This window comes from Heloderma suspectum, chromosome 7 (genome assembly GCF_057233095.1).
Source record: "Heloderma suspectum isolate Gila_16-S chromosome 7, 16-S_ref, whole genome shotgun sequence".
Classification (NCBI taxonomy): Eukaryota; Metazoa; Chordata; class Lepidosauria; order Squamata; family Helodermatidae; genus Heloderma; species Heloderma suspectum.
Window position 1 is genome coordinate 69,860,746 of NC_139464.1, and position 1,084,182 is coordinate 70,944,927.

The following is a 1,084,182-nucleotide window of genomic DNA, read 5'->3' on the forward strand; positions in this document are numbered from 1 at the left end:
TTCAGTCGTTCAGTCGTGTCCGACTCTTCATGACCCCATGGACCATAGCGCGCCAGGCCTTCCTGTCCTGCACTCTTTCCCGGAGCATGCTCATGTCCATATTCATTGCATCAGTGATGCCATCTAGCCATCTCATCCTCTGCCATCCCCTTCTCCTTTTGCCTTCAGTCTTTCCCAGCATCAGGGTCTTTTCCAGAGAGTTTTCTCTTCGCATTAGGTGGCCAAAATATTTCAGCTTCAGCTTCAGTATCTGTCCTTCCAATGAGCATTCAGGGTTGATTTCCTTTAGGATGGATTGATTTGTCCTCCTTGCAGTCCAGGGGACTCGTAAGAGTCTTCTCCAGCACCACAATTCGAAAGCATCAATTCTTCGGCGCTCAGCCTTCCTTATAGTCCAGCTCTCACAGCCATACGTTACTACTGGGAAAACCATAGCTTTGATTAGACAGACCTTTGTCGGCAAGGTGATGTCTCTGCTTCTTACTATGCTGTCTAGGTTTGCCATAGCTTTCCTCCCAAGGAGCAAGCGTCTTTTAATTTCATGGCTACAGTCACCGTCTGCGGTGATCTTGGAGCCCAAGAAAATAAACCTGTCTCTCATAGCTACCCATGAACCTCTGAGAGGGCACATGGATAAGTGTTTCTGACAATGACCTAAGGGCATGGGTAGGTAGATATGGAAGGAAGCATTTCATGAGGTACAAATAAAGTAACAAAGACTTGAACAAAGTAAGCCGACAGAATTGAGCTGTAATCCTCTTTTCATTCATTCATCAATTCTGATTCTCTGGATTTTTACTCATCTCTATAAATGTGTGATGATTATTAATAGCAGTCTCTAGTTCTACAAAGACTGGTTTCACTTTGTACCCAACCTCTCATTTAGAATCTCAAAATCAACCATTTTAGCATGAATTAAAATGTTACCTAGTCAGCCACATATATATATATATATATATATATATGCATGTTTATATATAATTTAAGAGAGTGTTTTTTGCCACTTCAGATTTTGGCCATCTTTAAACTAATTATCCAAACTAGTCTTTAGAAATGCAAATTCCAATGGATCAGAATAAATATTTGATTCTGAATGTATTCAAGGAAAAATGCAGTGAACAGTAACTGTTTGCAAGGGTTAATCCATTAGGAAAAAGGATGTCAGATAAATTGAAAATATGGCATATAGCCAAGAATTATCAGTAAATGTTGAGAATTCATTTCTTTGTGAGTAGTCATTAATACTACTCAAAAGCAGTGGAAAACACAAGAGATTTCTCTCTTCCCGCCGTTCATCATGAAATTCCTGCTGACTGAATTTGTGAATCAGTGCAGTATCTCTTACACTTTCATTTTATTTAGAATGCTCAGCAGTGCAATCCTATACATGTCTACTCAGAAGTAAGCTCCATTTGGTCTGATGGGTCTATTCCTTGGTAAGCAGGTATAGGATTGCAGTCCGAGGAGCACAGTGGAACAAGCCAGTCTAATGACTAATGCTCATACACCAATCTACCTTCCACATCTGGTATTTAGTATAGCAATACCAGTCTCCCCATTTGTAGCAATGCCAGTTTCACCCTATGCATCATACTAGAAAATAAGTTGTGTATTGATCTCCTCTGAAGCAGGATGTGATATAGTGGCAATCTAGAATAGGAAAGTTATTTGCTAAAAGGAGTTCACCAGAATATGTACTCCCATTTCTTCCTCCCACCCTAGGAAATAAGGAAAGCTAAGGGATAAACTAGTTCTAATGGCCTCTCCATCCCTTTCTGCCATCTGGCCTCTTCTATGGTACACACTATGCTTTTCCATGTCAGATGCAAGTAAAAAATGCGTTATTTGGAAATAAGCTCCACTTAAATAGGACTTCCTTCTGGTAAATTGTGTTGGTAGGTTAATTGTGATTCTAACTACACATGTTTAGAAATAAGTTCCAATGTTTCCAGCTACTCCAAATGTAGTGATTTCCCAGAAAAATGCAAGTGATAAGTCTTACGTCCCATGGGTTCTACAAATATGAGGGCACCCTGATGGAAATGAGCTAACATCTGCCAATCTGAAAGGCCAGACCACATCTCCTTTAAATCAACTTCTTACAGACTCCAGTGAGTCATAATGGGATCACTCCTTCCCTACAGAAATTGTGACCTATTTGAAGTAAACCAGAACAGTTATTACAGTCATTGTGTACATTTGGAATTATTTAAAAAATGTCAGTTATGAAATGTAAAGACTTTATAAGCTGAACAATGGAATAGGAAAAAAATATAAAGGTACAAAAGTCATTAATAGAGCAAAGCAAAAATGCATAATATTAAGTGCCATTTTGCCCTGGATGCTGGGCCACAGAATTGCTGCCATCACCAAAGCCATTCATAACCAGGCATTCTAGAAAACCCAGGTACATACAGGACTATAGCTTCTTACAGGCCGACGATGTGTCTATTCCTGCCTTCCCCCACCTGGTGCCCTTCAGTTGTGTTGGACTACAACTCCTATCATCATAGTATAGCATAGTCCAACACATCTGAAGAACACCAGGTAGGGGAAGGCTGGCCTATTTCTTCTGGGATCTTTGAAACCTGGTCACATACATGGAAGACAGTATTAGCAGCTGATGAAGCATTCTCCTTTGAAGTCAGAAGCGCAGTGCACCATCAGAGTAACAAATTCAACTCTTCCTCCTTAATAAGCAGATATTGAGAAAAAACACATCACAATTAAAACCACACACACAAAAAAAGGAGACTTGAATGACCTTAGCATTGCCTATAATATACCATAGCTGGAACTCTGTTCCATGCTGTTAAATGGAACAGGGAATCCAAGGCACAATAACTTGTTACACATTTTAAAAAAAAATTACTCCATGTTTTTAATCCATCACTCTCTCGTAGGTGGTAACAGAATGTTTCCTGATGCTCTCTGCCTAACAAGCATCTCTATCACGTGATCTCCACCAGTTTGAAAAACATCACAGCCAATCTATGGCCAATCTCAGATATTTATGGGAGCTTTTAAAATTCATGCCACACATAGTTCTTTCCCATCTTTGAAGATACATATTAAGAACACAAAGAATAGCCCTACTGTCAGGAGTTGCCAGGGCTAGAACTAGGAATCTTCAGATCTGGGTATAGTTGCCCCATGTGCTAAACCATAGAACTATGAACTGGAGCAGCCTTCCCCAACTTGGTGTCCTCCAGATGTTATGTACTACAGCTCGCACAACCATTGGCCATGCTGACTGGGGGTGATGGGACTTGTAGTCCAACACATCTGGAGGATGCCAGGCTGAGGAAGGCTGAGCTGGAGCATCTGCCTGGGAGTAAAGCACTCTCAGGCTCTGAACTGAACTGCAGAAAAGGCAACTAAAATGATCAAGTGGCTGGAGCATCTCCCCTATGAGAGAAAGTTACAATAGCCAGAATTATTTAGCTTAAAAAAAGGAGGGTAGGGGGAGACATGACAGAGGTGTGCAAAATTATGCATGGGGTGCAGAATGTGGATAGGGAGACATTTTTTCCCCTCTCTCATAATACTAGAACCTGGGGTCATCACAAGAAGCTGACTGGTGAAGCTGAGATTCAGGACAGATAAAAGGAAGTGCTTCTTCTCACAGAGCACAATTAAACTATAGAATTTGCTACCACAAGATGCAGTGATGGCCACCGCTTTGGATGTCTTTAAAAGGGGGTTAGATAAATTCTTGAAGGAGAAGGCTATCATTGGCTACTAGTTCTGATGGTTATGTGCTACCTCCAGTATCAGAGGCAGTATGCCTATGTGCACCAGTTGCTGGGGAACATGGGCAGGAAGGTGCTGTTGCACTTGTGTCCTGCTTGTGGGTTCCTGCTTGACTGGTTGGCCACTGTGTGAACAGAATGCTGGACTAGATGGATCCAGCAGGGCTCTTCTTATGTTCTTAAATGGTCCCACCCATCTACGCTGGCCATTGGACCCTCAAGGGTTATCAAAGACTTCCCGTTTGGGCTGGGACCTTGCCTGAGACACAAGGCCTTCATTTCTCTGATGTGCTTCTGCATGTTCTTGTGGTTCTGGCTCCTGCCTGTTCCTTGGCTCCTCACTCATTTTGGACAACTGTCTAGAGCTCAGTCCTGACACATGAATAATCAGAACAAGGCTCCGTCTAGTCCAGCATGCGGCAGTGCTGGATAGAAGCCAGTTCACAGAAGCCAGATGCTCAAGCATGGCATGACAGCACAGCCTTCCCCTATTGTTTGCTCCTTGACAACTGGCATTTAGAAGCATATAGTCTCTGAACATGGTACTGAAACTTTACCATGGCAGACCTATCCCTCCATTAATTCCCTTCTGAAGCCATCTAAGCCAGTAATCATCACCCCATCTTGCAGCAGTGAATTCCAAATGTCTAGGGGAGCACACACACACAGAACACTCCTATTAATTGTGCTTATTGTATTCCAGCCTTCAGAGACTGTTCTCTGACATTTCCAAGCCCCTTTGGGTCAGCATATGTTCCCACCCTTTTTTCTTCTTTAATATGCTGTATGTAAAGCCAGCCCTTCCCTTTTACTCTTCTAATTCCACTCCAGTCATATCTTGCACTAGCCTCCTATTTCTTAGAAGCACCATCATACTTCATTGCTGCTTCTTCAGCAATCAAGCAATAATTAGTATAAAGACAAAATATCTGTTTTCCCCTAAAACTAGTTGGAATACTTTATCAAAATATTCCATTAGCATGTCCCAACAACTGAGACTATTAGATGTCTGGTGGGTGCATCATGTCCAAAGTTATAAAGACATAAAAATATAAAGGTGCAAAAATGGGAAGCTAGACTAGAAGATACTTTACAAAGGAAAAAAAATATTCAAAGGATAAAAAATACAAAAACAAACGGATTATATGAATCCATACATGTTATGGCAATTAGTTTATTAATTTCAACAGTAAAATGCAGTCTTCATTTTGGTTCTGCCCTGACATGCTAGTATAATCTCTTTCCAAAAGATACTCCAGTATTGGAATTAATGTGAAATCTGTGCATAAATGTAATGCATGACAATCGTACAAGCAGAGCACGTACATGTATAATGTGACACCACTTGTCAGCATATGTATACATTGCATGTATATGCATTACATGCATATATTCAGGTTTCAAGTTAATTTTGTAAGATACGAAGTGGCTTTTGTATATCAGGTACATGTGATCTCTTTTATTTGATCTTTAAGAAAGGGCAGCAGATCAATGAATCACAAAATTGGAACCTGACTTCCAGCATCCCATTTGTGCCATATCTGTTGTATATTAGACCCTAAAATAATAAATACCAAACAAACAACCAGGAAATACAATTATGTGCATGCATTGTTTAGTATCTGATATTAAATAATACTTCACAAACATCTCCAATACTTTCACTAACCCTGCAAGTTGGACAGCACTATTATCATTATTATCATCATCTCTGTATTGAAGTTACTGGGAAGAAGGGTCATACTTTGCCTAAAACTACTTGACAGGTTTACAGCTGAATGAAGAACAGAACTGTGGAATCCCAAATCGCAGTTCATTTTCTAAATCTCTATAGCTATTAATATTATTCTTATTTTTCTTTTGAATAAAAGTATCTGTTACTACAACATGAATATTGAAGGCTTGCCTCTAATTCCTAGCATTTCTGGACTTTATTTTAAGCACCTTATCTACCCCTAATTCCTGCACTCAAATCTTTTTCAGTTAATAATCTAATTAGAGCTATAATTCACTGCTGCATACAACAAAGGCAAGCGCACTCAATTCCACATTTTTTCATAACATGATGTTTTCATTAAATGGGTCATTCACATACTGTCAAGCAATTTAAATGATAAGTGTGAAGGATACTTGAACCTAGAACAACCCTGCAAGGTAGGACTGGCCAAACCTGGCCACAGATTCCCACAATAACCTAGTAGCCTCCCACTCTGGCCAATAGGCACTGAAATTAGTACTGAAGTTATTCAGAAACACATACCAATTAAAAGGTGGGAATAGTTTATTAGGAGAAGGAACAATGGGGAAGGGAAGGGGCAGTAGTCGATTGGACAAGAAATTACAAGCAAGGTTACAAGTACAAGAAATACTCAGAAATGCAGACAGCCTTTATATGCACTCCCAAGAGCAAAACATTAAAGCTTCCTAGTCTATCCTATACATACCAAGGTATGGGCCTTCCAGGATAGCCTCCAGACTGCAACAGAGCCCCCAAACCATCAGGGACAAGAAGACAGTCCACCTCTTCCTCAGTCCCTCTATTTAAGGTCCAGCCCTAGCAACCCAAGGCAGAATTCAGATGGCCAATCAAAGCTCAGCCCCAGAGCATACCATCCTCACCTCAGAAGAGACAGGATCTTCCTACCAAACCCAGCTGTTATTTCTTTCCCAATTAACATGGACTGAGCCTGGCTTTGAGCTGCAGAGCCAAGAAACCGTTAGATAACACTTAACTCCAGGTGGTTGACTTGGACGTGACAGCCTGGCCTATTCTCATGGCAGAAGCAGGCCTTCATTCTTAACAATAAGAACATAAGAAGAGCCCTGCTGGATCAGACCAAGGGTCCGTCTAGTCTGGCATTCTGTTCACACAGTGGCCAACCAGCTGCCGACTGGGAACCCATAATTAATTTCATATCATAGAAGAACAGTTACAGTGATTAGTTTGCTTATTTTATTTTATTTTAACCATGTATCAATGCCAAAGTTTTCAGTACGCATGCCTTAAAAAAAGAGAGAGAGACCAAGGACCTGTTTCTACTCTGCGGTTGGTTAAGGCAGAAGCTCATAGGAGCAAGTAAGGATGTTATTGTCAGCAAGAATGTTATAGATGGAATGCCATGAAAAGGCAACAGCAGCAGTTCCATAGGCAGAAGAATCAGGCCTGAAGCCAGCCGAAAGCTTCTGGGAGGGCCGCCAAAATAGTAGGAAGGCAGTTTATCTGGTCTGCAGACCTTTTAAAGACAAAATGGTAATCTGCTTTTGTTGTTGTTGTTGTTCAGTCATTCAGTTGTGTCCGACTCTTCGTGACCCCCTGGACCATAGCACGCCAGGCCTTCCTGTCCTCCGCTCTCTCCCGGAGCGTGCTCAAATTCATATTCATTGCTTCGGTGAGGCTATCTAGCCATCTCATCCTCTGCCGTCCCCTTCTCCTTTTGCCTTCAGTCTTTCCCAGCATCAGGGTCTTTTCCAGAGAGTTTTCTCTTTGCATTAGGTGGCCAAAATATTTGAGCTTCAGCTTCAGTATCTGTCTTACTTTACCCTTATTTTTGCAGCCATACTGCAATTTATGTACATTCTAAAATTTTCACTAAAGCAACTTCAACAATTGTTACAGTTCTTGCCACCAATTAACACAAATGGTAAAAAATCAAGAATAACCCACTAATAGAAAATCAAGAATAAGCTGCAACAGGGATATTCTTATCATGGAATCATAGAGTTGGAAGTGGCCATTTACGCCATCGAGTCCAACCCCTGGGGGCCATCTTCATGACAATGGAAGGAGAAGCACATCACAGTATTCTCCACATTTTCAGGAAATCTGTTTTGGTCCATCAGGGACACACAAAGCCAGATAAGTGGAGTACACTGAACCTAAAACCCCACTTTTCACAGGTCACACAGCGCATGGAATCAACATTCTTCAAGGTCGGGTGGGCAGAATAGAACTGAATGTCATCAACCTGGCAGGGACTGCTCAACCAATGAGAGGGGCTTGTTTCCCACCCCTGTCAAGGCTTCCCCATGTTACTACATTATTATGAATAGAGAATAACTAATTCACAATTCTGAAGGCTAGAAGCAGTGCTGTAGCGCTTTTATGAATGACAAAAAGCAGGCTAGATACTTGCTCCCTGTGAGAGCACCCCACCAGCACAAATAAGCCCCATTCCAGTAAACAGTCACAGAATTATAGTTCCAACTCCCCTTTCTCATTCTCTGGCCACTTCTCCCTGCTCGCAATGACAGAATTCTTTGATCCTGATCCCACGGTAGATTACTACTGTGATAAAGCCCTAATGCACATCTGTTTAATGCCAAAGGAAAGGGTATAAGCTCCCTGTTCGCTCACTTTTCCATGAAGAAGCCAAAATCCCAAATTATCCAGTATACCTTCTGAAGGCTTCCCATGAGAGCACATCACCACCCCAATTTTTCCCCTTTCCAGCAAACTATCACAGTTATAGCTCCCTCACCCTTTTCCCCATTCTGCACACTTTTCCATGAAGAAGCCAAAATCCTAGATTATCCAGTGCAGCATCTGAAGTCTTCCCATGAGAGCACCCCACCACTCCAATTTCACCCCATTCCAGCAAACTGTCACAGAGTTATAGCTTCCAACCCGTTTTTACTGCAAGCATCAGAGAAGTGAAGTAATGCAAATATCAGAGAAGCGGCAAAGTAATGTAAGGATCAGACAAGCGCTGAAGTAAAGCAATCAGAGAAGCGAAGTAACATGACATCAGAGAAGTAAATTAATGCAACATCAGAGAAGCAAAGTAATACAAACATCAGAGAAGTGAATAATCATTGCTCTCAACAGGGAAACAGGCTAGTTGCTCCCACTGGTGCAAAGGAAGCGCAGCATGATTCTGAAGGCTCAAAAGACAGCAGTAGCGCTTTGATGAGTTGGAAAGGCAAACTAGTTACTCAAGTTACTCTAATTATTCTCCCTGGGGATAGTAGTGCCAATGGGAAAAATGAGTGAATGGTGCAGGGGGAAGGGCAACCCCACCCTTCGACCACAGTTGGGAACGCACTGGCCACAACATCATGTGTTGTGAATGACCTCAAAATGCTCCCAATCCACAGGAAATCCCCCGGGGAAGACAGCCCTCTGCTCAGTCCAGGAATCCAGTTTAAAGCATTCATGACAGATGGCTGTCCAATCTTTGCTTGAATAACGCCAGCAACAGAGAACCACTTCCTTAGGTAATTGGCTCCATTGTCTGACTGCTTTGACCATTAGGAATTTTTTTCTGATGTTCAACCAAAATCTGCCTCCCTGTCATGGGCATCCGTTGGAATTTTTCCAGGGTGGTAGTGGTGGCAAAGCTGCACAGTGGTATGTTGTTTTAATTTGCGCACAGAGTGCACACCACTACAATACACCTGCACACTTTCCTTGTGTGTGCTCTTTGTTGCTTAGCATCACATTGATAGTGATGCTAAGCAGCAATAACATTTAGAAGCCTGCACAGAGTAGTAGAAGATCCTAGGAATTGAACTGCACTAATACAGAAGACTGTTACATTTAAGAAGCAACATGAACTCCAACAAAACTTTATTTGGAGTGAGGGATAAAAAAACAACACCTAGGAACAAGAGGGAAAAAACCCAAATGCACAAACACAGTACATCTGTCTTGAGAATATTGTGTCGTATATTTTATAGCATCACTGCCCCTATCATAACATTGACAACTTCACATGACTCATCCTAGAATGATTTCCTTCATCATGGAAACATTGGTGAACACTCTCTAGAACAGTCTTCCCCAACCTGGTGTGTTCCAGATGTTTTGGACTGCAACCCCAGCATTCCAGACCATTGGCCTTGCTGGCTGGAGCTGATTGGAGTTGTTGGATACCAGGTTGGGGAAAGCAGCTCTAGAGAGTAGCAATGGAGTTGTGGGTGGGGGGGCATCTTTAGCAGTGGAAGGGGAAATGAGTATGCTTGATCAGGTTTCAGAGTTCTAGAGGAGCCTGGACTACTCACTTTATTTTTCATATTGTTATCAGCCACCTTTTACATCAGCTAACAATACAACTTTTGCATGGCTTGAATTTTGAACTACAGTAATGTTCTTTTGAAATTGTATATTTTACCTTAAACTGTGTGTATGATTACACATATTACAAAAGCCCTGTTAGCATTTCTGGTAGATCTGGTGACTGAGCAATGATAAGGGGTTTGTTTTTTGGTAGACACACTGCTGCCCAAATCCTGCTATAGGAAACTCCAGGATTTCGATTTCTTTTTTTTATGTGGCTGCAATTACTTCCTGACAGGGAAGACCCCCCCAAAGGCTTAACACATCCAGAAGGGTTAACACACCCAGGTAGTGGGTGTGTTACCTATTGTAGTAACTGCATTCATTGGCTAAAAACACAAAAATGTGGGAGCAGGCAAGTTTCTCCCAAAATGAATAGGCAGAATCTGAATACTTTTTAAAGGGCCTATCCATGTGGAGATGCTTTATGGTGCATTTCCATTTCAATCTAGATTTTTATCAACTCAGGTTTGCTTCTCGAGCAGCAGATGATAGCAAGTAAACTTGTAGGCCTTGTAGGCTCCTTCCAACCCTACTATTCTACTATTCTATGATAAACCAATGTCATGAACTGCATAGGTGCAGGGCAGTGAATGGGCGGAGGCTTGCTCCCCATGGCTGTCATCACTCCTGGGTTCAGTTAGGCACAATGGACGAGAATGAGTTACTTCCAAATAGGAACATGTAGCAAACACCTCCCTTCACATTCACCCTCTTTCCAGCAGGAGTAAGGGTTAATTGTGGATATCCGCTTTTAAAATTCATCAAACATTCAGGGGACCTTTGCTCTTTCGTATGAATGCACAGTCATAATAGCAGGCTTGCTCCCTGCCTTCTCCTTTCCATGCTCAGTGAAGTGCAATGGATGGGAATGAGATGCAGAGATACGTATTTCCAACCCCTTGATGGTCAGTGTAGGGAGAAGCTGAAGCACATTGAACAGAATGTGATTTATTTCTGGGCAGATATGGATATTGGCCCAGTTTTGTTCTTTGAGGCAAAGAAAGGAGAGAATTGGGAAGGCGGGGGGAAGGGAGAATGGGAAGGCCATTGCAGGAATGAGTGAAAAACTACTGTCTGTGCAGGGGAGGGGGGGACCAATGTTTCCTTCATTTTTTTTTGCCATTCCGTAAGCCCTTGGAGTTGCAATAGTGCAATGCTACTGCTGCATGGAAAAAAATTGTTTACAAAAGGAATCCAAAAGCAACCTGCTAACTTTCTCAATTAAAAATGTGATTTACTTCTGAGTAGACATGGCTATCCATACCAGTTCATTGTTCCGTGAGGCAAAGAAATTAAAATTCAGAGGTGTGGAGCTATGGAGAAGTGCACTTCCAAACCCCTGTAATAGTCAGCATACGGAGAAGCTGAAGGTTAACTCTTTCCATTCCTTTGCTCTCCTGTAAGAGTGGAGATTTAAAACAACAGGCTCACACCTCACCCCTTTCCCTGCACCTGCACCCATCCTTTGTCTCTGCTCCCCTCTGCTCCTTACATCTGAGAAGACTTGTTTACAATGCCCCAATCATTCACTCCTGCGCATGTCTGGAAAAGCACTTATGAGCACAACTTTCCTTCTTCCTCTCTGATCTTTTCATCTGTAAGCCTGGCAGAATGGCTTCCCAGTCCTTCTCTCTGCTCCTTACATCTGAGTAGACATGTTTAGCCAACACCTTTCTCAGTGTTTGGCCAATTAAAGGCTTACTACTCTCACCGATCTTCCTTGCTATGAATGGATGTGGCAGGAAACTAAACAAAAGGGGCAGCCCACCCACAGTGATGCAACATCAAAACACATCCCCAAAACACATGTAGTAAGCTGCATTTAATTTGGGGATATGGGGCATGATCCACTGGAAACATGTGGAAACCACGTTAAAGGAAAAATGCAGCACAAAATGTCTTTGCAAAAAATGTGGGGTTTTGGCTAGAAAGCTCAGGTTTGCTGCAGAGTGGCAACGATATCATGCGACATGGACAACTGTAAGCCGCAGTAGCACTGGGGTAAGCCTGTTATGTAGATGGGCAAATAGTGTCCAGAACTGGATACAGTACTTGAGGTGAGGTCTGACCAGCACAGAGTAGACTGGAACTATCACTTCCTGTGATATTGGAACTATACTTCTATTGATGCAACCTAAACTTGCATTTGCCTTTTTTGCAGCCACATCACACTGCTGACTCATATTCAGCTTGTGTTCAACCACACTTCCAAGATCCTTTTTACATATACTATTGTCAAGCCATATATCCCCATGTATCCCCATCTTGTACCTGTGCATTTTATTTCCCTTTCCCAAAAGAACTTTGCATGTGTCTGTTAAATTTCATTCTGTTATTTTCTGCCCAGGCTTATGACCTCTCAACATAATTTTGAATGTCGTTTCTGTCTTCTAAGGTATTAACTGCCCTTTTCTTTTACTGTTTAGAAAGGAATCCAGATAAGGAGATGTCAGTGTTAAATTTAGGTTTACGACTTTCACTTAGTAGAGTCTTGTAAAGTTATTAGGTCAGATGGGCCATCAGATAAGTGACCAAGAGGCCTCACTGGAGACTGTAAATATGTAAGAAAAACAAGCTCACAAGACAGGATGATGTCGAGTAAATACGTTTGTGTCAAAAACATACCTGTAACATGTCAAAGAAAACTAAAATATTTAGATAAGTATGCTGGTATGCACATTACTCTTCATAAGAAACTTCAAAATTAGAGAATCTCATTTAGACATATGAAGATTTAGAGTAGAAAAGTTATCTTTGGAATTCTTGGATAAGAAATATAAACTGTAGTAAAAATAAAAATACATATTTTATAGCATCAAAAAAAAGTATATAAATGAGACTCAGAATATGCAGCAGTGGAAGCTATCCTTTAGGATCAGCTTTCCCTAATGTGATGCCTGTAGAATCAACCTGGTAAGCTTGATATTATCACTGGGAACTAGCAAATGTACTCGACTCTGCTTAGAAGCCTTGTTTAAGAATGGTGTTAGATATTTCATGTGTTTGAATTTATGCATGCATAAGCTCTTGTATTTAGTAATGTTATGGTAATATTTTGTAGTAAAAGACAAAGTATCTTGTCTGAGAGTGTTTCTTAAGAACTAGAATTCTGTATTACTTGTATCAGAGTGAAGTATCCAACTGGTTGTATATGGTAGTAAGAAAAATCTGACTGTATACACAGTAGACAGGTGATCAATGGTTGCCAATGTACTGACAATATCATTTGAGAGAATCTCTGAACCAGGGCATATGCCACAACGGGCACCACAGGAGTGCCTCCTCATAAGGCAAAGAGGTAGTAGCAGGCAGCAGCATGACCAGGCCTCTCCTTGCCAAAGTAGCTCCATTCTGAGAGTGGTAACAGCACCTTAACAGCTGTTACACCTGCCCCATGGGCTATCTGTAGTCTCCAGTTCCACACAACACAGGTGGGTGAAGCCCAGCCAGGGAAGGTCAGTAAATTAAACCTGGGGTGTGTGTGTGAGGATTCCATTGAATTCAGTTGAGAGTGGCTGCAGTGCAAATGGTACAATGTGGACTTGGATGGACAGTAAGGCTGGCTTTCTGGCATGCCCAGACAGGCAGCACTGTGGCCTGTTAGCCCTTTGGTTTGGTAGCCTGCTGGAGCACCTGCCTCATAAAGCATCCACCACTGACTGTTGACTATGGAAATCACTGACTTCCTGTCCTGTTCCACCTGGCATTGATTGGCTCCTGGCTGAGTTCACTTTAAATTAACAACCAACGAGGTGCTTTCCAGCCCACAGGTGAGGAGGGGAGAGAACACTGGAACATTGCCCATCTGGGAAGTGGGGGAGGGGGGTGTTGCTTGAAAGGACAATCCCTGCCAGTCTCAGAATCACAAGGGAAGATGCATTCCTTAGGCACGCTGGCTTTTTGTGATTTAACCCCATTCATGCATAGGATTGGGCTTTTATTGTTGGTATGTAAAAGCACCATGAAACCCTATGCTTTGCTTTCACCCACAAAGGCTGGGAAAGTGCTGAAAGAGAATATAAGGGAAAGGGAGTGATGGCTGTCACGCTATGAGGATGGCCATTCCAAATTTCATCCAAGCTCATGGGCATCCACAGGAAGGAGCAAAGGGCAATTGAACCCCTGTGGATGAGCCATAGTCTCCAGATTCCCAGTTTTCATTTAAAAAAGCAATCTCTACCCCTTATAGAACCCAAGATGTGATGCAAAATGTGCAGCCACTATTCTGGCTATTCATTTTGTGAGAAACTAGCCTGCTCCCACCTTTTCATCCTTTTAGCCAATGAATGAAATCACAGCAGTGGTTAACACATCCATCTGGGTGTGTTAACCCCACTGAGCGTGTTAACCCTTTTTGGTCTAGTGTTGTTGGTGTTTTAGGGAAATGCAGATGGGGCTGTATAATTGATTGTAGTGACAATTTATTAATTATGAGATATAGATATATTGTTTTAAAATAACCTACCATTTTTAGCACTTGCAGGAGGCCCAAGTGGAACCTCTCCCTATCGCTTTCTTAGTTTTGGCCTTGGAGCTGAGACAGCATGCCACACAGCTCCAGTATTTTCTCATGTATTGTAGAAATAAAGAAACCTCTTGTGAAGGTACCTGGATATATTGTGTTGTCTACAGAACAGAGCCTAGCAGGAGCAGGGATGTTGGAGAAATCCTCCACGGACCCCAGTGAGGCCGGATTCTATTGAATCTGGTCCCCCAAAGTCCATGGAGAACCGGATCTCCTACCTCCTCCTCTGGTGCGAAGTCCTCGCTGGCGGATCCTGCCTGCCGCCGGCTCTGAAGCCCCAGCAATACGGCCACCATTGCCATCTCACTGGCTGGACTGACTAACTGCGGACGCAAATGGCGTCCAGTGTAGCCAAATACGCCATTTGTATCCATGCTCTTTGCTGTGATAGCCTACGTAAATCTTTACATAGCCTATCACACAAAGGAACAGGGACGCAAATGGCGTATTTGGCTATGCTGGACACCATTTGTGTCCGCAGTTAGTCAGTCCAGCCAGTGATATGGCAATGGTGGCTGTATCGCTGGGGCTTCGGAGCCAGCTGGCGGCTCCACGGAATCACCGCAGAGTGAAGCCAGCCAGTAAGGATTCCGGGGGGGGGAGGAACGGATCGCCACCCGCCCCGGTGGACCCCCTGTGGATGGCGAGGTAAGGGATTCATACATCCCTAAGCAGGGGGCTCCAAGCTGAGAAGGTCACCCCACCCCAATATTAACCATGCCCTTCAAACCTGTAATGGCCTGTCACCCAAAGGGCCATTGCAGGGCTGAAGGGAGTCATGGAAAGAACTGAGGGTTTCAGCTGTTGGTGGAAAGACATTGTCTAAACATTGAGAAACAACAGAGGGGTATACAAATTTCTCAGAGGCTAGATCTACCTATTGTGGTAGACCTGGTGCCCAGACTTTATCATGGCTCAGCCACCAGATCTACCAGAAATGGTAGACCTGTTATCTGATGCTAACAGGGCTTGTTTGAAATGTGGAACTATACACAAAATGTATAGTTCAAGGAAAAATATGCAGTTCCAAAAGAACATTGCTATAGTTCAAAATTCAAGCCATGCAAAAGTTATATTGTTAGCTGATGTAAAGGGTGGCTGATAACAATGTGAAAAGTAAAGTGAATAGTCCAGCCTCCCCTGGAACCCTAAAACTTGATCAAGTGACACAGTGATCTTATTTTTCCTAATTTTCTTCAAGTTATCTTTTTAATGTCTCCTCATATCCACTTATATTTCCCTTAAATATTTACTTCTAATATTTTATCACTTTTATTAATTTCTCTCATTTCTTAAATCCACCTTTACTTGATTTTTGTCAATGAAAATTGCTTCCCACTATAACTCCCCCCCTTGCTTGTAGTACATAATCTTGTAGACTTCAGCTGCCACAATGTACTCTTGTTTTCTTTTGCAATGTAACAAATGTAGGGATGTACGAAACACCCACCTGGCTCCGTGCCGGGCAATCCGTGGGGGGGGGGAGGTGCGCCATCCGTCCCCCCAGAATCCTCAACGGGGGGGAGGCACTCCATCCCTCTCCCCGGAATCCTGCCCGGCTGGCTGCGTTCTGCGGCCAAGCCGCGGAGCCACTGGCCAGCTCCGGCCGCCTGTAGCCGGACATCCAGCCGCTGGGCAGCCCTGCAGGGATGCAAATGGTGGCTGTCATAGCCACCGCCATTTGTGTCCCTGTATTGAGCCATGGTAGGCTATGTAAATATTTATGTAGCCTATCACGGCAGGGGGAAAACCCCCAGCGTACGCAAATGGCGGTAGCCGCCGCCATTTGCGTACTCTGGGTTTCCCCCCCCCTGCCGTGATAGGCTACGTAAATACTTACGTAGCCTATCACAGCAGGAGGGAAAAAAACCCTGCGTACGCAAATGGTGGTAGCCGCCGCCATTTGCGTACACTGGGTTCCCCCCCCCCCGCCATGATAGGCTACGTAAATACTTACGTAGCTTATCACTCACGGCCTCTGCAGGGACGCAAATGGCATCCCTGCGTTAGCCATGATAGGCTACATAAGTATTTACGTAGCCTATCACGGCTAGGAAGAGGAGGAAGGGAATGGCAGCCGCAGGACAGCCGCCATTCGCAAAGCAGAGCGGACAGGAGCAGGCAAGTGCTCCGTTTCGTGCGCCTTTCGTGGGGTGGGGGTGGCGGGGACTTTGTCCCGCCACCTTTCGTGGGGTGGGGGGCGGGGGCTTCATTCTGCGACGGATTTCGGGGGGGCTGAATGCACTGGCATTCGGCCTCACCGAGATCCGTCGTGGAATTCTCTGACAGTGACATCCCTAAACAAATGTGATGTGAAAAGAAATAGAATGCAAAGTTTGACCCTGAATACAAACCTGAATTGTAAACATCCTGAGATGTAATCTGTGACCCAAGGCATCTGAGTGTTAATTTAGAACACTATGAAATGTAAAAAGGTCAACATTCTAAACCAGTCCATATCATGTGAATAGCCCAGATCAGGAAGGGGAGGTGTGAATGGAGAATGAATGGTTTTATTGTGGGAGGACCAGATGAGGGTGCTCTGGTATGTGTTGAAGATTGCCAAAGTATCAGTTACAGAAGATGGACATGGGCCAATAAAAAAGGGATATCTGCAGATGTTCTGATAACAAGGACAGCACTTCACGATGTTGGGGAGTCGGAAGGAGGTGCTAGGCTGTCTACAACAAATGTCAATCTTGGGAATTGGGAACATGATGTATTATCAACAAAGAACATACAGAACCTCTCTTTGATCTCATGAGCCCCAACGAGGGGAAAAGAGTATAAAATCCCTGAATCTGCCATTGTTTAGGAGGGGCGTGGTTGCATCTGGATTGTTTGTATGTGCACATACCAACAGTACCCTCGATCCACGGGACATGTATAAAGTGCTCTGGCCAAGTACTTGATGGCGTTGTGGGGAGTATGGTAAAATTCTGGGAAAGGATTTACTGTCCAGGGCTTAGATAAGGTGCAGTTATCTTTGTTCTGTCGTACTTAACCATTTGGGTTTTAGATATAAGACAGCGGGCTTAGGCTTGGGCCTGGCTGACATTGTATCACCGTTGCCTCAGCGGGCCATTTGCAGCAGTGGACCCATCTGGAGCTGAGCAACAAACAGGGGCTAACTGTATACATAGTAATTTAATGCACCACATTTGGGTAACTAAGTTGCTACCTAAGAGGTGTGCAACCTCTTAAGCCTCAGAGAAGGATACAACTTCTTGAGGATTGGGAATTTTGGGCTCTTATCTAAGAGGCGTGTAACCTCTTCAGTCCTTAGCTTCAGACAGCCTGAAACTCTTTTGAGATTTCTTTGTAATTAAGGTTGTACCTAGGAGGAGGCATGTAACCTCTTCAGTCTTGAGCTTCAGAGAGCCTGAAACTCTTTTGAGATTTCTTTGTAATTAAGGTTGTACCTAGGAGGAGGCATGTAACCTCTTCAGTCTTGAGCTTCAGAGAGCCTGAAACGCTGAGATTTCTTTGTAATTACGTTTGTGCCTGAGAGGTGTGTAACCTCTTCAGCCTCAGAGAGCGTGCAACTCTCTGGAGAGGTTCTACTTTTGCTTATTTCTTTTATTTCAATAAAACTCCTTTTCTTTCATCCACATTGGTTGTGTGCGTGTTCTTCTCCACTTCATAAGATCCCAAACCTCTCAGCCTGATCAACTGAGTGGTCCTGGGTATATTTCACACAAGCATACTCATTTCTCCTTCCACTGCTAAAGATGCCCCCACAGACTCCATTGGACTCTCTAGAGCTGCATTTCCCAACCTGGTATCCTTCAGATCTTTTGGACTTCAACTCCAATCAGCCCCAGCCAGGAAGGTCAATGGTCCAGAATTCTGGGGTTGCAGTCCAAAACATCTGGAACGCACCAGGTTAGGGAAGACTGTTCTAGAGATCACTCACCAATGTTTCCAAGATGAAGGAAATCATTCTAGGATGAGTCGTGTGAAGTGTCAAATGTTAAGGGCAGTAATGCTAGAAAATATGTGATATGATATTCTTAAGACAGTTGTACTGTGTTGTGCATTTGGGTTTCCCTCCCTCTTGTTCCTAGCTGGGGGGTTTTAATCTCTCACTCCAAATAAAGTTTTGTTGGAGTTCATGATGCTTCTTAAATATAACCTTCTGCGTTAGTTCTGTTCAATTCCCAGGAATTTCTACTACTCTGTGTGGGCTTCCAAATGTCATAGAATTCTGAATGCAATTCTAAGCAACAAAGAGTACACACAAGGAAAGTACACAGGTGTGTTGTAGTGGTGCACGTTAAGCACACAAATTCAAACCAGAAACTGCTCTGCAGCTTTGCCCACCACCCTGGAAAAATTTCAGTGGACGTCCATGCAGGGCCATTTACATGATCCTGCCCACACAGCCACTGCATACAAGAGGTTCTCGTGTGGCATAAGCTTTCTTAGGTAAGAGTCTGCTTCATCTGACTAACCAGGCTAGTCTATGAAAACTAACACCAGAATAAATGTATTAGCCCTTAAGATGCCATGAAGCTCTGTTGTTTTTCTTACAAAAGACTAACGCAGCTTCTGTTTTACAATTAATCTCCATTTAAATCGTATTGTTTTGCTTGTTCTACAACAATGAGAGATACGGTTTCTTGGGTAATCAGAGATCCATGCATTTAAGACTGAATCCACTTGTTCACTTGTAACCCCACTGATTTGAATGATACTCACAAAATGTTATATTTAGCATTTGCATTATTCTGAAATATCCAGCAGAGACAGAAACTGCTTCTCTGATGATTAACATCTCTTGCGTTAAGCCTGGGGTTAGAAACAAGTGGATTGAAGAAGGAAAAACCCAACAACTTATCAGTATATATATATATTTTAAATGAGCTGTTAGATGAAGAACTTAAACCTTCCCTCATATTTCAGTGAAAATGATGTGAATTTTCTAAATTGTATAGTTACTTTAAGTAATATCAGTATGGATCTCAGAAGAATGACAGATTTCTGAAAATGGCAAAGACAATTTTGGATTTATATTTGGGCACATAAAAAATTTGACAGCACAATCTTAAGCATCTTTGCTCAGAAGTAAGTCCCTCTAAGTTCAGTAGGGCTTGCTCCCTAGTCTAGTAAGTGTATTTAGGATCACAGCCTAAGTTAAGGCCAAAACTCTATATAGAAAACTGGACAAAAGTGGCACAACGCTGCCCATCATTGAGCAGCCTAACAACAAGCCTTTTACAGTGGGTCTTGGGGAAAAAAAAAATCAAATTCCTATGGGTTAATATACGCCAGACTATTATGGACAACAGTCTTAAAAATCTTAATGGACAAAAAGCCAGTGTGGTGTAGTGGCAAGAGTGTTGGACTAGGAGCTGGGAGATCTGGGTTCTAGACCCCACTCGGCCATGGAAGCTCACTGGGTGACGTTGGGCCAGTCACAGACTCTCAGACCAATCCACCTCACAGGGTTGTTGTTGTGAGGATAAAATGGAGAGGAGGAGGATAATGTAAGCCGCCTTGGGTTCCTTGCAAGAGGAAAAAAGGCGGGGTATAAATGCGATAAATAAAAAAATAAAAAAGATAAATGCTACTCCCACGACATAACACAGGCTTCCTCAACCTAGTGCCGTCGAGATGTATTGGACTGCAACTTGCATAATTCCTATGGTGGTTGGGAATGATGGGAGTCCAACCATCTCAAGGACACCAGGTTGGGGAAGGTTGATGTAACACATAGTTACAAAGTTAGTTACATTACATATGGAATACTGCAATATTCAAGCATAGATAGTGGCGAGAAAAAGTTTGTAAACCCTAATGATAATTACAGAAATTCCATAGTTATACCATGACAGTCTTCATGAATCAAAACCAATCATTTTCTAAATATCCAATAAATATCCAATTGGGTTTATATTAACCAATTCCATGTCATGTGCAATAAAACGATGTATAAGTTAGGCAAACAATGAGTACTTAAGATTCAGGGTATGTGCAAAAGTAAGCGAACCTCTGGTTGCATCAGCTCAATTAAAGGGAATAATTAGAATCAGGTATTTAAGTAACTAGGTAGCTCTTCAGGGGCGAGTTTGGGAGACCCCACCTTATAAAAGGATCAGAAACTGTGAGTTTGGTCTTCACCATATGGTTTTATGGAAACACATCATGCCACGATCAAAAGACATCTCTGAGAACCTCAGAAAAGCAGTTTTTGCTGCTCATCTGTCTAGAAGGGGTTACAAAACTATTTCTAAGGATTTGGGTTTCCACCAATCCACTGTCAGATAGTCTACAAATGGGGACAGTTCAAGACCACAGTCACTCTACCCAGGCGCAGTCATCCTACTAAAATCTGTCCATGAACAAACTGGCGCACTATCCAGGAAGTAAAAAAGAACCCTAGAGTAACATCCAAGGATCTGCAGGCCACTCTTGTCTTGGCTAATCTGAGTGTCCATGATGGAACAATCAGAAAAAGACTGAACAAGAATGGTGTTCATGGGAGGATAACCAGGAAGAAACCACTGCTCCATAAAAAGAACATTGCTGCCCATCTGAAGTTCGCTCAAGATCACATAGATGACCCCCAAGACTTCTGGAACAATGTTCTCTGGACAGACAAGTCAAAGGTAGAACTTTTTTGACCTCAATGAGAAATGTTATGTTTGATGAAAAACAAACACTGAGTTTGAATAGAAGAACCTCATCCCAACCATCAAGCATGGTGATGGGAATGTGATGGTTTGGGCCTGCTTTGCTGCCTCAGGACCTGGATGGCATAGCATCATTGACACAACCATGAATTCTGCAGTATATCAGAAGATTCTAGAGGAGAAAGTCAAGCTATCTGTCTATGAGCTGAAGCTGAACTGAAACTGGGTCATGCAACAAGACAATGATTCTAAACATACAAGCAGTTCAACAAAAGAAGGACTGTGGAAGAAGAAATTCTATGTTTTAGAATGGCCTAGTCAAAGCCTGGACCCAAATCCTATTGAAATGCTGTGGCAGGACCTGAAGCGAGCTGTCGATGCAAGGAAGCCCTCAAATGTCACAGAATTGAAGCAGTTCTGTAAGGAGAAATGGGCCAAAATTCCTCAAAACGAATGTGAGAGACTGTCCAACAGTTGCAGGAAACACTTACTTGAACTCATTGCTACTCAAGGACATGCCACCAGGAACTGAATCTAAAGGTTCAGATACTTTTTCACATATGGATATTGAATACTGAATCAGTTGTGGATAAATAAATGTTGGGAAAGCATCATGTTTTGTGTGTCATTTGTTTAATCAGGTTAGCTATTATTCTTTATCTAGGATTATGGGGTTAGATTAAGATCTAATAACATTAAGTTGGAAATATGTGATAATCCTAAGGGGTTCACAAACTTTTTCTCTCCACTGTAACTCCCCCTGCTGACACAGCTGCCCTGGCTCCCAATTTATTTCCGGGCCTAGTTCAAAGTCCTGGTGATGACCTTTAAATCCATTTATAGTTTAGGGCCAGGATATCTGAGGGATTGCTTTCTCTCAATGAATCTGTCCCATCCACACATCAAGACAAGGGTAATAACCTTTTTTCAGGCCAGGGACTGAATTCTAATTCGGGAAGGGTCTCGGGAGTTAAATTCTAGCCATAGGAATTTGGGCATGGGGTAGGGCCAAGGAACTATGCAATTCCTACCAATTTGGACATTTTCCCACCAAGCATATGAAACACAGCTCACAGAGCAAATCTACTCAGGAGTAAGACCCAGTGCAACAGCTCTTGAGCCAGGAAAAGCACAGCTCAATTTTGTGCAGGGTATTCTAAGTTTAATTTCCTTTAAATACCCTCTTATTTCCAATCATAGATCATAGATAGTAGAAGAAGCATGCGGGCCAGATGGGGAACCTCCAGGGGTCCTATGTGGCCCATTGACTGGAGGTTCTTATCTTTGCATTAAGATTATTATTGGAGGTTTTCTTATCTATTTCAACTATCCATGAGGTCCATTTGGTTGGGATCAGGAAAACAACCTTCTTGGTAGTCCTACCCACTCCCTGAAACTCTCTCCTAAGATGGCTTCATCTTGCCCTTCCTTCATGCCATTTTCCCACCAGATGAAAATGTCCTTTCCTTTTAGAAGTGCTTTTGGCCTGTAACATCTTGCTCTAGTTTTTATCTGCTGGTAATTGTACTGATATTGGTTTTTTTCTTGCTGCTGTATGATGCTAAGGTGTTGATTTGCCCTTTGCTCCTGTTTTTATAGGTTGTACTTTATTTTGCTGATTTGCAATTGAATGCTCATCTTTTTGTTGCTTTACTATTGATGTTAGCTGCCATGGACTACTTTTGAGGAAAGCATTAGATATATAGATACATAAATTGTACTGTCCCAGTGCTTAGAGTCTGCATTGTTTTTACCCCTTACTGCTGATTTCATTTTGTGCTGCTTTATTATCATTGTTTTATTGTGAGTTTGTATTTTATGTGTTTAATTTACTTGTACACCACCCAGAGAACTTTGGTTTAAACCTACTGACCGCTACACATACGTATACGTATTCAGCTTCCACCCAAAACACACTACAAGACCCATAGTCTATAGCCAAGCCCAACAATAGAACTGTACCGTATATGCTCAGATTGGTTGGATGGAGACTCACAACTTAAGGATTTAAGTCAGGCTTTCCTCAGGCTACAGCACCCACCCAACAAAGTAATACAAACTAAGGCCGACCACTGCTTCAGCCCAAAGCCCAAGTTCCGAGTCAAAGTGGGGTGCCTCAGGCCATCTCAGAGTCAAGGCAGAGTGGGCACAAAGTGGCCCAAAGTGAATTGGGTTGCTCCAAAGTGCTTCGGTGCCATCCAGAGGCCCAGAGGCCATGCCACCGCCCAGCCGGGTCCTCTGGGGACACACCCGCAACCATCTTGTTGTTCGGGGGGGTGGGGGAGCCATTTTTTAAAATGTCGATTCCCTGTTCTTCCAGAAATACAGGGAGTTGACATTTAAAAAATGGCTCCCCCCATTCCCCAGAACAATAAGACGGCTGCTGGTGCACATCCAGAGGCCTAGGAGCTGGCGACAGCAGCAGCGCGCCCTCATTGCAAGCTGCTCCTGCTGGCCTCACTCAAGCCTTCACGGGCTCCTTGCAAGGAAGGAACTAGTGAAGGCTTGAGCAGAGGCAGGAGTCATCCTCCAACCAGGTGCCCTCTCCTCCTTGCAAGGAAGGGAGAGGGTGCAGTTGGAGGGCGACTCCTGCCCTCCAACTGCATGCCTGTCCAATCCGCATGGACTCCTTCCATACAAGGAAGGAGCTGTGCAGACTTGACAGGCGGCCGGTGCCTCCCGCCAATCGTTTCTTCTCCCTCCTTGCAAAGAACTGTCCTTCACCTTCGTAGGCTGCGGCAAGTTGTGGGCCCCCCAAATCAGCCCAAGCTGAATCGGGCCTGCCTTGGAAGCCCCGAAGTGACTTCTGAGTCAGGTCGGGGTGGGGTGTCCATGCACAGCCCTAACAGAAACCATTTTTTTAAAGGCCAGGCTTGTATGGAGGACTACTACCAGAAAGATCCAGAACAGAAAAGAGAATGCCACTGGTTAGAACATAGAGCTCTCAATTAAAACCACTCAAATGGTTCATCAGTGATCTACAGTCCTGGACAATGACTCTTTCCCCTCACGGGTCTTGGGTGGTAGGCCTATACTTGCTTACAGATAGCCCCCCCCTCCCCGCTACTCACCAGAAACAGCAAGCCGTGTAAAGGAGATACAGACATAGGAACCAAGATGTCAGCTCTTGTCTTCATGTCTATTCTGGTAACACTGTTACAGGACCTAATAATGTTATCCACAACATCAGGGATAACCTGTTCATCTTCTAATGTAATATCACATGCCAGCAATGCCCAAGCAGGCCAGAATAAATGTACAGAAATCTGATTTCAGACATGGGCCACATGGCAATATTAAAAATAATAAGAGAGGGGGAACACTTCAGCCTCCCAGGTCACTCCGTCATTGACCTTAAGATGGCCATTCTTGAACTCAGAAACTTCAAATACAGATTTCAACAGGAAACAACTGAACTACAATTCATCAAGAGATTCAATTCTATCTCCTGTAGCTTGAATAGGGACAAAGGCGGCTTAAATACACACAATACATGTGCTAATTACCTCTGTTATCACCCAACAACTGTTTTGTGAATGGCCACTGTCAATAAAGGAATAATAACAGTCTACTTTTTGCATTTCAATTTCCTCTGACCTCACTATTTACAATTCCCTTTCCCCCACCCATGTGTGTATCTGATAAAGTGGGCTGTAATCTATGAAAGCTTATGCCACAATAGATTTGTTAGTCTTTTTAAAGTGCCAGTTTGCTACAACAGACTAACATGGTTACCCCTCTAGAAATGAAAATAAAGAAAATGTCCCCAGGCATTTCTCCATGGACATGTTTTTTTTAAAAAAATCTGCTGCTTAATAAGGAGTACAAATGGAGATATTTCTTGTTATGGGTATCTATGTCAAGTCTTTCAAGGATTTATACTGTAATAATCAGATGTTGTTATTACTGATACAACAGGAAAACCAGAGGTTAAGTTGCTTTGGTTTGAATATCTTTTAAAAAAGAACAACTCAGATCATTCACTGGAGTGGAAATACTTCTTGATTCTTCCAGTGGTTTGATGAGAAGTTGCACTCCATCACTTTATAATTTGCTGCTCAATCATACTCAACTTTCTAAAAGAAAATATATAATAACATGGGAAACCACTCTAGGGCAACCTATTCAGGATGAATTATGTTTACCAATTGGAGCCAATTTTCTTCCATGATCTCTGAGCTTTTTAAAGTGGTATCTTACACCAGAACAGATGCAATATTTATAAACAATAGATTTTAAAAAATAAAAGATGAAGGCTGTGTGGAGCACTAGGTACATGCTTACGTGTTTGATGGAAGGAAGTCCCATTGATTGCAGTGTTGTTCAGAATTTGGGGGAATAAATTAATCAAACAATACATGTTTTAACAGGATTCTGATTAGAATTTCAACCTCTTACAATGCCATTGGTCTTCACTGAAGAAGAAAATATACTGTGCAGTTATAACAAAATAATTCAACGTGTTAGTTATTGCACTTATACTGGTTGCTCAGAACTGAAAAGACCATAAACCATTTATTATAGCGGAATGAACGTGCAAACTTTGAGACACGCTTCTGATGGACAAACTCTCACAACGACTGAACAACAAATAGAATATTTGGTTAGTACATAATCTAGCTATATTCAGCACAATATTTAGAAGAGAATATATGGTTATAAAATGAGATCTGTAATTTGTTTGTTTGTTTGTTTATTTATTGCATTTATATCCTGCCTTTTTTCCTCCAAGGAACTCAAGGCAGCGTACATGATCCTCCTCCTTCCTCCATTTTATCCTCACAACAACAACCCTGCGAGGTAGGTTGGGCTGAGTGTCTGTGACTGGCCGAAAGTCACCCAGTGAGCTTCCATGGCCGAGTGGGGACTAGAACCCGGATCTCCCGACTCCCAGTCCAGCACTCTAGCCACTACACCACACTGTCTCTCAATTTGTTGTTTACTAAAGGATACACATTGATATAGTATAAACAGTGGGAGAGAAGAGAGATTGAATGATGGTTAGTTTATTCTGTTTTGTCAATAAACCATTTTCTTAATAAAACGTAAAAACATCCCAACTTGAATAAAAGGTGGCACAGAGTGGTAGGTGGCAGTATTGCAACTGAAACTCTCCCCACGACCTGAGTTCAATCCCAGCGGAAGCCGGTTCTCGGGTAGCCGGCTCTTGGGTAGCCGGCTCAGGTTGACTCACCCTTCCATCCTTCTGAGGTTGGTAAATGAGTACCCAGCTTGCTGGGGGAAAGGTAGTCATGACTTGGGGAGGCAATGGCAAACCACCCCGCTACAGTCTGCCATGAAAACGCCAGCAACAGCGGCAACCCTCTAGGAGTCAGCAGTGACTCAGTGCTTGCACAGGAGGAACCTTTCCTTTCCTCTGTAATTAGTGGCACCCAGATCATAATTTTATTCTGCCGCTGGCTGGATCATTTTCAAAAGCATAGCAGGGATGTGGTATACTGGGATTTGGGTACATTATACAACAGTCATATGAACACCATATATAGAGGGAACATAAGAACATAGGAAGCTGCCTTATACTGAGAAAGAGCATTGGTCCATCTAGCTCAGTATTGTTGACACTGACTTGCCCAGTTGCTGCCCCAGTTAGGGCAAGAGTTTTTCCTGGGGATGCCAGCAGTTGAAACTGGGACCTTGTGCATGCAAAGTAGGTGCTCTACCATTGAGCTACATCCCTCCCCAAGGGGATACATTCCCTTAATTCCCTTCTCGCCATCTAAACATGACCAGGTGGCTTGGCCCTGATTACAGGGGCTTGTTAATCCAGTTAGCTGTTAATCTGAGTGACAAGAATCATCTAACAGCACAATCCTATGCATAGCTACTCAGAAGTAACTACCATTGAGTTCAAATGGGATTTATTCCCAAATAAGTGAATATAAGATTGCAGTTTAAAGTACTCTAATTTCAGGTTATTGGCCTCAATTCCATAAACAAGACTTACTAATAAGAGTCAATAATTGACCTTAAAAGGTTTTTCACCAAGACTTTGTAGTATTACGAAATGCCAAATTGGCACCATAAGGTGCTTAACATTCAAGGTGCACATTCATAAAAAAAAAATCAGTTGGTGTTTAAAAGTAATTACCATATATATATATATATATATATATATTATAGCTCTGGAGTAAACTCAAAAGAACAGCTGGGATTTTATGGCTCCTGTGGGATTCTGCAATATCCTGAACATAATCCTGGAAGGATTGTGTGTGTATTCTAAAACAAGATGGAAACATAAGATACTACATGGACATGACAATTGTTGCCTCAGAATGAATATCATGTATGATAATGATGGATGTATGGGTGGAGAGAAGGTAGAAATTTAACAACCATCCTAGCATCCCTTGTTGTCCTGAGATAAATGCTACATGGACAATGGTATTGTCTCACAGAAAGTTAGTGTTCCATGCCAAGATATTAGAATCTAATTCTAATTAGAATTAGAAGATATTAGAAGCCTTTGGGGTAGGGATTGGTTGTTTTATTCTGTACAATGCCATGTGCACTGATGGCACTATATAAATAATAATAAACTGACAATGTTCAAATAATATCCATAGGATGAGGGCAACAATAACAATATACTTTTAGAAGACCCTTTCCCTCAAGTCCCAAAATTTTTCATAGAAAAATAGGAAGCTGCTTGTGACTACCATTGTGTATGTGTATGGGGGGTGGGGTGTTAGTTACTCACAACTGCAACAGTATTTGGGGGTAAAGAAATTGTAATATAAAAGCAAGTATTTGGGAGAGATAAATAGGTCGACCCAGTGGTGGATCTCTGCCTTTTCTGTGTGGCCAGATTTCAGAGGTGGATGACTATACTATACCAAAATGTAATTACTGAGTATGTGTTTATTTTTATGATTGTGGCATCATGCCTTCAATAATTTTTCACTGTTTTCAAAATTTCCTCAAAATACTTTAAAAACAATTGTATTATACCAGGCATGCAAAACACAGATAGAATTTTCTCCAGGATGACATTTAACAAAAATATCCTACTATGCCTCCAAGATATATTATGACTAATTTTTAGCAAACAAATGAGGGGCGGGGAGGGCCCCCCACAACCATGACCCATCGTCTGGATATTTTGTTTCGCTTCCCCTTTCAGCTAAAGGTCAAAATATGCTAAAAAGGAAGACAGTTTAGGGGGGAAAGCGAGTGTGACCCGAGGCGCACAAATCCTGTAGCCTTTCTGTAGATTATCTTGCAGGATTGGCTCCGTGGGAACCTTTGATCCTACTAGGCGGCAGCAGCTCCACCAAACCTGCAATCCTATGCACACATCTACTCAGGAACGAATATCTCCTTGAACTACTTTCGAGTAAACATGGATCGCGCTGCAAATGCACTTCTTTAGGATTACGTTTAATGAGACTGGGGGTGGCGATCGAGGCGTCCTTTTAAAGAGGGGGCGGGGGAGGAAGAACCGTGTCAGTGGAAAGAAGTTGAGAGCTCGCCCACCACTCCTTTGGCTCGTTAGTGTTTACACGAGACCTGGAGTGTGGCCAAGGTGCGTGGTGGGTGCAGGTTTTGGATGCCCTTTGCTACCTGAGCGTCGTCGACCTCGCTCCTGGCTGTGTGTGTGTGTGTGTGTGTGTGTGTAGAGCGGGAGCCTCGCCTCACATTCCTCCTCAGTCAGGGTCTGCCTGCCGCCCACGGCCCCGGCCGCCACGCTCTTCTCAGGGGAGTGCGCGCGAGCTGCCCGGCCCTCACACTTCCCCTTCCCCCGCCCTGCTGGGAGACTTAGGGAGCCCCAGGGAAAGGAGCCCAGCTCGGCGCCGCCGCTCGCTCTCCGTCCCTCCCTTCCATTGTGCAGCCGGCAAGTCCAGCACCCCCACCTGCTGGCGGCGGCGAGGCGAGCGACGCCCCCCTCCGCTCCACTCACCCCTCTCCGCGCGCGTATGTCCCCAGCTGAACCGGGGAGGCCCCCTCCTCCCGCAGGAGCGAACGGTGCCGCCGCCGCCTCGCCCTCCCTCCCTCGCAACGCCTTCCCTGAACCAAGGCAGCTGCGTTAGCCGTATCAAACGGCAGCGGCATCGCCTCCGTCCCTTTCCAGCGGCGGCTGCCCTGAGGAGCCGCCACCGCGTTTCCCCAGGCGGGCAGCTGAGGGAATAGGAGGTGCCGCCGCCTTGGACTGCAATGTGCGCCCCGCTGCTGTTACTACTGCCGCAGCCGCCGCCGCCGCCGCAGCCCTGAAGGAGCCATGCCGGGCTGGAAGAAGAACATCCCCGTCTGCCTGCAAGCCGAGCAGGAGAGAGGTGAGCGAGCGAGCGAGCGCGCGCGCGGGGGGCACGGCGCTGGGGGCTTTCGTGGCGCCGCAGCAGGGAAGGGCTGGTTGAGCGCCCCCCCCCCGCCTGCCCTTCCCCCACTCCCTCAGGTGCCGCGCTCCGCTTGCTTGCACCGAGCCCTCCTTCAGCTCCGGGAGGCGGGAGAGCAGGGCGGGGAGGGGCGTTCGCGGGCTTGCCCAGCAAACGGGGGAGTGTCTGTCGTGAAAGAGGCACCTGAGGGCAAGCAAAGCGGGGAGGGCGGCACGTCCTTCTGCCGCGAGTTAACTTTTCTTCGCCGAGGCGCCTTGCGCGGTTGCTTGCTTGCTTGCTTGCGTGCTTCCGGGGGGGGGGGGGAGAGAGAAGAAGAGGATGTGGCGGCGGCTCTCCTTCAGGCAGCCCCTCCGTCGGGCCTGGCTTCTGTTTATACCGCTGGCATTCTTGGGATGCGAGCAGACTTGGCGGAGTGTAAGCCCCTGCTTTGGGGGGAGGTTCTGGCTTGTTTTGTAGGGGAAAAGTCTCTTTGCAGACACATTTTGGGCCAAGAGTAAGTGTGTTTGGGAGGAAGGAGAGGTGGTTTGTGCGTTAGAATTGAGCTTCCAGGTGGCGGCGGCGGCAACAGTAGCTGACGGTGTAAAGTCGGGGTGGTGTTTGAGGGGGGTAGTTAATGCTCTGATTTAGGGCACCCATTCCCTGCAAACCACACAGAATCTAGGCACAGTCCACGACCATTCCCCAGTACTCTACATAGCTGGTTGTGGAACTCTGTCAAGGTAGGCAGCACAGAGTGTAAGGGGGAAAGAATGGGCAGCATTGCGTCTGCTTTGAGGGTACAGTTTCTTTTATGCCAGATACTGTGGTAAAATAGCACCCAACTATGTGTGCATGACCCTTTGATAAAGTTACCAGATTCTGCTTCTAGTTACCTGTTTCTACATAATTTTAAAGGCTTCCCCCTGGAAACAAATAGTCTTAGATATTTAATCCTTGGTGGAATTCTTACTTTGTTTGTTGGTAAGGACCATTCTGGGTGTGTGGCACTTCTATTAGTAAAGCACTTTTTATAGTCTTAAGATTTCCCTGAAATAAGGCATTATTATATTCTGTTCATATTCTTAATAGTTGCCACACAAACCCATATTCCAGCACCAAACAAAACTTGGTTTCAAGTGCTCAGCCTTTCTGAACTTTTATTGGTGTTGCTGTTTTTATTAGACTCTGTGGAGAAGCATGCAGGATGTTTCTTCCATGAATGCTGTTGCTGTTGTGCCTTGTACTTCATCCATCTTAAAAACTAGTTCAGGAAGGTAACCCACCAGGTATTGTCAGAAATGGCATTCAGTACCCCCCCCCTCTCTCTCTCTCTCTCACACACACACACACACACACACGGGTACACACACACACATCAAATATGTTTGTAAAACGACAATTCCTCTCCATTGGTGGTCAAGAAGCTTCTGGATTCCAACTGCTAAAACCAACTGATAACTGTGCAGAGATCTTGTAAACATCCAGAAACAATTGGCATGAAGAACTCATTCTCAAGAGAAGTCAGAATTACAAAAAGCCTGGAGTTTGAAAAATACTCCCATAATTTATTTTTATCAAGGTCAATGATATCTGAAATATTTTTGTGATTTTAGTGACACAAAGGGGATGGGGGGAGTGACAACTTTCAATGTTGTTTGAGAGCCAGATGGGATTGATAAATTGGCAGAAACAAAATAAATGTTTGTGTGTCAGTGTATGGTTATATGCTGGTTACTGTTGGGGTTTTTTAATACGTTCCATTTGATGTTTTCTGGTAATTTTTCAAAATCAACCAAACTTTGGAGGCATTGTACATTCAGATTACAGCTTTGTAATGAATTCAGCTCTGTCACTGGGTTTACTTTATCCAGATATTATGTGTGTGTGTGTGTGTGTTTGAAGTGCCTGATTTAGGCTTTGATGTACTAGAATTTACAGGTTCTTACCGTATTACTTATCAGAATGTAAAGTATGGTTGCACACATACCTTTAGAAGGTAGGGCAGATCTTTGATTCATAAGACTTGGCTAATGAGAGCTGGAAATCTATTCTCCGATTTTCTTTTTGATATATATGGAAATATTAAAAGGATAGATCACCTAGAAAACATTAAATATGTTCAAAGACATGTTAAGCTCCGACTGAGAATAGAAATCTGCTTAAAAGTATATTTCTCTTTAACAATAAATGACAAAAGTAACCAAGTACAAAGGGTTTTATTAGGTTTTACAAGGTTAATTGAAATGTAAGTATTCTAGCAACAGATAACTTGCATGATTTGTTTTCTATTACATAATAGTATAATAAACTTCATCGAAAGGCAAAATACACTTGAATAAACTTACATATTCTGGAAAAACAAAGTATTAGATTGGCTGTATTGTCACAAAGTGAGCCAGCTCCTTTTTAAAAAATGCAATCAAAATGATCTAATATCTGCATAGCACAGGCAGTGAAACCATTTTTGGGTATAAAAATCAGAACCAGGAATGGATATTGTGCTTTCTGCTTGATCTTTTTTTTTTTTTTGGTGTGCAGTTGAACAGTTGCCTTTGGACGTCTTTGATGTTTTTCTGCACCAGTAGATATGCTGCTTTGTAAACAGTTCTCATGCTTGTTTGTTCACTTTGTATTTTCTTTGCAGCTTATTTTCTTAACAGAGCTCAACAAACCCATTTAACAAATTATTATCACTCTTGTTTTCTTTCTCCATGGTATAAATAAAAAAGCACTTTGGATTTCTGAGGGAGAGTTCATTTTATATTGCTCAAGTTTAGCTAATCAATTTAGCAAAACTTCAGTGCTTCTTCAAATTCAATTATCTCTTTCCTTTTGGACATAAGGAAAATAGAAAGTGGTCAAAATAAATAATTGGTGTTGAATTAGGATACAAAGAGGAGACCAGATAAACCTTTTAAACTAACCAGAAAAATAACCAGTGTTGTAAACAAATGATGCATCTTTAGTGTTTATTATGGTGTTGACTTAGAAAGCAATTACAAATACAGTTAAATTCTGATTCAAAGCCAATTTGCTTACATCTCCCTCTGCTGTTAGTAGGTAATATTTCTTTTCTGAAGTTCATTTATAGAAATCAGGCCAACATAATTTTTCTTAACTATTAATGCAGTGGTATTTTACTTTCAAAGAATCAATGTTCTCTACCTTAAATATTTGTATTTATTTATTTTGTGGACTCTGTGTGTATAAATAAACAAATATACTGGAACAATATTGAATGCTTTATATATTTATTTATGGTCTTGTGAGATGGATGTCTGAAAGAGGTGATGATTTCCATCTACATACACTTCAACACATCAGACTCTATCAACTGGATGAAGGTGGCCAAGTTGCATTTTTCTTCAGAAGACACCAGAAAGTGCCCTAAATACTTCAACAGCTAACTTGAACACTGGTTTTTCTTCTTAGTCACTTCTTTCTATAACTTGTAACTGCATATCTCTGTCTTTGCCTTGGAAAAGTAAAACAAGCACTTACGCATTTATACTTTTGCCCTTTTGCACTAAATATCCAATACACCACAGAAAATGGAATATCTATTACTAAACAGAAGTACAGTAGCTCAGCAGGAGAAAATCACTGTTCTCTTTGCTTGCTTCCAAACATAGTGTAGAAATCAGGTAACCATAATTCTTATGGTTCCTACCTGCATCCATTATGCATCCTCTTTCCATTATGCATCGTCTTTCCCATTGGCTGCCTCTCTCAAACATAATTACTAGGGACTAATTCCTATTTAACAGCAGTTCAGTATGTAGGTTGAAGTTTCATGCTGTTGAGATAAATAACACTAAAGCCTGTGCTTAATGCTGCTGTTAAAGGCACAGGAGTAGGGATGGGTTGAAAATCTGGCAACCCTAGCAGTCACTAACTAATCATTTGGTGCTGCCCTGTGTAAGAAGCTATACTAAAGGCTTCCTGAACAAATAATTCAATTCTAACTGCAGTTGTAAGTCCCCTTTTTATCACCCAGATTTCAACCACATTGTGATCATGTGGTTGAAATCTGTTAAACTGCATAGGAAGCACCTTCATACAAAGAGCTATCCATGTGGATATCCAACATGTAAATGTTTGTGTAAATGAATTGATCTGTATCTTCATAGACTTCAGTGGGACATTATCTCGAAGAGGCTAGATGAGGCAATTGTCGTATTAGTGGCATTTTAGAACTCATGTACAAATCAGATTACTGCTATTCTCATAGTTCAAAAAATTATAGATAAAAAAAAGTTGCAAATGATTTTGGTCTTTTTCAGTTTGTTACAACCAAGATTATGCAAATGATTACTTATATAAAAGAATTCAGTTGTGGTCTATTGAGTAATGAGATTGTAACAGCTGCAAAATTAAAAACCTATGATTTCCAAAATGATACGTAAGAACCCGTCAATGTAATATGATGTATTCAAATTCAGGGAATATTTTCCTCTAGATTTTCTGCATAAACTGCTAAACCAAATCCAGTTATAAGCCACCTAAAACACTTTTGAGGTTGACACTCTTCAGTATTCCTTCCAACCAAGTTAAATTATTTTATGGGTCTCCTGTTTCAGCTTTACAACTAATCAATTTTGACAGGAGTGTAGCGAACAATGAGTCATGCTTGTTTATGGTTTGGAATTAAGGTGGCATCACAAATGCAGAGTTTGGTATTAGGATGCCAACGATTTTATCTTCTATGTAAAGCTTAAATTACATCTATATGATTTTAAATATCCATTTAGGGTGCAATCCGATGAATGTAGGACTTTTTTCTGTCTAAACTCCCAGCATGTCCTGGCCAGCCATCCTGGCTGGGGCATGCTGGAAGTTGTAGGACTTCTGTCTTAACATGCATAGGATTGTGCCCTTAATTACTTCTAACTAGCCAACTGCGTCTATTACTAAGCTCCATGCAGCGTGACACTATGTAAAGTTAGATGCACCTAAGTCCATGCTTCAATGGACTTGGGAATGTTTAACTCTACATTGATTGGAACAGGGTATTAAGCTTCCAGTATGAACCTCTCTGGCAGTTGCCTTTATGCCAGATACCAAACATTACCAAATGCAGTGTGAAGAGTTACCAGAAGAAAAAGGCTGAAGAACTGGGAGAAACAGGTCTGTGTATGTGCAAAGCTAACCCTGTTCTCATTCACCCCAATTGCCACTCTCAGAATTGTTGCTCCTCTCCGAAAGATGTATTATGGACTTGTAGATATGTTGTCAGGCAATGATTGGATATTGGGTCATCAGTCCTTTATGTTCCAGTATACTTAAAGGTTGAGGAATCACCAGTGCTGTCAAATTCCAATTGTTCTATTCAGGATGTTTTACTTGGCCACGTATTTATCACAAATTATTTTTTAAATCACCATTTTCACAAATGTTTGTACAAAACAAAAGCTCCTACAATAACAGCAGAACTCATGTTCGTGCCCCTTCTCTGACTGCCATGTCTGGATGACAGCACTTGATGTGAGGGGGATATCCCCCAGGAAAAAGAGGAGAATAAAAGAAAAAAAAAACCGTGAGAGGAAGGCAAAGAGAAATCACAAATGATAGAGGAGTTTTTTGCAAAGCCAAACCAACACTCGCAGAGACACATTCTAGAAATATAATCCTACTAGTCTGTAGCACAGTGGTGGGCATCCTGCAGCTCTCCAGATGTCATTGGACTATAACATCCATCTGCCCCAGCCAACAAGACCAATGTTCAGGGATGATGGGAGTTGTCTGACAACTTCTGGAAGGTTATAGGTTGCCCACCCCTGCTGTAGCAGCAAAAAGTTCATTTAGACAAAAGACAAGTCCAATTCATATGTTGTTGGGGTGTGGTATCTCTTCTGTGTTACTTGGACAGGCAATACTGTTACAAATAGCTGAGTTTACAGGGTGAGATGCAGACTGAGATTCACAACCTAAGTGCAGTTTTTAGAGCAACTTTAGATAAAATGCAGTTAAGTTCAATTCATTCACAGTTTCCACATTCACTCAGATAGTTACCAAAGTTGGAACAATGGAACCCAGTGGGCAGCTAGGTCATATACTCAGAAGCAGGACATGTGCTGTGTGCAGCTGCTTCTCTGATGTTCATGTCTTCCTCAGAGTTTTACTTATTTCAGTGTATCTTATATATTTTTTCTCTCAAATGAATGTAGAAAAACATGTCTGTTGACTGTGTCTTGGTTGTATATGTATTGGGCTTATTTTCCATTTATTTGGAAATTCCTTTTCTTGATGCTAAAGGACATCACCTTTGAGTAGTTTTGACCACTACTTGATGTGCTGGCAACATTCCTGGATTATATGAGCTTTGCCTCAGGTTTTTCTTCTGGTAACTCTTCATGTTGCATTTGGTAACATTCTTCCATTTAAACCTCAGGAACCCTTTCACCTAAAAGGGGGCCATTATTAGTGACAGTACCTGGGTTGGATAGATTATTTGTGTCAGGAGTGCCCTAGCTGCCTCTTACAGTCCCCTCCAATAGCCAACTCAGGACACAGACGATGAGGATTCTTTCCAAGGCTTTATTCCTTTATTACTTAATGACTCTTACAGATACTAATCACTAGCGACTAAGCAAGGAACTGCACTGGGGTAGATACAGAGTAGCCTAAGCTCCAGGTAAGGCAGTTGGTCCCTGTTTGAAGGAGAAGCGTGGGAAGATTCTGAACTTATGGGCTAGGGAGAGATCCTCCCTCTTTCCCTTGGGTCCTCGGGATGTGACCGTTGTTTTAGCGCCAAACGAGCAGAGCACCTCCTTTCAGCGCCCTCCATCTGTCACCGCTCCCTGTGTCTGCGCTGAGAGTCCAGCAAGCCCCCATCCAGCGCTCTCTCGCTGCCAGGGTCACTATCTCAGGAATGCTGGCACGAGGAATCTCTGTCAGCTACTGTGCTTGTGAGAGATGAGCGAGCTCCTCTCCCACAGATTGCTGTTCTTCCTCAGAATCAGAACTGCTCTATGGACTCAGTTTCCACCCTGACAATTTGGTTACTTCCTAGGCCAGCTCTACCAGCCCTCAGAAACAAGTGGTGCTGATGTGGGAGTGATACTATCATTCCCTGTCCCATGTAGCTCCTGTATACAGACATTAACAGTACAATGTGGAACCTGGGCATGTGGAAGTGGCAACCGTGTCACTGCTGCCAAGCTTGAACTCAGTTGGTTTTGCTTCTTAGTTGCTTCTTTCTATAACTTGTAATTGCATATCTCTCTCTGCCTTGAAAAAGTAAAACAAGCACTTCTGCATTTATACTTTTGCCCTTTTGCACTAAATATTCAATAAACCACAGAAAATGGAACATCTTTATTACTAAACAGAAGTACAGGTACAGAACCATAGTTCTTACCTGATTTCTACACTACCCATTATGCATCCTAGTAAACACAATTACTTGGGAGTAATTCCCATTTAACAGCAGTTCGGTATGTAGGTGTATTAAACATACCATGTTTTGGTATTTGGGGACTCTGGCCTGCTTCATTACATGCTATGTAATGGATTTAGAAGGCAGTAAAGTATTGCGGATTCATACATGTGAGGGAGTTATGTCACCTGGGCCCACTCTCACCCTCATGGGCTTGGCCATACATATGGCCTCTTCACATGGCTATACTCACATACCACCACCACCCGCCATATATCCATATACTTATGAAGACCAAGTTAACAAGATAACAACTAAACATAACTGTGGAGCACAAGGCATATTTATTTGTGAGTACATGATACACAACCATATGGGAGATAATACACTTTCTGTAGTGAGATCGCTGTGCTAATTCTGAGAAATGCTATCTGATTTGTTAATGAATTCCACTTCTGAAGTCTCTTGGCCCAATTGTCATCTAAAACACATTTGTTTAAGTTTTGCAATTCTAAAGTGAGGACTGCCCTGGGATATTCAAATAGTGTCTGTTACTCTTGCTAAGTAGTTGTTTCAGATTATGCGTTGTAAGTAAGGACAGGCCTTCATACTGTAGTTTACTTGAAAGAATAATCAAGCAGGACATAAGAGCCTTCCCCAGTTTGGTGTCTTCCAACAGGAGAAAGATCTATGCTTGATTAAATTTCCCCCTAATTAAAGAAAGCTACTCTGTTCATGTGTATACAAATCAAGGGGAAAACAATACTTTTGACAAGAACTTTAATATAATGTTTATATTCTGTTTTAAAATTTCCAAATACGAAGCCACATCAGAGATGTATAGATTTGTTGTGTTTTGCCCACTTGTTTTTGTTTCTTTCACCAGTCAGAAAGAATTGATAGGAATGAATATACACCTCCAGAATATACACCTCTTGTGATGTGGGTCTTTTACCTGAAGACCAAAATGATTCCTATTCTAATGAGCAAGTCTGACAATAAAATTCTTGCTCACTGCAACTGGTAAGCTGCTGAAACTGCACTTTTGATTTGAATAATATAGTAAATGTAAGAATGAGGTTTAAATCTGGTTTAAAGATGTAAGGAATTCTTTATAAATAACAAAACATTGAAATTTAAGCACCATAGTAAGAGACACCTCTTTGCCTTGTCCAATAAGTATATGTGTGTGTGTGTGTAGATACATATGAAATTTTATAGCCTTTAGAGCTGTAATAGATACAGTTCTTTTTCAAATGTTTTTTACAAGAATCCTTGCATCTTAATTATAAATCCTAAAATATGTAAGCCTTTGGATTGAAATGGTTGCTTTCTCTTGCTGCAGTAATAAGTACAAATGTTTAAATCACGGAGAGATGTGATTAAGCCTGTGTGTAATTCCGAAAATGCTTTTTGACAGTACTGTTCAATTATCATGAGTGTATCCAAAATAGGTGTTCCAATCCAAACCTCACTTGATTTGTGATGTGCAAGAAGAAAGTAAGTGCACTGAGTTCAATTATGAGAAGATCTAGACAAAAATCCATAAGATATCATGGTGCTCTGTTCTGGGTAGATGCTGATAAAATCATAGAGTTGGAAGGGACCTTGGAGGTCATGCAGGACAACCCCAGCTCAGTACAGGATCAGCAGTGCAGGATACAGTTGTAACATCCCTGTTAGGTGGCTGTCTTGCCTCTGCTCAAACACCTCCCATGAAGGAGAGCCCATGATCTCCTAAGGTCTATTTCACTCTCACAGAACTCTTGGTATTAGGGAGTTTCTCCTAATGTTTACCTGAATATGCTTCCCTATAATTTCCACCCACTGGTTCTAGTCCTGCCCTCTGGAACAATAGAGAGCAAGCCTGGCCCATCTTCTTCATGAGAGCACTCCATGTATTTGAAGAAAGCTATTATATCTGCCCTTGATCTGCTCTTCTCCAAGCCTAGCATACCCAGGTCTTTATCCATTTCTCATTAGGCTTTGTTTCCAAACCCCTCACCATCCTAGTTGCAGTCTTCTCCAGTTCGTTGATGTCCTTCTTAAAATGTAGTGCCCAGAACTGGACACAGTACTCCAAATGTGGTGTGACCAGTGCACAACAGAGTGAAACTATTACTTCTATGTGGATTCTGTGTTTCTGTTTATGCAGCCAATGATTGCATTAGCTTTTTAAGTAGCTGCATTGCAGTGTTGGCTCATGTTCCACTTATGATCAACTAAGACACTGAGATTCCTTTCACATGTGCTGCTGCCGAGCTAGCTTTCTACCATTTCGCACTTTTATCAGACCCCATAGAATACTTACAGAATCCAAACATGGCTGGCTGGCTGGCTGGCTGGCTGGCTTGCTGGCTTGCTTTCTACAAATTTGTGTGTGTGTATCTGTTTTGCAAAGATGAAACAGAGTGGCAGTTCCACTGTAATGCCGGCAATCCATCTTACTGCACTGGCGCAATCCAAGTAGAACATTTTAGGACAGAACTTAAAAACAAGTGCTTTGAGAGTTTTCATACAGAGAATATTTTAAAGCATGTGCACACCAGAAACAAAAGCTGTTTTCTTTTGAGAATACTCTGTTGTGAAAATGAACTGTTTTTAGACCTATCATGTGTTACAGCTTTTCCTAGACTGACTGTCTTCCCCTACCTACATTTTAACCCTTGCAACAGGCCTCCGGGCTAGGCTGGAACAGAGTGATTGTTGCAAGGTTACTTGGTAATCTCAATGGTTGTGCAGTGATTTGGCCTGGATCCCCCCACCCCCCAGTTAAGTCCAATGTTCTGCACAACCCCCATACTGGTTCTGTTCACTATGTTGAAAATAAGGGGCTAAAGGAAGAGCAATCTTCATATTTAAAGTAACTTTTTAAAAAAGTTACTGCTGAAATGTATACTTCATCTGATACATCTGTAGTTGTAAATGGGTAGCCTGGTTTATCCCTTATGAATAGTCAAGTGAAAGTAGAGGCAGACACCAACCAATGGAATACAACTACGTATACTTGAACGAACATGGTGAGAATGAACTGAAGCAAACTAAGACCAGTGTGGGAAGGGATTGACATGCCAACATGATCCAAGTCTACAGGAGCAGCGGCATCAGTAACAGCTGCATTGACCCCCAGCACCACAAACACAGCCAACGCACCAAAGGGTGGTAGCTCACTCCCCTTGTGGGGACAGATGGGTCTGAATCAGGTTCACCATATAAGCCACTCAGAGCTCTGCTAGATGCACCTAGCTTCACCGCTTGAACAACATCCCCACTCTAGAACCAACAGTCCCGAGAGTTTTCAGTTACCCATCATCTCTGCCAAGGTGATGTCTACCTCTGAGGCACCTTCCTATTCTCCCTGCTTGTGGGTATTCTCTATGTCCACACTGAACTGCTACAAGAGATGGGTCAGCCTGTCATGTTACCTTGTTTGAAATAAACACAGTGGAGCTGGACAACTCATATCTATTTACTTCTAAAAGCAAGGAGAAATATCTTAGGTACAGCACCTATCAATGCAAAATTGCAACAGCAGCTGTGACCCCACTCTGTTGGCTGTAGGATAAGGTGCAAGAAGTTTATGATAGCTTTTTTCTAGTCTGATATTCTTTCACAATGTAAAAATGCTGCCTTTTAGATAGTGTCCCTGTGCTGTAAGGTTTATTCCACATACTGAAACATCAGTGGAATTAGCTGCAGCAGCTTTGGCCCAGGGCCAGCGCTAAAGCAAAAGAACAAGAGCTAGGAGCTCTGAATCCAGTTGTATATATTGCACCCCATAGATTGTAGGATTATGCTGTTAAACAAAGGTGTTTTTAAATGAAAAAAAAAACCTGTTTCAGGCTACAACAACCAACTAGCTTGTCCAAAAAAATACATTTATTTCTTTATGTATCCCATCCATTCTATGATAATAGGTGATGATATTAGTACTTAACTTTAATGAAGTTGACACACCAGGATGTAGACTTTAACTTAGTCTAAGTGGCACACACATTCTCCATACTTTGTGAAGAAAGTACAAATGGCTGATAAGCTCTTTTTATAATGTCATACTCCTTTAGGTTTACTGTCTTATCTGAAATGAACTATTGAAAAGCATTTCTTATTCTGTACTATTGCTTTGGAAGCAGTTCTGTTGTTTCCATAACAGATCATTAGGGATTACATTATTGTAGCTGTAACATAATACATTCTGCTTTGTTGACATATTTATAATGTTAACTTCTGTTTAGGTCAGTCAGTTACAGGCTTCTCTTCCTTCAACTGCAATTTATATTAATAATTGGGTGCATGATAATTTTAACTTAAAATGTGTTACCTTGAGGAAAACATTAAATTAAATGAAAACTAATTAAAAATGTAATTAATTTTTAAAATTAAAACAACTACATCATAATGGTTATGCAGAATATTTTGATATCTTTGATCATGGTGTCTTACTAGATCGGCTCTGCAGGATGAGAGTTGGGGGCGCTGTGCTATGGTGGTTCTGCTCCTACTGCAGGGCCAATTCCAGAGAGTGGTATTGGGGGATTCCTGTTCTACCCCATGGCTATTAAGTTGTGGGGTGCCACAGGGTTCTAGTCTATCCCCCATGCTGTTCAACATCTATATGAAGTCGTTGGGAGAGGTCATTTGGGGTGGGGTGTCACCAGTATGCTGATTATACTCAGCTCTATTTCTCCTTGTTGTCGGAGTCGGCTGAGGCGGTGAAGGTGCTCGACCAGTGCCTGGAGGCTGTGGTGGGCTGGATGAGGGCCACTAAACTGAAGCTAAATCCTGACAAGACGGAAGCTCTGTGGATTGGTGGTTCCTGAGTCTGGGAATTGGGTAAGTGACCTGTCCTGCATGGGGTTGCGCTCCCCCTGAAGAAGCGGGTGCATAGCTTGGAGTACTCCTAGATCCATCCCTGTCACTGGAGCCCCAGATGGACTCCATGGCCCAGAGTACTGGGGCCAGCTTCGGCTGATCTGCCAGCTATGGCCTTTCCTGGACAGGGATAACCTAGTTACAGTAGTATATGTGCTGGTAACTTCCCGATTAGACTATTGCAATGCACTTTATGTGGGGCTGCCCTTGAAGACAACTCGGAAGTTGCAGCTACTGTAAAATGCAGGAGCTAGACTGCTGACCAGTACACCTCATAAAAACCATATAACACCAGTTTGAAAGGGATTGCACTAGCTGCCAATATGCTTCCAGTCGGAATTCAAGGTTTTGGTGATGACATTTAAAGCCCTAATCGGCTTGGGACCTCAATATTTGCGGGAATGCCTGTCCCTATATATGCCTGCCTGAGAACTGAGATCTGTTGGAGGGGCCCTCCTCTGCATCCCAGCAGTATGAGACATACATTATGGTGGGATGTGGGAGAGGGCCTTCTCTGCTGTGGCACCCCGGTTGTGGAATGCCCTCCCCTTGGAGGCCCGATTGGCACAGACATTGGTCTCGTTTCAGTGCCAAGTAAAAACATGGCTTTTTACCAAAGTCCTTGAGGGCTAAATGCATTCCATAGCACATTGTTTTAACTGTTTTATTGTTTTAGATTTTAACTGGTTTTAGCTTGTTTAATAGTTTAATATGTTTTTAGGTGTTTAAATTATTTATTGTTTTATACTGTTTAAATTGATTTTATCTGTATGCTGCCCTGAGATCTTAACGATACAGGGCGGGATAGAAATGTTTTAAACAAACAAATAAATAAATATCTAGTACTCATATTAGTGAACAGAATTTCATAACCAAGGTAAGGGTGACCCTGCCCTCCTGGTTCACATGTTACCTTCTGGGAATGAATGCCAGGGAAGAAGCATCCAAGTCTGACTCTCTTGGCTGGCCTCTCTGCACATAGAGGTGAGCAGGGGGAGTAACATGCAAACAAACCCCGAATGTAGTACAGCACACCATGTGAAATAATAAAGTGTTTTTTTCTGCTGAAACACATAATACAGTGAAAATTTGTTCACTTTGATATTCATGTCCCAAAACAACTTTAGGATTTGACTTACTTGCTGCACCTGTTATTTCAAAAAGGGAGACAGAGATGGGCTTTGTTACCCCTTTCTTTCACCACAGCTTTTGTGACTTCTTTGCTACTAACTCATCAGTTCCTAAAGCAGGTAAAAAAAGAAATCAAGCTTTCTAGAAACAATATGGGTTGGCAGGTGATAATACGTTGAACTCATTTACAAAACCAAGTTCAGCATATATGTTCAACATAAGTTGACCATGTAAAATTGCTGTACAATGAAAAAGATGACTGAATTGAAGCCATTCTAAAATTGCAGCTGATGGGGCTATTGAATGAGATAACAAGTGTCCATGAGTTTTTAAAACTTCTTTCCTACTAGTGAGAGATTTTATGTTCAGTCAGTGAAACGCAAAACCAACTGCTTGGGAAGTTCACCTTTTCTTTCTTCTCCCTGCTTTTGAGAATGGAAAGACAACCCCTACTGCAGCCACTGGAAACGTGTCTGCTGACTTGGGAAAGGGGGGGTGGGTTGAAGGATGAAAGAAGTCTGTATTAGCTTCAGCTAAGCTGTTGGCACTGAGTACTTGTTTACACTATTGCTTATTCTGAGTGGAATAAAATGCTTTTATTTGGGCAAGTGTTAGTCCTCAAGAGTAAGCAGGAGATAATTTTCATAATATTTGTTTTGACTGTATATATAATTGGTTTTTTAAAACGTGGAAGCCTTCCTGAATCTAAGGAATAGGATAGTAATGAATTTGCATGAATAAATAAACCTCTATTTGTACTGTGGCGCTACAGTGATCTGCATCAGGATCACAAATTTGTGTTGTGCTCTTCTCCTTCCCATCTTTCCTCTTCCACATAATCTTCCATTGATTAACCGAAGAAAATAGGGAGATAGGCATTTGCGTGCCTCAAGTCTACTTAAGCTACTTAAGCATGTGACAAACAGCTGTGAACCCCCACTGGAGTGAGTGCATCCCAGAATACTGAGCAGCCTATGTTGTAACTGAGTAGCGGGGAAACATTTTCAGCCTGAGGGCTGCATTCCTTCCTGGGAAATCTCCCATGGGCTGCATGCCAGTGGTGGGTGGGGTGGAGCCAAAAGTGGACAGAGCCAGAACCAGTCCACACTCTCACACTCACACTCACATTCTCCACCTCTCTCTGCCTCTCCCATTTCTCTCTGTTCTCCTCCTCTCTCCCCATCCTTCCACAGCTGTTCCCATTGCCCCCTTATGCAGCACTTTTTTAAAAGCCCCAATTGTCACCCATGAAAGCTTTTTTAAAGCCCAAGTATTGTATGGGGATGATTTGGGGTGTGTGGGTTGTTGCAGCATGTGTGGAGGGTATGCTTCCCCTCTTCAGCAGTAACCCTGCATATATGCCCTTAAATGCCCAGGGCAATTAGGCTTCAAAAAAGCATCCGTTGGTAGTAACGGGAGTCTTTTAAAAAGCTGAGTTGCTGCATGGGGTGCGAGGTGGGTGGCTATGAGTGGAGGAACTGGCTCACTTCCAGTTCAGGGGCTGGAGGTTCTCCACTCCTGCTTTAACACTTAACAAGTGCAATTGTTATTTTTAATAGAGCTCAGTTTTGTGAGTACTCTTCTTTCACTGTGAGAGCAGATCAACCTCTTTGATACTTTTTTCCCACCCCAGCTTCTCCACCTGTATTCTACTAAGATTTTGAAAGGATGCTCCTATTTATTGCTGTCCATTTCTGTTAAGTGTTTTAACTGTAGAGAAGTATGATTTGCTAAACACTTGAATAAGAGTGTTTGCCCTGGTATGCCCTGAAGTTAAATTAGTATTTTTTTTTGTCTCTTCATATGTTATAATTTCAGTGGGCACGTGTTGCAGACTCATGTTTTGTTCCTGCTAAAATTATTGTTTATCATTTCTAATGATTTTAATCTACCCAATAAGTGATGTTCTCTGGGTGGATTACAAACAGTTAAAAGGCTAAGATGCCATACAGACAGTTAAAAATATTAAATATAATATAAATATATTTTTAAAGGCAATTCAATGCAACAGCAGAGGAATTGATAAAACAGCCATAAAAATCTAGAACTAGGTTTCTAAAATGCCTGGAAGAAAAGAAAGATCTTTGACTGGTGCTGAAAATATAACAACATAGGCCCCAGCCAAACTTTTTGGGGGAGTCTATTCCATATGCAAGGTGCCACAATAGAGAGTGCCCTCTCTCTTGTGGCCACCCACCTAGATTCCTTTGGTAACTGAGGCATCTGGAGAAGGACCTCTGAGGATGACCCAAGGGTCTGAGCAGGTACATATGGAAGGAGACGTTCCTTTAGATACTCTGGTCTCAAGCTGTTTTGGGCTTTAAAGACTAACACCAATGCTTTGGGCTCAGAAATGGATTGGAAGCCAGTGCAGCTGATGAAGCACCAGTGTCACATGATGATATCAACCAGTCTCACTTTGTAACCTAGCAGCTCCATATTGAACTAAGTGAAGTTCCTGAACCATCTTCAAAGGTAGCCCTACGTACAACTCATTACAGTAATTTAACCGGGAGATTACCAGAGTGTGAATAATTGTTGCCAGGCTTTCTCTGTCCAGATAGGGTTGCAGCTGGTGTATCAACCTAAGCTGATAAAAGGCACTCCTGGCCACCGAGGCCATCTAGGCCTCAATGGATCCAGGAGTGCCCCAAGCTGCACGCCTGATTTTTCATGGGGAGTGCAATCCTCTCTAAAACAGGTTGAACACCACTGAACTGGACAGACAAGCTATCTCCTAACAGTACTGCTGGCTTGTCTGCATTAAGGTTCAGTTTGTTGGTCCTCATCCAGTCGATTACCTTGCTCCGGCACCGATTCAGCACATACATTGCCTCCCCTGGGTTAGATGAAAAGGAGAGATAGAGCTGGGTATCATCAGTATGTTGATGACAGATCCCTCCACATCCCTGGATAACTTCTCCTAGCAGTTTCATGTAGATGTTAAATAGGAAGGGGGATAAAATTAAGCACTGTGGAACTTTGTGATGCAATTGCCATGGAGCAGAGCAATAATCCCCCAGCACCATCTTCTGGAATTCATTACCCAAGTAGGAATGGAAGCACTGTAACACAGCGTGCCCAACCCAGACAGACACTCCAGAAGGATACCATAGTTGATAATATTGAAAGCCGCTGAAAGGTTCAAGAGAACTAACAGAGTTGCATTCCCCCTGTGTCTCTCTTGGCAAAGGTCACCCTACAGGCCAACCAAGGCAGTTTCTATTCCAAAACTGAACCTAAAGCCAGACTGAAATGGATTGAAATGGATCTAGAAAATCAACTCCATCCAATAATGCCTGGAGTTTATCAGCAACCACATGCTCAAGCACCTTGCCAAAGAAGGGGATGTTAGCAACTAGCCTATAGTTGCCCTCCACTTCTGGGTCCAGGTTAGGTTTCTTCAGGAGCAGCCTGATTACTGCCTCTTTTTAAGGACGCTGTTACTGCCCCTTCTCTCAAGGAAAAAATTACAATCTCCCAGCTGGCCACCAACTCCTTATTAGATGTAACAAGTGAAGATTGGCAAGGGTCAATCATACAAGCGGTTGGTCAAATTAGTCCAAGCACCTTGTCTGCATCCTCATGCTTCAACAGCCAAAACTAATCCGATGTAACTAGACCAGACTGTGCTCTGGGTACCTCCATTAATGGAACCTCACTAATAGAGGAGTTCAAGTCATGCTGGACACAAGCAATTTTATCTTCAAAGTGTTATGCAAATTTATCACAGCAAACTGTTGAGGGTGTGACCAATTCCCTGTCAGGGCCAGATTGTAATAACCCTTCACCACTGTAATTTAAAAAAAAAATGTAAGTGTATACGTAGTCTTTTTTTTAATGGACCCTATAGAAAAATGCTACAGGGAGCAGTGATTAGTCCTGGCTTCCCAGCTCATGTTTACACCATGTATAAATAGTTAGATAAAGATGCAAGTGTGTTCCAAATGTTCTGGGTGTGAAGTAGAAGTTATTCTTCGTGCATACATCAGTCTTCCCAACCTAGTGCCCTCCAGATGTGTTGAACTGCAACTCAGGCTGGGAATGATGGGAGTTGAAATCTTAACACATTGTCAATGGCAAACATTGTCAGTGGCAAAACGTTAAAGGAATTCAGCTCTGAGGAACTATCTGGTCTCTTCATCTTTGTTCTTTAACAGAAGTTAACTATTCTGTGCCCATCTAGTACAGTAAATTAAAAACTGGTTAGCTTCAGGCTTAAAACAAACAAAGAAATATAGGAAGTGGTTAAATACAGAATAGATATGATAGAAGAGCAAATCAGCCCTTATGCTCTAAGTCCACAGGCCAACTCAGATCTTGGTGTCAGAGAGCACCCATGTTGAAGCTTCTTGACGAGTTCTGGGGTCCCTAATGTGTGCAACCCTTGGTGCCCGTCAAGCTCCCTGCTTCTCCTGTTTTAAAAAGAAAAAAAATGTTAGTTTATTTTTTAATCATTTTTTTTTAACTAGATGGCTGGTGTGGTGTGCTGCAAAGTGAAGCACCGGCTTCCAGCACCATCTTTATGTCCAAGAAAGCCTCTGGGCCCCACATTGCCTGGGCTATGTGTGTATATGTTTCTTTGAATTGTATTTCTTTCCAAACAGTATTCTCCATTCTCTCATTTCTCCAGCTTCAGTTTGTAAATTGTGTAGAATTTCAGGTGGTTGTAGAAAGCCTTGGCAGTGTTTCAGACATGAATGTAGATTGCTTAGTTTAGTAGATGTATTGCTTTGACTTCTCTGGGAAAAAAGCATACAAACAGTCATATTCCAGAACTATCCGTGATAACAGTTTGACATATTTGTCATGTCAGACCCCATACTAAGTTAGCTGAAAACTAGCAGTATGAATGCACCTAGAAGCACTTGTCTCCCTACCCAAATGTTTCTTCCCCTTTTGTTTTTTTCCCCTTCATTCTTCCTATTTCTGTTCACATTCTGCTTCTGTTTCCTATTTCTGTTCACATTATTTCCTTCTTATTTGGCTGCATGATTATGGACAGTTGACACTTACCTGGCCTTGCCCTTTGAGAGTTTGATAAAGTGTGGCTTTCAGTACATTTTGTTTCGTGTAGCTACGTGCGCAAATCAGCGTGCTTCCCTTGTTCTTTTCCCAAATCACTCTAATTCTTTTACCCAAGATCTCTGCTCTTGGAAGAAATTAGTACAGGCCTTCCTGATTTATTTACATCTCTGTTTTTTATAAATAAGTGTTTGGAACTAGTGACTTGAATTGGCATATTTTGTACTAAATAACCAGAGGCTTGGGAACATAATCAGTTTGCTATCTAGGACATGCTTTCCTAGTAGGCACATGGTAAAAGTGACTGAAGATTATTTATTTATTTATTTATACCTTGCATCTCAGCTGTTACTTTCCAAGGCTGCTTACAACATAATTAAAACCAAGAATACAAAGTAACAAGCCCCCTCCCCCTGCACCCATCTAATATCAAAATCAGAGGAGCAACAAAAAGAACAAAACAGATTTGGAACATTTTAAAGCAATTTCAAAGCAGTTTTAAAACGAGCAGCAGAAAATTCAATTAAAGGCTAATAAACCCCATCAAAGGCCTGTGTAAACTGTTGTGTCTTAAGCTTGCACATAAAAGTTATAAAAACATTGCTAGGCAAATGGATAGGGAGAAGAAATTTCACAAGTCAGTACCATGACTGAAAAGACTGTGATGAGGAGGAAAAATTCCTCCTCAAGGCTCTGTCCCTCATTCCCAACCATCTCACTCTGAGCAGGGCCTCTGACTAAAATCTTAACTGAACAGGTTTATGTAGGAGTAGTCAGTTCTTCAGGTACCATGAACCCAAGCCATTGAGGGTTTTAGAAGTCAAAGCCGTAGCCTTGGATTGTACCTAGAAACAAATTAGTAGCCACTAGAGCTCTCTAAGATATGTTCCATACTACCAATACCAATTAATAGTCTTGCTGCGAAATTCTGAAATAATTGAAGTTTCCAGTCTTCAGTGACAGGTCAATGAAAAGCAGGTCACAGCAATCCAACCTAGAGGTTATCAGAATATTTGTAGCAAGTAACTGTTGTTGTAAGATGGGGAAAAATCAATTTATCTTAAATGTGAAAATACTGAAAATAAGTTTTTAAATTGAAGGAACATTTAATGACTAGCACAGGAGATGCAATTTCAGATGCACATCCTTTTTTCTTTTTGTTTGGACATGGTCCTTTTTACCCTTCCTCTAAAATATCCACTTGTGGAAAATACCAGTTTTGCTTGGTAGTTCTGGTTTTTATTTTTCCTTATATTATAAAGAGTATTTGGAGTCCCAAATAAAATAAATTCTTTTCTTTAGAAAGGTGGCACAAAGTATAAAAGAAACTCAATTAGGGCTACTTTATATTGTTTTTCCCAGAAGAGGCTTTCCTATTCTCTGTTAAAGCAAATCTGAGTAACAAGGAAATGTAACTTTTTACTTATCTATCTTATATATGCATGGGAAAAGTTAGGGAGTTGAATTCACATTCTGAAGGCCATCAACCTTGACTAATTATCTGAACCACTTGTTTTTCTTCTAATGAAGTCTATTACCTTTTCCACCCTTTTCATAGAACCATCCTCTGCCTACTTCCTCTTCTCATAGCATTATGCACCCTTGACCTCTACCTCCTCTCTGCATTTTCTAGAAGTATATATTAGCCAAAAGGAATCTTTGAATTTCCTTGTTGCTGTTTTCCCAAGAAGGTGATCATGTAAATATAGTAACATACTGGCAAAATAATCAATAGCTTTGTATTTTGCTCCAGCAAAATTGTCTTGATAGAAATTGGAAAAATGTTGTAATTTTTTTCTGAAGTGGTCCAATATGTCATTATAAAAGAAAGGTACAACTGGTACCAGTTATATCTCTTTACAAAGATATCAGAAAAATAATATAAAATAATGCACTTACCTTTCCCTCTGCATAGTTGTTTACACATCTTTAAATTTTAAGAGTCAGGGTAGATATGCACATTTTTATTATGAAACCATTGTCTGTGGGTTTTTCCTGTCTGTATAGTTGGTGCTCCTACCCATACAAACTAGATCTTCATGAAGGAGCTAGTGGCAGTTATTTTTAGAAATTGCTTTCTGGATTTGATTTTTGCTATTGTGGTACCTGTTGACATGATACACATAATTATTGCCATTAACCACTCCCATATCTGCCTGCATTTATGGGGGAGAGCTCCATATTAAAATAACAACTGGATACTGGCTCTTAAGATTAATAGGTTGTATTCAGACTAAGTTGCACTTCAGTCCTACTGAAATCAGTGGGACTTGCCTTAGTCATGGCTAACTTTTTTGTTGTTTTCAATGGGACCTAAGTGTGACTAATGTTATCTGGATCCACCCCAATGTGCAGATCGATCAAATTTGTAAATATTCCACTGAATTTCTTAATATGTATTTATATAATAGATTTTGTCTGTAGCTTTTGTTCTACAGGAAAGAAAAGAAAAGGAAAGGTTCCTCCTGTGCAAGCACCGGGTCATTACTGACCCGTAGAGGGACGCCGCTTATGCTGGCATTTTCATGGCAGACTATAGCGGGGTGGTTTGCCAGTGTCTTCAGTAATGATTGTTCTACTATATGTTTCCTATTGGCTACAGGCAGAGGATCTAGAATACTGATGGGAAAGAACAGATTTTCTCATCTGAGAAATTGCAAGAGGGAAACTGTTTTGGCTGGGTAACATTGGTGGCTGACACGTACAGCTCACATTTCCCCCCATTGAGACCGAAGACTAATTAGGATGGCATGTCATTAATTTGCAGTTAACAATCATGATGCCTAGACAGTTTCATTAAATTTTAAGCACCATGTGAAATAACATAAAAATGTAGATCCTATCATAGATATTGCAAGCCCAGAAAGGTACTGTTATGTGTGTATGTATGTGTACTTGTGCGTATGTGTTTTATAGTATTTCTTTAATTGTATTTTATTGATTTTTATTCTGATTTATTTTGTATTTATGTATGTTGCCCTGAGAGCTTCAATTATAGGGCAATTCACAAGTTGAATGAATAAATAAAAATAGAGAGAGGAAGAGAAGTTGCTCAGACTTAAAACTTTGGTTAACCAATATTTGTGCAGTGAGTAATGTTGTAAGCAGGTTGTAAGCTTGTGTTTATTCGTTCAGTCGCTTCCAACTCTTTGTGACTTCATGGACCAGCCCACGCCAGAGCTTCCTGTCGGCCGTCGCCACCCCCAGCTCCCCCAAGGTCGAGTCCGTCACCTCCAGAATATCATCCATCCATCTTGCCCTTGGTCGGCCCCTCTTCCTTTTGCCTTCCACTTTCCCTAGCATCAGCATCTTCTCCAGGGTAACCTGTCTTCTCATGATGTGGCCAAAGTACTTCAGTTTTGCCTTTAATATCCTTCCCTCAAGTGAGCAGTCTGGCTTTATTTCCTGGAGTATGGACTGGTTTGATCTTCTTGCAGTCCAGGGCACTTTCAGAATTTTCCTCCAGCACCACAGTTCAAAAGCATCTATCTTCCTTTGCTCAGCCTTCCTTATGGTCCAGCTCTCGCAGCCATAGGTTACTATGGGGAATACCATTGCTTTAACTATGTGGACCTTTGTTGTCAGTGTGATGTCTCTGCTCTTCACTATTTTATCGAGATTTGTCATTGCTGTCCTCCCAAGAAGTAAACGTCTTCTGATTTCCTGGCTGCAGTCAGCGTCTGCAGTAATCTTTGCACCTAGAAAGATGAAGTCTGTCACTGCCTCCACATTTTCTCCCTCTATTTGCCAGTTATCAATCAAGCTGGTTACCATAATTTTGGTTTTTTTGAGGTTTAACTGCAACCCAGGTTGTAAGCTTGGTTAACCCATATTTGTGCAGTGGGTAATGTAATGTCGTAAGTAAGCTAAACCTTGCTCAGACAAGTTGACTTTAGGTAATTCACTATTTCTCAGCCTACAGGTTTGTTATGACAATGGATTTAATATAATATTGATTGGGTAGGGACCATAGTTCAGTAGTAGAGCACATGTTCTGCATGTAGACAGTCACAGGTTCAATTCCTGGTATCTCCATTTAAAAAGATTAAGCAGCAGATGATGTGAAAGATGCTGCCTGCTACCTAAGAAAGCTGTTGCCAGTCATAGGAGATAAATACTACTGGGCTAGATAGTCTAATTAACTATAGGGCAGCATTCTACATTCCTATTGTGTATAGTAGGGAAGTGCATCAGATTCTGCTGAAGCCTGAGCCGAATTAGCATCTTTCAGAATGTTTCTGTGCTTCCCAAGGTGAAGTCCCTCTGAAGTGACCAGAACTGAAGCTGGACCTTACACAAGACTTTGTTTGTGATTTGACTTTGGAAAGGCGGAGTGTGTCCCCAAAATCAGTGTCTTTTGCTTGCTTTCTCTAAATGCTGATGAGGGGGTGAGGGAGGGGGTTGTGTGATTGACAGGCCCACCTTCTTATCAAAGGACACATTTTACCAGGGGCTCTCCAATCACTGTACTTTGGGGGAGGACAAAACTGGGCCTGTGAAATGGCCATTCTTTCAATGCCACCAGAATTCAATGTGAAAAAAGCCTTAAACTGGATTTCTGTTAGCTCTTCTACCCTCTTCAGTCATCATAACTCCCTATCCCCTGCACCTGTCTTTCTAAAACTTTGCAGGTTTCTTGCCTGAGATACTTCTATGATGTGTGCTGTTTTCATACAAGTTGCCTCAAAAAACATGGGGGCAGAGAAGGGGAAGGGAAACATTCACACTCAAATTTGAGGACTCCCCTTCCACATAAACAGCTGCACCTATTATTCTGAGACTTTACAGTTTCCTTCCCTAGGGCCACCTCTGTGTTGTCAGTCATATTCAGAAGATTGGTTCTCAAGTTACATCAGGCGATAAGAGTGTCCTTTTTTGGATACAGTCAAAATGTGAAGGATGCTCTTGCACAAAAATCCCTGCACCTATTACTCTGAAACTTGGCAGATTTGATCCACTCTGGATCCATAATGGACCCTTTGATCCATAATTAAGGGGTAATTATACTTGCAAATGTCATCCAATTCTGCCAAGAAATAAGTTATTAGTTCCATTAATATATATATATATATATATATATATATATATAAAGGTGTATAACACAAAAACCACTACACCCATTTTTTCTGGAATTTGGCTGCTGTAATCCCCTCTTAAGGGGATAACTATGCAAATTTGATCCGCTTCTGACAAACAAAAGAAAGTTATAGCCATTTAAAAAATTTCCTATGATAGTCAATGGTAGACACGAAATCTGAGATTTCCTAATCTCAGTGGGTTCAGTACCTGAGTCAAAGCCTCTGAGTTGGTCTGAGCAGAATCAGGCCATTTTCTCAAATGCCAAATTGGGGTCCAAGTCAGATCGTGGTTGGTGCCTCAACTGAGCCCAAAGCACAATGGGAACTACCAGGGCTGATTCAGTATTTTGTCGGCTCCCATTCCTGCTTCTTGCATATGAGCATGGATTAGGCTGACTCACTCCCCCATCTTGATGCTTCTACCATGCTCCGCCTCTTAACTGCCATCCATCAGCCCTTGTCAACCAATGTACCATGTTAAGGCAGACTCTGCAGTGATGGAATAGCAGCCCAAGTGTAGATGGTGGCCCATGATAACTGAAAAGGGAAACCTAGCGCAGCAGTTTTGTATCTGCTGAGACATATCTGCTCAGCAGTGCCATGCCCTAGCTACTCTGGGTGTGGCCAGCTTTATCCATTTAAAATACCAGATATAGGGCAGGAACACAACACCAGAACCTGTGTCAGCAGTTGGCTTTAGAGCAGGGGTGGGCAACTTGTGGCCCTCCAGATGTTTTGGCCTACAACTCCCATCAGCCCTAGCCAGCATAGCCAATGGTGAGGAATCATGTGAATTGTAGGCCAAAACATCTGGAGGGCCACATCTTGTTCACTCTTGATTTTAGAGGTTCTGACCTTGGCAGCTACCCAGCATTGGGCCTGGAAGCTATGTCTCTCACTTCCTACTTCTGTGGGAAATTGCACAACTAGTTCATCTCTGAATTGAATAGTTTGCTTTTCTTGATCCTTCTCAGCAAAAGGGAAAGAAGGAGTGGAGATTTAACTCAGAATGCCAAAGTTCTGTTCCTCTCCTCTCTTTTCAAGGGGCAGCACTATCACAGCACTTACATGTTTCCTATGTGGAGGAATTGGAGGCTCCTGAACAGATTCTTGGTATACTTCCATCCTTATTAAGTGATTATTCATCAGGCTAGGAAGGAGGAGAAATCCTAACCCTGAAGTCCACCCCCAGTGGGGGGGGGGGGGTCCCCATAATTTGGGGCAACTCTCTGTATCCTAGTTCAAGTTAAGAGTATTAAGACGTTCACTAAATATCACTTTATTTTGAATTTGCCTAGTTATTATTTTTAATCATAGTTGTATTTCAAAGCCTCTAGAAGAAAAGAAGGAAAGTGTGGTTCATTGATACCCTAGATAATTATAATATACTGATTAGGCCTCTCTCACTAAATCAATTTTAAAAATTAGTGAAGCTTGAAGAATACTGAAGTGTCACAACGGTGCTGAAGCTTTTCCCAGCCACATGTCAAGGGAGTGTTCTCGCTCTTTCACAGTTTACTGAAGTGCAAGCAGACATGCTAAGCTCAAAAGAGGTCCCTGGAGGAGAGACTGGCTGTCTATTTGACAACCTTCCCATTCTCTCCAAACTCATGGAGGGCAGATAAACGTCATTCAGAATCAGTTGAGCTGCCTCTCATGTTGTTGAACCTTTGCCATCTTTGCCTTTACCCGACAGGACACAGCTTTATAGGAAAGACATGTATAGGTTTGTGTATGGGTTTTGTAAATTAAGCACATTTTGTAGTGTCATAAGTAATTACATCAAATGCTTACTCTACAAGTGACAGTAGGCTGATTTGCATGATCATATATCAGCTCAGAGAGCTTTGTTGATGGCCCAAGCAGGCCCTTGGTCCTCCCTTCAAGGTGGGAGTGAACAAATCAGGAACCTTTTAACTACAGTTTCCTAGTTCAGGTGAATTGGGAAAATATGCTTAACATTAACGGCTTTGGAACAATTAAGCCAACTCCCAGCAATTAAGCCAGCTTCCTGAAACCATGGCTTCATATCGTTATGAAGCCATGATTTGAGGAAGCTTGCTTAATATCCTGGTTTGTTTTGAAATCATTAATTGTAGTTTACTGGTTCAGACAAAATGGAAAACTATAGTTCATGGAAGACTTCCTGGTTAGTTTGCTTGCTTACAAAAGGGAAGAAAGAAGAGACATCTGTGGACAAACTGCTCATTCATATCTCAGTTTATTAATCTGAGATATGATTGTGTGAACATGGCCAAAGTATCCACGAAATTCTCTTCCAAGGAAATTTCTTATCAAATGTAACCTTTGGTGCCAGATCATATACCTATGAAATGAGTTTTCTTTGTTCCCGCACCTCATCCAACCCACTGAGAAACAAAAGTGAGGGTCAAACTGCATGTTAGGTTAATTACATAGTGTATAGCTGACTCCTCTCTTGCTTTCTTACTCTACAGTAAGTGTGCGGCCCCAATTCAGATCGGGATCACCATACACCAGGAGTGAAGGATTAAACCTTTTGTCATCCATATCTGTTTGCTTTCTGACCCCACATACAGGGGTTCAAAAAGCCTCCACTGATTAGGGGTTTTTATTTTCAATCCCCGCATAGCTGGGGGGAATTTCGGAAACCAAACTGCTGGGGAAGAGGTTAATTGTCCCCTCTTGGTTCATAGTAGTCTTGATTTGAATGTAGGTCATGTGTACTTACTCTAGAGCAGGGGTGGGGAACCTATTTTACAACAAGGACTGAATTAAATTTTGGAGAAACTCTTGGAGCACATTCCAGTAGTGGGTGGGGCCTAAGGCAAAGAGGGTGAAGCTAAAAATACAAAAAATGCCAGCATACTGTAGCTTAAAACCTTCACTGCGAATAACTAAGCCTTGGGAGAGGCATTTCAACCTTTTACAATGGGGAAAAAACTGCACAAAAGCCAGGAAACCACGAAATGATTGGTGGTTGGGGGAAAGGGGGTAGGGCCAGGGGAAAGAGGCATGGCTATCTGGGGAACCCTGGAGGGCTGGAGTTGGCCCCCAGGCATGAGGTTCCCCACACATGCTCTAGAATATGAAAGAGAGAGGTTAGCTGCACAGTATGTAATTAACGTAACGTGTAGTTTGATACTGAGAGTTAAGAGATTCCAGCTTTTTTTTCTTGCTCTCCATACTGATTTCTACTAGAACATTTCCTATCTGGATCAAGAGCCTATTGTCTGTGTCAACATCAATTATGCACATTAATACAATTTATTATAGAGCTATTGACATACTGGATAGAGATCTGATTGGGTTTTTTTTTAAATTTAGATCTCACTTCATATTCCATCTCTGCTATGGATTATGTAGCTTTGGGAAAAGTTAAGGGGAGGGGCTTTAGTTCAGTGATAGTGCACATGCTTTGCATACAGAAGGTCCTAGAGTCAGGGCTTTTCTATATGAGGCTTTTAACTCACCACTTTACTGAGGGTGCTGCTTCTGGATTCTTTGTGGGAGTAAGATCAGCTCCTTTACAAGGGTTTTTCCCAGGGTTTTTCTTTCTCTGTCTTTCAATATGTTGCTTTACACAATCTCTAGGTGGCACTGTGATATAGCAGACTTGCGCAAATACACGAGAATTTCATGCCACCATTCACAGAAATACCTGGCTTTCCTTGTTAAGAACAAAACAAAATGCTATAACGGTTGCTAAGCACAGAAGTGAGCCTAGAAGACTACGACTTAGTGTAAAGCACCTGCAAACTACCGTGAGTGAGGAATCATGAGTGCACAATAAATGCCTCATGTAGAAAAGCTCTTAATCCCTGTTATATCCAGGTAGGGGTAGAAAAAACTTCTGCCTGAAACCCTGGAGAGCTGCTTCCAGTCAGTGTTGACAGCACTAGGCTAGATGGACCAAGGGTCCAACTCAGTTTAAGGCAGGGTCCTATGTTCCTTCTGTATCTTGGCCTCAGTTCCCCATCTGAAAAGTGGGAATGATGGTGACGTATTTCAGAGGCTTCTTATATGACTGAAAAACACAAAAGTTATATAAATAATAAATAGGATTCATATGTTTGTTTTTTGTCTAATCTACTTCTGTTTGCATGCTTCTTCTCACCCTAATATTTGAGTCATTGCAGAATGTGGAGTTTTGCTTACAAGAAATAGCAGGACAGCAAAAAGTGAGGAACTAATACACTGAAAACAGTAGGGGTGCCTGACTAAGGAAATATGGGAGACTGTGAATAAGACAAGTAGCTTTAACATGGTAGGCCTAGTATCTTCATTCTTCAATAATAACTAAGCTTTATTCTGCTACCCTTGTCTGCTGTGTTCTTGAACACAATGCCCCCTAGAAGACTACTAGAAATACAAAATTGAAATTGGCACTGTGGCTGCTCATCTTAGGTCACAGTCCTTTATTTTCTTTATTTACCACTTATCTGAGAATAAGCCCCATTGAACTCAGTTGGATGTCTGTAAAAATGTATAGGATTGCACTGTTAGTTGTATACACTACAGCAGAGTCCTTGAGAGGCATAGCAGTTCTAGTCCCTAAACGTGTGATCATTGTTCAAATACGAAAAAAGATTAACGTGTTTTCGTATTTTGAAATGTTATTTCTATTACCATTTTAAAGTTAGATGGTTGAGTTTGGGGGGATGGTTTGTTTTTAAAAGAAGCAGGAAATTGAACTCTGTAATGGATAGCAGATTCTGCATGGACTTCACTGAATGAGAAAGTAAGGTTATTGGACTGACTTAGTTTGCTAGATTCCTACAACAGCAAATACTTTATTTAGGTACTTCGCATTCTGAATAAGTAGGAAACAATAAGAAGCCATTCTAGTAAATATTTACCTGAAGGAACCAAGTATGGGCTTGCCATTCCTCTCAGTTCTATCCTGAGAAAATTAATTAAGGCACAAGGGTATTTCCTGATAAAATAGGGTGCATTACTGGTGAGACATGAATCTTTAAATATTTTTTTAAAACAAAAGGCCCTTCCATATTCTATTTTCTGAAGAAGATATCTGCAAATGCTCTCTCTCCTTCCTCCAGGAATGAATGGGAAAATACTGCATAATTTCTCCTGAGAACCAATTCTTTGTATCTGCCTCTCTCCAGACATCAGTGTCTTCTTTTTGTTTCAGCATGGTTGTTAAAATCAAGCAAGTCAAGATACTTTTGATGGAGTGTATTCCTCAGGGGTCTTAAAATACTTCAAGGAGCCCAAATCCACATTACCAACACAAATTGCTTCTTCACAGAACATAAGTCTTTTGAACTCTGAGAATTATAAAAAAACTATAATTAATGTTCTATATATTTTATATTGTTTTATTGTGTGCCGTTTGGTTTTAATTTTTGTGAACCACCCAGAGAGCTTCGACTATTGGGCGGTATAGAAATGAAATAAACAAACTATATTTAACATGATCCACTTAGTCATAGCCATCGCTCTTTTGAAAAGAATATTCCCAATCTGGCATTTTTAGATTGACAATTATCATCACTTCAAAATTACGTGGTTAAAAATTGTATGTTTTTTGTTAGGTTGCGATATAAGAACATTCAGAGCAAGAACTGCAGAGCTGCTACACCAACAAGGACCACTCTAGGGCCACTGTGAGGGTAGGCAACAGGCTGGAACTGATCTGTGTATTTGTAGGCATGTGTGACATTCCTGCCCCGGATTATACCTTCTTTAGCTTCCACCTGTTGAAACTGAAAAAGAAACCCCCTCAGAATGTCTGCCTCCACTTTGGTCAGTTGTCCTCACTAACACACAAAGCTTCAGCCCTTTTTTACTCTGTGGGTTAATGGGACACCCAATATGCCTGATTGGTTCTCTCCACCCAATACAGGAGAAGTAACAAGGAAATAGATTTTCTAATGGTAGCACAATAAGCTAAACAAACACATGGGATTTTCTATTAAAAACAAACAAATAAAATGTTATTTAATACAAGCAAAGTTATAATTTATTATTATTCAGTCAGTGCTTGCTCCTCACCTACCTACTCTTCCCCTTCTAAAACCTGGTTCCAAACCCCCATTAACTACATGTAGCTTCTTCAATCCCTAGGGCCCTATCTGACTGTCATCTCTCTCCTTTTATAACCTCAGAATCCTCTCACACACACAAGCCCCTCCCACCTTTCATTCACTCCCGAATATTCTCTTAACCCTAACTTACCTGTGTTACACTTAACAATGCAAGCACATACGTTAATTTAACAAGCATATGTTACAGCATGCTTTAATTCTGTGATCATTTTTTTAAAGCCACCTATCTAAATCTAGGGTGAACAGTGTTTATGCCAGGTTTGGAGGCCCTCAGGCAAAACCTCCTTAAAAAGAAGTGAACCAGTGTCCAAGGTAAGAGGAAAAAGGAATTGGAATGGCTAGGCCAGAGTCCATTATGTCAACTTGAAAAGAAGTAGGATGGCATCCCACCCCACTTTTGAGCACTGGGGTGGAGAGAACTTGATGTACCCCCATCCCATGGCCCCAAGTGAGCAGCAGTATCTACTATGCATCCTTGACACTTTTGCCACCTCATGATCCTGTCTCTTTAATAAGGGATGTAGCCTCCCACAGCTGCTATTGAATTCCCTTTTAGCAAGAAGAAGGCAAGCAAGCAATAGCAAGAATAGGAGCATCAAGAGGTAGGAACAAAAGGTGAACACTGCGGCTGTAGCCAGCTTCAGGAAGAGATGACAGTTCTGGTAAGTGATGGGACTCCATCTGTGGCATGGACTTGATAGATACCTGATGCTTGCCAATATATGTATCTTCTGGGATCTGGGATGGGCTGTGGATCTAGCTTTGCCATAGAATGTTGCATGAAGCAGTCTTCAGAAGATGACATGCAAGTTTGAAATAGTCATCACATATCACCTGACATCATCTCACTTTTTGGGCTATGATTCTACCCTTCATGTGTGAAGATGAGGGTGTGAGGGTTGGAGAAAGGGATGTTTGGTGCAAGCACGAGTGAGGGAGAATACAGAGTAAGGGGGAATAGCAGTCCAGGGCTAGCCTACCTCCTCCACTTTGGCCCATCACTTCCCTGTCAGCAATAAGGAGATCCTTCTGCTCCTCCCCACAAAGCATCAAATGACCTAGACTCACCTCCTCATGCAGACTTTACATCTGCTTCTAGTTCTGTAAATCCTGAGGGAGTGCTTGGTATCTTTATGTTTTATGGGAAGAGCAGAAAGCCTTGGGTTACTGTGCTGGTTTGATATATTGCTGCATGCTGGCACAATCATAATGTGGGAAGGAAAAGATGGTGTGGGTGGATGCTAAACAAAAATCATCCGCACTCTTCCATGTCTTGCAATTTTCCAGTAAGGAAACTGGTTTTAGTGATACATTAAACTCCAGATCCACATGTTAGAAAGCAATATACAGGTTTCTGTCCCTGTTGAAGATACACAAAAGTGTTCCTAAAGGCCAGGTGCTTATCCCAAGGACTCTCCCTTCCTTTGACCGAGAGCAGTGCTTACCTGAACTCTCAAAACCATCCAGTTCTTTGAGCAAGATCACATGCTTATCTAAACCTCCAAATTCACCCATTCCATTGGGCAAGGCAAATAATTTATTCAAAAACACAAACTACAAGTATCACTCCTCACCTTTGAGCAAGGCCAGATGCTAATCTTCTGAACTTCTTCTAACCTTGGCCATTTAACAAAAGCCATGAACTAGACCACTGCAGAATTGTTTCAGGTTAGCAGGTGGCTCTATGAAGTTCTTTCCTTTGAGGATAATAGGGCTTATAGAGTCCATTGGGGTTTCTGGCCCCAGGAAGAAAGACTCTGGTCCCATTAGAACATGGGTGCCAACTTCCTCTCGTTTGGGGGCCAATTCTCCCCTCATGTGTGCCCACATGCTCCCCATATGCCTTGTTTTAAAGGAGAATTATTGTGGGGGGGGGGAGCAAATTCAGCAGCGTGGTGGTGGTGGGTGCAAATCAGCTGGGACACACACGTGGCCTGTTCACCCCTATATTAGGAAGTGGTGACGGTGAAGGGGGACTCTGCAACACTGCCGCTCTCCAGTCTTCAGAATCCAGCTCCTTAGCGATGTTATTATATTAAGCAGTACATACATATGATTAATAAATACATTATTAATAAGCACTGCTGCTTGCGTTGCTCCCACAGTGGCATGATGAAGTGTTGGTGTTGGCCCTTGTCAATTTGGCCGCTGTGAGCAACCCAAAGTTTGGCTGCTGTGTTTGGCCACTGCCTGGAGGAGAGTCGGAGGAGATGGTACCATGTGGTGGCAAAAAAAAACCCTGGTGGGGAGGGAAGGAGTTGGGAGGAGGACTATGTGAGGAAGAGTTGGCCTGGGCAAGGAAGCTCTCGCGTGGTGAGTGAGGAGGTGGGAGGAGATGGGTAAATGCTGGCTGGCTCAGCTGCCTGTGACAGCCTCAGTCACTGAGTGCCTCTGGCCACAGGAGGAGAAATTCTATCCTACAGGGATGGTTAGGGGATACAGTTCAGAATGAATGAACTGTAAAATAAGGATTCCCTTTGCCATGAGACCCAGAGTGTAGGAAAGAGAGGAATAGAAGGGTTAGATCTTGATTGCAAATTATTATTAGAACTTTTGATTTTAGGCCAGCATCAGCCAGGCAAGATTCAAAGTAGGGAGGGAGGTGGCAGGTCTTACACATGTAATTGTTGCAAATATTTGTTTATTTGCTCTACTGACTGTTCTCTCTCCTTCAGTCTGGACACAGTCTGACAAAGTTCTGTTTCTTGGGCACCTCTGCCCAGCAGCCAGGTAGCTTTTGGACCCTCTCTCTCACTTTGGAGCACAGAGTGATTACTCTGATTTTGAAAACAAGATTGAGTCTTTATTTTGTACATTATTCAGTTCACATTGTATTTCATTAATTACTTGAGTATTTTAAAATTTCTATCTCCATTTCAGTTTTCCATTGGCTTTACATAGCTCTGCTCCCTGAGTATGGATTACATTATAGTCACACAGTTCTTGAGCAGTGCCAGTAGCACTCTTTGCCCATTCTGTGGTTACCTGAGGCTCACAGGGGAAGCCAATGGCATCTGACAGGGTCAGATCTGAGCAAGGACAGTCCAATCTGTGTAGAATAGTCATGTCTAGGCAGATAAGGTTGTGTCAAGTAGGCAGAGTCTGGTTAAGGTAAGTGCATCAGGTATGGCAAGCTAAGTAAAGGCAGAAGTCCTCTTGTGTAAAGGGCAGATGCAACAGGATCATGGATAACTCAGTGAATTTTCCCATCTGGAGTTCTCTTCTAGAAACACAGGAGGGTCATTTCACAGACAAAGTTCATAGTAAAAATGTTCCAAAATATCTCACGGACCTAGGTAGCACAGAGCTTGCACAACCGCATCCCCACAGCTATCCAAAATCCAAAGTTGAGAATAGAGAGCAATGATTTCTAAACTGCCAGAGAGCTTTAGTATAGAAATGTAATAAATAAATAAAATAAAATAGGAATTGCTACAACGGATGCCTCCGTTTCAAATATTCTGTTTCCAGTAACAAGGTTTTCTGCTACCCTTGTAGAATATATAAAAAGAAGGAAGATCGAAAACCATTTTTCTCTGTCAGTGGTTTTAATACGTGGAAGATGCTGCATATCAAGGGGAATGTGTTGGGAACTATTTTATACAAGTCTCCATTTAGTGAAGATCTTATCCATGAGCTAGGTCACAAGAGGAATGCATTGAGGACTCCCACTCCAAGTAATGTTTGGTTGGAGTTCATTATTCCTCTTACGTGAAACTTGAAGATAACACTGTTCTACAGTCAGGGCCAGAAATATTGGAATAAGGATAATTGTTTTGGCAGTTGGCCTCTGTATACCACCACATTGAAGTTGAAAGGAACCATCAGGACTTTCAGCTGTAATTCAAGGGGTTTAACAAAAGTGGGGCAACAACCATTCAGGAAGTACAGCCAGTGGCATACACACACCCCCATCGTTGGTGGCTCAGGAGTAATGGAACGAATGGCTGACAAGCGGCTGCATGGCCAGGAGTGGCCTGTTTCCTGGGTACCCCATGACCAAGCAAGCAGATAAAAGGCCTGAAGGTGGTTTTGAGTGTTACATTTGCATTTGGTAGCTGTTCACTGGAACTCCCAACATGAGGTCCAAAGAGGTGTCCATGCAAGTGACGGAGGCCATCATTAGGCTGAGGAAACAAAATAAACACATCAGAGAGATAGCAAAAACATTGGGAGTGGCCAACACAACAGTTTGGAACATCCTGAAAAAGAAGGAATTAATTGGCAAGCTCAGCAGCAGCAAAAGGCCTGGAAGACCACGGAAGACAACTAAAGTGGGTGATGGCAGAATTCTGCTCATGGTGAAGAGGAATCCTTTCACAACACCTAGCCAGGTCAAGAACGCTCTTGAGGAGGTAGGCATGTCATTGTCAACATCTACAGTCAAGAGACAGCTTTATGAATGTAAATACAGAGGCATCACAACAAGGTGCAACCCACTGGTAACACTCAAGAACAGACAGGCCAGATTAGCCTTTGCCAGCAAACACCTACAAAAGCCTGCCCAGTTCTGGAATAAGATTCTGTGGACTGATGAAACCAAGATTAACTTGTACCAGAATGATGGGAAGAGAAAAGTATGGAGAAGGAAAGGAACAGCTCATGGTCCAAAGCATACCACATCATCTGTCAAACATGGTGGAGGCAGTGTTATGGCATGGACATGTATGGCTGCCAATGGCACCAGGTCACTGGTATTTATTGATGACCTGGCTGCTGATGAAAGCAGCAGGATGAATTCTGAACTGTATAGGGCTATACCTTCTGCTCAGATTCAGCTGAATGCTGCCAAACTGATAGGACGCCACTTCATATTGCAGATGGATAATGGCCCAAAACATACAGCAAAAGCTACCCAAGAGTTTCTCCAGGCAAAGAAGCAGGATGTTCTTCAATGGCCAAGTCAGTCACCTGATCTCAACCCAATAGAGCATGCTTTTCACTTGCTGAAGACAAGACTGAAGGCAGAAAGACCCACAAACCAGCAGCAGCTGAAGGCAGCTGCAGTCAAGGCCTGGCAAAGCATCTCGAGGGAGGGAACTCAGCATTTGGTCGTGTCCATGGGTTCCAGACTTCAGGCAGTCATTGACTGCAAAGGATTTTCATCCAGGTATTAAAGGCGATCCTTATATTTGAAATGATGTTGGTTTGTTCCATTACTTATGAGCCACCAACGACGGGTGTGTGTGTATGCCACTGGCTGTCCTTCCTGAATGGTTAGTGCCCCCCTTTTGTCAAACCCCTTGAGTTACAGCTGAAAGTCCTGACTTTGCTCCCATCTGGGTGTGTTTCCTTTCACCTTCAATGTGGTGGTGTACAGAGGCCAACTGCCAAAGCAGTTATCCTTGTTCCAATATTTCTGGCCCTGACTGTATATTAGTCCTGTTAACTTTCAATTTCTGAGAATTTTCTGCCTCTCTTTATAGCAGTGGTAGGCAACCTGGTGTGCTGTGGACTACAGCTCCCATAATCCCTGACCACTGGCCATGCTGGCTGGGGCTGACAGAAGTTGTAGTCTAAAACATCTGGAGGGCACTAGGCTGCCTTCCCCTCCTGCATAGGCTTCTAATTATCACGAAATATGACTAAGCAACAATGATGTGCCTACACAGAAGGAAAATGCACAAGTGTGTTGCACCAGCACACACTATTGTAACCCACTGGTATATTTTTCTTTAAGAATTCTGAGGGAATATTCTGCACATGCTCATTAAAGAGTGAGATAGGGAGTGGCCACCATTTTAGGCAGTTACAGCATTGTTGAAGACGCATGCTTTCTCCGCCTTGTAAGACCCCATAACCCTTGAGACAGGGCTGTTTACATTGTTCCTGTGTTGCTGGATCCTGAACAAATTTTTGAGAAGATTGCTGCGGAGCTAGAGAGAACAGAGTAAAGACTTTTTTCTTTCTTCGGCCAGCAGAAAAATCAAGCTTCAGTGAGAAGTTTTATTTATATTTTTGTTGTGGACTCAAGCTGAAGAAAGACAGAACTTTGGGAGGGCTGTGCTCTGTTTTATTGTTTTGGTGGGTTATGCATGTAAAATTATTATATGTGCATTTTTATTGTTTTAATTAAGATATTAAAATATATGTTAATTGTTCCTGTACAAAGCCTTTGCTGTGAGTCGCTTTAGAGACCCTGAAGAATAAGTGTTACACTATGTGCACACATTATAATTGCATACTAAAAACAAGCAAGATAAATTTTCTGGATACACCCTTGAGGGAGAGGAAGAGAGGGAGGCACAAGCAAAGAATTTTCATGCACCATTAAGACTTAGGGGAGAAAAAATGTGGGATAAAATAAAATTTTTAAAAATCAACTGTAATTAAATATATAATTACATTTCATAAATTTCTTGGTTACATACTTTGCCTTTGTTTTACTTGGGTAATGGGAGCAGTAATTGCAGTTTTCCCCTTCACCACCACAGCAGTGGGCCAAGGGAATGATAAATGTAGCTGTAGTACTCTTTCTCATATGAGAAGGACTTGGGTTCCCTCATTTTTGTGGAGCTATCAAGAATGGCTCACTTGCCTGGGAAACAGTGGCTGGAAAGAACAGCTCCATAATTCAAATATTACCATCTGACAACATCAAAATGATAAAAAGACATAAAAGCTAGTATATCACTAGGGACTCTCAACAAAAAAATCAAAACGGAATACTTCAGACAGGGATTTCCCTCCATCTGAGCCTTAAGAGAGAGAGGGGTGGGGAGACAGAGAGATTTGAAAAGACAACAGATTAAAATGCTGACAGCTTTTTCATCTGACAAAATAAAAAAAGTGCAAATAGTGCCACCTGATCACATCAAACCATAAAAAGGCATCACTCTTGTACAAAAGCTAATGTATCATTTGGGAATGCCTGAACAAAAAATCAAATCTGAACCCTGCAGACCTGTGTCAATGTGAAATAACATGAAAGATGGACGTGTAAACCTGGAAAATAATAACACAGACACACAGAAAGACACAGGCCCCATCTACATGAGCCTTTTACTCTGGGGCAGCTGCGAGTCGAGGTCCTTCAGGACAGATGATACAATTGCTACTTTGCAGCCATCTGTGGTTTTCTCCCGGAAAACTCGGATTTCCAAGGGGGCATTTTGCTGTGATGTTGTTCATTTGCTGTGGGTTTCCTCTGGTTATGACATGAGCCATCTGTCCCTTCCCCAAACTGACTAAGCATTTTGCTGTGGGCATGTCGTAGGCGTGCATAGTGCTTGCATCACTCTGTGATGCCCCATTACTCCCCCCTGCACAGCTGCGCAGTTACAGAGGCACAGAGAGGTGTTCATTTATTTAATCACACTTTCGCACATTTTTGAAGCTTTGTATCTTTGCAGTGGTTGTTTTGGACTCAGTGCCCATGGGCCGGGGGTGTCTTGGAGGTGGACCAACTTCACTCCGGCCACCATTTTGGAGTGATGGGTAGGCACGTACCACTCACGTGAACCATGTGAGAATCTCAGGCTGGGAAACTGACAAACAGATGGTGTGGAAATGAAGGGGCAGAGAACACCCTCTTTTTACCTAACGAGGGACGGAAAGACACATCAGAATCCATAAAATACAAAACAGCCTCTGCAGTGTCGCACGCCCATGCTCATGGGACTGCACAGCTGCGCATTAAAGTATAATGGCAAAAAAAGGGCACGGCGGAGTCTGTTAGGGAAGTGCACAGTAAATCGTGAGTGTATCGTAGCAGAAGCTAATTCCAAGCTGCAATGCTGCATAGTTGCGACGGGGTGGGGGGTGAAAGCGGTGCCATATAGGTGGGGCCACAGACAATATTTACACTGATAAAACCAGCTAAAAATTCTCCATATTAAAATATACAATAAAATAAACCCCAATACTTAAATCGCAGAGTATTATAATACTCCAAGAAGCCCAGAAAAAAACTTCATATAGTGGAGTGGTTGGTGCAGCTTGTGTTAGTCATACACTAACATGCATAAATAATATTTTAATATAGAGATCAATGATAGATATTTGAGTTCTTTAAGATCGCGGTGGTGAACGCCCTCTGGGCCCAAGGCTTACGTTGTTGCTTAGTATTTCTCTGGCAGTTTTCTGGCTTCTGATATATTTTAAGTTTTTATTATGCTTCATAATATAATTGCTTCATTCATCTTATTTTGGTTTAATATTAATTTATATTTAGCTTGCCAGAGCTTATGGTTTGTTTATTTTGGGAAGAGCTTTACAAAGAAGTCTTATGGACGTTTTCTCTCTTAACCATGTTGGCATCCTTTTAGATTTGCTTGAGTCTTTTATGATCTGTGCATATTTTAGTCACTAGATATTTTACTTTTTAAAAACTGCTATAACAAAGTAAGGATAGATCCTGCCTATGGCTCCTGGTTAGAACAGGGAGAACAAATTTACTTTTCCTACTCATCTTACAGTGTGGACAACTAAAGGCTATAGTTTAATTAAAATATTTGGTAACTGTATAAATATAATGAACAGTTCAATTTTGTTTATGGAAATCATAATTTGGCTTTCTTGTGTGTATATCCTTTTTACAAACATACTCTGAAATAGTTCAAGTTATTCAAAAGAATGTTCTGCAAGGCCTATTATACAGAAGTAATTGTTTCATGCGGCTTCCACAAAATTAATAAAAAGTGGTATCTAAGTTCAGTACCTTATTGAAACACTGACTGTTTTTTCACATTGATAAACTCCATTTTACATCCACTGAGAGAAGCCACATATCACTTTTAGAGGCTGACCTTATCTCAAGGGCGGATTGGTTCGTTAATCCAAAACAATCTATACTATTAGACTTATTAGCAGTATAGTGCAATTCCCTTGAAAGAAATTACAATATTTTAACAATATAGAAAGGAATGTTTCATCATTAGTAAATGTTTTGAGTCTGGTTGTTGATTTCTTTTTAAAGTTCTCCCATGGTTTAAAAAAGCTGGAAAATATAAAAAAATAAACATTATTTAAGTAGATGTTTAATTGAAAACAAACAGAGCTCAGATTAAAGGTTCCCCCCTCCAATCTTAATTTATTTTAAGAATGTATAAACCGCACCTTCATCCAAAAATGGATCTCAAGACATTACACATAAAAAAATTGAAATTTGTCATACAATAACACCATAAAGCATTAAACAACAGTACAACAAGATTGAGATGAAAAGTATCTAAAATGCTAAAAATGCAGTAATTTAAAATACATGGGCAAATAAAAAGGTGCTAGCCTGGCACTGAAAAGAATGCAATATCAGCACCAGGCATACCACCCTTGGGAAAGTATTCCAAAGTCAGGGTGCCACCACAGGGAAGGCACTTGTACACATATGCTGAACTTCTCCAATAGAAAGAACACAGAGAAAGGCCTCCTTTGTGATGCACTTTTCCTATAGAAGGAACACAGGGAAGGGCATCCTCTGATCTTAATTTCACAGATTTATGTGCTACAAGTTATTGCTGTCCTCCAAAGGTATTTCCTGGTGGAAAATAAAATTAAGTTGCTATCTAAGTTAATTGAGTTATGCAGTATGTTATTGCGAAGATTCAGGTAGAGTATTTTACTATGCCCTGGGAGTCCTACTGTTGCTGTAAAGAGGTGGAGAACAGGACAGGTGTTTAGGTCAGCAAGCAAGCCAGTAGGACAGATGATTTCAGTTATCAAATCCAATTATGAGACAGCCTTGCTTGCTTTTCACTCATGGGTCAATCTGTATAGTTTCATGCCTGATTTGTACAACCTGGCACCAATTGCTTAAGCATGCTTGGGTACTGAAGAGGAAAGAATTGCCTTGTTCATTGTATAGAATACTTTTACTTGCTTTGTGTACCAGTTGCTGGTGCGTCTCAACCTAGCTGAGCACATCCTACAAATGGTATGATTCTGGTTGGTAGAATGCTACCTTTGGCACTGGATTTCATAGCTTTGCTAATAATATATACTAAGGTTGAAATTATGAGCATTGAGTAATTTTATAGATACATTTGTATGGCACACTAAAATGTACAGAGATATGGTTGGTAACTGTAAAGGGTGTGCATTTTTACAGGGACAGGCAAAGGATTCTTTTGAAGCTTGTTTTCTAAAACATTTTATTGGGTGTGTCAGATATCATTACATTGCCTTGTTCATGTTGCTAGTTTCTGCTCCATTATAAAGAACTGTCATATAGAACAAATGTATTTTCTGTTTTTCTGGGTTCAAAGACATTTATTTATTTATTTCATTTCTATACCACCCAATAGCCGAAGCTCTCTGGGCGGTTCACAAAAATTAAAACCAAACAGCACACAATAAAACAATTTAAAATATATAGAACATTAAAACCACAACATAACAATAAAATCACAATAAAACCTAGCAGCAGTAAAACCTAGCAGCAGTGCAGGAGTTTAAAATACAGATTTAAAACAGCAAAGCTAAAAGTCTAGAAAGCTAAAATGCTAAAATGCCTGGGAAAATAAAAAGGTCTTCACTTGGCGCCAAAAGGAATACAATGTAGGTGCCAGGTGAACCTCACTAGGGAGCTCATTCCAGAGCCAGGGTGCCACAGCAGAAAAAGCCCTCCTAGTAGCCACCTGCCTCACTTCCTTTGGCAGGGGCTCACGGAGAAGGGCTGCTGACGATTATCTTAAGGTCCGGGCAGGCACATATGGGAGGAGGCGATCCTTCAGGTAACCTGGCCCCAAGCCATTAAGGGCTTTAAATGTTAATACCAGCACTTTGAATCGGGCCCGGAAATGGACTGGCAGCCAGTGCAGCTGAAAAAGTACTAGCGTAATATGAGCTCGCTGGCCAGTCCCTGTTAACAATCTTGCTGCCCTGTTTTGGACCAGCTGAAGTTTCCGGACCGTTTTCAAAGGCAGCCCCACGTATAACGCATTGCAGTAATCCAGACGAGAAGTTATCAGAGCATGGATAACTGTAGCTAGGCTATCTCTGTCCAGATAAGGGCGTAGTTGGTATACCAGCCTAAGCTGATAAAAAGTGCTCCATGCCACTGAGTTCACCTGTGCCTCAAGTGACAGTTCTGGATCCAAGAGCACCCCCAAACTACAAACGTGATCCTTTACGGGGAGTGCAACCCCCTCCAGAACAGATTGAATATCACCTAGCTGGGCAGATGAACCACCCACTAGCAGTGCCTCCATTTTGTCTGGATTGAGTTTCAGTTTATTGGCCCTCATCCAGTCCATTACCGTGCCCAGGCATGGATTCAGAACAGTCACTGCCTCACCTGGGTTTGATGAGAAAGAGAGGTAGAGCTGGGTGTCATCCGCATATTGATGGCACCTCAGCCCACACCTCCGGATAACCTCCCCCAGCGTTTTCATGTAGATGATGAACAGCATAGGGGATAAAATAGAGCCCTGTGGAACCCCATGGCACAATTGCCATGGCACAGAGCAATAATCCCCCAGCACCACCTTCTGGAATTAGCCATCCAAGTAGGAGCGGAACCACTGCAGTGCAGTGCCTCCAACTCCCAACCCAGACAACCTATCCAGAAGGATACCATGGTTGATGGTATCGAAAGCCGCTGAGAGATCCAGGAGAATCAACAGGGTCACACTCCCCCTGTCCCTCTCCTGACAGAGGTCATCCCACAGGGCGATCAAGGCAGTTTCTGTTCCAAAACCAGGCCTGAAGCCCGACTGAAATGGATCTAGATAATCCGTTTCATTCAACAGTGCCTGGAGCTGTCCTACAACCACCCGCTCAAGCACCTTGCCCAGGAAGGGGATGTTGGCCACTGGCCTATAATTGTTAACATCCTCTGGGTCCAGGTTAGGCTTTTCCAGGAGTGGTCTAATTACTGCCTCTTTTAAAGTGACAGGCACCACTCCCTCTCTCAAGGAGGAATTTACAACCTCCTGGACCCAGCCAGACATCCCCTCCTTGTTTGATTTAATAAGCCATGAAGGGCAAGGGTCAAGCACACAAGAGGTTGATTGGACTTGGCCAAGCACCTTGTCTGCATCCTCAGGCCTCAGTAACAAACTCATCCAATAAAACTGGCCCTGACAGTGCTCTGAACGCCTCTACCAATGGAACTGCATTAATGGTGGTGTCCAATTCATGACGAATCTGAGCGACTTCATCTTCAAAGTGCCTTGCAAACCTCTCACAGCATGCCACCAAGGGTTCCACCATCTCTCTCCCTGGCCCAGAATGTAACAGGCCGCGAACCTCTTGGAAAATCTCTACTGGATGACACTGAGAAGATGCAATGCTGGTGGAAAAGAACTGCCTCTTTGCCACCCTCACCGCCACAGAGTAGGCTTGATAGTGGGCTCTTACCTGTGTTCGGTCAGACTCAGCACAAGTTTTCCTCCACCTGCGTTCTAGCCGTCTCCCCTCTTGCTTCATTGCCCTCAGCTCAGGTGTATTGGCTGAGCCTCAAAATGTAAAATACTTCTTGAAATAATAATTCCAAAATGTGTTGAACCAGCAAATAAGCATTTTTGATAGGATGTACCAACTGTAGAACCAGCGCAGTATCACAGAACATGATACTATTCCAGCACTGCAAGGATGTCATCATGATTGTGACATCTCCATGGTCCTCTAGAGGCTACTGATGCAATTACTGACACCTCCCTCCAAATATTATATGGAGGAATTATGTGGCCTGAAAGGAAGACAAATCTATTGTCTTTCCCAACTGCAAGACTCTTTTTACTAGACACCTAACAAGCACCAGAGTAACAGAATGAGTAAAAGGCAGAGTTGGAGTCTGAGTCCCAACACAATAAACAACTTCTTTGAACCCACAGTTTTCAGTGCCTTTCCCCCTTCTATTTCTTGGTGGCTTGGGCACATTGGAGAGGAAAGCACTGGTCTGCAGCTGCCCACCATCTTCATTTTTTAAGAATGTCTCTGAGCCCCACATGTGACCTAGAGACATCATGGTAAGGATGTGCGTTTCTCTCCCGCCCCGTTTTTTAATTGTGAATTTCAACAAAGAAAACAACAACATAACAAAACCAACAAGAAAAAAAGTATAACAACCTTCTAAACCTCTCAGTTTCAAATTATTACAATATTTTAGAAAGAGTTTTAAAAAACAGATTACACATAAAGTTCTTCGAGCAGACCAAATATCGACATATAAGTCCATTTGCAAGTTACGCCTATATACCACTCTTTCAAATGTTGCTAGCATTATTAAGTCTTCAATCCATTGCATTATGGGCAGTGAGCTTTTATCCTTTCAGTATTGTAGTATCAGTCTTTTAGCAACCAAAAGGGCACGAAAAATCCATTTACGCTGACCATGTGTTACCTTCCAAGAAGCAGGTAAGTAATGTAATAGAACATTTACATCAGTAAATATTAAAAAGCTTTCCAAAATAAAATGTATCTGTATAACAACTTCCTCCAAAAAGGAGGCAACCAGTGGGCATTTCCAAAACATATGAATAAGAGAAGCATTGACTGCATTACACCTCCAACAATTAGCTGAATTTGACAAACCTTTATTAAAAAGATGTTGTGGCATCCAGTGGATCCAAAACAAAAGTTTTTGCTGAATAAGGTGTAACCGAAGATCTGTTGAGATATCCGATACAGATGCTAAAATGACAGTCCATTGATTAAACAAAATAGGACGTTTCAATTCCCTGTTCCATTCCTGCTGTAAAGCCCTCGTATCATATTTATTAATTGATAATAAATATTTATAAACATGAATCATAGGTTGATATATCTGATCAGCTTCAATAAGTTGAAGCTGATCAGTGAGAAGGATCTTGGAATTGTTGTCGATCACAAGCTGAATATGAGCCAACAATGTGATGTGGCTGCAAAAAAGGCCAATGCTATTTTGGGCTGCATTCATAGAAGCATAGCTTCCAAATCCTGGGAAGTACTAGTTCCCCTCTACTCAGCACTGGCTAGGCCTCATCTGGAGTACTGTGTCCAGTTCTGGGCACCACATTTTAAGAAGGATGCAGACAAACTGGAGAAGGTAACAAAGATGATCAGGGGACTGGAAACAAAGCCCTATGAAGAGAGACTGAAAGAACTGGGCATGTTTAGCCTTGAGAAGAGAAGACTGAGGGGAGAGATGATAGCGCTCTTCAAGTACTTGAAAGGTTGTCACAGAGAGGAAGGCCAGGATCTCTTCTCCCTCATCCCAGAGTGCTGGACACGGAATAATGGGCTCAAGTGACAGGAAGCCAGATTCTGGCTGAACATCAAGAAAAACTTCCTGACTGTAAGAGCAATACGACAATGGAACCAATGACCTAGGGAGGTAGTGGGCATTCCCACACTGGAGGCATTCAAGACAAGGCTGGACAGCCATCTGTCAGGGATGCTCTGACTTGGATTCCTGCATTGAGCAGGGGGTTGGACTTGATGGCCTTGTAGGCCCCTTCCAACCCTACTATTCCAAGATTCTATGAGTTTTTCCAGTAGTGAAGGAGACGCTGAAGCAGTTAAAGCAGCAGGACTGAATCTAGATACCAACAAATGTTTCAATTGCAAGTACTGCCATTCTGCTGTAGCAGGCAAATCAAATTGATCTTGCAAAGTTGAATAACAAGAACTCATCATCAACCCCCACTAATTGATCCAGGGTAAAAAAAAATCATTTTATCTGCCAGGTCCGCCATAAAAACATTTTCTTTCCAATTCTTAAATCTGGATTTCCCCATAAAGTCAATTTAGCATGGGAAAATGGGTCAAACTATTAATTGACATGACATTATACATCACACTTCTCTAGCTGCCAAAATTGTGGGAGGAGCTCTGTCTGCCTTAATATGCCGAGAACCTGATGCCATCCATTTAAGGCTCCAGACAAGAAGATTCCACCATTGACCAAGATGGAAAATCTAATCTAAGTGGAAAAGACCAAAATTTAGTACAAGTCAGCAAATAGGCCTGATGGTATATAGTTAGATCTGGAAAACCGAACCTGTCTTCATTAATTGGAAGTTGCATCCTTTTCAAAGATATTCTTGGTGGAAAGGACCCCCCCGCCCCTAACTTTACGAAACAAAGCATTAAGTTTTTGGAAATATTTGCTGGGTATAAGTATAGGGATTCCACGTATAACATAAATAATTCGAGGTATGGTATTCATCTTAAGTGTATTCACCTTACTCCATAAACTCAGCTTTAAAGATGTCCATCTGTCTATATCACATGAAATATCATTAATCATCTTGTTTAAATTTAACCTAATCATTTGAGATATCTCTCTAGGGATAATTACTCCCAAATCAGTAATAGACTCTGGGCACGGTCAAAATGGCCAGTTGGCTAATACACTAGAATATACCCTATCTCCAATCGGCATTATTTCCAACTTTGACCAATTAACTGAATAGCCAAACAACTCACCAAAGTTATTCATCAGTTTCATCAAAGCTGGAGCCAATGACTGGAGTCTCAAAATAAACAGCAAAAGATCATCAGCATAAAGGCTAATTTTAAATTCTAAACCAAAATGAACAAATCCATGAATACTACTATTTTGTCTAATAACACATCCCAGGGGTTCCAAGCATAAGCTGAATATCAATGGGGAGAGTATCAAACCACTTGTTTGGTGCCCTGCCCAAGTAAAAAACAACAACTGAAAATAAACCGTTAGTCATTACTCTCACCCTTGGATCTGAGTATAAGATTTTAACCCATTTCAAAAATTCTGTAGGAAAACAAACACTAATCAATGTAATAAAAATAAATTTCCAATGAACTTTGTCGAAGGCCTTTTCTGCATCCAAGGAAACGATGGCCGCCTGATCAGTTCTTTCAGAGTTTAAAGCAGCTAGATCAACAACTAATCTGAGATTATCAGCCCCTTGTCTATTTTTAATAAATCCCACCTGATCTGGTCTAACTAATACGGCCATGACTTGTTGCAATCTATCGGCCAAAATTGCTGTTAATATTTTGATATCTACATTAATTAATGATATAGGTCAATAATTAGCAGAATGAGTATAATCTTTGCCTGGCTTAGCAAGCACAGTAATATAAGTATCATTTAACAGTGAAGAAAGGGAGCCCACCTAAAAAATATGGTTATAGAGGCAATACAACTTTGGGGCTAAAAAACTAGAAAATGTTTTATACCATTCAATTGGAACTCATCTGGTCCAGGTGCTTTCCTAGTATTCATTTTCACTATTGCATTCATAATTTTTTTGTTTTTTGTTAAATCTGTTCTGTGTTTTGTGGATTCTGCTCATTGATGGCGTATGATTTTTTTTTACCAGAGTTTCTTGCGCTAATTCGCATTAGCACTAATGTGCACTTGTGCAAATCTGCTAATCACATTAATTAATGTGAATTAGTGCTAATGCAAATTAACTAATGTGCAAATCTACCCTCAAAGTGAAAAACCAATCCACCAGTCTGCGGAATCCACATAACTCGGAAAAAGCTGGCCTGCACCAAATCTGCAGGTTAGATTCATAGAAACCTGAACTCATTTGAATCTACTGCAGATTTTTCTAACATCCCTAAATCATGGGAGATGAAGATGGCAGCAACTGGAGGTCTTCACTTCGCTTTGTGTGTAATTTAGCTTTGAGCATGTGGGTATGTAGATTGGGAAACAGCATGGGCAAACAGTTACCCCCCTTCCCCCAGTACCACCACCCTGATCTTCAAAGTAACCATGTGGGGATGCTAATAATTTGGCCCAAACATGGCTTACCTTCTGCATTTAGATATTCATTTTAGAGATATGGCTACATAATTTTTAACCAAGATAATGTCAAGGTAACACTACAGCATGTTTGAAAATTGTGGCCCTGCCAGTTTCTCTTATGAAAAATTGTACTCATCCTATGAGAACTTGCATGGGAAGTGTTAAACGAGTGTACACAACAATGAATGTATTGCAAAAAACAAAACTGACATATAAATCCAGTTCTTTGTTAAAACTTCCGTAATTCCACTAGATTAGGAGTTGCCAGTAGCTCATCACTGTGAATGCGCTTCAAACTGCCACCCACCAGGATGGTTTATAGTGCAAGATATTGTTTCAAATAAAAAGCCATGACGGCTTGAAAAGAGTTCTGGTGCTTCATAAAAATAATGAAATCCTTACTAAGCTTCTGGAAATGAGAGAGTATTTCTCCCAGGGATTGTATAGTGGCATGAACTACAAAAGAGGCAAAGTTTACTTTCAAGTTCTGTTCAGAGTCACTGGCTATTTCAGTGCAAATCTAATAAGTCAGTGTTTTCTTTTGACTTTAGACTTGGTTTTCCTTGAAAAGGTTTCATACTGCAGTTTCTTCCCTCAGTAGCACATTCAGAATGAAGACATGCTTTCTTCCCCCCACTCCACTCCCAATAATGACAGGTGAAAAAGTAAATGAAAATTATTATTATTATATTTATATCCCGCCTTTCCCCCAATACTGGGATTTATTTATTTATTTAAAACATTTGTATCCCATCCTGTATTATTAAGAACTTAGGGAGGCGTACAGATAAAATCAATTTAAACAGTATAAAACAATAAATAATTTAAACAGCTAAAAACAAAATAAACCATGAGCAAGCTAATACCAACTAAAATCTAAAACAATACAACAGTTAAAACAGTGTGCTACTTTAGGGAATTCATTTAGCCCTTAAGGGCTTTGGTAAAAAGCCATGTTTTTACTTGACACCAAAATGAGACCAGTATCCGTGCCAATTGGGCCTGCAAGGGAGGGCATTCCACAACCAGGGTGCCCCAGCAGAGAAGGCCCTCTCCCACGCCCCACCATACTGTATGTCTCGCACTGGTAGGATGCAGAGAAGGACCCCTCCAACAGATCTCAGTCTTTGGGCAGGCATATATAGGGAGAGGTGCTTCCTCAAATATCGAGGTCCCAAACCGCTTAGGGCTTTAAATGTCATTACCAAAACCTTGAATTCTGACTTGAAGTATATTGGCAACCCTTTAAAACTGCTGTTATATGATTTTTATAAGATGTTCCAGTCAGCGGTCTAGCTGCTGCATTTTGCACTAGCTGCAACTTCCACGTCATCTTCAAGGGCAGCCTCACTTAAAGTGCATTGCAGTAGTCTAATTGGGAAGTTACTAGTACACATACTACTGTGGCTAGGTTATCCCTGTCCAGGAAAGGCCATAGCTGGTGGATTAGCCGAAGCTGGCCCCAAGTACTCCTGGCCACAGAGTCCACCTGAGGCTCCAGTGACAGGGATGGATCTAGGAGTACTCCCAAGCTACGCACCTGCTCCTTCAAGGGGAGTGCAACCCCATCCAGGACAGACCACTTACCCAGTTTCTGGACTCGGGAACCACCAATCATCCACAGAGCTTCCGTCTTGTCAGAATTTAGCATCAGTTTATTGGCCCTCATCCAGCCCATCACAGCCTCCAGGCACTGGTCCAGCACCTTCACTGCCTCAGCCGACTCCAACGACAAAGAGAAATAGAGTTGAGCATCATCAGCGTACTGGTGACACCCCACCCCAAAACTCCTAATGACCTCTCCCAACGGCTTCATATAGATGTTGAACAGCATGGGGGATAGACTAGAACCCTGTGGCACCCCACAGCTTAATAGCCATGGAGTAGAACAGGAATCCCCCAATACTACTGTCTGGAATCAGCCCTGCAGGTAGGAGTGGAACCATTGTAGCACAGTGCCCACAACTCCCATCCCGCAGAGCCAATCCAGTAAGACTCCATGATCAATTGTGTCAAAAGCAGCTGAGAGATCCTGGAAGATCAACAGGGTAGCACTCCCCCTGTCTTTCACCCGGAGTAAGTCATCAGTCAGAGCAACCAAGGCCGTTTCAGTGCCTTACCTTGTAAGGTATAAATTTTCCTCTTTCAACCCTAATTACCCTATATATCAAATATGAGTAATAATAAAACACTTCATAGAGTAGAGGGAACAAATAAGGGAAGTATTGTACTGTGCTCTAACGTATTTAAAGTATGGCTGAGGTGAAACACAGTGTGTGCTCTCTGTGAATGTTTCCCCCCTTGAAAATGCCCCCATTCTTGGAGATATTTCGGTGGGGGGGGGGGCTTTTTCACCATTTCTTTGTGGGCTGCAGAGAGAAGGCAGCCATAAAATGTATTCAGGTGAACACCCAAGTCATATTCAGGCAGTGTGAGCCCACCCACACGTGGTTTTCAGGCAGTGGTGCTTCATTGTGAGCCTCTTTAAGACCCATTAAGCTGGACTTGCAGCACTTTTTCTTCTTCCTAGTAACAGTGTTATTCTCACATAGTCAGATTTGGTTATGTGGTGATGCAGTTGAGGGCAGGGGAAGCTAGTTCAGAATGAGGCCGGAGCTTATGAATAGGCATTGCCCTCATCCTGAGCTAGTTTTGTTTGCCTCCATAATGTTGCCACATATCCAAATCTGCCTGCATGATTACTGTTACTAGGATGAAAGGATATGCTATTTTTCAAAGAAAAATAGTGCTGAAATGGTGGCTGGTTGTAGTTTCAAACAGCAGTGGTTTGAAAACAAGCTTTGGGAGGTTTCTTGAGACTCCTTCAGCCCATTTTTTGTGTTGAAATTTTTTACTGCAGCAGGCAATATTCTGTTTTGTCTAAACTGAGATCTATGTCTACTAAAAGTCAATCTTTTTTGCAGCTTTGGATCTTTAACTCCAATAACAATCTGATGTCTTATGATGGCATCTGTTAACCTACTCATGAGCAGTTCTGACTAATCGCCTTAAACTGTTATAAAAAAAATATTCAGACATGACATGCCCTCCCTCAGACTTCTTGTGATACTTATTTCAAATGTCTCACTCTTTTGTATACCGGACTCTTCAAACTTTTGCATAACTATGTCAAAGGTTTGTTCTTCCAACCTGGCATACTTGCATACTAGTTAAATCACCATCTGTTTTATGATTGACCTGCAATATAGCAGGTCTGTTTATTTTCTTTTTCACCATAACCAGATGCCTCTTTGTATATGTTACAATTTTGTTTGAATATTTTCTAATATTCTGCAGATTTACTGAGAATTTTAGAGGCCTTCAGATTCACCATCCTCAACATCTATTCTTCACAGTAGGGTTTTTTTTTTCTGATCAAAGTTAGCTTGAGAGCCTGGTACTATTCGTGATACAATCTGCTTCACTTAATAGATGAAACTGAAGACTGTCTTTAACTTAGCTAGTTTTGTGCTAATGGATCACAATCACAAACCCATTGTCAGCCTGGTTATTGTTCCCTTTTCCTAACTCTGTTGATTCAAATTGCTGGAACAATTTCTATGTTGTTAACCTAGACTACTTCTCATAAAGGGGACAGCCTACTTCCCTCAAGTAAATGTAAAGTTACCTTTATGCTAGAAACTTAATATGGGTTGCATCCAGTGTTAATCCTACTTAGAGTAGACCCATTGAAAAGAATGGGACCTAAGTTAGACTAATATTGAATAGAACCCAGTACCAGGGCATGAATGTTCACTAAATTGTGACTCATTCTATGATTCTCAATCACATATATTCTTCCAAATCTTTGGTGAGCCATTATGAATTTGATTTGTTGCTGCTTCTAAAAAGTCTGATAAAAATGATATCATTGATTTTTTGGTTTTTGATTTTTGGTTTTTAAAAAACACCTTAGGTGCCTCTTGAGATATAAATGCAGGATATAAATGTTTTAATTGCATCTGATGATCTAAGGGAGCATTCCTGTGCTCACTGGGAGGATGGCTGAGAGGCCATGGGATGCTCTCTCTTCAGGGCTGGCCCAAGACATTTTGCTGCCTGAGGTGAAGGGCAAGATGGCGCTCCCTCCCCAGTCCACATACAGAAGCTGACAGAATTGGCAATTGAATATTAAACACTGGCAGTGGGATAGGGTCCTCCATCACAGGCTATGTTTAAGTGGTCCAGCACAGGTTGTATAGTCCATATCTGTTTCTGTCTTCAACAGAGGGGAACAGCCAGAGAGTTCATGAGAACAGCCAGGAGGCTGCCACTGCTGCCTCTCAGCATCTGCTACCTGAGGTGGTCACCTCACTCTGCTTAATGGTAGGGCCGGTCCTGTCCTGTCCTCCGGCTGTGGGTATAGGAATTCACTGTTGGAAGCCTCCCTAGTGTGGCAGTGGAAAGCTCTGCTGCTGTTGCTATACTACTGGCAATGCTATGCAGTGGTGGGGCCAGATGTGGGGTGTATCAGGGAAGGACACTGATCTGCAAGATCCTAAGCCTCCTCATTCCCTGGGAAAGAGGGGGTTTAGGTAGGAAGAGGTGAAAGGGTTAAAGGGATTAAAGAACGAAGCCCCCAACACCTCCCATCCTGTCCGCAGTCAGCCAAACTAGCTTTGGTACACTGGCTTCCAATCCTTTCCAAATCCAATTCAAAGTGTTGGTGTTGGCCTTTAAAGCCCTAAACTGCTTGGGACCAGAATATCTAAAAGAACGTTTCCTCCTGTATGTACTCACTGTCAGACCTTTAGGTCATCTTTGGAGGTCTTCTTCTGGGTTCCCCCTTAGAGGAAGCTAGGTGGGTGGCTACATGAGAGAGGCTACAAGAGAGAGGGCCTTCTGAGTTGTGGCACATCGCTTATGGAAAGCCCTCCACAAAGAGGTTCACTTGGCACCTACAGTTTTATCTTTTTGGCACCAGGCAAAGACCTTTCTTTTCTCCAAGGTATTTTAGAGACCTAGTTCTAGATTTTGATGGCTGTTCTTATATTTCTTTATCTATTCCTATGCTGTTTGTTTTGTATTGCATTTTGTTCTTTTATGTATTTGCATTTTATGTTTGTGCAATGGGCAGATTGAAAATATAATAAATAAAATAAATGAATAGATGAATGCATGAATGGATTGATATGGTGGAGCAATGACCATGGATTCCCAGACACTCACCCCTGCATAGGGTTGTACTGCCCACCATTTATTTTGTGACATCTTAGATGTTTGGATTTTCTTGCAAATGTAATGTTAAATAATATTTTGGTACATTAATGCACTTGAGTGTTTTTTCTTATAATGTTTGGCTATAGTCATAAAATAGTACATTCCTATAGCTGTAGTTATCAGTCTGCCAGTCAGACTGTTGAAAACCTGTCATGAAGTAACATTTGTCTTGCAGACATGTCTCAAGAGTATTCTGCTTATTGACAGCCTACTTCAAGAGTTCATGTTTTTGTATTTCAATTTATGTTTATTGCATATTTACTTGCAGGCATGTGAACTGTCTGACTTCATTGCTCCTCATTTTGGAAATGCTGGTTTTGTGTTTTTGTCTAGACTGACTGTCCTTTACATTTATTTCATTTTATTTACTTTACATGAAAGTTACAATGTATCAAGATAGTATGGAAGCGATGTTTTGTGCTTGTAAAATATGGACTACAACATCTGATGGCAATGTTTCAGTTTGGGTTGATCTTGTTATTTTGTTTTGATTTTTGTTTTGCTTGAAATGCCTTATTGCTGAGACATTTCAGATAACTGCTTGAAGTTTATTCATTCGAGTCCTTCATATTGTGACCCATTTACACAGGCACTGTGTGTACACAACTAGAGTGTGTACAACTACATTAATATTATAATTTTGTTTAATAATGAGAAGTTCAAATGTTTGTGTTGAGAGAGATCATTTCCATCATAATTCTGTATTCAAGCAAACTTCTATGATGAAAAATTAAAGATAGATACACTATAGCTGCAACTAAGGGTAGACTGTGCTACATACCTAGGTAATGTGTTAAAAGGGTAGGTGTTTTATTTTCAGTTCTAATGTCCTTCAGGATTTATGGTTTCTCTGGCAACATAGGCAATGTGTGAATCTTCAGCTCTGGTGGTTTTCATCATGTTATCCAGAGGGAATTTGATGGAGATGGCAAAGATGATTTCGTTCATGATCACAAAGATAGAACAATTAACTAGAAATTCTAGAATGCAGTTGTTTCGTTGCAGAATTAATATCAACATTAATATTTATATATATGTGCATATATTGAATGGAATTTTAATAATTTTACTGTTATTTTTCTACATGTTTTTTAAAAATTGCCCATTGAAGTAATTGTACCCCACTGGAGTAATTGATGATATACATTAGTTAGAATATAAAATGGTGCTCACAATATACAGTCTTAATTTTACATTGCTTTGCTTGGTCTGGTTATAATTTATACAAATGACCTGACTTTTTTTTTTAAATGTCATTTTTTAAAAAATTGATACATATGTTTTTATCATATGTATTATCAATAAGACTGTAAGCTTTCATCAGCTTAATCAGTAATCAACTAATTTTATTTTGTTTAGTGAGGCTGAAGAATAAGGATACACTTGTTTATCTTTTGAAGAAATAATAAGAAATAATAATTAATAATAGTTATTTCAAATCCAGAGTCTATTTTTTAAAAATTGTTTATCACTGAAATTGGGCTGTTCCAATATATTCATGCCATTTCAGTCATGCTTTTCTTGGACATCCCAATCCTTTCTTGGACCTTAGGTCTTGTAGGTGCAAATTAAGAATGCTTGCAACCTAATATATGGTTCTCCTACTCTGGGTAGTCACTGCAACAGAACTAATGTCAGTATAATGTAATCAAGATCTTATGCATGCCCAGCTGAGAAATGAAAAGCACAATAATGGGTTGAATCCAGATTTAGTCATCCTTAGAGAAGACCCATTGAAACTCTTGGGATAAGTAAGTCAGGATAAACTTAAAACCCATGGGTTTCAATGGGTCTGCTCTAAGCATAACTAAATCTGGATTCAACCCAACATCATTAGAAACAAAAGCTAATACACCACCCCACAGCATCTATGGCAACTGCACTACTATGCAACAATCATGATGCTATGCTCTGCTGATGCCCCTATATTAGCCATACATGAAGGGCACCTATCAACACTTGGTATAACAGGAGTGACACGATGTTGCCTGTCCCATCAGATCCTCCCATGGCCCAGTAGTGGGGGGGTTGCATGTAGCATCCAGAAGCTTTGTTGGAGAAAGTTCAAGTCCTGATTCCACATAGACAATATTCATATAATTATATACAACACGTTTGCATTGGTGTCTGTGGGAGGGGAACAAACACTTTGAAGGGTGAGGGAATAGAACTACATGGAATATGGAAGAATGGATGTATAACAGCAGGCTTGCAGGAGGCAACACTGCAAGTTGCCTGGTAGTGTAGTCAGAAAGGTCAATGCAATGGAAAGTAGGCCATGGGAGAGTATAAAAGTGGCCTATGCAAGTTAAAGCTTGCTTTTGGGGGCTCCTCCTAGCAACAGTAATTATATAGATGTAAAAAGGGAGAGGCCTTGGGACCAAAACCCAAGCCTCCCCCTCCACAGAATAACACCCTACCACACAGCTACAGATAGAGTCAGAAGAAAGGGTCCATGAAGGTGCCTTTCATGTCTCCAAGGGTGAATCCCTTTCCTTTCCCATGCCAGTCCATGCTTGTAACCCAGAGATCCCATCCATATCTCAGTACTCAGGTAATTTATGTGTACTCATGGTTTGGTGAAACAACACAAATTTAGCATACATAAGGGCCTGGATTCAGTCCCTGGCTATAATCTCAAGGGAAAATAGCTAGGAGGACACACACACATTCTTAGGAGTGCAGTGTGACAGCTAGTCAAGGTGATTGTCTCATGGAGTAATAGCTGCTGTCTTACCTGATCTTGCCCCAGGATGCCTTGAATTTTGCTGAATTCCATTCATCACATTCTCCCCCCGCCCCATGTCTTCAGGATGATTTCCAGTATCTACTCTTCGTTGTCCCATGACATCTTTCCCCTCCTTCCATCCACCAGTTAATTCAGCCAAAATGCTGGGTTTATCATCACACCAGCAATAACCATGGTGAAATGAGGAGAGAGAAATACACTAAACTGCTGGGATTCCCCCTGCCCCTTATCCTTGATATGGGCAAGAGGCAGACTCTTGGACCCTGTTGGAGTGTGGTGGCAGAAAATCCATTGTCTCTTCTTCTTGATGACTGTATTCCACTGTAAAGACAGCTGGGGGGAGTAACAAATGTGTGGGAAGAAACAGAATGTGATCAACAAGTAGGAAGGAGAGGAAGGTTAACCACAATCAGAACAAAGAGGCAGCTGAAACAATCAGCTTAAACATTTGGGGAGTGATTTCTGTAGCATCACAGAGGAACAAGCTTGTCTCTGAATACCTGTTGCTGGGGGAACAACAGTGAGAGAAGGCAATTGCCCTCCTGTACTGCTTGTGGGCTCCCCACTGTGGGAAACTGAACTAGATAGGCCTTTGGTATGATCCGGGGAGTCTCTTATTTTCTTATGAAAGGGATTGTCAGGGCTTGTTGTTGTTGTTTTGTTGTTGTTGTTGTTCCTGCAAGGCCTCTGTGCTTTTGAAAGCTGCATGACTGATAGCAGCAACAGATGAAACTTTCCCCATCACTGGATCGCTGTGCTGGCATGGGCTGCAGCTGTTACGTTCTTTTCAGTCATGCACTCTGGAAAAGCACAGGAACAGGCTAGAACAAAAACTGATGAATAGCAAGCTTCCCACTGGTCACTGCAGTTGCTGTAGGCCTCACATATGGTCTCTATAACTCAGCTGTGGGAAAATCTTGGTCTATGTGCAAGTTAAATGGCTGCTTTGTAGCCTTTGGAGAGACAAGAAAAATGTGGGGATGGTAATGGATAGCAGCTGCCTCAGTGGACATTTCCTGTGACAGGAACATTAGAGGTTGTTGAATGAGTGATTCAAAAGAGGGTGCCACGCATGCTCCTAATTATCTAGACATGGAGTTAGAGTGATGTAGCCCACTGCTTTGTGCTATGCTATGTGATGTGTGTTCCCTGGCTTGGATTTATATGCTGGTGATGTGCTATGACTGGTCGAAGCATTAATCAGAATCGTATCTTCTGTTGTGGCTGTGGGAGCAGATGGAGAGGAGATGGAAGTTGTCTGGAGCTCTCCATTGAGTCTAGTAGGAGTGCTTTAACTTACTGAAAATCTTTTTTTTAGTCATAATACTATGCCATCAGTAGAACCAACCTATGAGTTAGCATAGGATCCTGACCGAAGTCTGTTCCACCCTACCACTCTCCAAGTTCATTCAGTTATTCCCCTTGTGCTGGGACAGTCCCATGGGCACATATTGTATTGGCTTGCATGTTTTGGAAGCAACTTTTTGCCTTGGAATCCCAACAAAAATGTCAAAACAAGTTAAGCACTTTAATATATATTTCTTCTTGGCACCAGTTTGAGGTTCACTTCCTCTTGCTGCTTTCTGATTATTTTGGTGCTGCCTTCCTTTTTTGCGTAATAATTTTTCGATGAGCTCCACCGTTTAATAGTGGACGTTACTTTTTATTAACATAACCAATAGTTTATATGAAATATTGTTAACAGATGCTGACATTTATCACAGGTTAATGAAAATTAGATAAAGGTTACACTGCCATACATGAGGAAAGATGTTTTAAAGCATCTTGGTTTGAGTAGCCATTATAGCGGTAATATGACTTGTGTCGGGAAATCCACCAAAGCATTTTAACAAGGAAAGATAGTAACATTCGTTAATAAAATTACAAGCAGCACGCCTTAGTTTGCCTTGGTTACATATTTTCCTGTTTACTGCTCATAGTAATACAAAATGACTTTAGATCATTGTTCAAACTGTATTATGAAAATAGGTTGCAAATATGAAGCATGTTTGATATTTTATAACATTCAAACAAGAGCAACTCTCCCCTCAAAATGCAGCATATAGCAGGAAGACTCTACTGCAGTAGTTTTAGTCGAGAATGTGAAAGTGCAGTGACCCTGATGTTTGTAATACCGATTGATGTGTGGGCTCTGGTGGCATCTTACTTGAGTAGTTGAGCTACTTGTATTCCCATGGCTCAGCAATATTATGTGGCATATTTAGGATACATCATGGCATCTATGAATTTTATAAAGCCTGATGCAGAATTAATTCTACAACATGTATATGAATGATAAGAAAATCATCAAAGCTTGCTGATTTAAAAGACCCCACCCCACCCCACCCCTTAGCATCCCATAAGAACAATCCAGCCAAAGTTAAGCAGTTTTCAGTTCCTTTGATTTTAATGGGAGAGATTTATGAATGTGCTAAAACTTTTCCACTGAAATCAAGTAGAAATAAATATGCCTAATTTTTGTTGGATCATGCCCAATGTGTATTATTTAATTTAGTCTATTCTGTAAATATTTGTTCAGAGCGATAGTTTTTTTTCCCACAAAGATGACTCATTCTTTCTGCAGCAGTAAGTCATATACATATTTTATTCATGACCAGAAAATGTTTGTTGTTAATATTTTATCTTTTTAAGAGTGCCACGCTTCTAAATCTAGCAGAGTTGACTGTCTTTCATGTGTTGAACACTGGTGGTTGCTAGAGATAGGAGTGGAAGCTGTGGTGGGTAACTCTTAATGATTCTTTCAACTGTTGCAATCTCATCCTGAATAGTCACATTTTTAACAGTTAATCTGCTCTTTGCTTTTCCAAGTGTAACCACAGTTGTGACAGCAGGCAAAATTTCCAGTGCATTCATGTCTGCAAGACTGCATTCTAATTCTCTGTTCAAGTCCTAGCACAGTAGGATTTAATAGTGCTACTAGAGCGAAATATGCATGTGAGTGCTGAGTCAACAAATCACTCAAAGAGTGAAATTCTCAGCAAACTGCCTCCTCATGTAAGTATTGTATTGTATTGCTACCCATCATTCCTCAACTCACTTGCCCCCACTAGTTCTGTCTTTTTTCAATACATGAGAGAAGTTGAATATTCAAACATGCTTAAATTGACTGGCATGCCAGCTTTTTAATGAAGTCTTCATTCATTCATTCATTCATTACATTACATTACATTACATTAAAAAACCATTTTAGAAGACTTTTGACATTTATTCTAAAAAAAAGACCCCAAACAAGCAAAATGTGTAATCAGCGCCCAACTTCATATAACAAGTATAATACATAACATTGAGCAAGCTATATTTTGTTGTTAGCGTTGTTGCTGCTGCTGCTTTTGTGGCTGTTGTTATTCATCCTCATCAGTAGTGTGTTTTGAATTTTCCTTTACTGTTTGGAACTGCTCATTAACATTTAGGGCTGGTTCAGGCATTTGTAAAATCTTTCATGCAGAGTGTCCTCTGCATGAGGACAGGGATGCAGCCAAATGGAGGAAGGAAGACTAATCTATGCATTATATAGATATGGTGATAGACTAAGGTGGTGGACTGTACTACTTCCGACTACAGGTGTATGTGTGTGGGGATCACACTTTTGAGTTCTTCATGTTTAAACAGTTTCTTATGTGGAAAAATAGTTTCTTATGTAGCACAACAAGAAAAATGTTGATGTTAATTTTCTGCACACACGGGATTGTTTACATGGGGGAGCTATTTAAAAATATGACTTTGCTACCTGTAATCTGAAGTAGTAGAGTCCAGAATTCTACTACCTTGGTCTACTACCTCATTTTCCATAATATGTAGACTGGCTCAAACATAAGTCCCAGAATGTGCACAAATACAACTAGCTTTTCCTGGCTGTGATTTGCCTGAGATGTTATTGCCTGATCTATTCTGGATCATACCTTGCTTTCTTCACTTTATTTATTTGTACCTGCCTTTCTATCAAGAAAATGGTGCACTTGATGTGGACCAATTTATATATGTCATACTGGTTCTTATATGCAGATAGCATTATTATTACGATTATATAATTTTTATATTCCATCTTAATATTAAGATGCTCAAGGCAGTAAACATCAATGGGAATTTTGAAAAAATTTAAGGGCCCAAGTTCAGTCCCTAGAATCTCAACTTTAAAAGGGTTTTCAAGTAGGTGCTGGAAAATATCTCTGCATGAGACCCTAGAAAGCCAGTAGACAATGTCAGACAAGAGCAAATGGCGGAAACTGAGATGTTGAAGCATTCTACTGGAGTTAACGGGGATCCCAAAAGGCATTCCAAACATGTAAGCAAGGGAGTGGGTGGCTCCTCTGAGAGGGAGATCCCGTACTTCAGATACTGGCACTTGCATTTTCTCTATTCATTCTCATAGCCGCAGATCATTCAAATGCCAGTGGCCATGGAGTGTCTCCTTTACACACACACACACACACACACACACCTACACACACCTACCTTCAATTAGGGGAAAACATATACTGGAGATACTATGATGTAGCCAGCTGCACCTCTAACCACTCTTCTGTAATGCAACTAACAAAAATACAGAAGCATTATAACATCTGGAGCTCCAGTAAAATTCCATGAGTGAGTACAATAACAGCCTCATGTGGAGGCACCCCACAAGGGCATCTCTACACCAGCCTAAAATCCTGCATTTAAAACGGGGCTTTCTGCTTCCATTTTAAATGCAGGATCACAACTCCCTTTTTCATGTGCTTCCTTCCCCCCTCCCCTTCCCCCCCTTCTCCCTGTATCTGAGTCTTCCATTCTCTTTCACTGATCTCCCTCCTCTTCTTGTTGGTTTTCCTCCACAGAGGGAACTCAAGCAGAACACAACAGGGTAATTTGATAGCTCATTATCTGCTACCTATTTAAAAATGGAACAAAGGGCATTTAGTGCAGGAGACGCCCTGGAGGGTCATGGCATCATGTGAAGAGCCTGCAAACTTTCATGAAAGAGCAATCTCAATCACAGGATAAAAGCTCCATGTGGAGAAAGCCTAAGTCTCCAGTGCACTATCATCCATAGCTTCTAATCTAAATGTTGTAGAGTTGCCTCTGGAACTTCCCACCACTGAGGGAAGTGGAGAGCAGGTAACAATATTTTAGCCAGTTTGGGGGCTTTGTTGTTGTTGCCTTGCCATGGCTCACTAATTTAATATCTTAATGAATCATTATGTACCATCTGTTTGACTTCCAGCTTTGAGCTTGTTACATCTGTATCCTAGACCTTGTTCTGTGATCATTATCTTATATTTTCATGCACCTGCTTAAACAGTAAGATAGATTTTTACATGCTAAATCAAGTAGGGTGTTCTAGACCTGCAGAAAAAGGGAGGGGAAAAAAGCACCTGTTAAAAACCAAGGGAGTCAGTTTCACTCTGAACCAGATTACAGCAAAAATATTTGGTGTTTTAGTTTTAAGGATGTTATTTATGTCTGTTGCTATGCTGTGTGACATTCCAAAGGGAGTTGCATGCCAGGGACAATAAACTGCTCACAATAGACTGAACCAATGTTGTTTTTACAAGTTAAAATACACAGTTTAAAATAAGTTATCCTTAGTTCCTCTACCCTTTCTCACATAATCAAATGCATGTTGGGCATATATGGGGGAGATGATGCAGAAGCAACATTTGAATCTGGCTTTGTTTACTGGGGTAGACCTATTTTTCCTTTTTTCATAATCTTTATAGAATTAAGGTATTATCCCAGAATGTAAAGGGAGTGGGACCAGCCTATAAAAAGGAACAAACATTTACTGCATTCCACAGTAATGTAGGGGATGTATTCATGGGGGTGACTCTTGGCAGAAGCCTACAGGTGCTGCCATTTGAAGAGCATTGATCTTAGGAACATCCCAAGTCAGGCAAGATAGCAGCACTTGCAGCTGTTCCTTGCACCTTTTTCCTTCATACCATATGAGGAGAGGGATGACTGGAACATACTAGAATTCCACCTCATATAAAGGGTTACTGATTTAGTTTCTCAAACAAGCTGCCAGGAGCACCTTAGCTGCCTCTTGCAGTCCCCACCAATAGCCCCTCAGGACACAGATGATGAAGATCCCTTCCAAGACTTTATTCTTTTATTACTTTATGACTCTTTCAGATACTAATCACTAGCAACAAAGCAAGGAACAGCACTGGGGAAAGATAGCAGAGTAGCCTAAGCTCCAGGTAAGGCAGTTGGTCCCCATTTGAAGGAGAACCACGGAAAGACCCTGAACCTATGGGCTAGGGAGAGATCCTCCCTCTTTCCCTTGGGTCCTCGGGATATGACCATTGTTTGCGCGCCGAACGAGTGGTACGCCTCCTTTCTGCACCCTCCATCTGTCGTCGCTCCCTGCGTCTGTGCCGAGCATCCAGCAAGCCCCCCTCTAGCGCTCTCTCACTGCCAGAGTCACTATCTATCCCAGGAATGCTGGCAGGAGGGATCTCTGCCAGCTGCTGTGCTTGTGAGAGATGAGCAAGCTCCTCTCACACGGATTGCTGTTCCTCCTCAGAATCAGAACTGCTCTGGGGCTCTATTGGCTCAGTTTCCACCCTGACACAAGCTTCAGTATCCTGGCTGTGTATAAAATATTGTGTTCTTTAGACATGCTAGCAGCAACATGGGAGGTGTTTCTCTGTTGCTGGTATAACATTTAAAGGCCCATTTAAAGGTTAAAAGTAGGTTATGCTTAAAGATTACTAGGCTAGATAATACACTGAAGTGGATTTCTGTTGCACTCATAGCAGCTTTCTATCACTGGTCATCAACAGCCCATATTGTTTTTGAATTAAGTATCAAACAACAGAAATGCAAGGGTGCTAGATATGAGTGAATGTCTTTCTATAGTACAGGAAAAACCTTTTGTTTGAATACTATCATTTTTCTTAAAACATCTGAAGTAAATGAGTCAATTTGAAATATTTCTTCTAGTTAAAGTGTGTGTGTGTGTGTGTGTAAAGAGGTTGCGGTGGAGGGAGACAGGACAAACCATTATTTGCTCATTGTTTATACTGTTGACAATTCAATATCTGCACTGTTCTGACATATTTACAGCTTGGTCCGGCACACATTATTCAAAAGCAAGTTCCAAAAGCAGTGATTACTCGAAGCCAACATGGATTTGTCAAGAACAAGTCCAGCCAGACGAATCTGATCTCATTTTTTGATCAAGTAACCTCCCTTGTAGACTGTGGGAATTCTGTAGACATAATATACCTCGACTTCAGCAAAGCTTTCGACAAAGTGCCCCATGATATCTGATGAGCAAACTAGCTCAAAGTGGGCTAGATGAAACAACGATCCGGTGGATCCACAGTTGGCTACAGAATCGGACTCAAAGAGTGCTTATCAGTGGGATCTTCTCAAACTGGGGAGAGGTAACGTGGTACCGCAGGGCTCAGTCCTGGGCCCAGTGCTCCTCAACATTTTTATTAATGACCTGGAGAAGGAGGTGCAGGGAATGCTGATCAGATTTGCAGATGACACAAAATTGGGCGGGATGGCTAATACCTTGGAAGACAGAAACAAAATTCAAAGTGATCTTGATAGACTGGAGCGCTGGGCAGAAAACAAGAGAATGAAATTTAATAGGGCTAAATGCCAAGTTCTGCACCTAGGAAAAAGAAACCAAATGCACAGTTACAAGATGGGGGATATGTGGCTCAACAACACTACAAGTAAGAAGGATCTTGGAATTGTTGTCGATCACAAGCTGAATATGAGCCAACAATGTGATGCAGCTGCAAAAAAGGCCAATCCTATTTTTGGGCTGCATTAATAGAAGCATAGCTTCCAGATCCCAGGAAGTACTAGTTCTCTTCTACTCAGCACTGGTTAGGCCTCATCTGGAGTACTGTGTCCAGGTCTGGGCACCACATTTTAAGAAGGATGCAGACAAGCTGGAGAGGGTTCAGAGGAGGGCAACAAAGATGATCAGGGGACTGGAAACAAAGCCCTGTGAGGAGAGACTGAAAGAACTGGGCATGTTTAGCCTTGAGAAGAGAAGACTGAGGGGAGAGATGATAGCGCTCTTCAAGTACTTGAAAGGTTGTCACAGAGAGGAAGGCCAGGATCTCTTCTCGATCATCCCAGAGTGCAGGACACGGAAGAATGGGCTCAAGTGACAGGAAGCCAGATTCCGGCTGAACATCAGGAAAAACTTCCTGACTGTTAGAGCAATACGACAATGGAACCAATGACCTACGGAGGTGGTGGGCTCTCCCTCACTGGAGGCGTTCAAAACGAGGCTGGACAGCCATCTGTCAGGGATGCTCTGACTTGGATTCCTGCATTGAGCAGGGGGTTGGACTTGATGGCCTTGTAGGCCCCTTCCAACCCTACTATTCTATGATTCCACTGAGTTCAGTGAGATTTACTTCCAATTAAGTGTGCATATGACTGCAGTCTAAACTGAATAGTTAAATAGTTGTTTTTTTCCTTGCTGTCTTTTAAGGTCAAGATGATTTACAATTATGAAGATGGCATCACTTGGTTTTATTTATAGCACCTACTGTAGTAAACTAAAATGTGCGTGTCCGTTGTCATAAGTACATTGTACATTTATACAATGGGTGTGTCAGTTTGGGGAACTTAGGGCCAAAACAGACATTACCTTAAGGGTGCAATCCTATGGCCACTAGTCAGTGGCTAGACAGCCATAGGATTGGTCAGTTCCTGGAGAACTGACCTCCACTTCCTCCTGTGGTGCCTCATAGTTCAGCGCGGATTGGCCCTGCAGTCTGCGCTCAGAAGAGCGGCACGGGGAAAAAGGGGTTTCCCAGGGGCGGGGTGGGGTGAGGAGGTCGGAAGTGCCAGTACAACACTTCCTATGTGTCATCAGGCTGCCCCTTCCTACTCTCCAAGGTCCATGCAGTTACACAGCCGAAATCGGCTGTCTAGTCATGAAAGCAGGGCTGCAGGAGCGTGGAGGACATCTGCTCCTCACCACTGTTTTATTTATATATGTCAATAATTTTGCAAGGATAGGAGCCCACCAAGATGGACTCAACTTGAAAAGTTCTGGGAGAATAACTTACCATAACCCTGCAATGTAGTCTGCTTGCAACAAACATTTGCCCCAGAAGCCTTTGCACCTGGCAGTACTCCTGCACAACCCTGTATAATAGGCTACCTTGCCCATATTTATCCAAAATGGAGTTATTTGGTCTTCCACATTTTTCTTATATGTGTATCTCTCCAATAAGGTTACAATTTTCATAAAGAAATAAATGATATATTATAACGTCTTATCATATGAAGTTTGAATCAGTTTGATTCTAACAGAAGCATTCTAATAGGAGCATTTGTGCTGACATACTGTGACTTTTGACTGAACCTTTCACTAACCTAGGAGACTGCTATGAGAAGATTAAATTTCCTAACTGAACTCAGGAAAGGAGCAAAAGTCTTTCAGATAAGGAAAATATACATATCTAAGTATGACACAAGTAAGTGAACATGAAATATTGTAAAAAGTAAACAGGACCAGCAAAGAAAAGCATTTGGCATCCTGGTTTGAAAGGAAGTATAGCTCAGAAAAGCTGACAAGTAATGAAGTTACTTATTACCTGGGAATATTACTTCCCAACGGCACAGCTAAGAACATTGAGAAAAATTATAAGTAATTGTTAGAAAATTTCCTGTTTTGTGGGAAACATACATCATCATCGTCGTCATCCAGTACAATACAATACAATACCAGCACTGCTCATGAGCCTACCTGAAATACTGGTGCAGAGTGACCCGACTACCCGAAATACTGGTATCTCTACACCAGCCTAAAATCCTGCATTTAAAACGGGGCTTTTTGCTTCCGTTTTAAATGCAGGATTGCAGCGACTCCCTTTTTCATGTGCTTCCTCCCCCCACCCTTCTGCAAATATCTGAGTCTTCCATTCTCTTTCATTGATCTCTCTCCTCTTCTTGCCACTTTTACTCTTTTCATGGAAGAAACTGAAGCGGAACGCAATGGGGTAATTCGATAGCTCATTATCTGTGTTCTATTTAAAAACAGAAGAAAGGGCATTAAGTGCAGGAGACGTCTTGAATGACCATGGCGTCATGAAAGAGCCCGCAGACTTCCATGAAGGAGCAATCTCAATCGCAGGATAAAAGCTCAGTGTGAAGGAGCTCACTGTCATGTTCTGCTTCTGAGGTATGTGCTGATGAGTCTCTTGATGTATGGGCCACTACATCTGGAAATGGCATAGTGATGAAAGCATGCCATCAGGAGCTGAGAGTCAGTGATGGTCGAGGATGTCGGCATAGTAGAGATACACTTCTTGTATGACTTTATCCCAGTTCATGGTATAGAACACTATTTTAAAAAATTAACTAAACCTGAGTAATAATTTAACTTAATTGGTGACTGTGTCATCACAGAGCGAGGGATAATTCAATTTTAGAATGTGATCCCATGAACTAGAATTGGCTATTGCGTAGCATGCTGGACTTGGACTCTGGGACGGTATTCATCAGATGAGCTAGTTCTCTGGCATACTACCTAAGCCCATGGCACTTACTACATCATGTGTCTCCCTCTGCCCTAGTCTTGACTTTTATATTTCCTTATGACAGTTAATGTGTGTGTAGCTGAATAATATCATAAGGAAATATGGTGGACAAAGCAGAGCTGGTTGGCCACTGGGAATAGCAAAGAAAGCTGTTGGAGCAATGGAAAGGGGAAGGATGGTCCTGGCTGGATGGAGGGTATTGGTTGTCTGATAGACTCTAAAGTACCTGCTGAGTCGGGAAGACAGTGAGTTCCCTTGGAGCAAGTCACACTCTCTTGGCCTCATCTGTATATAATAGCCTAACAGAGGCTTTTGCTGAGAACAAACAAAATAAATATTTTAAAGCACTTGGAATGTTTTCTTGATATTATATTTTACTGTTTATTTATTGTGTGTTCTATAGGAGCACAAAACCATTTTTATGTGCCAGATAAATGACTGAGAATTATAGCTCTGTAGAAAAGAAAGAAAACTATAATACAATTCTAAAGCAACAAACATCACTTTCTTTCCCCGTCTGCATCTCCTCCTTCTGTCCCTCTGCCGCTATGCTTCATATGATACAATGCACATTGATAATTGCACCTTACCCCAAGTGCAGTTTTGCCATTAACCTTTGTAGGTAGTAGCAGATGTGCTGTGTAATTATTACAAGCAAGTTTTCATGAACACTCCAAAATCACATTAAGAGAAAGAGGTATACACCTTTAAAATGTATGCTTTTAATCTAAAATATGCAAACTGATTTATCTTTGAAAGTAATAGCAGCTACTGGAATTACACTGAGCCCAAACAATTGCACACTTGTTGATAGTAATGAAAATGGTTTGCAGGATGCAGTTAACTTACTGTTTAGAGTATGGGCCTTTGTTCCTGAACTTAGGAAGTTTGGTTTTCTAAACTTGCATGTTGCAGAGAAGCATCTCCATAGTCTGAATTTCCAGACTCCATGCTGCAGCATGCTAGTGTGCTCTGAGAGGATTATTATTATCATCATTATTATTTGCCAGTATAACAAAAACAAAAAAAAGGGAGGGAATGCCATGACAGAAAAAAGAGGGGGGGGTTAACACTTCTGTAGCAAATATATACATTAATATAAATAGTCCATATATCTAAATAAGTATCCATATAAAATTGATGACTGTAGGATATACGTTCAAATGTAGCAAGAGCACTAAGATCTTCAGGCCACTGAATAATAGGTGGTGGGTGTTTATGCTTCCAAGCTTGAAGTATGAGTGTCTTTGCAAGAATAAGGGCTCTCAGTGTCTACTTTTGCTGTCCATCTGTTAATCCCCACATCACAGGAACATAATTTAAAAGCACATGAGCATCCACAATTATCACAGATCTTTCAAGAACAAAATTTATATGAGCAACGACTTCCAGCCACTACAGGACATGCCCACACCATATGCCTCAATGAGGCATTGTCAGCATCTAACAGAGCTAGGCAGCTTCTAAACAAGCCTCTGTGGTGTCCAATACATGCAAATCATCTATTTTTGTTGAAAGCCTCAATTTTAAATCTACAGAAATAGTACATATGGTAACTAGAGCGTGCTCTGAGAGAACTGTAAGAGTGCAGTAAGAAGTGAATGCATTTTAAAAAATAAGCATATCCTGTGAGCCAAAAATATCTATCCACATAGGAGGCTTCCTACCGCATCTCTGCATGTCTTGTCACCATTCAATCAGGTTCCACTAGGGCCAGGTGATTTTGCCATGTGTCTGCGTTCAGTGAATTGCTTCTGTTGCAGAAATGCAACAGAATTACCTGCCCTCAGAGAAGGCATGGCCATACAGTTATCCAGTTTGCACATGTCCAGGCATATTGGGGGTTGCTTAACCCATGCTGAGCCACAGCATGTGCTGGGTGACATTTTGAATATGCAACCCCTGTTCATGGGGTTGCCATGTCATGTGAACTCAGCCACTGTGGGTTATTTGAGGGTTAAACAACTCTCACATAGCCCTTGGTTTGCAGTAGGAAAAACTGCCTCGGTATAATAAGTTTGGGAAATGCTGAACTATTCTGTAATATACTCCTAAGGCTGCCATCCTATACACACTTACTTGGGGGTAAGCCCCATTGAACTCAGTAGGGTTAGTTCTTAGTCATGTATAGGGTTGCACTGTAAGTCATTTTTATTTGCAAGTCCTTCGGAAGATATTTTGTTAGTGTTATGAATATTGAAATGGGGTCTCAATGAAATATCATGAGTATGAAAAATATAACTTACCAGAAAAGCAAACATTAATAATAATAATAATAGAACTTGTGCATCTGTTCCTTTTTCCACAACATGTAATCTGCTATAAAATGCATTCTGTACATCTTAATTTGGAAAGCAATGTGAAGCAATGTAAAACATGTATGTCAAGCTTTAAAGTAGTCTATGCAATTTGAATATTCATTGTTGGTGGAAGTCATATCATGAGATCTCCTATTGGCATAATTCGATACTACTGAACCAAAAATATGTCTGAGTAATAAATTAAAGCTGACAAATCTGTCATAAAGTATAGGTTTTAATAGAAACTTAAACTGGGCTTTCATGACTTTGTCAAATCCAATCATATGTTATCAGTTAGATCTAAAGCTAGACTATATCATAATGCAGTAATGCAGTGTTAACACATTTTAAGAACCAATTAAACAGAAAGCTGTTTCCATATTGTGACTTAAAGAAAATCGACCAGAAAGGCATAGTGCATTTGATTAAATGTCCTTTTTAAATTGAAAAGCAATGTGTTTATAAAACTAAATTCATACCTGTTTATTCATTACTAATGGAATGATTGGCCATGCAGTAAGGTCTTTCATTTAACCAGATGATCAGCATTTTCTGTTTGTTTGTATTGTCTTATAGTCCTTGCAAATAGAAATGTAAACCCTGGTACACACATTGATGACACGAATTTTGAATGTCAGACCTAGTCCAATTTACCTTGTCATTTTCAAAGGGAACAAAAAAAATACTCCATTTCTATTATGATGCTCTAAGGGAATTTTTAGCATGACTAGTGAATCCTGTGGAACCAATTATCTGAGTTGACGTGAGGGTCAAAGAATGTTAATAAACATTCGAATTCCTCCATGGAAGCTCAGAACCATAAGAATACTCTTTTGTGTGAAAGAGATCAAATCTTCTCAAACACCTAAGAACAGGAAGAACGAGGGAGGAAGGCTTATATCTGGAAAGCTGTGTAGGAAGATGTTTCAGGAGCCTAGTGGTATGGTGACTTGAGGAAGGGGACTGGGTAGACTAGCCTTCCCCAATAGGGTGACCTCCAGTTGTTTTGGACTTCAACTCCCATCAGCTCCAGGCAGCATGGTCAAGGGTCAGAAATGCTGTGAGTTGTAGTCTGGAGGGCAGCAGGCTGGAGAAAGCTGGAGTGAAAGATGAAAACTTCAGGAAATAATACATAGAGGAGGCAGGTGTTTGAGGACATGAAGGGCAGAGAATGCAGAGGAGAGGGGACTGTGGGAAACAAATTAGAGGTCATAAGGATAAGAATAACAGTAGGTGGTTGAAAGGAAATGTTGGTGGACAGAGAGACTAGAGGGCTGGTTGGGCACTAAGGAAATATGGAGGCTTATAGAATTCATCCAATATTTCTCAAAGAATAAAATAAAAAGAGAATCAAAAAGTGACATCTATACTAAGGTGAGTCCCCCTGAATCATGTAAATTACTTGTATAAATATTTAGGACCTTTTCAGTATAGGATAATGCAGAAGGGCGTATTTAGATTATTTAGCAAACATAGACCTGGTTTGTACGTAATTAAAATCCTAGAGAGTGAGTTGTTGCCTTACCCAGAGTTTACTCATGATTTGTCTGTCAGATGATTGCACAAAATGCAGGTTGTTTATTCAATTCCTGGGTTGTCTGATTCCCTGCTCCTTCACTTGCTCCCTCCCTGTATCCCAAATGCTTATTTCTGGCACTATAGCACTGGCATGTAGAGTGGCCAGGGTTTGGGTTGTTGTTGTTTTTTACCACTCTTGCCCACCACCTCTGTAGTCTAGAAAAACAACACATGAACAACCCATGGTTCTGGGTTTGAATGTAACAACAACCTATAGTTAAAACAACTCTGAATTCAGAACTCAAAAATAAACCATGAGTTCTCTTCCTTGGTTGTTCATGGTTAATATTCCATAGTTAACCCATAGTTCCAGGTTCACACGTAATGACAACCCAGGATTCAAAAACTCATACTCTGGGTTGTCCTTATGTCCAAACAAGGTCAAAGAGTTCCTTTAGTAATGTTCTTCTCATTTCTCTGAGTGCATTTGTTGTTATATATGTCCTTCATTTGAATCTTATGCTGATCAGCTAGAACATTAAGGGCTGATTCACATGTTACATCTTTGCAGATGGTTGCCATGATCCAATGAGGGTGATTTCTCCTACCAGAGCAAGAAAGGGTGAAGCTGGGGGTGAGGTGGGGATACTCTACATTAAGCATTGGTGTGTGCAGTGCTCCTGCACCTCATGTTCACCATTGAACAAATGATCAGTGCTGTGAGCTTTGGCAATATTGATCTCCTATTTGTGGAGCAGAAAGGAAAGTCAGCACTGGGCTCAGTTCAGGTAGTTATTTATTTATTATATAATATTTATATCCTACCTTGTCTCCAAGGAGTTCCATGCGGCTTACAACAAAGTCAGCAGTTTAACAATTAAAAAGATCCTTCCAATTTACAACATAACATGGAACACAAAAAGAGCAGCAGAAAAAACACAACAGCAATCAAACTATCTGAAATATTCCAAAAGTAGAGACCACTTAGAACAGCATACTAAAATTACATACAGAATGCCTCCTTAAAAACAAAGATCTTCACCAGCTTCTGGAAAATCATTAATAAGGAGGTGAGATGGGCCTTTCTTGGAAGGTTGTTCCAGAGCCTAGGTGCAGCCACTGAAAAGCCCCTCTTCCTAACTAAGCATAACTCATGGGTTGTTGGGACATACAAGATGGCCTCCAAATATTGTCTTAATAGGTGGGCAAACACATACAAGAGAAGGCAGTCCTTCAAATATTTTTGTTCTAAATTATTCAGGGCTTTAAAGATTGTCATCAGCACTTTGAATTGTACCTGGAAACAAATAGGAAGTCAGTGCAGCTATTTCAACATTGGAGTCATATACTTCCTGTGTGCAGCCCCTGTTAACCTTCTGGACCAATTGGAGTTCCCAAGTACTCCTCAGAGACAGACCTATGGAGAACACATTGCAAATATCCAGTTGTGATATCACTAGGGCATGTGTCCCCTGCCCAGATCTGCATTGTCCAGGAATGGGTGCAGTTGACACATCAGCCTCAGCTGAGTAAAGGCACTCCTGAACTTCCAAGGTCAAGGCCAGATCCAGAAAAAAACCAAGCTATGTGCCTGTGTTTTCAAGGAGAGTTATCCCATCTAACACAGGTTAAACAACAATTTCTGAGTCAGCTCTACTAGTCAAGAGCACTTCTGTCTCTTGTTTGGATTCAGTTTGTTAGCCCATATCCAGTCTGTTACTATCTCCAGGCAATGGTTCAAGACCTCAACAGCCCCCTGGAGTGAGACGGAAAAGAGAGATTGAGTTGGATGTTATATGCATATTGGTGACACTAAATCCCCAAATGACCTCCTCTAATGGTTTCATGTAGATATTAAATCTTATAGGGAACAAGATAGAACATTGTAGGACATAGAAGGCCAGTGACTAAGGTGTTGAACAGGCATCCCCTCAGCACCACTTTCTAACACCAGATCACCAGGAAGGACCAAAGCCACCATGACCCAAATGCCCATCCTGCCAACCAGTCCAGAAGGATACCACAGTTGATGGTATCAAAAGCCAGTGAGAACCAACAGGGATGAACTCCCCCTATCCAATTCCTTGCATAGGTCATCCAATAAGATGACCAAAACCAGAATGAAATGGCATTTGATAATCTGTTTCATCCAGAGCTCTGTTTTATCAGAGCTCAGTGGAAGTAGCTGCCTTTACTCCTCACAGGTGATGGGTAAATTCAGAATAGGCAGTGCTGTTAATTGTTGATGGGATGGGACAGTTATAAGTGGATGTGCAGCCTTCTGCCACAGTCAAACATCTCTAGAGCAAAGCTGATACCATATTTCTTTTGAAGTATTAAATAGGAAAATAGCAAAACATGTGGCATAGTAGAAAGTTTTATCCCTGCAGATTTAGAAATGCATTTATTTCAAGGCTGGTGTGCTTGGATTTCCATTATATGCAATTGATTTGGCTCTAAGAATATTATAAATTTTGGTCAAAGAAATGGTTTGCTGTATCAGCACTAAGCACTGGGGGTGGGGGAAGCAGGTGTGTACTATGCTATACACAAAATTATATGTCAGATCCATGGCAATAGCCATACTTATGTTGAGTCCTTTATATGCTGAAAATGTTTATTTGTAAATTATATTTGAAGAAGTGTAATTTTATACATCATAACTGATATAACAGCTAAAAACAATACAAATGATTCACTTTAACCTTGTCTTACATGAATGATTCACTTTCTTCCCAGCCCTGCTAGAAGATGTCAGGGATTGAACCTCAAACCTTTTGCATGCAAAGCCATGTGCTGTACCACTGAGCTATGGCCCTTCCCCATCTGTGCAATTATTTCTGGTCAGTAGAAATGTTCCACTATGAAACCTACTCATGTCAGCATAAAATAATGTAATAATTAATGTTAATTTTAAGAACTGAAACTATGAAGCGCCTCTGAGTGTAGAGAAATGCACTATGTTACAGTCTGCCCAAAGTGTTCTTGGCCTCCTCCAAGATCCATACCAAGGTAGAAAATGGGTGAATACATGGTCCCCTTTGTCTCTTGACCAAGATCCTCCCACTGTGGCTTTCTTTCACCCACTCCCACAGTGACTGTGCCCCTTCTAGCTGTGGTTCCAGTCCCATTACAGGATGCAGGATAGGAATAGCCAGTAGGTGACCCAATTTCCCCTTACCACTGTCTTGCAAGATTTCTGGGAGACATCACAATTTGGAAATCTCTCAAAGCTGCTCTGCGGTTGTGGGTAGCATAATAACATTTGCATAATGCTTCATCGTGTTAAAAGTGCCGTAAGTACATTATCTTAGTAATCCTTACAACAGCCCTGAAAGGCAGTCCAGTGTTTTTATCCTCATATTAGAGGTGGCAAGCAGAGCAAATATTTCTTTCCTAGGGCAATCATGTCTGGAGTGATATTTAAAGCAGGGGATTCCTGGTTCACAGCTCACATGTAGCTACTATGCTACATCATCTCACAACAAGGAATTAGAGCTTGTTGAATGGACACATACTCCAGAGGAGGAGGAGGAGGAAGATACTGTGATGGTAATGTTTCAGATGGTTAGAGACATTTGTTCTGTATTTACCAAGAGAGAATACATATAATCAGAAAGTGGCATAGAACTCTCCTTGCAGCTTAAAATGCATTTCAGTCTAGCTCTGAAGGTTCATATGCAGATGAATTTCTTCAAAACGTTTAATTCCCTCAGCCGGTAAAGGCAAGCTATACAAAGAAGCAGTCTCTCTTGCACAAATTTCTTTGCAGGATTAGATCTCTCTGTCACATGTGCATGCACATACACACACCAGGTATGGGGGGAGGGGAAAGACCCTCTGCATTTAACCCCTGGACTGTGTCCAATAATTTGCACCAGGTTCAGGCCCAGAGTACTTGGGCTGAATATTCATTTACAGTCCTGTTTCCATCTCACTGTGCCCTCTGTTAATGTCACTTTTTCCTCAGCTGGAGTATACTGTTTGTCAGGTAATTACCCTCCATGGGTTATATCCAGTGTTAGCCCTACTTAGAGTAGATGTATTGAAATGAATGGTACATAAGTTTGACTAACATTGGATACAACCCGTTGCCCCCTTCTAAACATGGGCCTGGCTGGATTGGATCCATAGCAGAGCCTCTAACAGATCCAATCACCTTAATTCTAGCTGCTTTGTTCTGGCAAAAATCACTTTTACCATTGATATTGGACAGTTTTAATCATGATTGTCAAGCTGTAATGATAGCTGAATATTGGTTTTAAAACCTTACTGCACTGCAGTCCACAGACCTTATATAAGGTGCAGAACATCAGGCCCCAGGGCTAAATCCAGCCCTCCAGGCCTTCTGGGGAAACCCCCTTTCCACTCTTTCAACCACCAACTGTTTGGTGGTTTCCTGACTTTTGTGCAATTCCCCCCTCGACCCAGTCCTAAAAAGTTGACATGCCTCTCTTAAGGCTTAGTTTGGCAGTAAGAGCCTTAAGCTAAATATGCCGATATTTTGGGGGTTTTGGCCCCACCCTTTGGTCCCACCCACCACTGGAATGCAGTCCCCGAGGGTGTCTCCAAAATGGAATTTGGCCCTCAGGCTGAAAGAAGTTCTGCACCCCTGCCCTATATGTGTGTGTGTGTGTGTGTGTGTGTTCATTTATGTATCCTCATAGCCATTTTCTGCAGTTTACCAAAATTGCTGCTTATCGTTGTCCACTTACAGTGCTTATTACCACAAGAAATAAAATGTGTTGTTGTCAGCACTTCTAGTAAGAGGATTACGAAATGGTAACAGAACCCATCAGTCGGATGAAAGGTTTTGAGATGTTATCACAGATTGTACAGATACCTTTTATACAATATTGTGGATCTTTAATCTCTCTCTTTTTTCTACAAATACTGTATAAAATAAAGAGTTCTGACACTGTTTCCTCAGGAAGATATTCCCTTCTATTTTAATGTATGTTCAACTTGCATCTGTTGACACATGTGTGTCCTCAGGAAAATAACAATGTTAAGAAACATCTACTTGTGATGATTCCATGACATGACAAGAAATCAGAGTCTATATGGTGGATGGGCATCATGGTAATGGGTTCTCACAGGCAAACTCTAGAATCAGCTTTATCACTGGTGGGAGGAGTATGTGCAATAGATTGGGCAATTCTGTGGTAGTAATGGAAGCTATATACATTCGGCAATGGGGCTGGGACTCAGACCTGGAAACGTCTATATCTCTGATGTATTTTGGATGTATTGTGTAGCATCCTGCATTTTATATAAAATGCATGTTACAGTGCCACATATATCTTGCAGTTAAGCATTCCTTTTCTTTTAATATCATAATGTAGGATAATCTGTGTGCTAATTATCTGTTTTCATGTCCTGAACAAAAAAGGTAAAACTCATAGCAAGTATAGCCTCTGGCTGATATTACTGTTTCTAGTCTAGTGTATTCCATATTGCATCTAGATTTTCTTTTTTCAGACTTTGCACAACTGTCTTGAAATACCAGAAAATAGTGGAAGTGTGACATCGCTTTGGATAGTGACATTTTATGTACTGTCTCAAAAAAAATATTATTGGGGGGGTGGGGGGAGAGCAGCTTTTCCTATCTGGCAGCAGTGGAACTGAAATAAAGCACCAGTGCTATGACATGGTATTCCCCAGTCAGTTAGCAACCTGTTTTATAATGTTTATGTCTAGCTTTTCCTTCAAGGGGCTCAGGATGGTATGCATTATTCGTACCCATTCCCCATTTATCCTCAGAACGACCCTGTTGTGTTGGTTAGTCTGAAGATAGTGACGGTCCCAAGCTCACTCAATAACCTTCAAAGCTGTGGCTGAGCAAGAATTTGAACCCAAGCCTTCCCATTCCTAGTCGGACGCTATAACCCAGCCTTCCACAAGTGGGAGCCCTCCAGATGTGCTGGATTGCAACTCCCATCATTCCCAGCCAGCTACACCCTCCCAGGTCCCACAGACAGTAACAAACCTCTTTTAACATCCCTGCTCCTGGGAGAGAGAACTAGGAAAGAGCCCTGATCAGTCCTGTGATATATTACTACATCTCCCCCCTGAAGCACTGGGATTGGAAAACCCTGATAAAACCATTCCCTGTGATTAGAAACTAGATCTGCCAGTCACAAAATTATACCTCCTTTCCCTCTCTACCCTGGTGAATTCCTTATACCAGGGAGAACTGTATTGGTTTTTGGAGACACACTGTTTTTGTGTCCTTCCGAATCCTGAATTTCAGGAGTATTCAGATTTGTTCTGCTTCGGAGGAGTCCTGGTTTGATTCAGACATCTCCTGTATCAGCCCTGCTCAAGTTGGGATTTAGACAAATTGGGATTTTGCTGAATCTGAAGCACATACCTAGTTGGCATTATTTTACTGACTTTTGTATTACTTCATCATAGCCTGTCAGTTCACTGAAAAAACAGAGAAGCTAGTGTAGTGGTTAGAATGTTGAACTGGGACTCAGGAGATCTGGGTTCTTGTCCCCACTTGGCCATGAAGCTCAGTGGGTGACTTTGGCCAGTTACTGACTCTCAGCCTAACCTCCCTCACAGGGTTGTTGTGAGGATAAAACGGAGAGGAGGAGGACCATGTGAGCTGCCCTGGGAGAGGAAAAAAGGTAGGATATACATGTAATATTAAGTAAACAAACAACCCCCCCTTCCTGGTGAGAATTCATAAAGGTGTACATTGTCTTTTGTTAATTACCTTCTATGTGCTTTGCAGGGGTTGATGGACCCACTCCACACATGCCACTCCAGCAGCTCTGACCACATGATCTGAACCCTGAGAAAATGTAATTTGTGTCTGTCTAAGACACTATGAGCTGCACTGTTGAGGCCCTTTCGTTCCTGGCTGTATCATGATGACATTTGGAAGGCTTTTTGCTACCATCTCTTCCGGGAACATAGAGATCAAATATTCCCACTGTGAAACTCTCCATCTGAGCCAGGTAGGAGGCAACTGGAGGCTATAGCTAGTTTCCACTGATCAGCAGCAAGAAGCATCGCCCACTGTGATTCAATTCTTTTTGAGAAGGAGCTGCTCTTTCCTACCTGTTGAGTGAATAGGTGCCACTCCCAAATGCTCCCCACCCATGTGCATGCTTTGTTGCGTTTCCCTCGCTAGTCAATCTATCTTCCTGGAGAGCCCAAGATTCTCAAGTGTGTGGTGGTCCTGATCTAGGCAAAGGCAAAGCACACTCTAGACTTCCATCCAGATCAGCTCCCCTAACTTCACAGTGCAGAGTAGTCTCCACTCCAGCTAATTAGGGCTGAGCTAACAGGCCCGTAACAAGGCATCATTAGCACGCACCAAGTCAAATGGCTGCTGCTGGCCACTTGCACCCATCTCCCTCCCCCTTGATCATGCACAAATGAGGTGCCCTTGCTGGAGGGCAAGAAGGGAGCTTCTAAAAGAGTTCTTTAAAAATCAGTGTGTGCAGTATGGTAGAAATTCTTAGCAAGAGAGTGCCAGACTATGTAAAACATTGACAGCCTCCTTTTAGTCTGAGGCATTGATTTTTAATGAGAAAATGCTGCAAAATATGCTTATTAATATTTTATTGAAGGCAACTCATATAAACTCCAGCTGTGGGTACAAAATCTTTTTTTTTTTTTTGTCTCTGTGAGAAGGGAAGCAATGTTTCCCTGTAGTCCCATTTCATGTCTGCATTCAACATTCATCCATATGCTGCCATACATCTGTGTTGTATTTTGTATTTAGGCAGAAGTGCATATGCAAAAGCTGCATCTTATTCTCATGTAAAACACATAGCTAAATTGTACATTGAAAAAAGCTTATAAATATTAGCTGTTTTTAAAAGCAAAGCTTTAAAAGAGGTGAGGTGTTTTTTAATTTTGGTTTTTGCAAGGAGGTGGAATGTTGATGGAAAATCTGTCATCAGTTGTATAGCAACAAATGAACAGCAGATGGCACTCTTCCATAACCATGCAATGACTGCTATTTGGGGAGACAAGACTATTCTGGGTTCAGCTAGCTTTTATACAGACTTTATAACTACTAACAAGGTACTGTGGCAATATGTTAAATTTTATTTTTTCAAGGCAGGAATGCATAATTATAAAATCTAATTTACATTTTCAAAGCAGAGTTATTCTTACAGTGATAACACCAGTATTAAAATGGCTTGGATGAAGAATTAGAGATCGCACTATTTAATCTTGTACCAACCAAGCTTGAAGTCAGATGGTTGGTTCTGTGCACTCATTGCTGATGTTGAGGGTTTTTAAATGTAGAGATAGATAACATGAAAACAATCATGGGAAAAGTTATTGAAAAATTTAACTAGTTAATGTTAACAGAGCAGCTTTTAAAATGAACTTCAGTTAAGTTAAAATTAAATATTTCCACTTTCAATTAGTTAAAAGGTAAGTTAAGAAGGGAATAACTAATTAAAAGTTAAGCTGATACATGAGAAATGAATGAAACACTGAATTGCTCATTAGCACTGCTTTTCATTTTCAAATGCAACCAGTAGGTTTCTTTTCCATAAGCCCACTGAAGCACACTAATTTACACAGAACTCATCCTGTTTTACCTGAATATAATGTTATACTTCCATAGAGTTCTCAAAATAACAATTTCTACCAATACCTATGGTGATGTCAGGATTGATTCTGAGTGCAGGGAGATAGTTAGCAACTCAGATTCAGAAGAGGAGCAGCTGAAACTGGGGGAGGAATTTTTACAAGCCAGTTCAGATATGGGTAGGCGTGCTTCTCAGGTTACCAACTCCCAGATGGTCGGGCATGAAGCTTCCTCCTTACCCCCCTCTGTGAGAAGCAGCGAGCAGGAGGAGGAGGGGATTGAGGACTGTGACCTAAGGGACGCGAGGTGGCAGTGCAGAGCAAAGATGGAAACGTCAGGGGCGAAGCTATTGTGGTTTTAATGTTCTATATATTTTAAATTGTTTTATTGTGTGTTGTTTGGTTTTAGTTTTTGTGAACCGCCCAGAGAGCTTCGGCTATTGGGCGGTATAGAAATGAAATAAATAAATAAATAAGCAAGCTCAGATGGTAGACCTGGTTAGTGATGCGTGAGAGGCTACGCAGGGAAGCATCACACAAGGGGCAGGACCTCCCTCCCTAAGTTAGCCTAGCCAGAAAGCCTCCCTTTCAAACTGCAGGCAACTTTTGGTGATCCCATTTGAATCCCCTGGAGGCATTCCTTTGTAGCCAGAGAGTCTTCGAGGATTTGCATCTGTGAATTATGAATTAAAAGCATGAGACTGAAGCCTCTCTATGTGTGTGTGTGTGTGTGTGTATGTGTGTATGTGCATGCTTAGGGATAGAGGGGCTAAGGGATTTGTGACAGGTAGATCCTTCTCACTCTCTCTATGTCCAACTGATCTTTCTTTTGGTTGGGCAGCACAAAACATCCAGATTTTAAGTACAAGATCAGTGTTGTTAAGAGGTGTGTGAAGAAAACCCTCTGTAAATTAGGCCACTGTTGGTTAATGCTCATCATGTTATTTAATTTTTTGAGATCGTCCCTGGACTCTTCTGAAGTAATAAATTTATTTATTTATTGCATTTATATCCCACCTTTTTTCCTCTTGCAAGGAACCCAAGGTGGCTTACATTATCCTCCTCCTCTCCATTTTATCCTCACAACAACAACCCTGTGAGGTAGGTTGGGCTGAGAGTCTGTGACTGGCCCAAAGTCACCCAGTGAGCTTCCATGGCTGAGTGAGGACTAGAGCCCGGATCTCCCGGCTCCCAGCCCAACACTCTAGCCACTATACCACACTCTTTCAGAAGGAAAGAGTTGTTCTAAGCATGTGCAGAGAGCTGTGGAGCTTTGCAGCATGGGGTGGTGGTGGGCTTTGAGGACTAGGCTGCCTGAGTTGGGAGGAAGCACAGGACATTGTTTATGGATCAGCTTTCACTGGTAGAGAGTGAACTCAAAAGAGCACTTTTAAGTCGTGCAAAGAAGTACTTTTAATATACACTTTAAAAACAAACACATCAATAAAGAAATATCAGGATGCATGCATTTTAATATGAAATGACTATTCTTATTTCAGGAAACGTCTGTCTAAAAATGTCTAGAATTCTGAAATAAATTTTCTTATAAAATTCCACTGGCATAACTCCCTGATATGCTTATAAACTTGTAAATTGGGGGTAGCTTAGAGTGCCATTCATAAGGGGTTGGTGCTTTATAGACAGAGGGCTCTGAGATCCAAGCCCTCCATCTATCCTGTGCCCTGCCAAGCAGGTGGGTTGAATGATGGAGGCAAAAATGCCTCCCATTTCTCCTTTCAGTTCTTATTAGGTGGACAGTCCTCTGAGCACATCCAGCTTCCCAGCTTACTTGGGTGTGTGGCAGGGAATGGAAAGGTGTGTCAGTCCTGTGGGCCCATGGCCTCTCAGGTCCCTCTCCTCCCCATCCACTTCCTACCTTCTGCAGCCCTCTTCTGAAATTGCAATCGTGATCATGGAGAGACTCCACCATGGAGCTGATCACAGTGGCTGCAAGGAGTGTGTGTGTGTGATGGGAAATCCCTGTTCGGATTTCTCCTCCCAAGGTCATAGCAGTATCTATAGCCTCAAGAGGAGAAATCTTCTGTATCCTATGGTCCCTAGGATACTGTCAGGGTGGACACTGAGCCCATAGAATCCCAGAGTGGTTCTGATTCTGAGGAAGAGGAGTCGCTCCTGGGAGAGGAGCGCACTCCTCTTTCCCAGGGCCAACAGCTGACGGAGATTCCTCCCACCGGCATTCCTAGCTTAGATAGCTGTCCTGGGAGTGACAGAGCGCGGGAAGCAGACTTGATGGACGTGCAACGCCGATGCAGAGAGCGGCGCCAAATGGAGGGTGCGGAAAGGAGGCGTAGTGCCCGGTTGGCGCGCAAACAACGGTTGCGCCCAGAGGATCCAAGGGAAAAGGGGAGGGACTCTCCCTAGTCCTTAAGTTCAGGGGTCTGCCAGTGATTCCCTTTCAAACGGGGACCAACTGTTCCAACTTAGGGCATAGGTACTCTGCTGCTCATATCTAGTTGCTAACAGTAGAGTTGCTAAGTTGTAAAAGAGGAATAAAGCTTTGAAAAGAATCCCTTTGTCTGTGTCTGGACTTGGCTACTGGATTAGACTGAGAGAGGCCTCTAAGGAGCTCTTGACAGATACCCACCCAGGGACCATAGGACTGCTCTGTTATTTAGTCACATATCTTCAGGGGCCTGTAAATTTAGCAGCAGAAATGGTTCCCACTCTTATTGGGATCGATGTCTCAAATTGCTTTTGCTTCTTTGCTCCCCTGCAGCCAATTGGCTGCCCTTTCAACATCAGCCAGTGCACAGAAAATGCCAGCATGAACTAAGGAAATCTGGGACTTGTAGTTCTTAAGAGACCCTATCACATATAAAGCAAGACAACTCTCCATCTCCCAAACAAGGCACCCTAGAAATATTGTTCCATATAGAAATATGTGAAAGTGATGGTGTAAGGGGACATGCTGTTGTGGTATTTTAATTGTACTTTAAAAAAAGTGAATGTTAACCTTCTTCTAAACTAGTAAACGTTACAAGTTGACAGCTGAAAAGCTTATGTAGTTAAATGTTATCCATTTCTTTAATTTTTTAACTAGTTAATTAAATAGTTAATTCCCTTGACTGGACCAACGTAGAGTTTTTCAGGCTTTTCCACTGTGGCTCTTCCCGAACACAGTGTAACTAAGACAAGACCTGACAGCCTGGACACTGGAAGCCTGTTCTGGCAGACAGTTGATGAGGTGGCAGACCTGTACTGTCTCTTCTGCTGTTTTGAAGAATCAGGCCTGGGCTAGAGGGAAGGGGAGGGGGAAGAAAGAAAACACAACCACATACGCGCAGAGCGTGATCTATGGATGTTGAGAGGATTCCCGCAAAGATGGAACTACTTTGTTGACCTCTCTGGTGCCATGAGTTGTTCCAACACATGAGGAGCCACCTTGTGTTACAGCAGCTGAAACCGGTGATGTCAGAATACAACCTCGGGACTCGGTCAGGATATATATAAAAACTGGATAAGTGTGGGAGGGAGTGGGAAGAACTTGTTCCTGCTCTTGCAATTGACCCGCTCCCCATCTCAAATATAGGAACCATGGATCTAACCAAAATAGTTTGCAGGAAGGGAAGACGTTTTCACGTACTTGAAAGAACTTCAAATTGCTGATGCTCTTAGGAGTTTCCATTCGTGATTCCACCCACCCTGTGTCTTGTTGTGCTGGTTTTGGCTCAGAAATAAGCTAAGCATCTTCCCCCCAAACCTTGAAGTAGCTTGGCTTATTTCTGAGCCAAAGCCGGCCCTCAAGAAACCCCCAATTCCCTCCTTTCCTCCCCTTTGCCTTAATTGCTAAGTGTCAGCAGAGCCTACTGCCTGGCCACAGAGAGAATGAAGGAGAGAGAGCTCTCCTCCCTTCCTTTTCCAGTGATACCTAGCAGAAAAAGCAACAAAAGTGGGTGGGGGAGGGGACAGCTACAGCATATATACGTGTGTCTCCTTATGCATATAGAGCAGGGCTTTGGTACCTCAGGCTGGGGGGACATATCTGGCCCTCTGGTGTTCCCCAGAAGGCCCCACCCCTTCCCCTGGCCCCACCCCCTTTCCTCCAACCACTGATGGTTTGCTAGTTTTCCTGGCTTTTGTGCAGTTTTCCCCCCATTCTAAAAGGTTGAAATGCCTCTCCTAAGGCTTAGTTACTAGCAACAAGCGCTTTAAGCTACAATATGCTGGTAATTTTTTGTATTTGGGGGCCCACACCCTTTGCCTTCAGCCCCACCCACCACCAGAATGCAGCCCCCAAGAATTTTTCCAACTCAGCCATCAGGCTGAAAGAGGTTCCTCACCTCTGATATAGAGGGATTTATAATTATACCACTGGGGGGTTGGAAGTTGGAACAAGACATTTTGTTAGCTTTAGGCCACACACTCGCATAGATGGAGGTTCCATTGAACTCAATACTTATGAGTAGACATGTTCAGGATTGTATTGTTAGTCTTACAGTGAAAAACCAAGTGAGTGGGATGTGGCTGATGTTGGTTTGTTGTATTATTAACTACAGGTTAAAGGCTGATTTTATTATAGCATCATCCATGTTTTATATGGTTGTTTAATATGGCTGGCCTGATTATAATTAGTGACTATATTATGGACAATTTGTATTTTGAATAACATTTTATATTGTTGATTGAATTGTGGCTTGTTGTTCTTTTAGTGCCCTGAGGAAAGCTTCCACTGAAATCTCGTGGGCAATTGACTTTTTCTAAATTGAAGTTACATTTTCCAGTATCATTTGAGGCTTCTGTTTTTCCTTCCTCACTGTGAAGCAGCACACTAGGACAAAAGGTTCTGGTGGCTCTTGGGAAAATCAGACTTTCCCAAGGGCTACTGACACTGCAGCCAGTAATGGGGATAGTTCTTCTTTGCAAACAATAGAATTGTTTTGTGCCTGCTCACGAGCAGCGTTATGCTACTATTACCTCTTGATGACTTTTCAGAAGCAGGTGAGCCATTGGACTCTTTCAAGGTGCAATTCTAAGCATGTGTATTTAGAAAGGAGTGCTCCTGGTGGGGCAGGAAGGGGGGCTCTAACCCCTATAGGACTCCCTTTATTTACTGTTTGCTAGGAAAAGAAGCTCCTATTGGAGCAAATGGGAGCTTTCCTCCCAATGCAAATAACAGGCACAGGGACTCCAATCTAGATCATGAATTCAGTGGAAGACAAAGCATTAAAGTGCTCCCCCCCACACCCACACACACACCATGGTCCCAGTCTCCAGATTAGTTCCCTGGTGCTTGCAATTTACTTTAAAAAAAGCCATTCCCACACTTGCTAATTGCTTGGAGGGCATCTCCTCTAGTCTGACCCCCAGGGCTAAACGAAATGTTTTGCTAATCCATGGAAACATGTTTTTTTTATTGTATTTGGAATTTTGGCACAAAAATGGGAGGGGGAAAGCTTACCCTCCCCCATCACCATGGCACTGACCGAAATTGGGGATGCATGTACTTACAGGGAAGTAAGTAAGGCTATGTACAATTTAAATTATGTCTAGTTTGGCCCTCAGTCTCTTTGGTCACTGGGAGTTAAGCGTTGTTGTTTTTTAAAAATAATAATAATAAGGACATTGGAAATTGATACATATTCCTTCCACTTTTGTCTAGTAAACGTTTTATCTAGTAAACTAGTAGGCTGGATCTACCGTCCCTTTCTCTTCTCAATTTTTTCTTCAACTAACAGATTGTTTCTGCTGTGATTAATTGCATCTTGATTTCATGGAGGAATACCTACGGAGAATACATCTGAAAAATGTTATGCCAGATTGCTAAATCCATGAAGACTTTGCAGGAATGATACACAAGCAGGAGGCTGGATTGCTGCCCATTCCGACTCATGTACTTTACCTGCATAATGTGTTTCATGGGCATTTCTATGTGGAGGAAAAAACAGGAACTGCAAGGCCATGGATTAGGATACTATGGCTAGATCAGATGCTGAGATAAAACATCTCATTGTCACTATTCCAAGTGATTTGGCTATTTTTAATATCTGCTAGACAGGGATCCTCAACCTTTTTGGGTTGGCGGGCACATTTGGAATTTTGAGAGCGTTGTGGGTGCTCACCCAAGATGGCTGCTATGGGGGTGGGCTTGCCCATTCATAAAATGGCTGCCAGGGTGGACATGGCTGGTCACAAAACACTCATTCCTAGAAAGCAAAGTGATGAAACTAAAAGAAAAGTAACTTGCCCAAGAACCTAAGTACAAGGCAGAGGTGGGGTCCTTGCTCCAAAACACAAAACCATTCTTTTGAATCCACAGTTTTCTGCTCCAACACCCATTTCACAGAAAGCAAACTGATGAGGCTCAGAGATGAAGTAACTTGGTCAAGAAACTGACAACAAGGTGGAGGTTGCATCTGAGCTCCAAAACACAAAACCACTCTTTTGAATCCAAATAAAGGTGAAGGAAGGGGAAGCCCTTTGCTTTGCAGCTTGCCAGCTTTCTAGTTAAAATAAATAAATAAATAAATAACAAATGTAAGTAATAAATTAAAAATCAGGAGAGACAGAGAAACTGGTGGGCACCAGAGGGGTGTCTGTGAGCACACTGGTGCCCATGGGCACCATGTTGGAGACTCCAGTTCTGGAAGAATGATTCATTTCCCTTCTCTTCTGGGTTGTCGAGGAACTATAGGTACTCATGACGACTTTACTTCTCCCACTCTTCATCTTTTAGCAGAAGTACTGTTCTCTTTCTTTAGGAATTAGCAGCAATTTTATACATTGCTGATGCATAGTGCAATATCCAAGAAAGACAGAAGTGTCTCAGGATGCTGAACAGGTTTTATTGGTAAAAAGCCCAACGCGTTTCGGCCTCTATTTTATTATAAGGTCTTCTTGAAAGGGTTATTAAAAAGTCTGCAGAGATTCTTATAACAAAATGTCTCCTGTTGTGATTCACTGGCAATAGTTGTCAGGGTTGGATCTGAGCCCATAGAGTCCCAAAGCAGCTCTGATTCTGAGGAGGAGATACAATCTGTGGGAGAGGAACACTCTCAGGTTTCAGAGGCGCAGCTGGAGGGGGAGCCCCCCCCCCGCTCACATTCCTGGGAGCGACAGTGACCCTGGCATGGAAAGGCAGGGACAACTTGAGCTGTTAGATGCCAGGCGCAGGCGCAGGCACAAGCAAGAGGTTGCGGGAGCCAAGCTTCGGTGCTCTGCCCGATTGGCTCAATGTCAACAGCTGCGCCCCGAGGCCCCACGGGAGAGGGGGAGACCTTCCCCCCCTACTTCTTAAGTTGAGAGAGTTGCCCCACTTTTCCCCAAATGATGATCAACTGACGTCCCAACTCTTAGAAACTCCTGGTAGGCTGTTCCTTTGTATTTCCTCTGAGTCTCAGGCAATTAGCATCTGTAAGCTTCATTAGGTTGAATGGAATTAAAGCCTTGGAAAGCAGCCCTTTTGTCTGAGTGTTGATTCTGGCTGTTGGAGTATTCAGAAGGCAACAGGGGCAATCCCGACAATAGTGCAATATCACTTTCCCTGTTTCATTGTCTCTCCTTACCCCGCCAGTAATAAACCTACAGTTGCAAGACCTATTCAAACAGATCTATACTTCTGAAACCCTTTTTTGTGCATGGTACATGGCTTCCAGCTTATTTTGCTCTAACTCTGTAGACATTGTGATGTCCATAGCATATATTTGAGGACACTGTGCTTTGAAATTACAGACTTGTAGAAGTTCTTTGCAGATTTGCTAATACATTAAGCAACAGCATGTTAGAGCCACCAAAGTTCTTTATTGGCTTCCTGTTCATTGGATTGATTATGGGCTTCTGTGAATACATTAAGCAGGGCTATGCTACTTGCAGATTTTGTCAAACAGAAAGTTCAACTTATTCTGCTTACTTGAGCATGTTTCTATGCATGCGTTTTTTGCAATAAAAGAAGGTATCTGCATCTCCCTTGTTTAGAAAGACCCCCCATTCTGGAGCTGGTCGAATTAATGCTCTGTAATATTTCTTGGTGGGTCACAAACTTTGCTTCATACAGGGCCAAACTACATGTGCCATGAAATGTGTCCTTGCATGTAACTTGCTGTTTTTAAAAAATGGAAATTGCATTGGGCCAATAATGAATGAGATCAGAGTAGGCGTGGAGGGGAAACTTAACCCTTTCCTCCCCTGCTGTGGTCCTGAGGAAATATTATCTTCTGAAGCTTGTATCTGCTCTAGGGGAAATCCCTCGTTGGTGCCCATAGGGTTTTCTTCCTAATGCAAATAGTGGCAGCTCATTATTCATCACTACCTTCATGTCACTTGATAGGCAGCTAAACAGTGCTTTAAGATGCACAGAGCCAAGGATGTTCCTTACCTGCAAGGCTTACAGCAATTGCAGTGACCAGGAAGAAGCCAGCAATTGCTCTGAGGGGTTGCAATCTTCTTGTTCCAATGAGGCACCTGTGACTTTCTGGAATGCATGACATACTGTCATATAACAGGTGCAGCTTTACCAAGCATGGAGATGCAGTGATGGGACAGCTGCACTTGTTACCCTGTCCTCAGTGTGATATGCAGCTTTCAATGTTGCAGAGGCTCTGCAGGAATAAAAAGGTGGCAATCCTACAGAAGAGTAACTGGATTCTCACTGGAGAGACCAGGGAGAATCTTCAGCTGTAGAGACATTTAGGTCACCATTGGACTTGGGCGTCTCTCTCTGTCATTGAGATCTAGAAAGGTGGATGGTAGGCTCATTCACAACCATACACTAATTTCCTCTTTCCCCCTTTCACCTCCCATCCTGCTGGGTGGTGCAGTGAGTAGCAGCAAGCAGCAAATGTATCAAATAGTAATGGGGACTGGGAATCCCTAGCCTTGTTGTGATCAATAGGAACTTGGTTTGGGAAGGCAGAAGGCATCGTGCCACATGCTCTTCTGCCAGTTTACTGTTATTCTTTGCTCAGCTCTGGCCCAAAGCACATAAGGTGGGTGGGTTGAGCTGTCAGTGCACCCACCGCCCGGCTTAACCAAAGCCCTGTTGCTCTCCATGGTAGCTGCTAATCCAGAAGCTGCCAATTCTTGGGTTAAGCTGTGGGATGGGCTCTGATACTTGCCTGAAGGAATGTAGTAGAACACATGTCTTCCTGACAATGTAAACCACCATCATCCCACTTTCTTCAGTGCTAAGGATATCAAGGTAGGTGTGTGTGTGTGTGTATGTGTGTGTGTGTGTTGGGATATCAGGAAGGTGTGCATCCTGCTATGTTCCTTACCAGTAGCCAGATTCCATCTTATGCTGTTTGCTTTGGGGACAAACACTCTGGCACCATACAGTGTGGGATGGTTTGGGACAGCTGGGAAGGGACATAGGAGGATTCACATTTTCCTGACACGCCGAACTAATCTTGTGTATTGTTGCTTCTTTTTTTTTTTGCTAGGCTAGGCTCTCTACCCTTTGTCTTATCCTGCCCCCCCAATTTAAACCCTGTAAAAATACAGGGAGTAATGGGGGTGTTGTTTGGCTTCCTTCCATTCTCCTAATGAGTTTTGGAACTCAGCCCAGCAACCTGGCCATTATATTCTAGCCTAGCATTACAGCATGTTTTGTGATGTTGTCCTGACTCCAGTGGATCACCCCACATAGCCCAGATGCAGTTACCAGCTCCAGTTGCTGGGATCAATTAATACAGTAAGTGAATAACAAAAATCTGAATCTCATTTCTCATCATTATTGTTATGTCCATGAGTTCATCCTCCGGAGTTCCCCTTCTAAATCTGTTGTAGTGATTTAAAAGTGATGTGCAGATGGTTTTATGTATATTTAAGAAATCTTTCTATCTGGACAGTCTTTATATATTTTCTATCTTATTTCTTGATCAGTGCTGAAAAGAAATAAATAACTCAGCTTTGATGGTGACACAGAGCTTTATAGATAGGAACTCTGCCAAATAAATTGCTGTTAATGTTGTAAGCCTCCCACCCAAAGACAATGAACAATCGTACCTCTATTTCTCTCGTGGCTTGAGTTTGGGCTTGTGCATCACAATGATACAGTTTCCCAGGGCAATGTACAGTGTTATAATCCAAATGAGGCAGATGCTCTAACCACCAAGCCAGCTGTCCTTGCAGATGCTGGAAATTTTGCTGCCTCCTCAGAGACGTATGCTCTTTCTTCAGGGTAAACTGTTTCCCAAAGAGGTAATGCATGAAAGATCTGCTAAAGGTCACTAGTGCTAGGAATTTATTTTATTTTATATGTGTATGTCAGAAGCTTAGCAGGCAACCTCTCTGGGGAAGAAGTAATTTCAAGGTATAAGTGGTTGTCTTTTTCCTGGTCTTATACTTTTAAAGACAAGAACATCTCTGTTCCCAAAAAAGGTTAGCTTTAGGTAAATGTCACAATTCTAAACCTCGCAAGCAGGGAATTAATATTGGGTGGTGGGGGGAGAAACCCATTTGATTTTTTTCATTTGAAGATACCTTCACCTGTTTGGAAATGAGAGTAGAGATATTTTTAAATCTTTAAGGTATCTCAGTAGCCCAGGATCTACCAATGCACATGATCACTAATTTGTTGGTTGCTTTAAGAAAATTCAGTGCATGTACCAATTGGCTGTGTTCTCTTCTCTTCATTAATTCCTTCTCTTAATTGATTATGAGTTAGATGCTGGTTTTTATCATAGGATGTTTGTTTCTGGAATAGACCTCTGCCTATAAACTGGGTGTATAAATATAATTGAAATGGATTACTTTGTCCCTGAGTGTTGCAGGGTTGCTCAATCAGTGATACTTAAAATAACCAATGGACACTCTTTTTCTTTACTTTAATAGTGCTATGATAGTGGTCATAGATAGTGCTATGACAGTGGTGAGACTTACACAAATGTTACTGAACAGGTATGTTGTATGTAAGATATTAGAAGTTATTATGAAGCAAATAATCTGTTATAGATGGCAGAGTCGCTCAAAGAAGAACAAAGGAACTATCCTTTCCCCCCCCCAAGTAACATTAGTCAAGGTTGACCTGGAAAGCTTAATACGGACTTTGAAGAAATCTGGGGGAAAATACTATGATAAAAAGTAATAATATGTTTACAATAATATAAAAGTAATAAACAAATATTTATGATATATTTTTATTATACTTTTAGCATGATAAAAGTAATTATGTAATAAATATTTGTTTAGCAGTATGGAGAAAATTAAACAAAAATGAATGCCAAAAATCTTTCTTATAGCATTCATAATTGATTATGAGATTTTTAATTTAGATGTGAAAAAAGAAAGGGGTGGACAAATATGAAGAGTAAGTAGAGAAAAATGTTATAGTACCCTTTTTAACAGGTGGTTTAAAAAATGTAAGACATTTCCAGTATTTTATTTCCAGTATTCTTCATTGTTGAGAAAACAATACTTGAAAAGTTAACATACTGTTGAAAATTATTTTCAAAATATGAGATATTGTTAGATATCCAGACACAATAAAATAAAAGTTATATTTTTAAAATGATGTAGAGGTGTTAAAAGTGAAATCTCCAAAGTAATTTGGGAATTTTTATTTACCAAATGATCAGGTTTTCCAGAAGCTGTAAATTAAAGAGAATTGTTTAGAGAATGCTGTAAGAAAGTGGAGATGGGGATGGAAACTGATGGATATGCAAGCATTTAAACTGGGATTATTTTCTATATGTGATGCAGTTAGATGCAAATTAGAGCTATTAAAGAAGGTCTGGAAACAATTAGAAATAGCAAAATTGACAGCACTCATGAGAAATGTACATTACTATGATGCAACTGTGAGAGGTTGGGATTTAGTGAGACAACATACTAAAGGAAAACTAGGAATTAAAGAGATGGAGAACAAATACATGATACTATAAAAAGAATCAGAATGGATATGATTAATTGGCTTCAATGAATTTTAATTATTTCATTTGTTGCTTTTCGTTTCTTTGTGGATGTGAGCCAACATGCTCTTGCACAACAAGACTTTCTCCTCCTCTCTTCACCACTGCAGCTCCCCACGACTTCCCAAAATCTGTTCCGAAGGGTCCCCAACCCTTCACAGCAGATTGGGAGGGAAACATACCCTTCCCAGTTCCGCTGATGGAAGCCATTCTGGCAGTGGGATGAGTTAACTGGATTCCACCCTGTGCACTGATGTAAATGAAATTAGATGTACTTTTTCATTTCCATAATAAAAATAAAATACAATTGTAAGTATGTTTATAATGAAGAAATAGAGGTGTAATCCATATGTGTTTGAATATCTCAGTAAAGGATAAGTTCTGGATCTATTTCTTGTTCGTGTATTTTATTTAAAATCTTTCCATGCTGCTCTTCAGTCCAAAAGGACTCTCAGACTGGCTTACAAAATTTAAAAACAATAAAACACAAAGCAGTATAAACAAGGCAATTTATAAAAGAGCTGAGCAGAAAGAGTGCCAGCGTTACAACAGAACCAAAAGATATAAAAGGGCTACACTAATAAAAAGGTGTTCACCAAGTGCCAAAAGACATCAGATTTAGGGCCAAAGCACACATTACTTTAATGACATAGCTAGCAGCAGTCCTGATCCAGATCAGCCCCTGTGCATGTAATATATATTGCCAAATAGTGACCCGTTTGCTTTATTGAATCACAATTAGGTAATATAAATTGCAGCTGCGGGTGGAGAGTGGGCAATTCGGATTGGAGGCCAAACTGAATGTTTTTTTTTAAGCAGGCATAGTGGAGCTACTTTTATTTACTCCCCTACAAGCATGCACAGCCCCAATTCAGATCAGGACCACGATGTTTTGGGAGAGAAGGGTTTAAGCTCCCCCCTGTTTTTGTTCTCAAATTCTCCCTCTGTTTGGCGGGGTGTTAAAAAAAAAAAGGAAGAAAAGGCGTCCACTGATTCCAATAGAGACTTTTCTTTTCTTTTTTTAACCTTCCCACAGGGAGGTGGAATTTTGGGGGAAACTTAAACCCGAAGTGCCATGGTCTCAATCCGAATTGGGCTATGTGTGCTTGCAGGAGAGTAAATAAAAAATTAAAGGAACATTTACTTTTCCCTAGAGCTACAGCATTTGGGAAGCATTAAAACCCTGAGATCTTAATAATATAGGGCAGGACACAAATGTTTTAAAGCAATTAAAAAATTAATAAATCTAAGATCCCAATCTGGATTGGGGGCCCTGCACTTATTCTGGAGTTTAAAAAAAAGCAGCTCCTAGCTCCATCTTTAAAATAACATGTGCTTTGGTTCTTAGTGTCAGACAAGCCTCCCTGTAGAAAGCATTCCAAAGTGAGGGTACCACAATGGAAAAGTCCCTATCCCTGGTCATCACCCACCTCGTCTTAAAGGCCCTGTAGAAGGACATCATGAAGATCTTAGCTAGGTTTATGTGAGAGGTGGTGGCCCATAAGGCATGTTGGTCCCTTTAGGGCTTGAAAAAATAAACCCAACATCTTGAATTGAGCCCAGAAATGTGCTGGGAAGTGGGTGCAGTTCTTCTCGGCATTATATGTTTCATATTCTCAGTCCTACCTAGTAGTCTGGTTGCTGTATTTGGTACTAACTGCAGTTTCCAAACTATTCTCAAGAGCAGCCCAACGTATAACACATTATAGCAATCAGAACAAGTTGTTACCCGGTCATAAATGGCCAGCCTATCTCTGTTAAGGAGCGACCACAGCTGGCGCATCTTTGCACCACAGAATTCACTTCGGCCTCTGAAGACAAGTCTGTGTCTAATAGCACACCCCAGCTAGGGACCTGATCCTTTCGGACTGCAGCCCTGGGACACACCATTCTCCAGATCAGAAAGTACTAGGTTTTAAAGCAGAACACTTGACTCTTACCTTTGTACTGCTTTTCTACCACAAAAAAAAGCACTAGGCATCCTTTTAAATATAACTGAGGCATCTAGAGAGTGAGGCTGAATTTCACTAGAGAGTGAAATTTGATAGTATTTACTTAGTTTGTTTTTTCCCCCTTTTCCTTTTCAGATTGGGTAAGTATTTCTAAATAGGCTCGCATGAAATATAGAAAAATTGTATTATGCTAGCACTCTCAAATTTAAACATTCTGATTCAAGTAAGAATATGCCTTATTGTTATTGTTATTGTTATTGTGATCATGATCATGATTGTGATTGTTATTATTTATAACTTGCTTTCTAGTCTTGTTGTTGTTGTTCAGTCGTGTCCGACTCTTCATGACCCCATGGACAATAACACGCCAGGCCTTCCTGTCCTGAGCTTTCTCCCGGAGTGTGCTTAAGTCCATAGTCATTGCATTGGTGATGCTATCTAGCCATCTCATCCTCTGCCGTCCCCTTCTCCTTTTGCCTTCACTCTTTCCCAGCATCAGGGTCTTTTCCAGGGAGTTTTCTCTTCGCATTAGGTGGCCAAAATATTTCAGCTTCAGCTTCAGTATCTGTCCTTCCAATGAGCACTCAGGGTTGATTTCCTTTAGGCTTGACTGATTTGACCTCCTTGCAGGCCAGGGAACTCGTAAGAGTCTTCTCCAGCACCACAGTTCGAAAGCATCGATTCTTTGGCGCTCAGCCTTCCTTATAGTCCAGCTCTCACAGCCATACGTTGCTAATGGGAAAACCATAGCTTTGATTATGCGGACCTTTGTCGGCAAGGTGATGTCTCTGCTTCTTACTATGCTGTCTAGGTTTGCCATAGCTTTCCTCCCAAGGAGCAAGCGTCTTTTAATTTCATGGCTACAGTCACCGTCTGCAGTGATCTTGGAGCCCAAGAAAATAAAATCTGTCACTGCTTCCATTTCTTCCCCTTCTATATGCCAGGAAGTGGTGGGGCCAGATGCCATGATCTTAGTTTTTTTAATGCTGCGTTTCAAACCAGCTTTTGCACTCTCTACTTTCACCCTCAACAAGAGGCTCTTTAGATCCTCTTCGCTTTCTGCCATTAGGGTGGTATCGTCTGCGTATCTGAGGTTGTTGATAATTCTCCCAGCAATCTTAATCCTGACCTGTGATTCATCCAACCCGGCATTTCTCATGATGTACTCTGCATTTTCTAGTCTTAGCAATGTACAATAACATTAAACATCAGCAGACCCCGCTTGTAAGCTTACAGGCTAAGGAATCCAGTTTGCTTCTTAAAGTAGATTACATTGTCAGTCTTACAGAAACAGCTGTATATTGTCATGTACCTAAAACTAAAATCCCAAGCACACTTACTAAGGAGAAAGCCCTAATGAACACAAGGACACTGACTTCTGATCCTGTATAAAATCACACTGTGAGTGTATTCCAAAATATTTACACTTATTCAAAAGTCTGTCTGGTCCAATGCCGCCAAATGGATCCTAATTGGCCATTTACCTTATTTTCCCGAATCTTGTACTCCAACTAGGAACTTTCCCCCCTGAACTGAACTTTCAGTTCAGAGGCATAGGATTTATCCAGTAGAGGTATGATTGATGAAAAACTTTAAAACATGTTTTTTTTTTACTCAGGCATAGTAAAGAAGGCTTTTTTTAAAAAAGATGAAGACAGAAAAGAATATTAATGACATTAACATATACACAACATAGCAATCTTATAATTACATCCACAAGGCAGTATCCAGTGGAGCCGCTCCGCTTCTACTGATTCTTTTGCACTCACCGAACCCATTGCTTGTCCAACAGAGCCTTTGAGCTTCTAAATATAACCCCGGAAATGCCTGTTTCCAGATCAGGACAAGTTAGTGGAGCTCCCTTCCGTGAGTCCTTCTGACCTGCCCTGATCTGGAATTGAGCATTTCAGCTCATTTCGGATTATTTTTTGAACTGCAAAAGCCCCATAGTGCAAGCAGTGGGTCATGCAGGTGTGCAGGCACAATAGGATACTACCCATAATTTCTAACTCTTCTTGATAGATACCTGCCCAGACCTTAAGATCATCCTCAGCGGCCTTTCTCCATGAGCCTCTGCCAAAGGAAGTGAGGCGGGTGGCTACTAGGAGGAGGGCTTTTTCTGCTGTGGCACCCCAGCTGTGGAATGAGCTCCCTAGTGAGGTTCACCTGGCACCTACATTGTATTCTTTTCAGCGCCAGGTGAAGACCTTTTTATTTTCCCAGGCATTTTAGCATTTTAGCTTTCTAGACTTTTAGCTTTGCTGTTTTAAATCTGTATTTTGAATTCCTGCACTGCTGCTAGGTTTTATTGTGGTTGTATTGTTATATTGTGGTTTTAATGTTCTATATATTTTAAATTGTTTATTGTGTGCCGTTTGGTTTTAATTTTTGTGAACCGCCCAGAGAGCTTCGGTTATTGGGTGGTATAGAAATTAAATACATAAATAAACACCTGTAGCTAACAAATAGAAGAACAGGTAGGTAATGTGGTAAGAGACATTTGAAGATTTGCAGATTCCTGAAATTCTCATTTGTGACATATGAGTGGGGTGTGGCCATTTGTGACAAAGAACTAACCCCTTTGAATTGAACTTCACTGGGAGAGCCAGTGTAGTGTAGTGGTGAGAGTGACGGACTGGGAGCCGGGAGATCCGGGTTCTAGTCCCCACTTGGCCATGGAAGCTCACTGGGTGACTTTGGGCCAGTCACAGACTCTCAGCCCAACCTACCTCACAGGGTTGTTGTTGTGAGGATACAACGGTGAGGAGGATAATGTAAGCCGCCTTGAGTTCCTTGCGAGAGGGAGAAAGGCGGGGTATAAATGCAATAAATAAATAAATAAATAAATAAATAAACTTTGAATTGATCCCAGAAACAAACTGGTAGCCAATGAAGATCTTTTAGTATTGATGCAATATGTTCATGGTGTTTAATCCTAATTTTGTCACTGCCTTCTGTACTAGTTTAGGTTCATGAAGGAGTGTCAAAAAGTGCCACTCTGTTCCATTCATTCCTGGCAACGTACTGCTCTTGAATCTATTGTGGTTAATGACAGTGATGGCTCCAGATTTTTGAGGCAAGATACCCTCAACAGGTCCCCTTCCTCAATGAGTTCACCTTCTCACTGCCTTGTCACCAGCTCCTATTGCCCCCCATCCTTTTTCTCATCATTGCTACCACTTGCTTGTTTGATAGGCAAGCAGAGAGACAGTGAACAGCTAGGCAGCGGCATCTCCTGCTCCTCCTCCTGGGCCAGAGCAAGAGGCAGGTGAGCAAGCAGGTTGAAATAGTAAAGAGGAAGAGCAACCCCAGGGGGCTGTTGTCAGTGGGTCCCTGCTGATGTGTGGGCCCTCAGCAAGGGCCTACCCTTGTTGCTGAGCCTGTGAAGTCTCCTTCTAAACACTGAAAGATCGGGGGCATGAAATGGGGTGTGTGTGGGATTCCTCTCCTTTTTAAAAACTGTTCCAATGGAAAAATACGTCAAGGTTTAAAAATATCTGTGGTAGCTGCACTTTACTCCCTCAAACTGGTTTCTTTTTTCCCTGGTTTTTATTGTTATTTACTTAACATTATAATATAATATAATATTATAATAATGATATCATAATACCCGATACATAATAACACCAAATACTGCTCACAATGATCAAATTTTAACATCAAAGATAATAAATTAAAAGCATCCTTAAGAATTTAAACACAGGGTTTTTTTTAACCAAAGCTGACATCAAATCATCCCCAGAAAAGAAAAAGGGGTTTATGATTCCTGAGTTTTTTCCTTCCAGTAAATAATGAAAGACTCCACTTTTCTATAAATTGATCCTGTATTAATCTCCCTTCCCTAGTTACCATGTTCGTCAGCTTAACCACAGTAATCATATCCCAGTAGTATCCCAGACCTTAAGGCACCAGTCATTAATTGAAGGTAGGTTAACTTTCTTTCAACTAAAACTGATTGCCATTTGGGCTACTGCTAAGAGGCAAATCACCATTTCAATATTCTCACAAGCAGCTATGCCCTCAAGATATCAAAAAGAACTAGTGGGTCCTTAGGTGGTGCATGTCCCAAAATTAACTGATCTCATTCAACACTGAGGACCAAAATCTTATAATCATTGGGTAAGTGCGAAAGATATGCAGAATGTTTGCTCTGTCTGAGCTGCACCACCCAAAGACTACTTATAGATCTTATTCAGTCTAGCTGGTGTTAAGTACCATCTAAGCATAAGCTTATAAAAGCATTCCTTGATTCTCATGGTGTGCTTTTTGGATTGATCTTCCAAATCCACTCCCATACCTTCTGGTCAATATTTCTTCCTATGTCCTTTTCCCATTTGACCTGATAGAGTTTTTTCTTACATCTTGTTTAGCCAGTATTCTATAAATTTGGCTTAATGTTCCCCTGGAAAAATTACCTGTAATTTTCATTTCAAATTCAGAACAATCCATGAAGGAACTATATTTAGCTATTAAATTTACAATTATGTGTCTTACTTGTTAAGTATTAGAAAAGTGGGGTATGGTTTTGCTCTGTTTGTTCATTAATTTCCCTATAACTCTTGACTAGCCCATTTCTGAGCAAATTTCTGATCTCAGTTAAATCATTTTCTTTCTTTTAAGTAATTCATCAATAGAAATAAATTCTGTTCTGCTTAAAGATCTAAAAGAGATTCTTTGTGGTGAAATTCAAAGAGGATGAAGGAAACAGCAGGTCTAGTTGAAGAAGAGGAAGAGGAAGAAGAAGAAGAAGAAGAAGATTGCTTTGTTTCATATCTGACATTCACAATGGGTGAATGGGATGTATAAACATGAGAGAAGCCACAGCTTTCAAAAACACCCTCACAACTCCCAAGATACCACTTTCCCCAATCATGTTAAGGAAAATAGATAATTCAGAGTCCCAGTTCTCCCGTGGGGTCCAAGTGCACACTCAGCACCCTACTTGATCTTCGCCTCTGTTGTTTAGAGAGATGCACCAGGATGTTCTCTCCCTCAGCACAGCTGATTTGTGCAGCAGATTGGGACTGCAGTTGGGGACAAAGGGTTAAAGCCAGATTGAGTCCTCTATGCTTGCTTCTGAGTAAGGGAAAAACAGACGTAGCTGTATGCGCTACATTAAAATTAATGTCTAGTTTGTTTCTTTGTGAGAGGAAACTGAAAGCAAACTGAACCAAGGCAGCCCCTGGCTCCCTCCCCCTTGCTCCTAGTCGGATGCCACGAGTAGAGAGGTAAATGTGTGGCACAGATTCATCTCCTAGATTAAATTTGCAGAGCATGGCTAGAAAAGAAAGACTAGGAAAGATCCAGATTCATCCTGCTCCTGGTCTAATGCCCTGTGGAAAGAGAAAGGGCCTTGGAGGGGGCAGATTAATCTCTCTCTCCTAGGTGAGGCCTGCAGAGCATGGGTCAAGGCTAAAGAGAAGGGAAGGCCCTATAGTCTGGACCTAACTCCTGCAAGGTGGCCATGGGGACCCAAAAGGAGGCTACTGGACCTCTCACCTGACCTCTTGCTCTTTTCCAGGCTTCAGTAGCTTCTTTTCTTTTCTCTCTGTCCAGGCTTGTGTTTGCTCCTTTTGGCTGAGCCTGCTCGCCTGTCCAGATTATTCACACTTCTTCAACAGCTTTGGCAGCCAGTGACTCTGTCCTCCTATCCACACTTCTTAGGCAACTGCTTCTATCTCTGTGCTACTTCAGAAGTCTCCTCCCTCTGCAGTGCCTGTAATACATATATTTAAATTCCCACCCACCCCAGTTTCCATTTATTTCTGAAGCCTCCCAGGGGAAAAAATTACATCTCTAATAGTGGTCCATGAACTATTAGGCGGTGTTGATGTCTGGGTCATTTTTCATCAGTTACATCTGCTGAGAAGGCAGAGACTTTTTCTATGTGATGCAGACCTTGAAACTGTGCTTTAACACAGTTAACTGTGATTGTCCTTTAAGACTTTATTTCTCCCAGGGTCAATTCCCTGTATTATTTCTCCCAGGGTATCAGAATACTTCCCAGTCCCAGTTTATCTATATGAAACAATGGAACTGTTCTGGGGTGGAGTTGGAGAAAGATAACACTGCAGGCTAGAGACTGTTAGATAATTTAGGACAATTTGGGTAGACCTGGTAGGTTTCTAATGACGTGAGCATAAGACATCTTCCATATGATACTCTAGGATAGGAGCTACTGAGGTGTCCTAAAAAGTACACTGCTGTTGGATGTTCTCATATTAATGGCAGACATTTTGGTGTAACTCAGTGCTTCTACCCTGGCTTGCTTAATTATATACTGTTGATTAGGGTGAGCAGACTTCAGGCTTGTAGGATCTACTCTATTTTTATAGGACACTGAGATCCACCAGCTGGAGCCTGGTGCAAAGAACATGCCCTTAGAATTAAAGAATTCTGAGTTCAGGAATTTGTTTTGAGTAATAGAACTGAACAGATTTCACAGTCCTCCACACAAAAAATCTACTCCTGGTTACCTCTAATCTTTCTTCATTTGAGCAGTATAATTTAGGGTGAGTGGGAGTCATTTTGTTGCTGTTATTGATAACCAATTGGGAGTCAGAAATCTTTGATGATCTACTGCAAATAATCCAGAGATATACCAGTAGATCCAGATCTATTTTCTGCTAACCCTTTCTGTTGAGAACTCACTCAGTATACAGTCAGGGCCAGAAATATTGGAACAAGGATAACTGTTTTGGCAGTTGGCCTCTGTACACCACCACATTGAAATTGAAAGGAAACACACCCAGATGGGAGCGAAGTCAGGACTTTCAGCTGTAATTCAAGGGGTTTCACAAAAGTGGGGCACTAACCATTCAGGAAGTACAGCCAGTGGCATACACCCCCCCATCATTGGTGGCTCATAAGTAATGGAACGAATAGCTGACAAGCAGCTGCATGGCCAGGTGTGGCTTGTTTCCTGGGTGCCCCATGAGGGCCATGACCAATCAAGCAGATAAAAGGCCTGGAAGTGGTTCTGAGTGTTACATCTGCATTTGGTAGCTGTTCACTGGAACTCCCAACATGAGGTCCAGAGAGGTGTCTATGCGAGTGAAGGAGGCCATCATTAGGCTGAGGAAACAACATAAACCCATCAGAGAGATAGCAAAAACAATGGGAGTGGCCAGTATAACAGTTTGGAACATCCTGAAAAAGAAGGAATTAACTGGCAAGCTCAGCAGCAGCAAAAGGCCTGGAAGACCACGGAAGACAACTAAAGTGGATGACCGCAGAATGCTGCTCATGGTGAAGAGGAATCCTTTCACAACATCTAGCCAGGTCAAGAACACTCTTGTGGAGGTAGGCATGTCACTGTCAACATCTACAGTCAAGAGACGGCTGTATGAATGTAAATACAGAGGCTTCACAACAAGGTGCAAACCACTGGTAACACTCAAGAACCAAAAGGCCAGATTAGCCTTTGCCAGCAAACACCTACAAAAGCCTGCCCAGTTCTGGAATAAGATTATTTGGACTGATGAAACCAAGATTAACTTGTACCAGAATGATGGGAAGAGAAAAGTATGGAGAAGGAAAGGAAAAGCTCATGGTCCAAAGCATACCACATCATCTGTCAAACATGGTGGAGGCAGTGTTATGGCATGGGCATGTATGGCTGCCAATGGCACCAGGTCACTGGTGTTTATTGATGACCTGACTGCTGATCAAAGCAGCAGCACAAATTCTGAAGTGTATAGGGCTATACTTTCTGCTCAGATTCAACCAAATGCTGCCAAACTGATAGGACGCTGCTTCATATTGCAGATGGATAATAACCCAAAACATACAGCAAAAGCTACCCAAGAGTTTCTCCAGGCAAAGAAGCGGGATGTTCTTCAATGGCCAAGTCAGTAACCTGATCTCAACCCAATAGAGCATGCTTTTCACTTGCTGAAGACAAGACTGAAGGCAGAAAGACTGAAGGCACAAACAAGCAGCAGCTGAAGGCAGCTGCAGTAAAGGCCTGGCAAAGCATCTCGAGGGAGGGAACTCAGCCTTTGGTCATGTCCACGGGTTCCAGACTTCAGGCAGTCATTGACTGCAAAGGATTTTCATCCAGGTATTAAAGACGATCCTTAAGTTTGAAATGATGTTGGTTTGTTCCATTACTTATGAGCCACCAATGATGGGTGTGTGTGTATTCCACTGGCTGTACTTCCTGAATGGTTAGTGCCCCCCTTTTGTCAAACCCCTTGCATTACAGCTGAAAGTCCTGACTTTGCTCCCATCTGGGTGTTTTTCCTTTCACCTTCAATGTGGTGGTGTACAGAGGCCAACTGCCAAAACAGTTATCCTTGTTCCGATATTTCTGGCCCTGACGGTATGTTTGTGTTTATTTTTCTCACTGTTATTGCTCCATCCTAGGTTGCCCCGCCACTTTTCTTAATAAACATTGGAGTGGCCCAGCCAACTCATTGGCTCCAAAACTTTTATGTCCTCATGCTAAATGATGATTGAGATTTTCCATAGAACTTGAACTCTGAATGACAATATTCGTTAAAATTTTGCTCCACCACTGAGCAACTTATAAATGTCAGCAAGTGAAGTGATTAAGATATATTAATAATTAAGAAGACAAAGTACATTCACCTTCATAAAGAGAACAGTTACCAAATTTAGTGGTGTCAGCCATTCTGGGAACCTGGCAATTATCATGCTATGGATTGAAGTACTTGAGGTAGCTTGATAAGGTGAACTAAGCCATGTCCTTTTTGCAGTACTCAGTGGGAGGAGCAACACTGAATGCTAATTTCAAAATCACCTCTTCCACTTTGGGGACTGAGATGGATCCTTGTCTGAATGGCATTTAGGGTTAACTCCTCTGGAGTCTCACTGAAAACTTGTTGGATGTTTCCCTAAGTTTCTTTAGGAATTGTTTTAGGGAAAGAAATCTTCTCAAGGTATCTGAAGTTCTAAAATCACAGATTGTATCATTCTGCTTTGAATCCAGGGCAGAAATGGGTTAACAGTAGTGCTCTGCCAAAAATTTCAGTTCTTCCATTTTGGGCATTTCCTGGGGGAGGGTGGGAGGAAAATGAAAACTCTGGTGAAAAAGTGTGGGAGAGGTGAGAATTTTCTCCTTGGGGAGGGAGACAGGGTTTCCACATTCCTTTTAAGTGTAGGCAAATCTTGAGGGATCTTCTATTTTTTTTTAACCCCTGCACTTGCTGGTGCCCAGGATTCTTCTCCAGTCCAGCAGTTTATTCTGAACTTCCATGAGCCCCTGTGACCTCTTCCTCTCCAATAGGCATTCAGGAAGAACTCCTGGCTGGAGAAGAGTCCTGGGCTCCTGCAAGTGCAGCAGGTGCTTTTGAAAAAACAAGATTTAGAAAGAAGACCCCTCAGGAATTGCCTACACTTAAAAAAGGTATGTGGAAACCCTGTCCCCCTCCCCAAGGAGAAAATTTTCCAAAATTCTCTCCGTCCCTGCAAAAGAGGCAGAAAAACAATGCCTCTTTCGTAGGGAGAGAAAGAGTTCCTGAAAATAGGGGGCAGGATTCAGCATAGCACAAGTAAACAGGGTGTGTCCAGTAAATGGCCTTCTAAATCTACAAAATTACTTGACACCCAGTCCTAGCACAGTACAGTAGAAACTTTAATTTTAGATTCCCACTGTCTGCACAGAAAGAAAGAAAGACCCCCAGAGCAAAGGTGTACTGGCCGCGAGTAACTTCATGTGGCAGAGAAGCAACATCGGTACCTTTCCTGTCCCTCCCTAAAGTGATGTATAATGCGGGTGCTCCATGCAGAGGCCTGTATGCATGGCTACCTGATTTGTATGATTCTTCCTCCTCCCTAAAGAAATTCCGCAATAACACAACAAATAACATTAGTGCTGGAGAAAGTGAGCTTTACAGCAGAGACATCTCCTGCATCACAATCCAACACTAAGCACTGTTGCACCGCTTTTCTGCTGTTTCTTGTCAACATCCATTGGCAAACCAATACCTCTGGGGGGAAATTGCATGTTCATCCATCATTAATGGATTTGCATTGAAAGCTGATACATTTTTCTTTGAATATATGAAGCCACACAGAAGTGTAAACAGCATTCTTTAAATATGTGCATTTGGGCAAGGCCTTTGCTGACCACCCTTCACATGCTTGTTTTTTTAAATGTCCTGTGCCTGGCCTGTTCCATTGGGCTTGAGGCTTGCAGAGGATGTGGGCACAGGCAGGCAAAGCTGGGTAGGGTCAGGTTAAGCCAGGCAACATCAGCCACTGTTAGGTCAAGTCAGGCATAGTGGTTCATCACACAGAGGCAAAAATCTGCATCAGTACTGGTTTCATCTGGTTTCATTGTGGGATTAGACCAGGCTCCTTTACACAGTTGTTTCTATCTCATTATGTTCTGTTCCTTGCACTTTTCAAGGGGTGATTACTTTTCCTCAAAAAGCCATTACATGCACTGGGACCATCACGAAATTACCTCTTTGGTTCCTGCCCCTTTTCCTCCTCTCACAGATTACTGGTGGTTTGCTTGTGATGGGCACGCAATGTGAGTGGACAGTAACTTCCACCGAACTGCCCGAACCACACTCCCACAAGCGCTGGTTTCCCGGCAAACTGCTGGAATGCTAGCATGCCGGCCATTCTGTGCTGTGGAGTCAGGAGCAAAAGTCGGTGCATTGTATTTAGTCATGGCATGGCGGCAAGCCGGCAGGTCAGTATACTGACACACCCACCACCCCAACGTCAGTGTCGTCATCATCATCATCACCATGCCCTCAACAACCCCAAACAAAGCGGGTTTTTCGCACTATGAGAGAAGTACACAGGCAAGCCATGGCACTCCTGTTGCACAGGCTGAAAAAATACTGCATTTTTCCATTTGGGGATAACATGGGATGGGCAGGGGGAAATGGCGGGAAAATTACTGGAGGATTACTATGTCATGTAATAGACCTGCAAACTTCTGTGAGTGACCAATCATGAATGTGCGATAAATTGCAGGTGTAGAGATGCCCATAGTCAGATCATGTTACTTTAAGCAACAGACAGGGAAGACAGGACCATGGACAGCTCCCAGTGAGACTTGCTGGCTGGAATTCTCTTTATTACAAGTTATAGAGGATACCTAAAGCTTTATACAGGCTGACAAGGCCTGTACAATATTTGGCCCCACCCCCCTAAACCACCCCCCTGATTTTGTATTCGTTCCATTCTGTGAGGTCAGAGAGGTGAGGGTGCTGTTGGGGATGTGTTCTGAGTCCAAGAACAATAGTAGTGCCACGTCCTCCACCAAGAAGGGCATGAGAGAAGGTACTGAAGGTTGTCTCCTGGAAGGAGCAGCCAGTACCTCATCACCCTCTGTTGTTTCTGGGAGGTATTATGAGACCCCAGGATTGAGGGTCAAGACAACACCCTTTGAAGCCAATGTAGTACATCTACATTTTGTACTCTGATTGCCTGTTCATGAGTTCAAAATGTCCTTGAAGTGGCCCTTAATATTCCTGCTTTAGAAGGAGAGGGAACTTAAGCCATTTGAAGAAATTATGGACAAAGAGCCTGAAGATCACTCATACAAAAATCTAGACTTCTCTTCAAAGCCACCCATGATATTCCTTCAATAAGCGATGCATTATTTTCTTTTTCAACATGGTAATTTCCAACATCTTGTGTATTTCTGATTCTGCTGCAGTCATGGTCAATGCAGTGGCCAGTGTAGTCAAGTTCAATACAACCAGGGAGAGCAGGAGACAAACTAAATAACTACCCTTGGCTCTTGCTTTCTGAGTTGGCAGGGATGCTGAGAACACTGTGGCAGCAATGTATTTAATCCCAGGGTGATGGTCATGTGACTTGTCACTGCTGACAAAATGTGACTTGGCAATCAGCTACTAACATTTGTGCTGAGTTTGTCATCCACTGCATTTCACCATTAAGTAGATCCAGCAAACCAAAAATTTGAATTTCATTTTTTATAGTACAGAGTTAATGATGTAAGAGAGATGTGAATGGAGTATTCATCCTAGTGACAAGCAGAATATATCATCTATATTATAGAAGTAATGTTCTTAATTGATCCAGGGGTGGGTTTTAGGCCTTTGTAAAACTTGTCAGAACAAGATGGTAAAAACCCAGCCAGGTAAACAATGCTGTTATCACCATAATATTTCTTTTTTTCCCAGTACTGTCAGTTACAAACTTTTAATAAACCTGACTCAAAAGGTATGACTTAGTTTAAATGAATTCAATTACTAATTTTTAAAATAAGAATGATTCCTTAGATTTGGATACAGATGGGGAGAATTTTGTTTGGACCACATTTTTAAGCAAACTGACCTAATTTACACTTCCCTGACTAGTGTATGGATAGGAATACAGTTATTCTTTGTATTGTGCACTTCTCTGAATATTGTAATGCAGTTCTCAGCTCAAAAATTGTGTACAAGAATGCATCTGCTGGAGGAAGTTGTGTACAAAAATAATGTACATTTGTGGGTGTGTTTTAATTCACAGACTGATGTGGAAATGGGATGGAATGGACTTTTGACAGAATACATGTCAGAAGTCTGGCTTTATGATTGAGATTATCAAGATTTTCTCTAAAGTCATGAACTCAAGAGTCACCTTTATGTATTATCCACATGAAGGTGTCTCCATGCCTAGAAAGGACAGAGGGGCTGTACCACTGGTCCTACCCTTAATGTTGCATGGCTCCCCAGCCACTATACATGGGTGTCTGCATAGAGGAAGCCATATCATGCATGGTTCCAGATCTCATCTATTACCTTCCCCTGTGCAGACACTCATGCTCAGCACATGGATATGGGGGCTGGAAAGCTGGATATGGAGGATGGAAAGTTGCATGACATCAGGGGAGGGGTCAGCAGTGCAATCCTGCTATCCCACCTATGTGTGGATACTCCATCTAGATAATACATGAAGGGGGCTAACTTATCTTTCTGAAAACTGTTTCTAATATCACTTTTCATATGAAATGGGAACAAACAGGGATAAGACACAAGTATTTATAGAACAGAACCATGCACTTGCCATTGGTGTCAAAGCTTCTTGACCCTGTTAGCTGTGTATTACTTTTTTCTATCATTGACCAAGTGTCCTGCTAGGGAGGCAGAAGTTCATAAGGATTCAGATCAGGCAATAAACACACACTGGAAAGTTCCCCTGTTAGTTTATTCAGAGAAATTACACCCAAGAGGAAAGAAAACAGATAAACAAACTCACATCCCTTCTGTTGCTGAGGTCCCCCTAAATCAGCGCAGATGTAGCTCCTACACCAGCATGCCATTGCTTACATCACAATCACAATCCCAACCCACAGAGAGGTTCACAGTGGAGAGAGTACTCAGGGTTTATATTCCTTCCACCATTGACTGCAATGTAAATTGCCTATTCATCACACAGGTGTGCTGGCCTTGCTGGTAACACACACCTGACACTGAGTAGCTCATTATTTCTAGCCCAAAGCACCTGGTCCTGGGCACAGTAAAGACTTAGGCATAGAGAAGAATTATTGTATTCATCAAATCCTAACCTCCTTGCCACACAAGGGTCTTCCAGTGAGTCCCACTATACCAAGCATTTCTACTTCCTTAAATATGTCTTCATGACAACGTTTGCATAATCACCTGGCATCCTTGGGCAGTTGCCAGGGCCTCATCACCTTAATAGGGCCCACTGCCAATGTGTGTCCTACTCCTCCCCACCCTTTATGTGGCCTGATACTCTGAGTATCCTGAGGCAGTTGGATCTAGCCATTTTTTATAAAGTCCTCCAACCTAATGTCACTCTTGGGCATTGTGGGAAAGTAAAAGGCTGGCTAGGCCCAGTCACCTGGCATTACTTTGAGAGCTGCTGTGGCAACTAGGTAAGCCAACCAGGGCCCATTGACAGAGGAGCCATTGACTGAATCACTGTGAGACTCAGAATGTAAAGGACAGTGTCTCCCTCCCTCACGCACACACATGCGTGTGCGTGCATACACATGACTGAATTTAGAGATTACTTTGGAGTAATTCTATAATTTAATGGTTGAACATTTAAAACTGAAAGACAAAACAGTCCCTTGAGATATTTAAAATACACATGTAGATAACCTGTTATTGTATGTAATGGGACTATTCATTAATCACTTTCTTATCAACCCATCTTTAAAAGATCATATTCTGTTTCAATTCTACTTTTCCTAATGTAGCCAATCATTTCCAGCTGAGGATACAACTTTCTTTTCTGTGGGTTCTAAATTATTTCATGCTCTGTGTTACACTGGCAAGAGGTTTTTATTTAAATCATTGATATATTTCTGTTTTCACGAACACACCGACAATCATTACAGCTTTCTTTATTAACAAAGATAATCTTGATAGCAGGGCCAGCATTAGCACCAGGCAACCCTGAGCACCTGGCTGGGACTCACGCACCCTAGCAGGGTCCACTAGTACTGATGCCTGCCTTGGCCCTCCTGCCCAACTGGTCCTCCAGCTGCAAGCAGCAGCAACAGGGTCTGGGAAGTTGTTTGCCAATCTACATTTCCCAGAATGCCACAGAGCACCCAGTAAAGTGTCATTCTGGATTCCCAGACCCAACTGTTGCCACCAGGTAAGCCCACTGAGGGCCTGCTGGAGGGCACCTGGATTTGTTCCTTCTGGATAGCCCTCATAGTATAAATATTGGCTCAATACAGACTCTAGAGTTTATTATTGACTTTATACTGTGTTAGTTCCACTTTCTCTGAAAATCTTGAGGTGGTGCACAAGGAAAAACACACATTAACCAAGTCTTCTGACTAGTTTTTATTCAATGTAAATGTTAATTAATGAAACTTTTCTGACGTATACAACAGCCAATATGAAAGTACCAGACTATTGATGACATTCATTTTATACATACTAGCCACTGGGTGAAGTGGTGCTGGGGGTGGGATGAATGTGCCTCTCAGTAAAAAGAGCCCCCTGTTGGTCTTGGCTGCAGGAAACATTTTTCAAGGCTACTACACATACCAGTCTTCTGCGGGGGGGGGGGGATCTCCACAACAACAGGAGGAGAAGTGAATGGAGGGTTACTGGATTTTTCAGGGAATCAGCTTTGGTCTGTGCTCTACGAACTAGTGCACTGAACCATTCTAAGTCACTTCACAGGAATATACCTCACAGGGTGGGGTGGGTTTGGAGTGGACGTCATCAGACTAGCAGGGGCTGATCAACCAATGCAAGAGGCTTCTCCCCGCCCCTTACTTCCAAAAAGCAAGGAAGCAAACATCAAAGACATGCAGCTTCGACATAGCTTTAAGGGTATTTGAGGAGCAAGCCTCATTGACCACAGTGGGAGTAACTTCTGAGTAGACATGTATTTGTGCTGGGAAAACACAGGGACAGGAAACACCCCCTGACTGGGGTCACAGTGAAAGGCACACCCCTAGGCAGGGCTAGCATATCCAAAGTAAATGCGGGGATTGGGGCACACAACAACTATAGCACAGAGAACCCAATTTAAGGAAAAGAATGGGACTTTAAGTAGTCTCAGGAAATCCGTTTTTTCTGCAAAAAGTTCCAGGGTGGCTGTGGGATGGCCACGAAGTCAAGTGCCCCAAACAGCCTCCAAATGTAGCCAGCTTGCAGGAAAGCACCCATGGAGACACCCCCTATTTGCATTTCTCTAGATTGTGGCGGGGGGGGGTGTCAATGTGTTACCATTATATTAGTTCCTTTCATAGTTTTGAGAGAAATATATTTTCTTACCTTATTATATTTGATAGATGTAATACATCTATGTGAAGTTGTATAATGGCTGGCTGCTAATTACAATAAAATTCTTACCTTACCTTACCTTATTTGATACAGCTCCTGTCCCTCCTCAACATCCTTACTATCATTGCCCAAAGGTTCATTCACCCAGTTGTGTCTGTGGTATCAACTCAGACTCATTTATGGCATTTTTGTGAAGTATCTTGGCCTTTACACATTTCATTTCCTATATTTGAGCGAGGCAGTGATTCCATGCATCTCCTAATCAAATCAATTGACTTTTATTTCTACCATTGCATGGATGTGTGCGAAAAGCCTCCTGGATGTCTAACATGGCCCATGGTTTTGTCTGCTCAGGTCTCATCTTCCATGATTGCCCAGGGCGAACAGAATTTCTCTCTTGTTAACCAATTCTTACCCTTGTAACCCCTATCTCCAGCCCATCTCTAGAGATGAGACCATTTCTGGCTTTCTCCTTAGCCTAGAATTAACGAAATACCTCAGCTTACACTGAAAGTGATGTGAAAAGAATGTACCATAGTGCAAGAAAATCTTGAGCAGCAACACAAAGGTCACTATCACACAGAGTATTCCCATAGACACACTGCAATGACAGTGCTTATTTTTACTTCTAGTGGCAATCCCTCATGCTTCATGGGGTAGTGCTCTGGAAAGCCCGCAATCTTTTGGAGGGGGCTTTTTTAAGGGTGGGGTGGGGCGGCGGGAGGCCTTCTGCTAGGAGGGGGAAGCTGAAAAGGCCACATCTCTGCAGAACACCGCACACAACACTTTGGGATTCTGACTGCTATAAGTGCTTTTAGAAAACGGCAAGAAAGCATTATACATCTCAGCCCAAGATTTTCTTCCTATCCTGTTAATCTATGGGTTTTTTTTTATTTGTTTCTGAACTTTAATTGCAACTAGCAGGCCAAGGAAGTAAGTGAATTTCTTCAGAGCAGACATTAGAGCTACTTTTGTGGATTTGAGTTATTCCATGATGCTCCATTTATACAGTGTCCCGACTTTGAATTTATACATTACAGAGCATCATGCAGCAGCAAGGACGGGGGACAATGCAAATTTCCACTGCCCAGGGAATTCCTTGGCAGTTCTGATCCAGAGGCCACAAGATGTTCCTAGGAAGATTCAGGTGCCTCATACATGCAGTATTTAGACTTGGTTTTAGGGGAGTTTTCTTTCTATTGGCAGTATTAATGATGAAAACATGTTGATAGAAAAAGAGAGGAGATCATAGAATCATAGAATAGTAGGGTTGGAAGGGGCCTACAAGGCCATCAGATGTCTGATGGAATCTTCAAAACCAGCGAGTGATAATCATGCGAGTAATAGTTCCTGTTTTCTGAAGACACCCTATCTTAAGGTGGTTTAGAAAGAAATAGAAACCAAGGATCAGCATACTGGGGTGGTAGGTTAGTTTTTTTTGTGTGGGAAGGAGTGGTTGTAGGTCAGGCCAGGTTATTATGTACACAATCTGTAACTTTTAAAATTATATATCCTTACATCAACCAAACAAATTGTGGGAAAACCACCAATGGCCCAAAACCGTTTGTGTCAAATGCAAGTTGCTAGTAGTTACAGAAAGTGGACTAAGTATTTTTTGTTTGATCTTGGCTATACAGAAAACTAACTTTATATTATTATTATTTTGCAGCACTAATGATAACAGCAACAACAATTTATATAGTGATTTAGAATATTCAAAGTCGTTTGCACACATGAGCCCTGTTCACATCTTTCATATGTGTGCTTACTGAATGTATGGAGGGGGTCATGTCTGATGGTTCCAACCTGAAGCTCTGTACATTTAGAGGTATGTGTGAAAGGGGCATCTACATGTTTGCAGCTGTATATTAGTAGGTTCATCCACACCACTGGGAACTCTGATCAGTGAGCACTCATGAAAGTTATGAACAGGGCTATTATCTTGTAATCCTTACAGCAGCCCTCTAAGGTAGGTCAATATTAGTAGCCCAAAATTGCAGATGCGGGGGTGGGGGGTGGGGGCTCTGCAAGGATGACCACCTACTGAATTCATGTCTGACGCAAGATCTGACCTGTTGACTTCCTTGTTTGCAGCTCAGTCTCTTATCAATTATGCTATACCAGCTCTTTTAAATGCATACAATGCTTTGTAATCCTTCTAGTTTACTTTGGAAATAATATGTAAGGCAGGTTACAAGTATTCATTTTTTAAAACTGATTGGATGTTGGATCTGAGAAGTAGTAGTCTGTCCATAATCACCCAATTAGGGGCAGAAATTTGAACCCAAATGTCCTAAGTCCAGGCCCACCTGTAGTACGGAATTATTCTAAGTGGAAGGAAAATAATGCATTGTAAAGCTGTGGACACTAATTTAGACTTCCATTCCTCTATGCTGTACCTGATGCTTGTTTTAACTCTCCATATGTACATACAAACAATTAATGCTGTGAAGAAGAAGAAGAAGAAGAAGAATAGACTTCAGATATGGAGCTTAAATGTGATTCCCCACCCCCTGCACCCAATGACCTTCAGTTTCCCCTTGAAACGGAAATACTGTGGTCCTCATCATTTATTTACTGATGAAATAACTTCTAACTACCATATTGTTCTTTGAGTTTCTTCCTACCATTAGCTTAAAATTTTATAAACCACATTGCATGTGACCAGATGAAAATAAAGGAAGACTGCTGTTTCGGGGGGGGGGGGGAGAGTTTGACTTGTGAAGTAGTTCTAACACTGGCAGAATAAAAGTTATTCGATAACTTTAGCTAGTTCCATGTTGATCTAGTTTTTTAGGGCTAAAGTAGACATGATTGGAGGCATGGAGAGTAGTCATGCATGTTTATTCATGTATCTGTGTGTTTCTGTGCTATTCAAGTATAAAATGGGATGGGCTCTTATTTTTAAATCAAGATGCACCAAATGAAGGGTGATAAACACCCCCACCTTACCTTTCCACAGCCTGCCACTTCTGGTATTAGAAATTGACTGGGAAGGTGAAAAGTACTTGATGTGAGAGAAAAAAAAGAAAAAAAAAACCCACAATATGGCTTCACCACCACATCTAGTTTGGACCATAGCTTGCACTCCTCCATAGCAGATGTTATACATACAAAATGGAAACATATTCTTGCTGTACCAATAAGAATTTTTGTTAAGGAATGGATTTTTTCCTTCCAAAAGAAGTGTCACAAATTTTCTAGAACAGTATTCATAAGGACGTGCAGAAATTACTAGGCTTATTAATTCTATTGGGAATTCATGACTTACTTTTCATAGGATCTGAAGTGTGTATTTACCAGATATTTTTCGCCTGACCAAAGTTAGTGTATTAAATTAGAAACACTATTTCAGCAATAGCTAAATTAATGTTCTCAACTTAAAACTGCTACTGTGAGCTATAAAGAAGGCACAGGAAAAACAATTAATTATTTTTAATTCCCTACCATCTTGTTTTAGACTGTAGTTGGGATTAACAAGTGCTATTACGCATACTGTATCTGCTCTTAACTATTCAGTGGCTACTGCCTCTGAATAATTTTTCCTCCTTTCTTTTCTTCTTTTCCACCTGAAGACAGGGTTTTTAAAAAAAATCTTATGCATAGATACTGCTTAGGCTGGCTAGATAATTTGAATTTAAACCTCTATTTGATGCCCTCAGTACGTGAATCATAATTCTTTTTCTACTTCCAAAGTTCTCTTAATATGCCATATAATAAGACACATGGTCATCCATAAATAATGGATGCATACATTTAAATATAACTTAAGGTGTTTTTTTTTAACTTAATACACATATATTAGAGCATAACACAACTTTACTGAAACAGATGGTACCTCCTCCACTACAAAAAGCGACAGTAACATTTGCATTCCTGAATGTGTTTGCTGTAAAAATTGCAGACACCATCAATTCCTTTCTATTACAGAATTATCAAATTGTAAAGGGAGGGAGGGCAGAAAGAAAGACAGTGACAGAAGTAAGCTGCTAGGAGCCTATAAGGCAGTATTTATATTTTAATAAATTTATTCAATTCAACCTGTCCTATTTATATTAAGGCCTCTGGGAAAGGGGGAAGATGGCCTGTGGAAGCTAGCCTATGATGACTTCTTGCTATTCATTCCTCTGTAGGGCTGAGCTGAAAGTTCTCCAGCACACATTTTTTTCGTAGAAAAAGGGTGCTCTTAGGGGCCTGAAATGTTTCCTGAAAAAGTCCTCAAAGCCTTTGGCGTGCCTATTTGTTGGTTTTGGCAGAACCAACTGGCTGCTAATTCAGCACCAATTTTTAGAAATAAGTTCTCTCCTTGCTCATAACAGTGACATCCCATAACAAATCAATCTTGTCTATGTGACAATGCTGCTGATGGCAAAATAAGCTAATTCAGAGTGAGGGTAATGCCTGTTAGGCATTGAATAGCAGTCACCACTGTCACACAGAGGTAAACCCACTGCTGCTCACTTACCTGAGCAGTGATGGAGACAGAAGAAGCAGTGCTATTTAAGTCAGAGTTTCTCAAACCTTGTTATACCGTGTCTCCCTAATTACAAAAATAATCATCAAAGCCTTTCTATATATAACTAAGATGGGACAGGGAGTCCACCTGGCAGCTTTCACCTGTAAGGAGCAGCAGTCCAGAAGAAAAAAATGAGCAGGATTATATGAGCTGGAACCACTCTTTAAAGGACAAATTACACATTAAAGGCATGTAAATGCATCTAACAAAGCCCAATGCTGTTTTTTGAGTTTGTTTTTTTTTTAAAGACAAGCAGCTTCAGGAGGTGGTGATTTTGAGCACAAAAGCAGCATATGTGCCTAAACCTTTCCCTGCCAACTATTTTTTCTATCCCAAACAACACACACACAAACGTACACTAAGGTTCAAGATGCATGTTTATGACAAGTCTCAAGTGCTGATACACAGAGGATTTTAGGAGGTGCATGGAAGATTTATTGAACCATGTTAAATATTCAATATCTGAGTACGTTTCAGCATGTAAAGTTCTTCAGGGGAAAATTATTTGTCAAGTGTAGCTACATAAAAAACATTCATTAGGTGATACTGCCTTAAATTCAAACAGATCACTCTGATGCATGAATCAGAGAGAACTGTGTTTCCTGGACCAGTCCATGCACACTTTGAAAATAATTTCAGGGTGCTAAAGGGTGGATTTTCTGATGTTGTTGCATTGAATATGATGAAGTCACTGGAGAAAAGAAATGCAAGCATTACACCACAGACCTGAGCTGGGAGTAGCAGCAATTGGTATAAATAGCTTCTAATACTTCTCTTCCTTCAGGAATAGGAAAGCTGGTTCTGGAGGAAATAGTCTGATCCCGCATATCTCTTCTTAAGTTCTTATGTAAAGCAGCAAGTGACAGGTGTTTTCTATCCTAGCTAATTTTCAAGATCAGAATCCAGGGAAGTGTATGGGACCTGTGTGGCTGTCACCTGAAACAACAGACCTGTGTTTCCTCCTCTTCTGCTCCACCCCAGTAATATTTAGTAGAACAACACATATGACATGACGTAATTGTGTTATGAGTTTCCCTGCCCTGCTCCACTTCATTAGCTGCTTGTCACATGATGACATCAGATCACATGTTTTAGTAGTACAAGAGAAGAGAAGAAAAGGAGAATAAATGGGTTTGCTGCTTGTAGCAGTAGCTTCATAATATTTGGTTGAGCTCTGTGGCTGCCAAGCAGGTGTCTTGTACCTGGAGAAATCAGACAGGTAGCTTCATTGTTCCTAGTGTCTGTGTCTCCATTGTAGAGGCTCATCTCTCACTTTGAGAAATAGGACTGCAGCATTTTGAATTTAATAGCATGGCTCTTGTAGGACATCGCCATTGTTTTTCCCCCTCTAAATAATGCAGGGTATTGATAAATTTCACTGGGTGTAAGCATGTCTAACTTGAGTTGCATTGTGACTCAATGGTATAATACTTTTACGAACTTTTCTGTTGTGGGACTGGCTTTGTAACATTTTTCCTAAGGTGGCTTGCCTGGTGCTATCTTTAATGAATTTCAAGAGCTAAACAAATACCTTTTTAAAAATACATACATTTTACTGGTTTTCATACTCATTTAGTTTTGTGCTTTTATTGTTTGTGTTTTTATAATGATTATTTTGTTCTCATGTACTGAGTCTTTGTCAGCCCCCTTATAAAGTTGAAGGGCTATATCTTAGTGGTAGAGAGCACATGCTTTGTATGTAAAGGTCCCAGATTCAATTCCTGATGGTTCAGGGTAGGGCTGGGGAAGACTTTTGTCTGAAACCCTGGCCAGTCAGTGTAGACCAGCCTTCCCCAACCTGGTGCCCTTAAGATGTGCTGGACAGCAACTCCTATAATCCCCAGTCACCATGGTGTGAAGGTTTGAGGCCTACAGAGGCAAGGAAAAAGGTCAGGCCTAGAGGCCTGGGGTTTTTGTTGTTGTTGTTGGGAGGGGGTATCCCTGAGAGGAGTAGTTCCAGTTAAGTTTCAGTTTCATTTCCCCAGTTAAATGTCATTTCTTCAGGTTTGAAACAGTACTTTCCGTTTTGAGGGAGGGGGTGTATAAAGAGAGTGAGAGAGCAGAGCAGTAAGAGCATTGCTGGGGAGACCAGAGCCTGAAGAGAGAGCAAGAAGCAGCAGCCTAGAGAAGTCGAAGTACAGCTAGCGTAAAGGAACTTTTTGCAACTTTTATTTTCTCTTAATGCCTTTTGTGTCACTCAGCTCTATTGTGTAAATACCTTTAGTTGTGATTTGTGTGCTTTAATTTACCAGTAAACTGTTGAGGTTAAACCCTGTACCTCAGTTAATCACCCCACATCTACAGCCTAAACCCCACGTTATTGGGAAAGGGACATTTAAAAGAAGGAAGGTGGGACTCTCAAGGAGGCAAGAGATCCTTAAGGAGTTGCTCAGGAGATCCAGGTCATAAAGGGAACCCTGATATGCTAGACTACAGCTTCCATCACAAGCCATGATGGAAGCTGTAGTCTAGCATATCTGGAGGGCACCAGGTTGGGGAAGGGTTGTATAGACAATACAAGCTAGATGGGTGATTGGTTTGACCCTTTATAAGGCAGCTTCCTGTGTTCATCATGAAGATCTATATTTTTGCAAGGTAGGACATAAATTTTTATATAAATAAATTGTACTTTCCCATATTATAACATATCCAACTGCAAGGTTTTTTTAGGGAGCAATCCTATGGCTACTAGACCTATGGCTGCTAGTCAGCAGCTAGATGGCCATAGGATACCGACATTTCCACCCGCCCCACGCTGCCTCTCAGGCATCTAGGAATGGCCCCACACTCCTCACTTGGGAGAGGAGTGCGGAGCAGCGAAAACAGGGCTTCTTAGTGGCGTTCCAGGGCGGGGAAGGTGGAAATGCTGGTATGACACATCCTATGTCCAGCACTTCCCCTTTCCGCCTTCCTGCGGCTAGACAGCAGAAATCGGCTGTCTAGCCACAAATGCAGGGCAGCTGAAGCATGGAGGGGATGATCCCTTCCGTGCTTCTCCTGCCCTGCATTGGATAGGCGGTTGCTTCCAAGTTCAGAGGCAGCCACCTATCCCTATAGGATTGCACCCTTATTGTACTGTATTATGTTGTTTCTTTTATTTATGTGCGTTTTGATAGTCTTATATAAGTATTTAATGTATGAGTGGATTTAATCCATCGTTTTGTACACATAATGAGGAAATAAAAATATAAACGAATTGCACCACCGTATTGTGTCTTGAAATTATATGGGATTAAACTCAATTACAAGGTAATGCAAATAAGCAAATGGTTTGTTCTTGTATGTTTGCTTTTTAAATTTGCATTGCTGCTGGGATGCAATATTCCAAATGAATTGCTGGTATGCTAAGATAGCATAAACATCCCTTGAGTAAATAAGACAGGCAATTTTTCTTTTTGATGTGTAGATGCACTCCAAGCAAAAACCGATGATCAAGGACCTGCAGTAGTTAATGATCCTTTCCCATGAAGGCACTTTTGTTCTTTAGCAGCAGAATGACAAAGTTTATTATATTACAATAACATATTTTAAAAGTTCTTTTAAAAATGTATTCTCTCATCTGAATTGGTGCTTATTGTAGTCATATATTAATTGTGTGTGTGCGTGATTTATTTGGATGATCAAGTTAAGCTTCGTACCAAGTGTCACACAAGATCTTACAATAATAAATGTAACCTTACTGTGTTGGCCAGCCGATTCTATAAAAGAGTGACTAGCAAACTAAGCCAATTTATCCATCTGTGAAATATTTCAAGGTCAAATCTTTATTGGCTACAAGATTTCTAGCTAAAAAGACTGAGGACGACAGTTTGGTAATGTTTGCTTACTGAGCGTGAAATGAAATTTAACAGTGTGGCATGCCTACATTTGTAAATTTATTGTGGTTGTTTAGACTTCTCGAAGAATGAAATGTCAAACAGTCATCCTTAGCTTCCAAAAAGCATTGTGTTGTAAACCCCTACAGCTCAGTTCATTCTTTCAACCAATATGAGATTATTTCCTCTTCACCAGCGTTTTTCTCATGTAAGTCTACCATTTGTAGGAGATCATATTTGAAACTCTAACATGGCAACTATATTGTTGACTAACTAATAATTCTAATATTTCAGCATCCATATTTAAACTTTTACAGGCAAACAATATCTGCTGAATTACAATCACTCCATTGTTTTTTTCATGAACCCTATTATTTAAACTGAATACAGAAAAATGCCCTAATTTGTAGCTTTCTTAGCTGTGGAGTGAAGCTTGCAAAACTGGTTGCTTAAGCATTCAAAATCAAGTGCAACTTAGGGAGCAATCCTATGGCTGATAGACAGTGGCTAGACGGCCATAGGATATCTGGTTTTCCGGGAATCGACCTCAGAACCCATGCTCCGAGGTCAGTTCCCAGAGAACTGACCTCCCCCCTCTTCCGCGCTGCCTCAGAGGCAGCGCGGAACAGCCCCATCCACACTCACAAGAGGAGCGCGGAGTGGCCAAAAAGGGGTGTTCTGGGGGGTGTTCCGGGGCAGGGAGGGCGGAAATGGCTGTACGACACATTCTATTTGTCATATAGCAGCCTCCTCCCCCACTCAGCCCTCCCGCGCTAGACAGCCACAATCGGCTGTCTAGCCAAAAATGCAGGGCAGGAGAAGCGCCGAGGGAACGATCCCCTCCGTGCTTCTCTTGCTCTGCTTTGGATAGGTGGTTGCCTCTGAGTTGGAGGTGGCTGCTTATCTGAATAGGATTGTGCCCTAAGAAGCTTTTTGAATATTTTTTTTCCATTCTAAGCAAGTGTCAGATTTTTAAGTGTCCTGATTCAAGATTTCTATGCTCTTGGAGCTGACAGCACTTTGTTACTGATTTCTATAGCTGTAGAATTTTTATTTTTTTTTACAAAGCTTTGCCTAATTTTAGGGTTGAATGCTCAGGGCCACCAATACATGCTTGAGGCTAAACCTGCAGGCATATAAAATTACAGATCAGCTGCTTTGTGTCAGCCAGTTTTAATAACCTTACTGGGAATTCTTGGTGGGAGCTCACACCAGCATTTCACTCCTGCAATTGAAAACTGTAACATTGCAATGATGATCAGGGTTGCAAACTTTAATCAGTTTAATTATTGACTAAAGCTTTAGTTGATCTGTGGAGGCCAATTTTAATCAATGAGGACATATTTTAATCTGTGGAGTTGCAAGTTAAGGGCACGCTTATTTGTTTCTTCTTGTGGCTATTTTGGTTCTGAATATTAATTTGATGTGGAATAAAAGAGAAAATATCAAAGATAGCTTTTCCTTCCAACAGTGAGCTGATTTGGATGGGTTGATTTCCGAGTCCAATGAACTAAAGTTTGTTGTAGTGGGAACAAGCAATGAAGCACTCCTTACAAACCCATATTACAAACTGTAGTTTACAACCATGGCTTGTAGGGAGTGCTTAAACCACAGTTTTCGAGTTTGAACATCAGGGGAAACAAACCAGGAACTCTCCTCTGTGCGCAGAGATGCGAGAGGAGGAAGGGAGAAAAAGGAAGGAGGATGTTTTTGAGCTTGTTGCTTGTTGCAAGTGGCAGCTTAATTGTAAATCCTCTCACTCTTATTTCAGTATCTGAAAAAGACACCAGCTTTGTGAAAGATGATATGCAATTTTATTTAATACATTCAAAGACATTATTAATGAACCATAAAATAGTTTAATTGGTTGACCATCTTAATTTACTGCTATGCCTACTCGCAAGTCTTATAATACTCGTTGAGCTCAAGGAACTATGTTTGGATATTTCATCTATTATGATCCTCACCTAGAGGAGGTGCCATGAAATCCTTATGTGGGATTGCAGCCCTAAATTTATCTTAGCACATGCCTAACATTAAGTTCTGGGCTATTAAAATGATTTTTGATGGAAAGTACTGAGAAACATCTACTTAGGGTTTCTTCACATGGAGCTTTTATCCTGTTATTGATATTGGTTACTCATGGAAGTTTGTGGATCCTTTAGATGACATCGTTAACCTCCAGGGCATCTCCCGCACTAAATGGCCTTTATTCCATTTCTAAAAAGATCAGAGATAATGAGCTATCAAATTACAGCGCTTGAGTTCTGCTTGAGTTCCCTCGTGAAAAGAGGAAAACCTGCCATAAAAGGAGCTAGACCGCAGCACCATCTAGCAGCTGTATAATGAAACATATCAAAAACTCAGATAAGGGGGAAAGGGGGGGAGGAAGCGTGTGTAAAGGGAGTCCATCATGATCCTTCATTTAAAATGGAAGCAGAAAGCCCCATTTTAAATGTGGGATTTTAGGCTGGTGTAGAGATGCTCTAAGAGAGTCACATCTGCAGAGGCAAAAATTGTCGAGTTTGCAATCCAGTTTTGCTGGATTGCAAATTTTGTTGTACACATAGAAAAAGAAAAGTCTTCTAGATAAATTATTTTCCTTTCCTTTCCTTCTTCCTTTAAAAAAAGATAACCCAACAAATCTATAACAGTAATATGTTATACTTGTAACAATATCCAAACTAGAGAAAAGAACCATTACAAAAATAATATGAAGCCAAGATATACCTATAGAAATTAATATGTGCATGCGGGATGATCCACCAAAAGATAAAAGAGAGATACATTTCAAACCAGTCATACCAAATTGACCTAATTTATTTTTTCTTGACTGAATAAATTTACTAGTAAGTTATATTCTAACCATTAGAGAACACTGTAGGCATGGTGTACCTTGACTCTTACAAGGCCTTTGACACTGTTCCCTAAGGCATGATTGTAATTTAAAAGTATAGAAATTGGGTATATCTAGAACTAGGAGGAAGAGCAAATGGATACCAGTCGGTTAAAAAATCTGTGTACAGAATTATTTTGTGTAATGCTAAAACTATTAGCCCTGATGCAGTTCTCAGTGTGCACAGCTAGTCGCATACCACAAGTAGTAGACCCTGAGTGGGATGTACAACTTCCATTTGCATGAAAGGACACTTCCAGCCAATTTATTGTGTCTCTGCATCTGTATCAGCTGCATGTTTCAAAGCTGGCATCAACACACATGTCTGCCTTGCTGGATAAGGAACAAATACCATAACAAATTTAAGAATGGCTGCCATGTTTCAAGAGGAATGCAGTCAATGCAAATGCCAAAAAAATTGAAATCGACATCAACAACAAGGACAAATTCTGAATTTAGTCTAGAGAAAAGAAGATGGTGAGAAGTGTTGAAATAATTAAGGGCTTTATGAAGAATACGAAGTTCAACTGTTCTCTGATGCCACTTAGTGGAGGAGAAGGGACAATGGCCATGATGCTTCACCCAGTTACTGACATGTCAGTCCCAATCTTTCTATGGGACATAATCATGTAACTTAGTTGTTTCATTTCAGCCAGTTGTTTTATTTTAAGCATCTCTTAAGCATTTTAAGCACACATTATGTCTCCCACTTGGAAGTGGCTGCATCATAGGTCAGCTATATTACGTAGAAGGGCTTATCACATGGTTGGCCACTACTGTATGGACAGTTTCCACTGCCACAGCTAGGCGTCCCTAGCAGCTGTTGGTGCTGGCTTGGAGACTTTAAATATAACAGTAGCAATCCACAGGGTGAGCTGCTGTGTATGTCACCTGGGTGGAACAGCCACCATATGAAGGTTATTTCAATCAGTTTCCATATGGGAGCTGTAATGTTGTTGACTGGGCCATAGATATAGAACTTTCTGACTGTAAGACCAGTTGGGCAATGGAAAAAGATGACTTAAGGAATTGTGGTATTGGTGTTTTGTTTTTTTAAGGAAACACTGGATGGATGACTATCAAGAATCATTTATGACCCAAAAATCCTTCCACAATGTAAAGGATGAGACCGGATGGCCTGGTGGTTACTTGTATCTTTAACATGCTGTGCAGTTCTAGCGTGAGAGAAGTGGATATGATGTAGCAGTGTTCAGTCGCCTCTAAATTGCTGCTTGAGGATGTCAGAGTACACAAATAATAACTATTTAACATATGTTTAGATCTCCCTTTACCTTTCTGGTGTCTCAGCAAACACTGATTTTTTTAACTTCCTAGAATTCATATGGATAAGAAAGGTCTTTAAACCAATGCATCTATTTAGTAATTAGTATCAACATTCAGAGATTTAAACAATTGGTGCAAAGGGTAAGGGTTTTGAGTGAGTTAATAAGCTTCAGAGTCTTGCTTTGTTATTCAGCTCTAGGAATGCTGGGATATTTACACTGTGCTAAGAATACATGTATACATTTTTCTTCTTTATCACGAACCAGAATGTGGTTGTTTGAGCTCACCAGCCATAAAATCCTTTGGCTCGTCATTGTTATCTTCTTGCAGCAATAACTGGAAGAAGCTTTATGACTGCAGGCTGCTTTTGGCTTTCGGGAAGCTTGTTGGGCTTTATCCAGCACTTCCTTAAACTTCTTGATGTTTTCTGTATGAGTAAAGTATAATATTTCAGAATAGACTCACTTCTAGAGGCACCCTGTGGATTAGAAACTGAATTTGCAGTTGATTCTTTAAACTTATACACCCTGTGTTTAACATCAGACTCTTCTTGTAATATTAAATTCCTTCCCACCCTTTTAGGGGGGAAAATGGGACTGCAGGAAACACCAAGTTATAACAATGCCTCTAGACTATGAGAATGCAAAGACAACAAACAGCAACGTTGGTGCCTTAGATTTCAGAAGAGTGAGTTTCAAAATGTACCAGCAAGGAGCTGGCCAGCAGCTCTTGAAGGGCCAATTCAGATATTGCACCCTCACAAGGAGATTGGTGAAAAACACTTCTGTGTGGTGAACCATGCAGGGGCCATAATGGTTAAAATCTACTTACAATGTAGATGGCTATGATTTATAGAGGACATGATTGCTAACAACTGCCAGGAATGTACGACATTGTGGGAGGGGGGCTCTAGCTCAGCGGTAAAGAACATGTCTTGCATGCGGAAGGTTCTAGGTTCAATCCCCAGCATCTTCAGGTAGGGCAAGAAAAGAATCCTGCCTGAAACCCTGGACAGCCACTGCCAGTCAGTGTTGACAGTACTAAGCTAAATGCTCCAGTTGTTTGACTCAGTATAAGACAGCTTCCTATGTTCCTATGGAATTCACTTACCATATGATGGTTCCAATTCTATGAACAGATTACCTCCATGTGGAGCACAACCACAAATCATTTTTCAGCACTATCTGTATATGTGTGTCAGATATAACTGTATGTATGTGTAGTTGAAACAGGCTTTGTTCTTTATCCTGATTTTTCTAGGCTTCACATTGAATATCCATTGTTTCAGTATGGTAGTCACTTAAAATGCTACCATGAAGATCAGTTCCACATGGCAAGTTGTTTGTGTGAAACAGCTTCCCATGTGGTTTGAGCTTTTCTCAGCATTCCAGTGGTAATTGTGAAAAATGGGGCCTGTGTTGGCATGGTGAAAAAACACACACGGGAAGTCAGTTCATAGAGATGGCAGCTTATGTACAATTATCCCTACATTATTGCTTTATAAGCATCGACCAAAATTGGTCTTTAGGGATATGTCCAGCATTACAATAGCAGAAACATTACAAGAGTTGCCATTTTGCAACCAGTTCCACAACTGCTAGCAGGACAACTAGCAAAACTAGTACAAACAGCACTTTGCCTAATGAAGTTGTAATAAGTTGTGGAATGCCTAGCAGAACACCTTGTAGAATGCCTTGTGCAAGTGGAATCAAAGTATTAGATTTGGCACTTGTGCAAGGATGAAAACAGAGTTTCCACAAGTGGTAGAAGCTTTGTGCTAAGGGAATGACACCATTGGGTACAACCCCTAGATCTGGTTCACATGACACAGCTGGGTCATTGTGGGTTAAATAATGCACCATGACACGTGGCATGTGCCAGGTGTGTGCAGCTGCCATTTTCAATATGCAACACCCAATCAGGGCAATTGGGGGTTGCACCATGCTATACGAACCTGGGCATCGTGATTATTCGAGGGTTTAAAAAAATCCTTACATAATCCTTGATTAGTAGTGGAGTTATGTGATGGTTGTCACATAACTTGAATGATCCATGATGGGCAGGTTCATACAACACCGCGTACACCACAATCGGGGGTTGCATATTCAAAATGGAGGCCACAAGCACCTGGCACATACTGTAGCTCATTGTGGGTTAAATACGCCATTATGAACTGTCTGTGTCATGTGAACCAGCCTTTAGAATCTAATAATAAATTATTATTCATTTATATTCTGCTTTTCCTTCAGGGAGGTCAAGGCAGCATACATAGGGTCTCCAGATGATATCACCAACACCTGACTGGTGTATTATTAAACATCAGCCTGGGAGCAAAGTTCTTTTATAACTGTATTTTATGTACATTTAGTTGCCTATTCATGAGTATGATGGTGGTCGGGAAGTCATTTATGTTAAAATGTTCTTTTGCCTTGAATGATTCCAAACCCTTTTATTTGTTACTGTTTAGTAACTGTATAATAAAGCAATTCCACTATTCTGGCCTAGTAACAGAAATGTGTGTTAGCATGAGCCACTGAAGAGAGTGCCAACAGGATCCACCTATCAAAATTTGCAATGGAATTCAAATGTTTTAACAGAGATATATAGAAAGGAATGTTAAGGCATTCCTGATAATATTAAATACTGTATACTACTGCCAATTGTGAGGAGGCAATACTTCTGTGGTATATCAAAAGATGGATAGCTTCTGGTTCACTGTTGCATTTAAGTAGCTTCACTGCAGGGTTCTCTGCCTTATGAGCAGGCTTTCCTAAACATATAATGTTGCAGTTGTCACATCTGTTTGATTTAGAACATGTATAATTTGCTGTGCTTTATTCTTTCTAGCTGCCATCTTTTTGCAAAGAACTTCTGCTGCAGGAAACAAGTGTGGTGTTCACAAAATGTCACCCACATCATTAGATATCTAATTAATTTTCATATTTAACACTAAACATTGTGTAGAGGTGATCTCCTGGGAGTCCATAAATGTACTTTATGTTTTCAGATCTGAACTGTTTAATTTGTTCTCTTATTACCTTGAAATATGTTTTGAGACATATTTAATACTGAAAACAGTTGCTGTCTTCTATCATGTGTGAATAATATATTTGTTCCACTTTCTTTACCCTGCAGACCAAATGGAGCCTATATTATGCTTATGAGAGACAAATAGAATCAATTGGATAAAACTACATGTGTAACTTTAAAGAAGAGTCAACTACGCATGTGATAGGACTGCAGATGATAAGACAAAGTATTTCACCTCAAAAACATGCCTGATATTATGGCATTGTGGCTGCAAATCAGTGATTTTCAAACCCCTATTTTTTCTGGAAGGGAAAGGCCCTTATTTACAAGTTTAATATGAGCATACCTCTGCAACAGAGTTGGCCATAAGGCTTTCAGTCAACCAAATTATCTGTTGAGATGGAGCGAAAAACATGGCAGTGGGAGCTATGAACTGGAGGTTAGAATGACAAGCACAAGGGGCTGGGAGGGGTGACTAGTGAAAAAGAAAAATTGATGGGGTGGTTTTGAGAATTATGTGTGCTGTGCATTACAGCATAAAGCTCTTTTTAGTATGCACGATGTGTTTTGGCCAACCCTGCACTAAATAAAAATCGCGAAAACATTATGGGCTATAGTGCATGAAAGCATATGCCATAATAGATTCGTTAGTCTTTAAGATGCCAAAAGACTCTTTCTTGGGGGGGGGTTTCTGCAACAGAGTAATATGACTGTCCTTCAGATAAATAGTATGTGGTGCTGCTACATACCCTGAAGTCATTTGCCATCAGTTGATAGGTGCACCATGTCTCCTTGACGAGCCTGTTGAGCCTCTACCCCAGCTGTAGAACACAATTTTTCTGTCAAAGATCATAGTCCCTCATGGGTAATTTAGTGGTGGGCTGGTGTTGGACTGGACCAGAGCCAAAGTAAGTGAGGCTAACCCCTTTCCTCTCCCACTTCCTTGCTGTCACCCCTCCCCCCCCCATTTTCTCTCTGCCCAGTGGGCTGCTAGGGAAGAGATAACATTGCTTTTGCCAGAGATCTGAAATGGGGGAGGGCTTTTGAAATCAGGCCAAGGGCCATATGCACCCCAGCCCTAGGGCTGTGGGTTGCCCACCTCTCTTTTACCTCTACCTTTTCCCCTCCCTTCCCTCTACTAGGGGGTAACCTATTTTATACCAAGGGGTGAATTCGTTCCAAACAAGCATGTCAGAACTCACATGCGAATAGCGTTGGCATGCAGCACCAACATGCTTATCCCCACACACACACACACACACACCCCTGAGACAGTGAGATCTAGGCAGGAGGAAGATACTGGCTCCCTTCCTCCGTCCTCCATATTGATTCTGTGCACAGAGAAGGGAGGCTGCCCCTTTCTCCCCACAGAGTAATGGGAGCATGATTTACATGGTAGAGGAAGAGACTAGGGGCATCTCTACACCAGCCTAAAATTTTGCATTTAAAACAAGGCTTTCTGCTTCCATTTTAAATGCAGGATCACAGACTCCCTTTTTCACCTGCTTCCTTTCCCCCCTCCCCCCCATATCTGAGTCTTCCATTATCTTTCATTGGTCTTGGTCCTCTTCTTCCTGCTTTGACTCTTTTGAAGGAGTAAACTGAAGCGGAACACAATGGGGTAATTTGATAGCTCATTATCTGCGATCAATTTAAAAACGGAACAAAGGGCATTTAGTGCAGGAGATGCCCTGGAAGGTCACGGCAGGGTCATGGCATCATGTAAAGAGCCCGCAAACTTCTGTGAAGGAGCAATCTCAATCGCAGGATAAAAGCTCAGTGTGAAGGAGCCCTAAGAGGGAATAGGTGCACATCCTTATTGATGGCTATTACTGAGAGGCAGGGATGGTGTGGCAGGGATGGTGCTGATGAATTGCCAGAAGCATACTGGGTGGCCAATGACATTATTGGCCCATGTAAGATGCTTCTGGCCCTTCACTGGCCATTGCTTGCACAATGCCACCTGCACTGCTCCTGGCTCTGTTCCCTTCCAGTGGCTACAGGCAGGAACTGTAGCCGTTCCCACCCCACTGCCCTCCATCAGTCACCGCTCTGTGTCAGTGGCCATGTACTGCCTTCTCCCCACCTTGTTGCTACTGCAGGTATGTGGCTGCATCCCCATCTTGCATCTTATCTTGAAGGTTTCCTGGTGATAAACATTTATTAATTGTTTATTTTTTGCAAATTTTATGGGAGAGAGAGTTGCAAAATCATTTCTGGTAAATGTTCTTCTGATTGGGCTTAAATCAATGTTCCTCTTTGTTTGTTTTGTAAAAGTGGCTTTAATTTTGTTAGAAATGCCTTTCTTATCTTAGTGAATGCTTGTGGAATGGCATGCAAGTAGAAAATGTTGAGAATCCTTTCAGACTCTGAAAGTGCTTTCAAAGAATAACATGCACAGTTCATGCGTCTTCTTAAGTTGGGAAACACAGCAAAAGGTTTTTGACGAGTAGTGTAAACACTGAGACACATGCTATGTTTATGATGTAGTTTCTTTTGTTTGTTGCTATAAGTATCCTTGCTGAATCTGTTAGGGGGTCTTTCTAAATATTGCAATATTTCGTTGATATACTGATTGAAATGTATCAATGCCCAATGGGTAAGTGTGTCATTTAAAAGCAGCTACCAAGCATTCACCCTGCTGCTCCAATTAACACATTCAGCACACGCTTGCTAGTGAGTGGTCTGTGTATATGGATTAAACCACTTTGCTGTTTGTCCAGACTGCATTGTATGATATTAGAAATCATGTCTACACTGTTTATTGTTCTGCAAACCAAAGAAAGAAAGAAGAAGAAAAGGAATCACATGATATTTGAAGGTGTGCAACTGTAAATAACAAGGTAGTAAGTACTAGATTTCAGAAAACCTCTGGTGCTTTTCGATGTGGTTCAGTCCATTGAGTAATGTTTATCTCCGCCCCTCTGGCCCTTGTTCAAATGATGGAGACACAGAATAGTGAAATTGTAGTGCTGGGATTCCTCTTGCTGTCAGACAGATCTTTTGAACTTTGTTCTGTTTATTAAAGTGTGCTTGACATGAAGAACATACATTTTTACCTTATGATTCCTTCTTTTTTAAAATATTTGCTTTTAGACTGAAATAGTCTGTCTTCAGTTCCTGTAATTCAGGTTCTGGTAAAGGTAAAGCAGTGTCCTTTATTGTCAGAGCTGAAATGGATTTTTGAATGGTACCAAGCTGGCTGGTCAAAGGGGCCACTTTTCCTTCTGTGTTTGCTGCTCATTCATGCTCAGACTGCTTTTTATGAAGTGCCGCTATTGGGCAACATCAACAAAAGGTACACGGACCTGATATTGTCGGCTGGTGAATGAGATGGAGCGTTTCTTGGGCTTTGTCAAGCAGATAAGAAGATCGAGGAGAAGAAAAGGCAAAAAGTACCGGCCAGAGGAGGATTATCATGAGGGTTATGAGGATGTCTATTATTATGCCTCAGAGCACTTTCCAAGTAAGCATTATATGAATGTGTTTTCTGTTGCTGTGACAAATGTTCACAATTGTTTTTAAGCATAAAAGGCTAATGCTGACCAGAATGCTACTGTATCTCATGCAGATATTAAAGCATTTCAGAAGCACTGCCTCTTTATCTGTCTAGATATGCTGAGAAATTTTTTTAAAGCTATTTTGATGTTGTAGGATTAAAGAAAGGCAGGGTCCAAAGGCATGGTTAATATTTCAGGTGCAGTTAATTGATTTCTGTTGTTGCAAGCCTTTTATTAAAGCACTTTATGCTGTAAACTGATATTGCAGACCTTTACTAATAGTGCACGTGTGTGCCTGTGTGTATAGTTGGCTCTCTCTCTCTCTCTCTCTCTCTCTCTCTCTCTCTGCATGCTAATATATAAATATGTAACTACAGTTTTAAAACACAATGCAAAAGGTAATCACCAATGCATAAATAGAAGTTGAAGTTAAAGATAAAGGTTGTTGAATGCAAGTTAGCCCTTTGTAGATATGTTTTCATTTCATTCTTTTTAGTAAAAAGTAGCTGAAGTTTATTTTCTCTGGTGCTGTATGTCCATAGTGTTGAAGAATTGCCTAATTATTCATCTAATTCTGCTATCAAGTATCTGCAGCTGCAGTTTATAAAAAGACAACAAAAGCAGGTTTAGGTCCTGTGCAACATCAGTATTTGAAAATACAGTGTTCTCATATTCTCTGTGCTTGTGAGTTTGTAAGCTCATGCTATATCTTGTACCTATCCCAATGGATTGGAAATGGCCAGAAATGCTTGAGGGAACAATGGGTAGGGGATCTACACATAGGCATTGCTGAGTTTATCGTGCCATGCTTTAAGCTGAAGGTGTTGACAGCATAAGCAGCCATGCACAGATGTACAATGATGTAACATTAATTTAGATGAGATTAAAATATTTGCAGTGAATAGTCTCCATTCTATTTTTTCCTGAGCATAAAAAGTTTATTTAAATAACGACAATAATAATCCTTTAAAATACACTAAACACAACTGTGTATTTTTAAGTAGAGTGGTATAGTGTACTCTGTATAGAGTGCTGTAGCACATCTCCTTTTCCAGGAAAAAAGAGAGTGTTAAGTTGCAGTTTTGAACAAGTGCAGTACTGGGATCTTCTGACATGGTTGCACCTATCAAAAATGAATAAGGGTTTTGATCAGTTTAATTAAACTGCTGACATTTTCCTTTTTAAAGCCATTTCTTGGTTTTGTAGAATATATATTATATACTTTTACATTAATATTGCTGAAGTGGAGCATACCAGCAAAATCCTCATACACGGAGCTTAATTTGTACAATCTGAGAATTAATGAATTTATCTTCATTTTGTTTCTCTGCGTACTTAGTTGCATGATCTTTGCTCAGTCCACTCCTACTACATTTTAAGCAAGGATTTCTTGGTAGCATCAGACACTAAAACTAAGTACTCTTCATAAACTAATCAGTACAGTATTGTAGAATCTGAAAATGATTGAAATGGCAACTTCGGCAACTTTTGCTCTTGTTCCATCAAGTAGGTTTTCCCTACTTGTATCTTGACAAATACACTTGAATAGAAATAAAAAGAAAGCAAAAGGAACATTGGGTCAGGCATAATTCTATGAAGAATGTCATCGAGCAAGAGTGTAAGTAGCATTGTCTTGTAAGAATTGTTCATTGCCCATTTAGAATGAAATGACAGAACCATCCCCATAGGCTCTAGTAGCCTTTCAAGAATAAGTACTTAGTAATATCAAGTTGGTAGATATATTTTCCAACAGACACAATTTGTCCTCTCAAAAATAACAAAAGTGGAAATGCTACCACAGTAATACCCATCAAATAGCTGCTTGCGCCTGAGATATATAGGATTGGGAGTGTATTTTGGGTGTATATTGGTTTCAAAGTTGGGAAAAGCTGCTTAATGAACAAGATATATTGGGATCAGGTTATTCATAGGTGAGCTAGAAGTGTAATATCAGTAGGATCTCCCATAATTTCTTCCTTTTGCATTCTTTGTCTGATCTTTGATCACATGAATTATGCTACTGTGTTGACTAGGAAAGTGGGATACATACCTGATGCTGCATAAGGTGTCAGTGGAATGTTGCTGTTTCTCAGGCTTGCTGTTGTCTATATTTACATTTAGTGTGGATGTTTTGTCCTTTTAATAATTAGTTCTTTCTGTATGTGGAACAAATACTCATTCATCATTTTTTGATGTTGAAAAGGAGCCCCACAGTGTTTTTAAAGTAGGAAAGATTTTCAAAGCAACCTAATAGCAGGACATATACATGTCCTTAGTTATGTGTTGTAAACTGGGTGCTTCTCTGACCTTTGTGTTCTTGGAAGTCTACCTATTAAACCTTTGACTTTTTTTTCCTGAATTTTATTTCTATTAGAGTTCTGCATAAAGGCATTTGCAGGCATCACTCCTGTTACCAGCAATAGGGAAGTACATCATGTGTATGAATGCGAAATGTGAAAGCTTCATTAAAAATAAATCGAGGGAGAAACAACCACATAAAATCAGGATTTCAATTAAATAATATATGCCCAATGATCTCAGTTAAAAAGTGACTATATATTTTAATACCGTGACCAGGACTATATAGATTATGCCATATAAGAGTGATAATTTGGTATTGGACCCATAATCTAGCACTTTAAGAATCCCAGTTTCAATATTAAAAAGCATCTATCCAAAAGATAAAGTTTCTAAGCTAAACATGAAAAACATTTTAATGCGCTCACAAATATGAAGATATATGGAGAAGGCATCTTCTTTTGCTACTCTCACACATGTCAGAAGTGGAAGAAATAGAAAGATGCTTCCCCAGCTCCTTGGAGCCTGTACTATATCAAGTTTCTATAGCTGAAAGGAAGGGGAGGAGCTCAGCTCATTCCATTTGGAACTCTAAAAGATTCCAAACACAGGTGCAGCCCCATAAGTGAGACTGCACAGAGGACCAGATAAAGAACCCTACACATATCAGTAAGCAACCCTGTTCTTCTGGATCCACAACCACAGATAAACCTGCAGCTTCTTCATCATTGTGGCAGTTGTACTGCATCAGTAGCCACAATAGTATTAATAACTTCTGGATAGTTACTGCTGCATTTACAGTTGTGACAGATCATATGTTACTATTCTCCATGTAAATACACTCATGAGGACAATAGAAGTGTATGATCATGAGGAGAAGATTTTAAATGTCTGAAATGACTCCTAGTAGTTTTAAAATATAAAAACTGCAAAGGTACCTGTGGCCTAAGTTACATACTAATATTGATTCCTGTAGTTTGTGCTTATGCCACTTTATGGCACTTTCCAAGCCCTGGCACGCCTGTTTTGTAACACCCACATTCAATAAATAGCTGCTCCAAGCCATCCCTCATTCCAGCTGTTGAAGGTCCATTACAGTGCTATAGATTAATTTAGTTAAAAACCTGTTGTGAGGGAGTAGAGAAATGCTATCGATTAATTTTATTCATAATTTTTATAAAAATGAACATTTGGGGTTAGCAATTGATTGAATGCGACTGAAACTGCAATCTTTTGCACAGTTATCTGGGAATAACCCCCATTATGGATTGCACTGTGAATAAATTCATTTAAGAGGGGGAATAGATTGGATGAACTGATACTGTAATGGATTATTTTACTTTTATCTGTCCATCACATTTGTATCCCTCCCTTCCTCCAAGGAGTTCCTGAGGTTACCCTCTCTTAACCGTGCAACAATCCTTGGGATAGGTTAAGTTTCAGGAAAGTGAGTGGTCCAAGGTCAGCCAAGATGCTTCATAGCTAAGCAAGGATATTAATTAAGGTTTTGTAGTTGATAAACACTTGAATGTTGTTTGTATTGGCAGTGTCATGAGGGAATCTAACATTTATTGATTGAAAAGCTATTATCATGAAATATATCTGAAAGCCATTTGCAGTGCAATTCTGTATATCTCTACTCAGAAGAAAGTCACATTGGGTTCAATAGGGCTTGTTCCCAGGTAAGTGGGTGTAGGATTGCAACCTTATTCTAATTCCTTGCCCTAACATAATGTAGAATCTTGTGTACATAGGAATAAATATCATTTATAGATAGCTTTGAAATTGGGGCATTAATCAAGTAGGTCAATCCTAAGTTGGGACCCCACCAAAACAGAAATACTATCTCTGCACAATTTAACAGACTAGTAAAGAGAACTAGGGTGGTTCCCGTAGGCATGTTTGGTTGCCTGTAGCCTGGGTTATTGTTAGGAATGGAGCCAGCTTAATTCAACAAAATAAGCATGTTTATTTAGGCAACACTTGCCTGTTGAACTGAAGGAGTTTGCCGCAAACAAGGCCTGGGGTGGAGAAGGAGTTAGAAGCCCAACTTTAAAGGACCACTTTGGCCTCAACAGCTCATTTTTAGGAATGTGCAACCTACTTAAAGAGGGCACAGCACCTTACCATACAGCTGCGAACTGACCACCATTTTGAAATTGGAAAGGGAAAGGCAATTAGCTACATGACAGGGGGACTGAATGTAAACCATGATAGCCAAAGGGACTACTCCTGAAGCCTTTTCCCCAGTGGGGGAATACACTTCCCTTTCATATTACTTGTGAGAGGCAGGGTCAAAACGGTTTGGATACTGTAAGAAAACAAATGTGAGTAAAGGTAAGGAGATGGGGACTGGGAAATGTGAAGATTCACTTGCATTGTGAAGGTCCACTGGAATCTCTACTCTCTCATGACTGACCTAGCCTTTGTGTTTTATAATTGAAAGCTGCCCACATAGTCACAGGTTCTTCTCCTAGATATGTCATTTTTGCTTTGTATGAAAACTAAGTTATCAGGATTAGAAGTGTCAGGCCAGAATAGTCTGTGTGTCGAATGTGGCCTAGAAAGAAAGGCAAGATGAGACCTGGTCTGGGCCTAGGTTCCTCTTCGCCTTATCAGCCTCCTTCAGCTACAGTCGCAGCTCTTACTCTCAAAGGTTGAGTTGCCAAATGAATAGAGAAAAATGCCCTGGCTTCCTCTTGTGCCTTTAACAAAAGCTTGCTATGCAGGGATTAGCAGGTGACACTTTTCACACGGTGGAGATGAGCACTATCGCCTGGCAAGTGCCGGAGTTCAAAAAGCAATTAGAGGCACAGCTACAGATGCCAGTTGAAAAAGTTGGCAGTCCTATTCTGAGTGCAACTTTGCTGCCATAACTGGAAGAAGAAAGGTAAAGTTAATCTCTATGCTGCTACCCACCATGTACTCCAAGACTGAATGTAATATCTGCTGTAAGAAAAATTGCTGGAACAAAACAGCCACCATTTAAATTTCCTACAAAGCCTCTGACATATCCCTGCTCCAGGGTATTGCAGGTAATGTAAACTGCAGCTAGACCCAGCTGTTTGGAGTGATGGCCACTCGCTGCTGCTAGGAAGCCCCCAAGCACCCACTGACAGAGGAGGGCCCCACCAGAGGGCACTTTCCCAGGGCCCACTCAAATCTCAAGCCAGTCCTGGGGAGTAACCCCACTGAAATCAGTGTTCACTCCTATGTAAACATGAACATGATCAGGCTGCATTAAGTTTGAAATTTGAAAGCACTGTAGAGAATCCTTTAGGTATTGAACACTATCTATATAAGAATATGGTAGTGTAAGACTGATTACTAGAGATCTACCAGACCAATTTTGCTCATTTTTGTTTTAAACTGATGCTTAATCAGTTTAGACATAAAGAAAATTTTGAAACATTGAAAAAGTTCAACGCTTGAACTTTAATAGCCAAAGAGCATATTAACAAGAATAGCATCTCTGCCAGAAGCAGAAATGGTGCTTCTTGCTGTTGCCACATTAACAAGTGAAGTCTCTGTGCAAGAAACAAAGATGATGGCTCCCATTAGTCAGTTTCTCTCTCCCTCCCCCGCCTCCATTAAAAATGAAAAGCCCATCCTGGCCAGAAGCAAAGATGGCATGACCTGCTGCTGCCCCTTCAAAAAGAACAAAGATGGTGCCCACTGCCGTGTTTATCCATCCCCCCTTCAAACAATTTAGATGCTGTGTGTGCACAGAAAAAGCTTCCCTTGACCAGAAGTTGACAAGGGAAAACTTCATTGATATAAAAATAAATAAAATGGGGGAGGGGGAGGAGGCAAGGGAATGTTGGTGAATTACATGGCAGGGCTATCACCTTACTCGGATAAGGACAAATGTGGCCTCCTGGAGGTAAGAGAAGAGGCCCCTCAGTTGCCATGAAAACCCTCCAGTCCCTCCTCTCCCCCTCTCCCCACCCACCCCGCAAGTGAATGTGAGGGGGGGGGAATATGGTTCACTAATGAATAGAACACCATCACCCCTCCTCCCGAAGAAGAAATAAATGGCAATAATGCCCATTGGAATGTATAGCAAGCCCCCCCCCCCCGCCCCTGACCTCTTCACCCTCCTATCTTTAAATGTCCCTCTCCCAAGAAGGGGCCTTCTCTTTCCCCCTCTATCTCTCGGGGGGCGCCCTAGCACCCACATCCAACCATCTTTTTTTGCCCTCCCCTCAAGAAAAGAGAAGCCTTCTCTCCCACTTTCCATTTAGGGTTGGGATCTTGGGTCCCCCGTCACCACCCCTTGTTGCTGCTTCCCCAGTTCCCTTTCCCAAGTGTCCCTATTTCCAATAGTACTCTCTTGCCAGCTAGCCTAAAACAATTTTAAATAAATAATCAATCAATCAGTCTTGCTGGAGGCAATTATGCAGGCTGGGAAGCAGCAGCGCCTGTGAAGGTTCCACCTCCTCCTGGCTCTGCTCCAGCCTGGATTCGGAAGGCACATGGAGCAGGCACAGAACAGGCTGTACTAAGCCAAGCTGCTGCTGCTTCTTTTGTGGAGTCGGGAGTGTATCACCTGCATCATCTGCTGGTACAAGCGACTTAAAAAATCCAGCTCCTCTCAGGCTTCCCAAGGGGTGGGATTTTCTTATCTCCCAGAATTACCCAGAATTCCAATTCACAGTATGTTTCGGCCTCGGGCTACTCATGCCCATGGCGACATGGGCTGTACACTAGTAGTTGAGAGGGCAACATAGACTATGAGAGGAGCAAGGCATTATGCTACCAACAACTATGCTGGATTTTCTAAGATCCATCCAAAGATCAAGGCCATTGCATAGAAAAACAGGATGGAATCTGTGCTTTATTTTCTTACCACAGATACAGTAAAGAACACATAGCATATATTAGCATGATGGATGCTACTGGGTAAACTACTGAAGTGTGTTGTAGATGCTGTAGTAGTGATAGTACTGAAATCCAAGTGTTTCATAGCGAACAATGTCTATTAATAGTTAAAGGCTGAATAAATATCTACACATGCCACTGTTTATGATGGATCAAGGGTTTTAAGACCAGAAATGTGTAATCTTTTGTACATTTTCCAGTATAGAAGTTTCTTTTTGAAGGACAATGAAGTTAGAAGTAGCTGAGTTTGGCAAATGAAAGCTTAGAGGTATATTTCTGGTGTAGAGCTGGACTATAAGGAAGGCTGAGCGCCGAAGAATTGATGCTTTTGAACTGTGGTGCTGGAGAAGACTCTTACGAGTCCCCTGGACTGCAAGGAGGTCAGATCAGTCAATCCTAAAGGAAATCAACCCTGACTGCTCATTGGAATGACAGATACTGAAGCTGAAGCTCAAATATTTTGGCCACCTAATGCGAAGAGAAAACTCCCTGGAAAAGACCCTGATGCTGGGAAAGATTGAAGGCAAAAGGAGAAGGGGACAGCAGAGGATGAGATGGCTAGATAGCATCACCGATGCAATGAATATGAACTTGAGCACACTCCAGGAGAGCACAGAGGACAGGAAGGCCTGGCATGCTATGGTCCATGGGGTCACGAAGAGTTGGACATGACTTAATGACTGAAGAACAACAACAACAGTTATTGTAGTTTTGAATCAGTCCTAAACTAAGATTTTTCCATCATAATTACACAGGTTTCCAATAGTCCACAGTGCCAGAGCTTTTGTAATATTGTAACCCACTTCTAGTTGTCAAGAGAAGAAACTCAAAACAAGTTCCATCTTCACTTTTTATTTCATACTCTGGGCTTTTTCCTAGCAATGTAAGATCACTGATGCAAATGCCCTTGTTGACACCAAACTACAAAGCATTTGGGGTTTTCACAAACAGAGATGACTGTGCTGGCATATGTACAGGATTCAAGCTGGACACATACCAAAGGCTTCATGATGAGAGAGCCAATGTAAAGAGACCTATAGACTGCTCCAATGCACAATATATATTTTTTGTAAATGGAAGGTAAAAAGGTAAAGGTTTCCCCAACCAGTCGTATCCGACTCTAGGGTGCGGTGCTCATCCCCATTTCTAAGTCGAAGAGCCAGCGCTGTCCGAAGATGCTTCCGTGGTCATGTGGCCGGCATGACTGAACACCGAGGTGCACGGAACGCTGTTACCTTTCCCGCCGAGGCGGTACCTATTTATCTACTTGCAATTTCTTGCTTTCGAACTGCTAGGTTGGCAGAAGCTGGGACTGAAGATGGGAGCTCACTCCGTCACGCAGCACTCAGGTCTCGAACTGCTGTCCTGCCGACCTTCCAGTCTGCAGCTCAGTGTCTTAACCACTAAGCCACCGCGGCCCCGATAAATGGAAGGTACTTGGACATTACTGAGCAGGAAGTTGTTGGCAAACAATAGCAAAGTCTTGGCATAATTCTCACTGAGATATAATACCTGTGCCTGGGTTGTACTGGTTCAGAATGAGACTAGAGCTCACATGACTGAATGTTCTACCATGCAAAATAATTCCCTCAGCATAGAGAAATAAGAAATCAGGGGTAGAGGGGGGAAATGTTGGGCCAAATGTTATTAAAGTCCAGTCTACAACAATTCAATTAAACCTTAAATGTATGTAAAATAAGTAACAGCAGTAATTTGTGATAACACAACAATTAATATCACATAATTTGTGATAATACAGTTATTTTAGCATTACTAAGCTAATTAGCACCTGTAGTAGGACAGCAAAATGTTGTTATTCATACCCAGATGAATAGAATCAAGTATTTAGGTTCAAATTTAGCAGTTTCTTGCTGGAGTCTCCTTTTGAAATTGCTTTGTAGATGGATTGCAACTTTTTAGTTCACCACTAGTTTCCGAATTTTGCTGTTTCTAATGTCAGATTTGTGTACATTAAACCTTTTGTAAAGAGACTGAGTTGTTTATCCCATTTAGAAATCAGTAGGGCATTGCTGACAGGTGATAGCATATATCACATTGCAATATGAGCAAGTAAATGAACCCTTAACATTGTAGCTGATATTATTAGGTCTTGTAATGCTGTTGCTTGTGTAGATATGGGGACAGTTAGGATATGCGTTTATTCCAGGGTCTGGTTCCTGTGCTTGTGTCTCTCTTGTGTAGCTTGTTGCTGGTGAGTTGTTTTAGATTAGAGCACTTTCATAACCAACAGCCCTATGGTCCAAGGATGGGCTTTGATAATTCATGATACACTGGAGAGGTTTTAACTGGGAGCTGTAGGTGACAAGTGATGTTTTGTCACTTTCTTTTCTGAGTCTGTCTTGTAGTACATTATTTCTGAGTACCAGTCTTCCCTTGCTGATCTGCTGTTTCATTTCAGTGGGGCTGTTCACACAACACAACATCCCACCATGGGTTATTTAACCCACAGTGAGGCTGCGATGTGTGTGGGGCTCATGTGGCTGCCATTTTGAATATGCAACCCCCTCTTGGGGGTTGTGTCATGTGAACCTGGCAAGGATGGGTTATGTGAGGGTTACATAACCCATGGTCTGTTTAACCCTCACATAACCCATGCTTGCTTGGGTTCACCTGACACAAGAACTCCCAAGCAGGGGTTGCATATTCAACCTGACACAACATTGTGTCATTGGAATCCAGTCAACAGACTGGCTCTTGTAGTCTAAAAAACACTTGATTTAGACTAAGATGCAAATCCCTGTTCAAGGAACTGGAAAAAATGTGGCTGTTATCAAGGGCTCCTTGGAGGCCTCTCTCAGTCTAATCCAGTAGCCAAGTCCAGACACAGACAAAGGGATTCTTTTCAAAGCTTTATTCCTCTTTTACAACGTAACAACTCTACTGTTAGCAACTAGATATGAGCAGCAGAGTACCTATGCCCTAAGTTGGAACAGTTGGTCCCCGTTTGAAAGGGAATCACTGGCAGACCCTGAACTTAAGGGCTAGGGAGAGTCCCTCCCCTTTTCCCTTGGCTCCTCTGGGCGCAACCGTTGTTTGCGCGCCAACCGGGCACTACGCCTCCTTTCCGCGCCCTCCATTTGGCGCTGCTCCCTGCATCGGCGTCATGCGTCCAACAAGTCTGCTTCCCACGCTCTGTCACTCCCAGGACTGCTATCTATGTTAGGAATGCTGGTTGGAGGAATCTCTGTCAGCTGTTGGCCCTGGGAAGGATGAGCGCGCTCCTCTCCCAGGAGCGGCTGCTCTTCCTCAGAATCAGAACTACTCTGGGGTTCCATGGGCTCAGTGTCCACCCTGACAGCTGTATTGTATGTTTTACAATAGAAAATGGCTATAAACAATGAATCTCATGGTAGGTTTCTAGGTGGAAGATGTAGCATCAGTGGGTTTCTGGTATGAGGTGATATTTACATGTCAATGCTGGTGGATTGTCTCAAGGTCATCTTGTCCATGCTCCAAATGATGAAAACACAAAGAACAAAAGACCACAAAAAATCCTTAAACCTACTCAGTCAGAAACAGAGTAAAGGAGAAAAGAATAATAAATAAATGTCCTTTATTACAAATTAAATAATAATAAGTAAGTAATAAAACCCCTAGTAAGCTTGGTTCTATAAAATGCATTACAACATAACTGAAATGCATTTCAACACAAACGTCTTCATCAGTGGTCTAATATAATGCCTCAGGACTAAATATAACACATGTAGGCTTTAGTTCTTATCTACAACACTTTAAAAGAAGGATGGCAAAACAATTCTCTTCAGACACCTGTCGTAAGAAACCATCCTAAAGAACACAGTTATTCTTCAGTGTGGCCATTGGTAAAGACCTTCCAAAACTGATTAAGACAACCAACATAATCCATAATTATAGCCTATTGATGAGGGGTTCATGAAGAATTCTTCCGTCTGTAATGTAGCATTGAGAAGATGGTAGCTGGTGCACCGGCTAGCATTCTGGTTAACATGGTTTAATGAGCTTCCGTCGTGCATTAAAAACGTGGTTGTTCAGGCAGGCATTTGGGGTGGGTTAGGGTATTTTTTTTTAAAAAAAAAATTATGGTAAAATTTTATTGTTTTAAATTGTTTATGCTGGGTTGTACATCGCCCAGAGTGGCTGGGTGACCAGTCAGATGGGCGATTAATAAATTTAATAAATAAATAAATAAATAAACAAACAAACAAACATATTCCTCTAAGTCACCACAGTGGTATTGTATGTGTGGATTTAGTGGGACAGAAGGAGAGACCAAAGTGTGACTGAACTGAAGTAATTCACTGTTTGTTTTAATAGAATAAAGATATGAACCTTGGTTTATCTTTTCCAGTGTTATACAGTCTACACTGGACTAGTTATTTAGGGAACTCTGGCCTAGTCCAGACAAACAGCAGAGGAAGATAGTAGATAAAGTAGAGGTTTTATGACAGCAGAATCTAGGCCATATTGCACAGTACACCAGATGACAGTTCAAGCAGCTGTCTCTAAGCTTCCATTCAGGTCATGCATAAAATTTTCTTCTTGCAGCAGCCAGGCCTCATCAGTTCCCAAGGTTTTAAAAAGAGGAGGACAACCAGCCTACTGTCTTTATAAATGTGAAGTCAGTATGCAAATTAATATGTTCACTCAGAATAGAGGAGGAGCAGAATGTGCTTCTGGACTACTATTGCTCACATGACTGAATTCTCCTCTGTAGAAATTTTTCTCCTCCACATAGAAAACTACCTGTCAGGGAGAAGCATTCACAGGACATTTTTTTACATGGAGACTAGTGAATCATATGAGCCTGTACCTGCAAACTGAAGTGGTAGTGCTGTTTGTAAGAACTAGGCCCCTATGCTGTGCCTAATTAAGAATGTGCTGAAATACATTTGCATGACCCATTTGCAAAATCCTTTATGAGATGTTGAGGCTGAGTCCTGCTCAGCTGTCTCCAGCAATTGTGATATTTCACTTGATAGTTCTAAAATCATTGATAGCCTGGCGCAGGCTAGAAGACCCTCAAGATTATGGGGAGCCTTATGCTGCAGAATAGCTAACAGCTAATGTGACAGTGGACATATCCCTAATGTTGTTGTTGTTGTTGTTCAGTCGTGAAGGCGTGTCCGACTCTTCATGACCCCATGGACCACAGAATGCCAGGCCTTCCTGTCCTCCACTTTCTCCCGGAATGTTCCCCAATTCATATTCATTGCATCGGTGATATATCCCTAATACTGCAAGAAAAAAGAAATAGGGAAAATAGATGGAGAAAATAGGGGAAGAAATGTGCAAGGAAAAAAAGACTGACCTAGTAAAAATGAACCATGCATGAACAGAGCTGATCAGCAAACATTAGAAAACTAAGTGGAAGGGAGAAGAGTGATTGAAGGTGTTAAAATGCTCTTTAAACCTCAACACATTAAGTCTGTTCTTATGATGAGACAGTGTGTGTTGTAGAGAGGTCACTATTCTGACTCAGTGCATGCACTACTTTCTCATAATTCAGTGTTTTACTTTGCAAATGAAAGGAAGTAGCTGATGTGTTCATAAGATGCTAGGAACTATAATGTATTGCTGTCTTTCATGTGTCCTACACTACATGACATGTGGATGGCCTTGATTATCTCATTGTTACTCTGAAACAACCTTCCCCAACCTGGTGCCCTCCAGATGTGTTGGGCTATAACTCCCATAATTCTAAGCCAGCACGGCCATCCATGGAGTTGTAGTCCAATATAGAGGGCACCAGGTTGGGGAAGGCTGCTCTGAAACATAGTTTTCCCCAAAGATTGGGCAGATTACCGCACCAGCCAAGTTCATCAAGACTTCATCCTTTGTAAGTAAATCTGGGCTCTGATTATTGGTCTTAGCATTTTGAAGCCAGAAGCAATGTTTTTTTAAAAAAGAAGCAGCAGCACCCATCTACGCTCCACACCAGATTCTGGATTTTCTGGGGTTGGCAACCAATGTTCTTATTTCAGGAGCAGTGCCAACCACCTGCTCATGCTGGTATCCCTCCATTCCCTCTACTTCTTTTTGAACCCTGGATCCTAATCCCTAAAGAGTTCTTGCAGTTCATTTACCTATGTGTGCATTCCGCTGTAGACCCACTTCATGCCTTGACTTCCTCTTCCTGTGCTTCTGGGATCCCTTGACTATTGCATCTCTCTCTCTTTTTTGCCTTCGTATAGCATTAAGCTCTTCATCATTCCTTCACCCACTACAGTTCCTGAGCTACAAAGGCATATACATCAAGCTACTGCTGAGAAGGAAAGTCTATTTTTCCTGTTTCTGCTGCAGCAAAAGCGCAGCTAGCAATAAGGTGCTTCCTTAGGCAGCCCTTTACAGTCACTTAGCAGTAACATTGTCCCTGTTAGTGACCTTTCCTTTGGAGAGGTGTCTGTATGTATCAAGGGAAAAATACATGTGCGATACACAACATTGCAGGCCTGAAAACTATACATGAATGTCCTTGGATTTCATAAGTGGACTAGATAGAAATCTCATTTTAAGCACTGACAGGTTTGCTGAAGTCCTCCATACTCAAAATGATATAACTATAGTCCTAATGACACCCAAATGAAGAAAGATGAAATACTTGGACCGTGCTCTCTGTTTCTATAAATTCTTATTAGATTTGCAGAGTCTTTCCAAGAGAGCACAGGAAGAATCAATCTATGCATTACTTGAGAGGTAGGATTTCATTCTTATGACCAATCTTTTTTTAATTGCTGGTTTCTTTCTAAGGCTAGTCATAGCATAAAAGGTTTTCTTAAGTAGCACTTACTCATCATAATGGATGTCTTATATATCCATTCTTGAAAACTGTACTTCTCCCTGCTTGTCTTTTCCTTTTAGAGACACTTCGTTAAACTAAAGAAGTAGAGAATGTTTATTTCAAAATTGACTCAATGCAAATTAAGATATATTTTAGAATGGTTTAAAATAACATTTTGCAGTAAAGACTAAGGATATGATCCAGTCCTTGCCCTACCTACTTTGTTGGGTGCGCATACCTCTCCGCATGTGGGAAGGAGGGGATTTGGTAAGTCACTGGCTTGTGCTCTGAATTGTTCAGGTAAAAAAGAATCTATAAAACATAAAACATGAACATTTGCTATTGCAATACCGTATAGACTTAGAGTAACTCAACTTGACTCCCACCGATGTTAATTACTGTTTCATCCCTGACACCAGTGGGAGCAGCTAAGCCAGTGCTATAAATTCCAAAGGAAATTTTCATTGCAAGCTGCAATAGTATTATCATGCACAGTTGTTTATAGCTTTTAAAGGAAACATATACCAAACCAAACCCAGTATGGAGTAATGGCTAGAGCAGCTTTCCCCATCTTGGTACCCTCCAGAAGTATTGGACTATAACTCTTATCATCCCAAGGCAACATTGCCAGTGGCTGTTGGTAGTTGGGAAAAGCTGGGCATGAATGTGGGAAACAGAAATTCAAGAAATTAAGTTAAGGAGCTCATATGGTGACCTTGAGTGAGTTGCTGTCCTTGAGCCTAACTTACACTACATGGCGGATGTGAGGTTAAATGAATGCTTTAGGCAATGTGGTGTCCTCTAGATGTTTTGGACTACAACTTTGATAATTCCTGGCCATTGTCCTTGCTGGCTGAGGCTAATGGAGGTTGCAGTTAAAAATATTTGGAGTCCAAAACATTGCAGTGCAAAAGTGACTATATTGCCCACCTCTGCATCAGAAGAACAGTGAGATACAAATATAATAAGAAAATCATACTAAGCCCAGATCTCAAATAATAGCAGATGACCTATGCAATCAACTTTACTATATTGTTATTTTTTTAAATAATCACATTTTACATATTGCAAATACCCGTTTAAGGACATGGGTGGCTGATATTTGGTAAAAGTGGAAGACGGTTTAACACTACTAGACTATTGTTACCGTCCCAGCTTTTGAATTTCTCGTCCCCTTGTGCAGCTTTAGGTCTTGCTGTGAGTTATAGGAGCTGCAAAGGTAAGTACAAAGCTGTACTGGCTATAACTAAAATTAAGGTGGGGGAAGAGTTTCCTTGGCAGTGGAGCAGAACCAGCTAGTTTTATTGCAGAAGCAAAAGCTAATCCATATGATCAAGGTATTAGCTATTGATAGCAGGGAGTCAGTGCATTCAACTTTCTGATCAGATTTTTGTCTGGATGCAGCTGTGACTGGAATTATACCAGTCTGGCTCTGCGTCAGAAACTGGTCTGGCACACCTGAACCAGTTTAGTTCAGGGTCACTTGGTAAAAAACAAATGTAATTCATATTCCAAAGCCAATGTCCAAATACCATAACTAAAATTAATGTGGGAATAAGTTCAGGTGCTTGGTATCATTATAGTGTTTTATCCCTGTCTTAATATTTGATATGTAACTAGATAGAAATGCAAAAAACATGTACCAGGTTTGTGTGTGTGGAGTGGTGGAGAGATATGGGAAAATAACACATGGGAAATGAAATGCTGATCCTGGATTATTCTTGCTACTGAAAAATATATTGTGATGGAAAAATTTATGATGTTCACATTTTTTAAAAATCCATTCTCTTGCTCACTGATACAACATTCACTCCCTTGCTTCCAGATACTCCCTCTATAGTACCTTGGCCAGTACCTATTTCAAATCTTGGACGTTGGGAGGTTGCTTGGAGTTGCCAACTTGTGAAATCAAAAATTCTTGTACTAGGACAGGGCCTAGTGGTACACAGAGCTGATCCAGTGGTGATACTAGAGGTAGAAACCCAGCCATTTTTATGTGTAAAATGGTAGAACCCAGCACAAAAACAGTATATTCATTTAAAGTGCATTTTAAAAAACAATGTCCTTGCCCCTTGCTTTTTCAACAACTGGCCCCAAAACAATGAATGAATGGATATCTGTCTGTCTGTCTGTCTGTCTCTGTCCAGGCCATATTTTTCCTAGTCAGTTGCATTGCCCAGATCCCCTCAAGCCTAATCACCACAGATCCAGCCTGTCTACTGCAGCTTGGTGTTTAAGAAACAACTACGCATATGCTAGGCTTTAGGCCAAAGTCAGGAAGAAAATTTTCCAGTGTCCATTTTAAGACAAGAGAGACTGGCTGAGCACAACAGCATGGGGAGGTGCTCTGTAGTGTACAGAAAAGGTTTTCTGTCCTCTTTCCTTCATCTTGCTGTTTATCTTCACAGCAGGGCTTTGTCCTGCCTCTTCCTTCCCAAGCTCCAAAGAGAGGTGAATGCAGAAGTCTAGATGAACCCAAAGTGTATCATTATCCCTTGAAAATGTTGGCTTTATGTGATTGCACTTCAGCCCAGTCAAAGCCAGTGAATATACCACCATATATGATATACCACTTAGATCTTTTAAAATCTGGACAGTGGTAAATAAATCAACTAACTAACTAACTAACTAACTAACTGTGTTGTTTGTTGTTGTTGTTGTTGTTCAGTCCAATGCTTATTCTGAATGTCCGACCTGAATATTTTAAGCTTCTTTTCTGATTTGTCTACAACAAAGACTAATAGTTCAGGTTCTGTTCTGGTCTAGGAATGGGATGGTGGTGTTCAGTTCAGTAATTAGTAGTAGTGGTACTAATTTACTAGCTAGCATCACATTTGTCACTGAAAACTGTGACAATTTTTAAAAAATATTCAGCTGTAGAAAAATGGACATAATTTTGTTCTCTTTCTACAAAACTCCAAAAGGATACATGTTTACTGAATAACATGCTGAGTTTAGGCAAACAAATTGATATGTGTTGTGCACATTTGCATCTGACATTTTCTATAATGTTAGAATTAACTATAGAATTATCTGCAGTTTTGTTTCACAGTAATGACACACTGAGTGCACACTTGCTGCAACAAAAGAGAGATTATAATCAGGTCGTTTCACTTTATTAAGAAGGTTATTCCAGTCTATTTCCTGACAAAGATCTTGTCCTTATTAAAGATTACCCCTATAAAATTTAAATGTTTGTCAAAATGGTGCTCTTTAGGGATGAACAACCTCTGGCCCTGCAGATGTTTTTGGACTCCAGTTCCCAGCATCCCTTACCATTGGCTATGTTTCTTTTTGGAATTATATGATGGTTTATTGCTAACACAGTAAACTCCCTTCCTTCCATCCTTCCTTCCTTGCCATTGGCCATGCTGATTGGAATCCAGTAACATCTTGGTTGTGTACCTCTACTGTATACGGTACTTGGCTTGGGATGTTCTATGCAGGATTTTGTCTAGCAGCCAGATTTTTTTATAATTATCTCCATCAAACACTGGTGTGGTCCTGGTTACTCTGCCTGCCTCCTAAGTAGAGTGTGTTTAGCTCCTCTGCAACTTTTCTCCCTCCCACCAAAGCTGGTGAGTCTGCTGATGTAGCTCCATCATATCTTTTGAGATGCTGTAATCATTCTCACTGAGAATGATTACAGCATCTTCCATGCAAGGGTGCATTCCCCAGTACAGCCTCCATAAGTATTATTTAGAAGTGGAACATTTGTAGAATCACACTCACAACCTCTAGAAAAGTTCCAAAGGTTCCTAGATCTCCTGGTGAAGCTTGTAACTCTGGGGGCAAGGGCTTTCCATAGTTCCATGAGCATATTTTTTATTTATTTATTTATTAAATTTATTAATCGCCCATCTGACTGGTCACCCAGCCACTCTGGGCGATGTACAACCCACCATAAAACAATTTAAAACAATAAAATTTTATCATAATTTTTTTTTTAAATACCCTAACCCACCCCAAATGCCTGCCTGAACAACCACGTTTTTAATGCACGACGGAAGCTCATTAAAGAGGGGGCATGACGGAGTTCCCTAGGGAGGGAGTTCCACAGAGTGGGGGCCACCACAGAAAAGGCCCTCTCCCTCGTCCCCACCAGTCTAGCTGTCCTGGCTGATGGGACAGAGAGAAGGCCATCCGAGGCTGATCTTGTTAAGCGGCCTGTCTGGTGTTGCTGGAGGCGCTCCTTAAGATAGGCTGGGCCGGAACCATATAGGGTTTTAAAGGTCAAAACCAACACCTCGAATTTGGCCCGGAAAACAACTGGTAACCAGTGCAACTCCTTCAGCACTGGAGTGATGTGATCTCGCCGGTGGCTGCCTTTAATCAGGCGAGCCGCCGCGTTCTGTACCAGCTGCAGCTTCCGAACCGTCTTCAAGGGTAACCCCACGTAGAGCGCATTACAGTAGTCTAAACGAGAGGAGACCAGGGCATGTACTACCGATGGGAGCAGATGGTCGGGAAGGAAGGGGCGCAGCCGCCGTATCAGATGGAGTTGATACAGCGCTGTCCGGCTCACAGCTGACACCTGAGCCTCCATGGACAGCTGGGAGTCCAAAATGACCCCCAGGCTGCAGACCTGGTCTTTCAAGGGTAGCCGTACCCCATTCAACACCAGGTCAACATCCCCCAGCCTCCTCTTGTCTCCCACCAAAAGTACCTCAGTCTTGTCAGGGTTCAGCTTCAGCTTATTCCTCCCCATCCAGCCACTCACCGTCTCCAGACATTTGGACAGGGATTCTACGGCCAACCTTGGTGAATATTTGAATGAGAGGTAGAGCTGCGTGTCATCCGCATATTGATGACACTGCACCCCAAACCTCCTGATGATAGCCCCCAGTGGCTTCACATAGTTGTTAAATAGCATCGGGGAGAGGATGGAACCCTGTGGCACCCCACAAGTAAGTGGCCACGGGTCCGAAACCTCCTCTCCCAGTGCTACCCTCTGGTACCTGCCGGAGAGGAAGGACCGGAACCACCGCAATACAGTGTCTCCAATGCCCAACCCCTCCAGGCGGTCCAGGAGGATACCGTGGTCAACGGTATCAAAAGCCGCTGAGAGGTCAAGGAGAACAAGGAAGGAGCATTCACCCCTATCCAGAGCCCTCCTCATATCATCCACCAAGGCGACCAAGGCCGTTTCTGTCCCATGCCCAGGCCTGAAGCCCGACTGAAATGGGTCTAGATAATCAGTTTCTTCCAAGTGTGCCTTCAACTGCACCGCCACCACCTGCTCAATCACCTTGCCCAAAAATGGCAGATTTGAGACTGGGCGAAAGTTGTTCAGAACTTGAGGATCCAAGGAGGGCTTCTTTAAGAGCGGTCTTATCACTGCCTCCTTGAGGGCTGATGGCATCACTCCCTCCTCAAGGGAGGCGTTCACCACCGCCTTGATCCCCTCACCCAGTCTCTCTCTGCAGCTCATAATGAGCCAAGATGGGCAAGGATCAAGTAAGCAGGTGGTCGGCCTTACAGATGAAAGCACCTTGTCCACTTCATCAGGAGGAAGAAGCTGGAACCGATCCCACAAAACCGGTTTGCCACAGGCCGCCTCTTGCTCACTAACTGTATCCACAGTGTGCAGAGTAACACACCTAATCTGATCAATTTTATCTGCAAAGTGCCTTGCCAAAGCCTCACAGGAGGCCTTAGAATGCTCCAGTGGTTCCAGAGCCACAGGACCACTTGGAACAGCCTCCTGGGGCAGCACTCTGCAGACACGATGGAGGCAGCATAATATTCCTTTTTTGCTTCCTTCACCGCCACGTGATAGGCTGAAGATACAGCTCTAGCCCATGTCTGATCATCTTTGGAGCGAGACTTCCGCCACCGGCGCTCTAGCCGTCTCACCTCCTGTTTCAGAGCTCGTAACCGCGGATTGAACCATGGTGCAGTCCGAGCCCTGTTCAGGGGGAGAGGGCGTTTCGGAGCCACCTGATCTAATGCCCCAGTGATTGCGGCATTCCAGCCACCCACCAGGGTCTCGACCGAGTGGCCGTTGGCATGCCCCAGAGAATCCCCAAGCGCATTCAGGAATCCATTTGGATCCATAAGACGCCTGGGGCGGACCATTTTAATGGGTCCTCCACCCCTGCGGAGGGTTTGTGGAACCGAGAAGTCCAACATCACCAGATAGTGATCTGACCATGACAAGATATGGTGAGTAATACTCTTCTGTTTCCATCTGTTATGGAAATTTTGTCATACTTTCAGGTATGCTGATGCATGTTAATTGAATTCATTTAGATGAATGGTTTGTATTCAATGCAACACTGTGTATGTGAGTGGCCTAGGCAACGTCTAGAAGACACAGAAATCTATGGCTGCAGATAAATGGGAGTTCTATTGCCACAGAGGAGGTACAGCATCAATTAAAAGAATCAAGAAATGTGAAACAATGGGTTCTACTCTACATACATTCTTAATTAGAGTGCCTTTAATGTATGCTCATAATGTCCTAATGTAAGATGTCCTAAGAAGATTCTTTGTGTGTACTTCTCTTACCATTTCCACTCTATTAGGAGTTTATTATGTAGAGTAAAAGCTCAGAGTTGAACTGGATATAAATTCTTTAATACTGCTTGTTATATAAACAGCCCCAAACTATGTCATTCCTCTCCATGATGTGCATGAGTAAGAATTGTTGTTGTTGTTCAGTCGTTCAGTCGTGTCCGACTCTTCGTGACCCCATGGACCATAGCACGCCAGGCCTTCCTGTCCTGCGCTCTCTCCCGGAGCGTGCTCAAGTTCATATTCATTGCATCCGTGATGCTATCTAGCCATCTCATCCTCTGCCGTCCCCTTCTCCTTTTGCCTTCAGTCTTCCCCAGCATCAGGGTCTTTTCCAGGGAGTTTTCTCTTTGCATTAGGTGGCCAAAATATTGGAGCTTCAGCTTCATTATCTGTCCTTCCAATGAGCACTCAGGGTTGATTTCCTTTAGGATGGACTGATTTGACCTCCTTGCAGTCCAGGGCACTCGTAAGAGTCTTCTCCAGCACCACAGTTCGAAAGCATCAATTCTTCGGCGCTCAGCCTTCCTTATAGTCCAGCTCTCACAGCCATACATTACTACTGGGAAAACCATAGCTTTGATTAGACGGACCTTTGTCGGCAAGGTGATGTCTCTGCTTCTTACTATGCTGTCTAGGTTGGCCATAGCTTTCCTCCCAAGGAGCAAGCGTCTTTTAATTTCATGGCTACAGTCACTGTCTGCGGTGATCTTGGAACCCAAGAAAGTAAAATCTGTCACTGCTTCCATTTCTTCCCCTTCTATATGCCAGGAAGTGATGGGGCCAAATGCCATGCTCTTAGTTTTTTTAATGTTGAGTTTCAAACCAGCTTTTGCACTCTCCTCTTTCACCCTCAACAAGAGGCTCTTTAGATCCTCTTCGCTTTCTGCCATTAGGGTGGTATCATCTGCATATCGGAGGGTGTTGATAATTCTCCCAGCAATCTTAATTCCGACCTCTGATTCATCCAACGCGGCATTTCTCATGATGTACTCTGCATATAAGTTAAATAAGCAGGGTGACAATATGCAGCCTTGTCGTACTCCTTTCCCAATTTTGAACCAATCGGTTGTTCCATGTCTGGTTCTTACTGTTGCTTCTTGACAACAGGTTTCTCAGGAGACAGGTAAGGTGGTCTGGTACTCCCATCACTTTAAGAATTTGCCACAGTTTGTTGGGATCCACACAATCAAAGGCTTTAGCATAGTCAATGAAGCAGAAATAGACGTTTTTCTGGAATTCTCTTGCTTTCTCCATGATGCAGCGAATGTTGGCGATTTGATCTCTAGTTCCTCTGCCTCTTCTAAACCCAGCTTGTACTTCCGGTAATTCTCGGTTCGCATACTGCTGAAGCCTAGCTTGTAGGATTTTGAGCATCACCTTGCTGGCATGTGAAATGAGCGCAATGGTGCGGTAGTTTGAACACTCTTTGGCGTTGCCCTTCTTTGGAATTGGAATGTAAACTGACCTTTTCCAGTCTTGTGGCCACTGTTGAGTGTTCCAGATTTGTTGGCATATTGAATGCAGCACTTTAACAGCATCATCTTTTAGGATTTTAAATAGCTCGGCTGGAATACTGTCATCTCCGCTAGCTTTGTTGTTAGTAATGCTTCCTAAGGCCCACTTGACTTCACTCTCTAGGATGTCCGGCTCAAGTTCAGTGACCGCACTATCATGGCTATCAGGGACATTCAGATCTTTCCTGTATAGTTCTTCTGTGTATTCTTGCCACCTCTTCTTAATCTCATCTGCTTCTGTTAGGTCCCTGCCTTCTTTGTCCTTGATCATGCCCGTCTTTGCACAAAACGTTCCCTTGAGATCTCCAATTTTCTTGAAGAGATCTCTAGTCTTTCCCATTCTGTTGTTTTCCTCAATTTCTTTGCATTGTTCATTTAAGAAGGCCTTCTTGTCTCTCCTTGCTATTCTCTGGAACTCTGCATTCAGTTGGGTATATCTTCCCCTTTCTCCCTTGCTTTTCGCTTCCCTTCTTTCGTGAGCTACTTGTAAAGCCTCATCAGACAGCCACTTGGCTTTCTTGCATTTCTTTTTCTTTGGGATGGATTTCGTTGCTGCCTCCTGAACAATGTTACGGACCTCCGTCCATAGTTCCTCAGGCACTCTGTCTATCAGGTCTAATCCCTGAAATCTATTCCTCACCTCCACTGTATATTCATCAGGGATATGATTTAGGTCATACCTGAACGGTTTAGTGGTTTTCCCGACGTTCTTCAATTTAAGCCGAAATTTTGCAAGAAGCAGCTCATGATCTGAGCCACAGTCAGCTCCAGGTCTTGTTTTGACTGACTGTATGGAGCTTCTCCAGCTTTGGCTGCAAAGGACATAATCAATCTGATTTCGATATTGACCATCTGGTGATGTCCATGTGTAGAGTCGCCTCTTGTGCTGTTGGAAAAGAGTGTTTGCTATGATCAGCATGTTCTCTTGGCAAAACTCGATTAGCTTTTGTCCTGCTTCATTTTGTACACCAAGGCCATGCCTGCCTGTTATCCCGGTGATTTCTTGACTTCCTACTTTAGCATTCCAATCCCCTATGATGAAGAGGACATCTTTTTTTGGTGTTAGTTCTAGAAGGTGTTGTAGGTCTTCATAGAACCGATCAACCTCAGCTTCTTCGGCCTCAGTGGTTGGGGCATAGACTTGAATTACTGTGATGTTGAATGGTTTGCCTTGGATTCGTACTGAGATCATTCTATCATTTTTAAGATTGTACCCCAGTACTGCTTTTCCCACCCTTTTGTTGACTATGAGTGCTACTCCATTTCTTCTAAGGGATTCTTGCCCACAATAGTAGATATGATAGTCACCTGAATTAAATTCGCCCATGCCTGTCCATTTGAGTTCGCTGATTCCCAAGATGTCGATGTTCAATCTTGCCATCTCATGTTTGACCACCTCCAGCTTACCTTGATTCATTGATCTGACATTCCAGGTTCCTAAACAATATTGTTCTTTACAGCATCGGATTTTCTTTTCACCACCAGACACATCCACAGCTGAGTGTCCTTTCGGCTTTGGCCCAGCCGCTTCACTCTTTCTGGCGCTACTTGGAAATACCCTCTGCTCTTCCCCAGTAGCATATTGGACACCTTCCGACCTGAGGGGCTCATCTTCCGGCGTCATCTCGTTTAGCCTTGTGATACATTCCATGGGGTTTTCTTGGCAAGAATACTGGAGTGGGTTGCCATTTCCTTCTCCAGTGGACCACATTTTGTCAGAACTCTCTGCCATGACCTGTCCGTCTTGGGTGGCCCTTCACGGCATAGCTTATGGCTTCATTGAGTTACGCAAGCCCCTTCGCCACAACAAGGCAGTGATCCATGAAGGGGATGAGTAAGAATAAGCCACGGCAAAACTTGGTTATTCATGCAGGCATTTGGGGTGGGTTAGGGTATTTTTAAATAATGTTTTAATGTATAATTTTACTGTTTTAAATTGTACCATTATACATTGCCCAGAGTGGCCGGGTGACCGGCCAGATGGGCGATTAAGAAATTTAATAAATAAACAAAGAGCAACCCTTTGGTTTGTGCACTCCCCCTCCCATCTCCTCCTACTGTGCAGCTGTGAGGAGGAGTTCAGAAGTACTTGCTTTCGCTTTTGGTTAACTGTGGTTTGTCTGGTTATCTGGAGTGACAAACACTGGTTTACACTAACAAGCCAACTTCAATCCATGGCTTCCAAAGCTGGCTTGTTGAAATAAACAGTAGTGTTAACCACATTCTGGGTCTCCAGGTTCTGGGTCTGGATGACATGGCAAATTGTGGTTAACTAAAGCGGAAGCAAAAACTTCCAAACTCCTCCTCTTGGCTGCGTGGGAAGAGGAGCAGAGGAGTGCATGAGTTCAAGGCTCAGTGCAGCTTCTGCATGTTGGGCTAAGTCATGGTTTAGCATGGGCTTTCCCAACCCAGTGTCCTCCAGGTGTGTTGGATGGGAGCTCCCATTTTTCCCAGCCAGCATGGCCAGGCCAAGTTTCCACAAATGATGAAGATGGAGTTTTTCATCATTAAATAATTGTATGGATTTCCTTTTTTCCCCATTGCAAATTCATAACTGAAGCATACAACTTCCATATCACCACAGGCTGGGTTTGGGCTTTCAGCCACCAAATGTCTGCAGGGGTGGGGATTTTTTTTTTTTTTTTAGGCTATTGTGTCCCTGAATCTGTATGGACCTAAATGGATTCCTGATATGTTTTGCAGCTTTTCCTGTTGATGAGACTGGTGATCCTGCTGATACTCAAGTTGCTCTATAACTGGGGTAGGCCACATGCCATCCCTTGCTGTGGCCCCTCCTGCCTGCCAAATTCATTAAAAAAGTGAGGGGGGTGAAGTTGATTATAATGGCTGCAGACTGCCAAAAGGGTCAAAATTAACTTGACTCATTGGGTACTCTGTAGCCACTATAGACACGATTTTAAAAAATTCCTGGCACTTGGTTGCCTGTTCCTGATCTATAGGGCTGAGATGAAAATTATTATCTCAAAATTGGGTGGAGCGGTGAAGGGGGAAAGGATCAGCTCACTGTCATTTTTTGGAATGGGATGGTGAAGCTAATTACCTATGGAGTGCTCTTCCCAGCAACTGGCTGGGAGGCAGCCACCTTTACAAAAAACACACACCCCAAACTAAGAAGCTTTTGGAGTGATTCTCCATCATCATATAATATTGATCTATAGTGGGTTCTGGATTTTTTTTAAAAAGCATCCACCAAGAAAAATATTCTGCTGGCAGCAAGTTTTGCCCCCAATCCAAATGTCACACCCAATGATGCGGACAGTAGATGTGATCGCCATCTCCGGAATCATACATCCTGTCCAGCTTTCCTTTCTCAAATGGAGAGGGATTGAGCAAAGACCTTCCCGTAAAGAAGACAGCAAGATTGAATAAGCCTGAGAAGCTGCAGTTGCTGACTCTAAGGGGAGAGAGCAATCCTCTGAATACAAAAGACATACGTCTTTACTGTAACTACTGCCTTTCTGCTTCTTTAAAGACAGTGGTACAACTAGCTCATTTTAGATCCTAAACTTAATGATTTTGTAGAGGACCCTTTTAGATGGCCATGTGTATTCAGTTGTGAAACACACAACTAACATTTCTCTTCTCCACACACACTCCATATCCATGCTTTACAATAGGTTCTACATTGCTAATGTGTTAAAACAACAACAAAAACTGTTTGCCAACCCTGTTTTTTTTTAAGGAATTCTCTGAGCAAGTGCAATTTTACATTTTAAACTCACTTGAATCATAGCACTGTCACGATGACAGGAATAAAATGGAGCTTGCTTATTCTGTGCTGACCATAAATACATTTACTTGGGAATAGGCACCATTTTGTTATCGAAAAATATCTTTTTGAAAGTGAAAATTAATAAAATGAGCATTTGTAATCATGTATGTGCCCGGTCAACTGCTCACTAACTCTAAAATGGTTAAAAAATAAGAAGAAAGATTGCTGTGGCAAGCAACATCATGCCTGGTCAGCCCCTTCATGCCCATGCCAGCCCAGGTACTGATGCAGGGACTGTAGGCCCCTCCCGCCATCACCTGCTGCTCTCTGGATGGTCATTTGTGTGTGTGGAGGGGAGGCTGGACTTCCACCCCAAGGTACAGCACTAGCTGCACCACTGTTTCAAGAGTGTGCTAGAATATATTGGGAGAGCAATACATTCTTCTACCCAAGCTGCAGACAACTGACTCATATCCCAATTCAGGTATGTGTGACTAGAGCTGAACTAGTGTGTGAATGTTTGAAAGAAATGATGCACATTGAGCATTCAGAATGGTGAACAGACAACCTTTTTTCCGTACTGACCAATATATTTACATCCACCTCTTATAGCATTCTCCAGGTTTCAGCATTCTGGGGAATTTAGAATGACAGAATTCCTTTGAATATTCTATTTTCTGTAGAGGATATAGTATATGTATTATCTTTGATCCATCAGTAATGTAATATGATTGGATTTTTTTAACTTAAATCATACTAAATCAATTTTAATACTAGGTGGCAAGAATTAAATCTCAGCTGATGCACCTTAGAAGCATCTTAAGCATATTAGGGAGCGATCCTATGGCCTCTAGTCAGCAGCTAGATGGCCATAGGATACGTTGGTTTCCGGGAACTGACCTCGGAGCCCGCACTCCAAGGTCAGTTCCCTGAGAACCCACCTCCCCCCCCCAGTGCTGTCTCGTAGGCAGCGCAGAACAGCCCAGCACTCCACACTTGGAAGAGGAGCACGGAGTGGTGAAAATGGGGCATTCCTGGGGACGTACTGGGACGAGGAAGGTGGAAATGCCGGTATGACACATCCAACATGTTGTCCAGCAGCCGCCTGCCCCGCTCCGCCTTCCTGAAGCTAGACAGCTGAAATCAGCTGTCTAGCTGCAAATGCAGGGCGGCTGAAGCACGGAGGGGACAATCCCTTCCGTGCTTCTCCTGCCCTGCATTGGATAGGCAGTTGCCTCCGAGTTCGGAGGCAGCCGCTGATCCCAGTAGGATTGCTCCCTTAAGTGTCTACTGAATTATGGTCACTGATATGAAAGCAACATTTATTTGTTTTCAAAAGCAGGGCACTGGTAATACATACCATTTTATTAAAACAACATGTTGCATTTATTGTTGCATTCTGCATAGGTTGTAATTGCAATTTATTGTAAATTAAGGGTGACATTCAAAGTCACTCTGGTGAAGGAAGTTCCTAGAAATTAATTTTCCCACTTCCTCCATTCCCCATCAGTCCCCAGACCTCTCCAGAAATGCTGCACAGATAGTCATGAATGTGGTTCAGAATGGGTCCCCTATCCACTGAATGCAACATTGGATGTCACTTATAATAGCCATCATTACATCCTGACTAAAAGTATTTTAGACATTTGGGGGGTAAAAATCATTTTGAGTAACAACTGGCTCTGTAGATAAGCAGCTATCTGCATCCAAACTGAAATTCTGTCTTGAAAACAGTCTGTCATCCTCATGTTTGCTTGCCTTACCAATGTATCCTAAGTGTTGGTGGGTGTCTACTCTTGAGCTTTCTTTTCACAGCCTACATTTGGCTAGAGGGAAGTGGCGATTTAGAAGGGCTCTTCCTTCTTTCCAACTTTCCAAGTGGATAAAGCAGGCCTATAGCTAATTAAGATGTAGACAATACCTCACTTGTAAGCATTTCCTACAAAAGGTGCTAATCTGCTAATCACCTCTCTCAACATTTTGGACTGGTGAAGTTTGATTTTCAGCTGGAAGTCTGTTTTCTATTTGTTGTTCTACCCTTTGGTATGTTAGGCTGTGTGGTGGATTTTCACAATTACTTTACATCATAAGGGAGTCATTTATTGATTGACTTTATTTTAAAGATTTCTGTCATATGAATACTTAAGTGCTATTATTAACCAACATATGATAGGTAACCTAGTAGAGTGAACCTGCGCCTGGGGAAGCCTAGGTTCAAATTTCAGCTTGGCATTAGACAGATACACCATACAACAATAAAGTATTGTTATATTTGTAGGTATGCATTCATAATTTTTATACACAGCATAATTTTATGTACAGGTCTTTTCCTCAAAGCATTTACAAACTAAGTTCTAAGTATTAATATTGTCAGGTGTGATGGTGATTCTAAGTGCTTTATGGAAGGACAGAACTAATATGTCAACATACGTTACTGGCCCAATTTAAAGTTTTAAAGATTTGGGATTATGCATATGATTTTTTTTGTAGGCTTTATGGTTGTCTCCTTTACAAGCAAAGATTTTCATGTAAAAATATATTTGCTGCATTCACATAAACCATGATTTAGGGTTACAAGTGCAAGCCTCAGGTTCACATGCTATCCCTCCTATCTCCTCCTCCAGCATGGTTGTGAGGATGAGTTCAGAAGCTTCTGCTTCAGTTTTTGATTAACCACAGTTTAGTGTTATGTCCAAACCCTAGCTGTAGTTTATCTGAAGTATGGTTTACTAATTCTAGGTTGAGTGTGTGTGTGTGTGTGTGTATGTATGTGTCAGACAGACAGACAGAGAACTCGAAGCTGTGTGGAAAATATCACACCTTGTACCCTTCTATACCTCTTTTACTCTACAAGCATTCCCTCACTACTTCATGTGTCTGACCCTATACTATCCTCTTCCATTTTCCCTTTATTTATACTTGGTACATTTCCAACTCTTATTTCCTTCCTCTGTCCCACTTTCCACCATCTTATGCTTCCTTCTCTGCTCTTCCCTGCCACCATCTTTCCCAGTCACCATTATGGCCTTTTAGGTGTGGAAGTATTGTATCCCAATGCAATAGTGGCAATGTATACTATGTCTCCTGGCCTTGAAATCTGTGGAAGACACCCATGATACCACTGCAACTGTCTTTCTAAATCAGGAAAAAGCATTGTGGTAGAAACTGCTGACATTTGCTACTCACTCAGGGCACTTGCTACTTTCCCTAAGTGAACAAGCATGTGGCTAATTGTGTAGTTGACCCAAATATATCAGGAATCTCCAAGAAAAGAAAAACCGTGCTTTTAACAGAACTGGTACAGGAGTTCTCAACAGCAGATCCAGTGGGATTCTAAAATAACAAGATTTTTCCATTGGGTAATAGTGGAATTTCGTGTTTGTATGTCATTAAAATCCTGTGGTTAGAATTACTGTTGAAAGAAAGATTGCTTGCTGCAACCTGGAAACTCAAGCTGTGTATTTAACAACAGTTTTAACTGTTCATTAATTATTAAGTCAGTTTGTGTCTATTAAAACAAGAATCATTTGGATTCCCTGACATTCTTGTAGTTCCAGTGCCATTTTTGGTACATTGCATTTATTTTTAAATTTTGTTTTGTTTAAAATAATTTGTACCCTACCCTTCTGGTAAAACACAGGTGGGCAACCTGTAGCCTAAATGAAGCCCTCAGACACCTTCAGTGCCGCTTACTATGAGTGCTCAAGCTCCCAAATTTCCCCTGAATGGCTGCCACTCAGCTGTTTCATGGGGCTGTAGGGAATGGGATTGTGATGGGAAGGAGGTGTGTGGGAATGACCCTCCATGTGCATCTCCCACCCCATTCCAGTTGCAGTCTGGTAATCCCACCAAGCTGCTATTAGGAGGGCTGGAGCATGATTTAATCAGGAAAGACACCACACAGAGATGGCTCTCCCCACATACCTCGCTCCCCATCCCAATCATACTCCAGCCAGCCTGTCACTTGAATGTTTGGCAGGCTGACCATAGATTGGGTTGGGAGGACAATGCACAGGGAGAGTTATCCCTGCACAACATCCTCCCATGGCGAAATCGCAAGCTAAATGGCCAGCCTTCCATACAACTGTTTTTGTGGGGAGAGTAATCCCATGTACATCCTCTCCTTTAAAACCACACATTTCTCCCTTCCAGCTGATTGGCACTTGGGAAAACACCTGGGCAGCATGGAGACAGGATGTGCAATGGGGTGTCAGCATGTGGGAAGAGGAGATTTAAACCTCTCCATTGCTGCATATTGAGTTGTGGGGAGTGAGTGATGTCTCTGTATCTATCTCTCTGAGTGTGGAGGAAGGGTGCATGTGTGTGTGTATGAGAGAGGGAGAGGGTGGGGGATACCAGCCCTGACTCACTGCCTATTGCTGTAGTCCTCCGGGGGGAGGGGGGAAAAAAGACAGATCCCTGGCTAAAAAACTGTGTTCAAGGCAGCTAGCAGTGATTTCATAAAACAACATTTTAAAAATTCAATAAAACAACCATGTAAAAATGTAAAAAGACAAAGACTGACAGATAATTAAAAATGTACAACATACTTCCTTGAAATTCTAAGGGCTACTTCACACTGAGCTTTTATCCTGCTATGAGATTGCTTCTTCATGGAAGTTTGCGGGCTCTTTACATGATGCCGTGACCCTCCAGGGCATCTCCTGCACCAAATGCCCTTTGTTCCGTTTTTAAATAGATCGCAGATAATGAGCTATCAAATTAGCCCATTGTGTTCCACTTCCATTTCCTCCATGAAAAGAGTTAAAGATCAGTGAAAGATAATGGAAGACTCGGATATGGGGAGGCGGAGGGGGAAGGGAAGCACATGTAAAGGGAGTCAGTTGTGATCCTACATTTAAAAAGGAAGCAGAAAGCCCCAGTTTAAATGCAGGATTTTAGGCTGCAGAGATGCCCTAAGTGAACTGTATCAGAATCAGAGTAGCTGTGATACTTTTCACATTACAGGGTAATTTTGCTCATTGTTTAAGCTCCTTTACATATTACAAGAACAGACATTTTAAAAGTTCGTTTTTTGAGAGTTAAGCGGTGACTGTTCTGGATTTGAAATGTAGCCATTAAAAAGCACAAGAGGCATGATGATGAAGATGAGATAATGATATTAGAATACAGGAAACATTTTGAACCTTAAAGAGATTTTTTGTTGTTAATATTGTAGAGTAGATTTGAAAACATGCCACTTTTTATTTTTTGAAAAAGCCCTGTGGATTCTGTAGGATAGATTATGTGTCACAAAAATTGTTTCCAGAGACTGAACAAAGTAGTGTTAAGGTCATTCTAATCATTTAGAACAGATTAGAAATGAAAAAAGAGCAGGCTGAACTAGGTGATTTCTTTTGGCTTTGGGATACAGCACTTTATTTATATTTGTACAGAGATATGGGCTAGGTAGGGTGTTACCAGTATGCGGATGTGGGGTCCTGAACCACTGTTTAATCCAGACAAGGCAGAGCTATTATTGGCTGGGGACACTTGTGATCTAGGAATACGATCTTGTTTCGTACGGAGGTCCGTGTCTCTAAGTTGTACTTCACCTAAAACAGCAGGTTTGCAGTTTGGAAGTGCCTTAGACTCAGTTGGGCTTGTGGATACCCAGGCAGCAGTGGTCTGATGTGCTTAACTTCATCTTGTACATCTACTGCATCCTTTCCTAGGGAAGCCAGGCCTAGACTCATTCATGTTTTCATTACCTCCAGGTTAGTTTACTGCCATGCCCTTTACATGGGGGCTGTCCTTGAAGGCAGTTTTTAAGTTTTTTAAGTGGTTTGGAATGTGTCTGCCAGGGTTCTGACTGGAGCCACTCAATCCAACCACATTACAGTGATCCTCTACCAGCTTTACAGATTGCCAGTTTGCCTCTCAGCTCAATTGAAGGTGCTATTTTTGACCTTTAAGGCCCTAAATGGCCTGGAATCATAATATCTCCCTAAAAACTCTGCTCCATGCTGGAGGCTCTCCTTCAGATCCCCCTGCCATCAGATTTACAGTGGTGAGAAAAATTTGTGAACCTCTTAGTATTGTCACATATTTCCAACCTAAAATGTTATTAGATCTTAATCTAAGCACATAATCCTAGATAAAGAACAATAGATAACCTGAATAAACAAATGACACACAAACATGATGCTTTTTCAACATTTATTTATCCACAACTGATTCAACATTCAATATACATGTGTGAAAAAGTATGTGAACCTTTAGATTCAGTACCTGGTGGCACCCCCTTGAGCAGCAATGCAAGTAAGCTTTTCCTGTGACTGTTGGTCAGTCTTTCACATTCGTTTTGAGGAATTTTGGCGCATTCCTCTTTACAGAACTGCTACAACTCAGTAACATTTGAGGGCTTCCTTGCATGGACAGCTCGCTTCAGGTCCTGCAACAACATTTTGATGGGGTTTAGGTCCAGATTTTGACTAGGCCATTCTAAAACACAGATTTTTTTCTTCCGCAGCCATTCTTTTGTAGATCTGCTTGTATGTTTAGGATCATTGTCTTCCTGTATAACCCTCTTTCAGTTCAGTTTCAGCTCATGGACAAATGGCCTGACATTCTCTTCTAGTATCATCTGATACACTGCAGAATTCATGGTTGTATCAATGATGGCAAGCTGTCCTGAGGCAGCAAAGCAGACTCAAACCATCGTATTCCCACCACCATGCTTGATGGCTGGGATGAGGTTCTTCTGTTCAAACACAGTGTTGGGTTTCACCAAACATAATGTTTCTCATTGAGGCCAAAAAGTTTTACCTTTGACTTGTCTGTCCAGAGAACATTGTTTCAGAAGTCTTGGGGATCATCTATGGGATCCTGAGTGAACTTCAGATGGGCAGCAATGCTCTTTTTAGAGAGCAGTGGCTTTCTCCTGGCTATCCTCCCATGAACACCATTCCTGTTCAGTCTTTTTCTGATCATTGAGTCATGAAATTCACATTAGCCAAGGTGAGAGTGGCCTGCAGATCCTTGGATGTTACTCTGGGGTTCTTTTTGACTTCCTGGATGGTGCACCGGTTTGTTCTTGGAGAGATTTTGGTAGGACAACTGCTCCTGGTTAGAGTGACTGTGATCTTGAACCTTCTCATTTATAGGCTATCTGTCTGACAGTGGATTGGTGGAGCCCCAGACCCTTAGAAATGGTTTTGTAACCCTTTCTAGACTGATGAGCAGCAATAACTGTCTTTCTGAGATCCTCAGAGATGTCTTTTGATTGTTTCCACATAACCATATGGTGCAGACCAAATTCACAAAGTTTCTGATCCTTTTATAGGGTGAGGCCTCCCAAATTCACCCCTGAAGATCTACCTAATTACTTAAATTAATTAAATTAAATTGTCTAATTTTTATATATTTTAACTTTATTTTAAATGTTATGTGTTATAGTATGTTTTTTAATTGTGATGCTTCTGACATGAATAAATAAATAATTGCTTAAACACCTGATTCTAATTATTCCCTTTAATTGAGCTGATGCAAGCAGGGGTTCACTTACTTTTGCACATACCCTGACTCTTAAGTACTCATTGTTTTCCTAATTTATACATCACTATTTCACAAGACATCAAATTGGTTAATATAAATCCTTTTGGATACTTAGGAAAGGACTGGTTTTGATTCATGAAGGCTGCCATGGTAAAACTATGGAATTGCTGTAATTATCATTAGGGTTCACAAACTTTTTTTCACCATTGTATGCTGGGTGGGCACCATGGGAGAGGGCCTTCTCGGTTGTGGCTCCCAAGATCTTGAACAGCCTCTCAAGAAAGCTAAGCTTAGCCCCATCATTGCTTGCTTTTTAGACAGGCAGTCAGGACAATCCTATTTCAATTAAAACAATTGATCTGTTGTGTTATCCATACTAATCATTGCTGCTGTTTTAATTTTTTTTATATATGGTTTTCTCTGCTGTTTTAGTTTGGTGCTTGTTTTTATTGGGTTGCATCCAGACTTATTCATGCTCTGAGTAAGCCCACTGAAATGAATGGACATGTTAGTCCTGATTAATTTGAGTCCTGCTGATTTCGTTGGGTCTACTCTAAATATGGCTGTCTGGACAGAGCCCATTACTACTCTTTTACGGTTTATTTGAGCTATGTTGGGTTCTTCATTGTAAGCCACACTAAATACCTCTCAGAAAGGCAGGATTTAAGTCTAATAGTAATATACTACTACTAGTAGTAATATAATAATAAATCTTAATGATGATGATGATAATAATGCTTCACGAGGGCAGTAGGAATAACTGTATGTCCATTGTTAATAGACAACAATGATGAGTCGTATAAAGACAAGGATATAAATTTTGAAAGCAGCTTGGATGGCTTTAAAATGAGATTGGACAAATTCATGGAAGACAGAGACCTACCAGTGGCAATTAGCCATGATAGCTAAATAAAACCTTCAGGTCCAGAGACTAAATACCAGTAACTGATGGGGAAACAGCAGGGGAAGGCCATTGCCTCCATGCCCTGCTTGCAAGCTTCCTAGAAATATCTGGCTCTACACTCTGGGGGGAAAAGGACTAGATGGGCCTTTGGTCTGATCCAATAGGCTTTTCTTATGTCCTCAAATCTTCTCACAGGGGTGGGCAACCTGTGGCCCCCTGGATGTTTTGGACTGCAATTCCAGTCAGCCCCAGACAGAATGGCCAATGGTCAGAGAAGATAGGAGTTGTTCAACAACATTTGGAGTGCCACAAGTTCCCCACCCCATTCTATGGAGTTGTAGTACACAACATGCAAGATAGAGGTAGAAATTAAAGACCCCTACCCTATTCACATTTTGCCATGGACTTTAAAATTAATGGTCTTGGAAGTAGTGGCCATTTATTAAACCAGAGGTAGGCAGCATCATGCCCTCCAAATGTTTTACATTACAATTTCTATGGCAAATGTTCAGGGATAATGGGAGCTGTAGTCCAAAACATCGGGTAGGTACCAGGCTGCCTTCCCTTGTATTAAACACAGGATGTTTTTGCATTACTGCAAATCTGAAATGGTTAGAAAACATGGAATTTCTGAGAGACATTTGTAAACTTCTTGACCTTTGCATCAGTTCTGTCCTGCCCCCCAAATGTTAGCAGCACTCAAAAATTGAAACTTTTGTTCAGTGAAATAGAGTGCCTCACAAGAAGGGAAGTCAATGTTAAGCTAAAGAATAAAAAGCAGAACATTTAAGCATTTGAATGTAAGACTCAGCTAAAATCAGCTAGTTGTATGTCACAATATCCATGTGATGTGCTATACAGTAATTGTCTTTGACTTTACTATTTTTTAAAATTTGCACTGGGCCCTGTGGGTTTAGCTGACCCAGTTGTTCTTTCCATAGCATAATCTTTTTGATTCCATGAATACGTGTGTGGCTAATTAAAATGAATTGCATTAGAATATATATTTGGTTATAGCTCAAGTGTGTAAGAACTGTGCACCTTCAACATGATAAGGGCGGAAGTCAGGCCTGAGAAAACAGCCAAAGATGTTGTTTCCCTTATTGCTATGACATGCAGCATACTGTATAGTAGGGTTCCATTGAAATTGACATTTCTCACATGCCATGAGATAAAATTCCTAGAGCTGAACGACTGCATTCCAGCAAACAAATACATACAGAGGATAATGTAAAGTGCTTTCATTATTTGCCTACAGTTTGTCATGGGAGCGGTGTCTTAAGAAGTGTGAGCTTTACGTATCATTGCAGTTTGTATTTTATTTTATTACACCCTAGTTACGTGGAACTCACTGTAGCAGACAGATGACAGCCCATTGTCATGGCCTGATAGGGCAGAGGTTGAGACATAATCACCTGTCGTAGTTGGCCCAGAACAGCTGGGAATGCCTTAATTTAAGGTTAAGGGAAAAATAAATAGCTTTACACAGAAGCTGTACAGGATGTGAAATTCAAACAACCTTCCAATCTGCAAATTCAGCACTTTTATTCACAGGCTGCAGCCTGTAATGGTTCCTTCATTGTCTCTCAAAATGCAAAGGAAGCTTTATTTTAAAATACAGACATCATGCCTAATGAGAGAAGGTAGATAATTTCAGAGGATTATCCTAATGACATATTCGGCTCTTCACTATATTAAAATTTTCTTCTAGGATTGCAGGAAAGTTTTTTTTCTTCCCCTTTTGTCTTTCTTATGTGCAATTATGTTACGTTAGTATCTAGCACAGCATCTGATGATGTTGTGGGCTCTGGTCCATAAAAGCTACAATATAGGGTTTTTTGTTGCTTTTACAACAAACTAACTTGGCTACTCCTCTGGAATTTGCCTAGCACAAGATTTCCAAAAGTGGAATACCTCAGCCCTACAGTATAAAGGGGTGGAGAAAGATGGGAGGGGGGTGCTTCAGCCTTCTGCGTAATTGCAAGCCTGGCTGAAAACACATAGGAAGCAATTGCAACTTTGAAAACAGGAGGTAGGAAAGTCACATTGATCCTACTAAAAGTGTATGCAAGTAGATAGCCCCACATGACAAAATTCATGACAGAAGCTGCACACCATATGACAAGTCAAATACATATAATACACACATGTGTGTTATATTATTTTTTGGAGGACCTTAGTTTCATTTCACGGTTCAGGCACAGCAGTAATTGAACTGCAGCCTGCCCTTCCCCATGCACCTATAAATGTGAAACAGGGGTTGAAGAGTGCTTGCATATCTCCCATCTAGATTAAAGCTCCAGCACTTCCTTCTTTAAAAATTATGCATTGACCACACTTCTGTTGCCAGCAAACTGGAACCAGAGATCATATACATCCTGCTCATCTCCTCCACACAGCAATCAACTCCATATTTTCCCCTTGCTTAGCAGAAAAACCTGTTAAGTGAGGGAAAATGGAATAGCTCCACAATGCCTTTTGTTTGGTAGAAGTCCTCTGTCTGGAAGCACCCTTTGTTTATAAAGACATAGACCTGGTTTGCACATAACGCTAACGCAAGGTTTATTTAACCTATGGTTAACCCATGATTTGTTGCCCGACAAGGGTTTGTCTGGCAGATGATTGAACAAACTGTGTTTTTCTCAATCCCTGTGTTGTTTGTTTCCCTTCTTCTTTGCTCACTCCCTCCCTCTATCCCAAATGTCTTTACGGTGCTGTAGTACTGGCATGTAGAGTGGCCAGTGGGTTTTTTTTTACCACTCTTGTCATCCACTTTTATGGCCTAGCGAAACCCATGGTTTAAAGAACCCAGAGTTCACAACCCAACAACAAACCATAGGTTCTCTTTCTGGGTTGTTCATGGTTAACAAACCATGGCTTGTTAGCACAGCTGGGTTTGCACATCATGACAACACAGAATTCAACAACCCATGGGATTTTCCAGTGGAGACAACTGGCGATCCAGCCAAGGCCCTAATATCACTATGGAACGGTGAGATGCAGAGGGTCATCGACTTGATAGCACCTGAGTGCCCTTTCCGGTGCTGTAGATCCAGGTCTGCTCCCTGGTATACTGGGGAGCTGTGGACAATAAAACAGGTCAGACATTGGCTAGAGTGCAAATGGCACAAGACTCGAAGTGAAAGCAACCAAGCATGCTGTAGAGCACATAATCATGCCTTTTGTTCAGTGGTGCATGCAGCAAAGGCTTACTTTGCTGCTTCCATTGTGTCCTTGAGTAGCCATCCAGCAGAACTCTTTTGGGTGGTTTGGGGGTTGTTAACACTGTCTCCAGTGAATGGACCCCTGGTCCTGTCAAGGACCTACTGTGACCTTTTAGCATCACCACAACTAACTTGACACTGTTGTTAGTGCAGCTAACTTGACACTGTTGTTAGTGCAGGCACTCTTGGAGGATATGGATTATCTAGACACATTCCAGTCTGGGTTTCAATCTGGTTATGGTACTGAATCAGCCTTGGTTGCCCTGATGGATGACCTCTATCAAGAGAGGGACAGGGGGAGTGCAACCCTGTTAATTCTGCTCAATCTGTCATGGGCGTTTGATACCATCAACCAGTGTATCCTCCTGGATCGACTCCATGGGCTGGGCATTGGAGGCACTGTGATACAGTGGTTCTGGTCTTACCTGTGAGGTCAATGTTAGGTGGCCATTCCTTGTCCCCTTGGCAATTGAGCTATGGGTTTCTGTAGGGTATCAACTTGTCCCCAGTGTTGTTAAACATCTATATGAAGCCACTGAGAGCAGTCATTAGGGTATTTGGAATCGAGTGCCAACAGTATGCTGATGAAATACAGCTCTGTCTCCCTGTGACATCTGAATCAGGTGAGGCTGTGCAGGTCCTGGAACAGTACCTAAACTTGGTGATGGGCTAGATGAAGGCCAGTAAACCAAAGTGGAATCCTGGCAAGACAGAAGCCCTGTGGGTGAGTAGTTCCCGAATCCAGAAGATAGGCTCATTGCCTGTTCTGGATGGGGTTGCACTCCCTCTAAAAGATCAGGTTCATAGTCTGGGGTTACTCCTAGATCCATCACTGTCTCTGGAGGCCCAAATAGCCAAGGTGGCTCGGAGTGCCTTTCACTAGTTTTGACTGGTATGCCAGCTACAGCCCCCTCCTAGACAGAGATAGCATGGCCACAATGGTACAGGTGCTAGTAACCTCAAGTGTTGAGTATGGCAACACACTCTCTGTGGGGCTACCCTTAAGACTGATCCCGAAGGTGAAGCTAGTGCAGAACACAGCAGCTCAGCTGTTGTCAGGAGCTGTCCATTTTCAGCATGTAACACTTTTGCTGAGGGAACTGCACAGGCTGCCTATTTGCTACCAGGCCATGTTTAAGGTTTTGCTACTGGTGTATAAAGCCCTAAACAACTTGGGACCAGGGTACTTGAGAGAGCACTTTCTCCCTTATCAACCTGCCCAGTCACTGAGGTCATCAGATGGGATGCTGATTTCTTAAACCTAAGATAATGACTTGAGATGATAGGAAAGAGGCAGTTTTCCCCAGGACAGGACTCTGAAAAAACAGCTTTCCCTGGTAAATTGAAAGCTGAAGGGTTTGCATGTGTAATGCTGATGAGCTTTCTGCCTAATATAAGTTTTATATTCACATTGCAAAGTGATTGAATCAAGAGTCTCTAAGTTTCATGTGTGAAAACACCCTCAATTATAACCATGACTAGGTAGAAATAATATCATACAATTATAATTACAATGTAAATCTCTAAGGTTTTTAAAGCACTACTATCTAGCCCAGGTAGATTTTAATATTTATACACTCTTTCTCTGTCAGGAAGACAAAGTGTATATTCATTCATAAAGCAACATATGCAGAAATTTTTGAACTAAATTTGTGTTTAGTATATACTGCATTACTGTGCTTTCCAATATGCTTTTCCTGAGAGATCTTGGAAAGGAAAAACACAGTTTATTATTTTATTTCAATTCATGATTCCAACCTTGTTCATTAAAGCTGAAGTGGAAATCTGGGTCTGAAGGACCTTTGTTGACAGAAACACTAGCCTGAAGCACAAAATTCAATAAATATTGATTACTCAGTCTAATGCAGTTTATTGCTGATTTCTTTTCTTTCAAAAAGTAATTTACTCTTGCCAATATATTTTTATGCATGAGACCATTCTTTAGAAATTAATTAACATTTTAAAGCACTATAATGTAATACAAATGTCAAATGAAACATTTCCTTTGACCCAAACATGTTAGTCAGTTGGGTTATGAGGGAAAGAGTTGTTTTTATTACAGAATTTGCAGAATTTTAAAAAGTAAAGTTGGCATTCAGTTATTTTTAACGCTGAAAGTGTCAATTTCTGAAATAGAGTTTATTCGTTCGGATTCCTTTAACCTTCTCCATTGTGAGTATTTGGGAAAGATAAATGCTTTCTCACTGAACCATATTTGAGCTAATATTCACACTAGAATAGCATGATGGAAATTAGTTTAGAAACAGGGTCAACATCTTCAAAAGCATCCATATTTTCTGTTCAATATACCTAAAACATTTTAGACAAATGGGCAACCAGCAATATTTGTGAAAACCAGAAGAAAAGCTTGGAGCTTTGTTTGATCTGAGATTCTGACAGTTTAAAAGAACAAAATCTTAAAACAGTTTTATGATCAACAAGCAGTCATGACAGTACAGAAATGAAGCTCAGCCAACTCTTCTTCAGTTCAGGGCAGCAATAAAAGCCACCTATGGCACTTCAAACTCCTTACATTTTACTATATTATCTATTTTGATAAGGATCTAGTATATTCTTGATACTCATTTTGAAAGGGAAGTATTCACCATTTCAACAAACATCATTCATACACACACACACCCCATCAACACCATCAATGTACATTGTGCTATACAGAGTTTCATACATAAAAAAGACAGCTCCCTCTTCCAAAGGAGTTTACAATATCTGTTTTGGTAGGGCAGAAGGAGACAACAGAGAGAGGTGCAGGAAAGGAGTGTGATAGAAGAGGGACCAATGTGCAGGTACGTGTATTTAGGCTTTGCTTTAGTTGAGAGTAGGTATGTTGGAGAAATCCACAGCAAATTAAAAGTGAGTTAAGATTCCTGTGAATCTGTCCTGTGAATTCAGCAGCGGACTGGCTTTTTCCAAGTCACGCAGAGTTTCAGATCAGTTTTTTCCTACTGTGTGGTGGTGGTGGTGGTGAATTTGTGCAAATTCCCACTTGCATTAATGCACATTAGCACTGATGTACACTTGTGCTGATGTGTATTATCGCTAATTCACATGTGTGCTAATGTGCATTAGTTGGGAGTGGGGGCTAAGGGATTAAACCAAATGCTTCACAAATGATTTGGGTTTTGAGTCAGGGTTTGAAGAAACTTAAAGGTGTCACCATTTTCTGAGTAATAAAGGCAATTACAGAGGTGCTGCTAGTCAAGGACCTTGGGGTGGACATCCAGAGCCCTGTGGATGTCACCTTCAGGGGTGTGTGCTTTTGCTATCCCTCTTGGAAGCCCTCTGCTTCCACTCTGATTGCCCACATGTCCCCTGCTCAACAGAGGAAAACATGCCTACCTGCCACCAGCTGTTTGCTGTAGCCTGCTCTATGTACAGCTATCTGCATTGTGGAAGTCCAAGGAGGAGGTGGATCCAGATCACAGAAACAGGAAGTTCTTAGTTGCTGTACATGCTCATTCCAGCAGACTCTGCACAGGTACAAGAGGTCTGGCATGCTTTCCAGTGCCGAGCACCAGCTTGGCTTGGATCCTCCAGAAACATTTGCTATCCCCAGACTCCCCACAGCTGCTGGACTGCTTTTTTTTGCTGAATTGATGATGATAATACACCACTACAGTGGAGCTCTGCACTTTCAGGTAGTTGTGAGGATGGCCATCAGCCAGGGTTTGGGAGCACTGCAACCACTCCAGTCAGAAGAGATTAAAGGAAGGGAAGAGGCTGAAATTAGGTAGGAGAATGGGGAAAGATTTTCCATTGCCCTGGAGGGAAATTATAGGGAGTTATTGTGCTTGCTGGTATACCACTTTAGTGGAGGCTGGTGTTTCTGATTTCAGTGGGGCTGTAAATCCATTCTAGGTTTCAGTCAGAACCAGCGAAAACTCTACAGGGGCTATCCAAGGTGCTGAACCCATTGGGTTCGGCTTCAGGTAGCAAAATGTGTTGGGCTAGCACTATGGATTACTGCATTATAACTCTACCAGTTTTCCATTCTTTAGTCATATTATACTTCCTTAAGAAATTGAATAGACAATCATTGAACACAGTCATAGTGGAATAATGTAACCTTGCAAGAATTCCTCAAGATTAGAATACTTAACCAAGAAATTAGGTTTATTAACATACACAAAAGAGAGAGTTGCTGTCAAATAAAGAAATTTAAAAGTCAAACATTGTTATCTTAATAGGTTTTTACAATAACAATTGAGCTAGAATTTCTAGCTCATGTAGTTGCAGAAGATCTATCACCGGGCTTAGTAATTTCTTAAGTCTGAAATCAATGCCTCCTCTCTGCTTCCTTGTCAAAGATGGAACCTGGTCATTCATCTGGCACAAGTGAAGCTTGCAACAACCTTGGCTGTATCTGTATAGACCAGACATTTGGGAGCTACCTATGGGTCAGTTCTCTCCACTGGAAGCTGCCTCTGTGGGATTTTATAACAAAGGCCAGGAATTAACAGCCCAGCCTTGAGCAAGGTAAACAAAGCATTTGTCTGAGCCACATCAAATATATGAGGGTCATAGCCAAATTTATACCAGCAGGAATAAATAGATTTGTGTTTACACACAGAAATTGGGAGATAACAGAAGATGACAGGAGTAGGGATTTCCGTGAAATTCACAATGGATTCAAATGAGTTTGGATTTCTGTGAATCTGACCTGCAGATTTTGCAGTACACTGGCCTTTTCTGAGTTGTGTTGATTTGTGGACTGATTTCTTTCTTTGGGGGTGGATTTCCACAAATGCAGATTTGCAAACAGGGACGAAATTCTCATACATTGCTTGAAAAAAACTGATTTTGTCAATGAGCAGATGACAGAATGAAAAATGCCTTATAATCTGTGAAACACAAATAGAAAGTATTTAATAAAATTCATACATCCCTTTGTTGTTGTTCAAGCTAGATATATGCAACCTCGTCTCTTGCTAATGAAATAAGTTTAAGTTTATAGGCCTCCTTTAAACCAAACATTTACTAGTGCCTCAGCTGCATTCCTTGTACCCTAAAGCTTCAGTTTCTCTAGCTTCCTTTCAGCCTTGCTTGCTGAACAGTGGAAGCACATGCACAAAAGAGGTGCTGGAAAGGCTCTTCTCATCCATTGCAGGAGATGTTCTTTCCCCTAGACCAGGAGTGCTGAAACTTTTTCAGCCCAGGACCTGAATACAAATTTGGGAAAGGTTTCGGGGGGCTACATTCCAGCAGTGGACTAAGGGCATGGGATGAGGCCAAGGACTGATGTGATTCTTACTAATTTGGACATTTTCCCACTCTGCATACAAAACACAGCTCAGTTCTATCCACGTCTACTCAGGAGTAAACTCTAGTGTAGCATATTTCAGGCCTGCAAAGCACAGCTGAATTCTAAGCATGTCTACTCAGGAGTAAGCCCCAGTGCAATAACTCTCTTGCCTGCAAAAGCACAGCTCAATTCTATCTAACATATTTAAAGTTTAATTGTCTTTAAATACCTTCATCTTCAATCACTAATCATAGATAACAGCAGAAGAAGCTTGCAGGCTAGGATGGGGAACTTGAGGGGAACGAGTCTGACCCATGGGTCAAAAGTTCCACCTTCCCTGCCCTAGACTGTGTGGCCTTAAGTAGAATTAATTTGATGTAGGAGTAGAAATACATACAAGGGGTTGTATCCAGTGTTAGTCCTATTTTGTTGTTGTTGTTCAGTCGTTCAGTCGTGTCCGACTCTTCGTGACCCCATGGACCATAGCACGCCAGGTCTACTCTAGTCCTATTTAGAGTAGACTTATTGAAATGAAACGGTCTTCAGTTAGTCAGTAACTTAAGTACCATTCATTTCAGTGGGTCTACTTTAAGAAGGACTAACATTGGATACAACCTATTAACTGCACGTTGGATAAGGCCTTGGTTTCATCAGTTCAAAGTAAATATTTTGTGGATTGCTAGATGACGGCTTGTCTGTTTTTGGTCAAACATACATGAAATTTGGTTTGAAGGTGGGTTTATTTTCTACCCCATTGCATATATTCCAGGCTATATAGTTGTGCAACAGAGCATGCCTTTTCCCAGTACTGATTAATGTCAGAAGCATGACCCTGTTGAGGTCTGTAGGCCAGTCTGTGCAATTCTGACATCTTTGTGCTTGATTTTGGCAGGAATGCTGAGTCAAAACTTAATTTACTGCTTCTCTTCCAGCTTTAAGTGATATCTCTGAATAAGGGACAAGGGAAAGATTTCCTGAACCATCTCAGAAATAAAGGAAATTCAAGGCAACGTTAAGGGCAGCACATATATTCCAGAGGAGGCTTTGGGGGGTGTGGTCTGTTTTTGTCCTATTCAGCTTCCGATGCGATACTGTCTGTTGTGTTTCCTTGCTGCTTTAGTGCTACTATGAAGATGTTGAAAAGGATCTTTGAAGCCTCAGTGCTGAGGGAAAGGCAGTCAAATACTATGTGCATGGATACTAGTACCTTTTGTTCTCAGCCTCCCAGGGAAAATCTGATTTTCTACTGAAAACTTACAGAAATGTTTGTGTAACAAGAAGTGCCACATAACCAGTTCTAACTTTTTAAACCACATCTTCAAATTAAATGACTAACACAATCCACCCACATTGCTCCTGGGGGGTCATGCCCCTCACCTAAGCATGAGAACTGAATTGCAGAAAAGCCATCCCTGTGGTGTAAAAGAGGCAGCGTTGCCATCTGTTTGGTAATGAGGCTGCTGCTCTGTCCTGTGCTTTATGAAAGGGCTCTGGCGCAGAGACATACCTTCAGTTATGATGCTTGATGAACTGGATCTTTGTGAATTTCTGTATGAAATGGCCTAATCCTCACCTCTCAGACCAATGTGTAGATCAGAACATAACTGTCACACTTTTCCAAGTGTTGCAACACAATTTTTGGCAGTTTAAATGTATCAAAATACACTTGTAGAAATGTATTTGTAGTAGGGACAGGTGAGAAATTTGTTTGGTTTGCATTTCAATGTGAATTTACCAAATTTCCACTTCCTGAACCTAAACACAAATCAGAACACAGTTTGCCACCAAAATAAGTACATTTCAGAAGTTTGTGGTGCAATTTGCAATAAAAGCATGTACATTTTTTTAAAAGCACAAAAATGTGTATATTGGCAAAAATAAGCATAACAGCTTTATTCAATTAGGGGAAATGCATACATTTGCCAATGTGAACAAAAACACATACATTTCAAAGAAATGCATACAAAAATGCAGATTTTTTTAAATGCACACAAAAATGTGTACAAATTTTAATGCAGACTAAAAAAAAATCAAGCTCCTGCAGAATTAGGAACAAACTTAGCATTAGAAAAAAGAGAACAACCATCCCTAATTTAGAAATAAAATATGTATTTAGCTATGTATTTTGAGAGGACTTTTTTAAATTTGCAAATTAATGTGGAAACAAAACGGAATCAAATTATGCGTAAATCATGTGAAAGTGATATGGATTAGAAACAGATTAATTCATCCTTTGCCTCAGTGGATCATACTAGTAAGTACGATCATGTGTATGCAGGCAAAGATTTGTTAACATATAGCCTCAAAACATGGGCTGGAACATGTGATGCGATACCATCGAATGAATGCTTTTGAGCCTGTATAGAAGGGGTGTCAAATCTCTTTCCGCCAAATTCCATTTCAGAGAAGCTCTCAGGGGCTGCATTCCAGTGCGGAAAGGGAAAGGCAACGGAGCTGGGCCAAAAATAGCAGCACAATTTAAATAGCAGTAAAGCTCGTACTGCCAGCAACTAAGCTTTAGGAGAGGCATTTGCATTTCAACCTTTAGAATGAGAAAAACTGGACAAAAGCTGGGAAATAACCAAACAATAGGCAGTCAGGGAAAGGGGGCATGGCCCTCTGGGGAACCCTAGAGGGCTGGATTAGGACCCCAAGCAGGCTGAATTTGGCCTGTGAGCTGGAGGTTCAACACCCCTGCTGTACAGAGTAATCACCCTAATCAAGTAGCTTCAACTGTAACTCCATTGAGGTAGAATTAGAGGAAAAGCTTCAACTTCATGGTCAGAGTTTCAAGGAAGGTTTCAGTTCCAACATCTGTTATTTTGCAAATGTAGCACTGGTTTCTCGTTTTCTGGTTATTTCTTGATTGATTCACTTTATATTCCAACTTTCCATTAGCATATTCAAAGAAGCTACCAACACTGTGTAAAGCAGTTACACTTTTAAGCTTTTCCTATTCTTCACAATCCTCCAATGATGACAGAGGAAGCTATTTGATTTTGAACAATAAACCTCTGGTTCTGCGGAAGACAAAATATTTAGTTATTTCTATTGCAAATATTATATCTTGACTACTTCATTATATCCACTGTGCTTAGATTGATTCACACAAATAATATTATGCATACTAAATTGATATGCTTAGATGGATTGGGATGTTGTTTTCTTCTATTTTGAATATTTTAGATTTCCTTCCTGAATATTCCAAATTACTTTTTAATAGATTTCTTCATATATGTGCATTTGTATTGAGGAATTGGCAGGGCACATTGCATGAAATTAAATTTGACTCAGAGTTTGATGGTATGGAAGAAATTGGTGTAGAAATGAAGATAATATTTTGAAAGTCTAATATGCAGTCAGTGCGCTGCATTAAAAATGTGGCATTTCCTAGAGAGCTCTTAGTGCTTTCACACCATAACAGTACAGGGACAAGAGGTCAAATAAATGAGTCTGCTAAGAGGAGTTTATTCAGATGCTTCAAGTATGTCATTGTTCTAAGTATCCAGTGCCAAATGTTAGGCATAGCAAGTAATTTGCTGTTGGGAACACTAGTTCCTTTGAAATGCAACAAGTGTGTTTTAGTGGCTTAATAATTAATCAGAACCTTTATGCTTAACACTGGAGACTTATGCCTTTCAAGCGTTTTTTTTTCTTAATTCTAGGTTCATGCTTATAATGACAGACACACAAATTGCTAATGTCCGTAATATAACTTATACATTCATAAAATATTTCTTATTCCGGAGTTGTGCACTCATGTTTGTAAAGAATGACGAGTGGTATGTCCACAGCACCTGCTTTTGTCACTGAAAATGAATGTGAGAAATACGTGCAAGCTGAATCTCATTCATATTTGGTAGGCTACAGATTGTCCCCAACTAGCATTCCACTTCTGCATTTCCCTTAGCAAAGTTAGTACTTCATTCTTTAGTGGTTCATTTGAATACAAATTCCATGAGTTCCCCTTGTTCCTAGCCAATGTTCCTCCTCTGCTTTTTAAATATAGGAGCCTTTTCTCTTAAAAAAAATTTTTTTTGACAAATACACCCATTCGAATGAACATATAGGCCTGGTTCACATGTCACGACAGCCCACTTTTAAAAAAAATTGTGGGTTTTCCTGAATGAGGTAGTGTGATGGTGCATTCTGCCTGGTGGCTAAACAACCCACTGATGCTCTGTCCTTGGATTGTTTAGCATTGCATCTGGCTTGTCTCTCCCTAGCTAGAGAAACAAGCCTAGAACATTCCATGGGTTCTTTATTTGGCTTGTTGGGGGATAGACAAACCAGAGGCTTCAGCAGTAACACTAAACAACGTGCATCTCTGGCTTGTTTAGCTGCTCCCACTTGCAGTAGGAGTGACTGGGCAGTATGCACCGTGTGTCTCATTCACAACAACCCACAATTTTTAAAAACTGTGGGTTGTTGAAAAATTGTGGGTTGTCGTGATGTGTGAACCGGGTCATAGAGGTGCCTTTTATTGAGTCGGACCATTGACCCATCCATCTCAGTATGGCCTGCTACTCTAACTGGCAGTGGCTCTCCAGTGTCTCATACTGAAAGGCATTTCCCAGAGATCCTCTGAGCTGAAAATGTTGATGACTGGGCCTTGGACCTTCTGCAAGGTGTATGCTCAGCTACTGAGACATAATGGATATTCCTCATAGCCACAATTTGTGCCACCATTTTTTCTTTGAGGGGCTTACTTTAGATCTTGCATAACTTTAGCTAATTCACAATACCTTCTAAAGATGGGGAAGGAGCAATCCTATGGCTGCTACTCAGTGGCTGGACGGCCATTGGATATGTGGGTTTCCGGGAACCGATCTCAGAGCCCGCACTCTGAGGTTGGTTCCTGGAGAACCGACTTCCCCACCCCACCCTTCCGCACTGCCTTGTAGGCAGTGCGGAATGACCCCACGCTCGGAAGAGGAGCACCGAGCGGCCGAAACAGGGCATTCTGGGGTGCGTTCCAGGGCAGGGAAGGCGGAAATGCCGGTACGACACATCCTATGTGTCGTTCTGGCAGCTGCCTCCTTCACTCCGCCTTCCCGTGGCTAGACAGCCAAAATCAGCTATCTACAATCAGGGCCAGAACTATTGGAACAAGGATAACTGTTTTGGCAGTTGGCCTCTGTACACCACCACATTGAATTTGAAAGGAAACACACCCAGATGGGAGTGAAGTCAGGACTTTCAGCTGTAATTCAAGGGGTGTGACAAAAGTGGGGCACTAACCACTCAGGAAGGACAGCCAGTGGCATACACACACGCCCATCGTTGGTGGCTCATAAGTAGGGAATGAATGGCTGACAAGCAGCTGCATGGGCAGGTGTGGCCTGTTTCCTGGGTACCCCATGATGAATCAAGCAGATAAAAGGCCTGGAGGTGGTTCTGAGTGTTACATTTGCATTTCGTAGCTGTTCACTGGAACTCCCAACATGAGGTCCAAAGAGGTGTTCATATGAGAGAAGGAGGCCATCATTAGGCTGAGGAAACAACATAAACCCATGAGAGAGAGAGAGCAAAAACATTGGGAGTGGCCAACACAACAGTATGGAACATCCTGAAAAAGAAGGAATTAACTGGCAAGCTCAGCAACAGCAAAAGGCCTGGAAGACCACAGAAGACAACTAAAGTGGATGACCACAGAATTCTGCTCATGGTGAAGAGGAACCCTTTCATAACATCTAGCCAGGTCAAGAATGCTCTTGAGGAGGTAGGCATGTCATTGTCAACATCTACAGTCAAGAGACGACTTTATGAATGTAAATACAGAGGCTTCACAACAAAGTGCAAACCACTGGTAATGCTCAAGAACAGAAAGGCCAGATTAGCCTTTGCCAGCAAACACCTAAAAAAGCCTGCCCAGTTCTGGAATAAGATTCTGTGGACTGATGAAACCAAGATTAATTTATACCAGAATGATGGGAAGAGAAAAGTATGGAGAAGGAAAGGAACAGCTCATGATCCAAAGCATACCACATCATCTGTCAAACATGGTGGAGGCAGTGTTATGGCATGGGCATGTATGGCAGCCAATGGAACCAGGTCACTGGTGTTTATTGATGACCTGACTGCTGATCAAAGCAGCAGGATGAATTCTGAAATGTATAGGGCTATACTTTCTGCTCAGATTCAGCTGAATGCTGCCAAACTGATAGGACGCTGCTTCATATTGCAGATAGATAATGACCCAAATCATACAGCAAATGCTACCCAAGAGTTTCTCCAGGCAAAGAAGTGGGCTGTTCTTCAATGGCCAAGTCAGTCACCTGATCTCCACCCAATAGAGCATGCTTTTCACTTACTGAAGACAAGACTGAAGGCAGAAAGACCCACAGACAAGCAGCAGCTAAAGGCAGCTGCAGTCAAGGCCTGGCAAAGCATCTCGAGGGAGGAAACTCAGCCTTTGGTCATTTCCATGGGTTCCAGACTTCAGGCAGTTATTGACTGCAAAGGATTTTCATCCAGGTATTAAAGGCGATCCTTAAGTTTGAAATGATATTGGTTTGTTCCATTACTTATGAGCCACCAACAATGGGTGTGTGTGTATTCCACTGGCTGTACTTCCTGAATGGTTAGTACCCCACTTTTGTCAAACCCCTTGCATTACAGCTGAAAGTCCTGACTTCACTCCCATCTGGGTGTGTTTCCTTTCACCTTCAATGTGGTGGTGTACAGAGGCCAACTGCCAAAACAGTTATCCTTGTTCCAATATTTCTGGCCCTGACTGTAACTGCAAATGCAGGGCAGGAGAAGCGCGGAGGGAAAGATCCCCGCCATGCTTCTCCTGCCCTGCATTGGATAGGCGGCCACCTCCGAGTTTGGAGGTGGCCGCCTATCCCCATAGGATTGCACCCTTTCTGTGCTAGGATTAGTACTGAGATAATGAAGGAACTAAACTGTCAGAAGCACTATAAATGTGTATGTAGATGTCAGGGAGAATGGTTCTGGGGTAGCCTTTTCCTGGACACACTAGTTTTCTGTGTGAAGGACTCTTGTTTTATCTTTTGTATAAAGAAAGATTCAGTAATGTAAGCCCCAGCCTGCAGTCTAAAATGGTACAGCCCAGGCACAGGTTCATCTCCCCATGGGTACTAGCCAATAGCTGGCAGCTTTTGAAAAGGAATGCCTGTTTGAGGGAGAAGTGGGACTCTTCCTGTCTCTGTCTCCTCATCCTGTGTTGACTTACGATCCAGTGAAGTGGCCTCTTCAGAGATGTGAGTTCTTTAGCCCATTGTTTCCGTAGATGCTTTGGAAAGAGAATTCCCTCATCCTTTCAAAAGGACATCAGGGGCTCTTGCCTCAAGATCAGAGCAGCTCATGACAACACTTTAAATGGTGGAAAGTGCCAAGCAGATAAGAGTTGCTATAGCTACAAATGGGAGCAGTTTTCACCAGCAGGCTAAAGGGAAATTTTCTCTTTATAACCTCAAGATTGTTATCTGCTGTGGCAGCAAATCCAGCCCTCCCTGTTCCGGTGCCCTGCCAGTTTAGCTTGCAAATCTTCTGAACAGAAAACAAACTCCCAACCTGTGATGGAGCTTTTTTAACTGTGCCTCTGAAGTGGCCTCAGGCCAGCTCTTTCCAAAATAATGTTCTGATCTTTGGGTTTCTTGATGAAAGAATGGCAGGCCTGGAAGCATTCCAGCTTAGCAAAGCACTTGAAATTAATTTTTGTGCCAGGCTTTAATGAAAAGTATGTTGGCTGCGTTTTAGGACTGATGAGTATTGAATAACTGCAAGGAAATAATAAAATAAAATGTATGAAGCTATGAATGAAGCCAAAATGTAGAATGGCCATAAAATCCGGCCATTTTCAAAATAGTTTAAGATGTATGGTTAGAAATGGACACAGCCAAACAATGCTGATATGGTTTGATACCCCCACAAGAGATTTCAATGCAATTCTAGTTTTTTGAGTGGCACTCACCTAAAGTATGTTTTTTACATTGTATTTGTAGAATGGTCATAATTGCCAGTGTTGCTCAGTGAAATACTAAGCATTACTTAAGACAAACACATCGTAGTTGCACCATGAAAAATCCTTGGTGTTCATTTCTAAAAGAAAGCTGCGTAATTTTGGTGCGTGTAGTGAAAGAAGAGAACAGGGTGAATAGCTATTAGGCACACATGAACTGCTTTACTTAATATAAATATTGTAAATGGCTTGCAGAAAATAACCCAGATGGATTCCACTGCAGTAACAAGGCTTATTTTCTGTAGCCTTTGGAAAGGATTTTGGGCTCTGAATGCATGCAGCTGCCAGAGTCTCAATCTGCCCATGCCTGGAAGAGCAGAGTTTGCTCTTGCACAGCCCCTTTCCTGCCTTAAGCAACAATGGCTGCTTGCAGTTGTTATACCTGACCTATTTTCCAGTAATTTCCCCAAAGGTGACAAACATCCCCCCTAACTTCTGAGCCTACAGAAAAAAAACAACTAGATAGATAGAACAGACTTCTTTTTAAAGAACAAGTCTATGTATCAACAGACACAACAAAGTTCCAGCATCCTTTACACAAAGATAACTTAAATATTGGGGCAGAAAAGTATGACACAGTAGTAGTATTCTTTTTTCTTCAGAAATCTGAAGTTTTAGAATAATGTATTTTTAAATGACAACAGTAACATTGTGAGTGCAGCAATATTTAAAGTGTAGAAGAAGAGACAAGTAATCATTGGAGTGTTGTTGGTTCCCCCCCCATTCTTCTGCTATAATAGTATTAAATGATTCTATGAATATGTGAACAAAAATAAGTACTTTTAAACAGTCATCTTGGCTAGAGGATTACTTGAGAACTGAATGTTATGTTTAACGTCAAGTGTCTTATCACTACAAAAATCAGATTTTTCTTTACAGAAACCCAGAATACCCTTCTTCTAGTAGTGCTCTGCCTAATCCTGATTCCTATAAATGGTTCATCTGTTTTAGAAATGGCTCTGATGCGTCCTTCAGTCAATTATCTCAGGATTACTATAGGCACTGATAGAAGAAATGACCCAACCACTGTAACATTCAGACAGTGTAGGGGTAATTTTTGCAGTTGTTCAAGCATCCTGGGTTATTGGACAGCAGTTAGCATTGTTTCCATTTCTGAAATTAAGTAGTTACACCTGCCCTTGAAAAACATCTGAAGAAAGGTGATTGATTAATAGGTTAGTAGTAATTACTTGGGGGATGGCTCCATGAGTGATTTACCCCAAACTGACTGAGTTTGGAGGTCGTTAGGAATACATGACATCATGGCCATCCCACAGCCACCAGGAGCTTACCATGGAGAAACTGGATTTCCTGAGACTGCTTATAGTCCAATTCTTTTCCTTAAGTCAGGTTCTCCACAGTATAGTTGTTGTGTGCCCCAACCCCCACATTTACCTCAGGTATGCTAGCCCTGCCCAGGGGTGTGCCTTTTACCGTGACCCCAGTCAAGGGGTGTTTCCTGTCTCTGTGTTTCCCATTCCTGTGTTTCCCAGCACAAACCAATTAGTGTCTACTCAGAAGTGACTCCCATTGTGGTCAGTGAGGCTTGTCATCTGAATATGCACTTTAGAATTTACAGAGATCCCCCCCTAAATTGAAATAGCACATTTGGAAGCACTAATTCCCTAAAGCCTGTAAAGCCTGATCTCAATGTGTGATTCTCCGTTGTTTGGTTTATTGCCATTTGGAAGTAACTGCTTCACACCTTCGACCCTGCGCTGCATCGGGTTAGAAAGGGGGATGGTTTCCCATCTCTCTTTTTCCAGTCCCTGTCTTTCCCAGCACAATGTCTACTCAGAAGTAACTCCATTGTGGTCAATGAAGCTTGTTCCCAAAATGTGCAGTCCCAAAGTTGCTGAGATTCCCATGAATCTAAATAATGCATTTAGGAGCCTTAATGTCAAAGCTTCGAAGCTTCAATTTATTGCAACAGGGCAGGGAGATCACTGTGTTCCTGTAATGATTGTTGCTTTAAGGAAGTAAGTAATGCAGTGGGGTGGGGAGGAGAGAAGGAACTTATTCATACTTTCAACAGCATCAAGGCAGGGAGAACACTGTGTTCCTGTAATGATTGTTGCTTTGAGGAAGTATTTAATGCGGGGCAGGGGGGGGGAAGAGAAGGAGAGTTATTTTTGTCAAGACACAGGAGGAAACTTCCCAGGATTTTATCGAAGGAGAAAGGGGTGGGAGGAGCCTAGATGTGTGTGTGGGGGGGAGACACTAGATCTGTGTGGGGGATCCTCTCTTATTGGTTGGGCAGCCCCCGCCAGTCAGATGACGTTCACTCCACACACACACACGGAAGTATGCTCTGTGAAGTGACTTATACTGGTGCGGTGCACTCACTTGTGGAGCCCTGCGCAGACCAAAGTGCACCAAAGCCCATCCCTTGAAAAAATCTGGGTAATCCTCCATTCGCTTCTCCTTCCATTGGTGTAGAGAAACCCCCTTGGAGAAGAAAGCAGTATATAAAGAGTTTTGAAAGAGATCTGGTTACAAGGAGAGTTATAGTAGCCAAAAGAACTAGAGTAGTTACTACTGAGTGAAAAGTGGGTAGAGCAATCCTATTGCCCCTAGACAGAGTCTGGGGGGCATAGAATACTTCAGAGTCCTGGATCTGAGAGCATTCCAACCTCAGACCAAGGAGTCTGAGGTCCCCTCTCCCTCACAGCCAGCACGGAGAGAACCTTGCCAGCTGCCTCTCTGAGGTTGCAAAAACGACTGCAGAGAGGACAGAAAGGGGGTGTTCCCATGGGTGGGGAGGGGATGAGAGGAGACTGGGGAAGTGGGGATACGAGCAGTTCCCGGCCTCCCCCAGCCTCCTTCCCTTCCCCTCCCTGACATCTCAACTAGCTAGGCGAAAGTGCCTGTTTAGATAAACTGCAGAGCAGTGGGTGTGCCACTGAAAGCAAACCCAAGTGAAACCATTATAGTAAATTGGGGGGATAGGTTCATTTCTAATGGTGTGGTGATTGAAAACATCTTTGGTAAAATACCAACATGATCATCATTTTTAATTGAACAGAGAAATGTTAAAAAAAAAATAGCAAATTAGTATACACAAATGCTAGTAACTCTATTCAAAGCTGAAAGCAAAGTTCATAATGTGCTAACTTTGAGGGGTAGAATTATGTATTCTGTTATCTAAGAAAAGTAAATGAACTTCTTGATCAATACATATATAATTAACTAACTCTGACATGGTGCCAGCCTGGAAAATAGTCTACATAGCACTTCTCCTTAAGGAAACAATTGAAAATAAGTTGGGTGACTGTAAGTTTACTGTAATGGTATGTTATTGGAATCTGTTAATTAAAACTATCAAAGGAAATGGTCGATCAAATATAATGCATTCTGATTTCAGGAAAGGTAGAAATACCAGCACAATATAATGTAAGTCTTTGAGAAAATGACCAGGCTTTGACAAAACTAAGTGATAGGCTTTCCTTGCTTTGGCAAGTGAATTAAAGCTCCTCTGAGTCCTTTAAGGCTTTTTGCTTGTTTGTTTTGCTGTTTGTAACAGATTCATTCAAATTCAAAAGATGTGGGTATACAGGGAGTGGAACCAGTCACTCTCTAGCAGAATGCTTGTAGAGTTATGTCTGCTAATCAATCTGAGCAGGCAGAGATTCCAGATAAAAAACAAGGCTGGTGGAATTGGAGGGTGGAGCTTGATCCTTTCTTATGGTCTGCAAGCCCTTGCAGTCTCTGAGGGAAAATGCTTTCTAACATTTCAGACTACTAAATTGAACTGTAAGGGGCTAAACATCAAAAAAGAAAAAAACAAAAACAAAAGAGGGAATGTGGAAAATACTCAAGTAGAGACTGGATAGTTCTCTCCTTTTCTTTGGTGGGGTTTCTGACTAGTAATTTAAGCAGTAAAACATTCTTGTAAGGTTGTTTACATTTCTAATTAAATGCTAGAGGTTGCACTTGAGTGGGCTGAAAAAGAGCCTTTGTTAAGCTGTTGCTCAATGTGTTTTACAGCTGAACCTATCATATACATATTTACTCAGAAGTAAATACTATTGTTTTCAAAGGAGCTTACTCCCAGGTAAGTATGCATAGGATTGCAAAATTGGAAGAATCAAAGTATGTAGTTGGGGACAGTCTGAAGCTAGGCAGTTTTTTAATAATTAGATTACAAGAGATTTCTCTCATCAATCCACCCACCCCCTTAAAGCAAACCCTCTACTTAGTTTTTTTTTTAATTAAACTTTTCAGCCTTATGAAAGTGTTAAACTCTGACAGTCCATGTAAATAAATAGCTTTGTATCTTGCCAAGTTATGGATTTGCTCATTAGGCAGTTTATGCTTATGATACTATGTGTCAGGAGCGCCCTAGCGGCCTCTTTCAGTATACTCCAATAGCCAACTCAAGACACAGACGAAAGGATTCTTTTCAAGGCTTTAATCCTTTTACAACTTAATGACTCTTTCAGATGCTAATCACCAGCGACTAAGCAATGAACAGCAGAGTAGTCTATGCTCCGAGTAGGCAATTGACCCCTGTTTGAAGGAGAATCATTTGAAGACCCTGAACTTATGGGCTAGGGACAGATCCTTCCTCTTTCCCTTGGGTCCATGGGAAGCGGCTGTTGCTTGCGCACCAAATGGGCTCTACGCCTCCTTTCCGCGCCCTCCATCACTCGTTGCTCCCTGCGTCTGTGTCGAGCGTCTAGCAAGCCCCCCTCCCACACTTTCTCACTGCTAGGATCACTATCTATCTCAGGAATGCCGGCAGGAGGAATCTCTGCCAGCTGCTGTGCCTGTGAAGGATGAGCTGGCTCCTCTCCCACAGATTGCTGATCCTCCTCAGAATCAGAACTGCTCTGGGGTTCTATCGGCTCAGTTTCCACCCTGACATTATGATTGTATCATGCAATTTGTCATGCAGGATATTGAAGGAAGAGACAAATCAATTTTCACCATTCGAATGGCCCTAAATGAAGGAGTTTACATGCAGAAGGTCTGGTCAGCTTCAACTAACCTCATTCAACAGGTTACATCATTTTGTTATTTAGCTGTGTTTTTGCAGCCAATTCCTCTTTGCAGCCCAGCAGGATGCTAATTAAAAATAACCCCCAGTGTAGCTTTTCTAATCTCCATAGGCATCAGTGATCCAACTTGGAAACAGTGTATCAGAGAAATAGGCTCTAGCCCAGGGATGGAGAGCCTTCACCCCCACAGGCTGCATTTGGCTCACCAGGCCTCCCCATATGGTCTCCCACCAGGCCATCCGAATGCACTCCTGCAGGCTACATATGGTCAAGGCTCCTCCCCCTCCCAGAAGATCCGCAAGGGCAGGAACAGCAGAGAAGAGGGAGCTCATAGCATTTCTGTGCGGCATTGTGAGGGTGGGGGGGAAGCCCCCTTCTACTGTGGAGCATAAAACCTCATTGATCTGGATGTGGAGAAGAGATGGTTTCTCTGTTATGCAGTGAGGAGAGGAGCCTGTGGTATGTGTGAAAGACAGTGTGAGTGAATGAGGGTGAAAGTGTGTATATGGGTTGTTTGTGTGAATTGGCTCTGGGCAAGCTTAGGAAGACTGTGTTGTTCAGGCAAGGCTCAAATGGAACAGCAAGCTCTCTTATACTCCTTCCTCACCAGGAGGACGCAATGGCCAGCCTGGGTGGGCAGAGTCAGTGCTGTCAGTAGTGGCTGGTGGGATGGAGAGCGGAGTCACCAGGGGTGGAGCCAAGGGGGCACCAGAGGCGGAGCACTCTTCTGAATTTCCGGTAGCCAGCAACCCATAACACAGAAAGGGAAAACTGAGGCACATGAACTTTAAAATTATGAGTGCAAACCATGGGGGGAATCTACAGAGCCACAAAAAAGCACTCCTTTGGACCTACATTCTTTTCTTCCAGCAACAGTCTGCACTGCACACAAAATCAAGTGACTTTAATATCACTTTTTGTGCAAAACAGCACAAAAATAATAACAGTGCTGATTATAATAATAGTGAATCTCTATTAGTTACAAAAGCAGGACAGAATAAAAATCCAGCATATGCGTATCAATTCAGAAGTAATAAAGAATGGACTACTCAGGAGTAAGCATGGGCAACAAGTTCTGAGAGCATCCAAAACCCACCCCTTTGCATGTAATAATAAAAATCCATTGCAAAAGGAGATACTGAGACAGCATGACCGCAAAGTTTGCGCCTGCCCCCCCCCCTCACACACACACCTTTGGAACCACATTCTTCTGTTCCAGCAACAACCCCCATTACACAGAAAAGGAGAACCTAATCAGGTGACTTTAAGATCATGAGTGCAAACCATGTGTGGGGGGTGGTATGCTTCGTTAGCCTTCCTCAAACAGGCCCACTCCAGATGTTTTATACTACAGCACCCAGCATTCCTGACTTTTGGCCATGCTGCCTGGGGCTGATGGAAGTTGAAGTCCAACGTATCTGTAGAGCTCCATGTTGGGAATGGTTTGCTATATCATGTTCTGTGCCAAGAACGATATGGTAGATTCACATCAACTGCCACCTTGCCACAATTCCCTTCAGCCACACATTCGTCATGCTAATACCAAACTGTTTTTGTGGAAACACTGCTTGCTTCAGTTTCTACACTTTCTTGTTCAGCACCAGACTCTGTTCCAGAATGGTTATCCAACAAGTGTAAGTAGTCCTCTATGAAGAATGATTTAATGTGTATGGCAATGTGGCATGGACAACATTATGAAAACCAAGCTGATGAAGCTTTGAATCTGCCCTTGAAGGAAACAATGATGGCAATGCCCTTTGTGGTTAGATAAAACTTTGTAAAACTTTTATGATTGATTAAAACAAGGACATTTTGCACTTCATCTTTGCAGTTTTTGTGGATTTATGAATGCAGGTGTGGTAGAAACATACAACATAAGAACAAGTATTATCATGGAATCAAGTTCTCTTTCATTTCCATCTCTCTGACTTTTATTTTACATAGATTATGTTGTATATGTGATGTTGTTTTGTCACTTTCTGCTCACATTTGAGTATTATGTGTTTTCAGCTGTTTTTTACATAATAAAGGTTGGGTGGTGGGTAGTGATTGCTTTTCCATTACTGATGGTCATCATGGCAAATAATTTTACTAGGGTCATAGGCTCCCAAGAATTAAGTACCTATTTTAATCCCTCAAGATGGACCCAACCACCCCATTAAAAAAACCCACGTATTTAGAAGGAACTGTAATGACAGAGGGTTTTTGTTTTTACCATAGGAATGTTATCTCAACAGAGATAAGATTGATCACTGGCAGATAACAGACAAAATGCGGAAAATGTTGGTGTATAATTTGTAGATGACAGACTAAACCTCAGCCTCTGTAAATGATTCTAGCCATAAGTAAAATCTAAGAGACAAGATATTTTTCCACACAGGATTTACAGATTTTTCCCTGTCTGTTCCGCAGTGATGCCCCACAATGTTTTCAAACTATTATGGAACTTTTACAGTCAATTTGAACCCTCTTCGGTCCTGATTGGGCAAAAAATGTGAAACTTATACTTCAAACTATTACATACTTTTGAGTGCTAGGCCCCATGGCTAATTGTATTATTAGGGTCATGAACTATCCCCAAAAGGTTATTTTGTTTAATGCTTCAAGATGGTACCAACCACTCCATCTGGCCCATAAGACTACAAGGACATAGAGCATATTCTTCACTGCTGAGGAAAGTTGATCCCTACTTTTGCAAGCAAATTGAATATGAGCATTTTTTTATAAATTCCCTCTGTTACTTTTTGTCTATCACTTCTTGGCTACAGTGATTTCTGTAAAGCGTGCTGTCGTTATTTCAACAATGTTTTATCACAAAGGAGTGATAGCATACTCAAAATTGTAGGGAAGGTTTTAACATTCATTATGCTGCTCTTGTGCTGACCTGACCAAAGTGGAGTGTATGCATCTCATGCTGAGGTTTGGGCAGATGAATATCACCCCCACTCAGTAACTTCTTTATGTATATAAAGTGGTATGTGCCTGTCTTCTAGTACAGTGATAATTTAATTTAATTCTTTGATTTTTATCATTCAGTGCAATGTGAATACATTATTGCTACCTTATCAATGCTACCAGTGGTAATTTATAACTGACTGAGCAGCTCTTCGAAAGGATATTTTGTAGCAAAAGCAGGTTTTAAAATGTTTTTCCTCTGCAATCTCCTAATAACAAATGTGAGGATGAAGGGATTGTTATGATTCTACTGACATGCACTCTTCTACTGACAAATATATTTTATTTGAACCATTTAACCTTTAAAAGGTCACATCGAATTTGAGTTGCTTTTGCACTTTTCATCCCATAACAGTCAGGGCAGTTATTGAGCAACGAACGAGGATTATACCACCACCGCCCCGAATACGTCTCAGTTGCTGTCATTTCCAAAGAGGCTTCATAAAGCAGCATATTGCTGCAATCTTTGAGTCAGAAAAATTTTCACCTGCCCAAATCATTTTCCTTTCAATAACTGACAGATGCAGTAGAAGATGTGTGTAATACAAAATAATGAGAAACTCTTTGGCCAACGGAAGTTGGTTTAGAAGAAGTTGGGTGCAATTCTGTGCATGTTTAGGCAGAAAAAAGTCCTGCAACTCCCAGCATGCCCCAGCCAGCCACCGCTGCCACCAAAATTGGTGGCAGCAAATAAAATCAGCCTTGTACCACTATGGAACAATAAAAAAGTCAAATTTAGCTTGAAAACACTCTTTGAGAACTTAGTAGCTGTTTGCTGCTGAATTTTGATGGCAAACTGCCACACGCACACACACAAAAATGGTGCTCCACAGAATTGTGCAGGGTGGCGGCAGCAGGAGTACAGCCTGCAAGGGAATCTGGGGGCAAAAATAGCCCCTGGACTGCCTAAAGTTGCTCACCCCTGGTTTAGCTAAAGCTCTCTACTTTTTACAGGAGGCAGAGTTGCTCCTTCACCATCTAGCAAATACTTCTTGCATGGTTAAGGTGACCCTTCCCCTTTGTGTTCAAGGCACATAGACTTTGCAGGAGTAACAGTTAGTTGCTGCTTCTCTTGTGTTAATTGAGAAACTCAAGTAAAAAAGCCTGGTAATACCTGAGAAGGTCTCACTGTAAGGTGTTGCACAAATGATACTTTAATCCATATAAACTTAATAGAATCTACGGTACTGATCATTTTAATTGTTGTCAGATGTTGGATAAAGGTGATAAGTCTTTGAGGACGAGAGGTCAAATGTGATGAATTAATACATAGATGAAAGCTTTTATCTGATATTGGAATGCCCTTTGTAAATATGCATATTTTTTTGTTTGGCAGTTATGTGATTGTGGTTTATGTCTACTGATTTTTGTATTTGTTTTGGGAAGAAAACCTGGATAAAAGTAATCAAAATGTTGTTTATTTATTTATTTTGAAAGGAAAGCCTAAGGCAGTCTAAAATATAACTACATCAAATACATATTGAAACCATCACATGCAATAGATATAGAGTGGAAATTTTAAAATCTAGTTCTATGGCAAGCTTCACTTATGTACAATACATAAATAACATGCATGCTATAAAAAATCTATTTCCAAGAAAATAATTGCTTTGTCAAAGATCAGAAAGGGAATTTCTTTGTACCCTGTAAATCATAGTTCTTCTTCATGGTCTCTGTGCATCACACACATGGGCTCTGTGCCTGCACGGAGCCTCGATTAGGAAAACTTCTAAAGCAGAGTTTTGGCAGGAACCTTTCCCTCACCATCAAGTGTACTTATCTCTAGTGGGCTCCTGCCTCTTTCCTCAGTTCTCTTTTGACTGCCATTGCATGTACCTTGTGGGGAACTTCTCACCTTTTGTTGGCTTACCACTTGTAGTTTCTGATGAAAAAGCTGAGGTTTTATTCAATCTTTTTCTCTTACTATTGCTTTTCTCTTTTTTTCTACATTTTTTGCTTTTATTTGTTTATTTTTTGCGACTTTCACGTCTTTCGTGATTGTCCTGAGGGCATATGGCCCTCCAAGCACCTTTCAAAAAGTGCACCTGTTGTGGGGCGAAGTTACCTCACAAAGACAGACATAGTTTATGTCTGTTCTGCCTGGGAGAAGGGCACATTGTGGGAACTTGCCAACACTGCAACGCCTTCTCAAAGCAGGCAAGGAAAAATCACTGTTTGGCTTAAAGCCACATTGTGGAAGACAGCGAGTCCATCAAGAGCCCTAAGAAAATGGTGGAGGCTGTTGTTCAACCACAGCTGGCGGTTATAGAGGCTGTAGCATCAGGGTCCAAATCCCCCAAAGTCATTCTTCGCCAGGCACCCAAGATCCCCCAACACTGGGTTGGTCTTTGGCATTGACACTTGCAAAAAGACTTTCAAAAGAAGCAAAGACTTCTAAAAAATCTACCCTTTCATCTTCAGAACATAACAAGCAAAAGAAGTCTGCCAAAAAGGCTCATGACGTCACTCAGGACTGAGTGAAAGACCAAGCGGCTCCTCCAGCTACTCGGGTTCAACCATTGCCTGATCCACAGTCAGGCACACTGATCCGAGATGAGCCTCCTGCCTCCATCCCAACAACACCTTGGGATCGACGACCAGTGAAGGAGATGCCATTGGTACCAGCACCATTACCTACACTACTGCGCCTGTCATCACTGATACAAACCATGCCAGCTCTCCAATGGGAGCCCTTCCTTCTAACATCTACATCGGTGGGTGAAATCAGGGAACCCTCACCTTTGGGACCTTCACCTCATCTATCATGACCCAGAGATAACTATTATGATCCCAGCTGGGATAGGTGTCAACGATTGCCTGAATCTCTCTACTCCATACTGTCATCTCACAGAACGTATACATCTGTTTGTGGAAACCGAAGTCGGTACTAGGAGTGTACCAGGTCTCCAGATTTGGATTGGGGAAGGCATCCCTCTCACCATAGGTATGTCAGGCCATTGCAGTGGTCTGCATATGATGACGACCATGAAGGGCATTATCGGCGCTTGCCAGGAGGCCCAATCTGGGAAGAAGGTCGATCCTGAACCCAGCCATCAGCTACCATATCGAAACCACTGGCTCAATGGTTGCCATCTGGACCAGTGTCACTACAGCCCCTTCCACAGGTGGCCCTGCCTCCTCCGGTGTATAGGTCTCCTATGACTCTGCCTTCAGTATCACTGCAGCAAAGTCTTGTACAAACTCTGCTTCAAAATCAGCCATCAATCCCTGCTGTGACATCAGTACCACAGCCTACCCCACAACTGACAGCATAGCCACATTTGTCTGAAACAGAGGGCTATGAATCCAACTCCACTTCCAAGTCTTCATGTCCACTTTCGCTCTCTTCACTGGATATTATGTTTAGTGCCAACGAGGCCATCTCTCTTTCTGAGGACTTGGGCCAATTTGCTGACCAGGTCCTCAGAATGCCACAGGCTCTGGGACTTGAAACACAGCAAGCTGCCCCATCCATTCAGGACCCAGTCTTCGATGCTGTGAATGCGGAATCATATGGACCCAATTCCATGGTCAAGGCAGTGCAAGGCAAGTCGAGGAGGACACATTCCTCTCCCACCAACAAAGGGAGAAGGTTGGATCTACTCAGCAGGAGACTTTACTCTTCCACTTCGATGAGTGGTGATGTCAGGTTACCAATTACTGTTGTGGGACCAAGTGGGCAAGCTGCTTGATAATGTACCCACTGATAAAAAGGAGATGGCTCATCTTTTTAGAGCTGAAGCATTGAAGTCATCGAGGCAACAGATTAACACATCTCGCCATCAGATGGATTGCAACTCCAAAGTCCTAGTAAGCTCAATCGCCCTTTGGTACCATGCTTGGCTTTGCTCTTCAGGTCTTCCATAAGAGACAGGAATAAGGACAGAAGATAGGGATGTTGCGAACGTTGGTTTCCAGCTTCATGTTCAACGACTGTCTTGCAGTTTGGTCTCCCGAACTGGAGTTCGTGAACCCTCCCTCTCACCCAGCACTGCTTAGCTGCAGTCGAGCAATCCCCCAAAGTCTCGGGCACTATGGCAATCCTGTTTGCACGCTTTCCCTGGCTCTCACCGAGCAGCTGCTCAGCGAACAGCTCCGGCAGCTATCCCTTCTTTTTTTGTGCATTTTCCCCCTGATGTGCGCTTCTGGATATATATGCATTTTCTGTGCGAAGAAAAAAAACTGCACAGTTGCCAGGGTCCTTCTGATTTTGTGTATTCAATGAATTGAGAAATGCCACAGCCACAGAGAGATCCAGGTGTTGTGGGGGGTGGGGAGACATCGAGGAAGGGAATAGAAAAAGAGGAGAGCAAGCAAGCCCCTTCCTACCTGAATGATGGTCGTTTCATTCAGATTGAAATGGGCCATTGTCCTCAATTTCTGCATAACAATTACAAAGTACTATTCCTTAACATTTGCAAGTTGATAGCCACCAAGCAAGAAGATGTGCACTATTATGGGGCAAATCTCTCCTAGAACTTAGAATTTTACTCCAACATTTGAGAGAATATGTTCACAAGCAGAAAATACAGAAAGAAAAAGATAGTTCCTTCATTCGTAAATCAATATATGCGTGCATATCTTTGGGCAGTGCTTTTCAATAGGGAAATAAATTATTGTTTTACTGTGTGCTTTTTGGTTGTAATGTTTGTGAACGGCAGCCCCGACATTTTCGGCTATTGGGAGGAATAGAAATGAAATACATACATACATACATACATACATACATAAAAAAGGGGCAGTGTGGTCTTCGTCTCTTGGTTGTGGTGGCATTTTGTGTGTTTGTGTTTTGGCTTGGCCAGGGTGACCACTGGGCTGTGAGAGAACCAAAAGGACAGCCCAAGAAATATGCCCATAATGGTGATTCCACTGTCACACTAGCGGGAATTATATACTATATATATCTGGAGAAATGGGATGTTCACTTTCCAGCTGCAGCAGGCATGGTGCTAGGCTAGGCTTTGCAGCAGGAGCCAGTGCCTCCTTCCCAGTCATGCAGACTGGAAATGCGCACAAACTCATTTTCCTCACTTAAGCTTCTGGCAGTTCTGGCAGTCATGGTGAAATGCGCACAAACCTCATTTTCCGTATTTCTGCTTCTTGCATTTCTGTGTGTCTGTCGCAGTGTGGAAGCCATCAGAACCCCCCGCCCCAAACAAGGGTCCCAATGTCTCATAGGAAACAGCTGGAAGACCTGCATGAGTAGGAAGAATTGCCGGGCAGGGCTGGAGTTTCTTGTGGCCCACTGAATGTGCAGTGCATTTTTTAAAAGCTCTCCTTTTTTTCTCATTTCTTGTTATGATTTAACTGGAGCTGTACATATCGGAGTACCGTTGTGTGAGGAATTTAACCAATAACACATCCCAATATTGATAAGAGAAGACAGAAATGTGCCTTTTCTGCACAGCAAGAATTACTCCAACCCTCCTACCTATGTGTTCTGAGAAGTATTCTCCTCACCAATAACAAATAGTCAGATTGCTGCTGGAATGGGTATTTGGGTACCATGGCATCTCACAAACATACAATGCATTCCTGAAAGAAGGAAGAGTACAGGGGACCTATGGCATTTTCTCTCTCAATATGCTCTGCACTTCCAACTAGCTGTATTTTTACAAGGGGCAATTCCTCCATGTTTTCATGAAGAATACACTACACAATGAAGAGTGTGCATGTGGGGAGGGGACATGCTACTTGAACACCAGTTTCCCTTGTATGGCTGGCTCTGTGATAACATCTCAGTGTAGACAGGAAAGATTGCAGGTGTGGGAAGAGAGCCCAGGACAAACCAAGGAGCACAGTTATACTAATACCATTTCCAACCTGGATCGTATTGCACTACAGTGACTTACACCGTACACCAGTCCCATGAAACCTGTGTCAGAAGGTGTACAGTTTAACATTCTCAAGCAGAGGTTTTGCTTGCTAGGTATAGAAAAGGAAAGGTACCTCTTCCATTCAGACACAGCAGCATGCACATAAATCAGTCCCCCTCCCCCCTGCCCTTTCCACAGCCAGGCATGTGAATTAATATCTGACTGACCGTAGTCGATAGACATTCAGTTATATCCCCAGGCAGTCAGCTAAAGAGAATGAATGAGGTACTCAGTCACCTGCCCTGGCCTGTCCTTTATCATGGAAATGCATTCTTAAAACAAGGGAGAGATGATTTTGCTTATTTCCCTCAGTTAGCAGATGAACAGTATTGCTGATTTCTGAGCGAGTGGGTCTTCCCACGTTCTACCCAATGAACCTCCTCCTCTCCATTTTATCCTCATAACAACAAACCTGTGAGGTTGGTTGGGCTGAGAGTCTGTGACTGGCCCTAAATCACCCAGTGAGCTACATTCCAAAAATTCCCATTTCTGCTAATCTGCAATAGCATTGAACTGACCCCGACACACACACCCCGCATGTAATTGTGCATATTCTCAGACAACAAAAGACTGAAGTGCCCAGTGCCCTGGAGGCACCTTGTCAAATGTCAATGCATTAGCAAAACAAAGGAGAGGAGAGGTGGCAGAATCAATGAGTGGATCATAGAGATGACTCATCATGCTAATGGCTTACAGAATGAAAAATGGTCGGATTCATTCACTACACGGAAAGATCATTGTTCAATGGGGAAACACGGGGACCTGCCTCACATCATCTGTCCAACTGGGGGGAAAAGTTAGCACATTGCAGCAACAACTCAACACTCCTCATGTTCCCTCCTCCCCAAAATCACTGCAATGGCGAGTGGATGATTGAGCAATACTGTATACAAATGTTGCGCAGATGTAGCTGAAAGTGCGCATTTCAGAGATTTAAAAGAGTGCAAATTCGAGGCTTTGTGTGTGAACATCCCCTTTTTTGTGCATATTAATCACCGAGTAGAAAAAAAATAGGCGAAGGTGCAATCGGTTCGTGGGGTGATCGACAGTGATCAGTGATCGCTTGAGTGCTTTAAGCAAGGATTGCTTAATACTGAGATGAGGCACTGGACATAGAAGAAAAAGCTCGCATCATGGCCTGTCGAATGGGATTCCTCTTGCAACATCAACACCAGCAACCTAGACATTGTTGTTGGTTCCAGTCTTTGGCCCCTTGATACAAGCCCTATAACTCTAGGCTAGATCAGCAGCAGCAGCAATGACCACAGTCAAGCCAACAGGGAAAGTCTTTCCAGTGTTCCAAATTTCATGATTACCACAGAAAGCAGGACAGCAAGGGCAAATGGCGCCTTTGACTTGTTGCCCTTTTCTCTTCCAATTTACCCACAATCTCCTGTTTTGGGGACATGCTTGTCAAAGCACCATCTCGCACAGTGACACATTACAACAAACCCGTGGGTCCTGACTATAGTCCAGAGAGGATATTGGATTGAATTCAACACCATCCCCCCCCTCGGAATCGTGAAGGTGGCTCTTCCATCTCTAGTCCTTCTTACCAAGGTTCAGACTCTCCTAGACAAAGGAGTAATCCAGCCGGTCCCGCTCAAGCCATTGACGGATGGTTTTTATTCCCAGTACTTCATGGTACCAAAAAGGGATGGTGGCCCCTGACCAATCATGGACCTCAGGCAACTCAACACCTACATCTCACCCAGAAAATTCTGCATGGTTACTCTGGCGTCTACTCTCTCTCGCGCGCGAGGAGATTGGTTTGCCTCTATCAACCTCAAGAACACTTACTTCCATGTAGCCATAGAGCAGTCTCATCAGCACTACCTGCGCTTCACCATCGGTACCGACGCCTACCAATTCAGAGTTCTACCCTTCAGTCTCGCCACCATGCCAAGGGTATTTACAAAGAGTATGGCAGTCGTGTGTGCATATATTCGGTTGCAGGGCATAGAAGTTTATCCTTACATCGACAATTGGCTTTTGGTAGCGTCAATGAAGTCACAGCTCCTACGGTTGATAGAGGTGACCTGCGACCTCTTCAATGCTCTAGGACTATGGAAACATCTCACCTTGTCCCTACCCAGCACATAATGTTCATAGGGGCATTATTGGACTCCAAAGTGGAGCACGTTTTCCTACCAGACACCAGACTGAAAACACTAGTCGCTTTCATTTCAGGCATGCTGGCAAGTAAATCCACCACAGTGTACAAAATTCAGTGCTTGCTGGGGTTTATGATGGCTACAACAGCTGTTGTCCATTATGCATGATTGCAGATGAGACCCTTACAGAACTGGTTTATCCACAATATCGACAATGAACTCGACACTCACCAGACCAGGCTGACAATCCCATCCCACATCAGGGATTCTATGTGATGGTGGTTGGTACCAACCAACTTGGATCAGAGGCTCCCATTCCTCCAACCGCCCCCATCACTTTGTGCTTTTGAACTGGATCTGAGAGGCATGCAGGTCCAAGTAACATCAGACAACACAACCATGATTGCATGCCTGAACAAGCAGGGAGGTACCAGGTCACTTCCGCTCTTGGCCCTTACACTTGAGATCTTTGACTAGTGCATACCACATCAGATAGGTTTAGTGACTACTCATGTTGTAGGTGTGGACGATGTTTTGGAAGATCAGCTCAGTTGGACAATGCTGACATCTCACGAATGGGAGATGGATAGATCAGTTCTGAACAGCCTTTTCAAGCACTGGGGAATACTGCAAGTCAACCTATTTTCCACTGTGACCAATGACGTCTGTCACATTTTCTGTACCACAGCAGGACAGGGTCCAGGCTCAATGGGGGATACCTTTGTTTTTCAATGGGAAGGGACTCTGTTTTACATCTTTCCTCCTTTCCCATTAATAACCAAGATCCTGGTGAAGATCACAACGGATGGTACCAACTCTGTCCTAATGACACCCTGGTGGCTGCGCCAGCCTTGGTTTGACCCTCTAATGCAGATTGCACAAGGCCAGTATCAACGGCTTCCAACAGATCCTTCTCTCCTTTCCTGGGAGGATGATCAGATTCGACACCCGGATCTGTCAACTCTTCACATGACAGCATGGAGAATCGAGTGACTGACAATCGAGTGACTGACCGGCTGGGGTACAGAGAATACTAGACGCCACGTGTAAACCTTCCATGCAATGCTCCTGTTCAAAGAAGTGACTACTTTTGTGGCGTGCGCTCATCAGCAGTCTTTCCATCCCAGACGGTGCTCAGTGTATCATATTCTCCACATCCTCCTCTCACTTTTTGAGGAAGGACTCAAACTCTCCTCCCTCAAGGGTTACCTGTCAGCTGTTTCAGCATTTCACCCTCCAGTTGAGGGTTTTCCCATTTTTTTGCATCCAACTGCGAAGAGGTTCTTAAAAGGGATCAGGAATTTGGCACCTCCATTCTGCTGTACAGTACTGAGCGGGAGTCTTTCTGTTGTGCTAAAAGCACTTCCAATGAAACCATTTGAGCCTCTCGTTACTGTGGACTTACGCCTCCTTTCTTGGAAGGTGGCATTTCTAGTGGCCATAACATCTGTATGTCATGCTAGCAAGCTTTGTGTGCTCAGGGTTGACCAGCCATATCTTAATTTTCATTGAGATAAAGTGGTGCTTCGACCTGATCCGGCTTTTCTGCCCAAAGTTTCATTTGAACCAGGCCATTATTCTGCCTGCTTTCTTTGCCTCCCCATCTACACCTTTGGAGTCAACCCTACACACACTTGATGTGCATCGTGCCCTTGCTTTTTATAAGGTGAGAATTGAACAATTGTCATCTCGTCTCTTTGTCTGTTATGGCAGCAAGCAAAAGGTCCAACCTCTGTTCACTCAGTGCTTTGCTTCCTGGATCGTTAAGACTGTCGAGATTTTGTATGAGTTGGCTGGACTCCAGCTGTCTGCTCCAGTTAGAGCTCATTCTACTCATACAGTAGTGATGTCTGTCACATTCGACAGAGGGATTTCCATCCCTGAACTCTGCCATGCAGCCACGTGGTTGACACCGTCCACCTTTGTCAAGCACTACAAAGTGGATACTTGGGCGAGAGCTGACTATGCTTTTGGTCATGCCGTCCTTTTATCCATATTGTAATAGGACACTGACCCACCTCCATTGTAAGTTAGCTTGCTATATGTGTGATGCACAGAGACCACAAAGAAAAAAGACAGGTTGCTACCTGTAACTGTAGTTCCTTGAGTGGTCATCTGTGCATTCACACAACCCACCCACCATCATACTCAATTTCGATGTTGGGTACCAAAGTGTTCACTTCTCTCGGTTACGAGGCTGCGAATGTGGGTACAACTACCCACATTTGAACTTTTGAAGCTCATTTTCAGGGGAGATACACATATTTCCCCTTCACAATATCCTGGAACCACAACTCATGTTTTTTCAGCACTTCAGCTTCCAAATGGACTGTTCCTAGTGCTAGCAATCCAAAGACATTCTGCAGCTATTCCAAAGAGATGGTAGAGCAGAGATTCAGGGAAAAGGCAGACAGTCAGATGAGCAGGCAGAGAGACTGGAGGGGAAACATGCATACTGGTTACATACTCATGTGCACACATGGGTGGGGGCAGTGAGCCACATAACTAAGTCAAGAAGTTAGATATTGCCCAATCAAAGACTAAGGTCTGACCCAGAAGTATTCAGGCCAGGTCAATGAGAGCCAATACACTGCCAAAGAGACCGGTGGAATCATGTTGCAGCTGTAGTGAAGATTCTCTTGCTCATTCCTTCACATCAAATAATAATTCTTTAATTGGTCAACAGCCCTAGCATAAAGTAAATGAAGTACAAATTTTTGTCTCTGGAAACTTACATCAAATACATATCTCCTGATTCTAAGGCAGATTATAATGTAATATCAATACTGTCTTCCCCCAGAATTTTGAATGATTGGCCATTGAATGGAATTTGTACAGATTTTTGAAAAATGAAGATAGATGTGTTCTTAATAAGTGGTTACGAGGTATGCAAAGAAGGTTGCTTCTTTTTCTGCAGTTACACTGTGCTTTGGTATTTTAATTTTACAGTGAAAAAATGCATTTCCTCTTTTTCTGTCTCCAGTGTTCATCTGCCTTTTCATCTTAGCGTAATGACTAGTTTGAGGAAGCACTATTCAGAGAGTGTGCCTTTGGAGCCAGCCAGCACGTTGCTTGTTTAGGCACTGTAAGTGCTTGCTATGCTGCTTTATAATTTATGTCACTTGAACAGAAAGAGGAGACTTCTAGCAAGTTTTAGGGGAAAGGAGTGGAACAAACCCTTTGATATTGAAAGAGTGTAATGCACATTTAGCAGATGGTGTCATTCGTGATTTGTATATAATTATCCTGTTTTAGGTGGCGCTTACATTTTTGGCTCATGATGAGGAGATTCATTTGTACACAGCATCATTATCTCCTGTGGCATGTGACATTAATCTGTGCTTTAGTCCCGAAGCATTAATAGTGGGGTTGTCCTCATCAGTTTTATTGTGCTGTCATGCTTCCTGGGGTTGTATTCATTTTTTCAGAGAGGTTTATCATGTAGTTCCAGATTCCCCCCAAAATAACATTTAGCAGTCATGTTGTGAAGAATCTATTTTTCTTCAGCTTCTTCTTCCTAAACTGTGTTGTGATGTGTTGTTGCTTTTTATTGGTGAAGCAAATAGTCAAATTATACTATATCAAATTTCTTAAATGGCTTTAAAAATTATACTACTCTAATCCAGAGCAAAATGGGGCTTCCCCTGTGCATGCAGAGTTTCTTATATGCAATAGACTCCTGGAGAAATACTCACTGCCGCCAGAGGAACTTGAGCGCCGGCGAGCTGAGCGCTGATGTTTTCGATGTGGAAACCTGGGGCATTTCGCCAAGACCTGCCGAGTTAAATCCATGGCTCCGCTGCCGCCTCCTCCTCTCCTTCCCCCTCCTCCTCCTCCTCGTCCCCAGGCTTGACTAGACTGCCCCCCAAGCTGTTTGGGGGCCTCCAGTGTGGGGGTCAGCTCCCCACCGGGTGGGTGCCTTCCCCAACCCCCCCTCCTATCTGCTGTTGCATGTTCACCTCCGCTCCTCACAGCGGGGTGGGGTGGAGGCCCTAGCTTTAGTGGACTCGGGGGCTACGACTAGTTTCATGGATGAGACCTTCGCCCTCTTCCACAAGATTCCTACCCTGCCCCTTCCTGCCCCCTTTGCAGTGCAGACCATTGATGGGCGTCCTCTCTCTTCGGGCGAGGTGACCCGTATTACAGTTCCGCTCACTCTGCGCACCCAGTCCCACATTGAGCAGATTCAATTTCACTTAGCTAAGGTTCCCTTATACCCAGTCGTGCTGGGTTTTTCCTGGCTCTCTAAGCACAACCCTCAGATTTCTTGGGGGCTTCGGCAAGTGGAGTTTGCATCTCCCTACTGCCGGGAGCATTGCCTCACAGAGGAGGTGCCAGTCCCGGCCCAGGCATTAACCCTTTCCCCCTCCTCCTTCTCTGCTTCTGGCAGTCCCTCAGCTACCATCATCCCCCCAGAGAAGTATGCAGCTTTTCAGGATGTGTTTGACAAGAAGGAGGCTGATCGGCTTCCCCCCCCAAGGCCTGGCGGTAGCTGCGGTGCCTCATTCTTGGGAGGACCTCCTTCTCTCTGCACAGGCTCAGGATGCTTTTGTTTGCACAAAGGTGGAGGAATTGGGGCTAGCCTCTGCCCCCCCTACCCCTTTCTCTTTGCGAGGTGGCCTGCTTTACCATTCCATCCGGATCTATGTGCCTTCTAGACCCCTCCGCGAGAGGGTCCTCCATCAGTGCCACGACTCCCCCACAGCTGGGCATTTTGGTGTCACCAAGACCCTGCATGGAGTGATGAGGGATTTTTGGTGGCCTCGTGTGTGTCAGAACGTCAAGTCCTATGTCGCCTCCTGCCCAACCTGCCAGCAGGCGAAGGTCCCCTCAGGCAAGCCCACAGGCTTGCTTCACCCCCTGCCTACCCCCTCAGGACCTTGGAAACTGCTCTCCCTTGACTTCATCACTGACTTGCCTCCCTCACACGGTAAGACCACTATTCTGGTGGTGGTGGATTTGTTTTCTAAGATGGCCCATTTCATCCCCTGCTCTGGGTTGCCCACAGCCAGGGAGATGGCAGAGCTGTTCGTGGTGCACGTTTTCCGCCTCCACGGATGGCCCGAGGGTCTCATTTCCGATAGGGGGGCCCAATTCACTGCCCATTTCTGGAGGGAGCTACTGGCGTTGCTCCATGTGACGCTCCGTCTTTCCTCCGCCCACCATCCACAGACGGACGGTCAGACCGAGCGCACCAATGCGACTCTGGAGCAATATCTGCGCTGTTATGTCAATTACCAGCAAGATGACTGGTGTTCCTTGCTGCCTCTCGCAGAATTTGCTTATAACAATGCCTGCCATGCTTCCACCCGCCAAACTCCATTTTTTGCCAATTTTGGTTACCACCCCAAGGTCTTCCCATCCACCCTAGCTCCCTCTTCGGTGCCAGCGGCCCAGGACTTTTTAGAGGAGTTTCGAGCGGTACACCACCTCTTACGGGACTCCCTCGAGCAAGCCAAGACAGCCTACAAGGCCTCTGCAGACCGGCGGTGCCAGCTGGGTCCGTCTCTGCAACCGGGGGACTGGGTTTGGTTGTCCACCCAATACCTCCCCTCTCACTCACCCGCAAGGAAGCTTGCGCCTTGCCGCACGGGGCCTTTCCAGGTTACAGCCCAGATTAACCCTGTTGCTTTTCGCCTGGCTCTCCCCCCCTCCATGAAGATCCATCCTGTTTTTCATCGGTCCTTGCTGTCCCCCCTGGTTTCTGGTGACCCTCATCGCTCAGTCAGCTCCCCCCCCCCACAGCCAGTGCTGGTGGAGGGGGAGGAGGAGTTTGAGATCGCAGAGATTCTGGACTCCCGCCTTTCTCGTGGCTGCTTGCAATATCTGGTGGACTGGAAGGGGTATGGGCCTGATGAGCGATCCTGGGAACCCCCAGAAAATGTGCATGCTCCGTTGCTGCTGAGGCGCTTCCACCAGCTGTACCCCCACAAGCCCGGGGCCCCAGGGGAGGAGCAGGAGGGAGGGCCTCATGGGAGCGGGGATGATGTCAGGGTGGACACTGAGCCCATAGAATCCCAGAGTAGTTCTGATTCTGAGGAAGAGCAGTCGCTCCTGGGAGAGGAGCGCACTCCGCTTTCCCAGGGCCCACAGCTGACGGAGATTCCTCCCACCAGCATTCCTAGATTAGAAAGCAGTCCAGGGAGTGACCAAGCAGAGATAGCAGACTTGGTGGATGCGCGACGCAGACGCAGAGAGAGGCGCCAGATGGAGGGCGCGGAAAGGAGGCGAAGTGCCAGGTTGGCGCGCAAACAACGGCTGCGCCCAGAGGCTCCAAGAAAAAAGGAGAGGGACTCTCCCTAGTCCTTAAGTTCAGGGGTCTGCCAGTAATTCCCTTTCAAACGGGGACCAACTGTTTCAAGTTAGGGCATAGGTACTGTGCTGCTCAGATCTAGTTGCTACCTGTAGAGTTGTTAAGTTGTAAAAGAAGAATAAAGCTTTGAAAGGAATCCCGTTGTCTGTGTCTGGACTTGGCTATTGGATTAGACTGAGAGAGGCCTCCAAGGAGCCCTTGACACTCTCAACGCATGCCACATCTGAATGTTGGCACACTGAATCTGAGCTGGGATCCACCACTTGACCTGAAAGCCCTTCGTCCTGCCCAAAACACCATGCTGTGCCCACATATGAGCACATGCACTGGTTCTCGATCATTCCAGCAATCTAAGGAAACAAAACCAACCTGTGAGAACTTGACCGAAGTGTACCGTATTGATCAATGTTCTGGAAATGGCCTTACATAAGACTGAAAGGCCTTAGAGCGCCATCTTCCCACTGCCAGTATCCTTTCCAGGGTAAAGCCCACAGAGGCTGCCATAGATGCCGCCCTATGCGAAATGAATGAGTGTCGAAATGAAATGCTCCTAAACCCAGCACCTTCAGGGCCATCTTTGTAACTTTCCAGAATTGAAATTTGGTTATGGGTAAAGCATCCTGGTGACAAAACTGGGGGCCACCCACTGTCCCCCGTACATCAAGAAAACCCCCCACTTCCTTGACAGGGCACAGCTCATCTGCTGGGGAAGGGAACAATGAAGCTCTCACCCCTCTGCTACCTTGATCCGTCTTTGACCGCCTCAGGAGAATGTGTGCCACCTGGTGAGAGAACTGAATATCCCTGAATTGTGAGGCCTGTTCTGACACATCGCCCTTGTTCCCCTGTTCCAAAATTCTCAAAGCCACCCAAAAGGCTCTTAATGCGGCAGCATGGAATAAGATCGCAATGTATGGGGAACTGCAGAGGGAGGGCCATTGGCCTCTTAAACCCAAAAGAATGTCCGTGGACAGCGAAAGCCTTGAATCTGGCATGGCTGGAGACACCCTTGCCCAAACTCACAGGGTCCAGTGGATCCTAAAGACCACTCTATTATCAGCCACACCCTTCATTTTATACCAGAAAGTGAGCACTGCCAGCTTACCTCCAGTGGTCCTGGTGGACTGGAAAAGGTATTCAGGTTTCACACTATGCCAGTTTTTGTTGCAACTTCCTAACATAAAGGTAGCTTCTTGTAGTCTAATTAGTATTACGCAAAGCTGACTAGAGAACTTGGCTCTGTACGTGTATTATGTCTGTAACCTGAAGTGTGGCTGATCTGGCTCTGGCCTGCAGACTAAAAGCTATTTACTAAGATATTGTCTTCATTGACTACGAAGACAACCAGAGGCTTGGCACTCAACACCTAGTGCTTGAGGGGAAGGAGGAACACTGAACCGTGATTCTAGAGGGGAAGAGAAGAGCCCATGAAAGGCAGAGATGCGATGCAGTTAACCACCATCATCATATCTATAACTGTAAAGAATACATGCAAGGAAGCTATCTGAGCAACAATCTTGCTTGCGAGACTGGTCTGTTGAGGTGGAGTGGATCAAATAAATTGAATTCTTTGATGGAGCTACCCCAGTGAGCATAGAGAAGACAGTACCGTCTGAGAAACTCCTTTTAGATAGATGGATAGATAGAGTTATAAAACTAACTGCTGCGCCACAGAGAGAACAGCAATTTTACCACCAGATTAGAGCATTCTTCAGGAACAGCAGCTGTAGACCTTTGGCAGCTGTATCACAGGGCTACTTCACCCGTACCTTTTTCCTTCATTGAGGTTATCTGTCTGTCCTCAACGTCAGAGAGATGGAGGTTTAGAATGCTGACATGGTTTGCTTGTTTATTGTATTTATTTCTCATTTTCCTCCAAGGATCTTTCATCCCCCTAACTATTTGGCAAGGAATGCTGGGCTAAAGGATAGTGACTTGCCGAAGGTTACAAAGACAGCTCTACAGACAGGTGGGAATTTGAACCAGGTTTTCCATGTCCAACTCTCACAATATCTACTGCACCACACTGGTTACATGCTCATTATATTTCCAACACACAACCATTTTCCCGCCATGGGAAGGATTTTAAAGAGGATTTTGACAATGTCAGTGTATATTCAAAGTGCTGGTTTTAACCCATAAAGCTACATGTGGCTTGTGGCTCCAACTCCTCAAGGGACACCTTTCCTTGTATGAACCTACCCAGTCCCTGAGGTCAGCTTCAGAAGCCTTTCTTTGTGTGCCCCCTCCAAAAAAAGCTCGGGTTCAAGAAGTTCAAGAAGGGGCCTTTTCCATGATAGCACACTGTTTATCGAACAGTCTCCCCACGGAAGCTCATCTGGTGCTGACACTGTCCTCTTCTCCACGCCAGGCAAAGACACACTTGTTTTCCCAGGCCTTTGGAGTTTTGTTTTGGCCCAGTTGTTGTAGGCTGCTTTTGTCATGTTCATTCTAGGCTGTGAGCAGGGGTACATTTTGTGTGTTTGTGAATGAACACATAACATCATGTTGCATTGTTTTTACATTGCTTTTATGGTATTTATTTGTATTTGTATTGTTGTCCTGATCATGGTTTATATTGATTCCCCCCCCCCCTTATATAAATCAGGGATTTCTGGATTGTGTGTGTAAGTTGCTTCAAGGCTTCTTTTTGTGGTGAGAAGTGATGCATAAATTTTATTAATCATTGTCATTAATTTAATAATAATAATAATAACAACAACAACCACAATAATAAACAAGTGGAAAATAATGGGGTCATTTTTCCAAGGGGCTGTAATCACTTCACCATATGCTGATTTTTGGCCACAGGTGGACTGAGGCTGCAATCCTAAACATACTTACCTGGGTGTAAGTCCCATTGAACTCTGTAGGGCTTACTTCTGAGTAAACATGCATAGGATTAGGATTGCATTGAAAATGACTAGATATTCTGAAATCACCCTTTTTTTGTCATTGGAGTGCTTCATCTGTGCTTGCCTAAAATGCTTTCACTGCCACAGATGAGGACTACACCTGGTTATAATTTTATATTTTATTTACAGTTTCTGAACATGGCTGTGTAGTTCTTCTAGCTGCTTGACTATTCAAGCACACTAAGGGTGCAGTCCTAAGTAGATAGGCAGCCACCTCTGACTTCGGAGGCGACCGCCTATTCAAAGCAAGGCAGGAGAGGCACGGGGGGATTCCTCTCCTGCCTTGCTCTGTTTCGCTAGACAGCTGTTTTCAGCTGTCTAGTGGCGGGGGGAGCCAACCGGGAGAGGAAGCTGCCATATGACACATAGGATGTGTCGTACGCGTAGCTCCGCTCTCCCCAACCCAGAATGCCCCCCAGCCCCGCCCCTTTTCATTCGCTCTGTGCTCATCTTCTGAGCACAGAGGAAGGGGCTTCTCCGCGCTGCCTCCAAGGCAGTACAGACAAGGGGGGAGGTCGAATTTCCAGGAAGCAACCTCGGAGCACGGGGTTCCTGGAATAAAGCATATCCTATGGCCCTCTAGACAGTGTCTAGTGGCCATAGGATTGCTCCCTAAGTGTAGTTCATCTCAATTAAAATCAATTGAATTTTACCATTGACTTCAACATGGATTGTGTGAAATGTCACCCACTCTCTGCGATTAAGAAATAGCATATTATGCTGCTGAAATTAATCATTGCCCAATATCAACAGCCTTTGGGTATATTAACATAATTAAAATGCAATGATTAATAATTAATTAAAAATAAATACAATAATAGAGAATATTAACACTCACTACCCTAACTTATGAATGTGTATTAATAGTATATTAGTAAAATCATAGTAATTTGTATGGAGGACATGGTGGATTCATCAGGAGTGTGTCTCATCTTTTAAAAAATGATTACTTTTTCATTAAATTACTTTCCCAGTCTGTCTCCTCCATGTGCTTCAGTACACTTAAATACTATTTTATTATGTCTGATGAACCAGTAGTAAATAATGCCCAGCAGTGGTATAAAAGAGAAATATATTCATTTTAGAAAATAGAGAAAATCACTCATCTTACATTCATCCATTTATACAATAGGAGCTGAGACTGGTAGATTGTACCTGTTAGGATGCTTTTGTCTAACTAACTTCATTTCCATTTTCCACATCTATTTTAAAGTAGTTTGTTCCTCTGAAATTTGACTTAGGGAAAAAAGAAACTCTGCTGTTTTATAGAATTTAATGTTATGTAGTTCATACCAAAGTAAAGTAATTCCTGCCTAAAAACTTGACCTTATTTTCATAGGAGGTATCACAGGTTGTCTATCTGGACCACAGGTCAAGAGCTATGAATAGAGAGAGATTTTTTTTAAAAAACTGCATTGTATGTAGAATTGGATTTGGTGCTTTTTGCTCTCATTGGATGACACTTTAAAAATAATACAGCATCTTTCTTTGATGGGATGCCCTACATATAGAATAATAATTTACTGCAATCAAAATAAGGCAAAACAGTTAGCTATTTATTTATAAAATGTATGTTGTATTCTCTTCAGATGTACTTACAGCTTCTTACAGCATAGAACATGATAAATTACAGTAGAATATATTAAAAACAAAAAACTCTGAAGTGCGTAAAATAATAAATCCCCAAGTTAAGCATACAGTAGCAAGTCCAGCCAATTTTGGGAGGGCTCCAGAGAAACCTGACTTATTGTGGTGTGCAAACCGGGTTTTTGTCTTCACCAGAATATATTGCTATTGGCTATTTTTGTTTTTTGTTCTTAATAGTTGAACAATTTATGTTTTAAATGATGTTTTCAAAACTCTGTTGTGCTAGAAATTGTAATTTTATTATTTGTATATTGTAAACTACCTTATGAAGACCTTTGTCCTGAAATGCAGCTGAAAAATATAATTTCTGTGATCATTCTATAGGCAGCATACAGAGGGAAATCCAGCGTTATCAGAATTTGTATTCTCGTCTGTCAGGTTGAATCACCTCATTCTCCTTTGATCCTCAGGGCAACTTTACATGTTACCTTTGCAGTGTAACTGCTGCTGCAAAACCACTCCATCATGGCTGGTTCCACATCGCCTGAGCCAGCCAGATCTTATGGGTACTTCATATCATAGCATTAGTGGCCCCAGTGGAGATGGGCAGTAGCATGGGAATCCACTGCATAATCCGGGTTACTTGGTGGGCGCATAGTTTTACATTTAAACAGTGCAACATACAGGCGATAACAGTTTTTGCTACAGTAGCTACTCAACAAAGATATTGTGTAAATTGGCCCTCATTAATGTTATGAGGGTGAGCGTAATAAAATTAGTGTTTTTTAAAATAAAATTACCACAAGAAATAAAGACATGGCTAGGATCTTACTTTCTGTACATGGTAGGCATGGCACATCCATCTGATGAGGATGCTGTTCCTGGGGCCTTTGTGACAATGGAGATGTGTGGGTAGGTCAACAAGCAGTATCCCACAATGCTGGTTACCAGTGAAGGCCAACCTGCTAGTAACGGACACTGGGAGCTGACCTACCCACATATCTCTGTTGTTCATCACATTACAGAATGGAACTAGCAAAGTGTTCCCACCGCATACGCTTGTGTCAGTTTTGTGTGATGTGACAAGTACAGGCTTCAGGCCCCTGGATGCTTGGGTTGGGAGTCCTTGCATTACTATGTCAGTCCAGGGATATGTGGCACCATATGCCACTCTGACGGGCAAGATCATGGGAAAGAATTTTAATATGAGTTGTAATGAGCCCCTTCCCAATTACCTATACATGAACCACTCAAGTTTGTAATCTGAACTGTTCAATATCCTCTTTAGAAAGATAGGGTATGAGAAACCAAGCCTCCCCCTGCCACTCTTTTTTTGAAAATACTTTTTATTCTATTTTTTAATTTTATGAATGACATACACAATACCAACAACCTAATCAATAACTACAATTTCCAAACAGTACAGTATTCTTAAGAGGACACAGCAATGATGAAAAAGAAAAAGAAAACAGAAGATGGAGAGGGAAGAAAAGAAAAAAAAAAAAAAGAAAAAAATACATAAAGAATTATTTTAAAAAAATTAATTTAAACTCCATTACATAAAAACTTCAAATCCCATTCTGCTTAAAAAATATATCTATAACATTGGCAATATTACGATTCAATACAACATAAATAATCAACCTAACATTTCAATATCATATCATCATTCTTATAGCAAGGAAGCAGGCCTACAATTCCTTTCCAGTAACCATATATTGCCCTTCAGCTAACATATACTAATAAAGCTTAACAATTTAACCAACCAAAAATCTTACTAACCAGTAATAATAATAATAATAATAATAATAATAATAATAATAATAAAAAGTATGTTGTTGTTGTTCAGTCATTAAGTCGTGTCCGACTCTTCGTGACCCCATGGACCATAGCACGCCAGGCCTTCCTGTACTGCGCTCTCTCCCGGAACGTGCTCAAGTTCATAGTCATTGCATCGGTGATACTATCTAGCCATCTCATCCTCTGCCGTCCCCTTTCCATTTTGCCTTCAATCTTTCCCAGCATCAGGGTCTTTTCCAGGGAGTTTTCTCTTCGCATTATGTGGCTAAAATATTTGAGCTTCAGTTTCAGTATCTGTCCTTCCAATGAGCAGTCAGGGTTGATTTCCTTTAGGATTGACTGATTTGACCTCCTTACAGTCCAGGGGACTTGTAAGAGTCTTCTCCAGCATCACAGTTCGAAAGCATCAATTCTTTGGCGCTCAGCCTTCCTTATAGTCCAGCTCTCACATCCATACATTACTACTGGGAAAACCATACCTTTGATTATACGGACCTTTGTCAGCAAGGTGATGTCTCTACTTCTTACTATGCTGTCTAGGTTTGCCATAGTTTTCCTCCCAAGGAGGAAGCGTCTTTTAATTTCATGGCCACAGTCACCGTCTGCAGTGATCTTGGAGCCCAAGAAAATAAAATCTGTCACTGCTTCCATTTCTTCCCCTTCTATATGCCAGAAAGTGATGGGGCCAGATGCCATGATCTTAGTTTTTTTAATGCTGCGTTTCAAACCAGCTTTTGCACTCTCCTCTTTCACCCTCAACAAGAGGCTCTTTAGATCCTCTTCGCTTTCTGCCATTAGGGTGGTATCTTCTGTGTATCTGAGGTTGTTGATAATTCTTCTGGCAATCTTAATTCTGACCTGTGATTCATCCAACCCGGCATTTCTCATGATGTACTCTGCATATAAGTTAAATAAGCAGGGCAACAATATGCAGCCTTGTCATACTCCTTTTCCAATTTTGAACCAATCGGTTGTTCCATGTCCGGTTCTTACTGTTGCTTCTTGACCGTCGTACAGGTTTCTCAGGAGACAGGTAATATGGTCTGGTACTCCCATCTCTTTCAGAATTTGCCAGAGTTTGTTGTGATCCACACAAAGGCTTTTGCGTAGTCAATGAAGCAGAAATAGATGCTTTTCTGGAATTCTCTTGCTTTCTCCATGATCCAGCGAATGTTGGCGATTTGATCTCTAGTTCCCCTGCCTCTTCGAAACCCCGCTTGTACTTCCGGTAGTTCTCACACTGCTGAAGCCTAGCTTGTAGGATTTTGAGCATCACCTTGCTGGCATGTGAAATGAGCGCAATTGTGCGGTAGTTTGAACACTCTTTGGCATTGCCCTTCTTTGGAATTGGAATGTAAACTGACCTTTTCCAGTCTTGTGGCCACTGTTGAGGGTTCCAAATTTGTTGGCATATTGAGCGCAGCACTTTAACAGCATCATCTTTTAGGATTTTAAATAGCTCAGCTGGAAGACTGTCATCTCCGCTAGCTTTGTTGTTAGTAATGCTTCCTAAGGCCCACTTGACTTTACTCTCTAGGATGTCCGGCTCAAGTTCAGTGAGCGCACTATCATGGCTATCAGGGACATTCAGATCTTTCCTGTATAGTTCTTCTGTGTATTCTTTCCAACTCTTCTTAATCTCATCTGCTTCTGTTAGGTCCCTGCCTTCTTTGTCCTTTATCATGCCCGTCTTTGCACAAAACGTTCCCTTGAGATCTCCGATTTTCTTGAAAAGATCACTAGTCTTTCCCATTCTATAGTTGTCCTCGATTTCTTTGCATTGTTCATTTAAGAAGACCTTGTCTCTCCTTGCTATTCTCTGGAACTCTGCATTCAGTTGGATATATCTTCCCCTTTCTCCCTTGCTTTTCACTTCCCTTCTTTCCTCAGCTACTTGTAAAGCCTCATCAGACAGCCACTTTGCTTTCTTGCATTTCTTTTTCTTTGGGATGGATTTCGTTGCTGCCTCCTGAACAATGTTACGGACCTCTGTCCATAGTTCCTCAGGCACTCTGTCTATCAGGTCTAATCTCTTAAATCTATGCATCACCTCCACTGTATATTAAGAAGGGATATGATTTCGATCATACATGAATGGTTTAGTGGTTTTCCCTACGTTCTTCAATTTAAGCTGAAATTTTGCAACAGAAAGCTCCTGATCTGAGCCACAGTCAGCTCCAGGTCTTGTTTTGACTGACTGTATAGAGCTTCTCCTTCTTTGGCTGCAAAATACATAATCAATCTGATTTTGATATTGACCATCTGGTGATGTCCATGTGTAGAGTCACCTCTTGTGCTGTTGGAAAAGAGTGTTTGCTATGATCAGCGTGTTCTCTTGGCAAAACTATTGGCCTTTGTCCTGCTTCATTTTGTACAACAAGGCCATGCTTGCCTGTTATCCCGGTGATTTCTTGACTTCCTTCTTTGGCATTCCAATCACCTATGATGAAAAGGACATCTTTTTGGGGGGTTAGTTCTAGAAGGTGTTGTAGGTCTTCATAGAACCGATCAAGCTCAGCTTCTTCAGCCTCAGTGGTTGGGGCATAGACTTGAATTACTGTGATGTTGAATGGTTTGCCTTGGATTCATACTGAGATCATTCTATCATTTTTGAGATTGTACCCCGGTACTGCTTTTCCCACTCTTTTGTTGACTATGAGTGCTACTCCATTTCTTCTAAGGGATTCTTGCCCACAGTAGTAGATACGATGGTCACCTGAATTAAATTCACCCATGCTTGTCCATTTTAGTTTGCTGATTCCCAAAATGTTGATGTTCATTATCTTGCCATCTCATGTTTGACCACCTACAGCTTACTTTGATTCATTGATCTTACATTCCAGGTTCCTAAACAATATTGTTCTTTACAGCATCGGATTCTCTTTTCACCACCAGACACATCCACAGCTGAGTGTCCTTTCAGCTTTGGCCCAGCCGCTTCACTCTTTCTGGCGCTACTTGGAAATACCCTCTGCTCTTCCCCAGTAGTATACTGGACACCTTCCGACCTGAGGGGCTCATCTTCCAGTGTCATATCTTTTAGCTTTGTGATATGTTCCATGGGCAGGAATACTGGAGTTCTTGGCAGGAATACTGGAGTGGGTTGCCATTTCCTTCTCCAGTGGACCACATTTTGTCAGAACTCTCCACCATGACCTGTCCGTCTTGGGTGGCCCTGCATGGCATAGCTTATGGCTTCACTGAGTTATGCAAGCCCCTTCGCCACAACAAGGCAGTGATCCATGAAGGGGAAATATACTTTATAATATACTTTATACTTTATAATATACTTTATACTTTATATTATACTTTAAAAGTATACATAATAATAGCAAATCACTAATAACTTTTATAATATTATATAATAAGCTTAAAATCAACCTCACAACATTCACTAATATATTTTGTAATAGATATATAAATGAGTGTACACATTGTACAGTATATCATATCCATTTTAAAAAGAGTTTAAAAAAAAGACAAAAGGAGAGAAAAAAGAAAGAAAATCTCTGATTTAGCCTGTTTCTTCCAGAACAGAAAGAAAATGTCTGTTTTTAGCCTCCGCCATTTCATGATTCTTCATCTGGCCTTCAGAAAAGATGCAAAATGCAGCAGGATATTTTAAATGATACTGTAAATTCATTTGTTTTGCCAGATTTTTCGCCTTAGTAAATTGCCTTCTTTTCTCAGCAATTTCTTTGATGTAATCTGGAAATAGCATAACTTTATCTTGTTTCCAAGAAAGGTTTCCAGGCTCTCTTGCCAAATGCAGGATATAATTTTTTGTGGAGATTCTTGCAAATTGGGCTATAATTGTATAACCAGTCCCTTTGGCATTTGACACACGAAATGCCTGCTCAGTATCAAATGAATAATCAGATGGCACAGGGAGTATCTCATGCCGGAACTCATCTACAAAAATAGACAGATTTACATCAGTAGGTAAATATTTAATCCCAATAATACGTACATTTGCCCTGCACGTTGACGCCTCCAGTTGAGAAATTCTGACAGAAAAATCATTGAAAAAAGCTTGTGATGTAGTTTCATTCCCTGCCAGTCGATCTTGCAACTCGTTAACCTTTACCTCCATTTTTTGCCGAGAGGTGTTAATTCAGTCCACAGCCCCTTGCAGCGCAGTAATGGAATTTTGGATGGTATCCAGCGTCCTCACCTGCTCTGCAAATGGCAAGGACAAAGTTTTTACCAGAGCAAGTAACTCCTCTGTATCTTCGCTTCTCGCAGCTTTTGCCAAGGGGTGTGTGGGAGGGGTGTGTGGAGATCCTTTTTTTCATCTTAATGTAGTCATCCTTCTCTTCAAAGAGATCTTGCAGGTCCTCAAATATTCTTGATATTTCTTATTCCATTCCTCAGATGTTGTTGACATTTCTTAATCCATAAACTACAACGGAGCACGTCAGCCCTAGTTTCTCCTAATTAATTAAGAGGTTCAAACAGCTTTGAGTGATGGTTAAGCTCTGGCAGACTAGCCCTGGAGTTCAGCCCCCCTGCTATCATGCCGAGAGAGCTGTTCTTCCAAAACCTTATCCAGAGCTGCTCCCGCCACCCCTTTTCATTCCAGGGGTGAGATAAAAAGGTTTTTCAACTTTTTAAAAAGCTGTTTGAGATAGCATCCTGCGGAGACTCCACGGGATGCTGCAAGGGCGACATTGGCTCTGACTTGAAGTCTTCCCCTGCCACTCTTATAGAACATGTCTCTGAAACAACATGCCCAGACATCTGTAGGTACATTACTTGACCTTCACATTACTTGACCTCCCACCCCCCATGACTCAGCCATATGTTAAAAAGATACATGCAGGAATCACCTGGAGAATGCATGATCAGGTAATCTCAGTCAGTTTGACTCAGTCCAACCTCTCTATGGGAATTCCCACCATCCATAGAAATAACTTAATTAAATCTTTCTTTGAGTAGGTGTCAAAGAGTCAAGACTCAGCCATGTTGTGGAGTCTCAGTAGGCTGCATTTGTAAGTTATTCTTTGGATTTAGGTTCCTGATAAGTAAAGTCATAACTAGATAATTCTATGGTTTGTTTTGTTTTAAAAGCAACCAACCATTTATGAACTTTGTTATGTTGGTTCTTGAATAAATTGGAACTTGGGGTAGATTTAGTTCTTTTGCCTGGCCTACAGTTGGCCTTACCTAACCTGCTTAGACCACTTGGAGCATTTTGTGATGGTCCCAAGGAGATTAAAGGAAGTTCTGGGAAAGGATTTTATCCTTCTCCATAAGTAGAAACCATAAGGGTGAATTCTCACATTTTTAGGCAAAGGGTTATTAATATTAATCATGTGAGTAGTCAGAGCAAATAGACAACAAAGGGTGTTTTGCAACCTGGTCTACCTCACAGGCTTGGAAGTGTAGACTCTTAATTTTCCACACAGGGTAATTCCATTAATTATGTAACTGACAATTACAGTTTATAATAGATGTTTGTTTTAAAAGAAAATAAATATGAAGCCAGAAAATCACATTAAACAGCATAATGCTAATAAAAACAATATTTTTACCACTGAAGAGTAGAATATTCTTGAACACAGATGAGTTCCCCCCACTCTGTGGAACTCCCTCCCTAGGGAACTCTGCCATGCCCCCACTTTAATGAGCTTCCGCCACACATTAAAAACATGGTTGTTCAGGCAGGCATTTGGGGTGGGTTAGGGTATTTTTAGAAATATGATGTTTTTAATGCAAAATTTTATTGTTTTAAACTGTTTTATTGTTGTACGTTGCCCAGAGTGGCTGGGTGACCAGACAGTAATTAACCAGATGATTAATACATACATACATACATACATAAAATATAGTTTTCTAAAAATCAAAATTGGGGGGAAAAATCTTTCAAGTCAGTTGTATAAACTTACCTGCCTATCCCATTGACACTTATGTTCCACCATGATAGCGCTGTGACAGTTGTCAAAATCATCTGCTTACCTACATCTAGTTATTTTAAAGAATAGTAGTTAAACCAAGATTCTGACTTGCTAAAATCTGAGCAAATCATGATCAGCAGATAACTGCAGATAGCAACATATCGTTTGGGAGATCAGCAAAAACAAAATAGTCATTTATTAGAATTCATTAAAAATGAAGCTCCACAACCCTGTTAACTTAACCCAGTTCATTATAAAGTTGCAAGAAACATATTGCAGTTATCAATTTTAAGATGCTTTCCACATTTTGGTCAAAAGTTTCAAACAAAAAATATTAATATCAGGCATGAGTAGGACCTGCTCCAGTTGAAATTTTCCAGGAATTCTTGATTTTTTAGCTGCAGTAATAATCTTGGTGGCCTCTTGCTTCCTTAGTTTTCAGTTTGATCCTACGTGGTGAGCAGGCCGATTACATAAATTGTTGGCAGCAATTTCCATGATCCCAACCATGTATTTTCCAAGTGCTGCAATCACAAAGCTGTTTATAGCAACCATGTACTAATTTGTCTGGATTACATGTAAAAAAATGCATACATTTGGACTGCTTGCATCAAGAGAAAAAAGATTGTGTGAACTGGCGCTGAGCATAGGTGAAATGTATAAAATCTGCTGCAGTATGTTAGGTATAGTGTCTGGGCTGAGTCAGATTTGACTCAGTGGACTTTTACTGAGTAATTAATTTTGGCCCTGTGGGTATGGCCATAGTTACTGTTCCATTGTTTTATGTCCGTTGCCTCCGGTGTATAATTTTTATAACTGGTGTGCTGTTTTACTAAAATTATTCTTAGATTTTGGAAAGTTCAAATGGATTGCATTTGCTGGAATAATAAACAGTTTTTGTAAGAAGGAGTATCTTTTCTAGTTCATCAGAATTCTGCTTAATCAAAAAGGTGATATAGTTTTCTAAGCAATACTTGGCATTTTCCAGGTTTTTGCAGCTTGGACCAGTTAATTAACTCAGTGAATGTGACAGCATTCTTCAATTAAATGGCTTAAATCAAGGGGACATTTGAGCTTATATAATGGTCATACAGGTCTGCAGCTGTTCAGACAGCAAAAGTAGAGATTTTTTAAACCATCAGTTAGTTGTTAGATTTTACTTTAATGACTGCCAGAAACAGCCACAGTGTTAGCAAGAAAATATCGCTGTTCCCAAAGGCAGGTCCTCTCAGAGGTCGAGAGAGGCCTGGGCGACTTCCATTTTTGGATGCTCCCAGTATATTAAAAAATGAAGAAATGCCAAAACAGGGTTACAAAAACTATGGTATAGTTTATATGTTTACAGATAACAAATTAACACTTTTAACACACACACACAAAATACATTGCAATAATTTCTAATAAATGTTCCTTTTTTATTTAAGAAGTGGTTTTCTAGCTTTTTTTCTATGCAATTTCACAAGTTGTTCTCGAAAGATTGAGTCTTCTTGAAGTGTCACATTTACGTTAAGCATAGCAAGGCTGTTCAAACTATCTTGCCCTATAGTTGAACGGTGGTAATTATTGACCTGCTTCAGCACATTAAATTGACCTGCTTCAGCATAGTAGAAGGTGAGAGAGAAGGCAGATGTAACAAATATTGAATGGAGGGTTTTGGCTGAACGCAGCCTTGCCACATTCAGTTCAGACATACTTTTTTATTTCCTGGCTTGAGCGCCAAAAAAATTAGGAACCAATTGTGCATGGTTCTAACTAGCTAGACTCCTGTGATGTTACCAAGAACCATTACTCATCCCCAGAACAGTTTTGCTCTTTGAAAAAGCCCTTTTCTTAATCATAGGGACGAATAAACAAAAATACACATGAACAACCAAGTGGTGCTTTTAAAAATTCAAAAAGGCAGCCAGTCAGCCCAAGCCATGGTAGGCAAGGCAAGACTGATGGCTGATGCAGTGTTCATTGCTCTGGCATGTACATCTGTCATTTCTATTATGAAGCTGAGCCCACCCCTGTGGCAGCTGTGAATTCTCTTTCTATTATGTCTTTTTTCACCATGCGTTGATGCTGTGTGGGCTGAATTTGGATGCACAGCAAAATGGCTTCATTGTGTTCCCAAGTCCAGAATTTTCATTGCACTGAAATTTTACCAATCCACTGCAAAGCCTTTTGAGTGTTCAGCTGTTGAAATACACAAAAATATGTCTGCCTGTATTTTAGTAGAGGTTGTACAGGCTGTTTCTTAGAATACTTTTTTTATAGTTGGGTACAGATATATACATACATTACATCAGTTAAGACTCAAGTACATAGGCTGAAACCACCATTATTGGCTTTTCTTGAAAATGCATCGAAGTGGAAGCTTAATCCTTTCTTGGTTTCAGGGCCCCAATTCTTCTGTGTATTTTGTCAAGAAAACTAGCAATGTAAACACTTGTGCACTATTCACAACTTACAGGATTTATGTTTATTTTCTATTTTGATATATGCGCTCAAGTACAAGAAATAACATAAAAAGTGTTCCTTAGAATTGGGGGGAGGGGTGTGACTGGAAAAGCACCATAACAGGAAAAAAGAGGGAGAGAAGCAATAGCTGCAACAGATTAAGAACAGAAACAAAGGTAAACTTATTAGCCAAATGAGGGTGAAGAAATGAAATATTGCTGTAGAAGGAATACTAAAGAGAAATTAGTGAGCTTAGTGAAGAATGTCTGAGACGGAACAGGATGTGGAAATGTCGGAAGTGAGAGAAGACAACTATCAGAGATGAAGAAAGTGGAAAAGACATGATAAATCACTTTTGAAATGCAGTCTAAGCAAGCATACCTTATGCAGTAGACAGCAGTGACTTTAAAGCCTTGCAAAAGGATGTAAAAATATTTATGCGTGTGCCCTATATTTTAAAGGCAGTGCTCATTACGACTGTGATCCAGAATAGTAAATAATGCATACATAAGTAAGAGGGCTGTCCTCCAGATTTTTCTGCAGTTTTTCATTTAAATAATGCCCTAACCACGCCAGTTTTAAAAATTCAATTACCTTTAAAAAAAACACACACACACTTCAGGGGTTGGTGGGTTCCTTATCTGACACTACCTACTGTGGAAAATCTTGGGGATTACAGCCTGTATGTGTAATCCCTGGAATGGGGAGCTATTAAATACGATGAAGTGGTTGCACTTCCCCCTGCAGCAGGTCTTTCAGTCTTCCCCAGTTGTTACTCAGTTTTCTTCACTATCACTATATTTAACTCCCCTTAGCTAAGGGATGATCAAAAGTAATAACTGTGATCAGTGTGGTGAATTCCAAAAGGTGAGACATGTTGGTTTGTTGCAGCAAAAACAGCAAAGGATCTTGTGGCACCTTAAAAGATTAAAACTCTAAAATTTTAAGTCTTAATGATGTTAATGTAGCGTAAAGTTTCATGTACTAGAGCTCACTTTATCAGATGCGTGCAGTGGAGTAACAGGGGTAACTTGGCAGTTTTCTGAGAGGAGAGGCAGAAACTGAAGGTGGAATCCTATATAAACACTGGGATGATAGTATCAGTGTTTGGCCAGGCTCCAAGATGGGTGCAAGTAGATAAGAATCAAGAGGAGCAGAGGTAGATTACAAAGACAGGCTAGTGGTCAGATTCCGGAGGAGGCGGAGTCGGGAGGCAGGTGAGGGTGGCCATATGGCCTATTTTATAGTCTTCTCTTTGAAAGGCTGTGAAAGGACAGTCCTCTGTTTGAAAGCATCTTCTAGTTGAAGGGCTGTTCTAGTCCAAATTCAGTTTAAAGATAATGAACGATAAGAAGGGAGGGCAAGTAGGGCCTGCAAAGTTGCCCATGAACAATTTCCCTCCGGACAGCAGACTGAGCAGGCACACAGGTCACGAGATCACAGTCTTCTCCCCTATGGTGAGATGTATTGTACTGTAATTCAGATTACAGTAATTATTTTACATTTGCATCTATTCTCACATGCAAACCTGTCATCTTTGGTCTATATTTTTGGGTATGCATTTCCTCTTTTATTGCAATGTGTAAATGGCCACCCTACAGGCAAGACAAGGTAATCTGTATTGCTAAACAGGGAGATGAATTGTTCAAACTGCGAAATTGACTTTGATGTGAGAGCTGTATATGGCCTGGTCTACACTGGCCTGTGAGTGAGTATTCAGCTGTTAGTATTCAGGATGGAACTGTGGCTGGAAGATGCCCTTAATGCACACAGCCTAATCTGCCTGGTTTGCTTTGGGACCAGAGTATTGGTATTGTTAGAAGTCACAGACTGTCACAGATTGGCTGCTGGAGGTTCTGGTTTGAGACGCCGTCCCCTCCCCTTAGCTCCTTACAAACAGGAAATAGTTGTGAGAAGGGACTAAGGTATGATTTATACTCTGCTGCTTTGTTGTTAATTCCTAGGGAAACAATGACTAGCAAAACGAGAAAAGACTCCAACCACAAAGGACTGTAAATGTTTCTTTCACAGGGAGATAAAGACATGATTATAGTTCCATTCCAGGAGATGCCTGTTTTTTTCATGCTTTCTGCCATTGTTTACATTTTCCAGGCTTCATAATGCCTTCTTTGATTAGGTTTGATCTTCTGAAACACATATCAACTTGTGCCCTACCAAATTTCTAGGGTACAGATGAAAGGAAGGTATGTGATCATTTATTTGGCCATGCACATAGACCATCACAAAAATCTAATTCTGTGATGAGATTCAGCTGAGTCTGAGGTGCCAGTAAAAAAAAACAACCCACCATAATCTTTCAGAGCTGAGTTATAATGGGAATATAAAATCAAAATGCTAACACAACCCGAACTGTGATAATGAGATACTATAGTAATGGATGATTTAAAGGAGACATTTTATTATGCCAGATATTACAGTGCCCTAACATATGCAGTCATCACTCCATAGTGCTTAAGCGTCATAGATTGTTGTAGATGTTTTATACACTATGCTGAATCACATTCTTTGTTAATTCCCTTCCCATCCATTCTAGGAACTCCCCCTTCTAGGTCTGAGAAAAATGAACCAGCCAACAGCTTTATATTTCATATCTGTATCCTACAGCTCACTTTATAGTAGTAGAGAGAGTACTCTAGCTTCTAGTCTTAATTGCTCTTGAGATAATATGGAGGTCGACATCTAATAATTCTTTGTATACTTTCAGAAGTACTGCAGAGTGTAAGTTGCTGAACTATGTATGTCTAATGGATGGTTCACTACAGACTGAAGCCTTTGCTGGGAAAAAAATTATGAGCCTGGTTTTGTTTGTTTGTTTTTAATTGTCTGGCCATCCCCCTAATTCTTAATCTTAATATTCTGTCTGACCGATCTCTTAGGAAGTAGCCTAGTACAAGGCTGTATACTGAAGCAACAACTTTTTTCAAGTTTAAAAAAAATAGTAGTAAAGAGTTAAGCCTCTGCTTACTTTACAAAAGAAAACCTGGTGCAGCTTGGGATTATTTTATTTATTCATTTATTTATTACATTTTTATACTGCCCAATAGCTGAGGCTCTCTGGGCAATTCACAATTAAAACCATAAAGTGCAACTTGAAAAACATAACAGAAAACTGTTAAAAGTTTTTAAATACCAGGTAAAACCCAGCTGCAGTTACAGCCCGGGGAAAGCCTGTGTGAAACGGTGTGTTTTCAGGAGGCATTTAAAAGATGTTACATTTTCTGTCTCCTGAACTGAGAGCTCAGCTGAGTTAGGGTGTATGTATGTAAGTCAGTTTCATGGTCTTTTTCTTAAAATGCACCCATTTTGCTTAATCTTTCAGACTAAAATGTTTTAAGTCATTGCTACTTTGAATAAACTGAAATATTTTCAAATTATTTGCAAATTATGATGAGCAATTCACAACCACCAAATGACTGCCACTGGTGATAGATCCTAAACATCTCTCCTTTACAGATGGAAATGCACTCCCAATACACGGTGGACATGAAGTGTTTTAAGACAGACCTATTTCTGTTAAATCAACTCTTTCTCTCTGATTCTATATCCTGCTTATGCTGAAGAGGCTGTGGCCAGACTGCTCCTTCATGAACATGTGGATGACATACTCAACAGTAATTGATTACTAGAGTCATATTCTTTCGACAATAATTGAAATAACAGGACAGCACATCAAAGCTTGTGGAGCTCTTATATTTGCTCTCCATCTTTAAAGAGAAAAATGAACACCTCCTACATAAATAAGTAATTGCTATCTTGCTTGCAGCTGCACGCCTTGAAATCTTCCACTGGACTTTTGATGCGTAAATGGACAGATAGAGTTTAGAAAATTGGCTCTTTCTGAAAAAAGTGACACACAGACTGAGACTCACTAAAGAAACAGAACAAAGAGACAAGTTTGTAGAGGTGTGGTACACGTAATATTTAAATGAACACTTGGCAATGCTTGTCTCCCCATCAGCAAAGCTTCGATTCTGGAATTATATGCTTTAAACAGTCCAGGGCTATTTGTTGTAGTAGTTGTTATTGTACTTCTCCCACAATCTGTATATGTTTGCTTTGTGTTTAACAAAAAGAACAACCCTGAAAAACAATTTTTAAAAGCCCTCTGTTTCTCTCATTGGTACATCAGTTTAGTATAAGTGCCTTGGTTTTAACTGACACTGCCCAAATCTTGCCTGTTACAGTTTCTCAAAGTAGATATGAGATAGATGTGGGTCAAGATGTATATAATGGGCCAGTGAAGGTTGGCATCTGGGTGTTGTAGGACGGGGCCATCCCTTACTTTGAACATAAATAACTGTCAGGCCCTGCTTAGTGCAAATAATATCAGTGGGAGAGCTGGGAGAATGGGTTCTTCTGTTCCTTCTGATAAAATTAAAAACATCACATTATTTATACTGCAACAAGCTTTGTCACTGATTTTATCTTCAGATAGTTATCTTTTAGCACTTAGCTAAGAATTTACACTGCTGTTTGCACACTTGGGAGGAGCGTCCCACTTTAAATTCCAAATCTGCCCTGTTACATGGAGGACACTTATACATTGCCTAAAAAAAATGTACCACAAACAAAAAGGAACAAAGACGACACCAATTTCCATAAAATTCTCACATGGTGATTAATATATCTTGATGCAAAGTTAGAAATAAATACTATAATTTAAATAGACATAAATTCATCTCACCATAGTGGGGAAGACTGCGTACATGACCTATGTGCCTGCTCAATCTGCTGTCTAGGTCCCAGCTGTTGATGGACCACTTCAAGGCCCCTGCTCTTCCTTCCCATGGTTCTTTAAACGGGATGCAGACTGGACAACCTCCCAAGTAAAGTACGCCTTCAGACCGAGGACTGTCCTCTGACAGCCCTTCGATGGTTCTCTGTAAAGTACGAAGCATAGCTATCATATTGTCAGTTGTCACTGTGACTCGCATCTGATGACAGTACGTATGAAGGGGAGGTAGCCTGCAATTCTTGCTCTTGAGTTGACTGGGTAAGATAGCGTACAACTCTAATTAATTTTTATCATCCTACTAAGTTGCCTTTCATATCTTCTGTCAGTTGTTTTCCTCCAGACTGTAGTTACCAGAGTTTCCTCCAGACTGTAGTTACCAGAGCCTGGTTTACAACTGCATGTTGTAAGAAATTTAGTTTGGGCAAGAGATGCCTGAATCAGTGTATGCATTTCACACATCAGAACTGTATAGTGTACTGTGTGTGTAGCAGTGAAGTCTCTGACATTGATTAGCTGAGCTGGTGTGATCCCCTGGTGTGGTTCAGAATGTTCAGCTGCTTAGGGAATAAGGCAGTTTGCAGAAAAGCTTCTGTGACAGAAGGGGAAGTTGTCAGCTTGACTGGGATTACAACCTCCCACAGGGAGGTGATAACTGCAGACTGGAAAGAAGTTAAGGGACATGTATCCCAGAGGCAAAAAGGCTGAACAAAGGGTGCTGAATAGACAAGTGAGAAAGAGGAACCTGAAAGAAGGGTGGGCATAGGAAGAAGTCAGGAAACCAAGGCAAGAAACTTCACAGATGAAGAAGGGCTACATGCTATTAGGGAGGGACAGAGGAATACTGGGAAGGCTAGTTAAGAGAAAGACGGGCTAAAGAAAATAGGACAAAGTAGGCAGTGGACAGAAAAGCAGGGAATTGATATGAGGAAACAATGCACATTATATACATGGAGCTGAAGAAAGGAGCCAAGGAATATGAAGGTCTGGGTCAAAACTATAGATAGGGCCTAATTACAGGCAGGGCTGGTGCACTATTGGCAAGAAGGAAATAGGCAAGGGAGAGAGCAGACAGGCATAAGGTTGGGCAGGTCTAGAATCTAGATCCTGCCTGGGGACTTCTGCCATTTGTGCTTTCAGCTGTCACTGCTTCATTCTGACCTGCAACCTTAAGGAGTTAATGGTGACCAAGAATTGAGCAGGGGCTGGATTTCACTTATAGATTTGAACTAACTAGCCAATTATTTGGTTGCTAGTTTTGAGTTCACACATAACGAGAAGCACCATTGGTGAATTTCCCTGTGGGGCTTCTCATTGCAGCAGCTGCCTCCATTTTGAATATTCGGGTGTGCAACTGGGGCACAGCATAGCTTCTCATTAGATGTGAATCCAGCAAAGGTGGGTTGTTGGGGTAGTTGACAAGCCACCCATAGCCTTAAAACAGCCCATGGGTTCTGGGTAGCTTGTCAACCATCCCAACAACCCACCCTTGCCAGGTTCGCACATAATGAGAAGCCGTGGCAGTGGGTGCTTAATTTGTCATCTTGGTGCCCATGGGTGCTATAAGCCACGGTGAGCAGCAGTGATCGTGCAAACCACCTTTTATTGCCTACAAAGCATGCTAGATTTGAAATCTCTTTCACTTTCTATGGAACATTAACAGTATTATCTCACATTACTATTGGCTGTATTGAATGCTAGAAGGGCTTTTACTAATGTATGGAACTTCCTCTTGCAGCATACATCTACTGTTCTACATTATCAACTTAAAACCAGTTCAGCACCCATGAATTTTCTAGCACAGGCAATGAAAATTCTGTCAGAGATCTCCAACCCTCTTTCAGAAATTGGAATTTCTGGGGTTCCTTGCAAGGAAACAAGTTCAGGTTTTTAGTGGTGTGATGACGCCTCTAGAGAGTACTGTAATATCAGTAATAAATAATGGTAGGAAGAATAACACAACTCACGAGATGCTCAAAGCTATAAATGTATCTAGTGATACACAGTAGGGCACACAGACATCAAATCAGAGAAATAATGTCTGTCTAAATGTATTTTTGTTTCCATTTTTCATGAGGTATCAGTGGGCCTTTAAGAGAGATCCTCTTCCTGCGGTGTTAATTCTGTCCACACAGTTTCTGGTTCCATTCCAACCATTGCCTACGCTGTGCAACGAATAACTGTAGATCATTATAAAGTGGCAGGCAGAATACTGATGAACCGCAGCGACAGGCAGCAAGATCTGTTAAGCAGGAAGGATTCTTCTCATAAGCATATGCCCAGACAACATTTGTAAGACAGAAAAAAACACACCAGTGTCAGCCGTGGCATCAGATTAGCCCTCCCTCTTCACTCCCTAAATCTCTAAGGAGAGACCTGCCTTTCCCTTTACTGGCCCTCTAGTGGTTTTGCCATTAACACCTGTGACTGAAGAGGAAGGCAAAGGGAGGGGGAGCTTGTTTTAATCCTCTTTAACTTGCATATTGCCTTTGTGGTGTTGCAAATCCATTTCATATGTTGTTTAAACCTATTATGTTCATTTTTGTACAGTGAGCATTTGCTCACTGCACAAAATTACTGCATTTGCTTACAGTAATATGTATAGAAGGTCTATTGCACAGCCTTTTGAAGTTGACAGAAAGCTCTCAAGCAGGTTACTCCCTATATCAGATCTAATCTAATCTAAACCTAATCTTAATCTAAACAAAATCCTTCATTTCTGATATTTGGAACTCTTGGTTGGCTAGGAGAAAGAATGGAAGGGATGATAGTTCATGCAGGGTTAGCTAAGACTTTCCTCAGCATCTTTCCCATTTTCACAGCAGCAGCAGGAACCTGAGGCAGCAGTTGCTGTTCCTGCAGTTTTGTGTTATACTAGATAATGATGCAAACCAGGTCCCACAGGAGAGTGTACTCTGTAGGGGGAATTTGTTTAGTGCTGCTTTTCTGGTAGTCCATGGATGTCAGTTTATGTTAGAATCTAGCTGAAAGCAAGAAAAAGAATAGGAAGAAAAACCAGCCAATTGTTTGCAAATGGGAAGACTCGTGACCTTTTCATCTACAATGCATGTAACCAGGGACACTACGGGAAACGGCAGGCATTTTGGGAGCATGTGCCTAAACAGAGTGGGTTAAAAAAAAAGTATTTCAAAAAAAAAAATTAATTGATTCTTAAATTGGATGAAATAAAAAAAACCCTTTCAATTATTGGGGTCACGAAGAGTCGGACATGACTGAACGACTGAACAACAACAACAACTTTCAATTATAGTGCCTCTTTAAAAATAGGTTTTAAATGAAATTTAAATGTAATACAGAAATGTTAAAGCCTACCATTGTCTCTTAAACCTAAAATATGAAAGAAACTCAATTGCTATCACCAGGTAGAGGACCAAGGGTCACTGGGAGGTTATACCTTCCTCCCTTGCAGGAAGACAATCATTGTAAGGGGACAATCAGCCTGACTCCAGCTTTTGGCCACAGAACAAGCTGCTGAAGGGAGTTTGCTTCTGTCCCTCCCTGCCAGAATGAAGACTGCTGCAACAGCTAGTTGTCCTGAGATTGCAATAGTGAAGGGGAGGGACATTCTGCCCATTGTCACCAATGGGCAACTCGTTGACTGGTTGATTGCACCACCACTGCTATCCCAAGAAGATACCAAGAAGGGAAGATCTGCATGGCCTGAACTAAACATAGATGTCTGTTAGCAATTCGTTCTGACTTGGTCAAACTGTTCTTGTTCCTCTCTCTTCTGTAACTTGTATTTGATGCCTTATAGATATTCTTGTTTTGCTAATCTTTTCAGCTGTTCAAAAGTTAGAGATAAAGGAGCAATGTGATTTTGGTACAATATGGTTGATCTATAGCTTTATTTGGTTAAAGTATAAAATGCAACTTTGGTATTTAGAAACATTTTATTTTATTTAGAGACCTTGCATGCGTATAGGATGAGCCAAACAGAAGTCTGTCAATTTCACAATTCCGCATTACCACCATCCCCTGCCTAGACTCTAATGATATATAATTCTGTAATTCTGTAGAGCAGAATGCCCTGTAGAATTACATGATCAAAAGTCTTGAAATAGGTTAAAAACCCAAACGTTTTAATTGTTATGGCAGTCAACTACTATGCATGTATGTTCAGGAAATATGTGAATTACAAATGGAAAACTCAATTTAAACCAATAATTTAAACCAGTCAAATCATGTTTTTATCTCAATACTTTAAATTGCCTTGATTTAAACCAATACACTCTGTCTCCAAGGCTGTCCTATAGCATTTCCCCTATAATTTTTGAAGTAAACAAAGTATGATACAAAAGAGATGACAAAAAAGTTGGACAACGGTATCATTTTTGTGGTGCCAACCCATGCAACTAAAATTCAAGTCATCCAGAAGCTAAATAAGCATTTCGTGCTGTGTTTAATTGTTCAGAAACGAATCAACTGCAGGGTTCTGGAGCTTAGTGAATATAACCAGGCTGTCAACTATTAGTGGGAACTCAAGGTTTTACGTGTACCTTCTGTTCCCCAAAGTCTCCATCCACTTGGTGTAGATTCCCAGTTTCAGGGAAACTACACCAAGAAAACATTTGAAGATTTAGGATCCAGATCACAGTGTTGTAGAGACAGTAGAAATCACAGCTGGCAGAATTCTCCTGTTAAGAGTATAAATTCTAGAACTAGCAGTAGCAACCAGTTATTTTAACCACCTTGTCCAGCATACAGGCCCTTCTGACCTTCTGTTATGATGTTTCTTCTGAGCCACCTTTTCTAATTAGCCTCTTCTTGCATCAGCTCTTCTGCCCTTCTCCTCAAGCCTCATTCTCTGTCTTCTATGCTTTCTTCAGATTCTTTCTGAGGCCGTCCTTCTTCCATCCCCTTAGTCTCTGGACCGTTTCCCTTATGTTCACTACATGCAGGGACCTCTTCCCAGTCCTCAGCTTACCTTTGTATGAAATTTTAACCTTAGCCAAACTGACAATCTTTCTTTCTACATAGACATGGAGTTCAAACTGTTTAAGTCCCTGAGAAACTGAGCATTCCATACCACCACACCAGCTCAGCCAATCAGTGCCAGAGTTTTCACCACTACGATCACAACACAATAGAGATTCTGCTTGTAATAACTGATTGTAATGACTAGCTTTAAGCTGCATGGAAGAAATCTAAACAGACCTCTGAGAATAGCTTATAGCAATTACAATTTAGAGCCTCAAAATGTCTTTATTTTTCTACAGTAAACTAAAGGCAAAATGAGCTTTTAAATTCTGCTTTGAACTGAATAGCATATTTTTTTCTAAGCTGACTTTTCAGACAAATATTGTCTCCCCAAAGGGCTCACATCATTCAAAATATGAGATGCAGACCCTGCCATCAGCAAAAAGGACAAGGCACACATGGGATGGAGAAGTGAAGGGAAAAGGTAGAGGAGGGAGATCAGTTTGACAATGGCAGAACCATGTGGTGAGTTGTCAACAAGCATTTATATCCAGTTGGGGCCAGGCTCATCTTCCCTTGCTGATGTTCTTGCTTCAATAGAGGTGCTGCCGCAACCTGGCGACCCTTGTTCCTCTGGTCAGTTGTCTTTCCCTTACTTCTGCAATCTCAGGACAATTGGCAGAATATAGTGTTCTTTCTGGCAGGGAGCGGGAGAGCAAGCTCCTTGTAGCTGCTAGTTTGGTAGCCAATAGTTGTGGTCCAGCTGGTCTTCCCATTGCCATGGTGCCCTTCTGGGAGGAAGGATGTACAACCTCCCAGTTACCTTTAGTCCATTGCCTAGTGGCAAAGGCCAGAGTGGCCTTCCCCTCTTGCAAATAGGAAGCAGATCAGGTCACATATATACAAGCAGAGGTCTTTAATTCCTTTATCATCAGAATTGCTAAACTCTTATGAATTATTGTTAGAGACTATTAAAACGTTTTGTGGAATAGCATACATCATTTATCCTCGTGGATAGCATTTATTTACCTGTGCATTTGAATAAAAACATGCAAAACAGAAATAATAAATGTAGTTATTAGGATATAAGTTGAGGTTTGAGAGAGATTTATAAATGTATAAATAGTGGTTATTTTATTCATAATTGAGAAATACTAATCACTGCAACTGTCATTTTAAATCCCAGGCTTTTGTCAATACACTTTTCACCTTAAGGTGCTCATAAGTTATTCAGATTTACTAATGCAATATACTTTTAGATGAAAGAAATGCAGGTACTGTAAGATAAGCTCAAAGCATTTTACACACTGTTCATTTAGCTGCTAGTTCCCGTTTCATGCAATGTCAAGTTGAGAAGATCTAAAACTTTAACAACTTCCACTGGGAAATGGATGGCACAGAATACAGAAAATCCATCAATTTCCCTTTTTTGGTCCCAGTCATTAATTATATAAGTTCCTATCTGGGTATAGCTGACTTTTTTAAGGACAGGAGAACATCTAATGCCATTTTGAATTTATTTAAAATGTTGATATTACATTTCCTTTATGCATCCACTTCTCTGTTATTAAGCTGTAAACCTAAATGAGGTATGTGGCTTTGTCCTCACACTCCTGTATCACTGGAAAAAGAAGGTGGATAGCAGAGTATACTTAGTCCTGAAGATGCTGAATTATTGAAGTTTAATTATGTGCTCACTATTTTCAGTAAAATAGATTCTACTTATTTGACAAGCTGTCTAGATAAACTATATTTGATTAACAGTTCAATCCTATGCATGCCTACTCGAAAGCAAATCTATTGAATTCAGTGAGACTTATTCCCAAGTACTTGTGTATAGGATTGCAACCTAGAAGACGCTTCTAAAATGTGTGCACAGAATTTTGCCCTTTGGGTGATCTGTTTTGCCTTGAGTTTGGGTAATAATTACTTTGAAATCCATAGTTTTCTCATAGTCTCTGATAATGCTTTTTAAGTCAATATATATATACATCTCTTGCACAATTTTCTTTAAAAAAAGAGAAAACTCTCTTTGGAGTTAAGAGTTCTAAACAACTTCAACCTACAGGTTTTTCTGCAATAGGGAGAGCAGCTTCTTTTGTAATATACTGCATGAGCCAAAACCATTTGAGCTTCCCTGACTTCCATTCTCTGCATAATGAATCAAAGCCATCCCAGCTGTCTTGGGTTTGAGCATAATATTTCTGATAAATATTTCTCTGTTCCACAACACTGCAGTTCCTGCTGGTATTCTGTGAATTATGGCAGAGATCACTGACTACAAAGGTGCCTCCATGCAAAGTTCATGTTGCATGGAGCCAGGTGAACCCAAATTCTACCTTTACTCCAGACATTCTCCTTTACTGATGTGATTGCAGATTCTGTATGTTGAATTTGGTATGTGCTTCTACAGTTCAAGGGACACAAATGATTCAGCCTATTTATCCATTCATTTAGTTTATTTGTAAAGGTAATCTCATAGCAGCACAACTCAAAAGACCACTCTGCGTTTAAATCTCAGTATGTCAAGTCTATTTGTAATTCCCTAAACTGCAATTCTGTTGAAAAGGCAGGAATAGTATTCTTCCTCATACCTAAAAACAACACAATGAAGAGATCATGTGCTGGCATAGCCTGTTTGAAGATTTCATACTGGTTTAAGGTCATGGGGGAATTGAATAGTGTAGTTAGCTTCATTGTTGGACATCAATGGTCATCTGCTTAAGAAGTTTGTAAATGCAAGTCTAAATAAGCTTATTGCTAAAACAAACAAACAACCTCAGACCCTCTTATTTCTTAAATAAACGCACATTTTAAATGCTTGTGCTCTGTTAGATTATCACAGAAGGTCACAGGTTTGATAAATGTATTTGATTTCTGTGACTGACATTATGAGCCAGAGTAAAATTATATACCTATGTCTGTAAATCTTGGAGTGGAAGAGCATAATTTGTGGTTCTTGGGGAAGAGTGCATTTTGAGTTACTCAGAGTACTACCACTGAACCTTAAACAAAAGGTTCAGTCTTATTCATTAGCCTCAAGGTCAAAATATCCATCTCCATCTAGCTTCTGAATGAATCAAGGAACATTTTTAGTATTCTCCAGATAAGCAAAGATTCCTTTTTTCTTATTGGAGAACTAGAGATATGAGCTACTTTATGCTCAGAGGTGAAAGCTTTATTGTTCCAAAATCTTTCTGCTAGCTACCTCTGCTCCACTACCGGAAATACTGCCTTGCCAAAATACTCAACCCATTTTCCTGCAGAAGGGAGTGGGTTGAGGGGAAGGGGATGTGGCTTTCTGGAGAACCCTGGAGGGCCGGAATTGGATCCTGGGCCTGAGGTTCCCCACCCCTGATGTAGAAACATGACTTCCTCAAGTACAGAGATGGACACAGGCCACCCAGATTAGGAGGCATGGCCAAGCCTCTAAATGTTTGCTAGGCTTCACATTTATACTATATGCATCACTTCCCTTCGCGGCATATGCAAGGCTATACTATTCTAGTATTTTTAAGTACACCTTATGCCTCTGCTAGGAGAGGCTTACATATCCTGAAAGGTGCTAACATATTGGCACCTCTCCAGAACATCTTCCTACATAGCAAAGGAAGGAGGAGGTGGTGGTGTTATTAAGGGCATTCTTGACCAGGGGTAGTAGGTGTATGCAAAGCTTCATGGTACACTGAAACACAAAAGATGAGCCATGCTGGATCAGACCTAAGACCTATCTAGTCCAGCATCGTGTTCTCACAGTGGCCAAGCAAATGCCCTAGTGAGAAGCCCACAACAGGGACATGAGTGCAATAGCATTCTCCCACCCCATCAACTGGTATTGAGAGGCATACTGACTCTGTTACTGGAGGTAATATACAGCCATCATGACTAGTAGCCATTTATAGCCTTATCCTCCATGAATTTGTCTAACCCCCTTCCAAATTAGTAGCCATCATTACATCTTGTGGTAACAAATTGCATAGTTTATGCACTGTGTGAAGAAGTACTTCCTTTAAAATGTCCTGAAGTTTCTACCACTCAGCTTCATGGAATGACTCTGGGTTCTAGTATTATGCGAGAGGGAGAAAAGCTATCTACTTTCTCCCCACCATGCATATTTTATACACCTTTATTATGTCCTCCATTCCCTACCTTTTTTAAATGCCAAAAAGGCCCAGATGATGTAATATTTACTCATAGGGGAGTTGCCCCAGCCACCTGACCATTTTGGTTGCTCTTTTCTGTACCTTTTCCAGCTCTACAATATTCCAGAACTGTACACAGTATTCCAAGTGTGAATGCAGCATAGATTCGTATAAAGGTATTATAATATTAGCAGTTTTATTTTTTTTATTCCTTTCATAATGGTCCCCAACTTGGAATTTGCCTTTTTCACAGCAGCTGGACACTGGGTTGACTTTTCTTTATTGAGCTGACCACCACAGCCCCAAGATCCCTTTCCTGGTCAGTCACTGCCAGCTCATACTTCATCAGTGAGAATATGTGAAGTTAGGAGTTTTGCCTAATTATGAGTAAGACAAAAAGTAAAGTAATGTGCATCGCTTTACCCTTGCACCATTTTAATGCCCATTCCCCCAGTTTGAGATATCTTTTTGGAGTTCTTTGCCGTCTCTTTTTGTTTTAATCATCCTAAATAATTTGGTTATCAGTGAACTTGGCCAATTCACTGCTCATTCCTAATTCCAGATCATTTACCAACAAGTTAACATTCATCAGTCGCAATTCAGATCCTTGGAGATCTGTATATCCCTCCACTGCGAGAATGGCCCATTTATATCTACTCTCTGTTGTCTGTTCTTTATTGATACATAAAAGGTCCTCCCTATTCCATGACTGCTAGGTTTGCTCAGGAGTCTTTGATGAGGGACTTTGTTAACCCCCTTTTTGAAAATCCAGGTAAGCAATGTCTACTGGATCGCCCCCGTCCACATTCTTGTTGATATTTATAAGGAACTCTAAAACATTAGTGAAACAGGACACCTTCGTAGAAACCATGTTGATGCTTCTTCAGCAAAACTTGTCCATCTAGAATCTGTATGACTGATAATTTTGTCTTTAATGAAGCATTCCATGAATTTTACCAGGAAGAGACATTAAGGGGGCATCCTATCAGAATAGGCAGCCACCTCTGCACTTGGAGGTGACCACCTACCCAATGAAGGGCGGCCGGAGCATGGAGGGAATCTTCTCCTCCACGTTCCTGCCACCCTGCACTCTCAGCTAGACAGCCAATTTCAGCTGTCTAGCCACGGGACTTCAGAGCGGGGGGGGGGGAGGCCAGACGCTGCATAGGAAGTGTCTTGCAGTCCCCACCTCCAGGAACACCCCCTTTTGCCCCACTTCACACTGCTTATCTGCGTGCGGAGCCCGGGAATGATCCACGCCGCCTATGAGGCAGCAGGGGTGGGGGCAGGGAGGTGGTTTTCTGGGAGCTGACCTCAGAGCGTTGGCTTCAAGGTTGGTTCCCGGAAACCAAACAATCCTATGGCCATCTAGCCGCTGTCTAGCGGCCATGGGATTGCAGCCGAAGAGCCTGTAATTTCGTGGACCGCCCTTTGAACCCTTTCTAAAAATTGGCATTACATTGGCCACTTTACACTTCTCTGGTAGAGCAGCTGATCTTAGGACATGTGGCATATTTAGAAGATCAAGTTCTTTAAGAACTCTTGGATGAATACCATCTAGACCCTGGGGATTTGTTTCTTTTCAGTTTGTCAAAAAGGTCTAGAATGCTTGTCACCACTGTTTCCCTCAACTCCTCAGACTCCCTGCCCTACATCTTCTGCACTGAAGACAGATGCAAAGAATTCATTCAATTTCTTTCAAACACCTCATGCTTCTTTAACTCCCTTGTCACACAACATACCAACTGCCTCCCTGGACAGATTCCTGCTTCTAATGTATTTAAGGAGTGGTGTGTTTTTTTTTAAAGTTTTGCTCTTAAGGTTATTAGCAATATGCTCCTAAAAATACTTTTTGCATTACCTTATTATAACCAATTGCTTTAGCCCACTGCCACTGCGAAAACATAATACAATTCCAGAATAAAATCCACAGGGTTTACACATAAAAAGTTACAAAAGTAACAGAAGCTATATACAATTAAAACAACATGAAAGCAAACAACACCCCCACTCAAATGACCTGCCCTGGTAGGGCCATGAAAGTAAAAAGCCCCTATAATTAACATACTCCCTCCTTTTAATAAACATCTTCATCTTGACAACATACGATTGGCCCAGTTCTTCTTGATAGACAAAACTGCAGTTTAAAAATTTGTGAAATCAAGTATAATCTTGCATGCCAGGTTTGTAAGGAGAAATAGCAATATTTCCTCTCCTGCCCAGCTTCTTTTATCCTCCAAGCACTTTACAATTAACTTCCGTCTTGGGGAATTATACAGGTAACACTGTAACACAATGTGTTCCAGGGTCACCACTTCAGACCAAGGACATAGGCACAGATGCTCTTTCAGGGGAATCCCTCTATATCGCCCCAACGTAAGAGCTATTCCTTCTTGCTAGAGTGATTGCCCTTCAGAATTTGGAGTGTGTTGTTGTTGTTGTTGTTGTTGTTCAGTCGTGTCCGACTCTTCGTGACCCCATGGACCATAGCACGCCAGGCCTTCCTGTCCTGCGCTCTCTCCCGGAGCGTGCTCAAGTTCATATTCATTGCATCCGTGATGCTATCTAGCCATCTCATCCTCTGCCGTCCCCTTCTCCTTTTGCCTTCAGTCTTTCCCAGCATCAGGGTCTTTTCCAGGGAGTTTTCTCTTCGCATTAGGTGGCCAAAATATTGGAGCTTCAGCTTCATTATCTGTCCTTCCAATTTGGAGTGTGTACGCTTAGTTATATACATAAGGCCCTTATTATCAGCTTTCATTTCCTTTTTGCAAGTTTGTGTTCCTTTTTGTTGTCCTCATGTGGTCAACAACACTTGCTTTTCCTGAAGGAAGTCTTATTTCCCCTAACAGCTTACTTGGCATTGCTTGTTAACCATGCTGGTGACCTCTTCGACTTGGTGGTACCTTACCTGAACTGCAGTACACATTCTAGCTGAACTTCTATTATTGTGCTTTTGAGTTAATCCCCCAGGTGTTTTGGAGAAATTTGACCCTCTTGACTTTCCTTTCAGCTTACTTTTTACCATTTCCCTCAATTTAGAGAAGTTTCCTCATTAGAAATTAAATGTGACTGCTGGGCTTCCTTGTAAATTTTTCCTATATAAACTAAATTTGACAGCACTGTCCCAGTTGGTTCCACAACATTCACATCTCACACCCGGGCACCACATTGGATTAACTCCAGTATCAGCTCCACTCTGTTTGGTTCCATGACCAACTGTTCTAGGGTACAGTTGTTTAGGGTATCTAAAAATGTTACCTTTTGTCATGACCAAAACACGGATTTATCCAGTCTATGTGGAGGTAACTGAAGTCACCCATTCCTACAACGCTTTCTCCTTTGGATGCTTCTTTGATTTCAGTCTCCATCTCAAGATCACCCAGAGCATTTTGGTAAGTGGAACAATAGCATGTCTACAGGACTAAATAATTTGCGGGCCACAAAGTGATTCTGTAAAAGAATCTGCCCCTTTTGGGTTTTCTAATGTATTTATCATTAAGCTCCCTTTGACGTACAGTGTGACACCATCTCAATATGCCTTTCCCTGCCCTTTCTATAGAGTTTGTATACTCAGATGACCATATCCCACCAGGCTTTTGATATGTCTTCTCTGTGTTGTCCTTTAAAACCAGACAAACTCTCCCATCTTACTGTTTAGCTCTTCCCACTGTGTGTTTTCAAGAGCTAGTAGTATGGCTGTTCCACTGGAAGGGAGCAAAGGCTCATTAGTGAAGGATTTATGATACTTGAAGACTCACATTTATGATACTTCCAGGTATCAGGCCTGGGAAAAAGTATCCAAGGGAACCCAAGTGGCAACAGATTTTGAAGGCTGACTTAAGGGTAAAACTGGCCATTTGATCTGATCTGATTCCATATGAAAGGCAGAATCTGATATTCTGGATCTGTCATTCTACACGCATCAGTTTCTAGAACAGGGCTGCACACCCTCTTTCAGTCTGAGGGCTGAATTCCATTTCAGAGAATCTCTTGGGGACTGCATTATAGTGGGGGGTGGGACTGAAGGCAAAAAGGTAAAAATACCAGCTTATTTTAGGTTAAAGCTCTTACTTCCAGTAAGTAAGCCTTAGGAGAAGAATTTTAACCTTTTTGAATGGGAACAAAATTGCACAAAAGCTGGGAAACCACCCAGCAATTGGTGGTTGGGGGGTAAGGTGGGCAGGGAAAGGAAGTGGGGCCTTCTAAGGAACCCCAGAGAGCCAGACTGCGACCCCAAGAGGGCCAGATTTGGTGCCCAGGCCTGAGGTTCTGCACCCATGTTTTAGAATATGGCTTGTTCAAGTGTCGCATTCTATGGAGCACTCTCAGTCTATGTTAGGATATGCACGTACTCCTCCCCTCCACCATGAGAGGGAAGTAAGAAACTTATTGGGCTACATGGTGTTTATCTGAATGTGATATCTCTCTGGCACCCTGATTTCAAAGCCTCTTTTTACTGGGGAGAGAGGGGACAGTCAAGAGAGATACCACATAGCATAGCTCAGTTTATTTGTTCCTTTCTTCCTATGGGAAGAGGGTCATGTGCAGTAGCGTAGTGGCAAATTCAGAAGTGCCAGGTCTCTTCATGATAGTCACAGCCATGCCCCCTCACAGCCATGCCCCCTTCTAAGATTATACAGCCTTGTAAGATTATACAATAAAAATGAGCTTTCAGTCTCTTGCTTTGTTTGGAGTTCTGTTGAACAATGAATGCAGGATGAGGGTATGTCTTTTTGAAGTTCAGCAAGAAGAAGATAATGATAGCTTCCAGAAGTTCCAGTTGATCACACATAGTGCCAGAAACACATCATGTTATATTCTGCCTAGAGTAGCAGTCTGGATTGTTGATCACTGTTTTGGTTTCTTTCAACATTCTGTGGCTCTGCCACCACTGACTTCATAGCAGTTTTATAATGAGTCTAGGGTTCATAGTTCAGTGGTTCCAGTTTCTCAAAATATTCAGTCATCTCTTATGATGTTTTAGTTGGATCCAGACTTATGCATGCTTAGATCAGACTCACTGAAATCAGAGGAACTTAAGGTAGTCATAAGTCATGACTAAACTTCCCCATTGATTTCGGTAAGTATACTCTAAGCATGACTGAGTCTGGATCCAACCCTTTATGTGGCCTTCTGAGCAATGTCTCAACCTTGGGCATATCACAGCCACACACAAGCAGTCCTCTGGACCCACATTCTCTTGTTCCAGAAACGAATTCCATTCCACAGAGAATCATGAGTGAACTGTGGGGTGGGGCTGTCATCTATCCACAGAAAAGCATGATGCTGCCACTGCTAATGATGATATCCTCAGACCCACACAGCAAGGGCCAGCTCAAGGTGACGATGATCCCTGGGATAGTCATCTGCAGTGAGCCTCCTACTTTGCCCCCAATACTGAACTCACACACAACATACACACATACAGAGAGAGAGAGAGAGAGAATCAACAATGTACAATAATAATGTAAAAACATTTTTCACTAGATATTTTAGTAGAAATAATCTTCCATGCATTCCTGGAAGCAAAAGACTTGTATCTCTTCTATGGTAGAAAATTCAGATACAAACACAAGCTTCTCCTTTTACAAAATACAGCACACAGACACAGAAAATATGAACGCACATTGATGCATTTGCTGATATACACACATACTCAAGAAATAGACAAAAATGGACTCACTGCCTCTTCCAGATGCAACAACCAAAGACTACACACACATCCATAGCCACTGCTGGCGCAGGACATTTTGCTGCCTGAGGAGGACTAGCAAATGTCTCCCATTTCTCAAAGGATGATATGGGCCAGTCACTACCTCCCAGCCTAACCTACCTTACAGGATTGTTGTGAGGGTAAAAATGGAGAGGAGAAGGATCATGTAAGTTGCCTTGGGTTCCTTGGAGGAAAAATAAAGTGGGATATAAATGTAATAATAAATAAATATTCTACCATTATAAAGTTTTGTATCTTTTGCCAGAAGGGAGTAGGAATGCCCACAAAAATTACACCGGAGCTAATGCAAGGAATGTGGAACAGCACTCAGAAGTCATTCTCTAAACTATTTCCAAGTATTCCTTCTCCCATTTTTTGTCATCTTTTTAACGCTCCCAGGCACTTGCAGCCCTCCTGGAGCCTTAAAGTATATTGAGATAATTCTTATACTGAGATAATCAACTTTTCAAGAATAAGGAGAAGCCTTCCCTACAGGATTCAGTGGAGGCATATTCTTCTGAAGAGATGACTAAAACCCATCAAGTTCTAGATGGGGTGCTAATTAACTGGAACAAGAGCCTTCAAACTGAGGGATTTCAAGCAAGCCTAGCTTAGTGGCCAAATTGGGAGCTGGACATGAGTAAGTCCAGCCATCCCAGAGATGAAAATGGGCCATGCAGAACATCCAAGTGGTTTAGGTATTTTGCTGTTATGAAGAAATCAAAGAGACTGTCAGGAATCCATGAAGGTTTACATTCCATTAACTTCTAGGAGCCTGCATGTGCCCCTATACATGATAATAGCTTTGTCCAAGGAGAGATGACAGTGGGGACTGGGGGGCGGGGGGAGAAAAAGGCTGGACCAAGAGGCGGGGAAGGAAGGGAACGGAGGAGGGGGAAGTACAATTCAGGCCCTCTCCATGCAGACTGCCAAGATGAAGGAGGGAAATATGCCATGCAAGTCTCAACTCCCTTTCTCCTCCCCACAGCAGCGACAGCTCCCTCGCCTTGTAGCCTGCTGCTAACTCGCCACCCACCACCTGAGCTTAGCTCAGCTCATGCCTACCTCTCGCATTATCGTTATTGCCCACTGCAAGGGTGGGAGAGAAAGCAGCCAGTGCTTCAGGATGACGAGGATGGTGAAGGAGAAGAGAGAAGTGGGGTGGGCTACTGCTGCTGCAGCCTGCAATAGCAGCAGCAGCCACGTTAGGACACGCTACAGCCTCTCAGGCACTTTCCATCTGCCTGGCCCACAGCAGCAGCAACAGGCTGTGACCCAGCTCTAAAAAAAATACAGCGCCGACAACCTGGCGCAACCTGCCAGAACTACACCCCTGGTCATGTGAGCCTGAGACTAAGCCATGCTTGGACAGGTCCCGCAGTTGCTAAAACTGAGCAGCAAAGTAAAGGTGTACAGGCTGCCTTGACCCATTACTTAAGGCTGATTTGCACAATCAGTCATAATGTGCTAAAGGAATTCACAACACCATTAGATATGCAGAAATCAACTGAAAAAGTCAAGTTACACTTATTTCAGCTTGTAACAAAAATCTGAAATAAGTGCAGTGTGACTTTTAGCGGATTCGTGCATGCCAAATTGGTGATGTGAATTATTTTAGCACATGTCATGACGAATATTTTCTTGCTCCAAACAGCTTACAATAACTGACAGTGAAATAACAAAGGAGGAGGAAACATAGGAATATAATAGAAGAGTCAGATGTAGGGATGTGCGAATCAGCAAAACCCAAGCTCACCAACATTCTCCAATTCCATTTTGAAGCTCATTCTGACTCAGTTCGGTATCAGATTGTGAGCTTTATTATTTTCATATGAAACCCATCCTTATTTTTATGTATATTTTTCCAAATGTGTGCATCAGTTTGTGCATCTTTGAAACGTATACATTCTTCTCCCATTGATTTAAGCATATTTGTGCACATTTTTCAGAAGTTCGCATTTTTATGAGCATTTTTAAAATGTACGCATGCTGTCAAACACATATTTTGGTCCCCAAATCACATTGCAAGGTCAGAAATGTACAGACTTTGACTGCAGATTTCATCTGAGTCTGTGTTCGGTCTGAAAGGTATGAACTGGGTAAAGAACTGAAACAAATTTTTCATACATCCCTAATCAGAGATAGCACAAACAAATGCAGTTACATCTATACCCCGCACATCTGCTAACTATGTATGCTAAACACATGTACAGAGGGGGGCAGAGAGATCACAGTGGCTGGCCCCATCACCCAGGGCCCCACTTACCCTGAACAAGTTTGCAGAGAGCCTGCAAGAAACCGGGTCCCCTATTGTGCATACTATACTTACGTATATACAGTTAGTAAGCATGTTGGCTCATACACATAGATAGGACCATGGGATGTGATCTTAATCCCACATTACATGACTGTAGGACACACACGTAACCTGTGTTCAGAGCTGTACTTTGCCTGTATTTCAGGATAAGGACGCAGAATAAGGCCCTTAGTAAAGTGGTCCATAAACCACTAAAGTGGGTTTGAATCTTTCCTAGTTTCCTGGATTTACAGTTACAGAGCAGAGTTGATCCCTTGTTTTTAAAGGAGACACATTTTCTTTGTACTGACAGAAACTGAAAGTAGAAAAATTATATACAGCTTGTGTAAATGTTCAACTCTGTGTTCTTAAAGAATAACTGAAATTGTATTACATTAATCAGCTAGGCATGTAAGATTAATACCCATTATCAATTTAAAATAACTGCCTAACTTCATTAAAATTAAATACTAAATTCACAGAGACAGGCTAATAAAGTCCATTGGGATAATAGGGCTATTTAAGATTACATTCTTCATACTCTTTTTAGTTCCAGGAATATCAATGACATTGGTGCTATGAATCCTGTATTTGTAAGACAACTCAACTTGTCATGTATAACATGAATCTAGCTTTTTTTTCCCCACCCTGGAGCTTTTATTGTTGGTGTTCCTCTTTGGAAAGAGGAAGTAATATTTTGGTGCAATCTCCTGTTGACTTAATATTTTCCTGGGAACAAATAGCAATTTGCAGTACAACATAGAGGAACAGAAAAGTTCAGAATAAATCCCATTGAGTTCAGTGGTGCTTATTCCCAGATAAGTGGATATAGGATTGCAGTGCTAGACACTTAGAAATTTGAACATCTAGGCACTCTGTTTCATTTTGAAGAACTGAGCATTGACGGGATTAATAATGTTAGCCCACAAAGATAAATTTCTCCTAAAGGTTGAGAATGAGGTTTTCATTAAATCTGCACATAGATGTGCGCTGACGGTGTTTGTTTGAGCATGCTGCCCTCTGCCTACAAAAATATAAAAACATGTTTTTGCTGTTTAGGGTTTTTTTTCCCCAGTCTTTCAGATAAATTCCTGCAAACCTTGTGAAGGGGTTAAGTGAGCCCCTGCATATCCCTCCCATTATAAAAACCTGTGTTTGGCTTTCTATACACACCCATTCAATCTTCATCCGGCTTTGGAATCCTCCCAAATTCCAGTGTTGCAGTGCAGTGTTGTACATCATTGTCTTCATCAAGGATTTATGTTTTTTGTCCTATGGCTGTATGTAAACTGCTGCTGTTAACATTCTAATGGCGGTCATAGTTGCCTAAATAACCTCTGCAATAAAAAGAAGCAAAGTGTTGGGTCACTTTCACAGATTCCAACAAAGACTCAAAGATATTGCTTTGAGGTGTGTTAGCAGCTATAACATGCAAAAGAACTTGAGAGGATGGGAAGAAATTAAAAGGAGATTTTATATTCTGTTTCTTGTATCCCAAGATATTTCTACATCTGTCTATTAAATGGGTTCTTGGCAAGATAGTCACATCCACTGACATATAGCAATATATTTGGAATTTTACAATAACTTGATGTTACTTTCTTCTTTAATTCTAAGTAGAAATTTAATGTTCTTAATGCTCAAAAGGAGATGCCATGAATGAGAATTTCTTGTCAAAGCTGGCACTTAGATGGAATAAATAACTAATCAAACTATTATGCTGTAAGCACAGGGGTGTAACAGATGTATCCAATTCATGAAGTGCCCTTCTTGGTCCCTGTTTCCATCCCCAACCTCTGCAATACTTCAGATGGAGAGGGAACCTAGTTGTTGTTTTTTTTAAACACTTTTATAATTGCCTTGCAAAGATTCAAGTTCACCCATGCATGGGTTTTAACGGGATTTTAAATAAAAAGCAAGTAGCAATTTCCTTTTTTCTGAAAAGATATTCATAAATATTTAAAATAACATTCAATGTAGTATTCATGGGTCTTGCATTATTTATGTCATTACTCTCTTTCATAATAAAAATAGTGTGTAAGAAAAGGAAAGCAAACTTCCACCATTACCGTGGTCATGGATGAGACAATAAATTGGTGTCTGAACTGCTTCTCTGCAGAATTTATTATCAAATAACTAGATCCTGCATTATTGCAGTAGACAAGGCACAGCACAGAAGTTTAGTTGCATTTCAGTGAATAGTTGTGTTTTAATATACTGCCACATAGTGTCTGAGTTCAACTGCATGTCTTCGTTGCTATTTTTTATTTTGTTGTCTTCAATTGTCTTCTAAAATGCCTTAGCAAAGAAAGACTGATTGTATGTACATAGTCACATTTTGGAAAATTCAAAGTTAGAACACATATTTTCTGTATAGAATATTTCCAGTGTTTAACCAGTAGAGGGAGCCTTTGAACATTAATTTGGGGTTTTTGCAAGCATTATTTAAAAGAACTTAATAGTGAGACATTCATCTATCTAGTTACAGATATGTCTTTATGAATGACTTATTTGGATAAAAACATAATATTTTTTTCATAATTTATTAGTTGAAAATGCACTACTTCCTAAATATGGAATGAGATGTATTGGCTATATTTATAAAGGATAGTAACAGTTGCCCACATTGTTGGCTTGCTATGGGCTGCTTTCACCAATGTGCAGCTCTTGACTTCTTCAGCTCTACTGCTTCCATCCCCTAAACATCCATGCAGGTTGCTGCCCTGTCCAGTATACTGCCCTCATCCTTTTACATTAAATGTAACATCTAGCTGTTAAGTGTCACATTTGACAAGAATAACTTGCATCATTGAAGAAGCATGAAAGCTGGCTCAAATGTATGGTATTTCAAGCTGATGGTCAAAGTAGGATTCAATATGATACCCAGATAATCCTGGATAAAATTAAACAACTTGACAGGGATTTTAAGTTATCAGGAGATCCAACAATTGCGCTCACATCGACCAACAAACAGGCAGAGCTCCAATCTTTGGAGACAGAAAAAACCTATATATCATTAGCCTACCTTAAGCGGTGTTTTTATGAATCAGGAGATAAATGTTCAAAATTACTGGCTAATGCTCTTAAAAAGAGGCAGTCCAGAAATCTGATTCCACAGACAAAAAATAGCAAAGGTGATATGATTTTTTATTATAAACAAATTAATGAGGAATTTTCTTCTTTCTATTCAAATGTATACTTATCTGATTCCCCAAGCTTAAATAATACAGAAACTTACTTAAGTAAGTTGGACTTAAAAACCTCTTTCTGCTGAACATAGATCCTACTTAAATCAACCTATTTCTGAAATTGAGGTTAGTGAAGCCATTAAGAATCTAAAAAATGGCAAATCTCCTGGTGATGATGGTTTCACCAGTGATTTTTATAAAGGAATTAACACCATGGCTTTTTTAGCCCCTTTCTTTTACTTTATGCAACAGGACAGGTAGTTTCCCACATATTTGGTGCAAAGCAATTTTAGTCCCCATATACAAGAAGGGTGAGAGGCAGGATCCCAATAATTATCGTCCCATAAGCCTCCTATCTATAATTGGGAAGATTTACACCAAATTGTTATGTAAACGTCTTCTGCATTGGATGAGAAACTCCAAAGTGACAGGAGACAAACAAATTGGTTTTACTCCTGGTTGCTCAACTTTGGACCACTGTTTTGTTTTGGTCCATCTAGCTGAAAAGCATTCTAAACCAAAAGGGGGCCAATTATTTTCTGCATTCATAGGCTTGAAATCCGCTTTTGACTCAGTTTCAAGAAATAAGCTATGGGCAAAATTAGAAATGCTGGGTATTCATTTTGATCCAAAATCTTTATCATCAGATGGAAGTTCAAATCAGATGTAATCCCAGTGGTAGCCTGTCGGAACCATTAGTATCAACTAGGGTTGTAAGACAAAGCTGCCTTTTATTTTTGTTTAACATTTTCCTGAACGATTTATCTAATGCTTTGAATACTACAGATTCTCAACCTCCAAAACTGGCTGATACAAAGATCTATGCAGACATTTTGCTCTATGCAGACGACACTGTCTTAATATCATGGACCAGGGTTGGCCTCCTGCGTTTGCTGGCAGTGTTCACTAGCTACTGTAAAATTAATCAGTTGAGAATTAACTACAATAAATCTAAAGCGCTGTTTTTTTCAAGACGCATGAGGACCTTGGGATGGTCTGTGAATGGGAATCATATTGAACAAATTTTAGGCTATAAATATTTGGGTATATACTTTCATAAAACTCTCAATTGGTCTTTGCAGAGAAATAGGGCTAGAGCAACAGCTAACAATACAGCTGCTGCATTAATAAGGTTCTGTTATACCAAAGGGGGTCAATTTGTCCCTGCTGCACTTCAAGTGGTTAAGGCTAAGTCACTTTTGCAATTGACGTATGGCAATGCAATCTGGATCAAACCTGTTAATTTTTCAATAGAATCTGTGCAGGCAGCTTTCATCCGCTCCATCCTTGGTCTTCCAAAATGTGTAGCAACACCCACTCTCTTGTTGGAAACTGGCCTACAGACAATCACCTCAAAAGCTTGAATTAGCGCATTATATTTTTGGATCTGTTTGTACGGCCCTGGATCCTTAGGTTATTTATATAAGATACGCAATGACCCTTATGTCTCTGGGTGGATGAAATTGCTCTGGAATAAGATCAGTTCTCTGGGCTTATGCCCAGAGTCTGTACTAATGATGGAAGCTAAGAAGGCCAGAGCTCTTCTGTCTCAAAGGTCAGAGATTATGATCTACAAGCTTTAAGTTCTGCAGCAGATAGAACTTGCTTTCCTCTGTTTTTGGGTGCAAATCTGAGTTGTGGGCTGGTAGAAGTGAAATATCTCTCAATCCTTAACATTCCCAAACATTGATGTGCACTTACTTTAGCAATGTCTTACCCTCTGCTTTGTTACAAGGGAGGTTTCAGAAAACTAGCCTTTTAGATCATATATGCCCATGTGGAAGGAATGAAATTGAATCAGTTATTCATGTCTTACTTTGCTGCTCCTTTAGATTAGAGAGAAATTACTATCTGATACTAGATCAGATATAAGTGTACTTCTCTACTGTTTTAGGACAACAGGGGATAGGGATACAATCGAGGCTTTTGCTAAATTCTTCTGGAATGCTATGAAATTAAGATCTCTTCAGAACTGATTTTACTGTATATTTCCCAAATGTGTTTGTAGACTCTTTGTATTTTTGTATGTTCAAAGTCTGGTCCATGACCATAATAAAGATGATGATGATGATTTCCCCAGATCAAGCTGGCTTCATTCCCACAAGAAGCGTAGCTGACGCCATATGAAGAGTATTAAATGTTATCCATGCCATTAATACCTATAAAATTCCTGCAGCACTGTTGTAATTGGATGCTTTTAAAGCCTTTGACTGGGTAGAGTGGGGGTTTCTCAAAGCTATACTAAATAAACTAGGCTTTGGATGTAACTTTATGCTCTTATTAATCAAATATAATCTGTGTCATCTGCAGGGGTTTGTACCAATGGAATGGAATCCCCTAGACTGCCGATACTTAGAGGCACTAAACAGGGCTGCCAGCTGTCCCCATTGTTATTTGCTATAATAACTGAGGCCCTAGCAATTGCCATTCAAACTAATCTGGAGATAGGGGGCATCCATGTCAATGGAATGGAACATACTATTAATGTGTTTGCTGATGATATTCTTTTGATGTTAGGTAACCCTGACAGGGCCATTTTACCTCTGAAGGCATCGTTGGAGAAATTTAAAGAAGTTTCAGGTTTAGAAATTAATTGTTCAAAATCTATGTCATTATGTTTTAACATCTCAGCATCAGAGAAAACTAACTTAAGCAAACTTTCAGGATTTCAGTTTTGTCACAGTGGGTTCAGATATTTAGGGGTGTTAATTTCAAAAGATCTATGCCAGATCCGTCGTCATAATTATCATAATGGTATAAAGAATATTACTAATACGTTAAGAGGGCTGGAAACGAATGAATTTATCATGACTTGGAAGGATAACTGCCATCAAGAGGGTGATCGTCCTCGAACTTCTTTGTTTATTTCAGGTCTTACCTATTATACTCCCTAAACAATGGTGTGAGAAATGGTAACTTATCTTGGAATGCTTTATTCACAAAAATAAATGAGGTAGAATTAGCATATTGATTAAACTAGAACCCAAGATAAAGGGGGTCTAGGTATACCTAATTTAAAGTATTATTATGATGCCTTCCAGTTAAAACAACTAATCCAAATCATACACAATTAAAAAAGAATCACATGGGTGGCATGGAATTACAACAGACAATACCATCTTTTAGAACCATGCCATTCCTCTTTCCCTCATGGCCCAAGATAAAGCAAATTGACAAACAGCTTTTCTTCAAACAGCTATGAAGGTGTGGAAGAGGCAGGTAAAATTTCTTGCCCCTCCACTTTCACCCTTCACACCCTTCTTGGACCTACATAGTTTTAGGGATAGACATAGGTACGTCCAATATGGGAAGTGGGAGGATAAGGGTATATATAGAATTAGGAAGCAATCCTGTTGGGATAGGCGGCCGCCTCCGAACTCAGAGATGACTGCCTATCCAATGCAGGGTGGGCAGAGCGCAGAGAGGATCTTCTCCTCCACACTCCAATTGCTCTGCATTCACAGCCAGATGGCTACTTTCGGCTGTCTAGCCATGGGACTTCGGAGTATGTGGGGGGGAGGCTGGATGACGCATAGGAAGCATCATACCGGCATTTCCGCATTCCCCGCTCTTCCTCGCCCCCAGGAATGCCCCTTTTGCCCCACTCCATGCTGCTCTTCTGAGCGCGGAGCCCGGGGATGATCTGCTCTGCCTACAAGGGGGCAGGGGAGAGGGAAGGGAAGCAGTTTTCCAGGAACTGATCTTAGAGTGCGAGCTCTGAGGTCAGTTCCTGAAAACCGAACACTCCTATGGCCATCTAGCTACTGTCTAGCAGCCATAAGATTGCGCCCTTAGAGACCTATTTGTTAGAGGTCAACATATAACCGAGGAATTTTTGCACACGAAGCTAGGAAATACCCCACAGAGCTGGCTCTATTTAGTCCAAGTTTGCTGTCTAATAAACTAATGAAGCATGATGAATTATGGCGACCTTTAACAGTTTTTGAACATCACTGCATTGCAGCAGACAAATCTGTGAAAGGTTAGCTGCCTTTATATATCAACAGTTAATAAATGCCACTCTGGGCAACGCCAATAATATAAGGCTGGGTTGGGAAGAAAATTTGGAAATTAAAATTGAGGAACACAAATGGTTGCAAATGTGGTTTGAACAACCTTTAAGAACAGCTTCAGCTAGAATTCAAGAGGCAGCTCTTAGAAGTGCTTTTTAGATGGCACTGGACATCTCTAAAATTATACCACATCGATAACTGTTTCACTACTTTGCTGGAGAGGTTGCAATACAATAGGGTTTTTAATGTAGATAGGCATGTAAGGTGGTAAAAGAAATTGGGAAGCTGTCATTGGGAAAATTTCTGTCATTACAAGGCAACTGCTGCCTCCTACTCCCACCCATGCTCTTTTGTCTTTTACTGACCACTTAGGTGTTCCTATAATCCACAAGGAGTTGGTCACTCTGTTATTAGTTGCAGCGCATATGGAAATTGCAGCTCAGTGGAAAATTGCTAACAATCTTTCCATGCAAAAGTGGATGGCAAGAGTGTGGGAAATTGCCTTGTCAGAGAAATTAATGCAACACAGCAAAATTTTGGGTAGTTTGTCTAGTATAGACAAGTTTGATGGGGTATGGGCCCCTCTCATTACATATATTAATCAATCCTTATCTCTTTTTTCTCCTCCACTTACCACTTTTCCCTGTGGCGGTGTTCAATTAACTTGACATAGATGGTTAAAAGACTGTGTTTTTATTTTTAATATTATGGATTAGATCTATATAGTGTTTTAGAAACTATTTATTTATTTATTTGCCTCCTGACTGTGTAATCTTGTACATCACTTTTGGTTGTAATTTGTTTCTTAGTTTGTATAATAAAATTTTAAAGAACAAGAAAACCGAGCTATTTTCTAATATTGTAACCTGGGTGATGAATGAATTTCAAATAATTTGTTATAGAGATTTCCAAAATTTGTTGGGGGAGCACTCCTAATATAATGTCTGCCTTTCAGCTTTGATAAGAGGTAGAATAACACAAATGCATTATTTGGTATATTTATTTACATATTTATGCATGAGTCCACAATACACCATAATTTCATCAGCAGTGTTGATATGTATATGAACACAGATGTGTGAAGACAATACTGCCCTTTGTTCATTATTTTTATATATTTAAAACATGTTAATACCATTTGCAATATAAACGTTCCCAGGTGGCTAACAAAATTAAAGCATACAAACAAAAAACCAGCGCTATTAAAATATAAATTAAAATCTCGTTCACAACAAACAAAACACCTTAACAGTGAAATAAAACAGTAATATCACAGAACAGAAGTATAAATACAACATCCATTTGTTGCTCTGTAGAATACAATTGTCTTAACATGGCACCTTAAAGTTAGCAGAGCATTAATTCATTCACTGACATGTTTGAAAGTCAAGCATCTGAAAGCTTTGGTTGTGTAAATTTAGAGTGGGGTGAATCTGTTCCCATAGAACTGGATGCTCAACTTTGTTAGCCTTTTGATGTTCCTATAAGTGATACAGAAGATACTGAGGACGGTAACATACCTTGTGAGACACATGTATTGCCATCTGAAGAAAGGCGTCCCATAAATGTCACATCTTGGGGGACACCTGTCTTTTACCAGCAAGATATATGCCTTGAAGAAGGATGGTGGTAAAGACCATCCTCAACGGTGGGACAAGTACTAGCGACCTCTGGCCTCACTGAGTAACAGATTATAGTATCTTAGGTTATAGTTTGCGATACTTGTTTTTATATGTATGTATGTTTTATTTTTATCTGTATTTATTGTTTTATTATGAAAGGGAGATGTGGTGTAATCTTTTTAAGATAACTGTTTCCCAGCACAGCTGTAGAGTATTTAACTAACCAAGTGTTTTCGGTTCATCTGTTCCTAGCATAGAGGTTATGCTGGTGCTTGGTTCGTATTTGGATTAAAGAATAAATCTTTTGTCTGTTATATGGGAGCCTTTGTTTATATATGAGCCTACTCCACAGAACCCTTGAAGGACAAGTCATTACAGCCACCCCATATAGGGTGCATTTCAAGGCTTTGAGGTAACACAGCTTCAAGGTAATCCACTTTGTCCAGATAGGGCCACAGCTAGCAAACCAGCCAAAGCTGATAAAAAGTGTTCCTGGCCGCTGATGACACTTGTGCCTCCATCAAGAATGCAGAGCCCTGAAGCACCCCCAAACTGCATATCTGGTTCTTCAGAGGAAGTGCTACCCTATCCAAGACAGGCAGCATGTCTCCATCTGAATTGGCAGGTTTCTCAACTCACCTCAGTATTGTCAGGATTTAGCTTTAGCTTGTTTGCCCTTATCCATCCCAAAGCTGCCTCCAGACACCAGTTCAGGATCTCCACCAATTCCCTGGGATTATATGATGGAGATAAGAAGTAGAGCTGTGTGTCTTCTGAATACCAATAACACCACAGCCCAAACTTCAGGGTGACTTCTCTCAGCAGGTTCATGCAGATGTTTACTTATGAGTAAATGTACATAGGACTGAGCTGTCAATCACACATTTTTTTAAAATCATCCAGGAAAAAATATATTAGTCATATACCTTAGTGCAGGGCAGGGATGGGCAACATCTGGCCCCTACCACTCTACCACATTTGGAGGCAGTGTGGAAATTGTTTTTTTACAAAAACATGATGCTTTTAGCATGAAAAGGGTGAAATTTAGCTTGAGAGCAAGTTGAATTTAATCTTTTCAGTGCTATGGAGTGGTTTGCTGCTGGCACGAGTCACCTTTTTTTTTCAGGGAACCCTGCAGATTGCAAGGCACCTCATTGACTGCGGCCTGCAGATCTAGGAGACAAAAATGGCTCCTGGACTTCCTGAAGTTGCCCACCACTGGTATAGTGTATGATGTTGCCTAAACTTTGCTCAGTCTCCCTGACTTTTGATGCTGAAGGCGAGTTGAGACTGAGTTTTCCTTTTCTGACAAATGGCAATGCAACATTACATGAGCACCTATGTATCTGAAGTTCTTCTTAGTACCAAATCCCACTGGGAATTTGCACACAAAAAATGAAATAGCAAGTGTTATGGTACCAGAAACTACAGCCCTGATCAGAATTCTTGAATGACCAGAATATAGAAGAGCATTATTCTTGATTTCACTTCATTTTTTGAATGGAATAACATTACTCATTTCAAAATGACTGATATTGGAAATGACTAATTCTCCATATGTGCTGATCAGGAGCTCACTGGAGTTTTGTTTAAAAATAATCTCTGCAAGAAAGCGGAAGAACTCAGTCTTGTTTTCATCAGTGCTCAAGGAGTCATGTCAGTTTGTGGACAGCAGTGCCAAGGGAGTCTCTCTTCATCAGACACCCATGCCTCTCTTTCTCACATATTTCTCTTCAGCCTTTGTGATACACGTTCCATTTGCCATCAGTATGATTGACTGTTGGAACTTGGTTCAGTATGTGTAGCAAGAAAAACAGCTCAGCATATACCAGAAATGTTTGAGTAATGCCAGTGTTGAACATATTCACCAGGCAGAACAATCAATAACTGCTGCATCAGCATGGAATTATCTGTATCTGAAAAACCTGAGGGACACTTTGCTATATTGACAGACTCTGTACTGGATTTGAGTTCTCCAAGTGCTGAAATAGGTGACAGCCAGAGAGGTTTGTTTGTTTGAAGAAATCTTTGTGAACTTCTGTTTGTGACTGGCAAGTGAAGAACAGTGTCAGGTAGGGATGTACGAAAGTCACTTACCTTTCCATGGATTATGTTGATGGTGGGGGGGGGGGAGGCGTTCCATCCCTCCCCCCGGAATCCTCGACGGGCGGGGAGGTGATCCGTTCCTCCCCCCCTAGAATCCTCCATGGCCGGCTGTGCTCTGCAGCAGCTCTGCGGAGCAGCCGGCCAGGACCAGGCCAGAGCCATCCGCAGCCAGATTTCTGGCCACGGAGGGCTCTGGGTAAAAACAAACAAACAAAAAAAAACCACGTACGCAAATGGCGGCAGCTACGGCCGCTGCCATTTGCGTTCCTTATTTTTGGCTGTCTTAGTCTACGTAAATATTTACGTAGACTATGACGACGAAAATAAAGGGGAATGCAAATAGCGTAGCAGGCACTATTTGCGTCCCTTTTTGATTCACCATTTTAGCCTACGTAAATATTTAACGTAGGCTAAAACGGCGAATCAAAAAGGGACGCAAATAGCACCCGCTATGCTATTTGCGTTCCCCTTTATTTTCACCGTCATAGTCTACGTAAATATTTTTTACGTTTTGTAAAAAAAAAAAAACACGACAAGACTGCAAATGGCGGCGGCAGCCAGTCAGAAGACCAGCCGCCACAGCCACCGCCCGGAACATCCGCACCAGGTAAGTCTCGTCCCGGGGAGGATCCGCGGGGGGGGCAGGCCGTTCCTCCACGGAGTTCAGGGGGCCGAATGCACTGGCATTCGGCCTCACCGAGATCCATGGCAGAATTCTCTGACATCCCTAGTGTCAGGTAACCCTGCATAGCAGGACTCTGTGCCTTTGGTTTGGAAGCAGCAGTATTTTCAGTTTTCCATACAGCAGGCAGCAGTTCCTGGAGATCGTATCGGCGATTTCCTTCAACTAGTCAGGAAATCATCTTTGCTAAAAACTTCCTGAACTGAACCTGTCCAATATCATATGCACTTTTGCCTGTCATTACTCATGCCTTCCTCCACTGAACAATTTGTTCTTTAGCATATTCTAGAAAAGGGTTGTCCTCTCTTCAAATTAAGTCACTATCACCTTCACATTAGTGTGGCAATTCTGTTGTATGAGTACATTTTGCTTGTTTATGCTTGTGGACTTCCACAATTAAATATCAAAGTAATTGAGAATCCTAGTTATTTCAGTCCCAGAGATCAAACAACATTGGAGGGTTTGTGGATTTTCAACCAGATCAATTGCACTACCAGCATCAGCCTTGACTTTTATTTGGCGTTCATCTTTTTATGAGAGTGATCAAATCAGTCAGTTGACAAGAACAAATTGTGGGTTTTGTTTAACAACAAATAAATCTTTGCAGAACTGTTTATAGACTTCTGGATTCACTGTGCTGAGAGAGATCATGGCAGAAAGGTATAAACCAAAGAAATATGGCCCAATGCAAAAATACATGACATCAGGTATTGAAATGAATTGATATCTATGGTGACATCGGCTTTTTGCTTTAATGAACTGTAGTCCTCCAACATCCAGGTAGTGTTGAACTATTATTTAGATTTATTCCATTGCAGTTCAGGCCTAGTTTTGTGATAGAAACAGTCTTGGTCACCCTAGTAGATGACATGCTGGGGAATGGAAGAGGGAGCATGACCCTGTTGGTTCTCATAAATCTCTCAGTGGCTTTTAATGTCATAAACTATAGGATTCTTCTGAATCATTTATCTGGGTTGGATTTAGGAGGTACAGTGGTTTTGGTACTTCCTGGATGAACAGTCTCAGAAAATGGTGCAAAAAGACTGCAGTTCCAACCAACAGCCCAAGGCAGGCCCACAGACTTGAGAAGGCCTCAAGTGAGGCCCTTACCTGCTCAGAAAAGGGAAAATGGCTCCTAAGTGAGCCACCACCTTTAGGAACTCGCCCTCAAGGTGGTGGCTCAGTTGGCTTCACTTGCCCCTCACCTTTCCCCAAGCAGGGCAGGTAAGGGGCAAGTGAAGGCAATTCCTTTGCGAGCTGCTGCTTCCCGTTGCTCCTGGTGCCTAGAAGCAGCAGCTCCTGAAGCCTCCATTCACTCTTCACGAGGGGTGAGTGAAGCCAGCTGTGTGTGCGTGCACACACATGTGCGTGAGTGAGTGAAAGAGAAAGAACATGTGTGTGTGGGGGGTCTGCTTTGGGCTGTGGCGCCCAATGTGTTTGCCTGGAGCCACCTGAAAATGCTTGGGGAAGTTGTTTGGAGAGTTAGGCTGAAGTGTAATCAATATGAAGATAACACACAGCTCTACCTTTCATTTCCATTCAATGATCCTATAGAGGCTGTAGAACTCTTGAACCAGTGTCTGAAGGCGGTTTTGGTGCGGAAGAGGTAAACAAGGTGAGACTTCATCTGGATAAGATGAAATGTACTGTGAGGAGCAGAGGAATCAACTAATTTGGATAGAGGATTACAATTGATCATAGACAGGGTTGCACTCCCCCTGAAGGGGCAAATGTGCAATTTAGGAGTGCTCCTGGATTTGATATTAACTGGGGAAGCTCAGGTGGCAGTGGTATGGGCTTAGGCTGCTATGCCAGCTGCAACCCAATCTGGAGATGTCAGATCTTGCCTCTATTATTCTTCCTCTGGTGACATTCAGTCTGGACTACTGTAATGCGCCCTACATGAAGCGATCTAAATACAGTTTGAAAACTTCAGCTGATGCAGAACGCACCCATCTGGATATTGGTGGGGGCTGGGCAGACCTTTCATGTGTGTCATGATGATTAGCCCTCTCTCTACACAATCAACGTGACAGAGGCTCAAACTTCAAACTAGTCATGGCTTTTATTAGGCTAATTGGTAACCTTTTCCACAGTATGTCTTCAATTAAACTCAAAGACTGTCTCAGGGCCTAAACAGCCAATTCTGAGCTCTCTATTAGGGAAGGCTTTGCAAGGTAGAGAAGTTACCACCCAGCTGAAGATAGGCAGCTATGGTGAAACCAGAAAGGCAGCTTATGCCTTCCTCCCTTAGGGAGGCTCCCTACTGTGTATGCTCTGGTGAGAGGCTATTCTGGCAGAGCATCTCAAGCCACTCCCTAACCCATCCATTTGGACTGACAACACACCCTTCCTCCTCAGAAGGAACTTGTTTTCTTGGGGCGGGGGGTGTCTTGGCCTGGGCCACCTGGTTGTCAAGGCCTTGGGAGATTCTTCCCCCATTCCTGGAGCCTCTTGGGAAGTTTCCTCCCTGCCCTCTGGTCTAACTGTTCTCATTCCGCCTCTGAATCAGAATATCAGAAACCGCAGGGGCACTGGTCTCAATCCTGATACCGTGGCACTGATGTGACAGCAGGTGTCTGTGCATTTCTGAGCCCAATCTGAAGTACTGGTTTTAACCTTTAAAGCCTAAATAATTTGGGTCCAAGATACTAGAAGAACTGGCTTTACCTTATCAGCCTGCTCATACTTTAAGGTTAGCAGCAGAGGCCCTTCTCACTTGTCTGCCGCTAAGGGTAGTTAGGTTGGTGAGTTCAAGGTAGGGAGCCTTCTCAGTGCTGACCCCACGCCTCTGGAATGAGTTCCCATCTGTGGTCCATCAGGCCCCATTGTTGCAGGACTTCAGAAAGCTCTGAAGACCCATTTGTTTTGGTTTACTTTCTCCTTTGTTTTAGGTTGATGTAATTATTTAATTACAGTTGTAATCATCAGCTGTAATTGTTTCAGTATTGTAGCTAGATGTTGGTTAATATTCTTGCTGGCATTACTTGATTTTTGTTATTTTAGTGTGCATTTTGTTACTATGTAGGCTGCCTTGAAAGGGTTGTCCCCTTAAAGGCAGCCTAAAAATAATTTCCAGAACCTATGAAATAAGGGAGCAAAATCTTCCTGGGCTTTCCCCCCATTTCCCCTCCTTCTATACTAGCAAATCACATACTTTGTACAATCAGAATACCATTAACACTGTTTGGTTGATTTGTGCTATGATCAAGAAAACTCTATTTTCTCAGCTTCAGATGCCTTCAGATTTGAGTCCAATATTACTTACTATCATTATATGTATCTTAACAAAATTAATACATAAGAACTTGGAAACCAAGCATTTCAGAATGAGTGGCATATAACCTATGATCCTTATGCAATAAGTATTACCAGAGCCGTTCAAAAATTGACCCCATGTCAATATATTCTCCGCAGGTAAAATACTATATGTAAACTAAATTCTTCTGCTCATTGCAGTTTAACTTCTATTATCAGTATGCAGAAGATGCTCACATGGAATACTGCTTCCAAACTCCACACAAATTGACCATTTGAAGTTTCTTTTATGAGGTTACACTTGATTAGTTTCATGATTTTTTTTTACTCAATCATACAAGCATTTTGCAATGTTGAACTGTATATTGATGCAAACACATACAATCCTCTCTACACATCTACATCCTCACCTACATATATATACACACACACAGCCTGAAAGCACATTTCCCACAATCAATTTGCTCAGCTTTTGGAAATAACAGTCCTGTTGGCTATATTGTACACATTGAGGATGGAGGTTACTGTGTGACCATGATACAATTTAAGCAAGTTAGATGCCACCGTATTTGAAATCCATTTGGAAAATGGCCATCACTGGCGTCTGCTCTATATGTTATTTTGATCAACAAGATAAATTCTGCATTTGACCCCAATTGCATGCTTTTACCCTAAAGTCAGCATTTTCCTGGCTTAACAGATCAGTTAATTGCTGTTTTCTTGATAAGCACAATATAATAATACCACTTAGCTTTTTTTTAGTTGGAAGCCACCGTGGGAATTGTTAAGATTAAAAGGTAGGTTAGAAATGTCTTAAAATTAAAAAATGCCCTAGCTTTCTTAGAGAGCTGTCCTTTGATCTTCCTTCCTTAGCTGCCTATTCATTTCTCCTGAGGCATTCACCATAAAGGTAATACAGAAACAAGTTTAAAAAATAATAATCCTGCTTTTTAACAAAAGCAGATAGTTACGGATCTTGATGCTTTCTTCACATCAACTACTTCTGTTATTTGTTCTTCATCCTTCTTTTTTGTTAATGGTTTTCCATTGTCTCAGTTCAAAACATTAACCCTGAATTTCACAATCTAGGCCTCAAACTGTACTAACAAATAGATGGTGTTGGGTCCTGAGGCCTTTTTGACCACCTCACAATCCCACTTCTAGTCACCACTTGTAGGGTTCCCTTTACCCAAGGGGGGTTCTCTCCCTTCTTCCAACGAATAACTATGCTCCTGCACTGGTGAGATTCTCCCCAAAATCCCTCTTTTCCACACACTACAGAACTCCTTGCCACCAGATCTGCCTTTCCTAGTCACCAGCTCAGGTGCTTTGGTCAGTGTCTCTCCTCACCCTGCCACCTTTTGGCTCTCACCCACAACCTTCTGTTGGTGTATTGTGATGCTTCACCACTCTCTCAATTGCTGCCACCAATAACCCTTTTAGAGCTGCTTTCTTTCTTCTTGGTAGCACAGACCAGGCAGTCAGCATGTGGGGGTTATTCCATGAAACCCCTTTTAATAAATAAAAATGAAACTGTCTTTTAAAATTGAAAACAACGAAGGTTTATTTGGTACAACAGTACAGGAAATAGGAACTGGGTTGGGATGAGGAAAGGATATCAGGAATGATGCTTAAAATAAGGCAACACTATAAACTGCACAATATAACTCTTTGCTTTTAGTTCTACATTCAAAACCTTTCATACCCTCTCTCACACTATCTGACACACTCTCTAACCCACAGACTATCTCACTAGATGTTCCTACTCTTATCTCTCAATCCAGTCCCCGATTTATCTGTCTTACTCCAGAAGCAATCACTCCACCTTTTATGCACAAGCTCTCATCCAACCACATTGCATTCCATTCTCACTCAGCCGCTCCCCCTTCCTTCCACTTGCCAAACTGTCATTGTTAGTCAGTGGCTCATCTGACAGGTTTGGATGTGGCTTTGCTAGGTGCTCAGCCACTTTTAAACAATCGTAAGGGATACTTCCAGAAGGATCAGGCAGCAAAGAAGCAGGATTTAGAGTGGAACAATGTTGCACTGTAATATGACTGCCAGGGAGAAGCAAAATTTCATACCTGAAGAGGCGTGATTGAGACAGGTGCTGAGTCTTTGTTTTAAGTAGCAGAGCTGCCACTGAGTGAGGTACACAAAGAGTTAAAGGAGAACTTAACACAATATTTTCAGAGGCTTGAACAAGGAGGGCAGCGGCTGCAGAATCAAGGAAAGTACTGTAATATGTTACTAGTCTGTTCTTATTTCCATGCTTTTAGGCAAGCACACTAAGAGCACAAGAATTTTCTTTTCGTAACAGAAGAGAGTTAATGGAATAATTAGGAAGCCAAGTTATTTTAGAACAGTGCTTGTTTTGGAGCAATCTTCAGCTTTGGAAGGCCAGGGAAGTGGCTTAGGAATATTTGAATATTCTCTGTCAGGGAACAAAGATAGTGCAACCAAGTTTACACAAAAGATTTCTGGTCAATAGAAAGAAAAGTTACAAACCTCTTGGCTGTCTTAGAAGTTTTGGGAAGGAGGGGAATGTGTGAAGTGTCAGCTGGCCAGGCCAGTGGGGACACTTTTTTTATTATGCTCAACTTTGGCTACAAAAAAATGACAGCAATGCTAAAATGTTTTTCAACAATGTCTTTAGACGATCCATATAGACTGCTGTAGTCTCACTTTTGATTTGTTTATGATTGATGTGGGTTTTTTTTTTTAGCCTAATCAGTTTTCTGCAGACAAATTTCAGGAATTATTCCTAGGCATCTGATGCATGCTTGGTCTAAAGTATTAAGATCAGCTGGTTCTTGATTTGGCCAGTTTGCTTGTTCTTTTAATCTAGTGTGCACTCCTTAGGGCAAAATAACTCACATGAGTTGGTTCATGTTATATAATCAATTATAATTTTAACAAGTGATCACTGTTTCTCTAAATTTTTGTGACTTTTCTAATGTATCAAAATTTGACCTCGTCTTTCAGTTTTTCTTGGGAGTCCTTTAGACTCCGCTCTCCAGGACTTAGGTGACCTTTTTGACATCTCAACATACCAATCAAAGAATGCATTCTCTTGACCCTGTGCCACCTTCGACTCTGAGATTCCAAGGCTCCCTTTAAATACACAATTCTGTCCAAATCAAAGGTCCCAACCAAGGGAAATTGTATGGATGGGTTAAGTTACATTTGTCCAAAATTTGCAAGTCTTAGCTTCGTAATTCCTGTACATGTACAGTGAAGGCGTCCCTTTTGGGGCCGCAGAATTTCTTTGAAAGAATCTCACCCCATCCTGAATTCACACAGGCACACACAGGAAACAATCAGGAGGTCTCCATAGGTTGCGAAAAACAAAAAGCACTTCCAAATTCCGAGGTACAGTCAGAGACTGACTCCCAATGAATTGGAGACACTAATTCAAGGTCTAGAGAGCTCATACCATGGCAGGGAGTGAAGGAATGGTCAGGTCACTCACTGCCATCTCCATTCATTCAGGAATGATTCATTCAGGAGGTCCATGCCTGGCTGGCTCATACCATGGAGGGAAGGAGAAAAACTCACTCACACAAGGTTCCAGTGACTATAATTTGCCTTGGTCTTTTTTAACTCAAATCACACAAGGCAACTCTCATTCACCTGTGCCACATCCCATGGACCTCTATAACCCCCAAACCAAAAAAAACAACAACACCCAAAACACCTTACCAAGTGCTTAAATTACTGACTATCTCTTTAAAGGCAGTATCCTGTCAGCCAAGGCAGAATCGTTCTACGGGTGACCTCACACTGAGTCCCAGACTTAGAGATTTCAAAAGGTCTCTTACCTTGATGCACGCTTCTGGGATGTTCAGTGAATGGCAGTCCAAATTGGTTTAATTCTCCTCGGCATTTGGGATCCGAGTCACAGCACCAAATTGTTAAGGAAATATCCAAGGCAGGTTAGGTTGAACAGTCAGAAATTTATTAAAGCACCTCACGGAACGGTGTCTCTCTCAAATGAAAGAAACAGGATGCATTTATTCAGACTAAAAGCTGGAGAACAAAGAAAATACACTACGCATGCTGAGAAACCAATTAGTACTCAGCAACAGTCTTATCAACACAGCAGCTTTGTTATCTTTAGGAATAAGATTATATTACTTATAATATAAGTATATTATATTACTATTATTATATACTATATTAGTATATTATATTACTATTACTTTGGTGGATAGGAATTTCTTGCTTATGAGCAAGTTACAGTTATCTTCTCATGGTTAGACAGACACACACTCTCAATCCCATCAGGCACCTTAGTTGGTTGCTTGAACCAAACTACTCAAGAGGCCTAGTCAGGCCTACCTTCACAAGTGACTGCAGCTGAAAACATCCTCCTTGTGAGCAAGCCTCCTATACAGGCAAGTAAACCTTTTCTCACAAGGAGGCCTCTGGCTCAGTCTAGAGCTCCTTCTGAGTTCTTTCTTTTCAGGCAGCATCTCTCTCAAGGGCTTGTGGTTTTTCTGCCTCCACCTTTGAGGGCAGATGATGCCCTCATGTTAGTCACCCCTGAGGACCCGGGCACTTCCTGGTCTGCTAGTAGATCCTGGGTATTGTTGGTGGTGGGTGGTAGATCTAGAAGTTTTCATGATGTCACCACTAATTGACCCCCCACCCCCGAATGTTTGCCCTTCTATGACAAAACCACCAGATCCGCCTGGTGATCCTCTTTACGTGAAATAGCTTGCCGGATCAAATGATGTCAGCATAGCGCCGAAGCTGTTGCTGAAAATAGTGGGTGGATGGATTCTTAACAATGAAGTGAACATAAAACACCAATAAGTGTAAAAAAAAGTGCAATGAGACATTTATTTATTTATTACATTTATATCCCACTTTTTTTCCTCCTTAAGGAACCCAAGGCAGAGTACATACTCCTCCTTCTCCATTTTATCCTCACCACAACAACCCTGTGAGGTGGGCTGGGCTGAGAGTCTGTGACTTGCCCAAAGTCACCCAGTGAGGTTCCATGGCTGAGTGGGGACTAGAACCCAGATCTCCCAACTCCCAGTCGAACACTCTCCCCACTACACCACACTGGCTCTTGTTGGCCTGTTAATTTTGTTGGCCTGTTAATTTTGTTGGCATATTAGTTTGCCTATTAGTTTTGTTTTCTTATCCAACAAGCTAGGGGTTAAGACCTGCCTAGAAACCAAACCTGAAACATTGCTCTTGAAAAAAGCAGCAAGTTTTTCTTTTCTTTTCTTTTTGGTAGGATAGCTTGGAGACATGGAAGATTAAAAGGAATTTTCTAAAATAGGCCATTTGTAAACCTTATGTGAAATGTTTTTGCTTCTTAATGCTAGTTGTCGGATGCCAATGATCAAAGCTTTCTTTGCCTGTTAGAAAAAAATGATTCATCAGTCTTTACATAATAATAACTTTCTGTAACTCCCATTCCACTCTGTTTAGATTTTGGAGACACTATTAATGTATATTATAGTGTATCCTTCCCATTGTAACTTTTAACTGAGGCTGTCTTTATTACACCAATACTTATTGCCATCTTGTTGTAACTCATTTCCTTGTAACTGGACGCATGCTATCTCTGAAATGCAATTTTCTCTGTGCTTGTAAAAATGCATGCAGAAAGCTATTTACATGTGTCCATTCTTAGGAATTTGTGCCTTCATTAAAAAATGAGGACCGAAAATGGTTGCCCTGAGGGCAAGACCTTATCCAGCAAACAAACTGGTTCATAACAACAATCCAGAGCATGGCTTGAATATGGTTTGTCATTGAATTATGGCTTGTCATTATGTGCAAACCCTGCATGATGGTTTAACTATGGGAATACACCAGGAAGAGGACCCATGGTTTGTATGTTGGGTTGTGAACTCTGGGTTGTTTGTGGTTCACAACCATAGTTAAACCATAGTTACATGCAGAGTTTACACCTAATAACAAGCCACCATTCAACAGCAACCCACAATTCAGCAACAACCTATACTCAGCCTGTGCTCTGGGTTGTCATTACATGTGAACCAGAATGACTTTGTGAAGAGTTTCCTGAGCAGGGGTGCCTTAAATGCAAGAAATTAAGAATTGTCATAGTATGTTGATCCAGGGGTCCACTTACTTGTCTTTAAATCAAAACTGATAATGCATCTCAGCTCTGAAAGTGGAGAAAAACTTTCTGTTCTCCTCCATCTCCGTTTCATTCCAACTTGAATTTAAATGAAATGAGTTTGTTTTCTCAGAGACAGTGGCATTTTAGTCAATTTTCCGAATTCAAGTTATAATGAAAATGTTTCTCCACAGCCTAGGATTAAGCTAACAGGCATCCTGGATGGGTCTGTCCTTAGAGACAGAAGACTGGGATGTTAATGGTAGCTGAATAAATTGAGATGTTGCATACTTTGGCAGCAGTTATAAAACCTAACGTATGATTTTGACTACCATAATTGCAATGACAGGTTTGAACAGGAAACTGTCATTGTGATGCTGTTTTAAATAAAAGCCAGCTATTTTCCTGTTTACTATCTTCTTGGAACCAGGAAAGTATGATGGTTTCAAGTCAGCTAACTTATTCAGCTACAGAATTTCAATAAATAACAACAGGAGGTAACATTAAGTGCATACTAATGTATGTGCAAATAATAAATAATTGAATATGTACTCGTCTCTCCCGCATGTACATCAGAGATGGTGGAGCTTGGCTGGTTCTGATTATTTTTCTCTGATTAACTCTGAGTTTCTCCCTTACTCTAGACTAACATACAATTACCCCACTCACCACCCCAATTTTGGAGCTCTCATATCTCAGTAAAGCTCTTACTTTTTGAGTAGGTGCATACTACATAACCCCTTCATGGATCACTGCCTTGTTGTGGCGAAGGGACTTGCGTAACTCAGTGAAGCCATAAGCTATGCCGTGCAGGGCCACCCAAGACGGACAGGTCATGGTGGAGAGTTCTGACAAAATCTGGTCCACTGGAGAAGGAAATGGCAACCCACTCCAGTATTCTTGCCAAGAAAACCCCATGGAATGTATCACAAGGCTAAAAGAGATGACGCTGGAAGATGAGACCCTCAGGTCGGAAGGTGTCCAATATACTACTGGGGAAGAGCAGAGGGAATTTCCAAGGAGCGCCAGAAAGAGTGAAGCGGCTGGGCCAAAGCCGAAAGGACACTCAGCTGTGGATGTGTCTGGTGGTGAAAAGAAAGTCTGATGCTGTAAAGAACGATATTGTTTAGGAACCTGGAATGTAAGATCAATGAATCAAGGTAAGCTGGAGGTGGTCAAACATGAGATGGCAAGATTGAACATCGACATCTTGGGAATCAGCAAACTAAAATGGACAAGCATGGGCGAATTTAATTCAGGTGACCATTATATCTACTACTGTGGGCAAGAATCCCTTAGAAGAAATGGAGTAGCACTTATAGTCAACAAAAGGGTGGGAAAAGCAGTACTGGGGTACAATCTCAAAAACGACAGAATGATCTCAGTACGAATCCAAGGCAAACCATTCAACATCACAGTAATTCAAGTCTATGCCCCAACCACTGAGGCCGAAGAAGCTGAGGTTGATCGGTTCTGTGAAGACCTACAACACCTTCTAGAACTAACACCAAAAAAAGATGTCCTCTTCATCATAGGGGATTGGAATGCTAAAGTAGGAAGTCAAGAAATCACCAGGATAACAGGCAAGCATGGCCTTGGTGTACTAAATGAAGCAGGACAAAGGCTAATAGAGTTTTGCCAAGAGAACACGCTGATCATAGCAAACACTCTTTTCCAACAGCACAAGAGGCGACTCTACAAATGGACATCACCAGATGGTCAATATCGAAATCAGATTGATTATGTCCTTTGCAGCCAAAGATGGAGAAGCTCTATACAGTCAGTAAAAACAAGACCTGAAGCTGACTGTGGCTCAGATCATGAGCTTCTTGTTGCAAAATTTCAGCTTAAACTGAAGAACGTAGGGAAAACCACTAAACCATTCAGGTATAACCTAAATCATATCCCTTATGAATATACAGTTGAGGTGACGAATAGATTTCAGGGATTAGACCTGATAGACAGAGTGCCTGAGGAACTGTGGATGGAGGTCCATAACATTGTTCAGGAGGCAGCAATGAAATCCATCCCAAAGAAAAAGAAATGCAAGAAAGCAAAGCGGCTGTCTGAGGAGACTTTACAAGAAGCTGAGGAAAGAAGGGAAGCGAAAAGCAAGGGAGAAAGGGGAAGATATATCCAACTGAATGCAGAGTTCCAGAGAATAGCAAGGAGAGACAAGAAGACCTCCTTAAATGAACAATGCAAAGAAATCGAGGACAACTATAGAATGGGAAAGACTAGAGATCATTTCAAGAAAATTGGAGATCTCAAGGGAACATTTTGTGCAAAGACGGGCATACACAGAAGAACTATACAGGAAAGATCTGAATGTCCCTGATAGCCATGATAGTGCGGTCACTGAACTTGAGCCAGACATCCTAGAGAGTGAAGTCAAGTGGGCCTTAGGAAGCATTAGTAACAACAAAGGTAGCGGAGATGACAGTATTCCAGCTGAGCTATTTAAAATCCTAAAAGATGATGCTGTTAAAGTGCTGCACTCAATATGTCAACAAATTTGGATCACTCAACAATGGCCACAAGACTGGAAAAGGTCAGTTTACATTCCAATTCCAAAGAAGGGCAATGCCAAAGAGTGTTCAAACTACCGTACAATTGTGCTCATTTCACATGCCAGCAAGGTTGTGCTCAAAATCCTACAAGCTAGGCTTCAGCAGTATGTGAACCAAGAACTACCGGAAGTACAAGCTGGGTTTCGAAGAGGCAGAGGAACTAGAGATCAAATCGCCAACCTTTGCTGGATTATGGAGAAAGCAAGAGAATTCCAGAAAAGCGTCTATTTCTGCTTCATTGACTACGCTAAAGCCTTTGATTGTGTGGATCACAACAAACTGTGGCAAATTCTGAAAGAGATGGGAGTACCAGACCACCTTACCTGTCTCCTGAGAAACCTGTACGAGGGTCAAGAAGCAACAGTAAGAACTGGACATGGAACAACCGATTGGTTCAAAACTGGGAAAGGAGTATGACAAGGCTGTATATTGTTGCCCTGCTTGTTTAATTTATATGCAGAGTACATCGTGAGAAACGCCGGGTTTCTCATGATGTACTCACGATACGCAGACGATACCACCCTAATGGCAGAAAGCGAAGAGGATCTAAAGAGCCTCTTGTTGAGGGTGAAAGTGGAGAGTGCAAAAGCTGGTTTGAAACTCAACATTAGAAAAACTAATATCATGGCATCTGGCCCCATCACTTCCTGGCATATAGAAGGGGAAGAAATGGAAGCAGTGACCGATTTTACTTTCTTGGGCTCCAAGATCACCGCAGACGGTGACTGTAGCCATGAAATTAAAAGACGCTTGCTCCTTGGGAGGAAAGCTATGGCAAACCTAGACAGCATAGTAAGAAGCAGAGACATCACCTTGCCAACAAAGATTCGTATAATCAAAGCTATGGTTTTCCCAGTAGCAACGTATGGCTGTGAGAGCTGGACTATAAGGAAGGTTGAGCGCCAAAGAATTGATGCCTTCGAACTGTGGTGCTGGAGAAGACTCTTATGAGTCCCCTGGACTGCAAGGAGGTCAAATCAGTCCATCCTAAAGGAAATCAACCCTGAGTGCTCATTGGAAGGACAGATACTGAAGCTGAACCTCAAATATTTTGGCCACCTAATGCGAAGAGAAAACTCCCTGGAAAAGACCCTGATGCTGGGAAAGATTGAAGGCAAAAGGAGAAGGGGACGGCAGAGGATGAGATGGCTAGATAGCATCAGCGATGCAATGAATATGAATTCGAGCACACTCCAGGAGGGAGCGGAGGACAGGAAGGCTTGGCATGCTATGGTCCAAGGGGTCACGAAGGGTTGGACATGACTTAACGACTGAACAACAACATAGTACATAAACTAAGCCCTAGATGGTGCTTGACATTGATTGAGAATTTAATTTTGTATGTGTGGCATCTAGATTATTTCTGTGGAGTCTTTTCAAAAGCCTTAGTTAAAGACCTGACTGTGTTGCTCGGTTCACCTGTACTCATTCAGACGTGATTTAAGAATCAAGTACCTCCTCCCTGATTAAAAGGATTAGAAGATGCTGAACTTCTCTGAGACAAAATAGATATGGCTGGCCATTAAGGACATTGTGAATATCTGAGTAGGGTTGCTCACAAAACCAAGTGCCCCTGCTTGAATGCTTGCAAACAGAATAAAGGTGAGTATAGCACTGTTCAAATTGCTCATCAAACAAGGCTGTGCTCCACCTCCAACAGTGCTTACCCTGAAGCAAGTAGAGGGTGGTTACCCATCCTTTTCTCCCTTTCTCCTACCCACCTCTCTGCTTCTCTCCACTGCCTAACCCAGCTATCCTGATACAGCTCACTGCTGCCCCATCTGAGGAAAGAATTATCTGTATCTGGATCACTGGGGAAGAGAATTCAGTAGTGGCAGAAGTTGGTGCACCCATGGTGGTCCTCAATTAAGTCTGAGGGAGGTGGGCTGCATGTGATTGTGCACCCCTGTTCCATATGCTTCATAGTTCTGTCTTCAATAATGCTTTCCTCCCCATTTGCCCAGACAGTTGTTAGGCTAACAGGCCTGTAATTTCCTTTTTAAAATCAGCATGAGCCACATTCCATGGGTAGAACTGCATACAATGCTTGATGTAGGACTAACTCTGAAGACAGCATCCCCATGTCAAGTTCTTCTCTCTCTCTCTCTCCATAATGTTTAGTCAGACATGCCCAGGACATTCTCCTCTATTCCCTCACTCATACCCCACTCCCCATCATTGGTTGTCACAGGTAGGAAATTGTGGGGAAAGGCAGAGGTAATTCTAATTAAATATTATGGAAAGAAAGTAAAAAAACTCAGCATAGGGGTTGATGGTTTTGGTGGCAGTCTCATGTTGGTGTCACACATAGTTCTACCCAAACCTATACATATACTGACCTGCTTCACATGTCATGTCAATTCCTGTAATCACCAATGGGTTGTTGTTGGGTTAAACTCTGATTTGTGAAACTCCTAAACAACCCAGAGTTCCAGGTTCGGACATCACGATAGCAACCCAGGGACAGGGCATTCCTGAGTTGTTTATTATGGTTTATTGAAAGCAGAAACGACGAGTGTGTGGGAGGCTGTGCACTGGCTTGCTGCCATGCAGCCCCACTAATTCCTGGGTTAAACAGCCAGGCCATAGAATGGAATGTACAGTCAGGGCCAGAAATATTGGAACAAGGATAACTGTTTTGGCAGTTGGCCTCTGTACACCACCACATTGAAGGTGAAAGGAAACACACCCAGATGGGAGCGAAGTCAAGACTTTCAGCTGTAATGCAAGGAGTTTGACAAAAGTGGGGCACTAACCATTCAGGAAGGACAGCCAGTGGCATACACCCCCCCATCATTGGTGGCTCATAAGTAATGGAACATACCAGCATCATTTCAAACTTAAGGATTGCCTTTAATACCTGGATGAAAATCCTTTGCAGTCAATGACTGCCTGAAGTCTGGAACCCATGGACATGACCAAAGGCTGTTTCCTCCCTCGAGATGCTTTGCCAGGCCTTGACTGCAGCTGCCTTCAGCTGCTGCTTGTTTGTGGGTCTTTCTGCCTTCAGTCTTGTCTTCAGTAAGTGAAAAGCATGCTCTATTGGGTTGAGATCAGGTGACTGACTTGGCCATTGAAGAACATCCAACTTCTTTGCCTGGAGAAACTCTTGGGTAGTTTTTGCTGTATGTTTTGGGTCCATCTGCAATATGAAGCAGCGCCCTATCAGTTTGGCAGCATTCAGCTGAATCTGAGGCCAACTGCCAAAACAGTTATCCTTGTTCCAATATTTCTGGCCCTGACTGTATCTTGGTGTAAAAGAGCGTCTTTTGTTTCCTCCAGCACATACTTGTTCATATTTCAGAAACAGTCTTGTGTGATAGGTTGTATTATCAGTAAACTGGAGTGTAAACTACACTAAACTGGAGGTTAGCCAGCATTTGCTGTTGCTTGATCTGCTGATATTGTCTCATTTCTGCTCTATAGAACTTCGCCAGACCCTTCCAGCTTAATAAACCTCCACCAAATCATCCCCCCTGCTCTCTATTTTTTTTCCTTATAGGGAAGCTTTGCAACATAGCTTTCCCACCATGATTTAAACCTGAGTCTCAAATGCAGACAGCTCTGTTGGCATACTCATCTTGAGCCAAGGTGCTTGCCAAATGAGGGTGAATCTTTAATGCCTTCTGCTTGAGAAGCATCTCATTTTCATGCATCACAGATGTTGTGTTCAGTCTTTTTTTTTTTTTTAGAACTTCTTATCAGTTATGAAATAAAATGATAATAATTTCTCCCCCACCCCGCATTCCTAATTGATAGAGATAGTGGACTACAGTCTTCTGAGATGTTATAACTATGTTTCTGCACCATGACAGAATATTCAGATAATAATGAGATGATATCCAGGTGCATTGTGTATGGACAGTCATGGGAATACACATGCAGTCTGATTTTTAACATGCTCTGATAAAAGATGATCAGGCAGAATATATTCCAGCAAAGGAGACTTCTGAAGAAAGAGGGGGGTGGGAGGTAATACTTAAGAGGCAGGACATTGATTTTAATCTGGAGTAGCAAGATGATGATCTGTTTGATGAATGGAGGAGCCTGCACAAGATCATGCAGGATGTTTGTTGCATGCTTTTGTTTCCATTTTTATCCACCAATAGAACTGCCTAAATTGAAATACTGTTGAGGAAATCTAGGATAGAATAAGGAGGGGAATCTTGCTTTTTCAAGGTTCAATATGCACTGAGCGTTACATCAATTAGATGTCTAATTTCCTGTTAAGGGACTACCCATTCCCCCCACCTCTCTCTCCATGTCTATAAGATGCTGTTCTGCATTTCTGCATTCCAAACAGCAGCCCAAAAGCATCTCTATCATTCCAACGGTTTTATGGTACTTTGCTGAAAGCAGAGCTTGGTGCAGTGTATTAGCATATGCTTCTGCAAAATATTTCATCCTTTTGTGACTCCCTTTTGATCAATTATGTGAATACAAGATTTCTCAAACAACTTTATAGAAAGTGATTTGATCTTCATAGACAAAGACAGATTTTATACTTCCATATTTTAGTTCTAGGATTACAAGAACTGGCATGATTTAAAAATGAACTTTTTTAAAGTTACATTCTCATAAAGATTGTGATAATGATTTAAACAAATGAATTCTATGCTGAATCTCTTTGTTTATATATCTGTGCTTATACTATTTACTTAGACACACACACACACACATATCAATTGTATGGGGGGAGCAGGATCCAAAGTGCTACTGTAGGTGCCCCCAAAGGCTTGAGTATGTCTACAGCTGGTGTGCATGCTCTCTTCCCACCTGAAACAAGAGACAACTTGCACTACTGCTGCCTCGCCGCCTCCCTCTCACTGCCATGCACCCCCACCCCCTTTCCTGCAGTGCTGTGCGGCTGGAGGAAGCAGCCTCCCAGGTTGTATGAGACCCAGCCAAACTCCCATGGGATCCCACAAGCCCTGGCCAAGCTCCCATGGGATCTCACAAGACCTGGCCAAGCTCTCATGGGATATCACAAGACCCAGCCAAGCTCCTGTGGGATCTCATGAATCTTGGCCAAGCTTCTGTGGGATCTCACACTTCTTTTGGCTGTGCAGCTCTCGCTGAGAACAGCAGTCAGCCACCAGGTGCTCCAGATGGCCCTATCAGCTGCTCTCCAGCTGGCGGGGCTCTCTGGGGCATAGAATCATAGAATAGTAGCATTGGAAGGGGCCTACAAGGCCATCGAGTCCAACCCCCTGTTTAATGCAGGAATCCAAGTCAGAGCATCCTTGACAGATGGCTGTCCAGCCTCATCTTGAATGCCTCCAGTGTGGGAGAGCCCACTGCCTCCCTAGGTCATTGGTTCCATTGTTGTATTTCTCTAACAGTCAGGAAGTTTTTCCTGATGTTCAGCCGGAATCTGGCCTCCTGTAACTTGAGCCCATTATTCCATGTCCTGCATTCTGGGATGATCGAGAAGAGATCCTGGCCTTCCTCTCTGTGACAACCTTTCAAGTACCTGAAGAGTGCTATCATCTCTCCCCTCAGTCTTCTCTTCTCAAGGCTAAACATGCCCAGTTCTTTCAGTCTCTCTTCATAGGGCTTTGTTTCCAGTCCTCTGATCATCTTTGTTGCCGTCCTCTGAACCCTCTCCAGCTTGTCTGCATCCTTCTTAAAGTGTGGTGCCCAGAACTGGACACAGTACTCCAGATGAGGCCTAACCAGTGCTGAGTAGAGGGGAACTAGTACTTTCCGGGATTTGGAAGCTATACTTCTATTAATGCAGCACAAAATAGCATTTGCCTTTTTTTCAGCCACATCACATTGTTAGCTCATATTCAGCTTGTGACCGCTCAAGGAGGCAACAGCAGTGGGCCCTTCTGGCTGGGGTGGGGGGTGGGAGCGGTGCAATTTGCCATTCCTATGGTTCCCCTGTATGATGTGGACACATGAGCCCTCGTAATGGTAGGGCCAGCTCTGAGTATATCTAGTTGCATTTTGTGGTGGAACCCTGTCTCATATCACAAATTGCTTTTGGAAGTTTCCTCTGTTTCAAAAGCAGTTTGACACATGGCATAGAGAACTATTGTTTGCGAAAAACAAGCACAAAGCCCCCTTGGCAATGCAGAGACAGTTATATGGTACTTTGACTCCAAAATTCCATTCAAACACACACAGTGACTTCAGACTTGCACAAGTTATGATGTTATTGCTCCACAGTAATTTGTACAAAACAGACATAAGGCTCTAAAGAAATAAGCTGCAAAATAAAATCAGCAAGCAAGGGAACTTTTAATTATTTGGGGAAATTAATTACAACAGTGATTTGACCATTAGAAACCACATAATACATTTAGAAATTACTATGCTATAGATAGATTTTGAGACATTATGGTTTTGATGCCCTTTTAGGCTGCTTACTTTCCTGGGAGTAAACTCCATTGAATGTAGGAGGACTTCTGAGTAAACATGAGGAAGATTGTACTGTTGATGTCCTAGAGTAGGGGTGGGCAACTTGTGGCCCTCAAGATATTTTGGCCTACAGCTCCCATGATCCCTCACCATTGGCTATGCTGGCTAGAGCTGATGGGATTTGTACGCCAAAACAACTGGAGGGTCACAAGTTGTCCACCCCTGCCTTATGGTCTAGGCTAGGCATGGGTTCTCTGCAAAGTATTAGAAAACTACCTTAGCTGAAAGACTTTCTGTATAACCGGGACTTGCTTTGAATTATTAATGTAGCCTCCTTGCCAAAATGTCTCTCCCCACTCTTCACGCATCAGTTTATTCACACTTTGGCCCTCTTCTCCTATGTGCTTCAGTTATTCTGCCACCATGCCCCGAAGCAACCTCTGAAGATTTAGATACCTGGGAGTGGAATGACCTCATAGTTGAATCATAAGAAGGCTAGACCAAGCACCATACACACCCATACACTTCCTAGAATTTGCCTCAGGGGAGCAAGGTCTTGTTGCTAATCTTCTAATTTTCATGATATTGGAGCCGGCATGGTGTAGTGGCTAGAGTGTTGGACTGGAAGCTGGGAGATCTGGGTTCTAGTCCCTGCTCAGCCATGGAAGCTCACTGGGTGACTTGGGGTCAGTCACAGACTCTCAGCCCAACCTACCTCACAAGGTTGTTGTTGTGAGGATAAAATGGAGAGGAGAGGAGGATCATGTAAGCCGCCTTGGGTTCCTTGCAAGAGAAAAAAAGGCGGGATATAAATTCAATAAATAAATAAATAAATGATCTTGCTGTTGCCCCATCAGACTTCCAATCCATATGAAATCTGTTGAAGTGGATTCAGTCCACTTCAGGACACAAAGAGCCATAGAGACTGTCCTCTCTGTTTGCCATGAGATCCAGACTAAGCTAGTTGAACTTGGGTCTCATTGAAACCAATGGAACAAGTTAGTCATGACTTAAGTCCCATTGATTTCAGTGGAACCAAGTATAACTAATGTTGCCTGGATCCACCCATCCTGTCTTTCATAGATCATGACTACAACACTAGGCCTTCTTCCTTCCTTTGGAAACCCACCACATACCATAGTGCTAATCAGTTTACTAGAATCTGAGTACATAATCTGATGCCCACAACTACTTGGAGAGTAGAGAAATGAAGATGAGCTTGCTTTAACAGCAAAAAGGTAGGACTAGAGAAGAGGTGGGCAGACTTCAGGCTTGTTAGATCTGCTTTGGTCTTTTACTATATACACTTAGAAATAAAGAACAGGGTGTCTCTGTGTACATTCTGAGCCTGGGAATTCATTTTCAGTACCAGAACTGAACTGAGCTCACAGCCCTTTCACAAAAAAAGTCCAATCCTAGTTACCCCCAAGCTTTCTTCACTTCAGTAGCCTGATTTGGGAGGGGGGGCATTTTCTTGTTGCTATTGTTAAACAATTGGGAGTTAGAAACCCTTGTCAATCTATGATGACCTAGAGATCGACTAGTAAATCCTGATCTGCCCATCCCTGGTCTAGGGATGTTAGAAAAGACATACTGACTATAAAAGAAACTGACCAATAGAACCAGCTTTTTATGAAAAATTGCTTTAAAATAATTATTCTTAAAGTTCTGTATTTTTTTTCTGATTCATTGGTTTTCCAGACAGAATGTTTAAGAGATCAGGAGCATCCTCAAGCTTACAGCCTTTTCCCTGTAGGCTGACATGCTTGTCCTTCCCTCTTCTGCTCAGATTTCCCCCTGTCTTCCCATTTCAGTGCTAGATATGTGCTAGTGTTATATCTGCAAACAGAAGGCCAAGTCTTAATATAATTATATATGTGGGGCGGGGGAGCATAGCTCAGTGTGATAGAGCACATGCTTTGCATGCAGAAGGTCCCAGGTTCGATCCCCGGCTTCTCCAGGTAGGGCAAGAAAAGAATCCTGCCTGAAACCCTTGAGAGCCGCTGCCAGTCAGTGTCGACAATACTGGGCTAAATGGACCAATGGTCTGACTTGGTATAAGGCAGCTTCCTATGTTCCTATGGTATGCCAGGACAATTAGGAATGTTCATACTGCCTGCCAATAGCATAAGAACATAAGAAAAGCTGTGCTGGATCAGTCCAAGCATGTTGAATGTTTAGTCCAGCATTCTGTTCTCACAGTAGCCAACCAGCTATCCACAGGAAACCCACAAGCAGGAGGTGGGTGCAATAGCACCCTCCTGCCCATGTTCCCCAGCACCCTCCTGCCTATGTTCCTCAGCAACTGGAGTACAAAGGCATACTGTCTCTGATACTGAAGGTAGCATATATCCATCAGGACTAGTAGCCACTAATAGCCTTCTCCTCCATGAATTTGTCCAATCCCCTTTTAAAGCCATCCAAATCGGTGGCCATCTCTACAAATTATAGAAGTGAATTCCATAGTTTAACTATGCCCTGTGTGAAGAAGTAGCAGGACTTAGTGTTGCAGAATACTCTTGCCTTCTTTGCCTGAAGAAGGTTCTCATTCTTTACATACAAAGTCCTAGGGCACCTTGTTAGGCTAAGGGTCAGCATTAGGCTATGAAATACCTAGTTCAAAGCTCAGACAAATGGGTCAAATTCATTAAACTGAGAATGTTCTATCCTTCAAATGTACAATTTATTACCACTACACAGGGTTTTTAATATTTTCTTCCTCTGCTTAAATTATTGTGTAGATAAATTGAGAACTGTACATGATGAACTGAAAATCAAAAGTTAATTTAAGTGTGCAGAATAAAGGCCACAATTCTGAAGCTACTTACAAGCTCATAAATTTCATTTTACTCAGTGAGATTTATGAGTTGTATATAAAACCCTGGATTGTATCCAATTATTTTAATAAGATGACTTCACAATAGGCAGAGGCATATATAGAAGCATGTGGATCATGTTTACCTTTTAAATATTTCCATTGGGAATTGTAGAAAGAAAAAAACCATTCATATCACAGTCTGCTGTCAGCCCTTCAGGCCTGGGTGCAGGTATTTTTGTTTTACTTCCCTAACATGCTCTGATGTGAGGTATATTATCTCATTCCTCATATCCTTCATAGGTTCCTCTCCACTTCAAGACTATAGCAGTAAATAGAGCTTGGCCTAAGAGGAATGTTTAGCTGGGTTGCTGTTATACAAAAGGCATCAAAGGCTCATCTGCCAGTTCCAGTTCCAGTACTTAGACAGGCTCACTTTCAACAAAGAAAATCAAATATTGTCTTGCAGTTTACGCACAGACATAAACATTATGGTGTCAGTAAAAGAGCTTTTCTTTTCACAGTACCTTAAAAGCTTCATCTAGCTGCTTTGTGCCTTGCTTTGAATGTCATATTTTTTTACACTTCCACATCTTCCTATTACGCAGTTTAATATTGTAGATTGTTCAGTTTCCCCCCTTTTCAGAAACTTACATTAATTATTTTCAAAAATATAAATTCTACTTGCAGGCAAAACCTCTGCCTGTAATGGGGCATGCTTAAATATCCTACACTTAAATATATTATGGTGAGGAAATTAAAAATAAAGCAGCAGATCTAGGGTATTTTTGTAATCCATTAAATACATGATACTCCTTTGTAGTGAATCAGACTATTGGTCCATCTAGCTCAGCACTGTCCAGGCTGTCAGGCAGAGGTCTTTCCTAACCCTGTTGTTTGAGGTCCCTTTAATAGGAAATACCAGGATTAAACCTAGGGCCTTCTGCATGCAAAATGTGTGCTATGCCACCACACCATGGCCTCTTCCCATCTTTAATTCTCCTTAATTTCATTTTACTGCCCATCCCACAAACCTGCTCATACCAGTTCTTTTCCCATTCCCTTAACACAAGAGAATTAAAATGAAACCCTTCCTGGAAGCAAGGCTTTTACCTGGAAGTAAAGCGGTTTGTTTATTTCTTATTGTCCTAGCTTACGCATTGCCAAATCCCAGCAGCTGCAGCATTCCTCACTAAAAAAGTACAAAACCCTGTTGGAACTACACATCTTTAACCATATACGGTAGCAAGTTGAAACTGTTTCTCAGACAGAGAGATCCCCTGCTTTTGAGATTACAGAGATATCTCTTTTCAGATTACGTTATCCCACAGCCTTTAATTATATGCAAGTTGCTAGTAGAAACAAGCAGTAATTTGCCTGTGTGGGTCATTTCATTTTGTTTTACTTGTGCTTAGAAGTTTGGCATTGGAATATGTTGGCAGAATGGAAGGTGCATGATATTTTTGCTTTCAGGTATATCTTTGGTTTCTTTCAACAGTGGTGAAAAACTACCCTGGTTGTGCTTTATTTCATTATACAGTATTTTCAAATGCTGCAAGTCCTTTATGAATCATGCTGACAGAAGATACTTTGAAGAATTCTCAGTTGGATTCTAAAAGTCTGCCTTTTTTGCCTCCTAAGCGGCCGTCAGGAAGCTAAACCAAGAAGGCTGATACTGCAAATGCTATCAAATTATGAATATGAGAATTGATGGACTTCTCAAAAACACTAGGCAGATTGCATCTAGTACTGCTGCTGCATAAGTTCTTTTTCTTTGTGCAGGACATGAACACCAGGCAAATCCTGTTAAAAGGACGTTGCAAAGCACATGCACCAGTATTATGGCCCACTTTGTAAGCAAACTGATGTTCTGTGTAGATATTTTATGTCTGATATTCCCCAGATAGTTTGTTTGTCCCAAATAAATGCTGCTAAAGTAAAATTCTTTAACATTATGGTTTTTAAGATGTGTTCTGGGAAACCCTGGAGTTTCTCAGAAGCTTACCAGGGGTTCCTCAAGCAGTACTGGCAGAGAAGCTTGCAAAGATACCTTCTTCACATTTATTTCCCTTGAAATATTCCCTTGGGTATGTTCTAGGTCACATACCTATTTCATGTAGGGCAACAGTGAGGCTCACCAGGCCTGGCCAGCACCCTGTGGAAACTGTGTACTCCCTAGAATATGCCCCTAAATCCTCTCCAGTAAGCAAAAGCTCCATGGCAAACATGCAGCTTCCCTGGCAGACAATTCATGGCTCAAAGGGTTTCCACAGGTACAAAGACTGTAAATCCCTGTCCTGACATGTTTTTCTTTAATGGATGAATCAAGAATTAGAAGAAGGCGTGCCATGATCTAAGGATGATTGCACCAATATCACCACCACTGTCATTTTGTTTTTTATATTATTTTTTTTTAAAGAGGAGAGCAAGAGAGACAGAAAGGGGAGAAACCTGAACATATTGGGGGGTTGGGTTATTGTTAAAAAAAACGTTGAGGCAACAGGTGAATCCTGAATCATCTGAACAGGTTGACGTCTGCTATCCTTCCCCTAACACATTGGGAAAAAACAAAAGACCTATGGCACCGTAAAGATGAAGGTGGCACCTTCACCCTGTTTATTGTGGCAAAAACTTCAACCGTCTTCTAATATGCTGGGTCTCTTACCACAATGTATGTTTCAGTGTTTCTTAGCAGGTTATGTTTCACTGATACTTAATCATAGGAATGTAGCTACAAACTCAAGCCTTTAGACCAAGGTATGTTATTTTTTAACAGTATTTCAGTTTGTCCTACTCTCTAGTGAAAGCTTTTTTTAAGCGTATTTAATTTTTAAGCAATGGTTGTTTTAAAATATTGTGTACCTTAATAACATCCAACATTCCTATAAAATAAGATGTCACTGGCAGCAAACAGTAATAACGATGCTATATGGAAGTACACAGACATAGATATATTAAACACTCTCACTAAACTAGATCTCTAACTCATCAAACCTTGTTATTCTCCCTAAGGCTTTTAAATAAGCTATGAAACAAAATGTGCTTTGATTCTCCTTACATCACTCGTAATTTAGAGTAGCTTCATGTGTTACAATAAAGCAGTGGAGAGGAAGCACAACTGAATTGTTCTTACTGCACCTTCAGCTTAATGTCCAAAACGGGACTCATGCGAGGTGTGGAACTAGTTCTGTCATCTGAAGTTTGCATGTATCAACCCCATATGCTCATTCTCATAAGTTATACCAAAACTGTGGTAAGAGGAAGTGCAATTCATTAACACTTTAACTCACCTCCCTATATATTGTTGTGTGGAGACAGAGGAAAGAAAAGCATAATTTATTAGTAATAATGAACCATCACAGAGTTCATTTGATCAGAAGTGAGGTATTGTACATCATGTTGCACCTCTTTGGATTGTACAGTTAGGTGATGTGACTTGTGGCAGGGAACATCAACCATAGATTAATCTGAGCTGTATGTATGCAGTAGAATTCTTCACCCACACTCTCAACCCCACTATGGTCAGCATGATCAAAAGTATTTTCATTTTTTTATTGGAATTAGGTTCCATGGAATAGGGTTTCCACCTCCTGCTTTATTTATTTATTTATTTATTTATTTATTTCATTTCTATACCGCCCAATAGCCGAAGCTCTCTGGGCGGTTCACAAAAATTAAAACCAAACAACACACAATAAAACAATTTAAAATATATAGAACATTAAAACCACAATATAACAATACAACCACAATAAAACCTAGCAGCAGTGCAAGAGTTTAAAATACAGATTTAAAACAGCAAAGATAAAAATTTAGAAAGCTAAAATGCTAAAATGCCTGGGAAAATAAAAAGGTCTTCACCTGGCGCCGAAAGGAATACAATGTAGGCGCCAGGCGAACCTCACTAGGGAGCTCATTCCAGAGCTGGGGTGCCACAGCAGAAAAAGCCCTCCTTCCAGTAGCCACCCGCCTCACTTCCTTTGGCAGGGGCTCACGGAGAAGGGCCGCTGATGATGATCTTAAGGTCTGGGCAGGCACATATGGGAGGAGGCGATCCTTCAGGTAACCTGGCCCCAAGCCGTTAAGGGCTTTGAATGTTAACACCAGCACTTTGAATCGGGCCCGGAAATGGACTGGCAGCCAGTGCAGCTGGAAAAGTACTGGCGTAATATGAGCTCACAGGCCAGTCCCTGTTAACAATCTTGCTGCCCTATTTGGACCAGCTGAAGTTTCCGGACCGTTTTCAAAGGCAGTCCCATGTATAACGCATTGCAGTAATCCAGACGAGAAGTTATCAGAGCATGGATAACTGTAGCTAGGCTATCTCTGTCCAGATAAGGGTGTAGTTGGTATACCAGCCTAAGCTGATAAAAAGTGCTCCGTGCCACTGAGTTCACCTGTTCCTCAAGTGACAGTTCTGGATCCAAGAGCACCCCCAAACTACGAACCTGATCCTTTAGGAGAAGTGCAACCCCCTCCAGAACAGGTTGAATATCACCTAGCCGGGCAGACGAACCACCCACTAACAGTACCTCCGTCTTGTCTGGATTGAGTTTCAGTTTATTAGCCCTCATCCAGTCCATTACCGTGCCCAGGCACTGATTCAGAACAGCCACTGCCTCACCTGGTTTTGATGAGAAAGAGAGGTAGAGCTGGGTGTCATCCGCATATTGATGACACCTCAGCCCACACCTCCGGATAACCTCCCCCAGTGGTTTCATGTAGATGTTAAACAGCATGGGGGATAAAATAGAGCCCTGTGGAACCCCATGGCATAATTGCCATGGCACAGAGCAATAATCCCCCAGCACCACCTTCTGGAATCGGCCATCCAAGTAGGAGCGGAACCACTGTAGTGCAGTGCCTCCAACTCCTAACCCAGACAACCTATCCAGAAGGATACCATGGTCTCTACAGACAACGCCCCTTGCTTTAAGAGCCACAAGGCAGCAATAAATAAGGAGAAATGGTGACTCACATCCCAGTGCCATAGTAATCTGTTCTCCCACTCTTCCTTCCTGCTATACCAAGGACCAAACAAGACATTACTTTACTAGTGTGGTTAGCAACCATGTCTGGGTTTTAAAAAAATTTAAATACCAGGAATGGAGGAGGGAATTTTCATTGGGATCACAGCATGTGGTGAGGGGAGATTTAAGCCTTTCATCCCCAGCTACAATCCTGACAAAAAACAGACTCCATGGGGCTATGAAGCTTAGAAAAAAATAATCCCAATCAATGGGAGGTTGTTTTTTCTAAACCTCTTAACCATGCAGTTTTAGTCAGGATCATGATTAGCAGGAAAGAGTTAAACCTCCCCAATGAAAATCACCCCACATCTGTTTGTTTTTTTAATCTAGACATAGTTGCTAATCAAGCTATAAAGTAACATCTGGTTTAGCTCTAATATAAGAAGTATTGTCTTTGGGTCAGCCCTTTCCCCAAGTTTTCTAGAACTTGAATCTCTGAGTGGAGGGAATATGGATCTTACTTGAATACACATGCATGTAAACAAATTGGCAGTGCACAGCTGTTTTAGAAGTAAAACCAGATCCATTGTGAAATTAAACATTGTAACATTTAAAAAATAAAAATAGACTGTCAAGGCTACTTTAATGTACAGAAAGAAGACAGGGAAATCATGTAATGATGGGCCAGGGCTGGAACTCGTGTAGTAGTCCTTGATGTGATAATAGGGATGTTCACAAAGTACACAAATATTCCAGTTCCCATCTGCGAAGTGTTGCAGAGTATGAATTAGGCCACAGTCATACCATGAGTGCATTCAGGTGAAACAACAAACCACTTTTTGCTGTTATGAGCACAAGCAAGCAGGAGCCTCAGGTTCAGACTTTATCATCCCCTTCATCTTTTCTCTGTGTATGATGGAGGAGACTTGAAGCTTCCAGTGCTGATTTGTGGCAAATCATAGTTTGCTGTTTCATCCAGACCTGAAATCTATGGTTTTCAGAAACCATAGTTTGCCTACAAGTCAGGATGCCAAACCTCGGTTTGATCATGATTTAGGATGGTTTGTGGCAGACTATAGTTTGTGGCTGCAAACATAGTTTACCAGGTTTGCACAGAACTGCAGTATATGTTTTGTCACAGGCCAGCATCATAAGCATCTAATCTCCTCTAATGGACAAGAGAAGGATGAAGGAGGGGGGGAGGATGCACATGAGGTCAAGGCAGCTTGTGTTCATAACAAACTATAGGTTGCCATTAAGTCTGATTGCAGCCAATGGCCTGGTTTACATGTAATGCTGAATGTTGTTTATTGTTACATGCATGAGCCTCAGGGCTTGCACACTCTCCCCCTCTCCTATCTTTTGATGTAAGGAGATCCATTTTCAGTTTACCATGGCTACTTGTTATGCTCAAACCCATACAAACTGTGGTTAATCTTAACTATGATTTAGGGAAACAAGCCAACTTCAAACCATGGTTTATTATCTTGGCTTGTTTTCCTACACTATAGTTAACTTTAACCACAGTTCTTAAGTTGGACAAAATGAGTAACTGCAGTTAGTTGAAAATGGAACTGAATGCTTCCAATGTCCTCCTGGCCATGGTAAAGGGGAGTGTGCAAGCCCAAGTCTCGCCCACGCTTATTCCTCTACCATTAAACTGTGGTTTAGCATTGAGTCTAAACTCAGCTAATGAGTGCAGGAGAAGGAGGAAGCTAATATACCCCTGGTCACTGCACATACTTTTCTAGGTTATGAGCAGCTGGGAAATACTGAAACATTTTTAGTATACTGAAGGAAGTAACTATGTGCAATAGTAATGGATTTAATTTCATGTGATAGCTGCTCAGTAATTTTAAAACATCATGACATTTGAATGATACATCTTACCAAAATGAGTAGAACTGGGAATTTATTAGACAAATATGTAGTAATTGTCTTAAAGACATGAGTAAGCAAAGATATCCATATTCAGGAAAGTATTTAAGCAGCATACCTAAGCATCAGCTAAATATGATTCACTACTTGCCTGAACTGGAACTTTAAAAGCTAACAAGAGAAGCAATAGTGTAAATTATTGTACTCTAATAGATTTAAAACTATGTAAAAAGGTAAAAGATTATGGAAATATGAACTGTAATAAGAACATAAGAAGAAACTATGCCAAGTGTTGACTGCCTTTCTGAATAACTAGCAAAATGAAAAGAATGACTAAATGTGATTTATTTATTTTTTAAAAAATCTTTGATGGGATACCTAATGAATACTTATATGAAAACGTATGATCTTCCATTTGAATATTATCGCATAGATTGAAGACTGATTAAGGTAACTATAAGCTACATTTGTGGCACTAAGATTCAGTAGAAATTGCCTGGGCACCTCCAGTTTCAGTAGAAATAACTAGGTGCCTCAAGAGACATAACTGTGATTCACAAAACCTGTGTCCAATATAGCCCTTCTTATCAAAACAGCCTAGAAGACATTCTACTAGGGCCAAAGTACATGTGACCTTAGTCATGTAGCTCCACATTTAAGTGCAGAGGGTTGTGGGTTTTTTTTTACAAATAATGCAAAGTGATCTGGATTGGGACCCTAGTGGTGGAGGGTAGGGGGCTTTGACCATTGTCACTCATTGCAGGCCCTACTTTCATGGGGAGGCACACTTACAATTTGCATTGCAAAACAAAGAAATTCCCATGGAAATGAATAGTGCATCACTTAATATTGGGATACATACCAGCTATTTATGCAGATACTGGATAAGGATCATTGCACAAAGAACCTACAGCACTGGAAATCGAAGGGATCTTCCCAGAGAGAGACATGGGTGGAAGAGATGCTGATACTGGCAAATAATGAGGAACATTCAATAGATTGATATACCCAAGATGTTTAAAGAAATTTGGTCCTCCATAAAATTGTTTGAAATATGAAGCTAATCTCAACATTATTTAGAGCCGAGCCTACAGTATATATATGCATCAGAGTGGCGATTGTCATGAATATATAGTTGTTGCTTTAAAATTTCAAATGTCATATGGAAAATTATTTCAGGAAAATGAAGTTTGAATAATAAAAATGGAGTTAAATTGGTGGGAGGCACCCAATGAATTCAGATAATCAGTACATTCATATAATGTGAGCCCTTGGTTTGCTGGAATATACTAAAACAGAGTTCTATAGAACCTTTTATTAGTTTATTGAAATACTTTCAACCAAAAAAGTTCTACAAGGCAGCTAACAATCCAATAAATTCACATACTAAACCTACATAATAACATAATGTAAAATAATTTACATAACAAACGATTAACCAATTAATTAATTTCAGCAGAAGCAGTAAGCAACAACAACTGCAGCAAAGCAGCCAAAGAAAGAAATCTTTTCAAAACACAGAGAGCTACAAAAGCTCTCTGAAAGCTGTTAATGGTAATGATTACTATTATTATTACATTTATACCTGCCTTTTTCCTCTTGCAAGGAATCGAGGGCAGCTTACATGATCATCCTCTTCTCCATTTTATCCTCACAACAACCCTGTGAGGGAGGTCAGGCTGAGTGTCAGTGACTGGCCCATGGTCACCCAGTGAGCTTCATGGCTGAGTGCGGACTAGAGCCTGGATCTCCTGAGTCCCATTCCAACACTCCGACCACTATACCACATCGATTATACCCTTTACCTGTTGTAAAAATACCAGAGTAAAGGGGGTAGAATGGACTTCCCCTTCAAGCCACTGCTGTGAAGGCTGTGTTCTGGGTAACACCCCACTATATATCAGTTGGCAAGGAAAACAAGAGCAAAGCCTCTCAGGAGCGTCATGGTCAGCAGCTTAGCTGGACTTTCAAGGACCACACTAACACGGTCTGTGCTCGCAAAAAGCTTTATTTAGGATGGAGTATCAAATCACTGCGTTGGCTCACCTCAAACATTTGAGTGACACAGAATGGAATTTTCAAACCTCTAATATAGTTGATAAACAACGTTCGCTAAATATTTGCTCCCATATTTGCTCTTCATCATTGCGGTTTCTCATACAAAGCAATAATGTGTTGCGCTTCTCTACCTTAAGCCTAGACGTAAGTTCATTAAGGTTACAGTGACTGACAGGAAAATGCTAGCTTAACCGCAAGCTCTATAGGAAACTAGAGAAACCCACAAACTACATCCTGTTATTCTTCACCTCCTGCATTAAGCTAAGTCTTTCATAAGTATTTATTTAAAATATTTCTTGGCCGCCTTTCCGGGCAGAAGCCCTCCCAAGGCGGCTTACAACAATAAAATACATAAAAACCATTAAAATATTAAAAGTTATGAAAATATAAAAACAATAAGAACAACAATAAAAGCCAACAATAAAACCAACAATGATGTTAAAACCAGCAATAGCAATGTTAACAGCAGCAACAGCAACACCAGCAGTCATATCAATAGAAGGCCAAGGTAAAATAATATGTTTTCAAGGCCTTCTTAAAAGTCTGCAATGACGGAGCATGGCGGACCTCCGATAGCAGCTTGTTCCAAAGGCATGGGGCCACTGCAGAGAAGGCCCTCTCACGTGTGGTCACCCACCTGACTGTTCTCACAGGTGGGCAAATGAGGGCCTCTCTTTCTGATCTTAAAGTGCAGGCAGGCTGATACGGGTGAAGGCGATCCTTCAAGTAACTTGGTCCCAAACCATTTAAGGCTTTAAAGGTCAAAACCAGAGGTTTGAATTGGGCTCATAAATGCATCGGTAACCAGTGCAGCTGGCACAGTATAGGTGTTATATGATCGAATCGCCTCGCCCCCACCAATAATCAGGCAGCCACATTCTGCACAAGCTGGAGTTTCTGAACTGTCTTCAAAGGCAACCCCATGTATAGCGCATTACAGTAGGCCAGGCTGGATGTGACTAGTGCATGGATAAGGTCCGTCCTCTCCAGATAGGGCTGCAGTTGGCATACCAGCCTAAGCTGGTAAAAAGCACTCCTGGACACCGCAGCCACCTGGGCTTCCCCAGTTAGCTCAGAGTCCAGGAGGACTCCCAAACTTCGCACTTGGTCTTTCAGGGGGAGCGCAACTCCATCTAAAACCAGTTGTAAACTTCCATCCTAAGTAGTTGGTTTCCCAACCCACAGTACCTCCATTTTGTCTGGATTAATTTCAGCTTGTTCATCCCAAAACAGCCTGCAAACCCTGGTTCAAGAGTTCCACAGCCTCCCTGGATTGTCCAGATGGAAACAAGAGGTAGAGCTGAGTATCATCCACATACTGATGACATTTCAGCCCAAACCCAAAGTATTCTGTCTTACTGACTTTCTCTGTATCTTATTATGGCTGCTAACATAAAATGGAGTCTCTTTGGCCAAAGCTGAATGTCTATTACAGCTGCGACAAGTGTAGCTTAAAGGCACAGGAAGGTTGATAAAGATTAGAACATTGGACCATAGGAAGCTGCTTTATACCAGACCAGACTGTCCACCAAGCCTCTACTCTAACTGGTAGTAGCTCTCTCAGCAAAACTCATCATCATTTCACATGCCACCTGATCCTTTCAAACTGGAGCTGCCATGGGTTGAACATTGCACCTTTTACCACTTAACAAAGGTCCCTTCAAGGCCTACAGCTCACTTCATCAGATGCATATGCTGGCCTCCTAATTTAGTGAGTATACAGTGGCAAGAAAAGGTTTGTGAACCCTAATGGTACTTACAGAAATTCCATAGTTTTACCATGATAGCCTTTGTGAATCAAAACCAGTCCTTTTCTAAATATCCAGTAGGGTTTATATTAACCAGTTCCATGTCATGTGAAATGAAGATTTTTGTATACATAAAGCAGACAATGGGTACTTAAGAGTAAGGGTATGTGCAAAAATAAATGAACCCCTTGTTGCATCAGCTCAACTAAAGGGAATAATTAGAATCAGGTTTTTATGTAATTAGGTAGATCTTCAGGGTTGGGTTTGGGAGGCCCCACCCTATAAAAGGATCAGAAACGTTGTGAGTTTGGTCTGTACCATATGGCTGTGTGGAAACACGTCATGCCATGATCAAAAGTAATCTCTGAGGACCTTAGAAAAGCAGTTATTTCTGTTCATCAGCCTAGAAAGGGTCACAGAACCATTTCTACAGATTTGGGGCTCCACCATCTACTGTCAGATAGTCTACAAATGGAGAAGATTCAAGACCACAGTCACTCTAACCAGGAGTGTTTGTCCTACCAAAATGTCTCCAAGAACAAACAAGCACATCATCCAGGAAATCAAAAAGAACCCCAGAGTAACATCCAAGGATCTGCAGGCCACTCTCGCCTTGGTTAATGTGAGTGTTCATGACTCATCGATCAGAAAAAGACTGAACAAGAATGGGGTTCATGGGAGGGTAGCCAGGAGGAAACTACTGCTCTCTAATAAGAACACTGCTGCCCAACTGAAGTTCACTTAGGATCACATAGATGATCACCAAGATTTCTGAAACAATGTTATCTGGACAGTTGAGTCAAAGGTAGAATCTTTTGGCCTCAATGAGAAACGTTATGTTTGGCAAAAAAACCAAACACTGAGTTCAAACATAAGAACCTCATCCCAACTGTCAAGCATGGTGGTGGGAATATGATGGTTTGGGCCTGCTTTGCTGCCTCAGGACCAGGATGGCTTGCCATCATTGACACAACTGTGAATTCTGCAGTGTATCAGAAGATACTAGAGGAGAATGTCAGGCCATCCATCTGTGAGCTGAAGCTGAACCAAAAGTAAGTCATGCAACAAGACAATGATCCTAAACATAAACGCAGATCTACAAAAGAATGGCTGAGGAAGAAGAAATTCTGTGTTTTAGAATGGCTTACTCAAAGTCTAGACCTAAATCCCATTGAAATGTTGTGGCAGGACCTGAAGTGAGCTGTTCATGCAAGGAAACCCTCAAATGTCGCAAAGTTGAAGCAGTTCTGTAAGGAAGAATGGGCCAAAATTCCTTAAAACTGATGTGAGAGACTTAACAGTTACAGAAAATGCTTACTTGAGTCATTGCTGCTCAAGGAGGTGCCACCAGGTTCTGAACCTAAAGGTTCACACTGTTTTTCACACATGGATATTGAATGTTGAATCAGTTGTGGATACATAAATGTTGAAAAAGCTTTGTGTGTGTCATTTGATTACTTAGGTTATCTATTATTTATCTAGGATTATGGGGTTAGATTAAGATCTAGTAACAGTTTAGGTTGGAAATATGTGACAATCCTAAGGGGTTCACAGACTTTTTCTCACCACTGTATATGTACATATGGCTTCAGAGAAAATAAAAGAAAAACACTTATGCAGCGGGACAAGAAGGACAAGAAAACACAGGAGGCAACAGTAAGGTCTGAGACACTTCTATGTAGAGTACAAATGAATACAAGATCTATTTAGAGTGGGTTTGGCTGAACTAGCAGTCACTGAACATCACAGTAATAAGACCTGAAATAAAATAATTACATTCTGCAGTAAGGAAGTTATTCCCAATGCTTATTAAAACCAAATTCCAGTAGGTTGGTCGTCAGTGCCTTCTTTGGGAATATTCAGTAGCCTTGAAATTCTAGACCACAGTCCCTGGTTAAAATGACATATTATTGAGCATGTCATGGAGACTTTCTAGGTAGACTTGATGATCACTCTCTTCCCAGAATGTGTGAAATGAAACTGTGACCTATTGATATTCATACCACTGGTCATGATGTCTTAGTAACTAGGAAAAGCTGCCCCGTGATATGGAGTTCAGTGCTTCAGAAAGGATGCTGGTTGTACTCACCTTTAGCTCTTCTTTCCATCTTTCTTGACAACTATCATCTTCAGTTAGTTTTGATGTGATTGCGGAATGAACATAGGTGAGCTCATTGAAAAGGGATCCAAACAAGACTAAAATAATGACAGGTGACAGGTACTGTGGACTGCAGAAAGGTATAATAGAGGGGCATACTCATGTTGTCTTTCATGGGACAGATTCTGGTATTTGTCCTGCTCTTGCCCCTCAGAGTAGATGCAGTAAACCTGGAGTTCTACAAACCTTGCACCAGTTGCTGTGGCCAGGAATGCTTTTCAGCATTCTAGATTATAAGGCTATGCTTTTTTTTTTCATCTCATCAGTACCAGTCTGGCAGCTGTCAGTCATGCCTTCATAACCTAAGAGGTGTGACCTCTGAAACGTATTCTGCATTTTAAATAGCAATCTCCCATGACTAAGCTCTTTTAAATATCCTCATCTTATTAACAGAAATGGTGAAGAAGGCTACAAAGCATTCCCCTACACATAATAAAGATAACCTCTAGTCTTTAAAGTTTTATAACCAGATCCTTCTAGAATTTTGGACCAGAAGAAGAGTCTTAGTTGGCCTGCAAGGGTTGGAAAAACTGCCGGTACCATGTTCCACCTCGTTATGTTGTGAATGAAGTGTAAATGGGTAAGTTAATTTGCTTAGCTTAGATATGAGGCTGTAAAATACTTGCATAAACTGAGTACTGTGGAACCACGTGTAAAATTTGGTAGGACTGGGGTGGATTATTTATGAAAGGCTACAAGGATAAATGTGTACACATAGTGGGAGCGTATATTACATTCTCCTTCCTGGAAATACCCTGACTCACTGTGTGTTGCCTGTGTATCGTCATTACGCCTCGTAATTGTGCCTACTTCGAAAGCGTCCTGTCCTTTTCCTGCACAGCATGTGGGTTTCTCTTTTCTCCTCCCTTCCCCTGACTCTTAGGCATCCTTTCCTATTGAAATGGTTTTTAAATGGAAAACAACTTAAAATTTGCCCTTCATAATAAGGAGTGATTATGTGTTTGGTCTTATTCTTGTTCAGTACGCAACACAAAGAGGGAGTTAAATATCTGAAGGATTTTGAGGAGGGGGAAGAGGAGGGGGAAAATCCCCTGACTGGGCTGAAATGCATGGCCCTTTGCCTGGAACAGAAGCTGGAGCTCGCTGCACAGTGCAGGAGACTGTAGCACAGCTGCGCTTGGTATCTTTGCCGGGGTCTTATACTATTTGATGCTTTGCAGCTGTAAAAAGAAATATTGCTTTTTTTTTTAAAGCCATTGATCTGGTGCTGCAAGCAGTGGTGGCCGTGGTCGTAGTAGTAGTACTGAATGACACAGCTTTGCTGGATGACATGGAGCTGATCTCTGCATCAGCCAAGAGGAATTAAGCTTTGTCACTCCCCAGCGGGACTACCTTTCTTCTGGTATGTGCGCAAGGAATTCATATGCTTTTGCTGCATCCACCAAAGCAGAGCCTTGAGTATACTTTGCCACTGAAGGCAGTAAGCAAGAATGATAGCTGTCTCTTTTAAATGCCGTTGTCAAATTCTGAGGAGACTTACTAAAGGTATTGTGCTTTCCTTATTATTCATTCAGTGGCTGTATTGCAGCATTCCATAAACACAACTTAATGGTTTTACTTTCAAATATGATTGCCTCTTCTTACAATCTATTGCCAGACAACAAAGACGAACTCTGTCACACGCACACACACGTGCACGCGCGCGCGTGCACACACACACACACACACACACACGTTTAGCTAAAAGGCTTGAATGCCCCATGCTGTGTTCACATTACAGCATGATGCTGCTTCGTGGTTTCCAGATGATTTTGTTGCTCAAAGGAGAATTTGTTTTCAAGTAAAGTGCTGAAGTTATTATGGGATATTATTGGTTTGTATTCCTGTTAACTGATCAGCAGAAGTCTTGCTGTGTGTGCTGTGTGCTGAGTATTAATAAAAACTGCTAGGAAAAGGACAATCCTGGACCTGAACTAAAGGTGATGTTATTCACATTGCTGGTGTGTTAGCATCCTGGCATATTCTCTTTGAGAGATGGTAAAGGTTTTTTCTCTCTGTGTTAAAATATTGGACAGCTTTAGAGCCGATGATGATGATATTAGTCTATCGTTTTGGGGGAGGGGCTCATTTGCTTGATAATGATGTATGTATTTACTCATTTTATTTCTTACACGGGGTTGTATCCAATATTAGCCTAATTTAAGTCCCATTAATTTCAGTGGGTCTACTCTAAGTAGAACTAACATTGGATACAACCTACAGTTGTTTCAAAATACTGCATTTTGCCTCAAAACTTTGAAATGCTATTAAACATTATTGGTAGAATTTTAAAATAGCTGCCCTTACATCTTCCTGCATGTAATACATTGCCTTTCTGGCATGCATTACAAAATGAGTTAATCATAATACCCCATGTGCTTTTTAATAACACATATTTGTACAATCTCTTTTTAAAAACAGTATATGGACTTTGGGGGATGCTGTGGTGAGAGAGATAATAACATCTTCGTAGCTATAGTAAGTTGCCTGGTAGCAAATAAAGACATGTACTTTGTAGACTTGATATATGAAAGCACTATAAAACAGCGAATTACTATAACTATGCTAAATAGCAATGGATTTACAAAAGTGCTAATGAACTCGTCAGTTTGAAAAATTAGTTTTCTTTCATCAGTTATACACCTTACAATATATATTTAATGTTGCTGAAATGCATAGGTGGGTGGTTTTAGAGAGAATCCCACAATAGTGAGAGGGGAAGAATATAGACGTTATAGAGATCTTGTGTAGTACAGCTACCTGATAATATAGGCTGAGTGGCTATTCATTGATACATGTACACTTACCTGGGAGTAAGCACTGTGAAACATAGTGGGACTTATTCTGAATAAAAATGCACAGGATTGCACTGTTTAACAGGCAACAGATTAAGGATGCAATCCTTAACACACTTACTAGGAAATAAAATCCATTGAGTTTAATGGAGCTTGAGTAAACATGTTTAGGATTGTGCTGCACATATTTTTTTATTAATTTAGTTTCTGGGTCTCCTCAGATCTGTGGTATGCTTAGGTTTCCAATATATATGTAAATGTATTCATTTCAGTTCAGTAAATATCTTCAGTTTCTTGCTAAAATTATTTTACTTAAGTGAACTTGGCTTTCGTTTGAGAATAGTTTAGATCAATGATAAAACTTGTTTATTAATAATGTGTGTGCAATTTAAGTACAAGTTCCTCAAGAACAATCAGTGTTTCACATTCTTTCTGTCACTTATCAGAGCACAAGGATATGAACATCTCTTCACTACTTAGAAAGGACTTATAAGTCTTACATGGTGGTACCACAATCACTTGTTTTGAGAATAGTGTGGCTCATTCTTATTGACTATTGCTGCTGCTAACAATCCATTTCTGAAAAGTGTGATATTGGCAATCCTGCTTGCTGTTTGCCAATACATCAGTCTGCAATCCTACTTCTTTAACGCACATACTTAATTACATTTGTACTTTTAAATATTCTGATTACTGAACTATGTCAATAAACAATCTGCCTCAGTTTTGATCACTGTCCCTTTTTCACGTTGCAAGAAAAAAACAAATATTTTAAATTTTAAAAAATAACATTATATTGACTTTTTAATGTTTCCTCTAAAGACTATGTCAATAAAAGCTCATTGCCTACATTAATTCAAAGACAATGTTTGTCATAATGAATACTTGATGGGCAGCATTTTTGTAAAATATGAAAAACTTACACCTATAGTCGAGGTAAACAACTATAGTTAAACAATGGGGGTTACATTTGAAACATATAATGAGCTGGTGGGTGCAGATAATTTAGCAATTGTCCCTACATCAAGCAGCAAACTGCTCTTCCTCTGGTGCTCAGTGCTGTCTCTACTAAGGAAGACCAACCAGTGCAAAATGTTAATATGTTTATTTAGACATTCCGACAGTTGAAAAGCCATGATTGGGGAAGGGGAGTAATGTGGCTCCCTGTTTCTGATCTTTTAGCATTCTACTCTCATATTCACGCCCCCCCCCCCAACCCTAACAAGCCACCTTGGTTGTGTAAAATGCCTCATTCCATGGCCCTCGGTTTTATTTTGAGTTAAACAGATGGTTGCAGCACATTAGTTTGCATATCATAATGATATGAGGTAAGCAGGGAGAATAGTACCCATTTGACTGCCAGAAATGCTGGGTTCCTCTGAGTACAAATCAAAATGCATTCATTAATTTTTAAATATCGTTTCTGGATCCCACCCCTTTTATGCATAGTTGACATGACCATCACACATTTCTATACGATGTCTATATAATTAACATGTGCTCATATACAGCAGCACTTGTAGTTATCTTCCACCTAACTGAGACTGCCTTAAGGATCTCAACCTCTTGAGGTCTTGCCATGGGGTCAAGGTGTAAAGATCCAAATAAGCAGATTACAAACATAATTCATGGCACAGACCCTATTACTGATTTGTTATAAGCAATACACCTTAATTATTTTATGTTTGCCTTGATTTCTGGGAATTTGAACACTGTACTAGAGGGCGCATTAATTTAAGGGTTTAATATTGTTCTATTCGCCATGGCAACAGTTATATTTAAAAGGAACACACTTAAGAATAAAGGATACCACCACCCTTTCTCCATCTATTTTTTATTGAGTCTAGGAAGATGTTCTGGGGATAGCAAGATATTTGAGCACATGATTCTCCTAAAGGTGTGAGGAGGAGTGTAGCATTTATACTTCAGAAGAGGAAGAGAAGGGGAAGAAAAAGTGTAGGTTGTTTCAACTAATCTAACTACTATATGATAACTGTTGGCCTACTTGAAAAGGATTAAACATCATTGACACTTAACCAGATATCCTGGCATAAAAATAGAACATAAAAATGGCTATATTAAATATTTATAATTCATCTGGCTATTACTTGAGCCAGATGAACGAACTGTAAGAAATAAAGAAAAAATGTTTGGTCAACCACAACTTTTGTGGTCTGCAATTTATTTCTTGGAGAGTAATTTGATTTGAAATTTGAAATATCATAGCTTAGCAAAACTTTACATAAAGGCTCTTCATGGATCTTATAACCGAGGAAAGGCATGGACAACTTGTGGCCTGCCAGATTTTGGCCTACAACTCCCATCATCCCTAGCTGGCATAGCCAGTGATGAAGGATGCTGAAAGTGTATTTATAAGACATTTTGAAACTGAAGTGATAGATGTTTTTAAAAATTAGGTAAATTCCACATTTTATAAAATAGCGGAAGAACTGAATGTCTATAATAGCCTTCCCCTACCTGGTGTCCTCCAGATGTGTTGGACTACAACTTCCAGCGCTCCCAGCCAGCATGCTGAGAGTTGTAGTCCAACAAATTTTGAGGGTGCCAAGTTGGGGAACACTGGTCTATAATGTGGCAGAATTTTTTTATGAACGTTACCACTTAAAGGAAATGTGCTGCAGTGAGCAAATAACTATTCCAGGTATAAAATGCTGATCTTTATTAAATCTGTGAGAAATACCAAACTAAAGTATCAAGTAACAGTTGGAAACCAGCTTGTTAATTGATGAAGGTTACTATTCACTCGTTGTTGTTGTTCAGTCGTTCAGTTGTGTCCGACTCTTCGTGACCCCATGGACCATATGCAAGATGACTGAAATGTCAGTAAATGAACTGTTACACCAAACAAACCAGCGCTGTCTGAAATTAAGGTCTCTTGAATTTTTGTTTTGATCTCGAAGTGATAGAGATACTAGCATTCTGTTTCCTGTGTTTTTACTTTTTGAACTGGATTTCTTTAGACTTTATATTTTCCAGTGAACTATCTTCTGTGCTGCACAGTACCCAAATAATGATGTGGGTTGAAATTGAGATGTTCTAATTAGTGTGAGAAATGTATGTTGCTATATGAAATTATGCCTCTTAGAAATGAAAATACATTCCCATAATTCTGTGTAATATTATAGAATGCCTGGCAGTTTATACTGAATGAACATGCTAATTTCACGGCTGGGAATAAGCAATATGACTACAAATGGAGAATATTTAAGTCTGAAATAGAGTCTAAAGAGAGCATAAGATCATCTTTTCTGACCTATGGAAAGCATTTGCTTTCCTTCTTCATTAAAATGTCTGTTGGCCACAGTGGTCCTAAAAAGGACAGAATATGGGAGTTATACAATCATTTATTTAGATATGAAGAATATGATAAAGTATCTGTACTGTATCTAGAGCTAAACTTTGTATTTTGGGGATCATTACATATAGGAATCATTTCATTTTGCGCAGACATGATTTTTCCTGTTGTCAAAATATTCAAAGTACATTTAGGACATGTTCACACATTATCATTCAGCTACCAAGAAACTGTGATGAAAAAACTATAAAGTGTTCAGTTCTTTGGCCTGATTCCTCAAATGGAGATCCAGTTCAGATTGGCCACCCCTTGGAGAAAGCCATACTTTCAATAAATGACAGTTTCTGGTTCAGATGTAATGGCAAACTCTGGTTAGTTTAAACCAGGAACCAGATGTTTCCATGTTGCCATGCTGCAGGAGAAAAGATGAGGGGGGAGCATTCAAGCTCAAGGCTTGAGCAGGCTTGTTCCCATAATGCTAAACTATATTTTAGCATTACATCCAAACCAGACCATTAGTCCAGTTGGGACTACCTTTACATTCATGGGCTAAGGACTATAACTGCAGTTTCTGTGAATATGTAATATTATTCCATATCAGTGTAATTGGGAGTATTGTTGTATAGGCATGGGTCCATTTGCAATAAGTGAGCATTCATGTTACAGTGAATCATAAAACTGTAACTCTTTGGTATGAGAAACATGGTTTTCTTATGTGAATTATGTTTGCAAGTTGAGAACAATGTAAGTTTATATGTTCATCTAGCTCTCCTATTGTTTCATGTCAAGTATTAAATTACAATCCCAAGGAGCAAATTCCAACAGCAGACTTATAGGAGTATACAGTATATTGATTGACGTGTGGTCTACTTACAGAAATTCTACAAGTTTGAAGACTGTGTTTAAATGCAAGCATGTAATATGTAAATCCTAACTTGAGCACACTCTGAGAGAGAGCGGAGGACAGGAAGGCCTGGCGTGCTATGGTCCATGGGGTCACGAAGAGTTGGACACGACTTAATGACTGAACAACAACAATATGTAAATCCTAGCTTATTGCATTCAGAGCTTCATAGGACCGTGCTCTGGAAGTGTCAAGATAAGATGACATTCTAGCACCATATAATAGGAGGCATGATATGGCTTGTGAAAGGCAGAGGAAGCAACAAACAGAATGTAGTCTGCAAGATTCCCTTTTATGAACAGTGCATATGGAAAAGCACTCCCCCACCCCCAAATATGATCAGAGTGTTATTTCAAACAACAACAACAAAGCAGCATTGAAAACTACTTAGGGTGCAATCCTATGCATATTTAGACAGAAAAAAGTCCTACAACTCCCAGCATTCCCCATGCCTGAAGACATACTAAGCATACTAAATCTACTTCTTTTGTTTTTCACAGAAAGTCCTAAATAGCAATTACAGCAGAAAAAGCTCTCCAAAGGAAATTAATCTCTTTGTATCCATACAACTGTCAAACTGCTGGTTTTAAAGCTTTGGTATAAAAATTTGTTCAGGCTTGGGATATTTGAATGCAAGTGGTCCAGATACTAAACTTCTAAAATACCAGTAATTAAATACATGGCACTTTAAATTCATATTGGTCTGCTAAAGATAAAAGAAAGGATGCATATGTCTTGCAGCAAAATCTGTGACAAACTATAAGGTGCTACTTTTTAATTATTTAAACCAAAGATTTTATGCAGTGTATTACGTACAACTTCCACACTGAATACAAACAATATGCTCTGCAGGAGTCTTTGAACCCCTGGTTTTGATTGCTTTGAAATCTGGGCCTTCAGTCTTTCTATTCCAAGGAATTTCACTTTACTTCCTTTTATCATATTACTCTTTTATTATTATAATTAGCTTATTAACATTTTGAAAATCCACAATGAACTTTTGTCTGGGTCCTGAAACTGTCTCTGCTCCTGCATATACATCAAAATAATTTATCTGTAAGCCAAGACACTGTGCTGGTGGTACTAATGCACAGCTTCTGGGGGGGTTTTCCCCTTCTTCCTGAGAATGATGTAATTACCAGTAGGCCTAGTTTAGCAATGAATTCATAGGATTTTGTGGAATAAATGCATAGTTGTTTCTCACTTATAGCGTACACTCCTTGTGGCTTGAGGCTGCAGTTCTCTTGAGAAGATATGGTATTTTCTCCACATTTAAACCATTTTTTCACTAGAAAGATGTGATTCTTCTTTCTCAGGGCATCTCTCTACTAAAATCCCACATTTAAAATGGGGCTTTCTACTTCCGTTTTAAGTGCAGGATCGCAATGGTCTCCTTTTAAACATTCTTTCATCCCGCTCTTCCGCCTCCTTTTCCCCCTTATCTGAGTCTTCTATATGTTTCATTGTACAACCACTAGATGGGGCTGTGGTCTAGTTCCTCTAATTGTGGGTTTTCCTCTTTTCCCGAGGGAACTCAAGTGGAACTCAAGCACAGTAATTTGGTAGCTCATTATCACCGATCTTTAAAAAAAATGGAATAAAAGTCATTTAGTGCGGGTGACACCCTGGAGGTTGACGATGTCATCTAAAGGACCCACAAACTTCCATGAGTAACCTCAGCAGCAGGATAAAAGCTCCGTGTGAAGAAGCCGTCAGACTCTGTATCCATTGCTATTTCAGAAGCTTTGTGAAATATGGTTAAGTGAGCGTAATGTAGCTTCTGTTGTTTATTGGTTGTGATGGAACTTGTGATAAACTGCACAATTCCTCCTGCAATACCTGCACCAATCTGTACTTATATTATTTTCCAAGAATTCTTTGAAGACTGCATAGTACATTTAGACTCCATAGTTCCAATATATCATTCTAATGCAGCAGGAGTACTAATCGATCCCTACCCTTTAAAAACTAAAATATGGCAATTATTTAGGAACATACTAGATGTGATGGGGGCAGGTACATTTGCTGTTGCCTTATCTGCCCTGTTCTGACACACAAAAGAGGTGACGGGGGGGAGGGCAGTCTCATAGAGCAGAGTGCATAAAGAAGCATATTGTGGCCCCATCCATTGCCAGAGGACTAGGAGCCACGCCTCCCTGGCTTCCTAGGGAGAACATCATGGCAAGCAGAAGACCAGCTTAGCCCCAGCCATCAGCCAGAGAAGGAACAGCTGAGAAGTTGCTTTCCCCCCTCCCTGGCAGAACAAACACTCTCCTGCAAGTGCCAGCTGCCCTGGAGCTGCAGGACTGAAGAGAAGCACACTCTGGCCTCAGGACTACAGGCTGTTGGGTTATGTTTGTGTAGGGTTTTTGTTTCCTATTATGTTGTAAGCTGCCTTGAGGATGGCTTGATTGGATGGTGGGATATGAATTTTCAGAATAGGTGAGGGGAGCTGAACCCTGCTGCTGCTCCATTGCTTCAGGTATTTTTCTCCAATGCCATCTCACTTCCAGTATCACAGCTGGCTGGGATTTTCTCATGCCTGGAACAACAGACTGCAGGGAGGTAAGGGGCCAGACAGTTCAGCTCCCCTCACTTGCACATGCCTTTTGATGTAAAAATCAGAGGCCCTCCCTCCTACTTTATGTGGGGCAAAACACAAATGTAAAAATAATGCCATTTTCATCAGGTCTAATTTGACCCTCACCAAGGACAGAGTAACTTTTAAAATCTGCAAGATGGCACAGTCCACTATCATATATGTCTTCTGAGTCCACATCAACAACACGCTCGTATATGTGGTTGGACTCTAGCTGCCATCAGCGCCAGTCAGCACGGCCAGTGGTCAATGGGATTATGGGGGTTTGGACTCCAAAAACATCTGAGGACCACAAGTGCCCCAGCCCTGCACTGGCAGAAGCTCATGCAATGAAGTGGGAGAAAATGAAGAAGAAATAAGGAAATTGCCTCCTGAACATGACAGCCATCATTTGAAAATGAATTGGATAAACTACCAGGTGTATGTCTTGCTCCGTTATGACCAGCCTTACTGTCCACTTTCGCCAATGGATGGACTCTTCTTGATGGCAAATGCCTGTCAATCCGTATACAAAGAGTTACTTCCAAGAGTTTTGATGATATTTGTTGTACATGGGAGTTCTGCAGTTAAACACATTAATTGAAATTCTGAATCAGAATCTGATCATACCTCTGATTCTGATAGTAAGCAAGAATCTTGAGAATTACACTCGACAGATCAATAGGAAATATTAGTTTAGCATGATGTATTCTGTATGATAGCATCTCTGTCAATATTCATTTCTTTTAAAAGATGTGGTTTCAAAACAGGAAATATCTGCAGATTATGTAATTTCAAACTCCCATAGAAGTAAAAAAAAAATTAATCTGATTTAATGGGATTCATTTCCCTATAATATGTTTAGATAGGGATGTTTTCTACCCCTGTTTGCCTGCCATCTCAACTGTCCAGCAAGGCAACGTGAAGCAAGTAGTACAGGTAATATGCCTGACCTGACTACCCAAACCTCCTTCCTGATATGCTGACAGTTAATTGAAACTCTTAACCTGACTTTTGTTCTGCTCATTTGGAAAATACAGACTGACAGAGACAAAGGTCTGTAAAATACTAAAGTTAACAGAGCAATCCTACTTGCCGCATCGGAGAAATTGAAAGGCGGATGAACCGCTTTACCTGACTCCCAACCAGTCTCACGCTGGCCAGGCAGAAGGGAGGGAGGAGTGGTGTTTTCCTTCCTTTCTTCCCATACAATTTTTTAATGACTTCCCTCCTATTACAGCCAATAGGAGGGAAAATATGTATACTAGCTCCAGGGCTAGGATACATTTCTCCTATGTATTGGATGTTTGTTTGGGGGCCAAGAGGGCTTTGGAACCTGTAGATCCAAAACCTCACCCAATCCAGCCATGACATGCTCCCAAATCCACCCTTTTTTTTGCCTCTACCAATCTCAGAGCCCTGATATCAGAGAGGTAAGGACTGCAGAGGTTTCCATGCGGGACTGGGAGGGGCATCCAAGGGCGGATCTCCCCCTCTGAGGACAGACCTGTCTCCCCACCATTGGAGGGTGAGTTCAGAACTGTCCTGTGGCACCAGGACACCCTTTCAGGGACCATAGGACTGCAGCCTTAGTTTCTTTTTGCTGTATGATTTGCTGTGACTTGATTCTTTTTGCTCATGGAGAAATCTGGGTGAGTGCATATTACAAATAAGAAGGAATATCCTAGGTATGTCTCTTTCTTCTGTGATTTAAACCTTTATGATGTTGATGCTATGGAGAAATGATGGATGGCTTTAATCTAGTTGAAAGGGAAAATGGACCCGAGTCTGTTTTCTTATTATAGCCTATGGAACTTTTATTCAAAAGTGGGGTGGGGGTGGACATAGAATAAGTACTAGATATTCTCCTTCAGTTGCATCTCAAAAAAGGCATAGCTTGTGCTCACAAATCTCATCATGGCTGTTTTTAACTGTTTGCTTTGAACTGGTCTTTGTGTGTAAGTGCAGTGAAGTGAATATAACTTTCTGGAATGCTTTGACACGAAGTGTCAAGTTTAAAATGAAATGCTCAGCAATTAATTGCCATCTGAGCAATTAATTACCATGCTCCATGAGAACATTCCTTTGCATTTGGAAATGGGGAAAGAACAGTGGAGATCTAAACAATTAATGAAAAATACATATAGGCCATAGGCAGCAAGAAAGGAAAGGTTAATTGGGGCAAATTGTTTGGCAAGTGTTGCCAGCAGCACACTAGAAGGAAGTCAGGAGATGGAGTAGCAGTAAACTAACTATTATTTTGCAAATTAAGATAAATTCTCAGCACAGGGTGCCATACAACTGTTTCCCCAGCTCAGTCCCTTTCCCCCTTGTAACTCTTAAGGTTGCAACCCTAAACACACTTTCTTGGGAATAAGCCTCACTGAAGATAAAGCAAGAGTAAACTTGCATAGGATTGCACTGTAAAGGTGTTTCCAGATGAAGCTTGTATTGTGCTATCACCATGCCTCATCCATGGAAGTTTATAGGGGGCCAGACACTGCCATCTTCTACTTGTAGCCCTCCAGTGTTTTCACACCACAGGCTTCTTCACATGGAGCTTTTATCCCTTTAGATGACGTCATTAACCTCCAGGGCGTCTCCTGCCCTAACTAACCTTTATTCCATTTTTAAGAGATAATGAAGTATTAAATTACCCAGATTGTGTTCCACTTGAGTTCCCACCATGAAAAAGGAAAAGCCACAAGTAGAGGAGCTAGATCAATGAAACATATGGAAGACTCAGATATGGCGGGGAGAAAGCGGGGGGAGGAAGCATGTGTAAAGGGAGTCCATTGTGATCCTGCATTTAAAACGGAAGTGGAAAGCCCTGTTTTAAATGTGGGTTTGTAGGCTGGTGCAGAGATGTTCCAAATGTTCCATTTTTTTTTTTTTAGCAAGAAAATCTGTTAAGAAAGAAAAGTCGGAATGGCTGCACAATGCTGGTAAAACCTAAGACAAGTTGACGCTTGTCTTAGGTTTTACTCTTGTGTAAATGCATGGGACCCTGATTCAGATTGGTATCATGGTGCTCCAGGAGGGGAGGGTTAAACCTCTCCCCCTGCCCCAGTTTTTCCCAAAATTCCACCCCATGTGGGGGATTAAAAAAAAGAAGTTCCATTGACTCCTATTGAGACTTTTCCCCCTTCTATAAGCCTGCCTATAGTGATGGTGGTGGGTGGGGAATTTCGGGGGGGAAATGGGGGAAAGGTTGAATCCTCCCCTCCCGGAGCACGTTCATCCCAATCTAAATTGGGTATGTGTGCATAATTACATCAAATGTAAAACAAGCCTCAGCTACACACAGTATGCAATTAACATAATGTGTAGTTTGGCCATGATATACACGCATAGGATTGTGCTGTTAGAAGTCTGCCCCATTCTCTGGGGTGAGAGAGGTAGTCATGTATGGAGTTTGGTCTCTTAGGCTGTCTCACCCCTAAGTTCATCCAAGGTATTTTCTCCAAGACATGGCAGTTGCACAAACAGAAAGCCAAACCTAAAAATTGCCAGCACCATCCCTCATCACAGAATGTGAGCGGGGGGCATCTGCTTGCTGACAGTGCAAAATGTTTTTGCACTTTTGTACTTTTTGCTCTGTCAGCAAGGAGGTGACCCACACACACATACACATTTGTTCTGGTCGATTTTACTTGTGAGCAAAAACGCCTCAGCTCATCTTCCCTGCTACCGTGTGCTCATGATTCAAAGGTGTGTTATTGAAAAGCAAACAGACTCACCAGCCTTAAGCCCATATTCTAGCTACTGAGGGAAAAAGGAGAACTAGTAAAGCCAATAGACGAATGTAAACACCATAAGTAAAATAATAGCAGTAGAATACCAACTTCAAAGAAATGACATGTTAAAATGCTTTCCAGGATCAGCACATTAGTTCTCTTTACTCTGGAGGTTTGCACTTTGAACTAATTGATGCTATTCTGATCCATTGTGCACATTTGACAAATGAAGAGAAAAATACTTGAAATTGCCTGTGATTGTTACTTATTATTTCCAGATCACAAAGTAGTGAGCAAAGTCCTTTAAGATTTTGATCTTGTCTCCTTATCTCTTGTCCAGTTGCCACCAGATCCAGAGCAATGGTTAACAGTTTTTAAATAATGACTACTCTTTGTTTTCATTGCTCTGAAAAAGTGCCATATTTGAATGTGGCCTTTCCATGGTTTAATGAAAACATGATCACAGATGTATATGTATGTGTGAAACAAAACCATTTCAGAATGTGAACATAAGAGGCATTTTGAGGCTTTCAGCAAGTGCTTGTTTTCTATCAGGACTCAAAATAGCTTGTGGTGTAAGTGGATCATGGAACCAACTGAAGATCATGATAAATGGACCATGATTGTGTGTGTCACACCAGTTCCCTGGGAGCACAGTTGGAACCCATAGAGAAAACAGTTTTCAAATTCTTATTAGTATAAGAGTGCTGTATGAATTGGTTCCATCTGCCTGTGTGGGTTTTTTTTTAGATTGAGGAAGTTGCCTTCTATCTTATTATATTCTGAGCTATACATCTGAGTAATGAGAAGATCCTCATTGCTTAGGACCAAGAGTCATTGATAGGTCTTTTGTTTCAGAAGGGTAAAATACTCTAGTTTGTATATCCATTTTATTATTTAGGTAAAATTCAGACTGCAATATTAATTCACTCTTCTGCTTCTCATTTATAAGAAGGGGCAATATGATTCCTGGATATGTAGGTTTGTGATGAATTCATTTGAGATGGCTGGTTGGCTGGCTTGGACTTTCTAATGGATTTTTATAATATCATTAGAGTAGCTTTTAATCCAATACTCTCTCACTGAATTGTTAATTATATCAGTCTGTTTTATTTTGTAATACCACAATGATTCTGTGCTTAATTGGCATACTGCATATTGGGTTAGGATGATACCATTGTTGCACCTACACACACACACCCCGCCCGCCTTTTGCTTATGATCTTCAACACTCTGAGTTGATATGAAGGTTATTTTGATTCTGCCCTCCCCCTCAAAAAACTTCTAGCTTATATTTTTTAATGTGCAGATGGTCATGAGATGCATTGCTTGATGGCTTTGCATCCTAATCTTAAAACATATCTACATGAAAATAAAGGCCACTATTTGATACATCTTTGCTGAATTCAGTATAGCACTTATTTGTCCAAGTACATCTTGCCTGGTTGATTTAAACTCTTGATACTGCTTGAACTAGTTAACACATTTATAAGTATGGAAATTTCACCACACAACGTCCAATCCAATTATATCTTTGGCCAACGTTTGCTGTGTTCATCGTACTGTTCTCCCCTAGGGAAAATTTGGGTTTCATTAATTCATACAATTTGGATAGTCTTGTTACCTGCTGGAAGAATAATTCAACCACCTGTTTCCCTGATCTAATGGCTTTTAGCCTTTTCTGATTTCACAACTGTGCCCTCCCCCATTGCGCTATTCCAAAACTTCAGTGGATCTTTCTGTCTGAGTGGCATTACTGGTATAGACAGGACCTTTACCTAACCTCCTGAATTAATCATTTTATGAGCTCTGGACTTTAGCTTTGTTCCTATGCCCCTGAGGCAGATCCCTGCCAGATGGTCCATGAAATCCCTATAAATATTGCTTATCTACTTAACATCCTACATGGGCAGAATTATCATACATATTAAGTACTGAGCAGCTATCATCACTCAGTATTGATATGATATTGTTTGTTGATGAGTGGTTTTAAAGAAATAACAATAACCTGTTATGGATTAATGCATTCCACATATCTTTGGAAGCAGCCCTATAAACAAAATGCTTCTTTAATAGTATAACAGAGATAGAAGAATTCTAGTAGACTGTAGCAAGATAAGATGTGTTATCTTGGAGACTGACAGCAATCTTATACATGTCTACTCATAAATATGTCCCATGAGTTCAGTGTGGCTTACTCTCAGGTAAGTGGGTATAGAATTGTAGCCCAACTTGTTTGATAGTGCAGTGACTTTTCATCAAATGTATGAAGTGGACAATCGAGAGAGTGATTTTAACAGGATAAGATGGTAATGGATATGGGTTATGTTTCTCCACGTATACAACTGAAGATTTAAATGTCATTTTGCACCTTAAATAGTATAGAAAACCTTTTCACAGAATTAAAGTTAAATAAGGTGTGACAGTTGATCATGATTAATCACTGGCTATTACCAGAAAACAGCATTGTCCTCTAATACAATAAAATTTAGTTCACAGAAACACAGATGGTCCCCTTTAAAACAGAGTTAAATGAAACATCAAATCATTTCTTATATAGTTGAAAGACTGAGACATGCTAATAAGTCATTTGTATTTCATTTGAAGGTTACAGTGACCTTTTCAAGTTCTGAAAAGAAACTATAGTTTAGTTTCTTTATATTTCCTCTTATGTTCATGCTGTGTTGTCTGTTGAACTTTGATTATTCATTCAGGCTCTGCACAGGTGCTAGTAATGTAATAGGTTTATTAAACAGGGTTATGTGCAGCTTTCTTAAAGGGGCTCCAGACACAGGGCTGTGGTAGTCCAAGGAAAGGGAGGGCGGGAGGAGCCTAGCGCTTGAGCTGCAATTAAGGAGACAGTGTATAGTGAAGCAGATATTTCAGTTTTTATTTTGTGGTTTTGTTCAGCTAAGGTACTAACTCTGGTGAGTCTAATAGGTTTAGGAGACTTTAAAACATAAATTCTCAAGAATCTTAGATTGCATTCACTAATATTTTAGCTTTTTTTGTTTCAGAGACAAGCAAATGCTTAGGAATTATTATACTATTGTGAAACTTGCCTTGAGGCTACATGATAATGGAAGATCACAAACAAATTAAATAAACCTTTTAAAACACACAAGCTCACAAAATGATTTTTAAAATTTTGGTTTCACAACCATAGGTTATGGCTGGGGGAGTGGGGGGGGGCTTCCTAAGTGCCACTAAGTTCCAACATCTGCCCAGCACTGAAAACTGCCTTATATGTAGTCAGACAGACTACTGGATCACATAACACCAAAAAATACCTAATGAAATATCTGGAAGGTCTCAGGTTCTATCCATTATTCAGGTTTAAAAGAATACTGGTAACAGACTGGAAAAGAATAAGACCTCTGCCTTGGAGTATAGAATACAGTACAGAGGAACCAAAAGTCCATCTTTCCCCAGCCTGGTGTCTTCTAGATGTGAGCTGCACTTACAGTAGCAAAATGCCACCATGATATTCTAATTCTGTACTTCTGAGAGGATGCCCTAGCTTACATAGAGCTTTCCAGAGTGCCGTACATCTTTCATGGCTTGGTAGACTGATTTAGTCTAATAGGCTGCTGGAATGGCATGTCTGGAAATATTCTTTCTTCCTTCAAATGGATACAGCTGGGGAAAAGATCTACAGGAGATACCTAAATGGTCTCTGAGGGTGGAAGTGGGATGGTGCTAATGAATGCTGGAAGTGTTGGGATAACAGCTTCCCCTTGTCATATCTTGAGGCTGGCATCTCTTGGAGAGTCCTCTAGCATTACAGCATTAGAGTTTGTGAAATATTAGCCATCCTTTTTGGTTTGGGTGGAGGCAAAGAAAATTATGTTGATGCCATTATGCTGACAAGATCCATCCAGCCCATTTGGAAGCAAATCATACACCAAGTAGGAATCATCTTAACAAGAAAAATAGCTGAGACTACTGCTTCTGTTCTATAATGCAGCACAGGGATGCACTGCCTAGTTAAGAAAAGAACTACTTGGGTCCCTCCAGATTACTTAATTTTATATTCATTTTCTACACTAATGCCTTGAACCTTCAGCATACAATGTTCCCAGGCGGCTTACATTAAAAACCAAAGTCACCATAAAATACATCATCAAAACAGCAAACATTAAAAATGGTTGCAACAGCAGCACATAAAATCAAGCACATAATCCCAAAGCACAGGAGGATAAAATACTAACTTTGTGTAGTCAATTAAAAGATGGGGAGAGCAATCCTATGGCCACTAGACACTGTCTACAGGGCCATAGGATTTTCCGAACTTGGTTCTGAGAAACCGGGCTCCCCTCGCTGTCATAGCTAGTGCAGTTCTCTCCGCACTGGCTGCTTCTCCATGCTCACAAACAGAGCTTGGGGAGAGCAAAAAAGGGGTTGTCTTCGGGGTGGGGAGGGGAGGAGCCTCTATCAGAAATGGATCATCCTTCCCCTTCGCAATCAACACCACAAGGAGACAAAGCTTCAGGCTAATACTACGGACTAGCCTCTTTTGCTAGAGACTAGCCTCTTTACAAATGCAGATTCCAGGAACCTCTCAGACTGCTTCAGGCCCCTAAACAACTAGGGGGCTTCCTCCCACATTGGTTTCCAAGAGTGGCTATCCTGCCTGAGCCCTGCCCCTAACTTTTCCCACTTTGCTTTGCAACATGCCCAAGCATCTCTCAAGTCATGCCCCTCTTCCTCCTCCTCCTTCTCCTTGGAAACTTGAGTTCTGACAGTGGAGGGGGAGGCAGCAACTCAGCCTGGCCCATCTGTTTGTCAAAGTTTTTGGAGGAATCTCTCCCAGCAACTTGGCTCACTAGTGAGGCTCCCTCCCCCAGCCCCTGTTCTAGCTGCTCCAACTCTGATTCAGAATCAGAGCTGTCAGACAACTCAACGTGCTTGGACTCATCCCTAACAGCCTCTTTACGAGTCTTCCTATGCGCTGCACAATCTTCCCCCTCCCGCTCCGATGTCTTTGGCTAGATGCATGAAATCTTGCATCTAGGTGAAGATGTAGGGTGGCAGGAGCACAGAGGAGAGGATCCCTTCCATGCTCCAGCCACCCTGCATAGGATAGTCACCAGCCTCCGAGTTTGGAGGCTGACATCTATCTCCATAGGATTGTGCCCTAAACAAATTAAAGTTCAAAGGCCTGGAAAAGCTTCTTTAAAAAGCTTTTTCATTTGGTGCTAAGTAACATAACGGTGGATGTCGGGCAAGTCTCCCAGAGAAGTACATTCTAAAGCTGGGAAGTTGCTCCACAGAAAAGACTCCTTTTGCCATTGTCACCCACCTCACCCCTGAAGGCTGGGGCACCCAGTGGAAAGCCTCAAGAGATGGCCTTAGTTTAGTAAGATAAAGCAGATAAAGGTGGCTCACTTGACAGTACTCACTCCCAGAGAATAGATATAAGGAGCTGCATTACAGTGAGTCAGTCCACTGACCCACCTAGTCCACTTGTATCTACACTGCCTGGCAATGGCTCCCTCAGATCTCATGCAAAGGATCATTCATATGTATGCTGCTGATGTTCAAAATCAACAGGTACTAATGTAAGGCGGCCATGTGCCCTCTTTTACAGAGCACCTTCCTCTGTGTGAAGGGCTGCTAGAGGACTATTCTTTCTTTCAAGGCGTCCTCTGTTTGAAGGGCTGTCCAGTCCAAGTCCAATGTAAAGATAAAGAACCATCAGAAAGAAGAGCTGGGCCTTGAAGTTGCCTGTCAACCTTCACAGCAGACTAAGCAAGGCAAACAGGTCACCTGGCCACAGTCTTTCACACTGCAGTGAGATGGGCTGTGTTTCTATTTAAATTATAATAATTATTTCTAAATTTGCATCTATGCATATGAATTAGCATATATGAATTTTAGGTGAATCCATGCCCTCTTTTGTCCTCTTTTTTTTTTTGGTAAAGCATGTTCTCTTTGGGAGGCAGTTCACAAGTGACCAGTGAGTTTCCCCCCCACCCAAGCCAAATAGCCACAGTCACTTGAGAGGGCGGGAGAGGGTTTCATCAAGATTATGACTGGGGAGGGAAGGGCTAAATCTCTCCTCTATACATACTGTGGTCCTGATGAAAATTACAGCCCCTTGTGTTTATCATTACATAAAGAATAAAACCAGACATAGTTTTTGATGACTCTTTAAGTGTCACATGTAATTTGGCCTGCAGAATATGACTTTACCCTACCCACAAAACACACCTATATTTTGAAACAAACTCCCCCCAACTGGTCTTCTGCTTATAATTTGAATAGAAAACATTATAAGCTTGTGTGCTGACTTTGCACCATGCAATCAGCATTCCTTAGGGGCCGTATCCAAGTGTGTCATTCCATTCCCGCAAATGGTGTTGCACAAGGAGAAACTAGGTTCTGAACTATGTGGAAGAGAAGAATCCAACTAAAGTTAGGTTTGTGCAAGCACGGTTGCACATGCAGTTCTGCATTATGCTTGTGCAACCTGTTGCACAGAACACCTGTGAACAATGGGGTTCACAAGCAAAATGCACAACTGCTTGCACAACCGCACTTGTGCAAACATAACTTTAGTTGTTGCACCACCAGTTGCAAAAGTATAATGGGCAACCACTTGTGTAATGGAAAGATTCAGCAAAGCTCCACTACCACTATTTGAGTTTGCGGAATGACACCATTGAATACTGCCCCAAGTCTCCTGTATTCAAACTAGTAGCTCAAAAAGACAGGTGCTATTCTGGGCCATGTTTGTTGATTGCTTGAATTGAGTTGAACTTAGTATGTATTTTACAGAACAATACCCCTTGGCTGCTGAATCCATTACTTAATTCTCCAGGGAATTTCCAAATTATAAAAACTTACATACGCCCCAAGGGCATGCATCATGTAAATGTGACCTTTAAAAGCAAATCTTGAGTATTGGGGAAAAGCGAAAAAACAAACCTCTGAGTCCAGCTCTTAAACTCTTGCCTTGTCAACAACTGACAGACAAACCCAATTTATAAACAATTTTTAAAATTCACAAAATCAATCAGTTTAAAAAATTGGCAAGCCAACGATTTATAATTACAAGTGACCCTCAACAACCAGCCATGCAGGAAGAATCGCGCAAAATGGAATGCAGTGACTTGGTGAATTTAAAAATCCTAACTTTTGCCTAGGTAACATGCTGCCTTCCCCTCTACTACAGTTTCCATGCGGCATTGGGATGAACATGCATGTATCCCCACAAGGAGTCATGCACATGCATTAATTATGAGACAACTTAGAAACAAAAAACTTTTTTTTTTTTTTTTTTAGCATTCTCCACTGCAGCTAGTAATGGTTACCTAAATTCCAGTTCGAGCTGAGGGGAGTCACCCTATCTCTAATCATCTTTCATTGGCCTGGTTTGCATGTAACAAGAAGCTGTGACAAGAAAGTCATTGTGTATGAATTTCCCTATGGGGCTCTTGTTGCAGCAGCTGCCATTTTGAATATTCTAGGCACGGCGGGGGCACACTGTAGGTTTGTGTTATGTGCCAACCTGCTGATGGTGAACTGTTGGGGTGGTTGACAAGCCACCCGCAACCCTAAAACAGCCCATAGTTTTGGGGTAGCTTGTCAACCACCCCAATAATCTACCCACATGAGCTATCTGAGTGTAAGGAGCCCCAGTGGCAAAGTGTCTTAGTCCCAGTGACATAGCATCAGCACACCAGTGAGTTAAGCACCTGTGCAAGTTTAGCAACAGAGCGAGGAAGTCAGGGCAATCGACTCTTCCATCCCTACTCATAGTAACTGTAAATAAATAAGTATAAATAAATTCCCCCTTTCTGCTAGTAATAACTTAGTTTTCAAAGTATTCAAGGTAACAACAACAACAACCAGTTATGAAGGTAGAAAGCCAGGAGGGGTGTGGGGGCTATTCAGTGTGTTTCACTGAGTGCCACATGTATGACTATCTGCCTGCTGGACAGAAGTTGTGGGTGTGTGCTCAGTGTAATGAGCTCCTGGCTCTCAGGGAACAGGTTCATTCCCTTGAAGTCCAGGCTGCCAACCTGGAGAAGTTAAGAGAGACAGAGAGGTTGGTAGATAAGACCTTCAGGGACCTAATGGCGGTATCTCACTCACAGGGTGATGGCTCCTCTGCTGTCATGGAGAATGGGGCTCTTAGAGAAGGAGGGTATCATTCTTAGGAAGAGGGAAATGATTCCTTAGCAGGACCCATTCCTCAGAAGATGAGCAAATATCCTCTCGCATCACAGATGTCCTTCCAGGGGGAGGGGGCTTGTGGTAGTGGAGATTCGATCAGTAGACACATAGACAGCTGGGTTTGTGATGGGCATGTAGACTGCATGGTAAATTGCTTGCCTGGTGTGAAGGTTGTGGATATCACATGATCTAGATAGCCTAATAGATCATGCCAGGATGGAGTCAGTCATCGTGGTCCATGCTGGTACCAGTGATGTGGGGAAATGTAGTTGTGAGGTCCTGGAAGCAAATTTAGATTTCTAGGTAGGCAGCTGAAATCCAGGATGACTAATGTGGCTTTCTCTGAAATGCTATCTGTTCCACATGCAGCGCCAGCTAGACAGGTGAAACTGAGGCGTCTCAGTGCATGGATGAGACAGTGATGCAGGGAGAAAGGGTTCAGATTTGTTAGGCACTGGGGAACATTTTGGGACAAGCCGGGCCTGTATAAGAAGGACGAGCTGGACTTGAACCAAAATGGAACCAGACTGCTAGCACTAAACATACAAAATGTGGCAAAGCAGCTTTTAAACTAAACCCTGGGGGAAAGCCAACAGGAGCTGGAAAGCATCCCGTTCGGGTTATATCATCCCTATGGGATGAAAATGAAAATATTTTCAATTTCCCAAATACAGAATAGGAGGAAATATTCCATGACCATATGGTGAAACCTAACGGCCAATCAAAGAAGCCTAAGTGCCATAGCAAAAGATGCACATGCCAGAGACATCTGGGGAGGGACTCTGTGTACAGGTGCTTGAAGCCTCTGAGCCAAAATGGGAAAGCTGGAGTGCCTGGTTTTAAAGGAGAACCTAGATGTAGCGGGCATTATAGAAACCTGTTCGAATGGAGAGAAACACTGGGATACAGTCATCTCTGGTTATAAATTCTACAGGAAGGACAGGGAAGAGCATACTGGAGGAGGTGTTTCTCTGTATGTCAAAGAGGGAATAGTGTTGAGCAGACTAGAACACCTAAAACTCTTCCACAGAAGTGCTGTGGGTGACAATACTGGGCTCCAAAACTAATTTAATACAAGAAATGTGCTGTTGTTCCCCCAGACCAAAATGCTCAGGTGACCTTGAGATGGAAAATGAAATCAGGGAGGCCTCCAAACAAGGAAGTGTTGTAATAATGGATGACTTCAATTACCACCACATTGAATGCATGTTCAGTCATGAAAAAGAGGTTAAATTTCTCGATGCCCTAAACAACTGCACCATAGAACAGTTGGTCATGGAACCGACCAGAGGGGAGGTAACCCTGGATTTAATCCTAAATAGTGTTCCCAGGACATAGTACGAGATGTAAATATTATTGAACCAATTAGAAACAGTGACCACAGTGCTATCAGATTTAATATATATTTAAGTGGAAAATTGCCAGTGAAGTCCAACACAGTCACATTTGACTTCAAATGATGAAACTTCTCTAAAATGAGGGAACAGGTAAAAAGGAAGTTGAAAGGGGGAGTCAAAAGGGTGAAGTCCCTTCAAAATGCTTGGAGGTTGCTCAAAATCACAATAATAGAAGCTCAGCTAAAATATATACCACAGGTTAGGACAGGTACTACGAAGTCCAAGAAGTCACCAGCATGGTTAACGAACAGTGTCAAGGAAGCTATTAGAAAAATAGGGCTTCCTTCAGAAAATGGAAGTCTTGTCCAAATGAGGAAAACAAAAAGAAGCATAAACTTGCACAGAAGAGATGCAAGCAGACAATAAGAGATGCAAACAAGTATTTTGAGGAACATATCGCTAACAATAACAAATAATTCTTTAAATATATCAGAAGAAGGAAACCAGCTAGGGAGGCAGTTGGACCATTGGATGACAATGGAGTTAAAGGAGTACTAAAGGAGGATAAGGAGATTGCAGAGAAGCTGAATGAATTCTTCTCATCCGTCTCCGCTGCAGAAGATATAAGACAAATACCTGTGCCTCCCTTTCAGGAAGGGACTCTGAGGAACTGAAGCATATAGTGGTGACAAAAGATGACGTTCTCAACCTCATTGACAAACTGAAATTAAGTAAATCACTGGGCCCAGATGGTATCCATCTTTGAGTTCTTAAAGAACTCAAATATGAAAATGCTGATCTTCTAACAAAAATATGCAATATGTACCTGAAATCAGCCTCTGTACCAGAGGAATGGAAGATGGCCAATGTAACACCAATTTTCAAAAAGGGATCCTGGGGAGATCCTAGAAATTACAGGCTGGTTAGCTTAACGTCTGTTCAGGGTAAATTGGTTGAAAGTAATATTAAAGATAAAATTTATATAGAATAAAAATTTATTCTATATGTAAGCATATAGAAGGACAAGCTCTGCTGAAAACGAATCACCATGGCTTCCGCAAAGTTAACTCCTGTCTCACTAACATTTTAGAGTTCTTTGAGAGTGCCAATAAATGTGTAGACAGGAGTGCTTTGGTAGACATTCTTTACTTGGACTTCCAAAAGGCTTTTGACAAAGTCCCTCACTCCTGAGCAAACTTAGCAGCCATGTTCTCCCAATGGAGGGATATAAACAGTGGGGTCCCACAGGGATCTGTATTGCAACCAATGCTTTTCAACTTGTTCATAAATGAGCTGGAATTAGGAGTGAGGAGTGAAGTGGCCAAATTTGCTGATGACACCAAATTATTTAGCATAGTTAAAATAAAAAGGGATTGTGAGGAGCTCCACAAGAATCTCTCCAAACCATGAGAATGGGCATCCAATGGCAAATGCGGTTCAATGTAAGCAAGTGTAAAGTGATGCACATTGGGGCAAAGCATCCCAACTTCAAGTATAACCTGATGGGATCAGAGCTAGCAATGACTGACTAAGAAAGACATCTTGGGGTTGTAGTGGACAGCTCAATGAAAATGTCAACCCAGTGTGTGGCCGCTGTAAAAAAGGCAAACTCTATGTTAGGCATAATTAGAAAAGGAATTGAAAATAAAACTGCCAATATCATACTTGTTGTTGTTGTTCAATCATTAAGTCGTGTCCGACTCTTCGTGACCCCATGGACCGTAGCATGCCAGACATTCCTGTCCTCCGCTCTCTCCCAGAGTGTGCTCAAGTTCATATTCATTGCACCGGTGATGCTATCTAGCCATCTCATCCTCTGCTGTCCCCTTCTCCTTTTGCCTTCAATCCTTCCCAGCATCAGGGTCTTTTCCAGTGAGTTTTCTCTTCGCATTTGGTGGCCAAAATATTTGAGCTTCAGCTTCAGTATCTGTCCTTCCAATGAGCACTCAGGGTTGATTTCCTTTAGAATTGACTGATTGGACCTCCTTGCAGTCCAGGGGACTCGTCTTCTCCAGCACCACAGTTCGAAAGCATCAATATCATACTGCCCTTATATAAATCTATGATGTGATCACACTTTGAATACTGTGAACAGTTCTGGTCCCTGCAACTAAAAAAATATATTGTAGAGCTGGAAAAAGTGCAGAAAAGATCCACTGAAATGATCAAGGGACTGGAGCAACTCCCCTATGAGGGAAAGTTACAACAGCTGGGATCATTTAGCTTGGAAAAAAGGCGAGTAAGAGATGTACAAATTTATGCATGGTCTGGAGAATGTAGATAGGGAGACACTTTTCTCCTTCTCTCATAATACTGGAACCTGGGGTCATCCCATGAAGCTGATTGGTGGGAGAGTCAGGGCAGATAGAAGGAAGTACTTCTTCACACATGCGTAGTCAAACTGTGGAATTCGGTACCACAAGACACAGTGATGGCCACCAATTTGGATGGCTTTAAAAGGAGGTTAGACAAATTCCTGGAGGACAAGGCTATGAATGGCTACTAGTCCTGATGCCTTTACACTACCTCAAGTAATCAGAGGCAGTATGCCTATGTATGCCAGTTGCTGATGAACATCGGCGGGAGGGTGCTGTTGCATTCACAGTCTGCTTGTGGGTCTCCCATCGACAGCTGGTTGGTCGCTGTGTGAACAGAATGCTGGACTAGATGGACCCTTGGTCTGATCCAGCACTGCTTGTCTTACATTCTTATTTTCACCTTCATCAGGTTCACACATAATGAGAAGCCACAGTGGCAGGGGCTTGGATCAGCAACCCCAACCATGGGCGCTGCAACCCACCATAGCTAACAAGCCACGGTGGGCTGCAATGATCATGTGAATCAGGTCGCCATATGTGCAGTTGTTATATAGTTGTAGGAGGGATCAAAGCAGCCCCCCATCCCAACTAGCATGATTATAGTGGGAAAATGGTATCTTCCAGGGCACTCACACAGTGGTATTGTTTTGGCAGGGGGGAATTCTACTCTTGGATGGAATATGATTGCATGAGAATCACAAGACCTATTAGATGAGTAGTGACATAATTTCAGCTTCCCGATTTCAATGCTTTGACATTTATACTTCTGCTTCTCAGAAAGCACATTTCTGTCCAGATATTGTCCAAAGGGAAAACATCAAAGTCATTGGCCATCGCCTCCTTTGAGGAAAAGCTGGCCAAGGTCTGGTGTTTCTGAAGACGAAGGAGTTCCCCCAAACACATGAACAAATTTCAGATAAATTGTCTTTCAGATAAATTTGTCAAAGAATTATACTCTGAGAGCAAGTTGGAGGCTGCAACTTCACCTCCACATCATGGCAATGAGAAGACCAGCATGGCCCAATCCATTGGCCCGGGAAGGAGCAGTTACAGTGAGCTTGTTTCCCCTCTTCTGGCCAGAAAGAATACTCTGCTCCAATGCTTGTTTTCCTCTTCCCACCCTATTTATTTTTTCCTTTTAAAACATGTCTACTGGATTGTAAGCCTGCAGGCAGGGGCTGTTTTATATTTTAATCTCTACACAGCACTTGTAGAGATTAAGGCACAATAATATTCTTTAGTTTAGAGTATTTAGCCTCTAAAGAAGTATTATTATTAATAGTAGGAAGAATAAGAATAAGACTTAATAGGTAATTAATAATAGGAAGAATAAGACTTCTTTAAAGGCTAAATATTCCTCTCATATAGCAATCAAGTATAGAAACACTTTGTACTCCTGTAACCTTTTAAAATACTAATAGACTTTAAAAATAATTAGGAAGTGAAAAATACTAACAAGGCTACCACAGTGCACCACTGTTTGGTGAGCATTTTCTTTCTTTTTTAAAATTTGTGTCATATAACAGAAATACCAAACAAACAAACTGGACAAGCTCATGCAGCTTTATGTTATAGTAAATGATCTCCTTGGCAATTCACAGCAGATGTCATTAAAAAGTTATGGCGGATTTGGGGGGCTGCTACTGCAAAAGATGCGACTCTCATTGTAATAAATTTGTTCTGGTCTGCCAGTAGATCACAGATTATTTCCACAGGAGACCTGCCAGGAGACCTCTACTTTTCAGGAGGTCCCCCCAAAAGTGGGTACTAGGTTCCTCATACAAGGGGCAATGAAGAAGATAATGTACTCTATCCTCAGCTTCCCCAGAGCCACAAATGTAGGTCCACTGAGCCAACGGAATCGCATTGTACTTCCCATCCAAATAAGCAGTCGGCATGGTTTGAAAACAAAGGGCTGTAAACGCCTTTCTGAGAGCTACAGAAGTTAAATCCTGGAAATACTGTTGTAAATATTGTCCTCTCTTGAAAAAACTGAACTATGGTGAGAAGGCCTGGCATGGGCTAGCCAAAATTTCATGGCAATCTGCTTCGAAAATTCTGTCTATAATGTCTTTGAGAAATCATGGAGGACGGGGGAAGTGCCAGATGACTGGAGAAGGGCTAATGTTGTCCCTGTCTTCAAAAGGGTAAAAAGGAGGAACCTGGGAACTACAGACCAGTCAGTCTGACATCAATCCCTGGGAAAATTCTGGAGCAGATGATAAAGCAATCCATCTGGAAGCACCTTGAAAACAATGCAGTGATTACTCAAAGCCAACATGGATTTGTCAAGAACAAATCCTGCCAGACGAATCTGATCTCATTTTTTGATCAAATAACCTCCCTTGTGGACCGTGGGAATGCTGTGGACATAATATACCTCGACTTCAGCAAAGCTTTCGACAAAGTGCCCCATGATCTCCTGATGAGCAAACAAGCTCAAAGTAGGCTAGATGAAATAATGATCCAGTGGATCCACAGTTGGCTACAGAATCAGACTCAAAGAGCGCTTATCAATGGGACCTTCTCAAACTGGGGAGAGGTAACGAGTGGGGTACCACAGGGCTCAGTCCTGGGCCCAGTGCTCTTCAATATTTTTATTAATGACTTGGAGGAGGAGGTGCAGGGAATGCTGATCAAATTTGCAGATGACACAAAATTGGGCGGGATAGCTAATAGTTTGGAAGACAGAAACAAAATTCAAAGTGATCTTGATAGACTGGAGCGCTGGGCAGAAAACAACAGAATGGCATTTAATAGGGATAAATGCCAAGTTCTGCACCTAGGAAAAAGAAACCAAATGCACAGTTACAAGATGGGGGATACGTGGCTCAACAACACTACAAGCGAGAAGGATCTTGGAACTGTTGTCGATCACAAGCTGAATATGAGCCAGCAATGTGATGTGGACGCAAAAAAGGCCAATGCTATTTTGGGCTGCATTAATAGAAGCATGGCTTTCAAATCCCAGGAAGTACTAGTTCCCCTCTACTCAGCACTGGTTAGGCCTCATCTGGAGTACTGTGTCCAGTTCTGGGCACCACACTTTAAGAAGGATGGAGACAAACTGGAGAGGGTTCAGAGGAGGGCAACAAAGATGATCAGGGGACTGGAAACAAAGCCCTATGAGGAGAGACTGAAAGAACTGGACATGTTTAGCCTTGAGAAGAGAAGACTGAGGGGAGAGTTGATAGCGCTCTTCAAGTACTTGAAAGATTGTCACAGAGAGGAAGGCCAGGATCTCTTCTTGATCATCCCAGAGTGCAGGACATGGAATAATGGGCTCAAGTGACAGGAAGCCAGATTCTGGCTGAACATCGGGAAAAACGTCCTGATGTTCTAACATCTAACGTGATGTTAGAGCAATACGACAATGGAACCAATTAACTAGGGAGGCAGTGGACTCTCCCACACTGGAGGCGTTCAAGACGAGGCTGGACAGCCATCTGTCAGGGATGCTCTGTCTTGGATTCCTGCATTGAGCAGGGGGTTGGACTCGATGGCCCTGTAGGCCCCTTCCAACCCTACTATTCTATGATTCTAATGCTCCGCTTATCCAAGTTAGTTAGGGAATTGTGGGAGTCCTCAAAATAGGCCTGAGACACCACTAGCCAATGCTGAGCCCAACCACCCTTATCAATTTGCTCAAGAAAGCTTTGTTTTGCCAAATTTCCATCAGTGGAGCTCAGTAGTCTTTGCCGTAAAGGATGAGAGCTTTGTCTGTTCTTGCTTTGATAGACATAATTCCAGCTTCCAATCTTAGCAGGGAAGAATGGACCCCCAGAAGGAGTGCCAGCAGCTCTATTAAAAAAATATTTTGAATAGTTTCAACTGCTGGGGCATGACCCTGACCCCAAATCTCCGCACCATACAGAAGTTGCGTAAGCACTTTAGCTAGATATATTTCCAAGGTTGGGCCCACCAGAGAACCACCATTGCACCACCTAAAAGATAAGGTTGTTTTAGCACTCCTCCAGGCAGCAAGCTTTATTGCCTCTACGCGGGTTTTCCAGTTGCCATTTGAGGAAAATTGTACCCCCAAATATTTGAAGCTGGAACGTTGCTCGATTGTATGTTTATCAAGATCCCATTTATGTAGTTTCCTTTTAGAAAAAAACATACCCTTGGTTTTGGAATAATTTATAACCAACTTCTCCTGTCTGCAGAACAAACTAAGTTTGTTTAAATGCCTCCTTAGACCTACTAGAGTGGTTGAGAGAAGGGCGATATCATCTGCGTAAAGTAATATTTGTACCTTTCAGGGTCCCAAAGATGGAGGGAATTTAAAGGGAAGTGATTCAGGGAACTTAAATCTGGCACTAAACTATTCACATAAAAATTGAAAAAAGGGCGGGGCAGCATGCATCCCTGTCTAACACCTCTTCTGGTGCTGACTTTTCCAGAAAGCGCTCCTGACAGACCAGTATGAACTTTCAGATTTGTATGAGAGTGGATTTTCTTCACCAAAAACAGCAGCCGCTTATCAATGTTTGTATGTGACAATTTTTCCCATAAATGGTTTCTGTCTGTTAGATCAAGGGCAGAAGTAAAATCCACAAAGGCTACCTACAGTCTACCTCCAGGCCTATTCAGACTTTTGCAAATCAAATGTGAGAGCACAAGACATTGGTCAGTTGTGCTCCTTCCTGCCAAAAATCTGCTTGTTCATTGGTAAGAATGTTGTTTTCTTCTGCCCAAGCTTCCAATTTATTCAACAGGAATCTTCCGTACACTTTAGAAACTATGTCCAAAAGGCTAATTGGCCTATAATTCTCAGGGTCTGTTCTTTTGCCCTTTTTGTGCAGCGGAACATTATGCTGCACCCCCACCTGGTGGGGATGATTCCAGTTAGATTAATATATGAGAACAGCTTCACCAGCACTGGGGCCCACCAGGTAAGACTGTATTTAAATAATTCTGAGGGGAGCATATCTTCCCTGGGCACTTTGCCAGATACCAGGTTGTGGAGTAAATGCTTGATCCCCAAGACTGAGACCGGTGGCCAGTCGGGGAGATCTATACAAGCGGGATTAACCTCAACAGGGGCAGGTCCCTAGAAAATATTTTCAAAATGTTTTTGCCATACTGAGATATTTGAGATTCTAATTTGAGCATAGAAAAGTGTAGCTCTGAATCGATGAAATTCCAAAATTTGACATTATTTTTTTGTCTCGTCACCAATCCCAGCTCCATCCATCTTTGTCTAATGGACTCAGCCTTCTTCTTTTTCATTTGAGACTTATAAGATGAACAAGTTATAATCAAAGTCTTGTAACACTCCTCTGATCTAGAGCGCTTAAAGCTATGGGTAATCCTTGCTAATTCCTTTTTCATAATCCTGCATATGAACACATCCTTTTTCATATTCCCTATCATACCAGCTCGTTCTACCTGTGCAGGGGGCAGGCAGGGGGCCAGATTGTACCAGAAAAGGTTTTAGGTACTTGGTAATTTGCTGATAACCCTCCAAGACCTCCAAGTACCCACTAGAATTTGATTTCTCAGTCCCAGTAAAGTTGGGATATATAACAAGTCAGTTATCACTGAACTCTTAAGCTCAGACCATTTGAGCTATCTGTGGTCAGCAGTGACCATTTCAAAGGAATATGTACTTCTATTCTGAGTTGGCTTAGCTGCCAATCGAATCACAAACTTAATAGGAAGATGGTCACTCTCTTTTTTAAAAAATTAATTTGTAGAGGTTAGGTGCTCTTTCTCCCCAGGGTGGGATCACACATCTCCCTATTTCCCAGTGGGTCAGGCTTTCCCCACTTCAGCAAGGCTACGCCCACCCCACATTACATGGGAGAAGATATCACACCACCAAGATGCTAACAGAGTAATAAGGCTTTCTTCACATGGAGCTTTTTATCCTGCGATTGAGATTGCTCCTTCACGGACGTTTGCAGGCTCTTTACATGACGCCGTGACCCTCCAAGGTGTCTCCTGCACTAAACGCCCTTTGTCCCATTTTTAAATACATCACAGATAATGAGCTATCAAATTACCTCATTGTGTTCCACTTGAGTTTCCTCCGTGAAAAGAGGAAAAGTGGCAAGGAGTGAGATCAATGAAAGATAAAGGAAGACTCAGATATGGGGAGAAAGAGGGGGAAAGGAGAAGGGAGAAAGGAGGCAGATGAAAAAGGGAGTAGTGATCCTGCATTTAAAATGGAAGCAGAAAGGCCTGTTTTAAATGCAGGATTTTAGGCTGGCGTAGAGATGCCCCAGGACTACCCCCCCCCCTTAAGGGAATCTGGGAAGTCTGTTAAGAGGACCCTGATAAGTTCTTTTTTATTTAATGGATTTCAACCTGCCTTTCAGAATACCTCCCCTTCCAAAGTGCTAGGGATTCCGTTGTTTTATCTGAATCCATTTACCCAAGCTGTGGCCCAGTTGAAACTACAAATTACTGTACCAGTGTCTTCATTTTGTACTTTGGGCGTAATTTCCATTTTAGTTTGCAGCTAGTTTTATTCTTCAAGCTTAAATTATAGATATTTGAAAACATGAATGCACTGCAGACTAGTCACTTAATAATCCACAGGCAAATAAAACATGTTCATTTTAAAAACAAAACCCATTTTGGGTTGACAACATTGTATTGTAAATGTAGGGGAGAAGAAAAGTAAATGATCTAGAAAGACTGCTTATGACCCTGCAGTAATGTGCAACAATGACAGAAGTTTGTAAGAATCAATTATAGATAGACAGACGCTATCACAGAGATGTGCAAGCAAGCATCTCTAAGAATATGAGATAAAATTAAGAAGTGTAATTAATTCCAAAATTCACCTTTCATAGTGAGATATGGAGAACTCTGTGTGAATTACACAAAGAAAGTTGTTAAAACTCCATTAATTTTAATATTAGATCAGATACATCATAGGCATTGTACTCTAGTGAACAATTCTTGCATGTGTGGGAATCTCAAATAATACATTCAACTGAAGCATTTTCAATATATTTTCTCCTATGATTTAAAAGGAAATCCAAAATTATACTTAGCATTTGCCCAAGGCCTTTTAAGAGCATTCATTCTGAGACATACAGAAAAATATTACCTTCATTTCTGTTGAAATTAAAACTATAAAACAAGGGACTGTGAACCTTTAAAATATTTTTCATAAGCAATTATTAAGATTTTTACACATAATCATCTGTACAGTGGAGCTGCTGGAGGGAATGTTGCAGATTACTTTCAGATGCAGCCTTAATAATTATTTAAATAATTCAGTGTCATGAAGAAGCTAAATACTTTGGGATGAAAAAATAGCATATAGACTGTAATCATGTTTTGTATTACACTTATGTTTTATAAACTATGCATATAATAATTTTTCTTTACGTTTTGAATTGTGAATTCCCTTGTCTTCTGAAGTGTGTGTGTGTGCGTGCATGCAGTGCATGCATACACACTTCTTTGTTCTTCCAAAAATTAATGTTTATGGAAAGAACTGTAGTTTGCATCTCATGTGAGGCTTACATTTACACCTCAATTGCAAGTCAGGGCCTTGTAAAACACTTTGATGCATAATTTATTAACAGAACTGAGATCCCGTCATGAAAATAAATGAGACATACTGGAGTAAGTATTAGCATTAATCATTCACCCCCCCAAAAGCCCCCACAAATAATGTCCAGTTTTACTGTTACCACCAAAATACTGAATTGATAAACCACATTGGACCATTATTCGTGTGTGTGTGTGTAAAATTATATTGATTTCTCATTCTTAACAGCTGTAGAGCACAGGATTTCATGTGGGCTAGGCTGTTTTGAAGGTATGAAGATATATTCTAATGGCTGTCAGTTCAATTCAGAGTTTTAACATATATTAGTGTTCCTTGTAGAAACAGTATCAAGAATATTCTGGAACTAAAGCTAACAACATTTTCAATTCTGTACATAGATTTAATTTTTAAAGAAGATGTAACCGTGCAGCCAAGAATGGCCCTGCTGAAAAATTGTTGATAGCTAAACATGTTTCTGAAGCTGATAAAGTCATTGCCAAGAACAATAACATAATCAGAATCCTCTGCTGCCCACTGGAAGCAGAGGTCTGGGGGCCATGATACTCCTGGACTAAGAGGCTTACAGAGTAATCCTAAAGCCACAAGACAGAGTCTGGGGCATCATAGGATGCTGCAGATCTCCTCCTTTGCGTCCATAGACAAAGCTTTAAGCGCAGAGGAGATCCGATCATGGATCCCCCCGCCCAAACCAGCTGCCACAGAAAGCTCCATAGCAGCTCCTCTTTCCAAGGTTGCAACAGCCCACTGGAAGGTAGGGAAGCTGCATGTGTCGAGAGGCCTGTATTGTTTAAGATAACAAAACTGGATAAATGGGAGGCTGTAAAATGGAAAGGTCTTGCTGGCAGGGCTTTGGATAGACAGAGGCCTCTGTTCTCAGAACCCTTTGTCCATTGGCAGAACAATCCACAGGATTATGGTCTTAGGTTTCTGTATCCCATTGATTTAAATTGGAGTTATACCACAAATGGAGGAAATTAAACCAACTAATTTTGAAAGCAATTCTGGATATGTTTGACAGCCATTTGTTAATGATGCTTTAAACTGGATCCCTGCACTGAGCAGCGGGTTTGTCATGTTTGACCCTGACCTAGGCTGGGATGATTTTTCAGACGAAGAGTCATCCCTGGCATAATGTCTGGACTCTGTGGTGCTCTCTGATTTTAGCAAGACCCCAGGCACCTCTGGCATCAGTGGAGAAGACACACCGGGGCCCTCAACCACAGTGAACTTTAAGGGACCCCCAGATAGGATCCTGAAGACTGTTCCTCACCCATACTACCAAAGAAGGAGACCGAGTGTCCACGCAGCCCTCAAGCGTGCCAGCTCCAGAAAGTGGAGGCACCAGCTGCCATGCAGAGGCAAAGCAACACATGTCGAAAATCGTAGCAATTGGAAGCCTACTCAGGAGTAAGATCTTCTCATGATTAAGACTCTAGGCAAAGTGCTGATGACCTGCAGTTGAGCCTTGGGTGGGTCTCTGGAAGCTCTGGACTGATACAAGCATGCTCGACTTCTTGCCTGTTTGTTTATTAGATTTACCCTTATAGTTGGGTCTAGAGCTGAGCCTGACCCAGCCATAGCAGGACAGGGTTGGACCTGATGGCCTAAATGCCCCCTTACAACTCTATGATTCCAAAATGCTGAAAGGGGTCTTTCAAGTTACTCTGAACTCTTCTTTCAAATTAGGACTACCTTAGTTCTCAGCAGCTCAATGAATTCTATGGGGCAGAGTAAATGGTCTGCAACTGGGGAGGCCTATAATATATGGGTCGTCCTTTCACATGTACTATGCTGATAGTATAATGATGGACACTTTACTTGTAACATATAAAACAAAAGCTTGGGGCGGGAAATTGAATACGTTGGAATTATGTATCTAAGGACACATTAACTTTGGTTTCAGATTGCTTTTGGCTTCAGAGGACATGGCAGATGCAAGCTGAAGCTCCCAAAGGTTTAAATGGGTGGTTGAGTGTGTGTTTTTAAAGTGTCATATGGAAAGATTCAGCTGTTTGGAGCAATAAACATTGCACCCTTGCCAAATTAAGGATATCCACAGCATTCTTCTATATGTATTTGCATCATGAAAAATGAAGGCGGTTCTTGTAATGTTTAAAAGACTTCAATTGTAGTTTTTAAAAATACAGACCAAATTTACATTTCAATCCTGAACATAATTACATTCATCTGGTGTCTCCTTGTGAATGCAGAAGAACAGAGAAAGGAGAGCTAAAATGCTTCCCTCCAGAAGTGGCCATGTAGCAGATGTGGAAGCAAGAAATATCTATGGATGCAATGAAGTTTCAGTTCATACAGTCTGTCAGTTATGATCTGGTTGCATATATTTTTTAGACTTTTTCAGACAGCCAATTATTAATAAGAGGTCAAGGCTTCTATTCATGTTTGCGTTTTCGTCACAGTTTTCTATTCTTGCATGATACACGATTTAGTTTCATATAAGCTTTGAATTAAAAGCTTTGCAAACACAAGACATGGCAATGTTAAAACCAGAAGAGTAAATATTGCATGATGGGTCTCTTGATGGCAAAATCGCTGTCTGTCAAGACTTACTTTTTCACATGCATCCCTGCATTTAGATATTTTAGGCAATTTGGGTGCTTTGAAACCCCTGAAGTTGGAGGCTTCCAAGATTTCTGTGGCCTACCAGGCTGAAGCCAGCAGGGCAGGTAGAGAGGCAGAGGTGATCTTTGCCTCCCCACTTTCCATTCTGTGCTTTTTTGGTAGACAGCCTTTTCAGCCCGTCTAGCAAGCACGCTTCAGAGGGAGAGGGAAGGCATTTTGAGCAGGCTGAGGATAAATTGGCCTCTCTGGTCTCCTTCCCTCCCCCCTGAACACCCCCTTTTCCTCCTCTCCAAGGTCATGTTTCCAACCTCAGAGAGGCAGCCAGCACAATTCTCTCTGCATTGGCTGTGAGGGGGCGGGAGAGGGGTGTCCAATCTCTGTCTCCCCCTTCCAAGGTTGGAACACTGTCTCTGACCTCAGAGGGGGGAATCCGAATTATCCTATGGTCCCTGGGAAGTTTGCCCAGGGACCGTAGGATTGCTCTCTTAATCCCACAGAACCTGAGGCAGACAGAGTGTAATCTAAGCATGTTTATTCAGACATGATTCCTATTTGAGTTCAATTAGACTTTTTCCCTTGTGCAATTCTGTGCACGTTTATTCAGAAGTAAGTCCCACAATGTTCTGTGAGCTTACTCCCAGGTACGTATGCATAGGATTGCAGTTAGATCAGCCCTAGCAAAAAGGCGTAAACTGGAATTATTAATTTGGACTATAAAGCAGATGGTTACAAACCCCCGCAATGCTTCACCCCAAACATAAATAGATCAGCAAATTTTCAAACAGTGATGGTGGGCAAAGTCAACAAGGAATATAAAGAACCTAACAGCACGAGCCTAAATGTGTTTACTCAGAATCAAGTCCCATTGTATTCAGTGCAGATTACTTCCAGGTAATTGTGCATAGGATTGGATTGGGATTGTAACTAAAGCAGATTTTTCTGTCTTCAGTACCATTTGGATTTAGAGAATTATCTTATACGGAGTCAGACCATTGGTTCATCTAGCCCAGTATTGTCAGTGCCGACTGGCAGCAACTCTCCTTGGTTTTTAGGCATGAATTTTTCCAGCCCTACCTGGAGATGCCAGGAATTGAACCTGGGATGCAAAGCAGGTGCTCTTTCACTGACCCACAGCCCCTCCAATCATCTCACAGAAGGGAGATTAGAGAATAGATAATACAAAACAAATACACCATTATAGTAGAAGAGTTTATTTTATTTCTGTGATTTGGATCTAGTTTAATTTCCTTCATTCTCTTTATCTGGAAATAGCCTCTTCTGTAGGCTTCAACTGTATTTGCAACCACATCTTTCTGCAGGCTGTATGGGCACAAGGGGAAGTCAGAGAATACCATGCAGAGGAAAAACACACATTTGCCACCCTAGCCATCTGTGATTTCCCAATCCTGTGAAGATGAAACGGTTATGTTTTGTGCCAACTAAATTCTTTCCAGCAAATGAGAGTGATGGTGGGGGGGGGGGGGATCAGCTGAGTTACAAGTGTTCCCATCTCTTGGTGAAATAGGTTGTGGAAAACCGAAATCCTTTACCTTTGTTTATCATAACTGTATAACAATGGTGGTCTGACCATCAATTCCACTTTTTAATCTCCGTAGCAATTTTAAAAACTTCAGTTCATACATATTCACCCCCTACCAATGCCCAAGGTGCCTAGGCCAGGCTTTTGGGTAGATATTAATTAGCTAACAACATTTTCAATTCTGTACATAGATTTAACTTTTAAAGTAGATGTAACTGTGCAGCCAAGAATGGCCCTGCTGAAAAATTGTTGATAGCTAAACATATTTCTGAAGCTGATAAAGTCATTGCCAAGAACAGTAACATAATCAGATGTTTATGTTATTAAACATAATGGAGATGTTTGGCCAGGTTTTTATATTTGAATTAAGAACAAAGATACTACCTATGTTTTTGATTCTCTCCGGTTTGCCTTCATTTTTAAAATAAGAATGTATTGTGCAATTCAGGTCTGTTCCAACGACCATGAGGTTTGTCAGTGACTTGAACAGAATGTGTACTGTGCATTTTATGTTACATTCTTTACTTGTGTGCTGTTCATTACTTGTGCTCTAGCTTATCTGTATCCTGTTTGCCTAGTTGATCTGTCACTGTGCAGAGACAAATTACCAGAGCAAGAAAGGGTTTCTACCAATAGTAGACATCTCCTTAGGGAGGCCATTTATACATTGACAAAGAATAGGAAATGCATCACCAAAAAAGGACACAGACCTGCATCACATTTCTATATTCTAGCTTATATGTATATATGTAATTTTAGAAATAATTGCTATAATTTAAACAGAAATACAATATATCTCATCCTGTGTGCCTGCTCAGTCTGCTGCCCAGGAGTTGTCAATGGGCAACTTCAAGGCCCCTGCTCTCAGTTCTGTATCTTTTAACTGGACTTGGATCAAATAGCCCTTCAAAGACCTTCAAATAGAGGACAGTCCTCTGTAAAGTAGAACACATGTCCACCCTATGTCTCCTGCCATTTCAGAAAAACCATAGGGATCCAATGGAACAACCAGTCTTTTCAAAATTCTCCTTGGCATCAAAGGGCCCCCAGGTAGGGATGTACAAATTGTTTAAAATCCACCCCATCTGTGTTTCACAGATTGCCAGGCGCCTTTTGTTCCATCGTCCATTCACAGAGAGATTCATTTTTTTTTCGTTATGCAGAAAAATATGCAAATAATTCCATAAGAGGGTTCACAACAATTTACATAATTTACCTTAGTGTGTAACGTTTAGTGTATTGTCCCCCATTCCATTCAACTTTTCCCCACATATATTTACAAGTCTCAGCAGAAACTTGCATATTTTCATACGAATAAATGTGTGTCCATTTTGGAAAAGTAAAAGAAAAAATCCAAAAGTCCACAGATTCCACACGACCTGAGGTGGTCAGTCCGCAGCAGATTCCACAGGTCAGATTTTTAGAAATCCAAGCTCATTTTAGTCCGTCTCAAATTTCAACATCATCTCTACCCACATGCTCATTATCTGTCAGCCAGCTTGGGCTGAGAGGATGAACTGTATTCTGCTACACAATGGCCCTGTTCATATGTAATGCAAAGCCATCATGGTTAGGGAATTTTCGCTAACCACGGTGGCTTTGCGTGTCATGTGGGGGGGAAAAACATGTTCCCCATGGTTAGTAAGCCACCTCCGCTAACCACTCACTTGTTAAAGGTTTAAGGGGCCTAGGGGTGGCTTACCATTTCATCTGGTGGGCTCCCTGGTGATTTAAACAGGCTCTGGAGGATTTCAATGCTGTGACCACAGAGTCTGCTGGCTAGAGCATCTGCAACTGCAGGTGACACTCTATTCACTGCATACTTTCTCTATGGTTGTGCCGCCATTTTGGACACTGCAGTGGACATTGGGAGCCTGTTCACACCATGGAGAACGTTGGGATGCCTGGTAACCATGCCGGGAACATCACCAGGTAACTGCGGGGGGGGGGTACCAGCACATAGTTCCCAGGTGTGTGACAGGCACATGTGTCATTGTTTTGTTAACCCCCCTTCTGTAGTTACCCTAACCACCCTCCCTCCATGCACATCTGAACAGGCTCTTCTTGTTGTTGTTCAGTCGTTCAGTTGTGTCCGACTCTTCGTGACCCCATGGACCATAGCACGCCAGGCCTTCCTGTCCTGCGCTCTCTCCCGGAGCGTGCTCAAGTCCATATTCATTGCGAACAGGCTCTACTCAACCCAATCAAAGCTTTTACTGCTCACTTTTGTAGAGCAGGGGCAGGAGTAATATCTCTCACAAAGCTGAAGCAAGGACTGTGGAGGCCTCACTAGGACTGAGGGAGGAGCAGCAACCAGTTGCCACCAAGCCCAAGTGCCCCCCACCCAGATGCAACTGCCAGCCCCTTCCTCTTTACCCTAGTACAGCTACTGCTAAATTAAACCTAAGAGTTTTCATGTGTGTGTGAGAGAGAGAGAGAGAGTGAGAGAGAGAGACTTAACTCTGTCTTATCCCTTTAAACATGCATCTGAGTAGTTTGTAACAGGAATTCTGACATTCCTCTTGAAGTGGCTTTCTATTATCATAGTGACTGATGCGGAAAAGGAAATATTAGATGTAAACTTTTAAAAAGAGAGAGAATGCCTTTAACAGCTTGACTTGCTTGAGGGTGTTTATCCAGTGCAGTGCACAGTGCAGAGTACCTATTTCAATTCGCCACAGAGGTGTTTGATTGCACTGACAAGGAAAAGCAGGGAGCAGCATTGTGCTTAGCAAGCAAGCTGACAATGCTGAGTGCTGTTGATCCCTTTTATTTAAACTCAAATCATGACTGTTAGCATAGCAATGAATCTTACTAAGAGTCATTTTAGTTAAAAAAATTCTTCAGCCCAACCCACCTCACAGGGTTGTTGTTGTGAGGATAAAATAGAGAGGAGGAAGATAATGTAAGCTGCCTTGGGTTCCTTGCAAGAGGAAAAAAGGTGGGGTATAAATGCAATAAATTTTCACACAACATATAATGGATGGATGAATATGCATGAGGGAGAGAGAAATGGGATCATAGCAGCAGGCCTTGCCCCAACCTGCGTGTGTTGATTAGACACAGGGTAGACTGTGTGAACAGACCCTGTGTGGATCCAACCTGTATATAGGGTCCCGGATTGCATGGAAAAGCCTAGGTGTACAGGGTGTGTTTTATGCAGTCTACTGAGTGCACATTTTGGTTATGTGGTGGGGACTGTTTTGATCCCTTTCCTCCCTCACTGTGCATTTACTTACCCTAGATATGTTTTGAGGAAAAAGCTAGAATGACAACACAAACCTCAACAAGTCTTCTCAGGAGTAAGTATCACTGAGTTTGGGCTTGGGCCACAAGAGGTGGCCGCTTTAGGTTGGCAGCGGCGCCACCTGCACAGTGCCACCTGCGACTTCGGTGAGCCACTTAGGCGAGCCACAAGGGAGCAGAGGGTGCAGGAGGCATTGTCTTGGGCTTAGTTTTAACTGTTTTGTTTGATTTTTGTTTTAACTGTTTGGTGGGTGGTGGGTTTATTGGGGGTTTTGTTGTGGTTTAGGGGTGGGTAGCCTGTCTGATTGGCGGAAGCGAGGGGGCATATGTCCACCTGATGGAGGCAGTGGGGGGAGTGTTGGGGGCCAGAACATACTGATGCTGGGCAGCAGGCGCTGGCGGAGCGCTAGGGGCATGCCATGCCAGGTAAGGGGAACAAGGGAGAGATGTGTAATATCTGTCCCCTGTTCCGGGCCTGTCCAGAGCCAAAGGATGGCTGGGGGAGGCATGACTCCACTTTCTGGCCTTCGTCTGCTGCTGTGCAATGCCTAGTCTGTTACCCAGAAAACATTTGTCATCCATGACATGCTCCGGGATGAGGGTGCAGACCTGGCATATATTACGGAGACCTGGCTGGCTGAGGCCACTGCTCCAGCTCTTCCGGTCCTTTGTGTCCAGCCGGATTTTCATACACACAGCAGCCATCGGGGACGGGGAGTGGCTGTTATCTACTGGGAATCCTTGGTTTTCACCAGACCCCCTCTCCGGGAGACCATGGTTGACTGAGTGCATGTACTAGAGGTTGGGCCTGAAGGGCAGTCTGGGGATTCTGTTCATGTACTGCCCACCCCGCTGCACGACTGACTACCTGGCCGAGGTGCTTGAGGTGGTCTCTGATGTGCGTGTGCAGTCCCCTAACTTATTGGTGTTGGGGGACTTCAGTGTACATTCAGAGGCCGTCCTCATGGGGGCACCTCAGGACTTCATGGAGGCCATGGCTTCCTGGGACCTGCACCCTATTTCAACTGGGCCCACCCATGTAGCTGGTCATGCGCTAGACCTTGTGTTTGTTTCTGGAGAAGTGAGGAGTGATCTGGAAGTCAGGGGTACATCCACCACCACCCCTTGTTATGGTCAGCTCACTATCTGGTGACGTTGGACTTCTCAGTTGGAGGCAGGGGTAGAGGACCCATTAAAATGGTCCACCCCAGGTGATTTATGGATCCGAATGGATTCCTGAACGTGCTTGGGGATTCCCTGGAGCATGCAAACGGCCACTCAGTGGAGACCCTGGTGGATGGCAGGAATTCCGCAATCACTGGGCATTAGATTGGGTGGCTCTGAAATGCCCTCTCACCCTGAACAGGGTTCGAACTGCACCATGGTTAAATCCGCAATTGCGAGCTCTGAAACAGGAGGCGAGATGGCTAGAGCACAAGTGGCGCAAGTCTCGCTCCAAAGATGATTGGACAAGGGCTAGAGCTGTATCTTCAGCCTATCATATGGTGACAGAGGCAGCAAAAAAGGAATATTATGCTGCCTCTATCGCGTCCGCAGACTGCTGTCCCAGGAGGCTGTTCCAAGTGGTCCAGAGCCTGGCCGGTCCAGTTGCCCCAGAACCACTGGAGCATTCTAAGGCCTCCTGTGAGGCCTTTGCAAGGCACTTTGTGGATAAAATTGATCTGATCAGGAGTGTTATTCCATGTGCCGTGGATACAGTTAGTGAACAAGAGGCAGCCTGTGGCAGACCAGTTGTGTGGGATCTGTTCCAGCTTCTTCCTTCTGATGAAGAAAAGGCAGAGGTGCTCAATTCCTACTTTGGCTCAGTCTTCTCCCAAAAGAGGGTCTATGACCCCCCTGGCAAAGGCGAAGTACAGGCTGAAGGGGCAGGATTGCAGCTTGAGATCGACAGGCATATGGTCAAGGAACACCTCATTACTTTGAATGAGTTCAAATCTCCAGGGCCAGATGAACTGCATCCTAGAGTAATAAAGGAACTGGCAGAAGAACTCTCAGAACCGCTGTCTATTCTCTTTGAGAAATCATGGAGGACCGGGGAAGTGCCAGATGACTGGAGGAGGGCTAACGTTGTCCCTATCTTCAAAAAGGGTAAAAAGGAGGAACCTGGGAACTACAGACCAGTCAGTCTGACATCAATCCCTGGGAAAATTCTGGAGCAGATCATAAAGCAATCCATCTGGAAGCACCTTGACAACAATGCCGTGATTACTCGAAGCCAACATGGATTTGTCAAAAACAAGTCCTGCCAGACAAATCTGATCTCATTTTTTGATCAAGTCACCTCCCTTGTAGACCGTGGGAATGCTGTAGACATCATATACCTCGACTTCAGCAAAGCTTTCGACAAAGTGCCCCATGATATCCTGATGAGCAAACTTGCTCGAAGTGGGCTAGATGAAACAACGATCATGTGGATCCACAGTTGGCTACAGAATCGGACTCAAAGAGTGCTTATCAATGGGACCTTCTCAAGCTGGGGAGAGGTAACGAGCGGGGTACCGCAGGGCTCAGTCCTGGGCCCAGTGCTCTTCAACATTTTTATTAATGACTTGGAGGAGGAGGTGCAGGGAATGCTGATCAAATTTGCAGATGACACAAAATTGGGAGGGATAGCTAATACTTTGGAAGACAGAAACAAAATTCAAAGTGATCTGGATAGACTGGAGTGCTGGGCAGAAAACAACAGAATGGCATTTAATAGGGACAAATGCCAAGTTCTGCACCTAGGAAAAAGAAACCAAATGCACAGTTACAAGATGGGGGATACGTGGCTCAACCACACTACGAGCGAGAAGGATCTTGGAATTGTCGTCGATCACAAGCTGAATATGAGCCAACAATGTGATGTGGCTGCAAAAAAGGCAAATGCTATTTTGGGCTGCATTAATAGAAGCATCGCTTCCAAATCCCGGGAAGTACTAGTTCCCCTCTACTCAGCACTGGTTAGGCCTCATCTGGAGTACTGTGTCCAGTTCTGGGCACCACACTTTAAGAAGGATGCAGACAAGCTGGAGAGGGTTCAAAGGAGGGCAACAAAGATGATCAGGGGACTGGAAACAAAGCCCTATGAAGAGAGACTGAAAGAACTGGGCATGTTTAGCCTTGAGAAGAGAAGACTGAGGGGAGATATGATAGCACTCTTCAAGTACTTGAAAGGTTGTCACAGAGAAGAAGGCCAGGATCTCTTCTTGATCATCCCAGAGTGCAGGACACGGAATAATGGGCTCAAGTTACAGGAAGCCAGATTCCGGCTGAACATCAGGAAAAACTTCCTGAGTGTCAGAGCAATACGGCAATGGAACCAATTACCTGGGGAGGTGGTGGGCTCTCCCACACTGGAGGCCTTTAAGACGAGGCTGGACAGCCATTTGTCAGGGATGCTCTGACTTGGATTCCTGCATTGAGCAGGGGGTTGGACTCGATGGCCTTGTAGGCCCCTTCCAACCCTACTATTCTATGATTCTATGATTCTATGATTCTATGAAGTGGACAAGGTGCTTTCATCTGTAAAGCCGACCACCTGCTTATTTGATCCTTGCCCATCTTGGCTCATTATGAGCTGCAGAGAGAGACTGGGTGAGGGGATCAGGGCAGTAGTGAACGCCTCCCTTGAGGAGGGAGTGATGCCATCAGCCCTCAAGGAGGCAGTGATAAGACCGCTCTTAAAGAAGCCCTCCTTAGATCCCCAAGTCTTGAACAACTTTCGCCCAGTCTCGAATCTGCCATTTTGGGGCAAGGTGATTGAGCGGGTGGTGGCAATGCAATTGAAGGCACACTTGGAAGAAGCCGATTAACTAGATCCATTTCAGTCGGGCTTCAGACTTGGGCATGGGACAGAAATGGCCTTGGTTGCCTTGGTGGATGATATGAGGAGGGCTTTGGATAAGGGTGAATGCTCCTTCCTTGTTCTCTTCGACCTCTCAGCGGCTTTCGATACCATTGACCACGGTATCGAAAGCCTCCTGGACCGCCTGGAGGGACTGGGCATTGGAGACATCATATTATGGTGGTTCCAGTCCTTCCTCTCCAGCAGGTACCAGAAGGTAGCACTGGGAGAGGAGGTTTCGGACCCGTGGCCGCTCTTGGGGTGCCACAGGTTTCCATCCTCTCTCTGATGCTATTTAACATCTATGTGAAGCCGCTGGGGGCTATCATCAGGAGGTTTGGGGTACAGTGTCATCAATATGTGGATGACATACAGCTCTACCTCTCATTTAAATCCTCACCAAGGTTGGCCATAGAATCCCTGTCCAAGTGTCTGGAGACGGTGAGTGGCTGGATGGGGAGGAATAAGCTGAAGCTGAACCCTGACAAGACCGAGGTACTTTTGGTGGGAGACAAGAGGAGGCTAGGGGATGTTGACCTGGTGTTGAATGGGTAAGGCTACCCTTGAAAGACCAGGTCCACAGCCTAGGGGTCATTTTAGACTCCCAGCTGTCCATGGAGGCTCAGGTGTCAGCTGTGAGCCAGGCAGCGCTATACCAACTCCATCTGTGCCCCTACCTTCCCAACCATCTGCTCCCATCAGTAGTACATGCCCTGGTCTCCTCTCATCTAGACTACTGTAATGTGCTCTACGTAGGGTTATGCTTGAAGATGGTTCGGAAGCTGCAGCTGGTGTAGAACACGGCGGCTTGCCCAATTAAAGGCAGCCGCTGGCATGATCACATCACTCCAGTGCTGAAGGAGTTGCACTGGCTACCAGTCAAGGTGTTGGCTTTGACCTTTAAAACCCTATATGGCTCCAGACCAGCCTATCTCAAGGAGCACCTCCAGCAATACAAGACAGGACGCTCAACAAGATCAGCCTCCGATGGCCTTCTCTCTGTCCCATCAGCCAGGACAGCTAGGCTGGTGAGGACGATGGAGAGGGCCTTCTCTATAGTGGCCCCCACTCTGTGGAACTCCCTCCCTAGAGAACTCCACCATGCCCCCTCTTTAATGAGCTTCCACCATGCATTGAAAACTTGCTTGTTCAGGCAGGCATTTGGGGTGGGTTAGGGTATTTTTGGAAAATGATGTTTTAATGTTTAACCGTTTTAGACTGTTTGTACTGCTGTACATCGCCCAAAGTGGCCGGGTGACCGGCCAGATGGGCGATTAAGAAATCAAACAAACAAACTGAGTTAAATGGAGCATACTCCCTAGAAGGTATATTTAAGGTTGCAGCTTCACCAGCTTATGTGAATTTCTCCAAAGAGGAGTATATTGTAAAATTGTAACTGAAATGTTTCCAAATTGCTTGAGTACTTGCTGTTAACATGAATCAAGAGAATCAGGCTGTGAGTATACTTTTACCTTTTGCAGTAAGTACACGCCTTATAAATCCAATAGCAGCTCTGATGAGACCATGCAGTCTGACGTTCACCAGACCAGCGCAGGTGCAAATGCACAGGGCTCTGCGTTGCATTTCACATTGTTAAAATGAATGGGCAAATTGCTGCTCTAATGGAGCACCATGTATTTATTAGTGCTGTATGGAATTTTGGATCAGAGGGATAATTGGTTATATCTAGTGTAAGAGAAGCAGAAGGAAACTTGTCTGTCTGCTTTCCTCCCTAACTTTGAATGCTCCCCTATCCCCATGTATACTAAACTGTGCATACTGAACACATGGAGGGGAGAATGCTTCTGCCCTCCACATGTTATAGAAGGGGCTTCTATAATGTGTGTATAATTGTATAATGTTCTATACAACATCCTAGACTGGCTGTTGGTGTCCAGGGCTAGCAGGCACAATTGTGCTCCCCCTTTATACATTCTGTATATGTGTGTGAGCAAATGAATGAACAGGGCTAGTGATGTATTGATGCTTTCAAATTTGAAAAGAGGTCACACAGGGAAGTATTCTTGTTGGCTGCCTCTCAGTTATGGGACAGTTTTTTCCCTGCAGATATATTACAATTTTTATAGTTTTAGCAGATAACCACTGAATTAGTGCATATTCATTTTTACCCCTGGTGTGAAATAGAAATGTTTGATTGGACGCAGCTCCCCACCGTATATTTTTGGATAATATACAGAATGAAATAAACTGTATGCATTCATTACTTCTGCATAGCGCACTCACACTTTGAAACAGGAGTGGGGCTGTGCTCATGGCCCCATTCTTAATGTCACATCCCCTGGCTAGCCCTGCCCTCCAACATCTATGCAAACATGGTTGGCTGCAGAGGGAGGTCTACATGTGAACAGCTGCTCATGTGCAGAGGGCTCAACGCCATCAGGACACCTGCACAACTGGATGTCCTGATCCTGAGGATCCCCTTCATGTGAGCAGCTACTCATGCATAAGGGTTCCTTTGCAGACCACCATGGATGCTGGAGGGCGTGGCTAGCACAGGGATGCAATTATCAGAGATGTAATATCACTGCTGTTTCACACTGTGAGTGTCCTACATGTAAGTAACACAGGCTACAGAGATGAAGGAGGCAAGCAAAGACACATTCACTCTGTAATATTGAGTACAGATGGAGAAGGAAATGGATGCAATCAAATGCTGGTATGTGCCTGTCAGGGTGGAGACTGAGTGCATAGAGCCCCAGAGCAGTTCTGATTCTGAGGAACAGCAACAACCCATGGGAGAGGAGCTCGCTCATCTCTCACAGGCACAGCAGGAGGGAGAGATTCCTCCTGCCTGCATTCCTGAGAGAGATAGTGACCCTGGCAGCGAGAGAGCGGGGGATGGGGCCTTGCTGGATGCTCAGCGCAGATGCAGGGAGTGGCGCCAGATGGAGAGCACCGAGAGGAGGCGCTCTGCCCGCTTGGCGCTAAAACAACGGCCGCGTCCCAAGGACCCAAGGGTAAGAGGGAGGACCTCTCCATAGCCCATAAGTTCAGAGTCTTCCCGCCCTCCTCCTTCAAATGGGGACCAACTGCCTTACCTGGAGCTTAGGCTACTCTGCTAACTACCCCAGTGCAGTTCTTTGCCTAGTTGCTGGTGATTAGCATCTGAAAGAGTCATTAAGTTGTAAAAGGAATAAAGCCTTGGAAAGAATCCTTTTCATCTGTGTCTTGAGTTGGCTATTGGAGGGGACTGTAAGAGGCAGCTAGGGCGCTCCTGACAGCGCCTATGGTAAAGTATATTCAGTGAGGCAGTGAGGGCAGCAGAAAACATAATCTTGCTGCCTCTGTTGAATCTTCTATCTGCAGCCCAGTGGAGCTTTTCAGAGTTGTCTGGGGCTATTACATGCAGGCCTTAAGGACACTGTAGATCCCTCTGAGGCCCGCTGTAATGCATTTGCTAGGCACTTCTAGGATAAGATCTCTTGCGTCCACCGGGACTTAGACTCTAGTGTTATAGCAGGTGAATCTGGTGAGGTATTCAGAGCACAGACTTGTCCTGTTATCCTGGATGAGCTTCAGTTGGTACAGCTCGAGGACGTTGACAAGGTGCTTGGACAGGTTCGTGCAGCCACTTCCGTACTGGATCCTTGCCCCCTTGGCTGATAAAAACTGACAGGGAAGGAACAGCTGGCTGGGGAAGGGAGGTGATTAATGCCTCCTTGTGAGTAGGAGTGGTCCCAGGCCGCCTCAAAGAGGCAGTAGTGAGACCACTCCTAAAGAAATCCTCCCTGGATCAGGAAAATCTTAGTAATTTTAGACCAGTGGCAAATGTTCCTTTTCTGGGCAAGGTTCTTGAGCTGGTGGTTGCCAATCAGCTCCAGACACTCTTGGATAAGACCGATTATCTAGATTCATTTCAGTTGGGGCTCAGGCCAGGTTTTGGTACAGAAACAGCCTTGATCGCCCTGTATGATGACCTATATCAGGAGAGAGACCGGGGGAGTGTGACCTTGTTGATTCTCCTTGATCTCTCAGCGACTTTCGATACCATCGACCATGGTATCCTCCTGGGATGATTGTCTGAGCTGGGAGCGGGAGGCACTGCATTGCAGTGGTTTCGCTCCTACTTGGATGGTCGGCTCCAGAAGATGGTATTTGGGGAATGAATATTACTCGGCCCCGTGAATTCTCCAGTATGGGGTTCCACAGAGGTCAGTTCTGTCCCCTGTACTATTTAACATCTACATGAAACCATTGAGTGTGGTCATCCAGAGTTTTGGGGCACGTTGTCATCAGTATGCTGATTACACGCAGCTCTATTTTTCCTTTTCATCTTCTTCAGGTGAGGCTGTGGATGTGCTAAATCAGTGCCTGGCTGTGACAATGGACTGGATGAGCGCTAGTAAACTGAAACTCAATCCAGAAAAGACTGAGATGCTGTTGGTGGGTGGTTCTTCTGACCAGATGGAGAGTGCTCAAGCTGTTCTGGATGGAGTTGCACTCCCCCTGCAGGAGCAGGTTCGTAGCTTGGGGGTTCTCTTTGAGCCATCTTTGTAAGTTGAGGCTCAGGTGGCCTCAGTGGCATGGAGTGCCTTCTACCAACTTCAGTTGGTGGCCCAGCTACACCCCTATCTAGACAGGGATAATCTGGCTTCAGTTGGCTGATGTCAGGGTAGACACTGAGCCCATAGAATCCCGGAGTAGTTCTGATGCTGAGGAAGAGCAGTCGCTCCTTCGGGAGAGGAGCGCGCTTCTTTTTTCCCAGGACCAACAGCTGACGGAGATTCCTCCCACCCACATTCCTAGTTTAGAAGCAGTCCAGGGAGTGACTCAGCACAGATAGCAGACTGGGGGGGATGCGCGGCGCAGACGCAGAGAGCGGCGCCAAATGGTTCGCACTCAAAGAACGGTTGCGCCCAGAGGATCCAAGGGAAAAGGGGAGGGATTCTCCCTAGTCCTTATATTCAGGGGTCTGCCAGTAATTGCCCTTCAAACGGGGACCAACTGTTCTAACTTAGGGCATAGGGATGCTGCTGCTCAGATCTAGTTGCTACCTGTAGAGCTGTTAAGTTGTAAAAGAAGAATAAAGCTTTGAAAAGAATCCCTTTGTCTGTGTCTGGACTTGGCTACTGGATTAGACTGAGAGCCCTCCAAGGAGCCCTTGACAGCTATGCTCTGGTAATCTCCTAGTTAGATTACTGCAATGCACTCTATGTGGGATTGCCTTTGAAGACAGTTCAGAAACTGCAGCTCGTGCAAAATGCGGCAGCCAGATTGATAACGGACCAGAAGGTCTGAACATATAAGACCAACTCTGGCCCACTTGTACTGGCTGCCTGAATGTTTCCGAGCCTGATTCAAGGTGCTGGTTTAACCTATAAAACCTTACATGGCTTGGGACCACAATACCTGACGGAGCGCCTCTCCCAACATGAACCTACCCGTATATTATGCTCAACATCTAAGGCCCACCTCCGGCTGCCTACACCAAGGGAAGCTCAGAAGACGGCAACAAGGGAGAGGGCCTTTTTGGTGGTGGCCCCCAAATTATGGAACGATCTCCCCGATGAGGCCCGCCTCGCACCAACATTGTTATTTTTTTGGCACCAGGTTATGACCTTTCTCTTCTCCCAGGCATATGGCAGAATATGATAAATTTTAATTGATCCTGGAAAGTGTTATGGTTATGGTGTTTGCTTTTGAGATTGTTTGAAGTTGTTTTAGATATATGTTTCTTTTGTGTATATTGTCTGTTCTTTTTTTTTTATGTAAATGGTTTTTAATCTCTGTATATTGTATTTTTAATGTTTTCAATCTTTGTAAACCACCCAGAGAGCTTCGCCTACTGGGTGGTATAGAAATGTAATTAATAAGAAGAAGGAGAAGAAGTAGTACCCGTTAAAGCAATATCATACAAGATCCCAATAGGTGATTTATTAGCTCTAATGTTTTAAATGGGTTTTTTAGATTAACATGCAATATTTTGGTTTTTAAAATTAGCTTTAAATGTTGTCAGGTATTCTGAATCAGTTGAATAGGTCAATATATAAATTCAAAGAAATTCAGGCTTTGATCCAGAGGTGTCTTGCACCAACAGAAAGGCACTTTCCCTTGTGCTAGGCAGCGTCCCTGAATTCTAGCAATTATCCTGTCCCACTGCACTCCTATGTCCTATCCCACACCATTCAAGAGAATCCCTTGACCCTCGAGAAGGAGTGACTTTGGAGGGGACACAGGAGGCTGCAGTGGGGAAGAGGAGCCAGGAAAGATTCATTGTACAAACAGAAATCCACTCTCTGGATCCAACCCACCATGTTGAAATCTGGCTTTGATTAAAAACAACGTGATTAAAGCCATGTGTGGAAAAATAAAGCAGAAGCGGTAAGAAAAACAAAAACAAGAAATTATTTTAAAGGAAATCATTCTTTCCTTTGTCACATCCTACAATACAAAGGGCAGTTGTCCTAGTTATCTTCATTCACAATGGTTGTGTGGTCTTTTGCCTCAATGGGTGTTCTGATGGCTATGGTTGGTTAATAACTCAGTGTCACATGCAGTTGATAAAAGTTCATTAGACCCTTTTACACTTCACATTTTTAGCCCTGGCTGAAGTGAGAATAATACTGATCTGTGACCTCAATTTGATACTTGCTGCATTAATTTAGTACCTACCCAGTAGAAACTCCTTCTCATGCAAAAGGTCATTGACTTTGCAAACACGTTGCTGTGGCAACAACCCTCCTGGGCTCTGCTGTCTGCACTTTATTCCTTATTGAATACAGGTCAATGGCAGCTACCCAAGCATATTTTATTAATAAGAACATAAGAACCCTGCTGGATCAGACCAAAGACCTATCTGGTCCAGCATTCTGTTCCAACAGTGGCATATGGGAAGCCCACAAGCAGGACATGAATGCAACAGCACCTTCCCACTCTTGTTCCCAGTAATTGGCATACAAAGGCATAGTGGACTATACATTTGCATACCCCTATTTTCCACTAAGGTGGATTTTTCGAAACAAAATGTTCACATGAGACAGACATTTTAAAGAATCTGAGCTTAGAATGAAGTCCTTGTGTAGGAATGTACAAGAACCTAATTTTGTTCAGTCCAAATCAAAGCCTATTTCTGTACACAGTTTGTGTGCACTTATACACACGCTCTCTAACAAAAAAACCCAATAAAGCACTCTAATTGTATTCCCTATAGTCTCAAAAGGATCATAAAGAGAACAACATGGGAGAGTATATTATGTGAATCAGCCCTTCAGTAAGTGATCAGATAATGCCAAAACAACCCAAGGGCTTATTCACATAGTACAGAATTTGGTCCTACTTTTTATTAGCTGGCCAAACTGAAATGCAATTGTCTGATCAAACTGTGATGCATCTAGATGAATTTTACACCAGTTATAAGATGGATCTGCAAATCATACTGCTCATTTGCAAGTTAAGATTTTAACTAAATTTGAGCTGCTAGATAGAACAGAAATAAAATCTTGCAAGCACACTTCACAGTACCTTAGATTTGAGTAATCTAGCACAGTAGAGCAGGAAAAAGTAGCACAATTTCTTTGCGTGTAGTAAGCAGAAGGCACCTATATTAGAATTTGTAGATGGTAGATAACGAAGTTCCAGACTCTGACAAGAACACTCTAGTTCAGGACTCTACCCAGCCTAGAACAGGAGCTGTGTAGTGTATTTCAGAGCTCAGAGAGATGGAGAGAGGATTCAGGAAAGGGGAAAGGATATCTTTGTTCTTTTCCATCCTCTTGAATTATTAAAATCTTTCCTGTTTTTCTTTAATGGATAATGAAGTGGAGAATATTCACACCTGGTCATGGTCTGGAAGTCTATTGGAATGCTTGTAATCAGACTACTGTGCGAGGCAAATTCAGCTCCTCTCAATGCACTGACACCAGTCAGAAGGCCTGAACTGGAAGCTTTGATTAGAAGCAGGGGCGTTGCTAGGTTCCTGAAAGGTCCGAGGTGCAGGCCTACAACACAAATTTGCATGTTCCTCTCTCTCTCTCCCTTCTATATATGCCCAAGGCTAAGCGCACCTCTAACATATGGGAGGGTGCACGTGGTGTATGCGTGTGTATAGATTACATACATACATACATACATAGATACACAAGAAGTGTGCACTGACCCTCCCCCCCTTCAACTCAGACCCCGATTCAGCATTTTGGAAAACATCCTGCTTCTGCTCAGGCCAATTTGGAGTCCGTCCACTTCAGGTCAGCACCAAACCTGAGTCAAGGTTTAGAAAAATGAGACTTTATGCTTCCTGTTGACCACCATGAGAAATTAGAGGGGAAAACTGTAACTTTTTTCTCTTGGTCAGAACTGGATGATAATTTCAGGCACAGTAGCCCACTAGAAGGGGATTATACCTGGCCAATGTCAGAAAAATAGTTGCAGAGTTTAGATTTTGATTTCTTTTAAAGGGAACTACCAGTAATATTTTTATTCCTTGGAAGAATTAAAAATTTTGGGATTCATTGCTCCATCAGAGGAGAACACGTCTACCAAATTTCAGAATGATAGCCACAGGGTTTTTTGTGCAAGGGAAGCCTTGACATTTTGAGGTCTCCAAAAGAGGACATACAGTACTCTTATCTCCCTATGTTCTTTGTGGATCATTGTTCTGAAAATTACAGACAGCCTAGAGATGTCCCTAAATAAGAAACCAGCAAAGTTTCAGAAGGATAGGTTGAGCAGTTCATGTGGATGGGGAGTTCTCCACTTTGGGTGAGGGAGTGATTTGCTTTCCCTCCCCCCCCCCTTAGTTTTTGGGTAAGTTTGTATGGAAATGCACAGGTCATTAGAGATGTCCCCCAGGCAAGAAAATTACTAGTTTATTTACTTTTCACCAATGTTAGCAGCAGGGAACATGGGGGGGAAGGTGCTATTGCACTCGTGTTCTGCTTGTGAGTTTCCCATGGGCATCTGTTTGGCTACTGTGTGAACAGAATGCTGGACTAGATGGAACTTAGTCTGATGCAGCATGGTTCTTATGTTCTTAAATATAGAATGCCTCTGAGCATATGCAGAATGCTTGTCTTTCACCACTGAGCACTTATATTCATCTCCTACCAATTCTATTCCACTCCATGGGAACAGAAGTCCAAGTCAAAAGTTCAGAACTTCTCTTGCCCACCAAAGAGAATAATCTTTGAGAATTCCCCAAGATATGCTATGGGTGGAATAAAGAAGAGAAAGAAGAACAGGTTAGGGGAGGGAAGAAGAAAAGAAGAATGGTGGTTAGAAAGGCGGGGGGGGGGTTAGAGAGAATACCCTAAGCCAAGTGGCTCCTTTCAACGAGGTAATACTTCAGAGGTATTTACGAGCCTGTGGAGGGTTTGGAAGGATTGCATGTACTTAAATTAACTTTATGAGGTGAGGTGGCTGGAGGCTTTTTCTATCATTTTTAAAACTAGAACCTATTTAAAAGCCCCAGCAGTTCCTGAATGCCACATAGTCCTAACCCTCTTTTTGGAATAATTTGAGTCCTACAGCTATTTAGGAGAAATTAAAGTGGAGGGGGAGAAAGAAGTTGATGTACTGAAGCTACTACTGTAGAAACCAAAGGTTCCAGTTTGGGGCAGTAAAATCAGATGCCGTGTGAAATACCAGTATTTCACATGGAGCTCTTTCTTCCCTTCCTTACCCGTCTTCAAAATCTCATTGCAAGCAAGCTCCCAACAGTGGGCATCTAAGAGCAGAAAAGGGGGGGGGGACAATGAGCAGAATATGGAAGGAAAGGTGGCAGTCTCCCCTCGAATTTAAAAGGCTGGCGCATTCACACTATAGTCCCTATTGGTCTGCCAAGGAAGTGAATCCTAAAGCCCCCTAGTAAGAGCAAGGCTACTGAGCTCAGAGGGAAGAAGCAGTCTTGTATTAAGGGCTGTGCACTGCTTCAGATCCGAATCCAAATTCCGAACTGAAGCAGGGTGATTCAGACCAAATTGATCTGGATCCAAAGCAGGCCGGATCAGTCCAAATCACTTCAGATTGCCTTGAATGATTCTGAAGCGCAGACAGCCTGTCTGGGAAATGTAACACTTTCCTTAAGATTAGGGAGGGGGAGAGGAGGAGTTGGGAGGGGAGAACTGAGCCTTGGCAAGTGACATCTAGCTGCCACTAGGGCTGAACTTTTAACCCAGCAGTCTCCAGTCACAGTGAGGTGATTGAGAATAGTGTGCAATCACTCCTCTGTAAGGAAGAGCTTTAATGATTGGGCTATTTAATTTAGAAGAAAGGGAAATAAGGGGAGAGGTTTATAAAATTATATAGAGTAGTGAAAGTGGAGCAGTGCAATAAATAAGCTGAGTTCAGTTTGACCTTTTCCCAGGTAATGAGCCCCAGGTCATCCAGTGAAGCTGAATAGTCTCAGATTCAGGACAGACAAAAGTAAAGTACTATTTGCATTTCAAAAAAAACCTACACCAGAGATTAGGGATAGTGACCTCCTATCCCTAGTCACCTTAAACACCTTCTGATTAGGATCTCTAATCCCCTGTGTGGCTTGACAGTTTTTACCTTTTGTTTTAGCCTTTGAGAAAAGGAAACATTATGCATGGCTAGCACAAAAGCCACTGGACCTAACTGTCTGAAATTTGGCAGGTTCAGTCATCTCCTTAGGGGCTGCCACGTCCCCAAATTCCATGCACATATGTGGAAGCACAAAAAAATTATAGCTCTTCAACAGATTTTCTTGAAAAAAATAAACTTTACCTATGGCTAGCAGAAAAGCCACTGGACCTAACTGCCTGAAATTTGTCTGGTTCATTCACCTCTATGGGGACTACCATGTCCACTAATTCGATGTATTTATCATACAAACTAAAAAATAGTTTTAGCCGTTTCTGTTTTCCAATGAAAGTCAATGTGAAAATGTAAAAAAAAAAAAAAATGGTGATTAGAACAGCTCAAAAGATCTGGGGATCTTAAGTGTGGGTATATTTTAGATAAAAGCTATAGATTATCCATTTAAATATGCTTAATCCTGTGTTTAAGAATTCTGTTTGATTTTGAGCAGAAAATCCCAGCCAGCAAGTTCTACTGAGTGGTTGAAAGCAGAGTGTCTGTTATGTATTGCTTTCTGTTTGCCCGTAACCTTATCAAATTTAGACTAGCAGCTCCATGCTGTTCTGAAGCAAAATTGCAGAGATTATAAAAGCAGATGCTATGTTTAAAATTAACAGTGAGTGTTTATTAAAATAGCTGAACAGATATAACATTCAGGAGCTACATTTATTACATTTCACCAGCTCAGAGTATCATTTGTGAGACTACTGAGCTGTACTGTGTTGCTCCATAACTTTGGTGCATTGGCATAAATTAATTAATCAGTTACATGGCTGGAATAAGACAACAAATATGAAAACATTTTGTTGCTGCCAAATGTCTAATTGGTGAGCATCTAAACTAAATAGAAACCCTTTTCTATAGTCTCAGATTAGTAAATTCTCTGGGTGAGTCCTAGGGAGTACCAGGATCATTATTTCATCTGACTGAAAGAACTACTATGGACTTCTACATCTGTGAAAATTTGTATGAAAAGCTGAAAACACTTGGATAACTGCATTTGAATCTTCGTGCTGATGGAGGGGCTGTAAACTGAAACACAGACTGAGAAAGAAAGATGATTGGCTGCCTGACAGGATTCTTGAAACTAGTCATTTTTTAGCTGTGATGGCACTTCTTTGTGGATTAAGCCAAGATTTCTAGATGGGACTAAGCAAGTCTGAGCAGTTCATGGCATCACAGTAAAAATCAAAATGTAATTCTGTTTACTACAACGTGCACAGTCGTATGTTTTCCAGGTTGCTAGCTATTAGTATGCTTCTTCTGGTGGGTGAAAAGTGACATTTGGCCATAATATAATGCTTTATATATTACCATGTTTGGGAGTAAAGCAAAAAGTGAAACTTGAGGAAAGGTTTAATGCAAAATCAGGAAAACTCTTCTGACAAATATATTTTGATCTAGAAAGCAGATGCTAGAAGAGAGTCCAAGTTAGTCTGTTTAGCAAAAACAATATAGAGCATATTTATTGTGGCATTGAGCTTCCATCAGCAGGGATCTAAAGACCCCTGCTTAATTGGTTATGTGTGCTCAAGGAGGGTTTAGACTTGTGTTGCTTAAACAGCAGGCCCCCATACCACATAGCAAACTACTTTCAAAACAGATAAAAGCAGTTTGGGAAATACCATAGCGCTTTGTCATTTCAAGAAAAACACCGAAAAGCCCCAGTGGGCATCCCGGAGTCCTTGTGTACACCTAAAGTAGCTCTTTGGAACTTGGCCATTGCCTCAAGCCCCATTCATCACATGCAGCTGAAAAAATATGATGGAAGCCCAATTGATTCCCATTAAAACTGGATGGAACTTGCACATTACAGAACAATTATGTACCATTTTTGGTAAAGATTTTCTCTTGAGATTTCTTATTTCAGCAAATTAATTCACTAATTGCATCTTTCTAAATAAATGGTTTTCAACACAAAGTTTTTAGAGCTCCTAAAATACAGGACAAGCTTCCCCAAATAGTTTTCTTGGTGTGGTTTTTGTTCTTCCAGATAAAAGTGGGCTCATTTTTTTAATATTCTAAACAGCCACAGTTCACGTTATCTGGGAGATCTATAAAGAGCAAGAGAGAGATTGAGAGAGAGAAGGAAGGAAGGAAGGAAGGAAAATGTCAAGTTCAGTTTCCCCCTTTGATAGACAGGCTGAATATTTTACAAGAAGCTTGGCAACTTTCCTTGAACAGTCCACACAGAGGTAAGCAACAGGTCCAACTTAATGCCTTCTTTTTGCTGAAAAATGGCCTATACTGCAAACCTTTCAAACAGATAGGCACAATACCTGATGGAGCATCTCTGCTAGCATGAACAGACATGTACACTACGTTCATAATCTAAGACCCTCCTCCAGGTGCCTCCTCTGAAAGAGGCTCGGAAGATGGCAACAAGGGAGAAGGCCTTTTCAGTGGTGGCCCTCTAATTATGGAATGATATCCCCAATGATGCCCGCCTGGTGCCAACATTGTTATCTTTTCAGTGTCAAGTTAAGACCTTCCTCTTCTCTCAGGCATTTAGCAGCATATGATGAGGTTTTTAATAGTTCCTGTATTTTGTTTTATTGTTGACTGTTTAAAATTGTTTTAGATATATGTGTCTTTGTGTATGCTGTTTGTTTATATGTTTGCATGTAAATGGTTTTTATAATGTATTTTAATGGTTTTTCATTGTTGTAAACTGCCCAGAGAGCTTCGGCTATTCAGCTGTATAGAAATGTAAGAAATGAAATGAATGAATGAAATGGGATCAAAGCTATAATTATAAGCCACTAACGCCATATTCTGTGGCAACAGCATAAGGATCTGTAACTTAATGAGACATTTATCTAATACCAGTATCTGGGATCAGCTTTTGTAATATTGGTGTACTAAACAAGTTACTAAAATGGCACTCAACCACCCCTGCCCCCTTTTTCTCCACTTCATCCTGAAGCCCCTCCTTACCCATTATTTCTCTGTTCAGTGCAGAACACACTTGATTTTAAGGCTGATCTCCATTTTTTCTTCCTATTTTAACTTTTAAAATCAAATTCACCATTATTGTGGTTTCCTAAGCATAGTTACTGTCAGTCAAGGCAAATAATCCTGAAATGAATTGAGTTGATCTTGCTAAATGAAAGAAAAGTATGTTGAATCATAGCTCAGCTTTTCAGGTTTGCAGCTCATTTGCAAATTAATCAACATGTTTATTAAACATGAGTTGCTAAATAGCATATATCTAAAGACTTGCAAGCAGGCTTCACAAGACCTTAGATTTAAGCTTATCTAGCTTAACAGAGCAGGAAAAAGAGCAGCACAGTTTCTTACTCGCTGCATACTAAACAGAAGGTGCCTATATTAGAATTTGCAAACGATATATAATTACTTTTTTTTCTTAACGTGGTAATAAGAAACACTGTAAGCATATTTTATTTTATCATACATTGAAGGATATTTTCGGGGGGGGGGATACACCTATCAAAATCAGTTATGTTTTTCTTTATTTTAATTCTGTGTGGAAACTTCCAAATCAGGGGGACAAACCTAAACCTCCCTCTTCTGGATTTTCAAAAGTTGATGGGCATGCACCTTTCCTGGCTTTCTGGTTTGTGAAGTCCCAGCATGGCCTTGTTAGCAAACACTTCTTTCCATAACTGCACAAAATTTATCCCAGTCCCAGACTCTGGCATATTCTCTTCATGCTTTTTAGTTTATATTGTTCTCTGGAAAACCCTCCCCCGTGCAGTTCAGGAGGCAGAAAATGTGGCATCGTTCCAGTGTCTCCTACAAATGCACCTTTTCACCCAGGCTTTCCCTGGGTTGTAACTGCTATTAGGTTTTACATACTACTTTTAGGGAGCAATCCTATGGCTGCTAGTCAGCAGCTAGATGGCCACAGGATATGTGGTTTTCCAGGAACCAACCTCTGAGCCCACGCTCCAAGATCAGTTCCCAGAGAACCGACGTTCCCCCACTTCCGCGCTGCCTTGCAGGCAGCACATAACAGCCCTGCGCACCATGCTCAGAAGAGGAGCATGGAGCGGCCAAAACAGGGCATTCCAGGGTGGGGAAGGCAGAAATGCCAGTAGGATACATCCTATGTGTCGTCCGGCAGCCTCCTCCCCCACTCCGCCTTCCTGAGGATAGACAGCTGAAACGATGCCCTCCATGCTTCTCCTGCCCTGTATTGGATGGGTGGTCACCTCCAAGTTCAGAGGCGGCCACCTATCCCCATAGGATTGCACCCTTAAATGTTTAAAGTCTTATATTATGTTTTATTGTGTTGTATTTTATAGTTTTAATTGTTATGAACTGCCCAGAGAGCCTCAGCTGTTGGGCAGTATATAAATGTAATAAATAATTAAATAAATAACTTGTGATAGGCTGAAACTCATCCTTGCCTCATATCCAGCCCCACTGGATCCACAACCACTGCTATTGCTACTGGGATCCTTCTTTGTCTCCATACTCAATTCTTCCCTTTCCTCCATTTTCCCTTCATTCAGCCCATGTTGCTTCTGAGAAGCAGCAGCATGTCTCCCAAAGTGGGTTTTGAGATGGCCAGATCCTGTCATGGCCCTGCTGGAGGAATCCACCTCCGAGGAGGAGCTAGAGCTTCCAGAGACAGGCACCTGTGACAGGAGATCTGGGGGAGCCTGAGCTCTTGGGGGAGAGGGCTATGGTTCCACCACCACAGGTTGAGGGTAGTTCCGCCTCTGAGGCAAAAACGGAGCAACCACCTAGCCCTTTAGAGCATTGTTATCTCCAGAGGCAGGCCAGTAGGGCTCCTATAAGGAGAAGTGCTAAAGTAGAAGGAAGGACTCCTCAAGAGGAAGGGACTTATCAGGATTAAGCCCTGTAATGAAATGCAGCTGTGCCCTGGGTGGGGCTCAGGAAGCTCTGGCAATATAAGCCTGCAGTATCTGTCTAGCCATTGCTGGAAGCAGTGTTTTCTATCAGCTGTAGTGTGTGGCATCTTGATGTTGCTCCATGATTGAACCTTTGTGCTACTGACCCTGGACTCTGCTTCTTGTTTCTGACTGCTTATCAATGTTTTGACCTTGGCTGCTCTTCAGACCTCTCTTTTGGAACTCTCCCTCTTGCCTGGTAAAACTGCACCTTTGAGCACTGCCTGTTTATTGACTTGCTTTTGGATTGCAGGACAGATCCCTTCCAGCTGTTGCTGCAACAAAAGTACTCTATCCTTGCTATTCAAAGTACTGCCTGTGCAATTATCTAGTGGCAAGGATTGCTGCAAGAAAGATCCATCTGCTTTCTTTTACATTCTACTTACCTCCAAGACAATTAATTAGGGAAAGGGTGTTTTTCATTGCTCTGGATTCCAGGTTTTGTCCTGGCAATTTAATCACAGTTGAAATGGTATCCAGTTTTGGATTAATTGGGTGCTTAAAAATGAAGGCATTTTTGTCTTATTTACTGAAGTAACCAAAACAAAACATCTCATTTACATTACATTTTTTATCCAGGGTTCACTCTGGGAACAAGCCTTGCTTGATCTTTGTAGTCTGATCATTCAATTTTTAATTAACTTCTTATTTCTGGGTCTCAGTGGATTTTGTGTTATAGTTAAAGAGACAATAAGCATTATTACTGGTAGCTAATTGAACACCTAGAAGATCTTGCTGTCAGTAATGAAATACTATGTTGTCTAGTAGCTAATTTGGCAAAGTGTCAAGGCAGACTTTTAGGCAGTAGACAAGGAGGACCCAGGAGCCTGGCATGAGGATTCTCACCAGGGCTCAGATTTGGGGGGTCAAACCAGAACTCACCAGAGCCAGGAAGACTGCTACCTGTTGCCTGGGCAAAGTCCCAAGCTGAACATATAGCTTTTGTAGCTTTTCCTGCCTAGAAGAGTCTATAATGTTGAGCCTGGACCATCAGGAGCAGGTGAGAACCTGGAAATATTTGGCTTCCCCAGGACATGCTCAGAACTGCAGTCTTGATGACTTGCCACCTAGAGCAGCCATGCACATAGCTGAGAGCCAAGCTACACACTATACTAGTTGTGTAGTGTGTCAGTGAGACTTGTCTTTTGTTTTGCTCTAGGGTTAAGTGTGTGTGCCTCGGATCCAGATTGGACAGTTGTACTCCAGGAGAGAAAGAGTGCATCTTTCCCCACCCCGAAATCTACCCTCACAATAGGAACAAAGGTAGGAGGTTTAATCCTTCTCTCCTGGCGCAAGGTGATCCTGATCTGAATCAGGGCCACATGTGCTTAAACTAGAGTAAAATAAAAAAACAAGCCTCAGCTAAGTGCTACGTGATTAGTACTCACGTGTAGTTTGGCTCCAAATATTCTCCCCGGTGGCTCCTGATACAAAGGCATTTTTTAGTGTTTTCACATTAGGTAGAGCTTTCTGGTACTTACAGATTTCCACATCATAGAAGTTTAAAAAGCAGGTTACTAGGATTAAATACTTCATCACATTTGCACAAGTTTAAAGATATAAGTAAATGCACATCCATTCCCAGCTTCCAACTCTGCCAACTGAAGTTACTGGCTATGTGATATTCTCAGGACCAAAACAGATTAAGTCTAGAGTAGGAACCTCAGTTGTGACTCCAGCATTGGGGGGGGGGCTTTTAAGATCCAGATTGGGGGCCCTGTGACTACTCAAGAGTAAAAATGAAAAGAAGAGGTAGCTCTAAACAAGATTTAAATTAACATCTGTTCTGGTCCTCATCCTGATGTTCTAAGGATCCAGATATATTGTAGTTGGTTTTAATGTTTTTTTCTTAATAAGTAGGTAAAGAAGATTGTACAGTGTATGTATTAATGCCCAAGCTTTAAATAAAAAATGTGCCTCTGTAGTTCCTTAATATATATGATTGTTTATTGCTACCACTACAAATATATGTAGAACCTCAAGTTACTTCATATTGTAAAACTTTGCTTCAGTCCTCAATCCTGGCATGTAGTGTGCTCTGTAACAGTGCTATAAAAATCGTATTTATCACCCTGTGGTAAAATCATCCAGTGAACATTTGTGCATTCACCAACATATAAAAAGTAAATATTGACAGAATGTGGAATCACCTTAGCTTGGTAGTTGTAAAATTATTTTAGTAGCTTTAGTTGCTTATGGGATAACCTCCTAAAGTTCTTCATGCTGCCTTACAGCAGCCAGCTGATTCTAAAAGAAAAGAATTAAAATAAAAGGCACTTTTGTCTCGGAGTTTTGAAACACATTTTACTCAATATGTTTATTAAGGATTCTCTATTGCCCTTCAACATCAGTTCTCATGGTCATTTAGAAATATTTTGAAAGTATCAATACAAAAATACAATCAAAACATTGAAAACAGAAGTTAAACACAGATTAAGAAATCAGATCTACAACCTTTAAAAAGCTTTTTAAAAGCCTGGAATAATAAGACGTTTTCATTTGGCACTAAAAAGATAGCCTATGTTCCGGGGGAAGCCCCTTGGGGAGAGAGCTGCAGAGGTAGGGCATTACAATCAACAGTGCTCTCTCCCTGGTCGCTCCCCAACTTGCCTCAGATAGTGGCAGCACTTGGAAGAGAACATCAAGAGATAATAAGATCATAGACAATCAGGAAAATCAAGGTTCTTAACCATGTGGAGAGCCTCCCTAGATACAGGAGGGTCTCTTCTTCAGACTCTCCTCCATGTGTATAGGCTGACAGATGCAACAACAGAGGGGGTGGGGTGGGAACATCCCTGCTCCTCATGCGTTCATTGAATATGGTAAGAGAATAGGAACAGAGCAGGGCTAGAGTTAGAAGGGAACTTGGAGGTCATCTAGTCATACCCCTTGTTAAGTGCAGGATCTGCAAGGCAGAGTGCAAATACAACATCCCTGATAGATGGCCATCTAGTCTCTGCTTAAATACCTCCTGCAAAGGAGAGCCCACCACTTCTTGAAGCACGTTGTTCCACTCTCAAACAGCTCTTAGCTTTAGGACCTTTCTCCTAATGTTGCCCAAAATCTACTTCCTTGCAATGGAGTTGACTCATTGCCCTCTGGAGCAACAGAGGGTAGTGTTTGGCAGGTTGACAGTGCCAGTCACGAGCTGTGGAGATTTGTATAATTACCCTTCCTGGTGTAGCTTGTCCTGTCATGCAAACCCAATGAGGGTGGCTTGTTGCTGTTGTTAACAAGCCCCCCAGAACCCTACAACAGCGCATAGTGGGGGAGCCATTATCTCCCCTTTCTGGAGTAGCTGAAATCTCAGAAGTGTTGAAAAGGTAGAGAGCATTGAGGATCACATTGCCAAAGGGGAAAGATTGCCCCCACCTTTTCTGGTGCACCTATGTCTGCTGCTTTCCCCCCTTCTTGGTGCTGTTCAATTAGCAACTCAGCAATTGGACCCTGGCAACTGATATAGGGTGCAAATTACCCTATATCAATTTCCATGTATTTCCTTGTCAATTTCCATGTTCATTACCAACTCCTCCTTGGTGCTCCCTTTGACAGCTGAAATGTACAAGGAAATTGACCAGGAAGACTACACATATTGGACAGCTGTAACAGCACACTTAGGAAATGCTGACACTAATAATTATTTTAAGATAGGAACACAATTGCATGATTTTCTAGGACTGAAAAAAGGTGGCAAACCAGTGACAGTCACTCCAAGTTTTGCTTAGGCATTGGTGGAGGGGTTGTCACTGATGGTGCCAAGGGCAAGATGACAAAGAGCAGCAGGGTTTGTTTGTTTTTTGCTGCTCTTGCCGAGCAGCTCTGTAGCTGATTCCCATGATGAAATTGCTCTCCTGGGTTCCAACAACGCAACAACCCATCGTCGATCAAACAAGCCATAGGTTGTCAGGGTGGCTTACTGTTGAAAATTAAGCCACCCTGTGGGAAGTGGTCTAGGTTTGGATGACACAACAACCCATCATGGCTAGTAGTTCTTTGTGGTCTCTGTGCATCACACATATGGGCTCTGTGCCTGCATGGAGCCTCATTCAGGAAACTTCCATAGCTGAGGAAAATTTTTTGGGTGGGAACCCTCCCCCACCGTCTGCTGCGCATGTCCCATTGGCTTCCTGCCCATCTCCTTACTTCTCTTTTGACCACCTTTCTGAAAGGATACTTCATCGGGGACTTCCTCTTTGTAAAAATTCTCTGTTATGGCTGAGGTAGTTTAGATAGTTTCTTTCCCCTTTTTCTTATCTCCTAAAAAAAAGTAGTGTTGTAGATCTTTCCTTCGTTTTCATGATCTTGGATCACTGAGAGGCACATATGGCTGTTAAGGCTCTCTCTCGCAAATGCATTCAGTGTGGCAACAGACTACCCCCCACTCCTTGTGTTTGCTTTGTCTGGAGGAAGCTCATGTGGTAGAAACCTGCTGCCATTGTATGAACTTCACAAAGCAAACTAAGCACCTTCGCTCAGACTAATTGAAGGCTTTGTTGTGGAAAAAGGTACTAGAAGCTGTGGACACTAATTCAAAGACTGACAAATCACAGCCCGCGGCTATGTCAGGGAATCCACAAATGTCTTCATCTCCACTCTAAGTCCCCAGCTCCAACCACGGACCAGACAGACCTGCCTACACCTGGCTGCTCTCTTGCTGTTTCTAAAGCAAAGAAGAGTACAAAAAAGGCTAGGACACCTAAGGCCTCTACGGAAGTTAAAAAGAGTAAGAAACCTAAAATGCGTGAAGTACGAGTCTCAGAAGATGCTATGGCTCAACCGGATCAAATTCCACCACCACTGCCATTGCTGGATTCTCCCACTGTGAAAGCTCCATCGATGTCGGTACTGAGACCACCATAGGTATCACTACAGGAGCACTTGCCATGGCATCAACCTTTGAGGGGTTAATAAAGGAGCCCTGAGTCAGTACCTCAGGGCTCTCCTCATCTTACACAGCCACATTCATTACTGATATTGAGAGAATGCCTTACAAGGGATTGACTTTCCTGAGTCATTTAGTTCTGAGAGGTTTTACTTTCCCTATGCTGACTGTTATGAAAGGGACAGATGCTATAGGTTGCACTCACCTGTAAGGGAATATGGTAGACCTTATGATTGGCTACATCCACCTCGAGTGCGTTATGTGTCAAGGGCTCCTTGGAGGCCTCTCTCAGTCTAATCCAGTAGCCAAGACCAGACACAGACAAAGGGATTCCTTTCAAACCTTTATTCTTCTTTTACAACTTAACAACTCTACAGGTAGCAACTAGATCTGAGCAGCAGAGTACCTATGCCCTAAGTTGAAACAGTTGGTCCCCGTTTGAAAGGGAATTACTGGCAGACCCCTGAATATAAGGACTAGGGTGAATCCCTCCCCTTTTCCCTTGGAGCCTCTGGGCGCAGCCGTTGTTTGCGCGCCAACCAGGCACTGCACCTCCTTTCCACGCCCTCCATCTGGCGCCGCTCTCTGCGTCTGCATCGCGCATCCACCAAGTCTGCTATCTCTGCTCGGTCACTCCCTGGACTGCTTTCTAATCCAGGAATGCTGGTGGGAGGAATCTCCGTCAGCTGTGGGCCCTGGGAAAGAGGAGAGCGCTCCTCTCCCAGGAGCGACTGCTCTTCCTCAGAATCAGAACTACTCTGGGATTCTATGGGCTCAGTGTCCACCCTGACATTATGCCTACAATGATTGGTGAGAGTCTCTAGAGCGTTCTTTCTAGAACGGACTCGCTATCTTGAGGCCACCTCTTCACATTATGCTCAGGTACCAGAGGCACCACTATCATGGCCACCGCAAGAGGATTTGTTTCTTCCTCCTCCTCCCCCGCTCCCGTACCACCTCGGTCTTCTTCTCTGGGAAATCACTTTCCCACAGGAAATAGAGAATCATCTCCCTGCGAGGTGTACGGCTCCAGGTTCCCTTCAAAGGCAAAGCCTAGTATGGTGACACATGAGGATGTTACATCCCCACAATCTACAGAAGATTACCAATCTGATTCTTCTTCAGTTTCAATGGCCCCTCCCTCGGTATCTTCACTAGATGATGTTGTGTGTGCACAGGAATGTGCATCCCGCTCTGAAGATCTTTTTCATTTTTTGGATTAAATTCTCCGTATGGCACAGTCATCGGGGATTAAGACCTAACAATCTACGGAGAAATTACAAGACCCAGTTTTTGACGTGGTTTATACCAAGGCATCAGCACCAGTTTCTATCCCGTTTTTGCCTACTCTATTACAGACAGTCAAGGATTCCTGGAAGGCTCCTTCAAGGGCCCCCACTTCAAAGAGGTTGGAGTCTCTGTATAAGATACAGGAGAAGGACACAGGCTTTTTGTTTATGCATCCTCGCCCTAATTCAATTACTGAGTAGGGTTGGTGGAGAATTTCTCCCCGAAACTTCGGGGGGCTGAGCGCCAACGTCTTCGGCCCCCCGAACAAGTTTCGGGGAGAAATTCTCTGCACCCCCCCGCACCCCCCCCCCGGGACAGGACTTACATTTCCCGAATGTCCCTCCCGGCGGCGGTTCGTCGGGTCTTCGTCGGGTCTTCGTCAGGGGCGGGGGCGGCAGCCGATCTTTCAACCGGCTGCTGCCACCGCCATTCCAATAAAACTAAAAAAAAACAAAAAACGCCCCCGTGATAGGCTACGTGATGATTAACGTAGCCTATCATGGCTAGATTTGCAAAGTCAGCCATGATAGGCTACGTAAATCGTCACGTAGCCTATCACGGGTGACTTTAAAAAAAAGGGGGAAAAAAGCGCGTACGGATAATGGCAGCCCCCATAGGGAGCCGCCATTCTCATTCCTTATTTGGTCGCTGTAGTCTACGTAAAGATTTACGTAGACTACAGGGACCAAATAAGGAACGGGAATGGCAGCTCCCTATGGGGGCTGCCATTTGCGTACGCGCTTTTTTTTTCTTTTTTTTTAAAGTCACCTGTGATAGGCTACGTGACGATTTACGTAGCCTATCATGGCTGACTTTGCAGATCTAGCCGTGATAGGCTACGTTAATTGTCACGTAGCCTATCACGGGGGCGTGGTTTTTTTTTTAACTTTTAATTTCGCGGCCGGGCGAGGCGCCTCCTCCCCAGCCGGAATTTCGGCCGGGCGAGGCGGGAAGCCTCCCCCCCCGGCCTAAATTTCAGCCGGGCGAGGCGGGAAGCCTCCCCCCCCGGCCTGAACTTCGGGGGGAGAGCAGGGAAGCGCCTCCCCCCCACCGTGAAAAGCTGCGAGACCAGGTAAGTGGGTTTCGTGCACCCCTATTATTGAGTCTTTGCAAAGCAAGACTCAGAAAATTCATACCTCTCCAGCTGATAAAGAGGGAAGGCGTTTAGATCTGTTGGGAAGGCTACTCTACTCCTCTGCAGCTCTGGGGCTTAAAGTCACCAACTACCAAGCCATGATGTCCCGGTATCAACTTTTCTTATGGGAAAAGATTGGGTCCGTCTGTGATTAATTTCCAGATGAACAGAGAGAACTGGCAAGAATTTTTCATGCATTCGCGTTAAAGTTGTCACATCAACAAATCAATACCACATGACATCAAGCGGATTGCTTTGCTAAAGCTGTGGTCTGGGCCATAGCCCTTAGAAGACATGCCTGGCTTTGGTCAGCAGGATTAACTCCAGAGGCACGATCCCAAATAGCGGACCTTCCTCTTGATGGGGAGGGCCTCTTTAATGCTAAAACTGATGAGACTATGGATGCCATATAGAAAGCAAAGAAGATGGGATTATTGCAACTGACCCAATATACCCCATATCAACCCAGAAAATGGTACCGACAACAACCTTTTTACCAACAGCAGCAATATCAGGGCCGGCCTCCTCATTTTCAGTCTCAGGCACAATGGCACCAGCAACAAGCAAACCGCTTTCACCCCTCTCACCTGAAGGGGGACACCTCTTCTAAATAGCGGCTTTGACTTGGACCTACATGTAACTCCTCTTACTTCCATGCATCCCATGTTGGCTCTCTCCTCTCCTGTCACCTCCTGTTTGGCTGACAATAACCTCCAATGTATGGGTCCTTGACATTGTCCACTTCAGATACCACATAGAGTTCAATACCACTCCCTCCTTCACAATACCAAGAGGTTACCACTCCATCAAAGGTCCTACAGAAAGAGATGGAAACCCTTCTTGGAAAGTGTGCTATTCGAAGGGTTGTTCCTTTCAGGACAACAGATGGGTTTTTTCCCCGCTACTTCACAGTACTGAAGAGCAATAGAGGACTTCGACCTATTTTGGATCTTTGAAATCTCCATCTGTTCATCCGCACCACAACATTTTGAATTACAGTGTTACCCACAATGGTGCCTCTTCTGACTCCAGGTATTTGGTTCACAGCAGTGGATCTCAGAGATGCATATTTCCATATTGTGATTTGGAAAGATTACCAAAAATACCTTAGTTTCATTATAGGAACAGAGATGTTCCAATTCACAATGCTCCTGTTTGGATTTTCAACAGCTCTGAAGAGTTTTTACCAAGTATGTTGCTGTAATTCACACCTGTCTCAGCACCCTAGCCCTTACCTAGACGACTGGCTAGTAGTGGCATCATCCAAGAATCTTCTTTCTTGGACTGTCAGCATGATCAGAAGTCTTCTAGATGCCCTGAGTTTTTCACTGAATGAAGACAAGTCACACCTCGATCTTTACTCAGAGAATCCTGTTCATTGGGGCAATTTTGGATTCTATAACAACACAGGCTTATCTTCCTCTTGACAGGCTGCATACACTTGTAAGTCTCACCAAGAGTTTTTTTTTTTGGACTTGTATTACAATGGCCTTTCATATTCAGAGCCTCCTCAGTCTGAAGTCGTCAACAGTGTATGTAGTCATCTATGCGAAGCTCTGGATGAGATGCCTACAGAGTCGGCTCCTCTGTGCATTCAATCCAACAGACAATGCCCGTTGGATCAGATTGATGATCCCCACAAAGGTGGCGGACAGCTTGCTGTGGTGAATGGATCCACTCAATCCGAATCAGGGATGCTTTTCTTGCCACCGGTACTGACATATGTGTTGGTGACCGATGCCTCTCACCTGGGGTAGGGCGCTCATTGCAAGTCTGTACAGACTCGTGGAGCTTGGCTAGACACCGGAAGACACTTATATATCAATGCCTTAGAGCTGCTCACTGTAAAAAAGGGACTTCAATCGTTGAAGGCACAACTCATGCACAAACTTATCCAAGTGCTAACAGACAATACAGCAGTCCTCTGGCATCCAAACAATCAAGGAGGCACCCATCGAGCACATTGGTAACCCACAAACTTCCATGAGTGGCCAATCACAAGAGTGCAATAAATCACTCATGTAGAATAGGTACATCTCACCACAAAATCCAGTTGGGCCTCTAATGACAATGATGAATCCTGGAGTACCACCAAACTACATACATCTTCCTGAGGGAGTGCATCCAACCCATCACTGCATCGAGGCACTGGTTCAGAACATGCACAGCCACTCCTGAGTCAGATGTTACAGAGAAATAGAGTTGGGTATCATCAGCGTACTGATGACGCCTTGCTCCAAAATTCCATAATGGCCACCCATTTCCCACTGGAAGGAATGGGAACTTTTCCTGTATGCAATTAGTAGGTGCAGGGAGGCCAATCCAGATTGGGACCTCAGCAGGGGGCAAAAGGTTTTTTTTTTTTTAAACCCTCCCTATTGCTGGGGTCTCAGTCTGCAGCTGCAGAACATGTGGCTAGAAGCTCAGGCAGTTGCTAATTTCCCAGCAGGAGCAGCAGCCCTCCCTGTCTGAGTCTGCTTTCACATTAAGGTTACATGATGTGAACTTAGTGTTTGCTAAGCTAACCAGAAAATACAGAGGGAGCCGGGCGGGGGGGGGGGGCACTGCCACTGTTGGGAGGCTAGCAGCTGCTGAACTCCCTTGCTGCAGGAATCCTGTACCCCTCTGCTGATGGAGGAGGAAATGGCCAGAGAAAGCACACCCAGAGAGAGGGGGGTAGACGGCAGCAATTCACTGAGGTGGTAGCTCTTGCTGCTCCAGTTTGCCATCTAACTCCACTCCCTCCATGCTTATGTGAGATACATGGGAGAGAAGGGAATGAAGAAGCAGAGGAATTATGGTAGGGAAAGGAAGGGTGCTGAGGATGGCAGGTAAGTGTCTCTAGCAATTGTATTTTCAAGCTGTCTCCTATTACAGCGATGCATGTGTTCAAGAAAGGGAAGAAAATGAGGAAACATACCTTCCAGGGGGGAAAAATATACCAGAAAGATATCAGGATTGAAGTTCTGAGCACTCTGTAGATCATGTTGGCTGGGAATGATGGGAGTTGCAACCCAACACATTTGGAGGGCTCAAGCTCGGGAAGGGTGCTATAGATCATCCAGCAGAATCAGTGCAGCTTGAGCTAATGCAGAGACAGAGAGAGGACCATGTATATCAACCAGACTGCAAAGAGCGCCATAAAGACTAAGTGAACACTGTTGGCATGAATACATAATGATATGCTTTGCTTTGTCATTCAGTGCTAGTCTTCCTGATTAGATGCAATAGCTGTAAGTCAGTGGTTTGAAAGGGAGATGTTAGGGAACTAAGGTGTTCCTTTCAGGGCCTAACTACATGTTACTTTAAATGCATTGCTTGAAGTGACATCAGGGTGGTTATTAATTAATCATCCCCTACGTGATCCTGGAAAAAGTGGGGGTTGCATAGCAAATTGGCTCCAATGGTATTGTTTGATGTTATGATCCCTGCTTGCCATGCTGCAGGGGGGATTTTTCCAGGATCACAGGTTAAACCTCCTCTCCTATGTGCTGTAGTCCTAATCTGCACATGCTTGGTTTTTAACAATGCTTTTTAAAAAACTGACATCCCTTCAAGTGACTCATTTAAAATAATGTGTAGTTAGGCTGTGAGAATGACATTTTATGTTAATACACAAAGAAACACTTCCAGCCAGTATTAACTAGCAGAATTTAAGAGAAGGCTATGCTGGTTCACAGTAGACAGTTATGCTGTACTTAGAACAGAATCAGTTTAATTTGATATTTCCTCCAGTTTAATCAATCTGAGTTAAGCAAAATATAACAGTCAGAACTTCTCCAGATTACAATTCTAAAGTTTCTTGTAGGTCAGCCATGCCAAAATATACTGCATTTATAAGTGGTGAGGGAAGGCACATACTTCCATCTCTATTAACATGACAGCAAGTGAACTGTGCCCCCAAAGAGCCCCTTCTGATCTAAAGTTTGTGGCAGTGTGGGAGCTGCTTAAGCACAGCTCCTTCCTTCTCTGTGAAGGTACTGTCAGAAGCCCAAGGTCAACTGGAAGACTTACTGGCTGCTGGGGGAAGGATCCACTTCACAAACTTCTGACCGTTCCTAGCATCTTCTTGGTACAAGAAGGAGCCACACTAAGTCCCTATGCCACAAGGTAACATTAGAAGGAGGGCCTTCTTTAGATCTCTCTTTTATACTTTGCTTTGGGGGAAAGATCAATTTTATTTTATTTTCAGAATAAGCTATTTGCATCTGTCTGACATGCTCATCCTAAACTTCCCAATATGTCTGAATTCTTCATAGTGTATGCCAAAGCCTTTATTTTATGTTGCATCATGCATGAGTTATTTTTTTAAAAGTCTACTGAGCACATTTTAGTGAATACAAATCCTATTCAAAAAAGATTTAATTTGATACTTTCCAGAACATAATCTTAATTGTTTAAAAACAAGTGGTTTGTAAAGCTTGTAGCTGTCGGGTCCAGTACCAACTTGGTTAATACGGGTACAAAAAATGTTGACCACACAAAATACCAATCTATAAAACCCCTAATTATTAAATTTGGCCATTGCAAAAAAGAGAGAAATCAAGCAAGCAACGTGAGATATAGCATGTTACATGATAATAATGCCACTGGCAGTTTTACTATAAAAATGTTGATGAAAAGTAGCTTTTCTACATGACTTGATAGTTTTTACACATAAGCTCCAAAAAAAACATGCTAGGTGTCCGTCTTCCTACCAGTGCTAAACACTGTTGTAGGTAGCTGCATAAAAAGCTTTTTCTGTAGTCATTGAGTTAAGGGAATTGCTGGCACAGCAGTTGCATCAGAACAACATGTCTTGCTGGAAATTGTTTATTTCAGCCAGAGGATTTTTTTTAACTACTCGTGTAATGAATGCAGCTCAAGAAATACATCTACACAGTAATGTTGCTTCCACTGCAGAAGCTGATGTAGACACCTGTAGTATGACCCCTATGGAGATGAGAGAGGTAAAATCAGGGTACCACAGGGCTCAGTCCTGGGCCCAGTGCTCTTCAACATTTTTATTTATGACTTGGAGGAGGAGGTGCAGGGAATGCTGATCACATTTGCAGATGACACAAAATTGGGTGGGATAGCTAATACTTTGGAAGACAGAAACAAAATTCAAAGTGATCTTGATGTGGTGTAGTGGCAAGAGTGTTGGACTAGGAGCTGGGAGATCCAGGTTCTAGTCCCCACTCGGCCATGGAAGCTCACTGGGTGACTTTGGGCCAGTCACAGACTCTCAGCCCCACCCACCTCACAGGGTTGTTGTTGTGAGGATGAAATGGAGAGGAGGAGGATAATGTAAGCCGCCTTGGGTTCCTTGCAAGAGGAAAAAAGGCGGGGTATAAATGCAATAAATAAATAAATAATTGATAGACTGGAGCACTGGGCAGAAAACAACAGAATGACATTTAATAGGGATAAATGCCAAGTTCTGCACCTAGGAAAAAGAAACCAAATGCACAGTTACAAGATGGGGGATGCTTGGCTCAACAACACTACAAGTAAGAAGGATCTTGGAACTGTTGTCGATCACAAGCTGAATATGAGCCAACAATGTGATGTGGCTGCAAAAAAGGCCAATGCTATTTTGGGTTGCATTAATAGAAGCATAGCGTCCAAATCCCGGGAAGTACTAGTTCCCCTCTACTCAGCACTGGTTAGGCCTCATCTGGAGTACTGTGTCCAGTTCTGGGCATCGCACTTTAAGAAGGATGCAGACAAGCTGGAGAGGGTTCAGAGGAGGGCAACAAAGATGATCAGGGGACTGAAAACAAAGCCCTATGAGGAGAGACTGAAAGAACTGGGCATGTTTAGCCTTGAGAAGAGGAGGGGAGAGATGATAGTGCTCTTCAAGTACTTGAAAGGTTGTCACAGAGAGGAAGGCCAGGATCTCTTCTCGATCATCCCAGAATGCAGGACATGGAATAATGGGCTCAAGTGACAGGAAGCCAGATTCCGGCTGAACATCGGGAAAAACTTCCTGACTGTTAGAGCAATACGACAATGGAACCAATGACCTAGGGAGGTGGTGGGCTCTCCCACACTGGAGGCATTCAAGACGAGGCTGGACAGCCATCTGTCAGGGATGCTCTGACTTGGATTCCTGCACTGAGCAAGTGGTTGGACTCGATGGTCTTATAGGCTCCTTCCATCCCTACTATTCTCTGATTCAGTGATTCTATGATTCTATGAAAATGTGTGTATGCACTTGCGTTTGCTGGTATAGATAAATATTTCATTTTGCTCAGTGTCTGAGTATTTAGCTTGCTTTGTTGATTAGCATTACTAATCACTGAGCCTGTTGCAGGGATGACATCAGGAACACAGGAAGCAACCTTATACTGAGTCAGGCCCTTGGTCCATGTAGCCCAGTATGGTCACCAGTGACTGGCAGTGGCTGTCCAGGGTTTTAGGCAGGAATTTTTCCTGCCCTACCTGGAAATGTCGGGGATTGAACCTGGGACCGTCTGTATGCAAAGCAGGTGCTCTACCGCTGAGCCACAGCCCTTCCCCTGTCATTAAGCAGGCTTGTACTCACAACTAAGGATGTCAGAGAAATCCACAGTGGAACCAAATGAGTTCGGATTTTCATGAATCCGACTGGCAGATCCCACAGCAGAATGCCTTTGTCCTTGCAGGCAGATTCTGTAGACTTGTGGACTAGTTTTCTAAATTTCCCAAATTTTGCACAAATTTTGCCATAGAAAAATACACAAAATAAAAAATTCCTCGCCAAAAATGTGCATTTCCCCCATAGGCTAACGTGTGAAAATGCACATTTGGGGGGAACTGTGCATTTGTACACATTTGGGGGAAAATATGATTCCATCTACGGGCGGACAGCGGAATGAAAGGCACCTGACAATACATGAAACACAGACAGAACAGATATTACAGTCTGTACATTCCTACTCACAACACATTGCTATTCTTTCCATTCAAATGTATTTTTTGGGATTACCTGGACCTGTTTGTTTGCAGCATGGACCAATGTCTTAGGAATCTGCTGTTCTTTTAATTTGATTTCCTGACTTTGTCGAGACTGTAGCACACATGAAGAGTACCACAGCTTGCATTTCCTTCCATTCTACTTTTCCTTCAGAACTTCCCAACGACCATAAGTGCTTGCATGCACTGATCAAACATGACAGAAAAGGGAATCTGGATGTGGTTGGGTCCTCGTTTGATTGTCTACTTGTATGATTGTGTGATTATTTGTTCATACCTGTTGCCTTTCATCAGTGATCAGTTGTGTGCATCAGTAAGGTGGAGAAAAAAGACAGGAGCAAGAGGAAGGAAATGAAAACTGAGGCAACTTGCACATTTGCTGGTTCCAGATTTAATTTTAGAAATTCCGCATGTTAAATTGGAAGGAGGGAAAATTCACAGAATAATAGCAGGCCGGAACAAGGGAAATCCGCTCTTCCCTAATTACCATGCTCTTATTTCCTCTATTTACATTAAAAGAATACACGTCTACAAAGGCATCATTGCTTCTTATTTTCACAGTTACATTTTTTAATATAAGGCCGCAATCCTATGGTTCCTGGAAGAGCATCCAAGAGGCCATAATATACTGTGGACCTCACCATCCATGGGAAGAAAGGGAGGGCCACCTGCAAAGGTCTTCCCTTGATGGCAACATACTTTTCTGCCACAGTGGCTGCCTCACTGGCAGTGCTGTGCCAAGGATGGGGCCAAAACGTTGGAATCTTGAAGACATGTCAGGGCAGCCAAGGATCCACAGGATTCTAGACCCCCTCATTCTCCCAGCGTACCCCCAAACACAGCCAGCCTGAACTCTGGCATAGCAAATTCCCTCCCATTGGAGGCAGTGGAATGGGGGAAGCCTCCCCTCACACTTTCTACCTTGGTCGACGCAAGCCAGCAAAGTTTAGGAAGTGGTAGTTCCTCCACCGTGGACTTCACCACCACCACCTTAGGACTGCTCTGCACATCTGCCTAAGTAAGTGGGATGTGGTATAGGAAATGCAGCTGGATGCTGGGGGTGGGCAGGAGGGCACTATCGTATCTTGTGTGGTGCTTTTTGACTGAGATGTGTTTTTAAGTTATTCTCACAGTATTAAAAGAAAGTGAATGGACTTTCCACTTTGAAGTAAGTTCCCACTTTGAAGAAATCCTAGATGTTATAAGTGATAAATACTGTAATCACTAAAGAAAAAATTGCACCTCAAGAGGGTCAGTCAAAAGATTTTTTTTTATTAATCTAGCGATTTTTTGCTCATCTTGGGATGCCACCTGAGATAATGTCAGTCTTTGATATCCTTATCCATTTATTTTTAAAGCATGTAAATATGCATATGGTTAAAACTAATTGGCCCTTTCAGTTCAAAGAAAAAATGCAAATTGATGGTACATTAAGAGCTACTTGAGAACCAGAATAGAATCTAATTTTCTATTATTTTTACTTCTTGTTGAGCAATTGCAATAAGCACTATTCAGCTGCACAATTTTCCTGAAATAATTCATTCATCCTTGGTAGTCCTTGGCCATGGTCAGACACCTTAAGGCTGCCTCCCTGGGCAAAAGATTTTTCAGTTGTGCTGATGTATTTGTTTATTTGATTTATACATCTGCCTTTCTACCAAAACATGGCACTCAAGGCAGCTTGCAAAAACATTTTAAAATAGATTAAAATAATAAAACATTAAAATACAATAAAAACAACAATTACAGCATCCAAACCAACAGACCCACTTACAGGCCAAAGACCTTTTTGAATAAAGCCGTCTTTGCCTGCCAGAACTACAGCATAGAGGGAGCAAACCTAGCCTCCCTTGGATGGGAGTTCCACAGCCTGGGAGCAGCCACCAAAAAGGCCCTCTCTCGCGTCGTCACCAAATGCCCCTCTGATGGTGGCAGTCTCGAAAGAAGGGTCTCTCCAGAAGATTTTCAGGACTAGGCAGGCTCATATGGGAGAAGGCGGTCTTTCAGGTAGCCTGGTCCCAAGACATATTGGACTTAAATAGCTTTAATATTGGACTTAGATAGCTCTCTGCCACTTCAAGATATCTTTCAGGGTTGTTTTTTAAAGTTGTCCATTTGCAGGGCACATATAGACAAAAATTAAAATGATTGGTGTGTGAAAGAATGATTCCCATATTGTTATTTTAAAAAAGCTGCTTTACACTCCTCTGTACAGAACATATTGTCTTGCTACAGCAGCCTTCCTTACACAATGAAAGGGCCGAAGATGTTAGCCACGTAAAATTAAAGCTCCAACCGTCTGCGAAGTACACATTTGTCTTTCGCTGAACCACTGATGACTCTGGGCCAAACTACACATTGCGTACAAACCCATGTAAATGTAGCCTGGTTTTTCTTTCCTTGTCCTTTCTTAGCTTGAAAAGCCACTTCAGGAAAGGGTAATTGAAGTGAAGAAATGGTAGAGAGAGGTGCTTAATCCTTTCCCTGCCACCTGTTTCCCTCTTCCAAATGACCTCTCCCGAAGTGGCTTTCCAAGGCATGTCGGCCTAGGTGAAGGCATAGATCTGCAGCAAAGTGCCCTAGATTCAATGCCCTGCATCTCCATTTAAAGCAGGTGTGGGAAAACTTTTTCAGCTGATGATGCACATTCCTTTCTCTCTAACTTTCCAGGAGCAACATACCACTGGTGGGCATGGCAAGATTCAAAGTGTGTGAGGCTACCTGTCTCTTTCTCTCATCCACACACCCATTCACACAACATTCCTTCATACACATTAATTCATTCTCTCGCACACTCACAGACACAGCTCCTTCTTTGCCGCTTCTCAGCTGTTTCCTGAACAGTGTGGGCAAGATCATGGAGCAGAGAGGGTTAAACTGCCTGCAGTCTTTTCCCTCCCATCCCCGTGGCTCAGCAGTGAAAAGGGAGCCAGTTCACCAACTTGATCGGCTACATGGAGCTGGTGAAGCAGGGCGCTCTGTTCTTGCTTCCTCAGCCTGAGTGGCTTCCTTACTGATTGTGGAAATAAGGACAGAGCACCCTGTTTCTCCAGCCCCATGTAGCCAATGGGGCTGGCAAAGCGGCTTCTCTTCACCACTGCTTAGTTGTTTCCTGAGCAGCTGTCAGGTTTCCCGATCCCCCCCAGCACATGTTCAGGCAATCTGACACTGCACACCGAAAACAGTGAGATTTCTTTATTGCAGGAAATCCCACAGCAAAAGCTTAATGGTTACACTCTTCAGAAATCATATAGCTTATGGTCAATAGCTATAGGCTCTAAGAAATTCCAGAACAGTCAAAAGCCACACACTACCACCATGACTGAGATCCTCATCAATGTGGTTTCCCCATTGCCATCTCCATGGCTCTGAACACAAGGGAAGGGACTCAGGATTCCTGGGGTTCCAAACCCCGGACAAGGAATGGGAATAATTCCTGGAATGATCCCTCAGGCAATCAAACGGGTACATTCTTGAAAGGCCTAAACAAAACCACAGCAAGTTAGTCCAGTGTTGAATCTTTTGTTGTTAACTCCACGCTACATGGTTGAGACCTATCAAGACCAAGGGAAGGACAAGCCCACATGCACAAGGAGTTCTGTGCCACCACTTTCGCATTGGTAACTCCACACTGCACGAGTCCAGGTGGAAGAAAGTCCAAAAGTTGTAGATCAAACCCAGCCTGCTGGTAGGTACACTGAGCTGACAACAAACGAAGGCACATAATCCACAGCAAACAAGAGTTCAAGTCTATGAAAGCCTCACGGTACTTTTCATGGCAAGTCTTTAGCAATCCAAAGTTCCAGTTAAAGGAGAATCCATGTGCAGAGTGCCTCCAGAGGCTCAGATGATGGTAGATCCAAACAGAGTGTTTCTCGGGCAATGAAGACGAGAATGTACCTAGCAAAGGCTCCTGTTGTATAGGTGGTAGGAATGACTGCAAAAATCAGCAGGCCTCAAACACAGCTGTTTAGCACGCAGAGAAGTGAAGAGCAGACGCTCCACCCAGTGTTGCTACTCCCAACTCTATAGGATGTCAGGATCTGCTCAGTCTGGGAAGCTCTGCAACTCCACCTGGGGGCCGGACATAGAAGACAGCCTGGCTCACAGTATTTTCAGGATTAGGCCCTGGCCCTGCAGGTGCTCCCAAGTCCTCTAATGCAGACCAACTGGGAGCCTCAGGGAGCCTATAAAAGCTTCCTCTTCCTCTCAAACCTGGCCACAGCAACACAAATTATCAAGGTGGCAGCATTGTATTCAAGTTGCTCATTCCTGATCTTTGCTACACCTTGCTGGTTCTTGACTCCTGCCTGTTTGGATTCTGGTTCTGCCTCTGGCCCCGCCACACCTTCTTTGGGTCTGACCCTTGGCCAGAGAACCTCCACTCTCTGCTCACCTCCGTTCCTCCTGGTCCCAGTGTTCTCGTCGAGGATGCCTGCTGCTCACGCCCTGGACCTGCCATAGGAGCTGCCAAGATTCAAAAACAATTAACTAACCCACAGTCACACACACCCCCGTCCCAGGATACAGAACAGCTCCTCACCTTTGCATCAGCTTAAAAGGGGAAAGAGTGGCTGTAAGACACCTCCTCCAGACCCCTTGACAGATCAGGACTTTTGTCTTTACAGTGAGGCCTCTGTCTAAACAGGGCTTCACTGCTCAGCCCTGCAGCATTGATGTGTCAACCTGGGTGACCCTTCTGCAAACCTCACCCCACCTCTGTCAGGTTCTCACGAACAGCTTCCAGTCTCCCCGCCTGCCAAGGCCAGGCCAGCAGGCGGACAGGGAGTTGGGTGACTCCTCCTGGCTCTGCTCTGAGAGCACTGACAGAGATCAGCTCACACAGACTCTGACATTCCAGAGACTTAATAGGCCCAAGCCCTTCCAGGCTACTTCAAGTCAAATCCTGGCTATAAACTACAAGATCTACTGCAATGCTGAAGCTGGGTCCTGACAGCAGCATGTGGGGGTTGGGGAATTGCAGGGAATAATGTTCTTTCCCATTGGGAAAGGCAAGGGACAAGGGAAGCCTTTGCGAACTACCACTTCACGGCGCTGTAGAATCATAGAACGGTAGGGTTGGAAGGGGCCTACAAGGCCATCGAGTACAAGGCCATCGAGTCCAACCCCCACAGTGGGTTTTGGCTGGGTTGTCTTCCTTTTTCCCTAGCCCTTCCTGAGGAAGGGGCTCACCCAGGGCTTTGGTAGGTTGGCTGGGATCCCACCGGTAGGTGGTTCCCCTCCAGTGAGCAAGTTGTCTGCTTGGGCCCTTCGAGAACTGCTGCCAATCAGCATAGACAGACCAGTGGCCTGACTCTTTCTAAGGCAGCTTCATATGTTTTCAGATGTGTTTGCAGCTCTTCAATTTGTGGACATTACTAACAAAATAATCTGTTTCTGATTAGTAATTTTCCCTTACTAATAGGACTATGAGCTTTTCTACACGAGGCTGTTAATCCGCTGTATCTACTTTTGGTTTTGCCACAGAATTGAGATCTGAGTACTACACTAACAGCATTTCTTTTCTTGCTTTTCTGCTACATAAGCTCTAGGTGGTGCTGTGGTATAGTGGAAAAACACAAGTGGAAGAAGCATTTTCTTTCACTTTCACAAATTATACCACCTTTTCCTGCTCTAAAAAAACTCACTGAAAATACTGTTTAAAGACAGAGGATGATGACGATGACTAAAGAATCCATAAACAACCATGAGTAGGCAATGGTGAGCATACAACAAATGACATGTAGAAAGGCTCCAAGAAACACATGTAGAGGCTTCTCACCTTTTATACAAGCCCTACTGAGGTGTTCCTAATCTGTGGATAGTAAACATGTTAGGTAGCTCTGCCCCCCCCCCCAGTCATCGCTATCTTCGCCCTCTGCACATGGAGGATGATTTTGTGAAGAGGGGTGTATCCTCTATCTGTGGGAGCTCTCCACATGATCCAGAATGCTGAATGTGTAGTGGGCAACGAAAGTGACAACGGAGGCAGGGCTAGTGCATTCCCCTTTGTCTCATGTTTACTATCCACAGACTAGGAATGTCTGAATAGGGCTACATGTATGCAGCTATTCATTCTTATGTTTTACATTCATTTTTTGGAGATTAATAAGGTATGAAATGGCTCTGATGGCTATGAGCATTTAATGGAAATGTAGCAGTTTTCTAATTCCAATCCAATTTTATAAACACATATTTTACTCACTGTAAAGCAGCAATGTCATTCATCTGGGGATTCAGCTGAGATGTTGGTTTCACCTTGAAACTGAAATTGTCGATGTTTTCTGTGTTTCAGATGAGAGTCCCTATACTAAATCTACAAACCAAACAAAACCACCTGAAGGAGCATTGGCTGTAAGGAGACAGAGTATTCCAGGTATACTGCTATTTTTTAGTATGAACTCATTCTTAGGCCAGTTCAGGGGAGATTCTTTGAATTCATTAGTTGACTTCTGCTGTCCTTGTGGAAATTATTTCAAATAGGTCAGACAGGGTATAGTTGTAATTTCTGCTCCTAATTACCTAAGACAGCCTTCCCCCAGTTGGTGCTTTCCAGATGTGTTGGACTGCAACTCCCATCTTTCTCAGCCAACCATGGCTATTGGCTGTGAATGGTCAAGCAACAACTAAGAAAGCTCTAGTGACTCATGCTTCCCGTGTAACATATGAAGCACATCTCCCCTGAACTGAGACGTGCAAGACTGTGTGGAGCTCAAATATCTCACAAAGTGGGTGATCAGTGAGTCTCGACTTTGCACGTTACAGAGGAAACACAAGCAGAGGAAGTGCGAGATGCTGTTTGTTATGTCCAAATGTTGTATGTTGTACAGCCCATGCTCATTCCACTAAATTAATTTGTCTCATTGTCTCATGTGCTGGATGTGTTTAAAAGTAGAAATGCTTGAGCAGGGCAAAATAATGGCTCTGCATGCTAACTTGGAGCCCTGCACTTGTTTGAACAGAAACAAAACATAATATCCAATGAACAAGGTTGTGTTCCACAAACAATGTATATAGTGATTACCTAAATGCTTAAGATACCTTATGCCAAGTATCCATAAGTATAATATCTAGTCCACTATTTTGTCTCCAGAAGCAGACAACTAGCAACAAGGACTTAACAATGTGGCCCATTCTTCAGGAACGTAAGACCCTGCCTTAAAGCAGGTCTGACTGTTTGGCCATCTAGTCCAATAAGGTCTGCTCTGACTGGCAGCAGCTTGTATCACTTGCTACATGATTGTTTTGTAAATGGAGATCTCAGGGATTGAACCTGGCATCTTCTGCATGCAGAGCATGCACTCTGCCCCTGAGCTATAGTCCCTTGTCACCTGTGCCTACCTTCTGGTAGTAAAGATGCCAGAATTCAGCATTAATTCAAACCCTCATGCCATCTGGGTGTTAGGAAACTGACCTGGGTGTAAAGCTAGGATTCCAAGGACTGGCCTATTTTAACTGCTTAAGCAGTTGCCATCATCTCGGAGCTGAGCAAAGCATGGCTGAGAGAACCGCTTAAGCCTATGCGATCAAAGGTCTCGAATTCTTCTCCTGTTGATTCAAGCGCCTTTTATTGTATTTATTTATTTCTCACAGAAACATCATGTACAGCCTTGCCAGAGTGATCCTGCACTGCTGGTCTAGCTGAAACACTCACCACTTCTCATGGCAAATGTTCATACTAATAATAATTAGGGCAAATTAGAGGATGTCTATGAGTGGGTAAACACCAGCTGGTTAAGCAATTCATTTAAACTTTTGCTCACTCCTTCCTTTCCTCCTGGATAATCACCACGGCTTGGCAAGAAATTCAAGTAAATGAGCCAGGCAGTGCAGACACTGCCATCGTAGTTATAGCCATGTTGCAGGAGCAACCTAGCTGTGTGCATACATCCTTGTGAGGACACTCCAGGTGACACCGCCTGTGCGCCACTTGATTGCTGCCATACCGAAGCTGGCTTTGTATGTAAGTGGCAATCAGAATAGTCATGGATGTGTTACCCAGCACAGGAGGGTCGAGTCACAGGGGGTTGACTTATGAAGCCAGACCAGTGGCAAATTCCACTGCCTAGTCCCACCAAGATAGACATTTGCTTGTAGAGTCCTGTTCAGTGTGTTGAACAGAAGCTCCAAGTCTGTTGGAGCTAGAGGTGCTCTAAGATTTCACCCAGTATGTATTTCAAATGAGATCGACCTTATTTGCACCTCCCAGAAAAATGTACAGATTGGAACGCAGTTATCCATCGGATTTTGCACTTCTCCGAATTTTGCAATGTAGTTCTTAGCTCAACAATGTATCAAAATGCATATAAAAATGCTTATATTAGGGTTAAATGCATTTCAAAATGTATACTTTGAGAAAGAAGAAATTTAGAAATTATTTTGTGAGAAAATACATTCAAATTTGTGCTTAAAGATTAATTTTCATGCTGAATTATTTTTTTAAAATTAAATATTCATGCAGAAATGGGACAAAACAGACTTTTGAATAAACACATGCAAAATAGACACAGATCAGAAACAGACTGATCCATCCATCCCTAGTTGAAGAATTGCTTCTCAAGCTGCTCAGCAGTCCAATAATTCACTCAAGTGACTCTCTTGTGACTGTCATACATAGACAACCATATAGCAGAGAGATACAAAATATGATCTTATCACTGTCTTAACTTCCTGCTGCTACATCATATGCCTTGAATTCAATAGGAAGACATGGCTCTTTTATGAGGAATAAGGGACCTTTCATCCAAAACACTGAGACTTGCCTGTCAATTCACAGTGTCACTGCCGTTCACATTTTTCACTGTTGCCACATTGATGTAACTTCAATCTAGAGTAACAAAATAATGAACATTCACTCCTTTAACATCAAACACATGTCAGAGTATAATACTGAAAATCCAATGAAACATGGTGAAGGTTTTTAAGACAGAGAAGGTGACGTTGTGTGTGAACAAGACAGGCAGAAAAAGAAAGTTGCTTTCCAGGAATATGTAGAATATTCAGAACTGTTGCACTATAAAGAAAGCATAAAACATCATAACCGTGTAGCACTATAAGATTTTGCAACAGAGTTCTTCCAGTTTCAGGATAGCCTTCTGCGTGTCACTGTAACAATACTAAGAAAACAGAAGATAATCAGAAAAGCAAATATTTAACCTGATTTAGCCCAAACTGATTAAGCATCCCCTTCTCTTTGGCCCAGTCCTGCTGATACTTGGAGAGATGAATTAAAGATGACAGAGGCGCTCAACAATGCATAGCAACCATCACTTGCTGTCAAAGGTTGTTGGAAGCCTTTTCATATCTGCTTTGGTTTGCCCTAAAATAGAGATTCCCTTCTATTGATATTTTCCTTCAATGGATATTTAAGCTATGCTTTATACCAAAGCACCAGAACACCCTCAGATACCTTTCTTGGTGCCCGCCAAGGTGCCCTGCCCCTCAGATACCTTTCTTGGTACCCGCCAAGGTGCCCTACCCCTCAGATACCTTTCTTGGTGCCCGCCAAGGTGCTCTGCCCCTCAGATACCTTTCTTGGTGCCCGCCAAGGTGCCCTGCCCCTCAGATACCTTTCTTGGTGCCCGCCAAGGTGCCCTGCCCCTCAGATACCTTTCTTGGTGCCCGCCAAGGTGCCCTGCCCCTCTACTTCTTATTGTTGTTGTTTTTTAGGTAACAAAGTTTCTTACTCACAGCTGGGATCACTTCCAAGCAAATGGAGAGCGTCCAGCTGCTCCCGTTTTATAGCATAATTTTAATCTGGTGTTTTAATCTTTTTATCCTTTTACTGTTTTATCTCTTGTGTTGGCTGTTCCAAAATCTGTTCTAGATATTGAGCACTATACAAATATTGTAATTAAATAAAATAAATAAGTAACATCTTTTTTTTTTTACCATGAATGTCTCTGGGCCGCACATGGGTTTTAAGATAAAATATGCTGGTGTTTGGGGTATTTTGCCCCCAACTGGAATGTGGCCCTGAGAGCTTTTCTGAAATGGAATTTGGCCTTCTGGCTGAAAGGTTCTGAACTCTATCTTCAGAATGGGTTCCGTACCTTGGATAGCACCATTAGAGTTTTGACTGGTAGTAACTAAAACCCTGAATGGAAGCACAGCCCCTCCAGAACTGGAGTCAGTAGATGCCACTGGTTCAGCTTAAACTTTTATACAGATAATTCTTATTCATTCACTCCCTCTCTCTCCGAACATAGTTTATTGCTGTAAAGTTGAATAACTGTTGAACTGTATCATTTCCTTTAGTGGCAAAATTAATTCTGCATTAGAAGTATATGCCTTGATAATTGTCCACAGAGCGAGAACTGAGCCAAACACTGGCACATTGTATATAATAGTCGACCATACAGTAATTAATACATGTCACTGAACGACAAATTAATTAGGGTTAAAAATTTGGTCTCTTTTGATCAAAACAGCTTATTCTTGCTCAGATTATTACTGGAATTCATGTTCTTCCAATCTGTCTTGAATTAGAATAAATTTATGCAAATGCCTAAGTACATTCTGACTCTAATCCTATATGTCTGAATAGAGCAGAGAAAACTGCTGACACCATAAATAACCAGGGCATGTCTTTGCAAAAATCTCTTTAACAGAATGTAGTCATGGCAGATTGATGATAATTTGAAGTTTGCTTAAATTACAGAGAAAAAATATTGGAAGGCATTTTATGCACACTATTGTTTCGTTAAGTGAGGAAATTATTGACTTAAAGATAGTGATAAATAACTTTCCTGCTGGCTGTTCTAAAAGCCTTATCCAGTTCACAAAACCTCCTACTTATAATTTGGCCACACTCTGGGGATCTTGCCAAGGCAGAATCTTTTTAGCCTACCTCTCGTGCCCCGGGCTGTGTGCAGTAATGGAACTACAATTGCTTTTCCTCTGCCTGGTCTATTTATCTGCAGCTCCATCTGCTCCCATTTGGTTTCCTACTGTCCTACTTATTGGGGAGAAGTACTAAAATACAGAACCTAATTCTATGACATGTAGGAAGAGCTATCAAGGGCTCTTGCAAATTCATAGCAGAAGGATTTTCTGTGCTAGACTGTGTGGAATGTTTATGAATATTCTAGCTACTAAGGGGAAGGTTCAGATACAGAGTTACAATAAGAGTTTGTCCATACCAGCATGTTCATTATTTGATGACTACAGCATCAAGTGACGACTTGCATGCGTGCAGCAATCATCACAGTTCAACCACTATAGAAATATCACTCAAAACCAATAATTTTCAGTTCAGACAATTTCCAGCTTCACCAGCTTCAACTTCATCAATAGAACTTGGACTAATATTTATGGATATGAGATTCAGTGCTCAGTGCAGATGCTGTGTGGAATAGCAGAATAGCAGACTAGAGAAAAAGCCTCACACAGGGCTAGGCTTCTGGTCTCTAGTCAATAGTAAAATCATGACATGCCTTATGCCATTCATCATTCAGATTGTATCATGACCCAGTTACCAGCAGTGACTTGAGCACTGATGCAGAAAAGTAGGAGCCAGCTGAGTTGGGAAAGCCAGCAGCACAAGCTGAAGAGGAGCTGGGTCAGGGCCAAACCCAGCAATCAGGACCCCCAGTGACTACAACCTGCTAGCCAGATGCCACCAGCAGCCAGCATCCTCACCCCTAAGGACATCTGCTCCACTGAGGGAGAGACAGCAGAATGCCAGGCTCTAGGCCAAAGGGCTGCCTCCTTAAGGCTCTCCATTCTGCAGGAAAAAGGTGGGGACTTGGATGGGTAGTCAGGCCCATGCACTCAATTCACACCAAGCACTACACCAAGTGTATGTTGTGTCCTTCTTAGGACCTGTCCAGGGTACTGAAGGACCTCCTTTTCTGACCACCTTTGTTTCCTGATTCCAGTTCTTAACTGTGGAGGAGATGCTCAATTCCTGCCTAGCAGTCCCTACTCTTGGTGCCCACTTGAGGTACAGGCCACTGCCAGGTCTGCTTCCTCCAAACTCCTGCATAGGCTCAGCCTTGCCAGTACTGGACAGATTGGACTTGAGCCAAAGTCTCAGTACCAATACTCCAGGCACTGGACTGTGCTGGTTCTTTATACATGCTAATTCACCTCTTCCAACCATTTTAAAACTTTGTACTGAAAAATACCTAGGTGCTAATGAGCACGTCTTATAAATTTTAGATGCTGTCATTTGATAGGAAACTGTTGTGTCCATGAAGAATAAATTTTATGAGGTTGTAGACTAATGCAATATCTTTCCCTTCCTACATACTCGGCCCCATTATTTTTACAGCTTGATCTCAAAGAGTTCTCAGACACTTTGGTTGTAAGGAGAGTATGAAAAGTCATATCAAAGAGGTGATGTGAAAGATTTTATTGGATCAATCTGTTTTCACATAGTATAATAGGGAAACCCCATTTATTTAAAGCATAAGTCACAACAAGCAAAAAAGAAATGTATAAAGTAAGGTGGAAATACAATATAAAATATAGACTAGCATGGGCATCAAACCAGTTTACAATCTGCTGCTTGATTATCGAGGAAATGACATTGACATTTCATAGCAGCTAAGGCAGCTGTTGGTAATCTCCTTGTTACTGTTAGCAAATAGATAATCAAGTTTTTGTTGGTGTGACCAATGGGTTTGACCTTCGAATAACTGGGCAAGAAACTTCTGTGTTGGCTCCTCAGAGATAAGACAATGAAAGTCATAGCATTGTAAATTTTGGACTGCATTGGCTCCAAAGATAGAGAAATGCAGATTGAAAGGTTGTCATGAAAGTGTCTGTCTAAAACAGATGATGGTATTTGTTGTGTCCTCAGCTTTCCTTTGAGAACAGAAAGATAAAGATTCATTCATCATTAAGTTTTATTCAAACATCCCATGGGTAAAATCCAACGCAAGTCCTGCTTAGAGTAGATCCATTGAAATGAATGGGACAAAGTATCAGTGCCTCCCCCCACTCACCCTTTGATACCGTCCATTTCACACCTTGCTTTCCTCCTCTAAACACACACCTTCTCTGCTTGGCCCTTTCCTCTTTAAATGAAATACAAGTCTTGTGCAACATGACAGATCCTTCTTGTAAGAGGAAAGCAATACAAACGTCTGAACTTCACTGATTCTCTTTATAATGTTTTGTAAAGCAATCCATACAAAAGTATATAACTAGTTTGAATTCAGTCCAGGAAGAAAAATGAATGACATACATGGGATTATCCCACTTTACCTCAAATAGATTAGGATGCCCTTCCCCCACCTGGTGCCCTCTATCAGCCCAGTCAGTATGGTCAATGGTCAAGAATGCTTGAAGTTGTAGTCAAAAACATCTGGAGGGCATCAGGTTGGGGAAGGCTGGATTAGGCCAAGCAATAGTGACTTTCTAAGAGGAAGAAAGAAAGAAAGGACCATTCAGCCAGGGTAATGCTTCTTAAGACTCTAGGTTCATATTATTAATAAAAAAATATTTATGTGACCAAAAAATGTTTCCTATAGTAGTGAAGAAATAGCTGATAAGAGAGCTGGCATGGACTGGTTTAGTGTTTCACCCACTATCTGACCAAGTAAGATAATGTTGGAGGAGCAAGCAAGCACGTGCGCGCGCGCACACACACACACACACACAAGATGGACATGGACAATGCTACAGTGCAGGCTTGCCTCCAAGAGCACATGCAGCATATGCTGCCTCTTCAGTGCCACACCCCACCTGACCTGTCCAGAGAGCTCTGCAGTTGCATGTGTAACACAGAGAAGGTCAACAGCAGCAAGACAGGAAGCTTGGGAGCCCAAGCAATCTGCAGGGCAATGGAAAGAGTGGGATGCTTCCCAAGGGGTGGGGCATGACTGAACTCACTAGTGGGCCTTTTTGAAGCCCTGGGCCCTGACAAATGCCCCATAATGCTACCCAGTCAGGCTTGGTATCACAGAGAGAAATAGTAACGCAGCCTAGATTTAATTTCCTCTTTTGTTTTATTGGATCTAATGCCCTGTAAATATTGCAGGAAAAATAACACTTGTATATCACTATGTGCCCATCCCTACTTAGGCACATCAAAGTGTTCTAGGATTGTGATCCCAGCTATACATGAATGAGAGACAGGCTTCAGAGAACCATTTTTTCAAAATTAATTAACTCGGTTTGGCCAAATAATATTAAATGACTGGTCAATGTAGTCTTAAGGGATAGCTACTCTTCCCCACAGCTTAGATGGGTCATCAGCATTGAAACCACATTTACAGTCTTCAAGGAGATGTTTATTGGAGAAACTAAACCTATGCTTCAGGGATATTACGTATGTTTTGGACCTGTTTGAAAATGGTAGATTTGAGGGGAAATATTGTAGACAGGGTCAAGGATATGACTGCTTACATTCTTCCTTGTAATCCAAAGGTGGTGTAGATTGGTTATTTTAACATTTTAACATTTGATAAAGTCTTGGAATGACTGAACTATTTATTAACCATGGTTTAAATTTGCATTGTGGATTCTTAGAAACCTTCTGGCCCTCTGTCTTTTTTGGATGGGTTCACTTGGATTTGGATAATAGCCTTGTTGATGAAACTAGCAGATAAAATACTGAAAGAAGTAACATCAACAAACAAGTTTATTGAAAGGTGAATTTTTAAAAAATCAATTATAGGACCACCAATTTCCAAATTGATGTAAGATGGTATAGATATACTATTTTCACTCTTGTAAGACTGATAGATAGTTAGATATTTAGGAATATTATTTTTGATATTTTAAGTCTTATAATGGTTTATATTTTCATATATTTATACCATCAGTTATTGCCAGAAGTCACTACATTTTATTCTCTTGATGAAGAAATTATTCCCCATGAGGAAAGTAAAAGCATAATCACTGTGTGATGACTTCATTCTTAAATAAAGATATAAATTCACTCTTAGCTACTTTCCTATTCTATCCAATGAGCATTCTGAGGTCCAAACTAGATTGCATATTAAATGAATTAATGTATCTGGGGTGGGTGGGTTGGGTTTCCTTCAAAAATAGCAACCACGGGGTGGGGGGCCACATCATGGGAGAGGAGATTTAACCCTTTCAATGCACATCATAGTCATAGCAAAAAAATAACCCTCCCCCAAGATGCTATTCTTCCCAGGAGGGAAGCTTCCAATGGTGCTTTACTTAGGGGAAATAGCAGCTTTGGGAGGATTTTTGTTGGGGATGCAGCATGAGGTGAATGAGTTAAATCTCTCTCACCATGTGTCATGGTCCTGATCCAACCCCAATGGTTGTTATTTTTAAAGAAAAAGATATACACCATGCATTTATTGCCTAAATAAGACAAAAGCATACACATTCTTTGAACAGATTCAAGTTTGTTCAATAAAAGATCTGCTAGCTTTGTTCATTCTCTTGGGCCTCACCAAGACACTCTAGAACATACCCAACACTAGGGATGTGCAAACCCACCCCTGTCCAGTTCTCTGGGCACCCACCCAGCCCCTGCCCAGTCGCTGGACCGCACTCATGTGCCTCCCATGCTTAGCGAGCAGCCCACACTCACCCGGTGTCCTTGTTGAGCTCCACAGCTGCAATTTTTTGAAAAATAAAATGGTGGTTGCAAAAATGTGCATATTTGCACATGCACAAAAATGCACTTTTTTGTAAATGTGCATATTTGTATATGTGCAAAAATTCGCATTTTTGCAAAAATTCGCATTTTGTACATGGGAATATGCGTGTCTGCAAAAATGTGCTTTTTGCGCATAAGCAAATATGCATATTTTTGCGGCCACCATTTTATTTCTCAAAAAATGGCAATTGCAAAGCTCGCCGAAGCCACCAGGGCCATGAATTCTCGGATTCATTTTGTATGCCCCCAAAAGAACACCAATAGTGTTTCACGTAAAAACAGGGATGTTGCCTATGGTATTGATGCTATATTGCTCTATTTTTAATTTACTAGATCTAACTTTTTGATAGATGCTGAGAGATTCCTTGAACTTTATCTGCAGGAGCAGAGTTCCACTAGCTTTACGTACAGGACTACTTGACTCCAGAATACCTATTGGCTCATGCAGTGCTTCAGGCTTTCTTAGGCCTGTTTCCTTGGCATGAAATCTGTAGTGCCCAAAGCAGTATTTAAAAACAGATTGATAGAGGTGTTGGAGCAGTTTGACCTGTCTATGCTCCCAGAGGTTAGCTCAGCCTCCTGGTATCATATGATTAAAATTTAACCACAACTAGGACCGTAATTTAAGAGACCTTACTAAGTTTCCCATCACGACAGCTAAGATCCTCTTACAGCTTCACCAGATGCCTATGGCTGTATTTGACAGTCATTTTAGAAATATATTGTGTATAATCTGAGGCACTGTATTTGAAGGGAGGGTGTAGCTGAAGAGATACCTCTACCTCTTGTTAACCTGACCTATTTACAAGGAGGTAAGACATAAATTTTAGCACATATTTTGTGCATTTCATACAGGTCAAATCAACAACAAATTGAATTTGTTTGATAATGCTAACAGGAATGTTACAGGAAAGACATAGCGGATTGTTTTAATGACAAATTGTAATTTTATGTGCAGCTTGTTTATATTTTGTTTAGCATTTGTAAACTTCAATTTTGTACTCACTTATGGGTTTAACGAATGTCAAAGGAAAAACTGAAATTAATTAAGCTTAAAATACTATTTTACAAAATAGATATAGGTTTGATAATCAATCACTCATGATGTTTTATGCATACATTTCACACTTTTTCCTACACTTTTTTCTGAAGTAACAGTGTAGCATTTGTATTACACTGTAATTTGAGAATTCCCCCCTCCCTGTAAACTCTTTTAATTTATTATTATTATTATTATTATTATTATTATTATTATTATTTTAAAGTTCCAGCAGAGAGCCCTAGAAACAAACAATGGACAAGAAGCCAAGAAGCCAAAATTGTTATCTGTTACATTTCAAATGTATATAGATGCTCATTTTATTGTAATAATAATATAACCATATATTATTATATTTATAGTATAGTATAGAATATCGTCAGTGAAGCTCCAGCAAATAAAAACCAAGTGTTGATAACAAGAAATGAATGATTTCTCTCAACAAGTTATTTGTGCTGGTTTCAGCACTGATGTCAATTTGGTTAGAATAGTACTGGGAAAAGTTGGGTTGCTACAAAAAATTAAAATAATTTCTTCAAGTTTCTTGATAAACAAGATCATTATTAACTCCACTGATTGTGTTTATTAAATGTATCCATCCCCATCTTTAGGTTTTTGACAGGCAAAGGCCATAAATCATTCTCATGTAATACACATGCCTATTTTATATTGTTGTGTGTGTGTTTTTTAATTAGTAATGAAATATAGCCCTGTTCCAGAATATTTTTGTAAAAGGGGCACAAATGAGACTTTGTCTTTGCATGCAACCCATCTATTTTCTAATCTTCAAGAAGGTCATATTCCCCATGCCTCCTTTTTTTACACTGGAAAACCATTTTCTATTATCTGTTGGTCGTGATCCACCATTTGGGAACTTGATCTAAACATAAGGGAATATAGTAATGCAATAATGTTGATAATGGTTAAATGGAAGCACATCTGGATGAAGGTACCTTGTTCTCTCCTATTCTCTGTAGCACACTGTAATCAGATGATGTGACATTAACTATGAGCTTTCTGAACTACACACTGGTGATGCGCAGTCACAGAAACCACCATCCATTAGGCGATGAGCCTAATTATCTGAAAGTAATAGTATATGTAATCTGAAAGCTCATGATTCAATGGCTCATGGGAAGCAGCCAAATGAACGGAAGAGCTTCATTTCCCCCAAATGATTTGACATCATTAGATACGATGATTCACTGGAGGATAACTTCAACCATGTGAGAATCCAGCCATGTGGTAATGCAAAATTTAGTGAATTTCCACTGCCCACCTTTTCAATTGGTTGTAGAGGCATGGGAAAATTTGCCAGAGGAGATTCCAATAGAAATCCAACAAAGACAATCTGTTCAGATCTGCAGATTCTGAATTGTTCTAAGAAAGTATTAGATTTTGGCCTGTGGTGTCGTAGTTGAAGAGGTTTAAATAAACATCAAACCAACAGGATTCAACTAATTTATTGTTCTTGGGTTTTGTTTCTGTATTTTTGTTAATAATTCATCTTCATAAGCTTCTCCTTATTCAGGTTTTATTTTTTATAATGCATTTATAATGGTAATTAACTTGCTTCTCTGAGATTTTTAAAGACATCATGTATTTGCAATAGACAAAATTTATCTTTTAAACTCCAGAGGCATTCCTTTAAAAAGACTGTGAATCTAAGGCCTAATAATAGGAATAGAAAAACATACTTGTTTTAGCAGAAGTTATTTTTGCACACATCAGTACATGCTATTTATTCACTAAATTCGTAGGCATTTGGCCTTTTTAATATGAATTCCTTAGCTAGAGTTTCTGTTGGAAAGGACAAATGTTAGCCCTTCCCTTCTGATCAAGGTCTCCTGATCTTTGACTACTCAGCAACTTGTACTGTGCATGCCTCTCTGTCAATAGTAATTGTTTCTAGAAGGATATAGTATATTTGTGCATTGATAGCTTTACCCACCTTGTACTAGTCAAGTCAATGAAAGGTTAATGTGAACCTTCATGTATTTATCAAAGGTTCTCCTTTTAAGGTAATCACTTAGCTTCACATTCAGAATTTGATCATGCATTCATTTATCCAGATCAATAGCAAATCTCTCATTGACTCAGTGACAGAGAATAAAACAACCCCCTTCAGTGTTTCTTTTCATTATTACACTGCTATACTGTACTATATGTGGTTATGAAGATACATACAATACAAGTTAATGTGCAACAAAAAGCTTTTGGTAATTTCCTGTTTTTATTAAATGTGGTTAAGTTTCAGAATCTCCTTTACAAAGCTTCAGGAACCTGAACATTTAGTACTAATTAAATATTGAATACTGATATAAATGAGCGGTTTATCTTTTTTTGTAAATAAACTTTTAAAAATACTGTCACCACCATCCACATGGCTCTTATAGGCATCTGCTATATTTGTCCACCATACTTGATTCCCACAAAATGCACAGTTATGTGTGTACAGAACTTCCCTTTATTTTCCACTGGCTGACTCAGCAAACTCAGGATATTGTGGGAAGTGCACAGCTGATGCAGACTAGCAGGGCACAGAGGGGGGGAAAGTGAGAGAGAGAGAGAGAGAGAGAGAGAGAGAGAGAGAGAGAGAGAGTCGCTGGGTCATGTTGGCTTCCTGCACTTTCACTTTGCATGTAGTAATCTCTGAAAATAGAGCTTATATAAAGACATATGAAAAGTTAACATGGCAAAATGAATACAGAAGAATCTTTCAATGCTTGCTAGAGCAGGACATTCTTACTAAGAAAAATAATTAAATGATGCTGTGCTAGGAAATGGAAGATCTGTTGGGGTGGGCGTGAGAATGTGCAACATATGCCTCTCTTTTTTCCCTGATCCTACTAACACTTTTAAAACATCTTTACAAATTAAGGTTATTACAAAATCATTAATCAGTAACAGCCCTTTCCCTGCTTGCCACCAGTATGAAATGAGTCAGGAGGAATTAGAAATTGACTCCCTTTTGCACACCATGTCTCCCTTGTGATAAGTAGTACAATAGCTGGTCATGGATAGAACCTTATCACACTACTGCAGGACCCTTCAGTTGGAAGCAAGCTGTGTCATGATAAGCTTATCGCTTGATAGCTACCACATCAAGTTGGTCTTGTGAGTTAGCCCGGAGTTGGCCTTACATGAGAGAGATCTTGGTAGTTTACAGATGCAGCTGCCATATCACAAATTAACTGCAAGGTATTTACTAAGCAGACATGACAAAGAGACTGTCAGTTTTCCACAGGCAATGGAGATGTTTGGCTAGGTAGGATATTGCCATACTAACTGTAGGAAGTAGAGTGACCAGGTCCGAAGCAGACTGGTCTCCTGCACTCTTAATAGTTAAACAGAAGTCAGCCTATCACACTATAAAAGAAAAGCTGCACTTCCCCTTTTCCAGAATTATTAAAGATATAGCACCCTTGTCCTCCTTTCAATCACCTAGTCAATCTTTTTTTAATGTAAAGCAATCATATACAACTTGGTAGTACATGGGCATGAAAGTTTATGAATTTTTAAAAAACTTGGAATGGCAGAAAACAAGATCCTTCAGAACTGTATGGAAAACTATGCAGTTCTGTACGTTTTCCCTTTTAATGAGTGGATTATTGCATCCTTCAGCATAAAAACAGAACCAAAGGTTTTAGCTGTTGCTGAAATAAATCAAAGTTCACTCAAAGACATTAAAAGTGAAGTGAACAGGCGGGATACACTTCCATTTAACTGCCACAGGAAAATGGCTGTAATAAAGATGGTAATAAAAACAGAATGTCTCTACATTTTACAAATGAAGTTCTTTGCATTCAAGCTTCACTTGTATCTTGCATTATGAACAAATATTATTGGTACAGGTTTTTCCCCACAACAATATTCTGAAATGTAAGTACTTTGTGCAAACCTTTCCTATCTGCAAACTCTATTTGTGATAGCTTTTCAAGCAGATGATTAATTGTCTTGGTAATGTAACAAATGACCAAGACCTTACTATGCTACTTTAGAGAACTAAAAAAAAAAAGTTCAGTGTTGAACAGGAAGGCCTTTTATCTCTGGGTTTTGCTAACTAGCGTATTTGGTCTAGATGCATATGACATAGCTACTTTTCCCTTTAATTTGGGATATTATGTTCTTAAGTTTAATGTTGATACAATGTCTCTCCCCTATCCCCAATACATTTACCTATTTCTGCACCTGTCAATTTGAACTTTGGCCGTGTTTTGCCATCAATTGGTATGCCCACGAAAATAATCTGGGAGTAATTTTTGACTCCTCTTTATTACTTAATTGGATTAACTCTTTCTAATCACCAGCCTCTCATTTCTATTCTTTATTCTGATGCTTAGTTTATTATTCTCTCTCTCTCTCTGTCTCTCTCTCTCTCTCTGAACATCTCTCTTTCTCATGCTTTACCTGATTTCCTTACCCTTTCCAAATTCACTGTAATCTTCAAATAGTGCATATCTTAGGGCACAATCTCCATGCTGGCTGGGGAATGCTGGGAGTTGTAGGACTTATTTCTGCCTAAACATGCATGGGATTGTGCCTTTAAACTCTCTTCCATCCCTTTAGAGTCTGTTGGCTCTAAAATCACACTCCTTTCCCATACTTACTTGTTGTAAGATTTTACAGTGTGTTGGCTCTAAAATCACACTCCTTTCCCATACTTACTTGTTTTCTGTTGAGGAAATAACCTGGAAATACTTTCCCCCCAATAACCACCTGCTTCGTCCATCTGAAACAAAAACCCAAGTTAAAATGTACCTTTTTCCTCATGCTTTTATAGCAATGTCCCCACTTCACTACCCCCCTATTCTATCCCAGTGCCTCATGTTCTATATCTGCTTTCTTCTACCTTATTTTCTTCATGTGTCGGGTCTATATTATGCTATAAACTTTTGGGTCTAAGTATTTGTTCTCTGTATAGGGTCAAGCAGATGTAGATACATGATGATGATGCCAATACGTCTTTCTTAAGAATGCCATATATGTGAAATGAAATGTGCCATTAATTATGGGACTTTGTGTCTCATATATAGTATGGTATAGGGCAGCCTTCCCCTACTTCATGCCCTCCAGATGTTTTGGACATCAACTAACATCAACACTAGCCAACATGGCTAGTGGTCAGGAATGCTGGAAGCTGCAGTCCAAAACATCTGGAGGGCACCAGATTGGGGAAGGGTGGTATAGGGAGTTGGAAGTTGTGTGGACAGTGTGATTTTATGCTTGAATCACTAGGTGGCACTGAACCTAGCTGTGGAGTCAGTAGTCTCCTGTGGCTGTTCTGTTCTTGTTGGAAAGAGACCACAAAGTTCTTGTCTATCTTCCTGACCAGTGTAGGCTCTAAGGCTTCCATGACTGTTTGTTTGTTTGTTTGTTTATTCTGGATTTATATTTTAATCCATCCAATAACCAATGTTCGGTAGCCAGATTATAAATAGTGTTCATCCCACCAGGCCTAAATGAAAATTCTGTAGGGTGAGATTTCTGTTTCATCACTGAATATGGAGGTGAAGTCTCATAGGGTTCCATTGCTGTACCTTCCTTCACTTTGTGTGATGGTTGTTACAAGACTCCTACTTGTTCTTAACTGAAATGAGGGAATGGCAGTAGCAATGGAGATTGACAAGGGTGAAGAGTTAGGTATCAGAAGATGATACTAAAGCTGGTATTAGATTAGAATTATTTCTGTAGAGTGGAAATAAAGAGAAGTTCAACACATTATCCTTAACATCTTTTTCAGGGGCAGTGGTGGTATTAGTATGTCCATGTGTACATAAATGCATGCACATGCGCACATAAATGCATGCACATGCGCGTGCACACATGTAAACTTATTTGCTTAAACAAAGAGTACATGCATATATAGACTTTTCTATAAGAGTATGCAGATTTTTCAAATCAAGCTGAACTGGTTCCTGCTCCCTTCCGGATGGTTTGTAAATAGTTCTAATAGCAGATACTGCAAGACGGCAGACAGAAGCACCTCAGTGATTGTAACTTGACTAGGAAGACAGTGTAACAAATTATTCTCTACTAAAATGTAGCTGTTATATATTTCTTATGTTGAAGCCCTTCAAACATTTTAATTTCAACTAAGTACAATTGCCTTTATTTTTTCTGACTAATGCACACACAAAATAACGGACTCATTAACATACACTCCTTATATATGCTATATAATTTGTATTTTCAATCTTTCCTTAGATAGTGAGCTCCTGTTTTACTGTTGATGTTGCATAAGCATATCGGCGATAAACTAAGAATAATTAGTGAATTTCTTTATTTCTTTAGGGCGCAATCCTATGGCAGCTAGACAGTGGGTAGACGGCCATAGGATTGTTTGGTTTCCAGAAACCAACCTCAGAGTCCACGCTCCAAGGTCGAATCCTGGAAAACCGCTTCCCCGCCCCCTCCCCTGCCGCCTCATAGGCATCCCCTACATGGATCATCCCCAGGCTCCGTGCTCAGATGAGCAGCGCAAAGCGGGGCAAAAGGGGACGTTCCTGGGGGTGGGGATGGGCAGGGAGTACAAAAGTACCAGTACGACGCTTCCTATATGTTGTCCAGTCTCCCCCCGCCCCACGCTCCAAAGTCCCATAGCTAGACAGCCAAAATCAGCCATCTAGCTGTGAATGCCAGGGCCTGCAGGAGAGGCCACCACCGCCACCGGGGAAGAGGCGTGCCTGCTGCTGCTGCCGCTGCTGCTGCCACTGCTGCTGCCGCCGCCACCACCACCACCACCACCATGACCAGGCCTTCCCTGTAGACTTCTGCCTGGCAGACCGCCAGTCCCTGCAGGACCAGGCCCCCAGGTACTGAGCCAGCTGCGCTGCTCCACCTGCCCCTCCCTGGAGGGGCTACATAAGCTGGCTGGCTGAGGTGGCCTGGGAGAGCCAGGGCCTGCAGGAGTAGCCACCACCACCACTGGGGAAGAGGCATGCCTGCTGCCGCCGAGCCTGCTTCCACCACCGCCACCACCACCAGGCCTTCCCTGTGGACTCCTGCCTGGCAGACCGCCAGTCCCTGCAGGACCAGGCCCCCAGGTACTGAGCCAGCTGCGCTGCTCCACCTGCCCCTCCCTGGAGGGGCTACATAAGCTGGCTGGCTGAGGTGACCTGGGAGAACCAGGGCCTGCAGGAGAAGCCACCACCACCACCGGGGAAGAGGCGTGCCTGCTGCTGCTGGGCCTGCTGCTGCTGCTGCTGCCGCCGCCGCCACCACCACCACCACCAGGCCTTCCCTGTAGACTTCTGCCTGGCAGACCGCCAATCCCTGCAGGACCAGGCCCCCAGGTACTGAGCCAGCTGCGCTGCTCCACCTGCCCTTCCCTGGAGGGGCTACATAAGCTGGCTGGCTGAGGTGGCCTGGGAGAGCCAGGGCCTGCAGGAGAAGCCACCACCACCACCGGGGAAGAGGCGTTCCTGCTGCTGCTGGGCCTGCTGCCGCCGCCACCACCACCACCACCACCAGGCCTCCCTGTGGACTCTTGCCTGGCATTATTTTTAACGGGGGGGTTAATTGTTTTTTGTTTGTTTGTTTTGTTTTTTTTCTGGGGGATTTTGTTGTGTTTTTAGGGGTGGGTAGCCTGCCTGATAGGCGGGAGCGAGGGGGCATGTGTCCATCTGATGGAGGCAGTGGGGGGAGTGTTGGGGGCCAGAACATACCGAGGCTGGGCGGCAGGAACTGGCGGAGCGCTAGGGGCAGGCCATGCCAGGTAAGGGGAACAAGGGAGAGATGTGTAATATCTGTCCCCTGCTCCGGGCCTGTCCAGAGCCAAAGGACGGTTGGGGGAGACGTGACCCCATCTTCTGGCCTTCGTTTGCTGCTCTGCAATGCCAGGTCTGTTACCCAGAAAACCTCCCTCATCCATGACATGATCCTGGATGAGGCTGCAGACCTGGCATGTATTACGGAGAACTGGCTGGCCGAGGCTGCTGCTCCAACCCTTGCAGCCATGTGTCCAGCTGGATTTTCGTATGCACAGCAGCCGAGGGCTGGGGATCGGGGAGGGGGAGTGGCTGTTATCTACCGAGAGTCCTTGGTCTTCACCAGACCCCCTCTCCGGGAGACCAAGGTTGCTGAGCGCATGTACTGGAGGTGGGCCCGAAGGGCAGTCTGGGGATTCTGCTCGGGTACCGTCCACCCCGCTGCACGACTGACTCCCTGGTCGAGGTGCTTCAGGTGGTCTCTGATGTGCGTGTACAGTCCCCTAACTTATTGGTGTTGGGGACTTCAGCGTACATTCGGAGGCCATGCTCACAGGAGCACCTCGGGACTTCATGGAGACCATGGCCTCCTGGGAGCTGCGCCATATTCTAACTGGGCCCACCCATGTAGCCGGTCATGCACTAGACCTTGTGTTTGTTTCTGGAGAAGCGGGGAGTGATCTGGAAGTCGGGGGTATATCCACCACCCCCTTGTCATGGTCAGATCACTATCTGGTGACGTTGGACTTCTCGGTTCCACAACCCCTCTGCAGGGGTGGAGGACCCATTAAAATGGTCCGCCCCAGGCGTCTTATGGATCCAAATGGATTCCTGAACGCGCTTGGGGATTCTCTGGGGCACGCCAATGGCCACTCGGTCGAAACCCTGGTGGGTGGCTGGAATGCCACAATCACTGGGGCATTAGATCGGGTGGCTCCGAAACGCCCTCTCCCCCTGAACAGGGCTTGGACTGCACCATGGTTCAATCCGCGGTTACGAGCTCTGAAACAGGAGGTGAGACGGCTAGAGCGCCGGTGGCGGAAGTCTCGCTCCAAAGACGATCAGACACAGGCTAGAGCTATATCTTCAGCCTATCACGTGGCGGTGAAGGCAGCAAAAAAGGAATATTATGCTGCCTCCATTACATCTGCAGAGTGCTGTCCCAGGAGGCTGTTCCAAGTGGTCCGGAGTCTGGTCGGTCCTGTGGCTCCGGAACCACTGGAGCATTCTAAGGCCTCCTGTGAGGCCTTGGCAAGGCACTTTGCAGATAAAATTGATCAGATTAGGTGTGTTACTCTGCACGCTGCAGATACAGTTAGTGAGCAAGAGGCGGCCTGTGGCAAACCGGTTTTGTGGGATCGGTTTCAGCTTCTTCCTCCTGATGAAGTGGACAAGGTGCTTTCATCTGTACGGCCGACCACCTGCTTACTTGATCCTTGCCCATCTTGGCTCATTATGGGCTGCAGAGAGAGACTGGGTGAGGGGATCAGGGCGGTGGTGAACGCCTCCCTTGAGGAGGGAGTGATGCCATCAGCCCTCAAGGAGGCAGTGATAAGACCACTCTTAAAGAAGCCCTCCTTGGATCCTCAAGTTCTGAATAACTTTCGCCCAGTCTCAAATCTGCCATTTTTGGGCAAGGTGATTGAGTGGGTGGTGGCGGTGCAGTTGAAGGCACACTTGGAAGAAACTGATTATCTAGACCCATTTCAGTCAGGCTTCAGACTTGGGCATGGGACAGAAACGGCCTTGGTCGCCTTGGTAGATGATATGAAGAGGGCTCTGGATAGGGGTGAATGCTCCTTCCTTGTTCTCCTCGACCTCTCAGCGGCTTTTGATACCGTTGACCATGGTATCCTCCTGGACCGCCTGGAGGGGTTGGGCATTGGAGACACCGTATTGCGGTGGTTCCGGTCCTTCATCTCCCGCAAGTACCAGAGGGTAGCACTGGGAGAGGAGGTTTCGGACCCGTGGCCACTCACTTGTGGGGTGCCACAGGGTTCCATCCTCTCCCCGATGCTATTTAACATCTATGTGAAGCTGCTGGGGGCTATCATCAGGAGGTTTGGGGTGCAGTGTCATCAATATGCGGATGACACGCAGCTCTACCTCTCGTTCAAATCTTCACCAAGGTTGGCCGTAGAATCCCTGTCCAAATGTCTGGAGACGGTGAGTGGCTGGATGGGGAGGAATAAGCTGAAGCTGAACCCTGACAAGACCAAGGTACTTTTGGTGGGAGACTAGAGGAGGCTAGGGGATGTTGACCTGGTGTTGAATGGGGTACGGCTACCCTTGAAAGACCAGGTCTGCAGCCTGGGGGTCATTTTGGACTCCCAGCTGTCCATGGAGGCTCAGGTGTCAGCTGTGAGCCGGACAGCGCTGTATCAACTCCTTCTGATACGGCGGCTGCGCCCCTTCCTTCCCGACCATCTGCTCCCATTGGTAGTACATGCCCTGGTCTCCTCTCGTTTAGACTACTGTAACTTGCTCTACGTGGGGTTACCCTTGAAGACGGTTCGGAAGCTGCAGCTGGTACAGAACGCGGCGGCTCGCCTGATTAAAGGCAGCCGCCGCCGAGATCACATCACTCCAGTGCTGAAGGAGTTGCACTGGTTACCAGTTGGTTTCCGGGCCAAATTCACGGTGTTGGTTTTGACCTTTAAAACCCTATATGGTTCCGGCCCAGCCTATCTTAAGGAGCGCCTCCAGCAGCACCAGACAGGCCGCTTAACAAGATCAGCCTCAGATGGCCTTCTCTCTGTCCCATCAGCCAGGACAGCTGGACTGGTGGGGACGAGGGAGAGGGCCTTTTCTGTGGTGGCCCCCACTCTGTGGAACTCCCTCCCTAGGGAACTCCGCCATGCCCCCTCTTTAATGTGCTTCCACTGTGCATTAAAAACATGGTTGTTCAGGCAGGCATTTGAGGTGGGTTAGGGTATTTTAGGAAATGTTTTTATTGTAGAATTTTATTGTTTTAAACTGTTTTATTGTATGTTGTACATCGCCCAGAGTGGCTGGGTGACCAGCCAGATGGGCGATTAATAAATTTAATAATAAATAAATAAATAATAAAAAATTAAAAAAATGCAAGGTGGCCGGAGCATGGAGGACAAGATCCCTTCTGTGCTCCATGCACCCTGCATCGGATAGGAGGTCGCCTCTGAGTTCAGAGACAGCCGCCTCTCCACATAGGATTGCTCCTTTAGTGATCTTGTTATATTGTTTGTTGTTGTTGTTATATTCTTTTTGTTGCTTTCATTTTTTAACTTTATTTCAAAATCAAGTAAAATTTCATTGGGAGGAATGGAAAAAGTTGCCTATTTGTTTGTTTGTTTATTAACATTTCTATACTGCCTTATCTGCTAAAATGCCATCAAGTTTGTGTACAACAAATTCAAACAATAAACCTTTCTAGGCTGAATGCTTCTGCAAACTGCCTTTCACTGGTGTATTAGATCCTGGAATCTAGAGAAGAGAACTAGACATGAGAAAGCAGGTCCAGATAGATTTGCTACTGATTCTTTGGAAGATTTATTTGGAGTTCAAACATTCTGGAAGCCATTTAAAATTACTTGTGCTTTCAGATTTAACACGGCATGTTCATCCTGAACTAGAATATTTTCATTGTCAGTAGTCTCTCCCTCCCTTCCGTTCTTTCTAGAAAATCAACTATTTGGGAAAATATATTATGAGTTGCAAACAAGGACTCTGCTCAGAGATAATCATATATGTTAAATATACTTAGGTATCATGCTCCGAAAGAGATCTATTGGAGATAATAGGAAATAGTGCTCCCTAACCAAGGCCTGTCAGAATTTTGAAAAGTGTATAGTACTTTAAGGGCACAATCCTATGCATGTTTAGACAGAAAAAAGTATGTCTGGCTGGGTAATGTTGGGAGTCATAAGACTTTATGTCTAAACATGCATAGGATTGCACCCTAAGTTGATGTTTACAGACAGATCCTTAGAATGAACTAGATTTAATGGCGCTGAAAAGTTCTACCATTTTCCTGAATGCCTATTGTTGGAAGTTTTTTGTGGATTTTTTTTTAACTCAAACCTTCCTTATTCCTTGCTACCTCATGATTTTTTTGGTGTTCTACTACAATAATCACTGCAATTTCTTGGTTAATTTTATGAAATTTAGAGGAAAACATTTTTCAGTATGTGCTTTTCACAAGTGCATTGTGGTCATGCCTGTCCATGTAGTAACAGCTCATGCCAATGAATGCATCCATTGTCATTCCCCTTTGACATTAGTTCATTAGGCATACATTGAACCTCTGGGGACAAGAGAAGCTTCTGATTAGTAAATCCAGAGTACAGGTTAGAAGAGTAGAAACCTCTGAGTTATAGATTCTCCTCCCCCTGTATTGGCAAATGTCTTTAAATACCTATAAATGTTAAATCCTCCTTGGATTTAAAATACTGATGGACTGCCAGGATCTTTCTTTAGCATTCCTGAGATTCAGCACATTTTAATGTAAACCAGCATTTGACTTTGAAATGGTACAATCTCATGTTTAATTTTGGTCGTTTTGAAGCAACCTTTCTCTGAATCCTTAGTAGGAACCTTAACTGTAGTCCCAGTTCAAAATATGATGTACTATTTTTAAACCTCTGGATTTAGTTCAGTCTGAGAGATTATCAAATCTCAATTGGTGGATTGTCAGATCCATGCAGTAAATAATCCTAATTTAAGATTTCTTCCTGTGTTTTCCCTCTTTTGTCTATACATTTACCACATTGTTTTTTAATTGGATAAATACTGTTATCGCTATTAGAAATTCAGAAATTGCTGGTTACCTGCTTTATCTCTGCTTTATCTCCATCTACTCCAGCACTAAAGAAAAGAAAAGGGATCAAAAGGCCCATGTACCACCCTCTGGATGTGCAGTGGGAACCTTTAGGACAGCCTTCCCCAACCTAGAGCATCCAGATGTATTAAGCTACAACTCCCATCATGCCCAGCCAGCATGGCCATTGGCTAGGCATGTTGAGAGTTGAAGTCCCGAAACATCTGGAGGGCACCAGGTTGGGGAAGGCTGTTTTAGGGTCTTCCTTGGCACAGTAGTCCTGGAGGTAAGGAGGTCTCCTGAAGAACCCAGTGCAGCCAGAGGGGTTCCCATCCAAACCAAACCACAGGGAAGTCCCTCTGTGTGCACAGAAGCAGTAGGTCCCTTAGGGATAGGACTCTTTCATTCCCTGCCCTAATTTGTATCCAGTCCAATGAATGTTTTGTACCTTTATTGGTTTCACCTCTTCTCCCTTTTGGAAGTGGTAGGATCAAGTTACGCATCTGTCCTAAAACACAGTTTTGTTCAAAGAACTACATTTGTGTGTGTGTGTGTGTGTGTGTGTGTGTGTGTGCATTGATCTAGCAAGCCGCCTTGTTTTTAACATAGTTAATCTAATCTAAAATTATTATGATTATTTATTTGTTTAAATATTCTACCAGGCAACAAAATGACATGAATATGATGAACAAGGCGGAAAAAGCCATAGCATCCTTTTAGCCTTGTGAACATGTCATATGGGAGAGCGTAGAAGCTTGTGCACTTGAATGATAACCTCTGCCAAGTCATCCTTATTCTTTTATTACTCCACATCCTTCTTTCATTGACAGAAGATTACATGGTGCAGCTTTGTCTACATATAAAAATAAGTAAATATCACAGTATTCTATGGATCAAATGATTAAGTTGACCTATTTTTCTACTCTGGTGAGTAGAGCTTAATGTGTGCAGCCCAATCCTGCACACGTTTATTCAGAAATAAGTCCCACCGACAACAGGACGTATTCCCACATAAGTGTGCACAGGACTGCAGCCTTAACCAGGGAAATTTCTAATGCTTCCCTAGAGCAGCTTTAATGAACTAACAGGTGCAGTTGTTCATTCAGCTTAAATGAAAAGCATTGTAAAAGAAGCTTGAGAAAGAAATTTAATGATTCTGTATTATGAGAGGGAATGTCAAGGACACCAAGACTCAATTTCTGTTCTCACTGGTTAGAAAACGTGTTAGGAAAAGGAGGGAATGCAAAAAGAAGGGTACAAGGAAGCCCAGCTTGACAAATACTGGCTGTACAGCTCATATGTGCAACTGAAGTTCTAACAAAACCCCACTGGCCCAATGACCATAATATTTCCTCCAAAGTATGTTGTGTAAGAACCTGCACTTCGTTATATACAGCTTACTTATTTTTATTTTCTAAAGCAAGCCTGAGAAAGCATACAGCACAATCCTATGCATGAATCAAAGAATATAAGCTTTATGACAAAAATACTAGATTACCCAACTATATGACTTTGATAGAGAATTGAGAGGATGGTTGATTAAGAGTGCAATCCTATGCATGTTTAAACAGGAAAAAAATCCAGGCTGGCTGGGGAATACTGGGATTACTAGGACTTTTTTTGTCTACACATGCATAGGATTGCACCCTAACACAGTCAGCAGCTAGATGGCCATAGGATAGGCCAGTTCCCAGAGCAGCGCAGAGCAACAAAAACAGTGCATTCCCAGGGGCAGGGCGGGGAGGTCGGAAATGCCAGTACAACACATCCTATGTGTCGCTCGGCCGCCGCTTCCCACACTCCGAGGACCCAAAGCTAGACAGCTGAAATTGGCTGTCTAACCATGAAAGCAGGGTGGAGGGAGTGAGGAGATCCGCTCCTCATCACTCCTCCCACCCTGCACCATAGGTGGTCGCCCCCAGGCTCGGAGGCAACTGTCAATCCAGATAGGATTGCTTCCTTAAGCCAGGACTGGCAGGGAGGTACTTAACCCGGAAGTAGATAGAGAAAGGTGGGCAGGGAAGTTACAATTGCCAAATAAGGGAACAGGAAAGGTGCTCTGGGTCGCAGTGGGAAACTTGAGATATTGCAACATTGAAACACTGCAATAAATGCAGTGGGAAAACTTAAGATGTAGTGACACAGGGTTTGGCCTGAGTCTGAGGGGTAGTACAGAGAGATGATACAGAAGAATTGGAAAGTGAGATAAAATTACAGTGCTAATATTTATTCCAGAGCAGGGAGAAGATTTGGAATGCTGGATGTCTCAGTTCCAGATTCAGAGGTTGTCCTTAGCCCTGCTACACTATTGGGCTAAAGCCTACAAAGCTTCTGTTATCAGGGATGCTTGGGGGCAGGCTGCACACATCTCACCCCCACTTTAGCCTTATTCACGTTGCAATCAAATGCCTGCAAATGCTTTTCTGTGATGGGGAACTGGGGATAGCGAGACCTTTGCAAGTCTCTTCAATCTTTACATGTTCTAAGGCTTTTGCCTGGAAAGCTTGAAGTAAAAGCACAAGGCTGTGTGTTGCCCAGGAGCTCAGACTAACCAACAGCAAAACGCTGATCAACCAAAACCCAACTCCAACTCAGCATACTTCCTGTAGAGGAAGCCTGTTTTAAAACTTTCATTGAGGAGGGAGACTTATTCCTAAAAGAAAGGGGATCAAAGGGGAATCTAGGGTGCTGAGCTCTCTAGCCATTGGTATTCTCTAACCTTCTGTATGCACAACAGTGTAGGGGTGGCAAGGTGCAAGAGGTGTCATGTGTAAAGACTGGGTGTACAGTCATATCCTTAACTGCTGTTAACAACTGGTAATGTATTTTCTCATAGTGGTGGCCCTTTATGTATGGAACATTTTTCTCTCCAGGGCTTTGGATGGGCCGGTTCAGAATCTACCTGAATAGCTTGGCTAGAATAGTGGCTCAACAATCAGAGGGACGTTTGTAGGTTCTGGAGTGCCCATGCTTTGCAGAGTTGTTCCTGATGGCTCATTTAGATTAAAAGTTAGCAAGTGTAAAAAAGAGCTCTCTTGCCCTGGCTGATCCTGTCCTTGGAACCTTCTGGGACAAAATGGAGATTCTAGAGTCAAGAAGTGTGAGGCATACCCCCCAAATAGCAGGGCAAATGGCCTTCTCAGCAACAGTGTCGTGCCCTGCAGCATTTCACAGCTAAAAACTGGGGCACTCCTGAGTATTGCATAATAAGGATCACTTCCTGACACAGGCTGTGCCAGAGCCAGCACAAAACATTTTGCTGCTTGAGGCAAAGGAGAAAATAGTCCCTACCCCACCCCCAATTCCAGAAGCTGACTGGACTAGCATTTGAATCTTACATGAACACTAGTGATGGGACAGTATCATCCACCATACTAAAGGACAGCAGGATAGCTTGGACCAGGGGAGGTATAGGGCAAGCTGTGTGGCATAGACAGCTCTGTGCTCCAAACCCTCACCATTGCTGAGGAAACTGAGGAAACATACGCTGCTGGAGGTCCAGCATTTTCCCCAAAAGAAAATAGGGACTCTCCCTGGTAAATGGGAGCATTTGGAGCATATGTGGCAGAGAAGTAGTATGTGACTGTATTAACTGCTGAATAAATTACTGGGGGGAAGAATCTTAACTTTTTATCCTTAAGGCAAGCAGTAATTTCTGCAGACAATTCACGCATTCAGTAATTAATTATTACAACACAGAGAAAGACATATTCAAAATCTCTTGAAATAATATACAGATTGTTTATCTTTTCTGCTAAGTATTTGATACTTCTGCAAACTAATCTTATTACAAGAAAAGTTCTAGGCTTTTCCTCCTAGAGCACTCTACAACAGCTTGCATTTCTTAAGCCAGTTTTTACGATATTGCTATCACAGAATTACAGCTTCTGTTTCACCCACAGTGTGAGTTCCTCAGACAAAGGCCTTAGCATCACACTATGTGATGCTAAGCATGTTTTATTGACTTAAGTGGTATTTACTCCCTAGTCAGGACTACAGCCCAAGAACTAGATCCTAGAAAACGCTACAGCACCTGCATAATTTTATGTAATTATTTACTTATTACATTTCTGTACCAACCATTAGCCAAAGCTGTCCATGTGGTTTACAAGACAAAGCTTAAAACCATAAAATACAATAACATAGTAGCGCACAATACAAAAGCCATAAGTTTAAAACAAAATAAAACCAAAGTAGTAACCAAGATAAAAGCCAGCAGCAGTGTGAAAATCTAAAAACACATCAACACAATTTTTAAAACTGAAGGGCCAAAAAGCCTGGGAAAATAAAAAGGTCTTCACCTGGTGCTGAAAAGACCACAATGTAGCCACCAAGTGAGCCTCTCTGAAGAGGGCATTCCACAAGTGGGGTGCCACCACTGAAAAGGCCCTCTCCTCCATAGTCACCTGCCTCACCTCATTCTGTGGGGCAGAATGTAATTATTTATGTATGTATGTATGTATGTATTTATGTAAATAAGACAAGGTTTTTGTCTTATTTATGTAAATCAGACAAGGATTTATGTAAATCAGACAAGGGCCTCTGAGGATGATCTTGGGGTCTGGGCAGGTATATATGGAGGGAGATGATCCTTCATAAGGGTATGCCTTATCTTCTTCGTCTGGCATTAGGAGTTGCCCCTGCACTCCATGTTGCCCTCCTTGCTTTGCACAGTATGACCTGTTGCCCCACAAGTGGCTTCGTTGCCATCTTCCATGCACTGGCATAGTAAGAAAGGCAGCCATGTGTTCCACTTTACAGAGGACAGCACTCTGTTTGAAGGTGTCCTCTATTTGAAGGACTGTTCAGTCCAAATCTAGTATTCAGAAAAAGGACCATAAAAAGGGAAAGCTAGCAGGGCCTTGAAGTTGCTCATCAACAATTAGCTTCTGGTCAGCAGAAGATTACTTGGGTCATGCTCTCTCCGCTATGGTGAGATGTATTTCTATTTAAACTATAGTAATTATTTCTAAATTCACATCTAAATAGATAAATTACTATATGCAACGTTTATGAAAATATGTCCTCTTGATGCATTTCCTCTTTTGGGGCAATGCATAAGTGGCCACTCTAATGGTAAGAGGTCTCTACTTAGATCAGTGGAATGTACTTGTGAGCATATACGTCCAGGCGGGTGTCTCCATGAGCTATTTACCCTGAGCTGGCTGCGTTTGGAGGTCATTAGGAATATATGATGTCATGGCCATCCAGCAGCCACCCGTGAGCTTATCAGAGAAAAAAAAGATTTCCTGAATCTGCTTAAAGTCCTATTTTTTTCCTTAAGTCAGGTTCTCCCCAGTATAGTTGCTGTGTGCTCCAACCCCTGCATTTATCTTGGGTATGCTAGCCCTGCCTAGGGGTGTGCCTTTCACCATGACCCCAGTCAAAGGGTGTTTCCTGTGTGTTCCCATCCCTGCACAAACCAATTAGTGTCTACTCAGAAGTAACTCCCATTTTTCTCAATGAGGCTTGTCCCCTGAATGCCCACATCAGAATTTACAGGGATCCCCCTCAATTAAAATGGCACAGTTTAAAGCATAAATTCCATAAATGCTATAAAACGTGACCTCGAGGCTCCAATTCTCCATTGTTTGGTTTATTGCCTTAGGAAGTAACTACTTCACACCTTTGTTATAGAGATCCTGTGCAGCATTGGGTTAGAAAGGGGGCTGGTTTTCCATCGCTGTGTCCCCCCCTTATCCAGCACAAGCATATGTGTGTCTACTTGGAAGTAATTCCCATTGTGCTCAATGAGGCTTGCTCCTGAAATGCAGGTGCATCTAGGGCTTCAGGAGAAAGGTGAAAGGGGGGGGGAAGCCTTTCTTATTGGTTGAGCAGCCTGCCATTCAGATTATGTTCACTCCAGCCCCCACCCCCACCAGAAAGTATGCTCTGTGAAGCAATTTTTACTGGTGCAGAGCACTGGCTTGTGGAGCCCTGCATGGACCAAAGCACAGCAAAGCTGATTCCTTTTTTTAAAATCCGGTACTCCTCCATTTGCTTCTCCTTCTGTTGTTGTGGAACACCCCACCCCCCCCAGCACTATAGCCTAACAGAGGAAATTGCTCTCCTGTGCCTGAAAGCATGTTTTAAATATGGATAATATGACAGCATAAAATGGGGAACCTACCCATGGGGAAATATAAAATTATCCCACATCACAGATCTCCCCAAGAATTGTATTACTGGTTTCTTCATCTCTAAAGCAACCAGTTCAGATGTGTCCACAGATGCAAAATGGTTTACAAGTTTTTTATGAAAAGTGGTATAGATTTTTTAAACTATATAAAAAGAATAAATATAATTGTGGAAAGCAGAGAATCCATGTTGAGTTGGCCAGGTTTGTTGACTAAATATAACCAACTAGTGGTTTATAAACAAAGAGCTCTCTGTTCCTTACCTGGTTTCCAAGGCTGCAATCTATATCCACTTTCCTGGGAATAAGTCCAGTTGAACTCAGTAGAGCTTATTTCTGAGAAGACATGTGTAAGATTTAGGGGTGGTATGGGCACCTGATTCTGTCCAGGAATCCAGCGGAACTGCCCCTGCCCACACCCCTGAGCCCCATTTGCCAAACCCCGGCCCCTGCTCACCCCCTGCCTGCACTCGGCAAACAGCCTGCACTCACCCTGGTGGCCTCATCAAACTCCGCAGTTGCCATTTTTTGAGGAATAACATGGCGATTGCAAAAATGCACGTATTTGCATATGCGCAAAAATGCACATTTTGCCAATGTGCATGTTTGTGTATGTGGAAAAATGCATATTGTTGCCGAAATGTGTGTTTTTGCGCATATGTAAATATGCGCATTCGCAAAATGTGCATTTTCGCATACGTGAATATGCGCATTTTTGCGATTGTCATTTTATTTCTTAAAAAATGGCAACCATGGAGCTTGACGAGGCCACCAGGGTGAGTACAGGCTACTTGCCAAGTGTGGGAGAGGCTTGAGCGCAGTCCAGAGACCGGCAAGCAGGAGCTGGACGGTCACCCAGAGAACCCAGATGGGGATGGGTTCTCAAATCCCTAGTAAGATTGCACTGCACTTAATATAGAAAGTGTTACAGAACTTATTTAGAACATAAGGAAGAACCTTCAGTTCAGGGGTGGGGAAAAACAAATTAGCAATCAAAAGTGTATATGTAGTTAAACATAAATGGAACTTTCACAGATTTGAAGTGCTAAAGTTCAAAGATCATGCACAGAGTCATTTAATTCAGCGATAAGCTATGAATCCGTATCCAGATGAGTTCTGTGAGAATATTATCATTTAGGTCAAAGATTTATCTCTAGATCTATCTAAAATTATTTCTGGGCTGCCTTTAAAGGTGGAACCCTCTTAAGATATATTTTATTTTATCGGCCTCTATGTGTTCCAAATCCAGACTCTAAGGGAGCAATCCTATGGCTGCTAGACAGCGGCTAGACAGCCATAGGATATCCTGTTTTCCGGGAACTGAGCTCCCCCCACTTCACGCTGCCTCAGAGGCAGCGTGGAACAGCCCTGTCCTCTGCACTCACAAGAGAAGCGTGGAGCTGCCGGAAAGGGGTGTGGCTGGGGGCGTTCCAGGGCAGGGTGGGCAGAACTGCCTGAATGAGACATCCAATGTGTCGTACAATAGCCTCCTTCTCCACTCCGTGCTCCCGCGGCTAGACAGCCGCAATCGGCTGTCTAACCAAAATTGCAGGGCAGGAGGAGGGCAGAGGGAATGATCCCCTCCGTGCTTCTCCTGCCCTGCTTTGAATAGGCAGTCACTTCTGAGTTCGGAGGCGGCCGCCTATCTTGATAGGATTGCACCCTAAATTCTTTTTAAAAAAGGTAAAAGTGTCCCCAACCAGTCGTGTCCGACTCTAGGGTGTGGTGCTCATCTCCATTTCTAAGCCGATGAGCCAGCGCTGTCTGAAGACACTTCCGTGGTCATGTGGCCAGCATGACTGAACACTGAGGTACACGGAACGCTGTTACCTTTCCCGCCGAGGCGGTACCTATTTATCTACTTGCAATTTCTTACTTTCGAACTGCTAGGTTGGCAGAAGCTGGGACTGAAGACGGGAGCTCACTCCGTCACTCAGCACTTGGGTCTTGAACTGCTGTCAACCTTCTGGTTGAACCTTCTGGTCTTGAACCTTCTGGTCTGCAATTCAGCAGTGAAATCCAGAGTTAAGCATGCTTAGCTCTATGTTGGATTGTGGTCTCAAGATATAAGCTTTTTCTCTCTCTCTCCTCTGCAAGCTTTGCACAAGGGAGACTGATCTCTGATTTGATTCTCAGTGCTAAATCATCCCTGTGAATCTAAAAGCTTAAAGAGAGCTTTTTAAATGCTAACATTAGTTGTAGTTCTTTTAAACAATACAAAGTACTTGTAGCAAAAGCAACAAAGATTATTGTGGAACCTTAAAAGCTAACAAATGTATTATTGAATACGCTTTTGTGGATGCTCCATCGCTTGCAATTGCCAAGGTCCAGTAAAAAGAAAAATTACTCAGCCTACTGTGTCTTTCATTCTGTGGGACCACTGCACTAACAGTAACCTGAACTAGCAAGTATTTCTTGTGTTATAGCTTTTTAAAACAACAACAGCAAGCCACTACCACCTTTTATACTATTTAAAAGTTTTAAATTGCTAAATCATTTTCTTTCAACAGAGGAATTCAAAGGCTCGACAATAGTTGAATTAATGAAGAAAGAAGGCACCACCTTGGGGCTTACTGTATCTGGTGGAATTGACAAGGATGGGAAACCAAGAGTGTCCAACCTTCGTCAAGGAGGAATTGCTGCTAGGTAAATACAAAATAATGTGATAACTTCAAAAAACAAATCAGTAGTTAATTATGTGTCAGTCAGTACCTATAAGTTAGCCCAGCCTTCCCCAACCTGGTGCCTTCCAGATGTCTTGGACTAGAACTCTCAGCATCGCAGCTTTCCAGATGTGTAGTCGAAGTCATCTGGAGGGCACCAGGTTGGGGAAGGCTGAGTTACCCTATCAGAGTAGAAACACAGAAAGGAACCTTTTAATAGTAGCTTCTCCAATGCTTACCTTGAGTGCTGTGAGCTTGAAATACCCGTCATGTGTTCTAAGGTCATTTCAACAAAATTAATTTCTTTTGAATCCTTTTATAATTAAAGCAAAGGAATATTTCACAGTTTAAGATGTAATTTAAAAAAAAATGATGTTTTGCGACCTGTGTAGAGGATATTCTCCTACCAGCTGGCTAAAAGACAAACTGGGTAAGACAAGTAACTAGAATGTAATACAAATAATAGTTTAGTGGGTTGTATTGTAGCTAACTTTTAACTGGCACTGTTTTCTACAAGTGATCCGAACAGCTTAATAATGTACTTCTACAGTGCATTTTAAAGCATATTTCACTAAATCTAACTATTTGACCAAATAGGGAAGGGACCATAGTTCAGTGGTATAGCACAGCTCTGCATGCAGAAGGGACCAGGTTTAATCCCTGTCATCTCCAGTTAAAACCATTTCCAGTAGCCAGTGAAGTGAAAGACCTCTGCTTAAGACCCTGGAGAGCTGTAGCCTGTCAGAGTACTGGGCTACATGGACCACATAACTGGTATATGGCCAGTGGAGGCTGGTGGGTCTGATTTTGGTGGAGCTGTAAATCCATTCTGAGTTTCAGTCAGAACCAGCCAGAACTCTAAAGGAGCTGCCCAAGGTGCTAAACCTTTTGGGGGTTGGGGTTCAGTACCTTGGATAGCTCCGTTAGAGCTCTGGCTGGTTCTGACTGAAATCCAGAATGGATTCACAGCCCCGCCCTGCCCCAAAATTGGACCACCAGCCTCTTCCTGTCCTCCCTGTTCCTTGGGGGCCGGGAGCTGTCTTTTTTTTTCCTATGAAGCTCTATAGGATCCCATGTACAGTAATGACACCCCATAAATAGTAATACAGGATGGCTATTATGATATAGAGTATTAGCCATTTTAATTTTGTAAGCTTTGCAAGTCTGTCTTTATACGTTTCAAAATAAAGTTACTTACTTAGTAAGACAAAATAAAATGTAGCTTCACTGAAGAAGAGATGTGTGTTGCAGAAGTGACCAACTGGATGTGGGGGACTACATCAAATCTGTGAATGGAATCAACCTGACAAAGTTTCGCCATGATGAGATCATTAGTTTGCTCAAGAACGTTGGTGAGCGGGTTGTATTAGAAGTGGAGTATGAGCTGCCACCACTCTGTAAGTAATGAGTTGTAAACATGAGTCAGGTTAGCAGGGATGCTAAACTATTGCTTGTTCAAAGTTAAAACGGTAGTTTTGAATTGTATCACATTTCCTAGCGTAGAACACAATTGTGATTTGTGACCCTTGAGTTCATAGCTGAGGTGAGAAGTCACTCAGGTTTTTCAGGTGGTGAAAAATTGGCTTCTTTTTTACTCCCCCTTCTCCTCATGTTGCCCATGGATTCACTGTAAGGTGTCTCGTTGTTCAGTATCAACCTCACCACTAATACATTTTTTTGCTTCTCTCATCTTGAACAATCACTAGCAAAATGCTTATCATTACAATGGGTGATATATGTGTGGACAGAAGCAGCCCTGGGGAAAGAGGGTTGCTGATGGTGGAGGAGGTACCTACTACCTTCAAGTAGTAAGCAGGTTTTTCCTTCATCTCATCATTGTCCCAAGAGCAGCACTTTACTCTTCCCTATATAGAAGGAAGTAAAAGCACTCACTTGGGGACACTTTTGAGGGGCGCTCATCCTGCCCCTCCTGACATCACTGTCTGAGATGAGTTGTAGAGTCCCACCAACCCACACCCTTCAACTATCTCTTTATTGACTTTGTCCATAGAACTCAGTCAGATCAACAGGGAACCAATAGGGAACCACAGGACTCTCTTCATTTATAGAGTCCTGTGTTGCCTTCCATTTCTTGGTCATACTAAATCACACATACAACAACCATCACCCTCCTACACACGCATACTGATGTATCTTGATCTTCATACTCAGTGCACCGAGTCATATGAATTAAAAGTACAACCCAGCATGCAGTTTCTGAAATCAGTGGTACAAGTGCCTGTCACTGTGTGCTGGACTGTGGTCTGTGAATTTAATTGAATGTCTTTTGTTTTAGGTGCTGGTGGATAAATTAAATTTTGTGGGTTTATTAATGCTGCCAAACTGCAGTGTTCTATTTATGCTGTTGTTTAGTGGCTGCTGTGAATAATTAAGCTTTCTGAGCTGAATTATGGAGTTTTGATTAACTAAATCAACCAAGCATTCACTGATCTTAATAGGTTAAACATCTTTATTTTGAATCAAACAACTTCGTTTGCTCTGTTATATTATGCTCAATATACATGTGATTTTTGTCCACTGAATTGAAAAATGAGTCTGTCATGCTACATTACAGTTACAACTGTAACCGTTAGTTAAAGTTTTGAGAAATTCTGGCCTTGTACCAGTGTATTTGGTAATGAGACTGAATGATAGGTGTACTGACTAGCTATTACTGTCAGTATTTGGGCAACAATTTTTGGCCAGCCACTACCTACATTAATCATGCCACAGCTCCTTTCACAACACACACACACACACACACAAGTCAATGTTGAAAAATTAAGACATAGTACTGGAGAACCTTGCTTTAGCTGTTACATCATACATACTGAAGGACTTAAGCTTCTCACCTGTAAATTTCAAACAATAGTGCCCTGTGTCACAGGAATAGTTTGAGGCTGAACAAGATACATGCTGAAGATATGAAATATTACAATAGAAAAACAATTAAGCTGCATTGCTAACAATTTCCCTAAACTAATGCTGGGTTTAGAATTAGTAGCACTGGCTTTGGACTCTGATAACTAGAAAAAGGCTATAGTTTCAAAATAAATGTTAATGTACTCAGGAAGAAATTGAAGAGCTAATGAGAACATTTTTTCATCCAAGAATTACAATTGTGTAGGTACTGCCTGCCCTATTTGTCCAAGTGAGAGCCCTTTTATTTGGGTTTCAGAATACTTGGAGCTGATTTTACCTTTTGCACCATCAGAATTGTATCTTTTTGGTTCCCACAAATGGAGAAGAGAAGTACGGCCTTTCACTTTTGTTGGATTATTTCAATATTCTTTACAAGAAATATTGACAGAATATTAAGAGTGAAATACATTTTTTATTCTGTGCATTTCACCTGGGAATTGCTTTCCCTCTTGATTTTTATCTCACCAAATCAGAATGATCCATACTAATTTTCTGCCAGACCTAAAATTGAAATTCCTTGTTTTGCTTATTGTTAATGAATTACTATTATGTACAAATACCTGTTCTCAGAAACCTGCCTTTTAGCTTATATTGCTGTGTCTTCGGATTTATTGCAATAGTTACCTCATATTCTGGAAGGAAGATGCCCCCACCCGCCCCCCTCAGCTTTGGATTGAAATATTAACCCAACCCACAAAGTATCTGTGCTGCACCTTGCTACCTTATTTATTTCCTTCTCTTAGTCCCCTTTGCAGTGTTCCCTGTCCCATTGACTGGCAGCCCCTACATGGCCTGGTGATGATGAGCAATGCACAGTTCCACCCCTGTATTCTCCCTGTGCTTTGGGGAAGGAACATAGCTGTCTGGTAGAGCACCTGCTTTGCATACAGAAGATCTCAGGTTTAATCCTTGGCCTCTTCAGGTAGGGCAGGAAAATCTCCTGCCTGAAACCCTGGAGAGCTGCTGGCAGACAGTGTTGACAAGTACTGATCAAGATGGACCAACAGCCTGTCTCATTATAAGGCAGCTTTCCATAATGGGAAAGAGACAAAGCCTTCTCCCCTGTCCCCACTGATAGGGCATGGGGGGGTGAGATTCTTCTAGTTTGTGTTCCAAATTGTAAGCAGTCTTAACACCCTTCTGTCTCATCTGATCCCCTCATACCATAAGATTATACAATTGTTTCAACACAGAGTTTGTAGCTCAGTGTGGCTGCCTCTGTTGAAATCAGAGTAATTTTTTTTTGTAGAAATATCGTTGACCCTCTTCAGATGTAATGGCGGCGGCCAGCAGCAATTCGTGAATTAATTAAACCTCGAATTGCGGGGATGCTCACCATGCCCAAGTTGCCTCTGTTTTCCTGGAACAACCCAAGAATGTGGCATTTGTATGTTGTTTCCGTAATGCCCAAACCATGTCCATGTTTCTTTGGTTAACTTGGGGTTGTTTAACCCACAAACAACCCCAAGTGCCCCTGTTCAGATGTCATGGGCTGTGTTTCCACCAGCAATTTACTCCAAACTGGCTGCGCGGTGAGGTCTCTATGTTTCCGTGATGTCGTGGCCATTCAGCACCAGCCCTGCATTTTATCATGCAAAAAACGTTTCTTCTGAGACTGGTTATAGTTCAACTTTTCCTGCTTCCTTCAGCTGCATTACTGAGCTGTTTCCACAACCGCACTGGGTTCGGTATCATAGTCCTGCCCCTGGGGTGTGTAGCCCAGCCCTTGTGGGTGTGCTGCTCACCTGCCTCTGTCCTCACTGGAAGCAGCTGCGTGTGAAGGAAAGGGGGAGATGATACTGGAGGGAGCAGTCAGGCAGAGATGAGGAGATGCACATATAAGCACCCCCAGCATACAAGTGCAGTGTCCGCCCATCCTGGGTATCCGTATCTGTATGAAGTTCCCAGGCAAGGTGGTGGCAGGGAAATTAGGAGAGCTGAGGAGATGCTGCACATAGGGATGTACAAAAGTCATCCACCTTTCCGTGGATTATGTTTATGGTGGGGGGGAGGCGTTCCATCCCTCCCTCCGGTATCCTCGACAGGGGGGGAGGCGATCCATTCCTCCCCCCAGAATCCTCGACGGCTGGCTGTGCTCCGCAACGGCTCCGCGGAGCAGCCAGCCAGGCCCAGCCCAGGCCAGAGCTGTCCGCAGCCGGATTTCCGGCTGCGGAGGGCTCTGGGTTAAAAAACCCAAAAAAACGCGTACGCAAATGGCGGCGGCTACGGCCGCCGCCATTTGCATTCCTTATTTTTCGCCGTCTTAGTCTACGTAAATATTTACGTAGACTATTACGGCGAAAACAAAGGGGAACACAAATAGCGTAGCGGGCGCTATTTGCGTCCCTTTTTGATTTGCCGTTTTAGCCTACGTAAGTATTTATGTAGGCTAAAACGGTGAATCAAAAAGGAACGCAAATAGCGCCCGCTACGCTATTTGCGTTCCCCTTTGTTTTCGCCGTAATAGTCTACGTAAATATTTACGTCGACTAAGACGGCAAAAAATAAGGAACGCAAATGGCGGCGGCCGTAGCCGCTGCCATTTGCATATGCGTTTTTTTTTTTTAACCCAGCCATGATAGGCTACGTAAATCTTTACGTAGTCTATCATGTCTGTGTAAAAAAAAACCCACCTCCAGACTGCAAATGGCGACGGCAGCAGCCGATCAGAAGACCAGCCGCCGCCGCCACCGCTGAAGCCGGAGCCACCACCGCCCGGAACATCTGGCCCAGGTAAGTCTCGTCCTAGGGGGGATCCGTGGGGGGGCAGGGGAGCAAGCCATTCCGCCACAGATTTTGGGGGGCCGAATGCACTGGCATTCGGCCTCACCGAGATCCGTGGTGGAATTCTCTGACATCCCTAGCTGCACACAGCTTTTTCGCTCCTTCGTTAAAGTGTAAGTGCGCTTTAAAACTCAATTTAAAGGGGAAAAAAACAAAGGGGCCAGAGCGGAAGGGGGCAAGGAGGCAGAGATGAAGAGATGCACAACTAGTCTATCATCCACTGTCTCTCTTCGCCATTTCCTCTATGTATTTTCCCTTTAGTGCTTTGTCCCGCTTTGTGTGGGCATGTGCTGGGGTGTTACTTCTGAGTAAACTCATTGGCTGTAAGGCTTTCCTTTCCAGGGAGTAAGTGCCATTGAAATCTCTGTGGCTTGCTTCTGAGTAGGCACACATAGGAGTGCATCCCCTTCAGTGCATTTACTTGGGGACTCCCTTCTCAGCCACGCAGGAGAAAGGTTTGACAGTTAGGATTTCAATGGGTATTACAAGTGCCTTTGATTGGGAAGCCAGCCAGCCACTACTACTTCTTCTAGCCCACCTTGCAGGGTCATTGGGAAGCCAGAATTAGGGGGAAGAGCAACAACAGCGGGGGTGGGAGGAGAGTCAGCCACTAACTGGAGCGGGGCAGAAGGGGGCGAGGGAGGGGGAATAAGCAGGAGGAGGAGGAGGCGGGAACACTGGTGAGGTAATCAGACCCAACCCAGACTCCACTCAGACAGCACCCAGCCATCAGGAAAATAATTCGATTAGAGCTCAGTGGAAACAGCACAGAGTCCCAGGCTACAGCGATGATAAGCCGGGTCTTTAAGGACTGTAGAAACAGGAAAAGGGGAAGATGCGATCGGGAAAACATCGCAACAAAGTCGCAAACAAAGTGGAGCCGATAGCGTGGAAACACACCTATGGAAACAACCTACGAATGCCACATTCATTGGTTGTTCCAGGAAATGGAAGCGGCTTGCATACGGCTCCGGTGCTGCGCACATCCCTGCAATTTGTGGGCTGCGGCCGTTACATCTGAACAGGCCCACTGTCTTGGAGGCTGACTGTTATCTTAATTTTAAAAAATTTCTCAGTATAAAACAACATGGTTTGACAATATTAGAAATACTTTACTATTTACTGTAACTTGTAAACTGTAATTTATTGTAAATAGTATAATCAGAAAACTTTTTTATCTTTCAGCTGTACAAGGTTCATGTGTCATTTTTAGAACTGTGGAAGTTACTTTACATAAAGAAGGGAACACTTTTGGATTTGTAATAAGAGGTAAGTTCCCTGTAACACTTTGTTTCTCAAAGTTTTTGAGCTTGTCCCCACTTCTGAATTTATTCTGCCTTCTGCTCCCCCTCAACACAGCACCAATCATTTGACCCACAGCAGAAGTTGTAAAGATCCTTGTGCATATTAAGGTGCATGCAGTCTTGTGCTGTGTGCAAAGATCTGCAGATTGGGGTACTAATCTAAGAGTGACATTGGGGTACTAGCCCAACAGTGACATTAGAAGGGGGAATAGAAGAAGACATCTGTGACTCCATATCCTAAAACCACATACAGGTAGACACCATTGGAACAAAACAGCAAATGTTTCAAAATCAGGCTGGGGTGATGCAGCGAGTGGAGGAACAGTCACCCCATAAAATCCAACGTGAATCAGTTAGAATTCAGTGAGAAGGCATTCAATCCGCTTATCTCTTAAATGCTGAAGAGAAGATACCTTCAGCTGTCTTAGGATCCCACATCTCCCTGGAATTTTATGCTCTCCTTCCAGGTGTTCCCTATGGCCCACAGTTTGAGAATCACTGCATTAGCAATTAGTTGTTTAGATATGTAGATTAGAGCAAGCAAAACAAGTGTGTGTCAATATTTGTTCCTTGAACATTGTGGGGGAAAATATTATCAATTAAATTGATATGCCACCATAGTATTCAAGGTAGGTAATTTTCAGAACTAAAACACAGTAAGCGATAAAACATACATGACAATATATAAATAGAAGACCAAATAAAATCAATCTGGATCAGACAATAAAATAATAAAACACAAGACAGCAACTAGTTAAAATGCTGTGAGCGTTAAAAGGGACAGATCAGGTGAACAGGCCATAAAGGCCTGTTTAAAAAATAACAATTAAGCCTTGGACTGATGGCAGGAGATGCTAAAGAGGAAACTGGATGAGCACCCCTAGGGTTGGAATTCCAAAGCTGGGGCGCAGCCACTTGGAAAGTCCTCTCTCAAGTCCCTGCCAAACACACCTCAGATGTTGGCAGGACTAAGTGAAGGGGCTCTCCAGAAGATCTCAGAGTTTGGGGAGGCTCATGTGGGAGAAGACAGTCTTTCAGTTAACCTGGTCCCAAAATGTTTAGGTTGTGTATCCATCTTGACTTTCCATGTTAACAGTACTCCTCATGATTCTTTAAGCTGAAAATCGTTGTAATAAGAACTTTGTCGTGACTGACCATTCCATTACTTTTAATGGGACTTAGGGTGCTTCCAGATGAGATGTTTATGTTCATGGAAGTTGACAGGGGTCCAGATATCTTCTTCTCATGACCCTTCTGTGTTTTCTTACAGCTTCTTCCATGTTAAGGAGAAAAGGATGGAACAACTGCACAATGCCTTCTAATTGCTAGCTCTAGGAGCCCTCAGTCTGGAAGTATCTAAGGGCACAATCCTATGCATGTTTAGACAGAAAAAAGTCCTACAACTCCCAGCTTTCCCCAGTCAGCAATGCTGGCTGGAGAACTCTGGGAGTTGTATGCTTTTTTTCCTGTCTAAACATGCATAGGATTGTGCTCTAATTAACTTTAGCTGGATTATATTCCACAGACTACTTGTCTCCTGGATCTTAAAACCAAAATTCACCACAGAAAAAGCAGCTTGGGATTATTTCATTGGGCTTCGTAGTTTAGCATTTTATTGGGGAGGAGAAGAGGTTTTTCTGTATGTGCATGCTACAGATTTTTCTTGATTATTAGTCTGGAAATGGATTTTTATAGAAGTAGTAGTAAGAAGGTGCCTGTTTCATTCTCTTTCCTAGGTGGAGCACATGATGACAGAAATAAATCTCGTCCTGTTGTAATAACATGTGTTAGACCTGGAGGGCCTGCTGACAGGTACAATTCATCTTTCGCAGTCCGCATACACACACGCAGAGGAGAGAGAGAGAGAGAGAGGAAGGAAGGAAGGAAGGAAGGAAGAAAGAAAGAAAGAAAGAAAGAAAGAAAGAAAGAAAGAAAGAAAGAAAGAAAGAGGATAAGTGATTGGGGGGGAGGTGCACATGAAGACAGACATTTGCAAAGAACAATAGACACATTCAAGCCTAATCCATTGTACCTTATAAATTATACATTTAATTGTAGGAGTAATAATAGGCATTGCACAAGACAACATGGTATGAATGTTAATTGAAATATGCAACTTGTTTTGTTAAGTGGGGTGTAGTTTTTTAAAATGTTTTAAGAGGAATGGAGTACACTTTGCGATATGCACATTTAGTTTGTTGTCTTGTAACTTGCATATAGCTTAGTTTCAAGATGTTTTCTTTCATTTCAATATATTATTACAGCTTTTGTTAATGTCTTACATAATAAACACATTAGTAGTAGTAGTGGTAGTAGTACTATTCCTCCAAGGAGATAAAAAAAATGAAGTCCTCCCCCCATTTTTATCTTCACAACAACCCTGTGAGGTAGGTTAGGCTGAAAGATAATGACTGGCCCAAAGCCACCCAATGGGCTTCATGGCTGAACAAAGATTTAGCTTAAGGGTCTTTTAGTGTGTGTAAACATGGGGAACATATACCGAATTACTGAAATCTCAGATATATTTATAGTACCATTAATAATTTCATTAAAATAAATTTAATAAAGGATGCTTGCCTGCAGTTAATCAGCCTGATTCAGGAATTCCTCACAGTTGCTCTGGCCCACTTGCCATTCTGTTCAATCATGAGCAATCTCTAGCTGTTTGCCTGCATCACGCTTTGGGCTAAAGTGGACATGAGATGTGTGCAAGCATGCACGCATGCCCCACCCCCAAACATCCCTGTGCTACCTCTGATAAGGCAGGGTTCATGACTGTGAGGGCTGTGTAAGTGTGCTCTGTTGAACATGCGTACAACCCCTATGCAGACCTTTGCGTGTGTACATCACATTTGGATCAGGACAAATAGTAAGAAAGAAGAGCATCTGTGCTCTGGGACTTGCATTCTCTTCCTCCCTGTTTACATAGTTTCTCTGGAATCTGGGATGTGCTGGTGAACACAGTCATTGGCTTTGTTGTTGTTCAGTCGTTCAGTCATGTCCGACTCTACAGTCCTCCTTTCTGCACTCAGTGCACACAGGAGGCAAAGGCTTTCTGTGTAGATGAGAGGAAGTCTGCAAAGGGCAGCCTAGTGAGGTGAGGCCATGGGGAGAGGGATGACTGTTCCTCCACCGCCTTGTCCTCCCTCTCACCGGCGACTCTTCAGTGGTGGCCAGATAATGCTAGTGCCCTCAGCTCCTTCCATTGGTACACGCAGCCGGTCAGGACTTTTCTCAGATCTACTCCTACTTGTGGTCCAAGCAGCCAGTGTGAGTGAGGCTGGGTCGCAAGGTGCCTCAGCAGCAGGCTTGCCCCCATCAGGCCACACAGCTGCAGAATAGCCAGCAAGGGGGTAGATGAGGGAGGAGTTCTTTCTCCTTCTCCTCACCCCTTTGCTCATTGGCCACCCCTCACTAGCTAGTTACCTGTCTTTCATGCTCTGCCGTTCACATAGGGATGGCAAAACAGTAGCCATTCTCTTTTATAATGCAGAGCATACGTACCAGGGCCAGAAAAACTAGTCTGTTTTCTTTCAGCTGGTGTAAGAAAGGAAAATAAGTGCTTTCAAAATCTATGTGAAGGAAATGAAGGGATTATCCCTCACCGTTTGCAACTTTTCCCATTAAAAAATGTTAGACAGCTTTCTTCGATACTAGTCACAAGCATCTCTTAGTGTTGCAATGCAGGTTTGTAAAAGTGCATTCATAAGCCAGGTTTGCACTTGCCACTGCAGTCTATGCAATCCGTTAGAAGGGGCGGCAAAGTGGTTTATAGCTTATACAGTAGGGAAGTGGCTAAAGGTTGCTGCAGTGATGCTATTCTGCCCCTGCAACCAGCAACAGTGTAATTGCTATGTTGCCATCTAGATCTGCTGCAAGGGCTTCAACTCTTGGCCATAAAGCAATGTGGATGCCATATGCACTTTATGTAGCATCCTAAAGGTGACCTAAGGCTGATTCACAGTATGGAACTGATTTCCTGTGGAGAGTTAGCAAAAATGGAGCCTCAGCATCTTCCAGAGGTAGTGTTAAGACCTTTATAATTAGGCTGGCATTTAATGGCCAGAAGTAAGCAGGAGTTAAATGTTATTTATTTTGCTAACCTACATTTTCATGTATATCTATATTTTTAATTCTAGTGCTATTTTATTTTCCTTTGCATGGGCTTTCAAGATACAGCGGAGTTCATAGTGAAATAGGCACGTGTGTGTTAGAGGGGGAAAAATTGTTGTGACAGAAGTAATACCTAACAATGTGCACATTACTTAGTAACATGCTACTATTTCCCATCACTGGTTTTCTTATGAAAGCAATTCCCTTTTCTTAGTGACCCCTGAACTGTCTTGCTGTCCTAGTAATCTTAAGAGAAAAGACAGTTCAGTTGAGTGTCGGGAAGGGGCATTAGAGAATCAGTTTGCATGTATGTGGCTATTATCTCCAAATCACATTATATTAAATTAATAAAGACTGTTCTTTTGATCTTCTTTCAGAGAAGGTACGATCAAGCCTGGTGACAGGTTGCTTAGTGTTGATGGAATTCGGCTTGTTGGAACATCACACAGTGAAGCCATGAGTATTCTCAAGCAATGTGGGCAAGAAGCAACTCTGCTCATAGAATACGATGTCTCAGTTATGGGTATGTTAAAATGCTGAGCTTTCGTTCTGGGAGCCATCTGTGACATTTTACTGTCCATCCTTTAGAGGCTACTTGAACAATGATTATGACCCGTTATGCCTCTAGTAGCACAAATATTCCCATCAGCAGCATCTCATTAATCTTTCTAGGTTCGCAGAGAGGTGAACAGTATTTTATTGTAATTTAGAGTCTGGCTATTTCATGGTTTTGTACACTGAAACCATACCATAGCTCTCATCAAGGCGGTAACTCTCTCAAGTTATACAAAGCAGATAATGATGAGTAGGTATCTCTCTCGGATCAGTTTAAAAAATGCTTACATGGTATGACATCAACCCTTATGTCTGTTTGGTGACAGAAATAGCAAAAGGATGTGTAAAAAGCATTAACCTGGGGCCACTGTGTGAGGCAGCGAGAAAGGGAGATTCTGCTAATATAGGCATTTGTCTAGAAAATATATTTGTTCAAGAGCAGTAGATAAAGTCTCAAAGTGTGTTTCCCCACTAACAAACCTATTTCAATAAAGAACATTGTGGTTTGCCTACACTCTCTTTAGAAGGTTTGGGGAAGGTTAAATCTGTTTCAGATTTTAGAAGAGAAATAACCTGGCAACTAAAACTGTCTTCACAGCGAATGGTATGAAAATCTCTACCTTAATTTAGTAGCCTTTGGAAGTTGCATAAAACAGCATGGACTTTATAGCTTTTCCATTTTTCATGGTAGGCCTCACACAAGGCCATCGACAGGAAGATTAACTGCATTTTCTTATCAATAAGGGATTTAAAAGTCTCTTCAGGAAGAGGAAAAATATGAGGCAAGTCAATTGGCTTTGTGAGATTATACCCATGGGACACTTTTCCCTCTGATATCTTACACTGAATCTGATTACTCTGTACAGGAGTGTAGCTTTTACTAGATAACAGTATAGGTAGGAGAATGATATGGAAAATTACTGCATGGGATTCCTAACCTCCTAAAATTTTCATGCTAGAAATATTGATCTGTGGCTAGTCAAGTAAGTTTCATCCTAGAAATTCTGAAATGCAACTAGCAAAGTAGATTTTATAATGGATTATGTCAGGAACTAGATTAATTATATTTAAGAAAATCTAAAACTCATATTTAGCTCCAATAGACAGCTGGATTTTAGAAAACTGAAATATGCATGCTTAGAACTGAAAATATCATAGTCTTCCCCAAAGAACAAAAATTTAGACGAGATCAATAAATAAAGTATGCCAGGGACTCTTTGGGGTTGATATTCCCTCAAAGGGACAGTGACTGGATTTGGATGACATGTCACGGAAGTTGGGGAAGGGGGTGGAGTCTGGCGGACATCCTCCCACTCGACCTCCCGGATGCAAGTCCACAGAACCCTGTGTTGCCCAACTCTGCACACACAAGCTGCCATTTTGCGGAAAACTGCAGGAAAGATTTTTACATAAATCGCCATTTTGCTTGCGGGGTGCCCATGGACCACTGAGCAGCTCACACCACAGACCAAGCAGTGTCAGGCAAGGTCCAGCAAGCAGCACATTATGCGATGGCAGGTGAGTTTGGCCATCCCTAATGCTGTGGCTTGTCATATTTAATGCATGGCGAGCTACTGCACCCCTGAGCACCATGTTGCATATCCAATCTCTGCTCAGGGGTTGTCATGTCGTGCAAACTCTCGCAAAACCCTAAAACAGACCATGGGTTATCTGAGGGTTGTTTAACCCTCGCATAACCCACACTCATTGAATTTCCACAACACAACAACCCCTAAGCAGAGTCTTCATACTCAAAATGGCAACTGCACATGCCCTGCACACATTGCAGCCTCACCATGGGTTAAATCACCCACAGTGGGCTGTTGTGTTGTGCAAACATCTGGGTTGGACCCTGACATAGTCACACATTGAGTTAGACCCATTAAAATTCAATGGGTTTCTCCTCAGTATGATTAAATCTGAATCCCACCCATTAGGTTTACAATTACAAGCATGGTGATTAGGGACATACCTGAACAAATCTGTTTAGGAATATGACAGACAGCTCTTCTTCAAGCACATGGCTGGTAACATTAGAATACATAGCTACACAGTTTAAATAAATTTCAGCACCTTTTCCTCAAACAATGAAATGTTGGCATAGGCAACGATCCAATTAGTATGTTGTTCATTCCCTAGTTTTCTCCTCTCAACACAGAGCCAAGATGGAGACTTCCTCTTTTAATGGGTGTCTTCAGAGAGAGAACTGATCAAAAGTTAGACAGAGTAAAGGGTGACTAGGGGATCCTTAAGAGATTGCCACCTCACTTCAGATACAGGCCACCTGCATCCTAGTGTGTGGGCTGACAGGCATTCCTACACTGCTCTCAGCTGCAGAGAAAACTGTCAAGCACATCTTTTTGTAACAAACCAGTCTGTCATTTTCAAAGCAAAACATCTATAATTTGTGTTTCATAATCCAGTTATCCCCTTTTCAGTCTCTAAAGGCGCTTTTTCTAGCTGTCTGGAAAAAGATTACTTTTATAACTTTATTATTCAATGTTTGTTTCTGAGCCACAGACAAACTTGGGTGATTCTTTGAATGCAGTAGCACCCTGATTGTTTAGAAATGTTTGCTGAGAAATGTTCTCACTTTATCAGAGCAACCATCACCGTGCATCCTTCAAATACATCAAACAAATACAAGTAAAAGATGAGCCAACAGATAAAAGAGTAGTGAATAATACTTGAAAGTATGTTTTTAAAGTACTTTAAAAGTAAAGTAAATAAAATAAGTAAATAAAACGAGGAAATAAAAATATTTCGCCTGGTGCCTGAAGGAAAGCAATATTGGTGGCAGCCAAGCCTCCCTGGAGAGGCATGCAGAGAAGGACATCAGCAGATGAACAGTTCATGGACAGTTTGGTATGGGAGGAGGCACTCCTTCAAGCTCTGGCACTAGCCTGGTTCACACATAATGCTAACCCATGGTTTATTTAATCCATGTTTTGTTGGCTTGTCCGAGGTTTGTCTGGCAGACGATCGAATAAACTTTGGCTTGTTTTCTCAATCCTGTGATTTGTTGTTTCCCTGCCCTTTGCCTGCTCCCTCCCTGTATCCCAAATGCCTTTTTAACATTTACATTGTTTTGATGTAGTACTGGCATGTAAAGTGGCTGGTTTCTTTGACTGCTTTTTCCCACTGCCTCCGTAGCCGGGTGAAACAACCCAGGGCTCTGGGTTCACACATATGGTTTAAACGACCCAGAGTGTACAACCCATGAACAAACCATTGGTTCACTTTCTGGGTTGTTTGTGGTTAACGAACTATAATCTGTTAACACAGCCACATTTACATATCATGACAACCCAGAATTCAATACATCGTGGGTGAGCAGTATGTGTGAACCAGGTAATTGTTTCCATCATAGAAAGAAAAGCGTGAACCAATATTATCTATTGGCACAATCTGTACTGCACAGTTACGTTTTGTAAGCTAAATAATAATAAAAACCACTCTTCTTATGTTACAACCATATTCCATATGTCACATTCTTGCAAGTCATATTGAATGAACTTATTAAAATAGTAAATTGTAAATCTAGGAGCTAAGTGATTAAGCTTCCTCATGCTCCTCTGGATATATTGCTTTGAAGTGACTCTTTGGTGTATTTAATTACCTACAAACAGAAAGTTATATAAAAGAAAGAGTACTGTTAATTCATCTATAGGTATACAAATATTGCAGTTATGTCTTATCTTTGTAAAACTTCAGATCCTCCCCAAAGCAATGGAAAAACAGTTCAGTTTGTACACTACAAACTTACAAATGGCTCTAACAGGCCCAATTAACATTTCTCTTTAGCACTTTTGAAACTGAGGCCTCATTAAAAATCAGTTGCATAAACATTGTTCCCTGTAGGAGACAGGCTATAAAGGTGAAATGAAAATTCATTATTGCCAATAAGTACAAATAAAGTTTCATTATCTGAATTAACAAGAGAGAAGGGCAATTCATATTCTTCAGAAAACTACTTATGTTGCAACAATATGTTAAACCACTCCCCCAAGCAGTAAGAAGTTCTGGGGTAATGCTATAGGGCTTTGTTTTCTTTGGATGAAAAAGTATGGGAGATTTAGTGGCCACATTCAGACAGTGGCTGGGCGTCCATGATCAAAGTCACCAAGAATGGCTTAAATAAGCCACCATGGTTTGTGGGCACCTGCAGGCACCCATTCTGTAACCCAGCCCCTGCCTGTAGCCTGTGATGTTGTCCAAACCCAGCAAAGGTTGGTTGCTGGTATGGTTATCAAACCACCCAGAACCCATGGGATGTTTTAGGGTTATGGGTGGTTTGTTAACCATGCCAGCAACCCACCCTCTTCAAGTTTGGACAGCGCAACAAGCTACAAGCAGGGGTTAGATTACAGAACAGGTGCAAATGGGTAAGCTACTGTGGGAGATTTTGATGGTGCAAACCTGGTCAGTCACATCTTGACTTAGTAAGCCAAGATATATCTAAGCCTTTTGACTGAGCCTTTTGACGGCATTGTCCCTTTTCACGTCTCCCTCCGTGCTGTGCCTCAGTAAGCGAGCATGACTCTTATTAACTATTTCCTGTTTCATCTGAAATGTGAAATTATTGTTACCAGGAAACTGGTTACCATTTTTGGAACAAGCCAGGATATTAAACCAATTTCAAACCATGGTTTAATACCCTGGCTTGTTCCAAAGCTGGTTACCGTAATTTCTGTGGTCAGAAGAAATGGGAAATTATGGTTAATTATAGGCTTCCTGGTTTGGTTGCTCACACTGTGAAGGGAGGAGCAAAAGGGTTGTGTATGCAGGCAAAAGGCTAATTCATATATTGGTTTATTAAACTGAGATCTGATCATCCAAACTGGGCCAAAGTTTCTTTGTGATATGTTTCATTGACATATATATAAGTAGAGCATATCAGAAGCAAACAGATCCTTCTTCACCAAGCAGCAGATCTGCTTATCCTGCCTGAGGGTCCCAAGGAGAGCCACTTGCACAACCCTCACGAAGGCTGAATCTCCAGTTTCAGCTGCCAGGCAGAAACTCTACACCCTTTTTTTGCCTCTCTGTCTCCAGATTCAAACTGCAAGCTGCCTTCATTTATCAGAAATACACAATACTGGTCTCATACCCACCCATTGGCATCAATGGGAACCTTCCTCCCAGTGCAAATAGCAGTTTTGGGGAGGGGGCTTTCAGTGGGACTCCAGTGGGGGGAGAAGGGTTCAAGTCTTTCTCCCTGCTTACAGAGTGATGCCTATCCTGATTGCAGCATCCATGCACACATGTGTTGGCTGTTTTGGCTTAAAAAAACCCCCATCCTATTAAATGCAGTGCATTTAACATAACATGTAGTTTGACCCTGAATGGTTAAGGACATAAGAAGAGTTCTACAAGATAAGACTAAAGGCCTATCTTGCCTAGCTTTCTTCTCCCACAGTGGCAAACCAGATACCTATGGGAAGCTCGCAAGCAAAACATGAGCGCAGTAGCACCCTCCTGCTCATGTTCCCCAGTGGCTGGTATTGGAAGGTATACTTCTTCTGATCCTGGAAATAATATGTAGCCATCATAACCAGTAGCCACTGAGTGCTTTATCCTCCATGAATTTGTCTAATCTTTTAAAGCCATTCGGGTAGAAGGCCATCACCTGTGACAGTGAATTCCATAATTTGCCTATATGCTATGTGTAGAAGCACTTCCTTTTGTCTCTCCTGACTCTCCCAGGGTTCAGCTTCATTGGATGGCTCCAATGCACTTTCTCCAGCCCATGCGTAATTTTATACACCTCTATCATGTTCCCCCTTATTTACCTTCTTTTCTAAGCTAAACAGTCCCAGACATGGTGATTTTTCCTCATAGTGGAATCGCTCATGCCCTTTCGTCATTTTAGTTGCCCTTTTCTGCACTTTCTCCAGAAAAACAATATCCTTTTTGAGGTGAGGTTGCAATAAATGGGGCAAAGCATAGGACTGTAAAGAGAGGTTAGGTTAAGTTCCTCGTCTTGGAAATATGGCTTATTTCCAAGAACACTCAAACCTTTAATCCAATGGTGTGTTAAAAATCTTCAGTTTCTTATATGTGGACTTCATGGAAAAAATAGAGGACTATGCCACTTTTTGATTTGGCAGAGCTAAGGTTCAGATTAACTGCTGGCAAACTTTTAGCCTGATTAACAGGACTTCTTCCTGCCAGCCTGGTATGGTAGATGGTACAATACCTTCATTCCTTGTCTTTATTCCTTGTCCTTCTCCAACCTGGTGCCCTCCAGAGATTTTGGACTTCAACTCCCATCAGACCCAGCCAGTATAACCAATAGTCGGGAATGCTGGGAGTTGTAGTCCAAAATATCTTGAGGGCACCGGTTGAGGAATTCTGCTTACAGCACTGATCTAACTAGAGTTTAAAGTAGGGAACATGTATCAGCCATTTTAAAGATTAGATGTTGTTGTTGGTTCTTGTTTCATTTAATGTATAATGCTCCAGCTTATGGAAAAGCCAGTTAAAAAGCCAGTATGGAGTTTGCCTAGGAAAAGTGAAAAGAGATCTTATCTGCCTTTAAATACCTAAATCTAGGTGGGTAGCAAAGAAATGAGTGGCTTTAATTAGAAAGGCTCATCTGTGACTTATCATGGGGGTTAGAAATAGATTAAATGACATTACCGACCTTCTGTATTTGTATAAAGTCTGGGGTAAAAAAATGAATAAGGCAGATGATACATTTACATTTCAGATGAAAATGTAACGGTGTTTCCCAAGCAGGCTGGTAAATAAGCATTTCAGAGCTATGAGGAGCTCCTGCATAAGGCACATAATTTACTGCTAGAGAAACACTACAATCAGAACAATCCAATTAAATACACCAGGTATTTTATTGGCACTTCATGATACTGGTAGTCCTGTGCATAAAGATGGATTAAAACTTTTCCACACATTTTGAATTGCTAGGACTGACAGTCAGTAAAGAAGTCTGAATTAACAATGGCATACCACCTCTATCCTTCGAGTTGCGGCATGTGGAGAAATAGCTCTCTGTTCTAATAAATCTTTTCCAGTCTAAAGACATGTATACATCCATGCCCTGCCTTATCAGTTCTTCTGGTACTAATGGGATTTCTGCTATCCTTTTGGCCTTAGTAAAAAAAAATCGAATTTGATCAAGGGTCGAGAAGCCTGCGAACACTGTAGTCCAAAGCATGATTACTAGGTATTACTTTATTTTTATTTTATTTATTATTACATTTATACCCTGCCTCTTTTTCCTCTTGCAAGGAGCCCAAAGTGGCATACATGGTCCTCCTCCTCTCCCTTTTATCCTCACAACAACCCTGTGAGGTAGGTTAGGCTGAGAGTTGGTTACTGGCGCAAAATCATTCAAGTGAGCTTCATGGCCAAGTGGGACTAGAACTCAGATCTCCCGAATCCCAGTCCTCCTACACTACACTGATACAGAGTTTCCAGTCAATAAGAAAAAAAATTACATGTTTCATTAAGCACACTTTTTAAAAAGCATGCTTAAGTGAGCCACACTTACTTTGAAGGAAAAGCAGCTGTTCTGTTCAAGGCCCTGATCCATGGAAAACAGCACCTTCAGGGGCAAATAGCAGCCAGGGTTAGATTTCTGGTAGGAAACGGGCACAGATTTTCCTTCAAAATAAAAGCAGTCTGCTTAAGCACATTTTTCAAAATGCATGTTTAATATAACTAGTAGTTTGACCCTAAGGTTCCAAAATCACAGCCGGGTCATAAAAACTTTGAAATTAGAAACTATAGACTTTTTACAAAACAACACTTTACACTAATATCAAGTGCCTAGCATGAGAACACAGATTTTGTCAACCTGTTGTAGGCATGGGGAACCTCAAGCCTGGGGGCCAAATCCAGTCATCCTGGGGTTCCCCAGATGTTCAAGGCCCTTCTCCTAATCCCACGCTTTCCCCTAACCACCAGTCATTTGGTAGTTTCCCAGCATCTGTACAGTTTTTTGCCCATTCTAAAAGGTTGCAATGCCTGTTCTAAGGCTGTTACTGGCAGTAAGAACTTTTAAGCTAAAATATGCTCATATTTTGGCCTGACCCTTTTGCCTTTGGCCCTGCCCACCACTGGAATACGGTGCTCAAAAGGTTCTCTGGAATTGAATTCTGCCCTCAAGCTGAAAGAGGCCACCCACCCCAGATTTATGGGCTCACCCAGGTTTCAAAAGGCTGTCAGCAAAGTGTCCTCAGTGCCCTCCCCCAGTGGTAGCAGGCCACTTCCACTGGTGGCAGAAGTCCCCTGGCAGCAACAGGTTTATCTGACTGCAGTGGACCAGTGGTGGTGCTGGGAAAAGCACTGGGCCTGCATGACTGGACTTGTTGGCAAAGTAGCCATTTCAGTTTCCCCACAATGGAATGTCTGCAATGTGCAGCCCAGTAGTGGCCTCACAGTGGCACTGACAGGAGTGCTAGTCTGCACTCCTGGACCCACTGGCATGGCCACCATTTTAATTCTCCCGCAACGCAGTGACATATACATTCTGAGTTATGGGGAGGTTAAAATGGCGGCTGTAACAGCAAATCTAGACACTCAGGCCCAGCACTCCTATCAGTGCCAGGCCAACTTTTTTTAAAAAAATGGGGGCCAGAGGCCATTGTCAAGAGCAATGGTAGGGCCTCAAGAGCCTGGCATTTGCCCAAGTATGTCATGCTGGTGTCAGGCCTGGTCAGCCTGGAGGCATATCCAGGCAATCAGCAGATATGTACTTCTATCACATCATGGTCTTTGTGAAATAAATCCCCATTATTACTGGGAATGCTGGGTGTTGAAGTCCAAAACATCTTTCCACCTCTGATCTAGAGCTCCCAACATGCCACCCATGATAAGATGGAGCTCTGGAAAGCATGGAATGGTTTCCCTACCTGTATTGCGGAAGCTGTTTTGTACATATTGAGCTATGTTCATAGATTGCAGTTTCTCTGTGTGGTGTGGTGTGGTGTATATATAATGTAATGAATTTCTAGAAGACAACATATATGTTTTAGATATATTAGTTTTCTAGTGTCCTGGGTGTTTCAGATTAGGGAAAAACTATTCCTCCTAGGTTACCTGTATGTTACCTCAATAATGTAGCTAACTACTCTGTCTGGGATCTGACACAGATTCCATTGATTTCAGAAATCTTCAGCTAAGGATGCCATTCTGTATTTCTCAGTTCTTCCACAGGATTTAGAATTACTTAAAATTCACTTGGAAGGGAGAGGAAAATGTCCATATCTGTACTTATAGACTATTTCTGTAGAAGAGGAAAAGAACATTGCCATGTCCACTTGTACATGATATGTTCAACATTTCAATGTTTTTTGTAATCCATCGCAAGTTTTTTTAAATCTATATCTAGTAGATCATGACCCGCATATGTACACCGAATGTATACTTCAGAAGCTGCTACATTGGTCATATTGGCAGCTAGTCTAACAGTAAAATTCTAGGCATGTTTACTCAGAGGTAAGTCTCACTGGCTTCAATGTACTTACTCTCTAGTGTGTGATTAGGACAGCTTAAATTTCACTTGATCATCTTAGTCTTTGATATTGTGAATGAGATTATTCAATATTCATTTTAATTCATTTATTGTATTGCTGTACTGCCCCATAGCCAAAGCTGTCTGGGCAGTTCACAAAAATTTAAAACCATTAAAACACATTATACGAAGTACAAAAAAGCATTTAAATAAAAACAATATAAACAGCACATATACAGACAATATATATCTAAAAACAAATTTTAAAACAATCAGCCAAGGATAATCCAGGACCTAATTATAAACTGCCAAATATGATATGAGCATCTGTACTTATTTATGTGGATTTCTTTGTTATAAAAAGGTAGATTAATGTAAACCAGAGGTGGACAATGGCTGGCCCTCTAGATGTTTTGGCCTACAACTCCCATGATCTCTCAGCATTGGCTATGCTGGATAGGGTTGATGGGAATTGTAGGTCAAAGCATCCAGAGGGCCACAAGTTGCCCACCACTGATGTAAACTATCTTACTGTCTCATTGTGTTTAGCTGTATCAGATTAGTTTAGTTTACCTTTTGGTGCAGTATAATGCTTTAAATAGAAATGGAATGGGCTAATTTTCATGCTATTAAATCATTTGTATACACCCATAAACTTCCGTGTTCTGGTCAATCGCTGTATTTAGTGACAGGATTAGCTCATGCAGAAGTACCAAGTAACATCTGGATCTGGTCCTTTCTTTTCATTAGGTTTGTATATAGAAACTCACTGGAGCAAATGAACTGAGTGGCCATCAGTCTCAAAGCAGCCAGGCTGGGAAAGGAAGGACGATGAGAGCAAAAGTATAAGGCAGCGGAGTGGGAAAAAGCCATCAGATCAGAAGTAACAACTGAAATAACAAGTCTTTTAGCTCCATCTCCACAGCATTTCCATCTCCTGATGGAGCTAAAGAAGTTGTTATTACACAGAGCTTTTTTTACATGAGGCATTTATTGTGTGCTCGTCATCCCCTACTCTCAATTGTTTATGGGATCTTTAGACAATGACATGTCTCTCCAGTTTCACTTTTGTTTTTAAATAACACTTTTGGCAAGTTTTTTTAGAGTAGGGAAAATGTAGTGTTGTTTGTGAAAGCAAAAGAAAAAGCTTTTTTCCACTTGTGCTATTCCACTATATCACCTAGTGCCACCTAGAGGTATGTAGTGGAAAAGAGGAAAGGAAATGCTCTTCATACAATGTTCATATCTCAATTCTGCAACGAAACCAAAAGTAGATATAGCAGATTAATGGCCTCAGTAATGTGACTCCCACAGCTGGCAAGCCATTGCCTTCAAATCCATGAAATTAAAGGGAGGAAGGCAGTCAGGAGCCTGCCCCATGGTTCAAATCCTGTGCATAAGATCACATTTCCATTTTGCTCTCTGCATAGGAAGGGTAGAAGAGCAAAAGCAGAACTGCAGTGAATAGTCTAAGGTAGACTATTGAGGGGGCTAATCCCCTCACAAGTATAAATCCCAAATCCAGAATAATGGATGCCCCTTCAGTCCCAAAGAAATCTGCTCTAATTGAAGGGAGGTAGGTCAGTTGGAGCTGTATATGATCGGATTGGTCTTCTCTGATGGCATTTTTTGAAGGGGCTTCTACCCTTTCTTCCCCTCTCCCTCCTCTATCACTTTCCTAGTTGTGGCTGTTGCTGTTAAATTGCATTTAATTTATGAGCACTGCAGCCCTTTATATTATTTATAGTGGTATGCACTTGAAGGCCAGCAGAATAAAATCTGACATTCCAGCTGTATTTTAAGCCAAAGACACAAATTATTCTGTCCCTTTCTGCTCTGCTGTTTGTTCCATTGGTGATGAGAAAACCCTGATCTCTTCAATATGTTTAAATTTCCTATTCACTTTCAGAAGCAGAACACATCCGTTGCTTGTGTTGGAGTTGCACAAGCTGAGCTAATTTTATTGTAGCACAGGCAAACCAGAGCAATGCCTGAGTTATTGGTTTAGTACCTGCGTTTTCTCTCTTGAGGACAGTCTTCCTAGTCTAGTCATCTTAATGTATGGATAGGACTGTAATGGCCTCAGTGCTTGCACTTAATAGGCCAACAAAATACTACAAACATATGTTTTTCAGACATTTTGTGAAAACAGGAACCACACAGAATGAACATGATGATATTCCTCATCATTGCTCACCAGCTGAAGGAAGCAACCAGATCCCATGTGTTTGCTGTTTTCGTATGTTACCAGGTATGGGGTGAGAGACTGTCAACTAACCAGAGCTGAGCATCTCCAGCTGTTCTGTTTCCCTGCAGGCAGCTACCTTTTGGGTGGCTGCCAAAGGGGTACTGCCAAAGGGGAAGCAACCCTTTTGGGGAATACTAGGCTGAGGCCCAGAAATTCTACTTAACTGCTTTGGGGAGTTACTCTCCTAGTGCAACTTCTCTTGTGTAAGAGCTGAGCCTGTTTATCCAGCCTCTTAAGTTGGAGTGTTCTCCACTCTAAGTTGTCCCTCACTGTTAAGCTACCTCCCCACATCAAGGGAGACATTGGCCTGGTTCACACAATTGCTGCAGCCCACAATGGCTTATTTATTTAAGCCACGGTGGATTGCTGCAAGCATGCCAGTGGCCATTGTGCATATTCAAGCCATGGCAGGTGGGTGCTGTGGCTTATCGTGCAGTGCAAACTCAGCAAGGGTGGGTTGTTGCCATAGTTAACAAACCACCCACAACCCATGGGCTGTAACCACAGCAACAACCCCCTCTACACCAGGTTCTCATGTCATGATAAACCGCAGCACCCACCCGCCATAGCTTAAATATTCAGAATGGCTGCTGCCACGTGCCACCACCCACCATGGTTAAATAAGCCGTGGTGGGCTACGGCAATCATGCGAACTGGCCCAATATGACTTGGTTGGCACATAATGCTAACCCTGGGTTGTTGTGATGTGCAAATCCAATCATGGTAACAAACCATCGTTTGTTAACCACAAGCAACCTAGAAAGAGGTTTGTTGATGGGTTGTGAACTCTGGGTTGATTAAAACATGGGTTGTTCTTACATTTGAACAGAACTGTGTGTTGTTCATGGATTGTTTCACCAGGCTATAGAGGCAGTGGCCAAGACCAGTAAAAAAAAAATCCACTCTCCATGCCAGTACTTCAGTACTGCAAAGGCATTTTGGATACAGGGAAAGAGTGGGCAAAGGAAGAGGGAAGCAATCCAAGGACTGAGAAAACAAATCACAGTTTGTTTGATCACCTGTCAGACAAACCCTGGGTAAGGTCAACAAACCATGGTTAAATAAACCATGGGTTAATATAATTTGTGAACTAGGTCTATAGGACTTTCATCTGAGCATCACTAATACCTGGTCAGGCCTAGACTCTGCAGCCATCTATACATGTCTCCAGTGCCAATCAGAGCACTGTATAGTACAGAGACTAGCAAAGGGTTGAGCTGTGGAGCTGGTGTAGATTAATTCTGTTCCATTGAAACTAATGGGAGAGATTTTGCTTAAAAAAATCAGTCAAGAAGGAAGAAACAAACACAAAAACTCTATTCCTACCTCAATTCCACCAAGCCAGCATGAGTCCAGAATAGCTTTGGATATTTCAGAATCTCCAGCGTCGGGGCTTCCACGCACACCACTGCCCCTTCCAGTTGTCACAGTTAGGATTGCTCTGTAAGGGGATCAGCCCTGAGGGCCACCAAATAGTCTCCACAACAGCCAGCCATACCAGGAGCTTTTTTTAAAGTTCACAATACAGAAGAGATCAGGTTTCAGAGTGAAACCACATACCTGGCATCTTCATTTCCCCAGAGGAGCTCCCCAGATGAGCCCAGAGGCACTCTAGGAAAGCAAGGTACTGGCACAACTGCAGCTTCGCTCTGCAATGTGTCTTAACACTTTCTGAGGGGGGGGGCGGCAGAGAAGGTTCTACTTGTTCTGCTGCTGCATGTTAAGAGTTGGAGAGGACGCTGGGGGGGAGCGAGCACGGGTGAGGGAGAAGAGCGGGGACAGAGTAGTAAGGGGGGATTAAAAGATAAAGGAGGAGAGCAAGTGAGCTGGGAAGGTGTTGAAAAGATGACAGGGAGAGGGAGAGAAGGAGAGAGAGAGAGGGGGCATCTCTACACCAGCCTAAAATCCTGCATTTAAAACGGGGTTTTCTGCTTCTGTTTTAAATGCAGGATCACGATGACTCCCTTTTTCACATGCTTCCTTCGCCCCCACTCCCTTGCCCCTCCTTCTCCCCGTATCTGAGTCTTCTGTTCTCTTTAATTGATCTCGCTCCTTTTCTTCCCACTTTTCCTCTTTTCATGGATGGAACTGAAGCAGAACACAACTGGGTAATTTGATAGCTCATTACCTGCAATCTATTTAAAAACGGAACAAAGGGCGTTTAGTGCAGGAGATGCCCTGGAGGGTCGCAGCATCATGTAAAGATCCCTCAAACTTCTGTGAAGGAGCAATCTCAATCACAGGATAAAAGCTCTATGTGAAGGAGCCCAGAGAGAGAGAGGCTGAGTTTGCACAACAGTATAAGCCATGGTGGGTTATGAGCCAAGTTTGTTTCAGAGTGGCTTGTCCAAACCCAGCAGGATGGTTTGTTAACTTGCACAAGCCATTCTGACTAGGTTTGGACAACACGAAAGCTACTCTGAAGCAAACATGGCTCACAACCTACTGTGGCTTATCGTGTTGTGTGAACCCAGTCACTGACCAGATTTGGATGATCAGTGTAGGAAAAGAAGTCACCGTGGCTTCTTTTCCCTGTGTGTGCCACTTGTGCGCCTGCCATTTCCCTAATTACCCTTGCTGTGGCATGGGTTGCTGTGTTGCCTGAACCCAGCAAGGTGTACAGCAGGAGTGGCTTCCAAACCACCCCATAACCCCTACAACAAGCCATGGGTTGTGGGGTGTTTTGGAAGCCACCTCTGCTGTGAAGCGCACTGCAGCAGGGTAATTAGGGAAATGGCAGGCACGCAAGTGGCATGAGAAAAAGAAGCCATGGTGGCTTCTTTTCCCCACTGATCATCTGAACCCAGCCACTGAGAAAGCATGTACCAAGAGGAGATTGGGTCGGAAAGAAGAGTGAGAGAGCACATCGAAGAGGGTTGGAAAGAGCAGAGATAGAGGGAGGGAGGGCCAGCACAGGGGGTTTGGAAAGAGTGAAGAGAGAGAGAATGCAATGTGGGAGGGTTGTAAAGAACAAGAGGGAGAAAAGATGGGTGGGGCCCTTTGGAGGGCATCTTGTCCAACCCTGGCACTGTCACTGTGAAGGACAAGGATTTTGTACTAGATAGAGACGGTGAAGGAAAGCCAGTGAAGGGAAATGAGGAGGAATGTTCTACCCCATACAGTTCTACTGAGCAATAAACCAGTTACCTATGCTTCCATTTTAAAAGGCAAACTGAGATTGTCAACCATTATAATCTAGAAAAGAGTGTCCTGGTTTGGGAAGAAGAGTGCTGATGAGTGGACAAGCCCGGTGAAATCTAGCGTAAGAAAAAGGGTTTATGAACAGCATGAATGAAATACGGAGAGAGAATCAGAACCACACAGATATTTTGGGAGCATACTTTTGCTGAAAAAACATTGATAACTTTTTGAGTAAAAGGATATCTTGATGGCTGTAATGGATAATTACCTCTCTTAGAGAGATAATGCTGTCAGTTTTGCTTGTATATCTATATTATTATTTAAATTCATACAAACCTAAACATTCCTATTGCCTAAAACAGAGGTGAAACTAAGAAAAAGTATTAAAAGTTCACTGTTGTATTGTAGCTCTTTGTAATGTTCCCATATCTCCGATGTACAACTGTGGGTTGTCCTAAATGTCCACTCGATCTTTAGAATTAAATAGGGAGGTTACATCCCTGCCACCTTATTACTAGCGACTTTGCTATTTCCATATGTCTGTAGTGAATAGAGGCCAAGGGAACAGTAATCAGCCCTGCAAGCACACGGCCTTTCTAAGATCATGAGGGTACTGAACACATATGTTACAGTGTAGACCACACTCTAAGCCTTGCAGCCAACCTTGGATTAGATAATTTTAATTTTTAAATAGTTGCTTTATTATTTAGAAACTTTCCTGCTTTACCACCTGCACACTGTCTGCCACAGTTTGCTGGCATAATCCCTTCCAATGTTTTTTTGGGCACTGGGTTTCACACTTGATTTACCATGTTAAATATATATAATTCAAACTGTGGAGGGGGAAATTAGTGACAGCTTTAACTTTTGAGCTTCCACTATCAAGACTTGTTCACTGATAGAGTTTCTGATTTTCCCACAAGACCTGGAATACATAAAAAGTTACTCTGATTAATGAAGCCAGAATTTAGCCAGGGTATGAACATTGTCATATTGGTAAAAACAAATGCCAACATGAATACTGTATAGATGGTGTAGTCAAGGCCTTTACTGAAAGTTGGATTATCAGTATTCCCTATGTGTAATTAGTACGGTAGCATCTACATACTTTTTCTAAAAACTATATGCTCCTGATATTTCCACACCTCATTTTACTTCCTTCTTTCTTTTTTTAAGGAAATACACTAGCAATGGCCTCTTAACCTTATTCCCTTGCAGAGTTATAGCTTGGTTGGTGAAAGGATAGAGAGAGATACATGCTCCTGGTCAGTTTTTTGCATTAAAAAAAGGATATTATTCACTGCAAAGTAGACTTGTTACATTAAAAAGTCATCTCCATATAGGTAAGGAAAAAGTCAAGCTTAGCTGATTTATCTGCTTGGCATTCAGGCTGTGCTAGTAAAAATTCTCTGGTGATTAAAGGAAGTGCATTTGCATGAAGGATCACTCAGACATGGCCTGGCAACACAGACAGTGCAGGCGACACATTTTGTTGGTACACTGTGGGTGGCATAGCCTGAGTTGCCCCTCTCAGAGGATTAAATTTCTAATGCAGAAACACAAATGGGAGGAGGAAAAGAAAATGTAAAAGCCTTTTTCTTATTTCTGTCTTGTGTAACACAAGATGGCAGAGTATGACTTTTGTGGGAGAACGAGAGAAGCAGCAGCAGACGGGTGAGGGAATTCTAGAATACCTAGAAATGCTTTCTTTCAATCTTATGAAGGAATTTGTGTCACGATAATGGCAGATGTCCATTCCCAGCTTCCTTCCACACTGAGTCTTTAGGATATTTCCAAATATGTTGGTTCATATTACAATAAGTCTGTTCATCTCAATTAATTTGCACTGGATCATTCACAGATTTATTTTAGAATAATTAAATTGGAAGAGGACCTAATGGATCAGCTTGTCTGACTCCCTGATTCAAAGCATCCTAAAGAGATGCTTGGCCAAATGTTTCATGGAAACATCCTCCATGGAGAAGATTCTACAACATCCCTACAAAGCAAGTAGCTTTGAGGAACTGCTCATAAAGTTAGGAAGAGCTTCCTAATCCTTAACATAAATGTACATATTTTCTGTACTTTGAAACTATTGTATCCTATCATCAATGGAAAGGAGAATTACTATTTTGCCAAATACTATGTTAAAATATAAAAGTAATCAGGGATTCTTTGTGTATAGTCACTCTGTACCATTTACTCTTACCTGATACATACCTGTTGAGCAGAGAACCAGTTTTTTTTTTTTAAGGGATGTGGGGTTTCTGATGCCATGGCTTGAACATGCAGTACAATTAGGGAGAAGAATACAATTGAGCATGTACAGAGTGCCTTGCCCTAGCCACCAAGTAACTGCAGCTGGTTTCCACACATCTGAGATACTTTGCTGAGATACTTTAAATACTTTGTGGGAAATATGAGCACCTAACAGGTAAAATAATAAATTATTGGATGTCAGTTTTAGTCATTGAAGTAGGCGCAATCCAGAGAAGCCACAATAAGTCTAAAAATGGGTTTATATTAGCGGAAAAGAGTATTCTCAGCTATTACTTACATTTTCACCAAATTGTCATTGATCATGGCAGTTTCACAAATCCCATATTAGGTGATCCAGAAACTCACATAAGCTAGCATACTTCTTGTGCAATCACTCTTATGCCAGTGTTCATGAAGTGCTGGATTATAACCAATGTGGGTGTCTTGTTTAGTATTCATACTAGCAGTAAAAGTGACATGAGCTTCCTAAATAACAGATGGAACAATTCTAATAGCCTTGGGTAATGGCAACAGCTGCTCTAAATAGACTTGGTGTCATCTCTTCCCTGCTCACCCAACCTCTCGTTTCAGTTGTTTTCAACTATGATCACTTATAGCTATATATGTTCTTTGACATCTACCTCTTACTCAAACATCCAGAACCATCACTGCCTTTTGACATCTGTGTGCCATAGTAAAACCTGTGGAGATATTCGGCGCAAAACATGGCTTGGAAGCTCTCAAGGATAATTATGCTTCTGCAAGTTCTGCATTTCCTACATTAAGAAAACCTTCTATAATAATCTGTGAGCATTTGAGAGGGATAGAGACTGCCTTCATTTTGTTTGGATTCTCAGAAACCAAATCTGCATGCCAATTCTCTTTTGAGTGGGATGCTAAAAGTATGTTTTCCCTTGTTGTGGTTTGTGCTTGTTAAGGGAAAAGGTGCGCCGTAGTTTAGCTGAAGTAGCCAAGGTTGTTATTAGCATGCTGAAAGTAATGTCGGGGCTTCTGGGAGGCTTAATCAAGTCTTGTGTCCTGATTGAGACATAATGTTCAAAAGTGGGGAAACTTATTAACAACATAAAAATCTAGGAGTGTTTTCCATGCAAACATTCATCAGCATATCTTATGTAATTACATAGCCGATAAATCAACACAGTGTGTAAGTGCTTTAGTCGTGGTGTAAATATCTTAATGACTGAAACATCTTTTACATATGAATAATTTATATCTATATGATTCATTTCTCATGCTTGTTACTTGCACATGGTAAACTAATCTGTATCTGTCAGGGGAAGTGCGCTTGATTCTTGTTTTCTTGTTTTTCTTTTTTGAGTTTATTTTTCTAAGTTCGCCACTTGTCTTCTACTTTCCCTAACACGGTTGTCATGTTTGTTCACCTTGTTTGCCTTGATTTGGGTTCCTGGAGCACTCTAGGAGTTCATGTATGATTTAGTTCAGATCTTACAAATTGCCAAATTGTTCTTCTGGGTAGAATTTATATCATCTCAGCATAGAAATGTCAAGATCCAATAAGCTTCTAGCAAATCATGGTGTGAATAATCAATCTAGTCCCAAAGCAGTTTTCAAACAGTTAAAAATCAATTAAGACTCTGGAAGTTTGGGTTTCTATTAACATCCTCATTAGCATTCATGTAGTTCTTTAAAAATAAAAAAAAAATGCAAGGCTATTAATTCTACCACAGAATGCCTCACTCTTGCTAAAATGTTTCCTTCCTTTTAAAAATCCCATTATTATTTATGCAGTGCATAGTATTTCTAGCAATACACTGAACATCTTCTGGTGTCTATTTTTTTTTAAGTAATGAATTGAACAGGCTTTCTCATTTACATTACAGCTGCACCCCTCACCTCTAAAGCATGACTCCCCCTGTCTTTCATCTGCATGTTTATCAAACTAGTAAGAAGAATCAGGGCTTAGAGCCCCCATAACGGCAAGGAGGAAGCTTCTACCATTGCTGCACAGAAACAAATGTGTGTATACACTCTGTGGTCCAAACTGCATGTTACATCAGCCTTCCCCAATCTGGTGCCCTTCAGATGTGTGGGACTACTACTTCCGGCATGCCCCAGCCAGCACCAGGGCATCAGGTTGGGAAAAGCAGCATTATATTGTTCAAGCTTTTTAAAATGTGTGCTTAAACTGGTCACTTTTGTTTTGTATAAAAAGCAGCCACGGGGCCTTGATCCAGAGCATGTTCCCTGTCCACATCAGGGACCCATGCCAGCTTCTCCCCCCGCCCCCGTTGCTGTTTGCTCCCAAAGGTGCTATTCACTGCAAAATAACAGCCAAGGGGGTACCATTTTCAGCGGGAACCTAGGGCAGGACGTAGTTCCAGTTCAGGGCCCTGCAGTTGCTTTTAGTTCAAAATAAAGGAGGCCGGTTTAAGCAGCTTTTTCTAAAAGTGTGAAAAACGTAATACATAGTTTGGCCCTTGGGGTTCCTTTGAGTTGGAGTTATACACTGTTTGTAACAGTTTCCAGTCTACTAATGCCAGATGGCTGGCTTTGTGAGCGCCTGATGTGCTGATTCAACAAGCCTGGCACATGCAAGCTTCACAGATACTATATTTTTCTCTGTCTTGATTGCTGCTAGTCCAAACAACACACTAGGGGCTAACAGGATCATAGCAATTGGCACAGACCGAAGCAAGTGCTATAGCACAGAGCACATTGATTGCTACCGCTTTAGCTTTAGTGCTCCAAGGCTAATTGCAAGAAGGATGTGGTAAAACTGGTATCCTGAGTGTGGCATTCCCCAAGCCCCAGCAGAGCTAATATCATTCATACTTCATGAGCCTCATTGAGGCTGTTTTAAATATCATGCTTCATAGTTTTGCTTGGACTTCCAAAAGGCCTTTGATAAAGTCCCTCACCAAAGACTCCTGAACAAACTTAGCAGTCATGGCATAAGAGGACAGGTCCTCTTATGAACAGAAAGAACAGAAAGCAGAGAGTAGGCATAAATGGTAAATTCTTCCAGTGGAGGGATGTGAACAGTGGGGTCCCACGGGGAACTGAATTGGGACCAACACTTTTCAACTTGTTCAGAAATTATCTGGAATTAGGAGCAAACAGTGCCTTGGCCAAGTTTGCTGATGACACCACATTATTTAGGGTGGTTAAATGTGAAGCTTTGCTGAATGAGGCATTTTAAATGAATGAAAGATATAATTGCAACGCTTTGCCTTTGCTTTTTACAGATTCAGTAGCCACAGCTTCTGGGCCACTGCTTGTTGAAGTTGCCAAAACGGCTGGTTCTGCTCTGGGAGTTGCACTATCTACCTCGATGTGCTGCAGCAAACAAGTCATTGTCATAGACAAAATAAAATCTGCAAGTATTGCAGACAGGTGAGTAGAAGGATCTAACATGTTATGCCATCCATCTACATACATGTCTCCATCTACATATGGAGACAAAGTCAATCAATCAAAGGAGTGATCAGGACAGTTAACAGTGTCCTGTGCACTTGCTGGATGGGAGCCAATTGATTTGTAGTAATTTTTATCCTGCTCCTCAACTAAAAGTCTCCCTAGGCGGCTTACAAAGAATCAGTTAAAAAAGTCTCACAGGCTTACAATCTAAAAAGACAAAGCTTTACATGGCTTGGGATCATAATACCTGATGGAGTGCCTCTCCTGGCATGAACCTACCCATAGATGACATTCATTATCTAAGGCCAGGTGCCTTTTCTGAGGGAGGCTTGGAAGGCAGCAACAAGGGCAAGGGGCCCCCAATTATCCCCAACAAGGCCCTTCTGTTGTCTTTTCAGTGCCAGGTTAAGACTTTCCCCTTCTCTCAGGTATCTGGCAGCATCTGATGAGATTTTAATCAGGTTCTGTGTTATTCTTATTGTTGATCATTAAAATTGTTTTAGATATATGTGTGTTTATGTGTATGCTGTATACGTTTGTATGTAAATGGCTTTAATGATGTATTTTTAAGGTTTTAATCTTTGTAAACCGCACAGAGAGCTTCGGCTGTATATAAATGTAATAAGGAAATGATTGAAATGACACACAAGGAAAAAATGATGGGTAGGGAAGAGAAGGCAAAACAGTTAAAATTATAGGCAAAACAAGTAAGACCAGTAGTTTAGATCAGGCTGGCTCGGGTACATGTAGCCCTCCAGATGTGGTTGGGCTGCAATTTCCATCATCCCTCACAATTGCCTATGGCTAATGCGAGTTGCAGTCCATGAATATTTGGAGGGCCACATGTCCCCCACCCTTGGTGTTGATTCAAAGGTGTCCTGCATGACCAGAAAGGCTCCTCGACTCGGGCAAGCTCTCCCAAACACCAGTTTCAGGCGATTCCCCCATACCACATTTCATGTCAACCCAAGGAGTCTCCCACCCTCTGGGAGGAGAGGACAGGAACACTTCACTGCATGAGTAGAGTTCTACTTGCGCTTCTTTGGATGTGTATAATATGTGTATAATAAATAAATGCTGTCTTGTCTAACACATTTCTAAAAAGTTTCGCCATCCAGTTATTTGGATATTTACATGGATTTTTTTTAAAGTAATAATCCAGGAATGATTAACATTATGAAACAATGAATTTCTCAGAGTAAGTTCTACCACATACTCTTAGAATTGATAAGATTTTGCAGCCTTGAAGTATTTTTAGGAATCAATCATTGTTCAGTCTTGCAGCACAGTAAATTGAAGCTCATTAGATTTGCGATATCCCCTGTCCGCATTACGTTATATGTTACAATACCATACAGAGAGACAAGAAACTGGTTTCTATATTTTTTATATCTAGCTCTTCCGTACTCTATGAGGGATGCCCATTTTTAAAACTCTTGTTTAAAAATATACTTTGCTGAATATTTAACTCTCCTTCTAAAGAGAGAAAGAAAAGGGGGACAGAGAAGCCAGGTACAAACAACTTGCATGTTCTCCCTAGTTCTGTTTAAATGAATGGGTATTTTGCAAAGGGACCTGTCTTTGTGCAATTCCCATTCAATGAGCCATTTAAATGGAAGTTGTGCAGGAAAAAATCCTGATTAATTGTACCATCCCTCACTGCTTGCTCAAATAATTCTGCCTCAAATATCTATACCTCAGAACTTAAATTATGGGATATATTTAAAAAATGTACCACAAATGCTGTGTTCCCATTCCCATTCCCAGTATGTCCCTCATTGCCATTATTTGTAATTCCTTTTTCTCAAAGGTCATACAAATTATGCCTACTTCTTGCAGTGAGCCTACATTCTACTGTGGGCTTTTTGCCTAGCCCTGTTCAGGCATTCTGCAAGTGAGTGAAATAAAGGGGGTGGGGTGAGTGCACTAGCCTCACGTGCCCCCTCACCCACGGTAATTTCCATGCCCTCTACACACGGATGGAGACTTTCTGAAGGGCAAAGCTTCCTGAATCTGTGGAGGTTCTCCATTCGATTCTGAATGTTGATTTTCCAGCAGTTGAAATCAGTAGAAAGCCTCCACAGATACAGGAGGATCTCTCCTTCAGAAAGTTGATCTTTTTTGTATAGAGGGTGATGAAAATGAAGGCATGGGGCTGGTCTGTTCCCCTTCCTCATACATTTATTTTACTCAATTGCAGGAAGTCTGAATAGGGCTAATGATGGCCACTGATAAAGGGGTGTGTTCAGTGGGGCACAATGCTTTAATTTCCTCCCTCTGTTTTTCTCTCATTACCTAGGGGGGTGAGCAATTAAAGAAGTTGTCTACATGACTGGTACGTCAGGATGCTGACTGCAGTATTTGCATTACTCAACTCATTCAGTAGCCAGTTTCTTGAGTGCTGCAAAATGTAGCAATCTAGCCCCTTCAGCTCCCAAGTAGTAAGTCATCACAACTTACCAGACCTTATCTAGTCATCATGACTAGTTTAGGGAGCAATCCTATGCAGATAGGTGGCCGCCTCCAAGCTTGGACGCAACCATCTATTCAATGCAGGGCAGGAGAAGCACGGAGGGGATCATTCCCTCCGCGCTTCTCCTGCCCTCCATTTTAGGCTAGACGGCCAATTTCAGCTGTCTAGTCACGGGAGGGCAGAGTGGGGGAGGAGGCTGCCGGACGACATGTACCGGTGTTGTACTGGTGTTGTACCGGTATTTCCGCCCTCCCCAGCCTGGGATGCCCCCCTGGCATGCCCTGTTTCCGCCACTCCACACTCCTCTTGCAAGCGCAGAGCACAGGGCTTCCGCGAGGCAGCGTGGAAGGGGGGGAAGGTCGGTTCCTGGAAAACAAGATATCCTATGGCCATCTAGCCGCTGACTAGCAGCCATCAGGTTGCTCCCTCCATATTTCCATCACCATTTAAAGCTATTTTACAAATAGGTGTTTAATTCTCAAATAATTCACCAAATGATGAACTGGGTGCTTTCGTGAAGGAGTAGCCTTCTTTAAGCTAAATTGTTCCCATGTATTCTGCTCATGCTCATCCATGTGAACTTGCTGCCATTCAAGTTATGTGACTGACATCTTTGCCTTTAAAAAAAAACAAAACTGTATTGGCTTTTAGAAAAAGACAGCAAATAACCTAATCAATAACACAATCCAACCTTTTAACTTTTTATAAATTTTGCACTATAAAGTTAGTCTTATGAAGACTAACAATCCACTTGAAATGAATGGATGCTGATACTCCAAGCAAAGAGCATACTGAACTATTTTGATCTGTTTCCTTTTCGTTTTCCATAGATGTGGTGCGTTACATGTAGGAGATCATATTCTATCCATTGACGGCACCAGCATGGAGTACTGTACATTGGCAGAAGCAACACAGTTCTTGGCTAACACTTCTGACAATGTCAAACTAGAAATCCTTCCCCATCATCAGACACGGCTGGCTCTTAAGGGACCAGAACATGGTATGGAGACTTATAGTTCTACAGCAGACTTCATCCCTTTCCCTCCTGTTCTGTACTGTGGCAGAAATCTAGAAAATGAATGTTGGAGCATTTTAAATGGGGTTATTGAGTTCTTCTTCCAAATCCTGATCATATTTACTCAGAACCACCCTTTGAGTTCAATGGGACTTACCTCCAGTAAATGTGCTTTGGATGTAGACCTAATGAAATTTAAGTGGGACTTATTTAAAATGAAATGTATTTTAAGATGAGGAAAAATCAGTTCAGAGTCTGTCCTTAACCTTCTGAGAGAAAATTCTGAAATTTATTCCAAAGGTTTGCATATTATTTTGTTTTACCTTGAACTTCATAGATTCCTGCATACAGCACCAGCTACCTATTTACCTTCATCTATAAATAATCAGTAATCAGTGTAGGTATGTGCAGTTATACAAGAATACAGAATATCAAGCTGAGCATCTATTCATTCAGCATCAAGTTTTGAGAAGTCTCACTTTTAGACAGTATACACCTATTCAGTTTTAGGCAAAACACAAGATGAACCAGGCCAATCCAATCAGGATTGGATTATTATGCATTTGATCTACATACAGAGGCCAGAATTAAATATGCTCAATCAAAAATTTGTATTTTCTACCTCAGTAGCAGACATAGTGGTGGGTTAGCCATGCTGGACTATAAGAATTAATGACATATCTTACAGCCAAGGGCAGTGATAATGTATGTGTTAATAACTTAATTAATTAAGAAAAGGCTTTAGGGCTGAGTATAATCTAAGTGATAGAACTAACTAATCACTCTCAGTAGGAACAGCCAAGCTCCTGCTAGACCAGCAAGGAGAGACAAAATGTCACATCCGAGGGTACAAATTAGTTCTCGTGTTTCTCACAAAAAAACATGCCTTGGTGCTCCATTAAGGCTAGAGGCCAAGGTGGAATGTTTTGTAGTGATGTTTGTTCATTGCACAAGGAAAATCATAGTCCTGCTCAGGAGTTACAGTTATGAAAGGACAGCACAAGTAGAACGGAATTGCAGAGCTGTGCCCCCACCCACCACCACCATTTCTGCCCTGTTTCCATTGTCATGCAACTTGTGCCAGCTTCCCCATGTTCTAGTGTAATTTCTAGGGCTGTGCACCGTCTCAGCACGAAGCCCAAATGACGAGGCAAAGCGGGCTGATGTGTCTTTCGGAGGTGCCCTGGAAGTGAAGCAGCTCCTCCATGAAGCGCCTCGTCTACCTCATATATTCGGAGTTCTTCTTATGCCTTCTGAGCAGACTAGGCAGGCAATCTCCAAAATGTATCAGCTTCTGAAAGATCATGCAGAGGCAGGAGGAGGAGGAGGAGGGAGGGGGGAAGATGAGAGGACACGGAGGTGCCAAATATCAGTTTGAAAGAGATCTGGCCACCGGGACAGGCGGGGGAATGGGAGGGGAGAGGAGATGGAGGAGGAGGAGGAGAGAAGGAGCTTTGCTGTGAATCAGCCTCCATTTGCTCATTGTGAGAGAGGTGATGTTACTGGAGAAGAGAGGACTGTCTGATCATTATTTGGCTAGAGCAGTGGTCTCCAAAGTGGGGTGCACACACCCCTGAAGTCCGAGTCAGGCCCCCATCAGTAGCTACGGATGTAGACAAAACACACTCGAGTGGTGGGTTAAGGACAGACTTTACTTGAGATATAACAAGCTTACATCTCGAGGTAAGTTAGCTGGGGTCAGCCTCATGGTCAGCATCCCTTGCAGGAGGAAGTAGGAAAAAAATAGAGAGTAGGGGGAGGAGACAAGGAAAAAGGCAATATGATCTCCCAGAGACCCCTCCCACCTGACTCAGGTACACTATTACCCCTTCAAGTTCAGGTTAAGTGACTCATGGCCTGAGTCCCTCCAACAACCCCCCCCGGGGGGGGGCACAAGACAATCCATTGGAGTGCACGAGTTGCCAGATAACTGAGCAGCTTCCTGCTGCCCTGACAAGCTGCCATTGTCTGCAATGGTGATGGTGGCAGTGGCAGCAGCAGCAGCAGCAGGATGGGATGGGAGCTGAGAGGGAAGCTCCATGGCATTTGTCTCTCAGCTCCAGTCCTATCCTGCCTCTGCTGCAGCCACTGTTAGCATCTGTACCAGTCTCTGCCAGACATGGCAGAGGAAGCCTTAACCCTTCCCACTCTCCTTTGGCAGAACGAAGCCAAGAAGAAAGCACATGCTATGGGGACTGAGTAAAACAAGGATCCATAAAATCAAAGAGGGATCCTCACGATTTCATATGATTTTTAAAGGGGAGCACATCTGCCTCCATGGACTGAACCAGAAAAATCATAGATCTGCCACTTGTGGGCACAGCCACGGCACAAAAACAGGTGAAAATGGCTCCCCCTATTCCCTGGAACAAGACAGCTGCTGGCGTGCATCCAGAGGGCCTAGGAGCTGGCGGCGGCAGCCCACCCTCATTGGCAGGAGTCAGCCTCCAACCAGGCACCCTCCCCTCCTTGCAAGGAAGGGAGAGGGCACAGTTGGAGGGCGACTCCTGCCTCTGCCGCCTGACTCAAGCCTTTACAGCCCCCTCGTAAGCAAGGAACCCATGAAGGCTTGAGTAGAGGCAGGAGTCATTCTCCAACCAGGCACCCTCCCCTCCTTCCAAGGAAGGGGGAGAGTGCAATTGGAGGGTGACTCCTGCCCTCGTGCCTGTCGGCAGTTGACAGGATGCAAAGGGCAACGTTTTCCCCAGCAGCGCCAGCAGTGGCTTCCGCGGTGGCACCAGTAGCAGTGGCAGTGGCAGCTCCCCTGGCAGTGCCCCCCCCCCCCGGAACAAGGGCCCAGGTAAGGAGCTGGGGCTGGGCGGCATGTGGGGGGGGGGGGGCAAAATGGAATTCGGATGTCCGAATCTTGCTTCAGCTTCTTAGGACAAGGCAGGTCGGAGGGCCCCAAATCAGCTCGAGCTGAATTGGGCCCACCTCAGAAGACTTGAAGTGGCTTCCGAGTCAGATTGGGGGGTCCACTCACAGCCCTAATTTCTGCTATGGGGAGAATTTTGTATTTGTGGAGGATTCCTGTAGAGCAGCCTTCCCCAACCTGGTGCTCTCCAGATGTGTTGACTACAACTCCCAGCAGCACACTGCCAGCATTGGGGGAGGGAACTTTCAGGGGGGAAAACATCCTAAAAGGGTAGGGGACCCAAACACAGCTCAGTGAAGACTGAGCATACTCAGTGGGCAATGGAATGTTGAGTGTCAGTCAGAAAAGAAAAATGGAAAACTAGGTTGGAAGAAAGAATGGCGTAGACTGAACTGGAAGAGGGTATGGCTGGCTGGAATCCGGAAGCAGGAGCACTCCGCACTGCAACATTTTGTTGCAGGCTTCACTTGTACTTCTAATAATCTGGGTCTCCTTAGAAAAGGCCTCACTATCAAATAATAGCAACAGTTAAGCAGATGGACCATTGCTTTAAAAGTCACTGAGCATTTAATATATCAGAACTCGGGATGCATGAGCATACCGTAGCTTGACCTGAAAAAGCTTGAGTTTTTTGCAGGCACTTAATACAAGCATTCATGAAATGCTCAAAGATGCTCACATGGAGTGCCTGCTTCTACCGTTTCTCCCTTCCCCATCCCCAAAGAACAAGAACTTACCTTTGGGGCCAGGAAAGGAGAAAGCAGCATGGAGTGCAGGAGCAACAGTGGACTAATACTTGTTCTTGTCAGAGGCAGCATTAGGCAAGCCCCCGGCATTACCTTTTCCCATTAATGGGCTTGGGACTACAGGCCCCAGAATCCATGGCAGGAAAATGACATGAATACCTTCTTTCATGCACCATTCCAGCACAAGGAGTAAAAAGTCCCTTCCATGAATAGAAGGCACCTTCCACATGCAGAATGGGATCTTTTGGATTTGTGGCAGAACTCATGTTTCATTTAATTTTATTTATTACATTTCTGTACCGCCCAACTGCCAGAGCTCTCTGGGCAGTTTACAGAGATTAAAAACCTTAAAAATACAATCTCGTATGTTAATTCATTAATTTATTTTTATTTTAGAATGCCTGTTTTCTCTTTTTCTCCCTTTCTTTCTCCACTTCTTTTCATAGTGACCAGTTCTATTTAGTGTTAGAAGTATTTCTTATATTTTGCAGAAATGTCACAGCTTTCTCTTGAGTGCTGTGTCCCAAGAACAAAATATGCAAAATATGAATAATAAAAATTTCATCTCCCTGTGTAATTCTGGAGTAGACAAAGAAATTCAAATCCAAACAAGTCCATTTTTCATCTTGTTTAGAGCAGATATGTTATGCTGCAAGTTTGAGTTGATACAGTTTGTGGTGGTATACGAAGACCAGTTATAATTTTCTCCATTTTTCTAGAAGAGTGTACAGTTCTCTGACTTTAATAAATTGTCAAATACTTTCCTCCTCCTTTTACATTTTGAATGATTTTTTCACTATCCCTAGTTTAAGGTATATTTGACACAAAACTAAGTGTGAGAGGGAATCAACTGCCTTTCCTGTAGTGGGTTAAAGTAGTGGGCTTGAGGGGGGGGATCACATTTCAAAACAATAAGTGACAACTTTAGATTTCTGCTTTGTCTTTATTAATAAATTCCCTGAAATGGAATTTTTATGCTGATGCTTGAGAGATGGGAGTCCATTGCCCAGGATAATATAGTGCCAGTGATGGATGCTGGTAAAATTAAAATGTCAGAGCAGTAAATTGGAATGACTGACATATAAACCACCCTGACTTACTGTGCAGAATGTGATATATGGTCCTTTGTTTGATTTTGGGTTTTTTAAAACATATACAAATACTTTTAAATGGGTAGATATTTTCAGAACTTAATTACTAATTGTATATCATGCATGGTGATAATGTTGACTTAAATGTGTTCTTTTAAAGGGTTTAATCATAGCAGCTAAAACGGAGGCAGATTAAAAATTGATTGAGTACTGACCAGTTTTTTTTTAATGTATTGAACATATTAGTTCTGGGACTGTGAAACGTTGCTATCTCTGGAATAAATTCTAGCATTTGCTGACCGCCAAGAAAGAAGACAGGGTTATTTTCTTTTTGAACTGCTTTCATTTTTGTTACTTCTTAATTGTTTTATGTAATCCAGTTACCTTTTCCTCTTCTCTGGTCCTTTTTTGTTTTTGTTTTTTTATTTCCTCTCATCCCTTCATGTGGGCAGTGAAGGTTCAAAGGAGCAAGAGACAACTTATGTGGGATTCCTCTGCCAACAGCCACACCAGTGCCCTCACCTTCCACCATTATAACTCCTACCACACTGACCATTGCAGGATGCCAGCTTTGAAATGCCAGAAAACGCCTCCTCAAAAAAACCTTTGTAATGTTCCATGCTTTTTCTTCCTGACATTATTATTATTATTATTATTATTATTATTATTATTATTATTATTTCCTCCACCTGATCCTCTTTCTCTCATTCTTTTCCCGTTTCAGTCTTTAAGATCTTTCCGTTTTACTGAGTCCCAATTTTTGTCACAATCACGTGAGGTTATTTCTGACATCATGTCTTTTTCTTACTTTAACTTAACCAGTCTTTTTGTATAGAGGGGGAAAGGTGTAAAAACTATTGAGGAATCCAGTTTTCCCAAACACATTTCACATTGTCACCCAGTTTAGTACCTTGTAGAGAACTTAAACTTTTCCATACAAAGTCTATGTCAGAAATCACCTTTTGCACAGAATGCATTGCTAGATTCAGTGTGTCTAACCACATTGATGTGCATTGATTCACATAGCGGTGTATTTAAAAAATTGTGTTGCATTCATTATGAGAATGCCAATTGCTTAAATACTTAGGTGAAAGTACTGTGATACAAATAGGATTACACATTTTGTGTATTTATACTGGTAAATATGTTTTGTTTTTGTATGGTTCGCATAACCCTAAAAATCCTGACCGTGCTGCCAGGCTTGTGACTTTGTTACTGGATGCCCACAAAACAGTCTTGTGAGCCATACACAATGTCCAGATTTTAAGAGCCAATTACATGCATGCTCCATAGAGTGCCTTGTGCCAAACGCTTCCCTCTCTTTCAGCAGCATTGGTATCTTCATCCTTCTCTCCTGCCTCCATGAGTGCATACAGCCTGAGTTCTCTAAACATGGGGACTTTACCTCGCAGCCTGTACTCTACCAGTCCACGTGGAACAATGATGAGAAGGAGAATGAAAAAGAAGGACTTCAAAAGCTCATGTAGGTGACCACAGTAGTTATTTGTATTGAAACAGGGCTGTGAAGTAGATCTGGAAAATTACATGAAAGTATACTTCAATTCAGATTTGTTTGGAGTTGTTAGGCAAGGGATTACTTTATGTGCGTTACAGTTGAGCTAAAGGTGGTGATCAGCCATACGCTGCATTTTCATCACCGTATCCAACTTCAGAGAGATGGTTTCTTCTGCTGTCTATGATCCAGTTATGCATTCTGAATACAAATCCTGTTTCAACCGTCTGGATAGTTTAGGATGGCAGCAAGCTTAAAAACCAAGCTGACATTAACAAGAATGCAATATTTAAAAACACACACACCACAAAATGAGACGTTCTCCACATGGGTCTTATATAATGAAATCAAGATTGGTTACTCACGGAAGTTTGCAGGTCCTTTACATGATGTCGTCAACCTCCAGGGCTCTTCCCACAGTTTATGACATTTAACATTATATGACATTATGACATTATATGGCCTTTGTAAAACTCGGGGAAAGTGCGATTTTTCTCTAGGAAGCATGATAAAGTGCTTTACTTGCTGTGTACTTCCGTAATGGTACTATAATAGCAGTGCCATCTAGTGGCTGTAAAATAAAACGTATAGAACTTGCTGGGAAATAAAAACAGCATGTGTCAGCCTGTGTAAAGGAGCTGAGCTTAATCCCGCAAAGATTCTGGAAGCAGAAACCCCGGTAAGTATTTGGGATTTTAGCCTCGTGTGGTGAAGCCCTAAGAGGAGTTTGGCATACCACTTGCAAGTTAAATCGCAGTATTCTTCTAAGGAGGCCAACTTTTTTTTATATAAAATGTCATTCCTGTTGAGCTATTAGATGTGGCAGATGATGGTCAAGATTGTAGATGGAATGATCTCTCTCGAATTGGCAGTAAAGGCAGTCTGATGTCTGAACACTACTATGGGGATTATCAGCACTGTGTTCTTACCTACTGTGAATGCAGCAGGTTAGCCATCCTTGCTTTAGGACATTACACTGAATGTTGTGCTTTACTGAGCAACTAGCCTACTTTATTTTACATATGAAAGCAATTTATATTACCTTGCAAGCTATTCTAGGGTCAGCAGAACTTAACTCTGAAGAAGGAACAATACTAAAAATAAAGCTGACTGGTTTCAGTTTAAATAATTTTAATTCATATTGCTAACACCGACATTGGCAATGAATCCCATGAATATATTAATTCAATTGGACTTTGTCTGTGTCAGAGTGGATTCCTGAAGCCAGTTGGATTAATTTGGCTTAATTGCAAATATACTTGTACTGCTAAGGAGAGACACCTGTGATTCCTCCAGCAGGTTAGCCATCCTTGCTTTAGGACTCTACATCAGAATCTTGGTCCTTTAAGCAAGCCCTTTATTCAGGCAGATGCCAAAATACGCAGGACTTTGGAGGGAGCTAGTAGTGATTGAAAGTTAGGATAGCTTGGGTCCTAACGACCATGACTAACTAGGAACATAGGAGGCTGCCTTGTCCTGAGTCAGAGCATTGGTCCATCTAGCCCAGTATGGTCAACACTGAATGGCAGTGGCACTCCAGGGTTTCAGGCAAGATGTCCTAGCTCTACCTGGAGATGCCAGGGATTGAACTTAGAACCTTCTGCATGCAAAGCATGTGCTCTACCACTGAGCCGTGGCCCCTCCCTATGAGCAGAGTTCTGCTCAGGGAATGGAGGTTTCCTGCTACCTCCTTCCCAATTCAGTTGTCTTTGCCCCTCCTCTAAAGCCACTCCTGAGAGCCGGAGAACCGTATGAACAGTACGGCATGTGGTACAGGGCTGCTTAGCAGCTTAGGCCGATATACCAGCTATGTCCTTATCTGGAGAGAGACAGCCTAGCTACAGTTATTCATGCTCTGGTAACCTCTCGTTTGGATTACTACAATACATTATATGTGGGGTTGCCTTTGAAAATGGTTTGGAAACCAGCTGGTCCAAAATAGGACAGCAAGACTGTTAACAGGGACTGGCCGATGATCATATTACGTCAGTGCCCTGTGATTTGCACGGGCTTCCATCCAGTTTCCAAGACCAATTCAAAGTGCTGGTATTCAAGTTTAAAGCCCTGAATGGCTTGGGACCAGGTTATCTGAAGGATCGTCTCCTCTCACATATACCTGCCCAGACCGTAAGATAATCTTCTCTGGGTGCCCCTGCTAATGAGGTGAGGCAGGTTTCTACCAAAGGGAGGGCCTTTTCCATGATAGCATGTCAGTTGTGGAATGCCTTCCACAGAGAGGTTTACCTGGCACCTACAATATGGTCATTTTTCAATGTCAGCAGAAGACTTTTTCTTTTCCCAGGCTTTTTCATTGTTCAGTTTGTTTTTAAATGTGGTGTTTTGTTTTTAGATTTTTAGTCTGCTGCTGGCTTTACTATGGTTTTTACTTTGGTTTCATTCTGTTTTAAACTTTTAAAGGTTTTCTATTTTATCATGCTGTATTTGGAGGTTTTAACATTTGTGAATCACCCAGATATCTTTGGCTATGGGGTAGTACAGCAATGTAGTAAGTAAGTAAGTAAATAAATAAATAAAGAAATACAGGGTGCTGTAGCTGGTGGGGGGAGCAGAAATGGAGACCACACCCCTTGCACAACCAGAAGTGCCTTCCACTTACACGGAAGTGATACACTGGCTAGAGAGCCAGTGTAGTGTAGTGGTGAGAGTGACGGACTGGGAGCCGGGAGATCCGGGTTCTAGTCCCCACTTGGCCATGGAAGCTCACTGGGTGACTTTGGGCCAGTCACAGACTCTCAGCCCAACCTACCTCACAGGGTTGTTGTTGTGAGGATACAACGGTGAGGAGGAGGATAATGTAAGCCGCCTTGAGTTCCTTGCGAGAGGGAGAAAGGCGGGGTATAAATGCAGTAAATAAATAAATAAATAAATAAATAATATAAATATTGGATCCCAGCCTGAATGAGTATATCTTGCCATTCCTGTTGTGGCTGTTGGGAATGATACGGCTATATAGCAGGCGGGGTTCTGGTAAACATAGTGCCAAGCAGTGGAATGGTTGTATGGTAATTGTGCATAGTTATTTCATCAGTGCATAGTTATTTTGTTGCTGTTGATATTAGCCCATGATGTACAGGAATATTTTTCTGAAACTCCTTGGTGCAATTCCATGCTTTCCCTAAATTCATTGAATTGCGCAAGGCAACCACAGTAACCTTCTTCACAGTTTTCTTGCAGATTAATGCAATAATGATTGCAAAGCATATTTTGTACTACTGCTAATAAATTGGCACAATTACGAATAGTTTGCCTCATTTAATTTAATTTAAAAAGCACTTATTCAGTGTCACACAAGAATTATAGCATTCATTGTAAAAAGGGGGGGGGAAGCAGTTGATTAAAATATAGAAAGGAAAACAAGTTTTCCTTAAAAATCCACTCTGGTTTCCTTATTTTTTGTTGTGGGTGGAAGGAAGGAGGAAATGCTTGTGAAAAAACAGTAAACAAGCTTGTGACAATAAATCTTTCCATGCTTGAAAGCCTCCAAACCTCGGTAGAATGTCTTCTGCTTGCTTTTAACATTCTACCAATGTTTGGATGTTTGTCATTTCCATCAACATAAGATAGTATGTTTAGCTGGTCTATGAGCTCCTCTCCTTAATTGGAAATATCAAATAGCCATTTCCATCTGCTAAGTGAAGGCCTGACAGACAGTGCCTGTTATAGAACCTTATAGAATTACTACTACTACTACTACTACTGTTATTATTACTATTACTATTATTATTATTATTTACACAAATTATCTGTTGCACACACACCCTTTCTTTCTATAGTATATCCAAGCCTTGATGTAGTAACTAGTTACTAACAGGACACTTAAGAAATGCACATTTTACTAAATCTACCTGCCTTAGGAGAGTTTAGAATATGTATGACAGAAGGATGCTATAACGTTTTCATTTCCCTTTGTGTAGAAATATCTGTATAACTAATGTGATCTTCCCAAATGCCTGGCAATAAACTGTGCTGGTGCAGGGAATCATAAACATTTTATTAACAAAAAAATTGCAGTGACTGCATTACCTATGCAGGTTGTTCCAAACATACAGCTATAAAACTTAAAGATACCCCACAATCTCACAAATTGTTTATTACACTTGATTTTGCTTTGTTTTCGTTTATAATCACACCTTGGTTTTTAAGCACTGTAGCTTGTTACTGGCTTGGGCAAGCACATACACACGCGCGCACACACACACACACACACACGTGTATTACTACAATGTTTGTGAGGTGGATCATGTAAAGATTAATGTGAATATTCTCAAATTTATTCCATGTTTAATGAGATAATATTTTTAAAAAACCTTTCTCTCAATTGGCATCAATTGAATATAGACCATTGTTTGGCAGTTTTTAATTTTGTTATAGTACATTTTCTATCTTTTCCTTCATTTGATTAAATACTTAGATTCAACTTGGTTTCTCAGCAATACCACTTAAGCAATATGTATTTTTTCACTTGATTTGTCCCCCTCTTTCTATCAAAAAGTGTCACTCAAGGAAACTTACAGGCACAATTAAAATTGATTAAACCAATTTTACATTAAAATACAATAAAAAACATAATTACAGAATACAAAATGAAAAAATAAAAAGCACCACCCAACCAACAGACCCACTTACAGGTCAAGGACCTTCTTGAACAAAGCTGTATTTGCCTGCTGGTGGAAGGACAGCAGAAAGGGAGCGAATGTAGCCTCCCTTGGGCGGAAGAAGGTGGGAGAAGCTACCAAAAGGCTTTGGGTTGCCACCAAAGCACCTCTGAAGGTGGTGATCTCAAAAGAAGGGCCTCTCCAGAAGACCTTAAGAACTGGGCAGGCTTGTATGGGAGAAGACAGCCTTTCAGGTAGCCTGGTCCCAAGCCATATGAAGTAAAATATTAACAATGGCCTCTCCCACCTATAATTATGGTTTTTTTATAGGTTGCATTTTGGCTGTTTTCTTTTTCAGTTTTGTAAACGATGCCATGACAGTTCTTAAGGGTCAGATTTTTTTCCCCTCAGGCAGTGGTCCCAAGAAAATTATCAGTGCTTCTTCATGCAGAGGATGTGGTCCTATTCTCTTATGTGCAGACATAAGAGACAACTTCTGGTATCGTAAAAGGGACCAGTTGGATATAAATAATTATAAAACAAAGCTAGTTATCTTTTGTATCTAAAACACATACATGGAGAATTGATGAGCATAAAATTGAGCAGATTATTTCCTATAGCTATTTAGGGACAAATTTCATTTAAGCAAATGGTTGGCAGCAACATTTTAGAGTGACTTGACTAATGTCTTACTAGCATTCTGAAGCTGTGGAAGCACAGCGTTGTCAAATTATCTCCATTCTCAAAATACTCAAGGTTAAATCCAGTGCTTAGGACACATTCAGGGTATCCTTAAATGCACTCCTTTGGGACATCTTAGAACAGACAGGGATTCTCTTGACTGAGATTAATTTAACCCTCCCAGGAGGCATGGGACTAATCATTATTTCTTGGGATCCTTACTAGATTTTCTTTCATAGACCTAAACCAAATCTGTTATAAATCTGCTACTGAAACAGTTATTGGATCAACAGCAGCCTGAACCAGTTCATCTGTCTCCATGCAGCATTAATGGCTTTAAAAAGAACAGTGCTTCTGACTTTTACTTCCCTTCTCTTCATGCGGTGTTCTTCATGAGTGCATCAAGTGGATTGTGCACATGCTGAGAAAGACAGAGAGAATTGTTCAGTTGTCATTCAGTACTGACAACTATAGAATTCACTAGAGCAGCCTTCCCCAACCAGGCACCCTCCAGATGTGTTGGACTATACCTCCTACCTTCCCCACGGGGATTATGAAAGTTGTAGTCCAGGTTGGGACAGCTAGTGCTCATTAGAGGAATGAGTAAAAAGCTTCATGATATCACTCACTGTGTTGGTCCAGAATATTAAGAGTATTGAAGGAGAAATTCATGATAGTTACACTTGAATACATTTGATATATTGATGGTATTTGTGTCAGAAAATTGCTTAATTTGTGCTGTCTCATTCTGAATGTCATTGCTTTTGGTCTGATGTGTTTTATAGTGTCACTAGCCTCTAGCACTGTAGGCCTGGCTGGGCAGGTTGTCCACACAGAAACCACAGAAGTAGTGCTGACAGCTGACCCCATTGTGGGATTTGGGATACAGCTCCAAGGTAGTGTGTTTGCTACTGAGACCCTGTCGTCTCCACCTCTGATTTCCTATATTGAGGCTGACAGCCCAGCAGAAAGGTGAGGTCCTTTGAGGTGATTGCTCTTAACTGTTTATTGCTAAGAATGTATCTCTGGAGCTTTTTGGACTAGTTATTTTCAGGTTTCCAATAAATTACTGAACATTGCTCATAGAAAAATGTGGTACATGGTGAATTTCCTGTCCTGATAACATGGGATTTTTTGGAGTCTTGATTAGATATGAGAAGAATAACAAGCACCAGTGCCTTTATCTAGATGACTGCCTCTGACAAGCAATTGAGGGCTATGTATTTTTCCTAATGGAATTTCTAAAGCTTAGTTCAAAGATTTCAATTTTTTTTTATTCTAGACTGGCAGAAAGTGCTTCAATCTTTGCTTAATTTTAGCTGAGATCAGATAAAATCTTTAAAACACTGGCGTTTCAGATTATTAATTTTATCATCAGTATATTTCAAATGTGCTTATATTAAATGATTGAGGACAACATGGTTTCATGAAGAATAAAATTTGATTAATACTATAAACCTTTAGCCGTGACAGCTCATCCAGCTTATAATGTCAATAAAGTTTAGATTGTTGTATCTTTTGGAAAGGCTGAATTGGATTTATTTTGGCTTTTATCATTTATTTATCCAAATGCTGATTTCTTCTGTTGCGTGTCAAGGTGTGGCATCCTACAAATAGGAGACAGAGTTTTGGCTATAAATGGGATCCCAACAGAAGACAGCACATTTGATGAAGCTAATCAGCTACTCAGAGATTCATCTATTACCAGCAAGGTCACTTTGGAGATAGAATTTGATGTTGCAGGTAAGGATGCTCAAGGATCTTATCTTACTAAAATTCTAGAAGTTAAACCCTTTATTTTTAATCTACCATATATACATACACAACCCTGCCATGTGTCAGTCTCATTTTATTATCATGATTCTCTTTTTGCAGCCTTATGTTCATACTAAACTCAGGCAGAAATTGCAGATATTCTATTGTTTAAGATGTGAAATCAATCTATCTTGTTGTTCAGTCGTTAAGTTGTGTCTGACTCTTTGTGACCCCATGGACCATAGCATGCCAGGCCTTCCTGTCCTCCGCTCTCTCCCAGAGTGTGCTCAAGTTCATCTTCATTGCATCGGTGATGCTATCTGGCCATCTCATCCTCTGCCGTCCCCTTCTCCTTTTGCCTTCAATCCTTCCCAGCATCAGGGTCTTTTCCAGTGACTTTTCTCTTCGCATTTGGTGGCCAAAATATTTGAGCTTCAGCTTCAGTATCTGTCCTTCCAATGAGCAGTCAGGGTTGATTTCCTTTAGGATTGACTGACTGGACCTCCTTGCAGTCCAGGGGACTCGTAAGAGTCTTCTCCAGCACCACAATTTGAAAGCATCAATTCTTTGGCGCTCAGCCTTCCTTATAGTCCAGCTCTCACAGCCATACGTTACTACAGGGAAAACCATAGCTTTGATTATGCGGACCTTTGTCGGCAAGGTGATGTCTCTGCTTCTTACTATGCTGTCTAGGTTTGCCATAGCTTTCCTCCCAAGGAGCAAGCGTCTTTTAATTTCATGGCTACAGTCACCGTCTGCAGTGATCTTGGAGCCCAAGAAAATAAAATCTGTCACTGCTTCCATTTCTTCCCCTTCTATATGCCAGGAAGTGATAGGGCCAGATGCCATGATCTGAGGTTTTTTTATGTTGAGTTTCAAACCAGCTTTTGTACTCTGCACTTTCACCCTCAACAAGAGGCTCTTTAGATCCTCTTCACTTTCTGCCATTAGGGTGGTATCGTCTGTGTATCTGAGGTTGTTGATAACTCTCCCGGCAATTTTAATTCCGACCTGTGATTCATCCAACCTGGCGTTTCTCATGATGTACTCTGCATATAAGTTAAATAAGCAGGGTGACAATATGCAGCCTTGTCGTACTCCTTTCCCAATTTTGAGCCAATCAGTTGTTCCATGTCCGGTTCTTACTGTTGCTTCTTGACCCTCGTACAGGTTTCTCAGGAGACAGGTAAGGTGGTCTAGTTAAGGATGGACGAAAGTCCCTTACCTGGTCCCGCAGCTTGCTTCGCAGTGGGGGGGAGGCGCTTCAGTTCTCCCCCTGAAGTTCTTGGCGGGGGGGAGGCACCCCGCCCTGCCCAGCCAAAATTCAGGCCGGGGGGGAGGCGCCCCATCCCTCGCTGCCGAAATTCAGGCCAGGGGGGAGCGCCCCGTCTCCCCGGCCGCGAAATAAAAAAAGTAAAGTTAAAAAAAACACACGTGATAGGCTACGTAACGATTTACGTAGCCTATCACGGCTAGATTTTCAAAGTCAGCCATGATAGGCTACGTAAATCTTTACGTAGCCTATCGCGAGTGACTTTGAAGAAAAAGAAAAAAAAGCGCGTATGCAAATGGCGGCGCCCATGGGCGCCGCCATTTGCGTTCCTTATTTGGGCAGCGGTAGTCTACGTAAAGATTTACATAGACTACGGCGAAAATAAGGGAAACGCTATAAGGGTAAATACTATAAGGCTATTTGCGTTGCCCTTATTTTTGCCGTAGTCTACGTAAATCTTTACGTAGACTACTGCTGCCCAAATAAGGAACGCAAATGGCGGCGCCCATGGGCGCTGCCATTTGTGTAAGCGCTTTTTTTTTTTCTTCAAAGTCACGCGTGATAGGCTACGTAAAGATTTACGTAGCCTATCACGGCTGACTTTGAAAATCTAGCCCTGATAGGCTACGTAAATCATTACATAGCCTATCACGTGGTGTGTGTTTTTTTAACTTTACTTTGTAATGGCGGCGGTGGCAGCCGGTCAGAAGACCAGCCGCCGTCCCCGCCCCCGCCGAAACGCCGCCAGGACCCGCCGCCGAGAGGGACATTCGAAGGAGGTAAGTCGCATCCCGGGGGGGTGGGGGGGTGGCGAAGAATTTCACCACCAATTTCGGGGGGCCAAATGCATTGGCATTTGGCCTCCTGGAGATTCATGGAGAAATTCTCTGCCATCCCTAGGTCTGGTACTCCCATCTGTTTAAGAATTTGCCACAGTTTGTTGTGATCCACACAATCAAAGGCTTTAGCATAGTCAATGAAGCAGAAATAGACGTTTTTTCTGGAATTCTCTTGCTTTCTTCATGATCCAGCGAATGTTGGCGATTTGATCTCTAATCTTTCTTACATACAGTATATTGCCAAAACATTACAATGTGCACCAAATTTTTTGGAAATGATTACTTGCCAGTTTTGCTTTGAACCATGCAGAAGAAAAGGGCTAGAGACACAGTATATTGCCAAAAATGCTGGTACATTATTGGGACAAAATATATAACTGGAGATCAAATGTAAATTTTGTAAGCTGATACATGACTAATGAGATTTATGTTTCAAAGCTCAGGAAGCTTTGAAACATACGTTTGTAATCCATATATAACACATGGTACCTCATAAGAAAACTCCCATTGACTTCCCCGCAAGAGAGCTAGAATCCTAAGGTGCACTCTGCCCAGTGTGAACACAGACGTATGTATGGTGTAGAGAGATACAGTAGCTACAGAACTCTAACAAGGGGGAGGGGTTCTCCACAACAGTAGGAGAAGTGAATGGAGGATTACCTGGATTTTTCAGGAAATTGGGTTTGGTCTGCTCAGGGCTCCACAAACAGGGGACTGTACCATTCTAAGTTTCTTCACAGGAACATCTGGATGGGGTGAGGAGTTTGGCGTGAATGTCATCAGACTGGCAGGGGCTGATCAACCAATGCAAGAGGCTTCTCACCTTCTAATGCGAGACGCTTTCCTGCCCCCATTCCTTACAGCTGACAAAGAAAACATTAAAGAAAGACAGCTGCAGGCTTCTCCCTCTCCTGAAGCTCCCGATGCTGTGAAGGATTGAAGCTTCACATTAACTGACAAGACAAATATTAAAGAAACACAGCTTCAGCCTTCTCCCTCTCCTGACACTCCCAATGCTGCAAAGGATCGAATCTGCAAAGTAGTTACTTCCGAAAAGCAAGGAAGCAAACATCAAACACACACAGCTTCAACATAGCTTTAAGGCTCCTAAATGCAGTATTTTGAAGCATGGGAATCTCAGTAACTTCGGAAGTGTGCATGTAGGGAACAAGCCTCATTGACCACAATGGGAGTTACTTCTGAGTAGACACACACACGTTTGTGCTGGGAAAGACAGGGATGGGAAGCACAAGGACAGGAAATACCTCTTGACTGGAGTCACGCTGAAAGGCACACCCCTGGGCAGAGCTAGCATACCCAAAGTAAATGTGGGGGAGGGGCACACACCAACTATAGCGTGGAGAACCCAACTTAAGGAAAGAATCGGACTTAAAGTAGTCTCAGGAAATCCGGTTTTTCCACAAAAAGCTCCGGGGGTGGCTGCAGGATGGCCATGAAATCATGTGTCCCGAATGACTTCCAAATGCAGACAGCTCACAGCAAGTCACCCGTGGGGACACCCCCAAGCCAAATTTAGCTTACAAATACGCTATATTTGTCCTTTTTGGCACTCCATAGTGCTACAAAAACCATTTTTTTCTTTTTAAAAAACTGTTACATTGGGGGGGGTCACATTGAGGCGTAGCATGGGGGGCGGGCATGTGTTGCCCACCCCTGGCTTAGATGTTCAAACTTTCATTTCTGCTTTCAGGTCCTGTACTTTAAGGAGCATTACTAGGTGACTTACAATGTGAATTTTTAAATTGCTAACATAAAACATACCATGCCATTTGCTTTAGTTTGCTTCTTTGACTCAAACTTCTATATTATTTTTAATGAATGTAAGGTGTGAATGATGAAAATGCAGTGAATGTAGTTCAGTCTGGCATGTGCTATAAATGAAACAACTTTTAATTACAGAATCTGTCATACCAAGTAGTGGCACTTTTCATGTAAAACTACCAAAGAAGCATAATGTAGAGCTTGGCATCACCATAAGCTGTAAGTACAAGTAGTTTTTTGTTATCTTTTCTATATTATATATGGTCCTGATTATATTTAGTGTTCAGTAACAAAATTATTGTAGAAATATTTTGCACTTCGTTTTGCTTTCTCTGAGCATTTGACAATCCCACAAATTAAAACAATCAAAGGTCCAAGCTAAAATCCAGAACTGAGTCACTTATTCTGTATAAATGAGATTCTCTCAGGCTTCAGTAATAATTATATATTTCTTTTCATAAATATAGTCCCATACATATTTTAGAAAGGAATAAAATTTGAAGGAAATTACAGTCTTAGGTCTGTCTGCAGAAAGAGTTATAGACGCAGGATATTAATGCAGATAAAAATACAGAACAATGGGGGAAAGGACAGAAGATTGGATTGCGATCCATTTTTAAAAAAGAATTATTCATCCCTGTGCTGTGCTTTTGTAAAATTTCTATATCTGAAACTCTCTTCTCATTTTTCCCCGTTGAGATGAGATAAGCTTTGCAAATAAAGGCTTCTATTTTAAAATTTGCCATTTGTATTGCTTCTGAATCTTCCGACCCACCCACCCCCTTAAAAATGCAGTATTAAAGTAATTTATTGTTGTTAGTGAAACTTTGAGAACTTGGAAGATAGTTATTAACTGATTACCTAAGGTTACATTTGAGGTATTTGTATCACATTGACCTCAGACATCCATTTACTGATATAACTGTTAAAATGCCACATAGCCTGACTTCCACAGCAAAACAGAGAACAACCACAACATAACTATGGCAAAAGCCGTAAAATACAATTGTTGTACATTACATGTTATGCTTTATGAAGCTGGAATTTTGAGAAAAGCTCAGAAGGGTCTTCACAAGAATGCTTAATACAAATTGGTTATTACTTAAGATGTTTTAACTATGGTTTAGTTCACCTAATCATGGTTTTTAATTTTAATTTGGAATTATAATTTGGTGGGGGGAGAGAATTCTGGATAGAAATTCACATCAGGCTTTTCAATTCATGTTGTTGTTTGGTATTAATTTTAGCTATGGTTCTGTGTCATTCCGTTACCGCAAATGATGTTGTGCTAGCAGAAACTAGGTTCTGAACTATGTGCAAGAGGCGAATCCAACTGAAGTTATGTTTGCACAAGTGCAGTTGCGTGAACAGTTGTGTGTTACCCTTGTGCAACTTATTGTGCAATTGCTTGTGCATCCCTCCCCTGTTGCCCAATTCCACTTTGTTCACGAGAGCCACTGAACCCTCCAGAGAAGGTTTTTGGGAGCTTCAGATGGCTGCAGGGAGTAGGAGGGGAGAGGAAACTTCCTTTCCATTCCTTTATCTTAGGACCTAAGCCAACACAATTAACATTAGTTAAAACTGTAATTAATTATTTGCCATGTAGTAAGAAAAGCCAGTAAGTTTCAGGGGAGAAAAGTAATGTTCTATACAACCCTGCTGTGAGCTTTCTCGCCACCTTTGATGACAGAGACTGCATCATGACTGTCACCTTTGATGACTGTCACTGCATCATGCCCCTTCCCACCTGTCACATCGTTCCCCCACCCCCTTCCCCTTATGTATGCCAGCACCACATTGACACTATGGAGAGCCGTGTAGCCAAAAGAAGAAGCCGTGTGGCTTTTCTTTCTTTCTTTTTTTCTACTTTTATCTTTATAAATGAACCAAAGAACACCAACAACATAATAATCTTCTACAGTTTCCAACATTACAGTATTCTTAAGAGGACCCATCAATAATGAAATAGAGAAAAAAGAGAGAAAGAAAGGAGATAATATAAAAAGGAGTTGTTGTTCAGTCGTTCAGTCGTGTCCGACTCTTCGTGACCCCATGGACCATAGCACGCCAGGCCTTCCTGTCCTGCGCTCTCTCCCGGAGCGTGCTCAAGTTCATATTCATTGCATCCGTGATGCTATCTAGCCATCTCATCCTCTGCCGTCCCCTTCTCCTTTTGCCTTCAGTCTTTCCCAGCATCAGGGTCTTTTCCAGGGAGTTTTCTCTTCGCATTAGGTGGCCAAAATATTGGAGCTTCAGCTTCATTATCTGTCCTTCCAATGAGCACTCAGGGTTGATTTCCTTTAGGATGGACTGATTTGACCTCCTTGCAGTCCAGGGCACTCGTAAGAGTCTTCTCCAGCACCACAGTTCGAAAGCATCAATTCTTCGGCGCTCAGCCTTCCTTATAGTCCAGCTCTCACAGCCATACATTACTACTGGGAAAACCATAGCTTTGATTAGACGGACCTTTGTCGGCAAGGTGATGTCTCTGCTTCTTACTATGCTGTCTAGGTTGGCCATAACTTTCCTCCCAAGGAGCAAGCGTCTTTTAATTTCATGGCTACAGTCACCGTCTGCGGTGATCTTGGAGCCCAAGAAAGTAAAATCTGTCACTGCTTCCATTTCTTCCCCTTCTATATGCCAGGAAGTGATGGGGCCAGATGCCATGATCTTAGTTTTTTTAATGTTGAGTTTCAAACCAGCTTTTGCACTCTCCTCTTTCACCCTCAAGAAGAGGCTCTTGAGATCCTCTTCGCTTTCTGCCATTAGGGTGGTATCGTCTGCATATCGGAGGTTGTTGATAATTCTCCCAGCAATCTTAATTCCGACCTCTGATTCATCCAACCCGGCATCAGATGACAAAGGAAGTATCTCATGCAGGAGCTTATCTACAAAAGTAAGCAAATTTACATCAGTAGATAGATCTTTAATACCAATAATACGCACATTTGCTCTGCATGTGAAAGCCTCCAATTGGGAGATTCTTGCAGAAAAATTATTGTGAAAAGCTTGTGAGACAGTCTCCTGCGCTGCCACTTGATCTTGCAGCTCGTTAACCTTTGTCTCCATTTTTTGCCAAGAGTTAATTAAGTCCACAGCCCCTTCAGGGTGGTGATGGAATTTTGAATTGTATCCAGTCTCTTAGCCTGTTCAGCCAATTGCAAAGACAGTTTTTATCAGAGCAAGAAACTCCTCTGTATTTTCATCACTTCTCGGAACACTTTTCCGGAACACTCCTGTTCCTTTTCTCCTCCTTGGTGTTGCCATCCTTCTTTTTAAACAAATCTTGTAGGTCCTCAAATATTGCTGGTATTCCTTAGTCCATAAACACTAAAAACTACATTGAAGCACATCAGCCCTGAATTCTCCTAATTAGATAGAAGTTTCAAAACAACTTTGAGCGGTGATTAAGCTCTGGCAGACTAGCTTCAGAGCCCCATCCCTCTGCTGCTTTGCAAAAAAGGCTACACTTCCAAGACTTCATCCAGATGCTGCTCTTGCCTCCCCTTTTCATTCCAGGGGAAGATGAAAAGGTTTTTCAACCTTTTAAAAGCTGTTTGAGATAGTGTCCCGCGGAGACTCCGCAGAACGCCGCCAGGATGACATTGGCTCCGACCGAAAGTCCACCGTGTGGCTTTTTCTAATGGCAGCAAATCTAAGAGGAAGGAGGTGCATAATGAGGGAAACAGAGGGCAAGTGGCTACTCCAGAGAGCCCTATCGGCTGCGCTCTCACTGTGGCAAATGCTATGGTGGGAGGCAACTTGCAGATGCTCTCCAGAGCACCCATGGAGGTGATGAGGCAGCGGTGGTTGTGGCAGCCCTCCAAGGGAGGGGCAATTTCCCACTCCTCCCACTCTGCCACCTGATGCAGGTGCCTCACCCTACTTTATAGGAGGGCCAGCCCTGGTTATATATTTAGAACAAAAGTGAGCAATATGCAGCCCCTGCACATCACTGCTTGACACTGAAATTTGCAGTGGCAAAAAAAAAATGGCTGTTTTGCTATGGAAAGCTAAAACAGCCCCCTTTCAACTGTTTTAACCTCCCATTGTGATTTGCCACCAAAAATTGATGGCAAATTGCCTTTCTTTTTTTTGCCTCCACTGCCAAATTCAGTAGAGTGGCAGCAGCGGGGTATGTGTGCAAAAATGCATGCCAGACCCCCAAAGTTGCCCTTACCTGATTTAGAATAATGATTAAGAATTATAGTTATTTAAAATACAAGAATAGAAGCTCAAATAGAATCCATTCCTCAGATTAGTAAATGTACTGAAGTCCAAGAGTCCAGTGGTGTGGGAACAGAGTCAATGAAGTTATTAAAGGCAAGCAAGAAATCTTTCTTTAAAGTAGAAATCTTTCTTTAAAGTAGAATTCCTGCTGCAGTACAAAATATGAAAGAGTACCAATTCTGACAAAACAAATATAAGTAGATAATAAGGCAGGTAAAGAGACTGTGAGAAGCATATTGCAAGAAACATTAAGAAAAACAATATCAGAAGAAGAAATCCAGCAAGGAAGCTGTTGGGATCACTAGATGACAAAGGAGGGAAAAAAATTGATGGAATTTAAGGAGACTGAACAGAAACAGAACAAAGTCTTTGCATCGGTCTTCACAGCAGAATATATTGAACAGATACCCCTGCTTGAACTGCTGTTTTCTGGCAGGGCATCAGACAGATGAAGTGATGAGAGATGAAGACCTAAGGGAGGGATGGGGAACCTCCAGCCTGCAGGCCAGATGCAGCCTCCAGGGGTGCCCCCAAATGACCCCCACCCCCCGCAAGCTTCTTTTGCTATTATTTCTCACTACTGATTGGATATAAGTGGGCATTTAAAAGAAATTAACCCTTAAATACCCTGCCATGTATTGAGCTGATGCAATGATTTTGAGCTGGGCATTTTGCAGGAAGGAGGGCTGTTGCATAGAACTCTGGCGTGCATTTTGCAGGAAGGAGACCCGCTTACTTGTGAGTGGATATGGAGAAGCTTAGTAACTGGGATGCTCTTTGAAAGTGCCACTGAGTGATTCAGTCCTGCATACTTCTGAGTAGACATGCAGATGCCTTGGTCCACGTACATCTGAGTAGACTTAAAATGGTAATGATCACATTGGATCCTGCCTGCTCTGCCTTTGGCCCCACCCACAGATGGAATGTGGCCCCCAAGACCTTTCCCATATTGCATTTGGCACTTGGGCTGAAAATGATTCCCCATCCTGGTCTACACTCGAAAACTGCTGTGCTTTTTCACTTGCCTTAATGACATACTAGCTAGCTGTTCTGAATTATATTTTGTGGGAATGTTAGATAATGTTGATGCTTTTTGTTGTTTGCATGATGCTATATTTGTTTATAACACACACACACACATGTATATATACATGGAGGTAAATAGTGGGCTCCCAAAGAAACTGTATTGGGACCAGTCTACTTAATTTATTCATAAATTATCTAGAATTGCGGTGAGAAGTGAGACAGCCAAGTTTGCAGAATGCAGCAAATTATTCAGGAGGAGCTCCAAAAGGATCTCTCCAAACTAGATGAATGGGTAACAAAATGGCGAATGATCTTATATTCAGTGTAAGGAAGTGTAAGGCAATAGGTCAAAAAATCCTTCAGATAGACTTCACATAATGTGAAGGGACGAAAGAGTAGGAAAGGACACTTCACCATGCCACCCCCCGAAGCTGGCGGGAAACTAATGGGACTGCATGCTACGCCCAGGTATAAAAAAAACAAAACACAAACAAGCATGAAGCTTGGGTAAAGATTCACACCCTTCCATTCCTTGTTTCAAGATGAGTTTTAGGGCGGATATGGCCTATTAGGAAAAGCATTTGTTGCCACTAGCATACCATCCAAAAATATTTCCCACGTGGCTTTCATTTAACAGTCTTTAGATCTAAAAGAAGGGAAGGAATATGATAAAAAGCTCCACCTTCTAACATTGAGCACATAACTTCACATAACCATCAGCATATTCTTGATTCTACATTATAATTTGGGATGTTGCATGGAGCAGCATTTGGTGTATCTGCTTATTCTGGAGCAGGTTTTAATATTGAGCCATTGATCTATTATCAAGTAGACACCGAAATTAAAAGCAATATTACCATTTCATTTCAGTGGACTGAGGATTGTAATCTGATTTTCAATATAGATTCGTGCTTTTGTAAAAGCTGAAGCCGTTTGAATGAGATATGAAACATATTGTTATTGTTGTTCAGTCGTTCAGTCGTGTCCGACTCTTCGTGACCCCATGGACCATAGCACGCCAGGCCTTCCTGTCCTGCGCTCTCTCCCGGAGCATGCTCAAGTTCATATTCATTGCATCCGTGATGCTATCTAGCCATCTCATCCTCTGCCGTCCCCTTCTCCTTTTGCCTTCAGTCTTTCCCAGCATCAGGGTCTTTTCCAGAGAGTTTTCTCTTCGCATTAGGTGGCCAAAATATTTGAGCTTCAGCTTCAGTCTCTGTCCTTCCAATGAGCAGTCAGGGTTGATTTCCTTTAGGATGGACTGATTTGACCTCCTTGCAGTCCAGGGGACTCGTAAGAGTCTTCTCCAGCACCACAGTTCGAAAGCATCAATTCTTCGGCGCTCAGCCTTCCTTATAGTCCAGCTCTCACAGCCATACATTACTACTGGGAAAACCATAGCTTTGATTAGATGGACCTTTGTCGGCAAGGTGATGTCTCTGCTTCTTACTATGCTGTCTAGGTTTGCCATAGCTTTCCTCCCAAGGAGCAAGCGTCTTTTAATTTCATGGCTACAGTCACCGTCTGCGGTGATCTTGGAGCCCAAGAAAGTAAAATCTGTCACTGCTTCCATTTCTTCCCCTTCTATATGCCAGGAAGTGATAGGGCCAGATGCCATGATCTTAGTTTTTTTAATGTTGAGTTTCATACCAGCTTTTGCACTCTCCTCTTTCACCCTCAACAAGAGGCTCTTTAGATCCTCTTCGCTTTCTGCCATTAGGGTGGTATCGTCTGCATATCGGAGGGTGTTGATAATTCTCCCAGCAATCTTAATTCCGACCTGTGATTCATCCAACCCAGCATTTCTCATGATGTACTCTGCATATAAGTTAAATAAGCAGGGGGACAATATGCAGCCTTGTCGTACTCCTTTCCCAATTTTGAACCACTCGGTTGTTCCATGTCTGGTTCTTACTGTTGCTTTTTGACCCTCGTACAGGTTTCTCAGGAGACAGGTAAGGTGGTCTGGTACTCCCATCACTTTAAGAATTTGCCACAGTTTGTTGTGATCCACACAATCAAAGGCTTTAGCGTAGTCAATGAAGCAGAAATAGACGTTTTTCTGGAATTCTCTTGCTTTCTCCATGATCCAGCGAACGTTGGCGATTTGATCTCTAGTTCCTCTGCCTCTTCGAAACCCAGCTTGTACTTCTGGTAGTTCTCGGTTCGCATACTGCTGAAGCCTAGTTTGTAGGATTTTGAGCATCACCTTGCTGGCATGTGAAATGAGCACAATTGTGCGGTAGTTTGAACACTCTTTGGCGTTGCCCTTCTTTGGAATTGGAATGTAAACTGACCTTTTCCAGTCTTGTGGCCATTGTTGAGTGTTCCAAATTTGTTGGCATATTGAATGCAACACTTTAACAGCATCACCTTTTAGGATTTTAAATAGCTCAGCTGGAAGACTGTCATCTCCGCTAGCTTTGTTGTTAGTAATGCTTCCTAAGGCCCACTTGACTTCACTCTCGAGGATGTCCGGCTCAAGTTCAGTGAGCACACCATCATGGCTATCAGGGACATTCAGATCTTTCCTGTATAGTTCTTCTGTGTATTCTTTCCACCTCTTCTTAATCTCATCTGCATCTGTTAGGTCCCTGCCTTGTTTGTCCTTTATCATGCCCGTCTTTGCACAAAATGTTCCCTTGAGATCTCCGATTTTGTTGAAGAGATCTCTAGTCTTTCCCATTCTGTTGTTTTCCTCAATTTATTTGCATTGTTCATTTAAGAAGGCCTTCTTGTCTCTCCTTGCTCTTCTCTGGAACTCTGCATTCAGTTGGATATATCTTCCCCTTTCTCCCTTGCTTTTCGCTTCCCTTCTTTCCTCAGCTACTTGTAAAGCCTCATCAGACAGCCACTTGGCTTTCTTGCATTTCTTTTTCTTTGGGATGGATTTCGTTGCTGCCTCCTGAACAATGTTACGGACCTCCGCCCATAGTTCCTCAGGCACTCTGTCTATCAGGTCTAATCCCTGAAATCTATTCCTCACCTCCGCTGTATATTCATAAGGGATATGATTTAGGTCATACCTGAATGGTTTAGTGGTTTTCCCTACGTTCTTCAATTTCAGCCGAAATTTTGCAAGAAGCAGCTCATGATCTGAGCCACAGTCAGCTCCAGGTCTTGTTTTGACTGACTGTATAGAGCTTCTCCATCTTTGGCTGCAAAGGACGTAATCAATCTGATTTTGATATTGACCATCTGGTGATGTCCATTTGTAGAGTCATCTCTTGTGCTGTTGGAAAAGAGTGTTTGCTATGATCAACGTGTTCTCTTAGCAAAACTCTATTAGCTTTTGTCCTGCTTCATTTTGTACACCAAGGCCATGCCTGCGTGTTATCCCGGTGATTTCTTGACTTCCTACTTTAGCATTCCAATCCCCTATGATGAAGAGGACGTCTTTTTTTGCTGTTAGTTCTAGAAGGTGTTGTAGGTCTTCATAGATGTTGAATGGTTTGCCTTGGATTCGTACGGAGATCATTCTATCATTTTTAAGATTGTACCCCAGTACTGCTTTTCCCACCCTTTTGTTGACTATGAGTGCTACTCCATTTCTTCTAAGGGATTCTTGCCCACAGTAGTAGATATGATGGTCACCTGAATTAAATTTGCCCATGCCTGTCCATTTTAGTTCACTGATTCCCAAGATGTCGATGTTCAATCTTGCCATCTCATGTTTGACCACCTCCAGCTTACCTTGATTCATTGATCTGACATTCCAGGTTCCTAAACAATATTGTTCTTTACAGCATCGGATTTTCTTTTCACCACCAGACACATCCACAGCTGAGTGTCCTTTCGGCTTTGGCCCAGCCGCTTCACTCTTTCTGGCGCTACTTGGAAATACCCTCTGCTCTTCCCCAGTAGTATATTGGACACCTTCCGACCTGAGGGTCTCATCTTCCGGCGTCATCTCTTTTAACCTTGTGATACGTTCCATGGGGTTTTCTTGGCAAGAAACTGGAGTGGGTTGCCATTTCCTTCTCCAGTGGACCACATTTTGTCAGAACTCTCCGCCATGACCTGTCCATCTTGGGTGGCCCTGCACGGCATAGCTTATGGCTTCACTGAGTTACGCAAGCCCCTTCGCCACAACAAGGCAGTGATCCATGAAGGGGATGAAACATATAGTACCATTATATTTAAAACAGAGGGGTTTTAACAAAGAATATTTAGGAGAGCAGCCTTTAAGAGATATAAGGAATACAATTTAATTTAATTTGTTTGTTATCTCTATCGATTTTAAACAGAGAAATGCAGTATAGATTTTTAAGAAATCAATTTTTATAATGTGAGCTGCTTTATCATAGACAACTATTTTGAAAAAGTTATTGAAAGTTGTCAAAAAAGATATATGTGCTAATGGAATATTAAAATAATAGTTTCCTGCAAAGAGACATATACTCATGAAAAATAAAAGTAGTTTCACTTGAGCTATGGAGATAAATTTTAGTAGCCGCTAAATCCAGTATTTTTCATATCTGTATTTGCAAGATATGGTTCATATGCAATACACATAAAAGAAAGCTCATATGGCTTCAGTTAAAGTGTTTTAAAAGCCCATAATACTTTTTGGCATATAAGAGTGTAAAACCATCTATCGGAAAATATTAGGGAAAAAAGAGTCTTGCAGTGCAATCCTACCCATGTTTACATGAAAGCAAGTCCCACTATATTAAGTGGACTGTACTGCCAGGAAACTGTGCCGCTCTAGACAGTTAAATTGTCTTTATCAATCACATATGTGTCTGTTGCTGAAATCCTATGCACTTGTAGGAGTAAGTAGAAGGCTGGCCCTACCATCAGGCACAGTGAAGCAGCTGTCTCAGGTAGCAGAGTTTGGGTGTCATGAAGGAGCAGCAAATGGCTAGTTATTTAATTTATTGTTATTGTATTTTTACCTCCAGGGAGAGGTTCTTGTGGGTTCTTCTGTCTCAAGTACCAAAATAACTGGGCTGGCTTTGGGCACTATGCAACTTGACCTGGGTGGGGACAGCGTTTGCTTCTTCACATCAGGCTGCAAAATGTCTTGGGTTGGCCTTGAGTAGGCCCCAGAGAATGCAGTAAGACTTAACTTCTGAGTATGCATGTGTATAAATAAGCTTGTTGATCTATCCTAAATGCAAGAATGGAGTATTTTTCAAATAACAGTCTGGGAGGTATGTTCTTTCATTACCGGGGGGGGGGGGGGGAGTGTGATGGATGCCATTTCAAACAACCCTTTGCAGTAAAAGCTGCAGTACATTTGCAATGTCTGGGGGGGGGGGGTTAACAGAGGGCTCCCTTCTGATGCTTCTGGCCCAACATGATGCTTAAGAAAATAATTCCATTCTCTCACTCAGCAATAGAATAAGAAGAAATTTCAAAGTTCATGTTTTCCATCTGAATTGTGAAGCCTTATGGTAACCTCTGAGTCAAGAATCAGCTAGGCAAAGTTATTACTTGTTTAAAAATCTGAGAAGTCCTCGTCCATACATATTGCTAAATCTTTCCGTTTTAAATGAAACGTCTCCATGAAAGCTAACTGTGCCACATAAGTATCTGCAGGACAAACCAGATGTATGGCATAGCAAAAAGTATAACATATAAAAGCCAATATACCCTATGACAGCACCCTTGAAATCCGCATACACCCTGCATTTCCTTACTGCAAGCATCTTCTAGCATGTGAAAGTTCATGTGTAAATATTATAAATAAAAACATTAATACTAATTAGAAAGTGCTACATGTAGTTATGGAGATTTATTTTAAATTTTAATTTGCATATATTTGTGTATTGTTTATTTCAGCTCCATCTAGTCGAAAACCAGGGGACCCTCTTGTTATTTCAGATATTAAGAAGGGAAGTGTTGCTCACAGGTGAGTGCTTTCAAGTTGGCAAAAAGGTAACTGTGTTGGCTACTCTTACACTCTCTGAATTTCAAAATGATCCACATTTCTAAATCAAGTGAATCATTCAGCTGGAGTAATGTGCTTTTAATCTCCATTACTCTAAGGTTGTAAAACAAAAATCTTTCCCCCCCCATATAAATAAATATATAAATAAATACAGTTGCATGGATACCGGTATAGACAGCATTCTTAAGTCACATAATGTATTCTGTTTGTTAACAGAACTGGAACATTAGAGCTAGGTGATAAATTGCTTGCCATAGACAATATTCGACTGGACAACTGTTCCATGGAAGATGCTGTTCAAATCCTGCAGCATTGTGAAGACCTTGTAAAGCTAAAAATTCGCAAAGATGAAGATAACTCTGGTATTCACAGTGAGCTGGTTTAAAAACATTTTTATTTACACTTAAAATGTTTCTTAAATACAATATGTTTTGCATAGTCAATGGATGGATACGTTTATAGATGGATATGCTTAAAATTTACCATTTTTATATATACAAGATAAGGTAATCAGCATGTTTCAATATAGCCTGAATATTTTTGTATTCCAAGACTTACTTCCAAGGTGTATGCAACAATAGCATATTTTTCAGATGCTGGAAGACTAAAATCTTATCACTGGTCCATGACTGATCACTGCTTGAGTCATATAGGCTGGATCCAGTTTTAGTCATACCTAGAATAGACCCATTGAAATCAATTGAACTTAAGTTAGTCATGGCTTACTTGTACCATTGTTTCAATAGATCTACTGTTAGCATGACTAAATCTGGATCTAACCCTACATGTTTATTTCACTGTGTGTTCTGAATTCCAAGCAGAAATGTTAACCCCAGAATTTAAGATGTAATTTTGGCTCAGCTCTTTCAGAGGATGCTACATTCATTCAAAAAGAAATCTCTGTTCTTGAAATCCCAGTCAAAGCATCAAGTCCTACCTCCTCTAGAACTAGAAGTAACTGGTTAACGAACACACTCCCAATGGAGGGAATAGTGGGGTCCCACAGGGAACTGTATTCGAACTGTGAACTCAGTTTCTGATACAAACAACAACTTCCTGTGCCAAGAGTGTGCTCAAAGGCAAATGTTCTTTAATTCTAAATATATATCTTTTCCCATTCCTCATATAACTATTTTGCACCTGGCTTTGGTGCAAGGTTTTACTAGAACCTTGGGGTTCTAGTAAAAAAACAAAGTAAAAAAACCAAAGCCTAAAGACTGCTCACCCCTGTTCCAAGCCATACATTTCCCCACAGTGATGTTACACACTCTTGTTACCATACAAATACATTCAGTGTGATTTTTGGTCTGTCATTTACTATCAGCCCTTTTTGGTTTCTCATTTAATATCAGTTCTTTTTAGCAAGGGTGAGGATAATCAGACTCCTAGACATAGAAAGAAGAGAATAGCCCTATTCAAGTGTTTCTTATCTGTGTAGGGTAGACACATGAGGAGGGGGATGCTAGCCCTGCTCCCTTCTCATCACCCTCTACACATGGAGGGCGACTTTCTGAAAAGGAGAGTCTCCTGTATCCATGTGGGCTCTTCACACAATCCAGAATACTGGAAAATCAGTGTTCAAAATTGTGTGGAGAGCTTCCACAGTACAGGAGGCTCTCCTCTTCAGAAAGTCACCTTCCATGTGTATAGGGTGAAGACAGCAACAATGCCAGGGACAGAGCTAGTGTAGTCTCCCTCCTCACATGTGTACTTTCCCCAGATTAGGAATGCCTGAATAGGGCTAATCTCTTTGGGAGGTCTGAACCCTCAGTTTTGTTACAGAAATAAGCCCTCTTCAGGTGTCTTCCTACTGTGTTCAAGGAATGCATGAGGAGAGGAGCGCTCCAGCCTGGCCCCCCTCCATCATCACATCCATCGCCCTGTACATGTGGAAGGTGACAGTCTGAACAAGAGTCTGGAAAGTCAGGGTTCTTAATTGCATGGAGAGCTCCACAGATACAGGAGGCTCTCTTGTTCAGACTGTTTCCCTCCACACATACAGGGTAATGGATGCGATGACAGAGGGGGTGGGGTGGAGCACTCCTCTTCTACCGCATTCATTGAATGCTCTGCCCCACCCCCTTATTGAATATGGTAGGAAGAATGCCTGAAGAGGGCTATAGGCGATCCACTTTCACAATTTTGCCCTAGTTCAAAACCTCATAATAGTATTTTCCTTCTTCTAATTAAGATTCTCTTTAGTTATATTCTCTGAAGTTGCTGCCTGGTAGCAGAGTCCTACACAGAAAGCTATGAAGATGTTTTCTACTTTCCATATTATAATCAGAATGGTTTTCAGTCCAAAAGGCCAATTCATAAGCACCAATAGTCAGCATGAATTAATGTTACATGATTCCATGACCCTTAATCTATTCATTTGTTTCCGGCCTAGTAACTATTATGATCCATCCTAGTCTATGCTTGTGCAGAAGCAGCATCCATGGCCTTCTGATGATTAGAAGACCTGATAATTTATCTTTTAGTGTAAATTATAGAAGTTAATAATTACTAGCTTCTTAATTCTACTGCTAAATTAATATGTTACATAGATTAAAAACGTTTATTTTATCTACTGGGTGAATTGTGTGTAACTACATGACTAACAATTAAGATCTGCAAGATGTAATCCATCTATTATGTGTGCTTAGTAAATGATCCTATTTAAATCTGGGTACAAAGACTGATTAGAATTGTCATAAACGAATATTGCTGTATAGTTTATATTAATAAAAAATACTTCAGTTAATTACAAGCCCATAAACAGATGTCATCAATTATTTTTGAAAAAGCTTTAATGTAATGAATCCTTGTTCCATGAAATCTAAAGAAAAAATAGTGTAAGTGATTATTGGGGTGGGAGTGTCACACACACACACACACACACACCATACTTCTGCTCCGTTGTCATATATGCTGGGCTCTGGGTCTGGTATTCACAACATCGAGAAAGGAATGGGGAACATCAGGACCAGGCACCTTGCCCATGTGGAAAGGAATGCCAGAGTGGCATGGCGGGGAGCCAGTGCTGCAACTAGATGGGGGGCGGGGGGACAACTGGCTCAGCTTAAAGCCAGAAGAAAGTAAGCAAGAGAGGAAAGAGAGACTGGAAGCAGAAATCAGAAGGTTGGCTTCCTGAGAAGCAGAGCAGTGAGAAGGGGGGGGGGGAAGAGCCTTCCTCCAGTAATGGGGGAGCAAGGAGGTGGTTCTTAACAATGTTTTAGATTCCCCCATTTTCCAGTACAATACAAACAGTAACCCCTTCCACTGTCCCTTTCCCCATTCCCTCTCCTTTAGGTTTCCCCCTCCCTTCTTCATATCATCCTATATTTAAAGAGTAAAGGTTTCATGCATGTAAGTAAGCAAAAATTAGATAAATTAATAATTACATAGCCAAAAATAGACAGGCTGTGTCATGCATGTCTCTTTGCTGGCCTGCACTGGTTCATGGTGAGGCATATTACTCTGCATATAATTCAAGGAAATTTCTGTAAGGTAGGCAATAGTCAGGTACCTTCTCAGACTAGAAACCCCATCATTGGACTGTGGAGAAGAAGCAATACATACCTATAGCAGTCCCATCATCCCTGAGCCTTCTGTGAAGGGGAAATGCAGCTATGTTGAATGCAGGTATGGAGCCAGAAGTCCCTTAACACAGGGAAGAAGAAAAGGAGAAAAGAAAAGCGCAAGTCTTTTCTACGTGTTATTTAACCGTATTGATAAAAACAAACAAACGAGGGCTACATTTTTGTGAAGTGGGACTTGCCTGGAGCTTCTAATCTGCTCTTTATCCAAAATTTAGAAATGCTCAGAGTCTGGAGAGGCCCAGATGGAAGTAATTTCTGAATGACTGCTGAAAGCATTCTGACTAGAGCTGGATGTTGTTAGTCCCCCGAGCGGGCTTCAGGACTAGGAAAGCCACAGGACTGGTCCCAGAGTATGGACCAATTAGTTCAGTCAGCCACAGCAGAATGGTCATAGCATCAGTTTTATCTGTACTGTTCCTTGCTTTTATCTTTCCAGCATTTAGGGAGAGTAGTATATAATTAGCACAGATGTGAACTATTTAGTGTGGCAATAGATTGAGGACTGTTCAAATTAGTCCCACATTACAAATGACATGCAAATGCCTGTGCAGTCATTAATATCAAACTCAGTAAAACAACAACAAAGCCCTCCATTTTCACATTCAGAGATCTCTAAAATTTGAAACCATGAAATTAGATTAGATGAATTAGATGAATCCAGTCTGCAAACCAGTGAAGTCCAGTTACTCAACCTGAAGTTAATTTGACAGCATTGACGCCCCTGACATCAGTGAAGCCAATGTGCCATTTAGGCATTGCGTTCGTTAACATGGAAGCTGCTTTTCTGTAGATCTCATCACACAGCACTGCTGTAAGGTTTCAAGGCTCACCACCATGTGGACTAGACCTGTTAAGTAGGTCCTTACTGCACAATTGTCACCTGGCTAAGATCAGGAGTGTGACTTGACTGGCCCCACTCACATAGAGGCAGGCCTTTAAATATAATAGGAGTGCTATGGAAAGTAGCCATGGAAAAGCAGCTCCAGTAAGGGTGTAGGGAGGAGGGAGGGGAAATTTTCCTTCCACCGACTTCCTTAAGTTAGCTTATCTTAGAATCCAGATCATTTCCTCTCCCACCCCCACCCCACCCCAAAATAATATTCTCTATCTTTATTAGAAGTATGCATGAGTTGTCTTCCTTTCTTCATGGATGCTTCATAGTTTGCACTTTTCCTGTAAGGAAAAGAATTCTGTTTATGAAAAAGCATGCAATCCCTTGTGTAGAAAATCAAGTGTCCATTCCACTGCTTGCATATGTGCTGTGAAGCCACAATTTTAGCAAGTTTTTCATTATGTGTACACCATTTGTACATACAGTGAAATACATACACAACCAATTGTTCCAAGTGACAGTTTACATGAAGGTTTCATTTATTTTTCCTTATACAGAAATGCTAATATTTTCTTGACATTTTATTTATATCCTGCCTTTCCATCAGTGACCATAAAGGAGACTCACAGTAACATAGGTTAAAACAATCAATCAATATAAACTAAACAGGAACATTAAACAATAAAATCAGTGACCAACCGCCCCTACCCCCTGCAACAGCTGAAAACTTTATAGTCCCCAATATTCTATTCCTGGACGAGGAGCTCAAGAGTGTGGAGCATCTGGAGGAGGCAGATTATCTTGGAGAGCCAGTGTGGTGTAGTGGCAAGAGTGTTGGACTAGGAGCTGGGAGATGCAGGTTCTAGTCCCCACTCGGCCATGGAATCTCACTGGGTGACTTGGGGCCAGTCACAGACTCTCAGCCCAACCCACCTCACAGGGTTGTTGTTGTGAGGATAAAATGGAGAGGAGGAGGATAATGTAAGCCGCCTTGGGTTCCTTGCAAGAGGAAAAAAGGTGGGGTATAAATGCAATCAATCAATCAAAGATCAATTTCAATCCAGTTTCAGGCCTGATTATGAGACAGAGGCAGCTTTGGTTGCCTTTGCTGATGATCTTTGTTGGGAACTGGACATGGAGGAGTGCATCCCTGCTGGTTCTGCTGACCTCTCTGCAGCTTTCAGTACCCTCAGCCATGGTATCCTTTTGGGCTGACTGGCTATGCTTAGGCTTGGAAGGCACAGTTTCAGAGGGTGGCACTGGGGGGGGGGTCTCTTTGACGCTTTGGCTGTTGGCCTAGACTATTGTCCAGGTCAGGTTTAGGGAGCATGAGACTCCCAACTTACAACAGCTTCACTGGCTACCTGTCCCTTTCCTGACACAAATCAAGTGTTTGTGATGATCAACAAAGCCCTACACAACTTCGGACCAGGTTATCGGAAAGACCCATATGAACCTGCCTGGGCTTTAAGACCGTTGGGAGAGGCCCTTCTGTCTGTCCTACTAACATCTGATGCACATTTAGCGGGAACTTGAGAGAGGGTCTTGGTGGTTGTTCCCAGGCATTGGAACTCCTAGCCAAGGGATGCCTGGCTAATCCCACCTCTGATGACCTTTCACCAGCAGGCAAATGCATTTTTATTTAGTGAGGCCTTTGGCCCATAAGCTGAGTTGTAAATACATGGTCATTCTTTTGTAGTGGTGGTTTTTCTTGATTTTTCTTGATGTTTTATCTGCCTTGTTTTTATTTATTTGTGTGTGTGTGTGTTGTATTTTATTGCTGTTTCTTACATTTTATTTTTTAATTATATCTGGATTGTTTTTAAGTCTCCTTGAGCACCGTTTGGTGGAAAGGTAGGATTTTCATTTAACAAATAAATAAAAACAGCATAGAAAATAATTAATTCAGACCAAGTTTAAAAAGCCAAGTTTTTTTTTCTGTAGTGGACCAGTGGGCCTTGAATACTTCCGTGCTGCATCACCGTTTCCTTCTTTTCTAGAGCAAGTAACTCCTAATTATTCATTCACTATAGATCACCATGGTGATCCATACAGATTACTGCCCCTCAGCAATATAATAAGGAAGATATTCAAAGCTGCCTACTTCAAACATTCAGGAGACTGTCCTAATTTGCACGTAGAGAAGTATTTGCTCAACATTTGAATCTAGATTTTCTGCATACCTACGCAGGCATTCACCTTCTCACATGTAGGGCAAATGTGTGGTGATGGACATGGGCCCCCAACATCCCCATTTTCCCAGCTGTAAGCTGAATGTGCTTACAGAGCCCTTTACAGGCCTTTGCGCTCAATGTGCGAAGGTCTACCTTGACAGGCTGGAGCATGGGGACATTGAGGCTTATGTGCACACCCACCCACCCCTCTACACTGTTGCCCTACATGTGAGCAGGCAAATGCCTGCATAGGGCTAACTTGGTAGCTGAAACCTCTTTTAAAGACATCAGAAAATAACCTAGCGGATAAATGGTACCACACTTTTGCCTTGCAGTTGCATCTGGGAAGGCAAATGCATCAGGATAAATGTATGTACAGAGCTCTTACCAGGTTTAAAATCCTACTTTCACTTCAGTAAATGGGAAGGAGATTTGCTGCTATTGCCAGCGAGGTCAAGTATAGGATTCAGCATAGAATATAATAGTGGCTAAGATATGTACCTGAAATGTAACACTTTGAGGATGCGCGCTCTGATTCCTGATCATTTTTCTGAACGTATTATTCTTTTCATTCCTTCTTTCATAAGAGACCAATTGCATCCTCTTGGCATGTATTGCAGATGAACAAGAGAGCTCAGGAGCAATTATTTATACTGTCGAGCTCAAGCGGTACGGAGGGCCTCTTGGGATCACTATTTCTGGTACTGAAGAGCCCTTTGATCCCATTATCATTTCAAGTCTTACTAAAGGCGGACTCGCTGAAAGGTAAATTGAAATAAAGGTATTCATAGTTCTGCTATTTACTGTGTTCATTCATGTGTAACAATTCATTCAGTCATATGTAATAATTCTTCCTTAGGTATCTGTAGATTTCCCACAATTTATCACAAATGAATCCTTAATGAACTCCAATCTTTTTCTGTTGGTGTATATTATGAGGCTGTTGTTAAATCTAGAACATGATATTGCAAGGGTTATTGTCATCATAAATCACCTGAAGAAACTTTCTGTTTCAGGCTGAAATAGACATTACTTTTCATTTCTACTCTAGAGTAGGTTCAGGGAGACCCAACCTGAATCATGACAAGATAGCATGAGAGATAGGTGGGCTTTAACGCTCCCCATGCCTTCAATAGACCCAATTCAGATTGCCCCACCCCCATGCCTTCAATTTCTATTGCAAAATAGTGGTCAGTAAAGCAAATGGATCACTATAGAAATTGCAGGCGTACGGCCCCAATCCAGATCTGGCTCATAGTGGGGAGGGGAGGTTAAACCCTCCCTACTCCCATGCTAGGGTCCTGAACTAGATCAGACGCCCTACTCCTACTCTAGAGTAAAAATGAGAGAAAAATATAGCTAAGCTACACCTTTAAAGTAATGTCTGTTTTGGCTCACAGGCTGAATCTACACATAGCAGTTTTGCCATTATCATAGTGCAGTGATAACTATTGGTGCCCATTGGTGTCATGTGCACCAATAATTATCATTGCAGTATGATAATGGTAAAACTGCTATGTGTAGATTCAGCTTGTTGTGTGATGACATTATCAACTTGTGTGTGTTTTAAATATGTTGTTTGCTTTTCTAACAGACTGATAAAGTACTGTGTGTGGCAGGGACGGTAGAGAAAGTGTGTGTGGGAGAGGGAGGGAGGGAGTGGTTATTTCTAGCTTCCTGAAATAGCCAGGCTTGCCCCCAGGAAATGGTGGTATGTGACTGTAGAGAGGATCAGAGCCTGCATGTTTATTTTATTTATTTTATTTAAAATATTTCTAGGCTGCATTTCAGGGCAGAAGTTCTAGGAGTTCTTGTTCTCACAGATCCATGTAATCTAGCGAGAGAGTTAATAAAGCAGTAAGGGAGCTTTTCTCCTTCTGTGCACTCTCCCATTAATTCACACATAATTCTAGTGTCTGCCCAACTAGACGAGAATATTTTGTTGGTAGTGTAACATCTTGGAGTCTGGCTGAGGACCTAGCCCACGGGTAGGCAACACTTTTGGGCCAATGGGCACGCTTGGCAATTTGCAAAAACTATCCTGGGCACCTCCACAAAATGGCTGTCATGAGAGGCGTGGCTAGTCACAATGGAAAAGTAACCTGCCCAGAAGACTGAGTAAAAGGCAGAGGTGGGGTCTGACCCCCAACCCACTAAGCAACTCCTTTGAACCCACAAGTTTCAGTGCCAACAGGAAAGAAAACGCTTTTCTCCCCTGCCCCCTCTTCTGCCAGCCAAGTCATTCCCCCTATGATTTGTGCGTGCTCTCTCTCACACTCTCTCTCTCTCTCTCTCACACACACACACACACACACACACGGAGCAAGACACACACACACACACATCCCATGTATCCATCAGGCAAATGGGAGGGGGAGGGCAGCTTGGCGGGTGCAGAGGAAGGTGTCTGAAGGCGCATTGGTGCCTTCAGGCACCATGGTGCTGACCCTTGACCCAGCCCACCTGTAGGTGACAGCTTCAGGAGTGGCTGAGTACTTTACTATCAAGCTTATAGAAAGTATTCTGGGCTAGTTGCCTCTGTTGAAATTCTTCCTTTCTGGAAGACTGTTGTCCGCAGCTTAAGACAATTGTAGTTGGTAAATTTGTTAGCAACCTTATGTGGGATTCACATGACATCCCTCATGCATTCACCAAGTGTGGTAAGTGGGATTGTACCCACCAGCCATGCACCCGATGTGAGCGCACTGCCAAACGTACTGCCGGCAGGGCCCATACTTGCATTGGCATGCAGTGGTTGTGGACAGTGGATGCAATCCCACTTCCCCCTCATAAGTTTACGAATGCGTGAGGAGGGTTGTGCAAACCCCTCTTTTGATACAGAAAGCAAGAACATAGAAGAATATGGCAATTTACACAGGATAATATGCCCCCAACCCCCTCAAAATTGCCAGAATTGCCTCCCAATGTCACCCCCCCCACCCCCACCCCTGAAAATAGAGCTGCAAAATGGGGCGGGGGGGTATTTTGGCCCAGCCAGAACTATAATTAGAATGGGATATTTATTTATTTGTTTATTTATTACATTTATATCCGACCTTTTTTCCTCCTTAAGGAACCTGAGGCGGCATACATAATCCTCCTCCTCCCTTCCATTTTATCCTCACAACAACAGCCCTTTGAGGTAGGTTGGGCTGAGAGACTGTGGTTGGCCCAAAGTCACCCAGTGAACTTCCATGGCCGAGTGGGGACTAGAACCCGGATCTCCCGACTCTCAGTCCAACACTCTAGCCACTACACCACACTGGTTACTGACAGCTCCAGTGGAAAGCCTACCTCACACCTACCTCTCTCACAAGGGGAATGTGTATTTCATTTATCAGGGTGAGCTGATCTGTGCCATGATGATCTCAGCTGGCTATCTATGCATCTCAACAGTATGGGTTATAACTACCTCTTCCATACTAACACATCCCTTAAATAAAGTTATGGCCTGTTTAATTCCTGTTTAATTCCTTTCCCCCAGCAATATAAAAATATTAAATGGTTGTGCGTTTTGCCATTGTCATTTGCCTTTTGACTGGAAAACTTCATCAAGATTTTCTTAAAATAAAATCTAGTATTTAAGGGTATTAACAAGGGAATTTCAGCAAGCCCCTTAAATCTGCAGGTCCAAACCACGTTGCCACATTGAATGAGACTGAGTTCTTTGTTGGTGTGGATCAGCTCTGCCACTAGCTCTGAAAAACAGACAGCCTGATGCATGTAGGCTTAGTGGTGAGAATTTATAAGTAGTTCCCATTAATCTTACATTTTAAATTAAATGTGAAAATGAAAGAAAAACTGAAGACACTTTTGCTTGTCTCCTATATGTTAAATGTTTGGCCCAGTTTCTCTTTTTTACTGAACTTTTCATGTTTTATTTAACTCATGTTTCAGGACGGGTGCAATTCATATCGGAGACCGAATCTTAGCAATAAATAGCAGCAGCCTGAAAGGAAAACCTTTGAGTGAAGCCATACATTTGTTACAGATGGCAGGAGAGACAGTCACCTTGAAAATCAAAAAGCAGACAGATGGTGAGTGTGTCAGGTATTTATACAGATTCCCTGTCTACACCATCAACAAAGGTTAAATACCTGTATCCATGAAAATGGCATTTGACTCTTAGTAAATGTATACATAGGAATGCAAGAGCAAACACACAGATACAAGAATGGTTAGAAAGAACACTTTCTAGAATGTAGGTGTTGTTGCAGACCTCAACCTGAAAATACTCCAAAAATGTGATGGAGTTGCACAAAGTGACCTCCTTTTTGCTTTATGACAGCAGTGTCACATACAAATTTTAAGAAGTAATTGTATGACTCATCTGGATTCCTGTGGTCAGTTTTGAACACTGCAGTTCATGAAATATGTGGGCGAACTGGAAAGGATGCAATGGCAACGAAAAGTTTTAAAAAGCAAATCGTATAAGGAACACCCCCCCCCCAAAAAAAACAGAGCATATTCAGCCTAGAAAAAAGAAAAGTTAGGGATGGGGTATATTGAGATTTTAACAGCAATCTTAGCAGTGGGAGCAGGGAAATCCAAAGGCAAAGGAACTGCCTTACCCAAAGCCCTACTGGGCTGGTACTAGCAGGGTAGAAGGAAGGCAGAAGCAGTGCTTTTCTTTTCTTTTTCCTCCTTTTCCATTGCCCCCCCACCTTAAAGTGATTCTAATGAAAATAAACTATGCCACCTCCACTTCTTCCCTTGTTCCAGGGGTGTGTCAGGGACACAGAAGCAAATGTCCAACGTGCTGGATGGATCATCCACCCAGTGCTTTGCCTTCCCCATGCCTTTTCCCGTTGGGTGAGGATGCGGGGCAGGTGAAGCTAAACCAGCCAGGTGCCTCCTTTGTGTGCTGGTGACTGTCCTAATTGGGGCAATGGATGGTATGCAAAGAGAAGGGATGGCGACTGCAAGAGCCAGCAATGTCCCTTCCCTTTGTGCACTGAACATTGCTCCAAGCAGGATGGCAAGTGGTGCATGAAGGAAGTGCTCATCCAAGTGCATTGCTCCTCTTCCCAGTTGGAATCCTCTGGTTATCTCTGATCATGGATCGGCGATAACAAGGGGCTTCCTCTGCCTGCCTTCTCCCCAAGCCTCTGGTAGCCTTCACCCCCCCCCCCCCCGTAGCCTCATGAAGGGAGTCCAAGCCTCCACAGGCCAGATTAGGTTCCCACGCCTGCTCCAAAAGAATGGCCACTGGCGCTGCAGTAAACATGTCTATGTTTTTCGTATATTTTTTGCCGGCAAATATTAGATCGTATCCATGATGACACAGTAACACAGACATACCCATATTACCCCCCAATGTTCAGTTCAGTATTTTAAATGTAGTGTATGAAAAGATGGTTGCATATACATATAAATATTCACGTGACCCTTTTAAAAGGCAAAACCAACAATGCCAGACTCACCAGCAGCAGTGCCCCCACGCCCAATTTGAGGGATTTTTCTTTGTCTTTCCTGAGTGAAACTGACAAGACCAGAAGCTGCTTGATCTGTCTGGTCCTGAATGGTATTTGGGGAAGCAGATAGAATTTGAAATATGGGAAAGGGCTCCCTTCTCCATTATGTATCTACAGAAACGACGATACTGATACTCCATCAGGCCTGTGGGCCAAGGATAGGAATAAGGAAGGAGTCACTTCCATTGCTCCATAGAAATGGTTATCTGTATACACCCTCTTTGTCTGAGCGTATTGTGGTCAGAATGCCCTTCCATGCAAATGAAGCTGCATATATATTTGATTTTACAACCAGTGTATAATACTTCTTCTTGCCATTTAATTCCTACCAGCGTCGAGCCCCAAGAGGTTTTCTGCCTCTGGTCTCCTAAATGAATTAAGTGATGCTGAAGATGATGCAGCCACCACACAGAAACCAGGCAAACTCTCAGAAATATACTCCACTACCGTTCCAAGCGTAGATAGTGCTGTGGAATCCTGGGATGGCTCTGGAATGGATAACAGCTATGGAAGTCAAGGTGGGGTAATGTATTTCACCTGGCATACCTAATATGGGAAACCGTTTAGGGGAAAGACCTTTGAAGCTGACTTTGCTATGCCCCGGAGGCAGTAGCCCCTCCAACTATATTGCATGCTTCTTCTTAAGATGGCCCACTTTAGCACACTGTGCTACCTCTTGCATTCAGCTAACCTTGGTCTTGCTCTTTCGTGACACTATGACAGGTTTTTACGCATATATCAATATGCTAACAGCTTTTTACTGGTGTTACTGTTGTTTGAATGGCGAGTCCATAGCTCATCCACAGTTAAATGGGTTTATCCTTCAAGCTTAGATTAATAAAAGATGCAGAACACATTGAAGGTGTTCATTAATTTGAACATCTGAGGCCCATTCATTGTGATTTTTAAGCTGACTATGGTAAAGATTTATTGTGAACTGCCAAAGGGGACCATAAAGAGATTATTCAGTGATGTGTTACCCTTTTGTTTCCCCTTCATCCCTTGATATTAAGTTGTCAGGGGGTATTCAGAATAATAACTGGTTTTAGGAAAGGTTTGAGGGAAAAGAAGAATGGATTTTCTTTTACCCCTGTGAAATTTCATGGTTACTTTATAGTATTTGATCATTATTTTAAGCATTGTCATTCAAGTATCAATGTAACTTTGAGACACAGAAGTGCTGGTTTTAAAAGTAACATCCTTGGTTGAAAAAAATTAGTAAAATGTTTTATCATTTCAGTTGGGATATCAAGCCACCGATTTGCACAATGACTATTACATAGCAAAGAGAGAGCTCATTGATCCAAAGAAAAATGTTTTCCTTCCATTAAACTCTACCCATTCCTTCAATTGTACTCTTGGACTCATTCACACAGCCAGCCAGTTCACACAATTGCAGGGTGATTAATAAGCCGTGCTGGTCGCGTGTCAGCTGGATTTACATAATTACCCTCCCCTGTGCGGCATATTGTGATGGCCAAACCCATCACTGGTGGGGGGTTGGGCTTAACAAAACACCCAGCAACCCTAAATCAGGCCATGGATTAACAAGCCACTCACCTTTGCCAGGTTTGGACATCACAACAAGCTGCACCAGTGAGAGTAATTATGTAAATCCAGCTGGCACATGACCGGTACACGCAAGGTGGTTAACAAGCTATCATGGCTTAATAACCACCTTGTGATCATACAAACCGGCCCAGTGACATTCTTCTCTGTGCAAGGAGATGCAGCCCATTCTTTGCCACATGATCATCTGAAGACACAAAACTGGGAACGAGACTGTGCATGGAGACACCCCAACAGCAGTTTCCCTGAGCAAAAAGAAGCACTTCTCCAGCCACCATGACCAAGGGAATTGCTGTGGATATATCCGTTTTCAGTCCAGTTCCACCTTTCTGTATCTCCACATGATTTTGAGCACCTGTATGGCAGGCTCTGAAGAGCTACAAAACCCATCTGTCCAGACTGAGGAAATGATAACATGGCAAATGAGATTCAATATAAGTGGAGAAAGAATGAATATTAAATGCAAATTTGGGCAAAAAAAAATCCTAACTTCACATACATGCAAATAGGAAATGAACTAGCTGTGACTATCCAGGAAAGGGGTCTTGTGGTTGTGGTGGAGTATTCAATTAAAACAGCTGGATGTGCGGTAGTGAAAATGACAAATTCCTTACTAGTGATTATTTCTAAAGTGACTGAAAATAAAACAGACATTATCATAATAGCTTTATTATAAATCTGTGGTGGAGTTGCATTTGAAATGCTGTGTTCTTGTGGTTGTCCCATCTCAGAAAGGATATCTTAGCACTGCAGAAGGTATGGAAAAGGGCAACCAAAAGGATCAAGTGGTTGGAGAAGTATCCCAAGGAATGGCTTCATTTGGAAAAAAAGACAAGATGGGACATGTCAGAAATTCATAAAATTATGAATGGTGTGGACAAAGTAGATTTTTCACCCTCTCATAATATTAGAACTTGGGGTCACCCAACTAAATTGATGGGTAGTATATTCGATAAAAAACAAAGAAAATGCTACTTCATACAGTAAATAGTAAACTTGCACAATTCAGTGTTACAAGATGTGGCCATGGCCATTAGCTTAGATGGCTTTAAAAGGGGATTAGACAAATTCATGTCCAATAATGGCTGTTAGCCACAATCACTCAAAGGAGGCAGTGAAGCTCTGCAGGGCAAACAATGGGGGAATTTCTGGATCAAATAGTAGGGATGGGCTGTTTCTTTCCTGCCTTTCTCGTGGCCTTCCAATAAGCTTCCAGTTGGTCACTGTAGGAATCAAGATGGTGGGATATATAGATCTTTCGTCTGATCCAGCAGTGCTCTTTTTATGATCTTGTGGAAATGGGCCACATTATTCACATGAAGAAGCAGGTAACTATATGAACTGACCTTCCTATTTACATCCGTTTATAAGTCTCTCTTTAGGGGAGTGGATAGGCAAATGTGGATCAGCTCCTCTTCCCAGCTAGTGTGAAATATTTTTTCCTTTCTGTACGAAGTAAAGAATTCTCTCTCCATTTTTGGCACCTAGGTAGACTTGGGCTCATCAGTTTCAATGACTATCTTTAATCTATTATGCATCTTGACATTGAAGCAACTGTCATTTTCTCTTTTACCTTGTTCTTTTGGAATCCATTCAATCCTATCCATTTAAGAAAGAAAGATGTCAAATTTTATTGTAGCTTTTCTCCTTCCATATCGTTAAAACAGGCTATAGAGGCAAAACAGGTTGCATTTCCTACCTTTGTTGCTTTATCTCAAGTTTGCTTCACCACAAATTACTTTGTCTCAAGTGTAAATAACGCCATTGCTTATTAAAGCAGTAGCAAAATGAAGCACCGTTTTTAATGCTGGATGTCTAATTTTATTTCAGGACAAATCCCTGATTGCTTGCAAATATATCTAGAGATTTCATTTTTATTAGATTTAGTGTAGTTAATCTTGCTTTTTAAAGCAGTTTTACAGCTTGAAATTTACAAATACACAATATTGTTTTATATTTAATTTTAAAGGGTAGTGATTTGGTTTCTTTTGATTTGTGTGCCAGAACTCACTGTTCTGCTGTCATTCCATGTCGCTTCTGATGAAGGGAAGTCTCAGCATGCAGCTATCATTTAGTTTGTGTGACAGTAAACAGCACATGAATCACATACAACTCCCTGTAGGCCCATTTGTTCACCTATCTGAAAAACTAATTAAATATTGAACTGTGAATATTTTCTAAAATGAAAATAGTTGTAGCCTGTAAGATCCCAAGGAATGCTCAGCAAACCATCAATGCTGGCAGTAGACATCATGGCTCAGGTCAGTAGAACTGCAGCATGCTGGCCAGAATAATAGAAAAGAAATGAAAATCAATAGTACAAGTATAAGGTCATGCATTGGAGGATGGGACAGGGCAAGCTATAAGCATTTTTATTATTGCCCCCTGCCCTGGTGACTCATCAGCTGGAAAAGGCAGAAGAGGGATGAGATTGTAGAGTATTGATTGGTCACAAGATAACTATGAGCCACTAATGTGATGTGGCTGCAAATAGAGTGTATTTAATTCCTGGATGCCATAGACAAGTAGGGTTAGGGAAGTATTAGTACCCTTGTACAAGGAATTGAGATCATATTTGTGTCTAGTTCTGGTTACCCATATTCAGGAATGCTAGATTTAAGTTGTTATAGATGAAGAAGAAAAGGAGCAATTACAATTACAATAAATAACAAAGAATCTTTTGACACCTAAAAGGCCAACAAATGGTGGCATACATGTTCATGACTAGAATCTTTCTGATTATATGTGTAACTATATGCCGGTGTGGTGTAGTGATTAAACTGAGACTTGGGAGATCCAGGTTCTAGTCCCCACTCAGCCAAGAAGCTCACTGGGTTACTTTGGGCCAGTCACTGACTCTCAGCCTAACCTACCTCACAGGGTTGTTGTGAGGATACAATGGAAAGGAGAAGAAGGACCATGTAAGCTGCCTTGGATTCCTTGCAAGAGGAAAAAAGGCAGGATATAAATGTAATAATAATGATGCTGCTGATAATAATAGGCTCTGAACATAATAGTTTGAGAGCCCATACTTTTATATAAGATGAAGTTCCCTTTCTCAGCTTATTGTTTCCATTTCAGTTTAGAGTACTGGCTGATTTTTGTTGAACCTTCAGCTTAATCCAAGTTCAGTCCTTGTCTCTTGGATTTCCAACCTGTGTAATGAAGATCAATTTAGTACTTGCTAAAGGTGATAACTTGATAAAGGCATTAAGAAGAATGTTATCAGTAGGGCAAGTACAGCATAGAAAGAAGTGCTGTAAGTTCTTCTGGTTACCTTACCATGATTTGAGTCCAACAATGGATAGCCCCATACATTGCCATGTAATCTAGATTTTTACCAAACTCCCAATTCTGCAGTCTACTCTGCTTTCCAGGATCCACATCCCAACTCTCTCCTGTTCAGTGGGTAAGTAGAGAGATTCACAGAACCCATGCAAGAGTCTGTGGATTGTGGTGAATGGCTACTAAAAATTTTAGCAGAAATGCTATTCTCTTCCCCTCATACCTGCTCTCTTTCCTGGCAAAATGGCCTGCCCATTTGGTTGCCCTAAGCATTGACATGAAAGACAGGAGCAGAGTTGCCCCTTCCTCTCACTGTTGCTTGCAGTTGTTCTTGCTCAAGGTCTCAAAAAGAGAGAAAGGGGTCCCCAGTTGAAGTGAATTATTCTGGGAGAGTTCCATTGGTTGCAGTGTTCCAGCAGGTGCCTCGTGTCCCCACATTTCTCCAGTGCAGTTTGAGAAAATACAGTACTGCTATGTTCATATTTTGCCACATTCCATTGTAGCTCCACCTTAGCAATGCTGAAAGCATTAAAAGCATACCTGCAGGGCTGTTTTTAATGGAATTGGCTGTCCAGCAAATACATATCTGACCCCTACAATCCACAGCTACTATTAACTTCAACTTGCACTGGTCTCTTACCTTCCACAATTTATTTATTTATTTATTTATTTCATTTCTATACTGCCCAATAGCCAAAGCTCTCTGGGCGGTTCACAAAAATTAAAACCAAACAGCACACAATAAAACAATTTAAAATATATAGAACATTAAAACCTATATATAACAATATAACAATGCAACCACAATAAAACCTAGCAGCAGTGCAGGAGTTTAAAATACAGATTTAAAACAGCAAAGCTAAAAGTTCAGAAAGCTAAAATGCTAAAATGCCTGGGAGAATAAAAAGGTCTTCACCTGGCACCGAAAGGAATACAATGTAGGTGCCAGGCGAACCTCTCTAGGAAGCTCATTCCAGAGCCAGGGTGCCCCAGCAGAAAAAGCCCTCCTCCTAGTAGCCACCTGCCTCACTTCCTTTGGCAGGGGCTCATGGAGGAGGGCTGCTGACGATGATCTTAAGGTCCGGGCAGGCACATATGGGAGGAGGCGATCCTTCAGGTAACCTGGCCCCAAGCCATTAAGGGCTTTGTATGTTAACACCAGCACTTTGAATCGGGCCCGGAAATGGACTGGCAGCCAGTGCAGCTGGAAAAGAACTGGCGTAATAAGAGCTCTAGGCCAGTCCCTGTTAACAATCTTGCTGCCCTGTTTTGGACCAGCTGAAGTTTCCGGACCGTTTTCAAAGGCAGCCCCACGTATAACAGTATGGGCATTGCAGTAATCCAGACGAGAAGTTATCAGAGCATGGATCACTGTAGCTAGGCTATCTCTGTCCAGATAAGGGCGTAGTTGGTATACCAGCCTAAGCTGATAAAAAGTGCTCCATGCCACTGAGTTCACCTGTGCCTCAAGTGACGGTTCTGGATCCAAGAGCACCCCCAAACTACGAACCTGATCCTTTAGGGGGAGTGCAACCCCCTCCAGAACAGGTTGAATATCACCTAGCCGGGCAGACGAACCACCCACTAACAGTACCTCCATCTTGTCTGGATTGAGTTTCAGTTTATTGGCCCTCATCCAGTCCATTACCGTGCCCAGGCCTTGATTCAGAACAGCCACTGCCTCACCTGGATTTGATGAGAAAGAGAGGTAGAGCTGGTTGTCATCCGCATATTGATGGCACCTCAGCCCACACCTCCAGATAACCTCCCCCAGCGGTTTCATGTAGATGTTAAACAGCATAGGGGATAAAACAGAGCCCTGTGGAACCCCGTGGCACAATTGCCATGGCACAGAGCAATAATCCCCCAGCACCACCTTCTGGAATTGGCCATCCAAGTAGGAGCGGAACCACTGTAATGCAGTGCCTCCAACTCCCAACCCAGACAACCTATCCAGAAGGATACCATGGTTGATGGTATCGAAAGCCGCTGAGAGGTCCAGAAGAATCAACAGGGTCGCACTCCCCCTGTCCCTCTCCCAGCAGAGATCATCCCACAGGGTGACCAAGGCAGTTTCCGTTCCAAAACCAGGCCTGAAGCCTGATTGAAATGGATCTAGATAATCCATTTCACAATGCATATAGAATGATTGCAGACTAATCAGCACAACAGGATATATTCTTGTAGTACGAGAACCTTGGGCCAGTCACAGACTCTCAGCCCAACGTACCTCACAGGGTTGTTGTGAGGATAAAATGGAGAGGAGGAGGATCATGTAAACTGCCTTCGGTTTCTTAGGGAGGAAAAAAAGGCGGGATATAAACGTAATAAATAAATAAGGCACTTGCATTTTTCATTTGCCAATAATATGCTAATGCACCAAACTAGTAATGTGATAAGTTACCATGCAGGTGTACCCTAAGTTTCAAAACTCAATCTTTTTGCCAAGTAATTGTAAAATGACAATAATTTTCTCAGTTACCTCAGATACCTATTCCAAAAGCAAATCAGTAGAAGCAGGTAATAACAGCTGTCATCCGGAGCATCCGGAGCATCCACTATAAATGTCATAAGTTGTGTTTTCAGATGCTCTAGCATGCAGTTCTTGCTTTTAGCTACATTGCGCTGAGAATATCAGGTCCCATTAATCCAGAGCATTTTGATTCTGCATCAGCTGTAAACAATAGAACTTGAAAGTAATCATTTCAAAGTGCACTGATGTTCTCAATTGTATATAACATCGCTCTTAGAGCCTACGACTTACAGAAGTGAAAGTGACCAGCAGAGATATTAAAATGGGTACAGAGGAAAACAAATTTTGAGTGTGTGCCTTACTAGTTCCATGGAGACTTTATATGTGATTTTTAGTTAATTTCCATGAATCTTTTAATTTGCATAATTGAAAGCACAGTTTAGATAGATTAATACCCTAATCATGGCTTATACCAATAAGAATTTTCACCAGTTGGGAATGCAAGGTGAGGTATATACTTGAGGCTCAGTGAATAACATAATTGGTCCTAGGGGTCAAATAAGTGCTGTGTCATTGACTTAGTTCTGGGCTACTCTGACAGCCTACATCTATAAAATGGAGAAAATAGCGGCTTAAATCACGTAGTTCTTAGAAGAGCAAGTAAAAGACTTTAAGGCTGCAGTCCTATACACACGTACTTGGGAGCAAGTTCCATTACATTCTATGTGGCTTACTTCCAAGTAGACATGTAAAGGTTTGTACTGTAAAACACGTGATATTGGATCACAGGCTATTCTGTGAATGGAAGGGCTCCTGCCATTCACAGAAGGCACCCGGATCCAGCAGCCCACTGAAGGAAGTGGGCAGGGAGACAATCTTTGCCAATTCCCCCTGCAGCCCTCTGGGCCACCTCTCCTGCTGCTCCAGGGGATCCCCAGCCCTCCAGAGCAACTTTTCAGGAGGCAGAGAGGGAAGGAGGAATTGTAAAGATTGCCTCCTGCCTCTTTCTCTAGTGTGAGCAGAACTCTGCTAAGCGCTACTCTGGATCCAGCCCATTGCATAGGGGAAGTACTACATAGCTTTATTATTTTAAAACATCAGCAGTTGTAAATATATGATTGATATTTTAGGTCCCAATTATCAGACTTCAGGATACAGCTTCAATACCTTTGAATGGAGGAGTCCAAAACAAAGGGGCAGTTTGTCCCCTCCCAGCCGGCCCCGCACCAACCCCTTCCATGATACAGGGCTAAGTGATGATGAATGGGATAAACCGGTAGCAAGCAGGTAAGTTCTCTGCCAGATACCCATTTTAAGTTTGCATCGGCAGCAAAGCTCTTTGTTGATATACCTCCTATCTCGGCTCAAAATATTCAGTTGCCCAACTTGTCCTCTAACTACTAAGACATTTCATGTTTACAGTTTATGCTGCATGAGATTTATTAAGTTAGGTTAGTGACATCCATGAAAGGTTATGATGCTGAAGGCAAGACATGTGCACTTGGTGAATTTATGTGCATGAAAGGATAGGCCATTGACTCTTGATATTAATGAAAAAATTAAGATGAAAACCGTGTGTGTCCCCTCCTTTGGATTTGATAGGATGTGATCCCTTCCCTAATACAGCTTCATCCACATCACCTGCATCTCGCTTAGGGCTGATTTTTCATTATCTGTATGGTGCAGTTACAGTTTCCACATGGTTGGTAGCCATGATGTCCTGGTAGCTTTTGAAGAAAGAAGACCACATGTGACAAGCGGATGGTGTGCCTGCTTCAAGCACCAGGGCTGTACCTCCCTCAGGCCCCTCCCTTCTCAATTGTTATTGGTGACAGTGCAGTTCTTTAGAGCAACTATTTCCCCAGTATTCCCATTACCATCCCAGAAGCATCTCTAATCCTGAAGAAATTCCCACACTTTAGAGAACTCTGGTCAAGACAACTTGTGTCTAACCAAGACAAAATATATTCATCCCTTGCCTCCTTATTTTGCACAGCAAGCAAAAGGTCTGGTGGACTCTTGACCCAGAGCACACATAATAGGAGCAGATGCATATCTTTAAATGCAGATCAGCCTCATTCATGTTTAAAGTGGGGGGGGGATGCAATTAAAGGGCCAGAGGGGCACATGACTGGGAGTGCTGAGCCCTCTTCTCTGCCGGACACTTTTCATCCTTGTATTGCCCCTGCAGTAGGCTTCAAACTCTTAATTTAGAGGTGCCAAGATAGTGATAAATCAGATCCAGGTTTACTTACAAGGAGATACTTTATTGAGTACAATCAGCACACAGGCGTACCCAGTGGTTGGATCAGACAGCTTCTCTGAACCCAGAGCCATGGGGTAAAATGGGTCTTATACCATACATGTTAGCAGTGAAGCAGCATGACAATAGCAAGGGTTAATTAGATCCATCTACCACTTTCCCATCATAGACTAGCAGTGCTTGTTCAGAAGGGAAACAGTCAGAGCTTTCCCACTACAGTTTGCTTTAAAGCAAACAAGCATTTCCCAGGCGCATCCTCATAAGACCATCCAGTTCATTAGTCTGGAATGCGCTTGCGGCCACACCACTGGCCTTATCACTCTTTGACTCATCCTGGTAAATCAAGAGGCCTGTTAGGGAAAAGAGCCTGCCAACTGAACCAAAGTCAGAGAGCATTATGAATCTAAGCCCCTCTAAAACTACTAACAGTTTGGTTCAGGTCTGGGGCCTTACAATCCTGCATCCCCTTCCACCAGAATAGTCCCTAACTAGGAAGTAAGCCTAGCTGAGGAAAAAAGCACTAAAGGGGGGCAGGGGTGGGGGGAGAAAGAGAGTTCAGCACTCTCCATCTATGCATCCTTTTGGCCCTTTAAACTGTACCCCATTCCCTGGTTTACATGTGAATGGGGCAGACCCACTTTGAAGGACATGGGGTGTGTCACTGTCACATATAGTTTGGTCTAAATAACAGAACTTCTGTGCTCTACTTTCCACTTCGCAATGCTTTCCAGAATCTACTGACTCTTCTGGCCCCTGGATGAGTTTTTCTATAACTTTTAGGCAGACACTGTTATGACTAGTTTCTCCATGGACATCCAGTCTGATCAAGAACCTCAGAAGCCTCATGGAAATGTTGATAGTGATTACAGCTTAGCTGAAGAATCTCTCTGCACAATTAAAAAAAACAAAATACACTGCTTCTGACTGTTATCTCCAGTGTCCCCATGGGAAGCAACGTACTGCACTGTTTGTATCACATTGGCATCATGAATTCATGATAAGTCTAAAGAAAAGTTCCTAGTTGGTCTCTGCTGGTAATGAAGATGCTCTATGGTAATTGAATCTGATCCAAATTCTTTGTAAGTAACACTAAACCAAGGCTGCCAGACATCTGTTCCTCCAGTTGATTCCAAAGCTCTCGCCAACTTATTTTCAGAGTTAGTGATTTTCATAGATAGGGACACAAAAATGGATGCCAATTATGGTGAGCCTGCAGACAGGTGTTGTGCATGGCTTCTGAGATTTCCAAGCAGCTCTAGACTCTTTCTTTGGTTTCTTCTTGACTTGGGGAACTCTGAGATGCTGCCTTATTCTGTTAGACAGAAAGTTAACTAAGATGAGTAGTTGACAGGAAGCAAAGCAGAGGCTTAATAGGGAATCAGCAGGACTTGAATTGGGTCCGACCACTCTTGTATTTAGTTGCTCCCTGAATGTCAGTCATGGAGTCAGAATAGGCAGAAGGAGGAAATGGGCAAGAAGTCTTCTCAGGTGCTGATGCTAAGAAACAGTGAAATCAGCCAAACAGCCAAGCACTTTCTCACACAGTGATGAGCCTTCAGTATTTCTGTCCCCTCCCTGCCTCATCTCTCAAAAACAACCAGCATCCACACTCCAGTTAAAGTCAGCATGCTAATCCAGCAGTTGACTACTACTTGTGTCAGGAAAATCTAGGCCAGGGGTAGGCAACTTGGCACGTTCCAGGTGTTTTTGACTACAACACCCATCATGAGTTGTAGTCAATTGTCTGGCAGCTGTCAAGGCAGCCACCATGGCCACTAGAAAGGCATTATGGGAGTGATAGTCAAAACATCTGGAGGATTACCTATCCCTGTACAAACAAAGGAATCTAAACAAAGGACAGGGCTACCCCATGCCCCCCAAAGCAATAGAGAAGTGAAAGAAGCCTTTTGACTACCAAGCTGAGGGCAACAACAAATCATTTCCTTCCTCAGAATGCTTCAAGGAGGACAAGCTGCCCTGATAAATGTCTTCCTTGCCACGCAAAGAAAACTTTGTCAGTACTTGCAATTAAAGCCGGAGTTCACAGGATCATTAGGATTTATTTTTACTTTGTTTATTTAAAAATATTTCTATATCACCTGCTATGTACAACATAATCCAGGTGGTTTACAATGATAAACCTGCAATACAATGATAAAGTTTATCTAAAAGAATCAACTATATAATAAAACTAATGGCCATGAATTTTTAAAAAATCAAAGGACAGGTGCCATAGATCAACAAATGTCAAGGCAAATAAAAGCATTTTAAACATGTGCCTGAACTGTAACAGTGTCAACACATGCTTTATTTCTGGGGGAAGGACATTCCAGAGAGTGGGTGCCACCACAGAAACGGCCCTCTTCCTCACTGTCATCAGATGGAACAACTGCAGCATGTGGTACAGCCAGCAGGCAACAACACCAAGCCTCTGATGGTGATCATAGTGGTTAGACAGTTCTAACTATATATTGCACCTGCAACAGTTTCATATCTCCAAAGTCTGTGCTTCCTTGTCCTCGGATGAGGAGTGCTAAATGACCAAGATACCCTCAGGAAACATCCATAAGATGCTAGCTCAGAAATGGCCTTGTAGGCCCCTTCCAACCCTACTATTCTATGAAAAACCCGTGATGCACTTTAGTCATTCTTTCAAAGTGCATTTAAGGTCAGATTAGATTAGATTAGCCAATGTGTGGGTCTCAGTGAATAGTCTGGGAACATCAGCTGCTGTAACAATACTGAAGCTAGGAAGGTATGGACCTGAGTAGCAATCTGAGTAGGAGACTATTAGCAACCCATATAGGAGCAGGATATACATATAAGAATGTTTTTAAAGGTTTATTCAAGTATTTATTTATTACATTTCCATACCGCCCAACAGCCGAGGCTCCCTGGGCAGTTCGGAACAATTAAAGCCATAAAATACAACATGATAAAACATAATATAAAATGTAAAAGTAGCAAGTAAAACCAAAGGAAAACCCGACAGCAGTTACAACCCAGGGAAAGCCTGGGTGAAAAAGTGTGTTTTTAGGAGGTGTTTGAAAGATACCACATTGTCTGCCTCCCAAACTGCACAGGGGAGGGTTTTCCAGAGGGTGGGTGCCACTACAGGGAAAGCCTGCTGTCGGGATCTTCATGGTGACATTCTGTTTGTTTTGGAATGACCAGCAAGGCCAAGGCCTCCTCAGATTATCTTAAATGTCACCTGGATATATATAATGTGTGTTAGTGGTTGTGAGAAATCATCCGATTAATTCATGGGGGCTGGCTGTTAGAATATAGCACAGAAATAAGGTTCTGATTAATACTTCCATAAATATGGATTAAAGGAATGGGGGGAAATTGCCCTTTTTAACCATACAAACAGTTGGTGACTAATTCTGCATTATGTGATTTTGAGAACACGCCTTAAATGTGGATTGGCAATTCCTGTTGCATTACTGTAAGGATTGAAGATGCAGGATTTCTTCCGTGTTAATTAACATGAACGATTGATCTTACATCTTCCCTTACTCTCACAAACGTGCCTGCACTTGTCACTTCACAATTGGTAGAAGCTGCTAAGCATGAACTAGCTATGAAGATGGCTGCAATAAATGCCCACCAGGAAAAAGGGATTGGCTGAGAGGACCAGAACTGCTTTTTGGAGAGCTTATAATGAATGGTGCATTAGTGTTTGTGGGAAGTTTTTAGTCCTTTTATATTTCATGCTTCTATAATGGAGGGCACTATTAATTGTTGGAGCCATCTCCTTAAAAAATGCAAATATTTTACCCCTGATCACATTCCTACATGTATATTTCAGTGCAAAGGTTTTCAAAAATAAATGAAAGTTTCAGTAAAGCTCACTGACAGGCCTCTTGTAAATTCTGCTGCCAGTTAATCCACAACCCCCTGCATCAGCAATTGTTCTCATGTTCATGCTCCACAGCCACAGCCCTCCTTGGCTTGCTCTCCTTCTGCCCACACCTATCCTTTAACACAAGGGTGCAGAGCCTCAGGCCTGGGGGCCAGATCTAGCCCCCTGGGGTCCCAGTCTGGTTCTCCTTGGGTTCCCCAGATGGCCATGCCCCTTCTCCTGGCCCCACCCCTTTTCCCCAACCACAAATTGTTTGGTGGTTTCCTGATTTTTATGCGGTTTCCCCCCATTTTAAAACATTGAAATGTTTCTCCTAAAGTTTATTTACTGGCAGTAAGAGCTTTAAGCTAAAATATGCTGGTATCGTTCGTCCCACCCCCTTGCCTTCAGCTCCACCCACCACTAGCATGCAGCCCTCAAAACCTTCCCCAAAATGGAATTCAGCCCACAGGCGTTAAAGAGGTTCTGCACCCCTGCGTCAACGGCCCAGCATTGTTGTGTTAACAAGCCATTCCTGTGACGTTCACTGCTGTGTTGCCTTTGCATTTAAGCAAACCTCTCTCTATGAATCCAGCTTCACAGGTGCCCCTGAGGCTGACCAGGAGGAAAATTTCTGGTCTCAAGCACTGGAGGACTTGGAGACCTGTGGACAGTCAGGAATTCTGAGGGAATTAGAGGTAGAAGCAATCTTAATCCTGTCATAATATACCAATTTCTTTTTCAATTAACATTCATATTTTTTTCTGGGTTTGTGTTTTCCTCCTTTTTTTTTCTAAGTTTGCATTAATCTCACAAATTCATTTTAAAGCTTTAACCCCCTTTCCACAGGACAAGGCTGACAGGCGTCTGTGTTTCAGAAACATGACTCTCTTGGTACCTACCCTTTATGTTTATATTTTTTGCTTGTGCAGCTGCCTTCCCTGACCCCCTAATCAAGTTATTTTCTTTCATGGAACTGCTGCTGAAATGATACAAATGTGTGTGCTCAAAAGCTTCTCCTGTGCTACTGCGGGCTGCACCTGTTTGCAGGCTTATTTTGCCTTAGCAGCAGCACAGCCATTCTCTTCCAGCTGCTTTTACAAAAGTTTTTCTTGGCATGTTTCTCTTGCAATAGAATTGAATCTGAATTAAGGAGAACATAAACGAAAACCAACATCTGTACATTTTAAAAATTGGATTCACCTGGTGAACCAAGATAACTGCCACAGATTTGTATATGCGGTTACTTTTTCTCATTGCATCCTGATGTTAATTGCAGTTACGAACTCCACATTAACTTCACACTGGGCGGTTTCCTTTCAAAGCAGAGTAACTAGACATCTCTCTTGCCTAAAGTTGCCTGTATGCACCTTAATAATAGCAAAAATGAATATACTTACAGTTTTAATGCCTCAGAAGGGTGAGCCTTCAAGAATTTTCTTTTATGTTCTTTTAAATTCCCTGCATTGCAAAACTGGCAGAGTATCGTTTTCATTTTTATGTCACGTTGAAGTCCCTGAGCAACCACAAGGAATGTGAATGGCATAACTGGGTAAAACCCGTGCAGCTCACGTTGACTGCATAGCCTCAGATTTATGGCTTCCACATTGCATGTCTGTTTACTTTTATGTGGATCTGATGTATATTTAATTGCCATTCAGAGGAACTTAGGAAAGCAATGTCATGTCAGTTTGGTTTAGTTCTGTCTAAGGCATGGTACCTCAGGCTTCTCTCATGGATTTCCTTCTTGAGCTCAGCACAGCAAATGGATATGGAAATAGATAACAAGAATGAACGTTTCAGTAGGTTGGTAATTCTTCAATTTAAGGATGACATTTTTTTAAAGTGAAAAATTAATTGGGCATACACTGGTCTCATTACGCTTAGCTGTCTTGTCAGCACCTCTGTGAGCAGGAAGCAACTGTGCAAATTACATTGTGGAAATAGAACACTTGTTTCCCGTCAATCTAACCTTCCTTGTACCCTGCTCAAAGTACACTTTTCTTTAATAGATATATTCTTATTTTAATTTCACAAGAATTAGGAAATAAATGTTTGAATGCTACAAGTCAAGAACTAAAAACAGAAGCTACACCAATTCACAGTAAAAAAAGAAGTTAAAATCCCAAAGTGGCTTGTTTGTATATTTCATTCCAAACAACAGGAAGTGGTGGAAATAAGCACTCTTTGTCATGCATATATTAGGAAGCTGCCTTATGCCAAGTCCATCTAGCTCAGTATTGTCTGCAAGTAGACTCTGCGTTGATTAGCAACAGCTTTCCAGGGTTTCAGACAGGGGACTGGATCTAGATTCAGGCATACCCAAAGCAGACCCATTGAAATCAGTATGACTTCAGTTAGTCATGGCTAACTCAAGTCCCATTGATTTAAATGGATCTACTCTGAGTAGGTCTAAATCTGTCTCTAACCCAGGCTATCTTTTCTAGCCTTACCTGGAATACTGGGGATTGCATGTGGGACTTTCTTACATGTGGCCAACTACTAAGTGATGGCTCTTCCCCATACATTGACTAATCTTCATGGAAAACAAACCTATATTCCAAAAGAGGAGGTAGCTTCCTTCATTCTAACTTCCTCCCTTCTCTGAGTGTGTTTTCCAATTTGGGGCTTGAGCGTTTGTACTTAACAGGTTCAACATTGGCCTTTTAGTACAGATGGAAGCAAATAAACCACCACAATTATGGGGTGCTTTCAATAATTAGTGTGCAGTGAAGAAAGTGGATTAATGGACATAGCTGTCTTTTGTTTTCAGTGGTGTTGTCACATAATGTAGATGTGTTAAATTCCCAACGATTTTCATTAGCTGCCATGGCTTTTTCCACTTTTCCAATATGGAGTTCGGTTGTTCTGTTTTTTCCCCACTTTTAAGTCTTTTTTTTCCTGTCAGGAGGGACATTAATATTACCAGTTCTCCAGCTAAGCCACAAGCCTGTTGTTGGCATTAACAATTCTGCAGTATGTCATGGAAAGGAAAACTCACATTTCAGGATATCATATTTTATTAACCTATTGTGAGCTGTTCCACTAGTTATGGCCACTTATTAATGATAAAAGTCTCTGTTTTAAGAGAAAGGCATATTATTTCTGGAAGTAAAACTAGCCAGGAGAACAGGGTTCACTCAACAGAAGATGTAAGGCTAAAACTTCAAGTTATATGCAGACTCATGTAATATATAGCATTTAGCGGTCTTGTTACCTGTTTGTTTCATGAGGCAAGTTGTTACATTATTGTTCTACTAAAGCGTCTCCCCATCCCCCACCCCTGCTCACTTTTCATCAAAACTATAGTTGTCCTCTACACTACTGGGCATGTTCTGATATTGTCCTGTCATAGTCAAAGATGCTACTGCTCCAAGAGATGCACATCTTTGCTGACTTGCATTTTTCACATCAAATCTTTAAAAATGCCACTGTAGTAAACACTTTCATTATATTTCAGGCTAAACTAATTCTGTAGATGCTAAATGTTTTTGAAGAACTCCTTATATAAAAGCCTTTGGATTCGTCAGCAAAGATTTCTTCAGTTCACTTTGATCCTTCTGACTAACGTAACAGCTGTGGACTAACGTTGCAGCTCAGGATTTATAGGGCTTTAATATTTCCTTGGCAGTTTAGATGAAAATGCCATCTGATAACCTTTTGTCCAGTCAAACTGTCCATCTACCCTCCGGCCATTTGCTGTGCTCTGAAATGACTGTGTTTTGGCAAAAGAATAGAGGACGCTGCCTTTTCTTATGAACTAATCTTCTGTTTTTACTGTTACATATTATAAAAAAGCTGTTTATTAATGCTGCAGGCAACAATTATGTCAGGGAGTACAATGAGTTTGAACCATGACAACCCACAGCATCGTGGCCATCTGGGAAGACAAGCCAGTTTTCAAGAAAGAAGCACTTCAAGGCCACATTACAGCCAGACTGCCCGTAGTAACACGCTGCCTTCAGATGTAGGGAGAAAGTCTGTAGCTCTGCGGAAAATGAAGCAAGAGATGAAAGAAATTATGTCACCAACTCCTGTGGAGTTACACAAGGTGTGTGCACCTCTTGATCTGAAGCTTTGCCATAGCATGAAGAAGCTTCCTCAAATGGTTCAAAAATTAAATGCTGGCGTTGTTTATGGCCTTGTTTGTAAGCCCTCTGAAGATGTATTCTTACTCAGTGAGGAAATGTAGTCAGATTCCTGTCTGCTCTTTGCACACTAGTCACTAGCCAATGTTCTTTTGCAATGCATCTCTGCCATAATTTGAACTGATACACAGTGACCATTCACCAATCCAAAATGTGTTTGAAAGAAAACAAGTTTGATTTCCAGCAAAGTCTGCTCATTACAAAGGCAAGGATCTTTGGTTTTTCTGCAGTGTTTTTTCCAAGATTTTATTGTCTTCCATTTTAAGGTAACAGTCGAGATATTCTTTTTTCTTAATGGATTATTAGCAAGTGCCTGTTTGTTGCAGAATGAAGAACAAATTTCTGTCAATTAAAATAATTTATTTTGAGTGAGGCAAAGCAGTATCACTGGAAAAGACCCTGATGCTGGGAAAGATTGAAGGCAAAAGGAGAAGGGGACAGCAGAGGATGAGATGGCTAGATAGCATCACCGATACAATAAATATGAACTTGAGCACGCTCCGGGAGAGAGCGCAGGACAGGAAGGCCTGGCGTGCTATGGTCCATGGGGTCACGAAGAGTCGGAGACAACTTAACGACTGAACAAAGCAGTATCAGCATATGCACACTGAGCCTTTTATTGATACATGCCTGTTGCACAATGATGGCATGGAGTTGTTTTCAAAAAAACAGCAACACAAAAGGTTCAAATATTTCTTGCTTGATACATACTCTTAAGAGTAGAAAATGGAGAGAAAAGAGGGGAGTTTGTGACATACAGTAAAGGGGATGGTGTGTAAAGTATAAGTTTCATCAGCTACATTAAAAGTAGAATAAAAAGAAAAGGAGTAAGAAGGGAATAACCTTTTGGGAAGGGGAGCTAGTGGAGGAGTGAGGCTGATGGCATTTTTTTCCTCAACAAAAGCAGGGTAGGCAACCTTTTTGCCCCAGAGTGTCACATGCAGTAATGGGTGGTGGGTTGAGGACCACATGCCACCAGTGGGCTTGGCCAAAGGCAGCAGGCCCTGGGTTGGGGTGGGAGTGACCAGGGCTAATATCCCCCATTCTCTCATGCATGCATGCGCGCGCGCGCACACACACACACACACACACACACACACACGATTCTCCACTCCCACTGTCAGTCTCTCCTCACCACCACCATGCATCTCTACACGCAAGAATGGGAGGTTAAAACCTCCCCGCCATGTATGCTGAGATCCAGTTTTGCCTCCTCACTGCTCAGCTACTTGGTCTTGGGAACAGCTAAAGAGCATGCCCATCAGTGCACTGCTCAGCTTTTCCCAGCATCCATCAGCCCTCCTTAGAAAGCTCATCTTGCTAGCTTCCTTTCTTGATAGGCACAATTCTTACTTTTTTTAAAGAGTTCCATGTGTAGACTTGGGCAAAACTGAAGGGTAGATTTCTTCATTTTGTTTCGAAGGATTTCTACTTTTTTAGTGGCAATCCTCAAAGCGGCTTACAAACTAAGAATGAACAATATTAAAACAGACTAAAGCATTGTACATCAAATTAATAGCACTGGAAGAAAAAAAATATTTTACACTCAGAATATCTGGGAGAGTAGGGAAGCACCCACAGGCTTTTTATTCTTGAGAATGGCATAGCCTATAACTCTACAGAAATATTGCTTGGAGCGGTATTTTTTAGATATTTCTGCTAATGTCCAGTTTAGAATAACCTGAAGAAATATCTCCTGCATAATCAAAGCTCATATTCAATTACATTTGATTCCAAATCTTCAGAGTCTGGAAAAGGGGAAGGAGGGTTTCTTTCTGTAGCACACTGTTTCCTCACAAGTGACAAGAGTATGCTCCAGCATGCTGCTTCAGCGAATCTAATCCCCACGCTCCATGCATGCAGGATAAAATGTCAAAATAAAAGACCTGCGCCATTCAAAATAAGACTAAAATGCTTCTATATCAGTGTAACTCTGGCCTCTAAAATCCAACAATGTTTTAAAACACTTCTAGAAGGTAATCAGGCATGTGTCTAAGGTAAGAAGGCAGCAACCAAGAATGTCTGTTTATGGGCCCTAGTCATGGAGGATATAGTTAGGAGAATGCTCATGGTTAGCTATAACACCACACGGGCAAGGAAGCACTCACCAAGATAAATGCTCTTCACTTAAGGGATGTGTGTATTTTTACCATTTTCCCCTCTAACAAGAGGAAAAATCTCTCAGTTACTAGACAATTTGGCTTTTATGTTATTGTCACCTAATGGAGGAAAAGGTTATCAATGGCTACTAGTCATGATGGCTATATATTACCTCCAGTATCGGGCATTATGGGTGCGTATACCAGTGCCTGGAACATGAGCAGGATGGTGTTTTGCGTTCATGTTCTGCTTGTAGGCTTCCCCTTGATATCTGATTGGCTGCTGTGCAACTGGAATGGTGGACTAGCTAGGTCTTTGGTCTGATCCAGCATGGGTCTTCTTATGTTCTTCCACTTCTATGGAGACATTGCAATTTTAAGGTATCCTAACATCAAAATTATTAAGGGCAAGGTATCCAGGATGCCTTTTAAAAACTATTTCTCTTTATTGGAGACAAACGAAATAAATTTTAAATGATTACAGAATGCAATCAGACAACATCTCAGCTTAGCTTTATGCCAGCTCATGCAGCGTCTTTCCTTCTTGGCACACTGCAATAAGCCAACAAGTTTTCAGTTAACCATTGTTACCTGTAACATCTGAACCAGACAACTATGGTTACCAAGTTCGAAGCAAGCCAAGATTTTAAACTATGGTTTGAAGTTAGTTTAAGATCCAGGCTTATTCCAAACCTGGTAACCACTATTCCTGGTTCAGGTGATTAATTTGTTGAGTTAGTGTAGTGTGCCAGGGGAAAGGGCTGTGCGTATCTGTGTTTATTAAGTGATGTATGATCGTCCAGATCAGGCCACTGTATAGTATTTTTAGACCACAAAGCAAGGCGGCAGAATCAGCTGCTCATTTTAAAAAAATTCTGTAGTGCAAAAAAGGCATTTTTATTAATAGATTAGTACAAGACAGACATAGTGTGGGACACAGTTTTTTTTAAAAGATGTGAAGCTTCAAGGAAGGGAGAACTCCTGAAAATACTAAGAAGCAACAAGTTACTACAGCTCACAACCAGTTTGGGGAAAAACATGGCAGATTGGACAGAACATAGTTTCCATAACTTTTAGAACGCTATAATGAGATTTTTTTTCTTCACTTGCACAGGTAACTTTGTACAAGGATTCTGACATGGAAGACTTTGGGTTCAGTGTCTCAGATGGTTTACTGGAAAAAGGCGTGTATGTTAAAAATATTCGGCCAGCTGGACCTGGAGATGTGGGTGGTTTGAGGCCATACGACAGACTGCTACAGGTAGTGTTGAAACCTTGTATTATTGTGAACAAAACTAACATAACAAAGCCATCTGAATACAATGTTTGGTTTTTGTTACATAAAAATAACACTTATGCAGCCAAGCTCAGATGTTAGTAGAAATCCTGTTTGAAGTTTGCTGTGTAACCTTGGTTCAGCTCCCTCATTCACCTGCTTTGTGAACTAAATGAAAGGGGAGAGGAACATACTGTGGAAGGCCCCCATCCTTGAAATAATGGACAGCAGAATGTAAGCACAAGCTGGTTAGATCATCCCTGGCCTTTACGTAACTACAATCCTATGCTCACTTGCTTGACATGAAGTGCTACATCCCACACAGTGGGATGTAATGTCTGACTAAACATACATTGATTGGATCAATCTGCAAATTGTTATTTTTTACTGTTAATATGTACAGTTAAATTCAACTCAGCTTTTTGCATATGTTTCCTTCTTCAGTTCAAGCTCTTTTTACTTTGGTCCTAAAGTGAGAGAGGGCAGTATTCTACACGACTGCTGTGCTCCAGTTCATTATGTTGCACTATCAGGACGTATCACTAGTGCAACAGAAAGACAGCATTTTGTAAAGAAACTCTGGAAACGAGCAGAAATGCCTGTTTCCTGATAGGGACAGGTCAGCCCGAGCTCCGCTGACCTGCCCCATTTCAGAAACGAGCATTTCTGCTCATTTCCGGTTCCTTTACTCCTCTTCCGCTAGCGGTGGGTCCCGCAACATTGGATACTTGTTTATCCCACAGATTATCCAAAGGCAGCCTTCCCCTGGGGCCCTCCAGATGTGTTGGCCTGCAACTCCCATAATTCCCAAGGTGCAATCTCAAAGATCTGGAGGGTACCAGGGTTGGATAGTGATGAGGGAAACTTCAGACAAAATTTATTCAGTTTTTCTTCGTTGGCTTATCTAAAACAAAGATTTTTACCTTTCAGGTAAACCATGTTCGCACAAGAGATTTTGACTGCTGTCTAGTTGTGCCCCTCATAGCAGAGTCTGGTAATAAACTAGAACTTGTTATTAGTAGAAACCCTCTAGCCTCTCAAAAGGTGAGTTCAGAGCAACAGACTTTCTCAGCTGGGGAATGGAGTGATCCAAACAATGCCTTTCTTCAGCAAAGTGGACACAACACTTGTTCAGAGATGAAACGGGAACCTACGAACACTTTATAGCCAAAAACTGTATTAGTACAAGACATTTTAAATGGTGCTCAATCGCTTTCAGACACTGGAGACACAGCTATTTTGTGGCATTAAGAAGCACAGGGAGTCTGATTATTTCTGAAGGCTCATTATTTGCTAGTTGCTTCCCAGACGGGAGTTTTGTTCTGCTCTTGTTTTCTGTGACCACGAACGGTGCCATTCCAAGCTGACCTTAAAATGCAAAAGAGAATTAATAATGAAAATGGCTGATTAATTAGTGAAATATTTAAATGGAAGATGGTTCTTTCATTAAAAAAAAATGGGTTCCCCCAACTATATCATTAGAATGTGGGGTTTGATTTTCAGAACTTTATTCAAAGACCAGCTGATAACTGAGCAAAAGAATCTTGAAATATTTATGCTGCACCCAGAAGATTACTGTATCGTAGTAGCTGCTTTTTAGTGATCTGTACTTATGTTGCCTCTGCTATCATGAAAGGGGGTGGGGGCGGGGAGACAAAAACTGCAATGTGGTTTTACAACTAATTTAGCAAAGGTACGCAAAGGAATCTGAAGTGCAAAAGGGTGAAGTTTACTGCCCTGCTGTAGTATGATTTTATTAGGAGTTATATTATTCCCTATGCAATGATGTACTGAACAGGATATGTCTTGCAGCCTGTATGGACTTCTGACTTCTAGGTATTTGGAAGTTCTGATGAATTACTGGTTTAAAAAGAGCAAAACGAGTTTTAGTGATGTTGAAAATAATCTTTTATAGCACAAATGTTCACGTAAGTTTTTTTTTTTTAATTTTGAACTGCAGTAGCAAAGGAAAACTGATGCAAAACCATATGAACTGCCCAGTTTAGGGCACACACAAGTTAACTTGTATAGCTACACAGGCTTCTTTTTAAAAATTAAACTGAATGGTTTGCACATTGGTTAACATATCTATTTAAAAATAGCTTTGTTCAATCTCCCACTGACCCTTACCATTTGGGACAACTGATTCTGAAACTGTAAATACATTTTGCACGTGATACACTCAGATTCTGTCCTTACCATTTTTGGCAATTATTTTTAAAATTGTAAATACATTTTGCGCGCGCGCACACACACACACACGCACACACACACACGCACACACACACGCACACACTCCCAAATTCTGTCCTGTTTCCCATTCAAAGCAATAAACTGCTGCCAATTGCTTTTTAGGCTCACCAGCAGCTGCTTCGGTTTGTTTACTGTATTGTCATGGCAATTAATGTTACTTGGTAACTGGAGGGACACTGGATTTGTCTGTAAGTGTAGAGTCTTCATATCTTATCAGTCATTTTAACTACCATTTTTTTCATCTATTTCAATTGTTAAAATATCCCCAATGTTGTTTTCTTACCCTGTTACTTGGCAAGCTTCCCTGCCCTATGCACACATGTGAAACATTTCATTCATATTTCAGCACTGCCAGAGAAAATTCATTCAAAATAAAATTGAAACAGATCATGAACCACTTAATATGTATTTTTATTTGAAACAAATGAGTATTAAACAAAAGTATTTTTGTACAAATTTAATACTTTAATAGCATGATATTTATCGTCTATGTATGGTTTCTGGGAGCTCCAACTGTTACAAAATTTGTATGGAAAATGTAAAAAAATAAAATAAACAGTGATTTAAAGACAGTGGTTTGAGAACTGCAAGTGGAAGGCAACTTTCCTGTCCGCTCCTCAGGCCTTGGGCTAGGGGATCCTCTGGAAGAACGTGGGATGGGGCACAACAAGCTGCTGTGGGGAAGCGGGAAATTGGCCAAAATTGGGCCAAGGCATCTTGTACAAGTGGCAATGCAAAAATTAACATTAGCTTTCCTAGATGTGCAAAACATGCACATTCTTTGACCTCCTTCAGAGAGGTCCTCTATCTAGTCATAACTGATAGATCTTCGAAAAAACGATCCACCATACCCTTTAATGCAACTTATATCATCATTCAAATCTATGCAAAATGTGGAAAGACTTAGACACTTGACTTTTACAATGCAAAAAGCCAACCTGATCAACATAATGCTTGTCATTTTGTACAGGCTCTGTATTCATTACTTTGGATCAGGACATTAGCTGCTTTTATACATATTTTACTTTTCAGAAGCAGAGACAGATGTCAGAAGTATTCCTTGGAGTATTTCCAGGCAACAACCAGTTATCATTATAACAATGCTTTTAATGAAGGGCGTCACCTGACAAACCCAGAAAGATTTATGTATCCTGTTAGTAACTCTCACCAGAAGTAAATTGTTCCAGACATATTTCTGGCAACACCTTCGGAACACTGCTACAAGAAGCAGAATCTAACAGCTTCTATTAGCAGCAGCCCATAATACTTGAGCAGGCAACGTCTCACCAACTTCCAAAAGGGGTTAAGAAAAAACCCATTTAGGACGGTAGGCATTCTCGGTCTGCCTGAGAGAAACACAGGTGTATAGCACTTATCTAGAAATGAGTGCCACTTAAAACCACAGCATGGCAAAATTGAGTTACTTGATAATACACATTTTTGTAAAAAGTAATACTTCCTATTAACAAGGAAGCTTTTAAAATCAGTGTTTACTAGAAAAAAGTCAACCTCTAAAGCCAAACTCTATTTCTTCCACTTAAAAGGAAGATAAAAACAAATAAAGTAGTATCTGATTTTTTTTTAGTGATTTTTAAAAATGTATTTGAAGATGCAAAATTTGTAAAAATTGTCCAAGTCTAAATATTTTCCAGTTCAGTTCTGTTATGAAACATTTTGGTTTAATAAAAGAAGAGAAGCAGAGCATAAAGCACCTAGCTGAATGATGTACTTGTTATGACTGGAAAAGTTTCTTGCTAACTTGACACTGCAGTGTCATCCTTTGAAGACTGGTAGTTCCAAGGGGCGAACTGCTGTTATCTTCCGTTATCTGTGAAACAGATCCCCCCCAAAAGACCATATATTAAGGTCTGATACTGAGAAAAATAGCTTTACCATCACTGCAACCCTGAGGATAGAGCAAACTTATTGCAAAGCAGCAACCACAGATCTTTTATCTCCACCCCCATATCCGCTTCAAACACTGGAAGGCACCTAAGAGATGACAAATAAATGCCATGTAACACTAAAACACGTATTTTAGTATCATGACATAGCACTACATATTTTGTAGCACTGCACATTTGAGAAGAGGAAGAAATGAAGGGTTGCTGTGTTTTGTGGCAGCTATCCATAGTTCCAGCCCCACATCCTCTCCCAATTTTTAGCCCTGATGTGAGCAGGCTTGCAATAGGGCTATAAGTCATGCTTCATTAAAAAAAGAGGATACAGCAAAGATTATGTAAGCTGTTTGAACAGTTTTACTTTGTTAAAATAAAACTGTTTGCTACAGTACCAACTTTAAATGGAACGCTGATACGTCACAACTACATTTTCAAAGCTAAGATGCAAATGTGCCATTTCCTTACACTCACGCTCCCTCCACTGTTCCCATTTATCTGTGTGCCTGTGCTTCAGTATCAGAACCTAACACTCATTTTATTTGCTGTTTTAAAAACAAGGGATCAGCTAATTTCTAGGTATTTTTTTTAATTAGGCGCAACCAGGGTTTTTTTTCTTTTGTGTTGGTACAGAATGTTTTTGCTCTACATAGAATAGTTGGAAGGGGCCTACAAGGCTACATAGGAGCCTACAATAATGTGAAGGCTTCTCACTATTGGAGAGAGCAATCTGATGTCCCCTACACAGTGTCTGAGGGGCCACAGGATAATTTAGATTCCCAGCTCTGACCTTGGAGGGGGAAATTTTATTTGTTTGTTTGTTTGTTTTTGCATTTATATCCTGCCTTTTTTCCTCTTGCAAGGAACCCAAGGTGGCTTACATTATCCTCCTCCTCTCCGTTGTATCCTCACAACAACAACCCTGTGAGGTAGGTTGGGCTGAGAGTCTGTGACTGGCCCAAAGTCACCCAGTGAGCTTCCATGGCCAAGTGGGGACTAGAACCCGGATCTCCCGGCTTGCAGTCCGTCACTCTCGCCACTACACTACAATTGGAGATCAGACCCCCTCCCCCTCGCAGCCGGTATGGAAAGAACCATACTGGCTGGCCTCCAAGATTGTGAACTCAACCTTGGAGAGGGGGAAAGGGGGCTTTTTGGTGGGTGGGGACAAGAGGAGACTGGAGAGGCCGGAATATGAGCTATTCTGAGCCTCTGTCAGCCTCCTTGCCTCCTGCTCTGAAACACTATCATTAGATGGGCAAAAAAACCATCTAGTGAAAAATGGAGGACAGGAGGATGGAGAACTGAAGATTGCCTCTGTCGCTCCTTCCACCCTGCAAAGGATAATTGTAAGCCTCCGAGTCTGGGGGCTTACGATCATTGAGGGTACAACCCATAGCACTGTGCCCTTAAGGGCTTTTAAATTGTCTGAAAGCATTGAATTTCAAGGCAGAAAAGGGAATGGCTCAACATTCTAATTTTGAATGCTAAGAGGCATGATTCACACCTCTTTCTTAACTTGCCCTAACTACTCAAATCCATTGCTCACTTTCCCACAGCCATACCCATTCCACATGGGAGTCTGGACAGAATTTTGGTTCTTGAAAAAATCATTTTGAACATTATTATACAAAAAATGGGGCAGGGGGAAGAGGCAGTAGTCCTCAGAGCCTGCCCCATGTGGTCTTCCCCTCTCAACCCCTACAAGGCCATCTACCATCAACTGCCCTGTGGGAAGAATTCCATGAGAGCAAGATGAGGATGACACCAGATACCTGCCCCTGTTCCAAGTGGACTTTCCTTGCCTCCAAAGCCATCTTTCACCAACTGCCCTGTGGAAAGGATCCTGATATTTTTAATGTTAATATTGGTTATTGTGGCGTTACTATTTTATGTTACTTGTAATAAGGAAATATAATAAAAGAATTATCCCTGGACAGAGTCTGAGAGGCATATGATGCGATCACCTTTCAGAAACTAAGAAATCAGAGTCTAGTCAGTGCCTGGATGGGAAACCAGATAAATTGTTACGTGTTCCTCCAAGTGAAGAGGAAACACTGTGCATAAAACGTTATCCATAGTATAACTAAAAAAACTTCTTACCAAACCTATTTTTGAAGGACTTGAGCAATCATCTGGAAATTGACTTTGCCTTTTGCGCTCATCTGGATGAAGAGAAGTATTCTCTGCAGTACCAGCCAGCTCAACAATTATCCCCAGTTCATTGTCAACTTCCATCTTGTCAGAAACAACAGGTTCCTCTTTATTAATGAAACTATTCCCAGCCTGAGAAGCAAAGTAATTCTCTTGATTCTGCCAATTCCTTTGAGGTGATGAGATTTGCGAAAGATTATCAATTCTCCCCACAAGTGCATCATTCAAATATTTTCGTAAACTGGTTTTTCTGCGTATATTTTTTCTAGCAATAGCTGCTTGGAGTTTGGCTTCTTCAGCAACAATATAGACCCTGCAACGTCCTCTAGTGACAGCTGTGTATACATGCTGCCAGTTCTGGTGCCCAGAATTTCCAGCTACGTAGACAACTGTGTTTTCCTCAGAACCCTGAAACCAATATTGCAAAAGAACTCTTCAATAAAGCAGTTTCAAAATAAGAAATTTTACAATAAATTAGTGAGTCTGTGGACTACAAAGTCCCTCCCTTCTTTTTCTTCATCAGGTGTTGCCAGTGGCCTTTCAAAAATTTCCACCACAGGAAGAGCAAATAACTTACTTCAGTGCTATCTTATCCATTTTTATTTGTGCCCATCTAATTCCTCAAGCTTTTCTAAAGAGGGCCAAATGCATTTTTGATGAGTCATCAAGTCAGGTCTTGCCTCATTCTTGTCTTCTCACTTTTCCAGAACAGCTCTGCTAATCTGACTTCAGACCAATAGTTTCAGTAGAAAAGGGTGGGCAATGTGTGGTCCTCCAGATGTTATGGCCTGCAACTCCCATGATCCCTCATCATTGCCTATGGCATCCAGGACTGATGAGAGTTGTAGGCCACAACATCTGGACAGCTGCATGTTGCCCACTCCTGTGGTAGAGACTCACCAAATACTGTTTCTAAATTTCATACGTATTTTCTACAATGGATGGTTAGCGTCTATCTTTATGCCATGACAAGATCAAAGTCAACAGTTCCAGCAGTCTGTACACAGGAAGCTCAGAGGGGAAGCAGGACCATTCTACCAGTTCTACTGAGACTCCCCTCATGAATGGCCTGTCCTCCATCAAATGTCCCCACCAGCAGCCATTTCAGCAGGCTGTACTGAGGGAGATGAGAGGCAGAGCAGGGCCTTTCCATCAGTTCTCCTGAAAAATGATTCTTCCCTTCCTATCCCTTTTTCCTTGTGTGTGTTGTGTCTTTTTAGATTGCAGTCCTGCAGGCAGGGACTCTCTTTTACAGACTGGATGTAAGACAACCCGGCAGCCTTTTTTGACTGAGTAGCATAAAAATACTTTAAACGAATAAACAAACATCTGATCACTCTCACTGAGGCTTCCTTCTACTACACACAACAAGCTAAGCTGAAGACTTGCACTACGTCCATTTCTCAAATGGGATATTTGGACTAATAAATGCTGCCACTCATATTATGGTATTTGAGCAATTTCATTTCAGGATAGCAGAACTACCACAGCTTACCTGAAATGTGTGAATAGTTCTGGCCCAGGCATGCTTTATTTTAGAGTTTCTCTGGAGAGCTCGATATAGCAAGGTGTGCTCAGGTCCATCAGTGATGTCTATGGTCAATAAACGCTGACCATTCACTTCCTTATCCTATAAACACAATATGCAAATACTCTACTTAACAACGTAATAAATGCAACACAATAACTAGCCAGCTGGGCCCTTACCTGTAATTTGCATAGAAAGATCATTTTTGTTAAGCTAGCTACCTTCCAATTACACACTTGATGGTGAAGAGATGCCTTCACCATAGAAGCCAGGAGTAATTTCAGCAGCTGTACAGTATTCCCTCATAATTTCATGTGTTGACTTATGGAGCTTTCTGCTGAACGTCTAGAGCAAAACTTACACATATATAAAGTTTCTCTCATCCTTACGCCTATCATTTTTCAGCCCAACATTACTGAGTGACATTCAGAGCAATTGACATTTTAGGACAGTTAAGTTTTTTGTAGGTATTTTATTTTCTTACAGTGCAATGCCACGATTTCTACTATTGCATTTCTGTGTTGCATTTCAGAAAATAATATCTATCCCCTGGAATTTTGAGCTACCAGATATGGGCACAGACTAAAAGAGGAAGCAACTGACCCTTCCTGTGCTATTGGAGAAGTATGTTCACCTCCTCTTTTCAAGAAGCTTGATACCAATTGATAATTCTAAAGAACACATGCCTCTTTAATGAAGAATATTTCTCCATTGCATAACCGTGTATCATCATCTGTTCCAACGGAATACTGCAAATGCCCAGAGGGATGATCTTCTCTTTCCAAGCAATCATTGTGAAGGTCTAGACTAGAACCTTTAGAGTCTTTCTCTTGGTACTGGATTCTTGGAAGAAGTTCTCTGACATATGCATTTTTTGTGGAACAGATTTTGTCACCACACATAAACTGTAGCTTATTTTTATGGTCTCTGAAACAAACAGAAGCAGACGTTTAGGTTGAAGATACAATGAAATCCCTCAAGTTAAAGCAGTAATGATTGCCTCCCAAAATAGCCCAATGATTCCAAAAGTACTTCCCTGGTTTTGCTAGAGGACACCAATGTCAGTGCAACCAATGACCCAAGAAAGTATACTGTCAGCAGCTTTGCCAACAATTAAAACTAAACTTAAAGAGGAGCATGCCTCCAAGCCCTCCTACAACACTCTTTAGAAAAACAATGAAACACACTAATGTATTTCATATGTGTTAAATCTATAAATACTTTACTACAGGGAGAGAACTCTCTTCTCTGGTTTTGCAGAGAGAAGTTAGTAAAATGTGCTGCAGATGTGGGGAAGTGGACTATACATAGGTACACAGGGAAAAGAGAGAGTGTCATGGAATGATGGACTATTGCTAAAGGGCTGGTGTTCCTTTCAGGAATGCTGTACTTTAAAGTAGGGCTCCACCAAATCTATATATATGCTACTAGCTATCTCAGTTCTCTGAGTGTCAGTCCTTATGTAACCAAAGTAGTACCATCTACACAAAAAATGTGCTAATCTCATTGGCAGCGGATCTCCACGTGGCTTTGTTTAATGGTCTGTGGCATCAACTACTTCAGCTGTAGCAATAATAAATCATCAACAAAACCACACACCCTTTCCTTTCACTCCCTTCAGTTTAAGCAGCGGAAAAGGCAATAAAGCAGCCATCACCATGAGAATAATGAGGTGATGAGCATCAAAACACTGCAAACAAACTGAAGCAGAGGTTTAGGATTAACATGCAAGAAAATCTCTCCTTCAGTTAAAGCATTAATAATTGCACACACAAAAATAGCACAGTGGTTCCAAAAGTATTTACCTAGAACAAACATGTTCACTTTGAATAACATTCCATCAAAACTGGGATGCAATTTTTAACTTGCATACATAAAACTAAGTTAGTAGGCTTCCTTCACCCTACTTTGCTGGGCTTGTTCATTCCTCCCTGCTACTGTGAAATGAGATACAGCACTTAACCTGTAATGCTATTTTTAAAAGAATGAAATGTTTTTTAAATTTAAAAAAGGGACTAAAAATGGTACATGGATAAAGGAGGGGCCCTGGCCACCTTCTCACATAATGCTAAATCATGATTTAGCACTGGATTAAGCCTGAACAAAGCCTTGGGCTTGAGTGCTCTCCCCTCCCCTATGACCAAGAGAGAGATTTCTTGGTCATAGATTTCACCTGGCTTTAGTTTCAATGCTTCCCTAACCTTAGCTTGTTGTTATGTACAAACCAGAGATTAGAGTTTATCACAAGCTCTAGTTAGTTAAACAAACCAGCTTCATAACCCATGATTTACTTGCTGTGGTAAGTAATTTACTTGCTGTGGTAAATGGTTTACTTGCACTTTCTTATCAACCTGATTTAGCCATTTGATTTGGAGAAACTGCTATGACTTTGTAGAGGAACCTCATCTGGATCATGCATAATCTGGAAAGGCCAAAGGTAAAAGCAACCATCCCCCAACTTTTGTTTCAGAGTCATGAAGCTACTTTTATAACTTACATCTTCAGTATAAACATAACTTAGGAAACTAGTGCATTTTAAAACAAGCATATTTCCCTTTATTGAATTTAGAACTTTGCCTTCTAATGAACTGGTTTACAGCACAAACACTGATAAAGGGTATAGATGAACATTATAAATCTAGAGCTCCACAAATAATGCCATACCTCATCGGATGTTTTGAGTAGTGCATACAGCATTGTTCATTTATGATGTCACAGTCTTTCCTACAATATAAGAAAAAATCAACCTTAAGTTTAATTATAAATTATATGTAATACTTTCAGAAAAACAGAAACTAAGCATTTTCTGGTCTCAGACTTTTAACTAGTCACTGAAAAAGCAACAACGTGCTCCATCTCAGTAGATCATTTCAAGAGCTGTCTGTTCATGCGGAAAAGAACATAAACAATTAATGCAGCCACTAAAAGGTAGAACAGCTGAAGCAAGTATATTTACCCCCTTTTACACTACATGGGCCAGAAGCACTTTAGTTTAAAACTCTGTGAGGCTAAGGAAAATATCACAGGGTAGATACTACCATTGCCTTGACTAGGAGTCTCAGTTGTTTACTAAAGCTCAAAGCGCAGCAAGGGAATGGAAGAATTGCTGACTGCTCAAAGAAAGGGGTAGCTAGATGTACCAACAATACCTGCTAGAAATACATTTGGGGAGGAGTAAGAACAGTTTATGACTTAAGCCACCATCTAAGTACAGAACAATGTCTAACAGCAAATGCCTATGATCCATACTGTAGCTATATTATAAGCTAACAAAATACTCATCAATATAATGGGTGTGTTTCACACATGGAGATCTAATTGCAGGGATTCTATGGAAACACTGCAGCTCCGCACTTGTGCCATGGGCCGTTACATTACATGCAATGTTGTCCTCAAATGCACTGCTTTGGCTCCCCCGCCCCCACAGGGAATGGCAGCCATTCATTTATAGAGGAAAATATAAAAGAGCGTATTCAGACACCACTGGGGTAGAGACTAGACCTCTTGTGCCTCCTCTTAACTGTGCCCCAGTTTGCAACTCATTTATTGGTCCACAGAACTCAATGGAGCTATTACAAACTGAGCTAGTCCCTATCTACATAACCCCAACTGTTCTTGGGCAAAGTCCAATCCTGGTTTCTGTTTTTTGGTCACACTAAAGTGAGATGGAACCTTATCAGAACTTATTCTTAAAAATTATTGCAACACAGGGTGGATAAAAATGGATTAAAAAAACAGGGTTTTTAAAAAATTTAAATCAGAATTTTATTTAAATGTATTTATTTTTAAGCAAAATCATAAATAAAACACTAAATTTCTCTCTAACTAAAAAATAACATAGTTATAATTAAATCTCATCATAAACATGATAAACCTACACATACAGTCTCACAAAAATAAGGTTACCTACCAATCAAACATGAGCATTCATTTCAGTTTTTCATCTCATGAAAATGGCTCTGTCCAGCCTAACTACCAGCACTTGCTTCTTGAAAGCTCTGGGCTTTCAGTTTCTCGGATTAAAATCACATGTGCAAAGACGCAGGCTAGGTAGGGCTGTTGTTCTGTGCTTATGTGGTGGTGTTGGGTCAAGCAAGGCAGAGCAGCTAGTTAAGACAGAAAAACAATACAGCAGGGTAAATGAAAATCAGTGCTTTGAAATACTGGATTTTTACAAGTTCACACTGGATTTTTTCACCCCAGTAACTATCAAATTTTGCTTTGACCTATCAGTCATGGGCATTTTGCTTTGTTTGCTATTTTTTTGTGAGGGCAAGGCTGACCAGGACAGAGCGAAGTGGAAAGGAGCAACATCGGAATGAAAAAGAAGAGACAAACTTGTCCAGTGTGCATCTTCCTGTGTTCTTATTCTAAGGCTGCAATCTTATGCCCACTTACCCAGTTGAACTTATTTACGAGGATACATGTATACGTTTGTGCTGGCATGAGTACGGGTCATAAGAAAGACCCTATATGGGAATATTTTAGACATTCGCTCTATAGATAAAAAGGAAAGCATGAAAAATATATGCAGTGACACAAAGAAATGCAAAGCTTGCTTATAAGAATGAAACAGTGTAAATAATACTTGATTTAGTTGTAAATTAACATGACTTAGTGGTCAGATCTGCACCATTGTTCAGGAAATATATGAAAAAGTTTCAGTGGGAAATTTGATTTAAATCAGTGATTTAAATCAAACTTTTTCTAGCTGATTTAAATCACTGATTTAAATTGCCTTGATTTAAATCAATTTACCCTGCTGCAACATACATAAGGAAAAAGGTGGATGATTACATAGCATGACAGTATAATCTATGGTACTCAGTGCTTTGGATGGAAAAATCAACCTAGAGACTACTGGAGAATAAAGAAAAAGCAACCAGCTTCTTCTGGGTTTGCCGATGGCACTGTCCCCAAGTGGCCTGATATAATACTGCCCATTCCTTAACCACTGTTAAGGGTACAGGGTCTCGCACGCTCTCTTCCCAGAACCCTTTCTGTGAGAATTCCACCCCACCTCTGCCTTTAGTCACTATTAGTTATTATGTCAGCTCAACACAAACCAGAGTTCACTCACAACAAAGATTTGAAAACAGACAGACCAGCATTAAATAGTAGCAGGGGAATGGTGCACTAGGCAGATCCCTACATGTGAAGGGAGGGATAAGAAAAGCAAATATACAAATCCTTCTCCATAGTTAAGGGATGAGCAGCATTATTTCCCCAGCAACTCTAGATATTTTAGTAAATCACCAGCAAAGATCCTCCATGTCTATACAAACGGTTATTACCTTCTGAAAGAAATGAACTGTGATTGTTTAGGATCATCCAGTCCTGGCCCTCTTTCAAGCAAAGCCTTTACAGCAGACTGTAAATCTGATTACAACATAAAGACAACAACTAATTACAGTACAAACAGCCAAAAAGAAAAATACATCTCACTATGAAAATGTCGTTTACTGACTGCCACTTGCTCCACTGCTTAACTGCAATGTAGGATGCACTAGACAAACTTTATAAAGCCCTGAAGCTATGCAAAAGGTGGAGCATTAAGAAAAATGCAACCACACACAGCACAATATTAAAGCAGCTCCATGTTTTGTCAGGAAAGCCGATGAACTGTGCCAGATACTTGACACCTGAAAGTATCTTTAGGTCATTTAGGACTACAAGAGTGCTAAGGCGGGGTGGACGAGGAGGTAAAGAGTAGTCTACCTAGCACCTAACAGTTGCTGGGATGCTTGCAAAGTGTACTGGGCTAGGTGGAATTTGGTGTGACCCAGCAAGAGTGCATACTCAGGATCATAACATAGATTTTTTGTGCCTTGGCCATTAAGAATATCCTTTCTTGCTTCGTTAAATTTAACATGTGTCAGAGGACCATAGGGATCCTAGTTTAATTGCTTTTAAAAGTAAACCATGCAAGACGGAAGGCATCCTAGTCCTGCACAATGCAATAGTAAAAACTGAATCTGTAGCAACTAAGTATGCATTGGCTATGTGCAGTACTTAAAGATGATCTCATTAAAAGTCCAGAACTTACAGTTACTGCCATCTTCAGCAGGTAAAGCAACCAAAATAAATTTTTTCTCAGGACTTGGCATTGGCCACATTTTATTCTCTTCAGAAATTCTGAGCACTGCATCAAACACTGGATATTTCTGTTGAGAGATTCTAGGTATAAAAAGTACAAACAAAAACGTTTCATGCTACTTGGGCATTCTTCAGTTGCCTAGCAGAATTAGTATTATTGTTGTCTTGTTATATCATTTAATTCTGAACTGAAGCGTCATAATTTCATTTCACAACAAAAACATATTCAAATAACATTCTCACATTACTCAGTGCATATGCATTTACCATTCTATGAAATCCCAACAGGACTAGGTTGTTTGAACGGTTTCTTCTGAATGTGGGACTAAATTTTAAACAATAAGCCTTAAGTGAAAATATTTGTGGGGGGAGGGTTGTTTTTACACATGTCCACACACACACACAACTTTGATGGGGTTGTTTTAAACTCTTAAGATAAAAATAAGAGTAAAAGGCTGAGCAAATGTTCTAGGCACTTATATATCTCCAAATCAACAGGGACGTCAATGTGATGCAACTTGGAAAGGAAAGGTTCCTCCTGTGCAAGCACCAAGTCATTGCTGACTCCAAGAGGGATGCCGCTTTCGCTGGCATTTTCATGGCAGACTGTAGCGGGGTGGTTTGCCATTGCCTTCCCCAGCCGTGACTACCTTTCCTCCAGCAAGCTGGGTACTCATTTTACCGACCTCGGAAGGATAGAAAGCTGAGTTGACCTCAGCCGGCTACCTGGGACCCGGCTTCCGCTGGGATCGAACTCAGGTCATGGGGAGAGTTTCGGTTGCAATACTGCCACCTACCACTCTGCGCCACACGAGGCTCATGATGCAACTTACTAACATTGTAAAAAACAGAACTAGTAGTGGCAATCAAATGTATTTTCTTTAAATCCTACCTTGTTGCATTATCCACAATTAACTGCGACTCAGTCCTATGATTGGTTCTCAGTTCCATAGACCATCCTCTTGATTTCAGACTCTGAAACATATCAGCCAGCATGTTACCAGGCTCAATACTGGGTAACTGCCTAACATCACCTAAACAAAATACAAAGTTATATTCAACAGTAAAGCTGAACCATCAGCAACATATTATTTATTGCATGTCTATTTTACATTTAGGTTCTCCAGGCCACCAAAGCTGCTTACAATAACATTAAAGAAAAAACCAACCCAACTGCCTCAATCATAATACAGCTCAGAGACTATACTATACAAGTGGAATCCAAAAGAAAATGTTGCAGTGTGGGATGCTCCAGGATGCCAGGACTTTGATGTGAGACACCAAGGTCAGGTCAAACCATTCCCTGCCAATGAACTGTGTGGCCTTGGGCAAATTAGTATGCTTCATTTGAAAAATAAGAATTGTAGTGGTCTGCCTCACAGGGTTGCTGTGACTACAAAACTCATTGATTTGGTTCACAGGTAACGAGAGCCCATGGACTCTTGGTGATGAGCAGGAGAGAGCACGCTGCCTCCTGTACTTCACCCCCCTTCCAAGCTGTTTTTTGGCAGGGATGATGGTTTTACTCCCTATAGAAACCTATGAGGAATTGCTCCATAGGCTTGTATAGGGAGCAAAAAGGGCCCCCTGTTGAAAACCGCCTGGAGTGGGAGCAAAACTCACTCACCGCCATGAACCCTGTTGCCCCAGGCACCTCAGCTTGACAGGGACCTCTGTCTGGCCTTGCCTTGTGGGTGCAGTGGGACTCGTGGGCACCATATTGGAGACCCCTGATTTTAGAGATTATTTCCTTAGTGCTGCCAGCTGTACTTATTTGTACATCTTTCTACATCAGTCTAAATAAAAGTAGCATGAAATACACCAGCTCTCTTGTATTTGCATGAGTTATGAAATATAGCTCTCGTTTCAAATTTGTCTTAACTTTGCACTGCTGCTTTACACATACCAAGAACAACAAGCTTCTCAAGTCGGGCATGGTTGAGCAGGAGCTGTAGAACGCTGCTAAGAACACCTACAGACACCAAACTTCCTTCGTCTACAACCAATACACTGACAGCAGAAAATTTCCACGATCCTCTAGGAAATTCTGCATCTTTTTCTCTCCAAGCATAATAACTGTGGATAACCTAAAATCACATAATGCAAGATTAACAGCGGCCCAAATTATTTAGTATTTTATCGTAAATAAAATACTAAATTTCTCTGTCATTAAAAAAATAAAATAGTTACAACTGTCTCACCATAAATATGCTAAACCTACACTTACAGAATCACAGAGCAGTCCTATTGGGGAGTCCAACACAGCCTATGGTCCCTGGGATTTTCCCCTAGGGACCACAGGATTTGTTGGAGTCTTCCTCCCAAAGCCATAGACACTCCTACACTTTTGGGAGGCAGAATCTGGGTTCCAATCTCTCCCCCTGCCCCCCTGCAGTCACCATTTAAAGAACGACTGCGGCTGCTTCCCGAAATTGCAAGCAACCTCAGATGATCAAGTAAAGGTCAAAAAGGGGGTGATCCAGTAGGCAGGGGAGGGGAGAGGAGAGGAGAAGCCAAGATCTGGTGTATCCTGTGGCCTTTCCAGACCTGCCCCCACTAGCGCAATCTCTCTAGATGGGCTCAGAGGCCTGTCTAGAAGAAAAACAACAGAGGAGGATGGACAGGCAAAAATCTCCTCCAGCGTTCCTCCTGCTCTGCCAGCAGCAGTCCAGCAGGGCACAGGATGCTTGGAAGCCTCCAAGATCGGAGGTTCTCATTTAGCAGGAAGCAATCCCATAGGACTGTGCCCTTAATATCTCTGTCACTTTCACATACATTGATATGAAATTCAGTTTAAAAAATGGGCATTCATTTTAGTTTTTTTCATCTCCTGAAAATGACTTTGTCCAGTCTAAGTACCTGTTCTTGCTTCTTGAAAGTTCTAGGCTTTTGGTTTCTGTTTCTCTGACTAAAGTAACATGTGCAAAGACCCAGGTGGGATTAATATGGATATAAACTTAAATAATTAAATTATCTGGATATAAGCATGTTAGCCATACAGTTACTTTCTAAACTGAATCAACATATCTACCAGATACATCAAGTTTAATTTTCTGTCCAAATGAACAAACGATCTGATTATTTGTCCAATATGAATATTTACACTCTACCCAAACATAGGCATTTCATTTGCAACTAATGAAAATAAATTGTTCTAGTCTGCCCAGTCGCTATCAGACCTTGCTTTGACCAATCAGTCATGGCCATTTCATTTCTGTTTCTTACTTAGCTTTTATGAGGGCAAGGCTAGGCCAAGACAGAGCGAAGCAGAAAATAATGACATTGGAAAGAAAAGAGACACAATTATCCAGTGTGCATCTCTGCCTATGTTCCCACATCCTATAAGCACTTGCCTGGAAATAAATTCCATTGAACTCAATGGAATATTTCCGAGTAGACAGGAATAGGATTGTGCTGTTAACCTCAAACTCACATGGGTGCTAGTCATAAGAAAGATCTTATATGGACATCCCTCTATAGGTAAAAAAAAGAAAGCATGCAAAATATATAGTGAGACAAAGAGATGCAAAGCCTGTTTCTAAAAATGAAACAGTGTAAATAATTATCTATTTAGGTGTAAATTAATATGGTTTAGTGTTCAGGAAATATATTTGAAAGTTTCAATAGGAAATTTGGTTTAAATCAATGATTTAAATCAATCTTAATTTAAATCAATCCACCCTGTTTAATAGCCCACTTAAAACTGAACGAAGAAGATGCCAGTCTAATTTCTTTGGGGAGAGAGTTCCACAGGTGGGGTGCTATCATAGAGGAAGCTTTTCCCCATGTTTCCACCAACTTAGCTATCTTAGTGTGGTGGGATGTACAGAAGAGTCTTCAAACAAGCTCTTAAATTACCGGCAGGTTCATATGGGAGGAAGTGGGCTTTCAGATTCTATGTTGTGGGAAGAACAACCCAGACTTCTAACACGTGACACCAGCCCCTTGAATTGTGCCAGGAAACAAACTGGCAACCAGTACAATTGATACAAGACTGGTGTAATATAAGACTGGTACACACAAGAAAGTGTGTACCAGAAAGCAATCTGGCCACCATGTTTTAAAGTAGATGCAGTTTCCAAATACTCTTTAAGAACAGCTACAACCAGAGTGTGCTACAGTAGCAACACACAGAAGGCATGGATTATTGTGGCTAGATCTGCCTTGTCCAGGAAGGGGCACAACTGGTGTACCAGTCAAATTTCAGGTAAGGTGTTCCTGGCCACAGCAACAACCTGACCTCCAGGAACAATGCCAGGTCCAGAAGCAACCCCAATCTGCAAAACTGATCCTTCAGAGGAAGTGGCACCCCATCCAGAACAGGTTGTACCCCAATCTCAGCTTAACTTGCTTACTGACCAACAGTACCTCCATCTTGTCTGAATTAAGCCTCAACTTGTTAACCCATATCCTATCAGCTTCATGTAAAAGTTAAACAGCATAGGGGACAAAATTGAGCCCTGAGGAACTCCAGTGGCCACAGGGCCAAGCAACAGTCCCCTAGCACCACCTTCTGGGAGCAGCCAGATAAGACTGGAACCACTGCAGCACATGGTTGCCAGGCACATATTGGCCAAATGCCCAGAAAGGCACCATGGTGAGTGTGCCACCCTCTAGTGAGGAGCTCTCTCTACCTATACCCTCAGCTAGCCTTTCCTGTTTCAGAGCAGGGAAGGGGTGGGAGGAGTGTGGGGTGCTGCTGCCTGAAGACACCGTGTGCCCAAAAGGATGCTCTGCTTCCCCACCTGGCCTTCCCCTTGGGAAGGACTGGGTGGGTTGGAAAACTGCATGTGGCTGCGTGAGGGTGGTCTGTGAGCCTTTTGAACGTGGCACTTCACAGCACATGCTCCCTGTCACCACAGCTTTTCCCTCAGGGAAGACTTGATGGAGAGGAGCGTTGGACACCACGTACTGAAGATACATAAAACATCTTCAGGCAGCGACACCCAACAATACATGCTCCTGCCACACCTTCCCTCTGGGGAAGGAACAGGTGGGCTGGAACACTGGGTGCTACTGCCCAAAGGCCCTCTGCAGCACCTAAGAGCGCACACTCCCACATACCTGGCTTTTCCCTTGGTGGAGGGGAGCACTGAACACTGCTTCTGAAGGCACATGAAGCACCTGTGAGCAGCAGCGCCCAGCAGTGCATGCTTCCTATATGCACACACCTACCTCTCCTCACGAAATGCTGGTGGGAGGAATGCTTAACAGGTAAGGGGGCTGGTGACTACAAAAGTAGACCCCTGCTTTTTACATGGTCTGATTTGCGTACAAGCTACCTTGCAAAATACGTGTTATCCATCTATCAGGTCTGGCGCTAAAGACTGTGTTTAGAGCAGCAATATGGGCTAGTTGTGCATTTTCATGTGACTATGATTGATGTCGGTGCGTATAATCCTGGCAGAGGTGACAGCCATGTTCTGAAGGGTTAGCCTGGTTTGCTCCTACCTATCCCTTAAAAAAAGAAATGTTCACATGTACTGCAGAGGGGAAAGTGTACAGACTTGAAATCAACATAGACAAATATAACGATTCACCAGATGGTAGGGCAATACTGTAGGGGAAAGTAGCTTTTTGTGTTCACCTGATTTGTCTGTTTAAGAAGACCGGTTGAGCACTAGGTATCAATGGTTAAAAACGCAAAAGGGCACAAACATGACACAAGCGGCATGCCACTGGGCACCAGAGTTGTTACAGGCACTGTAACAGGGACTTTTTACACGTATTCTACCTCCATCTATACAGAATTCAGGACCCCAATGGGAGTGCAAGTGGGGGAAGGGGAGAAGTCACAATGTTCCAGCAACTCCAAAATACAGTCTGACTGCTGGAAAATGGGGTCTCAATACAACCAGGTCACCGATTATGGGAAATATGTTTAGATCCCCAGCAACCACATAATGAAGTACACAGACTGGAAAGGCCCACAAAGGGAAACTTTAAATGGTGGCAGGTTTCCCATTCTCTAGTATGAAGTATGGTGTTCCCCATAGTTTTCCTTCTTTTGTCTGAGGAACAGCATCAGTAGCTGGTACAAGGTAGTGACTTCTACTCTTTCCCCCTTAAGGTTCTAGGGGCTGATATAAACTCCCCCAGTTGATCATCACCCCCGATACATCCTCAGATTACTGAGGATCCAAGATCTTGAGGTATGTCGTTTCAAATCCTGCAATGTGTATGAAATTTAAACAAAATGACATTTCAACAAAAGCTTGCTTTTAAAGAATTAGAGCAGACTCAAGAGTTCTCTAATTTTTTTTAAATATTCTTATGTAAAAAGTATTTAAAATATTTTGCACATGTATTAAATTGAAATTTATACCACTATGCCACTAGATTATTAAAAAGGTTTTAAAAGTAATTCATACCTGATGCAGAGTATAAGCAGGAAGCTCTGTTTTGTTATACAACAGACTAGCTGCCCTCCCTGTAGGTGCTGTAAATAGAATATTTAGATAATCATTTCTATATTCCTTCAGATTAGAAGGGGGTCTGAAAGTATTCCATTCTTCAGATGCATCCAGGTCAGCTTCAAAATCTCTGCAGGCATTTCTAGCTTCTTCTTTTTCTGTCTCATTTAGATAACGGAAAAGGCAGCTTACCACTGTTGTTTTTCCACAACCAGCTTTCCCACTTATGACTGTCACTGGATTTGAACAGATTAGTTTTACGGCACTCTCTTGATCTGGATCTATTTTTATTTCGCATTTTGATTCTTCCTTGACAGTTTGTTCACCAGAGTCATTGTTACAATTCTCTTCCATATCTAAGGTATTGTTGGGTTCCTTCTGATCCATTTCACAAGGTTCCTCATCATTTATTTTACTCTCAACAACTGGGTTTTTCAAGTTATTAATGTGTGCACCACCACTGAGTATCTTTTCCACATCAGCATGTAACCAATATGGACTGTTCTGTCTGAGCTCACGTACAGCCATTGCAATCTGCTTTTCAGATTTGTAGAACTTGGGGAGGAACACAAATTCTCTCTCAGTTACCACTACCTCTTCATCTTTCAGAAATTTGAGCGATTGCCAAGCATTTTCCACAGGCATCTTCTTTGAAACCATACATGTCAACTCTTCTCGTTCTTCATAAGTATGTCCCATTTGGCTACACCTCTGCTTGAGTTTCTCATAGATTATTAATGCATTCTTCTGCAAATTAGGAATCTTCTGAAGAAGATGTTTGCACTCACATAAGGCCTTCCAAGATGCCTCCCCGAGTGTAGTAAGCAGTTCTCTGTTCATTATCTTTTAGATAAAGCAAAATCCTGTTACTTTAATATAGCATTTCCAAAGTGTTGGAGTAAGTTATAGAAAACATGAAGCCTTATATGAGCATTGGTGTACTATTTTCAACCAAAGGAAACAACATCAAAAGCTCAGAAGACCTTTAGAAACCTCCAAAGCCAATCATTTGGTCAAACATGCAAGTGAGCCTCTGCTTGTACAACAGGGCTTTCCCTTCCCCTCTTCCCACCTGCAGTCCTGTGCTCCCCGAAAATATGCTTTGGACGTCCCCCAACTGTCTGGGACAGATGTGGGGGGTACAGGGGTCTGCATGGGGAAAATCTGTTCTACTAGCAGATGAGCACTCTTGGGTACAACCCTCAGACTGCAATCCGATACCCTGCTATACATTCTTAAGTCCTATTGATTCCAACTGGACACATGAATGCCGTTGAAATTGACAAGATTTATCACAAAGACTTTAGAACAGTTAAAACTGTTATTTACAGAAATAATTTTAAAAATCCTCAACACAGTAACGAGCATTGATCAGAAGCTATAGGTATTGCTCTCTCACTATACCAAAGTCTGAGATCCTCTTAGGTTTACACTGGAGCAGAAAAAACTGCGGTTGTGCATGAAAGCAGTTACACACGAAGGGATTTTGTTTGTTTCTTGTCTTTGGATATAAGAGTGGGGTCTGCTCCAATTTTGAGGATGTTCAATGGGCACCTTCCAGCCACTGAGAATGTTTTTTTTTTAATTTGTAATTCCATGACTGTTGAAAAATTCAGTGTTTTGAAACTTCTGTCACATTGGTTGAAAAGCACGCCTCTTCAACCAGGCCTGGTCCTAGGCATTCTGCCACCTTAAGTAGGCGGTAGTGCCATCCCTGGCATGGGCACCACTGCCCCGCTCCTTCTGGATGGTGCTGGAGGCAGGTCCCATCCCCCCCACTCACAGGCCGCAGGGATGGGTTGGCCGGAATATTGCGAGAGGTCCAGCCATGGGAGCGGCTGAGACCTCTCATGATATTTCAGCCGATTCTGCCAGAGAGCCCCTGCAGCTGGGGAAGAAGGCAGACATGGCTGGCGAGAGGGGGAGCAGGGAGGTGGGCAGGCACCGGACGAGGTGGCGGTGGCGGCTCTTCCTTTCCTCCCTACTTTCTTCCCCAGCTGCAGGACCTCCTGGGAGAGTTGGCCGAAATATCATGTTATTTTGGCTGACTCTGCCAGGAGGCCCCCACGGCTGGGGAAGAAGATAGAAGTGGCCAGCCAGGAGGCTGGCCAATGAGCAGGGAGGCAGGTGGGCAACACAGGCAGTGGCATAGCATGGCAGGAGGAAGAAAGAAGGAGAGTGGCTGTCTGGCCAGCTGGCCAGGCAGCAGCGGGCCCTTTAGGTGGGGAGCGCAGCACGGTTCCCCACTCTTCCCATTCTGTGTCACCTGATGTGCTTGCATCAGGCCGCATCATTGTAGGGCTGGCCCTGTCTTCAACTATGAATAAGGGATTTATATATGCAGGTAAAAGTGCAATCCTCTGGACTGTGCCCTCGTTGCTCAGAAGCCCCCGAACTGGGAAGCTTCAAAGGTCCTGAGGAGCGGCAGAGGTGATCTTTGCCTCCCTGTTCTCTAAGCTCCTATATTTTTGCTAGATAGGACTTTTAGCCTGTCTAGTGAGGGCTGTCTAGTCTAGTGCTCCAGAGGGGAGAATTTCCTGACCTCGGAGAGGCAGCCGGCATGATTCTCTCCATGCTGGCTCTGAGGAGTCAGATCTCCAACTCCCTCTTCTGAGGTCGTAGCGCTGTCTCCAACCTTCTTCATGCAACAGCACTCTTATTAGTAAAGTGAAATTTCTGCATGCAGACATGTTGGATGCCAAAGCAGGTCCAGGAAGAAGGCGCACAGGAGGAGGGCCTGGCTGAATGTTCACATTAAAACGTCAAATATTGTATTCCAGAGCTGCAATTTGGTTATGAGAGGGGAACAGCTGGAAACTTGCATAACTCTAACCCGCACCAGATCTTTTAACCATAGATAAAGCATGGGCAGCATTGCATTTGTACCAGCTCACTGTTTCTTGATGCAATAGCAGACAACACTGTCTTTCTTCAGAGTAAAATGCAATGGATCTGTACTGTCAGAAACGGTAATGTATCTGTCATAATGATAAGGGGGTCTATAGAGTGATAGTTTGTGGACTATAGGGACCCTACTATGCAAGAAAGGGAAGAAGTCACTCCCTTCCCCCACTCGCCAGGTCCTTCTTTACAGAGACCAGGCTCTATTTCTCCCATTACTATCCAGCTAACCTGGGCCATACAACATAGAGAAGACAGCACTCAACCTTTCTTTTTGCAGCTAAATGAGGGATTTATATATATAGATAGCCTGGAGGAAAGTGAGACACTAAGGGAGACAGACACCTATCCTGACTCTGGTATTTTATACACACACACACACACACACACACACAGAGCCTCAACTGTGTTGTGAGTTTTTAACACTAGTTTTTAATGCTAGTTTTTCTATACAGGATCCTTCCATAATGCTTATGAAACTATGAAGACCATATTACTGAGCTGTGTTGGAGTCAAATGTAACAAATTCTTAGAAGTCTAATATCCATTCAACTGGAATTATAAGTAGTTAAAAGGAAAAAAAACGGAGTCCCATTATTAAATGAAACAACGTAACATTTATTTTCTTACTGTGCTGAATCCAAGTTTCCATGGCTCTTCCTTTAAGATTGTATCCAGTTTGGTCAACATAGCATCTTCCTTCCAGCCCAACCATTCTATGCATCTAGAAAAATTGCGTGGCAGAAGCATTGGCAAGTATTCCAGTATAATAGGAAAGGCCAGTGCTACTAGTACAGCTTTCCCTGTAGCTATAGAACCACCAAGAAAAAACAAAAACAGAAAACAAAACTATTTACAGAATGCAAGCCTTGAGGTTTATTGTCAGTTTATTTTTTAAAGCGTGGCTACAGATGTCTTACGTACAGTTACTAAAAATACTTCCAAACATCCCAATCCCAAACTCATGGTTTGGATGCAAAGGCTTCCTTCCTTCCAGCCATACATTAAATGTTATGCTGCATTATATTATGTTACAGTTTATAAATGCATTTTAATGCTTTTATTGTTATTTTAGGCTGCTCAGAGAATCTTGTTACGGGGCAGCATATAAATACTGTTAATAAAGTACCATACTGCTTTCAGCCAAGGGCCATCACAACTTTCCAAGAAATAAAAATTAATTTCAAAAATACAATGTCCCAGAAATTACAAACCTGAAACCTGAAAATTAAAACTTAGAAACAATGGACAGCATGATTACCAAATATAGCAATGAGTTCTTCAAATTAACACATCGTTATGACGGTTAATGTCTAGTTCTAAAATTGGTTTTGTTCAGATTCTCAAGGCTACCAAGATGTAAAGAGAAACCATATGGGTCATATAAGCTTCTGTATCAGAGAATAAATAACTTTTCTGAAACAAGTCTCGACTGTAGGTGGGCTAAAAAAGCACCAAGAAATTTAGAATGTGGTTTGGAGTATAAAAAGCAGAACGACATAATGCGGAAGGCATTCCAGCTCAGAAACTCCACAAATACGAATTATTTGGGCCAATAGTATCAAATGGTATCAATCATCATAGCTGACGTTGTTAGAAAGCAAATAACTGTAAAAGCTTGTCTAAGCTTGGGGAAAATATCAGTACCCAGATAGGAGGTTCTATTATGATCATTCTAAAATTTCCTATTCTAGCTAGAACATTTTGAATTTAAAATAATTTCCCTGTCAAGCTGGATGTTTTTATCAAATATCCAGCCTTGAAGTCAAGCATCAGCTTGAGGAAGGACTTGAAGGTCTATTGGAACAGAGCAGAAATAACTTATGGCATTTGATGACTCAGCCTTTACAATTTTGTAACACAGATGGTTATCTAGCATACCTTTCCATTTCCCCCCATTGTTGAGCGTGGCATTATGTACATGAGCACCACCTGCAGGGAGTCTGACTTCTGCTCAAATCAAAGCTGCTGGAATGTCAGGAGGCAAAACTAATAGCCTCTTTAGAAAAAAAAAAATTGCGACCATACCATTCCCGTACTTCTGCTCTATAAAGAATCTGTGTTACAAATTTACTTTGAAAAAGTCAAGTTTTTAAAGCTGGATCAATCAAAAAGCCAGCTTCAGTGCGGTAAAATTTTAGTATGGTGCCTGCGGGCTTTCTTATTTCTGATCCTTTCAAGAAAGAACCTTGTTAAATATACCCCTAGATACTTAGGACCCAATCCTATCAATGATTGTAAGTCTCTGAACTTGGAGGCTTAGTCATCCTAAGCAGGATGGAAGGAGTGGCAGAGACGATCTTTGCCTCTCCATCCTCCCACCCTGCATTTTTCACTAGATGTGCTTTTTTGCTTGTCTAGCAAAGGTGTTTAAAGGTGGAAGGAAGGAAGCTCAGGAGAGCTCATATCCTGCCTCTCAAATCTCCTCCCCACCCACCAAAATGCCCCCTTTTCCTCCCTCTCTGAGGTAGAGTTCCCAACCTTGGAGGGCAGCTGGTGCATTCTTTCCGCACTGGCTGTGAGGGGGAGGGGATGTGTCGGATCCCCAAGTCCCCCTCTGCAATCGGAGTGCTGTCTCCGACCTTGGTGCTGGGAACCTAAACTATTCCATGGCCCCTCAGATGTTGTCTATGAGCCATAGGATTGCTTCCTCCAAGACCCAACAGTGATCAGTTGGATGGTCACCTATTGACCAATGAGATTTGAGGGGCTTCTTTCTAAAGAACACCACTTTGGTTTTTTAATAGTTTATTTGTACTCTGTCCTCTTTTCATTATTCACTGAGATTGAATAAAATCCTCTTTAGGCTTATATGGATATAGGATCATGCTATCAGCATATAAAAGAACAGAAAACTTATATGAACCAGCTGAATGTGGGGAAAAATCTGAAACAAATAGTGTCTAACTATGGCATTAAGACAGAAGTTAAAGTGCTAGAGGAAACCCTTGCTTTATACACACACACCCAATTGGTAAGAATATTGACCATGAAAGAGCCAGTTATCCCTACTCTTCCTCTGCCAGACATGTTACTATGGAGTTCTTGAAACAAGAATAGAAGACACTTGTCAATATTAGTATCAGCTGATTTATGCCAAAGCCTATTTCTGTCAAACGAGTCAAAAACTGCAGCCAGTTCTACAAAAGCAACATATATATTTTGGTGGGAACCTTGTTGCACTGTTGGAAAATATAATATACAAAGGACAGAAAAGGGCAACTAAAATGATCAAAGGGCTGGAGTATCTCCCCTATGGGGGAAGGTTACAACAGCTGGGATTGTTTAGCTTGGAAAAAAGGAGGGTAAGGGGAGACATGATAGAGGTGTACAAAATTATGCAAGATGTGGGGAATGTGGATAGGGAGGGAGACATTTTTCTCCCTCTCTCAAAATATTAAAACCTGGGGTCATCCTATGAAGCTGCTTGGTGGGAGATTCAGGACAGATTAAAGAAAATACTTCTTCACATAGCACATAGTTAAACTATGGAATTCGCCACGACAGGATGTAGCGATGGCGACCAATTTGGATGGCTTTAAAAGGGGGTCAGACAAATTTCTGGAGGAAAAGGCGATCAATGGCTACTAGTCTTGATGGCTATGTGCTACCTCCAGTACCAGAGGCAGTGAGCCTAGGTACACCAGCTGCTGGGGAACATGGGTGGGAGGATGCTGTTGCAATCATGTCCTGTTTGTGGGTTCCTGGTCGACAGCTGGTTGGCCACTGTGTGAACAGAATGCTGGACTAGATGGACCCTTGGCTTGATCCAGCATGGCTCTTCTTATGTTCTTATGGCAACTGTACACTTCCCATTCTTCCAAATTATCCATCAAGTACTTGCTGTATGACTTGGAGGTGATGTCCCAAAGACAAATTGTTTATATAATTCCAGTGACATTGTTAAATAAATAAATAAATAAATAAATAAGCAAGTTACACTGAAAACCAAACTCCATTCACTGGATATTTTTCATCTGTTCCTACTGTATGAGAGTTTACATGACAGAAACAGCAGTAACTGCTTTAAAAAAAAGTATTCCTAGGTGCTTCCGCTCATAATTGAGCTAGAACATTTTCACCCATTGTTTGTAAATACAAGATAGAGACCAGTTCAGATGTAGCCTCTTCAGTTATTAAGCCAAGATAAACATGATTCTCAGGCACACTCCATCCTCGTTCTGCCCCTTTCCTCCTAGATTAACCATTTTTCCCTATTTTATCCGAACAGAGAAAATGTGGTTACCAGGTCTAGAACAAACCAGGATCTGAAACTAACTTCAAACTGTAGTTTCAGTTCATGTTTTGTTCCAAACCTGGTAACAACAGTTTCTCAGTTCAGACATAATGGAAAACTATGATTAATTAATCTAGGAAGTCTTCAACTGCAGTGCATTGAGAAGGGAAGGGGCAGCACGAGAACAGAGCACATAGGCACTAGGCTTGTAAATATCTTGGCTTAATAAGCTAGACATGTTATGTCTGACCTTGGCCAATGACAGCACAAGGAATCAGAATTAATGTCACTCAACCAGCCAGTGATAGAGCTGTGTTTCTGGCAATTCAAGACTAAATATTAACACAGTTTCACTAATTATTTGAGTGTACCTAGTATGTTTTGAGTATAAGGAATAGCCAGCTTAGAATGGTTCTGCTGTTCAAGTGTATCCAAAGATGCTGCCTTTACATTTCCATTGTAAAGGGGCCGCGGTGGCTTAGTGGTTAAGACGCTGAATTGCAGACCGGAAGGTCAGCGGGACAGCAGTTTGAGACCCGAGTGCTGCGTGACGGAGTGAGCTCCCGTCTTCAGTCCCAGCTCCTGCCAACCCAGCAGTTCGAAAGCAAGAAATTGCAAGTAGATAAATAGGTACCGTCTCGGCAGGAAAGGTAACAGCGTTCTGTGCACCTCAGTGTTCAGTCATGCCAGCCACATGACCACAGAAGCGTCTTCAGACAGCGCTGGATCTTCGGCTTAGAAATGGAGATGAGCACCACACCCTAGAGTTGGACACGACTGGTTGGGGACACCTTTACCTTTTATTTTCTTTTTTTTTGAGTATGTTTTGAGTATAAGGAATAGCCAGCTTAGAATGGTTCTGCTGTTCAAGTGTATCCAAAGATGCTGCCTTTACATTTCCATTAAAGGGTGCTCTGTATCTCAACTGCATAGCATGTAGGTGTAGTGAAAGAGGAGAAAAAAACTCTGTACAATGTGCTCAGAAGCACTCTGCTCTTAGTGCCTGAATATCTGAGAACAAAAGACACCTTTAAGCAATTTAATCAGGTTTTTGCTGTTATTCCAAAACGTAGCTCCCTCACAGTATTCTTAATATGTTTATCCAACCCTACCATAAACCTAGTTTCCTGTTCCTTCTACTGTTACAGACACTGGCTTCAGATGATCAGTGGGGAAAACAATGCAGCATCAGTTGTTGCCCCCGTGTGTGCCAGTTGCACGACCAGGATTACCCTAATTACTCACACCACAGGTTGCCAAGTTGTTCAAACCCACCGTGTGGTGCAGGCGTAGTGACTTTTCACCCACCCTACAACCCATGGCTTGCAACAGGGGTTGTAGTGTGGATGAAAAGTCATTACGCCCTGGCCACATGCCAGGTTCGGACAACACAGTAACCCGAGATGCAGCATGGGTAATTAGGATAATCTCGGTCACGTGACTGGCATGCATGGGGGCAAGATTGCATACTGCATTGTTTCCCCCGCTGATTATCTGGACAAGATTATTCCAGAATTATACACCATGATTGATAAAAAGCAATTCTTTTATCTACCTAAACTGGTAATAGCCAATTTGTAGCTATTGGTTCTTAGGATTACACCCTTCCTTAACATAAAAAATCCACCCCCTTCAACATGTTACAAGACTTGTCATCACTGCCATTGGTATAACGTATGAAAACCTGGTTTTAAGTTCAATTCTGATTTATATATAAATAAACTATCAATGAATTAGCCACAACCATAATAAACAAGTCATACATAATATATTTATACTTACATGACTTCTTGACATAATGAAAAATGTCAAAATCTTTGGTATCTTCAGATATTTGTCTTTGGGTGTTTGTAGATATTTGTTTTTCCTCAAGTTTTGACTCCTTAAACTGTTCTAGTTTTTCTTCAAGATGTAAAAAAGTTAGAGAAGAATCTTTGGGAAGCCACTTTAAAAATGTATCTGCAAAATGTCCTGGAACATTGCATTCTTTAAAGAAGAGTGAAATAACTGCAATTTGATTTTTTCCTAAATCAGTCTGTAGAAAGTAAGATGGATATCCCTGCACATAGTACTTTGACCCAGCCTGTTTAACTTTAACATTAACTTTCCACCAAGGACCAATCAAAGGAAACCGTCCAACCACTTCGTACTTTTTTCCAGATTTTTCCTCCTGTATTATAACTGAAATTATTTAGAAGGGGAAATGTCAGCACAATATTCAAATGGATGGATTTTATAACAAATGACATTTTAACTTTTTATTTTAAAAGCTTGAGATCATAACTGTAGCTTAGGGTGCAATCCTGTACATGTTCAGACAGAAATAAGTCTTACAACTCCCAGCATCCCACCGCTGGGAGTTGTAGGGCTTATTCTGTCTAAACACTGCACCCTTAATCACAAATCGTAGACATTTTAACAAACATTTAAAAACAACAAATTGAGAGAAGCAATTTTTATTCTTCGTGGAGAGCAATCCTATGGCTGCTAGACAGTGTCTAGACGGCCATAGGATTTTTCAGTTGCCAGAAACCGCGCTCCCCTCCCCCGCCACCTCGTAGGCAGCACAGTTCTTCCCTGTATCCACACTTGTAACTGCAATGTGGAGCAGGTGAAAAGGGCGGGGGGTTCCCAGGGGTGGGGAGAGGAGGAGACCGCAGAAGCATCATTACGACATTTCCTATGCATCATCTATCCTCCCCCTGCCCTGCTCTGAGGTCCCCAACTAAACAGCCAAAATCGGCTGTCTAGCTGCAAATGCAGGGTGGCCAGAGAGCAAGAGAAGAGGATCCCCTCCATGCGCCGACCGCCCTGCATTGGATATTTGGCCGCCTCAGAGTTCAGAAGCAGCCAACTATCCCAACAGGATTGCACCCTAAGTAAACTAGAGATGTGCATGCCTGGGAGGAGGAGAATAAAAACTGGGAGAAGAAAAAACACATTTCTCTGTCCTGTTCCTCCCCCACCCTCCTCCCTGCATGGAAAAACTGGAAGAAATTTGGGGAAATTCTGATCTTTGAGAAAACTGAACATTTATCTTTTAGAACAATGAATAAAATTAAAGCAAGATGTTTTAAAACTGTCCTTTAAGTTCTGTAAATGGTTTAAAATCTTATGTAGATAGGATATATTCTATGTATTGATCATTATTTTTATGTTTCTATGAATTGTGTACATCACTTTGAAATCTTTATAAGTAAGCCATTTATAAATACTCATAAATAAATGCTTGTTTTTATTGTTTAAATAAATGAAAAATAAAGAGAAGTATGCTTCTGCATACCAGTTGCTAGGGAACATGAGTGGGAGGGTCCAAAATTTCGGCTTAAATTGAAGAACGTAGGGAAAACCACTAAACCATTCAGGTATGATCTAAATCATATCCCTTATGAATATACAGCGGAGGTGAGGAATAGATTTCAGGGATTAGACCTGATAGACAGAGTGCCTGAGGAACTATGGACGGAGGTCCGTAACATTGTTCAGGAGGCAGCAACGAAATCCATCCCAAAGAAAAAGAAATGCAAGAAAGCAAAGTGGCTGTCTGAGGAGGCTTTACAAGCAGCTGAGGAAAGAAGGGAAGTGAAAAGCAAGGGAGAAAGGGGAAGATATATCCAACTGAATGCAGATTTCCAGAGAATAGCAAGGAGAGACAAGAAGGCCTTCTTAAATGAACAATGCAAAGAAATAGAGGACAACAATAGAATGGGAAAGACTAGAGATCTCTTCAAGAAAATCGGAGATCTCAAGGGAACGTTTTGTGCAAAGACGGGCATGATAAAGGACAAACAAGGCAGGGACCTCACAGAAGCAGATGAGATTAAGAAGAGGTGGAAAGAATACACAGAAGAACTATACAGGAAAGATCTGAATGTCCCTGATAGCCATGATGGTGTGCTCACTGAACTTGAGCCAGACATCCTAGAGAGTGAAGTCAAGTGGGCCTTAGGAAGCATTAGTAACAACAAAGCTAGCGGAGATGACAGTCTTCCAGCTGAGCTATTTAAAATCCTAGAAGATGAGGCTGTTAAAGTGCTGCATTCAATATGCCAACAAATTTGGAACACTCAACAATGGCCGCAAGACTGGAAAAGGTCAGTTTACATTCCAATTCCAAAGAAGGGCAACGCCAAAGACTGTTCAAACTACCGCACAATTGTGCTCATTTCACATGCCAGCAAGGTGATGCTCAAAATCCTACAAGCTAGGCTTCAGCAGTATGCGAACCGAGAACTACCGGAAGTACAAGCTGGGTTTCGAAGAGGCAGAGGAACTAGAGATCAAATCGCCAACATTCGCTGCATCAAGGAGAAAGCAAGAGAATTCCAGAAAAACGTCTATTTCTGCTTCATTGACTACGCTAAAGCCTTTGATTGTGTGGATCACAACAAACTGTGGCAAATTCTTAAAGTGATGGGAGTACCAGACCACCTTACCTGTCTCCTGAGAAACCTGTACGAGGGTCAAGAAGCAACAGTAACAACCAGACATGGAACAACCGAGTGGTTCAAAATTGGGAAAGGAGTACGACAAGGCTGCATATTGTCCCCCTGCTTATTTAACTTATATGCAGAGTACATCATGAGAAATGCTGGGTTGGATGAATCAGAGGTCAGAATTAAGACTGCTGGGAGAATTATCAACAACCTCCGATATGCAGACGATACCACCCTAATGGCAGAAAGCAAAGAAGATCTCAAGAGCCTCTTGTTGAGGGTGAAAGTAGAGAGTACAAAAGCTGGTTTGAAACTCAACATTAAAAAAACTAAGATCATGGCATCTGGCCCCATCACTTCCTGGCATATAGAAGAGAAAGAAATGGAAGCAGTGACAGATTTTACTTTCTTGGGCTCCAGGATCACCGCAGACGGTGACTGTAGCCATGAAATTAAAAGACGCTTGCTCCTTGGGAGGAAAGCTATGGCAAACCTAGACAGCATAGTAAGAAGCAGAGACATCACCTTGCCGACAAAGGTCTGTCTAATCAAAGCTATGGTTTTCCCAGTAGTAACGTATGGCTGTGAGAGCTGGACTATAAGGAAGGCTGAGCGCCGAAGAATTGATGCTTTCGAATTGTGGTGCTGTAGAAGACTCTTACGAGTCCCTGGACTTCAAGGAGGTCCAGTCAGTCAATCCTAAAGGAAATCAAGCCTGACTGCTCATTGGAAGGACAGATACTGAAGCTGAAGCTGAAATATTTTGGCCACCTAATGTGAAGAGAAAACTCCCTGGAAAAGACTCTGATGCTGGGAAAGACTGAAGGCAAAAGGAGAAGGGGACGGCAGAGGATGAGATGGCTGGATAGCATCACCGATGCAATGAATATGGACTTGAGCACGCTCCGGGAGAGAGCGCAGGACAGGAAGGCCTGGCGTGCTATGGTCCATGGGGTCACGAAGAGTCGGACACGACTGAACAACAACAACAATTTGTGCCAGAGTCCCTTATTAGGGACTCAACGGCGGGCGGGGGGCGGTGAGCGCCGCCCATCAGATAACCTCGCCGCACAGCTCCTGAGGCTGAGCGAGCCTCCTCGACCTCCTTACGTTGGTGAAATCCAAGGTAAGCCCTACTTAGAGTAGGCCCATTAAATGCATGGAGCTTCAGGTAGTCATGACTAACTTGCCCCATTCATTTCAATGGATCTACTCTAAGCAGGAATTACGTTGGATTGTGCCCCTCGCTTCCTCCCAAGTACGTGCGCCAAGCCGAGCAAGCGGCGGCAGAGTAGTCCCAAAGAGGTCGGGGCGCGACGCGCGGCTCCAGTCCTTACCTGCCCGGCGGGCGGGTCGGGGCGGCATCTCGGCCCAGTCCTCGGAGACGACGTCCACAGGCTCAGGGTGGTGGTCGTCGTCGTCGTCGTCCTCAGAGGCCGCCTCCTCTTCTTTTTTCAGCGGCAGCAACAACCCCCGGAGCTCGAAAGGCGGCCCGCTGCGCTGGGCCATTTTCCCACCCGCGCTCTCAGAATTCGGCTGCAGCCAAAGCCGCTCCTCTCTCTGTGCCGCCCGCTGCCAGCGCTGAGCCGGGGAAGGGAGGCCCGTTTCCGCCCCGACGTCGACTTTCTGGCCAGCCGTTTGAAAGTGGCAGGCGAGCGGGCGCGCCTGCAGGCCGCTTCCGGGTTGGGAATTTCAGCGTGTGCAATAGTGAGAAATCACTGCCGTTAGCAACTGTTTAAACAGGTTTTTCCCCATCGATATTAACGTTAAATACCATTATGCTTTTTTAGAAAATAGTTGTGATGATGAAATAACAGAAATTGTCCAAGATTGCAGTGGAGAGCAAGCTAACTGGTACGTTTTGGGGGGTCCTGGATTACTTTTTTAATTCCTACTCTCCCAAGCGTGCGTAACAGAAGTAAGGCTCCAGTCCCACACAGTTACCTCTTAGACCCGCTAGACTTAGTGGGACTTACTTCTGAGTAAACACGGACAGGATTGTTCTGGTTTAATGCGATTCTCATTAAACTAGAAGAGGTGTAGGCAACCTTTCTGGGCCTGCGGGCACATCTGACAATTTGAGAAACTGAACTGGGCACCACCACAAAATGGCTGCCATGGGAGGTGTGACCAGTCACAAAGGACGTGTTGTTGTTGTTCAGTCGTTCAGTCGTGTCCGACTCTTCGTGACCCCATGGACCATAGCACGCCAGGCCTTCCTGTCCTGCGCTCTCTCCCGGAGCGTGCTCAAGTTCATATTCATTGCATCCGTGATGCTATCTAGCCATCTCATCCTCTGCCGTCCCCTTCTCCTTTTGCCTTCAGTCTTTCCCAGCATCAGGGTCTTTTCCAGGGAGTTTTCTCTTCGCATTAGGCGGCCAAAATATTGGAGCTTCAGCTTCAGTATCTGTCCTTCCAATGAGCACTCAGGGTTGATTTCCTTTAGGATGGACTGATTTGACCTCCTTGCAGTCCAGGGGACTCGTAAGAGTCTTCTCCAGCACCACAGTTCGAAAGCATCAATTCTTCGGCGCTCAGCCTTCCTTATAGTCCAGCTCTCACAGCCATACATTACTACTGGGAAAACCATAGCTTTGATTAGACGGACCTTTGTCGGCAAGGTGATGTCTCTGCTTCTTACTATGCTGTCTAGGTTTGCCATAGCTTTCCTCCCAAGGAGCAAGCGTCTTTTAATTTCATGGCTACAGTCACCGTCTGTGGTGATCTTGGAGCCCAAGAAAGTAAAATCTGTCACTGCTTCCATTTCTTCCCCTTCTATATGCCAGGAATTGATAGGGCCAGATGACATGATCTTAGTTTTTTTAATGTTGAGTTTCAAACCAGCTTTTGCACTCCCCTCTTTCACCCTCAACAAGAGGCTCTTGAGATCCTCTTCGCTTTCTGCCATTAGAGTGGTATCGTCTGCATATCGGAGGTTGTTGATAATTCTCCCGGCAATCTTAATTCCGACCTCTGATTCATCCAACCCGGCATTTCTCATGATGTACTCTGCATATAAGTTAAATAAGCAGGGTGACAATATGCAGCCTTGTCGTACTCCTTTCCCAATTTTGAACCAATCGGTTGTTCCATGTCTGGTTCTTACTGTTGCTTCTTGACCCTCGTACAGGTTTCTCAGGAGACAGGTAAGGTGGTCTGGTACTCCCATCACTTTAAGAATTTGCCATAGTTTGTTGTGATCCACACAATCAAAGGCTTTAGCGTAGTCAATGAAGCAGAAATAGACGTTTTTCTGGAATTCTCTTGCTTTCTCCATGATGCAGCGAATGTTGGCGATTTGATCTCTAGTTCCTCTGCTTCTTCTAAACCCAGCTTGTACTTCCGGTAGTTCTCGGTTCGCATACTGCTGAAGCCTAGCTTGTAGGATTTTGAGCATCACCTTGCTGGCATGTGAAATGAGCGCAATTGTGCGGTAGTTTGAACAGTCTTTGGCGTTGCCCTTCTTTGGAATTGGAATGTAAACTGACCTTTTCCAGTCTTGTGGCCACTGTTGAGTGTTCCAGATTTGTTGGCATATTGAATGCAGCACTTTAACAGCATCATCTTTTAGGATTTTAAATAGCTCGGCTGGAATACTGTCATCTCCGCTAGCTTTGTTGTTACTAATGCTTCCTAAGGCCCACTTGACTTCACTCTCTAGGATGTCCGGCTCAAGTTCAGTGACCGCACTATCATGGCTATCAGGGACATTCAGATCTTTCCTGTATAGTTCTTCTGTGTATTCTTGCCACCTCTTCTTAATCTCATCTGCTTCTGTTAGGTCCCTGCCTTCTTTGTCCTTTATCGTGCCCGTCTTTGTATAAAACGTTCCCTTGAGATCTCCAATTTTCTTGAAGAGATCTCTAGTCTTTCCCATTCTGTTGTTTTCCTCGATATCTTTGCATTGTTCATTTAAGAAGGCCTTCTTGTCTCTCCTTGCTATTCTCTGGAACTCTGCATTCAGTTGGGTATATCTTCCCCTTTCTCCCTTGCTTTTCGCTTCCCTTCTTTCGTGAGCTATTTGTAAAGCCTCATCAGACAGCCACTTTGCTTTCTTGCATTTCTTTTTCTTTGGGAAGGATTTTGTTGCTGCCTCCTGAACAATGTTACGGACCTCCGTACATAGTTCCTCAGGCACTCTGTCTATCAGGTCTAATCCCTGAAATCTATTCCTCACCTCCACTGTATATTCATCAGGGATATGATTTAGGTCATACCTGAACGGTTTAGTGGTTTTCCTGACGTTCTTCAATTTCAGCCGAAATTTTGCAAGAAGCAGCTCATGATCTGAGCCACAGTCAGCTCCAGGTCTTGTTTTTACTGACTGTATGGAGCTTCTCCATCTTTGGCTGCAAAGGACATAATCAATCTGATTTCGATATTGACCATCTGGTGACGTCCATGTGTAGAGTCGCCTCTTGTGCTGTTGGAAAAGAGTGTTTGCTATGATCAGCATGTTCTCTTGGCAAAACTCTATTAGCTTCTGTCCTGCTTCATTTTGTACACCAAGGCCATGCCTGCCTGTTATCCCGGTGATTTCTTGACTTCCTACTTTAGCATTCTAATCCCCTATGATGAAGAGGACATCTTTTTTTGGTGTTAGTTCTAGAAGGTGTTGTAGGTCTTCATAGAACCGATCAACCTCAGCTTCTTCGGCCTCAGTGGTTGGGGCATAGATTTGAATTACTGTGATGTTGAATGGTTTGCCTTGGATTCGTACTGAGATCATTCTATCATTTTTAAGATTGTACCCCAGTACTGCTTTTCCCACCCTTTTGTTGACTATGAGTGCTACTCCATTTCTTCTAAGGGATTCTTGCCCACAATAGTAGATATGATGGTCACCTGAATTAAATTCGCCCATGCCTGTCCATTTTAGTTCGCTGATTCCCAAGATGTCGATGTTCAATCTTGCCATCTCATGTTTGACCACCTCCAGCTTACCTTGATTCATTGATCTGACATTCCAGGTTCCTAAACAATATTGTTCTTTACAGCATCGGATTTTCTTTTCACCGCCAGACACATCCACAGCTGAGTGTCCTTTCGGGTTTGGCCCAGCCGCTTCACTCTTTCTGGCGCTACTTGGAAATACCCTCTGCTCTTCCCCAGTAGCATATTGGACACCTTCCGACCTGAGGGGCTCATCTTCCGGCGTCATCTCTTTTAGCCTTGTGATACGTTCCATGGGGTTTTCTTGGCAAGAATACTGGAGTGGGTTGCCATTTCCTTCTCCAGTGGACCACATTTTGTCAGAACTCTCTGCCATGACCTGTCCGTCTTGGGTGGCCCTGCACGGCATAGCTTATGGCTTCACTGAGTTACGCAAGCCCCTTCGCCACAACAAGGCAGTGATCCATGAAGGGGCAAAGGACGTGTAACCTGCCCAAAAGATTGAATATAAGGCAGAAGTGGGGTCTGAACCCCAATTCAAGAAACTACTTTGAACCCAGACAATTTGGAGGAAAGGATGTGCTGAGAATCTGGTAACAGACTTACAGGAGCTCTTTTTTCAATATTTTAATTTCTGCCACATTCAGTCCCTCTGCAAACATTTTTTAAATGCCAGAGATTGCATGTTATACCTATCTATAAAAATAAAGAAAAGCAGAATAATTAAATATGAGAACAATCCTAAAGCTAGTTCACTCTTCATTGATAATACTCTGATGAGGTGCGGATAATTACTTTTGTAACTATATTTTCACCTACAATGGACAGTGTTGGCCACCCTTTATAAGCTGTTGTCTTCTGTTTGCTGTTCACAAAATCCCAAGGCATAGCATTTACCAGTGTTAAGGCCTATGGAAGTGAGCAAGAAAGCATACTTTGTGAATGGATAATGTTGAAGTCCATAGCTCTACATCCTGAATAGTTGCAATACACAATGGGAGATACTTACCAGGTTTATTTCTATTTCCATTCCCTTAGGGTGCAATCCTATGCATGTTTAGACAGAACAAAGTCCTACGACTCTGATCATTCCCCAGCCAGACAGGACTTTTTTTTATGTCTAAGCATACATAGGATTGCATCCTTATCGTGTTTTTCTAAAAGCACACATTGGAAGTATGTAAGAAACAAGGATAGAGGAGGGACAGGAGACATAACTGAAGACTTTGGAATGGGGAATAGTTCTGAAATTTTATAGTAAGGGATGCTTTACACATGCATGCATATCAGCTGATTCCTCATCACTGAATGACTCACAGCTGACTGTGAACTGACTGTTGGAAAGCATTGCATTTAAGGAAATGTGAGGCAATGTGAAACTTCTGTCTAAGCTGTTCGCGATGGTTCTCCCACACCTCCAAGTCAACACTTGATACTGCAACAGTGACTATAACTATAACTGTGGCCACAACTAAACATGACCATTACCATGTTGTTAGGCACTGACATAGGAGGAAGTGAGGTGTAGTGTTGCCACATGTGCTGTTCGCTGTAGACAAGTCTTGTGTGATACGTGACATCTCTTTTTCCAGTAATTGAACATGATGCGTCCGTTTGGGTTTGTTTATTGCGTTCCAGAAGTATCTCCCATCAGCATGGATAGTTTCCATCTGTTTTCATAGCATCTGCCCTTAGCTAATATTGCAGCCACTCTGCTTGGGCCAAATAATGACTCCCTCCCTTTTTACATGTAGTTTGTCAGATAACGATAGAGAAAATAAGGGCTAGGTTATCTCTGCACAGTCAGTCTGGCTACTGCACAAATTGCTCTGGCAGATAAATAACTTCCTTCGAAGCCCTGTCCCATATGAACTTAATGTAAATGTTACGCTTACCATGTGAGTGGTAGGACAGTACACTAAACTATCATGGAATTCCTGAGGTGGAAAGGGGGAGACACACCACCACCACGATGCATATTGCAAACTACCAAAGACACCACATGAAATATACAAACATCACAAGGGAAGTGTAAAGACTGTTTCTATGCAGGAACTATTTTCTTACACTCTCAGACATACTGGACATTTAGGAAGAATACAGCAGATCACCACAAGTCAAATTCCACAGCTTTGTCATTAGCTTTCCCTTCATCAGGTCAAATTCAGTGCTAGGCAATGTCGCAAATGAGAAAATGGTGATTCATTGGTTTTTGACATGGTAATTCATAAACCTGAGATAACAAATTAAATCATTTTTTTAATTTATGGAAAATAAGATTCCTACCTCATAAATTCAAGAGAATTGCTTTATCTCAAATGTGCTGGTAAGAACTGCACATGCCTCATCTCCTTGACACTTATATTAGCTCATCATCATGGGAGAGACCTCTCAAAATAACTTTCCAGAATGATAGCTTTGGGGCTGACACCGAAAATAAATCTAGAAGCTGTAAAGTTAGAGGTCAGTGAATTGATGTTAGAGGTGTGAAAGGAGCAGACATGTACTTCCAAGATGCTTGTTTAATTTCATAGGCATCATACAAAATGTACCTGAATTGTTTTTCTTATTTCCCCATCAGGAAGTACCAGCCTTGGCTGGCTTATCCCAATTATCTCATGGGTTGCTTTATTAACCCTAAACAAATTCCACCATATGCCAATATTTCAGGAGGCCAGAGAACTCATCCTGTGAGTAGCGGTACTTATGAGATGCTTTTGGTCTATACTTTTGAAAATTCATACTTGGATCATCTATAATTAAATGCTGAATCTGAAACCTTTAATGCTAAGGGATCGCCTTGGTGCCTTAGCAACCTGGGAAAATTGAAATAATATCCCCTACACACTGAGTCAGCTCCTAAAATTTCTATATATAATTATGCAGAGGTGTAATTTCTTACTTTCCCTGGTCAAGTACAATTTCCCTGGAAAGCAGGTAAGTGACAGTTTACACACACGTATACGCACACCTTGTTTATCCACCTGCTTATCTCATTACCAGTGCAGGGCACTTTACCCTGGCCTTCATGACCAGGAGACACCACACGCACAGCCACGATAATGCTGGCTCACAGTTTCTATAGACAAGGAGAGCACTGTGCCCATCCTTGCTGCCGGTCCAATGCTTAAAGGAGCAAAACAGCCATTGCCCTGTAAATATGTAGAGCAGCAGGCAGGTGGTGACAGCAACAGCAGAGAGGAGATGAACAGATGCCCTTTAATTATATGATTGGTGGCATGTGTGTGGAGGGAGGTCTTGTATATTCCAAGGAATGTGGGAGGTAGAGAAAGACATCATATCACCCTGCAGGATGCTGCCAGAGAGGGAGGACTACCGGTATCAAGACTGAAGATTTTGTCCTTACTGCACAGCGTTCCCAAGTGTAGCTTTTTACTTTTCCTCATAGGTGTGAATGGCATTGATCCACTCACAAGGAAAATATAAGGGGGAACACTTGCACCATTCTGGTGAAAGCTATGCCTGCTGCATGCCCCTGTTGACTCTAGGCTTTGAGTGGGTTCCATGATCACAGAGGAAAAATAAGTCACAATGGCTTATTTTCCCTCCCCAAACCTGCCAGTTATAAGTCACCTAATTAGCATAATTACCCTTGCCAGGCACTGGTTGTCATGATGTTCAAATCTCGCAGGGGTGGCTGGCTGGGGTGGTTTACAAACCACCCTAAAAAACATCAATACATAGTTTACGGAGGCAAGTTACATACAATAGATCAAGGGTATGTGGCTCTCCAGATGTTTTGGTGTACAACTCCCATGCTCCCTTGCCATTGGTTATGGTGGCTAGGGCTGATGAGAGCTGTAGGCCAAAAAATCTGGAGGGCCACAAGTTGCCCACCTGTGCAATAGATTATAATGATGGGCAGCCCTGTCCATAACCACTATGCAAGTATAAAAGCCATTCATTTAATGAAGGGGTGGGGGGAGGAATAGTGACTCTGGTGAACTAATACAGACATCTGAATATTAAGTTGGTTCATGAATATCTTTCATGAAGGTCATTTTAATTACTGCAGCCCTCCAGCTGTGATCATTTATTTGGTTAAAATATATAGTCTTTCACAGATGTTTAGCAATAATTTTGAAACACTAGGTAATATTGTACAGTTGCAACAAATTAATATTATGGCCATGTATTGGTTAATCATCTCTATAGAGCTCTTAAAGGACATTGCAAAAGTGACAGCTAAAATTGTATAATTATATTGACTAATTGGTGTTTTAATAATTTTAAGTGGAGAATAGCCTAGTATTTTATGTACAAAAATTATTCATTTTTTTTTCTCATAAAACAGACTTTTCATGAGGTGATTTCAAAATGTCACTTCCAAGCTATGGGTGCAACGCATCCAAGATTAAGCACTGTAAGTCCTGTTGTTCTAAAATTCAGGATTGTTGAGCATATACCATTGAATACCACTGAAATGTGGGGCTTTATTTAAAGTGTTTAACAGCTGGATTTCCCCCTATATTTAAAAAACACACACCTCTGTTTCATATTCTCTAATGCTGCTAGATAAAACATTCTTCTTCAATTAGTAAATTAAGGCTGACATCCTATACACATTTGCCTGGGAGTATGACACATTGAACTCAGTGGTTCTTACTTCTGAGTATACATGTATAGGATTGCACTGTTAGATTTCTTTTCCACGGTATCACAAAAGCTCAACCCAACCTTCAGTATAGCTGTATCTATTCTTTCTACAGAAAAACTACATAAGATTGGCTATTTCTCATTCTAACATCTTACCCAAGGCTACAGCTGTCACATTTCATAACTGAGGAGTCTCCCACTGCACCATGTTAATTCTCTTTTGGGCCATCTCTCTTCTGGAGAACATTCTGCTTCCATTTGAAAATGCCCCATGTAAACTAATCCATATATTCAGAAAAGTACTTTGCTCTGTGATGGGGCCAAACTAGCTGTGACATTATTCAGATCTTTAGCCCTTGCATGACTGATTTTAAATGTATTTTTATTGTTTAATACAAAACCCAGTCCAATACAAGACACAGTGAATACACAATACAATAAACCCACCATGTTAAAGCCTCAAAAGCCAGTGCAAACTGTAAGGGATAATCTAGCCAGCAAACATTTGTTAACATCCTAAACAATCCTAATCTAGATAAGAAAGACTGTAGGACACTAAATAACGGGCTTAAGTTACAGGAAGGCCAATTTTGGTTGAACATCAGCAAAAACTTCCTAATGGTAAGAGCTCTCAGACAGTGGAACCAATTGCCTAGGGAAGCAGTGGGCTCTCCATTGCTGGAGATTTTCAAGCAGAGACTGGACAGCTATCTGTCAGGAATGCTTTAAACTGGATTCTGCACTGAGCAGGGGGTTGGGCTTGATGGCCTGAAGGGTTCCTTTCAACGCTATGATTCTATGAAAAGCTTTTCTAACTGGAAATTCTTCATACTGTTTCTAAAAATTTGAAACCACATGGCCAGAGATACCTCCCTCGGGATGGAGCAGTAGAGCACATTCCCATCAATGTTATTTGCCCACATTCAGTACTGTGGTGCAGTACTGAAATACAGCAGAAATATGCTTCTGATTAAAAAGAATGAGTAAATGTAGAAGGAGCTGAAATTATAAGATAAATAGAGCAGGGGCTGGGGAAAGGGAGCAGGTTGCCCAGATAAGGGGAAAAGAAGATTGGCAGTTGAACTGGAGGGATGGGGAGAGAATGAAATGTTAGACTGAGAGTCATGGCTGACAGAGAGGGAACCTAAAGAAATTCTTCATGAGACAAAGAAGAAAGCAGTGAAAGAAGTTGAGAATAAGCACCCGAGACGGCAGAAGACCGAGAAGGTAAAAGATCTGACAAAGAGAGAAACAGTTACCACTGACGGAAGAAGCATCTGTTCCTGAAAGAACCAGCTGTGTGTCAGGCTTGACTGAAGCTGAAGGAGTGACTAAGGGTGCAATCCTATGCATGTTTAGAGAGAAAAAAGCCCTACAACTCCCAGCATTCCCTAGGAATGCTGGGAGTTGTAGGATTGTTTTTCTTTCTAAAGATGCATAGGATTGTGCCCTAAGGGGGTTGTTTTCTTAAGGGACACCTCTAGAGGTGGGAGAAGGAGAAAAAGAACTGTAACAGACTCTCCGTAGTATAAGCGCTATTTATTTATTTATTTATTTATTTATTAACAATATTTATATACTGCTCCACATCAAAGATTTTGGAGCGGTGAACAAGATAAAAGAATAAAACCCCATAATTAAAACAATTAAAACATTTTAAAAGAACAGATTCTGAACTTAATAACTGCAGCTGGTCACTCAGGGAAGGCCTCTCAAAATAACAATGCCTTCAGGAGGTGCTGAAAGCAACAGAATGTTGGCACCTGCCTGACCTCCAAAGGCAGAGAGTTCCACAGGAAGGGGGCCACCATGCTGAAGGCTCTTTTCCTGATGGACTCCACCCAGGCCATAGGTCCATGTGGAACCACCAGGAGCAAGCCCTCCGATGACCTCACTGACCGGGCAGGTTGGTAAGGAAGAAGGCACTCTCTCAGGTATCCTGGTCCCAAGTTGTTTAGGGCTTTGTACCCTAGTACTAATACCTTAAACCAGGCCCGGTAGCAAATAGGCAGCCAGTGCAGTTCCTTCAGCAAAGGAGTTACATGCTGAAAAAGGGGCAGCTCCTGACAACAGCCGAACTGCTGCATTCTGCACTAGCTCCAGCTTCCGGACCAGCCTCAAGGGCAGCCCCACATAGAGCGCGTGCAGTAATCCAGTCTAGAGATTACTAATGCCTGTATCCCTGTGGCCAAGCTATCCCTGTCCAGGAGAGGCTGTAGCTGGTGAACCAGCCAAAGCTGGTAAAAGGCACTCTGAGCCGCAGTGGCCACTTGGGCTTCCAACGACAGTGATGGATCTAGGAGTACCCCCAAACTATGGACCTGATCTTTCAGAGGGAGTGCAACCCCATCCAGAACAGGCAATGAGCCTATCTCCCGGACTTGGGAACCACTCACCCACAGGGCTTCCATCTTGCCAGGATTCAGTTTCAGTGTAGTGGCCCTCAGCCAGCCCATTACTGAGTTCAGGCACTGGTCCAGGACTTGCACAGCCTCTCCTGATTGAGATGTCACAGGGAGACAGAGCTGTGTGTCAGCAGCATACTGATGGCACTTGGCTCCAAATTCCCTAATGACCGCTCTATAACATATAGATGTTAAACAACATTGGGGACAAGATGGTACCCTGTGGCACCCCATAGCTCAATTGCCAAGGGCCGAGGAATAGTCACCCAACATTACTCTCTGAAATCAGCCCCATAGGTAGGATTGGAACCACTATAACACAGTGCCTCCGATAACCATCCCATGGAGTCGATCCAGGATACCGTGGCTGATGGTATCAAAAGCTGCTGAGAGGTTGAGTAGAATTAACAGGATTGCACTCCCCCTGTCCCTCTGTTGATAAAGGTCATCCATCAGGGCGACCAAGGCTGATTCAGTCCCATAACCAGATCGAAACCCAGACTGGAATAGGTCTGGATAATCAGTATCCTCCAAGAGTGCCTGCAGTTGCTCCACCACAACCCTCTCAGGTACCTTCCCTAAGAAAGGGGTATTTGTGACTGGGCACTAGTTGTCTAATACCGTTGGGTCCAGAGCGGGCTTCTTCAGGAGTGGCCGCATGACTGCCTCCACCTCTTCTGGCAGGAAAGCATTTATCACTCCCTGAACCCACCCAGTCACACCCCCACGGCTAGCGTTTATTAGCCAAGAAGGACAGGGATCGAGAGGACATGGTTGGTCGCATTGCTGCAAGTACCTTGTCCACATCATCAGGCTGCAGGAACTGGAACTGATCCCACAAAATCAGGCAGATGGTGGCAACAGACCTCAACTGGAACTGTGATAACAATAACATCAAGTTTGCTGCGGAGACAAGCGATTTTGTCCTCAAAGTGCGATGCAAAAAGGTCACAGCGGGTCCTCGACAGGGCCGGGGCCCCATTTGCGGTGGGGGGGAGGGTGTTAACAACCCCTGGACCACCCAGAAGAGTTCCGCTGGACAGCTATTCGAGGACACAAGGGAGGCAGCAAAATATGCCTTCTTTGCTGCCCATTCCATCATGCAATAGGCACAATTATGTGCTCTAGAGCATGCTCAGTCATCTTTGCCTCGAGTCTTACACCATTTGCTCTCTAGCTGACATCCAGCCTGTTTCATTGCCTGCAGCTCCCCAGTATACCAAGGAGCAGAGCAGGCCCTACAGTGCTGGAGCAGGCACTCAGGTGCAATCAAGTTGATGGCCCTCCACAACTCACTGTTCCACAGTGAGGCTAGAGCCTCGGCTGGATCACCAGCTCGTTCCACTGGAAAATCCCCAAGAGCATTCAGAAATTCATTGCATTCCATCAATCTCCTGGGGTGGACCATCCGAATGGGTCCCCCACCCCTGCAGGAGGGAAGTAGCACTGTGAGTTCAAATCTCCCCAGGAAATGGTCTGACCATGACAAAGGGATTACTCCCGCCCCCCCAGACTTCAGACCACCCAACTCACAATTTGGAGCAAAAACCAAATCAAGGGTATGCCCTGCTTCATGTGTTGGGCCGATGACAAACTGGGATAGCCCCATGGTTGTCATGGAGGCCGTGAAGTCTCGAGCTGGAACTCCAGAGACAGCCTCAGCATGGAAGTTGAAGTCACCCAGAACCACCATCCTGGCTTCCTCCAACACCACACCTGAGACTGCCTCTGCCAGCTGAGTCAGGGAGGATCCTGGGCAGCAGGGTGGGCAGTACACCAGCAGCATCCCCAGTCTGTTTCTCTGGCCCAACAGCAGGTGCACCCCCTCAAGGCCTGCTCCATGGTGGAGTGGTTTCCTGGTGATGGAGATGGAAAGTCTATGAACCTCCATCTCCATCACCAGGAAACCACTCCACCTTGAAGCAGGCCTTGAGGGGTTTTGTTTCTGTTTTGTTCCTTAAATGACCAGCCACGTTTTTATTGGTATTCTGTTTGTTATAATTTTAATATGCTGTTTTAATGTTTTATCTTTTTTACTATTGTATTTCTTGTGTTCACTGCTCCGGAATCTGTTTGGATGGGGAAAAAGGAAACATTCCTCCTGTGCAAGCACCAGGTCATTACTGACCCCTAGAAGGACACCGCTTATGCTGGCGTTTTCATGGCAGATATAGCGGGGTGGTTTGCCATTGCCTTCCCCAGGCCTGACTCCCCCAGCAAGCTGGGTCTTCATTTTACTGACCTCGGTAGGATGGAGGGCTGAGTCGACCTGAGCCGGCTACCCAAGACCCGGCTTCTGCTGGGATCGAACTCAGGTCGTGGGGAGAGTTTTGGTTGCAATACTGCCACCTACCACTCTGCGCCACACGAGGCTCTTGTTTGGATGGGGAGCGGTATACAAATGTTGCAAATAAAATAAAAATTTAAATGCTGGAAGCACTTGTTTATTCTGGCATCATTGTTATATGAATTGACTTCCCTTTATTATCTGAATTCTGTACTTATCCTTTCCTTTATTTTATAAATCTGTATTAATTTTGCCCTGTTGTTTAGATCTAATTACATTTCTAGGAACCTGAGGTCTGCTGCAATATGCTTCCGATTAAATACAGTGAAAATATACTTCTGATTAAAATGAATGAGGCATTTGAATGGACATTGTCTTGTTTTTCTAAATTGTCCCAGTGCAAATGTAAGTTTTAAAAGTAACTTCAGTCTGTGATATCAGAGTTTCTAGTATGTTACCTTTGAGCTATACTGTGTACAGAGGCAACAGCACTATAGCTGGTAGACAGTCATGCCAAACTATTAAACATCCTCAGAAAAGTGTTGGCAAATATGCAGAAGAATGTGTCATTATCAGATATTTGTTAACCTCTCTGAAAATATACTTTCATCTGTTGGTTTATTTAGCATCATGTTAAACTATTCTACAATGGTATAAATGAAAAAAGTAATAAAGCACAAAGTCATTTGCTAAAAAATGAACTCATTGTTATAGTTAATAGAAACAGTTTCTTATTCATGCTTCATTAATATTTTATGTTTGTTTTTAAAAAAAAGGCATCAAATTTTAATGTGCCCTTTTGCTAGATGGTAATGGAAGTTTTGATGGGTCATAAAGTAATGACTGAGAATTCATAGTATATTCCTGTGGTCAAAGCCATATTTGCAAGCGCATGGGGTTTTCCTCCCCTTATGTTTCAGATTTATCCTATATACAATCCCCATTATACCCCACTTCCCTCAGTGATCTTGTTATACTGCATGTAGGAAAAGAGTCTCAATAATTCTTGTCTTGAACTGATTAAAAGAAAGGTAGCTCACTATTATTCTGTTTTCCTGAGAGATTTACAATAGCACCTCAGCATATTTTGTCAGATGCAAAGCTAAGCTCTGCAATAGGTGAAATACTGTTATAGGTGAAAATAACAGGTGAATAAAAATAGATGGAAAATATTATAGGTCTGATTGCCTAAAACACAGGTATGTTGTTGGACACCATCAGTTCCAGCCAGCATGGCGAGTGGTGAGGAATGATAGGGGTTGTAGTCCTACAACACCTGGAAGACCACAGGTTCCTCACTCCTGACCTAAAGAACAGAAGAAAATTAGAATGGTGCATTTTTTGCATGTGGTTCCCCTTCTGTGGAAACCCTTCCATACACATTAATAATTCCAGTTTAACTGTTTGGTATATAACACTTGATTATGAAAACGGCCCTCTAATGTGAGACATAACACAATTTATGAAAGTAACATTTTTCCCAAGCTATACACAACTTACTTTTGCTTATCCTTTGCTGATAAAACTCATTTCTGGAAACTTGTGTACTACTAGGGAAACTGTTTCCCATCTCCATCTGCATCAAAAATAATCGTCCCTACAAGCAGTACCCTGTTTTCTTCTAAACAGATGCTCTGTGCCTCTTGGAAGAGGCTTATCAGCCAAAAATTCTGCAGCTACAGAATTTCTTACCATGGGGGAAAATGTATAGTCTATTGAACAACTTGCAGCTGCTTAAAAGTTAAGGTAAATATAATACCAAGCTAGTACATTTAGGGAGCAATCCTATGGCCCCTAGACATTGCCTGAGGGGCCATAGGATACTGGAGATTCCCCCCTGCAAGGCTAGAGACAGCGTTCCAACCTTGGAAGACAGAGTCAGAAATCCAACTCCCCCCCCTTTGCCCCCTCACAGCTGTCGTGGAAAGAACCACACTGGCTGCCCTCTGACATCAGAAAATCAACTTTGAAAAGTGGGGGAAAGCTGTGTTCCAGTGGGCATGGAGGAAAGGAGACCCTTCCAGCCTCCTTCCCTCCCTCTCCAAAGCACCATCACTAGAAAAGCCCGTCTAGCAAAAAATGCAGAGCAGGAGGACAGGTAGGCAAATATTGCCTCTGCCACTCCTCTCCACCTGCATTGGATGACCGGACGCCTCTGCGTTCGGGGGCTTCCTATCATCAAGGGCGCAGTCGATAGGAGCCTAGTATGCTGCTATGCTTTGGGTTAAAGGTACAAATGTTAATATTTTCTGCAAAGATAAGAAGGAAGGGATGTAATTTGTGTTTGAATGCAAAGTTTATGATTATGGTCTTTCTAGTCCACTCTTCTATTTTCCCAGAAGCAGAATTAATTTTCTGTCATTCTGAATAAGTATTTACTAAGACTTGTATTTAACAAAATTTGCCTTCAGCTTTTGAATACAGCCAATATTGAGTAGTTTTCAATATTTTTATCGTTTAATGCATATTTTATGGTACAGCTGAAATATGTGAAAGTAGTCATAATTTTTAAAAGAATGTGCCAAATAATAGTTTTACTCCTATAATACAAAAAGCTTCCAAATTATTTTAGTCACTCTTAAAAGTACCCCAAAAATCTAATTAGAAAGTATAAGTATGCATTAGTGATGATTTTATGCCCTTTTGTAAGTGCACTGATTAAATAAAACACAATTTGTAGCCCATTAATACCTTACTTAACCATATTTCTTTCTGCTTTGTTGTCTGAAAAACAGTATTTAGAAGGCATGTGACTGAAAAGCCTGTTTACATCAGATTCTTCCTGCTTATACTTACTGTGACTGTTAAGGGAATTTGGAGATTTCAATAATACAATTTAACCCAATACTGCAAGATGCTGAGTGTAAAGACATTTCTCAATGTAGACATTTATCTAGAAGAACAGCTATATGTTGGTTCTATGATTGCAATGTGGAATTTGCCAGGAAGAAATTGAAATCAATGGGACAAATTAGTCATAGGGAGAGCAAACTTATGGTTCCTGGAGAGCATTCCAGGGACCATAGGATTCTTTGGGAGTCCCCCCTCCAATACTATAGACACCGCTATGACCTTGGAAGAGGGACCTCGGAATCCAGTACCAAAATGCAGAAGAGCATACATAATCTGAAACCCATGGCCACTTTAGATTATATGAAAAAAGTGCTCAAGGAATATGCCTTTCCAGAACACAAATGGCTGGGGCAGGGAGGATTTAACTGAAATGTTGTGCCAGGGGAACCATTTCCGACTGCAGCCCTGGCTCTATTCTAGAGGACAGGCTGCTGTCATCTGGTAAAACTGCCCCAGAATTAGGACGTTTTTAACCAAAACACCAGGGAGCTAAGCGTGGGTAGTATTTGGATTGTTTAGTTTAGGGAGCAGAGTGCTTGTGCAAGGTGCACAGGAGCAATGAAGACAAGATCACAGTTTTTCCAGAAAAATTGGGTTTTATTGAGAAAATATAACAAAACAGTAATGAAATGGTTAACTACCAAAGGCTTTCCAGGATGGGAGAAAGAGGACGGATTTGAGGGTGATTTTATGTCATGGTTGTGCAGTTGGCTTCAGCTTCTGAGAAGGAAGGGAGAAATTTGTAGTAGGATTTACAAAGGCAAGAAAAGAGATTGAGAGAGAGAATTACTACTTTTCCTTTGTTATGCTGTGTTGGAAACACTTGCACAGAGGTGACGATTCAACAGGGTGTGAGGATGGCATCAGCCAAGATTTCATTGACTTTGGGAAGGAGGGAACAAGAAACTTAGGAACTGAGGCAGAGAGAAATGTGAGGCAGAAACTCAAATGACTCTGAAGGGGAGGATGGAACTTTAAAACTCAGAAACACTGGCATGCTAGGACAATTATAGATTTGGCAGAAGAAGAACATAAGAAGAGCCCTGCTGGATCAGACCAAGGGTGCATCTAGTCCAGCATTCTGTGCACGCAGTGGCCAACCAGTTGCCTACGTAAAACCCACAAGCAGGACATAAGTGCAACAACACCCTCCCACCCATGCTCCCCAGCAACTGGTATACATAGGCATGCTGCCTCCGATACTGGAGGTAGTATATAGCCATCAGGATTAGTCACCACTGACAGACTTCTCCTCCATGAAGGCTTGTTGTAGAAAGAGGGTCGTCCTGGAAGGGCAATTTCTAGGTATCCCCCCCCGTTGTTTTTTAATAAAAAGAAACTGTTTAGGTTGTGTTACTTCTTAGAGGAGTGGCCTGGAATCTCAGAGTTCTCATAACTAATTAATGGGCGGTACAGTGGGGCTTTGATAAAATTAGAACTGGAGGAAGGTTGGGTATTTTACAATTTCAGGAGATCCCACACTAGCTGAATGGTGGTGGAGGCCACTCCTTTGTCCATATCAATAGAGAGTTTCAGCAGGGAAACTTACCTTTTGATTTGTCCTCTGCAGCTAGATCCCTGCTAGCTCATGTTTTCAGGCATAGTGGAACCATGTGGAATCTAAAATCTTTTGTAACCTGCCCAGAGAGCTTTGGCATCATTATCATCATCATGACCATCATCATAATAAATGCTAGGGGGCACACAAAAAATGGTGATAGAACCTTGGCTCTCCAGAAACACAGGGCTTTCCGAGACTGTTCAGATTGTGATGAAAGGGAAACGTCGTTAAATAGAACACTCAGTGTGATGCGGTTCTCCTACTTCCTTCAAATCCTTTATCAAAACCCACTTTTTCTGTAATCTTTTTTGGCATAACCCCTTTAGTCCATGCTGCACTTACATAGTCCATGCCCCAATTAAGCTTAATTCTGCAAGAAAACCAGAAGTAGAAACAGCTGCTTAAACAGCCTCATCTCGAAAAGCTCATAGATGCATATTCTTCCCGTTTATCCTTACCTCCATTTTCCTCCCTTTCCTCTTGTCTCGTGGTTTAAACTCCACAGGGTGGGGACTTTACAAAGCCCCGGTGCACACTGATGGTGCTATATAATTACATTTAAAGTGATGTATATATTCATAGCAGTTGTACTTATTGATGTCAATATTTCTGAAATGTTATATTGAGAATTTTCTCCTATAATTAGGAGCTAATGTAACATCAAAAAGGGGTAGACATGTCTTACCAACTCAGCTGAGAGAAAGTGATTGTCTTGAATTTATGAGCTATGAATCCCATTTCTCATAAATTAAATAATGAACATTATCTCGGGTTTATGAAGTGGCCACACAAAAAGCAATCAATGACTGTTTTCTGATTTGCTACTTTGCTTAGCACTGAATTGTATTTTTTGATTAAAAGTACCGGAGCCATGAGATTTCCGCTTTAGTAACTCTGAAGGCTGTCATGCAGAAAATGGAGCAGAGTTGTTCCCTGTTGCTCCAGAGAGCAGAACCTATCCAGTAATAGGAAGTTGCAGGGAAGTAACTTCCTCAACAGAGAGGGCTGTTCAGCAGTGAAATAGACTACCTAGGGAGGTGTTGGGTTCTTCTTTCGCTGGAGGTATTTAAGTAGATGCCGGATGGCCAACTGTTAGGGATGCTGTAACTGCATCCTACATTGCAGAGCCTGCATTGAGCTGGACTAGATGATCTCGAAGGACCCTTCCAACTCTATGATTCTATGTTCTTATGTGGAAATATATACAAATAGAATTCTTGATGATACAGTTTTTGCTAGTATGAATTCTGGTTGTGACAGTGTCTATTGTCACAAAGAATCATAGAATATTAGGGTTGGAAGGGGCCTACAAGGCCATCGAGTCCAACCCCCTGCTCAATGCAGGAATCCAAGTCAGAGCATCCCTGACAGATGGCTGTCCAGCCTCATCTTGAACGCCTCCAGTGTGGGAGAGCACACCACCTCCCTAGGTCATTGGTTCTATTGTCGTATTGCTCTAACAGTCAGGAAGTTTTTCCTCATGTTCAGCCGGAATCTGGCTTCCTGTCACTTGAGCCCATTATTCCGTGTCCTGCACTCTGGGATGATCAAGAAGAGATCCTGGTCTTCCTCTCTGTGACAACCTTTCAAGGACTTGAAGAGTGCTATCATATCTCCCCTCAGTCTTCTCTTCTCAAGGCTAAACATGCCCAGTTCTTTCAGTCTCTCTTCATAGGGCTTTGTTTCCAGTCCCCTGATCATCTTTGTTGCCCTCCTCTGAACCCTCTCCAGTTTGTCTGCATCGTTCTTAAAAGTGTAGTGCCCAGAACTGGACACAGTACTCCAGATGAGGCCTAATCAGTGCTGAGTAGAGGGGAACTAGTACTTCCTGGGATTTGGAAGCTATGCTTCTATTGTTGTTGTTCAGTCGTTGAGTCGCGTCCGACTCTTCGTGACCCCATGGACCATAGCACGCCAGGCATTCCTGTCCTGCGCTCTCTCCCGGAGTGTGCTCAAGTTCATATTCATTGCATCGGTGATGCTATCTAGCCATCTCATCCTCTGCCGTCTCCTTCTCCTTTTGCCTTCAGTCATGCTTCTATTAATGCAGCCCAAAATAGCATTGGCCTTTTTTGCAGCCACATCCCATTGTTGGCTCATATTCAGCTTGTGATCAACAACAATTCCAAGATCCTTCTCGCTTGTCGTGTTGTTGAGCCACATATCCCCCATCTTGTAACTGTGCATTTGGTTTCTTTTTCCTAGGTGCAGAACTTGGCATTTATCCCTATGAAATGTCTTTCTGTTGTTTTCTGCCCAGTACTCCAGTCTATCCAGATCACTTTGAAGTTTGTTCCTGTCTTCCAAAGTATTAGCTATCCTGTCCAATTTTGTGTCATCTGCAAATTGTATCAGCATTCCCTGCACCTCTTCCTCCAAGTCATTAATAAAAATGTTGAAGAGCACCGAGCCCAGGACTGAGCCCTCTGGTCCCCACTCATTACCTCTCCCCAGTTTGAGAAGGTCCCATTGATAAGCACTCTTTGAGTCCGATTCTGTAGCCAGCCGTGGATCCTCCGGATCGTTGTTTCATCTAGCCCACTTTGAGCCAGTTTGCTCATCAGGATATCATGGGGCACTTTGTCGAACGCTTTGCTGAAGTCGAGGTATATGATGTCTTCAGCATTCCCACAGTCCACAAGGGAGGTTACTTGATCAAAAAATGAGGTCAGATTCGTCTGGCAGGACTTGTTTTTGACAAATCCATGTTGGCCTCGAGTAATCACGGCATTGTTTTCAAGGTGCTTCCAGATGGATTGCTTTATCATCTGCTCCAGAATTTTCCCAGGGATTGATGTCAGACTGACTGGTCTGTAGTTCCCAGGTTCCTCTTTTTTTACCCTTTTTGAAGATAGGGACATTAGCCCTGCTCCAGTCATCTGGCACTTCCCCCGTCCTCCCTGATTTCTCAAAGAGAATAGACAGCGGTTCTGAGAGTTCTTCTGCCAGTTCCTTTATTACTCTAGGATGCAGTTCATCTTGCCCTGGAGATTTGAACTCATTCAAAGTAATTAGGTGTTCCTTGACCATATGCCTGTCGATCTCAAGCTGCAATCCTGCCCCTTCAGCCCGTACTTCGCCTTTGCCAGGGGGGTCATAGACCCTCTTTTGGGAGAAGACTGAGCCAAAGTAAGAATTGAGCACCTCTGCCTTTTCTTTGTCATCTGTTATCGTTTTGCCATCCTTATTTAATAGCTGAACCACCATTTCTTTCCTCTGCCTTTTACTATGCACATAGCTGAAGTCACATTACCATTCCTTCAGTACTTGTTAGGTGAGACCAGGTCTGCCTATTATGTTCAACCTCATCCTAAATGTATTTCCTCAGAAGTAATTCCTGCTGTGTCCAATGTGATTTACTCCCTGGTAAATATGGTTAACGTTGTAGCTATTCTGAGAAAAAGAACTTTCCTAGACTGCAGTTGCAATGCCACACCCCAGGCTTTCCCAATCTGGGGCCTTCCAGATGTTTTTTACTACAAGTCCCATCAGCCCTAGCCAGTACAAACGGGTACAAACGTGTTTGGGAGTTGTAATCCAAAAAGCTGCTATCCCCACTTACCTAGGAGTAAGCCCCACTGAACTCAGTGGGCTTGCTTCTGAGTAGAGATGTATAGGGCTGCAGATGTTTCGTCTCGAAGTGTTTAATTGAATGCTTTTTACGTTGGACGTGCTCGTTCTTAATGTTGCGTGCACCGCCCTGGGGTCGCTTGCGGAGGAAGGGAGTTTATACGTTTTGTACAGGCCTAAACGGATAAGTGAGGCCGGCAAAGCGATCCTTCTTCTCAGAGCCGCGGTTCCGACCCTGGGAATTTTACGCAGGGGCGCCAGTCACGGTTTCGCGCGGCCCGTGCTTTAGGGCGCAGGGGCGGGATTCGCGTCGCGTCGCGTCGCGTCTCCCATCGCCGGCTTCGAGGACAACGGAGCAGCGACCAGCCGCCCCATCCAGCGCCTCGCTCGCTACTCGCGCCGGCGAGCACAGCCATTGGTCGGAGGTGGCGTCACAACAACGCCGCGGCCGGCGGAGAGGAGGCCGGAAAGCCGAGCCTCCAGCGAGCGCGAGCCGAGGCCGGGCGGGGCGATCGACGCTCTCCGCGATCGGTTTAAAGGCGCTCGCCCGGAAGCGACCGTCGTCTGGCGAAACGGCCGTCGCCAGAGCGCGAGGGGCGTCGCCGCGGAGCCCAAAGCGGCCGGGATGATGGCCGCCGAGAGTCCGTGCTACCCGAGGACATCCATCGAGGACGATTTCAACTATGGCACTAACGTGGCCTCGGCCAGCGTGCACATCCGCATGGGTAAAGAGCCCCGCTCCGCCGCGGCCTGGCCTCCTCGCCCCCCCCCCACTTCTTCTCCGTCGCCCGGTACAAGCTCCTCCGGCCTGGCTTGGCTCCAGATCGCTGCCCGTTCCCACGACTTCCCAGGCGCCTGGGCTGGAAGCCTCCCCAGCAATATCTTTCATAAATACAGCAGTTGCCTGGGTATATACGCCTCTGTGCAGTAAGCTGTAGAAGCCGCAGCTGCTCACAGGACAAAATGGAAGTATCCACAACTTCTGTTATTTCAGTGATGTGGCAGGAGCGCCCCCCACGCCCGAAGTAGAAGCCAAGCCAGACAGACAGTCAGGGTATCTAGTGTGAATTGTCTTGAGTTTTTGGTTTCTTAGCTGAAGCTGAACCCTGACAAGACCGAGGTACTTTTGGTGGGAGACAAGAGGAGGCTGGGGGATGTTGACCTGGTGTTGAATGGGGTACGGCTACCCTTGAAAGACCAGGTCCGCAGCCTGGGGGTCATTTTGGACTCCCAGCTGTCCATGGAGGCTCAGGTGTCAGCTGTGAGCCGGACAGCGCTGTATCAACTCCATCTGATACGGCGGCTGCGCCCCTTCCTTCCCGACCATCTGCTCCCATTGGTAGTACATGCCCTGGTCTCCTCTCGTTTAGACTACTGTAATGCGCTCTACGTGGGGTTACCCTTGAAGACGGTTCGGAAGCTGCAGCTGGTACAGAACGCGGCGGCTCGCCTGATTAAAGGCAGCCGCCGGAGATATCACATCACTCCAGTGCTGAAAGAGTTGCACTGGTTACCAGTTGTTTTCCGGGCCAAATTCAAGGTGTTGGTTTTGACCTTTAAAACCCTATATGGTTTCGGCCCAGCCTCCAGCAACACCAGACAGGCCGCTCAACAAGATCAGCCTCGGATGGCCTTCTCTCTGTCCCATCAGCCAGGACAGCTAGACTGGTGGGGACGAGGGAGAGGGCCTTTTCTGTGGTGGCCCCCACTCTGTGGAACTCCCTCCCTAGGGAACTCCGTCATGCCCCCTCTTTAATGAGCTTCCGTCGTGCATTAAAAACGTGGATGTTCAGGCAGGCATTTGGGGTGGGTTAGGGTATTTTAGAAAATGTTTTTATTGTAGAATTTTATTGTTTTAAACTGTTTTTATTGTATGTTGTACATCGCCCAGAGTGACTGGGTGACCAGCCAGATGGGCGATTAATAAATTTAATAATAAATAAATAAAATAAATTAGCTGTGCAGATAATGCTTCCTGTGCTAGGAGGAAGAGAAGAACTGTCCAGTGCTATTGTTCCCACCTTGCAGATGGTTGGAGGTGAGGCTGAAAGATATTATGCCCCTACTGGGGAGGGGGTCAGAGCAGCTTATAACAACCCTACGATGTGGCCCAGTTAACATCTTGATACGGTGAGGGGGCTCAGCAAGTGTCTTGTGGCAACCCTGTGTTGTAGTCAATTTAGGCCTAGGGATGGGGTACATGTGGACCTCCAGATGTTGGACTTCAACTCCCATCATCCTGCACCATTGGTTATGCTGGCTGGGTCTCCCGAGAGTTGCAATCCAACAACCTCTGGAGGTCCACATCTTCTCCACCCCTAGACAGTAGGGTCCCCCAAGGATCTGTATTTGGACTGGTGCTTCTTAATTTGTTCATAAATGAACTGGAATTAGGAATGAGCAGTGAGGTGGCCAAGTTTGCTTATGACACCAAATTAGTTAGGGTGGTTAAAACAGAAAGGGACTGCGAAAAGCTCCGAAAGGGTCTCTCCAAACTGGGAGAATGAGCATTAAAATGGTAAATGGAGTTCAGTGTAAGCAAGTAATGCACATTGGGGCAAAAAAAATCCCAACGTTATGTATATGGTGATGGGATCTGAGCCAACAGTGCCTGACCAAGGAAGAGATCTTGGGGTTATGGGTGATAGCTTAATGAAAATGTTGACCCAGTGTGCAACTGCTGTAAAAAAGGCAAATTCCATGTTGGACATAATTAGAAAAGGAATTTAAAATAAAACTGCCAATATCGTACTGCTCTTATATAAATCGATGTTGTGACCACACTTGGAACACTGTGTAGATGCAGAAAAGGGAAACCATAATGTTTAAGGGGCTAGAGCAAGTCCCCTATGAGAAAAGGAGAATGTTTAGCTTAGAAAAGTGAATTACGGGGAGACATGATAGAGGTGTACAAAATTATGTATGGTGTGAAGAAAGTATGTAGGGAGAAGTTTTTTCTCACTCTCATAATACTAGAACCTGGGATCATACAATGAACCTGGGTGATGGGAATTTCCAGACGGATAAAAGGAAGTACTTCACATAACGCATAGTTAAACTATGGACTTTACTACCATAAGTGATAGCCACCAACTGAGAAGGCTTTAAAAGAGACTTAGGGCACAGTCTTATCTGGATAGTTGCCAGCCTCTGAAATTGGAGGCTGTTGACTATCCTATGCAGGGCAGCTGGAGCACGGAGGGAATCCTCTCCTCCATGCATCAGCCTCCCTGCATTTTTGCCCAGACGATTTCACCCATCTAGGTGCAGCTTCGGGGAGGGAAGGGCCTGGAGAGCAGATAGGAAGCTGCGTAAAGCAACTTCCGCGGTCTCCTCCCATCCCCGCTTCTGGGGCGGCCCCCTTTTCCCAGTCTGCATGCCCTGTTTCTGAGTGCAAAGACATAGCCAGTGCAGAGAGAACTGTGCCAGCTACAAGGGGGAGAGGGTGGGGAGCGTAATTTCTGAGAACCAAGTTTGGAGCCTTGGCTCTGACCTCCATTCCCAGAAACCAAACAATCCTATGGCCCTCTAGACAGTGTCTAGTGGCCACAGGATTGCTCCCTCCAGGCACAATCCTTTGCATGTTTCAACAGAAAGAAGTCATACAGCTCCCAGTGTTCACCAGCCAGCCAAATTCATGGAGGACAAGGCTGTTAATGGCAACTAGTCATTCTAGTGGATATTATTAAAATTCTTTTTTTCTTCAGGTTTGATTTACATTTTCTTTCTTGTGCATTTCTATGCTTCGCTCAAAATACACATTCTTTTTTCCTTATTAACACTTGAGTCTGGGATAGAGATATAAAATTTCCAGAGATTTTGAGGCCATGGGAAAAAATGTTTTTTTCCAGAAATTTTGGGAAAATTGAAAAATAAGCAATGCTTACTTGTTTAGAACTCTTTACAGATCTAAAGTCACGTAAGGTCACTTATGGCTGGGGCATGCTGGGAGTTGTAGGCCTTTTCTCTGTCTAAATGTGCATAGGACTGCGCCCTTAGTTGCTTTAAGACAGTCTTTCCCAATCTAGTGCCCTCCAGATATTTTGGACTTCAGCTCTCATCAGCCTCAGGTGGTATGGCCAATGGTCAGGAATGCTGGGCACTGTAGTTGAAAACATCCGGAGGGCACCAGATTGGGGAGGGCTACTTTAGGAACATAAAGCAGCCTTTCTGTTTCTAAAGTTATTTTATGTATGACTTAGTTTGCTCATAAAATGTATCATTATATTTTAAAACTTTATAGCAAATTCAGTTAGTAAATGTGTAATTCTTGTCTGACTAGATTAGAAGTACATTATATGACTGCTACGGCATCAGAAGCACATAGAACAAAAATATAGAACAAAACCCAGGCTGTCAAGAATGCACAATGGTGACTCTACTGACATGTTGGGGAACTGAGCATAAATGTCTATCAGTAAATTATGCTTTAGATCAGTAATTTTAATAAGGAATGAAAGAACGGACTATGCTGGGAAGAGGATTTTTTAAAATTACCCATGGCTTCATTATTTCCAGACACTTTACATCTCTAGTCTTTCTATAAAAGTGTTCTTATTACATAGTTTTTAGAAATAATTTTGGAGTAAAGGCTGGGTAACAATATATAAATACTTCTAAAAAAAAAATACTTCATAATCCAAAGTTGTTCAATTTTCCAGAAAAAAACAAAAATGGTCCTCAGGGAAAAAACCCAGGAAAGAACTCCCCCCCCCCCCCCAATTTGTCCAGTTTTTTCCAGGCCTTCACATCTCTATTCTGGGGTAAAGTCTTAAAAGGAAATTAAGCAGTGACTAAACTAAATTGGTATGTTTTGTTTCCCATATCTTAGCTTTTCTGCGAAAAGTCTACAGTATACTTTCAGTTCAGATTTTCTTGACCACGGTGACCTCTGCAGCTTTTTTGTACTCCAACACAATTCGGACATTTGTACATGAAAGGTAGAGTCTTTTAAGTGAATCCAATTGCACAGTATTTCCTCCCACTTTTTAATATACAATAGTTGTTGTGAGTGAGAGCGAGAAGCTTGTTATGTGCTGGACCTGAGCTTCTTTTCATCAGCAAGAACAACACTGTGTGAGAGTTATCCCTGGCAGGGAGACATGAACTTCCATTAAAAAAAAAAGTATGGAGGGGAGAGCAGGTTTCCCTCCTTGCAGCACTGACGGGCTGGGCTATGGAAACTCCTCACCACTTAATGCATGGCAGCCAGAATGTTCTGCCCATAGGCATGAATGGAGCCACTGTTCTGAGGGACACTGTTGATATTCTTTCAAGTTAGATATATTTGGACTAGGCAGAACTGGGATCTGCCCTAGGCAGTGTCGTGTTCAAGGGGAATGGGGGAGAGAAGATTTTGGTCCCACCTAAGTTTCTGAGAGGAACTGTTCATTTCTTCTCATCCAGGTGAATGGCACCCATTCACTTCTCTTATGGACACCATTGATTTGACTCTCACCTAGCCCTTATAATGGTGAATCTTGTGTCAGGGGCAAAGAGCAGGTTTTGCTCCTGACCTGAAGGTATCCTGAATTGCAGCCCATTCACCTCCTGTACAACTCAATGACTTCCATTGAGTGTTGTGGGTAGATTTCTTTCCCTCAGCTGTGTCCCTGAATGAAACCTATCTATGTTCTCTAACTGATCAATGTTGTTTTTAGTTATATGTTGTTTGTGTATATTGTATGTGTGTTTTTATGCACTTTTTTGTAAATGGCTTTAAAACTTTTTATATTGTATTTAACGCTTTAACTTATGTAAACCACTCAGAGAGCTTCGGCCACGGGGAGGTATAGAAATGCAATAAATAAATAAATAATAGACTTCATCCAGGAATAAATTGTTACTATGAACATGGCTCTTTATTTAAGGGTTGAGGATTTAATATCTGAAATAGTGGCAGCTTTCCACAAATAAATGTTTTAATTTTGTATGACCAGTAAGCATGTCTCTAACCTCATTCATTATGGACATATTTAAGCATTTTAAACATCTACAAAATTGTTTAATGGACGCTTAGTTTATGTTACATTATAACAAAAGATGCTGGAAAAGGATATACCCCCACCCCCCCCCGGCTAATGTTAGGTATGTTCTCTGTTAAACCTTACAGCCCTGCTTTACTTCTGGTATCCTTGCTTGGTTCTTTGGTTGTGATTGTGGCATTAACTCTGTACAGACATCAGCATCCAGTTAATTTATATCTTCTCTTTGGATTTGTAAGTATTTGCATAACATGCATTTAGTCTCTTGGTCCTTTCTGTAAACATAAACATAGTTGCAGATACTCTGGGGGTTAAATTTATTTTATTGTACTCCCAATCTTCCCCTAGCCCCTTAAAATATTTTATTGCAATTGTCTTTTCTTCTACTAGGCTTCTGTCAATATCACTTATACATGAAAATCCTTTTAACAGATATCTGTGAAACATGCTGTACTTTTTGGAAATGATGTATACCCTGTTTCCTTCTGCATACTCTTCAAACATGTACAGTGGGGTAACTTTTCATGCAGAAGGAAGAAAATCTTTTGGCTTCCAGACACAATCCTAGCCAATACCTCGTATTCAAAAAAGAAGTGGTTTTGATCATACCAGTGCAAGCATAAAGGCTGTATTTAATGCTGGTGTGAAATTGCTTATAATGCATTGGGTTGTATCCAATGTTAGTGTGACTTAGAGGAGACCAACTGAAATGAAAGGGTCTTTAGTCTGACTTTGGATACAGCCCATTGTCTGGCGTAATCTTTAGGCCAGCCCTCCCCAATATGATGCCTTCCAGTGATTTGAACAACAGCTCTCATCATCCCTGGCCATTGGCTCTTCTGGTTGGGGTTTATGGGAGTTGTAGTCCAAAGCATCTGGAGGGTACTAGGTTGGGGAAAGCAGTTCTAGGTAGAGGAAGGGACAGATGAAGGGAACCCAGTTTTCCTTAATCCAGTTCTATCTGATTTGAAATAAATGTATTTCTCAGCTGAGAAGTACATGGGACCCAATCTAACAGCTCCAGTGGTTACTCACTGAGCCCATAAGAAGGTCCTTTCTCACCTCTTCAGTGTTGGCTATAGCTCTGCTTCTGTGAATGCATCTGAGCTCTTTTGTTTGGGATAGCTGAGTGTTTCTGCCATAGTGATGGCTTTAGATGATCATTGCTTTTATTTTTCACAGACCCTTTTAGAAGCACTGACCGTTGCTATTACAGGTAAATATTCATCCTTATCATATAAACCACAGGGCCAGCTTCAAGGATAGGCGTGATTGAGGACCCACACCCCAGAAGGGACCCACTGAAAACAGCCCCCCCCGACTTGCTCCTCCTCTTTAGCCTTGCACCCTCTTCTTCAGTAGATGCCACTGCCTATTTGCTCCCTGTCTCTCTGCCTATCAAGCAAGTAGTAGCAATGATGAGAGAGAAAGATGCAGAGCAATAGGAGATGGTAACAATGGTAGTAAGAAGGTAGACTCACTGAGGGAGAGGGCCTATTGCAGGTATTTTGCCCAAGGGCCCCCCAAAACCTGGAGCTGGCACTGACTGATAGGGAAAGGAAGAACCACTGTGTTGCTGGCTGTAACTGCCAACTGAGTTGTAATTGTCAGCAGAGAGGGCCACAGAAATATCCTTGCCAGTGAAGAGCATCTCTTCTAACCTGGCAGGTGCTGCAGGAGAGGGGCAGGGGCTCATCTTTGACCTTGAACTGGGCTTCTTGCTGCTTCAGAGCACTTCCAAAGCCCAGTGAAACTGCAGGTGTGGAGCCCTGCCCTTTGCCTGAGCCTAGAAGAAGGAAAGGGAGCTTCTCCTTTCAGTCATGCTGAGCTTTCAGAGGCGTTCCCAAGCAGCAAGACTTCTAGCTGATTCTGAATGCCTCCGAAGCCCAATGCAGTGGAGGAGAGGTGATTCTACCAAGCTGCAGGAGAGCCAGGGCTGGTGATGACCACACATTTTTGGCTGGCTACCAAGATCAAGCCAAATTGTGGCCCCCTTATGCTAACATTATGATCTGTGTTGATTTGGAGGCTGCATGTCCCTCCAAATTTGGGGGTGCTTTTGCATAGTGACTTTGTCTAATAGGAGATTAGGGGGAGCCAGGTAACCATGCCCTTGCCACCATAGAGGTGGAAGTGTGCTTGCGTGATGTATCTATACCATTGAGGCAGCTATTTTACCAAAAAGTCAAGCCTTGAGGAAAGATCATAATGTTGAACTTCACTTAGCAGAACGTTAGAGGCAGGCAATGGAAGCCAGATTTGACTTTTCTTCTATTAGCCTCTTCCTATCAAAATGAGCAAGAGAATTGGATGATTTGAGTACAGCTCTCCCCAAAGTATTAATAGAACAGAGTCTGTACACTAAGAATGCTAAAACGTGCACATTACTCTTACAGTCTCTAGAAATCGACGTGGTTATTCTTGGATTTAGAATGGAGACCTCGAGTGGCCTATTTCCCAGAATAAGGGTGAAATCCAATGCATGTTTAGACTGAAAAAGTCCTACAACTTCCAGCACTCCCTAGCCAGGCATGCTGACTGGGGAATGCTGGGAGTTGTAGGACTTTTTTCTGTCTAACCATGTATAGGATTGCACCCTAAATGTGTGCATAGTTACTAATGTGCACCAGACGTAGCTGATAAAATACCAGTTTTAAATATGAAAAATGTGAGCATGATGCCTATGTTAGCTTAGGCCAAACTAACATTTACTTTGTTTTCCTATAGTGACTTTCTATGAAGTATCTGTTGTCCTCCAAGCCTTTATTCTAACCACTGCTGTGTTTCTGGCGCTCACTATATACACTTTGCAGTCCAAAAGGGATTTCAGCAAACTTGGAGCAGGGTAGGTTACTTTCAAATCCCCATATTAAACAACCCATAGGAATAAGTTGATGAGGTTTCTGTAACTGATCTACAAAAAAAAGTAACATTTGGGTACTCCTAGAGATCAATACATTACGGTGTCATGCTGGAATAATATACAGTGATGGTGATTTCTATCAAGAGCTGCCCTGTGGAAAAGCCTAGGGCAGCTGCATTGCTTATATGCAGTTGGTTGAGTTCCTGCCAGAAAAATCAAGGGGATTGCAGCATTCAGGCATGTGTGATTTGTCATTACTATAATGGTGATAGCAAGTAATGGTAAATGAAGCCATTTCAGTCGGGCTTCAGGCTTGGGCATGGGACAGAAATGGCCTTGGCTGCCTTGGTAGATGATATGAGAAGGGCTCTGGATAGGGGTGAATGCTCCTTCCTTGTTCTCCTCGACCTCTCAGCGGCTTTTGATACCGTTGACCATGGTATCCTCCTGGACCGTGGTTCCGGCCCAGCCTATCTTAAGGAGTGCCTCCAGCAGCACCAGACAGGCCGCTTAACAAGATCAGCCTCGGATGGCCTTCTCTCTGTCCCATCAGCCAGGACAGCTAGACTGGTGGGGACAAGGGCGAGGGCCTTTTTAATGTTTTAAATGTTTTTATTGTAGAATTTTATTGTTTTATTGTATGTTGTACATCGCCCAGAGTGGCTGGGTGACCAGCCAGATGGGCGATTAATAAATTAAATAATAAATAAATAATAAAAACTTAGTGTACATTTTATAATATGCATGTACAGAAACTGTAGGTATCCGGCATTTTTCAATGTAGTATGAAAATACAATTTAAACAAAAGGAAAGAAAATTAATCCACAGATATGTGTTCACAGGCTATTTGCTTCTTTATGGATTCTTCTCCTGGCAAGCTTTTTAAGGGTAAGAGGTCATACTTATAATTAATATTGAGAAAGTACTGGATAATTAAAACTTGCTGGACATTTATGTTAACAATTTGAAATATCTTGAATTAGAAAAACTAAGAGAGTAATCCTACCTTCTGCTGTAGTGAGTTCTAACATCAGAAAGGGAGGCATTTCTGTTTTTCTTCCCCCATCCCCTGATTGAGTTTATTAAAAGCAAATTTCCTCCCATTGAAACCAATGGAGGGAATTGAGCTTTACCAGCTAAATAATTTATTTATTTAGGAAAATCCTAGGTCTGTGAATCTAGGAGATTTTTAAAAATAAACTAAGAAACACAGGTAGTAAAGGGCTTAACTTCACTCTTTCAGAATGTCTCATTCTTATGACTGAAGAATTCTACAGAGGTAGAATGTTCAGTCCTGGCTTTGAAACCTTAGGACAGTAATATCCTCAATGTGTTTAACTTTATTCTCTAAAGAAGAGATCCTATAAAACTTAAATTGCAGTTGCAGTGCAATTGGGACATGAAGACCTGAAGTGAATTCAGTCTTGTCGTCTTAGAAGAGCAGTCCTACTATAGGAACAGTGACATAGGAGGATGTGACAATGCCTTATGTTTCTGGGAATAGGAAAATACTAAAGTCTCAGGAATTACCTATATATAAAATCCAAAAAACTACCTTGTGTGCAGATACAACTTTTCTGTAAGCACACAACACATTTTTAATTATGGTTCTGTGATGGATAAATCTGATTTTTGATGTGCTTTTATGAAATAAATTGATACTAAACCTTTTTCTGTGCATATACTTTGCTTACAGCTCTTTTTCTATAGTGAAGTAGTAGAGCTGGTATTTGCTGCTGCAGGAGCCCTTCTGTTCTGTGGATTCATCATCTATGACACTCATCTGCTGATGCACAAACTCTCCCCTGAAGAATACATATTGGCTGCAATCAACCTCTATTTGGACATCATCAATCTTTTTCTGCACTTGCTGCGTTTGCTAGAAGCATTTAATAAAAAGTAATTGAGAGTAATTATTCAAAATTGTGAGAATGTGGGTGTGGCATATAAAGAGTTAATTAAGACCTAGAAAATTTGTGGTATGTTTTGAGATTGAAGTTTGTTTTTCCTTTCGTGGTGGTTTCAGTGTTTTCTATATAAAGGATGTTTCAGAGAGCTGATGTTTAAGATTCTATTCTGAGATCAGCTAATTACATGTTGCAGTCATCTTGGATGTTTGGCAAAGGCTTCATTCCATCTATTTGCATATTATTATTGATTGAAAGACTTGCTCATCAACCTCCAATTGTGCCAATAAGCACTATTAAAATCCTATTTTATTTCTCCAGTAATTGTCACAGATGTGTCCTTTGAAGTTCACAATAGTCACTGGCTGGATAGCATAAAATGGAGGCGTCTTAATTTTTCTATTCAACACTGCAGCTTTAAACAAGCTAAAATTCCATTGTTGGTGGTCACTTGCAAAACACTTACATTACCAGCATTTTGATTTGAAGGAATAATCCTGCGACATAGCACTCCTTCTTTAAAGTTTGTAATACATGTCTAGCTAAATAAAATCAAATGGCTGCATTTCCAAATACTGCTGTATTTTGGAAGAAATACTATCTACACAAGTATCTTCCATTCTGCCCTCAAATCAAGGGATAACTTGATTTCGAAAGTTGGTAACTGATGAAAGTAAAAATGTAAGTGATTGTTTGACAGTAGTTTCTTCTATTCTGAAGGCCTGCATAAAGGGACTACTTACTTTGGACCCTGTATTCCAGGTTTGTGTAATTTTAAGAAAAATTTAAAAGATATATACCATATCCTCATGTTTTCCATTGATCCTTTTGGAATGCTGGAAAAGTTTGAAGCACATTTTAACCCCTTCTCAAGGCATTTTCATTAATTGTCAATAAGGGATACAGTATTTCTGTTCAGTAGATTATTTGTACAGTAGAGTATTGGACAGTGTTTGGTCTTGTACTGTGAAATGCTGGCAGAGCAGAAGCAGTTACATTCCATCTGCTCTTCTATGAGGATAATATTAAGAACTGACGGAAATAAATTTAAGAAATGTGAATTATGCAAGTCAATTGTCTCTTTATTTGCTTTTTGTCTAGCATTGCAAGATTGTAACCTAATAGTTTCATGATCATTAAGCAAACAATTAATAGATGAAAAATTAATGTTGTATTTGATAATTAACATAACCCTCAAGCTCACAACACATGACTGATGGTGGTTCTCATTCTGAAGTCCTTCTAGCCTTGCCAGGGGGTTGCTTCTAAAATTAAATATGCTGGGACTGAAGACTTCCTGGAGGTCATGCTTAACCCAGATGCCTTTGCCTTCAATCCCAGGTATGTGGGGCCAGGTAGTGTTGCTCACTGATGTGGAAAGGGCATTCTCCACATGCCCAGTATAACCCCTTTTATTTTTACAGCTTGAGCCCTTGTATTAAAAATACATTCCAGTACTAAGCTAAGATCTATCAAACCCTGATTCAGATTACGTCCTTGAAGTTCGAGATTTAATTAAGGAGGCTTTAACTTGTCATAGAAAATATGTTGCCTTGAGCATATCCTAATGGTCAAGAGCTGTATGGTGGGGGACATAGAAGTCTATTTTGGGATTCCCCATAAAGTTTCACACTTTTATAAACCTTCCCTGCCCCACCTGTCCATCTCTTGTCATAATTTGCTGTTGTTCTAACCTTCGTCCCCAAACCTTTGGCCATCTCCAGAATATATTTTCAGTACATGTAATAAATGGGAGTAATATATTACAGGTAAATCAAACAAGAAGTAATGAGAAGAAAGGGAGCCAAAGGGCAACAAGGCAATGCACATGTTAGTGATTAATAGTAATCATAGAGGGATAACTGCATTACAGCAAACACAAAAACCCAAGTACTACATCCTGCAGCAAACCCAGATGCCAACTCTGCCCCCATACCCCTTCAGGTAATAGGATTATAGGACCTAATATCAGCTCTGTATCAAGGGTTCATCCTCAAGCATACCCACCATCCCCTGCCAACAATGCCCTTCTGCTGTCTATGTGAGTCAAATAAAGCTATCTGCATGTAAAAAAATAAATGGGCACAAGGCTGTTGTCAAAAATGGCAGTGCTTAGAATCCAGTGGGATAATACTTCAATTCCCAGTTTCCACTCTGTTCCTTATCTAAAAGTCACCTTCAAGAAATGAACTTTAGTAATTTCACACTGGAGTCTCCCTTTGAACTAAAATGTATCAGTAAGTTGCATTCTACTCATTTTGGACTGAATTTTTTTCCCCACTACACAGGGCCATCTCAAGGTATTTTGGTGCCCTAGGCAAGGCACAACTTTGGCACCCCCTCCCCCAATGTTACCACTATTAGTTACATGGGGGTGGGTGGGTGGGTGAGAGTCCGCACAGACACACAAAAGAACTTTGGACGCACATTCTCCTGTTCTACAAACAATTCCCATTGCACTGTAATACCCTCTATGGCTGAGCACCCTGCAAAGTTAGCTAGATGACTGGTTTGCTTGCTGCCTCTCATACTAAAGAAAATACTGAGATTTAAAATGGCATGCGGCTGCAGCCTGGACAGGCCAGTGCACCATTTGAAGAACATAAGAGCCATGCTGGATCAGACCAAGGGTCCATCCAGTCCAGCATTCCATTTACACAGTGGCCAACCAGCTGTCAACCAGGAACCCACAAGCAAGACACGACCGCAAGAGCACCCTCCTGCCCACGTTCCCCAGCAACTGGTGTACATAGGCATACCGCCTCTGATACTCAAGGTAGCACATAGCCCTCAAGCCTAGTAGCCATTGATAGATTTATCGAGAAATTTTTCTAACCTTTTAAAGCCATCCAAGTTGGTGGCCATCACTACATCTTGTAGCAAATCCCATAGTTTAACTATTCGCTGTGTGAAGAAGTACTTCCTTTTATCTGTCCTGAATCTCCCACCAATAACCTTCATACAATGACCTTGGGTTCTAGTATTATGTGACAGGGAGAAAAAGTCTCCCTATCCACATTCTCCACACTAGGCTTAATTTTGTACACCTCTATCATGTCTCCCCTTACCCTCCTTTTTTCCCCAAGCAAAACAATCCCAGCTGTCGTAACCTTCCCTCATAGGGGCGAGGCTCCAGCCCCTTGATCATTTTAGTTGCCCTTTACTGCACTTTTTAAAGCTCTATAATGTCCTTTTTTAGGTGTGGTGACCAAAACTGGACACAGTATTCCAAGTGTGGTCGCACCATAGATTTGTATAAGGGCAGTAAGATATTGGCAGTTTTATTCTCAATTCTTTTTCTAATTATGCTTAACATGGAGTTTGCCTTTTTTACAGCAGCCACACACTGGGTTGACATTTTCATTGAGCTGTCCACCACAACCCCGAGACCTCTGTTTTGGTCAGCTCAGGTCCCAACTTGAGGCTTGGATTTTTTGCCCGAACATTCATCACTTTATACTTGCTTACATTGAACCACATTCACTATTTGGATGCCCATTGTCCCAGGCTGGAGAGATCCTTTAGGAGCTCTTCACATTCCCTTTTTGTTTTAACTACCCTAAATAATTTGGTGTCATCAGCAAACTTAGCCACCTCACTTCTCGCTCCTAATTCCAGTTCATAAATGAACAAGTTGAAAAGCATTGGTCCCAATACAGATCCCTGTGGGACTCCACTATTTACTTCCCTCCACTGGAAGTATTTACCATTTATTCCTACTCTCTGCTTTCTGTTCTTTAACCAGTTACTGATCCAGAAGAGGACCCTTCCGCTTATTCCATGACTGCTAAGTTTGCTCAGGAGTCTTTGGTGAGGGACTTTGTCAAAAGCCTTGTGGAAATCCAAGTAAACAATGTCTACTGGATCTGCCCTGTCTACATGTCTATTGACATTGTCAAAGAACTCTAAAAGGTTAGTGAGATAGAACTTCCTTTGCAGAAGCTGTATTGATTCTTTTTCAGCAGAGCTTGTTCTTCTATATGCTTACTAATTTTATCTTTAATAATGCTTTCAGCCAGTGTGGTGTAGTGGCTAGAGTGTTGGACTAGGAGTCGGGAGATCCGGGTTCTAGTCCCCACTCAGCCATGGAAGCTCACTGGGTGACTTTGGGCCAGTCACAGACTCTCAGCCCAACCTACCTCACAGGGTTGTTGTTGTGAGGCTAAAATGGAGAGGAGGAGAATTATGTACACCGCCTTGAGTTCTTTAAAGAGGAAAAAAGGCGGGATATAAATGTAATAAATAAAATAAATAAATAAATTTACCTGGAATTAGATGTTAAGCTGACCAGCCTGCAATTTCCCAGATCCCCCCAGATCCCTTTTTAAAAATTGGTGTTACACTGGCGATCTTCCAGTCATTTGGTACAGAAGCTGATCTTAGGGACACGTTGCATATTTTGGTTAGAAGGTGAGCAATTTCATATTTGAGTTCTCTGAGAACTCTAGGATGGATACTATCTTGGTCCAGTGATTTATTTGCTTTCAGTTTATCAATAAGTTTGAGGACTTCATTTTTTGTCACCACTATTTGCCTCAGTTCCTCAGACTCTTCTTGAAAACATCAGTTCAGGCAGAAGTATCTGTCCTATATCTTCTGCAGTGAAGACTGATGAAAATAATTCATTCAGCTTCTCCGCAATCTCCTTGCCCTCCTTTACTCCTTCTTTAACTCCACTGTCATCCAACGTCCCAACTGCCTCCCTAGCTGGTTTCCTGCTTCTGATATATTTAAATAATTATTGTTGGCCTTGATATTGTTAGCTATATGATCTTCAAAATGCTTTTTTGCATCTCTTATTGTCTGCTTGCATTGCCTTTGTGCAAGCTTGTGCTCCCTTTTGTTTTCCTCACTTGGGCAAGACTTCCATTTTCTGAATGAAGCTTTCTTTTCTCTAATAGCTTCCTTGATGCTGCTCATTACTGCCTTTCCTAATCTGTAGTACACATTTTAGCTGAGCTTCTATTATTGTGGTTTTGAGTAACCTCCAAGCATTTTGAAGGGATTTAACCCTCCTGACTTCCCCTTTCAACTTCCTTTTCACTAGTTCCCTCATTTAAGAGACATTTCCTCTTTTGAAATCAAATGTGGCTGTGCTAGATTTCCTGGGCAATTTTCCACCTAAATATATATTAAATCTGATAGCACTGTGGTCGCTGTTTCAGATTGCTTAAACAACATTTACATCTTGTACTACGTCCTGGCCAACACCGCTTAGTCCAATGTTGCCTCCCCTCTGGTTGGTCCCACGACCAACTGTTTTAGGGCACAGTCATTTAGGGCATGGAGAAATGTAACCTCTTTGTCATGACTGGACACATATGATCTTAGGAACACCCATTTTCTGGCCAGCTCACTAGTTCTGTGTGCTGTAAAATGGGCCTACGTGTGCCCAAGAGTCAAATGCTTTTGCTTTTTTGTTTTTAAGCATGTGTGATTATCTGTGTTGATATTTCTATGGTGGTTATGAGATATAAAAAGTTAGCCACAAGGGCTCTTCAGTTACACTTTTTTCCCAACTGAATCTTAAATATACCCCAGAACAGGGTTTTAAACCGTTAAAGTGTGTACATAATGCACAGAGATGCACAAGGCTCCTTGCAGCATATACAGACCTTCCTTCTGCATTTCACCTGGCCTGTGAGAATGAAGGAGATTTGGGGTATGAATTGGACCAGCCTTCCCCAACCTGGTGCCCTCCAGTTGCGTTGGACTGCAACTCCCAGTATTCCCCGCCAGAATGGCTATGCTGGCTGGAAACTGCAGCCCAACACATCTGGAGGGCACCAGGCTGGGGAAGGAGGGAACGGCTTCTGTATATAAAGCGTAGCCAGGGCCTGCCCGGGCAGCAACAGTATTCTGGCCGGCCAGCCTTTCGAACCCAAGCATCCCTTTCAGGCGCCGCCGCCGCCCGGAAAGCCCTCGAAGCCGGCGCCCCGCAACAGCGCGCACCCTCTGTGCAACGCCGGAGGAACCCGCCAGGGGGCTCTGTTGGGTACTGAGAGGAGTTCGCTGCGCTACTCTAGCCAGGCAGCTCGCTAATCCTTGGGGAGCGGATCCGCGGCTGGGCTCGCTGCGTGAGCCTGCCTCTTCTGCGCAGCTCCGGAAGAAGCGCCGCGGCTGGCGTGCTTCGGGAAGGTACGTCTGGGGCCCCGAAGTTAGGGAGGTGCGAGCGGCCAGGGCGCGTGTTCAGGTAAAAGGGGAAGCGGGCGGGGGGTTGCTTTTCTGCTTGCGCGTCCTCCCTTCCCTTCCCTTCCCTTCCCTTCCCTTCCCTTCCCTTCCCACTTTGGCTGAGACTGCAGGTGGCGAAAATCTATGTCTAAGCCCATATCGTGGAGCCCACCTACCCAGTTACTCGTCATAAACCAGCCCTCAAGAACATAAGGACAGACCCTTTCCATCTGACGTCACTGTTTATAATTTTCCACCCCAACCCCATACGTACCGTATATAAACCTGAGATTCCCCATAATACTCCACGCATCTGGTCCAGTAGGCTGTAGTCCACCAAGGTTTATGCCAGAATAACTGTGTTCGTCTTTAAGGTGCCACAAGACTCTTGTTTTTCGCCAGTCTGGTGCCTTCCTGACCATTAGCCATACTGGCAGGGTTTGCTGGGAGTTTTGGACTTCAACTCCCATCAGCCCCAGCTGGCATGGCCAGTGGTCAGGAAAGCTGGGAATTGTAGTTCAATACATCTGGAGGGTACCAGGTTAGGGAAACCCAGTCTATATCCAGTGGCCAACCAGATGCCCATGGGAAGCCCACAAGCAGGACATGAACACAAGACCCACCCACTGTCTTTATCACCCAGAAATTCAGAAGCATATTCAGTCTTCTAACACCGGGATGGGCAGAAAGTAGATCCCCAAATTTTTTGGACAGAAGCTCCCAGCGTTCTTGACCATTGGTGATGCTGGCTTCTAGGAGTTGAACTTCCCAGGTTAGGGAAACCCAGTCCATATCCAGTGGCCAACCAGATGCCCATGGGAAGCCCACAAGCAGGACATGAACACAAGACCCACCCACTGTCTTCATCACCCAGAAATTCAGAAGCATATTCAGTCTTCTAACACCGGGATGGGCAGAAAGTAGATCCCCAAATTATTTGGACAGAAGCTCCCAGCGTTCTTGACCATTGGTGATGCTGGCTTCTAGGAGTTGAACTCCAAAATATCTGGCGATCTATCCTCTGCCTCCCCTGCTGTTTCAGATGGTTGGGTCTGGCAGCACTCTTCATTGGGGGGGGGGGTGCTAAACAGAATCCATACCCCACTTAACCTTCCCCAACAAAAAAAAGTGATTCTTAATGTGGATGTTCAGCACTCCTTCAGCACAGGCTGCTGCAGTGCACAAGTATCTGAATACAAGAGCCGTGCTGCATTAGAGAGAAGGTCCACCTAGCTCAGTGTCCTGCTTCCCACAGTGGCCAAACAGATGCCTCTGTAAAGCCCATAAGCAGAACATGAAGGCAAGAGCTCTCTGCTCTTTTTGCCACCTTTCCAAACACACAACTGGTATTTAGTGCCCAGTCTACTGCCTGTCCTCCATGAATTTGTCTAATCCCCCTTTAAAGCCGTCTCAGGTAGTGGTCATCACATGTTGTGGTGGTGAATTCCATTAATAAATGAATTATATGTTGTATGATGAAATACTTCATTTTATCTTTCATGATTCTATGGCCAGTCAATTTCATTGGGTGATCCCTAGTGCTAAGAGAGAGGGAGGAGGAAATGGGTATTGGTGAAGTGTGTTGTTCTGATTAACCTGATTTTGGAGAGAGGTTATTTATATAAATAGTGGGCCTATTTTTATGTCATGACAGCCTACCATGGCTTAATATTCCCTGTTGGTGCCTAGCTTGCCATGTCATGCAAACCCAGGCAGTAGGGGTTTTCAAGGGTTAGACAACCCTCAAATAACCCTAAAACAAGCTGTGGGTTATTTGAAGGTTTTCTAACCCTCAAACAACCCCTCCTGCTTGGGTCTGCATGACATGACAAGCCATGGCAAGCCCATGGAAAAATGGTGCCCATGCGCCTGGCTCAATGCAAAAGTTCCCATGGGTAAATTAAGCCATGATGTGCTGTCGTGTTGTGCAAACCAGGTCATTATAAGAAAATAAACAATTGGGCTTAGTGGTGCTGTTTCTGTGACTTTAACAACATCGTGCCAAACAAAAATTAAGCAGCTAATGCTTATTTTTCTGTGATTGGAATAAAGGGTAAAAAAAAACCCCACCCAATCCTCTCCAATTTAATGTTTGTATGTGAGGTTGCTATTTAAGGCACAGGAGCATGGCTGTTTTTTAAAAGGTGGCAACCCTAGACCAGCCCCTTGCCTCTTAGAAGCAGGCTATGTGTGGCTATATTATGCTGTGCTGATGTTAAACAGTTCATGATGCTTCACTCTATTCTGACATCATAATTGTTACGTTCATACACGCATAACAGTGTGTAATATCTTTGTCACATTCTTAGCTTTTGAGTTTTAATTTTTTAGCATATTCAAATGGATTTCTCTTACGTTAATTTTATTGGTAGTTTTTCCAAGGCTGCAGTCCAACATACACCTATGTGGAAGTCTTATTGAAGTCAGTGGGACTTTCTTGTTAGTAGACATGTATAGAATTGCTCTATAAGCCACTCTTGTTTTCTTAGGTTTTAATTGTACTTACCAGTGTTAGGCAAATATTATTCTTGCAGCTGTTTACGTACAGAGAAAAGGTTCTTGTATATGTGTAAAGGGATTTTTGAGAAGACAAAATATAGGATGTAGAATAACCTTTATCACCATTTTCCAGTATCAAATGTCTCTAGCCATCATATATGGTAAGAGTCAGCTTTCACACTTTGACAGTGCCAACAATGACCATTTCCAGTATTTTGGGCATCCTTGTATCCCTTTATCTTATGAACAGGGCTGTGTGTAGTCTGTGCTTCTGGACAGCTGTAGAAAAAACACAGCTTGATACTTGGCACAAAATCAGCATCCTGAGAAGATTTTAAAAATAAAGGGTATGTTTTGGACCTGCAAAGACCGATTTGAAAGTGTGTAGCCCATGCTGTAGACCACACTGTAGACACTGACTGAAGAGATCTCCAGAGCCATAGTGGGAGCTCAGTAGGATGTGTAGCAGCTGGGACCTCTAGTTGTCCTGCATAGTTTTTGGAAGCAGGAAAGAAAAAGCAGGATGGCACCAATCACAGGAAAAGGAAGGAAAGAGACTTACAGGTGCACAAGAAAACTCCTTTTTAAGTTGAGCTCATTGTGTTTCAAAACTAGTACCAAGGAAGAATTTGTTTTGAAATGTGTTGGAAATCTATTAAAAAAGACGATTTAAAAAGCTATGAAAATCTATATAAAAATATTTATCTTGTGCAGTTGGAGATCACCTTCGTTCCTTTTCCTGCATAGTCTTTGGCCTTCATCGTGACTAGCTGAACAGTTCTGCCAAATAAGCATGTTATATGTTTGGTTTATTGATTTAAAACTTTTATACTAATTTGCCACACAAAATGTACACAGCTATGGACAGCAAAATATATTTTAAAAGAAAGAAAAGGCAGAAGTGCTCAATTCCTACTTTGGCTCAGTCTTCTCCCCAAAGAGGGTTTATGAACCCCCTGGCAAAGGTGAAGTACAGGCTGAAGGGGCAGGATTGCAGTTTGAGATCAATAGGCATATGGTCAAGGAACACCTAATTACTTTGAATGAGTTCATATCTCCAGGGCCAAAGGAACTGTATCCTGGAGTAATAAAGGAACTAGCAGAAGAACTCTCAGAACCACTGTCTATTATCTTTGAGAAATCATGGAGGATGGGTGAAGTGCCAGGTGACTGGAGGAGGGCTAATGTCCCTATCTTCAAAAAGGGTAAAAAGGAGGAACCTGGGAACTACAGACCAGTCAGTCTGACATCAATCACTGGGAAAATTCTGGAGCAGATGATAAAGCAATCAGTCTTTAAGCATCTTGAAAACAATACAGTGATTACTCAAAGCCAACATGGATTTGTCAAGAACAAATCCTGCCAGATGAATCTGATCTCATGTTTTGATCAGGTAACCTCCCTTGTGGACTGTGGGAATGCTGTGGACATAATATACTCAACTTCAGCAAAGCTTTCGACAAAGTGCCCCATGATATCCTGATGAGCAAACTAGCTCGAAGTGGGCTAGATGAAACAACTGTCAGGTGGATCCATAGTTGGCTACAGAATCGGACTCAAAGAGTGCTTGTCAATGGGATCTTCTCAAACTGGGGAGAGGTAACGAGTGGGGTACCGCAGGGCTCAGTCCTGGGCCCAGTGCTCTTCCACATTTTTATTAATGACTTGGAGGAGGAGGTGCAGGGAATGCTGATCAGATTTGCGGATGACACAAAATTGAGCGGGATAGCTAATACCTTGGAAGACAGAAACAAAATTCAAAGTGATCTTGATAGACTGGAGCACTGGGCAGAAAACAACAGAATGACATTTCATAGGGATAAATGCCAAGTTCTGTACCTAGGAAAAAGAAACCAAATGCACAGTTACAAGATGGGGAGTACTTGGCTCAACAATACTACAAGCAAGAAGGATCTTGGAATTGTTGTCGATCACAAGCTGAATATGAGCCAACAATGGGATGTGGCTGCAAAAAAGGCAAATGCTATTTTGGGCTGCATTAATAGAAGCATAGCTTCCAATTCCCAGGAAATACTAGTTCCCCTCTACTCAGCAGTAGTTAGGCCTCATCTGGAGTTCTGGGCACCTCACTTTGGTAAGAAGGATGCAGACAAACTGGAGTGGGTTCAGAGGAGGGCAACAAAGATGATCAGGGGACTGGAAACAAAGCCCTATGAGGAGAGACTGAAAGAACTGAGCCTGTTAGGCTTGAGAAGAGAAGACTGAGGGGAGAGATGATAGTGCTCTTCAAGTACTTGAAAGGTTGTCACAGAGAGGAAGGCCAGGATCTCTTCTCAATCATCCCAGAATGCAGGGGCTCAAGTTAGAGGAAGCCAGATTCCAGCTGAGCATCAGGAAAAACTTCCTGACAGAGCAATACGACAATGGAACCAATTTCCTAGGGAAGCAGTGGGCTCTCCCACACTGGAGGCATTCAAGACGAGGCTGGACAGCCATCTGTCAGGGATGCTGTGACTTGGATTCCTGCATTGAGCAGGGGGATGGACTCGATGGTCTTATAGGCCACTTCCAACCCTGCTGTTCTGTGATTCTATGACATAACTTCAATGGGTTGGTATGGGAGAGTGCCTTTTTGTTTGTGGCATCCAGATTGTGGAATGGTTTCCTAAAGGGGCCTTGGCCTTCATTGTTCATTTTTAGAACAATGCTGAAAACCGTTGTTTTAGTGGGCGTTCTTAAGCTAAGGTTTCGAACAGTCCTATGCATGTCTTCCTATAATTAATTCCCAGTGAGTTCAGTAGGACTTACTCCCAGGTAAGCGTGTATAGGGTTGCAGCCAAATGTACCTTGCCTTATAGCTGCTTTTACTACTGCTTTAAACTTCCATTTCTAATGTGTTTTTCTTTGTATGTGATCTGTTGTTTATTGTTTCCTAAAGAAAACTTGTAAGATCCTTTGAACATGTATTTATGTGGAAAAGCGAGGTATAAATTATACAGGTTATTCATATATGTATATGTCATAGAATTCAGGATATAGTGGGAGTCTTGTCCACACATGTACACTAATGGTTCAGCGCTGTACATAGTTAGGTCCATTTCAGCCCATTGATTTCACTGAGCTTAAGTGCACCTAACTCTTCATAGGATCAGCCTAAGTCTTGACTATCTGTTTGTATGTACACTGGTGGTAAGAGATGGGATTATGCCAGCATTGTAGTAAAATTTATCCTCACATATCTTTCATCCTTGCTGATACCAAAATTAATGGGTTGGATCCAGATTTAGTCATGCTTAGAGAAGACACACTCTCATTTATTTCAATCTGTCTACTGTATGTATAGCTAAATCTGGATCCAACCCAATGGGTATTTGTGGTTATATAGCCAATTGGTCAAGGATGGAGAACCTGTGGCCTTGTTGGACTCCAACTCTTATCAGCCCCAGCCAGCATAGCCAGTGTTCAGGAATGGTAGGATTGGAAGTCCAACAACATCTGGAGGGTCACAGGTTCCCCACCCCTGCAGTAGGTGAGACATTTACACTAGCTGTTTACTTCCTGGCATTTGGGTGTATGGACAAGTCCTGTAATGCGTCCGGTTTTGCAGGGGTTAAGTGTTGCACTTTATTTTCCTATTTATTGAAGCAAACCAAAATGGCAAAAAGCATGAGGAGCAAATGGAAGAGAAAGATGCGAGCAGAGAAGAGGAAGAAAAATGCCCCCAAGGAACTTGCCAGGTTGCAGAGTATTCTGAAAACAAACACTGATGTTCTAATGGATGAAGTAAAAGAAATCGCAACTGTCATTCCTGCTGAGAAAGTCACAGAGAAAAAGGATCCCAATGGTGAGTTGGCCTATTGTTAGACTTTGCTTTAAGAAGTGCAGCAAATAGATTCTGAAAAATTGGAAACAAATTGGTGAGAAACATGTTATACGCTTTGCCTAATTATACCCTCTTCCTTTAATTCTTTTAATGCACCTGTTCTCATATTACCATTTGCTTTGCAAGTCTCTCGACATCTCCACTAAGGAGATTTGTACTATATAAATGCAGCTGCGTCCTGGGCCAGTGTTACAGTTGGGTTGATATCAAATACAGCCTCGTGGTGCACCATATAAAGTATTTGTAGAAGAAATATACCACACTCTTATATGTATTTTGATTTATAGTGTTCCTTATCCAAGTGCTTTGCATGGGGTAGAACAATCTATGGGACCAAGGGGTTCACTATCTGAAGTTAGACACTGGGAAGACAGAGAAACAAAATTTGTTTATAAAATATAAAAGTGGCTCCCCAAAACAGACCAATCCTCCTGTTCCCAATCCTTTAGGCCCATTACTCTCTCCTTTTTTCCTATTTAAAATTGTTCTACCTCTTTTCTTTGAGAACTGTTCCTTCTACCTCTTTTCTTTGTCCTTTAATACAACACATACATGCACTGTCTTACCTCCATCCTCTCTGCAATTCATTGCTTTCCCATCAATGTTAGGATAAACGAAATAGCTGAACCATTACCTTAGTCCTCCATCATCTTTTTATTAGCTGTCAGCTCTTAAGAGTTTTTAACAAGCTGATACAATAATTCATACAGCTCACTTCTTTATGCGCTTATTTTTCCAGATGGAAGTAAGATGGACATGGATACCAAAAGAAATCAGAAGACTCTTCTAGATGAATATGGACAGTATCCCGTATGGATGAATCCCAGGCAGAGGAAGAAGCTTAAGGCAAAGCGTAGCAAGGGAAAAAATAAGCCCAAAGTACCAAAGGGATTAGCATGGTAGAGTCTGAGTGAATTTTAAGAAGTAGACTGAAAGACTTCATATAAAAAAAGGAGACCCTCCTCTCCCAAATTAAGCCCATATCCCTAACCAGGGGCAAATTACTACTTCTTTGTTTCAGACTCTTGGAACTGTCACTTTGGGATATAGTTCATTTAATAAAGTTGCATTTAATATGCGTTTACATGTTGTATAAATTAGAATACAATCAAACTAATCATAGTGAATACAATCCAAAATGAGTGAAGTAAATCCTTTTTAAAACAATGGAAGTCAAGTGCCCAGTCGTTTTAAATCTCATTGATTTCACTTTCCATAGAGGTTGCTGTGTTAGTCTGTGCAGCAAAAACTTTAAGGAGTCTTTAAGACACCTTAAAGACTAACAAATTTATCAAGGTACAAGCTTTTGTGACTGCAGTTAGTCTTGTAATGTATTATAAGACTTGTCATCATTACTGATTTCAGTGGAATTTAGTCACTAACTCTCACTGGATTGTGCTCAACATAAGTAATGTCTGTTTCAGTTGGTAGTGATACAACAGCAAAATTCAAGTATGTTCTTGTTATCTCTAATTCTTTTTGAACATGTGCTGCTATTTGGTACATACGCAAACCCACTGAAATAAATGGATTTGAGTCTGTGTTGGATGGTGACCAACATCTACATTTGTCAGTTAAATAGCCTAATTAGATCTTTCTTTAAATATTAAGGACATGATTGATCCCACTGATTTCAGTAGATAAGAGCTAAGCATATACTGTGTAGCCAAACCTGTGTTTTTTCTTCTCAAGTTTCATTGTATTCAGTGGGGCTTTTTTTCCATCTAAGAGTGCATAGGATTGCAGCCTTAATTAAACAAAAACCAATAGGACTTTAAGGCTGCAGTTCAGTATTCACCTTTAAGAGTAAGCCACTGTAAGGCTGCAATCCTATGCACACTTACTTGGGAATAAGCTCCATTGAACTCAGTTGGACTTACTTATGAATGAACATACATAGGACTGTGCTATAAAATGCTCAGCCTCTGGGTTGTACCCTGAATATGCAGATTTTAAAAAATACAATAGATGTGACAGGATTTAATGTTGCAAAATTTGCCATATGATATTGGCAAGTTGGACATTGTACCTTGAAAAACTGAAAGTGTAATGTAATCGGGCTTTATTGCTTGAGAGTTTGGGCCAGTTTCTGAATAAATAAATGGCTTACAAACATTTAGCTGTCTTACAGGACTGTAATGTTAGTACAAGAATAGAAATAAGAAGCTCTCTTCATATTTAAAAACCTGGCTTTCATTAGGCCCCCAAGGCAGTGTACAGCAAACATTAAAACACATTCAAATAAGAAGCCAAATTTCAGCTATTTCTGAAACCTAAGATAGCAGAATTATTTCTGTATTAATAACTATTATAGGCTGAATGTTAACAAAAATGTTTTTACCACCCATCAGAAGCTGAACAGAGGTGGCACCAGTCTAACTTCCCTAGGGAGGGCATTCCGCAGTTGGGGTACTGCCACAGAAAAAAACCTGTCCTTTTTGTTATCTTTTTGATTGTGTTCTTCACATTTCTCTGGTGGTATCCAGTCTTCTAGATGTTGTATATCAACTAGCACTTCTGTATGCAGTGTGTAGCTAAATTGCCAGCAGGTTCAGTTTAGTAGAGCCACTATTGAGAGTACACAGATAAACTGATGATGTATTGGTAATTAAATGTTGAGGCATGAGTCTTGTATCTTTTGAGGCATCTCAGGTTCTTAACTTCCCTGAGACATTTATAGCACAGCAAATCATAGAAGTAGGATAGAATGAAGTGACACAGCTGCAAGTTCTTTCAGTTGGAAAGACTCAGATTGAAGAAATAACGTAATGATGCCTGAGCTAGTAGAAGGAGAAGGCAGTCGGAAGTTCTCATCTGCAATTTTTTCATCATCATATTCAACTGGTGAAGAACATGACTTTGCTTTGAATGTGTTTCCTTCAGTCACTGTTGATCTGCATGCGAGTCCTACAGAAGGCTCTGTTAGAACTTCCAGATATGATGACAGTATTTGGGATAGGGTCAGATTGAGTATTTTGTAGGATCCCGTAGGGTTCCTCTCATGAATCCTGTAAAGAAGCCTTCCTCAGCCTCACACCCCTCCCATCATCTCTGTCCATCATGGCCATTAATGGGAGGGTGTGACACATCTGGTGGGCACCAGGCTGAGGAAGGCTGACATATACCATTGGCAACTGGTCCAATCCCCCTCTCACTTTTTAATATACATTTGTCTCGACAATTTTAGAGACAAACAGAGGGTAGTTTTTCTCCTCCTAGGTGGTAAGACAGGAGTGCGGAAGTTGTGGCCCTGCAGATTTTGTTGGACTCGAGCACCAATCAGCCTCAGTCAGCATGGACAGTGGTCAGGGATTATGGGAATGGTGGCCCTTCAGATGTTGTTGGACCACAAGTTCTCCACCCCTGTTCTAAGACTTCGGAAGCCCACAGCGTTAATGGTGGAAGATGCTGTCACAGAAAGAAATATTTTAAAAATCTTCCAATTTCAGTTACAGTAGTTTTGAAAGCAATAGACGACTTACATCCAGAACATTTCTGATGACTGGACAGTGGTAAGGATGAAAAAGAAATAAGAGAGCAGTTTAGAAGAGAAGTAGTAAATAGTGTCATACAGGGCTTTATTGTAACCATCTACCTGAAGCGTTGTTACTTCTTTTTTTCCCATTACAACACACAGAGGTAGACCACATTCCCAAACTTGGTGCCCTTCAGATATTTTTGACTACTACTCCGATAATGCCTGACCAATCTGGCTATGCTGTCTGGGGATGATGGGGGTAGTGGTCAAAACATCTGGAGGGTGCCAGGTTGGGTAAAGTGTTCTAAACATTTTAATTGTCTGTCAGTTATTCTGCCCTTCTCAAATACAATAAAATAGAATCTATTTCAGAGGAGTTCAGGCATGGTGGCTCTCTGTACATGTGTAGTTTGTGTCTTGTATTTTATTGGCATCACCCTGACACCTTGGCTAAAGAATCCATTTTATTCCAGAAAAGGCAGCAATGCCAGTGGCTTGAAGGCTGCAGGGACAAGAATAGAACACTGGTTGGCTGCAGAGGGGTCAGAATCAAATTGTCTCTGTGCTTCCTCCACTGGTTTAATTAATAGGAGTTGCTGCCATGAAACTGCTGATACATGCAAATACCCACCTGACTGTTAGGTCACCAGCCAGCCAACCCACAAGGCTACCTGTAAATTAGCCAATACAGAGCCTTGGCAGGAAAAGACCAGCTGTTTCGAGTACTATGTCATGATATCTTTTGTTTTGCAAACCTCTACTCAGCGCTCCTCCATACGTTCAAGTAAACTAGTGTTGCAGTGTTCAAGTTAACTTGCTTTAATTAATCATGTAGCCAGGCGCTTTCATTCCCCAGAGTCACACTACTGATCCCTTTGTTCTGCCTCATCCCGAGTCCCAACCTCAGAGCCACTGAATCCTTTGTACTCTTTGTTCTGAAGTCTGTTAACTACCCTTCACTTTGGGCACTCAGTGTTCGATCCTGTTCTTTCTTTTTGCGTGGGCACCCACCACATTCGCGGGTTTCAGCTCAGTTCTAAGATCAACCTGCGGTTCGCTTGGTTTCCAAGGCAATTCCTCATTATCTTGGCCTAGCATTATCCCCAGTCTTCTCTGGTGCCTAGCTCACATTTCCAGAGCCTCTTTTCTGTTCTCTTCTACAGCTTTGTTGCCTTCTTAGCCCAGAAAGATCTGTGTTGTCTTGTACACCCAGAAAGAGCTTTACCCCCTGGTAAAGTGCCCATTAAGTCCAGAGCCTGGTTCTATACCTGATGTGGTCTGCCTGTAGGCTCCTTGCTTCCCCTTTTGGTGTTTCACAGGGACTTGTATTCTTCGTATGAGCAGCTTGCCTTGAGTCCGCTGGTGATGATCAAGCAGGGAATCCAGGGTACTGAGGAAGCTGCAACAAAAGGTCTCAAGGCAACCATTTAGCCATGCTTTTTAGTTCTTGGGTCATTTGCAACTAGCTCCCCTCCCTTGTTTCCTTTCCCCGAATCCCTTGCCTCTCTCCATGTTTGTTACTTTCTCCCTGTAGTCAGGGTCTATGGAGAAGCCCTGTTTTAGGGCTCTCCATTTTAAATTCTATTTTTGCAACCAAATTATTTTGGCTCCGGGATTCCCTAAGCCTCCGTTTGGTGTCCCCATCCTAGCCATGAGCATCAGAAATCCAAGAGTTCAATTGACTTCAGGTGTATCACCATGGTGCTCAGCAGTTCCTAAACAGCTTGAGGCTTTCATCCCAGGGAGACGGGAGTGGGTAGCCTGTGTCCACTGTATTTTTCTAACTATCTATGACCAACTAGCAAGTGAGGTCCTTTGTGTTCCCCTTACTCTGGAACATTCTAACAGGTTCAGCTCTATTTCCTTTCTTACTCTGAAGATATCCTTTCTAGCCCATAGCTCACCAGTTTCACCAGTATCTGAGAGTCTTCTGTTGTACAGCTTCTCCAAACTCTGGCTTGTCATTTCCATAACACCTCTTCCCCTTCTTTATTTGACAAACATTAACTTTCCCCATCTCCATCTTCAGACTATTAGAAGTAGCATACTTGTCTGTGTGCTAGGGGGTTGGTATACTAACCCAGCCTTTTTTCTCTTTTGTAGTGTGTGTGTGTGTGTGTGTGTGTGTGTGTGTATGTGTGTATAAGTCTGTAATTGAGCTGTCTCCCACCCTCTGCTTTACAGTACCTGTTCCTAACTTAGGTGAAACATGTTGCAGAAATCTGCTGTGTATAAGCCACACTACATTCAGACTTGCACATTTTAACAGACAATAGTGTAATCCTATACATTGTCTAATCAGAAGTAAGTTCCATTGAGTTTAGTAGGACTAACTCTTAGATAAGTGTGTATAGCAGCCTTCCCCAACCTGGTGCACTCCACATCTGTTGAAATACAACTTCTACCATCCCTGACAGCATGACTATGCTGTCTTGGAATCATGGGAGTTATGGTCCAACACATCTGGAGAGCACCAGGTTGGGGAAGGTTGGTTTATAGGACTGCAGCCTTAGTTCCACAGACGCATTGGGGAGTATGTTCTGTTGCATACCACTGTGATTGCAACTAGGTAATGCCCCCCATTAAGTGGCTTTTTTTAGGGTAGAAAAAAGCAATGATAGTAGGATTGCATTATTAACAGACTGTTGATGGATTAACAGGCATTCGATATTAGTTATGATGATAAAGAAATAAAACAGACTTTTCTATCCTGATTCCTAATAATCTGTGTGTTGATGGACCAAAATATTGTTTTTGTTGGGCCTCCAAGAAATATTGCTAAAATGACATCTCCTGAAGGTGAATTTCTTGATGGCATTGTTTAATGGAAGGGCGGGGTATAACTTTGAAAGACCTTGCTCTTGTTTTCTCAAACTCTTCCCTCTATTGCATCCTGAAGCTCCCACCAAACATGCCCAGTAACAGTTGCCTGGATGAACAGAGCAGTCAGTAATCTGAGAGTACATTTTTTTCACCTCTAGGTCACTGGTTCAAATGCAACTCAGTGTGAAAAGTGATTACTATCTGATGGCTATTCAGTAGGCAATTTAACACGAGTTTGTGGTTTCCCTCCAGTTCCCCAGGAACAGTTATCCAGATCCCAACTAATGCTAACTGGAATTTTTATTGATATCCAGAGCAATAAGACTAAAGTGTTGGACTTCATTCTGTAATAAATTATGTTGGAAGACAAGAGTATGCGGAAGTTTGCCTGGCAATGGCTTGTTTTGTACTCGGGTAAATAAATAAAACCTCGGGTTTCCATTTTGTCCACTAGATGGCACTATGGGTATCCGTTAAGCCCAAGAAAAAAATGTTATCAAATGCTGTGGCAACAAACTGCATCCACAGCAAAATTGCTTTTGTTCCAGGCTTGTGTGTGCACGAGAGAGAGAGAGAGAGAGAGAGAGAGAGAGAGAGAGCACGAGTGAGAGAGCACATATATATGCTTTTTTGTAGGCATTTCTATTATCAATTATTATTTTAATACACTTTTAACACTAAAGCCTATTATACATGTTAGTTTAAATATTTCCAATGATCTTCATAATGTTCTAAATAAATAAATATACAGTGCTGATTGAAAGGAAGGAATTTAAACAATTTTATAGTAAACATTTTTGCTTCTAGTTATACTATTTCCCATAAATTGCAATAATTGAAACAGTAATCAATTTAAATAGCATTCATACAAAAAAATATTTTCAGCTCGTTTGGTTGGAATTAGCTGTTTTTTAAACATGTTCTTTTCATGGCTGTGCAAACTAGACTTTCTCTCCAAAGAGTTTCGTTATTTGAGAAGGTTTTGTGTATGTGTGTGTGTGGGGGGGGGAATCTAGTACCTATTGGTACAGATATGTTTCATGATTGTTTGTTTTATTTTTAAATCAGCATAAACAAGGATGTTTGGTTTGGATTTTCAAATTGCCATGTGGTGTTTATGGCTCAAGTGTTAGTCCAAGAAAACTGGAAAAAGAAACATAAGTGAACCTGACTGCTATTCTAAATAGTCTAATCAATAGTGAAGGGCAAAACATGAAATCAGCAGAATGCATGGTTAAATAGCCATTTAAAACAATTTAAGTTTTACTAATGCAAAACCAACATTTGTTTCTTACAAAAATCTAGTCTGACAGTCTCTCCTTAAAAGTATCCAAAAATGTTTTTCTTTTAAAAATGAAACAAGACATTTCTGGTCTTTAACCTGACATAGAAAATTATCTGACAAATGTTATTTCTAGTAGAGACATTAAGGCAGGGGTCCCCATCCTTTGTGGGTCTATGGGCACATCTGGAAATTTGAGAGAATGTCATCTGCACTCTCACAACATGGCTGCCAAGGTGGGCATGGCCGGTCACAAAACACCCATGTTCCAGAAAGCAAACTGGTAAGACTAAAAGAAAAAGAACTTGACCAAGAACTTGAGCAAGAGGTGAGGTCTGAGTTCCAAAAGTTGAAAACACACTTTTGAACCCATATAAAGACTGTGCTGGATGTCAGCGTCTTGCTTTGTAGCTTGGCAATCTCAAGTAAAATAATTTAAAAACTATTAAGACATAAAATTAAAATCAGGAGGGGTGGGGAGTCTGGTGGGCACCAAGAGAGATGTCTGTAAGCACATTGGTGCCCATGGACACTGGAGACCCTAGCATTATGGTATATTTTAATAGTGTCAAATGGAATTCCTTCAAGATATGAAATGCTTCAGAAAATAGCAGTCTTTTTTCTTTTTGCAAATTTAAACTTTTTAAACTTTTTTTTTTTAAAAAAACACCTTTTTTAAAACAAAGAGGTATGATACTCCATTTTCATAACAAATCTGAGACAACTGAGAGTTTGAGAATAGGTTATATGTATTTGTAGGTGACAATCACATTCAAGTAGTACAATCCTTTTAATTTCAACATGGTATGAAAGTCCGCCACCCCACCCCCCAAAAACATGCTGAGAAATTCAGGGCAGCCTTGATAGGAACTCCCAAGTTTTAGAAAAGTAGGAAGCTGCCTTATACCAGATCAAAATGTTTGTGCAACTAGTCTAGCATTGACTGGACAGAGAGATGTCTTTGCCAGCCCTGTTATCTGATCTGTTTTTAGCTGGACATGCTAAGAACTGAAACTGAGTCCTTCTGCATGCACAGCATGTGCTCTGCCACTGAGCTAGGGCCCTTCCCCCTGAAGTTTTCTTTCAAGGAGAGAGGATTTTAGACATAACACTGTCCTTGTAGTAATCAGTTTGTTTACAAATGTACCAGATGAGCAGATATTGTGAAGATACAGAAGCGAGTACACATGCAGCACCAGATTCACAGCAATATCAGTCATTTTCCCCACAATCCCGAAGCTAAACTGCTGCTTTCAGCCCTTCTTGTACACATCTGTTTATCTACCAATTTATTTATTTATTAGATTTATATACTGCCCAACTGGCAAATGTCCCCGGGGTGGTTTACAATCATAAAACGAAATGACTGGCAAACCCCAAATAAATAACTAAAACGTTAAAAGAATTCAAGTATCAAAATAATAAAATGTTAAAAACATTAAAAAATATATTAAAAACCTTGAGGAGCCAGCAGTAAAATTACAAAAGCAACAGGCTAAAGGCCAGATGCTTGCTTAAAGACAAAGGTCTTAACCTGGCATCTAAATGTTTACAGCGAAGACAACAGGTGGATCTCCCTGAAAAGGGCATTCTGTAGACGCGGGTCACTAAGAGAAGGCTCTTTCCCTGGTAGCCACCCATCACACCACTATCAGCAGTGGCACTCAGAAAAGACGATATTAGCAATCAGGCAGAAACATATGGGAGAAGGCGCTCCTTCAGGTAGACTGGTCCTAAGCCATTTAGGTCACCACCAACACGGAGTCAGCCCCAGAAATTGACTGGCAACCAGTGCAGCTGATGCAGCACTGAGGTAATATGTTCAAAATGACCATTCCCACACATGATCTGGACCAGTTTCACACACATACCCCACAACAAGTGGGTGTCACTCATATCTCCAATGCTTGGAACAGATAGTCATTACCACTACAATTACTAGGCTACACTACTAAAATCCAGTAAGCGCCATTCCTACCTTGCGCAATGGTGTGGTTCAAAACATGGGGTTGGGTCCAAAGGTTTCATTCTGCTAAGGGAAGGAACTTTCAATCCAGCCCCAGGTTTTAAACCATGCTGTTGCTACAAGGTGGAAGCGGTTGCATTTAATACTGCCTGTTGGTATTTGACTGTTGGCTCCTTCACACTAGGCTTTTATCCTGTGATTGAGATTGCTCCTTCATGGAAGTTTGCAGGCTTTTTACATGATGCCATGAACATTCAAGGCGTCTCCTGCACTAAATGCCCTTTGTTCCGTTTTTAAATAGATCGTAGATAATGAGCTATCGAATTACCCCGTTGTGTTCCTCTATGAAAAGAGTAAAAGTGGCAAGAAGAGGAGCGAGATCAATGAAATGGAAGACTCAACTATGGGGGAGAAGGAGGGGAAAGGGGGTGGGGGGAAAGGAAGCATATGAAAAAGGGAGTTGTGATCCTGCACTTAAAACGGAAACAGAAAGCCTCGTTTTGAATGCAGGATTTTAGGCTGGTGTAGAGATGCCCTATGACTCTGTGATCTTGTAAAGGGGAAAGTGAAGTGATTTGGAGATGTACTAAATATTGGGGTTGGGGGCAGGCAAAGGGAAGAGAAGAGTGAAAAAAAACCTTGGCCTTGTGCCTGATCAACAGGATGGATGGCAGTGGTGTCCATGGATAAAGAGAAGGAATGAGAACAGGAATGAGATAGATATAATCTATTCTCTGATTCTTTGATCAGGTAGAATATGAAATGAAAATGGAATATAATGCTGTTACAAATATCCAGTCATTTATGTTTATGCAGCTCAGGGAGTAAGTTTTAGAATGGAAAGAAAACCATAAATCATTCTGATACATATAAAACTAGGGTTGTGTGTGTGTGTGTGTGTGTGTGTGTGTTACATATATACAGACAGACAAATTAAGCTTGTGTATAAACCAAGGGCTATTTACTCAGCAGTGCTTTAATGGGTATGGGGAACTGCCCAACTGCATGAACATATGACACCCTCCCCAGTTCTATGGAACCCAGTTTGATACTGCTTCCGAATTTAATGAGGTAATTCTACATTTCTTTAAATAAACTGATTTTTAAAATGTCCTATATGGGTGCATAACCCTGTAACTTTTTCTCTGAAGTAACATTTTGTAAATAACATGTAGCATGAGTAAGTTTTTATTATCTAGGGAATGGGGAGACAATAGAATTAGCAATTTTCTGAGATGATTGGATGAAATTGCCATTACAAAAGAAATGCAGCGAGTGCTTAAGCATCTTTCTCTGTTCAGTTGTGCTTGGATTCAATGCTTCTTAATGAATCAATCTGGTTATGTGACCAGTGACTGGATCATATCCAAATATGACTCAATGGGAAATCTGTTCGTTTTTCTTCCTCGGGGTTGCTTTGTGATCGTATCCGGTTATTGCTAATAAATCCGAATACCTTCTAAAAGGGTTTGTATTGGACCCCAGTGTAAATCCATGGAAGAAGTGTTTCCTTAGAATGCATTAGTAGAATTCAGTGAAGGTGGTTTTTGATATTTTGAAAGCCTGATTAAAAAACAATATCCTTGCTCACATGCAAGAACCTAATAATTTTTTTAAAATCTTCCTTAAAAAAAGTTTCCTTTTAAAAGATGAACTTGTAGTCTGTATAATGAACTAAAAGATCTGCTCATAACTGTATTAATAATTAATAATAATTTCTCTAAGCACTGCTGCCGTCTAGCTTCCAGTCATGCCATTGAAGTGAACATGAGAACTGCATGCAGTCCAAGGAACAGAGCCTGGGAACTTCTGCCCCTGGGTTCTTTAAATAGAAAAAGAGAAAAGTAAAGATCACAATGCTAATCACTTTTAGGCCCCTTTTATTTCAATCACTTTCCAAGACTCCTTGATTGCAAAGGAAGCCCCACTGATTTCAGTCGGACTTCCTTTGAAATCAACCAGACTTCAAAGTAATTACTTTTGGCTGGATCATGCTCTAAGGAAGGAATCCTATGGCCCTCTAGACATAGGGCCATAGGATATGCTCGTTTCTGGGAACCGACCTTGGAGCCCGCGCTCCAGGGTTGGTTCCCAGGAAACAACCCTCCCTGCTCATCCGCGCTGCCTCAGAGGCAGCGCGGAGAAACCCTGTCCTCCATGCTCCCAAGAGGAGCATGGAGCAACTGAAAAGGGGCGGGGCTGGGGCGTTCCGGGGCGGGGAGAGTCGAGCTGCGCGTACGACACATCCTATGCAGCTTCCTCTCCCAGCTGGTCCCCTCGCCACTAGACAGCCGAAAATGGCTGTTTAGCAAGAAACAGCAAGGCAGGAGAGGCGAGGAGGGAACGATCCTCCCTGTGCCTCTCCTGCCTTGCTTTGGATAGGCGGTCGCCTCCGAGTTATGAGGTGGCCACCTATCTAGTTAGGATTACGCCCTTAATGATATATAGGTCAGTTCCTGGGTTCCATCAATTTGTCATAGCCTGTAGTCATGTGTCCGAAAAATGTACCCCAACCAAGCTGAGGTTGATTCTCAGGTGACTTTCCATTTAAGTTCTATGGGACAACATAAACGGGCTGCAATTGGCAACATAGTTCAGATGGAGGCCAAGCCTGCCTCTCTCAAGAAACTGAGGGTGCTAGTAGCATCTGGTCAAAGGTTTTACCTTCGCCCTGAAAGTGTCCTTGGGAACAGGCCCCTTTACTTTCTTCCACACACTCTTACAGGCAAAAGTAAAGCAGTGTACGTGTGGATGCCATTCAAAGGGGGAGGGATGTGCCCCCAGTCCTTGACACTAAGTGTCTCAGCCTCCACTGCCACTGAGGTGCAATATCTCTCTTGGTGCAATATGTCTATGTGGGCTTCTTAAAGAATAAAACTACTTTTTTCAGCATCTTGAAATTAGTTCTCTCTTTTTAGATCTAATTTGGATGCTTTCCAGTTTTCTCATACTTTCAACTTCTCTGAGCAAACACACACATTATTCTCTCCAAGGGGGCAGGCGCCCATGCAGGCATGCACAGACACTAATCATGGCAGGCATTTTGTCTGTGGAAATGAAAAACCCTGCTCTATATTAGACTATACAAGGTCAAATACCTGTATTTGAGTCAAGGCATACTGATAGTGATAGGTATTTGCAGTGCTACTACTTACACCTGCAACAGACAAAGCAGAGTGCCTCTGAGCATATGTGGAGTGTTATGTTGTTAATCTATACATGTTTGCTGTACAATATAATAGACATGAAGCAAAAGGGAAAAGGGATGGGGAGCAAAGAGGAAACAAACATTCTCAGGCACCAGTTCTTAAACTACAACTGCCATTGTCCCTGGCCAGCATGGCCTGCACTGGCTAGGGATGATGGGAGTTATAAAACAGCACAACTGGAGAGCCCCAGGTTGGAGAAAGTCTGTTGTAGAGTAAGGGTGAGCGACTGGCGGTCCTAGGGATAAGTCTGGCCTCTAAAGAGTTCCCACCTATCCCTCCATATAGTCACCAGTCCAAAGGACCCATTTCCTATATGCCTCAGCTGCTGCCTTCTACAAGATCCAAGATACGAGCAGAAGGGTTTTCAGCCCTCTGCTGCTTTATTTGTAGCCTATTCCTTTATTTGTTTTAAAATAGATGACACCATGTATGCTCCAAAATGTATTTAGTTAGGTTCTCTCCTCAACAGCAGTTGGGAAAACAACCCTGAAATATATTCAGAAGAGGCATCACAGAGTCAGCTTTCTAGGGCAGTTCCCTTATATAGCCACAAATAGCTCTGAAAGCGCTTCCTTTTCAAAGCGGAGCAGGCCCATTCCACCTCAAGTGGTGATTCAATCATTAGTCACACTCTATACCCGTCTACTTAAAAGATGTACTTTGAAATAAATTTGTTCTCTAGGACACTGTGGGAATTTTATGGGTTGCTTAGTACATTTTTTTCATATAACTCACTTAACTGAACCTTAATCCATACACACACACACACACACACACACACACACTATAAATCCTCATCCATGAGTAGTTTCTTTCCCGTGTGTGGTGTGTGTTTTGTTTTATTTTTTAAGAAATGCTTTTGCTCTCAGGAAATGCATGCAGTAAAGAATGTAAGAAGTAATCAAGCAGTGTTGATAGAAAAACAAATACAGCACTTTTGTCCTGGTGAAATGTCAGCCGTAAGGAAGTGCAGAGCATCCTATAGAATAACTCATCCTTCCACTGAGGCTGCTTCCAAAATGCAGTAATTAAACTTGGAAAAGGACGGACAAGTACTCAATCGCACATGGGTTAGAGACATCTACCAGGCATGAACTTCAGCTCACAAGACAACACATGTAATATCAGTTTTTTCTCCAACTGTAGCTTTTTAGGTAATCCATGATCCAGTGCTTGATTTTACAAAGTTAAAATATTAGCAGCAGTTTTCTATAGCATAGTGTTCCTATCAAAGTGAAATGACTCACAAGAATGCTAAATGCAAACCAGATGAGCATAAACATTAACTGAAGAGAGGAAGAAAAAGATATTTAGAGTTCAGTGTGGGTATTTTCATAAAAATGAAGATCTTATCTGAGCAACAAAAACAAATAATTTGCAGTGATAAAAAAGGAAATTAGATAAAATTTTAGTGATTTTAATTGTCCAGGTCTGTTAATTAGAATGAGCATTTCCAAATATTTTCATTGCTGTTTTAATTTGAATGGAGGGGAGAGAGACTATTGTATGAATAAGTAGCTCTTTAATATTTCCTACACAGCAAGAAATCAGCCCTATGCCATATGCTGGTAATAATTTGGAAGAATCTCTGGAGTATGCTTTTGACAAAGGAATAACTCAGACTATAGATTTGTAGGGTATAGGAATCTTCACCACAATTCGAAGGCATGATGCCAAACTTTCTTTCTCTTTGAACAAGACTATGGAAAGGGAAATGGCCTTAATCCCTGTTGTTACACCAAATAATACATCCAATTCAGATTTTCTGCCTGACAGGCATTGGGGAAGGGGGATGACCCAAATTATTCCTTCAATAGATACAGATCTAGATAGGAAACCATGGAGAACTTGCACAAACTGAAACATCAGTTGGGGATTGTGTATGTTGCCTGGCTGATATGCATAATCACTGAATGATGTTGCATAATATGAATTAACAGTGCTACTTCGTATGTTTGGCTGCGTAATATGAACCCATATAAAACTTCCCATAATTTAAGATCTGCTGTGGAGGTCTTTCTGTGTGTCCCATCACCAAGAGAAGGTAGGTTGGTGGGAACATGGAACAAGGCCGTCTCTGTGGTGGCATTCTGCGGAACTCCTCTTAAGGATGTTAGACTGGCCTCTGCTTTGTTTAGTGTTAGGCAGCCTGCTAAAACATTTTTATTCCACTTGGCCATCTCATGGTTTTACATATCTAAATTTGCTGTGTGTGATGTTTTAAAGTTTGTAAATTGTTAGGGAGGGAGTTCTGTAATCAGGGTGCTGCCACAGAATAGGCCCCACATATGTGAATTGCAATGATGGTGCATTTTTTTTTAATTAAATTTATTATTCGCCCATCTGGCTGGTCACCCAGCCACTCTGGGCGATGTACAACATACAATAAAACAGTTTAAAACAATAAAATTCTACAATAAAAACATTTTCTAAAATACCCTAACCCACCCCAAATGCCTGCCTGAACAACCAGGTTTTTAATGCACGACAGAAGCTCATTAAAGAGGGGGCATGACGGAGTTCCCTAGGGAGGGAGTTCCACAGAGTGGGGGCCACAGAAAAGGCCCTCTCCCTCGTCCCCACCAGTCTAGCTGTCCTGGCTGATGGGACAGAGAGAAGGCCATCCGAGGCTTGATCATTTAATGTCAGGCATTGCATTCCATGTGAGGCAAGGAGGCTAGGCCCATCCTACATGTCAGGTTCATTGCAATTCTAACAGCACAGCAGATATTTAGGTTTGTGCTGATGTGTAGATGGCTCCACAAAGGATGAAACACCTTTGGGATGGCGTATTTCTGTTCTTCCTTACCCACTGGACATTATCATCACGGATTTGCTCAGTGGAATGGAATGTGTACTACACATTGGACAATAGTGATTAGTGGAGGTATGGTAGCACTGAATCATCCTCCCATGTTGTTACCACATTCCAAGTTACATTATAATGCTACAGCAAAAGAATGGGTAATGGTGGAGTATTTGCCTTGTACAATGGGTAACGGTGGTTCACTACATCCATTGCGTAGTTAGCACTGGTTTTTATGATCAGGCTATATATACATTGAACAATTACAACTCAATCTCCTTTTTAAGGAATGAAGTGTGTGTTTTCATTCACAATAATATTCCAATCCATATTTCATAATCACGCTGCATACAAAAGAGCTGGCTGAACAATGGTTTATCAAAGTAAAAGCTTAGTTTAAACACATTTCCTTCCTTCCTGAGACTATGGCTGGACTGAAAAGGGGAACTAGTTGATTGTATAAATTAAAATTTCAAGGGCAAATTCATTTTAGCTGAACTGGTTCTCTCATTTGTATGAGATTGTTAGGGTTGCTGGCACCTTTATGGTCTTTTACTAGGTAAAATATGCTTCAAACTCCCTTGACAAAAAATCATTGCTAAACTAGAACTATGCAGACTCGTTCCAAACTGTATCACTTTTTGGTCACCTGGTAGTAAGTACTGTGGATAAAAATTGTTTTCTAAAATAAAAATTAAAATAGGAAGTTTTTATTTTATTTTAAAAAACACACAATTATAATGTCTTTTTAAAAACAACCTGGCTTAGTGTGAAATCTGTATTTAATACAAATATATCAAAGCATACACTTAGGGTGCAATGTTATCCTCACCGACCTGGGAGTAAATCCCATTAAATTCAATGCGGCTTGCTACTACTGAATAAACATGTACAAGATTGCACTGTTAGAATCTCTGAAAAATTAATCATTTTGACTGTGCATCAAAGAACTGAGTTAGACTGGTGTGTGTGGGTGTGTGTGTGTGAGAGAGAGAGAGAGAGAGAATAGCAAGGAGAAAATATCTGAGATCTGTTGCTAAGAATTATAAAAGACACACTAAGGGAGCAATCCTATGGCCATTTAGTCAGTGGCTAGACTGACTAGCCCTGCACTCCATGCTCAGAAGAGGAGCACGGAGCGGTGAAAACAGGGCGTTCCAGGGAGCGTTCCGGGGCGGGGAAGGCGGAAATGCCGGTACAACGCATCCTATGTGTCGCCCGGCAGCCACTTCCCTCGCTCCACCTTCCCGCGGCCAGACAGCCAAAATTGGCTCTCTAGCCACAAATGCAGGGCGGCTGAAGCACAGAGGGGACAATCCCCCCTGCGCTTCTCCTGCCCTGCATTGGATAGGCGGTCGCCTCTGAGTTCAGAGGCTGCCGCCTATCCCCATAGAATTGCAGGGTAAGTCATGCACTGAATTAATATCATGGGCTTCCTGCTGGGCCCAGGAACTAGCATGTCATTGCAGGTGCTAGAATCCTGGAACTGCCTTACTGTATCTTACCAGGATCACCCACTAGCCTGTGCTTTGCTAACTGGCCAATTCAACAAGATCTTGCTCAATTAATGACTCTGAGCCAAAGTACATATGATGCTAATTATGTAGTCACTACACTGTAGCATGAGGCTGAGGTTTGTCTATTTTTTTATTGTAGTGTAAGTGCATGACACCAATTTGGATTGGGACCGCTGTGGGAGGAGGGTTAAACCTTCTCTTTCACTGTAGTTTCCCCTGAAATCCTACAATGGGGGGTGGGGAGTTAAAAAAGAAAGAAAAGGAAGTCGCCATTGGAGTCAGTGGGGACTTTTTTCTTTTTTTCACACCTGGGGTGGGGAATACCCCACCTACTAGTTTCTTCCTGAAATCCCCCCTCACAGGGGAGGGGGTTATAAAGAAAAGAAAGTCTCCATTGGAGACTTTTTTCTTTTTGTTAGCCCCTAAGCGTGTGTGTGTGTGTGGGAATTTAGGGGGAAACGGGGGGGGGGGTTAACCCATCCCTCAGAGCACAGTGGTCCCAATCTGAATTGGGGCCATGCATGCTTACACTAGAATAAAAAACAAGACAAGTCATAGCTGCGCACTACTTAATTAGTATAACGTGTAGTTTGGCCCTTTGTCCTTGCATAATTTTGTACAGAGAACCCAGAGAGGGGTCGATTCTTCCTTTACTAAGAGCTCTGCCCAGAAGACCCAGTAAAACTTTGGTATCTTTCTGCCTAAGGGGCAGCGCAGCATAAATGTTCAGCTGATGATGCATAGTATTAAATGTTCTGGTTGGATGTTAAACCTTCTCCCCCAACCCATTTTTCTCCTGAAAATCCATTCCACCCCTCTGCCAGTCCCATGGGGGAGGGGGGTTAAAAAAAAAAAAAAGAGAGGAAAAAAGCCTCTATTGACTCCAGTGGATACTTTTTTTTCTTCTTTTAACTCCGTCTCTTGCAGGGGTGTTGAAGTTTGGGACAAAAATGGGTGGGGGAACCTTCCCAGAGTATCATGGTCCCAATCTGAATTAGGGATGTGCGTAGTTACATGAAGGTAAATAAAACTCTCATGCATAGCTTCACTCTGCATGATTAGCCAAACATTTACTTTGGCCCAAAGGCAGGAATGGGCAACTTGTAGCCCTCCAGATGTTTTAGCCTACAGCTTCCATCAGCCTTTGCCAGCATAGCCAATGGTGAGGGATCATGGGAGTTGTAGGCCAAAGCATCTGGAGGGCCACAAGCTGCCCATCCTTGGTCTGAGGGATGGTGCTATCCATATTACTGAGACGGTAGCTACATTCTTTTGTCCTCAGTACAAACTAGGAATAACGCCCTTTTAGCTCCTCTGTGGTTTTATTTGTGTTTTAATTATGTATTAATGTCTTGTATTAGCTTTTACCAGTTTTGTTATATTATTTCCTATTGGTCTGTGACCACAATAAATTATTCAGTCAGTCAGTCACCAGGATCATCCACTGAGCCAGATCTTGGACTCTTAATTACTTGAGCTCTGCAATGTGTTGAGTCCTCAAAATTATAAATATCAATTATTCTACCAAATAAACATCATGAACATTGATTTTCCATCTCGTAGAGAAACACCATTTTGTCCAGTACACACTGACCTTTGCTTCTGGGAAGTTCTGGACACTTAAAGCCTGATTATATGTATGCTTACTTTAAAGTAAGTCCCACTTTGTTGAAATGGTCTTCTAAATAAGCTTGCATAGGATTGCTTTAAAGTAAGTCCCACTTTGTTCAAATGGTCTTCTAAATAAGCTTGCATAGGATTGCAGCCTTAGTCTTCAAGTAAATGAACTTTCTTAGTATCCTTGCATGTGTACAAAGAAAGCCAAACTAAAATCTGTCTTGTCTCTAAGATGCTGGCTTGGCTGATGGCAGTTGTAGGTGAAAACATCTGGAGGGCTACAAGCTGCCCATCCTTGCCTTAGGGCCAAAGTCAATGTTTGGCTAATCATGCATAGTGAAGCTATGCTTAATAATGTAATTTACCTGCAGTGCAAAGGCCATGTAGAGTATATGGTCAAAGTATTTTGGAATATGCCCTGAAGTCGTATAAAGGCTCAATTTAGCTGAAAACTGGTATGTTTTCATTCAGTTAGGAGGCATGCTTGTTTGGGAGATATATAATGTCAAAGCGGGAAACTTGAATTAAATAAACTATTTTAATTTAAATTATTTAAATCCATGCTGCCTGTCAGCATGGGCGGAACTATCTCTTACCTTCAATCAGGCTTGTAGTTGTGGGGGGCCGCACCAGATCTTCAACCCGGTACTATTTTCGCAGATGGGTCCCAGGTCCCAGCCAGCTCCCCTCCATTTTCCCAGCAGTGAGCCAGCGAGAGAGGGAGTGACTGCATGTGCCCATCGGCCCTGCTTTGGTTCTTCCCTTTTGGCTGGAGCCTCCCGAGAGGGAGGGGGAGGCAGGGGCAGGAGGAGGGGAGGCAGAGGCCGTGCTGCTGCTGCCTGGTTGCATTCAGCTGAGCTCGTTCTGCAACAAGCTGGGCAGAGGCGGCTGCACAAGTGCTCCAAACATGGCTTCCCTGCCCGAGTGGAGACAGTGGCCTCCAGAGCCGGCTTCTGAGGGAGGCAGGAAAGGGGGGGGCGTCAGCCCAGTCGGGGAGAACCTGCTCAGTGGCAGGTGGAGGAGGAGGAGGTGAGGTAAAAGTGAGCTAGGAAACGGGAGGGGGGCTGAATTTCTCAGATTGGTGGGTGAGATCACTTTTGGGAGGGGGACGGTGTGTGTCTGTGTGTGGAGCACGTGGCATAGCCCTTTTTGTACGGACAGCACAGCACCGCCTCAAATAATAATTTAAGAACTCCTACCGGCTAGAGCTATTGGGCAGAATGAAGTGGTAGACTGAGAGGAGGTTCTAGAATTATTTTGTTTGGCTTCTCAGCTGTGCTTTACGTATCTATTCAGAAGTAAGCCCAATGAGTCAATGGGACTTATTCAGGTAAATGATTGCAACTTAAATGGCATTGTTTGCCAGCTCCTTTAAAATGCAGAATTGTATGCTGTTTATTTTTTTAAATGCTTTTTTTGCAGTGTTTTTTTATGTTTTTTAATGTATTTGTTTGTATGTTCTGTTTTAGTTAATATTTTGTTTTTAACCTGTATTTATTATCAGCTGTACTGAGTGCCATTTTTTGATAGAAAGGTGGAATAGAAATTAAATAATAAATAAACAATAAACAATGGGGACAAACTATCCAGATGTTTTCCACTTCAGCAATCTGTGAACAAGTCAATTGAAAAGGGTCAATTGAAAGGGGATTTTTCATCTGAATCTCTGAACCAGTCCTTCTATTTAAGGTATGATCCAATGCATGCTTAGACAGAAGAACATCCAACTTTCCCTGTGGTTTGACCACAGCGTCGGGTCCCCAGAGGTATACTACCTCTGCACATGGAGGTTCAACATTGCCATCATGGCCAACAGCTACCAATGGAACCATCATAGACAAATAAATGCTGCCAATGAGTGGGCTCCTTCACACCGGGCTTTTATCTTGCAAGGGAGATGGCTCCCTCACGGAAGTTTGCGGGCTCTTTACATGACACCATGACCCTGCCATGACCCTCCTGCACTAAATGCCCTTTGTTCCATTTTTAAATAGATTGTAGATAATGAGCTATCAGATTACCCCCATTGTGTTCCGCTTCAGTTTCCTCTATCAGAAGAGTTAAAGCAGCAAGAAGAGGAGCGAGATCAATGAAAGATAATGGAAGACTCAGAAGCGGGGGGAGGAGAGGGGGGAAAGGAAGCACGTGTAAAGGGAGTCAGTGGTGATCCTGCATTTAAAACGGAAGCAGAAAGCGCTGTTTTGAATGCAGGATTTTAGGCTGATGTAGAAATGCTCAGAGTGGTCATCACCACATCTTTGTGTCAGGGAATTCTGTATGTTAATTGTCATGGCAGTTTGTTGTTTCCATTGCAAATCACTTGCACTCACTGTATGATAAGAATATATTGTATGGAGGAGACGGTGAGATTTTGTTTTTCCTGTTAACTAACCTTGGTTGCAAGCAGTTCTATTGGGAGGCAGGATAGTACCCCTGATCATTAGAGGCAGGGTACCTCTGATTGCCACCAGATCCTGGGGTCCAGCAGGAGGGGATGGCTTTCTCCATCTTGCCCTGTTTGTGAGCTTCCCGGAGGCATGTGGTTGGCACTGCTGGACACATGGTTCTGCATTATTACTTTACACATACCAGGGATGAGAAGTAAGATGAAAATTGCAGTCCCACCCACAGTTACGTGGAAGTAAACCCAAATAACTCAGTTGGACTTCTGCGTAAACAGGCATAGCACTGATTTTTATTGAGCAAAAATAATTAGGAGAAATAATGGCTTAGAGATAAAGCAAGTGAGTGAAAGCTCATTTTTATTGTACAATTGTACAAGGTTGTATAAACTTAGAAGGGGGCGTGGCTGTGAGGGGTGTGTCTGAAGGGACCCTGCACCTCTGTATCTGCCACTACACTACCGCCTTCAATATAGTTTTCAATGGGCTGATTACTAATCTGGATGTTGCTTACAAGCCTTGATTAATACTTTAATCAAGTTTTATTTTGGAAACGATTTAGTTCCTATGATTGTAAGCTACCTTCAGTACCATTTATTTGGTAGAAAAGGAGGGTACAAATCAAATAAATAAAATATACAATTCGGCAAATATTCCAATATTATTGATTGAACGTTTGGTGCTCTCTCAGCTAGCAAGTCACTTTAGAAATGAATACGTAATTTACTTCCCTGGATATGGTAATTTGAAGACCTTCAGGAAAATACTGTTAAGTCGTTGAAGCTAAGGACACATGACATTTTACTTAAATCGTGATTATTTCAGCATAGGGAAAAATGATACAGCCATGAACTCCATCTTTGGGTAATAATGCATATTTTACAGTAATGATACATCCATAGAATAACTATGTCTGGAAAACACTCACTCTGGTTATTTCAAACGTTGTGGTGAACACAGGTATATACATTTTTTCCCTACACTGAAGCATCTTTATGTAAGAAATACTTGTAGGGAGTGGTCCATCAAGCACTTTTGCATAGGTTTTTATTTAGAAGATTGGAGGTCATCTATGATCTCCATAATTTGCTTTTGCTCTAGTCAGTTTGATTTAGGCTGCAATCCTATACCCACAATGAGACTTACTTCTGAGTAGGCATGCATAGGATTGCACTATTAAAGTACCACAAAGAGTTTCTTCACTGACGTTTTCTACATTATAGTAACTGGCAATTAAGATTAGGAAGAATTGAACTGGAAGAGCAAACCTCAGTTCCTTGGAATCGCTTGTTTTCAGTTTAAGATAAACTTCTCATGAGGTCAACTGCAAATCTGTTATGAGGATTTACAAGTGAAGCTGAACAAACATTGTTCAAATCTGCATAAAATATGACAAACTGAAGTGTCTTACTGTTTTACTTGGGTACCTATGGGTTGTATGGGTGCTCACCTTTGCGTTGCCACAAGCTCATTATCTGCCTATTCCCAATCATTATCCAGAGAGTTTGTTTGGGCTATGGACCATAACAGTACTCATGTTAATGCTCATGCTTTGTGGATACATGGGGCTAGTATAAGGGAGAGAGGGCTGTTCCTGTTTCTGCAGATAGGACCGATCTTTATGTTGTCACTCTTTTATCTTGCTTGCAACACCCGTTGGCTGCATTTTATTCATGCAAAGCCACTGTCCTGAGTTGCTGAACCAGTGCAGCTCCCAGGATTTGTTTTTCCTCTCTGCACCAGTGATCAAATATAATTTCATCTGACCACAGTCAGCTGGGGAGAGAGGGTTGTGTGTCTTTGGGGCGGTTGGTAGAATTGCTTTAAAACTCAAACCAGAACCTAAGTCAAAGCCTGAACCTTACGTAGTTTGCTCATTATTATTATTTTTTATACATCATTCATAAACTGTGAGTAAAGAGGCAGGCAGAATTAAATCAGTGCCTGACTTCTTTAAAAACACTAGTGATTGTTCAAAGGGCTGTTTGCTATGAGACATTTGTACCTTTTCGCTGCCAAGTCAGTGATTGGCGAGTTAGTCATAGGAATCCCTGGAGCTTGTAAATGAGAAAAGTGCTGAATAACCTGCGATTCAGCTTATAATCAACCCTAAGCAAACATTAGTAACTCTCAACTGCCTACTCCATCGCCCACACCCCTGACGCTACTCCTACATTTATTCCCACAGTAAACCGGATCTGAGCTGCTGCCAGCAGTTTTCATAAGTTGCTGCAGACAATATACTTTCCTCTTCAGTGCCCTTCCAGTCTCATTCTCTATCTATAAACTCTCAGTAGGTTTTCCAAGGCTAGCTAGCTGTCTCATAGTGAACAGTTTCACCACGGAGGGGGACAGATGTTAATTATTTCTTCTCCTCCTCCTCCCCCCTCCTGTCATAGATTCTCCTTTGTTTTCTTAGTATGGATTTTTGTGTGTGTTAAAGATGAATCATATATATTAGAAACAGTTCCTCTTGATCCTGGCCAAGAGGCCTGAAAAACTAAGATCTGTCACTTGCCCTGCAGCAATGATGCCCTGCCTGGTTGATGGGCAGGACTGGGTCCGCCCCCCCCCCCCGAAGGAACGATCCTATGCCCCCTAGACAGCCATAATTTGGATTCCCAGTTCTGAGGTCAGAAACAATGCTCCAACCTTGGAGCTGGGAATCGGCGCTCTGACCCCCCTCCCCCTCGTGACCAGCGCAGAAAGGATCACACCAACTGCCTCCTGAGGTCAGGAATACAACCTCAAATTGGGGGGAAAGGGAGCGTTTTGGTGGGCAGGGAGGGAAGAAGACTGGAGAGGCCAGGATATGAGCTGTTCTAAGGCCTTTCCAGCCTCCTCCCCCTCCCCTTTGAGACACTTTCGCTAGATGGGAAAAACAGCCAGTCTAGTGAAAATCCAGGGCAGGAGGACAGTGGGGTGAAGATCACCTCTGCCACTCCTTCTGCCCTGCATGGGATGACCGTTGCAATAGAACTGGGCAATTTACATGTTGACAAAAAAGGACACAGATGTGCATGAACTAGGCAAGTGCTAATTTATATGTATAGATGCAAATTTGGAAATAGTTACTATAGTTTAAACAGAAATACAATACAGCTCACCATTGTGGGGAAGACTGCGACCATTTGACCAGTGTGCCTACTCCATCAGATATCCAGGTGCTAAATGCTGATGGGTAACTTCAAGGCTCCTGGGCTCTCCCTTCTTATGGTTCTTTATCTTTAAACTAGACTTGGACCAGACAGTCCTTTAAATAGAGGATGCCTTCAAGCATCCTGTCTTCTTCAAAGTATGATACATGGCCACCTTGCTCTCATTCCATGGAGCTGCTGTCAGGCCTTGCCATCCAGGGGGAGAACAGGCTTTTCACCAGGATTTTATATTACTGAGTCTCCACATTTTCTGTAATGAAACATTTCTGAGACTTTGTTGTATTGAACTAACATATTTTTAAATATGTAGCTTCCCTACCTGAGACATTGGTTTTCAAGAAACTGCAGTTATAGTCACACCGGCTTAGCTCCATTGTGCTGCTTCTTTGCTCTCCACGTCTCCATATCAAAATCCTAAATGCTACCTAGTTTAATATGATTAAGCTTGTGTATGGTTGGTTACTTGAAAAAAAATTACATCTACACCCAAACCCAACTTCACTTTGTAGTGAATTCATGGAATCCACATCCTCTGTATATTTTAGTTGGGGTTCAATGTTATTTTTTTCACCTTTTATTTATTGCGAGTTATCCACAGGATTTTAATGAAGAGTGGAAACTGAGCCCTCAGGTGGTTTCTGTGGTAAAAGCTTGTACTTTTTCTTTAAAAAGAGGGGAAAATACTTTGTTTCCTTTGGCATTATTGTAGATGAAGTTAATGGTGGGTGGAGGCTCCCAGGGAAGGAAATGTGTAGGGATTAAAAAAAGAAGAAGTCGTTGTGGTGGGACTACCACCCTGTAGGGCTATAATGGAAACTGTGAACAATAGTCTTAATATTTAGGCTCCGGTCCTGGAAAATCGTGTCTTGCTAAAGAAGAGTTGTAAAAAGTGCCCTATAGGTAAGTAGTGAAGGGGGGGCACCCCCATCAAACTCTAAACCATGCCCCTTTTCCAAATTTGACAGGTGCCCCACCCCCTTGGGGAGACCGGAAGTCCCGCCCTAGCCTGAAGTCCCACCTATGCAATCAGTTGGCCAGGTCATATGACCTTCAGGGTCACCTGATGGGGGTCATGTGACCCCTTTACGAACTCATCATGCCACCTTGGACCAATAGGAAGAGGTTTTAGAGCCCTAACAGGTACGGGTGCGGAAATGACCCACCGGGATATTTCCAAACCCTCCCCGAACTGGCCCAGAGGGGTCATATGACTCCTCTATGAACTTGCCCCATCACAATGAACCAATAGGAAGCAGTTTTAGCAGAAACATCCTATATATGTAATGACATATATGAAATCTATCTTGTATCATATTTAAATCTCCTGTGGCAATTAACCCTCTTTTCTAAATTTTGTCAGTTTCCACTAAGACATTGTCAAAATCAGAGAGCTTAATATTAGGGACATTTTAATTCAATAGTGTAACTGTATGGCTATTTAAATTTTCTTTCAAAAGAATAATTCTCCCATGCATTTTATTTTGTGGGTATTGTATTTCATTTAATTTTATTTGAATAAATGATAAAAACCGTTTTCTCTTAGAATTTGTGCTATTCAGGCTCCTTGAACATTGCTGTAGCTACAAAAAAATACAACTAATACGTGTTTGCAGAAATGCAGGCATTACAAAATAATACATAAAAAGCAGTTTAATAAAAATTTAAGAAAGGAATGTTACATCCAATTGTAGCAAGAGGGGCTGCGAGCTACATGTATCTTTAATGGTTTCTTCTCTACGCTACAACTTAAAGGCTGTTACTGTGAAATTTTCTGTGTCTCAGGAATAAGGGAATCCCTCACTCTCCAAGAATAGGTGTTTGGATTGATAAAGTTACCAAACTGCTAACAGCTAGTTTACAAGGAAAAGTGGGCAAAGCGCATTTAAAAATGAGAATTTATTTCCATTTTAAAGTATAGTCTCCCTATTCCAACTCTTGCTAAACGCCCTCCCCCCCCTCGTTTGTTGATCTCAGCTTAGTAATGCTTGCCCCCACCCCCGCAAACTACCTGAACTATATTTTCTGAGGATTAATGGCTGAAGCAATCTGAATCTAGTCTTACAACCAAACAGCTACAAAAGTTACATCTTTGGTGGAGGATGTTGTAAAACAAATATTTAAAACAATGCTATTTCCCTTGACCTATTGGTCTTTGGCTGGGACACAGCCAAACATTGGTGCATGTGGGATGCTATGCTTCCAACAGATTTGGGTTTCAGGGACAGAGGGTGGGTTTGGGAAGTCCTGAGCTAATCAGAAAGAAGAAACTATAATAAAGAGGTGGTGCACAGAGTCAGCTTGCTATCCTGATCAAAATAAGACTTAGGCGCTGCTGTCCTGAATTAGCTACAAAGAAGTAGCAAAGCATAGTGTTGCTACATTGTACGCATTTTTAAATGGGGACTTAATTTGCCCAGAAGATTGGAGGCTGCTTCCTGTAGAGATTTAGCAAAAAGCACCCCTCTTACATATGGCCCACAACCAAGAACCCCCTACCCCGCTGTCCTCTCCCCAACTGACCACAAATAAATTGAGGCTGGTATAGATAAAATGCCCTATGGATTATAATAAAGTCTTTTAAAGTAATTGATTGCAGGCAACTCCAGTATAATTATAGTGATAGAGGGGGTTAATTGACAAAGCACATAACGCGTTTAAAATCAGGAGGGCTACATGTGTAAAAGCTAGTTAGACTATTAAAACCTATCCCACAGATAATCAGGGCTCAGTGTTAAAGCTTAAAGGTTTCACAGTATCTTTGTAAAAAGAAACGTTAAATTCTTCTCTCGGATGAGGGGTCAAACGTAAAAGAATACATTAGAAATTTTTTTTTTGTAAGACTGAAAGAATTTAGATGCTAACTTCTTAGCCACAAGCCTGTACAGACTTAAAAGCCTCATTTCCAAAGAATGATTACAAATCCTACCTTTTAAAACAGAACCCTGTGGAAGTATGTATGCCGGGCCAAAAGGGCCTATGCTGTTTTATACTGCAAGGCTGGTGCTGAATTGATGGCCTGTAGATTAAAAATTACTCGGGCCAAAGGTCTCGCGAGTTTCTATCTTGTGCTATGCAACAAGAGTGGTATTGGGGTCTGCGGATTTTTGTAAAAGTTACCCAGATCTCTCAATAGTTAAAAATTCTGAGATAGGGGGAGGGGGGTTGGATTAAAAATCTATAGCCCTGTCAAAAGGCTGCATGATTGGAGGCTGAATCAAGGCAAAACAAACTTAACAAAGCTTCTGCAAATACTTAGGTTTCTACAAAGGCCCAACCACCACCCTCTTCAAATCCTTCAGCTAAAAACCCTTAAAACTAAGAATTTTTCTCACCCTTTTAGCAAAATACAACATCTCCTCAAAAGAGAAAAAAGCGACTTGCCTTCTGGCAGAACTGCAAGAATGTCAGGAACATTCTTTTTAGGGAAAATTTTCTGTGGAAAAAACAGAACAGCTTATTTATAAAACAATATACTAGAGGTTTGAAACTATACAATATGCCCCCCCCCCCACACACAAATCCAATACCTTACCCATGCTATTCCCTTTCATGGATCACTGCCTTGTTGTGGTGAAGGGGTTCAGTGAAGCCATAAGCTATGCCGTGCAGGGCATACATGAGATGGCAAGATTGAACATCGACATCTTGGGAATCAGCGAACTCAAATGGACAAGCATGGGCAAATTTAATTCAGGTGACCATTATATCTACTACTGTGGGCAAGAATCCCTTAGAAGAAATGGAGTAGCACTCATAGTCAGTAAAAGGGTAGGAAAAGCAGTACTGGGGTACAATCTCAAAAACGATAGAATGATCTCAGTACGAATCCAAGGCAAACCATTCAACATCACAGTAATTCATAGAATCATAGAATAGTAGGGTTGGAAGGGGCCTACAAGGCCATCGAGTCCAACCTCCTGCTCAATGCAGGAATCCAAGTCAGAGCATCCCTGACAGATGGCTGCCCAGCCTTGTCTTGAACGCCTCCAGTGTGGGAGAGCCCACCACCTCCCTAGGTCATTGGTTCCATTGTCGTACTGCTCTAACAGTCAGGAAGTTTTTCCTGATGTTCAGCCGGAATCTGGCTTTCTGTCACTTGAGCCCATTATTCCATGTCCTGCACTCTGGGATGATCAAGAAGAGATCCTGGCCTTCCTCTCTGTGACAACCTTTCAAGTACTTGAAGAGTGCTATCATATCTCCCCTCAGTCTTCTCTTCTCAAGGCTAAACATGCCCAGTTCTTTCAGTCTCTCTTAATAGGGCTTTGTTTCCAGTCCCCTGATCATCTTTGTTGCCCTCCTCTGAACCTTCTCCAGTTTGTCTGCATCCTTCTTAAAGTGTGGTGCCCAGAACTGGACACAGTACCCCAGATGAGGCCTAACCAGTGCTGAGTAGAGGGGAACTAGTACTTCCCGGGATTTGGAAGCTATGCTTCTATTAATGCAGCCCAAAATAGCATTGGCCTTTTTGCAGCCACATCCCATTGTTGGCTCATATTCAGCTTGTGATCGACAACAATTCCAAGATCTTTCTCGCTTGTCGTGTTGTTGAGCCACGTATCCCCCATCTTGTAACTGTGCATTTGGTTTCTTTTTCCTAGGTGCAGAACTTGGCATTTATCCCTATGAAATGTCATTCTGTTGTTTTCTGCCCAGCACCCCAGTCTATCCAGATCACTTTGAATTTTGTTCCTGTCTTCCAAAGTATTAGCTATCCCGCCCAATTTGGTGTCATCTGCAAATTTGATCAGCATTCCCCGCACCTCCTCCTCCAAGTCATTAATAAAAATGTTGAAGAGCAGTGGGCCCAGGACTGAGCCCTGCGGTACCCCACTCGTTACATCTCCCCAGTTTGAGAAGGTCCCATTGATAAGCACTCTTTGAGTCCGATTCTGTAGCCAACTGTGGATCCACCGGATCATTGTTTCATCTAGCCCACTTTCAGCTAGTTTGCTCATCAGGATATCATGGGGCACTTTGTCGAAAGCTTTGCTGAAGTCGAGGTATATGATGTCTACAGCATTCCCACGGTCTACAAGGGAGGTTACTTGATCAAAAAATGAGATCAGATTTGTCTGGCAGGACTTGTTTTTGACAAATCCATGTTGGCCTCGAGTAATCACGGCATTGTTTTCAAGGTGCTTCCAGATGGATTGCTTTATCATCTGCTCCAGAATTTTCCCAGGGATTGATGTCAGACTGACTGGTCTGTAGTTCCCAGGTTCCTCCTTTTTACCCTTTTTGAAGATAGGGACAACATTAGCCCTCCTCCAGTCATCTGGCACTTCCCCCATCCTCCATGATTTCTCAAAGAGAATAGACAGAGGTTCTGAGAGTTCTTCTGCCAGTTCCATTATTAGTTTCTAGGATGCAGTTCATCTGGCCCTGGAGATTTGAACTCATTCAAAGTAATTAGGTGTTCCTTGACCATATGCCTATCGATCTCAAGCTGCAATCCTGCCCCTTCAGCCTGTACTTCGCCTTTGCCAGGGGGGTCATAGATCCTCTTTTGGGAGAAGACTGAGCCAAAGTAGGAATTGAGCACTATTCTTTGTCATCTGTTATCGTTTTGCCATCCTTATTTAATAGCTGAACAACCATTTCTTTCCTCTGCCTTTTACTATTCACGTAGCCGAAGAAAGCCTTTTTGTTGTTTTTAGCATCCCTCGCTAGCCTCAGCTCGTTCTCTGCTTTAGCCTTCCTGACGCCATCCCTGCAATTCTGTGCTACCTGCCTGTACTCTTCCTTTGTTACTTGGCCTTCTTTCCACTTCCTATATGTGTCCTTTTTAGGAATGTCAGAGAATTCCGCCACGGATCTTGGGGAGGCCGGATGCCAGCGCATTCGGCCCCCCGAAATCTGTGGCGGAATGGCCTGCCAGCCTGCCCCCCCGCGGATCCCCCTGGGACGAGACTTACCTGGGGTGGATCTTCCGGGTGGCGGCGGCTCCGGTGGCAGCTCCGGCGGTGGTTTGGCGGCGGTGGCTGTGGCGGCCGGTCTTCTGACCGGCTGCCACCGCCATTTCCCGTGTAAAAAAAAAAAAAGAAGACGTGATAGGTGACGTAAAGATTTACGTAGCCTATCACAGCTAGGTTAAAAAAAAAAAGTGATAGGCTACATAAAGCTTTACGTAGCCTATCACGTCTGACTTAAAAAACAAACGCGCATACGCAAATGGTGGCTGCTACGGCCACCGCCATTTGCGTTCCTTATTTTGGCATGTCTTAGTCTACGTCAAGATTTACGTAGACTAAGACAGCGAAAATAAGGGGAACGCAAATAGCGTCCGCTACGCTATTTGCGTTCCCCTTATTTTCGCCGTCTTAGTCTACGTAAATATTTACGTAGACTAAGACGGGCCAAGATAAGGAACGCAAATGGCGGTGGCTGTAGCCGCCGCCATTTGCGTACACGCGTTTTTGTTTTTTTTTTAAGTCAGACATGATAGGCTACGTAAAGATTTACGTAGGCTATCACGGCTGACTACAGGGACGCAAATGGCGGCGGCTACAGCCGCCGCCATTTGCGTCCCTGCTAGCCAGAGGCCAGATGTCCGACTGCTGGCGGAGCCGGCTGGCGGCTCTGCAGAATCCCTGCGGAGCACAGCCGGCCGGCCAGGATTCCGGGGGGAGGGACGGAGCTCCTCCCCCCCCATCAACATAATCCACGAAAGGTAAGTCACTATCGTACATCCCTAGTCCTTTTTTGTTTTCAGGTCATCCCTAAGCTTTTTGTGAAGCCACATTGGCTTCTTCTGTTGTCTTCCACCTTTTCTTCTTGTTGGAATTGTTTGTGATTGTGCCTTGAGAATTTCCTTTTTTAAAAGCTCCCACCCATCTTGGACTCATTTTCTTGTTAGCGTCGCTTGCCATGGGACCTTACTGATCATTGTTCTGAGTTTATTAAAATCAGCTTTCCTAAAATCCAGGGTACGCATTTGACTATACTTGGCTTTTGCTTCCCTTAGAACCAAGAACTCAAGTACGACATGGTCGCTTTCCCTCAGAGTTCCTGTAACTGCTACTTTATCCACTAAGTCATCTCTGTTGGTTAGGATCAAGTCAAGGATAGCCTATCCTCTAGTTCCTTCCTCTACTTTCTGTAGGAGGAAGTTATCCGCCACACAAGTCAGGAATTTCCTGGAGGGGCCATGTTTTGCAGAATTTGTCTCCCAACAAATATTGGGGAAATTGAAGTCCCCCATTACTACTACATCATGCTTCCTTAAAACATTGGCAATTTGCTTTTCAAAAGTTTCATCCTCATCTTCTCCTTGGTTGGGTAGCCGGTAGTAGACTCCAACCACCAGGTTCCTTTTATGCTTTGCTCCATTTATTTTGATCCAGATGCTCTCGATGGGGCTACCAAGCTCCTCCTCCTGTATTTCTGTGCAGAGATATGTATTTTTCACATACAGTGCAACCCCACCTCCCTTTCTGTTCCTCCTGTTCTTTTTTAACAACTTATATCTTTCAATGGCTGTATTCCAGTCATGAGAGTCATCCCACTAAGTCTCAGTTATACCTATCAAATCATAATTTCCCTCCTGTATTAAGAGTTCAAGTTCATTCTGTTTGTTTCCCATACTCTGGGCATTAGTATATAGACATTGAAGACCATATGCTTCATAGTCTGGCTTTCTTCCTATATGTGTCTGAAGACTATTATTGGGCGCTATCAGAGCTGTTCTCTCCGTTGCAGTGCATGCGCCTACGTCCACTGTTACCCCCAACTTTACATCTCCCTTCCCCATAGGATTCAGTTTAAAGCCTTCCTGATGAAGTTCTTCATGCTGTGGCCAAACACATTCTTCCCATCCTTTGTGAGGTGCAACCCGTCCCTTGCCAACAGCCCCTCTTCCAGGAAGTATAACCTGTGGTCCCAGAATCCAAATCTCTCTCGTCAGCACCACCTTTGTAGCCAGTCATTCACCCGGAGTATTTTTCGTTCCCTTTCTATCCCTCTTCTAACTACTGGAAGGATGGATGAGAAAACTATCTGGGCCCCAAAGTTCTTGAGTGTCCTTCCCAAAGCTTCAAAGTCTGACATGATTTCTTCGTAGCTCCGCTTGGCGGTATCATTTGTTCCCACATGGATGAGAAGAAAGGGATACCTGTCAGTGGGCTTTATGTGTGCAGGCAACCTTTCAGTCAAGTCTCTAATTCGTCCTCCCGGGAGACAACATACCTGGCGAGTCCACGGGTCTTCGCAACATACTTGGGTCTCGATCCCACGCAGCAAGGAGTCTCCCACTACTACCACTCTTCTCTTCTTGTTGTAGGCCTGGGTTTCATCGTCTCTGTTTGACTGACCTTCAGCCTCTTGCTCACTTCCCATGTGATTCTTCCTCTGCAGGCTGTCCTCCAGTCTCATCTGCAAGTACCTGGAATCGGTTCCACAGCTCCACTGCTTCCACTGGTGCAGAGTGGCATCTAGTTCTTCTCCTGTCACCCTTTTCCAAGGAGTATCCTCTACTCCATTTTTCTTCACCTCAGCATTTCCCACTGCCTCATCTTGCTGTTGCTCTTCAAGCTTCTGGTCTTCCCTTTGCTGCTGTAGTTCCCCCATTCTGTCCAAGAACTCTTTGTGTTCTCTTATTCCCTGAAGGGTCAACAGTCGCCGCTCCAGTCCACTTACTTTTTCTTCCAGCGGTGTGATCAACTTGCACTTGTTGCAGGTGTAGGCCATGTTGTTCTCAGGCAAGAAAATAACCATTGCACACACCTTGCAGGTCACCACCACTGGAGAGTCCTGTCCTTCCATTGCCTCTTTTCCCTTTTTGTGTCTAGCTTTGTGATTGTTCTAGACTAGCCTGTGCCTGCTCCTCTACTCAGTAGAGGTTAAAAGCAGAGTCCCACTGGTGTGGAAGTGTGTGTTACAAGACAAATAAATGGAAAAAAGTTAGTTAAAAAATAAAATGAAAAATGAAAAAAAAATGTTAGGGGCCTCCCCCTTGACCTCCCCTGGCCAACTCCTGTTTGCTCCCCCTGTTCACTCGCTCTGGTCACTCGCTTTCTAGGAGCTTGCTTGCTTCTGTAGTCCCTGGACCAGCTGGAGCAGCTTGCTCCAGCTGGTTTCAAGTCTATGCCCCAACCACTGAGGCCGAAGAAGCTGAGGTTGATCGGTTCTATGAAGACCTACAACACCTTCTAGAACTAACACACAAAAAAGATGTCCTCTTCATCATAGGAGATTGGAATGCTAAAGTAGGAAGTCAAGAAATCACCGGGATAACAGGCAAGCATGGCCTTGGTGTACAGAATGAAGCACGACAAAGGCTAATAGAGTTTTGCCAAGAGAACACGCTGATCATAGCAAACACTCTTTTCCAACAGCACAAGAGGCGACTCTACACATGGACATCACCAGATGGTCAATATCGAAATCAGATTGATTATGTCCTTTCCAGCCAAAGATGGAAAAGCTCTATACAGTCAGTAAAAACAAGACCTGGAGCTGACTGTGGCTCAGATCATGAGCTGCTTCTTGCAAAATTTTGGCTTAAATTGAAGAACATAGGGAAAACCACTAAACCATTCAGGTATAACCTAAATCATATCCCTTATGAATATACAGTGGAGGTGAGGAATAGATTTCAGGGATTAGACCTGATAGACAGAGTGCCTGAGGAACTGTGGATGGAGGTTCAGGAGGCAGCAGCTAAATCCATCCCAAAGAAAAAGAAATGCAAGAAAGCAAAGTGGCTGTCTGATGAGGCTTTACAAGTAGCTGAAGAAAGAAGGGAAGCGAAAAGCAAGGGAGAAAGGGGAAGATATATCCAACTGAATGCAGAGTTCCAGAGAATAGCAAGGAGAGACAAGAAGGCCTTCTTAAATGAACAATGCAAAGAAATCGAGGACAACAATAGAATGGGAAAGACTAGAGATCTCTTCAAGAAAATCGGAGATCTCAAGGGAACGTTTTGTGCAAAGACGGGCATGATAAAGGACAAAGAAGGCAGGGACCTAACAGAAGCAGATGAGATTAAGAAGAGGTGGAAAGAATACACAGAAGAACTATACAGGAAAGATCTGAATGTCCCTGATAGCCATGATAGTGCGGTCACTGAACTTGAGCTGGACATCCTTGACAGTGAAGTCAAGTGGGCCTTAGGAAGCAATACTAACAACAAAGCTAGCGGAGATGACAGTATTCCAGCTGAGCTATTTAAAATCCTAAAAGATTATTCTGTTAAAGTGCTGCACTCAATATGCCAACAAATTTGGAACACTCAACAGTGGCCACAAGACTGGAAAAGGTCAGTTTACATTCTAATTCCAAAGAAGGGCAATGCCAAAGAGTGTTCAAACTACCGTACAATTGCACCCATTTCACATGCCAGCAAGGTGATGCTCAAAATCCTACAAGCTAGGCTTCAGCAGTATGTGAACCGAGAACTACCGGAAGTACAAGCGGGGTTTAGAAGAGGCAGAGGAACTAGAGATCAAATTGCCAACATTTGCTGGATCATGGAGAAAGCAAGAGAATTCCAGAAAAGCATCTATTTCTGCTTCATTGACTATGCTAAAGCCTTTGATTGTGTGGATCACAACAAACTGTGGCAAATTCTTAAAGACATGGGAGTACCAGACCACCTTACCTATCTCCTGAGAAACCTGTACGAGGGTCAAGAAGCAGCAGTAAGAACCAGACATGGAACAACCAATTGGTTCAAAATTGGGAAAGGAGTACGACAAGGCTGCATATTGTCGCCCTGCTAGTTTAACTTATATGCAGAGTACATCATGAGAAACGCCGGGTTGGATGAATCACAGGTCGGAATTAAGATTGCCGGGAGAATTATCAACAACCTCAGATACGCAGACGATACCACCCTAATGGCAGAAAGCGAAGAGGATCTAAAGAGCCTCTTGTTGAGAGTGAAAGTGGAGAGTGCGAAAGCTGGTTTGAAACTCAACATTAAAAATACTGAGATCATGGCATCTGGCCCCCTCACTTCCTGGCATATAGAAGGGGAAGAAATGGAAGCAGTGACAGATTTTATTTTCTTGGGCTCCAAGGTGACTGTAGCCATGAAATTAAAAGACGCATGCTCCTTGGGAGGAAAGCTATGGCAAACCTAGACAGCATAGTAAGAAGCAGAGACATCACCTTGCCGACAAAGGTCCGTATAATCAAAGCTATGGTTTTCCCAGTAGTAATGTATGGCTGTGAGAGCTGGACTATAAGGAAGGCTGAGCGCCGAAGAATTGATGCTTTTGAACTGTGGTGCTGGAGAAGACTCTTACGAGTCCCCTGGACTGCAAGGAAGTCAAATCAGTCCATCCTAAAGGAAATCAACCCTGACTGCTCATTGGAAGGACAGATACTGAAGCTCCAATATTTTGGCCACCTAATGTGAAGAGAAAACTCCCTGGAAAAGACTCTGATGCTGGGAAAGATTGAAGGCAAAAGGAGAAGGGGACGGCAGAGGATGAGATGGCTAGATAGCATCACCGATGCAATGAATATGAACTTGAGCACACTCCGGGCGAGAGCGCAGGACAGGAAGGCCTGGCGTGCTATGGTCCATGGGGTCACGAAGAGTCAGACACGACTGAATGACTGAACAACAACAACAACCCATGCTATTTGGTCTGTTGGCTTGATGCTAAAATCATGTCCAGGTCTTTCTTTAAGATTTTTTTTTACTTTATTTGTAAAAGAAGAGAAAGAGAAGTATACTTAACTTTTAGGACCGCCTGTCCAGGCAGAAAAAAGAAGTACCTGGCTTTGCACTTTTCTTTTATACCTCCAAATCCTGTTGCATGAGCTCTGGGGCCGCGATTGGATACAGCCAGGGATTCTCCACCCCCGAGGATGTTTTGTGTTATCCGCTTGCAGGGAAATTATGCAAGAGCTTAAGAGAAGGTGCCCCACTTTAAGTACCGATGGAGATCGCAGGCCTACTTTACAAGGCTGCTGTTAATAGCCACAACTAGCAGCACAATTTCCCCCTACATATAAATAAATGAGATGCAAACAGCCTAATTTTTTAATTAAAATTTCACTTTTGTTTCCTATGTACATAGCAGCTTAAAAGGCTGCTATTGCAAAATCTTCTGTCTCTCAAGAATTAGGGAACCCTACGCTCTCCAAGATCAGATGCTTAGATTAATACATTTTACCAAGCTGCCAACAGCAAAACTCTGAATTTATTTCCATTTAGAAATCCAGACCATCGACCCCTACTCTTTTCTAAAGGGCAGCCCCTGTTTTTTGGCTCCCCATGTAGGGTTTTTACAAAATCTAAGTGGCGCTTAAAGAATTATTTACTTTTTAAAGACCCTTGAAGGTTTTACTTGCAACCCCTATGATTTCTATCTTTAATGATTCTTTCAAAATGCTTCTTTAAAAAAGCTTACTTTTACCCTTCAGCTCTACTACCCTTTGGGATCTAGTTCCATTTTGGGAATTAGTGATAAAAGTTGATTCTTTCAAAATTATTCTTAAGGAAAGAAAGAAAAAATATTTTTTCCCCTTCAACCATACCAGCATATTACCCCCCCCCCCGGCATAGACAGGGGATGATGATTGGATTACAGCACATTTGTAATAGGCTTTACTTGGCAACCTTTAATTTTGTCTGCCTTACAGAGTTGTTGCAACCGTTGTGATTCTTACGAAAATGCTTACTTTCAACTTTACCACCATATCGACCTCCCAGGCATCCATGAATACAGTTGAAAGGCTTAAGGCATAGCTACTGCATAGATAACTTTGTTTACTGAATGTGGTAGGATCTTCTCTATTTTACGTATATATAATGCCTGCAAACCCCACCCAACCCTGACTTGCTAATCGGAAACAATCTCCAGGATCTGATGCTTGGATTACTAAATTTACCATGCTGCTAACAGCTAGTTTACAAGCAAAACAGGCAAAGCACATTTAAAATGAGAATTTATTTCCATTTTAAGGTATAGTCTCCTATCCCATCTCTTGCTGAACAGCACCTCTTGATTCTGCCCACCCCCCGATTTTTTACTTTTTTTTTATTTTACAAAATCTTAGCTGTGTTTAAAGCATGTCTACCTTGAGGGGCTGTTGTAACCTCTGTGACTTTTATTTTTATGGATTTTACAAAATGCTCAATTTTGTTTTCCTTACAGAGTTGTTGTAAAAGGATCCTTTTGCTTCAGATCTGAAATGTTGCAACCTTTGTTTTTCTGCTTTTTATAAAATGCTTACTTCTTTTCTCAGTGGGGAAAATAAAAGGCTGCTACACTTTGAATAATATAACCCTGATGATCTGTGGGGGTGGCTTCTACATCTCAGTGCGGGGAGTAATGATACAAAGTTACTTTACAGGGGTGCGCATAGTTTTTGGGAAACCCTAGCAGCATTTTAAATATGTCTAGGTTGATGGGGCAGATTGCAGGTAAGCTTGTAGTACGTTTTAAACATAAAACCAAGTGTTCTGCAGAAAGAAAGAAAGAAAGAAAGAAAGAAAGAAAGAAAGAAAGAAAGGGGTGCTGCTGGAGAACTTAATATAAAATGTTTTTTGACTGGGAAACCTCTTTTTCTTTCTCCATAAGTCTTGCCTCCCAGTAGCTCTGTGAAAACTGCAATTTTAACTTTTGTGGCAGTACATCTATATAGATGTAAAGTTCCTTCTTCCTTAAAGTTTTATTGAACTGCTTATTGCAGGTGGCCTTCATTGTTTTAATAGGCTGCTTACCGCCTCCTCAAATTTTCCAGGAATTCTGTAAGAATGTCTACAGGTACGTTCTCTGCCACAGCTGCATCTTTTCTTCTTGCATTCGCAGGAGCTATAGCAGGCTCTCCCTTTCTAGTTCTTTTTAAAAGTATGTAGGCATTACTCGGCTTACAACCTTTCTGGGGTTCAATATTCAAGGGTGCCTGACATCTCCATGTTCTCTATGCAGGAAGCATGTCTGGACAAGCTAAATGGCTACATTGATCAAATCTGGCTGCACCTCTTCTGACTGGCTGATGGGGTAGGATGTTTCTGCTAAAACTGCTTCCTATTGGTGTGTTGTGATGGGGTCACATGACCCCTCTAGGCCAATCTGGGGAGGGTTTGGAAATGGCCCTGTGGGCCATTTCCGCACCCATATCTGTTGCGGCTCTAAAAACCTCTTCCTATTGGTCCACGGTGCATGATGAGTTCATAGAGGGGTCACATGAACCCTGTCAGGTGACCCTGAGGTCATATGACCTGGCCAGCTGATCACATAGGTAGGACTTCAGGCTCGGGTGGGACTTCCAGTCTCCCTAAGGGGGTGAGGTATCTACCACTTTTGAAAAAGGGGCATGGTTTAGAGTTTGATGCCGATACCCCCCCTTCACTACTTAGGTACAGTTTTCACAACAGTAAAAGGACTTTGTACTAGGGGACTAGGACCTCATTGACTAATGCAGTAGTAATCACGATAGTCTCTTACAGCAAAAACAACCAAGTGTACTGCAGCACCTTAAAGAGTAACACATTGGCCTTGTTATACAATATTCTGTCATAATATGAATGAGCCTGTGTCAGCCTTGAGCTTACACCCTCACCCCACCTTGTTCTTCTCTTGCACAGTCTGAACCCAGACAAACTGTGGTGGTTAGTCTTAACTGAAACGAGACTTCAAAACTTGCTTTATGAAGCTGGCATGTTTCAATTAACCATAGTTAAGTTTAACCACAGTTCAGGGTTCAGATGTGCCGTTAACCTGTGGTTTACTAAAACAGAAGTGAACATTTCTGATCTGCTCCCCACTTCTATGCCAAAGGAGGAAGGAATGCATACATCCAAGACTCACACAGGTTCCTTCACATAATGCTAAATATTGTTTAGCATTATGGCTGAACCAATGATAGATCCTTCCTTTCTAGCAATGTAAAGCTCATTAATGAAGTATGAATTGAACTGGACTTAACTTTACATTACAGTAATTGTTTTGTTTGTAGTGGAATCAGGCAATTTTTAAATGTAGTCCTAGGCAGAGAGAGGAAGATGCAATTTCCATCAGTTTTGTAGCACACAGGAAGGGGAGGTTTATTCCTTCCCACCCCAGCTATATCCTGAGACAAATCCCCCTCCCAGTGCTGCAAATAGCGATAGGAAAAAAACACCTCCTCTTTTCATGTGCTATGGTTGGGACCTCATAGGGTCTCATCTCTTATGAGGAGAGATTACGACATCTGAGACTCTTTAGCTTAGAAAAATGGTGAGCAAGCAGGGGATACGATAGAGGTATACACAATTGTGTATGGTGTGGAGAAAGTGGATAGGGGGCCATTTTTCTCCCTCTCCCATAATACTACAACCCAGGGTCATCCCATGAAGCTGAACTGTGGGAGATTCAAGACAGATAAAAGTAAGTACACACAACACATAGTTAAATATGGTGTCCACCAACTCGGATGGCGTTAAAAGGGGATTAGACAAATTCATGGAGGATAAGGCTAGCAGTAGCTACTAGTCAAGATGACTATGTGCTACCTCCAGTATCAGAGGCAGTATGCCTATGTACACCAATTGCTGATTAGCACAACCGAGAGGGTGCTATTTCACTCGTGTCCTACTTGTGGACTTCCCACAGGCAGCTGGTTGGCCAGTGGGTGAACAGAATGCTGGACTAGATGGTCCCTTGGTTTAATCCAGCATGGCTCTTTTATGTTCTTATGAAATCAGGTGTGTGTGTGTGTATGTATGTGGTGCACTCAGGGTTAAATAAAAATATCCTCTGATGTTTCTGCAAGCAACACAGTTAATGTAACATGTAGTTAGGCCTTGCAGGTGGAAATAGACACTAACCACAGCTGCCTTAAAATGTAACGAGTGGTGTCTGTAGACACCGGCTCCATGATGGACCAAACATTATTGCGCCCCTCTCCATTGCTTCTCCAGGGGCCTGTCTTCATGGGTGATTTGCTGCGGATTGGGACTGTTTGGAGGTCCTTTGCAGCACATGATGTCTTAGCCAGTCTGCAGCCACTCTGGAGTTTACCTGTGGGGAAGCTGCATTTTTGCAGAGTACTTTTACTCCATTGTTTTTCTTTAATTTGGCTTCCATGCAGTTCAGCTGCTGTGTGCCCATCCCTCTGCTTTAAATTTGGTATGATTGGGCATTCCTAGGGGTGTGTCTTTCACCTGGCCATGACCTCAGTAACCTAAGTAACTAGAGTAACTAGCCTGCCTTTCCATCTCATCAAAGTGCTAGAGCGCTCTTCCGTGCTTTCAGAATTGCACTGTACTTCCTTTTCACCAGTGGGAGTAACTAGCCTCCATTTCCCAGCCTGTCCCCATTTAGAGCTGTGATTATGTGCTTCTCTGATGCTTGTGTTACTTCACTGCTTCTCTGCACAGAGGGAAAGAGCTGGCTGGAGTTGCCTCCCTCTGCTAACGCTGCTGCCTCTGCTAGGAGAGCCCTCCCTTCCCCTGTATTCTTTAGTTGTCACTGTATTGCCTTATCGATTCAGCAAAACACCAGGGCTGCAGGCTCCCACTCCTGGCTACCTCCACTTGAAACAGCATGGCTCTGATTTTCTCAATGGGAAAAAGGTGCTACAGATCCTCAATGGGGGGAAAGCAGGCAACAGAGGCTGCAGACTGTCAATGGGTGAAGCATCTAGATCCCTGTATTTAATCCCTGGAAAAGGAGAAATTGGGTGGGAGCTCTAACTCCCTGACTGATGGCTGGAGTGGGGCAAAATTACGCTGGTGGGGTACTCTCATGGGGAGCCTTCAGATGTTGTTGGGATAATATGTTAGCTGCGAGGAGCCTGGACAGAGGTGGGAAACAAGCCTCTCACTGGTTGAGCTGCACCTACCGGGTTGATGACATTCAGTTCTACTCCCCCCACCCAACCTGGAAGTATGTTGCTGTGTGACCCATGAAAAGCGGATTTTTAAGGTACAGTACACATGGGCTTTCTTGCTTCATGTGTCCCTGATGGACCAAAGCCGATTCCATTAAAATCCAGATAATGTTCCAATACGCTTCTCATTCTGTTGTTGTGAAGATCCCCCCCTCCCCGATCTTTGGGCAGTTTAGGATGTATGATAGTTGCGGGCGAACCGCATGACCAGAGGCTAAGCAGGACCACTTCTCTAAGCAGCAAAAGCCACTGTTAGGAAGTTTTCAGGTAGCCACTGCATGTTGAGCAGTTCAGCTTAGAATTATTTTTGTCTAATAGCTGTTTTCTGTTTGCATCCCATGCAAACATGTTGCACAAGGGATGCTAACCCACTGGTCTGTGTTCTTCATCACCTATATCAGGGGTGGGCCTCACCTGGCTCACACACCACATGAGCCCCCTCCCATGGTCTTGAGTGCAGCCCCCATGCATGGTGTGGCAGCAAAATAATTGATGGTTTGTCACTGAAATTCAGCAGTGAACTACTATAGAGATTCAAAAGTGCCAAGTTTAGCTTGTTTTCAAAGTAAACATGACCCATTTGAGTCTCCATAGTAGTTTGCTGCCAAATTTTGGTGGTAAACCAATGTGTTTTTTCCGGTGCAACAGCAGGAAGATTGCAACTTCCAGGACAGGGTACAGAGGCTGGAAATTAGCCCCTAGACTGCCTGAAGTTGCCCACCCCTGAGCTATTTGTTGTTGTTCAGTCGTTCAGTCGTCTCCGACTCTTCTTGACCCCATGGACCATAGCACGCCAGGCCTTCCTGTCCTGCGCTCTCTCCCGGAGCGTGCTCAAGTTCATATTCATTGCATCGGTGATGCTATCTAGCCATCTCATCCTCTGCCGTCCCCTTCTCCTTTTGCCTTCAGTCTTTCCCAGCATCAGGGTCTTTTCCAGGCAGTTTTCTCTTCGCATTAGGTGGCCAAAATTTTGGAGCTTCAGCTTCATTATCTGTCCTTCCAATGAGCAGTCAGGGTTGATTTCCTTTAGGATGGACTGATTTGACCTCCTTGCAGTCCAGGGCACTCGTAAGAGTCTTCTCCAGCACCACAGTTCGAAAGCATCAATTCTTCGGCGCTCAGCCTTCCTTATAGTCCAGCTCTCACAGCCATACATTACTACTGGGAAAACCATAGCTTTGATTAGACGGACCTTTGTCGGCAAGGTGATGTCTCTGCTTCTTACTATGCTGTCTAGGTTTGCCATAGCTTTCCTCCCAAGGAGCATGCGTCTTTTAATTTCATGGCTGCAGTCACCGTCTGTGGTGATCTTGGAGCCCAAGAAAGTAAAATCTGTCACTGCTTCCATTTCTTCCCCTTCTATATGCCAGGAAGTGATAGGGCCAGATGACATGATCTCAGTTTTTTTAATGTTGAGTTTCAAACCAGCTTTTGCACTCTCCTCTTTCACCCTCAACAAGAGGCTCTTGAGATCCTCTTCGCTTTCTGCCATTAGGGTGGTATCGTCTGCATATCGGAGGTTGTTGATAATTCTCCCGGCAATCTTAATTCCGACCTCTGATTCATCCAACCCGGCATTTCTCATGATGTACTCTGCATATAAGTTAATTAAGCAGGGTGACAATATGCAGCCTTGTCGTACTCCTTTCCCAATTTTGAACCAATCGGTTGTTCCATCTCTGGTTCTTACTGTTGCTTCTTGACCCTCGTAAAGGTTTCTCGGGAGACAGTTAAGGTGGTCTGGTACTCCCATCACTTTAAGAATTTGCCGCAGTTTGTTGTGATCCACACAATCAAAGGCTTTAGCGTAGTCAATGAAGCAGAAATAGACGTTTTTCTGGAATTCTCTTGCTTTCTCCATGATGCAGCAAATGTTGGCGATTTGATCTCTAGTTCCTCTGCCTCTTCTAAACCCAGCTTGTACTTCTGGTAGTTCTCGGTTCACATACTACTGAAGCCTAGCTTGTAGGATTTTGAGCATCACCTTGCTGGCATGTGAAATGAGCGCAATTGTGCGGTAGTTTGAACACTCTTTGGCGTTGCCCTTCTTTGGAATTGGAATGTAAATTGACCTTTTCCAGTCTTGTGGCCACTGTTGAGTGTTCCAGATTTGTTGGCATATTGAATGCAGCACTTTAACAGCATCATCTTTTAGGATTTTAAATAGCTCAGCTGGAATACTGTCATCTCCGCTAGCTTTGTTGTTAGTATTGCTTCCTAAGGCCCACTTGACTTCACTCTCGAGGATGTCCGGCTCAAGTTCAGTGACCGCACTATCATGGCTATCAGGGACATTCAGATCTTTCCTGTATAGTTCTTCTGTGTATTCTTGCCACCTCTTCTTAATCTCCTCTGCTTCTGTTAGGTCCCTGCCTTCTTTGTCCTTTATCATGCCCGTCTTTGCACAAAACGTTCCCTTGAGATCTCCAATTTTCTTGAAGAGATCTCTAGTCTTTCCCATTCTGTTGTTTTCCTCGATTTCTTTGCATTGTTCATTTAAGAAGGCCTTCTTGTCTCTCCTTGCTATTCTCTGGAACTCTGCATTCAGTTGGGTATATCTTCCCCTTTCTCCCTTTCTTTTCGCTTCCCTTCTTTCGTGAGCTACTTGTAAAGCCTCATCAGACAGCCACTTGGCTTTCTTGCATTTCTTTTTCTTTGGGACGGATTTCGTTGCTGCCTCCTGAACAATGTTACGGACCTCCGTCCATAGTTCCTCAGGCACTCTGTCTATCAGGTCTAATCCCTGAATTCTATTCCTCACCTCCACTGTATATTCATCAGGGATATGATTTAGGTCATACCTGAACGGTTTAGTGGTTTTCCCGACGTTCTTCAATTTCAGCCGAAATTTTGCAAGAAGCAGCTCATGATCTGAGCCACAGTCAGCTCCAGGTCTTGTTTTGACTGACTGTATAGAGCTTCTCCATCTTTGGCTGCAAAGGACATAATCAATCTGATTTCGATATTGACCATCTGGTGACGTCCATGTGTAGAGTTGCCTCTTGTGCTGTTGGAAAAGAGTGTTTGCTATGATCAGCATGTTCTCTTGGCAAAACTCTACTAGCTTTTGTCCTGCTTCACTTTGTACACCAAGGCCATGCCTGCCTGTTATCCCGGTGATTTCTTGACTTCCTACTTTAGCATTCCAATCCCCTATGATGAAGAGGACATCTTTTTTTGGTGTTAGTTCTAGAAGGTGTTGTAGGTCTTCATAGAACCGATCAACCTCAGCTTCTTCGGCCTCAGTGGTTGGGGCATAGACTTGAATTACTGTGATGTTGAATGGTTTGCCTTGGATTCGTACTGAGATCATTCTATCATTTTTAAGATTGTACCCCAGTACTGCTTTTCCCACCCTTTTGTTGACTATGAGTGCTACTCCATTTCTTCTAAGGGATTCTTGCCCACAATAGTAGATATGATGGTCACCTGAATTAAATTCGCCCATGCCTGTCCATTTTAGTTCGCTGATTCCCAAGATGTCGATGTTCAATCTTGCCATCTCATGTTTGACCACCTCCAGCTTACCTTGATTCATTGATCTGACATTCCAGGTTCCTAAACAATATTGTTCTTTACAGCATCGGATTTTCTTTTTACTGCCAGACACATCCACAGCTGAGTGTCCTTTCGGGTTTGGCCCAGCCGCTTCACTCTTTCTGGCGCTACTTGGAAATACCCTCTGCTCTTCCCCAGTAGCATATTGGACACCTTCCGACCTGAGGGGCTCATCTTCCGGCGTCATATCTTTTAGCCTTGTGATACGTTCCATGGGGTTTTCTTGGCAAGAATACTGGAGTGGGTTGCCATTTCCTTCTCCAGTGGACCACATTTTGTCAGAACTCTCTGCCATGACCTGTCCGTCTTGGGTGGCCCTGCACGGCATAGCTTATGGCTTCACTGAGTTACGCAAGCCCCTTCGCCACAACAAGGCAGTGATCCATGAAGGGGCCCCTGAGCTATATATTGTATCTAATGTTCACTTCCACCCAGCTAAATCATTTGGCATGACACCAGTTCAGGGGCTATTGCACCAGCAGCAAAACGAATTAATGAAGCCTAAGAGCCAAACTAAATGGAACACTAGAGATATGTAAATAGATCTCCTCTCTCTCTCTTTCTCTCCCAAATTAAATTTGAGCTATGGCACTGGGGGAAGGGGGGAATACCCATACATGTCCCCATATGAGACAAATAGCTTTTGGAGGGGGAGATTTACATCAGGAAAATGATCTAGGGACAAGGTGTAACCTTCTGCACTGTGGTCACAATCCAGTTTGCCCACCCTCCTCAGCACAGTTGCTTTTTATAATCATTTAAATTGAAGGAAGATCCAAATACAGATTGGTCCTAAAACATTCCATCCCAGTTCTTCAGATTGAATTTAGCAGACTATCAACGTCATTCTATACACATCTATTTTGAGCTTATTCCCAGGAAAGTGGATATAGGACTGCAGCCTTAAAAGTATATTTTCCTTGAGATTAAAAGATAGCTAGGATCCCACTATTTTTAATGTTAGAAAAGAAACCATTTGACAGATTTCTATGGCTGATCTCCTTGGTGCTCAGTTGGAAGACTCTGTGTGAGGTCATGAACTGTATTAATTTGTGAGCATTACTTTTTGGAATCAAATTACTGAGAAGATGAAGCAATTAAAATGATACACAGTTTGCATACATTTGTGCAGCAGCATCATTAGGGCTAATGAGTTCATTACATAGTCTATGAAGACTGTATCAAGCTAGCAGTACAGGCTGTATCTTGTTTAAGACCCTCATCTGTGAAGAAAAGTTGTGCTGTGAACCGCAAGATCAAATGTGTAACATGAGTCTTTTCTTCAAAGATAAGAGATAATGTTGGTGGAACTTTATTTAAATATGATTGTATAACAGCAATATAAATTAGTCTGCATTTACATTATATTGTCAGTAATGATTCATCACCCATTGAACTAATGACAGTAAAAGGATCAAGGTGGTTGGCTACATTCCTTCAAAACTTCAAAAAGATATTTGTGATTGTATGGTCTGTGCAAGTAACACAGGAAGCTGGGCCATGTGGCTGTATTTTATAGTGATGGGCATTTATGAAAGTAGTCTAAGGGCCAGTTCTTACATCACAGGAGCAGCATAGGATGAAGCCGCAGGGAAACTTCAGTCATATTGCTGCTGTAGTGTAGGAATTGGCTCTAATTTGCTTCATTGGAACTAATAACAATGTGTCAGTTCTTCAACATTGAATCATAAAATATTTTATACTGATGATCACCAATGTGAATTAATAATCCATTCAGAGTTTCTCCCCAATAGTGCATTTTGCTGTTGTGGCCTATGATTAGGGGTGTGGACATGCCTTCAGATAAAGATCCAAACTGGAATGAGTTAGTTCTTGGACACAGTTCCCTAAACTGGTTTTCTAAACAGGTGTGGGATCTTGTAATTGTCTTAGATGTTGCTAGCTGCTGTTTCCAGATGGTTCATGCCTTTATTGCTGCTGCCATTTGGAATTGCTAGCGTTGTAAATATTCAGCACAAGGGTACCAACATGTTTGTTTTCTAATGGATTTAGACAACTACTGCCCAGTTGCAAATACCCCTTTCTTAAGGAAGGTAGTGGAGATGGTCATGGTAGAACAACTGCAGGGACTCTTGGAGGATACTGATTATCTAGACCCATTCCAGTCTGGGCTTCAACCTGGTTACAGGACTGAATCAGCCTTGGTCATCCTGATGGATTACCTTTATTGAGTGAGGGACAGGGGGAGTGCAACCCTACTAATTCTGCTCGATCTCATCAGCTTTTGATACCATTGACGACAGTATCCTCCTGGATCGACTCCATGGGATGGGCATTGGAGGTACTGTGTTACAGTGGTTCCGGTCTTACCTGTGGGGTTGGTTTCAGACAGTAACGTTGGGTGACCATTCCTTGGCCTCTTGGTAATTGAGCTATGGGGTTCCGCAGGGTACCATCTTGTCCCCAATGTTGTTTAACATCTCTATGTTATAGTGCGGTCATTAGGGGATTTGGAGCCAAGTACTGTCAGTATGCTGATGACACACAGCTCTATCTCCCTGTGACATCTGAATCAGGTGAAGCTGTGCAAGTCCTGGATCATTGCCTAGATGCAGTATGGACTGACTGAGGACCAATAAACTGAAACTGAATCCTGACAAGATGGAAACCCCGTGTAGGGATGTCAGAGAAATCCAGCCTCCGGAATCTGCAGCGGGACAGCTCCACTTACCTCTGCCCCAGGAGGATATTGTCCAGAACGGCACTCGGTTTGAGGCCTTAACCGGACCCATTCACCTCTGCACTGATAGCCATGTTTCTTTAAAAAGTGGTGATCAGCAGGATATGCCCATAGACTTATACGCAAGATTCACAGCTCTATTTTGCGTATAAGTCTATGGGGACGTCTTGCCGATCGCCATTTTTTAAAGAAAAATGGTGATTGGCGCAGAGGCGAACGAGCCAGGTAAGCCTCCCTCAAGCTGGGCAGCTCTGCAGAATCCTTGCGGAGCCACTCCAGAGGATTCTGGGGGGAGGAGGAACAGATTGCCCCGCCCCCGGGCGAATTCCCCACCGGAACGGAAGGTGGGGAATCCGTACATCCCTACCTGTGAATGAGTGGTTCCTAGGTCCAAGAGATAGGCTCATTGCCTGTTCTGGATGGGGTTGCACGCCCTCTGAAAAATCAGGTTTGTAGTCTGAGGCTACTCCTAGATCCGTCACTGTTGTTGGAGGCCCAAGCGGCCATGGCAGCTCAGAGTGCCTTTTACCAACTTCGGTTGTTTCACCAGCTATGGCCTCTCCTGGAGAAGGCCACAGTGGTCCAGGCACTAGTAACCTCAAGACTGGATTACTGCAATGCGCTCTGTGTGGGGCTGCCTGTCAGGGTGGAAACTGAGCCGATAGAACCCCAGAGCAGTTCTGATTCTAAGGAGGATCAGCAATCCGTGGGAGAGGAGCCAGCTCATCCCTCACAGGCACAGCAGCTGGCAGAGATTCCTCCTGCCAGCATTCCTGAGATAGATATTGATCCTAGCAGTGAGAAAGTGCAGGAGGGGGGCTTGCTAGACGCTCGACGCAGACTCAGGGAGCGATTAGCGATGGAGGGCGCAGAAAGGAGGTGTAGCGCCCATTTGGCGCGCAAGCAACGGCTGCCTCCCGTGGACCCAAGGGAAAGAGGGAGGATCTCTCCCTAGCCCATGAGTTCAGGGTCTTCAAGTGATTCTCCTTCAAACGGGGATCAACTGCCTACTCGGAGCATAGGCTACTCTGCTGTTCCTTGCTTAGTCACTGGTGATTAGCATCTGAAAGCGTCATTAAGTTGTAAAAGGATTAAAGCCTTGAAAAGAATCCTTTCATCTGTGTCTTGAGTTGGCTATTGGAGTCTACTGAAAGAGGCCGCTAGGGCGCTCCTGACACTGCCCTTAATGCTGCTCTGGAAACTGGATCTAGTGCAGAATGCAGCAGCTCAGCTGTTATCAGGAGCTGCCCCTTTTCAGCATGCAACTCCTTTGCTGAGGGAACTGCACGGGCTGTCTATTCACTACTGGGCCAGGTTTAAGGTATTAGTACTAGTGTACAAAGCCCTAAACAACTTGGGACCAGGATACCTGAGACAGCGCCTTCTCCCTTACCAACCTACCCGATCACTGAGGTAATGAGAGGGCATGCTCCTGGTGGTTCCGCATGGACCTATGGCCTGACTAGAGTCCACCTGGAGAAGAGCCTTCAGTATGGTGGCTCCTGTCCTATGGAACTCCTTGCCTCTGGAGGTCAGGTAGGTGTCAACACTGGGCTGTTTTCAGCACCTCCTGAAAACAGCTCTTTTACAGGAAACCTTACTTGGTTAACCAGCCACAGTTTTATTCGCACTCTTATTTTTAAAGAATAATCTTAATATAATATAATATAATATAATATAATAATTCTTAAGAATAATCTTAAGATAATATTTATATTTTGTTCATTTTATCTCTTCTTGTTCACCACTCCAGAATCTGTTTAGATGCGGAGTGGTATACAAATGTTGTAAGTAAATAAATACATACATAAAGGATTGCTTACATATGCACATTTACAGGGTTGGATGTTCTGAAGTGGCAGTGGCAGCAACGTCAAAAGTTAATAGTTAAAAGCAGTGGGACTCATCAAGGGGCTGGATTTTGATGCTAGGCCAAGGATATGGTGTTGGGGTCAGCCCTACTATTAGGCAGAGTGAAGCAGTAACTCTGGGAGGCAGCAACAAGGTCTTGGAGGACAGACCTATGTGCCAAATGACCTGTTCTGCAACCCCTACATTAGCCTGCTGCTTTCAGGTGCAGTAGAGGATGCTGTCCCATCTTCAATGTTGAAGAAAGATTAATCTGACAGTCCAGTCAGCCTTTGTACATGGAATGGGAGCGGGCACCATCTTGTTCTTCGCCTCAGGCCACAAAATATCTTGGGACATCCCTGCAGCAAACACTTTGCTTACCCAAATATCTGAGTCCTCAGTCCAAATCCCACCATCTGTGCATAGTCTGAGCTACAATCTTTCACTTAATTATTTGGGAGATATTCCACTGAAGTTTCTAGCAGCTGCTAAATAAAAAGAGGTACACACATTACATTAAGCAAACAAGCTACGTTTCAGTGCAATTGAACAGTCACCCACTGCACCCAAGGGATGCCATATAGCTTGTTTTAAACTGTCCCATCTTGGGATTTTGCTCTTATTTTTTTAGGGGCAGTGGAGTCAGAATTCAAAGGGGAAAAAAAAACATATAGGGTTGGATCCAGACTTAGGGTGCTTCCAGATGGAGGGCTAGCAATTAGGAGGCATTGTGCAGCTTTTCCATCTTTTTTTCCTTAATAGATTTCCTGTGGTAAGAAAAAAGATAGACAAAGCAGTGGAAAACATGAGCAGGTTACAAGTGGAAGACAGTGTCATCTGGACCCCGCAATTAAATTCCATGAATCAGGCAGGGTGATGGCACAATAAAAGCCTCACCTGGAAGCACCCTTGGCCATACTTCGAAAAGATCCAGTGAAATGGATCTTTTCTAGGTATGACTAAGGATGCTTCCAGATGGAGGGCTCTTAGCACTATCAATCCAAAGGCATTGTGCAGTTATTCCATCTTTCCTCCTTAATGGATATTTTCTGCAAAAAAGAAAAAAGACGGAAGCAGCAGTGGGGAAACACAGAAGGACTACAAACTTGAAGACAACATCATCTGGACCCCCTGTAAAATTCTATGAATGAGGCAGTGTGATTGCACAATAAAAGCCTCATCTGGAAGCACCCTAAGTCTGGATCCAACCTCTGGGATACTAGGGTTATCATATATCAAGTGGTTTGTTTAAAAAAAGAGATATGCCAGGGCTGTGATTATTCAGAAGTGAAGTGCCTCAATATATGCTCAGGGGCACTTTCTTTTTATTATTGCATCACATGCTTTAGAACTGAAGATAACACTAAAAATAGATTTCAGACTGGAATTCGCAGCCTCTGCAACTGAGCCCAGATGATCCCTGACCCAGATGATCCCTGGCCCAAAAGCCATGACTCCCTCTCTCTCTCGCTCTCTTTTTAAAAAATACATTCTTGTGCAAATTGCTTTTTCCTATTTCAGATTGGTACAGTCTCTGTTATGTGATCTGAAGATTGTGACCACACTTTTTAATGTTAACTTTTTAACATGAACATACATGTTTAGATAAAAACATAGCTTTTATTTAAGCCTTACAAAGTAACAAAATGATGGCACAAAACTAATAATTGGCTTGTTAAATGCTCATTGTATTTTCTGATGAAGACATGAAATGTTTTTGAAAATTCTGAAAGCTTGAAAAGTGGCAGACAGTGGATATTTTAATATGCTGAAAAAATACAGACCTTCCAAAATATCACATTTAGATGTGCTTGCACTGAGAGCTAAAAGACATTTTTAAGCTTTAATAAGATTGGTATGTTTTTCTTGTGGGAATTGTTTGGCTAATTCTAACCTTCAATTAGTAGCCTCTGGATTGAGGTATATTCCAGACACAGGGATGTTATTAGCGTGAACTGAAAGCTGGGTGTGTTGCCCTATAAGAGATCAAAACAAATCTTGTATGCTCCGACAGCATTATACCCTGCTGTGACTTGATGGAGGATATGGTTTTTCACTTGCAAAAGAAAAAATTAATTCACGATGTTGCCAGATGTTGTCCCTTAGTTCCTCAACCTCACTGCCTGCCTACAGAGTAGGTGGTCTCTTGAGGTAAAACTAAGTATGTGTACACAGAGCTGTGAATATGCTTAGCTAAATGGTTCAGAAATATTGAAATTACACCGGTGGAAAAAAAGGTATATAGCTACTGGCTTTCATACTGGTGTTCTCTTGGATCCATCAAGATGCATTCACTTGCAGGATCAGACATTTAGTGGGAAATTATTCTAATAGAATTTCCCTAGTATTGATCGTAAATTTTTACATTCAAAATTAGAAATGAGCCAGAGGTCCAGCTCATATGGCTTCGACCGAATGGTTTTAGCATGTCAATAGGTAGTTTACGGTGTGTGTATCTGAAATTTTCATTCACTGCTCCTGATCCCTGCCCCATGGCATCTGTACAGAGCAGTGTAGACCTTGTTTAGGTGGCATATAATCCTGGGTAGTCCTCATCCCTTTGTGTTATCACAATGAGATCATCTACATATATAAGAATTAAAGTTAAATGTCCATTTTTGTCTCTGGTATACAGACATGGATCTGCCTCACCTTGCTTGAAGCCTTGCTCTGTGAGCATTTTATTTAATTTCTCATTCCAGGCTCTTGCCAGCTGTCCATAAAGTCCTTTCTTGAGTTTGCACACAAGATTTCCTTGCTTGGGGTTTATGAAACCTGGAGGTTGCTTCATATACAGATCCTCTGTTATCTCTCCATGTAGAAAAGCAGTCTTCACATCTAGGTGCCTTACTTGCATCTTTCTGGATGCTGCTAGGCTCAAGAGTATTCTGATGGTGCTGTATTTCACAACAGGGGCTAAGGTTTTCATCAAAGTCTTCTCCATACTTCCGTTGAAAATCTTTGGCCATGAGTCTTGCCTTGTAGCATTCCACTTCATCTTCTGCACCTTGCTTCATCTTGAAGACCCATTTGCATTCTATGGCTTTCTTGCCTGGTAGTAGTTTGGTTAACAACCACGTTTTGATCTTGTGCAGGGCCTCAATTTCCACTTGGGCTGGTTCCCTCCATTGGCTGGCTTCAGCCTTCAGCATTTGTTCAATTTCCTCCCAAGTTGATGGTTCATTGGGTGGTATTGACCTTGCGAGGTAGGACAGGCATTGAGCTGCTATGCATTCAATAGGTCGTGATGAGCACCTGAGAGCTGGTTCTGGAATCTGATCCACTGTCACAGTATCTTCCAGCATATCAGTCTCAACATGTCCATCTACATCCCCTTCAGTTATACTGCCCTCGGCCTCTGGTTCTCCTCTTGCATCATTCTACCTCATCTTCCTGCTCCATATCTGGTTCAGGATGTGTTTCTGGGAGGGTTGTGTTGTCCCATTTCTGTACTGCACTGCACTAGTGAAGGACTTGTATTTGTCATCAAGTTTCTCTGAGCTGTCTAATACAGTTCCTCTCTTGTTAGCTCTATTTTGTTCATCAAAATAGACCACATGCCTTGTGCTGATGTCAGCTGTTTTTCAGTTCATCACCCTTTGGTTCCTGGACCATAGCCAAGTAACACAGTCTCTTCTGCTTTAGCATCTAACCTGCCTCTTTTGCTCTGGCATATAAGCATAGTCCTTGCTGCTAAATACTTCAATGTGTGGGGGCACTTCTTTGCCATAGCTGAAATGGTGTCTGTGTGGTGCCCTTGGTTGGCAATCCATTCTGGAGATAAGTCACTGTCATTATAGCATCTCCCCAGAATCGATCAGGTAGGTCTGCATCTGTCAGCATACACCTTGACATCTCCAGCAGAGATCTCAGCTTCCTTTCGGCAGTGCCATGATGCTCAGGAGTGAAAGTCACACTCCTCCTGTGCAGTATGCCGTGTTCATCCAAGAATGCTTGGGTATGCTGCAAAATGTACTCACCACCGTTATCTGTAGCACCTGAGGTCTTTCCCCAAATTTGTTGCTGAGCGTGGCAATGTATTTCTTCAGCATGTTGTGCGTTTCACTCTTTTCTTTCAGTAGATACGTTACGCAGTATCCTGAGAAATCATCCACAGATAATAAAACATATCTCTTCTTCCCCGATAAAGGCACATTGATTGGCCCCCAGAGAGCACTGTGTACAAGATCTAGCACTTTGGTGCTTCTCTTTTCAATTCAAGTTGGAAAGGAGGGCCTGATCTCCTTTGTCTTTACACAACATATGCACCTACGTGTATTATCACCATCACTTGTTTTACCTTGATACCTGTTGCAAGGTTTCTGCTCTGCAGTTCCACGATCACTTTTGTATTGCGGTGCCGTGTCCAAGACTTCTGTGCAAGTGATGCAGACTGCTTTCATCTCCGTGTACTTGGGCCACATTCACTTGCTGACCTGAAAGACATAACTCATAGACGCCTCCATCTTCAAATGCTTCTGCATATAAAGTTTTGTTTTTGGTTACTGTGCACTTTTTGTCTTCAAAGTGAATTGCAAAACCTCTTCTGTCTAATGCAGACACATTTAGCATGATGCAGTTCAATTCAGGAATGAACAATACATAATTTGCTATATTTGCCACATTTTTATCAGGTAATTGGTATTGTAATACTCCACTCCCTATGCCTTGAATCTTCAGAGTTTCCTGATTTGCTGTTTGGACTTTTCCACCATCACTTTTACTAAGTTCATCAAAAAATTTCCTAGAAAATGTACTGTGACTAGTGCATCCACTGTCTATGATCCAGCCATTTGATTTTGGCTTATTAAATCTTGTAAATCTTGTGATTCAAAAGGAAATTGCTCCCTTTTGTTCCTGCATTTTGAAAAACACGCTTCTTTTGTTCCCTTTGTTTAAAAAATTTGGGAGCTTCTATTGGTTAAGGGGTGGGAATTCTTGCTAGGTGAAGGGCAGTCCTTTGCAAAATGCTCTTTGCCACAGTTAAAACAAAGCTGTGATTGGTTTTTGAATCTTTCCCTAGGTGGGCCTTTCCCCCTCTTCTTTCCACTCACAAGGTAATTTGATCCAGATGCCTGGGGATTAACATGGAGCTTCTGTTCTATGCATTCCTCCCTCAAGCCGGAAGTGGCATCTTTAAAAATCAGTCCAGTTCTCCCATCCAGGACGTGATAAAACTTCAAAAGCTCTGTCCTAGATATCCAATCAAAAATCCCAGTTTTTGATCATCATGCTAATCCAGTTAGTTTTAGTTTATCAAAAATTGTGATCAAACCTGTTAATATGTCTCTCACAATTTCTTCTGGATTCAAGCCTCAGTTTACACATTTCTCTGATCCAGATGGACTGACTCTTAGAACTTGTAAATCCAAATGTAGCATGGAGGCAGTCTAAATCTCTGCATGTTTTAGAGTCCTTTACATGAATTAGGTGATCATCATCTAATGCATCATAAATAAAAGCCTTTGCTATTGCATCTTTCTTCAGCCATTTCTGAGCTTCAGCTGCAGCTTCTTGTTTATCTCTTGTAATGCTCTCTGAAACCTTATTTGCTTCTAATACAAAAATTAACCTGGTTCTCTGTTGCTCAAAGTTGTGGCTATTCAGCTTTGGTAATCTTCCAAAGAAACCTCCATTAGTGTTTGAGACCATTATGCTAAATATTCAGCAGCAAAAACACAAGAAACAACAACAACAACTAAGCTAGATTTCTCAATGTGTGTAAAGGGGGGAAAATATCACAAAACAGTCTAGTAAAACCTGCTCTGTGCGTCTGGGCCCATAACGTGATGGGATTATTTAATAATGACGCCTCCTGTTAGAAAGGCAACTACCAGAGAAAAAACGAAAGGCAAAATAGAGCAAGCGTTTACCAGTCCCTCAGGCACACAAGCTATCTTAGAATAATAAAAGCAGACCACACCTTTCTTTAGTGAGGAAAAAAAAACAGTTTTACTCACAAATATTCTTGCATATACAATGCAGGTACAGAGTAGAGTTTCAAAAGAGTTTGTTCAGTCCATTTGTGTTCTTTTACACCAGCAAGAGCAAAAGATCAATCACATGAGCTCCCAGCAATGCTGGAAGTCAGAGGGGAAGGGGGAAGGAAGGTGGGGAGCAAAAGGAAGAATTCACAGGAATCCCACCTATGGGGTTTCTTCTTTAGAGCAAATACTTCTATTTCTGGGCCTGAGGAACTCTCTGCCACTATAACTTAGAGGTCCACAAGCTGACCCTTTCCTGCTGCTACCAAGTCTGTTTAAAAGCTCTTGTAGTTGGTATGAGAGGATTGGTGTGACATGGGCACCAACACTAGAGACAAGTTGAACTATTAAACAAGGAATTTATGAAAGGGATACTTTCTACATAAGGGAATACTAATATTTATTTCAAATTTATTTATTTATTTATTTATTTATATTTATTTATTTTTAAATAAATGAACAATGCGAAGAAATCGAGGACAATAATAGAATGGGAAAGACTAGAGATCTTTTCAAGAAAATTGGAGATATCAAGGAAACGTTTTGTGCAAAGATGGGCATGATAATAAAGGACAAAGAAGGCAGGGACCTAACAGAAGCAGATGAGATTAAGAAGAGGTGGAAAGAATACACAGAAGAACTATACAGGAAAGATCTGAATGTCCCTGATAGCCATGAGAGTGCGGTCACTGAACTTGAGCCAGACATCCTCGAGAGTGAAGTCAAGTGGGCCTTAGGAAGCATTACCAACAACAAAGCTAGCGGAGATGACAGTATTCCAGCCGAGCTATTTAAGATCCTAAAAGATGATGCTGTTAAAGTGCTGCACTCAATATGCCAACAAATCTGGAACACTCAACAGTGGCCACAAGACTGGAAAAGGTCAGTTTACATTCCAATTCCAAAGAAGGGCAATGCCAAAGAGTGTTCAAATTACCGTACAATTGCGCTCATTTCACATGCCAGCAAGGTTATGCTCAAAATCCTACAAGCTAGGCTTCAGCAGTATGTGAACCGAGAACTATTGGAAGTACAAGCGGGGTTTCGAAGAGGCAGAGGAACTAGAGATCAAATCGCCAACATTTGCTGCATCATGGAGAAAGCAAGAGAATTCCAGAAAAGCGTCTATGCTTCATTGACTACGCTAAAGCCTTTGATTGTGTGGATCACAACAAACTCTGGCAAATTCTTAAAGACATGGGAGTACCAGACCACCTTACCTATCTCCTGAGAAACCTGTACGAGGGTCAAGAAGCAACAGTAAGAACCGGACGTGGAACAACCGATTGGTTCAAAATTGGGAAAGGAGTACCACAAGGCTGTATATTGTCGCCCTGCTTATTTAACTTATATGCAGAGTACATCATGAGAAACGCCGGGTTGGATGAATCACAGGTCGGAATTAAGATTGCCGGGAGAATTATCAACAACCTCAGATACGCAGACGATACCACCCTAATGGCAGAAAGTGAAGAGGATCTAACGAGCCTCTTGTTGAGGGTGAAAGTGGAGAGTGCAAAAGCTGGTTTGAAATTCAACATTAAAAAAACGAAGATCATGGTATCTGGCCCTATCACTTCCTGGCATATAGAAGGGGAAGAAATGGAAGCAGTGACAGATTTTATTTTCTTGGGCTCCAAGATCACCACAGACGGTGACTGTAGCCATTAAATTAAAAGACGCTTGCTCCTTGGGAGGAAAGCTATGGCAAACCTAGACAGCATAGTAAGAAGCAGTGACATCACCTTGCTGACAAAGATTCGTATAATCAAAGCTATTTCCCAGTAGTAACGTATGGCTGTGAGAGCTGGACTATAAGGAAGGCTGAAAGCGCCGAAGGATCAATGCTTTCGAACTGTGGTGCTGGAGAAGACTCTTACGAGTCCCCTGGACTGCAAGGAGGTCAAATCAGTCCATCCTAAAGGAAATCAACCCTGACTGCTTATTGGAAGGACAGATACTGAAGCTGAAGCTCAAATATTTTGGCCACCTAATGCGAAGAGAAAACTCCCTGGAAAAGACCCTGATGCTGGGAAAGACTGAAGGCAAAAGGAGAAAGGGACGGCAGAGGATGAGATGGCTAGATAGCATCACTGATGCAATGAATATGGACTTGAGCACTCTCCAGGAGACAGCGCAGGACAGGGAGGCCTGGCGTGCTATGGTCCATGGGGTCACGAAGAGTCGGACATGACTGAATGACTGAACAACAACAACAACAATATTTATTTTGCAGTTTTCAAAAGACTGCTTAGTGATAATTCTTTAGGACTCAAGAGACACTATTGCTGTTACAAGCCTCTAAGGACTTCTTTTACCACAGGCCAAATTCCTTAAAGCTCTACCCCAGCCAAATGTCCTAAGAACCACGTCCAGCTTCGAGGTACAGTCTTTCCCTTCCTTCTGGGGGGGTGGGGTGGGGCAACCAGAAGAGGAAGCTGCCGTACGACACATTGGATGTTTTGTATGCACAGCTCTGTTCTCCCTGCCCCAGAACATCCCCAGCCTCGCCCCTTTTCGGTCACTCTATGCTCCTCTTGCGAGCGCAGAGGACGGGGCTTCTCCACGCTGCCTCAGAGGCAGCGCAGATGAGAGGGGCGGTTGGTTTTCCGGGAACTGACCTAGGGGCGTGGGCTCTGAGGTTGTTTCCTGGAAAGGACCATATCCTATGGCCCTCTAGACAGTGTCTAGCAGCCATAGGATTGCTCTCTTACTCTCTTGTTCCTACCAAGAATCGCTCACTTTTAGGAACAAACTAGACACCAGAGGTTCAGATCTCTTCTAATTTATTTTAAAGTGGTTAATGGGGGCTGGGATGGAACTTAAATCAGGACCACAGTGCTGAAGGGGGAGAGTTAACCCATTCTTCCCCATATCATGTTCTCAATCTAACTCCACCCCACCCCAGCTGTCCAGATTAGAAAAATTATGTGGGCAAAAAAAGGTTATGCCTCCATCTTCCAGTACTATGATCTTGATCCAATTTGACTCCTATCTGATGGCTGTTTTTAAAAGAAACTGAAAGAGATAGGAGATGCCTTGCCTGCATCTCACATTTCCAGTTCTTCATCAGAACCCCAGTAGCAATTAATATGGCCAGCTAATACTATTGTCCTTTAATTTTGCTCAATGAGTAGAATGTTAATGTACAGCAAAATTATGTAATTGTCAGACCACAAATCTGCCATTTTACAGTATGTGCTCTTGAATTTTATTCTGTATTCCAATTTTTCTTTTAATATTTGGATGCCTCTCTATACAGATTTTTTTCATTAGTAAGTATAATATTAGCATTGAGCCCAGCATCATTTTGGACAAAATGGGTGAGAAAGGGAAGCTCCTTGTCTGGGTTTTATGGAACTCTACTAATAATAACCTTGCTGTAGCTTAATAGTTCACCTTTCAACACAGCCCTTTATATTCTTCCCCATAGCCTATTCCTTGTTCATTTAATAATTTTGGAACTAATCCCCATCTTTTCCAGATTAGCTAATAATCTTCCATGTAGTACTGTGCCGAATGCTTTAGTGAAATTTAAGCAGACTGGATGTATCGCATTTCTATTGTCACTAAATCAGTTAACTTATGAAAGGAAGCTGGCATCATGTGCCTTTAATGAACAGATGTTGTTTTTCCTCTTATGTTCCATTTGCCCTCCATTTCTTTCTATGTGTCTTTACATTTCTCCTCCAGCATTGCTTAGTATGGCTTCAGACTGATGGTTGCGAATCTCATGTATCTCCTTTCTTACAGAGAGATATGCATGAGAATGATTTTCCAGCCTATGTGTATCTATTTCCACACTACCCAAATAATAATGGCAATTTTAAAAGTGTATCTTAATTAAAATTTAATTGGCTTTTGGCTTCAGGGGTAACATAGAGGCTTAAGCCTGAATTCTCAGAAGATTCTTATAGTGTGCTTGTGTTAAGTTACAGGAATCCTATCTGTCACAGTACTTAGGCCAAGCATGTGACTGTCTTGAATTCAATGGCATGTTATGTTAAAAATATGTATCTAACACAGATTGGGAGCACTGCTTTGGACATTTCTACAAACAACAGTGCAATTGACCTTAATTGAACTGTACAAGTGCACAACAGGTTCAAGTCTTAAATAACATAGTGGCAAATATGTAACTGTTCAAACAACAACAACGACAAATTTAAAACACAATACACACTGGACATGCAGTCATCTTATTCTAGTGCTATCCAGTCACTGCTCTTCACTGTGAGTTACATGGGCAATTAAAATGGGCTTGTGTGTGTGTGTGTGTGTGTGTGTGTATATATATATATATATATATAAACATGTGTGCAAACAGCACATTTGGACTGCTGTAATGTGCTCCATGTGGGGCTGAGTGAACAAAGTTGGCTATTCTACAGCAAGTGCCTAGTGCAGAAGTAACCGAGACAACATTCAAAACCACACCTTTGTTTCTCATTATAGAATTTATTCCAGAGGTGTCAAAAAAGTTGAAGACAGAAATGGCAGTAGTCCATTCCTTCTCCTTGGTCCTTTACAACTGAGTACCTGAGTAACTGACACACTGAGTATCAATCCCAGTACAGAAACAGCCATTTATTATTTCCCGCCCTGCCTGGCAGTTTCAGCATTGCACAGAAAACTGAAGGGAAGCACCCTTGCATAAAATTCTTTATGACATTTAGGAATATTAGAGCCACGGCACCTGGTGCAATTCTGAACCAGATGCACCTTTTAATAAGGATGGATGCAATCAAGTGTGCTTGGTTGAATGGCAGGGTGGGGCTTGAAACCAGTAGTGTGTGTGTGGTCATATGTGTGCCTTGGCAGTCTCTCTTCAGAACTACATCGAAGTGTGTGGACTATGATAGGCTAAGAGCAATAAGCATTACTATGTGAGGCTTGGAGTCAGGCTGGGCTCTAAACCCAAAGGCAGACATGGGTAAAAGTAGAGATGTCCATCACTTGGAAATCTGGCTCTTTTGGGGCTCAATGGACTTCTGCCTGCATTTGTGAACCGAGCTGCAGGTTTTTTCCACACTCCAGGGACTTTTTCCATTTTGGGGGGGAGCTGGGGTTGGGGGATGGTCAGCAATTTGTGCAAATACAGATTTGTGCAAAGTACAGCTGCAATTTGCATAAATTTGCATAATCTGCGCAAATTGGAGCCAAAATTTGCAGAATTTGTGCAGATTGCAGCTGTACTTGGCACAATTTGCACAAATTATACACATTTGTGCAAACTGCAGTCCTAACTTGCACAAATTTAAAAACACGGAAAACCTGCTAACTAGACTGACTCGCTGCAGACCAAGTTGGGCAAGTTAGTGGAGAACAGACTGATATCTCGGGGGCTGAGCCAACAAAAGCTCGTTGAGCTCCATCCCCCAAACGGATTCCCCCGACATCCCTAAGTAAAGGGCACTCACCATGGAAATCAGTTGGGTAGATAGCTACAGCAATCATTGCAGATCACTAAGGGAGCAATCCTATGGCTGCTAGTCAGCAGCTAGACGGCCATAGGGTATGTGGTTTTCCAGGAACTGACCTTGGAGCCTGTGGTCCGAGGTCAGTTCCTGGAGAACCAACCTTCCCCTCCTCCTGTGCTGCCTCATAGGCAGTGTGGAATGGCTCTGTACTCCCTGCTTGGAAGAGGAGTGCAGAGCGGCCAAAACGGGGCATTCCGGGGAGCATTCTGGGATGGGGAAGGCGGAAATCCCGGTATGACACATCCTATGTGTTGTCCGGCAGCCTCCTCCCCTGCTCCGCCTTCCCGCAGCTAGACAGCCAAAATCCCTGGGTCCAGAGAGCATCAATCCATGAACAACACTGTCACAACCTGTTGGGTCAACCCATGATGTCAGCATGATTGTATATGACAAGATGTCACACTGGTACAGCAGTCTTTGTCCCTCTTGTTTTGAATAAGGCCATCAGAGAGTTTCATGGAGACAAGGTCTTAGAACCCCTGCATTATGCACATCTGGTGAATATTTCAATTCAGATACAACTGTGGTAGTGATCTATATCAGTATGTACATCTTAACATATTCCAATGTCAACTTCCTTTCTTTAAAGTTGCTGTTAAGTTCTACTTAGGTAGACAACAGCAGCAGCATAGCTTTGAACAAGTGCCACTGATGAAAGTATGTTTCTCAAGTGTTTGGGTGGACAATTTTCTGCTCAGAATAAATCTGAACTTCTTCAAACATCTTCACTTCTTGTGCACCTCATAGCCTAGGGAGGAGAGAATGTTTTCTTTCATCAGCACTTAGTGCAAAAGTTTTTGTTTAAGACTTCCACTGCTAATGTGTGTGTGTGTGTGTGTGTGTGTGTGTGAACAAAGCAATAAAAACCTGCAGGCTAACCTAAGCATTGCTCTGCATCTTAGGAATAAATTTGAAATGCCTATGGAATTCCCCTTCCCCCTTCCCTCTTTTTCTAGCCGTCACCCCCAAAGACCGCTGCCCACATAAAATCTTAAATCACCTAGAATAATATATGTGGTCTCTTTTTAATTGTAGTGCACTGTTTCTCCCCTCCTCCTTTCTCATGTTTATGATTTTCATGAGACCTACATTTTATTAACCCCTTTAGACTCATAATTTTCAACCCCAGGACAACAATTGGCTGGCATAGAAAAGATTAAAAGCAAAAGCCAGACCACAGTAGCATTTAATTCTAGGAGAATTCTGGCAAAGCAGGTATGTTATGTGGCATTTTATTTGTTAATTATATTGTTGGCTTTTAGATGACTCCATTCAAGTAGACAAGACTGGTAAAGCAATTTGTACAATGCTACGGGAATTATTAATCATAATGAAATGTTGATGACAACTCAAAGTTCTTTTAAAGGAAAAAAACTTCAGCAAAGTAAATTCCAGCATCATCAGTGCATTCCTATACATATATATCCCAACTGGGTTCATAGTTAAGCATAGGATTGCAGCCTAATTCAGAGAAGCTTGGTTCTTATGATGGAATTATGTAAATGCGAGGTGACTTTTCCCTGTTGTTTCCTTCTGAAGCCACATGTTCACTGTGATAGGCTTTAGAACCCATAAAGATGACCCTTTTATCATGCATCCTATCACATGTTTTACCATGCATCTGTGTCTGATGTATGGCCAAATCCTCATTACCAGTGGTCAGAATGATTCAGGTGACCACGCTATCCTATGGCAAGGATGCTCAGCTCACCCAAGAGCAGTTTGATTCTTTGCTTGGCTTCTTTGTCTGCAGTGGTTTTTGAGGGGCTTTTTTTGCACAATAAATACACAAGGGAAAATCCACTGGGAACTGGACATAGTGACCTGGTTCACAGGACTTGCCATGCTGGGCTCACCATGGGGCTATTTAATCCCCAATGAGCTGAGGCATTTTGAATTCACAACCCCTGATAAGGTTGTTTAACCCTTGCATTTTTGGGAATATTGCAGCCTCATCTGCAAGTTACAGGAAGGGGCCAGTGTTGCAGTTAGTTCATGGGAACTGGGGGCCTAGCTAGCCTTAGGATCTCTATAGCCTACAGTGTGGTTTCCTTCTCCTCCCTTTACTCCCTCCCCTGACCTTCTGCCATTGCCAAGAGCATATGTGCTTGCTCTATTTCACTCCTGCCAGTGTTATAGAACACAAAGAAACAGACTGAACAAACTTCGTTTGAAACTCTATGCTGTACCTGCATTTTCATGCAAGAATATTGTGAGTAAACCATTTTACCTTTTATTTGATAAAGAAGGATGTGATGTCCTCTCTTTTTTGGCCTTGTGTGCATGTGGGACTGGTAAATGCTTGTTCTTTTCTGCCTTTTTTTGTTTTTGTCTGCTAAATTGCCTTTCTAACAGGAGGCATAATTACCAAATAATCCCATCACGCATAACCCCTGATGGCCAAGAGCGGATGACACACTGCAACCCCATTAGGGGTTGCATTTTCAAAATGGCCCCTGGCACATACCATGGCTCATTGTGGGTTTCATAGCCCCTGGTGAGCCCTGAGTGTCATGCAAGCCAAGCCAGTAACCACTCATTTATTGTGGGATATCCAGATGCCATTTCTTCAAGGTAATACTACTGTTGTGCACATACCATCCCCCCACCCACCCCACACACACACACTCAGGCTGCAGTATTTTCTTGTGGGGAAAATACAGTCTTGCTTCCCCCACAACTGTGTGTCTGTTGTAATTGAGTTCTGAATGGAATACTGTTATAGGAGCATCATGGAATGGTTAGGGCCATGTCATCACTAGTGCTGAACAATACTTCCCCTCCCCTAGATAATGGCATTTTGTGAAACTTTAACAGAGCAATCCTACCATTATGGGCAGGGAGCTCTGATGTTGGAGGATCTGACAAATCCAAAACTCTGCTGGGCTTGCGTCAACAAAGAAGCAAGAAGGCTGGGAGGAGCCATGTGGTTTTTTCTTATCTTTAAAATAATAATAGTAGTAGTTCTTTTTGTACTGATGCCAGTCATAGAAATGAACTACGCCAGCTCCAGCTGGAATAACTGTCTCCCTGACCATGTGGGGGGGGGGAGGTGTTGAGGGCATGGGAAGGCTGTGGATCTGCAGCATACAGGTGACCAAGCTACCTCCCAGCATGCCAAGAAAATGCCCCTGGAATGCCTCCTTTTTGTGCTCTCCAGCATCAGAATAGCTCTGGCTGTGAACCTTTCTGCACCCTCATGGAGGAGGCTTGGGAAGTCCTTGAAGGACTTCCCTTGAAGTCTCCCAGGTACCATAGGATTGCATCATATAATTATTATTTGTATTATTTTTGTTTAATTTCTTTAGAGGCTGAATGCTTCCCTGTGACCTTTCAGATCAGATCAGTGCCTCTATCCTTTTAACCAAGAAAAAGTGCCTTAAACTATTAAGATTACTCCTCCTGCTACAGCAATTACCTGCCACTTCCTTTTTTTAAAAGTTCTTTGAAGACTGTATGCTTCTTCCTCTACAACATTGAAGTTCACATCTCCCATCATTTTTTTTAAAAGAGTGTGGATAGGAACATGGCTGCCCCAAGACTATTCTACCATCCCATTATACTGACATCACAAGATATCACAGTATTGGCCCTGGCTCTGCATTGACACAAATATAGTGATAACACAAAAGTACAGTTATTTCTTTCATCTGGGAAGGCCATCGAAGGTGGCAAATCCTGCATCTTACTCCATGAAGGTTTAATTAAAGGATTATCTCACAAAAGCGATGGGAAAAGAAATCAACTTGTGGTTAGTTTTACCACAACAAAAATGATTAACCTCTTGAGAAGGGTACCAGGTCAGTGTTGTCTGAGATGTCAGTCCTTTAATTCTTAGGCTTGCTTATTTAATAAAAAATTATGAACTCTTCGTGTTCACTTTAAGTTTGAGGTCATGGAGCACAAAATAATTAACACAATGAAGTATTCTTAGAAGCCAGTTGAAGTTTTTTGTTATGCGCGTGCATATGCGCGCACACACACACACACACAAACGACTGATATAGTTCATTCCTGCTTCCTAGAAATAATCCTTTGGATCCAATTTCACATTCGATAACACATATACAGGAAAGGTCTCACCGTCAGCTGGGACCCATTGTCAAGTTCACAGGAGAGATGTGGCACGTGCACTGCCAAAAGAGGATGTGTTGCATCCTGTTATTATAGCAGCACTCATCAGCTTTACTGAAGTGAAGTCCGAGAAGCTATTATGAACTCCTCCTTAATAGAGTTCTAATATGCAAGTACAGTCCCCTGGAAAATTCTTATGCACAAACCCTGTTGCGATCAATAGGAGCTGCACAACATGGTTTGTTTCAATGCAGAATTATCCAGTCAATTATGCCATTTTTCTTCTTATAACCCATAGAAGATCACTCTACATATGGATAGAAAGAACATTTAATGCGGAGGAGGATAGAGAGGGTAAAAGCCTCTGTCACTTCTCCCAGTCTTCTGGCAAGACCCTGACAGAGCCTAGGATAATCGGAAGCCTCTGATCTCAGAGCCTTCTGTGTATGTTGTGAAAAAGAATACAGTAAAATAATGCAAACGTTTGTGCACTTTAAAAAAATCACAAATCAATGTGGTAACAGGATGGAACAGACTTATGAATGAACGTATGAGACACTGACACAGACCAGAAATAGGGCGACTACGGACGATCAGCAGGGAAACAGCACAGCCCTGCTCATGCTGGTCGTACAACCGGGATTACCCGAATTACCTGTGCCACGTCCCAAGTTGCCATGTTGTCTGAACTTGGAGCCAGGCATGGGCATAGTTCATTTTCAGCCAACCTAGAAGCCATACTGCACAGCATGGCTTGTAGGGTGGATGAAAATGAACTATGCCAACACTGCATGCTGGGTTTGGATGACACAACTTGTGACGTGGTGCGGGTAATTCGGGTAATCCCGGTAATTTGACCAGCGTGCATGGGGGTGGGGGAAATAACCGATGCTGTGTTGTTTCCCCTGCTGACTATTTAAACCTGGTCACAGACTGAAATTCTCATCCCTACATGGCTTGCTACATAATAACAATAAATGTAATTAAAGGACCACTGATGTAAGCAACATGCAAGCATGGGTCAACTCACAGGAGGATTCATCTAGGAATACAGTAAGGCTCAGATGCTTCATAAGGCAATATAGGACCAGGACAATGTGGGGCATCTTTGCTGGTCCCAGGCACTTCACCCTCCCCATCTGGATTTGGGCCTGAAAGACCAAGGAAAAGAGTGGCTGCGTGGAGGGCAAGTTGTAAGCAAGCACAATTTCTGACAATGCACACCATCATCACTGATTGCAGGGCATGTCAGTTAAGGCATCAGCCTTAGCTTCCAATTGCCTGGCTTTGTGGAGCTTGAGCCATATCAGATAGCCTTAACTCTGGTTTTAAAATGGCAGGTTTTTTTTTTTTTAAATCGTTGCGTATACTTGGGAAACCTAAGCAAAATAGATACAAAAAGATATTGTACAAGCCAAAGAGAGGACATTTTAAAAATATGTTATGAATGGAGAAAGATAAACTCAGCATGCAATATAGATGTTCTTAAACCTGAACATCTCCATGAAGAGATGGCTATTGTAATTTGTTATTTGAATGGAGGAAGGAATGGGCAAAGGCAGAGGTCTGTGTGGGTTAGAGGATCAGAGAAAACATAATATTGTCTACTGAGACTACACAGCTGATATTTCTTTCTGTCCAACTTCTCCTTCCCCTCTCAGTTTGGCTTCCAGCACTGATATTTACAGCTTTAACACATATGGCATTTCTTCAGCATGAGGTTATTTACATTGTTGACATTATGATAAAACTGCCCATTGAAACTCCTCTCTGACATAATAGACAAAATGTTACGTTTCAGCCTATCGCTCCAACATAGAAACATTGGAGGCTTTTGCTTTTGAATGTAATCAAGACAACATGTTTGGGACTGGTTTGTCCTTAGAAAGCAAAGTAAAAGCAGATGAGGTGTATTTATAGACTCATCAGCCAATGAATGGATGAAAGGGAAAAAGAAATTAATGGGAAAATGTCAGCAGGATGGAGGAGGGAATAACTGTGAAGTTCATGTCCAGACCAACTATTTGGAGTTAATTCCAAAGACAGGGGTCTCTTGATTTACAGTAGGGGAAGAAGTGGCACTTTATCTGCAATTAATTTGAAAAATAAAAGAGGGAAGGAGCCCAGCTTAGTACGGATTTTTTAATTAGACTTTAAATGTTCATGTTTGAAAGGGAAGGTGGCAATTCAGTCTGGTCAGTTAAACATATGTGGCTTTGATCTGGAGCTTAAACATTTCTCAAAAAAAGAAAAGAGAAAAAAGGCATGGAAGTAATTTTTTTTTTTTTTTTTGGTTACAAAATGGATTGTAGTCTGTTTTCACCATACTATACCACTGAAAAGAGGAAAGGGGGGGAACTGATGTTCACTCAGACTCCACCTGTCAATGTGAAGATAAACTTGGCTCTGGCTTAGTCTGTAGACTTAAAAAAATATTAAAGTAAGCCAAGACTGATTTCACACATGCCACTAAAGCACTTTTGAGCTTCTCTCCGCAGTTGGTGTGCATGTGTGAAAGACAGAAATACAGTTTTAAATGTGCTTGTATCAGGTTCTTAAATCAATTAAGCTTATGCAAGAAGGTGGGTTTACAATTGCATTTCAGCCTTCTTGCATTTTTTATGACACCTGGCAACAGATGTGTTCTATCTGAAATGCATTTTGACTCCTCCATCCGCTATTTTTCCATAGTGTGGGGAAGGGGAGGATTAACCCTTCCCTCTCCAGTTGCAACCCCCCACAATCGCCCTCTGGGCTGCAATTAGGCTTGAAAAAAGCCTTCCATTCTCTTGAACTGAAGGAGATGGGAGGCTTTTTTCAAGCCTAATTGCTGCAGGTTGGGTTGGGGCAAGGAGGGGAGGCACCCCAGACTGCATCAGGTTCCCCCTCCCTCCCCAATTAGCTGCCCACAGGTAGCGGCTCTCTCTGTAGTCTCAGGCAGAGATCTTTTGCATCAGCAACTAACTTGATCCTTTTAACTGGAAATTCCAAAGATTCAACTAGGGTCTGTCTGCCTGTCAAGCATGTGCTTCACCACTGAGCATACTCCCTCCTGGTATAGTACAGTAGGGATGGGGCAGGAGAGAAAACAACAGGGATTGGTAATCACCTTCTTAAACCTATTTTTATCAACATTCAAAGGCATCTGGCTATTTTATTTACTTATTTAATTCACGATTTGCCTTTCAGCCCAGATAGACCCCCAAGGTGACTTACAATTACAACATTAAAAACAATTTTAAAACTTTTTTTTAAATGTAAAAACTTTAAAACATCACAAACAGCAGAATCAAGAGCAAGGATAAATCTTTCAAATAGCATGTGATGCTAGTACATGGAGGGAGCAATCCTATAGCCACTAGACATATCTAGAGGGCCGTAGAATATGCTCTTTTCTGGGAACTGACCTCGGAGTCAGCGCTCCGAGGTCGGTTCCCAGAAAACTGACCTCCCCCCTCATCTGTGCTGCCTCTGAGGCAGCGCGGAGTAGCCCCGTCCTCCGTGCTCACAAGAAGAGTGCTGAGCAACTGAAAAGGGGCCAGGATGGGGGGGCGTTCCAGGGCGGGGAGAGCGGAGCTGCACGTATGACACATCCAATGGGTTGTACGGCAGCCTCCTCTTCTGGCCAGCCCCCTTGCCGCTAGACAGCCGAAAACAGCTGTCTAGCAAAAAAGAGCAAGGCAGGAGAGGTGCGGAGGGAACGATTCCCCCCGTGCCTCTCCTGCCTTACTTTGGGTAGGAGGTCGCCTCTGAGGTCTATCTACTTAGGATTGCACCCTTAAAATATTAAAAAGCCATGCAGAACAAAATGGTTTTAACACCCTAACTAAAACTGAGCAAAAATTCCAACAGCTAGCTGCCGTTGGAATCTGAACACTGAATTATATGGAACGTTTGTGTGACCCAGCAAGGCAATCCATTTTTACTGGGTTGAGTCCAGACCTAAGTGTGTGCCACTGAGCTGAAACACACCTTCGTGGACCTCCGTTCATGGCTGCCAGGGGCGCTGCTAGGTGTTTAGAAGATTCGGAACCCAGGCCCATAGAACACAACTCTGCATATGCTATATATATATATATATATATGTGTGTGTGTGTGTGTGTGTGTGTGTGTATATATATATATATATATACACACACACACACACACACACACACTATGCAAATTTTAAAATAATTAGGATTTATTTGAATTTCACAAGAGGCAAAGCCAGCCAATTAGTTTTTCACCAAAATAATCTCAAATAAAATCACTTCTTCAATTAATTTGCACCCTAACCCAGATCATGCCAAACCCATGGAAATTTCCCCCCCTAAACTTAATTGCCATGCAGGGGAATGTTTTTTAGACTTAACCCTTCCCTCCCCAGCTGCAGTCCCCCTTGGAAATTGCCCCCTGCATAGCAGTTAAGCAGAGAGAGAAAAAACTTCCATTGGCACCATGGACATTCAGAACTCTGTCCAGGGACCTGGGAAATAGACTCAGGGCCAGGCCTAGCAATGCCCCTGATACCAGCCCCTCCAGACCCCAGACCCCAGTGCTACACAGAGGGTTGGGGAATGCTCCTGGATGGGGTAAGCTGTGCAGTAGTGGGAGGGAAGGGCAGATCCCTGAAAATCAGGGAGAGCTCAGACTGATTTTGGGGGATCTGCTCTTTCCCCTGTACCACACTCTACCCCCTGAACCTCTGTGCAGGTTCCCCTGAACTTCTGTGTTGCATTTTGGTGGGTCTGGAGGGGCTGCCATAGAAAGAAGGGGTGGGGAAGTCCACATTCACATGTGCCTAAATCAGGATCCAACCCATTATTTTTGGCATTGCCAGATAACCTAATCTATAATGTCAAATGCAAAATGTATTAGTGTTCAATAAAGGAAAGGGTAGTAAAACAATCTGGCGGGGGGGGGGAATAAATAAACAAGGGAGGAGGTGAAAAATGTAGTAGAAGAAGAGGGATCATAGCAAGCATGAGGGTAAAATATTCTTCTCAATCCTATGCACGCTTGTATCAAAGTAAATCCCATGGAAAACAGTGGGATTTACCTCAGAGTAAACATGCATTGGATTACAGTGTAAGTCTACTAATGTCTATATCTTTGAGCATCTTGCAGATAAACAATGAAATGCTGTCAATCTAAACATAAAGACTGTAAAAGAGAACCAAATGTCTAGGTAAGTCCTTTGATCATGTCTCTTGTACACATCATTATGATGATGGGATGTAATGAGAATAGTCCTTTGCCACATTCTAATTCTTTGCAATAAAATTACAGAAACAATCCTTTCAGAATTCTTCCCATTGTGCCAGGCTGAATTTTGTGAAACACTGATGCCGATAATACATTCCATGTGCAGGAAAAAAAAAATATTGAAGACATCATGAACAACCAAACTCATGCAACATTTTTTTCTGTCATATATAATTTGTGCAGAATTGTGCAGAATACATTGACACAGAATGTAGCACAAGAGCCTTATTCTCACAATGAAGAGGTGGTGACAAGTGTGCGACACTTGCTTAACTCCTTTTGCAGCCCCCAAACAAACGTTGCTCTAAGAATAAATTTAGGATGTTATTATAATATGCTCTTGTTTGACCTCCAAAACTCTATGTGCATTAGCATCTTTCTCGTCATTTCTTTTCATTTATTGATTTGTTTATTGAAAAATTCTTGGCCGCCTCTTATGGCAGAAGCCCTCCCAAGGCGGCTCACAGCAATAAAATACATAAAAACTGTTAAAATACTAAAAGCGATAAAAACATAAACGCAATGAAATAGCAATAAAAGCAACAATAAAAGCCGGCAATAAAACCAGCAACAACAGTAACAACAACAGTTATTTCTACACTGCAATTGGAGATACAGCCACTATTTTCACAAAATGAGTCTCAGCTATACAGCTAAGCAGCAGCATGGATGGGGAATGTGCCATCAAAACTGTGAGATTTGGGTGAACAACGTGTTGCTCGAATGCCAGATGCTGTTCAGTGTTTTGTGCCTCACTGGGGGCATCTCTACACCAGCCTAAAATCCTGCATTCAAAACGGGGCTGTCAGGGTGGACAGTGAGCCCATAGAATCCCAGAGTAGTTCTGATTCTGAGGAAGAGGAGTCGCTCCTGGGAGAGGAGCGCACTCCTCTTTCCCAGGGCCAACAGCTGACGGAGATTCCTCCCACCGGCATTCCTAGCTTAGATAGCAGTCCTGGGAGTGACAGAGCGCGGGAACAGACTTGATGGACGTGCGATGCCGACGCAGAGAGCGGCGCCAAATGGAGGGCGCGGAAAGTAGGCGTAGTGCCAGGTTGGCGCGCAAACAATGGCTGTGCCCAGGGGATCCAAGGGAAAAGGGGAGGGACTCTCCCTAGCCCATAAGTTCAGGGTCTGCCAGTGATTCCCTTTCAAACGGGGACCAACTGTTCCAACTTAGGGCATAGGTACTCTGCTGCTCATATCTAGTTGCTAACAGTAGAGTTGTTAAGTTGTAAAAGAGGAATAAAGCTTTGAAAAGAATCCCTTTGTCTGTGTCTGGACTTGGCTACTGGATTAGACTGAGAGAGGCCTCCAAGGAGCCCTTGACAGGGGCTTTCTGCTTCCATTTTAAATGCAGGATCACCACTGACTCCCTTTACATGTGCTTCCTTTCCCACCCTCTCCTTCCCCCCCCCTTCTCCCCATATCTGAGTCTTCCATTATCTTTCATTGATCGCACTCCTCTTCTTGCCGCTTTTACTCTTTTCACGGAGGAAACCGAAGCGGAACACAACGGGGTAATTTGATAGCTCATTATCTGCGATCTATTTAAAAACGGAACAAAGGGCATTCAGTGCAGGAGGGTCATGGCAGGGTCACGGCGTCATGTAAAGAGCCTGCAAACTTCCATGAAGGAGCCATCGCAGGATAAAAGCCCGGTGTGAAGGAGCCCTGGATCTAGGTTTTGTATGCTGATCAGCCAGTACCATCTTAACTGTGGCTTGGGGGACATAGTACCATCAAAATTGTGCAATAATATTTTGTATCATGTGTGATTCTTTTCCATGATACCCTTTGGACATAAGATACTGCCTAGCATGTGCCCCAGTGCCAATAATAGCAAAAATATGTATAAATAGGCAGTAAAATATTAATGCCCGCTAATTGGTAATTTGCTGTTAGAAAAAATAACGGTAAGATAAATCTTAAGTGAGTGACCGAATTGCCTTAGGCAATCGCTCTCCTGGGCTATAGATGATCAAAACATGACTTAGATTTTGTCTCCTTTGCAGTAACAAGGACATATTTGGATCTCAGTGAGATTACCTGAACTGAATTGAAAAAGAGAACCTCCCTCCTAGCTTGCCTCACTTGGGGCCAATTCACATAATGATCAGTCTCTTTTATGGATATATTTCAAAAGCCAACCTTATCTGTCCCCACTTTTTGTAGAATAGCTCAAATCAGAAGGTTGTGTCAAACAAATTCATCTCTCTTTCATACACAACTGGTCTATTTGCTGAACTTGAACTGTAGTCCCTCTGTGAGAAGTCTTACAAAGGCAATCAAATCTGACTCCTGAGAGGACAAACACTTGCCCCTTTGACAAGCTAACTCTGGGACAGTTTCTTATTGTAGCGGAGTGGTTAAGCTAAAATTCTGCATTTGGGGTTAAAGTATGAAACTTGGCACACTTCTACACTGACCCAAGTTAAACATATTTTTTGATATGGATCCCAGTAAGCAATACCCCCCAAGGATCAGAAGACTGACAAATGTGTTATTCTGATTTTTAGCACATAATCCAGACAAAAATTCTTACCATATGTAGTGAATAATGCTGATTTTTTAGCAAGGTCTACACCCCAGGCAATGGCAAATAGGTGGTAGGCCTGCAGCAATCATGTGGTTTTGTGTGTAATCACAATTTATATAAGGGCTTCTTAACATGGAGCTTTTATCCTGCTATTAAGATTGGTTACTCACAGAAGCTTGCAGTCCTTTAGATGACGTCGTCAACCTCCAGGGCAACCTTTATTCCATTTTTTAAAAGATCGGAGATAATGAGCTATCAAATTACAGTGCTTGAGTTCAGTGGCTCACATTCACTACAGTGAAAAAAGGCAAAACAACAATAAGAGGAGCTAGACCAATGAAACATATCAAAGACTGAGATAAGGGGGAAAAGTGGGGGGGAAGCACATGTAAAGGGAGTCTGTTATGATCCTGCATTTAAAACAGAAGCAGAAAGCCCCATTTTAAATGCAGGATTTTAGGCTGGTGTAGAGATGCTCTAAATCTTACCCTGGACTATAAAGCCCTAAACTGCTTAGAACCTGGTTAACTAAATGGACTTTAGTGAGCATTTGAGTTAATTCCTCCAGTTTAGACTTAGCTATTCCCCATTTTGTTAAAGTATGGTGCATAAAGCTACTGTGTGTGTACCATAGCTTTGGTATAGATCAACTTAGAACTAGATAAGTTGTTACATGTATACACGACACACGCAAGTTCACATTTGCAGGTGAACAAGTATGCATGACAACAGTGTAGATCACACAATAAGCTTTGAATCACCACAAAAATACATGCAAACCTAGGGGAATGTCTTTTAGGAGAGGCATAACATTGCATCTGGTACAACTCTTCATTTGGGGAAAGGACACTGTCCCATATGCAGGCCCACACTCACTGAGTGTGATATGACCTTTTTCTCTGATGAGAAAGGAAAACAATCAGTATGGAACACACAGAATATATTTCCAGAAGTCACCACTGCATTTCTGACACTGGCCAAAGCTCCAACAAATATCCCTAAGAATATCATGGTGCTACTTGAAAGGTTTGTAGAACTAGCAGATTGTGCAAAGACCATAAGGCAAAGCAGTATCTGTTTTCAAGAGGGTTATGATCCCTGGAAAATATTCCACCATCACACACCTCTCAAACAACATACAATGCATATAAACTATCAGGGAGGATACATATGGGGACAAGGTATTTCAGAAACATCCAGCTCCTGCAAACTGGGATTGAGAGAGGAAATGTGGCTCTCAATGGCAACCAAAGTGACCTATTTATTATTCAAATTCCAATCCAGACCAGAAGAGGCAATCTGGTGCTCTCCAGATGTTTTAGACTACAACTCCCATAAGCCCCAGACAGCATGACCAGTGTTCAGGGTTTCTGGTAGTCCAGAATACTCTGAGGACACCAGATGTTGCCTTCTATAGACACTTCCCCTGCCTATAACCCACACAACTCCTTATCCACAGAAGTTGTAAGTGATCTAATGAAGAATAAAGCCTCACTTTCTTTTCCAGAATCAGTGCGCACAAAACGTGAGCTGAGTGTATTTTTTATCCATAGTGTTAAAAGAAGAGGTACATACCACCATGATCTTAAGCAGGAGCTAGAGAGTGACCTCCAGCTTTGGCACTGAGAGATTTGAGAATGGACACAAAGAACTCTGAAATGTGGTGGGATGAAAGCAGGCACAGAGAATGTCCATCGCATGGTCTAGCGAGGAATAAGAATTTTTGACATGTTTTAATGAGGAGGTTAGTCAGCACATCTGGATTTTCTGAAGGTGGCTGGCAAAAGCCTCTCACCAAAAGACCTTACAAAAAGCAGGCCCTCGTGTCTAAGGGTCAACATTCACCTCAGTAGCTTAGAAAGTGCTGGCAGCTGCAATAGCCTTGCACATAATGGAGGGTGGGCAGCAGGGAAGCAGACAGACAGACAATTGGGAAATGGTTAAAAAATGCTTTTCATGAGCACAGAAAGCTCCACAGAGATCACAAACACATGAGTTCGTGTCTTGGTTAGACTCAAACCATGACTCCCATGGTGCACAATGGATACATTATCACTGTAGCAACCCCTCAGTTTTAACGGCATCAATTTAATAAAATGTCTTCAGGATTTATAGTCAATTTGCTGCTTAACAAGGGTGCACAGTATTAGAAGGATATATTGCATTGTTTACATAAAGGTTTTCATCTCATTTTCAGCAATCATTTAAATCGGAATGTTTAGTTTTCAGTGAATGCTACCATTACGTTCCGTTGCATTCTCCTTCTGCACAATAGCCAAGGTCATGAATAGAATAATGAGTGTTTGAGGTTTCCAAAAGGATTGCTTTGATGTAAATTCTATTTGCCACTGGTATTCTCCATTTACCACACATATCCCTTGAGGACAACTTGCCTGCATAACGTATGAATTTGTTGTAAATCATAATACTTGGATTACATCATCTCCAGCATATCAGGCTAAAAGAACAATATCACTTTTTTCCTATGTGAAATTTCCAGTTTGGTGGCATTTTTGCTTCATAATAAATTCCAGACAGCCTTTCATGGTATATCTAAAGTCTGCTGTAAAGTGATCCTACAGGCTATAAAGACTGTTGGAATTTTGTCGCTGACTGGAAGGGGAAGCTTTTAAAACATTTAACTTTTCTTTGTTGAAACAGTGCACTGTTTTGAAACTAGTTTTATGGAAATGTATTTAAAGGCACAGATGTCTGAAGTGCTGTTTATATGCTAGAAAGTTAATTTAGATGCCAGCTGTATGAATAAGTTTTAAAATCAACCTATGTTTTCTTTTCAAGTTCAGCAACAAAATCTATGTGAACACAGGGCTCATCTTGCATGGGTGGAATTGGTGATTCAGTGATACAAAAATTGACATTGTAGGCCTGCTTCACACACACACACACACAGAGCCTACATGGGTTCACAGGGTGTAGGGACAATACTATTAAGAATAACAATAATATAGTGCTTTTAAGTTTCCAAAGCATATGCATTATCTTGTAATCCTTACAACAATCACCCTGTAAGGACCAAGATATATGTTAATTAAAACGTGTGATTGTATTTAAGGTGTCTTTTTTTTCTTTTCTTTTTTTACACAGCCACAGAAAAGTGAGGGAGGCTGATCAGGATTGGGACTGTGGCACATGGGAAGGGGAAGTTAGCCCTCTTCCTCCCTGCACCATGGTCCCAATGACACCCTACCACCACCACACAAAAAATTGTTATTTGCTTTCGAGGGGAAAATGCTTTTGCATTCCCCTCACTAGATGCTGTGGGGCCGATCTACATTGCGCCCACCATCGCAGTGAATTCAATGTCCCGTCGGGTTAAATGCTCTCGCATTAAAACATGATTATTCACACTCACCCATTTTCCCCATTGCAGTGCTTCATCAAATGCGCGAGGTCGGTTCACACTCGAGTGCTGTGCTGTTTTCCTGCTGTTTTCCTGTGCGCACTTGTCTGATCTTGGATGCTAAGCAGGGTCGGCCCCGGTCAGTAGTTGGATGGGCGACCGCCTGGGAATCAGGATGCATTGAGCAGGGGGTTGTTCTATCCCTTCAAATGAGACTAAGTTTTACCCCCTCCTATCCCCCACTCCGGATTTTTTTTTAAATTAAGGCATTGTCCTCGCAGAATCGGGGCTTCTCTGTGATGTTTTTTTTTTTCTAATTCAGGCATGATCTTCGAAGATTCGAAGTTGTGAAGCTTCACAACTGCCCAGTGCAGGAAGCCTGATTCCCAGGTGGTTGCCCACCCAACTACTGACTGGGGCCGACCCCGCTTAACTTCTGAGATCAGACAAGCGCGCGCACATCCAGCCCTTTGTTTGTTGCTGAGGAAACGGGGGCTGCTGAGAAAGCTATGTGATCAGTAGCCGGAAGAAGACATGGGGCCGTCGAGAGCTGTGATTGGACAGGAGGGAAAGACAAACGCCGCCGTATATGGACAGGCGGGGGAGGGGACTACGACCGGATATGGTAGCGAAGGCGGAAAATCAGAGCACATTAAGGGGAAATACCAGGATATCAGGGTATTGAAAGTGGGAGCACAGAAGTGGGAAATTCCGGTTCCAATTCGAGGCGGGTACTGCGTAGTGTGAAAGGCGAGCGGTGAAACGTCATTGGAAGCTAAAAAAGGCAGTAAGTGTAGATCCAGCTGTGGTCTAGGTAGTGCCATCCTGCAGCTGCACCTTAAATCTGATCACACATTTAACATAACATGTGGTTTAGCCCTGAGGTAAGTGAGTATTATTATCCCCATATTGCAGATGCAGGTGGGGTGGGGTGGAGGCCTGAGGCTGAAAGAGAGGGTCTTTTCAAAGTCCACCTATTTATTTATTTGGTTTATACCCCACCTTTCCACCAAAAAGATGACGCTGAAGGCGGCTAACAATAAACCCAAGATTAAAATAAAACAAACATAAACACAAAAAATCACAATTTTAAACGCTGCAGAAACAGAAAAAAGGAGGTTCATATTAGAAGTAGGATTCAACTGGTTTTGGCATGAGGTCTCTAGTGTCCCCTCCCATGTTGACAGGTGTCCCCGTTCTTCCTTCCATTTATTTCTTGGAACCTCATTAATGAAGGTGTCTGGAACACCATCTAGTCCAATTTGGTGGATGGCTTTCAATTATTGCACCCTGAGGATGTGGGCAAGGTGCTTGGTTGAGTCTGGCCAACCACTTGCATGCTCAACCCTTACCCCTCGTGGCTTATTAAATCTAGCAGGGAGGGGATGTCTCTCTGGGTCCATGAGGTTGTAAATGCCTTACCAAGAGAGGGAGCCATGCCAGCTTCTTTAAGCAACTTAAAGCTTAAGCAGTTCCAACTTCTTTCATTGCCTTTTCACCTCTACAAAGGTAGGGGACCTATTAAAAGAGCCGAACCCCAGACGCTAATGGATTCTTATGGTTTCCAGAGGGCTCTGGGGAATTGTCTTGCTGATATGGTTGGTGCGCATGTTGATATCCTGGTCACTCTATGGCATACAGATTTGTCCTAGGCAGTTGACTCAATAGTGCCTATGTGCTCTCTCCCTCTTATTTTATTTATTTATTACATTTCTATACCGCCCCAAAGCCGAAGCTCTCTGGGCAGTTCACAACAATCCTTTGCAGAGGGAGCAGAGTTGCTTGGTGTACATCTGAGCTGAAGGAAGCAGGACAATGGCTAGAATGCAAGTGGAGGAAGAGTGGTGCCAAATCCGATCAAACACAGGTTAGTGTCTGTTACTTAGGATTATTTTCCACCTCCATTGCATCTTCACAGTGTTGTCTAGCAGAGCCTTTCCAAGGTGAAAGGCCAGTTACAATCTGGTTGAGAGAGAGAGTTGGTTGTACCCTCAGCAATATGCTGTAACATGTTTGCAAGACACTTTGATGGTAAAGTTGCTTGCACCTGCCATGACTTAGATTCTACAGATTCTAGCAGTGGAGGTGTCCAGAACATGGACTGGTCCAGTTATGCTGGATGAATTTCAGTTGTTGAGGCCTGAGAATGTGGACAAGGTGCTTGGTCAAGTTCAGTCAACCAACTGTATACTTGACCCTTGCCCTACTTGGCTTATCACATCTAATAGGGAGGAGATGCTTGGCTGGGTCCAGGAGGTTGTACATTTTTCTTTAAGAGAGAGGGCCATACCAGCCTCCTTAAAAGAAGTAGAGATCGAGCCACTCCTGGAAAAATCTAACCTGGACACAGAAGATGAAAACAAATATAGGCCAAGAGCCAACATTTTCTCCTGGGGGAAATCTTCATGAGAACGGAATGAGAAGTGCATTGGAGTATTACTTGGATTTTCATGTAATCAGCTTTGGTCCGTCAGGGACAGACGAAGCAAGAAGAGCCAAGTGTACAGTACTGTTAGTATTGAGTTTTCAGGGGTCACACAGCGCTTGAAAGGACCACACTTCTGGATGGGGTGGGGGGAGTAGAAGTAAACATCGTCAGACTGGCAGTGGCTGCTTAACCAATGAGAGAGGCTTGATTCCCCCCTCCCCCAATCCAGGCTCCCCTGCTACTATGCTATTATGAATGGAAAGCAATTAATTCATAATTCTGAAGGCTCCCTTCTGCTACTATATTATCTCTCACCCCGCTCTGTTTTTCTCTAATGTACGCACTTTTGCCTTGAGAAGCCTCTCAGTTTCCCCCCATTCCAGCACTCTGCCAGAGAATTATTACTTCCAACCACCCTTTCCACCCACCCTTTCTCCTTCTCCCTGCTTGCAATGAAATGAGAAGCTACTGCGAGTTTACATAACAACAGAGAAACTACAGAACATCAAAGAAGCACAGCATCCAGATAGCAATTTCAGGGGAAGTGAAAGAGTGCTTTAGGGCGAGTTACTGAAGTTAGCCTTTTAACCCTGTAAACGCTTTAGTGATTTACTGTGGCTTCGTATGCCCTGAGATCTGTTAAAGGGCTCCTTCATGCTGAGCTTTTATCCTGCTATTGAGATTGCTCCTTCGTGGAAGTTTGAGGGCTCTTTACATGATGCTGCGATTATTCAAGGCATCTCCTGCACTAAATGCCCTTTGTTCAGTTTTTAAATAGATCACAGATAATGAGCTATCAAATTACCCTGTCCGCTATAGTTTCCTCTGTGAAAAGAGTAAAAGCGGCAAGAAGAGGAGTGAGATCAATGAAAGATGAGGGAAGACTCAGATATGGGGAGAAGGAGGGGGAAAGGGGGTGGGGGAAAAGTAAGTGGGTGAAAAAAGGAGTCATCGTGATCCTGCATTTAAGACCGAAGCAGAAAGCCCCATTTTAAATGCAGGATTTTAGGCTGGTGTAGAGATGCCCAAAGATTCACTGCAGGGGAGCGAGATTTATTTCTTACTTCTGAGTAAACATGCACAGAAGGGTAATGCTTTACATCCACAGCACTGGAATATGTTGAAGAGTCACTGCTGGGGAGTGAGATTTATTTCTTACTTGTGGGTAAACATGCACAGATTTATTTCTTGCTTCTGAGTAAACATGCCCAGAAAAAGGGGGGGATATGGGAAAAACTACTTTGATTAGGGAACCAAGAGGGAATGGGGTGGCCCACCCCTTGACCACGTCAATGCCAGGTCACAGAGGCACGTCCAGGATTTAATGCGGTGGAGACATGGCACACTGTGGCAAAACTGCCAGGGAGCCACTTTCAGTATAAGGAGTTTCAGAAAATGCTGCTTTTCAAGAGGGAAGTGGCTGGTTAGAAGTGGATTGGTGATGACGTCATATGTTGCGAATGACCTCAGACTGCTCTAACTTCGCAGTAAATTGCTCATGAAGACAGCCCCCTGGTCAAGGTGCTCAAGCAAGTGGTTGTTGATCAACTCCAGGCACTTTGGGATGAAACTAATTTTCTGGATCCATTTCAAACTGGCTTCATATTGAAGCTAGTTACTGGTTTTGGAACAGAAATTCTATTTCAGGGAACAGCCATCATATTCTGAACTGTGCTGTTGGGAATTGTACCTTAAAAGGTTCTAGAAAAGCTGTCCAGAAAGAATGCAGTGTCAGATAATTACTCCTCTTCAGTGGCTGCAATATATAAAATTCTTAGTATATGCCCTTGTAATATAATTAAACTCAACACCACATTCTGTCTATCACTATTGCCAAGACCCCTTATGCATATTTGCTAAACTTGCAGAATCAAAATGAAGGAAAATTAGCCTCTGCCAGTCACCTTGAAGACAACACTACCTGTCTCCATTACTCGAATCATAAGAAAATAATTATATATATATATATATATATATATATTTAAATATTTCCTTTCATTCAGAGTGCATCACCAAGGCTAAAAGTGATGCTTCATACAGTCATATTTAAGATTTTACTATTCTTGCTCTGTAATCTAGCATATTCTGCTAAATTTGCTGATAAAAGAGCCTGCAGTGTTATTAAATCAAATGAATAATAATGCATAATGCTGTTAGTAATTAAAGCAGAGAAGATCTTATGGAGTCTGTTTGCAACACCTAAACTTGGAACTACCTAGGAACTACCTCTGGTTTAGCACAGTTTTTCTTGATTTACAAAGAACCAGGATCAAATTACTGCCCTCCTCCCCATTTGTTTTAACTGAGCACCACTGTGAAGACTTACCAAGTGCTGTGCTTTGTTTTAGCAAGCTCATCTATTGTAAAGTTTTGAAGAAACTGAGGTAAAACTGAGGTAAAAATTTAAGTCACGCTTTTTTTCAGTCACTGAAGATCTGAAGGAGGTTAACAGCAGAAGAAAAATGTATGCATTTTACTGGAGGCCTGTGCCTGAGGGGAATTACATTGTAAATATGGTATGCTGGCAAATTGGCAGTTACTGTTACCACTAGGAAGTAAAAATGAAGCCAGGATCAATTTATATGGGAAGACAGGATTGAATTGGTACTATCTGACTGGGGAATAACTGAACATTCTAAAGATTCCCATTCGTCAGAAGTTTACACAGAGATGGTGTGATGGAATGTTGGCCACCCCAGAGATGATTGGTTGGAGGGTTCTGACTAGAACAAATATAAGGGGCTGTGGAGAGTCTGACAGGGGGGAGTCTGTCAGGAGGAGTCTCACTGGACTGTTGCCTGGAGAGGTGTCTTTGAGAGAGCAGCTACAAGACCAGAAGGCGGAGCTGAAAGCACGTGAGGCAGAAGCTAGAAAAGGTCTACAAGTGGGGACAGGAAGATTCCTGGAGCAGCCTGTAGAGGAAAGAGCTGAAGCCTGAGTGTCAGGGGAATGGGAGTGGGGTTGAAGACTGAGCAGGTGCTGGACCAGACTGAAGACTTCAGGAGAAGCCTGAAGAACAGCATTGAAGGTTCCAGGTGGAAGTCAAATCTGACCAGAAAGAAAACTGCCATTCAAGCCCTCATGTTAGGCCTGTGAGTTAACTAGGATGGGGCTTGATAGGGGAATTGGCTTAGGTTTGGTTAGGGATGAGAACTGGGGCTTCTAACACAAGATTGATGGTAAAAGTAACTGAATAGGAACCCTGTTTAAAAGTAGTGGCAACATTCTTTTCTTGTTTTCCTTTTTAATAAAATGCTATATATCTTTGTTTACTATTCTGGTGCCTTTGATCTATTTTGTCTCATGCCTATGACCAGCTACCTTAAGGGAAAAGGTGCATGTTAAATGGGGTGTAATTTAATGATAGCAGTGGAAAGGAAGGGAAGGATTACCCAGTGGTGAGAAGTGATCCTCCACATTTGGGGATAGAGGGGGTTGTCCCAAGACCCAGGATCTCTACAAAAGCTTTCTTATTACCAATAATATTTAGGGAAATTTTCCTCGAAGGGAAAACTCACCTGAACAAAGATACAAAGGAGCTTAGATTTCAAAGTGGGAGACAGCTTTAAATAGGTTGTCTTCAATATTTTGAATATAATACACATAGTAAAGGATATGGGTCTGAAGACTGTGTGTCTTCTTAGCAGTGTGTTAATATGGATGTTTGAATTTATTATATATGCCTGCCTGAGAACTGAGATCTGTTGGAGGGGCCCTCCTCTGTGTCCCACCAGTACGACACATACACTATGGTGGGACGTGGGAGAGGGCCTTCTCTGCTGTGGCACCCTGGTTGTGGAATGCCCTCCCCTTGGAGGCCCGATTTGGCGCAGACATTGGTCTTGTTTCAGAGCCAAATAAAAACCTGGCTTTTTACCAAAGCCTTTGAGGGCTAAATGCATCCCCTAGCACATTGTTTTAACTGTTTTATTGTTTTAGATTTTAACTGGTTTTAGCTTGTTTAATAGTTTAATATGTTTCAGGTGTTTAAATTATTTATTGTTTTATACTGTTTACATTGATTTTATCTGTATGCTGCCCTGAGATCTTAATGATATAGGACCGGACAGAAATGTTTTAAATAAATAATAAATAAATATATTAGTACATCTATTCCCCAAATTAAAATAGCATATAAACTCATTGGAGTTGAAGATTGTGATCTTTTGTTTCTCCCTGTTTGTAATACTGTACATTATTTCCTCCTACATAGACTAAGTATTAAAGATATCTAAAAGCTGGTACCTCTCTCCAGCTGAGAGACCTGGCAATCCTGCTGCTGCTGGCACTTATGCTGACAATGCTGCGTCAGATGCTAAGGCTGTAATACTCAAGTGGATTATATCCAAGGTGTACACTGAACTCAGTGGGATTGTTTTGGATTAATTTATTTGAAGAATAATTTCTATGTTATTTCATGTTTTTGTCTGCATCCACATTAATATGTGATCCTAAGTGGTTGAAATGGCAAAACAAAAGACAAATTGTAACGCATTCTTCCGGTACTCCATTGTGAATGCCTTGTATGTTCTTGCACACTCTTCTTGCAACTGATCTTTAAAAGACCTTTTATGTTGGAGATTTTCCACATATTTCCAAAGTCTATTAAGAGGTCTGCTGTCAAGTAAGCCTTTGAAAGTATTTATTCTTTTATGACTGTAAAGTATGGTAATATGATACTTTTAATGGAAAACTTTACATGCAGCAAATGCTTAAAGCATCTGTGAATGAGCTTTATATGTTGGGCTTGTTATGTCACAAACTACGTGCACTTACGATCCCAATGAATGAAAACTTCAGTGATGAAGTTTTAATGACAAGGTCAGGATTTATAATGTAGATCTTTTGTGTTTATGCTTCTGTAAAATATAATTGGTTGGGGTAGCTGGGGACAACAACTGTCCTACTTGTGGGTTTTCCCCAGGCATTTGGTGGCTATTTTGTGGAAAACAGACTACTGGACAAGACAGGCCTTTGCATGTACTTCTGCAAGAATGGGGGGGGCAGTTGCATCCCCCTGGATGAGTGATAATCTCCAGATTCCCAGCGTTTATAAGATAACTTTTTTTTAAAAAGTCTCTAGCCCTTGTAGAACCTGAGTATGAAGTAAAATGTACAGCCACTATTCTGCCCATTCATTTCGTAAGCAAAAATAGTCTGTTCCTGCCTTTTAGGGTTTTTAGCCAATGAATGAAGTCATGGCCATGTTTGACATACCCAGTCTCTTTAGAAAGAACTTCCTGGTTCATTTTAAAGACTTTTGTGTGGTCTTCCCAATTGGGAAGAGATTGCTGCCTCAAATAATCACATCAGAAATCCAGGATTTTAATGTAGCTTAGATTGGACAGTAGTGTGTCTACCCAAAAAAAAGAAAAGGTAGGAGCAAATATCTTTCTAACTCAGAGGCTGTATTAATATTTTTCCTGAGTTTGTAAACATTTTTAAAAATTACTTTTACAGTGCACACAGATAAAGTTCATCATTATTTTATCTACATCACAGGACTCAGGACCCTGGCTGAGAGAATGTGGATTATGCCAGCCCTGCAAGGTAGCCCAGTACTGTTATTTCTATGCTACTGGAGGTGGCAGGGGTGGGTAAGTGTAGTGTATGACAACTCTGCAGTAGAGTCCAGTGTTGTTATCCAATCTCCAGGTGTGTTATTTAGGGAAATTCAGGAGAGGGCAGGCTGTAAAGTTGATTGATGCAGCAGTGCAGTCTAGAGGTCTAGAGGGGGTTGCTGGGATGTATGTATATGTATACATACAGCTTTAAGATAATGTACAAGTGTTGGTTCTTGCAGGAGGTCTGGGTGGAGCCTCTCCCTCTCTCTTTTAGTGCAGGGCTTATTGGAACTGAGACAGTCTGCCATGCAGTTCCTCGGAAGTGTGTTTTCTCATGTATTGTAGTAATTAAAAACCCTGTTGTGAAGGTACCTGAATCTATTCTTTGTTGCCTGCAGAGCAGAGACTAGGAGCGGACTGCAAACTGACCAGTTCACTCCCTTCCCCATATTAACTATGCTTGTAATGGCCCTAGGTCCTAGGGCCATTACAGAGTTGAAGGGAGCTAAGAAAAGCATTGAGGGTTTCAGTAGTAGATGGAAAAATATTGCCTGGACACCAGGTCTACCTATTGAGAAACAACAGAAGTAGATCTGGTATACAAATTTCTCAAAGTAGATCTGTTACCCAGGCCTTGTCACTGCTCAGTCACCAGATTGATCAGAAATGATGGACCTGTTCTTTGATGCTGTCAGGCCTTTTTTAAATGTGCAGCCATGCACACAATACCAAATCCACAGTAGGCAATACTTTTATTTGTTGTTGTTTATTCGTTCAGTCACTTCCAACTCTTCGTGACTTCATGGGCCAGCCCACACCAGAGCTTCCTGTCAGCCGTCACCACCTCCAGCTCCCCCACGGTTGAGTTCGTCACCTCCAGAATATAGCATTTTGACCATCTTCTGACCTGGGAGTCCCATCTTCTGATGGTATACCGACATATCTCTGGTTGTACTGATCCATTTAGTTTTCATGGCAAGAATACTCGGGTGGGTTGCCGTTACCTTCCTCAGGGATCATATTTAGGCTGACCTCTCTGCCATGACCTTCCCGTCTTGGGTGTCCCTTCACGGTTTAGCTCATGGCATCATTGAGGTGCTCAAGCTCCAGCACCACGGCAAGGTAACGATCTCCTTTGCTGGAGAATACTTTTATTCGGACCAACCAAAATTTCACAAAATTTTTCAAGCTTTCAAGTTTTCTAGAACAGGCATGGTAGGTCTTCAGGCAATTTGCAGTAGATTGACAAGGATTTCTGACAACCAGTTGTTAAACAACAGCAACAACAAAATTACTTCCCCTACCCCAACTTATACTGCCGAAATGAAGAAAGCTTGTGGTAATCAGGAGTGGATTTTTGTATGGAAGGACTGTGAGTGCTGTTCATTTTTGGTAATCAAAACAAGTTCCTAGCCTCAGAAGTCTTTAATTCTAAGTGTATGTCATCCGCATCAGGCTCCAATTGGTGGATCTCAGGGTTCTAGTGAAAACAAAACAAAATAGTAGATCCTGCAGTAAATCCTTACTGGGGGAAGAAACAAATTCCAAAAATTTGGCCAGGTGTCATGGCTATGATCTGCAGTTTAGATAGACACAGTCTCAAAACTGAGATTTTCAGTCTGAATGAATTAGTCAGTGGTAGGTGACACCTGAGATGGACTCACCTCAGTCCATCCTTACAAGGTGTTCGCTGAATTGTTGCTCACCTCTGGCAGCCGTGCGAGCCACTGGATGGCCTGGTGAGTGCCTGGTGCTCTTAGCAAACTGCCATTTTGCATAACAATGGCGGCTTGTTTTTTTCCGTAAAAGTAACGTTGCATAAATGGTGGCCATAAAGGGGCCATTTAGACAACATTACAGGCGCCTGTAGTGTTGCATAAATAGCCTCTTTATGGCCACCATTTATGCAATGTTACTTTTATGTGAAAAAATGGCGGCTCACGTTTTTCCAAAGTGGTGGCTTGGTGGGTGGACAGGCAGGCACTCACGTGCCGTGCAACGCTGGGCAAATGGGCTGGTAAGCGAGCGGGGTCTGGGAGGCCGGGGCAGGGGGGAGTCCACCAGACTTCACCCCCTTCTCAGTCTCCCAAGACATTCCTAGTTACACCTAGCAATGCATTTTGGGAAGAAGAACCAATGGCCGATCTCTGTTTATGAGAACACAAAGGCCCTCTATAACTAATCTGCCTCTTGCTTTTTGGTGAAACACAAGTTCCTGAGATGGCATCAAACAGAAATGCAGAGAAACTTGACAGTCCTTATATTAACAAAGCCAGAGATTAATTTTAGGTGATGCATTAGGTAGAAAAAGTCAACCAAGGCCAAACTGTGAGTATTACCTAATTGTTGGAGGGGATGAAACCCTCAGTGCAAATGCTCTGTTCACGTGGCAGAAAATCTTCCTCTGGTTCCTACCACTGACTAATTCATTCAGACTGCAAATCTCTGTTTTGAGACTGAGTCTGTCTAAATGGCGGATCTCTTGGCTATAGCACCTGGCCAAATTTTGGGACTTGGTTTTGTTTGGAATATTGCATCCTCATCTGCAAGTGACAAGAAGGGGGCAGTTTGGCAGTTAGCTAGTTAATGCATGGGCATAGCTAACTTTAGGAACTCTACAGCCCACAGTGGCTCCCTGTCTCCTCCTTCCTGCTCACCCCTCCTCTGCCTTCCTCCATTGCTGGGGCCATGTGCTTACTCTCTCTCCTGCCTGAACACAAAGAAATGAACTGAACAAATTCTTGTTTGAAACTGTAAGCTATGCCTGCATTATATGCAAGATTACTTGTGAGTAAAGCTGTATTCTTTCTTAACCAAAATAAGAGTATGGTCTTTGTGCATGCACGTGGACTGGTAAATGCTCAGTCTGCTTTGCCTCTCTCTGTTAAACTGCCTTTCTAATAAGACGAAGCCATACCATATAAAACTCAACAGGTTTCCCCGTTCCCTGCTTGTTGTACCACCTAGTCTGATAAAGAATTCTGGTGAATGCAAAAACTTGTGCAATTTTGTAGAATTTTGGTAGATCCTAATAAAAAGTATTGCCCAACTGTGGCTTTGGAATTTTTTCTCATGGATCAGCATGGTTCCCTTTGCCTTTTTTTTCACATATACAAAATGTGGAACCATGCACAAAATGTACAATTCCAGGAAAAAATATGCAATATAGCTTCACTCTGCAGTGCAGAGCCAACATTAAGCAGGGAATTGGACTAGGTTTTTTCCAACCCTATGATTCTATGATAAGGACAGTGATGCCATAATATATCCAATATGACATTTTTAAGATTGTTACTCTGTGTTTATGTATCTGTTTTTCCCCTGTTGTTTTTAGGTTTTTCAAATATTCATCACTCTAAATAATATTTAGTTGGAGTTCATGATGCCTCTTATTTGAAACCTGACTAGAATACTCTTCTGCATTAGTGCTGTCAAATTCCCAGGATTCTCTGCCATTTCGTGTAGGCGTCTGATGTCATGCACGGGTGTGTTGTAGCAACAGGATATGTTTGTGTGTGAATTACAATCACACACCATTGTGCAGTTTTGCCACACACAAGCCCCCTAGAAAAATGCCTGTGGATGCCCATGGACCTTTGGTCTGACTCAGTAGGGCTCTTCTTATGTTCAGATGGATGCCCTAGGAATTCAGGACATTATTTTATTAACATTTTGGATCATAAACATTCTAGAGCTTTTAGTGCATTTTGTCAGATGTGTTCATTTTGAATCCCATCAGCTAAATGGAAGTGTTGTTAGACCTTCCAACAGAAAAGATACTCATCACTTTGAGTCTTTGCTGTCCAATTACATATGCAGGAACAGAATGATTTGTGTATTTGGCACTGCCATTGATGGCCTTTGTTTATTCAAGACAAGACACCATCAGGGTTGCATATCCCTGAGGTGTATATAGAACCTTGAGCATATCCATAATTTAGAGCTGTGAGGACTGAACGAGTAAATCTACACAGTGCAAGCTGAAGTATGCTGATACTTAATTTTTTGAGCATGAGGAAAATGTAGTGGTCAAGGTCAGTTTTTCCAGGTCAAGGATAATTACTGAAATGACTGGAAACAACTCTGAAGTTGTTAATGGAAAGCAGATAGAAAGAATATTGCGAATGTTTCATGTGTTCCATAGAAAATGAAAAATTACTATATGTCTTTCTTAAACATATTTCCTTTGGAACTCAGGAGATGCACCATATAACTTTATGTGTCTGCTAAGGAAACATATTGGCTTTATATCAACTACTTTTGTGTTACACCTATTTTCTAAGAAAAAAATTTTCTGGCTTCAGTTAAGCCCACCCAACTCAGTAGTTGCTTGAAGACATTATTATTAACACACCCTAAACCTAAACACATTTACTTGGAAGTAAAGTCCGTTGATTTCAATGAAATTTTCATATTTTTTTGAGGCTGCATGCTCACTGCCATCTCTAGGCATTAATTATGAATGGGCCTTTCTTTTTAAACTTATAATATTTCATTTATATATAAAAGTTACACTAAGAATAGTGGATGAATGACAGGATTTTATGAAAAATCTCCAGGTGAAAACAGATGAAGAGCCCAAACAAAATAATCAGAGAACAGGACATCAAGTGTTTCAAGGGAATGACGAACATAAAATCAAAGACAGTGGAAATAGAGAAGGAAATAGGTTAAGCAGAGACATCATCATACAAGCTAAGCAGCTCAGTTCAAAGGAAACGATCATGCTCAACTGTAGTAATAGACAGGATAAAGAAATATTCATTTCAGTCTAGAGGGGGTAGCATAAATAAGGAAGCAAACATCAACACATATCCCTTGCTGGATCAGGAACCACACGTGCACTACCACTTCAAGTGATGACTAAATCCAATCTCCTCTTTCCACCACAACAGTCATGTCAAAACTGACAGGGCCAGCCATTTGACTGATTGCTAGGACTGGGAAGATATAAGCATTCAGCTCACTGCTTCAGGAATGTGAGTGGTCTCAGGTGATGCACTGAAGACACATGATGCAGCAGCTGTGTTGAAGCTAGGCCAGTGCCTGGATGGAAGACTGTCTGGGAATCCTAGGTACATTGCCTTGAGCTCCATGGAAGAAAGATGGGATTTCAATTTAATAAAGAAAAGAAAATGCATATATGTCTCAATTGGGACCCATATTAATAAAACCAGAGCCAGAAATACGATGTTTTAATGTGGAATTTTATTGTTTTAAACTGTTGTATTATTGTACATTGCCCAGAGTGGCCGGATGACTGGCCAGATGGGCGATTGAGAAATGTAATAAATAAAATAAAAGATGGTTAGCAAAGTGGGAATATAGAAGGGGCTACAAGTCTGTGATATATGTGTGTGTGTGTGTGTTGGCAATAGCACAAGTTATTAACAATAACTTATAGATACATTTTATAGTGAAATTTGTTTCCTGTGTCTTTAGGGGCATAAGAAGCTATGGAGTTAGGAAAAAAGTTAAAATTCATAGTAATTATGGTTAAATATGCCTGTAAAAATGAAAGTCTTTCTTATAAAGAAACAAATTGAAAAAGCCTACATGCATAATCATGCTACAGGAAACACATCAAAGATATATGTTTCTGACATATATTAGAAAGTAGGAAACTGGGCTTTCCTGTATTCCACCTGTGGAACCTTAATCAAAGGGCCTATTCTAAATAGTATAGATTTTGCCAATTTATCCAGCTTTGTTATTATTTCTTGATTCAGAGAAAGCTGATGATCATGCAAAAGGTGTTAGCTTCATGAGAAGTTAGGATGCCTTGGCTTCCGACCAATTTTTAGACAAAGGGTTGGTTCCCTTATGGGTAAGGTAGTTATAAATGGAGATTTCCCCTCAATGTTTAAGTTTGTTCAGTGCTAGCTGAGCTGAAAGTCCATGGGGTGCTGAGCAGAATGCCTCTTGGCTGAAGCTGGAGTCATCCTGGTACTAGTCAGCAGGTATCAAGCACACAGATATTGGGTTCCACTGTTCCAGGGAGCTGGATCCATTGATAGCAAGTGGGGGTCAAACTCTGCAGAAACTGGGAGCCAAAGCCAATATTGAGCTGGTTTGCATGACATGACAGCCCATAGTGGATTAATTTACCCTTGAGGGACTGTGGCACGTTCTGGCCACCATTATGAGTATGCAACCATTGACCAGGGGTGGTTGTGTCGTGTGAACCCAGGCAGCAGGGGATATTTCAGGGTTAAACAATCTTCGCATAACCCACGGTTTGTTTTAGGGTTATGCAGAGGTTTTTAATCCTCAGATAATCCCTGACTGCCTGATTTGCATGACACAGCAAAGTCCAATAACCCCCCAGTTGGGGTTTGCATATTCATAATGGCGGCCCGCACATGCCACAGCTCCTCAAGGGTAAATCAATCCATGATGGGCTGTTGTGTCATGCGAACTGGCCTACTATGTTAAAGATGTAGCAAGCAGCTATGTATTTTGTTCTTTTTTATTCAAGTATAAGCACAGGGCCCCTGATCCAGATCTTACTTTAATGGATCGATATTTGGCTCTATGAATTACAGGCATGGTGGGGCTGATCTGGAACAAGACCACAACAGGGGAGAAGGGAAAAAGCCATGCTATCCCCTGTGCTAGTGTCCCAATCTGGATCGGGAGCCCTGCACTTACACCAGAGTAAAAGAGAGCAAAAGATGTAGCTGCTTTAATGTAATGTCTGCTTTGACCCTGGGAGAGCGCCTACTGAGAGGTACCAACACAGATGGTTATCGCTTTGACATGGGGTGTCAGTTCAATGAACATCTAAAATAGCAAGCAAGGCTGCCAAGTGCCCAGCCTACCTCTTAGCTGAGAGCTAAGCCACACTTCGGATCTGGTTTTCTACACTGGTCTAGGGGAAGATGATCTGTGGGTGGGGTTGCGAATGGTGACTTCATTGTCATGGTCAGACCATCACCTGATCATGTGACCTTCAGGCTACCTGTCACCTCTGCAGGGGTGGAAGACCAAATTTTATGGTTCTCCCTCCTGTGGAAACTGATGAATCTGGATGGTTTTCTGAGGGCTGTTGGGGATTTTCCTGCAAGTTTAGCTGGTGGTCTTGATGAAGCCCTGGTCTATGCTTGAAATGATGGGATGACCCAGGCCATCGATACAATCACTCCGAATCATAAGAACATAACAAGAGCTTTGCTGGATCAGACCAAAGATCTATGTAGTTCAGCACTCTGTTCTCACAGTGGCCAACTAGATGCCTATGGGAAGCCCACAACCAGAACCTGAGTGCAATAGCCCCCTCGTGCTCATGTTTTCCAGCAACCAGTTCTAGAGCTGTATCAGCTCTGTGGTATTCTGAGGAGCTGAGGATGATGAAACAACAGGGTTACTGATTAGAATGCAAATAGTGGAAGTTTTGCAATTAATATCAAAACACAGGTAAGACTCATCTTCAGTCCTACTCTGTGGTGGTGATGGCAAAGAAATCTTATCTCTCCACCAGCATTGCATCTGCTCAATGCTATCCAGAGGAGCTTTTTTTTAGGCTGTTAAGGGCCTCTGGGATGCAACAGCTTGAGCTCTTGAATGCCTGTTTTGACCAATTTGCTAGACATTTGGCAGATAAAGTCACTTGCATCTGTTCCAATTTGGATGTCGGTGTTTTTACAGAGTCAGAGATGGATGGTGCTAGTCCATTGTCTAGTTATATTATTATGGATACTTTTCAGCTTGTGCAGCCTGAGGATGTGGACAAACGACTTGGAGCACTGAAGCCTACCATGTGCTCTCTTGACCCTTTCTCATCCTCAGTTGTGAAATCTATCAGACTTGGGTTGAAGATTTGGTTCTTAAAGCCTCCTTGCTGGTGTTGTCCCTGGTGCCTTGAAGTAAACAGTAATGAGGACTTTATTGGAAAAAAATGGTTTGGGGCAACTACTGCCCAGTGCCTAGTTTGCCATTCTAAGGCAACGTGCTGGAGTGTGTGGTTGCTTCTCAACTTCAGGTAGGATGATACTGATTATTTAGACGTCCCAATCCAGTTTCAGGCCTGGTTTAGGGACAAAAACAACCCTGGTTACCCTGGTGGATGACATATGCCAGGAAATGTGTGTGTGTGTGTGTGTTGGGTTGTGTGTGTGCAACCCTATTGGGTCTTTTGGACCTCTCAGTGGCTTCTGGACTATCTATGTGTGTTGGTCTTTGGACATGTGGTGTTACGGTGGTTCTGGTACTTCCAGGAGGGGCAGTCTCAGAAAGTGGTGCTAGGGACTTCTGTTTCACTCCATGGCCATTGGTTTATGGAGAACTACAAAGTTCCATCTTGTCCCCTGAGCTTCTCAACATCTATATGAAACTACTGGGGAGTCATCCAGGGATTTGGGCTGGAATGTTATCAGTATGTAGATAACACTAAGCTCTACCACTTGTTTCCATCTACTCATCCCAGGGAGGCTGTAGAACTCTTGAATCAGTGTCTAGAGGTGGTATTTGTGTGGATGAGGGCATACAAACTGAGGCTTAATCCAAGCAAGACTGAGGTCCTTTGAGTAGGGAAAGCAACTCCTCTCAATGGAGATTTACAACTGATCTTAGACAGGATTGCACTCCCCTGAAGGACCAAGTGCACAATGTGGGAGTTCTCCTGGACTTGGCGGAAACTGGGGAAACTCAGGTGGTGGCAGTCGCCAGTTTAGGCTGATATGCCAACTGCGACCCTATCTGCAGAGGTCAAACTTGCATCACTATCGACAGCACTGTTGATGCATTATTGACATCCAGGCTGGACTACTGCAATATGCTCTATGTGGATTGGCTTTAAAAATGGTTCAGAAACTTCAGCTGGTGCAAAATGCAGCCGCTTGAGTACTGGTGGGGGCTAGGTGATTGGATCGTATGACATCAATATTGTACCAATTGCACTCTTTGCTGGTGTGTTTCCAAGCCATATATGAAGTGCTGGTATTGACCTTTAAAGCCTTAAATGTATGTATGACCTAGTACATTGACTTCACCCATATTGGCCTAACTGCATTTTGAGATCTGCATCTGAAGCTGTACTTGCATGCCCATGTGTAAGAACCACTAGACTGGCAGGCATGAGGGAGAGGCCATTTTCAGCAGAGGGCTGATGAAGCCATTAGGAGCGGTCATTAGGAGATTTGGGGCAAGGTGTTACCAGTATGCTGACACCCAGCTCTATTTCTCTGTGACATATGAATCAGGACAGGCCATGCAGGAGAGGCCGTGCAATATATCTCTTCTCCATGTTTATATGCAAACAGCACACTTTCATGCATCTGCTGAATTGGACTCCAGTGCACAAAACCTTATATCATAATAAATTTGTTAGTCTTAGCTGCCACAAGACTTTCTTGTATTTATTGCAACAGACCAACACGGCTACCCATCTGGAAAACAAACCACTCTGTTGTTGTTGTTGTTGCTGCTATTATTGTTGTTGTTGAGGCAATTCAATGCTTCTATAGTTAGCTGCTAAATTTTGGCACTAGTGCAGCAGCATCTCTTTACAAAAGGAACTGAGCTAGGACATTGATGTAGCAGTGTCAGTGGCATAAGAGATGTAGTGTAGTGCAGGGGTAGGCAGACTTTAGACTTGACAGATCTATATATTTTTTGTTTTAGTAGAACCTCAAGGTTCATCAACTAGAGCCAGATACAAAATTATGACTTGGGTGGGGTTGTATTCTGGACATTTCGAATTAAGAACCAAGGTGCCTCTGAGCACATGCTCAGTCCAGGACTTTGTTTTCAATACTAGAACTGAGCTCACAGTCCTTTCACATGCAAAGATTCACACCTGGCTTCCCCCAAAGCATTCTTAATTAAGACCGTCTAATTTGTGTGGGTGGGTGGAGTATTTTAGTTGTTGCTATTATTAAATCATTGGGGAGTCAAACTCTTGTCACATTACAGCGAATCACCCCAATATCTACCAGTAGATCCTGATCTACTTTCCGCCCACCCCTGGTGTAGCTACTATCTAGCACAAAAATGGAGGGGTTGTCTCAGTAACAATGGAGAAAGGATGGTCTGCACAGTTGACATCTATTAATCACCTTATCAGCTGGGTGTATTGCAATAATTTGTTATGAAAACTGGCAAATAGTGGAACTAGGATGCAGTGTTGGGATTACAGATCTGCTGTGCACAGGAAGCCTCTGAAACCACCTTTTGTGAACCGCCCAGAGAGCTTTGGCTATGGGGTGGTATAGCAATATAATAAATGAAACAATGTGCCATTTTGGATGTCATGACCGCCCACCGTCTGTTTAACCCTTGAATAACCCTCCCCAGCTGGGTTCACATGACAGAACAAGCCACAGCAAACACCGGGGGTGGGTGGGTTGCATATTCATAATGGTGGATGCCAAGCACCGCAGTCCCTCGGGGGTTAATTAACCCATGATGGGCTGTCATGTCATCCGAACCAGCATCACTATGAATCATTCTGTGTGCCGCTGCAATAATAGATATTCATAGAAGTTAAAATGTAAACCAAAGTCTGAATATTTCCTGGAGGCTTGTTTGAACTTGCTTTTAACAACCAGGCATGAGCCAATGTTCTATGAGTTTAATAAGTTTTTTCATAATTGTAATTATATTAATTACAATAATCTTACTGTTTTTATGGTGCTTTGTTTTCTAAATTATTGTTTATATAATTATAAACAAGCCCTGTTTACCTGAATGAACAGAAAATGAAACAAATAAATACATACTCTGCAGGATAATGCAAATGAAACAGTTTTCCTGCCGTTACCCAAATTAATATACTGTAAGGGTCTGCAGCATATACTCAAGCCTTGGGAAGAGTCTGCATATAATGATACTTTGTGAATGGAGCTTTCTGAATTTAGGAATAATCTCTGCTCGAGGTGCTTTTGTATTATATACTGTAGGCAGTATTTACATATACCTTAATTTATGCTTTTTAAATCAGTGGGATTTTCTCAGATTAATCTGCTACTGTTGATAACTGGTTTCAGCAAATCAAAGTTTTTGGATCCATATATATATTCTTCAGTTACTATCTTAATGGTATGTTAAACAATTACCAATCTATCCTCAATTAAGAACAATGTAAATCCAATGTTTGGGAGCACAATTCATTATAATGAAAGTACATTAGGTTTTCTAAATCAAAGAATAATAACCAGCTATCATTAGAAAGCCAGTTATATTCTACATTTTTCAATTGGCCTCTTTATTGCTAAATATAAGGTACTGAATAAAGTCTGACTGAAGTCTGATTGTGAGGGCATTTTTACAAGTGGGCCTAAGAAATGACACACATCATGCCCCTTCACTGAAAGAAAGGAGATCTTGTAAGAAGTGGAATTCCATGTGTACATTGATGTTCTGGTAGCCAAGCCTTCTCTAGTCGAAGGCTACTGAATTTGATCTGTCATTTTATTACATTTTTATCCTGCCCTTTCTCGGGCATGACCAATGTGAATATTCAGAACACGTTCTATGAAAGGTATCTTAAGCTTTCCCCTGACAACCTGGTTATCTCCATATTCGTAAAAGTAGATCAGCCTTCCCCAGCCTGCTGCCCTCCAGATGTGCTGGACTACCTTCTATCACCCCCAGCCAGCATGACAATTGGCCATGCTAGCTAGGGATGATGGAAGTTGTAATCCAACACATCTGGAGAACACCAGGTTGGAGAAGGCTGGAATAGATATCCCGTGGAACAATTATATCACCACTTTTCACGAGCTAACAAAAAAGTCAAAGATGAATTGATTTCAGCTTTCTCTATCTGCTGCTTGTCTGGATGGTATGCCTTGGAGTTTCAGTTTTATTTAAATTCAGTATATGAAAAAATACTTTGAAATTAAGATTAAGAATTCTAATCTCTCCATGTACTAATTGACCTATGTGATTGTTAGGATTTTGTTTATATTATCGGCTAAATGCCTTGATCTACAATGCCTTGATCTACAATTCATTGGGCATTTCCAATGCACACATGAAGGGGATTTCCTATTCACAAGAATGGTGGGAATCGCTACCTGTATGTACCGGCATGTGTATATGGAGCACTACCCATGACCCGGTGAGTATATTAACACTCTGGTGGACTGTGCTTATGTCAGAAAATGTGTCTTTAATAGTAGCGGGTGTACACCCAAAACTGCTGAAGATGTACATACGGTACGTGTATATACGTATATTTACAGTCCAGAAAGCTCACGGTGGTCTTGGGAATATGCCCATATTTTTCATGTATTGCCCATGTTGCTTGAACAAAGATAACTTGCATGCAATTTTTTTTTCACGAACTTGGTCCACTGGGACCAAACTTTATTGCTTATTTCATGGAGCTGTGACAAAACGCTAGGAATCAAATAACATGGGGATTACAGAGGCTATTATGTTTATTGTGCTGAACAGACGGTGATAATCCATTAAAGGAACATGTTCAACAAGCAAGCAAATCAAAGTACAATCCTAGACAGCAACTCTATATGAATAACAAAGCAAAGAGCTAGGAGACAGGCAAGGAAAACAGGAAAAAGTAAACTGTAGTTACACATCTTGGTATCTTTCTTCTGCAAGCATATCTATCTTGCAGAAATGGTAGAAACGTTAATGTCCAGTCTTATTTTGCAGAGACCAAGGACAGCAAAGAACAGTCCTATAAAATTTATCTCCCTCAAAAATAAACTATATATATAAAAATTTTATGATGTTCTTTCTGTTTCAGTGGCCACAAGCATTTTTTTCAGTCTGAAAAAATGAGGTATAGAAGACCCTGAGAGGTAGTAATGTGTTTTGATTGTTCTACAATATATAGAATATGTAAGATTTAACTTGTTCATAGCTGTAAGTCCCTTGGAGTTTAATGGCTGACCCACATCTATCAACAAGGTTTGTTTCATGTCATGCTGTTAAGCTGATCCAGCAGCTCCAGTACACGTGGAGCTCCATGCAGGCAAGGCCTACCTAATTTTCTTCAGTGACTCAGGGAATATTCCTATGTGCACAACAGAGATTCCCATAGTGTGTTCAGAGCGCTCCCTAAAACTGAAGAAAATGGTACAGCCTCCTTCCTGAATGGAGCTTGTGTACACATTGGACCCATGGAGCTTAGGAATGTGGCCTATGCATCTTAAAACCCCATGGTATAGTGTAGTATGAAAGTTTAGAGTCCTGACCCAGTGTCCCTATTAGTCAGTTAGATATTTTCTTCCAACAATAACCCCTTGTGCCTCATGGGGTGCTGCTCTGGAAGGCCCTGCAACCTGTTTGGGGGTGGGTGGAGTCAAGTGGCTGCCTCTGGAAGGGGAAGCTGAAGAGCCTGCCATGTACCAACAGAACGCTGCCCGCTCTGCTTTGGGTTCTGGCCAGTAGCTTGAATGGGCATGACTAAGGCTCGTAAGCAGCTATAGTACAATTGTTCACAGGTTAGGTAACATTAGGTTGCCTTCGTTTTATTTCTCTTATAAGCTCCTTTTTAGTGTTCCCCAACAAGATGTACTCTTGTTATTCAAGGATGCCCTTGTGCCTTAATATTCTCTCTTGTGAAGCAGCCAGTAAGTAGTTTTCCTTAGTTGCATTTGGCTAAGTACTGAAGTCATACTGAAGAAAGCCTTCCTGAGAAACTACCCCTGGCCCAAATAGTAAAACAGTGGTGACAAGTAGACATACTGGCTGAGTGTGAGACAGAGGGAGGGAGGGAGAAAAAGAAAAAAGACAGAAGTATTAAACAAACTCTACATAAGAAGCATTTAAAATAAATCTGGTTGACACATATTACAAAAAAATCACATTTGTGAAAAATACATGAAAATACTTGACAAGTATTCTCATACAATCTACTAGTTTTTTTTAAACACGCACACATATTTGTGATTGCATTATGCAAAAGGCTGAGCTTGTTGCCTCCCACCTACAAAGATTCAAGTTTCTTTGAAGGGTAGTTTTAATATGAAAGTAATTAATATGTGTTCATTTCCCACAAAGTTCTTTTACAAAAATAGTTTTGATTAGGGATTTTTTTTTTTTTGCAGTCCTAATGTTTCAATCTTATGAAAAACTAATGCTGAAAGAAACAACAAGTTCATTCCATTTAAAGTCTGGAGGTAGGTCTTTGTCAATCAACTAGTCCATTTCTTTAAAAAAATTCATTTGAGGTACAAACTTGGACAGTAATATTAAACATTGCAGTTAATTATTTTTATGTCATGTAGTGTCATTGAAGAAAATTATCCTTACAAACCTTATGAGCAATTCGGTACAAAAATATATTCAAGTTAATGGTACATTACATAGAAATTTAGCAGAGAAAAGGCATAGTACATTTTTAAAAGAAAAAAAATACATAGTTTGCTGGAAAACACTAAAGGCATTGTGTCCGTAACTGCAATTAGGTGACAAAAGTAGAAATAAGGGGGAAATGCAGAAATTCATGATTACCTACCCAATAATAATTTCCTGCATTGTATGATTATAGCAGCAAATGTTTATATGACTGTTGAGCTAATTGTAAATATCAGAGGTAGTATTGAAAAGTGGGGTAATATTGCATTAGTTGCTAAAAGTGCTGCTTTGAATGAAGAAGATGGGGACATATGACTGGGATACCGCTGCCCAGCAAACCATCCTATGTCAATATATATTGCTTAAAGGTAAAGCTCACTTGAGGTACATGGTATTGGCTCTTGCACTGAGATGTATGAGTGAAGAAGAGAGATCCATTCCTCTGGAAGCAATGGAATAGACTTGCAGTATTGGGTTAAGTCAAACTAGGAATTTGAATCTTTTCCCTCGGTTCCAGTATGATAATGATTTAGAATCATTCTGAGGTATTGTTTTAAATTCACTGAAGAATCCAAAATGTTGTTGCTAAATCTCTGTCTTGAGAGAGGGTCTGATGTGTTAGTCATTTCTAAACAACATGAGGCTCTCTAGAAAGCATATTCTATTTGAGGGGATAAGAATGTGTTCCCAGAGAGGTGTGCTGTTGAGTTCTGTTTAGTACTACTTCCGCAGATATATGTGTATTAGTAAATATACAATGTATCTTTGTCATTTTTCCCTTTTCGCAAAGTACCTTTTTCTTGTGGCTTTTGTTTCCTGAATATCAGCTGAATTAAGTGAAAGAAATCAGCCTTCAACTTATCTTGAAATAACAGTATTTTTTTTTAAAAAAAAAACAAGCACAAATCTAGAACAAGGCTATAAAAAGAGTAGTATCTAATCCTTATCTTTGGTGTTCTAAACAGGGAGTTTACTAAGCTAGGGAGTGGGTTGTCAGAGGTGTTGTAAGGACTGGTGTTAAACACCAAGGCCTTCCTATTTGAATGCCCATTATAATTAATATTTTACAAAAGTCTTATTTATACGCAGTGCAGTGAATGACTTAAAACCTGGTTCAGAGCTTTACTGACCCATTCACCCTTACTTAGCAGCTCAAACAAACTATTAGTAGGTTAAAGAAAAAAGAGAGAGAAAACAGTAATCAAATGTTGCATCATTAATCTGTGTCCACCTGTGTTACAGCAGTTTCACTAAACCTGGGACAGTGAAGGGATTACAACAAAGGTGATTAATAAGTCCTTCCTTAAGGTTATGTGATTTCCCTCCCCCGCCCCCTCCCCACCAAGGCCAAAGTAGAAACATTGTGGCAACAGAAGCAAGTGGTCAAGGCAGTGTCTTCTCCCTTCAAAAGACCCAACTGCTGATGAGGTAGAAATGGCAAGGTGTGGTCTTTTAATCGTCTTCTGCAGATTCTTGTGAGGATGTCTCTTCAACCTGTTCCTGGAATGTAAACCCAAAATGATGAATTAGTGATACAACTATTAATTATGTTATTTCAAACTAGTAATTGAGCCAGTTCAGGCTATCATATCTTATCTTAATAATGCGATATATGAATGAACACTTTGCATGTGAATGCAGCCCCTTTGCTTCTCCCTCCACAGCATGAGCAAACAAACCAGGGGGATTTCTTCATGACAATGGAAGGAGATGGAAGGAGGAGCCAACTGTGGCTTATCCGGGTTTTTCAAGAAGCCGGCTTTGCTACGGGAAGGGCTCCACGAGCGAGTGTATCCCACCAGTAAAAGTCGCTTCTCAGAACATACTTCTGGGTAGGGTGAGGGGGTTGGAGTGAACATCATCTGACTGGCAGGGGCTGCTCAACCAATAAGAGAGGCTCCCCCCCCTTTCCTTTGAGAATAAGAGAGGCTCCCCCACATTCAGGGGACAAGCCTCATTGACCACAATGGGAGTTACTTCTGAGCAAACACTAATTGGTTTGTCTTAGGAAATACAGTGGGGGGCAGGAACAATCTCCTTCTCCCCCCTCCCCACTTCCTTAAGTAAACAATCCTTTCTGGAACACAGTGTTCTGGCTGCCCTGCTGTGATCAATCAAAGCTTCAGCCCCCTTTCTAACCTGATGCTGTGCAGGAACGAAGGTCTGAATTAGTTACTTCTGAAGGCAATAAACCAAACAAGGGAGAATCGCAGCTTGTAGAAAGCGCTTTACAGTCTTTAGGGAAGTAGTGCTTTAAAATGCGTTATTTCAATCAAGGGGGATCTGTGGTGTGCGTATTCAGGAGACAAGCGTCATTGACCAAAATGGGAGTTACTTCTGAGTAGACACTAATTGGTTTGTGCTGGGAAACACAGGGACAGGAAACACCCCCTGACTGGGGTCACAGTGGAAGGCAGACCCCTGGGCAGGGCTAGGGGTAAATGCGAGGTACCCGAGGTAAATGCGGAGGTTGGGGCACACAACAACTATACCACGGAGAATCTGATGTAAGGAAAAGAATCCGACTTTAAGCAGTCTCAGGAAATCCAGTTTGTCCCTGATAAACTCCAGGGTGGCTGCTGGGTGGCCATGATATCATGCATCCCTAACAACCTCCAAATGCAGCCAGCTCACTCATGGAGACACCCCCCAAGAAGCCTCTAATTAAGCTTCATTTTGTCTGAATAGGGAAACTATGGTTACCAGCTTTTGAAGAAGCCACAATATTAAACCAGAAATACTGGCTTGTTCTGTAGCTGGTAACCACAGTTTCTTGGTTTGGACAAAACATGAACTATGGGCAGAATCCAATGGGATGCCTCCAATCCTGCCAATTCCCTTCTGCCTCACCATTCCCTTGCACAAGTGGGACCCACCACTTAGGCAAAGGAGATCTAGCGCATCCTAAGGGAAGCCCCGAAACCTGTGGAAACACTCATCTCTGGAAGGAGGCAGGTCAGTGGAGCTCCATTATGTGAGCTCTGCCAACCTGCCTCCTTCTAGAAACAATTGTTTCTGCTTGTTTCAGGTTGCTCTGGAAGCACTAAATCACTGTTGTGCTAGCGGTGGAGACCGCTTGCACAACAGAACTGGCAGAGGGTAAGAGAATCAGTGGGAGCGTAAGCACCCCCTTGGATTCTGCCCTATGGCTAATTATGCACTACTTGGTTTGACTGCTCATGTTGTGAAGGGAGGAGCAAAGGTGCTGTGTAAATGGGCAAAAGCTCACTCATATCTTGGCTTATTAGGAACTATTTTATACTCTCTCTTTTTGCTATCTGTTCTCCATGAGAACTAGCAGCACACAGATACTCTTTGCAGTAATTTCTACAACTGTGGCAGCTACAGCTACCAGTGCTGCTGTAGTGGTAGAAATCACATCTAAGCATCCCAGTATGCTGCCCCTTCACATGGAACTTTAGGATCACAGGCATGTATGCCTGAGGGCAAATGCACGAAGAAAAATAGATGGCAAAATTACTATGGGCAAAATCCAACAGTGTCATTCCACAAATTCAAATAGTGCTAGTGGAGCTCTGCCAAATATTTCCATTGCACAAGCACTTGAGTATTGTTTGTGCAACCCGTTGTGCAAGCATAAGGCAGAACTGGTTGCACAAGTGTTTGTGCAAACGTAATATGCAACCGTGCTTGCACAAATGTAACTTTAGTTGGATCCTCCTCTTGCACATATTTTGGAATCTAGTTTCCACTAGTGCAACACTATTTGCGCTAGCAGAATGACACAGTTGGAGAGCGCTCCATGTAAACCACTTCAGCTTTCCAATGGGGGAGAAGGGTTGTATTCTCTCAATGGCTGGGAATCTAATGTGAATGGCTCTCTAGTAATTAATCATGTCTTTAAGGACTTCTCAGTGTGCAAAGTACTTTACAGTGCTTATCTCATTTATCCACCCAGCCAACCATCCTGGGAAGTAGGTTATGTTTGGAAATGGAAAGCTGCCCAAGGCCACCCAACAAGCTTCACAGCTGAGTGCGGATTTGAACTTTGGCCTCCCACATCCTAACCTAGCACACTATACATGACACCATAATAGTCTTCCAGCTCAGCTATTATTTAGGTTTTTAACCAAGCACCACTACATCGCTCAGTCTGAAGCCTGAAACACGTGTAAAGATAGCACAGTTTTAAGAGGCAACATCTAAAATCTGGGTTAGCCACGCAAAACAAAAGCCTGACATAGATTTGTTTTGGGGTCTCTCGCTCAGCACCAGTCCTCCCTCTTCCCTTTGGGCTTAAAAAATATGCAGAGGCCATCTTCTGACCTCGCTGTACCATGCCATTCTTTTTACACTCCTTATTCAATTAATGTGCAGTACCTTTCAGGTTATGGGTGGTAAACTGGAGACAATAAACACTGCTGATAAAAGGGGCTGTTAGCGAGAAGTTGATTTTTATCAAATGCTGCACATCATCTTGTAAGACAGCATGTGAAAAAGATCTAGGGCGAATAGGTAAACATTTACCCGTACAGCAAACTGAGACCTTTTAAGAATGACCAGCTTATAACAGTCTTCATACTTTAATAGATTTGATTTTCCACATGGCTTCATTTTGTCTGGGTGGCTAACTGACACAATTTATAACTCTCTTCCTTTCCCAGGCCACTGCAGTACACCATTCAGTAAAGCATGCCTTACAGCTTGTCTGCATTATGTGACCAAACTTCCATTCATTAGTGTTTGAAACACTTCAGCTGTGAAGGGGATCCTAAATGCTACCATGTGTGACACTACTGCACAAGAGCAGCATGGAGGGGAAAAAAACAACACTAGGCTTTAATCATAGGCCACTGCTTACTGCAATCCTTTTTCAAAAGGTTTCAAACATTCCCCCCCCCCAAAGGCTTGAAAAAGCTGTAAATCCAGGGAATAAACACAAGTACAAATGAATGGATGACAGCTTAAAAAATATAACCATAGCAGCATCTAGCCATGAGATTTCACACTGGTTTTGTTTAGTCTGCTCTGGGTTATGTGGGAAATGGGGAAAGCATGAAGCAAAAAGGCCCCCCTGCTAAACTGTGGGCCTCAAATATTTAAGCCAGTAGGTTTATACCTCTTGACTAGGAAACAGGCCATGACCCTGAGATAGTCTCTGGAGAATGAGGCACAAAGAAAGATGTAGCATGATCAAAGCCACGGACAGACGAAAGAGAGAGAAGCCAAGTGTCAGCTAACCTCTGACCTTGTCTTTTCAATTAATATTTAAATTACAAAAAGGCACCAGGATATCACACATATATAGTTTTCTTCTCCACAACATCTCATTTCCAGTCATCCTAATATTCCTATGTTATGCGACTGCAGAGAAGCTGGTGTTGAGGTGAATTTTACACAGCCCCCCGTTAGTATTTATTTATTATACTTATTTCCCAACCTGCTCAAAATGCTGGGGGCATGTTGCGAAAAAAATAAAATCCTTGTCATATTTTCTTTCCTCATAACAACACTGTTTGATAGTTTAGGCTGAGGGACGATGATTTGTCCAGAGCAGTGAGAGAGGGACCTGACCCTCGCCTTGCCACAGCCTGACCTGAAACTTCCCATTCTAAACTAAGTTACTGTGGTTATTTCTCTTCATCCTTGACAAATGACGTTGCCAGGCAGCTCTATTGTACTACTCTACTCCAGCTGCTGAAGTGCTTACAATGGTTTCTGGCAACATAAATAAAAGTGGCATCCTATGCTTGGCAAATGGGGCTGACCCATCCATGTCTGCCCCATTTGCTATTAAAAATCTAATAAATACAAACAACAAAACAAAATTATACTTCTGTGCCATTCTAAATATCTTTCTATTTTTAGAAGGGGTGGTCTATTTTTATTGGTACCCACCTGTGTGGGGAAGAGAGGTGTAATACTTCCTTCCTTGGCCACAGTTTTACTATGCAGCTACAGGGCTTAGGAAAAAAGGGGATAAAGGGGATTACCAGTGAAATCATGGCTGGGGAGGGAAGTATTAAAGCTCACTTCTCTGTGGTGGGGGGGCAACAAAAATCAGCCCTCTCTCTCAAAAAATAACTGGTAGCTATGGTTTTAATGTACAGCTTGGCTGTTAGACTGCTTTTATATGTGAAGGTACCTGTAAGTAGCAGGCCAACTGACAGGTGTTGGAAGGTCAGGTTTTGAGCAGTGCCTCCTGTTGTCCTTTCTTTTTCTCAATCGGTTTCACTCCAGAAAAATACTCCATCACAAACATTGCACAGGGAGCTGCTTCACAAAAATGACTTAACACAGAGAGCTGCATCCACATGGTTTTGTTACAAGTGGTTGCTCATGCAGGTGGCTGCATGTGTAAATTGGGCCTTAGGCTTTCTATAAAGGGGCAGTGTAGTGTGGATATTTTTGTAAGACTTTATATGCAGTAATCCAGCATGACATATTAGGGAAACAAGCTAAGAAAGGGTACACAGAATGTTATGTACCTTGAATGTCCTGGACCATTTCTTTTCTTATAGCAAATTTATTATAATGGCAATTTCTGTCACATTTACCACACTGACCTATACCTGAGTAGGTGTATGGGTGAGAGATAGTACTAATCTGATCCAGCTGAAGCTTAGCAGATCTGGGTCTGGTCACACTGTCCCCATCCATTCCCTAGCATAAGTCCTCTACTACGGCAATTAAGGCTGTTTCTGTCACAAAATCAGGCTTGAATCTGGATATCTGTGGGAATGGATATCTGTGGGAGGGAAAAGAGAAGCCGCCATTGCACCCTTTCCCCCATCAATCTATCTGAATGTTAGCTATTGCAGCTATCTTCGCAAAGACAATATTTGTAATTTGCTCTTGCAGCAGCTGCTCTCAAGATGGCTGCTACTGGAGTATGTAACAAATGGTGTCTTTGCAAAAGTATCTGTAATGGCCGAGGACCAGACTAGGGTGGGACAACTAGGGCACTGTGATGATTTGCTTCCTTTTCCCTTCCAGTCAGGTGCAAGGTAATGAAGATAAACAAGGTTACAATCATATGCACAATTAAATGGGAGTGAGGCCTATTGAACTCAACAGGACTCACTTCCAAGTAAACATGCACAGGATAGGGCTGTAAGACTCTGCTGTACTGCATGTATGAGAGGCAGGAGACACATTTATTTACCAGCCAAAATACTGGCTGCAGGTCTCTAGTCAAATGTTAAAGCAGCAGCTTTGAAGTTATGAGAAAGAGATTGAAAATCTAAAGCCAAGAGTTGTGCACACCTCATTAGGACCTAGCTATGTGGGAAGGCCAAGCTGCCGCTTCCTGGTCAAGCGTGCTTACCCACTGGAAAGGGGGCTTCAGGAAGGTAAGATAAAAGAGTCTTTCAAAGTGGAAGTGCACAGTGACATTTTTATGAGCGCCAGTCAAGAAGGGTTCCAAGTACTGAACAGCTCACAACCATTACAAAGCTTACTTCACAAAGAAAAATGAAGACTAGCTCCAAGGGGCTTAACAAGCGAATTTTTGGTGGGGGTGATATTGGTTGAATTGGAGAATCTTTTAAAATATATATTATTGTGCTAAATTTTCCTGGTTTTCTCTTGAATTTACATTTGATTGCATAAATGAAGAGTTTAATCAATACAGCTATAGCTTCCTTGAAGAACGCTCAGCAGAAAAATGTATCAGGGCAACAGGATTGGGTCCTGTGATATGGCCCCAAACAGTTTGAATAATATCTTGTAGTATAAACCTGAATTTCCCCATTTTCAAGGTTAAAAAAAAGTTACGAGATTTCCACAATGCATTTGAAAATAGCTAAGGAGTTTGGCCACTGATCTTACCCCACAGATAGTGAGCGTCAACAGCAGTAAAAGAGAGCCCAGGGAAAACATATGTTAACTATCTGCACTATACTGAGACAAACCACTGGTTCATCTAGCCCACTACTGTCCACTCTCGCTGGCAATGGTTCTGTGGAGTGTTGGGCAGGGGTCTTTCCCAGTGCCTGCTAAATGATCCTTTGGAGATGCTGGGAATTGAATCCGGGTCCTTTTGCATGCAAAGCATGTGCTTTCCCAGAGCTATGCCCCTGCCCCATTACGATCTGGATTTAATATCTTGTTTCAGACTAAACAATGGGTCTGCATTGGAAAGCAACTGGACAACAGGAGAAATGGAAATGTTTCCCTTGAAAACTGTTGAATGTGTGACTATTGAGCATCCCCTTTGGACAGAAAAAAAGACTTCAAAATCAGACAATTTGCACTGAATAAGTCCTGTGACCTCCCTCTTCCCTGCCCCTAACAGCTGTTTTATTATGTAATGCTTCGTACTACAATATATTCCCAATTTACCATAATAGCTCTAATAAAACTTAAATAAATATCCTAATTTAAATTAATATCCCTATATCCGAAATTTAAATTAATACTAATAGATCCTCAAATACTTGATTTGATTAAGCTTTTATTCATTCATTTTATAAAAGTTATTTCTAGGACACTCTACAACAAAAGGTTATCTGAGCAGCTGATATCCTTTTTATCTTATTATGATGTACTGCTCATGGTTATAAAGCAAACAATTCAGAGGTCTTTATTTTTCAGATTCTTGAATATCTCTGAGCACTCTGAAAAGAATAGGAACAAAATGGGTGCATTTTTTTGCCACTATCTGCTAGACAAACTATGTTATTGCATATCTCGATTTCATCCCTATCCTATTTATTTCTACATCGAATAGCTTAACCATTCAACAGGGTTATCAAACTTATGGTTGCTTTATGTTATGGCAGCCACATAGTGGCTACTGAGGAGTGCTTCCATGTGACAGAATCTCCAGAATCTCTGTAATATAAATAAGCCACTTGCCACATGAATTGGCCATCGTGCATATTACTGGTGCTGATGTGGAGACTCACCATGCAATAGCACTGGATGATCCATATTGGTTTTAGCTACTGTGTGGAGGCCTGCTATGCAGAACCATTTCCCAGTGTCTGCCTGTCTGTCTGTCTGTCTGCCTGCCTGCCTGCCTGCCTGCCTGCCTGCCATAATTTCCCAGTGGCATCTATCTGTCTGCCATAATGTATGAAGCAACCTGAGTGTGTAACTGCAATTTTAGGTGAAATTTGTTAGTTATAGGTTCTCCATGATATAATTAGCATGCTAAGGATGTTGATGGAATTCTAGATGTGGATTTATTGCATCACAAGGAGAATCTATTTTCCTTTTAAGATTAAAAAAAGAAGCAGCTTGTCTAAAACACAGGGTATGATTTATAATGGCTTTGGTATGGTTAATGGGTGCTTGGCTGCTGAGATCAGCGTACAAAGAATCATCTCAGTATTTTATAAAGAATTTTTAATTGTATTTTGTCATGGCATTCTGAATTCACAAATGCTGGTGCAGACTGTGGCTCACTACCTGAAGGTTCAACCTGCTTTTCTGAGATTTTTCTAATAAACTGTGACCTAGATGTATCTTGGAGCATTCACAATGCAGATTTAATCCACATAAATCTCTGAAGGTGACAGCTTATATTGGTCTTACTATGTAAAAATAGTTGTGTGAACTGGCTCTTTGTTTCAACATAGTGAAAGCTGCTCAAAGTAGCAGTTCCTTTCTGTTACTCTCACTGCTTTATGGAAACACAGCCTTAAAATAGCCATAGCAGAAGGCAAAAGCCCCTAAAAGAAGAATGAAATAATTCCCCAAAGTCCCTAATTCTTCCAGACTCTGAGACAGCTTCATACTTAACTCTTTCTTTCTTTCTTTCTTTCTTTCTTCATAGAGATTAAACTTCATGTTTGAAAAGAGCAGGTATGAAAGCATTCTCTGAAACGCTGTGCAAATATATTTTCCCTGCAAGCACATGGACCCATTGTTTGTATCAGCTTCCTGATCTATGTACTTGTACTTCCATTCCAATGTTCTAAATACACAGAAAGAGACTAATTCTGAGAACAAGCATTCTGTGTTATGAAAAGCAGTTGTTAGTTTTGAACACTGATAAAGGGATCACTTACCAAAAAAGGAAATACTTTGCAGTTAGTGCCCACTGCGCTCAACAGTCATGATTTAATCTTATAATATGAGATCTGCTACCAAAAGTATGAACTTGCAATATCACCACCAGATATTTTAAAGGCCTTTGTTTCAGCAATCCTTTTGGCACATGGGATCAGACTGTTCAAATAAGTATTTAGATGCATATTGTTTCTATAATTCAGAAATGATAAGAATCAAGTATGCCCTGTTTTTTTTAAGGCTTCAGTTTCATAATCTTCATTATGTTTCCCTAAAAATAACTATTTCCTTTGTATCATTTTACAATATAATTCACCCATATGGCATTCTGGTTAAGGATACAGCTGTTTCAAACTGCTTGTAAATTAGGAAACAGGTTTATTTTTCTCAGTTGCTTAATTTAAGTAAGAAACTACAATAGATATTACTGGAAAGATCAATTTGAATTTAGTGGCTGAAAAAGCAGCAATATGGGTATGTGAAACTTTCCATCCATAGATATTTAAGATGCCTACCCAATTTTCTGCAAGACCTGTTTAAACCTACTGGTGGCTTGCAAGTAGATCTGGTATCCTTTTCTAACACAAGTTCACCACAGGGGTTCTCCCTGTTATTATAAATCATTTCAGAGCTATCATGTGGATGTACACATATGTCATTTCACATGCCAGCAAGGTTATGCTCAAAATCCTACAAGCTAGGCTTCAGCAGTATGTGAACCGAGAACTACCGGAAGTACAAGCGGGGTTTCGAAGAGGCAGACGAACTAGAGATCAAATCGCCAACATCTGCTGGATCATGGAGAAAGCAAGAGAATTCCAGAAAAATGTCTATTTCTGCTTCATTGACTACGCTAAAGCCTTTGATTGTGTGGATCACAACAAACTGTGGCAAATTCTGAAAGAGATGGGAGTACCAGACCACCTTACCTGTCTCCTGAGAAAACTGTACGAGGGTCAAGAAACAACAGTAAGAACCAGACATGGAACAAGATTGCCGGGAGAATTATCAACAACCTCAGATACGCAGACAATACCACCCTAATGGCAGAAAGCGAAGAGGATCTAAAGAGCCTCTTGTTGAGGGTGAAAGTGCAGAGTGCAAAAGCTGGTTTGAAACTCAACATTAAAACAACGAAGATCATGGCATCTGGCCCCATCACTTCCTGGCATACAGAAGGGGAAGAAATGGAAGCAGTGACAGATTTTATTTTCTTGGGCTCCACGATCACCACAGATGGTGACTGTAGCCATGAAATTAAAAGACGCTTGCTCCTTGGGAGGAAAGCTATGGCCAACCTAGACAGCATAGTAAGAAGCAGAAACATCACCTTGCTGACAAAGATTCGTATAATCAAAGCTATGGTTTTCCCAGTACCAACGTATGGCTGTGAGAGCTGGACTATAAGGAAAGCTGAGCGCCGAAGAACTGATGCTTTCGAACTGTGGTGCTGGAGAAGACTCTTACGAGTCCCCTGGACTGCAAGGAGGTCAAATCAGTCCATCCTAAAGGAAATCAACCCTGAGTGCTCAATGGAAGGACAGATACTGAAGCTGAAGCTCAAATACTTTGGCCACCTAATGTGAAGAGTCACCTAATGTGAAAAGTCATTGGAAAAGACCCTGATGCTGGGAAAGACTGAAGGCAAAAGGAGAAGGGGACGGCAGAGGATGAGATGGCTAGATAGCATCACTGATGCAATGAATATGAATTTGAGCACGCTCTGGGAGAGAGCGGAGGACAGGAAGGCCTGGTGTGCTATGGTCCATGGGGTCACGAAGAGTCGGGCACGACTTAATGAACAACGACACATATCTCATGATTTAAGAGTTTGTATTAATACTGAGAGAATATCACTTCCCAATGGAACCTGCTATTGCATTCTCCAGCTGCAGGATGGGAAATCCTCTGGGTTCTGTAACTGTCTGAGGGTCCCGTTGAATTTTACATAGTATCTTCACGGCCCTAAGCTAGAAAGCATCTGTCCCTAAAGTAGGATTTAGTGAATGGATTTGCCCTGCAATGTGTCTAAAAGCTGGAAGATAATGACAATTATAGAACTGTTGTAAGAAGGGGGTGTGCTTAGAGACTATATTAGGCTCTGCTATATTTTCTACAAAGGTCTAAAGAAAACTGGTGGCTTTATTTGACAGTCCAGTTAGGAATTTAGTATATAAAAAAAACCCTAATCCAAACATGCTTGAATATACATATATCTAGAAGTTCAAACCCCAGCTTTCAGCAGTACATTGTTCCATATACACAAGATCATACCTCTTGTCTCTGGATAAAATACATGGTTTCAGATGTACAATCATTAATACAAGTGGAATCCGCAACAAATGTTGCAGTGAGGAGTGTTCCTATTCGGGGTGCTGGTTGGCCAGCGATGCCCTTTTCCAGGATGTCCATTCTCCCCTCCATTTTCCCTCTTAGTCCATGATCCCCCAAAATTGGGATCATGTAAGGTGGCAAAACTTCACTAAGATTTTTTGAGAGGTGTATGTGTCTCTGGATAGTATTTTCACGACAGCCCATAGGGATTGAGATGCAGAAAGTGAGCACAGCATTAGTAGAGGACAGAATCTTTACTCCATGCATAGCGACCTAGGGTATTTTATGGAATCCGTCGGTCTAAGTCCGGTTCCAACCTCACTTGTGTAGTTGGGGCCGCTGGTTGTGGTGTGGTAAATATCTTACATGATCTGGGTGGCCCAAGTAGATACTACTTGCATTTATTACGTAGACCAGATGAAGCTGCAAACACGTGGAAGCAATTTTCCCAATTCTTTTAGGGGTAATACATGAATCAGGCTCCAAGATCAGCTTTATCTGAAGCTTTGCCTCCCAAGAACAGAATATGGTGTCTGGGGCAGCATCCAATCCGACACTAGCACTAATGTAAATGGCACTGTGCTATGTAAGGGGCCCCTAGAGGTCCTTTATGTGAGTGCAATGCAATTTATATTAGAGGTAATTTCTGATTGGATGCTGCCCCTGGTGTCGGTTTTGGCATATTAGCTGGTTCCACACACATCTCTCTTCCATTGTCACTGATGTGAATATAAACTTCCAAGAGATAACATGTAGGTCCATGTAATCACTGTGAAACAGCTGATAACAAAAGGAAGAACCTCTGTGGTGAATTAGCCAGGCTAAGACTTTTGAAGTATTTTAGTATTTTTAGTGTTTAAAATCCACTATTTTTAGTCCCTATTTAGTTTTTGCATCCATATTGTATTTTACGCTTTGTCAGTATATGTCTATTGGTTTTATATTGTGTTATTTTTATTTTATTGTTATTATGCTTTAAATTATACTGTACAACACCTAGCGAAATATATTTTTGAGGTGTTTAGCACATTAAAGAAAGAAACACATTTGTGCTAGGAGAAGATAATGGATGTGCCCGATCTTGCCTGATCTCGGAAGCTAAGCAGGGTCAGCCCTGGTTAGTACTTGGATGGGAGACTGCCTGGGATTCAGGCTTCCTGCATTGAGCAGGGGGTTGGACTCAATGATCTTGTAGGCCCCTTCCAACCCTATGATTCTAATCAACAAACCTCATTTGCAGTGGCTGCTAAAAAGATTAGAGCAAAGGACCTAAAAACGGTTGCTGTAGATTGTGCACACTTCGACAGACCTTGCAGAAAAGCGTATAGGTATTTTATGTCTCCAAAGATAAAACAGTCTAGCTAGCTGGATGCTCAGGGGCCTGCTCTGTGGTTTCCAGTCTTGTGGTCCTAGGCTGCTTGCTTTCAGCCTTATGTTATTCCTTGCTTCCTGTCTAGAGTAACCTAGGCTGCTGATCCAAACTGCAAGAAAACACTCTGGTACTACAAGGCTTGGGCATAATATCTTGAAGTCCCATTGATGGATATATTTTTGCCTTAATCCAGAAAGCCTTATGGAAAAACCATCTGTGAGGATACTTTGAAGGAAACAGATGGAAAAGGAAGCGATTCCTCTGAATGTAGTGTAAGATTTACATTATCCTCCACGAACTTCCATGTAGTCCCTATGTTTATATTTTATCACTATTTCCTCAGACAGCTCAGATTAGGAAGACTGCATGAGCTCATGTTCGTGTTAATTTTAAGCCTGAACTATTTGCCTTTAAAGACCATTTTGGTAGTATAAAACAAAAAGGAGTAGTAAGGCAGGCTCATGGCGAGTGAAGTATGGCAGGACTCTCATCCCTCTTAGGCATCACACCTTTCTCAGGCTTATCCCTCTCTAGCTTCCAGAAAATAAGGTTGCCAGTTCTCCATAGGCTCAGATCCTGAGAAGCAGAGGACAACGTCTGGGAGGTTTTCTCCACGACAAGGGAAGGAGAAGCCAATGGAGGATTACTCTGATGTTTTCAAGGAATTGGCTCTGGTGCACTTTGGTCCATGTAGGGCTCCATGAGCAAGTGCATCAAACCAGTATAAGTTGCTCCACAGAACATATTGTCGGGCGGGGTGGGGGAATTGGAGTAAACGTCATCAGACTGACGGGGGCTGCTCAACCAATAAGAGAGGTTTCCCCCTCCCCTCATCCAGGCTCTCCTTCCTCCTTCCACTGATACTCCTGGAATGCGATGGATCGAAGCTTAGTACTAATTACTTCCTTACACCAACAAAGCAAACAGTAAGGAAATACAGCTGCAGATCCTTTGTTACTGGATAAAATCCTGGGAGGTCTCCTCCTATGAAATGGTCTTGCCAAAAATCAATCCCTTTCTCTCTCTTTCCCCCACCCCTTAATTACTTCCTTTCAACAAAGCAAATAGTAAAGACAGGCAGCATGGATATTAACAGAACAAGCCTCCTTGACCACAATGGGGGTTACTTCTGAGGAGACACCTGCTTCCCCAAGCTATGCCCGATTCTGCCAATTTCTTTTTTTCCCCCTTCCCCTCTAAAATTGCTACCTCACTTTGTCACTAGTGTGCATTTGTCCAGCAACACCTACACCCCCTATCTCACTATGCCATTATCACTCAATTGCTCTATCATGTAATTGTGCAATGGCGTGATGGGGCAATTGTGTGATAGAGGCATAGTGAGATGGAAGAAATCACCCATCCTGAAAGGAAGTAGTTAAACAAATCACACTTACAAAGGGGTTCTGAATGGCACTGTGTCACTATCACGCATTTGTCCAGCAATACCTATACCTATCTTGCATTTGCCAGCTATTCCTATACCCCTATCTCACTCTCTCACAACAGTGCAATTGTAAGATAGGGGGTATAGGAATAGCTGGCAAATGCGAGGGAGGGAGAGAATGAGATAGGGGGTATAGGTATTGCTGGACAAATGAGCAACAGTGAGATAGACTGTGTAAATATTGCGGACAAAAGTGCTATTTCACTTTAATGCTTTACTTTTAAAAAAACGTCACAGGCCACCCGGAGCACACCTATACTTTGCAGGGATAGCTACCAGTGGTAGGCAAGGTGAAGTAAATGCCATGAGGTATCTCAGAAGTCTAATGGCCAGCCCTGAAATGGTGGAAACATCGGGGAACCACAGGCGGGGAAAACACTGGGGAAACACCCCTTGACTAGGTCAGTGAGGTCACGGACAGGTGAAAGACACATCCCTGGGCAGGGCTATCATGCCATAGTAAATGCGGAAAGTAGTGCACAACAGAAGCGCAGAGAAGCCGAATTAAGGGAAAAAATCGGACTAAAAGTCATCTCAGACGAACTGGTTTTTCTGCAATAAGCTTTGGGGTGGCTGTGGGATGGCCATGACATCATGTATCCCTAACAACCTCCAAACGCAGCCAGCTCAGAATAAATCGCTCATGGAGATACCCCCTGGGTGACTTATAAAAATATCTCAAGCCTTTCCTTTGAATTAACCTCCATTGTAGAATTATCGGGTTGTAACCAACAGTGTCATTCCATTAGTGAAAAGCTTCTACTCCTTGTGGAAACCCTGCTTTTATTCTTGTACAAGTCCAATGCTTGGATTCTGCTTGTGCAAGGCATTCTACAAGGCATTGCACCAAGCACTGAACAACTCATTATGACTTCATTAGACTAGGTGTTGCTTGCACTAGTTCTGCTAGTTCTGGGTTATATCCGTTATGCTAGTGGAAAAATTACAAGACTTGGCATCTAATGAACTCTAATGAGTTATGCAACGCTTTGTGCAACCATTTCCAGCACAGCATGTGAAGTACATTGTGCAAAAACAACAGCTTGCACGAGCAGAATCAACATACTGGATTTGACACTTGCTCAAGGATAACAACACAGTTTCCACAAGATGTAGCTTTGCGCTAGGAGAATAACCCCATTGGTTACAACCCATTGCCCTCTTTCCCACACATCTTCAAAATAAAGTTATCGAATATACCTTAGTGTCTGCCTCTCAGTTATTCTTTCCCACAGAAAGACAGAGAATGATACGGAGAGTGGAAGAACATGCTGGAAATGGTGGAAGAAGGCTGGGGTGGGGGCAAATGGCTGGCTCCCTTCCTTCTGGTTTGTTGAGCTGGAGATTTAGCACTTTCACCTGGGAACCCTAAGAAGGAGGTTAAACCCTGAAACTTTGGGTTAGACCTTGAGCCCTGGTGATCCTGCTGAAAGACATCACTATTTCTACTCTAGCAGCAGTACTGACTTCCATTCAAATGAAATAAGGTGTGTGTGTGTGTGTGTGTGTGGGGGGGGGGGTTGTTATGGAAGCAGACATCCCTAACTAAGAACTGCTATGGATAATTGTTGATCAGCAAATTTGTAATAAGACTGCTCTAACACTGCTGAAAGATGATCCAAAACCATAAATTAGGCCCCCTCCATCCATTTTTCTGTAGAAATAAGTTTAAAAATTTCAGCAGCTTGGTTTTAGGAGATGTGACAAGTTGAAATCTGTGAGCTATTGCAAAGAATGTTTTGTTTGGGAGTGTGGGTGGAAAGTAGCACTGGCAATCAGCAGACCACCAAAAGATCCCAGTTAAAGATGCTGGAACCTGCCCAGACCCTACTGATAGCTTGAAGTGGGGGAGGAGAGGGCTCATATAGTAATCTATAAAGCAGTGGAAGACAACTTCCTAGATTCCTAAGGGAGCCTCCCCTTCCGAATTCTCCACATGTCCCCCCTCCCCCCCGTGGACTGACGGTGCCAGCAGGACTGAATGAGCAGCTGACTAGCAGGATATGTCACCTCTTTATAAAATTATGGGGTCTACAGTTCACCTTGACTTCAGGCCTCTTAGTACCTCACCATTGATGGGACAGGCAATGACTGTTGGTAAGTCTCAGCTTCTTGTCAGCTTGTGGATCTTGAGGAAGAGGACAAGGTATCTGGAGAAGTAAGGGCTACAACTTGTCTGCCTGACTCATCCTTGCCCTGGCTAATTAAATCAGCTAGGATAGGACTGCCCATATGGCTAAGTGAAGTGATTAATGCCTCCTTGTGGGAGAAGCATGTTCCCTTTTGCTTGAAGGAGGCAGTAATAAGACCTTTATTAAAGAAACCTTCTCTTGGTCCTACAGATCTGGGAAGTTATAGGCCAGTCTCAAATATTCCATTCCTGACCAAGGTCATTAAGAAAGTGGTGGCTTCAGAACTCCAAATACATTTGGATTATATTGATGATCTGGACCCAATTTAATCAGGATTTTGGCTGGGATATAGGACTGAGACTGCTTTGGGTGCCTTGGTATATGACCTATGGGGGGAGCTGGATGGGGACAGTGCATCCCTACTAGTTGTTCTGGACCTCTCAATGGCTTTCAATATCATCTGTCATGGCATCCTTCTGAACTGCCTAGTCTGTTTGTTTGTTTGTTTATTTATTGCATTTATACCCCACCTTTTTTCCTCTTGCAAGGAACCCAAGGTGGCTTACATTATCCTCCTCCTCCTCTCCATTTTATCCTCACAACAACAACCCTGTGAGGTGGGTTGGGCTGAGTGTGTGTGACTGGCCCAAAGTCACCCAGTGAGCTTCCATGGCCGAGTGGGGATTAGAACCTGTATCTCCCAGCTCCTAGTCCAACACTCTTGCCACTACACCACACTGGCTCTCTAGTTGCGCTGGACCTTGGGGGCACTGTATTGGCAGTGGTTCTGGTCCTTCCTGTCATGTCGTGTCCAGAAGGTGGTGTTGGGGGACTACTGTTTGGCACTGCAGCTATTGGTCTATGGTGTCCCCCACAGGTCTGTTCTGTCTGCTATGTTATGTAACATCTACATGAAGCCACTAAGAGAGGTCATCTGAAACACTGGAGTGAGAGGCCATCTATATGCTGATGACACTCAGCACTATTGCTGTTTGTTACCTGACTCCAAGGAAGCAGCTGACACCCTTGAATATTGTGCAAGTTCAATAATGGGCTAGATGAGGTTGAACAAGCTGAGATTAAATCCTGACAAGACAGAGGTGCTGTTGGTCAGTAGAACACCTGGCTCAGGGATTGGGATTCAACTTGTTCTGGGTGGGATCACACTCCCCTCAAAGATTAGGTTTGTAGCTTGAGAGTGCTCCTAGATCCTACACTGTCCTTGGATTTTTAGTGGCAGCAGTGGTGAGAAGTGTGTTTGTACAATTATATGAACTGTGCCAGCTGTTCCCAAGTCAGTCTGATCCATCAACAGTAATCCATGCCTCTGTTACATCATGTTTAGACTACGCAATGCACTCTACATGAGCTACCCTTCAAGAACATCTGAGGGCTTAAATTGGTGCACAGTGCTGCAGCTAGGATGCTAACAGGTGCATGGTATCATGATCACACCACCCCAGTACTGAAAGATCTGCACTGGTTGCCTGTTATTTTATGGGCTCAGTTCAGGGCTCTAAACAGCTTAGGGCCTGGCTATCTCAGGGACCACCTTTCTTGATATGAATCTGCTGTTTTTAAGATCAGCAGGAGAGGCCCTTGCTTACAGAGGCCTGCTTGTCAGGCAAGTGGGAAAGGGATTTCTCCTGTGTTGCTCCTAAACTCTATAACACACTCCTTTTGTGGAGTTGTGACTGGTCTCCACTCTCTGTGTGTTCAGGAAGGGAGTCAAGACACAACTTTTTAAACTCTTATGTTTTTAATATTGTTTTCTGAACACTTTATAAACTTGGTTTCAGAAAGGCAGTATAGAAATACAATTAATCAGTCAGTGAAATAAAATTCTCTAACAGCCAGGTATGTATTATTCCTACTAAACTCTTCCCGATCCTTTTAATCATCTGTGTCACTGCACTGGATGTCAGATAACAGCCTTTGCAGATTGCTGCCAACCTAATATTTTCTCTTTGTCTCTACACCAGCCAGTATGGTGTAGTGGCTAGAGCGTTGGACTAGGAATTTGGAGATCAGGGTTCTAGTCCCCACTCGGCCATGGAAGCTCACTGGGTGACTTTGGGCCAGTCACAGGCTCTCAGCCCAACCTACCTCACAGGGTTGTTGTTGTGAGGATAAAACAGAGAGGAGGAGGATTATGTATGCTGCCTTAGGTTCCTCATGGAGGAAAAAAGGCGGGATATAAATGTAATAAAATAAATACATAAATGTATCAGTGGCTTCTCTCCATTTTTTTTCAAGTTGGGCTTTAGATAGCTCACTCCTTACTCACAACTAGTTGTAAGCTATCAAGAGTTCTAACTCGTATTCTGCCTCTTATCGCTCTCCAATTTTGCTTCCAGTGGGCATGCTTAGAATTCTTGTGTTTCATTTTCAATAAACTACAACCTGACCTTTTGCAGCTCTAACATCCAGCCTTCTGTGATATCACAGTTTCTCAGTCAAGAGCCAGAAAAGGCTTGCATACTGACAGGTAATGAGACCATATTTATCTTTATCTTTTTCCCCCTGTTGATCCTGGAAACCAAAATATCACTTTTGTTTCTGAGCATCTTCTCCATACTTATTAAAGACATTATGTTTATATATAAAAATCTACTGTTGAACTCCATGTCAATCAACCTGGACTAAGTAAGTACCATGCCCTGGTTCTATGCTTGGAAGCAGTAAAATGGATCAGAGCTCCCATTTTATCCATAAGTATTCATTGAAAAAGAAGCTTTTTATTAAGACACTGACCTAGTTCGCATGACACGCTGTGGCTCACCGTGGGTTATTTAACCTACAAAGAACTGTGGGAGCCATTTTGCATATTCAACCCCCGACCGCAGGTTGTCGTCTTATGTGAACGCAGCCACAAGGAGTTATATAAAGGTTAAACAACCCATGGTCTGTTGTAGAGTTATGTGAGGGTGTTTAACCCTGGCATAACCCAGGGTGGCCGGTTCACACAACATGACAACCTCTGGCAATGCAAAATGGCGGTCAGCACATGCCACGACCTCACCAAGAGTTAAACAACCCACAATGGGCTGTCGTGTCACATGAACTGGCCTATTGTAGCAAAAGGATGTTAATGGGCGTCTAACCATCCAACTGAGGATAACGTCTCACTTGTTCAATAAAGTAGGCTTTAAGCCCACAAAAGATATATGCCACAATATATCTGTTAGCCTTTGCCAGAAGTCTTTTTGCCGTTTAAGCTGCAGAGAAACATCTTGATAATCTGCTCATATCTGCAAAACTTATCTTTCCATTCATTACATGATAATGACACTGGAAGATTAGCACTACAACTTGTAAGTGAATTTAACATACACCAAAAACTTTACACGTGCACTTCTTACCTGAGCTGGCTTCTTCTGGACCACCTGTTGTGGCTGCAAAAAAGAAAAGGAAAAATGATAAAATTTAGATAATTCACATGAACAAAAATTGCCCCATGTCTGTTGTCATGTAACACATATGGGAAAAGACCCAATTTCGGTATGTTGTGTAAGATGGTGCGCATTGCCTTTGTGTAAAACTACATGTTTAGAAACCTCCAGTGTGTAAAAAAAATGTAATCAGGAGTGAGTAACTTTCATGATACTGGTCCACATGAACAATATAACTGGGAAGTGTGAGATTATTTGCACATTCTTTAAATTTAGTCTAATTTACAGTGCAGTCCTATGTACGTCAGAGGTAAGTCCCATTGAGTTTAATCTGGTTTACTCCTAGGCAAGTGAGTAAAGAATTGCAGCATCAGCTGCACATAATTTACCTATCATTTCTATGAAGATAATGTATGCAAAAACTACTGCTAGGGCACATTTGCACAGCAGGTCCTGCTGCTCTTTATAGTAATAGTACAACAATACTGTACAGAGTCTTAAGGCAACATATTATACTGATAATTGTTGTTGTTGAGGCTGTCCAGATTTGTGTACAACGCTATTTTCTTCCGAAAGTTCCTAGATGTCCTTTGTGTTTGGAACTTGAATGGGAATGTGTTTGTTATTTTAAATAGGTATTCATGGCAAATTTTGTTTTCAATTTATCAAACTGAGGGCTAAAATACAGCGGCTTTTTGGATAAGAGTCTGTGTTCAATCCCTTTGGAGCATGCACGGATTGCGTAACACAATGAACTCACAGCTTACTGAACTGAGAAGGGTTCAGTCTATGCAAGGAACTTACACAGGAGCCAAACATCCCCACCACAGATAAGGGAGATTTCGACTCAGGGACATTTTCAGAAGCTCCCAGGACTCAAGTTTCTAGACATATTACCAAAACACTTCAGCTCCCATTACATCACACTTAAGTGTTCAATTAAAAATGTATCCGGCCTGAGAATTTTAATGTCCTCAGCACTGTTAAAAATGCAGCCTGCTTCTTAAAGCATAACGCAACAACCTGAGGAAAGCCAAATGCGCCCCACCCAACTGGGACTCAATAAGGACCAAACCACATGGCCTACTAATCACATGGGATTGTTTCCCTTACTCCTATGTAATGTGTGTGGCCCCAATTCAGATCAGGACCATGATGCTTCCGGAATGCTGCTTTCCCCCCTCTGAAATTCCACCCCCCGTGGTGAGTTAAAAAAGAAAAAAAAAATTAGTGACTCAGTTTGAGACTTTTATCTTTTTTAAAATCTACCTGCTGTGTGGGTGGGTGGAATTTGGGGAAAAGAAGGGGGGGGAAGGTTTAACCCCCACTCCTGGAACCCCATGGTCCTGATCTGAATCAGGACTGCGTGTGCTTATACAAGAGTAAGGACAACTATCACACATTAGTTTGGTCTTCAGTCTTCTGTTTTGACACCAGTGACTGCCGAATAGGGTGGCTATAGAACATCTGAGAGGTTACAACACACAGCTGGTGGGTTGTGTTTATCTTAGCGGGTCACAAATCGTTTAAGCCCACCTGGCTTAAAGACTAGTCTTCAACCATCCTAGTTTGACCCTTACCCTAAACCACATATCCTCTCAATCTGCTATTTTTAAAAAATAAAAATGCCACTACTCAAGGCTTCCCATGAATCATGCCCTTTTTTGTTTGCAGATTTGTGGGATCTGGCTGTGCCCACTCAGCTGGGAGGGAAACAAGTTCAGAAAGGCACTATTTTTTAATTACCTCACAGGTTCACAAAATAAGAACTGCCCATGTGGACAAAATACTCCTTATATGTCAAACTGACTCCTTCTCTTTTTTGAAATCTCTCAAAACTAGTTAAACTAGAAACTAGTTAAACTTTACTTTCCCTGACCCATCTTTGATAGTCTTTAGTAAGCCTTACTCCTTCTGTTCTGTCCATTGGTAAATCTGCTGGTATTAAGCACTGAACAGTAGTTTTAACTCTGAGGATTAACCATTATATGAACCAAGTTACAGAGCAGAGCCACTGGTGAACGCAGATGTCTTTCTCTGACATAATTACCTTGAATTTCCTGGGGAATATACACTTTGCCCTGACCTCCTTTATATTTCCCTACAACTCATACTATGTCACAAGGCAGGAGAGATGTGATCCTTATACCATTGGTAGAGGTATTTAGAATAATGTGATTTTGGCTAATATGAGAAGCAGAATAACCCAGGACTTTAGGAGAAGGGCAGAATGGTGTTGACTGGGCTGAGGGAGGTTGTGTTTCTTCAGGGATAGTAAGAGAACTGAGAATTCCAGGCATACCATCACACTTTCGATACCTTTTCATCTAGACCTGGTATTAGTGATAGTTGGAAAGCTATGTAAGGTGTTTACATGCAGATAAAATCTGGCCATGAATTCTTGCTTAAAATCTGTTAGTCATAGTCAACTAAGGAATTCCACGTGACTGATCTTGATGCACTTGCACCCGTGTGATGGTGACCATGTGTGCTATAAGACTCTTATGACCAGTCACCAAGCTTTTGTCAGAAAACACCTGTGCTAGAACTCAAACCTTCAGCTCTGTGTGGTGAGCTGCATTTGGAATATCTTATCTAGGGCTGTGAAGACCAAACAGATATTACTTTACATCTGTGTCTAGCAGCTACACTTTCCCCCCCATTTTTACTCTAGAGTAGGTGCAGAGCCCCCTACCTGCTACATTAGAGTCCCAATCCAGATCAGAGTACCTACTCTAGACTAAAAATGGGGCAGGGGGAGTCATAGCTGCTAGACACAGATTTAAAGTAATGACTGTTTTGATCCTGATGGGTGAAGTATTCTCAGGTTTTGGACTAGCCCCGCCCACCCAGGCTGGATATTGGGTCCTGCTGGACAGGATAGGCTATAAAGTGTTTCCTGTTTGGGCCAGTGTTTTGCCTGGGGAACACTGGTCTTCTTGGCTCTAGTGTATTTTTTTGTGTTCTTTATATCTTTGACCTCCTGACTGCTGTCTTATGACTCAGGCTCAGCCACAAAACACGAAGTAAAGCTCAGGTTTAGAAATTGCTCACTATGTGGCTTACACTGATTGGGTGGATAATGGCAATTCTAGCACTACTGATGTGTTCTGGTGCTCTAAGAAGACTTCCTCTGATGTTATGTAGCGGTAGTATCCACATGGTTAGCCATTTTACAATGTAACAGCCCCTGTGTGTAGTGCCAGCTTGCAGAAGTATTTTTTTTTAACCTCTTCTATGTGGGGTCTGTAATATTTGAATAGGCCTTTAGTAGAAACACTGGGAAACACTGAATTCGGATGTGGCAATAAACACATGGAACAAGCATTCACTGCCATCATGGAAAGAGACACGCCAGAATGCAGAATAAACTCCAGCCCTGCCAAAGGAGAGTTCATATTTGAACAGAGCACACATTCATTCATGGCCTCCCTCTAATTTGCCTTAATAATTACTGCAGGATCAAAGCCCACACATTCCCATGCCCCAAAATGTACAATGTTATGTATCAAGGGCTGCTAGATCCTCCACTCTTGTGTATCAACAGCTGCATCTATAGGATCTCTTCCATTTTTTAAATCTTAAGTAGCTTCAACTGAGGTATATAGTTTTCCCTTGTAAAACTATAAAGCACATAAGTAATCTAGTGATGTCCGTCCCCCCCCCCCCGACCAATTTATTGATGGAAATATGAAAGCAAGTGAGCTTTCTGGCAGCATGAATCTTTTTCAGGCTGAAATGAAATGGTCAGGGGAAAAATTTAAAATTCCAAAACAGAGGTAGAACTAATTTGTAGAAGTACAGCCCAAGCAGGAATTTAGCTGGCAAAGCTGTTATCAGCGTTTTAGACAGCAAACGTTCTGAATGAGTAAGATTCCTAAACCTTGGTCTGCATCCAATCAGTCAAAGTACAATATTTTCCTTTTGCTTTTTTCATGAATGGCTGCAGTATTGTGCCTCAGTTGAGCCAAACTCCTCTTCTACTGCCATTCATAAAAATAAAAACAAAACAAACAGGCACAAAAACTTTCTGGGTCCAGTCTGGAGCCACTGGGTGCCAGAGGCTGAGAAAACATACTGGCAGCCCCAACCCCAAACAGCACTGAAGTATTCCGGGATCTGCTTGGTGGTCTGTAAAGTATGAACTGCTATGTGGAAGGGCAGCTGGTAGAATTACTGTGACACATACTAGGCAGCCAGCCAGAGTTGGCCTTGTTTCAGACATTGTCTTTCCTCTCATTGAAGTGTCAGGACCTAATTCATGGAAAATTTGGTGAGTTGGCAGCTGTTTCAGAGGATTTCATTGAGTTGCAGTGTGCAGGAGTCACATGAATGCAGGGTACTCAGCCAAGAAATAGGGGGATTTCTGAGCAGTAGAAACCAGTCAGCCTACAAGAATGTCTGTGGATTTGATGTGGTTTCAGAGTAAACATGTGCACAGGTGTAATCAGCAGGGGAGGGAAAAGAAGTAGAAGGAGTGCTAATGATCAAGATGATTAAAAAGAGCAAGGCCTTTTGAAATGCACAATTTTGTGGCAGCAACACTCAGGTCCTGAAGGTGGCAGAAGTCTAATCAGTTCAAGATTTGAAGTAAATACTTGGGGAGAATTATCAAAGCTTGTCTGCTGGTATGAGGCACAGACCACTGCAATGTAATTGAATCCTGAAGAAAGGATGCTTGTTAAAGGTTTTAAAAACCCAACAAAACAAACAAACAACCCAGTTAACCAAAAAAAGTCTTTTTTGTATTTGCAAGAATGTTATGAATAGACAAAAGACACTTTGGGTTGATAAGCGCCGTGGGTTTGTGATGGATAGTCCAAAGTAATACCATCCCAACTAGTTTCCATTTTCACGTATATGCTGAGATATAGTAATAATGCTCAGCTTTTTATCTGAGGGGGAAGGCTAAACTGCTTCCTCGTGTACTGTCTAGTTCCAGGACATTCTGATGCATACTGGATGAAGGGCTCAAGTAGGCAGATGGAAGAGAAAGAAAGGCGGTAGAGGGATCTGGATGCTGGGAGAAAGGACACCCATACTGGATGAAGGGAAAAAAACTGAACATGGAGATGGACCCCTGGAGCTTGCCACTGCTCACCCTGTGCCCAATTGTCTTTTCACACTGATTGGGGAGTCATCAAATGCTGGAGCAGGTAAACCCTTTTCTAGATGTTGGGGCACCAACATATCACAATACTTAGTATTTTATACTGCTTACTGCTCAAAGCATTTCACATATAGTATTCCTTATGACCAACCTGTAAAGTAGACCTTTTTAAATCCCTTTATTAGGAATATGAAACTAGCATTGCCAGGTTTCCAGCATTCCAAAGCTTGAAACTCATAATGATGTTGCCTGGTGGGACCCTGTCATATCACAGAGCAGGGCCTTGTGATACTATGGGTGGAAATCGGGGGGGACGGGACCCAATTTCCCACCTTCTTTTTTGGAAGAACCCCCCCCCCCCATATTCTAGTGAAAAAAATGGAACTTTGGAGAAACACGGGTGAAAAAAATGTATGAAATATTTTCGCATTCAGAATGAGTGAATCTTTAAAGTTGTGCTTCAAAACAATATTTTCACAGCCAGTTTCACTGCTGCAAAACTCCTAGATCTAAGATTCAAAGATGGTAACTGATGGCACTAACTTGTGCCCTGAGGCCCTAAATGGACCCCCAAACCTGAGTCTCATGGCCAAAGCCTGAGAGCTGGTAACCTTATAAGAAACTGAAATACAGTGCCTTGCCTAAATCAATTAGGTGAGTTGTGACAGAATTGCCAACTTCTCTTCTTAAACAGTTCAGTTACCTGAGCTCACTGGACGCCGGCTCTAAGGAGTAGTGAACAGAAATTGGTGGTCATGGTAAGTAAACATAGTGTATGCATGCTATTAAAACTAGGGATGGTTATGGAATCTGCCTCAGTTGGATTCACCTTGGATTTTTCAGTTCCATGTTTCCTGCAGATTTCCAGATCAGAACCTGGTGTGGCAGAATCTGTTTGGAGGCTGGATTCTAGATGAATATTTTTTTTCCCAGGGAAAAACTGAACAGTCAACATTTTTGAAATAGCAGTTTTTAAATCCCCACTCCCCCTTTTAAAATTTGTGAAATGGTGCACTAGTATAAATGTAATAGGGAATGTCAAAGAGGCTGCGTGGTGGATTTTAAAAAACTGCTGAAGATCCTCTTGCTCCAAACGATCTTCAGTAGTGAGTTATTTTTATGGCCTACAGGTATTTTCGGTTGCAGCCTCTTTCTATCTCCCTATTGATTTCAACAGAAACATCCCCACAACTGCACATTTGTAGGAAATCTTTTTAAAACTTTTTAAAACATCTGCTTTTAAAGAAACGGCAGGTATACAGAATTCTGCCACTTATGGTCCAAAATCCAGATTTCCAACAGGAATTACACCAGACAGGAACCAGCCCCCGAAATTATGGAATGGAAGCGTTTCATTCATCCCAACTGGTTTTCATCAGGGTTTTGAAAATGAGTTTATTCAAGCTCATTTTAAGCTAGGCTGACGATGGCTGTACATAACTCTGGTAGAAGACAATGTGGGAATTCATGATAGAAAGGGGAAGAAGGGAGGAGGGAATTTGTGATCTCCCAGCCCTTTGCCAACTCTAAAGCCCAATTAGTTTTATTTCTGCACCCTGACCCAAGGACATTTTATCGCACCAAGCTGTGAGTGAAGTTTGTGCTTTCGTTGAAGAAGTAAGCACACTAGTCTCAAGAACAAAGGGTCATGATTTTTGCCTTCTGCACTTCATGTTTGCAATTACCTAGCCACCCTGGTGGCTGTGAACACAGAATCATGAGTGGCCGTAATCCACCCAGACCCTTATATTGTCAAGGAGATTTCACAGTACTCTGTAAAGACTCACAGAGCAGGGCAATAGTAACCTGTAGAGAGTTTTGGCAAAATCTATGGAATTTCAATCCTTTAATTTTATTTTCTTCCATTTTGTTCTTCTTGACTCCATTTGTAGACTTTAATACCAATGATAAAAGAAGGATCATTCAAATGATATTTATGAGTTTATTAAACTGACTTCTTTCAATTTATTCTGGACCTATTTTTTTTAGGAAAACCCACACAATCTCATGAGGTTGCATTGCGGGAGTGTAATATTGTTTAGCTGATTGCAATATGAACATTACTTCTATTTATAAGGTTATGGAGAGTAGCAGTACTCCCAAAATATAATTTGATAGATTACTCTTTTCCAATTCAAATATATTCCCACAAAACGCCCATTCAAGCAATGGACACTTCCAAGATGTTACAAACATATTCAACAGGATAATGTTTGTACTACAAGCTTCAGTCTAACAATATGAATATTCTACTAAAGCAAGGAATATTTTTACTACATTGTTCTTCATATTATGATATGGACCAGTCCACCCCCTTACCTGCTACCCGACGGACTATCCCCGGTCCTAAGCACTTGCTACTTGAAGTGGCTGTTGGTATCTCCTTCCTGGCTGCCATGTTCCCTTGTTGAAGTGTGCATGTAAGTGGAATTAAGCAGCCGCTGCCATAGGCAGAAAATGCTGTGGCAATGACAAAGGGTGGGGAAGACACAGTCACTCAGCTTTCCAGATGGAGAGTCCCAGAGGGTCTGATATGAACCATGGGGTACTTACTGAGCAGGAGGATTTTATGAAATCAACCTGTTTATGAAAGCACAAAACATCACCATGTTTCATCTTCAGTGCTGTTCTTAAAAATAGTCCAAGGGCAAAAGTAACTGTATTTGCATATAGCCAGATTCAGTTAATTGAATCTGAATACTGTTTGTGGGTTAGTTTTGAAAGAAAGAGGTAGTTTCTTAGGAGGTCTGAAGATCCATGACCGTTCCTCAATTTACATAAATGTATTTATTTATTCGGTGCATTTTTAGTTTTCATGGACAGAAAGTATCTAAACCAATTCTATCCTCACCCAAGAAGCAGAGACATCACCTTGCCGACAAAGGTCCGTCTAATCAAAGCTATGGTTTTCCCAGTAGTAATGTATGGCTGTGAGAGCTGGACTATAAGGAAGGCTGAGCGCCGAAGAATTGATGCTTTCGAACTGTGGTGCTGGAGAAGACTCTTACGAGTCCCCTGGACTGCAAGGAGGTCCAATCAGTCCATCGTAAAGGAAATCAACCCTGACTGCTCATTGGAAGGACAGATAATGAAGCTGAAGCTCCAATATTTTGGCCACCTAATGCGAAGAGAAAACTCCCTGGAAAAGACCCTGATGCTGGGAAAGACTGAAGGCAAAAGGAGAAGGGGACGGCAGAGGATGAGATGGCTAGATAGCATCACGGATGCAATGAATATGAACTTGAGCACACTCCGGGAGAGAGCGCAGGACAGGAAGGCCTGGCGTGCTATGGTCCATGGGGTCACGAAGAGTCGGACACGACTGAACAACAACACAGGTATATAATTCCAGCAGTAGTGTTAAAAAATAGTAAGAACATATTTTGTATGTGTATTTACAATACATATATGTGTATTTGACACAGCAATTGCCACAAAATAATTACTTATTATATTGGATTGACACTAGTGCATTCTGTATCAATTCAACATTTTTAAGGGCATTTTACTGGTGGTACAAACTGGCATATTTGGCATAATTCCAACACTGTAACTTAAATCAATGGTGATAAAAAGCTGACCATCAGTTTTGGTTGCAGAAAAAATAATTTTCGATCAAAGAATTCTAGTATTCTGAATTGAATTCATAGGGCTCCGTTATAAAATATAATCCATTACAAATATAATCCATTTCAGTGAAGTTTCACAATATTGTTTTTCCAGTGGCAATGACCAGTAGGTGTCACATAATTTGCAATTAATGTTTCCAACTAGTTTTACTCATTCATTACAGGGCTCATTACTTTGACTAAATTTTCATCTAAAAATTCTGTAAACTTGGCTTTATATTCCAAATGTACAAGGTACAGGTACTTCTGGGAGTGATTTTATTCTTCTTTTTGTTATCATATTGTCCTAAAATTGTTGACTGTTTGACAGCGTTTTCCATGTACTATTGCTTACCATAGAGAAAAAGCAAAACACCAATAAAATATATTACAATAATTGCATTGGAGAATGATGATAATGCATACTAAACATACATTAATTTTAATTGATCTAAAAATATTAACACAATAATTTCTTAAGAATTGTGTAATGGTCCCAGGGTATGGCGTGAAGGCACATGAGGCAGCCACCTTGATGAAGCTAAGCAGGTCTGGGTCTGGTCAGTGCTTGGAGGGGAGACCACCTGGGAACCACATGCAACCACCTTGAGTTCCACAGTGGAAGAAAGTTGGGATATAAATTAGGGATGTCGGAGAATTTCTCCACAAATCTCCGGGAGGCCAAATGCCAACGCATTCGGCCCCCCGAAATTGGTGGGGAAATTCTCCAACCCCCCCCCCCGGGATGGGGCTTACCTCGCCCGAATGTCCCTCGCAGCGGCGGGTCTTGGCGGTGGTGCGGCAGCGGCAGCCGGTCACCGCCATTTCCAAGTAAAGTGTAAAAAAACCCCCAAACCTTATAGGCTACATAAAGATTTATGTAGCCTATCACGGCTAGATTTTCAAAGTCAGCCGTGATAGGCTATGTAAAGATTTACGTAGCCTATCACGGCCGACTTTGAAAAGAAAAAAAAAAGCGCGTACGCAAATGGCGGTGCCCATGGGCGCCACCATTTACGTTCCTTATTTGGGCACGGGTAGTCTATGTAAAGATTTACATAGACTACGGCGAAAATAAGGGCAACGCTATTTGCATTGCCCTTATTTTCGTCGTAGTCTACGTAAATCTTTACGTAGACTACCCATGCCCAAATAAGAAACGCAAATGGCGGCGCCCATGGGCGTCGCCATTTGCGTACGCATTTTTTTTTTTTACACTTTACTTTTTTCTTTCGCAGCCGGGGAGACGGGGCGCCTCCCACCCGGCCAGAATTTCGGCCGGGAGGGGCGGGGCGCCTCCCCACCCGCTAAGAATTTCGGGGGGAGAACCAGAGCGCCTCCCCCCCCCCGAAAAAAGCTGCGGGACCAGGTAAGGGACTTTCGTCTATCCCTAATATAAATGTAATAATAAATAAATAAATAAATAAAATAATGCATAATAGTTTAAGAGTAAAAATTTGTATTTTAATTAGCTATCTTTGTGTTTTAAGTTTGTCTTTAGAAAAAGTAAGTGCCCTTGAGTTGTTTATGGCAGTCTTGCACAACCTGGTACCCTGGAAATGTGTTGGATGGTAACTCCCATCATCCCTAGCCAGCAAGTTGGCTGGGGATGGTTGGAGTTGTTGCCCAACACATCTGGAGGGCACCAGGTTGGGGAAGGTTGGTTTATGGCATCTTATGGCACATGGAGGAAGTGTTCCTTAGTTCTACTTGAAAGCCCTTCTTTGTAAAGGACTCAGGAGATGATCTTTGTGTTTGGGTATTTTATTTTATTTATTTATTTATTTATCTGCCACCCATCTGGCCAGCTACCTGTGGGGGTCACCACAGAAAAGGCCCTCTCCTTAGTCCTCACCAGCCTAGCTATCCTGATTGATGGGACAGACAGAAGGCCTTCCGGTGCCGATCTCACTGAGTGGCATCCTTGGTGTTGCTGGAGGCACTCCTTAAGATAGACTGGACTGGAACTGCATAGGGTTTTAAAGGTCAATACTAACACCTTGAATTGAGCCCAGAAAACAAGTGGTAACAAGTGCAACTCCTTCAGCACCGGAGTGATGTGATCTCGCCGACGGCTCCCTTTAATCAGGTGGGCCACCGTGTTCTGCACCAGCTGCAACTTCCGAACCATCTTCAAGGGTAACCCCACACAGAGCGCATTACAGTAGGCGAGAGGAGACCAGGGCATGAACTACTGATGGGAGCAGATGGTTAGGGAGGTGGGGGTGCAGGCGCCGTATCAGATGGAGTTGGTACAGTGCCACCTGGCTTTCAGCCGACACCTGAGCCTCCATAGACAGCTGGGAGTCTAAAATGACCCCTAGGCTGCGGACCTGGTCCTTCAGGGGCAGCTGCACCCCATACAACACCAGATCAACCTCCCCCAACCTCCCCTTGTCTCCTACCAAAAGTACTTCAGTTCTGTCAGGGTTTAGTTTCAGCTTATTCCTTCCCATTCAGCCACTCACCAACTCCAGACACTTGGACAGGGTTTCTACAGCTACCCTTGGTGAGGATTTAAATGAGATGTTGAGTTGCATGTCATTCATGTACTGGTGACACTGCACCCCAAACCTCCTGATGATAGTCCCCAGCGGCTTCACATAGATGTTAAATAACATCGGGGAGAGAATAGAACCCTGTGGAAACCCACAAGTGAGAAGCCAAGGGTCTAAAGTCTCCTCCCCCAGAGCTACCCTCTGGTTTCTGCCAGACAGGAAGGAATGGAACCACCGTAATATGGTGTCCCCTATGCCCAACCCCTCCAGGCGGTCCAGGAGGATACCATGGTCGATGGTAACAAAAGCTGCTGAGAGATCAAGGAGAACAAGGAAGGAGCATTCGCGCCTATCCAAAGCCCTCCTTATATCATCCACCAAGGCAACCAAAGCCGTTTCTGTCCTGTGCCCAGGCCTAAAGCCTGACTGAAATGGATCCAAATAACCGGCTTCTTCCAAGTGTGCCTGCAACTGCAATGCCACCACCCGCTCAATCACCCTGCCCCCAAAACAGCAGATTTGAGACTGGGAGAAAGTTGTTCAAGTCTTGGGGATCCAAGGAGGGCTTCTTCAACAGTGGTCTTATCACCGCCTCCTTGAGCATCACTCCCTCCTCAAGGGAGGCATTCACCACCGCCTTGATCCCTTCCCTGAGTCTCTCCCTGCAGCTCATAATGAGCCAATATGGGCAAGGATTGAGTAAGCAGGTGGTCAGCCTTAAAGATGAAAGCACCTTGTCCACTTCATCAGAAGGAAGAAGTTGGAACTAATCCCACACAACCGGTCTGACACTGGCTGCCCCTCGTTCACTAACTGTATTCACGGAGCACAGAATAGCACTCCTGATCTGGTCGATTTTATCCGCAAAGTGCTTTGCAAACTCATCACAGGAAGCCTTAGAATACTCTATTGGTTCCGGTACAACTGGACCAACCAGGTTCTGGACCACTTGAAACAGCCTCCTGGGACAGCACTCTGTGGACGCAATAGAGGCAGCATAAAAATCCTTTTTTGCTGCTCTTCTTGCCACATGGTAGGCTGAAGCTACAGCTCTAACCTGTGTTTGATCCCGTCTCACCTCCCGCTTCAGAGCTTGCAACCATAGGGTGAATCATGGTGAAGTCTGAGCTCTGTTCAGTGGGAAAGGGTGTTTCAGAGCCACCCGGTCTAATGCCCCGGTGATTGCAGCATTCTACCCATCTACCAGGGACTTGACCAAGCGGCCGTTTGTGTGCTCCAAAGAATCCCCAAGTGCAGTCAGGAATCCACTTGGATGCATCCAGCTTTCTATAGTCATGTACTATCCTTTTTTTCTAAGTTTGCTAAGGATCCTAACTAAAATCTTTATCAGCATCGACTGAGTACTACTGAAGTCTTCCCAAAAGGAAGGTCTACCTTCTTGAGCTAGAATTTATATCCACTGAGGACTCAGTCATATGAAGTAAAGCTTTCTGGGACACTTCCTTGTATCATTTTTATAAAGGCAGCATCTTAAAAAAAGAAAAGAAAAAGCTTTTTATTCATTGGAGATACAAATCTCGTCTGTACCTGTTAGGATATGAGCCAATCACTAGCAGATTGAGATTGGGAAGAATATTCCTTAATAGAGGGGTGGGCAACTTGTGGCCCTCCAGATGTTGTTGGACTGCAGCTCCCATCAGCCCTTGCCAGCATAGCCAGTGGTGAGGGATGATGCAGGCCAACAACAACTGGAGGGCCTCAAGTTGTCCACCCTGCCTTAATAGATGGATCATTGCATATTTGATTTTCCTGAGAGTTCTAGAACCCATGAGGCAAAACGTTCAGGCACCATTCTGCCCCATCATTTTATAAAAAACTACCCTCCTCCCACTTCTCAGTGTTTTTGGCCAATGAATGAAGTCATAGTAATGATTGACACAGGTACTGTCTCAGGAAGGAACGCTCTGGTTCACTTAAAGCCTGTGTGTGTGTGCGTGTGCGTGGGGGGATATTTTTGCCTACCAGAGAGGTGGTTGCTGCCCCACAGAAAGCAATTCAGGTATCCAGGATTTTTGCATACCTGTGATTTTTAGTGTAGCTGTGTCTATCCAAAAACAAAAGGTAGCACTAAAGGGAAGACTTCATGGCCTTTCTAACAGTGGACTTATTTCTTGGGATCTTGGAATTGTTGTAGATCGCAAGCTGAATATGAGCCAACAATATGATGTGGCTGCAAAAAAGGCCAATGCTATTTTGGGCTGCATTAATAGAAGCATAGCTTCCAAATCCTGAGAAGTACTAGTTCCCCTCTACTCAGCACTGGTTAGGCCTCATCTGGAGTACTGTGTCCAGTTCTAGGCACCACACTTTAAGAAGACAAGCTGGAGAGGGTTCAGGGGAGGGCAACAAAGATGGTCAGGGGACTGGAAACAAAGCCCTTTGAAGAGAGACTGAAAGAACTGGGCATGTTTAGCCTTGAGAAGAGAAGACTGAGGGGAGATACGATAGCGCTCTTCAAGTACCTGAAAGGTGGTCACAGAGAGGAAGGCCAGGATCTCTTCTCGATCATTCCAGAGTGCAGGACACGGAATAATGGGCTCAAGTTAGAGGAAGCCAGATTCCTGCTGAACATCAGGAAAAACTTCCTGACTGTTAGAGCAATACGACAATGGAACCAATGACCTAGGGAGGTAGTGGGCTCTCCCACACTGGAGGCATTCAAGATGAGGCTGGACAGCCATCTGTCAGGGATGCTCTGACTTGGATTCCTGCATTGAGCAGGGGGTTGGACTCGATGGTCTTATAGGCCCTTTCCAACTCTACTATTCTATGATTCAAGCCCCCCCGCCCCAGCGATTCTTTTTCCTGAGCTTGTAAACATTAAAAAAAAGACTCTGCCTATGATAATGCAAATAAAATCCATCATTATTATGTCCCATATTGCTGAGGGTGGGCTGTGGCTGAGTGAGTGTGGGTTACACCAGCCCTGCAAAGTAGCCCAGTGTTGTTACACCTATTTTGACTGGGTGGGTGGGAGGGAAGGGTTAGAACAGTATATGACAACCCTGCAGTGTAGTCCACAGTTGTTATCCAGTCTCCTGGCATGTTGGTGGTTAAAAAACCTTTTTTTAAAAAAAGAGCAATGCAGTGTGTATGTGCTGTAAAGTTGATCATAGCAGCAGTGCAATTAATTAAGGACTGGACAGGGTGAAGCAGGGTTTCAGCTAGAGATGGAAAGACGGCATGTGGATACCACAGCTACCTGATGATAGACACCAGGTCTACCAGTTAAGAAACAACCAACCTAGCACACAACATTTCTCAGAAACCTGGCTTGCCCAGCTCAGTAGACCTAGCACCCAGGCATTGCTCCTGCTTCATCACCAGATCTACCAGAAATAGTAGACCTGTTCTCTGATGCTAGCTATGCACACACTTTGCCACCCCACTCCCTGGAAAACATCTTCTGTATTGAGTACTGTCAGGATGTTGCCCTAGCTGACCTTTTTAATACCCTATAGGACAATGGAATAGAACCCATATGGTAATAATTTTTGGTTACTGGCCATCTGAGCTGCATTTGAATTGGAAGACCTACAGCTAAAAACTAAAGTATCTTGTTACCATCCTCCTTCCTTATTTGCTTAAACTTTTTCATTTTCTTGCTTCAGGCATTCTCTGTGAAAAGGAAGGATGTTCACACAGAAAGGTTGCTCTGTTTCTGAATGGTTGTAGTTTCATAGAGATGAAACAGATTGAATAAAATTTGTGATGAAACAGAATTGGATAAAATTCATGCAATTAATCTCTTGCTGCAAGTTAACATCCACCTCTGCTCCTGAAATCCTCTTATATTTGTTGCTTATTCTGCCTTATATCAAAGGGTCACAGAGAACAGGCCAAAGCAGCTTATTGAATGTAAATGCAATCTTCCATAAAATGCTTGACAAATCAAATGTGTTAAAACTGAAATACTAAGTTATATTAATCTTTATCTTCAATACCGCTCCTAATGTTTTTTTAAGCATCACTTTTGTGGTGATACACTTGTAAAAAATAGAACTTAGTGGATAGATCTTTAGGTAATATGTAATAGAGGTAGTACCAATCTACAGCAGCCTTTCCCATCCTGGAGCCCCGCAGATGTTTTGGATTTCAACTTCCATCAGCCCCAAACAGCACAGTCAGTGGCCAGGAATCATGGGACTTGTAGTCTAGAGCAGCTGGAGGGTACCAGGTCAGGGAAGGCTGATATAGAGGTTCATATCCATTTATGTATTCTTAAAATGCATAAATCACTTTCCCACTCATTGTTCTCAATGTGCTGTACAAAGTGTAAATACGTAACATATTTTTTAAAAATAAACTGATTCCTTTTAAAAAGTTCTGCTACATTCGCTTGATCTTAATTGTAGAAAGGACTGTATAATATGCATAATGGAAGGTAGGTCCTCTGCCATGTTTCCCCAAGATACAGCAGTTCAATGTATCAGGTGCTATTGCCACAAATATTATGCAGTAGATATATATATTTATCCAGTTCAAATGAATTATTTCTCAGCAGGTTTCCAGAGGGAAGGCAGAGGTAGAAACACCTGTCTCAGCTGAACACCTGTGATATACAATTGCTCTCATGAATAAACTGTATATCACTGCACCATGTGGGATGGATCCTATCAAAGCTGGGAATGTTCAGAGCAAGCTATCACAAAACTTATTTTTCCTATTATCCTATTTAAATCAAGAAACCGAGACAAATTTAGATGGTATATAGTCTTTAGTAAACAAGATTCAAAGGTGGGAAAAACAGACTGCTACATTAATGTATTACTACAAAATCACCCCCTGAATTAATTAATATTTCTGCATTGTTAATATTCTTCATTGTATGTATTCCTAGATTTAACAAAATTTACCTCTGCATTTTGTTTTTGTTTGGAGAAGAGTCCTGTGAAGCTGAAAACTTATTTTTTCTCATTCATGTTCAAAAACTGCTGCTTTATGTCTTTGGCTGCTTTATGCCACTATCTTAGGGCAAGACAACTGGGAGATGCCAACCCATAGGTGGCCATCAGTTACCCCATCAATCATCTATGACCTTGAAAGGAGCTTTTAATGGCAATGAAATTCCCAATAAGAGGGAAGGGAAACCCTGTGGTTGGATTACTGGAATGCATTATACAGGGGCTGCCTTTGAAAATGGTCCAGAAACTTTAGCTGGACCAAAATAGGGTAGCAAGGTTATTAATGTGGACTAGTAGATATTATCATGTCATGAGCTAAAGAAGTTGGATGTGCCTGATCTTGTCTGATCTTGTACGCTAAGCAGGGTCAGCCCTGGTTAGTACTTGGATGGGAGACCGCCTGAGAATCAGGCTTCCTGCATTGAGCAGGGGGTTGGACTTGATGGTCTTGTAGGCCCCTTCCAACCCTATGATTCTATGAGATCTATGCCAGGCTTAATTGGTGTATTAACGTCCAAGGCCTAAATGGCTTGGGGCCAGGTTACATGAAAGATCGCCTCCTCCCATATATACCTGCCCAATCCTTAAGATCTTCATCAGACACCCTTCTCCAGATTCCCCCACCAAACCAGATGAGGCAGGTGGTCACTAGGGAGAGGGCCTTTTTGGTGGTGGTGCCCTGGTTATGGAATACCCTGTCCAGAGTGGCTTGCCTGGCGACTACGTTGTTGTCTTTTCACACCCAGTAAAGACCTTATTTTCTCAGGGCTTTTAGTTTTATGTTTTAGTATATTTTAGATCTTAGGTACCAATCATTTTTCCTCTTGCTGGTTTTTAGGCTTGTTTTAAATTGATTGTCTGCTAGCTCTGCACTAATTTTTATGCTGATCTTGTGCTGGTTTTATTTGTTTTATGTTGGTTGCGTTGATACTGTATTAATGTTGTTTTCAAATTTGTTTTTTCATGTTACTGGACTGTATTTTGGATTTTATTGATTTGCAAGTTTAATTAACTGCCCAGAGGACTGGGTTGATGGGCAATATAAAGGATGTCACAAATGAATGAATGAATGAATGAATGAAACTGTAAAACACACAGGGTATGCCACTAAGTGTCTTGTGACAGACTGGCTGCAAGAGAATAAGGGAGAGGTGTAAGTTGACTTGACTCCTTAATACACTGATCATTCCTAGATTGACTCACTGTCCAAACTAGCCGTTAACTACAATTCTCTGTTAAGTGACATAAGTCAGCTGCTCCAGACACAAACAGAAACAAAGATATACTAATCTAGTGTACCCCCCAAACGCCCAGCCCACTAATAAGCTTGCAAAAGATTGATTTGTGAATGAAGACTGGATTCTGTGACACACTAGTTCAATAGTCTTGAAAGAACAGAAAAAAAGATGGGATTAATATACACTTGTTGCTACTGTGCTAGAGTTAAATGGAGTTCACCCAAATTTACACTAACATGTTTAAGGAAAACTACTCTAAAACTTTGAGAGAAACATGTCAGTCAGCATTGTCAAGCCTGAAGCCTTTTGGAAGCAGTGCCTGAACAGAGGATCCCCACTTGCTGCATGAATCTATCTGACAATGGCTCCATTCAGACTATCTTCCAAACTATGGTATGGAAGACTGGAAATGTTTTGTTTGCCCCACCCCCCTCTCTGTTTCCTGTTTAGTTCCTACCGTAATTTGCCATGACATCCACATCAGCTGAGAATGCTCCTGGATCCATTGCTGGAAACTCAAATGGCCGCTGGGGCATGAAATGTCTTTTACCAGCTTCAGCGGGTAACCCAGCTATGACCTTACCTGGAGATGGATAGCTTAGCTTCAGTGATCCATGCCCTGGTAACCTCCCATTTGGATTAATGTAATGTCTCATATGTGGAACTGCCTTTGAAGATGGCCCGGAAACTTTAGCTACTACAAAATATGGCTGCGAGGTTCTAACTGGGACCTGGTGTTACGATCATATTCTATTTTAAAGAATTAAAAAAAAACCTTTAAATAAAGAATATGATCATAACCTGCCATTTTAAGACCAGAGTTGAGGCTATCTGATGTGGCTCAAGCTCCACAAAACTAGGCAATTGGAAGCTAAGGCTGATGCCTTAACTGACATGCCCCGCGATCAGTGATGATGTTGTGAAATGTCAGAAACCCTCCATGCAGCCACTCTTTTCCTTGGTCTTTCAGGCTCAAACCCAGATGGGGAAGATGGAGTGCCTGGGACCATTGTCCTGGACCAGTATTGTTTTATGAAGCATCTGAATCTTACTGTATTGCTAGAGGTATCCAGCCTGTTTGTTGCCTGTAAGAAAGCAGAATTTGTGACACTGCACAACAACATTACTGATCGCAGGATGCCAGCCTTAGCTTCTAATTCCCTGGTTTTGTGGAGCTTGAGCCAACGTCAGATAGTCTTAAACCTCCAGGTCGTTTTATCACTGAATTTCCCTGGTTTTTAAAAAGGAAATTTATTAGTGCAGCATTCTGAGAAAAACACAAACACAAACTAAAAAACAAAACACAAACAAGTCATTAATTGAGTAGATGTGTACAAATGAATAGATCTGTCCCTGTATGTTCAGAATACCTTACTTCTCAGTAGGCCTCACAGGATTACAGCATTCCCCCCTCCCCTACTCCCTGTTTCGTCTCTCTCTTCATCAGTGATCTCATCTGTCAGTCAGTGAGAGTGATTCCCTCACCCTAAAAAATTACCTCTCTTATCTCAGTTGGAGTACTGGCCGCATTCTAGTTTTAGCATGAAACTGAGCATGCCCAATATAACTTTCTTATGCATAGGTCCCTGAAGGGTAGTTGTAGCAGGGCTGATGGACACGTGTGACTGTTTTGCCTGGTATGTTCCATTACTTGATGATTTGTAGGTGGACATGTGAATGGGTGCCTCCATTGAAAAATAGTATTTTTGAAGTGATGTCAGCTGCTCTGTAATCTGTTTGTAGTGTCTGAGTTGAAATGGACACACTAACTATTATTTCATGTGGGCAACCCGTGAGCAATAAACACACTGAGTGAACGCATTCAATTCTATGCATATTTACTTAGAAGTAAAGCCCATGGAGTTCAGTCGGACTTACTCCCATGTAATGCTGCGTAGGATTGAAGCCCTAACATGTTGCAGAAAAGACAACAAAGATAGTAACTTCTTAAAGCAAGTTAATCAGCAGGCAGTCTAATATTTGGCCTATGATTTTTTTGTCACAAGCAGCCCTATGGGCTGCTTTATCTTACTATGGATGCTGAGCTTGTCTTTTCTGACCTTCAATGGTGGTGACATCAGTTATGGGTGCTTTGGGGCTAACTGCAGAAGGCCTTCTTATAATAAGAGAGGCAGAGATAGCAACACACCTGTCAGTCTTGTTAGGGATGCTAGCTGGGTTAGCTTTCCTAGTAAGTTTAAGATGAGCACCAAGCTGTTTGAATGTCCACTGGAGAGCCAATGGAGAGAGACTGCACTGCAGCCATTACTGATTCACTCAGAGCACAATCCTATGCATATTCAGGCAGAAAAGAAGTCTTACAACTCCCGGCATCCCCCAGCCAGCTATGCTGAGAGTTGTAGGCCTTTTTCTGTATAAACATGTATAGGATCGAACCCTTAAGATGCCAAAAGGACAAATGTTGGGTATTGCACACTGCCTTTCTAATTAGTTCCATTCTATCCCTGAAGGAATAATATACACATGCAAAGATTTCCCCTCTATGCTGTTGCTAATTTGTTGAATGGTGAAATGATGATAAAAGAGCTTCAAACATCTGGATGATAAAATATACCGCTCCCCCTTCAACCTGGCTTAAAATGTTAGGCATCCTGTTTAAAGACTAATTACTTCATGAGGTTTTGAAGACAAGAGCCTACCTTCATCAAGTTACGTGAACCAGTGGGATATGTGAGTGTATATATGTATATACAAACACAATGTTTAGCAATGGAGTGGCAGTCTGTAAAACTTAAAAGTGAGAAAAGTCTGTTGGGCATTAATAAGGAAATATCCAGGGAATGCTATTGTATGACAATCCAGAATTGGTGGGTGGTAGTGGTTTATGCTATACTTTGGACTTCCTGACTTTTACAAACTTGTAAGATTGTTTGCATTCAGTAGAAGCTATATGTTAATTGGCTATTTTTTCTCATCTTTCACTTCCAGCTATTGTTACCTGTTGATGCAAAAGGTGGCATACTTTGTGGCAAATATAGGGGGAAATACAATGGAAAGTTCAGCATTGCACTATTGATTTAACAGCTACCACTTTTTTCAATTACAGAAGTCCTTCTATTTTATTTTGTATTCTTAATATTTAATTACTGCATTCATTGTGGCTGGATTTAATCTGTTATCAGAGGAAAGGACAGTAGTGAAAGTTCTGTTCTTTGCTGATAGCTGTTCTATTTTCTCTTAGTCAAGAGCATCACCTTTTGCAAGCATGTGTTTTAAGATTCTTTGGGCACAGATTTTGTCATCTGTGTAAAATCTGTTGCACTAGCATTAGCTCTGAGCTAGTAGGCTCAAACAAATTGGTGTGTATTATGAGCCTCCAAGGTGTTTTAGGGTCCCTCCATCTATAGAATGATGATGACAGTCATCTGCTCATGATGTGCCAGCTACATCTTCTTTAATAGTGGGGATCTGTGTTCCATCTTTAGAAGTGACTGGTTGTATATAGCGTTAATCCTACTAAGAGTAGACCCATTGAAATGAATAGGAGATAAGTTAGACTAACATTGGATATAACCTACTATATTCAGAAGGTATTTATTTATTATTTATTTCTGTATACAAAATCAAATGTTTTTATTTAAGCCAAAAGTGGTCATCACAACAAAAAAGATCTGAGAATGTTTCAAATCAAAATCCAGGACAAAAATTTAAAATCCACTTTCAACAAGTCAGCAACCACTATATTCATATAAAAGAAAATATATACCTGTTTTATGAACAGGTCAGTTCAATGTACATTTGTACATTTATTAGAAGGTGTAAATTTATTAGAAGATCCTTACAATTTACTACGTTAGCATCAACTTATTCCCAGTTCTTGAGCACTTCTTCAAAGGTTTGTGTAGCCACTGCAAATCTGATGACTCTAAAATTTAGAGTATAAATGTAAACTCTTTAATTTGGTTAGCCAATTAATACATGATATTCATACAGTATGATAATCTCTGTGAGGTGTCAGGCACCAACGTCATGTGCTTTCGATGGTTCATAAAAATCTACTTGTTTACACTGGCTTTTCCCAATAATTATCTTATCTAAATGCTGTTATGCTTTTAGGGTGCAATCCTATGAAAGTAGTTATCAGCCTCTGAGTTTGGAGGCTGTCGATTATCCAATGCAAGGCACATGGAGCAGGTCCTTGTCTCCGTGCTCCGGCTATTCTGCATTCTTGGCTAGACAGGCAATTTCACATGTCTAGCTGGGGTACTTTGGAGAGGGAGGGGGGAAGGCCTATGCAGCACATAGGAAGCTACAGAACGCAGCTTCCACGGCCTCCTTCACTTCCCACCCCTGGGATTTCCCCTTTCCCCCCATCTCTGCACTCTGCTTCCAAGCATGGAGAGAACTGTGCTGGCTACAAGGGCGGCGGGGGGAGGGGGGGGAGTGCGGTTTCTGGACTCCGACCTCGGAGCCCAGAAACTGAAAAATCCTAGGTTCCCAGACGCTGTCTAGGAGACACAAGATTGTTCCCTTAATGATGTATATTGTTTTATAATATGTTGTGAACCACTTTAGGATTATTAAAATGGGGAGTGCTATATAAAAGTCTTAAATAAATACATTTCTTTAGATGTATCATCAATATTACTGTAGACATACCGGCTAGCAGACACACAGCCTATGGCTCCTCATAGAATTGAGGATGAAACACATCATGGTAAATCTTTTTCAACTGCCACGGCTCCACAGTTTCAGAGATGTTGCTCTACTGGAATTTGGCAATATCACTTCTCTAAACATTGTGAGGACATTGGTTTGCAACCGTGGGCCAAGAAAGCTGCAATGCATGCCATGCCATCCCAGAATCACTGGGTGACCTGTGGACTTTCATACATAAGTTTGCAACTTTTCTTTAGGGATCATTTCCCTTATTTAGAGAATTTGCTGTTTTAGTTATTGTGTGTGCTAACTTCTTTCTCCAACCTCCCTTATTCTTACTCCTTCAACCTCTTTATTAGCACTTTGGGTGTTGACTGTCTATTTTGCCTAGTCCAAGGGACCACCTGGGTTCATATTATGTGCATGGCTAACAGGAGGTGAAAGGAAACTACAGATTGGGCTCTGCCTGGTGGCAACTGTGAAAGGTTGCTAGTAGTTAGTTTCCTCTTCTGAGGTAAATCCCTGGAGTTCTGGGGTGTTCTACTCAATGCATGGAGGTGTGGTGACACCAACCCTTGAATAAGTCAAAGAAACACATTCCAGCTGGCTCCCGCACTACAAGGCTTTCCTCACATTTCCATAACATGGAGCACATATTTCTCCTTCAGCCACTTTTTAACCAATTTTAAACCTGTTCCAAAGACCAATCTCTGATGGCTTGAAAGTCAATATCAAAAGTGCACATTTTAGTTTCACAACTATATGCTCAGTTGATCTCGTTGCAATCTGGCACTTATTCCAGAAAGCATTAACTGTCATAAGAATATACATCTTCTTGACAGGCATAAAACCAACTTCTGTTCTAAAAGAAGTAACAGCAGTTGCTGACGGCACTCCTAATAAAGCCCTTAAACCTATTTGTCCACTTCTAGTTGGTCTTTTACAGAAAGTTCCCAGAGCTCTGTCTCACAACATAGTTGTGGGACTACTTTTCCTGCAAACCTCCCTAAGAACTGAGCAGATAAAAACTCCCTGCTCTTGGAGGGAAATACTGTTTGCAAAGATCTCCAGGTTTTCACCTTAGCAACAGATAAATAAGCGTTCCAGGAAATGTTTTCTGAAAAACAAACCTTCAAGCAGTTAAAATGCCTGGATCCATCTATCACCTATTTATATACGCCTCTATAAGTATATGGTGGTGGCCATATAACACAACAACCTTTGTTTTAGAATAGTTAACATTCAACATTTTTGGAACGAGCTTCCGAGGGAAGCTTGCCTGGTGCCTACATTGGGGAGAGACACTTTCGGGGGAGATGCAAGGTCAAGCCCCTTCATGGATCACTGCCTTGTTGTGGCGAAGGGGCTTGTGTAACTCAGTGAAGCCATAAGCTATGCCGTGCAGGGCCACCCAAGACAGACAGGTCATGGCAGAGAGTTCTGACAAAATGTGGTCCACTGGAGAAGGAAATGACAACCAACTCCAGTATTCTTGCCAAGAAAACCCCATGGAACGTATCACAAGGCTAAAAGATATGACGCCGGAAGATGAGCCCCTCAGGTCGGAAGGTGTCCAATATACTACTGGGGAAGAGCAGAGGGAATTTCCAAGGAGCACCAGAAAGAGTGAAGCGGCTAGGCCAAAGCCGAAAGGACACTCAGCTGTGGATGTGTCTGGTGGTGAAAAGAAAATCTGATGCTGTAAAGAACAATATTGTTTAGGAACCTGGAATGTAAGATCAATGAATGAAGGTAAGCTGGAGGTGGTCAATCATGAGATGGCAAGATTGAACATCGACATCTTGGGAATCAGCGAACTCAAATGGACAAGCATGGGCGAATTTAATTCAGGTGACCATTGTATCTACTACTGTGGGCAAGAATCTCTTAGAAGAAATGGAGTAGCACTCATAGTCAACAAACGGGTGGGAAAAGCAGTACTGGGGTACAATCTCAAAAACAATAGAATGATCTCAGTACGAATCCAAGGCAAACCATTCAACATCACAGTAATTCAAGTCTATGTCCCAACCACTGAGGCCGAAGAAGCTGAGGTTGATCGGTTCTATGAAGACCTACAACACCTTCTGGAACTAGCACCAAAAAAAGATGTCCTCTTCATCATAGGGGATTGGAATGCTAAAGTAGGAAGTCAAGAAATCACCGGGATAACAGGCAGGCATGGCCTTGGTGTACAAAATGACAAAGGCTAATAGAGTTTTGCCAAGAGAACACGCTGATCATAGCAAACACTATTTTCCAACATCACAAGAGGCGACTCTACACATGGACATCACCAGATGGTCAATATCGAAATCAGATTGATTATGTCCTTCGCAGCCAAAGATAGAGAAGCTCTATACAGTCAGTAAAAACAAGACCTAGAGCTGACTGTGGCTCAGATCATGAGCTTCGTGTTGCAAAATTTTGGCTTAAATTGAAGAATGTAGTGAAAACCACTAAACCATTCAGGTATGACCTAAATCATATCCCTTATGAATATACAGTGGAGGTGAGGAATAGATTTCAGGGATTAGACCTGATAGACAGAGTGCCTGAGGAACTATGGACGGCGGTCCATAACATTGTTCAGGAGGCAGCAACTCAATCCATCCCAAAGAAAAAGAAATGAGAGAAAGCACAGTGGCTATCTGATGAGGCTTTACAAGTAGCTGAGGAAAGAAGGGAAGCGAAAAGCAAGGGAGAAAGGGGAAGATCTCGCCGCCGGCGAGATCACATCACTCCAGTGCTGAAGGAGTTGCACTGGTTACCAGTTGTTTTCCGGGCCAAATTCAAGGTGTTGGTTTTGACCTTTAAAACCCTATATGGTTCCGGCCCAGCCTATCTTAAGGAGCGACTCCAGCAACACCAGACAGGCCGCTTAACAAGATCAGCCTTGGATGGCCTTCTCTCTGTCCCATCATCCAGGACAGCTAGACTGGTGGGGACGAGGGAGAGGGCCTTTTCTGTGGTGGCCCCCACTCTGTGGAACTCCCTCCCTAGGGAACTCCGTCATGCCTCCTCTTTAATGAGCTTCCGTCGTGCATTAAAAACGTGGTTTTTCAGGCAGGCATTTGGGGTGGGTTAAGGTATTAAAAAAAAAATGTTTATGGTAAAATTTTATTGTTTTAAATTGTTTTATGGTGGGTTGTACATCGCCCAGAGTGGCTGGGTGACCAGTCAGATGGGCGATTAATAAATTTAATAAGTAAGTAAGTAAGTAAATAAATAAGATATATCCAACTGAATGCAGAGTTCCAGAGAATAGCAAGGAGAGACAAGAAGGCCTTTTTAAATTAACAATGCAAAGAAATTGAAGAAAACAACAGAATGGGAAAGACTAGAGATCTCTTCAAGAAAATCGGAGCTATCAAGGGAACGTTTTATGCAAAGACAGACATGATAAAGGACAAAGAAGGCAGGGACCTAACAGAAGCAGATGAGATTAAGAAAAGGTGGCAAGAATACACAGAAGAACTATACAGGAAAGATCTGAATGTCCCTGATAGCCATGATAGTGTGGTCACTGAACTTGGGCCGGACATCCTCGAGAGTGAAGTCAAGTGGGCCTTAGGAAGCATTACGAACAACAAAGCTAGTGGAGATGACAGTATTCCAGCTGAGCTATTTAAAATCCTAAAAGATGATGCTGTTAAAGTGCTGCACTCAATATGCCAACAAATTTGGAACACTCAACAGTGGCCACAAGACTGGAAAAGTTCAGTTTACATTCCAATCCCAAAGAAGGGCAAGGCCAAAGAGTGTTCAAACTCCCGTACAATTGTGCTCATTTCACATGCCAGCAAGGTGATGCTCAAAATCCTACAAGCTAGGCTTCAGCAGTATGCGAAACGAGAACTACTGGAAGTACAAGCTGGGTTTCGAGGAGGCAGAGGAACTAGAGATCAAATCGCCAACGTTCGCTGGATCATGGAGAAAGCAAGAGAATTCCAGAAAAACATCTATTTCTGCTTCATTGACTACGCTAAAACCTTTGATTGTGTGGATCACAACGAACTCTGGCAAATTCTGAAAGAGATGGGGGTACCAGACCACCTTACCTGTCTCCTGAGAAACCTGTACGAGGGTCAAGAAGCAACAGTAAGAACTGGACATGGAACAACCGATTGGCTCAAAATTGGGAAAGGAGTACGATAAGGCTGCATATTGTCGCCCTGCTTATTTAATTTATATGCAGAGTACATCATGAGAAACGCCGGGTTGGATGAATCACAGGTCGGAATTAAGATTGCTGGGAGAATTATCAACAACCTCAGATACGCAGATGATACCACCCTAACGGCAGAAAGCGAAGAGGATCTAAAGAGCCTCTTGTTGAGGGTGAAAGAGGAGAGTGCAAAAGCTGGTTTGAAACTCAGCATTAAAAAAACTAAGATCATGGCATCTGGCCCCATCACTTCCTGGCATATGGAAGGGGAAGAAATGGAAGCAGTGACAAGATTTTATTTTCTTGGGCTCCAAGATCACCGCAGATGGTGACTGTAGCCATGAAATTAAAAGACGCTTGCTCCTTGGGAGGAAAGCTATGGCCAACCTAGACAGCATAGTAAGAAGCAGAAACATCACCTTGCTGACAAAGATTTGTATAATCAAAGCTATGGTTTTCCCAGTAGTAACGTATGGCTGTGAGAGCTGGACTATAAGGAAGGCTGAGCGCCGAAAAATTGATGCTTTCAAACTGTGGTGCTGGAGAAGACTCTTACGAGTCCCCTGGACTGCAAGGAGGTCCAATCAGTCCATCGTAAAGGAAATCAACCCTGAGTGCTCATTGGAAGGACAGATACTGAAGCTCAAATATTTTGGCCACCTAATGCGAAGAGAAAACTCTCTGGAAAAGACCCTGATGCTGGGAAAGACTGAAGGCAAAAGGAGAAGGGGATGGCAGAGGATGAGATGGCTAGATAGCATCACTGATGCAATGAATATGGACTTGAGCATGCTCCGGGAGAAGGCACAGGACAGGAAGGCCTGGCGTGCTATGGTCCATGGGGTCACGAAGAGTCGGACACGACTGAATGACTGAACAACAACAACAAGCAAGGTCAAGGGCCAACCCCCCTAACCTCAGCTGATTGGTTTTGCGGCTTCTATGTGTGGGGGTTGGTTGCTTTTTCGCTTAGGATCCTGTTATGTGCCTGGGAGAGAGGATATATGGCCAAGTCGGTGTACTTGAAGGGACTTCAATTAGTGTGGTTATGGGTCAAGGGAGATATGGTGTTGGGAGGAGGGCTAGCCAGGTTATGGGAACACAGCCTAGACAGTTAATGGCTATGCCATGTTCTGGCCCTCCCCGCATCTGCAGGTGTGGTGGTTGCCCTATCAGCCTGCCCTCAAGTCTCCGTATGTTGATTTTAAATGCCAGATCGGTTCCAAATAAGACCTCTCTCATCCATGATTTAATAGGCAGCCAATCTGGCGTGCATAATTGAGACCTGGGTGGGTGAGCAGAGAGGAGTTGGTCTCACCCAGCTCTGCCCTCTGGGGAACTTGGTTCAGCATCAGGGAAGACCTGAGGGCTGGGGATGGGGTGGGGGGGTTGCTATGATCTATAGGAATTCCATCTCCCTCTGCAGGCTCCCTGTCCGTGTGACTTTTGGTCTGGAGTGTTTGCACCTTGTGTTGGGCCAGTGGGCCAGATTGGGGATTCTGTTGGTGTACCGCCCACCCTGCTGCTCAACAGACTCCCTATATGAGCTGACAGAGGTGGTCTCGGGTGTGCTGTTGTGATCCCCCAGACTGTTGGTTCTGGGGGATGTCAACATTCATGCTAAGGGCACATTGTCTGGGGTGGCTCAGGATTTCAGAGCCTCCATGACAACCATGGGACTGTCCCAACATGTCATCGGCCCAACAGATGTAGCGGGGCATACTCTAGACTTGATTTTCTCAACTGGACATGGAGACGGTGGTTTGAAGGTGGGGGACTTTGTATCAGTCCCCTTGTCATGGTCAGATCATTGCCTGCTGAGGTTTAGACTTACAGCAGCTTTTCCCCTCTGCAAGGGTGGGGGGCCTATTAAAATGGTCTACTCCCAGAGGCTAGTGGATCTGGATGGTTTCCAGAGGACTCTGGAGAGGTTTCTGGCTGATATGGTGGGCTCTCCTGTTGAAACCCTGGTTGATCTGTGGAATACAGAAATGACTGGGGCAGTTGACACGATTGCTCCTGAATGCGCTCTCCTGAGTAGAGCTCGTACTGCTCCGTGGTACACCCTGGAGCTGAGAGTGATGAAACAATATAGGAGAACCACTTGAATACAGATGGAGAAGAAATCCTAATGGACACAAGTATATTCAGGGTCAGTGAGGGTGGCAAAAAAACATCATCTTGCTTCCTCTATTGAATTTTCTATCTGCCGCCCAGTGGAGCTATTACATGCCAACCCTAAGGACACTGTAGACCTGTCTGAGGCCCACTGTAATGCATTTGCTAGGCAACGCTCCAGGATAAAATCTCTTGCGTCCGCCGGGACTTAAGACTCTAGTGCTATAGCAGGTGAATCTGGTGAGGTATCCAGAGCACAGTCTTGTCCTGTTCTCCTGGATGAGTTTCAGTCGGTAGAGCTCGAGGATGTTGACAAGGTGCTTGGACAAGTTCATGCCACCACCTCTGTACTGGATCCTTGCCCCTCTTGGCTTATAAAAACTAGTAGGGAAGGAACAGCTGGCTAGGCCAGGGAGGTGATTAATGCCTCCCCAGGGAGGTGATTAATGCCTCCTTGAGAGAAGGAGTGGTCCCAGGAAGCCTCAAAGAGGTGGTGGTGAGACTACTCCTGAAGAAACCCTCCCTGGACCCAGAAAATCTTAATAATTTTAGGCCAGTAGCAAATGTTCTTTTCCTGGGCAAGGTTTTGAGTGGGTGGTTGCCAACCAGCTCCAGACACTCTTGAATGAGACCCATTATCTACATCCATTTCAGTCGAGGTTCCGGCCAGGTTTTGGCATGGAAACAGACTTGATTGCCCTGTATGATGACCTATGTTGGGCGAGAGACAGGGGGAGCGTAACCTTGTTGATTCTTCTTGATCTCTCAGTGGCTTTCGATACCATTGACCATGGTATCCTTCTGGGACGATTGTCTGAGCTGGGAGTAAGAGGCACCGCATTGCAGTGCTTTTGCACCTACTTGGATGGTCAGCTTCAGAAGGTGGTGCCTGGGGAATATTGCTCGGCCCCGTGGATTCTCCAGTATGGGGCTCCACACGGATCAATTTTGTCCTCCATGCTATTTAACATCTACATGAAATGGCTGAGTGCCGTCATCCAGAATTTTGGTGTGCGTTGTCAGCAGTACGCTGGTGACACGCAGCTCTATTTCTCCTTTTCATCTTCTTCAGGTGAGGCAGAGGATATGCTAAATTGGTGCCCAGCTGCGACAATGGACTAGATAAGGGCTAACAAACTGAATCTCAATCCTGACAAGACTGAGATGCTGTTGGTGAGAGGTTCTTCTGACCAAATGGAGGATGCTCAACCTGTTCTGGATGGGATTGCACTCCCCCTGAAGGAGCAGGTTCGTAGCTTGGGGGTTCTCCTTGAGCCATCTTTGTCACTGGAGGCTCAAGTGGCCTCAGTTGCACGGAGTGCCTTCTACCATCTTCGGTTGGTGGCCCAGCTACACCCTTATCTGGACAGGGATAACCTGGCTTCAGCTGTCTATGCTTTGGTAATCTCCAAATTAGATTACAGCAATGCACTCTACTTGGGGCCTCCTTTGAAGACGGATCAGAAGCTTCAGCTCGTGCAAAATAAGGCAGACAGATTGATAACGGGGACCAGAAGGTCCTAACATATACGACTGACTTTGGCCCGCTTGCACTGGCTGCCTATATGTTTCCAAGCCCGATTCAAGGTGCTGGTTTTAATCTATAAAGCCTTACACGGCTTGGGACCACAATACCTGACGGAGTGCTTCTCCCGACATGAACCTACCCATATACTACACTCAACATCTAAGGTCCTCCTCCAGCTGCCTATTCCAAGGGAAGGTCGTAGGACAGCAACAAGGGAGAGAGCCTTCTCGGTGGTGGCCCCCCAGTTCTGGAATGATCTCCCCGATGACGCCCGCCTGCCACCAACATTGCTATCTTTTCAGTGCCAGGTTAAGATCTTTCTCTTCTCCCATTTGTCAGCATATGATAATTTTAATTGATCCCAGATTGTCTTATGGTTATGGCTGTTTGCTTGAGATTGCTTGTTTGAAGTCATTTTAGATATATGTTCTCTTGTGTATATTGTCTATTCATGTGTTTTATGTAAATGGCTTTTAATATCTGTATACTGTATTTTTAAATACTTTTAATCTTTGTAAACCACCCAGACAGCTTTGGCTATTGGGTGATATAGAAATGTAAATAATAGTAATGTTTTGTTGTTTATTTGTTCAGTCGCTTCCGACTCTTCGTGATTTCATGGACGAGCCTACGCCAGAGCCTCCTGTCAGCTGTCGCCACCCCCAGCTCCCCCAAGGTCAAGTCCGTCACCTCCAGAATATCATCCATCCATCTTGCCCTTGGTCGCCCCTCTTCCTTTTGCCTTCCACTTTCCCTAGCATCAGCATCTTCTCCAGGGTATCCTGTCTTCTCATGATGTGGCCAAAGGACTTCAGTTTTGCCTTTAAGATCATTCCCTCGAGTGAGCAGTCTGGCTTTATTTTCTGGAGGATGGACTGGTTTGATCTTCTTGCAGTCCTAGGCACTCTCAGATTTTTCCTCCAGCACCACAGTTCAAAAGCATCTATCTTCCTTCGCTCAGCCTTCCTTATGGTCCAGCTCTCGCAGCCATAGGTTACTACGGGGAATACCATTGCTTTAACTATGCGGACCTTTGTTGTCAGTGTGATGTCTTCTGCTCTTCACTATTTTATCAAGATTTGACATTGCTGTCCTCCCAAGAAGTAAACGTCTTCTGATTTCCTGGCTGCAGTCAGTGTCTGCAGTACTCTTTGGGCCTAGAAAGACAAAGTCTGTCACTGCCTCCATGTTTTCTCCCTCTATTTGCCAGTTATCAATCAAGCTGGTTGCCATAATCTTGGTTTTTTTGAGGTTTAACTGCAACCCAGCGTTTGCACTTTCTTCTTTCACCTTCGTCATGAGTTTCCTCAGCTCCTCCTCGCTTTCAGCCATCAAAGTGGTATCATCTGCATATCGGAGATTGTTAATGTTTCTTCCAGCGATTTTAACTCCAGCCTTGGCTTCATCAAGCCCAGCACGTTGCATGATGTGTTCTGCATACAGGTTGAATAGGTAGGGTGAGAGTATACAACCCTGCCATACTCCTTTCCCAATCTTAAACCAGTCCGTTGTTCCGTGGTCTGTTCTTACCGTTGCCACTTGGTCGTTATACAGATTCCTCAGGAGGCAGACAAGACAACTTGGTATCCCCATCCCACCAAGAACTTGCCACAATTTGTTATGATCCACACAGTCAAAGGCTTTAGAATAGTCAATAAAACAGAAATAGACGTTTTTCTGAAACTCCTTGGCTTTCTCCATTATCCAGCAGATATTGGCAATTTGGTCTCTAGTTCCTCTGCCTTTTCTAAACCCAGCTTGTACATCTAGCAATTCTCGTTCCATGACTTGCTGGAGTCTACCTTACAAGATCTTGAGCATTACCTTACTGGCATGTGAAATAAGTGCCATTGTTCGATAGTTTGAACATTCTCTGGTGCTCCCTTTTTTGGCATGGGAATATAAGTTGATTTTTTCCAATCTGCTGGCCATTCTTGTGTTTTCCAAATTTGCTGGCATATGGCATGCATCACCTTGACAGCATCATCTTGCAAGATTTTAAACAGTTCAGCTGGGATACCGTCATCTCCTGGTGCCTTGTTATTAGCAATGCTTCTTAAGGCCCATTCAATCTCACTCTTCAGGATGTCTGGCTCTAGCTCACTGACCACACTGTCAAATCTATCCCCGACATTATTATCCTTCCTATACAGATCTTCCGTATATTCTTGCCACCTTTTCTTGATCTCTTCTGCTTCTGTTAGGTCCTTGCCATCTTTGTTTTTGATCATACCCATTTTGCCTGGAATTTACCTCCGATGTTTCTAATTTTCTGGAAGAGGTCTCTTGTCCTTTCTATTCTGTTATCTTCTTCCGCTTCCGCGCATTGCTTGTTTAAAAATAATTCCTTATCTCTTCTGGCTAACCTCTGGAATTTTGCATTTAATTGGGCATATCTCCCCCTATCACTGTTGCCTTTTGCTTTCCTTCTTTCTTGGGCTGCTTCCAGTGTCTCAGCAGACAGCCATCTTGCTTTCTTGGTTTTTTCTTTGGGATGTTTTTTGTTGCTGCCTCCTGAACAATGTTGCGAACTTCTGTCCATAGTTCTTCCGGGACCCTATCTACTAAATCCAGTCCCTTAAATCTATTCTTTACCTCCACTGCATATTCATTAGGAATGTTCGTGAGCTCATATCTAACTGATCTGTGGGTCTTCCCTATTCTCTTTAGTCTGATTCTAAATTGTGCAATAAGAAGTTCGTGATCTGAACTACAATCAGATCCAGGTCTTGTTTTTACCAACTGCATAGATGTCCACCACCTTTGGCTACAAAGGATGTAGTCAATCTGATTTCGGTGTCGACCGTCTGGTGAAGTCCATGTATAAAGTCGTCTCTTAGGTTGTTGGAAGAGAGTGTTATGCACAGTGAGTTGTCTTGGCAAAATTCTATCAGCCTATGTCCTGCTTCATTTTGTTCTCCCAGACCATGCTTGCCTGTAATTCCAGGTGTTGTTTGACTACCCACCTTAGCATTCCAGTCTCCTATAATGAAAATAACATCTTTGTTTGGTGTACTATCCAGTCCTCATAGAACTGATCTACTTCTGCTTCTTCAGCATCTCTGGATGGGGCGTATATTTGGATCACTGTGATGTTAAATGGCTTACCCTGAATTCGAATTGAGATCATTCTGTCATTTTTTGGATTGTATACAAGCACTGCTTTAGCCACTTTATTATTAATTATGAAGGCTACTCCATTTCTTCTGTGGTCCTCTTGTCCACAGTAGTAGATCTGGTGGACATTTGATGTGAAGTGGCCCATTCCAGTCCATTTCAGTTTACTGACACCCAAAATGTCTATATTTAATCTCGACATCTCCCCAATAACCACATCCAATTTGCCCTGGCTCATAGTACATTCCAGGTTCCTATGGTGTGTTGATCTTTAGAACATCGGATTCATCGTTCACCACCAGCACCATCGGCTGCTAGCTGTCCTTTCAGCTTTGAGCTAGCTGCGTCATCACATCTGGGGCTAGTTGAACTTATCCTCTGTTCCTCCCCAGTAGCATTTTGACCATCTTCCGACCTGGGAGTCCCATCTTCCGATGGTATACCAACATATCTCTGGTTGTACTGATCCATTTAGTTTTCATGGCAAGAATACTGGGGTGGGTTGCCGTTTCCTTCCCCAGGGATCGTATTTAGCCTGACCTCTCTGCCATGACCTTCCTGTCTTGGGTGTCCCTTCATGGTTTAGCTCATGACGTCATTGAGGTGCTCAAGTGATAATACTACATTGTGCACTTTTCAGCACTGGGTGAAGACCTTTTTTTTTCCCCCTGGCATTTTAGTTTTTCAGTTTCTGTTTTAAACCTGGTACTGTATTTTAAATCTTTGCACTGCTGCCAGGTTCTATTTGGTTATTATTTTTATACTGTAATTTTAAACTTTCAAATCATATTTTATCATCTTGTATTTTATGGTTCTAATTGTCATGAACTGCCCAGACAGCTTCAGCTATTGGATGGTACAGAAATGTAATAAATAAACAAACTTTTCTCTCTTCTGGTATGTTATTTTTATTTTAGGCATTTAAACCCTGTTCTTCAGCCAGCAAGGCTCTCACAGCTGCTTAAAACCTACCCGTATACTTTTTCTGCTGTGGCACCCCAGCTGTGGAATGAGCTTCTTAGTGAGGTTCACCTGGCACCTACATTATATTCTTTCTGGTGCCAAGTGAAGACCTTTTTATTTTCCCAGGCATTTTAGCATTTTAGCTCTTTAGACTTTTAGCTTTGCTGTTTTAAATCTGTATTTTAAATCCCTGCACTGCTGCTAGGTTTTATTCTGATTTTATTCTAGTTGTATTGTTTACTGTGGTTTTAATGTTTTATATATTTTGTACTGTTTTATTGTGTGCTCTTTGGTTTTAATTTTTGTGAACCGCCCAGAGAGCTTCGGCTATTGGGCGGTATAGAAATGAAATGAATAAATAAATAAATAGAAAACAAAGAAAACACTGGTAATAATTCTATGGTAGAACACCATCAAAACATATTTGAAGGCTTGGGAAAATAAAATCTTTTCACTTGGCACCAAAAAAACCCAGATTCATCACCAGGCAAGCTTCCCCTAGGAGAAAATTCTACATATAGGGTGCCATGACTGAAAAGGCTCTCTCTCTCTCCAGTTACCACTGCCTCACTTCCACTGCCTCTGGAAAAGAGCCTCTGAGAAAGGTTGTAATCCCCAGGCAGGTTCCTGTGGGAGAAGATGGTCCCAAGCCATCTAGGTGGGTCTGGGTAGCTATAGTTGGCATTCTGGATTGACAGCAAGCTTGGCAATGGGCCCTCTTGAGGGCTAGGGCTGTTGGTAACTCCCTGATGGTGCCAAACCCTTACGCTGGGTCTCTACCTAGCCCATAACCTCACTGGTTGCTACTATTGGATCTCAGTCAGAAACAGATCCAGTAACCTTTTTACTGCTGCAATGTGAAGGATGGTCTTAGGAGAAGGTTATTCGCAAACTGGATGATGATGAAGATTTTCCATTGATAATGGAGAACAAAAATACATTTAAAATATCTGATCTTTATACAAACAAAAAAACAGGTAAATGCAGTGAAACAATGATAAACACAGTCAACCCTATTTATACTGACACTATTTAACTCTATTCTGAGTAATAATTCTAACTAATTATAGATGTTACTTTATACTTCCTGAGAAAAAGCCCTCTCCCAATCAAATCATCTTCCCTCCCCTTCCTCTATTAACTGCCAACTTCCACTTTGTTATGAACTAACTGAGGGTCACACAGGATATAATATTAATTACTCTAATGATGTAAATAGCATCAATGAAGTTTTTTCTTTTTAAACCACCACACATAGGAGGTGAGAATTTCAGGAATCAAATAGCTGAGGGGGAAAGGGTTAAACCTCCTCTCAGTGCACGATGGACCCAATCCAGATTGGGGCTGCACAGATTTACTCTATAGTAAGTAACCCAGCGATGGGTCGGCTGCATGCTACAAAATGAACGTAACGTGTACAGTGTTCCTTCACCGTCTATCAATCTTGAATGAGAAGCTTCTTTTTCAGCCAGTAAACATCAAGCTCCCTTTTTATCCAGTCAACACCAAGCATCTTCAGTCACCCTCTGCTACTCAAGCTCCTCTCCCACCTCCCTATTAAATAATTCTTATAACTTACAAGGACATATGTAACAACAACAACAAAAATCGTCCAAGACAAACTACATTAATCAGTTGTCTTATTGCCTCATTCTACCACATATCACATATGGAAGTACGTAAAATGTGATATGATAACATTCATGTCTAATAAACATGCTGAGAAATTAATACACATGATGGCTTCAATGCATATTTTAGATGAACACAGGCAGTTGTTATGCTGTGGAAAATTTATTCGTGTTCTAATGATGATGATGTTAAAAATCTCTTCGGCTGCAATCCTATGAATAATTAGACAAAAAAGTAGATTTTTTTTCTGCCTAAATATCCATGGGATTGTACTCCCATGTTTTTCACATGTCCCTTTCCTTTGGATACAACTTAACTCTGGCGCGCTTTACCACCAAATATTTGCATCTGCTTTATCTTTATCTCTTTTTAAAAAATACACCCAAACTAATTTGTTAACTCTTGCATTTCCTACCTGAACATTTTGCATTACTGTTAATACATTGCTTGTGTTCAATTTTGAATAGTTCCTTTTTCTTTTTGCTTCTCCCAGCCCATTGTTGTTATTTTATTTTTTTCTCCACCATCACTGGGCTTCTCCTGTTCTTCTTTTTTTTTTAAACTGGCACCAAATTTGTTTTCAGCACGAAATTAAAACATTTCTTTTTGCCCAAGTATTTTAACATTTTTAAAATTTTACAATTTGAAACTTAATTTGTTTTTAGACTGAATTGATTTTTGTATTTTTGTTTGGATTGCTGGTTGCAAAGTTGTTTTTGTTTTAATTTGTCACTTAATGTGAAATTGTATGGGTTTTTTTTAATGTCATGTACACTGTTCTGGGATTACTTGTGGATGAAGGGTGGTTTATACATTTTAGAAAGAAAGAAATTTAATTAATCATCACATCTATGGCCTTGTTGGCTTGCTGTGGTCATGGCAGGAGGTGGGGTAGTCACAGCTTTTCATTTTTACTCCCATTGAGTATGGGGAGAAATAATTACAACAGGGGCGATGTTGTGGAAGTGGCAGGGGTACAAGGAGGGGTTGATCCTATGGATCCACCCTTAGCATACCCCTGGAACACCCTGTTTTTCCTAGTACAACTGGTGAATGATCATCAGCCAGACATCAGCAGAGCTTTCCATGGGTGTTCCAAGGGTCCTCTGGTAGCATAGGTGTTGTCCTACCTGTGGACCTTCCTCTCTGGTGGAGCTGTACATCTCAGACCTAAGACATCTCAGCTGGTCTTTGACCAGCTGTAGGACTGCAACCTAAACCATTTAATACTTTAGTCTGGAGCCATTGGGATTTATATTATCATTTAAGACTTGAGTGTGAAAAATTGAGCTTTTCATTATTCAGCAAGCACCCAAAGTAAGAGGGCTAATGGTGGCACAAGAGGGAATAGTGTCTTTCACTGACTGCCAGATAAACCTGACTTTTGAAGGATTGTTTCCTGAATTATGTTTCAAAGACATGGGTGCATTTTGGCAAGTCATCATATCTGGGGGTAATGCTAAGATGTAACCTGAGAAATGTAATGTCCATATCTTAGAGAGGTCCATACCAGCAAAATCTGGAACTGCTTCCAGAGTCTCATCATACATGGGGATTCCCTATGTAATATGTATATAATATTTCTCCCCTTGTATGTTCACATACCTTCACACACTATTCTGCATACCATCACATTTGAATATGGCCCAGGTATGGAGGGGCTCCAAATACAACTTTTAAAATATGAGCACAGAAAGGAATATTAAAAATAAGGCCACTTGTAGTATTAAAAATTGTCTGTGTCTGCTGTTCCAAATTTAGTTCCAGGTTTGTTACCTGAGGTTTTAATGAGCAGTATTTTTAAAAAGCATATTTAAGCAAGGATTAAATAATAAAAATGAAGTAGTACATGAAATAATAGTGGAATGGATATAATCCCTTACATTTGTCCACTGCTTTTCATTTCTAAGTATTTAACCTGTGATTACTGTTTTGTAAAAGGGATTTTATTTCCTTTGTGCAAAATGAGCAATGTGGATTGAAAACAATTCCTTTCTCTACAATTCAAAGTGCTGCTTTTAACTTCTAAAGCCTCAAAGGGCTTGGGATCAGGCTACTTTATGGACCACATTCTCTCACATGAAACTGCCCAGCTACTAAACTCTTCCCCAGAGGCTCTTCTCTAGGTTCCCCCCACCTTCAGTGGTGAGATGGATGGTGACCCACAACAGGGCCTTTTCTGTTGTGGTGCCAGCCCTGCATGCTCTTCCTAGGGAGACTTGCTGGGAGGTGAACCTATTGTCTTTTCAGTGCCAGGTTTTATGCAGTGTTTAATCTGCCTTTTATTGTTTTCCTGCTGCTCTGCTTTCAGTATTGTTATGTGTTGCCCTGAGGGGGATGGGAGAAGAAGTAGGGACAGCTTGGTGAACTGCTACCATCTAGCTCCCAGTGGTGACGCTTCCCTCCCTCAACTGTTTCCAGAAGGGTTTCTGAGGAACACGTTGCCCTGAGGGGCTGGGAGAAGAAACAGATTAGACTTGAAGTCAAAAGAAGAGAAACTGCAGAAGAAAAATGAAGAAGAGGCCAGCGAAGAACAGGCCCAGCATAGATGGGCAATTAATGCAGTGCCAACCTGAGTTCAACTGATATATTTCCATCCATCTAGGCAACTACATTAAGCATCACCATGATGCTTAAAAAAAAAAAGCCCCTCTGCCCTCCTAATCACTTTCCTTGTGTCTTTTTTAGATTATGAGCTCGAGGGAGAAGACTGTCTTACTAATTCTTGTAAGCCACTCAGAGTTTTTTGACCAAAGAGCAGGATAGAAATGCTTTGAATAAATAACTGTGGTTTTTATTATTGTTACAGTGGGTTTTTTAAATTTCAAAAGCCATTTTGAGAAACTATTGAGCAGGGTATACATTTCCTAAATAAATAATTCTAGAAATACATTCTAGGAAACAAATTTTATATTTGTTCAAGTAAAATGGATACTTGACTTTGTGTGCTAAGTGACTGAGGCTGCAATTCTACACACTCTTTAAGCTTCAAAGAGCTTAGGAATGTTTGTTGACTGTTAAACATGCATAATGCAGGTTGGAATGATGTCATTATGCAGACAACAGAAATACAAAACCAGATTTAAAAATCTCTTATGAAAGTGGCCTATCTTGTACTGAACTTAGAACAATTAATTATTTTTATTTGCAACATGCCTGAAAGGGAAGTTAAAAATAGGGATTGCTTTCAAGTAGACTCTGGATGTAATTTGAACATATGCTGGCTGGGGCACTGTTTAAATAGACGAGTATTTTATGCGTTCACCCATATGGAATGTAAAGTGACCACTGGGGAAAAGATCAAGTGACTCAGTGACTATTGAGTCCGCTTCATAAATAAATACAATTAAAAAAACCTATGACAGTGAACAATTTCTACAATTGCCATCTGCCCATAATCAAGTGTGTAATTCTGTGCTCACTAAAGGAAATCCAGCTAATGCAAGCATTTTTGCTTTTGATTATTGCTCTCATGGAAAAGAATAAGCTTGCATTCTTTTTCTTTAATGTGAATATTAGTACACAGGGACAAAACTATGCCATCTTTCCACAAATGAAAAGCTATTGAAAAAATACCACTGGTGAAGAGTATTTTTAGGTGTTAGTTTGTCCCATTAAAAACTGACTCGACACTTTTTGAATTCACGCCCCTCTGAATACAGAAATAAGCTTAATGTATTTTCAGTTAGCCCTGTAATACAAGAAAATATTATGAGGTCTAATCCATAGCGGTCTCTGTTTTTCAGAACTGCAAATGAGACCCTCTCATTGATTTTATTTTGAGGCAGGGCTTGTACTACAACCCCCATCATCCCTGACCACTGGCCATACTGATTGGGGCTGATGGGTATTGGGAGTCCAATAACATCTGGAGGGTCGCATGTTCCCCACCCCTGCTCTGAGAAATGAACCTTGAAACTATACCAGTTTTCCAAAAATAGCTCAAAATAGACGTTTCTCTGAAGGTCACAAACAATATATCAGGAAAAGCCACCTGCTATTCAGGGATAATGCAGGAAATTTGTTCTTCTACCTTCTATAGTGTTACTTTGGACTGACATCCAGCATTATTTCATTATCCTAAGTGTGTTAGAATCCTTGATAGCTACAAAAAAGGAAGCTGAAAGAAATGCTGTTCAGACCACTCTCGTGCTGAGTTGTCACTGCCATTAAGAGTTAACAGTGAGATGACAAATTGCATTTGAAAAATATACTTGCTTTACAAACTGCTTTCAACACTGAGTCTACAAAAATATGGTGGCAATTCTGCCTGTTCAGTCATGAATCTTCTCCACAAACAGCCATTTGCTGAGGGTTAAGTTTTTGCTAGCCCACACTCTTCCATTATCTATAATAGTCCAAGGTCAGTGCCATTTTAAAATTTGATCAAGTTTATGTACAGTTGTATGGGGGATTTTCTTCCCAGCACCACCAGCACCTATGGGGAAACTGCTCCTTCACTGGGCAATCCCACCTATGGAGTTCTTATTTTTAGCAAATGCTTGTATTTCAGGGTTTCTCTGCCTCTGTAACTCAAGAGTTCCACAAGCTGACCCTTTCCCATTGCCACCAGTTTTCTCAGAATACTTTAAAACCTCCTAGTATCTTGGTGTAACAGGCTTAGGTGTGAGATGGGCACCAACACTAGAGAGAAGATGAAGTATTAAACAAGTCAGGGTGCAATCCTATGAAGATAGTCGCCAGCCTCCAAACCTGGAGGCTGGTGACTATCCTATGCAGGGTGGCTAGAGCACAGAGGGGATCTTCTTCTCTGTGCTCCAACCACCCTGCATTTGTGGCTAGATGTGCGATTTCATGTATCTTGCTGGGGATGTCGGAGCAGGAGAGCGGGAGGCCACAAGCACATAGGAAGCCTCGTAAAGAGGCTTCTAAGGTCTCCTTCCCTCCTCAGGGACTGTCCCTTTTGCCCTTTCCATGCTCCATTTGCAAGCACGGAGAAGCAGCCAGTGTGGAGAGAACCGCGCCAGCTATGAGGGGGTGGGTGTGCATAGTGGAGTTTTCTGTGAACCGAAAAATCCTATGGCCCTCTAGATAGTGTCTAGTGGCCATAAGTTTGCTCTCTAAATTGATTAAAGTTCTATTCCATACCTAAGGGAATACTAATATTTACTTTGGGATTTTCACAAGAATGCTTGTTGACACTTCTTAAGGACTAAAATAACAGATTTTCTTAAATCTGCTCCATCTGTGTCTCGTGGATTGTCAGGCATCTTTTGTTCCGTCATCTGCTCATTCACTGAATCGGATTTTTATTTTTACCAAAATTTCATTCTACTTGTGCTAATTCTGCTAGCTGGGGAATGTTGGGAATTGTGGGACTTTTTTCTGTCTAAACATGCATAGGATTGTGGCTTTATATATTGTATATAAAATTTGGACCCTGACTTCCTGCATTAAGCACTCAAGGCAGGTAACAATAAAAATATACAATATCAAAATAAAAACCACAAGTGAACACAAAGAAAGCCACAAGTTTGTAATCAGCAGAAGTGGAACTTTATTTAAAGCATTTTCATTCCACTTATTGTTCTTAGACAGTACTACCCCTCACTGATATAATAAAACCAAAACAGACATTAAAACAACTTCAGTTGAATTTAAAATAGCATCAGCTCATGCAGAGCCAATAGCCTGCCAAAATAAAAATGGGGGTTGTAGCTTGTCTAAAAGCCATTGGTGACAGAGCCAAGCAGGCTTCCCTCAGGAGGTATTCCACTGTCAAAAGGCCTTATCTCCTCTGCCCACCTGTCATACTTCTAATGGTGGAGAACACAAAGCAGGCTGCAGTTGCTGATCTAAGTGTGCAAACAGGTCGATATGGTAGATATCTTCCTAGAGCCAGGCCTCAAACCATTTAGGGCTTTAGGGCACTACTTTGAGTTGAGCCCAGAAACAAATAGGTACCATGTGAAGGTGATACAAAATAAGTGTTTTATATATTCCACAAAGTATATGCCAGTTTGGCTGCAGCATTTTGAACCAGTTAAATTTTCCAGACACTTTTCAAAGTCAGCCCCATGTAGAGCACGTTGCCCCATGTAGAGCATAGTGTAATCTAAATGTGACCAAGGCATGGATGACTGCGTCAAAGTCCTTTTTTGCAACTGAACCAATTTCTTCCCATCCCTATTACTTGCCTCCATACTGGCAAAGCAGTCCAGAAAGACATCATAGTATCAAAAGCTGTTGAGAATTCCGTAAGTTTCAATAGGCAATAGACTGCTCCAGTTTTCTCAAGTCTGAGAAAGCATCAAATCATATAATGCCCATCCTTTTTATTATCAGCCATTTCTACAACAATTTATTGTGCATGATACTTTGCACTAGATCTCCAGAACACCACTCTTGAGGTACTTAATTGTAAATGTTCTGTTCCAGCTGGGCAAGCCTGCCTCTCCATTCTCAATTAAGGGGTAGCACCCTTAGAGCATGAGGTTGTGAATACAGAATTTTTTGCATTCAAAGAATCATGCCTGTAGATCAACAAGTCTGAGCTTGTCAGACGTCTTTTCCCTCCTTTGGTACTACTGGCGATCTGTCTCAGCTTTTCAGCACACGTAATTGCCACCAACACATGGCTGTCCTTTTTTCTTCTTTTGTAACACTTCTAAATTTTCAGGAAAAAAATTATTTCAGACAACAACGAAAAAGAAATGTAGCATTCCACTTTGTCAAGAAGGCTGATACGTATTTATTGACAAGGTTTGACAAAGTATGGTTTTCATCATACGCTATCATTCAAAATGTAGATATAGTACCCCTCTCAGAATCTCTACTCCTAATAATTCACAAAATACAAATGGATTTCTAGTGTCTGAGTTCTTTTTTTGTTGCATTGACAAAAGTAATAAAAGGCTTTTCTCTCCTAAAAAAAACCTGTATTACAGGGGCTCAAATTTCCTTCTAGGTGAGAAATGGTCTAGTTAGTACTAGATTGAACCTCCCAAATTTACTGAACCAAGATGCAGTAGAAGGGGGGTTGGTCCTTTTCCATGTGCCACAATCAGGAATTTAACTGCAATGAGCAAGTGGGATAAAAATGGGTGTTCTCATTAAAATGGAAGTATCAACAAAGATACCTTGCTGTTGGAAGTGTGGTGTTATGTTGGCATGGATCCGATGGGTGTTGATGTAACTGCGATAGTTCTTTAAAGCTTATGTCTGATTAAGGTTAATGACTGCGCTGAAAGATGTTCATGAAACCCTACCTCCTCCCCTCCCCATACACTACAATACAGCTGCTGGCAAATCTTAACTGGTTTTGAAATAGTTGTTCTTCCTTCCACTGTGGCTCAGCTAGAAATATCAATCTGCCTGACACGTTAGAATGCTTGGGCCAGCAGTCAAAAGTTCAAAGGTAAGAAACACCTCTCACCATGAATAAACAGTGTGACGTGCATTTGAAAATAACCCTTTCAATTGCAATTAGCCTTCAGGACACTTTGCCTGGTTGGCAGCTCTTGTGCTTAAAAGTGACCTGCGTAAGGCAAGAGTCCATAAAACAGGTTTTGCCCTGCTTCCTTAAAGATCCAAAGGAAAAACTGGCAGTGTTTAATATTTCAACAATATTTTTAATTTTGAAACATTCATGTGCTTTTTATGATTGTTAAATCAAACATGGAATGTAAACTGTTTTATAGTCTCTATAGGACTCCCTCGTTGCTGCATTCTCAAATGCAGACTACCTTTTTGGTGGGTATCACAGGAAGAAATTAAGAAATGGCAACTAACTCTGTGTGTGTGTCAACGGAACACAAAGAAATACACTAGACCAACATGATTTGGACTGACAACTCATAACATGCTCCTGCTCTTCTTGGTTGTGGCACAGTGTGGGTAGACTGTGCATTAGAGTATTTTCACATGATATTAAAGTGCCCTTTTTATTTCCTATATTCAAAATGCAAATGAAAGGCTTATATTTCATACAAGGTATATTTCATTTAAATAATTACTTCCTTCTGTATTAACTGCATTCACATATGCACATCAATAGCATGTGAGTGGCTCAAAAGTGCTTTTAAGGGAACAGTGAAAGTGAGAGAAGGATTCTGACTTGAAGTAAGCAGTTTGATTACATGGCTTTCTGTTTTCTTTCAGACCATTCCTAAGGATGCTCTGATAATAATCTGAGAAACTAGCAATTAGTTGAGGATATCAGGTTACAACAGCCTTCCCCAACCTAGCGCCCTCGACATGTGTTGTACTACAACTCCCAGCATGTCCCAGCCAGCCATGAGGGGCTGCCTTTGTGTTCAGAAATTTCATCAGGTCCTGAAAATGCTGCAGCAATGAACAGATCATATTTCACTAGTGTTTAAAGATCTACAATGGCTTTCAATGTAATTTTTTTCTTTGAAGTGGTGGTTTTGATTTATAAGGTACAAAATGGTCTAGGACAAGAGGATTTGAAGGACCCATTCTTCTCCATGAGACTGCCCAACAATCACAGTCTGTCAGGGATGTTTCTGAGCGCAGGGAATGGGATAGCAGTTCAGATTCAGTTTTCCCAGGCTAGTCCAGTCATGACTAGGCCAGCTTCTCAGGTTACAAACATCCAGCTGGCTGAGGGTCCCTCTTCACCCTCCCGCCCCGCGTGAGAGGCAGCGAACAGGAGGAGGCAGGGTTTGGGGAGTATGACTTATAGACACCAGACGCAGGAACAGGGCAAAGAGAGAGAAGGCGGGGTGGAAGTTAGCTGGTCTACCCGATTGGCCTTGCGTGAAAAGCTGCGCTTAGAGGCCTCACGAGAGAGAGGGACCTCCCCCCTTAAGTTAGGCTAGTGAGACCACCTTCCTCTTCAAACAGCGGGCAACTCTTGTAACTTCCTTTTGAATCCCCTGAAGGCATTCCTTTGTAGACTGAGAGTCACTGAGAATTTGCATCTGTACGACCCTGTGAAGTAATGGATTAAAAACTGTAGACTGAAGCCTCTCATCTGTGTTTGTTTTTGGTGTTGAAATAAAGTGGGGGCTAAAAGGAATCCTGACATAATCAGAGTTTCTGTTCTGTGTATCCCCACCTTCAGAGGTTACACCGATGGCTACTGGGGATGGGGCCTTTTCAGGGATGGCTCCCCAGTTTTGGAATACCCTCCCTATCGAGGTCCATGTGGCATTCCTATGCTGCTTTCTTTCAGGCACCAGGCTAAGTTTAATTTTTCTGTGCGTTCACTGATTACGACAAAATATTTATTGCCGCTAGTTTTTACTGCTGTCTGCTCAATTTTATTATGTTTGTTTTATTATTACTGTTGTTTAAACTGTTTTTCAAATTATTTACTGTGAAACGCCCTGAACACTTGCTTCGAAAGGATGCCTCAATAAACAGATAGATAGATGGTAGAAATAAAATTTCACTAAAGGCTTCAAGATGAATGAAAACAAATATAAATGTTTACCAGAGTTAACCTTCATACAAAGTGCCTTAGTGTACAGTTATCTACAAGCTGCTGAAATGGGATTGTTGCTAGAATATATGAGTACTTCCACTCATTTACTGTGCTTCATTTGAAAGGATCTGCCTGTGGGTAAAAATGTCAGCCTTAAAGTGTATTGGAGTCCTGAATTCACAAGATATGAGGCGCATAGAATGCTGGGCCACTGTGCACCAACTAACACCCCAACCCAGCCATCTTGATTGCAATAGAAATGTAAATAAATAAATGTACTTAAGAGATTACTTTTAGCACCCTTTGCGATGCGTGAAGTGCCATATAGTCATGGGAACAACTTCTAAGTAAGTAAGGTTAGGATTGATGGGACAGTATCTGCTCAGAATACAAACATCCTGCTCTAGCCATTACTATCTCGTCAGCCACAGTGCTTTGTTCAAATGGTAAATAGTTGCTGGGCAGATCTGACAGCTTGTGCTGTAGAAGTTAAAGACATACAATGCTCTTCTCTTCCTTTTTTCTCATCTTCTCCAGTATATCAGGCTCACTCACTTGACAAGGGATACCGTCTCCCCCCTCCGCCCCGTTCCTCTTTAACTAAAGCTCTACTCTTCAGCCCACACAGCAATTCTGTCTGTTCTCATATATTTCTTGTCCTTGGGTGTAGGCGCAGCCAGAGAGGAGGGGTCGTCTCTGCCATCTATTCTACTAACATTTCCACGTCTATGGTCTGAGTGCTTTAAATGCCATGGAAGATTATTGTCACATGTCCCAACCCGCAGCATATCTGTTGGCACAGTATCACCTTTCATAAATTGCTGGATATCATTTCCTCGTTGGCATCACTCTAAACACAGGAATTACTGCCAGCACATGGATTCAAACAGCCGTTACACACTTAATGGAATAAATAACTTCTATGTCTTATTTTTAAAGGACTTTTAGTTATTATGCTTCCATAGCCTCTTCCTTAATATCCATGTATTTTCTGAAGCCAAAACGTGAGCACTTGGGGGGGGGGGGGAGACGGTTGGAAAGGCAGGGTAGAAATTAATTGTAAAGTAAAACAACAGGAATGAAAACACAGTTGATTTTTGAAGTCTAAAACAAGTATACAGTTGGAAACAGTTCCATTCTTTAAAATAATGTTTTTGTAGATCAAGATTATTAAATTGTATGAATTTAATGAAAGTAAGCATTTGCAGATCTGATCAATGGAAATTTCCCCTGGGATGCTCTCCAGCTTTTCAGGAATATACAATGGCTGAAACCAAGTGAGGAGCGGATGGACAGAAACATGTGCATTTTTGAAGGATATCTATTAGTACATATTTAAAGCTGCTCAGGCCTCACTGACTGCCTCAGTCTCATGGGTACTGAAATTGTTAGGGTACTTTTCGATGACCCAGACCCTTAAAATGTGTTACATATGTGGTTCAAGACACTCCAATTACTAAAAAAATCTGGGAAAAATTGACATTTTTACATCTCTTCCTCAAAATGTACCAATATACAGTCAAGTAAAGGTACTTCCAGGACACCCAGAAAGCTGAAATTTGGCACAAGACACTGATTACTAGGAAAGTAAGCAAGGAAGATATTTGAAAGCCTTCCTATTGGGCAATAAGGGGACCACAAAATGGTTAGTACTACCAGGCCACACAGTAAACAGTTAATCTGTATGTAAATAACAGATGCCAACACTCCAGCACAGAGCAAACCAAGCTACACATGGGACAGAATGTTGGGCTATAGGAGTTCCACTGCCTCTTCATACCCTTCAATTAGACACAATTTAGCAAATGGGCTCCTAGCAGCAGCTAGGAGCATGTAAAACCTGTGGCTCTCCAAATGTTGTTGGACTACAACTTCCTTCAGTCCTGACCACTGGCCATTGTGGCTGGAGCTGAAGGGAGTTGGAGTCCCAACAACATAGGTTCTCTACCATAGTCTCATAAGTATGTAAGTTTCATTTATTATTTATGTAAAGACAATCATTCACTCATTGATTAATGCACTCACAGCGATATTGACATGGATATGATACTATTGCATGACCTAGAGATCTGAAATTTGCTACACACATAATGCAAGATACTCTAATTATTTTATTTATTAATTACAGTTCTATATTGCCCAATAGCCAAAGCTCTCTGGGCTGCAAACAAAAATTAAAACCTGAAAACACACGTTAAACATAATATAAAAACTTGCAACGTTTAACAGAGAACAAACAGAGTAAAAATCAGCAGCAAGGAAAGATCTAAAACACAGTAACAAAACAAAACTGAAGAACTAAGAAGCCTAAATAAAATGGTCTTCACCTGGCTCTGAAAAGATTACCAGAAGATCTGAAAATGAGACATGTATACATATCATCTTCAAAGTGGGGGATTCAAAGGCTTATTTTAGTTTCAATGACAAATGATAGTTTGTTCTTATGAAAATGAGCAGTGGAGAAGCTTGGACTCACAGGCCCAGTTTGCATGTTGTTTGATGAAAATGCAGTGGGAGTGAGCATGAAACCCAGGGACACCCTCTGACATCTGAACCCAGAACTCTGGATTTTTGAGGGATGAAAAACCCAGAGTTTGAATCCATGGTTAATTATGGTTTGCACAAACCACAGGTTGTATTTTTAACAAAATGGCAAATTATGGTTTGCTTCTAACTAGAAGCAGATGCTTCTCATCTCCTCCCCTTCCAGAAGGGGGAAAGTGTGGAGGAAGTGGGTGAGTCCAGGTGTGTGTGTGTGATTGTTCCTGATACTCTGAACCATGATTTGGAGGGTCATCTGAATATAGCCAAAATATATCCCAATGGAGCTCAAACCCTGTAAAATATCTGGGAGTATGGTTAAGTAGAGAATTAGAAGACTTGGTACAACTTAATCATGATAGATTGTCTATGAAAGTGGAACAAAGTTTGAATTCTTAGACATAATTAGCAATCTTGTGATTAGGCAAGATCTCAACAATTAAAATGAACATCCTCATCCATTATAATAAACAATTAAATTGAACAAAATAATACTTTAACTCATTAACATTTCACTGCAAATCAAACATTTGTCTTTTAATAAATGGCAAAATCTAAGTTTTGTGTGAAAAATAATAAAAATATTAACGCACATAAAACTTAAAACCCCACCAATTAGTTTTTGTCCAATAATTGATTTTAACTTTAACAGGGGTTCTGTGTGTTGCAACTCCAGCTGCTCTGCACATACTGGGCTGGTTCACATGATCACGGAGGGGGAAATAAGTCATGGTGGCTTATTTCCCTCTCTGCGAGTGCTGGTCATGGGCTGGGGGTATCAAGCCGCCCAGAATCCCACAACAACCCATGGGTTCTGAGTGGCTTGTTACCCATGGCAATAATTTGTACAACACGACAAGCCAAGGGTACTTATGTGAATCCCCTGGCACATGACAGGAACACGTGGAGGAGGAAATAAGCCCCCCTCTGTGATCATACAAACCCGGTTACTGTGTTGCATTGGAACTACTGATTGGGGGGGGGGAGAAAATAAGACATTTTTTCATCTAATGGTCAAAAACTTGAAACATGAAATTCACCTCATAACACAGGATAGCATAAAAGCCAAGCTGCACATGGAATAAAATGCTGGGCTGGAGAAGCTCTGTTGCTACATCAAGCTTGTATTAAGATAGAGGGTACTTCCAGTCATAGCCAGGAACACTTGTCTATGCTTAAAGATGGAGATTTCAATAATCAGTATAAACACACACACTCTCACTGACAGGAGTATCAAAAATGTTAGCATACCACACTGAGAAACATTTTTGGTCGGAAAGGTGGAATAGAAAAATAAATAAATAAATAAATAATTTTCCATTGAAGATAGAAAACTAAAATTAGATACACATGTAGTCCAAAGCACTCTGGTTACTAGAATCTTTTTTTTTATGTCTTCACCCTGATACTGAGGACATTGAAGGCTAAAGAGATAATTCCTTTATCATATCACTGACCAAGTTTTTACTTGATTGTATTAGTCCACATGTGGTATAAGTTTTTCTGCCATGGAAAGGAAGCTGCCTTATACGAAGTGCCCCATCTAGTACTGTCTAAATGGATTGGCAGTGGTTTTCCAGAGTTTAAAGACTGGAATCTTGGAAATGCCAGGGTTTTGAGACCATCTCTGGAAATGCCAGAGACTGAATTTAGGATCTTTTGCATGAGAAGTATGTGTTCCACCACTCAGCTACAGCCCTTGTTCTGAAAGACATTCTCACATGTGCTGAAGTTAGGGATCTTAACGAAGTGGCAAATTCCCTATACTTCCATAGGGATGGATGGTCATACATATTAATAACAATGTAGGATATATTCACATGAGCTATACGGTTTCATGGTTATAACTGTCATTAATGGAACAATTAAAACAATTGCCTCCCCTGCTTTTTCCTGTTTTCAGATTTCACAATTCCAAGCACTAGTAACTTGCTGTTATATTGTAAGGTATTTTTATTTGCTTTTTTCATTTTTGGTTTAAAGTATATCAAGACCAACAATAAAGAATTCTTTAAATATATTAGAAGCAGAAAACCAGCTAGGGAGGCAGATGGATCGTTGGATGACAATGGAATTAAAGAAGTACTGAAGGAGGACAAGGAGATTGCAGAGAAGCTGAATGATAAAAGATGAAGTTTCCAACCTTATTGATAAACTGAAAGTAAATAAATCACTGGGCCCAGATGGTATCCATTCTAGAGTTCTCAAATAACTCAAATATGAAATTGCTGATCTTCTAACCGAAATATGCAACATGTCCCTAACACCAGCCTCTACATCAGAGGACTGGAAGATGGCCAGTGTAACACCAATTTTCAAAAAGGGATCTGGGGGTTGCGGGAAATTACAGGCCCGTTAGCTTAACGTCTGTTCCAGGTAAATTGGTTGAAGGCATTATTAAAGACAAAATTAGTAAGCATATAGAAGGACAAGCCCTGCTGAAAAAGAATCAATACGGCTTCTGCAAAGGTAACTCTTCTTTCACTAATCTTTCAGAGTTATTTGAGAGTGTCAATAGAAAGGTAGACAGGGCAGATCCTGTAGACAGTATTTACTTGGACTTCCACAAGGTTGACAATGGCCATCACCAAAGACTCCTGAGCAAACTTAGCAGTCATGGAATAAGAGGACAGGTCCTTTTATGGATCAGTAACTGGTTAAAGAACAGAAAGCAGAGAATAGGAATAAATGGTAAATTCTCCCAATGGACAGAATTAAATAGTGGGGTCCCACAGGGATCTGTATACTTTTCAACCTGTTCATAAATGATCTGGAATTAGGAGTGAGCAGTGAAGTGGCCAAGTTTGCAGATGACACCAAATTATTTAGGGTGGTTAAAACAAAAAGGGATTGTGAAGAGCTCCAAAAGAATCTCTCCAAACTGGGAGAATGGGCATCTAAATGGCAGATGCGATTCAATTTAGGCACAATGTCACAATGTAAAGTGATGCACATTGGGGCAAAAAATCCCAACTTCAAGTATAGCCTGATGGGATCTGAGCTAGTGGTGACCGACCAGGAAAGAGATCTTGGGGTTGTGGTGGACAGCTTGAGGAAGATGTCAACCCAATGTGTGGCCACTGTAAAAAAAAAAAAAAAGGCAAACTCCACGTTAGGCATAATTAGAAAAGAAACTGAGAATAAAACTGCCAATATCATACTGCCCCCTATACAAATCGATGGTGCAGCCCCACTTGGAATACTGTGTCCAGTTCTGGTCACACCTAAAAAAAGATATTGTAGAGCTAGGGCCCATCTACACCCAGCTTTTACTCTTGAGGCGGGTGCGAGTCGAGGTCCCTCATGATAGATGACGCAGTCGCGACTTCACAGCCATCCGTGGTTTTCGTCTGGAAAATGTGGAGTTCCAAGGAGTCATTTTGCTGCGATGTTTTTCGTTTGCTACGGGTTTCCCTGTGCTTGTGAGCCATCTGTCCCTTCCCCAAACTAACTTTGCATTTTGCAGTGGGCGTGTTGTAGGGGTGCGTAGTGCCTGTGTCACTCTGTGACGCCCCTTTACTTCCCCCGTCCCTTCACAGCTGCAGTTACAGAGGCACAGAGGGGCGTTTCCATTTATTTAATCACACCTGCACATTTTTGCAGCTTTGTATCTTCGCAACGGTTGCTTTTGGACTTGGTACCCAAGGGCTGGGAGGAGTGTCTTGGAGGAGGACCAACATCATTCCAGCCACCATTTTGGAGCGATGGGTAGGCATGTACTGCTCACGCCTGTGAGAGCAAACCACTGTGAGAGTCTCGGGCTGGGGAACTGACAAACCGATGGTGTAGAAATGAAGGAACACAGAACACCCACATTTTACCTGCAAAGGGATGGAAAGACACAGCAGAGCCCCTCAAATACAAAACAGCCACTGAAGTGTCACACCCCCACACTCACGGGACTGCACAGCTGCGCATTTCAGTATAACAGCAAAAAAAGAAAAGGGCACGGCAAGTCTGTTAGGGAAGCGTGCAGTACATCACTAGTGTATCGCAGGGCATGCTGATTCAAAGCTGCATTGCTGCGCAGTTGCGACGGGGTAGGGGGTCAAAGCGGTTCCATACAGATGGGGTCCTGGAAGAAGTGCAGATAAGGATAGCTAAAATGATCAAGGGGCTGGAGCATCTCCCCTATGAAAGAAGGATGCAACAGCTGGGATTGTTTAGCTTGGAAAAAAGTAGGGTAAAGGGAGACATGATAGAGGTGTACAAAATTATGCATGATGTGGAGAAGTTGGATAGGGAGACATTTTTCTCCCTCACTCAAAATCCTAGAACCTGGGGTCATCCCATGAAGCTGATTGGTGGGAGATTCAGGACAGATAAAAGGAAGTGCTTCTTCACACAGCGCACAGTTAAACTATGGAATTTGCTATCACAGGATGTAGTGATGCCCACCAATTTGGATGGCTTTAAAAGGGGGTTGGACAAATTCCTGGAGGAAAAGGCTATCAATGTCTACTAGTCCTATGTGCTGCCTCCAATACCAGAGTCAGTGAGCCTATATACACCAGTTGCTGGGGAAGATGGGTGGGAGGGTGCTGTTGCGCTCATGCCCTGCTTGTGGGTTCCTGGTTGAGATGCTTAGCCACTGTGTGAACAGAATGCTTCATTGTGTGAACAGAATGCTATGAGAGCCAGTGTAGTGTAGTGGTGAGAGTGACGGACTGGGAGCCGGGAGATCCGGGTTCTAGTCCCCACTTGGCCATGGAAGCTCACTGGGTGACTTTGGGCCAGTCACAGACTCTCAGCCCAACCTACCTCACAGGGTTGTTGTTGTGAGGATACAACGGTGAGGAGGAGGATAATGTAAGCCGCCTTGAGTTCCTTGCGAGAGGGAGAAAGGCGGGGTATAAATGCAATCAATCAATCAATCAATCAATCAATGCTGGACTAGATGGTCTGATCCAGTATGGCTCTTATGTTCTTAGGTTTACCAAGATCTATTGGTAAATCTAGTATTCTCTAGTATTCTCTCTACTCTCTGAACTTCACTTTGTGCATGTTAAGTGATGAGAGGCTGTATAGACCATTAATCTAGCTTTCAGTGTGTGCACTTAATATTTAGTGGTTGTTGTTTTTCTGTATTTGTTCAAATACAGGGAACATGCAAGTATGCACTATATACACACACACATACATACATATTTATATATTTATGCAAGGAACAAAAAATTAAGGAAAAATCCATTCCCCACATGCCCACTCCAGTATGTATAGAGACTGTGCATGGAAAATTCCAATTATGCACAATAGAGGTTTGTTTTAGACTCTTCCCCTGCTCCCCCAAAGCATGCAGGCAACACTATTTATTACGGAACTTTAAAAAAAAGCCATAAGATTTGTCAAAGCTATTTTTAAAAAGAATGACTTCCCCTCCAAAAAAGACAGGAAAACGTTTTATTGAAAACATTACATATACATTTGGAAACCAATGCAAACACCACCACTATCCACATAGGTTCACTTTTAACCGGGAGAACAGAATAAACCATCTACTTCCATAAACAAAACAAAAAAAGCAAATTATTATTTTTTAAATGCTGCAGCAATAGATGGAAAGATAGGTAGAACTAACATCTTCACTCTATAACAACAGAGAAAGTCAGTAACTAGGGATGGAACAAGAACAGTGGAAAACATTATGAGATAATACCAAACCAGCTATGGTCTGTATTATACCAAATTAGCAAGCATTTAAGAAACAAGGGCAACCCCCCAGTGGCTCATGTTGGATTTGACTTGGAAACAAACCAAGCCACTTCCTCCAAATCTGCAAGTAGCCAGTTTCTATTACTTCCCCCACCCCATGGCCCAGACCAGTAAGGCCCCAAACCTCTTTAGCATTGTGCCTTTGCTCTTCCCAAAGCCAAAGTTACACTACTCTGCTGACCCAAGAAATATGAGCATCAAGGAACGGGGGAGGAAGAGTTGGGGACCAGGAGCCTGGACTGCAGGGTGGAGCATAAGCTGGTAATTCCTCTCTGGCTTGGATTTTAGTCTGAGCTAGACAAATATTCAAAGTTTATAAGGTTTTTCTTTTTTAATATGAGCATTATAAACCCCCTAAAACTTGTATCTGAACCCTGGGCTGACAAATTTAATTGGAATCTTTGTATTTTCCACATTAAGCTCATTGTTCCAGGCGTCTGCTTTATAAGAATGGCCAGCACGCGATCCATGCACAATCCACCTTTATGTGTAAATTGGACGAAGGGGCGTCATGCGTAGAAAGGGGCTGTATGGCTGTGTTGCCATACTGCCCCTGAATTTGTATGGGTTCCCCCAGCCCCACTCTTGACTAAAAGCATGTACATTGCAGAGAACAGCCTACGCACATAGACCTCTACAAGTGTGAAACCCCATGCACAGTTTCAGCTTGTGTGGAAAGTCTAAGCACACAGTAGTCTTCCCTTTGCAGACATCCATGCCTAACTCATGGACAGTGAGGCCAGGGCTGAGGAGCTACGTGACCTCAGAAAGGGAACAGCAGCACAGCCCAGCAGCCCCTTTCTACATGTGATGCAAGTCACATGTAAAGGGGGCTTCTCATGAAGTGGAATGTTGATATATGGGATGCACCCTTCACAACCTGAATCTGAAGTTCAGCATCCTGTTTCCTACAGTGGCCAACCAGATGCCTATGAGATGCCTTAAAGCAGGACATGAGGGCAGTAGTCTCTCCCACTGTCGTTTCCCAGCAATTGTGATTTAAAGGCATCTGATCCTGGTGGTAGCATGTAGCCATCATGTCTAGTACCCATTGATAGCCCTATCCTCCATGTATCTGTTAAATCCCCTGTTTAAACCTGTCTAAGTTGGTAGCCACATCTTCTGGTAGCGTATTCCATAGTTTCACTGTGTGCTGTGTGAAGACATACTTCCTTTTGTCTACCACAAATCTCCTACCATTCAGCTTCATTAGATGATCCTGGAGTATTACGAGAGAAGTTTTTTCTCCATATCCACTTTCTCCACACCATGCATAATTTTATATGCTTCCATCATGTACCCCCTTAATCACTTAAAAAAAGAAATAACCCTAAACACTGTAATCTTTCCTTATGGGGGAGTTGATCCAGTTGCCAGTGGAGGCTGGTGGCTCCGATGTCAGGGGGGGCTTGAATCCACTGTGGGTTTCAGTCAGAACTCTAAAGGAGCTAACCAAAGTGCTGAACCTAACCCCCAGAATAGGTTCAGCACCTTGGATAGCTCCTTTAGAGTTCTGGCTGAATCCCAGAGCAGATTCACAGCCCCACTGACATCAGAGCCACTAGCCTCCACTGCCAGCTGCTCTTTTCTTCACCTTCAATGTATGCAATACATTGAAGAGCATCATAGGGAAAAATATAGGTTCCTGAACCAAAGAGCTTACAATCTAAATTTAAAACAGTTGGGAGGAAGCAACACACAGAACAGAAGGGTGAAGAAGCTGCAAGAAGGGCCAGCCTGGCTAAGGATCCTATTCTTAGAGGAAAATTGGGTATTTGGGGGAAGGGGCCATAACTGAGTGGCAGTTTTGCATATAGCAGGTCCCAGGTTCAATCCCTGGTATCTCCAGTTAAAAGGATCATGTAGCAGATGATATGAAAGGCCTCCGACTGCAGCCACCACAGGTCAAAGGAAACATTGCTGGGCTAGATAGGCAATAGTCTGACATGGGACAAAGCAGCTGCCTTTGCTGAGGGTTGGTTGTTCATACAATGTTTGCACCAGTCAATGTGATTGTCTGGTAGCTGGGAACTTCAATCACATGAATGGCACCACAGAATGTGGCTTTTCATCACATGAGAAGCATCACGTGAAATGGATACATGAGTCCAACCTGAGAATATCTTGCTAGCAACCTCCTAATGTGCATTTTCAACCAATGTGCCACCATGACAGAGGTGGTCTCTATGGCTGCTAACATCAAACCATGTCAAGATTTATAGGCTCAAGCTAACACCTTGCATCTGGAAAGCCCCTGAAGTCAGTGCAAGTCATAATGTGCTCCATATGGGAAAAACTGCTAAGTGCAAAAACAGGCATATCCTAAACAAAGTGAATTTTCCAAATGGATATTATGTCCAGAGCACCCTGGAGGAATGCACCCTGGAGGTGACAGCACTACGGAGAACTCTATCTAGCTCTTTCTATCAAGAAATGCACTTCTATGCCTTCTTGCCAAACATCGCCATTGCCAAGATATGTCAAAATAGACAGAATAATAAAAACCTTGTCTTCTCTAAAGCTCTGCCCTCTCTCTCTCTTTCCCCTACCTTACTTTCTTTACTCCTCTGAGAACCCAATAGATTAATAGACATTATTCAAAAAGCACCCCCCCAAAAAAGGTCTCATTTTTTGTGACTAATTTTGGCAATGCTTACATGCAGCTTCACATGCCTCACTGCAGTAGCAAAGAATTAATAATTCCTTAGTCACTTTTAATGGGCAACTTTTCTGATTATCTAGGCTTCAGTGCGACTGCTATATAACCTTTGCATTTTTAACTGGCATCTTTGATACATCAGAACACGGCACTGAGAGTTGACATAACTTGCAATGTCCGTCCATTACACAGGGTCTTTCATAAAAAGAGTCCTGACAGGTGCAATTTACTTGTATCCCATCAGGGTAGATTAGAGAGACATTAACCCCTTCCCTGTGGGCTGCCACTACCTATATCTGCAATAGCAAAATTCTTTTGAAGTGGAAGCATTCCATGGAAGCCTTGACACCTCAGATGAGATCCACCACATGTGCATGAAACACTGCAGGGTGTGTGCTTTGTGTCAAGCACCTGGTATATTACACTTTATGGAAATTATTAGGGTGAGGTCACTGACACCAACACCCTTCCTGACATCTTCAAAGGTCTCATCACATCATTCTCTAACACAAAATCTTAACAACTGAACACAGACATAGCCCATATATCATGGTCTCCCTGATGGGCATTTTCCTTTTGTACAAACACCATCAGTATATGCATGTATTCACGCCTATGCAGTAGCAATCTTTTATTGTACTGTATTGTGGTGGTGAAACCTTGCCACAAACTAACAATGCATGCATCAAGGACCAGGTAGGAGAGAGGAAGAGAGATGGGCGAGAAAGGGAGTGACAGCATATCCATCTTTCCATCCAAGGGTGTGTGCAGAAACACAACTCATGTGATTTCTCTCAGGGCATGGGATGGAAGGATTGTATGAACAAGACTGGGCACTGTAGTTCTTTGAGGTGCATGGTGAAGGGGGTGGGCCACCCACTTTTACCTCCACTGCATGATGGATTTTGCTGCCAAATCATGAAGGAAGGCAAAGATGTGTGAGAGGTGGGAGGGGTAGATGTGTGAATGAGACAGCATGTGTGGGAAGGTTCTCCATTTTAGGTATTCACGAATCCAAAACATAGAATGATGCACTGGGTCAACTAGTAAGCTCTTTTATGCACGTCAAGACTAGTAGCTGTTTAATAAAAATATATACTTTAGAACACAGGTTTGGGACTGGCAATTGAGGCCGAAAGGTATCAAAGCAGGGGCCACCTGTTCACTGTATCTCATTCAAACAATATTTCATGAGCATAATGAATGCTAAACTCTTTAACATTAGGTTTTGGTTCTCACAGAAGGCCTGTGAGGCATGGGGAATTGGCATTCCTAACAGCCACCTGCTAAGGCTCCAGTGTTGGGGGAATGGGGCTGCCACTCACCAGAACTACCCCCCAGGACTTTCATTTCCAGTGGCTGCATGCTCAGAGCCTGCTAAAAGTGGCCCATTAAGTGGCTGTACCCGGGAACTGGCTTCGCTATTGCTGTTTTTTAAACTTGGCCAGTAGCTTTCTTGGGAGGACAGATAAGGCTAGAGCTGACTGCAGAAGGAGGTTGTCCCTCTGGTATCTGACAGAACTGGATGGTTCAACATCCTCTGTGAATATGCCTGCTCCATTGAAGAGGACCTGACTGCAGCACTGAGAAGTTCGGTCATTCAGACTGCATTAGCATGATAGAAGGTAAAACAGGCTTGTAGTGTATGTTAGAAAATCCCTCAGTCCACCCAACTTTACTGTTACATACTGTTTGTTCATCACCAGCTTCTCACATGACAGCCACCAAGTGGTCCAATTTCAGGTGGCTTCAACATGACAGTTTTAACATGTGCTCCAGAAATTATGAAAGTTGATAATCACAATGAATTCGGACTTCTTTTTGCTTGCCTTGTTCTGTTTCAGATTTTACTGTTATTTAAGACTACAATCTCTAACCAGTTAACCAGTCATACTGATCAATGTAAAACTTTTCATCAAGTAAAAACACACTCTCAGTTATTGAAAAATGTGACTTATGTTAAAATTAACACTCATTAGAACTCACACAACTAGGAGTTGTTTTTTAACTGGGTGACACAGCTCTGCTATTTTTGCCCTAGGGTTTTCAAATTTTATTTTTCTAGAAATAAGGTTTTTGGATCTTACAAAAATACTTTGGTAGCCAGTGTATGTTACTCACCCCTGGTTTAACGGTATTTATCAACTCCATTATATTTATAGAGGAAAAATCATCGTTATGTATTTACATGTCTGAACTGCAATCTATCTGTCATGAGTATTAACAGATGACTTCACCTTCCAGAGTTTTCAGTCTATCACCTCTCACAGGCAATAAAACTCATGTCAGAACACACTTCCTAAAAGAGGAAGCAAGAATTATTGAACCTATGCAATAGTAGAGTGCCTTGTGAGATATATGCAGATATTTGAACAATGTGATATTTGGAGGCATCTGGCATTGTCTTCGTAAGTGTGACGACCAGAGCCCAGAGGCAGAGTTATTTTTGAGTGGGAGGTAAATCTCTCTAAGGGCATGGCTGTACCAATGCCCCTTGCTGCATTTCTTTAATATTCATCTTAGTTTATTCCTCCTTTTCCCAGTACTAATATAGGCACAATCTAGTTCGTTTACATGTTCACTTCCTTTGATTGGGATTTTGTGTATAGGTTTTTAACATGCAATCCTATGCATGTCTACTGAGAGGTAAGTCCTTCTAGTTCAATGGGACTTACTCCCAGGTAAGTGTGTATAGGATTGCACCCTAAAATTATTATTTCTTAAAAATACAATGGAAAATATTCCATTACTGCTGTACACCCCTGCATCCACATGCAGTTTACTTGGTGCAGCTTGTGCAAAAAGCAAGATGCTTGAATACTACCTATTGTGAAGTAGCTGGATCATGCAAGGTCACAAACATTCCCTTCCCAGTCAACTTATACAAAGAAATCAGAAGGAATTAATGGGGCAACTATGGTAACTTTGCACAATTGTTTTTTTAAAGGCTGGGGGGGTGATTGTGGAGAATGGGTGAGGAAATAGCCAGGATAAGATACCAAATTCACCCTCCTAGTAATAGCCTATTACAAAACATGGAAACCAGGTGGCTGGATCAGGAATGATAGTTTGCATTGAGAGGATGAAAATCTCTAGAAATGCACAGAGAGCCACTTCACACAGAGGGTTTGTTGTGTCCATCAGCCTCCATGCTGTTGCTTTTCAATCAGCAACCCACATGGCTGCTTACCTATGTGAATTTGGTGAGGGTGTTTTTATTTATTTATTTATTTATTCATTCATTCATTCATTCATTCATTCATTCAAAATATTTCTTGGCCGCCTTTTGGGGGCAGAAGCCCTCCTAAGGCGGCTCACAACAATAAAATACATAAAACCAGTTAAAATATTAAGGGAGCAATCCTATGGTCGCTAGTCAGTGGCTAGGCGGCCATAGGATATCTTGTTTTCCGGGAACCAACCTCGGAGCTCACCCATGCTGCGAAGTCGGTTCCCAGAGAACCAACCTCCCCCCAGTTCTGTGCTGCCTGAACAGCCCCATGCTCTGCACTTGCAAGAGGAGCACAAAGCAGCCGAAATGGGGCGTTCCCGGGCAGTGTTCTGGGGTCGGGAGGGCGGAAATGCCTGTAAAACACAACCAATGTGTCATACGGCAGCCTCCTCCCCCACTCTGCCCTCCCACGTCTAGACAGCCGCATTTGGTTGCCTAACCGAAAATGCAGGACAGGAGAAGCGCGGACGGAACGATCCCCTCCGTGCGTCTCTTGCCCTGCACTGGATAGGCGGTCGCCTCCGAGTTCGGAGGTGGCTGCCTATCTGCATAGGATTGCGCCCTAAAAGTGATAAAAATTGAAAAACAATAAAACCAACAATAAAACCAGCGACAATGTTAACAGCAGTAACAACAGAAAGAACAGTCATATCAAGAGAAGGCCAAAGTAAAATAATATGTTTTCAAGGCTTTCTTAAAAGTCTGCAATGACGGAGCATGGCAGACCTCTGATGGCAGCTTGTTCCAAAGGTGGTGTTCTTGTTGATGTTTGAACTAACACTTCTTTATTATTTAGAAACATGGCAGAATTTCTCAACTAAACAAAGCATTTGTCTGACACTGTAAACAGAAAGCTACTTTTAGGTAGATGCTTTTAAAAAAAAAATATCAACAACATATACCAGAGGACCAGAAGATGGCCAATGTAACACCAGTTTTCAAAAAGGAATCCAGGGTGGATCTGGGAAATTACAGGCTGGCTAACTTAACATCTGCCCCAGATAAATTGGTTGAAGGCATTATTAAAGATAAAAACAGCATGCATATAGATGGACAAGCCCTGCTGAAAAAGAATCAATACGGCTTCTGCAAAAGTAGGTCCTGTCTCACTAATCTTTTAGAGATCTTTGAGAGTGTCAACAGACATGTAGATATTGTTTACTTGAACTTCCACAAGGCATTTGAGAATGGCCCTCACCAAAGACTCCTGAGCAAACTTAGCAGCCATGGAATAAGAGGACAGGTCCTCTTATGGATCAGTAAATGGTTAAAGAACAGAAAGCAGAGAGTAGGAATAAACGGTAAATTCTCCCAATGGAGGGAAGTAAATAGTGGGGTCCCACAGGGATCTGTATACTTTTCAACCTGTTCATAAATGATCTGGAATTAGGAGTGAGCAGTGAAGTGGCTGAGTTTGCCAATGACACCAAATTATTTAGGGTAGTTAAAACAAAAAGGGATCGTGAAGAGCTCCAAAAGGATCTCTCCAAACTGGGAGAATGGGCATCAAATGGCAAATGAAGTTCAATGTAAGCAAGTGTAAAGTGATGCACACTGGAGCAAAAACTCCCAACTTCAAGTATAACCTGATGAGATCTGAGCCAGTGGTGACCGACCAAGAAAGAGATCTTGGGGTTGTGGTGGACACTTCATTGAAAATGTCAACCCAGTGTGTGGCTGCTGTAAAAAAGGCAAATTCTCTGTTAGGCATAATTAGAAAAAGGATTTAGAATAAAATTGCCAATATTATACTGCTCTCATACAAATCTATAGTGTGACCACATTTGGAATACTGTGTATAGTTCTGGTCACCACACCTAAAAAGAGATATTGTAGAGCTGGAAAAAGTGCAGAAAAGGGCAACTAAAATGATCAAGGGGCTGGAGCATCTCCCCTATGAGAGAAGGTTACAACAGCTGGGATTGTTTAGCTTGGAAAAAAAGGAGGGTAAGGGGAGACATGATAGGGGTGTACAAAATTATGCATGGTGTAGGGAGACATTTTTCTCCCTCTCTCAAAATACTAGAACCTGGGGTCATCCCATGAGGCTGATTGTTGGGAGATTCAGGACAGATAAAAAGAAGTACTTCACACAGCACATAGTTAAACTATGGAATTTGCTACCACAGGATGTAGTGACAGCCACCAATTTGGATGGCTTTAAGAGGGGGCTGGACAAATTCCTGGAGGAGAAGGCTATCAATGGCTACTAGTCTTGATGGCTATGTGCTACCTACAGTATCAGAGTCAGTGAGCCTATGTATACCAGTTGCTGGGGAACATGGGCAGGAAGGTGCTGTTGTGCTCGTGTCCTGCTTGTGGGTTCCTGGTTGACAGCTGGCTGGCCACTGTGTGAACAGAATGCTGGACTAGATGGAACCTTGGTCTGATCCAGCATGGCTCTTCTTATGTTCTTGTGTCCTTAACATATGCATCTTTTAGAATAAGCCAATAATCAGAATAGAAGCTATGACTCGTTAAACAGCTATATATGTATGATGCAAATCAACCAGCCACTTAAAAACTTTTCATTTGGTCAGCCTCGCAGTAACCTGTCTAGGAAGGCCAATATTATTTTTATTGTACCAATCGGTAATTGAGGCTGAGAGGTAGCTCATCAAAGTGATTAAGGAAGATCATGCCCAAATGGGAGGGCAGCGCCCTGCCTCCTGGACTTGCCCCAGACTTTGTGCCCTCTGCTGCCCTTCATCCCTTTGTGTTTGGTACAACATCCAAGAGGGGGACCCTACGCACGTAGAGCTATATGTGTGTAGGCTCTCCACATAATTGGGAACTCTGCCCAATTGGACTCCATTTTCAGACATTGCGCCAAATAGATGGGTGTTGGCAGCAGAGCCAGCAGGGTGGCCCTACTCTCCCCTCCTCACATAGACTAAACTTGTGGAGCAGATCATGTGACCAATACCAATGGGTAAGACAGAGCCTGAACACATGTTAAAGTTCAATGGTATAAAAGGGTGCAGCCAAATTCCTTAATACAATAAAAGCAGGGGTGGGTAACATCCAGGGGTCCAGGAGCCAGAGCCCCCAAGATCCACACCCTGCCCCATGACGCCGCTGAATTTGTTGCTGAAATTCAGTGGGGCAGCAGCCAAAAAGGCCTGGGTTTTCCTGTTTTGCTGCAAACATAGACTGTTTTCCCTTAACACAAGGAAATATCTGCCCTTTTTGGCTGCCTTGACACTGAACTTTGGAGGCAAATTTGGCAGTAGCGGTGGTCTGCAAAAAAGCCAGGGTGTCCACAGGCTGCATGTGGCCCACTGAATTTAAAGTATATAGGAGGAGGCCTTGGGTAGCTAACATCCTACTTGACAGCATAGCTTCCACCATGCATTTAGCAATCATATGGAGTGGATGCATAGAGTGCGTCTATGCAAGGGAGGAATCCTGATTAGCCCAGGACTCCTTCTATGCAGGTGCTCTGATATGCATACAGAGCTCCTTCACACACTCAGTGAATGCATGGCTGGTGGGGAGCAAGGCCAGCGAATGTATTCACCAAGGTTGGCCGTAGAATCCCCGTCCAAATGTCTGGAGACGGTGAGTGGCTGGATGGGGAGGAATAAGCTGAAGCTGAACCCTGACAAGACCGAGGTACTTTTGGTGGGAGACAAGAGGAGGCTAGGGGATGTTGACCTGGTGTTGAATGGGGTACGGCTACCCTTGAAAGACCAGGTCCGCAGCCTGGGGGTCATTTTGGACTCCCAGCTGTCCATGAAGGCTCAGGTGTCAGCTGTGAGCCGGACAGCGCTGTATCAACTCCTTCTGAAACGGCGGCTGCGCCCCTTCCTTCCCGACCATCTGCTCGCATTGGTAGTACATGCCCTGGTCTCCTCTCGTTTAGACTACTGTAATGCGCTCTACGTGGGGTTACCCTTGAAGATGGTTTGGAAACTGCAGCTGGTACAGAACGCGGCGGCTCGCCTGATTAAAGGCAGCCACCGGCGAGATCACATCACTCCAGTGCTGAAAGAGTTGCACTGGTTACCAGTTGTTTTCCGGGCCAAATTCAAGGTGTTGGTTTTGACCTTTAAAACCCTATATGGTTCTGGCCCAGCCTATCTTAAGGAGCGCCTCCAGCAGCACCAGACAGGCCGCTTAACAAGATCAGCCTTGGATGGCCTTCTCTCTGTCCCATCAGCCAGGACAACTAGACTGGTGGGGATGAGGGAGAGGGCCTTTTCTGTGGTGGCCCCCACTCTGTGGAACTCCCTCCCTAGGGAACTCCGTCATGCCCCCTCTTTAATGAGCTTCCGTCGTGCATTAAAAACGTGGTTGTTCAGGCAGGCATTTGGGGTGGGTTAGGGTATTTTAGAAAATGTTTTTATTGTAGAATTTTATTGTTTTAAACTGTTTTATTGTATGTTGTACATCGCCCAGAGTGGCTGGGTGACCAGCCAGATGGGCGATTAATAAATTTAATAATAAATAAATAAATAAATAAATAAAATATTGAGTGGGGTTAGCTGTTACAGCCTGCAACCCGCTCACACATGAAGAGAATGCATTGTGAGGACGGTCATGTATAACTCCTTACATGTACTCTGTTTTCTTCTCTCCCCCCCACTCATTTTTATTTCTTCCCATTGTTTTATTCTAACCAGCCACATGTATATGAATTATAATCTGTTTTCTTAATTTAGTTAAATTTAAAAAGCTGCAGAGGACTTTATGGTTTCAAAAGTATTTGTTTCTTTTTAGTCAAGAGGAATGCAAAATATGTCAAAACCTGGCCAAACTGCTATTTTTGTATTCTTCTAACTAAATCATGGCCAAACCAATTTCCTTTAAATTTTGTGGAAAAGAAAAATGTTCTTGGACTTAAGCTGAGAATTATATACTACATTTTGGTCTGGAGAGAATTTTATGGCTGTGTTATACACTGCTAATAAACAGTGTAAGAATGGAAACATTGACAGGACCTCCACTGAAGCAATACCAGAAAGAAAGACTGCCATAATAAATTCAATTAACATCTATTAGACATTTCAATCTTATTGCATGACAACCGGTATGAATGAGATAAAAACACCATCAACTGGTTCTTGTCAGAGGCTTAGTAATGTTCTCCTCAAATGCAACTCATTGTATGGAAAGTTTTATGATTTCTTTTATATATGTAGAAACTATACATGCCTGGCCATAAACTGATTGTGGTTTTACTAGCTCCAGTCCATCATAACGTAGTGTGCTTACTGGACCTCAGCTGGAGCCATGGAAACACAACATGCTTGCATGCATGTAAACTGCAAGTAGAGTTTGGCTCAGTTTGTTGGAAAGATTAAACAGAAATTAGTGATTCCATAAATACAAAATATCTGGAAGTTAGCCAAAGTTAAAAACCAAGCCCCTGGTTTGTTTCCTGCCTGTAGGACATGCAACACCTCACATCCTTTTAAATTCCACAGGTTATAACATTTATACTGAATTGGAAAGGCTCCAGCACAAGCCTGCACTGGTGCCAGGCACATCACTTTGATGTGTTCCAGTTTGAAAGCGCTCCATAGAACTGGGGTTTACCAAAGGGCATTGCTAACAACACTAAAAGTCATACTCACAGCATGCTGATTGTTACTTCTTTAAAACATTATTAGTGGGCTGCGTCAGGATGCAGGCAGAAAAAGAAGAAAATTAAACATCATCAACATCATCATCACCACCACCATCAGTTGTTGCAAACCCCAGAACCCTAACTTGCATTTCCTAGAAAGTAAACAAAACACACCCGTTCCTGAAGGATAAACTTCAAACCCCAGTTACATAAGGTAAAGAGGCAGGATGCATACTGTAAAAAGGTAGTGTAAATGGAATTTCAGCTGCTGCCAGAGTACAGAGAGCACAAGCCCGTAGTTAGGAGTCTCATGTTCTAGATAAACTCAACACAATGCAAGATACGCTTGCTGAAGGTATCCCTCTTGGACCCCAGAGCATTTGAGGAGTGTGTTCCCCCAGAAGGGACTTTGTATCTCCTCAAGCAAGAATGACAGGCATATGGGGACCCAAGGCCCACAGTGCTCCCAATCCCACGCAGATGCCAGAGGAGTGACTTCTCTCGTTTGGCCAAAGGAGGCCTGATTGCACAAGTCAGCAGTGGAGTAGTGGAGCCAGGGCTCACAAGGAATCAGCACTTTTTTTAATTAGCAGGGATGCTGAGTCATCTGTCACCCCACTCGGACTTCCCAGTTCCCTCTGAGCTTAGCTGCAATCCTCACAGGACCTGAGGGGAAGGGAATTTCCCCAACAACATATCGCTCCCTGTTGTAATGCAAAGTATTTTGAGGTGGCTTGGTCTTGAACAGGGCATTAGAACCCATTATCCTGACAAAAGACCTGCTCCTGATGGAGATGAAGACAGGGAGAACTGCTTTGTGGGATGTGGATCAACACAACTGCCAGAATTTTTTGACTCTCCTTGGCAGCATGTCTACAGGACTGTCATGATGAGCACCTGCACATCAAAATATACCATGGCATCACTGCAAGCCAGTTGCTTATTAGCGTGACAGCTGATCTGAGGAGCTGCTTGGATGCAGTAAGGCCCTCAAGACGTATGTTGATTCAACTTGACTGTGGTCTCTGAAGAGCAAGAGACAACCAACATGAACCACTGGGCAGCCACATCATGCCTTGGAACCCTGAGCTCTTTGGAGGAATCGCAGAGCAGAACGCCCTTCCCAAAGGAGACCTGCCAGTCTCCATCATTATTGGCTTTCTGGCAATAGCAGTGCCTTTGGGAATCATGGGTACAGGTTGCTGCGTTATGTTTATATTTAGGTTTTTTCCTGCTCTAGTTTTGGGTCTTTAGGTCATACTAGGGATGTACGAAACCCCTACCTGGCTCCGCGCCGGGCAATCCGCGGTGGGGGGGAGGCGCTCCGTCCCTCCCCCCGGAATCATGCCCAGCTGGCTCCGCTCTGCAGCCAAGCTGCGGAGCCGCCGGCTGGCTCCAGCCGCCCGCAGCTGGACATCCGGTCACTGGGCAGCCCTGCAGGGACGCAAATGGCAGCTGTCGTAGCCGCCGCCATTTGTGTCCCTGTAGTGAGCCGTGATAGGCTATGTAAATATTTACGTAGCCTATCACGGCAGAGGGAAAAACCCCAGCGTACGTAAATGGCGGTAGCCGCCACCATTTGCATACGCTGGGGTTCCCCCCCCCCGCCATGATAGGCTACGTAAATACTTAGCCTATCACGGCCTCCGCAGGGACGCAAATGGCGTCCCTGCATTAGCCGAGATAGGCTACGTAAGTATTTATGTAGCCTATCACGGCTATTGAGCAGAGGAAGCGAATGGCGGCCGCAGGACAGCCGCCATTCGCAAAGCAGCGCGGACGGGAGCACGTAAGTGCTCCGTTTTGCACACCTTTCGTGGCATGGGAGCGGGGGCTTCGTTCCGCGACAGATTTCGGGGGGCCGAATGCACTGGCATTCGGCCTCACTGAGATCTGTCACGGAATTCTCTGACATCCCTAGGTCATACCTGATTTTGTTTTAGTGAGTGCTTTATGAGGATTATAAAGCTGTCCTAAATATTTACTCAATATTCTCTGGGTATATGACTTCTACCAGCATTCTGGGTTGATTTACATATAACACCAAACCATAGTTTGGTATTAAATGAATGAGCCCTGTGCTCACAAACTCCATCGTCCTTCTCCCTCTCTCTCCTTATCACTTAGCTTAAAAACAAACAAACAAACAAACAAAACCCTACCATTGCTCATTAAAGAACATAACCAGCATATGAAAATCATATAGATCAGAGGTGAGGAACCTTTCTCCTGTCAAATTATTCTGGTCAAAACTTGTTTTGGTGTGCATTCCAGAAGAGGCTGGGACTAGAGCCGAAAGTGACTGGGTGGCACTAGGGACATGACCCTTTCCTTACCACTTAGCTTTAATGAGTCACTTCTGCTTTTACAGAAACCATAGTTTGCTGTCACATCTGAACCAATGCACTATGGTTGGTTCAGCTCCTTAAACCAGGATGGTAAATCGCAGCTTGGTCTGCTTAGGTGTTACATGTGAACTGACACATTCTTTTTAATAGGCCACTGCAGAAAAAATGGGGGTCTGAGGACACATGATACTACTGAAATTAACCAGATATAGTGTTGTAGGATGCCTGTATGAGAGGCTGCCTTGAAGTCTTGAGGTCTTTGCAGAAATAACAGTGTATAAGTATAAATGAAGAGCCACTGAATAGCCATGCACCAATTCAGCACCATGGAAGGCTCCATTATGCCCATGGATACCAGTACTTCCTAGGCAAGCATCCCTGATCCAGAGCATCATATGTTCCCACCCCTCCCACCTGCAAGAGATTATCTTTTTTATCTGTTGAACCACAACCACAAAACAACCATAATTGTTGCCTAGATATAAAGCCCTCCCTTCAAATGTCAGTCACAGTTAAGGAAAGTTAAAGTGTAACATACAGAAATAAATGTCAATACATTGATATTGCAGAAGGTACATATATGGTTCTATATAAATGAAAAGCAATAAGAAATACTAAGTGCAGTGTTGCATAGAATTTAACAGTGAAATCCTACATATGTCTATTTTATTTATTTATTATTAAATTTATTAATTGCCCATCTGGCTGGTCACCCAGCCACTCTGGGCGATGTACAGCATATAATTAAACAGTTTAAAACAATAAAATTCTACAATAAAAACATTTTCTAAAATACCCTAACCCACCCCAAATGCCTGCCTGAACAACCACGTTTTTAATGCACGAGTCAGCACGACGGAAGTTCATTAAAGATGTCTACTCAGAAGTAAGCCGCACTGAGTTCAATGGGGCTTAATCCCAGGTATACAGACATAGGATTGCAGCCTAAATCACATTATTCTAACAAGCAGTTTAGTAGTTCATATGTTTCTTTGCATATGAGCCCAGTTTTATTTTGGGGTTATATATATCTTTCTTTCTTTCTTTCTTTCTTTCTTTCTTTCTTTCTTTCTTTCTTTCTTTCTTTCTATGCCGCCCAATAGCCGAAGCTCTCTGGGTGGTTCACAAAAATTAAAACCAAACGGCACACAATTAAACAATATAAAATATACAGAACATTAAAACCACAATTATCTAACTTTTAGAGTCACTTTTAACATACATCTGTTCATTTATGAATTCTAAATTTATGAGGGTGTGTCCACAGTACTCCTGCAGGTTTGGTAAATAGCCAAAGTGTGTGGTCTGTTTGCTTTTCTAAAGAGCTGTGACTTGTTTACCTGTGTTCACAGGGTGAGGGGGAAATTACCACAAACTTTCATAGCCTCATTTAACCATAGTTAACAGAATATCTGAACAAGTTTTAGAAAAATCCAAGGCCAAGAATTCAGAAGAAACCGCTATAGCAGAAAGTAAATAAGAGAATAACTGATCAGAAATGTGCAATAGTAAGAATAAACAGGAACTACAGACAACCCTCTTTTGGAAAATGTAAATACTCCACTTTGTACTTTCAGATAGAGGAAGTACTTTAACCTCCCCACTCCCACCCACGCCTCTATCTTTTCAGTTTTTAGTGCTGAGATTAGCTCCCTTTTCCCTAGGGTTGGCGGAGAATTTCTCCCCGAAACTTCGGGGGGCCGAGTGCCAACGTGTTCGGCCCCCCGAACAAGTTTCGGGGAGAAATCCTCCGAACCCCCCCCACACCCCGCACCCCCCCCCCCGGGACGGGACTTACCTTCACCGAATGTCCCTCCTGGTGGCTGGTCTGGCCGGCGGTTCGGCGGGTGTTCGAGCGAGACGGGAGCGGCAGCCGGTCTTTCGACCAGCTGCCGCCGCCACCATTGCAATGAAAGAAAAAAAAACAACACCCCCTGATAGGCTACGTGACGATTCACGTAGCCTATCACGGCTAGATTTGCAAAGTCAGCCGTGATAGGCTACGTCAATCGTCACGTAGCCTATCACGGGTGACTTGAAAAAAAAAAAAAGCACGTACGGATAATGGCGGCCCCCATAGGGAGCCGCCATTCCCGTTCCTTATTTGGTCGCTGTAGTCTACGTAAATGTTTACGTAGACTACGGCGACTAAATAAGGAACGCGAATGGCGGCTCCCTATGGGGGCTGCCATTAGCGTACGCGCTTTTTTTTTTTTTTTAAAGTCACCTGTGATAGGCTACGTGACGATTGACGTAGCCTATCACGGCTGACTTTGCAGATCTAGCCGTGATAGGCTACGTGAATCGTCACGTAGCCTATCAGGGGGCGTTTTTTTTTTTTTAACTTTCGCGGCCGGGCGAGGCGGGAAGCCTCCTCCCCAGCCTGAATTTTGGCCGGAGTGAGGCGGGAAGCCTCCCCCCGGCCTGAATTTCGGCCGGGGCGGGGTGGGAAGCCTCCCCCCCCGGCCTTAATTTTGCGGGGGGACCAGCGAAGCGCCTCCCCCCCACCGCGAACATCCTTCGAGGACAGGTAAGTGACTTTCGTCCACCCCTACTTTTCCCTCTCTGGAGGTTAATAGGGTAGGTACCTTTTTCTTTCTGGGTTGTAGAAATTTATATATCTGGATGACTTTTCCTCACATTTGGCATGGGCAGCATAATCCTAAGCATTTTTACTTACAATAACTCCCAACTCCCCAAGTTCAATGAGTTTAGTAAGTTAGGATTGCAGCCATGCAGGCCTGATACATGTTTACACAGACGTATGTCCCACTAAGATCAATGGAATTTGCTCCTAAATATGCATACATAGGATTGCACCGAGCAAGTCTCATTGACCACAGTGGGACTTATTTCTGAGTAAATGTGCATAGATTCACACTGCACATATTCCAACAAATAACTGGTTCTGCATTTTTAAAAGCAACTCCACAAAATACCCAACGGGTTCATTTAACAGAGAACATGTTTGTAAAAGCAAGCCACCAAGGCCCAGCACAAGTTTTTCATATAGATCAAAATATTCAACATTAAGTCTGCAGTCTTATGCACAATTACCTAGGAGTAAGTCCCACTGACTTCAAGAGGATTTACTTCTGAGTTCAAATGCACAGGATTGGGCAGTACATGATGCAAACTGCTAGATTTCAAAGGACCTCAAAAATTTTCATGGGGCCTCTGCATGCCAGCAAAGAAGATCTGAGTGTCTCAAAATTGGGTGAGCAAAGATGGAAGGGCAACCTCTACCCCGCTTCCTGTGCTGTCCCAAGCTTGCTGTTGTTCAGTCGTTCAGTCGTGTCTGACTCTTCATGACCCCCTGGGCCATAGCACGCCAGACCTTCCTGTCCTGCGCTCTCTCCTAGAGTGTGCTCAAGTTCATATTCATTGCATCGGTGATGCTATCTAGCCATCTCATCCTCTGCTGTCCCCTTCTCCTTTTGCCTTCAGTCTTTCCCAGCATCAGGGTCTTTTCCAGAGAGTTTTCTCTTCGTATTAGGTGGCCAAAATATTTGAGCTTCAGCTTCGGTATCTGTCCTTCCAATGAGCACTCAGGGTTGATTTCCTTTAGGATTGACTGATTTGACCTCCTTGCAGTCCAGGGGACTCGTAAGAGTCTTCTCCAGCACCACAGTTGAAAAGCATCAATTCTTCGGCGCTCAGTCTTCCTTATAGTCCAGCTCTCACAGCCATACATTACTACTGGGAAAACCATAGCTTTGATTAGACGGACCTTTGTTGGCAAGGTGATGTCTCTGCTTCTTACTATGCTGTCTAGGTTGGCCATAGCTTTCCTCCCAAGGAGCAAGCGTCTTTTAATTTCATGGCTACAGTCACCGTCTGCGGTGATCTTGGAGCCCAAGAAAGTAAAATCTGTCACTGCTTCCATTTCTTCCCCTTCCATATGCCAGGAAGTGATGGGGCCAGATGCTATGATCTTCGTTTTTTAATGTTGAGTTTCAAACCAGCTTTTGCACTCTCCTCTTTCACCCTCAACAAGAGGCTCTTGAGATCCTCTTCGCTTTCTGCCATTAGGGTGGTATCGTCTGCATATCGGAGGTTGTTGATAATTCTCCCGGCAATCTTAATTCTGACCTGTGATTCATCCAACCTGGCATTTTTCATGATGTACTCTGCATATAAGTTAAATAAGCAGGGTGACAATATGCAGCCTTGTCGTACTCCTTTCCCAATTTTGAACCACTCGGTTGTTCCATGTCTGGTTCTTACTGTTGCTTCTTGACCCTCGTACAGGTTTCTCAGGAGACAGGTAAGGTGGTCTGGTACTCCCATCACTTTCAGAATTTGCCACAGTTTGTTGTGATCCACACAATCAAAGGCTTTAGCGTAGTCAATGAAGCAGAAATAGACGTTTTTCTGGAATTCTCTTGCTTTCTCCATGATCCAGTGAATGTTGGTGATTTGATCTCTAGTTCCTCTGCCTCTTCGAAACCCAGCTTGTACTTCCGGTAGTTCTCAGTTCGCATACTGCTGAAGCCTAGCTTGTAGAATTTTAAGCATAACCTTGCTGGCATGTGAAATGAGCTCAATTGTGCGGTAGTTTGAACACTCTTTGGCGTTGTCCCAAGCTATCATTCCTATAACTGGTAAGGGGGCTGTTTTACTTTGAGTGCTGTTGATTTTAAATTGTTGCTTCTACCATTCTTTGGAGATTCAAGTACATGGAAAATAAATCTGTGCACGCAAAAATGGAGCCTGTTGCTGGAGACACTGACCTCCATGGTGACCTCTTGATGATTCTACTCTAGCCTCCAACAGAACACCAGAAGGACTTCACCTTCAATCATTGTTAACTGTGACCTTCTGGCTACTTCCCTTCATGGGTTTAGCTGCAGGCTTATGTCTTAAAATTCAGGCACTATAAAAACCATATTATTAAATGCAATCAAGAATTAGATTTCAAAGACCTTTCCTCTGTCATTTGAAATTAACATATTGGACAGCAATTAAGCTGTGATTGGCATTTTATAGCACCAATGCTTTGAGAAGAGTGGAGCTACTTTTTAATGGCACTATAATCAGAAAAAGATTGTTCCTTTAAGTGAGCACTAAATTTCAAGTGAGTTATAAATCAGCTCAATATAATTAAAGAAATCTCTTTGACAATGTATGGCGGGAGAAATTGGAAGCCAAGAGATATACATCAGTAGATCAATGGATTTTCCATTAAAAGTTAGCTTTTTTAAAAAATAGATCCCATTTAAAAAATAATTAATAACTGGATAAAAAGGCATCGTAACATTGGAAAACTTTAATGTATCAGTGGCCATGCATTCCTATCAAATTATGTGGAACAGGAAAACTACAGTTTTTATAATAAGACTTTTATATAGCAAGTGTTTAAATTACTTTAGATATATACCTGGAACAATCCTTTCAACTGCCCTGTAAGGGAGGCCACTATTATTATCCCCACAATGCAGATGGGGGGCTCAGGCTGAGAGAAAACTGGCTTACCAAAAGCTAGATCTATTAAGTTGGTGGTTGATGTGAAGTTTTTTCTTTTATCGTTTGTTATTCACCACTTCGAAATCTTTTGATGTGGAGAGGTATGCAAGTATTTAAATAAATAAATAAATAAATAAATAAACAAATAATAAAATAAAATAAAGTTTGAGCTCAAGATTTTCCATCTCACCTGTCTAGCCACTAGGCTTGTATAACTGTAACACTGCCTGAAATCCTGACCATGGTCAGAAGACAGAGAGTGCCTGCAAGCTCCTTCACCTTACCTCTTCCTTTCCCCTCTTCTCTTCTGCATGAATTCCTTATCCCTGCCATTTACAGAGGTAACTATGGTGCAACACTTTTAGCCACTTCGTTAACCATGATCAACTCCAAACCACCATGGTCCACCATAATTTGAAATGGTTTACGTTAATCATGTTTAGTGAAAATGGTTGTACAGACGTAACACACAGTTTATAAATTAGCTCAAAAATGAAAGGGAGAAGGGAACTTTTAGGCAAAAAGGGAGGAGAAGGAAAGAATACAACCATTTTTGTGGTGTGGTTGGGAGATGCAGTGTTATTTCTGCACCAGGCAAGAGATGTTGTAATAATATTACATCAGGCTATAGTATCATTACAACAATAATACTGCTATTTTAAGACTGAGGCTATTTTGATTCTGCTGTATAACAATAATAGGGAATGAAAAAGAAAATAATAAAGATGGCCTTTCCTTCTAACAATGATCTATAGCTTCTGTGCATTAAATTGCAAGTGACAAACTAGATATGACTATATTATAGCAATTGGTGAATGGGTAGATTTTTTTTAAAGTAAAATCATTTTTAAGAAGTAAAAATAATTGAGAGGGGGCAGGCGTGGCCCTCCCAATCTGGATCAGAACTCTGGCATGTGGGGAAGGGGGCTTAAACTGTTTGCTACCACTGTAGTCCTTATCCAAAATAAGCCCTCTTGGAGGTTCTATTTTCCCCAGGAGGGAAGCGGCCTTAGCCACCAAGGAGTGCTTCCTTCTAGGGGCAAATAGCAGCTACAGAGTGCCCAATCTAGATCTCCTCCCCAGCTACTATTTACTTTAAAATACTAATTCATGCAATTACTAACTGCATGAACATCATGTCTAGGTTGGCCCTAAGTTATTGTATACTTCCTTCCATAACCAGAGAGCTTGAACCACCTAGAGAGTTTTGGCTATTGAATGGTATAGAAAATAAATAAATAAATAAATAACCCCGAGAGCTAGCTATACAGAGGGACTGTAATATGCAAATTAAGTGTTCAACATGCAGATTTACTAAATGAACTAAAACATTTGAATCTGTTGACAGCAATTATGCTTAAAATACTGTATTATTATACACTCCTAATCTTTCCTTTGCATAATCATGAAATTCCAGAAACTGGAATTCCTGTTGGACAGATGGAGAACTGAACCTGAGAGGAAGTGATCTGTTGGAGGGCACACACTAATTCTTTGGCTAATCTCAAGCTTGCTAGATCCAAAACAAACATTCCATTCATTGGACCTCAGTAAGGGCATATTGAAGCAGACTTTTTTTGTGCTGCAAAGAAGTGCCCTGTAGTAGAACAGGAATCATTGATACCACCATGTTCACTGCAGGAAGACAGTTGTGCATACTGCACTATCCTTTAATATGCTATGCTGTCACGCATGTTGGACCAGTGGCAATTGAAGCACCAAATAGGACTAGATTGAAGGGACTGGAAGTGCTGAATCAGCTCATCTAATACCCCTAAATATATATAAACGAACACTCACACATGTGTACGGAGACACACACACACACACACACACACAGGCACAGAGGAAAGACTCCACCAATAGGGTCAGGATAAGAACATAAGACCTCTGCTGGATCAATCCAAAGGCCTATTTAGCGCAGAAACAGTCTCCCACAGTGGCCAACCAGATGCCTATGAGAAGCCCAGAAGCAGGATATGAGGGCAATAGCTCTCTCCTGCTGTTCACCAGTGACTGGTATTCAGATGCATGCTGCCTCTGATCCTGGAGGTAGCATATAGCCATCATGACTAGTAGCCATTGATAGCCTTATCCTCTATGAATTTGTCTAATCATACAGCATTGGGCATGGATAATTTTACAGCATTCAGGAGGCACTAGAGCTTATAAAATCTGATTTAAATTTACACCAGCCGTAATCCTTGCACAATAACAAAGTGAGTTGTTCGTCATGGGGACAAGGTGCCTTGCCAAGGGGAACATAAGAGTCAGGATTAATCAAGGCTAAAGTGGATCAGGCATCCTAATTGCTATTCACAGTCATTCAGTTAAGTCTACCTCAGCATTTTTTCAGGCATCCATAAAACATTAATCCACTCACATTTATTTTAATTAGTATCACTTTGAAGTTGCAGCTGGGATGTTTGATTCATAATTCAATCTCTCCCCAATTCTCAGTCAGCTAAGGACATCTCTGCTCTACATCAAGTGCCAGAACACTCTTTCTCCCATTATTTTTCCCCCATAGCCTCTAGGCTACATGCTAGCACAAGAAAATGGTCTTGTATATCTAGCAAAGGTTTTTAAGCATAATGTTATATTTTGACTATTGCCAAATTAGGTTTCTACCACTCAATAAAACATTATTTTTCACTTAGAGAGAAGTTCCATAAAGTGCACTTCATAGTATATGTCTGTTATAATAATTATGCAGACTTAACAAAATGAGGAAACAGTCAGCAGCTAGTGTTGTAAATGCTGTTAAATTAATATTGTATTAGACCACAGACCAGAGAGCTGTAAATCAAAAGCCCTGGATCCCATCTTCAACACTACCACTAGTTCACCATTTAGCATCATGCTCTGATAAAATATTGGAAAATAAAAACTTAGGTCAGAATGTGAAAACCATTTTATTCTGCCACACTCCTGCTGCCTTCAGTGGAACCCACTCTGGAAATAAGTGCTAGTTATCAAACTGCAGGCAAAGTGCTCGATTTTATGGGCTACTGAGCAAATAAAAAGATGAGGTGGATTGGTGAGGGCCAGTTTTGTCAGTGCAATGTCATAGCCTGTCACACTTTCCTGGAACAGCCAGGAACAGCCAAACACACATGGCATTCCCCTGGTGTAGTAAAGAAGGATGTCATTACCCCACTCACGCAGCTGCATCATGCCAGGCCTTGCAAGAGTCAGATAAGAGTGCCTGGGATGTCCTGTACAAAGAAAAAGCACCAAAAATACAAACAAGTAAGATCTTGGACACAGTTAAGGACACGAACACACACACACACACACGATTGTGGTGGCCTCAGTCCTCATATCCATGCTCCTGTCCTCACTTTCTGATTCTTTTAAGGCAGGGATCGCCCAAGTGCAACCCACAGCCTGCATGAGGCCCACCATTTCTCTTTGTGCAGCCAGTCGAACCCTGGGGAGCCCCGTAAACTTTTCCCACAGCCTAGTAGGTTTAGCTTCCCCACCCTCAGTGATCCCAATGCAGCTGGGATCACAGTTTTCCCATCAATGCTGACAGGTAAAGAGAAACCCTGATTGGGGGCACTGGGAGGGAGAAGATGCTTTAACTCCCCACCCCCAAGTGATCCCGGTGCTGCTGAGAACATGGAGCTGGGCAGGTGGGAAAGGCTTTAACCTCTAGCGATCTTATCGCTACAGGCAGGTTTCTGCCTCCCCATCCCTAAACACTGAAATGTGGGTAGGGAAGAGTTTCTGTGTGTGCGTGCGCGGGCGCGCACGGGGCACTGGATGTGGCCCTCAAGGCGAAAAAGGTTGCCCAGCCCTGTTCTAAGGGCACACTCCAATCGCAGCTTCTCACACTCCTAATTTGGACATCGCTGTGCTCATCACAGGGAACCAACCATACGGATTGCCCCGCCCACAGGAGTTCCCCACTGGTCAGCTAGGCAGGTCTTGAACTGGAAAGCACATGTTAGGCAAGCTGTTTCAGACCTCCAGAAGGTTCTCTGACAAGATGATAATGTCAATTTGCCCCTGTTGTGCTGACTCAATGAATATAAATACTCCCCCAACTACCTGTAGTTCCTTGCCTGGGCAACAGATTAGTTGGCCTGGTCCTCATACTCTACTGTCTCCTAATTCTCTCCTAAACCTTGGGACCACAACAGCAAGTGACACCAATAGCATCACATCTAATTTGGCCCCAAAATCTTAGGCCGAAGGTGTCTTTCTAGAATCAGATAGTGAAGTTGCCTATTAAAAATATTCCATATGGGGCTAGCCATTATGATGGCAACAGCGTTATCAGACAGATGTTTTTCGAGGTTATTTTTTTATCTGATTCTATCACCTTCACAAGAAGCTCATGAAAAAAAAGCAGTACTCTGATCTTTGTGGTTTCTGATTCTGATATTAAAATTTATGAAGCAACACTGAATTCGTTACTCCTCTGAGAAATTATTTTTCACAACATATCTAGTACAATATTTGTTTGCCAGCTTCTAGGGAGGAATATTGTATATGCATTCCACCCCCCCCAAAAAAAAAAAAAATTACAAAGAAATTCTATCCAGAGAGAAGGGGAGAGAAAGAGATTAAGACTGGTGGAAACTGTACTTCATATTTTGATGCCAAGGTGAAATATTCCTTAATAACCTTTCCTCTACCGCTACCTATTTGCCATTTAAATGCTATTCCAAACTAGAATCTTCCCCCATGCAAAAGTAAGCTTTTGAATCAGAGTCCTTACATGTCCTTTTCCCCTGTGACATAAAATCAACTGGGGGGAAATGTAGACCTCCCGGTAGGCAGTACATTTATCATGTATCATCTCATAGAATCTTCTTAAGCACTGAAAGATGCAACTCACGCTGCTGAATAGGCCATTGACTTACCAAGGTTAACAAGAGTCCCAAGATCTACTAGTACAGCTATGTGGACCTAAAAGAAGTATATTTATTTTTTAAAAAGACAAACAGGGAAAGAAGGAGGAAAAGACCAAGGTGAAAAGAGGAAAACGCTACTCTCTGAAACAGCAACTCTGATTCCTCCACTATGTTTTGTTTATGGTGAAAAGATCCTATTAATGCTACAGCCCCATCAAACAGCAGCCCAAGTCCATGAATGGCACCTATCAGAGTCTGGGGTAAATCCAATGATTAGAGGAAATTTGCCAAAGGGCCTTTGTAGCTGAGAAAAATGCCTACTCCAGAGAGGAATGCAGAAAATTCCTGGGAGCACAGGCCTTCCTTTGTTGGCAGTCTGGCGGTATTCTGGAGCAAATAAAAGCACAAAAAATAGGAACTTAGATGCAATGAACATTTGAGGAAAATGTTGTTCAAAGCATTCGTTAAAAACATTCCTTATTTTATAAAACTGTGCCGACTTTGTTTAGAACCAGCTTTAAAAGGGTCTCTCAAATTATGAACAGTTAATTTAAATGTTTCCTTTGCAGAAACAACTTGCTCCTTTTTCCTGCTATTTATCTAAATTAACCAAATAAATAATGTACTAGTCCAACCACTTAATCACAGATCACAGGCTGTCCACCATGTATTATTTCTGGGTATGCCCTGAGAAAATTCTTGACTGACTAAACCAACCAACAACATTAAAATAATGGGTGACACCTTTCTAAACCAACCAGGTGTGATATAATATTTTATTAGGGGTAGTTTATCTCAGGAAAAAAAAAAGTATGAGTCTGCAGTCTCCTAGAGAGGCACACACAATCACTGTTAACCTAACTGAAGGTTAGGCCATGGTGCTATCCTAAGGAAAAAAAACTAGGTTTTGCCTGAATATTGTATGGTTTTTACTAATTTTTTAGTTGAAACAAACAGCTAATAGATATATGCTACACTTTTTTATTTTTATGGATATACCAATACCTTGACAACTTATGAATAATTAGAGAGCTGTTACAGATTTTATGTTTAGAATACTTACGTTAAATGACTACATATTTAAATGATTTTAATTATGAGTTTTACAGTACAATCCTATAGCTGTGTACTGAGAAGGAGGTCCCATTGATTTCAAAGGTGCTTACTCCCAGGGAAGTGGGTATAGGATTGCAGCCATCTTTTTTGTTAGCTATATACAACTTTTTATTGGTTTTTATATCCATATTTTATCTCCCAAAAGCAAAACCACAATGAATGTATCACGAATATTTATAATTATAATACTGAATGCTTGATGACATACTTTTTGATTCAGTGTTTTCTCAATACCGGATTCAGTATTATATAAAAACCCAAACATTATATATGAATGTCAAACAGCACCATCTCAGTAGCAAACTTAGGGGAATGCGTTTTTATTACTTCTGTTGTTTTTGCTATTGCTTTGCTGTTTTATTGCATTTTAAATGTCTTTGTTATATTAGTCATTATTTTAAATGGTTAAGCCACCTTGAATTAGCTGTTGCTTAGAAAGGCGGGATATAGTTTTTGGATGGATGCATAGGTAGGTGGGTAGGTAGAATATCACTGTTTAGTTTCCACCACTGAAAAACCTATTGTGATATGTTTCTATAAAGCTGCCTGGCAAATGTTGTTCTACACACCTTCCTCATTCTTAAGGGAGATTCCTGCCTCTGTGAGAAGAACAGGCAGAATCAGAAACAGACATAGACAAGACCATCAATAATTTGTGATTGGTGGAGAGAGTGAGAGATAGGAAGGGGGTAGCTCCCCAGTGCACATTTTGTTGTATTCCCATGTCTCCACTTTGTTCTCCCACACCCCAATATCTCAACTGAAAGGTCCCTCTGCAAGCTGGCTCCATGAGGTGACTTACGGGTGGAATCAGCAGCCATGCTGCTGCACCATGTTCCTCTATACACATGCACCCTAACCTTAAAGGTTTCTGCCAGGAAACTGCTAATCCTGCTCAGTTAAGAAACTTCTTCACAGACTCATAATACAATAAGAAGTTATAGACCAGAAGTAAATAAAGTCCAAGTTAGTGTATGCATGTACAAAATAGCACAATCCACAGATCAGTTACATATAAAAGCAAACAACCTTGCCCCTAAACTGATACCACAATCTATGAGCTGTGATTCAGTTTCTTTAGTAACTGAAGTATTACTACTACCAATGAAATAATGTGAATAGCTATTCATATATTGAGAGAGAACAGAAACATATTGAGCCAGAAGCAGGTCAGTAGTTAAGTCAAATAACAAAAGACAAGATCCATATGTATTTATCCTTTTCTGCCTTCCTTTAGCACTTCATTGGGTTTACTTTAAAAAGAAGGCTGATTTCCATGTTATGGTCAAATGTAACATGAGGAGGGTTTGGACATATACTTGATTCCAGGAAAGCAGCTGATTCCTAGATTCTTGGCACACATTCTCAGTATACATATGTATCCAGAGACACATTCCATGTTAAATTTTAGACACTAAAATGTCTTATGCGTGCACTCCTGCATACTCTTCAAATGTGCCTGTTTTAAAAGTACAGAACCAGTTTTTCACTACACACACACACAAACATGAGACTCTATATATGTGAGTGACCTTTCCTAAGTTGGTCTGACTCGGCAAAAGTTATTCATGTCTTGGTCACATCACGACTAGATTATTGTATTATGCTCTACAATATCCTTAGTGTCCGGAATCTTCAATTAGTGTAAAGTGTTGCAGCTAGGCTGCAACCAGTACACAGTATCAAGTAGGGCTGTGCACCACTTTGGAGCCGAATCTGAATACCAAAGTGAATTGGGCTGCTTCGGAGGTGCCTCATTGAGACCTGAAGCGGATCAAAACAGCACTGAGGTGATCTGAAGCGAAGTGGGTTGCCACCGAAGTGCCTTGGTCCGGCTCTGAGATTCAGAGTTATTCTGAAGCTATCTGAAGCCCAGACAGCCTGTCTCTAAAATGTATCAACTTGCAAAAGATCAGGGAGGGGGCGAGGAGGGGGGAGGGGGAAGGGGAGGGGAGAGGAGGAGGAGAGGGGGGGAATGGTGAGCCTTGAAGAATGGCAACTCTAGTTGCCAAATTAGGGCTGAACTTAACCCGGCAGTCTCCAAGCAATGAGAGTGGTGGTTGTGGGGTTACATTCTGTCTTTATTGGAGATCAGCCTGCTTCGTTTCATTGTGTGAGAGAGAGCTGGTTATAGTTGGTTAGAGAGAGAGTTGGCTAGATCTGTGGGGTGTGTGTATGTGTTGTACTGCAGCTTTGTCATTCTTCTTCTTTCCCACCCAACCTTTCTCAGTTCAACTATTCCCTTTCTTTTCTTTCTAGATTCTTTATTTTTTTTTTTAAAAAAAAGCACTTTAGTTTTCTTTCCTTGCCTTGTTCTTTGGCTCCCCCCGCCCCTTCTCAATTCAACCATTCTTATTAGTTTTCCCTTTCTTTCTAGATTCTTTATTTAAACACACACACACGCATTTTCCTTTCCTTGTTGGCTCCCCACCCCACTCTTCTCAGTTCTTGTATTCCTTCCCTTCCCTTTTTTGAACTATCTGTTCCCTAAACAAAAATTCCCTAAATGTCATGTATTTATCAGGAAAACTGAAAATGTTATGGCTGTTTCTGTTTTCCAATGCAAGTCAATGGGAAAACGTCAAATCCGAATAATTCGGATATCCGAATCTCCCTTTGAATCCAAATCTGAAGCAAAGCGGATTGGGTCTGAATCAGTCCTAAGTGAAGTGGGGCCAATTTGGAAGGTCCGAATCAGGATCTGAAGTGAAGCAGGGGGTCCGTGCACAGCCCTAGTATCAGGATCATATCGTATAATTTGCACTGGTTGCCAGCTGTTTTCCAGGCTTAGTTCAATGTGTTAATTTTAACCTTTAAAGACCCAAAAGGCTTAAGACTGGTCTGCCTAGGGAGAGGTTAATAACGTCTCCTTTTTTCTTTTTTAAACTTATTTTTATTACAAATTTCAACAAAAGAAAAAAGAAAAAACGTGGCTACATAGATTTGAATATATCCGTTTCAATGCATGTGAAATGTACATATTACATATGAAATGTATACATGAAAATACATGTATTTCATGTATACATTCTAAGAACTATACATAAACTTCAACACAAGCAGACTAAATATCCAAATAAGTATGCATTTGAAGGTGGTGTCTAAGAACTATACATAAACTTCAACACAAGCAGACTAAATATCCAAATAAGTATGCATTTGAAGGTGGTGTCTATACACTACCCATTCAAATGTTGAAAGTGTTGTAAGCACATTAAAGGAGGTGAGTGTTTATCATGTTGTAATACAAGTCTTTTAGCTGTCAGAAGGACATGGAGAATCCAATTGCACTGATCATGCATTAACTTCTAGGAAGCAGGTAGATAATTTAAAAGGGCATGTATATCATCAATATTAAGGGGTGTTCCAATACAAAATTTATCTGTATAATGACCTTCTCCCCAAAACGGGCAACTACTGGGCACTGCCAAAAGATATGCTTGAAAGAAGCAGTAGCTGTGTTACACCTCCAACAATTAGCCGAATTAGACAAACCCTTATTAAAGAGACTTGCAGCATCCAATAGGCATGAAACAAAAGTTTTTGCTGAATAAGACATAACCTGAGATCCATAGGTTCATAACCTCTCCTGTTATGAACCTGAACCTGTCCAGTTACTAAGATCTGCAGAACCCTTTTGAGGACATAACTGCTCGCAGAAGCCCATTTGTCAGCCCATTTCTCTATATCATTCTCACATAGAATATTCTTCCATCAGAGTTACAATTGTTCCTCATTCTCCCAGCTTTTTGAAAGGGTGTTAAGGCACATCTTCGCAATTTGGCCTTTGGCTTTTAGTGGTTTCAGTGTTGTCTTAATGTTTTAGCATGGTTTATTGCTGATTTTTATGGCTTTTATGATAATATTATTGTTTTATTCTGCTTTTTGTACACCACCTTCTGTGGAAAAGTAAAAAATATTAGAAATACATAAATAAAATATTAATAATAATAATGGCTGATGTATATCTGCTTTGAAGCCAACAATGAACAATATCTTCCAAGTGTGATCGTTTGCTGCTAGAGTACCTGGCACAGATATAAGTATATTGTTGGTATATCCTGGAATGTATAATATTTATTGATTTGATTTATACCCCACCTTTCTACCAAGAAAATGGCACTCAAGACAGCTAGTAATCATAAAAACATTTTAAAAATGTAATTAAAAACAATAATTAGACAAGTACATTAAAATACACCAAAAATTATAGAATAAAAACCGCACTCCACCCAACAGACCATTTTAGAAGTAGAAGGCCTGTTTGAACAGAAACATCTGTGCCTGTCGGTGGAAGGACAGCGGAAGGACAATATTTTTAAGACACACTAGAAAGACAGATTTGTGGTATTTAAAGATAACTATACAATTAATATTTGTGGGAAATGTTGCCACAAGTTGACTCAGTTTCTGCAATCAGCAGAAAAGTTTGGAATTAATTAATTAATTCCCGTCCCTGCTCTGATCGCGAGTCCGGTCGCAGTCAGAGCCTTAAAAAAACACCTCTTATTTGGCAAAACAGGGTTGAAATAGTTTTCCCACATTTTTTCGGCCCTGGGGAACGTGCACAAGTGCCCCCCTTTTTATTATTTTTATTGTGTTTTCGGAGTTGCACAAGTGCAGAACTCCGACTGTCAGAAAGATACAGGCTTGCCTTGCCTGGAGCCTTGTATCTTTGAGCTGTCAAACATATGACGTAACAGGCAAGACCGGGCTGTATATAGGCTAGTTTGACAGCCTTTGACAGTTGACAGGTGGGGAAACAGGGTGTGGATCAACCCCTTAGCAAGGTTATCCCCAGGGTTCAAAGGGTTGCCCTGAACCTTGGGGACGCCCTGCTTTGAATCTCCACTTGCTGAGTCCCCTATATCTGTTCTTAGCTGATACAGCTACGTGAGAAGACAGTGCTGCATAAGTACCCTGCTGCATGTTTGAATCAGCCCTTAGCTAAAGTGCCGCAACATGGATTTCTCCAAAGCTAAGCATTAACTGTTCTAGAGCATACTGATGATGAACAGACATAATATTTAGTCCACTAGAGGCCAGATCTGATGTTACAAATGACTGCTGATTTACCTTCGCAGCATAAGAATTTGGCCCTATATCTCTTATCTTGTTTAGGCAAAACAAAAACAAAACGAAAACCATTTGTTATAATGTGTTTGGTGTGAATAATTAGCTACAGACTGTATGCATTAATTCAAAGATCTTATCTGCTCCTGAAATCCATGTAATCCCTCACACAAACACTTTCAGTAAACATGACTTCCTTTCCCTAGTTCTCCACTTCCTATAGTTTCAATGATCTTAAGGGCTTTTCTTCACAATGTGTCCTTAACTGCAATATGTTTCCTCATAAAACCGGTCATAGACTTTTATTTTATGTTGGTTTTCCCCCTTCCCAGACTGTGCACTAGGATGAGGAAAGAGCAAAGCAACAGCAGCGTTGTGGAAGCCTGATCTGGCATGTGCATTCACCTGAAACCTAATAAAATGCTATTTATTTGCAGAACTTGGTGACCGATGCTCTTGTGTTTTTCAAAATAGTAATGAAGTTGCAGAGGTGCTGCCTTTTATTGCTCTGCAAATGTTGTTCATTTTACTATTTGTATTAAATGCTCCTTTACAACTCCTGGTGGACTTGCCTCTATAAAGCAGTGTGATGGCAGTGACGGAATACAGAGCCCTGTAAGCATGCAAGCAGGCTGCTTAGAAGTGACTTGCTCACCGCCTAGCTTGTCTGCACATGGGTAAGAGCTAAGAAAAGTTCAAAGCAGGGCTTCCATAAAAAAAATGAAATATATGAAGAGCTGTAGCTCAGTAGTACAACACATCTTTTGCATGCAAAAGGTCCCATGTTTAATCTCTGGCATCTCCAGGTGGGGCTGGGAAAGGCTCCAGTTTGAAACCCTGGAGAGGCGCTGCCCATCAGCGCAGACCAGCTGTCCACAAGCTGATGCCCTCTGGGTGTGTTTGACTACAACTCCCACCACCCCAACCAGCATGGCAGAAGGTTGGTGTAGACAATTCTGGGCTAGATGGACCAGTAGTCTTGGCTAGGTAGAAGGCAGCTTCTTATGTAAGGAGTAAAAAATGATGATGATGGTACCACGAGGATTTGACACATCACCAGTCTGACACCTTAATGCAACATGGAAGGTCTAAAAGGAAGCAATACCCTACATGGGGTTTAGTGTAATACGTGGTCTGTACCACACATTCTGACCCTACTATTTATTTATTTATTTTCAAAATGTATAAACCACCCTTCATGCGCAAAGGATCCGAGGGTGGCGTACACAATATTTAAAAGCAAACTAACAAATCCAATATAAGAACCATGCAAAGGGAGTGACCCTCTGTCCCCTAGATAGTGTCTGGTGGACATAGGATATTTCAGTTTCCTGGATCTGAGCTCAGAGACAGCGCTCTGACCTCGGAAGCAGGAAACCGTGCTCCCCTCCCCCTCCCCGAACTGTGCTGGCTGCTGCTTTTGTTGTTGTTCAGTCTTGTCCGACTCTTCGTGACCCCATGGACCATAGCACGCCAGGCCTTCCTGTCCTGCGCTCTCTCCCCGAGTGTGCTCAAGTTCATATTCATTGCATTGGTGATGCTATCTAGCCATCTTATCCTCTGCCGTCCCCTTCTCCTTTTGCCTTCAGTCTTTCCCAGCATCAGGGTCTTTTCCAGAGAGTTTTCTCTTCGCATTAGGTGGCCAAAATATTTCAGCTTCAGCTTCAGTATCTGTCCTTCCAATGAGCACTCAGGGTTGATTTCCTTTAGGATTGACTGATTTGACCTGCTTGCAATCCAAGGGACTCGTAAGAGTCTTCCCCAGCACCACAGTTCGAAAGCATCAATTCTTCGGCGCTCAGCCTTCCTTATAGTCCAGCTCTCACAGCCATACATTACTACTGGGAAAACCATAGCTTTGATTAGATAGACCTTTGTCGGCAAGGTGATGTTTCTGCTTCTTACTATGCTGTCTAGGTTGGCCATAGCTTTCCTCCCAAGGAGCAAGCGTCTTTTAATTTCATGGCTACAGTCACCATCTGCGGTGATCTTGGAGAAGAAATTGTAAGATTTTACAAGAAAGTAAAATCTGTCACTGCTTCCATTTCTTCCCCTTCTATATGCCAGGAAGTGATGGGGCCAGATGACATTATCTTTGTTTTTCTAATGTTGAGTTTCAAACCAGCTTTTGCACTCTCCTCTTTCACCCTCAACAAGAGGCTCTTGAGATCCTCTTCGCTTTCTGCCATTAGGATGGTATCGTCTGCATATCGGAGGTTGTTGATAATTCTCCCGGCAATCTTAATTCCGACCTGTGATTCATCCAACCCGGCGTTTCTCATGATGTACTCTGCATATAAGTTAAATAAGCAGGGTGACAATATGCAGCCTTGTCATACTCCTTTCCCAATTTTGAACCACTCGGTTGTTCCATGTCTGGTTCTTACTGTTGCTTCTTGACCCTCGTACAGGTTTCTCAGGAGACAGGTAAGGTGGTCTGGTACTCCCATCACTTTCAGAATTTGCCACAGTTTGTTGTGATCCACACAATCAAAGGCTTTAGCGTAGTCAATGAAGCAGAAATAGACATTTTTCTGGAATTCTCTTGCTTTCTCCATGATCCAGCGAACGTTGGCGATTTGATCTCTAGTTCCTCTGCCTCTTCGAAACCCAGCTTGTACTTCCGGTAGTTCTCAGTTCGCATACTGCTGAAGCCTAGCTTGTAGGATTTTGAGCATCACCTTGCTGGCATGTGAAATGAACGCAATTGTGCGGTAGTTTGAACACTCTTTGGCGTTGCCCTTCTTTGGAATTGGAATGTCAACTGACCTTTTCCAGTCTTGTGGCCATTGTTGAGTGTTCCAAATTTGTTGGCATATTGAATGCAGCACTTTAACAGCATCATCTTTTAGGATTTTAAATAGCTCAGCTGGAATACTGTCATCTGCGCTAGCTTTGTTGTTCGTAATGCTTCCTAAGGCCCACTTGACTTCACTCTCGAGGATGTCCGGCTCAAGTTCAGTGGCTGCACTATTAAGATCTTTCCTGTATAGTTCTTCTGTGTATTCTTGCCACCTCTTCTTAATCTCATCTGCTTCTGTTAGGTCCCTGCCTTCTTTGTCCTTTATCATGCCTGTCTTTGCACAAAACGTTCCCTTGAGATCTCCGATTTTCTTGAAGAGATCTCTAGTCTTTCCCATTCTGTTGTTTTCCTCGATTTCTTTGCATTGTTCATTTAAGGCCTTCTTGTCTCTCCTTGCTATTCTCTGGAACTCTGCATTCAGTTGGATATATCTTCCCCTTTCTCCCTTGCTTTCCACTTCCCTTCTTTCTTCAGCTACTTGTAAAGCCTCCTCAGACAGCCACTTGGCTTTCTTGCATTTCTTTTTCTTTGGGATGGATTTCGTTGCTGCCTCCTGAACAATGTTACAGACCTCCGTCCATAGTTCCTCAGGCACTCTGTCTATCAGGTCTAATCCCTGAAATCTATTCCTCACCTCCACTGTATATTCATCAGGGATATGATTTAGGTCAATGGTTTAGTGAATGGTTTAGTGGTTTTCCCTACGTTCTTCAATTTAAGCTGAAATTTTGCAACAAGAAGCTCCTGATCTGAGCCACAGTCAGCTCCAGGTCTTGTTTTTACTGACTGTATACAGCTTCTCCATCTTTGGCTGCAAAGGACATAATCAATCTGATTTCGATATTGACCATCTGGTGATGTCCATGTGTAGATTCGCCTCTTGTGCTGTTGGAAAAGAGTGTTTGCTATGATCAGCATGTTCTCCTGGCAAAACTCTATTAGCTTTTGTCCTGCTTCATTTTGTGCACCAAGGCCATGCCTGCCTGTTATCCCAGTGATTTCTTGACTTCCTACTTTAGCATTCCAATCCCCTATGATGAAGAGGACATCTTTTTTTGGTGTTACTTCTAGAAGGTGTTGTAGGTCTTCATAGAACCGATCAACCTCAGCTTCTTCGGCATCAGTGGTTGGGGCATAGACTTGAATTACTGTGATGTTGAATGGTTTGCCTTGGATTCGTACTGAGATCATTCTATCGTTTTTGAGATTGTACCCCAGTACTGCTTTTCCCACCCGTTTGATGACTATGAGTGCTACTCCATTTCTTCTAAGGGATTCTTGCCCACAGTAGTAGATATGATGGTCACCTCAATTAAATTCGCCCATGCCTGTCCATTTGAGTTCGCTGATTCCCAAGATGTCGATGTTCAATCTTGCCATCTCATGTTTGACCACCTCTAGCTTACCTTGATTCATTGATCTGACATTCCAGGTTCCTAAACAATATTGTTCTTTACAGCATCAGATTTTCTTTTCACCACCAGACACATCCACAGCTGAGTGTCCTTTCGGCTTTGGCCCAGCCGCTTCACTCTTTCTGGCGCTACTTGGAAATACCCTCTGCTCTTCCCCAGTAGTATATTGGACACCTTCCAACCTGAGGGGCTCATCTTCCGGCGTCATATCTTTTAGCCTTGTGATACGTTCCATGGGGTTTTCTTGGCAAGGATACTGGAGTGGGTTGCCATTTCCTTCTCCAGTGGACCACATTTTGTCTGAACTCTCTGCCATGAGCTGTCCGTCTTGGGTGGCCCTGCACGGCATAGCTTATGGCTTCACTGAGTTACGCAAGCCCCTTCACCACAACAAGGCAGTGATCCATGAAGGGGCTGGCTGCTGCTACAACTTTGCAAACACAAGTTCATAGGGGGTAAAAGGGGGCATTCCTGGGGGCGGGGAGGGGAGGAGACTGGGGACATAGGGCTATGAGGCATCCCCAGCCTCCTTCTCTCCCCTTCCCAGAAGCCTGCGCTAGATGGGCAAAATTGCCCATCTAGCTGAAATGCAGAACTGGAGGCGCGATGTGCCTCCTGCTCTGCATAGGAGACTTGTAAGCCTCCAAGTTTGGAGGCTTATGAGTAGCCCAGGAGGATCCCATACGATTGTGCCCTAAAAGACCAAAAAATAAAATAAAATAAAAATCTTCAACCAGCAAACCAACAAAAAATATAGGAATAAATCATATGTGTGTGTGTGTGTGTGTATATATATATATATATATACACACACATATATACACACGAACACACACACACATGCAACATTTTTCATTGGTTCGTAAAAGAAAACAAATAAGGAGCCAATTGTATCTCCTTTGGGTGCTCCAAGGTCTGATATTTGACCTACCAGATGTCAGTGTATAGATCAACACAACTGCACTTATTCAGTGCATCCCAGACTCAACAAAAAGCCAACTCAGAGGACTAAAACAGACATTACTTTAAAGCCGTACCTGGCAGCTAGGTGCAGTTTTGTTTTGTTTTTACTCTAGAGTAGGTGCAGGGGGCCTGTTCTGGATCTTAACAGCTTCCCTACCTTCCATGCAAGGATCCCAACTGAGATTGGGGGCCCTGTGCCTACTTTAGAATAAAATGAAAAAAAATGTTGACCTGGCTGCTAGATATGGATTTAAAGTAATGTCTGTTTTGGCCCAGAGGAGCCCTTTAAAAACCCTTGTGTTCTGACTGAAATCATTTGGCCACCAACTGTCATCATCATGCACTCTCATTTTTCTCATATCGGGGTGGGCAACATGCAGCCCACAGGCTGCATGCCGCTCCCGCTGCGCCTCTGAATTTTTTTTGGATTTTTAACAAAACGGGGCTACGGAGGACTAAAAGGGTCAAAATTAGCTTTTCTAGTTTTTGCAGGAAAACATGATCTCAGGTCAAGACTTAGCTAATACCTTTTAGGACACAAAGACTGGGAGTTATAGTTTCTTACCTTTTGCATTAGGAAGATGTTTTCTGATTCCTCATGGGAGTACCTAACTAGTTGAGGAAAGATACCTACGGCGTGTTCACACATATATTAAAAATAATATGTGAAGTGGCCCTAAGTGAGCAGCACCAAAGGTTAAAATACAATATAACAAACAGAGGTATGGGAATAATCTGCAGGGGATGAAGAGGATAAACCGGAGGGAGGGAAAGACTGTCCTTCCCTCCCTTTGTCCTCCTCTCTCCACACCATCTCCTTCCCAGCCAGCTCCATGGAGTGAAATGACTGATGCTGCTGTTGCCACTGGTTCACCCCTAGGAGATCCCAGGGTGGAATAGCCTCTTACCAGCAATGACACCTTCTGCTGTCATCGTCATAAACTGGATGGCAAGAGGATCCAGAAGTTACCATCACCATTGCTGCAATGACTACAGGAAATCCTGGGGCTTGCATCAACATACAATCATAGAAACATAGAATAGCCTACAAGACCATCGAGTCCAACCCCCTGCTCAGTGCAAGAATCCAAGTCAAAGCATCCTGACAGATGGCTGGCCAGCTTCATCTTGAATGCCTCCAGTGTGGGAGAGCCCACTCCCTCCCTAGGTAATTGGTTCCATTGCCGTACTGCTCTAACAGTCAGGAAGTTTTTCCTGATGTTCAGCCGGAATCCGGCTTCCTGTCACTTGAGCCCATTATTCCATGTCCTGCATTCTGGAATGATCGAGAAGAGATCCTCTCCTTCCTCTCTGTGACAACCTTTCAAGGACTTGAAGAGCGCTATCATTATCTCCCCTCAGTCTTCTCTTCTCAAGGCTAAACATGCCCAGTTCTTTCAGTCTCTCTTCATAGGGCTTTGTTTCCAGTCCCCTGATCATCTTTGTTGCCCTCCTCTGAACCATCTCCAGCTTGTCTGCATCCTTCTTAAAATGTGGTGCCCACAACTGGACACAGTACTCCAGTACTACACTGGCCTAACCAGTGCTGAGTAGAGGGGAACTAGTACTTACTGTGATTTGGAAGCTATGCTTCTATTAATGCAGCCCAAAATAGCATTTGCCTTTTTTGCAGCCACATCACGGTGTTGGCTCATATTTAACTTGTGATCGACAACAATTCCAAGATCTTTCTCGCTTGTCATGTTGTTGAGCCACGTATCCCCCATCTTGTAACTGTGCATTTGGTTTCTGGTTTCAGAAACTAGCAAGTTCTTTGGCTAGGGATCGCTGAAGCAGGTAGCGGAGGGGCCCAGTAGATGCTACTATTATTGCTGCAAGATTGGCTATCAATGGCCACTAATCATATATTACCTCCAGTATCAGGGGCAGTCTCTGCATACCAGTTGCTGGAGTCCACAAATGGGAGGGTGCTATTGCACTCATACTGTATCTGTGAGCTTCCCATAGGCATCTGGTTGGCCACTGTATGAGCAGAATGCTGGACTACATGGGCCTTTAGTCAGATTCAGCATGGCTATTTTTATGTTATGATTGCTTAGACTCAGAAGATCTTGGGTCATAGAGGCCTCATGCCACCAGAAGATGAGAGTCCTTGTGCCAGTTGGGCTCCATGGAAAATGGAATGTGGAAAAGGCAAGCACAAAAACCAAAGGGACTTGATAAGAATGAGGGTAAGTGGTGGGGAGCAGCCTAGCTATTTTCCCCTCCCAGGAAACATATGAAACCATTTCTAAAGACAGGCCGGTAAATTGGGCATGGGTACTAGTCTAAACCACTGGGAGATACTGGCAGTTGAAGAGGGTTTTTGAAAGGAATAGGTGATTGTTGGGTCCTCCCACTGTTATTTTACAAGGACAGAAAATCCAGGAGTACCCAGGCATTGCTTTACCCTTGTGTGCACAGCCTACTGGGGTGTGTGTGTGTGTGTGTGTGTGTGTGAGAGAGAGAGAGAGAGAGATGAAATATAATTATCTGAAGGATGCATGTCACCTTGCAGAGATGTCACTGCTGCAATATACCTTAAAATTTCTTTTGTGATAGCAAAGTCAGAATCAGAAAGAAAGCACACTTAGTTAGCATATGATGGGTTAATTCTGACTGAATATTACAATATTACAATTACAATATGGGGCTGGCCTTGAAGACTCTTTGGAAGTTACAACTTCCAACTGGAGCAAAACCTCAGAGCATATCTCTTGATGGTGCAGGTCAGGTGACAGAATACACCGATATTTTTGGTGTCAATCTTTCAGAGGCAGGGAGTAAAGAGGACTGCTTCCAGACAAGGCTTTTATCATGCCATTGCCCAGCTCCATTTACAGAATTTTACGGTGGGGACGGGCAGACAACATCTTCCACTTGTACCCCTCCCATGTTTTTCCACCACTTTTGGGTTGTTGTTTTGTTGTTCTTTCCACATTACCTTTTGACTGGTAGCACTAGGAGCCCTCGGTCTGGAAGCACCCCAGGAGTAAGAAGGCTCTAGCACCATGCAAATTTAAAACCTAAACCTGTGAGCCTACACCAAGTTATACAAATCTTGGTGTGTACACAGAAATCGATGGGATCTAGCACGCACATGAGTGTGCAAAACTGCGGCCAGTATTAAATGGTGTAAATGGTCTTTACCAACCTGCCTGGTCACTGAGGTCATCAGAGAGCATGCCCCTGGTGGCTCCACATAGACCCATGGTCTGGCTGGAGTCCACCAGGAAAAGAGCCTTCAGTGTGGTGGCCCCTTCCTGTGGAACTCCCTGCCTTCAGAGGTCAGGCAGGCACCAACATTGTGCTGCTTTCGGCGCCTCCTGAAGACACTGTTATTTCCGGAGGCCTTCCTTGAGTGATCAGCCATGGTTTATTAAGTTCAGAGTTTGTTTCTTTTAAAATATTTTAATTGTATTACTATGTTTTATTCTTTTATCTTTGTTGTTCACCTCTCTGAAATCTTTTGATGTGGAGTGATATATAAATATTGTAATTTTTTTTTAAAAAGTGATATATTGAGAGAATAAGATGTTAACTGGGTTCCTTTGAAAGGAATGTAAATGGCCACAAATCAGTTTTTAATTGCCATCAGCTGCATAAAATGTAGGACAGACAGATTAAAAGATAAGTATCAACTTAGAGAATAAGTCATCAAAAATATGCAAACCCTGCAAAACGCATCCACTCGTATATGCTTGGTTTTTCACATTTTATTTGATAAGCATAGCAGATGGCTCACATTTAAGGTTTGTTGTTTTTTTTAAGTGGGGCAACTGGAGTTGAAAAAATAATATGCTTTGTGGCATGCATTTTAAAGAATTATTATAGCAAATCAACCTGATCGTGAGGTTGATTATAGTAGTAAAAATCAGGCGTATAAAGGAAGAATGTAGAAAGCTGGAGGCCATTCTCTTCCACTTGATTCCGCTCAACATTTTCTATAAGCTAACTACAGTGCCCTTTCCTGATGAGCTTCTCCAACATAGCCATGATCATTCAAGTATAAAAGTCTACAAAAATTTAGAGATCTCTCTGAGAGATGATACATGGCTAACGCATCTTTCAACCCTATGTTGAATATGTCAGAAGACAAACTCGGGGCAAATTTGTTGGCATTACTTGCTAAGAACCAAATGTCACCAAAGTATTTTCTAATGCACTAAGGGATTTGGAGGATCCCACTGCTTGTATTTCTGCATATCACTGCATGTTCTAGATATGTCTTTCTAATGGGCTGGTGGGTCTCAGCATTGCATGTGGCTGAATGATACAAACACACTTGGAGCTATCTAGACAGTTCTCTTGAAAGAAGGCCTGCATAGGCCTCCCTGGGACAAGGGATCAAGGCCCAACTGGGGATGCAAACCACATCTAGGAGGCAGAAAGAACCTTGGCAAGAGTCTGTAGCTCTGCAGAAGGTTCCACGTTCAATCCCTGGCATCTTTAGTTTTTTTAAAAGAAAACATCAGGTGGCAGATGATGGGAAAGACTTTTGCCCAACACCCTAGAGCAGCCTTCCCCAACCCAAGATCCTCCAGGTGTGTTGGACTACAATTCCCAGTAACCTCAGGCATGTCGCCCATGCTGCTGGGGATGATGTGAGTTGTAGTCCAGGATTAGGGAAGGCTGGCCCAGAGAACCACTGCCAGTCATGGTAGGCAGTACTGGCCTAGATGTGCAAAATGTCTGACCTAGTATAAGGCCCTCCATCAGAGGCTGATGGAAAGCAGGAAAGCCAGAGAGGGAATCATGTGGAGACATGGTAGGCAGTCTCTCCTACACATGGGTTTTTTGGACTACCAGGAGCCTCTAATCTTTCTTTCTTTCTTTCTTTCTTTCTTTCTTTCTTTCAGCACACTAGTGTTCCCTGGAACAGAGTTTGGGGATTTGTACTGTTGACCATAAACAGCCTACTCCAAAACTCTGTCAGGCACATGTGTGAGGTTGCCTCCCTCTTTCACCTTGGCGTCTGAGATAGTGGAGCACCCATTCAGAAGGGAGCTCACATGCACTCCAGAGTTCCTGGGTCAGACAAAAGTGAGCTTGGAGCACTTTAATAAATAGCCCTGGCCTCATGCAGACTGGTGAAGTGACTGCAGAGGTAGCCTTGAACAGGCATACAAAAAAGGGTCCTGCTATATTTCTCAAAGGTTCTCCTGTGCTAACAGCAATTAGAAAGTTCAGCTGTAATTTCACCCCTTGTTCAGGCAGGACCTTGTCTCACCTTAAACAGGAAATAGGGGCTGAATTAGCAGAGCCTGAATATAATGGAAGTCTGTGACTGCAGTGTAGGTAGCACAGCCATCAATATAAATCTGTCATAGATATATTCTTGGAGGAAGAGGAACTTCCATATGCTACAGACCCTACCATTTCTAGTGCTGCTAAGGATTTATGGCACTTGAGAATTAATAAACCTTTGAACCAATGGTGCCCTTGAAATGTTCAGGACTAGGGAGGCTGGCATTATTAGAGAATGTGACACTTTTTATAATAGTGTACTGGACCAATGCCTACTTGAAGGAAGTGAAAGAGGAAAATAGTTTCATGCTATTGCTACAAAGGAGAAATGACTGCGCTGTTCAGGAAAAGGGATTGTTGTTGTTCAGTCGTGTCCGACTCTTCGTGACCCCATGGACCATAGCACGCCAGGCCTTCCTGTCCTGCGCTCTCTCCCGGAGTATGCTCAAGTTCATATTAATTGCAAGGAAAAGGGATACAGGCTGAAATATATTCTGCATATCACCTTCCCACACTTTTGAGTAGGGCATTAAGCTAGTAAGGACAGTGCCAGGAGAACCTCTTTGCCTTTGGAACTCCCTTCCCAGACTTCTCCTGACACCATACTTACTATCTTCATGCCATACTCAGGAGAGGGGCATGGAAAGGAGATGTGCAGAAGATATTTCAATGGTTTCTCTTTTTCTTGAACAGTGCAGGCTGTGTGTGTGTTCAGTTATAGCACCCTATACCTGTTAAACACCCTTCCCAGGATGGTTTGCCTGATGCTGTCCCATTTTTTCTGTGCCAGGTGAAAACATTATTTGCCCAGGCATTTTCATTCTATTTTGGCCCTTATGCAAGATCTTTAAACTGCTTGCTGCAATTCGTTTCTGTGTTGAATATTTTTTATTGTAACATGTGGCCCTCGAGATGTTGTTGGACTTCAACTCCCATCAGCCGTAGCTAGCATAGACAATGGTGAACAATGATGGGAGTTGTAGTCCAATAACATCTGGACAGATACATGTTCCCCATCCCTGATTTTAACAAACTATTTTAAAGAATTTACTTACTATATTTATATAAAGCCACTGATAACATTGTCCCCTCAGTGGTTTACAGCATAAAATGATAAATTACAGGTGCCAGGTGAGCGGCTCTGGGCTGCCAACACTGAGAAGGCCAAGTGAAGAGACAGAGAGACAGATGTCAGTACTCCCACTGTAAGCCATTCATGATTTCAATGGTACCACGTTCACGGTTGAAAGTAAAATTTCAGTGGATACTTACCAGAGCCTTGGGCCCAAAATAACCTCAATCACAACATCATGTGTTTTTCTTGACACAACAGTAAAAGTAAAAAACAATATTAAACAGTAACAGTTTAAAAAGTTAGAAGAAAATAGATGTGCTCTGCATTGTTACCAATGTAATCTGTACTATCCCTTTTCTCACGATATCTATAGGCTGCAGATGTATGAAAAACTTGTATATAGCACTGAAGCTTGACGTAACTTTTCTGCCTTACCATAGAAATGGGCCTCAAAATTTGGCCAGCCTGTATTGATTTGGGCTTGTTCACTGCCAATGAATGAAACCATGTCCACATAATACAAAATAGGCACACCCATTCCACACTGTTGAAGGATATTGGTAAACTGAAGAATATCTCATTATACCAAAGGAGAGAACAAAGCAGCAAGTGAAATACACTCCCCTGAAGACCAACTGTGGGCCAACCATAATATTTTGGAAAATTTCAGTAATGTTTGTTTCCCCATCACTAGCACTATATGACCAAAACAGCCATATACTGGATCAGGCCATTAGCCCATCTAGCTCAGTACTGTTCACTATGACTGGCAGCAGCGCTCCAGAAGTGGAGCTTCCCATTACCTGGAGATTGCACAAGTCAAACCTGGGTCCTTGTGCAGGCAAAGCAGGTAGCCTACTGTGAGCTATTGTCAGCCTATGCTTTTTACATTGAGGTAGTATGAATTCCTATCTTTTTTTCAGTACATATTTTTCCATTAGTTATATATATCTAGCTACAAAGTATTATAAATTTTTAAAATTCAGTAAATACTATCAGAGTTGTTGCATCTGATAGCTGTTCAAGGGAGCTGATATTCTCTGAGTATTTGGGGTACATGATCCAGAGTTGAGTACAAATGTGGTACACCCTAGCAGCATAATGAGAAAACAATGGAACCAATGTAATGATATGAAATACATGTATAGTAGAAGTGGTTAAACAAGCAACGGTAATCTCAAATTGAAAGATATGAGACCACTTCCATAATCAAAACACATTGTCGATTCCTGGTCTTTTAACTTGCAGTGTATTAGAAGTCCTGAATCTATGAGTGAAAGTGATTCAGAGCAAATTAATAAACTGCTCAGTGTCACTATTAATTAATTTAAAACAATTTTTCCAAATAGGCCTAATAGAAGGCTTCCTACGTTCTACCACTAACTGATTAACTGAGTGACTCAAGCCATAAAATCACAATTGGGCCCGCTCTCTTTCTGCTGGCAGGCCAAGTTCAATATTTTTCCTGTGAGGCATGCCTGTACTATAAAAAGAATGTGATATTTGAGTGTGTCCCTGCTCTCTCAGTGTTGGCACTAAACCCTTTCCTAGGCCTGTTGCCATATTTCAAGAGTACAGTATGAATCACAATCATGTGGCTCACCTCACTGCCAAATATACTTTTCGGCAGCTACCAGTGCAAGTTCCTCTCAGGTCTCTGCCAACCGTAATGTCCTCCAGCCAAGACCATCAAGTGTATATGTCAGTAGGAGGGAAAAGGGTTCCCTCCCTCCCGCCCTTAATACTCAATGAGGAAATAAGCAGGCAGTTTGTTATAAAACGGTAATCACAGAGCTGACTAAATAGGTGGTGTATGCAATGTCCCAATTAAATGACCCTTCATTGATCCAAAGAGAAGGCAGATGGAAAGCAGAGACTTACAGAGACATAAGTGGAGAGATCCCTGTACTGAAGGCTGGGAGAGAATTCTGAGTTTGGGGGGAAGCAAAGAAGGACGGAAACATTCAGGTGAACTAGATGTGCATGTGCAAGAAAAGATGTGATGGCTGTAGCGAAGCACTTGTAGGGAAGATGGAATGGTACAGGGAGGGGGAGAGAGAGAGAGAGAGAGAGAGAGAGACTATATAGCTTTTGCCCTGCAAGATGTGCCCTGTAGACAGAGCTCTTATTGCTCAGTGTTGCTTTTTGGATAGCCATATCACAATTAAACTTCCCCAGCAGTAACAAGGAGAACTCAATCTACAGCAAAAGAAAGATGAGAATATGGTGTTAGTTACGGCAGTTTAATAAGCATGTTCAAATGCATGGAAAGTCAGTTTGGAGATCACACTGCTGCTAACAGAACAGGAAGAAAGATGGAGACAACTGCAAAACTATTTTTAATGCACCATATCCACACTTGGTGAACAATAAATCAGCCCTAGAATGAATGTTAAGATCAATGTAGAATTCATTCGAAGTTAAGGAAGTGGAGAAGTTGCTGTGAATGATTATCCAGCTCGCTTTGCAGGCTGACAAAAAGATTTGGCTACTTCCTGAAAATTACCTTCCACAGTCCTTTTGAAAAGCTAGGAATATGGAAATTTAATACTCTTACTAACCCCTTCCGGTCATGGTTGCATTCCAGGAAGAATGAAAGGGGATGCCTATGTTTTCTCTCAGCCTAACCTACTAATGTGGTCTCAAATGGCATGGAGAAGAGTGTGGCATAAATACATAGACAGATCTGAAATTTCTCACAAAATCAGAAATAGGGCAAATTGCTTTTATTTCTATACGTAAAAATATGCATGGTCTCTCTTTAAAAACAAACAAACAAAAACTCTATTTAGAACCATCTGCCCATTTGCAAGGAAATTGGTCATTATAAAGAGGGCTGCTGGATTAAGAAAGGGAATTTACAAGTGCAAAGATTTGTATTTTAAGTTCCAGATGTATATTGAGGCAAGCCATAGCATCAGTTTTAAACATGCTCATTTATGACTAAGACCCTGATCCTAAGCACAATAACTCCAAGCCAGCCAATGCTACCAGCACATGTAAAGGATTTCCACAGAAAGATAAACCCTACACAAAGTGCAATTTTTTGCCGATGTGTGTGAAAAAAAACATCTAGCAAGCATACTCCTAACAGGTAGTTCCTGCTCTCTGTCTCTGATGGTATGTAAACCACCTTGGAAATACCTATTTAAGAGCAGTATATATCTCTAGGTATTTAATTAATTAACAGTACTGTTTAATAGACAGGAGGAAAAAGAAAAAGACACCTGCACTTAAGTCTATGGGAAGTTTGGATGTAACATCCCTGGCTTTTTCCAGTCTGTGGGGACAAAAACACAGTCCTAGGTACACTTCTCATTGCAGAATTTACACAGGAGTAGACCTACAAAGTAGTCTTTCCAGGCCACTGTTGGCTGCAGAGTAGTAAACTATGACCCCAAACTCCAGCCACTTACCATTCAGAGTTCTCTTTCTGTAAACAAAAAACTGCTTGGGACATAAAAAAAAACACCATGAAATTTCAATCTTTGCTGTTATGGTGCTTTTATTGTCTCAGCCAACGTAAAGTGCTGGAGTAAAGTTTTTCACACAAAAACTGATCTAGGGAAGTGGATTTAAGTGTCCATGCAGAGTATCCTTCCTGCAAAGAAAAACAGTCCAGGACAAAAAACATCCACAGAAATCTATTGGTTTCTTTGGTGCTTTTTTGTTCAGCCAGTGTAAAGTATTGAGGTAAAACCATAGGATTTTTCAAGCAAAAAATGAACCAGGGAAGCAGACTTAAGACAATTTGGCAACACAATTAAATTAGCCCAAAAGCTTTCTTTAAAAAAGTGAAATTTTAACCAACATGCAGGAAGGTGAGCAGTGAGACAGACTGCTTTGAGGAGGGTGTTCCACAATCTATGTGTTGTAGAAAAGGCAATTACCTCGTATTCCCACCAGCCATAACTCAGATGGGGGTGGGGGAGTAGATGAAACAGAAAGATAATAAAAAGGGCCTCCACTGTTGAACCTAGCACCCAAACAGGTTCTTATGGAAAGAAGCAGTCCTTATTAAAAGACTTGTACTTTACCGCGAGGAATGGTTGCGATAAACTTACAATACATTCATAGTCAGAAAAAACTATGGGTTTTGGGACTAGTGTAGATCAGCAAACCTCCTTCTGGAAAAAAAATGACATATTAAAGCTAAAATAACAGATTGGCAGCTCTGAAACAAATTGGCAGCTGCTCTATGCAGTTTACTTTAAAGAGCAGCCGTCTCTCATACTATCTGCCTACCCAAATTATCAAATCCTCCAAACATTATTTTATTTGTGGCCGGGACAAGAGCAGCTTGTGCATGAAAGGTGATTCATTCTATTGTAACATACTGTTTATACAAACAGAATTCAGCAATTTCCCATTGTAAAAGAGAAATGGCAAGCAGCATGTCCTTTTCACCTGTGTAACAAAATGGCTGAACCAGATGGAGCTCATGGCCTTTACCTAAACTTGACAAAAAGATGGTATTTAGGGTTGCGATCAGCCCCCACCCTCACCCCCCAGCTCTTTGGGTTTAACAAAGTAACTATTCATGTCTACAGAAATGTATGCATGCTTTTCCTTTTTAAAATATTTAATTAATTCAAGATCATTTTCTGGCTGGTATATAACTGCTCCACAGAGGAGAGGAGAGAACCAAAGTCCTGCTATGCCATGATGAGTGTTTACAGAGTTTTAAAATATAAAGGTCATGAAGCAGCCAGACATTAAGCATAATTAAGTCACTCCGATTTCACTGGGAGAGTTAAGCATGGCCTTAACCAGGATAGATAAAAATCCAATCTTGCTGCGTATGTTTTAAAATGTTTTAAATTGAACTGCATTTATTTAAATTGGAATTTTGAAGAGTAAACCTGATTTGCTATTGTTTCACATTTCAACTGCATTGTCCCTTTTTAAAAATTAGCTGGTTTAAAATGAAACTGGGATTTAATACAAAGACTAAACTTATTAGACTGTAGCACACCCTGGGTACCCTGAGCAGTCACTTCCTCATGGATGAGTAGTCCTACTTAAGAAATCCTCACCTTCAGGTGGCCATCAGGGGAAGGGCCTTTTCAGTTGTGTCACCTAGACTTGGAAATGCCTTCCCCAGGGAGACTCACTTGCTGCCTAGTCTGAAGTATTTTGGAGTCAGTTGAAGGCCTTTATATTTTTCGATACATTTTCCTCTCTGACTGAGCTTTTTAGTTTTAGGCTATAATTTTGTGCTTTGCGTTGCTGCTTTTTAAAATGTTTTTCTTGATTCTGATTTTATTGTTAACTTATTTTTTATCCATTGTTAGCTGCCCTGACAGTGGTAATGTTGAACAGTGGCCTATACATATTTGAAGCAAACAAACATATTGAGTTTGTGAAATAATAAACAAGAGACAGCTGTGGGGGAAGGGGATATACATACCGAGCAATTTTTGAGGTGAAGCGTTATAAATATGATACATCAAGTCATGGGATGTACTTATCATTTTATAAATGTATGAATAATTAGGGGGAGATTTACAGTGTACCCCTGACCACCTCAGGTGGCTGACTGAGAGGGGATAGGATAGGATGGAGGTCCCTCTCCACTAGTGTGTTCACGTGGGGGGGACACATCCACTCCAGGGGTAGCGTCCAATATTGGTGCTACATACAGTAGACCCACTGAAATGAATGAGAATTAAGTTACTCACAACTAATCTAAGTCCCACTCATTTCAATCAGTCTACTTTACATAGGACTAACATTGGATACTACTCCAGAGGTCCCCTTTATGCCCTTAGAAAGCCCCACAGGCATAGATCTACTGGCAGTGGTATTCCTATAGGCAGCAGGCCCTAAACTGGGCATTTCTAGCAGCTTTAGATCCATTAGATAAGACCCCGCAGCTAATTTCACTGCCACTAGTTTCAAGGGAGGATGGGAATCCCTCCAAAATGAAGATCCACCTGGCTGAAAAGCCAGGAAAGCTACACACACACACTTCCCAACCTTGCTGGAATGAGCTGGCCAGGCTTTGGAAGTGATCTCCTCCTCACCCCAACTTGGAATTTCTCTATTACTTTCCATCTCATGGAAGGAACACTGATCTTCCTGGTACCCACTAGCCCTTGCTCCTGGATAGTTCTGGGCATTTGGGCAGGGACCCAAAGATCTGTTCATGCTCATGCAAGGACTTGAGCTAGTCCAGTGGAATTTTTTATACCCCCTCCCCCCTCTGAACAGCTCAACACCACTCTCACTGAGATAAAAGAAGCTTCTTTTAAAATTCCTTCTCAGTTTCAAAAGCAGTTTGACATATACCATGGGGCAGAAGACAATGGCAGTTTGAGGGTGTGGGGGAAGCAAGCCAAAAGCCCCCTTAAGCTCAGAGCTCTCTTAAACTCATGGAACTAGTTTCATGATTTTTCAGATCCCAACATAGCTTTATGTTAGTTATGTGCATAGTGTCATTACGTACGTACAGAGAAAGCCAAACCAAAATAGACTAATTTCACAATGGCCTTCTTGGCTGTAAGTAGATATAACCCTGTAGTGCAGAAGGCATGCTGGCTAACTGATCAAAGGTTCTGGAATATAATCCGAGATAATATTAGTATAAAGCAGGAGTCAGGAACCAAAACCAGCCGGGGGACGGATTGCCCTCCAGCCCCTCCATGGGCTGGATGATGACCAGGGGAGTCTTCAGGTCCCTGGCTGAAGTGCCAGCTGGAATTCTTCAGCAGGGAAGCTGAGGGGCGAGCGAAGCACACTCAACCAATGTGACCTAGAGCCATCTGAGCCCCATGGTCAGGACTCAGCCAAGTGCACCACTGGCTTTGCTGGTCCCTCACCTTCCTGCGTCGGGGAGGTGAGAGACCAGCAAAGCACACTCGACCAATGCTGCCACCAGATGGCTGAGCCCCACCCTCAGGACTCAGCAGTATCATGGAAGCTGCAGCTGCGTGGGAAGCGACTGGGCACTTTGTCTGAGCTCTCCTAGCCCCTCTCCTTTTTGAGAGAGTGCGGCCCTGGGGAGGAGCCTCCTCTGAAGCCCCATGGGCTGGATGGGCCAACCAGGAGGCCCATTTGCCTGTGGTCAAAGGTTCCCTATCCCAGGTACAAAGGCTCTATTTAGATTCAAACCCAGAATGTTTTCATTGTTTGAGCCACCAGTTAGCAAACACATTTGTTCTACAAAGGTATGAATTACAAAAGGGAAACCTGATTTAAATCAGAGCTGCTTTTTTCTTGGTAGTTTAAATCATTATTTAAATCACTAGTTTCAATTGCCTTCATTTTAAATCAATCCGCCCTGTTCTTAACTCTCCCCATATAAAATAAATGGAACTTAAAAGTGCTTACCTTTGGCTGGACTGTATAAGTATATTCAATTTGTGTGTGTTGTTGTTTTTAACCAGCTGATTCAGTGGGACTGCTTTGTTTTTGTTGCTGGATCTACTACAGATTCCACTGCAGACACTGGCAGAGCAGCTGGAAGAATCTGAGTAGGGGCTTCCTCTCTCATTGTAGCTGCTGGCTGCTTGAGCATTAACAGAGAAAGTGGACCCGAGCCAGTTGGCAGGAACAGTAGAAATAGCAGTGCATGATTCTAATACAAGCAGCTAAAAGGCCAGGCACACACACAAGCTCTCCTCCACCCTCTCTCGCTCACTGACGAAAGTTGCTCTTGGCACGCATCAGCACACAATGCTTTTCCGTGCTTATTTCCCAGCGGTCGCAGCAAATAGTCGTAATTGCACAGGAATACACAGCAATCCAGCACAATCTCTTGGATCAGGGGCAGAGCAAGGTGGTAAAGGAAGGGCAAACATGACAATTGGCTGTCACGCAAGCCTTTGCCTTTTGGATGCAATTCTTTATAAAGGGGATTACCTGGGGACTTCCCCCATGCTCTGCCCAAACTGATTCATACACACTGCATACACATGGGAAAAAGGAATTCTGCTAAAGGGAAGGGAAATGTGTAAACAGAAGTGACTCAGTCAAACCAAGTCATTTATGAAAGACAGGATCACTGGGATTAATATGCTTCCTTCCTAAACAGACCCTCAGTAGATGTTCCAAGCATGCAAGCATTTCTAAGTATACAGAGTCAGAGGAGGGGATAAAGTCCTTCCACCAAGTAAGGTTCAAGAAGGATGGGTTTTCCTAGTATTGGAAGTATTGTTTTACAATTATCTTAAGTATGTATTTTAACCAAACTTCGCTGCTTCTGACTGGTCAACACTTGATTAATCCATGAATTCCAAGGAGCCTGGCAAGGTATCTGAATGTCTCCTTGAATTTAGATGTTGACTTGTAAGCACAATCATAAAGGTAGCAATCAGAAAAATGCTGTTCCACTGTAAACTGAAAGTGGTTTCAGTCCAAACAGTGTAGGAAACAAAGCAAGCGAAACACTGTAAATTTAGAGTCATCTTAAGTTCAGAGCTTCAGCTATTGAGCAGTATAGAAACGTAATAAATTAAAGAAATGAAATGAAGTCTCCCAAAGGCACATGGTACAGTCCTCACTGGGCCATACCACTGCAGAATGGGTGTGTGTGTGTGTGTTGTAAATCTTACAAGTACAAGGAATTCCTTTAAAAGTTAGTTGCCTTTAAAAAAAAAAGAACTAAGATTGAGTAGATGAACCCTTCTGAAGGCAAATTTGGCAGTAGTCTGTCCTCCACACCTTGTGCTATGGGCCTGTTGCAGGCACATCCATATCTGAATTCCAGTATTTGAAATACTAAAAGATGTGGTCTTAAGCTCTTCACTACAGCTTGTTAACTTAAAAACCTCCTGGTGGATTGTGCCTTAAATTGAAATGGGAGGGCCTGTTCCTCTGGTTAAGTTTAAGGTCAATATAGAGTGCTGCCCTGCTTTTGTTTGCATTTTCTTTTATTTGCTTTTTTCCACTCTAGTAATATAGAAGTTCTGGTGCTTCCCCCTGGGAAATGCCTCTCTCCTTATCTGTGGTGACCTTAAGTCAGTGTCAAAGGTTTGTGAATGAGTTTCAGAGTGAGTAAGTGGCACCTCCCATCATTAGCTGTCTACATTTTTTATAACCACTCGAATACTTTTGGTCAACCACTGTAAAACAAACATTCCTTCCTAAATGTTTTTTGCTTTTCTTTGACAGCATAGCACTAGTTCAAACTAAATGCTGAAAACACAACGGCTCTTACATGCTGTTTTAAAGCTGCCTTTTTAATTGATTTATATGTGTCAGCTTGCTTTGGAGTACTCATGACACTAGGTTTTATACATACACGCATACGCAATAGAAAGATAGGTACGGATATATTATCTAGCAGAAGTGGCTGTGCTTAATCTAAAAAGATTAATTTTCTCACCTGTGGGCTGGGGGGTGCTTTGTTTTTTGTTTTGCCCATTTTTGTTTTGCCCATGAATATTCATTTGAGCACTTGAAAAATCCGTGTTTTATTTCACACTAATGACGAGTCCCTTGGCCTGAAGAAATGAACGTGAATTAAGAAGACCAAAGGAAAACCTAATAAATTCTTACTCTTTGGTCTGGACCAAGCCAACCTGCCAAATTCCCTCCTTACGAGAACCATCTGTGTAGTTGTTTTTTAAAAAAAGAAGTGACAACACAAAACAACTATATCGGCTCTGACTACTTAAAAACTCTGTCACCTGCATATAAAATATAATATGCAACTAGAAAGGTTGACTGCAACCAGCTCCTAATGGTTGTGATTACAGTTCATGATGAATAGCAAGTAATACTAGGGAGAGGAAAATGGGTATTTGAGTTTAGCAAGGGTGGCTCTGTTTATCTTTCGCATCCTCCCTCCTGAAAGATCTGTCTCCAGCCCGTACAATTCAAGACCCTAAACTGTGCTTCTGACAAGCATAAATAAGTCTTCAGCAGGGCATGTCCCTGAAAGCTCAGAGGTTATCAGCTCAGCCATCACACCTCCCCTTGTGACAGCCAGCTGGGAGACCCACAGAAGTCTGATCTGGCTCAGAGCTTCTCCAGCAGAGTGCAGTGATACGCTGTCAGTTAAGTTCAGTGCTGGAAAGCAAAGTAAAGCTGCTTCCATACAAAGGGGGCGGGGGAGAAGCAACAGCATACAAGCTGGCAGTCTTGCCAACAAGTGTACTTTACAGAAATGTCAGAGCAGTTAATACCAGAGGAACTTTTGCAAGACGGACTATCTGCTTTAAAAGTTTAAAGGGGGGGGGCAGGGGGGAATACTGAATGCTGCAAATGGGGAAGATGATCCAGCAGCTTGTAGGCTGTGATCCTAAATATGCTTACTAGGAAGTAAGGTCCACTGAACTCAGTGGGACTTACTTCTGCGTAAACTTGCTTAGGATTCAGCTGTGTGAATATGTCTATAGAAGAGCACACAAGATCGCGCTCTTGAATTCCACATTAGTTTACCAGCTTACTAGTATACCAGCTACGACCATCACTTGGTTCTGTATGTGATTAGCCAGGGCCGGGACTGCAGGGCCCAGCAAAGAGCAGGGACGCAAATGGTGGCCGCTACGCCATTTGTGTGGCTGCCTTTACCGTGATAGGCTATGTAAATACTTACATAGCCTATCATGGCTGACTACAAACACGCAAACGGCGGCCACTATGACAGCCACTATTTGTGGCCACAGCAGCCCGGCAGCAGCTGGCCTGGAGACCAGCTGCCGCTGCATCTGCCTCCAGGTAAGCTCCGTCCTGGGGGGATTCCGTGGGGTGGCGGCCGTTCCGTCGCGGATTCTGGGCGGCCAGATTCTAAAGAATCTAAAGAATCCAGCCTCACTGGAGTCCTTGGCGGAATTCTCTGACATCCCTAGACATCACTGTTTGAATTTCTGCCTCTTATGTAACTATTTTTACTTCTCACAAAGGAACAGGACTCTTACCAAACACAAACATACAGATACATGCACACTCAAATTTAGCAGGAAATATTCCTGGGAAAGGGATGTACATGTCCCCTGTCCCCTTGTGCCAACACTAGGGAAGTATGAGAAAAAAAAATTCAGTTCGTCGTTGACCAGAATGTACCCAATTTGCACCTCCCAGATGCAAATGTGGATGCAAGTGCAATCTGCAGTCGAAGTCCGTATATTTCTGAGCTATTTGATAACACACGTACATTAGAAAAATGTGCATGAAAAAATGTGTACTTTTGAAAAACACTTTAATCAATGGGAGAAAAATGTGTACATTTCAAAAAATGTGCACAGTTAATGGGCACATTTGGAAAATGTGCACAAATTTTCATGCGAACAGGAAAAAAAACAAAGCTCGCAATCTTATACAGCCACAAGTCAGAATGCACTCAGGTTTTGCTGATTCACACATCCCTTAGCCAACACAGGAAAGTCAGCCATGTCCACTGAATAGCTTGGGCTGATTCTACGGCCATCCTTGTCAGGACTGTGAGTAGATGGTGGACTAGCATAGATCAAAGCCATCAATGTTAGATTTATCACTCTGTGAGTGTTCCAGGTCCCTCAAACCAGCACTGGGTGGATGTGTGCTTCTTCGCTGGCTTCAGACAAGGAAGTTTGCTTGCCTGACTGAAAGCTTTGGTATTAGAAACTAACAGGTGCCGATAGTGTGCTACATTTGAACCTAAGCATCCAATGCTGCACTGGATAGGCAGTAGCTGCAGCATTTGTTTAGGGCCATATAAAGGTCTTCCAAAAATACCCCTCATTATGACAGCATGAGACTGTGGAAACAAACATTGCTATATGATAAGCTAGCTTTCTAATTTATTTGTGTTTAATCTGGGCACATGCTCAAGATCACTTCATGCAGATTAGTTAACGCTTAGCATACTTGAACTATACTTGACTGTAATTGCAATCAGAGTGCTTAAAGGGTGGATTCCTACACATGCGTGCGTGCACACACACACTATTTTAATGCATGCTTGTGGGTGAAGTTGGGATCCTAAACTGCATTAAAGATTGTGCGTATGAGACTGGGAATGGCAGTTCATCCAAATAAATTAAAGTACAAGGATATGGGCTTGGATATATAGCATTGACAGAGAGTAGGTTAAAAAGCCATGATTCTTTCCCCTGGCTCATCCAAATTTTTATAATGAATTTGCAAACTTCAAAGCTCTTAAATCAATGGCATTTATGACGTTAACATTAAATTGACGGATACATTTGTGAGCTCCAGGATATGACACACATGCATATAGACAGACTTCATCCTATACTGTGACCTTTTGAACCTTCCTATTATTCCTATTGCTTCCCTTCTGGTATCTTTCTTACCTTTAATGAAGTCAAAATGTAAAACCCTCTTTAAGCCCTGATAAGTAACAATGACAAGTGTTGACTGTTTAACTGCTGCCGCCTTTGCTACAGGCTAAACATAAAACACGGCTAGTCTACAAGCCTTATCTGAAATGTTGACTACTTCAAGCCATGAGTACTAATCTGAGAGTGGAGATAAACCCTTTCCCAAGAAAGCAGAGGAAGAATACTAAACATAAACCTAGTCTATAACCAATGCTAAAATGGATTGTTTCCTGCCTCTTTGCTATTAGGCAAACATAAAATGCATCCTAAAAGAGTTATACCTAGGATGAGAAATGAGAGACAGAGGGGGTGTCTCCATGAGCGACTTACTCTGAACTGGCTGTGTTTGGACGTCGTTAAGGATACATGACGTCATGGCCGTCTCCCAGCCACTCTGGAGTTTCGCACCGAAAAACCGCTTCTTCTGAGACTACTTTTAGTCTGATTGTTTTCCTTAATTCAGCTTGTCTGCACTTCTGTTGTGATGTGCACCACCCTCCACATCTGCTCTGACATGATGGCCCTGCCCAGGGGTGTGTCTTTCATCTCACTGACCCCAGTCAAGGGGTGTTTCCCCAAAGTTTTCCCTGCATGTGTTTCTCCGCCGTTTCCATCAGAGTTCTGCACTACCTCATGGCATTTACTTCACCTTGCCTACCACTAAATTCTGGTGGCCATTCCCGCAAAGTTTAGGTGTGATCCGGGCAGCCTCTAACTTCTTTTAAAAAATTGAAGTCTTAAACTGAAATAGTGCTTTTGTAAGCAGTATCTACACCTTCCCTCATCTCACTATCTCAGTATGTCACTATCTCGCATTTGTCCAGCAATACCTATATCCCCTGTCTCACCAGCTCACTATGCCACTATTCGAGGGCACAGCTATTGCTGGACAAATGCATGATAGTGACATAGCGATACTGAAAATCCCTTTGTAGATGTGATTTTTTTTTACTTCTTCCTTTCTGGATGAGTTATTTCTTTCATGTCTCTATTCCTCTATCACACATTTGCTCTATCACACAATTGCGCCATCACGCGATAGCACAATTGCACGATAAGAGCACTTGCATGATAGAGCACAGAGACATAAAAAAAAATCACCCATCCAGAAAGGAAGGTTAAAAACATCTCACCTACAAAGGGGTTTTTAATGCCACTAGGTCACTATCACACGTTTGTCTAGTAACAGCTATGCCCCCTATCTCTCATTATGCCCCTGTCGCGCATTAGTGCTACTGCGCCATAGAGACAAAGTGAGATAGTGGTTTTAGAGGGGGAGAAATAAAAAACAATTGGTGGAATCAGGCATAGCTTGGGGAAGGGGTCTCTTCAGCAGTAACTCCCACTGCAGTCAATGAGGCTAAGCTTCCATCCATCACTTTACAAGAGTATCAGGGGAATGAAAAAGAAGAGCCTGGACCGGGTGGTGGGGGAGGCTTTTATATTGGTTGAGCAGTCCCTGATAGTCTGATGATGTTTACTCCAAATCCCCCACATACACACAGAAGTATGTTCTGTGAAGTAATTTATACTGGACCGGTGCACTACGCTTGTGGAGCCCTGCATGGACCAAAATGCACCAAAGCCGATTCCTTGGAAAAATCTGGGTAAGCCTCCCTTTGCTTCTCCTGCCATTGTTGTGGAGACAGGGCCAGAGCTAGTAAGTGATTTAGTTAGTAAGAAGCTAGAAACAGAACAAACTGTTCTAAGACACACATTCTATCAAACCTTTCCTAGTGTGACAACAGAAAAGGGGTCAGGGAAGGAACTCTGTATCAAAGATCAATAAGAACCATGGACTAGACCAAGGGTAGGGACCATCTGGCCCACGGGCTTAATCCAGCACATGGAGGTTTCCCATCTGGCCTGCGGAGACCTGGGCTTCCCGCCCTGCCCACTGCCCTAGAGGTTACCAGGGACTTGGGGAGAAGGCAGGTAGAGGAATCCCTTTGTTATCTCTGATCACAAGGGGATTCCCCTGTACACCACTCCCTTCCCAATTGAGAGGGTGTGCGGCATGCAGGGGAATTCCCTTGTTATCTACAATCACAGATCGGTGATGACAATCTGGGGGAGTGGCAGCTGCGCACTGAGATGGCACTTGCAGAGAATGAAAGGGAAGAGCAAAGCCTACTGTGCACCCACTGGCGAGTCTTTGCTGCACGCGTCAAGGCTGGATCCCACACAGTGAAGCTGGGTCCCAAGTGATGCGCCTATTGAATTATCCACCCGGCATATCTGCCAGGGTGTCTTCGCTGCCTGCAGGCCTTTTCCAGTGAAGGAAGCGTGCATGCACCAAAGCCATTTCCAGGCCGACATGCCAAGTGGATGATCCACCTGGCACATCAACTGAGAACTAAATGACACCATGGGGTCTATGCCCCTTCGATGTCATTTGGCCCACAGAAGGATGGGTGTGGGTCATCTGATCCACCACTGCAATTAAATTCCCCATGCCTGGAATAGACAGTGTATTATTCTGATAAGCTTTGCATATCATTTAATTTTTGACAGGGTTTTTTTTGTAATAGGCCAGCACCCCTTCTTATTCATCCCACGATGGAGCAGCACAGCACCCTTTTCTTGACACAGAAGTACCCATGAGTCCTTTTCTGCATCCTAGAAGATAGATGATCACCATATGCTAACTGTCCACAAATGACACAGAAAATAATGCAACACCATTTCACAAAGGAAGTGGAATCCAAATAACCATTAGTTTTAGCCCTGCCAGTTCTAGCTATATGACCTCTCTATGACATCTGTTTTACTACTGGTAACAGAACTATCTACAACGTTATGAGGAATAGGGAGAAGCAAAAACTCTACAGTGCTTTGCAAATGTAACAGACTAGTAGTGTATGTTACTAGTCTAACTGCACAACCTATACATGTCTACTCAAAAGTTAGTGCCATTCAGTTTAATGGAGCTTACTCCTAGGTAAGTGACTGTAGGATTGTACCCTGATCTTTGTAGCAAAGTGATGACTCCATTACATTTATTGCCTCTTAAAAGGCAAGTTGAAGCAAAAGCCATATCATGCTATGTTGTTTTGTGTAAGAGAATTTGATAAGATAATAAGCGAAAGACCTGGCAGTTACCAATAGCTGCAATATATTCCCTAACATATATAAATTTAAAAATATGAACTTTGGGGGCACTGGTTCCAATCAAAAGGCACTTCGTGTTTAACATTCCAGCTTGATGATTGGAATCTTTTTACACCAGGCTAGAATTTCCTCCTCCAAGCATTTCTCACTCTGAAACAATTTACCCCCTTGGGCTCTGGATGGATAAGATATAAAGCTGATGGATAGACTATCCCAAGTGTAAGGTTGGTGATATGTTTTATTTGACTTATCAGGCCTCTGTTTTTATCTGTGTTTCTCATTTGCCTCCACTTTAACATAGGTCTCTGACTGTCCAGACCTGGTGAAGATCTCAATGCAGTCTTCCAAGCCATTTGCACCAAAGATGACTTTGACCAGAAGAATATTTATCACTCTACATATACCTGCCTGTCCCTTGTCCAACATATCCATACACAGGCACATTGCTCTCAAAAGAAAAGCTTTACAGAGAACACCTAAAGCCGGTGGTCTTCTGCTTACTAAAGAATGCTGACTGAAAAGGCTTGGGAAAGTGCAGCCCTGCTGTTCGTGTCAACATTCCACCCCCTCTGCTTTTCCCAAGGTCTCAGGCAGAAAATCCTTTTTTTGTTCTTATCAGTTCAAACAAGAACAATGAATTCCTCAAGCCCGCAAGAATGTGACAAGGTGCCAACAAAGCCAACCAGGAAGGTGATGTATGGTCTATAGGCTGTAGCAGCTCTAATAAATTACTTCTCAATCCAGCCCTGCAAGGAATGAGTTCAAGCAGCTTACGGGCCTGCATTTTTTTGTCTCCCCAGTACAGATTTCTTTCACCTGCAATCATCCAAAGGAAACCAGGAACCAGAATGCTAGTTTGCATTGCTGGCAATAAAGATAATTACATCTGTGCTGCAGCAGTGCAGTCATGCAGTTTTAATGGAGGTTGAGCGGCTGGATTCATTTTGAAATTTCTGTTTTCAGAGATGTTAAAAGATCCTTTTTTTTTTTTACACAGGGTAACTCAAGGAGCAAAGCCATATGCATCAGGAGCAATTTTTAAAGCCTTAGTCCCTGAATAACTGAGTTTGCTTCTATAAAGTTATGTGAATTCTTTAGAAACGTAATAGGTTCCTAAGATGCTCTGTAGCTGGTCTCTTTCATTTCTGAGAAGGAACACTGGCAGGCTATTAGTCTCATTGTATGGTTTGAAGGGAAAAGGTTAACGAATAATGACCAGGGGCATTCATCCACTACAAAGATCTCAGCAGGTAGGTAATAAGACGCCTTTATTTCCCATTATTTACTGACAAAATGCAAGTCCTGTGCACAAAGTCACATGACAGGATGGATTTTTTAGGAGGGAATACTAGATCATAATCAAATTTCATTTACTGCAAAAAGAACACTGCAGCTAAGAAAAGGATGTTGGGTAGTATGGAGTTACATCCCTTGCCCTCCCCCAAATTTCCTTTTGGAATACTCAGTGAATGGACTTTGTTCACTCTGAAGATTTGATGATCATTATATTGAAGGATGGGAAGAACTTTTTGTCAGGTCAAACTGCCAACCGTCAATAGCGGCACAGGCCTTGTGAACATTTGCATGGAGACACTAGATCATATGGGTATTTGTCATGTGCTTAGTAGAAAAGAAGGGATTGCACTTGGTCTTCCATCACACTATTTCAGTGCTGGACTCCAGTGACTGTAAGAAACAGGGCTCTGGCTAGGCTCAGTGTCTAGTGTATTGGAGAGAGAAAACACTATTTCTTCTCAGCTGGAGCTGGGGAGAGGGATCCATTGGAATTCTGGCAAGCAAGGAAAATATTAGGAGGTGAGGCTAGTATTTGTCCCCACAAAGAACCAAACCAGCACTCCTGCTCCATTCAAGTCCTGGAAGAATACAAACTTCCTGGAGCAAAATTGGGAACCATGAATAGACTGTATCCATGGTGGTGGTCTATGAAAGGAGAAAGAAAACAAAACACATGATCCCCAGCAGGAATGCCGTGGCATTCCGACAGGTATTCTACTGGTGTGCACATTTATCCAGACATTTTCTTCTGTTTTATTCTATATCAGGTTTACTTGCCAGGTCAGTGGAGAGGGCAATTTAGGCTGAATTTGGCTGAATCAACGGCTGAATTTGCAAAGTCTTGTTTTGATTGGGGGTGGTTAGCAATGGGGATGCGCATCCAAATGTGTGACCCATTGAGATGATGACAGCATTTATATGTGGATCCGCATCATATTTTTGCCTGTATTTGAGACACTTGGCAACTAAGTTACTGTGGGCAGCCAAGACTATGGGTCAAAAAAGCAAAAGACTGTGGAAATAAATACTTCCAACCCTACTATTCTATGATTCTGTATTCAAGACGAGGCTGGACAGCCATCTGTCAGGGATGGTCTGACTTGGATTCCTGCATTGAGCAGGGGGTTGGACTCGATGGCCTTTTAGGCCCCTTCCAACCCTTGTAGGCCCCTTCCAACCCTACTATTGTATGATTCTATGATTCTAGGTGGGAAATCTGCATCTCATCATGTCCTGGATAATTTATTAAACTTGGGTTGACCTAAGAGGTAGTGAGCCATGAACATGCCATGTATTTGTGGCATTTTGGAGGAAATGGTCAATTATCATGCTCTTCCCTCTCCCAACCAACCCATGGAAGGCTGACCATATCCATCACTACTTCAGTTATTTTTCTCAGTCCATGTTGTCTAAGTTGAAATGAGTGTTTTAATCTACAGGTAGTTCAAAATCCTGACACTATGAGTAACAATGATCAATATCCTCAGAAGTAATTTAGCATTTGCTTTCTATCCTCCCTCTGCATATGGAGGATAGAAAGCAGACAAGCAAAGGGAAACTGATATGGGCAGAGGAAGGGACTATGGAGAATGCACAGCCAAACTCAGTATTCCTCCTCTCCCTTCATTCTCCTCTCTGTTGGTGCTCATTGAAAACACCTATTGGTATGCTCCTCAGCTGGATGCATCCAGCAACGCTGGTTCATAGATAGATCTATTCGAGCTCTTGGATTGCTTGACAAAACTAGAAGAAAGCCTCATCATCAGGCAACATCCCTGTCAAAAAGGGATCTCTCTTGGCTTGTCATCAGTCACTGCTTGATTGTTGGTTTCCTATCCTCTGGATCGGATATCCAAAAGTGGTGAGTGAAGGAAGAACATAAGAAGAGCCATGCTGAATCAGACCAGGGGTCCATCTAGTCCAGCATTCATACAGTTCATACAGTGGCTAACCAGCTGCCTGTGGGAAGCCTACAAGTGGGACACGAGTGTAATAGGACTGTCCTATTCATGTTCTCCATTCCAATTGGAATTCCACTGCTGATAAAGAAAGGATTCCAGTGGAGATAGCATTTATTTATTTTGGCAATAGAGCACCATTAGAATTACTTATATTAATAATCTAGAACATTGAGAGCAATTCTGCAACAAATCTGATAACCATAATGGTCTCTTAACAATGTAAGACATCTCTCTGTGTTGCTACACCATGCAGGCTAAGCTGGAAGGTAGAAGTCACATGATCAAAAATGACTTCTTTTTTAAGGTGGCTATCAAGTATCTTTTACACAAAATATCAGATCCTAATGCTGGAAAGCAGGAAAGATGGCAGGTTTGGAATGTGTGTGAATTAGCAAGGTTCCACTTCATGGGCCATTTCCTAACTTGAATTCAACCGGCAATTTGACAAAGTAAAAGACCTGCAGGATTTGATCCTTTGTATGTAGTGAGTAAACCTAAATTGCTCTGGAGAAGCTGTTCTGTTTCACTGAGTACATGATGCATTTGCTAAAAACTTCCCCAAATCTATATTTTGCCCAACAGACCAGAACAGCTGAGTAAATAATTTATAAACATATTAATATTGTAACACAGAGTGGATTCCTCGGAATAGGTGAAGCCTCATGTAACAAGGAATGGTTTTATTATAATCTTTCAGCTATCTACAGTTTGTCCTTAGAGCAGATCTTCAGGCATTCATATTAGTGTTTTTTTTCCCCATTTAGCATCTATATTATATCAAAAGCCTAGAGAAAAAAAAAGGTTCTCAACCCTGAACAAAGGCTCTTTTCACACAAAAAATCCACTCCATGCCTCTTAGTGATAGATTCCCAGGACCAGACTAGACAAGTGGCAGATCTGTGTGTTTAAACCTGGATTCGCCACAATCACAAAGAAATCAGGGATGGGGGAGTAATTTTAATAGAAAAATGGCATGAAGATGAGCTCAACTGACAAGAAAAATGCCAGCATGGAGGAGAAACTGTAAAAAAGTAAACCATGAGTGGGGGAGTAGTCAGTATCTCTCTGCCAATACACACCATCCACTGTTATGACGGGATCCCCTTCCCTACTCCAGCCTTCCCCAACCTGGTGTCCTCCAGATCTTTTAGTCAACTCCCAGACCATTAACCATACTGGCTAGGGCTGATGGGAGTTGAAGTCCAAAACATCAGGAGGGCAGCAGGTTGAGGAAAGCTCCCCTAGTCTTTCTACATGGTTGGAGCAGATCCAGATTTAAACACATGGATACAGGGATGGACAGCCGTTCAGTGGTAGGGCAAATCCTCTGCATGAAGATGGTCCCAATTCAATCCCTGACTGAATCCCTTATCTCCAGTTGAAAGGCAGCAAGCAATGAGAAGACCCCATCTGAAACCCTGGAAATCCACTATCAATCAAGGTAGACAATATTAGGACAAACAACTTGACCTGGCCTAAGGCAGCTTCGATGTTCGTATCAGCTTCCACCACATCTATTTTGGTCCCTGATACTGTCTGTTAGTACATTCCAGAACTATATTACCACCAGGGCAAATAATTGAATAAGTACTCTCATACAATAACAACCAACAGTTGGCAATTTATTTAAAACCTTCTGCAACAAGTAACAACCTTGAGAACAGGTCTATGTGGAAACTAGCCTCACATTCCTGAGAATTCGATTCATATGTCTGCACGTTTGTCTGTAGAGACATGGGTGCTGTTGACTCTACAGTTGCTCCCATGCCAGTCTGGAGACAGACAAAGGCTTCTACCCATGTTGTTCTTCCCGAACAACATTTATGCATTTACATACCACTTGTGGGAACCCTGTCCTTTAGGAAGTCCATCACTTGTGCAGTATGTAAATACAGTGTCAACTAAGCACAACCTTATATGTACACAGACTGGTCTGGGAGCAACATATAAAGAGGCCCTCAGCCTGTCCAGATGGTGGCCTTCTCAGGGCTGATTTAGTGCTACAATGGTAAACCATAAATGGGGATGCAGACAGCACTTCAAACTACACAGAGTTTGTGTCAAGACCTTGCTTCAGAATGTGCCACCTGTACCGATCCAGCTAGCTTCAGGCCAGCTGTTCAGACAACCAGGGCTCACCATGGAATCAAATAATGCTATTATCTGAAAGCAGCATTAAAAAATAAAAACCAAAAAATGAAAAATGAAAAATAAATATTGGCTATATGATGCATCACAATTTCTATGCAGTTCAATCCATGGAATTCAAGAACATGTAAACTGTAATATGCTTTCTGCTACAATACCTAACCATTGTTATGGGTGGAGGCCTCTGGATGTTAAGTGGCACATACATCCAACATAAGTGGGTGGCTGGTGTGGTGGTAAACCTACGCTCTTTCCTAAAAATTGTGAAAACCAAAATATGGAGCTGATTTTATTTGTTACATTTTCATCCCATCTTTTCTGCTAAGGAGCCCAAGGCAGTGTATATGATCCTCCTCTTCCTCTCCATTTTATTCTCACAACCCGGTGAGGTAGGGTAGGCTGAGAATCAGTGACTGGCCCAAAGTTACCCAGTGAGCTTTATGGCTGATTGGGGACCTGAACCTGGGTTTCCCCAGTCCTAGTCCAACACACTAACCACTGTACCACGCTGGCTAGGTTATAATAGCTGTAAGATTAAGCAAAGAAAGAAATATGTGACCTGGGGAGAAATAGGAAAACTCAGAGTTCCGCTCTCTGTAATACTTTAGAGTCTACTTGACATTGGTGGAGATGCAGAGCTAGTGTATGCAATGTAACTATCGCTGATGCTGTTTCGTTTAAATGTCTCTACATCACCTAGCCTCAAAATATCTTGCCCACTCACCTTAAACAAGGGATGCACGATAACCTCAAGGTTTAACCTGAAAAGGGTTGGGCTTTTCTGGGTGTCTGAGCCTTTTGTAAGCAGAGCTGAGTCTGCACTGAAGGTTCAGGGGCACCAGCATAGTGCTCATTTCTGCCATCTCTTTCCGCTGTTCCCCAAAGGCCCAGCAACTTACCTGTAGCAGTGTGGCAGGCACTCCAAATCCCAGGCAACATGCCCACTCCTGCCAGGGATGCTGGGACTTGTAATCCCAGTCTTATCCTGGAGGAGAATGGATGTTCTGCTGGGGATCTGAGCTGCCCAGCACCACCACCTCTGCTATTTTCCCTGTGACCACAGGTAAGCTGCTGGGTCCTTGGAGGGAGAGCAGGAGGAGATGGAAGCAGGAGCTCACGGTTCAAGTAGAGCAGACCCTGCTTGCGGTCAACAGGCTGTGAACAGGCCCAGCTTGACTTGAACCTACTCCAGGGGAATCTAATGGGGATACTCACTTCTGCGAGCACCCCTGTTTGATGCCTCATGATCTGCGTATTTGAAGCACGGGCAGCAATATAAGACTGGCTGATCTCTCCTGAATTCACTATGTATGTGTACGTGTACGTGTACGTGTGTGTGTGTGTGTGTGTGTGTGTGTGTATATATATATATATATGTATGTATGTATCCCCTTCCACTGGCTTGTCTGTATAACTATGTAAATAGCACAGTTACGGTCATCTTGACTGCTGATTCTTTGTATGTTTCAGTCGCTGCTCAAACTCTGCAGGCCATTTGAATCAGAGCCTATTTACACAACCTTTTTTTTTCTCTGTGGGGCAAGCAGCAGCTTCAGGTGTGTGTGATTTTGGCCGTGAAAATGGCACACCTGGAAAAGGGTTTAACACCTCTCCTCCTTCAGCTGTCATTCCAAACATTAGCACCCCTGCCCCCGCAAGCAGCATTTCAGAAAAAAAGGGCAATCAATCATGAGTCTCTTGTGTAGGCTAATTTAGCCTATTATTATATTACATTTCCTTTAATAAAATTCAAACCTATCACTGCATATGTTATTTCTTCAGTAGTCTGTTCCGTTTATACTATGTGCCAACACTTTGCCAATAAAGCATAACTGAGAGTGAGTTTGGCCCATATGTAGTTTGGCCTTGAATGCCGTGTATATCTTTAGTAGAGGACTCAGCATTTCACTCAACGTATCACCCAGCACTTTAACGGAAAAGTAGTAACTCTGCTTAAATAGCAGCTTATCCTCCTGGCTCTCATAAGAAGGAATGATGAAACATGTCAGATTTAATAAGCAATGGAGCCGGAAATCTGAGCAGGCATCAAATTAAATATGAGTATGGGTGTCCATCTAGATCAGAGGTAGGCAACCTGCTGCCCTCTAAATGTTGTGGACTACAACTCCCATAATTCCTGACCATTAGCCATGTTGGCTAGGGCTGATGGGAGTTGTAGTCCAACACCCCTGGAGTATGCCAGGTTGTCTACCCCTGATTTAGATGAGTCTTCCCCAACGTGAAGCTATTCAGATGTTTTGGACTATAACTCCCATCTTCTCTGGCCACTGCCCATGCTGCCTGGAGCTGATGGGAATTACAGTTCAAAACATCTGGAGGTCACCATGTTGGAGAAAGTTGATCTAGATGGACACCTACTGACCTAGATAGTCTTTCTAACAACGCTTTATTTTTAAACAATCCTATGAACCCAGAAGCTGCTCTATATGGATGTATATAGAGGCTGCTCAATAAAATACTTTTTTTAAGCAGAAGAACATTCTCTTTTAATGTATATATTCAGCAATAATCTCTATAAAGCAATAGCAGTGATTCCAAAACCTTATATCCATTAATATCTTGTAAAACTTTTCCATTACAACTGCTTTTCAACTGTTCTGCTTAGACCCAAAATACTGAGAGTAAATTATCAAGCAAAAATGAAATAATTATTTGATTGAAAAATGTAATTTAGCCTATTATTATATTACATTTCCTTTAATAAAATTCAAACCTATCACTGCATATGTTATTTCTTCAGTAGTCTGTTCCGTTTATACTATGTGCCAACACTTTGCCAATAAAGCATAACTGAGAGTGAATTCCCCCTCCCCTCCCAACTCAGGTACTTTAGAATTATGACTCCCACCTGACCTAAAAATGCAATTCTCAAAGAGGCAAAAGGAATGCTTTGAAGTCTGAATGACAAAAACTCTATGGTACATGTAAAGAGAGAGAGACTTTATCTAATTTTACTGTTAGCTTTTCTTTGAACAAAAACTATTTTGCAACCAGTTCTAAGAGGCAGAAACAAACATATTAAAATGGAAATTTTGGACTTTAGCTCAACAAACAGCTTTTGCCACTGCATTCCAGGAGCAAAGCAAAAAATCATTTACAGCAATGGTACAACGAACGGTTTTACCCACATACTTGGCTTCTGGTTGGATATCACAAATGACCAGCTCAGAAGACAATGTTTAAAGTTTAATTATATCATCTTAATTGTTTGTTTCACACCTTGCTGTGAAAGCGAAACTCCAAAGTAAGGTAAGTTTATCAGATTGAACTATCCCCAAGCTGCACAATCATCTAACCCTATTCCTAAACTGTGTGCCATAAGGTGGGGAGTTTGCAAGAGCAAGAAAGGGTCCCTATTGTTCTTGCAGAAATAGAGGAGTGGGGAAGTCAAATGAACCTCCACTTCTCCCAGAAAACCCCAAATGGAGGCAGTCAAGAGAACCACATGCATGCTTCCTTCCAGCCACCAGGGAATGCCTCTGGCAGTAGAAGGCAATGCACAGCCACTAACCTTGAATCTCCAGGTCTTGGGCTCAAGGTAAGAAGAGCACAGCTGCATTCTTACGCCGAACCACAAAAAAGCTTCTCTCTCCTCCCACACACAGCAGCCAACATGCAGCACTGGCTGCTGTGTGTGGATATGTATGGGCCCAAACAATGAGGCTCCACTGCATTACTGCCTTTGGTCTGCTGTCTCTAGCCCTGCATGGTTCTGGGCACCAAGGAGAGCATCCTTAGGTGTCTTGGGTCAGGAAGCTTGATGGGGCTACATAAATGTCACATGCATAAAATAATATCCGTGTGTGTGTGTGTATGCACAGACATGTATCCATACTTACCCTAGCCTTTAAATTGCTACAATGTGGAATTGTAACATTAAGGCATTGCTTTGTTGAAAAAAAAGTGAAGCCACTCCCTCTGACGTGGGAGTCTGGGGACCTCGATGTTTGGGAGTGGTCTTCAATTTTACAGTGATGAAGGAAAAACACTCAATGGACTCTCAGAGAAACCATTCTTAATTATGACTTCACATGTTTCACTACAGAGCTTGGTATGGATTACTGCAGCCTTCTACAACCTGACACCTTCCAGATGTGTTGGACTGCAACTCCCATAATTCTCAGACCAGCTGGGAATTCTGGGAGTTGCAGTCCAACACATCTGGAGGACACCAGGTTGGGGAAGGCTGAATTACAGCTTTCATTGCAGAGCCCACGCGAGTCCTGGCTCAAACTGAATTCAAGACTGGATCATAAATAGAAGTCATTTTAAATAACATTCATGAAAGCTATTTAAGCTGTTTCCTCCTCCTTAAAAAAAAAAGGATTCCAGGTATTGTGATGCCTAGTATAATGGTCTCCAAAGTTGAGATCTTTCGCTTGGAACCCACACAGCTCTGCAACATTCTCAAATGAAATTGCTTTTATTTTCATTCTATGTATACATGTATATAGCCAATGAAAACAATCTAAAGGACATCAAACGCATACACAGGCAAAAAGCCCTCAATGAAATAACATAAAAGATCTAATATAAATCCATAAAAGCCAGGAAATTCAAAGATAAAGGAAGACTTTCATAGCTGGGAAAATTTTCAAATATATTAGACTCCAGCATAAATTCACTTCCCCTTCACATGGATGTCATCAAGGCATTCCAGACACAAAAAATATTGTACATCCACTCCTGATGGAACACCCTTGAGTTAATGGATTTAACCCAGAGGAAAATGCAGTATGGGGCAATTAACAAAGTTTCCAGCTAGTTCTTAATTTTTTTTTAATAGCAATTTTTTCAACAAGCACTTTCATCTCATCTTCCTTTTCCAAGCACTTTTTTGTGAGGACTTAAAAAAAACAGCATACTGTCACATGGGGATGTCAATCCCAAATTATGATTTCATTGAAGGATCAAGAAGTAATGTTATGGAAGTGAGCATGCATACGTTGTAAATTAGAAATAAAGAAAGAATCAGATGTAACCATACTGCCCTCCTAAGAACAGCTTTACAGAGTCAGACAGTGGGATCATCTAGCCAAGTATTTTCCCTCCAACAGTGGCCAAATCCAGATGTCTCAGGAAGTTATAACCTCCCAGGGTATTAAACAGAATAGTCTATTCCTGTCATTCACTCCCAGTCTCTGGAGGTTTAAGCTTTTAGGGAACCCTCTAGGCTTTTATCTCCTCCGATATAATGGAAATGAAAATAGCAGGCCCATTATACACTGAATTATATGAGGAGTGAGCCAGAAAATGTATATGTTGTAAAATAATGAAGACTTGCCCTATTAATTTAGTTATTGATAGTTCATTATATTTACTATACAAAAGCTTTTCCTCCATCTTATAAAAAGATGAAGAAACAAAGTTTAGTATTGTGCAGCTTGGCTGGCAATTGGTGACCGCTGCTGAGTATGCGGGGGTTGGGGGGGCTTACTCAGCACCTGCTCTCTCCATACCACTCTGTCAGCAGGTGAACTGGTAAAAATGGTTCTGTGGTCTGATACACATCCACAACGCTAGAGCATGTCATCCGTTGCTCAGCTTCCAAAGAACTCCATATTGCATAAAGGTATTTGTGAAAGACTTTTATGGCTCTAATATAACAACTGCCATTATTAGGCTGTACACACAGTAACTAGGGAGATATGTAGGTTGATGCACACGCATCCTAGTAAATTAAGGTGGCATTCATAGATCCATATGTACTGTTGCTACAGTATACAAGGTGGTGTGGATAACAACGGGGAGGGAGCTGTTGCCAGTGTGGTATAATGGTTAGAGTGCTGAGCTGGGATTTGGGAGACCTGGTTTCTAGTCCTCACTTGGCCATGGAGCTCACTGGGTGACTTTGGGTCAGTCACTGACTCTCAGCCTAGCCTACCTCACTGGGTTGTTGTGACAATAAAATGCTGAGGAGAAGGAGGATCATGTATCTGTCAGGATGGAACCCAGGCTCCCTAGTTTGGTTTCAGATTCTGAGTCAGAGCTGGAAGCCCAGTCGAGACAGTGTGTGTGGGAGGAAATTCCCAAGCCTCTCCAGGAGTCAGGGATGAATCTTCCCAGGAGCTTATTGAATAGGAGGCCCAGGTTCACAGACCATCTTCCCCCTCTCTCCCATCCTGTCAGCCTTTGTTGGAGGAGGAGGGTGCACCAGAACTGACAGATCCCAGACTCCACCACAAAGTTAAGCAGGCGGAGTTGAGGAGAGGTGGGAGGCGGTCTGTCCGCTTGGCTGCATGCCAGAACTTGAAGGAGGAGCCCTGTAAAAGCCTGTTGGGCACAGCGGGAAACGGTTCATTAGCTGACAGGCAACTGGCTTGCTTTGTTTAGCTAATTAGGCTTAAAGGACAGATCTTCGCTTCCACTTACACTACAGGTGTGAAGACGTGTTTAACCTGAATAAAGACTTTGTGGATTGCTTGGAACCTTGACAGTGTCTCACCTTGGGTTCCTTGAAGGAAAGGCGAAATATAAATGTAATAAATAAATAACGTTCCCCACCAACCTCAAATCATGCTCTAAAACCCTATTCTAACACATGAATGCAGCATTTCTACTCATTACGATGGCTATATACTTCCTCCAGGACCAGAGGCACCATGAGCTTGAATACCAGTTGCTGGTGAAGGCAAGCAAGAAGGTGCTCTTGCACTCCTGTCCTGCTTGTGAGCTTCTCACAGGCATCTGGTTGGCCACTGTGTGAAACAGGATGCTGGACTAAACAGGCCTTTGGTCTGACCCAGCAGGACTCTTCTTACATTCTTATGGGAGTTGCTACAGTGCAGCAGGACCCCACAGGTGCATACTTGTGAATAGTGCAACTATATAGGTGGGGTCAATTGTGTGGGTCTTGCCCATGTAACTGGCACATGAAGGATGTCAATTTCATCAGAAAGACCCATACCATTGACTCCACCGGAAGGGGCTACCAAGCTGCAGGTTTATGCATAAGGAGGCAGCCCACTATGGAAATGTAATGCAACACTCTGACAGCCCAGCGTTTGCCCCATCTGCTTCTTGCCTTGCTCTATATGAAAACTTTGGCCTTCATAATGAGGTTAATTTCATATCCCAAGTTTGAACATTCAATGGTTAAAAAAAAAATTCAGACTTCTCTTATAATCAGAGTACCTCAGACAATCCACTTGAAAATATCAGCTTTCTGGGAGACCTGGAAGTACCTTATCCATTTACCAGTACATTTTGCTCCCCCTGTTCCAAAAGAGATATGTACAAATACTGTTCTCTCCCCCCAAGATGCTTCTAGTAACCAGAGTGCATTGGAGTAGGTGTGTAAATTTCAGCTATTTGAGACATGCACTTTTGAGTCCCCTTTCTATGAGAATAAACGTACACATCTTCAGATTTCTTTTGTAATTTACTTATGCTGCTTTTATAAAACACGCACATGCACGCACAAAGCTGCCTAACGAAGTGCAATTGTGGGCTATATGCGCGCCAAATTTCAGGGCTCTAGCTTACTCCAATTTGTTGTTGTTCAGTCGTTCAGTCGTGTCCGACTCTTCGTGACCCCATGGACCATAGCACGCCAGGCCTTCCTGTCCTGCGCGCTCTCCTGGAGCGTGCTCAAGTCCATATTCATTGCATCAGTGATGCTATCTAGCCATCTCATCCTCTGCCGTCCCCTTCTCCTTTTGCCTTCAGTCTTTCCCAGCATCAGGGTCTTTTCCAGAGAGTTTTCTTTTCGCATTAGGTGGCCAAAATATTCGAGCTTCAGTTTCAGTATCTGTCCTAGCTTACTCCAATGCACCCTAACAATTTTGATATTGCTGACAGCAAGGCTCATTCCTTAAATACTGGTCTGGAGGTTGGGAGTGCATTTTCCTACAGAAGTAGAATCCATGACATATCTCCTGCCCCTCTCTCTGTTCAGCCTAAGAGATCGGATCACAGTACTTTCGGAGCATTTCGTCCTCAACATTTTTACTGAATATATGTATAGCCAGATCATTTGACTGCATTGCATCTAGACTGGTCAATGACTTCACCATGAACTCTGTAAATGAAACATGACCAGAATCAGGCCCATTCATTACAGGAAGAACTCTGTTGCACCCAATTATTGTATAAATGGTTTAAACATTTAGGAATGTGTACTCCCCACAGCTGCTTCTTCTATTCTGGATTTTTAAAGCTGTGAGCTCACGGCAAGTTTTTTTCTTTCTTTTTTTTAAGTTCCTAAACAGACAAATGTAAAAACAGGCCCCCAGGACAGATTTTGTCATCACCAACATGTCACAATACAGTATGAATGAGTTCTAAGCAAATGCAAAGGAAATCTCAAGGATATGTTAGCACAAAGCAACGTTATTAAGATCATAAAAGCAAAAATTCCATGTGTTTGTATTAGGACTTAAAAAGAGCTCCCAGTTCGTCTTGATGCAGTTAATTGATGCGACAGTCAAACTAGATTAAGATAACATATTGGATCAAGTCACCCTTTTTAGTGTATACTAGAGCTACAAGTTCCAGTCTGTCTTTCAAATTTGTGTAAGTTACTTAAACATAAGATGCAAAAATGCAGGCTGACTCCCTGATAATTTTAACCCCCACTTTTCAGGGCCAAACCAGCTGAGACATCAGAGATCCATGACTGGATCTCCCATTGCTTTACATTTTTGGAAGTAGCAGTTATGCATGGTAGAGCTGGATATCATCACCCAATTAATAACAGCGGATCAGTACCATGGTGTGTGTGTGTTGGGGGGGATGTTACTATTCCCCCCATTACCATTTTCCTAATGAAAATACTCCCCAAAGCTGCTATTAGCCCCGTTAGGGGGATGTTACATATTGCAGGGTGGCTGGTGGTTGACTGAGTCAGAGGGGTCAGGGCAGTTCCTCCAGTTAGGCTGAGGGAAAGGGTCTTGCTCTATTTTTTCCTAGTGTAAGGGACACAAACATTGCAGGGAGAAGGTTCCAAGTTCAATCCCTGGCATCCCCAGGCAGGACTGGGAAAGATCCTTGTCAAGAAATCCTGCAGAGCTGCTGCCAGTTAGTGTAGCCAATACTTAGCGAGATGGACCAATATCCTGATGGTGTAAGGCAAGTCCCTATGTCCCCAGTCTCTCCACCATGCTGCAAAGTGGTTGGCTGCTGTAGTCCGGATGGTGTGATATGGTAGTCCAGTGGCCCAGTGGAAAGACACTTGGACTGGGTTCACACGACATGACAACCCACCATGGGCAGCCAGCCATGGTGGGTTGTTGTGTCGTCCGAACCCAGAGCGTTTTCTGCGGGGTAGCTTATTTTTCGCAAACAAGCCACACTTAGAACTCATGGCTTATTGTAGGGTTGTTCTTGCCTACGGTGCGTTGTCATGTCATCTAAACCCAGGAGACCAATTTTATCGTGAGTTGCCACATTGCCTACATAGCAGTTTAGCAAGAGCAGCAAAAAAGCCCATCCTGTTCGCTTTTTGTGATCTTGCAAGTGACTCCTCTTCCACGGATGCTGAAACAGCACTTTGGAAAGACTGTCACTTATTTTTCGGTACTTCAAAAATGCACAAATGCAGTCGTAATTTATTTATTTATTATCATTTTTTCGCAAGTGGACACTTACAGCTGTCTGATACGAGTAGTCTTGCCTAGTCAATTTTCTTGTATGTTTCTGCTGTCAAAGGAAGCACCAAATAGAGAAGGTAACATACAAGGAAATTGACAAGATGAGGTTGCATATAAACTGTTTTGTGCACGGTTGTGGAGGACAGGGCGAGAAATAATAAAAGAAAGGCAGGACTCAGTAGCACAATTCAGAAGCACCGAAAATGGGGGGGGGCAAAAGAGTAAGTGCAATGCTCCCCTTGGCAATGTGATCCTCTCACTTTTAAGTGTTGAACTGACACTTTGCAGTGTCCTCTACCTTTTCAACACTTCCCTGACTCTCCAGCTACTCCAGAAAGGGGACCTATTAACTCCTTGCCTTTTCAGGGCTCCTTTTCGGGGCAGCTACTGCTGTGGTTACTGCACTTCAGAGGATGTGCACAAATCTCCCTGACAATTTTAAAAGAAATCCTGAGAAGGTGGCTGAATGGGACAGAGTGAATGGAGACCTATTGGGGGTGAAGGGTGTAAGTATTGCTGGTACAGGCACTCCATCTGCTCCATCCCATTCAGCAACCCTCTAAGTTTCTTTTAAAAACACTTTCAGGAATATTTGCACAAACAATGCAATGAATATGAACTTGAGCACACTCTGGGAGACAGCGAAGGACAGGAAGGCCTGGCGTGCTATGGTCCATGGGGTCACGAAGAGTTGGACACGACTGAACAACAACAAAGGGCTGGGAAGTAAATGGAGGGGAGATTTGTGCACCTGCAGTAACTGCTCCATTACTGCAGGTGCGCAAATTTCCCCTCCATTTACTGTCAGGGAGATTTGCGCACATCCCCTGAAGTGCAGTAACTGAAGCAGTAACTGCTCTGAAAATGAGCCATGAAAAAGGGGGGGGGAGTTAATATCTCCCCTTTCTGTAGTAGCTGGAGAGTCGGGGGAATGTTGAAAAGGTGGATGACCCTGACAAATGTTTGTTCAATACTTAAAACAGGGGGATCACATTGCCAAGGAGAAATATTGTCCCCCCCTTCCCCTTTTGGTTCACTTACTCCTTTGGCTCCCACCCCCCAATTTTCAGTGCTTCTAAATTATGCTACTCGGTCCCTCCTTTCTCATACTATTATTTCTCTCCTGGTCCTTTGCACCTGTGCACAAATTAACCCAATGCAACCTCATCTTGTCAATGTCTTTGTCTGTTACCTACTCCATTTTGCTGTTCCCCTTTGACAGCTGAAACAACTGACCAAGCAAGACTACACATATCAGACAGCTGTAAGCGCACACTTGCGAAAGTCCAACAAAAATATATATATTTTTTAATTTATGACCCCATTTGCACATTTCTTAGGCAATGAAAAATTAAAAAAAAAAAAGCTGGTGAACGAAAAGGATAGCAGTTGGAGTGGGGAAGGAGAGACAAGATGGTTTTTGTGAAAGGTTCCCTGGCATACGTGCTGGAGCTGGCTAGAGGACAGAGGGGAAGGAGGGGGAGAACAAGCCACGGCAAGCCCAATCATCTTTTGGGCTACCATAGGCTGTTCTGTAAACAAACAACCCACCGTGGATTATTTGCAGAGTAGCTTAGTGTGACGTCCAAACCCTTGTTCTCTGTGCCATGCTGCAGAATGGCTAGTCCAACAAGCCAATGAATAGGGTCTTCCCTTCTCTATACACTCCCTCTACTACACTGCAGAATGGCTGACAAATGCCTTAACCCTTCATCATCCTCCAGAAGAACATCAAGACTGGGTCAAACGAGCCTCCCAGAACAGGGAATTCAACAGCTGTGAATTCCCTGCCTTTTACAAGGCTACGTCCAAGATATGGGTTGAGAGACCCTTTCTACTCTTGGCTCCACACTGTAACATGGCACAGGGAGGATGGAAGGAAAGCTCACAAAGTGTATTATCTTCCATGATACCAGACAGACAAGACAGTTGGTACACCTCCTGTACCATCAAAGACTACCTAAGACATCTGAAAACCTACTGCTAAATCTGAAAGAAATAGGAATAGGCCAAACAAATTACTAGGAACTTCATCATGAAAAGCTGGAACAAAGATATAAACAATGGGGAATTTCCTAACACACAGCCCTAAGGTGGTTCACGTTACGTAATAACTAATGATTAGCCCCTCAATGCCAGAGTGGCCTACAACAAAATAAAATAATTAAAATCCTTATTGCTAGGCTGTAAAAACTTGAATGTAAATAATTTCCATGCAGAACATATGTCCTATATAGACTTTAAATTCAGCAATGATGTACTTTTAAGATTGCCAAAGAAAAAAACAATGTTTCGGCTAGTAAAGTAACAACTAACACAAACACGTAAGGCACACAATGAACTTGTTCCACAAATACAATAAATTCTGTAGTTAACTGCACTGAAAGCCCCCAAAACAATGAACAGTACCTAAAGCTATGTTCATAACCCATTTCACTCCACTTTAACAGAAATGGAACTTAAAGCTGCAGTGCAATGGGCCTCCTCAAATGCTGCTTTCCTTTAAATATGGACGAGTTTGATATTATGGAAAACATTAGAGACCAGGAGGCAATGTTATCCCAGCTGCCTCTTACTGAGGCTCCAGGGCGGAGAGAGGGGCAACAAGAATGGAACTGAATCTCCATTCCTGATGCTAACAAGCTGGAGAGAGCCTGGAGGGGTCCATGGACACATTGCTGGCTGGGGAATGTTGGGAGTTGTAGGACTTTTTTCTGTCTGGACATGCATAGGATTGCACCCTCAAGCTCTTCCTGTTACCCTGCTCTTGCTCTCCCCTGCCACACTCAGCACAAGCAATGGATTAAATCAGCCTTCCCCAACCTGTTGCCTTCCAGACGTTTTGGACTTCAACTCCCATCAGATTCAGCCAATGGTCAGGCATTGTAGTCCAAAACATCTGGAGGGTACTAGGTTGGGGAAGGCTGGATTAAATACATGCTTAGTGCAGCAGGCTGCACTGACAATGAGAAGGGTGGGTGATTAGGTGTCATCCCAGACTTACTGCCTTTCTGTCTGTCAAAACAAATTTGCTGCAAATTTACAGGTCACAGGTTGAAAATTTATAGCGGATTCTGCAAAACCATTAGATTTAACCTAGTCCTCAAAACTGAGTTATTTCGCAGTCTCTTATGCTGAAGAATCCAAGCAAATTCTGGAAATGTTGAGATGCTGACTGACACCTGCTTATCACTGTGAGTCAACATGGCCATGTTGGCAGTGGATGATGGGACTTGTAGTGCAACATATCTGGAGATCACCAGATTGGGGAAGGCTGGCCTAGATCCACTGTATCCTAAGGGACAACTTTTGCCCAAATGAACTTGCCCAAATCCCAAGACAGACTTCAGAGACTCTGACTTCTGGCCTGTCTTACTAGTTGTTTGACTGGCAGGTAGCACAGACAGGGTTGTCTTGGTGGAGGCACTGTAGCTCTCCAGCTCTCTTGCCTTTAGACAAGCTTTGGAAACTTTTATTATTCCAGCTGGCTTTTCATGTTTGATTGCTGCTGTTTTAATGCATTACTATTTTAAATTATTTTAAACTGGTCTTAGTAATGTTGAATTGAATATTGTTCAGCTGTTAACTGTGAGTGTTGTTAGTGTGTATTTTATTGTTTTACTGTGATTAATTATTAATTGTATTTTATATTGCATGTCATTTAATTTTTTTAAGCTGGATAGAAATAAACAGGTACCAACAATAACGAGGAAATTATGTTCTGTCCACAGCCGTTAATACACGCAAGAGTATTACGTGAAAACAGAAAATTACAGTCAGTTCATTTAAACGGTATCACTTACAGATGCCTGATCCTGTATGATGAATCCTCATCATACAGACCCAAATGTTTCCTGACATCAGATGCTTCATGAAAACTAAATCTATTTGCACTCTCTAGAATCTTTAAGCCATGTCTTTGTCATTAGTGCTCTAAGTTAAACTTATTTGAAGGTGAATTATCAGGGTTTCTCTATAACATCTAAACAGCAGACTACATAGATCTTAGCCAAGAATACTATTTCTTCTACTTGCAATAATTGTTTTGCTTTTTTAAAAAAAATAAAGAATTGAGCCTAGCACCAAATAAATTTAGAAAGAATGGAGTGTAGATAGGCAGATAAAAACAGGTAGTTACCTAGGTCATACATAAAGTACTTTATTGTTCGTATTCAAAAAAACATATAAAATTAGGAACCATCTCCTGGGGAATACGTTTTTCAGGTGCTATTGCTTAATAAAAGAAGCCTGCTTTCATATATAGCATAGCCCAGGCTACAAGGAAACAGAATAGGGAATTTCATTTTAAGTTTTCTTTTGGAGGAAGAAAATACATACAGTTAATGCAAATGCCTTTTATACAGGGTTCTCAGAGCTCTATATAACATGACACCACTAAAAGAGATATACATACACTTGAATGCTTTGCAACTAAACTCAGATCCCCCACAGGGATAAGCACAAGAAGTTTGGAATCACTCCCAAAGTATCACATATATAAAAGGAATCATTATACATGTCAAAAGGTATATTTAGCCCTAAAGACAGTAAACGGTTTGCCTGACACCTCACTGAACTAGAAACAGAACCCAGGAATTCTGATGCATAATCCACTTTCCTAAACATAGATCACTCACATTTGGAAACCCTCAGAGTGTCATGCATGTTGAGCCTACCTCACAAGAGGTATTTTCTCCAATGAGAACAAGTTACATCCATCACAGCAGAAATGAGACACTGGCTTTTCGTAAAGTTAGAACACTTAGCATGGTCTGTGGATTTCTATTTGTAATGTAAGGACTGACAAATATAGCTTACTCTCAGTTCGTATTTGGGACAGGTTAATACATGCATATAGACTTAAGTTCTCTTGATTAACGTACACTCGAAGACAGGTGGCAGCTGAATATGCAAACTGACTATCGAAAAACATTGTTTGAAGTGATATGAAAGTTCTGTCAGTCTGTGAGATGGTCCATTCACACAGGCAAGTTATCAGTGGATGCTGAAGTCAACAAGCAATGATAGTCTTTGGTAATTACTGAATGTGTGAACTGGCTACCAGTTATGCTGCTAATTGTTGCAAATTATATTTACTACTGTTCGCTTGTTATGTTCTGAGCTGCTTTAGGCACAATTTTGCTAGAAAAACTGGCATACATATAAACAGGTGAGATTAAATAATTGAGCTGTACTGCGCAGTGGCCAAGGCACCACACTTCCAAATGGGACACAAGAATCTCTTTTGATGCGGAGACTGGAAAGACCAGCCATAAGCTCCTTCCGCTTAATTCTGAGGACCATTAAGTTTCTGGCAAAAATTTACACTGGCAAACTACTGAAACACACATACAGTGGTTGAAGCAATGGCTTGTTACCACACTGTGAAAAGTTAGACTGTAAACCCCTTGGGGCGGGGTGGGGGATCAATCTTTTTGCTTATATATAAAACGCAATGTACACTGATGGTGAACTAATGGAAGCCCCAGTTTTTCAGCCAGAGCAACGCAAAGAAGGCAGCATGACACCACCAATCTGCTCGTTAGCTATGCTGCTTGTTGGCCCTGCAGTAGTTGTCCTCTTGACAACCACGCCCTTTTCAAAGCGCCTGCCCAGGGACTATGAGCGGGTATCAAGCAGTTAGCATGCAATGTCAAGCAGCAAGGGATAGCTAAAACTAGTCCCGCAATCTCTATTGCAGGAGCCACTTTAAACTGTGCCGTCTTTTAAAGAGCACTTGGACTATTTAGTGCACTTGATCACTGACTACTTACTTGCAAAACATTTCATGTGAATCCATCCTAAAGCAAATTGCTTCACCTTTTCATTACTCAATTTTCAGTAGTCTGAGACCCAGAGGAAATTGTCTTTTTACAGCCATCTGGCACTCTGATACTCTATTCTAGCTCATGTGGCTGTCATTCAGGTTGTGAAAATTAAAAGATACTAAGAAAATGAGCACTGGCAATAAATGTTGTCTGTCTTTTTTGGGAGAGCATCTTTGGAGCATATAACGGCATAAGAATTTGGTTAATGGATTCAGAAAATATATTTAACCTTGAGCAAAAAGCCCAAGTTCCTTCACTCTCTGCCCCAATATTTTTGTTTCTATGCTGCAAATCACAGAGACTATCGCTCCCTATATGAGCCCCCATGTAAATTGAGATCTTTTGATTAGCCCTTGCTCCATGCTTCCTCCTTGTGGGAAGTGAAAACAGTCAAAGCATGCAGAAGGTCCTTTCTACTAATAGCCCTGAGTTCAGAGAAAACCTCCTAGAAGTTGACATGCATTTGCATGCTTCCCTCCTAGATTTTAGAAAGAAATCTAGCAAAATCTACTTGTTCTGCAAGGTTTGGGGCTAAGGAAGGATTAGACCTCCTAATTATGAGTGATACTGTTTGTGCTCCTGATAGTCTTACATGTTGGCTAATATCTGGGTCTTCCTGAGCAATGAATGCTCTAACATTTTGCTCTATGTTTATGTGGCTTCCTTAGGTCAGCATAGAACAAGAAAGCCTGAAGAACCATACTTTCACAATATTCTTTTCCTGAGACCTGTTATTTTATTGAAAAGATTACACAGTTTACAATACACTTCTATGAAAATAAAGTTTGCATATTGCTATTATTTATTATAATTATACCAAGGTAACAAACACACCGGTCCAATAGACTTAGTTACACTTTCAAAAAATGTGAATCGCCAGATGTAGCATATTTAATTTGAACTGGCAGAAATACTTGGCTACCACAAATTCTGCAGAGGTCTGTTAGCTAATACATCTCTGCATGTACATATTGAAGGAAGCAGCAGAAATAATACTTTACAGTTTGATAAACAACATATGACACAGAATCCTAGACTCACAAAAAAGGGTTGCAGACTTATAAAAAAAAAAACCTGCCACAAGTAATTTTGCACTTTCTACCCACCCCAACAATCCTTAAAAATCTCTACAACCCCTATTGCTAATAACAGAATGGTTTAGAGTAATGCTAACTGTAAGTCTATTGGATTAAAAATGGAAATAAGTCCAATATAATTTTAAAACTTTAAATGAAACTTGTGTGTCAAACAGGTATGGAGCAAACTGAGATTGCCTCTTAAAATACAGTGGGACATATAGCTTTGGATAACATCCTTCTTTGATTTTTAGATCTCCTTATATGTGGCCTTCAAAACTGAGCTCTGCATATGCTCCAACATATATTATACGGACTTCTGTCATCATCCATTGACTTCAATGGAGTTTGATGTGCACATCTTTTGCAGGTATGGGCATGCACCCCTTTTCTTCAGAGCTCCCACATCCATAAAAAATTACTAGATCAAAGTGATTTTTAACAGCACTAATTCATACTCATGAAATAAATATATATTCAGGTTAAAATACCGCATGTGTTTTCATCTCACCATACTCTCTGATAGCCTCCTAAATTTAACTCGAGCCAGAAAAGAAGTCTGGAAAGGCAAAATATTACTTATAAATAACTAATACACATAATATTATCTTATCCTTATCGACTATTTTCTATTTCTAAACTACAACAAACACCCATTAACTTTCAAGAGTAGGAACTGTAAAAGAAGGAGCTACTTATATTTGTGACAAGAAAAATAACTGTAACACTTTTAATCATTTCAAATGGCTAGTTCACAGAGATTCCCACACAAATAGCTATGGTACCATAGTCGAGTGGGGAAACATTTGCGTAAACTGGGCAGTATGTGGAGAATCATTTCCATGATTACAGGTGCTGTAATCATTAGAACAGTTTAGCTGTACGTGTGCTTAGGCTACTTCAAACTAGCATTTCTCCACACAATTACATGTACATGCATGGCTGAGGAGGAGCGTGTCTGCCCACGTGTAGAGAAAACTGACTGTGTGAATCAAACCTTAGTTTCAAGGATGTGTATGACACTGAAAACATCAGCTTTATAACAATGAAGACTTACAAGATACAATAGACGCTTGCACTGACAGTTGATTTCTTCATTCAAAGGATGATTTAATTATTATTTTTGTACTGCTCTTTGCAACACAGTCTTCTCAGTACAAACTAAAACAGAGCAACGATAAGTACTATACATTACCCTTTTTTCTCTCCAGAGAACACATATCTTCCTCTAAGGCTACAATGCACAGTTAAAGGACCTCTTAAAACCAGACCCAGCATCAAAGGTTGGGAAAAACGAGCATCCGCTGGGCCCCCACACTGGGAAGCAGCTTAAGGCTGATTGCAGCCTCTACATTCTGGGTTTCAGTCAGAACGCTAAAGGAGCTATCCAGCACTTTGGATAGCTCCTTTAGAGTTCTGACTGAAACCTGGAACGGATTCACTGCCCCACTAACATTGGAGCCACTAGGCTCCTCTGTTACCACCTTAACATAAACAGCCTTAAATTATTTTTATACTTGCAAAAAATGGGGGAAGCTGGTCTCAGGGTGGCTCAGGTCTCAGTGCCACCTCACTTCTCCTTCCTGCCACTGCAGCTTGGAGCTGCAATGAAAAGGCAAGTCACACTCTTTTCTCTCTCATTTTCAAACCAAACCTTCTCCTCCAAACAGGTGTTTAAAGGAAATCCAGCCTGTGAATATAGCGCATGCCAATTCCAGAGGAACCTACATGCCCGCTGGCCATTGCCTGTTCTGCCAATATCCTAGATCCCAAACATGCTCTGGAGTCAAGCAGCGACAGAGCTGCAGCCTGAGCAATCTAATAGGTCAGGGAAGCAGGAATGGAGTGTATGACTAAGTCTTGTCCCATGCATATATGTGAGAGAACGTGTACATTTCTACATATTCCTTCAGTTTGTTCTGTGTGTACACCACACCATCCCGACTTTAAGAGATGGGTGGTGATTTCTTTGTCGGTCAGGGTGGTAGTCATGGGAGGTGTCAGCCTAATCTCAGACACTGGCTTGGACTGGCAAAGTGGCCGGCAGGTGCAAATTAACTTCAGTTGGGCCCAAGCAAGTTCTGTGAGGTGGCTCAGATAGGATAAATAATACAAATCCCTGAGGTGTTTGATAGAAGTTTCCGGAACTTTGGGGTGGGGTGTTTCCTAGAGACTACGAAACAGACAAAGGAGTTTTGTTTATCAACCTTATCTTTGCATACACAATGTCTGAATTTTATCCTCTTTCATAATCACTTTCTGATGCCTGATAACCATCCCCCTTTAACCTTTGTAACTGAATCACCCAATGAACTATCTCAGTGTAACCCTTGTGTTTTTCACCTCTTTTTTGTTGTTGTTTAAAGGAAGAGTCGAGGTTCATTCATGCAGATAAGACTCACACGAGTATTCCCTCTCAACAAACAGTAGTAAAGTGTCTTTGAGCAAACTGTCAGAGTCTAAAGGTAGGAAGCTGTGATAACTCCTCATGTGCCTTAACTCTTAATGGCTTTACTCAGGGCTGCTGCAAGTTCTTCACAGAATCATAGAATAGTAGGGTTGGAAGGGGTCTACAAGACTATCGAGTTCTTGTGGGCTGCAGCAGCCCACTACACACACACACACACACACACACACAATCCAGAAAGTGTTGCCTCAGTGCCATGTGTTGCTACTGTTCCTCTGCTTCACTGCAGAGCTGGCATGGGGCTCATGTCTTTTCCCTCCATCACAACTGCCATAGGCAGGGAGCAGAGAACACGAGTACTGTCCAGAATACTTCAAGGACAAGGAAGAACAGTGAGAGCCAGTGTGGTGTAGTGGCTAGAGTGTTGGACTGGGAGTCGGGAGATCTGGGTTCTAGTCCCCACTCAGCCATGGAAGCTCATTGCGTGACTTTGGGCCAGTCACTGCCTCTCAGCCCAACCTACCTCACAGGGTTGTTGTTGTGAGGATAAAATGGAGAGAAGGATTATGTACACCGCCTTGGGTTCCTTAAAGAGGAAAAAAGGCGGGATATAAATATAATAAACAAACAAACAAACAAACAAACAAACAGTGGTGGTGACAATAGCCAGAGAGAACAAGTGACAGCAACAAGAATGAAGAGGAATAGTATCAGCGGCTTGTCAGGCACAAAATCTTTGTCTTTGACCAGCATGAGGGAAAACATACATCCTACAAAGATAAAGAAAGCACATGCACACAGCTTGGCCCATGGGTGTGTGTGCGGGGAAATCACTCGGACAGACAAGTAACGGGAGCAAGTGCCATCCTTTTCTGTGTAGCTAAACCTTTCCTCTCCCTTTCAAACTTTGCTGGCAGCAGCATTCTCAGTGTTCCGTTCCTCCCACCCCCGCCCCAACCATTACCACTACTAATATGAGGCCTGGATTCACTAGAAGACAAATTAAATCAAGAACAGCAATTCATTAAAACAAATGAAAATGAAATAACTGTGTTCTTTAAAGTTAATATGCTATGGTTTGAATGGTGGGGATGGGGTTGGGGGAAAAAAATGGTTTAAAATGCAATACTTACCCATTTCCTGGGCCGGCCTCTTGGTCGTTTTTCTCCAGTGGCTTCTGCTTTCTGTAAAAACACAGATACATGCTATAATTCCAAAGTATTTGTAATTATATTATATTCCTTTATTAGACTATTCTGGTGTTTTTGGTAAGTAGTGCATACTTCCTGAAACAGTGTTCAATTTATTTATCTGTTGATTAGATGAGAGACACCAAGAAAAATCACTTTGTTATCTATATTCCTCTCTCTCTCTCTCTCTTTCTCCCTTATGGAGAAATGCTGCTCGCATCCTTTCATAAAATAGACTGAGAACCTCTTTGTTTAAGGAAGGAAACGGCTTTTTTAAAAATGATAGACTATTCACTGTGTTCTTCATGTGTCTAGACTACTGATAAGAATGTATGGAAAGCAAATCAACATACTTGACAAAGACTATCCTTTGGACATATCTGTTTAGAGAACTTGCCTTTGTTTTGTGGGCCAAAACAAACTCAAAATGTTAGTAATGGCAGCTAACACAAAAGGTCTGGAGCCTGGGGGACTGTAGGAAAACCCAGAAACATAGAATCTATCCCCAACTCAGATGCTGACTGCTCAGTGAATTTGGGGTATGCATTCAAAATCATTTCATGCTTATTAATTAATTTAAGTCATCCCATTCTTCTCACCCTTTCAATAGATGTTGTTGTGTTGAGTGCTGTTTCTAATTCACATCAGAGATTGAGAGTATAAAAGCATGTTAGTTATTTTGGACTAATTCTTGAATAAAAAGGTGCAATCTTGTGTGTAAGCAAACACTGCATTTGCCCCGTGTCTTCACAGCTCCATTTGTAGTTATGTTCATAAATCATTCTCATAACTGGATAAAAATTAGTTATAAAATATAATAATAATAATAATAATAATAATAATAATAATAATGGCTAACACCTACAGTCCAACCCTTTGTATGGTTATTCAGCAGCAAGTCTCACTGACTTCGATGGTTGTCACTCCCAATTAGTGTGCACAGGATTGCAGTCCTTAATATTTATATAGCACTTTCCCTACGTTCTCTTAATAAGGCTTACAACAGTCCTGTTAGGTAAGCCAGTACTATTATCCTCATACAGAGATAATGAAGAGGGTAGGCTGAAAAATAGTGGCTTGTATAACTGCATTTGATGAGAAAAGATTTCAACTGGGATATCAAGCTCATGCTTTTCATCATTACTGCTCAAGATAACAGTGCAGGGCAACCTCTGGAGGTCCAGGATCCATTCTCTCTCTCTCTCTCTCTCACACACACACACACACACACACCACAGTCTGTGGGGTGCCTGAAAAAAAAAAGCTGAAATTGCAGGTTTGCCACCAAATTTTGGTGGCAACCCATTCCGTAGCGCTACAGAGTGCTACAATGGTTAAATTTAGTTTGCTTGCAAGCTAAATTTTACTCTTTTGGTGCTCCGTAGCAGATATGGAGTACCCAGAGAGCCAAGCCGAGCTTGCAAACAAGCTAAATTTGGCCATTTGGGTGTTCCATAGCTGCTATGGACGCAATTTTCCCCAGTTTTTTTTTTTTAATTTGTGAAGGCAAAAGGGGGGCAGCGGGTGTCGTGACGGGGGTGGCAGGGACCACATGTGGTCCATGGGCTATGTGTTGCTCACGTCTGTTCTATAAACTTGCATCTATGTAGCAAAAGATTCATAAAACTTTAATAAACCAGAATGTCCAAAATTCAAAATCAAAACTGACAGGATAAAAAACCTTGCACTTAGATTTTCTAAGGCAAAACAATGCATTTGTTTTAATGTTGTTTCTCTTTTGGCTTCTGAGCCTTTTTGAAGCATTCTGCAGTTACATTTTCAAGATTTTCTCCACAACTGGGAGATTTAGACATTTCCTTTTACTCCCTTTACAGCTGTGATTAACACAGTTTTATCATACATCTCACAATTTTAGGCTTTGAGAAATCCCATATAATCCCAGTAGTGCCTATACTCTGTAATTAATAGTGTGTGCATGTGTTTTCGTTTTTCCTTTGGGAATCTATCATCTTAACGTATCAGTTACTTATTGGCAAATCTTTGTACATGGCTATGCCATGTAAAGGGAATTCCACTAAAAGCTGGGAAAATACTGCAGTCGGTTTCTACTACCCCTTGAAGCTATAAATGTAGCCAAATATCTTCATCACATCACAAAGAAGAAATGTGTGAAAATATAAAATTCACACTATTGAAGGGCAAAATTATCACTTCAAACTTGTTAAAAAGGCAACTTCCTCTTTAATCATTAATACCAGTGTATAGTGTAAGATGAAACTTCCTTGGATAACACATTAAAACAGCTCGGGCTGCCTACATAAGGAAACGTATCTATGCTTGAATTATAGCCAGCATTCCAATGGAATGCCTCAAATACTGCAGCCAGCACACCATGGGTTGTATCCAATGGTGTCATTCCACTAGGGCAAAGCTTCTATGGCTTCCAGAAAGCCATGTTTATCTTTGCTCAAGTGTCACACCCAATCCAGTACTTTGATTCTGCCAAGCTGTTGCACAACTCATTACACTTTCATTAGTTTAGGTGTTGCTTGTGCTAGTTCTGATAGTAGTTGTGGAAACTTCTAGTGGAACACCACTCTTGTAATTTTTCCTCTATAAAACATTGTATATAACCCCATGGTAGCTTTAACTTAAACTTCATACCCCATCCTCTAGCCTCACCCATTTGCTCAGGCAAATGATCTCTGGTTATCTGAAGCAAATGGGTTGCACAGAAGATTGATCTTGCAAACACTCTTGATTATACCTCTCAATTCCTAGCAGAAATCTATATAACCTTGACCACTCCGTTTAACATAATAACATACGTACAAGGAACTCTGAGATACATCCGAGGTATATAGTTATCATGACTGAACCTGCATTCACACTAAAAACTGAGCTGACGTTATTCCCCGATTTCAATGCAATCCTGGAATAGCTTTACAATCTTAATTATTCGCTTGATACATGAGCAATTTGAAGGAAGGAGGGTAGCTTCAGTAGGGATGCTTTAGGAATTCAATCTTTGCAAATCCCAATATGATTTGACCTGCTGGGCACCTTCCAGACTAATGTATAGTTAATTATCCACTGGCTTTCACACTTTCCAAAAGTTTTGACATCGTTCTTGGCTCAAAAGGTATCAAGATGTGTTTTAAAATACTTATTTTGGGAGAAAATATACTTAGAAAATATATTTAAATATGTACTTTTGAACTGTTCTGAACTGTTTTTTAATGTTGTACATTGCCCAGAGTGGCTGGGTGACCAGCCAGATGGGCAATAAATAAATAAATAAATAAATAAAAATACCTTTGTGCTGAATTTTTTTTAAACACCCATATGACTGCAGAAATGGGACAGAATGTACTTATGGATGAACACATGCAAAAATGACATGGACCAGAAACAGACTAATTCATCCATCCATCTCAAGGCTTAGGTGCATCTGTCTGCAGAGCCAACTTGACCAGCCATTGCATTGGCCAGTCCAAGAGCTGCAGTCTGGCATCCTCTGCACCATTTTAAGAGATTTTGGGGAGCTCCTCTCAGATCACACACAGCTTCACTGGTGCCCCATAAAAATATTGTCACTTAAGACTAGGTTGCTTACACAGTTGGGCCAGCCCTTTTGCAGTCTTCTGGATTACAGGTTTTTGTAGCCTTACAGGCAAGTTCCTGGAAGAGCTAGAACTTCGCACCAACAAAGCAATCAAACTACCTGCCCTTGTCAGCTAGGGAGACATTGTGACTTAATCCCCAATTAATTACAAAACCTGGTTTTGTATTCTAAAAAAACAAGCTAAAAATTACAAAAGGAAGGTCAGGCAAAGATGGATGCCCAAGAAACCCCAGGCTGAGACTTTGCTTCTAAAGTCACCTACTCACTTTCCCTTTGTGAGATAAGGAATGCTATGTGGAGTCAACTTGTACTACACTGCACTTCCATTATGGCAGATACCATAACAAAAGCTAAAGTTAAAAGATGGGAGCAAATTATTTTGGCTTCTGTAGACAATGCAGCCAACTGACCTTCTGCTGGTGCCCATGAATGGGAAACTAGGTTGTCATGACCTCATCTCAGAGCAGTGACTGGATGTGCCAAGTGTATCTGATTCTAAATCAACAACAGTGCAGGTGTTCTCCCAAAAGCCACACCTGTGTCTTAAGATGCACAAAAATGTAATTTTAGAGATTACTCATCTGAAACAAACACATGGATTACATTTTCATGTGTCTTAAGACGTTTATATGGATATACCATTTTTCTTGTCTGTTCAAAGAACTTTACCTACATCTTCCCAGTAATCCTTATAAGAGCCCCGTAAGGGAGGCCAGTATTATTCTTATAATACTAGAGCTGTATATAAATGGCCTCTCAAAATTATCCACTCTATTTGTAGAAAGAGAAATTGAGGGGACAATTTCACTGCATTTCTCCAGGAGGAGGAGAAATTCTCTAACAATTTCTGAAAGGTAGGGCTCACCATTGGCAAGGATTGTTAATACACCTTTCTTTTTTCGCAATGGTTGTTTGGTTTTTTGCACTGCACCTTTTTTGCACAAGTGGCAACAGCATCAATTGAGTTGGCAGCCCCCATTTTGCATCCTCCATATACCCCACACCTAGAATTATTCCAGGGCATGGGGAGCAAGGGCGGGGGAATACAACCACCACAAAAAAATAATGAAGAAAATTTGGAGAAAATTCTGCTATGTGGCCTTTTATTTCTAGGGGGGTAACAAAAATCTCAGGACTTTTCTGAGAAATTTTGGCTCAGCTCTACTTGTCATTCTTCATGGTTCAGCACCTTCCCCAGGGTCTTCCAAATGTTAAATTTCTGAGGGGTAATTGTGGATACATCTTGCCTCTAATGCAGGTGCTGGTAACACCGCTCCTTCCCTGAAACCCCTGTAGCGGGGGCGGGGGAGGGGAACAGTGTTGCATCCAGCTCCAGGGAGATGCTGGAGTTCATGCTGTGCCAAAAACTGACCTCCAATTTCCTGAAAGTTTTCTTCCCACGTGAAAGAGGGTTCCATTTTTCTGCCTCATTCTCAGGGTAATTTACAGTTTATTTTTAATTTGTTTTGGTGTTGTTTTTGACCTTATCTAATCATCATGAGGTGGCCAAGGGTATTGCCTGTGTTTTTCTTTCTATTACACATCTCTCCATTGCTCTAGTCTCCCAGGGTGCCTGCACTTCCTGATCTTAAATAGCCCTAGGGGAGGAATTATGTCATGATGACTTCCCCTGGGCGGGAAGTGCAGAAAGCCAAGGAGGCTACAGGCTGCCAGACAGATGATTGTACAGTGAAAGACAAAACACTTGTGCACACTCCTCAGCCACCTCACAAGAACCCTGAACCAAACCCATGAGAATTTCTCTAAAACTTCTTATGTGAATTTCTTTTCAAAAGCAATTTCTTTTCCATCAAAACTGAATGAGAATGGTTGAAAAAAAAATATGTGGGAGACGTTTTCAGCGCAGCACTATATAATACTACTGATGTGGGAGGGCTGAGGCGAAGAGTCAGTCATTTGACCAAGGGCACAGACTGAGTCCATGACTAAGCTATGCTTTTACCTCAAAAACCATGCTCTTAACAACTGCATTGCACTGTGATTTATTTTGTTGGTTCACAACAACTCTGAACTGAGGAGTGCTTTTTGAGATACTCTTTTAGAACATCACTGGGGCAGAGGAAAAGCAAGAAGCAGGGAGCAAAGAGCAGAAGGTGAGGAATGACGGGGAGGGGAAGGACAGCAAAGGAAAGAATCTGCATACTGCCTCTGCTCCATCCATGTCTCTACTGCAAAGGTCTCCATTTATATTATTTACTATCTAAAGGATCATACAATGGGATTCTTAAAAAGAGAGCAAGACAGAGAGACAGAGACAGAGACGAAGAAATAACACATAAGGACACTTCCTGAGAAGGATAATGTCCCCCTCCCCCTCAACAGCCCTCCAAAAAGCTCAAAAAGATTCCATGCTTCCCCAAAAGCAACTTTACCACCTGCTAATAATTTAATAAAATATATTTTTGCCCATGATTTTAAAGGGCAGAAGGAGGAAAATGGATCTCCGTAGGTTTGGTTTGATGCAAAGATAATCCTAACAGCAGGTTTCCTAATTAATAAGGGTCTCGGTGAAACACACTCTTTACCATGAGGTGCACATTTCATATCAGCTGTTTCTCAGAGGGATGACAAAAACAATGGTACGTTCCAGTTCTCAGTGTTTTGATATGGAAAGATGCAATAAATAAACCAAAAGGTTTCACAGCATAGTAATGGTATCTCTACTCTGAAAGGCAAGTGACCCAATTCTATTGATGTCCACTGAGTTCAATGGGGCTTACTCCAAAGTTAGCGTAGATAGGATTGCAGTCCCAATGCATATTTGCTGGAGTGTAAATTAAACTGAGACTTACTTCCAAGTAAACATTATTTGGAAATATGTGGGGAAACAATCACAATTATAAATGACAGTAAAAACAAGATATCTATGAAAGAAAGTTCATTTACCATCTGGAATTCTTTTTTTTTCAAAATATATATAATTTTGGTTGAGGGGGGAAACATCACTGCTTCTTAAAGACTAAAACTATTGGAAACCACCAATTACTTAACTGCAGTACATCCAAGGCTCCTCTCGTGTAATTTTATTTTACACAAGAATGAGGTAAACATAAAAACCATTTCAGCTTTCTTTCCTAAAGAAAAAGAAGGTAATCAAAATTTATTTTAGACACTTATTTTGTGTCTGTGTTGAGTCTAGACTGAGGGACAGTTCCAGACCGAACAGGCAGTTCTCTCAAAGAAACTGAGGAGTCGTCTTCTAAGGCAGCTGTGGGTTGCAAGAGGTCTGAGGTTTCCCATGTTTCTTTTTTTTTTTCTAATAGAAAAGGAAACCTTACACAGCAGTAATATGAGGATGCTGAGGTTAAGGACAGCATAGGTGAAGCCACTAAGAAGGCTAAGGGGGCTAGGTCCTGCTCAGCTCTCAAAACTTTCTCCTGCTCAACATTTCTAAAGGAAAAGCCCCTACTAAGCCTACTTAGCTACACGCCCACTGCTGGCATACTAGATTTTCCCCCTGCTATTGCTCAGCCATAAACTACAGAACTTTAAACCCGGGGGGGGGGGGGGGGTTCTGCCACCTCTTATTTAGAATCCAGCTTCAGACTGAACTAGCTTATAGTAGTTAGTGAAAAAGGAGAGATGGAACCCTCCTAGCAAAAGTTTAGGTACTCAAAGAACCTTAAAGCATTACTGAAAAAAATTCCATCAGCCAAATAGAGCCATTTCACTTTGGATGTTATAACAAGTACCACTGGCTCCATGTACAAGTGTACTAGCATTAGGCTTCTATACTGATACCACCACCACCCCATGAATCATTCTCCAGATCCTAGGATCTGGGTCCCCTTCAAATCTGTCCTCTCCATGAATGGAGTCACAAGTCATAACCAAGTACTGTGGCGGTCTATACTTGCTTAACCAATTCAATCTGTTACCTAATTCCACTGACACCCTGATCAAAAATAACATGAGTTGTTTCTGGTTGTTACATCACAGCATGTGACTCAACATGATAAGGCATGACTTTACTCAACATGTAACATACTGTCCTGTAAACAGCAGGAAGCAACGAGGGAAAGAATGCTTATTAAATACACCGTTTAAAGGTGTTTTTCTTTTGGAAGTAGACAACAAGCTTTGACTGACATCCTTTCAAGTGATTCATAATTAGCGTAGGTTTTAGAGAAAGAGCTAGCTTGATTAACTTCTGAGGTGAAATTTCTAATATAAGGAAAATGGCAGCCATCATTTAAATGTAATCAGGAGGAGCACTAAAAGTTGCATTTTAACAGTACAGTAACTATAAACCACAGTTGAACGGTGCAGATAGGAGAGTGTAATCTTGTGTAAGGTCCGCTTATATTGGACAGAGTGTGGGAAGCGAGTTTGTGGACCCATGATTTCAGATCCATGAAAACTTTCTACAGACAATGTGATCATTGCATGAAAATGTTTTGTGCAAATCAGTTCCAAGGCATAAGGCCTTGAGTTTCAGAATCATGCTATGCAGAATGTACTAGATTGCACTCCATAATAGTCAAATATCCGTCTTACTCATCTGCCAATATCCTAGCCTCAAAGGGAAGGGGATAGGTGACACTACAGAAACTGCACCATCAAAATCCTGTCACCACAGTCAAACTGGCATATGGAGAATGCAGATCATACAGTCAACTTGCTTCTTTAGCATATATCCAGTTTGCCATGCATTTTCTGCACCACACCTCACTCAATATTCAATAGCTTTGCAGCAGCACAACGTGAATGCAGCTACAAACTGTGCACGTGTCAAAGCAATCACACGACTTGCTTCACCATCCACCAAACTTTGCAGTCATCTGCTCTGTCCCACATGGTTTGCTTGCCAATATGATCACCGCAGCTGGCCCAAAGTCAATTACAAGGACAAACTGAAGCTTACGTATTGGTTGGGTCTGTCGTCCCACAAGAAGCCAAATGTTATCTGTTTTATAAAAAGTATCTGTTAGATCATCAAGCTGAAATCTAGCAGCAGTCTACAACAAGCTGAAAATTACTGGCAGTTCTTGGAATAAATATAACATGTTAACAGAACCGGCTCTGGGATGTGCTCCACTACTGAAAAAAATGTCACTGTTTTAAACAAAGGGATAGCAGGGTCTGGGACAGATAAAATCCCTGCAAAATCTGCCACACTATGTTTGCATATTTGACCACAATGGCGGGGATTGGCTTCTTTTCCCCGCCCCAAGTATAAATAAATGGTGATCTACATACAGATGAGGTCTACACTTGCAAATCAGGCTTCTTCCTCAGAGTCTGATTGTGGCTACTGTGGGTGATACTGTCTGAAGAATGGAAAAGACAACAATATTTTCAAGATATTCACACACAGTCTAGATTGTTTTATCTTAAAGAGCCACCAGCCCATTATGAATAAAGTACATAATATAGAAATTACAGAGCCTTTGGATATATACATTACCAGAAACTCTATTCTCAAAGCAGAATTAAGGTTTGTTACTTAATTGTTTTCCTAATAAACCACTTATTTTCAAGTTAAATTGTTTGATTTGGCATCTCTTCCAACATATGTTAGGAAAAGTCCAATTGATTTTAACAGACCTCACTTCCAACAACCATGCTTCAAATCATAGCTCAAGTGTATTTCTTCATTCTAAACAATCAATTATCGATGTATTTTTACCAAGCACAAATCCAAAATATGAACAACCAACATTCTTACAGGCAGAACAAGAACTGTGAAATTTCTGCCTTGCTGCAGAAAGTTGCCAACAGGGTTTCTTTATATGAAACAAGTTTCCCATTTCCAAATATTTTAAGAACAGATCTTCAAATAATAACATCAGATTTTCTTCAGAGGTATAAACTTCTGAATAAGAACAGCTCTAAACATACAAGTGCAAACATTTCTTTTTTGCCTGTCTTTTGCTTGTTATATCTGACTTTGATTTCTCCATGTAAAAAAGACTCAAAACATTATTGTTGTTTCTAAAATCCCTTCAGATTATGAAGTGATTTAGTTGTGGGTTTTATATGACTGTTTTTACAGGCCTACTCCTTGGAATTTATGCAGCAGACATGAAACAAGCTGCTCATTTGGTCCTGCAACATTTTGTATGCATTGTCAAGTTTCACACTGTTAATTTCCTAACAAGCTCAATTTGTTTTTTAATGCCCCCAGGCCAGTTTTCCATGTCCAAACATACATCCTGTGAGTTAAGAAAAAATATCACTATGCCTCAAGAAATTTAAATATACACAATTATCAATATCACAGGACAATCCCAACAGATTTAATGGTCTTTGCCTCTGAAATATATCAAAGCCAGGGTCACCTCCTCGTGTTTATATTTTAACATTCCTTGCCAGTTGTGCATTTTTCTATTATGATGTGCAAGAGTTTTCAAGGGAGCACCTTATCAATTAATCATAAGGAGACTTCTTGGGTCTCCTTTGTGAATTCTAGCGATCCATGTTTATCTTCCATGGTATCAGCACAATACATTTCAATTCACTCACTTTGAGAAAGAAGCCACACATTCACCAGAAATTCCTGTAACTTTTCACTGCATGCAGAACCATCTTTATGGCTAAAATAGTCTTAGCAATTAACAAGTACTGCTTTGAAAGTTGGAAATAAAGCATGTGTACTTTGTTTTTAATTATTTAATATGTATGCCTCATAAAGGTACAGATCATTTTCAAGAGCTGAAATCCCCCAAAAGTAAAGTTTTAAAAAGAGCAACAGTTTAAACTGTTATAAAGCATTGGCAAGTTATGTCATGTTGCACCATCACCTGAAGGTGCACCCTGACCCTAAACACGAATCCAGAGATTCCGTAATTTTTACAGGTGCAGAAGTTACAACGCAATGCTGTGGTTCATATATGGAGCTTTCCCATTCATCCATTGCAGGAGGTAAATCTATGTAAATATTCTTCTGTTTAGACAGATCTGTTCCCTCCATTGGAATGAATGAGGCAGCTTTTGCATGCAACAGAACCATGCACACATCCTACTGCACTCAGATCTCTAGAATCAGATCAGTTATTTGATCTGAAGTAATCCTAGACATTTTGACTTTTTATTTAAACATTTTAAATAAAATAAATTAAAATGGGCAAGACAAACTAACTTGTAAGGCAAACACTGAAACTACATAAAGAGAAACTTCCCAACTGGGATTATTAATTGTGAGTTCAATAACCATGAAAGATCTACTACGATTTTATTAGGGAAGATCTACTAAACATTCATGGACAGGATCCACTTGAAATGTCTCACCCATTACCTATTTCAATGAATGGGAGTTGAACAACAGCACAGCTTCCTTCCTTTTTTGTGATTTTGCACAACTCCAATTCATTTCAGTGGGCCATACACAAAATGAGCTCCCAGAGGACTGCTGTGTCTATCTTTTATGCAGGCTAGAAATAATTTGGTCATGCTTTTGACTCAGAAACTGAAGTCAAATCAGATTGATATCTTTAAAATCATCAATGATTTTAATATTAAGGACCTGATCCTTGATCAAATTTATTATGAACGACAGTATGCAACCTATACCTTCATAAACCTATGTCACTGAACTCAAAAAATTCAAAATTAAACTGGTCCATCTCCTAATTCTGTCTAAATCAATTTCATATTCCAAAACCGATCCTGGAAATATAGGTGAATTAATATTTCTGCCTAGACCTGATATCCTAGAAATACTTACCCTGCAAGTTCCACATACACATCCATGTAAATATGGTTAGGATCACACGGAAAGTTTGTTTGTTTACATTTGTTTAAATGTATACATACTTAAATGCCCCTTGCTGCAAACTTAAATTTTACTGTATACTACAAAGTATACAGTATATTGTATACTACTACTATCCATAAAAATTATTTTAGATTGAACACTTACATGTTCAAAATGATGACACTAAGCTTGGGTTTTATTTCATTTTTTAAAAGATGTATATCTTTAAAGTTACATGAGGAAGTGGCAAATAAGACAATATTACAATGACCAAGGGCTTGCCTGGTCCGCATTCTGTTCTCACTGTGGCCAGCCAGATGCCTATGGAAGTCCACCAGCAGGACATAAATGCAACAGGACCCTCCCACTCGTGTTCTCAACAACTGGCTTCGAGTGGCATACTGCCTCTGATAATAGAAGTACCATATAGCCATCATGACTAGCAGCCATTGATAGCCTTATCCTCCATGAATTTGTCTGACCCACATTTAAAGCTACCAAGTTGGTGGCCATCACTACATCTTGTGGTGAATTCCCTAGTTTAACTATGTGTTGTGTGAAGAAGTGCTTCCTTTTCTCTATCCTGAATCTCCCACTATCACACAGCTTCATCAGATAACCCTGGGTTCTAATATTAAGAGAGAGGGGGAGAAACACTTCTCCTATCCAATTTCCCCACACACTGTATAGTTGTATATACTTCTCATGTCCCATCTCCCACTTATTAGCCTTTTTTCCTAAGCTAAAAAGGCTCAAATGTTGTAACCTTTCCTTGTAGGGGAGTTGCAACAGACCCTTGATCATTTTGTTTCCCTTTTCTGCAACTTTCCAACTCGACAATAACCTTTTTGGGGGAAATAGATTTATCAGTTTGTTGACTGAAGACATCTTTTTTAAAAAAAACTTTGGCTGCAAAAAAGGAGGGAGGGGGCAAAAGTAAAGAGAGCAGGGGCAGGTTTCCTGTACTGATATTCAAAAGAGTTAAAATAAAAAAGAAACAATCCCATAGTCAGCCTCTAAATAAAATATTATTTATCATAAGTTGCTATGGTAATATATAACACCGAAAACTATCAAACATAACAGGACTAGTACCCATAGGCACAAAACAAACACACTAAAAAAAACCCAGATATAACCAGAGGAGTTTACAACCATCATCTATCTAATAGGCATTCCACCACAAAACTTATGACAATTAACAGAGTTAGTAGAACACCACGGTTGATTTCCAGATTTGGTAAGATTTTGTTTTCAACATCATATTTGTAAATTAAGAGTGGTAGTGCTAACTGCTGTGTGACTTGTCTACAGAAACATGACTCCTGTGTTATTTTCAAAGCTACATACAACTGTTTCTTAAGGTCGCCAGTATTACCCTTGTAAAAAAAAAAATCTTATTAGCATAGTATTATAACTCACATTTGTGCATTCAAATAAAAACAAAGTACTCCGCCCCCCAACCCACCTGCAAGGTGTTGTTTTTTTAACTCAACTGGGACAAACAACATTTACTTCACTGAACTAATCTATTAATGTTTCTATCCCCTGCCAATATTCGGAATGAAATGATGGTTCAAAAGCTGGCATTTTCCCCCAAAACTTGTCTCTTTGTGTGTGGTGTTTAGCTAACCGCTAAACAACACAAGGTAGGCTGGTATAGTACCCTAGAATGCAACTCTGTTGGGTATACATATTCAGAAGTATTCTGTTCTCCACCAATAACTATTGATTTTATTACTAGAAGACATACTTATTTTCCCAGGCATTTGCACATTAGTTGTGGCCCAATTGTTGTGGGCTGCTTTTGTGGTGTTTGTAGTAGGTGGGGGTGGTTGTGTATTGTGGATGAACATTTTCCATATTGCATTGTTTTGAGATTGTTTTATGGTGTTTATTTTTATTTATATTACTATATTGATTATGGTTTATATTGATTTTGGTTTTTTCTGTTATATTAATTATGGATTTCTATATTTGTTTGTTTAGATCATCCTGAGACTGCTTTCTGGAGTGGGAAGCAACTCATAAATATGCCCACTGTTAATAATAAATAAATAAATAAATAAATAAATGCGACGTCAACATATTCAACAAAACACTCAGCTCCAGCAGATAGTTTGGATATGATTTTAAGAAGCTTGCAGAATTTGAATTCTTGTTAGACATTCAAAATGTTCTAAATTCACAATACCAGAAACATATTTTTTCTAGAGCACAATCCTGAATTTAGAAGAAATTAAGCAAAGGATTATATATAAAAAAGGGGGTGGGGGGAAAAGCTGCCCCTCAAATGTAGGCTTCTCCTACAATATTCCAGCATGAAATATTAGTAAAATGCCACAAGTCCTGCAGTTCAGAAGTTAAATAAGGGAAATCCTTTGGACACTGGCTGATAAGTGGATGGTAATGTAAGTAAATCTTTTGCTATGGAGTAATCTCACCTTTTGAGCTGCTTTAGAAGGACTCTTGTTTTTGCTTCCTTTAGGTCTTCCTCTTGGTCTTTTAGGAGATGGCTCTCCCGTTGGTTCCTAAACACAGGAAAACATGCTATTGTGGCAAGAATCTCAACAGAGATCCTAAATACAAGCAACAACACTTAACATGAACAAAACTGATTGTTATCACATTTAATAGTGCAATAAAATAAAAAGCATGAGGGGAAAAAACTATTAATAGTGTGCAGAACTAAAATCTTCATGGCCACTGGAACTGTGTGACAAAAAAGTTTCTATGTTCTGACACTTGTGTTGACTCTTTCCAAACCAATATATTTAACAATAACTTTTGTAATTCTAATCATTCAAGACTTTTCATGATCAACTGATAATTAGTCATTTAATTTACATTTGTAATAACATAAGAGATTAAATAAAATGTAATCCCCAACATTAAAGAACTTAAATATCGAAGTTAGTATCAATTACAAGCAGCTTTTTTCCCCCTTCTCTTAAAGTTTAGAAGAAGAATTTTCCCTTGTTCTGTAGTTAGTAATCTACTTCCATTTGTCCATCTTAATGGAATGTTATATATTGTGTGTGGGACTCTAGTCTATAGCATGTTTTGGCAAGACAAACAAACAATGAAGAATTTAAAAGGTGCCTAGGATTCAAATTATATAAGAGGAATTATTTCCCCCAATGGTTTCTCTGACAGTAAATAAAAGAGTCATTTAAATGGATATGATTAAGTGTTCAGATTTCAAATATTTATTCAGTGAATCATATGCACTAAAAGAAAAAAATCCACATCCACTTCCAAATATTGAACATTTCATTTGGATTACAGGATGCAGTAAGACTAATTAAATACAGTTTGTTAAAAGAGCCTTAAAATTCTCTAGACTGAAACTCTTTGGGCTATAAAGAAAGCTAAGACTGCAATCATATATACAACTTAACTGGGAGTAAGTCCCATTGAACTCAGTGGGGCTTACTTCTAAGTAAATGTGTATAGAATTGCACTGTAGCTGACATAATATCCTTCCAAAGGAGTCACAACAGCAACAATGTTGAGCACTGATTGGGAGAGAAGAAAGAGGGAAAACACATGTGGGGGGGGGGCGTCTTTCTGTGCAATTCATTGAAACCCTAAACATTCCATTCTCAAATCGTGCACTCTCTCCATCCCACACACACACACCCGCACACTTAGCAAAAACTAGACTGGTACAGGCGGGAGTGGGAAAGGTCGTTAGGGATAGGAAAACTTGAAATCTCGATAGCTCAACAAAGGTAATGCAGTTGGAGTGGGGGCGGGTATTCAAACTGTTGTAGTTTCCCAAAGGTATTTGATTGCATTTCGGCTGGGAAAGGGAGGGGGAAGAGTGGGGGGGGCGTAAGGACTTAGTTGGTGCTCACCCACCATCGTCCCAAGGTTACGGGAACCCCCTTTCAGAGGTGTTTTGCATTTAAGGTCCCAGATCGGTTTGCTGATCATCTGATTTGCTCCGAAGGAAGTGGTTTGATGCTAATGAATGAAGTAAACTTTTTTCCCTTTAAGCCCGCGGAAGTCAGTTTTAAATGCACTTACTAGGCAATCCCTATTACCGTTCGCTACTTCCGAGGAAATAGAAATCACTACAAACAACAATAAAAAACCGTCCGGTCTGCAGCTTCTCCATGCGGGCTCTGCAGATCTGCAATTGCAAGCTTAACTGGTTGCATCCGCAGATTAAAAAAAAAAAAAAAAATCCACATCGCTCCAAGGGAGTAGAAAAACCCCGGTATCCCCGCTGGCCTGTTTACTTTGAGAAGTACAAAGTATTTCTGGATTTCACATTGCCTTGTGGAGAACGAGACCCAGAATCCTAATGCTCGGCGAGTAAACACAGCTCAGTTGTGGGTTACAGGAAAGTGCTACAAGAAGGGAATCACAGCCAAAGCCAAAATCACCCCCGCCCCCCCCAATCAGCCCGAATTTCCCCAAGGAAAAAAAAGCGAAAGAAGCGCAATCAGACAAGATGCAGTGCAGGCACGCTGCCGACAATGGAGGTATCCTTTTGTACTATGCAAACGGTGAGGGGGCTTTTGCCTCCCCGCCCCCGCCATATCCAGGATCAAGCTGGGGGGGGGGGGCGTTGTAAACAGGCGGGCAGGATCGGACCGGGCAGTAGGCTCTGTGAGCCCATCTCTACACACACACACAAACACACACAGAAGATTGAGACATTGCAAAGACAGCCCCGGGTCCCTTCCTTCCTCACACCCTCCAGATTCAAACTCTGCTCGAACTGCGGCAGCGAGCGCTGGTTGGTGGGAGCGGAGCTGCTCCGCGTTACCAGCGCGAAAGGAGCCCTCCTGGCACACAATAGAGGAAGGCCGAGGGAAGGTTTCGCCTTTTAAAAAGAAACAAGCGCGCGCGCCGATTCCCTCCCCCTGCCAAGAGGGGCTTTTTCCCTCCTTCCTCCCCCCTCCTCAGCCCAGAGCCCGGCTTGCCTCTTCAGGACTGGAGCTGGCGAGCAAAATGCGCCCGCCGCCGCCGCCGCCGCCGCCGCCGCCACCATCACAACAAACAACATTTGCATGTCCAAACACACAAACACACACACGCGCCGCCGAGGCGCTTCCTCGTCGCGGGGCGCACGTGTGCGCGCCCCGTTCCCACAGACCTCCGGCTCGCTTCGAAGGCGCGCGAGGGGGGGGGGGGGGCGAGGCTCGGGTACTGACTTGGGGCTGCTTCCTGGGTCTCCCTCGTCCCCTCTTCGGCGGTTCTGCGGCGGCAGGTTGCTCCTGGGCGGCGGCGGCGGCGGCGGCGGCGGCAGAAGTCGAGGGCTGCCCGCCGGCTCCTTCGCCTCGTGTGTTCATCGCGACTCCTCGCTCGCTGGGCTTTTTTCCGCCTCGCGGCAATCGCTCCCGCTCGCTCGCTCGCCCGCCCGCTCCGCGCGAGGGGAACGGGGCGATCCAGGGGAACGGGACGGGGCGATGGGAGGGACGGGGCGCGTCAGAGGCGACCTCGCGGACTCGCTGCCCCCAGCAGCAGCGGCACCGCCACCAGCACCACCGCCGCACCGGACGTCCTGGCGCTGCCGAAAGGAGAAAGGGAGGAGGCGGCGGCGGCGGCGATGGTGCTGCTGCTGATGGTGGTGGTGGTGCTGTTGCTCCTGCCGCCGCCGCCGCTGCTCCTGCCGGGGGGGGGGGGGGGATCTCCTCTTTTTACAATTTAGCACCAGGATGGAAATGCAGGAAGACGGAGCAATGGACGGGGGGGGGGGTGTTGAGCCAGAAAATGGGGTGGGGGAGAGAGGGGGAGAGAGGGACCGAAGCTCTCGAAATGCTCGGAGAGAGCGAGAGAGCAGGAAGGGTGGGTGGGTGTCTCGGTGGGCGGGAGACCTTCTCCTCCAGAGTGGGGAGCAAGTGGGGGCTCCGCAGCCCTTCGGTGGGATCAGCAGCAAGCCGAGCTAAAGAGGAGACACATTGAAAAGAAGCGTACGACCCAGAGCGCCTTTCGGCTGGATCGGAATTGGATCGTGCACGTTGTTGGGAGAGCGCGCGCGAGAGATCATTGGGCGGGCGGGGGCATTTATTTTACATAGCTCCGTCTCTGTGTGTTCGGAGAGCTGGGGCAGCGGCGTTTCCCTCCAGTGCGACAGGGTGGGAGTGAACTGCTGGCGGGGGCTGGAAATGTTAGGCGATTCCTCCTGCCCACGGTTCAACGGGGATGAGTTTCAAACGCACACACTCACGCACACCCTCGACCCGGGGGTGGGAAAAGAAAACAGGAGGGCGTTGGGCTACGGGTTGGTGGGGTGGGGAAGGCCACCGTGAGGAGGAAGAGGAGGAGGCAAAACAAAAGAAAAGAGCGCGGGGGGGGGCGGGGAGCGATCCGGGGCTGGCTTTGGACCAAATCAAACACTAGAAATACAGCAGCAGTAGAAGCACACCCCAAAGAACAGCCAGAGCTCCTCACATGTCCATCAAACGTTGCAGCAACTGCAACTGGTACCTGTCAAATTTGGGGACTGATAGGCCGTTCTAAGCCAGGCCACCAAAAAACTCAAAAATACCCTAGCACGGAAAGAGCCTTTTTGTTTGTTGGACTCTGCATGAAAAACCAGTGCTTCTCAGAACTGGCCACTGGAGCCACCAGTTCCACGATGCCAGACAAGGTGTGTGCTTTAGCCTGCTCTTCTGCCTGGAAAACGTATCTCTTTCTTTAGTCCATGGGAAGCGAAGATGAGCTTTTCCTAGGTGCCATTTTTCAAAAGTATCAATGAGATTCCTCCTGGAAAATCTTCATCTACTGCAATCTAGCAGTACCAGAGCTGGTCAAAGCATACACCTGTCCAGAAAAATACGTTTGCATGTGAGACTATTCCTACACACACACACCCTATGTTCCCTCACTTAGATGCAATTTATCAGCAACTTACAGCTGGTTATTTCTTCTGATCCAGATTATTCTGACTTTTAAAGGAAAGTTTCATTTGACTTACAAACCCTGGTCCTTTTTATTATTAGATGCATGTGGCCAAAGAGCTGTCTAGAGTTAGGTTCAAAACAATATGCACAATTCCGACACATACGCTCCCATGGCTTTTTGGCCCTCACTAGCCCGTTGGGGTTGCCAACTTGCCATTCACAACACTGAAGTAGCAGCAACAGCAACTGACAGAATTTTCCTCCGATTCTAGATGGAGCAACTGCCTGTCTTCATGGCTTACTCGCTGGACTGCCCATTTTCTTCCTGTCCACGTGACCCATGTGTCTCTAGGTTCTATGTGTATTTTTGTCCCCATCCTACTTCTTTCAATTCCATGTCTCCACCAACACCACCCATTGCATACCCAGGTTTCTGTTTTTCAGGCCATGGCCTCCTTTAGCCACTCTTCTGGCTCCTGACCAGCCTCATTAGCATCCATAGTCACTGAAGAGATCATACGGCTGGGGAAAGGGCAGGAAAGCAAAAATGATCAAGGAGAGGGGAGGTTGAAACACCCTCGCTTCAACAGAAGGCTAAAGTTAAGCTTTTTAGTTTAGTGGAGAAACAACTAAGGGAGAAGATGATGGAGGTTTATAACATTGTGCATGGTATAGAGACAGCGAATAGAGAGGTGTCTGTCTCCTCTCATAGTGCTAGAATTCTGAGTCTCCCAATGAAGATTGGCCATAGATCCAGGTCAGGCAGAAGAGAGTACTTTTCTTCATATGAGATGGCTTTCAAATGGGATTAGACTCCAGGACAGGTCTGCCAGTAGCTTTTAGCTATGGTGTTTATGTGGAACCTCCAGGTTTCATGGGAAGTACACCTCTGAATACCGTTTACGGAGGAACAAGAGCAGGAGTGGGCTATTACCTTCAAGGACTGCTTGTGGTCATTCCAGAGGCACCAGGCTGGTCAGTGTGGGACAGAGGATACTGGATGCTAGATGGACCTTTGGTCTCTTGTGTCCTCTCTCACTATATCATGCTACCTGTCCAGATCTTATGCTGCGAAATGTCTTCAGAGCACCCTCTCTGACTGGGCCCTTCTTGGCTCAATTCCCTGTCTCCTCTGCTCCTTTCCTCAACCCTCATTCTCCACACACCTTGCTTCATATTCCCTCTTCATTCCATTGCTCATTCTGCATCCTTCAGCCCCTTTGCCTCTAGACCTCCGAGCGTTCTACCTCCTGCAGTCTTTCTTCAGCTTTCCTCAGCCATTCCCCATGTGAGGTTTAAGCTCAGCCAAACAATGTTCTTGTTCCACACAGAATTTCACCTGCAAACTGCTTTGCTTCCTGAGCAACTGAACATTCCGAACCATCCCATCAGCTCAGCCATTCAGGGCCAAAAACACATTATGGTTATTGTATAGTGTAGCCTTTCTCAACCTGGCGCCTTCCAGAAGTGTTAGACTGCAGCTCCCATCATTCCCAGCCAGAAATGGCCATGCTAGCTGGGAATTATGGGAATTTCAGTCCAACATACCTGGAGGGCACCAGATTGGTAAAGGCTGGAGTAGCATGTAGCTAAACCTTTGTTTCTTGATAAATTAATTACAGATGTGCAGGGAGTAAATCTTACTTTGAATGCTGCATGTGGTCATGGGAGGCTTATCTCTTCATTCCCCAGTCACATTCCGAACAAAAATCCCCACCCTCAAATAGCTTATAGCTTTAGGGGGCTAAGTTCCTATTGGTGCCAATGGGAGCTTGAAGCTCCAAGCTGTGTGGGGAGAGCAATTTTTGGTGAGAACATGACTGAGGAGTGAAGAGATAAGCCTACTCTCACTGCGCACCACATTCAAAGGAAGAATCACACACACCCTGCACCTGTAATTAATTTATAACAATCTAAGAAATAGCTACACACTATATAATAGGTATGACATGTTTTTTGGCCCTCTGAGCCAGAGACTTACTGTCACAAATACAATACAAATACTTCCTCAATGACTGTTACTGAATGACGTCTGCCAACAGAACCTCCTTCCTGCACTAGAATACCATTTTGGTGCGGGTAGGAGATTCACTCAACAATGGCCGCAAGACTGGAAAAGGTCAGTTTACATTCCAATTCCAAAGAAGGGCAACGCCAAAGAGTGTTCAAACTACTGCACAATTGCGCTCATTTCACATGCCAGCAAGGTGATGCTCAATATCCTACAAGCTAGGCTTCAGCAGTATGCGAACCGAGAACTACCGGAAGTACAAGCTGGGTTTCGAAGAGGCAGAGGAACTAGAGATCAAATCGCCAACATTTGCTGCATCATGGAGAAAGCAAGAGAATTCCAGAAAAACGTCTATTTCTGCTTCATTGACTACGCTAAAGCCTTTGATTGTGTGGATCACAACAAACTGTGGCAAATTCTGAAAGTGATGGGAGTACCAGACCACCTTACCTGTCTCCTGAGAAACGTGTACGAGGGTCAAGAAGCAACAGTAAGAACCAGACATGGAACAACCGAGTGGTTCAAAATTGGGAAAGGAGTACGACAAGGCTGCATATTGTCACCCTGCTTATTTAACTTATATGCAGAGTACATCGTGAGAAACGCTGGGTTGGATGAATCACAGGTCGGAATTAAGATTGCTGGGAGAATTATCAACAACCTCCGATATGCAGACGATACCACCCTAATGGCAGAAAGCGAAGAGGATCTCAAGAGCCTCTTGTTGAGGGTGAAAGAGGAGAGTGCAAAAGCTGGTTTGAAACTCAACATTAAAAAAACGAAGATCATGGCATCTGGCCCCATCACTTCCTGGCATATAGAAGGGGAAGAAATGGAAGCAGTGACAGATTTTACTTTCTTGGGCTCCAAGATCACCGCAGACGGTGACTGTAGCCATGAAATTAAAAGACGCTTGCTCCTTGGGAGGAAAGATATGGCAAACCTAGACAGCATAGTAAGAAGCAGAGACATCACCTTGCCGACAAAGGTCCGTCTAATCAAAGCTATGGTTTTCCCAGTAGTAATGTATGGCTGTGAGAGCTGGACTATAAGGAAGGCTGAGCGCCGAAGAATTGATGCTTTCGAACTGTGGTGCTGGAGAAGACTCTTACGAGTCCCCTGGACTGCAAGGAGGTCCAGTCAGTCCATCCTAAAGGAAATCAACCCTGAGTGCTCATTGGAAGGACAGATACTGAAGCTGAAGCGCCAATATTTTGGCCACCTAATGCGAAGAGAAAACTCTCTGGAAAAGACCCTGATGCTGGGAAAGACTGAAGGCCAAAGGAGAAGGGGACGGCAGAGGATGAGATGGCTAGATAGCATCACCGATGCAATGAATATGAACTTGAGCACAGTCCGGGAGAGAGCGCAAGACAGGAAGGCCTGGCGTGCTATGGTCCATGGGGTCACGAAGAGTCGGACACGACTGAACAACAACAACAACAAGGAGATTCTGACAGAGTTTTTAATGGCCTGGCTGTGTACAACAGCATTCCATATAGAACCTGTGTTTAGATAATATTATTTAGAAACAACTAGGTGCTTCCAAATGGAGGGCTCCTAGTACCTATCAGAAGGCATTGTGTAGCAATTTTTTTCTTAATGGATTTTCTGTGGTAAGAAAAAAGACAGAAGCAGCAGAGGGAAAACACAGGGGGGTTATTGGTGGCATACTTCACCTGGACCCTCCATAAAATTTGGTGAATGTGATAGTGCTGGTGTTATAAAAGCCTCATCTGGAAGCACCCATTATTTCAGCTCTGTGTTCAGTCTCCCACAAAAGCTTTTTAGGGAGCAATCCTATGCACCTTTTTCTCTCTAAACATGCATAGGATTGCACCCTTAATTATTTATGTATGTATTACACATATATCTAAACCTCTTTTTAGAAGCTCATAGCATTTTATACAGGTTCCTCAGTCTCCCATTCAGCCACTGATCATATTACCAATAAGGCACCATGTTGCCTAATAGTTTCTGAATTTTTATGTAGTTATTCCTCTGCCTGGGTTCACTGAAGTAGAAATTCATGTGCTGTGCTTCATTGCTACGCCAATATGCAGATGACATGCAGCTGTACCTCTTGTTCAAATCTTCACCAAAGTTGGCCATAGAATCCCTTTCCAAATGTCTGGAGATGGTGAGTGGCTGGATGGGGAGGAATAAGCTGAAGCTGACCCCTGACAAGACCAAGGTACTTTTGGTGCGAGACAAGAGGAGGCTGGAGGATGTTGACCTGGTGTTGAATGGGGTACGGCTACCCTTGAAAGCCCAGGTCCGCAGCCTGGTCATTTTGGACTCCCAGCTGTCCATGAAGGCTCAGGTGTCAGCTGTGAGCTGGACAGCACTGTATCAACTCCATCTGATACGGCGGCTGCGCCCCTTCCTTCCCGACCATCTGCTCCCATCGGTAGTACATGCCCTGGTCTCCTCTCATTTAGACTACTGTAATGCGCTATATGTGGGGTTACCCTTGAAGACGGTTCGGAAGCTGCAGCTGGTACAGAATGCGGCAGCTCACCTGATTAAAGGCAGCCGCTGGCAAGATCACATCACTCCAGTGCTGAAGGAGTTGCACTGGTTACCAGTTGTTTTCCGGGCCAAATTCAAGGTGTTGGTTTTGACCTTTAAAACCCTATATGGCTCCAGCCCAGCCCAGCCTATCTTAAGGAGCGCCTCCAGCAAGACCAGACAGGCCGCTTAACAAGATCAGCCTCGGATGGCCTTCTCTCTGTCCCATCAGCCAGGACAGCTAGACTGGTGGGGATGAGGGAGAGGGCCTTTTCTGAGGTGGTCCCCACTCTGTGGAACTCCCTCCCTAGGGAACTCCGCCATGCCCCCTCTTTAATGTGCTTCCACTGTGCATTAAAAACATGGTTGTTCAGGCAGGCATTTGAGGTGGGTTAGGATATTTTAGAAAATGTTTTTATTGTAGAATTTTATTGTTTTAAACTGTTTTATTATATGCTTGTACATCGCCCAGAGTGGCTGGGTGACCAGCCAGATGGGCAATTAATAATTTAAATAAATAAATAAACATTTTTGTCAACAATTTGACACCATATAGAGAAAAATATATTCAAGAAAAGTTTCTACTTACAAGCAGGGCCAGTGTCAAGGGTAGGCATGGTTGGGCATGTGCCCAGAGCTTGCAACCCAGCAGGGGCCCACTGACAAGTCCCCTGGAGTTGCTCCTCCTCTTCCCCATTTCAATTTAGGGATGTACGAAAGTCACTTACCTTTCCATGAATTATGTTGATGGTGGGTGGGGAGGCGTTGCATCCCTCCCCCCGGAATCCTCGATGGGGGGGGAATCCATTCCTCCCCCCCAGAATCCTCCACAGCCATGGAGCAGCCAGTCAGGCCCAGCCCAGGCCAGAGCCGTTCACAGCCGGATTTCTGGCCGCGGAGGGCTCGGGGGGGGGGGGACCGCGTACGCAAATGGCGGCGGCTATGGCCGCCACCATTTGCGTTCCTTATTTTTGGCCGTCTTAGTCTACATAAATATTTACATAGACTATGACGACGAAAATAAAAGGGAACGCAAATAGCGTAGCGGGCGCTATTTGCTTCCCTTTTTGATTCACCGTTTTAGCTTACGTAAATCTTTACGTAGGCTAAAACGGCGAATCAAAAAGGGATGCAAATAGCGCCCGCTACGCTATTTGCATTCCCCTTTATTTTCGCCATCATAGTCTACGTAAATATTTATGTAGACTAAGACGGCCAAAAATAAGGAACGTAAATGGCAGTGGCCGTAGCCACCGCCATTTGCGTACGCGTTTGTTTTGTTTTCTACTTACACAGCCATGATAGGCTACGTAAATCTTTACGTAGCCTATCACATCTTGTAAAAAACAACAAAAAGACACAAGACTGCAAATGGTGGCGGCGGCAGCCGGTCAGAAGACCAGCTGCTGCCGCCGAAGCCACCACTGCAGCCGTCGCAGCTGCCGCCGCCCGGAAGATCCGCCCCAGGTAAGTCTCGTCCTGGGGGGGATCCGCAGGGGGGCGGGGGGCTGGCAGGCCATTCCGCCACGGAGTTCGGGGGGCCGAATGCACTGGCATTCGGCCTCTCCAAGATCCGTGGCGGAATTCTCTGACATCCCTATTTCAATTTGCTTGTTCACCTGCCTCTTGTTTTTGCCCAGAAGGAGGAGCAGTAGATGCCACTGCTTATGTGCTCACTGGCTCTGTGCCTGGCAAGCAAGCAAACAGATGATACCAATGATGAGAAAAGGAGGAGAAGCAGCAGCAGCAGCCTAGTGGCAATGGCAGTGAGAAAAGAGACTCACTGAGGGAGCGAGGCATTGAGCCTGTCTTACCCAAGGTGCCACAAAAACCTCTATCTGGCACTGCTTACAAGGCATTAATACAGATAAGTAATGGTGTGAGGAGCTATGGTGTGTTGATAAGCTTAAATAAACCCTCCCTACTAGACAATGAGGAATCTGTCTTCATTAGGCATCCATAGGAATACCCTCCAGTGATGTCAACACTTCACACAAAATAGAAAAATTGTCCTGCCACCACCACTGCAGCTCTCACTTACGTATGGACTGAGGGCTAAACTACACACTACATAAAATACATAGCACGCAGCTGATCCTCATCATTTTGTTAACCACAGAGTAAATGTGCATGGTCCCAATCCAGATTGGCAGATAGGTGGGTTTAAACCTTCCCATCCAGACACTTCCCCCCACAAGTTGCCCCCAGTGAAATTTGTGCCAGTGAAGTCCCCCCTTTTTTTTTAGTCCCAGGGACACACACACACACACAATTGGAGGGGGGGGAGTGGCATTAGTGGTACCCTCACCACTTGTATGTATAAGTCAGCAAAACGTAGAATTAACTCTCCCATGTTTACTATGAATAATTATGTCTGCAGTCCTATGCATACTGTGTGCATAGGACTGGACTATGGCTGCACTGAACACAGTGCGACTTTCTTCTAAGCAAGCATGGATGGGATTGCACTGCATCTTCCTCACTCAGCTTCCATTTTTATCACCTCAGCTTTCTGGAGTTTACTGAAACATTTTAAAAAAATCTATACCCTCTCCTCTGAAGGGTGTACAATCCTCATAATTTAGTATCATCTGTGGTTCTGATATTAACCATTCTGTCCAACTAATTTATGAATATGTGCATTGAACAACCCTGGACCTAGCACTTTTTACTGTATAATATTTCTATATTTCTCTTTCAGATCTGGTGTCATTCCATTTATTACTCTATTGTACATATGATTCCACCCATTGCTTTTTCTGTGCCAGTTTTGGCATTGGAACTGCCATCATCTTGATCAGTGATCTATGCCTGGAGAAGGGCAACCTCGTTGGTTCTCCTGGACCTTTAAGCAACTTTCAATACCTTTGGGCACAGTGTCCTTCTGGATAGGCTTTCCAAGCTAGGAGTAAGAGGCACAGGGTTCTGGTGCCTCTGCTCTGCTCCAGTTTGGGGGCCCAATAACAGAAGGTGATGCTGGAAGATTGGTGCACTTATGCTACGGCTCGCTCCCTTGGCGTAATGCCATGGGCACCACAACACTCACAGACACATCCTTGGGCATCTGTCAGGCCACCTGCCCCTACCTAAACTGTGTGTGTGTTGGAGGGGAGGTCTTCCAGGAATTTGGGGTGAGGTATCTCCAGTATGCAAATGACACTCTATATTTTCATTTTTATCCAAATCAGGTGCTGAACTGGTATCTAGAGTTGGTAATGAGCTGGATGAGGGCCAGTAAACTGAAACATAATCCTGACAAGATAGAGGTACTATCTATAGGTGATTCATCTGTTCAAGGGGATGGTGGTGCCAAACCAACCTGTTTCAGTTGGGGCTCCACTCCCTCTAAAGAATCAAGTTCCCAGTCTGGGAGTAGTCCTGGATCCATCTTAGTTATTAGAAGCTCAAGTACATATCACTTTTCAACAGCTAGGGTTGGAGCATACTTTAGTAACATCCAACTTTGACTAAATGGAACATGTTATATATGGGGCTACTTTTGAAGACTGTCTGGAAACTTCAAGTAGTTCAGAATACAGACACTAGGCTACATAGGGCCATCCCTACCATTAGGCAGAGTGAGATGGTTCTTTCAGGCAACAGATGCTGGGAGGTGGCAGCAAAGTGTTGGAGGAGAGAGCAGTGAGCCACACGGCTACCCTGCACTCCCCTAAGCTAGCCTGCTACTTTCATGTGTGGTGGAGGATACTGTCCCATTTCCAGTGATGAGCAAAGATTCAACTACCAATCCGGTCAGCTTTTGTATATGGAATGGGAGTGAGCACCATTTTGTCCTTTGCCTCAGGCAGCAGAATGTGTTGGGCCAACCCTGAGGCTATGAAACTGGGACTCGGTACTGGGAATATATTACTCCAGTGCTTAAAGAACTGTACTGGCTGCTGGTCTGTTTCCAAGCACAATTCAATGTGTTGGTACTACTTAGCTATACAGCCGTATGTGGCTTAGAGCCTATGTGACTGAAGAAACATCTGTTTCCATGTCAACTTGCTTGTGAATGATGGCCACCAGTTTGAATGGCTTTAAAAGGGGGTTGGACAAATTCCTGGAGGAAAAGGCTATCAATGGCTACTAGTCTCGATGGCTATGTGCTACCTCCAGTACCAGAGGCAATGAACCTATGTACACCAGTTGCTGGGGAACATGGGTGAGAGGGTGCTGTTGTGCTCATGCCCTGCTTGTGGGTTGACAGCTGGTTGGCTGCTATGTGAACAGAATGCTGGACTAGATAGACCCTTGGTCTGATCCAGCATGGCTCTTCTTATGTTCTTATGTGTGTGAAGATTATCAATGAAGTCTCTTCTTCATGTGCCCCTGCCATCTGAGATGAGATATGTGGCAATTGGAGAGAGAGCCTTTTCAGTTGTTGTTGTTGTTCAGTCATTCAGTGGTGGTGCCCTATTTTTAAATTACCTTCCCAGAGGACTCCACCTGATGCCTACCTTCTTATCTTTTTGGCAAAGACCTTTTCATACTCCAGGGATTTTAAAAGTCTAAGTTCTAAAAGTGCAATTTGCCATTTTTAATGCTGGTCTTTTATAGTGTTTGAATATGTAAATACAGATTTTATTGTTTTTTATTTTTGTTGTAAAATTGCCCTGGAAACTGCTTGACTGAGGGGGGTCTAAAATAAATACATACATACATACATACATACATACATACATACATACATAAAATAGTACCATCTTCTTGTCCACATTTACAAAGTTTTGCTTAAAAGAATATAGTATTGAACTAAGATTAAACCTCTATTGAAGTCTAATTATGACATTTCAGCACAGAACCTGCTTTGGTCACCCTGATGTAAGTATGGCTTACCTGGGAGAAGAATAAGGGGACTATAATCCTGCTCATTTTCCTTGACCTCTCAGAGGCTTCTGATACTATTAATCATGGAATCCCCCTGGATAAGCTGTCTGAATTGATTATTGGCTGCACTGTATTTCAGTGGTTCCGCTACTATGAGGATGCTGACTCCAGAAGGTGGTGCTGGAGGACTACTGCTTGGCCACTTAGGATTATTCTATGGGGTCCCATAGGTTCGATCTTGTCTCCTGTACTTATAAACATCTACATGAACTGTTGAATGAGGTCCTCCAGACGACGGAGTTGAGCTCTAATTCTCCCTTCTCATCAGATTCAAATGAAGTGGTAGAAGTGCTGAACCAGTTTTTGAGATTAGTAATCGGATGAGAGCCAATAAATGGAAGCTCAGTCCAGACAAGACAGAAATTCTGGTGTTAGGTGGCCCATCTAACCATGGAGGTGGAGTTCATCCTGTTTTGAATAGGGTCACACACACACCCCTTACAGAGTGGCTGGTCAACTCCAGTCACTCCTGGGTGAAACTGATTTTTTCTAGATCCATTTCAATCAGTCTTCGGGCCTGGTTTGGGGATAGAAACTGCCTTGGTTGCCCTGTGCCATTGGCCAAGAGAGTGTCAGGTGGAAACTGAGCCCAGAGAGCCTCAGAGCAGTTCTGATTCTGAGGAGGAACCACAATCCATGGGAGAGGAGCCAGCTCATCCCTCACAGGCTCAGCACCTGGCAAAGATTCCTCCTGCCAGCATTCCTGAGATAGATAGTGACCCTGGTAGTGAGGGAGTGCGGGAGGGGGGCTTCTTAGATGCTCGATGCAGACACAAAGAGCGACGAATGACGCAGGGTGCGGAAAGGAGGCGTAGCACCCATTTGGCGCGCAAGCAACGGCCGCTTCCCATGGACCCAAGGGAAAGAGGGAGGATCTCTCCCTAGCCCATAAGTTCTGGGTCTTCAAGTGACTCTCTTTCAAACGGGGATCAACTGCCTACTTGAAGCTTAGGCCACTCTGCTGTTCCTTGCTTTAGTCGCTGGTGATTACCATCTCAAAGAGTCGTTAAGTTGTACAAGGATTAAAGCTTTGAAAAGAAATCCTTTTGTCTGTGTCTTGAGTTGGCTACTGGAATCTACTGAGAGAGGCCGCCAAGGCGCTCCTGACAGAGAGATAAGTGGGGTGTTACCCTATTGATTCTCTTGGACTTCTTAGTGCTTTTGATATCATAGATCAGAGGTGCAGAACCTAGGACCCAGGAGCCAAATCCAGCCCTCTGTGGGTCCCAATTCTGCCCCCCAGGGTTCCCCAGATGGCCCTGCCCCCTTTCCCCTGGCCCCACCCCCTTTCTCCCAGTCATTTGGTGTTTTCCTAGCTTTTGTGCAGTTTTCTTCCCCATTCTAAAAGGCAGAAATGCTTCTCCTTAGCTTAAAGTTCTTACTAGCAGAAAGAACTTTAAGCTAAACATACTGGCATCCCCCCCCCTTTTGCCTTTGGCTCCACTACCTGGCCTGTGGCCCCCCCACCACTGGAATGTGGTCATTGAAAGCTTCTGTGAAATGGAATTTGGCCCTTTGGCTGAAAGAGATTCTGCACCCCTGCCATAGATCACAATATCCATCTGGATAGACTCTCCGAGTTGGGCGTGGGGGACACCACTCTGCAGTGGTTGTGTTCCTAAAGCAAAGGTAAAGGTGTCCCCAACCAGTTGTGTCCGACTCTAGGGTGTAGTGCTCATCTCCATTTCTAAGCTGAAGAGCCAGCACTGTCCGAAGATGCTTCCGTGGTCATGTGGCCAGCATGACTGGACACCGAGGTGCACGGAACGCTATTGCCTTTCCCGCCGAAGCGGTACCTATTTATCTACTTGCAATTTCTTGCTTTCGAACTGCTAGGTTGGCAGGAGCTGGGACTGAATACAGGAGCTCACTCCATCATGCAGCACTCGGGTCTCGAACTGCTGTCCTGCCGACCTTCCGGTAGGGATGTACAAAAGCCACTTACCGTTTCGCGGATCTGCTTTGCGGTGGGAGGGAGGGGCTCCGTCCCTCCCCCCGGAATCCTCGACGGGCGGGGAGGCGCTCCGTCCTTCACCCCGGAATTCTGCCCGTTGGGCTCCGCTCTGCGGGGATTCTGCAGAGCCACCGGCCAGCTCCGCCGGCAGCCGGACATCCGGCCGCTGGGCAGCAGGGACGCAAATGACGGCGGCCATAGTCACCGCCATTTGCATCCCTGTACTTAACTGTGATAGGCTACGTAAATATTTACGTAGCCTATCACAGCAAAGTAAAAAAAAAAGCGTACGCAAATGGTGGCAGCTACGGCGGCTGCTATTTGCGTTCGCTATTTTTCGCCATTCTAGCCTACGTAAATATTTACGTAGGCTAGAACAGCAAAAAATAGCGAACGCAAATGGCGGCCGCCGTAGCCGCCATTTGTGTACGCTGCGCCCAGCTGCGGCTGGCCAGGAGACCAGCCGCCGCCACCCCTGCCGCCGCAACTGCTGCCCCCGCTGCCGCACCTTCCACCCCCGCCGCCACCGCACCTTCCGCTGCCGCCGCACCTTCCACCGCCGCCACCCCTGCCGCCCTTGCCACTGCGCCTGCTGCCGCCGCACCTTCCGCCACTGACGGAAGGTATATATTATATACACCTTCCAGCGGAATATAAGAACAAAGTACCACCTTCCTCCCAACTGTCTACTTAGCTATTTTATCAAACAAAAAAAATGGGTCAGTCTTCAACCATTATTTATAGTGTCATCCTGACTGCTATTAATTGTTACATTTTCCTAATATCTTTTCATGTATTGAAATAAAACTGTTCCCTGAGTCATCATTTCTCAAAATTAGGCACTATATATTTGGTCTTCCCCCTTCTGATCATTTATGTATTATTACATTTATTTATTACATTTATATCTCGCCTTTTTTCCTTCTTGAGGAACCCAAGGCAGCATACATGGTCCTCTTCCATTTTATCCTCACAACAACAACCCTGTGAGGTGGGTTGGGCTGAGTGTCTGTGACTGGCCCAGAGTCACCCAGTGAGCTTCCATGGCCGAGTGGGGACTAGAACCCGGATCTCCTGACTCCCGGTCCAGCACTCTAGCCACTACACCACCATGCCAGTTTTCCATGAATGCACACATAACACAGCAGTGAGTGTTTCTAAGATTTGTTTAATTAATTAGGAACATAAAGGTAAAGTAAAGGTGTCCCCAGCCAGTCGTGTCCGACTCTAGGGTGCGGTGCTCATCCCCGTTTCTAAGCCGAAGAGCCAGCGCTGTCCGAAGACGCTTCCGTGGCCGTGTGGCCGGCATGACTGAACACCGAGGTGCACGGAACGCTGTTGCCTTTCCCGCCGAGGCGGTACCTATTTATCTACTTGCAATTTCTTGCTTTCGAACTGCTAGGTTGGCAGAAGCTGGGACTGAAGACGGGAGCTCACTCCGTCACGCGGCACTCGGGTCTCGAACTGCTGACCTGCCGACCTTCCAGTCTGCAGTTCAGCGTCTTAACCACTAAGCCACCGCGACCCTTAATTAGGAACATGGGAAGCTGCTAATACTTTGTCAGACCATTGTTCCCTCAGGCTCAGTATTGTCTATTCCAGGGTTTCATAGGTGCTTTCCCCAGCCCTACCAGGAGGTGCCAGGGTTTGTGCTCTGAGCTATGGTTCTTGATAATCCTCACCTGTGACCTTTCTAATCCTTGTTTTTGCTAGTATTACTACTGGAAAATTGCCTCATCACCATTTCCTTCTTACTGATCTTCCTCCGACTGATGAGACGCCTTTTGTCTTTTGTAGAAGGAAAAATCTTGATGATTCTAGAATTCTTAGTGCGCCTCCAGCCTTTCTAACATCAGTCTAGAATCTCAAAGCTGGGCTTCCTATTGCCCTCAGATTAATACTGTCCAGGGGAGGCTGGTGGCTCCAGTTTCGGTGGGGCAGGGATTCCATACTGGGTTTTAGTCACAACCAGCCAGAAATCTAAAGGAGCTATCCAAGGTGCTGGATCCACTTTGGGGATAGGGCTCAGTACCTTGGATAGCCCCTTTAGCCATTTGGCTGGTTGCAACTAAAACCCAAAATGGAATCTTTACCCCACCAGAACTGGAGCCACCAGCCTCCCATGATATTCTCCAAATGGACTAGTAGTCTCAATACTGAGAGATCTCCTGAGATGTATTGCAATTCTAGAGTATAGAGTCTGGAAGAAGCCTGCTTCAGTTGAAAGTGAGATTTCAGGAAGATACACAGATATGCTACTATCCTGCTTTCTTGAGAACTCAGAATAATTTGATACAGTTCTCCAGCAAGTCTGGCGTAAATTAAGCCAGAAGAGCTTGTGAGCAAGATGAGATACAGGTTTGGGAGCACTGACCTAGATCATCTCTGGATTTGATGCTATGTTCAGACTAAGATGCATCATAAAGAAGAACAGATGTTTCAACCGGGTCATCTTCACACACTGCTTTCATGCAGGAGCTCAATGTAGCAAACAAATCTGAAGCTTAAGACTTAAACTGGGGCTGTGCCAAAATGACTTTCAGCAATTCACTTCGTTTTCACTACTGTCTGAAACCAAGCTGATGTTGATTTTCAACCTGTTCTCCTGTTCTGAAATGTTAGCGTCATATAATACAGGCCTCACAATACAATGATATCACCATATTGTGCTCAGGGTAACTGGCTGATACAAAACATGTGACTCTTTAGAGAAGTGGACACAGTGGAAATAGGAAAAAAATGGTGCCATGTCAGCTGATAAGTTACACCAGAATTTTTAAAAAATTAGGTGAGCTTTCTCTTGCCTTTTTTTTTTTTTTACATTGGAACAGTGTTGTTTTACACAAAACTACTGGTGTAATGTAGGTAATTTTGACCTTGTACTTAATTCATTTATTTTTATTTTATTTACAACATGTGTATACTACCCCATATCTAAAGCAGATTCTGGAGCGGTGAACATAAAAGGTAAAATGGTATTATGGGGTGGTGGTGGGGAGATCTTTAGATGATAATGGGCAGTATTCATTGTTAAGTTAGACCTACGTAGAGTAGACCCATTGACATGAATGGGACTTAGACTAACATTGGCTACAACCTAATGTGTATTACTTCACTTATTTCAAAAAGTGGCAAGTCAATCTTGCTATGTTTGGGGACCTTCCTGATCATTCTGCTGAGTGGCCTGCGGACTTCTACCCCAAAGTTCTGATGACACCACTGAACAAAATGTTGCTTCATCTCTAATGAAAGACACTTTATTGGTAAAAATACTGCTTCCCAAAAATACTTCACTGCTACTTTTGTACAAAAATAATAGGAAATAATTGGATTCTTCTCCAAAGCGCTCATAGCCCATAAAAATTAGGGAAGAATCTTGTTCACACAGTTGTGATAAAATATGTAGCATGACCTAATTTTTAAATCTATTCAGGAACATTAAGGTTGTAATTCTAAGAAAAAAATACTTAAAAATCTTAAGTAGGGAGATCCAAGAGGCCCTGAAGTTCGCCATCAACAGCTAGTACCTGGACAACAGACTGAGCACGCAGTCATTGTCTTCCCCACTATGGTGAAATTGCATTTCTACTTAAATTATAATAATGATTTTTAAATTTGCAGCTATACCTGTATGCCACTTATGCATCAGTGCAGGTCTCCTGTGTATTTCACTGACCTCACACAAATGGAGGGAAGCAAAAGGCATCCATGTGGAGCATTTGGTGATACAATGCATTTATTTCTCTTGTATTTCCTCAGCTGAAATTGTTTCTAACTTGCACCTGTGTATAAACAAGCCACTTGTAAAGCAGATGCACATATATGATAATAATTTGTAACTGTTACCTCAAAATACATTCCTAGAATTATTTTATACTGTTTATCCCCTGCCCTCCCCCAAAAGTATAGTTTGTACTATAGCAACACATCTTGTCATCTTTGTGATTTAAAAATGATAGATGCTCTATTTACTTTGAACTACACAGATGTGTGTAATAAAAACATGTCTTTATTACAGGCTTAAGCAGCGAAACATCAATGAGGAGTGGCTCTGGCACAAATTTTGCTTCAGGTTCACTTTGTACCTTCATCCACCCCTGTTAATTACACCATGAGCACATGCCCTGCAGAGCTGTTCATTTTGTGATGATTATATCATCGCGTGTTACCCAAAATCTGAACAAAAAAACGTGCTAAGCAGCAGATTCTATGTGTCTACTCTGAGCCCAGTAGACATCATCAGCTATATTTTAAGATAAACTTCCTTAACTTCTTTCCCCTAAAAGCTGTGCAGGTTCAGACTGCTTTTCCAGGCAGCTAGAATGGAAATAGCTAGTTTTTGGAAAGCAACCCAACTGCCCAGTTCATCCGTGGTATCAAAGATGATGGAAACAGGCTTTGATGGACAAACGAATGCTCCGACACAGAAAGATGGTACCCATTCATTTCATATGTTAACAAAGACCCTTCAACTATGCTTTTTCCTAAAAGCTATGAATCATTTTGGACATTTGTACTTATCTTGTAAAGTCCCCCCCGCCCCCAGATCAGAGTCCAAGATTAGAATGGTTTTTGCTGACTTTTTAAGCACATCTGTTTACTCTGCTTTATGGTGCTTGTATTATTCTTGTTTGTTTGTTTGCTGTCTGTAAAACATTGGGGGGTGCCAATAAAAATAGAGTTTTAAAAATATGATCTTATGCTGCTATTCACATCAAGAGATACCACAGTCGATATGTGTGCATCCTGTGAATAATTTGCCACTATTTATTATTATTCACTTCCAGTTTGTTGCTCTACAGAGGCCACAACAATCTTCTAGTCTAAAAACACCCCAAGTCTTTTCCTTTACACAAAATTAAAGTATTTCTAGAATAATACAGTTACATGTCATGATCACGTCTACATGTATATAAGCATTCTTATAATTTCTATACTATATCATTTTGTTTGTGTATGGTTTAGGGTTATCCACGGCCCATTAAAATACATTATCAGGGTGGGTTTTCAATAAAGATGAAAGTATGCTAAAGCAAATTCGTACATGGATGGTCTTGGTTGGAACTGAACAAGTTAGCCCAAGTGCAAAAAGAAAAACATGACCCAGAGGAAAGGACAAAGTGGGGACCATGGAAATGGGAAGGATAGGTCAAGCTTCATCAAAAAGGTAACAGCTGAAAAATCCAATTCACATGATTTCTGCCTACACACAATCTTGTAGTGGGGTAAGCTGAAATAAGAACATGTGCCCTTCTTCAGATTATGTTCAGCATAGTAACACTATAATAACACCAACTCCCAGATGACATAGGTCAGATGCAGAGTACCTGTGAAACACTTTGGATACATTATGCACCATGGGAAACCAACTTTGTGGTTGTCAGGCCTTTATTTATTAATTTATTTAAAACATTTTGACCCTGCCTCTCCATAAAATGTCCAAGGTGGCAAAGGACATCTAAAATCAATAACAACAACAACAACAGCCCAATACAACATCAAAGAGGAAAACAGCAGATAAAAGTCAAGCAGCCAATCACTAAAACATCATCATAATTGCAAAGACCAATTAAAACAGACCAATAGAACAATTAAAACAAATCAATTACCCATGTTTTGTTGCTGGATTAACTCTGGGTTGTTTTATCCATAACAACCCAGAGTTTCCAGGTTCACACATCACAAAACAACCCAGGAACATTCCTGCGTTGTTGATTAAAAGCAGAAATGATGAGCATGTGGATCATGAACTCTGCTAATCCCTGCAATTCCTGGGTTAAACAACCCAGGAATTGCTGCTGTGACATGCAAATTGGGTCATATAGTCCACGGTGAGCTGGAAGTGAGAATGCCTACAATTTCTTTATCTGCAGAGGCAATGTCCTGGTTGGGTCTTGCCCTTTCTGATGCCTCATAGACTCTGATCATGGTCCTATTGGTGTCAAAGCACATGAGCCTAGCATGGGTTCTTCAGGGCACATTCTATATTTTTCCACAAGTCAAAGGAAATGCCTGTGTCCTCTCATATTGTTACAGTCCTTATACTCATAACTTTCTGCAGTTACATGAACATATATGAATCACAGTTCAACCTTTAGAGTGTTAGTACAACGATTAAGTAGTGGAAAGAAGATATATTTTTCTAAAAAAATACACTACCTCTCTCTGCCCAGAATAAATATATATTAAACTATATATTGTATAGATATGCATTTATTTAAAAGTAAAACAAATTTCTACTAAGATTAATTAACAAAACATGTACTTTTAATCAAAAATCATTTAGTTTTATATTTTCTTTGGAAACAACAATGTTACAAATTATGTGAAAATATAAGCAAATGAGGGCACATTTTTTCCTTGCAGTATGAATAGCATTTTTCAATTTGTCATTGTGACTTTCCCCCCATTTGAACTTTGAGTGAGCTTAGCTGAAAAAAATTCTTCTCTTCAGCACATTACTTAAAAATCTATTACAAACATTTATACTAGAAATTTAGTGGCAAAATATATCCCCAACTTTTATTTCTTTTTACAAATAATACAGTAATAAATTTGTGGCTGATGTATTTAAGAGAGTATTGGGAAGGAAAATAAGGTTAATAAGGGTACAATCCAATGCATGTTTAGACAGAAAAAAGTCCTGGAGTGGCTGGGGGGAATAGCTGGCTGGGGAATGCTGGAAGTTGTAGGACTTTTTTCTGTCTAAACATGCATAGGATTGCACCCCAAGCAAGGCAACAATGACTGTGAACACTTTTGTGAAGATAAATTCCAGAAGAGTAGCTGTGGTGTCTTTTGCAGCAAAAACAACAGAGCCTTGTGGCACCTCAAAACCTAACAAGTGTATCTCGGCTTGAGCTTTTGTAGGCAAGCGACTACAATTGCCATCCTATACACATTTACATGTGTTCTGAGTAGACACATATAGGATTCTGCTGCACTTTTTTGGGTGCAGGAGATGCTTGCACCTGGCCTACAAACAACATTCATGCCACAATACATGTTATGAAGCACATGGTGACTCAAGGCTCAGGGACTTACTCCTATTGTTTGGAGCACACTCAGTATAGCAATGATGAGGCCAACAGACACCCCAGAGTTCTGACAGTGGGTGATGTGTGGCAGCAGCAGCAGCAGCAGCAGGATTCCTCTTCAGCAGTTCCCTTCTTCTGTCTCTAGCTGGCCAGCGGTGGGGGAAGTCCCGGCCAGGGGCTGGGCTGGTTCAGGCTAGGGGGGGGGATCAAGAGAAAGGGTATGTATTGCTTTTCAGTTGAATGTCTCCTCCTTATTGTGCATGTCTGCTGACAAAACAGGAACCTGGGCTTTAAAAAAAAAAGCCTCAGGGCGGGCAGCTACAGAGGGAGGTGCTGGGGAAGAGACAGGGCAAGGCACATCAGCTGTACATGGGTGAAAGTACCTTTCAGGATGCCATGTAAATAAATACCTGGGACTGAGGGCACTAAAGGTCTAGCAGCTGAGTACATAAAGTAAGTAGGCCCAGAAGATAAAGAGCCTAGCACATATCCATAGCAGGAGAAAGGAGGCAGCAGTTAATTTAAATTCTCCATTATACACACAGCATCTTCAAGGGATGATGTATGATTTTATTATTTCGGTGAGGGGGCAGAGGATTCGTACTTTTTTTTTTTTTTTACTGGTACCTTATTTTAGGAATTTGTTTGTCTCAAAGGCAACAGCAAAACCAAATGTAGAAATAAAAAAGTACAGGATGAAGTTGGCAGCCCTGGTGCAGGAAATGTGGTTCTGTGCAGTTGTAAGTAGGGTGGCCGTGTCCCCTGCTTTACCGAGGAGTTGAGGACAGTCCTGGGTTTGAAAGCATCTTCTGTTTGAAGGGGTGTCCAGTTCAAGTCTGCTTGGAAGAGAAAGGGTGCATTCAGATGATAGGTTCCCAGTGCCACTGATCCAAAGGCACTGTACACCAGTTCTGTCTTCTCCTCCTTCGTGGATTTTTTTCTGGTAAGAAAAAAGACAGAAGAAACAGTGAGAAAACATGGGTAGGTTACAAGTGGAAGACAACGACAACTGGAACCTCTGTAAAATTTCATGAATGAGGCAGGTCAATTGTAGATGAAAGTATCGTCTGGAAACACCCAAAGAATCGTAAGAATGGAGAGCAGGGGTCTTGAAACTGCCCATCCACAGGTAGCACCTGGCAGCAGACTAAGCAAGCAAGCATGCATGCAGGGCACCTGGACACAGTCTTCCTCACCATAATGAGATGCGTTGAATTTCTGTTTAAATGACAGCAATTATTTCTAAATGGGGATCTATGCATATAAATTAGCATATTAATTTTTTATGCAAACCTGTGTCCTCCTTCTTCCTTCTTTTTGGCAATACATTTCTTTTTGGTGATGTGTAAGCGGTCACCCTAATTGCAGGTGAGCACTATATGTGAGCTTCTACTAACATCTTTATTGCCTAATATAGTGCACAAGCTAAGGCGGGGTATGTGGATTCAGAGACTAAGGCTGGGACATGCTGGGAGTTGTGGGATTTTTTTCTGTCTAAATATGCATAGGATGGTGCCCCAAGGCTGCAATCCTATGCACATTTACCTGCAAGTAAGCCCACTGAACATAATGGGACTTAGTTCAGAGTAAAATACATAGGAATGCACTCTTACTCATACTTAAAGTAGATCCACTGAAATCAATGTAACTTAAGCTAATGGGTCTACTCTAAGTATGATGACGTCTGAAATGGATCCATACTCCCTGTCTTAATTTACAATTTTGATGCTTTCAAAAGCATCTGTGAATTTGTGGGTGCCTTAACTCCTCTTGAACTGAAGACATTTTGATTGGAGAATCATCATCATTGGAACATTGTTATCACTAGCGGACATATAGCATTTTTTTTCCATGCTTTCCAAAGGTGCATTCCTTTTGGCTGCCTTTATTTGTTTACTGCAGGCAACCTGACTGCAGTTGCTTTCAGATGGATGAGTGCAAAGGCTTTTCAAGACATCAGTGAGGTTTCAGATCTCCTTCTCAGCACGGCCTCCCCAGTTGTATCGCAAGCATCAAGCACCTGCTCCTTCGGGAATGGCTGGCTTCAAAGATACGAAACTGCTGCCAGGATGTTCCTTCTCCTTTGGGGCTATACTCTACTTTCCAGATTGAGATAAGATCAACATGGATTGCTTTGGGGGTCATGCATATTTTTCTCTAGTCTTTGGAGAAAGCAGATGGAATATTTACTCCATAGTACCTGAGGTTGCAAGCCGGACACTAGTTTGTTTCAATAGAGAGCAGAAAATTAGGGCTATTCCTGAGGGAAGGGTGATTGTGGGCTGGTGGAGGCTTATTTTTCTGTGTGATGGACAAGTTATTAGGTATTCCCTAAAAACACCTGAGGCCAAACATAAAACAAGCATAAGAGTATCACTACACAACAAATGTGCTGTGCCCCTTTTCTTTTTTAATAAGTCCCACAGCTGAAATGATGTGATATTTGTAGGAACCCATTATGAATGCACCAAACAATGTGATGAATATAAGGCAAGCCTATTTGCTGAAGTTTCTTTTTCTGTGAGAAACTCTGCAGAGAATAGTCATGTTACCTTAGGAACAATGGTAACTAAAACACAGCAGGCATATAGGTATTCACTACAGGAAATATAATATTATAAGTAGGAATTTAAAAAAAGTTCATAAAATGCGATTCTGGCAGACGCCTAACCACATTTGCATAAGGTTTCTCCTAGGGATCCATAGGATCAGAGAAAGCCCTATAACAAGGAGTGCCTTTGGGGTTTGTAGGAATTTCAGAGACACAGGGCAAGGCAGGTGGAAAAGAATAGAGTAAGTGGTTAATCATACACATGAAAAGTGCCCTTCTGTTTCTGACAGTTTCCATACTTGTTACTCTACAGACTTCTTTCTACACTGCTTTCCATATGGTTTTGGAATCAATTCACTTATTTTTCTTTTGTTTCATTTCTTTCCTTCTGCAGTCTCTCATTCTCTCACAAGCCTATTATACATTTTTAACCATTCTTGGGATCCCCTCTCAACTGCAAGATTACCTACCTACTACTATTTTTTATTATTTATTTTAATATGTACAGTATAACCCACATTCTAGCTCAACAATGGCAGTTTACAAATGGTTAGAACACACAGTAAAATATACAAAACAAATGGTGACATAAAAAAAAATAACTGAGACCTGTTTAGACCAGTCCCCAAGTCAGCTTAGGAAGGAAACATACCTTGAAGGAAAAGGAGCATCTTGAATGAGATAAAGGTTCCACTTCTACTTTTAACAGACCCAATATGATTGGATGGCCAGCAGAGCGCAGTTGGATCCAGGAGGCTTGAGTTCATGTCCTGCCTCTGTCACGCAATCATTTTATGGCCTTGGACAAACCGCTATGACTTCCAGACTCAGTCCCTCACTTGTAAAACATGAAAATAGCCACCTATTTCATGAAGCTGATATGATCACAACAAAGACTATTAAATATGGTGGCCATGGTACACATTGCCAAAAAAGAAGAAACACATAACCACAAAAGAGGACACAGATTTGCATAAAATTTGCACATGCTAATGTATTTGTATATTTGCACATTTGGAAATAATAACTAATCTTTAAGTACATCTTAAATGATCATCATGGGGAAGAACTGTGACCAGGTGACCTGTGTGCCTGCTCGGTCTGCTGTTGATGAACAATTTCAGGGCCCTTGGGCTTTCCCTTCTTATGATTCTTTATCTTTAAACTACATTTGGAGTGGACAGCCCTATGAATAGAGGACTGTCTCCTTTAAAGTAGGACTCATGGCTACCCTGGTACTTTGCAAAAATACGCTATGTAAATATTAGTGATCTAGTGCCAATAAATTTTAGAGGCCAACTCTGCACGGGATTACTTGTTCCTCTTTATCACATTGCTCCTTCCACATTTCTTGCATTACAAGTGTATCCTGTGTCTACACATATTGAATTGTTTTGAAGTGGCTAGCTTTACAATGGTACAATCTGCATTCGTTCTGAAGTCTTCCCCATCAACTCACATGGAAGGACGGGAGACAACATTGGTCAATGTCTTTTATGCATGGGTGTATTCTGGAGATTAAGTGCATGGTGTGGCCACATTTGATCTCCAAAATCTAAAAACAGGGTCGGTATAGTCGGGCACCTGCCAAGGGCCCACACCCCAGCAGCAAGCAGCCCACTGACAAGAGCCCCCTAGACTTCCTCTTCATCACTGCAACCTTCTTGTTCACCTACCTTTCACTCTGGCTCAGACAATGGTGATGAGAAGGACTAGAGGTCACGGCCTACTTGCTCACTGGCTCTCTGCTATCAAGCAAGCAAGTGGTAGCAGTGATGAGAAAGAGGATGAGGAGCAATAGCTGCTGGTGACAGTGGCAGTGAGAAGGACAACTCACTGAAGGAGGAGCCCATTGGGAGTGTCTTGCCCAAGGCCCTCAAAAACCCAGAGCCGGCACTGTCTAGAAAGCCCAGATCTGCTCATAGTATCATGCTACAACTCCTGATGCTCTCTAATGGCACTGCAAAACACAACTTCACAGCAATATTTTGTTCAGTAATGGCTTGTCAATTTCACTCCTTAAGGAATATTCCAATGATCTTCAGTATTCTCACATTCAAAAGCTTTGAGGCCAGAATTCCTTCAGGAGCACCTTGAAAAATGAGTCTGGAGCATTTGGCTTTATAAGTCATTACTGACTGTGCAGTGGGAATCTTTCTGCAATTCCAATTAAGGACATTACTCTCTTGGATTTTTCTTTAAAAGCCTAGTTCCTACAAACAAAATAAAAGTAGTAATTTGTGGGTTGGGGCTAGAATGAGATTTTAGAAAGCAAAACACTCCCTAGAATATATACATGTTAAATAATTACAGTGAGGCTATTTGATTCCCTTTTAAATCATGTGACCAAATGTATTATTATGTATTAAAATCTATTTAAGGGTGCAATCCTACTGGGGTAGCTGGCCGCCTCCGAACTCGGAGGCAAATGCCTATCCAATGCAGGGCAGGAGAAGCATGGAGGGGATCATCCCCGCCGCACTTCAGCCACCCTGCATTTGCAGCTAGACAGCCAATTTCGTCTGTCTAGCCGCGGGAAGGTAGAGCGGGGGACGCGGCTGCTGGACAACATGTTGGATGTGTCATACCAGCATTTCTGCCTTCCCTGTCCCAGAACACCTCCCAGAACACCCCGTTTTCACCACTCCATGCTCCTCCTCTGAGCACAGAGTGTGGGGCCATTCTGCAACCTCTACAAGGCAGTGCGGGAGGGGGCGAAGGTCGATTCTCAGGGAACCAACCTCAGAGCATGGGCTCTGAGGTCAGTTCCCGGAAACTGATGTATCCTATGGCCATCTAGCCACTGACTAGTGGCCATAGGATTGCTCCTTCCATTTATTTCCTTACACTTATATGTTTATTTATTGTGGGTACCAGGGTGGTATACAATGAGTGTGACCAAAACAAGTAATACTTAAGTAAAATACCCAAAGAAACAGTAAAACAAAATCCTCATAATAAAACAGTGAAGAAGCAGCTAAAACAATAGAACAGACTGACCAATGTAGCCCCACTTAAAATTCCTGGGAAAATAAAAAAGTTTCAACCTAATACCAAAAAGGTTGCAAAGTTGGCATCAGTTGTACTTGGTGCATCTGGAGGGTGCCAGTTTGTGGGAACTATAGGGAGGGATTGTATTAAACAATCAAAGGTTTTTGCATCTCTTTAAAAAAGCCCTCTAAAGCCCAGATTCTCTCTATTGGTTTACACTGTAGGGAGAATGCACAGGTATGAGGTTTAATAACATATGTTCATGATGTTGTGGATACCAACAAGTTGATCACAGCAATCATGGAAAAAGCAGCGGATGCAAGTAGAGGCACCAGGTTCATGTTTCCCTAGGTATAGCAAGGACCACCCAGATTGTCAAAGACAGTCAATCGCTTTAAAATCTGCCCCCTGATTTTAGGATTTATCTGACTTTTTATTTATTTATTTATTGCATTTATACCCCGCCTATTTTCCTCTTGCAAGGAACCCAAGGCGGCTTACATTATCCTCCTCCTCTCCATTTTATCCTCACAACAACAACCCTGTGAGGTGGGTTGGGCTGAGAGTCTGTGACTGGCCCAAAGTCACCCAGTGAGCTTCCATGGCCGAGTGGGGACTAGAACCCGGATCTCCCAGCTCCTAGTCCAACACCCTTGCCACTACACCACACTGGCACAATGACTTCATTGCTTCCAACCATTCTCAGTAATACTTAAAAAGTGGGTTGCTTTTTTTAAATTATAGATCAAAGTTTGGGCTTGCTTAAGAGTAAATCCACCAATACCCACTTTATTGCAATGTCACACAATTTTCTCCTTTTGAAATTTGCTACCATTGCATATCTCCGAAGTTGTGGGCAAGTGAAGACTTGGGGATCCCAAGACTAAGGCAACATCTGTTCAGGAATGTTCCATGTTGCTGGATCCAAGCTTTAGAAAGTGGAGCTGCAAGAAGTAGCAAGTACAATAAGCTGCTGACATTGTTTTGGATCCAAAGATGCCTTATGTGTGACACTTTTTGCTGCCCTTTGGCTTGCACGGTTTCTACCAATTCCTGCTGCAGCCCCAGCAGCTCATCCTACATCATTATAAGAGCAACTTTTCAGTAGGTGCAGCTGCCTGCAGTGGGGAGGACAAGGCAGGAACTCCAGCCATGCTTTTCAAGACTCAACCCATTGTTCCTACTGAGCCTGCAGATACTTCCACCTCCCTTATGATCACCCCCCATCTGTAATGCACAGGTGTGCTATTAAGAATGGCCACTTACACACTGAGAAAATAGAGGAAGGCAAAAGACACAGATTTACTTAACATTTGCACATGCTTCCGCCTATGTATAGATGTAAATTTCTAAATGATCACTATAATTTAAACAGAAATACAATACATCTCACCATAGCGGGGAAGACTGTGATCAGGTGACCTGTATTGGTCTGTGAGTTTGCTGTCCAGGTGCTGTTGATGGACAACGTCAAGGCCACTGCTGTCCCCTCTTAGGATCTTTCATCTTGGATTGGACAGCCCTTCAAACAGAGGGCTATCCTCTGTAAAGTAGACACATGTCCACCTTATGTGCTGTGTGCAATGCACAAGATTCCTGCGAAATGCGCTATTCCAGGCTGGCTTACTAACAGCATCTTCTCAGGCCTGCCAGCTGCATGGGGATTTTGCTGAGCCCCATGCTGATCTCTGCTAGATGAAACAGCAGACCTGTGACTACAGAGATAACCATAAGTAGTGTAGTCCAGAAGAGTGTTACCCAAATCCCCCAGTCATTTCTATTTCCACTTTGGTATCACCCACCCCCTACCCCAGCATACTCACATACTCTTGGTTTAGCCCTATGGTACTATACCAGCCATCTGACCCTTAAGATGAAAGATCCCTGAAATATTGCCTCCCTCTATATAGACCTGTTAGATCACTACAGTATTCAAAGGAGGCCTTGCTGTCCATGCCACACCCTGCAGAGTCCTGTCTGGCAGCAACAGGCCTTCTCTGTGGTGGCTTCCTCCCTATGGAATGACCTTCCCTCTGCAATACATCAACCACCGGCAAATAATTTTGACAATTATTACAAACCTATTTATTTATTCATTCATTCATTCATTCATTCATTCATTCATTTCATTTCTATACCGCCCAATAGCCGAAGCTCTCTGGGCAGTTCACAAAAATTAAAACCACACAACACACAATAAAACAATTTAAAATATATAGAACATTAAAACCACAATATAACAATACAACCACCTAGCAGCAGTGCAGGAGTTTAAAATACAAATTTTTAAAACAGCAAAGCTAAAAGTTTAGAAAGCTAAAATGCCTGGGAAAATAAAAAGGTCTTCACCTGGCGCAGAAAGGAATACAATGTAGGTGCCAGGTGAACCTCACTAGGGAGCTCATTCCACAGCCGGGGTGCCACAGCAGGAAAAGCCCTCCTCCTAGTAGCCACCCGCCTCACTTCCTTTGGCAGGGGCTCACGGAGAAGGGCCGCTGACGATGATCTTAAGGTCCGGGCAGGCATATATGGGAGGAGGCGATCCTTCAGATAACCTGGCCCCAAGCCGTTAAGGGCTTTAAATGTTAATACCAGCACTTTGAATCGGGCCCAGAAATGGACTGGCAGCCAGTGCAGCTGAAAAAGTACTGGCGTAATATGAGCTCGCTGGCCAGTCCCTGTTAACAATCTTGCTGCCCTATTTTGGACCAGCTGAAGTTTCCGGACCGTTTTCAAAGGCAGCCCCATGTATAATGCATTGCAGTAATCCAGACGAGAAGTTATCAGAGCATGGATCACTGTAGCTAGGCTATCTCTGTCCAGGTAAGGGCATAGTTGGTATACCAGCCTAAGCTGATAAAAAGTGATCCGTGCCACTGAGTTCACCTGTGCCTCAAGTGACCGTTCTGGATCCAAGAGCACCCCCAAACTACGAACCTGATCCTTTAGGGGGAGTGCAACCCCCTCCAGAACAGGTTGAATATCACCTAGCCGAGCAGACGAACCACCCACTAACAGTACCTCCGTCTTGTCTGGATTGAGTTTCAGTTTATTGGCCCTCATCCAGTCCATTACCGTGCCCAGGCACTGCCTCAGAACAGCCACTGCCTCACCTGGTTTTGATGAGAAAGCGAGGTAGAGCTGGGTGTCAAACCTACTCAATTACCCTGGCTTTTCCCAACCATTAACTTGTCTAAATGTTGTTGTGCTTCTATAACGATGTACTATTTTATAATTTTCTGTAAACTGCTTCAGAATTTTTAAAATGGGAAGCAATATATAAATATTCTAAAATAAATAAATACGACAGGTCCAAAGATTGCTTTCATCCCACTTAAAGGCTCACCCAGATTGCAATAGAAAGCCCCAAATGCTTCAGATCCATTTTTATTTAAAGTTTTCACAGAACTTTTAGCTATGTGGCAACAACTAATATATTTTAGAAATAAAATATATTAGAAATAAATAACCACAGTGCAATGAATGCAGTTTCTTAGTGTGAGTGAAGCTCTGGGCCATTGTGTAGTTATTCCATCTTTTATGGATTTATTCTAGGGATGAGGAAGAAAGTCATTCAGTTCACATTTTACCTAATTTCACACTTTCAAACCACTATGACATAGTGACAGTGTGGACCAAAACTCAATTATCCTTTGAAATTTTCACATTTCCTAAATTTTGCAATGGAGTTCTCCAATCAAAAAATGCAGATAAAAATGCATAAATTAGAAAAGTCAAGCTCAAATATGCATTACATTAGGAAACCTGGTTGCATAAATGTGTATAGTAGGCAAAAATTGATATAAAAATGCATGTATTAGGAGAAATGTGCACAAACATGCTTATCACTTTTCATGCCAATCTCAGTTTCAGACAAACCAAATTTAAGACTGGAAAAAATTTGAAATTTAGAGATACTTCATTCATCCCTAATTTTTTCTGAAACCAAAATATATGGGAAAAAATAGGGGCGGGGAACACAGGAGAGCTACAAATTGAGGATAACATCATCTGAACCCCCTGTAAAATTGTGAGAATGAGGCAGTGCGATTCTACAATAAAAGTGTCATCTGGAAGCATCTCTTGAGAACAGCATTCTTCTGGCATGCAGTGGAAACTTTGATATTCCACAGCCCAGCATATAAGACCATTTTTAGTCAACATTAATCAACAGTGCAGTCTGTACATGTTTTCTCATAAGAACATAAGAGCCATTATGGATCAGACCAAAGGTCCATCTAGTCCAGCATTCTGTTCACACAGTGGCCAACCAAATGCCCACTGGAAACCCACAAGCAGGACATGAGTACAACAGCACTCTCCTGCCCATGTTCCCCAGCAACTGGTGTACATAGGCATACTGCCTCTGAACCTGGAGGTGGCTTAGAGGAATCAGGACTAGCAGTCACTGGTAGGCTTCTCCTCCAGGAATTTGTCTAACTTTCTTTAAAAGCTATCCAAATTGGTGGCTATCATTACACCCTGTGGTAGCGAATTCCATAGTTTCACTATGTGCTGTGCTTCTCAGAAGCAAGTCCCACCATGTTCAGTGATGCATAATCCCAGGTAAGTGTACATAGGATTGCAGCCCAAACCTTTAATGAAAAGCTTAATGACTATTCTTGAAGCTGAAGTTCCCTCCATTTCCCACGTGTATCACATTCTGAAATGGTTTCATGCAATGTAGCATGTCAGTACTGTACTTCTTCACTCAATCATTCAGAAAGTCAATCGGAAAAACCTACGGCTGGGACCGATGTCGCTCTGGCAGCTTCCCACGGGTGCTCCGTGGGAGCTTTCTCAAACAGCTTTTTAAAAGGTTGAAAAACCTTTTCATCTCCCCCCTGGAATTGAAGGGGGGGCGAGGCGCAGCTCTGGATAACATCTTGAAGAAAAGTAACCCCCACAAGATAGTGGGGGGGCTGGATTCCAGGTTTATCTCCCCAGAGCTTTACCAATGCAAAAAGCTGTACTGAGACGCCTATTTTATAGGAGAAAACAGGGCTGATGTGTCCCATAACAATATATGCTTTAAGAAATATCAACAACTTCTGAGGGATGATTTAAGAAATGTTAACAATATTTGAGAACACCTGAGGAGCTGTAAGATCTGTTTGAGAGAAACATGTCCGCGCCAAGCAGAAGAAAGGAGCTGGCATCGACTCCCCCTGCATCCTCTGTGTCAAACGTGTCGAGAACAGAGGATATAGGGGAATTATTTATGCTGATAAAGACTTTATCTTCTCAATTTGTGGAGCAAGTCAAAAGGTTGGATTTAATCCAAAATTCCATCGCCGCCCTGCAAGGAGCTGTAGATTTAATTAATGCGTCACAGCAAAAAATGGAGACAAAAATTAATGAGCTGGAAGACTGAGTGGCAGGAAATGAAACTACAACATAAATTTGTTTTAAAAATATCTCTGATAAAATTTCTCAACTGGAGGCCTTCACGAAAAGATCCAATGTACGTATTATTGGGATTAAAAATTTGCCTAATGATGTAAAATTGCCTATTTTTGTGGATAAACTTTTGCATGACATACTCCCTATCCCATCTGATTATTTACTTGATATTGAGCAGACATTTCATGTGCCAAATGCTAAAGGGACTGATTACACGATCATAGCTCAATTTGCAAAAGTCTCCACAAAGAATTATATCCTGTGTTTGGCAAGGGAGGCTGGAAGCCTTTCCTGGAAACAAGATAAAGTTATGTTATTTCCAGACTACATCAAAGAGGTGACGAATAAAAGAAGGCAATTTATCAAAGCAAAGAATATGGCAAAACAAATGAACTTACAATATGACTTAAAATATCCTGCTACACTTTGTATTGTGTCTGAAGGTCAGATGAAGAAGTTTCTAAATCATGAAATGGCAGAGGCATGGCTGAACGTAAAATTGCGTGAGAATTCTGTTACAACCCCATGAACTGGAATCTTTAAACAAGCTTTGTTAACTGTTTGTGTTTAGTCTACAAGATCCAGGCTAATTCAGAAGATAAATTATATAGATAGATAGATAGATAGATAGATAGATAGATAGATAGATAGGTTTACTCTCTTTCATCTTTTATTCTTTCTTACTTTTCTTTATATTTTTTATTTCAAAATAGATAATATATCTAGTATAAAATATATTACTGATGGTTGAAGGTTTATATTAAGTTTTATTATTATATAATACTATATTTTTATTATTATTACTAATAATATAGGCTTTGGGGAATGAATTATAGACCTATTTCTTTGATATAAGATTGATGATATGACATAGAAATGTAAGGTTGTTTATTACACTGTAAGATTGTTAAGGTTATAGATATAGTTTTTAAAATAGAATAGCATCGGAGGCCAGCGGGTGTTGGGGTTTAAACTCAAATCTTTAAGGGGGAGGGAGAGGGAGAGGGGGAGGGAAGGGGAGGGAGTTTTCTTCTTTTTTCTTCACTTCCTTTCCTCCTCCCTTTCCCCTTTTTTTTCTTTTTTTCTTTTTTTCTCCTTTTTCTTCTCTCTTTCTTTGTATTGTGGTGTCCTCATCAGAATATTGTACAGTTGGTAAATTGAACTTTTGATTAGGTTGTTGGTAATTTTGGTATTGTTTATTTCACTTATAAAGATAAAATAAAGAAAAATATATAAAAAAAGAAAAAAGAAAGTCAATCGAAACCTCAGAATTAAAACTATCTGTATGTCACTGAAAAAACTGACTATACAGGAATTGAGTGGCACTTTCACTCATTCGATGTATTTCCCCACACTTCTGCCGACTCCAGCCTCCCACTTCAGCCCCATCATTTGCCATACTGGAGGATTCCTTAACCATCAAAATCAGTTTTTCTCCAGGTGCAGGAAGCTGCAGAGGGGAGGATGGGCTCTGTTGCCGAAATATGATTGCACCAAAATCCACAATCTGCAAAAGCTTCTAAATTCACAGAGTACAACAGATTTTGTGATCAAAATTGGATGGCATCTGACCAAAGCAAGAATGTCATTTTACTCAAAACATACACCATTTTTTTTAAAGTACTAAAAAGAAAGTATAAATGTTCCTATCCAACAACAAATGTAAGGGTCCAATTCTAATGTAAGTAAGGTCAATCTGAACACAGAAATAACTATTAGACAAATTTTGAATTGAGAATGTAAGTGTGATCAAATGCCAGTAAGTGTGCTATTTGACTTAGATGACAAGATGCTGTCTAAATACAATGTTTGAGTTAATTCTGGCATTTTTCTGGAGTGATATTTGCCTTATTATGTACCACTGCTGCTGTCAGGATTGATTCTGAGTGCAGGGAGATAGCAGCTCAGATTCAGAAGAGGAACAGCCAGAACCAAGAGCATGCATCCCCCAGTTCTGGCTGTTCCTCTTCTGAATCTGAGCTGCTAACAATCTCCCTGAGCTCAGAATCAATCCTGACATCATCCAGGAGCTAGCATCCCAGCCAGGCAGCTATACTCTATGTCAGAGCCAGAACTTTGAGTTCTGGGAGGGCTATGGGCCAGACGAATGCTCCTGGGAACTGGCAGAACATTTGCATGCCCCCTTGCTGGTTTGCCATTTCCACTGGTGCTACTCCCACAAGTCCGGGACCCCACGGGAAAAGGGGGGGAGGCCTCATAGAAGCCGGGATGATATCAGGATTGATTTTGAGTGCAGGGAGATAGTTAGCAGCTCAGATTCAGAAGAGGAACAGCCACAACTGGGGGATGCATTTTCCCAAGTCAGTTCAGATATGGGTAGGCATGCTTTTCAGGTTACTAACTACCAGATGGCCAGGCCTGGAGCCCCCCCCCCCTTGCCCCCTCTGTGAGAAGCCAGGAGGGTGACAAGGAGGAAAAGGAGGAGAGTGGGCACTGTGACCTAAGAGATGCTAGACTGTGGCGCAGAGCTAAGAGGGAAACGTCAGGAGCGGAGCTCAGATGGTTGACCGGTTAGTGATGAGTGAGAGGCGACGTAGGGAAGGATCACTGGAAGGGTGGGACATCCCTCCCTAAGTTAGTAGGATTTGCATCTGTAATGAACCTGTAGGATTAGCATCTGTAATGAACCTGTTACTAATTAATTAAAGGCCTGAGACTGAAGCCTCTCTATTTGTGTGTGTGAGTGCATCAGGAAAGAGGGGGCCCAAGGGAAATGTGACAGCTGCATTGATTTTGGCCTGTATACAACCTACATGGATCCCAAAGTCTGTAGGATCTTAACAGTATTTCTTGGTGGACTTGTCCTTAACCATACTTTTCATCAATTCAGTATGCCCAGCTATAGCTTTCAGCTGTTGTCTTAGCCTTTCCATCCCCAGATAGATGGTAAGCTGTTAATACTTGAGGGAACAAAGACTAGAACAAGCAAAGGCAGGAAAAATATGATGACAGTTATACTGCAGTGAACACATGCTGCCCCCGATAGCAATAAAGAAAGAAAGAAATCAAGAAGTTACACTCCTTTCCCTTGTGCAGTTTGTGCTCTCTTCCCTCATCCACCCCACCCCCATCCCCCATCCAATAGACAAGTGAGCTCTAAGGATCTATCACTGTAAAACTGAGATTCCATTTGAGTATGTCAAATGAGCCAACTCTCTGGCCTTCCCACTGGAGCCATTTACTAGCTGCGGGAGCATGTCCAGCAAAATGCAGTTTCTTACACAGACCTCCCAAGTTTGGTCCATCTTCAGCAGAGACTCTGATAGGGGGTTAGCTGAATTGGAGCTTAGAGAAGACAGAGCCCTTCTGCAATCAAGTGATCAATCAATCAGTGATTGATAAATGAATGAATGAATGAATGAATGAATGTTAGGTCAGGTGGAACCTTGAAATAATTTCCTAGAAGGAAACCTTATCATTCTCTTTCTCCCCTTCAGCAATGATAGAACAGTATAGAAAAGATGGACTCATAGTAGAGACTGAAAAATATTGGTCTTTTCCCCCTATGCACACACACACTCTCACCCTTCAGACACCAAATTCCAGTATAAATTCTGGGAAGTTGCTTTTCCAGTTTGATTCTATATTTTCTCACTAAGAAAAAAAAACCGGTATGTGGCTGCCGGTATGTCAAAAGGCTCGGTTTATCATATGGTGAAAGCCCCTCAATGGCTAAGAAAAAGCTAGGTTTCTCCTATGGCGGCCACCTAAAGAAATCCGAACTTGACTGTATGAGTTTCAGTCAGTTAAAGGCAGAATCCTATGCGCGTTTAGACAGAAAAGAGTCCTACAACTTCCAGCATGGCTGTCTGGGGAATGCTGCAAATGGTAGGACTTATTTCTATCTAAATATGCATAGGATTGTGCCTTTAATTGACTAAAATGCATACAATTAGGATGTCTTTACATGAATCTGCATATGAGAATTTCTAAAGAAAATGGCCTGTTTTCTTTGCCTTTAATAGGGCACATGTACAACGGGCATGAGCTTAAAACAAGCATCCCATCCTGTGTGAAAGAAGATAGGGAGAACGACCTCATGCTGCTGCTTGCCAGAGCAACCAGAGTGACAGGAGGAGAAAAGAAGCAAGAGAGATGGAGAGTTGCTGGAGAAACATCTTGCTGATCAGGAGCAGCCCTCCTCTGGAGAAGTAAAGAATCCAGCCATTAGCTACTTCTGGAAGGGGGCAGGTATATCCTTGCCACTGCTGTAGGTGGTCACTGTTGGTGGCTTGACCCTGGTGGATAACAGCACTTTTTGTCTCTTTGGGGTCTCAAAGAAGGCAAGGTCATCACTGCAGTGGACTTCTTAATTAGGTTATTGCTAAGGTCGCTTCTCTTCGTGAGAGAGGAGGAAGAGGGGGTTGTTCCTCCCAGGTATGACACGGAGGGGCTGACCAACTCTGAGGGCTGGAAACTATACGTGCTGTTATTCCTGTCTTTAAAAAGCATGCACAGTCTGGCCAGTTCTATTTTGGAGTAAAAGGAGCTGTAGAGAGCACAGCTCCTTTTCCTCCAAAACATGCTCCTGATCCAGGTTAAGAACCTAAGAAGGGCCATGCTGATCAGACCAAGGGTCCATCTGGTCCAGTATTCTGTTCACACAGTGACCAACCAGTTGCCCTCAGGAAACCCACAAGCAGGACATTAGTGCAACAGTATCCTCCCACCCATGTTCTCCAGCAACGGGTGTACATAGGCGTATGGCCTCTGATACTGGAGGTAGCATAGAGCCATCAGGACTAGTAGCCCCTGATGGCCTTATTCTCCATGAAAAACAGTGATGAGTTGGGGCCCCACACTAGTTTTCTGCTGAAACTCCTTCCTCCCAACTGCTATTTACTCCCTAAACTGTTGTTTACTGCAAACAGCATCTTCAGGAGCAGGCTGGGAGAGCCAATTTTCAGCAGAAAACCAGCACAGGACCCTAATCTGGTTCAGGAGCATGCTCTAGACTGGGGGCCTGTGGCTCTTTTCCCTCCAAAATAAAAGTGTCTAGGTGGAGTATGCACTTTCCAAAGTACAAATAACACCCTGTATAGTTCGGACCTGAGTGAGAACAGCACTGTGCCAGTTATTTATGTTGCACTATACTTGATTTACTTGGCGGCATTGGGAGTTGGCTTTAGATTTGACCCTGGCTTTTATAATGTTATGGCTGTTTTACTATATTTTCTATATCTGCTCTAGCCATTTGCACTCAAACATAAATTTCAGTCTATCATGCCGCTGCAGCTGCTCACACATCTTTATTGATTTGGTTTCACATACCGTTATGGCACTTCAGTTCAAACTATTGCTGCTATTAAGCTCCTTGTTTTGCAGACATTGCATAAGCACGGCTGTCCATCTCCCATCTGCCATTATTTTATTGTGTGGTAGTTCAGCTGTGTTTTATTTAGCAAGAACAGTTTGTATATCTGCCTATTGAACAGTGATAATACATAGAGGCAGGGAGGGCCACCCCAATTAAATTTGCTTCCAATTCCAGTAGGAGCAGAGATGGCAGTAGGATTTGGACAAGCCACTGAATCGGGAAGAGAGATTGGGTATATAAAAGCCACCTTCCTTACTGGCTCTTCCCCCTGCCAAAGGCATCTGAGTTGCCCTGCCAACCTGTCTTGCAGTCCAATTGCTAAATCTGCAATTTAGAAAACAACAACCATCCAGGACCTGATCATGGATGAGGAAGCCAACCTGGACCATCCAGGACCTGATCATGGATGAGGGAGCCGACCTGGCTGGGTGAGCTGACAGGTTTTGATCTCTCTCCGCATTCTCCACCTGGATTTCCAGTGCAGCACCAACATAGGCTGGAGGGGTGGTTGTTGTGCTCTCAGAAAGGCTAGCATCTCCGTCTCCAGGGTTCCTATCCAGATAAGACCTGGTTTTAGTGTTTGGGCAACTGAGGCAGGCTGACTATTCCTGTCAGTGCAACCTTCCCCAAACTGGTGCTGTCCAGGTGTTTTGGACTACAATTCCCAGCATTCCTGACCATTGGCCATACTAACAGGCTTATGGGATCTGTAGTCCAAAACATCTGCTTGCCTACCAATGTGTTGGTGTCGACTACAGCACTGCTTCACAGTCTCTCATTGCCTGAGCTGATACTGTTTATACAGCAGAGGAGTCCCAATCCTGTGGTTCTAGGAGAGCTCAACAGTATTCTCCAACTTGGTGCCTTTCATATGTGTTGGTCTGCTGGCTGGGAATGACGGGAATTGCATTCCAACCCATCTGGAGGGCACTAGGTTGGGGAAGGCTGACCTATGCTGAAGCTGCTTTTGTGGACAACACAGAAATTTGTGATTTGTGTGCGGCTCCACACATGGAGCTGTCCCCATATGATATCAGCCCAATATGATATCAGCCACAATCTGGATCTGGTGTTTTCAAGTTCACAGGACATGATCTGGACTTTGGAGGATTTTCTTTTAGCTCCCTTCTCATAGTCAGCTCAGTTCCGGTTCTTGGGACCTTAGAATGTGTCAAGGTGCATGGTGGCATGCAGCCAACCACGTGCCCACTTGATCCTTGGTCTTCTTGGTATATAATATCTAGTAGGGAAAAACAGGCTTGGTCCAGGAGATAATTAATGTTACTGGAAGGGGCCTTTGCCACATTGAAGGAGACCATTATGGAACCACTCCTAAAGAAACCCTCCTTGGACCCTGAGGATTATAACAACTATTGGCTGGTCACAAACATCTCCCTCTTTGGTAAGGTGTTTGAATGGGTGGTTGCTGCGTAACTCCAGTCACTCTTGGAAGAAACTGATCCATATGAATCTGGTTTCACACTTGGTTTTGGCATGGAAACAGCTTTGGTCACCCCAATAGATGACTATCCTGCATGGTTCCATCTTGTCTCCCATGCTTTTAAAGATGGATATGAAATTAACTGAATTTATCCTAAGTGAGGTCACTCATATACTGATGACACACAGTCCTACTTCTCCTTTTTATCAAAGTCAAGTGAAGTGGTAGAAGTGCTGAACCGGTCTTTGCGACTGGTAATAGATTGGATGTCAGCCAGTAAATTCAAGTATAATTCAGACAAGACAGGCGTTCTGTTGGTAGGTGGTTCAGCTGACCATGGAGGTTGGGTACATTCTGTTGTGGATATGATCACACTCCCTCTAAGGATCAGGGTCACAGTTTTGCAGGGATGCTGTATCCATTGTTGTCACAGGAGGCCAAGTAGCTCCTGTGGTATACAGTCCATTTCACCAGCCCAGGCTACAACCACCAGCTACAACCCTCCTGGGCAGAGCTTTCTATATGTCTAGATCAGGCTGTAGTAGGCAAACTGGTGCTCACCAGATGTTTTGGATTACAATTCCCATATTCCCCAGCCAGCACGGCCAAGGGATTATGGGAGTTCCAGTACCCCTGCTCTAGATCCTATCCAATCCACATGAAGAACAGTTTAAAAAACTAGCAAGTACTTGCCTGCCTATAGTTGCAGATAGAGCTAATACTTCGTAAGCAATAGGCACTGAATCTGACAATGCCTTTGTTTCTTTAAGGGCTGTGCATTGTTACATTATTTTGGCCCAAACCTTTCATAAATCAGTGTTAACTAGAGTTTTACTGAAAACAGTAGAATTATCTGGACGTGGGCTGACACTTCATCAAACCCTAAACCTAGAGTTTAGGGACCCAGCTGAAATTAGGCTTCTGCTGGGGGAGATTTAACCATGTTGTTATTGTTGTTCAGTCGTAGGGTTCCCTAATTCTTGAGAGACAGAAGATTTTGCAATAGCAGCCTTTTAAGCTGCTATGTACATAGGAAACAAAAGTGAAATTTTAATTAAAAAAATTAGGCTGTTTGCATCTCATTTATTTATATGTAGGGGGAAATTGTGCTGCTAGTTGTGGCTATTAACAGCAGCCTTGTAAAGTAGGCCTGCGATCTCCATCGGTACTTAAAGTGGGGCACCTTCTCTTAAGCTCTTGCATAATTTCCCTGCAAGCAGATAACACAAAACATCCTCGGGGGTGGAGAATCCCTGGCTGTATCCTGAGCTCATGCAACAGGATTTGGAGGTATAAAAGAAAAGTGCAAAGCCAGGTACTTCTTTTTTCTGCCTGGACAGGCGGTCCTAAAAGTTAAGTATACTTCTCTTTCTCTTCTTTTACAAATAAAGTAAAAAAAAATCTTAAAGAAAGACCTGGACATGATTTTAGCATCAAGCCAACAGACCAAATAGCATGGGTTGTTGTTGTTGTTCAGTCATTCAGTCGTGTCCGACTCTTTGTGACCCCATGGACCATAGCACGCCAGGCCTTCCTGTCCTGCGCTCTTTCCCGGAGCGTGCTCAAGTTCATATTCATTGCATCCGTGATGCTATCTAGCCATCTCATCCTCTGCCGTCCCTTCTCCTTTTGCCTTCAATCTTTCCCAGCATCAGGGTCTTTTCCAGGGAGTTTTCTCTTCACGTTAGGTGGCCAAAATATTGGAGCTTCAGCTTCAGTATCTGTCCTTCCAATGAGCAGTCAGGGTTGATTTCCTTTAGGATTGACTGATTTGACTTCCTTGCAGTCCAGGGGACTCGTAAGAGTCTTCTCCAGCACCACAGTTCGAAAGCATCAATTCTTCGGCGCTCAGCCTTCCTTATAGTCCAGCTCTCACAGCCATATGTTACTACTGGGAAAACCACAGCTTTGATTATACGAACCTTTGTCAGTAAGGTGATGTCTCTGCTTCTTACTATGCTGTCTAGGTTTGCCATAGCTTTCCTCCCAAGGAGCAAGCGTCTTTTAATTTCATGGCTACAGTCACCGTCTGCGGTGATCTTGGAGCCCAAGAAAATAAAATCTGTCACTGCTTCCATTTCTTCCCCTTCTATATGCCAGGAAGTGATGGGGCCAGATGCCATGATCTTTGTTTTTTTAATGTTGAGTTTCAAACCAGCATTTGCACTCTCCACTTTCACCTTCAACAAGAGGCTCTTTAGATCCTCTTTGCTTTCTGCCATTAGGGTGGTATCATCTGCATATCTGAGGTTGTTGATAATTCTCCTGGCAATCTTAATTCCGACCTGTGATTCATCCAACCTGGCGTTTCTCATTATGTACTCTGCATATAAGTTAAATAAGCAGGGCGACAATATACAGCCTTGTCATACTCCTTTCCCAATTTTGAATTAATCAGTTGTTCCATTTCGGGTTCTTACTGTTGTTTCTTGACCCTTGTACAGGTTTCTCAGGAGACAGGTAAGGTGGTCTGGTCCCCCCATCTCTTTAAGAATTTGCCAGAGTTTGTGGTGGTCCACACAATCAAAGGCTTTAGCATAGTCAATGAAGCAGAAATACATGTTTTTCTGGAATTCTCTTGCTTTCTTCATGATCCAGCGAATGTTGGTGATTTGATCTCTAGTTCCTCTGCCTTTTCGAAACCCAGCTGGTACTTCCGGTAGTTCTCGGTTCGCATACTGCTGAAGCCTAGCTTGTAGGATTTTGAGCATAACCTTGCTGGCATGTGAAATGAGAGCAATTGTATGGTAGTTTGAACACTCTTTGGCATTGCTCTTCTTTGGAATTAGAATGTAAACTGACCTTTTCCAGTCTTGTGGCCACTGTTGAGTGTTCCAAATTTGTTGGCATATTGAATGCAGCACTTTAACAGCATCATCTTTTAGGATCTTAAATAGCTCAGCTGGAAGACTGTCATCTCCGCTAGCTTTGTTGTTAGTAAGGCTTCCTAAGGCCCACTTGACTTCACTCTCGAGGATGTCCGGCTCAAGTTCAGTGACCGCACTATCATGGCTATCAGGGACATTCAGATCTTTCCTGTATAGTTCTTCTGCATATTCTTTCCACCTCTTCTTAATCTCATCTGCTTCTGTTAGGTCCCTGCCTTCTTTGTCCTTTATCATGCCCGTCTTTGCACAAAACGTTCCCTTGAGATCTCCGATTTTCTTGAAAAGATCTCTAGTCTTTCCCATTCTATTATTGTCCTCGAATTCTTTGCATTGTTCATTTAAGAAGGCCTTCTTGTCTCTCCTTGCTATTCTCTGGAACTCTGCATTCAGTTGGATATATCTTCCCCTTTCTCCCATGCTTTTCACTTCCCTTCTTTCCTCAGCTACTTATAAAGCCTCGTCAGACAGCCACTTTGCTTTCTTGCATTTCTTTTTTTTCAGGATGGATTTCGTTGCTGCCTCCTGAACAATGTTATGGACCTCTGTCCATAGTTCCTCAGGCACTCTGTCTATCAGGTCTAATCCCTTAAATCTATTCCTCACCTCCACTGTATATTCATCAGGGATATGATTTAGGTCAAACCTGAACAGTTTAGTGGTTTTCCCAACGTTCTTCAATTTAAGCCGAAATTTTGCTAGAAGAAGCTCATGATCTGAGCCACAGTCAGCTCCAGGTCTTGTTTTTACTGACTGTGTAGAGCTTCTCCATCTTTGGCTGCAAAGGACATAATCAATCTGATGTCGATATTGACCATCTGGTGATGTCCATGTGTAGAGTCGCCTCTTGTGCTGTTGGAAAAAAGTGTTTGCTATGATCAGCGTGTTCTCTTGGCAAAACTCCATTAGCCTTTGTCCTGCTTAATTTTGTACACCAAGGCCATGCTTGCCTGTTATCCCGGTGATTTCTTGACTTCCTCCTTTAGCATTCCAGTCCCCTATGATGAAAACGACATCTTTTTTGGTGTTAGTTCTAGAAGGTGTTGTAGGTCTTCATAGAACCGATCAACCTCAGCTTCTTTGGCCTCAGTGGCTGGGGCATAGGCTTGAATTACTGTGATGTTGAATGGTTTGCCTTGGATTCGTACTGAGATCATTCTGTCACTTTTGAGATAGTACCCCAGTACTGCTTTTCCCACCCTTTTGTTTACTATGAGTGCTACTCCATTTCTTCTAAGGGATTCTTGCCCACAGTAGTAGATACGATGGTCACCTGAATTAAATTTGCCCATTCTTGTCCATTTTAGTTCGCTGATTCCCAAGATGTCGATGTTCAGTCTTGCCATCTCATGTTTGACCACCTCCAGCTTACCTTGATTCATTGATCTTACATTCCAAGTTCCTAAACAATGTTGTTCTTTACAGCATCGGATTTTCTTTTCACCACCAGACATATCCACAGCTGAGTGTCCTTTCGGCTTTGGCCCAGTCGCTTCACTCTTTCTGGCGCTACTTGGAAATACCCTCTGCTCTTCCCTAGTAGTATATTGGACACCTTCCGGCTAGAGATGGACGAAACTCCCTTACCTGTTCTCGAAGCTTGCTTCGTGGGGGGGGGGAGGCAATTTGGTTCTCCCCCTGAAGTTCAGGCCGGGTAGGAGCGCCCCGTCTACCCGGCCACAAAAAAAAAAGTAAAAAACAACAACACACACACACACACCCGTGATAGGCTACGTAACGATTTACGTAGTCTATCATGGCTAGATTTCCAAAGTCAGCCATGATAGGCTATGTAAATCGTCACGTAGCCTATCATGGTGACTTTGGAAAAAAAAAAGCGCGTACGCAAATGGTGGCTCCCATGGGGACCGCCATTTGCGTTCCTTATTTTGACACGTCTAGTCTACGTAAAGATTTACGTAGACTACAGCGAAAATAAGGGCAATGCAAATAGCGTTCCCTTATTTTTGCCGTAGTCTACGTAAATCTTTACATAGACTAGTCGTGCCAAAATAAGGAACGCAAATGGCGGCGCCCATGGGCCGCCGCCATTTGCATACGCGCTTTTTTTTTTTTTTTTCAAAAGTCACCCATGATAGGCTACGTGACGATTTACGTAACCTATCATGGCTGACTTTGGAAATCTAGCCGTGATAGGCTACGTAAATCGTTACGTAGCCTATCACGGGTGTGTGTTGTTGTTTTTTACTTTACTCTTTTTTTTTGCAATGGCGGCGGTGGCAGCCGGTCAGGAGGCCGGCCGCCGCCCCCGCCCCCCACAAAACGCCGCTGAAACGCCACTGGGACCCACCGCCAAGAGGAACATTCGGCCACGGTAAGTCCCATCCCGGGGGGTGGGCGGGGTGTCGGCAGAGAATTTCCCCACCAATTTCGGGGGGCCAAATGTGTCAGCATTCGGCCTCCCGAAGATTCGTGGAGAAATTCTCCGCCATCCCTACTTCCGACCTGAGGGGCTCATCTTCGGGCATCATATCTTTTAGCCTTGTGATACATTCCATGGGGTTTTCTTGGCAGGAATACTGGAGTGGGTGGCTATTTCCTTCTCCAGTGGACCACATTTTGTCAGAACTCTCTGCCATGACCTGTCCGTCTTGGGTGGCCCTGCACGGCATAGCTTATGGCTTCGCTGAGTTACGCAAGCCCCTTCGCCACAACAAGGCAGTGATCCATGAAAGGGATTTAACTATGTACCATTTGCCAATGGACACCCACACTGGTTCCTGTACTGGGCTCTTTTAGACTCATGTGTAACTTGGAACAAAGTAGCTAGACTGTCGTGGGGAGCAAGGAGAACATTTGGGATATTGGTAGCATGTCCAGGAGAAATACTGGCCTTACTTCAGAAGGTTGAAGGGGGCTGGACAAGAATGCCAAGGCGTCCCCAGATGTGTGTGGCTTCACTTGTGTGGGCCTGTGGCTGTGGGTGAAGGCTGGCAGACAAGCAAATGTGGTTTATGAGGCTGGAGACACGTGAGCCCCCAGAGTATGGTTCCACATACTCCATATTCCTTACTATAGCCTGTGTTTATGTATTTTAAGGGCAGTAGAACTGAATTCTCAGCAACTAACTTCCTTCATCTGTAAAATTAGGGAAATTAAATATGCCTGCCAAAAGCATGATGTGAATCAGTTCTTGTTTCGGTGATGGGCAGGGCCAAAGGCAAAAGGGGAGGGCCAAAAATGCCCCAAACACCACCATACTTTAGCTTAAAGCTCTTCCTGCCAGCAATTAAGTCTTTGGAGAGGCAGCTCAACCTTCTAGAATGAGGGGAGAAAGGCACCAAAGCCAGGAAACCACCAAATGATCAGCAGTTGGGGGAAAGAAGCTGGGGCCGTGTGAAGGGGGCATGGCCATCTGAGGAACCCTGGAGAGCTGGACTTGGCCCACAGGTGGGCCAGATTTAGCCCACCGGCCTGAGTGCAGCACACCAGCTATAAATGCAACTCCCAGCTTACCTGGGGAGCGATGTGCTGGTGGCCTGCGGTCCCAATGGGGAGGCAGGGAGGGGGCAGCTAAGCCGCGGCAGCAGCGCCAAGTGCGCACACACATAGCAGGCTTGCAGCCAATCAGGGGCTAAGTTAGCTCAGTGGGAAGAGGGCTTTGTTGGCAGACTGGAAGAAAAACTCCCCTTCCTCTTGTCTGCCAGAGGCCACTGAGAGTGGGGCCGCGCACGTGGCTTTGGCATTGCCATGGCTGAGTTCCCCACCCACCCACTCCAGGGTAGCTCATTCCTTGCCATGGATTACAGTTAGGTGCCGGTTAACAGGGCTGGGAAGGAATTTCAACTGCACACAGATTGGCACCATGGTGCAGGGTTTTCACTGTCCCCATTGCAAGAATATGAACTCGGTGATATTTGGATTTGTTTGGCCTGACAAGCATAACTGTTCTAAATCGCAACTTCATGGTTTGTCTGCCCAGCTAGGTGATATTCAACCTTTCTGGAGGGGGTTGCACTCCCCTAAAGGATCAGGTTCATAGTTTGGGGGTGCTCTTGGACCCAGAACTGTCACTTGAGGCACAGGTGAACTCAGTGGCACAGAGCACTTTTTATCAGCTTAGGCTGGTATACCAACTACGCCCTTATCTGGACAGAGATAGCCTAGCTACAGTTATCCATGCTCTGATAACTTCTTGTTTGGATTGCTGCAATGCATTATACATGGGGCTGCCTTTGAAAACGGTCTGGAAACTTCAGGTGGTCCAAAATAGGGCAGCAAGATTGTTAATAGGGACTGTCCAATGAGGTCATATTACACTGGTACTTTTCCAGCTGCACTGGCTGCCAGTCCATTTCCAGGCCTGATTCAAAGTGCTGGTATTAACATCCAAAGTCCTTAACGGCTTGGGGCCAGGTTATCTGAAGGATTGCCTCCTCCCATATGTGCCTGCCTGGACCTTAAGATCATCCCGGCATTCCTTCTCCATGAGCCCCTGCCAAAGGAAGTGAGGCGGGTGGCTACTAGGAAGAGGGCCTTTTCTGCTGTGGCACCCCAGCTGTGGAATGAGCTCCCTAGCAAGGTCTGCCTGGCACCTATGTTGCATTCCTTCCGGTGCCAGGTGAAGACCTTTTTATTCTCCCAGGCATTTTAGTATTTAGCTTTCTAGTCTTTTAGCTTTGCTGTTTTAAATCTGTATTTTAAATCTCTCCATTACTGCTAGGTTTTATTCTGGTTTTATTCTGGTTGTATTGTTATAATGTGGTTTTAATGATTTTATATTTTTGTATTGTTTTACTGTGTACTTTTTGGTTTTAATTTTTGTGAACCGCCCAGAAAGCTTCGGCTATTAGGTGGTACAGAAATGAAATAGATAAGTAAGTAAGTAAATAAGTAAATAAATAACTTTGTAGGCATGGAAGGCATTGTGCTGAATCCATTGGTAAGGGGAACAAGATTGGGCGCCCCGTTTTGCCCTTCAAGAGGGGGTCCCCTTAAGGACCATGGGTTTATGTGTGGCATTAAGACCCAGCTCAGCCTGGGGCTGCAATCTGGGCCACACCCCAAGGAGGCAGAAAGGGGCTCAGTTCAATGGTCTGCACCGTGGGGTGTGCCTTTGACTCTGCCCCCGCAATGAAGCACCTGGCAGGCAGGCCAGGTTGATGGGATAGAACTGCAGGTGGGTAGTCCGATTAACAGATTCATGCCCTGTGCCCCCCCGCCAGCTCTATTCCAAGCTGGAGCAATAAAGTTGTAGCCAATTATTTAACCCATCCAAGTCTATGTCTGAATTTATTTCCTCACCTCCCTGTCCTGCCCTAAAGGGACTACCTATAAGCTGCCACACACAAAGGATGTTCTACCAACCTCCCTGTTCTACCAACCTGCCTGCGCCTAAAGATCTTCAGAGAAGATCTTGTTCCTCTATCAAGGAACTTCTATCTGTTGTGTAGGAACTAAGGAGATGGCCTTCTCTGAGGTGTCACTCCATCTTTCAAATGCCCGCCCTATGGAAGCTCAACTGGGACAGACATTTCTATCATTTCAGAACCTACTTATTTTCTCAGGCATTCTGAAGTGTGATATTGATTTATGTTCTGCTTGCACTTGTTTTTTATGCCTTCAGTTTGTTTTTATAGTGATGTTGTTTTGTGTTTTATTGTATTGCATTGGTGGCATATTTTGGTTTTATGCCTTTTGTACATTGCCCTGATATCCTAGGAGGAATGGTGGTTTTAAAATGCTTTAAACAAACAAACAAACATTAAAGGACTGTTTTCTAAATATTCTTATAGCCAGTCCTGGACAAGACTCTGATGAAAAGCTTCCATCTTATAGCACTGCTGCAGCTGCAGTAATAACTGTGGAAACCACATTTTATTGGTTTATTTCTTATATCTGAACATGAAAGCTCTATTCCAGAGATACAGATCTTCCAGTATTAAATAAATAGGTCCTTGACATTTGGTCAGAAGAATACAGCCTAATAAATATACCCACATTATTAATCATTTCCATTTGGGGTAGATCAAAATGCCCTCTTTTATGTGGTAATTACCTCAGAACTTTGCCTTGCCAAAAGCTTAGTACATGCACTCCAAACAGTTGACAGAGGTTTCTTGATTAATGTGATAGGAACAAGGTGTTCACAGTGTGGTAGTGAAGAAACTGCAGGAATGAGGCATCTTCAGAGCATCCGGTAGCTTGCCCTATGTCATGAACAAAGGGACTGAAGAAAACAGAGGAATCATACTGCTTCCAACTTAAACTCATGTCGGTCTATGACATTGTAAATGCACTAGGAAATAGTGAAGGGACGCCATTATAAGGGTTGATCAAACCAGGGATTTACTGACACCAGTCCATCTATGACAGGGACAGGCAACCTGATTCCCCCCAGATGTTTTGGACTACATCTCACATCACCACTGGCCATGCTGGCTGGGGCTGATGGGAGTTGTAGTCCAAAGCATCTGGGGGACGCCAGGTTTCCAACCCCTAATCTATGATTTTAAAACTTCAGGCTGAAATGCAAACTTGGAGACATACTAGGGCTAATAGAAATGAATCAGTGAAACCTCGTCACCACCTTCAGCTGCCCTTTCATCTGGGTTGCAGCAGGACCCCTTTTATTTGATTCATCCCTTAAATATTATTACCGTTATAGGATATTTGTGTAATAGCACTAGTGGATAGACAAAGTTTCTAAAAACAGAGGCAGAATCCTTGAATTCTCAGGCAAAACTAGAAGTAATTTATCAAAGGCTATTTATTAGGGGACAGGCACTACAATTATGCCTCCGCATCCTCTGAAGCCTCACAAGGGTTTCTAATGTGCACCTCTTAGACTGCACACAGCTTCATTTGTTCTCATAAAATATTGCTACCCCAATGACCTTTTCAGATGCTCCTGCAGTTAGATCAGCCCTGAACATGGGAAATGGTGGTCACATGTTGGGTTAACAGGACAGAGGTTTGCACAAGACAAGCTGACATATTACAAAGCTTGGATTCCCCTTGGTATCAGTGAATTGGAAAAAGAGAATTACAATGGAGGCAAAAATAAAAATACAAGAGTAAAATACAGAACAATCCTGTCTTTAGTAATACTGCATTTTGCCACAGTTTTAAAAAAATCAGTGTCACACTATAAAATAATACCTTATATGCTAGCCATCTGTTATTCACATTTTGATGTGCACTCATGCACATTTTATTGTTGCACAATAACTCGGTATCAAAGCATTTTCAAAATTTTGGAATTCTATACTACACATGACACAGGTTATAAGATCTGGTTCCCAAGAGAATTATTATGCCAGTCAAAAAACTGCAGTTGTTAATTTGGCTGTATTATTTACCTACAAATTTCATACATACCAATAATTGGTGCACATAGTGAGGGAATAGGTGCAGTATTATATAAGGTACAATTAGCAGGTATGTTAGTGCTGAAGTAGAGAAAGTGTTATGATTTCCATTATATTGTGGTTTTCACTTTATTTTTAATAGATTTCCGTCTTCTAATTACAGTATTGTATCTTACAACCACTACTATCTGATGATTATGGTCTGAAAGATGAATTAGTTGCAAACCTGATATTCCAGAGAAAGAGTAGCAGATCATTCAATTCAAGATATCTTTCTCTATATTTAAGAAGTATTTCATACATCTAGCTGTAAGTAATAATTCCGGGAGTTTTGTATTTTGTGGAATCAACACCAAGAAAGTAATAGACTGCCTTTAAATGATATCCCATAAAATACATCAAAAAATCCACTTAAATGGTTGAAGAAGAATTTTAAAGTAAAATTTGCAGCAACAGATGTGTCCTGTTAAGATGGATAATCAAACCGTGGTGCATTTTTAGTTCTCCAGCATTCCTCTTAATTATAATGATAATGATGATCTTTGGCAGGGTCAGGAATACTAAAAGGCATAAGATGGAAAGCAGGTGACTTAGAATTTTAAGAGCTGCTCTTCAAGCAAAATGGTGATCATCTTTTGGGAGAAAGGAATCCCTTTTCACTGGAACATGAACAGAGGATTTGAAAGACTCAACTGCTGTTAGGAATTTGTATTAGCAGGGTTGCAACCAATGGGGTAGTATCCAATATTAGTCCTACATAGAGTAGATGCATTGAAATGAATTAGACTTAAGTTAGTCATATCTAATTTAAATCCCATCCATTTCAATGGGACTACTCTACATATGACTCACATTTGATACTACCTCATCAGAGCGGTGCTGGGTAGACTTCAGTCTTGTGGGATCTACTTTATTTTTTTTACTAAAACCCTGACATCTACCAACCAGAGCCTGATTCCAAAGACATACACTTAAGCCCTATTCAGGCAACATGAGTAAGCAGTACAAGCAAGAGGGGTGGGGCTGTGCATGCCACCTCATCCCCAGCATCTTCTCACGCACTGGCCCTCACCCAAGCAAATGCAAGTAGATGTCCCCTGCTGACTTCCCCACTCAACAAAGGAAGGTCGGGGGCTTAGGAGGACTTATTTGCAATTGAACTCACTTAAGCTTTTGTTTTCTGTTTCCACTTTCATATGTGCTTGTTGTGCTTTCAGAAGTGAGAGGAGGATGGCAACATCGAGTGGGAAGAAAGGCTTGGGAACGCTGCCTACAGCCCAATTGCCCCCGCAGCAAAGGTTTCTAAAGATGCAGGAGAGGGAGAGGAGTTGCTTGCTTTGATAAAAACTATGTCTTTGCAATTATCAGTGCAGTCAAAGAAGCTTGAAACAGTTCAGGATTCCATCACTACCCTTCAAGGGTCTGTGGATTTGATGAATATTTGTCTTCAAAAGATGGAGTCGACTTGACTTAAAACACTTCAAGACTGGGTTACTGCTCATGAAACTGCTATGGATGCCTCTCATAATGTTCTGTCTGCTAGAATTTCTCAACTGGAGGCCTTTGCTCGGAGAGCTAACCTCCGTATTCTTGGTTTTAAAGATCTGGCTACAGGTGTCCATCTTGCTGAATTCATGGATAAATTTCTGTGTGAGTTATTGGCTTTGCCTTCTGATTTTCCACTTGATATTGAGCATGCTTATCATGTTCCTGGTTCTACATGAGGCATCAGAGGGGATCCTGTTATCGTTCAATTTTTATGTGCCTCTACGAAAAATTATCTTATGCGTTAAGCAAGAGAGCGGGGTGAGCTTTGGTAGGGGCCAGCAAACGACAAGATTATGCTCTTTCCTGATTATACTAAAGAAATCGCTGATAGAAGAAGACAATTTACCATGGCAAGAAATCTGGCAAAACAAATTAACTTGCAATATCATATCAAATATCCTGCCCCATTTTTTTTTTTAAAGGCCAGATGAAGACGTTTTTAAGTTCTGATGCTGCAGAATCATTTCTCACTGGCATTAAAATCAAAACAAAGGATTCGATTTCTTCAGTTTCTTGAGTTGGAATCCAGCCATCTATCTTTTTTATTTACTGCTCCTCTGAAGCTTCACTTGGGTTATACTTGATAAGAAGTCTAGGCGGCATGCCAGATCAATGCACTGTATATTACTACTCCCCCCTCTTCTTTTTTTTCTTTTTCTTTTCTACTTTTCCTCTTGTATACGTATAACGTCAACATAATTCCTGTTTTTGAGTGTGTTAATTTACATATTTTGAGTAAATATAGGTTGTATGTAACTACTATATTAAATTCAGCTTAATAAGGTTATGTAGGTACATACATGTCTGTGTATGTGTATGTACGTATATGTATACAAATACGCATTCGTATGTGTGTGTATGTGTGAGTATAAGTATGTACACATATGAATACACTTCCAGATATAATATTAGTTAAAATATCCAATTGGCTTTTTAATTCTTTAAAATTATTATTATTATTATTCCTTGTTGGTTAAATTTGTAATGTTTGTAACTTTTTTTCTGTGTATGTATTTAATATGTGGGAGGGGCTAAGCTGACCATTGCAGTTACACATCGGTCCAAACAGAAGGCAAAAGGTGTTTTTTTGCTTTTGTTTTTGTTAAGGTGTGTGTGTTTTTGTTTGTTAGGGGTGTTTTTTTGGCACTTTTTTATGGTAGGTGGACACAGATGGGATTATTTGAGTTTTATTTTTATTCTGTTTTTATTTTCATGTTTTGTTCATATTTTGGAATACTTTTAAATTTTTTCTCAGTTTCTATATAACAAGAATTATTTTGATGAAGTCTGAAATGGTTAGTCCTAAATGTAAATTAAGGATGTATTTGTTATACCAGTTATGGTATATAAATTTAGGGCGTAATCCTAAGTGGATAGGTGGCCGCCTCCGACCTCAGAGGGAACCGCCTATCCAAAGCAAGGCAGGAGAAGCATGGGGGGGGGTCATTCCCTCTCGCCTCTCCTGCTTTGTTCTTTTTTGATAGACAGCCGTTTTCGGCTGTCTAGCAGCGGGGGGGCTGACTGGGAGAGGAAGCTGCCATATGCGCAGCTCCACTCTCCTCGCCCTGGAACGCCCCAGCCCTGCCCCTTTTCAGTCTCTCTGTGCTTGTCTTCCGAGCGCAGGGGATGGGGCTACTCCACGCTGCCTCAGAGGTAGCATGGACGAGGGGGGAGATCGGATTTCTGGGAACCGACCTCAGAGTGCAGGCTCTGAGGTCGGTTCCTGGAATAGAGCATATCCTATGGCACTCTAGGCAGTGTCTAGTGCCCATAGGATTGCTCCTTTAGTCATTGTTTGTAAATCTAGAAAGATGTGTTTGGGTGGAGGGGCAAACAATTTGCTTTTGTTTTTTCAATGTTTAATGTAACTTCATGGAATGTCAACGGGCTGCAAAATGTAAACAAACAGAAAAGAGTTCTTACCAAGTTAAAAGAGCTTAATGTTGACATGGCCTTCTTATGGGAAATTCATTTGATGGCTGCAGATAGGCAGATGTTGCAAAAGGATTGGGTTGGGGAGGCCTATGTCACAGACACTTCAACACGGTGTAGAGGGGTTGCGATTTTAATCCATAAGTGACTTTTCATCTCAGTTCAACAGGTGATTTTTGATACTGAGGGGCATTTTTTGATCTTGGTAGAAAGGTATATGGGCAAATTAATTGTTATGATCAATGTATATGGGCCAAATATTGACTCTCCAGCTATGTTTTATGATTGTTTTGCTAAACTGGTCGATATTACCTATGATTATTTGATTGTGGGTAGGGATTTTAATGAGGTCTTAGGTCCTTTGTTAGATAGGACACTCTCACCAAGAGTGTGGTGAGACTGGCACTTCAGGCTTATCCGATGGAATATGGCTTGACTGATGCTTGGAGAATGTTACATCCTGTTGACAGAGAGTACACTTTTATTTCACCAGTTCACCATAAATGCTTTAGATGAGACTATTTTTTGATTTCTACAACTTTAGTATGTCAAACCAAAGATTGCAAGATTGACACACTGGTAGTGTCAGATCATACCCCAGTATGTTTGGAACTGCAATTTTCTGATACTCCTAGGGGCCCCAGTCTTTGGGTGTTTCATGTTTCACTTCTTAATGATGAGAAGTTTAAAACCCAGATGTTAGCTGAACAGGGTATTTCAGTACTAATGAGGGCACAGCAGGTTTGTGTGCCATTGAAAGGGAGGGTAGTAAAGCTTTTATAAGGGGCTGAATTATCTCTTATGCTTCCTATCAAAAAAAGCTTTTAAAAAACTCAACAGACGCACTTAAATAAGAAGCTGAAATCTCTTATAACTCAGTTTGCCACTTCCCCTACAGCACAACTTTATCAGAATACTAAGTGTGAGCTGAATAATATCCTTTCACAACAGGCAGAATTTGCTCTGACATGTCTACGACAGAAATACTGGTAAAATGGTGAACATCCTAGTAAGATCCTTGCACATCATCTTAAACAGCACCAACATCAAAATTCCAGCTATTAAAGATGAGAGTGGTAAAGGATATACTTCTCCTACAGACATACATTCACAATTTTTTAAGTTTTATGCTGACCTGTATAGTACTGGTAATAAGATATCAGTGCAAGATATGGATGCTTTTTTTTCTCAGATTCATCTTCCGTGTTTAGATTCTTCACAACAACAGCTCCTTTTAGCTCCTCTGTATTTAGAGGAAATCATGAATGCAATAATGAAAATGAATACTGGGAAATCACCCAGACCGGATGGATTCCCAGTTGAATGGTATAAAACATTTTCTAGCTTTTTAGCCCCAAAGTTGTATCACCTCTATAACCATATTTTTGAAATGGGCTCCCTTTCTTCACCATTAAATGATGCTTACGTTACTGTGCTTCCTAAGCCAGGCAAAGACCATAGCTATTGAGCAAACTATCGACCTATATTAATGTAGATATCAAAATATTAACAGCAATCTTGGCCAACAGATTACAACAGGTCATGGCTGTATTGGTTAGACCAGACCAGGTGGGATTTATTAGAAAATAGACAGGGGGCTGATAATCTCAGATTAGTTGTTGATCTGGTTGCTTTAAACTCTGAAAGAACTGATCAGGCAGCCATCATTTCCTTGGATGCAGAAAAGGCCTTCAACAAAATTCATTGGAAATTTATTTTTACTACATTGACTAATTTTGGTTTTCCTATAGAATTTCTGAAATGGGTTAAAATTTTATACTCAGCTCCAAGAGCAAGAGTATTGACCAACAGCTTATTTTCAGCTTTTATTTTACTAGGGCAGGGAACCAGACAAGGTTGCCCACTTTCCCCATTGATATTCAGTTTATGTTTGGAACCCCTGGCGTGTGCTACTAGACAGAATAATAGTATTCATGGATTCGTCTATTTTGGATTAGAATTTAAAATTAGTCTCTATGCTGATGATCTTTTGTTTTTTATCTCGAGACTCCAGTCGTCGATTCCAACTTTGATTAAATTGATTAATACCTTTGGTGAATTGTCCGGTTATTCAATTAATTGGTCAAAGTTGGGAATAATGCCGATTGGACGTAGGATATTATATTCTAGTGTATTAGCCAATTGGCAATTTTGATGGTGCCCAGAGTTTATTACTTATTTGGGAATAATTATTCCTAGAGATATATCTCAAATGATTAGTTTAAATTTAAACAAATTGATTAATGATATTTCATGAGATATAGACAGATGGGCATCTTTTAAGCTGAGTTTATGGGGTAAGGTGAATACACTTAAGATGAATACCATACCCCGAATTATTTATGTTATACGAGGGATCCCTATACTTATACCTGGCAAATATTTCCAAAAACTCAATGCTTTGTTTCATAAATTCTTCTGGGGTCCCTCTCCACCAAGAATATCTTTAAAAAGGATGCAACTTCCAATTAATGAAGGCGGGTTCAGTTTTCCAGATCTAGCTATGTACCGTCGGGCCTATTTACTGACCTCTACTAAATTTTGGTCTTTTCCACTCAAATTAGATTTTCCTCCGTGGTCAGTATTGGAATCTTCCTGTCTGGAGCCTCTCTTTAAATGGATTGCATTAGTTTCTCAGCATATTAAGGTGGACAGAGTTCCTCCCACAACTTTGGCAGTTAGGAAATTCTGGCATATAATATCACGTCAATTACAGTTTGATCTATTTTCCCATGCTAAATTTATTTTATGGGGAAATCCAGATTTAAGAATTGGCAAGAAAATGTTTTTATGGTTGACCTGGACAGATAAGATGATCTTTACTTTAGATCGATTAGTGGGGGCTGATAATGAGTTTTTGGTATTTCCAATTTTGCGAGATCAATTTGATCTGCTGGCTTCAGCAGACTGGCAGTATTTGCAATTGAAACATTTGTTGGTATCTAGATTTGGGCTGCTGCTTTTACTGCCTCAGAGTCTCCTTCATTATTGGAAATACTTATTGAAGCTGATCAGATACATCAGCCTATGATTCTTGTTTACAAACATTTATTATCAATGAATAAATATGACACAAGTGGTTTACAGCAGGAATAGAACAGGGAATTGGAACGTCCTATTTTGCTTAACCAATGGACTGCTGTTTTGGCGTCTGTATCGGACATTTCAATAGATCTTTGGTTACGCCTTATTCAGCAAAATCTCTTGTTTTGGGTCTATTGGACGCCACAATGTCTTTTTAGTAAAGGCTTGTCAAATTCAGCTAATTGTTGGAGATGTAACGCAGTCAATGCTTCTTTTATTCATGTTTTGGAAATGCCCAATGGCTGCCTCCTTTTACGCATGACCTTTTGAGAGGAAGTTATTGTATGGATAAATTTTGTATTGGAAAGCTCTTTAATATTTAGTTATGTAAATGTTATCTTAAATTACTTACCTGCTTCTTGGAATGTAACACATGGTCAGCGTAAATGGATTTTTCGCGCCCTTTTGGTTGCTAAAAGAGTGATACTACGATATTGGAGAGATAAAAGCTCACCGCCTATAATGCAATGGACTGAAGACTTAACAACACTAGCAACATTTGAAAGAGTGGTATATAGGCATAGCTTGGTTGTAGGAACCTTGTGTGGCGCAGAGTGATAGGCGGCAGTATTGCAACCGAAACTCTCCCCATGACCTGAGTTTGATCCCGGCGGAAGCTGGGTCCCAGGTAGCCGGCTCAGGTCGACTCAGCCTTCCATCCTTCTGAGGTCGGTAAAATGAGTACCCAGCTTGCTGGGGGAAAGGTAGTCACGGCTGGGGAAAGCAATGGCAAACCACCCCGCTATAGTCTGCCATGAAAACGCCAGCGAAAGCGGCATCCTCTAGGAGTGAGTAATGACTCGGTGCTTAAACAGGATCAACCTTTCCTTTTTCCTTGGTTGTAGGACAGCTCCAGGCACTACTGAATGAAACGGATTATCTAGATCCATTTCAATCGGGCTTCAGGCCTGGTTTTGGACTGGAAATTGCCTTGGTCACCCTGTGGGATGACCTCTGCCAGGAGAGGGACAGGGGGAGTGCGACCCTGTTGATTCTCCTGCACCTCTCAGCGGCTTCCCATACCATCGACCATGGTATCCTTCTAGATAGGTTGTCTGGGTTGGGAGTTGGAGGCACTGCACTGCAGTGCTTCCACTCCTACTTGGATGGCCGACTCCAGAAGGTGGTGCTGGGGGATTATTGCTCTGTGCCATGGCAATTGTGCCATGGGGTCCCACAGGGCTCTATTTTATCCCCTATACCGTTTAACATCTACATGAAACCACTGGGGGAGGTTATCCAGGGGTGTGGGCTGAGGTGACATCAATATACAGATGATAGCCAGCTCTACTTCTCTTTTTCATCAAACCCAGGTGAGGCAGTGGCTGTTCTGAATCAGTGCCTGGGCACGGTAATGGACTGGATGAGGGCCAATAAACTGAAACTCAGTCCAGACAAGACGGAGGTACTGTTAGTGGGTGGTTCGTCTGCCCGGCTAGGTGATAGTCAACCTGTTCTGGAGGGGGTTGCACTCCCCCTAAAGGATCAGGTTCGTAGTTTGGGGGTGCTCTTGGATCCAGAACGGTCACTTTAGGCACAGGTGAACTCACTGGCACAGAGCACTTTTTATCAGCTTAGGCTGGTATACCAGCTACGCCCTTACCTGGACAGAGATAGCCTAGCTACAGTGATCCATGCTCTGATGACTTCTCATCTGGATTACTGCAATGTGTTATACGTGGAGCTGCCTTTGAAAACGGTCCGGAAACTTCAGCTGGTCCAAAATAGGGCAGCAAGATTGTTAACAGGGACTGGCCAGCGAGCTCATATTACGCCAGTACTTTTTCAGCTGCACTGGCTGCCAGTCCATTTCCGGGCCCAATTCAGAGTGCTGGTATTAACATTTAAAGCCCCTAACGGCTTGGGGCCAGGTTACCTGAAGGATCGCCTCCTCCCCTATGTGCCTGCCCGGACCTTAAGATCATCGTCAGCGGCCCTTCTCCGTGAGCCCCTGCCAAAGGAAGTGAGGTGGGTGGCTACTAGGAGGAGGGCTTTTCCTGCTGTGGCACCCTGGCTGTGGAATGAGCTCCCTAGTGAGGTTCGCCTGGCACCTACATTGTATTTCTTTCGGCGCCAGGTGAAGACCTTTTTATTTTCCCAGGCATTTTAGCTTTCTAAACTTTTATCTTTGCTGTTTTAAATCTGTATTTTAAATTCCTGCACTGCTGCTAGGTTTTATTGTGGTTGTATTGTTATATTGTGGTTTTAATGTTCTATATATTTTACATTGTTTTATTGTATGCCGTTTGGTTTTAATTTTTGTGAACCGCCCAGAGAGCTTTGGCTATTGGGCGGTATAGAAATGAAACAAACAAACAAACAAACAAGCAAACAAACGTGCTAATAGACTTATATGCAGATATTTGGTCTGCTTTTACTGAAGTTTATGTCTAACTTTTTTTTTCCTCTTCCCTTTTCTCTCTCTCTCTCTCTCTCTCATATAGTAATGTTAGAAACTGAGAATTTTGAATATGTTGTTGTATTTTTATTTTTATTTCATTCCTTTTTTTAGGTTTTGTAATGTTTTCAGTTTGTTTTGTTTTGTAAAACTTCACAATAAAAGAGTAATTAAAAAAAAAAGTGGAAACACTCATTTCCGGAATAGGGCATGTCAGCGGAACTCGCAGAAGGGAGCCTTGCTGACTTGTCATGGTCCTCATTAACAGCTTGGCAGCTATGTTTTGAACCATGTGTTCAAAAGTGCTGTCATCTAGTGCATGACTGCTCCCAAACACAGATCTAAGAACTCTTCCAACTCTCCTGACCCAGATATGAAAGAAAGATGAAGCTGGCTGTTATAAGCATGAGCATACTGATGACACCTCCCTCCCAGTTCTCAGATGACATCATTCAACAATGTCATGTAGATGTTAAAGAAATATGAGGAAGAAGCTGAAATCCTGCAACATAAAATAGGCTAAAATATGCTGGTATTTTTTATATTTTGGCCCTGCCCCTTTGCCTTTGGCCCCTCCCACCACTGGAATGAGGTCCCTGAGAACGTCTTCAAAATGGAATTCAGCACTCAGGCTGAAAGAGGTTCAACACTCTTGCTATAGACCATAGTAATCGACCTTCCACAACCTTCAAATCTATGATAGTGCTTCTCCAACTACCTAGGTGGCAAACCTGAGAAAGAGATTAAGAGTGCAATCCTATGCATGCTTAGACAGAAAAAAAGTATTTTTGTAGGACTTTTTTCTGTATAAACATGCATAGGATTGCACCCTGAAACTTCCCAGGTCTTGGTAATACAAGCCAGGTCAGCACCCTCATTCATGATCAAATCATGGTGGAAATATGTTTTATTATGTACAAACCTGGCACACACCTCAAGACCCATAAGTTGGCAAAGCTTTGCAGGATACTATGTACATTCAACTTAAAATCAAACTTTAGATGTTTTTCTCTCCCACCCCACCCCACAATAAAAATGTCAAATCATTCTTCTTCCAATGGTGGATAAAGATAGGAGAAATTATTCTTTGTCCAAAGGTTGATAAACTTTTCATTTAAAATTATACAGTTTTTTTAATCTAGTTCTGCAAGACTCAGTACAATAGGAAGAAATCCTTTTTTTTAATTAGAGGAAAGAAGAGAAGTAAAAGAGAGAATATATTCATGCAGTATTTCTTTTTTTTTTCTTTGCATAAAGTTGCCCAAGCTCACCCCTCGCCCCCCAAAGTTAGACAAACCAAGTCATTTTGGATGGAAAAGAGAAACACATCTCAAGTGCAAGATATCAAAATAAATGAAAATTAACATAGGTTTGAACTCTCTGAAGTGTTGAATTCACTATGCAATTAGTTATGACAGATCATGTTTCACTTCTGCTAGTTCCTTAGCTGTAGTTCCTTTCTGTCATCCAAATAAAATCATGAAACAAAATAATATGAAATATTGCCTTTTTAATCTTCCTTTCTATTTGGATAACGCAGGATACCTTTAAACAAGTGAGTCTAGTTCATCAGTATCTTTTACTTCAGCCAGGATAGTGTGATTTTTTTTGTATTTTCAGCCTCCTTCAGTTTTTCTGTTTATACTGTGAATGCAGTCTAAATCCATAATGATTTCAATGAGATGTTCTTTGTATTTTTATTGGACTGTAACCTAAGAAGGGCAAAATCTGAATTACTGCTCAAAGATTTGTTCCTAAAACTTTGACCCCATTCTGAGATGTACATTTTCCCATGACCCCAGGCAGCAATAAAGACCAATCTGGCACTGGAAAAACAACAACAGCAACAACAACGAACCAAGGAAGTCCATGAAGTATGTTGTTTTTAATGTGCACACCTCTCTAGTCCAACATATGGCTTTGGGTGGGCTGTAATCACTCAGCTATTCACCTGCCCTAATGCCTTTGCCTAGAAACCTCCAAAAGTCTCAAATACCCCTGTGCATTCCTAGCATAAACCAAATCAGTGTAAATCGAGCCAACCTTTACAAAATCCCAGAGGGATGCACTGATATTATAGAGAGTTGGCACACAAAAATAAGCACACACAGAGAGAAAACATGGAGAGACATGTTACTTTACAGGGAGATTTAGCAATGCACATATTATGCAAATACAAGAGGTACAAATGAACGGAGATAATGCATATGTAGAGCATGAGAAGGCAACTGGGTGCCCTCCAGAGGTTTTGGAATACAACTCCTATGAGACCCAGCCAGCATGACCAATGGTAAGGGATTATGGGAGTTGTAGTCCCATACCTCTGGAAGGCACGAGGTTGCCTGCCCACCCGTGATTTTGAGACATATATTGATGTAGAAGATGCTGGTAGATAACAGTGAAAGAGAAGGAACAACAGGGACTGAGAGAAAGAATATAGAAGCGTAGACACAAATATGCACATCTGAAGCCATGAGAAGTTTAGAAAGACATACTCACGCACATGTATACAACATGCCATAATGATAAATACACTCTATTTGATAATAACCTTTCACAGAAATGACACCACAACAAGCAAGTATTATTTAGCAATTCACTGGCAATGCCTGTGGCTCACAGGGCCCCATAGGACTCCATCCTGCCTCTCTTGCCACTACCTGAAACCACTGGGAGAGATGATTGGAGGGTAGTGAGTTATTATTATTTTATTATTATATTTATTTATACTCCGCCTTTTTCCCAGTACCGGGACACAAGGCAGCTTACAAAAATCAAAACATATACAATTAAAACATATGAAAATATGCAAAAGTTAAAATATGAATTAAACAATACAATTAAAATTATATTAAAACATTAAAACAGCATTTTAAAACAGCATTTTAGCCGCTTACCCCCAGGTTCCAACTATGTCCCAAAGGCCTGCTGGAACAAGAATGTTTTAGTCTGCCTCCGGAAACACATCAAGGAGGGAGCCATCCTAGCCTCCCTGGGAAGGGTGTTCCACAGCCGTGGGGCAGCCACCACGAAGGCCTTCTCCCGGGTTCCCACCAAATGTGCCAGTGACAGGCCTCCCCAGAAGATCTCAAGACACGGGCAGGTTCATAAGGGAGGATACGGTCTTTCAGATAACTGTATAGAGCTTTAAAGGTCATAGCCAGCACTTTGAATTATGCCTGGAAACAGACAGGAAACCAATGAAGTTGTTTTAACAAGGGAGTTGTATGCTCCCTGTAACCAGCCCCAGTCAACAGTCTGGCAGCAGCTCTTTGAACCAACTGCAGTTTCCGAACACTCTTCATAGGCAGCCCCATGTAGAGCGCATTGTAGTAATCCAAATGGGATGTAACTAAGGCATGTGTCACCGTGGCCAGATCAGACATCTCCAGGAACGGGCGTAGTTGGCGCACTACTGTGCAAAAGCACTCCTGGCCACCGCTGAAACCTGAGCATCCAGGCTTAGGGCTGAATCCAGGAGCACCCCCAAACTGCGAACCTGTGTGTTGTCAATATGATCACAATATCTAGTTCTTGCATCCATTGCCTCACTTGCAGTCAGGTCTATACATAAGGGAAGACATACAAGGATGAGCCAGGACCCATCTGTATAAATGATCATGCAGACGTTACATGCAAACATGCATTCTGCTTGGCTTTGTGTATAAACTGACATCTAAAGTGGAACACATCGAAAATCTCAGATGGAAAATGCAGCTTGAGAAGTTCTAATCATGGAAATAGCCACTGCAATCTTCTGTGTGCCACTGCATCAAACATTACATTGCTCAAATAAGAAGTGCAATTATTTATGCATATCAGCTCACTGCAGCAGTGGCTTTGCATGTAAGACAGGGGTGGGCAACTTGTGGCCATCCAGATGTTTTGGCCTACAACTCCCATCAGCCCTAGCCAGCAATGGTGAGGGATCATGGGATTTGTAGGCCAAAACATCTAGAGGGCCACAAGTTGCCCATCTCTGGAAAAAGCCCTCAAACAAAGTAGTTTATAGCGCTGATATAAGAGTTCACTATACTAGAAGGGTGAGGCTTCAACAAGCAGGAAGTGTCCCTTGTTGAATTTTGCATGTGATACAACTGTTAAGAATGTTGGTGCACCCATTCTGAAAAGGTGGTGGCAAGACAGTTTAAAATGGTCTTTTCAAATTATTTCACTGTCATGGCTTCTCCCAAGGAACCCTAAGAAGTAGAACTATGGTTCTGTACACATGTTTGAATTTGGGGGATGGGGTGGTGGTGGAAGAGCTGATTTGTAATCCCTAGGGATCAAGCCATATTCCAAGGGGGTCTTTGAAGAGAAATCATTGTAGTCAACTCAGCTTCCATGCATAGTGTAGATGTGTTAGTAATAATGTTTCATATAGGTAGGTAGTAAGAAACATAGCGGATCAACTATTATCCCACAGGAAGCTCTTTACATGGGCCCTATCAATCTGTAGAGTTTGAAGGTGGCTGAACCCACTTTCATTCAAACTTTCTCACCCAAGGGGAATAATACCTTCCAGATTGGTTGGACTACAACCCCCAGTATCCTTAGCCAGCATGCCCAATGGCCATGCTGGCTGGGGTTGATGGGACTTGTAGCCCAATACATCTGGATGGCACCAGTTCGGGGAAGGCAAGGAAATTAACTGAGCAAAGACGTCTCCTCTTTATCCCAGTGTGCTAGGAGACAGCCGAGGCCTGTGGTTAAAGGTATATTGGCCCCATACATTTTTCTGCTCTCCATTCTCAGAAGAAGAGAAAGGTAATCACACACTCTTTTGTGGTTTATTCCACTATCTTTAGTAATATTTCTAACACTACACTGTATTAAGAGCATATTTAATATTTATATCGAGATTTATAGAATGATTTTTATATTCTACTCACTATTGAACATAAGCTGCTTTGAGGGCTACTGAGTGGCAAAAAGTGGCATATATCTTCTGTTAAAACCATTATCATCATCTGCACTCATGTACTACTTCTGGGCTTCCCACAGCCAGCTGATCGGCCACTGTGGGAACAGAATGCTGGGCTTGCCATTCAGCATGGATCTTACATTCATCAACAGCCGCACCAGCACCATTTCCTTGGTTAAAAGGTGTGGTATAAATCAAATAAATAAATAAAAATAGTAACAATACTTTCCCTAAATCTCCAGGAAAGATCCTTTAGCCAGGTTACTGGTAATTTACAGTTCTCCAAAACTGGATCTATAGCCACTATGCCCCTTGAGCTGACCAACAAATAACCTTGTAGAAGTTAGAAGGAAGGCCAGCGTATTCACCCACTTTCACTTTTCAGTGATGAGATTGCAGCAGTAGCCCAGTTGCTCCCAGTCCCTCCTCTATAGCATGCTTAACATAATGATTAATGCAGTCCGTCAGCTTTATGTCAGCAACAGAGATGCAGCTTGACTGCAAGTGGCAAAAGAGTGGGATCAAACATCACTTAGGGCCCATTTGAGTACTTTGCTGTGGCACTTTGCTCCTGCCCCTAAATAGACTTCGTCACTCTTGAAGTTAGCAAATGAAGACATCTGCAGGGGCACACAGCTCTTCCAGTTTTGGCATCCACTTCACCTGATCCCTCTGGATGGCCCTTTCTTTGCCCAGCTCTTGTGGACCATTTGAGACATTTTTCTTTTCAGCATTTATTTTGCTGATGACTGTTTATTTATTTTTGGTCTTGTCAAGGGCTCCTTGGAGGGCTCTCTCAGTCTAATCCAGTAGCCAAGGCCAGATGCAGACAAAGGGATTCTTTTCAAAGCTTTATTCTTCTTTTACAACTTACAACTCTACAGGTAGCAACTAGATCTGAGCAGCAGCATCCCTATGCCCTAAGTCGGAACAGTTGGTCCCTGTCTGAAAGGCAATTACTGGCAGACCCCTGAATATAAGGACTAGGGAGAATCCCTCCCCTTTTCCCTTGGATCCTCTGGGCGCAACCGTTCTTTGAGCGCCAACCGGGCGCTACGCCTCCTTTCCGCGCTCTCCATTTGGCGCCGCTCTCTGCGTCTGCGCCGCGCATCCAACCAGTCTGCTATCGGTGCTGGGTCACTCCCTGGACTGCTTTCTAATCTAGGAATGTTGGTGGGAGGAATCTCCGTCAGCTGCGGGCCCTGGGAAAAAGGGGCGCGCTCCTCTCCCAGGAGCGACTGCTCTTCCTCCGAATCAGAACTACTCTGGGATTCTATGGGCTCAGTGTCCACCCTGACAGGTCTTTAGTGCTTTTCGACAGGGTAGTGGGGGCTGATGCTTGTTGTGTTCATTTTCTGTCTAATAAAGCCTTCCCCAACCTGGTGTCCTCCAGCTATGGTGGACTGCAACTCCCATCATTCCCAGCAATTGGCCATGCTGGATGGGAATGCTAGTAGTTGCAGTCTAACACATCTGGAGGGAACCAAGTTGGGGAAGGCTGGTCTAGTATTTTAAAACTTCCATTATTTTAACGGGTGTGTTCTATTGTTCAAAAACTTGGTTTGAGCATCACTTTGTGTGCTAGGAAAAACCAACTTGGAATGTTTTATAAATAAAATAAATACACTTCCCTCTCCAACCGCGCATTCCTGAGGGTCGTCCCACATGGAGCAGTCAGCCAATAGACCTTGGAGCTGCAGATCCACTAGGAAGTCATAAAAACAATGCAATGCTGCAGATACTCAGCTTCAGCCTATAGAGCTTGGAACTATATGAAAGATATGTGTTAAAGCTCAGTTGCTAAGACAGCACCATATTGGCTACATATGTACTTGTCAGGCAGCTTGAGAGGACAGGTTAACCCTTCTGAAGTCAGCAGGAAATTGACTCAAGTTCTGACAGACCCGGATGGCAGCAAAGAGCAGTAATACAGCATATACAGTATTCAGAAGCTTGCCCCATTGACTCCAGTAGGTCTTACCCCTGGGTGAGTGTATATTGGATTGCAGCATTAAGCTCTTTTGGTAAACCAGACCATTAAACATACACACTGAGTATGAAGTAGTAGGCTTTTAACAGGAAGACAGCACACTATACGATGATAGGTTTAAAGTTCTGGGCTGGCCATGAACTCCACTGAAATTAAAGGGACTCAGAGCACAATCCTATACATGTTTAGACAGAAAAACGTCCTACAACTCCCAACATTCCCCAGTCAGCTCTGCTAAACATGCACAGGATTGCACTCTTATTCTAGCAACATGGTCTGACAAGATCGAAGCCTTAAAGTGCAATCCTATGCATGTCTACTCAGAAGTAAGCCCTACTGGGTGTGTGCCCAGCTAAGTGCATATAGGATTTGCAGCCTTAATTTAGTAAACCTTTGGGACATTCAGTTGACAGTTCAATGGTTGAGGCTTGGCCAGTAACTCTCCTGTTTTAAATGGCCTTTTCCCCTGGTGCTTCCAATGAACACAGAGATAATGTGACTGGCTGTGTTGTTGAAGCTACAAATAGCTTCAACAACACAATCAGTATGACATCTTTTGGGGAGACTGTATGGATACCAATGTATATTTGGGATGTGCAATCCTAGGCACACTTTGCCCAGAATAAGGTCCATTGGACACAGTGGGACTTCTGAGAAAACGTGCACAGGGTTGCCCTGCAATCTGAACTCATCTTCAGCAGAGATTACACCAAGTGTTTGAGGAAGCAGAAAATAATTCTGGCATTATCACCTTGGAGATGAGACATGAATGGGATAGAATCATAGAATCATAGAATAGTAGGGTTGGAAGGGGCCTAAAAGGCCATCGATAGTATATCTCTGAAATATTCTCCAGTGCTAGAACAGAACATCGAAGTAAGTGGGGCTACTTCTGAGTAGACATGCATAGGATTGCACTAGGGTGCTTCCAGATGAGGCTTTTATTAAGAAATCACACTGCCTCATTCACATAATTTTACAGGGAGTCCAGATGTCGCCTTCCACTGGCAACCCTCCTGTGATTTTCCACCACTTCTTCCATCTTTTATCTTTCTATACAAAAATCAGTGGGGGAACGGGGAGAGATGGAAGAGCTGCACAGTCCCTTTTGATGGGTATCATTAGGAACCCTCCATCTGGAAGCACCCCTAGAATGACTTCCTTCTCTAAGCTCTTTTGTGGGTGTTCTTTCCAATGTCAGAACTCGATCAGCAAAATGGATACAGAACAGAAGATAATTGCCAGAGGATTCGGCGTGGGCAGAACCAAAGTGTTACTGAAACAGTTAGTGCTGAGCAGCCATAAGTATTGGCAGGATCATAGATCAGGACTAAATAAACAAATGCCAAGTCCAGAGATCAAAAGGGAGACAATCTGTTCAGGAACAAAATAGCTATAGTTCTGCAGGGTTTTTACAAATACTAATTGTGGTTTCCTGTAAAATGTACCAGAAGCCATAAGATGATGTTTTCCTAAATACATTCTCTGTTCAGTTGTGAAATATTTGCTTTGGGCATAACATTACTATAATTTGAAAATGTTGCTGATTGAAATGTTGCAAATTACACCATAGTAATTGGTCTTTCTTCTGTTCTGACACCACTACTTTCATCATCAATCTGCCATGACGAAGCTCTGTAAATGCAATCAAAATCTTTAGTGTGGTCCTGAGCTAACCAGCATTTAGCTAATTGTGCCCAGACTCTTGTAAAATGTGGGCCAACTTCAGTTTTGTTCCTTACAATGTTAATACTAATATAATAGTCACATGTTTTCCACACAGAACACTCTCCCACTTCCTATAACTGGGTCCAATCATACCACCTGCACACCTAAATGAATTTGGTACAGTGCCCCCAAATAAGGGGGAAATTGACCTCAAGATGGGACTGTGAAGTAGCTGGGTTGCTGCAGAAAGAAATGATCAGAACACAATCTCAGGGTATCTTGTGCTAAATGGGAGCACTGCAGCATCTGTAAACTTTCTAATTTTATTTTGAAAAACTTTCAGTTCAGCTTAATACGTTTGTAAATTGAGACAGGCTTTTCAAGTATTGAATTTAAATAAAATAATGTTTAAGTGCGGACTTCCAGATCTATTGCAGAGTCTCCAGTGCCATAATACAAAAGGCATGCCAGCTCTCAAGACTAACAATGAAGGTACTGTTACACTTAAAATATGCCACTTTAAAGATTAACAGTGAGTCTATTACAGTGTAATCCTATGCATGTCTACTCACAAGTAAGTCCCACTAAGTTCAAATGGGCTTACTTCCAGGTAAGGGTCAGCAGTGCTAGTCCTTAAGGTACCATAAAGCTCTTTTAAGTTTTTACTGAAATAAACTAGCTCATTCCTCCCTCCCCCAATTTAATTACTTTACTGCTGGCAAGGTTTGAAAATCTTTTATTTTAATTTATAAACACCTGAACTCCAGCAAAGGAGATTGTTACCTCGTCGTGGTGCTGGAGCTTGAGCACCTCAATAATGCTATGAGCTAAACCGACACCCAAGACGGGAAGGTCATGGCAGAGAGGTCAGCCTAAATGCGATCCCTGGGGAAGGTAACGGCAACCCACCCCAGTATTCTTGCCGTGGAAACTAAATGGATCAGTACAACCAGAGATATGTCGGTATACCATCGGAAGATGGGACTCCCAGGTAGGGATGTCAGAGAATTTCGCCACAAATCTCGGGGAGGCCAAATGCCAGCGCATTCGGCCCCCCGAAATTGGTGGCGAAACGGTCTGCCACCCCCCCGCCACCCCCCGGAACGAGAGTTACCTTGGGCGAATCCTCCTGGTGGCGGCGGCTCCAGCGGCGGTGTGGTGGCGGCAGCTGCGGCAGCCGGTCTTCCGACCGGCTGCCGCCGCCACCATTTCCAGTTAAAAACAACAACAACAACAAAACGTGATAGGCTACGTAAAGATTTACGTAGCCTATCAAGGCTAGATTTTTTAAAAAATACCGTGATAGGCTACGTAAATGTTTACATAGCCTATCATGGCTGAGTGAAAAGAAGAAAAAAAACAACCGCGCGTACACAAATGGCGGCGCCCATGGGCACCGCCACTTGCGTTCCTTATTTTGGCACGTCTAGTCTACGTAAAGATTTACATAGACTACGGCGAAAATAAGGGGAACGCAAATAGCGTAGACGCTACGCTATTTGCGTTCCCCTTATTTTTGCCGTAGTCTATGTAAATCTTTACGTAGACTAGACGTGCCAAAATAAGGAACGCAAATGGCGGCGCCCATGGGCGCTGCCATTTGCGTACGTGCGGTTTTTGTGTTTTTTTTTCACTCAGCCGTGATAGGCTATGTAAACATTTATGTAGCCTATCACGGCTGACTGCAGGGACGCAAACGGCGGCGGCTATGGCCGCCGCCATTTGCGGCCCGGCCGGCCAGTATTCGGGGGTGGAGGGATGGAGCGCCTCCCCCCCCCAGCCAGAATTTCAGGGGGGAGGGACAGAGCGCCTCCCCCCCGGCCAGAATTTCGGGGGGGAGGGATGGAGCGCCTCCCCCCCGGCCAGAATTTCGGGGGGAGGGACGGAGAGCCTCCCCCCCACCGCGAATCAAATTTCGATACAGGTAAGAGACTTTCGTACATCCCTACCCCAGGTTGGAAGATGGTCAAAATGCTACTGGGGAGGACCAGAGGATAAGTTTAACTAGCCCCAGATGTTAAGGACGGCTAGCGGCCAACGGTGCTGGTGGTGAACGACGAATCCGAAGTTCTAAAGATCAACACACCATAGGAACCTGGAATGTAAGATCTATGAGCCAGGGCAAATTGGATGTGGCTATTGGGGGATGTCAAGATTAAATATAGACATTTTGGGTGTCAGTGAACCGAAATGGACTGGAAAGGGCCACTTCACATCAGATGACCACCAGATCTACTACTGTGGACAAGAGGACCACAGAAGAAATGGAGTACCCTTCATAATTCATAATAAAGTGGCTAAAGCAGTGCTTGGATACAATCCAAAAAATGACAGAATGATCTCAATTTGAATTCAGGATAAGTCATTTAACATCACAGTGATCCAAATATATTCCCCAACCACAGATACTGAAGAAGCAGAAGTAGATCAGTTCTATGAGGATCTGCAGCACCTATTGGATAATACACCAAAAAGCTATGTTATTTTCATTACAGGAGACTGAAATGCTAAGGTGGGTAGTCAAACGACACCTGGAATTACAGGCAAGCATGGTCTGGGAGAACAAAATGAAGCAGGACATAAGCTGATAGAATTTTGTCAAGACAACTCACTGTGCATAACAAACACTCTCTTCCAACAACCTAAGAGACGACTTTATACATGGACTTCGCCAGATGGTCGACACCGAAATCAGATTGACTACATCCTTTGTAGCCAAAGGTGGCGGACATCTATAGAGTCGGTAAAAACAAGACCTGGATCTGATTGTAGTTCAGATCACGAACTTCCTATTGCATAATTTAGAATCAGACTAAAGAGAATAGGGAAGACCCACAGATCAGTTAGATATGAGCTCACTAATATTCCTAATGAATATGCAGTAGAGGTGAAGAATAGATTTAAGGGACTAGATTTAGCAGATAGGGTCCCAGAAGAATTATGGACAGAAGTTCGCAACATTGTTCAGGAGGCGGCAACAAAAAACGTCCCAAAGAAAAAGAAAACCAAGAAGGCAAGATGGCTGTCTGCTGAGACACTGGAAGCAGCCCAAGAAAGAAGGAAAGCAAAAGGCAACAGTGAGAGGGGAAGATATGCCCAATTAAATGCAAAATTCCAGAGGTTAGCCAGAAGAGATAAGGAATTATTTTTAAACAAGCAATGCGTGGAAGCGGAAGGAGATAATAGAATAGGAAGGACAAGAGACCTCTTCCAGAAAATTAGAAACATCAGAGGTAAATTCCAGGCAAAATGGGCAGATTGGAAAAAATCAACTTATATCCCCATACCAAAAAAGGGAAACACTAAAGAATGTTCAGACTATCGAACAGTGGCACTTATTTCACATGCCAGTAAGGTAATGCTCAAGATCTTGCAAGGTAGACTCCAGCAATTCGTGGAATGAGAATTGCCAGATGTACAAGCTGGGTTTGGAAAAGTCAGAGGAACTAGAGACCAAATTGCCAATATCCGCTAGATAATGGAGAAAGCCAGGGAGTCTCAGAAAAACATCTATTTCTGTTTTATTGACTACTCTAAAGCCTTTGACTGTGTGGATCATAACAAATTGCGGCAAGTTCTTGGTGGTATGGGGATACCAAATCATATTGTCTGCCTCCTGAGGAATCTGTATAACAACCAAGGAGCAACGGTAAGAATAGACCACGGAACAACAGACTGGTTTAAGATTGGGAAAGGAGTACGGCAGGATTGCATACTCTCACCCTACCTATTCAACCTGTATGCAGAACACATCATGCAACGTGCTGGGCTTGATGAAGCCAAGGCTGGAGTTAAAATCGCTGGAAGAAACATTAACAATCTCCGATATGCAATGATACCACTTTGATGGCTGAAAGCGAGGAGGAGCTGAGGAACCTTATGACAAAGATGAAAGAAGAAAGTGCAAAAGCGGGTTTGTGGTAAACCTCAAAAAAACCAAGATTATGGCAACCAGAGAATTGGCAAATAGAGGGATAAAATGTGGAGGCAGTGACAGACTTTGTCTTTCTAGGCCCAAAGAGTACTGCAGATGCTGACTGCAGCCAGGAAATCAGAAGACGTTTACTTCTTGGGAGGACAGCAATGACAAATCTTGATAAAATAGTGAAGAGCAGAGACAACACTCTGACAACAAAGGTCCGCATAGTTAAAGCAATGGTATTCTACGTAGTAACCTATGGCTGAGAGAGACCATAAGGAAGGCTAGCAAAGGAAGAGAGATGCTTTTGAACTGTGGTGCTGGAGGAAAATTCTGAGAGTGCCTTGGACTGCAAGAAGATCAAACCACCCCATCCTCCAGGAAATAAAGCCAGACTGCTCACTTGAGGGAATGATATTAAAGGCAAAACTGAAATACTTTGGCCACATTATGAGAAGACAGGATACCCTGGAGAAGATGCTGATGCTAGGGAAAGTGGAAGGCAAAAGGAAGAGGGGCCGACCAAGGGCAAGGTGGATGGATGATATTCTGGAGGTGACGGACTCGACCTTGGGGGAGCTGGGGGTGGTGACGGCCGACAGGAAGCTCTGGCGTGGGCTGGTCCATGAAGTCACGAAGAGTCAGAAGCGACTGACCGAATAAACAACAACAACCCATAATGAAAGAGAAAGAGGAGGAACAGAGCCTGACTTGTCTCCAGACCAATCACTGGCACCTTTACCAAGCGATCCTAGGCATGTTTACTCGGAAGTAACACCCATTGAGTTCTGTGGCGCTTACTCCCAAGTAAGGGTGTCTCGGATTTGCATGATTCCCTGTAAACAAAATGAAAAATAAGACAGGAGGTGGCGCGCTCAACGGTGATGGATGCCAGAATGCAGCGTCGCCGGTTGCCTCACGGAAAAACGGCTCGTCTGGATGCTTCCTAATAAGACAACACACGCCCTGCCTAAAGCCTGGCGACATAGGGAGCGACTCTCTTTTTGTTCCCTGCGTGGAAGGAAGGTCACTTCAGGAGCGCGACGCTACGGGCCATGCGACGTCCCGAGTCCCTCCTCTCGTGGCAGCTAACTCGAACTACCTTTCGGCTACGGATGGGGTTATCGGGCCCGACCACGTGCGTGTGCCTTGGATCGTCCCCCTTCCCCTCGCTGCGTCGCCTCTGCAGCTCCTCCGCGTCATCGCCGATCGATCTGTGTGTGTAAAGTTCCACCGAGAGCGCGGAACAGCCTCCCGTTGGCGTCAGGCAACCCTGCGCCTTTGGCCCGGCGGCGGCGGGGAAGCCGTGCCAAGCGGGCCGCTTTGGTGACGGCTCGGAGGGAGACCGGGGCCGGGTGAAGAGGGAGGAAAGGGCTGCTCACGTGAGCGATAGGCGGATTTATTTTTTTTTTAATCTATTTCAATAAAGATCTGCGTTGTCTCTTCTCGGCTGGGTTTGCTGAGCCGGAGCCGGGCTCCACGGCTCCTTCCTTCTTTCCCCGGGAGGAGGGAGGCGCTGCGTGGAAGCCGAGGGGGTCGACTGAGCGCCCCGGCGGCGAGCTGCTCGACCCCCAACAGCCTCCTCCGCCTTTGAAGTTTTCAGCCCCTCCGCTTGAAGCGAGATCGATTACAGAAGAACAACAGGCACAAAGGATCTGCTGCTTTGCGGGCAGCTGCTTTCCCACGATCGGAGCAAGCCACCTTCTCTGCCGTCGCCGCGGACGGCCGTTGCTCACCCCCCACCACCACCCTCGTTACCAGCCGCGCGCATCCTCGCCCCGCACTGAAGATAAATAAAAATAGATGCCCACTCTTCCCACTCCCGCCTCACCCTCTCTAACAATGTAAAGGCGATGGGGAAACGGTCTTCTTCCCGTCATTAATATTGGGTAGTAACCCATGTCAGTCCTACTTAGAGTAGACCCATTGAAATGAATGAGGCTTCCGTCAATCATGGCTAACTTCAGTCGTGTTCGTTTCAATGAGTCTACTCTACATAGGACTCACATCGGATACCAGCCGTTGTTTTACAGGATCCGATCGCCTTGGGCAACAGCGCTGCCACCCCGGCGTTCTCTTCGGGAAGCAGACAGAAGAACGGGTCCGCGGCTTCTACAGGGAAGACAACAGGCACTTTCTTGAGCGCCCGGAAGTGGCACCGTCAAGCGAGACGGCGGACAAGCGCCGCCTCCTCTTTCCGCCGCGTTACGCGAGGCCCTGGGTCACGAGGGCGCAACACAACAAGCGCGCGCGCACTCATTCATCCACTCCGTTCATTCATGGCGCCCGGTCAGATCGGGGAGGGCGCAGGAGCTGGGGACAGCCCGTCGGCCTGGGCGACGGGAGGACACGCCGGCTCCCTTTCTGCCGAGAAAGCTGGTGTTTGTGCCACCGGGGGCGGCGGCTGATGCTCTTTGGACGAGCCCGGAGGGGCTGTGGGGAGGAGCTGGAAGAAAATGGAAACAGACACCCGAACACGCAGACTGCAAAATCCTTTCACAGCGGGGCTCCGGCCCGCCCCCTCGCTCGACATCCCCTCCACACAGAAGAGTATGAATGATGGACTGAGCGGCTGTTTCCTGAGCGAAACTACAGCGAGGAGGGGAGTTTAAGCAGCCCTGCAAGGGACACGGAGCCCACCGGCCCTGAAGTTGTTCCGCCGGCTGTTGAGGGCCTCTAGATGCCAACCTTAAACCAATTAAGGGCGCAATCCTATGCATGTTTAGACAGAAGAAAGCCCTGCAACTCCCAACATCCCTCAGCCAGCCGTGGGAGTTGCAGGACTTTTTCTGCCTGATCATGCCTAGCATTGCGCTCTAAGTTAGAATTCAGATCCGAATCTGAGTTGTTTGGAATTGGAGAACAGATACAACTGGAGGCTTATCAGATTTAGGGTGCGATCCTATGCAGTCCTACAACTCCCAGCATGCCCCAGTTGTAAGACTTTTTTTCTCTCTGTCTAAACATAGAGAAGATTCTGCCCTTTGGCTGCTGTGGGGTCTCTAATCAGTGCTGCAGCTAGGGGCCAAAGTCCAGAGCCCCTGCAAGGGGGGGGGGAATGACCACCTAGAGGACAGCAGAAGTAAACTATATTTTATTCCGGTAGTCATAATGGTCCTATAATTTAAGTGGGTTTAAAATATAAAACTGCACATGCTCAAGAGTATTTTTTTTTAATCAGGATTTGCAAAGAGTTTTGTTGTTCTTCTGAGTATATAGAGATGCAAACTGCTTCCTATGCAGTCTTCCACTGTCAAGGTCATCCAAACACCATAGTGATGCCAGCAAAGCAATCCAGTAGTGTCAGCAAACCAGTACAGCAAATTCGACACAACAACAATCCCAATCAATGAGTTCATGAAAGTTCAGCAATGTGTCCTGTGACTACGCCTATATTTAGATCTTAAGCAACATCTTATGCCACTGCTAATGTCTTGTTTTACTTCCTCATGGACTGTGTTCTTCAGGCCTTCTCTTCATGCTCATGTCTGAATTCACTGGCTAATGTCATCAGATAGATGTGATATATATATATATATATATATATATATATAATATCACATCCACAGTTGTTCATCCCCATGCAAGCCCTGATCTGCTGACAAAGGCTTTTTGCCACACTGCACAAAGAACATTGTTAGCAGTGCACTCTTTGCAGAGCCAGGCCCTTGTCAACCAGACCTCCATTTTCTGCGGAAGCATAGGCCTTTAAGGGAGGGTGGCAGGAAGACTGGGTGGCTAGTGGGGAGGGCTGGAGAGTGACCTGTGCTGGACTGAGTAGAGCTGGGAAGGACTGTAGGGCAAGTGGGGGATGGTGGTAGCAGAGAGGGTGCAGGAAGGGATGGGTGAATGTTCATGTGTTGGGAGAATGGAGTGCATGTCTGTACATGGATGCAGGTGTGGGGTGCATGTGTATAAGATTGAGTTTTGGGGTGATCCATGGGGGGATAGGATGCATTGGGGGATTGGGGGGGGTACTGAAATGTGGTTCTTCTATGTTTGCAATGTGGGCTGGAGTTCTTGTTTGTTATTGAAGAGGTGAGGGGCCTTTTAATTTGGGGAAATAAATTCAGTGGAATGAACTTTAAAGGCGGTGAACTGGGGGAAATGATTAGTTTGCCTTTCTGTGAAACAGGTGTTCTGTTGGAGGAGGAGAAAACTAGGTTCAAAGGAGTGATTTTATGTTCTGGGGCTCAGACTCCCTTCTGCCTTGGACTCAGGTTCTTGGGCAAGGTATTTATTTATTACATTTTTATGCCTCGCAGGAGCCATAAGCCATTAGCTCTCTGGGTGGTTCACAAATTTGTTTTAGCTTTGCCTTTCTGTGAAATTGCTGTTTTGTGACTGGCAATGCCATCACACCCGCAGCCATTTGGTGACAGAGCACTTTCTCAAAATTCCAAATGTGCCCACTGGCCAAAAAGGTCAGGGACCCCTGTTTATACCTTAATTCAACAGGACCTACTTCTGATTAGATGTTTATCCGACTGCAGTGTTTGGAACTGAAACACTGCTGTGATTTACAACCGTATGGGGCACCGTTCTCAAACGTGCACTTTCAGTTCCACACGTATCTACTCGCAACTAACTCCCATTGAGCTCAGGGGGACTTATTCCGAAGTGAGTAGAGGATCGCAGCCTTAGGGCGCAACGCTATGCATGTTTAGACAGAAAAAATGTCCTACAGCCCGGCATCCCCCAGCCGGCAGAGCTGGCTGAGGCATGCTGGGAGTCGCAGGACATTTTTCTGTCTTAACATGCGCAGCGTTGCGCCTTAAGCCCTCTTTACTCAGCGGGAGGGAAAGGCGCCTCATCGCAAAGAGCGAGACCCGGCGAGCCTGCTTTACGGCCGGGGTTCCTCGCGCGGGCGTTACCTGGATTATAAACCACGCGCCGTGCCGGTCGCTTCCGGGGAGGGGGGCGTTTAGTGTTTCATGCTCTACCACAGTGACGGTGCCTCTGCAGAACTGCTCCCCACCCCGTGAGTAAATCCTTTCCCCTCGTCAGACCACTGAACGTTGCAAGCGGCATCACGCCGGGCTTTTGCATGTACGTGCAGTTGAGGGGAGGCTAGGCAGGCGCCGCTCGCTCGCAGGCGCCGCTCGCTCGCGCGCGCGCTCTGGAGTCGAGTCCGCCAGCCTGCTGCGGAAACTTGGGTCGAGGTGGGGGGATGCCGTCGGTAAGCCGCCAGGCCAGCCGGAACAAGCAGGCCCCCCTCTTAATCCAGCTATTCGCTCCTTGCTTGGGAGCGTTTGTTACCGAAGCTCAACCAGGAGCTCATCACGCGGCAAAGGGCTGGATTTGTCACAGGGCCTCCCGTTCATTCATTAAAACAAGCCCCAGACGGCTCAGAGCACAGACGCGGCCGCAGAGACACGCCCCTTCATGCTCTTCGTAGTGGTTCACTCGTTAGCTCTGGCCACGCGCCCCCCCGACTGTGTGGCGTCAGAACTGCGAGAGTGAATCGTGTGAACTCAGGCAATATCCTCGGCCACAAATTGCAGCCGGAAGTGTTAGCCATACACTTAACTCCTGAACGAGACCGATTACTTTCCACTCTTGCTGCCCGGGGTCTTTTCTTTCGCGGCTGCACCAGGCGGTGGGTAGCTAGATGGAGGGGGGCCTCCTACTGCTGCCTTGTGATTAGCTGATGGTTCAATTAAAGTTCCACGCCGATTATTCTTACTATTTATATCCCACCTTTCTGAGCGTATTCTTCCTTCTCATCTGTAGGCGAGTGAACCCTGAAACATACTCGATGGGCACCTATCGGAATACAGGGGAAGAAAGGAGGGAGAAAGGTTTTCATGTGAATCTGATTCCCTTTAGTAATGAAACCTTGAACATGATCAACACTCATTGTATCGCTAGTTTCCGTTCTAAACTTTTATTGTTTTTATGTTTCATCACGTTGAATTGTATGGTTTTATTTTTGTGAACTGCCCAGAAAGCTTTGGTTTTGGGGCAGGATAGAAATGCAATAAATAGTAGTAGCGGTAGTAATATCATCATAGAGAGAGAAGGGGTGGGGAGATACACACACACACACACACACACACACACAGGCCACAATCCAGCATAGAGCCTAAGCATGCTTATGGTTTGTGTTGAATTGCAGCCAATATGCAGACAAAATAATGTGTCAGATAATTTGTCTAATCCGATACCTACAATGGGCCGCGGGGGCTTAGTGGCTAAGACGCTGAACTACAGACCGGAAGGTTGGCAGGACAGCAGTTGGAGACCCGAGTGCCACGTGACAGAGTGAGCTCCCGTCTTCAGTCCCAGCTTCTACCAACCTAGTAGTTCGAAAGCAAGAAATTGCAAGTAGATAAATAGGTACTGCTCCGGCGGGAAAGGTAACAGCATTCCGTGCACCTCGGTGTTCAGTCATGCCGGCCACATGACCATGGAAGTGTCTTTGGACAGCGCTGGCTCTTCGGCTTAGAAATGGAGATGAGCACCACACCCTAGAGTCAAACACGACTGGTTGGGGACACCTTTACCTTTATACCTACAATAGGTATAGGATTAGACAAATCCTATACCTATTGTAATCCTATACCTACTTACCTAGTAATAGATCCTATTGAACTCAGTGGGACTTACTGCCAAGTAGATGTGTATAGGATTGTGCTGTAAAGTGCCCAGGTGTTTTCCATGGTGCCTTAAGGACCTTGAGTGTTCTAAAATAAAGGAGGAAGGAGAAGGGCAGCACCAAGAAGTCAGTGGGGGTCAAATCCTCAAAGGAATACTCAAGAGATAGGAGAATATTGCAGTGCACAATATGCCCAACAGGTTTCCACGAGTTGTTTTCTTCAGAGGGGCAAGACAACCATAACTCTCTTTTATTCTGCTCTCTTATAGCAGCAACCCATGTTACATGCAGCAGGCTCTGAGTGAACTGCTGCTATAAGAGAGCAGAATAAGCTAGAGTTAAGGTCATCTTGCCCCTGTGAAGAAAACAACTAGTAAATTGGTTGAAGACATTATTAAAAATAAAATAAGTAAGCATATAGAAGGACAAGCCTTGCTGAAAAAGAAGCAACATGGCTTCTGCAAAGGTAAGTCCTGTCTCACTACCCTTTTAGAGTTCTTCAGCAGTGTCAGTAAACATGTAGACAGGGGTGATCTGGTAGATACTGTTTACTTGGATTTTCAAAATGCTTTTGACAAAGTCCCTCACCAAAGACTCCTGAGCAAACTTAGCAGCCATGGAATAAGAAGACAGGTCCACTTATGGATCAGTAACTGGTTAAAGAACAGAAAGCAGAGAGTAGGAATAAATGGTAAATTCTCCCAGTGAAGGGAAGTAAATAGTAGAGTCCCACAGGGATCTGTATTAGGACCAATGCTTTTCAACCTGTTCATAAATTATCTGGAATTAGGAGTGAACAGTGAAGTGGCTGAGTTTGCCGATGACACCAAATTGTTTAGGGTGGTTAAAACAAAAAGGGATTGTGATGAGCTCCAAAAGGATCTCTCCGAACTGGGAGAATGGGCATCCAAATGGCAAATGCGGTTCAATGTAAGCAAGTGTAAAGTGATGCACGTTGGGGCAAAAAAATCCCAACTTCAATGGGATTGATGGGATCTGAGCTAGCGGTGACCGACCAAGAAAGAGGTCTTGGGGTTGAAGTGGACAGCTTGATGAAAATGTCCACCTAGTATGCAGTCGCTGTAAAAAAGGCAAACTCCATGTTTGGCAGAATTAGAAAAGGAATTATAAAATTGCTAATATCATACTAAAAGGTGTCCCCAAACAGTCGTGTCCGACTCTAGGGTGTGGTGCTCATCTCCATTTCTAAGCTGAAGAGCCAGCGCTGTCCGAAGACGCTTCCGTGGTCATGTGGCCGGCATGACTGAACACCAAGGTGCACGGAACGCTGTTACCTTTCCCGCCGGAGCGGTACCTATTTATCTACTTGCAATTTCTTGCTTTCGAACTGCGAGGTTGGCAGGAGCTGGGACTAAAGACGGGAGCTCACTCTGTCATGCAGCACTTGGGTCTCGAACTGCTGTCCTGCCGACCTTCTGGTCTGCAGTTCAGCATCTTAACCACTAAGCCACCGCGGCCCTAATATCATACTGCCCTTATACAAATCTATGGTATTTCAATCACACTTGAAATACCGTGTACACTTCTGGTCAGCACACCTAAGAAAGATATTGTAGAGCTGGAAAAAGTGCAGAAAAGGGCAACTAAAGTGATCAAGGGGCTGGAGCTGTTGTAACCTCCTCTCCCGTATGAGAGAATGTTACAACAACTGGGATTGTTTAACTTGCAAAAAAGAGGGTATGGGGAGACATGATAGAGGTCTTTAAAATTATGCATGGTGTGGAGAATGTGGATAGGGAGACTTTTTTCTCCCTCTCTCATAATACTAGAACCCCAGGTCATCCCATGAAGCTGACTGGTGGAAGATGCAGGACAGATAAAAGGAAAGATTTCTTCACACAGTGCATAGTTAAACTATGGAATTCGCTACCATGGGATGTAGTGATGGCCACCAATTTGGATGGCTTTTAAAGGGGGTTAGACCAATTCCTGGAGGAAAAGGCTATCAATGGCTACTAGTCCTGATGGCTATGTGCTACCTCCACTACTGGAGGCAGTGAGCCTATGTATCAGCTGCTGGGGAACATGGGTGGGAGGGCGCTGTTGCGCTCATGTCCTGTTTGTGAGTTCCTGGTCAATAGCTGGTTGGCCACTGTGAACAGTGGACCCTTGGCCTGAACCAGCTTGGCTCTTCTTATGTTCTTAGTCCAAACACTCTGGGCACATTGCATGCCTAAAATAAAGGCACCTTTTGTGTTCTAAGGAATCTTGCAAAATGAAGGATGTGGATGTATATGCACACAATAAAGATGTGCCAACACAGGCTAATATGGATCCCTGGATGGTTATTTGTCCCCAGTAACAATGATTATTCCTACTTTCAGCTGATCCCAATAAGAGTATTGTCTGAGTGTGAATATTGCAATTTTTCTAATGGATCAACACGGCTTCCTCTGTCCTGTCCTTCCTTTAGGGTTGCTTCCAGATGAAGCTTTTATTGTGCAGTCACCCCCCATGTTTTCCCACCACTCCTGTCTTTTTTTTTCTTACCACAGAAAAGCTATTAAGGAGGAAAAGACTGAATAACAGCTGCAGAATGTCTTTGAATTGGTAGTGCTAGGAGCTGTCTGTCTGGAATCACACTTGCTTTACTCAGGGCCAAACTACATGTGTCAGTTTAAAATAACAACAACAACAACTGGTTCAGGGCTCCACAATTTTCATCAGGACTGTAGCATGCAAGGAGATGAAGTTTTGACAGAGTTCCTCACCAAAAACTCCTGAGCAAACTTCATTGTCATGGAATAAGAGGAGAGGTCCTCTTATGGATCAGTAATTGGTTAAAGAACAGCAAGCAGAGAGTAGGATGATGATGGTTATTGTTATTAATTACATTTCTATACTGCCCAATAGTCAAAGCTTTCAGGGCAGATTATAAAGGATTAAAAGCTTAAAAGTACAACATAAAACATAAATGGTAAATTCTTCCAATTGAGGGAAGTAAACAGTGGGATCCCACTGCAAAGAGCTCCAAAAGGATCTCTCCAAACTGAGAGAATGGGCATCAAAATAGCAAATGCAGTTAAGAATAGAAGAAGAACCATGCTAGATCAGACTAAGGGTCCATCTAGTCCAGCATTTTGTTTGCACAGTGGCCAACCAGCTGCTCACGGGAAACCCACAAGCAGGATATGGGTGCAAGAGCACCCACCCGGCCATGTTCCCCAGCAACTGGTGGACATAGGCATTTGTTGTTGTTGTTCAGTTAAGTTGTGTCCGACTCTTCGTGACCCCATGGACCATAGCACGCCAGGCCTTCCTGTCCTCCACTCTCTCCCGGAGTGTGCTCAAGTTCATGGACATAGGCATACTGCCTCTTATACTGGAGGTAGCATGTAGCCATCGATAGCCTTATCTTCCATGAATTTGTCCAATCCCTTTTTAAAGCTATCCAAATTGGTAGCCATCACTACATCTTGTGGAAGTGAATTCCACAGTTTAACTATGTGCTGTGCGAAGAAGTTCCTTTTATCTGTCCTGAATCCCACCAATCAGCTTCTTGGGATGACCCTGTGTTCTAGTAATGTTTCCTCATAGGGGAGCTGCTGTAACCTTTCCTCATAGGGGAGTTGTTCCAGCCCCTTGATTATTTTGGCTGCCCTTTTCTGCCCTTTTTCAAACTCTACAATATCCTTTTTAGGCACAGTGACCAGATCCGTACACTGTATTCTAAGTGTGGTCGCACCATAGATTTGTATAAGGGGAATTTGATCTTGGGAGTTTTATTCTCAATTCCTTTCCTAATTATGCCTAACATGCCGTGCCTTTTTCACAGCCACTGCATGCTGGGTTGACATTTTCATCGAGCTGTCCACCACAACCCCAAGACATCTTTCTTGGTCGGTCACAGCTAGCTCAGATCCGATCAACTTATTCTTGACATTGGGATTTTTTGCCCCAATATTACAGGTTGAGGTTGTGTATCTTAGCAAATGGAGATGGTCTTAGCCATTTAGAAATAGTTTATTTCCTCCCTGGGAACAGCAGAGGAAACTGGGGCAAGGCCTGCCATCTGGTTGCTAAGCAAGGAGGAGGGGTCTGGGCTTGTGGGAGCCTATTCTGCGCCCACCCACACTGATGAGGCAAAGGACGGACAGAGGAGGAGACACAGGAGTGTACAAAATTCACTTTGTTTCTCCCAAGATGAAATACTTCCTGTCTCCTTTACACCTAGGGATGGGAGAGAGAACTCTGAAAACACCAGCGATCCAGAAGCTACAAAGCTTCTCTTGCAAGTGAGAAAACAAACCAGAAGATTGTTTGTACTAAGCAGTGCAATTAAGTTGTTTTTCTTTTATGGCCTTCTCCCCTCTAAAGTGCTGAAATCTGTAGGAACAAATCAGCTCCCTACAAAATGACCAGCAGTTCTTAATTTGAGCTTGAAGCTGGGAGTTATTTTAATAAACACCCCCTCTGTAATATTCCCGAAAGAAAGAAAAAAAGTATTTGTAAATTATTATCAGTTTAGAAAGAGTATTTCACAAAAAACAAACATTAGCTTCATTGGTTTAGGCTGCAACCCTATGCACGTTCAGTCAGAAAAAAGGGTCCTACAACTCCCAGCATGGCCCAGCCAGCCATGTTGGCTGGGGAGTGCTGGGCATAGTAGGACTTTTTTCTGTCTAAACATGCACAGGACTGCACCCAAATATGCTAATATGTTCTACTCTAAACTTTGTCTCTCACTTGTTAAAAACACGCTCCCAAACACTCACACACACACCCTGCCACCTTGACTGACATTTGAAACAAAGATTAAAAAAACCCAAAACCTCACAAGTAAGTAATTTTGTTGGTGTTATATATTGATTTTATTTATTTAAAAAGGTTTTTAGGCCAACTTTAAGGGCAGAATCCCCTCAAGGTTGCATAGAAGATAAAAACCAGAGAAAAACTCTGCAAAAGCAAATACAAACATGCAATAACTATTCAATGAAATGCTGTAAAAACAGATACTGTCACGTTCCTTCACCCTCTTCCTTAGCAATCAACACAGTCTAGGAAACAAGGCTTTGGGCTACACTACTTTATTAGTTAAAGACTAGCTCCTTTACAAATGCGGAATCTATGAAACTCTCAGACTGCAATGAAACAGCTAATCCACACATCTACAAATATCAATAGAGGAGATGAAGTGGAAGTTAAGAGAAGTTGCCAGCACTCTGGGCATAAACTTCATGGCCAAACTTGCTTCGCAGGGATGCCCCTCCCTTAGGGTGGCTCCCTCCTACGTTGGCTTCTACGAGTGGCCAGCCTGGCAGAGCATCTGAGCCTTGCCCCTAACTTTTCCCGCTTCACACTGCAACGGGCCCTAGCATCCCTCAAGTCACGCTCCTCATTCTCCCGCTCCGAAACCTGGGGTAGCTGTTCAGGCTGGGCCATCTGTGTGTCAAGGCCTTGGGAACAAAGTCTTTCCCTATCTGAGCTCACGAGGGAGGGTGCCTCCCTCTGTTCTGGCTGTTCCCATATCGATTCCAAATCTGAGCTGCCAGACATCTCCAATAAAACCTGCAGCCCACAGACTATGGAAAGGCCAGCAGGAGCAAGTGAGTCTTCCTGAAGACCTGCAAAGAAGGGGCCTGATGAACCCCTGATAAAAGCCTGTTCCAGTTGTGCAGGGCTACCAAGGCCCTCTTCCCCTGTACTCACCTGCCTAACCACCCTTGGCAGCAGGCAGGTGAGAAGGACCACTGCTGATGACCTCAGAGTGCGGATTTACATAGGATTAAATGGACAATTTACTAATAAGCCAGTACGCTTTTGAAAACGATCACGCTTAAATAGTAGGGAGTAAGAAGTGAGTTTTGCCAGGACTCTTAACTGATTTAATTAAGAACCATTCCTTCCTTATAGGACACATCTTTGAATGCTGGACTAGTAGAATGCATATAATACCAGTACTTGTCATGAGAGAGTGATAACATAACCTTGACCAGGCCAGTCCTATTTCTTCCTGTAGTTCTAGCAACTCAACTAGAGGCTCAAATCAATTGCTGCCACGTACATCCTGTACCATGAACACTGGTCAAAGCAGGATAGCCCTGCTCTGTTGGCATCTAAACTCCAAGGGGACATTTCTGTGGTATTGTATCAAGCTGCTGCAAGTCTGCTCTGGGGACCTTGGGATGGGATCTTAAAGGCCAATGGTAGCTGCACCCTTTCACTCCCCTTAAAGAGCTCCTTGTGTTGTAGTTCAGCAACAGTGACGATGTGGCACTTTCTCTGTGTTAGAGCAACGAAACGGTGGTCCCCTGGCACCACCATTGGGAGCCTTAAGTGTAGGATTGCTAGGACTTTACCTGGAGAATGTGGCTATACTTTTAAATGCTCCGCGACCCCAAAACAAGATTCAATTGCTACACCGCCTATCTTACGCTTTCACTGGTGGGGAGTGGAGGAATAGGTCAGGAGGTACAATGGCTGCATCCTATCTCAGTGCCTTGGAACACTTAAAGGAAACATCCTTGGGTGAACCTGTCAGCCTTACTTGGGCTGACAGGGTTACCTGTCAGCGGCCTTTTTTTCTGTCAAGGGCAGGGCCAGAGCCAAAAGTGTGTGAACCCATCCCTTTTCTCTTTCTGCCACCTCTTTTACACTCTCCCTCCCACCTCTTTCCTGCCCAGCAGGCTGCCATGGAAAGGACAAATGGTTCTTGCCAGAGGCCTGAACTGACTGCATGCAGAGGGATTTTGAAATTAGGCTGAGGGCCACAAGTTGCTTTCCTGAAAGGCACATCAGCCAGCACAGGATCAGGGTCTTTGTTTCTTCTATGGAACTTAAGTATTACAAGAGCCATTATTGGTTAGTATATTATTGTAGTCAGTTCTTTCACTGAAATGAACATTTGAATTAAATTTAATAAGATTGTCACGTCAAATCAGGTGCCACAAATTGAAAACAAAAGCATCAGTCACCTAAAGCAGCCTTCCCCAACCTGGTGCCCTCCAGATACTTTGGAAAGTAACTCCCAGCATTCCTGACCATTTGCCATGCTGGCTGAGGCTGATGGGAGTTGAAATCCAAAACATCTGGAAGGCACCGGTTTGGGGAAGGCTGACCTAAAGCAAAAGTTATTTTTCATTTATTTTTTATATGTAACTATTTATCCAATGTTTTCTTAATGATTTTACTTATATAACATTTTAACTCTTTAAATACAGGATGATATGAAGGGAGGGGGAAAAGGTTTAATGTTTGTATTGTATGGGGGGGAAATCTAATCAATTGTTAATAACAAAAAAAGATGGTAGATATTTTAAATCTGATCATATTGATCTTTTAGCGGAGATTTGCTAAATTTAATGTAATTAATTTGGAGGATTCTAATGATCTGTGTTTGTTTTTCCTAATATGTTTCAGTTGATGACTCCTGGAGAAAGTTCAAAAGGGAGGAGAAACCTCCCAGGTTTTGCAGTGTGCTGAGGTCTGATACAATTTGAGCTGAAGGCTCGTCGTCAGGCACAACACAACCCTTTATATATACACAATTATATTTACTATAGGTGTTTTAAAATGCACACTGAGAAACATACATATCAATATGCTGAAAAACAATGCGCTATTACAAACATGCATATCAACACAGAGTACCAGTAGAATTCCGTTTCAACTACACAAGTCCGAATCATTCAGAGCTCACTAAAAAGGATTTTTCCAAGGACTTCGAATCTTATCACACATTGACTTGAAAAAGACTTTGTGTTTGTGAATGTTCATTTTAAAACACCTAAAGTAAATACAGTTGTGTGTGTATAAATGATTTTGGCTGTGGTTGTATTGTCCCCACTGTTGTTTAGAACGTCTTCAGGTACAACTGATTATGTCCTTGAAGGAATTGCTTGAGACAGTGGCTCACTCTGTTTGATGAAGTAAGTCATAAAACAACTAGGATGGAATTTCATTCCACGGAAGCTGAAAGACATTTTTTGCCTATAGTTGAGGCATGTGAGAGCATAACCTGTGGTCCCTCCTGTTCCTGTTCAGGACAGCCACAGTATGAACGTGGCCTATGTCACTTTGGGCAGCTGTGCTGCGGTTTGGCTACCCATGTTCAGATCAGCAGGCTTCATTTGTTAGCATAGACAGAAAATCCAATAAGATTAATCTGCAGAGGAAACCACAGTACTAATACAAAAGAAATACAGGAATGATAGAAAATAAAAGAGAAAAACCAACTCTGGAGGTATACTATGAACTCCTTGATGTTGTATTCTTACCAAATTCGTGAAGAGACCCTCAAAATTCAGAATGAATTTGAATGTCATTTTTTTTTAAAATGTAGCAGCCAGAAGTTGCAGTCCACAACCTATTTCCTCCAGAGTAATCACATCAGTGAGACTTCAAAGGTCTGATGGGTTGCAGCCCTAACGGATTCTGGAAAATGTTTTACAAACCAATTATGACAGAGGAGTGAAACTTATCTAAGCCCAATGATTTCAATGGCAGATAGCCAAATCCACCACCAGTTAAAACAGAGAGTTTTAATTTAAACTATGAATGGGCAACCTTTCAACAGCTGGCCTCCTCTGCCTTTAACAGTTGCAGCACTGGAACATGACAAGTTGCACTTGCTGAAATGTTTTCGTCTACACAAATATAAGATACAGGATGCCAAAAGGTGAACGATTGGGCTGGTCTAAAATCCTATCTAGCTGGTTTAGGGACCAGCCTGATAGCTGCTTGGATGACTTCTGCTCTAACAAAAGGCAGGGGCAGGTAGAATTGCAATATCTCTTGATGTTTTGTTCCTGGAGGCAGAGCTGAAGTTGTCTCCCTGGGTTTTAAGATCAGCCATTAAAATACATAGAACATATCTCATGTGAAACTATTGGTCCATCTAGTTTGTGTTGTCTACAGGCAAGTTACTGAAGCTAAGAGATGAATAAATTGCCTAAGAACTTGATTACAAGGCACAAATAGATCTGAGCCCTAAAACACAAAACCACTATTTGAACCCAGTTTTCTGCTCCAACAGAACACCCATTCCACAGAAGGCAAATTCTTTCTTTCTGTCTACCAGCCAACATTTCTCTCTACCCAATCTCTCTCCCAGGTCACACAAACTCAGAAAGTGGTGGCGGGACCACTAACCCCCCCACACCCAGAGCAAGGGAAAACACACACACGCACAGAGAGAAGGTAAAACCAGACATTAATTTAAATCCATATCTAGCAGCTGTTTTTTTCTTTTTCTTTCATTTTTACTCTACAGTAGGTGCAGGATCTCCATTTCTGGGGTTGCATTATGAAGCACTAGGGGTCATTTCAACATTTCCACTAGTGCAATGTGATTGGCGCTGGCAGACTGCCAGCATTGGATACCGCCCAGAGTTAGTCATAGTTAAAGTGCACCCACTGAAATCTATGGGACTTAAAAACTGCATTGGGTCTACTCTTAGTCTAGATCCATCCTATTATAATAAACTCTGGCATATAACGATGATAGTGGGATATATAAGATGTCCAGTTTGTTCACTCACCATTAAATTAATCCCATTTGCTTTATCCCAAAACTAGAATATTTACTTTTCAGAAACTGCATAAATGTGTCAAAAACGATACTTATTTTTCTCACGGCATTTTTTAATGATTTTTTTCAATGAAAAATCTCTAGAAATTAGATATAGATATATATCTGTTTCAAGCGTTTCAGAATGAAGCTGCCGATTTATATACAAAAGGAAATGTTATTCAGTTCTGTATTCAATACAGATAATGTAAAAACAACATTATTTACTACATTTTAATGTGGTTTTCATGACTGCATCACCCACACACAGATAAACATTCAGATATTTATTTTTTATCAACACTGTTACAGCTCTGCTTAGCAGCGCTTTAGATAATAAAGTGTTTATGACAAACACTGACCTCTGAAATTACCCTAATAAAAAATGAAAACAAAAGATACTGATGCTATCAGAAAACTCTACTTTGGTAGCATACTGTTTCCAGTTACTTGCTTATCAGCATTGTTTAAATTAACTGTGACTGAAATATGCTCAACCCTTTTCCTCAATTAACTTTTCATTCATTCACAAATTCAGTGGGGCTCACCCTGTAATGGGACCCTTCATTCTTCCAAGAATTTGGCTGACCTGCTAGCATTTTCAACCAGAGTGAGCAAGAGAGAGAGAGAGAGAGGCTGAGATTAAACCTCAAGGAATTGCAGCAACCCTTGGGTTTACTTGCAAGAAAAACATATTGGCACTCATAAAACATGTATATAGATAGGCAAACATTTAGCAAACCCCAGGATATCTAGCACAGTGAGCATTTCTTCATCTGATTTGCTGTTTTATCTAGAGCAATTTTTTAAGAGGTTAGCATGGTTATTGGACAAAAGGAACAGTGAACATATTCATTACAGATTTAGGGGCTGTCTTCACGGAGGATTTCTTGCTGATCAGGAACGTTTTGAGGTTGTTTGCAGCACATGACGTCATAGCCAGTGCACTGACAACCAGCAGCTTCCATCTTGAAAAGCTGCATTATCTGAAAGTCCTTTTACTCAGTTTTTTTCAGTTAAAGAGTCTCCCACATGGTTTCGTTGCAGTGTACCGTGTCCCTCCACATTAACTCCTGGGCATGCCTTTGTGATGTGGCTGTGACCTGGCAGTGATGTGGTCCAGGGGTGGGTTTGCCCTTCCCCCCCCTTCATTTTCCCCATTGGCACTACTATCCCCAGGGAGAGTAATTAGAGTAGCTACAGTAACTAGCCTGCCTTTCTAACTCATCAAAGTGCTATTGTGCTCTGTCAAGCCTTCAGAATAGTGCTGTACTTCCTTTTCACCAGTGGGAGTAACTAGCCTCCCTTTCCCCATTGAGAGCCCTCATTATGCGCTTGTCTGATGTTTGCCTGATGTTGGGTTGATTTGCCTCTCCAATGTTGCGTTACTTTGCTTTTCTGGGCGCTTGTCTGATCCTTGCATTACTTAGCTGCTTCTTTGATGTTTGCTTTACTTCGGGGCTTGTCTGATCCTTGCATGTTGCTTCTCTTCCCTGCTTCTCTTTGCATTGCTTTGCGTCCCTGCTTCTATGCAAGCCCATCTTCTCAGTTCCAGAAAGCAAAACCCAGCTCATAGAACTCATTTGTGAGCAGTCAAAGTATAACAAGATTCTTCTGCAGTCTGCTAAACTAAGATGCTACAGAACCCAACTGTCTATCTCAGCTCCATTATAACAACCTTGTATGTAAAAGAAGACATACAGGCACACCAGACATTGGAACATGGGAAACAGAACCATTATTATGACAAAAGTGCAAAGCCTTTACCTTTTATGCATGTGGGAAATCCAGTTTTTTGTTGAACATGTCTGGAGGGTACCAGGCTGGGGAAGGCTGAGTCTCAAGACAGAACAAATGAAACACAAAGTACCAGTGAGATGTCAGAGAAGGTTATGGACTCTGACATGCCTGTGGCTGTCTTGAGAGGCAGAATGAAAATAAAACCTATTAGATACTGAGAAGAATATTTGCATTTTTTAAAAAAGTGGGTAGTGGGGGAAGGGGGAGTGTAATTATAGTAAGAACTGAAGTGTTGATGAGTTGATATATGGAAAGAAGCAGTTCTGAGGAACAGCAGCAGAGAATTAAAACCTAGGGTAGCAGCCATTTTTATATTGACTGTAATGCAGAATGTTACCTAATTGCTATTTGTCTCCTCTGACACTGTGCATCTGATCTCAAAATGGTTGGTAGCCTAGGTTTCAGTTCTCATAGAATCATAGAATAGTAGAGTTGGAAGGGGCCTTCAAGACTATTGAGTCCAACCCCCTGCTGTAGACTTCTATACCACTAGATTTAGTAGACTTCTATACCACTAGATTTAGTAGACTTCTATACCACTCAATAGCCAAAGCTTTCTGGGTGGTTCACAACAATAAAAACCATAAAAGACAGCACAATAAAACAGGCTATACATATGTATATATATAAAACTTAAAATGACAGTATAAAACCAAAGTCAAAACCAGTAACAGTGTAATGATTTAATAACAGATTTAAAACAACAAAAACAAAGATTTAAATACCTAGGAGAATAAGAAGGTCTTCATCTGGTGCTGAAAAAAACACAACATAGGTTCCAGGCGAGTTTCTCTGGAGAGGTCATTCCACAATGGGAGTGCCACCACTGAAAAGCCCTCTCCTTAGTAGGTACCTGCCTACTAACTTAAGAAGAAGCATTACCACCATACTTTTTGCTACCATTCCTATTTTGAAAGAAGTGTTTGTACTTTCCAATGTCTAGCGGAGACACTTTTTGTGGCTACTAATAGATTAAATGTCAGTTCATGCCATTTTTCAGGTACATCATACAGTACAAAAGTAAGCAGATGTGTCAGTGGATCTAATGGTAGCTGTACGCTTAAGATTTCTGACAGAATCGGTGACCGTTTCCTCAAAATTAGTATGCTTAGTACAAAGCCACCAGATATGAAAGGTATAAGCTTTATCAAGATAGAAGGTGCCATTGCACTGCCATTTCATAGCAATTTTCTTTTATACTCAAACTCATTGTAGATTGAAATATTCCACAGAGACCAACTTCTACAGGTGTCCTGTTCTGAAGAACTTTCCCTGTTTCTTTAAATAAAATTTGAAATCCTCTCATTCGGTTTTTAAGAAGACATAATGAAACCTTCAGAAAAAATCATATTTTCCGAGCTTATAATGAGGTTTTTGTTAAAACACCAAGTGTGCTGCACTGCAGGAGAGAGATGCAGGGAGATGACATCTCTGAAGATGAATATGTGAAGGAGCTGTAGCTGCCTCAGTTCCCAGTGCATCAGGGCAGGTGTCACAAATCCCTTGGCCCCCTCTATCCTTAAGCACTCTCTCACACACAATTAGAGAGGCTTCAGTCTCATGCCTTTAATTCATTGTTCACAGATTCATCACAGATGCAAATCCTCGAAGACTCTCTGGCTACAAAGGAACGCCTCCAGGGGATTCAAATGGGATCACCGAAAATTGCCCGCAGTTTGAAAGGGAGGCTTTCTGGCTAGGCTGACTTAGGGAGGGAGGCCCCGCCTCTCGTGTGATGCTTCCCTGCGCAGCCTCTCATGCATCGCTAACTGAGTCAACCATCTGCGCTCCGCCCCTGACGTTTCCCTCTTAGCTCTGCACCGCCGCCTTGCATCTCCTAGGTCACAGTCCTCAAGCCCCTCCTCCTCCTGCTTGCTGCTTCTCACAGAGGGGGGCAAGGAGGATGCTTCATGCCCGGCCATCTGGGAGTTGGTAACCTGAGAAGCACTCCTACCCATATCTGAACTGGCTTGTGAAAATGCCTCCCCCAGTTCTGGCTGTTCCTTTTCTGAATCTGAGCTTCTAACTATCTCCCTGCGCTCAGAATCAATCCTGACAGCAGGCCCCTGGCTAGGCCAACCAATGCTGACCCCTGCCCTTGGCTTGCAAGCCACCATTTTACATTTCCCCACAATACCCTGATGTAGTGTCACCCTGGGACATTGTGGGAAATCAAAATGATGGCCCTGATTCCTCAGAGCAACACTATGCTAGAGGCATTGGGGAAACTTCAAAATAACAGCTTGTAGTTGCCCATTGCTGCTTCCAGATACACCTGATGAAGGAGGGACGCCACCAGAGAGCACTTTGTCAAGGACCCCCCTGCAGTTGGCCCTGCGGTGAGAGTTATAGGGCGTGTCTCTTAAGTTGCAACCAGGCAAGTCTTGGTTGTGGTCTGTTATTTATTTATTACATTTATAAACTGCCCTTCATTCACAGGATCCCAGGGACACAACATTAAAATCAAACAACAAATCCAATATAAAACCCATACAATTCCACATTAAAAACCAAATTCAATAACAACAACAACTCCTTAATCAGCAAGCCAAAACCCCACAACAATAAATTCAGTTTTCAAATAACTGAAACGCCTAGGCAAAAAGAAATGTTTAAACTTGCCAGCAAAAAGAAAACAAAGCCGGTGCCAATCATCTCTCCTTTGGGAGGGCATTCCAAAGTCGGGGTGCCAGCACAGAGAGCCATCACAATTCTCGGTCTTCCTCAGTCCTTTCTGTCTCTCCCCTAGGTGCTAAAGAATCAGAAAAATAGAAGTCCAGCTGTGTATGGTCGCATTTGCACTGACTTTATTTCTTTTGTGTTATGTGACCCGTGACTAGAGATGTGAAGGCCTTGAGAAAACCTGGAAAATTCAAGGAAAAACCCGTTTTTCCCAGTTTTTTCAAAGGAGCATTTTAGTTTTTTTCCAAAACATTGGAAAAAGTGAACATCTTTGGATTATGAAATATTTTCTTTTAGTATTTAAGACAAGGTGTTTATATATTGTTACCAAGCTTTTACTCTCCCCCTCCACCACCCCACTGATTCCTAAAAACTATGTAATAACAAGACTTTTATAGAAAGCCTAGAGATGTAAAATGTCTGGAAACAAGGAAGCCATGAGGGATTTTTTTTTTAAGCCCCTCTGTACAATTTTCAGCATAGTTATTTCTTCAATTTCTTATTAAGATTAATGATCCAATGCACCTTTTACTGATGAATGTTTTGGAATGCTCCAAGCCATGCTCAGTTTCCCATAATGTGAATCGAGTCACCATATCATAACACGAAGGAATTCTTGACAGTTTGGGTTTTGTTCTACAGAGTCTTGTGTTTCTGGACTTGTCTTCCTCTGCCTCCAGTTCTTCCTGCGTCTTCTGGCGTTTAGGATGATTCAGGTGTTTCAGGAACTATTTGCTGATGTTCCCTCTGATCAGACATAAACTAGGAACCTAAAAAATGTAATGTATAACTTGGTTTACTCATAAAATTAATCATGTTTGGTATATTAAATTTCAAAAGTATAGTTTATTCAGACAATAATTACCAATTTACTAACTGGGTTCACTTTTTAAAGTTTTCAAATATAATGATAACTTTATGAGCAAACCAAGTTAGACATAATAGAACTTTAGGAACATAAAGGCTGCTTTATGTTCCTAAAGTGGCCTTCCTCAACCTGGTGCCCTACAGATGTTTTGGTCTACAGTGCCCAGCATTCTTTCCCAGTAGCTGTTCTGCCTGAGGCTGATAGGAGCTGAAGTCCAAAATATCTGGAGAGCACCAGGTTGGGGAAGGCTGTCCTAAAGCAACAAAGTGACTTTAGATCTGTAAAGAGTGCTAAAAAAATAGTATTGTGTATTTTTCCATTTCCCCCCCAAAGTCCATATTTTCCCCCCAAGAAACCAAGAAAAAAAATTCCCCATGGCTTCAAAATTTCTAGAAATTTTACATTTCTACCCATGACACAGATGGCTAAAACATCAGCTTTCTATTGATATGGTCACTTGAAGCATATTACCCTAAATAGGTGCACTTAACCCCTTCAGGCATGCACCTGTCTCCATAGTGGGGAATATCACACAGATTAAGCTAAACCTAATTTTTGCATGTGTGTATTGACCCTGTCTAGAGTAATTCCCACTTCTTTGTAAATGTGCTTACTTACTTTGCTTCCAGTTCTCAGTAAGCATGCTGAATATTGCAGTATTGGGCTGTCTTCCAAATACGGGCCTTGATCATTGACGGAGAAAATCTGGAAGTCTTCCAGCGCAATTGTTTAGACTACTTGACTGACTGATGTATAGAAACTTTTTTCCCAATGCAATTAGTGAGCTAATATTAACAACCAATAATATTTAATATACATGTTTCCTCTAGACAAAATGTTCAACTTTTTCCTGTGAGAAATGTAACAGTTCTTTGAACAAAATAATATTTTCCACAGAAAAAAAAGAAAAAGAAAAGGCTAAGCCTAGATGGTTCAGATGCATTGCGGATTTGGTGATGGGGAAGATTTTTGCAACTTGTCAGAATCCAATTAAAGTTCTACAGTACCATACAGAACAGCGATGATTGACAGAAGAGCAGATGGAAGAAGGTGTGCCTGCGTCTCAGAACTCACAGACATTTAGAGGAAAGAAGCCAGAGAATCATAAAACCTAAAAAGGACCAAACAGTTATTTAAATCTCCTCTCCAATCTACAGCCAGCAAAAGAGTAGAATGCCCCATGCCAGCAAAGCCCTTACATTTCAAAGAAAGTTTATTCGATAATCCTGTTGACTTTAGCTAGGCAAAAATCTTTCACATTTGCTAGTCAATCTCCCTTGGGGCTTTTCTACAAGAGGCTGTTAATCTGCTGTATCTACTTTTGGTTTCATCACAGAATTGACATCCGAGCACTACATGAAGAGGGTTTCCTTTCCTTCTTTTCTGCTAGATAACATCTAGGTGGCACTGTGGAATAGCACAAATACCCAAGCAGAATAAGTGTTTTCTTTCTGTGTCACAAATACCACATTCTCCCCACTCTGAAAAAACTCACCAAAAGTGCTCTTCAGACACAGAAGTGAAACTGGAGGGTCACAACATCTAAAGAACCCGTAAACAACTATGACTAGGGAATGACAAGCGCACAATAAATGCCTCATATAAAAAGGCTGTTGGAGGAAAAGTTCCTTTCTGACCACAAATTGGTTACACCCCACTTTACAAATGACATTTTTCTTACGCAGAGATAATCTATATGGGGGACGGATTAATTACAGGTATATATGACGTGTAATAATTCAGCTTTTCTACATGAGCCATTCCTTACTCACGGCTGGTTCTTTAGACAGCTTATGACCCTCTAGTTTCACTTCTGTTTTTAAATAGCACTTTCACAGTGCCCTTTACCCTCAACATTATTTGACCTAGTGGTGTATGAAACCCCACTTACCTGGCTCCACTGGGGTCCGCAGGTGGGGAGAGGCGATCCGTTCCTCCCCCCGGAATCCTCAACGGGGGGGGGGGAGGCGATCTATTCCTCCTGCCCGGAATCCTGCCCAGACGGCGCTGTTCTGCGGCCAGTCCATGGAGCCGCTGGCCGGGCCAATCCACAGCAGGGCCTCCACCCACTGCCAGGCTGCTGCAGATGCAAATGGCGTCCTGTGTAGGGGATGCCATTTGCGTCCCTATGGTAGCCCGTGATAGGCTACATAAATATTTATGTAGCCTATCACGGCTAAAGCAGGGATGCAAATGGTGTCCCCTACACCATTTGCATCCCCGCTTTAGCTGTGATAGGCTATGTAAATATATACGTAGCCTATCACGGGCAAGCGTAGGGACGCAAATGGCGGTCCCTACGACAGCCGCCATTTGCAGCCACAGCAGCCCGGCAGTGGTCGGAGCTGCTGCCGCCGCTTCATCCACCACCACTGCATCCGTCACCAGGTAGGTCCATCCCAGGGGGATTCCATGGGGTCGTGGGGGGGTAGGCTGTTCCGCCACGGACTCTGGGGGGCCGGATTCTAAAGAATCCGGCCTCACTGGAGTCCGTGGCGGAATTCTCTGACATCCCTACTTTGACCTTGTTCTACAAGTAAGATATTGATTAAGGCAATAATGGAACATGCTACATATGCTTTGATTCTAAACATCCCAGTAAACTTCCCATTCAAGCTCATATTAACAGCATTTATAGCAATTTCACCTCTACTTTCCAGTTGTTACTAGATAGGTTTAGGGTGCAATCCCATGGAAGTTTAGGCTGAAAAAGCCCATGGCTAACTGGGGAATGCTGGGATTTGTAGGACTTTTTTTCTGTCTAAAGATGCATGGGATTGTACCCTTAGTTAATTTGTCATATCTAGTCTTACATTTTCATATCCAAATTAGTCATCACTGTAATCATCCAACTCTTCCTCAGCTAGATGTTCACCATTCTCATTTTTCAAGCAGACACATTTTGTGAGGCCACACTTCTTGGTGCAATTGCAGGCTAGTAGATCAAACACAGCCTCAGGTGCTAACAAATCCTCCATCCAATGTATGAGTGTATGATTTGGGGTGGCCCAAAGCTTATTGTTGAATGCACACCCTCAGGCCTTTATTTCTACATACATTGGTTATTATTTGCATGGAAGCAACAACTTGACGGTGTCTTGCACCCAGACAAAGCAATGGTCCAGGCACTACCCTGTGCTTATGCTGTCTTGTAGATGACACTCTCCTGGAGGTTTGTATGATTTGAGGTGGCCCAAAGCTTAAGCTGGTGTGCACCCCCACCCCCAGTTCTTTATTCATCTCTACACATGTTTGGTATTATTGGCATTTTTTGCCCTGGGAATGAAGTATATAAATCATGATTACACACAGAACCACATGACTGCTGCAGGTCTGCCACATCTCTTGGGGAGTAGACCTTGCCAAAAAATTACATTCAATATTATTCAGTATGATATGGTAAGAATGTGGTTCCTGTCTCATGGACTTTATTAGTGCAAAACAAGATTTTTTAGGGAAGTCCCTGAAAAAAAGTATATGTACTTTCTTTACTTATTTATTTCATTTCTATACCACCCAGTAGCCGAAGCTCTCTGAGTGGCTCACAAAAATTAAAATCAAAAAGCGCAGGATAAAACTATATAAAATATAAAAGCATTAAAACCACAGTGTAACAATACAACCAGAATAAAACCTAGCAGATTTAAAATACAGATTTAAAACAGCAAAGCTAAAAGCATAGGAAGCTAAAATGCTAAAACACTGGGAGAATGAAAAGGTCTTCAGCTGGCACTGGAAGGAATACAACGTGTCAGGCGGACCTCTCTAGGGAGCTCATTCCACAGCCAGGGTGCCACAGCAGAAAAGGCCCTCCTCCTAGTAGCCACCCGTCTCACTTCCTTTGGCAGGGGCTCCCGGAGAAGGACTGCTGAGGATGATCTTAGGGTCTTGGCAGGCACATAAGGGAGGAGGCGATCCTTCAGGTAACCTGGCCCCAAGCCGTTAAGGGCTTTGAATGTTAGCACCAGCACTTTGAATCGGGCTCAGAAATGGACTGGCAGCCAGTGCAGCTGGAAAAGTACTGGCGTAATATGAGCTCGCAGGCCAGTCCCTGTTAACAAATAGCGTTGCCCTTATTTTCGCTGTAGTCTACGTAAATCTTTACGTAGACTACAGGGACCAAATAAGGAACGCGAATGGCGGCTCCCTATGGGGGCCGCCATTAGCCGTACGCGCTTTTTTTTTTTTCCCAAAGTCACCCGTGATAGGCTATGTGACGATTAACGTAGCCTATCACGGCTGACTTTGCAGATCTAGCCGTGATAGGCTACGTTAATCGTTACGTAGCCTATCACAGGGGCGTTGTTGTTTTTTTTCTTTTGAAGTTCGCAGCCGGGGAGATGGGGCGCTTCTCCCCGGCCTGAATTTCGGCTGGGCGAGGTGGGAAGCCTCCCCCCCGGCATGAATTTCGGCCGGGCGAGTAGGGAAGCCTCCCCCCCCGGCCTGAACTTCGGGAGGAGCAGCGAAGCGCCTCCCCCCCACCGCGAAGCAAGCTGCGAGACCAGGTAAGTGACTTTCGTGCACCCCTAGTTAATAGGTTCCAGGACCCCTGTCCAAACAAATGTGGTAGAACCCTTTCGAACTGCAACCAATTTTATTTATTCAAGAAAATAAATATGACGGTCGGGTTTCAAAGCACTACCTTAGGCATGTGCCTGCCCGGACCTTAAGATCATCATCAGCGGCCCTTCTCCGTGAGCCCCTGCCAAAGGAAGTGAGGCGGGTGGCTACTAGGAGGAGGGCTTTTTCTGCTGTGGCACCCCGGCTCTGGAATGAGCTCCCTAGTGAGGTTCACCTGGCGCCTACATTGTACTCCTTTCGGCGCCAGGTGAACACCTTTTTATTTTCCCAGGCATTTTAGCACTTTAGCTTTCTAAATTTTTATCTTTGCTGTTTTAAATCTGTATTTTAAACTCTTGCACTGCTGCTAGGTTTTATTGTGGTTGTAATATTGTGGTTTTAATGTTCTATATATTTTAAATTGTTTTATTGTGTGTTGTTTGGTTTTAATTTTTGTGAACCGCCCAGAGAGCTTTGGCTATTGGGCGGTATAGAAATGAAATAAATAAATAAATAAGTTAGGCATCACAACGGTCTTTATTTATTTCATTTGTTACATTTATATCCCGCCTTTCCTCCAAGTAGCCCAAGATGGCATACATGATCCTCCTCAGCATTTTATCCTCATAACAATGCTGTGAGGTAGGTAAGGCTGAGAGTCAATGACTAGCCCAAAGTCACCCAATGAGTTTCATGGCTGAGTGGGGACTAGAACCTGGGTCTCCCGAGTCCCAGCCCAGCACTCTAACCACTACACCAGGACATTTTTATTAGGATTACTTTAATCCTTTGAATGGTGGAGCCCTTTCTCATATCACAAACTGCTGAGGAAACTCTGCTCAGTTTCTTAAGAGGCCTATCACACAGCACAAGTGAGGGGTGGGGCGTGGAGTGCTGCTGTTAGAGAAACACAAGTCCAAACCCACTTTGGGTGGGCCAAACTAGTGCTGCAGTTCTTCAGATCCAGGCCTATGAATTGTGCTCAGGTCTGGTTGAGTTAATCTTGCGAAGCCTGCTTGGTGGGGAGTAAGAGCTGCTTCATATGTAATGTTCACCCCGCAAAGAAATAATCCCAGTGCAAGAAAAGGCCAGCACGGCTGACCATCGTATATGAAGTGTGATCTGAGCTTAATTTGCTGGTAGGGTTTGGGTTAGACCAGCCTTCCCCAACCTGTTGCCCTCCAGATATGATTACAACACTCAATGTCCCCATCAGTGACTGGGGATGGTAGGAGCTGTAGTCCAACAAGTCTGGAGGGTGCCAGGTTGGGGAAGGCGGAGTATAAATGTTGCCAATAATCAGCAGCTTTATTAATGTTCTTGCAGTGAAATAAACACTCATGATGCATTCCTTATGTGATCGTGTACACACTTTTTTTTCTGCTCACAGAAATTTTCTCCAGTAGGAAAAATGTCAGATGGTCCTAAGTTTCACCAGGTGTGTTGCTGATAATTCCCTATTTTTATTGATATTTTATTTTCTGCATTAAAAAAGAGCACACACACACCAATATCTTTCAGCTAACTCAACTGAGACAAAAGAATAAACTTTTTTTCAATAAAGGTACCAGTTCAACAACAATTCAACACAATGTTTATTGTGAAGTGCTTAGAGATTTTAGGATATTAAGCACTACACAAGTAGTATACATAAACAAACAAACACACATGTGAATCAAAGTTTTAATTCTTACACCTTAATAGTTTGTGTGTGTGTGTGTGTGTGTGTGTATGTTGTAACAATTTATTAAAAGGTATAATGCCCCATTACGACCTCTTTTCTCTTCACCTTCTTTATACAATGGAGGCCACAGATAAAACTACGTGGAACAGCTGCTAGACCTTGCCAGCGTAGTTTACATTAGGCTGGCTTTTCTTGAGAGAGTCATAGTTTAAACAAATGGTTGTGTCTATTTTAATTATTTTTGTCCTCCTTTGAAGTGTTTCCCCCCACCCTAACATGAGCATCCCCCCCTTAAGAATCAAGTTTAGCTTTACAAATTGGTCTGCTCTGTCATGTCTCTACTAAACACAGCTGTTACTATAACGTAAACATTGTTCTGGAAACATGGAGGAAGAGTTACAAGAAAAGAGCTTCAAGTGTTTCTGTAACATACGGTCAGTCGGGGCCCTGGCTTTGCTATCTATGGCACTGCAGTGCTAGTGTGGCATAGGATTAAGAGGTTGAGCTATGAGTTGGATGTTCTGAGGTTTAAATCTCACCTCAGCCACCAACTCACTGGGTGGCCTTAGACAAGCCACTTCATCTCACCGCCCCCCCGCCCCCATTCCCACCCTCTTCTTCTGCACTATGGGATAATAATATTTGCCTACCTTGCAAGATTACTTTAATGTGACTAAGAGTAATGGACGTGAAATGTTTTGAGCACTTAGAAAAGTCGTATATATAAATAATGTGTCTGCTGCTCCCTCTCTGTTAATTGCCAGTTGGCTTTATGGTCCGGGAGCTGCTATTTATGATCTGGGGAGTAGGTAAGCCTCTTGGCAGTATTCCACACACGGGGCAGGTGGCTGAAGGTAGCTGGCAAAGCCCCACTTCCAGAAGTCATCCAGCAAAACCTTTCCCAGTTTGGCCATGAAGCTGACATATATTGGCAAGTGTCTTGAGTGAATGTGCCTGCTATTGATACAGCATGGCTTCGTTACAGCTGGTGGATTTGTGCAAGAGCTTTTTGTCCATCCAGCAGGGCCACCTGGAATGGTGTGAATGTGCCAGATTCACACTATTCCCTGGGCAGTCGGCCTCCACCTGCACCTCCATTCCATTGCCAGGCCACCACTAAAACGCCATTTCCTCCCTGTTATTTATTTATTTATTTATTTATTTCATTTATTTCATTTATTTCATTTATTTCATTTCTATACCACCCAATAGACAAAGCTCTCTGGGCAGTTCACAAAAATTAAAACCAAAAAGCACACAGTAAAACAATATAAAATATAAAAGCATTAAAACCACAATATAACAATACAACCAGAATAAAAACAATAAAATCTAGAAGCAATGCAGAGATTTAAAATACAGATTTAAAACAGCAAAGCTAAAAACACTAGAAAACTAAAATGCTAAAATGCCAGGGAAAATAAAAAGGGCTTCACCTGGTGCCAGAAGGAATACAATGTAGTTGCCAGGCAAACCTCACCAGGGAGCTCTTTCCACAGTTTACCCACTCATAATAGACTCCTTAAGCCAGGGGTAGGGATGTCAGAGAATTCCACAACGGATCTCGGTGAGGCTGAATGCCAGTGCATTCAGCCCCCCGAAATCCATCGCGGAATGAAGCCCCCGCCCCCCCACCCCATGAAAGGCGCACGGGACAAAGTCCCCGCCGCCCCCACCCCACGAAAGGCGCGTGAAACGGAGCACTTACCTGTCCCGTCCACACTGCTTTGCGAATGGCGGCCGTCCTGCGGCCGCCATTCGCTTCCTCCTCTCAATAGCCGTGATAGGCTATGTAAATACTTACGTAGCCTATCACGGCTAACGCAGGGATGCCATTTGCGTCTCTGCGGAGGCCATGATAGGCTACGTAAGTATTTACGTAGCCTATCACAGTGGGGGGGGGGAGAAACCCAGCGTATGCAAATGGCGGCGGCTACCACCATTTGCGTACGCTGGGTTTTTTTCCCCCCTGCCGTGATAGGCTACGTAAGTATTTACGTAGCCTATCACGGCGGGGGGGGGGGGGAACCCAGCATACACAAATGGCGGTAGCCGCCATTTGCGTACGCTGGGGTTTTTCCCCATGCCGTGATAGTCTACTTAAGTATTTACGTAGCCTATCACGCCTCAATACAGGGACGCAAATGGCAGCGGCTACGACAGCCGCCATTTGCGTCCCTGCAGGGCTGCCCAGCAGCCGGATGTCTGGCTGTGGGCAGCCGGAGCTGGCCGGGCAGGATTCTGGGGGGAGGGACGGACCGCCTCCCCCCCGTCGAGGATTCCTGGGGGAGGGACAGAGTGCCTCCACCCCACCGTGGATTGCCCGGCGCGGAGCCAGGTAGGGGTTTCGTACATCTCTAGCCAGGGGTGGGCAGAAAGTAGATCTCCAGATGTTCTGGACTTCAACTCCCAGCATTCCTGACCACTGACCATGTTGGCAGGAGCTTCTGAGATATGAAGTCCAAAACATCTGGAGATCTACCTTCTGCCCACCCTTGCCTTAAGCTCATGAGTGTTACTTGTTCCTACAAGAAACCTTGGTGCTCTGTCCTTAGGTGGTTCTATTTCACCCCAAATGCAGGCTGTGGATCACGCACGGAAATGGCAAGAAGTGGAGGGGAAGCAGTGGCAGTAGCTTTTCCTTGCAATGGGTGACTCAATAATCCCACACAGAGGTCCCCCAAAACTGAACAGAATAGGCCACTTAACTGTCCACTACAATATCCAGTCTGTAGCCTGATTCTCATGACCAGTTTTGATGTGAGGTGAGTGAGGTGAGGTGAGTCACCAGGAGGTGACTTTTCGCTAGGGATGGTGGAAAATTCCGCCACGGATCTCAGTGAGGCCGAATGCCAGTGCATTCGGCCCCCTAAAATCCGTGGCAGAACGAAGTCCTCCCACCCCACCACCCTGCGAAAGGCGCGCAAAACGGAGCACCTACCTGGTGCCGTTCGCGCTGCTTTGCGAATGACGGCCGCGTCTGCGGCTGCCATTCGCTTGACGATTTTTCCCAAGATAGGCTACATAAATACTTACGTAGCCTATCTCGGCTAACACAGGGATGCCATTTGCATCCCTGCGGAGGCCATGATAGGCTATGTAAATATTTACATAGCTTATCACAGCAAAAAAAGGGATGCAAATGGCAGTGGCTATGGTGGCCGCCATTTGCGTCCCTGTGCAGCCCATCAGTGGCCAGATGTCACTACGGGCGGCCCTGGCCGGTGGCTCCACGGAGTCGCCACAGAGCAGAGCCGGCCAGTGAGGATTTTGGGGGCAGGGACGGAGCGCCTCCCCCCCACAGCTGATGTCATGAAACAAAACAGGCAAGTCATTTCGTACATCCCTACTTTTCGCCTGTCATTTGATTTTATGCAAATGTCTTTTTTTGGTATTACTGCCCCCATGTGGAAAAGACAAAAGCTACATCCCAGAATCACTAGAAAACTAGATTCCGAGGCTGTGGTGATTTTAATGTTACCATATGAAGACAATATTTGAAATTTGTTGGAAGGCTACAAACTGTTAGTCCCCTTAAGGTAAATTCATCAAATGAAGAGTGATCATGAGAATTAGGTCTATGTCATAGTCAGGACCAGCCCCAGATGTTTTGCAGCCTAAGGCAGAAGACAAGATGCCACCTCCTCGTTGCCTTGTACAGAAGCTGAGCAGGCAGGCTAGTGCATTTTTTGGAGGCTCTTGGGCAAGACACCCTCATCTTGGGCCTCCGTGTCTAGTGAGTATACCTTCTCACTACCACAGGTAGAGAACTAGTGAGCAAGTAGGCAGTAGCATCTGCTGCTCCTCCAGCACCATGGTCTGGGCTAGAGTGAGAAGCAGGTGAACAGCAGGCTGCAATGTTGGAGAGGAAGAGCAACTCCAGGGGGCTCCTATGGAGGTATGGGCTTTGGGCAGATGCCCAACTCTGCCTACCTTTGCCGCTGGCCCTGAGGTTGAATCTTAACTTGAACACTGGCAACAGGACAGCATCCTTCACCACACCTGAGGGTAACAGGGTAACTTAAGGGGTGCAGGGCAAGTTGCATGCAAGTTGCATGGGCACACACAGGCTTGACCTCCGCCAACTTTCTGCCACTCCCAGCCCCCAGTAGTATCTGCTACCTGAGACAGCCAACTCACCCTGGTCTGGGTGAGGCAAAATATGCATGATTAACTTCCAGTCACCATCAAGAAAGTCGAAAAGAACTGCACACTCTTCGTAGGAAGGCCATGTATCCTACATTACAGAGGACAGTCCTCTGCTTGAAGGGCTGTCAGAGGATGGTCTCTGTAGAAGGCATACTCTATTTGAAGTGCTGCCCAGTCCAAGTCCAGTTTAAGAGAATTAAGGAACCATAGGGAGGGGCCTTGAAGTTGCCCATCCACAGTTAGTACCTGGGCAGCAGACTGAGCAGGCACATAGGTCGCCTGGTCACAGCCTTCCCCACAATGGTGAGATGTGTTTCAATTTATATTATACCAATTATTTATAAATGTGCATCTATACATATAAATTAGACAATTCTGCTTTTATACACATATGTGTCCCTGTTTGTCCTCTTTTTTGGTGAGGCATTTCCTCTTTTTATCGTGGTACATAAGTGGTCACCCTCCCCTTCAATGCTAGCTACCTGTCTTTAAGAATATTTGGAGATGGATATCAACTAGAAGGCAAATATCTGTCTACCGAAACAAACTGAGAGGGATAATAGAGGGGGGGAGGGGGTGGTTCTCTCCCTTTGCCTCGTTTGGGATTTGAATTGAGCATGATGATGATGGTAATGACTGAAATAATAGAATGCAATGGATCCAGACTTAGTCATATTTAGAGAAGACCCACTGAAATAAATGGATCTAAGCCTGCATCCAGCCCAATGTCAATAGAGCAAAATCCAATCATAAATGCAGAATACCAAACTATTATTTGACTTGGATTCCTGCACTGAGCAGGGGGTTGGACTCGATGGTCCTATAGGCACCTTCCAACCCTACTATTCTAAGCTTCTATGTTTCTAAAGGCAACATTGTATCCTACCAGCATAATCTCGTGTGGCAACAAAATCACACCAACTTCAGGGTGGAAGAAAAGTAAGAGTTTTACTGAACTGAGTACTACACCAGAGGGAGTCATATGAATGGGATACAAAGGCCCTAAAACAACAGAGTTGCATGCAACAGATGTGCATCAGGCCTGGAATAAAAAGATAGATTGTGGAGTACAAAACTTGTGAAGTTTTGTGATCCATCATGTGGTTGTTCGTTCCTACAACATTCTCATTTGATCTAAATTATTATGAGCATGGATTGTCCAACCAGTGGTAAAGTCTTCTTAGTCGCTTTACATTTAATCAGAGAAAGAGAGAAAGCTTAACTCTCCCATTGAAATCAGTGGGGCTTAAAAGTGCTTAACCTTGCCTGGATTGTGCTCTACATGTTTTTTTTATCTCAAGCCAAACATTGAGGCTATTGAAGAGGAAACGCTCTCCCCCACCTTTTCTGCAATGTGTGTCCTCATCCACACTGAAACCAGTGCACATATGAAAATGATTTTATGCATGTGAACTTAAAAGTGAACAGTTTTGTATGGAACAATACATTTCTAACATTTGGAACTGTTTTAAGGCAATACTCTAGATTTCCCACCAGGTTTGATCCTGAATAAAGTACATAATGATTGTGATTTTTTTTCCCCCTCCTCCCACTAACTTCCATGACCCTTAATATGCGAGTTTCACCATCAGGCTGTTTGATGAAAGGATTCCATTTAATAATTCATCTCCTATTTTCATCCATTATAATTCCTTTCCTGCTGCCCCCTGGAAATGTTACAATTTTCATATTACAACTGCCCGGCTGGTCTGGTTCTCTCCCCCTACCTTTCCCGCCCACCCTTTTCCGCCACACAATTCATTCAGTAACGTTGAACTCCTTGCCATACAAATGACATCCAGAAACTTGCCATATACGGTCAGCTTAATGACTTCAGCAGTTAACTTCAAGTTTGGGCTCTGAACCATGGTCAAAATGCGAAAGGGTCAAGTGCAGTTTTCAAATGTAAGGCCCAGCTTTCTCATTCTATTCTTAATATCTTCTCTGTCCACTGTTTGGGCTTTAGCAGGACATGGAAACTATATATAGCTCTGGGTCAAAGCATGGAGCAGAATCATATTAACATAATGCAAAAAAGGGGGGATTCCTCATCATTTAAGCCAATTCTGCTAATTAGCAAGAAAATGAATTGTGGGAGCCCTGGCTACATCTGGCTAAGGACTATGCTATTGCTGCTGTTGTTCTTTATCGGCAAAATTCAGAATCCATTAGGCTGATACCCACTGATCTTCTGAGGAAACCATATCATTTGTGGACCTTCCTGTTTCCTTTTAATTATTCTTAATGTGATCATGGAAGAGGATATCCTAAGGTCAGACATTACAATGTAAAGTTGCAAGGTGATGATTAAATGGGAACACAGTGAAAACTTCACTCTTCATTATTTTAATATAGTCCAGCCTGGGCTTTTATAATTACTTCCAGCAGAAATCGATGGTACTTGGGAAAATGTTGAAAAGTAAAGCCTTTTGTTTATTGGTGTGATTTTTTTTTTTTTTTTAGTTCTCTGTGACTGGATTTAAATCTTGCAAGCATGTTTTAAAAGACAGCAGTATTCTCAAATGGGCTTTACTCTTTGATCTCCAAAGTCTAATGGTTACTGAGACTCAAACTACATGACAACAACAGACCATTGCTCAAATTATGGGAGAAAGGTAGGGGGCTCCCTTAATGAAATCCACAAGCCCAACCTCTTGCTTGATCCCCACCAACTGTAGCCCCTCCTCCTACTCCTCACAGGCCACACCCTTATTCTGTTCCTACAGGGTGTTGTACAATTTATTTATATACAATACATCCACTTGGCCATACTATGGAAAAAGGAAGGAAGGTAATCTCTGCATTTTGTCTCCACACTGTGACAAAATAACATTCATAGGGGACTTGTCTTCTTCTGGGTATAACCTGGACACTATCCTCTTCAATGGCTACTAGTCCTGGCTACTATTTCCAAAAGGCTTTTGACAAAGTACCTCACCAAAGACTCCTGAGCAAACTTAGCCATCATGGAATAAGAGGACAGATCCTCTTATGGATCAGTAACTGGTTAAAAGAACAGAAAACAGAGAGTAGAAATAAATGGTAAATTTTCCCAATGAAGGGAAGTAAATAGTGGAGTCCCACAGGGATCTGTATTAGGACCAATGCTTTTCAGCCTGTTCATAAATAATCTGGAATTAGGAGTGAACAGTGACGTGGCGAAGTTTGCTGATGGCACCAAATTATTTAGGGTGGTTAAAACAAAAAGAGATTGTGAAGAGCTCCAGAAGGTTCTCTCTAAACTGGGAGAATGGGCATCCAAATGGCAACTCTGGTTCAATGTAAGCAAGTGTAAAGTGCTGGACATTGGGCAAAAAATCCCAACTTCAGGTATAACCTGATGGGATCTGAGCTAGCGGTGACTGACCAAGAAAGAGGTCTTGGGGTTGAGGTGGACAGCTTGATGAAAATGTCAACCCAGTGTGCGGCCATTGTAGAAAAGGCAAACTCCATGTTAGGTAGAATTAGAAAAGGAATTGAGAATAAAACTGCTAATATCATACTGCCCTTATACAAATCTATGATGCGACCACACTTGAAATACTGTGTACGCTTCTGGTCACCACACCTAAAAAACAATACTGTAGAGCTGGAAAAAGTGCAGAAAGGGGCAACTAAAATGATCAAGGGGCTGGAGCTGTTGTAACCTCTCCCCTATGAGAGAAGGTTACAACAGCTGGGATTGTTTCGCTTGGAAAAAAAGGAGGGTAAGGGGAGACATGATAGAGGTGTACAAAATTATGCATGGTGTGGAGAATGTGGATAGGGATACTATTTTTCTCCCTCTCACATAATATTAGAACCTGGGGTCATCCCATGAAGCTGATTGGTGGGAGATTCAGAGATAAAAGGAAGTACTTCTTCACACAGTGCATAGTTAAGCTATGGAATTCGCTACCACAGGATGTAGTGATGGCCACCAATTTAGATGGCTTCAAAAGGGGGTTAGACCAATTCCTGGAAGAAAAGGCTATCAATGGCTGCTAGTCTTGATGGCTATGTGCTATCTCCAGTACCAAAGGCAGTGAGCCTGTGTGCACCAGTTGCTGGGGAACACGGGCGGGAGGGTGCTGTTGCACTCATATCCTGCTTGTGGGTTCCTGCTGGTTGGCCACTGTGTGAACAGAACGCTGGACTAGATGGACCCTTGGCCTGATCCAGCATGGCTCTTCTTATGTTCTTATGTTATGTTCTCCTGCCAGCCACCCTCTTAATTCCAAAAGTGAATTTTCAAGAATATGTGCATTACTTTCACATCCCCATTTGTATGTTCACAAAGGAAAAGAGGCCACGTAGGTCTAAGAATTTCTTCTTCGTTTTTCAGAGCTCTTCTCTGAAATGCCTGGTGGCCCTTTTAATTAGACTTCCTCCCAACACTCTTCTGCTCATTCTCCTTCTGGAGTTAAGATTTTGCTTCATCTTGGACCCAGGATTCTTTTGGATTGCCCCAGGCAAGCTTTAAAGAAGTTAGTGAGGATATTTGACTTGGCTAATAAGTTCCCTCAACCAGTGTACATTTGTAAAAATTTATTTAATATTTAAACAACCAGGAGATGCCCTCTGGGTAGTTCATAATCATTTAAAAAGACACACACAAACAACCGCAAACAACCATAAAATAGCAACGCAATCAATATAACAAAGAAAATATAAAAATATTAAGATGTTAAAAATATTTTAAAATATGTGTAGCTACATAGACCCTAACGTAGGGCCATTAAGACCCTTGGACTGGCAGGAGAGCCTGCATGGTGTAGGGTGGTGACTTACACCTTGCTGAAATGAAATGTCTGAATCCACCCCACTTAACGTGTGCAGTGTGCAAAGCAACAACCTGTTACTTGACTTCAGTCTCACGTATTGTGCTCACTTGCAGCTATGATGGCCACTTACACGTCATCCAAATGAGTAAATGCATCACCATAAAAAAGATCAGAGACGACACAGATTTGCATAAAATGTGCACGTGCTAGTGTATATGTATAGATGCACATTGAGAAAGAATTACTATAATTAAAATAGAAATATAATACATCTTACCATAGCGGGGAAGACTGTGACTTGTGCATGCTCAGTCTGCTGTTGTTGTTGTTCAGGTGCAAACTCTGGATGTGCAACTTCAAGGCCCAGCAATTCCTTCTGGTGGTTCTTTATCTTTAAACCGGACTTGGACTGGCAGCTCTTCAAAATACGGGATGCCTTCAAATAGAGGACTCTCCTCTGTAAAGCAGGGCTAAAGTAGCTCGGGGAAAGGGGCCAAGTAGGTAAAGAGAAAGCCTGCTTAGGAGATGACATAGGCCCCTCAGCTGCGCTGAGGTGGACAGCAGACTATCTTCCTCAGCCAGGCATATAGCCACAGAGAGACGTGGCAGAGAGACCCACCTGAGGGTGCTGCAGCATGGTGGGGGCCAAGTGGGCCCTTGATTAAACACAGGGGAGGGGGCCAATTATGCTCCTGCTCTAGCCTCCTGAAACAGTAGCCAGAGGTGCCATGGCAACCAGTGAAGGGCAGCCCCCTCTCTAATTTGAGCACTGGTCTGGGGCTATGACATACATAGGAAGTAAGACTTCTTCTATCATTCTTATCTAGTCCATTCATCTATCTTTTAAAATTCACCTAGACTTTACTGGCTGCAATCAGATTCTTATATGCATTGCAGCAGATGTGTTTTTTTTTTCTTTTTAAAAGACACAAAAGGGGGAAAAAAAGAAAAGAAAGAAAAGTGCAGGGTGGAGGGAGAAAAAGTACAGATTTAATCAACTGGCAGTAAAACAGGTAGCATTTGTTTTCATTTACCACAGCCTGAACAAAGCATATACTGTAGTAGAGCTTTAGAACTACAGGTTTACGAATGGGCCACTTCTGCTGTCAGCATTTCCTCCTTCATAACATTCATTTCTTGTCACTGGAAATTCCATCCATCCCTTTCTGGAGCATAAAATGTTCACCTTACCTACGGGTGAGGATATTTCCTTAAAGCAGAACTTGGCATCATGTGGAAAAATAGGTATCCTTGACTCCTCTGAGTGCTGTATAACCCCTCACTCTTTTATTGAACAAGAGAGTAAACATTGCGAAAAACCCTTGCATACTATAAATGGCCCGGGGATCATTCAGACCTGCCCTTTCACAAGCTAAATTTACATCCAGGCTGTTGGGATGTGTGTGGAGGGGTGGGGGACCTTTTTGGGGACATAGTTCAGGCTGAGCATGTGAACCATGAAAAGCTTTTATTGGTATTTTTTGTTGAACTTCACTCACCCCTTTAGGTTTGCTTTTGATTTGTGATTTTAACAGAGGATAAACCAGCTTGCTAACAAGGGAAAAGCAAATTAATAGGCCAGAAAAAAAGCTTGCACACACAGTCCAAAACCATTTAAAACATGTTTCAGTGGTCTCCATGTACGGTATATGAAGCTAAGAGTCCTTTACTGACACAAAAGGCATTTTGTGTTATTGGATGCTTGCTCCTTCTGAAAACCATAGTCTAAATAGTAGACAGATGCTTTTAAAAAAAACTTTGTTTAGGGTGGCCTATTACACATCACCAAAAAAGAGAAAGGAAATGTATCACCAAAAAAGAGGAAAATAGATGTAACGTATGGAAATATGTATAATGTATATGTATAGATGCAAATTTAAATTATTTAATATCATTCAGATAAAAACACAATGTATCCCCATAGTGGGGAACACCAGGCACCTGCTCACTGCTCACAGTTGACGGGCAACTTCAAGGCCTTTGCTTTCCCTTACAATTCTTTATCTTTAAACCAGTTTTAGACTGGGCACTGCCCTTCAGATAGAGGACTGTCCTCAATAAAGTAGGGCACATGACCACCCTAGCTTTGCTCTACTTCTGGTTTAGCATGCTAACTCCAAACTAAACAGGAAATGGCTGTCTGGATACACCCTAACTTGGCTTCAACATTGGTCAGTATATATGTGCTGGCTGCTACTGTGCAGGAAAGAGAGTTTGATGTAGTTATGGATAACTCCAACAACCAATAATCAGTGGAAAGTGATGCAGGTTCTCTCTCTTCATTTTGCCCTTCTGTCTTTTCAATTCCACTGAATTGCCCCCTTTTTCAGGAAGTGCCATATATGAAAAAAGTGAGGCATGCCTGGGGACTCTGTCACACTGAGCTTTTATCCTGTGATTGAGATTGCTCCTTCACAGAAGTTTGTGGGCTCTTTACATGACACCAGGATCATTCCAGGCATCTCCTGCACTAAATGCCCTTTGTTCTGTTTTTAAATAGATCACAGATAATGAGCTATCAAATTACCCCATTGTGTTCCGCTTCAGTTACCTCCATGAAAAGAGTAAAAGCAGCAAGAAGAGGAGTGAGATCAATGAAAGATAACAGAAGCCTCAGATACGGGAAGAAGGGGGGAAGTAAGTGGGTGAAAAAGGGAGTCGGTCGTAATCTTGCATTTAAAACGGAAGCAGAAAGCCCCGTTTTAAATGCAGGATTTTAGGCTGGTGTAGAGATGCCCTGGGAGAAGGGCCAACTTCTCTCATATGGCATGATTCCTCCTGCTCAAGTTACAGCAATGATTTCCTTGCGTACAGGATTCCCTTGTGTACCAAATCAATCAATCAATATGGGGGGGACACAGCATGTCTTAAACACCTTGCACGGGCTTATTTAAAAACAAACCTCCAAATCCTTTGCATGTATGTGACATCACACATTCTGGCTGTTATGAGTTCATATTCAGATCTCAGAGCTTCAGGTGGAGAGGTTTTATCAAATACATTTCATTTTCCTCTTTTTAGCCCTGGCCATCTTCTGTTGCTTTCTCTGTGTATATCAGCTTCCCCCAACCTGGTGTCTGTCAAACATTTTGGATTTCAACTCCCATTCACTTCAGTCAGCATGTTCAATGGTCAGGAATGCTGAGAGTTGTAATCCAAAACATCTGGAAGGCTGGTGTATATTTATATTGAATGATAACAGAAAAACAGGAGTCATTGAGAAGATAGGGATCAGGACAGGGATTTAGTGTCTAGGTGATAAAGATACTTATGAATTCTAGTTCAGAACACAAGGGTTTCCTGTTTCTAGCAATCATCACTTTATACCTTAAAGAAACAAGATTGTATATCACTTAGATATTGCAAACATCTCCAAGAATCTGCCTCAGAAGATGATGTATAGCCACTAGACCCACTTTCTCAAGATTGCCTTTGGTCCAAAATAGATGCCTGTGTGCATAATAGCCTCTTCCACAATTTACATGTTGGGACTTTCATTCCACACTGTATTCAGTATTCTAATGCTGGGACTTTGCTGACTGAAAAGTTGAAATTTCATTTAACAGGATGGGTGTTGTTGTTGTTTATTTGGTCAGTCGCTTCCTACTCTTTGTGACTTCATGGACCAGCCCACGCCAGAGCTTCCTGTCGGCCGTTGCCGCCCCCAGCTCCCCCAAGGTTGAGCCCGTCACCTCCAGAATATCATCCATCCACCTTGCCCTTGGTTGGCCTCTCTTCCTTTTGCCTTCCACTTTCTCTAGCATGAGCATCTTCCCCAGGGTATCCTGTCTTCTCATTATGTGGCCAAAGTACTTCAGTTTTGCCTTTAATATCATTCCCTCAAGTGAGCAGTCTGGCTTTATTTCCTGGAGGATGGACTGGTTTGATCTTCTTGCAGTCCAAGGCACACTCAGAATTTTCCTCCAGCACCACAGTTCAAAAGCATCTATCTTCCTTCACTCATCCTTCCTTATGGTCCAGCTCTCGCAGCCATAGGTTACTACGGGGAATACCATTGCTTTAACGGTGAGGACCTTTGTTGTCAGTGTGATGTCTCTGCTCTTCACTATTTTATCAAGATTTGTCATTGCTGTCCTCCCAAGAAGTAAACATCTCCTGAGGAGGACAGATTCTATTCTCTTCTTCCGCTTCCGCACATTGCTTGTTTAAAAATAATTCCTTATCTCTTCTGGCTAACCTCTGGAATTTTGCATTTAATTGGGCATATCTCCCCCTATCACTGTTGCCTTTTGCTTTCCTTCTTTCTTGGGCTGCTTCCAGTGTCTCAGCAGACAGCCATCTTGCTTTCTTGGTTTTCTTTTTCTTTGGGACGTTTTTTGTTGCCGCCTCCTGAACAATGTTGCGAACTTCTGTCCATAGTTCTTCCGGGACCCTATCTACTAAATCTAGTCCCTTAAATCTATTCTTCACCTCCACTGCATATTCATTAGGAATATTAGTGAGCTCATATCTAACTGATCTGTGGGTCTTCCCTATTCTCTTTAGTCTGATTCTAAATTGTGCAATAAGAACTTCGTGATCTGAACTACAATCAGATCCAGGTCTTGTTTTTACTGACTGTATAGATGTCCGCCACCTTTGGCTACAAAGGATGTAATCAATCTGATTTCGGTGTCGACCGTCTGGTGAAGTCCATGTATAAAGTCGTCTCTTAGGTTGTTGGAAGAGTGTTTGTTATGCACGGTGAGTTGTCTTGGCAAAATTCTATCAGCCTATGTCCTGCTTCATTTTGTTCTCCCAGACCATGCTTGCCTGTAATTCCAGGTGTCGTTTGACTACCCACTTTAGCATTCTAGTCTCCTGTAATGAAAATAACATCTTTTTTTTGGCGTACTATCGAGTAGGTGCTGCAACAGGATGGGATGAGGTCAGTAAGGTGTAGTGATGAGCATGAGCAGATGTGATGTTGTGTTACGTACTTAGGGGAAATAATGTCTGATGATATGAGATAATGGGAAGTATCCTACACTGCCCACATATTTGCAGGTCCTAGGACAGCACAACGGGAAGCTAGCAGTTCCTGAAACAAGCAGAAATGAGCAAAAATGCACATTTCCAGAATGAGGCAGGCCAGGAGAGCTCCCAGAAGAGAGCTTCTCTGACCAGTCCCATTCCAGAAATGAGTGTTCCTGCTCATTTCTGGGGTTGCTTTAAGAAGCACTAGTTCCTGTTGCACTAGCAGTGGGTCCCACAGGAGCAACAGAACTAGTGAAGGCGCCGTGGCAGTATTGGATACTGTTCAATATGTACAAATTCAAGTTTTGCTGTGCATACATTTGGCTTTCTTTACAGTCCTTCTAGATCAGAGTTTTCTAAACTAATTTGGCCACAGAACACTTCAGTGCTTGAAATATATTGATGGAACCTATATTGTAAATGCTGGTTGGGGGGGGGGTGTCTGGGAGAGGTATGGCATACCCCCAGGATAAACAGAGGATGGGGAAAGTTTGGAGCAAAATAGAGGGAATTAAGCCTATTTCCATACTGAAAAATTGCTACACATAATTGTTGGAGGGACTCGGGCCATGAGTCACTTGAGCTGAACTTTAAGGGTTAATACGTACCTGAGTCAGGTGGGAGGGGTTGTATTGCCTTTTCCTTGTCTCCTCCCCCTACTCTCCTATTCTTTTCCTACTTCCTCCTGCAAGGGACGCTGACCATGAGGCTGACCTCAGCCAACTTCCCTCAAGATGTAAGCTTGTTACATCTCAAGTAAAGTCTGTTCCTAACCCACCACTCGAGTGTGTTTTGTCTACGTCCATGGCTACTGACAGGGTGCTGATTTGGACTTCAATAATGCTCAGAAGTGTGTCTGATTTTTTATTTGAATTTTTAAAAATCAGCTTTTGGCGGGATGTTTTATATTTTACAAAGAACAAATAATAAAGAGGGCAGAGCTAAGAAAAATTATTTGAATGAACAACTGTCCTTCTGATAGAAGTATAAAAATTAAAAATTAATTGCGAAACAATACACACAGAGGGAGAAACTCAGCTCAGCTGCCTGCTGCTGCTACCTACAGAAGAGATGGAGGCTTGGCTCCGGACTCTGCTCCCTGAGTTTATATCTTGAGTCCTGGCTCTTGCTCTGATAGGGCCATGTATTCTCAAGGTTGCCCATAATGGCCTGAGGAGGGGTGGGGATTGTTCTGTCATTCTCATTAGCTCCAGATTACAGGATCTAATGAGGCTTCATGACGGCCATGTCACAATATCAGCCTTTACCATCTAAATATTATTCAGCTAAGTATTTTTGATACATACATTTTTCATATTTAATATTTTAGAGGGGAAAATATTGCTAGCATCTAATTTTCTCATGGAACCCATATTCACATCACATGGAACATGAGGCTTCTGTGGAACGCAGTTTGGGAAAAACTGTCCTAGATCATAGAAGAGGAACTAGAAGAGACTTACTTTTATTCAGGGAGCTCACAAGGTGTAGCTGTGATATAATTCAATGGTAGAGCTCATGCTCTGTTTTCATTTGGTTCCAGGTTCAAACACTGACATCTTCACTAAGTTCTTCAGTAGCTGGTGTGGGAAAGCACTCTGAGGGCTTGGTGAACTGCTGCTACTCAGAGTAGACAGTACTGAGCCAGGTGAACTAATGGTCAAACTAATGATCAAAGTATACAGCAGCTTCTTAGATCCTTCTATATAGGCTTCTTTAAGAGGAGAAAGGTTTGCCTCAGTGGGGAGGTGATTGTTCCGTGCAAGTGAGCCTTACATTTCTTGGAACAGGAGTCATCATTAGTACAGGAATTATACTTTAGAAGACCAGTAATCCATAAAACCTGAAAAGAGTTTGGCATCCAAAAATGCTGCTACCCCTTCCCCATTCAGGCAGCATTTAGCGTGCCACCTCACCCTTCCCTCTCCTAATGATTATATCATCCTTTGCACCAAATCCAACTGTCACATTTCAGTCCTCAGCAGCTCAAAGCACTCATTGGGAATGTGGGTGGTCTGATCTAGTCAGGGCCCAAGCTGACAGCTGAACTTGGCTTTCGGCAGTGACAGGCACAACAGGAGAAGAAAAGAACGGTAAGATTTATTCTACGGAACGTTTTGCTAAATCAGCCATGGAGAAGAGGGGAGGGGAGAGAGTGGTTGCTGGCGAGAGTCCTTAACAGCCCTTAACAACTGCTTGCTGAAGAGAAGTTCAAATAAGTGGAGATGGCAGTGAAAACATCCTAGGTTAGCAATGGCAAAAGGAAGCCATTCTTTGTATTGATAAAATGTTTTTGTTTGCCTTATAGTATAATGGAAGGAGCACCACATTTTCCTCAGGAATAATCCACCACCCTCATCATTGAGATAAATGACTCACTTTCTGGCCTCGTGGCTTGCTCACAAACCAGATTATTGCCTTGTAAAAACCAAGCACCCCTCCCATGATCCCTTTAATGGTAGAATAACAAATAGTGTAAGCACAGAAAAAACCATCTTAGTCTGGCCAAGTGAACTTTCAGAATAAATGGCTTGCTATTAAGGAAAGAGATGCATTTATTTGTATTATATTTGATGATCAGTTCCAATTAGCTTTGCAAAACTTTAAATAAACAAAGGCTTCAGGGGCTGATTAAAAAAATAATGAGCTTGGATTGTTTGTTTCATGTGAGGTGGATAAGGGAAATGGCCAGATATGGCCTGGAAATCAGGCTTCCTGCATTGAGCAGGGAGTTGGACTCGATGGTCTTATAGGCCTCTTCCAACCCTATGTTACTATGATTCTATGAATGAAAAGCAAAGGAGACATATGGAAACCATGTCCAGGAGGAAGAGATTTAGTTGAGATTGTCAGGTAGCTACTATGTGGAGGGCCAGTGTACACAATTTCTGTTGTGGTGTGGCTCTCATTCATGACACACCAGAGGTGGTCACGTGACTGCTATGATGAATTTGTAAAAGTGGACAGGTTCTTTTGTAAGCTGTTACTTGATTTTAATTTTTTCCCCTCTTCTTACCCATTCCCTTTTCCTTGTGCACAGTGTCTACTGGATTGTAGGTCATTTTTTACATTATAAACCACCTTAAATGCATTGGCAGAAAGGCAGTATATTAACGTAATAATTCATAAATAAAGAAATAAATATGCTACAGTGGAAATGTGGATTGATAGGTAGCATGCAAAGATCAATACAATTCAGTCGAGTGAGATCTCAAGATTGGCTCAGTTAGCAATACGGGTCAGGGTTCTTCTCATTCTGGATCACAGACATGTATGAGTAAAGGAGATCATGATAGAGGCTTATAAAATTATACATGGTGTGGAGAAAGCTATCAGAGAGATGTTTTGCTCCTTATAATACTAGGATCCAGGGTCACTCAATGTAGCTGAATGGTGGGAGATTCAGGATAAACAAAAGGAAGCACTTCTTCACACAGCACATGGTTAAACTATGGAATTTACCATAGTTTACCATAACCATACCACAAACCATAGTTTGTGGAATTTACTGGTGATGATCACCAACATAGACGGCTTTAAAGAGGGTAGGGTAGATAATGGCTACTAGTCATGATGGCTACTTGCTACCTCCAGGATCAGAGATATTATGCTTCTCAATACCATTTGCTGGAAAACATGGGTGGGAGGGTGCTATTACACTCATGTAATACACCCTTCTTATGTCCTTACCCATCGAGCAAAGGCTTGTGAATATGTTACACTATTGCGAGCATAAATGTTAGGATCTGACGTTTGTTACAAAGCTAGGATACTGCAATTAGTTATGGACACCAACTTAGCCATTTTAATGATGGCAACAATTTTCTTATATTCTAATCACTGACACACCATGAAATTATAGGGCTACAGGTGTAGCCCAATGGAAAGCGTGAGTCAGAGGAATCACATCCCACCATTATAACCAGAATTCAGGGAGGCAGTAGGTTCTACAGCTCATATTCAGGAAAGAGTTCAGTGGGTTTAACTGAAACTTGGCAGTGTAAGAGAGGTCAGTTTTAGGATGGTCAGTGTCAATTTTGAGGTAGAAAGGGTATGAAATGGCTTCTTTATAGGAGTTTAAAGTTTTGACAAGTGACCTCCGGTCGTTTGACAGGTATTGTCCATTTTCTTTCTCATAGTCTTTGCTAGGGTTAAACTTTACTGGCCAATTTGTTTGTACAGCAAACTTCAGGAAACCGTTTGTTGTGTCAGGTCAGAGGGAAGGTCTAGTACACACTGTGCTCTTGTAATGGCATGACTAATGGCACACAGTTTTTCAGCCCATTTTATGCTATGGAAGTTCATAAGGCCTGACTCCAGGCATGCTCAGAATGATCCAGTCTGTACACGTGTCTGTTCCAGTGAAGAGACAAATCTGGGACTTGGGTCCACCATGCTGCCACTGACAGCCAACCAGCTCCAACGTAGCGGTGAAGCTGGGGATGTACAGACTGCGTAAAATCCAGTCCATCTGCATATTGTGGATTGTCGGGCACCTTTCATGCCATCATCTGCTCATGGACAGAACTGGATTTTTAAAGTTACTGAATTTGCACAAATTCACACACAAATCCCCCCCAAATGCACATTTTCGCACTTTAGCCTATGGGGAAAATGTGCATTTTAAGTCTTTTTTTAAAAAATTGCGTATTTTTCTATTACTAAATATGCACAAAATTCGGAAAAGTTAGAACCATGGTTGACAAGTCTGCAGAATCCACCCGACTGAGGAAAAGCCGGTCCACTGCAGAATCTGCAGGTTGGATGCATACAAATCCAAACTCATTTGATTCCGTTGCAGATTTCTCCGACATCTCTAGGTGAAGCTGGAACTAATCACTAGCATGTGATACCATACCATATCCATATTGCCTAAATAACACATTTGTTAAGGGTTCAGCCCTTAACAGCTATAATTTCATAGCATTTTGGAACTTGAGTGAACATGGAAAGCCCTTAACAGAACATATTAAATCAAAAGGCTTTTTGTTAATTGATTATACCTGTAGGTGGAACTAGATGTTACATTACCATAAAATATAGGGCTCCTAGAAAACAAAAAGCCTAGTCTTGTGTCTAGTTCCCCAGTGACTGGGTTTGGACAACATGCTGTGGTTTGTCATGGGTTATTTAAACCATGACAAGTCACTGTGCCCATGGACACCAGGTTATACAACCTCTACTCGAGGGTTGTCGTGTCATGCAAATGTTGCGAGTGTGGGCTATACAAGACCTTCACAAAACCCTAAAACAGACCATGGGTTATGCGAGGGCTGTTTAGCCCTCACAGAACCCACACTCACTGGATTTGCACGACACGGCAACTCCCAAGTGGGGGTTGCAGGTTTAAAATGGCAGCTGCATGGGCCACACACATGCTGCAGCCTGTCCATGAGTGAAATAACCTACTGTGGGTGAAATAACCCACGGTGGACTGTCGTGCCATGTGACCAGCCCCAATATGTAGTAATGAAGTGTGTGATGAGACACTTTCCTGAGAGCTACATCTTCATTTATGGCTGGATACAGCTGATGGATTGCTAGGACATGCTAAGAGATTCCTCAACTCATAGCTAAATACTATAGTTAGCTAACTCCGCACATGTTCTGTGTGGAGTTAAAAACAGTCATTTTAACAGCATTTCCATTCATGTACACCACCTTGAGCTACTTGGGATACAAATGTGATAAAGAAATACATTCCTTTGGCTATCTGAATGTTGAAAATCACATTCTCAGTTTCAGTGGTCTGCCTTCACAATGCCCCTTTATTTCAAGAAATAAACTGTCGGATTTTGAACTGCTGTAAGGGAAGGAGCTTGTCAGGTGTGTGCTTTTTTGAGAACTGGTCCAAGGGGAGCACTTCATTCTTTATAACCACATATTGTCATTCTAATATACCATGCTTCTGCCAAAACAGACTGGTGAATACAATGAATAGTCAGTCACAGATAGGAGTGAAGGGAGACAATGCAGATTTTTAAAAGTAAAAAACACAGAACAGTTTTGCTATTCTCCTGCAGACACTATCGGAATTTAAAAAAAAATCAATTTACTATTGGTCAGAAAGGGACATTTACCTACTCCTCTCCTCTAGGTAGATCAAAAATGGGAGAGTCTGCAGCGTGGGAATACTAAAGGCATGTAGCCAGAGATTTTGCTGGTAAAACCAGCTAGAACTCACCTCTTTTTGTGGTTGTCATTGTTGTTGTTTCTATAGTTGTCATTGTGGTCAATGATGATGATCATCATCATCATGAGGATGAGGATGGCAATAATGTATTTGTCAGTTAGTTCTTAGGCAAGCTACAGGGGAAGGAAAGACCATAGCTCAGTTGTAGAGCACATGCTCTGAATGCAGAAGGTTCCAGGTTCAATTCCTAGCTTAGGCAGCAAGTGATGGGAAAGGCCCTGAGTTTCTGGAGAGCCACTGTAAACAATACTGGGCTTCAGGCCTGGCCCTACCATGAGGCAGAGTGAGATGGGTGCCTCAGATGGTGGCTGCTGGGGAGGGTAGAGAGATGGCAAGGTAATGGAGGACATTGCTGTGTGTGCCATATGGCCTGCCCCATGCTACCAAATCAAGGCTGCTACCATCAGGTGTGGTGGATAATGTTATCCTGTTGCCAATTTTGAAGTAATTTTCAACTGACTTCTGTACATGGAATGCCTCTTTTTAAATCCTGTTTGCCATCTGCAGTTTTTCCTAAGTACTATCTATCTATCTATCTGTCTGTGTGTGTGTGTGTAAAATTCAGATTTTTCTAGTGAGATCTTTTTCTGTTGGGAATATTTATTTATTTATGTAATTAAGATATTTATGAGGTGATCATTGTTAATAATATCTATTTAAATATTGTATATTTGTATATTATACATTCAAAAATTGTACTTTGGTGGGAATAAGATTCAATGTACAGCTTTAATTCCAGGATTTAAAACTTTCAGCTCACTATCCATTCTCCCAGATTCCACCCCCAACATTGTACTGGCTTATTAAATTAAACATCCTCTGATGTCAAGGTATGTTTTGCTAGAAATAAGAGTGCTGATTGGTGCTAATCTGTCAAAATAACTAATTTAGAAACGTTTCTCTCTTCCTGTCTGCAATCTCAATCTAAGCTGGTCTCATGGCCACAGTTTTGAACCATTTTTGTTTTATCCCCATCCCCCCCTTCCCCCCCCCCACCCCCAGTCTAATGAAGAGTTCTGTTCTGGAGAATTCAAAGCTTGCATGCTCTTTTGTGGTATTTTGGTTAGTCCTAACAAAGGTAATACCTAACTGTGGATATTGAAGTTCTTCCCGTAGTGCTTCTCATAATGCTCATGTAATGCAGTGTGGCGTGTTTAGGACTGCAGTTTATTGCAGATATTGAAAGCGTTGCCTGAAGAGAGACAAACTGAAAGCTGCTGTTATACAGCATTGCAGGTGTATCAAATACTAAACGGCACTGCAAATTGACTATCAAATATTTACTGTCAAATATCAATTGTCATGTCAAATATCAATTGTCATATCAAATACTGAAATCAAACATCACTAGGTGTCATGTGCCGATACAAATATACAGATACCAAATATCTGGAGAATTCTGGAGAAATAGAGAAGAATATTCAACATGAACGTTTGGAAAGATTTTTTAAAAACAGAATTGTTAGGAGCAAATTCATTTAAACTATCTTGCCTCAGCCTACTTCTGTGTGAGGTTTTAATCCCATCCAAATTAACAGTTTTCCCTTCCCGCAAAGAAGCTGAACAGCAAGCTATTTAAGCTCCCTTAATATGTTACTTGTTTGAAGGGCCAAAGTGTATAAAAAGGAGCTGTGAGAACACACCTGTAATCCTGATCCTGAGGAAGCATAGTTCCCTTGGCCCCACTGTCATTGTGGTAGCATAGATATCTGAGGTAGGAAAGCCTTTGTGCATAGACCACCACATGTGGAGGGTTCCCCAGGTCCCAGAATCCTACAAGACTGGGCTTCCCCACCTCAGATGTCCACACAATGTGTAGACAGTGGGGTTGGGGGGGGTCACGTGGTGTTGAGGTTGGGGCCAGAGGCATGGCCTGAAAGCTTTGGACACTTTGCCCTCTCATGCAAGTAACATGTGAAGGGGACTTTAGTTCCATGAGCACCGAAACATTTTGTGTTGCTATACCTCAGTCAGCCAATCTGTGTCGAGGTCATCACCTCTACAAGTACAATATAGTAGAGACTTTGTGGATCGTCTGTGTTTTTCAAAGCTTAGTAGGGGTCTGTCCCTTTTAAAATCTGCCCGCCGGAACATAAAGGCCACACAACGTGAGCTCTGACTAAATGAACAGCTTCCATCATCAACAAAGCTGAAATATGGACATTCTAAACTGATCGGGGGTGGGGTAGATTGGTTTTACCTGCTCCAGGTGTCTCTGTTTTTTTCTGCTATTTATTTCTGTTGGTCTTGATTGTTTAATTTCTACGGATTTTGTTGTTGCTTTTTAAAACTGTTGTAAGCTACCCCGAGGGCTGCAAAAGCAGTGGAAGATGGGGATATAGAATAATAAATTCTGCTTGTCTTCTATACTTTAGTCCAGCCTTCTCCAACCTGGTGCCCTCCAGTGCTGACTGGGATGTTGAGAGTTGTAGTCCAACACAATTGGACAGCACCAGGTTGGGGAAGGCTGCTATAGTACTTAAAAAAAAAGAAGACATTGGCCCTTCTTACAATCTCTTCCTTTAGGGCAGAGGGGTCACCTCTTCCAGGACAAACCCATTTCAAAGATCTCTCCATGTTGCCCTCTTTATCTATTCTTACACATCTCATCTACTGGTACCTTTCACTTTCTTGGCTGTCAATGCTTGAGGCATTTAACTCTGACAGAAGTCTTCCTCACCTAGAGAGTTCTGTGTACGAACTCCTTTCAGCTTCCCAGACCTTCTGGTAGGTCACCACCTTCAGACTGGTTGAGGAATTGCCAGAAAGATAAGGGGTGGGTTGTGGAACTCTTTCAGTTTGGAAGTCACTGGGTAATTAAAAAGACTCAGAAGGTTCCAGAGTTGAATGTGTTTCTCTGTATGCTTTCCAAGATTTGTTTTGAAAAGTTGCCAGAGAGACTTCTGCAGTCAGAGCTAAGTGGAAGTCCAAGCACGTGGCTCACATCCTAAACTCTGGCTGACTACCAGGGGGCTTTTCTAGTGCCAGTCCAATAATCTCACGTCCTTCTTTCTTCTTCTTCCTCCTCCTCCTCCTCTTCTGCTTCTGTTCTTCTGCTTCTTTTTACAAATTACATTTACCTTGTTCTCAGTAGCAGCTTGATTATTTATCTAAGAATCCTTGTTAATCCTTGCTACACAAATACCTATGCCACTGAGGCAAAAGAAATTGTTCTGATTTATACAGAAAAGCCGACATTCCAACATTAAGTAAAAATAAAATACATGCCATTTGCCATTTTAAAAATCACCTCTGGGCAGGATATCCAGCCAGACATTACAACAGTCTAATTAACCTGATAAGAACTGGGGCTACAGTTAAGGTTCAGAAAACATACCACTCTCCCCTTTTCACCTTCCTGAAACACTGGAAAAAATGGGATGGGATATATATATATATATATATATATATATATGTGTGTGTGTGTGTGTGCGCGCCTAGTGTCATTTAATGATCTAGACAGAATGGTAGGAGTAATGACCTCCTTGTGATGGGAAACAAATGACTAACAGCTTAGAAGCTACTTGGAATATCTCCCCTTCCTCCAGAGAATACTTTATTTTGGATTTCAACACAGGAATAGCAATGACAAAATACTACAGTATCTTTCACAAATAATGTGTACAGAAATACAGTTTAATTACCAGCCATGTTCAAGTGTTATTTATTTTATTTTATTTTATTTAAAGTATTTTTACCCCACATCGCAGCTAAAACAGGTCCCCGGAGGAGCTTACACGCAATGAGTAAAATAAGACAGTCCCTGCCTGCAGGCTTACAATCTAAAAAGACATGACATGCAAGGGAAAAGGGATGGGAAGGCAAGTAGTCTTTCAGCCAGGTTGGTGGAATGGACATCCTGCCTTCTCCCTTTGCTCTGCCCAAACAGTGTATATAAATACATAAACACATTTGCTGGCCCTGGCCCCAACATCCCCTGCCCCACCCTCTGTGTTTGTGACCTAACCAGGTTGAGCAACAAGGTTTAAAGGGGTGTTCTACTCACATTCATTTGGAAGTAAGTAGAATTCTTCATGCGATCAGGAACCCTGTTTTATCAGGGTTGCCAATCATGCAGAGGGGTTCTACTCACATTCAAGCAAATGTAAGTAGAAGACCCCCTTAGACCTCCCTGCTGAATGTGAGAAGGTTACATAAGAATGTAAGAAAAGCCATGCTGGATCAGACCAAGGGTCCATCTAGTCCAGCATTCTGTTCACACTGTGGCCAACCAGCTGTCGACCAGGAATCCACAAGCGGGGCATGAGCGCAGCCACACCCTCCTGCCCATGTTCCCCAGCAACTGGTGTATTCAGGCATACTATCTCTGATACTAGAAGTAGCATATAGCCATCAGGACTAGTAGCCATTGATAGCCTTCTCCTCTAGGGATTTGTCTAACCACTTTTAAAACCATCCAAATTGTTGGCCATCACTATGTCTTTTGGTAGCGAATTCCACAGTTTAACTATACTTTAACTAGACTGGAGATGGAGAGGGCGGTGCTCGTGCATGCAGGGATGTTGGGAACCATTGCAATATAGTATTTGCTTATTTCACTCCACCACAGGGACTATTTTGTACATTGTCTATGTTACTGGGTATTATTACATTTACGGGTTAGCAAAGTTGCTTTGAACGGCTTTTAGATCTTGAAAAAGCTTTAAATGAAACTCTGTTTTACTAGATTGGGCTTCAGTACATCCCAGTTTCAGTTTATAATATTTTTGTCCTGCTTCAATTAACCAAGCAGAAGGGCTCACAAAGCCTTTGCCATTATGGATTACGCAACTCAGAGATACGAGGAAAGGAGTATGGAGTAAGTTGTAATCCAGCTGTTAAAAATAATTAGGTTTGCTTCCTGTCTAATATCCAGCAAATCTAATATGAGGATCAAGAATTAGGGGAACCAAGCAGCTGTTCATAATGATCTTCTCCAGCTGTCTTGCACACTTAAACTGCTTGCAGGATCCATTTCTTTATGTGGACAGTGTCTCATTGAAGGAAGAAAAACCCACAGAAGACTGTAGAGGTGAATAGAAGATATTCCTCTTCCACAGTTACACTGCTCATGGAAGATATAACTCTCACAAGCAATTAAATGTGCAAGAGGGCTGGAAGAAGTAACATATGAACCAGCACTAAACAACCCAGAGATCAGAGGAAAAATTACTCTTCCAGTTTTAGTGAAAAGTTTTCCTAGAGTCAGTTTTGATATGCCCATTTAAGCAAAGTAATCAGGTCACAGGGGATATGAGCTTTATGGGAGAATTTTTTAAAAGCCAATAATATGAATGCAGTTATACAATTTGCCACTATATGTTGTCACTTTCTGTTTACACTTTTCCTTTCTTGGTCTATTGGCTATTGAACAACAAATGATTCTTTGTTCTTGAAAAGGGCAGCAGGGAAAGGGAAACCAGACAAGACAAATTTTCTACAAGCTAATATGGGAAAAAGAGACAATTATAGGACTGTTTGATTTAACTGCAGTCTTTGCCTTGGAATAAAATACCTTGGCTTAAAAATCTTTCCGGTTGGAAAGTTAATTACCTTCATCCCTATATTATGCCAAATTGTAATATGTAGATTTATGATATGTAGAACATCAGCAATTAGAACGACGCTTTGTGTTGCTGTTGTCACCAGTTCTCCAAGTTGTTATATTGCTTGATCTGTCAAAGTACCATAACAAGGGATGGATGAATCTGTTGTTTTCAGTTTCTCATTTTTCCAATTTCAAATTTGGTTTGTCTTGAACTTTGAGAATTTCTCCAGTCTCCAGTTTGGTTCGCATGGGAAATTTGTACACATTATTGTGCACATTTCTCCTAGTACATACATTTTTGTATGTATTTTTCCTAACATACACATTTTTTTGCAAGCAGTTTTCTGTATATAATTTTTTTAATGTTATTTTCCCTGATATATGCATTTTGTACACATTTTAATTGGAAATTCCATTGCAAATTTTAAAGAAGTGTAAATTTTCAGTTTATGTGGGAGTTCAAAAGTGCAAAATTAGGTAAGTTCCCATTTAAATGCAAATTGAACAAATCTCTACCCCATTCCTAAACACAACCATGTGACTGTGTTTGTTGTCTACTTAATTCATATTAAGAAGTAGGTTGTTGCTTAAGAGGTTCAAGTGCTCTGCCTTAGGATAATAAATAACTCTTGAATTCATTTCAATCTTTAACTTATTTACTTCTTCAAGGGATGAAAGTAAACAACCTTCAGCCAAGACAGGAGCTCTAAAATGATGTGTCTTTTGTCTTTGGTAGAGGGGGAGATCATATAAACCAGGGGTGCATAACCTTTTTGCCTCAAGGGCCGTATCTAGTGTCAGGTGCGGGGCTAGGAGTAGGGATGGCGGAGAATTCCTCCACAGACTCCAATGAGGCCGAATTCCAGGGAATTCGACCTCTGGAGTCCATGGCGGAACGTTCCCACTCACCTCCGCCTCTCACTGGATCATTGCGGAGCTGAATCCTCCTCACCGGCGGCTCCATTCCGCAAGCGATACGGCCACCATTGCCATCCGTATCACTGCAGATGAGAAACAGGAAGTGATCTGGATGCAAATGGCATCCGCCACGCCATTTGCGTCCCTGTTTCTTCTTGCGACAGGCTACGTGTCTGTATTTACGTAGCTATTTACGTAGCCTATTGCGTGAAAAAACAGGGACATTTTTTCACCCGATAGGCTACGTAAATAGCTACGTAAATACAGATGTATAGCCTATCGCAAGAAGAAACAGGGATGCAAATGGTGTGGCAAACGCCATTTGCATCTGGATCACTTCCTGTTTCTCATCCGCAGCGATACAGCACGGCAATGGCGGCCATATCACTTGCAGAATGGAGCTGGCCAGCGAGGATTCCAGGGGGGAGGAATGGATCGCCTCCCCCCCTGCAGACCCCCCTGCGGAGCCCAGGTAAGGGGATTCGTACATCCCTAGCTAGGAGTCACCAACACAAGTGCAGACACACACTCTTCCTCCCATACACACGTGCATACATATACTCTCCTCACACAAACGCACACATACATATACTCTTCCCCCACATACACACTCTTCCCACCCCCCATGCACACATCTCCCACCCACCCCATACGTGCACACACGGTCTGTTTGCAACCCACGTCAGTTGTGCATGTGTTCATTCACAAATTCGTTCAATCTCGGTTTAGTATTAATATTATGATTTTTAAAAAAATCTACATGAACATTCATATTTAAATCGGTATTTAAATACCGATTTAAATATGTATCTTCAACATATTTTCTCACAAAATATGCATTTCTAAATAGATTTCTCTCAAAGTACATATTTCTAAACATATATATTTTCCCCTAAAATGCTCATTTGTATATGAATGAATAAATGGTTTATTATGACATCACAGACCAATACAAATTTTTGTACAAAAGAAAGGTACAGCTAATTAAAAGTAATTAAATAAAACCAGTACATTTTAAAATAGGGCCAACATTTTTTCCCTTGTTTGCAATGAAATAAGAACACTATTTTATATGCATTTGGGGACATTTTTTGAGATACGAGCAGCATCACAACATTCGGAGAAGCATGAAATCTGAAACATACCTGCCTTATGACCTGCAGGTCAGTCTGGGAAGTATGGACCAAACAAAATCCTTGAGCATCCCTAACTAGTCTCTTTCAAGATCAGGGATGCTTGAGCTCACTGAGATTCTCCAAACTCCACTTCAAAGCTCGGTTCACCTCACTCCTATTTTCAACTGCAACCTGTTTTTCTTTTTGTTTAAATGGGGAAACTGTTGATTTCAAACAGGAAAAGTATGCATTTCTGTACAGATTTTTTAAAGTGTGCACTTTCCTCCCTCCCACTGACTACAGTATGAACATGTGAATTTTTAGGAAAATGCATATTTTGGCAGACATCCGGTTGGAGCCATGGCGTCCGGCAGTGACTCGCAGAGCTCTGCAGGTTGCTTATCTCAAATAGCGGGGAAAAGGTTGAGAAACCTTTTTATCTTCCCCTGGAATTAAAAGGGGAAGCTTACAGTACCATCCGGATGAAATCTTGGAAGAACAGCTGCTTTTGTGAAGAAACAGAGGGGCTGAAATCTAAGAATAGACGCCGGAGTGTCATCTACTGAACACTGTTTGAAACTTCTAAGCAATTAGGAGACACAAGGACAAACGGCTGCAAACAACATCTCTGAACTTAAACTACCAGCAATATCTGAGGACTTGTAGTTAAATCTGTGTAAGTTTGTTTTTCTTGTTTCTGCAATTATACTTGCTTGTTGTGCTTTGGAAAGTGGGGGATGGCAGAAACAAAGGAAAAAAGGAAAGGCTTGAAAACACCACCTACCCTCCCAATGGCTCCCCCGGCACAGGTTTCTAGAAATGCCGGAGATGAAGAGGAGTTGCTTGCTTTGATAAAAACTATGTCTTTGCAGCTACGAGAGCAGTCAAAGAAACTTGAAACAATTCAGGACTCAGTAACCGCCCTTCAGGGGGCTGTGGATTTAATTAATATCTCTTTTCAAAAGATGGAAGTGAAGGTTAATGACCTTGAAGATCGGATTGTAGTGCATGAAACAGCCATGAAAGTGTCTCATAATGTTTTGTCTGCTCGAACCTCTCAACTGGAGGCCTTCAAACACAGAGCAAATCTACGTATCCTTGGTATTAAAGACGTGGCTACTGATACAGGCTTGGTGGAATTTATGGATAAACTTTTGCATGAGCTATTTGCTTTACCATCTGATTTCTGACTTGATATTGAGTATGCATATCGTATTCCTGGTTCAAGGTGTGGCACTAAAGGGACTTCTGGGACTGTTATTGTTCAATTTTCACGAGTCTCCACAAAAAACTACCTTATGCATCTGGCAAGGGAACAAGGTGAGCTCTGGTGGGGACCAGCAAATGACAAGATTATTTGTCTTTCATGATTATACTAAAGAAATTGCTGACAGAAGAAGGCAATTTGCCAAGGCAAGAAGTCTGGCAAAGCAAATTAACCTGCAATATCATATTAAATATCCAGCTATATTTTGTGTTCTTTTTGAAGATCAGATGAAGAGATTCTTGGATCCTGACGCTGCAAAAACATTTGGTATTAAAAGTAAATTCAGGGAACCAACTCTCTCAGCCTCTGGAGTTGGAACTTTGCCATTTTTACTGTTCTTCTGAAGTGTTATTTGGGGTTTAGCTGATAACTGGTCAGGCAGTAGGCCAAAGATAAATATTTGCATGTTTTCCCTTTCTCTCTCCTCTTTTTTTATGTTATATTGTAATAAAGTGCATATTTGTGTGTGTATGTGTGACTACACATATAAATCTACTTTTACATATGATACTACTTAAAATATACAAATGATTTGTTCCTGTTTTTGTCTTTCTCTTAAACTTCTCTTTTCCCCCTTTTTTATTAGTATTATTACTATTAATATCACTATGGGATTATTGTTGTTGCTGTTCCTTGCTGGTTAAATGTTTATTAATGTTTATTAATACATTAATGTTTATTAATACGTGTTAACTGAATAGTAATTTATGGCTAATGGAAATGGATTGTTTGCTTCTATTTCTGTGCCATAAGACTGGATATTTGGTTTGTTTTTATTGAAGTTTAATATAATTCTGTTTTTTCTGTTTTTCTTTTTTTTCTCTTCCTTCTTTTGCTATCCTCCATTTTCTTTTTTTAGAATACTGAAGATTTTGATTATATTGTTGGTAGTGTTTATTTTACATTAACAGTCTCAGATATGCAGGTGATACCACTTTGATGGCTGAAAGCGAGGAGGAGCTGAGGAACCTTATGACGAAAGTGAAATAAGAAAGTGCAAACGCTGGGTTGCAGTTAAACCTCAAAAAAACCAAGATTATGGCAACCAGCTTGATTGATAACTGGCAAATAGAGGGAGAAAACATCGAGGCAGTGACAGACTTTGTCTTTCTAGGCGCAAAGATTACTGCAGATGCTGACTGCAGCCAGGAAATCAGAAGACGTTTACTTCTTGGGAGGACAGCAATGACAAATCTTGATAAAATAGTGAAGAGCAGAGACATCACACTGACAACAAAGGTCCGCATAGTTAAAGCAATGGTATTCCCCCTAGTAACCTATGGCTGCGAGAGCTGGACCATAAGGAAGGCTGAGCGAAGGAAGAGAGATGCTTTTGAACTGTAGTGCTGGAGGAAAATTCTGAGAGTGCCTTGGACTGCAAGAAGATCAAACCAGTCCATCCTCCAGGAAATAAAGCCAGACTGCTCACTTGAGGGAATGATATTAAAGGCAAAACTGAAGTCCTTTGGCCACATAATGAGAAGACAGGATACCCTGGAGAAGATGCTGATGCTAGGGAAAGTGGAAGGCAAAAGGAAGAGGGGCCGACCAAGGGCAAGGTGGATGGATGATATTCTGGAGGTGATGGACTTGACCTTGGGGGAGCTGGGGGTGGCGACGGCCGACAGGAAGCTCTGGTGTGGGCTGGTCCATGAAGTCACGAAGAGTCAGAAGCGACTGACCAAATAAACAACAAAGTGTTTATTTTATTTGTAAAAACAAAATAAAAAAAGATTTTTTAAAAAAGGAAAATACTAAAGACTAATTTCAGTTGAAGATTCAGATGAAGTTAGCATTTGAAAGGGTGCGTGTGTGTGTGTGTGTGTGTGTGTATGCACGCGCGCGCGCACACACCTAATTTATAAAGAAGGATTAAAAAAAAAACCCACTGTGTCTGTTTTGTTTGACAGGCCAGGGCTTTCTCTAATAAAGATCATCTTTCTGCCAGTTTCCAGATAGCAGAGTCCTTGCATGCTGGTTTCTCCAACATTTCCTGCCTTCATTTATTTGAAGACATGCCGCAACAGGTACTTACTAGAAAGAGTCCGCCTTGGAGGTGCTTGAATTGCTCTTGAGAGCCTGTGTATGAAAGGGGGGAAAGCCGTGTGTGTGTGTGTGTGTGTGTGTGTGAGTGAGAGAGAGAGAGAGAGACAGAAGCAACTTTGCAGAAACAGTAGCTTTCTACAAACCGATATAAAGATGAGGTCATACGGCAATGCCAACATGTCTTCAGTAATTGCCAATCCAATAAAGTAAGCTTGCTTCGCTTATTCTGGATTATATCATGCTACCACCTTGGAAAAAACTATCTACCATTAAAGGTAACACCAGTGGTTAAAATGCTAATCCACAACAGCTGGTGAAAACTGGGTAGGCAGTTGCCAGCTGGAGGAATTCAGACTGGGTTAAATACATGGTGGGGTGGGGGACGGGCTTATGCAAATTGTCCTCTGAGGCCCCATACCTGTGCCTGTCTTCTGCCTGCACTCTCTTCCTCTATCCTACTACAATTAATTGGAAAAAAGATTCATTCCGGAGAGAAGGTGACTATTCTTGTGTAATACAGCACAATGACTGCGTACGCATTACTAATGAAAGAGATTTTTAATATCTTGCATTGAACAAGTATAGTGTTCCATGGTAATTCCAAGCAGGCAATACAGATTAAAACCGATCCAAGCAAACAGGAGATGACTGATCCTCTAAACGTTGGAGTTGGACTCCGTAATAAGACAGGAGGTTCCTGTGCTGGAGCAAACACAAGTAATTTTGCTGGCTAGGTCAGAAGGAGTAGGATGATTCAGTCACCAGATGAACAAACCCTGGATTTGTCAGGCCTTTCAGCACTACAAGCATCTTTGCTAAACTGAACTTTACATATGAAGTGGTAGTAGAGAAGAAAAATGTCTTCAGAGTTGGCTGGCAAAGGGAGGGGTGGAGAGAAAGGGGGGTTGCCTTCTGTGAGATAGGTTTCTGTCGTGATTAAAACTGTGAGTTCAGAGGAATTGATTACTGTGTTGGGGCTCAGACTCCACCTCTGCCTCATACCCAGTCTTTTAGGCAAGTTACTTGTCACTACTCATGGCAGCTCTTTTGTGCAGGTGTCCAGGACAGTTTCTCAAATTACCAAATGTGCCCACAGGCCCAAAAGGTTGCCTACCCCTGGTATAGTTCTTCAGAAATGATCTGTGATACACTGACTTGGTTTATTTCCACCTCCCTTTCAATGCTGCCCTCTTTAGACCACTATAAACCAGAAACACTTCTACTTGCTTAGCCAGAAAGGCCCTTTCCAAACAACTGAGCCGGTGGTCATTTTCCACTGTTCAACTAGGCCACTGATAGAACAGACACTAACAGCACAAACCTATGCATGTCTACTCAGAAGCAAGTGCCATTGAGTTCAGTGGGACTTACTTCCAGGTAAGTGCACATACTAGGATTGCAGCCTAAAATCAGCAGGCATCACCCCAGATAGTTTTGCAATCTCATTGGCTCCATGCTTCTCAAGAGGACAAAGTGTCCTAACTGAGCTATTGCCCTGGTGGTGACCTAGGACCTGAGCCTTCAAGAGCAAATACTTGCACCATCACCACAGTGAGTTCTTGACACACAGCAGTTTCAGATCATAAGTTTTCAGATCGATGCAAAATAGGAAATCTAACATGTGTCTTTCCATATGTGCCAGGCAGTAATTATTTGAGATAGACTTGGGGAGCAATCCTATTGGGATAGGTGGCTGCATCCGAACTCAAAGGCGACCGCCTATCCAATGCTGGGCAGGCAGAGCATGTAGGGGATCTTCTCCTCTGTGCTCTGGCCACCCTGCATTCATGGCTAGACAGCCGATTTCAGCTGTCTAACCATGGGACTTCAGAGCGGGGGGTGGGGGAACAGACAACGCATAGGAAGCATCGTACCAGCACTTCCACACACCCTGCCCCTCCCTGCCCCCGGGATGCCCCCTTTTGCCCTGTTCCATGCTGCTCTTCCAAGCACAAAGCCCAGGGAAGATCGGTGCCTCTGAGGGGAGGGGGCAGGGAGGCAGTTTTCCAGGAACCAACCTCAGAGTGCGAGCTCCAAGGTCAGTTCCCAAAAACTGAAAAATGCTATGGCTGTCTAGCTGCCATCTGGCAGCCATAAGATTGCACCCTTATAGTATTTTTTTTAAAATGTGGTTTATACCTCGTCTTTCTACCAAGCAATGACACTCAAGGTAGGTACTACTCATACATCCAACAGAACTTTCTATTTCTGTTTTACTGTAAAGAAGTTTTATTCATTATATTCAGTGTAATTTGTAGCTTTTCATCACCTTAGCTGTACTTTGTCCTAGGAACACAGACAGAAACCATAGCAGGAAACTTGATAGCACATCAAAGTTATTTATTTTCTAACATTTAGCTTTCAGACTATCCCCAAACAATTTGACTTACTTCCATTATTAAAGCTGAGCCTTACTTAAGGTTAGCTTCCAGAACATCTCCAGAAATAATAAAAGGTTGTCTTGAAACAAGCAAACAACATTTATGTTTTGATGGGTCATCAAATTACACCTTAGACCAGAAATATTTTTCTATAGATCTACATAACTACCTCAACCTGCACACAAATGTGTTATTTGTCATATTTATTTATGACATTTTTATACTACCCAATAGGCAAAACTCATATTGCTCTCTAGTATCTGCATTTAGATCTACTTTAACTTTCCCTGTATAGATCTCTCAACAATTGATCAGACCTTATGATTTGCTATCATGCATTGTTATTATTATTATTATTATTATTATTATTATTAAATTACATTATATCCTGCCTTTTTAACTCTTGGAAGGAACCCTAGGCAGTTGACTTCGAGCCTCATCACACAAGACTTTTTATTTTGCAGTTTACCGGGACTTCTGTTTCCGCATTCTAAGTGAAATTCTTTACACAGGCAAGTTCTCTGCAGCCTTGGGGCAGAGAGCAAGCGGTGAATCAGTGGGTCTCCTGGGGGATTCAAGTCTCTCTCTCTCTTTCTCTGCAAAGCAGCAGTGTCTGTGTGTGTGGCTTCATTGCTGTCAGCTGTTTACATGGGGGGGTCGCTGTCTTCTTCCTCCCCAGCCAGCTCTGCGCTCACTTTGAGCCTCTCTTAACCCAGCCAAGAAAACTCTCCTCCCAGGCCAGGTCAACAGGCAGACCTGCTGGAGGAGGAAGGGCAAGGGCAACTGTGATTTTCCTGCTAGCCCAATGGCTTCTTCCCCGGCTGTGGTAATAGAAGAAACACACATTTACACACATCCATTAAAGTGGATTTACATTTAAATGTAATATAAATTAAATTTCATATTTACGTTTAAATAGTGGATTATCTCCGGGGGGGGGGGGGGTGTTGCAGCATAAAGATAAAAATCAGCTGGATGTGCCCTGGAGGTTGACAGCATCAGGTAAATGACCCACAAACTTCAGTGAGTGACTAATCACAAGCACATGATAAATGCCTAGTGTAAAGGCGGCCATAGTCCTCCTCCTCCCCATTTTATCCTCACAACAACAACCCTGTGAGGTAGGTTAAGCTGAGAGTCAGCGACTGGCCCAAAGTCACCCAGTGAGCTTCATGGCCAAGTGGGGACTGGATCCTGGGTCTCTGGAGTCCCAGTCCAACACTCTATCCACTACACCACACTGGCATTGATTGGTTGTTCCTAGGGAGAACCTTTAGTCCCATTTAAACAGGTTTTATTCTTAAGTAAGAGTATGTATGTATGTATTTATTTGTACCCTGCCTTTCTACCAAAAAATGGCATACAGAACCAATTAAAATTGATTAAAACAATACATAAGCCTTCCTCTGGCTTGGTTTTCTGCTACTGAGTTGCAGTTCTGAGTTCTGAGTTGCAGCCTGGAAGACCTGGCCTGGCATTGTCTTTTTGCCTCATCCATGCCAGCTGCCATCCCTCTTACAGTTAAGCAATGTTCCTCTGCATTTATTAGTTGCTTGCTGTTTAAGCTGTGTTTTCAATAAAGCTGAAGATTTGATTTACATGGAAGTGTGGCTTGGATGCAAGTTTAGCTGCCTGGATAGACACAGTCCAACGTGTGCTGAGGCCAGAACAGTAACTAAGACCTAGAGAGGCTTCTTCTTTGCTAGAACATTCTGGACATTCTTCAGAATGAGCTGTATTGGTCCCTCATGTCTCAGAGTTGGAACAGTTTTTGTTCCTAATGTTGAAAATCACATGCCCAGGCTTGTAAAGCTCCACAGTTCCTCTTTATCAAATAGCAGTTCTTAGTTATGGCAATTTCACCAAGACACCAAGAGTTCAGAAATATTAATTTCCAGATGAGGTGCACCTCCTTCAGACACATCAAAATTAATGTATTTGTATTCAGCATTTTATCTTTTCATCATGGCTAGATCTACACTAGTGATTTTTATCAGTATTGAAATGCACTGATAACTGTTGGGGTACATTACGTATTCCATGTATTGCTTTTCTACCATTATTTCCCACTTTTTATTCCATATTATCCAAATACCGCAAAAGATGCCATTGTGAGTGTGCTACAAGGTATCAAAGCACAAGAGGCATATAGTGTCACCATGATGGGATCGTATCAATATGACATGCATTATAGATCTAGCCTAGGTCACTACAAGCAAATTCAGAAGAGTCACCTAACTTCTTATCGGGCCAGAGGTCTGTCATGGTAACCATAACTAGTCTGTTAATGGAGACTAGTTTCCATTAACAGACAGCATACTTCATACATGATGTTTTCTTTACACCAATGTACTGTATCTCCATATTGGGGGAGGGGAGATGTGTATACATTGTGTGTGAAGTACGTCGTGTTTATTTTGCAGGGATTGGGAAACTGGGATTGGGATCTGCTGAGATTGGGAAACACAAGTTGAAGTCAACCAACGGGAACCAATGTGATGTGGTGAATAGTATAGACTGGAGACCAAGATTCAAATCCCCCCTCAGCTTATTCAACTTACTGGGTGACCATGGGCTAGACATTATCTTCAGTCTAATTTACCTCATTGTTCTGACAGCAGAATTGAGGAAATTCCATGAATATCACCTCAAACGTCTTGGAAGAAGAACAGGATATAAATGTTTATACTATTTTTTTCTGCATGGCGTTTTTCTCAGTGTAGGGGAAATGTCAAGTCTGAAGCAGCCCAAAATAATTATTCTACTTAGTTGAATAAAGTGCTTCATTCCACCTTAATGCCATACATAGGCCTGAGGATATATGGTTTAGAAGGAACCATAGGTGCAATATGGAGATCCCCCACACCATATTCAGTCAAAACTGGAGGAGGGGAACATAACTCACACCCTTGTCTTCATTGGACTGACTGGGAAAATAAAGGTGGGCACTTCTTCTGGACTAATCAAGGCGTACAAAAACTGGATGGAAGGGCAGCGTTAAGTCCAAAACATTTTGTAGCCTGAGGCAAAGGACAAGATGGCACCCCACCCCCATTCCACATACAGAAGCTGACCAGACTTGTAGCTGAATCTGACTTCAACAGTTGTGATGTGATAGCATCCCCCACTGCACAAAAAGTCAGCAGGCTAACTTAGGGGGCACAGGCAGGCTGCGTGGCACACAAGCTCTGTCCTCCAGCACCTTGCTGCTGCTTCCTGTCCCCTCAGCATCACTTACCTGAGGCAGCTGCCTCACTCTGCCTAGTGGTAGGGCCAGCTCTATGAAATGGATCAGCACAGAATTTTAATTCCTCCCCCTCCTCCCAGAAATTTCTCTTTTGCCCTTAGAGATGCCATCTTCATACTTTGCAAACTATAGGCAATTTCTTATGTTGTGGGACCTGGGCGCACGTGACTCCATCTCAGACTCCTCTTGTAATGTTAGGACATGGGAGGAGTATTTCCCATACCAACAGCCTTTAGCAACCACACCACTGCAGTAATAATAAGAATGAACCCTCATTCTTATGAACCCCCATAAGAATGAACCCTCATGTGCAGTGGTGCAGGAAGTTCTCCTTAAACTGCTAGCATGAACAAGAGGTATCCCAGAACTATATTGCCTTCCATCATTTGCAAAGGCCTTTCAAGAACCATCTTCAGCAAGCAGTTACCGCATCTAAAAAAAATCCTAATCACCACAGGTGGCTTCCCTTCTGATTCTCTGCTGGGCATGGCCCAGTTCAAAGTTCAGCATAAATCTAGAACAGCCAAGGACCTGGTTTTTCCATCATGGACAAACACTATTAGAATGCAGCTGGAGTCCATCGACAACATTTCCTGGGCTCATGGTGATAAAAAAAAAAGGAGAAAATGTTGCCTCTCTAGCTTCGCATGCTGACATCTATTTATGCTAAATTTGCTCTTATTTGCACTACGTGATTAGTAAACCATTAACAACAAACATTAAAGCCTAAAACACAACAACTAATAATAGATTAAAGTTTGCACTCAACCCATGTTTATTTCAATGAGCTTGAGCCGGATTAGTGCTGTTTGTGTTGCACACTAACTAAGATTTGTATGAATGCACTGAATCCTGATTAATTAAGACATTTATGAATGGCTGATGAATGTATATTTCAAAATGGGTAAGGACTTAGTCTTTTCCAACAAGTCATATCCTGAAACTTCTTCATTCAGCAATACTACCTGAGAAAAATATTATTCACAGAAAGATTTCTCCTTGGGCATACCTAAAGGCTACATCCTGTATCCATTCATAACCATACAACCACAAAATAATTATATGAAATAATTACCTTTCAATGAAAGTATGAAAGCACTGGCTGCCTCTAGCTAAAAGCACAGCCTTTGCCAACAGCCTACCACATAATCCCCCGATAACACACTATAGGAAATAGCCTTCTATCTCAGAAACCGTCAATAAAAGTGATCATTTTAGAAACAACCTCTGGAACTCCATCTGTTTCAGCTAAAATTACTGTCTACATGACCTCAGTTTCAACCCTGAAGTTCATTTTAATAAGAAACCTAAAGGAAACTGAGGAAGAGCTTAGCTTCATGCCATTTACCAACATTTTCAAATTATTTACCGAGTCGCTCTTAAAAGGGCCTCGTAGTAATAAGTTTTGAATGGATATTCTTAAGTGATGGACTCATCTGTAAAGGAGCAGATCCACTTAATGTGCTCAGCCACAAACATGAGCCTATTGGTGCCTATGAACTAACATGTCACTGTCTGATTGATGTTTTCCTATTACTCTGCCAGAGTGCATTAAATTAAGCCTTCTTTTCATCTCAGCAAATACTTGGGACTACAGATGGCCCTCATTTGTAATCTTTAGGAACTAGTGCAACAAAATGATTGCATAGGTGCCTTTACCTATTGGTTGGCTGGCACAGATAAAGAGAGCTTGTGAAGAGCAGGACGTTGGGAATGCAGTTAAAACCAAATGAAGCAAATAAATAAATAAATAAATAAATAAATAAATAGAGTGCAGGCTAGTAACAACCATGAATCAGGAAACAATACATATAGATTCAGAGCACCGTTTCCCAACTGTGCAAGGATTTTTTAAAAAAAATTGAAATCCCAGACGGTGGAATCCATGTGGAATTGGATTATATGAAGGGGCCCAGTCTGCAATCAGTTCCGGAGCCATAGTACTTTCAAAAATCTGTCGTGAACTAGGCCCATAGCCAGACATGTGTGCTGGGGGGTGGGGGAGCATCACAAGCCCAGTGCAAAACAGCAGAAACCTAACAACAAGAAAAATAACATGCCTACGTTTATTTATTTAAATTTATTTATGAAATCATTTTAATATGGTAAAATTAAAATAGAAGTTCAAAGGGTGAAAGAAATTGTCAGTCACCTCCAGTGCCTCCAGTGCCATTGCTCAGGACAGTAGAAACTGGGTGCAAGGTTACTTCTGTTTTTTTCTGAGGAAGCATAGAATCCTGCCTGAAAGTGTTTCCATATAGCTCTAGTAGGCAAGGGGCTAGAGATGCTCTCTTTTTGAGAGAGTGGAATGAGCTCCCAATGTCCCATGTAATTAGAAGAGGCTTCAGCAAAGGAGATCGTTACCTTGTCATGGTGCTGGAGCTTGAGCACCTCAATGACGTCATGAGCTAAACCGTGAAGGGACACCCAAGACGGGAAGGTCATGGCAGAGAGGTCAGACTAAATACGATCCCTGGGGAAGGAAACTGCAACCCACCCCAGTATTCTTGCCATGAAAACTAAATGGATCAGTACAACCAGAGATATGTCGGTATACCGTTGGAAGGTGGGACTCCCAGGTCAGAAGATGGTCAAAATGCTACTGGGGAGGAACAGAGGATAAGTTCAACTAGCCCCAGATGTGATGACGCAGCTAGCTCAAAGCCGAAAGGACGGCTAGCGGCCGATGGTGCTGGTGGTGAAAGACGAATCTGATGTTCTAAAGATCAACACACCATAGGAACCTGGAATGTAAGATCGATGAGCCAGGGCAAATTGGATGTGGTTACTGGGGAGATGTCAAGATTAAATATAGACATTTTGGGTGTCAGTGAACTGAAATGGACTGGAATGGGCCACTTCACATCAAATGACCACCAGATCTGCTACTGTGGACAAGAGGACCACAGAAGAAATGGAGTAGCCTTCATAATTAATAATAAAGTGGCTAAAGCAGTGCTTGGATACAATCCAAAAAATGACAGAATGATCTCAATTCGAATTCAGGGTAAGCCACTTAATATCACAGTGATCCAAATATACGCCCCAACCACAGATGCTGAAGAAGCAGAAGTAGATCAGTTCTATGAGGATCTGCAGCACCTACTGGATAGTACGCCAAAAAAAGATGTTATTTTCATTACAGGAGACTGGAATGCTAAGGTGGGTAGTCAAACAACACCTGGAATTACAGGCAAGCATGGTCTGGGAGAACAAAATGAAGCAGGACATAGGCTGATAGAATTTTGCCAAGACAACTCACTGTGCATAACAAACACTCTCTTCCAACAACCTAAGAGACGACTTTATACATGGACTTCACCAGATGGTCGACACCAAAATCAGATTGACTACATCCTTTGTAGCCAAAGGTGGTGGAAATCTATGCAGTTGGTAAAAACAAGACCTGGATCTGATTGTAGTTCAGATCACGAACTTCTATTTGCACAATTTAGAATCAGGCTAAAGAGAATAGGGAAGACCCACAGATCAGTTAGATATGAGCTCACTAATATTCCTAATGAATATGCAGTAGAGGTGAAGAATAGATTTAAGGGACTCGATGTAGTAGATAGGCTCCCCGAAGAACTATGGACAGAAGTTCGCAACATTGTTCAGGAGGCGGCAACAAAAAACGTCCCAAAGAAAAAGAAAACCAAGAAGGCAAGATGGCTGTCTGCTGAGACACTGGAAGCAGCCCAAGAAAGAAGGAAAGGAAAAGGCAACAGTGATAGGGGGAGATATGCCCAATTAAATGCAAAATTCCAGAGGTTAGCCAGAAGAGATGAGGAATTATTTTTAAACCAGCAATGCGTGGAAGCGGAAGAAGATAATAGAATAGGAGGGACAAGAGACCTCTTCCAGAAAATTAGAAACATCAGAGGTAAATTCCAGGCAAAATGGGTATGATCAAAAACAAAGATGGCAGGGACCTAACAGAAGGAGAAGAGATCAAGAAAAGGTGGCAAGAATATAGGGAAGATCTGTATAGGAAGGATAATAATATCGGGGATAGATTTGACAGTGTGATCAGTGAGCTAGAGCCAGACATCCTGAAGAGTGATGTTGAATGGGCCTTAAGAAGCATTGCTAATAACAAGGCAGCAGGAGATGACGGTATCCCAGCTGAACTGTTTAAAATCTTGCAAGATGATGCTGTCAAGGTGATGCATGCCATATGCCAGGAAATTTGGAAAACACAAGAATGGCCAGCAGATTGGAAAAAATCAACTTGTATCCCCATATCAAAAAAGAGAAACACTAAAGAATGTTCAAACTATTGAACAGTGGCACTTATTTCACATGCTAGTAAGGTAATGCTCAAGATCTTGCAAGGTAGACTCCAGCAATTCATGGAACGAGAATTGCCAGATGTACAAGCTGGGTTTAGAAAAGGCAGAGGAACTAGAGACCAAATTGCCAATATCCGCTGGATAATGAAGACAGCCAGGGAGTTTCAGAAAAACATCTATTTCTGTTTTATTGACTATTCTAAAGCTTTTGATTGTGTGGATCATAACAAATTGTGGCAAGTTCTTGGTGGTATGGGGATACCAAGTCATCTTGTCTGCCTCCTGTGGACTCTGTATAACGACCAAGTGGCAATGGTAAGAACAGACAACGGAACAACAGACTGGTTTAAGATTGGGAAAGGAGTATGACAGGGCTGTATACTCTCACCCTACCTATTCAACCTGTACGCAGAACACATCATGCAACGTGCTGGGCTTGATGAAGCCAAGGCTGGAGTTAAAATTGCTGGGAGAAACATTAACAATCTCCGATATGCAGATGATGCCACTTTGATGGCTGAAAGCGAGGAGGAGCTGAGGAACCTCATGCCGAAGGTGAAAGAAGAAAGTGCAAAAGCTGGGTTGCAGTTCAACCTCAAAAAAACCAAGATTATGGCAACCAGCTTGACTGATAACTGGCAAATAGAGGGAGAAAACGTGGAGGCAGTGACAGACTTTGTCTTTCTAGGCGCAAAGATTACTGCAGATGCTGACTGCAGCCAGGAAATCAGAAGACGTTTACTTCTTGGGAGGACAGCAATGACAAATCTTGATAAAATAGTGAAGAGCAGAGACATCACACTGACAACAAAGGTCCGCATAGTTAAAGCAGTGGTATTCCCCCTAGTAACCTATGGCTGCGAGAGCTGGACCATAAGGAAGGCTGAGCGAAGGAAGAGAGATGCTTTTGAACTGTGGTGCTGGAGGAAAATTCTGAGAGTGCCCTGGACTGCAAGAAGATCAAACCAGTCCATCCTCCAGGAAATAAAGCCAGACTGCTCACTTGAGGGAATGATATTAAAGGCAAAACTGAAATACTTTGGCCACATTATGAGAAGACAGGATACCCTGGAGAAGATGCTGATGCTAGGGAAAGTGGAAGGCAAAAGGAAGAGGGCCGACCAAGGGCAAGATGGATGATATTCTGGAGGTGAGAGACTCGACCTTGGGGGAGCTGGGGGTGGCGACGGCCGACAGGAGGCTCTGGCGTGGGCTGGTCCATGGGGTCACGAAGAGTCAGAAGCGACTGATCGAATAAACAACAAACAATTGGAAGAGGAGAAAGCCAAATGTCATGCGGTTTAGGATATTCATGGGAGTGACAAATCCTCCAAAGATGGCCCTGCCTTGGGCCATGTTTCCACAACAATGGAAGGAGAAGCTAATGGAGGAGTACTAGATTTTTTTTTAAAGGAATTGGCTTTGCTGTGAGCAGGGTTCCATGAGCAGATTCTCTGGACCAATAAAAATTGCTTCACAGAACATACTTCCTGGTGGGGGTGGGGGTTGGAGTGAATGTCATCTGACTGGCAGGGGCTGCTCAACCAATAAGAGAGGCTTCTCCCCTCTCCCTCTCCTTTCTCCTGTCCCCTGAAAGTCCAGATGCCCCTGCATTTCAGGAGCAAGCCTCATTGAGCACAAGGGGAGTTACTTTTGAGTAGACAGACATACGTTTGTGCTGAGAAAGAGGGGAGAAAACAAAGACAGAAACAAGACCCCATTTTAACCTGCAGGACCTCATTGACCACAATGGACCACAATCTCCTTCTGAAGAGACACTAATGGGTTTGTTCTAGGAAAGACAGCAGTAAACACAAAGACAGAAACCACCCCCCATTGTAACCTGCAGGATATCTATAGTGAAGCTGTGAAGCCTTCTTAAGGCAATGAGTTGGAACCTCCAGATCATGCTTAATTGCACTTAAGGAACTGGGCTTTAAAATGCACCATGTCAACTGAGGGGCTTCTCTGTTATATCTGTTTGCATTCAGAGGGCAAGCCTCATTCAGCACAGTAGGAGGAAACACCCCTTGACTGGGGTCACAGTGAAAGGCACACCCCTGGACAGGGCTAGCATACCCAAGCTAAATGCGGGGGTTGGGGCATACAACAACTATATCAGGGCGCACCCGACTTGAGGAAAAGAATCGGACTTTAAGCAGTCTTAGGAAATCGATTTTTCCCTGATAAGCTCCAGGGTGGCTGCTTGATGGCCACGATGTCATGTATCCCTAATGACCTCAACATGCAGCCGACTCAGAGTAAATCGCTGGTGGAAACACCCCCTTGAACATTAATAAGCTGTAGGGTCTGAAAGAATGGTGTTTTATGTTCTTCAAGGCTGTGATATTCCCGAATAAGAAACAGACCTTAAAATAAAATATACCTTTATTGTACATGGTGCGTATTTTGATATATTCAAGGATATGTTGACAGCAACATAGTGGTGGCATGCCTTGTTGTTGTTCAGTCGTTCAGTCATGTCCGACTCTTCGTGACCCCATGGACCATAGCACGCCAGGCCTTCCTGTTCTGCGCTCTCTCCCGGAGTGTGCTCAAGTTCATATTCATTGCATTGGTGATGCTATCTAGCCATCTCATCCTCTGCCGTCCCCTTCTCCTTTTGCCTTCAGTCTTTCCCAGCATCAGGGTCTTTTCCAGAGAGTTTTCTCTTCGCATTAGGTGGCCAAAATATTTGAGCTTCAGCTTCAGTATCTGTCCTTCCAATGAGCAGTCAGGGTTGATTTCCTTTAGGATGGACTGATTTGACCTCCTTGCAGTCCAGGGGACTCGTAAGAGTCTTCTCCAGCACCACAATTCGAAAGCATCAATTCTTCGGTGCTCAGCCTTCCTTATAGTCCAGCTCTCACAGCCATACATTACTACTGGGAAAACCATAGCTTTGATTAGACGGACCTTTGTCGGCAAGGTGATGTCTCTGCTTCTTACTATGCTGTCTAGGTTGGCCATAGCTTTCCTCCCAAGGAGCAAGCGTCTTTTAATTTCATGGCTACAGTCACCGTCTGCGGTGATCTTGGAGCCCAAGAAAGTAAAATCTGTCACTGCTTCCATTTCTTCCCCTTCTATATGCCAGGAAGTGATAGGGCCAGATGCCATGATCTTAGTTTTTTTAATGTTGAGTTTCAAACCAGCTTTTGCACTCTCCTCTTTCACCCTCAACAAGAGGCTCTTGAGATCCTCTTCACTTTCTGCCATTAGGGTGGTATCGTCTGCATATCGGAGGTTGTTGATAATTCTCCCGGCAATCTTAATTCCGACCTGTGATTCATCCAACCTGGCATTTCTCATGATGTACTCTGCATATAAGTTAAATAAGCAGGGTGACAATATGCAGCCTTGTCGTACTCCTTTCCCAATTTTGAACCACTCAGTTGTTCCATGACCGGTTCTTACTGTTGTTTCTTGACCCTCGTACAGGTTTCTCAGGAGACAAGTAAGGTGGTCTGGTACTCCCATCACTTTAAGAATTTGCCACAGTTTGTTGTGATCCACACAATCAAAGGCTTTAGCGTAGTCAATGAAGCAGAAATAGAAATTTTTCTGGAATTCTCTTGCTTTCTCCATGATCCAGTGAATGTTGGCGATTTGATCTCTAGTTCCTCTGCCTCTTCGAAACCCAGCTTGTACTTCCGGTAGTTCTCGGTTCGCATACTGCTGAAGCCTAGCTTGTAGGATTTTGAGCATCACCTTGCTGGCATGTGAAATGAGCGCAATTGTGCGGTAGTTTGAACACTCTTTGGCGTTGCCCTTCTTTGGAATTGGAATGTAAACTGACCTTTTCCAGTCTTGCGGCCATTGCTGAGTGTTCCAAATTTGTTGGCATATTGAGTGCAGCACTTTAACAGCATCATCTTTTAGGATTTTAAATAGCTCAGCTGGAATACTGTCATCTCCGCTAGCTTTGTTGTTACTAATGCTTCTAAGGCCCACTTGACTTCACTCTCTAGGATGTCCGGCTCAAGTTCAGTGACCGCAGTATCATGGCTATCAAGGACATTACTATCATGGCTATCAAGGACATTAAGATCTTTCCTGTATAGTTCTTCTGTGTATTCTTTCCACCTCTTCTTAATCTCATCTGCTTCTGTGAGGTCCCTGCCTTCTTTGTCCTTTATCATGCCCGTCTTTGCACAAAACGTTCCCTTGAGATCTCCAATTTTCTTGAAGAGATCTCTAGTCTTTCCCATTCTGTTGTTTTCCTCGATTTCCTTGCATTGTTCATTTAAGAAGGCCTTCTTGTCTCTCCTTGCTATTCTCTGGAACTCTGCATTCAGTTGGATATATCTTCCCCTTTCTCCCTTGCTTTTCGCTTCCCTTCTTTCCTCAGCTACTTGTAAAGCCTCCTCAGACAGCCACTTGGCTTTCTTGCATTTCTTTTTCTTTGGGATGGATTGAGTTGCTGCCTCCTGAACAATGTTACGGACCTCCGTCCATAGTTCCTCAGGCACTCTGTCTATCAGGTCTAATCCCTGAAATCTATTCCTCACCTCCACTGTATATTCATCAGGGATATGATTTAGGTCATACCTGAACGGTTTAGTGGTTTTCCCGACGTTCTTCAATTTCAGCCGAAATTTTGCAAGAAGCAGCTCATGATCTGAGCCACAGTCAGCTCCAGGTCTTGTTTTTACTGACTGTATGGAGCTTCTCCATCTTTGCCTGCAAAGGACATAATCAATCTGATTTCGATATTGACCATCTGGTGATGTCCATGTGTAGAGTCGCCTCTTGTGCTGTTGGAAAAGAGTGTTTGCTGTGATCAGCGTGTTCTCTTGGCAAAACTCTATTAGCTTTTGTCCTGCTTCATGTTGTACACCAAGGCCATGCCTGCCTGTTATCCCGGTGATTTCTTGACTTCCTACTTTAGCATTCCAATCCCCTATGATGAAGAGGACATCTTTTTTTGGTGTTAGTTCTAGAAGGTGTTGGAGGTCTTCATAGAACCGATCAATCTCAGCTTCTTCGGCCTCAGTGGTTGGGGCATAGACTTGAATTACTGTGATGTTGAATGGTTTGCCTTGGATTCGTACTGAGATCATTCTATCGTTTTTAAGATTGTACCCCAGTACTGCTTTTCCCACCCTTTTGTTTTCTATGAGTGCTACTCCATTTCTTCTAAGGGATTCTTGGCCACAATAGTAGATATGATGGTCACCTGAATTAAATTTGCCCATTCCTGTCCATTTTAGTTCGCTGATTCCCAAAATGTCGATGTTCAATCTTGCCATCTCATGTTTGACCACCTCCAGCTTACCTTGATTCATTGATCTAACATTCTAGGTTCCTAAACAATATTGTTCTTTACAGCATCGGATTTTCTTTTCACCACCAGACACATCCACAGCTGAGTGTCCTTTCGGCTTTTGCCCAGCCACTTCACTCTTTCTGGTGCTACTTGGAAATACCCTCTGCTCTTCCCCAGTCGTATATTGGACACCTTCCGACCTGAGGGGCTCATCTTCCGGCATCATATCTTTTAGCCTTGTGATACGTTCCATGGGGTTTTCTTGGCAAGAATACTGGAGTGGGTTGCCATTTCCTTCTCCAGTGGACCACATTTTGTCAGAACTCTCTGCCATGACCTGTCCATCTTGGGTGGCCCTGCACGGCGTAGCTTATGGCTTCACTGAGTTATGCAAGCCCCTTCGCCACAACAAGGCAGTGATCCATGAAGGGGGTGGCATGCCTACATATATAGCAAAGAATATAAGTAATTCCATATTTGGTGCAACACACCCTTGAATATGTCAAAATACACTCAGGGCAAAATAAACAGTGGAACACATTATTTAGAAAATGCTGCATGGAAGGGGAATGTCATTGTCTTCTATTGGAAGCATTTTATGTCATTTAAAAAAAATTATTCTAAAGAATTAAACTGTTGTGCCAAATATATAATTACAAATATTGTATTGTTTTATTTACATGCAGGAATCATCCAACACTCACATTAATAGGAGTAACACAATGTGTGTTGATAGCTCATGGAAGTGAGCCATAGTACTCAAAAACATGGATCACAGAAGTTGCAGTGGCTGATGTCTATGAACCACTGGCTCTCACACATTCTAGATAGCTCCTAGCAGTGGTGCCATCCTATCAGTGGTGCCATTATCATGCCTGAACTACTGCTAGCAGACTTAGAATAAAGGGTTAATCCCTGTGAATTGAGATGTTATGATGGTACAGAATGTTTTGGGGTGGGGTGAAACTCATATAGGACCTAAGACACAATGTTGTTCTTGGGAGGGAAAAGAGTGTATAGCACAAGACAGGCTAAATTCCGCATGTGCCTTCTTCTTGCTCTAAGTGCTATCTTTTGTTGTCCAAGTGGTGGTGTTCAGGAGTGCCCTTTTACCACCTCCAGCTTATGAGCTAGTTGCAGTTTTTCTTAGGGAAACCAAATCTGTCCAGTCATGCATGCCTTAGTTACATCATGATTAGACTAACGTAACACACTTTGCATGGAGCTGCCTTTCAAGTGGTGCAAAATTCAGCTGTCAGATTTTTAACTGGGGCACGTAGATTGGATCACATCACATCACTCTACTATTGTATGATTGTCATTGATTACCAGTGCAGCTGGAGTTCAATTCAAATAGCTGGTCTTGACATTCAAAGCCCTAAATAACCTTGGACCAGAATATGTGAAAAAACACCTGCTCCCATATGAACCTGCCCAAGTTCCAAGGTCCTGTCTCTGTCCCATCACCCTCAAATGTTTCGCAGTTTATGAGGCTAAGCGCCTTTTTTTTGGTAGTGGTTTCTACCTAGACTACGGAAGACCTTCTTGGTGAGATCTCTCTGGTTCCATCCTTGTTTGAAAGAGACCATCTAGCTGTGAGCCATGAAAGACCTGTTTTTTGATCCTTCTCTCAATTCCACCTTTTCTGGTTCATTTCCACCAGGCACGGGAGAGTGGATCCCTAACTTGACTACAGCTACAAGGTCTGCTGCTGTTGCTCAAGGTGCTCAGAGACCATCTAGCTGCGAGTCCTGCAAAAACTGCTTCCTGCTTCTTTGTTGGCCTTGTAATGTTGCTGCCTTGAACAGCTTTAAACACATCAACATCAAAATATGTTTTGATAGTGATGCACTTGCTGTTGATATCCTACTCATTTGGATCAGTTAGCGACAGGTTGGTTAGCTAAATGTGGATATTTTTCTGATAAGTTATTTATGAAATAAATGTGAAATGAAATATATCTACAGAAGTGTTAATGTCTCTGCTGGATTTCATTGTGGATATAATATGAAATGTGTTTGATATGTTTATGCTTTTATGTTTTGTTGCACCAATGTATTGATTTGCTTAATCTTGTGAGCCACTATGAGCACAATCTGGAAAAGTGGCATACAAATAAACATTGTAATGATGGTGGTTGTTTTTTGCGGGACAGTAAAAACCTATTATTTCAATAGGGGTTTTGCAGTTTTATCATTATTTTATTTTATTTGGGGATTAGCCCTATCCTCCACCAGTAGCTGCAGGCCTGCACTGGACTCACCTGTGCCTCAGTACATCTCCTCCGGTGCTACCACCGCACAATTCCCTTCCTCCTTGTTTCTCCTCCTCTTTCTCTGTCTCTGCACACACACACAGCCTCCCCCCACTCCCCTTTCCGAGCTTCTACACATGGGGCTTTTACCCTGTGATTGAGATTGGTTACTCACTGAAGTTTGCAGGTTCTTTACATGATGCCGGCAGCCTCCAGAGCCTCTTCTGACCTTTATCCTTTTCTCTTTTTTTTAAAGATCAGAGATAATGAGCCATTAAAATGCAACACACTGAATTTCTCCTTGAAAAGAGGAAGTTACACAATAATAGGAGCTATACCACAGTGTCATCTAGTGGATGTATAATGAAACATATAGCTTGCAGGTAAAGGGAGGGAGGGAAGCTCATGTAAAGATCTTAATCCTGCAAAGAATCTGGAAGCAGGTAAAATTGTGGGATAAAAAACCTGTGTGTGAAGATGCCCCCAGGCTGCCTCTTCCCTGGGTGTGGCTCCTGCTTTTAAATTCCTTTTCCCATGCCCTGCCCTGGGAGTTGGCCCTCCACTGTGTTTTAACCCCTCCTACCCTGCTGAGTAGCTTTTTGCTCTTTCCACTGCCACGGAACCTGTGTTCCGCTGCCAAGGGTGAGAGGACTCCTCCACCTGTCATCCACAGTGGAGTAAAACAATTATGATATAAAAACAAATATAGAAAAAAAAAAGAAGCATTTCGGAGTGGAGACATGAACAGATCTGTATTTGGGATAAACTGTGTGTGTGTGTGTGTGAGAGAGAGAGAGAGAGAGAGAGAGAGAGAATTTCCACTGATAGATCTATAATTTGTAAATTGTTTTGTTCTTCAAGAGAGAAGAGAGGTCTGGGATCATTCTGGAAGAAAGGGGCAGAAGAGGTGTAAAATGAATTCAGCCTGTAGTGAGAAGTACCTGATCTCTATTACAGAGGCCCCTACGATATGAAAGAGTTGGCAAAGTATGTACAGTGTAAGTGCACATAAGGTGAACACCTGCATGTGCAAAGACATGAATGCATGTAACTTTTTAATACTCATCTTGGGTTTGGGTTTTTCTAGTTCAATCTCAGGTTCATGTGACATCTGTTAAAAAACAACAACAAAAAATTATGAAGGAAATGACTAACATGCCAGGATCTAGCTAAACCTTTAGGACGGGTGAAGAGTATGCAAAACTCTCAAAATTCTCATTTTCAAAAATGGTTTTGCACCAACAGAACGAAAGAATGAATGAACTGGGTGGCAGCGGTGGGTGGGTGGAGTCCCCACAAAAATATAGGATCTGCCTAATGCTGAGCCTTTCCCTTATAATAGCACTAGATAATACAATTTAATAAAGCAACTAACTCTTTGTGTTGGGCATCTCTAGATTCCCTGCCTTTATCCTGCGCACAGGATTCAAAAGTGGAAGGGGCATAGAAAATACTATGCTGGATCCTCTAATCCTATGCTGGATCCTTCATCAAATTTTTAATGATTTTTTTTTCATCAAAAAAGCAGCACAATATCCTGTGGATGTGTTTCAGCTGTTGCTCATCTTCACTTATTATCTTGTTAAGATGTTGCTCATCTTTACTTACTATTACCTTAAAAATATAAGTATGTACAGGGATTAAAAGATAAAATGGACCCTGACCACAGGCTCACAATCTAAGGGTCAAACTACATGTTACATTAAATGCATAGTGTGCAGTTTTGTATGTGTTTTTTTCTTATTTAAAAGTAAGTGCTGGGTACCCCAGGTCTGGACTGGGACCGCAGCATGCAGGGAGGGGAAGTTTAATCTTTCCCTCCCCCTCTGCAGTCATGACAAATTGCCCATTAGAGTTAGAAAAAAAAAAGTTCCCATCCATTCCATTGGGAACTTTGTTTCCTAACCTTAATTGGCGTGCCGGCGGGGCGCTTTTTCAGGATTACGGAGGGGAAGGTAAAGATTAACCATCCCCTCCCTGCATGCTGCAGTCACTGTCCAGATCTCTGTCCCATGGTGTTTACTTTAAGTTAAAAAAAAAAATCAGATGGAGCAACATGCTGTGCATTTCATGTGATGTGCAGTTTGGTCCTAATAGACATGATACAAAAGAATGAGGAGGGAAGAGGGAAGCAAGCACTGGAGCAGACTGCTCTGTCTGGCAGGGAGGAAGCAAACTCCTTGTGGCCACCCCTTCTCTGGCCGATGGATGTGGCCAGGCTTGTGTTCCGCTTGCCATGGGGGCAATCTACATTACAACTTTAAACTGGTTTCAAACCTGTTTTTAGCGATTACGGCTACCAAATACAGGAATTCTGGGAATTGTAGCTCTAGGAAGAGGGGCCCCTTGGGCAGGGGACAGGGGTCTCTAGCAAAGAATTTTTGGTACCCTCATGAAACTGCAGGATCCCTTTAGATAAACTGGGTTGAAACCAGTTTAAAGTTGTAATGTAGATTGCCCCATGATGTTCCTCCTGGGAGGCGGGGGGGGGAGGGTGGGTCCAGCCTCCCAGTGGCCCTCGGTCTCTTGGCCAATGGGAAAGGTCCGCGTGCACTTCCCTTCAGCTCTGCAGCCCCAGGGCAACTGGCAACTGCAGCAGGGTGTTCTTTTGAGCAGCGAGAAGCAAAGCAAGTGCCATGCGGCTGCTCCTTCACTGGGTGATGGATAGGACCAGGCTGGTCTTCTCAATACATTTTAATTTGTCGTAAATGCTGGAGTGCAATGGTGTATCTGTAGCTGCGACCCTGTGCGTACTGAGCTGGAAATAAGCCCCATCAAGTACAGTGAAACTTCTTTGGGAGTAAACGTGCATAGGGTTGTGCAGTGCTGCGTGTATGTATGGGCAATGACAGCTCATAGATAGGGATGGGTGGATCTGTCAAGTCTGTTATCATGGACTCCACCCTTTTTCCATTTTCAAGGCTGCTCCATGCTGATTTCCTGCAATTATTTTTTAAAGGAAAAAATATTGGCATATTTTTTAAAATGTGTACATTTCTGTGCGTATTTTTCAAATAGTGCACATTGACGAAAGCGTGTTTTTATGCATTTTTAAAAATATACGTATTTTTCTTTGTGCACTTTTCAAACATGCCCATTTTGGGGACACGTTTTTCCTGTTCTGCAGAAGGCACCACAAGTCCAAAAATATGTGGGTTTCCTGACCCAAATTACGTGTAATCTGCCTCTGTTTCTAGGTGGAGAAATCTACCCCCAAAATCCAGTGGAGCCGATTTCTCACACATCCCTACTCATAGATTGTGCTGCCTCTCTGCCCCAAAGTCATATCTCTCCTCTCTCTTTCTCTCTCTCCCTTCCATATTATCTGTTTTTTACCTTAGGCTCAGTCATCCTTCATTTGGCTGTCAGGGCTTCATTTCACACACTAGTCTGTTCTTCCCTGATGGCTCCACCTGGTTGAACTCCCTTTTTGTAGTCAAAGGCTCAGGTGTTGTCCCTCAGCCACCTGCAGGCACATATGGATAGCAGATTCTCTCCCCCATTCTGGGATTACTTCGTCAGAAGTGGTGGTGAGTTCACTCCTTGACAATGTCCTACAAGAACAGAGAGGGTTTTCACAGGGATGATTGATTCTTTTGTATCTTGGTGCCTTGCTTACATTGGGGATCTACTGTCTATTCAGCTGTTCTCTGTATTACATAACCGTGACTGAGAAAGTAAACTTTTATTCAATTTGCTGACTTTCCAAAAACCCTTGCTATTGACACAATCCTGAACACTTATTCCGTTGAGAATGAGAGATCATTCATTGCCTATATACACTCTAGCAGCCTGAGAAATAAAAATGAAAGTATAATCAGCTGAGTGTGGGAGAGATGTTCCAGTTATCCTTGGGTCCATAAGACCTTTGCATGGCAGCAGTTTTGTATCAGCTAGTAATGTAATTTCACTGTCTGAGAGTATCTGTTTGTTGATTTACTCTTGGAGCCAGTATTGTTTGAGACTCGGTACGGTCCTCTCATGGGACTATATGCCCACTTTTCATCTTTCTCTCACAAGGAGACCACTTTTCCCTGATGTCTTTCTACATTCAGGGAGATTTTGACATGGAGGCATGTCAAACAAGCAATGAATGTATGTTATCCCCCATGTGCATTCTAACATGGTATAGCCCTGTTTGTACAATGACAAAAAGCTCACATTTGAATTGGCTCTCAGATACTATTAGGTCCATGGGAACCAGCTAAAGCTCCTCTGTATTTTGGGGCACATTTTGAACAGACCATAACCCTCTTGTTGTAGGCAATGACCAGGCATTTTACTGTGTATCTTACTTTGTCCTTACTGTCGTTAGGCTCCTTGACTGGTAGAAAGGTGGGATACAAATTTAACAAAGAAATAAGGTTGGCCATGACAGTGATTCCAGTCTTCAGTAACAAAACTACACTCTCTTCACTGATCTGCAGGGAATATTTAAACTGAGTTCCATTTATTGGACTTAGTTTGGCAGTATTTATAACACAGTAGTTAGCTAGCCTATTACAAACTGGTAAGCCTTGCGAAACCTATGGGCTTGAAAGGCAGCTAAGGAATGAATTAAATAAATACATACATTGATTGGTCCACTGCTGACAACACATGTTGCCAACACAAATATCTGTTTTTTAGGTCTAATTTCCTGAATAGTGCTTGTTGCTCCTATCCCATTATGCTTTGAATTCTGAGCTCCTTCCATGAACAGGCACCCTAATGCCTGTTTATTGCCATTATTGCCTTGCAACTATGCAACTGATGCCAACTATGATCCCTGGGATTGTGAAAAGAATATCACAATAAGAATAAAAGCAAGAACTGAACCCAACCTGCCACTTGTGATGCAAAATGGCCCCAGACCATCAGAGCTCATGTGCAGTAGCACATACATAGCTGCCTGTCATGCTCTCCTGAGGCAGAATGCAGCTCCCCCATTTGGTTAACCTTTGAATTGCAGGTGGCAGCTTTTCAGTGATGAACCTTCCGCTCGCCCAGCCTGGCCACTGGGGGCATCTCTACACCAGCCTAAAATCCTACATTTAAAACAGGGCTTTCTGCTTCCGTTTTAAATGCAGGATCACAATGACTCCCTTTACATGTGCTTCATTTTCCCCTTCCCCTTCCCCTTTCCCCTTCCTCCCCCACCCCTTATCTGAGTCTTCCATTATCTGTCATTGATCTCGCGCCTCTTCTTGCCACTTTAACTCTTTTGACGGCGGAAACTGAAGTGGGACACAATGGGGTAATTCGATAGTTCATTATCCACGATCTATTTAAAAATGGAACGAAGGACGTTTTGTGCAGGAGACGCCCTGGAGGGTCACGGCGTTATGTAAAGAGCCCACAAACTTCCATGAAGGAGCCATCTCAATCGCAGGATAAAAGCTCAGTGTGAAGGAGCCCAGAATCTTCCTGAACAGGAAGGAGTATAAGAGGGCTTCCTGCTCCAGTTGAGACTTGCTTGAGCGGATTCCTGTATTCTTGGTGACGCTTTGGTCCTGACTTCTGGCTCATTGCTTCACCCTGCATCCTGGTTTTCACTGCGATTCTGACTTACTCTTCAGTCCTGACTATTTGCTGGTCCCATGTGTCCTGGTTCCAGGCTTCTGGCTGGTGCCCATGGCGCAGCCCTGACATTAGTCACTAACAGAAGCTGGAATTATGCTAGGATTCCAGGTGTTTGGTGGAGGAACTCAGTCTGGGGGGCCTTTTTCTCCTTTCCCAAAAGCTGATCGGAAAGATCGGGTTCATTTTTGTTTTTGTTTTTAAAAGGCTACACACAGTTATTCATCTTGGCTAAGATAAACTAATGAAAGGGATATTTGTGGAAGGAAAGTTTCCCATCTCCTCTATCCTACAGCCATGTGGAGTGGGGTGGGGAGCTTATGAACACTGTGTGGATGGAATGGGGTAGCTGCTGAGGGAGAGGAGATCACCCCAAATTAGGGTTGGATCATAAGCTAAGTTAACAAGAAAAGATGTTCCTGGAAGAACAGTTTCCTGTCACCCCTCCCCTCCCCAGGAGTAGTGACGTAGTGGAGTGGTTGGTAGTGAGCTCTGACACTTTTTCTTCTGCTCCTAATAAATTAGATATTATTTTACCCACTGCTGCTCTTTGAAGCTTATATATCTAATGGATCAACACAGCTGCCTGAAGTTTTGGACCCCCCGCTTCCTGAGGACATGGCTATGGGGGCTGTCATGATAAGAACCTGCACTTCAAAATTTACAATTTATACCACTGCCCAGGAACCTGCCTCACCTCCTTCCACATTGATCTAGAACCTCTAAAGAGGCCTTTGGGGGATGCAGGTGGCTGCAGAGGGGTGTAAGGGATAGGAAACTTTCCTTCCTTATCTTGGGATCCAGTCCATTATGTGAAGAAGGCATAGACCCTGCTTCAGTGGGTTCCTTTCTCTTTGGTCTTCCCAACGTTTTGACCCCCAGTAAGGGGAAACAATGCTTGAGAGATGAGTGACCTTCAGTGCCCTTGCATGTCTCTTATTTTCATATCTCAGGCAACAAAGCAGCAAAACAAAGAAAGCTGTTTATTTTTAACCCTGTAATCTATTAAACTTTGCTAATGAGGTGTGAAGCTTTATCTGAGCACTGCCACTACGATAAGATGAAGCTGGTTTTACTGCTAGATTCCTACCCGCCAACATTTCAAAGATGAAAATAGGGTAAAACCTCTTTCCTCACACCAAAGGTTATTGGCTGAGGATCCCAACCCCAGATATACACTGCTGAAAGAGTTGCTCTGTCAAATGTGGATATCTATTCTGCAATAGTCTTTCCTACATGGACTGCGGAACCAGGTGTAATGTATATACTTTGAAATTGATAGGGCTTAAGTTAGTCCTGACTAACTTGTTCCATTGATTTCAGCGTGTCTACCCTAAGTATGACTAAGTATGGATTCAATGTTGTAGTGGGCTCACAGGGTCAAGGGAGATTATGATATTATCTGCCACATCACTCAGGCCTCCTTGTTCCCTCTGAGTTTTGCTGCAGTCCTCAAAGTAGCTGTGTGGAGAATTTTCCCAGCAACAAGATATTGTTGCAAGGCATCCGTGTCATGATCTTAAGTATTTGGGGGTGACTTAGGCCAGATCTACACTCTGTGTTGTATCATTACACTCCCATCATGGTAAGATCTAAGAGCCAGGGCACATTGGATGTGGTTATTGGGAAGATGTCAAGATTAAATATAGACATTTTGGGTGTCAGTGAACTGAAATGGACTGGAATGGGCCACTTCACATCAGATGACCACCAGGTCTACTACTGTGGACAAGAGGACCACGGAAGAGATGGAGTAGCCTTCATAATTAATAATAAAGTGGCTAAAGCAGTGCTTGGATACAATCCAAAAAATGACAGAATGATCTCAGTTTGAATTCAGGGTAAGCCATTTAACATCACAGTGATCCAAATATACGCCCCAACAACAGATGCTGAAGAAGCAGAAGCATCAGTTCTATGAGGATCTGCAGCACCTACTGGATAGTATGCCAAAAAAAGATGTTATTTTCATTACAGGGGACTGGAATGCTAAGGTGGGTAGTCGAATGACACCTGGAATTACAGGCAAGCATGGTCTGGGAGAACAAAATGAAGCGGGACATAGGCTGATAGAATTTTGCCAAGACAACTCACTGTGCATAACAAACACTATCTTCCAACAACCTAAGAGACGACTTTATACATGGACTTCACCAGGCAGTCGACACCGAAATCAGATTGATTACATCCTTTGTAGCCAAAGGTGGCGGACATCTATACAGTCGGTAAAAACAAGACCTGGATCTGACTGTAGTTCAGATCACGAACTTCTTATTGCACAATTTAGAATCAGACTAAAGAGAATAGGGAAGACCCACAGATCAGTTAGATATGAGCTCACTAATATTCCTAATGAATATGCAGTAGAGGTGAAGAATAGATTTAAGGGACTAGATTTATTAGATAGGGTCCCGGAAGAACTATAGACAGAAGTTCGCAACATTGTTCAGGAGGCGGCAACAAAAAACGTCCCAAAGAAAAAGAAAACCAAGAAGGCAAGATGGCTGTCTGCTGAGACACTGGAAGCAGCTCAAGAAAGAAGGAAAGCAAAAGGCAACAGTGATGGGGGAGATATGCCCAATTAAATGCAAAATTCCAGAGGTTAGCCAGAAGAGATAAGGAATTATTTTTAAACAAGCAATACATGGAAGTGGAAGAAGATAATAGAATAGGAAGGACAAGAGACCTCTTCCAGAAAATTAGAAACATTGGAGGTAAATTCCAGGCAAAAATGAGTATGATCAAAAACAAAGATGGCCAGGACCTAACAGAAGCAGAAGAGATCAAGAAAAGGTGGCAAGAATATAGGGAAGATCTGTATAGGAAGGATAATAATATCGGGGATAGATTTGACGGTGTGGTCTGTGAGTTAGAGCCAGACATCCTGAAGAGTGAGGTTGAATGGGCCTTAAGAAGCATTGCTAATAACAAGGCAGCAGGAGACGACGGTATCCCAGCTGAACTGTTTAAAATCTTGCAAGATGATGCTGTCAAGGTGATGCATGCCATATGCCAGCAAATTTGGAAAACACAAGAATGGCCAGCAGATTGGAAAAAATCAACTTGTATCCCCATATCAAAAAAGAGAAACACTAAAGAATGTTCAAACTATTGAACAGTGGCACTTATTTCACATGTCAGTAAGGTAATGCTCAAGATCTTTCAAGGTAGACTCCAGCAATTCATGGAATGAGAATTGCCAGATGTACAAGCTGGGTTTAGAACAGGCAGAGGAACTAGAGACCAAATTGCCAATATCCAGTGGATAATGGAGAAAGCCAGGGAGTTTCAGAAAAACATCTATTTCTATTTTATTGACTACTCTAAAACCTTTGACTGTGTGGATCATCACAAATTGTGGCAAGTTCTTGGTGGTATGGGGATACCAAATCATCTTGTCTGCCTCCTGAGGAATCTGTATAACAAGTTAACAACCAAGTAGCAATGGTAAGAACAGACAACGGAACAACAGACTGGTTTAAGATTGGGAAACGAGTATGGCAGGGTTGCATACTCTCACCCTGCCTATTCAACCTCTACACAGAACACATCATGCAACATGCAGGGCTTGATGAAACCAAGGCTGGAGTTAAAATCGCTGGAAGAAACATTAACAATCTCAGATATGCAGATGATACCACTTTGATGGCTGAAAGCGAGGAGGAGCTGAGGAACCTTATGACAAAGATGAAAGAAGAAAGTGCAAATGTGGGGTTGCAGTAAACCTCAAAAAACCCAAGATTATGGCAACCAGCTTGATTGATAACTGGCAAATAGAGGGAGAAAACGTGGAGGCAGTGACAGACTTTGTCTTTCTAGGTGCAAAGATTACTGAAGACACTGACTGCAGCCAGGAAATCAGAAGGCGTTTACTTCTTGGGAGGACAGCAATGTCAAATCTTGATAAAATAGTGAAGAGCAGAAACATCACACTGACAACAAAGGTCCACATAGTTAAAGCAATGGTATTCCCCCTAGTAACCTATGGCTGTGAGAGCTGGACCACTAGGAAGTCTGAGCGAAGGAAGAGAGATGCTTTTGAACTGTGGTGCTGGAGGAAAATTCTGAGAGTGCCCTGGACTGCAAGAAGATCAAACCAGTCCATCCTCCAGGAAATAAAGCCAGACTGCTCACTTGAGGGAATGATCTTAAAGGCAAAACTGAAGTCCTTTGGCCACATCATGAGAAGACAGGATACCCTGGAGAAGATGCTGATGCTAGGGAAAGTGGAAGACAAAAGGAAGAGGGGCCAACCAAGGGCAAGATGGATTGATCTTGCCCTTGTGGGAGCTGGGGATGGCAACAGCCGACAGGAAGCTCTGGCATGGGCTGGTCCATGAAATCACAAAGAGTTGGAAGCGACTGAACGAATAAACAACAACAACAACATGGTAATGCTATATCCCTCTTGAAAATTTATAGTTGTATGACATTTGTTGTGGCGTTTTGGATAATGTGGTATAAAAAGCAGGAAATCTCACTACAAAAGTGGTCTATCGAATGTGTAATGTGCCCCAACAGTTATCCATGCACTTCAATACTGCTATACAGCAGTACTGTAGATCTAGGCTTGGTCCTGAATGGGCAATTAAGACCCATTAGCTTTACAAAAGTTAACAAAAAAGGATGCTCTTGCTCCTAGTGGAGATGAAAACTGCTAGAACTGGTTTGTCGGCACAGCTGCCTGGGGAGGAGGCTGATCCCTGAGAAATCGCAACTAACACTGACAACCATTTTTGAAAAGGCAAAATAGGGACAGCAATTTAATAGTGACACAAATCAGAAAAAGGAACTGTCCCAGGTAAATAGTTGATCAATGAATCAAGGAAAGCTGGAGGTGGTCAAACATTGAGATGGCAAGATTGAACATCAACATCTTGGGAATCAGCGAACTAAAATGGACAGACATGGGTGAATTTAATTCAGGTGACCATTATATCTACTACTGTGGCAAGAATCCCTTAGAAGAAATGGAGTAGCACTCATAGTCAATATAAGACTGGGAAAAGCAGTACTGGGGTACAATCTCAAAAACAACAGAATGATCTCAGTACAAATCCAAGGCAAACCATTCAACATCACAGTAATTCAAGTCTATGCCCCAACCACTGAGGCCGAAGAAGCTGATCTTGATCGGTTCTATGAAGACCTACAACACCTTCTAGAGCTAACACCAAACAAAGATGTCCTTTTTATCATAGGGGATTGGAATGCTAAAGTAGGAAGTCAAGAAATCACCGGGATAACAGGCAAGCATGGCCTTGGTGTACAAAATGAAGCAGGACAAAGGCTAATAGAGTTTTGCCAAGAGAACACGCTGATCATAGCAAACACTCTTTTCCAACAGCACAAGAGGCAACTCTACACATGGACATCACCAGATGGTCAATATCGAAATCAGATTGATTATGTCCTTTGCAGCCAAAGATGGAGAAGCTCTATACAGTCAGTCAAAACAAGACCTGGAGCTGACTGTGGCTCAGATCATGAGCTTCTTATCTCAAAATTTTGGCTTAAATTGAAGAACGTAGGGAAAACCACTAAACTCTTCAGGTATGACCTAAATCATATCCCTGATGAATATACAGTGGAGGTGAGGAATAGATTTCAGGGATTAGATCTGATAGACAGAGTGCCTGAGGAACTATGGTCCGTAACATTGTTCAGGAAGCAGCAACTCAATCCATCCCAAAGAAAAAGAAATGCAAGAAAGCCAAGTGGCTGTCTGAGGAGGCTTTACAAGTAGCTGAGGAAAGAAGGGAAGCGAAAAGCAAGGGAGAAAGGGGAAGATATACCCAACTGAATGTAGAGTTCCAGAGAATAGCAAGGAGAGACAAGAAGGCCTTTTTAAATGAACAATGCAAAGAAATCGAGGAAAACAACAGAATGGGAAAGACTAGAGATCTCTTCAAGAAAATCGGAGATCTCAAGGGAACGTTTTGTGCAAAGACGGGCATGATAAAGGACAAAGAAGGCAGGGACCTAACAGAAGCAGATGAGATTAAGAAGAGGTGGCAAGAATACACCGAAGAACTATACCAGAAAGATCTGAATGTCCCTGATAGCCATGATAGTGCGGTCTCTGAACTTGAGCCGGACATCCTATAGAGCTAAGTCAAGTGGGCCTTAGGAAGCATTAGTAACAACAAAACTAGCGGAGATTACAGTACCAGCTGAGCTATTTAAAATCCTAAAAGATGATGCTGTTAAAGTGCTGCACTCAATATGCCAACAAATTTGGAACACTCAGCATTGGCCACAAGACTGGAAAAGGTCAGTTTACATTCCAGTTCCAAAGAAGGGCAATGCCAAAGAGTGTTCATACTACCGTACAATTGCACTCATTTCACATGCCAGCAAGGTGATGCTCAAAATCCTAGAAGCTAGGTTTCAGCAGCATGTGAACCAAGAACTACCAGAAGTACAAGCTGGGTTTCAAGGAGGCAGAGGAACTAGAGATCAAATCGCCAACATTCACTGGATCATGGAGAAAGCAAAAGAATTCCAGAAAAACATCTATTTCTGCTTCATTGAGCAACAAACTCTGGCAAATTCTTAAAGGGATGGGAGTACCAGACCACCTTACCTGTCTCCTGAGAAACCTGTATGAGGGCCAAGAAGCAACAGTAATAACCAGACATGGAACCACCAATTGGTTCAAGATTGGGAAAGGAGTACGACAAGGCTGCATATTGTCGCCCTGCTTATTTAACTTATATGCAGAGTACATCATGAGAAACACTGGGTTGGATGAATCACAGGTCAGAATTAAGATTGCCGGAGAAGAAATGGAAGCAGTGACAGATTTTATTTTCTTGGCCTCCAAGATCACCGCAGATGGTGACTGCAGCCATGAAATTAAAAGATGCTTGCTCCTTGGGAGGAAAGCTATGGCAAACCTAGACAGCATAGTAAGAAGCAGAGACATCACCTTGCTGGCAAAGGTCCGTATAATCAAAGCTATGGTTTTCCCAGTAGTAATGTATGGCTGTGAGAGCTGGACTATAAGGAAGGCTGAGCGCCGAAGAATTGATGCTTTCAAACTATGGTGCTGGAGAAGACTCTTACTAGTCCCCTGGACTGCAAGGAGGTCCAATCAGTCCATCCTAAAGGAAATCAATCCTGACTGCTCATTGGAAGGACAGATACTGAAGCTGAAGCTCCAATATTTTGGCCACCTAATGCGAAGAGAAAACGCTCTGGAAAAGACCCTGATGCTGGGAAAGACTGAAGGCAAAAGGAGAAGGGGACAGCAGAGGATGAGATGGCTAGATAGCATCACCGATGCAATGAATATGAACTTGAGCACACTCTGGGAGAGAGCGGAGGACAGGAAGGCCTGGAGTGCTATGGTCCATGGGGTCACAAAGAGTCAGACATGACTTAATGACTGAACAACAACAAATATGCAGATTCCCAGCCACAAAAAATGATGGTAAAATCCCCTTCCATATGAAGAACTGAGGATCTTAATGACATTCTGATTTAGTGTCGGCCCAGGTGGTGCCAGTTCCAGGTTCTTGAAGTCCCATGGGCAAGACTCCCTCAGTGGGGCCCCTCCGTGAATGTCCCTTCCTGCCCCCATTGTCATTAACTGTTCCGGCTTTTCTCATCATTGCTACCATTTGCTTGCTTAACAGGCAGAGATCCTGTGAGTAAGTAGGCAGTAGCTCAACTAAGGGAACACAAGGGCTGATAACTACCAGGCTGAATGGTGTTTTGATAATTTCCCTCAGAGTTGATCTACAGTCACAAATGGGAGTAGATTACATAGTGGACGCATCCCTAATTGGAAACCCTATATTTCTCCTGAAAGCAAGAACAGACCGGAATGTACTATCCTCTTACCCGCAAACTGATCCAATGTGTCAAGGCAATTGAGGAAGGCTTACATTGTCACTGACTGACACTGGAATTATTCAGAGCATGACAGAAAGGCAATCCCTTTCATTATTTTTTCCAGCATTTCACCCTAGCACCTGGGAGCTCAGGATTGGTTTGTTCACCAGAATTCAAACTGGCAAGCTTCATGGTTGGCTGTAGTCTTCTATTTACACATACAGCACACAGATCACAGAAAATCCACAAAAGGCTGAAGGTATGATAATTGCTACAGTCATGTATTTCCTTCCAGTAAGGATATCAGTGTATGATTCATGTATGGAAAGAATTATGGCCATAAAATAAGTTCAGATGATATCCTTCCATGGATAAATGCCAGTCGGTTAAATAAAATTACAAGCTTTTGAATCATACATAATACATTCTTTATGAGGCATAGGTGGCCAGACTAAAATTAAAACATTGACTTTGAGTTCCTAGGGCTGATTCTCATGTTACAGCCCTCATGGAGGAGGCCACTAGAAACCCTATAAAATGGGGCCCATTTCAAGCTGCTTACCACATGGATCAGCACACAGTTTCATGGAGAGACTGCTGGTACGACACAGAGCAGCCTCCCCCAACCTGGTGCCTTCCACTCCAGAAGTTTTGGTGTACAATTCCCATCATCTTTGGCCATTGGTCGTAGGGCTGCTGGAAGTTGTAGTCTAAAACATCTGGAGGGCACCAAGTTGGGGGAGGCTGGTGAAGAGATTCCCCATGCAGTAAGCAGCTTTCAAAGGGTATGGGCCCTGCAGGGAGCTGTTGAATTTTCTCCAAGGTTCTTGTTATCTGGATTTATAGGATGTCCCCATGTAGTGCTTAATTTTTAGAAAAACAGATGCCTCAAATTAGTCTGGAAATACCACCATCTGATCTAGAAGCTCTTCCCTAGGGCATGAGGACTCTCGGTATTTATTCAATGGTGATTGAAATGCACTCTGCACTTGCTCATGGGCATATTCATCTGTTCTTGACTAACTCAGTTTATACCTACCTGAAAATGTCTAGAAAATTTTTTCTAGAATACTTATTAGTACTGTAGAATATAGGAAATAATACTTCCTACATTCTACAGCTGAGCCCTGGCATTGAAAAGGGGTGCCAGGGTTGAGTCCTGGTATGGTTTGGCAAAAATGTTCTTGCCCAGACTTAGGCCTGTGACAATGTAACCCCAAGCATGGTAAAGCAGAATGAAAAATGAAGACCTAGAGACTTGTGTGGAATCTCCAAAGGCTCCCACACTGGGCTAGACAAAGGCGCAACAAGCCATGCATTTGCTTGGTTGTTCAACACAGAGGAACAGATCATAGGAAACATTTTCATTGGCTCCTCACTTCCCTTGACTCCTCTATTGTAAGTACAGCCAGGGAGTTAAGAGCTCTGTTAATAGGAACATAGCATACTGCCTTATTACCAGGTCAGTCCATCTGTCCATCATAGAATAGTAGGTTTGGAAGGGGCCTATAAGACCATCGGTTCTATGAAGACCTACAACACCTTCTAGAACTAACACCAAAAAAAGATGTCCTCTTCATCATAGGGGATTGGAATGCTAAAGTAGGAAGTCAAGAAATCACCGGGATAACAGGCAGGCATGGCCTTGGTGTACAAAATGAAGCAGGACAAAAGCTAATAGAGTTTTGCCAAGAGAACATGCTGATCATAGCAAACACTCTTTTCCAACAGCACAAGAGGCGACTCTGCACATGGACGTCACCAGATGGTCAATATCGAAATCAGATTGATTATGTCCTTTGCAGCCAAAGATGGAGAAGCTCCATACAGTCAGTCAAAACAAGACCTGGAGCTGACTGTGGCTCAGATCATGAGCTGCTTCTTGCAAAATTTCGGCTTAAATTGAAGAACGTCGGGAAAACCACTAAACCTTTCAGGTATGACCTAAATCATATCCCTGATGAATATACAGTGGAGGTGAGGAATAGATTTCAGGGATTAGACCTGATAGACAGAGTGCCTGAGGAACTATGGACGGAGGTCCATAACATTGTTCAGGAGGCAGCAACTCAATCCATGCCAAAGAAAAAGAAATGCAAGAAAGCCAAGTGGCTGTCTGATGAGGCTTTACAAGCAGCTGAGGAAAGAAGGGAAGCGAAAAGCAAAGGAGAAAGGGGAAGATATATCCAACTGAATGCAGAGTTTCAGAGAATAGCAAGGAGAGACAAGAAGGCCTTCTTAAATGAACAATGCAAAGAAATCGAGGAAAACAACAGAATGGGAAAGACTAGAGATCTCTTCAAGGAAATTGGAGATCTCAAGGGAACGTTTTGTGCAAAGACGGGCATGATAAAGGACAAAGAAGGCAGGGACCTAACAGAAGCAGATGAGATTAAGAAGAGGTGGCAAGAATACACAGAAGAACTATACAGGAAAGATCTGAATGTCCCTGATAGCCATGATAGTGCGGTCACTGAACTTGAGCCAGACATCCTAGAGAGTGAAGTCAAGTGGGCCTTAGGAAGCATTAGTAACAACAAAGCTAGCGGAGATGACAGTATTCCAGCCGAGCTATTTAAAATCCTAAAAGATGATGCTGTTAAAGTGCTGCATTCAATATGCCAACAAATCTGGAACACTCAACAGTGGCCACAAGACTGGAAAAGGTCAGTTTACATTCCAATTCCAAAGAAGGGCAACGCCAAAGAGTGTTCAAACTACCGCACAATTGCGCTCATTTCACATGCCAGCAAGGTGATGCTCAAAATCCTACAAGCTAGGCTTCAGCAGTATGCGAACCAAGAACTACCGGAAGTACAAGCTGGGTTTCGAAGAGGCAGAGGAACTAGAGATCAAATCGCCAACATTCGCTGCATCATGGAGAAAGCAAGAGAATTCCAGAAAAACGTCTATTTCTGCTTCATTGACTACGCTAAAGCCTCTGATTGTGTGGATCACAACAAACTGTGGCAAATTCTTAAAGTGATGGGAGTACCAGACCACCTTACCTGTCTCCTGAGAAACCTGTACGAGGGTCAAGAAGCAACAGTAAGAACCAGACATGGAACAACCGATTGGTTCAAAATTGGGAAAGGAGTACGACAAGGCTGCATATTGTCGCCCTGCTTATTTAACTTATATGCAGAGTACATCATGAGAAATGCCGGGTTGGATGAATCAGAGGTCGGAATTAAGATTGCCGGGAGAATTATCAACAACCTCCGATATGCAGACGATACCACCCTAATGGCAGAAAGCGAAGAGGATCTCAAGAGCCTCTTGTTGAGGGTGAAAGAGGAGAGTGCAAAAGCTGGTTTGAAACTCAGCATTAAAAAAACTAAGATCATGGCATCTGGCCCTATCACTTCCTGGCATATAGAAGGGGAAGAAATGGAAGCAGTGACAGATTTTACTTTCTTGGGCTCCAAGATCACCGCAGACGGTGACTGTAGCCATGAAATTAAAAGACGCTTGCTCCTTGGGAGGAAAGCTATGGCAAACCTAGACAGCATAGTAAGAAGTAGAGACATCACCTTGCCGACAAAGGTCCGTCTAATCAAAGCTATGGTTTTCCCAGTAGTAATGTATGGCTGTGAGAGCTGGACTATAAGGAAGGCTGAGCGCCGAAGAATTGATGCTTTCGAACTGTGGTGCTGGAGAAGACTCTTACAAGTGCCCTGGACTGCAAGGAGGTCAAATCAGTCCATCCTAAAGGAAATCAACCCTGAGTGCTCATTGGAAGGACAGATAATGAAGCTGAAGCTCCAATATTTTGGCCACCTAATGCGAAGAGAAAACTCCCTGGAAAAGACCCTGATGCTGGGAAAGACTGAAGGCAAAAGGAGAAGGGGACGGCAGAGGATGAGATGGCTAGATAGCATCACGGATGCAATGAATATGAACTTGAGCATGCTCCGGGAGAGAGCGCAGGACAGGAAGGCCTGGCGTGCTATGGTCCATGGGGTCACGAAGAGTCGGACACGACTGAACGACTGAACAACAACAACAACAATAAGACCATCGAGTCCATCAACCCAGTACTGTGTACTCTGACTGCCAGTGGCTCTCTGGGGTCACAGGCAGAGCTACCAGGGCCCAAGTATCATTTGGGGGAGCAGTATAAAGTTGTGACATGGGCCCCCTCCACAACACACATACAATCTCATCTTCTTTTAGTTGCCTTTGCTTAGTATCTTTATGTTTCTGGCTACCTGATTTCCATTTATACCCTGACATGACAATATTGGGTGTGTGTGAACTAGACATTTACTCACAGATATCTGGGGCCTACAAATCCTACCAGCAACACTGGCTCCCACTGTCCCTGAGATCAATGTCCCAGGGACAAAGTCCCAATGACCACTTTCTTTGTAAGTGCTCAAAATACTTTTCAGCAATCCTTACTACAGACCTAGAGATCAAGGTAGCATTGTTATCCTCATTACTACAGATGAGGGCTGAAGGCCAAGACAGTGGTTTGCCTAACTCATGGTTCAGTTGAATGAGAATGAACTGATTTTATTGTTTTAAATGGTTGTACACTGCCTTTATATTGAGCCTCATGTGGCGCAGAGTGGTAGGCGGCAGTATTGCAACCGAAACTCTCCCCATGACCTGAGTTCAATCCCAGCGGAAGCCGGGTCTCAGGTAGCCGGCTCAGGTCAACTCAGCCTTCCATCCTTCCGAGGTCAGTAAAATGAGTACCCAGCTTGCTGGGGGAAAGGTAGTCACGACTGGGGAAGGCAACGGCAAACCACCCCGCTATAGTCTGCCATGAAAACGCCAGCGTAAGCAGCGTCCCTCTAGGGGTCAGTAATGACCCGGTGCTTGCATAGGAGGAACCTTTCCTTTCTTACACTGCCTTTATGGCTTTTTAGCAGATACAATGGTATATAAATGTTAATTTTAAAAAAATTGAACTGGGGGCTGCCTGGGCTAAAGCCCATGCCCTTAACAGTTACAGCACACTTGCTCCTAGGTTAGAAACCTGTTCCTGCTACACTGGGTTCAAGACTTCCTGGAACCAGTATTCCTGGGTTTCTTATCTGAAAGCTTAACTAGATTAGATTAGTCCTGTGATCAGATCTCCTGTCTCTTTCCATTTTTAGCAAATAGTAGCTGTAGGGTGAGGGGAAGGGGCTGATTCAGATCAGAACTGTGGTACCTGCGGTAGCCCCAACATCATTTTCCTGATGAAAATTCACACACACACACACACACACACACACACACACACCAGCTACTATTTGCACCCATTAGACTGCCATCTCCATAGCAGAAAGCTCTGGGGTAATGATTGAAACTGAGGACTGGCCCCGCCTCCCTCTAGGGGTGGCCCAAGAAATGTTGTTGCGTGTCTGAGATGAAAGACAAGATGGAGCCTCTCTCCCCATTTCATGAACAGAAGCCCACCAGACTGGCAGCTGAATTTTACTTCAACACTGGTGGCTTCACCACACCAGAAGGCAGCAGGCTTAGGGGACACAGGGCAGGCTGCATGGCATACACAGCTCTATTTCCAACTCCCTCATCCACCACCTGAGGTGGCCACCTCACTCTGCCTAATGGTAGGGCTGGTCTATGCCTATTTAATTTGTCTGTTGCCTGCTTGCGCCGCTAGCTACTCTGTTTTCTTCATGCTGGGAATTTATATTTTCCTACATTCTTTGGCAGGACATGGTAGCAAACTCCCAAAAGTACTTCACTCATTTGACTTCTTTTGTCAAATATGGAACGGAGATTGCTTTTAGGGGGTTGGTATTTGTTCATTTTCCCACCACCCTGGTAATTTTCTGCCACCTGCTTTCCAAGATTGTACATTATTATTTGTACATAGAATAGAAATATTTAAATATGGTCTCCAGTTCGATTTCCAAACTGTTATACAGCTGGCCATGTGGTAAGTATCTGCTTTTTGCTTTTTTCTTTTTTTTTTGGTAGAAAGGCCCAGCTGTGTTCGTATGCTGTGCCAAGGTGCGCAGCACTGTATCCTAGAGTGATGACAACAACAGTTTAAAAACACAAGGACCTTTGAAGGCCCTGTCATTGAAATAAAAAGGCAAAAGCCTGGGCTGTGAGCCCATGGAAATCAATGCCAGGCTGTACAGTCAGCCGAAAACTTCCTTGTAACTGGAGATTTTTATAGCCTAATTGGCCTCCAGAGCTGACAGCTGTCACTTGGGCAGAATTTGAAATCGGGCCCATGCCCTGCTGAAGGAAGGGGTTTGGAACAGTTCCACTATGTTTCATTTCAGTTTGGGTGGCCACAGAGGTTGCTCTTCTCAAATAAGGCTGCAGGAATTAGTCAGTACTCCTCAGGTTCGTAAAGGCAACTTGATTATAGAGCCCTGCTCTATCCAGGTTTTGTAAACTGGAGCGATGTTTCTATTTGGTCAATAGTGATCTCATGACATAGACATGCCATACTGGGTAAGAAAATGCCTGGGGAGTGCTTGCTTTCTTTCTTTCTTTCTTTCTTTCTTTCTTTCTTTCTTTCTTTTTTTCTCTTCACCCCAGAAAAGAATGATGCATTCGGGAATGATACCACACAGACAGATGTGCAGGAAACCAACATCTATGATGATATTTGGGTCAGCCTTGGCTCAGAACAGCTTAGTCAGGTGGGGTTGGTACAAAAATAAGCATCCCTGTTCAAATGCTCATGAGCAGTATCAGAGTAAGCAGAACCCTGTTCACCTCAATACTGCAAGTGCCACTGTTGTCATCTCCTCCCCTGCACCAAGGCCAAGTAACGTCCCCTGTCCTTTGGGCACAGGAAGGAGGCAAATAGCAGTAGCAGTATGTGGTCCCAGTACAATTCCTGGCTGGAGGAGATGCTCCACTGGAGCTCTGCTGCAGGTAAGTGCTGGATCTTTTCGGAGCAAGCGGTGGCAGGGGCACAAATTGGGTATGGACTCTTTTTAGGTTGACTGTTTGGATACTTGCTGTGCCAGTGAAAGCCCAAAGCATCATGTAGCATCTTAAAAATGAACCAATTTATTATAGTATAAACTTTTGTGGGCCAGAGACCACATCGCTAGATGTGAAATACACAAAGGACTACCCTCTGGTAGTCTATATTTTGTGCTCTGTTCTATACAATAGTATAATTATATTATATATAATTTTGATATCCAAAAGCTCTTAATTTCCTTATAGTTCCAGAATATATGTATTTTATCCACATAGGGATTGCCAACAAGGATTATAATCATGATTAGATACTAACTTTATCTTATAAGTATCTGATACTAATGATAATTCATTTTCAAGACATTGGGTTGGATCCAAATATTCCCTTCCTCCAATGAAAGGATTTTTGCTCTGACAGGAAATAACCCATTCTCTTTCAGCTCTGTACTACAAGATTTTGGATGACTGTTTGCAAACTCAAGTCCATGCATTGGTCCTTTTAAAATTATTTGTTGTGTTATACTGCCGCAGGAAAGCAACACCACTGACATATGGTGATGCCACCAGATTTTGTAATTAATTGGCTCGCTGGTTGAACTTCACACATTCATAATGTTCACCTTTTTAACAAGTCTAGATCATTTTACAAATTTGTGCCTAAGTTTGGAATGGATTGCAAGCTTCTGAGCATGCACAGTCTGTGTTTAAGCAACGCTACTGCCACACATGTGCTGAGCTGTTTAGTTGAACCCTCTTCTTGCTTATGGTAAACTTATAACTTAACTTGCTTATGGTGATGATATGACTTTACCCCATTTCCAATCACATTAGATTAATCAGCCACACCGTTTTCTTCATTTTGTTCTCACACATGGCTTGGGGAGTGTCTCCATGAGTGATTTACTGCGAGGTTGCTGCATTCGGAGGTCGTTCAGGGCACATGATTCTGCCATCCCGCAGCCAACCAAGAGCTTCACGCTGAAAAAACGGTTCTTCTGAGACTACTTTTGGTCTGAGTGTTTTCCTTAATTTGGCTTGTCTGCACTTCTGTTGTAGTGTGCACCAACCCTCCACATTTACTTCAGCATAATTTCCCTGCCCAGAGGTGTGTCTTTCATAGCCGTGACCTCACTGACCCTGATCAAGGGGTGTTTCCCCAATGTTTTCCCCAACTACTTTCCCCTGATGTTTCCGCCATTTCAGGGCTGGCCGTCAGACTTCTGCAATACCTCACAGCATTTACTTCACCTTGCCTACCACTAAACTCTGGTGGCCATCCCTGCAAAGTATAGGTGTGCTCCAGGCAGCCTCTAACATTTTTTAAAAAGTAAAGCATTAAAGTGAAATAGCACTATTGGCCGGCAATACCTACACCCCTATATCAGTATCTCACTATCACACATTTGTCCAGCAGTACCTACACCCATTATCTCACTATCACACAATAGTGTGATAGTGAGATGGGGGGGTATAGATATTGCTGGGCAAATGCACGATAGTGAGATAGTGGGATGGGGGTAGTGATTGCTAATGCAGTTTTAGAGGGAATTACTTTTTTAAAAATTGATGGGATTGGGCATAGGTTGGGGAAGCAGGTGTCTCCTCAGAAGTAGCTCTCATTGTGGTCAATGAGGCTTGTTCCCTAAATATCTATGCTGTGTTTCTTTACCGTTTGCTTTGTTGGTGCAAGGAAGTAATTAATGCAAGGCTTCAATCCTTTGGATTATGGGAACTTCAGAGGAAGGAGAAAGGGGGGTAAAGCTTGGATGGGGGGGAAGCCTCTCGTATTGGTTGAGCAGCCCCTGCCAGTCTGATGACATTCACTCCAATCCCCCCATCCCACCCAGAAGTATGTTCCTGTGAAGCGACTTAAAATGGTGCGGTGTACCCATTTGTGGAGCCCTGCGCAGACCAAAGCTGGTTCCTTGAAAAATCTGGGTAAGCCACCATTCACTTCTCCTTCTGTTGTTGCGGAGACACCCGCTTAGTTTCCTATTCCAATAATCAGACTCAGCACACACTCTCTGTTTCTGTCATTGGATCGGATTGAGTCATTGTTATTTGTACAGTACTTTCTTTTATTTTGTTTAGAAAGTAAACCTGTACTTTACTTACTGCTGCTGGTGGGTGGGGTGTTTTTGTGAGAGGCCATGCAAAAACAACCAGTCAGGAAGGGGGTACATAACGTGGTGATGCATGACATCATGACGCACTACACATTTCCAAACTACAGCTCCCAAGATTCACTTGAATACTGCGCATGTGCAAACATTTATTTACACGGAATGAGAGTTCATTTTAAGGGAGACCTCTCATCCAATCTTGAATGGGTGAGTTTGTTATTATTCAAGGAAAGAACAAATTAACCCGGGGGCAAGTTCGCCCATCACTTTTGACAAATCTTAAGTAGTCACAACCCTCAAGCCATGCATGCCAATCCTGATTTTTAGGTTATTCTGAATTACAGGAAATACTTGATTGGTTTTATCCTCAATACCTTTCCATGAATTAATCTTAGATTTCAGTAGATCTACTCTAAAGCAATTGTGGGTGGACTGGGGCAAAAGAAAAGATGAATAGCTAAGATATTTCAGGCATGTCTTGAAAAGTTCAGCATTAATGGTAACTAGAATTTATAGTCTTGAGATGTGGCACAACAGAATCGTAGCATAAAAATATATTTAAATCCATGGATTATGACAGTGTAAGTAGATGAGGGCAGGGGATAACCCCAAGGTCTCCAACACTCCCTCTAAATTCATTTAAGGTCAATGAACTTTAGCGACTTCCATGATTCTCTCTTTAAATATTTGCTCTATAACAACATTATGAGCCTTAACTTGTCTCTATTCTCATGAAATCCTTCTATAATTAACAACAGCACTCTATCAAGAAAGCACTTGTTTAGCATGTCAACACTCCCCCCCCCCTTAAAATGATTCACTTGGTTGGCTTTCCTATAAAAGGTATTTTCTGATTCTGTAATCCCCTAGGTATGTGTTTCATCTTCCAATATTGGACTGGTGTGGACACATGACTAAAAAAACCTTGATCCTGTTTTATAATACCCCTTTCCAACAATAAAGTTTGGGCAGCCATCTACTAAGGTTTATGAGTAACTCCTCCATAGATAAGATATGTAATGCTTCTTCCTCAATATAAGACAAACAGGAATTAAGAAACATTCTTGCCAACTCTTCTTAACAAGTGCCAAATGATTATTACTTTTTAGGCACTTTTTGTAATAAAGTGAATCATGAGACATTCTTTGGGTGTTTCAATCTATCTTGCATAATCTTCCAGGCTTCACCATTGATCCTAGTTTTTGGCTTTTTGCTGCCATATATGGCCACAATCTGAAGTAGTTGATAATTATGTGTGGAGTATCTATACCTCTGCACTTCTTACTGCTGAAGAGAAAAGCCCCATTTAAAACTGAATGGGAGCTTGTTTCTTTGGCTTGGGATTTGGAGCACCAAATCCAGCAAAGAAAGCTCCACCTGGGCAGTTCTGCCTCTTGGCTCCTCACCTGTTTGGCCTAGGGAAATCCTAGGCCACTGCTGTGGATGGAGGTCATCAGCATGAAGCCGGGGGTGGGGGGAATTGGTGGGGCAGAACACTCTTAAGCCATACAGGGAAATGCAGAATCCACCTTCCCTGCATCTGTGTGTCTTTGACTTTGACTGTTTAAATTGCACATAAGACTCACAAAGAAAACTTCAGAGTCATTTGTGTAATTTGGAAAGATGATGTTCCTATATATTTGTGTCATGTGTGTACATGAGATGGAAGAGTATGCTTGTTTAAAGGGAGGAGCTAATAACAAGGGGCTGTTTGTATTTGTGTTTGAACATGGTAGAGCATCTTCAATCCTTGGCATCTCAAGGTAGGTCTGGGAAAGACTCCAGCCTGAAACCCTGAAGAGCTGCTACCAGTCAGCTTAGATCAGGAGTAGGCAATGTGGTGCCTGTGGGTACCAATACACCCCCAGACACCTTTCCTGGTGCCCACCAAGGTGCCCTACCCCTCCCTACCCTCCTTTAAAAAAAAAAAAGTAATACATTTTTCTTCTGTTGGTGTTGAAAATGTGGGCTCAAAGGAGTTGCTTAGTGTATTGGGTCCCAGCCCCAACTTTGCCTTGTACTCAGTCTTTTGGGCAAGTTACTTGTTCTCCTCCCATGGCAGCCATTTTGTGATGGTGCCCAGCACAGTTGATCAAATTGCCAAATGTGCACCCAGCCCCAAAAGGTTGCTTAACCCTAGTGTAGACAATACAGACCTAGGGGAGTTTGGTATAACTCTGTAATAACTCAGATGTTTATTAGTTTTTATATTTGCAAATCTCCAGGGCAGGAGTATGGAACTATGGGTCCAATGATGTCAGAGGGTGCCTCCCTGATGTCACACCAGGAGGTGTGGCTCACCTCCTGACATCACCCCTTTTTTCTTTCCTTCATGCTGGAAGTAGGCATGGAACTGTGCCTCCTCCCAGCATGAAGACTCAGCATGAAGTCCTCCCAGCATGAAGACTCAGACCATCCCTCATCCTCACTGCTATCTCTGATCTAAGATCAGAGATAGCAGCCGTGATGAGGGGCATTGAAACTTACCCACATGCAGGGAGAACAGCTGTTCTGGCAGCCCAGGCAGCCCCTGAAGCCCTGTTGCTAGTTCTGATCTGAAATAACAGCAGGGGTTCCTGCTGGGAATCCCTGCTGTCATCTCCAGTCTCAGATAGGAGATAGGAGTGAGGAGATGCCCTCTGAGCTCTCCAGGGGTGGAGCTTGGAGCCTAAACCTTGCTCCCTGTAGGAACTCCAAGACACTGCATGGGCCAAACCCCACAGGCCCCCGAAACTGCTCCATGGGCTGTAGCACATAATTGTGACTTGCCTGGCTGCACCCCTGAGCCACCATTGTGTCAGTGGCTCTAGTTAGTGGAGTTCTAGTTTGTTTTTGTTTGTTTTTAAAGGAGATCACACCTTTAAGGGAGATTTTTTTTTTATTTCTTTTATTCATTATATTTCTATACCGCCCAACAGCCAAAGCTCTCTGGGCGGTTCACAAAAACTAAAACCGCAAAATACAGGATAAAATTAATATACAATATAATAGCTTAAAATGACAGTATAAAAGTATAACCAGAGTAAAACCTAGCAGCAATGCAGAGTTTTAAAATGCAATAGCAGATTTAAAACAAACAAGCTAAAAAACCCTAAAATGCCAAAATGCCGGGGAAAATAAAAAGGTCTTCACCTGGCCCTGGAAAGACCACAACGTACGCGCCAGACGAACCTCTTAGGAAGGTCAGATTAAATCAACCCATGACAATATTTCATTGAAAAACAAGGTTGTCCTATGTAATTATTAGAGTCTATTTAATCAGAATCAAACATTGCTGAAATAGTTGATATATTTACTTAATTTCGACAAGCCTAGAGATTTTAATTTAAAAACAAAAACAATTTCATTCTCGAAATGCAATGTAACTTTTTGTGGGGGAGAGAGGAGGAGGGATGTTTGGCTTTAAATATTATAAAAAAGTCTGTTATTCTGTGTATAGCAAAAAAAAATTATCTTCTCCAGCTGCAGTTTTTCAATTCTCCATTTTCAGTTGCCATAATTTCCCAGTTATCCATGTGGTTCACATGCTCCAAAACAAACACAGTTCCATGCCTGGCTACTGACATTTTCTTGAGAAAGAAATGCAAACTATTTCACAGCCAGCTCTAGTTACCACTCCCAGTCCATTAGCTGAGGACAACTGCAGTTTTAGAACTGAATAATGCAGAATTCTCTCAATGCTATCACCATTCTACTCGCCCAGCTCTCAAAATACTGCCTTCTCTTACTTGTTTCAGGCAGACTGCTTTGAAGATGAGACAGTCCATAAGACGTGAGATGTCTGTGTCCAGTGTATCATTAAAGTGTAGGCAGTGTTTTAGCTGGTGAAGCATTCACTTTCGTTTCCTGTAACTTTCACCCAGAAGTCCCCTATTGATTGGTATTTAAACTTTTTCATTGTCTCATATTTCTAATCACAATATCAGCTCAGTTGCGTGAACTAGCATTAAATAAGAATGAACAACATAGGACACATTTAGCAACTACAAAAAAGAGGGAGGTAAAACTGGGATTATCAAAGGGTTTTTCTAGACAGAGTGCTCCTAGTGTTAACAACTAAAGGTCTGTTGCAGCTATTCCTTAATGGATTTTTTTCTGGTAAGAAAAAAGGGTGAAAGAAGCAGTACTAGAAAAACATGGGAGTGCTACAAGTTGAAGACGATGACATCTTCTCCCCACCTCCAGGAACAAAAAAGGGTTTTAGATCTGAATGGGAAACAACCACTGCATAAGATGTTAGCAAGAATGAAATGAAGAAAATTTACCCAAATAGTAAAGATAATAAAAGGCTGACAAGCATGGCAGGTGGAAATCTGTTTCTCTCTACCTACCTTCTCCCTGCATCCCTGGAGCCTGGAATATTGCTACATGCACCAGGCAATCTGAGAAATGTAGTTTTCCCAAGGTGCCTAACATCCGTATTAAGGACATCAGGCATCATGGAAAAATTACACTGCTGTAGCAATGTTCTAGGCTCTTGAAAGGTGTTTATTAATTTATTTAAAGCATTTTAAACCCTGCTCTTTGTTTCCAGAGCAGCTTATGTAAGATCAATAAGAGGAAGACAGTCCCTGCCCGCAGCCCTACGATCTAAAAGACACAACAAAAAGAAAAGGGCTGCGTGGGGAACAGGATTTCCCTCCTTCTGCACTGCTACAGAACCAAATAAGGAAGGTTTTGGGGGCAGGGGCAGTCACAGAGGTGGCTATTTATTATGAACAAACATTGACCTTTCAGGAGAACAAAGGTTTTGTGTTTTATGGGCTTTCTTTGTGTGTTCCCCCATGTTGCTCATAATTGCTGACTAGATTCCAAATTTAGCTTGAAGGAATTGCCCACTGCTAGGTTTTTTCATGGAAGAGCATTCCAATATGTGAGCCCTTTCCTTCAAGGTCTAAAGTGGTGCGGACCCATTTTTCCACTTCATCTGCTGTTTCTGAGAACTAGGCTGAGGGAGGCTTAGTCCCTAGAATCAAGATGACTGGAAACACTAGAATAGAACAGAAACCTGAGTTGAAAAGCAGGAACCTGAAAGAATCATGGCTGGTGAAGGAAGATGATGTCTAATGAAATAGAGATAGCAGAGAGGGAGACAAGGGGCAAGCAGAAAGAGGAGTTAGGGAAAACCTTCACATGGGACCTAGAAGAAGTTACAAGGCCGGCACTACCATTAGGCAGAGTGAGGTGGCCACCTAAGGCAACAGATGGAAAGGGACAGGGAGTGGACCAAACTGTGTATGCTTCATGGCCCATGATGCAACCCTTAAGCTAGTCATGGAGGACGCTGTCCTGTCACCAGATTTAAGTAAGATTCAATTTATTGTCAGTCTGATCAGCGTTCATATGTGGAGGACCATCTTGTCCTTTGCTTCAGGCAGCAAAATATCTTGGGCCAGCTTTGAGGAATTGTATGCTGATATATGAAAAGAACAGGCAAGAGTACTTCAAAGACTAGGACCTAAATGCCTTGCCAATTCATAATTGGTCCACTTTTTTAAAAAGCCAAGTAATTTTGGACAACCAATAGTTGTCCTCTTAACTGATCTGTTCTTAATCATAAATCATACTTGGGAGGGGAATATCCAACCATCACTAAGCAATACCAGGGGGAAACAACAGGGACTTCCCAGTTTGCAAGCTTCCAGAGGGACCTGGCTGCTTCCTAGTAGAGATCCTTGGTCTCATCCTGTGATACACTTCTTGTGTTGTCCTTACTCTAAAAATAAGCTGCCTAAGCAGACTTACAATGTTGCTACCAGCAATTTGTATGTCAGAGACTTGAAATCCTTCTATGCTGGCTGAATTAAAATGATACCAACCATTACTCATGAAGTTTATGTAAAAAGATCTGTTAAATAATGAGGCAAATCTGAGGCTGACAGCCTGGATATATATATATATATATATATATATATATATATATATATATATATATGATTTTTTTCAGACCACCCTCACTGTTAGCCAGTGATTAAATGCACACTAATAAGAGCTCACAGTTATGATTTTTATCCATGAACAGACATACACAGATACCAATTCCATGTAGAAACACAAATTCACACATTATATAAATATGAGTTATGCACAAACTACTATGGTGGTGGTGCAGAACTCCTGGCTATGACAGAAAATTACCAGAAAAAGTGGAATACCTTGAAAAATTGCAATTTAAAAGTGAACAGTTATCTTAGCAATCTTATGTAATTATAGTATTGACCTGGTTGCTTTGTGCTCTGTAGTTCTGGTTATATTCTATTGTTTCATATTATGGTGATGTGCTTAAGTTAAGCTGAATGTGCAAACATTCCTCAACAAAGAGGAAAGCAGTAAAGAAGTGAATCTTCTTTTAGGAGCCCCAGCTGGGTGGGAGAGAGTCGAGAGCCAGCCTCAGCATTCCAGAATTCCCATCCTCCCCATACCTGCGACTGAGAAATGCTGCTTGCAGCTAAGAAGGAATCTCCCAGGAGGACCTCTGAACTTAAAACAAATGCTGTTTAATTTGCCACTCATTAGGGGTGTATCTGGATTGATTTATTGAGCACTTATGACCTGACATCTTTTGAGAAGCATTCCTTCCTGATTAAATAGGGAGAGGATTTGAGCAAACAGATGAGGAGAGCCCAGCCAGACTTTGGGAAAGGTTCCTATCATGTAACCAGGTCGGCAAAAAGCTTTGCTTTGGCTCAGACTTCATATTTTCTGACCAGACTTCAGGTGGTTTGCTTTGGTAATGGATACGATCATAGCAATACATGAGCTGTACACACATTGTGATTCTGTTACTTCTCCCAAGCTTGGCATATTTTAGAAATGTGCAATCAAAGAGATCTATTCCTCCAAAGGAAAACATCCTGGTTTCTGCCAAATAGTAAAAGCCAATATGTGCCCCTGAGGGATCAATTCCTCCTTGCAATCTGATCTACTGTGATCAGGAAATAAGAAAATGAAAGCAAAGAAAAGCCCACTACCACTGTAAATATTTTATAAGCAAGATGTTGTTATGGTTACCTTCTTTTCTCGACAGAAGGACATAAAGTTAGCCATGCAGTCATGCATATGTTACACTGGCAAAGCGGTGAACAAGATCTTGTATTGGGATCTTGAAGCCAGTTCAGCCCCATAAATCATGGCATGGGGATCTGACCTGCAGGAAGGGCATGGCACCTGCTTGTCCCCACAAAGCTGTGGAAGTGTTCTTGTATGTGCATCTGACTAAAGCAAGAAGAATTGTGGGAACACGAATGACCCTGCAGCAACGCTGCATTTTCACAACTTCAGGAAAACTAGCCTGGCACACCCTCAGGCCTGCTTTAGAGCCATCTTTGACATAGCATTTCCTGCTCACCTAGGGCTAAACCATGAGCACACAGCACCTTTGATCTCGGGGCTCACATAATCAAGTTTTAGAAAGGGATTCATAACACCTCTCCAGTGGGGCCCCTTGCACCCATAAGGACTTTGGTGATGAGAATACCTTGCACCCCTAACATCATTGTAGAAAGTTGTAACCCCTTCCTACTTATTCTTCTTCCTGCTTACCCTGCCACCCATGTTTCAGGGCAAGGAGAAAGTCCCCCTACATCCTATAGAGCATCTTTACATCAGCATAAAATCCCACATTTAAAAGGGGGCTTTCTGCTTCCGTTTTAAATGCAAGATCACAATGGACTCCCTTGATATGTGCTTCCTTTTCCCCTTCCCCTTTCTCCTCCTTCTCCCCCTTATCTGAGTCTTCCATATGTTTCATTGGTCTAGCTCCTCTTCTTGCAGCTTTTTCTCTTTTCAAGGAGGGAACTCAAGCTGAACACAAGCGGGGTAATTTGATAGCTCATTGTCAAGAATGGATTAATAGTAGGGATGTCAGAGAATTCCGCCATGGATCTTGGTGAGGCCGAATGCCAGTGCATTCGGCCCCCCGAACTCCGTGGCATAACGGCCTGCCACCCCCCCCACCCCCCACGGATCCCCCCCGGGACGAGACTTACCTGGGGCGGATGTTCTGGACGGCGGTGGCTCCAGCAGCGGCTTCGGTGGAGGCGGCGGCGGCGGCTGGCCTTTCCACCGGCTGCCACCGCTGCTGCCACCATTTGCAGTCTTCCCCCCCCCACCATTCGTGACAGGCTACGTAAAGGCTTACTTAGCCTATCACGTCTGGGTTAAAAAAACAAAAAAACGCGTACGCAAATGGCGGCGGCTATGGCCGCCGCCATTTGCGTTCCCTATTTTTGGTTGTCTTAGTCTACGTAAATATTTACGTAGACTAAGAAGGTGAAACTAAGGGGGAACGCAAATAGCATAGCGGACGCTATTTGCGTTCCCCCTTATTTTCGCCGTCTTAGTCTACGTAAATATTTACATAGACTAAGACAACCAAAAATAGGGAACACAAATGTGCACACACTTGCACACACATTTGCACACACGTTTTGTTTTTTGTTTTTTTAACCCAGACGTGATAGGCTGCGTAAGTCTTTACGTAGCCTATCACGGCTGAATACAGGGACGCAAACGGCGGCTGCTATGGCTGCCGCCATTTGCGTCTCTGCTAGCCAGTGGCCGGATGTCCAGCTGCTGGCGGAGCCGGCCGGAGGCTCTGCGGAATCCCTGCGGAGCGGAGCTGGCTGTCCAGGATTCCGGGGGGAAGGCACGGAGCACGTCCCTCCCCCGGCGAGGATTCCGGGGGGAGGGACGGAGCACCTCCCCCCCCCAGCAGAACCCGGCGGAGCCAGGTAAGGGGGGTTTCGTACATCCCTAGTTAATAGAGTAGGGGCCATGAGGGCTGCTGAGGTAGTCACATATGCAGCAGCCACCTGGAGGTTGATTGTTTTTAGCTGGTTCTCAGCCTGCAGCTCAAGGCCACGATTTGCCCAGCTAACTGGGAGAATGATAAGAGCCATGCCTGGTGGGAAGATGAAACCTCTCTGGAGGGTGGAGTGGGGTGTCCCAGGCCTGGGTTTGGATTAGGTGCCTAGAATCTGCCTTGGGTTGCTAGGGCTGGGCAATAAAAGGAGGGCTGGAGAAGGGGCGGGTGTCTCTTCTTGGTCCTGACGGTACTAGGGTGCGCTGCTGGTCGATGGCTATCCTGGGAGGCCCATACTTTGGTATGTATAGGATGGACTAGCTAGCTTTATTGTTTTGTTCTTGGGAGTGTGTGCCTGGTTTGGTTTAGAGTTTGTACTTTGCTTGTAATTTCCTGTACAACCTACCACCTCTCCCTAATCCTTCCTCTTTGTTCCCTTCCCCTAATAAACTTTTACCCAACTTTTAGTTGGTGTGGTGTGTCCTGAATAACTTCAGTGCTAAATACAGTGCCTGATGGCCTGGAAGGGAGCTACTGGGTTAATTTGGGGAAACTTGTGGCCAAGTTTGGCCTAGTCTACCTTGCAGGGTTGTTGGGGTGAAACCAGCAATCCTTCACATGGTGGCAGTAGTGGGATAAGACATTGAGGTTGTCCAGGGTGCTTGAGGGCACTGAGGAACCAGGGAGAGGGAGATGCTGATGCTGGGGTCATATACTCCCGAGGTTTGTTGTTTTGGCTAGTTAGGGACCATGCAGGCCCAAGCTAGGAGCAGCTCCGACGAGGAGGAGGCGGTTTCCTCCCAGCTGCTTGGAGCGGAGGCTGGGAGTTCAGCCATTATCAAATGGGTTGTAGGTGCTTCTGCCTCTGGACTGGGGGGAAGCAGAGTGCCAGCTGCGGCTGCAGAGGTGGAGAATTGGCCTATGGATCTGGACCCTGCTCCTCCAGCTAGTGGGAGGCGAGGGAGCCCGGTGCGAGCCTCCGAGCCTGATAGTCTTTCGGACAGCATGGGGGAGTGGAGACACGCTTCCCAAGAGACTCATGCCAGGCAGATGAGGCTGATGGAATTACAGCTGGAGGCGCTAAAAGCCCAGTTGGGTTCCTCAGAAGAGAAGAATGTGTTTGCCCGGCTGGATCGCAAGCTCTTCCCTGTTTATTAGTCAAGCCAAGATGTTTTAAGTTTTTTCTCTCTGTCTGAGCTGGCCTGTGAAGACCAAAATGTGCTGCCTCACCAATGCATGGACCTTTTGAGGGCTCAGGTTATGGGAGAATTAGCTGATTTATTAGGGTCCATGGCCCGTCCCAATGCCCATGATTACGAGATGTTTAAGGTCCTTGTAAAACAACATTATAGCTTATCAGCTGATCACTGTGGACAATTGTTCCAGAATTTATGACCTGTAACGAAGGAAAGCTATGTTGCCTTCGAGGGGAGATTGGTGAAGGCGTTAGACATTTGGCTAGAGGCAGCTGAAGTTAGCTCTTTAGAAGAACTGCGTGGACTGGTGGGGCTGGAACAATTTCTTTCTCTGCTTCCTTCAGAATTGGTGGCCCTGGTCAGTGGTTGAAGCCCTCAGACTGTGAGAGAAGCAGGGCTCATGGCTAACCAGATGAGTATTCATTGTCAAGAGAGAATTTTCCTGAGCTGCTCACTCCAAACCCTTTGGAGGAGCTGGAGCAGGGGGGAGCGAGAAGGGGGGTGAGGCCAAAGGGATTAGCGGCCCCCTGAGAGCAGCTGAAGGGGGACAGCGAGAGCTCCTGCCTAGAGCCACTTCCACTCCACAGGCTGGGGGCTGCTATTATTGCAAGGAAGTGGGCCATTTGAAGCAAAACTGTCCAAAGTTGGCTAAGAAGAAGGCGATGGAGGCTCAGCCAAAGGTGGCTATGATTGCCGGCCCTGATGCCGGCCGCTAGACTGGCTGCTTTGGAATGGACTGAGGGAGGGGAAGGCTGGAGTGAATGGGAAGCTGACGGTTTGCTGCTGCTGAATGCCAGCTCGGCTGATGTGGGAACCAGCCTCCAGTCGGAAACCCCCCTGCCAGCCACCCCGTGAACCTGGATGGAGGCAGAGAGCCCAGATGTCTTGAAATCAGCTGGGAATGACCAACACAGTTTTGCTAACCCGGGAGCCTCAGTCTCTGGCTCCTCAGCAGCAATGCGGCTTCTGCAGCCAGGACAGATCAAATGGAACCAGATGGAATTTTGTGAATACATTGTTCTTAATGGGGCTCAAGTCATGGCTTACCAGGACACAGGGCCAGATGTTACTGCTGTGGATAAAAGATACTTGGAGGAGGGGCAGCTTTGGGAAGCCCAGACTTACTCTGTGACCCCTTACAGCTCCCCAAATATTGAAGTTCCTATTGCCAGAGTTTGGTTCAAGTATCGGGGCTGGAAGGGAGAATTAGATGTGATCGTCCATCAGGAGGAGTCTTCTTCCCCATGGGGCGTTTTGATCGGAAATGAACTTGCATATTGGCAGGCGCAAATGAAGGCCATTACCCGTAGCCAGGCTGCTAAAACACGGGAGGCAACTCCTGACAAGATGGTGGAGTCACTAGAGAGCCCTCTGCTGGCCGAGGCCGAGGAGGCTACTTCCAGCCCGGGGGCAGAGTCGGATGCCAGAGGCCCAGAGGGGGAGGATGGAGATGGACTGGGGGAGGGAGGTAGCCCTTGTCTGGCTTTTATTGCTGCCCAGATCTCAGATCCTACCCTATAGTCATGCTGGGAAGATGCTGCCTGGGGTATTGCAGATGTTTCTTCAGTCTACCCAGTGCACTTCTTTGGGGCCAATGGGGCTTTGTATAGAGAGTTTGCCCCCAAGGGATGTGGGGTGAAGTGGACCTGCCTGCACCAGCGGGTCTTGCCGCAAGCCTTCCGAGAGCAAGTTCTCTGCCTGGCCCACAAGGTGGCATGGGGGGGGGGGGCATCTTGGCATCAAATTTACCCAGAGCTGAGTAACAAAAGGGTTCTACTGGCCCCTGGTGGCCGAGGCAGTGAAGGACTATTGCTCCTCTTGTGATACCTGCCAGAGAGTTGGGCTTAATAGTGATGATTCAAAGGCACCACTACAACCCCTCTTCTTGGCTGAGGCCCCTTTTGAGTAGGGATGTCAGAGAATTCCACGACAGATCTCAGTGAGGCCGAATGCCAGTGCATTCAGCCCCCCGAAAACCATCGCGGAATGAAGCCCCCGCCCCCCCAACCTACGAAAGGCGTGCGGGACAAAGTGCCCACTGCCCCCACCCCACGAAAGGCATGCGAAACGGAGCACTTACCTGCTCCCGTCCGCGCTGCTGTGCGAATGGCGGCCATCCTATAGCCGCCATTCGCTTTCTCCTTCTTCAGCCATGATAGGCTACGTAAATACTTACGTAGCCTATCACGGCCAATGCAGGGACGCCATTTGCATCCCTGCGGAGGCCGTGATAGGCTACGTAAGTATTTACGTAGCCTATCATGGCGGGGGGGAACCCAGCGTACGCAAATGGCAGTAGCTGCCGCCATTTGCATAGGCTGGGGTTTTTTCCCCCCTGCCATGATAGGCTACGTAAATATTTACGTAGCCTATCACGGCAAGGGGGAAACAAACCCAGCCTACACAAATTGCAGCAGCTACTGCCATTTGCGTATGCTGGGGTTTTCCCCCTGCCATGATAGGCTATGTAAATATTTACGTAGCCTACCACGGATCACTGCAGGAACGCAAATGACGGCGGCTATGCCAGCTGCCATTTGCGTCCCTGCAGGGCTGCCCAGTGGCTGGATGTCCGGCTGCGGGTGGCTGGAGCTGGCCGGCGGCTCCGTGGCTTGGCCGTGGAGCGGAGCGGAGCCGGCCAGCCAGGATTCTGAGGGAGGCACGGAGCACCTCCCCCCCTGCAAGGATTCCGGGGGGAGGGACGGAGCACCTCCCCCCACCTGCAGAACCCGGCGGAGCCAGGTAAGCGGGGTTTCGTACACCCCTACTTTTGAGTTCATCGGTATTGACATCATGGAACCTTTTACCTCTCCTACCAAGGCAGGAAAGAGGTTCATTTTGACTGTTATAGACTTTGCCACCCGATAAGCTGAAGCTGTGCCTTTATCCAACATCACAGCCACCACTCTGGCTAAAGCCTTGCTTTCCATTTGTTCTCATCTAGGAAAGACCAAGACCATTCTGTCGGATCGGGGCACCGGGTCTGTTTCAGGATTGCTGCAGAAGATATGGGAGATCAGGGGTGTAGAAATTTCTTTTAGCATCCCCTATCAGCATCAAACAAATTGGCTGGTGGAGAGGTTTAATCAGACTCTGGGCCAAATGATCCTGGCCTACATTCTCCAGCATCCTGCTGACTGGGACCAAGCCTTACCATTTTTCTTATTTGCTTACCATGATACTCCTCAGGAGAGTCTGGGATTTTCACCCAATGAACTGATGTTTGGCTGGGAAATTCGATGCCCCTTGGCTTTACTGCAGGCAGTATGGGAGGGAGCAGTGGCCTCTTCCGCCCCAATCGGTTGTGACTTTCATGCAAAGTCTGCAAAACATCTTGAAGGATATTCAAGAGGTGGCCCAAACCAATTTGGCTCAAGCACAAGACGGACAGAAAACGTAGTATGATCGAAGCACCAAATTACGGATGTTCCAACCTGGAGAACAGGTGATGGTGCTAAAACCCCTCAAGCCGGGGAAGTTGTCCATAAAGTGGGATGGCTCCCTGGTGGTCAAACAAGACTGGGGGAGGGTAACTACTTGGTGTCCTTCCCAGACTCATCCCGTAAGCCGCAAGTGTTTCATGTCAACATGTTAAAACCCTGAGTCGAGATCATATGGTGTTCCAGGTTTTGGCTGCAAAGGAGCATGTTGGGGAGGTGGTAGACATGCTGGAGGAGCACCAAGGTGCTGGGGGTGTGTGTGTGGAAGAGGTGGTTCTTCCCCCAACTTTGACCACTACCCAGCAGCAACAACTGGAGGCCCTTCTTCAGGATTTTAAGGCCATGTTTTCAGCAGTGCCAGAGTAGACAGCCCTGGCACAACACTCTATACTAACTGGGGACCACCCTCCTATTCAGTCTTCCCCTTATTGAGCTACGGGCAAGCACACTGCTGATATTGCCCAAGAAATTCAAGCTATGCTGGAGCTGAGGGTCATTCAGCCCTCCCAAAGCCCTTGGTTGTTTCCTATGGTTTTGGTGGAGAAAAAGGACGATGGGGGCATCAGGTTCTGTGCTGATTATAGAAAATTGAATTTATGGACCCAGCCGGAGCCATACCCTATGCCCCGGATTGAGGCCCTTTTAGAGGACCTAGGGAAGTCGCGGTACATCACAACTATTGATTTGACCAAGGGGTACTGGCAAGTGCCCCTGGATGAAGAGGTGGCCCGAAAGTCGGCTTTCGTAACTCACCTCGGCCTGTATGAGTTTGTAGTTCTTCCCTTCGGCCTGAAGAGGGCTCCAGCAACATTTCAAAGGCTAATTAATGGTCTGCTGAATGGGTTGGGGACTTTCACCTGTGCGTATCTGGACGATGTGGCCATTTTCAGCCAGACCTGGGAATCCCATCTGGAACATGTCTGCCAAGTGTTTGGGCGTATTCAGGAGGCTGGCTTGACTGTGAAGGCCTCAAAATGTCAGTTTGGCCTAGGAGAGGTCACCTACATAGGCCATCAGGTGGGAAGAGGCACCATTAAACCTCTTGATGCCAAAATAGCATCCATTCGGGATTGGCTGGTGCCCAAAACCAAGAAGCATGTCCAGTCCTTTTTGGGTCTGGTTGGATATTATTGGCATTTTGTGCGCCACTTCAGTGACCTGGCTGCCCCCCTGATGGATCTTTGCAAGAAGAAATAACCTGCCCAAGTGAAGTGGACTGCACTGTGTCAACGGGCTTTTGATTGGCTGAAAGCCAAGTTAGTGGATTACCCAATTCTATAGGCCCCACATTTTGAGGCCCCCTTTGTCCTTCAGACAGATGCCTCAGAGGCGGGGATGGGGGCAGTCCTTCTGCAAGAAGGGCCAGACCAAGAACTCCATCCAGTAGTCTGAGTTAAAAAAATATTGCCTCAAGAACAAAATCTGGCTACTGTGGAGGAATGTCTGGCCATTGTGTGGGCCTTAGGCAAGCTCCGCCCTTATCTGTGGGGTCAAAAGTTTCAGCTACAGACTGACCATTCCCCCTTGTGCTGGTTGGAACAGGTGAAGGGGTCCAAACAGAAGCTATTGAGATGGAGCTTAGCCCTACAAGACTATGATCTTGCTATTTCTCACATGCAGGGCAAGAAGAACATTTTGGCTGACAGCCTCTCCCATATTCATGATCTGAGTCAAATGGCGGGACAGGAGGCTCCCAGTTAGCAAGCCTAAGCTGTTGCACTTAACTGGGAGAACCTGTGGGAGAGTTTTCAGATCTGGTTCTATCTTTTTCCCTGTAGCATGCATTTTATTTAGAATTTTAGATGTGGGGAGATAGAGAATCGGGAAATTATCCCCCAAGTTCTCATCTTTTAAAGGGGGGGATGTCAAGAATGGGTTAATAGAGTAGGGGCCATGAGGGCTGCTGGGGTAGTCACATATGCAGCAGCCACCTGGAGGTTGATTGTTTTTAGCTCAAGGCCACGATTTGCCCAGCTAATTGGGAGAATGATAAGAGCCGTGCCTGGTGGGAAGATGCAACCTCTTTGGAGGGTGGAGTGGGGTGTCCCAGGCCTGGGTTTGGATTAGGTGCCTAGAATCTGCCTTGGGTTGCTAGGGCTGGGCAATAAAAGGAGGGCTGGAAAGGGGGTGGGTGTCTCTTCTTGGTCTTGATGGTACCAGGGTGCACTGCTGGTCGATGGCCTTGTAGGCCCCTTCCAACCCTACTATTCTACTATTCTATGATTCTATCCTGGGAGGCCCATACTTTGGGCCATACTGGGAGGACTAGCTAGCTTTATTGTTTTGCTCTTGGGAGCGTGTGCCTTGGTGTTTGGCATTTCTGGTTTTGTTTAGAGTTTGTACTTTGCTTATAATTTCCTGTACAACCTACCACCTCTCCCTAATCCTTCCTCTTTGTTCCCTTCCCCTAATAAACTTTTACCCAACTTTTAGTTGGTGTGGTGTATCCTGAATAACTTCAGTGCTAAATACAGTGCCTGATGGCCTGGAAGGGAGCTATTGGGTTAATTTGGGGGAACTTGTGGCCAAGTTTGGCCTGGTCTACCTTGCAGGGTTGTTGAGGTGAAACCAGCAATCCTTCACACGCATTATCTCTGATCTATTTAAAAACAGAATACAGGTCATTTTGTGCAAGAGATGCCCTGGAGGTTAACGGCGTGATCTAAAGGGCCCACAAACTTCTGTGAGTGAGCAATCTCAAAAGAAGGATAAAAGCTCTGTGTGAAGAAGCCCATAGTGCAGGAGTATGGAACCTCAGGCCCCTTGAGGCCAAATCTGGCCCCCTTGGGTCCCAGTCTGAACCTCTGGGGTCCTGGGATGGCCATACACCCTTGCCTGGTCCCAAACCCCTCTCCCTCGGTGACTGATCGTTTGGTAGTTTCCCAGCTTTTATGCAGGCTTTCCCCCATTTTAAAACGTTGAAATGACCCTCCCAAGGCATAGTTACTGGCAGAAAGAGCTTTAAACCAAAAATGCTGGTAATTTTGGTATTTGGGGCCCCACCACATTTGCTTTTGGCCCCACCCATCACTCCAATCCTGCCCCGGAGAGCTTCTCTGAAATGGAATTTGGCCTCCAGACTAAAAGAGGTTCAAGACCCCCACTATGGTGAGAGAGGAATTAAGACTGTGTGGATAGGCTGCAGGATTCCAGGTGGATTCCTGCCAGTTAGGACCAGAGCTTCACCCTACCACATGCTTTACCCAGCCAACCTTTTGGCAATCCTAGTTCAAGCCAGCACAAGATGCTGATCTGTTGGGGATGGCATCTGTAGATAAAGGTGGTTCTGGCTCAGCAAGCAACCAAGCGACTTATGTGGTGGCCACAGCCTGACACTCAGTCTTTACCCAAGCAGCAAGCTGCACAAACTGAGAAGTCAGGCCAAAGTTGGAAGTGCTGTAGGAACAGATAGAGCCCTCTGTCACTTGACCCATGCTGAGCTCATAGGTGCAATACCATTTTCTGGCCCATCCACACTGGTGCATTGAACTGCAAATAGCCTCCTAGCACCTCCTCCTCTGGCAAGTTATCATGGGTGCATTGTGCAAGGTGCTTGGGTCCAGAGTGCCCAGTCTGAGACCCTTGGAGCCTTACATAACTTAAAATGTAAATGAAGTACGTCTGCCTCAAGCATGACATCGATACCAGGCATCCTTGGGCAGCTGTCAGGGAACCAGCTCCCCAACAGGGCCAATCCCTAACACTGACCCTCACCCCTTTCCATTAATCTTTTTTTGGTGCTCTGATTAGCACTGGGTGGCTGAGTATACCTGCCATTTTAATTACCCCAGAGCGATACTACATAAGGGGCATTGTGGGAACTTAAAATGGTTGCTAGACCTGGAAACTCGGTCTTGCTTGAAGCACTGCTCCCTACCGCCAGGTAGGCCTACCAGAGTCCCCTGATGGAGGGCCACCAGAAGGTGCTTTGCCCAAGACCCGCTCAAACCTGGACAGAGCTCTGGCACTTTAACAGCTAAGCAGAAGAGGATGTTTCTCAACAGGTGTAGCTGTTTCTTTCTTGCATGAGACGTTGCACCAGGCCAAGAGCCCCTCTTCCACACTCCAATGAAAGATACAAGGTCCCTGCTCTCCCTGCCTTCTGATCACCCTGGAGCATTTTTGATGGTGGTACCGGATTGGCCATGTGTGTCCTGCTTTACAGATGATGCTCCTCTATTTGAAGATATCCTCTAGCCCAGTCCAAGACCAGTTTAAAGCAAGGAGAGCAGGGGGCCTTGAAGCTGCCCATCAACAGCATCTGGACAACAGACTGAGCAGGCACAGACTCAGGTCCTGCGCACAGTCTTCCCCACTGTGGTGAGATGTGTTGTATTCCTGTCTAAATGATAGCCATTATTTCTAAATTCACATCTATACTTATGAGTATGTGCAGATTTTATGCAAATTGGTGCCCCCTTTTGTGCGTAAGTGGCTGCCCTAGGCTGTAGCCATCACCAGCTGAATTAGAAGCTGGAATCAGTTCTTTACAACTGTGGAGAAATGAAAAGCATAATTGGCTTGGCATTGCTAATGCGCAGGTGACCGCTGGAGGAGTCATTATCTGACATATGCCCAGCAGAGATGTCTGCAGCATCCAGAGGCCTCTTGAGTGAAGGCTGCCCACATTGTGAGCAGCATTAAGGCCAGATCTGCCTTCTGATTGCACACAAACTGGGGGAGAGAGGGAGAAAATGTATGGTACATGAAAGAGCTCTTTGAAGTGGCTGATGTTAAAAGCATAGTGCATTTGGTAGAGAGCCCTGAATATTATGATCCTACAGGAACTCTTCCCAACTGCTGCATGTTACCTCTAGATATTTTTTATGGCCCAGCTATGGAAAAAAAGGAGTGTGTGTGTGTGATTGTATCTGTTTTGTGACTTTTCACTCTAATCACAAGGTGGGTCTAAGGCTAACTGTATAGATTTCTGTGCAAGTTCTCTATAAACTCCCACCATAAGTTAGTCAGTGGAGTCCCTTCTGTCTTGTCACACCTGGATTAGTCCTCCTGCTCTTTGGGTGTCAAGCCAGCACCAAGAGTAGGCTTGGTGGGGCACCTGCTGAGGTCCCACATACCAGCAGGGGCCAACTGACAAGAGTCCCCTGGAGTTACTCCTCCTCTATACCCTTGCAGTCTGCTTGTTCGCCTGCCTCTTGTTCTGTCCCAGACAATGGTGGTGGTGAGGAGGAGGAGCAGAAGATGCCACTGCCTACTTGCTCACTGGCCCTCTGCCTGTCAGTAGCAATGATGAGGAAGAGGATGAGGAGCAATAGCAGCCAATGACAATAGTGGTGGGTAGATAGACTCACTGAAGGAGGGGGCCCATTGAGGGCATCTTGCCCAACAGCCCTCAAAAACCTAGAGTTGGCATGCTAAAAGAGGGCTGACTTCATGGTGCAGCTACATTTATTTAGCTCATTTGCATCTCACCCTTTCTCTGAAGAGCTCAGGTCTAACGTAGATAGGTTGGCCTCATTTTATTCTCACAATTATCTTATTTTCAGGTAGGTTAGGCTGAAAGAATCATATGTCCAAAGCCATCCAATGAGCTTACTGGCTGAACCAGGCCTGTAGCCAGAGATTTTGTGATGAGGTGGCCTGTGGGTTGAGACAACACAGAACAGCAAAAAAGAAAAAGAAATACAGGCAGCCAGATGTGTTTTAAAATATTTAATTGTATTCAATATTAATAACATTTAACTCTGTCAAATGTAAAAATAAAATTATCTCAGTGCATTTGTGCTCAGTGGCCAGAAGACAGAGATACCTCTATTTCTGGAGGCCAAAGTGCATGTTACACTTATTTGTTTGCTCCTCCACCCACATGGCTACAAGAGATAATAAAAAAGCCCCTGATGGTGCCAATCAGAGCTCTCTCTCTCTCTCTCTCTCTCTTTCTTTTTTTTTTTACTATTCATAGTTGCCCAAAGGTGGGTGGAGAGGGAAGGGCTAAGCCTCCCCTCTTCACATGCCGTGATCCCACCCCCACCCCCTGCATCTGTAATTCATTTAAGAAAAAGAAGAGACGTAGCAACAGGCTACACAGAAAGTGAAACATGTGGTTTGGCCCTTAGCAAGCAGTTGGGCAGAATACTGCTTGTATGTTTTTTCCTTATAGCTCCACAAATAAGGGATCGAGAGATGTACCTTAAAAAAAAAGAAGACAGAATATTCAGCAGAGGGGTTGGAATATCCCTAAGAGGGCCATGTCCCCTCAGGTCCCCTCATGGCTAACGTCCTCAGCTCAGCAAATATTTTAAGTCTATCCTGGCCAAGTACAGCACCAGACCCACAGACACTGGCTCGCCTAGGTGGATGCTGCTCAGTAGGAACAAGTCTACAGTACAGGTTTCCAGAGGGAAAATAGATTTTATTAACTTTGTGTGAAACAGGTTGGAGCCAGATTTAGACATACTTAGAGTAGTCCCATTGAAATCAATGAGATAAATAATTTATGACTAAGTTAAGTCCCTTTTATTTCAGTGGGTCTACTAAACATGACTAAATTTGGATCCTACCTGTTGTATGTGGATAATGCCATTATATAGTTTAATCACTAGATGGCCTCAGGGGTTTCCTGTTACTGTCCTGTTCTTGTTTCATGGAGACAATAACATTCTTGTTTAGCTTCCTGACTGGTGTGCCCTCGAAGCCTTTCATAGGAGTATTAGCCCACACTACTACTAGCCTTACACTTTAATCCTATACCTATTTAATGGGGAATAAGTTCTGTTGAATTCAATGGTGCTTACTGCATAGACAGTAAGCATGTATAGGACTGCTGAGTCCATGTCTGTCATATACCACCAGAATCTACCTTGCACAATGAATGCTAAGATATCTGAAGTTCAGGCTTTGGTGATAAACATTATTTTTTACTAGAACCCTGAGATCCACCAAGTAGAGCCTAATGCAAAAAAACAAAACAAAACAAAAATCCATATACTCTGAAAATAAAGAATCCTGGGCCCAGGAATTTGTTTTGAGTACTACAACTGAACGGAGTTCACATTCTGTCCACACACAAAATGCATTCCTGGTTACTGGTTTCTTCATTTCAGCAGTATACTTTAGGGGAGGGGGAGGTTCGTTTTGTTGCTGCTGTTGTAAAACAGTCGGGAGTCAGAAATCCTTACCCATCTACTACAAATCCCCCAGAGATCTACTTTTTGCCCACCCCTGATCTAAAAGACCTGTAGCGTAACATTGTGAAACTGCAATTGCCTTGATGCTATTTTTTTGCTGTTCAGTCTTATCCAATTCTCCTGCAGCATTCTCCTAGCAGTAGCTTTGAGAGAGAAATTAAGTTGTTTCTACTGTTTGAGTGATTCTCTCAGGTGGGGTGGTCACGTCCTCCTATTGCTCTCACTTCCAGAAGTGGAGAGATTACAATCTCAAGTGACACCCTTGCTGTGCTAACTGTGGGATGTTTTTTTTCCTCCCTCTCTTTAACCCTGCAGGCATTTGGCTTCCTTCGTCTTTTTCTAGAAATGGTTGTAGAAGTGTTTGGAGTCTGAGCTTTTAACTCGTTTCTTTCTATTAATTATGTGGGTATTCTAACACCGCACCCTGTTGTGTGGTGTTTGTTTAGCTTGGCTCCAGTTGCAACTTAGCCTGCAGCTGAAGAGTAAGACACTTCCTTACTCGCTTGTGTGGGCTACTACTCATATGATTAGAAAGCAAATCTCATACAACAGGCTTGTGGAACTCTGTTGCAACTGATGACTGACAGGCCCCATCACTAGAGACCTTCATGTGGGCCCTAAAGACTTATTTATTTACCTTGGCCTATAATTGAGTCAGGACTTTATTTGGTGCCGTTGTGTATCTGGTGGTATCTGGTTTTAATTGTTAGTTTTGATTTTATTGTTTTATTGTTGTTTTATTGTTGTTTTATTGTTGTTTTATCATTGTTTTATTGTGTTTTGTGTTTTAAAATATTGTACACCTCCTAGGGAGGGTTTTTTCTAAAGGTGGCTTATAAATCTTATAAATTGGACTCCAACTCACATTATCCCAGGCCATTGGCCATGGTGGATGGGGCTGACGGGAGTTCAAGTTCAACAGCATCTGGATGGCTACAGGTTCCCCACGCTTGTCATCCTTAGAGCTGATAGCCAGGTCAGTTGTACTCCTGTGCCAAAATTAAAGAAGAAAATACAAAATACTACCATATGAATGCTGTGATCAATATGGTGTGGGCAAATTAAGTCAACTGGCCCATTCTGCTCATTTTGCATACTTTGTTGTGATTCTAAATGCCAGTTCACAAAATTGCTTGCCCTCGCTCTTTGGTGTTCTGCAGCTTGAAGGCCCAAATCACACGTTGCAGGACATCTGTGTTCAGGCCTCCTGTATTTTTTACAGCAGCTGTGTGCAGCAGTGGGAGTTTTAATTTCAGCTGGAACAGCAGTGCTGTGTGAGGAAAGTTAACCCTTTCCACCAACCGTTTCCCGATCTAAACTCCCCTCAACCCCAAATTTTCCCTGTTCAAGCTGCTGTTAGCCCTACAGCAGAAAAAAAAAATACAGACATGATACAGGGAGCTTTGTCTGTTGTGGAGCTAAGAGCAGCTTGAAGGGGAACAATTATATTAAGAAAAATTGAGGGTGAAGAGTGAAACATCCCCTTTATCCAGTGCCAATGCTCCAACCAAATTCTTGACCCTCTGTGCCTGCCTTAAAGTTAAAAAAGAATAGAAAAGTCGGAAGATCCTATCACATCTCCCCACCCCACCCCCCAATCACAGTAAGGCAGGGGCACAGAACTTCTTTTGACCAGATGGCCAAATTCCATTTCACAGCAGCTTTCGGGGACCGTGTTCTAGTGGTGGGCAGGACTGAAAAGGCAAAATGGTATGGAGCCAAAACCCCCGCATATTTTAGCTTAAAGCTCTTATTGCCTATACCTGAGCTTTAGGAAAGGCATTTCAGATTTCTAGAATGGGGGCAGGGGGAGGGAAGGTGCAAAAGCTGGGAAGTCACCAAACTGTTAGTGGTTGGGTCAAAGGGGTGGGGCCAGGAGAAGGGAGCATGGCCATTGGGACCCCAGGAGGGTAGGATTTGGCTCTTGAGGTTCTGCATCCCTGGTCTAAGGGCGTTTCCAGATGGGAAGCTCCCAGTGCTATCAATCAAAAGAGATTGTGCAGCTATTCTGTCTTTCCTCCTTAATGGATTTTCTGTGGAAAGATGAAAGAAGTGAATGAGGCAGGGCAATTCCACAATAAGAGCCTTGTTTGGAAGAGCCCTAAGCTTTTTGCCCTTCCTTCTTCAGCCAGTTCTATAGAGCGATTATGGGATGACTTGTACGCTTTAGGGCTTTTAATACTTCTACCCCTTTCCATGGAAACAAGATTCTTATGATGTAGAGTTCTGAACCAAATGTATTTATCTGAGTTATCATTCTAACCTCATGGTGGCCCTTTTTAAAGCTCTTCACTCATTTTTACCAGCTTCCTCTCAACTTTCATACCCAATTTAAGGGCACTTTTTCACTTCAGTCCTGCAATCCCCGTCAAGCCACACAGTTGCAGTACTATGCTGTAGGAGCCAAGTTCACTGTTTACACTTCAGTCTTCACCACATCAACACTTTAATCTCAGTGGAAGTGGCTTTCATTCTATTCTAACCCTTGACACAGGTTCAGACCTGCTCACTAGGCTGTTACAGTCTGCATCTGGCAAACATGCAGACGGATTGGGAAACTGCATTGATACAAACAGCTACTTCTTTAACAACCTTTGAAGTCAGCCTTCGCCAGCATGGCACCCCCCAGATGTTTTGGACCTCCACTCCCATCAACCCTGACCATTGGCCACGCTGCTTCAAACCTTCTGGAGGGCAGCAAGTTGAGGAAGGCTGGTCTAGATTCATGTCACAATTTAAGTCATTTAAGTGCAATGTGTTAAAGAGGTTACCATATACTCCCCATCCCCAACACACACACACACACACAATTCCTGACTTTAACTCTGCATGCACCGTTATCAAGTAAATTTAAAGGAGATTTATGTCACCTACTCCTGAATCAAGAACACTATAGAGTAGTAGGACCCCTTCCACAACTTCCCTGGGTGCAGCCAGGGCTAGATTTGGGGTGTCATCACATGAGGCAGAAATCAGGCACCCCTACTTTCTTCTTCTGGAGTCTTTCTGGCATCATGATCAGCACAATTCACGTGGCTCCCCCTTTTGTTTGTTTTTTGGCCATTTCCCTTCTGCGGAAATTCCCTATGTTCCATTTATACAGCCACTAGACAGTGCTGTGACATTACGGCGCTATCCCGGGTTCCCAGAATTATACATCCTCTTTAATGGTGGTGTAATTTATTACTACATTGTGAAATCATTGTGGGATAAACCTAAAAAAAACCAGAAGAGTCACGGGAGGGGGAGGATGTTGTGAAAAGGACCTGCAAACTTCCATGAGTGACCCACCACAAGTGCATGATAAAAGCCTCATGTGATGGCACCCTAAGAGACAGGTAACCTGCACTATTGTCTGGGCCAAAAGACTTGGGCGAATGCCTATCACAGGCTAGGCAACTACCCACTCAGTAGCTGATGCTGCACGAACAGTCCATCCTTGCATGTAAAGCTGGCAACGCTGACCTCCATGACCTGTGTGGTGTGAATATACATGTTTTTCATAACTGGTTGGAACATTTACAATATCGGTGCCCATGCAACGAATGGTGTGAGTGATTGTGACATCACTAATTCAGTAAAAACAACCAAAAGTTTGGAAATGAATAAGTATCAAACCCACATTAACCCAACATTTATTTTTCTATTTTTTGTTGTTAATGGCAAATGGGGCAAGAGAAGGTTTGATTGACATACATTTGGCTCGCTCAGCAGCAGAGCACATGCTTTGCATACAGGAGGTCCCCACTACACCCCAGGCATTTCCAAAAGAGTCCCGGCTGAAGCCATGGAGAGCTGTTGCCAGCCAGTTTAGAGTACACCGACCTAGATGCACCAGCAGCCTGACTAGGTATAAAGCACCTTTCTGTGTCCATATGTCATATGCATGCAAATCAGCATCTGTCATTCATGCAAATGGGCTACAAATGCAATTTAAAAAATAAGGTATTCAGAAGCTGAACAAATGGTGGGGACCCTAAACACGGTTATTGCCTAGCCATTTGGTGTAGGACTGGGTTCCCCAATGTGGTGCCCATGGGCACCAACATGCCCACAAACACCTCTCTTGGCACCTGACAAGCTCCCTGCCACTCCTTATTTGCTCAAAGTCGATCCACCCATTAATTTCTCTTGTCTGTCCTGCAGAATACAATATACCATATCCAGTGATCAGACAGAAAATGAACAGACTTGTCTACAAAGATAGTGAATGTGTTGTAAACCAGGCTGCCTTCTTAGCTGTCTGAAGAAACACTGCACCACTGGGGGCTTTCCAAGGGATTTCAGGATGGGGGTATTAACTTGCAAACATTTCTGTCTTCCTACAAAAGACAACTGACAATTGTAAATGGAGAAGACAGGCAGTGGTGCGAGCGAGGAATGCAAGGATGGGCAATGTGCCCAAGGTGTAAAGGCATCTCTCCCGGTGTTTTGCTGATGACTGTACACTGAGCTTTAAATACACTTTGATTGAAAACAGGGCCCTTTCATTCTGAGGGTGACTGTCTGGGAACTACAGTATACAAAGCAAGAACTAATGCTGTTAACTTTAGGTTGTGATATACTGGTAGCCAGGACACTTGATAGCTTCCCAGCCCCACCTGAACTCCCTTGTTAAATTAAGCCACCCACAGCGAATGCATTCACAGGAAGAACAAAAAATAAATAAAAAATCCTTCACTGCTCTTGTCACTACATTCCTTTTGTTAATTGTAAAACCTGTCTGGTTATGACAGTGCTCTTGTGGAAACTTTCCATCCGGGCCACTCCTCTCTAGGAACAGGGCAAGCATAATTTTCTGTTCGGAATATTTTCCTTGATGCAACCTTTGATTCGCTACTTTGTTTTTTCCTTCCTGTTCTGTGGTATTTCAAAGTGCACATAGCAGCAATATGCATACATTGACGTTTGCAACTTTGATCAATTGAATCTAACAGAGCTACTCAGACTAAACTGATAAACAAAATCTACTTGTGCATTGTCTATTAGATGGAGGAAAATATATGTGCTTATTTCAAGATAAGTTGACGATGGTTTCACAATATGGCAATGAGCAAACCAAATGAATGAGCTACTTCCACAGGGACTAGTAGCATAACAAAGAACACATTTGAAATATTCACTAGGAGTGTGCACCGCCTCGGTACAAGTCCGAATAATGAGGCGAAGCAGGCTGATTTGGGGGGTGCCTCGTTGTGATATGAAGTGGATCAGACCGGCACCGCGGTGGCTGCTCCATGAAGCACCTCGTCTGCCTCATATATTTGGAGCTCTTCTTATGCCTTCTGAACAGCCTAGACAGGCTGTCTCGAAAATGTATCAGCTTCTGAAAGATCACGCAGAGGGGCAGGAGGAGGAGGATGGAGGGGGGGAGGCGAGAGGATGCGGAGGTGCCAAATGTATCAATTTGAGAGAGATCCAACCACCGGGAGAGGCAGGGGAAGGGGAGAGGAGAGGGAGGAGGAGGAGTGAGCAAGCTTTGCTGTGAGTCAGCCTCTGTTTGCTCATTGTGACAGAGGTGGTGTTACTGAAGAGGAGAGGGCTGTCTGAACATTATTTGGCTAGAGAAGTGGTCTGCAAAGTGCGCAAGATGATCCATTGGGGTGTGTGAGCTGCCTGATAACTGAGCAGCCTCCCGCTGCCCTGACAAGCTGCCATTGTGTGCAATGATGGTGGCGGCGGCGGCAGGATGGGACAGGAGCTGAGAGGGAAGCTCTGTGGCATTTCTCTCTCTGCTCCAGTCCTAGCCACTAGGAGCAACTGCCCCAGTCTCTGCCAGGTATGGCAGAGAAAGCCTTAACCCTTCCCACTTGGCAGAATGAAGCCGAGAAGAAAGCACGTGCTATGAGGACTGGGTAAAACAAGCATCCATAAAATCAAAGAGGGATCCTCATGATTTCATATAATTTTTAAAGGGAAGACCCACAAAACCACCATCCAATCACAGAGCACATCTGCCTCCAGGGTCTGAACCAGAAAAATCCACCACTCGCGGGTGCAGCCATGGTGCAAAAACATGGATCCTTGGCAGGGATCCTCTTGATTTCATATGATTTTTGCAGAGCAAATCCCCCAAAACGCCAACATATCACAGAACATATCTGCCTCCATAGACTGACCCAGAAAAATCACAGATCTGCCACTCACAGGCATGACCACGGTGCAAAAGCAGGGAGAAATGGCTCCCCCCATTCCCCAGAACAAGATGGCTGCCGGTATGTGTCCAGAGGGCCTAGTAGCTGGTGGTGGCAGCAATGCCAGCCCGCCCTCATTGGCAGGAGTCGGCCTCTAATCGGGCACCCTCCCCTCCTTCCAAGGAAGGGAGAGAGTGCAGTTGATGGGTGACTCATAGAATCATAGAATACTATGGTTGGAAGGGGCCGATAAGAGACCATTGACTCCTGCCTCAGCTGCATGACTCAAGTCTTCATGGGCTCCTTACAAGCAAAGAACCTGTGAAGGCTTGAGCAGAGGCAGGAATCGTCCTCCAAATGGGCGCCCGCCCCTCCTTCCAAGGAAGTGAGAGAGTGCAGTGGGAGGGCGACTTCTACCCTCGTGCCTATTGGTGGTTGGCGGGCTGTGACGGACAGCATTTTTCCCAGCAGCAGCTTCCTCGGCAGCAGCAGTGGCAGTGGTGGCTCCCCTGGCAGTGGTGCCCCCCCAAGGAACAAGTCCCAGATAAGGAACTGGAGGCTGGATGGCATGTTGGGGTGTGGGTCAAAGTGGAATTCAGATGTCCGAATCTTGCTTCGGCTTCGTAGGCCGAGGCGGGTCGGGGGCCCCCCAAATCAGCCTGAGCTGAATCGGGCCCTCCTCAGAAGCCCCAAAGCAGCTTCTGAGTCAGATTGTGGGGTCCATGTACAGCCCTAATATTCACTTCAAAATATGTTTCCCTACAATCTAGAACACACATTTTCAGATATGGAGGTTATATAAATGTTCTTACTTCCTGTATAGGAATGTCATCAGAATGTCAAACTTCAATATTGCCTTTGCCAATATAAAGCTGTGCAAGCACTGAGATCGTCGGAGGAGGCCTACGGGTTGTACCACAACCTGCAGATTACCATCTGGCAGCAACCCGGAAGTGGGCCTGCTCCATCATGCTATCCACCTTTTGGAATGCCTCCCCCACTCCTCATTCAGGAGGTGCCAACTGTGGTGTGCTTAGGTGCCTGCTGGACCCATCTCTTCACCCAAGCCTTCCCTGAATGACTGTGCTGCCCAGTTAGTTTGTTTAGTGCTTACAGTGTTTTTAGTTTTGGTTTTAAAGAATGTAAAGATTTTAACTGACGAATATTTGTATTTATTATAACATTTTTAACTTTTAATTTGATAAACAGCTTAAAGATGTTTTTAGATATGGTAAGAGGTATAGAAATAGATTGATTGACAGATAGATGATTAAGTAATTAAATAATAAACTAAAGCCAATTTTCAAAATTTAGTTCTCAAATGAGATGGCCCAAGTTGGAACAGCCAAATCAATATAGTTGGCAGACGGGGTCTGGAAATACGTACAGTTTCAGCATATGCAAGCAGTCTTTACAGACAGCTAGAAAAGAGATCCAGTACCTATTAACCAGGTGCAATCGGAGAGTACAGTGGATGTTTTTAGAACTGGACAGGCAAGAGCACATTTTAATTCATTTATTTGTGAATATTATCCAAGGAATTCAGTGTTTTGGCAGGAATCTAGCAACAATGAGGACAAATGTCAATATTATTTGAACCGCTTTATTTCACACACAAGGACTCTCAAAGTGGCTAACAATAAAAGAATAACAGGGCATCATAAAATCATAACCAAATAATCCATGAATCAAACTGCAAATTAAAATATCATAGAATCATAGAATAGTAGGGTTGGAAGGGGCCTACAAGGCCATCGAGTCCAACCCCCTGCTCAATCCAGGAATCCAAGTCAGAGCATCCCTGACAGATGGCTGTCCAGTCTCATCTTGAATGCCTCCAGTGTGGGAGAGCCCACCACCTCCCTAGGTAATGGTTCTTTAATTTAAATATTGTTAATTGCTTTGCTGCATGGTGAGAGATTTCCATGGGCAATGCTATAAGGTTCAATTCCCTTTGGATAAGAGATTGCTGGTGATGTACGACATTTGTGTAATATCTGCTTTATTTACAAATATATCTAAAGACCATGAGTGGATGCCAACAGGCACTCCCAAATTGGCAGGAAATGCCCTAGAAAGTACCATTAGCAGCCCTTTCTTGGCTTCACCTTCAGTTTCTGCCAGTGGAGACTGGTGGCTCCGATGTCACTGGGGCTGTGAATCTGCTCTGGGTTTCAGTCAGAACCAGTCAGAACGCTAAAAGGAGCTATCCAAGGTGCTGAATCCACCTTGGACTTTCACAAGGACTTTCACAGCCCTACTTGGACTTTCACATAGGACTGTGAAAGTTCACCTTGGACTTTCACAGTCCTACTGAAATAGAAACCAACAGCCTCCACTGGTTTCAGCTAATGCCTCCAGCTAGAAACTCTCCATTCTAGTCTCCCTCTGCCTTGCTCTGGGTATTGCCCCTGTGTGCTTGCAGGACCCACCACTCGCACAATGGGGCTTTTGAGGTTCTAAAAATAACCCAAAATAAGTGGAAATGTTTGTTTCCAGGACATTTCTGTCCCGATCCAGAAGGGAGCTTTTCTGCTCATTTCCCGGTTGTTTTTAGAACCACAAAAGCCCTGTTGTGCAAGTAGTGGGACCTGCAAGTGCAATGGGACCATCAGAGGCAGAACAACCCCATCAGATACTACCCACTATTCCAAAAGCTGCCAAAATGCCATTTTCCGCATCCACACACATGCAGCTACTGCAATGTCAGAACTGCCATTTTTGTAATGCATTTCCAAGCAGCTAGAGACAGTGTGTGACAGTGACACAATCATGTGGATAGGGCAGAGTGCGGGACATTTCCCCAGGCAGGCAGGCAGCACCCAATGAACCTGTTTTAAATTAAATGAATGCTACAACAAACGTAGGCTTCACTTTCAAACTCTATGCGCAGGGACACAAAAAGCCATTTTGGGCGCTTGCAGACAGATGTCTCCTAGCTCTACCAACCAAAAGACATTGGGTTGGATCCAGATTTATGCTGGATCAACTGTACTTACTGAAGGGGACTTTCCTGCCCCTTCCTTCCCACGGAAGCCCCTTCAGTCCCCAGGAATGGGGTGAGCTGTGGTGTGTGTTGGGGGAGGGAGGATCCCCCAAAACTGGATGGAGGAAAAGTCCCTCCACCTCACGGAAGGCAGATCCTGGATCCAACCCATTGTGCAGCTATGTACACACTATCTTTCCCTCCTTAACAGATTTGCTGTGGTAAGATAAAAAGATGGAGATAGTACTGGGAAAACATGTGCGAGATACACATGGGAGACGTCGTGGTCTGGACCCTCTGTAACATTCCATGGACATGGCAGTGCAACTGCACAATAAAAGCCTTGTCTGGAAGAACCCTTTGTTCTGCATGTAAGCACGCACAGTGCATAATCTAGTTTTATGAGAAAGACCTTGGGGGAGGGGGTGACGATATATCTTTATAGAAATCTCTGGCGATTCCAGTTCAACATTCTCATGAAATAGGGCTGGAAAATCTCTTTGGTGAGACTTTGGGGAGCTGCTGCTATTCAGATTTGACAGTACCGGGCTTGATGGGCCATTGAGCTGACTCCATATAAGGCTACGCCTTACATCTAATTGCAGCAAGGTCTGTCGGATGAGAGAGAAGCCCCTTTCCTTCTCTTGCAAAGTACTGCACGCTTGGATCAGATTAAATATCTGCCAGCTAGAATAAAGCTATTCATTGATAAAATAGTTAAAACACTGTCCCAAGTGACTTGGTCCTTTGATTCTCCAGCACAAGCCAGCCATTGCTTAGGAAACAGCAAGCCCAGATTCCAGAAGTGTAAAGTAAATACAATGCTGGCATGGTCAGGTATGAACATGACATTTGGTGATTTATATCCTTGCTCAGAACATTCTACACAAGTGTGTACTAGTGTTCATTGTTCCAGGCTGCAAGGTTTGCCCAAGGCTCGCCTCTGCAAAGAGAAGTTGATGGAAAGCAGCCTAGCAAAAAAAAAAAAGAAACCTCCGCCATAAAGCTAGTGCTTCGCATAGGTTATAACTGTGCAAGGACAGTTTGTGTGTCACTTAGCAGGATCCTAACCAATATCAACATAGAAAGAAACCAATTTATCATCTTTGAAAGTGCAAGTGCTCAGATTTGCATATTCTGCCCTTTAGATCAGGGGCACACAACGTTTTTGGCCCTGAGGGCTGCATCGGGTCTCTGCTGGGGTGGCACACATCTGCACGCATGCATGTCCATGCATGCCTATTCACAGCCCACTCTTTTTCTCTTCTCTCTCTCTCTCTCTCTCTGTCTCTCTCACGCACACACATGCACCACACACACACACACACACACCCATCCTGCCCCACAAGCACTCACACACACACTCTCTTGCAGACACCCCCCACTCTCACACAGAGGGATTGCTGTCTGGACGTTGCTGGGGGAGGCGGGAGGCTGCAGCCTGCTCTCCGCCTCAGCCATCCGGACCCAATCGCTGCTTTACTGATGACTGCTTCAAGTGAGAAGTGCCAGCTGTTTCATGGGATCTTTTAGGCAGAAAAAATGCTCTAGCAAGAGACTCCCTGTTTCCTGCCACAGACACCCTGTTCCTAGGATATTCTAGGAAGCAGGCAGGAGCCTTTGGGCACTGTTCCCTAGAAAGCTCCAGAACACTCTAGGGATGAGACCTGTATGGCAGGAACCATAGGGCCTGATTTTAGAGTATTTTCCTTCTTTTTTGAGTGCCGCCACTGCTTTTCGGCAGCAGATCCTGGAGGACCACATGACAGGGTTTGGGCGGGTTGCTCAGAGACTGCACTTTTTGCAGCCCTGCTTTAGATGGTCAGTTGCAGCAGAAGAATATTAAACCACAAGGGTAGGCGAAGCACTGCCAATCACAGAGATTTAGATATCTGAGCATCTTATTTTATTTATTTATTTATTTGAAGTATTTATATACCACTTCCCATTTTTAAAAATCCCAGGTGGTTTACAATAAACTATAAAACAGTAAAATGCTATAAAACCCAACAATTTTACAACTCACCAGGCTCCGTAAGACAAGGCTTAAAACAATTTAGAGTTCAATCCTGTGCATGCGTAGACAGAAAAAAGTCCTAAAACTTGCTGCCTGATGCATCACAGAGGGAAGAACATTCCAGAGAGTGGGTGCCACCATAGAGAAGGCCTTTTGCTGTATTGCTACCAGATGAAGTTCTGTAGGATGCGGCACAGTTAACAAGGCCTCTCCTGAAGGTCATAGTGGTCAAGTGGATCTATATAGGGGAAGTTGATATTTCAGAAAACCTGGTCCTAAATTGTTGAATGCTACCTTTCCAGACTCTGGGTGCTTCCAGATAAGGCTTTTAGGCTGCAATCCTATGCAGATAGGCAGCCGCCTCTGAACTTGGAGGTGACCGCCTATCTAATGCAGGGCAGGAGAAGCATGGAGGGGATCATTCCCTCCGTGCTTCTCCTGCCCTGCATTTCCAGCTAGACAGCTGATTGCAGCTGTCTAGCCATGGGAGGGCGGAGCGTGGGAGGAGGATGCCATATGGCACATTGGATGTGTCATACAGGCATTTCCCCCTCCCCGCCCCGGAATGCCCTCCAGCAATGCCCCATTTCTGCTGCTCTGCACTCCTCTTGTGGGTGCGGAGGACGGGGCTGTTCCACGCTGCCTCACAGGCAGCACAGAATTGTGGGGAGGTCAGTTCTCCGGGAACTGACCTTGGAGCACGGGCTCCGAGGTCGGTTTCTGGAAAACCAGATATCCTATGGCCATCTAGCAGCTGACTAGCAGCCATAGGATTGCTCCCTTATTGTGCAATCACACTGCTTCATTCAAAGAATTGTATGGGGAATCTAGACATCATCTTCAATTCGTAGCTCTCCTGTGTTTTTCCAGCACATCTGCCTTTTTTTCTTACCAGAAAAATATCCATTTACGAAGAAAAGATGGAGTAGCTGTACTAGTGCTAGGAGCCCTCCCTGTGCTGAAACTAAGATTTGAATACAGGTGAAATCTAAAGACAATCCTAAATGCAAAGCCATTGAAACACTTGACCTGGCCTCAGATTTTATGAGCTGAATTTTGGTAACACGGCCTAGGTTTTGGATAGCAGAACTTGTTTCAAATGCTGCTGCTGCTGTTGCTGAAACCTAGAAATAACAGCATTGGTGATAAATATAAAGAGGCTCTGACAACCTGGAATATTCTTCTGAAATTGTGACTGACTTTCCAAAACTGGCAGTGCTTCTATTGAATAGACTGTCCACTTTCACCCCAGAGGTTTCAAGGAATCTGAAGTAGAGACATGACCAAGACTCATATTGCCAGTAACAAAATGTGAGTCTCTGGGGCTCATATAATGCTCACCTTAAATATGAGGGAAGCTGAAGAAAAATTCCCCTCCTTCCTTTTCCCTCCAAGCCCAAGCACCCACTTACCCATTGATCTTCCCACAGCCTCCTTCCCCTCTTCCTTCCCATCCGCTTACCTGGGGGGTTCTGCTGTTTTGGTGGTAGCAAACAGGAATGAGGAAGTCCTCTCCCCACTTCTTTCTCCGGCATCTGCCACAGGTACCAGGTGCAAGTAGGCCCTTGGGAATGTAGTTTTCCAAAGACTTCTGTTATGGGTGCTGTGAGCAGCAGCAGTAACACCCAGGTTAAAGGGTAGGGATATTATTGGCGATTGGGTCTGGATTCAGAAATAGTGTTGAATAGGCTTGCTAATAAACCAAATTATTTCTTGGGAAATACTTTGGGAAATAGCTAGGCTATTTTCAAGCCAATCTCATTTGGGCCTTGGGGACGTTGTCCATCCCTTGTTTGAAGACTTTCACCCCAGAACAATACTCATTCTGCATTCTCACACAATCTGTCCATGTTTCCAATGGATGGATGGAAACCCTAAGAAATCAGTGTTCTTCCTCTGTGAATGGAAGTAAATACAAATGGAATTGCTACTGAGCTTCCACACGATCAGAGGATATTGTGCATTTTCTGAGTGTATATCACACTATGGTCTGTCCACACCAATGCCCTCAGTGCTACTCTGCCATCTTTATTAAGGGGTGTGGTTTGTCGTGGGTAGCAGCTAAACAAATATTCACCATGCTCTTTGCAGTGGGCCCCATTTTTATCATCTTAGAAAAACCAAGGATCTTTTAGAACTAGAACACTTTTCTGGCGATATGATGATGATGATATATTATTTAAGTGAAAGAGTGTTATAGTGCTATATCCCTATGATACATTATTGCTATAATATATATATATATATATATATATATATATATATATATATATATACACACACACACACACACACACACACATAGGGGAACCCCTTTCCTGTCATCACCATTTTAGCAATGCAATTAGTGGCAGGGGCTGGAAAGGATTTTCAAAGGTTTTTCTTTAATTAGCAATATTTTAAAATCACCATTAGGCAGAGGGAGCGGCTGAGTTTGGGTGTTACAACAAGTCAGCAAATGGTTTGTTATTTAATTTATTATACTGTATTTTCACTGCCAGGAAGAAGAGTTGTTTATTGGATTTTCTGACTCTGATGCCAAAATAACTTGGCCGACCTTGGGCACTATGCACTTTGACTTCAGTCAGGGTCCCATTTGCTCCTCGGTCTCAGACAGCAAAATGTCTTGGGTCAGCCCTGAAGCCAGAGAACACAAGTATGCCAATGTGGCAGGAGCCAGGGCTTCTCCTGCCTGTTGGCTCCGCTCTGCTCACTCACTCATCCCTGTTCTGCTATAAGCAACTGGGGCTCTGGGAGTGCCACACAGCAAACAAGGTAGAAGGGTAGACAACAGGGATAGAGAGAGAATGGTCAAGAGAAATGCGGCTATTTGTCTTCTGTTGCATCAGGAGGTCGAAAGCTGTATACATATTCTATAGTTTTCAACCAAGCAACCAAGTTGCATTTAGTTTTAGCGTTGTTAGCTGTCCTGAAATACCTTTGGTTCAAAAGGGGGATATATTTATTTATTTGTGTCAGAAGCATCACAATTAAAAACATACTATAACACATAACATTTAAAATATAAGGTGTAGAAGCTAAGATATATAAAAGTTAGACAGATCTTGCCCAAAAACTAGCAACATTAACTGCGTTCTGTTGCACTATCATAAGGTCCTCCTGTGTGCATTGATCATGTCACAAAGGGCAAGTATACATATATGCTGTTGTCTGCAAGTCTCCACAGTCGCATAGGGAAGAGATCACCGGATAGGCCCATTTATTTAGAGTATATCTAGATCTTGTTACACCCATGCGCAGTCTATTCAGTGATTTCCAAACTTCCCAGCTTTCATCGGAACCAGGTGCCAGCTCCTCTGCTGGTTCCATCCAGTGTTGATCCTTTGTAGCTTTCCATAAGTCCATTCTACTTTTGAATTCATCAAGGTCCTCCATCAATCTGAGGAAGCTTTTCCTGGATTTTAATCTCTGAGGAGCTGGTTGTAGGCCGTAAAGAGGGTGTTGTTTGGATATTGAGGATTTAAGCCTCTCATACAAAGAGAGGGGGATATAAATAATGAATTAATTAATTAAATAATTCACCCTAAGCCCTCAAGACAGGATAGGGTAGAATAGGGATGGATGAATCTGTCTGTTTCAGTCTCTCTCAGTTTCTAATTTTTCCAATCTTACATTCAGTTTGTCCTGAAATTTGACAATTTTTTTAAAAAGTTCATGTGAAAATTCATACGCATTTTTGTTCATATCTCTCCTAATTCATGCATTTTATATGTAACTTTGCCTAATATGCCCATTTGTTGCAAGCAATTTTCCTAATATAATGCATTCTGGATGTTATTTTCACTAATAATACTAATAAAAATACTTCAACAATTTTTAAAATTTTAAAAGTGTTTTTTAGGGCACAGTCTTATGGCTGCTAGACAGCAGCTGGACAGCCATAGGATTATTCAGTTTGCAGGAACCGACCTCAGAGCCTGCACTCCAAGGTTAGTTCCCAGAAAACCACCTCCCTGCCCCTGCCCCCTCATAGGCAATGTGGATTGTCCTGGGCTCTGCGTTCACAAGAGCATCGCAGAGTGGGAGGAAAGGGAGTGTTCCCGGGGCAGGGAGGGATGGGGACCTTGGAGGGGCCAGCATGGTGCTTCCTATGTGTCATCTGGCCACCTCCCCCCACTCTGAGGTGCTGCAGCTAGACAACTGAAATCGGCCGTCTAGCTGCAAAAGCAGGGCAGCCAGAGCGCGGAGATGAAGATTGCTCCTATAGGATTGCTCCCTTAAACATTTTAGTATTTGGTGTTTTCCTTATTTTAGTCCCAGCAATCTGTTTTACCATATACCTGTATTGTATGCTGTTGGGGAACATTTGTTAGTTTTATATCGTTGATTTTATTGTAATATTATTGTATCATTATATTTTTGTAAAATGCCTGGAGAAATTTATTTTATGAGGTATTTAATAAATAAAATAATATATGCATTTTTTATACATGTTTTCCTAATTTACACATTTCACTGTGTTTTTTTTAAAAAACGGAGAATTCTACTGAAAAATTTAGAGAATTGTGAATTTTGAAGGATAATTGAATTCCGGTTCGCCTATGGGTTCAAAAGTGTGAAATTAAGTTCGCATTAAAATGCGAACTGAACAAATTTCTCCCCCATCCTTACATTAGAATTCTTAAATAAAATTTAGAAACTCAGTACTGCTTATGCAAATGGAAAGCGGCAAAGAATTCTGTCTGCATCTCTCCCCAAGTCTTTTCCTAGAACTTGTCAAGGGTGGGAAATATCTCAGTAATGTGTCTGTACAGCAGCTTCCAGCTGCTGCAGGATACATATGGAACTCACACTGCACATCGTTTACTCCATTTGATTGTCTACAGGGAGAGTAATATGAACAGCAACCTTTGAGTAAAGCAACAACAACACTCCTTCCTGTCTTATGGCAATCACTGAGGTCGGCACTTGGCATGGTTTGAACGTAGCATGAAATAATTTGTACACCCACCCACCCCCTGAATCAAATAACATGAAGGACTGAAATAGTTCTGTGCAATAACTACAATCCCAGTTGGATACATTTTCCTGCCATACAGCAGAACCAGCATTTTTTTGCTAATAAAAAGTACTCCTGTTAAAAAATAATAATTAAAATTGGTAATTAACAAACTGTTCACAACCCAAATACCTGCTATAAAGAATCCTATATTTGGATTGCATTCTTAGGACTCATCCATTCTATAGTCATAATGGCACAGAGTGTGGTCTGGTGTATTTTAAAATCAGCAGTCCAAGAGGAATGATGATAAAAAAAATATATATCCCTACTTTCCTAGGCGCTTTAAAACTTTAAATAACTTCATGGGTTGGATCCAGATTTAGTCATAGAGTCAACCCACTGAAACCAGTGGGACTTAAGTGAGCATGGGTAACTCAAGTCCCATTTATTTCAATGAGTCTACTCTAAGCATAATTAAATCTGGGTCCAACCTCATATGTATTGTTGCCCATTTTAGGCTTTTGTACCTTGAAGGGACATATCAAGGATGAAACAAATAAGCGGTTCTGTGTTGACATATGCAAATTGAAGTTTTTTGAAAAATCACAAAACAAAAAATGCCAGTCTATCTGCACTCCAGCCACTAACTGCAAGCACAAGAGCTATGATACCTGGACACACAAGCTCCCTTAACCACAGGATTTTCCGATTAAGCAAAATGGTTCAATGGAGGGGCACAGCTCACCCTCCATTTGTGACTGTGGCTAACCCTTCATTTGTGGCTTAGCCCTGCATAGAAGTGTGCCTCAGAGTTTCATGGTACAGTTTGCAATTAAAAACAAACAAACAACAAACATGAATACCCTTGCACGATCAGTGGAGACACTTTGAAATGTGGAATCAAACCTGCTTCATATTTTTAAACTTAAAATCTTTCAACATCTGAATGTTGGCATTGATGCTTGTTTTGACTCTGCACAGATCCAAGTGTTTTGATACAGATAAAGGCAGGCATAACTTTTCAGCACACAGATGTTGATAAAAAGGACTAGAGAGAAAGACATCTGTGGACAAATTCTTAGTGTAATTCACACTACTGATACTCAAATGGGGGTTCTCAGACCATTGTAGAGGTAATGGATGTGATACAGGAACCAGGACCACCAAGCAATGAATTACAGAGATAAAAATGTTAATGAGAAGAGAATGATTAAATAATTTATCCAGGCCAAGTCAAAATGGATTTTAATGGTTGGAACCCCCTGGGAAGGGCTTGGAATCCTTTGCACTCCCCTTTTGACTGAAGCATTAAATCTGATGTCATTCTTCAAATAATACGTCTGCAGTGCTCTATACTGCTACCTGCCCTTGAGTTCCAATCTGAGAAAACAGAGGCTTTATTCTTTTTTTATTAATATTTTATATAATACATAATAGAATATAGAAAGAAACTTGATAGAGGTGTACAAAACTATGCATGGTGTGGTGAAGGAGGATAGGGAGACATTTTTCCCCCTCTCTCAAAATATTAGAAGCTGGGGCATCCCATGAAGCTGACTTGTGGGAGATGCAGGACAGATAAAAGGAAATACTTCTTCACACCGCACGTAGTTAAACTATGGAATTCGCTTCCACAGGATGTGGTGATGGCCACCAATTTGGATGGCTTTAAAAGGACACATTCCTGGAGAAGAAGGCTATCAATGGCTACTAGTCCCGATGGCTATATGCTATCTCCAGTATCAGGGGCAGTATGCCTACGTACACCAGCTGCTGGGGAACATTGGTGGGAGAGTGCTGTTGCACTCATCTCCTGCTTGTGAGTTTCCTATGGGTAGCTGGTTGGCCACTGTGTCAACAGAATGCTGGGCTAGATGGACCCTCCGTCTGATCCAGCAAGACTCTTTTTATGTTCCTATGAGAAAACATGTATAGGTCTGGGACAGGCTTGTTTAGGCTCTACTCCTATAGTGGGGCATTGCTCTCATGAATGTATATAGAAATCAAGTTGGAAGGGCAGGATAATATGTGAAGGATTGCATAATTCGCCCACTCCTTGATCTGGCATCTTTATATATTTATGCTAATAGGTGTGGCTTGAGCCACAGGGGAACAGCAGCCTCATCATGCCTATAATATAAGAATCAGATCAGAGACTTGATGTCAAAGTTGGTGAAAAGGGTAAATGGTGCATGAAAAATTAAGAAGTATCAGAGCCAAAGAAGTGGGTACTGCTGTTGTTTCATGAAATAATAAAAGGTGAAGCCAAACACATGGCACACTATACATATATTTTCATTTCAATTAGCGAAGTCTTAGGGAGTGCCTGAGCAACTCTGGCAGTGAAACTAAAGAGTCACTAACATTCGTGCGGTGGGGAAAGATGGTTGGAACATGAAGTTTCCATTAACCTTCCAGCTTCTCAGATTTGGTTTTATGCTCTGCAGGGAATTTCACATGAAAACAAATTAGAAAATAGCAACGTGTTGGAATGAGATAATTAGAGTAACAGCCATTTCCATTTCAAAACCTAGCAAGGAGGAGGAGGAGAAGTGTAGCCCAAGCCAGATCCACCTGAAAATATCAATTTCTAGATCAAGATGTTAGCTGGCTGGCATATCCTTTGTGGTTTTAATTAAAAGTTTGACATGTTATAGAAATATGACAGAGTCAACTAGATAAGGTGGTGGATCCAAATATGCACTTCTACACTCTGCAGATGGCCCAAGAAGGCAACTGAGATCTGTTATGGACTCTCCCAGTTATAGCACTATGTGGACTTTTGCACGAGCGTTTGCAGAACAGAGTAAGCCATTTTTTCTTCCACTCACAAGGTAGGATCCAGATGTAGGTCATGCTTAGAATAGTCCTACTGAAATCAGTGGACAATTAAGTCATACTGATTTCAATAAGTCTACTCTAAGTCTGTTCAGCTTAAATTGAAGAACGTAGGGAAAACCACTAAACCATTCAGGTATGACCTAAATCATATCCCTTATGAATATACAGTGGAGGTGAGGAATAGATTTCAGGGATTAGACCTGATAGACAGAGTGCCTGAGGAACTATGGACAGAGGTCCGTAACATTGTTCAGGAGGCAGCAACTCAATCCATCCCAAAGAAAAAGAAATGCAAGAAAGCAAAGTGGCTGTCTGAGGAGGCTTTACAAGTAGCTGAGGAAAGAAGGGAAGCAAAAAGCAAGGGAGAAAGGGGAAGATATACCCAACTGAATGCAGAGTTCCAGGAAATAATAAGGAGAGACAAGAAGGCCTTCTTAAATGAACAATGCAAAGAAATCAAGGAAAACAACAGAATGGGAAAGACTAGAGATCTCTTCCAGAAAATCGGAGATCTCAAGGGAACATTTTGTGCAAAGACGGGCATGATAAAGGACCAAGAAGGCAGGGACCTAACAGAAGCAGATGAGATTAAGAAGAGGTGGAAAGAATACACAGAAGAACTATACAGGAAAGATCTTAATGTCCCTCATAGCCATAATAGTGCAGTCACTGAACTTGAGCCAGACATCCTAGAGAGTGAAGTCAAGTGGGCCTTAGGAAGCATTAGTAACAACAAAGCTAGTGGAGATGACAGTTTTCCAGCTGAGCTATTTAAAATCCTAAAAGATGATGCTGTTAAAGTGCTGCACTCAATATGCCAACGAATTTGGAACACTCAACAGCGGCCACAAGACTGGAAAAGGTCAGTTTACATTCCAATTCCAAAGAAGGGCAACGCCAAAGAGTGTTCAAACTACCGTAAAATTGCACTCATTTCACATGCCAGCAAGGTGATGCTCAAAATCCTACAAGCTAGGCTTCAGCAGTATGCGAACCGAGAACTACTGGAAGTACAAGCTGGGTTTCGAGGAGGCAGAGGAACTAGAGATCAAATCACCAACTTTCGCTGGATCATGGATAAAGCAAGAGAATTCCAGAAAAACATCTATTTCTGTTTCATTGACTACGCTAAAGCCTTTGATTGTGTGGATCACAACAAACTGTGGCAAATTCTGAAAGAGATGGGAGTACCAGACCACCTTACCTGTCTCCTGAGAAACCTGTACGAGGGTCAAGAAGCAACAGTAAGAACCAGACATGGAACAACCGATTGGATCAAAATTGGGAAAGGAGTACGACAAGGCTGCATATTATCGCCCTGCTTATTTAACTTATATGCAGAGTACATCATGAGAAACGCCGGGTTGGAATTAAGATTGCCGGGAGAATTATCAACAACCTCAGATACACAGATGATACCACCCTAATGGCAGAAAGTGAAGAGGATCTAAAGAGCCTCTTGTTGAGGGTGAAAGAGAGTGCAAAAGCTGGTTTGAAACTCAACATTAAAAAAACTAAGATCATGGCATCTGGCCCCATCACTTCCTGGCATATGGAAGGGGAAGAAATGGAAGCAGCGACAGATTTTATTTTCTTGGGCTCCAAGATCACCGCAGACGGTGACTGTAGCCATGAAATTAAAAGACGCTTGCTCCTTGGGAGGAAAACTATGGCACACCTAGACAGCATAGTAAGAAGCAGAGACATCACCTTGCCGACAAATGTCTGCATAATCAAAGCTATGGTTTTCCCAGTAGTAATGTATGGCTGTGAGAGCTGGACTATAAGGAAAGCTGAGCACCGAAGAATTGATGCTTTTGAACTGTGGTGCTGGAGAAGACTCTTACGAGTCCCCTGGACTGCAAGGAGGTCAAATCAGTCAGTCCTAAAGGAAATCAACCCTGACTGCTCATTGGAAGGACCGATACTGAAGCTGAAGCTCCAATATTTTGGCCACCTAATGCGAAGAGAAAACTCTCTGGAAAAGACCCTGATGCTGGGAAAGACTGAAGGCCAAAGGAGAAGGGGACGGCAGAGGATGAGATGGATAGATAGCATCACTGATGCAATGAATATGGACTTGAGCACGCTCCAGGAGAGAGCGCAGGACAGGAAGGCCTGGAGTGCTATGGTCCATGGGATCACGAAGTGTCGGACACGACTGGCTAGGGATGTACGAAAGTCACTTACCTGTAATGAAATTTGATTTGTGGGGGGGGAGGCGCTCTGTCCCTAACTCCCGAAATTCTGGCCGGGGGGGGAGGCGCTCCGTCCCTCCCCCCCGAAATTCTGGCCGGCCAGAATCCCTCCACCCCCAAATCCTGGCCAGCCAGGCCACAAATGGCGGCGGCCATAGCCGCCGCCGTTTGCGTCCCTGCAGTCAGCCGTGATAGGCTACATAAATGTTTACGTAGCCTATCATGGCTGAGTTAAAAAAAAACCCGCGCGTACTCAAATGGCAGCGCCCATGGGTGCCGCCATTTGCATTCCTTATTTTGGCACGTCTAGTCTACGTAAACATTTCCGTAGACTACGGAGAAAATAAGGGGAACACAAATAGCGTAGACGTAGACTACGTAGACTAGACGTGCCAAAATAAGGAACGCAAATGGCGGCACTCATGGGCGCCACCATTTGGGTACAAGCGGGTTTGTTGTTTTTTTTTTACTCAGCTGTGATAGGCTACATAAACATTTACGTAGCCTATCACGGTACTTTTTTAAAATCTAGCTGTGATAGGCTACGTAAATCTTTACATAGCCTATAACATTTTTGTTGTTGTTGTTGTTTTTTACTGGAAATGGTGGCGGCAGCAGCCGGTTGGAAGACCGGCCGCAGCAGCCACCACCGCCGAACCGCCGCCGGAGCCGCCACCGCCGCCAGGAGGATTCACCCAAGGTAAGTCCCGTCCCGGGGGGGGGCACAGGGGGGCAGACCGTTTCGCCACCAATTTCGGGGGGCCGAATGCGCTGGCATTCGGCCTCCCCGAGATTCGTGGTGAAATTCTCTGACATCCCTATGAACGACGGAACAACAACAACAACTCTAAGCCTGACTAACTCTGAATCCAAGCCAATCTTCTTTGGATTTAACCTAGTACCTCTGTTTGGATGAAGATAAAATAATTATCTATACAATTATCTATTCCAAAAATTATCTATACAAAATTATTTCACAAGCAAGGCAACAATTAATTTGAATTAGAATTTATGTGAAATCTATTATTCCAAAAAAGAAATGTTGATCAGTATTCTCAAATAAAAAGACATCTTTTCTCTAAGGTTTAACTTTCCCCAGGGTTTATTTAGTCATTCTTGAAAATCAGTATTCTTTTTTCCAGTGTGTTGATTTAATTAAATACCAGTTTCGTAGCCTTTTTTTAAAGTCACCTTTGTCTATCCAATTAATAGAACTGGGCAAAGAGGTTAAAATATACAATAACCTCTAATATTAGTTTAATTTTTAAAACAATTTGCAATTTCAAAATTCATCAGGGAAAATGCCCCCTTTATATTTCATCTTCTCCAAAAATTTCAGAATTTTGAGGATAAACTTTTCTTAATTGTATTGGAGTTAGATGCATCTACATTACACATGTAATTAAAGATTTACAACATTTTCTTGTCAGATTTTATGTCTACGCACCAATAAATCCTGCCAGCCTAAGACATTTTGCTGTCTGACACAGAGCAGCAAATGGTGCCTCCCCCCACCCCCTGGTGTCACGATGTATAATAGTGCCCAAAGCTGGTCAAATTATTTTAGCATCTGAGGCAGAAAATCCCACAACTGCCTCTCCTCTTCGCCCTGGTAGTATAAATGTGCAATCAGAATTAATTAACTAAAAATTTGCTGCCCTTTCATGACACCTGAGGTGGTAGCTTCACTGCCTAATGGTAGAGCCAGACAGATAACACCCAGCCAAAGTCAGCATTTCACTTCTTCATATTAATATGGGAATTTATGTTTTAGCCATGGTCAGCAAAGTATTAGCAGTTATTCAAAGCTTCTGTTTAGGTGCAAAGACTTTCAAAGGAAATTAGTGCTGCCATCTTATGCACACTTACAAGGGAGTAAGCCCCATTGAGTTCGAAGGGACTTACTTCTGAGTAGACATGCCTAGGATTGCACTACACAGTTCTTCAGTTCAGATTACTTCAAGCATTATGTTAAATAAGATGTAGTTTGTAAATAGTGGAGAACTGGGCTTAATCCCCTTCAAAGCTCAAATAACTTCAGTGACAGATAATACATTGCTATTTTAATACAGTTAAAATGTTCCGGTTACTTTGCACCTACAATTTCAAGCAGTATATTCAGTTTAGCATATCCTTTACCCGGGGGTGCAGAACCCTGGCCTGGGGTCCACATCCAGTCCTCCTGGGGTTCCAATTCAGCCCTCCACCATTTTGTGCCTTCCCACTTTGGTGCCCTCCCACTTTTATGTAGTTTTTTTTCACCATTCTAAAAGGCTGAAATGCCTCTCCTAAGGCCTAGTGACTGGCAGTGAGAGCTTCAAGCTACACTATGCTGGTATGTTGGCCCTGCCCCTTTGGCTTTTTGGCCCCGCCCACCACTGGAATGAGAGCTTCCCCAACACTGAATTCGGTCCTCAAGCTGAAAGTGATTCAACATCCCTGCCTTACTCATTAATGCCTCCAGTCCACACAAAGCAAAGGGTTATAATTACACTCACACAACTAAGGCCTCTATGGCATGTTCAAAGTAGCACTAAATTAAGCATATGCTCCTCTTTTTAAGGACAGTATTTTTCCAGAAAAGTTTATGTAAAATTTAGAGCTGCAATTTCTTCTTGGGGCTTTAAAGACCAGTTAGAAGGGTGGGGGGTTGCTCCTTTTAAAATTTAGCACCGAGCTTCAAAATTCCTAGGAAGCCATGGCAATATTCAGCATTCATGATTACATGGGCAGATATATTTCATGAAAATTACATAGGCTTTTAATACAAGATTATGAATTAGCTCTAATGTTGAAATTATATTAGATTGAATTTCAGAAAGTATTTAAACTATTTCCATGCAACCTTGGGAGGTCATTTCAATAACAGCTGTTATGAAGGGCAGACTATTTTTTATGAAAACATTTGTCCACAGTAGATGAGGCTTCTTGAGAAATGTTGTACATCTTTATGACTGACACTTTAGATCTTTTGAATTAGCTTTAAACAACAACAGCCACAATAAAATATTTCACAGTACAGTTCTTCATGCTTATCTTTCAACAAACCTGGATATTTTCCTCATGAAGTAATAATGCAATATTTAGGCTGAAAAACATTTTGTAAGTTGGAGGCAATATGAACCTAAGTTATCCTGTTCCTTAGAAAGTGTATGCTTAGCTAATGTCTAGCGTTTAAAGCAGCAATTCCTTCATCAGATTTTAGGGGATCTCAAGTATTACCTTGTAAACAATCCCCCGTCTTTTACAAGCCTCCTGTAGTTGGCTCCTTACTCTGCTAACCCTGATAAGAACAACCTGTTTGATTCCTGAACTGAGTGCAGTAATGTTCAGATTTGTCTTTGTGTAATGGTAAACACATTGATTTGGATCCAGACTTAGTCAATCTCAGTGGATTGAATTAAGGCTTAGTCATGCTTAGAGTAGATCCACTGAAATTAATCAGACTTCAATTAGTCATGAGTTACTTGCCTCATTAATTTCAATGGGTCTACTCTAAGCATGACTAAGTCTGGATCCAACCCACTGAGATTACAACAACAGGCACATGCATTTGGGAAATAAATGTACATGTTTTTCCTTTGTAGTGGTGCCTTGGTCTGATAGCAGCATGGGTTGGATCTAGACTAAATTAATTGCACTGATCAATGGGACTTTTCACATTGATTTCAGTGGGAACTTAGTGCCACCAACTGCATCTGGATTCAATGCACTATATCCATTAACATACACTATACCATCATTATCCAAACTTCTGTACTATTTCTGTCTAGTTTTGACCCTCCTTGCAAACTGTACTTCATGTTTATGGAACTAGCAACCAAGAACAATCCAGCCCAGTAACTACCATCTGATGATTATCTGTTGTAGAAGGTTATAGAATTTAAGGGCTCGATCCTATGCATGTTTGGACAGAAAAAAGTCCTATAACTCCCAGCAAGTCAGCAGTTTGTGGTGCAATCCTATGCATGTTTAGACAGAAAAAAGTCCCGCAACTCCCAGCATGCCCCAGGTAGCCAGACTTTTTTTCTGTCTAAACATGCATGGGATTGAACGCTAAAGTTGTCTTCTTTTGAAAACACTTTAGAATCCTTGATATAAAGCATCAAAGATCCAACACAGACAACCAGCTTGCCTATGTGGTAGGGTTTTCTAACATGTGGTTGCTTGGTTATCTGTATTTATGCAAATTTGGTCATTCAGGCTTCAGATTTCTATTTGCAGTGTTGCTTATGCATTTTGAAATATTGAAATACCTGCATTTATCACAAAGTGGTGTTATTTTTACTTTTCACTTATGTTTTTGGTGTGTCTTGCCAGGTTTTGTTTTTCTGTTTGTTTTTTTTATGGGGGAAGGTTCATGAGAAACCACAGTCACATCTCGGAAGTGACAGTTCTGTGTGTGTTTCATGATGAGGGGACTGTGTGTGTGTGTGTATGATTCATCTTTATTTTAAAGTGTAAAGTTACACACACACAAGATGGCTTCACAGATTTAAAAGCAATGCAATTATTATTTTGGAGTAGCCAGGAAATGTTCCCTAAGAGAAAGTCAGTGGGGGAAATACATTTCCCTGAATGTTTTTCATTATCAGTCTGAATACACTTTTATGACAGTGAGAACAGACTAATAATCTTCTTCTGTAAACAAAGAACCAGGAACTAGTGGCAAAACACTACAGTGATGCATGGAAGTAGAAGAATGTCTTCATTCCATAGCAACAAAACTAGTTAGCATCTAAGGTAGAACAACAGCAACCACAGAATAATTCAAAACCAGCTACAGCTGTCAGTATATTGCTGCACTTTATCACGCATAGGAATGGGAGGGGGCAGGGATTCGTTCAGTTAACGTTTAACATAAACTTACCAAATTTCATATATTCAGACCACCACAAGAACTGAACTGAGTTATCCTTCAAAATTCACACTTCCTCGAATTTTGCAGTGGAGTTCTCCAATCCAAAAATACATACAAAAATCTGTATATTAGGGGAAAGTGCACACAAAAATGTGTATAGGAGGCAAAACTGATTCGAAAAATGCATGAATTAGGGGAAATGCGCACAAAAATGCATACAAATTTTCATGCAAACATTTTTTAAAAACGTCAAAGCAGGTAAACCAAATTTAAGACTGGAAAAAGGCTCAACGTTCAGGATGAACTGAATTTAACATTAGAAAAATGGGAACCTGAGGGGGGGAAACTGAAATTGACAGATTTGCCCAGATTTGCACTTATTCAGAAATTGACATTCAGAAACATGGCAAGCTGGTCATCTATATTCAACTAGACTGCTATATTTTCCTAGAAACAAATGATATGACCTGAGTGGGGCAGGAGGGGGAAGAAAGGTAAAACCCAAGCACAACCCTCTAAAAAAGCAATGCAAGATCCCCACAGGCAAAAACATACTGAGGCACAGCTGCATCTTACCACAAAAAGAGCGTAGCAGCCCGTATGTATCAAATGACAGAAGATAACAAATAACACTGGTTTGCTCTGAAATAAGAATATGTTCCATTAATCTAAACACTAGTTCCTATAAAGTTCCATCATGCGGGGGGGGGGGTGTTCAGATGACATCTCCCATTCAGCATTCAAAGACTGCCCTGCCTCCCACTGCCTTGCCTAATGGCCCCAATCCCATTGCCTACACACTCAGCATGCATGAGAAAGGGCTCTATATATTCATTCATTCATTCATTCATTCATTCCATTTCTATACTGTCCAATAACCGAAGCTCCCTGGGCAGTTTACAAAGATTAAAAGCCATTAAAGATAGATTATACATAGTATAAAAAAAACCATTTTTATACAAACATATAAACAAACAGCACAGACAGAGACACCCATATACCTAAACAATTTTAAACAAGCAACAATAAGAAAATAGCAGGACCTGAATAAAACCTCAGCAAATGGTGCCAAAGGCCTGAGAGAAGAGGAAGGTCTTAACCTGGCACCAAAAAGATAACAGTGTTGAGCCAGGCGAGCCTCATCTGGGAGATCATTCCAATTAGGGGGCCACCACCAAAAAGGCCCTCTCCCTTGTTGCCACCTTCTGTTCTCCCTGAACACCGATGAACCTAGTGTATACGGGTAGGTTCATGCCAGGAGAGGTGCTTCACACATGTACATATGTACTAATGTACATATGTAAAGCTCCTACATACGAGGAGAGAGCTTGATTGAGTCAGGATCCACCCTTGTATGAAGGAGCTCTATGAGCATAGGTGAATATGTGTATAGAGTCCCTTCTCACATGGACTGAATGCACAGGCAGCATGGCCTCACACAATCTTTGAATGCAATGGATGCCCTCCGCGCCCCCCCCCCCCCCCCCGTAGCATCACATCAAGAAGCAAACTTTGGAGTAGGATATGCAGATATACAAGCTACAATCCGAGACACCACTGAGAGCAGGCAAGATTTGAATAGGGACAGGGGGTGCCCTCCATTTAACGCTTCACTTAAGTGAGTACTTTTACCTGTTGGTAAAAGTAAGCACTATACCTGGTGATGTGTTTGCAGCAAGGAAAAAAAAATTGCTGAGTATGCCTAACACTAGAGATCAAAGAAAAAACACACCAGAAAATCACATATGTACAATTATCCTAACCCACTGAAAGAGATATGCAAGTGAGATCCAGTTCTGGGTCAAATGAAAAATGAAAGAAGTGCAATAGGCTTTGAAATCTTATTCTGCTTTAAGTGGGATACTTCATGCTTTGCTCTCAGTCAGCTCCATAAGGAAATGGAAAATGACTATGTGTTGAAGTTGGCTTCTCAACTCATGAACCTCTATACCGAGAGTAGGCAACATATTTGGGCCCATGGACACATCTGGCAATTTAAGAAACTGTCCTGGGCACCACCACAAAATGGCTGCTATGCCTTACAAGATGGAAGTGCAGGAGTCCTTTTTTCTTTTCTTTTTATTCTTTTTCTTGGTGGCTGGAAGCACTGCAGAGGAAAACATCAGCCTGCAGCTACCCGCCATCTCCATTTCCCATGAATGTCTGTGAGCCCCACATGTGGCCCAGAGGCATTCATGTGAAAAGAAGATGGCAGACAGCACTAAGTCCTCACTTTGCTTTGAAGCAACCCTATCTGCTGGTAAGAAAATTTGTTAATACAAAAAGTGGGAGGTGTAGGACACCTTCGTGGGTGCCAGAAAAAGTGTCCAAAGTGTCCTATGGGCACCACACTACCTATCCCTGCTCTATTCACAACAAGGAGTGGGAGGGCAGCTTCTCTATATAGATGGGCTGGGAACAACAGGATGAACATGTACCACATGTAAGAATCCAAATGTTATGTTTATTATAGTTGTTTTTATTTTTTTCAAGTTTTATAAACACAAGTACGCCTTAACTTTTTATCAGAACTCTTCATGTGCTTACTGATGACCACAGCAAGAGCAAACTGAAGA

At 42.5% G+C, this 1,084,182-nt stretch overlaps 5 protein-coding genes and 3 long non-coding RNA genes across 18 annotated transcripts; 4 read left to right on the forward strand and 4 right to left on the reverse strand.

The window, feature by feature from the left end:
* The first annotated feature begins 28,988 nt into the window (after positions 1-28,988).
* On the forward strand, positions 28,989-521,205 carry GRIP1 (glutamate receptor interacting protein 1). Of its 5 annotated transcripts, none has more exons than XM_084810562.1 (24): positions 28,989-29,261; positions 389,717-389,797; positions 421,200-421,335; positions 422,604-422,749; positions 428,244-428,327; positions 430,099-430,174; positions 432,853-432,998; positions 453,384-453,531; positions 456,859-457,028; positions 462,208-462,363; positions 463,086-463,238; positions 469,351-469,537; positions 470,163-470,308; positions 474,353-474,433; positions 485,258-485,327; positions 485,583-485,728; positions 492,577-492,721; positions 495,854-495,993; positions 497,763-497,948; positions 505,888-506,044; positions 511,460-511,562; positions 514,682-514,915; positions 518,226-518,372; positions 519,318-521,205. In XM_084810562.1, the coding sequence occupies exons 1-24, from the start codon at positions 29,207-29,209 to the stop codon at positions 519,552-519,554; spliced, it is 3,330 nt and encodes a 1,109-aa protein (XP_084666688.1). In that variant the 5' UTR covers positions 28,989-29,206; the 3' UTR covers positions 519,555-521,205. The 5 variants fall into 5 exon arrangements, with proteins under 5 accessions (XP_084666688.1, XP_084666691.1, XP_084666687.1 ...); XM_084810561.1 differs by having other exon boundaries at positions 29,186-29,261; positions 492,544-492,721; XM_084810564.1 differs by lacking the exon at positions 28,989-29,261 and adding an exon at positions 29,632-29,735.
* Positions 239,831-283,152, reverse strand: LOC146339925 (uncharacterized). Its single transcript, XR_014784406.1, has 4 exons — positions 282,978-283,152; positions 265,461-265,624; positions 247,148-247,343; positions 239,831-240,524 (listed from the first exon to the last, which is right to left on the reverse strand). It is a non-coding gene; the product is annotated as an uncharacterized LOC146339925 (long non-coding RNA).
* On the reverse strand, positions 519,669-551,883 carry HELB (DNA helicase B). 5 transcript variants are annotated; one of them, XM_084810567.1, is made up of 14 exons: positions 551,641-551,883; positions 547,650-548,048; positions 542,261-542,439; positions 538,688-539,572; positions 534,223-534,403; positions 533,209-533,350; positions 532,267-532,397; positions 531,515-531,599; positions 528,885-528,944; positions 526,907-527,147; positions 526,188-526,322; positions 524,642-525,100; positions 522,353-522,468; positions 519,669-519,755 (listed from the first exon to the last, which is right to left on the reverse strand). In XM_084810567.1, the coding sequence occupies exons 1-13, from the start codon at positions 551,810-551,812 to the stop codon at positions 522,373-522,375; spliced, it is 3,165 nt and encodes a 1,054-aa protein (XP_084666693.1). In that variant the 5' UTR covers positions 551,813-551,883; the 3' UTR covers positions 519,669-519,755; positions 522,353-522,372. The 5 variants fall into 5 exon arrangements, with proteins under 5 accessions (XP_084666693.1, XP_084666696.1, XP_084666692.1 ...); XM_084810570.1 differs by lacking the exon at positions 519,669-519,755 and having other exon boundaries at positions 521,031-522,468; positions 547,650-547,769; XM_084810566.1 differs by lacking the exon at positions 519,669-519,755 and having other exon boundaries at positions 521,031-522,468.
* A 3,871-nt stretch (positions 551,884-555,754) lies between these two features.
* Positions 555,755-573,273, reverse strand: LOC146339927 (uncharacterized). The gene is made up of 2 exons (XR_014784407.1): positions 572,482-573,273; positions 555,755-565,811 (listed from the first exon to the last, which is right to left on the reverse strand). It is a non-coding gene; the product is annotated as an uncharacterized LOC146339927 (long non-coding RNA).
* Positions 560,805-566,157, forward strand: LOC146339928 (uncharacterized). Its single transcript, XR_014784408.1, has 2 exons — positions 560,805-561,040; positions 564,308-566,157. It is a non-coding gene; the product is annotated as an uncharacterized LOC146339928 (long non-coding RNA).
* Positions 573,039-584,305, forward strand: TMBIM4 (transmembrane BAX inhibitor motif containing 4). The gene is made up of 7 exons (XM_084810572.1): positions 573,039-573,214; positions 577,321-577,429; positions 578,602-578,707; positions 579,656-579,689; positions 581,201-581,318; positions 582,180-582,225; positions 583,034-584,305. Exons 1-7 carry the CDS (start codon positions 573,115-573,117, stop codon positions 583,238-583,240), a joined length of 720 nt encoding a protein of 239 aa, XP_084666698.1. The 5' UTR covers positions 573,039-573,114; the 3' UTR covers positions 583,241-584,305.
* A 5,033-nt stretch (positions 584,306-589,338) lies between these two features.
* On the forward strand, positions 589,339-597,873 carry LLPH (LLP homolog, long-term synaptic facilitation factor). 2 transcript variants are annotated; one of them, XM_084810573.1, is made up of 3 exons: positions 589,339-589,437; positions 595,521-595,719; positions 596,498-597,873. In XM_084810573.1, exons 2-3 carry the CDS (start codon positions 595,530-595,532, stop codon positions 596,659-596,661), a joined length of 354 nt encoding a protein of 117 aa, XP_084666699.1. In that variant the 5' UTR covers positions 589,339-589,437; positions 595,521-595,529; the 3' UTR covers positions 596,662-597,873. The 2 variants fall into 2 exon arrangements, with proteins under 2 accessions (XP_084666699.1, XP_084666700.1); XM_084810574.1 differs by having other exon boundaries at positions 589,339-589,382.
* A 95,777-nt stretch (positions 597,874-693,650) lies between these two features.
* Positions 693,651-867,737, reverse strand: HMGA2 (high mobility group AT-hook 2). Of its 2 annotated transcripts, none has more exons than XM_084811808.1 (5): positions 866,952-867,737; positions 864,228-864,314; positions 850,424-850,474; positions 714,530-714,562; positions 693,651-695,404 (listed from the first exon to the last, which is right to left on the reverse strand). In XM_084811808.1, exons 1-5 carry the CDS (start codon positions 867,087-867,089, stop codon positions 695,357-695,359), a joined length of 357 nt encoding a protein of 118 aa, XP_084667934.1. In that variant the 5' UTR covers positions 867,090-867,737; the 3' UTR covers positions 693,651-695,356. The 2 variants fall into 2 exon arrangements, with proteins under 2 accessions (XP_084667934.1, XP_084667933.1); XM_084811807.1 differs by having other exon boundaries at positions 866,721-866,980.
* Between the last annotated feature and the right edge of the window lie 216,445 nt (positions 867,738-1,084,182).

Bases quoted from the DNA above. Each gene is read 5' to 3' on its own strand.
- TMBIM4 (XM_084810572.1), top strand. From the start codon at position 573,115: ATGATGGCCGCCGAGAGTCCGTGCTACCCGAGGACATCCATCGAGGAC. The intron at 577,430-578,601 runs GTAGAGTCTTTT...TAAACCTTACAG, and splicing joins CGGACATTTGTACATGAAAG to CCCTGCTTTACTTCTGGTAT. The intron at 582,226-583,033 runs GTAAGAGGTCAT...CTTTGCTTACAG, and splicing joins TCCTGGCAAGCTTTTTAAGG to CTCTTTTTCTATAGTGAAGT.
- LLPH (XM_084810573.1), top strand. From the start codon at position 595,530: ATGGCAAAAAGCATGAGGAGCAAATGGAAGAGAAAGATGCGAGCAGAG. The intron at 595,720-596,497 runs GTGAGTTGGCCT...TTATTTTTCCAG, and splicing joins AGAGAAAAAGGATCCCAATG to ATGGAAGTAAGATGGACATG.
- HELB (XM_084810567.1), bottom strand. From the start codon at position 551,812: ATGGCCCAGCGCAGCGGGCCGCCTTTCGAGCTCCGGGGGTTGTTGCTG. The intron at 534,404-538,687 runs GTATGAATTACT...ATGTGATTTTAG, and splicing joins CTGCTTATACTCTGCATCAG to GTTATCCACAGTTATTATGC. The intron at 526,323-526,906 runs GCATGTGTTCTT...TTGTGTTTATAG, and splicing joins AAATATTCTTCATTAAAGAG to GATAAGGAAGTGAATGGTCA.
- GRIP1 (XM_084810561.1), top strand. From the start codon at position 29,207: ATGCCGGGCTGGAAGAAGAACATCCCCGTCTGCCTGCAAGCCGAGCAG. The intron at 422,750-428,243 runs GTAAGTAATGAG...TTTATCTTTCAG, and splicing joins GTATGAGCTGCCACCACTCT to CTGTACAAGGTTCATGTGTC. The intron at 470,309-474,352 runs GTAAGGATGCTC...TTTTAATTACAG, and splicing joins GATAGAATTTGATGTTGCAG to AATCTGTCATACCAAGTAGT.
- HMGA2 (XM_084811807.1), bottom strand. From the start codon at position 866,809: ATGCAAATGTTGTTTGTTGTGATGGTGGCGGCGGCGGCGGCGGCGGCG. The intron at 714,563-850,423 runs GTAAGTATTGCA...TCTTTTTTGCAG, and splicing joins GAGGCCGGCCCAGGAAATGG to CCACAACAGGTGGTCCAGAA. The intron at 695,405-714,529 runs GTAAGAAGTGCA...TTTACATTCCAG, and splicing joins TCCAGAAGAAGCCAGCTCAG to GAACAGGTTGAAGAGACATC.